This window comes from Neovison vison, chromosome 12, assembly GCF_020171115.1.
Source record: "Neovison vison isolate M4711 chromosome 12, ASM_NN_V1, whole genome shotgun sequence".
Lineage (NCBI taxonomy): Eukaryota > Metazoa > Chordata > Mammalia > Carnivora > Mustelidae > Neogale > Neogale vison.
In genome coordinates, this window is record NC_058102.1 from 106,291,016 (window position 1) to 107,387,659 (window position 1,096,644).

Consider the following 1,096,644-nt stretch of genomic DNA (forward strand, 5'->3'; position numbering starts at 1 on the left):
CTTTGATATAGGGCAAGTTCTACCTTCCCCAATATTTCATTATTAATAAAAAAGATTTTTAAAAAGTCTCTTCTTCATTGTTTAACTGCCTGGATCTTCCTTCTTCCTTGAGTTCCACAGGACAGCCAGGTAAAATTAAAAATATCCAGGGGGGGATGCACCTGGGTGGCTCAGTGGGTTAAGCCAGTGCCTTCGGCTCAGGTAATGATCTCAGGGTCCTGGGATAGAGTCCGGCATTGGGCTCTCTGCTCAGCAGGGAGCCTGCTTCTCTCTCTCTCTCTCTCTCTGCCTGCCTCTCTGTCTACTTGTGATCTCCCTCTGTCAAATAAATAAATAAAATCTTAAAAAAATATTTCCATAGGCATGGGAAACAAAAGGAGACAAGAAAAGAAATGTTCTCAAGATGGTATTTTTTCCCCTATACTTCAAGAAGCTACCCTGTGGATTATGCCACATACAAAAATAGGGTAGATTTTGTATGTTCAGCCACTGTCTAAATCAAAGCTGTTTCTGATTTCATTATTAGCCAGACACCAATGGCAGGGACCATGTTTACATAAATTGTGAGTTGATGGGAAATAGAACCATGACTCAGTTTGAGAAAATGAACAAGGACTAAAGTGAACAAAGAACATGGGTAGAGACAATAAAATACTGGGGATCCACCTGTCAGGAGCTAAAATCTCTGAGCTTAGCGCATCCATGGTATATTGAGTTTTTTCTGCTGCTTCTATTTATTTGATGTTTTATATAGATTACAGGGGGATCCATTCTTTATTTGATCATTGAAATGACAGAGAAAGGGAACGTACTATTAGGGATATTATAGTAATGAGTAACAGAAAATATCTTGTTAATTGGAAGATGGTAAACATTAAAAAAGGAACTTGGCAAATGATAAACAGTTCAACCTTTAAATCCAACCATTGTACACAATATGGTTATATTCAACATAAAGTTGTACCTGTTTTCATAGTAAAGCTAATATTATACTGGTAGGAGAAGCTGTCAGGTGGGCAAGGGTGGCTTTACCTCAACAGCTAATTATTTACAATGAATTTAGTTGTTTGTTGTTGAAAAAAATTTTTTGATAAGGCATGGCTGTCAAGGACCTTGATAGTATGTACTCTAGTTGCTCTTCCTGAATTCATATTTTAAAATGTTCATATTCTATCAGCTTCATGAAACCTAACAACCTTTCTTTTCAGAACCAACAAACTTTTTGTAAATCTGAAAGTGTAGCTTTTGAGGAAAAAAACTGAAACATAGTGTAACTATTTTACATATCAGATGAATCAATATAAATTATAAAGCAAATCTCCCTAGGTGGAGTTCATCCCGATAAGTTGTGGGCATTTTCTAGGAAACTGGTGCTAACGAATCTTCTGTCAGGTTGCTTCCAAACTACTCATACTCTTAGTGGGGCGCTGGGCTAGGAAGTGTGCTTCTGAGTTCGTTCGATAGCGGGCGCTGATCATAGGCGGGACGCTCTGCTGCGTTTGCGTTCGTTTAAGATCTTCCCGCTCTTACGGTGGGCTAAGAGCTTTACTTTTAACTGCCATCTGACTGGTCGGGCTTCCCACTCTGTCTGGTGCCCCCTGGTGCTCATCAACCTGTACAATCTCGAGTAGTTGCGAGGAGCAAAGGGGTCCAGATAGCCTAAGGATGCTTTCAAGAAAAGCATTCCATTACTGTGAACCACCTGGATCTAGATTTCTTCTATGTCCAAAGCCACGTATAAATTACATGTGTACATTCATGTACCTCTAGAGAAACGGGATGTTGTTTTACTAAGCCCTTAAGCAAATGAAAGATGGAAATGAAGCTCAATCGACTACATAACAAAGTCAACTCTGCTCTTTCAAGTTTGTGGTAAAAGACGCAAAGATCTCTTTTCTCGAATCCTCGCTCACCGCATCGTTAATTTTTTCTGGTAAAGCAAAGGATTCGCTATGATCCTGGCTTTCAGGAAGGCAGCCCGTCTTTGAGAGCCAGAATATCTATCCTGGGGCTGCAGCTGAGAGTGTGGCCTTAATTGTTATGGAAGGGAAGAGGAGAGGAGATAATACTCCCTGTCTCCTCCCCCAACCCATTTAATCACTATTAATCCCATGCACAATCTTCACAAAATTTCTTTTACCCTATGGAAGGAGTCGTCAGCCCCTCTGGCTCTCTGGGCTCAGGTTCTGGCTCTTTGCTTTGCCTTCCTCCTCCACCCCCACACCCTTACAGTCACTCAACACTACTGCGGCTCTCTCCATTAAAGATGAACAACAGATCATCTTTCATTGCATGGCAACCTCTTAGCGCTCTCTCGCCTCAGCAGAGCATGATGGGAGTGTCTCCTCTCGTTGTGCCTCCTTCTTTTTTTTTTTTTTTTTTCTTCCGGCCCTTTTCCCACAATTAAACCCTAAATAATGATTTTCCTAGCTAGCGTTTAAGGATGGGGTTTAGCGACCTACGGTGACGCTCCCATCAGCCTTCCAGAGGGGGCGGTTTCCAAAGAAAACTACAACTCCCATGAGGCATCAGGCTAAAGCAACCACAGAGCATCACGGAAGTCGTAGGCTCCCTCCTCCCCAATCCCTTTCATGCTTCAAAGGCGAAAACTACAAATCCCAGAGAACCTCGGTACTAGCACGGCTGCGCGAGAGCCCCGAGAGCCGGGTGGGGGTGGGGCGCCCCGGGCGGCGGGGGGCGGGGTCCGAGCGGGCTGTGTGGAGGCTTCAGACTCCCGGCGCCATTTAGCGCGGAGAGTTTCCCCGGCGGACGCGGCTCTCCACACTCGGCCACTCTGCACCCCCATCTTCGGTGATAGAAAGCGCCTGGTGGGGGTGACTACTTACTCTCCCTAACCCCCGTCACCCAATCCTCTCGGTCTCCTCTCCTCTCGGCCCAGAGAAGCAGCGGAGCTCGGGCCCCGCGGTGAGCGGCCCTCCCCTCCCCACCGTTCCCTCCCTCCGTCAGCCCCCGGCACCGGCCCGGGAGGAGACGGAGTTTGTCAGGCCCGGGGCGGGCGGGGAGGCCTCGGGGAAGGGGGGGCCCGCTCCTCAGGCACCGAGGCTTCGAGGCTTCGGCCCTTCCTGTCCGGGCGATGGGCGCCCTGTGAGGCTGGTCCCCCTAGCTGGGGGCGCGTGTAGGAGGAGGCGACCGACTGACTGAGTGACCCGGAGCCCCCGGGCCGGCCCTCCCTCGCCTTTCTCGGCCCCTCCCACCCTCGTCGGCTCTGGGACTGCCACCGCTCGGGAGTCCGCGCTCGTCCGTTCCTCGCGTTGCCGCCGCCCCCGGGGCCTAGCCTGCCCAGCCCGGGGAGCTGGAGCCGCCGCCGCATCCGCCGCATCCGCTTCGACTCGGTGCCGGCTCCTTGCCCTGCCCCTCATGACTGCGGCGCCTCTGCTGTTCCAGGCTTCCCGGCCGCCGCTCGCCGCAGGATGGATGCGGACCGTGAGGCGCTAACCCCCGTGCCTCAGCTCCTCGACCGCCCGCCGACGAGCCCGCCTCGTGAGCCGCAGCAGCCGCCGCAACTGGGCCCAGTGGCCCGCGTCTCCTTCGGGGCGGCTTGTCAGTGCTGAGCGCGGAGCCGTCCGGGCGCATCCGACCCCGCCGGGAGCCGGAGCCCTCGTAGCGGGAGCCGCACCCCGCCGCCGCTCTGCGGGCTCGGCCCCTCGCCGTCTCTTCATTCACAAGTCCGAGCCCGCTCGCCTCGCTCCTCGGACCGACCATGTCTGGCGGCGCCGCAGAGAAGCAGAGCAGCACTCCGAGCGCCCTGTTCCTCTCGCCGCCGGCGCCTTCCGCCAAGAATGGCTCCAGCTCCGATTCCTCGGTGGGAGAAAAACTGGGCAGCGCGGCGTCGGACGCTGGGACCGGCCGGACGGAGGAGTACCGGCGTCGCCGCCACACTATGGACAAGGACAGCCGTGGCGCGGCCGCGACCACGACCACCACTGAGCACCGCTTCTTCCGCCGCAGCGTCATCTGCGACTCCAACGCCACGGCGCTGGAACTGCCCGGCCTTCCCCTTCCTCTCCCCCAGCCCACCGCGTCCGCGGTCGCGCCTCAGAGTACTCCGCCGGAGCCGCACCGCGAGGAGACCTTGACCGCCACCGCCGCTGCCCAGGTAGCGCAGCTCCCTCCTGCGTCTGCCGCCCCCGGGGAGCCAGCCGGCGCTGGCCCTGCCGCCGCGACAGCCCCCGGCGGTACCAGCAGAGATCGCCAAGTGTCCCCGCCCAACCATGTGGGGAGCAAAGAGGAGCCTCCGTCGGCCAGAAGCGGCAGCGGCGGCAGCAGCGCCAAGGAACCGCAGGAGGAACGGAGCCAGCAACAGGATGACATCGAAGAGCTGGAGACCAAGGCCGTGGGAATGTCCAATGATGGCCGCTTTCTCAAGTTTGACATCGAGATCGGCAGAGGCTCCTTTAAGACCGTCTACAAAGGTCTGGACACTGAAACTACTGTGGAGGTCGCCTGGTGTGAACTGCAGGTATAGCCCCACTTCTTTATTTTACGGTGGTTTGGACCTACATTTGGCTCGGTGAATCCAGTTGATTGAATTTCTCTCCTACAGGTCATTCTCTTAACTGTTCGCTTCCGCGGGGGCGATGGGAGGGGTGGGAGGCCAACTTTTGAAAGAATTGAAAGTAGAATTTGGGGCATGACCAACGTAGGATAAGAACTGGTAGCCAAAAAGAGGTTTGCTACTAGAGGGGAGTGATGAAAATCTTCTTAGTACAAACGCTTTACCTACTTGTTACTCTTTTAGTGTCTGGCAGGAAACTCGAAGTTAGTGGGAAAGTTTCTGAGTTAGGAAAGTACAGAGGCTTCTTGCCCTTTGCATTTCAGTCTCACAGGAGGCTCTGCACTGTTGAGCTGCTGGTGTGTTACATGCGAGTTTCCGTGCCTGAGATCAGGCTGTACTTTTAAAGAAAGAACGACCTTGTTCCTGAATGACCTTACTTGGGCTATATCTTAGTTGGTGATTGCACAGGCATTTAATATAAACTATGAAAAAGACTTTCTTCTCTGGATAAATGCCTTCGTACTAGAAAGGTACAGTAAGTGTTTGCTATTGTGCCTCTTGATGTTGCTTAAGCATTTTGGTAGCTAAGAGTTCTCTGACAGCATAAATTAAAACTAGTAAGTCTTCATCCCATTCACTATACAGTGACTAGTACAAGAGCCCATGTAACACTGTGTAAGTGCTTTGAGAGTTGTAATGTCACTATGGTTATTTTAAACTTGTTACGAAAGGTTTTTAAGTCAGTCTTTCCCAAGAGTCCAAAGGACTCACAATGCTTTGCTCTTAACCTCTCAGAGAGGTTTTCATGGTGTAAATAATGGTGTGTCATTCTGGTTCACAAGTATATTCTATGTTTAAATAGCCAGGTTTGGGCAACTTGTTGTTTGACCTATAGCAGCTTGATTGAATGTTGCCCTCATCTGGAAGTGAACGGAGGTTATTGGAGGAATCAGAGTTAGACTGGATGAAAAAGTCAGTTACAGTATACAGGAAAAATGCCATTATTCATATTCTTCTTGTCAAGAAAATGGACCGAATGGATCAAAATAGGATATGAAAATGACCAAGTAATCTAGGAGTTTATTTTATCCATGAACTAATATGTTAACACTTAACCCTTTGAATGCCATCTTCCAAATGACCAAGGCCATATCAAAAGTGAAGGGAAAAGTCAATGTGTGGAAGGAAATGAACTTAAAAACTGACAAGTTCTTTAGGAACATAATAATTTCTTAAGTTTTACAGTAAATGATATAGAACTTCTAAGGCATTGTGAAATAAAAACTAATCAATTTTGTGGTGGTTTATATGGGCAAGGGTGCAGGCCTTTTTGAAAAAAATCTTGTCAAACTATAACTTTATTCCTATAGGTCAGTCATACTCAGAAACGTAGTTCTGATTCCTTTTGGTTTACAGATTTACAGGCAAAAATTCTGGTTTACATGAGGACACTTTTTTTTTTTTTTTTTTTTTTGCTTTTGTACTTGGGGTGCCTATTGCTGCTGATCCTGGATTTTATTCTTTTTTTTAATATTTTATTTATTTATTTGACAGAGAAAGATCACAAGTAGGCAGAGAGGCAGGCGGAGCGAGAGGGGGAAGCAGGCTCCCTGCTGAGCAGGGTCCTCCATTCCAGGACCCTGAGATCATGACCTGAGCTGAAGGCAGAGGCCCCAACCCACTGAGCCACCTAGGCGCCCCTGGATTTTATTCTTTTATAAGGTTTTACATTTGAAGAGGTGCTTTATAGATCTATATATTTTTAAATTGGTTACCTTACTTTCTTAAGACTGGGCCCAAGTAAATTTTGAGCATTTTATGGATTAATTTTGTTAGTTTCAGTGATTTAACTTTGAAGATTCATCAGAATGTAATGTGTGTGTTTTCCTTAATTACCTGGAATTTTTAAATGATTTTACTTATTTATTTGAGTGAGCGTGAGAGGACAAGGTGGGGGGGAGGGGCAAAGGGAGAGTAACCTGCAGACATAGCCCCTGTCAGGGAGCCTGTTCTGGGGTTGGATCCCAGAACCCTGGGATCATGACCTGAGCCAAAGGCAGCCAGTTAACCACCTGAGCCATCCAGGTGCCCCTCACCTGGCATTTTGTATTGTTCATTTATGTTGGAACTAATGATACAGTGGAAAAATCAGTTTGTCTAATGTCATAATTTTGTCTAAGCTTCTCAGTTTTTCTTTGAACTCATTCCTTTTTGTATTTTTGTTCTATATCTAGACTTGGGCATGGTCAAATTAAAGAATATCTGATGCCTTATGTATAATATCACCATATTATTTTTAAGCCAGTTGAGGATTTGGCTGTAGAACCAAATAAATCCTAGCTTATTGAGTGGTACCCTGCTTTAGAAACTTTAATATGTCATTTGACCCTGTTTATACAATTTTTTGTTTTGTTTTTTAAAATGTGGTTTTCCTAGCCCCAGGATCCTTTATAGCAGTAGTTGGGCAGCATTTTTGGTTTCTTGACCCAGGACATTTGCCTGATGTGTTCATTAGGTGAGTATTTGAGTTCTTGTCTTTGGATACAAATTAAAGGACAAGTCAAGGGATTACTAAAGCATTGGGAAAAAAGGAAAGCTTTTTTCACTGGAAGTATACTCCTAACATACATATTTGTCTATAGGAAGGTAGGAGAAATACTGTATTCAGTTGTTGAGTTAAAAATCTTAGTGTATTGAAATTGTAAGAAATCATAGGTTATTCTGCCCAACTACTTACTGGATAAATAAAGAACCTGAAATCATGGAGCAGGTAAATGACTTACTTAGACTGGTAAAGGACAAATTTTAAACTGGTTAGGATCAGGGCACCTGGATGACACAGTCGATTGGGCATCTGCCTTGGGCTCAGGTCATGATCTAGGGGTCCTGTGATTGAGCCCTGAGCTGGGCTCTCTGCTCAGCTGGGAGTCTGCCTCTCCCTCCTTCAGTGTTCTTTCTTGATCAAACGAATAAATAAAATCTTTAAAAAAAAACTGGTTAGGATTTTTTTTTTTTTAAGATTTTATTTATTTATTTAACAGAGAGAGAGATAGCACAAGGAGGGGGAGTGGCAGAGGGAGAGAGACAAGTAGGCTCCCCGCTGAGCAGAGAGCCGGATATGGGGCTCAGGGCTTGATCCCAGGACCCTGAGCTCGTGGCCTGAGTTGAAGGCAGACTTTTAACTAACTCACTGAGCCACCTAGGAGCCCCGAAGAAAACTGGTTAGGGTCTAATGATTTGGGAAATGTTAAAGTATTTGTAGTTTAGTAGATGCTGATCAGTACATCTCAAGTGAAGCAGTTGTATTTTGGTGTGGAAGTCACGGTCAGATTTCTTCAGAATTCTATAACCATATCAAATTCAGTACTTTGGTTTGGGTATTGATTTTATCAATTCAAATGTGTAAATAGACTTTTTTGGGATGGAGAATGAGGGAATGTGGTATACAAATCAAATTTGTTTCCATCAGGCTAATTTTTAGAGTCACAGTATGCATAGTTACCTACTAAAACAAGTATCAATTCCTAGTAAATAATATTAGTTAATACTTTGATACCACAGGATCTTAAGTCCTAACTTTGGTCTTTTAAGATGTAGGTTTCTTTACTTGATTTTATTAGGCAAATGAAGTACCTTAATTTTGACACTCAGTTGCCTTGGTCAGAAAATGTTATTGCTGGACTTTGCAGAGTTTACATTGCTTTTCTATGTACGGAGCTTAGTTTTTTAAGAAATGTAGCATAATTTTTTATGAATATGTATTTATACACAGATTTGTAAATGATTTTACTTCACTTTAAGTACATTCTCCCCAAATTGCTTCTGTAGAGTTCGCTTGATAATTTGATACTTTGTGTATTCACTTTGTATATTGATGAGATTGTTTCCTGATCAACTTGGAAGGGGAAGTCAAATTTTGTTTAAGCTCCAGTGTTCTCAGTGTTTGCTTTGCTCTGAGTTCTTTTTGTTGTTTTTGTTAATTAAGGGTCATGTCTCATCATGAGTATATGATATTAATTTTTTTGAACTTAATTTTCTTTTTTTAAGTTGAAGTGTAGTTGACACACAATGTTACATTAGTTTCAAGTGTACAGGTTTTTATTAATGTTTTATAAAGTTTAGCAATGCTGCAGAAATGTGATATGGTTCTGTGATTTCTTTGCTTTAGTTCTTAACATAACTCCTGAACTGACTCTTCCATTTGAACATTGATGTGTTTTTTGCTTTTATTTTTTACATTTGTGCCAAATTCCTTGTTTTTCAGGATGAGAATCTTCAGTAATTTTTCAGTCCCAGAACAAGATTTCAGGGAATAGTCTTTGGAGGTTTTTCTTGTTTATTTTAAAGTCTCAATCACTGATAAGTATGGGCAATATTGAGATAACTCAAGTGTTGCTGCTTTGCAAATTAAAGAATTATTGGTATCTTGTTTGAGGTAATCCTTTTTCCCTCCTAACAGACAGTGCGATTAAAGACAGCATAATTTTGGTTAGGTATGATTTAAACTCTATGTAAATTTATTGCTGTAGGAAGTAATCTTTGTGGTACAGGAATTGGGAATTATATTTAAGTTGACTTTTCAATGCTTTTCTTAGTGTTAAGGGTTTAAATGTTTTCCTTTTCTATTACTTATTTCCCTTCACCTTAAGTATCTTAAGTATCACAGTTATTCCTAGTGTAAGGTTGTTTTTGTGTAAAACAAATGAGGAATCTCTTGTACGGTGATTGAGTTCATTTCTTGATATTTATGTTTTAGTGCAAGATTCCGGTCACTTGAAAGTCATTCTGCTTAATCTCTATGGAAACTTTCAACTAAAACTGAGCTCTCGTTTTCAGAAATTACTCTAAACCTGTTATTTGGGTTTTCTAGTAGCTCTTAAGTTTTTTTAGATAAAGCTGTAAAAGCAAGAGTGGTTATGCTCAAATTATAGTTTCTGAAAATGTTAGTAGAACATGAAAAAACTCATAATAGTTACTAGGTTTTGCTCTACCAGTTCTTTGTATTTATTTATTTTTTGCATCTTGCATTTTATTTGAGGAATTTTTTGGTTTTTTCTTTTTTTCTCTTTTCTTAACAGGACTACTGTAGTGTGCAGGCATAGGTGAGACTTACTATGCATGACCTAAATTTAGGTTTGAAGAGGGCATTATTTTCTGCAGTGTAACATAGTCATTAGTCATTAAGAACATAACTGCCTGAATTCAAATTCTGACTCTGCTAATGATTGCGTCACTGGGCAACTTCTGTGTTAGTTTTCTATTGATAAAATGGAATGTAATAAGAGTACCTACTTTATAGAGTTGTTGTAACAGCTAAATGAATTATATAAGTGTAAAACATTAGGGACAGGGCCTCACACATAAGTATTAACTGTGATGATACAACATCTTTTTAGGTTGTCCTTTTGAGGATGTTTGTGAACATTTTGTTTGATTTGTCTATACTTAAGCTTGAAAATTCATGTAGCAAAACTCTTACTGTTGCTATCATTCTTTTGGGGGAACTTTGGAGTTGAACATGTTGTCATCAGTGCTTTGAAATTCTTTAGCTTTATCTGTCTTCTGCCTAACTTTGTAATTTTATGACCTGTCACTTTCTCAAATGCCAGCCTTTTTGAATTATTACCTTCCAGAATTTGCTATGGTGTTCTTCAGAATGATTCGAAATTCTTTATATTCTGTCTCCTTAACTAGTTCTTGAGCTCTTTGAAGATATAAGTAGATTCTCAATATACTTTAATAAATACTATGTTCTTTTCTAAGTTAGAAATAGTTGTAGAACATTTGGGTTCTCTGTTACTCAATTATCTGACTCTGAGTAAGGAACTTAAATTTGTAATGCTGATTTATTATTAGTAATATGACTTAACTGGATTGCTGAAGATAACTGAAAACCTATGTGAAGGTACTTTGTAAAGTGTTATAGATAATAAAAGGATAATGGTGCTTTAAAAAATCATTTTTTAAAGGACTTATGTTGTCACTTGTTACAAATTGGTTGGATATTTTAAACTTCTTAAAGTTGGTCTTTAGGACATGCAATAGAAAATTGGGGAAAAGGCGCTGGAATTATAATTGAGTTTTAAAAAAGCTGCATTGGAAAGATGATATAATTCCTTTTTTCACTACTTTATTTAGCTCTGTAAAAGTTAAAAAGCAAAATTTTAGAAGTCTGGAAGAGAATAGCACCCAGATTCTAATATTGACAGATTCTTTCCTCAATCCCCACCCTTTCCTAATTGACCTCAACTGGATTAACCCAAATAAAAATTAGTAAAAAATAAAATAAAGTTTCTAGTTAGAAAAAAAAAGTTGAGTTTTAGGAGCTTTTTGGTTTTTCAATTTTAGGAGTTTTATCAAATCTTAAGACACATGGGAGCAGCTTTTCAGACTGAAGAGAAGTTGCCAGAAGCTCTTCTTGAGAGTGCTTTTATTTGGGAGAGTATGTTGTCTTTATCAGGTGTAGACTTAATATTGTGTGTACTTTTTTTTTTTTTAAGATTTTTATTTATTTATTTGACAGACAGAGATCACAAGTAGTCAGAGAGGCAGGCAGAGGGGGGCAAGGAAGCAGGCAGAAGGGGGGAAGGAAGCCGGCTCCCTGCTGAGCAGAGAGCCCAATGTGGGGGCTCCATCCCAAGACCCTGGGATTATGACCTGAGCAGAAGGCAGAGGCTTTAACCTACTGAGCCGCCCAGGCGCCCCTTGTGTGTACTTTTTAAAAGGTTGGTTAATGATAGTCTACATGAGAGGGATGATGTCAGTAATTTGCTTGGTTTTGTGATTGACATAATTGATCCTATCTCCACCTTAATTTTTATTAATTTAGATTTTTCAGATGGGCTTTATTTTCTCTCTCTCTCTCTCTTTTTTTTTTTTTTGAGTGGGGAGCAGACGGAGGGAGATAATCTTAAGCAGGGTTCACGCCCACCACACAATTTACCACACAATCCTGATATCATGACCTAAGCCAAAATTACCAGTTGGACACTTACCTGGCTGAGCCACCCAGGTGCCTTTCAGATGGACTTTCATGAAGAATTTGCTTTTTGGCATTGTGACTTGAATCTTGGCATTGCAAGATTGACATATTAAGTGTGTTATGCTAAATGAATGTGCTTAATGATTTTTAGGGAGGAACCTTCAGGCAAACTGTCCTTAAAAGCAAACACAGTTTTTCTAGGAATTCAAGAATTCTTAAGAAATTTAAGAGTTTAGGAATAATTTTTAAAGAGTGTTTAGAAATCTAGTTGGTATAATCATCATTTTCCTGTTAGTTAAGAAAAAATTATTTCTATAGAAATGTGCAGCCAAGGTTCTGCTTCTCAGAGACAAATGATTTTTTTTTTTCTTTTGGTCAGTATGTGCATAGTGGATGGTCTTGTGTTAATTAAACACAAACTAACACAAAAATACATAAACCAAACAGTGAGAGATGAAACTAATTAGTAAATCAAATCATTATTGGTGATCATTTTCTCTACTAATAGAAGTAAACAACTTGCTTGGGGGTAATGATGGGATCATCTTTTTATTTTTTAAGATTTTATTTATTTCAGAGAGAGAGAGAGACAGTGAGCAAGAGAGCATGAGTAGGGGGAGGGGAGACAGATATATATATATATAGAGAGAGAGAGAGAGAGAAGCAGACTTCCTGCTGAGCAGGGAGCCTGATGTGAGATTCAATCCCAGGACTCTGGTATCATGACCTGAGCCGAAGGCATGCGCTTAACAAACTGAGCCCCTGACAAGATCATCTTAATGGCTAGTAGTTTTGTGCTAAATAACTTGATATATTCATTTCTATGGGGATACTCTCCTTGCTTGGACTGTTAGGTCATTGTAGATTAAGATAAATTTGGAATGCACAGGTCATCTTAACATTTTGAAGAATTCCTAGCAATCATTATTGTGTATATTTACATGCTCTTTGAATCTTCCACACACACCTCCCACACAAATAAACTCAGCTATAGGCAGTGGAGAGTAACTAAAGAATTATAAACGAAGAAGGTAAGTAGATTTGCATGGTAGTAATTGTGGAGAAATGGGTTTAAGGAATACAAGGGATGTATAGAGTTTAGTTAGGGATATGAGTATGAGGTTTCTACAGCCTGAATGAGGGCAGTAGTAGAGAAAGGAATCTTCATATTTCGGAGATAAAATATTCAGGGTTTAGTGATGAATTGGCATTTGGAGACAAAAATGAAGCACAGATAAAAGGGTAGGAATAGATGATTGTGCTGTCAGCTGAGGGAAGGAATAAGAATTAGGGATTTTATTTTTGTGGGGAGAGGAGAGGCTATGGAGATACATTCAATTTGATACATTAAGCCTGAGGTACTTGTGAAACCTCCATGAAGAAGTTCATTAGGCACTGAAGCTCAAAGAATAGGTCCCAGGTAAAGCTATAGATGCCCAAATGTCTATGTTAGTCATTCAGTCAGCTGAAATAATGAAAGTGCATGAAATCATCTAGGGAGAGGATACATATAAATATACAGAGAAAAACAGAGTAAGAGACAGGGGAGGATAATTTTCCTGGGGCAGAATAGGAATAATTAGTGGGTGGGCAAAGGTAAAAAAGAACCCAGGGGTTGGACTAAATAGAACACTAGAAGAATGGTAGCATCAAGGGAATAAAATTTTAAGAAAAGAATGTAGTAGAGAAGTCCAATTTGCATAGTAGTAGTTTTGGAGAACAGATTTTAGAAGGACTAGAAAGGAGTTGTAGAGATTAGTTAGACTTTGGAAATTTATTGCATTTGGCTATTAAATCATTAACAAAATTCAGTATTATCTAAGAGAGGGAATGTGAACATGGGTAAATGTAAGTCACTGGTAACATCCTTGATTTATATACTGTTCACTAGCCTCCTGTGGCTATTTAACTTAATTAAAATGAAATAAAATTTAAAAACTCAGTTCTTCAGTTACGCTAGCCATATTTCAAGTGCTCAAAAGCCATGTGTGCCTGTCCTGTTGGACGGCACAGATATAGAGCATTTACATCCTTGCAGGAAGTTCTGTGGGAAAATGTTGTATCTAAATCTTGGGGTAACGCGCGCATGTGTGTGTGTGTTTGTGGGTGTGTGTATTTTTAACAGTTTTGTTGAGATGTAATTTACACATCATGAAGAACATACAGTGTTGGGGGGCACCTGGGAGACTCAGTTGGTTAAGTGTCTGACTCTTGATTTTGACTCAGGTCATGATCTCAGGATTGTGAGGTCTGTTGTGCACTGGGTATGGACCCTACTTAAGATTCTCTGTCTCCCTCTGCTGTTCCCTCACCTCTTCAAATATACACACCACACACATGCAGAGTATGTTGCCTTTATAACTTAAGTTACATATTTTAAAAATATATTCTGTATTATTGAAGTAAAAATGGTTGTTCCTTTTTTGGGGAAGAGCTATACAAAGGATTTATCACAAACTCACATTTACATGCAGAATTAACAGATTAACATTTATGTCACATTTGCTCCAGGTATTTGGTGCTCTTACGGTTTCAGAAAAGTGGAGAATTTGCAGTGGATTTAAGGGAATAGCTCAGGAAGGTTAGGAACTAGAGATAATAGAGTAGGCTATTTCTCTTATTCAGACAAGTTTGAGTGAGTATGGGGCAAGAAAAATTGGCTAAGTGGAAGGCATGATCAAGGATGAGATTTATAGATAAGCAAGGAAAGGTCTTTAAAACTTAAAGCATTGAAATAAAGTATTTTCTCTGCCTCAGTATCTATCTTAAGGTTTTGTTCTAAGCTAATTATTTTAGTTTTGGTTATTTTTTGTGGATAGTTAGATTTAGTCCAAATAAGTTTTCATGTTTTCTTACTTCATGCTATTTATCAGCTAATGCCCAGAATACTTAATGAGAATACTCATTGGAAGGAATGTTCTGGTTAAACAGTTTTTTTCTCTCTTATAATCACTGGCCCTCATGTTTCATTTACATAATAGTATGGTGATATATATTTTTTAAGTGAGCATCTCTGAAATGACCATTTTTGTGTGTCACTTGAAGAAACAGCCAGATTTCAATTAAAATTTTATTACAAGAAAGATTCTGAATTACTGCACTGTTTCTAGAATGTGGTAAAAATGGACCCTTCTATAACAAAAGCCCCAAATACTGCATACCTTTCTTTAGGCCTTTTTTGCAAAGTGTTCCTTGCTAATTAATCTGGAAAGGTATTAATAATAACTAATACTATCTAATGAGAGCTTCTTTTTGTAACAGGCACAGTACAAGGCAGATATTTTCTTAATTTTATATTTGAAGAAACTAACTTAGGTTTAATAACAAAAGATCATGGCATATTTTCTTCTTTCCACTGCAGAATACTTCAGTTAAATCCGGAAGAATTTGAATTCTTATAGAATTCTAAGTCCTTTTGCTTTATTTACTAATTATAATTCATTATTGAGCATCTTACACTTTTATATTTCACTTTATGAATAAATCTTTATTTAAATGTTCTTTAAAAAAAAAGAAAGAAATGTTCTTTTAGCCAGTATTTATATGTAGATTCTGTAAGGAGGGAGATGGCAGAGTCTTTTTAATTAACTTCTTGGTGCTTTCAGAGTTTTTTGTTTTCTTTATTTTATTTTTATTTAAAGATTTTATTTATTTATTTGACAGAGAGACACAGTGAGAGAGGAGACCCAAGCAGGGGGAGTGGGAGAGAGAGAGAAGCAGGGAGCAGGGAGTCCCATGTGGGGCTCGATTCCAGGACCCTGGGATCACAACCTGAGCCAAGGCAGACACTTAAGGACTGAGTCACCCAGGCGTCCCAATGTTCAGAGTTTTTTAGATGCTATTTACATGCATTGGTTATCACAGATTTAAGTATTTAAGGTAAAGCAGTGTTATTTCTGTGGCCTGTGAGTATCAAATTTCCATCTAACAGATAAATTGAATGGCTGTAGTGTTAGTAGTTAGTGTTGTCAATGGTCTTTAGAAACTTCTGTGTATAAAGATTGTTCATTTTCTAGTATTACATTGTTAGTAAAAATTAATAAAATTCCTAAAATTGTTAGGCACCATTGCGATTTTTTTTACTCAACCGGGAAAGCAGAATTAAAGATATTGGAGTATGTAATGAATAGATCAGCATGTTAATTGTTATTGTAAAACTTCCATAGGACTTAGTTTTATTTACTTTAGAGATTGAAGTTATAGCTTGTTAGTTTAGTTCTGTTTTTTTTTTAAAGATTTTATTTTTTTTGTAGTTCTTTTTTTTTTTTAAATTTTTTTAAAAGATTTTGTTTATTTATTTGACAGACAGACATTACATGTAGGCAGAGAGACAGGCAGAGAGAGAGGAGGAAGCAGGCTCCTTACTGAGCAGAGAGCCCGATGCGGGGGCTCGATCCCAGGACCCTGAGATCATGACCTGAGCCGAAGGCAGAGGCTTAACCCACTGAGCCACCCAGGCGCCCTGTTAGTTTAGTTCTTAATGCTGATGGTAGGAAGTGACTTTTTTCCTTGATTTTTTAAAAGAATCTTACCTCCCCCCCGCCGTGTACTTTGACATATTACATATACTATTGAGAAGGATTTGGCTCTCTTGTCCGTATGAGCTCCAAGTAGAAGTCTCATTTAAATTACATAATTATGTTTTGAAATCCCCTGGAACATTTTATTTATTCAGCATTGTTATGGGAATAAGATGTTATCTCACCTCTAGTAAGATTTCCAAATAAGTGAGATTTTCTTCTTGAAATATCAAAACTTTGTATTAATTTAGCAAAACACTTAAAGTGTATCAGTTGATATTATTGGCCTGTGTATACACCAGGATAGACTAATAAGCGTGTCATCCCATAAGCCTGAATTCCTGGATGTTCTTTAGACTAAAATGGTTCTTTGAAGTCAGACAGTTCCTTCCCCTTTTATATCAGGGGTAATACATGTTTTGGCACACAAGATCTCGCCTCAAAGTGTGGCAGATTGTTCAAAATGTTGTTTTGAACATTTTGAATAAATGTTTAGAGTAACTGGGTCTGTAGGGGTTTTCAGCTTCCTTCTTTCATCCTAGGCATAGGTTTAGGCTTTCGTTGTCTTCCTTCAAGGTAAGTTGCGTTATTGTAGATGTTGAGGATGGGGGAAACTTCCCAGCCAGTGGACCTCCTTTAGGGCCATTTAAGTCTATCAGTTTCTAATAACGGTAAACTTGAAAGGCCTTGGAGTCTGCACACTTACCTAAGAAAGCCCCCTCCCCCTTTTTTGCATATTTCTATGCACTTTCTCTTAGCTCAGTACCATTAAATATTATTGGTAGGGATGCTTTTATCAAGTCAAAAATAGAGCCTGGTATGGACCTTCTCTAGGACAAAAGAGAATCTATTTGCCTCGATTACATTACTGAGAAGGGCCACTCAAATTGTTCTTCCCAGAACAAAGAAGGTGATGCTCAGGTGCATTCCTTTTTCTGCTAGACCAAAAAAAAAAAGCCACCAACAATTTTTAAATGGTAGGATCTCAGCTTAAATATTTGTTCTGTTTGACCAGGCACCCTGTTGTATGGAGGTACTAGTTTAGATACTACTTTTGTTGGACAAATTGTCTGTGTTACATTAGTACTGGCATCTTTATCTCTAGAGATACTCCTCCGCCTCACCTTAAGTGGAGGGGTGGGGCATAGTGATATTCTGCTGAGGAGAATCTTGACCATTTTCTATCCCTCTTTTAAGGATAGAAGTGAAACTTCCCTATTTGCCATAAATGCCACTATTACAGGCTTTCCCAGATCTTACTGTGTATGTACTCTGCTTGAGTATCTTATTTAATGTTTTAAACATCTGTCATTCTTAACCCTGGTCACAAGATGACTTCTTTAACAACCAGTACTTAGCTAACTATTACACAACAGAAGTTTTTTCCTCTTGTCTTTATGTGGTAGATATACTAATACCTTAAAAAAGCCTTTTTACTATGAAATATTTAACAGTTGTCCCAGATTGGGCCAGAAGCTGTCTTCTGTTTCCTTTTTATTAACATGCCCCTATCGTTTTTTGATGATGATCTTATTTTTTGCACAAGATGTTCTTTCCCCAGCCTGGCCCTGGACCAGCCATTTCTCCAAAGGAAGCAGGTTCCTTATAGTATAGAATAGGATTCGGAAAGCAGTGTGTGCTCATGGCTACTGGGACATCACTGTTACGAGATTTTTTAGTGAAGAGTATTTGTATGTATGCATGAGTGTTTGTGCTCTTTTTCTTATATGTGTATATATATAAATGTGTATATACACATTTAATATGTGTATATATCAAGTTCACATTGATAGATCTAATTCCAGTTCAACATAGAGTTCATTATAACTTTCCCCTTTTCCTACATGTATGCTTCCCTTCTCCAGTAGTGAGAAACTCGGTTCTGATCTTGCTAAATATATGGACAGATTTGCAGAGCTCCTGTTTATATGGAAGTGGCATAATAAGAAGTATATATTTGATCTTTGCTCCGGCTCCTGACATAGAACTTGTAAACTTCTTGGAATTTCCAGAGTGATATTTTGCCCTAGATATCTGCCATCTGGCTGACTTTAGACTGTATCCTTTAGCATTAACTGGTAAGTAAACTGTTTGAGTTCTTTGAGCCATTCAAGCAAATTATCAAATGTGAGGATGTTGGTCAGAAGTATAGGTGGCAGTTATCCTGGGACTTGGAGCTATCATCTGAAGTGGGGGCACTTTTGTGGGACTCAGCCCTTAATCTGTATGCTTTGCACTAACTTCAGGTAGTTAGTGTCAGGAGTGACTTCCAGAGAATTGAAAAATTTGTTGCTGGTGTGAGAAATCCCATGCAGTTGGTGTCAGAAGTATTGAGAGTAAAAATATGAATATGAATATAATCTCTTAGCTCAACTGGGCTGAAGTCCCCTTTGGAACCCTTCTCACTGCAACAGAGCTGCCATCCTTTCCTCTAATATCTTCCTCTCTGGCAATGGTACTCTTTTTAAAAATTAATTTACTGTTTTTACTTTGACAGTCTTTCTACTGTTGCTTTGGGGATATGATGTGCACTTTTTAGCCTTAAAGGAAAACAAGTGATATAAACTGACCTGTTTTTACTTTGAAATCATAGGAGAAGTTTGCAGTAATCACCTCACTCACATTCAAAATCATTCCTAATAAATGCAGATAAATTCTGTGAGTCTTAGTTATCAAATTCAGTATCTGTTTTCTGTGGTTTTTCTGATAAAAATTTAGCATCCAGGGGCCTCAGTCCATTAAGGGTCCGACTGGTGATTTTAGCTATGGTCATGAACTCATGGGTCGTGGGATTGAGCCCCAGGTCAGGCTCCACACTCAGCAGGGAGTCTGCTTGGGATTCTCTTCTCTGCCTCTCCCTCTGCCCCTCCCCCCACTTGCCCATGCTTGTGTGTGCACTCTTGCTCTCTCTCTCTCATATAAGTAAATAAAACTTTCAGAATATTTAGCATCCAATTTGAGATGTGCGTGTGTAAATTGCACACCAAATTTTGAAGACTTAGTAAAAAACAAAGTTAAAATATTCCAATTTAAAAAATTGATTACATGAAATGATCATGTTTGGATATATTGGGTAAATATTAATTTCAGCTGATTCTTATTACTTTTAAAAATGTGACTACTTGAAAATTTAACATTGCATGTATAGTTCACATTGTTTTTCTGGCCATCTCTGACCTAGACTAGTCTGTTAAAATAAAATGTAAAAGAGCTACAGTAAATTAAGTATACTACTTCCTTTAAAAAAAAATGTTAGGGCCTTCCTTTCTGTGGTTTCTTTTATTAGTACCCTTTACAAACCATAATTCTTTTGCTGTTGCTGAACAAAGAAATTCGGGTTTTTGAAGTCTTTTCTGTTTGGTTTGTGGTGCTTTTAATATCTATTTTATGAAAATTGACATTTAGTCCTTTAAAATTTTATCTTGTATTTTATTACTTAACCAGCATAGCTGTATTAGAAATGATATTTCTTATGGTCTTGTTCTTTGGGTATTTTAGTTGTTGCTAAAAATATTAGAAGTCAGTTTTTATTGCAAATATCTTGAAATATTCTTGTTTATTTCACATAAACTGCTAATACATGTTTGGATATATACTAAACACATAAACTTGCTGCTTTATTTATATTCTTTAATTATTTCTGGCCATTGTGTTTCTTTAAACTTATTAACCAATTTAGTGCCCATATTCATATTTTAATGATACTGAGGAAGAAGTTGAGTTGATTTTTCATATCTTTTGCTTATAAAAACAGTATTTGTAGTTCAACTATTTGTGTTAACTTTTTCCAAAATAGTTCATTCATGGCTAGTTCTTCCTGTACAATAAGTAAGGGTGAAAAGATTAATGAAAATGTCTTAGGTGCTTTATTTTAATAAAATTATAAAATATCTGAGACGCCAAGGTAATGCTTTTCAAAAGCTAGATGGTAATTTAATAACCATAGAAGCCTACTTTCCTTTATATAAGGTTCTTTTGATAGTCATTGTTTAGAAAATGCTGATTTGATTTTGACTCCTATTATCAAAGTTATAACTTCACTTATTTCTAGCTGGGTTTTGTGACCATCCTTAAATCATGGACAAAAAAGATTTTTAAGAAAAACATTTATAGAAGTAATATATTCTTGTTATAAAAATTAGGAAATTAGAGGAAAAATGAAATAAAAATGACCAGTGAATCCCTTCATCCAGAGATAAGCCTTGTTACCATTTTGAACTGCCTAATTTCTACGTGTTTGATTTTTGTTTTTATAGTGTGATCATACTGTATGGTGGTTGTTTGCCTGTTTTACTGCATAGCAAAACCATAGCAAAACTGCAGTGTCTGCCTGCAGCTCAGATCATGATCCCAGAGTCCTGGGATCGAAACCCGAATCCAGCTAGCTCCCTGCTCAGCAGGAAGTCTTCTTCCTCTCCCACTCCCTCTGCTTGTATTCCTTCTCTTGCTGTCTGTCTGTCTGTCTGTCTGTCTCTCTCTCTCTCTGTGTGTCAAATAAATAAATAAATAAATAAAATCTTAAAAAATAAAAAACCAGTATTGTTTGTATACTGTTTTCCTAATTGGGGTGTGTGTTCCCATAGTTGTGATTGTTATGTATAGTGGTATAATTTGTCCGATTTTCCTCACAGAAAAATACATTTCTTATGTTAAAAACTAGAAATTTTAGATAAAAATATGTATTATTTGTACACTGTCATAGTTGTTTTTGAGACTTTGTACTACTACTGCACATGCAGTTGTGATACCAGTTTCAGAACTAACATTCTGATTTTAAATTAAGAGTAATAACACTTGAATTCCTACTTGACTGTGTATTTCTTTTAATTCTCAAGAGAACGTCAATTAGAATATTTGGCACGCAAATGCTAACATTTAGTTACAACTGCATCTAGGATATTGGTCATTGGTGCATTTGATCACTCTAAACAGAAGTTTAAAGGTCATCGTCGATATATTGCAAAGCTGATTAATTTTTTCACTGTCAGCCTTTGTTCAGAGATTTGCTGAAAGTTCATTCACTACCTCATGATTTTGGGCATAGTCAGAATATTTTAAATCAGTAGTTTGTTTTTAGAACAGTGTTATTCTACTGGTACAGTTTTTAAGAGCCAAGTATTAGTACATTGAAAGTTCTTTGAGGAAGTTTAGTCTTGTATATTGACTAAACTATAGGAAAAACAGCTTTAGTGTGCTTTTTCTACTTCCTGTCCTTCTTCCTTTATTTAAGTTTTAAGCTATCTATTCTAGAGGTTACCAAAGGTGTTTTGAAAATATAGGATTTCTTTTCTTTTCTTTTTCTTTTTCTTTTTTTTTGTGGCAGAGAGGCAGGAGGGGAGGGGAAGCAGGCTCCCCGCTGAGCAGAGAACTCGATGCAGGACTCCATCCCACAAGCCTGATATCGTGACCTGAACCAAAGGCAAAGGGTTAACCCACTGAGCCACCCAGGCGCCCCCAAAATATAGGAAATTTTAATGCATTTAAAGGGAATTACTTCCCAATTATTATTTTTTTTTCCTTTATGGAAGTAATATATAGTCAGAGACATCTTAGAAGACAGGGAAAAATAGAAACCAAAATAACCCCACTAAAGTTCTTTCACTAAAAGACAATGCCAGTATATCAGTTTGGAGTATTTTCCTTTTCTCTCTCCTCTAGATGGGTTTTATATTTATTCAGTAACTATTTATTAATTTCCTCCTGTGTGCCAGGTACTATCTTAGTTGGCAAATAGAGGAAAACCCTGCCCCTCACAGAATTTATGTTCTGCTGGGATCATAAGCATATGTGTACATGTAATTTTATTTCATGATAATTTTATAATTCATTGGAACATAAGAATCAATATAAACATTTTTGACAGGGGCATTTAACAGCAGTTCTTACACAGAAACACCATGATTTAACCCCATTGTTGCTATTATGTTTTTTCTTATACACATACAGTAGGCATGAGTCTTACCTGCTAAGGTTGTAACCATGAAATATATTCCCATTTTTACTAAAATTTAACATGTTGTGTTGTGACTTCACCTGATTTCATTGGTCATTATTTCCTTGTATAACTCCTCCTTCCCCCGTCTTTGGATAGTTTCATTTATTCTAGAACACTATCAGGAAAGGGTTTTCTAGTCTTCCATCTACACTGCTTGTCAGTGACATGCTGTTTATATAAGCCTGAAAGGTTCTTTTGAAGGCCAACTTACAGAGAACCTTGAGTAGTAGGATCTTTCATCAAATTTTCCAAAACAAATTTTACTATCATTGTCTCTCTCTTATCCCCACTGCATCCCCATCCTCTTCTTCCACATGCCACTCCCAGTGGGATTGGGGACAGGGGTATTGATCTGAATCCTTTAAGTCCCTTGTTTCCCTCCAATTTCTATCTCTTCAACTCTTCATTCTTTCCACCCCCTCCCTCTCTAGTACTCCAGCAGAACTTCTCTTTTTGGGCCTGGGGCTTCTCAAGAACAATCCAGATGAAGGGCTTGTCTTCTAACTGCTGGTTCTAAAATAATATAAAAGACCTTGAGACAGTGGCTTTGGAATGGAGGAAAGGAATCTGCCTGTTGCCTTGTGAGCAAAACCCAAATTAATACCTCAGATTTCACTATTTAGACTTTTTTTTTTTTAGGATTAAATTTCAGAATGTAATTTATTGGTTTCTAAGGCTATGAACATTTAAATATTTTCTACAATCAGATTGTTTCCAAGAGAGATGCTCATGTATATTTCAGTGCCCCAAGTGAGACCTATTTTATTTATCAATACTGTTTTCTTAAAAATTTTTCATTGCTTTATATTTTATTTCTTAAGAACTTTGCCCATATACTTAATGATAAATTATATATTCTTTTGTCTTTTGATATTTTGCCTACTTTCAGATGCCTTACTACTGTAATCAATTTCCTAAATTCTTCAAAGCAAAATTAATAATCCTTTGTTATATTTTTGGAAAATCTTTTTCAGTGCTGGGAATTGAGTGTCAGTAATGTGATATTCTCTTTTTTCCTTCATTAGAATTAATTTTTTAGAGCCGCTTTACATTTATAATAAAATTGAGAGAGGGGTACGTAGATTTTTCCATACACCTTTTTGCCCCTACACATTCATAGTTTTCCCCCATATCAACATCACTGACCAGAGTGGTATCTTTTTCTTTTTTTAACCGAGGATGAACCTACACTGAGACATCATAACCACCCAATGTCCGTGGTTTTTCCTTAGGGCTTTTTTTCTTAGGATGTTAAACATTCTGTGGGTTTGGGCAAATATATAATTACATACATCCATTATTATATCATTTAGAGTATTTTCACTCCTCAAAAAAATCCTTGGTGCTGTCCCTATTCATCTTTTTCTCTCCCTCACTCTTATCAACTACAAATCATTTTACTATTTCCATAGTTTTGTCTTTTCCTGAATGTCACATACATGGGATCATACAATACACATAGTCTTTTCAGATGGGCTGCTTCTGCTTAGTAATCTGCATTTATGGTTATTCCATGGAACCTTTTCATGACTTGATAGCTCATTTCTTTTTAATGCTGGATAATATTTCATTGCGTGTGTATACCAGTCTATCCATTCATCTCCTAAGGGACATCTCAGTTGCTTCCAAGTTTTGGCAGTTATGGATAAAACTGCTATAAACATCTGTGTTGCAGGTTTTTGTGTGGACTTAAGTTTTCAGCTCCTTTGGGTCAGTGCCAAGGAGCATGATGCTGGACTGGATGGTAGGATCACGTTTAGTTTTGGAAGAAATTGCCGAAGTTTTCCAAAGTGGCTGTATCATTTTGCGTTTCTGCTAGCAATGAATGAGAGTTCCTGTTGCTCCACATGCTGGCCAGCATTTGGTACTATTGGTGATCCAGATTTTGGTCATTCTAATCAGTGTGTAGTGGTATCTAATTGATATTTTAATTTGCACTTTCCTGGTGACTTATGTAGAACATAATTTCAGATGCTTATTTGCCATTTGTCTGTCTTTGGTGAGGTGTTTGTTAAGTCTTTGGCCCATTTTTTAATCAGGTTATTTGTTTTTTTATTGTTGAGGGTTTTTTTTTTAAGATTTTATTTATTTGAGAGAGAGAGGGAGTAAGTGAGCACAAATGGGGGGGGGGTCGGGGAGAGGGAGAGGGAGAAGCAGAGGAAGGGAGCCTGACTCCCAGGACCCTAGGATCATGACCAGAGCCGAAGGCAGATGCTTAATGACTGAGACACCCAGGTACCCCTCTTAATGTTGAGCTTTAAGAGTTCTTTTTATATTTTGGGTAATAGTCCTTTATCCAGATGTATCTTTTGCAATAATTTATCAGTCTGTGGCATGTCTTCCAGTTCTTTTGTATTGTAATTGATTCTATTTTCTTCAGACATTTAATTATAGTGAGTCTTCACTCTAAAGTTAATAAATGAATTCCTAATTTCTTACCTCCTGATCTTGGTATTAAAAAATTGGATTGTCTTTTTGAGTGTATTTATGCTAGAGTATTATGATCCAAATTTTAATTTAACACAGAAGTAGATTATTTTAATGTTTTTTTTTCCTTTTATTTTTCCCAACTCATCAGTGTTTAAAATTTTACAGTTACATTATGGTTATTCTCTCATTTCTATGTTTTTATTATTTAGAGAGTAAATTAACAGATTACTGTGATGAGGTAAATGGCACATTGAGCAAGATGACTTCTGGTGACACAGAATAGTTTTTAATTTAGTTGTCTTTAAATTTCTGTCTTATTGTGACAGATTCTGGCTTTTTTTTTTTTTAAATGGTGATTGGATTTTCTTTTTTTAAGTTTATTTATTTCAGTAATCTCTACACCCAGTGAGGGGCTCAAACTCACAACTCAGATCAAGAGGATCATGAGCTTCCAACTAGCCAGCAAGGCATCCTAGTGACAAATTCTGTTTTTATTACCAGTTGCTTCTAGAGTCCAATATGAGGTTTTATGAGAAATTTGAAGTGTATATGCATTTGTTTTTAAAGGACTTGGGAAAGGGCTGGGGATTTGGAACTATTTATGGTGCAGGTCCTGTGTTTTACATATATTCTCACTTAATTCTTATAGAACTCAATCATTTTATAGGTGAAGAGGCTATAAAAGTTAAATAATTTGCCAAGATCACAAGTAGCACATGGTAGAAATGGAAGTTGAGCATGGATCTTTTCTTTTTTGTTTCCTTTTCATTTGTGTTTTAAAAGCTAGCATGCTTCTCTTCAGACTTCCTAATTATCTTGTAGTACACACTAATAGGAATAGCTCAAGTTGTTTGCATGATCTAAAGACCAAATTGATAATTTTTCAGTTTTTTTTTAAAGATTTTATTTATTCATTTGACAGAGATCACAAGTAGGCAGAGAGGCAGGCAGAGAGAGAGAGAGAGAGAGAGAGAGAGAGAGGGAGGGAGGAAAGCAGGCTCCCCACTGAGCAGAGGACCGGATGTGGTACTTGATCCCAGGACCTGAGATCATGACCTGAGCAGAAGGCAAAGACTTAACCCACTGAGCCACCCAGGCCCCCAATTTTCCTGTTTTTTTATCTGGTGTTTGAAGTATATGAAATTAAAATTGGATCTCAACGTGTTCCTCCTGTGTATGGCATTTGTAACTGGTCTAGTGCTTTGAGAAAGAAATTGTATGGTATTTCAATGATTTCCAAGAGGCAATAAAATAAAATAGGGATCTAGGTAAGAATATGAACTGGGAAATTAACCAAGAAACCCGTGTTAGAGTCATAATTGTTGATTAGAATGTTTACAAATGCCTCCCAGAATTGGGTGCCTATTCAGAAGTGTTGAAGACAAAAGATTGGAGAGATGATCTTTTCTTACCACTGTTCTGTGATTTATTGAAAATTATGTGCATGTATTAAACTCATTCCATAATGTACAGTGTGACTTTTATGAGACTGATTATCCTACCTGACGATTACAGTTTGACTTTTAGTTATTCTCAGTGTATAAAAATCAGTCCGCATCGGTGGTTTTTCATTTGCAGTTTTAATTTTTTATTATTTTTTCAAGATTTTATTTAAATATTTGAGAGATTGCGTGAGCGAGAGAGAAAGAAAGAGAGCAGGGAGAGGGGGAGGGGTAGAGGGACAGGAAGAAGCAGACCACTTCCAACAGAAAGCCTGATGCGGCGCTCATCCCAGGACCACAGGACCATGACTTGAGCTGAAGGGAGACGCTTAACGTATTGAGCCACCCAGGCACCCCTCATTTGCAGTTTTTAAATAACCAAAGAGTTAGATTGGTTTCTTTGAGAAAGACAAATCTTTATCATGGAAGCATAGATGCTCCTGTTACTGAGCCAAACGTAATCTTTTAGAATTTTGAGATACAGCTAGATAAGGTCTACCATAGAACTATTACCAGCTATATAATTTCTCATTAGTCTGAGCTAAGAAACATTTGAAGAGAAACAGTGAAAGCAAAACTTGCTTATAAGTATGGTATTTCTTTTGAAATGATAAATGGTAAATATTTAGTATGAAAGTTCCTTGTAGTTACTCAAGGAAACAAATGTTAATATTACATGTATCTATTTTAAAAACAATTTACTGCAAATTCAGGAAACTTTAGAATGTTTGGCTTCCAAAAATTTACACTGTTTTTGGTCTGTCTTTGTGTCTTGAGATATATGGCAGGATTGTATTATTAAACTTGACCTTTTAGTAGTATTTAATTTTGAGTTGTAGCCACAGGTAAATATGACTCAAACATAATTTAGAAGTTTTGGTGATGGATACCTTGTTAGTTGATTTAGAAAGACTTCAGATTTCATTTATTTAGTGCCCTATCTAGAATTCTGTAAGTGGTAGCTGGCTCCTGGTTTCCTAATGATTTAGGAAATCCTAATCCTAATCCTAATGATTTAAAATTATATTTTCATCTAAGAGGAATTACATTCCAACTTAAGTGATTTCATGTCATTACTTATAAATGAAGGTTAAATTTTGTTTAAATTGTTTAGTTGATCTGTGGGAAACTAGAACAGGACTATTGTCTAATAGTATTTCACATCTAGATTTTTCATACCTGTGAGTATGATCTTTTAAAATTTATTTTGCCCCCCACCCTCCCCCACACACCCTGAGCTCCACCATCTACGTCATCTTCCTTACACTCTGTACCCCTGGCTGGGGGCAGATTGGCTCCAGCGCCCTGCCCGCATAGCCATGGCCCACACCGCATTGCGATTTTAGGGCTTTGCCTATTTTCATTTTATTTTAGAAAAATGAGTGAATGAACTTTGGCAGCTCTTATATTTGGCATGTGATTGGTACTTGCTTTCAGAGTTAGAATTGATCGAGTCCCGCATCAGGCTCTCTGATCAGCAGGGAGCCTGCCTCCTCCTCTCTCTCTGCCTGCTTCTCTGTGATCTCCGTCTGTCAAATAAATAAATAAATAAATCTTTAGAATTCCCTGTTGAGGAAACAATCTCTGTTATGTTGCGGTCGGCATAATTTAAGCATATACAGATGTACACATATTTATAAATTCCTCTTCCCTTAATCTTTTTTTGATTAATTAATTTGTCAGAGAGCACAAAGCAGGGGGAGGAGCATCAGGCAGAAAGAGAAGCAGACTCCTGACTGAGCAGGGAGTCTCATGTAGGACTCCATCCTAGGACCCTAGGATCCTCACCGGAGCGGAAGGCAGGTGCTTAACCGGCTGAGCCATCCAGGAGTCCCTCCCTTAATCTTAAGAGAAAAATTCACATTCAATCTTGTGAATTGGCTGAACTGCAGATTAAAAATATTGGATTTTTAAATGTCTCTAGTACATGTACAGGTTTAAAAAAATAAAAAATAGGACATTTCTCTTTGGGTGTGAAGGACACTGCCTCAGTCAGTTTCCCTTTCCCCTTCCCTGTATTTGTTTGCAATTTCTGTGTACTTCTATAAGGCTCAGAAGTCAGACGAAATAACTTTATAGCTCTGCTATTCCCAATATTTAGTGATTTTTAAAATCTGCATTTTGTTGGTAATCATTAACAGAATTAAGTGTAAACAATGATTTTTCTTTATAGAAATAACTTGAGGAATTGCGGGGCATTCTTTGCAAGTATTATGAGTTATGGATATTGGTAGAGAGGATGTAGAAATAAATCTTTGCTCATAGTATGAAGTGTTATGATCTGCTTCCTATTTTTTTTTAAAGATTTTATTTATTTATTTGACAGATAGAGATCACAAGTAGATGGAGAGGCAGGCAGAGAGGGAGAGGAGGAAGCAGGCTCCCTGCTGAGCAGAGAGCCCGACGTGGGGCTCGATCCCAGGACCCTGGGATCATGACCTGAGCCAAAAGCAGAGGCTTTAACCCACTGAGCCACCCAGGCGCCCCCCTATTTTTTTTTTTTAAAGATTTTATTTATTTATTTGACAGAGATCACAAGTAGGCAGAGAGGCAGGCAGAGGGAGAGGAGGAAGTAGGCTCCCTGCTGAGCAGAGAGCCCGCCGTGGGGCTCGATCCCAGGACCCTGGGATCATGACCTGAGCTGAAAGCAGAGGCTTTAACCCACTGAGCCACCCAGGCGCCCCTGCTTCCTATTTTCAATGTTTAATCTTTTTAGCTCTTTGTAGAGATCACTTATGTTTAGTCTTCAGTCCTTAAATTTTTCTTCTCTTACTGACTTAGTTATTGGTGAAGATTTATTTGTCAGGAGATGGAAATGAAATATTTGCATATGGTTCTCACTCTAAATGAGATCTCTTAAAATATTTATAATGTTTTATATAGAGTGAGGTATACAGATCACAAAAAAATTCGGTCTGATTTAGTGAGAGTTGTACTTTGCTTCCAAAATTTGAACAGAATATAGAAATTTCGGTTATGTTTCGGTCCTGGTCATGCATTTTCAACAGCAGTGTGTTGCATTCCTAACCAGTGTATTGCATGCACTGCTGAACATAATGGGAAAAGAAAAGTGCCATAAAAAGCTAAGTACCAAGTAACTAGCTGGAAAAAAGCTTTTAATGGGAGAGCTGGTAAGGTCATTAATCTGTTAGAATAGTATTTGAGGAAATAGTTGCATGTGTTAAGCTGCAGTTTCTTTTGGTTATTAGAAACCAAGATAGGAAATTCAGAATTAGCATTTAAATGCTGATAACTTTTTTTAAAAAGTGACTTTTTGCAGTCTAGTTTAGTGCATTGAAAATTAGGATGGTGCCTTGGTTTTAATGCTAACTACTATATACAAGTCTGACTTTGGATAAGTATGTTGTCTTATTAGTGAATTGAGTGGTAGAATTGCTGAGGATTCTTTTAGCTTTAAGCAATTGCCTTAAATGTGCCTTATATCCTCTTGAACAATGAAAAGGGAAGATTTTTAGTTTGATTGTTTTATTTCTCCCAACAGTCCTCCAGTTAGTAAACGTGTTGTAGATTTGCTATATGCAGGCTATACAGTGTCTTTCAAACCTTTTTGACTGAGATCCATTATAAGAAATACATTTTACGGGGTGCCTGGGTGGCTCAGGGAGTTAAAGGCTCTGTCCTGGGATCGAGCCCCACATCTGGCTCTCTGCTCAGCAGGGAGCCTGCTTCCTCCTCTCTCTGCCTGCCTCTCTGCCTACTTGTGATCTCTGTCAAATAAATAAATAAAATCATTTTAAAAAATACATTTTACATTATTTTAAAAAATACATTTTACATTATGATTGAGCACATTCGCAGATAAAAAGACAAGTTTCACCAAATACTAGTGATGAATTATGTTTTCTGTTCGATTTCATCAAGGAGGGGGGAACCTCCCCCCTTTGTAAAGATTTTATTTATGTATTTTAGTGTGAGTGAGAGTAGGGGAGAGGCAGAGGGAGAGAGAATTCCAAGTGGACTTCTCCTGGGGCTCTATCCCAGACCCCCCCCTCCCCATTATGATCTGAGCTGAAATCAAGAGTCAACCAACTTAGCCACCCAGGTGCCCCAAAAGCAAAGGAGGAGCTGGGGGGTAGCTCTTTATAATCTACTGTTTTTTTTTTTTTATTGTTCTTTGTTTAAAGATTTTATTTATTTATTTATTTGGCAGAGAGCACAAGCAGGGAGTATGGCAGGGAGAGGGAGAGGAGGCAGAAGGAAAGGAAGAGGGGAGAAGGACTCCCTCTGCAGGGAGCCCATGTGGGGCTCCATCCCAGGACCCTGGGATCATGATCTTAGCCTAAGGCAGATGCTTAACTGACTGAGCCACCCAGGCGCCCCTATAACCACTCCTTGAAAAATTCTTTATTTAGAGTATAAACTTGAAGCCAGATCTTTTTTAAGTTAAATCAAGCAATAAATTGTTGTTAAATACTTGCCACAAAATGAAGATATAGTGGCTATATGAAGTTTAGCTCCTGCTTTGTTAATCGTAACACAAACTTTGAACATACTTGTTCCTTCCTAAGAAAGAACACTGATGGTGATTTGGGGTAACAGCTGAAGTTAGGCACATGTAAAATTCAAAAGTTGCTTTTCTTCAATCCAGATAATTTAACGAGCTGTTAGTTTTATTTCATTTCTTATTTAGTTCCTTATCAGTGGTCACAGTACTAGCATTGGCTATAACACCAACTAGTGGTACTAAAAATCTTCAGCACCTTTTTGGACTTGAGTTTTTGGAAGATATTTTGTGGAGAACACATTTAATTTTCAGGCATACTTGTGCTGTTATTCTAAGTGAGTTTTTTGCTTTTGTGTTTTAATTATCTAGATACATTTTTTTGAACCTTTAATTTGCTGAACTCCTAGTTCTGTGAGATTCCTTAATCTCTTTCCCCTTCCCCCTTACAGGATTTGTAGCTTACTTTTTCTAACCTAAGGATTAAAATAAAGTTTTCTAGGGATATTACTTAATACTTGTATGACTCTGAACAATCCCATTCCCTTAAATTACTTATTTGAAAGAGACAATTTTCTGTACTTGACTGGATTATTTTAAATAATATAACAAAAAATATATTACATTCACAACATAGTGTGAAAATTTATACAATTTTAAGTCATTAACATAGACTTGACTTTGGTAACTTAACTTCTGAGTTTTTTTATCTGAAGTGACCCAGCAAATTCATGACCTAATTATCATGTCACTGAAACTTGAATTCAAATCCTGAATTCTGAGAGAAAATACTGTAGAAGAAATTACGTAGCTGACTATTTAATCTAACAAGTCCAGAACAATGCCAGTTAGTTCTTCTGTAGTACCTCTTTTCATTCAGTTCTCTCAGTAGCCCATACATAGTATGTTGTCATCCCTCTTATAGATGAGAAAGCCAAGGGAACTATTTGGTGGAATAATGTTTGTAAAATAAGGGAACCTCCAATAGGTCTTAGTTATGTATAATTGAATATATTACTTTGGAGTTCCTAGGTCTATGACATTAATTAGAATTTAGAAATCTAAATCCAAGGAAAACATGATGGAAATAAAATAGTAGTGAGAGACTTTATCTTAACTATATTTATCCATAAAAGTTAAGTAGTTAAAAAATTAATGTCTTGGGATGCCTGGGTGGCTCAGTCGGTTAAGCGCCTGCCTTCAGCTCTGGTCATGATCCCAGGGTCCTGGGATTGAGTCCCACATTGGGCTCCTTGCTCAGCAGGGAGCCTGCTTCTCCTTCTGCCTGCCACTCCACCTGCTTGTGTGTATTCTCTCTGACAAATAAATAAAATCTTCCAAAAAAAAGTTTTTATATCAGCACTGTCCTAAATAGAAATATAATACGTCCCACAGATGTAGTTTACATTTTCCGTAAATTTTCACGTTAAAAAACAAACAAACAAATAAACAAACAGGTGAGGAGCACCTGAGTGGCTCAGTCGGTTATGTGGCTGCCTTCGGCTCAGGTCATAATCCCAGGACCCTGGGATCAAGCCCAGCATCAGGTTCCCTGCTCATTGGGAAGCCTGCTTCTCCCTCTCCCTCTGCCTGTCGATTTTCCTACCTGTGCTCTCTATCCCTCTGTCAAATAAATAATTTTTTTTTTTAAGATTTTACTTATTTATCAGATAGAGATCACAGGTAGGCAGGCAGACAGAGAGAGAGGGGGAAGCAGGCTCCCCTCTGAGCAGAGAACCTGGTGCGGGGCTCAATCCCAGGCCCCTGAGATCATGATCTGAGCTGAAGGCAGAGGCTTTAACCCACTGAGCCACCCAGGCGCCCCCTCAAATAAATAAATCTTAAAAAAAAAAAAAAACCCACAGGTGAAATTAAACATTTTATATAGCCCATAATCTCTAAATATCATTTCAACATGTGATTAGTATAAAAATAATAAAGATGTTTTGTATTCCTTTTTTCTGTTTAAATCTCCAAAATCCAGTGCATATTTTACAGTTTTACCCTTAACTGAATTCACACCAGCAACATTTCAGTGAAATATTCAATAGCCATATTTGGCTAGTAACTGCCATTACTGGATAACTCGGTTTTGAGGTTTCCAGTTTTTTGTGTTTTTTTTGTTGTTGTTGTTTTTGTGTGTGTGTTTTTTTTACTTCTGAATGCTAAGAACCTCATTAAATTATTCTTGAGTAACCTTTTCCTATTATCTCAAGAAATTGGTGATGGTTTTAAATTATGCTGTATCAGTGGTGAGGCTGTGGTTGCAGCCATTGATGAAGTATCTGAGTTCTCAGTTTCAAGTTTAAGAAAATATTTTTTTTTAAAAGATTTTATTTATTTATTTGACAGAGAGAGATTACATGTAGGCAGAGAGGCAGGCAGAGAGAAAGAGGAGGAAACAGGCTCCCTGCTGAGCAGAGAGCCCGATGTGGGACTCGATCCCAGGACCCTGGGATCATGACCTGAGCTGAAGGCAGTGGATTAACCCACTGAGCCACCCAGGCGTCCCAAGAAAATATTTTTTTAAAGGTTTTCATTATCAGAGTACTTTTTAAAAAGGTTTATTTATTTTACCGACCAGCAAGTCTGAGGGGAAAGGGACAAAACAGAGGGAGAGAGAGATTCTCAGCAGGCTCCATGCTCAGCAGAGAGCCCTATATGGGGCTTGATCCCGGGACCCCTTAGATCATGACCTAAGCCAAAAATCAAGAGTTGGCTGCTCAGCTGACTAAGCCACCCAGGTGCCCCTTCATCATGTTTAGAGTATTAATCCTGGCTCGTTATGCATATTTTGGAAGATCTAGAGAAGGAAAGGAAAAAGTAATGCTTTTTCTTGTATACAATGGAATATTATCCAGCCATTAAAAGAAGAAGGAAATCTTGCTTCCTGTAACAACATGGATGGACCTTGAGAGTGTTATCTTAAGTGAAATAAGTCTGATAGATAATTAACTTGTGCTCTTCCTTGTATGTCGAATCTAAAACAGAACAACACAAACAGGTCATAGATACAGAGAACAGATTGGTTGTCGCCAGAGGGGCGGGTGAAGGGATGGTGAAAATGGTAAAGGGACTCAAAGTGTAGAAACTTCCAGTTATAAAATAAATAAGTTCTAGGGCTGTAGCGTATAGCATGGTGACTATAGTAATACTGTATTACATATTTGAGAGTTGTAAAGAGAATAGATTTTAAAAGTTCTCATGGCAGGAAAATTATGTATGGTGAGGGATGTTAACTAGACCTTAATTAGACTGATGATTTCACAAAATATACAAATACTGGGTCATTACACCTGAAGCTTGTATAATGTTAATACATCAGTTGTACTTCAGTAAAAAACCCCAAAACATAAAATATTATGTTAATATTTTAGTGAATTTTCATCCAGTGTTGTCTGTGTGCAGGTTTTTCTTATGGTTTGGTTTATTTTGCTTTTCATGTGACTATTAGTGTCTTGCTTTATAATATATAGTTTAGCGGGGTGCCTGGGTGGCTCAGTCATTTGGGGGGGTCTGCCTTTGGCTCAGGTCATGATCCTAGGGTCCTGGGATCCGGGCCTTGCGTCAGGCAGGCTCTCTGCTCAGCGGGGAGTCTGCTTCTCTTTCTCCCTCTGCTCCTCCCCCTGCTCGTGCTCTTTTCTCTCTCAGATAAATAAATAAAAATCTTTAAAAAGATAATATATATAGTTTTGCACCTAACATGAATATTTTTATGACATTTTTAATTTTATTTTTAAAAGTTTAGTGGAGGTTTAACTGATGATACAAAAAAGCTGCGTGTGTTTAAAGTGTAAGTTTTGATATATATACAAGTTTGTGAAACCATCATCACAGTCAAGATAATAGTTTCCTTGTGCCCCTTTGCTTGGTTTTTCACTCAGTATAATTAGAGTATCAGCCATGTTTTAGCGTGTAACAAAAACTCAGTTTTGTTATGGCTGAGGAGTATTCCATTGAATGGATGTACTAAATTTGTTTATCAATTTACTTGTCCTTGAATATTTGAGTTTTTATAGTTTGTGCTATTGCAGATAAAGGTGATATGTGTATTTGTGTGCAGGTCTCTGTAAGGATATGTGCTTTCATTTCTCTTGTGTAAATACTATGAGTGGAGAGGCAGGGTCATATTTTAGGTGTATGTTTAATTTTTTGAGATACTGTCAAGCAGTTTTCTAAAATATTGTATCATTTTACATTTCTGCATGCAGTGTATGAGAGTCGAGTTGATACACATCTTCACCAATACATGGTATGTTCAGTCTTTCTAATTTTAGACATTGTGGTTTTAATTTTAATTTCCCTAATGAATAATGTAGTTCAGCATCTTTTTATGTGCTTATTTGCCATCTATATATCTTTGGTGAAGTGTCTGTTCAAATATTTTGCCTACCTTTTTTTATTGGTTTGTTTATTTCATTATTAGGTTTTGCAAATTCTTTATACGTTCTGGATACAAGTCCTTTGATGAATATATGAGTTTTTAAATATTTTCTTAAATCCATGGCTTGTCTTTACACTTTGTTCACATGTTTTTCAAGGAACAATAGTTTTTAATTTTTACGAAGTCTAATTAATAAATTGTTCTTTTATAGATTATCCTTTTGGTGACATATCTAAAAAAGCTTCACCTAGGGATGCCTGGGCGGCTCACTTGGTTAAGCGGCTGCCTTCGGCTCAGGTCATGATCCCAGCATACTGGGATTGAGTCCCACATCAGGCTCCTTGCTCAGTGGGGAGCCTGCTTCTCCCTCTGCCTCTGCCATCACTCTGTCTGCCTGTGCTCACTCTCTAGGACAAATAAATAAATATAATCTTTAAAAAAAAAAAAAAGTCTCACCTAACCCAACATCACAGAGATTATCTAAAAGTTTTGCAGTTTTAGGTTTGCATTTAGGTCTAGGAGTTAATATCTGTATATGGTATGAAGTATAGATTGAAGTTCATTATTTTCTCTTATGACTATATAATTGTTACAGCACTGTTTGTTGAAAAGACTCTCTTCACTGAGTTGTTTTTGTACCTGGTGTTGAAAATCACTTTCCCTCATTCCTTTCTTTCTTCTTCCTTCCCTTCCCTCCCTTTCCTCTTCTCTCTTGCCTTCCCTCTCTTTCTTCCTCTCCCCTCCCCTTTCTTCCTCTTTCCCCTCCCCTTTCTTCCTCTCCCCTCCCCTTTCTTCCTCTCCCCCCTCCCCTTTCTTCCTCTCCCCCCTCCCCTTTCTTCCGCTTCTGTTCCCTCCCTTCCTCCCTCCCCCCCTCCTCCCCTCCAAGAATTTTATTTATTTGAGAGAGAGAGAGAGTGCTCACAAGTGGGGTGGGGAGGGGCAGAGGGAGAGGGAGAAGCAGGCTTCTGGCTGAACAGGGATATCCCTGACCCCCCCACCCCCCGACCTGCTCTGCCACATGGGGCTTGATCCCTGGACCCTGGAATTATGATCGGAGCTGAAGGCAAACACTTAACCAACTGAACCACCCAGGCTCCCCTCTTTCTTTTTCTTTCTTTCTTTTTTTTTTTTTAAAAAAGAGAGTGAGCAGGGAGGGGCGGAGGGAGAGGGAGAGACAGAATCTTAAAGCAGACTTGCCCAGCCCTACTGGGGCTTGATCTCATGACTCTGAGATCATGACCTGACCTGAGCTGAGATCAAGTCAGTTGCTTAATTGACTGAGACACCCAGGTGCCCCCCTCCCTCGTTCATTTTTTGGTTAGCTTTATTGAGATATTCATGTACCATAAAATTCACCCATTAAAAAATGTATAATTCACTGGCTTTTAGTATACTTACTGAGTTGTACAACCATTATCACAATTTTTATCACCCCAGGAGAAATTGCATGTTAGCACTCTCTAATGAACTTTTATATAAATTAATAACTTTTTTGCAAAAGTTAAAATGTTGTTACTGCCCTGCCCCTCCCTGCCCAAATTTTTATATTTGGTAATTTGTATAACACCTATAGTAGCCTCTGACAGTTTTGTATCTTTTATAGTGTGACTATATCATAAAGTCCTTACTCATATTTTTTGAGGGGGCATTTAGGCTATATATTCAGACTTATACTTTTCATAGCAGTATAAATAATTTATTAAGTGTCTTGGCTTAGTGCAAACGTGTTTGTGTAGGATGGATCCCCATTTGAATTGCTAGGGAATTAGATATGCACATTTATTACTTAAGTTTTTAATTTTATAATAGATTCTGTGCCTACATAATTTGTATTAGTTCTGTGTTGCTCACTACAGAAAATAGTAGTGCTCCTGTTCTCTCTCCCCACCGTTTTTTTCCTATTTCCTAGTCCCCGGAAGTACCTTCTTGCAATTTTTTTAGCTATTTCTTTTGGTGTTTACTTCCATATAATATCTATGTAACATACTACAATTCTTGGTTTTTCAGTTTTCAACATTAGTTTTTAATGCTCCCTATGGATTAATGAAGTTGAAGTGTTTAGTGTTTGTATCATTATGATTCTGTAAACGCTGTACAAACAGCCTAGTAATAAATGTGATTATTTTATTGTACAACCTTTTGTTTTCTCTGGAGTTAATGTTGAGTTTTTGCTTAGTTTCCTGTGTATTTATTATGTTTTCCCCAAATTCTTCCCCTGGTTGTTTAAATTTCCTGTCAATACATGGAAACTTCAAGATATACTTCTATTTTGAAGATTCCTCTTTTAAGGACTTCCAACCTTTACCACTTTATACTGATTGCTTTCTAGTTGATGCCCAGATTAGGGGTCTCTTATCATTCATTTCAGGAAGTCCTTTTATTTCTGCCTGATGTTGGATCTTGATTCTAGAATTCCAAGTCTTTCTGGCCTCTTCCCTCATTTTTGAAGCTATAACTTAATAGTTGTTTGACAAAAGCCATTTGGGAGAGAGAGGTTTTTTTTAAGACCATGCATTTCTAAAAATATCTTCCTTCACCTTTCTTTTACTCCCCTCCTTAATTGGGAGTTTGGATAACGAATTATTGGATACAGAATTTTAAAGGCATTGCTCTGTTTTCTTCTAACTTCCAGTGTTACTATTAAAGTTTGATGCTAATAGGACTCTCTGTCCCCTGTAAAATCTTTTTTTTCTTCTTTTGGCAGTTTTTAGATTTCTCTGCATGACCTGTGTTTTAAAACTTAAGTGATATGCTTTGGTATAGGTCCTTTTTTGGAAAAGGACCAAATGGAAAACCCCATTGTGGCTCTTTGTGTCTGGAAATTCATTGGTCATTAACTCAGATAATTTTCCTTCTGTTGCTTTATTTCTTACTGTGTTTTCTCTATTGCTTCATCTGGTGCTCCTCTTATATACGTGTTGTTTCTCTTAAACCAGTGGTCTAATTTCCTATTCTTATTTCTCTTGTTTTTCATATCTTTATTTTTCAGTTCTGTTCTCTAGATTTCTTCTTGGAAGATCTTGACTTGACTATGCTCTTGAGGGTTTTTTTTTCCTCTCCTATTTTTTCACTTCCAAGAAATCTTAAAAAAAAAAAAAAATGCACCATCTTATTTCATGTATACAAGATTTTCTCATTTTAGAATCTTTTTCTTTTTTTCCTGAAGTTTTCTATTCCTTTTATAGTGTCTGCTTTTCCCATTTCTTTACTGATTCTAGTTGCTCCTTTTTTTTAAAGATTTTTTTAAAAAAGTTATTTATTTATTTATTTGAGATTGAAAGAGCAAGAGAGAGAGAGAGAGAGCACACAACAGGGTGTGAGGGAGAAGCCCAGTGCAGGGCTCTATCCCAGGACCCTGGGATCATGATCTGGGCCCAAGGCAGACACTTAACTGACTAAACTACCCAAGTGCCTCTTTAGTGGCTCTTTGATATTAAAGGCTTTTTGCAAGTATCTATAAGTCTTGGTTATGTGCTGATGTTTGAGTTGGGCATTTGAAAACTGAAAACAGTTTTAATGGCTTGGCTTCTTTACTGTGGGCTCACTGTGATTTGACTGAGCTGTTGAGTAACTGTTGGGGCATCTTTTGAAACCTGAATGTTAGAATTTTTAGATCTTTCCATTTACTAGTTAGATTTACTAGTTAGATTCCTAGCTTTATTGCATATGGCCAAAGAACAGCTTATGGTTTTTGTGATTCCCACTTTAGGAATTTTATTAAAACTACTTATAGCCTAATATGTGGGTGTTTTAAAAATTGAAGTTCTGTGATCATTTGACTAAAGTTTTTTCTGTTAGGAGAAAATATTCTACATTTGTTTGTCATATTGCTTAAATTGCATGTATTTTTGCCTTGTTAGACCAATTGATTATTGAGAAACACATATTAGCCCTATAAAATAATTGTGAATTTATCAGTTTCTTCTTGTATCTTTTTTCTTTCTGAATCATTCTAGTTTAGATATATTTTCTTATTACAACACTAAATTTAAAAAAAAAATTTGTTCCAAAGGTCTCTTTTTTTTAAAAAAATTTATTTAACAGACAGTTAAATAATTTAATTTAACCCATCATGTCATCTTGATGTATTGGTAATCCAGCTGACTATTGAGCATCCAGCTGTATCATCCCTGTGCAAGTACCCAAACCACCCCATCCATACAGATCAAACATACAGATCTTAACTTTCCTGTACTGCCATCAGACTCATTTACATGAAACAAAACTTCATGTTTCATGTTACTTTCTGTTGCCTAAAATTTAATTTTTCTGACTGAAATTTCAAAATTGAGAATGCATATTGTAGGATCACAAGAAGCCCTGCATTGAAGAAACCAGTTTAACTTAGTTCTGCCGACATTTTCCAGCATTATACTCTTGTTGGTATGTCTTTTAACATTCTAGAACAGTGTTCCCATTTTTGGGAAGTCCTGGCCTGTTACAAGATAAAGTCTAAATTCCTTAGCTTTGTCAGGTTTTTAGTCTTGTTCCAAACAACATTTTTAGCTTTATCTCTTCTATCTTATACACATAAAGTTATTCAAGGAATGAGTATTGAGGATATACTCTCAAGGTACTGTAAAGATCAAGAAGCCGTTCTTTGTCCTCAAGTTGCAGATTGTTTTTGTAAAAAGTCTTGTGGTAGCATTTTCTGTGTTTAAGTGTCCTCTGAAAGGGCTAAGAACTTTCAAGATGTTTTTGGCTACAAGTAGCGGAAAATCCAACTTTACTCAATAAAGATTTATAGTTTTTCATAAGAGAGGGGAAATTTCCATATAATTTGATTCAGTTATGTCATTAAAGATCTCTTTGCCATTCTCAGCCTGGATCTCAGACCAGTGGTTCTTATGGTCCTGTTCCCAAAAGTGTATAGTGCGTCCTGGACAGCATTCAACAGCAGATGTAACTTTTTCTTTTGGATTGTCTCATGCCTAACTGGCCATGCCAACGTTCCCTTGCGCTGGAGGTGGAGCCTACCCTTCTTTCAGCACAGGATAGGTATTTGAACCAGATAAATGATTATGGTTAGCAAGAAGAAGGAGGCTTGGAAATGGCTGGTAGACAGTTCACAATGCCTCTTACTTAACTCAGTCTTAATGAACGGGTAGGAAGTAGAGTAGAAGGAAACAACTTTTTCCATAAAGTGATTTTAAGCTGAGTTTTGTGGACAAGGGGAGAGCAATAGAGAGACCTTTCCTTTTCCTTCTAAGCCACCTTTATTATTGTTTGTATTGTCTTTTTTAAGAATAGCAAACATGTTTAACATATTTCTCTAGGAATGTATCTTGACCTTCTGTGTATATGTGTGTAAAAGCTGTATCATGGACTTATTTAAAAGGAGCATGTAGGGGCACCTGGGTGGCTCAGTGGGTTAAAGCCTCTGCCTTCCGCTCGGGTCATGATTCCAGGAGCCTGGGATCGAGCCCCGTATCGGGCTCTCTGCTCAGCTGGGAGCCTGCTTCCCCCTCTCTCTCTGCCTGCCTCTCTGCCTACTTGGGATCTCTCTCTCTCTGTGTCAAATAAGTAAATGGAACCTTAAAAAAAATTAAATAAATAAAAAATAAAAGGAACATGTAGCAGCTGATTCAGTTGAATGAAATATGTTCTGTAAGATTAAGGGTTTATAGGAAAACTGCTAATCATTGTTTATGAAAATGATAAAAAAATTTTATTGATGTTTCATACCTTAATGTTAACTTCAAAAAAAAATTTTTTTTGAAAGATATTAAGAGTTTACAGCCTAAATCTTATTTTGTTAATGTTTATTCTGTCTCTCTTCTTTCCTACCATCCTTCCATCTTTCCCTTCTTTCTCCCTCTCTTCCTTAAGAGAATGCTTTCTGAAATAACTTGAGTACATCTTTTGGTTCTCTCTGCCTGATCTTGTTCAATTTTAGAGATGAAAATGTAGAAATCCAAAATGATTAAATGATTTGTTTGAGATCATTTGGCTAGTAGACCTAGGTTTAGTAATCAAGTTGTTTAGGGAAATGAAATGCAGCTGAGGTGGAAAACTAGGAGAAATATGCTATGTTAAGACTTGAGAGACAATTGTCTTACAATCTTTTTTACTCCAAAAGAGCCTGATAATTTAAAAAGGGGTATAAAATTGTTTTTTCTAGGATTGGTGGGTTATTATAATTTTGTGGATGTCATAGTACCATCTTCTAGTAATTAAGTAGCACCCTTAGAAATCTAGAAATGTCAGGAACAGAATTTTACTATTTTTAAATTATGAACATATGAAAAAGATCTTTCTTGTTCTTACAAGAAAAAATAGGTAATTACATGAATAGTGAGGCTCTTCTGGAAATCTTCATGTATATACACTTAATTTTAGTGATACCAGAATGCTATTATAAATACTGGCTCTTTGTAACTATGTGATAAGAACTCTTCGTATAACATGGTCCTTAACTAAAACCTGGATCTGTGCTTTTCTTACTTACTTTTTTTTTTTTTTTTTTTTTTTTTTGAGATTTTATTTATTTGACAGAGAGAGAGATCACAAGTAGGCAGAGCAGCAGGCAGAGAGAGGGGGAAGCAGGCTCCCTGCTGAGTAGAGAGCTGGATGCAGGCTCCAGTCCCAGCACCCTGAGATCATGACCTGAGCCGAAGGCAGAGGCTTAACTCATTGAGCCACCCAGGTGCCCCTAAATCTATGCTTTTCTATATTCCTGGCTTAAGTTAATACTTAAAGAAGAGGTGTTCCGCTTGGAGAGCTTCTTTTTTAAAAAAAGATTATATTTTGTAAGTATCCTGCCACCCTAACGTGGGAATCCCATTTTATTTTAGTTCATCAAGTATTTATTAATGATTTACTTCGTGAAAGATCCTGAGGAGGGCAGATAAAATTGTCTGTGTTTACAGTTTACTTAGTGCAGGGCATTGTACTTGAAGTTTATAACACTAATATGATTGATGTCTTTTCTGATAATTTCTGTCCACTTCTAATCTTAATTGGGGGAGGATGTTTGCTTTTTTAAATCTAAAGTACATATGGTGATACAAGAAACATTTTTTTAGTCCAGGTTTAAAACATTTCATAATACTCACACTCTTACCTCCAGGTCCCGTTCGTGAATAGTTTTATTTCACTCAGGACCTGTAGCTAGAGTACCCACAATGGAGGAGAGAAATTAGGGGATTCCTCATTACATCAAACTCTGCCTTTTTCCCCACCTAGACCTAAACACTACTACTCCTATATCCCCCGTTTCCCAAAAGTGAGAGATGAGAGAATTCATTAAAGTTTTGTGAGGGAGAAATTAGCTACCTAGAAGTTGGGGAGGGAACTACGTATGTCGTAGGCTGAGGAAGAACAGAAGTTTAAAAATAGAGAACTTGGCACAGAACTATAGTAGTATATGTATTAGTTCTGATTAATAAAACTATTTTTTCCATTTTTGTTATATTGTTATTCTCATAAAAGAAAAAACATACAAATAGGAAAGGGTTTACATTGTTTAATATTAAAGCCAAATATAAATGTTGACAGCAGAACCTTAAGGTTCCTTCTTTCCTCTACCTTACTGCTTTCACTTTGCCAGAAGCAATCATATATTTGTGTGCTTCCAGTTCTCCATACTTTTAAACCAATATGTTCCCATTAAAAAACAAAATAAAAAAACTTGTAAATATTGTCCTTTGACATGCTTTTTCTTTTCCTTGACTCTAATTCATGGAGATCTTCTCAGGTCCAGTAGGACTCTGAGGAAAAGAGACATGATTTTTGGATTCAAATACCGCTAGCTGTTAAGTCTCTATTTTTTTCATTTGTGAAATGAGGTTAATGATAGCATCTACCTTTTAGGGTTATTACAAAGATTAAATGAGACTATATATGGACTCTCTAGCGTGGTAGTTCTTGGTAAACTAACACGTGGTATCTATTATTATTAATAGACAAGACCAGTACATTTCTGTATTATCCTCCTATACTTAAGAAATGAACTTACGGCAATAAAGCTCAGTCAACCTACCCTCTAAATCTAGAGAATAAAATCTTTATGGGGCCTACCAGCGATGGCCGTGATGACTGTTACCAAATGATTAAAGGACTGTTTCATGAAGAACAAATCAGACCTTTCTCTGTGGTTTTTAGAACCATTGAGATACCAAATTGGTAGCTGTTTACAGACGTACTTTATAAAGCACAGCTTACCAAAGTTTGATGACCTGAAAAGTCTATAAAATGATAAAGGAGAAAACATATTGGTCTTCCTAATTGTCCTATATTAAAATATGTAGCCACCTACAGAAGAGCTAAATAGTAAGTTTAGGACAAAAATAAGGATTATATTTCTCTATTCAGTGGGTAGTAAAACTGGAACTAATAATTCTAAGCAAAAAGAGGGTGATAACAGTTTTGAAAGGATTTAGATAATAGAGATTCAGATTGAGTGATAGTATTGTTTTAGTTAGGACTCCCTCCACAATTCTTTCTAAAGGAAACAGACTATTTCTTCTTACTATACAGTATATATGTTACTTTCTGGCACTGAGAACATGGATTAGAGAGACCATAAGTGTGACTAAATATGGCAGTTCTGAAATCTGTTTGGTAATGGTTTGTATTATTTTATTAGCTTGATATTTGCATTTTTAAAAACAGCTTTCTTGCAGTATTTCACATATATTACAACTCACCCATTAAAGTTACATAATCCAGTGATTTTTTTTAATATAGTCACAGAGTTGGTGTAGATATTATAAGTCCATTATAGAACTTTTCATCACCTGCCAAAGAAACCCCATTTCCCCCATTTCTAACTATTATAGCTGTGGGACACCACTAACTTATTTTCTATCTCCACAGATGTGCCTGTTCTGGATATTTTATGTAAATGAAATAATATAATACATGGTCTTTTGTGACTGGCTTCTTTCCTTTAGCATGTTTTTAAGATTTATTCATGTTATATATGAATCAGTATCAATATTTTATGTATCAGTACTGTATTTCTTTATGAATGTATAATATTTCATTGTATAGATCTCATTTTGTTCAGTCATTCATCATTTGATTGATATTTGTTCCACTTTTTTTTTAGTTATTGTGAATAATGCTGCTATGAACATTAATGAACTGACTTTCGTGTGGACATATATTTTCATTTCTCTTGGGGGAGATACTGAAGATACAAACTGCTAGGTAATATGGTAGCTTAATTTTTTATCTTTTTAGGAGCTGCCAGCCTGTTTTCCAAAGTGGCGGCACCATTTTACATTCCCATAGCAATGAATGAGAGTTCTAATTTCTCTACATCCTTGTCAGCAGTTTTTGTATACCTTTTTTATTTTAGCCTCAAGTGTGTGTGGTGTCTTATTGTGGTTTTGATTGTATGTTTCCAGTGATTGTGATGTTGGGCATCTTTGTGGCCATTTGCAAATCTGTTCAGATCCTTTGTACATTTTTATATTGGGTTGTGTTTCTATTGTAGAGTTTTAAGAGTTTTCTACATAGGCTGGATACAAGTCCTTTCTCAGAGGTAGGGTTTACAAACATTTTCTCCCATTCATTGTATTGTCTTTTCACTTTCTTGATAGTGTTCTTTAAGCATAAGAAGTTTTCATTTCAGTGGAGTCCAGCTGATTTCTATTTTGTTGCTCGTGCTTATGGTTTCGTATCTAAGAGGCTATGCCCAACTAAAGATCACAAATAATTTTAATCCTCTGTTTTCTTCTCACTGTTTGATAGTTGTAATTCTTACATTTAGGTCTTCAATCCACTTGAGTTGGTTGTTTTTTTTTAATGGTGTGAGCGAGGAATCTGATTTCATTCTTTTCAAGTTGGTATCCAGTTGTCCCAGCAACTTTTTTTTTTCTTCCCCAAAAGACTTGTTTTTTTTTCCCCTATTGAATTGTCTTTGGTACCCTTGGTTGAAAATCAATTGACCATAGATGTTAGGGGTTATTTCTGGACTCTGATCTGTTTTGTTTAGTTTATATGTCTTTCTTTATGCAGTCCCACACTGTTTTGATTACTGTAGTAGTACTTTTATAGTAATAAGTTCTGAAATCAGAAAGTGTGAGTTCTCCAGTTTTGTTCTTTTTTTAAGATTGTTTTTACTTCTTGGTTGCCTCGCATTTACGTATGATCAGCTTGTCTATCTCTGCCAAAAAGACAGACTTTCGGGGGGACTTTTGATAAGGACTGCTTTGAGTCTGTAGATCAGTTTGATGAGGATTGTCATCTTAACAGTATTTAGTTTCCTGAACCATGAGCATGAATGTCTTTTTACCTGTTTAGATCATCTTTAATTTCTTCAACAATCTTCTGTGCTTTCCAGCATACAAGTCTTATGCTTCTTTGATTAAATTTAATGTGAATCATTATATTATTTTTGATGCAATTATGAATGAAATTTTGTTAAATTTCAATTTCGAATTGTTAGTGTGTGGAAACACTCCCAAGTCTATGGAAATATAATTGATTTTGTATATTGATCTTGCACCCTGCAACCTTATTGAACTCATTTATTAGTTCTAGTAGTGTTTTTGTCGATTCCTTAGGATTTTTTACATACAAGATCATCTCATCTGTGAATAAAGATAGTTACTTCTTCCTTTCAAATCTAAATGTCTTTAAAAAAAATTTTCCTCTCTAGTGGCCCTACCTAGAATTTTCAGAACAATGTCAAATAGAATTAGTGAAAGCAGGCATCCTTGCCTTAATCCTGATCTTGGAGAAAAGCCTTTAGTCTTTCATTATTAAGATTAAATAAAATGTTAGCTGTGGATTTTTTCGTAGATGTCCTTTATTGGATTAAAATTGTTCACTTCTGCTCCTAATTTATTCAGTGTTTTTATCATGAAAGGGAATTGAATTTTGTTCAGTGCTTTTTCTGAGTCTGCTGAGATAGTCTTGTAGGTTTTTTACACTCTGTTAATGTGGTATATTGCATTGATTGATTTTCAGGTGTTAAATCATCTTGCATTCCTCGGATAAATCTCACTTGGCATGGGATAGAGTTCTTTTTATTTGTTGCTAAATTTGGTTTGCTTATATCTTGGTGAGGATTTTTGTGTCTGTATTCATAAATATATTGTTCTGTAGTTTTCCTGTAATGTCTTTATCTGGTTTTGGCATTAGGTTAACACTGCCCTCTTAGAATTTCTCTTCTATTTTTTGGAAGAATTAGTGAATGATTGGTGTTATTTCTTTAAACCTTTGATAGTGTTTACTAACGAAGCCATCTGTGTCTGGACTTTTCATTGAGAAAAGTTTTTTTAAATTGCTAATTAAGTCTATTTACTTGTTATATACATCTAGTCAGATTTTCTATTTCTTCTTGTGATATTTTCCATAGTTTGTGTACTTCTAGGAATTTTATTTATTTCCTCTAGATTATCTAATCTGTTGCTATGTAGTTTTCCATAGTATTCCCTCATAAACAGTTCATTTAAATTTAATAGGATTACTAATTCTGTTGCTAGTTGTTTTCTCTTTTTTTCATTTATTATTATTACTTTTAATCTTTTTGCCTTTGGGTTAACCGAGCATTTCTGTTTTATCTCCACCATTGGCTTAATAAGTGTTTTACTTTTTTTTTTTTTTTAAAGATTTTGTTTATTTATTTGAGAGAGAGACAGCAAGAGAGAGCATGAGCGAGGAGGTCAGAGAGAAAAGCAGACTCCCCGTGGAGCTGGGAGCCCGACGCAGGACTTAATCCTGGGACTCCAGGATCATGACCTGAGCTGAAGGCAGTTGTCCAACCAACTGAGCCACCCAGGCGTCCCATAAGTGTTTTACTTTTGATATTTTTTTAAATGGTTGCAAAACATCCTGAGAATCATCTTAGACTTCTCTTTTTCCTTTATATCTTTTTCACTTCACATTTCTTTTTTTTTAAGATTTTATTTATTTATTTGACAGACAGAGATCACAGGTAGACAGAGAGGCAAGCAGAGAAAGAGGGAGGGAGAAGCAGGCTCTCCACTGAGCAGAGAGCCAGATGCGGGCTGCATCCCAGAACCCTATCATGACCTGAGCCGAAGGCAGAAGCTCAACCCACTGAGCCACCCAGGGGCCCCCACTTCCCATTTCTAATCAACCACCTTGTAATACTTTGATTCTGTCTTTTCTGTATCAATGCAGTTGTCACCAAAAATGATTTTCCTAAGAAGTCTAAGTACATTTCTCTAATATGTGTTTCATAGCAATGGCAATGTGATCTGTTGAGGGTGCAAATCTGATGACATATTTAAAATTTTTCATTGGTGTTCTATTCTCCACAGTGTAAATTTGCAATATAAATATATTACAAAATATAAATCTCCTTATTAGGCTATGAATTTCTCCCCAAGATTTTACTGATGTTTATCTATCCTCCTCTCTTATCATTTCTATTCTAAAATTGTATGTTTAAACAATTCCTGAACTTTTGTTTTGAAGTTATCTATATACATACTTCTTTCATTTCCATGCTTATCTTATTTTTTAATTCCTAATAAATTCCCAATTCCTAATAAATTAGTACTGATAAATACTAATAAATTAGTATTTGTTTAAAAATAGGTACAAATCGGTAATTACTTGACTTAATTTAATCTTTTTTCTGTCTCTTTGCTGTACTTGGGTATTCTAATATTGATCTAATATTCAATATTGATTATTTTCTATCTCTGGTACACAGTAAATTCTTTGACACACTTGATTTTCATCTGTAGATGCACGTTTATCAGTTCTAACTTGCACTTCTAAAGGTTGAACAGAGTTTAGCTAGAATTTAGTAACATTTTCCTGTTTTTATAATTACCTTGTCTATAAGGCAAATACACATCATTGGTTTTCAGTCAGCTGTAATGTAAAATTTCCTTTTACCCATAAATTTAAGTTTTATAAAAAGATTAGAGATTTGAAAGTTTAAAAAAGTTATAATAATACAGTAGCAATTCTAATGGTGGTATTGAAATGATTGGGAGTTTAACTGTTTCATAATCTACCCATGCCAAACCTTTATATATTCCATCAAAGACAGGCAGTTTCTATTTTCTCCTTTGTAAGATGAAGATAATACCATTCTTACTCTGTTTCCTTTAATTCTTTTTTTTTTTTAAGATTTTATTTATTTGACAGAGAGAGATCACAAGTAGGCAGAGAGAGAGAGAGAGAAAAGCAGGCTCCTTGCTGAGCAGAGAGCCCGATGTAGGGCTCGATCCCAGGGCCCTGAGATCATGATCTGAGCCAAAGGCAGAGGCTTAACCCAATGAGCCATCCAGGTGTCCCTCTTTTCTTCAGTTCTAATATCATACCTCCATTATATGTATTCTAAATTATAAAAATGATTAATATTAACACCCTGTGTTCTGTCCATTAACAGTATCTAGAATGAAAGTCAAGTAAACACTTGATGACTGCCCATGTTTATCTTTGAGCCATATAGTATGTATGGATACAGTTCCTTTGCCTTGTACTGCTATTTTTCTTAGAGTTTTCAATTACCTTTATATTTTTCTTATCATATTTTCAAGTATTTTTTAAATCATCCTATCCAGTATATTGAGTTTTCTCACTCCCAGAGAATTCTTTCAGAGTTTTCTGTGACCCTGTTCTGGACTTGATCTCTCTATACTCTGTTTACATATACTGTACAACTGTCTCTGTTTCTCTCATGGATTGAATCTACTGTTTCCCGAATCCCTTGTGTTCCTTTTTTTTTTTTTTTTTTTAAGTTTGTGAATACATCTTAAGTGTCTTGGTAATAAGAAAGCATGCATGTATAATAAACTTTGAGTGCTTCCACATATGAAAATACTTTCTTAAAAAAATTCTGGATTTATTTAGGATTCTGTTAGTATCATTTTCTTTCACAGTACTGCTGTTATTCCTCCTTATACCCTAGATACTCTGTGATTTTGGAAATTTGTCTTACAGGAATGGGCCTCCTCCTCTTTGCTTTTTATTGTCACTACCATCCATTGTGTTGGCTTGTTAATGACCCTTGTAAATGTGCTTATACTTTAGGAAATGTTTGATTTTTTTGGATAATTTCCACTCCTCTATTTTTCTCTGTTTTTTTTTTTCTGAGACATATTTATTTGTATGTTGAAACTTCTACAATGGCTGTGCTCTCTACAACTTGCACCTCCCAGCTTTATACCCCCAACCCTTTGTCTGCCATTTTTCTGTTTGACATTATTCTTACAAGCTTTCATTGAATTTTTATTTTGGTGAGGATATCTTTAATTTCTGAGAGTTCCTTCCAGTTGCCCACCTCCATCATTTTTAGTAATTGTTTTACAGTCCTAATATTTTTAAGGTACTCTAAAAATTTTTTAAAAATGTGAAAATGAATATGTATAATGAGGAAGGAAATCAGACCAAATAACAAACTTAAAAAATGAATACCAAAAGTATCACAAAATCCAGAAAAAAAAACTTAGAACTTCCAGACTTAGCTCTAAACCTTTTTTTCTTCCTCTATTTTTTGGCTTCATTCTCGTTGATCACCTTTTCCTTTGGCAAAGAATTTGTGATACATAGAGAAAATAAGATCATTCAGGGGTCCTCTTGCATTCAAGTTTCTTACTACATTGTTTCAATTTTTTTTCAATTCATTTGAAATAACTTCTGTGATAAAAAATAACATAAAATATATCACCTGACCTTTTCATATATACAATTCAGTGGTATTAAGTACATTCACAATATTTTGTAACCCTTATCATTACCAACTTCCAGAACTTTTCACCATCCTGAACAGAAACTCTATATGCAGTAAACGATTTGTTGATTTGTTTTGGTTTACTCTAGTTCCTGAATTTTTTTGTTAATCCTCCCTTCCCTCTTCCTTTTTTTTTTTTTTTTGGCAGGGTGGGAAATTTTATCTTTACGGGTTCTGCTCAAGTATGGTGATTGTTGATATTTAAGAATAAGGCTTACTATTCACAGACCTGTACCCCTGGGGATAAAAATATATGTTTATAAAAAATAAAAAATTAAGAAAAAAAAAAAAAAAAGAATAAGGCTTACTGTGAGTCCTGAAAATGGGTGGACCTTTTAACTGTCCTACTTCACACTACTTCACTCTCCCAGAGCAGTCGGGGAGCCCCTAAAGTGACAGAACCTACTGATAAGAGGTTTTGTTTAGGGTACTAACTCCTGGTTTAATTGCCCCACTAGTTGTTTTGATTTTTTTAGAATAAACCTTACCACCCAGAAATAAACTCTTGAATGAGCATTTTGCCATGTACAAGGAAGAGAATGGGCATTGATTAGTATGCCCTACAGATTTTTTCCTTTTTTTTTTTTTAAAGATTTTATTTATTTATTTGACAGAGATCACAAGTAGGCAGAGAGGCAGGCAGAGAGAGAGGGGAAGCAGGCTCCCTGCCGAGCAGAGAGCCATATACAGGGCTCAATCCCAGGACCTGAAATCACGACCTGAGCCGAAGGCAGAGGCTTTAACCCACAGAGCCACCCAGGCGCCCCCTTTTTTCTTTTTTTAATTCGATGTCTCATTTCTGCTTTACTGAGCCTCATTGTTTTTGAGGAAAGGATTGGCTCCCTCCTTAGACACCCTCTATATTCAGAATGTCAGCATGCCAGCATGCCAGACGTCATCTACTGAAGGCTCCTCTCCATCCTTTCATTGTTTTGCATTTAGTATTTATTTCTCAAACTTTCTTGGGTTACTATGTTTGTTTTTTTTTTTAAAGATTTTTTATTTATTTATTTGACAGAGAGAAATCACAAGTAGACGGAGAGGCAGGCAGAGAGAGAGAGAGAGGGAAGCAGGCTCCCTGCTGAGCAGAGAGCCCGATGCGGGACTCGATCCCAGGGCCCTGAGATCATGACCTGAGCCGAAGGCAGCGGCTTAACCCACTGAGCCACCCAGGCGCCCCTTGGGTTACTATGTTAATGGGGTCTGGAATGAAAGTAAGATAAGGTGTTTATACTACTGTTTCAGTTGGAAACTTCTCAAGTTTCACACTTCTTAAACAATGATGTTGAATCATCTTTCTATATGAAGATGACAGTCTTGTTCCTTCATGTTAGTTGGTTATTTGCTTAGCAGAGTTTAAAAATTGGTGTATAGGGGTAGGAGGTTTTAAGATGGTAGCTAACAGTTGCAAATACAGCCTTTCTTATTTTTCTCACTAAAATAATCATGAAATCAGGAATGAATGAAAACTCCTAATATTACCAGGAATGACAATTGATAGACATAAAGACAGAATGGGACTAAGTGTTACTGATGATGAGGCAGATTCAGCCATATAGGAATACTATGTAGTTTTCAGCACAAGGAGTTTATATTGACTGGTTTTTTTTTTTGTTGACAGACAGAGATCACAAGTAGGCAGAGAGGCAGGTGGGGGGTGGGGGGGTGGGGATGCAGGCTCCCTGCCAAGCAGAGAGCCTAATGCGGGGCTCGATCCCAGGAACCTGGGGTCATGACCTGAGCTGAAGGCAGAGGCCTTAACCCAATGAGCCACCCAGGCGCCCCGTGTTATTGTTGTTTTTAAAAAAAATTTTTATTAACATATAATGTATTATTAGCCCTAGGGGTACAGATCTGTGAATCATCAGGCTTACATACTTCACAGCACTCCCCACAGCACATACCCTCCCCAGTGTTCATAACCCAACCACCCTCTCCCTACCTCCCCTCCCCCGAAACCCTCAGTTTGTTTTGTGAGATTAAGAGTCTCTTATGGTTTGTCTCCCTCCCGATCCCATCTTGTTTCATTTTTTCCTTCCCTACCCCTTAAGTCCCCCACTTTGCCTCTCAAATTCCTCATATCAGGGAGACCATATGATAATTGTATTGACTGTTTTTTGAAATGAAGATCACCAGCAGGAAAAAAAAAATCCCTTATCTATCCTCATCATTTGTTCAAAAGTCTGACCTGGGGCCTGAGTTAACCAGAACGTTGATCAGACATCAACTTTAGCCACTCTTACATGAGATGAACTGAGTGTCCTTTTTTCATGCCTCTAGTATGTGCCTCTTACAAATTTTCTGTATGTAAGCCTATTAGTAAATGAGGTGGAGGGGAGAGGAGTGTATGGGTAGTAACTGTTGTACATGTAGTATACTTGGGATTGTTATCCAAAATATGGTATGTATACTTCTAGAGATAAAAGATATTTTGGGCGACTGGGTGGCTCAGTGGGTTAAGCCGCTGCCTTCAGCTCAGGTCATGATCTCAGAGTCCTGGGATCGAGTCCCGCATCGGGTTCTCTGCTCGGCAGGGAGCCTGCTTCCCTCTCTCTCTCTCTGCCTGCCTCTCTGTCTGCTTGTGATTTCTGTCAAATAAATAAATAAAATCTTTAAAAAAAAAAAAAAAGATATTTTTAGGGGGTGCCTGGGTGGCTTAGTAGGTTAAAGCCTCTGCCTTCAGCTCAGGTCATGATCCCAGGGTCCTGGGATAGAGCCCCGCATCAGGCTCTCTGTTCGGCAGGGAGCCTGTATCCCCCACCCTCTTCTGCCTGCCTCTCTGCTGATTTGTGATCTGTCAAATAAATAAATAAAATCTTTTTTTTTTTTTAAAAAAAGATATTTTTAGGTGATACATGAAAGAACATTTGAATACTTAAAATTTTTTAAAGGGGGAGGAGGGGCAGAGTGGGAGAGAGAATCTTAAGCAGGCTCCATGCCCAGTGCAGAGTCCAATATGGGGGTTGAGGCTCATTGAGCAACTCTGAGATCATGACCTGAGCCAAAATCAAGAATCAGACGCTTAACCAGCTGAGCTACCCAGGTGCCCCACTTATAAATTTGTTTTAATCATCAGCAAAACTAATTGGTTAAGAGGATGTCAAATTATATACTAAATAAAGTGATGTATTATAAATAAAAATACCAAGTAAATATTACTATATAGCTAGTATTGGTTTTAGAAAAAAATTGTGAAAATGATGGGCAAGTGACAGAAGTTTGAGAAACATCTCCAGTAGATAAAAGCTTACTAGGAATTGGCACTAGTATTGCTATTTATGTATATCACAATATAAATATGATAAGGGAATTTGACTTCTACGTGTGTGACAGGCCATAAACCATGGAAGATCTGTTCTGTCCCTTTTATTCCCATGGCTTATTCAATTTTAAAGTGCCAATAATTGATAGACTAGGAGAAAATTTTTCTGAGTTTGAAAAAGAAGTTCTTTGTACACAGACACAAAGAACTCACTTAGTTCTAATCAAAAACCAAGGAAAGAGATACATCCTAGCAAAATAATTGAACTTTAAAGTTTGGGGAAAGGGCAACTTATTAATATCAATGTAGAGAAGTGCTATTATTTATTAAAGATCTGAAATCAGATTTCTCAATATTATATGCTAGAAGACCATGGCATCTACTGTGTTTAAAGGGACTAGAGTATTGAAACAAGAATTAGGGTATGAAAGATCAAAGTCATTTTGTAATGAGTGACAGTATGTATGAAATGGTTAAAATTGTAAACATGGCTATGAAAGGAAATAAATGCCACATGACCGACAATCTGTGGCATCAAAAGGAAGCAATAGTCAATATTTAGATTACTTTAACAACTGAGAAGTAGGTAAGGAAGGTGGTAAACATATTTTGAATTCAAATGTAATGCACTCCTAAGATCCTGATCCTAGATATAAGTTTAAGAATGTTGTTGGACAACTTAAAAGTAAGCACTAACAGAATTAAATAAGGTATCTTCCGAACCACTGGGAATGAAAATGAAAGTAATTCCATCATGTTAGGTTGAATTATATGATATAGCCTGTATTCAACCAAGATGACTGACAAAAAGACGATTTTCTTTGGTTCAACTTTATAATATGGTTAATTATATTTCTGCATTTTTAAAAAATCCTGAAACCCCACCCCTCTTTGAGTTTCTTAAGTGCAAGTGCCACACTTTTTTTATACTTTGAATTGCTTGTGTTTTATCATTGTCCTTAATAACCTTGTATATTATATCAGTAAGAATTTGGTTTTGCAGAGCTGACCTTAGGATTAAATAACAATAACTTTCCAGCCAACCCAAGGCCAAATATAAAATATAGTTAGATCTAATTTTGGAAAATTAGGTGGATATGGTCAATAAATAAGAACTTTCCTTTGCAGTATCCATAGTTTGAAAATGATGTGGCTTAAAGAAAATGTGCATGTTCTTTTTTTTTTCTAATTGACAATTTCTAAAAGTATTGTAACTCAAGAATTAGTTTTATGTATTGCAAATTGTAATAAGTAAATAACAGTTACTTTAAAAATGCAAAATTATTGTTGCTGATTTGACCAGGATATTGCCACTGATTTGACAAGGATATTACTTGGTTATACTCAAAGGATGGCCTTCTCTGTTGGAATAGGAAATTAGTTCATTAAAAAAGATCTTAAGCAAAAAAGCCAGATTTAGAAAAAATTCAGAATAGCATTTAAAAATCAAATATCAAAAATATCAAGATACATAAAAAATCAAAATATATAAAGCAGTATCATTCATGAATGTGTACATATGTTGTAAAAATTATAAAAATATACATTAGGATGATAAATGCCATATTCCAGACAGTGTTTAGGTATGGGGAGGGGAGGGAAGGAATAACATTTTTATTTCATATAAAATAACCTAAAACAAATATGGCAAAACATTACGATATGGCAAATAGAGAAGGTGCATACATATATTCTACATTTCTCTCTGCTGAAAAAGTTCATGTAAAGTTTCAGTGTATTTAAATTTCCCATATACACCCTGATCATATTGTAACAGATTTTTTAAAAAGATATATTAAAACCAATTCATTGGGTGAAATGACACTTGGTAATGAGAACTAGTCTAGTTCCTAGTTAAAATTATCAAGAGGTCAGTATTGAGGTAGAATGATTTACTTGCCTTTGAAATAAGAAATTGTGAGATTTGTAACTTATTTTTTCTCTTATTTAGGGAGTTAATAAGATGATTAGTAGAGAGTATTTTTCTCTTAATTTTGAAAGACCTATATATAATATCTCATATATATTTCAAGGTAAACTTAAAGTACTTACCTAATGTAGGAAATAGAACATTATCTATAACTTTGAGGTTTTCAGTGTGCTTTTTCCCAGTAGTATCCCCTTGACTCTCCTGTCCTGAATTTTGCATTTCATTTTTCTTAAGTGTCAAGAGCAGAGTTTCTCAAAATCAAGTAATCTATAAACTTTTTTTTTTTTGGTGGTAAAATATACATAACATTAATTTACAAAACTTACTACTTTGTAAGTGTATATAATTTCAGTGGCATTAAGACATTCTCAGTGACATGCAATCATCATCACCATCCATATCCAGAATTTTTTCATCATCCCAAACGGAAAATCTGAGCTCATTAAAAACTTACTTGCCATTTTACCTTCCCCCCAACCTCTGGTAAACTCTTTTCTACTTTCTATCTCTGTGAACTTATCTATTCTAAGTACCTCATAGAAATGGAATCATACAGTATTTGTCCTTTTGCATTTGGATTCTTTCACTTACTATAATGTCCTAATGCTTCATTCATGTCATATATAGCATCTGTCAGAATTTCCTGTTTAAGGCTGATTAATATGCTGCTTTACATATTTACTGCATTTTGTTTCCCATTCATCTGTTGATGGGTACTTCACATTGTTTTCGCCCATTGAATGTTGTGAATAATGCTTATAGAAATACTAGTGTACAAGTATTGGAGTCCATGCTTTTAATGCTCTTGGGTATATACCAAGAAGTGGACTTACTGGATCATATGTAGTTCTGTTTAGTTTTTTGAGGAAATGTCATATTTTCCACAGTGGCTATATTGTTTTACATTCCTACCATAATGCCCAAGGGTGCCAATTACTCTGTATCCTTGGTAATATTTGTTAGTTTCTAAGTTGGTTTCTTTCTTTCCTTTTTTTTTTTTTTTTTTAAATAATAGTCATCCTAGTGGGTTTGAAGTGGTATCTCGTTGTTAGGTGTGTTTTTGTTTTTTTTTTAATAAGATTTTATTTATTTGACAGAAAGAGAGAGAGCACAAGTAGGCAGAGAGGCAGGCAGAGAGAGAGGGAGGAAGCAGGCTCCCTGCTGAGCAGAGAGCCAGATGCGGGGCTCCATCCCAGGACCCTGAGACCATGACCTGAGCCGAAGGCGGAGGCTTTAACCCACTGAGCCACCCAGGCGCCCCTAGGTGTGTTTTAAAGGAAAAACCAATTAGGGGACCCTTAATGTGAATTAAATTATTAAAATGTTACATGTATAAATAGACAACAGAATACACAGTTCTTGTGTTTTATAGGTTATAGACAACTATAAAGTCAAAACACACTTGATTTAAATGCAAATTAAAATCAACTAATCAACTAAAATCAAAGTAGTGCTTACTTCATAGTCTTAATCAAATTATTGCAGTAAATCTTCCTTTATAAATAATTTAGTCTAATGAGAATGTCTTTACCAGTTATAAATTATAACTTATAATTTTGTCTTTATCTTTCTAACTTTTTTTTTAAAAAAGGTTTTATTTTTTTGGCAGAGATAGAGATAGGGAGAGATGGCACCTGTGTGTGCACACGCACAAGCAGGGAGAGTGACACGCAGAAGGAGAGGGAGAAGCAGGCTCCCTGCTGAGCAAGGAGCCTAATATGGAGCTCAATCCCAAGACCTGGGATGTGACCAGAAGGCAGACTCTTAACTGACTGAGCCACCCAGATGCCCCAGCAATTTTATCTTTAAATAGTAAAGGAATTCAGAGTAAATAGTTGACTGGGGAAATTTGCTGACATTAGGACACACCAGTCTACCTGCAGCCAAAATTAATTTTTTAGCAAAATTGACAATACATGGAATTTATAAATTGCCACTTAGCTTATCATTTGATTACTAATGTAATTTGGAAAATAAACTGCCTTATGAAATCTTTTGGTCATCTAGTTGAGTCAGAATATACACATATAAATTTTATTTAATTGTCTAAGAGCACAGAAATCTTTTAGCTATTCCTGTTATGTCTGTAGTCCCAAATTAAGGAAATGCTACTTCTGATGACTTTCTTACCAGTCTCTTTCACTGCAGTGTAAAAATGGCCAAATGTGAATTATATTCAGGAATATGTATGGGATAATAAATCCCTATGAATGGAGTAGCTGCCATTAAAATAATGTTCTCAGAGATACCTCGGTGGGGGCTTAGTCGGTTAAGAGTCTGCTCAGGTCATGATCTCATGGGTGGTGCGATTGAGCCAGGCATCAGCACTCTGTGCTCAGCAGGATATGCTCTGCCCCTCCCACTTGCGTTTTTACCCTCTGTTTCTCCAATAAGTAAATCTTTTTTAAAATGGTCTTACTTTATATAATTACTTTAATAGTCTTAGAAGCTTGCATGCAGTGTGTTAAATTCTCAGAATCATTCCTAGTCAAGAAAGATGAGGTTTTCGTTTTACAGCCAAGAAAACTTCGTGTCAATTACTTCAGCTATAAGAATACAAAAGAAGAGATAAACATGGCATGTGAAAGTATAGGAATCCCTCCTATCTGGTGGGTTATGGTGGAAAGTTTTTTTGGGGGGGAGGTGGATCTGAGTGGCTTTTGAATTTGGATTTATTGTAATAGAGTACTTTTAAAACATCCTGGTCATAAGAAGTACTTCCCCTGGTGACTAACTCACTGGGGCTATGCTAATGCTCCTGGAATCCTTAGTTAACAAATGCCACAGAAAATTCCTATAATTAGGCAGAGTTGGCTAATTTTTACTCCCTATTTCTGAGCAAGGGACTTGGCATGATAAAAGTAGTGTTTTGGAGGAATCTGCCTTCAAAGATTGATGTAGGGAAAGTGTAATCGTTGTTTTGGTATGAGATAGTTGTATGTTTTACTAGTTAGCAGCATGGAAATGGGATATGGAGAATGATGGAATTGTGGAATTACAAGGATTGAAAAATTCCAGTCTTATGGCCTGGGAAGACAAAGAGAAAGTGGGAAATTGAAGTTGTTAATAAGCTAATTTGTGGAAGAAGCTTTGTAGGGTTGGAGATTTATTGAGTCTTTGGTAATAAAGTGTGCATTAGACCTTTGTAAATACTAATTTGAATTCCAGAATTAGTAAAGCGTTACATTAAAACAGACCCTACAACACATGAACAAAAAAACTTCATTAAGGCAGGTGCACTTGTGCAAAAAATTGGGCTTTTTTATTTTGTTTTTTTCTCTGCTCTTTAAGTGTTACTTCATTCTGCATTCCTGGGTCTCCCTGTAAAGTGGAAATACTTATTTCCTGCCCCCCAAAGTGGATTTGAGAAGGAGGGAGAGGTTGAGATTGAGCTGATAAGGAAAGGATCCTAAAAGAAAAAGTGATACACAAGTATTTAAATATAATATGAATGGGTATATTATACTCAGAGATGTCTCCATATTTGTGTGTTGTGTGTCTCTCTTTTAAAAGATTTTTTTTAGGGGCGCCTGGGTGGCTCAGTTGTGAAGTGTCTGCCTTTGGCTCAGGTCATGGTCCTGGGGTCCTGGCATCGAGCCCCACATCGGGCTCCCTGCTCGGTGGGGGGGAGCCCTCTTCTCCCTCTCCTTCTGCCTGCTGCTCCCCCTACTTGTGCTCATTCTCTCTGTGTCAAATAAACAAATAAAATCTTAAGAAAAATAAAAATCTCTCCAGATATTAAAAATAATAATAGATAAATAAAGGATTTTTTAAAGTTGTGGCTTTGGTCTTACTTCTTAGATCATGCCTTTTGACAAGCTAATGCGTTGTGTTCTTATATACTGGATTTAATTTTATTGATTTCTTTTATGGACATATGAGACAAGTTTTGGATATCAAACTCAGTGAATACTTTGGTGAGATTCTTGCTTTGCATTGTGCATCTATAGCATTTACTTTCCTGTGGTGGCGGATTCTTAACAGGAAGAAAATTTAGTGGATACTAAGTTTCAATGCTAATAACTGTTTGAGTTTTTAGTTATGTTTTATTGGTCGCCCCTTTGGGAACCCTTTGTTCCCCCCAAAATTGGAAACTTTCTCATACCCACTGCAGGGTATCATTTATCTCCGAAGTGTAAAATATCCTTTCTATAATAAGCAAGAATATTTTTTATCTTTCTTTCCACATTCAACTTCCTGTCTTGTCCCCTTCTCAGTCCTTTTGCTTTCTTTAAAAAGTTTTAGTCCATAGTCCTATCTATAACAATTGGAGTTAAGCTTTCTCCATTAATTGTTTTCTCATGTTCAAATGAATCTAATCTATTTTAATAAAAACTTTTGAATTTTTGTGGATGGCTAAATAGTGTTCTGAGTTTTGCTATTACAATGGATATTGTAAATGATTTAGTGAAAATGGTTTGCTATTTCTTAATAGGACTGAATGTGCTTACCTTAAATTTGTGTGGTTCATCTATTGTAAGTATCTGTTACATTTATAGCATTAATGTAAAGCTTTCTATTTGTGCCAGGTTCTGGATACGTTTGAATTATTTCACTTTTGTGCCCTCTTCCCCCATAAGGAGATGGGTGGAGAGAATCTCTTAGGCTTCAAATTTACGTATTTGTGGCCCAGATTTGGGGGTGAATTGGGAGGATGCTTAATGATGAAACTATATAAATAATTAGTCTGGTTTGAGAAAGCATTCAACTTTTTTATGTAAGTAGATTATTTTTTCTTGCTACTTTAAAACAGAGAACCTGGGACGCCTGGGTGGCTCAGTTGGTTAAGCAGCTGCCTTCGGCTCAGGTCATGATCCCAGGGTCCTGGGATCGAGTCCCACATCGGGCTCCTTGCTCGGTAGGGAGCCTGCTTCTCCCTCTGCCTCTGCCTGCCTGTTTGTCTGCCTGTGCTCACTTGCTCTCTCTCCCTCTGTCTCTGACAAATAAATAAATAAATAAAATCTTTAAAAAAAATAAAACAGAGAACCTTTTTGGGGCGCATGGGTGGCTCAGTGGATTGGGCCTCTGCCTTCGGCTCAGGTCATGGACCCAGGGTCCTGGGATCGAGCCCCGCATTGGGCTCTCTGCTCAGTGGGGAGTCTGCTTCCCTTTCTCTCTCTCTCTGCCTACTTGTGATCTCTGTCTGTCAAATGAATAAATAAAAATCTTTTTAAAAAATTAAAAAATAAAATAAAATAAAACAGAGAACCTTTTTGTTTAAAAAAAAAAAAAAAAAGAGATACAAATAAAGATGAACCAGACTGGGAAGAAGGGATTGATTGGGAGTTAGAGCAATCAGAAGTTTTTTTTTGTTTATTTGGTTTGTTTTTTTACTATTCTTTTGATGGCCTTTTTCGTCTCAGAAGCTGGTACTCACTCTTTCAGAATAGTTCTAAAAAGACTCCATGGACAAGCAGGTGATACAAAGTAATTCTAAAAATATCCTTTTACTCTGTACTCTCCCTCCCCTCCCCATAATGATCGTATCTATTGACTTACTGAGTAAAATTAAGCTAACGTAGACTTCTGTATGGGATAGACCCTATTCTTGCGGATAAGAAGGCCATAAAGAAATTTGTAGTAGGAATTTACTCAGCAGATTTGGCCACTTAAAATCCAGGTTTAATTTTCATATTGTATTTCAAAACACCTTAATAGCGCTGTTAATCATTTTTGTTAACATTTAAGAGTTTTTGCATAAGAATCATTATTTTGCTTCTATTATTTGTTTTCCCATCTTTCCCCAGGCCTCCAGTCTTTATTCTGAAATTTTCAAGACAAAAAACACAAGTTACCTATATAGTTTAAAAAAGCAAAATACTGGGCGCCTGGGTGGCTCAGTTGGTTAAGCAACTGCTCAGGTCACGGTCCTGGAGTCCCGGGATCGAGTCCCACATAAGGCTCCCAGCTCCATGGGGAGTCTGCTTCTCCTTCTGACCTTCTTGCCTCTCATGCTCTCTCTCACTGTCTCTCTCTCAAACAAATAAATAAAATCTTTAAAAAAAAAAAAAAAGCAAAATACTTAGAAGTATTTAGAAGTACAAAATACTTTTGTCATCTTGGAATTGTTATTAGACCATGTAGCCCTATGCAGGATAGATATGCCAGACTTAAATAATTACTTACATGATTCCTTTCTTTCAAAATATAGAATAACCTTTTAAAAAATTACTTCTTTACTAAATGGTAACTGAAACTCATGCTGCACTGGAAGGCAGTGTTTCAAACTGCTTTCCTCCTAAAGACAAGTTTAATTTCATTATCCCAACACCCACAATTAAGCATCACTTTAAAAGATGTAATAGATGCCTAGGTCTTTGCTAAGTCAGAGTGGTGCAAAAAATGATAAGGAGGGAGGACTCCAATACTGACCTAAAATATTTTAATCACAGAATTCCAGGCACTTCTCTCCACCCATATTTTGATATGTAAACTTATCATCTGTGGTCTTAATTTAGCAGTAAAACTTTGAATATTGCTAAAAATAAAATGCTACAGAAGGCTAAATGTTAATAAGACTTGAGAGCCAGATATTTTCAGGGTACAGGAGGGCCAATAAACTTAATGAAAGCCAGTCTCACTGTTTTCATTGAACAGGAAGGTTTGCTTCTGGGCTAATAAAATAAACATTAGTTAGGGATAGGGTTGCTACTTCAGAAAATAGTGAAATTTGTGGATAAAGAGAAAATGCCTCTAAAGGATGTTTAAAATAAGCTTCTTAAAAGCAAGCAAATGAAGAAATGCAAATTGCTAAAGGCCATTGTACCAAATATTAACATTGTGTTTTTCACCCAAGAAGAAATTACATCAGCAAATAATCTACTGAGTACTGTTATTTGGATGGTACTGAGATGAACAATTGTTTTAGTTGTTACCCAGCTCCCCACCTCCGCCCCTCAGCAGCCTGGAACTGTGTATATTATGGGAGGTCATGTGACAGTGATCCTTGGTTTTGTTCATTTAGCCTGTCAAAACAATTTTATGTAGGTGGAAAGAAATGAATGAAATGAATAGAGTGGGTTAGGTGCATCAGCTCTAGTTTACACAGAAGTAAATGAATGATAGTGTATTAAGCCCCCAGGAATATCCAGCTTGATAATGTTGGGGAGAAGGCCCTAAAAAGCAACAGTGGCTAATCTGTTTGAAATATCATTTGATTCTTTATTTTTTAATTTTATCATTATCTTCACGATAATTTTTTTTTCTTCACGATAATTTGATTGACAGTTGGTAACATTTAAATAGTATATATTCCTCTTACTCTATCTTGAATTATAATTTAGTAAAGTGACTAGTCCTTTTCAGTGATCTCTAGGTAATAGAAATATCAATATGGCTTTTATGAGAACTTTGTTTTAGAAGCTTCACAAAATGTTAAAATGTTTGTTCTAGTATAGTAAATGGAACATGAGCTTAGAATCAAATCCTCATTTAATTCTTGGTTCTTCTCCTGTGAACTTTTTTTCTGAGTTTGCTTATCTGTTAAAGTCATACTGTCTACTATCTCACAGGTTTTTTCCCTGAGAATTAATGAGAACAGAATTAAACAACCAGCTACTAAGTAGCAAACACTTAGCAAATATTTTTAAAACCCCACTTATTCTTAATGGTTTGTGTGCTTGTTGGTTTTGATCTATTTTACTGTTGTCTTAAAAAAAAATTGGGGGGGGTGCTAAAATAATGTCATTCTTAGATATTTTATGATTATAGGTAGAACAAGTTGACAAATTAACTGAAAGAAGCACCAAGTTACTTGTTTGGGTTTTCTCCCCATTTAGTTGATAATCTGTACTCATGTAGTTACATATTTCTAATTTTAAAGATTTAATGGTTCTCAGACCTCTTAAAATAAATCATCAGTAATTTTCAAGGATAAAAATCTGCACAATAAATATTTAAAATAGCCTCTATTTCAGTATAGATGACATAGCAAAAGTAGAGAAAAGGTAATATTTCGATAGAATTTCAAGACTGCCATTTACTATGTTTACAAGGAAACTGGTTGTAGTTTTTTGGTGAGGAAGAAGTCCCTGTTTGAGGTCCCCCCCCACCTTTTTTTGTACTTTGTGGTAGATAAAGAGTTGGCAGCTTTTTACAATGAGCTTTTACAAATTGTTTTTAAAAATGAAAATGGCTGTGACCGTTATAAGTTGGTCATTGTATTAGACTTGCTGAGACTCAGAGACCTAATTTTAATTCTCATCTTTTTTTTTTTTTTAAAGATTTTATTTATTTGACAGAGAGATCACAAGTAGGCAGAGCAGGCAGCAGGCAGAGAGCCCGACGGCAGTGGGGGTGGGAGTTTGAATCCCAGGACCCCGAGATCATGACCTGAGCTGAAGGCAGAGGCTTAACCCACTGAGCCACCCAGGCACCCCGAATTCTCACCTTTCTTTTAAGTCATAGAAATTTCTTTTATTCCTGGGGAAATGCTAATTGCACATTAAGGATATACACATTTTTTTTTCTTGGAAAGCACTTTCATGGATTCATTCAATACATGGCTATTGAGTAAGTTCATTATGTTAGGTTGTCAGATGCTAAAGATAGAACACTGAAAAAGCATTTTGTCACTGCTTTTAGAGTAAGTCTCAATGTAATATGACTTCTGAAGAGGCATATACATAGTTTATGAAAAGATACGTACGTACGTACGTGTGTGTGTGTGTGTGTGTGTGTGTGTGTGTGTGTAGCGGGGTATGATGACCTAGAGTAAAGGACAGTCAGGGGAGGTGTCCCTAAGGAAATGAACTGATTTTTGAAGGATGACTGTGCATTAACTAGGTAAAAAAAAAAAGTTGTTAGAAGGGTGTCCTAGATACAGAGGAAACTGAGTGTATGAAAGACCTGTATGGGAAGAAGCATAGCATGCTTAAGAGTGTAAAAGGTTAGATAAGAAATTAGGCTTGAAGAGTGGGCAAGGATGGTATTATGTGAGACCTTTTAGGTCACAGTGATTTTCCCCTTTGTCCTAAAGGCTGTAGAAAGTTGTTAAACAATTTAAACAGTATCATGACATACAATATTTCATTGAGTCTAAAACTCTAGTAGTGGGACACATTCTAATTTCAGAAATAAGAAAAAAATGTGAAAATGGTATTTCTAAAAATTATATAGACATTCTTTAGAATTGATTAAATTGGCACTAAAAACATTCTGGCTATATATGGACAAAATGGAGAACAGATTATATAAGGGTAAGTAAGATTAGATTGGGAAACGATATAGTAGGTTTCAGAAGAGATCATCATGGCTTGAAATAAGATGGTGGTAGTAGAGAAAAATAACAGTAAATTACTTTGAGTTTCAGCAGAAAATTTGGCAAGCCTTGTTTTTTTTTTAAGATTCTATTTATTTGTCAGAAAGAAAGAGGGAGATAGAGCACAAGCAGGGAGAGTGGTAGGCAGAAGGAGAAGCAGGCTCTCCGCTGAGTAAGGACTTGATTTCAGGACCCTAGGATCATGACCTGAGCAGATGCTTAACTGACTGAACCACCTAGGTGTCCCAAGCCTTGTGTACTTTAAAACATTATTGAAACTTTGAATTGTAGACATAATAGAACTGTCTTTAGATTTTAAATACAATTAAATTTTAAGTACCAATTAGAGTGACTTGTGTTAGTGTCGTATTTCACATCTAGTTTGTTTAAAATTACCTATCAGTTTAGAGAAGACACTTCACAATTGAAGATTCAGTATGTCTTTTAAACTGTGTAAAGATTTTGTGAAATCCCTATACAGAGAATTATTCAGACTTAAAATTAACTTCCTATTTGTACTACAATGATTATATTTACATAATTTATATTTAAGCTATGACTCTTAAGCAGTATTCTCCCTTATCCATATTCCAAGTTTTGGCTACTGTGGTGTAAGTGATATATTTCCTAGCAGTTCCAAACTATGGGTGAATAAAATTTAAGTAAAATAAGTTGAAGTTTCAAAGCTCACTGTTATTAAGTTTGAATCTTCTCGACCCCAATCTATAGCCTACATTTCCAAGTTTTCCTTTAGCACTTTTTACAGATCTTTGTGGTCTTAAGCATTTCAAGTATTATGTGACCACAACTATGGGTACTTTCACACCCATGATCTCATTTAATTCTTAAGAGTATCATGCTGATAGGGTTTCTTCTTTTCTTACATGATTAACTCTAGCTTATACACAATCATGTACACAGAATTGGGTCTTTTGTAATACGCTCTCAGAGTACCCAGGTTTTTTCTCTTCATCATACATAATAAAATTAATGCCTCCGCCTCCTACACTATAAAGTCTATATAGTAGGACCTTTGTCCCTGATGTTGATTATATCCTGTTGTCTGATCCAGGGTACTCAAATCATTTGTTAAAATTAAGCAAACATTTATGAAGATGTAGAGTAATTGCTAAAAACAAAAATGGATGTTGCATGCTACAGAAGATAAGAATACTCATTAAGGGCGCTCCTGGGTGGTGCAGTCAGTTGAGCCTCCGAGTATTGGTTTCAACTCTGGTCATGATCTCATGATTGTGAGATCAAGCTCCCCAGGGGCTCCTGCGCCCCTGTGCCCTCCTGTCCCCCACTTGCTCTCTCTCTCTTTTTTTTTTTTTTTTTAAGATTTTATTTACTTATTTGACAGAGATCACAAGTAGGCAGAGAGGCAGGCAGAGAGAGAGAAGCAGGCTCCCTGCTGAGCAGAGAGCCTGATGCGGGGCTCGATCCCAGGACCCTGGGACCATGACCTGAGCTGAAGGCAGAGGCTTTAACCCACTGAGCCACCCCGGTGCCCCACCACTTGCTCTCTTTAAATAAAGCTTTCAAAAAACCACTTATCAAGACCATCAAGAAAGACAGACTATATATTAAAATATAAAAAATAAATGTCTTCGGGCGCCTGGGTGGCTCAGCGGGTTAAAGCCTCTGCCTTCGGCTCTGGTCATGACCGAGCCCCACATTGGGCTCTCTGCTCAGCAGGGAGCCTACTTCCTCCTCTCTCTGCCTGCCTCTCTGCTCACTTGTGATCTCTGTCTGTCAAATAAATAAATAAAATCTTTTTTTTAAAAAGTGTCTTAATTGTAGCTAGAACATAATTCATTTGGCTCATGTGATTTCTGTCTTCTGATTGTTTTGAGACTGGAGTAGCTTCACAATTTCTTTAAAATGTCTTCCTAATTCAACTATAGTGAGGTTTAGTCATGTATAAGGGAGTCAGTAAGTGATCTAGATTTTTCTTCTGTTTTCTGTATAAATTTTCCTTAAATGAGGAACATTTAGGAATGAATGTATGGTAAATAAGATTTTTTAAAAAGTATTTTGGGGGGGCGCCTGGGTGGCTCAGTGGGTTAAAGCCTCTGCCTTCAGCTCAGGTCGTGGTCCCAGGGTCCTGGGATCGAGCCCCGCATCGGGCTCTCTGCTCAGCGGGGAGCCTGCTTCCTCCTCTCTCTCTGCCTCTCTGCCTACTTGTGAGCTCTCTCTCTCTCTCTGTCAAATAAATAAATAAAGTATTTTGGGAAGGGTGCCTGGGCAGTGCAGTCAGTTAGGTGTCCGACTCTTGGTTTCACCTCAGATTGTGATCTCAAGGTCATGACCCCTGTCAGGCTCCATGCTCAGTGTGGAGTCTGCTTAAAACTCTCTCTCCCTCCCCTGTAAAATAAACAAATCTTTAACCAGCTGAGCCGCCCAGGTGTCCCAAAATAAACAAATCTTTAAAAATATGTATATGTATATATATATATTTTTTGAAGATTTGTTTATATATTTTTATATACACACACGTGTGTGTGTTTGTTTGTTTATTTATTTATTTATGTAGGGAAACCCTACTGTAGGTTGATAAATGGAAAATCAAATAAACTGAAAACTCTTCCCACTGTAAAACACCAGATATTTTGAAAATTTTTATTAAAAGAACAATAAAAACCATCCTTTTAAGTATAAGCTTGTAGGAATGTGAGGATAATCTCCAAGGTCTAAAAACTAAGAAGAAACAAAAAACCAGAGTGGGAGAAGTGTGAACTGACACGACGAGAACTTTTCTGGGACAGTTGCCAATCTTGTTAATAACTAAGAGGCATGGTTTTACCATATATCTAATGATAGATCAAGTCTTAAGCCCAAGCAGGTAGTGGAATTGAGATGCAGTAAAGTTGTTCCTTGAAGAGAGCTACACCTTTAATGAAAATACAGACTAGAGAAAAAAATCCATTTCTTTTTCTTTCTTTCTTTCTTTCTTTTTTTTTCAAGATTTTTTAAAATTCATTTAGAGAGAGACAGAGCACAAACAAGGGGAGAGGCAGACGGAAAGAACCAAACTCCCAGCTGAGCTTGATCATGGGGGCTCTATCCCAGGAAAAGACAAGCTTCTTCAGGTCAGGTGAAAGAAAAGTTTACTTTGGAAACTTATAAACAAGGACCTGTATTCACACAGGTGATTTTGATTTTGAGCTGATTGCATGGAGTTAATGGCCAAGGCTAGTAATATCCCTAGGGCACTAGACCTAAACAAACTTCAGACCATCTACAGGGATACACCTGTAACAGGATATTCCAACAGTCAAATCACCATTTAAGATAACCATTTTATTCAGTATTCTGAATCACATGAAGAAGCAAACCACCAAGTGAACCAAAACAGTAGGTAAAATTAAAGCCCCAGTAACTCAGATAAAAGTCGTATTGAATTGAGCCTTTAAAGGTAAGTTATTTTAAAAAGTTGAAGGACTAAAAACATCAAGTTAGTGTTAGAAAGGGGTAGTGAATGACTGATTTAATAAAGACCTGGAAAGAGATTCAAGAAATGAAAATGCAAAGAAAAAAAAAAGAAAGAAAGAAAGAAAGAAAATGCATTGTGATTAAAAACTGACAAATGGTACTTTCCTCAGGTATCTGCCTTTAAATATTTTGACTTTATCTTTTCACTGTCTGTTCTCTCCAGAACAGGAACTTTTTAGGAGGATAATTCAGGACAAAATAGCTCTGCTGCCATGGATCGGAGTCTCAGTGGACTTGTGGATAATTGTAGCATCTAGTTGAGAGCGGGAATAGAAGTGATTAAGGGCTGTGAAAAGGGGCCTTTATGGAACTTTGAGAGGAGCCAAGCTTGCAGTGAAATTTGGAGGTGGAGCAGGACTCTGGAACAGAGGAAATTCCAAGGAAGGTGCTGAGAAAACTTAATGTTCACGAAGCAGGGAATGTGGGGAGGTTAAAGGGGTTCTTTCCAAATTGAGCTACCAGTTATCATGTCTCATTCAAAACCCATGTGTTAGAGTTGCCATTGAATGGGGAGGGCAAATCTTTTCCCCAGGTATTAGGCCTGGTGAAATGGCAGCAGAATTCCTTCCCCAGTGAAGCCATTGGTTAAGTGCCCAGCCTTTTTGTTCTTTTTTCCCTCCTAGCTTTGTTTATGATGTTAGGAGAGTAGGGACGGGAGTGGTGACTGAGTTCCTTTTATCACACCCTTTGATGGGTGCCTTTGGTGACAGACTAACAATTTTATTTTCTTTGCAGATGTCCAAATATATGCCCTCTTACCTTTATTCCTAGCTTCCAAGACTTGTATGGTCAGTTGGAAGTGTTCATCTGGTTTGTGTTCATTCATCTCTCATTTCTAGAACAGGGACTGAGACTTGGCCACATGTCTTCTGCATCCCTTCTTCCTTTGGAGTTTAAAGTTTGATTAATTTAAAAGAGTTAATAAGCAGTTTAGATATAATGACTCAAGAGAGACTTAGGGAACAAGAAGATAGATCTGAGAACATTGCCCAGAAGGTATAAGAAATGGAAAATGAGAGATAAGTTAAGATAGGAGGGATAGAGCAATGTTGTGTGCACACACACACACACGTATACACACCTTCACACATAACACAAATAAATCTTACAAAGAAGAGAAAGGGAAATAGGAAGAGGCAATAATCCAAGAGATAATAATTGAGAATTCTCCTGACTTGAAGACAAATACTGGAAACTTTTGGCTTAGAAACACAATTATTATAAATACATAAAATTTATGTATAAATACATAAAAACTAGGTGCATGGTATTTTATGTTTATGTATAAACATTTGTATAAACATTTATGTATAAACCTAAATATGTATTTATGTTTATGTACAAATACATAAAACTAGGTGCATGGTACTGAAAGTGCAGAGCACAATTTTTAAAAAATAGTCTTTAGAACAACTGGAGAAAATTCAGATAAATTTACAAAGGAAGACATTTATACTGACAGCTGTAGTAGACACCAGAACACCACAAAACAGTATCTTGAAAATGCTGAAAGAAAAATAAGCCAGCCTGGATTTCTACATCTATCTAAACTATCACATCTCAAACAACATAGGATTATACCACTAATGGAACGTTTACTAAAAGAATTCTGAAAAACATTTTACAGAAAAAGAAAAATGAACCCAGCTAAAGAGAACAGGGAGCAAAATAGAAGGGTGAACAAAAAGATATGTGGATATATATAAGTAAGCAAATACTGCTAAATAACAATTATAATGTTATCTAAAGGAGTAACAGGACAAGAGGGAGCTAAAGTAGTAGGAAAAATAATGTATAAGATGGGGAGGGGATGATGAGAATAGTGATTTTTTTTTTTAGTGGCATGTAAATTTACAATAAATTCTTTAAAATTAATTTATACCGCTTGGGAAAAAATGTTGAACAGATTATATAGTCTCTATAGTATTACAAATTATATGCCTTTAGTTAAAATTCTTGATAATATTCTGATAGTTTCAGTTGGCTTATGCTGTAATTTCTACATTATAGAAATGAAAGTCTTCTTGCTAGAAAAAAATAACCAAGATAATTTAGAAAATAAAGTTGAGGAAGGGTTATAGGAACTGGTTCTACCAAGAATGAATTATTTTAAAACTCTAGCAGCTAAGAAACTGTGGTATTAGTGCAGAATAGACAGACCATTGGAATAGAATATAGAATCCAGAAATAAAATTACACTTATATGGAAAGGATGGATTGTTCATCAAATGGTATTAAGTTATTGGTTGATAAAGAAAAACAAAACAGCCAATCTTCCTTTATCCAACCAAATAAATTCCTCAGTAATAAATTCCCAAGTGTGGCAAACAAAACATACATATTTTAAAAAGGAAAGGAAAAGGTATGTCCTCAGTGTCTGGAAGAATTACTGAAGAGATAAAGCCCACCTACCTACCATAAAGTAGAAGATTAATTGAACTGCAGTGAAATAAAAACATCAAAATCAGAAGACATCCTAAGCAAAGTGAAATTACGAACCACAAATTGAGAAGACATTTGTAACATAAAATTAATAAAAGATTGTATGCAGAGTATATTGAGAACTCCTACAAAGAAGGAAAACAAATGATATGATTAGGCATCTCACAGAAGAAGAAACTCAAGTAGTCTACAAAGAAAATAAAACCTTTTTCTCATTCTTGCCTCTAAAAATGTAAATTAAAAAACAGGATATGAGTTTACACCCATCACATTGATAAAGTTAATGTCTGGTAATACCATAGTGGTGACCATGTTTAGCAATGGAAACCTTCATACAATGCTATTAAGAGAGTATGTTGGTATAGTCCCCTTGAAAAGCAGTTTGTTGATAGCTATGAAAATTGAAGGTGTGGAGTGCCTGGGTAGCTCAGTTGGTTAAGCCTTTGGCTCGGGGCATGATATCAGGGTCTTGGGATCAAGCCCCGCACTGGGCTCCCTGCTGAGCAGGGAGCCTCCTTCTCCCTCTCCCATTCCTTCTACTTGTGATCTCTCTTTCTCTGTCAAATACATAAAATCTTAGAAAGAAAGAAGGAAAGAATGAATGAATATTGGAGGTGCCTATTTCTTATGATTAAGTAATTCTAGACATGATCCTAATAGATGTTTAGTATTTTTTGTGCCTCATGTCTCTTTTGAAGGCTAGAATAGTGTTTTAAGTCTATGTGGTAAAAAACATAGGATTATAAGGAGACTAATTGTACTAAAATAGTTATAAAAATTTTTTAAGTTGTGTTATAGTGAGCATTGTTAGTGTATACTAATCAGATCAACTGAAAGATCTCATTGTCAATTTCAAAGTAATGATTAATGTAAATGATATTTTGAGGTAATCTATAACCACTGTTAAGTGATATCAAAATATCTAGGGCTGTTGGTGACAAAAATCACAGGATTACTGAATACTCTCAGGTATATATATTATTCATAATTGATATATGGGCTTATTTCTAGACTTCCAATGCTATTCCTTTGGTCTCCCTATCTGTCCTCATGCCAGTACCACACTGTTTTGATTACTTTAGCTTTGTAATAAGTTAAGAACCTGTTTCCTAGAGACACATTTAAATGTATAGCCAAGGAGATTAATACTGTAATACCACTGCAATATTATAGTAGCAAAAAATGGGGACTAGCCTAAAGATTAATCAATAGAAGATGATATAAATTATGATATATTTAGGTAACAGGTAACTGTGTAACAGTGATGATGAACAAAGCCAAGTTATAATAATATGGTAGATACCTTGTAGTGCCTGGTATATCATCACAGGTGATCTCAAACAATACTGAGTAAAAAAAAACAAGCTTTTAAAGAAAACATACTCTAGGGGAGCCTGGGTGGCTCAGTGGAGTTAAAGCCTCTGCCTTCAGCTCAGGTCATGATCCCAGGGTCCTGGAATGGAGCTCCACATCAGGCTCTCTGCTCAGCAGGGAGTCTGCTTCCTCTTTTCTCTCTCTCTGCCTGCCTCTCTGCCCACTTGTGATCTCTGTCAAAAAAAAAAAAAATCTTAAAAAAATAAAGAAAACATACTGTGTACATTTTATGAAATTTTAACGTTAACACAAAGTATAAAAGCCTTTATAGGAAGTGGTATGTCCAAATTCAGTCTAGTAGTTATTCAGGGGTAAGGAGTAGTGATGGGAAGGACAATCTTGTTACATAGGGGGCTTTTAATTATGTCTATGTTTATTTAACTGTGTGATGGACACATTACTTTATTGTATGTCTGGAATCTTTTGTTAAAATATGTATCACTTGATTTGACAGAATATTAGTGTGACAGAGATAGTTTCAATTGTAATATACGGAATAATTCAGAGTATGTGTATATGGGACCTTGTCAAGGGAGGATCAACAAATTAAGTGCTTTTCCCTAGTTCATCTCAGAAACATCACATCACCTATGAAGTGCCAGGTGCTTTAAATGTGATGAAAGCATACCTAGTAGATCATTTAATATTTTCTTAAAGAAAATTCTATTCAAAGCAAAGACAGAACTAGAATTTACGTTTAGATCTTTTTGCCTCCAAAATCTCATACTTGTTCCATGTTATTAAATTGCGTATACTGCATAGCAATAAATCATTATTTTAGAAGTGGTAAATTAACTGTAGCCACAAAATGATACTGTATTTGAGGAACATGTTAACATAAAGACATTGAAATAATTTCAAGCATATTATAATCCAGTTTTCTTAAGTATACTTTACCCTGTTCTCACAGTCATGAAAGGCTGAAGAATTATTAGTTATTAGTAACTCATGAAAGGCTGAAGAATTATTAGTTATTAGTAACTTTAATGTTAAAGCATTCCTGATTTAAACATTATCGATCATTGTAATTTAGTACACGTTTGGCATTTGAGCTTATTTTTGTGGGTTTTTTTGTTTTTGTTTTTCCCCCATTTAAAAAAAATTAACAAATAATATATTATTTGTTTCAGGGGTGCAGGTTCTGTATTTCATCAGTCTTATACAATTCACAGCAGATACCATATAGCATATACCCTCCCTAGTGTCCATCACCCAGCCACCGCATCCCTCCCACTCTCCACTCCAGCAACCCTCAGGTTGTTTCCTGAGATTAAGAATCTCTCATGGGGGGTGCCTGGGTGGCTCAGTGGGTTAAGCCGCTGCCTTCAGCTCAGGTCATGATCTCAGGGGCCTGGGATCGAGTCCCACATCGGGCTCTCTGGTCCGCAGGGAGCCTGCTTCCTCCTCTCTCTCTCTGCCTGCCTCTCTGCCTACTTGTGATCTCTCTCTGTCAAATAAATAAATAAAATCTTTAAAAAAAAAAAAAAGAATCTCTCATGGTTTGTCTCCCTCTCAGGTTTTGTTCCATTTCCTTTTTTCCTCTCTTCCCCCATGATCCTCTGTGTTTTTCTCAAATTCCACATATCAGTGAGATCATATGATAATCGTCTTTTTCTGACTTACTTCACTTAGCATAATACCCTCTCATTCCATCCACATCATTGCAAATGGCAAGATTTCATTTTTGGTGGGATTTTTTTCCCCCTATTTAAACTATTTTATTTTTACTTAAATATAATTAGCATATAGTGCTATATTAGTTTCAACTGTGCAGTATGATTCAGCAGTTCTATACATTTCTTATCAAGATAAGTGTACTCTTAACAGCATTTAAATTTGACTGTGTGACTTGGTATTCTGTTATTTTAAACCACATTTTGTTTTGGTTCATGATTTTAGGATCGAAAATTAACAAAGTCTGAGAGGCAGAGATTTAAAGAAGAGGCTGAAATGTTAAAGGGTCTTCAGCATCCCAATATTGTTCGATTCTATGATTCCTGGGAGTCCACAGTAAAAGGGAAGAAGTGCATTGTTTTGGTGACTGAACTTATGACATCTGGAACACTTAAAACGTAAGTCTATCAATGTTATAAAAATTGACCAAGAAGTTTGAAAGAACTTGAATTTTCTCATGTCATATTTTATCAGTCCTGCTTTTCTTGCCAAGCATACCAAGGAGGGAACAATCCCTCCAACTCTTGGTAGGACATTTTCCTGCTCACTAAGTCCTCTGGTGTATAAAATAAAATAATTTGATAATTATTTAATGGTAATATTAAAATAAGTTATTACAGAATAAACCTAGTTATTTTAAATCATGTTGATTTGCACTTCTAAAATTGAGCAGCAGCTGAGGGATCATGAAATCATATGACAATGTGGCCCTCTAGTGGTTTAAATGAGGTTGAAGCTTATTTACTTTCTCCATTTACTCCATTTACTTTATCACCTTGTATTGGACAGTTACTGCTGCATCTGTGCAACTATTATTATTATGAATTATAGATTCAAATGGTACTGTGACAGTTATTGCTAGATAAATACATTTGCCTTAGTATCAGAAATTAAAGCCGAAATAGCTAGACTCATCATTTCTTTCACAAAAGCAGGTCAAATGCAGAAATTTCTTGTTCTCCATTTGAACAATTCCTAACAAGGTATTCCCGGGGCACCTGGGTGGCTCAGTGGGTTGAGCCTCTGCCTTCGGCTCAGGTCATGATCTCAGGGTCGTGGGATCGAGCCCCACATCGGGCTCTCTGCTCAGCAGGGAGCCTGCTTCCCCCTCTATCTGCCTGCCTCTCTGCCTACTTGTGATCTCTCTCTCTCTCTCTCTCTCTCTCTGTCAAATAAATAATAAATAAAATCTTAAAAAAAAAAAAAAAGAAAGAAAGAAACCTAACAAGGTATTCTCTTTCCCTAAAAGAGTTTTAAAGTAGGAATGGGAGTTTGCCTTTGGAATCCCAGGTCTCTCAGATTACATGTACTCAGAGAGGAAACTACAGTGAGAAAACTACAGTTAACCCTGAACAATGTGAGAGTTAGGGACAGTTGACCCTCCATGTAGTTGAAAATCCAAGTTTAACTTTTGAATCCCTCAGACTTAATTACTTAGTAGCCTACTGTTGACTAAAAGCCTTACTGATAACATAAATGGTCGATTAACACCTATTTGCATATTATATGTATTATAGACTATTTTTATACTAAAGTAAGCTAGAGAAAATAAAATCATTAGAGAATACATTTACAGTACTATACTATAAAAAGTCTGCATATAAGTAAATCCACACAGTTCAAACCGATGTTGTTCCAGGATCAAATGGAGTATAAATTATATGGTTTAAATTTTTTATTGTGGAGGAATTGGACCTTTAAAAATTGTATCTTTTTTAAGATACACTTTCTTTAGTTAATATTACTGAGCTAATTCATCAATTAGATATTTGAAACAATTTTGTATCTTTTGGATGTAATGACTTGCATGTGCTCTTGGATGCTCAAGATTAACATATTGAAAAGCCAACAGATTATTTCCCTCCTGCAAATTCTGGTTTCCCCACTCAGCTTCTCCAATATTTATGGTAACACCTTTATCCTCATCATCCAAGCTGCTTGTTAATATATCTCTTTCTTCCATTAGATTGTACTCTCTAGCACTATGCCTGAAATTTAAAAACTGTTTGAATGAATTAAAGAAAATTGTGGTTATTATGTGTATATCTGTACCTTGAGGTTCTTCTCACCAGTTTAGGTACTTTAGTGGGCTGTCAATAATCTGTTCAGGCATACCCTATAAGAGTACCCTTTGACATTTGTTTTAAGTTTGTTTTTATTTGTTTTTAAAAGTTTATTGAGAGACTTTGGGTTAACATAGTAGGTTAAGCTTCTGTGGAATTAACCCTCAGTTGGTAGAACACACAACTCTTGATCTCAGGATCATGAGTTCTAGCCCAATGCAGGGTATAGGCATTACTTTAAAAAAAAAAGTTCAGATGTAATAAGAAAAGAAAAGATCCAAAGAACTTTTAGAAATAAGAATAAATCCTGGGGCGCCTGGGTGGCTCAGTGGGTTAAGCCGCTGCCTTCGACTCAGGTCATGATCCCAGGGTCCTGGGATCGAGTCCCACATCGGGCTCTCTGCTCAGCGGGGCGCCTGCTTCCCTCTCTCTCTCTCTGCCTGCCTCTCTGTCTACTTATAATCTCTGTCTGTTAAATAAACAAATAAAATCTTTAAAAGAAAAAAAAAATAAGAATAAATCCTTAAAATTAAAACTTCATTGATTAGTTTAAGCAGCAGACTAAATTGAACTAAAAAGGATAAATATGAATATCAGAAAGCAAAAAAAACATGAGACATGGAGTGAAAAGACATTAATTATCATTCTAGAAGGCAAGAATCAAGAGAATAAGGAAGGACTTGAGGATGTGTATTTAGTTCTCAGCAAATAGATCCACTTTTAAAAACGAAGATTTAGAATTTAGTTAACAGAGCACACAAGCGGGGGCAGCACCAGGCAGAGAGAGAAGCAGGCTCCCCTGCTGAGCAGGGATCCCGATGTGGGACTCAATCCCAGGACCCCAGGGTCGTGACCTGAGCTGAAGGCAGATGCTTAACCAACTGAGCCACCGAGGCGCACCTCCCACCCAAGCATATGGATTTAAAACAAATCCATATTTTCATATAGTTACATATGACTTCCATACAGCCATGAAAGCAAGTCCTATAAGCTGCTTCTTGTTAATACTTTGTTAGCAGTTCAAATGAATAGCAGGACATTTAAGTTGTTTTCTTTCACAGTGCTTAATAAAGTTGACTATAACAGAGAACCAAATCCATATTCATACTGGAAGAATACAGAATAATTAGGAATATTGGTAGCATTTAGAGAAGCAAAAGGGGCAAAAGGGATGGGAGTTGGTTCCAACATTGATGCTTTTTGGACTTTTTAGGTTTCTACCTTTGTTCCGCTTATTTATTAATACTTAAATTGGCACCCATACCTGAAAATAAATATGGGTTAGAAAATTTGATTCAGGAAATAGAATAAAGCTAGATTTTTTAAATTGAGATGAAATTCACAACATAAAATTAAAAAAATTTTTTTTTTTTTAAAGATTTTATTTATTTATTTGACAGAGAGAGATCACAAGCAGGCAGAGAGGCAGGCAGAGATAGAGGAGGAAGCAGGCTCTTGCAGAGCAGAGAGCCCGATGCGGGGCTCGATCCCAGGACCATGGGATCATGACCTGAGCCGAAGGCAGAGGCTTTAACCCACAGAGCCACCCAGGCACCCCTAAAATTAAAATTTTTAAAGTATAATTCAGGTATAGATATTTTGTCTATACAGTGTTGTATAACCACTACATGATTTATCAAGTTCTTAAACATTTTCATCACCTCAAAGGAACACTGTACTCATTAAGTAGTTATTCTCCATTTTCCTTCCCATGCAGTGTATTTACTCTTTAATTGCCACCATCAATACTCTGATTTCTCTTCAGATCATATAAATCTTTGGCCTTTTAACTGCACACCATCTAAGTTCTTGGCATTTTCTTTCTAAGCTTAAAGTTCTCTTTCCCTATCATTGTTTCTGTTTCCGAGCCTCAGAGCTAAGGGAGTGGGAGGGTGTAGTAGAAAGCACTAGACGGAGTATGAGTGGTGAGTTCTACTCCTAGCTCTGTTTCTGCCTGTGATTTGGGTCAACTAGCTCCCCATGCCTGGGCCTCAGTTCTCCATGTGCAAGATGAAGAATTATACTGAGCTCTACAATTTATGGATAGGAATTTTTTCTGTGATTAAGAAACATAGCAGGGTGCCTGGGTGACTCAGCCAGTTAAATGTCTGCCTTTACTTCAGGTCCTGATCGCAGGGTTCTGGGATTGAGCCCCTCTCAGGTTTCCTGCTCAGCTGGACATCTGCTTCTCCCTTTCCCTCCACCCCTCCCCCCAGCTCTTGCTGTCTCTCTCTCTCTCTCTCTCTCTCTCAAATAAATAAAATCTTTAAAAAAATAGCATAAAATTTGCCATCTTAATCATTATTAAGTGTGCAGTTCAATAATGTTAAGTACATTCACATTGCTGTGCAACTATTCTTTAACACTTTTCAGTCCTGCAAAACAAACCCAGTAAGCAACTCACCATTTCCCCCTAATCCCAGCCCTTGGCAACCACTAACTGCTTTTTGTCTCTGGTTTTATCTGATCAAGCTATTTCATAAAAATAGAGTCATAAAATAATGGGGCCTTTTGTGTTTGGCATAATGTTTTCAAGGTTCATGATGTTGTACATATTCATACTTCATTCCTTTTTAGGACTACATAATATTTTGTTTCATGGATATACCACAATTCATTCACTTAGAGACATTTGTTTCCACCTTCTGGCTATCACTAATAGTCCTGCTATAAATACTTGGGTATAAGTTTTGAGTATATATTTTCATTTCTTTTGGATGTGTGCCTGTAAGTGGAATTGCTAAGTCATGTTAATTTTGTTTAACTCTTTGAGGAACCACCAGACTTTTCCACAGTGACTGAGCCATTTTACATTCCCACCAACAATGTATAAGAGTTTCAGTTTCTCCATGTCCTTGCCAACACTTGTTTATTATTTTCATAGCCATTCTACCAAGTGTGACATGGTATCTCATTGTGGTTTTGATTTGGATTTTCGTAGTGACTGATGATGTTGAGGAACATGTCATGTGCATATTGGCTGTTTATCTGTCTTTGGAGAAATGTCTATTCCATCATGTCTTCGGACAAATCTCTATTCAAGTCCTTTGCCCATATTTAATTTTTTTTGTTTATTGTTGAGTTGTAAGAGTTTTTATATATTCTGTAAGCCTTTCCCAGAAATATGATTTGCAAATACTGTCTCCCATTCTATAAGTTGTCTTTTTACTTCCTGTGATGTGTAAAGTTTTTAATGTTGATGAAGTCCAGTTTACTTTTTTCTTTTCTTGTTGCTTGTACTTTTGGTGTTAGGTCTAAGAATCTATTGCCAAAACCGAGATCATGCAGATTTACCCCTAAGCTTTCTTCTAAAACTTGTACAGGTTTGTCTCTTACATTTACATTTGTTTCATTTTGAGTAAACTTTTGTGTATGTGTGAGGTGTGCAACCCAACTTCATTCTGTTGCACAAGGTTATCCAGTTACCCAGCACTATTTGTTGAAGAGACTGTTCTAGCCCTGTTGAATGGTCTTGGTACTCCTGTCAAAAGTCATTTAACCATAGATGTATGGGTTTATTTCTGGGCTCTTGATACTGTGCTTTTAATCTGTATATTTGTCCCTAGCCAGTACTACACTGTTTTGATTACAGTAGTTTGTAATATGTTTTCAAATTAGGAAGTGTGAGTTTTCCAATTTTGTTCTTCTTTTTCAGTATTGTTTTGGCTAGGGGTGCCTGGGTGACTCAGTCAGTTAAGGGTTTGCCTTCAACTCAGGTCATGATCCCAGGGTCTTGGGATTGAGTACTGCATCAGGCTCCCTGATTATAAGGGTTTGCCTTCAACTCAGGTCATGATCCCAGGGTCTTGGGATTGAGTACTGCATCAGGCTCCCTGATCAGTTGAGAGCCTGCTTCTCCCTCTCCCTCTGCATGTGTTCACTTTCTCTCTCTCTCTCTTGTTCTCTTTTTTTTGTAATAAACCATTTTAATACCCTTCTTGTTTCCCTTGTATATATTTTTAAAGTATCTGCTTAGTGGTTACCTTAGGGATTACAATTAACACCATTAATTTCTAACAATCTAGTTTGAAATGTTACCTGATTAGCTTCAGTGGCTTCAAAATCCTTGCTCCTATACAGCTTTGCACCTCTTTTGTATTTTTGTAGATTTTGCAAAGATCCAAATTGCATCTTTAGATGTTGTGTCCCCATTAATACAGATTTATAATTATTGATTTATATATTTGCCTTTTTTTTTTTATAAAGATTTTATTTATTTATTTGAGAGAGAGAGAGAGACAGTGAGAGAGAGCACGAGCGAGGAGAAGGTCAGAGAGCGAAGCAGACTCCCCATGGAGCTGGGAGCCTGATGTGGGACTCGATCCCGGGACTCCAGGATCACGCCCTGAGCCGAAGGCAGTCGTCCAACCAACTGCGCCACCCAGGCGTCCCTATATTTGCCTTTTAAACCATGTAGGAAATGAACAGAGAAGTTATAAGCCAAAAACACATTAATACTTGTTTTTATATCTAGCTGTGTAGTTAGCTTTACCAGAGATTTTATTTCTTCCTATGGCTTCAGTTTACTGTCCAGTGTCCATTTATTTCAGCCTCAAGGACTTGCTTTAGCATTTCCTGTAGGGCAGGTGTACTAATAATAGTCTCGCAGCTTTTGTTTAATGTTGCCTTTATTTTTGAAGGATTTGTTTTTGCTAGATATAAAATTCTTGGTTGACAGGTTCCCCCCAACACACACCTTTCCACACTTTAAATATGTCATTTCTCTGCTTCTGGCCTCTGGGGTTTCTGCTGAGAAGTTGGCTGACAGTCTTCCTGAGGATCTCTTGATTATGATGAGTTGCTTCTCTCTTGCTTTCAAGATTCTCTCGTCTTTTGTTTTCAACAGTTTGAATGTAATATATGAATCTGAATCTCTTTATATGTATTCTTCTTGGGGTTTGTTGACTTCTCAGATATGTGGATTCATGTCCTTTGTCAAATTTAGAAAGTTCGTGACCATTATTTTATCACTATTTAGCTAAAAGAAGCAGCACAGTGTCCATCAAGGAAAGAGTGGATAAGCAAAATGTGTGTGTGCGCGCACGCATGTGCCTGTCTGTCTGTCTCTCTACACACACACAGCTGAATATTTTTCATCCTTAAGTGGCAAGGAAATTCTAGCACATGCTATAAAATGAGTGAACCTTGAGGACATTATGCAGTGTGAAATAAGCCAGTTGAAAAAAGTCAGATACCACTACTGCTTTCACTTTCTGTGAGGTACCTAGAGGGTTGATTCATAGAAACAGAAAGTAGAGTGGTAGTTTCCAGAACCCAAGGGAAGGTGGCTTTGGGGAGTTATTGTTTAATGGGTATGAAGTTTCAGTTTTTTAAGATACAAAGAGTTCTGGGGATAGTTGGTGGTGATGATTTCATAACAGTATCAATTACTTAGTGTCACTTTAAAATGGTAAATTTTATGTATATTTTATTCTAATAAAAAATGGGAAAATACAGTGTGTTGAATTTTCTCAAAATATAGAGATGGAACAATTATTGTTTAACTCATTTTATGAAGCCAGCATAACACTGATATCACTGATATCAAAACCTAAGATATTATGGAAAAAGAAATTTTTAAAGAACAATGTCCTTCATGAGTATTGATGTAAAAATCCTTTACAGAATAATAGCAGATTGGAGCCAGCAATTACAATACATTAATACCAGAGAGGGTTTATCCCAGGATCACAAAGTTGGTTTAACATTGAATGAATCAATGTTATTCATCACATTAACAGAATAGTGGAGAAAAGCATATGATCATTTCAAAAGATGTCAAAAAGTGTTTGACAATTCAGTATCTATCTATTTATGACTAAAAACTCTTAGCCAAACTAGGAATGGTAGGGAACTTTCTCCAACTGCTAAACAACATCCACCAACCTATAATTTATATATGTCAAACTTAACCATTGCTCCTGAGATTAGGAACAAAGCAAGAATACTTGTTTTAGCCACTTACATTCACTGTTGTTTCAGAGGGCCGCCCATTAAATAAGACATAAACGCAGGGAAAACTAGTAAAAGCCATAAAGATGGGAATGTAAGAAATACCACTGCCCTTGTTTGCAGATTATGTAATTGTTCACATAGAAAATTCCAGTGATTCTAAGCAAATTTAATGAAATTATAAGTTACAAGGTTAATATATAATTATCTATTATGTTTTATATACTTGATCATTTTGTAAATGTGAAAGAGATACAAGCCAGACTCAACTTTTTCCCAAAATTTTCTCCTAGAATTTTTCAGTTATACAGAAAAATTGAAAGAACTACCAATGAACATGTACATATTCACTGCCTAGTTTCTATTATTAACTTTTGCTGCATTTACTTTACCACATATGTCCATCTAATCATTTCCCTATCTTTCCTAATTTTATTTATTCCAAAGTAAGGTGTAGATCTCAGTATGCTTCACGTGTAAACATTTAAGTGCTTATTTCATTAAAGTTCTAATATTTATATGCTTTGTTTTTCCTTACAGTAAAATTTAAATACAATGAAAAGTGTAGTTAGTCTTAATGGTATCGTTCTATGAGTTTTGACAAAGGCATATTCACTCAAGTAACCAAAATCCGATTAAGGTATAGAACATTTTTATTATCTTAAAAGAGATTTGGGCAGAATGACTATTCAGGATTTGGGACTCACCTTCTATACCACCCTTCTGGGATTTCCCTCCTTTACTTTCTAGATCTCTGCTGTCCACTGGAACTCTCTGTGGTGATGGAAATGTTTTATAATTTGTATAATCCAAAATGATAGTCACTTGATATATATGGTTATTAAACATTTAAAATGTGACTGATGCAGCTGAAAAATGGAATTTTAAATTTTAATTTATTTTTGTATAGTGAATACTATATTGAACAGACTGTCACTATAGAAAGTTCTTTTGGACAGCACTGTTCTAGCTGCTGTGGTCTTCTTGAACTTTTTCTGTTTCTCAGCTAATAAGGCTACAAGCTTCTATTTAGACTTGAGCTGATCTCTACATTCAGGCTAGAGCCTTTCCTCAACTGAAAAGATTTAGAAAATAGGAAGCTCAAGCAGTGCTTCCTTTTTCCCTCATGTGAGCTCCCTTTCAATTCATGCCTAATTTTGATTGCTCTCAAGAGCCTTGAAGTGGTTGTTTTTATATTTTTTTTACTATCTGTGTCCAGTAAGAATTACTTCACCATTTACCAGAAGTCAAATTCTACGCCTTACCTTTTTAAAAATTTTTGTTGTTTATTTTTCTGTCTCTTAACGTCTATTTTAGTAGTGATCCAGTTTTAAGGAATTCATTTTTTGTGTTTTGTTATTAGAATTCATTTACCAACCACTTGTTATTCTTTCCTCTTTAGCCTTGTTAAAAGTATCACTAACTTTTAAGGTTCCTGAATCTTAATATTGTAAATTTGATATTCCCATCTCAGATATGCTAGAATTTAATGGAATTCTTCAAAGCAGTAAACTCATATCATTGATAACCTATTTGGTGTACTTTGCCTTTTCTAGGTACCTGAAAAGGTTTAAGGTGATGAAGATCAAAGTTCTAAGAAGTTGGTGCCGTCAAATTCTTAAAGGACTTCAGTTTCTTCATACTCGAACTCCACCTATTATTCACCGAGATCTTAAGTGTGACAACATCTTTATCACTGGCCCTACAGGCTCAGTCAAGATTGGAGACCTAGGTCTGGCAACCCTGAAGCGGGCTTCTTTTGCCAAGAGTGTGATAGGTATGTTTCAGGTGTACCTTGCATCCTAACTGGTTTTCTGATAATTCCTTTTATTTTGATACCTGACCCTGTTAGAATTTTCATTATGTGAAATAAGCCTTCAAAAATTCCTAGCTTGAACTCAGGAAGTGATCAGTTTTACTTACGAGATGTGGAGTTCTCTATATGCTTCTGGAATCATCTGGAAGACTAACTGTTTCATAAAGTTATGTGAAGAGAAGTAAAGGGAATTTTGTTGACAAAACCTTATGTAACTATCAATCTTACTGGGTCATTCTGTTGATATGTATTAATTATGTAGTTATTTATATAATTATATAAGTAATGTATAATTATTATTATATAATAAATATAGAGTTACTTTTTTATGAAAGAAATTGAATTTATGTGTAGTTTACTTTCTAAAAAAGTGTTAGGTTATATGTATTCAAAAGTATCTACCTGTTAAGACTTTATTTTAAAATGTGAAAATGAGTTTATTCTGAGTACTTGGTTTTAACTTTTCTTACTCCTACTCTTCAGAAGATGTATCTGAAGCAGAGCTTTTCAACCCTAGTGTTATTTTACATTTGGATAGTTCTTTGTTGTAAGGGCTTTCTAGTGCATTATAAGATTATTTAGATGCCAGGAGCACATCCCCTTTCCAGCCCCCCCACAGTTGTTATAGCCAAAAATGTCTCTGGACTAAATGTCCCTGGATAACAAAATCACCCCTTGTTTAGAATCAGTGATCTAAAGAACAAGACTGTCCTTTCAGACTTTCAACTATATGTTATAGAGTTGCAGCCAGAAAAATAATTTAATGCTTATTATTTTGATAAGCTTTCACTCTCTGAAGAGGATATGACACTTTGAAAATTTGAAATCTTTGCAGATATTCTGTTCTCCCCCCCCAAAGTTGATGCCAGCAAGGAAACCATTAATTTTTAAGTGTGCTAGAATTTCATGTATTAAGAGAAAACCATAAAACACCAGTAATTTGTACATTCTTCTAAAATAGTGTCCTCCATAGAATATTATGTGACTTGGATTTGGAATACTATTTTTAGATTTTCTTAAAATAGATTAACAAGAAGAATTGGGAAAGAGTTATTTAAAGCTGAATTTCTTTTTTGCCTTCCTTACAGGAAAAGGAAACATTTCTTTGATTGTCTTTGACTCCTTAAAAATCTCTAACCCAAGAGAGGTCCCTCCCACCCCCTTTTTTTGCTTAAACCATGCTATGTAAGCCTGTTCTTGGAAATGTCCTACAGTTTGAGCTATCCAGACTTAATTTCTTTGGAACCATTGGAGAACCTGGTCTGTGGGATCACATACTGCTTGTAACTCAGTCTGTATTTGAGTTCTTCATTTATGTGTATTTGGTTTTTGTAAGATCTGAAAGATGTCCTTCACTGTATTTCTTGTTATCTGCAGTAGACTTATTTGTGTACTGCAGGTGGTATGGTAAGTATGTAAAGAAAGGCTTCTTGTGAGTGGCCTTTATAGACCATTACACTTTTTTTTTCTTTTAAAAAACATATTGAATGTTGGATTTTTCACTGCAAGGCCTCCTTAAAAGTGAAACTGATCAGGTGGAATTAATGGCCAAAGACTAGCTATAATTACTAACCTTACAACTACCGTACAGCAGGGGGCAGGCAAGTATTTTGATCTTTTTTAACCCATCTTGTCTTACTGGTAGATGCCACTGTATCCTCTTTATTTCTTGCTAGTCTCTTACTTTTCCTTCCATTTGTTTTCATTATGAATTATATCAGTTTTTCTATTATCAAAGTTTCTATTTTGACATTGTATAACAGTAATCCATTTGAAACAGTAAATAAATAAACACTTGACCCTGTCCTGGTTTCTTTTATGAAGGCCATGCAGCAGAAGTTCTGACATACTTGGTGGAAGATACGAAGATTTTCTTCCTCTTCCCTGCCCCCACCACTCTTCTCTCTTCTCTTCCCTCCCTTCCACTTGCTTCTATCTCACAGGTCAACCCCTCTGCTTTTCCCCCAGGTGAGTAACATCTGTAGCCTCTGCTCACATTGAGTCTAAATTGTTCTTTTAATTTAAGGTACCCCAGAGTTCATGGCCCCTGAGATGTATGAGGAAAAATATGATGAATCTGTTGACGTTTATGCTTTTGGGATGTGCATGCTTGAGATGGCCACATCTGAATATCCGTACTCAGAATGCCAAAATGCTGCTCAGATCTACCGTCGAGTGACCAGTGTAAGTCTTACCCGGATTGATTAGTGAGCTTAAGTCACACCAAAAAAAAGGAATGCCAAGCTGGATATCATTGAACCATGCAAAAGGGAGCAATAGTAGAACGCATACTCAGTCGTTGGGGGAAGAAGGAGTTGAGAGATTTTATTGCTTCTGATTTAGTGAGAGCAAAAATAAAGATCAAAGAAGTACCAGTATATTCTGGATTCTCCTTGCATACATTTAAAGCTTTATTTTGAGATATATTATGTTTAAAAATACTCTTATTACTACTGTTCAAGCCCTAATTGATTCTTCTAAGTTCTCATTCCCTCCGACCATAAAACATATTATCTGAGTTAAAAATAATGCTCTTGCTCAGGTTGCTTTGTTCACAGACCTTTCCCTAAGTGGTTTAAAATTGATTTATGAATTTATTAAATCATTTATAAGTAACCACAAGGGTTTAAGGCATAACAGTAATTTCTGGATCATCTGAATACCCTCACCTATTAGGATATTTCTCCCATTGTTTCAGAGATGTCTGTTTACAGTCAGTGTTCAAAATAGGACCTATCAGGGTCCACAGAAGGTACTTTATTGTATGTCTCTTAATCTACAGCTGTTGCCCACTACTTTCTTTTTCTCAGGCTGGGCAAGGGCAAGAGTAATGTAGTAAGTGTAGTTTGGTTAGCCTTCAGATAATTCTGATGAGTATCCTAATCACTATTGTACTTTGCCCTTAGAAAGTTCATCTGCTTTGCTTCTTAGATATCTGAGTTCTATATCTATATCCCAATTTCAGTATTCCCCAGTTTTCCCCCAGTGCCTAATAATTTACATTATCCCTTTTTTCTTTGGGGAGTAAGATGAGATAGTCACTAGAATGAATACCCCTGTATTTTATCTAGAAAATAAATAAATAAATCCTCCCCGCATTTTATTTAGAATTCTTGAAACCTCAAGAAGTATATTTGATTCCTCGTTTTACTATTCACCAGATCCTATTTATCAGGTTCTTGGTTCAGAATAACTCTTAGGTATAGTCCTTCTTCATTCCCACTGTCAGAACTCTGATTTCACATCTTACTTAATTCACACCTTACACTGCCATCCTGAAGTAGTTAACATTATGAACTTGTTTTTCTACTCCACTTGAACTAGTTGAATTTTCTTGCTATTTCTTTTTGGTATAAGAAGCTTTCATGATACCAGTTTGCTTATGAAAGCATATACAAATTCTTATTATAATCTTCGCTCTTCTTCATCTTTGTCTAAACACCTTTTTTAGTCAAGCCAGTCTTCTTTATTTTTTTATTTTTTATTTTTATTTTAAGATTTTATTATTTATTTGACAGACATAGATCACAAGTAGGCAGAGAGGCAGGCGGGGACTGGGGGAAGCAGGCTTCCGCTCTGAGCAGAGAGCCCGATGTGGGGCTCCATCCCAGCGATCCCTGGCATCATGGCCGGAGCCAAAGGCAGAGGCTTTAACACGCTGAGCCACCCAGGCGCCCTGCCAGTCCTCTTTATTATCTTGCACATCTGCCACATCCTTTCCTTTTTTCCTCTCCATTTGTACATGCTATTTACCTTGTATGCATGCTCTTTTGCTATCCAGTCAGTTTTTATACTGGATTTAACAGACTTCCCCAACAAAATTTTATCTGATGGGCTTCACTACATAATGATTTTCACCTTTTCCAGGCTTTTCAACTGATCTCAATCATAACATTTTATTTGTAATTGATGATTTTACTTAGGAGTTCAAAAATTGAATTAATATAAAGTATTTAAAATGGTGCTTAGTATACAATAAGCACTATATGTAGGTGCTTGCTGTTTATTTTTACTGCTTTGTATTCTTCTTCAAGATTTGTAACCTTATCTCTACAAAGTATTTCTGTTTAATTCTTTCTTTACCTTTAGCACTATCCCAAATATAAAAATAAGTCTCACATGCAAATACATGCTACATACCAAGTTCAGAGCCTGACATCAAATAATTAAAGATGAATAACATATATATTCCCTGTCTTCAGAAAACTAGCTCCAATATAGAAGATAAATGTGTAAGCAAATATTTCTAATTACAGTATGCTGATAAGAGCTTATTAACTGTATGTCTTTTCTCCTTTGGAAAAGTGACTATTCAGATCCTTTACTTGGTTTTTAATTGGGTTATTTGTCTTTTTATTACTGAGCTGTATGAATTCTTCATATATTCTGGATAGAAATCCTTTATGAGATAGATGATTTCCAATTATTTACTCTCATTCTGTCAGTTGAATAATTTTTTTTTTAAGATTTATTTATTTATTTGAGAGAGAGAGCCAGGGGTAAGGGCAGAGAGAATCAAAGAATTTCAAATACACTCCATACTAAGTGCAGAGCCCGACACGGGGCTCATTTTCTTGACCCTGAGATCATGACCTGAGCCAAAATAAAGAGTCAGACACTTAACTGATTAAGCCACCCCAGACACCCAGTTGTAATTTCTTAATAGTGTCATTATATTACTAGTGCCCTTTAGGACACAAAAGTTTCTCATTTTGATGAGGCCGAGTTTAACGTATGTTATGTTTTGTTTTTCTCATGCTTTTGGTGTCATATCTAAGAATCCATTTCCAAACCTCAAGTCATGAACGTTTACCCCATGTATTTTCTTCTAGGAGTTTTATAGTTTTAGTTCTTATAATTAGACCTTTGTTTCATTTTGAGATAATTTTTGTATGTGGTGTGAGGTAAGGGTTTTAACTTGATTCTTTTGCTTATGACAACTATCCAACTGTCCCACTACCCTTTGTTGAGAAGACTATTATTTCTCCATTGAATGATTTCACCCTTGCTGAGAAGCAGTTGACCATAAGCACATGAAGTTACTCCTGGACCCTCAATTCTGTTCCATGGATCTGTATGTCTTGCTTTGTAGTAAGTTTTGAATTCGTTAAGTGTGAGTCTTTCTATTTATTCTTCAGGTTTTGGCTCTTCTTGGTCCTTTGCAACTCTATATAAATTTTAGAGTCAGCTTGTCAATTTTTGTAGTTCAGCTGGGATCCTGGCACATATGGCGTTGAATCTGTAGATGAATTTGGACACATGACAACCATCCTGAGTCTTCTAGTTCATGAACATGGGATGTTTTTCCATTTACTTAGATCTTTTGTAATTTCTTTCCGTGGTGTTTTGTAGTTTTCAGAGTATAAGTCTTCTACTTTTTTTATTATGTTTATTCCTGAATAATGTATTTGGGGGGGATTCTATTATAAATGGAATTGAGTTTTTTATTTCAATTTTTGATTGTACATTACAAATACTATTAATTTTTGCATACTGGTTTTGAAACTGACAAACTTACTTGAATTTATAATAGTTTTTTAGTAGATTCCTTAGGATTTTCTATATACAAGATAATTGAATCTGCAAATATAGTTCTTTAAAAAAAACATAAGGCTTGGCAAGTATGGGTATATGCTTTACTTGTGAGAAAGAATTTTTTTAAAAAAGGCTGACTCTTAGTTTAATGAACAGAATTTAGGGATAAAGTTGAAAAAACAAAAGACTGGGTAGTGGTTGGTTTCTGGGAATTTTCTAATGTTGAAAAAAGAGACCTGTCTCTTGATATGTCATATTCCCCCCCCACGATAATTACACAATCTGTATAAGAGAAGATAAACACATAGTTCTCAACTTTTTCAGTGAAATAACCAATAAGAGTTTAGTTTTAAAAATTAACTATAGGGGGGCCTGGGTGGCTCAGTGGGTAAAGCCTCTGCCTTCAGCTCAGGTCATGATCTCAGGGTCCTAGGATCAAACCCCACATCAGGCTCTCTGCTCAGCGAGGAGCCTGCTTCCCCCCCCCACCCCCCGCCTACTTATGATCTCTCTCTCTGTCAAATAAATAAATAAAATCTTTTTTAAAAAATTAGCTAGAAGAATAATAAGTAATTTTATAAGTGAATTACATGTATGTATGTATATATGTATGTATATGTTACATTTCCTAAGGGTAATTTGCCCTTTTTAAAAAAATTGCCTGGGATTTTATTTCCTTTCATTAACTCTCCTGATTTTGCTAGAAATGACAGACTAGTTGACAAAATACTACACTAAAACAAATTTGAACCACCTACTTTTTTTTAGTTAATTTTTAAAATTTTTGACCCACTTGTTTTGATAGGGTCCTGTCAGATCCTTTTTTGAATTCAAATATGTGAATTTAGTCATCTATTTTATCATATTACATTACCACATCCACACATATTAATTTTTTTTTAGCTAACTTTCAAGGAAGACTTGAGATTTGGGACACACAGGAAACTGTATACACCTGAAGTATAAATTGGTTCACCAAGTATTTGAGCATTGGGAGTTGTTATAACAAAGGGCCACAAACTGGATGGTTTAAACCGGCAGAAATTTATTGTCTCACAATTCTGAGGCCAGAGATCCAAAATCAAGGTTATAGCAAGGTCATGCTCTCTGACATGTGGAGGGAAGTACTTTTTTTGTTGCCTCTTACCTTCTGATGGTTAGCTAGCAATCCTTAGCATTTCTTGGCTTGCATCTGCAGCACTTCAGTGTCTGTCTCACATGGTGGTCCTTCCTCATCTTTCTGTGTCTTCTCTTCTTAGAAGGACACCAGTCAGAGTGTATTAAGGGCCCACCCCACTCTGGGGTTGTACCTGTAATCGCAATTATCTGTTTTCAAATAAGGTCAGATTCTGAGATACTGAGGGTTGGAATTTTAACGTATCTTTTGGGAGGGCAAGAATTCAACCCAACAAATTTTTTTTTAGAAGATTTTATTTATTTATTTGAGAGAGAGACACAAAGTGAGAGAGGGAACACAAGCAGGAGGCGTGGGGAAGGGAGAAGCATGCTTCCCACTAAGCATGGAGCCCGACGATGTGGGGCTCAATCCCAGGACCCTGGGATCATGACCTGGGCTGAAGGCAGATGCTTACCCAGCTGAGCCACCCAGGTGTCCCTGAATGTTTTTTTCTTATATCAAACAGACTGGGTAGATGAAATACACATTAGATAATCATGTATTTAAGCACTCTTAACATACCAGCCTCCTTTGTTGGTCTTAAAATATTTCTCTTTTGAAAAGGGGGTAAATTTTGTTATGTACCAGCAGAAAATGGCTCTGCTGTTTTGTAACCTGTTGTTAGAGACTCGAAATAGGTATTGACTGGGCTGTCTGTTATTTAGTGATAAGTCTCTCTGATTAATCTTGCAAATTAACTTACTTTATTATTTCTCTAAATCAAGGTTGATATTGAAAATGTCTCAAGGGATCATGACTAAGCCACCCAGACACCCCTCACAAAAGTATCTTTTTTTGCAGATGCAGATCCAAGCTCAAAATCCCCTTCTTAAATGAGAGTTTTTCATGTTAATGTAATAGAACTGAAAAAGACCAATACCACTTTTCCATATTCTTAGTATAGTATGTAGCCTGTTTTCAGTTTTTCACCATGTTTTAAGAAAAAATTCACATACCAGGGTGCCTGGATGGCTCAGTGGGTTAAAGCCTCTACATTCAGCTCAGGTCGTGATCCCAGGGTCCTGGGATCAAGCCCCGCATCGGGCTCTTTGCTCAGAATGGAGCCTGCTTCTCCCCCACCTCTGCCTGCCTCTCTGCCTACTTGTCATCTCTGTCAAATAAATAAATAAAATCTTTAAAGAAAAAAAAAAGAAAGAAAGAAAGAAAGAAAAAATTCACATACCATAAATTTATCACTGAAATAGTTTAAGATGTACAATTCAGTTTTTTAATATATTCATATTGAACCTTTCACCCCCAAAAAGAAATTCTGTACCTCTTGGCAGTCACTCTCCATTCCCCCTTCCACTGAGGCCCTGTCAACCACTAATCTACTTTATGTCTCTGGATTTGATTTGCCTGTTGTGGATATTTCTTACAAATGGAATCATATGATATATGACCTTTTGTGTTACACATTTTCTGTTAGGTCTTTTGTATTAGGCTTTGAAAACATTAGCTAAGTGTTTTCAGGGTTTACCCATGTTGTAGCATGTATTTCATTCTTTTCATCTGCATTTCATCTTTTCTTATGACTGAATAATATTCCATTATATAACTATACCACATTTGTTATGTTCGGCAAATTTTATTTCTTCCTCCTTTTCTCTTTGTTAAACCGTTTGAACCTATAGCTACCGTCCCTTCTGGAGAGGGACTGGGAACAGAAAGCATGAAATGTATAATGTCTTAAAAGACATATATAATGTCCCAGAGTCTGATTTATCAAGTCTTTGTTTACACATATTCTGTTGATAGCATAGCATATGGAACATTGTAGGCACTTAGTAATATTTTGAGAATAAATGATTGTTAACTTAAGGAATCCCAAATATAGGCAGTCAGACATTGTCTAAGTTTGGAAGTTTGAATTTACCTTGCAAAAGAGGAATGAAACATAAGGCCACCTTTGAAGTATTAACAAAATTATCCTAAAATGAAATTGAATCATAACAAGTAGAAGCTGATACACATATAAAAGCAATACATATTATAGGATGAGTAAAACTATTTGGTACAAGTAGAGCTGGAAACAATGACTTTAATAATTAGAAAAAATCAAGATTCCAGGATTTGAAGTGTATTCAAGAAAGCCATCTATACACATACTTTTCCATTGATTCTCAAATCTCTTATTTGTAATTTTAAAAAAATATTTATTTATTTATTTTAGAGAGCACGAACAGGAGGGGCAGAAGGAAATAGACTTTCAGGCAGACTCTGTGCTGAGTGTGGAGCTGAACGTAGGGCTCATCCCAGGACCATCAGATCACAGCCTGAGCTAAAACCAAGAGTTGGATGCTAACCAACTGTGCCATCCAGGCGCCCCTCATAGTTGTAATTTCTAAACAACTATTTTATAAGTAACTCTTTCCATTACGAGGCTAGGTCTGTATTTTGTTGAAGAATTTCACCATTATTTTTTAACACTATGATCACTTGCACTTTCTTTTCTGAGATTTCATAGGGAAAACCAGATCATAATTTCACTTATTAATACCTCGAATGTTTCCAGCCACCTGGGTGGCTCAGTCGGTTGGGTGGCTGCCTTTGGCTCACATCACGATCCCAGGATCCTGGGATTGAGCCCCATATCAGGCTCCCTGTTCGATGAGCAGCCTGCTTTTCCCTCTCCACAGTTTGTGCTCTCTTACACTCTGTCTCTCTCTCAAATAAATGGTGAAATCTTAAAAAAAAAAAAAAAAACCTCAAATGTTTCAGGCAGCTCCTGATTCATGAGACCTTTCTGATTGAGACCCATCATTTTCACTTTTAAGAGCTATAGGTTTCCTTCACTATCCATAAGCAGAGCATTCCTGTGCAATCTTTTATTAGTGCAAAGGCATAAAGTGAAAGACTTTATATTAAAATATTTTGAGTACTCAAACCCTGAAAATAACCACTCTCAGGCTTTTTTCTAATACCTTAGGACATATCTTGCTAACAAACACATAAAATAAGTCAAGATAAAGCACAGGTGTTCATAGGCACAATTCAAAGCTATAGTATCTTGATGCTGAATGTAGCTCCCAGGGGACGGAGCTTGGCATTGCCATTCTTGCTGCTCAGGGTATGTACTGTGTCTTTACTGGCTCACTGCAAAATAAGCCCTGAATTCTGTTTTCACTTTTTGCCCTTTTTCATAAAAGCAAAAGTTCTCTTTGGTTTTCTTTCGGTTAGTGAAAACAGGTACTAAGGTAGGTCTTTCATAAAAGCAAAGTGGCGTAATACAAACTTTCAAAGCAAGGATACCTGTTCCTTTAGATTTCTTGAGTGAAGGGACTTAACATGCTAATTAAAAGAGGGAGGAGCTCAGCAATTGTTTTCTTTAACCTAGAGGAGACTAAATAAAAAGGAAGAAAAATCATAATTCATGATAAAGAACTTGATAAGATTATACAACATTACAAAGGCCTGCAGAGGTTTGAGATTCTATCCATTAAAATTTTTTGAGGAGATTAAGATAGCAGCTACCAGACTTGAATGATTTAGTTCAGTGGCTGTCAGACTTTTTTTATCAGGACCTTTTTATACTCATAAAAATTACTGAAGACCCCAAAGAGCTTTCATTTGTGTTATATCTATTTTACCATATTAGAAATTAACACCAAATTTTATAATGTATTGATTAATAATATAAAAAGCCCAATATATGTTGACATCAATAACATTTTTGCAAAATACGATTTTCTCCAAAACTAATTTTAAAGATTTAGTGAAAAGAACAGCATTTTTACATTTTTGCAACTGTCTTTAATGTCTGGTCAGAAAGAAGACAGTTGGGTTCTTGTATCTGTTTCTGTATGAAATCAATTACAGTATTTTTTATTTGGTTGAAATGTATAAAGAAAATCTGGCCTAATGCAGATATGTCATTGGAAGAGAGACACCTCGTAGATCCTCTGATAGAGTTTTGAATACTATACACTGAGAGTCTCTGATTAGATCTTTGCTCTGCAAAGTGTAGTTCCCAGACGAGCAGATTTGGTATCCTAGGGCACTTGTTGAAAATGTAAAATTTCAACCCCATCCCAGACAAATCAGATCAAAACCTGGCATTTTACGATATCCAAAGATGATTCATGTGTACACTGAAGTTTGAGAAGTGTGAGTAGAAACTGATCACCTCAGATCCTTTCTAATTATGTGTACCATAGACTAATATAATACCAAAATGTTAACTGAAAATTATTATTCTGTCATTCTTGAGACCTTTTTACTAGCATTATAAGTAACCAGACTGATTTAGAAATTTTACCCTATTTAATTGCATTTTTTTCTGACTTATTTAGGAATTGCTTTTTTTTTTTTTTTAAGGAATTGCTTTTTTAAAAGCAAAAAAATAAGTCAAGCTGTAGAAAAGATGGAATAAAAAGCTTGAGGAGTTCTTTAAATCAGTTGGAACTTTTAGACTCCTTAGTTTCTAGGGACTTCTGCATGACTCGGTTAAGTGGTGTGACTCTTGATTTTGGCTCAAGTCATGATTTCAGGGTCCATCGGATTGAACCCTAGCATGGAGCCCACTGAAGATTCTCTCTTTCCCTCTTCCTGTTCCCATCCCCCACTCTAGAACACACCCATGCTCGCTCTTTATTTTCCTCTCAGCTCTGAAAATTTAGCTCTGTAGTATCTAGTCCCTTATTCTGTCCTATCAGTCATTATATTTCTTATCTGGGAAATGTCTTGATTTCACCAATCTCCATCCCCATCTTCTGGCTTCCAATGAAGAATTAAAAATGGCTGTGTCCTTTTTTAGTTTTCTAAAGGTTTTCTCATGTTTTGGGTGCTAAGATAAACATGGGGGATTGAAGTCAATCCCTAGCTTATACAATGATTTATGTAATTATATAAACAGTTAGTGATGACTGTTGTGGTGAAATCCATCTTGAGTCGGCCTTGGATATAAATTTAACTAATTTTTTTTTTTTTAAGTAAATGTTAGCATCCCTGCCTAACTATTACACATTTATAAAGGAAGCGTGCTTGGTTATCTATTGAGAGATCATAGGCCTCCCTAATGCAAATTCCCCCCGCCCTGTCATTCCCTTACCACCACCACCATACAGTGCCCTTATCGCTCCATATTTCTGGTTTCCATCCCAGATCTACTATGTATACCCTATTAGTAATCAGTAAACATTGAAGTAGTAATTACACTAAAGCAGATGGATTTTATAGACATAAGGAAGTAGCGTATTTGATCTCCTTTAGAGGGTCAAAGACAGTATTCCTGGAAAAGTAAGTTGAGAACTTTATTGGCCCCCCTGTCACAGAGGTGGTGAGACAAATTTTATATGAAGTAATTACCAGTAGCTTCAGCGCCCTGGCACTTTTTATCAGAAATATTTTTGCATTCTTGGAAGAAAGTCATGCCAATATCATTCTTCTATGTTCCCATCATATTCTACCTCTGTTTTATTAAAATAATAATTATTATTTGATACTAACTGTTGTCCCCCCATTAGAACTGAGCCCTTCAAGGACAGGTTTCTTTTTTCCTCTGTAGATCAGTCCACTACTACATGTCGGATCCTGCAGTGGTGCCCTGTCATACAAATATGTGTGATAGCAATGTAAATATTAATAAATAAACATCCTTTTGTACCAGATCTTGCATAAAACACTTTGCAACTCTTCCAACAACCTGGAGTGGGAAGTGAGTAATTGCTACTCTTATCAACGTTTTATAAATAAAGGTCTGAAGCCCAAGAAGGCTAGCCCAAGATTACATATCTAGAAGATGAGAGAGCATTCTGTTATTTCTGTTATCTGATCCCAGATCCTGTACCCATATCAAAATACTGTATGAATCTATATGCTTTGCTCATATCAAAATACTATACTGAATCCAGGTCAATTTCAGTGTCAATCTGTGACCTAAAGTTATTTAAACCTGTCTGTGTAAGTGCTGATTTGGAGGGGGTAAATGTACACTGTGGCTTAACAATTGTGTTCTATAGTGCACTAATAATAAATTGTTTCATGTACATGCAGTTTTTTCAGGTCTGTACCTGAAATGTTACTTTCTCAGAGAAGCTTTCCTTGCCCACCCTCTCTAAAATATTTTTCAGTGCATACACACTTTATTTCTGTTCCTTTTATTATTTTCTTTATGGCTTTTTTTTTTTAAGAATTTATTTATTTATCTGACAGACAGAGATCACAAGTAGGCAGAGGCAGGCAGAGAGAGAGAGGAGGAAGCAGGCTTCCTGCGGAGCAGAGCCCGATGCGGGACTCAGTCTCAGGACCCCGAGATCATGACCTGAGCTGAAGGCAGAGGCTTAACCCACTGAGCCACCCAAGCACCCCTTCTTTATGGCTTTTATCACAGCCTTACAGTATTCATCTAAAACCCCAATTAGAATACATATTCTGTGGGTTGGGGGTTTTATTTGTCTTGTTCTTTGCTCTATTCCTAGTGTTTAGAGACTGACAGGTCATAGAGCTCAGATTTTGTGAAATGTATACAGAATTGTAGAGAGTGAAAGCCACTTTTACGTTGCCTAGGAGGTCTCTGGAGCTGTGTCTCCTTAAGTTTAAATCCCAGCCATGTCATTTCCTAGCTGTGATACCTTGAGTAAGTTATTTAACTTCTATGAACCTAAGGGGTTTATGAAGATTAAATGAGAAATGTATGTAGAACATAGACACGTGCCTCACATACAGTTAATCAATCCGTACTTAGTAGGTATTGCTGTTGTTAGCATTAACATCATTATGACATGCTTAGTAGTGTATTAAATTGTCTCTTGGTCCATTCTTTATCCAGTGACATTCAGTAATTTGCAGTTATTAAAATGTGTTTAATGAACTTAAAATAAGTCAAGTTTTAGAACAGAATGAATGAGCTAATGTTTATTTTTAATCTTGCTTCTTGCCAGTAACCTTGGAAAGTGCTTTACATATACTATATTATTTTTTTCCTGCTAAGTAGATAATATCTTCATTTCACAGATAATAGAATCAGAAGTTAAGCATTTTGTCTCAAGGACATGAAGGAGAAATAGTAGTAATAATAATAGCAGTAGTGGTGCTGATGGTAGTGTCAGAAATCAAGCATCTCTAACATGACATTAATGCAAACCTTAATATTTTTTCTTGGCCTGTTTTTGCTTTTTAAACTTTTTTTTAGACCTCAATGGGAAAAAAATCTGAGCATAAAAAAATTAGGGTACACGGGCAGCATAAGGCTGTTATTACAGGTTTGAGCCCAATAGAGAGGGCTCATGATCCCTGTTTAAAGGAGAAAAACTTCAGTTATCTTGAAAATCTGCCATTGGTAATGAGAAAATCCGAGTAAGAGTAGTAATGTCCTTAGCACAATTTTTGTCTGCTATTAAAAGAATAGAAACTACAGTAAGCAATGGCATCAATTTTTTATATGAAGGATAGTACACTTTAGGTTGGAGCCACACACAAGCTTTCATGTATCCAGAGAGTAATGAGCCTTGCGGAATCATGAGGTAAACTAATTTCCTTTGATTGAACTAGCTAGATTTGGTATAGAGTTTGAAGAGGTTTGTTTTCCAATGGGATCATAAGGTATGCTCAAATTCCTGTAAACTAATGGTTCATACCAATAAGAATCTGGCCGAATCCAGCCTCATAACAACCAAGTTAGAAATAATGGGGATTTTTAATTACTTTGTTTGTGTAATTTGACTTTGTCACTGATTCTATTAGCCATTGGATTGCAAGGTTTGAACATTCTGTCTGGGAAAAACAGAATTAAGGCAGTTAGGGTGAAATTCCTTTTAGTTTTTTATATAACAGATTACAGTTCACTCCATTTTTTTTTTTATAGAAACAATTGAGGCTGATTCCTGATTAGATCATGTTTGAAAAATTGAGGGAAACTTTGTATTTTTTTCTTTAGCAGCTGGAATTTTTTATGCGATCCCAGAGTACTAAATCCACTGGAATTAGCTGAAAAATGGTTCCTTTATAAATTTTATTCCTGTTATCATCCAATAAATTTGAATTATACATGTTAAAAAAAAAAAACTTTGTGCATCATGGGCTCTAAGGAGCATTTTGCTTGATTTTCAGAGGCATTCCATTTTTCTGTGATTTGATTAATTTTAAAGGTTCTTAATCCATCTCTTAATCTTAAACCAAACAGTTCTGATCATCATTGTTAATGTTTTAGGTACTAAGGAACAGTTGTAAAATTCTTATTTCAGAATTTCTCAAAAAGCTGGGGTTTTTTATACTCACTGAATGTTGGTCTATAATTCATAAGGCATTAGACTATAGAATAAAAACCAGTGGGATATAGAGAGATGGTTTCTATATTTAAGTACATTATAGCAATAATGGGTTTCCTGGTATTTTATAAATAACTAACATGCAAAAAGATTCATATATAGATGCTTTGTAGTTGCAGCCTTCTCATTATATATGATTTGTGGTATACCTTAAAAGAAGTGTAGAACTCAGTTGGCTAAAAAAGGGAGGAGTAGGAAGAGTATTTTTGTCAGTGAAAATGTGCACTAAGTACTTGGTGAACAATTAACCAGTTTGACTGGACTTATAGTCTAGTCAAATAGAGTGGAGAAGGTGGAAGTTGGATTGTGAGGGTTTTTCACACCAGATTAAGGAAATTAAGGAGGACTGCTACGTGAACTGAAGTAGCATTGAGCTAGGCATGGTCTCTAGTTTACTTTACCGTTTATAAGGCCCTTACCCACAGAAACAGACTGTTTTATTCTAGGTTCTGAAGATAATACAGTGTATCTGGCAGGTATCTAATAATGACTAGAGTAGGGTAGATGTGTTACTCCACAGTTGCCAGTTGAATTAATTAGTTAATTCTAGCTTTAACATGGCATTAATCTCTCTGGGCCGAAAATTGTCTCATTTGAACAAGTAGGAACTCTCACTCTTAGTCTTCCTAGGTCTGTGATCCCATGGCCATCTTTAGATATGGAGAACTTTTAACCAGTTTTGAGTAGTGTGGTGTGAGTTAAATGATGTCAGGTGACTGGAAATAGCTAAATGTTAGTTGATTAAATGAAGCCAGATGACTGAGCTGGCCACAAAATAAAATACAAATAGGAGATGGAGAGAATGGAAAGAGTGAAGCCCATCTTAAAAAGGTTAAGTTTAAAGAGGTGACTGGACTTTGGTGGTCACAATTGTTAAAAGAAGCAATGACTTTGAGAGGTAACAAAGAAATAAGTAAAAATCTAATTTTGCCTGGCCAGAGATCTTTGACTGTTGGAGGCACAGTTAGGAATGCTAGTAGCAGAAGTGTTTACCAGTTGCTTTTTTATCTTTGTTTAAAGAGCTCATAGAGAAAAATAGTACTTAAATATTTTGGGAGAAGAAGCATCTAAAAATGATTTTTCTATTCTGAATCATGAAAATAGGGATGGTACCATTGAAAGATGAGGAAATGTAGAGAAAAACACTGACTTTAAGAGGAATTAGAGGGGCACCTGGGTGGCTCAGTGGGTTAAAGCCTCTGCCTTCGGCTCAGGTCATGATCCCAGGGTCCTGGGATCGAGCCCCGCATGGGCTCACTGCTCAGCAGGGAGCCTGCTTCCTCCTCTCTCTCTGCCTCCTTGTGATCTCTGTCTGTCAAATAAATAAATAAAACCTTTTTAAAAAACCAAATAAATAAATAAATAAAGGAGGAATTAGAGCTGAGATGTGTTAACTGTTGTCTGTATGCGGATGGTATTTTTATTGTATATGTTGAAAATTCTTATTTTGAATATAGAAAAGACTGGTCTTTATAGATCTAGATATTTGTGCCTGTATTATGCCTTCGTCCAAAAAAAGTGATCTCACCGTGGTTTTATGTGTTGCCCAGCAGTTTTAAAAGCCAAGCAACAAATCACCTATTTTCTAGCTCTTTCATTTTCATTTAGCTAGGTCCTAAGCAGGCTTACTCAAACATTTAAGTTAAAAGTAATGCTGGACCACATTTATTGTATTTCTGACCCATACCTGTCATTTTAGACTACCTACTTAGTAATGATGAATTATGTTGAACCAGAGATCAATGGCATCTACTTTGAGGTGGCTTGTTAGAATTAGTAGTCATTAGAAAAAAAAAAATAGTTATTTCTAGTCTTTAGAGTAGAAGTCTTCCTACCAAATAGCTTCTAAGCCCTTATCTTATGTTACTGTTATTGAATAATTAAAGCATTAATACCCACTGTCTTGATGAGGATTCCAGCTTACCACATTACGAGGGATAGACTTTATTCTGTTAGCCATACTGACAGTGCACTTAAAGGTGCTTTTTCTGCCATCTTTGTTAATGCCATGAAGAAAAACCTTTTTTTAATCACTAAAGTAGTAGTTATTTGGGTCCATGAGATCTTCCTGGTAAATGCAAATATCTTTAGTTATAAATGCACAGTGAGGCTTTCAATAGAAGGGAAGGGAGAAGAATAAATTCTTACCAATTTTATTTACTAATTCACAGCTGGTTTTTTTTTTTTTTTAATGTACCATGAGAGAGTAGTAAGGCTTTAATATCACCTCTTTTTCAAGTAGGTAAACATTTAAATTAGGTAATTTAGGTAAACTATTACCCACAGTTTTCATCTGAGTTTAAGGGATATGGCCCAGGTTGCACACACAGACTTGGTATATGAGAAGTAGACCTGAGAACCCAACTCTGGTATTGTGATTTCCTTGAACAGTGTTCTTTTGGCTACATATTCAGAGTTTACATTTTGGTTGTTGAGCCATTTTCCTTTAAAAGCATAGTTCGAACATGATTAGGGGTGAGGGAGTGTTTCGATAAATAGATTCCTAGTGTGGGTTTTGATGTCAAGGAGGCAGAACCTGTGAACATAATGGGTGGAGCTTTGACCAAGTTAAAATCTCTTTTTGCTTGTCCTGGGATCCATTGCTTTTGGAGGAAAAACAGGAGCAGGAGCAGAACAGTTTCCCTGCTGTTCAGCATGTAGGTTTGTTTAAAGGGCCAATCTAGAACTATTGGCTGAGCATAGTTAAACTCATGTCTGAGAGTTGGAGAAGCATGGCTAGTGTTAAACTAGAAACTATGCTTCAGTCTGATTTTGATGTCTGCCTTGCTTATGCTGTAGGCTAATTTACTGTTAATTTCCATCTTACCCGTTCCCCCCCCTTTTTCTCTAACTATATACAAGTCTGTTTTGCCTTTTGTGATGGATTTTACAAAGAAAGACTTTTGCTCAGTGTTTGTCATCATAAATTCTCATTGCTGCTGCTGCCCTCAAAAGGATTGTATAAATGAGGTGGGTAAGAATTTTGAATATGTACAAAAGGTATATTATAGCCATTTGGTAATATATGTAGCAATACTAAACTGTTTACTTTAGAATGTTTTTTAAAATACTTGAATTTTTGTGGTTAACTTTCACTACATTTTGTATGAGGAGGAAGGAGGCTTTTCTCAATTCTAAATGGTTAGGAAAATTTTTACTTTTGTGAAAATACAAATGTTACTCTGACACATTTGAAACCTGAACTTTTAAGAAGCAGGTGCAGGGGCACCTGGGTGGCTCAGTCATTAAACTTCTGCCTTGGACTCCGGTCCTGATCCTGGAGTCTGGGATTGAGCCCTGCATCAGGTTCCCTGCTCAGCGGGAAGCCTGCTTCTCCCTCTCCCACTTCCTCTGCTTGTTTTCCCTTTCACTGTGTCTCTGCCTCTGCCTCTGCTTCTCTGCCTCTCTCTCTCTCTCTCTCTCTCTCTCTCTCTGTTAAATAAATAAATAAATAAAATCTTTATTAAAAAAAGTGCTGTCTGTCTTAAGAGTTAGAATATTGAAACAGAAAATATTATATTATGACTCACTTTTATTTTTCCAGCAGATTAGTTGGCAAACCATAAGTATAAGAATTAAAAGAAAAACTAAGTGTATAAGACGCATGTATGTCTTCTTTATTTTTCTTAGTTCAAATCAACATCTTGTAAACAATTATATCAGCTCTTAATGTGACTTTGGACAGAGCCACAATTGTTTTCTTTCTTTTTTTTAAATACTCTAAAATTGCACAGAAGTGGCCTTTGTTTTAAGAGAATACACAATTTTATATAAACTCAAAAGTAAATTGATATACATTAGATGCTCAAGAAGTACTTTTGTTTAGTGCAGAGAAACATGCTACTCCTGTGTCAAAAAAAACATAACATAGCATAATATGCCTAAAGAGAGATCCTATGAATTACAAAAGTAAGCAAGAATATTTCTAGAGCCAGTGGGTTGCTGGCTGTAGAAGAATGGGGTAAGAGGATATGTCTCTAACCAGATTTTTCTTATGTGTAAAATATTAGCCTAACTTATCTACCTTAGTACTCTTTTCTTCTTTTTGTGTTTTTAAATCTCATTCAGAATAAGTGAGCAAAACTTTGCCTTTACTGGTCAGAACTGGACTAGAATAGTACTTCGTGGGGTGAAATCAGGAAGTAAAGGAAAGAGGGGACATTAGGAGGATTTTAAAGGCGCCAAATTGATCATCTTTGTTGAAATATATGAACTAAAAGGGGAAAAGATTAAGACAGAATTTTATATTACCAAATATTTTCTCATCATTACTTTGGTGCTTAAAATCATGTTTTAAAATCATGTTTTAGAGTAATTTTAGATCATTTTTTAATTTAAAATATCATCAGTTACCAAAAATATTTTTAAATATATTGAGTTCTTTCATTTCTTAAGAATAAGAAGCCTGTAAGTATGATGAATGTATCAAAACCTGTACTTGTTTATTTTAAGCAGCTTTCTCTTAGATGTCCCAGATAACTTTTCTGTAGATCACTTTCAGGGTTAATGAGGTTTCATGCTCATTTTTACATTTTGAGGGTCATTTTCAGTATACAGTCCTCATATATTCTTGCTTCTCAAATGATTCAGAAGCCAGATATTTTAATAATCCTAGCTTCTGGATGGTAGCTGACTGGTAGCTGAAATTTCTTCTACCTTTTTCATTATCTAAGTGGGTAACAGTAAGCTGCATTAATCTTTTAATACTATTTGCTGGTAAGGTGTATCTCAGTTTTATTGGCTCCCTTGGTACCTGAAATACATTTTTTAAGTTGGCAGTGGCATCAGAATGTTACATAGCATTGGTATGGAATTTTCTATATTTGAGTCTTGGATAGGTTAGGAAAGCAACTTGACCTAGTAGATGTGATTCACAGTTGCTTGTTTTGCTGTTATGACATTATATAGCTCATTTGTTCAGCTAGTAGAAATTCCTGTTTGTAGAGCAGTGAATGTAAATATGTTAGCATGGGTAGGATTAACAAAAGTATTACTTTTTTTAAAGTATTACTTATTTTTAATGATAACCAGGGTTGAAAGTAGGTTCACTATAGATCTTGGTGATTCTTTTTCAAGAGAATTCTTTGGTTCCTTTTAGCCCTAAGCTTTCTGATCCTTGGAGATTGCCTCTGAATTCAAAAGTGGCCTTAGATCAGCAAACTTAATTCAGAGAGCTTTCAATCTAGATACTACATCTGATTCTAGCTGCCATGAATGTAAGTTGTACAGATACTATCCCCATTTGCTAGGCAAGGAATCTGAAATCATCTTTTCAAGATGCCTATAAATCAGAACAGGAAAGTCTTTTAATATAATCAATGCATGTGTGTTTTATTAATATGTAGTCTTACTGCCAGAAGACTAAACTGCATTCCCCTAAAATATATACGTTTATAGAAAAAGCATTTCTCCTAATCATATTCTATATTCTCTTTAGCGATTTTCCTGTAATACTTGAGTTGTCCCTACCTGCAAAGGCCAAATATGTATAAAAGTGTTCCAGTTTTACCAGAGAACATTCTTTTAGATAATTCTTGCCAATAGTAAATGCTCTGCAGACTTAATATGAGGTATTTTAGATTGCTCTTCACATTATGTTTATAAATAGCATCTTTAAAGTTTGCTTTTACACAGTTTTACATGTTTGTTGTAGAACATTAAAAATGAACAAACACAAAGTCTCCAGTGTTTCTACTACCAGAGGACTTTTAGACTGTGTCATTCATTTTTTTCTTAAAACAGTTCATATTTTCTCAAGCCTTAGTCTGAAATAGCATACCAGTTTGCTCAATTAAAGCGGCTTTTTAGCTTCAACAACATTTTCTTGTTCTCATTAGAATTATTGTATGACGTCAAAGACCAGTTGGGAAAACTTAGCTGGATTTGAAAAATAAGAAGATTGAAGAAAATTGTGACCTTTTAGTCAGTACTTAGAAACTAACCTTTAAGGGATGCCTGCATGGCTCAGTCAATTAAGCATCTGCCTTCAGCTCAGATCATGATCCCAGGGTCCCACATTGCGATCCCTGCTCAGTGGGGAGCCTGCTTCTCCCTTTGTCCCTCTTCTGACTTGATGCATGCGTTCTCTCTCTCTCTCTCTCTCTGACAAATAAATAAATAAAATCTTTTTTTAAAAAAAGAAAGAAACTAACCTTTTAAATGCATGGATTTAACTTTAGGGCCAGCCCTACTGACAGTTTCTTGGTGTAGAAAGTTAGCCCTAGAGATAGAGGTAGAATCTTCTAAATCAGGGATTTTGAATAATGCAATTAAAAAATTGATGAGAATTACCCCATCACAACTCCAGTATTTAAAGACTTTTTAGTGCTAACCATATGATGCATTTCATTTCTGTCTATGAGAGGTTATATGATTTACCAAATTATTATCACTAATTCTGTTTTAATCTATCTTACCACTGAGACTATAGATGATTAAACTTTATATACTGTATTCTAACTTTTCTAGTCCCTCTCCCTTATTTCCCATTCCTTGTGTTTTATGTGTTTAGAGACTTACAGTGCTACTTGGGCAGTATATTAGTGCAGCTGCATCAATCCATGTGGTTACTTAGGGTGGGTAGAAAAAATGAGACTTTTTCTCCATGTCATCTTTCAAGATTGTTTGTTACATCTTACATATATTTTCCACACATTGATGAAATTTTTATTTGCAAAAAATTTATGTTAATGAAGATTCTAAAATACTACTAGAATACTGTATAGTATTATATATTATAGTGGTATTGAGTTTTCTTCTGAAATTAATTAGAAATCCTCTTTTATTTGAGTCTATCACTTTTCATTTTATGTTTCGTATGTACAAGACAATTTGTTCTTTTATCATGCCAAACCAATCCAAATCCTTAACTCCTATACTTGTTGAGTTTGTTGGAGTACTGTGGTAATAGAATACCTGCCAAACTAAGCATGTGAATTCATGCCCATTCATGGATTCACTATTCAAAGTAGTTAAATACTGTGTTGATTAATGTGTTAAGGAACAAGGCTGCACAAAAGATCTAACCATTTAGAACATTTAGGCCTTCTCTTCAGCCAGTAACTTCCTTTACCTGAAACACAGCAGAAAGATAGTGACAACAGCCTCAGTTTTTCTGTACTTATATGTGGAGTCCATGGAAGTAAGTGACTGCACTATCTGACTGTTCCTTGTTTTCTTATGGGAGCTAAATTGCCACTACCCAACTCTGTCCCTGCAGTGGACCAGCTCCTGCAGGCAAATCAGAAAAAAAACAGGATGGTGAAAAGACAATCTAATAGAACCTTAAGAGGCAATTCAGAATCAAAGTTCAAAGAACTTGCCTTTATTGATCTGTTTCTGCTGCTATTTTCATGTTTCTCAGGGGGTGAAGCCTGCCAGTTTTGACAAAGTAGCAATTCCTGAAGTGAAGGAAATTATTGAAGGATGCATACGGCAAAACAAAGATGAAAGGTAAGTTGCCACTTTGGACTTAAGTATTGTTTAAAAACCTAAAATGTAATAGTATCCTCTGAATACAATATTCCATCTAAAGTGTATTTAATACTTTACTTGTGATTAATTTCTCTATTTATGTCATGTAAATATCTTTAAAAGTAGAGTTCTGGGAGTGCCTGGCTAGTTCAGTCAGTAGACATGCTACTCTTGATCTCAGGGGGTGAATTCAAGCCCTACACTGGGTGTAGAATTTACTTAAAAAATAAAATAGGGGCACCTGGGTGGCTCAGTTGTTAAGCGTCTGCCTTCAGCTCAGGTCCTGATCCCAGGGTCCTGGGATCCAGCCCCACGTAGGGCTCCCTGCTCAGCAGGAAACCTGCTTCTACCTCTCCCACTGCCTCTGCTTGTGTTCCCTCTCTCACTTTCCCTCTCTCACTGTGTCTCTCGGTCAAATAAATAAAATCTTTAAAAATAAAATAAAGTAGGGGTGCGTGGGTGGCTCAGTGGGTTAAGCCTCTGCCTTCAGCTTGGGTCATGATCTCAGGGTCCTGGGATTGAGCTCTACATTGGGTTCTTTGCTCAGCAGGGAGCCTGCTTCCTACCCACCCACCCACACCCACCCCGCCTGCCTCTCTGCCTACTTGTGATCTCTGTCTGTCAAATAAATAAATAAAATCTTTTTTTAAAAAGTAATAAAATTTTTTAAAAATCTTAAAAAAAAAAAAAAGAAGAGTTCTATCCATTTAAGATAGTATTGAGATTTGATAGAGTGAAATGTAAAAATGTGATATGGTAGAGTTTAAGTGAACCAAAACCACCTTGAACATAGCTGTTATATTCAGTGAGACCTACTTATAAAACATAAACTACTTATAAAGCATTAGCATGATTTATAAAACTCAGTAGGGTTCAATCTCTCTCTAGCCAGATTTGTTGCTTAGTTCTTTACCCCTTGAATTCTAAAAGGTGAAATAAAATCTTGGCTTTTTAAAATCAGCTCAACTACACATCTTGATTTGCTGACATTATGCCAGAATTGAAGAGCAAAACATCAGCATTCCTTTCAGTAAAAAGAGACACCTTTGCCCAAAGCTTAGGAGGAGATTTGGCTTAGTCATTTGTACTAACAGGACTTTTCTCAGAGGAGTGGCAAGTATCTGATCTGTCATATAGCTGATTCATCACCCGCTAGGCATGGCAAAGATCCAGTGTCTGTTTTTAAAAAATAATCTACCCTTACCATCCCCACTCACCTTCCAAAAAAGAAAAAGTAGACTAGCAAGTATAAATATAAATTGTAAATTGAGCATAATCTACCTCCTGAACAATGTGAGTGATAAGGTGTATCAACCAAATTAAAGAATTCAGTATCTTCACTTCTCCAGTCTCATACTCTTTTTATAACTTTGTTATTTGGAAGAGCTTAACATCATGATCTTTAAGGCTGTTTAGTAGGAATTTAGTTTGGGTTTCTAATTTATACACAGTGTTTGAAAAGGAGAGTCCTTCATCTCTCTTAAGAACTTTTTTTTACTATAAACAAAGGAATATTTGTTTCCAGTCTTAGAATATACTACTCTGTTTCTTTTCTGGATGGTACAGTTTACTAGATTACTGGTATTTTGAAACCATTTATCTAAAGATTATTCTACAGTCAGACATCTTGCCTATTACACAAATTGTCGAACAAGGAATTAAAAGAGAATTTATTGTGGTAAATAAAGTTGTAGTAGAAGGTAAAGAACTAGAAATCAGAAAACTTACTTTCAAATTTTGATTCAACCATTTGAGGCTTATAACTATGAGCAAGATTTTCACCTCTCTAAGCCTCTGTTTCCTAAAAATCAGAAAATAATATCTCATTGGGTATTGGTCAAGGATCAGATAGGATCATAAAAAAGAGAAGTATTTGTTAACTATAAATTCTACATAAATTATGTGGTATTTTGAAGCTATGACATGCTGTATATTACTTGCCATTGTTAGTACATTGTTAACTAATATGAGATTAGATCACTTTGATTAAAAAGCATTGCTCTCAGCTCTTATTTATAAGTGATGTTGTATAACTTGAGAGTAAAGCTATAATCACTATTCACATGAAGCAATATAGAAATGAGTTATAAAATTTCCTTTGTTTTTTATGTTTTATAGCCTTTCTTTATTATTCCTAGAATAATTAGCCACACTTAAAAATTACGTTTTCAATCTAATGTCATTTTGTTTTGTTTTGTTTTGTTTTTGTTTCATTTCTCTCTCTTTGGAAGATACTCTATCAAAGACCTTTTGAACCATGCCTTCTTCCAGGAGGAAACAGGGGTACGGGTAGAATTAGCAGAAGAAGATGATGGAGAAAAGATAGCCATTAAATTATGGCTACGTATTGAAGATATTAAGAAATTAAAGGGAAAATACAAAGACAATGAAGCTATTGAGTTTTCCTTTGACTTGGAAAGAGATGTGCCAGAAGATGTTGCTCAAGAAATGGTAAATTAACATGGATGGAACTAGAGGGCATTATGCTAAGCAAAATAAATCATTCAGAGAAGGCCAGATATCACAAAGATTTCACTCTTATGTGGAATTTAAGAAACAAAAGTGATGAACAAATGGGAAGGGAAGGAAAAATAAGATGGAAATGGGGAGAGAAACTGTAAGAGACTCTTAACTATAGAAAACAAACAGGCTTGCCTAAAATAGTTAATATGCAGAGATACTCATAGAATATCTCTACTAGAACTTGAAACTATTCAATAGAAGTTGCCTCTGAGAAGGGGTCAGGTATGAAGCATATTTATTGTAATTGTTAATTTTTTATACTTTGAGAGATTTGTATATGTGTGTGTTTAACTTTCATGTATTGATCACAGTTGTTTTATCTGGTTAAGTTGTTGCTTAGGGAAAAGAAGTAAAAACAACCTGGGTTAATATTAACAGTTACATGTGAGCAGGATAGAGTGACTAGAATAAAAGGAGCCCTATTGGCTTTATTTATTGTTTATTATTTTAAGAAGTGAGAGTATACCTACTTGAGTTTCTACAGAGATAATGACACCCACTCTGTGAGTATCTACAAAAATGAAGGAGAAATGCATAATGCAGACAAGTAATTTCACAATTTTGGTTAAGACCAGTTGTTGTGGAGGTCTTTCTCTTCTCCCTTACTCCTACTTCTTTCCCCAGAAGTGCCTTTTTTGTTTTATTTTTAATTTGTTTTCTTTTGATATCATACTGCTTCCTAATGCACTCTTTTATCCTGTAGGTAGAGTCTGGGTATGTCTGTGAAGGTGATCACAAGACCATGGCAAAAGCCATCAAAGATAGAGTGTCATTAATTAAGAGAAAACGAGAACAGCGGCAGTTGGTGCGGGAAGAGCAAGAGAAAAGAAAGCAGGAAGAGAACAGTCTCAAACAGCAGGTAGAACAACAATCAAGTACTTCCCAGCCAGGAGTCAAGCAGATCCCGTCTGCCAGCACTGGCATGCCTCCTGCTTCCACCACTTCAGCTTCAGTTTCTACACAAGTAGAACCTGAAGAACCTGAGGCAGATCAGCATCAACAACTACAGTACCAACAAACTAGTATATCTGTGTTATGTAAGTATTTTGGGAAGTGCACACAAGTATACTCAGGATACTCCTCATTGACTTTTCATCTTGTTCATTTTGCACTAGGCTCTTGGTTTGAATCATGAATCCACCATATAAAAAGAAACTTGAAATGATCACTGTCTACTTTTTGTTTCTATTCTAATATCCATCACTAATAGACTAGAAGGACAGGACAGTAAGGAAATATGGTTAGGATATAAAATAATTTTACAGGTTCCAACATCTTGGAAATTCCAATTTGCAGATGTTTACTTTTCACAATTCCTTAAAATAAAATGTAATTCTGAAACTAGTATTACAGTGTATGTTAACTAACTGGGATTTAAATACAGAATGTTTTTAAAAACTTACAATCTACAAAAATAAAATGAAATGTAACTAATAATGAAAAATGAACAAGTTTATCCTAGCTGTTTGTGATTGAACCCATTAGTCTGGTTCAGCTTTTCTTCGCAATGCTGAATGATGTATAAACTAGAAACTGACGAGGTGGTTAGTTTTCTATTGAACTGCCTGCTTAATACAAAGAACACACTGGTCTCCAAAGTTAAGACTTAGGGCTTACAGCATTCCATTTTATTTCCCTCATTCTTCAGGTAATAAGATTCTGTAATAGCCATGACGTTTTTTGTTTCCTTTTTTAAAGACATTAAACCTTTTTTTCCATATGGACCCTTCATGTTTTTAAACATAGAAATCGACTTAGTTAAAAACTACTATTCATTTTTTATTTAGGTTAGGTCTTCGCAAAGAAAAAACTAACCCTAAAGTCTTGGGTTTGTAATGGGAAAATATGAATCTCCATTTTGTGATTTGTCTTTCTGTTTTTTGACAATGTATTTCTCCTTTAGCTGACGGGACGGTTGACAGTGGTCAAGGATCTTCTGTCTTCACAGAATCTCGAGTGAGCAGCCAACAGACAGTTTCATATGGGTCCCAGCATGAACAGGCACATTCTACTGGCACACTCCCAGGGCATACAGCTTCTGTTGTCCAAGCACAATCTCAGCCCCATGGGGTCTATCCACCCTCAAGTGTGGTAAGTAACTGCATAAAAGAGTGTAAGCCTATAATCAGAGCCAGTAGATAATGTGTTAAATTCACATTCTTCCTACTATCCCAAGTAATAGCAGGAGTCTGAAGTAGAAAGTATAAATGGTATATTTCTGAAGGAAATAAGTTTATTATAGAGTACAGTTAGAATAGTTCTGGCAGGCTAAGACATAAACATTACTGTGTGAGAATTAGCTGAAATTCATATGTGAAGAAGTATGTATAAGATTTAGAGTAATCTGCATTTGGTTAAAGATAATGCTCTCTTTTGGCACTTTAGAATTGAAACTGTTCAAAGCAGCATAAGTTGGACATATAGATGATTTGGGGGTGGGCACAAGGAGATTTTTCAAAAAGTTACTTACTAAAAGAATTACTGAGCATTTTTTGTAAGATTTCTTACTGTATAAAACACAGGTAAGACATTCAAACCATTATAGAATGCTGCATGTGAGTAAAGTGAAGAAATCCTTTATTTGTATGACCATTTAATTTAGCGCTTGTGTTTAGTTAACCATCAGTTGCTATGCGTGTTCCTGCCTTAAAGTCTGTGTCGGACACAAATTTCTTCCCCAGTATACGTTCATTTGCTTTTTATCTTTAGTTGGTACTGTTTTATTACAGATTTATTTTCAGAATCAATTTATGGAGATTATTGCTTGAAATATTGTATGCATTTATATATATATATTAACCCCCCCACACACACACATAGACTCATGTTTTACATTAGTCACTTTTGCTTTTCATATAAAAAATGTTAAAATAGATCATCAGGTAATACCCCATTTCTTTTGTTGACACTCCATGAAGTCTTCAGAGGTAAATAAAATACATCATCTGCCTCATGAAAGAATTGGAGAGTAACTGGTATAGCACTTATTTAGTGAGATCTTTAGACAGATAGATTTTTTTTCTCTTTCTCAAAAAGCTTTTAAATCTGAATGTATGGAATTTCTGCTCTGCATTAAATGAAAATCTTTCTCTCTTAAAAAAATAAAATTTCTGCTTGCTCTGTTCTTTTATCCTACAGCTTGAAATAAAAGATGTTTGTTTGTTTCAGAGTCCATTCATCAGTCCTGCATTGTCTAGGTCTCAAAATGAATGGCCACAGTAACACAGACTATTAATACTATCTTAACAGTCTCCTTTTCTGACCTTTAAAATAATTAGGTAGGGTAGAAGAACTTACAAAGACTATATAGGTGAATTTCTTTATCCTGACGTATAATTTGTCAGCATTTCATGTCCATTTCTATTATTCTAATTGATTTTCTTTGGATCATAATAACTAGATTTTTTAAAAACTATTTTTAATCTCTTGGCTTCCCTTATCACATGGTAATGAACATTAGGCATTTCAGTTTGAGAAAAGGGAATAGAATGATCATTTATGAAGATTTTAAATATTTGAGCCACAAACATAGCTGTATTTATTGATGCTCTAAAAGACTGTTAATGACAGCCTTGCCTTTTATTGATAGTATTATGTGGAGGTAGCCTATGAAGAGTTATCAAACATTGAGAATTTTTTTAATCTTACGATTCCTTATGATTTCTTATTCCAGAAAGAATTTATTGTGGCTTACAATAATATATCAATGTGGAATTAAAAAAAAAAATTAGAGTAAAAAAGAAACAAGTGTGGAGAAAAATAGAACCAGGAATGAACTAAGTATGATAAGTATAATGATACTTTCATACTTCCTACTGGTAGGTCACAAATTTGGCTCAGTGGATTCTATGCAGCCAATTTTGGAAAAGAAAATATGATTAGTGACACAGCTCACAGTACCTAAAAGAAAGTGACGAGTTTGCTCAGGACAAGCTTAACAATATTAGGTGTACTGCTTTGTAGCTATATTAAAATTTCATGTTATAAAAATTTTATGTTAAGGCACCTCAGACTTTGTAAACTTAATTTGAATTTCTGATATGCCAGAAAATTGTTCAATTTACTCTTTAGAGATTGAAATATAAGATGCTTTTCCATTGACTACTTTAGTGAAAATACACAATGTGTCTGTATCTATTGTGAATTACTTCTAGAAAGCTAATGCTTTTCCTACCAGAAAATGACTTTCTACCCTTTACAGATAAAGATAGGAAGTGGAATAAATAAAATACTGAGCCAGCAACTTTTCTTAGGCTGATGCTTTCTAAAACAGAAATGGAAAAACCTTTTCTGAGGTTTCCAGAGTTCCTACAAAGTAGTCCAGTCTTAAAATCTTCTACACCTGATAATGTGCATTAAACTAACATTTCGCTCTTGTTTAATTTTAATAAGTTTGCAGAAAACTGCAATCCAGTGTTCATTGTTTTCCCTGTTATACTACCTTAGTTGGCCATTCTTATTCATACATTCATAATAATTGATGTTATTTCAGAATATTTAGGAAGAGAATTGATCCTTATCATGGTTGTTGATAACCTGTATCTGACCAACAGTATAGAGAGAATAGTTGTGATCTGCCAGTTGTGCTTTGTGGAATTATACCTCTCCTCAAAAAACTTGGATTTGTGGGATTGAGGGAGGTTGGAACACTTCTTTGTGTCAGCTATGCCCTATTTTCATTGTACATTTGGTTATTTTGTTTTCAAAGTACTGTGTTTTTCATGTGTGTGTTTGTTTTCTGTTTAGCCTCGTCGTGGCCGTAGCATGTCGTTTTGTGTTCCCCATCTTTCTGCTGTTCCCTCTCTGTCCCGCATCTCTCCCAGTGCTCCTTCCACCCCACCACCAGTGCTGTCTGCACCTCTTTCTCCTTCCCTCCTTCGGATTGCCCCTGAGGAAACTTTTGCCGAAAAGCTTTCTAAAGCATTGGAGAGTGTCCTGCCTATGCACTCTGCCTCTCAGCGCAAGCACCGACGCTCCAGCCTGCCTTCCCTCTTTGTCAGTACTGTATGTAACCATAAACTTCCTGACAAATGAAAATTTATTGCCAATGAATACATCCAGGCATCAAGAATTTTAATAAAAATTAAATAAATAAAAGGACTACACTTAGTACTATATTATGCTTTCAGAATAACTGTTCTTCCCATAGGAAACTTTTTTGTTACAAGGCTTTAAGGGGGTCAGTGGGGAAGCAAGGAGGTAATGAGAGAGAATGCGAATAATGCCCTGGGCACATAGGAATATGTACACAATAAAATTTGGCTTTTATTATATTCTCCAACTGACTTGTACAAATCTTTGCATTTTCATACATTAGTAAAGAATACATATTACTTTATTTTAAATTCATTGGCTTAATCAAAAGCAAATTTTCTCTTTATCAGAAATAACCCAAATACATTTTCTCTTCACTTTAGTCTAAAGAGACATTAATTAAGCTGTATGAGTCCCTTTTTTCCCCATAGTGAAGAGTAATTAAAGAGTGAAAGTTGGTTTTTAATTTGTTAGCTGTTTAAAATGGTGTGTTGGCAAACTAAAAGGCCACATGTTCCCTTGTGGAAATTTTTTTCTTAAAGAAGGTGGGATCTTGACCGTAATGAGTATATTAGATATACATGTAGTACATAAGATTTTCTTTGGCCCCATTTATATCTATACAAGATCCGTCTTTTAAAGTTTTGTTAAATACTGTGGGAAACTTGCTGCTGCTTTTTCAGATAGAGAATATAGTTAATTTTTTGATTAATTACATTCAATACCAGAATCTTCAGATTTTTACTCAGGAGAATGATTAACTATATAATATTTTATGACTTTGGGACTCTCCTTGAATAAAGAGGAAAATATAACATTCTGGCTTAAAATAGAGGCCCTCTTTTAGCTGTTGTGAAGAAGTAACAGTTAAGCTATTTTACTAATTTGATAGGGACCATTCCTACAAAAGAATGAAACCAATCTACTCTTTTTAAAAAGAATCCATGAAAGTACACTGTTTGCATTTGGCAAGGTAGGATTTTGAATTTAGATTCTTATGTGTAGAACTGCCTCTGTATATAAAAAGTGCTGTTAAGTCCGTGTTATTTATATTATCCTTTTCACTTGATTTGAACACCAAATTATGCAACCCTTAACTAGGATCAGAAAAATGGACATGCAGTGATTTGGCATCTGTAACATTTTTCATGTAGTGAAATTAACTGCATCTAGTCTGGGATAGATGGGAAAAGTACATTACTGTCAATAGTCAGTAGTGTGTTTTTTGCTGTCCACCAGAAATACCTCTTTTGATTTCTAGTTAGAAGGCATATGATTAATTGATAAGAAAATGACACTGGAGCCTGTAACACAGCACTGGATAATAAGAACACAGAGTATAGGAAAACTTTGGATTGCAGCTTAAATTTAAGTATTTTACCTTTTTAAAAACCTGGGCTTATATTGTCTTACTGTCTTCCCTTAACTCTTATTATTTGAACTCTTTTTCCATTGATGTAATTTACATTATGTTTTAAGAGTAAGAATACTTATTGGTGGTAAAAACAATAAACACTTAGAAAGTTCTTCCATTTCCTCTGAGAGAGGATGTTGTGGAAAAGCAGCTCTTATCTGATGCCAAGAGTCCCACAGAATAACTTTATTGACCCTGGATGTATTTAATGGATTTTTACTATGCACATAATTTCCAAAAGCATTGTTATTTATTAATTATAAATTTGGTGTAACCATTTCATAGGGTTACACAGAGCTACCCAGTTTTGCATGTCTACTGTAATTTCACATATGAATGTATGAATTACTTGTCTTATTCATGTTGATACAGCCTCAGTCCATGGCGCATCCGTGTGGGGGGACCCCAACATACCCAGAATCACAGATATTTTTCCCAACTATTCATGAACGTCCAGTTTCTTTTTCACCACCTCCCACCTGTCCACCGAAGGTGGCCATTGCCCAGCGGCGTAAGAGCACCTCCTTCTTGGAAGCCCAAACTCGCCACTTCCAACCCCTGCTGAGGACTGTTGGCCAAAATCTTCTTCCACCTGGTGGCAGCCCAACTAACTGGACACCAGAGGCTGTAGTTATGTTGGGCACTACAGCCAGTAGAGTAACTGGAGAGCCATGTGAGATACAGGTCCATCCTATGTTTGAATCAACTCAAGTTCACGGTGATTATAGACCTGGACTAGTACTTCCAGAAGAAGCTCACTATTTTATTCCTCAGGAAGCGGTATATCTAGCTTACCAGGCCCAGGTGACAGAACAGTATGAGGGTATTCCATACAACTCACCAGTACTGTCAAGTCCTATGAAACAGATACCTGAACAGAAGCCAGTACAAGGGGGCCCTACCTCAAGTTCTGTCTTTGAATTTCCATCTGGACAGGCTTTCCTGGTAGGACACCTTCAGAATTTAAGATTAGATTCTGGATTGAGTCCAGGATCTCCCCTCTCTAGTATTTCTGCACCTATCAGTACAGATGCTACACGTTTGAAATTTCACCCTGTCTTTGTTCCTCATTCTGCACCTGCTGTATTAACTCATAACAATGAGAGCAGAAGCAATTGTGTATTTGAGTTTCATGTTCATACTCCAAGCTCCTCTTCAGGAGAAGGAGGAGGAGTTTTACCTCAGCGTGCTTACCGAACTCGACAGGTTGCAGTGGACTTGAATCAGGAAGAACCACCTCCTCAATCAGTTGGATTACATGGTCGCCTACAGCCCGTGACTGAAGAACAGCGTAATTACCATGCCCCAGAATTGACCGTTTCTGTGGTAGAGCCTATGGGACAGAACTGGCCAATAGGAAGCCCAGAATATTCCAGTGATTCCTCACAAATTACTTCTTCAGACCCCAGTGATTTTCAGTCACCTCCCCCTACAGGGGGAGCAGCTGCACCTTTTGGCTCTGACGTCTCGTTACCCTTTATCCGTCTGCCTCAGACAGTGTTCCAAGAATCCCCACTTTTCTTCTGTTTCCCCCAAGGAACCACATCTCAGCAGGTTTTATCTGCCTCATTTTCTTCAGGAGGATCTGCACTCCATCCACAGGTTATAGGAAAACTTCCACAATTCTTTTAAACTACCCTACTATGCATCATTACATTTAAGTTTTCTGTCTGTCCTTTCCATTTATAAGGATTATTTTTAATTTTATTAGTAGAGTTTCTCCTTTTGGGGGGTTTATAAACTACTTGTATATAAGAACAAACTATAATATGCGCAAACCCTTGAGAAAGAGAACACAAAAAGTAGAATTTTAGTCACTTGTTAAAATCTGTTTGTACATAGAATAATTTCAACTTGTAGTGAAAATGTAAATGGCTATAACTCAGTATTGGTTATTTATAAATGCTAATGTAAAGTATTTTTTTCTCGCTGGAGACAAAACGTGACTGGTTTTTTTTTTTTTTTTTTTAAAGAAAGGATAACCTTGTTTTCTGTAAAACCAAAAAAAAAAGGAAAATAGGGAAATTTCTTTAAGAGTATTAAGAATAGACAAAATTTTCATTAGTGTGGAATAGACAAAATTTTCATTAGTTAAGAAACAGAAAGGTAACATCTTAAGAATTTAGGAACAAGTGAAAATGCCTTTTAAAATGGCATCATTTGAACAAGTCACTGTAAATTACATGTCCAAATAAAATGTTAATCCATAAAATTGACTGATTCTAATTTTTAGTAGCAAAGTTACAATCTAATGTGGGGTTTTGTTTTTACAAATTTCTGATATATGTTGCAAGCTAAGAAACAGGTATGTCAGGCCTTGATTCTTTCCTCAACAAGTTAATTTGTTATTTATATATATGGGCATATGTACTCTCCTGCACATAAAGACAAAGTAATGGACGTAATAGAATTCAACAAGTGGAATCAGTATTAACTATTTTCATGTATTCCATATATTTTATCAAATGTATAAGTCTTATAAAATCCTAGCGGACTTCCAATTATATATTCAAGGCATCATTTGGATCTTCTAGATTTTCCACTCTTAACAAAATATTGTATGTTCTTGATACTTTCTTCCTGTGTTCTTCCCTCATAAGAGGCATAAACAGCCCCAAAAGTGTACATAAAGTATCAGTTATTTAGAATAGTTCTAAGAAGCCAAAAGATCCAGAAACTTGAAAATTATGCTGCACGGGCATGCAGTATACTCACATTAGTGCATCAGTTGTTAGCCTGTACTGTAAATCCTAATGCACTGCCAGCCATTCATCTTTAAACATTCCAAAGCAAAATATCAGGTGGTTAATTTCCAAACCTACTGCAGGAAGAAGGCATACTTAGTAGTGGTTAAGATGCAGTAGAATGTCAGATCCAAGTAAACTTAAGAGAAATCCCTCTAAACTGAAATTGTATGCCAAAGGTGGGCCTTTTCATTTCCTTAACTTACTTTATAAAATCCTTTGAATACAGGATTTCTCACCTCATTTAACTTGACTTAGACGCCTTCTAGATCAGGGTTTCTCAGATTCATCACTACTAATGTTTTAGGTTGGATAATTCTTTGTTGTGGGTTGTTCTGTGCATTGTAGGTTATTTAGCAGCATCCTTGGCTTCTAATCCTTAGATGCCTGTAGCAGTCACCTCCCTCAGTTGTGACAACCAAATGATCCCTGGGAGGCCAAAATCACTTGTAGTTTTGACAGCCGTTACTCTAGGTTAGTGATGATAACAGGTTTTTTACATTTTTGGTAGAAGTCACCTCGGCACTACAAGAAGTAGCAAAAGGAACCAAATTAGCACTATCAAATCTCCTTTTGTCTTTGATTGTTCAGATATGGAATTTTTTCACATCAGTAGTCATACTACTATTTTCCTGATTATTATATTTCAGTAAGAATTTTATTATGAATTTTAGTATTTTGTCGGGTAAAATTATAGCCGGAGCACAGCAGTAGTAGGTTAGGTTTTAACCATCATTGGTTTTTGTGTGGGATCAGAATATGATCTGTGATACAATCCTTCCCTAACCTTTCTCATAAAAGATGCCCCAGCAGTCTCTCCCATACTAATGATTGATTAGCTTAATCAAGCTGATGTTTTAGTATAAACTCTCAGGAGTTTATTGCAAAAGCCTGACCTCTCTATATACTTAATTAGGGCTTCGCTAATTTGTTGTATTCACTTTTTCCTTCAGGCACAGGGGCAAAGCCAGGTTCAACCATCCTCAAGTAGCTTAACAGGCGTTCCATCTTCCCTACCCATACAACATTCTCAGCAGGTAAGAACAACTCATTGCTACATTTTATGGATTATCTGTAACCAAAACACTGCTTAATATCTTTTCATGAATTACATTCCTGATGTAAATAAAGGCTTGCTATGTTTTTGAAAGAAAAATCAAGAGATACAACATTTCTTGTGTTCAGTAACATTTTAAAAAATCTAAAAGACACTAAGTCTTTTTAAACTATCTGCTGAGTTAGACATAGCATTGAAATTCAAAAGAATCATTGTTAACTGATACATAATTCATCTGCCTTCTGAAATAGATGATTCTAAACAATTTAACAATCCAGAGAATATCAGTTTTGTTTTTATATTTGTGACTTAACCTTTTATGAGCATTTTGCCATTTCATAGTATTTGACTCTAATAATGCTAAACTCCTATTTAATTATTTCTAATTTGTGAGATGGGGTATCAGATTTTATGCGAAGAGAAACTGAACAGCTATTTTAGGAGCTTCTTAAACAATTTTTGAACTTTTAATTTGGGGAATATAATTCTCCAGTGTTCAAGGAGCTCAAAAAATTTAGTACTGTGCTGATGTATTGAACAGCAAAACTACTATTTCTAAAATTAAACATCTGTAGTTCATTATTGATATTAGTTAATAGTAATTATCTGCATGGGAATAATGCTTTTTTGGCACTATTGACTATTTATTAACTGTTAGCCACTACATGTATCATAAAAACCTCCTGATGGACTATTTCCTTGATAGTTTCCTACAAAGTGTTTTTTCCAACCACCAAATCATAAATTGGTTTCTCTTTCTATTAATTTGTTAAACAAAGCTTTTCCTATTACAAAATAGTCCCCTCCTAGTCCAGCATGTGATCATACAATCATTTGATACTAGTTTAAGATTAAATGTTCCTTGTACAAGATTAGTTTAGTTGGGGGACCAGGGTGACTCGGTTGAACATCTGCCTTCGGCTCAGGTCAAGATCTTAGAGTCCTGGGATCAAGCCCCACATCAGGCTCCCTGCTCAGTGGAGAACCTGCTTCATCCTCTGCCTGCTGCTCCCCCTCCTCGTGCATTCTGTCTCATTCTCGCTCTATCACAAATAAATGAAATCTTTAAAAAAAGATTAGTTTGCTTATATGTGCATTTATTTGGTGACCAACAGCCCTGTCATAGAATTTGCTTTGTCTTGCTCTTGCTCTTTCAGACAAGTAGCAGAATCTGTATATAATTAAATTTGAGTAGTCATATTTTTCCCAACCGTAACAAATTGTGGGGTTTTTTGGGAAAGATTTTACTTATTTGTTTGAGACAGAGATAGTGAGAGAGAGCATGAGAGGAGAGAAGGTCAGAGGGAGAAGCGGACTCCCCATGGAGCTGGAGCCTGATGTGGGACTCGATCCTGGGACTCCGGGATCATGACCTGAGCCGAAGGCAGTTGCTTAACCAACTGAGTCACCCAGGCGCCCAACAGATTGTATTTTAGTTGTATTAGTAATCCCTAATAAGAATACAAACAAAGGGGCCTTTGGGTGGCTCAGTCAGTTAAGTGTCTGACTCTTTTCACAGCTTAGATCTTGATCTCAGGGTCATGAGTTCAAGCCCTGCATTGAATCCCATGGTAGACATCAAGCCAACCTGAAAAAAAAAGAATTTACAAATTAAAAGTTACATAAAGGTGTTTGAGGACAGAAACACTATCATGGATACCACTGTCCTTGTTTGTTTATCTGTGGACACACCCAACACTAAAAAGCTGAGCAAATTTAAGTGTGTACTCTGTTTTTTCCTTTTCCAAAGGAAAAGATTAAATTTCCTTTTCCTTATATATTTTATATGTGGGCATATATGTGTATACTTATTAGCAAATGAAGATATTAGTTGATTGGTAAGAAAAATATGTGGGGGTAAAGGTGGGTAGTGTGGCAGTAAAGGAGGGCAATTCCATAGATAACAGGTTAAAAGAATTAGTTGACTCTTCTGGGGGAAACAATGTAACTAAATAGGGCTATTGCTGTAATACAAAATTTATATGTCAGTGATGCTTTTTAAAGGTAGCTTTATTTTATGAATTATTTTAAATATAGGATGGTATTTAAGTTGAGTAGAATCATAAAACTGAGCCCTCAATTTACATAAGTGTATGCAGTCTAGAATACTTGACTTTTTCAAGATTACATAGCCAGTAAGTGGATAGAACTAAAAACTACAAGTCAGAATTCAGTATTTCTAAAATAGTAAGAGTTTTTTCTGTATTTTTTTTTTAAGATTTTATTTATTTATTTTGTCAGAGAGAGAGGGAGAGAGAGCGGGCACAGGCAGACAGAGAGGAAGGTAGAGGCAGAGGGAGAAGCAGGCTCTCCGCCGAGCAAGGAGCCCGATGTGGGACTCGATCCCAGGACACTGGGATCATGACCCGAGCCGAAGGCAGCCGCCCAACCAACTGAGCCACCCAAGAGTTTTTTCTGTATTAAAGTTCTACAGGGACTTTTGATTCTGCAGAGGTACTTAAGAAGCTACTGGGGTTTCCTGTGTTTTTTTTTCTAAAGGTTACACTTTATAACCTACACAAAGTGTACCTATAGTACACTTTGTACTATATGGGTGGAGTTGTTTTGGTTTTTTTGTTTTTTTAAGATTAATTTATTTATTTATTAAAGAGTGAGCATAAGCAGGCAGAGGGGCAGGTAGAGGGAGAGGGAAAAGCAGACTCCCCATTGAGCAGAAAGCCCAACTTGGAGCTCTGTTCTAGGACCCTGGGATCATGACCTGAGCTGAAGGTAGACACTTAACCAACTGGGCCACCCAGGTGCCCCAAGTGGAATTTATTTTTAGAGATGAGTTTCACTTTACCGACTATCAGTTTCCAGCCCCATCTTACAAAACCATATCTCTAGTTTTATTAGAGTGAGGAAAGAAATGTACTTAGCTAAAATTTACTTTCTTTCATGGGTTTCTGGAATGTAAACAATAAGGGATTGCTGTTTTTTTTTTTTTTTTTTTAAGATTTTATTTATTTATTTATTTATTTATTTATTTGAGACAGAATGAGAAAGAGAGAGTGAGCATGAGAGGGGGAAGGTCAGAGGGAGAAGCAGACCCCCTGCTCTGCAGGGAGCCTGATAGACTCGATCCAGAGACTCCAGACTCAATCAACTGAGCCACCCAGGGGATTGCTTTTCTCATGTTTTTAGCAAGAGTCCTTTCTAGTGCTATGCTGTATATTAATGAGGTACCAAAAGGTAACTTCCTCCTACTAGAACACTTAGTATTTCTTTTGCTATACGCCATATAGGCTATAACCCAGCTTGCTTAATAATTTCTTCCAAAGAACCATGTAGAGTCTTCATGTATTTAACTTTCTGTTCAACTAATGCTCATGAACATTTTTTTTCATCAAGTACCCTTCCTTGTCCAACATACACGGTATAGTCCTTATAGGCTATTTGAACTGGTTTCATGGGACAGGTTAAAAAACATGATTCTGAATTGCTGTGTGCAACAGTACCTGTTTGGCTGAAGTGCTGAATATTAGCCAGTGGGATTGTGCACAAAAGACCACTATATTCTCCTGGTCTACTCAGAGGTGCCACTTCTCCCTAAAGACTCTAAAGTAAAATTGGCAAACGTGCCTCTCACTCTTACTTTAAGCACAGAGTGATGGTATATGTCTATAAAACTGTTCTTTCTTGACAGTTTACACACACATACACACATACACACAAACACATACACACACACCACTAACTATATAGATTATTTCCTAATTAAATTCATGCTCCCAAAGGCCATGTGCTAGATAGGCACTGAGGGTCTATCAAGATGGACTGATAAGATGTGCCTACTTTCAAAGGAGCCTAAATAATCTAGCAAACATATCTGTCAACTCCTACAAAACAAATAAGCGTAGTAGATAAGATTATATTCAATGTGCAAAGCACTTTGCCTGTATTTGTATTTAATTTTTATATGAACCCTATAAGTATACTGTTATTATTTTCATTGCACAGATGGGAAGGCTGAGATAAGATCTGGAAAAGATGAATAATTTATCCAAGCTTAAACAACTTATAAGAGGTGGAAACAGAATTTAAATCCAAGTTGCCTAACTGCACAACCCACCAGTTAACTACTTCCCAGTTATGCCATTAAAGGAGAGAAATTACATCACTTTCAAGCAGGGAGAGGGGGTTAAGGAAGGCTTTATGAAAGAGATAGCATTTAAACTGGACTCTGATTATAAGTTATACTCAGATGCTAAGACTAAACAATATTCTAGACCAAAGGGAAGGAGGGGGTAAAAAGCACAAAGTAAACAGAAACAGATGTTTTAGTTCAGTTTAGCTAGAATGTAAATAATTGAATGTATATATTGGTTCTGCATTAATAGGGGGGAGAGGTAATCATATGCCTGTGTATAAGGTAGGAATTTTTTCCTCAAATTTCCCTCTTTCCCTTAATAAAGAAGGGAGTCAACATATATTTGAATCTTTATCGTACTTCCATATTACAGGCTTTCACTGTCCTTTATTTTGAACAATAGCCAAAAAAAATGTTAATGGAATAAAATAAAATGTGAAAACACATGTGCCTGTAAGGACCTTAAAATAGTGTATATATAGTTGGAAATGTTTATAGACAGTATCTGACAGAATTGGTTTTAAACTAAAAGCCAAGGGGCACCTGGGTGGTTCAGTCATTAAGCGTCTGCTTTTGGCTCAGGTCATTATCACAGGGTCCTGGGATCAAGCCCCGCATCGGGCTCCCTGATTGGCAGTGAGTCTGCCACTTGCTCTCCCTCTGCCTGCCACTCCCCTTACTTGTGCTCTCTCTCTCTCTGTCTCCATCTCGGTCAAGTAAATAAATAAAATCTTCTAAAAAAAAAAAAAAGATACTGGTTGTAGCATTATTTGAAGTGCTCCCCCCCAAAAAAACCTACCAAAATGTTCCTTATTAGGATATTGATGCCATTGATAAATTAAATGAAAATAGCACATTAGAGAACAGTATTTATAGAATGGGCATGCTTTTGTTTAAAAAAACAAATATGTCATTGTGTGTACATGACCACTTATAGGGGTGTGTGAGTGGCTTAGTAGGTTAAGCATCTCACCAGCTCTGGTCATGATCCCAGGGTCCTTGCTCAGTGGGGAGCCTGCTTCTACCTCTCCCTCTGCCTGCCACTCCCCCTGCTTGTGTGTATACACTCTCCTTCCCTGTCAAATAAAATAAAAGCTTTTTTAAAGAAATGACCACTTACATACAGAAAAAAAATTCATAAAGGAGATGACCAAACCATTAATAGTGGTTGCCTCTGAGATATGGGGCTAGGGTATTTCATTTTTTTTTTTAAGATTTTATTTATTTATTTGACAGAGAGAGATCACAAGCAGGCAGAGAGGCAGGCAGAGAGAGAGGAGGAAGCAGGCTCCCTGCTGAGCAGAGAGCCCGATGCGGGGGTTGATCCCAGGACCCTGGGATCATGACCTGAGCCAAGGCAGAGGCTTTAACCCACTGAGCCACCCAGGTGCGCCGTTAACAACAATTTTAAATTACTTACAAGTATTAGAGAGTCTTGAAAGTCAGCTATGAAGTTCAGATTTTTGCTGGGCTCGAGAGAGCCATTAATTTATTACAAAATTTACAATTACGTGCCATGTGTTAAGTGTATTATACCAGAATGTCTAGCGCATGTTTGATTCCTAAATGTCACTTACTCCCTTTTCCCTACGTTGAATCAAGTGATCATGTCCTTTTTAAAGAAAGAAATATCTTCTTGGCAGTAAAACGAACAGTCTCTCAGGTGTTACAGCTAGTAAATGGTAAAGCTAAAATTCCACATCCAATGCTTTTCTCAATATTTTGTGGCTGTAATCAGAACCGTTCTTCAAATTAGTTACACAGTTGATAAAATACAGTAAGAGAAAGATTAAAATGGGAGATTGGATTTGTTTGATATAGGATCAAATTGTAAGAGGTGATACCAGGAAAGAGGGTAAAAAAATGGGGAGCAGTGGTTGGAGGAGAGAGGATCTATTTGGATATGTTATCTAAAGATCTTTGTGAATGACTTACTATTGGAGTAAGAGGGATGATAGGTGAAGAACCAGTGGTGACTCCGATTTTGAAACATTGGTTAATTGCTCTTGGTTGTACCATCACAATGAAAGAATAGCAGAGGAAAAAGAGAAATGTAAAAGGGAATTGTTGAATTTGGATTTATGCCTGTCTTTATTACTAATACTGTCATTTACACATGCAGAAGACCTTAGGCAAACATACTTCCTTAGAGCCAGGCTGTTAATGAGTTGAAAGAAAACTGAATAATTCTATTTTATTTTCAGCAGCAGGGAGTACAACAGACAGCCCCTCCTCAACAGACAGTGCAGTATTCACTTTCCCAGACATCAGCCTCCAGTGAGGCTGCTACTGCGCAACCAGCCAGTCAGTCTCAAGCTCCACAGGTCTTGCCTCAAGTATCAGCTGGAAAACAGGTAAACTCTCAATTCCTAAATAGACACTAAAAAAGAATCTCCATATAACTTTCTCATGGATAGGTTTCCATCTTCTCTAATGGTGAAATACTGAAGTTGGTTATTTTTACCACAGAAATAAATTGACAGTTGTTCCTTTTGTGCACATGTATTGGTTACTGTAAATAGGTACATACTGACAGCATTCACAATCCAAAAATGTTTAACTTTTAGGTTTGTTCATCTAAAGCCCATTTGACAGCTATTTGAATCGTGGTGGGTTAAATAACTGCTTTGGTAGCTGAACCTGGACATTTTGTAGAATTGTGTCAACTATACCTAATATTCTAGGTTTACAGCTATGCTGTATTTTTCATGTACATTTATGCATTGTTTCCTCCTCCATTGCCTACTGACAGGAAGTTATAAAAACCCCTTATATGGAATTGTGTTTAAGTCATCTTTCTAATCACTTTGGAAGGTATATTTTACTGAATGACCTTTTTTTAACTTTAACACTGAGGCTTGTCCTTATATTTTGGCACAGTGTATTGTTTCTGTCGTATTTCAGACAGATAACTGAAATTATGAAACGCACCATTATTTTATGTAACCAAGTACTGACACACCATTAATTACAAACTGTGTCTCAGTTTCACAAATGTTAAAATGACCAGATGGTAGAAAGGGATGATTGCATCCTAGAATCAGTGAAATATGGTACTTACCTACCTACTTTCTTAGGCCAATATTAGACTTTAGAATTGTAGAAGCAACATGAATTGGAATCTACTTCCAGGGAAAAGGAATTCATTTTAATTCCAGTAACTACTATAGTAGCAGTCATACATTTAGTGACAGCAAACATGACAAAGGATTAGAGTACGTGAAATACATCTAAATAAAACTGTAAAAAAACAGAAAAGGCTTTGCCTATGGAAGTGTCCTCTTTTTATTGTTAAATGATGAAGCATGAACACAGTTTTCTACAAAAGAAGATCTGAAACAGCCAGTCTGTCAGCCTCTTTGTCTCCTATCATCTTTCCCTATTCTTGTGTTTCACATTAACTTACACTAATGTATGCAGGGGTTTGGGGGTTTTTTCCTTCTTTTTGGCTAATTCATAAATCTTGCTTTAGTCAGCCTTGCCTTTTTTTTTTTTTTTTTTTTAAAGTCTGTCTGTTTTGTTTTTCTTTACCTTCCCAGCTTCCAGTTTCCCAGCCAGTACCAACTATCCAAGGCGAACCTCAGATCCCAGTTGCGACACAACCCTCAGTTGTTCCAGTCCACTCTGGTGCTCATTTCCTCCCTTTGGGACAGCCACTCTCTACTTCCTTACTCCCTCAGTATCCCGTCTCTCAAATTCCCGTAACAACTCCTCTTGTGTCTGCGGCTCAGACAGGTTTCTCATCCCTTCCCGTTACAATGGCAGCTGGCGTTAATCAGCCTCTGCTCACCTTGGCTTCATCTGCTTCAGCAGCCGGGATCCCCGGGGGACCAACTATGGTTCCTAGTCAGCTTCCAACCCTTCTGCAGCCTGTGACTCAGCTGCCAAGTCAGGTTCACCCACAACTTCTGCAACCAGCAGTTCAGTCCATGGGAATACCAGCTAACCTTGGACAAGCTGCTGAGGTTCCACTTCCCTCTGGAGATGTTCTGTACCAGGTATTGTGTTGGCTAGCCAAAAGGAGGGCACCAGAGGGTTTGGTTCTACTAGTAAACCATCAAGGACTTGAAAACCTAATAGCTGAATATCAGAATAACTAGCAATAACAAAGTGTAGCTGATCTCAACCAGAGAAGCTAATATAGTAAAATTCAGAGAAAAGATAGGGTAATGAGATCTGAGAGTTCATTTCCATTTTTCTCAAGACACTTCTTGGGAGAAAGATGGTTCTGTTCTATTTGATGTAAGCTGACTGAATGCTAGATATCAGGTGACTCCTTTTTTTTTTTTTAATAGGCTAGAGTAGCCAACATGGTTGGTACCAATAAAAATCTTCAGATTGTCCTGTCATGATATGACTAGAATGATTGATACCTTGAAGAGTTTTTGCATTCTCCCACTTAAGATTAGCTAGAAAGTTGATATTTTTCTAAAAGGAATTACGTTTATTCCTCCTATTTAATCTTCAGGAGGAGAAAATCCAGCAATTTATAGTTGTAGAGTCCTGTCCCCTAAATTGAAACCAGTCTACCATTTCAAGAATCATCTTTAAATCTTTAAATTATTAGAAAGAGAGTGGGCTACTACTGTTCTTCTTTGCTTTGTGCTTTCTTTTTTTGTTGGGGTTTTTTTGTTTTGTTTTGTTTTGTTTTGTTTTTGGTGTTTTGTTTGTTGGGTTTTTTTATGCATGTCTTACTGTTTTGCTAATTTGATGACCCAACCTGCACTAACTCACCTTCCTCATTTCTGTCACAGGGTTTTCCACCTCGACTGCCACCACAATACCCAGGAGATTCAAATATTGCTCCCTCTTCCAGCGTGGCTTCTATTTGCATCCCTTCTACAGTCCTATCCCCTCCCATGCCTACAGAAGCACTGGCTACACCAGGTTACTTTCCTACAGTGGTGCAGCCTTTTGTGGAATCAAACCTTTTGGTTCCTGTGGGCAGTATAGGAGGACAGGTTCAAGTGTCCCAGCCAGCAGTGAGTTTAGCCCCCACTACATCCTCCCAGCAAGCAGCTCTGGAGGTAAATGGAATTACTGCATGTTTATATATAAAACATATAAACACATGGGATAAAAATGACAAGAAACAGGTGCCCCTGTTTTAGAACTCATTTGGAGACTGTTTTCAAACTGACTTTTAAATGACTTTTTCTTCCAGCAGAATGAAATGCCAATGTGGGGGCCTTGTTGCCACTGGCTGTTCTGTTGGGAAGTGAGTGTGCCTTGGAGAAGATTAACCCTATTAGCACTTCACTTCTCTAGCTAGTACTTTAGCCATTATTCTTATCCTTTCACAAATTCTTGCCATTGGCAGTCATAAAAGGATCTTATCCTGCTGTGCTCCCAGTAATCATTTTTGCCCTGCTAGGAGAGAGATCTGAATCATCTTTGCACTTCGCTCTGCCTGCCCTGTTGCACACCTCTAGGAAGATGCTGGCTGCATGCAAGTTACTTTCTCACTACCTAGCAGCTATGTCGGCTGATGTCCCACCATGCAGTCTACACCACAGACTTAGCTCTAGAAACCTCCTTTGGAATTTTAAGACCACTGTCTCTAGATGCTGAATACTGAGAATTACTAGTAAATTTAGTGCTTCTAGGACTTAGACGGGGAAAAAAAAAGAGTAGCTTATTGGAGATGATGAATAATAAATAAAATGTATACCTGCCAAGATCTGTATTATTCTTTCTATTTACAGAGTACTCAGGGAGTATCTCAAGTTGCTCCTCCAGAGCCAGTGCCAGTGGCACAGGCACAGCCTACCACTTTGGTCTCTTCTATAGATAGGTATGTAAAAGTAAAATTTTGCTTCCTTGACTGGTAGGTAGGATCATCTAAAACTTCAAAATATTAAACCTTCAAGCACTGAACTTTTTTTCTTTTTTCAAAGTGCACATTCAGATGTTGCTTCGGGAATGAGTGATGGCAATGAGAATGTCCCATCATCCAGTGGAAGGCATGAAGGGAGAACTACAAAACGGCATTATCGAAAATCTGTAAGAAGTCGCTCTCGTCATGAAAAGACTTCACGTCCAAAATTAAGAATTTTGAATGTAAGTGTTAACAAATTCATGGGTTTTATACATCTTAATATTATTTAAATATTTCTATGGCTCAGGTGTATTGATGAAAGATTGGAATTTTCTAATCACCCAGTAACATTGTTAAATTCCATATTTTTATAGTAAGGCATTATTTACTTTTTAGAAAAAGAATTTTAACTTGTAGAATAGAGACTTTACATTCCTTTCAGACCCTTCAGTGGAAGATGAGGAAGTAGCACAAGGGCTGATATTTTCTTAATGTTTTCTTGCTGCCAGTTTAAGAGGTAAAGTACCAACAGGTCAAGGAATAGTGATAACATCAGGCTTAAGTTCAAGTGATAATCCACATTCCTTTCTCAAATTCAGTAGCAGCATTGAAGATGGCTTCTGCAATACTAAGTACATTTTCTTTTCTTTTGTTTTTTAGGTTTCAAATAAAGGAGACCGGGTAGTAGAATGTCAGTTAGAGACTCATAATCGGAAAATGGTTACATTCAAATTCGACTTAGATGGTGACAATCCTGAGGAGATAGCAACAATTATGGTATGTCTGCATTTGGAGCTCCAGATTTTGCTTTAGTACTTTTTCATATCCACTGCCCTAAGAAAATGTGCGGTATTTTATAATCTATTTTGACAGTTATATATTTATTTCAACATGAATATAATTAGTACACCAAACATGTGATTTAGAGATATTTTTGTCTAGGACATGTCTAACTCTAGGTATTGAAGAACTAACTTATGTAGCAAATAAATAGTGATTCAGGTAGAATGTGGGTAGGACAAAAGGCAACTGGAATGACCTAAAACATGTGTAACACTCTAGTAATCAGACTGACATCACATTTCTTCTGCAGGTGAACAATGACTTTATTCTAGCAATGGAGAGAGAGTCATTTGTGGATCAAGTACGAGAAATTATTGAAAAAGCTGATGAAATGCTCAGTGAGGATGTCAGTGTGGAACCAGAGGGTGACCAGGGATTGGAGAGTCTGCAGGGAAAGGATGACTATGGCTTTGCAGGTTCTCAAGTAGGTTCACCATTCCTATAAAGAAGCGTGTTTATTCAAAATAATGCTGTGGTGTTAAATCTGCCATGCACAGCGTTCAGTGATACCACATTACATCTGTGACTAAGATTATCAGACATTTTTGTTCTCTCTGCATGTGGCCATTGGCTTTGCCCAATCTCTAAGATTGTGTTTGAGAATGAATTTGATCACTTTTGTTTGTTGTAGAAGTTGGAAGGAGAGTTCAAACAACCAATTCCTGCATCTTCCATGCCACAGCAAATAGGTGAATTTCTTTTCTTTCCATGTTTGCTCTTACCTTTGACCTAAGAAGTTGTATACTAATAATGAAGCCTCATGTTGGTGACAATATATAAATAATGCAATTAAGTGGTTTGTTTCTTTTTAACCAGGCGTTCCTACAAGTTCTTTAACGCAAGTTGTTCATTCTGCCGGAAGACGGTTTATAGTGAGTCCTGTGCCAGAAAGTCGATTACGAGAATCAAAAGTTTTCACTAGTGAAATATCAGATACAGGTAAGGAATTGCTTCTACCACAACCTCTATTAATCCTACAACATCTCTGCTGTATTGGAAGGTTGGTTATCAAGCCGTAGTTTACATGATGACCTAGACAATAAAGAAGAGTAGAAAGTTGAGATTATAAACAACAGATATGGGGAGGGAAATAGATGATGAATAGAGGGGATTGAAAGACAAGAGCCGGAGAGGAGAACTGCACTAGATGTAGTCTGTGTCATAGAATCTATGTCCGTACAGTAGTATGTGTTCATTCCTCCATTTAGGATTATTATAGATGTTCTGTGGTGACTTCTTTTCCGTTTTTCCTCCTTATCAAATTTTTTTGAACCTAGAAATAGATATTCACACAAGCCAATAACTTATTTTGACCAAACTGCTCTTTTACTTTGCTGTTTTATAGCCTGTCATTTCCTTAGGAGTTTTAAGCCTTGTTGGTATGTGGCAATGTTGATAATCCAAAAATAGATTGTTATGACAATTTTGAGCCCAGCTTTTTAAAAATGAACTAGTTCTGAATTTTGTGTTTTCCTTTGCAGTTGCTGCCTCTACTTCTCACGGCACTGGAATGAACTTGTCTCACTCTGCTTCATCTCTTAGCCTGCAGCAGGCCTTTTCTGAGCTTAGACATGCCCAGATGACAGAAGGGCCCAACACGGCACCTCCCAACTTCAGTCATACAGGACCAACATTTCCAGTAGTCCCTCCTTCCATGAGTAGCACTGCTGGAGTCCCAACCACAGCAGCAGCCACACCTTCAGTATCAGTCCCTGCAACTAGCAGCCCTCTTACAGACATTTCCACATCAGTAATTCCATCTGAGATTCCAGTGACCACTGAAACAGGGATTGGGGGAGTTGCCACCTGCACAGGCGTGATACCTTCAAGTGGTCCCCCTGTACCACCTGTATCTGAATCACCAGTATTTTCCACTGTGGTTTCGAGCATCACAGTACCTACAGTTGTCTCGATATCAGCAACGTCCCAGCCAGTTCAGGCTCCCACATCTGGGAGCACTGTTTCTAGTGTAGGCACTTTGCCTTCTACACCAGTTTCAACAACTTCAGCCTCTGCAGTGGGCAGTGCTGCTGCCCCAGGTGCTAAGCCTCCACTTGTACTATCTCAGCAGGTGGCGAGCAGTGCTACTGGGGCAGCCACATTAACATCTATTCCTGCCACCACGCCATTCCCCAGCATAGCTCCACAGCCATCTCTTCAGCTTAGCAGTAGCACCTCTGCTCCAACTCTAGCCGAAACAGTGGTGGTTAGTGCACACTCACTAGATAAAACATCTCAGAGCAGTACAACTGGGTTGGCTTTGTCCCTCTCTGCACCATCATCTTCCACCCCTGGAGCAGGGTTATCTAGTTCAGTTTCTCAGACTGGTGGGGTGCATCCTTTGGTCACCCCATCAGCTATAGCTTCTACTCCTGCCCTTCCTCAAGCAGCAGGACCTACTTCTACACCTTTATTACCCCAAGTACCCAGTATCCCACCCTTGGTACAACCTGTTGCCAGTGTGCCTGCTGTGCAGCAGACACTAATTCATAGTCAGCCTCAACCAGCTTTACTTCCCAACCAGCCCCACACTCACTGTCCTGAAATAGATCCTGACTCACAGCCCAAAGCGCCTGGAATTGATGACATAAAGACTCTAGAGGAAAAGCTGCGGTCTCTCTTTAGTGAACACAGCTCATCTGGAGCCCAGCATGCATCTGTCTCACTAGAGACTTCACTGGTAGCAGAGACCACTGTCACACCAGGCATCCCAACCACTGCTGTTGCACCAAGCAAGCTCATGACTTCCACTACAAGTACATGCTTACCACCAACCAGTTTGCCATTAGGCACAACTGGTTTGTCAGTTCTGCCAGTGGTCACACCTGGGCAAGTTTCTACCCCAGTCAGCTATGTGTCAGCCCCAGTCAGCACTACACCGGGAGTGAAAGCTGGAACTGCTCCATTGAAGCCACCTTTAACTAAAGCTCCAGTAAGATTCTTGTTTTGAAATAATTTGATAAATATGATCATTCACCCCCCCCATGCCCATAAGTACGTTTTTTCAACTCAGCCTTGCAAATTAGAAATGTAGTTATAAAGATAGCCTGGTCTATATTAGACATTTGGTATTTATTAAGTTGAAAATGATTGTACATTGTACATTGAACACAGGATACTTTTTTCTTTTGAAATATGGCAGGATTTGGGAGTTAATTATACTGCCTGATTTTCTAAGGGTGTATAGTAGGTAAAATGTAGACATTTCTTCCCGTTTGGTACCAACTAAAGAAATCTGTGTCCCAAAAGGAAGCTAAATATTTCTGCTACCCAGTATACATAGTAATAGAAGTTCACAGCCTTTTTTTCATTGAGAATGAAGCAAATTTTCTGCTTTTATTTTAGATTCCACAGATGTACAATTTGGGATTTATAAAAAATTGAAAGTTGGCGATGAAATTTCATACAGAGGAAAAAAATCTAATCTTAGGAATAAAATAACTAAAATGTGTTTTCTAATTCTGCTGTGGTAGATTTCCTCTCGTTCTGCCGTCTTTAGTCTCCCTGATCTTCTCCAAATAACAAGGCTGTGTTTTTTTCTACTATGTTCTGTGCTACACTCATCTATCTGCTTTGCCATTGATTGTAAAATTCTTTTTATAGTAGGGTATTAATAGAGGCTTTGTACAAACTATTCAATAGTATTAGATTTTTGATGACTTTTGTTATCAGACTTGACCTTTGGTTGTTTCTGAACTGTATTGTTTTCTCAGAAAAGGGTTTGTTTTAAGAAAAGCCTGATGAGACTATACCAAAACAGTGGCTCAAGAATATCTGAACTGTACTGCTCATGTCCTTAAAGCCTCTGATTCTATTTTCCCCTGGGGAATAACCTTTTACTAAATTTTACTTTCATTTTACTGGTATACAGTAGTAACCCCTGTAACAGTATCATGGTCATATTGTCCTTTATTTAAGATAGGTACCAGAATATATGCCAGGTGACAAGCATGTCTTAACTATAGATATATTTTACTCTTACATTTCTACATTGAAATTAATTGATTTGCTCTCCAGTATGCAGTCTTTACTCTTAGTGTCTTATGGACTTGAATTTCCCTTCATTGTCTATAGGTGCTGCCAGGGGGTACTGAACTTCCAGCTGGTACTCCACCCAGCGAGCAGCTGCCACCTTTTCCAGGACCTTCACTAACTCAGGTGCCCTGCCCCAAGACTTGGCAAATTTCTTTTTGTATCCCTATTTTTCTTTCACAGAGCTTAGTTAAATTCTCCACTGCATGATCTTGGCTTCTGGCTCCTCTTTGGTTTTGACTTAGGAACAACATTCTTTCAAAACAGTGTAGCTGGGGCACCTAGGTGGCTCAGTTGTTGGGTGTCTGTCTTCGGCTCAGGTCATGATCCCAGGCTCCTGGGATCAAGCCCCACATCAGGCTCCTTGCTCAGCAGGAAGCCTGCTTCTTCCTCTCCCACTCCCCCTGTTTGTGTTCCCTCTCTCGCTGTGTCTCTCTCTCAGATAAATAAATAAAATCTTTAAAAAGAAAAAAAAAAAAAAACCACACAGTGTAGCTAATTATCCAGGCCCTATTTAAACTAAGAAGCTTCATAGTTCTTTTGTTTATAATACAGCTTCAAGTCATCTAGAAAACATTTGATAGTAATACTTTTTCATATTTTATGAGGGAAAAAAATGGCAAGGTTTACATTTTACCAGACCGATATAACTCCTGTCATTCACAGTTTTGTGGAATGAAATTGTATCTAAGGACTGAGATTAGGTTCTAGACTATTGTGGAAGTAAAAACTTAAAAGTAATCAAAATTAACTTTGAAAGTTCTTTAAGAAAAGATACCACACTGATAACGATCATGCCCCTTCTCTGTGAGTTCAACCAGTTTTTTTCTTGAATGTTTGACATTTCTTTCATTGATGACCTAACAAAGTAATTGGTTTATGTGTAGGTGGATGTAAGTGTCCTACTTCATAAAAGATAGGACAGTTTTCATAAAAGATAGGACAAAAGACTGAAAGATATATGTATTATATCTTTCAGTACAAAACCCACACAGCTCAGTTAACATGAGATTGATTACTCATACAAGAACTGAGACCAGTGACGTGAATGTCAGTTTCCTATCTCACACTCAGTTCTGATCATTGGGTAGAACTATGTGCAGTATTTAAATTTTCATTTCCCTTTCCCACCCTACTCCACCACCCCACATTTAGTTGAATTCCTATAAGGAAAGTACTTACTATGAATTCATTTTAACCCTGAGAACACTTCAGCCCTGAGACAAAGTAGTAACCATTGAAATTAAGCAGTGATTTACTTTAAAATTGTATCTAAGGAAAACATGATAAATTTCTAACTTGAGAAGGCTGAATTTATCCCTACTTATATAATCCTAGATGTACAATAGAACATAACTTAAAGAACTTGCTAGAATAAAGTGATAACTCCAAAGAGAACTCAATCCATCAGCCACTAAATTTTGGGAAAAAAACACATTGTGCAATTCTGTAAATTAGGGGTTTTACACTTATTTTCTCTTTAAAAACGTGTTCAGACTCCTAAGAGGGCTCAAATAAGATAAGAAAGGCAAATAAGATTGGGGGGTAGGATGAAGGTAAGTAGATATGGAAGGAGAAAGAAATGAAGGCTGCAGGACAATAGGTTGATAGAAGCCAAGACATGTGGGATTACAGTCTGTGTCAAAGGTAAAAAGTTAACGGCCTTGGGTGGATGGTAGTAAGACCCAGATAAAAGGATGGACTGTCTAAACCTCTAGTTCCTTCTTGCTGCCATCTGTAGCATATAAGAAGTATATATTATTAGGACTTAAAAGAGTAATATCTCTCGATAGTAACAGGATATACTAATGCCATTTATAAGGACCAGTTCTCAGAAAAATGTACCAAACTGAAAGGAAAATAGGGAGCGTGATACAATTAATCTACTGATAGATCTTGATACATTTATCAGAATTTTTTTTTAAGATTTTATTTATTTATTTGACAGAGAGAGATCACAAGTAGGCAGAGAGGCAGGTAGAGAGAGGAGGAAGCAGGCTCCCTGCTGAGCAGAGAGCCCAATGTGGGACTCGATCCCAGGACCCTGAGATCATGACCTGAGCCGAAGGCAGCGGCTTAACCCACTGAGCCACCCAGGTGCCCCATCAGAATTTTTTTTTTTGAAGATTTTATTTATTTGAGAGAGAGGCAGAGAAAGTGACAGAAATAGCAAGAGAGAACAAGAGCAGGGAGGAGAGGGAGAAGCAGACTCCTCATTGAGCAGGGAACTGACATGGAGCCTGATCCCTTAACCCTGGGGTCGTGACCTGAGCCAAAGGCAGACGCCTAACTGACTGAGCCACCCAGCTGCCCCTATCAGAATATTTTTAAAGAGAGGACAGAATTTTTAAAGAGATGACAATTAGAAACTTCTCTGTCACTTTAAGTAACTTCAAATATAGACGGTAAGAAGACCTCAAAACTGTAAAAACGTAAATATAACTGAATTTTCTCTAAGGCTTGGGAAATTGACATAAGTCATTCAAGCAATATAAGTTATTTAGTATATTGTTTCATTTTCATTGAATAGACAGATAATATGTTGTGTTAATCGAAAGCATCAAACAGTATTTCTGTAAGATTGGCTATATATAATGACTCTGACTATGCTGAAGACTTCTGTTTATTGTGCTTGTTTTTGTTAAGTCCCAGCAACCTCTGGAAGATCTTGATGCTCAGCTGAGAAGAACACTTAGTCCAGAGACTATTGCAGTGACATCCACAGTTGGTGTAAGTTTTGAAAATCTTGACATCTTTCCATAATCAGAATATATCATATTCCCAGAGCATACTGTAACCTATTAATACAAGAGTTAGAACTATTAATTCACAGTCTTTGCTTGTTCCAGCAAACAGAAATGAGGCAGTTGGATGTAAGATTAACAACTAACCCAGTGGTGTAACTGTGGAAAAGATTTCATTTATTTGAAAGATCCTTTTCTTGTCTTACCTCCGGTTAGAATTACACCATAGATCAGTCCTATGGATTTTGCTCTTATGCTTTGGAGGAAGCTGTACTCTTCAAGTTAAAAGTTTTAACTTCTTCATTTTAAGCTTATGACACAATGTTCTGATTAAAACTATTTTTCTATGAATATCGAAGTTATACTCTTAACCATGAGAAAAATGAAGAAAACAATATAGAAACAACTCAGAATTTCTTCCTTTTAAAAATCTTTTCTTTATATCAGACTTAATTTTAGGCTGAAAAAAAAAATAGAAAGCTCCCTTGGACATAAGTGTTTCTTCACATATACTATATTTCTTTTGCCCTTTATAAAGACCAGAGGAAAGACAGCATGGCAGAAGTTTTAAAGAGTGACTGAAGCTAAAGATTTTGTGGTATCTGTGTGTATGTTTTGCAGCCTGTGTCTGTGGTGGCTCCAACAGCAGTTACGGAAGCAGGAGCACAGCCTCAGAAGGATGGTGAGGAGCATCCTTCTTCCTCTTATGTTACCATTCCCAGTCCTCTCTATAATCAAGTATAGATAGGGATTACTGTTTCAAAGACTTTCTTAAGAATGTAGGTATATTTGAGACAATTTTTAAAAACACTTTTATATATTTCATAACTGAGGAGCATCAATACTAATATTTAGAACATGTCATATTAGCAAATTAATGAATCTTTTGTATTGTTTTTGTTTGTTTTCAAGGGGGGGCATGTAAAGGGTAATGATAGTTTCTTAGAATAAGACCATTTGTTATTAGCTGAGCCAGATCCTTGCTAAGAGAGATGAGGAAATTCAGGCGTATTTTCAAAAGTTAATTTACCTTGGGCGCCTGGGTGGCTCAGTGGGTTAAGCCGCTGCCTTCGGCTCAGGTCATGATCTCAGGGTCCTGGGATCGAGTCCCACATCGGGCTCTCTGCTCAGCAGGGAGCCTGCTTCCCTCTCTCTCTCTGCCTGCCTCTCTGCCTACTTGTGATCTCTCTGTCAAATAAATAAATAAAATCTTTAAAAAAAAAAAAAAAGTTAATTTACCTTAACCTCTTGGCTTTTGTGACACTAGAGATAGAGATAATCTTAAATAACATGGATGGTAGAAATACAGATGTAAGATTTTAATCAGTTCAAGCATTTTTACCTATTTCTAGAGTCTTTAAAATTGGCATGTTCATATATATAGTCTCTTTAGAAAATCGTATTTCCAACTAAATTTTGTAAAAATAATCCATACCAACAATTTAAAATTTTCATGAGCATGCGCTAGGTCATAAGTTCATAATATCTAGTTCTTTTCTAAAGCTTTGTTGTGAATCTCAACTTATGACATCACCAGTTCCCCAGAAACTAGGAAATTTAAAGCTTTTATTTTCTGTCGCCTTTTCCCTTAGAACCATTTATTTTCAGAAGTGGAAATAATTCATTGTGAGCTGTACTTACGTGATTTTGTAGAGCACTTGCTTAATATTTTTTCTTTTTATATAGTTTATCCACTTTCTTCACTACCACCTCCATAGATATATTTCCCTATATAACTATTTTTTTTAAAAAAAGATTTTATTTATTTATTTGACAGAGAGAGATCACAAGTAGGCAGAGAGGCAGGCGGGGGGGGGGGAGGCAGGCTCCCTGCTGAGCAGAGAGCCCGATGCAGGACTCGACCCCAGGACCCTGAGATCATGACCTGAGCCGAAGGCAGCGGCTTAACCCACTGAGCCACCCAGGCGCCCTCCCTATATAACTATTAATAAGATTTACTTGGAATGCTCAGCTTTCTTTCATCCTTAAATTCTAAATTTCACTTCCAACCTCTCTAAATTATTTTCAGTACAATTATATTCTGAATTAGCTTTCTTATTTTAAAAGAAGTGACTTGAAAATCAGTGGAACAGACCAGGAAAGTCTAGAAAGGGACAAACTGTAAGAGAATGTAGAATATGAAAAAGGTGTGGGCTTTCATATCAGTGAGAAAGTGCTGGGATAGACAACTGGACAGCCATCTGGGGAAAAAACAAAAAAAATAAATCACCAGTCTCAACCAAAATAAATTCCAAATGGATCGAAGATGGAAAATGGTATTGTAAAATAGTACTGTAACAAAACATAAAAGGAATCTTTTTCTTCTCTTTTTTCTTTTTTTTTTTAACTGTTTAGAGCAGGGTCAACAAACTTTCTGTAAAAGGCCAAGAAGTATGTATTTCAGGCTTTGCTGGCTGTATAGTCTCTGTTGCAGTTACTCGAATTTCCTATTATACCCCAAAAGCAGCATAGATGATACATGAATGAATGAGTTTTGCTCTGTAATCTGACAAGATTGATTTACAGAAACAAGGTATGGGCCGAATTTGGTCCTTGATAATAATTTGCTGATCCCTGCTAAAGAGGAAAGTGTTGTTATTACTACATTTAATACTCAGCCCAGAAGCAATAATAGATTCAAAATTTTCTGCATTGGAAAAAGTGCCATGAGGTCCAAATAATGGAAAAACAGGGTTGGGAGGTATATTCGTATCACAAAAAAAGACTAGTAAGTGATAACATTTCTTACCTCTCACTGGTAAATTCAGAAGTTTAATAGTTACCAGTGACTTGATACAACCTCTTTGGAGATCAATTTAGTAATGTCTGTTGAAGTTTTAAATGGGTATAATCCAGCATGTCCATTTTTAGGTACTTATTCCACAGATCTATAAGAAAATATTTGGTAGAGCACTTGTATAATAGCAGGTTCTGAAACCCTTAAATGTCCATCAGCAGAAGTCTGCTTAAAATACGGTACATTTGCAGACATACAGTAGGCAGACAGACCTAAAACACTATGCAGCCATGAAAGAGAATGAGACCGATAGGAAATGTTCTGTAAGATCTGTTGTTAAAATATCAAAATCAGTGTTGTGTAAAATACAACTTACTAGTTGTATAAAATAAAGAAAATGCTGGTACATTATCTCCAGGAATAAAAAGAACCTCAAACAAATGACTGTCCCTAGAGAGGAGGACCTAGGTGACTTTAAAGTTCAAAACTACTTATCAGTGATTCTGACACCTGTACTTTTTGTTCTAGGATTTTTCCTAAGTATTGCCTAAACCAGTTTGTCATAGTGATTTTCATTTAAAAATGGGTCTTTAATATCCTAGGTAAAATCTCGTGCTTTCTCTTCATTTACTTATATCTATCTTTTGAGTTAAAGAATGAGTAACTGAATTCTTACTGTCTGTTAACCATAGTTTTATAGTATCTCTTATGTTGTCCTGGCCTCAAACAGTTTTCCTCACCTGATACATAGTTTTATTTTGCTATATTTCTGGCCTAAGGGAAAGGAAATTAGCTAAAAAGAGATGCTAATTTAAGTTCTTTTTCTCCTCCATGTACTTGTTTTAGTTTCTCAGATCACAGAAGGTCCTGTCCTAGCAACTACTAGTTCAGGAACAGGTGTTTTTAAGATGGGACGATTTCAGGTAAGACAACTACTTTTCCTTGCCTTGATTTCCTCTTTGGGGTGAATAGGTATATAATCAAATTATTAATTTGGGCCATAATTGCCAACTTAATGATATATCTTCTTTATAGCTCTTTATTATTTTCCCCTCTTAAAAGTAATGCATGCAAAAAAATATGTATATATATGCTGGGATCCTTGGCTGGCTCAGTCAGAAGAGCATGTGCCTCAGTCTTGGGGTCATGAGTTTGAGCCCCACATTGGGGGAAGAGATTACTAAAAATGAGTAAATAAGTAGACTTTGAAAAATAATAATAAAACATGCCAATTAAAGAAAATATAAAATACTTAGTATAGTATAGAAACAGTAAACTATCTGCCCATCCCCCCACCTCCCTTCCCCGTCTGGGATTAGGAAGGTGTGTTTCCTTCCGTTCCTTTTCTGCGCACATGTGTGTATCTACAATTGACCCTGCTACTTCTCTGAATGATATTTTGTGGCTTTTCCCCCCATCTTTTTTGTTTACCTAACTCATTCTCCCATTATTAGTCAGTAGGTTGTTTCTGATTTTTCCAATATAGTGAAATAACAGGAAACATTTTTATATATAAAAACACTTTCCATGTTTAGGATAATTTTTTAGGATTAATTTCTGAAGTGAAAATACTGACTGTGCATCAGGTGATACCATATCATTATATTTTCCCAGCTGGTCCAACCAGTGAATTTTTCTTCTTCTTCTTCTTCTTCTTTTTTTTTTTTTTTTACTGTTTCACAACTGCTTTCCAGTTATTCTCAGGATAGCACTGGGAGTTGGGGATAGTAGTGGATCTCCTTATAGTCCCATTTAGTTGTGTTGATTCTTGAAGCTTAGTTTGCATTTAACATTTATTGGATTTAATCTTTGTAGTTTTCATATGCACAAGCAGCCTTCAAGATTCTGTTCCCTGTTGTTATTTCCATTTCCACAAAGACATAAATGTAAGTCCTGTGTATAACATGAGCTATGAGAGTAAATAATTTACTTAATAAGCTTAGCGAGCCACTGAGAATCTATATATCTAATCTATAAATCTCTGTACAGATACGTTGTTCTCTATAATGGTATTCCATTTATTTACACAGTGAAGATGGAGGGACTTCTATAAAGACATATTTTACATACATAAATACTTAAGTAAAAAACATTCTGGGAAATAAAGTAATTCACTTTTTTAAGATTTTATTTTTTTAAGTAATCTCCACTACACCCACTGTGGGGCTTGAACTCAGAACCCCAAGATCAGGAGTGACATACTCTACCAACTGAGCCAGCTAAACACCCCTCAATTTTTTTTTTTTTATGGTCCGTTTGAAAAATTGAATATTGGAGACTGTTTTTTAATCTCAGTTTGGTCTCTATCAGGTTTCCGTTGCAAAGGATGATGTCCAAAAAGAGGGTAAAAATAAGTCAGAAGAAACAAAGTCTGTTCATTTTGAATCCAGTACTTCAGAGTCCTCAGTGCTATCAAGTAGTAGTCCAGAAAGTACGCTGGTGAAGACAGAGCCTAATGGGATAACCATCCATGGCGTCTCATCAGATATGCCAGATAGTGCCCACAAAACTCCTGCCTCAGAAGCGAAGTCAGAAACTGGGCAGCCTACCAAAGTGGGACGTTTTCAGGTGACAACTACAGCAAACAAAGTAGGTCGTTTCTCTGTATCAAGAACTGAAGACAAGATCACTGAGGCAAAGAAAGAGGGACCAGCAGCATCTCCTCCTTTTATGGATTTGGAACAAGGTGTTCTCCCTGCTGTGATACCAAAGAAAGAAAAGCCTGAACTGTCAGAGCCTTCACATCTGAATGGGCCATCTTCCGACCTGGAGGCCGCCTTCCTTAGCAGGGATGTGGATGATGGTTCAGGTAGTCCACACTCCCCGCATCAGCTGAGCTCGAAGAGCCTGCCTATCCAGAATCTAAGTCAAAGCCTTAGTAATTCATTCAACTCCTCTTATATGAGTAGTGACAATGAGTCAGATATTGAAGATGAAGATTTAAAATTAGAGCTGCGAAGACTACGAGAAAAGTAAGTATATTTTCTTCTGTCAAAGAATAATGGCAGAACTCTGTTAAGACGTAGCTCCTGGTGCCTAGATGAGTATTCTTTTCACTGCAATATGCTTATATCTCATTTCTTTTAAAGAGAGGGTGATCCGCAAAAGCTAGTTATCTGAATATAGTTCTCATTATGTCTCTTATAAGGACCCAGAGCATTTCTACTTCTAGAACTTCTTCACCTTTTGTTATTATATTTTTTTTTGTTAATAGCACTCTTTATCGTTATTAACCTAATCTAATTTATTTACTAATCTACCAAATGAATCCAGTAATGGCATTAGGATATAGATTATATTGGCAGATTTTATAGGTCATATTTAATCAACTGGATCAGAGTAGCAATTCAGTACTCCTGTGTATAGCCTCAAAAGTCAGGAAACCTTTTCTCCTAACACATCATCAACTATTTGTTGGTGGTTAGGAGCCTGTTGGAATGAAGGCCAACAGTATGAGATGACGAACTAGAACTTCAAGGTAGTAGAAATTAGGTTAAGTATATTGGGAAAATTCATGAGTAAGTAAATACTAGAATGGAGGTTAAAGAATACTTTATTAAATCTTAATTGAACAAAAGTGGTCATAATGTTTTTGAATGATGTTTGGTTATCTTTCATAGACATCTTAAAGAAATTCAAGACCTGCAGAGTCGCCAGAAGCATGAAATTGAATCTTTATATACCAAACTGGGAAAGGTTCCACCTGCTGTCATTATTCCTCCAGCTGCCCCTCTTTCAGGGAGAAGAAGGCGACCCACTAAAACCAAAGGCAGCAAATCTAGTCGGAGCAGTTCCTTGGGGAATAAAAGCCCCCAGCTTTCAGGTAAAAAGCCATGGACCAGGTCAGCCTTGGCTTTCCCATCTTTTGTTTCTGTCTTCAACTCTGTATGTAACCTATTGAACATTTGTTGTTTTTGTTAAATTTCAGAGGAGTTTGACTTTTCCTCTCCCCCTGTTTATAGTACCTCTTTTCGTTGAGTCTGTGAAAGTAGACTGGATGAGAACAGTGGCTTATTCCATTGTGATCCATATTACTATCTACTGGTAGTCATTTCTGGTTGTCCTTAAAGATAAATAATTTAGCATTACCTGGTTACTCATATAACTCACATTTCACCAAACTCACAGGCAAATGGAAGAAAGTACACTATTTAGTAAAGTTCAGGTAGATTTTTCCCTTCAGTGAACAAATTATTCATAATTGCAGCTGGAATGAATGTAAATTTCATATATGTCTTAGTTGGTACTTTTCTTGATTAAAGTTATTATTTCATTTATCTATATTGAAATAAACTTATTAGTGGTTGTAATTAAAAAATAGTTAAATTATAGTATCTTGTAATGAGCTATAGTTTGTCTGTTTTGCGATAGAATTTTTACCCTTCAGTGAAATTTTGATAATGTTAACAGATAATTAGTTGAAAAGTGAAAAAAACTGAAATAAGTTTGTACCTGTATTTTCTCTCCAGATCTAATGTAAGTATATGTTAGAAAGCAGTTGCAAACTTCTTAGCAGCTTTCCATTTCTTGGAAGCTTTCAGAAACCCAAACCTCTTCTCTGGCACGTTAGAACCAATTCAGTGGTGGAAATACGATTATAAGGGATATCAGCTAATTGAGATCCTGATCCCAATTGTGACATACTTTTTCAGTGGCCTTCTATTCCACAAATTAGTAGGGAGCAGACACATTCATCAATTTCAAGACAGTTGCCTAGGGAATAAAAGCCACCTGCCACAAAATAATTTTAAATATGCATTACTCAGTAGTCACTTGAATCAATTTTGACACCACTTCTGTACTCGATCTGACACATACTTGGGGAAAAGACTAAAAAGAGACTACCCACCAAACCTGTTGATGTCATGCTGCAACTCACTGTTTTATAATAGCGTTTAGGAAAGTGATCATGGAATTCTCTCATACCCACGGAATGTTCTACTCGCCTGAGACTTGGGAACCTTCTAGGTCATCTAAAGCTACCTATATCTCTATTGCCTGTTGATTCTCATGTCATTCCTCAGTTCCCCTCCCATGAGGGAGGCCTTTTTTCTTTCATCACTTACAGCTTCTGACTTGTGATTTGTCACTTAGTGGGACACAGTGGAGAAATGAGAATAGTGCCTATTCTCTAGGCACTGGGAAATCTGTACATGTTTTCTCATGCCGCTTTATCTTTCGGCAGGTAACCTGTCTGGTCAGAGTGCCGCTTCAGTTTTGCACCCCCAGCAGACCCTCCACCCTCCTGGCAATATCCCAGAGACTGGGCAGAATCAGCTGTTACAGCCCCTTAAGCCATCTCCCTCCAGTGACAACCTCTATTCAGCCTTTACCAGTGATGGTGCCATTTCAGTACCAAGCCTTTCTGCTCCAGGTCAAGGTAAGCAGTCAAAGCAACCTTCAGCTTCTAAACACTGCCATATCTGGCAAACGCCTGAAGAGTAACCTATTGTTAAGGTCAGTTGGAAAAGCAGCTGACCAGAACACAGCCTGTCTGTTGTACATTTATGGATCTTGAGCTGGAAGGGGGAAATTGGGTAATGATTAGATTAGGTGAACTCACTGCTCTTATCAGATGAAATCATTTTTTTCAAAGGATTATAGCGGAAAGTTGAATTTGTGACTTATATGAGGACTTTAACCAAATTAACAGCTCATTTGGGATTTGGAACATACACTTTAATATACTAGACCAAGATTTCCTGAACCAAAATCAAAGAAATTTTAGCAGTTTCTGAAAGCTCTTTTCTTAGCCAGTGCAGACTTTTTAAACTTTTAAGTATGGGAGTAGCACACTAGATAAATAGCCCTACAGTTCAGTTATTTATCTGTAAACTGCTTCCTAAATACAGTTTTATTTATTAATGATCATTTGAAACATTCCTGTCGAGGAGAGAGCTGCTAGCAACAGCAGGATGACAATTGGAATGACTTAGGTATCTGGGTGGAAAAGAGTAGGAAAAGATACAGGTAACTCGCCTAGGGGCTTTTGTCGCAATATCACAGGAATTAAAGATTAGTTTGTCTCTTCACAAAATGAATATACTTGCTTGCTTAGGAGTGCAGACTAGCTGGCATTATTCCCACTGGGAGGAGCTTCAGCATTTGGCAGAGGGAGGGCATTGAGACCTGGTATTTTCTGTCCTAGATATCTGACCTTTCCCTGGAAGCTTGTTCTTCTGTGTGCCATCTTAGCGCATTTCACCACTCCAGCCTCAAGTTTCTAACATCTTGTAGTTGTGTTCTGTCTCTTCTCTCTCTGTTCTTCCCTGTTTTTCCCCTCTCACAGGCTGTGCGAAGTTTAACTGTGCATCTGAACAGGTGACATTCAAACCTGGTGGCAGGAGGACCCGATTTCTGAGTACGCCCTGCTTGGCTCTTTGTGTGTAACACCTTTACTCCTTCCTCGTCCTTGTTTTTCTGCTGCTTGGATCTGATGTTTCATGCAGTCCATTTTCATTTGTCTCTTTGTATATCATCTACTCAGTGGCTTGGCTGAACAACTATTGCCATCAGAAGTTTGAGTCTCTGTTAGTTATGATTAAAGTTACAGAGATAATAATAGGTTTCTGTAAACTTCAAAAAAACTTTCTAGTAGAAGTGCTTCTTCAGAAGTCCGTGACAGAGAGAGAAAAGGTGGTAATGCTGTAGAGACTGCTGGCTCATTTGGATTAAGTGAAAACTGACGTCCCTAGTCCCTTCCGTCCCTTGCTCTGGCACTGGAAGTAACAGAGCTTCTTGACCACTGATACACTTAGATCCTGGCACCAGGGGAGAATTACACCCTTTTTTTTTTTTTAAATTCTTTTTCCGAGTAGATTGAAATCTTTTTTTCTTCTCAGTTAAGCCTAACCATCTCTCAGTTGAAATGATGCTAGAATCTCTGCATTGGATCCTTTCACTCCCCTGCGCCCACCCTCTAAGTCCGTAAAACCGGCACTTCCAAAAGGGTTTCTGTATAGTTATTCTGATTAAGCATTTATTTTTTAAAGGACCAAAGCCCAGAACCTGCCAGTGAAAATGGTCTTTTCAGCATGATTGCTAGGATTTCCCAGCTCTCTTGTTAAAAGTGAGATGCAATAGCAGATCACCCAATTTTCTCAGCCTGTCGTCCCAAAGGTGAGATGAAGATGATGCCTGTCTCTTAGGGCTGTCGTACAAATCAAGTAAGATCACATGCACAAACACAGGCAGCACTTGGGAAGCACATGTCATTTCCTTCTGATCAGCCAGTGCCTACCTGGCACATAGTAGGCAGTCAGTAAATGTATATTGAAATAAAAATTTGAAAAACAAAAACAAGGCTCAGGTAGAAGACTTTTATTAGAGTTTGGTTAAAGATCTTCTTTGTTGAGGCCTCAAACTTCTGATGTGGTTATTGAAGTGCTTTTTAAATGCATGTGCAAAGGTCATCACTGTTTCTGAGTGTAGTTCACAGGTCCTTGGGCCTCACGTATCACCAGTCCAGGACTACTGAACAGAGAGGTGGAAGGTGTTACCCAATTTGGTAGCTTTCCAAAGCATGTATGGTTTTTGGGTACTCAGGTGGATAACTTTTCTGGTTAGACCAGGCTGGACTGAGCATGTTAGCACCTTGACACTTAAGTAATAAGCATTTAATTTGTATGTCCAGCTAGCAAGATGAAAAGAATTCAGTAGTAGGAGACAAGAGTTGTAAAGTAGGATGTAACATGTCAGGCCTATATTATACAGCCTGAGATGTCTAAGAGGGAAGAAAGAGAACCAAGGCTTTTTTGCGAAGCATAATGTGAGAGATACACTTGAGATTAATTAATTAAATTCTCACACACTCTTAAAGGTAGGTGGTGGCACACTTGTAACATCAAGTGAAAGTGGCTAGAAATATTAAATCTTATCACTTCCTTTTGGGTCTAAAAAAAGAGACCCTACATCTGTTGAAGGCACTGGAGTATACATCATATAAGCCTTGGTGAACAAATTTGCAGGAGGCAGATTTTAAGCAAATACGGGAGGGAAAACAGGTACTTAACGGAGGTGGGATGTTTCTAGTTTTAGATGCGTTATTCTGTGCTCTCAAAATAGATTATGGTTTGGAAGCACGGCTTGGCTTAATGCTTTATTTATGTTCAAAAGTTGCTCGTTTTCTAGATACATTTAAAGATTTCTGGAGGGGAAGCGGTTAGTGTGTATATATCTAGGATTTGGAAATGTATCAGCCAGTTTAAATTGTCTCAAACTATAATGGTGGTACTGTCAGTCTACTGGGGTAGAATTGCTAATGCATTTAATCAAGTGCTTTTTAACAACCCAGCAGGAGAAACAGAAAGTGGGACAGGGTCAGTGGAAAGACTGCTTGGGTATTTGCAATTCAAGCAGTAAGACCTGAGAGACTGGAGTTCCTCTCCCATCCCAGAACCTTAGTGCAGAGCATTACTCTTAGATCCCAAATTGGGTATGGAAGCTCTGCTGTCAGCCAGGTACCTCCGTTCTTCAGACACCCATGTTACAGCTACATAAGATGCGTCCGTAGAACTTTACGTGTGGCAGGAATTCCAGGTCCCACCAGTCTGTCTCTCTCTCTGTTTTCTCTTGCTGGGACTTTGTGTGCTATTTGGAGATTCTAAAGATTTCTAATATTTTACATTGATGTTTCTTTATCTTTAACACGTTGCTCTCTCTTTGTGCTTCAGGGAAGATGGTGAAAAAAGTCTGTCCTTGCAACCAGCTCTGTAGTAATTATCTTTTCTTTCTCTTACTTTTTGGTCCTTGATTGCAAAGCGTGTTATCCATGAGTTCTTGGAACCCTGAAGCTTCACAATGTCCTCATTCCCAATTTCCATCTATCTAGTTCTGCACCCTTTTCTAAGATTTTTTTTAACATGCTTAATTGCTGACCACTGGCAGATTAAGAAATCACCTCATAGTCTGCTCTCATGTGATGACCCTCCGTGAGTCTGGCTTTGGGACGATTACAGGTTGATAGCCCATGATATAGAGAGAGATGAGGGATGCCTGGCTCTTTGGGGAAAGGGAGTCCTTTAGTCAGCAGGTCCATGCCAGCCACTCTTCCGCCCACTGGGAAATCAGCACTGATCCAAACACGGAGAAGTCCACATCCACAAATCATAGTGGGAGACATCGGTGGATTGGTGAAGAGAGAAGCACTATATAGAGTTGGCTTCTTAGACTGGTGGCTTCTCATTAACGTGCAGACAGTTCAACTACCCAACCGGCCACCTAGAGGGTCAGTCAGAAAACTCTGTATATTTGGCATATTGGGCAATGAGCTGTGACTCAGAGTAAATTATTGTTCCTAGGATCTGGCGGTGTGGGGTGTGGGAGATGTATTATGGCAGGAAAAAATTTAAAAATGGATTATGGGTGGTAAAACATAGACTACTTCTTAGAGCTTTGCAGCAGAACTGAGAAAGGTTTCAAGGTTGCTTCTCTCTGGAAGGCAGTCAGCATTCTCAGAAATACCTGTATTTCAAGTAGTGTTCTTAACCCCTTTACTGCTAAGATGGACTAAATGCACTAACCGTACTATCCGTTCTCCTAGCTTTCGTAGTCAAGTCAGCTGTTGCCAGGCGTTCATTTCTGGTCAGAGAGAGATGTGTTTATTTCCTTTAATGGGAAAGCCTGTTTTCAGAAACCAGAATAAAAAGGTTAACTGTATGGTTGACCCCTCCCGCATCGTGGTCTATAAACCCCACTTCAGAATCCAGTCCTGTGTAAGACAGATTAAAATGAAAAATGAGATTTGGTTATAAAGGAGCCTCACGGCATCAGAGGCGACTAGAGAGGTGTGACGCCCAGCATGGCTCCTCGTGAACGAGCAGTGTTCACCTCTACTGAGCTGCTTCGATTTGGCTTTTACCAGTTCTCACTTGTGATTGTTTGTGGTTTTCATTTTGATTGTCTCACTCATCATCAAGCTCACCAAGCAGTTATTACTCAAACAGGAAGAGAGTCCTCATGCATGTGACATGCTTGCTTTCTGGATTTTATCACTAGCCCAACTGCCACCCTCACTGCTTACGCTTCTTCCTCTCTGCTTCCCCACCACGGTCTGTCTTGCTTTTCAAGGTAGGCTGTTTCCTGTGCTTTTATCCTTTTCCACTTGGGTCTCCTGTACCGTAGGGGAACTGACACTTCCCTTCACGCTGTCTGTGCAGTAGCTATCCCCTTGTGGCTCCAGTGGGCACTAAGAAGTAAGCTGATACACACACTGCAATAGATCCATGTCTTGCCTTGGTGGTAAGAAGCATGTGACCGTCCTCACTCTGCAGCTTCACCTCAGAATTAGCTGTTAGTCTAATGCAGACATGCTTGTGTGTGCCGTTCCCAAGGTGGTGGGGTATAAACTTGACATGAGTCCAGTGATGAATTATCTAGGGCTTTTATGTGGCAGAGTTGCTTCGGCATGCCGCTGTGCTCTGGTGCTGCGTGGACCTGGAAAGCAGGAATATGTATGCATTTTTTTGAGCCCCCAGCATTACTTGGATATCTGAAGGCCTAGCAGCTCACAATAACTTACCTTAGTAGCTTCTATTTATTCTGCAGGAATAAATGTGAGATCTGGTAAGAAAGTGGGGGGTGAGGGAAGAAAAACAAGATCCTGACTTTTCTTTCCCTCTTCCCTAAAACTTGCCTCTTCGAATAATCTTCAGTGTGCCCTCCAGCAGAGCCGAAATCAGGCAGGACACAGACCCCTTCTTCCTTTCTCATCAAACCATAGAAATAGAATTCCTTCATCATAACCTCAAAGCTTCCTCCTTCCCTTTGCACTCCTACCTCAGCTGAATGTTCCTGTTGCTTCCACTTGCGAGTGCTTGCTCTTCTGGGAAGGGGGGAGGGATGAGAATTCATGAACCAATTGAAACTGAGGTCATCTTCAGGAAAACCATGTCTTCCTGCAGTTGAATGATTCAGGCACTGCAGAGAACCTTCCTCAGGAGTAATCTTGGTTCTTAACTCATAGGCAAATGGGAGAGGTTGAAGCCTTCATTCCTCCCGAGTTCATATTTATGAATGTGTGTGTGTGGGTCCACGTGAAAAAGGTTTTTGAACAAAGCATGCTATCTCTCCTATCGCTTCTTTCTGTTAAAGTATGGCTGAAGATTGTGACATAGTATCCACATGGTTTGGGAACCCCATCTTTTCCCGGGCCAGGCAATCTACCTTTGCATTCCTTTAACTCCTGCTTTCAACCCTGCCTCAGGGCTCAAGAAATCATCTTCTTTTGCCCTGCATTCTGCAGCATTCTAGAGCCTCACTGACCTTAGCACACCTCCCTCATCAGCGTGATGCTGGGAATGGGGTGCTGAAAGTAAGTTTCAGTACGCTGAAATACCATGTGAGTGGGCTGAAAGCAGTCCCCAGCCTTTGTGCCTGCCCTCATCTGGAGATTTTAGCTTCATCTGCCACAACTCCTAAAGAGAATCTGTTTTCATTACCCTGTTACTTATGTCGGAACATATGGCCAGACAAACCCTTGAACCCTTCCCCTCTTGCATGCCTTCCCAGCTTATCCTCTCCTCATTCAGTGGCTTGCCATTCATCATCCTGTGAAGTTTTCCCTCTTTCTGAAGTTCTAACCCAAGCTCCTTTTAATGGTTGTGTTCTGTTGCTTCGTCTAATTCTAGGGACCAGCAGCACAAACACCGTTGGGGGAACAGTGAACAGCCAAGCCGCCCAAGCTCAGCCTCCTACCATGACGTCCAGCAGGAAGGGCACATTCACAGATGACCTGCACAAGCTGGTGGACAATTGGGCCCGAGATGCCATGAATCTTTCAGGCAGGAGAGGAAGCAAAGGACACATGAATTACGAGGCAAGTCTTCTTGTTTTGTCATTTCCCTAATCTAGCAGAGTATCACTTAGCACACACCTGAAGCAGAGGTGATACCAACTACCTAACTAGTGCTTAGCATTCCATGTGGTAGCCTTCTTTAGCAGCTCAGAAATTCTAACACCCAGTTACCCTTTTGCCTTTGAATCCCTAGCTCCCTGTTTGTCAACTCGGTTTTTTCTCCCCTTTTCTCTTACCACCCTGAATTGCATACATATATATATACACACACATGCACGTGACTCTACCCACTTCCAAGCACGGTAGTTATTCTACCCTTATTTGGCAAGTGTAAAGAGACAGTAACTGTGAAAGGTTTGGTTTTGGTTTTACTATACCCTGTAAGGTTCAAACAGCCCCAGTTTTAGAATTACATTTCGGTACCACCCATTTCCCCTCTGGGCTATACCCACACCAAACTTGACATGCAGTTGTTTTGTTTTCAGGGCCCTGGAATGGCAAGGAAGTTCTCTGCACCCGGCCAGCTGTGCATCTCCATGACCTCAAATCTGGGTGGTTCTGCCCCCATCTCTGCAGCATCAGCTACCTCTCTAGGTCACTTCACCAAGTCTATGTGCCCCCCACAGCAGTACGGTTTTCCAGCTCCCCCCTTTGGCACTCAGTGGAGTGGGACAGGTGGCCCGGCACCACAGCCGCTTGGCCAATTCCAGCCTGTGGGAACTGCCTCCTTACAGAATTTCAACATCAGCAATTTGCAGAAGTCCATCAGCAACCCCCCAGGTTCCAACCTGCGGACCACTTAGACCTAGAGACATTAACTGAGTAGATTTGGGGGCAGGAGATGGAATGCTGAAGGGTGGGTGGGAGGGGGGAAGTGGGAAAGTAGCCTATATACTAACTACTAGTGCTGCATTTAACTGGTTATTTTTTGCCAGAAAGGAATGTTTTTAATACCGCTTAGAGCCCTCAGAATTGAGACTGTCCCTCCCCTTTCACCATTTATTGGAGTGGAACAAGAAGAAAAGAGCAGCTTTCTTGTGATGGGGCGGCTTCAAACTATGCTTTCCTGTTTCTCTACACCCAATAGTGAGGGCTAGAAAAGAGAATCATTTATCAGAAAGCAACAAGAGAGCTCAGTGGAAAACCAAACCCATCTGTATATTCAAATGGGTGGAGCTCTTAATTTTGGTACCCACCCCAAATCCCTTATTCCCTCAAGAATCTAAACCACAAAACAAAACAAACAAAAAAACTATTGGGCTCTCTCCTACCCTGTTCCCCCTCCCATTTTCCTTTCTTTGTTTCTACTTTTGTTTCTTTCTTTCTTTTTGGTTTAGAACCCAATGAAAAACACCAGGGGACTGAGGTTTCAACCCTTTCTTATAATAGGTCATTAGTGCTTTAAGCAAATGATACTAGCAGCTTTGACTGCAGCATTAGCAATTAGGAAAAAAAATTAAGTCCCCTGCGGACATGTAACTTTGCCATCAGTTTTGATGTGGAAACACTGTGATATATAAATGTTGTTGGACAACAGTAGTTTAAGAGTAAAATATGAAAGGTTTAAAAAGTTGAAAAAAAAAAAAAAAAGCAAGCTCTGTCCTTTACTTATTGAGACACTTTAGCTTTTTCCTTTGTATTTCCATTGTAGTAGATAAATAAATGTGAATGTAAGATTGTATAAATTACTGTACTTGAATACTTCTGTTCTCCCAGTATTGCTTGCTGGATATTTTAGTGCCTTGGACTTCTACTGCTTCTGCCATTAGCACCAACTTCTCATCAGACCCCAGGTCAGCAGAGGGCATATGGAAGGATATTAGGTCCATGTGACCCCAGCAGAGGATTATGCCAAAGGGAAACTGAGTGTTTTGTTCTGTTGTTTTTTGTTTTGTTTCGTTTTCTTTGTTTTGAAGTCATTCAGTTTTGTCTAGAGCAGGTGTAAGATGAGCAGGGTGAGAAGTTAAGTTGACATCAGTGGTTGAAAGCAGAAAGTTCCTGTTTCAAGAACAGTAAGGAGGGGTGTGGTAACAAAATTGAGCAATTTAAAAGATTAAGGGTGGTGTGTGATAAATGAAAGAAAGACTAAGAACAGGAGAACAGACTTGTCCGGAAGCCGTGTGCTGCCTGGCTCACGGGGTGCCATGAGCCTTACTTAATCGTCAGGCTTGATAGACAAGACCTAGTGGAAATGGCTGAATAGAAAGGGAAGGGGGTGGGGGCTACTTTTTAAGTTGGGAAACGTTGATAGTGGAAAGTCACCGATGGAGAAAGATGCTCTAAGAAAAACTTTGCTTTCCTCTTGTTGCAAAATATATCCTGCATTTCTCAGCTTGGGGTACTGTATTTTGTGGAAAGTGGACCCACATCTGAATTAAGCATCATAAGACAGAGTGCTTATTCCTATTCATTTCCTGTGTGATGTCCAGATGGTTGCAGGATCATACATCTGTTGTGCCACCTCTGTGTCTAGAACTGCAGCTGATATTCTCACATCCTCATATAAACAAATACTCCCCCGAAGTAATGACTGCAACCAATCAGTATTATGTAGTGCTACGCCTAGTTGTAATGGGCAGTTCTGTTATTTTCAGAGCTTTCAGAAAATAACTCTCCTAATTGGCTATGTCTGGGATCTCTTATCTATGAAGATGCAGAAAGAAGCTAGGACTCCTAATCTTTTGGGTGCTTCTTCTCTTGACTCTTGAGTTGGGAAGTTAACACATTTCCAGTCTCTTACCCACCTCAACAGCACATCCCAGGAATCACCACAATAGGGGGAGCCTGCTTGGCTGTCCTATCCTGTTGTTCCTTCGTGGGCCCTGTTTTCGTCAGTAAGTTAGCCTAGGTCCCAGAGATGCACAGAACCCTGAAGGTTTAGGAGAGTAGAAGTGATAAGGACAGGGGTTCCAAGCCCTGCTTCAAAGTTGTTTACTTATTTATTATCTGCTTAAGATTCTTGGGGAGATGGTAAGAGTAAGGATAGAATAAAGAAGGTGCCAAGTAAATGAGAAACGGACCACCTAAGATCAATGAAACCATACTTTTTACTAGAGGAACGAGGGAACCAAATGCAGCACATTATTTTTTGTTATTTTGGTTTAATTTTGAGATCTCTTCACTTACACACAAAAAGTAAAAACTGGTTTTATTTACTGTTGATTTTTTTTCCCTCCTGTGGATGAAGTAACTAAAGCCTAGAGGAATGAACTAGTGCTACTGAACTGTTTAAATTATTTTTGTGTTAATAGTACACTTTGAGTATCTTTTTCCACATTACAAAAAATCTTTCTGAATTATAAATGTTTTCCTTACATTATTTAACAATGTACACTGTTTAAAAAAAACAAATAAACTGAATTCAAACCTTGGGGGTTTCTCAGCAGCCGTTAATTGTACATGTTGCACTAACTCTGGGTGTGGCGCTTCTTGTAAGACTGCGCTTCGTGCTTCAGTTTGTTACCTTTGTAGACTTATTTAATGAAACCATTCGAATAAACCAAACTTGCTTTTGTTGAGCTGTGGGGTTTCATTTCCAGCAAATTCCTTTTGCATGATCTCATTAGCTCAGTTTTGAGTTGTGTACAGTTTATAACTGGATTCCTGATTCCGGGAACTTTTTTAAAGCAGCAGTTCTGAACTAAGATTACGCTTCAGAAAAGGGAGAGATTTTTTTTCTGGGGGAAGAAAAAAGGTAAGGATGTCAAAACCAAAAGATGAACATATGACCAGATCCACATGACGAGAGATACGATAAAGGGGAAATCATGGTAAGCTACAGCCTTTTCATCTTCCAAGGGAATAGAAATGGCTCACTGCCTTCCAGTAGGTTAAAGGAGTGCCCTGCCTCGGGTTCACAGCTTCCCACAAATGGATCTGTGATCGAAAAATTAATAAAAGCCACAGCTTAAAGATTAGATGAAAGGCACAGCCCAAGATGCATCTTAAAAAGAACCTGCAAATTCATCATGGGGGCAGGGGGTTATGAAACATTTAAAACTATGAAAAAAACCCAAGTTAAGATGGGTTATATCTCACATCTGAAATGGAGAAATACAAACACCTACTTGTGTTTTTTGTTACAAAGAATTTATTTTGCTGTCTTAAAATGCCTTTTCTTTGGCCTTCAATCATTTCCTTGATCAGGAAAAAAACTGCAGGATAGTGACACCATAAACCTATAAACGAGAGATTATCATAGATGAAGACTGCAGCCAGGATTGCAAGGTAGCTAAACGCCGCTGTAGCTTTTGTTCTCAGGAGGATACACAACACAGTTGTGGACAACAGTAACACCGAGCCCCACGGAGAAAGGCGGCAGACGTTACAGTTCCTTGTAGGCAGTTGTAAAAGTTGGTGCTTAGTAGTACGGCTTATGTTGCTTACAGGACAGGTAGCCACTGGGCATTCCTAAAATTTCTATACATACTAACACAGCAGCCTAGCAATAAACAGTGAAGAACCTCAAGAGCCAAAGAAAAGGTGGTTCATCTCCGAGCCTCCCCCTGCAGGGTGTAAGCGCGGTTTTCTGACTGCTCAGCTTTATCTGCGGCAAGTTCCAACAGTCAGATCCTCTGGTTAAGTTGAAGCAAGGCAAATCCTTGGAAATAAAGCTCATTCCCTAGGAACGATGAACAGTTTTATGGCGAAAAAGTAGTTTTTGAAGGGCCCTTTCTGACAAAGTCAAGGATGTGACCTGAGCCTCCATTAGGATGGATCCAATTTCCTTTTCTTCAAGTCCTGGTTCTTCCCAGTGCTATCACAGTTTCCTATGGGAGAAAAAATAATTTAAATGTGGCTGCTATTATTTTCCAAGTAAGAAATAAACTGACAGCTAGTAATTTCTGAACTCTGGTAGTTAACAATCCTAACTTAAGCTAAAAAGCCAAGAATGAAAACTGTTATGAGGGCAGAGCCCTTCGTCAACGCTAGATCAAGTTGTAACCAAACGCGATGGGCCTACTTTAATGAGGAAAAGCTCTTCATTCAGTTCGTGGTTAAGCTTCCTACTACTATCAAGGGTTACGAGGGGTTGCACCTCTAGTCAGGAACTCAAAGGAAAAGTTGTGGCTCAAACCAGTTACTTGTCATTTTCTTAGACCGCTGTTCCTCTGGCAAGACAGTACCCAACTTCTTCAAATGGAATATCATTCTTCCTTTAAAAGGCATAGAATCAAGCCCAAGTTCTTTTAATTTTTGTAATTTTTGTTCCTAAACACTTCGCTACCTGTTACATCTTGGTTGAGGTTGTGAGTTTGGAAATGGGAGGGTCCCGATTTTGCTTGTGGATTCCGGTGGCACATGTTCTGTGGGGTCCTGTCCCAGGTCACCCTCTGGTTCTTCAGAGCTGGTGTAGCAGAGGTCTGGAGCAGTTCTGGTTTAGACAAGGGCCTGACATCACTGTCACCTGCATCTGGATCCATATCCCACATTCCAAGACTGTCTGCAAGGACCAAGATCATGGGAAAATGCAGCATCGCCCAGTGTTTTCACATAAAGCGCTGGGGAAAGCTGGTCCTAAGAAATCCCACGTCACATGTGGACTGGGACAGCTCCTGGCATTTCTCCTTCCCCTACCCCTGAAAGTACACTGGAGCGTCTCTTGGGCCAATAGAGGAGCCAAGTGTGTGTCCTCAGACCTGCCATCAGTCCATTGGGCTCCCTTTTTTCCCCAAAACTTTATGGGACTATAAAACAGATAAAAATGAAGATTTTTTTTTTTTTATGCCAAAAGTGCATGTCGTAGGTACTTACTGATCAATGCTTAAGTCATGCCCGTAGCTCTTACCAACCTGTAAGGAAGTCTTTCTCTGCGAGTGGTTCAGAAACGGCAGTCACAGGGGTGCTGTGCGTCAGAGGAGGTGCTGGCGGTGCTGCCAGACTCACTGGGGGGTGGGGGGTGGGGAGGACAAAGTCACAGAATCACTTAACCGTTGGAGAGAGCCTCAGAAGAGCAAAGCTGCTAGAGTCACACCAGTTTCTAGCACAGTGAGGAGCAGAGAAGATTCCTGATCCTGTCCCCGCCTACAGATCTACAAGACTAGAAAGACTTTTTTCTTCTCACCAAATTGGGGGATGGGGTTAAAGAGTTCATTTCTCCTTAAGCAGCAAAAATAGGTTATTATTAGAAGCTATCTCGTCCTTTTTTTTTTTCCCCCAAAAAAATCTTAAGCAGAAATTCAAAATGTAAAACCAACAGAAACTGCGGCTCTGGCTGTGGGAGGTCACTTCCCTGCAGCCTTCCTGCCAGGAGCTTCGGTGGCGTGGAAGCTCAAGATCCAGAATAAACGTTACTATTAAGAACATCCCCACCACGGTACGTTTTCTTCCCCCTACACTAGTTTAAGCCTGCCAGTGCTGAGGGGAATATTAATGAGCTAAACGCGAAGAAAGTCCTCTGAATCTTAGAGAGAAGCTGGGCAAAAGTCCAGCTGGTCTGGGATAAGCCCCTTCTTTGTTTCTACTCTGGGAAAGACAAAAAAGTCTGTGCTACTACTAAGTTGGCCTCGAATAAACTGAAGTTCACAGCTGAAGCATGGCCAGAAGCCCCCACTATCCTCAAACCATTCCGCCTTCTCTTCACAGACCACTCAGAAAGGCTTTATTCTAGCAGACACGGCCAAAGTACCTGAGAGAAATGTTCTCTACCCTGAAATTTCTAGTTCTAGTTTCCCTCAAGGGCCATTTCCTTCCCTAAAAAAAAAAAAAAAGGGAATGTCTTGAAAAATGGGGAAATGATCTTAGGTGCTTAGACTCCTCTAACCTGCGGGGAACCGAGAGAAGTCCTACTGCGGTCTGGTTCGGCCCCAACCCCGGCCCCCACCCTTCTCACACACCCTGAGTCTTCTTCTCAACCTCCGGAGCAGACAGTTGAACTTGCTGCTGCTTCTCCATTTGCTCCCGGAACTGCTGCTGCAGCTGCTTCTGCCGGAGCTTCCGCTGGTAGGTGGCCTCGCTCTCGGCTGCGGTCAGACTTGAGCATCACGAGAGAACAAGCTGGGGTGATCCGGGGCCCGCGCAGCGAACAGCACCCAATGCGCCGGCTCGGGCGGTGAATGGGGAGGTACGTTCCACCCCGCGGGGAAGAGAGGAGAGGGAGGGAACCGTGACTGTACCGGGAGCCGCTGGCCTTCTCTTCCTGCCCCACAGCGTGCGGATGACCCGAGCGGCTCGGTCTGCAAGGGGATGTCACCTCCTGTGGTTTGGCGGACCCCAGAGCCACGTTCTGCCGGCAGCTGCTGTATCTCGCTTGTTCCACAGATGGTTCAAAATCTTGTCTTTTTGCTTTTGTTAAATCCACTTCAAGAGGCAACTAAGAGGACAGAAAGGGGGTAAGTAACTTCTTCCAGCCACACTTGCCCTTCCTTGTCCCTGTCTCAATGATCTAGATTCCTGAAAAATGGCATTTGATAGTCCTCGATCCATCATTCCCTCTAGGTCCTGAAAAGCTCAGACGATGGATCCACACTTCACCTAGTATTTTTATTACAGTAAAACAATTTCATGTTCTACTTTACACCATTCTGTATTGATCAAAAAGGATTACCTTTATGATCCAGGGTAAATGGTCGATAAACCCTAATTTGAATCAGCTGGATCAGTCTGACGCTATCTACTTTTTCACTCTTTTCATGGAAATGATCATATGTAATCTGTGGAGGCCTACCCCTTCTCTGCCCTTTCTCCTAGGACTTCCCCCTAAATACAACACTCATCATTTAAGAAGCCTCGGGTTGCTTCCAATGAGAGGAAGAAAACTTGCAAAGCCCGGATGCAGGGTGCTAGCGAAGGCTCCTGGGAATCTCCCAACTTGGGGTCATTCCTGCTTCTCACCAAACGTGAAAACTAATGATAGTTCATGGCACTGGGCACAGTGCTCTACTTCCAGGCCCTAAGCACTACAGAAACCCAGAGCTTTTCGCTTGGGAGAACTTCTCCCTCAATTCATATTGATAGAATAATTGAAAAGGAGAAATTGAGATGACCACATTTTGATAAAGATAACCTAAAAATGACAACTGTATTATGAAATTTCTTATCTACATTGGAAAGTAAGTAAGTAGGTTCAAAATAAAGGAACTGGGGGCACCTGGCTGGCTTAGTTGGTAGGCTACTCTTGATCTCGGGGTCATGAGTTCGAGCCCCCATGTTGGGGGAAGAGATTAAAAATAATAGTAATATATTTTTACTTAAAAAATAAAATAAATGAGCTTGTGCTACAAGAATGAGCACTGAGGACATTTGCTAAGTGAAATTAGGGCCAGTCACAAAAGGGCAAATATGTATGATTCCATTTATATGAGGGATGGACTTAGAGTAAAAAAAGCAAGACAAAGTAGAATAGCGGTTGCCAGGGGCCACGGGGAAGAGGAAGCAGGGAGCTGTCATTACAGTTTCAGTTTTACAAGAAAAGAATTATAGAGACGGATGGCGCTGATGACAAAGGTATTCACTACCGCTGTCTACCTAAAATGGTTAAGATGGTAAATTTGGGGTGGTTTTTTTGTTATTTTGTTAAAGATTTTATTTACTTATTTGACAGAGAGACAGAGCACAAGCAGGGGGAGCAGCAGGCAAAGCTTGGGACTTGATCCCAGCTCTGTGGGATCTTGTGGAACTTGATCCTAGGACCATGGGATCATGACCTGCGCTGAAGGCAGACACTTAACCAACTGAGCCACCCAGGCGCCCCAAGATAGTAAATTTTGTTATGTATATTTTACTGCAAGGGGGAAAAATGGGGAAAAAGTGAGCTTTGAAAAAAGCTTAAAAGATTCACAATGCTAAGTACTGTCAAGGATGTGGAACAGCTGCAATTGTACAGTGCCATGCAGGCGTGTGAATTTGTACAACCACACTAGAAAACTGGAAGAATCTGCCAAAATGAAACATGCTGTCCTCTGACCTGACCCAGGAATCCCCAAGACAAATGTGTGTGTGTGTGTGGTTGTGGGTGCACCAAAAGCCATGTACAAGGATGCTAATAGCAGCTCAATTCAAAACAACCAACAACTGGGCGCCTGGGTGGCTCAGTGGGTTGGGCTGCTGCCTTCAGCTCAGGTCATGATCTCGGGATCCTGGGATCGAGTCCCGCATCGGGCTCTCTGCTCGGCAGGGAGCCTGCTTCCTCCTCTCTCTCTCTGCCTGCCTCTCTGCCTACTTGTAATCTCTCTCTGTCAAATAAATAAATAAAATCTTTAAAAAAAAAAAAAAAAAAAACCAACAACTACCCAAAAAACTCCAATGTCTGTTAAAGTCAGAATGGACAAATGCTCATGTGATAGAAAAGTATACAATGGAAATGCTACACCCAACGTGAATGAATCTCGCAAACATGCTGAATGAAAGCCAAACACAAAATAGTCTGTATATTTGGCCTCCCAAACATACAAGGAGTCCAAACTAATTTATGCTGCTCAAAGTAGTTTCCCTTAGTAGTGATGACAAGGGGAGGCCTTGGCAATGACTTGAAGGGACACTACTGAGACTTCAGGGACACTGGCAATGTTTTATCTTGATTTAGATGCTGGTTAGGTGGGTGTGTTCATCACACTGAACATGTATGATGCATGTACTTTTCTACATGTTTACATGTACATTTTAATACTTAAGTGAATTTTTATAAAGAACAATTTCATTTATCTGAAGTTCAAAAACGGGGAAAAATCTACAAGGCTGGGGCACCTGGCTGGTTTAGTCATTAGAGCATCCAACTCTTGATCTCGGGGTTGCAAGTTGGAGCCCCACATTGGGTGCAGAGATCACTTTTTAAGAAAAGAAAGAAAAATTCTAAGACACTGAAAGTCAGAATAGAGAAGTCAGGACAATAGTTCCTTTTCAAAAGAGAAGTCAAGTTAGTGAATGGGAGGGGGCAAATGGGGCCCTGGGATGCTGGTAAGTTTTAGTTTCTTATCTGGGAGATAAGTAACTGTTCACTTCTAAAAATTCATCAGACTGTGCTATTATGAATTATGTAGTTTTCTGTGTATATGTGGCACTTCATTTTTAAAAATCTTTTTAAAAATAATAGAGTAAGAAAAGGAAAGGAGAAAAGGAGAAGGATGTTATCAAAATGGTATACTCAGAAGCTCCAGGTGCCCCCTCCTCCTAGAGACACTGAGTTAAGTTACAGACTAGACCCTGCATCTAGACTACCTAACTAGACACAGACTAGAATACCTTTGTGAGAACTCCAGTGACCAGCTGAGAAGCTACAGGACTCAGGCCAGCATAAAACCAAGATAAGGAAAAAAAAAAAAAAAAAAAAAGACAGGATTCCAGTAAAAGGGGTAGGAAAATTCATGTTATTTTGCACGCCCACTCACACCCCTACCCTCACCCAGCATAGAGCAGTACAACCAGGAGGAAACTTCCCATCCTGAGCTCTCCCCCAGGGATGGAAACACAAGAGTAGACTATGCCTCCACTGTTGTGGCTTGTCTGGGAGCTGCCCGAGGCACTAGTTTCTGTCTCCCTGACTCAGCACACTGATGGGACCAGCAGAGTTTAAGAGTCACTAGAAACAGAGATGAGCACCAGACCACACTGGAGCTACAGTGACACAGTCAGATGCCAGAAGGAGAAGGAGATCACAAGAGGTTTGAGAGGTCCTAGGACCTCTAGCTGGGCTTACTGGTAAAGGTCTTCCCCTCCACAAAAGCAGTACATAAAGACTGGGACAGGTGGTTGTTTCCTCAAATGCCACATCTCAACAAAAGATCACAAGGCGTAGAAAGAAATAGGGAAATGTGGCCCAAACAAAGGAACAAAATGAAACCAAAAATTGACCCCCCCCTCCCAAAATGCAATCTATGTGGTACCTAACAATGAATTTAAAATAATGGTCATTGAGATGCCTAATCAGCTAAGAGAGCAAACACACAACTAAATGAAATCAAGAAAATTATGCATGAATGAAATGAGAAGAATATCAACAAAGAAAAGCAGCCAACAGGTTCTGGAACTGAAAAATATAGTAACAGCTGAAAAAGTAATTAGAGGGATTTTACAGCAGACTTGAACTGACAGAAGAAAGAATCAGCAACAAGAAGACAGATAATTTGAAATCATCTCATCAGAAAGCAAAAAGAAGAATGAAGAAACATGACAGAGCCTAAGGGGCCTCTAGGACACTTGTCACACTATATATTAAGAGTCTCAGAAAAAGAAACAGAAAGGGGCAGAGAGATTATATGAGGAATTAATGGCTTAGAACTTCGAAAATCTGAGGAAAGAGAAGACACACAAATTCAAGAAGCTCAAAAAACTAAACCTAGGATAAACACAAAAGGCTCATACCAAGGCACATTATAATCAAATGGCCAGAAGTCAAAGATGGTACACTAATAAACAAACTACCAGAAAGAGAAATTAAGGAAACAAACCTATTTATAATTGCAACAAAAAGAATAAAATATTTAGCAATAAAGGAACCAAGGAGGTAAAAGACATGTAACTGTGAAAACTATAAGACTGAAGAAAGAAACTAAAGAATAAATGGAAACATATTCCATGCTGTGGACTGAAAAAATTAATATTGTTAGAATCCCCAAACAAACCAAAATAATCTACAGATTCAGTGCAATCCAATGGCATTTTCCACAGAAACACAACAAACAATCCTAAAATTTGTATGGAACCGCAAAAGACTCTGAACAGCCAAAGCAAACCTGAGAACAAGTGGAAGGCATCATGCTACTGGATTTCAAGCTACATTATAAAGCTACAGTAATCAAAACAGCATGCTACTGACATAAATACAGGAACCTAAAACAAGGGAACAAAATAGCTCAGAAAGAAACACATGTTTAGAAATCCCTTTTACGAAGATGGCGCCGAAAGCTAAGAAGGAAGCCCCTGCCCCTCCCAAAGCCGAAGCCAAAGCAAAGGCTTTGAAAGCCAAGAAAGCGGTGCTGAAAGGCGTCCACAGTCACAAAAAAAAGAAGATCCGCACATCACTTACCTTCCGACGACCCAAGACTCTGCGTCTCCGAAGGCAACCCAAATATCCTCGAAAGAGCGCCCCCAGGAGAAACAAGCTTGACCACTATGCCATCATCAAGTTCCCCCTGACTACTGAGTCAGCCATGAAGAAAATAGAAGACAACAACACACTTGTGTTCATTGTGGATGTCAAGGCCAACAAGCACCAGATCAAACAGGCTGTGAAGAAGCTCTATGACATTGATGTAGCCAAGGTCAACACCTTAATCAGGCCTGATGGAGAGAAGAAGGCATACGTTCGGCTGGCCCCTGACTATGATGCTTTGGATGTTGCCAACAAAATTGGGATCATCTAAACTGAGTCCAGCTGGCTAAATCTAAATACAGTTTTTTCATGATAAAAAAAAAAAAAAAAAGAAACACATGTTTATACGATCAACAAATTTATGACAAAGCCAAGAAGGTACAATGTAGAAAGGACAGTCTCTTCCACAAATGGTGTTGGGAAAACTGGACAGCGCATGCAAAAGAATTAAACTAGACCACTATCTGGCACAATACACAAATATACTCAAAATGAAGTACAGACTTGTGTTAAGACCTGAAACCATAAAACTCTTAGAAGAAAATACAGGACATAAGCTCCGTAACATTGGCTTTGGTGATGACTTTTTGGATCTGACACAAAAACAAAGCCAACAAAAGCAAAAACAAACAAGCACGACTCCATCAAACTAAAATGCCTCTGTGCTCCTGGGTGGCTCAGTGGGTTAAGTCTCTGCCTTCAGCTCAGGTCATGATCCCAAGGTCCTGGGATTGAGGCCCACATCAGGCTCTCTGCTCAGCAGGAAGCCTGCTTCCCCCTCTCTCGCTGCCTGCCTCTCTGCCTACTTGTGATCTCTCTCTGTCAAATAAATGAATAAAATCTTTAAAAACAACAAAAACCACAAATTAAAATGCTTCTGTACAGCAACAGAAACTGCCAACATGAAAAGGTAACCTGTTGAATAGGACATAATATTTGTAAACAATATAACTGATAAGGGGTTAATATCCAAAATATGTAAAGAACGCACACAACTCACTAGCAAAAACAGCAAATAATCCAATTAAAAATGGCACAGGGTCTATACAGACATTTTTCCAAAGAAGACACAAAGATGGGCAACAGACACATGATACTTAACATCACAAACCATCAGGGAAATGCAAATCAAAACCAAAATGAGATACCTGTCAGAGTGGCTATTATCAAAAAGGTAAGAAAGAAGTGTTGGAGAGGACATGGAGAAAGATGAACCCTTGTGCACTGTTGGTAATGCAAACGGGGGCAGCCACTGTGGAAAACACTATGAACGTTCCTCAAAAAATTAAAAATAAAATTACCATGTGATCCACCAATTCCACTTCTGGGTATTTAACCAAAGAAAACAAAAAACACTAACTCAAAAAGCTATCTGCACTCCATGTCCACTGTGGTATTATTTTCAATAGCCAAGGTACAGAAATAACCTAAGTCTCCATCCACGGATAAATGGATGCAGAAAATGTAGTAAATACATAATGGAAAATTATTCTGCCATAATGAAGGAAATCTTTTATTTCCCATAACATGGATGCACCCTGAGGGCATTAGGCTAATTGAAATAAATCAGAGAAAGACAAACACCGTATCATCTCACTTATATGTGGAATCTGGGGGAAAAAAGAAAAAGAGCTCACAGGTACAGAGAATAGATTGGTGGTTGCCAGGGAGAGGCAGGTGTCAGGCAAAACGGGGATGGGGGATGTGAAAAAGTACAAACTTACGGTTGTAAGTCATTGGAATATAGTATATGGCACAGTGATTACAGCTACTAATATTATATATTTGAAAATTGCTAAAAGAGTAAATCTTGGAGGTTCTAAAAAAAATTTGTAACTAGCTTTGGTGATAGATGTTAACTAGACTTATTATAATGGTCATTTCATTATATATACAAATATCAAATCATTATGCTGTATACCTGAAACTAAAATAATGTTATATTGCAATTATATCTCAATTTCTAAAAAGTCAAAGACAAAGAGAAATCTTGAAAGCAGCAAGAGAAAAGAAAATCATCACATATAAGAAAGCCTCCATAAGATTATTAGATTTCCTCTTACCAGCCAGAACAGAATGGGATAATATATTGAAAGTGCTGAAAGAAAAAAGCTCAGGCAACAATATTGTATCCAGCAAAACTGTCCTTCAAAAATAGAGAAATTAAGACTTTTGCATAAAAACAAAAGCAGGGGGAGTTCATTTCCACTAGATCTGCTCCACAAGAAATGCTAAAAGGAGTTCTTCAGAGGAAAAAAAAAAAAGATGCTAGACACTAATACAAGGCTACACAAATATACTAAGTTCTCCAGTAAAGGTAAATACATAGATAAATATAATGGCCTGAATTAATATCCTTTTGGTACACGGAATTTAAATGAAAAAACTATTAAAACTATATAATGAATATAGAAGTTTTTAAAACAACTATAGTTTTTAACTGTAAATCTCTGTATATATATAGTATATATATATATATATATATATACAATATATAAAACTGTAGTCTGTAACATCAATGAGATAAGGTGGAGCAGGTGTGGAGTTGCAAAGGAATAGATTTGGGGGCACCTGGGAAGCCACTAATTACACTTAATTAGTTAAGCTAGTTAAGCAACTACCTTCAGCTCGGGTCATGATCCCAAGGTCCTGGGATCCAGCCACATGGCAGTCTCCCTGCTCAGTGGGGAGTCTGCTTCTCCCTCTCTCTGCCTCTACCCACCCCCAACTTGTGCTCTCTCTCACTCTCTCTCAAATAAATAAAATATTTTTTAAAAAAGGATAGTTTTTGTATGCAAGTGAACCTGTTATCAGTTTAAAACGGAATGAATGCTGCAACTTTAAGATATTTTATAATTATAATAATAATCACAAGGAAATTATCTCTAAAATATACACAAAAGGAAATATGAAGGAAATCAAATCATGTCACTACCCAAAAGTAAAACAAAACACAAAGGAAGGCAGTAAGGGAGGAAAGGAAGGACAAAAAAAGCTATAAGACATACAGAAAACAATAAAATGGCAACAATAAGTTGTTCTCTAACAGTAATACTTTAAATGTAAATGGATTAAACACCCCAATCAAATGACATAGATTGGCTGGACAGATTTAAAATTATATGCTTTTTATTAGAGTCTCACTGTAGATGTAAGGACACAGGCTAAAGGTGAAAGGATGAGAAAAGATATGTAACTGGTACCAAAGGAGAGCAGGACAAGCTATACTAATACCAGGCAAAACAGACTTCAAGTAAAAAAAATTGTAACAAGAGACAAGGAGAACATTATATAATGATAAAAGGGTCAATTCACTTAATATGTATAACAATTACAAATATTTGTAATTGTTAAACACCAGAGCTCCTAAATATATAAAGGAAACTTTCTCAGAACTGGAAAGAGAAATAGACAGCAACAAAATAGAATAATAGCAGAAAACTTTAATATTCTACCTCCAATAATGGGTAGAATAAACCGAAGATTAATAATAGAGGATCTGAACATTATAAGCCAAATGGACCTAAACGACATATACAGAATACTCCACCCAACAACAGTAGGTTATAAATTCTTCTCAAGTACACATGAAATATTCTCCAGGGGAGACCACATGTTAGGCAACAAAACAAGTCTTAACCAATTGGATACAGAAATCATACAAAGTATGCTGACTGATCACAATGGAATGAAACCAGAAATCAATAACAGAAGGAAAAAGTGGGAAATCCACAAATGTGGAAATTAACAGTACACTCTTAAATAACCAATGGATCAAAGAACAAGTCAAAAAGGAATTTAGAAAGTATCTTGAGACAAATGAAAATAAGACACACCAAAAGTTATGATATGAAGCAAAAGCAGTGCTAACAGGTAGATTTATAGCTGACATGAGCTAGTGAGAAAATGAAAGAAATGGAGATACATGACAGAGAACAGAAATGCAATAGGAAGAAATAAGGGACAAAACAATTTTTTCTAAAGATCCACAAAATTGATAAACTCTTAACTAGATTAACTAGAAAAGAAAGAGAAGACTCAAATAACTAAAATCAGAAAGTAGGGACATTACTACTGATGCCACAGAAATAAAAAAGATTATAAGACTACCGTGACCAGGGGCGTCTGGGTGGCTCAGTCAGTTAAGTCTCTGCCTTTGGCTCAGGTCATGATCCCAGTGTCCTGAGATAGAGCCCCATGTTGGGCTCCCTGCTCAGCAGGGAGCTTGCTTCTTCCTTTCCCTCTGCCTGCTGCTCTGCCTGCTTGTGTATGTTCTCTCTCTGTCACATAAATAAATACAATCTTTTAAAAAAAGAATACTCTGGGGGCGCCTGGGTGGCTCAGTGGGTTAAGCCGCTGCCTTCAGCTCAGGTCATGATCTCAGGGTCCTGGGATCAAGCCCCGCATCGGGCTCTCTGCTCAGCGGGGAGCCTGCTTCCTCCTCTCTCTCTGCCTGCCTCTCTGCCTGCCTGTGATCTCTCTCTGTCAAATAAATAAATAAAATCTTTAAAAAAAAAAAAAAAGTACTCTGCACAATTATATACAAACAAATCAAATAACCTAGAAGAAATGGACAAATTCCTAGACACATACAACCTACCAGACTGAAGAAACAGACAATCTGAACAGACCAATAACTAGTTAGGAGGTTAAATCAGTATTCCAAAACCTACCACCACCAACAAAAAACCCCAGAACTAACTGGCTTCGTGGAAGAATTCTACCAAACATTTAAAGAATTAACAGCAATCCTCCTCAAACGCTTCCAAAAGCTAAAGTGGAGGGAACACTTCCAAGCTCATTCTATAAGGTCAGTATTACTAAGATACCAAAGTCAAACAATGACACTACATAACACTTATCATGATGAGCACTGAGTAATATACAGAATTGTTGAATCACTATATTGTACATCTGAAACTAATGTAACACTATATGTTAACTGGACTGAAATTAAAATTTTAAAAAACTTAATAAAAATAAAACAAACAAAAAAACCAGTGATACTACAAGAGAAAAACAACACTTCGAGAAAACTACAGAAAAATATTATGAATATTAATACAAAGATCCTCCAGGGGCACCTGAGTGGCTCAGACAGATAAGCAGCTGACTTTTTTTTTTTTTCCTCCAATTTATTTATTTTCAGAGCAGCTGACTCTTGATTTCAGCTCAGATCATGATCTCAGGTGTCATGGTACTAAGCCATGTTGGACTCCATACTCTGCAGGGAGTCTGCTTCTCTCCCTCTCTCTCTCTGCCCCTCTGCCAGCTCATGCATGTGCGCTCACTCTCTCTCTCTCTCTCAAATAAATTAATTAACTAAAAATTATTTTTAAAAAAATCTTCCAAATACTAGCACACCAAATTTAATAGCACGTTAAAAGAATTATACACCATGACCAAAGGGTATTTATTCACAAGATGTAAGGATGGTTCAACTCCACAAATCAATCAATGTGATACACTACAGTAACAGAAAGAAGGGACAAAAGCACATGCTAATCTCAATTAATGCAGAAAAAGTATTTGGTAAGACTCAATACCTTTTCACAATAAAAATATTCAACAAACTAGGAATAGAAAGAATATACCACAACATCATGAAGGCCATATATGAAAAACACCCCACTAACAACATACTCAATGGTGAAAGACTGAAAGCTTTTCCTATAATATCAGAAGCAAGGCAAGGATGCCCACTCTCACTACTCATACTCACATACTGGAAATCCTAGCCAGAGCAATTAGGCAAGAAAAAGAAATAAAGTGGAAAAGAAGTCAAATTATCTCTAGATGCAGATGACATGATCTCATATGCAGAAAACCCTCGACACTACAAAAAAATTGTTAGAATAAATAAATTCAGTGAAGTTGCAGGATACAAAACACACAAAAATCACTTCTGTCTATACACTAGTAATGAACAATCCAAAAGGAAAATGAAGAAAACAGTCCATCTACAATAGCATCAAAAAGAACAAAATACTTAGTAATAAACCTAACCACCACGAATGTGAGAGACTTCTACACTGAAAACTGCAAAAAGGTTGCTGAAAATAATTAAAGAAGCAACAAATAAATGGAAAGACACCCCATGTTCATAAAATTTAACATCCCCAAACTACTGATTAAGTTTGGTTAAGATCCCCAAACTACTGATTCAATACAAACCCTATCCAAATTCCCATAGCATTATTTGCATAAACAAAAAAAATTTCATCCTAAAATTCATATGGAATCTCAAACGACTTCAAATAGTGAAAACAACATTGAAAAAGAACAAAGTTGAAGGACTCATACCTTCTCATTTCAAAACTGTGATCAAAATGATAGGATACTGTCATAAATACAGACACACAGTCCAATGGAATAGAGAGCCCAGAAATAAACCCTTTCATATATGATCAAATGAATATCAGCAAGCATGCCAAGACCACTTAATGGGAAAAAGAGAGTCTCTTCAACAAATGATGCTGGGAAAAACTGGATATCCACATGCAAAAGAAGGAAATTAGACTGGTATCTTACATAAACAAAAATAAGTTTAGACAGACTAAAGACCTAAACATAAGACACAAACCATAAAACTCAGAGAAGAAAATATTAGGGAAAAGCTCATGACATTGTATTTGACAATGATTTCTTGCATATGACATCAAAAACACAAAGCAAAAATATATAAATGGGACAATGTCGAACTTAAACATTTTAAAGGGAACCTATGAAACAGGAAAAAATATCTGCAATCATGTCTCTGATAAGGTGTTAATATTCAGAATATATACAGAATCCTACAACCCAACAACAAAATATTAAAATCCCCAATTAAAAAATGGGCAAAGAAACAGACATTTCTCAAAAGATGATATACAAATGGCCAAAAAGCATATAAAAAGACATTCAACATCAAAATTCATCATCAGAGAAATGCAAATTAAACCCACAATAAGATAGCATCTCGCACCCACTAGGATGGCTGCTATCAAAAAAACCCAGAAAATAACAGGTGTTGGTAAGGCTGTAGAGAAATGGAACACTTGTGCACTGTTGGCTGAACACTGGTATGGCCACTACAGAAAACACTATGGAAGTTCCTCAAAAAACTACCACATGGGGGTGAGTCACTTAAGTGTCCTACTCTTGATCTGAGCTCAGGTCTTGATCTCAGGGTGGTGAGCTTCAGCTCTGTGTTTAAAAAAAACAAAAACACTACCATATGCTCCAGCAACACTACCTCTGGATATATAACCAAAATAACTGAAAGCAAGGTCTTGAAGAAGTATTTGCAAAACCATGTGTATAACAGCACTATTCCCAAGTCAAGAGATGAAAGCCACCCAAATATCCATTGATGGAAATATAAAGAAAATGTGGTGTGGGGACGCCTGGGTGGCTCAGTTGGTTAAGCGGCTGCCTTCGGCTCGGGTCATGATCCTGGCGTCCTGGGATTGAGTCCCACATCGGGCTCCTTGCTCGGCAGGGAGCCTGCTTCTCCCTCTGACTCTGCCTGCCACTCTGTCTGTGGGTGCTCGCTCTCTCTCTCTCTCTCTGAAAAATAAATAAATAAAATCTTTTAAAAAAAAAAATGTGGTATGTACCTACAGTGGAATATTATTCAGCCTTAAAAAGGAAGGTAATTTTTTTTTTAAAGGACTTTATGTTTAAGTAATCTCTACAGCTAACCTGAGATCAAGAGTCCCACACTCTACTGAGCTAGCCAGATGCACCAAAAAAAAGAAAGATTACTCTTCTGACACAGGCTACAACGCAGATGAAACCTGTGGACGTTGTGCTAAGACAACATACACCAGACGGGAAATCCATAGGAAGCAGAAGTAGAATGGTGGTAACAAGAGGCTGAGAAGGGGGAAAGGAGAGTTGTCCTATGAGTGTAGAGTGGCAGAATCCCAACATTAAAAAGTTCTGGAGATCTATTTCATCAGTGAACTGTACACTTAAAAATGGCTAAAATGGTGAATTTTTTGTTATGTTTTTTTACCACAATAAAAAAAATCCCTAATATCACTCATAAACACAGACACAAACTTCCTTAACAAGATATAAGCAAACGGAGGCCAACAACACATAGAAAGGATTTTAACAAGGGAAAGTGTGGCGTTTTGACAGCTGCCAAGTGCCACGCCCCTCTGCCAGGGCGTCTCCCACCAGCAGCCCTCAAGGACAAGCCAGGGAATGCTGCCCTGGGCTGTGGCGCTGCAGGGAGCCTCTGACAACGCCCTGGAATGGACAGCCACTCGCCAGCCACCGGAACGCACCACTACCTGCCACAGCCCCCGCCAAGAGCAAGCCCAGGGCTGCGCAATTCCAGAACCCCCTCCAAAGGCTCAGCTCATGTGACAGGCTCAGGCGGAGAAAAGGGGACCTAGGCCGTGACCCCTAAAGCACAGACATAGGCTGAGAAGGTGAGGTTCTTTCTGAGTGTTTCTAAGGAACCAGAGGGGTGCTGCAGGGAGCTCTGTGCTCCTTTGGAGGTTTCACACACCATTCTGGAACACAGCTCTCTGTGCAGAAAACAAGTGGCATGAGATTCTCTAGGCTTCAAGTCCTTCAGCTGGAAAATTCGGTGATTGGTTCCTGCTGGCTCTGGTCGGCAGACCAGTCTGAAATACACATTCCAGACCCTCAAAAGGGCTGAGTCTCCCCTTCTTCTTTCTCCGTCCAGATACTCAACCCATGCCCCTGGGGCACTGGTCCTATCTTTACTGTGATGCATTCCATTTATCCATTTCTAACATACCTGGCGGGGAAGCTTATTTAGTGACCTCAGATAATCTTTGTCCAGAATACAATTTCCAAGTGCATTCCCGAAACTTCTAAGGGTAAGGAAGAAAAAAAAAAAAAGAAAGAAAGAAAGAACGGAACAAGTTGAGAATGATTATGTGTCAATATCAGAGAACACAGTTAACAGTTACAACATTTGTGGCAAGGTGCTTCTCCACTGCGGCAGAGGAGATGGACCCCAATATACATGCAGACACTTCTTGGGCACCTGCCACTTTCAGGCACTGTATGAGGGTCTCAGTACAGCATGTGGCACAGCAGTCACCAGTCTCTGCCCCCAACAAGAGGCAGGGAGGTCCAAAAGACTAAGAAAACATTTGCAAAACCCCATGAGCTACCTCCTGCCATTCTTTTTTCAAGGACGGTTCCAATTCCCCAGTAGTAGTGGGCAACTCACTTAGGGTACACCATCCTCCATGCCTGAAGTTCTTTATTTGGGACATCTGGCCTCCCGCACAGGTTAGAGCACCTCAAGTTTTTAATGTAGGTTCATTACATGTGTGATTTAATTCACGTCAATTCTCAAAGGCCATGTATGACCCCCCCCCCAAAAAAGTAAAAAACAAAAAACAAAAAACCCTGTTCTATGCATCTTAGTTGTACATACCCAAGGAAACACTGTTTAGGTGTTTTAAAGAGAATGGGGAAGCGATCTCTGTCCTCGTGTGGAAAGGTTTCCAAGACACACAACTGAGATGGGGGTGAGCAAAATCAAGTACAGAGTAGAGAATACAGTATTCTTTTTTTTTTTTTAAGATTTTATTTATTTATTTGAAAAAGCACGAGTGGGGTGAGGGGCAAAGGAAGAAGCAGACTCCCCACTGAGGAAGCCCGATGTGGGATTGATTTGGGGACTCCAGGATGGTGACCTGAGCCAAAGGCAGATGCTTAACCCACTAAGCCACCCAGGTGCCCCAAGAATGTAGTATTCTACCACTTGTTCTCAAAGAAGAGACCTAAGCATAAAGAACCACAGGGAAAATTCAAAGTGTAGGAAACAGGGCTGAGAGGGACAAGGAGGGAGTGAGGCTTGGGTTATTACAACTTTTTGTACCACGTGAATGAACTGTCTCACCAACTGACGCAGGTTAGACTCCAGCCCTCGTGCTCACCTCAGCGCCCGCTTCAGCCCGTCTGTCACGGCCTCCTTCCTGGCCTTCTCCAAAGACAAGGCTTTTGACTTGAGGCCCTCGCTGACACCGTAGCCCACATCTTCATGATACGAACCATCCTACAGGTAGAAAAGGAGTTCAGAGTCCAACGTGAAGAGCTGCGGTTGTGTCCTGGTTCCACAGCTCTCCTCACCCTCAAGGGCATTTGCGCCAGGGCACACAGAACCTGGGCGCCTTGCTAAAGGGCACACGGGCACAGAGAGCTGGAAGAGAATTCATTTCCAGTGCTACGTCCTTGACCTGACCTGCCCGGAAATGTACAAGACAATTCTCTGTACCCACTTACAAGTGCACATAAAAAAGGCACATAGCTAACCCACCCTAAATCTTCCTAAGGTGGATTGCCCCAAGGTATTAAAAACCTCTGGGACATGAAACAAAAGAAAAATGTGAAATACTGTATTTAACAGACCCTTAACAATTGGCTAGCAAATCAAAAAATCTTTTCACAGGTCAGGTGGTATCCATTTCCTGGCTTTCATCAAAAATGAAGGTATACCTGATCAAATTATTAGCTGACAGAGAACCAAATATAATTTTGGATAGCACTCTGATTTCTGAGATATAACTCAGAAAGCTTATTCAAAGAAATGGTGATACTGCAACAAAATTCTCTCCATTCCCAGTTTATTTATGTGAGTAAGGTTTCTCAGTTTTGTTTTTTGGGTTTTTTTTTGTTTTTTACTTATTTGTCAGAGGGAGAGAGAGACATGGCACAAGCATGGGGAGCAGCAGACAGAGGGAGAAGCAGGCCCCCTGCTCAGCAGGACTCAATCCCAGGACCCTGGGATCATGACCTGGGCCCAAGGCAGACACTTAACTGACTGAGCCACCCAGGTGTCCCCAGTACTATTTGTAAAAATAAGAAGTGAGAATAGAATTAATGCTGAATGTTCTATCTAGGAAAAAGTAATATTAAACTATGGAAATATAAACCACCCAGAAAGAAAAAAAAAGCTTCATCCATCTCATTAAGAAATGCATTTTCCATAAAAATTTATTTTTATTAAGTATATAAATTTTGATGTAGTTATTTTGTCCCCCTCATAGACCCAACTGACTGATCAATTGTGTGTTAGTAATACCTATAACAGTAATTCAATCCAGAAGAAAGTTTTTAAAATTTAGAGCCTTGGGGCGCCTGGGTGGCTCAGTGGGTTAAGCCGCTGCCTTCGGCTCAGGTCATGATCTCAGGGTCCTGGGATCGAGTCCCGCATCGGGCTCTCTGCTCAGCAGGGAGCCTGCTTCCCTCTCTCTCTCTGCCTGCCTCTCCATCTACTTGTGATTTCTCTCTGTCAAATAAATACATAAAATCTTTAAAAAAAAAAAAAATTTAGAGCCTTAAGGTCACTGAAAATTTACCCCAAAAAACTACATTTATATGCCCATACACACACACACACACACACACACACACACGAATATGCTAAGGTTATTAATAAAAATAATATTACATGTGTTCATGTAATATATATGCATAATATATATTCCAAACATATATTTTGTTTATACATGTATATGGACAAAAGCCAATGAGGAGATAGAATGGAAATATCAGTTTGAGAAGAAAAAAAATGTAAAATTTCTCATGACTAAAGAAGAGCTTGCTCATGTATTTATTTAAGTGAATCATAGTATTTAATCATTTATGATATTTAAAATACACTGATACGGGGTGCCTGGGTGGCTCAGTGGGTTAAAGCCTCTGCCTTCAGCTCAGGTCATGATCCCAGGGTCCTGGGATCAAGCCCCATATTGGGCTCTCTGCTCAGCAGGAAGCCTGCTTCCTCTCTCTCTGCCTACTTGTGATCTGTCAAATAAATAAATAAAATCTTTTTAAAAAATAAATAAATAAAATAAAATACATTGATGTGAAATAACAGGGACTAAGAATACATTTATCCTGATGAGTCGTGAAAAATGTGCAGAAGTGCTGAATCACAATATTGTACACCTGACACCTATATACCACTGGATGTTAATTACACTTGAATAAAAAAAGGAAGAGAAAGATGTAACAGATTTTAGAGTGTCAAATTTTACGATATGCTAAAAAACATACCGTTGTAACTACAGGTTTCCCCTGCCATCCGAAAGAGGAACGAACATTCTCATGAAACCTTCCGTAAGCCAAAATAGTATAAAGCAAAGAATTGCCATTAATTTATATGGAAAAATCTCTCAGCATTCCCAGATCCAAAAAATAACCTGTTATGCTTTTCTGATAACATAAGGACACATCTTGCTAATGGATGCACACAATAAATGGAGCTAGAGCACACATGCTCACGGACAGAGCTCAAAGCCCTGGCAGCTCAATGCCAAGATGGTGAGTGTAGTTCCCAGGGATGGACTCAGCGGGGTCCCTCTTGCCACCAGGGTGTGCCTTTTTTCATAGAAGTGAAAATCCTCTCTAGATTGCTTTCAGTTAAGGGAAAACAGGTACCAGCGTAGGTTTCCATAAAAGCAAAGGGGTGCAGTGCCAACTTTTGAAATGCAGAGGACTTACGGTGCATTTGTACTTACGGTGAAACCTTTTAAGGTGTCAACTTAAAATGTGCAGGAAACACGCATTTTTCAGCATTCATTTAGGGGGCACGTGAGTAAGAATGTCTAAGGAACACTGGCTGAGCCCCAGCTCTCTAGGCCCAGTCCAGAGAATTCTCTACCTGCTCATTCTCTGTCACCACCCACCCGGCCCTTGGAGGCAGCGGCTCTGCTCCATCACCCTCACCTTCAACTGGACTCTCACAAACGCACAGACTCCCACGTAGAACTTGCCATTGTTAAGGTCAACAAAATCTAGGAGTGGGAAAGAGAACCAGTTGAAGAGGATACTGACCCCCGTGCCTCACCCATATTCCTCCTACACCGACATCCTCACCCACAAAATACTCTCATCAGAAATTCGCACCAAAGTAAAGGAAATTAAGTCACCATTGCCAGGAAACATACTCACCCACATTCTGCTGTGTGATGGAGTGTGCCCAGCCGTTGTAACCAAACATCTCATTGGCCAGATTAATTACCCTGTGACCCTCAATGTAACATACCTGGGAAGAGAAATTAAAGGCAGAGGGGGGAGCTGGTTAAAAGTCCCTGCCATACTAAATGAGAATCAAAATTTACTTAATTTACTCCTTACCAGCTTTTTTGGCAAAACTGCCCTTTAACATTCCAGGGAAATTCTCAGTGAATTGATTTCAAAGATCTTCCAGAAGGAACCAGTTAGAACTAGTGTTTTGTCTTGGGGGAGGGATTAGACTCAGAGTAGAAAGATACCCACTCACCTAGCAGTTTCCAAAACTCACAGTTTCCAAAAAAGTACAAGTCTCAGGCTGACATATATTATAGGAGACCAAAAATATACACATAAAATTAGAAGCAAAGGGCAAAAGAAACATTTTTAAAAGCTGGTGTAAGATGCCATCTCAAGGTGGAAGACAACACTTGGGTGGCTTCAGATGACGACACCAGCTGGAACCCTCCCCTCCCAAAGACACTAGGAAACATCTAGCAACAGTGAGCAGGAGACCTTCTGAATCCATGAGGACCCAGAGAGGGAGAAAGATCCTCTGAGTAGCCAGCTAGAGGGGCACCCACTTCTCAAGCGTGTCATCTCTCCTACCCTCTGGCCTCCTCCAGCCATGCGGCTACTGATGTATTCCGGGCCCAGCCTCTGCCTCAGAGCGTTCTGGATGGCCTGGTACTCATCTGCTGTGTACTGATACTGCAATCCAGAAAAGGAAAAATTAAACTGACATTACCCCATTCCTATGCCAGCAAGTCTCCAGACCCTGTTACACTCTTAAAAAGTATTGAGGGCCCTAAGAGCTCTTGTTTACGTGGGCTTTATCTACCAATACTAGGAATTAAAACTGAGAAACTTCTAAGGCACACTTTCCATCAGAGCAGTATCCCCCCAGGCTGTGTGTGCTCTGGAGAGTCTCTCTGTTCACTCGTAAGAGAATGAAAAGGAAAAGGCAAGAAGTTTTTTATTATTATTATGGAATCTTCTTGACCCCGTGGACTCGGGAGAGGTCTGGTGGACCCAGGGGTCACTGGGCCCCCTTTTGAGAGGCATTGCCCTAGGTGTCACCACCCTCCTGACAAAACTTTCTCGAATCAGAATTGGTAAACTGAAAAGTGCCACCTCAGAGTCTGTATATGACATTTATGCCCACAAGGTAGCAGGAGACATACCTCTTCTCTAGTTCAACACTTTTCCATCCTATACATACATAAATATACCACTACTTATTTGACTACTGTCCCCTTGGTAGTTTCCCCCTTGTCCTATTTAAATGAAATTAATTGGGGGTGCCTGGGTGGCTCAGTGGTTTAAGCCTCTGCCTTCAGCACAGGTCAATGGTCTCGGGGTCCTGGGATCGAGCCCAGCATCGGGCTCTCTGCTCAATGGGGAGCCTGCTTCCCCCTCTCTCTCTGCCTGCCTTTCTGTCTACTTGTGATGTCTCTCTGTCAAATAAATAAATAACATCTTTTTAAAAAAATAAATAAATAAATGAAATAAATTTTCACAAACAGATCTATGGTAAAGACAAAGATGGATTCGAGGGGGCAAAGCAAGAATCTCTTTTATACGTACAGAATATTGCCACAAAGAATAGGACACTGGAATCCTTGAAACTGGATGAAATGTAGACAGGAGTGATGGGGAAAGAGCAAGACTTTGCATTCACATACAGTCTACATTTCATTTTGAATGTTATACCATATGAATATGTAATGTATCAAAAAAATAAATAAGAGGTAAATCTCAATGTAATCCCCAGTACTACAAGATGCTACAGTTCCACAACGCCCTGAGAGTTCCTCAGAGTCCCAAATAATGCACCGAACGGAAAACCCACTGACCGTAAATAGCTTCCACGTACATGATTATGCCCTATAAACTACTTTCTCCTACCTTTTCACTTAACCTCATTCTTCCCAGGTATGGAAAACACAGTTACCTGTCCGAAGCATAACACGGAGTTGCCGCCAGCCACAGAAGGATGGTTGCCACGGGCCCCAAGAACTGCTTCCTCGGTCCCAGACATATTGATTCCAGGTGACCTCTATAAAAAGAAAAAATTTTAAAAGATCTCAAAGAATGCTGAAGGTAAAAAACAAGAGCCTCCACACAAAATCAGACTAAAGCATCCAAATGTAGTATGCTACTGTAGTAACATACTGTAGTATGTTACTTAACACTTAACGTGGGTTTTGTTTTGTTTTTTTTAGATTTTACTTATTTATTTGACAGAGACAGAGAAACAGTGAGAGAGGGAACACAAGCAGGGGGAATGGGAGAGGAAGAAGCAGGCTTCCCTCTGAGCAGGGACCCCAATGTGGGACTCGAACCCAGGAACCTGGGATCATTACCTGAGCCGCGAAGGCAGATGCTTAATGACTGAGCCACTCAGGTACCCCAATGCTTTTCTTGTAAGCACTGCCCCAATCAAGGACTAAGTTCCTCAGTGCTTAGCTATCATCCAACACGGCACTAAAAATCCTTTAGGGTCCACTTCTTTCTGTTAAAATTCTGGCTAGGGTTGGGGTGCCTGGCTGGCTGAGTCCGCAGAGCATGCGATTCTTGATCTCAGGGTCATGAGTTCAAGTCCCACATTGGGCAAGGAGCCTACTTAAAAAAACAAACCATAAAATGTTCATTAGGTGTTATTTAAGGTGATTTTTAGAATTATAATGCATTATAATTGCAATGTTTATAATTGAAAAAGTCAAAATTACAAAAACACTCCAAGGGAGAGTAACCAATCAACTCATTACTACCTCATATATGAACAACATGATTCTGGCTTCAGTGGGGTGGCTGAGTCATTAAGCAACTGCCTAACTCAGGTCAGCTCAGGTCATGATCTCAGTATCCTGGGATCAAGCCCCATACTGGGCTCCCTGCTCAGTAAGGAAGCTGCTTCTTCCTCTCCCTCTGACTCTCCCTGTGCTTGTGTTCTCTCGTTCTCTCTCTCTCTCTCTCTCTCAAATAAATAAATTAAATATATATTTTTTTAAAGTAAAAGGCACAATAACTCACCTGCTTTCCAGGAGCTAACAAGCTCGCTGGTAGGAGACTAACAGGAAAGTTAAAGAGCAAGAGAAGGCAGTGTGGATAGCCCTAATATTCAGGAAGAATAAAGCATTAGACCAGTTAGGTCTTTTGCAGCATCAGCATCACCTGGGAACTTATTAGAAATGCAAATCCCCAGGTCCTACCCTAGACCTCCTGGATCAGAAACTAAAGGCAAAGCTGAGGAGTTAGTGCTTGCCCAAGTCCACCACATGATTCTGACCCCGCCTCAAGTTTGGGAGCCAGAGCATTAGACTGAGACTATGTAAATGTACAGTCCATTAGTAAACAGAATTACCCTCACAAGCAGCATTTGCCACTGGCTGACCCACTACCTGACTACCCCTACACCTGTCTCAGATCAGATGGATTCATCCTCTCATCTCATCTAGAAAATGGACATAGTAATAATACCTGCATTTCCTACGGGTTCTGTCGAGATTACCACGATACTGCATGAAAACTGCAATAGAATAGTGCACAGAGAAGTACTGAAAGGTTAGCTATTGCTAAGTGCATCTTAACTTTCTTACTATAGTATGACGAAAATGCAAAAAATCATTTAAATGATCACAAAACATTACATTTCAACTAAGAACAATTAACTACTTCTAACCTGGCACTAAGAAAGTAGAAGAGTGACATATACTAGGTTAATTAATAATTAGTGTCTAAAATTGTTACAACAGGGCCATCTGCCTGGCTCAGTCAGAAGAGCATGTGACTCTTGATCTCAGGGTGGGGAGTTCAAGCCCCAGGTTGGAGGTAGAGATTATTTAAATAAATAAATAAACTTTTTAAAAAATTGTTCAAACAGAATCACTGTATTATACACCTGAAACTAATATTACACTGTATGTTAACTAACTAGAATTTAAATAAAAACTTGAAAAAAAAAGAAACACTTCACACATACTGGGATGGCTACAGTAAAAAAGAATAACCAACATTAGCAAGGATGTGGAGAAACTGGAACATACACAGACACACACACAATCTGTTAAAACAGGTTGGGTGCCCGGCTGGCTCAGCCAGTAGAACACTCAACTCTTGATCTCAGGTTGTGAGTTTGCATCCCACGCTGGGCACACGGATTACTTAAAAAACAAAAAACAAAAAAAACTTAAAATTGTTGCAGTAGGAAATAGTGGAATAAGGATCATATTTAGGGGTCCCTGGGTGGCTCAGTCATTAAGCATCTGCCTTTAATAAAAAGAAAAAAAATTGAAGACCTATTATATAAAGCAGAGGTCCGCAAACCTTCTCTTTCAAGTGCCAGATAGTATTTTAGGTTTTGCAGACTATATGGTCTCTGTCACACCTATGTAACTCTGGCATTTTAGTGTGGAAGCAGCCACAGATGGTATGTAAACAAATGGGTGTGGTTGTGTCCCAGTAAAACTTTATCACAAAAGAGGTGGCAGATTTGGTCCACAGGCCACAGTGTACCAACCTCTGCTACAAAGCACACTTTGAACGTTAGAGTCAGATGTGGTTCAATATCCCCCTCCATCCAATACATCAAGTTGGACAATTACTTAAACTTTCTGTGTTTCAATTTCCTCATCTGTAAAGGGGAATATTAGTAAAATCAACCTTATAAATGTATCAGATTAAAATGATGTGATAAGGAGCGCCTGGGTGGCTCAGTGGGTTAAGCCGCTGCCTTTGGCTCAGGTCATGATCTCAGGGTCCTGGGATCGAGTCCCACATAGGGCTCTCTGCTCAGCAGGGATCCTGCTTCCCTCTCTCTCTCTCTGCCTGCCTCTCCATCTACTTGTGATTTCTGTCAAATAAATAAATAAAATCTTTAAAAAAAAAAAAGATGTGATAAGAGACGCTGGGTGGCTCAATCAGTTAAGTGCCGGTCTTTGGCTCAGGTCGCGATCCTGGAGTCCCAGATCAACCACCGCTGGGCTTCCTGCTCAGCCGGGAGTCTGCTTCCCTCTCTTCCTCTGCTCCTCCCCCAGCTCCAGCTCGTTCTCACTCACTCCCTCTCTCAAATAAATAAATCTTTAAAAAATAAAATGATGTGATAATAACAGTACCCAGCAGAAATCATCACTAGATACAAGAAAGTTGTAGGGGAGATTTATAAAGTCTCAAATGAGCACCTGTCCACTTATTTGTTAAAAAAACAAAGGGAAATACACTGGGAATATACCCAAAGCCACTGAGCTACACACTTAAAAATGGTTAAAAATATGGGGTGCCTGGGTGGCTCAATCGTTAAGAGTCTGCCTTCAGCTCTGGTGGTGACTGGGATCGAGCCCCACATCTGGCTCCCTGCTCAGTGGGAAGCCTGCTTCTACCTCTCCCACTCCCCCTGCTTGTGTTCCTGCTCTCACTGTCTTTCTGTCAAATAAATAAATAAAATCTTAAAAAAAAAAAAAAAAGGTTCAAAATTTGTTACGTATATTTTGCCACAATAAAAAAAAAAGGAGGTAAAATAACACAATTCCTTCAGGTACCCAGTCTGGTGGCCCTGCCCAACCGGTGGCTGTGTCATCTAAGCACATGTGACCTCCAAGGTCATCACTGCAAGGGGAGAAAGAGTTGTTAAAGTCACACGGGTTCATAGCTGCCTTAGGCCAGAAGCGATATGCATCGCTTCTGGTCACAGTTCACTGGACAGAACTTGTCACAAGGCTCCCACTTAATGGCAGTGGAGGCTAGAAGTATAAGAAAGCATTTGGTGAGTACTGTCTCTTTCATCTGCTTTCCCCACTCCAGTGTGAGCCCTTAGAAGGCAGGAGATTCCTGATTCTTCTTGGCCCCTCAGTGAGTAGCATGGTAACCTGTTCCCCCTCTTAGGGTCAGGAAGGGAAGCATTCATTGGGTGAGTGATTAAGTGAATGAATGGATGGATGGATGGATGACAAAGTACATAGTGTAGGATACAGAGACAAAGTATATTTTTTAATTCCTTAGAAACTGATTTTATAAGGCAAGAGTTATATTTCTCACACTTCAAAAGCAACTTGCTACTTTTCTAAAACAATATCTTAGAAGAGTCAACCTTTTATCACAGAAAAGGACAATTTCATCTCTGCCCATAAAGTAAAACATGGAATCATTCTTTTTTCCCCTGCCAGTTACTATTTGAGAAAAAGGTGACTGCCTTCCTTTCTAAAACTGTCTACAATCATTTTCCCATTATAAAATTACAACACCTTTATTGTAGAAAGCTTTACACATATATCAAAAAATATGGAAGGAAGTAAAATTTGACTGGATCACCACCACCAACAGAAAACTCTTTTTCCTGTATGGGATCATATTCATGTATGTTTTGTGTGTGTGTGTGTATGTGCACACTTGCTAAACAAAAAATCTGGAGTCTTCCACATTTATCAGGTGTATCTTACGCAGCACCTCAAATCTTCTTGGCCTTGCCGATATCTGAGGCCCTTGACTACTTTTTCTACCCCGGTTGCCATGAGATAGACCAAATACGCATGAGTTCTAACTGAATGCACAGAGGCACGACCACCAGTCCCTCACCTCCTGCTCATGCCATTTGCCTCTCACTCCCTCCCGGGGCTCCCCTCTCACCCTGAAGGTGTGAGAACCTGTGGGACCCACCTGTTGCCCACACATGCACAAACTGGAAATCTGAGGGAGGGAATACAGCATGCGGCAAACCTTTTACCGATGAGATACAGAAGCTGAGGGTTAAATTCTTCTCCCTCCTTTCTTTGGTGGGGAGAGGGCTGTCCTGGGATACAGAACTTCATACACGCTTCTGAGAGACAGCATTAAGAGATCGAGCAGTCAGTTGTACTTGTTAATCAAGGGGTGGCCAGCTTGGACATGTCCCCTTGAAATGACTTAATCTTCCTTCTCTCCTCAATCTCCCTTTCTTCACTTCTGCTTCCTGAAGAAATCATAGCACATAAGGTTTTGCCTCAAGTCTAGATTCTGGGGTTCCCAGGTATAGAGATACCATAGACACTCTGCTAACTATCCCTTCAGCTCTTACCACAATCGTGCACCTAGGCCTAACTGCCAAATGCCAACATTTGTATCTCTTTATCTGAGGGCCTTTTTTGGCATCCAGGGCCCATTTTGTGCCTGTTCATGGTAAGTTGGAAGCACCAGAGAACCGATGCCCTTGGGAGCAGCCCTCCATTACTGACTGATGGGAGCTGGTGTTTAAAGACCCTAGATCTCTTACCCACTTTGTGAGATAACACTGAGCTAGGAGTTCTACATTGGCTTGAGTTTCCCAATGAAATTAGGTTTGGTTGCCCACTAGTGGTAACTGGCTTGGCCATGCACCTCACCCTCTGATAAATGCCCTTTCTTTCCTGTCTCGCTCCCCTCACCTCTACCGCACATCCTGGAATCTTCTCTCAGATAAGCTACGTATGTTTGAAGAAAAATATAGGGGAAGCAAAAGATACCTTTACAACGGAGAAATCTAGTAGATGCTACCTTAATCAGGTAATCAAACATAATGTCACCAGTGATAGTCCCATCATAAGCTCCCTGATGGATATACTAAAAAGGTTACAACGTCACTTAAGGAGTATTTCTACCAATTTAATCATGACTCTAATCAAGAGGAAATAATTAGACAAGTTGAAACCTATAACATTTGGATTCACACCATGTCAATGTCTTAAAAAGTAAAACAAAGGAGGGTATGTGCTATGCTGAGTGCTGTGAAGTGTGTAAACCTGGTGATTCACAGACCTGTACCCCTGGGGCTAATAATACATTATATCTTTTTTTTTTTTTTGTAAAGATTTTATTTATTTATTTGATAGAGAGAAATCACAAGCAGATGGAGAGGCAGGCAGAGAGAGAGAGAGAGGGAAGCAGGCTCCCCGCCGAGCAGAGAGCCCGACGCGGGACTCGATCCCAGGACCCCGAGATCATGACCCGAGCCGAAGGCAGCGGCTTAACCCACTGAGCCACCCAGGCGCATTATATCTTTATAAAAAAAATTTTTTAATTACTTAAAAATAAATAAATAAAACAAAGCAAAATATAGAATAAAATAAAACAAAGCAAATGAACTCTTCTAGATCAAGAGATTAAAGACACACAACGCACAACAACTACAACTACAGTGTGGTTCTTTGAAAGGATTTTAGATCAGGGGAAAAAAAAACTGTAAAGGATAGTCTAGAGGGGATTCGGATGATGGACTGCATATTATTCAAATGCATTGCACTGTTGTTAAATTTGCATCAGAGTTATGTAAGAGGATGATCTTGTCCTTGGGAGATATATGATGAAGTAGTGGAGTGAACTGCCATGTTTTCTGCAACTTACTCTCAAATCAATCAACTAATAAAATGTGTGTGTGGGCACACATGCACAAAGAGGAGGAGAGGAAGATAAAGTAACAAATTTATGAATCTAGGTGCAGGATATGCAGGCAATCCTTGTATAACTTTTCTGAAAGCTTCAAATGTTTCAAAATAAAATGTTAGGAAAGACTTTCTGCACAGCCACAGTTATGGCAACTACATAAATCCAAATATCCCAATACAACCAATGCAGACCAAAAAGAGGAACAAATAAAACCACAAATATCCTGTATCTTCTAATATAATGAGAAGACTGAAAATACTACAAGCTTCAAATTGCCTGAAATTAGAAAAAATAAACACCAACTTCTGGTGGAGATATTTCTCAAATGCACATCTTAACTCTTCAAGGAGAGGAAGGAGGGACATGGATGGGAAGAGAAATGCACAGGAGAGAGAGGAGGATGGAGAGCCAAAGATGGAACTAAAATTGCTCCCAGAAGATAACCCACACGAAGAATGAAGATACTGACAGAGTTCTGGTAGGTCAGAGCAGTCCATGAAAAAAAGCATATACACAACTCAAGGAGGCAATCTTGGAAAGCCCGTATTTCTGGGGAGAAGAGGGCAAAAAAGAATGAGGTGCCTTTTGAAACGACACTGTGAAGAATAGAGAGGGCAGAGTATAGATCCTACAAGACAAGAGAAAATTCAAAATCACAGGACATATAACCATGACCCTTTTTTGGCTTTTTTGCCTTCTAATAAAGAAACCATACTCACTACACTTAAAAAAGAATAGGAACTGTTCTTGAACTAGGAATCGCATAAATCATCTATCAATCGTGTTCACAAAATACAAAATTAAAGACAAAAAAGAGTCAATGAAGTGACTCTTAATCTCACGAAACAAACTGTGGGCTGCTGGGGGGAGGGGGGTTGGGAGAAGGCGGGTAGGGTTATGGACATTGGGGAGGGTATGTGCTTTTGGGTAAATTGGAAGGGGAGATGAACCATGAGAGACTATGGACTCTGAAAAACAATCTGAGGGGTTTGAAGTGGCGGGGGGGGGTGGGAGGTTGGGGTACCAGGTGGTGGGTATTATAGAGGGCACAGCTTGCATGGAGCACTGGGTGTGGTGAAAAAATAATGAATACTGTTTTTCTGAAAATAAATAAATTGAAAAAAAAAAAAAAAGAGTCAATGAACTTAAAGATGGTGCCATAGAAATTATATAATCTGAAAAGGAGAAAAAGACAAACTGAAAGTAATGAGAGTCTCAAGGTCCTGTAGAATAATATAAAAACAGCTAACACAAATATAATTGAAGTCCCAAAAAAAGAGGTTAAAGCCAATGGAAAACAAAACAATAACAAAAAAAATTAATGACTTGGAATTTCCTAAATTGGGTGACAGGCATAAATTTATAGATTTAAGGTTAGCAAACCTCAAGAAGAATAAAAACAAAGAAAATCACACCTAGACACACTGTAGGCAAATTGCTGAAAAAAATAAATAAATAAAGATAGAAAATCTGGGAAGCAGTCAAAGAAAAATGGCCCATTATATACAAAATAACAATAAAAATGATGACTCCATCTTACATTAGAGTTAAAAAGGCATAATTAGGAATAAATTTAATTAAAGATATATAAGATCTCCCCACTAAAAACTACGAACAGATATGAAGTTGAGAGGCAATGTGGGGGGTTTGGGGGGTAGGAAAGGAATAAATGAAACAAGATGGGATCGGGAGGGAGACAAACCATAAGAGACTCTTAATCTCACAAAACAAACTGAGGGTTCGTGGGGGGAGGGAGAGGGTGGTGGGGTTATGGACGTTGGGGAAGATAGGTGCTACGGTGAGTGCTGTGAAGTGTGTAAACCTGGCAATTCACAGACCTGTACCCCTAGGGCTAATAATACACTATATGTCAATAAAAAAATAAAAAATTGTTTTAAAAAAAAACTACAGTCTTAAAGAAATAAAGACCTAGCAAAGAGGGGGGGCACCTGGGTGGCTCAGGGGGTTAAAGCTCCCAGGGTCCTGGGATCAAGCCCCACATAGGGCTCTCTATTCTTCAGGGAGACTGCTTCCCCCTCTCTCTGCCTACTTGTGATCTCTGTCAAATAAATAAATAAAATCTTAAAAAAAAAAAAAAGACCGCAAAGGGAGATATATCATGTTCATAGGTTTCGATAATCATTACCATTAAGATGTTAATTTTTCCCAAGTTGACCTAAAGATTAAATGTCACCTCAGTCATAATCCTAAAAGACTTTTTCTTTTTTTTTTTTTAAGATTTTATTTATTTATTTATTTATTACAAGCAGGCAGAGAGGCAGGCAGAGAGAGGAGAAAGCAGGCTCCCCTTGGAGCAGAGAGCCCGATGTGGGGCTCGATCCCAGGACCCCGGAATCATGACCCGAGCTGAAGGCAGAGGTTTTAACCCACTGAGCCACCCAGATGCCCCCTAAAAGACTTTTTTATAGACATTGATAAAATGGTTCTAATATTTATATGGAAAATGCAAAGGAACTAGACTGTCCAAATCAATCTTGAAAAACAACAAAGCTGAAGGACCATCAACAAAGTTGATGTCATACAGTCAAACTCATGGCTCACTATAAAGCTACAATAATTAAAATAGAAGTAATTAAAACTGACATAGAATTGATCAGTGGTGGGGCGCCTGGGTGGCTCAGTTGGTTAGGTGGCTGACTCTTGGTTTTTGGCTCAGGTCATGGTCTCAGAGTCAAGGTCTCTGGGCTGTGGGATCAAGCCCTGCATTGAGCTCTGTGCTCAATGAGGAGTCTGCTAGAGATTCTCTCCCTCTCCCTCTGCCCCTCCCCCTACTCTTGCACACACTCTCTCTCTAAAATAAACAAATAAATAAATCTTAAATTTAAAAAAAAATCAGTAGAACACACAAAAAAAGCCCAGAAACCAACCACCATTTATACAGTCATCTGAATGGCAATCTGAATTGCTAAGGTACAAATGTAATGCAATGACATTTTCAACAAATGGTGCTGGGATAACTGGATCTCTATATGGAGAAAAAATTTTATATTTTCCACAAAATATTTTTTACACAATTCACAAAGAATAGAGATGGGTCATAGGCCTAAATATAAAAGCTACAATGATAAAATTTCTAGAAGAAAATATAGAACTGTATCTTCACATCCTAAAGGTAGTCAAAATTTCTTAGACAAGACCCAGAAAGTAGTAACAATTAAAAAAAAAAATGATAAATATGACTACACCAAAATGTAATACTTTGCTTACCAAAGAGCACTCTGAAAACGATTAGGCAACCACAAAAGACTGATATCTAGAACATAAAAAAGATATAACTCCTGCAACTCAATAATAGAGACAAATAACCCAACTTTAAGTGGTCAAAAATCTGAGCAAATACTTAAAGGAAAATACACAAATGTGAACAAGCCTAGGAAAGTGTTCCAAAATCGTTAGTAATCAAGGACTAAAATTAAATGACATACCCCTCCATACCCTCCAGAATGGCTAAAAATAAAAACTACAGCACCAAAAGTTGGCAAGGATGTGAAGCAACTGGAATTCTCATACACAGCTGGCTGGAAAAAGAATGAAAAAACTATTCAGCTGTAAGCACGTTACCCTCCATGAAAACTCCTTGGGTTCAGAGGGTAGAACAGCAGGCCACAGAGGATTATCCCCAGGCCTTGAACCCTAATGGCTCTTTTTATATTCTGGAGGTCAGTCTTTTGTTAGGTAGGTGTCTTGGTGCTTGCCTATTCATTTTCTTAGAGTTGTCTTTGATGAGAAGTTTTGAATTTGTTGTTATCACATTTTTTAAGTGGGTATTGCTTTCTAAGTCTTGTCTAAGAAAGCTCTGCACAACCTCGGATGTGTCATGAAGCTATCCTTTTAGATTTTCTTCTAGAAGAATTATGTTTTATAATTTTGGAAATTAAACTGATAATTTCTTTAGAAATTAAACATGCATCTGCCATATGACCCAAGAATTATTCTGAAAGGTATTGTCTTAGAGACATAAAATCATATAACCAAGAAAAGATTTGTGGGATGGAGACACCTGGGTAGCTCAGTCAGTTAAGCTCCGACTCTTGATCTTGGCTCAGGCCACGATCTCAGGGTTGTGAGACTGAGCCCCCCGCTGGGATCCACACTGGGCTCTGCGCTGGATATGGAGCCTCCTTAAGATTCTCTCTCCCCATCTCCCTTGCCCCTCCACAACCCTCTCAAAAAAAAAAAAAAAAGATGTGGGATGGAAAGGTAAAGAGATTGAACCAGGACAGGGGCTATGAGCGAGAAATGGATGATTTTGAGATATATTAAGAAGGTCAATGAGATTTGTAAAAATGTTTTTATTCTGATCTACTTCCTTCTCACCTAAAAGCATTTCTAATTGTAAGTGGAGAGAAGAAGGAAGGAATAAGGAATGAGGCATGTTACATAAGGAAATTTTCCTCTTTTGTCTGACCTTTTCTCATCTGTATTAAAGAAAGGACAGGGGACACCTTGGTGGCTCAGTTGCCTAAGCGTCTGCCTTCGGCTCAGGTCATGATCCCAGCGTACTGGGACAGACCCCAGCATCAGGCTCTCTGCTCAGTGGATTGCCTGCTTCTCTCTCTATCACTCCCCCTGCTCTCCGTGAAATAAAAAAAAAAATCTTAAAAAAAAAAAAATAAAAGACAAGATAGGCAGGGCATAAAGGGTAATATTAGCCACCTTAAAAAGTTTGAAACATTAGTTTATAAACCTTGGGACAGCAATGGAAATTTTAAGCTGAGAATGATGAGATTATATTCAGGCATCAGAAGGCTCTTTGTCAACAGTGAATGAGGGAGGGATAAGTTAGGAATCTGTTCCAACAGTCCAGAGAGAAACTGATAAAGGAAGATCATGGCCATGTGAAGAAAGAATGGACTCGGGATATGTATTACAGGGGGCAGAACTGGCAACTCAGTGACGGGCAAGGATCTGATTGCAAGGATAAAGAACAGAAGGATTAGAGACCGAGTTTTTTTCTTTTATTTTCAGGTATGTACATGCTGCTGTAACATTTTGTGAAACTTCAAATGTGATCTCCTCTTTGAAGCCCTATGCAGGTTACACTCTAAACAGAATCAATCCGGGGTACCTGGGTGGCTCAGTGGGTTAAAGCCTCTGCCTTCGGCTCGGGTCATGATCTCAGGGTCCTGGAATTGAGCCCCGCATCGGGCCCTCTGCTCAGCAGGGAGCCTGCTTCCCACTCTGTCTCTGCCTGCCTCTCTGCCTACTTGTGATCTCTCTCTCTCAAATAAAATAAATAAAATCTTAAAAAAAAAAAAAAACAGAATCAATCCTATGTTCTCTAGCATTTTAGACATACATCAAAACACACATTCCAAAAAAAAAAAAAAAAAAAGGCACATACTACACTCTAATCCACACTCAGGCATTCAAGAACAGAAAGGCCATATACTAATTACTCCAGCCCTTAACATAGTCCTGACCCAGCACTAGTATAAGGAGCATTTTACTTTTATTTTAGCTTCTCTTCACTTTAAAACTGCCAGTATGGTATTAAAAACGAATGCCTTGAGTGGAAAAATGTTAGAAGTTACAGAGATAGAAGAATATCCACACTAGGCTTTCTGTCCTTGAATAATTACATTGGTTATAAAGTCAATTCTCATTCATGGCAGTTCTATGAAGTCATCATGAACACTGAATTATCAAATACTGACCCATTTGCTCCGAGGAGAAACACAGGGTTAGGTCCTTGTAAGCCTCTGGTCACATTTTCTTAAACTAGTCAACACAGAATCTTGTTTCATGTGTGTTTCTACTGAAAGATACCTCACTCAATATATATTAACTTACTAATACTGACCTCACAGCCAGAAGCATGTAACTCATACCTGAACAATACTTATCTAAAAGAAGCTTTCTTTTCTCTGTAAGAGACACCACAGCCTTCTTAGACTTGTAATGCTAGACAGCACTTCAGCCACATGCTTGGAAGCCATTCCAAACTGCGAAATCACTAACAAAAAGTACAAAAATGAGAAAAATGTGACACTAAATATATCTCAAAGCACTATGAATGTTGATTTAGGGGTTACAAAAATTTATGGGTAGGTACGTCCCAAATAAAGACTCTATGAATAGGGGCACCTGGGTGGCTCAACGGGTTAAGCCTCTACCTTTGGCTCAGGTCATAATCTCAGGGTCCTGGGACTGAGCCCCACATCAAGCTCTCTGCTCAGTGGGGCGCCTGCTTCCCCCTCTGTCTCTGCCTGCTTGTGATCTCTGTCAAATAAATGAATAAAATCTTTGGGAAAAAAAAAAAAAGAGTCTATGAATAATGAGGATCAACTACAGGTTTTTTTTGTTTGGTTTTGAGATAAAACCTCTCTCCCACAGTTCTATCAGCTACCTTTTTCATTCACTCATCCACCTACACCCAGTTTGTATCACAAGGTCATGGCACACATCATGCAGCAACACAAATATTTTTCTGCTAGTTACCACTACAATTAGCGGTTTAAGAGAGGACTTTAAAAGACAACTTTCCCTAAAAGATACCAGACCTGAGGCCACTAAAATACCTGAGCCAGTCCCAGAGTTAAACGCTGGCTTAGGAGAATTACATTTAAAAACGTGCCTCAGACTGTGAGTTCTGTGGAGGAATAGACCTTAATAGGTCTAGGAAGCCGAAAGTAGAAACAACCCAAATGTTCATCAGCTAATGTAACAAAATGTGGTATATCCCTACAAGGGATTATTAATATTATTCAGCCATAAAAAGGAGTGAAGTATTGACAATGCTTCAATAGGCATGAACCTTGAAAACGTTACGCTTGGTGAAAATGTGCCCAACACACAAAAACTGCAGGATTCCATTTACGTGAAATATCTAGAATTGTTAAATTCAGAGGCAAAAAACAGATTAGCGGGGTGGGGATGGGGGCAAATGAGAAGTGCCTGCTAAGGAGTTGTGGGCTTCTGTTCAGGGTGATAAAAATGTTATGCGACTAGATAACGGTGATGGTTGCACAACCTTGTGAATATACTAAGCCCACTGAACTGTTTAAATGGATGAATTTAATTGTATATGAATTGCATCTCAATTAAAAAAAATTAAGAAGGCTAACTATGCGGCAAAACACCAATGTCAGATTCCTTTAGATGAGTAATTCCTTCCCAACTGCCGCCACTCCTCTCCACTCCGCCTAGCTACGGACACAAACTTCAGCACCCTTCACTCCTGTCAACAGGCAGCATTGGGGAGGTCTCACGCCCTGCACGGGACCGCCACAATTAACAATAAGCCGCCTGCACCCCGTCGTGGGGTCTCGGGGTGTTGGTCCAAGTCTCCTGAACCCCTGTCCCTCCTAACCAAACTCTCAGTAAGCTCTGACCCTGAACTCCTACTGTTCTAACTAGTACAGGCCCCGGTCTCGGGACCATGCGGCTGAAGCCCTCAGGACGACCTCAACCGCCTCCCCAATCGATCTACTCAGAATCTGCACTGCCCACACTCCACAACCCCGGGCCGGAACCACCCCAATTGGGCCGTCCTCCCTCCCTTCCTCTCCACTTACGCGCCTCAGGCAGCGCGCGGTGCACGCAGGGAGCTCGGTCTAGGCTAAATGCAGGAAGAAGGGAGTTTAGATAGAGCCGCGCAGAGGAGACTGGGAAAGAACTGCAAGAGAACTCTGGGAAGAAGGTCCAAATCGAGTACGAGACCGGGGAGGGCGGGGAGGACAGAAGGAGGAGCTAAAAATTAAGTGAAGGGAGACGAGCCGCAAGGCAATCTGCCGAAAGCCGTAGAGCAACCTGGCAGCGCGACGCTGACTACGACGTGCCAAGGCCAATTTCTCCGAGTCACTCCTACTGCCTCCATCTCCCCCGAACTCCCTTTACTTTTGCGGCCGCCCAGGTCTCTGCTGCCCCCTGGCGGACTCGGCGAGCTAACGAGGAGCATTTCGGCGCCTTACTGAGAGATCTCACAAACCCAATCCCCAGATAGAATGAAGCGATGGGGTGGGTAGGAACTTCTCGGATCCGTCAGTGCACGCGAGGGATACTGCAGGAAAAGAAAAACAGGATTTAAAGTCTTCTTTAGAATGGTCATCACAGTCCTTTACAGATTCCACCTCAGGCAGGCTCAGCAAACCGAGGTAGGGTGGACACATTTACTCATTAAGCTCTCTTCCTCTCCTGCTACTGCCGCGCGCGCGCGCACACACAAACACACACTCATCACCTGATGGCTTCTTAAATTAGCTGGGACCGGAGGGAAATGAGAGTGTGGCGGCATGTAGGAAGGGAGTTCTTTAGAATGGCCCTTGGAACTGTGCCTTGCAACTGGGTGATGACTGCACACCCTATTAGCAGTGTTCAAAAACAAGATTAAAATGTTTAGACATCACAGCCCCACTTAAGTACTTAAGAACTCCAACAAAATCATTATCTTAAGTTTCCAAATTGGTTGTTTCAATAGACCCCTTTAACCAGACCATTCATTATCTGAGCAGCAATACTCCAGAACAAGTCATTTCCTGGATGACTACTCACTCTTCCCAGTAACACCATCGGAAGCTAAGTAAAAAGCCTAAATCAGATCCAAAGCATGAACAATTTGTTTGGTAAAGGTAGCATTTCAAATCAACCAAGAAAGGAATGGTTTACTTTTAAAATGGTGTTGGGATGATTAATTAACCGTTAGGGTTGATTCCTCATCAAAACACACACTAAAATAAATTACAGTTGAATTCAAAAGTGAAATGGTAAACAAAGATACACATAAAACAAAATAAAAGATACACAGATGAGTATCCCTCAGAATGGAGGACTTTCTAAGTATAAAAATGAGATATAAATCGTAATGTAAAAGAGGGACAAAATGTAATTACATAAAACTTTAAACTTCTGGAAGTTGAAAATAAAGTAAACTTTAGAAGTAAACATGAAAAAGGGGGAGAATCATGAATGGTAGAGAGAGCTTGTGTATAAAAAGTTCTAACAAGAATAACAGACCAATGGTATGAGTAGATATTTCACAAAAGGATAATACAATAAATATGAAAAAAGTTTTAATTTTAATAAAAGTAAAAAAAACGCATATTAAAATAAGTGTATCGTTTCATTCACTTCTATGTTAATTTAGGAAATTAAAATAATTTACATAAATATTACATGATCACATTCTTATTGAAAAATACACACAATAGGGGCGCCTGGGAGGCTCAGTGGGTTGGGCCGCTGCCTTCCGCTCGGGTCATGATCTCAGGGTCCTGGGATCGAGTCCCGCATCCGGCTCTTTGCTCAGCAGGGAGCCTGCTTCCTCCTCTCTTTCTCTCTGCCTGCCTCTCTGCCTACTTGTGATCTCTCTCTATCAAATGAATAAATAAAATCTTTTAAAAAAAAAGAAAAGAAAAGAAAAATACACACAATAAAAGTAAAAACATTTTATTTGACCACTCATACATCAGAACCAGTCCTATTCTCACATTTTTCTTTTTTAAGATTTTATTTATTTGACAGAGAGATCACAAGCAGGCAGAGAGGCAGACAGAGAGAGAGAGAAGCAGGCTCCCCGCTGAGCAGAGAGCCGGATGTGGGGCTCGATCCCAAGACCCTGAGATCATGACCTGAGCCGAAGGCAGTGGCTTAACCCACTGAGCCACCCAGGCGCCCCCTATTCTCAGATTTAACCATTGTTGTCAGTTATGTATATTCTTGCTGACCTTGTATTTATGATCATACATTAAAATAATGTCTGAAGGATGTCTGACTGGCTTAATTAGTGAAGCATGGGGCTCTTGATCTCGGGGTCATAAATTAAAGTCCCATGTTGGGTGAAGAGCTTACTTTAAAATAATTAATTAAGGGGCGCCTGGGTGGCTCAGCGGGTTAAGCCACTGCCTTCGGCTCAGGTCATGATCTCAGGGTCTTGGGATCGAGCCCCACATTGGGCTCTCTGCTCAGCGGGGAGCCTGCTCCCTCCCAACCCCCCACCTGGCTCTCTGCCTACTTGTGATCTCTCTCAAATAAATAAATAAAATCTTTAAAAAATAATAATAATGAATATTGTCTGATAATATTCAGTGCAGATGACACTTACACTGCTAATAGGAATATAAACTGATGCAATCTTTTAGGAAAGAAATCTGACAATATATATTAAAATTACATATGCTTCAGGGATGCCTGAGTGGCTCAGTTGGTTGATAGTCTGTCTTCTTCTCAGGTCATGATCCCAGATCCCTGGGATTAAGTCCCACATCCAACTCTCCACTCGGAAGGAAGCCTTCTTCTCCCTCTCCCTCCACCTCTTCCCTTGGCTTGTTCTCTCTCTCTCTCTAAGAAATAAGTAAAATCTTAAATATATATATATATATATATATATATAGGCTTTGACCCAGGAATTCAACCCCTAGGACCTTATCAGCTAAAGAAAATATCAGGGATGTACACAAAGATTTCTACCCTAAAAAATAATGGAAACAAATTAAAATACCACATTATGGGATCTGTTAAGCCACCTGGGTGGCTCAGCTAGTTAAGCTCTTGCCTTCAGCTCAGATCATGATCCTGGGTCCTGGGATGAAGCCCCACACCGGGCTCCCTGCTTAGTAAGTAGACTGCTTCTCCTCCTTCCTCTACCTCTCTCTCTCTGCCCCTTTGCCCCTATCCCACTCATGTTCTCTCTCTCTCAAATAAGTAAATAAAATCCTTAAAAAATAATAATAATATGGCCATTAAAAATCATGTTTAAATGTCCATTGACATGCAAAAATTGCCCAAGATCTTTTTCTGTGGAAAAAGCAGGGTCCAAAAATTATACACATAAAATAGCTTGCCTATACCCATTAGGATGGCTAATAGTAATTTTAGAATCTTGATGAGGATGTAGAAAAATTAGAACCTTTGAGCCCTATTGGTAGGAATGTAAAATGGGGCAAACACCATGGAAAACCACTTAATGGTTCTTCAAAAACTTAAAAATGGAATTACTATTTGATCCAGCAATTCTCCTTCCAGGTATATGCTCAAAAGAATTGAAAGCATAGTCTTAAAGAGATATTTTTTTAAGATTTCATTTATTTATTTGATAGAGAGAGCGAGCGAGGGCAGGAACACAAGCAGGGGAGTGGGAGAAGGAGAAGCAGGTTTCCCACTGAGCAGGGAGCCCAATGTGGGGCTTGATCCCAGGATCCTGGGATCATGACCTGAGCCTAAGGCAGATGCTTAACAACTGAGCTACCCACCCAGGTGCCCCTTAAAGAGATATTTATATACCCATGTTCATAGCAATATTATGCATGATAGCCAAAAGGAGAAAGCACCCCAATGTCCATTAACAGATAAGTGGATAAGCAAAATGTGGTAAATACATACAATGGAATATGATTCAGCCTTAAAAAGGAAATAAATTCTGATACCTGGTACAATATGATGAAATTTAAAGACATTGTGCTAAGTGAATTAAGCCTGTAACAAAAAAACAAACACTGTACAATTCTGCTTATGGGAGATACCTAAAGTAGTGAAATTAATAAAGATGAAAAGTATTAAGAGTATTATCAGGGGCTAGGGGAAACAGGAAATGGAGAGTTGTTATTTAATGGACATTGAATTTCAGTTTTGCAAGAGGAGAAGAGTTCTAGAGATTGGTTGCACAACAATGTGCAGATATTAATACTACTGAGCTATACACTTAAAAATGGTTAAGGTGGTAAATTTTCTGTGTATTTTACCACAATCAAACAGTTTTATTTTTTTAAAGAGTTAATTTTTTATTTGACAGAGAAAGAGAGAGAGAGAGGACAGTAAGGGGAACAGCAGGAGGAGAGGGAAAAGTAGGCTTCCCGCTGAGCAGGGAGCCAGACAAGGGCTCAATCCCAGGACCCTGAGATCAGGACCTGAGCCAAAGGCTGATGTTTAACAACTGAGCCTTCCAGGTGCTGCTAAACATTTTTTTAAATTAGAATAAAATCGGCCTTTAAAAACTTGCCTACAGGGACGCCTGGGTGGCTCAGTTGGTTAAGCAGCTGCCTTCGGCTCAGGTCATGATCCCAGTGTCCTGGGATCGAGTCCCACATTGGGCTCCTTGCTCGGCAGGGTGCCTGCTTCTCCCTCTGCCACTGCCTGCCACTCTGTCTGCCTGTGCTCACTCTCTCCCTCTCTCTCTGATAAATAAATAAAATCTTAAAAATAAATAAATAAATAAATAAATAAATAAAAACTTGCCTACAATAAAGTAAATCAAAGAGCTTCCATACCGTCAAGGTCTCCAATGAACTGATTAATAGTTCATTCTTAAGTGTGAGGGCAATAAAGGAACCAAGGAATATCTTTGACATAAAATTTTTAAAAAAATGAAAAAGTAAAACCAAGAGACAAGGTGAATGGAAAAACATTTTTTTTTTTTTCCAAGAAAACAATGGGATGCCTGGGTGGCTCAGTGAGTTAAGCCCCTGCCTTCAGCTTGGGTCATGATCCCAGGGTCTTGGGGTCATGATCCCAGGGTCTTGGGGTCGAGTCCCACATCGGGCTCCTTGCTCAGCAGGGAGCCTGCTTCTCTCTCTGCCTTTCTGCCTGCTTGTGTGCTCTCTTTCTTTCTGACAAAATAAATAATAAATAATAAATAAATAAATAAAATCTTAAAAAAAAGAAAACAAATAATTTTCTCAAATAACAAGATATTATAGTCTATTCATGAATAGAATAGTGTGTTCTAAGAAAAAAACCTTAAAAAAAAGCTTTTAGAAATTAAAAATATGATAGCTAACGTAAACATCTCGCTGATAGGTTTGGAAGAGAAAGTCAAGGAAATCTCCCAGACAGTTGATCCAAACAATGGGTAATAAAAGAGAAATAATAAGAAAATTAAAGTGTCAGTTAAGGAAATCCAGTATCTGACAAATAGCTTTCTGGAAAAAGAGAATAACAAAACATGAGGAAGAAATTAACAAAGAAAAAAAACACAAAAGAAGTTTTCAGAACTGAAAAGATGTCTATGTGTCTATAGATCTTCATATTGAAGGAACCCACAGTAGATCTCTGCATGATTAATTAAAAGCTATGCTGAGAAATTTTAGATAATTATAGATGGAGGAAATCTTTTAAATGAAAATATCCAAAGTGAATACCAAAAAAGTATCATTATAAACAAAGTATCCAGTTACATCAAAAGAATCAGGAATCAGAATGGCCTTGGCCTTCCCTAGCACAGCAATAGAAGCTAAATGACACTAGAGAGACGCCTTCAAAATTCTGAGGGAAAATAATTTTCAGTCCAGAATTAAATATCCAAACTATCAATAAAGTGAGAGTAAAAGTAACGATATTTCTAGACAGACATGTTCTCAGAAAAAAAATTCATTGGTTGCCCAACTTTTTTTAAAAGGTAAGAATGTGGGGCTTCTGGGTGGGTCAGTTGGTTAAGTGTCTACCTTTGGCTCCGGTCATGATCCTAAGGTCCTGGGATCCAGCCCTGCATCAGGCTCCCCACTCAGTGGGAAGCCTGCTTCTCCCTTTCTGACTCCCCCTGCTTGTGTTCCTTCTCTCGCTGTGTCTCTCTCTGTCAAATAAATAAATAAAATCTTAAAAAAAAAAAAAAGGTAAGAATGTGTCAAAATGTAAAACAAAACTTAGGAAGAGGGGACACCTGAGTGGCTCAGGCAGTTGAGCTTCTGGCTGTTGGTCTCAGCTCAGGTTTTGATCTTTGGGTCATGACTTCAAGCTCCACATTGGGATGGAACCTACTTTAAAAACAAAAATAAAATGAGAAGGAAGAAAGCACAGGAATTAGGAAACAGGATCCAACACAGAAAAAAGGCCATGAAATTTCTAAGATGGTAAGGAGTAAAAATCTCTGGAAGGCAGCTATGCAGCAGGCCACAGGCCTATGAGTGCAGAGTGGAGAGAAGAATGACAAGCCCCAGATGGAATGTATACAGGGGGGGAAAAATGTGTACAGGGGGAATGTGATAAGATAACGTGGCTTTTCTAACATGTGGAAAAATTGAACTGAGAATAATTAATGAGTCCTTCTGAATTAAAAAACAATAATAAAAGGGAGGTCTCGTGTTTTAGCAGAGTGACAAAGGCTAACTGACAGATGTCGAGGAAATGCCAGCCTTGGAAAATGATCATTTGGCAACCATCAAGCATCATCAGCAGGCAAGCATCATCAATGGGTACTAAATTTAAGGGGAAATTTTCATGATGAGTAGACTATTTGCATGATCAGAAATTGTCTCCCCATAAACTAAGAAGTTGCAAAGGAGGGAAAAAAACAGTAAGAGCATAGTGGAGAAATTGGGCAAACCTTGAGTAGGTGATCAAAATTACCAAGGAACGGTAGCCAGCCATTATCTCCAAATGTGACATCCTGAAAAAGACGCAGCATCACCTGTGCGGTGTTCCTGAGAGAATGTGTGACCTCGATCTAATCACAAAGCAACATCAGACAAACAAAATGAAGAGGGTTCAATTACAAGAAAAAGTGTATCTGTTAGGGGCTAGGACATGAGGCACTGCATTCTTCAAAACGTAAATGTCAGAAAAGATAAAGACTATGAAAATGTTCCAGAAAAAAGGAGGCTAAAGATATTTGACAACCATGTGTAATGCCTGACCCTAGACCGTGCTGGATGGGGGAAATGTTAGAAAGGACATTTTTGGCTCAGTCAATAACACTGGAATATGATTGGTAGATTAGATGAAATTCTTAAATTAATGTAAATTTATAAATTTATAAAGCTGACAACTGTGGTTATGGAGGAGAAAATTCCTTAGTCTTGGGAAATACACACAGAAGTATTCAGGGGTGATAGAGCCATGATGTAAGTAACTCACCTTTACACTTTTTATTGATATAGATGATAGATACAGACAGATGACAAAGAAAACAAATGACAAGGCAGATGGAGTAAAATGTTAACAAGAAACCGTATCTGGTTAAAGGGTGGACAGGTATTGTGTGTTATTTTTACTTTTGCAACTTTCTGTTAAGTTTGGAATTATTTCCAAATAAAAAGTTTTAAAATACTGTAAATGCAATGTGATACTAATTTTGGATCGTATATATTATAGATGTATTCATTTTCTCAAAAAGACCAAAAGAAACAACGGATTTTTCTGGGCAATGGGAATATAAGTGATTTTATCTTTTTTTATAAATGTGCACATTTGTTTCCCCAGCCCCAGCAAACAGAAATAAAGTGTTGCCTAAATGGCAGCCAAGGCATTCTTTGTTTCTTTCGGTCTATGCCTCCCATCCCAGCTACACAATTGCGCTGCCGATTGGCATTCTGATACTTCCTCAATTCGCCTCACCACAACCAAGTTATTCATATTAAAACCCCTGCTGTTGGGGCCTTGGCTGGCTCAGTCCATAGAGGATGCGACCCTTGATCTCAGGGTCCTGAGTTTAAGCCTCACAGAGGCCACAGAGCCTACTTTCAATTAATTAATTAATTAATTAATTAATACACCTGGTGTTTATCAAACAAGCTCCTTCTAACATGCCCCAGGATTTTATTTTTTTTAAGATTTATTTTATTTTATTCATTTATTTGACAGAGCGAGAGAGCCCAAGCAGGGGGAGTAGCAAGCAGAGGGAACGGGAAAAGCATACTCCCCTCTCAGCAGGGAGCTGGATAGGGGGCGGGGACTCGATCCCAGGAACCTGAGATCATGCCCTGAGCCAAAGTCAGATGCTTAACTGACTGAGCCACCCAGGAGCCCCTGGGATTTTTCATAAAAATTCTACGTTATCCTGAGCATAATTCTTTTTATTTATTTTTAAACTCCTCCCCCAAGCATAATTCTTTGAGGTAGAGACAGGAGGGGTTGACTCATACCTGGTAACAAGGACGTTACTTCTCGTAATCTTAGAGCACCCCGCTGTGAGCTCTGCGGTCTGCTCTCCTCCCCGTACCGCTGACTGTTTCTGCGACTCTGCACACACTTAAACCAGGCATACTAAAAATCTGTCTTTCCTACCTGAGTTGTCACCGCGGTGTAAGGAGAACTGAAAGGAGGGATGTAAAATAGACTAAACAGCAATCTAATGTATTTTCAGAGCTCACGGATCCTTAATTTCTGGAGCCCACGGGTATCCTGGAGTAAGAGAGAAGAAGAACGTCTCTAGTCCCACAAATCCTTCCCCTGCTCCCCCCCACCCCCGCCCTCCGCCTTGCGTGACCCTACCCTATGGAAGGGATGCAGAGGTGAACCTAACCCCAGAGAAACAGCAGCGAAACTTTAAGAGATGACCGGCTGACTATTGTTTGTTGACAAGCAGCAGCTGGGACCCGGGGAAGGGTTTAACAGAGCAGCAGGACGTGAATTAACCCTTCATTTCCCGTACATTCTCCTGCCTGTTCCTAAGCAAGAAGAGGCTTTGAGCCCTCACGCCATCAGTTGTCATATGGAAATCTCCATTCTGCATTCTTTCAATCATTTCAATTCCACAAAGCCTACCTTGGGCTCAAAATCCAAACAATCCGTTTCCGACCTGGAGCCAGCTGGGATCAGAACTACCCTGCCTCAATGTAAAGTACCTTTTCCCTACTAATCTCTGGGGGAGAAACTATTTTCAAGGGTCTTGAGGCAGTGGCAGGCAAGGAAGTTTGGAGATGCAGGGCTCGTTCTTCCTGTCACTTGTAGTATCAGTAAGTGTTGAAAATGAAGTGAGTCTAGGGGCGCCCGGATGGCTCAGTGGGTTAAGCCCCGACTCTTGATTTCGGTTCAAGTCATGATCTCAGGGTGGTGGGGCCAAGCCCCAGGCCCCAGCACAGCAGTGAGGCTGCTCGAGATTCTCTCTCCCTCTCTCTCTGTCCTTCCTCCTTGCTTGCAGTCTCTCTCTAAAATAAATTAATTAATCTTTAAAAACGATGAAGTGAGCCTTTGATAAGGGATTTATCTTCAAAATGGTGGACCTCCTGGCAGACTGTGAAGTGGCAGAATGGAAACGTGGGTCAGCACAGAGCCTGTTGGGCGTGAAAGAGAAAGAAGGCCAGGGCTATCAACACAACCTCGCCTTCATTTGGAGTCTTCATTTGCATTCCTTCTTACTGAGAAAAGTTTAGAGTCTGGCTCTCAAAGAACTTACTGTATTATCAGAGGCTTTCCTCTACTTTGATGGCATTAATTCCTAGTTTCCAAGACTATGTTTTCACCTTGGAGAAACCCCTAGTTTTCCTTTTGCGGTCCCCATGACTTTACTGTTTATGCCACTCCATCAGAAGCTGGATTAGGGAGAGCAACTCTTGACTATTTCCTTACATAAAAATATAATAACAAGAGAACTTACATGGTGCTTTGTGCCAGGCCCTGTTCTAAGCAGTTTATGTGATTTAACATGGTTTTTTTTAAAGATTCCATTTATTTACTTGACAGACAGAGATCCCAAGTAGGCAGAGAGGCAGGCAGAGAGAGAGGAGGAAGCAGGCTCCCTGCTAGGCAGAGAGCTGATGTGGGGCTCGATCCCAGGACCCCAGGACCATGACCTGAGCCGAAGGCAGAGGCTTTAGCCCACTGAGCCATCCAGGCGTACCATGATTTAACATGTTTAATCTTACAATCTTTATAATGACTTCATGAGATAACCAATGAGATATCAGATTCACTGGATCTAAGATGTTGTCAAGTTTAAGACTCACCAATATTTTATTTACCATTAAGAAAGAAAAGAAAAAACTTCCAATTAATGATACATACCTGTTCACTAATCTGAAATTAACACCTATTGCTCTGTTTCCTTGCCTTTTTGCATACACAAAAATGTTTAGTTTCAATGTCGGTTTATACTGTCTTTTTTTTCCTTTTCTTTTCTTTTCTTTTTAGAGAGAGAGAGAGTATGCGCAAATGGGACGGGGTTTGGCGGGGCTGGGGGAGAAGAGAGAGAATCCCAAGCAGGCTCCACACTCCGCACAGAGCCCGTCGCAGGGCTCTCCGGGTGGCAGGACTTGAGACCAGGACTTGGACCAAAATCAAGAGTCTGATGCTTCACTGACTGAGCCACCCAGGTGTCCCTACACTGTAATTTTTTGAAAGCTATTTTTAAATACATGTGGTGCTCTAAGATTGCATATAGCTCATTTCAAGTATGAACAATATGAACTGACAATTAAGCCACAACTGCCATCTGGGTGACAGTAATTCTAATAAGCACCCTGATTTCAGAAATGTTAAAACAATTGTGTCTTAGACTCAGAGAAATTACCCCCATTTTACAGACACAGAAACTAGGCCACAGAGATTTAGTGGTTTGCCAAAAACCACCCATGTAGTAAGTGACTCAGCCCAACTTTGAACTCAGGTGGTCTGGCTTCAGCGTTAATGCTCTGGCCACCAAGAGACTTTCAGAGCTGAGTAAGATTACACTCTATGTGCCTTCGATAATCATCCTGTTTCTACTGGTAGAAACTCTGCAAGGTAAGAAACCTCACCTCACAAGTCAGCAAATCTATTTTTGGACAACTCTAATTGGAAGAAAGTGCTTCTATATCAAACTTCTGCCCTCTTGATTCATCCTTTGAGACCACAAAGAACAAATTGAATGCCTCTTTTATTTATTTATTTTTTTAGAGATTTTATTTATTTATTTATTTGACAGACAGAGATCACAGTAGGCAGAGAGGTAGGCAGAGAGAGAGGGGGAAGCAGGCTCCCAGCTGAGCAGAGAGCCCAATGTAGAGCTCAATCCCAGGACTTCAAGATCATGACCTGAGCCAAAGGCAGAGGCTTTAACCCAGGTGCCCCGAATGCCTCTTTTATATGACAGTATTTTCGTTTTATTTTCCCAAATAATGAAGGGACTGGTTGTATTGCATTCATGCAACAAGTATTTATTGAACATTTATTGTGTGCAAAATACCATGCAAGGAACTATAGAGAATACACAGAGAATGAAAGACAGCACCTACTCTTTTTTTTTTAATTTTTTTCCAATTTATTTATTTTCAGAAAAACAGTATTCATTATTTTTTCACCCCACCCAGTGCTCCATGCAAGCCGTGCCCTCTATAATACCCACCACCTGGTACCCCAACCTCCCACCCCTCTGCCACTTCAAACCCCTCAGATTGTTTTTCAGAGTCCATAGTCTCTCATGGTTCACCACCCCTTCCAATTTACCCAAAAGCACATACCCTCCCCAATGTCCATAACCCCCCTTCTCCCAACCCCCCTCCCCCCAGCAACCCACAGTTTGTTTCGTGAGATTAAGAGTCACTTATGGTTTGTCTCCCTCCCTATCCCATCTTGTTTCATGGATTCTTCTCCTACCCACTTCAGCCCCCATGTTGCATCACCACTTCCTCATATCAGGGAGATCATATGATAGTTGTCTTTCTCTGATTGACTTATTTCGCTAAGCATGATACGCTCTAGTTCCATCCATGTTGTCGCAAATGGCAAGATTTCGTTTCTTTTGATGGCTGCATAGTATTCCATTGTGTATATATACCACATCTTCTTGATCCATTCATCTGTGGATGGACATCTAGGTTCTTTCCATAGTTTGGCTATTGTGGACATTGCTGCTATAAACATTCGGGTGCACGTGCCCCTTTGGATTACTACGTTTGTATCTTTAGGGTAAATACCCAGTAGTGCAATTGCTGGGTCATAGGGCAGTTCTATTTTCAACATTTTGAGGAACCTCCATGGTGTTTTCCAGAGTGGTTGCACCAGCTTGCATTCCCACCAACAGTGTAGGAGGGTTCCCCTTTCTCCGCATCCTCACCAGCATCAAGACAGTACCTACTCTTAAGGAACTTACAATGTAGTAGAGAAATAAGACATACAGAAATAACTACAACACAGGGGTGCCTGGGTGGCTCACTCAGTTAAGTGCCTGCCTCCAGCTCAGGTCATGATCTCAGGGTCCTCATCGGGGTCCCTGTTCAGCAGGGAATCTGCTTCTCCCTCTGCCTACCATTCCCCCTGCTTGTGCGCTCTTTCTCTCTCTTGCTCTCTCTCTCTCTCTCTGTCAAATAAATAAAATCATAGAGACAAAAAAAAAAAGAAATAACTACAACAGAGTCTAAAAATGGTATATGATAAGAAGTCCAGATAATGGAATTTGAGAAGAATGAAGATGTTACTTCTAAAGAGTCAGCAGGAAGACTTCATGTAGGAAGCGGCATGTGAACTAGGATTTAGTATCTGTCTGAACTGATATCAGAACTTAGGCTGTAGAAGGCTAGGCACTGCACTTAATGCAATATCTTAGGAATATTATTTTAAAGTTTGCTGAATTTTTAGAAATTGCTTTTTCTAAAGGGATTTTAGTAATTTGGGTTTTTTTTTCCTTTTTCTTCCTCTTGCTTGTATAGCTCTCTACCTCTGCTTCTCTTACCTATTCTTCCATTCTTCTATTCAGCACTACTTGAAATAAACTTAAGGGTCATCTCATTTAATATTTTTCAAAATCTTAGAAAAAGTATCCTTCTTGAAAAAATGAAATTGTAGATATAATCAACAGAGAAAATGCAGTGGTTTTTTCTTTCTTTCTTTTTTTTTTTTTAAAGATTTTATTTATTTATTTGACAGAGAGAAATCACAAGTAGACGGAGAGGCAGGCAAAGAGAGAGAGGGAACCGGCTCCCTGCTGAGCAGAGAGCCCAATGCGGGACTCGATCCCATGACCCTGAGATCATGACCTGAGCCGAAGGCAGCGGCTTAACCCACTGAGCCACCCAGGCGTCCCTGCAGTGTTTTTTTCTTAATGAAATTAGAGTGGGAGTGTAAAAGCTTGCCCTCTCTGCCTTGAAACCCACTCTCCAGTCAAAGGTTCAGTTTAAATAGCAAATAGTCAAGCAGCTGGTGTTTGACCATCTGTCTTGACAGATTATTATAATAAATGCAAAAATGAGTTATATATACATATATAAGTGAATTAAGTTATTTCAAAGGTATAAGATATTATATTGAAGTCAAAATTATATTGAATTCAATTATATTGAAGTCTCCATTTATTGTCTAACTTGGAGTCTTATTTTCCTCACCTAAAAAAATGGAAATGAAACAGAAAAACTCGGATGGAGGAATATTGTACAAAATAAATGAACTATATGCCTAAAAATGCCAGGATCATGAAAGATAAGAAGAACTGAGAACTTGAAGGCTAAGGAGACAATGAAAACTGAATGAAATCTGTGATTTCAAATTTCCTTTTTCTATAAATGGCAGTAGGGAACAATTGTCAAAATTTGAATAATGTCTGTAAACTAGCTAATAGAATTATATTGATGTGAATTTCCTGATTTTGAAAGTTATATGGTGGTAATGTAAAAAGAGTATGCTTGTTTCTAGAAAATACACATTGAAACATTTAGAGGTAAAGGACCACAACTTCCAAACAGGCCAGGAAAAAAACCAAATGAACAAATGTGGTTAAATATCAACAGTTGGAAAATCCAAGTAGGGTATATGCAAATTCTTTGTGCTTCTGCAACTTTTCTTTAAGACTGACATAATTATGTTAAAATGAAATGCTTTTACAAGGGAGATAATACCTGCTTATGCACTTCATATGATTTTGGGAAACATCAAATAAAATCTTGTGAGTGAAAGAGCTTTGTAAACTGTAAGTCTCCTTACAAATGTAAAACATAATTATTGCTACTGAAAAGAGCTTTATAAGCTATAGGGCTCTCAACAAATGTAAAACAATTATTTTTACTGCATTTTTATAGCTTCTACAGAGAATAAGTCTGGTTCTGTATCCATTAACTCAATTATTGCTCCTCTGAGAGAAGGTTTTTTATAGTCAAAAAGGATTGCCCTTTGGTTTCATTGTTTTAGAGGGTCAGTGATCAAGAGTAACTTTATTACCTCGCTTGTTACCGAAAAATCTGTATCCTGAGAAATTGTCTCTTGTTATGTATTTACTGTCTCAGACTAAATGTCCTCCAAAGCCCCTTTCCAACACTGGCATTTCATGATGTAACAAAAGCAATTAAAGAAAGTTATGGGAGGACTGGTGCTTCTTATCCCTGTATCATTCCATGGCTGAGCCATGATGCTTGTTTTCTTTGATGCTATGTGTTACTGACCAAACTATGGTAGGTTAGCACATAGTAGGTGCTCAGTAGTACAATATATATAAATGAATCCTAGAAGGCAGATTGAAGGACTTCTGCAAATTGGATCTAGCCCATCTTTCTTCCCTATTTCTGATGAATTTCTTCTTTTACTTGACATATTAGAACCATAAGAAATGGACATTTTTACACGTCCAAAATGGTTGAATATTAGCAATTTCTTACATTTAAACCTATGGTTGAATGAATCTATTACATATGTATTAGGAGGTGTTCATTATTTATTTATTCTGGCACTAATAGATATGTAGTGCTGGATTATTTAGGCGGTTTACTTCCCTTCCCCTCTGAATGACTACAGTTTGGTCCTTCCACAACTCGTTAATAATACTACCAAACGTTGGGTAGAGAACTGCAACTTATTTTGTTATAGCTGTTCTGGTAAAACATTAGGTAAATTAGGTTGAGATTATTGCCTTCAATGTAACATGGGAATTCCTGTAGATTTTAGTTGTTCATGAAATATCAGTTTCCTTTGTTGCCAAGTAAAATCAGATGTTGGTTTGTGTGCAATTGTTCTTAAGCTAATGAAAGTCTGGGAGGAAATAATTTGCATATCAATGGCAGAAATAAAAACAGGCACCATTGTTTAAGTTCTGAAAGAAATCTTCTGCAAGAATCTGGGCTCTCTGCCTGGTATCATTTCAGTCTTTCTTGCTGACAAATTTCTTATCTATATAAGGCTTTCATTGTGTTGTTACTGTAATTTATCTGTTTACTTGTGTGTATTCTTCTTAAAACTGTGAATTCCTGATAGGAAACTTGTATGGTGCTAGGCACAGAGCAGGTGACCCATAAATGGCTATTGTGGGGGGTGGGCAGGGGGAGGTTGGGATAGATGACTTAATGAAACTATTTTTATCTCTCAGTCCAGAATCTTAAAGAGTCCTCATAAATTGTCCCTTTAATGCCATAGTTATGTTTCATTTAAAAGAACCAACTTCCAAAAACACAAGCAACGAAAGCAAAAATAGGATAAATGGGACTATAACAAACTTAAAAATCTTCTGAATATCAAAAGAAGCAAAGTGAAAAGGCAACCTATAGAATGGGAGAAAATACTTGCCCATTATATATCTGATAAGAGATTAATATCCAAAATTATAATGAATTTATACAACTCAGTAGGAAAAAATTCACTTAGAAAATGAGCAGAGGAGGGGTACCTGGCTGGCTCAGTCGGTTAAGTGTTTGCCTTGGGCTCTGGTCATGATCTCAGGGTCCTGGGATTGAGCTCCATGTCAGGCTCCTGGCTCAGTGCGGAGTCTGCTTCTACCTCTCCTTCTGTCTCCCGCCCCGCTATGCTCCCATCCCCTGCCATTGAAAGAAAGAAAGAGAGAGAGAGAGAGAAAGGAAGGAAGAAAGAAAATGAGCAGAGGAACTGAACAGATCTTTTCCCAAAGAAGACGTACACATGGCCAGCAGATAGGTGAAAAGATGAACATCACTAATTATCAAGAAAGGCAAATCAAAACCACAATGAGACATCACCTCATACCTGTTAGAATGACTACTATCAAAAAAGAAGATAAGGAATCACAAGTTTTGGCAAGAATATGGAGGAAAAAGAACTCTGTGGCCTGTGGATGGGAATGTAAATTGGCACAGCCACTATGGAAAACAGTGTGGCGATTCCTCAAAAAAAAAAAAAAAAAAAAAAAAAAGTATTAACATATAATCTAGCAATGCCAGTTCTGGGTATCTATCCAAAGGAAATGAAAACAGAATGTTGAAAAGGTATCTGAACTTCCGTGTTTATTGCAACATTATTCACAATAGCCAAGATATGCAAACAACTTAAGTGTCCCTTGAGGGATGAATGGATAAAGAATATGTGGTGGACAGATAGATAGATAGACAGATAGACAATCAAATATTATTCAGTCATGAAAAAAGAGGGAAATCCTGCCATTGGTGATGTGAATGGACTTTGAGGACATTATACTGAGTGAGATAAGTCAGACAGAGAAAGCAAATACTGCATGGTATCACTTATATGTAGAATCTAAAAAATCTGAATCTGTAGAAATAGAGAGTAGAATGGTGGTTACCAGACTCTGGGGATGGGGATAGAATTAGGGAGATGTTGGTTAAAGGGTACAGATTTGTAGTTAGAAGACGAATAAGTTTACAATACACAGCATTGTAATTATAATTAACAATCCTGTATTATATACTTTAAAGTTGCAATGAGACTCCATCATAAATGTTCTCACCAGAAAAAAGAAATGATAATAATGAGACATGACAGAGGTGTTAGCCAATACTGCAAGGGTAATCATATCTCAATATATAAGTGTGCCAAATCAATATATTGTGTACCTTAAACTTACAGAATGTTGTATTTCTTTTTATTTTGTTTAAGTAAGCTCTGCACTCAGTGTGGGGCTTGAACTCACCACCCTGAGATCAAGAGTCACATCTCTACTGACTGAGCCAGACCAGCATCCCATAATGTTATATTTTAAATATTTCTCAATAAGAAAATAAGAGGCAGATGGAGAAAGAAAGAATCTTAAATAGGCTCCACACCTACCTGGGAGCTGATGCGGGGCTCAATCCCAGAACCCCAAGATTATGAACCAAGCTAAAAGCATATGCTTAACCAACTGAACCACCCAGATGCCCCAGAAAAATAGTTTTTAATTTTGATGAAGTGTTATTAATTTTTAATAGTTTGTGCTTTTTTTTCAAAGATTTTATTTAATTTATTTGAGAGAGAGAGTGAGCAAGAGAGAGAAGGAGCAGGGAGATGGGCAGAGGGAGAAGCAGACTCCCTGCTGAGCAGGGATCCCAATGTAGGGCTCAAACTTATGACCCCAAGATCAAGTATCACAAGCTCTATGGACTGAGCCAGCTAGGTGTCACTCATCTTCTTGGATATATACTCATAAGTGGAATTGCTGGATCATGTGATGTTCTACTTTAAATTTTTTGAAGGTCATTCCATACTGTTTTCCATAGTGGCTGCACGAGTTTTCATTCCCACTAACAGAGCACAAGGGTTCCCCTTTCTCCACAGCCTCACCAACACTTATTTCTTGTCTTTTTCATTATAGCCATTCTGACAGGTGTGAGGTGATATTTCATCATGCATTTCCTTATTGATTGGTGATATCAAGCATTCTTTTCATGTGTGTGTTGGCCATCTGTATCTTTTTTTGAAAAACGTCTATTCAGTTCTTCTGTCCATTTTTTAACATTTGGGTTTTGTTTTATTTTGGTTTGCTTTGTTTTGTTGCTATTGAGTCATATGAAATTAAAAAAAAAATACTTTGGATATTAGGGCGCCTGGGTGGCTCAGTGGGTTAAGCCACTGCCTTTGGCTCAGGTCATGATCTCAGGGTCCTGGGATCGAGTCCTGCATTGGGCTCTCAGCTCAGCAGGGAGCCTGCTTCCCTCTCCCTCTCTCTCTCTGCTGCCTCTCTGACTACTTGTGATCTCTGTCAAATAAATAAATAAATAAAACCTTTAAAAAAATACTTTGGATATTAATCCCTTACCAGATATATGTTTTGAAAATATTTTCTCCCATTCAATAGGTTACCTTTCTGAGTTTTACTTTTTTTAAGATATTATTTTTAAGTAATCTCTGCACCCAGTATGGAGCTTGAACTCACAACCCTGAGATCAAGAGTCCCATGCTCTACTGACTGAGTGAGCCAGGTGCCCTAGGCAAGGTTTTTACTACAAATGCAATTTCTTTTAGAGATGTAGAAATATGTGATTTATCTATTTACTTATTTATTATTATTATTATTTTTTAAAGATTTTATTTATTTATTTGACAGAGATCACAAGTAGGCAGAGAGGCAGGCAGAGAAAGAGGGGGGAAGCAGGCTCCCCGCTGAGCAGAGAGCCCGACGCGGGGCTCGATCCCAGGACCCTGAGATCATGACCTGAGCCAAAGGCAGCGGCTTAACCCACTGAGCCACCCAGGCACCCCTATTTACTTATTTATTATTATTATTATTATTATTATTATTTTAAATATTTTATTCATTTATTTGACAGACAGAAATCACAAATAGGCAGAGAGAGAGAGGAGAAAGCAGGCTTCCTGCTGAGCAGAGAGCCTGATGCGGGGCTCTATCCCAGGACCCTGGGATCATGACCCAAGCTGAAGGCAGAGGCTTTAACCCACTGAGCCACCCAGGTGCCCCTTTTTTAATCTACTTTTGAGTGCGCTTTAGTATGTTTGCCTTTCAAGGAGTTTTTTTCATTTTATCTAAGTTATTGGATTTATTGACATAAAGTTGTTCATAGTATTTCTTAATCATCCTTTTAGTGTCTGTAGCATCTGTAGTGTTGTCTCCTTTGATTCCTGATTTTAGTAATTTGTGTCTTTTCTTTTTTTTTCAATTAGTCTAGCTGGAGGTTTGTCAATTTTATTGATTTTTTCCCAGAAAGAGCTCATGATTTTATTAATTGTTATAATTATTTTTTATTCTTAAATTATGTTCATTTTAAAATCTTCATCATTTCCTTTCTTCTGCTTACTTTAGTTTTAATTTGCTTTTCCTTTTTTCTACTTCCTATTGTGGATACTGGACATTTGATTTTTTTTTTTAAGATTTTATTTATTTATTTGGCAGAGAGAGAGACAGTGAGACAGGGAACATAAGCAGGGGGAGTGGGAAAGGGAGAAGCTCCCTGCTCAGCAGGAAGCCTGATGTGGGGTTCGATCCCAGGACCCTGAGATCATGACCTGAGCTGAAGGCAGATGCTTAACAACTGAGCTACCCAGGCACCTCTAGACCTTTGATTTTTTAACCCTTCTTTTTTTCTAATATAAGCATTTAAAACTACATAATTCCTTCTAAGAAATACTTTAGCTGCATCCCACAAATTTTGATAATTAAGTTTTGGGGGTTTATATATTTTTAAAGTTCTCTAAATGTTATTGAATAGAATATCATTCTGTTTCTTCCCCTTCTTCTTCTTCTTCTTCTTCTTCTTTGGCAAAGCATAATGTTTTTAAGATTGTTCCTGCTGATGTTTGTTGAGTGAATTGTGTCCCCTGAAAAGACATGTTGAAGTCCTAATCCGTACTATCTGTGAATGTGACCTTAATTAGAAATAGGGTCTTTGCAGATGTAATCAAGATAACATGAAGTCATAACCTATTAATGATGGAATTTAATCCAATATAATTTGTATACTTACAAAAAAGGAAAACAGACACAGACAAAGAAAGAAGACAGTCATATGAAGACAGAAGCAGATGGCCACCTGAGTGGCTCAGTTGGTTAAGGGTATGACTCATGATCTCAGCTCAGGTCTTAATCTCACCATTTTGAGTTCAGGCCCTGCATCGGGCTCCACTCTGCGTGTGGATCCTACTTTGAAAAAATGAAGGGGGAACCTGGGTGGCTCAGTCGGTTAAGTGTCTGCCTTCGGCTTGGGTCATGGTCCCAGGGTCCTGGGATAGAGCCCTGCATCAGACTCCCTGCTCAATGGGGAGTCTGCTTCTCTCTCCCTCTCCTTCTGTGTGTGCTCAATCTCTCATTCTCTCTCTTGCTCTCACTCTCTCTCAAATAAATAAAATCTTTTTAAAAAATGAAGAAGAAGACAACAATGACAGAGGCAGACATTGGAGTTATGATGTCACAAGCAAAGGAACACCTAATACTACTAGAAGCTGAAAGAGGCAAAGAAGGGTCCTTTCCCCTTAGAGTCTTTGGAGACTGCTAATACCTTTATTTTGGATTTCTTGCTTCCTGACTGTCAGAGAATAAGCCATTCTATCTGTGGTAATTTATCATGGTGGCTCTAGGAAAATAATACTCTAATTCATTGTGTCTACCTGCCATAGGATTTTCCACAGTGTAACCTGCACCACATTTCACCTATTTACTTTCCCCACTATAGACATCCAGGTTTCATCCATCTCCCTATTACCATAAATAATACTGTAGTGAATATATTCATACATGTCTCTGTATACACCTGTGTGGGAATTTCTTTGGAATATACATATAGGAGTGGAATTGTTGGATCATAGACACGGGTTTCATTTGCCTAAACAATGACAGATTGTGCTCCACAATAGCTGCAGGGCAGGAGAGGGTTCCTGTATTTTTCTATCCTTTCACATTTATACACTTGGCATTACATAGCTTTCTAACTTTTGACAGTCTAATAGGTGCAAAAAGATACTTTATTGTTTTTTAAAATTACATTTCTAATTACTAGTGATTTTAAACATTTTCTCCTATGCATGCTCTGCGTAAGCTTTTTGGTTTTTTTATTCTTCAAGTTGGTTGTTCATATCATTCTTCTATTGATTTTTTTTTCCTACATGGTCATGAATTTTTTCTTGTTGATTTGAGGGTATTATTGAAATTCTGGGTGTTAATCTCTTGGTAGATTTTGACTGTGTAAATATCTGTGTTTATTCTGTTAGCCTATTAACTTTGTCCATGGTGACTTTTCTTAAACACAAATTTTTAAATTTTATGTAATAACACCCATAAATATTTCTGCTTATTGGTTTCTACTTTTAAAATCATATCTAAAAATCTCTTCCTGGCTATTTTTATCTTACATCTCCATCAAAATTATAAATTAAATATTGATAGTGTAATCTTTTATATTTGGTCTTTAATCTAGAATTTTCCTTTAAATGTGGTATTGGTTAGGGATCCATGAGGGATGTGACTGAAGCATTCAAGATTTACAGCCTCTTAATTCTGTCACCAATAGGGCAAGGGATTCTTTTTTCTAGATCCAATTTGAAAAATTATAGAGAAAGACTGATTGACTAACTTGAGTCACATACCTATTATTATGACCTGATTAGCAAGATGCTTTACCAATTGCTAGGCTAACAGAACAATAGTCACTATAGAAGTGATAAGATTAAAAAAAAAAAAGAAGAAGTGATAAGATAGGGGTGCCTGGGTGGCTCAGATGGTTAAGTGGCTGACTTTTGATTTCAGCTCAGGTCATGATCTCAGGGTCCTGGGATCTGGCCCCATGAAGGGCTCTAGGCTCCATGCTCTGTGCTCAGTGGGGAGTCTAAGGAATCTCTCTCTCTCACTTAGCCCCTCCCTTGGCCCCTCTCCCTGCTCACATGCTCTTTCTCTAAAATAAATAAATCTTTAAAAAAGTGATAAGATAGGGACACCTGGGTGGCTCAGTGGGTTAAGGCTTCTGCCTTCAGCTCAAGTCATGATCCCAGGGTCCTGGGATCGAGCCTGGCGTCAGGCTCTCTGCTCAGTGGGGAGCACGCTTCCTCCTCTCTCTCTGCCTGCTTGTGATCTCTGTCTGCCCCTCCCCAAAAAGTGATAAGTGATACCTATTAATTAGAATTTAATTAAGTTAACAGTTCTTAAGACTTCAGGTGTAAGAACAATTGCACCATTTGGGGGGAACCAGATAATTTTTCATGACAGAAATGACATTAAAAAAAAGAAGAAGAAATGACATTTTCTTTTTTTCCTTTCAGATTTTATATATTTATGAGAGAGAGAGAGAGCAAGCACAAGTGGAGGAGAAGGGCAGAGGGAGAAGGAGAAGCAGAATCCCCACTGAGCAGAAAGCCCTATGAGGACCTCCATCCCAGGACCCCAGGATCAGGATCTGAGCCAAAGACAAATGCTCAACCAACTGAGCCGCCAGGCGCCCTCAGAAATGACATTTTCAATAGACTAAGTATGAATAAGATTTAGACACATAAGAAATTACACATGTAGTGACTCTTAAGTAGAAAAAAAAAGCATAATAAAAATTCAAGGGCTGGAAATTAGGATTGTGTCCAAATTGGACAAATGTGCCAAATTTCTCTGGACCATTGAACATAAAAAAGTTTAGGGTGTTCTGACACTCCGAAAAGGTATTTTTTTAAAGATTTTTTTTTTTTTAAAGAGACCCTTGTGCACTGTTGGTGGGAATGCAAATTGGTGCAGCCACTTTATTTTTTTTTTTTTAAGATTTTTTATTTGTTTATTTGACAGAGATCACAAGTAGAGAGAGAGGCAGGCAGAGAGAGGAGGAAGGACCCCGGGATCAAGACCTGAGCCGAAGGCAGAGGCCTTAACCCACTGAGCCACCCAGGTGCCTCTGAAAAGGTATTTTTAAAGGATAAATTGCCCAATGGTAATTACTCCAACCCACGTCTTCCCTAACAGAACCCTGATTTGGGATGCCAATGGATCTCAATTGATCTAAGTCAATGGTGGCAATTCAGTTCCCCCTGGCCTGATAGTCATATTCCTAGATTCTCTTGAATAAGAGGGAAGGCAGCCACATGACTCAGTTCTGGCCAATTAAAACACAAGTGAATTTTGCATTTTGGGTCCTTCTCTGTCCATTCACTTCTATTTGGCATCTTGTGTCCAAATGGGAAAGGACAAGAAAATTGCAGATGCAAACCCAGAGTTCTGACATCATCAGAACTAGGTTCAGCTTCACAGGACCAGTCACACAGGCCTCAGCACTTAGAGCAACCTTACACTTGGTTGAGCACTCTGCTGTCACTGTCCCAAAATTAGGACAAATTTTTAAGAAGGGACCTTGCATTACCATTTTGCATTGGGTCTCACAAATTATGTAGCAAGTCCCAATTAGTGTGACAGTATAAATTCTGGAATCTTCTGGGGCGCCTGGGTGGCTCAGTGGGTTAAAGCCTCTGCCTTCAGCTCAGGTCATGGTCCCAGGGTTCTGGGATCAAGCCCCACATCGGGCTCTCTGCTCGACGGGGAGCCTGCTTCCTCCTCTCTCTCTCTGCCTATCTCCTCTGCCTACTTGTAATCTGTCTGTCAAATAAATAAATAAAAATCTTTAAAAAAAAAAATTCTGGAATCTTCTATTTCTAAACTTCTTGCTAACAATACGTATTCTTCAGGATGGGCACACTGTTTGGGGTTTTCTATTACTTGTAGCGAAACACATTTTAACACAATACATGAACTTGAGACGAGAGTCAAGAATGCTTCCTGTAAAGTCACTGGATTCCAGTCTTGAGGTCCGGGTTGTGAGTTTGAGCGCCATGTTTGGGACAGCATTTACTTAAAAAAATTTTTGTTTTTCTTTACTGCCCCAATCCCCTCCCCCCCTTTTTTAAAGAGGTCACTGGATTCTCCCCTCAGATAGATAAAGACTGAAATTATGTAAAGATCATGAATTTTGGATTCAGGCTGCTCTATAAACTTCAGCATTTTGCTCTAAGCCTCTGAATATCCGTTTCCTTTCTCTTAAAATGGGAAGTTAACTTTAATGAGAGTTGCAGGATTAAATGAGTTGATGTATAAAGCACACAACTTAATATCTGACATTTAATAGATGTTCCAGAAATGTTTCTTGCAGTTGTTTTCAATTCTACACTTTACAATAACCCCACCTGATAAAAGGAGAGAAGCATAAGAATTCCATGCAGACCAAAGTCCTTGCTTGGGCAAACTGTCTTCAGATCTCAGTAAATAATAATAATAATAGGCATTTCAGAGATTAATAAGTAGATAACATTGTTTAAATTGAAGAATTGAAAGAATATGAAGAGTGAAATACAATTTTTATTTGTTAAGAGTTACCATTTTGGTATGGACATTGGCAAAAAATGGGCTTTATCCACATTCATTTTTCTCCTGTTACAAATAATATTTGTTTGGAGAGGGAGCCATCTTTTGTTTTGCTCACGACTCTCATTTCAGGCAGTGTTTGGCAAGGCAGCTTCAACTCTGCTCTTTGCGCATCAGCTTGGATGGCCTGACTGGGGGCTGTGGGAATGGTTTTTAAGATGGTTCATCCATGGGGCTGGCAGGTAAGTGCTGAGGAGCAGCTCAGATTTCTGTTGTCGCTAGGGGCTGGGACTAGGTTCTTCTCCATATGGCCCTTTCCACAGACGGCTGGGGACTTCTCTTAGCCTATGACTGGGTTTTAAGAGCAACCATTCCAGAACAGCAGACAGGTGTATTGCTTTTTGACCTAGCGTTAGCAGTCACATAACATCCCCCTGAAAACCATAAACACACCTAGATTCAAGGGGAGAAAATATAGCCTCACCTCTCAGGAGAGAGTGGCAAAGTCACAGTGTAAGAAGAACATGCAAAAGGGAAGGTACGCCATTTTTGGCAAATACTGTCTGCCACAGAATACTAACAATTTGGGCCAGGACATGAAGGGGTGGGTAAGGCTGAAATTTGAAGGACCTGGGCAGTGTGGAATGGATGCGGTGATTCAGAAGTTCTTTTCTTTTACATAAAATGGAGGTGGGTGGGGTGCTTCAGTGATAGGATCAAGTCTGGCTTCGGGAGACTGGGTGGCATTTTCCTCAAACATCGCTATGTGGGTATTAGTAACTTGGCCAGGTTCCAAGTCTGGTAGTAACATTCTGTTTCTTTGAATTCACCACGATCCCTAGAGGACGGAGTATTCTTTTTGTTTCCTGTCCTTGTCTATTGTATGGCGGCAGCTGGACTGATTATCAAGGCACTGCGGCTCTCTTCACCAAAGAAAGATGTCTTTAGGCCTATTCTGAAAGAAATTCTGAAGAAATAAAAATGCTAACATTAATCATTTACTCAACAGTATGCTAAGTGTTCAAGATGCAGTATCTCATTTAATTGTTAAAACTTCCCTAAGAACTAGACACTATTACCATTGCTATTTCATAGTTATGGGAAGTGCATTTTAGGGAGGTGAGGTAATTTGCAAGGTTAGGGAGTATCAGAATAGGAACTCCTAACTCTACTATTAAATTTTAAAATGTACCTTTGGGGCACCTGGGTGGCTCAGTTGGTTGAGCATCTGCCTTTGGCTCAGGTCATGATCCGGGAGTCTTGGGATCAAGCCCCACGTCGGGCTCCCAGTTCAGCAGGGAGTCTGCTTCTCCCTCTCCCTCTGCCTCTCCACCTGCTTGTGCTCTCTATTTCTATCTCTCTCGCTGTCTCCTTCTCTGACAAATGAATAAATAAAATCTTTAAAAATATATTTTAAAAAGAGAAATGATCAAGAAGATACCTTGATGACTCTATAAGGAGTAGTTCTTTGGGAGCCTGAGTAGAATTGAGAGAATGGGAAATGAGGAAGTAGAAATGGCCGCTAAAGGCCACCCTCTGAAGAAGAGTCATGAAAGTGATCAGAGAAATGGCTGTAGGTGGAAGGAAATGTGGAGTCAAGGAATACATTATTTAAGACATTTATTTAAGCATGTTTGTCTGGGCTAATTCTTACAGGATTTAAGGAGCATGAATGAAATTGGAACAAAAATAGAGGAGCACTTTTTTTTTTTTTAAGAAATTTCATTTATTTAGTTTAAATCGTGGTGTGCTTCCATGTGAAATGTGTGGGTTCTTTCTGTTTTGCAGAGAGTGCTGTATAAAATGCTATTCCAAGTATTTTACCAGCTAAGGGCTCCTACAGTGTAGAGTATATAGTAATGGCCAATATTTCTCATCCATTCTATTAGTCATCTTTCATTAAATAAAAATCTGTTAAGATACTCCTTGTGAAAGGCACTTATCTAGACACTGAGGATAGAGCAAAGAACAAAGTTCAGGCTCTCATGGAGCTTATATTCTAGAAGGCAGAAACACAATAAACAAGTAAACAAATAAGTATGTAATAAGCTGGTAGAAGTAAGTGCTATTTAAAAAAAAAATGAGGGTCGCCTGGTGGCTCAATCGTTAAGTGTCTGCCTTTGGCTCACGTCATGATCCCAGAAATCTGGGATTGAGCCCGACATTGGGCTCTCTGCTCAGCAGGAAGCTTGCTTCTCCCTCTCCCACTCCCCCTGCTTGTGTTCCCTCTCTTGCTGTGTCTCTCTCTGTCAAATAATAAATAATATCTTTAAAATAAAAATTTAGGGGTGCCTGGGTGGCTCAGTGGGTTAAAGCCTCTGCCTTTGGCTCAGGTCATGATTTCAGGGTCGTGGAATCGAGCCCCGCATTGGCCTCTCTGCTCAGCGGGGAGCCTGCTTCCCCTTCTCTCTCTGCCTGCCTTTCTGCCTACTTGTGATGTTTCTCTGTCAAATAAATAAATAAAATCTTTAAAATAAAATAAAATAAAATAAAAATTTAAAAAATGAGGCAGAAGCTAGAGAGTGATGACAGAAATGATACTATTTTATTTATTTTTTTTTTTTAAAGATTTTCTTTTTTGAGTAATCTCTACACCGAGTGTGGGGCTCAAACCCATGCTCAAACCCATGACCTTGAGATCAAGAGTCATATGCTCTACCAACTGAGCCAGTCAGGCACCCTGAAGTGATACTGTTTTAGATGGAGTGATTCCTTGGGAAGGCATCTGAGAAGGTGACATTTGCAAATGAAATGAGTGAGAGGGTATAGGAAAAACTAAACTCTTCCTCCTGTTGTGTGTCTCTTTTACTCTCATCACACTCACACTCACACCACCGGCTGGGTGTTCTACAATTCACTAACTAGAGTTTCTGACACTAATTAGAGTTAGGCAGACTCCACCAGTCAAGGGCTCAGTCCCAGGAGACTGCCCCTTGGTTCAAGCTCTGATTGCAGGTAGGAGGTTCCCAAGTTACCCACCATTTTGCCCAAGTTGGCTACAAAAGCAGAGGTTCCCATTACCCCTCTTTGAATTAAGTCACTTTCTAGAACAGCTCAACAGAAGTCAGGGAGACGCTTACATTTACCGCTTTATTAAATAATAATGGATATGATAAAGGATGTTGATGAACAGTGAGATGAATAGTTACATACAAAGAGGTTTGGAAGGGTCCCAAGCAGGAGCTTATGTGCTCAGGATCTTGGCATGTGCCACCATCCCCACACATAGATGTGTTCACCAACTCAGAAGCTCTCCAAACCCCACTTTTGAGCTTTTTATGGAGGAATCCTCACAGGGGTATGATGGATTGTTAACTCAATCTCCAGTCCCTCTCCCCTTCCCAGAGAATGAGCGGTGGAATGAAAAATTTTTCTGATGACCAGCCCCCATCCTGAAGAAATTCAGAAGCCCACCAAGAGTTACTTAAAACAAAAGACACTCCAGGGATGCCTGGCTGGCTCAGTTGGTAGAGCATGTGACTCTTGATCTCAGGGTTGTAAATTCCAGTCCCATGTTGGTTATAGAGATTATTTAAAAATAAACTCTTGGGCGCCTGGGTGGCTCAGTGGGTTAAGCCGCTGCCTTCGGCTCAGGTCATGATCTCAGGGTCCTGGGATCGAGTCCCACATCGGGCTCTCTGCTCAGCAGGGAGCCTGCTTCCCTCTCTCTCTCTCTGCCTGCCTGTCTACTCGTGATCTCTGTCTGTCAAATAAACAAATAAAATCTTTAAAAAAAAAATTTTAAAAATAAACTCTTAAAAAAAAAAAAGACATTCTTGTTACCCAGGAAATACCATGTTTTCTAAATCTTTGTATCAGGAACCCAGAGTCAAAGACCAAATATTAGAACAAAAGATACTGCTAGCACTCTTACCACTTAGGAAAATACGAGGGTTTTACGAATTCTGTGCTGGGAACTGAGGACAGGAACCAATCTATATTTATGGTTTTTTTCTTCCTTTTTTTTTTCTAACTGTATGCCATTGTACAAGTTTAAGGTGTATAATGTGACAATTTGATATACATATGTACTGGGAAATGATTACCACCCAAAAGTTGGTTAACATGTTCATCATCTTACATAGTCATCTTTTGTGTGTGTATGATAAGAACTTTTTAAAAATTTTTTTAAATTTTTTATAAACATATATTTTTATCCCCAGGGGTACAGGTCTGTGAATCACCAAGTTTACATACTTCACAGTACTCACCATAGCACATACCCTCTCCAATGTCCATAACCCCACTCCCCCTTCCAAACCCCCTCCCCCCAGCAACCCTCAATTTGTTTTGTGAGATTAAGAGTCACTTATGGTTTGTCTCCCTCCCAATCCCATCTTGTTTCATTTATTCTTCACCTACCCCCTTAACCCCCCATGTTGCATCTCCACTTCCTCATATCAGGGAGATCATATGATAGTTGTCTTTCTCTGATTGACTTATTTCACTAAGCATGATATCCTCTAGTTCCATCCACATCGTTGCAAATGGCAAGATTTCTTTTCTTTTGAAGGCTGCATAGTATTCCATTGTGTATATATACCACATCTTCTTTATCCATTCATCTGTTGATGGACATCTAGGTTCTTTCCATAGTTTGGCTATTGTAGACACTGTTGCTATAAACATTTGGGTGCATGTGCCCCTTTGGATCACGACATTTGTATATGATAAGAACTTTTAAGATGTACTCTCTTAGCAATTTTCAATTATACAATAAAATATTAACCAAAATCACCTTGCTACATATTACACCTCTAGAACTTACCTTATAACTAGAATTTGTACCCTTTGACCACCTCAGCCATCCTTCCCCCTATGCCCCCTGCCACCAAGCTACACTGTTTCCATGAGTTTAGTTTGGTGTTTTGTTTTTTTTTTTTGAGTCCCCATGTAAATCAGATGATAGAGTATTTGTCTTTCTCTGTATGACTTATTTCCCTTAGCATAATGACCTCAAGGTTCATCTGTGTTGTCACAAATCACAGGATTTCCTTCCTTTTTGTGGCTGAATAATATTTCATTTTGAGCAACATGGGTTTGAACAGCATGGCTTCACTTATTTTCATTTGGATTTTTCTTTTTTTAAGACTTGAGAGCAAAAGCCACAAGGCATTTATTTACAACTTCCTCCAATAGGAACAAATTGTAGGTGACTGGCACAGAGGTCAGGCTTGCTGCCCTCTGGGTATATGGGGAGGCCACAGAAGCCATAAGTAGCCCTTGGTTGATTCCGTGTCTTGGCTGTTGGAAGTAATGCTGCCTTGAGCACAGGGGTGTATATATCTTTTCAAGTTAGTATTACCACTTCCTTTGGATAAAAACCCAGGAATGAGGGGCGACTAAGTGGCTCAGTTGTTAGCGTTTGCCTTTGGCTCAGGTCATGATCCCAAGATCCCTGAATCGTGCCCACATCAGGCTCCTTGCTCATCAGGAAGCCTGCTTCTCCTTCTCCCACTCCTGCTTGTGTTTCCTCTCTTGCTGTGTCTTGCTGTGTCTCTCTCTGTCAAATAAATAAATAAAATCTAAAAAAAATCCCAGAAATGGGAAATGCTGTTTCATATGGTAGTTCTATTTACTCCTCGTAAGAAGGAAAGCCACTGAAGGATTATGAGAAGAGCGACGTTACCTACACAAGTTTTAAAAGGATCTTACTAGCTGCTATGTTCAAACTAAAGGGGGCAATGATGTTATACAAGGAAACTAGTTAGAAGTCTATTTCAATAATCTGGATAAGAGATGATAATGACCTGAGCTGGAAATGAAAGAGTTGGACAGTAGAATTCCTTCTGAAGGTATAACTCAGACTTGCTGACGAATTGGATACAGGCTGGGAGCAAAAGAGAAGAGTCAAGAATTTTTTTTTTAAGATTTTATTTATTTATCTGACAGAGAGAGAGAGATCGTAAGTAGGCAGAGAGGTGGGGGGGTGGGTGGGAGGGGATAAGCAGGCTCCCTGCCGAGCTGGGAAGCTGATACAGGGCTTGATCCCAGAACCCTGAGATCATGACCTGAGCTGAAGGCAGTGGCTTAACTCACTGAGCCACCCGACGCCCCAAGAATTTTCTTTAGGGACACCTGGGTGACTCAGTCGGTTGGGCAGCTGCCTTTGGCTCAGGTCACCATCCCAGGGTCCTGGGATTGAGTCCCACATCCAGCTCCTTGCTTGGCAGGGAGCCTGCTTCTCTCTCTCCTTCTGCCTGCCATTCTGCCTGCTTGTGCATGCTCTCTTTTTCTCTCTCTTTCTGTCAAAAAAATAAAATCTTTAAAAAAATTTTTTTCTTTAACTTTATAAAACATTCAGAGTGACTCTCTTTTAATCATAAATATTACTCTTAACTGTTGAGTAAGTTATTCAACTATTAGAATTAAAGCAATGTAGTCAATATTAGCACAATCCAAGTCACTTGGGTTTCTACTTCTGAGCTCCTGAAATAATGTTTGCATTTATTGTTTATAAAGCCAAAGAGTTGGGGCACCTGGGTGGCTCAGCCTGCCGAGTGTCTGACTCTCGGTTTTAGCTCAGGTTGTGATTTGAATGAGATGGAACCCATCATTGGGCTCAGTGCTCAGGAGGGAGTTTGCTTGAAGATTCTCTCCCTCTGTCCCTCCCCCAACGTGTGTGCATGCTCTCCCTCTCTCCCTCTCTCTCTCTCAAATAAATAATATATTTTTTTAAGCCAAGTGTTTTTTTCATTAATAAGTATGAGGATTCGCTAAGGAATATGCCATCTGTTCTAAAAAATGTACTGAGTTATTGGCATTTGAGAGAAATGTCTAAATCAGTCTAAAAAAAGTTGTTAAACTAAATTTATTTTTTGTATTAAATTAATTTTCATATTGCTGCTGTGTTAAGTTGACCTCTTTTGGGGCAAAACCAGATTTTCCTACCTTTTCCATTTTTCCCTACAAATGACTCCTGAAAGGATTAAAAATAGCTGCTTTGAAAAGTTGCATATGAGCAAATTCTGAGTGAAAGTTTCTGATCAGTCTCTCTTTTAAAGATATTAGCACATTAGGGGTGCCTGGCTGGCTCGGTTGGTAGAACATGCAGCTCTTGATCTTGGGTCGTGAGTTCAAGCCCCATGTTGGGCACAGAGCCCAAAAATAGAAAAAAAGAACAAAAATATTTGTACATTGTAGCACAGTGTGAGCTACGTAGGTTACAAGTTTTTACCTATATGCCCCAATTTTTAAATATTTGATGTTTTGAATAGACATCTACAGAAAATGTGTCATACACAGTGGAAAAATGTGAGCTTGGGTCCCTCAATGAAAACTGAGAAATATCTTCTTCATACATCCCAACTACACTTCCAGTGATAGAATCTTAATTTAGTCTTTGTCTCCGGAGTCACATTCCTTTGGTGTTGGTTTATTCTCTCATATGTGGACATTGGATTCTTATGTAGCACAATCTAATATAACCAGGAAGTTATTCATAGATCAAAATGAAAAGCAAGATATTTATAACAAGAAATGAAAGAACAATTCTTTTTTAAAAAACTTTTAAATTTTTATTTATTTATTTGACAAACAGAGATCATAAGTAGGCGAGAGGCAGGTAGAGAGAGAGGAGGAAGCAGACGCCCCGCTGAGCAGAGAGCCCAACATGGGCGATCCCAGGACCCTGGAATCATGACCTGAGCTGAAGGCAGAGGCTTCAACCCACTGAGCCACCCAGGCACCCCAGAACATTTCTTTAAATCAAAATTCTTCTTGAAATTCTTGTAGTTTGAAAGGTTGGCCTATTATGAAAGGTGGTTGACAAAGATAATCAGCTGTTAGGTTAAAATAACAACTGGAGCGGTGAGGTTGAATTTGGGGTTGCAAGTTCGAGCCCCATGTTGGGTGTCGAGATTACTTAAAAAAAAAAAAATTAAATCTTAAAAAAAAAATGGCAAAGAACAGCAACCAAGTAGGAACTGTGAAACACTGATTTAGAAAGGCAGTGGGAGTGGGCATTAGGAGGAAGTGATTGCAAATGGTAATTTAGAATAACATTTGGGAGTAGGTGGCTCATGAGACAAGGTGGTATCTGAAAGAAGTGAACTAGCAACTGAGTTATTTTAGATAGGATTCTGGATTAGTTATTTGAATATATATGTATGTGTATATATATATGTATATGTACGTAGTTATATACAGCCTTATGTATGTAAGTATATAGCTGTATATAAATAACTACTCTCATTCTATGAAAATGTAATTAATTGTATGAATTTACTCAAGCAGAGACATATAATGCATAAGTATACATTCATAAATTACAAGGTGCTGAAAACATTGTAAGGAGGGGCATGGTATTTTTTTTTAAAGGCATAATCATGAAGGCAGATAAACTGCCTCTCCCTCTAATGTGAGATTCTGTAACGTAAGATAAAATCTAATGAGTATGACTTAGAATCCTGCACTTAGGGGACCAGTTTGACCCTTGATGGAGGAAAATAGGAAGGAGTGTTTAGGATAGGTGATAAAATTCATCTTTAATTATAGTTAACCAAAGATTAGTCAGAGTCACAAAGGTGAATAAACCTGAGAAAACCTGTGGATGAGATTTTAGTTTTTTTAAAGTACTATTTTTATTTATATTATATTTATTTGTTTAAACATACTATTGATGGTTATAAATAAATATGGAGGGGTGCCTGTCTGGTTCAATCAGAAGAGCATGTGACTCTTGATCTCGAGGTCGTGGGTTTGAACCTCACGCTGTATGTAGGGATTACTTAAAAAAAAAAAAAACTTTAAAAAAATATGGAAAAATAATCAAATCTCCTAGTCTTTCCTATAAAATTTATAGAAAATTTTAACGTGTAATGCCTAGCAGGAGCATCTTATAGCTAGTGCTCTCTACCTAACTGTATCAATCATTTCGGACAGCAATTTGATAACTTTTATTAAAAGCCAAAAATGTTTTTTTCAGTTGTCTTATTTTGGAAATGTATACAAAGGAATTAGCCATAAAATATGGAAGTAATATGCATAAAACTTGGTACACACAAAGCTTGAAGCAACCCAAATGTCCAGGATTACTTGCTCATTCATTTATTCATTAAGCAATTTTTTTCTAAGCACCAGCTATGTTCAAGCACTAGGGGTAAAATAGGGAATAAAAGAATAAAAGAAAGTTTTCCTTATAGAACTTACATTTCAGAAAACGAGAAAATAAACAAACAAGGGCACCTGGGTGGCTCAGTTGGGCATCTGACTTTGGCTTGGGTCATGATCTCAGGATCCTGGGATCAAGCCCCGAATCAGGCTCGCTGCTCAGCAGGGACTCTGCTCCTTCTCTTTCTGCTGCTCGTGCTCTCTCTCTCTCCCTCTCTCCAATAAATAAATAAAATAAAAATCTTGAAAAATGAAAAGAAACAAGCATAATTCATATACTACATATATAGTATGTTAGATGGAGATAAATGAAACAATAAGGGGGTTAGGGAGTACATAGAAAGATGGCTGTTCTTTATTTGTTGTTTTTTTATTGCCCTTCAGGGTAGAGAGCTGGCCGTTCTGTATAGGGAGCTGGGGAGGCTTCAGAGATGGTGAGATCTGAGAGATCTGAGACCTGAAGGAAGTGAGGAAACAAGGCTTGAAGCTATCTGGAAGAAGATGTGCCCATCTGAAGGAGCAAGTCTTGAGGCAAGAGCATGCTTGGCATTGTTGAGAATCAGTAAGGAATTCAGTGCAACTGGAGCAGAATGAACTAGAAGGAGAGAACAGGATTATGTTCAAAGAGTCAGAGAGGACCAAATCTTGTAGGAATTATAGGCTACTCTAAGAATTCACATTTTGGGGTGCCTGGGTTGCTCAGTGGGTTAAAGCCTCTGCCTTCAGTTCAGGTCATGATCTCAGGGTCCTGGGATCAAGCCCCTCACTGGGCTCTCTGCTCAGCAGGGAACCCGCTTCCTCCTCTCTCTCTCTGCCTGCCTCTCCACCTACTTGTAATCTCTATCTGTCAAATAAATAAATAATATCTTTAAAAAATTCACATTTTGCTGTGATTAAGATTGGAAACCACTGGAGTATTCTGAGCACAAAGGTGATATAACATGATCTAGCTCTTAAAGGGATGACGGGGAGGGGGAAAGAAGCACAGAGACCAGTTAGGGAACTATCAAAATAATCCGGACGAGAAACCCCCGTGGGTTGGGTCATGGTGGTAATAATGGGGTAATGAATGTGGCTGGGTCCTGGACGTACTCTGAAAGTGGATTGAATGGGAGGGATGAGAGAGAGGAATTAAGGAGGACTCCAGCCTTTTGGCTGAGTAGCTGGAAGGATGGAGGTGCCTCTACTCACACCTTTGGTGTCTCATCTTGGCTCAGTTTTACCAGCTGTGGTGGATTAAAGTTCATCTAGCAGCTGAATACCATGCAGTGAGTGACCTCAGGTGATGCCATGTGAAAGAGAATAATTGCCCAGCTGAGACAGCCTCAAATTTCTGATCCACAAAATTGTGAGCTACAAAAAAAAAAAAAAAGTTGTTTCAGACACTAAATTTTAGGTTAATATCTCTTGTTGCAATAGACAACCAGAACAAAGAACCATCTCTTTGCTGATGACCCACATATTGCCTGAACCCCTCCTCTGAATTCGACATTCATATTTAATTGCATATCTGACATTCCCACCTGGACATGTCTTTTTTTTTTTTTTTTAAGATTTTATTTATTTATTTGACAGAGAGAGATCACAGTAGGCAGAGAGGCAGGCAGAGAGAGGGGAAGGGAAGCAGGCCCCTGCTGAGCAGAGAGCCCGATGCGGGACTCGATCCCAGGACCCTGAGATCATGACCTGAGCCGAAGGCAGCGGCTTAACCCACTGAGCCACCCAGGCGCCCTTGGACATGTCTTAATTTTGGGTTCTAACAGAGGCGGACTCCAAGGCAAGGATTCAAGTACAAGTTAGCTTACTTGGAAGATGAGCTCAAGAAGTGCCAACAGAGTAATGGGGAAGTGAGACAGAGAAAGCAAGCGGACAACAATGGGTGTGTTATTAAGCCAGTTATCACTGAAGAAAACTGGTCCATATTGTTGGGAAACTTGGAGAATTCATGTCAAACTTGTATCTCACAGATTTCATGCTCAGAGGGCAAGGGAACTAGAACACTCACTTGCTAACTTGTATGAAACATCGGTTGAGGGCAGCTACTGGGAAAGCTAATTCCCCATTGGTCCACTTTAGGCAGAAGTTAAAAAAAAAACAAAACCCTCACTGGGGCACCTGGGTGGCTCAGTGGTTTAAGCCTCTGCCTTCAGCTCAGGACACAGTCCCAGGGTCCTGGGATGGAGCTCTGCATCGGGCTCTCTGCTCAGCAGGGAGCCTGCTTCGCCCCTCACTCTGCCTGCCTCTCTGCCTACTTGTGATCTCCCTTTCTCTGTCAAATAAATAAATAAATAAAATCTTTTAAAAAAGAAAAGAAAAAAAAGACCTCAGACAAATAAATGAAAAACTGGGAGTGGGCAATACATTAAAGTGGGAAAGTTAAGGAAAAAATAGGAGCAGGACTCTGACAGCATTTGCTAGGACATTAACATTTTAATGATTCCAGGACAATTGTTTCTGTTGTTGTTCTTGTTGTTGTTTAAAAATTTTAAGTAATCTGGGTGCCTGGGTGGCTCAGTGGGTTAAGGCCTCTGCTTTCGGCTCGGGTTCATGATCTCAGGGTCCTGGGATTGAGTCCCGCATCGGGATCTCTGCTCAGCGGGGAGCCTGCTTCCCTCTCTCTCTCTCTCTGCCTGCCTCTCTGTCTACTTGTGATCTCTGTCTGTCAAATAAACAAATAAAATCTTAAAAAAAAAAATTTTAAGTAATATCTACCCCCAATGTGGGGCTCAAAGGTACAACCCCGAGATCAAAAGTTGTACACTCCACTGGCTGAGTCAGTCAGGTGTCTCTCTGGAACAATTGTGTTGTAGAATGTTCTACACACTGGCTTCTGGGAGATGGTTCTCCATGGTCTCACATTTCTTCATGACTTGTGAGCAGAAGCACAGTCCTCTTGCTTTGGATTATCTTTCCAAAGATCTTTAGATAGTGAACAATCTTGGAAACTGACGTCTTCCATCAAGACGGGCTTATTTACCATTACCCAGTGTGATAAAGGTAATCTCTCTGCAAGGCAAAAGTCAGACATGTTTGCTTGCAGCCTGTTATAAAAAACTGGGACACCCTAAGCTTAGGATTCCTCTCCTGTAACTCAATACACATAATGTGCAGGTCTCACCCAGCCCTTGTATCATCCAGTGGGAACTGGGGCTTGGGAAACCGGCACAAGGAAATAATGATCTGTGATTGCTATTACTGTTATCCAACTGTCAAAAGCACTATTTCTCACAATAACCTCAGTGCATTTACTTGTGTGCTCTACCCTATAACAAAGACAAAATAGTTACAGAATTACTATTCCACTGATGCCAACAATAACAAATCTAAGTAACTGTCAAAATTTCTTTGTAGTTAGTAGACTAGGTATTATTAAGGATTATTGTCTAAATACTATGTTCAAAAATAACAAGTGAAATTTTTCATCAATGTGGTTATGTACCAATTGATATGATCAAGTTCATTTGTTTTATTCTTTTTTTTTTTTTTTTAATTTATTTAGGGGCGCCTGGGTGGTTCAGTTGGTTAAGCATGTCTCCCTTCAGCTCAGGTCATGATCCTAGGGTCCTGGGATCAAAGCCCCACATCAGGCTCCTTGCTCCACAAGAAGCCTGTTTCTCCTTCTCCCTCTGCCTTCCTCTCCCCCTGCTTGCGCTATCTCTTTTGTTTATTTATTTGTCAGAGAGAGAGACTGAGTCACCCAGTCTCCCTATTTCATTATTTTTTAATTAATTTCTTAAAAACATATAAAGCATTGATGTGATTAAAAATTTAAACTTTACAAATAAAATTGTAAATTTCACAAAACAGTATGCTCAGAGAAATCTCATTAATATCCATATCCATTCCATTCACTCCCTAGAGGTAACTGTCATGGACCGAATTTGTTCCCCTAAAATTCGTGTGTTGAAGACCTAACCTTCAATGTTACTGCTTTTAGAGATGGGGCATTTAAAGAGGTAGTAGAAGATAAATGAGAGCATAAGGGTGAGGCCCTTATCAGGTAAGACCGGTATTGTTGTAAGAAAAACATGAGACATCGGAGCCCGATCTCTCATCTCTTTCCCATCTCTCTCTCTCTCTGCACATGCAGAGAGAAAAGACCACGTGAGGACACAAGGAGGAGGCAGCCATTTGTAAGCCAGGAAGAGATGCCATCCAAGTGCGTTTATCAACAGAGACCGAATTTCCTGGCACCTTGATCTTGAACTTTTAACCTCCAGAACTGTGAGAATATACATTTCTGTTGCTTATGCCACCCAGGCTGTGGTATTTTGTGGTAGCCTCAGCAGATTTATACAGTAACTACTAATTAGGATTTGATTTATTCTTCTTTGTTTCACCTTTTTTTAGAGATGGGGAGGGGCGAGAGAGAGAGAGAGAGAGAGAGAATCTTAAGCAGTTCCACACCCAGCACAGAGCCCAAGGTGGGGTTCCGTCTCACAACCCCAAGATCATGACCTGAGCTGAAATCCAGAATTGAATGGTGAACTGACAGAGCCATTCAGGTGCCCCTCTTTGTTTGTTTGTTTGCTTTTCCAAAAAATAAACAAATATTTCTACTTTCTTATACAAAAAGTAGCATATCAAAGACTCTTTTGCACTTAACAACATACCTACAAATCTCTCTGTATCAGTCTGTAGAAATCTTCGGTCTTTTTCACAATTCCATTTCTTTATTATATGTATGAAGCATAATTTGTCAAACTGTATTTGCAATATTTTACTACTACAAAAACGCCTGAATGAATTACCTTATATATATATATTGTTTAATGTTTGTGGTGGTACTTTTTTAGGGTAAATATCTCGAAAATGCATAGCTGAGTCAAAGGGTACATATATATGTTGTTGTTTTTTTTAAAGATTTTATTTATTTATTTGACAGAGAGATCACAAGCAGGCAGAGAGGCAGGCAGAGAGAGAGAGAAGGAAGCAGGCTCCCGGCCGAGCAGAGAGCCCGATGCAGGGCTAGATCCCTGGACCCTGGGATCATGACCTGAGCTGAAGGCAGCGGCTTAACCCACTGAGCCACCCAGGCGCCCCCATGTATATGTATTTTTGTTAGATAATGCCTAATAATCCTTTAGAGGGGTTGCACTATTATACATTCTCTCTCACAATGTATGAGAGTGACTTTTTCCTCACCGCCTCACCAACAGCGTGTTGTCAAACTTTTGAATTTTTGGCAATCTGATAACGAGAGATGATATTTCATTGTACTTTTAATATACATTTTTTAAATTTTTTAAAAAAGATTTTATTTATTTATTTGACAGAGAGGCAGAGAGAGAGGAAGGGAAGCAGGTTCCCTGCTGAGCAGAGAGTCCAACATCGGACTTGACCCCAGGACTCTGGGATCACGACCTGGGCCAAAAGCAGATGCCTTAACCCACTGAGCCACCCAGGTGCCCTAATTTACATTTTTTTAATCATAAATGAAGTTGAATGTTTTGTCATATTTTTAGGGGTAATTTGTATATCTTTTTCTCTGGTTATCTTTTTAAAACTACATTTTTTAAAAAGTTTTTGTTTTTTTTTTTTTTACTGATTTTTACTTAAAGATTTTATTTGACACAGAGAGAAATGGTGAGAGAGGTAACACAAGCGGGGGGCGGGAGGAGGCGGTGGGAGAGGGAAACCAGACTTCCCACTGAGCAGGGAGCCCAAGGCGGGGCTTGATCCCAGGACCTTGGGATGATGACCTGAGCCTAAGGCAGACACTTAATGACTGAGCCACCAGGTGCTCCTTAAAATTACATTTTCTTAAAAAAAGGGAAAAAATTACATTTCCTAACCAGCGTATAGCATATGCTTGATTTTTGTATATCTATTTTGTGTCTAGGTACACTACTAAGTCGTTTCATTAACTCAAGTGGTTAGTCTAACAGTTCTTTTTTTTTTTTAAAGATTTTATTTATTTATTTGATAGAGAGCGATCAGTAGGCAGAGAGGCAGGCAGAGAGAGATGGAGAAGCAGGCTCCTTGCTTGCGGAGCAGAGAGCCCGATGCGGGGCTTGATCCCAGGACCCTGAGATCATGACCTGAGCTGAGCGCAGAGGCTTAACTCCCTGAGCCACCCAGGCGCCCCTAGTCTAACAGTTCTTTTATGTAAGAAACTCTAAAGCTGACCATCATATCAGTTGTGGATAATAATATTTTTGTCTCTTCCTCTTTGATCCTTATAAATGTCTGTTCTTGTGTTAATATGCTAGTTAGGACAATGATATGATGTTGAATGGGAGAGACAATAGTGGATCTGCCTTATCCTGATTTTAAAGAGAATGATTTTAATGTTTTTCCATGAATGGTAAGGCTTGCTATAAGCATTTTTATTAATTTTTGTATTATTATTATTCTTTACTATAATCATTTTTAAGACCAGTAGGCTTTTTTTCTAAGTGGAGCTCAACATGGGGCTTGAACTCACGACCCTGAGATTACAATCTGACCCTCAAAAATAGCTCTCTAGTAGATTAAATTTCTCCTCCATAATTGCATTGCTAAAAGGTTTTTTTGCTTTTGTTCTTGTTTTTGACTGGCCATGGTTTGATATTGTTCAGTGAATTGACTCTTGGCCTCTGAAATCTGCCACTTCCTGCAGTTCCAGTCCTCAGATATGGTCCCCTCTGAGCAGGTGAATTCCTCTGCTGAAACTTGCATACTATAAGGAGACAGTGTCACCAACAGCCAGGGAAGTCAAAGGTCCTAATCTATCCAGGGACAAGGTGAACAAGCAGGCTCCAGTATATTGGTTCCAAAATGTGACTCTGCAATCATGTCATGTAATAAAGTAGCAATTATAGGCATTGAGGCCAGTGCTCTTGGTAGAAAGATGCAGGATGCAAGAGTCTGGAAATGCCCTTATATTCTCATTTTCTGTTCCATGTCTGCCTTATGTTCCATTATGTGGCTTCACAGCCTTCCCCTCCAAAGCCGTTGCTGCAGGACACATATTTGTGTCTGTCCTTGCTGACCTTGCAGAAGTCTGAATATTGCTGCTTTGTAGGAAATGCATGAGGCACCTGCAGCCCCCAACTGTCCCATAATCTGATGGTTTTATCTTCAGAAGTCTAAGTGTATGTTGTTCTTGGGGGACCTAGCACAGCTAAGTATGCTGAAACTTGCATACTATAAGGAGACAGTGTCACCAACAGCCAGGGAAGTCAAAGGTCCTAATCTATCCAGGGACAAGGTGAACAAGCAGGCTCCAGTATATTGGTTCCAAAATGTGACTCTGCAATAGAGTCTCTGCCTAGAGACAGAGGCTCTCTGTACACGAGTCCCAACATCCCACAGAAGCAGGGTGCTGTCCCAAGAGCCAGGATATAGCTGTGACATGTCTGGACTTATAGCCAATGCAGTGACCACCAGGGTGTGGCCAGAAACTGTGGCCTTGGTTGTGAAGGACCATGTACGTCCCACATCACGACCATTCTTTCACGACAGGTGCTGAAGAACTGGCTTGATTTGCAAATACAGGCTACCTTAGTGATTTCTTGTTCCTGTCCTCTGAACCTTTCACCACATTTCCAGTTTTCAAGTTAGAGGCCATGACTGGCTTATCTTTTCCTCTGGAGACACCCAGGTCTGAGTTCAGAGCAACAACAGAGACAGTGTTCATGAGGGCTGGGCTCTACTGCTGCCAAGTTTTAGTTCGAGTTCTCTCTTCTGCAATTCTGCTGGCCTCTATTTTTTTTTAACTGAGAAGTGCTGTGTTTGAGTTTGCTTTGCAGTTTCCCCATCAGTGCACAGAATCTACATAAAACCTTCTGAGAAAGAGCTCATTTCAGAGGGCACCTGAACAGCAGCACCCTTGTGGCTGCTGGAAGTTGTGTCCTCCCCAGACCAATAGGATTTTCTTGGGGTGTCTGCCTGGCTTATTTGGTAGAGCATGTGACTTTTGATCTCAGGATTCTGAGTTTGGGTGTAGAGGTTACTTTAAAATAACAAAATATATATATTTTTATATATTTTATAAAATATATAAATATATATTATAAAATATATAAATATAAATATATATTATAAAAATATATAATATATATTATATATTTTTATATATTTTATATATTATTTCTTTCAAAATAGCGAGAGAAGGAACACAAGCAGGGGAAGTGGGAGAGGGAGAAGCAGGCTTCCCGCTGAGCAAGAGCCTGATGTGGGGCTCAATCCCAGGACCCTGGGATCGTGACCTGAGCTGAAGGCAGGCACCCAACAACTGAGCCACCCAGGTGCCTCAAATTAACAAAATCTTTTTTTTAAAAAAATGGGATTTTCTTGGTGAGCTGCTGTTTCAATGACTTGTACTGTTTATCCTTTGGAAAACAGTTCCGGCAGCCACTTGCTAATCTCTGTGATTCCATCGGGCTGGCAGGTCACGGAGCTGAGGCTGGTGGGGCACAGAGTGGAGGGCGTCCACAGCTCCCACATTCCACAGCCTCTGGTGCCTCTGCCCTTAGTGGTGACATGCATCGCTAGGACAGGAGGTGTTTTGCTAGAATTTGTATCATAAAATGAGTATTGGATTATCAGATTTTTTTGTGTATCTATTATACATGCTTTTTCTTTAATACCTTAATGTGGCAAAGTACAATGATTTTCTAATATTAAATTACATTTGTATACCTAGCATAAACCCAACCTAATTATTACACACTATCTTTTAAATATATTATTGTGTTTGGTTTGCCACTTACTATTTTTTGTACCTTTCATGAGAATTGTTCTATAACTTAATGTTCTTATATTGTCCTTGTCTGGTTTTGGTATTCATATTTTATTATTAACTTCAGTAAATGAGTTGGACTGGGGCATTTTCTAACTCTATTTTTCTATGAGTTATCTGGAAGAGCTGGAAATAAATTTAAAATTATCTGTTCCTTACATATTTTGTAGAATTGAGTTGTAAAAACTTCTGAACTGTTTTTTTTAATGAGAGAGTTTTTTCTACCAAATTTCTTTTTTATAGAAATATTCAGGCTTACTATTTCTTCTTCAATCAGTTTTGTAAAGTTATAAACTATGTGTATTTATTTATTTTTTTTAAAAGATTTTATTCATTTATTTGTGGTGCCTGGGTGGCTCAGTGGGTTAAGCCTCTGCCTTCGGCTCAGGTCATGATCCCAGGGTCTTGGGATGGAGCCCCGCATCAGGCTCTTTGCTCATTGGGGAGCCTGTTTCCCCCTCTGTCTCTGCCTGCCTCTCTGCCTACTTATGATTATTAGGGTCTGTGATCAAAGGAACAAGACAGACACAAAGTGAAAGTCAAGCAAAGCTTTACTTCGTGCCAAGCATCGAAAATCAAATCGACCAGTCAAGGCCGTCTTACAAAGAGGTGATTACGAGACACCGACCCCAAGGACTCCCCTACCCAGCGGGACCGCTCCCTGCTCCCTGCTCCCCAGTGACACTCATGACACCCCGGAGGATGCTGGCCCCATGACTACTGCTCCCAACCTCACAGACTAACTTTTATAGAGGTGGGGGGGGGGAGTTGAGCCCCGCCCACACACAGGTGGCCAATGAGATTGTAATACACAGGGAAAACTGCACAGTCATGCTAGGTCGGCAATATGGGTGACCAATCAAATTTCAATTTACCATAGTAAATATATGTGCGCCCCACTGATTGGATGTTTCCATCCGGCCTGGCCCGCCCCTATATGGGGGGGGGGGCTGCAAGCAAGTTCCTCTGGGAAGGGCAAGGTCAAACCAAGCCCACAAGGAAATGGCTCCCTCTGGCCAACCAGGCCCTTATAGTGATCTCTCCCTCTCTCTCTGTCAATTAAATAAAATATTTTAAAAAGATAGATTTTAGTCATTTATTTGACAGAGAGAGACACAGTGAAAGAGGGAACACAAGCAGGGGGAGTGGGAGAGGTAGATACACGCTTCCCACTGAGCTGGGAGCCTGATGTGGGGCTTGATCCCAGGACCCTGGGATCATGACCTGAGCTGAAGGCAGATGCTTAGCCCACTGAGCCACCCAGGTGCTCCCAGCTATGTGTATTTAGATATCTCCCCTTGTTCATTAATTTCTTTGATCACCACATTCCTGTCTTTCAGAACTTTTTCTAGGATTTTTTTTTTTCCCTGAAGTGTCACTTAATATTTTCCTTTGGTGAAGATCAATTGGTAATAAACCTTGTGCTTTTGTTTATGTGAAATGTCTTTATTTTGTCCTTGGTCTTATATAAAATAGCGTTACTATGTACGTAATTTCAAGATGACTTATTTTCTCTGAGTACTTGAGGATATTATCCTGTCTTCTGCCTTCCCTTTTGTGTTAACAAGTCTGCTGTCAATCTAATTATGGTGCCTTTGTAAATAAGCTGAGTTTTTTGTTTTTTTTTTTACTGATGTTAAGGGTTGAATTGTGTCACTCAAAAAGTTACGTTAAAGCCCTAAGCCCCAGTACCTAAGAATGTGACCTTAGTTTGAAACAGGGCAACTGCAGATACAATTAGTTAAGGTCATTTTGGAGAAGGGTGGCCCATTAATCCTATATGACTGGTGTCCTTTTAGGAGAGGAAAAGAGACACAGAGACACAGTTATATGAAGATATAACAGATGATAATGGAGTCAGAGATTGAAGTTTTGCAGTTGTGAGCCAAGGAATGACAAGGATTGCTAGCAAATCATCAGAAACAAGGAAGAGACAAGGAAGGATTTTCCCCTACCAGTTCAGGGGAAGCATGACCTTGATGACCTTGATGGCTTTTGGACTTCTAGACTCCAGAACTGTGAGACAACAAATTTCTGTTATATTAAGCCACCCACTTTGTGGCACCATTATAGCAGCTCTTAGGGAAATAATGCAACTGATTTTAAGGTATGTTGTTAAAAAAAAAAAAGAAAGAAAAAAGGTATTATCTTTCATGTTGTCAGTTTCACTGGAATTTTCTAGGTTGGATTTCTTTTTACTTAGTCTTCTGAGTGACTTCTGATGTGTAGATTTATGTTTTTTATCAATATGAAAAAATATCACTCATTATATGGATATAAGCTCATCTCCATTCTCTCCATTCTCCTTCTGGGACTCTTAAGTAGATTTAAATCAAGAAACTGCCTTTTCTATCCTGATGTCCCTAACCTGTCATATTTTCATCTCCTTGTGCCTCTGTGCTGCTTTCTAGGTAGAGATGTGAGGCATCTCATTGTTGACTGCTAGCCATTTTCTCTTTGTTTTAGTAATAGAACTTAATTTCAATGGATCCATGACCATCCACAATAAAAGCTGTATTTCCAGTTTGCCCTTGAGCAAAGAATGACCATGTAGTGAGCTTTTGCCATGGGATATAAGCAGAGGTGGTGTACACAATTTTTAGGAGATTTTCTTTTTGGCTACTTGTACATCATTGGAGAAATATCTATTCACATTTTTTACCCATTTCTTTAATGGGGTTATCTTTTTATTGTTGCATTTTAAGAGTTATTTATATATTCTAGATATAATACTAGATACACGGTTTGCAAATTTTTTTCCCATTCTATACACTGACTTTTCACTTTCCTGACAGTGTCTGAGTTAGTCTCCTAGGGCTGCCATAACAAAATACCACAGACTGAATATGACCGCATTTAACCTTTATTGCCTTTTATTTTATTTTAAAGATTTTATTTATTTATTTGACACAGAGAGAGAGATCACAAGTAGGCAGAGCAGCAGGCAGAGAGAGGAGAAAGCAGGCTTCCTGCTGAGCAGTGACCCTAAGGCGGGGCTTGATCCCAGGACCCTGGAATCATGACCTGAGTTGATGGCAGACGCCTAGTGACTGAGCCACCCAGGACCTCAACATTCTCATTTTAAAAGAGAGAAAGAAGAAAGAGGGTGTGGATCCAAAGGAAGTCCAAAACTTAGCAAAGCAAATTCCGTTACATTTGAAGGCTCTAGTATAATCTTTTCTGGCTTAATACTTTGTCCTCTGGGGCTATGGAGGTGGCAGCATTATCTTCTTGGTCCTGGGCAGTAGCTTTGTTCCTGAAGGACTGGTTGGTAGCAGCCTGACCGACTTAAACTGAGGATACAGCTTTGTCCTCCACCCCCAGACCTATATCCTCAGGGTTCATGGTAGGAGTGACAGCTCTGCTGATCTCTGAAAAGCTTTTGGTGCTATTCCTCCCTTTTCTTGAAGGATAATGGGGACTGGCAGCCAGAGAGCTCTATTTTTTTCATCCTGTAGAATCCCAGAAGTCCAACAGTATTCCTTTATTTTGTTGACTCTGTCCCCATTACTAAAAGTTGGCAGTGTTTCTGCTGGTATAATCTCCTCTCTATTCCTGCATACTTCTGAGATGGCTGACTGAATCCATGAGTCACACTGTTGGGAGGAAGAATTTTCTCTACCTTCAAGGTCCTTCTTGCTGGACTAAGAATCAAATTGATACAAGACAGATTAACAGAAAATCAAATTTAATAGCATATATACAGGGAATCTACACAGACATGGAAATTCCAAAGACAGTCAGGCAACATGATGCTTACATGAGTTAAAGAGGATAGAAAGGGGAGAAAGACCATTAGCAGGAAGGTGAAAGATGTTTAGAAAAACAAGGTTGCCTTATTATGTAGACAAGTTTCTTAGGTAAAGAGGAATCTCTATTAATAGCTCTCTTCCTGATACAAAGAGAGAGTTGAGGGGGAGGTAAAAAGCTTTTTCTGAATCTGCTGGGTTTAAACTGTTTTTAGTTCAAAATAACGTTCACAGCAAAGTGACCCATCTTGGGGCATCCCGCCCTTGGATCCTATAGCATCCCTGATCTCTTTATTAAATGATTTTCCAGTCACACCTTTGATGTGCTTTGTAGAATATACCTTTTCTTCTTTTGTAATATGGCTATTCATTGAGTACTGCTCTCAATCCCAACATGTGGAAGGGGCATGGGTTTCCCCACATTACCAAGGAGTTCTCTAGACACCAGCTGTGTATCTTATAATCCAACTCAATTCTGACAGTATTTATGCAGAGATGGTATCAGATCCCACAGGTTAAGGGGTCAGCCCCATAGGAGTGCTGTCACCCCACACTCTTTTCTGCTCCTTCATATGTCAGAAGCAAGTCTGTGTTATTACCTGTGTCCCTGGCCAACTGGCTACAAATCGGAAGTTCCAATGTTCCCCTCCAACTCAGGATGCCATATACAAGTTCAAATTATTACCTGTACTTCTGACCGGTTGGCGATAAATCAAAGATTCCCATGACCCCCTCCTTAGGATTGTTGAACTTCCTAGAGTGGCTCACAGAACTTAGAGACACATCCTTCTCAGTGGTTCTTCCTTTCTTACTGTTTTATTATAAAAGGATAGAACTCAGGAACAACCAGATGGGTGCGAGGCTTTGGGCAAGGTATGGTAAAAGGATGAGAGCTCCCACCACACCCTTGCATCACTTAACCCACACCTCTGTGTGTTCACTATCCCAGAAGCTCTCCAAATCCCATCCTTTTGGATTTTTGATGGAGGCTTGATTACATAGGGAAGATTGATTAAATCACTGGCCATTGGTAATTGATTCAAACTCCAGCCCCTCTCCCTTCCCAAGAGTTGGGGGTGGGGATGGGACTGAAAGTTCCAAACCTCTATTCCTGTTTGGTTCCCCTGGCAACCGGCCCCTATCCTTAGGGGCTTTCCAAAAGTCACTTTACTAACATAAGCCCAGTTGTGGAAAGGAGCTTGTTACAAGACATCTGTTTCACTTATGTCACCAAATATCATGACAAAAGATGTTCCCATTGCTTTTATTGCTCAGGAAATTCCAAGGGAGCTGTGAGCCAGGAATAGTAGATATATTTGAGAAATATATTTGGTTATCTGAGTGACCAAATATAAATCATAATATCACAGATAGGCTAAGAATTTTCCAAATCTTTAATTCTAGTTCCTTTTTGCCTAATTCCTTCAATTTATCTCTCTTCTCCTGCATTTTACTATAAGCAGTAAGAAGAAATCAGGCTGTACTTCAGCACTTTGCTTATAAATATTCAAATTTATTACTTTTAAATTCTACTTTCCAGGGGTGCCTGGGTGGCTCAGTCAACTAAGCATCTGCCTTTGACTCAGGACATGATCCCAGGGTCCTGGGATCGAGTCCCCATCAGGCTTCTTACTCAGAGGGGAGCCTGCGTCTCCCTTTCCCTCTGCACCCTGGTTGTGCTCTCTCTCTCTCTCTCTCTCTCTCAAATAAATAAAATCTTAAAAAAAATTCTACTCCCCAAAGATACAGATGTCGTGAAAAGAAGGGCCATCTGTACCCCAATGTTTATAGCAGCAATGGCCACGGTCGCCAAACTATGGAAAGAACCAATATGCCCTTCAACGGATGAATGGATAAGGAAGATGTGGTCCATATACACTATGGAGTATTATGCCTCCATCAGAAAGGATGAATACCCAACTTTTGTAGCAACATGGATGGGACTGGAAGAGATTATGCTGAGTGAAATAAGTCAAGCAGAGAGAGTCAATTATCATATGGTTTCACTTATTTGTGGAGCATAACAAATAGCATGGAGGACAAGGGGTGTTAGAGAGGAGAAGGGAGTTGGGGTAAATTTGAAGGGGAGGTGAACCATGAGAGACTATGGACTCTGAAAAACAATCTGAGGGGTTTGAAGTGGCAGGGGGGTGGGAGGTTGGGGTACCAGGTGGTGGGTATTATAGAGGGCACGGCTTGCATGGAGCACTGGGTGTGGTGAAAAAACAATGAATACTGTTTTTCTAAAAATAAATAAATTGAAAAAAAAATTCTACTTTCCACAAAATATGAGAACATAATTTGGCCAATTTCTTTGCCATTTGATAAGGGTCACCTTTCCACCAGTTTTCAGCAACATGCTCATTTCTGTTCGAGAGTTCACCAGAATCACCTCTGATATCCATTTTTGTACCAACAGTCTCTCTTCAAGGCATGCTAGGCTTTTTCTAACATGCACTTCAAGACTCTTGTAGCATTTAATCATAATCCAATTCCAAAGCTACTTCTACATTTTTTAAGGTATTTGTTGCAGGTAACATCTCACTTCTCAGTATCAAAATCTGTATTAGTTTGGGAGGGATACATTAACAAAATATCATGGATTAAAAACCAAAAATTTATTTCTCACAGTTCTGGAGGCGGGGTATCTAAGATCAAGGTGTCTGCAGGTTTGACCAGTTTGCAAATGGCCATCTTTAGGTTGTGTCTTCATGTGACCTTTTCTCTGTGCATATTCCCCAAGTGTCTCTTCCTTTTCCTACAAGGACACCAGTCCCATTGGGTTAGGGTTCCACTCTTACAACCTCATTTACACTTGATTACCTTTTTGAAGGCCTCTCTCCAAGTATGTTGAAGGTTTGGGAAAGGGTGAGGAACTTTGAAGAGACACAATTTAGTCCCAACTAGTATACTTGAAGTATAAGAGATAATTTGGACACCAGTCCCATTGGGTTAGGGTTCCACTCTTACAACCTCATTTACACTTGATTACCTTTTTGAAGGCCTCTCTCCAAGTATGTTGAAGGTTTGGGAAAGGGTGAGGAACTTTGAAGAGACACAATTTAGTCCCAACTAGTATACTTGAAGTATAAGAGATAATTTTTTTTTATTGTGGTAAAATATATACAACATAAAAGTTACCATTTTAACCATTTTTTTTTAAGATTTTATTTTATTTATTTGAGAGAGAGAGACAGTGAGAGAGAGAATGAGCGAGGAGAAGGTCAGAGAGCGAAGCAGACTCCCCATGGAGCTGGGAGCCTGATGTGGGACTCGATCCCGGGACTCCAGGATCACGCCCTGAGCCGGAGGCAGTCGTTTAACCAACTGCGCCACCCAGGCATCCCCATTTTAACCATTTTAAAATGTACAGTTGTATGGCATTAAGGGCATACATACTGATACACAATCATGACCATGATCATCTCCAGAACTTCAGCTTCCCAAACTGAAGTTTGGGAAGTACTAAACACTAACTCCGTATTCTCCCTTTTTCAACCCCCTTTTACTTTCTGACTCTATGAATTTGACTACTCTAGTTATCTCATATAGATGGAATCATACAATATACAGTCCTTCTGTGACTGGGTTATTTCACTTGGCATCATGTCTCCAAGACTTATTCATGTTGTAACATGTGTCAGGATTTCCTTCCTTTTTAAGGCTAAATAATACAAAAGTTTTCCATTTTGGTGAAGTCCAGTTTCGCTACTTTTTTTTCTTTTGTCACTTGTATGTTTGGTTTCATAGCTAAAAAGCTATAATCGAAGGTCACACAGATTTATACCTATGTTTTTTCTCTAAGAGTACTATATTTTTAACTAATTATATTTAGGTCTATGGTCCATTTTGAATTAATTTTTGTAAATGTGATGTAAGAGTCCAGTTTCATTCTTTTGCATTTGGATATACAATTGTTACAGCATCCTTTGTTAAAAAGATTATTCTTGGGGGGTCTGGATGGCTCAGTCAGTTAAGTGGCTGCCTTCAGCGTGGGTCATGATCTCCAGGTCCTGGGATGGACCCCACACGGGCTCCCAGCTCAGTGGGGATTCTGCTTCTCGCTCTGTCTCTGCCCCTCCCCCTACTTATGCTTTCTCTCTCAAACGAATAAATAAAATCTTAAAAAAAGACTATTCTTTTCACATTGAATTACCTTGACATTCTTGTTGAAAATTAATTATCCATAAATGTATGGGTTATTTCTGAACATTTAAGTCCATTTCAGTGATAGATATGTTCATTACTTTTCCAGTACTACACTATCTAGATCACTGTAGCTTTGTTGTCAGTTCTGAAATCAAGAAGAATGGGTTTTCCTTTTTTTCTTTTTAAGGATTATTTTGGCTATCCTGTGTCCCTTACACTTCCATGTGAGGGACACAACTTGTCAATTTTTGAAAAAAAAAAAAAAGGTAGCTGAGATTTTAATAGGATTGCATAGAATCTGCAGAAAAAATAGGGGCAAAATATTGCCATTATAACACTATTAAGTTTTCTGCTACCATTTCTTGATGAACTACCTAGATCGATGACAACTTAGTTTACTTATAAACCTTGTATCTTGTGTCTTCCTACCCTCTCAGTATAGACTAACAATTACTTGCTCCTCCATTAGTTACTTTTCCTACTTTGAACAATACGTTTTAATAACCAGAAAAGTTCTGCCAATAATAAACATAATCTCTTCAATGCTTTAGCTTTATTTCTACCTTTTTGCCTCTGTATGTTCCATGTCTTAAACTATCTACTGTATATTTTCCTTTATATTGCCCATGGTATAAATTTACAAACTATGCTTTAATGATAGCAAGATTATTTATAATTTATTAATATGTTGGGTCTAAAAGTTGAACACCAGAAAACAGCATTTTCTAAGCCTTCTATCACAATAATTAGTTATTCAGTTGAATTCTTTGTTTTTCGGATTTCTCTTCAAGAGCTCCTCTCTTTCCATTCCAGTCTAATCTGGAGTTCTTGGGACCTCCCTGAATTAGATCCAGTAATCCTTGAATATGATATTGTCAAATGACCTATTTTCTATCTCATTTTGCTTAAGAATGTCTTCAAGGAACTCTATTTAAAAAGGGTTTTTGACATAAGTGACTCTTAATCTCACAAAACAAACTGAGGGTTGCTGGGGGGAGAGGGGTTGGGAGAAGGGGGGTGGGGTTATGGACATTGGGGAGGGTATGTGCTATGGTGAATGCTGTGAAGTGTGTAAACCTAGCGATTCACAGACCTGTACCCCTGGGGATAAAAATATATCATATGTTTATAAAAAATTTTTAAAAAATTGGAAAAAAAATAAAAAGTGTTTTTGAGGGGCACCTGTGTGGCTCAGTCTGTTAAGTTTCTTCCTTTGGTTCAGATCATGATCTCAGGGTCTTGGGATTGAACCCCCACCAAAGAGTCCCACTTAGCCAGGAGTCTGCTTTTCCCTCTCCCTCTTCTGTTCCCCCTGTTTGTGCTCCCTCTCTCTGTTCCTCTCTTTGTGAAATAAATAAATAAAATCATAAAAAAAAGGGTATGTGGGAGTTTAACTTTATGAATCCCTGCAGACCCGAAAATGTCTTCATCCTGCTCTTTACTTAATGACAATTTAGCTAGGAGTGGAATTTTTTAAAAATTGATTTTTTTCCCCTTAGGTTGTGAGGTTCAAGAAGTATTTCCCTAAGAAACTTGAAACTCTTTGTTATCTTCTTATATTTAGAGTTGCTGGTAAGAGTTCTAATGTCGGCTTGTTTTGGGGTCACTTATTTCCCCCCCCTTTGGAAATTAAAGATCTCTATTTTTGCAGTTCTAACATTTTTACAAGGTTGTTTTTTCTTTGTTTTTGCTCTGCGTGAGTAGACACTTTAAGCTCTGTGAAATTTTCTTCCATTATTTTTGAGTAATTTTCCATTCTTTATTTACTTTGTTTTCTCTTTCTCTTGTAATATTAGTCCTATTGGATTGATTCTTTCTCACATATTTTCTCTTGCAATTTCCATTTCTTTGAGTTTTTTTTTTAAAGTTTATTTATTTATTAGATCAAGAGTCATGTGTTCTCCTAACTGAGGTAGATAGGTGCCCTCTATTTCTTCTATTTGTAAAAAATTCATTCACTTTCTCTTTTAACACATCAAGTGAGTTTATAATTTTGGCAATTTCTTTTTTCTTTTTTTTTTTAAAGAGTTTATTTATTTGTTTGAGAGAAAGAGTGCGCTCACAAGCTGGGGAGGGGGAGAGGCAGAGGGAGAAGCAGATTCGCTGCTGAGCAGGGAGCCTTTATTCCAGGATCCTGGGATTTTGACCTGAGCCAAAGACAGGTGCTTAACCAACTAAGCCACCCAGGCACCCCTAATTTTGGCAATTTCTTATTTATGATTTCAAGACTTACTTTTTATTCTTTGATTGTTATTTCACCTAAGTATACTATGTATGTTATTCTTGTTTCATAAGTGTAATAAAAAGTCCATGAGCATACTAATTATTATATTTTAAGTTCTCTGAAGTTTCTCTGCTTCCTCTATGGCCACATTTTCTGTTTATCTTTCTCCCCTCCCCCTAAATTGGAGACTTCTTTTAAGTAGCTATTAATCTAATCCTTGGTTGTCTGTTCATGTTTAAGATGAAGTAATTGGAATGCTGATTAGGAATCTTGTGAACTTGGGAGGGTCTTGCCAACTTGCACAACATCACTCAAGGGTGAGTGGGTAGAAAACCAGCTATTGTGCCAGTGAAGACTGAATGAAGACTGTTTCATTCTTAGTCATTATATACTCAAACAGCAGCCCAACTCCTCCCCAGAGATTATGAGAACGCTTGATTTTTAGCCTGGGATAAATGCCTACATACTGTATTGGAGATAAGGAAGGGTTCTTCTGTTCTGTATCAAGGTCTTTATTTTATCTCCCTGTTGGCCTCAGTACCTACCCCCTGCACCTACTCCACATTATGGTTTCTTTCATTTTGTTTAGTCAGACTGCACTCACTTGGGGTGTAAATTTAAAAATATATATATGTGTCTTGCTGGTCTTCCCATTTTCTATTATGAATGGGTTTTGTATCATTTTAAAAATTCCTTTATTAGCATTTTAATGGGTCTCAGGAAGAAGAGGTAATGCATGCCTGTGCTTAATTAGCTAGCTTTTTTTTTTTTTTAAAGATTTTTTTTTTCTTTATTTATCTGACAGAGATCACAAGTAGGCAGAGAGGCAGGCAGAGAGAGAGAGGAGGAAGCAGGCTCCCTGCAGAGCAGAGAGCCCGATGCGGGGCTCGATCCCAAGACCCTGGGATCATGACCTGAGCCGAAGGCAGCGGCTTAACCCACTGAGCCACCCAGGCGCCCCAGTTAGCTAGCTTTTTTAAAATTTATTTTTATTACTATTATTTTAAAAGATTTTATTTATTTGAGAGGGAATGAGAGAGAGCGAGAGAGCGAGAGAGCACGCAAGAGCAGGGGGAAGAAGCAGAGTCCCCTCCGAGCAGAGACCCCAATATGGGGCTTGATCCTAGGACCCTGGGATCATGACCTGAGCTGAAGGCAGATGCTTAACTGACTGAGCCACCCAGGTGCCCCCTAGTTTTCTTTCTTTCTTTTTCTTTTTTTTTTTTTGTAATTGAAGTATAGTTGACCACCAATGTTACATTAGTTTGAAAATTATGGAATGCTTCATTAATTTGTGTGTCATCTTTGCACAGGATCTACACTGATCTTCTATCATTTTAGTATATGTGCTACCCAAGGGTGCACTCAGCTGGACTTAATGAAAAAATATAAAGCGGAAGTTAAAACAAAACAAAACAAAACAAAACGTCTGGGGCAGAGTAGGAAATAAGAAAAACGACCAGCGGAAGGGCAGAAAACCAAAAAATAACCCCCCCCCAACACAAAAAAAAAACCACCACAATTCTCAGTCTGTGATATTGATAGCACCCTGTGTATGTATAATTTAGCGCTTAACATAGTAACTCTGCAGATCCACATTATTTTAGCGACATAGCAGATCTCAGACATCGAGTTCACACTCCATTTTACAGTTAAGAAAAGTAGAACCCAGAAATAAAATGATTTTGCCAAGGTCATTCAAGTAGAGCGTGGCAGAATGGAAACTAGGATACAACTCCCACTTCGTTTTTTTAAACCTCCCACACTGCTGGGGAGTAACAGGATGAGCAGATCAGCAGTTAGATGAGAAAGATCTTGAAAAACAGTCGAAGAAGGATGGCTTTTTTGGGGGGGGGAGGGTAAAAAGCCAGATGTCTAAAAAAATGAAGTATTTTAGGATGCTTCTTTGGCAGCTCTACAATCTCCTTTGGCAGCACAGTCCAACAATTGGTAGGCATATGTTGAATGTACTGAAGGGGGCGACGGTACAGCAGGACGGGGAACTGTAATAATCCAAGTGCGTGGTGATTTGGAAGGGAGCAGAGTCTGGGCAGGATGTCACTATAGAATTTGGTGAATGAATGAATATGACTACTGAGGACAGACGGGAAAATGTTAGTGGGATTATGAAAGAGTATAAATTGGTTAATTGTGGTGGAGAATAAGGAGGGGTAAAATATGAGTCAACCCCTTCTAAGGGCATTTTAAATTATCTGATTCAACCTGAAAGACTGGGGCGAATATATATCATATCACTCCTACTTTCTTGATTAGGGATAGTTTACCTACATTCGTAAATTAATGGATGTAGCTGCCCTCTTTGCATGACTCCAACAAAAGAAAAGCTGACTGCAATTCAGTACAAGAAAATTGGGTTTCCTCAAAGAAGGTACCATTTGCTTAGTAGACTCGCCTAGCTGCTGTGAAGACCAACTAAGACAACGTAGGTCCGCATTTGGCACATCGCTGGAGCTGAATGTGCATCTTAAATTCCGCCCACGCTCTGCTCTCCCGCCGGGCTCCCACACAAAACCCACGTACACTGGCGTGGGTCTTCTGCGACGCCGAAGTTCTTTCCCTAAGGTCGAGTGCACAGCCCCGCGACCACATTCGCAAAAACAAAGGGTTTCCACCGCGGCCTCGAGAGCGCAGCCCAGAGTGTACCACACTGCTAGACCTACTCCCCTACAGCAGTGGCGATCCTGGGGCCTGTGTAACGGGCCCCGCCAAGGAGGGGGTGGGGCGACTCTAAGGTTTGGGAAAGCGACGATTCCGCTCTTCGGGCCTGGCCGGTCCACTTCCTACGGCAAGCACAAGGAGACAAACGCCGGCTTGCCTCGCTCCCACCTACCGCTTCTTCCCGGAGCGGGCTCCGGCTTTCCCTTCCCGTGGCCGCAGGGGCCGTGAGTGCGGGGTGTGGACGCCCCGCGCCCGTTGCTCTGCTTGGGCGCGCAATCGCCGCCGGAACCTTGAGTCACCCCACTCCCAGTCCCTGACCCGCCTTCCTCCTGAAGGCGCCGGAGGACTGTGGGCTGCGAACTCGCATTCCCTGGAGGGTGCGGGAAGGCTAGGTGGCCCGGTCGGGAGGAGGCGGAGCTCGCGGTGTCTCGCGGCCCGGGGCGGGGCTAGGTGTCTCGCGCAGGGGGCGGGGCGCAATGACGTCGGCGGGCGCTGGGGCCGTACTGTGGCTGTGGTGGCGGCGGCGGCGGCAGCGGCGGTAGTGGCGGCGGCGGCGGTGGCGGCGTCCGGGCGGCAGCAGCAGCAATAGCAGCAGCCCTGAGGAGGGTGAGACGGCAGCCGTGGCGGCAGCTCGGAAGTCGGGCGGGACGGAGAGCTTCCCGCCTGCCGCTGGCGCTGAGGCTTTTTTTTTTTTTTTTTTGCCTTTTCTTAGCTTGCTTCTTCCTCACGGCCCTGGTTAGGGCTGGGCAGCGCGCCCCCGGGGAGGGGCGGAGCTGTAGGTGAGGCTTCAGGACCCCCTCCCCCTCCTCTCCCTACCGGGGGTGGGGGGGATGGGAAAGTCCGGGGAGGAGCGGACCCCACCCCACCCCACCCCACCCCACTCCACCCCAGCCCCCCGCGGGCTCCACCCCACCGAGCTCCAGGATTGGGCGGGAGCTGAGGCGGTAGATGTGGGGAGCCCGAGGTGGGAGATGGGAGATAGGGGTTCTGGGCGTTTGGAGAGCTGCGGAGGGTTTGAAGCGTGATGTTGCGGGCGAGGTAGTGGCGAGATGGAGAAACTGGGGAGCCATGAGGAGGTTGGGGTGCGGTCAGGGTAGACCTGTGTGTTTAGGCGACTGATGTAAAATGTGGAAAGAGGTGAGGATTTTTTTCCTTCTGTGAAATGGTAAGCTAGGAGATGAAGGGTTGTATTTCAAAAGGAAGATGAGCTGTGGATGTTGCCTTTGAGACAGTTGGAGAAGCTATTGCACTAGGTCTCACATTTCTACTTTAGGATTTGGTTTTAATATTTTCCCTCCTGGCGAGATGAGTCGGGAGGGAAGAGAATCCCTCTGCTTTTGGCGCAGGTGGGTACTTTGTGAGGGTGGCTGAGTTTAAAGTTTTACACCCTTTAAGAAGAGTGAGATCTTGGATTAAGACAACTTCATTCTGGCAGCAGCTAAAGGGAATAGGTCCCATTACACCTAGTTCTTTAAAGGTGTTACCGTCCAGTCTTTTTTCTGTGCCTGAAAGATCTCTTTATATCACCTCATTTATAAGCTTTATCCTGTCCCCTTAAGAGAAGGCCTGAAAAATCAGGTGGTTGCTTTGGAAGATACGTTTTTGAGTAATAGTTGCAGGCGGTTGTGGTTGACTGCTTTGGCTGGATGATTTGAACAGTTCTGTTGGAGCTAATTATATGAAAAATACTTAAAGTTTTAAAGCACAGCTGTCTTTTACAGCTCGTTTTTCAACAGACCTTGACATTTAAACATTTTGTGTTCAACTCAATTATTGGGGATTATTTTTATTTCTCAGTTGCAGATGTTGTTATTAGACAGTTTAAAAATGAAGTGGAATATATATATATTTTTTTCCGGGAGGTCCCTCAATTTCTGAGAAATGTTCTTGGAGTCTAGTGCTTTTAAAATGCTCTTTAATAACATTTTGGGGACATGTATCTCAATTGATAGGTAGATACATGTTACTAAGAGTAAACAGTGTTGAGTGTTCTTCACATCAGTGTTTCACAACTTTATTCATTAAATCAGAATCTTTTCTCGATTCCTGCTCCCTATTAGATTACAGCATTCACTGACCTTACCTATCAATTAGTGTCATTTAAGCTGTTTCTTGCTCAGAAAAACGGTCCTGTGATGGACATGTATTATGTAAAGGATGGAAGTAGGCATGACTCTCAATAATTTATTTGTGGAGGAAGAGAAACCGTCATGAAATGTAATTTAAGCAGTGACTTTCCCAAGGCTTACTCAATTTATTTGGGAACAGAGCCAGAGAAGTGCTTTCCTGTACCCAAGAGAGAAATATACAGATGTGAGTGTCAGTAGTTGCGGATCATTGCCTTTTTTAACATGCTTAATTAATGAGCAAACTACGATCTTCTAGAAATACTTCTGCTTCAGACTTTAGGCAACAGATGATACAATAGCTATTAAGTGAGAGTGTCCAGTATGTAATTCTAAAAGATTCAGTTAAATGTATTCAAACAAATCAAATTAGAAGTTGGTAAATCAATACTTTTGATTTGGATTAGTTACTTAGAAGGAAAAATGAAAATTCACATACCTAGTTTTGGCTTTTAAATTATACTTTAACTGGGTATGAATGAGGACAAATGTGAACTAAGATACCAGGTGAAACTTTGTGCGTATATTGCTAAAATTACATTTGCATGGCTGACAGTGGGATGTGCTTCTTTGTGGGAATGAAGTCATGGGATTTGGGTGAAAGTATCAGGTAGAAGTGGCCTGTTTCTCTTTAGGATTTCTTGTGCCTAAAAAAAATACTACGTTTTATTTTTCAAGAAATGTCGCTTGCTAGTCTTTACTGTGATGTTCTTGTTGAATTTAGTGAGCTCTCCCCTCCCCACCATTACTAAAGTCAGGTAAGTATGTCAGTTTGTTAATTCAACATTAGTACTGGAAGCAAGATAAAAGTGAAGGTTCTTACAGCAACAACTCCTCTTCTGTTCTAGGTTTATGCTTTTAGAAGTAGTAGCAGATTGCTAAATGTGCGTTTTACACATATCCTATCAAAACTTCAATGGAAGACCAGGGAATTAAGTATTTATATATGCTATTATATATAAGTAGCATATTTATATATATAATAAAATAATCAGTACATTCTTTATCAATTTTCAGACAAATGTAATGAAGTAAACAGCATACAGGTTATATAGAATATAATTTATTTCAATAGCTCTAAAGTATCTGAGCCTTGGGGGCACTGATTCATTCAATGGTTATTTATTGAGTATTGTTCTAGGTACTTTTTTTTAGCCATTGGGGATACAGTAGTGAACAAAATTGACAGAAATCCCTGCCTTCATGGAACTACCTTCCAGATACCTTTTGGGGAGATGAGGAGAAAACTGGCAAAGGAAATTAATAAAAGGTCATTGGGTTAGGAAAAGCAGGAGAATGTGAGGTACTAGTAGTGACGGAGAGGAAGTTTTTAAAGAGAAGGCAATGATCAAGTGTGTCATTGTTTGAAGATGTGTCAGAGTGTTGGGTAAGGAAGAATTTTTCATGGCTATAATGTCTAATAACAGAAGTATGAGTAAATGCTATTTAGTGTGAGATGAAATAGATGTAAGACTTTGTCAGCTTTTTATTTTACTTCCCTGGGTTGATTTTTTAAAAACATATATTAAAGTTTTTATTCTTTTCAGAATAAAATAGGCAGATTAAGTATACTTATATTAAAGACAGATATGACATTTTTGTTATTTTGTTTTTTTAATATACTAATAACTTACACTCATTAAAAAAAAGGTAATGCACATACCAAATCAGAAAGTATACAAGAGTTCTTAGGGAAAAGTAAGTTTCCTGCCCCATCACATTGTTCCTGAAGGCAGTGCAGTCACTGTTTCCAAGTTCTTGTTTTTCCTAACCAGTGAAATTTTGTGCAATAATATGGTTTAGCTATTTTAAAATTGCATAAATATAATGTATTTTTTTTTTTTTTTTTTTGGCAGGCTTAGTATTTGTTTTCATAATTTAAGTCTAGCTCCTGAAGGCCTTTTGTTTTTATTTGTAACAGCTTTATTGAGAGATAATTCATACACCAGACAGTTCACTCATTTAAAGTGTATAATTCGGGGCGCCTGGGTGGCTCAGTGGGTTAAGCCGCTACCTTCGGCTCAGGTCATGATCTCAGGGTCCTGGGATCGAGTCCCGCATCGGGCTCTCTGCTCAGCAGGGAGCCTGCTTCCCTCTCTCTCTCTCTGCCTGCCTCTCCATCTACTTGTAATTTCTCTCTGTCAAATAAATAAATAAAATCTTAAAAAAAAAAAATAAAGTGTACAATTCATTTTTTTTTGGTGTAACTATCACCACAATCAATTTTAGAGCATTTTCTTCACCCTCAAGAGAAGCTGTTATTTTTCTGACCTTTAGTTTAAGTATTCTTTTATATATTATGTGGGAAAAAATGTTTGTGAAATACTTGCTTACCAACTAAATGGCAGTTAAGCCATTTAGTGTGTGCTTTTAATGTTCTCTGACTGAATTGGCATACATTATTTAAAAAGTAGTTTCAGGGGCGCCTGGGTGGCTCAGTGGGTTAAGCCTGTGCCTTCGGCTCAGGTCTGGATCCCAGGGTCCTGGGATCGAGCAGCGCATTGGGCTCTCTGCTTTGTGTAAAAGTCAACTTAGATAGCATTTTATTTGGTTGAATACATGCTTGTGAAATGACTTGATTACATCTCTTCTTTTCATTATTCCTTCATTTATCACATATTTATTGAGTACCTTTTGTGTTCTAAGTCCTGGGCTAGGCCAGATGGAATCCATGATGAATAATGCACAGTGTCCCTTATTCTTAGGAGTTTTATTCTGGTGAGAGAAGAGGAGTAATTAATAGGGGTTTGTGGGCTCCTGTGCTTCAGTAGGGTTCTACATCAGCTCATAGGATGAATTCCTAAACAACATTGTTAGAAAATCTGAGATGAGATCTTAAGGGTAATTAGGATTAGGCTAAATGAACAGGGTGCAAGTAGAGAGAACAGGATTTGTAAAGACCGAAGACCAGAAAGCTGTAGGGCGAATTGAGTGATTTGAAAATAGTTTGGTCTGCTGGAGTGTTAAGTGCTAGTGTGAGGTGTTGGTATTCTCCCTTCCTTATGTTAAATAGTGTATTGTCTTTTTATTTTTATTTTTTTAAGATTTTATTTCTTTATTTGAAAGAGACAGCAAGAGAGGGAATACAAACAGGAAGAGTGGGAGACGGAGAAGCAGGCTTCCCGCTGGGCAGGAAGCCCAGTGCGATGCGGGGCTCAATCCCACGACACTGGCATCAGGACCTGAGTCGAAGGCAGCCAGCCGCTCAACGACTGAGCCACCCGGGCGCCCCAGTAGCGTGTTGTCTTGAAAAGCAAAATCATGGAGCACCTGGGTGCCTCAAACCTTAAGCGTCTGCCTTTGGGTCAGGTCTTGATCCCAGAGTCCTGGGATGAAGCCCCGTGGCCCCCTCCTTGCTCAGCCTGCTTCTCCCTCTCCTACTCCCCCTGCTGGTGTTCCCTCTCTCCCTGTCTCTCTGTCTAATAAGTAAGTAAAAACATAAAAAAGAAAAAGGCAAAATCATTACATTGTTAATATGCTTAAACTCTATGGATTGCTGTCACTTTGTAGCTGTATAACTTTGGGTGAATTACTTTACTGTTTAAAACTCAGTTAATTTTCTCATCCATAAAATGGGAAAAATAGTCCTACTTCATGTGATTGTTGTGCAGAATAAATGAAACAATACTCATAAAGCTTTTTTTTCTTAAAAGATTTTATTTATTTATTTGACAGATCACAGGCAGGCAGAGAGAAAGGGGGAAGCAGGCTCCCCACTGAGCAGAGAGCCTGATGCAGGGCTCAATCCCAGGACCCTGGGATCATGACCTGAGCTGAAGCCAGAGGCTCTCACCCACTGAGTCACCCAGACACCCCAATACTCATAAAGCTTTTAATAAAGTGTTTGGAATATACTAAGTCCTCAGTAAAAATCAACACCCTGATGGTGATGATAGGGTATGGTGATGGTGGTAATGAGCCCTGATTTGTGGAATTCCTTTAGGATATTGAGGAGCCCCAGGGAGTTCTCAGGAGACTAGAAAATGATACCTATCTTTTTTTTTTTTTTTTATAAGATTTTATTTATTTATTAGAGAGAGAGAGAGAGGGGGAGAGCAGGGAGAGTAGGAGTGGGAGAAGCTGGCTCCCCGCCTAGTAGGGAGCCCGATGAGGGACTTGATCCCAGGATCCCGGGATCATGACCTGAGCCGAAGGTAGATGTGTAACGACTGAGCCACCCAGGTGCCCTGATACCTGTCTTTTTAACACTTCTTCTGAGAGGAATGAAATGAATACTAAAAACTTTAGGCTGGCACTGTCCAATAGAACTTTCGGTGGTGATAGAAACGTTTTATATCCCATATCCCATTCAGTACAGAAGCTACTGGTCCTATGTGCTTACTGAACACTTCCAGATGTGGCTCGTGTAAGTGTTGAGAAATAATTAAAATTGTTAATTTTGTTAAGATTAATTTAAATAGCCACTGTAATTAGTGATTAGTGTATTGGGCAGCATGGCAGTATGTTTATAGATTGATGACTATGATACTAAGCTCTGGCAGTGTTTTAGCATACATTATTTAAAAAGTAGTTTCAGGGGCGCCTGGGTGGCTCAGTGGGTTAAGCCTGTGCCTTCGGCTCAGGTCTGGATCCCAGGGTCCTGGGATCGAGCAGCGCATTGGGCTCTCTGCTCAGCAGGGAGCCTGCTTTCCCTCCTCTCTCTCTCTGCCTGCTTCTCTACCTACATGTGATCTCTCTCTCTGACAAATAAATAAATAAAATTAAAAAAAAAAGTTTCAGAGGGTGTCTGGGGGCTCAGTTGGTTAAGCATCAACTCATGATTTCAGCTCAGGTCATGATCTTGGGGTCATGGGATGGAACCCTATGTTGGCCTCTGAACTCAACTCAGAGTCTGCTTCAGATCCCTCCACTCCTCTGTGCTCTTTCTCAAATAAACAAATCTTAAAGAAAAAGAAAAGGTAGTTTTAGAAGCCTTGTTAAAGGATACAGTGATCACTGGAATATAGCATGGATTCATGAGGTCACTTCAGATAATAATTTCCATTTCCTAGAGTTGACATGGTTCCTAAGCTGATAAGGAAATGGAGTAGTTGTAATTTATCTAGACTTTACTTCAATCTTTTCATGCTATCTTTGTGGAAAATATGAGCTATTTTATGAGAACAAGGACTGTCATATGTTCTCTACTGAACAAATAGTAGATACTTGTTAAATATTTGATGAATGAATGATTGTAAGACAATTAAGTGAATTCTCAACTGGCTGTGAATGGATATACCCAGAGAATAGAGTTGCTTATTGAGAATGATGGGTTTGAGGAACCGGTATTAGATGACTCATCCATGTGTGTATTGAGATAACCCAGGAGCAGTGATGCTAAAGACAGTGGCAGTGTGAAGTAGTTGCCAGCCATCTACCCACTGAGTGTGGAGGATGTCCAGGTCATTAGCTGAAAAGGCAGAGGTAGAAGACTGTTGCTGAAAAGCATGAGAATCAGAGAAACAAAGATTTTACATCGGAGTTCAGGATTTTACATGGTCTGGAGGTGGCATGGGAAGAAAGAAGGGTACCGGTCTCATTTCCCAACATTGAATGTGGAATGTGAGAGACTTAATAGCCTTCACTTTAAAGGGCTGCTTGGAAAGAGGGTCCTGGGAAAATCAGTTTTCAGTTAAGGCAGAGAGGCAGTAAAAACTTTTGGAAGAGTTTCATCCATAATGGGGGCGCCTGGGTGGCTCAGTGGGTTAGGCCGCTGCCTTCGGCTCAGGTCATGATCTCAGGGTCCTGGGATCGAGTCCCGCATCAGGCTCTCTGCTCAGCAGGGAGCCTGCTTCCCTCTCTCTCTGCCTGCCTCTCTGTCTACTTGTGATCTCTCTCTGTCAAATAAATAAATAAATATTAAAAAAAAAAAAAAAGAGTTTCATCCATAATGGAACACAGTTCCTTGAGAGTATTTTTCCACTCTCCTGGCTTCGAGTCAGTTAAATTAACTTATTTATGTATTTACTTATTGACTTATTTATTTATTTATTTTAGGTAGGCTCTACTCCTGATTGAGCCAGCCAGGCACTCTTCATCACTTAAACTTTATTTATTTATTTAAAGATTTTATTTATTTATTTGAGAGAGGGACTAGTGAGAGAGAGCATGAGCTAGGAGAAGGTCAGAGGGAGAAGCAGACTCCCCATGGAGCTGGGAGCCCGATGTGGGACTCGATCCCGGGACTCCGGGATCATGACCTGAGCTGAAGGCAGTTGTCCAACGAACTGAGCCACCCAGGTGTCCCAACTTTATTTATTTTTAAAACATATGTGTGTATGTAATCTCTGCACCCAACATGGGGCTTGAACTCATGACCTAGAGATTAAGACTTACATGTTCTTCAAACTGAGCCAGCCAGGCACCCCATCATTTAAGCTTTAAAATATCTGTCTCATCTTAACAAAAAACTCTTCTCCCATCTTCATACTTTCTCTAAGTTGCTGTCCGCTTTATAGCCACACTTTTTAGAAGACTTATCTACATTTGTTTTATTGTCTCCATTTCTTTGCCCGTGATTCTCTTCTTAACCTATTGTTTCTGTCTTCACAATTTCATTAAAACTTTCTTGCTGGGTTACTAATGTGTTTAAAGCCAATAGTTATTTTTTTGTCCTCTTATTTAACATTTTAGCTGTACTAGTTTTCTATTGCTATGCAACAAATTACCCTCCCAACTTAACTTAAAACAACAAACATTTGTTGTTTCACAGTATCTGTGGATCAGGCATTTGGGTGTGGTATGTCTGATTCAGGGTCACTCATAAGGCTGCAATCAAATGTTGACTAGGATTGCAGTCATCCCAGAGCTCCACTGGGGGAGGGTCTGTTTCCAAGCCCAAGCATTTGGCTGTTGGCAGGCCTGAGGTCCTTGTTGGTTGTTTACTGAAGAAATCAATCTTGCCATTTGGGTCTCTGCAACATGGCACCTTGCTTCTAGATTGAGAACTCTGTGGAGGAGGAGCAGAGGTAGTAGCCAGTTTTTTGTAACCTATTCTTGGTAGTGCCAGTCTCTCACTTGCTCTGTTTTGTTCTTGAGAATGGACTCTCTAAGGTCCAGCACATGCAAGGAGGGGTTCCACAAGTGTGAATACTAAGAGGCAGAGATAATTCAGAGCCATTGTCAAGATTGCCTATCCCACCAGCATTTGATCCAGCTAATTTCTCCTTCTTTGTAATGCTCATTTCTTTTACCCTCCTTAGATCATGCTTCTGTATTTTTTCCTGGTTTTTGGCTTTCTTTTCTGTCACCTTTGTTGAATCCTTCCTTAGCCATTCATTAAATGTGTGAATTTCTGTGAGTGATCTCATCTCCTATCTCATTTTTCAGCTACATGCTGGGTATTCATTATTCTGACTTCAGCTTTTACCTTTTTGCTGACTGTAAGGACCATTGTTAGTATTTCCATTTGGATGCCGCTTAAACTCAGCACATCCAAAGCTGATATTCTTGATTTCTCTTGTCTTATACCTTCCATTTTATTGTTCCTATTGATTTTATAAAAGTCATTGGTGTTCAGTGATGGTGTAAATGTTTTTAATGAGATAGTGCATCCCCTTTCAGATTCCAAGCATTGACTGAATGTTTGCTAGGTGGTTTTTAAGTTTCCTTCCCATTTTGAGTTACTGTGTTGGTAACTAGTGAAGATTTTTGATTAGGAGACACATGATCCGACTGTGCTTTGAAATGTAGCAACTCTTGAATTCATTAAAAAAAATACTTTAAGGGCAGTTTTAGGTACACAGCAAAACTGAGTGGAAGATACAGAGATTTCCCTACTCCCACCCCACACATGCAGAGCTTTCTCCATTATCATCTCCCACCAGAGTGATATATTTATTACAGTTGAGCCTTGATCAACACATCATTATCACCCAAAGTCCATATGAACTCTCATTTTTAGTGGTTGATCAAGAAGGAAACTAAACTTGGTATTCCTTTTGGTTTTCTTTATTATGGTGGGCTATGCAATGAATAGACAGTGGTTTTCATCAGATAGTCCTTTATGTGTATTATTTACATTTTCCCTTATTTTATTGTTTCACTTTTTTTTGTTTAAAAGACCTTTGTATGGAAATTAGGTAACTGGAAAAAAATTGTCTGAACCTCAGTTAAACATTTCTGAAATTGTGAAAATATCTCAAGAAATAAGTTTGGACCTTAAACATAATTTTATTGTAGTAGTTAGTTTATTGTGAAGGAATTAATTTCTCCTTGAAGTTCTTCTTAAATGTAACACACATACAGGAGAACGTATAAAACAAATATATAGCTTAACTTATGAAACAAACACTTGTGTAACCATCATCTAGGTCAAACACTAGCACCTTGCCATCATTCCACAGACTTTGCCTCTTCCCAGTTACATAAAGATAATTGTTGTCTTGACTTTTATGGGAAACATTTTTTGCTTTTCTTTCTTACATAAACCTATATTTAGTTTTGTCTGTTTTTCCATTTTATATTTATGGGATCATATTGTATGTATTTTATGCTTGGTTGCTTTGACTCAGCATTTTGTGAGATTTAGGTTTGTTGTTTTTAGCTGTAGTTTGTTCATTTTCATTGCTAAATAGTCTTCCATTGTATAAATACACCACAATTTATCCATATATCAATGATGGATATTTAGGTTGTTTCCAATTTTGGGTCATTATGAATTATGCCACTGTGGCCATTCTTGTACAGGTCTTATGGTGCATATATTTCTGATGACTGTAAGAGCCTGGAGTGAAAGTTCTGGGTCATAGAGTATGTCTAAGTGGAGTTTTAGTAGATGATTGCCAAACAATATTCCTTTGTAGTCTGCAAACTTAACTGCCCCTAAACAATATTTGAGGGTTCCTTTTGTTCTATATCTTTGCCAGTATTTGGTATTGTCAGTATTACTGATAGCAGCTATTCTGGTAGATTTATGGTGATATCCCATGGTTTAATTTGCATTTTACTGATAACTAGTGAAGTTGAATAACTTTGTCTTTTGGTCATTTGAAGTTGTTTTATGAAGTGCTTATTAAAAAATACTTTGCTCAATTTCCTGTTTTGCTCAATTTTCTGTTTTTTAAATTTTTTTTTCTTTTTTTGTTGTTTTGTTCTTTTTTCTTTTTAAAAAGATTTTATTTATTTATTTGACAGACAGAAATCACAAGGAGGCAGAGAGGCAGGCAGAGAGAGGGGAGAAGCAGGCTCCCTCCTGAGCAGAGAGCCCGATGTGGGGTTCCATCCCAGGACCCTGAGATCATGACCTGAGCTGAAGGCAGAGGCTTTAACCCCCTGAGCCACCCAAGCGCCCATGTCTTTTTTGTTCTAATTAATTTGTAGGAGTTCTATATTTTGGGTATGACCCCTTTGTTGGTTATTTGTGTTGCAAATACTCCACGCTAATCTGTTGCTTGGTATTTTGCCTCTCAGTGGTGTCTTTTGAAGAACAAGATTTTTTAAAAAAAATATTTTATTATTTACTTGAGAGAGTGAGCAAGAGAGAGAGCACAGCTGGGGGGAGGGGCAGAGAGAGAGGGAGAAGCAGATTTTCCACTGAGCAGGGAGCCTGACATGGGGCTCAGTCCCAGGATCTCTGGATCATGACCCAAGCCTAAGGTAGACACTTAATTGACTGAGCCACCGAGGCATCTCTTGAAGAACAAGATTCTTAATTTTAGTGTAGTCCAATTAACATTTTTCTTTATGGTTGGTGCTTTTTGTGTCTGCATTCAGAATCATTCCCTACCCTAAGGTCATGAGGTTATTCTCGTTCACTGTTTTCTGGAAGTGTCATTGTTATATAGCACTGTGGTCTGCCTGTAATTGATTTTTTTGGTGTATGCTCTGAGGTAGGAGTTGTGGTTTATTTTTCTCCTGTATGGTTAGCTGATTTTCTCAGCACCATTTGTTGACAATTGTTTCCTTTTCAAATTGCTTTGTCGGGGTGCCTGGGTTGCTCAATCAGTTAAGCATCCAACTGTTGGACTTGGCTTAGGTCGTGGTCTCAGGGTCCTGGGATCAAGCTCTGTGCTCAGCGTGGAGTCTGCTTGGGATTCTTCCCTTCCTCCTGCCCCCTCCACCTCTCTTGCCAGCTTATGTACTCTTGTTCTCTCTTGTGCTCTCTCTCAAAAAAAAAAAAAAAAAAAAAAAAATTAAAACAAACGAAAGCAAAGAACTGCTCCGTAATAAATTAAGGCCCTCTATTCTGTTCCACTGGTTTCTATCTTGGTCCAGTGCCAGACTGTTTTAATTACTGTAGCTTTATAGTAAGTCTTAATACCTGGTAGAGTAAGTGCTCCCACCTTGTTCTATTTTTCAGGAATTCTTCTTCTTTTTTTTTTTTTTTCCAAGTAAGCTCTAGGCCAAATGAGGGTCTTGAACTCATGAACCTTGAGATCAGGAGTTGCATGCTCTACTGACTGAGCCAGCAAGGCACCCGAAGAATGTCTTCACATTGAATGTTAGTGACTGTCATGGTCAGTAATCAAGACAGTGTGGTATCAGCATAGGGATAGCCATATGCGACAGTGGAACAGAATAGAGTCCAGAGATGAATCAACATATTTATGATTATAAATTTTCAATAAAGGTACCAAGGTAATTCAGTGGAAGAAAGGATAGTCTTTTTAATGGAAAGTACTATAACAATTGAATATCAGCATGCCAAAAAAAATGAAACTCAAACCTTACCTCATAGGAGAAGATCTTTGAGACCTTGGGTTAGGAGAGAATTTCTCAGATATAACACCAAAGGCATGACTCAGAAAAATATTGATAAATTGGCCTTTATCAAAATTTAAAAATTTTGCTTTTCAAAAGAACCCATTAAGAAAATAAAACAAACCATGGAATGAGAGAAAATATTTGCAAATACTTTATCTGATAAAGGAAAGGACTTGCATCCAGAATATCTAAAGATCTCATAACTAAGTAGTAAGACAAATAACTCTCCCCAAAATGGGCAAAAGATTTGAATAGACAACTTCATCAATGAAAATCGGCTGATGGTAAGCACTTGAAAGAGATACTGATTATCATTAGTTATTAGGGAAATGCAAATTAAAATAATAATGTGTAACTACTACTAGAATGTGTTACTTTAGCCACTAGAATGGCTAAAATAAAAAAATTGAAATACCAAATGTATCAGGGATGTAGAGAAATTGGGATTTTTGTGTATTGTTGGTGGGAATGTTAAACCTCACAGGAATTTTGGAAAATAGTTTGGTAGGTTCTTAAGTTGAACACACATTTACACATACACACTGTGTATCTTCAACACACTATGTATCATTCAACTCTTAAGTATCTATCCAAGGGAAATGAAAACATACATCCCCACAAACACTTGTCTACATATATTTGTAACAGCCTTATTCTTGGTAGTAAAAACTGGAAGCAAGCCACATGTCCATCAGCTGGTCAGTTGATAAAATATGGTGTATTCATATAATGGAATACTGCTGAGCAGTAAAAAGGAACAGACTGCTAATTTAACAAAATAAACCTCAAAAGTGTTTAGCTGAGTGAAAAGACTGCCATTTTATAATTTTACTTACATGAAATTTCTAGAAAAGCCTATATTGCTGAGGCTAGGCATGCAAATGAAGATTTGGCTACAAGTGTGCATAAGGGAACTTACTGAGGTGATGAAAATGTAAAACTGGAATGTGGTGATGGTTGCACAACTGCATGAATTTACTAAACTCCTCAAAGTAGATACTTAAAATGGATGAGTGTTATGGTATGTAAGTTTTGGCTTAATGAAGCTGTTCTTTAAAAAAATGTTTTGGTTGGGGTGCCTGGGTGGCTTAGTTGTTAAGCGGCTTCCTTCAGCTTAGGTCATGATCTTGAGGTCCTGGGATCGAGCCCTGCATTGGGCTGCCTGCTCAGCGGGAAGCCTGCTTCTCCCTCTCCCCGTCCCCCTGCTTGTGTTCCCTCTCTTATTGTGACTCTTTCTGTCAAATAAATAAATAAAATCTTCAAAAAAAAATGTTTTGGTTATTCTTGGTCTATTGTATTTCCATATAAGTTTTAGAGTAAGTTTATCAAGTTAAAATTAAGTGTTGGTGAAAAAGAGAGAAAGAAAGGGAAAGAAATGTTGGTGTCCTGATTGAAGTTACATTGCATTTATAGATTAATTTGGGTAGAATTACTTCCTCATAATGTGGAGTCTTTGAATCACTGAATATGGTATTTTCATTTATTTGTTTTTCACATCTCGGTAATGTTTTATACTTTGCTGTGCATTATTCTTACACATCTTTTGTAGATTAATCTTAGGTTTCTGATGGTATTATAAATGGGATTTTATTTATTTTTTAAAAGTTTTATTTATTTGAGAGAGAGAGCATGTATGCGCACACGAGCAAGAGAAGGGGCAGAGAGAGAGGGACAAGCAGACTCCCAACTGAGCAGGGAGCCCAACTCGAGATTCAGTCCCAGGATCTCAGGATCATGACCTGAGCCAAAGGCAGTTGCTTAACCAACTGAGCCACCCAAGCACCCGTATAAGTGGGTTTTTTTAAAAAAGATTTTATTTATTTATTTGATAGCACACATGTAGGGGGAGTGGCAGGCAGAGGGAGAGGGAGAAACAGGCCCCCTGCAGAGCAGGAAGCCCAATGTGGGTCTTAATCCCAGAACCCTGGAATCATGACCTGAGCTGAAGGCAGATGCTTAACAAACTGAGTCATCCATGGGTCCCTAAATGGAATTTTATTTTATTTTATTTTTTTTTAAGGTTTTATTTATTTATTTGTCAGAGAGAGAGGGAGAGAGAGCACGAGCACAGGCAGACAGGCAGAGGGAGAAGCAGGCTCCCTGCCGAGCAAGGAGCCCGATGTGGGACTCCATCCCAGAACACTGGGATCGTGACCTGAGCCGAAGGCAGCTGCTTAACCAACTGAGCCACCCAGGCGTCCCCCTAAATGGAATTTTAAAATACATTTTACTTTCTATTTGTTGTTGACATATGGAATAAAATTGAATTTGAGTATTGGCTCTATTTTGCCAGGTTTTGACCAAATCTTATGAATTCTAAAAACTTTATCTGTAGGCTCTCTTGGATTTCCTTCTTATGTAATCATGTCATTTGTGAATAATGACTGTTTTGTGTCTTTCCTTGCTGTTCTTATACTTTTTCTTGTCTTACTTTGGCGAGGATCTGTGGTGTGTTGTTGAGTGGAGGGGCAATAAGAGAGATCCTTGTTATTTTCCTGTCTCAAAGGGGTTTAACTTTTCGCTATTAAGTATGATGTTGTCAAGGGTATACACATAAGACAAGGCCTGACTGATTTAACTGATACAGATACAGTGAACCCTTTAGACTTAAGCAGTTTATCTTACATGGGCAGTGGAAAAGTGAATAAGCCAAAGGTGCCAGTTCCCTGTGACCCTTGTTTCACACATCAAAAAAGTCAATACCAGAACAAAAACCTTGCCAGTGAATACAGTGGGGTACCCTATTGATGGAAGAGCCCATTCAAATTTGCCACAAAGCAGTTTTGTGGTCTATAGCTCTATTCTGAGATGGGCAGGCTGAAAGTCATGTAATGAGAAACTGTCTCATGTCATCCTCCAGGAGAGAGAGAAAAGCGATGGGAGATGGTCTAGTAGTAGCTCCTTATGGGCCTCCCATCCTTTCCTGTTCTGGGGGGATTAAGAGGCATTCTGCCCAGACTTAAGTATGGTACAAGTTGCCATAAAAAATGGAACAGCAGAGCTCTTTCTCTGTAGATATTTGTTACTTGCTTTTGCACATGTCCTTTATTAGATTAAGACCTTTCCTTCTATTCCTAATACAAGGTTTTTAATCATAAGTAAATGCTAAAAATCTGCCTGATGCATTTTCATATCTATTGAGACAGATTTTTTTTTTTTCTTAACCTGTTACTGTGGCTTATTACATGGATTTTTGAAATGGAATTTCTACTGAGTAAAGAGTTTCTTAACATTGCCTTTATAAGCTTTCACTTTAGGAAAAAACTATTGACAGAGACTTTTGTTTTCTTGGACGGTTTGCCTTTTTCCTCCCTTAAGTATAATTTTGCCCTTGTACATATAGAATTTACTGTTGCTGACCTTTTCAAGGAAGAGACTGATTTGAACTTAAAATTGGTCAGTAAGTTATTAGAGATCTAAGAGAATAAAAAATTCGTATGAAAGAAGAAGTAGCTATGTTTTTACCTCTTTTTGAGTATATCCCTTCAAATCTTTTAGGATACATCCCTACAGATGCCACGTAGGTGACCTTTCTACCTTCATGGCAATATTGACTTCACTTTGATTAGTGGCAGATCATTTTGAGTATTTCAAATAGTTTTTCATTCCTTTTCTGAACTACTTTATTAAATATAGGCCAAACCTTTGCTTGATGTTTTTCTTCCCTGAATAAGAAGAAAGAATGATTGAAAGGAGAGTTATTGACCGTTTCACTCAGTTTGTTCAGGTGGCTTTTCTAATGATCTGCTGGTTAATTTTATAGTATTGCCAAGTTTCTGAACCCATTTTGAAATAATTTGGTTATGGTAAGGCTTGGTATTTTTAAATTTTAATAGAGCAGCAATTTTTCTCTATTTCCCTGATTATTACTAACAAAAGTTAACTGAAAACAAACTGCTAGTTTAAATGCTTCGGAAGAACAAACTGCTAGTTTCCGGTGGGGGGGGATGGGTGGAGGGATGGGTGAAATAGATAATGGGGATTAAGAAGTAAAAAGTTCCAGTTATAAGATAAATAACTCATGGAGATGAAAAGTACAAGGTAGGGAATGTAGGCAATATTATTCTTTTTTTTTTTTTTTTAAAGATTTTATTTATTTATTTGACAGAGAGAGATCACAAGTAGGCAGAGAGGCAGGCAGAGAGAGAGAGGAGGAAGCAGGCTCCCTGCTAAGCAGAGAGCCCGATGCAGGACTCCATCCCAGGACCCTGAGATCATGACCTGAGCCGAAGGCAGCGGCTTAACCCACTGAGCCACCCAGGTGCCCCTGTAGGCAATATTATTCTAATAATGTTTGGTGGTAGATAGTGACTGTGTTTATGGTGGTGAGCACTGAGTAATGTATAGAATTGTTGAATCAGTATGTTGTACACCTGAAACTAATATAACACTGAAGGTCAATTATACTTAAAAAATAAGTGGAAAATGGATATAAATTCTTTAGGTTTGTGTTCACAAATGTAGGTAAGTATATAAATATTTATTTCTACATAGCAAGTATGTGTGTATAGTTTTAAAAGTACCAATCAAGATTTTCTTGAAAAATTCAAAAGTGGGTTGATTCATGTTAAAATTCTTTTGAATAATATAACAAAAATATCTACTCTACCGAATTTTTATTTTCGTAGTTGTTCAAAAGTAGTACATACCTATTTCCTTTTTTCTTTTTTTCCCTTTCTTCCCTCATTCAAAAAAGATACATGGACAATCTAGTATACTTTGTTAGTATACTATGTGTATTATGTTCTGTCTTAGCAATATAATGTTTGAAACATTGTCTCTGCCCTCAGGATGCTAGTAGACTGGGAAGGCAGACAAACAGGCAGTGTTAGTGGAGTATGATAAGTGTTAATGATACCAGGAGAACTGGCGTGGAAGGGAGTGGTGAAAGATGAAGTTAGGGATTGGGTTTGGATCATGAAGGGCTTTGTAAATCATGTTAGAGTCTGGGATTTTACCTTGGGGCAATGGCAAGACTTTGGAGATGAATAAAGGAAATGTTTATATTTATATTTTATGAAGAGTAGGTAGGAGGAAGCTAAGTGAGGAGGCCAGCTAGGAGGTTGTGGCCTCAATCCATATAGTAGAAGTGGAAATAGGGAAGCAGACAGAATGGAAACCTTTAGAGAACGCAGGACTCTGTAATTCAGAGTGTGTGTGTGTGTATGTGTGTGTTCACATGTGCTTTTATGGGGGAAAGGACAGTTGATGGGGAGGAAGGAGACTAAGTTGATTTACAGACTTTCACATGGAGCACATAGAACAGTGCTGTCCAGTTAGGAGCCACTAGTCATATATGGCTACTTAAATTTAAAGTAATTTAAATCAAATAAGACATAAAATTCAGTTCTTTGGTTGTACTTGCCATATTTCATATGCTTAATAGCCAAATGGGACTCTGTATTGGAAAGTGCAGATACAGAACATTTTCATTGTTGCAGAGAGTTCTGTTGTACAGCACTAGTCTGCAGTTTTTGTACCTACTACCTTTTCCCCAGAGGGAAGTCAAAATAATAGGTGGTATTTGCCTAAATCTCCTAAGAATTCTGGCTCCACAATATTTTAAGAGATTCTGTGAGTCCCACATAGTTGTAACCATCACCACCAGCACCAGTCATCATCAGATCTAGAACACTTCTGTAATTAGAGATGGTTGGTTGGAGTGTTGAACTAGAGGGATTGTCATGCCATTTACTGAACTACTGATTGCTGTGGTGAGGACAGCAGGGACCTCTAGAAGGTATTGGCCAATAGAAATATGGCCAATAGAAAAATAGCCATGTATTAAAATTGTAGTATTCACATTACAAAGAGAAACTATTAGATCTTATAATTTTTATAACATTTTATTTAACTTAATACATTCTAAATATAATTTTCAACATGTTAAAACATTTAAAAAACTATTAATGAGCAATTTTACATTATTTTTTCATACTGAGTTTTTGAAATGGGTTGTATACCTTTTTAATAGCATATCTGTTCTTGTTTTTAAAATAAATTTATTGTTTTAGTAATCTCTACATTCCGATCATGGGGCCTGAACTCATAACCCTGATCAAGAGCTGCATGCTGTTTCCCTCAGGTGCCCCTTTTACAGCATATCTTAATTTACATGCTAAGTTTTTAACCAGAAATACTTAATCTACATTTAGATTTCATAAAATTTGCAGTTGAAAAAGTGGCTTCACATACCCGACATTTTCCAAACATGCTTAAAAATTTTCTAATAACTGAATTATCAGTTTTTCAGTATAACTTTTATTTTATTTTTATTTATTTTTTTCAAAAATTTAATTTGAGAGAGAGCAAGCAAGCATAAGCCGTAGGGGCGGGTGGGGTGGGGGAAGGAGAAATAAGGAGGAAAGAAGCAGATTCCCTGCTGAGCAGGTAACCTGACTCAGGGTTCAGTATGACAGGGATGGGGTGGGGGCTCTATCCCAGGACCCTGGCATCATGACCTGAGCCAAAGGCAGGCACTTAACTGACTGAGCCACCAGGTACCCCTAAATTTAACTTTTAATTACAGTGACATAAAATTAAAAATTCAGTTCCTCAGTTTCACTAGCCACATTTTAAGTGCTCAACAACTAACTCCATGTGGCTAGTGACTACCATGTTGGGCAGTGCAGTTCTGGAAGAACCAAGTGCATTCCCTTGATAGTTGGAAATTCAGGTCTGGAGCTCAGGAAAGAGGTATAGAAACAGACAGCTAGATGGCAGGGACTGTGAGGAATGGGGAGATAAATAAATTTGTGATTTAGGACAAATAAGTATTAACTTTTTTGGTGCTTCATTAAAAAACTGTAAATGCTTCTGGTATGATTTAAAATAGTAGCTGAGTATGCAGCATATTGTAGTGGTTAAGAAAGAGTCAGGTTTTGTGATCATGGGCAATTTACTGAGCCTTTTTAAGCCTTAGTTTCTTCATCTAGAAATGGAATAATCTTTCTCCATGAAAGGTTTGCTGGAAGGGTTATAGGAAGAATCCATGGTAAGTATTTACCATGTATAATACCATGTCTCATTTCTAAGTTTCCATTTCTTTCTTGGACTGTACCATCAATTTAATAATTTCTTTATTTTTTGAAGATTTATCCACTTGAGAGAGAGATCTTGAGAGTGTGGGCGGTGGGAGGGGCAGAATGAGATGGAGAGAGAAAACTCAAGCAGACTGTGCACTGAGCACAGAGACTGATGGGGCACCCAATCCATAACCCTAATATCACCACCTGAGCTGAAGTCAAGTCAGATGCCCAACCGACTATGCCACCCAGGCGCCCCTTAATAATTTGTTTTAAAAAAAATATACATGTTGATGTACGCTGAATCCCAGTTTCAGGAACTTTAAATTATGAAAGAATGTTTAATTTAAAATAGAGGAAGTTGGGGCGCCTGAGTGGCTCAGGTGGGTTAAGTGTCTGCCTTGGGCTCATGTCATAATCTCAGTGTCTGGGATTGAGCCCCGCATCCAGCTTTCTGCTCAGTGGGTCTCCCTCTGCCTGTTGCTCCCCCTGCTTGTGCAAGCACTCTTTCTCTCTGTCAAATAAATAAATAAATCTCTAAAAAATAGAGGAAATATACTTAGTGTTCATACTGATGAGTGCTGATTATGATCCACATACTTTGTTGAATGCTTTAAATGATGTGAAGAGTTTTTATTTTATTTTATTTTATTTTTTTTCAGTTCTTTCTTTTTTTTTTTTTTCAATTTATTTTCAGAAAAACAGTATTCATTATTTTTTCACCACACCCAGTGCTCCATGCAAGCTGTGCCCTCTATAATACCCACCACCTGGTACCCCAACCTCCCACCCCCCCGCCACTGCAAACCCCTCAGATTGTTTTTCAGAGTCCATAGTCTCTCATGGTTCATCTAAGAGTTTTTTTTTAAAAAGGTACAGTGTAGCATATTTCTGTTGTAAAGTTTCACATAACCAGATTTTGTAATAGAAAATACATTTTAATTCTGGAACTTTGAAGTATATTATGGTCTGCATCTTTTTTTAGGTAGTCCAGGAACCATTGAATTCTGTTTGAATCTCTTTGGATCTCTTAAACTTATGATTTTGTACTATTTAAGAGTCTGTAATTCTGTATTTGTGTATATATGTGTAAAGAATTATGATAAAAAAATAACCTTGGTGGAGTTTATTCAGAGAACTGTGGTAACAGGAGAAAAATGGACTCTCAAAGAGAAAAGAATTACAATTTTTACTGGCTCTGCAGTTTTTTTTCTCAAGTCTTTTCCTGAAGTCCTATCTTGCTCATTATATCTGGCAGTGTGCCATTTTTCAAGTGTGCTGGTAAAGACAAACATTTTTATAATGCTTACCCCATATGTTGAATGCCTTGTAAGTCCTGAGAAATCTTGGCTGTCTTTTTCACAGTAGTTCCCATATACTCACTCAGGTCTAAAATGATATTAGACATCTTGCATCTGTATTATTACAAATAATGAAAAAAAGTTGTGAAACCTTTAGGGCCAATAGATAGGTTTGATATTATATTCGGGTATTGGGAAGGCTTTTGAGACCAGGTTCAAAATGAAGAAATGATCACCTTAAATTATAGTGGCTTTTCACTCTTGTTTCTATTTAAAAGTTTTAAATATTTTTTTCCTTTTTTAACAAGTATTATATATGCATTTGGAAAATTTTGACAGCTGCTAAGAACAGAGTAGACAGATTTCCTCTGATTCTTTTTGTTTTGCTTATATGGGTATTTGCAAACTCTAGAGTATACTATATGTTAAATGTATATCCATTTTCATGTACTGTATTGTAAATATTTTTTATGTCAGACATTAGTTGTAGACATATTTTTGTAGGTGGTGTATGAAATCTATAAAGATTTTATGTAAACATTTCCCAAATGTATGAGTAATAATAAAGCTGGTATATCGTAATTCATAATATAATGGATTTATGTACATTTTAGATCATTTAAGTAGATAGGCTTCTTGCATATGGAATTACTGTATCAAAAGATATGAATGTTTTTAAGACTCTGAGCGTAACCATTTTCAAACTTGATGCTTCCCAAATGCTCTTGTATTTTAAGAAAGGAAACAAGTATTTTGAATATAAATGCCTTTATTTTAGGGAAGAAAATCAAACATTGGGTACCTATAATTTTTCACTTCAACTTTTAAAGTTTATGAAATATTTTAGATGTGCTAGAGGTTAAAATCATTCTCTGATTATAAATGGCTTGATAAACAATGATGTGGATATTTGATCTCCAATTATACAGGCCTAAGTTTTTTGAGCAAGAATTCAGAAATTTTCAGATTTTAGAAAAGTGATACGATTCATATACTATATGTATCTAATTTTCTTCTTCTTTTTTTAAGATTTTATTTATTTATTTGACAGAAATCACAAGTAGACAGAGAAGCAGACAGGGGGAGGGGGGAAGCAGGCTCCCTGCTGAGCAGAGAGCCCAACACGGGGCTCCATCCCAGGACCCTGGGATCATCACCTGACTGAAGGCAGAGGCTTCAACTGACTGAGCCACCCAGGCGCCCCCTGTATCTAATTTTCCAAGCAGGATTGAGGGGCATCTTCCAATTCCTTCATCAAATACAGAAGTATTTCTGCATCACTTAAGGTGTGGCTTTGCCACCAAATTGGTTACAAAAGTTTTTGGTTTCCAGAGATTTTTGGAATTCAGGTTTGTGGATAATGGCTTGTGATAAACATGCATTTATCTAGTCACCGTGTTCAATTTAATCAGTCTGGTAGGATTTGTTCATCTTTCTGTTGAATTGATCATAGTGTGGTAGTATGAGATGTGTAAAATGAAAGGTAATACAGCTAGAATTTAAAAAGTTGAATATTTTAGGCTCCAGCTGGACTCTCTTGAACTAAGTTGGCACAGGTTGTTTTAAAAGTAGAGAACAACTATGATTAAAACTTGTATTTGCTTTTAAGTAACTGCTTGATAAGATGTTTTTCATGGTGAGAACTTTGATAGACCTTACAATTAACTTGATTAACTGATTGATAAGAATTACTAAAAACCATGATTACCTTAACTATAACTGAGTTAATCACCTTCTTTTCCTCCCATAAAGAAGAATGGAATGGCAGCCATGACAAGTGTTGTGTTATTGCTGCTCCTGGCAGAGGGGCTTTTTCTTTTGGGAGTGTCACCAAAATTTTGCTACTGTAGCCACATAATTCTGTAATTTTTGTATTCTACAAGAATCCTATTATGGTCATACAAACCAATGCATGATGTTAGCAAACCTGAAAAGCTGTATAGGGAGGTTGGAAGTGGAGACATATGTGCTTTAACTGATTTTGTGTGTGTGTGTGTATCTGTGTGTTTAAACTACTACTCACAGAGACTTTATCAGCCAGGAGCCTAGCCCATTAATTACCATACAGTAGTGCTGAATGGTTGAGGTCCTTACTTAAGCCTTAAGTTTATAGTGAGAATGTGTGTGTGTGTGTGTGTGTGCGTGCGTGTGTGTGTGTGTGTGTGTGTGTGTAAAAGTAATACATGCTCATCGTTAAAGGATTAAAGAAAAGTATATATGCAAGGGAAAAAGTAGTTCTATCTGACCTTTCAGAAATAACTTCTTACTATCCAGATCATTTCTGTGTATATGCAAACATATATATATATATAACCTTTTGTATACTGATGGGATTGTATTATACAGTTTTTCTGTAAGCTTCTTTTCTCCTTCAAAATGTATCAGATGGGGGTGCCTGGGTGGCTCAGTGGGTTAAGCCTCTGCCTTTAGCTAATGTCATGATCCCAGGGTCCTGGGCTCAAGCCCTACATCTGGCTCTCTGCTGAGCAGGGAGCCTGCTTCCTCGAACCCTCTCTCTCTCTGCCTGCCTCTTTGCCTACTTGTGATCTCTGCCTGTCAAATAAATAAATAAAATCTTTTTAAAAAAAGTATCAGATGTCTTTATAGAGGTTGTCAGATACAGATTTAAGGAATTTTTTAAAAAAGATTTTATTTGACATAGAGAGTGCCCACAACTAGGCAGAGCAACAGGCAGAGGGAGAAGCAGACTCCCTGCTGAGCAGGGAGCCTGATGTGGGCCTGGATCCCAGGACTCTGGGATTATGACCTGAGCCCAAGGCAGACGCTTAACCGACTGAGCCACCCAGGTGCCCCCAAGGAATTTTTTGTAATAGCAGTATTTTATTTTCTAGTTTGTAAATATCCTTTTTTAGTCTGTTGGTAGAAACTTAAGTTTTCTCTCTTTGCCATACAGATCATACAATAATTGAACATCCTTGCACATATATGCTTAAACCTGTGGTATTTATTTATTTATTTATTTTAAAAAATATTTTATTTTTTTATTGAACAGAGAGAGATCACAAGTAGAGAGGCAGGCAGAGAGAGAGAGGGAAGCAGGCTCCCCCCTGAGCAGAGAGCCCGAATCAGGACTTGATCCCAGGACCCTGAGATCATGACCTGAGCCGAAGGCAGCGGCCAGACCCACTGAGCCATCCAGGCACCCCAAACCTGTGGTATTTTAAAAGTGAGACTTTTAAGTAGGTCAGAGGGCATGCACACTTGAAATGCATTTGATTGTTTCTGCCAAATTGTACTTGAATGGGATTTTAAAATTTGTTATGTTAATCTTTGCTTGAAGGACTTACGATAGCAGCATACTTGCCCCTAGTGACTTTTATAATCCTCTGACAAAATGAACAGAACCTTACAAATGTTGAAATACAGTATTTGAAATATTCAGTTCATTTCTGATTATAAATGCTAATTACTCATGAATATAACCCATCACAGCAGGTTGGACTAGTAATTTTGAGATTTAGTCACAATTTCACACAGAATGCTTTAAATAGCTAATGGGTGATGTATTTTCTAGTTCATGTTGCAGATATCCCAAAGCACATCTATGGCAGTTGTAATTAACTTGTAGTAGGTTACTATATTGCTTTTGAAGGATTTTCTCCTTTCCTTAGATTTATGAATATTTGGTGTTCCTTTGGAGATTCAGGTTGTAGAGAGCTATTATCTTTTTAATGTGTGAGGAAAGCTTTGAGACTATTGTTTGCAGTTGCCTGTTATGCTTGTAGCTATTTGTGGGAAGAGTGAGAATTAAAGGCTGACATACAGTCATTGTGTGTGGAAGCCTTTTTATTTTTAGGCTTCTGGTTGTACTCCAGGATTCTGAGAACCTGTGTATGGGTGTCTGTGGGATAGGGCGCACTGGAGTGTGTTTTCCCTCAGTATGTATGTAGGTACTGGTACCAATGCTCTTCTTATGGGGAAAAATGATTTCTGGAATTTTCTGGTATTCTTTTTATGGTTTTTCTAACCTGGTTGACAAGTTTTGTGGGGTGAATATGTTGTAGTGGCCAGGTCTGAACTGTTTTGTTATTTTACTTTTAAGACTTTGTGGAGATTTGGTCATGAATATGGGAAGTCTGTTTATGGGAAGTCTGAATATGGGAAGGATTTAGGGTGTTAAGAAAAACCCTAGGTCACAAAGAATTGACTTCCACAAGCTATGCCTCTATCACCTTCCTTGAAGTTTTTGTCTCAGCAGCATTTTAGTTCCTTTTGGAGGCTTTGAAGTAGATTATTCTCATAGTTACTACTTCTGTATGGCCGTCTGTATGTTCTGGCTCAGGGATACAAAAAAACACTTCTCCTGATAGGAATGAAAATTGAAATTTTCCAGAAGGAGCTTTTACTAAAGAACTTATGGTAGAAACCCCCAAATCTAACCTGTCCCTCATATACATGAGAAGGGTTATAAAAATAAGAGAATGGGATAGTAAAAGCAATACATGTTTATTGTAAAAATTGTAAAATTACAGAGATAGGATACTACTTTCTTACTCTAATTTAACCTTTAGTTGATAGTCGCTGGACTGGTAGAGCTTATAGGATGTATAGATTCATGTCCTTTCACCTTACTATGTCTCATGTTGATGCTGGTAAATGGATATTATAAAAAGGTACATAATGTCTGTAGTAGATTGGCTTTCATATTCTTGATGGCCTGATCTTTCCACTTCTTTTCTCTCCTCACCTTCCTTCCACAACTCTGTCCCTCTGTTTATAACCACATAGTGACCGAATGCATGCTGTGATGCACTAATGACTAAGGTATGTGTTTGTATTAAAATCTTGTTTTCGTGGAGTGTGTGGTGTAGTAAGAAATACAGAAAAAACACGTAAAGGAAGTATTCATAAATTCTAGTACATCCTAGGAAGGGAGCAGGCAGAATTACATGTGCTCTGTAGTTCCTGTTACTCTCTGGTTCTGCAGTGAGTAATGTTAACATTGTCATCGTATTTTAAACTGTTTATTGGCTTTCTGTTTTTAGAGTTGATTGGTAGACAAAAGAAGACAGTTATAGATCAGAAAATAAATGTATTTTTACAATGCATATTGTAAAAATAACAGTAAAGGTGATTCATGTGAGGGGCACCTGGGTGGCTCAGTTGATTAAGCATCTGCTCTTGCTTTCAGTTCAGGTCTTGGTCGAGAGCAAGCCCAAGCATTGGGCTCCATGCTTGGTGTGGTGCCTACTTTAAAAAAAAAGTGATTCATGTGAGGAAGTTGGGTGTACTGGAAACCTAGATTCCTTATCGTATACTGAGATAGGTGGTAGGAGGTTAAGAGTTTAAATTTGGGGGGCACTGGCTCAGTTGGCTAAGTTGGTTAAGCGTCTGCCTTTGGCTCAAGTCATGATCCCAGGATCCTGGGATTGAGCCCTGCTTTGGGCTCCCTGTTCACAGGAAGCTTGTTTCTCCCTCTCCCTTTGTAGCTGCCCCTGCTTGAGTGTGGGCATGTTCTCTCTCTCTCTGTCAAATAAATAAGTAGAATCTTAAAAAAAGTTTTTATTCATTCATTTAATAAATTTATCACCTACCTTTTATATGGTAGGCCCCATTCTAAGTGCTGAGGTACAGCAGTGGACAAAAAGTGGAGATTTTACTGTCCTCATGGAGCTTTCATTCTAGTGAAAGAGGCTGGCAATATCAGAAGGGAGAAGTGGAACAAATTGCATATTATATGGTAATAATAGGCATGAAGGAAAAGTTAAGTAATTTAGAGTTATTTAAATTACTTATCTAGAGTTAAACTAGACTTAAATGTAGAATGGTCAAAAGTGGTTATCTGCAATGAGAAGGACAGAAAGGGAAAGACTTTAATTTTATTATTTGAATTTTTATTTCTACATGCATGTATTATTTAATAGTAATATTTAATGCCATAGGTATAAACATATTAGTAACATAGATTACCAAAATGGACACTAAATATTTTTGAGTCCAAACATTCTTATAATTTTTTGAAGATTTTTATTTAAATAAAAAGTGATAACATCACGATCACATTAAGTTAACACTTCACACCACCTAGGATGGCTAGATGAATAATACAAAGTGTCCATGAAGATGTGGAGAGGTTAGTACCCTCATACTTTGCCACTGAGAAGGTAAACTGTTGCAGATGCTTTGGAAAACGGTTTGACATTTCCCTCAGATGTTACATAGAATTTTCATATTGCTCAAATAATTTTACTCTGAGATATGTACTTAAGAGAATTGCAAAGTATGTCTACACAAAAACTTGTACATGAATGTTCATAGTAGGATTTTTTATAATAGCAGGAACCCAGATGTCCATCAGCTGATGAATGGATGAGCAAAATGTAGAATTTCCAAAGAACAACATTTTTTTAGTTTTAGTTTTTTTTTTTTTTAAGATTTTATTTATTTATTTGACAGAGAGAGATCACAAATAGGCAGAGAGGCAGGCGGAGAGAGAGAGGAGGAAGCAGGCTCCCCCCTGAGCAGAGAGCCCGATGTGGGGCTTGATCCTAGGACTCTGAGATAAGGGCCTGAGCCGCAGGCAGAGGCTTTAACTTACTGAGCCACCCGGCGCCCCTCCATAGAACAAAATATTATCTAATCATTATATGGAATGGAAATCTGATATACTACACATGAATGAACCTTGAAAACATAATGCTAAGTGAAAGAAACCAGACACAGAAGGCCTCATTGTATGTTTCTGTTTATATGAAATGTCCACAGTAGGCAAATACATGGAGACAGTGGTTTTCAGGGCCTAGGGGATGAGAAATGGGGAGTGACTGCTTATGGGTTTGTGGGATTTCTTTTTGCAGTGATGAAAGTATTTTGCACTTAGTGGTATAATGTGTACAACCTTGTGAATATATAAAAAAATCTCTGAACTATACACGTTAAATACAACTATACACGTGAATTTTATGATACGTGAATTCTAGCTCATTTAAAAAATGTTGACGCAAAAATGAAAAGGCTTACCAAGAAAAGTGTATTGATTCTCAGTGGAGCATGGAGGGAGAAAACACAGGGTATTAGAATATGGTGCTTTTATCAAATGAAAAATGACTGCCTGGCCTTTTTAGTATGTCTCCCACCCTCAAATTGACAATGTCTATCAAAGTAAACTATTATTGATGGTAATGTGTCATATCCCTTAAATATGTTGGGCTGGGAAAATAAAATTAAGGAACATCAGCAACTTGGAAAGAGGTAAGACTGTGTGGGTAAGTAGGCTGTTTAGGAGCTTGTTGCAGTAGTACTGGCCAAACAGGTTGACGTTGTAGCTGTGGGGATGGAAAGGAAATATATTAGAAAGGTAAGAATTGATGGTACACAGTGATTATTTAGTTAATGAGAATTGAATAGAGAAGTGAAAAAGGAGGCATCAAAATGAATTCTGTCAAAGTAGGGAACATAGAAGCTTATGATTTAGGGAAAATGTATGCTTAGTTAGAACTGCTGAGTTGTCGATGGGAAATCTTGGATATATATGGTAAGTAGTTGGTCATAGAAGTCTACAGGCCGGGGGTGGGGGGAAGCCAGAGTTGGCAATATTCATTGAGAAAACCTAAACTAAAATAAGTACCTGACTAAAATAGGTGATAGTTGAAGTGAGTTGAAACAGTGGCTGTGGATAAGATTGCCCAGGGAGAGTGAAATAGCAGGAGATAAAACATGTTTGGGCATAGGGCTATAAGGTACATATCAGTGTCTTAAGGATAGGTAGAGGAAGAGGAGCCAGTGAAAGGTATGAAAGAAGGATTGTCTTGGAGAGATAGAATCAGAAGAGTAGTATTAGACTACTTGAAAGCCCCTGAAGGCTTTCAAGATAGAAGTGGGCAGTAGGGTCAAATGCAGTGAAAGTAAACAGAGTCCATTGATTTTGACTATGAAGAAACCAATCTGGCTTTATTCTAGAAGTGGTAGTGGAATTTCTAGTGCCTAGGGATTCATCTTATGCCAGTATACCATTTCTGTTGGATATCTTTATACCACCCATTCCTGAAAAAGTTTTATTTTTTGGCCTGATTTTAAAAAATGGTATGCACTTGAAAAGAATCTGTGGTTTGGCAAGAAAGTGAGATCACCAGTAGAAATCTTACTACCCAGAGTTGTACATCCTGCTGAAATTTCAGAAAAGATCCGGCCAACCAAACAAACTCAGGTAGAGTCTATGTTTGTAACTGTTTATTTTTTCTCTTTGGTTTGACAATGGATCACAGACATCTTTCTCTGTCATTAAGTATAGAGCTACATCATCAGTTATAATGAGATGGTGTATTAGTTTTCTAGGTCTGCTGTAACAAATTACCACAGACTTGGTGATGTAAAAACCCAGAAATTTATTCCCTCACAGTCTTCGAGGCTGGAAGTCCAAAGTCAGTGTAGGCAGGCTTTGCTCCTTCTGAAAGCTTGAGAGAGAAAACTCACTGGTTGCTTCTTCTTGGCTTCTGGTAGCTGCTTGCAATGTTTGGTGTTCTGTGGCTTGTAGCTGTACCGTTCCATCTCCACCTCCATCTCCTGTGTGTGTTTCTGGGACTGAATCTCTCTTTTCTCATAGAAAGACACCAGTCATTAGATTTAGGGCCTACCATAATCCAGTATGAATTTATCTTAAGTTGGTTACATATGCAAAGACTATATTTCCAAATAAGGTCACATCCAGAGGTTCCTAATGGACTTGAATTTAGGGGTGACACTATTCAACCTATTGCAGATGGTATTTCATTTTATATTTTTGCCTTAACTTATATAGTCAGTGCCCCATTGTTGGACATTTAGATTGTAATTTTTCCCTATTATGAAAATAATGGAGACAGGGAATAATATATGGAGTAGGTGATCCAGCTGGGCACCTTTTGGTACTTCCTTGCCCATCTTACTTATTTATTTATTTATCCATTCATTCATTTGACAGAGAGAGACACTGAGAGAAGGAATGGCAAGCAGGGGGAGTGGGAGAGGAAGAAGCAGGCTTCCCGCTGAGCAGGGAGCCCTGTGAAGGGCTTGATCCCAGGACCCTGGGATCATGACCTGAGCTGAAGGCAGACACTTAACGGTTGAGCCACCCAGATGCCCTGGCCTCCCCTTGCCCCATTTTAACTGGATGGACATTTCCAGCAACCCTGGCCTGAGATAAATGTGATCCTCAAGAGGTTAGCCCCTTGGGAATAAAAGTTTGGGTTGCCATCAGGCAAGCCACTAAGACCTGTAAATAGGATGAAATTAGTGGAAGAAGGAGTGAGTACCATTTGTGTTCTTGAGAGACAGCATCTGTAATTTATTCAGTACCTTCCTCTTTTGTGATTCCCCTTAAAAACAGAGGCCTGTGAGAATCATGGAGAAGATGCTTCCTGTTCCTGTGCAGAGAAGTAATTCTGCAGCGCAGGGGGTGGACTGTGGAAGCCATATGGATGTACTGTTCAGATCTCCTGTTGTGGGGAGAATTGCCTCATTTTCTCTACTGTTACTGCCTTTGTACTTTCATCAAAAATGAGTTGTCCATATATGTGTGGGTCTATATTACTTTTTAAATTATGAAAGTAATTCATATTCATGTTAAAACCTCGATCAGTGTAGAAAGTGTAAAAACCCACTTCTCCTCATGACTTCTTGTATTTTTCTTTCAATTTTTTAGAGATTACATTTATTTATGTATTTATTTAATTTATTTAAGATTTTATTTATTTATCTGATAGAGAGAGATCACAAGTAGGCAGAGAGGCAGGCAGAGAGAGAGGAGGAAGCAGGCTCCCTATTGAGCAGAGAGCCCAGTGGGGGCTCGATCCTAGAACCCTGGGGTCATGACCTGAGCCAGAGGCAGAGGTTTTAACCCACTGAGCCACCCAGGCTCCCCTATTTATTTATTAAAAGATTTTATTTATTTATTTAACAGAGAGAGAGAGAGAGAGATCACAAGTAGGCAGAGAGGCGGGCAGAGAGAGGGAGGGAAGCAGGCTCCCTGCTGAGCGAAGGCAGAGGCTTAACCCACTGATCCACCCAGGCACCCCTTGTATTTTTCTTACAAATTAAAAAAAATGTATCTTGTATATCTTATATCTCTTATTACATACAGATTTGATTTTTTTTTAGTTGGGGGAGCAGGAGAAGGAGAATCTTGTTTTTTTTAATTTTTATTTTTTTTAAAAAAGATTTTATTTATTTATTTAACAGACAGAGATCACAAGTAGGCAGAGAGGCAGGTAGAGAGAGAGGAGGAAGCAGGCTCCCCACTGAGCAGAGAGCCTGATGTGGGGCTCGGTTCTAGGACCTTGGGACCTGACCTGAGCCTAAGGTGAAGGCTTAGCCCACTGAGCCACCCAGATGCCCCAAGAGAGAAGGAGAATCTTAAGCAGGCTCCAATGCCCAGTGCAGAGTGATGGAGGGCTCGATCTCACAATTCTGAGATCATGACCTGAGCTGAAATCAAGAGTCAGATGCTTGCTAAACCGACTAAGCCGCCACCCAGGTGCCGCAGACTTACGTTATTATTTTTAATATATTTAAAGTATTACCATAATTTTAGGCTATTACCAGAGTCCTGTTATTTCAAAGAATTCAGTTTACTTGTACTCAATTTTCCCACTTTTGTGAAAGCATGTGTAAGATGAATTCTAGAATGTAATGACTAACATTGAAAACCTACTAAGGACTAGATTGGTATTTTATACTTACTCACTGATTTGGTGGTCCTTTTATTTTTTTTTTTATTTTTTTTATTTTTTTTTTTTAAAGATTTTATTTATTTATTTGTCAGAGAGAGAGCGAGCACAGGCAGACAGAGAGGCAGGCAGAGGCAGAGGGAGAAGCAGGCTCCCTGCTGAGCAAGGAGCCCGATGTGGGACTCGATCCCAGGACACTGGGATCATGACCTGAGCCGAAGGCAGCTGCTTAACCAACTGAGCCACCCAGGCGTCCCTTGGTGGTCCTTTTAGCTATCTTTTGAGGAGGATACTATGTCCATTTTATAGATGAGGATACTGAGGTTCTCACAGATTTCATTTATTTGTTTAATGTTACACATTTAATAGTGGAGCCCAAGCCTTTCCCACTAGTTCCTACATTACTAAGCTTCAGGAGTATAGTAAGAATTATTTCACAGGGAGCATGTTAGGATGAAATATATATAAGGTCTATGCATTACATTTTTGTTACTGCACATTTTTATATTTACTTCCCAGAAGATTTCAGGTCACATTTTTTGGTTTTATACTTGAACACAGTGTTATTAATATGCTTAAATTAAAAGAGCAACAGTGATAAGGAGGATAATATAAAAGCTGTGTATGTATTCTGAGCACTATTGCTTAATGATATGGAATTGTATTTTTATTTTTATTTTTTAATTTTTATTCATTTTTTTTAGAGTGGAATTGTATTTTTAATTTTTGTCATTCTACTTCATTTGGGGAACTTTGAAAAAAATTTTAAAATGACAATTGTTTTAAAAGTAAACGTAATTATTTTAAATGTTGATTGTTTTGTATACTTCTAAAAATTCTTTGCTTATAAGTGTATATCACAAAAACTAAATCAATTTTAGGTTTCTTGATTTTATTTTCTGAGAACAAACTGAACCTTATCTTGATAGGGAAACCCACTATTTTGAGGCTTTTTAGGCTGTTTTTCAGTTAAGAATGCTTGTTTGGTGAAAATAGAAACTGTAAAAATTGTAATTTTTTATGGGACCATGGAAATACGATTCGATGATGGAACTATGTTAGTAATAAACACTAAATTTAAGATAAACCAGATTTCTAGTAATGTTCTTGTCAAAATTAGATTTTAGAACATTTTTCTAAACATAAGCCTGGGTAAACTTGCAGAGATTTAAATGCTGTCCTCATATTTTTTAGTATTTTTAAAAACACAAAATATATGATAAGAAAGCTCATTTGAAGTACTTAATAGGTCTTGGACTACAGTATTAATTTGACAGATAATTTATTAGAGATTTTTCAGTATTAAGAGCAGTGTTGGGGGCGCCTGGGTGGCTCAGTGGGTTAAGCTGCTGCTTTGGCTCAGGTCATGATCTCAGGGTCCTGGGATCGAGTCCTACATCGGGCTCTCTGCTCAGCAGGGAGCCTGCTTCCCTCTCTCTCTCTGTGCCTGCCTCTCTGCCTATTTGTGATCTCTCTCTGTCAAATAAATAAATAAAATCTTAAAAAAAAAAAAAGCAGTGTTGTATCCATAGGCATATTATCTACAGGTGATTGCTGTGTGTGTTGGGGAGGGGAGAGAGAATTCTTAATTTTCTTATAAAATGAGAGGTATGAGTTTGTTCTTATTGAGCTTATGGTGTCTTTTTGGAATTAAAATGTAGCTACAGGATTTCCTATTTTTGTTCATCTAAGAAGAACAGTTTGTTAATTAAGAAATTGAAATCTTGACTGTTTAGTACAAGGGCATCTATTAGAGGGCAAAAATACATAGCAATACAAAATAGAGGAGGAGGTTGTCAATGTAAGGAATTTGGTTACAATTTAAAAATAAAGTTTACTAACATGAAGGAAATGATAAAAGGGCTTTCATTGTATTTGTCTTACATTGCATTCAGTTTCCTTCAACTAATTTCAACCTTACTACCACCTTCTTTATATAGGAACTATTTTAATGAATTGTACTCAGATTTAGGTTAATTTGTGGATTCAGCAAACATTGCGTATTTGATTTGTATTAGGCACTGTGCTAGGTTTTATTTATTTAAGATTTTATTTGTTTGACAGAGAGCGAGAGAGGGAATACAAGCAGGGGGAGTGGGAGAGGGAGAAGCAGGCTTCCTGCCGAGCAGGGAGCCGATGCGGGGCTCTGTGGGGCTTGATCCCAGGACCCCTGGGATCATGACCTGAGCTGAAGGCAGACACTTAGTGACTGAGCCACCCAGGTGCCCCTGTGCTATGTTTTAGAGATAGGATATTCCTTTAAGGAAGCAATTAATTAAAACATAGTGGGTACATTATTTTGAAAGCCCTTGGTTCTGTGGGGCACCTAAATTGGACTGAGGTATTTAAGGGTTTATGTAGGACTTAATTTGGAAGAATGAGCAGTAAGTATTTAGCAGTTGTTGGGGAAGAGTAAGGTCATAGAAATAAAAAGAGAGCATGGTATTTCAGGAAATTGCAGGTACTTGATCATGGTTGTCACATGAGAAAAGAGTGGTTAAGCAGTTAACTGCCTTAGGGAGGTAGGCAGGACCGAAATCATAAAAAATCTTACATGCACTGCCAAGGAATTTAAATTCTTATTTTGGGAAGCCATCAAAGGAAGTATGTAGGTGTGCTCATGTTATATTTAAATTTTAGAGCAGTGGTTCTTAAACTTTTGTTTTTACACTCTTGAAATCAGTGAGGACTATAAATAGCTTTTGTTTATGTAGGCTATATCTATTACTATTTACTGTTTTAGAAAGTAAAGCTAAAAAGAAGTAAAACTCAGAAAAATTTAAAGTACAAGAATATACGAGTATACATTCTGTTAGTTGTCAGTGGGATATACCACATATCATGTAGCCTCTGAAAGACAATACTATACTTTGTAAGAGTGTACAGTGAAAAAGGCAAATAATATCAGAGTATTATGAACCTCATGGACCTCCTGAAAGGATCGTAGGGAATGGTGTGGAGAATTATTTAGAGCCTACAAAAAGAAATACACTTTTAATTGTGATGCAGTGTGTACATATGCTGCCCCCCACCCCAAACAAAGATTTCAGGAACAACTCTGTATCAGTTTCTTCTGTGGTATTAAAAGTTAAAAAAATTACTGGATTAGAAAAACCCAAACATCTTACAGTTGTTATGTAGAGCATGGCTGACTCAAGGGTCTGGCTCAAGCTACTTTGTGAGGTTGCAGTCATCTGAAGGCTTGTTTGGGGTTGGAAGACTTTTTTTTTTTTTTTTAAGATTTTATTTATTTATTTGACAGAGATCACAAGTTGGCAGAGAGGCAGGCAGAGAGAGAGCAAGGGAAGCAGGGAAGCAGGCTCACTGCTGAGCAGAGAGCCCAGTGCAGAGCTCCGTCTCAGGACTCCGGGATCATGACCTGAGCTGAAGGCAGAGGCGCCCTTGCAGTCTCTTTCTAATAGTCATATGAGATAGCTTCAAAAAAGGTCTTCCATGGGGCACCTGGGTGGCTCAGTGGGTTAAGCCGCTGCCTTCGGCTCAGGTCATGATCTCAGGGTCCTGGGATCGAGTCCCACATCATCCGGCTCTCTGCTCAGCAGGGAGCCTGCTTCCTCCTCTCTCTCTCTGCTTGCCTCTCTGCCTACTTGTGATCTCTCTCTGTCAAATAAATAAATAAATAAAAATTAAAAAATAATCTTTAAAAAAAATAAAAAAAAGAAAGAGGCTGCAATTTCTTACTCTGTAGCTGTCGGGTAGCTTGAATATCCTTACAAATGGCAGTTAGGTCCTCGTAAAATGAGGCATCCAAAACAGTGACCAAGACAGAAACCTCATTGTCCTTTCTGAGTTTTCTTGGAAGTGAAACATCATCAGAAGCAAATCACTAAGTTCAGTTCACATTCAGAGAGACACAGAGAGGGGAATTTTGCTTTCCTTCCTAAAGGGAGCAGTATCAAAGAATTTATGGCGATACCCTAAAACTACCAAAAGACTTGTCAGGAGAGCAGTCATCCATGTTTCTTTTTTCTTTCCTACATGCCTTGCTGGGTATGCTAAGAATACAAGGCCCTGAGTGCTCTTAACCTGGGCCATTTCTCAGGATTGTGTATGCAGCAAGCCACCTTCAGGTAATGTTTCCCAAAGGGACAGAGCAGGCTTTTACTGTTTGTTTTTGAAGTGGTGGATTCCCAAAACTCAGTATCCTTAGCTGCAGTGCAAACCCACTGCATGTGTAGCATCCATCTGGGCCCCTCTTGTTACCTGTTGGACTTGGGGTTAACAGGTTAACATCCCGTGCAGACAGGATGTTCATACTGTTAGCTGTGCAGTGAGTAATAAAGCTTTTGGTCTCTGACCCAGGAGACTCATGTGTTCTGTTTGGCAGGCAGAGGGAGAAGATTTGAAATAATCACTACAACAGATAGTAGATAGGGAGCTAACAAAATATGGATAGGAAGCTAACTAAAGGACTCTGGGAACAACATTATGGGCTCAAACCGTACAGCTGCATGATTTTATCCAGCAGCAATCAGGATTCCAGTTGTATAATCAGTGAAGGTGTTTCTTTGGATTAATCAAGGACAAGGGAGTTTGGAATGTGAAATTTTTTTTTCAAACTTCTGTAATATAATTAATGTATGCTAAACTGAGTGTATTTAAAATATATAGTTTGACGAGAGGTGCCTGGCTGGCTCAGTCAGAAGAGCATGTGACTCTTGATATTGCAGTTTTAAGTTCAAGCCCCACACTGGGTGTAGAGATTACTTAAAAAAATAAAATATTTAAAAAAATATATAATTTGATGAATTTTGAAATGTATATGGCTGTGAAACCATTACCCCAGTCAAGATAATGAACGTTTGGATCACCCTGAAAGTTTCATTCTCCTCCTTTTTTCCATGCCTTCCCCACCCATCCCGCACTGATTTGCTTTGTGTCATAATGAATTAGTTCTAGAATTCTACATACATGGAATCATATTGTATAACTTTTTTTGGTCAGAATTCTTTTTTGTCAGTTGTTTAAAGTGCAAGAATTATTATTTTTGTGGTTGTGTGTCTGACATATTTTTAAAAGAAAAAAAATTTTTGAACACTATATTCCCTGAAGCCCATGAGATTAAAAAGTCAATGTGAGGAATTCAGAGCTAGTAAATTCCTTCCTTTTGTTGTAAATGGCTATAGTTCTGATAATAGCAAAGACTCCACATGCAAATGCCATTTTAGATCTGAAAGTGACTTGAACATTAGAGTGCACCTGCTAATGTTGAAAACTTAAGGGAATATTTGTTATTGGATCTTAGCCTATTCAGTGTGATTTAGTTACTTGACTACACGAAAATAGAATTCTGCACAAAAGCACAGTTGGGAATTTTTTTCTTGAATGTGCCGGTTTAGTGTTCGGATGTCATGATTCCGGAGACTCTGAATAATTATTACTACTTATTTTGTTAGTTTTACTTACTTTATTCTTTCGCCCACCATCTTATAAAGAAGACTTTCTCCTTAATAGAAAGATTAGTGTGATTATTTAAGCTTTATACCTGGAACACCTATAATTGCCTTAATTGAGTACTAGATTAGCAGGACACACTGCCTTAAAACTGTGGAAGCCTTTAATATCCTGTGAACAGTTGAGACGTTCTCATCAGCAGATGATCCTGGTTAAGCAGAGTAGTTAAGAGCCTCCAGGGCTGTGGAATTAGGCACCCTAATTCAAATCTTGACCCTACTACTTAATGGCTGTGTGACTTTAGATGTCACTTAACACCCATAAGCCTTACCTGCATCATTTCTGAAACGGAGATAATGATAGTACCTATGTTATGGGAGGCTTTTAAATATTAAATTAGATCTTATGAAATTTTTAGCACAATGCCTGACATATGGTAAATATTCAGTGTTAGCTCATTTAAGGGATTCTGGATAATGAATGGCTCTCTTATTTTAAACAGCATTCAGATTATTTAAAAAAAGAAAAAGCTTTGCATCTCTCTTTGATCTTGAAATAAAATTCAAACAGTATTATGTAGGTTATTACTTGTCACCTGCCTCACAGTTCAGATTTATCATGAACCAGTCACTAGAGCGCGTGACTCTTGATCTTGGGCTTGTGAGTTCAAGCCTCATGTTGGGCGTAGCGCTTACTTTAAAAGTTAAAAAAAAAAAGCATGGAAAGAAACTTTTACTTCTTAAGCTAGGTTATTCCTGGAGAGGAATTTCCTAATGTTACTAGTAGAATATTGCAGTTTCCGAACTTGGTGTACTATTGCTGTTTCTGAGATGGAACCTTAAAGTTTCAGGCTCTGTGTATTTTCTTTTCTGCTTGTTGTTACACTGGGGCTGTCTTTAATAATGTTAAGGTGAGACTGCCAGTGTATTCATATTTCTTTTTTTTTTTTTAAAGATTTTATCCATTTATTTGACAGGCAGAGATCACAAGCAGGCAGAGAGGCGGGGTGGGGGGGGGAGCAGGCTCCCTGCCGAGCAGAGAGCCCGATGCAGGGCTCGATCCCAGGACCCTGGGACCATGACCTGAGGCGAAGGCAGAGGCTTTAACCCACTGAGCCACCCAGGCGCCCCTGTATTCATATTTCTGAAGAGTAACCTGTTTGAGTGTGACTGAAGTGCGTGGATTTTCTTTACAATCCTATTTTTGACATGTCAGTTATTTGGGTAGTATTTTTAGTGAAGAAGCACTTTTTTTTTTTTTTTAAAGATTTTATTTATTTGACAGAGACAATAAGAGAGGGAATACAAGCAGGGGGAGTGGGAGAGAGAGAAGCAGGTTTTCCGCTGAGCTGGGAACCTGATGCAGGGCTCGACCCCAGAACCCTGGGATCATGACCTGAACTGAAGGCAGATGCTTAACAACTGAGCCACCCAGGTGCCCCAGTGAAGAAACACTTTTAAGAATTCCCCAGTGAAGAAATGCTTTTAAGAATTCTACTTAACAGTAAATTTTGAAAATATTTAATGTGCTGATGCCTGTTACTTGGTCTAAGGCAATTCTTTGGTACTATATCAGGAAGGTGAAAAATATATCCATATATGTGTAAAGATCCATTACAACATGTATTAAGAATTCATACAGGGAAATGCCAACTTTGAAAGAGCAATGATAAGAAGGATGGGAACCTGTATTGTAAGACAGGGTTGGGGCCAAAATGTTTATGGAAGCTTTAGGTTCACTTTATATTCATAATACAGTAAAACTCAAATTTTGGGGGGCACCTGGGTGGCTCAGTGGGTTAAACCTCTGCCTTTGGTTCAGGTCATGATCTCAGAGCCCTGGAATCAAGCCTCACATTCCCCCCATCGGGCTCTCTGCTCAGCGGGGGCCTGCTTCCCCCTCCCCCTCTGCCTGCCTCTCTACTTGTGATCTTTCCCTCTGTCAAACAAATAAATAAAATCTGTTAAAAAAAAAAAAAAAGCCCTCAAAATTTTTTGAAGAAAAACATGTTCATATTCTACAAGAATAATTAAAACCAATTTTAAAAACACATATCACAGCTATCTACTGTCCACACTTCTCTCAAAAAGAAACAAACTAGACCTCCATGGCTTCCTGATATAGTTTTTTGTTTCTCTCGTAATTTTGCTTAAGGTATTTTTTGGTATAATATTTTGCCCTTTTGACATAATTAAATATATTATTATTATTATTTTTTAAATTTTTATTTATTTGACAGAGATCACAAGCAGGCAGAGAGGCAGGCAGAGAGAGAGAGAGAAAGAGGGAGGAGAAAGCAGGTTCCCCGCTGAGCAGACAGCTGGATGTGGGGCTCCATCCCTGCACCCTGGGATCATGACCTGAGCCGAAGGCAGAGGCTTTAACCAGTGAGCCACCCAGGCGCCCCAGTTATTATTTGTTTTTCTTTATGGTTTTTGCTTTTTGTTTCTTACTTAAGAAGCCCTACCTTAACTCAGGTTCACAATGGTGTTCTTCTGAGTTTTCCTCCAGTAATTTTGATAGTTTTAAAATTTATATCTTTGGGGCATCTGGTGGCTTGGTGAGTTAAGCATCCAGCTCTTGATTTCGACTCAGGTCATGGTCTCAGGGAGATGAGATTGAGCCCTGCTTTGGGCTCCATGCTGGGAATGGAGCCTGCTGGGGATTCTCTCTCCTCCTTCTGTACTGCCTTCCACTCCTGTTCATGATGCACTTGCACACACACTCTCAAAAAACCCAAAATTTATATCTCTAATGTACATAGAATTTATTTCTGTGTACTGTGTGAAGTCGAGATGTAATTTATTTTTCCAAGAGTACCAGTTGTTCAGACCCCATTTATTGAATAATTTGACTTTTCCTCACTCTTTTGAAAGTCCATATACTAGGATATACTAAACTTATATATACAATTTATGCTGTGTTCTTGGACCTGTGCTATGCAGTTTTAAATACTGTAGCCTTAAAAGCCTGTGAGTCCTTACGAGAAATCCTGGCGGTCAGATGTGGTTTGGAGTCCAGATTTTTCCCCCTGATACCCAGTGGACATTATGTAGTGTCCTGTAATCATATACATTGTTTTCTCAACAAGGTATGAATAATACCTATAAACAATAAAGTGACCTCATACCAGATCAAGTCAGGTTTTGCTGCTAAATGGGTTAAGAAGAAACAAAACTTAACTTTTTTTTATGATTTTTGGATTGCAAGTAAAGAATCACGGACCTGTAATTTATCTTGCTATTTAGGGAACATCTTCCTTCTTTGTTCTTCTGTTGCAAATTGTTTAGATTATTCTTAGACCTGTACTCTTTTTAAAAAAAATTTTAGAGTCAGCTTGTTGAGTTATTTGGAGAATCCTATAGAGATTTTTATTGGGATATGAAGTATTTCGTACTTGGACCTTTTTATTAGATTTATACCAAAGTGTTTTATGGTTTTGTTGCCATTGTGAGTGGGATTTTTCTTTTTAAATTGCATTTTCTAATTGTTATTACTAATGTGCAGGGAAAGTACTGATATTTTTATGTTGATTTTGTATCTGACCGATTTGTAGATTTCTGTTAACTTAATAGTTTATGATCTTGGCTTTTCATGTTAGAAAATCATATGATCAAACACTGAGTTTTATCTTTTCGTTGCTAGTATTTATGCCTCTTATTTCTTTTTCTTTTCCACTTGCGTGGCATGGTTTTAGTATTCAGTTTTGAGACATACATGCAAAATACTGTTAAAAACAATGTTAACAGTAAAATGTGCTGTAATGCATGAATTTTGAATGCATGAATAAATAGATGATAGAAAGGGAGATCTTTCTTATGGTGGGGTAATGAAAAGTTTCTGAGAGGCAAATGTTTATTATTGGGGGATATAATGTGTGATCTTTTCATTACAGATATGATGTAAGGTATTTCTTCAAGACTGGACAGCCGAAGACGTGTTACTTCTGATTAGCCTTAAGCAGACTTAGAGCCATCAAAAACCTCACAGAATTACATATTTTGCTTTCTGCTTTATACCTTTCTTGGCACCGAAGTTCATCTTGCAACCATGTATGGAAGCGCTCGCTCAGTTGGGAAGGTGGAACCGAGCAACCAGAGCCCTGGGCGTTCACCTAGGCTTCCACGTTCCCCTCGCTTGGGTCATCGTCGAACCAATAGTACAGGAGGGAGTTCTGGAAGCAGTGTTGGAGGTGGCAGTGGGAAAACCCTTTCAATGGAGAATATCCAGTCCTTAAATGCTGCCTATGCCACATCTGGCCCTATGTACCTAAGTGACCATGAAAATGTGGGTTCAGAGACACCTAAAAGCACCATGACACTTGGCCGTTCTGGGGGACGTCTGCCGTATGGTGTCAGGATGACTGCTATGGGCAGTAGCCCCAATATAGCTAGCAGTGGGGTTGCTAGTGACACCATAGCATTTGGAGAGCATCACCTCCCTCCTGTGAGTATGGCATCTACTGTTCCTCATTCTCTCCGTCAGGCAAGAGATAATACAATCATGGATCTGCAGACGCAGCTGAAAGAAGTATTAAGGGAAAATGATCTCTTGCGGAAGGATGTGGAAGTAAAGGAGAGCAAATTAAGTTCTTCAATGAATAGCATCAAGACTTTCTGGAGCCCAGAGCTGAAGAAAGAACGAGCCCTGAGAAAAGATGAAGCTTCCAAAATCACGATTTGGAAGGAACAGTATAGAGTTGTGCAGGAGGAAAACCAGGTTAGTTTTATGTGTGTGTTTGTCTTTATTGACTGAATTCATGTAAGTGAAATGAGCTGTTCTCTTTCTTTCTTTGTTAGGTTTTCCTCTTCTTGGTTCATTTATCTTTCTTTTTCCTACTTACCAGAGTATTTTCTATCCGTCATTTCTTAATCTTCTCTGGATTTGATTCTGAATCTGTTTTTTTCTGGTTGCCATGTCTGCTTGCTCACTATTGTTGCTTGCTTTTCCCACTTGCATTTTCCTGCTTCTCTTTCTCTTCCTGTCTTTTCTTTAAACCTGTATTACCTTTCTCCGTTCTTTGGAGAGTATAATTTTTTTATCTGCTCTAAGATACATTATCAAAATTATTCAGGCTACGTATCTTTTTTTTTTTTTTTTTTTAAAGATTTTATTTATTTATTTGACAGAGAGAAATCACAAGTAGACGGAGAGGCAGGCAGAGAGAGAGAGGGAAGCAGGCTCCCTGCTGAGCAGAGAGCGCGATGCGGGACTCGATCCCAGGACCCTGAGATCATGACCTGAGCCGAAGGCAGCGGCTTAACCCACTGAGCCACCCAGGCGCCCCCAGGCTACGTATCTTAAGTGTGAGGTGTAGAAGTAAGATTTACCGTAGTGCTCGCTTCGGCAGCCCATAGACTAATACTGAAACGATACAGAAGATTATCATAGTCCCTGTGCAAGGAATGACACATAGATTCGTGCAGTGTTCCATATTTTTGCTGGTTGAACTTGGCGTTCAGGCATCATGCCCCAGCACAATTTATGGGTCATGTAATTATCTGGCAGACTGGTGTGCTGAGACTCATTTCACCTGACTCGGAATCTATTCCTGGGCACTGCTCCCCGTGTGATGTTAAGTTAGTCATTGCCAGGCCTAGCTCTAAAGTGAGGGCTCGGACAAAATGAACTCAGAGGTCTTTCAAGTCATCATATTGTATTGGTCCATTTGTTTGTATGTAAAGTATCCAAATCTCCAAGGCCTGCAGAGTTTGGGGGAGGGGGCAGAGAAAAGGGAGGGAAGAGATATGTAAGTGTTAGTGGCTGCCGCACACCTGTGACATCTCACTAGTCTGCCAGGAAGACTTAAGAAGGCAAGAGGCTGTCCACAAAGAGAAAAGGAAAAAAGAAAGAAAGAAAAAGATTTACCATAATAGGTGTCAAAAAACTAGTCTTGAAAAAACCAGAAAAACTACTGTAAGGCAAATCAGTATGTTGATAGCACAGAATGAAAATTAGTTTTAAAAAGTGAATATTGATAAAAATATTAAGTACCAACAATGGGAAGCAGTTTTTTTCTGTTGGCATTCATGAAAGTTTAACTTTAGGATGTTTATGTAGCTTTTTAAAAATAAAAAAAGTTTTTTTTTCTTTAGTTCTTCAAATATAAGGTGTAAGAAATGCAGCTTGGTATGGTTAGTTACTTCTAGAAAATAAATGCGATAACTAGGCATTTTAATTAGGGCTTTGCAGTTTGAGAGCTAAATGCTATCCTATTAGATATATGAAACACTTTTTTTCTCTACTCCTCTAGGTTATAGTAGATGTTTTGCCAACACTGTCATGTCACATTGAGTGACATATGACTCCAAGGATGTGAACAAATTATATTTATGCTTCCATCAATTAAAATCTTAATCATACTTTTTGTTTGAGACTTTTAGAACTTTTCTTTAACTTGTGAGTTTGAATTATTCGCCTTCTTAAAAAATTCTACTACTCTTAAAGGAGAATTTTAAAGCAGCCATCTTATTGTTGATTTTATACTTCATTTTGGGGTTAGTTAATAAAAATTATGAAGAAAGTAATCAACTTATTTGGATTTCTTCAGTGTTCTTGAATGATGCTAAGAAAGAAGGAATTAGAAATGACCTGTCTTTGATGAAATAAATCTAAGATTTCTGTTGATTGTTTTACCATTCTATTACTAATACTTAGTTCAGGCATTCATATCTACTGTTTTGGTTATTTGAAGAAGAGTGCTAGTTACATTGTTTTGTATGTTAAAGCCCCAGACTTACCTTTTCAGTAATAAAAATAGCTTGTTCAGTCATAAAAATAATACTGAAAAAGATAGATATGAAATAAAAATTTATCCTAAATCCTCTCATCTCTGGTAACTTTGCTTTTCCACTGTTAACATTTTGTTGTTTCTCTGTAATGTACATCTCTGTACATACACACATAAAATTAATCCAAATGGAATATTATAGGTGTTACATTATGACCTTTCTTAGCCAACACATCTGCTATATATTAAAGCCCCATGTGACTGAATCATTATTTTACTGCCTATATACTATTGTATCTGTACTAATTAATTTAACATCACAGAGTTAAAAATCTTCAAATTTATTTGATAGTACAGTATGAACTAAAAACTAAACATTGGGGCACCTGGGTGGCTCATCAGTTAAACATCTGTCTCTTGATTTTGGCTCAGGTTATGATGTAAGAGTTGTGAGTTTGAGCCCTGCGTTGGCCTCCACACTCAGTGAAGAGTCTGCTTAAGATTCTTTTCCCTCTCCCCCTGCTTCTCCTCTCTTTTTCTCTCAAATAAATAAATCTTAACAAAACAAAACAAAAATGGGGCTCCTGGGTGGCTCGGTCTCGTCAGTTAAGTGGCTGCCTTCGGCTCAGGTTGTGATCCCGGGGTCCTGGGATCGCGTCGGGCTCCCTACTCGGTGGGGAACCTGCTTCTCCTTCTCCCCCTCCCTGCTTGTGTCCCTCTCTCACTGTCTCTCTCTCTCTGTCAAATAAATAAAATATTAAAAAAAAAAAACCACCAAAAACTAAACCTTTAATTCGTTTAAATCAGAGATTTAAAAAGAATTAGAAATTATAGGGGCGCCCGGGTGGCTCAGTGGGTTAAAGCCTCTGCCTTTGGCTCAGGTCACGATCCCAGGGTCCTGGGATCGAGCCCTGCATCGGCGGGGGGGGGGGGGGGGGTCTCTGCTCAGTGGGGAGCCTGCTTCCTCCTTTCCCTCTCTGCCTGCCTCTCAGCCTACTTGTAATCTCTGTCTGTCAAATAAGTAAATTAAATCTTAAAAAAAAATTAGAAATTATAATTTTCTCTTTTCCCAGATATAACCTCAAACTACTTTGCATCTAGTTTTTAACTAATGATTAAATGTAATTTGTCATTACACAAAATCTGAATGTTTTATTAGTATGCTTAAATCTTACGGCTCTTAAGTCTCTTATCGACCCAGCCTTTTTTTTTTTTTAAAGAAAAGAGGAAATAGCCTTTAAAAAGTATTCCTTAGGAAGTTTCTTGATTTTGAATCTTTAAGACTTTAAAAACAAAAATGTGAAAAGAAAGAGAAGAATTAAAATAGACCCCAGTGTTACATCTTAAAAGTAAGGACAAGTTTCCTAAATGTTAGTTCTGATACACTTTTTTAAAATACAGATTTCCAGGCCTTTTGCTTCATAAATATCTCTGGAGATGGAGTCCAGGAGCCTGTATTTAAACAAGCTTCTCTGGTAGTTCCGAGATAAACTAATTTTGGAATCTTTAGAATGTCGTACATCTAATTCTTAAACTAGTTTGTTGCTCATCTGCCATAGGGAATTCATGAATGTTTTCTTGTCACCTTTGAGCTTAGTTGTGACAGAAGGGAAAATAAACAAGGGACCATTGGCTAAGTGTTTCTCAACCTTTTTGTTCTGCCTACTGCATTTCAGAGTAACGACAGACTCCTGTACATAATGATCATTAACTGTGACAGTGACCTTTAGTAGAAGGAATGTGTGTAGAGAAAAAAGTGTTTAAGATCTTAGATAGGGTTTAAAAAACACTCTGGTGATTTGATGTCTCCTCACCTTGAGAATCATTGATGTACAAGATAAGATATTTAGATGACATATGACAGTAGAAGAGGGAAATATGTTGTCTTCAGTTCACATTTATGTTCATGGAAGGTGAAGTACAACACCAAAAGTTTATCATTCCTAAATATGAAATAATAGTTGATACATTCTGAAAGTTTTTACAGTTTGGTGTTGAATTGCAAATATCAAGAGAGAAAAAAGGAGTTTGCTTTGTTTAATCTTATGGTAAGGTACTAGGGTAACATGGGTCTTAAAAACTATCTGTATTTCAAGAGTAGGTATTAGGTTTTTTAATTTGTAAAAATCAGATTGATAAATTTGGAGTATGTACTGATAGTGTTTGTGTTCAAATATGAGGTACTTTGTATGTATTTAGATAGTTAAGCATCATAGTGTATCATACTTGAATATTATTCAATCTCAAATATATTGTTAATAAGAATCAGTTTACTTAGGTTTACCTGAAAAGTGGTTGAACTGTAACTTATTATAAATATTGTGTAAAAATTACACATTAATAAACAATTCCCTTTTAAGTTTCTACCTTTCAAGAGTATATTGACAGTATATGTGTATATAAATGTAATGTGTATCAGTATAGGTGTATGTATAATTTAAAGTGGATTTTGGTAGAAGTGGAATCGAGATTACTAGATTTATCCTTGAATTAGCTAGCCTCCAGTATACCTTTCTGATGATGCTGAAAATAGGCCTTTCACCAAGATGGTTTTTATCATCAAGCAACTTGGAAATGCCTATTTTAACAAGGGAAAAAAATTATTGGTATATGTCTTTATTTTCAAATAATCGAGGCTGCTAATTATGCCTATACTTTGAAAGCTGTGTGGATAAAAAGCAATGACAATATTCTTTGTAGTTACTAAACTACATTCAAAAGTAAGGTATTTGAATCTTCTGCAGAGTGTAGGGGGAACTCAGCACTTCAGTCCAGTGGAAGTGAAACAGTCCACAGGACTATGATGCCAAAAAAACCATATGCACTGAAGGAGGGTGAACACAGCCTTATCTAGATTCCGCCCCTTGCCCTAATTAAGCAGCAGTGCTGGCAGGAATATATTCTTCCTGCACCCACTATAATTACCACACAATACTAAAATTGTATAACTTTAGTCCAAAAAGCAAAGGGTGCAATTTTAAAGTAAAGTGAGACACTGCAATGAGATATAGAGAACTGAGAATGCTAATTAATAGATTATAGTGAGCCAACAGTGGGCCCTAATTAAACTCTGCATTCATTATACCCTCCAGAGCCCTCAGAGGTCAGATATTTTCCACTTTACAAAGAAGATTGGTTTAATAGGATTTACAGTAATTAAACAAATTTCCCCATTCCAATTTGAGACTGGGGATTTAGATGCATTCTAAATGTTTGATCTGATTGGGCCACAGAGGTTTGTTATAGAATCTATCAAATGTAAAAACACATTTGCTTAGAATTGCCTAATGTGTGTGGTTCATTATTACAGAGTTCTTTTAGGAAATTGTTTCTAAAATAAATACCCAGCTGTTTTTATGTCTCATACCCCTTTTGTTGTTTCAAATACTGGTGGTTGGAGATATGGAACAACACATGTTTTAACAGGAAAGACATTTTCTTTTTCTTAAGTTGAGAGTGAAGAAGGTTTTTAGTGTGTGTTTGCTGAAGAATAAAAGTCCAGGTATGAGCTTGGTTGAATTGTAAAGCTAAGGCTTTCAATGATTTCTGTTTTATTTTATTCTAACCAATATTTAACAAGTTATTATCATACTTTTTTTATATTATGCCTTCGTAATATTTTTATATGTTGAACTTAGTTGGAAGCTTAATTTTAGTATATGTGCTGCCGAAGCGAGCACTGGAAGCTTAATTTTAAAAATAACTGTTTTAAAGCAATCATTGGGATTTTGTGTGGTCAAAGTACATACTGTTCAACAGTTCAGTATGGTGAATGAGTTTAATGTTTTTTATATATTTTCTTTTTGTTTTTGGAGTCTGATTTTATTCAGGATTTGATTTTTGGGTTTTTATTTTATTTGTTTAAGGATCAAGAGAATTTCCAAGTTCAGAAATACAAAAAGATAAACTTTGTTCTTTGTTCTGTTGGCACACTGGTGGCTGTTAACATTTTTACAGTTTTAGGTCGTACCTTCATTTGTGAAAGCTATTATAAGCTTTTTCATGATGTTGCTAATTGTTTCACTTTCATTTAAGTTGATTTTGAGATCTGGAATCTGTGTCTTGGACTATTTAACTTTTTGAGAATTCTTTTTTTAACATAGAGATGAATTATGAATGATAAAGCACACTATGGTGGATAAATTGGTGTTCTAATTTATTTTCCAGATAGATGTGATCTTTTTAGGTGTTTCAGAAATGAGATGTGTTAAGGAACTATGCAGAATGAGCTGAGAATATTAAATCAGATGTAAAGTAGATATGTTCCTTTTGGGGAGTTAACAGTCATTTTGAGAAGCAAAATTTGTTCATGTTTGGCTTTACAAATTTAAGCTACCTCTCCATTGGATCTTGTCACATAGGAAGGTAAAGTAGGTAGGTATGAGAAATTGGCTGCTTGCAGAGTTAAGTATGCTTTACCTGGAATATAGTGGAATGCTATGAAAAATGATTCATTGAATCCAGTAAAAAATTGTACAAATATCTGACAGGCCTTATTTGCGAGGAAATAAGAATTTGCCAGAGTATTGCAGAGTATTCCCCTTCTCTTCCCTTCTTGCATTTCACAGTGCAGTCTATTGTCTGATTTCATCTCAATGACAGAATAATTTTTAGGGATTTGCTAATTTATAGCAACTTTATAGATAGTAGCTTAAATATGAGTTGGGAAACCCACTATTTTATTGTGTAAGGGAAGCCAGAAAATGAACTTAGTTTTTAGTTACATTAAGGGGTGACAGAGTTTCATTTTACTTTTTAAAATCATACTGCTTCTAGAACTTGACATCGTATTATAGGTGCTCTGTTTGCCCAGGAAGGGGCCTCTTTGAAAGCATGCTTTATAAGAAGTGGTTGCGGGAACTAAAGAAGAGGAGACTTGTGACATTTTAGTTATAATGTGTGTATTTAATGGGCAGCCATATAGAAGAAAGTTTTTTTCTCTCTTCGTGGGGGGCAAGGGAAGGCCAACACTAGAAAAATGAGTGCAGATAATAGGGGTATGGATTTTGGCTCCATGGGGGAATATACTGCCATTTTCTAACAAAGGTATATTTTTTTGATGGAAGAGTCAGTTTCAGAAAGTGATGCTTGGCCATCACTAGAATTGGTTACGGGGAGGCCAGAATGCCTCTGACAACGGTGTGGGTGTTCTAATGTCTTTCAGCTTTTCAGAATGTCGGAAGTGGTGGTGGGTAAAGTGGTACTTTGTAGCGAACCATTTGGGGAGTTGTCCTCCCCATCCTCCCACCTCTTTTTCTCCTCCCTGTCCCTTGCTTCCTCCCTCTCTTCCTTCTTGACAGCTTTATTGAGATATAATTCAATTCATCCTTTAAAAGTGTGTAATTTTTTCTTTCTTAATCTGGATTTTATTTGAAGAAGAATTTGAAGAAAGTAATAGGAAGTTGCCCTAGGGATTTCTTGAGCAAGGAAATGAATGACATAACATTAAATACTATTTAAGAGCAGCTTTTGTTGCTGTCAGCAGAATGGATTGAAGCACAGAAGGCAGGGAAAAGCAATTGATTTTTGTGGCAGAAGGACTGGATTAATGTGGGTAGTAGGAATGGAGAGGAAGGTACACAATCATGAGATACTTTCTTTTTTTTTTTAAAGATTTTATTTATTTATTTGACAGAGAGAAATCACAAGTAAATGGAGAGGCAGGCAGAGAGAGAGAGTGGGAAGCAGGCTCCCTGCTGAGCAGAGAGCCCCGATGCGGGACTCGATCCCAGGACCCTGAGATCATGACCTGAGCCGAAGGCAGCGGCTTAACCCACTGAGCCACCCAGGCGCCCGATACTTTCAAAGAAATATTTGGATATAGACTGTGATGGCAAAAGAGAAGACTGTGATGAACCATGGTATTGAGATAGGGGAAATGTTTTGGCTATCGAGGGAAAGTGGATAGAGATTAGAAAGTGGAACTAGAAAGCATAAGCATTTAGAAATAAGGGACTAATGACTGTGACCTGAGGTACATGTACGTAGACATTATTACATATGTGCTTGTGAGTGTTGGAAAATTTACTGCCCTGGTTATTTCAGTATCCCAAGCTACAGGTCTCTGCTTATGGGAGTAAGGAGTGGACAGGCAGAGAGAAACCATTAAATGGTGTATCTTTGATAGGTATTTTCTCACCGAGCTATTTTTGTGTTTCAGTCTTCTTTGTTGTGCATTTCTTTGAATGCAGACAGCTTGAGAGAATCTCTAATCTCTAAATTAAAAAAGGGTAATAATGGTTTATGTTCCTGTGATAAATGGACTTCTTCGATAATAGATGTCTTTTAGTTAGCAAGTTCACTGAAGATCATGTACCTTTGTGTGATGAATTTGGAGTGAAATTTTGTCAAAAACAGAAATATTGCAGAAAATGTGCTTTCTGGAGGAAGTGATTAACTTTGTATTGGAAGTGTTCTGTTCTTTCCTTATGGACAAGATTAGAAATGCTTTTTTGAACTGTATTTTTCTTTTTCTGTGCTGCCATATGTATCTCTGAAAATAATTTTCTTCCTGGAATTGGGAAGTTTTTAGCAGAGATCTGTTCCTTTAATTTTTTCATATTATTAGCAATAATGCTTATTGAAACTACCTCCCTTTCTATTTGTTCTGGCAGTCTTTCCTACCTGATAGGCTCATGGTAAGTTCTGTTACGTTTTGACAATTGGTGGAGAATATGGGATTGAAATGATACCTTTCTAGCTTAATTTCATCTGTGGAGACCTTGTGAGCTGAGAAGGTGAGAAATAGTTCAACTTTGATGTGCACACTGTACCATCCTTCAACAGCAATTGGTGGCTTATGTACTTTCAGAGTTTGTGATATGCAGAGACCTGTTGCTTTGAAATCACTCTGGGATAACTCTTCCAGGATTGTATGAGCCCTCAGGCACCTTTAACAGCAAGTCTCAAATGTTTTGGCCTCAGGAGGTTGTACACTTGTAAAAAATTATTGAGCCCCAAGCAGCTTTTGCTTATGTGGACTTCATCAATATTTGCTATATTAGAGACTAAAATAGAAATTTAAAACAGTTTATTAACATTTAAAAATAATAAACACATTAAATGTTAACAAAAATAATACTTTTAATGGAAACTAGTTTTGCAAGTCTCATGTCTGACTTAATAGAAGACAGCTGATTGTCAGACTGCTGCTTCTAATGATTGCATTTTTAAATTTTGGTTGAAGTATTTGAAGGAAATTAGGCCTCACATAAATATGTGGTTGGAAAAAGCAGAAGTGTTTTAAAAGCCTTTTTAGGGGGTACCTGGATGTCTCAGTTGACTGAGCATCTGACTCTTGATTTCAGTTCAGGTCATGATCCCAGGGTTGTGAGGTAGAGCCCTGCTTCAGGCTCCACGCTGAGTGGGGAGTCTGCTTGAGATTCTCTCTCTCTCCCTCTGCCCCTGCCCCTGCTCTCATGTGTTCTCTCTCTCTAAAATAAATAAATAAAATCTTTTTTTAAAGCCTTTTTTTAGATAATCATGGATATTTTGAAACTACACAAAAATTTATTTTTTGACACTTTACTGATGTTTTATATGCCCTAAAACTCATTAATTTTTAGTGTAAATGCAGTTCAGTGACTTAACTTTTGTTTTTGTAGTAAATTTGCTGAGGTGTGCAACCATAACCATAATCGAGTTTTAGAGTATTTTCATCAAGTGGTAGTTGCACTGTGGAATCTGAACTCTTATCAATGAATTTTCCATAATTTGTTATGTTAAAATGAACTGGTCCGTCTTGTACCTTGAGTAGATCTTGTATATGTAGAGAATATACATGAATACATATACTTTCTCCAACATTTGTAACATTGCATAGTGGTCATTTGGAAGGTATTGGTTCATTTGAGTTAATGCAGATCTTCCAAATGTTGCCATATTTCATTAGACAAATAAAAAATTTGCATTCATTAGTATTAATTCCTAGCTCATTAGAAAAGTCTTTTTTAGTTTTGGTAGGCTATAAGCTCACCAGATGGGAGATACAGGTTTTCCAAAATTCTGATTTTTTGCATGAAAATTCAAGTTTTATCACCAGCAAGAAATACTGTCCATTATTGTCTTTGAAGTGACATGTTTGTTTTGTTAATTTTTGAGAAAAGTTGTCAGTTCAGTCTTTAAGGTGTTGAGGTAACCATTATATTTCAATATGCAGCAAAAGTGTTTTATGCCTCTTTGAAGATGTTACTTGAGCAAAGAGAGACCTGAGTGATGTGACTGGGATAAAATATTCCAGGCAGAAGAAACTAACTGTCCAAAGGCCTTAGGATCTTTTGATTCTAATAAGAGGTTGCCAGTAAGGGTCTTAACTAGATTATTCTTTAGCTAATAATGTTCCTCTTCTGTCTGTTCAGTGTTGTAATAAGATGCCACAGTTTGTGACCTCAACAAGGCTTTTGGTTCTTTGCCATGGTTTAGGAAGGTGCACTATTTCTTCAATAATAGTGAGTAATGGGAAAAGACTGGCTAAAACCTTATAGGCCACAATATAGCCCAGGCAGTATTAAATAAAAGGAGAAAGCGTCACTGTTCTAGAAAGCCAAAAAAAGTACTTTTTAGAAAAAATTATTTATTTATTTATTTACTGACTGACAGAGAACACTAGTTGGGGGAGGGGCAGTGGTAGAGGGAGAATCTCAAGCGGACTCTGTGGTGTGCATAGAGCCTGAGGTGGGGCTCAGTCTCATGACCCTGAGATCATGATCTGAGCTGAAATCCAGAATTGGATGCTCAATCAACTGAGCTACCCAGGCACCCAAAAAGTACTTCTTCAAAGTTTTGGAGGGAGTTTATCCATGCATATTGAGTAAAAAATTCTGCTTTGAGATCTGTCGATAATGTTTTCTGGTTTTACATTCACAGATAATAACTGATTAGAGATGTCACCCTTTTTCTGACAAGCTATGATATTGTTCATCTGTTACTAATTGCTAGTTTTAATATTTAATATTTATTTATTTATTTTAAAAAAGATTTTATTTATTTATTTGACAGAGATCACAAGTAGGCAGAGAGGCAGGCAGAGAGAGAAAGGAGGAAGCAGGCTCCCCACTGAGCAGAGACCCCCCTGATGCGGGGCTCGATCCCAGAACCCTGGGATCATGACCTGAGCCGAAGGCAGGGGCTTTAACCCACTGAGCCACCCAGGCGCCCCTATTATTTATTTTTGATTTAACAAATATTGAGTACCTTCTTTTTATCCTTAAATTTTTCTTGTTGAACTGCCCTAAGTAAAAATAAAGCTGAAAGCAATGTGAAAACTTCACAAGATAATGACTTGTTTTCTTGAGTTTTTAGATTCCTGAATTCATATTAAACTTAATTTTAGTGATTTAGAGGATGTATACAAAGAATACATACATTTTCTCTTGGATTTTTTGAATATTGTCTTATTTTGTAGAGTAGAATGGATTTAAAGATAATAGACTTCTAGAAAAATGTAGTAACCCTTAGAAGAAGCATCAGTGATAGCAAGAACTACAAAGTGAAAAAGGCCAAAAGAACCAGTGCTTTTTTTCTTGTTTGTTGATAGCATCTATTTCTGTCCTTAGAGTTTTGCTAGGAGGCTCTTAAATAGCCAGTAGTTACAGTCGGATAACCAGAAGGTATTCTCCTTATTGAGAGTTTTGTGGTAAGGATTCCTTTTTGTCTCATCAATTACCCAGCTTTTTCTGTGAAGAAATTAAAAAAGGGAAAGGATATATTGATTTATTTTTGGTTGGAATGGTGTTCACACTAATACTAATTTTGTTCTCCCACTCTCTGGAAGCTATTTAATATAATCATATCCATAGCCCTAAAAGGAGGGCCCAAAGTCTTCAAGAATCACTGTATACTTTAAAAATTATCCTTTTTTTTTTTTTTAAACCAGCAAAAGGTGGACTTATTTGGGAATAGCAGAAAATTGCAATCTGGGACTGGCAAGCTATAGATAAGTCCCCCAAATTATTATGTCATTAGCAGTGCTTGAACATTATAATTCATTGCCTTGAAAAAGAAGAGAGCAAGTCATCTAGAAGTTCTTGACATTTGGAGTTTATATTACCATTACTTAACTATTAGAAAGCATTGTAAAATTCTGAAAGAGAGTTCAGTTTTAAAGACTAAGACATATGACAGGCAATGGATAGTAAGCCACTCTCATGGAAAATTTTATGTAACTTTTTTTTAGTTAAATATATTAAAAGAATTTTAATTCCAGTGTTTTTAACATGCAATGTTACGTCAGTTTCAGGTATACAACATAGTAATCCAAGAGTTTCACTTAATACTTAGTGCTCATCAGAAGAAGTGTACTCTGTATCCCCTTCACCTGGTTTACCCATCCCCCCACCCTCACCTCCTTTCTGGTAACCATTTAGTTTGTTATCTAGAGTTGAGAGGCCGTTTCTTGGTGTCTCTCTCTCTCTCTCTCTTTTTTTAAAGAGAGAGAGTGTGTATGTGTGTATGAGTGTGAAGGTGGGATGGCGTGGGGAAAAGAGGCAGAGAAAGAGAATCCCAGTCAGGCTCCCACTCAGCACCAAGGCTAGAACCGGGGTTTGATCTCAAAACCATGAAATCATGATCTGAGCCAAAAACCAAGAGTTGAAGGCTTAACCAGCTGAGCTACCCAAGTGCGCCCCCTCTTTTTTTTTTTAACATAACTTTTTATTACCTAGTTTGTGCTTGAGGAGTACAATATCTTCCTCCCCATTTTATCAAGCTTAAAATAAGGTATTATTTTAGAATGGTGAGCCCAAGATTGTGTTGCCTTCTGTGAAGTTACATTGTGTGTTAGAGGCCTGTTAATTCTGTATGTTTCATTCTGATTTGGTTTTTAAATTCTCTGTATCATAAAAAAGAGTATTGTTATTTTTTGAAACTTTTAGCCTAAGATCTGAAGAGAGGTTGTCAGTGTAGTACATTTTTTTTTTTCCCCCCTGAAGCAGGGATTTGGACAAGATAACTTGTAAGTTTTCCTTCATGGTGTAAAATTTTGTGATAAAGAAACTTTGTTTTCCATTTTCATAGTATCTTAAAAGTGCTACTGAAGGAAGTATTTTTTTCGTAGTTTATATTGAGGTTTTTCTTTAGACTTTTACTTACTAGAGAGTATGAGTAGAGGGAGGGGCAGAGGGAGAGGGTCAGGTGGACTCTTCACTGAGCACAGAGCCCAGTGAGGGGCATGACCCTGAGATCATGATCTGTGCCGAAGTCAGACGCTTAACTGGCTTAGCCACCCAGGCACCCCTGTATTGACATACATTTAATTAAGTAAGTAAGTAAGTAAGTAACAGAGAGAATGCACAAGTAGGTGGAGTAGCAGACAGAGGGAGAGGGAGAAGCAGGCTCCCAGCTGAGAGAGGATCCTGACATGGGGCTCAATCCCAGGATCTTGGGATCATGACCCGAGCCGAAGGCAGTTGCTTAACCAACTGAGCCAGCCAGGTGCCTCCGTATTGACTTTTTATTACACATTTTGTGAAATCTAGGAGGAGATATCTCTCTGGAATTTAGGTGTTTTCATTGCCAAAAATTATAAATAATGGTATGTTATAGTTTATCTGTTTGGAGTAAAGGGTTTTAGATAGGCATCTATATACATATATATATTTTTTTCTTTTTTAAAAGATTTTATTTATTTGACAGAGATTACAAGTAGACAGAGAGGCAGGCAGAAAGTGAGGAGGAAGCAGGCTCCCTGCTGAGCAGAGAGCCTGATTTGGGGCTTGATCCCAGGACCCCGGGATCATGACCTGAGCTGAAGGTAGAGGCTTTAACCCACTGAGCCACCCAGGTGCCCATATATACGTATATATATATTTTTTGAACACAAGTGTCATTGCTGTCATTGGTCTGAGGTAATGGTATTAAAATGAAAAAACTGCTTTGATTAGCTGTTTACAGATACATACTTAAGTATTGTATTAAAAATATATATTTTTAAAGATTTTATTTATTTATTTGAGACAGAGAGCACAAATGCGGAGAGGCAGAAGGAGAGGGAGAAGCAAGCTTCCCCACTGAGCAGAGAGCCTGATACATGGCTTGATCCCAGGACCCTGGGATGATGACCTGAGCGGAAGGCAGACGCTTAACTGGCTGAGCCACCCAGGCGCCTCTTTTAAAAGTATTTTTTTACACAGTTACATCCTGTGTGTTTGCATTATATAAACCTATTGGCAACAAAGTGAAAAGACTGTTGGGTTGAAAATCTGAAAAGTTGGAAGAATATATTCAGAAAACTTTTTTTTTTTTTTAAAGATTTTATTTATTTACTTGACACCGCAAGAGAGAGATCACAAGTAGGCAGAGATGCAGGTGGTGGGGGAGTGTGGAAGCAGGCTCCCTGCTGAGCAGAGAGCCCTGATGTGGGGCTTGATCCCAGGACCCTGAGATCAGGACCTGAGCCAAAGGCAGAGACTTAGGGCACGGAGCCACCCAGGTGCCCCCAGAAAAAAACATTCTTTTTTTTTTTTTTTTTTTTAAAGATTTTATTTATTTATTTGACAGAGAGAGATCACAAGCAGGCAGAGAGGCAGGCAGAAAGAGGAGGAAGCAGGCTCCCCGCTGAGCAGAGAGCCTGACGCGGGGCTCGATCCCAGGACCCTGAGATCATGACCTGAGCAGTGTCTTAACCCACTGAGCCACCCAGGCGCCCCAGAAAAAAAATTCTTAATTTTGATTATCTTTCATAGATTTGATAACCTGTATACTAAGTAACTTAATCTTGCCACATGGCTCTTTTTCATGCGCATAGGAACTTAGAATAGATGCCAGATTCTTAGGAGAGAAACATACTTTAATGACTATAATGACTATTTCCAGTCTTTCCTGTAATTTCCTGGGGGTATATTTCTTGTTTCTCTGTGAAAGCATGTTACCCATGGTACAGAGCGTTTTGTTTTTGTTTTTGTTTTTAATTAACAAATAATGTGTTATTTGTCCCAGGGTTACAGGTCTGTGAATCATCAGTCTTACACATTTCACAGCACTCACCATAGCACATACCCTCCTCAATATCCATAACCACCCTATCCCTCCCCCCCGACCCCAAGCAACCCTTGGTTTGTTTAGTGAGCTTAAGAGTCTACAGAGCATTTTTTAATAGATGAAGCAGATAAAAGAGAATCTGTTCAAATGATGGCAGATAAATTCTTGATTTCCTCAATATTTCTGATGATACGAATTTTCAAGATGAGGTATGTTGGTTCTCATTTATTGGAAAGTTGTGCTAACATTGGCTGCTAGAATAGCTTGGAGGCAGAAGGTATTTTTTGGATTTAGGTTAGAGAGGGCTTAGGGTTGCTAAATATCCTGCAATGCTTAGAATGGCCTTGCGTATTTATAAGTTCCCCCACACTCCATGATTTTCAGATGTCTTGGCCAGAAATTTGTGTAGGTGAAATGCCTATTTATAAGATCCTAACTACATAAATGTGCATAAATGGATTAGAATTTTTTGAATGGCTTCAATATATGCTGAATTTTCTAGCAGTGGGAGTACTGTGTAAGTTGATGGAAGATTGTATATTTTTTGGAACCTTACCTGGAGTTTTTCTTACTGGAAAATCACTTTAACAGCAGCATTGCCTTGTTGGATGTAACCGCTTTTTCAGCCTCTTTTTGGGAGTACATGTGTCTTTGGGTGTAACTGTGCCACAGCATTTACACACACATACACATATTTAGCATTTACATATTAGCACACATTTTATTATAAAATCCCTTTTTTTCATAGAGCATTACATTAGTTCTTTTTTATTATATGTGAGGATGGGCTTGTTATCTATACACTTCATTTCAGAATAGTAAAGGCCACATTACAGTATAGTATAAAAAGGGGAGGGGTGGTTTTGGGTCTGATGAGCTTGAGAATCACTGGTGTAGTGGATACTGAATTTTAAAAAAGGGAGGTTTGCGTTCTTGTTTTGGTCCTGGCCTTGCTAATCAGTGACTAGGTGTGTGAGACCACAGGCACATTGTTCAATCTTTTTGGACCCAGGTTTTTCATCTGTAAAATCGAGAGAGTTGGACAAGGTGGTCTCTAGAGATTCCTTCTTCTAGAATGATCTGATTTTAGTTTTGTCTGCTACTCTTTTTTCTTTTTTTTTCTAAAGATTTTATTTACTTACTTGACAGGGAGATCGAAGTAGGCATAGAAGCAGGCAGATAGAGAGAGGGAAGCAGGCTCCCTGCTCAGCAGAGAGCCTGACATGGGGCTCAGTCCCAGGACCCTGAGATCATGATCGAAGCTGAAGGCAGAGGCTTAACCTAACACTGAGCCACCCAGGCGCCCCTTGTCTGCTATTCTAGTGCCATTCTCTAGTAGTTTTTTCACCTTGATTATAATGCCCTAATTCAAGACTGATTCATATAACCAAGTTAGTACTTCTGGGAATAAGAAATACTTGACTTACTTTCTTTCCAAGGTAGACAGCATAAAATCCATGCTTCTATATAAAGAGCAATAGAGTGTTCATGTGAGTTTCATCAGTTGTCAAGTGGAGAAGATGCTGTTATGTTTGTTGTGATAGTAAATGAAATTAAAGGAGATATTACAAGTATAATAATAAAAGTGTAAAACTATGGACAAGCCTACTTGACATAATTGACATGTACTACAATAGATGTTAATTGAATAAGTCAGATATTTTATAAGTACAAATAATATTGTATAACATTTTTTGAAGTATGTAATGTACCTTAGAGTCTCCCCTGAGAAGAGAGAGAGTAGGATGGGATCTATATGGGTTTCCTGGAAAGTGGGTCACAATGGATAATAAGTTTCATTTGGATAACTAATCACTACTAGTGTAGCCTTAATAGTCCTCAAGGAGTTACCAGGAACCTTGAGTAGGGTAATTAGCTCTCAGAATTTTCAGTTACAGATGTATCCATTATTTAACATTTTTATTTCCACAATGACTCATCCTGAATTATAGAGTGCTTTCCCAAAAGGAATGTAATATTGCTGGAAATAATTTTTTTCACTACTCTATTTTCTTTCTGCGGCAAGGAGTTCCTGGCTGGTTAGCTGGACCCAAAACTCCCCGCAAATAAATTACGTGCCTTTGTGTGAAGGAGACTTAACCTTCACAACACAGTGGAGATTTTTAAAAAATGGGCAACACAGAATGCTTATATTTATTCATTATGTTTATTTTATTTTACCTTTTATCTTTTTAAAAAGATTTTATTTATTTATTTGAGAGAGAGAGCACATGCCTGCACTCAGGCAGGGGGAGCTGCAGAGAGAGAGGGAGAAACAGGCTCCTCGTGAGCAGAGATCCTGATGTGGGGCTTCATCCCAGGACTCTGGCATCATGACCTGAGCTGAAGGCAGACGCTTAACCGACTGAAGGACCCAGGTGCTCCCATTATGTTTATTTAAAGCTATTAATTTCTGTGCTGTGTGGGTTTTTTTTTTAGCTGAAATTTTACATAAATGTATGTTACTAAAAAGGATGCTTTGCTCACATTACTTATTTGACTGACTTCAAAAATGTAGCATTACAGTGTTTTGCAAGGCATTAGGAGTCATTAGTGTGGTTGGAGGGTAGGGCAGTGGTGAAGGTTGATTTTTGACTTGTAGTTCACTTTATTTGGGAAGTTGTTGTTTTTTGTTTTTAATTTTTATTTAAATGTAATGCAAATAAAACTGCTGTGCATTCTTTAGAGGGAATTGATTTTGCCCCAGTTTTGAGTTGTTTTTGAATTTTTGCATGTATATGGTTTCTGCCTGCTATGTTGTTGATCTTCCTAGTAGTGAGACAAGAATCACAGTGTTGGAAGAATTATAGTGTTGGTGGTTTTTCTTCCTCTTACCCATTCCATTCATAATTTGACACTAACAAGTTTGAAAAAAATGTTTATTACAAGAATTAGCTGGAATTAAAACCTAAAACTTGACTCTACCGAGGTTAAGGTGGCATGTTACAGCCCTTGACAGCTCCTGCCACCTCTTTTTCTCGTGACAGATGGCTTCCCCTCCTGATTGTAATCCACTGCTGATTTTTTTCAAAGAATGAATACCATGTGTTCTCCATTTTGGCTGTGATTGTCTTCTGCCCACTCATTGGCTTCAGAGGAACTTGAAATTGGATGTACTTGCTGCTGGCATTTGTGGCAGGAAGTGGATACAACTGTGACTCTCTTTGCCAGGTGTTCATTTATTAGAAGAATTGTAGCTTCCTAAAATTAAACATTATGTCTTTGTCATACCAAGTGTAAGTGGAAAAAAAGAGTGAAGTGAATTTTATTACTTTTTTTAGAATATACTTTTTACTTGATGATACATAGTAAATATTTTTTGGTGGCATGTTTATTACAAAATAGGCTTTTAAACCTGAATTTCACATACTCAAAAGTATATGATGTATTAGATTGCAGTGTGTACAAGATACTGAATAGATTTAATTTTACTGAGTATAGTAAATATAATCTTGAAAAGGATTTATATCAGAGAGACCCCAAAAACAATTGAAATTGCTTGTGATGTATGGTATTGAACTTTGAACCTATATTTGAATATACTTTGTGGTACAAATGGGCACGAGTATCTGTTCATAGTTTCCCGCTCAATATCTTTCTTGTCCATTGGTGGATATAAATGATACCAGCATAGGCACTGAGGAAAATTAGAAGTCTAAATCTGAGCTAGTTTAATTCTCTAAAAATTCTGTTCATATTTGGAGGTATGGTGTTTGGCTTTAAAAACACTTGCTAGGTCAGAGTAAACAAATACAGGATATTTCTTGACAAAAAAGAATTCTAAACAAATATTTGCATATTATCCTCATTAGTGTCAGAATTTGAATTTCTGTCCTCAGAAGTCACTGTTCTCTCAAGAGTCCCCTGTATTTGGCTAAGTGAATCTAGTGCAGTAATGGTGAAAAGTATTGCCCACCCATGGCAGACAGCCTCTAAATGTATCATGTTAATCTTTCCAGCTGAATCTAGCTCAGTGGTTCTCAATCTTGGTTGCATGCTGGCATAATTTGAGGAACTTTAAAAAAAAAGTGCCTAGTCTCATCCTCACCTCCAGAGATTCTGATTTAACTGGGGCTAGAGTGTGGCCTTCATATGGAGATTTTTAAAAGTTCACTGGATAATTCCAATGTTTGATTAAGGTTGAGAACCTCTGGTTACTACTAATGGATAAAACTTGGTAGAACTGAAAGCTATTTTTCAATTCTCTGCCTAGTGAGGTGGTTTATAAACAGGGTGTGGTCTACAAACATTTAAAAACAAATTTCAATTTGAATGGATACAGAGAATGTTTATCCTTGGGGATTGAGCGTACAAATATAGCCTGGGGGTGATTAATTTGTGCTAGTATTCTGTGACATTTTATTTTATTTTATTTTTAAAGATTTTATTTTTATTTATTTGACAGAGAGAGATCACAAGTAGGCAGAGAGGCAGGCAGAGAGAGAGAGAGAGGAGGAAGCAGGCTCCCTGCTGAGCAGAGAGCCCGATGCGGGACTCGATCCCAGGACCCTGAGATCATGACCTGAGTCGAAGGCAGGGGCTTAACCCACTGAGCCACCCAGGCGCCCCATTCTGTGATATTTAAAAAGAGTTAGCTTCACTGGGTAGCTGGAAAGGGGGAAAGGTGTAGAAGAAGAGGTGGATATGTTGGAGTGGGATACTCAGGGCAGGGGACTCTTGTAAGGAAGATGAGAAAGGTGAAAGGAAGGGAGTCAAGTCAGAATGAGCTTCTGGAGACTTGTAAAAAGGGGGATGAACTGGGAAGTCAGGAATGGATCTAAGTTCTGTAGTAGAAACTACTTCTGCTCACCAGGTGGGTGTGGCTGGGTCTCACCCTTCTGAGAGACCACGATGTGTTGGAATTAAATGAATGGAATGAGAGGGCTTCCTTTTACATCCAACTTGTTCTCTGCCCAGTGACAAAAAAGCTGAAGGACCTCTTATTAGAGCATTTCTCAAGCTTTAGTGAATAAGAATCACTTTTACATTTATGGGTGCTACTTCCAACCTTCATGGTTTAGGACTGCTGGAGTAGGCCTCAGAATCTGTGTTTTTAATAAACACCTTGGTCAAAGTTAGCCAAACCTTTTTTGTTTGCCTACCGTCTTTGCAGTTTTTGCCTTATTTCTCGTACCGTTCTTCATTTAATTTTTTTAAAAAATTGACTCACTTAGAAAATGGAATCTTATTTATTAGGAAATCCTTACTGACACACATGGAAAACATATCACTTGGAATTAACAAAAAACCATAAAAGAAAATACATAGCTATTTAAAAAAGTTTCTTATATGTATGTTATCACTGAAGATAACCTTGAATGTAATTTTGAATATCTGCCTATTGATTCTCATACAAGTAGTTTTTCTCATCATACTTGGAAATATATCAAATAGAGACAACTATCATTTAGACTGAGTGGTTTTCAGCTCTGGTTGCACACTGCAGTTGCCTAGGGTGCTTTTAAGATACTTTTGGCCAGTCCCATCCCCAGAAAATGTGATTTAATTGGTTTGGGAGAGGAGCTGGGCATCAGTATTTTAAAAACATTCTCTTAGGTAATCTAATCGTGATGTATATTATGGGCTGAGAATTTAGAGATTTTTAAAAAAATACAGTGTAAGTAGACTAAAAAGCATACCATTCATGAGTGCTAAATGAATATATTTGGGTAGAATTAGAAATTAGAAAGAGTGGCCATGTAGGGGTCTGTCAGGAAGGAGGTGAAAGCAGGTGAATTAAAGCACCAACACTCTTTATCCTCATTATCTCCTCTGCCTCAACCCCCTTCTCTTGTTTTCTGTTTTTGATGAATGGTAAGATTTTTTAATCTAGTCACATGGTCCTCAGACTTGTGTAAATCAGAACACATGGGGAGGGTTTGTTAAATCACAAATTGTTGGGCCTTAGCCTCACAGTTTCTGATTGAGTAGGCCTGGGGTAGGACCCAAGAATTTGTACCAGCAGTTTCCCAGGTGGTGTTATGTCACTGGTCCATCTGGGCTAGAAACCTAGAACATTAGACATACATTTATTTTTTTCTCTATATATCCAGAAAAGTTAAAAAATGGTAAACATAAACCCATGTTTCTGTTACCTAGAATTAGCAAGTGTTAATGGTGTGTGGAGAAATACTCATTATAAATTAATATTCCCTTCTTGGTCATTATAGGCAGTCGGTATCTTATTTCGCACTTTTGAGTACAAGGAATAAAATAATGGCATCTTTTCTGGATTTAAGATCAGTGCTCTTTAGGTTAAACTGTATTTTTCTATTTAAATAGTTCCTTTCTGGGGCACCTGAGTGGCTCATTGGGTTAAAGCCTCTGCCTTTGGCTCAGGTCATGATCTCAGAGTCCTGGGATCAAGCCCCACATTGGGCTCTGCTCAGCAGGAAGCCTGCTTCCCCATCTCTCTCTGCCTGCCTGCAATCTCTGTCAAATGAATAAATAAAATCTTAAAAAAAAATAGTTCCTTTCTTCAAATAGTTCACAGAATTAATAAGCTGTATTTATTTGTGTGTCTAGAAACTGGGGAGGAGAAAGGGTAAGCTGTTAAATGTAGGGTGGTATAAACAGTGTGACAGTGTTGTGAAAACATAGGAAGTCAGAATCTGAAGGAATAACTGTATCATTTATTCAGTTCTAAAACAGCATGTTCTCCCTATGGGTAACTGACATTCTGCACAAACATACAAGTTAAGGGGAAAGAATATTGATGGGTATTATTTAATAAACAGTGAATTCATAATCAGTGCCAATGACTTGATTCTGCAACAGTTAAGGTAGTTTTGATTGTTTAGCTTTTTGTCATGTTTTAAATATATATATTTTAATTATGTTTATTATTTGACAGAGACAGCAAGAGCAGGAACATGAGCAGGGGTGTGTGGGAGTGGGAAAGCAGTCTTCCTCTGAGCAGGGAGCCTGATGTGGGGGCTTGATCCTAGGACCCGGGGATCATGACCTGAGCCAAAGGCAGACGCTTAATGACTGAGCCACCCTGGCGCTCTGTCATGCTTTAACTAGATGCTTCATTTTGGTACAGCTCTCTCTTGCCAAGTTAGTTTTGTGAGATAGCCATGATGCTGTTTTTATATTCTTCTGAAGGACATTATTAATCACCTCTGTGTATCTTTTTCTTAATCTTGGAGCTAATGTCAGGATTCCCTGAACTTGCCAGCCTCTGAATTTTCCTGACGATTTTTTAAATTTAAATTTAAAATTTTTTAGAGGGTGAGGGTCGGAGCAGAGAAAAAGAGAATCTCAGTCAGGTCCATGCTCAGCCCTGAGCCCTATGCGGGGATTGATCTCATGACCACTAGATCATGACCTGAGCTGGAGCATCCAAGGGTTGGATGCTTAACCAACTGAGCCACTCAAGCACCCCTTCCTCAACACTTTTTTTTTTTTTTTAAAGATTTATTTATTTGAGAGAGAGAGTGAGCATGGGAGGGGAGAGGTAGAGGCAGAGAGAGAAGGAGAGGGAGAAAGAGAATCTCAAGCAGACTCCTTGCTGATCTCAGAGCCTGACTTGGGGCCCAGTCCCAGGACCCTGAGATCATGACCTGAGCCCAAACTAAGAGTCAGATGCTTAACCTACTGACCCACCCAGGGTGCCCCTCATCGCTTTTTGAAGTGAAGACTTGTGCATGGCTTTGTAAAGTATAAACTTACTGTGTGATGAAAATCCTTGTATAGCTTCAGTTTGTCTTCCTTTTTCTGTCCTTTCCTCCTTCTTCCCCCCTCCCATTTGTACATCCATCTCTCCATTTATTCTTTGTATCACAGTATTTCCTACACTTATCTTCTTGACAAACTTGTTTTTTTCTTTCCAGACTCTTTTCCTGTTTGCTTGCTTTCTTGGATTATTTATTCCATCTTGCTAGAATTCTTTATCATAAGTCACATCTTCCGTAGAACTTAGGAAAATATCCTTTCCTTTTTTTCTTTTAAGGCGGGGGCAGTTGTTTTTGTTTGCAGCTCACATAGTAAGTATGTGCAGGTGGTAGAAGGTAGATAAAAGCAGAGACCATATAAATTACTGAGGTGCTTGCTTCAGTTTTCATACAGTCTGGGGATTTTTTTCTCCTCTCTGGAAAAATGCTTGCTTACTTGCTTGCTTGCTTTCTGTTCTTCCTTTCTTTGTCTTTTTTCCTTTGGCAAATGAGGCATGGTCTTTAAGCCATCCTTGACTTTCTAGGTAGTAGTTGATCATCTTACAAGTGTTTGCAGTAATTAGAACTAACACATCAAAGCACACTACCTATGTTATTTCTGATGTCTGGGTCTTGTAGATTCAGAGAAAAATAGGTTATTGATTTTTTTAACTGAATTTCTCCTGTTTGTGGATAAGGATCTGAAAATTCACAAAGAGGAAATCATTTTCCATATTATGTACTGTAAAAATCAGGTATTCGAAGTTCAAACGATCACAACTTTTAGTTCGTGAGTAGTAGCCAAACTTTGAAATTTAAGGCCAATCATTAGCTGACCCTTGTAGAGGGCTTCTCTAAAGCCAGGTGACTTTCCAGGACCTAGACACATGGTATGGTGAACATCACAGAAAATTGCAGGTGGTTAGGAACAGCATGTTGTAAGCCTCTTAGGATTTTCATTTTTGCCGGTCATTCATGTGTCACTCAGATTCTTGCCTCCTTTTAAAAATAATTTACTTAGTTTGTACCTTGCCTGTTTGTATATTTACCTGACCGTAGATGGTGCAGTCAAAGTTCAGCATTTAGGCAAAATGGGTGGCAGTGTTAACTGTTTTTCTCTGGTATGTCACTGTGCATTATCTGCTGTGGAATGCTTTGTGGGTCTCCTGTGGTTTCCTGATGAGAGAAAGCTGGTCCAGCTGCATTCACTGTCACAAGATGACCTTTGTTTCTGCATATTTTCTACTTCAAGATAGCATTGTCTAACCAGTCTATCAATATATATTTATTGAGTGCCAACTGTGAATGCCCCATAGTATGCTGGGTGCATTGAATGATTCTTTAAGAAAAAGGGAGAGGGTGAAAGAGAAACAGACATGCTTGTGAGGCATTTAAAACCATGTTGTCATGAAGTATATATGCTCTGAGGTTTCAGAAAGATGAATTTTACAAATGCTAGAATTCTAGAGTATTTTGGCTTAGACTAGCTTCAAGATTTGAATTATTCATAAGAGTAAGCTGTTTCCTTACTAAGGTGCAACTTGTTCATGTAAATGGAACATTATTATTATTATTTTTTTAGATTTTATTTATTTGACATAGACAGAAACAGTGAGAGAGGGAACACAAGCAGGATGAGTGGGACAGGGAGAAGCAGGCTTCCCTCTGAGCAGGGAGCCTGATTCAGGGCTTGATCCCAGGACTCTGGGATCCTGACCTGAGCTGAAGGCAGATGCTTAACGACTGAGCCACCCACGCACCACTGGAATATTATTTAATGTTAAGAATTCCCTTAAATTTGGTATTTATGGATTTTTAAAAATCATTATCTTAAAATATATAGTGTATTTCTTACAATTTCAGGATTTAAAAAAGTTATTGAAATGGAAAGATACTCATAGATGGTATATATACTATGATCAAGTTTTTGGAAGAATATAAAGTCATAACATAGTGTTAAAAACACAAAAATGAAGCCAGACTGCTGGGTGGTTTATAGGAAGGTAACCTGTGGCTGGTTACTTTTTTTCTTTGTGTCTTGGTTTCCTTATTTGTAAAAAGAAAATAATAATAGTGCATTATGGGAGAAATGTGAGATTTATTTGAGTTAAAAATACATAGAGCTGGGGTGCCTGGGTGGCTCAGTGGATTAGCCGCTGCCTTCAGCTCAGGTCATGATCCCAGGATCCTGGGATCGAGCCCCGGCATCAGGCTGTCTGCTCTGCGGGGAGCCTGCTTCCTCCTCTCTCTCTGCCTGCCTCTCTGCCTGCTTTTGATCTCCGTCTGTCAAATAAATAAATAAAATCTTTAAAAAAAAATATATGGACTGCTACTAATTAAATGTTAGCTGTTTTATTTTTATTATAATCTTGTTTCAAAAGGTGAAATTCAGCATAGGAAAAAATGTTTTGAAGGATATTCACTAGAATATTTTCAGTGATTTTCTCAGATGAGTAGGATTATGGATTTTTTCTTTTTGTTTATCTGTAATTCCTTCTTTCCTCCTATGATGGGCAGCTTTTCTTACATAATGAAGTAAAAGGTAGTAAGATTTAGTCTGAATGTTCATATGAATTGTTACATGACAAAAGCTAGAATTAATTGCTAGTAAATTAGTAAATATTTGAGTGGTATTGAATGGGTTATTAAGGTATGATTTTATCTTTTAAAGTTCACAATTTAGGGGCACCTGGGTGGGTCAGTGGGTTAAGCTTCTGCCTTTGGCTCAGGTCATGATCTCAGGGTCCTGGGATCAAGCCCTGCATTGGGCTCTCTGGTCATTGGGGAGCCTGCTCCCTCCCAATCCCCCGCCTGGCTTTCTGCCTACTTGTGATCTCTCTCAAATAAATAAAATCTTAAAAAAAAAATAAAGTTCACAATTTAGTATAGGAAACTTGGTAGGAATACGGATGGGAAGAAATTCTTAAAGGCGGTCTTGTTCAACTCTCCATCCACCTCTTTCAGTATGTTCCTGACAGATGCAATATCAGCATTAAATTTGCAGTGACTGATTGTTACGAGGTAATTTGTTCAACTTATAAAGGGCTTTTTGATAGACATCTAAATGTTAGAAAATTTTCTTAGATTGAATTAGACCTACCTCATGTAATGCTTCTTCCAGGATAATGATGTAGTAGAAAAGAAGTTTATCAAATGGATGTTGAGTAGCTTACAGAATTGCTGGTAGGCTGGTGAGGCTTAGCTTCTCCAGTGTTCTCTACTGTGGTGATGAAGAAACTGTCACTGCTGCTGTTGGGTCACTGGATTCTGGGGTAGATTCTGTAGTTGAGGCTTTGATACCTTAATAGAAGAATTGACCTTGTGATCACTGGGAAACTGCTGCTGTTTCCGTCTCCCAGAACAGGAGTCATCTGTCATCATCTACACCAGTAAAACTGGAAATAGGGCCTTTTTGTTTTTGTCACTCAGTTGTAAGACAGTCTATGCATACATCTGATTGGCAGAGTCTAGGTCACATGCCTGAGCCTAGCTACAAGGGAATGTGGGAATTTGAGGTTTGATTCCTACCTTGGCGAAGTGGGCCCCCTAACAAGGGGATTGCTTTGTATGTAGAAAGGCAACTTCAAAGATTATAAGCATAAGCACATGAAAAGATGTTCGGCATTGTTAGTCAATAGGGAAATGCCGATCAAAACCATCCACTTGGATGGCTATAATAATACTGAAAAAAAAGGGAAATAACAAGTGTTGGTGAGGAGATAGAGAAATGGGAACACTTTTACATTGCTGGTGGGAAGGTACAGTGGGTTCAGCTGCTGTGGAAATCAGTTTGGCAGGTCCTGAAAAACTTGAATATAGGACTACCATATGACTGTGCAGTTTCACTCCTGGGTATATGCTCCAAAGAAATGAGAAATGATACTCTAACCAGTACACATATATACATGTTTCTATAGCAGCATAGTTCACAATAAGCAGAGTTTGGGAATGTTCCACATATCCATCAGTGGATAAATGGGTAAACAAATTGTGGTATCTAAGTACAACAGAATATTATTCAGGCATAAAAGGGGATGAAATTCTGATACATATTAACATGCAGAGGTACCTCCAAAACGTTATACTAAGTGAAAGAAGGCATATAAAAAAAGGCCACGTATTGTTTGATTCCGTTTATATGGAATCTCTGTAATAGATCTGTAGAGCTAAAACACGACTTGGTGGTTGGTCTGTGGGAGGGAGGAGTAGATGGAAACTGCTTAATGACTACGGAGTTTTGCTTTGGAGGGATGGAAGTATTTTGAAACTAGGTAAAGGTGGTGGGTGCACAACATTGTTCATATACTAAATGCCACTGAGTTGTTCACTTTAAAAGAGTTGATTCTATGTTATGTAAATTTCACCTCTTACAATTTTTTAAAGATTTTATTTATTTGAGAGAGAGAGAGTGTGTGTGTGTGAGAGACAGAGCGAGAGAGTGAGAGAGAGAGAGAGAGAGAGATCGAGATCAGATGAGGCTGGAGGGGTAGAGGGAGAAGCAGACTTCCCACCGAGCAGGAAGCCCCATGTGGGACTCAGTCCCAAGACCCTAGGATCACGACCCTAGGCAGACACCCAGCCGACCGAGCCACCAGAGGTGCCCCTCTAAATTATTTTTTAAAAAGTTTATGAACAGCTATTAACAAAACATGCTCACTATGAAGATGATGAAGATTTATTTACTATAGGCTGAAGCCTTCACATACATTGATTCTTTTTTTTTTTTTTTTTTTTTTTATTTGTCAGAGAGAGAGGGAGAGAGAGCGAGCACAGGCAGACAGAGAGGCAGGCAGAGGCAGAGGGAGAAGCAGGCTCCCTGCCGAGCAAGGAGCCCAATGTGGGACTTGATCCCAGGACGCTGAGATCATGACCTGAGCCGAAGGCAGCTGCTTAACCAACTGAGCCACCCAGGCGTCCCCACATACATTGATTCTTTTTTTTTTTTTTTTAAAGATTTTATTTATTTATTTGACAGAGAGAGATCACAAGTAGGCAGAGAGGCAGGCAGAGAGAGAAAGGAGGAAGCAGGCTCTCTGCCGAGCAGAGAGCCCGATGTGGGACTCGATCCCAGGACCCTGAGATCATGACCTGAGCCGAAGGCAGCGGCTCAACCCACTGAGCCACCCAGGCGTCCCTGATTCTAATGGCAACATTGCAAGATAGGTATTTGGGACAAGAAAACAACTATATTAGTGGGTTAAAAAAATTCTTTACAGTTTAAAATACTGATTTTGAATCAATCAGATTAAAAGTGAACTTTGAAATCAAAGATTGGCCAGTAGGGAGCACTCTTGTTACTTAACCTTGCTCTTATTATGTGCAGAGCATCTTATGTCATAAATTTAGATTTGTTGTATGAGTTTGATGCTTTGAAAATTGACGGCTGGCAGCATCTGCTTATGAACTTAATGTACTTCGAATTGTGTTTTATCTTCCAGTTTTCAGTATTGTAGTTGAAAAGTTGTTTTTTCGGGGCGCCTGGGTGGCTCAGTGGGTTAAGCCGCTGCCTTCGGCTCAGGTCATGATCTCAGGGTCCTGGGATCGAGTCCCGCATCGGGCTCTCTGCTCAGCAGGGAGCCTGCTTCCTCCTCTCTCTCTCTCTCTCTGCCTGCCTCTCTGCCTACTTGTGATCTCTCTCTGTCAAATAAATAAAATAAAATATTAAAAAAAAAAAGAAAAGTTGTTTTTTCCCCATTAAAAGGTATATTTGCAACCGCATGTATTTGTTTTTTCCCCATTAAAAGGTATATTTGCAACCGCATGAATTTTAGTATTTCTTTATTTAAAAGAAACAGGATATTCTACAGGATATTCTTTATTTAAAAGAAACCATGAAAATTACAGTTAAATAGTAAAAATATATGTATTGTATGGTTTGTTAAAAGATATATGGGTGATTTGTTTAAAAGAAATAGTAAATTAGTCTTTTTTTTAAACTAGGAAAGGAATTTCCTTTTTGATAGTCCATTTACTTTTTTGTTTATTTGCTTTAAATTAAAAAAATAGGAGCGCCTGGGTGGCTCAGTGGGTTAAAGCCTCTGCCTTCAGCTCAGGTCGTGATCTCAGGGTTCTGCGATCAAGCCCCCACATTGGGCTTTCTGCTCAGCAGGGAGCCTGCTTCCTCCTCTCTCTGCCTGCCTCTCTGCCTGCTTCTGATCTCTGTTTGTCAAATAAATAAATAAAATCTTAAAAAAAATTAAAAAAATAGTTTTAAAAATATTTTATTTATTTATTTGAGAGAGTGAGCGAGAGAGTACACAAGTAGGGGCAGAGGGAGAGGGAGAAGCAGGCTTCCTGCTGAGCAGGGAGGCCCACACAGAGCTTGATCCCAGGACCCTGAGATCATGACCTGAGCTGAAGGCAGATGCTTGACCAACAGAGCCACCCAGGTGTCCCTGTTTTGTTTTGTTTTGTTTTTTGTACTTAGTTCTAAATCCTGGCTAACTAAACTTTTTTTTGGGTTTGCCAGATATTGATGTTTTAGGCATGGCTGGTCCATTGGGAACATTATATGAACGAAGGTTTGTATCCTTCAGTAGCACTTTGAACTTAAAAAGTGGTAGTCATTTTTTCATGATTTTTTTTTTTTTTAAAGATTTTATTTATTTATTTGTCAGAGAGAGAGGGAGAGAGAGCGAGCACAGGCAGGCAGAGAGGCAGACAGAGAGGCAGGCAGAGGCAGAGGGAGAAGCAGGCTCCCTGCCAAGCAAGGAGCCCGATGTGGGACTCCATCCCAGGACGCTGAGATCATGACCTGAGCCGAAGGCAGCTGCTTAACCAACTGAGCCACCCAGGCGTCCCGTGATTTTTTTTTTTTTTTTTTTTTAATGTAAGCCTTAGGCACTTGAACTCAAAACCCAGAGATCTACAGTTAAATGATCTACAGACCAAACCAACCAGGCGCCCCCTGGTGGTCACTTTTTACAAAAAAATTTTAGTAACATTTCTTTTTAAGCCATTTAGTGACATCTAAAATTTGGAATTAATTTAGCAATATATATTTTAATTTGGCGTACACAGAATGCTTTTTTATCACAACTTATAGAAATATGTCATATATGCCTCAATAATCAAAATACAAGTTTCTTAAAACATTTTCTCTTTATGGGAGTTGTACTTAGATATTTTAAATTTTATTTTTTTCTGAGAAGATAATGTTGGTTGTCAACCACTAAATTTATTTTACAGCTCATTTTATAACAAGTCAGCTTGAAAATTGCTAGTGTTGTGTTTCTTTATCACATGGACACAATCAGGTTATGTAAGATTTCCCTGTAGGAAGGTGAGGGTTTGGGGGAGACTCTCAAAATATATGCAACTTTGTGACTATAACAGTTAACAGAAATAATAAATGGTGCCTCAGGAGATAACTTGGATAGCTCCAGGATGGCAGGTCATTTTGGTTGGAGGCTGTTCCAACAGATGCTGAAAATTCATAATAATAATAGAGTAGAAATGTTTGCTTGCATTGCTGAGACAATGCAGATGGAAGTGGAGTTCTGAGCCCAAGAGGAAATGCAGCCTGTCTTGAACAGAGAGCCGTGAGTGCTTAGGGGTGTGCTCCTGTAGGAAGGGAGTGCCTTGACTGCAGGTGCTCATTTTTAATTTTCCTAAAATAGAGCTGAAAGGATTCCTGTTTATGCAACAGCCAAGCTGAGGGCATTTTCCTTTCCGCTGAAGGCTATAATTCTGCTTCTGCCCTTTGTTGTTTCTTTGCCTAGGAGAAATTACTTATGAATCAACACAACTTTGATGTGATGATAGTTCTCTATTTATCATGATTATGTAGGAGCTAATACATTATATAAAAACACACTTTATGGCAAAACAGCCTGTATGTGTGTCCTTTGGAGTTTGCCACTTTGACTGTATTCCATTTTAGCTGCTGCTTTTTAGAGTAATTGCCATAGCTGGTTGTGTTAGCTTGACATTTTGATTTCAAAGATCTTATTATAGTCTTGTTTGAAATGTCAAGCAGTGACTTCAGAGTTTCTGAATGATAGGCACAAACTCTTACTAGTGCTTTGTTAGAGCATAAGATGATTTTACAGTTTCTTTGTTACTGTCTGTATCTGTAAACTCTGTGTATATGGCTTAAGTGAGAGTTTTACTTGAGTCTAGAAAAGACATTTAGATTGCCGAAAGAAACTTTTATATATATGGGCTTCAGGTTATTTGCTAAGTTTATACACTTTTGTGAATTTTGAGCTTGGTTAGAAACTTGGTGACACTAGGTGGAGAATGGATTTTCACATAGGTGGAGAAGCACCAGGTGGAGAAGCAGATTTTCCATATAGGCCAAATCTCAAGGAAAAGTATTGCTTAATATAGTTTTTTCTTTTTTTTTAAGTTGAAAGTAAGTATAAATAAGTAATCTCAACACCAACATGGAGCTTGAACTCGCAACCTCAAGATCAAGAGTCACATGCTCTCCAACTGAGCCAGCCAGGCAGCCCAGTTAAGATAGCTTTTAAATGTCCTTCATCAGTGTATATTTGAGGCGTCAGCAAATTTTTTAGTCTTAGTGTACTAACTGTAGTAAACATTTAGCTTACTAAATATGTACGTGGTTGTAATTAAAGTTTCTTGACTAAGTTTATTCCCAAGAGACTGACTTTGGTATGTGTGGAAAGACATTATCAGAGTAGTACTCTTAAGAATATTGATCTTATATTCTTCAAGAAGAATATGTGTTTAATTTCTTTTATAAAGCACAATTGTGTCATCTTCAGGAAGCAGACTTTATATTTTAGCAGTGTTGCTTCTTTGAGCAGGGTAGATCATATAGTAATTTCTAGTCATTTTTATAACCTTTATTTCTCATTACAAAAGTAGTAAAATACTGGGGCACCTGGGTGGCTCAGTTGGTGAAGTGGCTGCCTTCAGCTAGGTCGTGATCTCAGGGTCCTGGGATTGAGCCCTGCATCGGGCTCCCTGCCCTGTGGCAAGCCTGCTTCTCCCTCTCCCACTTCCTCCCGCTTGTGTTCCCTCTCTCGCTGTGTCTCTCTCTGTCAAATGAATAAATAAAATCTAAATAAATAAATAAATAAATAAAGTAGTAAAATACATATGGTAAAACATCTTAGTATATAAATATACGTAGGAAAGAAAACTCTTGTAGTTCCATTTGTCATAGACGTATCCAGTTGGGAGTATATTTAGTGTGTCTATTTGTCTATGTGTGTGCATACACATACACTCTGTTAACTTTTTAAAATTCAGTATGAGTTGAGCATTCTCCCTATGATAGTAAATATTCTTCAGAAATGTTATTTTAAATGACTACATAAAATTGTTGAACTTTTAGCCATTCTTCTATTGTTAGACGTCTAAGGTTTTTCAAATTTTGTTATATGTAATACTGTTTTGGCCATATTTGTTAATGGATTTTCACATTTCTAATATTTTCCTGGGATAGATTGCTGAAAAATTGAATATGTTGATCAAGGAGGATCAAAAGATTTATAAGAGTGTTGCTTTTTTTAAAAGATTCTATTTTATTTATTTATTTATTTATTTGACAGAGAAAGAGAGAGCACAAGCAGGAGGAGTGGGAGGCAGAGCGAGTGGGAGAAGCAGGCTCCTTGCTGAGCAGGGAGCCCAATGGGGGACTCTATCTCAGGACCCTGGGATCATGACCTGAGCCAAAGAAAGACACTTGACCAACTGAGCCACTTAAGCGTCCCATAAGTCATGCACATTTCTTGTCAAGGTTGCTGCTGTGTAATTTGTAAAAAATTTTTTTCTTTTTTTAAAAATTTTTACTTTTTAAAAAATGTATTTAAATTCAATTAATTAACATATATTATTAGTTTCAGATATAGAGTTCAGTGATTCATCAGTCTTATATAATACCCAGTGCTCATTCTATCACATGCCCACCTTAATGTCCATCAACCAGTTACCCCATCCCTCCAGACCTCCCAAATTTTTTTCTATTTTGGAGTTTTTTTTCCTATCATGTTTTTGAGTAATTAAAAAGCACAACCTCAGACTTAGAGAAAAGTTGACAAGGATTCGCTCCTACAAAATGTTAGTATAATCAAATTCACAAAATTAACATTATTACATTGCTACCATCTCTTTCTCAGACCCCGCTTAGATCTCATCAGTAATCCTAATGATAATCTTTATAGGGAAAGATTCAGTTTAGAATCACAGGTTGCATGTCTCTTTCAGGTTAGGACTGTTGCTCAGTCTTTGTCTTTTATGACCTTGACACCTAAAGATTATAGATCCATAATTTTATAGATTATAGTTTAGATTTGTCTCATGTTTCCTCATGATTTATTCAGGTTGTATATTATTGGAATGAATAGCACAGAAGTTGTTTTGTTCCTGTCGTTGCATTCTTTCAGGTGGCACATGATTTTCATTTGTCCCATTACTGATGATAATCTCTTTGGTCACCACTCAGTTAAGGTCATGACTGTCAGGCTTCTCCGCTGTGCAGTTATTCTTTCCCTTTGTAATCAATATTTTGTGAGGAGATACTTTGTGACTTACGTAAGCAGCCCTTCCTCATCATGTAGGTTGTATACAACTTTTATTATTATTATTATTATTATTTTTAAATATTTTATTTAGTTATTTGACAGAGATCACAAGTAGGCTGAGAGGCAGGCAGAGAGAGAGAGAGGAGGAAGCAGGCTCCCTGCAGAGCAGAGAGCCTGATGTGGGGCTCAATCCCAGGACCCTGGGATCATGACCCGAGCTGAAGGCAGAGGTTTTACCCACTGAGCCACCCCGGTGCCCCCAACCTTTATTATTTTGATGCTCGGTTTGTCCCAGAATTGGGCAGTTGTAGTCCATTGAGTCTAGTTCCTGTATCTGTTTGACATGTTTCCATTATTCTTCGAGCACTGTCTTTCTGGCATAACACGAGATTCCAGACTCACCTTGAACTTTCTATGCTTCAGCCTACAATCAATCAGCCATTCCTTTAAGGAGCCTTGGTTCCTTTTAGTGGAAAATATTTAGAAGCCAAGATCTGAACTTGAGGTGTGCTTGTTGCTCTTGAGATTTTACTGGTCCCAGTCCATCTCAGTGGACAGAGCTAAGGCATTTCTGTATGTGTGTGTGCATAAATATATTTGTCTCTGTACACTAAAAGCATGAGTTCCAGTCCCAACACCACAGGATTCATTCTAGTTCTTTTTTTTTTTTTTTTTAATTTCTGTTTCTGTAAATCCCTTTCTTAGAGTAAGGAACTTGGCTACCATTATCCTTAATATATTTGCGTATTTTATCAGTCTGTAGTGACTGTGTCCCATGTCTGCTGAGGCCCTCTCCCTCCCTAGTGTGTCTGAATGTTATACCACAAACTATAAAGTTTGTTTTATCAACACAAAATTCTGAGCTTAAAATTGCTAACACAGTGAGTTTTAAATATTATAAAGCTGAGGTGTTATTTCTGTCCTAGTGCACAGTGTCCCTTATTAATGCATATATATATTTATATGCTTTTTCTTTGTAGTGTGGGTATAATGAAAGAACCTAAGGTTTCAATATTGGTTGAGTAAGGAAATACTGCTACATTTTATTAACTCAGTTCTTCAGCTTATCCGTGGCTTTTCTTCATTTCGGACTTCTCATCCTCCTAAATGTTTTGTTGCAGGTGCTGATTTTGTGCCTAACCCTAATAAGTTTCTTCACTTAAATGCTCAGAGATAACTGAGCTTTTATTACTCCCGCAGTTTGGTGTTCATTGTTATTTCTTATAATCTTTGGGTTTGAGAATACGGTGTTAATTGCACTGCAGTCAGTGCCATGACTGCCATCAGAGCATCATAGCCTTAGAATCAGCAGTTTTGTTGTTTGTTCCCTTAAGATTGCAACTGCATGAACACTGAAGAGTTAAACTTCATTAAAATCACATAGGGCTTTTTTTTTTTCCCGTGGAAAATAAGGTTGGTTAATATACTCAGATTACTTCTGGTTTCTTTTAGATATGCCTGTGCGAAGGAAAACACTTGGCTAGAGCACCAAAAAAAGTCTTGCAGCTTTTTATTTTTGAAATTATTAACTTTTTTTTCTAGGGGGAGAGGGGCACAGGGAGAGATTAAGTAGGCTCCATGGCCAGCACAGAGCCCTTTTTGGGGCTTGATCTCAGGACCCTGAGATCATGACCTGAGCTAAAATAAAAAGTCGGATGCTTAACTGAGTAAGCCACCCAGGCACCTCTGAAATTAGTACCTATAAAAACTTTCTTTTAATAACCTTTTCTTTTGCTGTTAATTATTTATAATTAATTATTTTTCATGTCATCATTGTGTCTGGTCCTCTCTGAGGCAATTATCCCACATATTCTTTAGTTTACTCTGTAGAGCCCTTGCTTCTCTGGTGCAACTGAAAATTCTCAGGGACATTTAGTTTGAGAAACTCTGAGTTAACAAACGTCCTTGCACTTTGTTGTAAACGGGACAAAGGTTTTCTAGAGCCTTGCAGATTTTGTGTCCCAGACACTGGCTGTCTTTTTTACTTTCCTACTAGTAGGAATTTTCAGTGACAGATCAATCAGCACATAATCAGATAGGTGTTTTTTTTTTTTTTTTTTTTGAAGGCTTTAATCTTGTCTTTCTTTTAATGTGTTTCAAAATTGTATTCTTTTGAATTGCTGTTGGGATTCTTATGACCTAGCTTGTGAATTACATTTTGAGCAATTATGTAGGATCCACATGGTGGATCAATAGTTGTCTTCATTTTAACAACTAACCTAATAATGAGGAACATCAGAATGAATTTGGAAGATTTGCTATGAAAGGAAGTGACTTCTGAAAAGTTGTTTATTTGTGCTTATACTGCAAGGTAGGAAATATTTGTTGATAGGACATTGGCTTATTGAAATTTGTGGTAATAAAACTTTTGATTTTCCATGCTTTGGCATGTCATATAAAGATTCCATTTTAAGTGTGTATTTATAGATATAGGATTTATAGATAACATGTGTTTTGTGTACTGTCTCTGGCCACTAATTTTCTCTCCTACTTTTTTTTTTTTTGGTTTTCCCAAGAAGTTTATTCGGGCAGAACTGGAGACACACAGAGGCTTTGCACCTAAAAGAAGGTGTTGGGCCTCTTGGTGGTGAAGCGTGGCTTGTGCTGGCGACGCAGGACCCGGTGGGGCAGTGGGAGCTTGATCTTGGAGTCGTGGAACTGCTTGACTGCTGGCCAGCGGCACTTGCTGGCTGCAATCTCCTCCACCTTCATGATCTGGATCGAGTGCGCTTGGGCACGGTGTCGGGCGCGCATGTCTCGGTCTGCAGGGAAGGAGGCAAGGCGAATGTGCACCCCGGGGTCTGGGCATTCCTCAAACCTCCCATCAAGTGCTGGCCTAGAGGGACCCCCTAGGGGACTGGGTGGCTGGAGCCTCTGGCCCCAGCAGGCACTAGCCTATCAGGGGTGTAGAACCTCCAAATTCACTTTGAGAGGCACGGCCACAGCCCCCCAAAGGTGACGAGATCCACTTGCTGTTAGCACCTCTGTTTAAACCACTGCTATGAGAAACAGCAGTTCTTGGGTTGAGGTGCTTGTCTCTCCTACTTTTTTTTTTATTTTTTTATTTTTTTTTAAAGATTTTATTTTATTTATTTGACAGAGAGAAATCACAAGTAGATGGAGAGGCAGGCAGAGAGAGAGAGAGAGAGAGAGAGAAGCAGGCTCCCTGCTGAGCAGAGAGCCCAATGCGGGACTCGATCCCAGGACCCTGAGATCATGACCTGAGCCGAAGGCAGCGGCTTAACCCACTGAGCCACCCAGGCGCCCCTGTCTCTCCTACTTTTGAAGAACAGTTCCTCAACCCCCACATTGGGTGTAGAGCTTACTTAAAAAAAAAAAAAAATCCATTTTTCAGTAGAGAAACAGCTAGTTGATTCTTAACCATTATTCTAATAAAGTAATTTTCATAAATTGTAAGTTTCAAATTGGGATTATGTTATCAGATGTGTTGTTTTGTTCTTTTCTCACAGATTTTACTTTTTTTTTAAAAAGATTATTTATTTATTTATTTGACAGACAGAGATTACAAGTAGGCAGGCGGAGAGACAGAGGAGGAAGCAGGCTCCCTGCTGAGCAGAGAGCCCGATGTGGGGCTTGATTCCAGGACCCTGGGATCATGACCTGAGCTGAAGGCAGAGGCTTTAACCCACTGAGCCACTCAGGCGCCCCACAGATTTTACTTTTGAAGAAGAACTAGAGATTAGAATCCAATTGAAGGCACTATTGAGATAATCCAGTCAGTGGTTTTTGAAAAATTTTAAAAGTTGCAGACACCTTTTTTCAAACCAATATTATTCCGATATAAACAAAACTTACCTTAAGCAGTAAAATAAAGAAGGCAGAGCTGTTCTGATTGAGACAAGAATGTGACTGTCCACCTCTTCCAGTATTATTCTGCCAGGCATTTCCTGAAGATGATCTCCAGAATCCCTAGGACTTCACAGAGTCTGGTTTGATAAGCCACCCACCAACTTCTTGATTTTACAAACAACTACAAATAGTAATTATTATTTATTGATAACTTGCAGTGTGACAGATGCTCTCTCTATTATTGCTAATTACAATAATCCTGCAAGTTAAATTTCATTATGTTCATAATATAGATTAATAAATTAAGGTTCAGAGTGTTTAAGTAAATTCGCTAAAGTCATCCTAATGAAACTAAGAGTTAAACACAGTGCCAGATCTTTCTTGGTCTGTGTTTTTCCCTTAACCTAGAGAAGGGGGTCTTTCCAATAGCAAAATTTAACCAAGTGAATTTTAAAGATCTAAATTGGCTTTATTAATTAATTCATGAATTTCAGGCAGTATCCCATCTAACAAGTAGAGGCAAACTCTGGGAACTGTATAAAGTAAAAGCGTTTTAGAAATGGGCATCTCATTTAGCAAAAGAAAAGAAAGGACTGTTTTAGGTATCCTCACCTTTCCTTTAGGGACAGACAGGGAATCTTACTATATGCATTTCCTCATCTTCCTTTGGCAGAGGATAGAGATTGCCCACATGACAGATTACCTCATTGGTGCTGACCAGAATGTTACTAGCTTATGGGTTAAGAATACATTTTAGGGGGAGGTGGAGACTACAGTTAGGTGTTAAGTCCTGGTTTGGTGACTTGACCTAGCCCTAAGTGACTCCATTTTGGGCCTGTGGTTTTTTCTTTTTCAGAGGTCCTATCGCTTCTGCTGCTGTTACCTTTTTTTCTTTCTTTCTTTTTTTTTTTTTTTTCCAAAAGAGAGAGCATGAGCTGGGGAGAGAGGCAGAGGGAGAGGGAGAAGCAGGCTCCCCACTGAGCAGGGAGCCTGACATGTGGCTCCATCCCAGGACCCTGAGATTATGACCTGAGTTGAAGGCAGATGCTTAACTGGCTGAGCCACATAGGCACCCTTGTCACTTCTTTTAGTTTCTGTGACGTGTGTTTTCTTGATTCCCCCCACCCCTATTTTTTTGGCTGCTCCTCTTGTCTCCTTTTCCTCTCATACTGTACCTGCCATTTAATGTAGGCTTAGTCGTTTGACTATTATTATTATATGTCTATTATTAGACTATTATTATTATGTCTTACTCTCTTTTATTAGGGATGCTGGTTCACTGTTGTGGTTTCAGTTCACATCTGTCTATCAAAACTTACACATGTGTATCTTTGGCTCATGTCATTCCTTCAAGCTCCAGACCTACATACTCAGTTTGCTCTCTTGAAACCTTTTATCAGTATCTCAAAAGTCTCCTTAAATTCAGCTCATGATTTTCCCTTAATTCTTGTCTGTCCTATTTTCCCATTTTTATCAATGGTACCACCGCTTGTCCAGGGTGTTTAAGTCAGAAACCTTATTTTTTTTAAATTTTTTTATTTTTTAAAAGATTTTATTTATTCAGTTCAGAGAGAGAGCATAAGAGAGATAGAGGTCATGAGTGGGGTGAACGGGTAGAGGGAGAAGCGGACTCCCCGCTGGGTGGGGAGCCCTATGTGGGACTCGATCCCAGGACCCCAGGATCATGACCTGAGCTGAAGGCAGATGCAACCAACTGAGCCACCCAGGTACCCAAGTCAGAAACTTTAGAATTTTCCTTGATTCCTTCACTCCCTCATTTTCCACCTGGTCAGTCAAATCCTGGTGATTTTTTTTTTCCCTCCTCTTGAGTATTTCTCTAAGCCATCTATTTTTCCACCCCCATTGCCACTACCATCATAGTCTGGTCATCATCATTGTTAGCTTAGATTATTGCAACGGTCTCCCAGTTTTTTCGTCTTTTTCCTTCCCCCTAATGTTTTAACTTTTAGTGATGTTTGAGTCCTGGCTTCACACTCACTAATTATATGACCTTTGTCACGTTGCTCAGTCTTTTCAAAGCTTAGTTTTCTCACCTGTAAAATGGTTCTAATAATCTTTACTGCCTGTGATTGTAATTTAATGGTATAATATGCGCTTGGCATGTGGTAAGCGCTTGATATATTAGTGATGATGATGGTAATAATACTGCCCTCAGAACTTTTCATGGCCCCCTGCTGCCCTTTAAAGTCTGTTAAAACTCCTGCCACACTTCCTTTAAGTTCTTGGTGCTTCCATCTCCTTCTTAATTCTCATTATGTGTCATGCCTCCTCCTTTAGATTCTTCCTGTATGTTGTCCTCTCTTCAAGAGAGTAAGTGTCATTTCTTTAAATAGCTAATGGAAGTTAACTTACTCTTCAGATCTCATTTAGTCCCCAAATCACATTTTTTTGGGTGAACTTTTTGAGGCCCTCCCAAGGTAGGTTAGGTCTTTTTGTTATGTATTCTCTTCCTTGAATTTGTAGCTTTTATTCCTGTTTGCAGGTATAATTGTGTGTATTGTATGTGTATTTTGATTAATGACTATCTTATCTATTTTTATGTGGACACAGATTGTGTTTATTATGCCTACCTACCATTGTGTCTTTAGCAACGAACATAATGCCTGGTACGTAGTAGCTACTAAAAATATTTTTTCCATCAGTGAGGGATTATACTTTAGTATTTTTTCTTTCATTCTTCAATATTTGGTTAAGTTTATTTTTCATTACTGCTGCCTTATCTTTAAAGCTGTCTGAAGTAGACTCATTCATGTTAGTTACTAGCTTTTGTTATTGATGGGGAGATCTACCAGGGTGGCCAGATTTTTTTCCTTTCAGAATCTGTGTTTTTCTTTTGGTATTGAAATAGGTTAGGAGTTAGTTTTTCCTCCTAGGGTAAAGTGCTGGTCTTGAGTTGCTAGGGGTTTCATGTTTCTGTGGTGCTGGTCTATAGATTGGAATTCAAATTTTCTTTTGCGTAAGTCTATATTAGGAACAAATATGAAATAATTTAGGTTTGCTGAAGTCCTTAAATATTCCTTATATTCCTTTGTGAACATCTCATTTAAATGTTCTTATTTTTGACCTCGGGAAGATAGCAGAGTATGAGAACCCTAAACTCACCTAGTCCCATGCATACAACTATGTAATACTTTGGTGTAAATGATCCAGAAAACAACCTGAAGACTGGCCAGACAAACTCCACAACTAAATGTAGAGAACAGGCCACACTGAAGAGGGTAGGAAGGTCAAGGATTCTGTGAAAACCTAAACTCGTGAGCCTGACCTCTGGAGGGAGGGAATTGTGGATGTGGAAAGGGGAAGGGAACACACTAGCACACCAGGGAGCCTGCATAGTGAAGGTGAATCCCCAAAGCATTTGGCTTTGATGATCAGAGGGGGACATTTCATGAGTTCTTAACAGCCAGCAGGACTTTAAAAAATTAGCAGGCTCACCTCCAGGAGAAGGAGGGCGATAGGAGGCTGAGTCCCCACTTTTTTTTTTTTTTTTTTTTTCTTTTTAAGAGAGAGAGGTGGGGAGAGAGGGAGAGATGTGTGTGAGCAGGGTGGGAGGGAGGGACAGAGGAGAGGAGAGAGATAATCTTAAGCATGTTGAGTATGAAGCCTGATGCTGGGCTTGTTCTCATGACCCTGAGATCATGACCTGAGTCGAAATCAAGAGTATGTTGCTTAGCTTAACGTGTGAGCCACCGAGGTGTCCCTGAGTCCCCACTCTTAAAGAGGCAGCACGACAAATAGCCCTTAGTGATACTGCTTGGAAGCAGCAGTTTGAAAAATGCTTGGGATATGTGGGAGGGAGAGGGAGTTAGTTACTAAATTCAGTTTGCTGAAGGACTTCTCTAAGAAGAAAGGAACTGACAGGCACAGTTTCCTTCCTCCGCCCTCAGCCCCCAGCATATTCACACGGCCACCTGCTAAACTAGTTCAGTGCTGATTCACTACCTAACTTGCTTCACTGCTCGCCCCCTCCAGGTAGGCCTATGTCAGTCCTGGTGCTGTGGGTCCACTCCCAGAGAAGACCTGCGCAAACCTTGCCAGCACTACCTCTTTTGACCTCCTGCAGAGGACGCTCATATTTTCTTAAAGCTGTACCCCATTCTGTGTACGCCCTTCTGGGAGTGGTCTCGCCTGACCCAGTCTCAGTAGCAGCTATGTATCCCCTGTGGAAGAGGATCAGCACCACCTTAATAAAGTGTGTGCCTGCCCACTCCTTTCAAGAGCAGGGGATCTAGCTAACTTTCCTAACACACAGAAACAGAGTTAGGCAAAATGAGGAGACAGGGTAATATGTCTCAGATGAAAGAATAGGATAAAGTCACAGCAAGAGACCCAAGTGAAACAGGTAAGTAATATATGTGAGGGAGAATTTTAAGTAATGATTATAAAGATCCTTCGGTGGTCTTGAGAGAAGAGTAGAGGACATCAGTGAGACCTTTATAAGAGAGAGAGAAAAATAACAATCAGAGATGAATACAATAATTGAGATTAAAAATACACTTTATGGAATAAATAGCAGGCTAAATAAATAAATAAATGGAGGAAGCAGAGGAACAAATTAATGACCTGGAAGACTGAGTAATGGAAAGTAATCAAGCTGAGGAAATGAGGGGAAAAAAAAACTCTGCAAAATGAGAACAAACTTAGAGGACTCAGTGACTCCATCAAGCATAATATTTGCAGTATAGGGATCTCAGGAGAAGAGAGAAAGGGGCAGAAATGGCATGATCTATTCAAAGTGCTGAGAGGGAAGAATCTGCAGCCAAGAATACTCTGTCCATCATGGTTATCATTCAGAGTAGAAGGAGATATAAAGAGTTTCTCAGACAAAAACTAAAGGAGTTCATGACCACTAAACCAGCCCTGAAAGAATTATTAAAGGGGATTCTGAGTAGAAAAGAAAGACCACAAGTGGGAGTATGAAAAGTATGAAACATAAAAACCGTAAAAATAAGACATCTATAAAAATCAGTCAAAGGATTCACAAAAGTATATAAAATATGACACCATATATTTAAAACATGGGGTGGGAGAGGAGTAAGGAATGGGTTCAAACTTAAGTGACCATCAAGTTAATTTAGACTGCTACGTGCATAAAATGTTGTATACAAATCTAATGGTAACCACAAATCAAAACCCAGTAATAGATATGCAAAAAATAAGGAGAAAGGAATCCAAGTAAATCACTAAAGAAAGCCAACAAACCATGAAAGAGAGCAAGAGAAGAAAGGATCAGAGGAAAACTACAAAAACAACCACAAAACAAATAACAAAATGGCAATAAATACATATCTATCAACAATTACTTTGAACAGGAATGGACTAAATCAAAAGACATAGGGTAACAGGGTGGATAAAAAAAACCAGGATTCATCTGTATGCTGTTTGCAAGAGACTCATTTTAGACCTAAAGAAACCTGCAGATTGAAATGAGGGGTTGGAGAAATATTTAACAAACAAATGTCCAAAGAAAGCTGGGCTAGAATACTTACATTGGAATAAATAGACCTTAAAACTAAGGTTGTAACAAAAGACGAAGAAGGACACTATATAATAATAAGAGATACAACAATTGTATCTTTTATATAGATATCTTTTATATAAAAAAAGATACAACAATTATAAAAATGTATGTATACAGCATGGAAGCAAATACATAAAAGAGTTAGTAACAAACATAAATGAACTAATTGATAGTAATACAATAATAGTAGGGGACTTTTTAACACCCCAGTTACATCAATGGACAGATCATCCATACAAAATCAAGGGGGGGCATCTGGCTGGCACGGCACGGTAGGGGGAGGATGTGACTTTTGATCTTGGAGTTGTGACTTCAATCCCCGTGTTGGTTGTAGAGATTCCAAAAACAAAAACAAAAACAAAAAACCAACAGGGAAATGGTGGCTTTGAATGACACACTGTATCAGATAGATCTAACATATATTTGGAACCTTCCGTCCTAAAACAGAATACACATTCTTTTCAAGTGCACATGGAACATTGACAAAACAAGTCTAAACAGATTTTAAAAGATTAGAGTCATACCATGCCTCTTTTCTGACCACAATGCTGTGAAACCAGAAATCAACCAGAAGAAAAAATCTGGAAAGAGCACAAATACATCGAGACTAAATAACATGCTACTAAACAATGAATTGGGTTGGCCAAGAAATCAAAGAAATTTACATGGAAACAAAGGAAAATGAAGCACAGTGGTCCAAAACCTTTTGGGATACAGCAAAAGCAGTTCTGAGAGGGAAGTTTGTAGCAATATAGGCCTATCTCAAGAAGCAAGAAAATCTCAAATAAACAATTTAAGCTTACACCTAAAGGAGCTAGAAAAAGAACAACAAAATCCCAAACCAACAGAAGGAAGAAAAAAATAAAAGATTAGTGCAGGAATAAATGGTATAGAAATTAAAAAATATAGAACAGATAAATGAAACCAGGAGCTGGTTCTTTGAAAAAAATCAACAAAATAGGTAAACCTCTAGCCAGATTCATTTAAAAAGAAAAAAAAAAAAAAGAGGACTCAAGTAAACAAAACCAGAAAGAAAGAGGAGAAATAAGAACTGACACTACAGAAATAAATTAAAAGAGAATATTTTGAAAAATTAAATGCCAACAAATTGGGCAACTTAAGAGAAATGGATAAATTCCTAGAAACATACAACCTCCCAAAACTGAATCAGGAGGAAATAGAAGATTTGAATAGGATCGATGATTACCAAAAGTGAAATTGAACCAGACATCTTCACAGGTGGTGAAGTCTACCAAACATTTTATTTTTTATTTTTTAAAGATTTTATTTATTTATTTGACAGACATACAGCAAGAGAGGGAACACAAGCATGGGGAGTGGGAGAGGGAGAAGCAGGCTTCTCGTCCAGGAGGGATCCCGAGGACCCTGGGATCATGACCTGAGCTGAAGGCAGATGCTTAACAACTGAGCCACCCAGGCACCCCTCTATCAAACATTTAAAGAAGAGTTGGTACCTATTCTTCTCAAACTATTCCAAAAAATAGAAGAAGAAGGAAAACTTCCAAATTCATTCTATGAGGCCAGTATCAGCCCAATACCAAAACCAGGTAAAGACACCACTGAAAAAGAGAACTACAGGCCAGTATCTCTGATGAACATAGATGCAAACATTCTCAACAAAATACTAGCAAACAAATTCAACACTGCATTAAAAAAGTCAAAAACCACCATGATCAAGCTGGGATTCAGAGGGTGGTTAAGTACTTGGAAATCCTAGTCAGTATGTATCACACAGATAAGAGGATAAAAACCATATGATCATTTCAATAGATGCAGAAAAAGCATTTGAGAAAGTACCACATCCATTCCTGATAAAAACCCTCAACAAAGTAGGTTTAGAAGGACCATACCTCAACATGATAAAGGTCATTTAGGAAAAACACACAGTGAACATCATACTCAATGGTGAGGAGCTCATAAAACGAAATATAGGTACAAAATTCCTTCTTCCAAAATACTTACGGCAGATGTATTTTGGAATTTAGATTGTTTCAGATTTTGAAAGGTAATCCTGTGTGTGTGTGTGTGTGTGTGTGTGTGTGTAGTATTTTGTGTTTGGCAGCAGCATACTAATGTATCTGTAGTGTAACTTGGGTGTATTCACATTAATTGGATAAAGAGATGGTAAACACCCTCAGCAGTTGAAGACTTGTTGGATCGTATAGTAGTTCTATTTTTTAATTTAATTCAATTTTTTTTAGAACACATAAGTCAGGGGCGGGGTGGAAAATCAGAGGGAAAGGGAGAGAGAGAATCCCAACTCAGTGGCTCGATCCACCACCTTGAAATCATGACCCAAGCCAAAATCAAGAGGCGGATCCTTAACTGACTGAGCCTCCTAGGAGCCCCCCATAGTTCTATTCTTAATTTTTTGAGGAGCTTCCTACTCTTTTCCATAGTGGATACAGCACTTTACATTCTCAGGCACATTAGGTAGAGTAACAAAACAAGTTGCAAAGAGAAGCATGTACAAATGACATCATTTATATGATTTATAAACCCATAACAGTGTGTGTGTGTGTGTGTGTGTGTGTGTGTGTGTGTATGAGTGAGAGAGAGAGAGAGAGATCTGAAGAAAACTAAGGCACATTGTTGATGGTTATTTTTGTTGCATGTTTGAATGAGGGTTTTTTTTTTTTTTTAAAGATTTATTCACCAGTTTTAGAGAGAGTGTGCACACTTGTGAGCTGGGGAGAGTGGCAGAGGGCCAAGGAGAGAGAGAATCTCACACAGATTCCTTGTTGAGCTCAGAGCCCAATGAGGAGCTTGATCTCATGGCCCCGAGATCTTGACCTGAGCTAAAACTAGGAGTTGGTCGCTCAACTGACCGAGCCACCCAGGAACTCCTGAATGAGTTTTTAAAACCCTAAGCTTCTGCCTTTTTCTCTTTTACCAGTTTAAGAATGTAAGGTTGCCACTGAGTCAGGTGATAGAACATCCTACAGAGCATGTTAGAACTGGAAGAGTTCTTAAATTGACTAAATTACTGTTGTTTCTTTTAAGTGAAGTCGTTACTAGTTAAAATATCTTGAATATTTAGTTTTTCCTTTTCAAAGGTATACCTTTAAGTCTTGATTTTTTTGTTTGTTGTTGTTGAGAAGGAGGGACGGTAAGGGGGGAAGGAGAGAGAAACTTGAGCAGACTCCTCCCTGAGCTCGGAGCCCGATGCAGTGCTCCATCTCATGACCCTGAGGTTGTGACCTAAGCTGAAACCAAGAGTCGGATGCTTAACTGACCCTGCCACCCAGGGACCCCGTAAATGTTCTTTTTATACATATGTGCTTGTGGACACGTTTTCACTTCTTTTAGGAAGATACCTAGGAGACTTTATGAGAAACTGGCTGGGGTACTTGGATGGCTCACTTGGTTAAGAATCTGCCTTTGGCTCAGTTCATGATCCCAGGGTCCTGGGATCGAGCCCCTCGTTGGGCTCCCTGCTCAGCTGGGGAGTCTGCTTCTCCCTCTCCCTCTACCACCCCCCCACTCATGCTTGCTTGCATGCTGTCTCTCTCAAATAAATCTTTTTTTTTTTTTTTTAATTTTTTTTTTTAAGATTTTATTTATTTATTTGACAGAGAGAAATCACAAGTAGGCAGAGAGGCAGGCAGAGAGAGAGAGGGAAGCAGGCTCCCTGCTGAGCAGAGAGCCCGATGCGGGACTTGATCCCAGGACCCTGAGATCATGACCCGAGCCGAAGGCAGCGGCTTAACCCACTGAGCCACCCAGGCGCCCAAATAAATCTTTTTCTTAAAATTATTATTTATTTATATGACAGAGATCACAAGTAGGTCAAATCTTAAAAAAGAAAAAGAAAAAGAAAAAAAATTAAAAAAAAAAACACCTGGCTGACTAATTTCCAGAATATTGGTATAATTTCACATTCTGGTTGCTTCACATGTTTGCTAACATTGGTGGTTACCAATGTTAACATGTAGAAGAGCTACATGTTAGCTCTTCTAGTGGGTATGTGGTGGCATGTCATTCTGGTTTTAATTTTCATTTTTATAATTACTAATGACATTGGTCATTTTTTCACTTGCACATTGGCTAGTTGTGTATCTTTCTTTACAACGTATATAAGTCTTTCACTTATTTTTAAAGCATTAGCGTGTTTGTTTTTATTTGTGTTAGAGGAATTGTTTATATATTCAGGATGCAAGTCCTTGGACAGTCACTATTTCTCCCAGTATGTGACTTACCAGTTTATAATAGTCAGTTTGATAAAAGTTTTGATAAAGTTTTAATTTTGGTTAAGTTCAGTGTGTCAGTTTTTAATTTTATCAAGTGTGCTTTCTAACATAGATGTCTAAATATATTTTACTTAAAAGTATTCAGTCAGGTGAAGTGGTGAAAGATTTTGTGGACTTATGTCTAAGTATTTGAATTCCAAATATGATGTGGTAAATATGGGTGCAGGAATTAAATATTTGAAAATAATGGTAACAAATGTATTTATTGGGGTTTATATGATAGAATTGGTGAGAGTCAGCAAATTAGTTTTCCTTTTTATACCCCACGAAGATTCCATCTGGTGCTTTTATTTGCTCTTAACAGCAATGCTAAATCATGAAGCAATCTTTTATACTGTCCGTTCATTTTTTTGTTTCTTCATTAATTTTTCAAGAAATTTCATTAATTTTTAAAGATTTCTTTTACCTATGCTATTTTATTCTATTTTTACAGAAGCATGTGCAAGAGTCTTAGTCACACCTTATTTGATGATTGCCATGGAGAATATTAAAGGATTGTGTACAATAAATATTTATATCTCAGTTACTTTTCAGAAAGATATTTTATTTTATCTATAAAAGCTTTGTATTTCTGTTGTTGTTGTTCATATTTATCCCCAGGTACCTTTTTGTTCTTATCTCTCTCTCTTTTTAATTATACTTTTGAAAGATTTGTTTCTGTGTAGAGAAATGTGGTTTTTACATGTTGATCTTACATTTGCCAGATTGCTGAACTCTTGATACAGATGTCTTTGACTACACTTGTTCTTAGTATTTCTTTCTTTGTTTTTTTTTTTTTTAAGGTTTTATTTATTTATTTGACAGAGATCACAAGTAGGCAGAACAGCAGGCAGAGAGAGAGAGAGGGAAGCCCACTGCCCACTGAGCAGAGAGCCCGATGCGGGGCTTGATCCCAGGACCCTGAGATCATGATCCGAGCCGAAGGCAGAGACTTAACCCACTGAGCCATCCAGGCACCCCTTGTTCTTGGTATTTTTGTGGTAGACTATGGCAGTCTGTCAGTTGCCTAGTGTAGTCAGTTTCACTCTGATTTGTTTAATAGTTAGATTTGATTTTTTTTGTTAGATTTGATTTTTATAGGAAAGCACATTTAATAGAAATAAAGTATTGAGATAAGATGTGAATAATTTGGGTTCGTTTATTCTTTTTGAATGTTTTTTGTGTATGTTTTATGTTGTTTTCTCCAGAGAGAATTAATTATATACATAATTTTGTTGAGCTTCATCTCAAAATCTTTTTGGTGATAGTATATGTCAAAGTATTTTATTTTATTTTATTTTTTTATTTTTTAAAAGATTTTATTTATTTATTTGACAGAGAAAGAGAGAGATCACAAGTACACAGAGAGGCAGGCAGAGAGAGAGAGAGGGAAGCAGGCTTCCGGCTGAGCAGAGAGCCCAACGTGGGGCTTGATCCCAGGACCCCCAGATCATGACCTGAGCCGAAGGCAGAGGCTTTAACCCACTGAGCCACCCAGGCCCCCCTGTCAAAGTATTTTAAATAGTAGCACTGTACATGAATGCTTTTCTTTAAGGCTCTAAGGTCATGATCTCTGTACTCTTAGGATCAGTCTTCCTTGCTTCTTTCGCTGGAGAACGTGGATGAGGGAGAAAGAAATTCTATAGTTTCTGATAAGCTGTGGGCACACAGTGACTTCAGTGTTGACATAGCTCTGTGGCATTCAGACATCAGCCCCTGGCAGCTTTATGTTGTGTGCTGCAGCTGAATGTCAGCAGGGACTCCCTTCAGATTGCTAAGCTTCTTGCTTCCTGTGTGTGTTCATTCAGCAAAATCTATTCCCCAAAGCAGCATTGGCAAGATTAGCTGTTATCACTCTCATAGCTGATGCATATCACCTAACTCTTTGTTCTTTATTTTTCTTTCTTTTTGATTCACATACCAGTATTTCAGTGACTAAGTTTGGGGATTTTGTTAACCTCATTTACCTTTGTTGCAGGTGTTTGCAACTTTTGGGTTATAGAAAATGAAGAAAGAAGTGAATTTGATACTTGAAATGCTGCTGGAATGAACAGTATCTTTCTGGTAGTTTGTAGTTCTGCCACTGCAGTTGTTAACTGCTGAGTGTTTTCAAGTTAAACATTTATGGAAATGGTTGTGGTAGGATCCCTTTGCTGGTGGATTTTACTTTTGAAGTGTTGGGTTTGTTTGTTTTAAGTTACTTGGATGTTATTTACAATGAGATGAATCTCTTCAATCCTGGTATTGCTTAGCATGATAGTTTTACTATTTTAATTTCTGGTTTGGGGTTCTATCCTTTCTATACTTCTTTTACCAATTCCTTCTTCCCTTTTTCTGTCTTTCTTTCAGTTGGGGGAGTCTGAACAGGCTTTCCAGAGGACATAATGCCTGAGCTAAGAGTGAAAGGACAAGTAGGATTTAACTGAGAGTGATAGAGGGAAAGGGCAGAGACTGCATAAATAGAGGTGAAGGGGTAGATGATAGTATGGCAATTTGGGTGTAACTAAAACTAATTTGGAATTTCTAGGACTTGTAATAAGAGTGGTTTATTGTTACTTGAATTGTTGATTATGAGGCCATAAAATATAAAATGTGCAGTTGACCTTTGAGGAGTGTGGGGGTTAGGGGCACTGTTCCCTATACTGTTGAAAATCTGCATATAACTTTTGACTTCCCCCAGATTAACTATTAATAGCATACTCTTGACGAGAAGCCTGACTGATTATATAAACAACACATATTTTGTATATGTATTATATACTATATTCTTATAATAAAGCAAGCTAGAGAAAAGAAAATGTTATTAAGAAAATCATGAGGGGGAGCCTGGGTGGCTCAGTTGTTAAGCATCTGTCTTCTGCTCAGGTCATGGTCCAAGGTCCTGGGATGGAGGCCCACTTCAGGCTTCCTGTTGAGCAGGAAGCCTGCTTCTCCCTCTCCCACTCCCCCTGCTTGTGTTCTCTCTCTCTCTTTCTCTTTCTCTGTCAAATAAATAAATAAATAAGTTTGTTTTTTTTTAAAAAGAAGATCACGAGGAAGGGGCGCCTGGGTGGCTCATTTGGTTAAGTGCCTGCCTTCTGTTCAGTCTTGGGATTGAGTCCACATCAGGCCCCCCGCTCAGTGGAGCCTGCTTTTCCCTCTTCCTCTGTTGCTCCCCTTGCTTGTGCTCGTACTCTCTGTCAAGTAAATAAATAAAATCTTAAAAAAAAAAAATGCCCCGAAACGAATAATACATTATATGTTAATTTTTAAAAAAATCTTTAAAAAAAAAAAGAGAAAATGTGGTTACAGTTATAGTACTATACTGTTTATTGAAAAAAAAAAATCTATGTGTAAGTGGACCCATGCTGTTCAAACCCATGTTGTTCATTCTTGAGGGTCAACTGTATTTTGACCTTAGGGTTTCCCTATTTTGATAGCATTTTCATTTATTCTTTAACTTCCATTCTGGGTTGTACTACCATAAAGATAGATATTCTTATATTTCCTGGATTCAAGAGCAGAGAGTAGCTGCTAGAATTCTGTATAATTGCTTGTTCATTTTCTTGACTCTTTCTTTTTTAGAGGAGAATCAACTCAAATTAGAGGGTGAGAATGTTAAATAATTTTTCTTTTTCTTCTTCTTTTTTCCTTTTTTTTTTTAAGATTTTGTTTAAAAAAAACAGAGAGAGAGAGAGAGAGAATGCAAGCAGGGGGAGTGAGAGAGGGAGAAAACAGGCTTCCCGTCGAGCAGGAATCCTGATGTGGGCCTCGATCCCAGGACCTTGGGATCATGACCTGAGCTGAAGGCAGTTGCTTAACGACTAAGCCATCCAGGCGCCTGATAATTTTAATTTTTCCATTTGAATTCTGTGTGGTTGTTTCTTGCATTGGAGTGTGTCTCTTGCTAATTTAGATTAGCAAGTTTAGATTAGTCTGAGAACTTGATTTTGGTTTAATATTTGCTGCACAGAAAATAAATCCTTGTCATCAACTGTGTTAATAGTAAACTGATGATTAGAAGACATGAATTACCTTAGAGGCACTTCCACTGTTTCACTTTCTGAGACTCAGACTGATTAAATTACTCACCAAGTTCCTTCTAAAATGACAGAAATTAGAATACTTTCTTTTCATATTAAGGATTCATGAGTCTAGCTCAAGTGATCTCTAATAGGTTCCAAACTTCATCTGACTATATTGCATGTAGAAGAAGTGCTTTACATGTATGTGTCCCATTTCTCTCTTGAATATTGTTTTCTTTCTTCCTTTTTTTTTTTTTTTTAAAGATTTTATTTATTTATTTGACAGAGAGAGAGTACGCACAAGCAGGGGGAGCAGTAGGCAGAGGGAGAGGGACAAGTATGCTCCATTGAGCAGAGATCCTGACATGGGGCTCGATCCCAGGACCCCAGGATCAGGACTCAAGCCAAAGGCAGCTGCGCTTAACCAACTGAGCCACCAACGTGCCTCTTGAATATTGTTCTTAATTTACAATTTGTGATAAGATATAGTGCTGGTGAGTGAGTGTAATCTCTGTAACTATTATGTTTTATCATTTTCTAAGCTTTATTTTTGGACAAGAACTCTATGTGCTTTGTACAGTACTAAAAGTATAAAGTTCTTGTTGACTGTTGATTATCTGAAAATGCTTCTGTTTGTTTTAGATTGAACATGAATAAATTCAGGGATGGCTGGCTGGCTGAATCAGTGGAGCATGTGACTTTTGATCTTGGGGTGGTGGTTTCAAATGTCACATTGGGTGTAGAGGTTACTTTAAAAAGAAAAAAAAATGCAAATAAATCCAGAGTATGTAGTTAACATTTTTTGATAGGATTTTGTTTTGTATTTTGGATAGTTAGTATTTAAGATAGAATTTTTTTGTTGTAGTTGGTAAAGAACTAATTGTTAGAGAAGATGAGTAATTTATTGTATTATAGGGGAAAGATACAGCTTTCTAGGGAAATTTGCATGTACTATCTACTAGCTGTTTACTTTCAAAATAATTTTTCAAAATTTGTTTTGGTCATTCTTTCATCAAAAATTTATTGAGCACTAACTATACCAAGCACTGTGCTATGCCCCAGAGTAAAGAGATGACTGCCCCAAGTCCTAGAAAATTTTTAATGAAGGCAAAAACAAAGAAATACATTTCAGATTAGTCTGGTAGGTGCTGTTGTTTAGGGATATAGTAAAATGGCAGTACAGATCAGACCATCACATAGCCTGAGGAAGCTGTAAGCTTGACTCAGACGACTTCAATAAGAATTATTATAAGCTCTTTTGCATCTTACATGAATAAGGTTCCTTAATGTATACATTTATATGTTTCAGAAAAAAGTGTTTTTAATTTAACATAATATGGTGCAATACTGGTACTTTTTCTAATGGATCATCTTGACAAATGGTGCATTGAGTTCTCCATGATGTATTGTTTTTAACGATGACCATTTTCTTGTATCTATAGTAGAGTAGTCTGCCCTTTGCATGGTTTTGCTCTCTGTGGTTTCAATTACTGGTGGTCACTTATGGTCCAGAAGCAGACCTCATTTTCCTTCTGATTTACTGTTAGAAGGTCACTTATAGCCTAACACTACCTCACAGTGCCTGCGTCATTCACCTTACTTCAGTCTGTCACCTAGGCATTTTATCATCTCACATTATCATCAGAAGGTTGAGTACAGTACAAGAAGATATTTTGACAGAGAGACCACATTCACATAACTGTTATTACAGCATATTGTTATAATTGTTCTATTTTAGGTATTTTTGTTAATCTCTTACTATGCTTAATTTATAAATTAAATTTTTATCATAGATATGTATGTATTAGAAAAAACCTAGGATATAGAGGATTTGGTACTATCCATAGTTTTAGGCATCCACTGGGGATCTTGGAACATATTCCTGTGGAAAAGGTGGGGGGCAATACTGTATTTTTTCTTTTTTCCTAATTAAAAGTAGCTCTAGACTACAAAGTTCTGTCATTTTAGAAATCAGGATAAACTGGATCAAAGTGTTCTGTTGTTCCAAGAAACTAATGATTATATTTGGGAAGTTCTGCCTCACAGGAGCTTCTGATATGTATCCAAAAGATATTGTATGAAGGGTGATCTTTCATTGTTTTCGCAGATAGATGTGTTAATTTTCTAATTAAGTCATAGCCCCTGTCAGAGATTATGGTTGTTCACGGTGTGCTGCCATTTCATTGAGCTACAGCTTGGTGTAATAATAGCACAGTCCTTGGAGTAAATTTTAAGCCGTTACTTTTCCAGTCTTTCTAGATCAACTGAATGTCAGAGTGGAAAGTGGTAGACTAGTGAGTGTTGGTATAACATTTGGAATGTGAGAAGTGTGAGTTCGTTTTGGGGAGTGTCATGAGCAGAGTTCCCAAATAGAAGTTCTCCTGATGCCGCTCTCTGTTTTTGGTTGATCACTGTGTAAGACACTTGTAAATGTCTGTGAGATGTACAGGTTTGCTCATTTTATCATCTGTATGAATATGCTGGAGAAGGAGTAGCCTGGCTTCTAGCCTGCTGCTGCTTCTCCCAAGGGAACTGGCAAGAATTTTTTTTTTAAGTAAAGCTAGCTTGAATGTGGCCTAAAGTAGGAATGGTGATTCCTATTTCAATGGAGAAGATTGCTCTGTAGCTTTCTAGACTGCCAATCAGACCATCATTTTGTATTTCCTAGGAAATATTTCATAGTAAAATGTGTGCAAGCAGAGCTGAAGAAGTAGACCTTACGTTAGTAGCTGTAATTTTTTCTTCACCAAAATGATAATTGCTATACTAGATATAAACACAAGTGGTAAAGTATATGTGAGACCAAAACTATTTTGGTCAACGTCTGTTTCTCCTGACTTGAATAGTGATGAATGTCCAAAAAAACGAGGAACAGTTGTACCTAGAAATCTGTTTCATTGTTGAGTTTTACTTCTGATATTTCTCTTTGGGATAAATTCACTCAGACTTTATCTGGGTTTTTTTTATTTCCAGGGGTAAAGACGGAAACTAGAATTGATCCTAGACTTCAGAGAATTAGCATTTTGACATATCTTTTCACTACTCGCCAAGCATAGTAGCAAAACCAGAAACTACGAAAGAAACAGTTTGTATGTTTGCACTAAATAAATGAATAAATTCTCTATAATACTAATCATAAACCTTGTTAAAAGAAAAATGACAGCCTTGGAAATAATATTTGTAACATACACAGCAGGCGAAGGTTATTTAATCCACTTAGGAAAATAACAAAATGGGCAAAAAACAAGAACAGATGAGTCACAAAGGAAGGACTGCAAGGTGCCAGTAGATATGTGGCTAGATATTCAGCCATGCTTGTAATTGAAGAAATGCCAGTAAAAGAAAGAAAATGCCCAGAGTTTTAAAATGTGTGGGAAATGGCCACTCCAGATATGGTTTGGTATTAAGTTTAAATGTGTACAGACCCTTTTAGAGATAATTTTAATATATATCAAAATTATAATTGCATATCTTCCAATTAAGCAATTCTACCTTTGAGAATTTATCCCTAGGAAAAATTTGGATACATGTACAAAGACAAACATACGAAGGTGCCAGTTGTGATAGTGTAAACTGAGAACCAACCCAAATGTTTATCAGTAGTCATAAATAAATTATTTCCATATCCATACATTGGAATTTTATGGCAGGCATCATCTTTCCTCATTTTCTTTATTGTTATAAAATACACCTTACATTTACCATTTTTTTTTAAGTTTTTATTTATTTGACAGAGAAAGTACAAACAAGGGGAGCGGCAGGCAGAGGGAGAGGGAGAAGCAGGCTCCCCACTGAGCAGGGACTCTTGGGATCGTGACCCGAGCTGAAGGGAGACGCTTACCAACTGAGCCACCAGACGCCCCGAAACATTTACCATCTTAACTATTTTGCAAGTTCAGTGGCATAAAGTACATTATGTTGTGCAAACATTATTACCATCCACCTCCAGAACTCTTTTCATCCTGTAAAATTGAATCTCTGTACCCATTCAGCAGTGACTCCCCATCCCTCCCCAACCCCCACTTTTTCCAGGCCCTGGCAGCCATTCTTCTACTTCCTGCATCTATAAATTTGACTACTCTAGATACTTCATGTAAGTGGAATCATATAATATTTGTCTTTTGTGACTGATTTATTTAGATTTCATCCATGTTGTACCATGCATCAGAATTTCATTATTTTTTAAGTATAAAATATATGCTTCTTTATAATATGCTTCTTTAAAATTTAATTTTTGAGTGAGTAGAACATCTGTTCAAATTCAAGAGGATGGTTGGGAGGAGAGGAGATGGGATGCAAATGCATAATTGGGGTGAGATTTCTCCAAGGGGTGATGGAAGTGTTCTAGAACTGATAGTGTTCCAGGTACAACTTTTAATATGCTAAAAACGACTAAATTATATACTTAAAACTGGTGAACTTTATGGTATGTGAATTGTATTTCAATAAGACTGTTACTAAAAAAAATCCAATGTCAATTATATTATTACTTCAGGTAAAAAAATTTTTAAGAGGAATACAATACATTTCTAGTAAAGGGTTCTTACAAGGTGTCCCTCAACTATTCTAGTTTTACTTTCTTTCTTTTCTTTTTTTTTTTTAAATTAGAGAATGAGAGAGAGGGAAAGGCAGAGTGGGGAGAGAAACTCAAGCAGGCTCCATGGTCAGCACAGAGCAGGTTATAGGGCTTGATCTCATGACCCTGAGATCATGACCTCAGGTGGAATCTAGAGTTGGATGCCCAACCAACTGAATCACCCAGGCACCCTCTAAAAAAAAAATTATTTCTCGTGTGACTTTCCAGACATATTTTTATTTTTTATGAATATTTTATTTATAGTAAATATTACTCCCTCCCTTTTAACAAAAGTGGTAGTAAATTGAACATAGATGGTATTCTATACCCAAGCAGACATCTCTGAAGTCTGTTTCTCTTGGTTTTAGGTTAAAAGGGTTTTTTTGTTTTGTTTTGTTTTTGTTTTTGTTAATTACAAAAGGATCACATGGTTAGATAGTATAGAAAAGTATGAAGAAAAATGTAGAAGCTGTCCATACCTGAGATAGTCATTGGCAATTGCTTATATATCCTTTTAGACTTTTCTCTCCATGTTTGATATGCTCTTTTGAAAATTAGAATTGAGATCATCCTATACTTGGTATTGTGTAGTCAGCTTTTTTATACTTTAAACAATATATTGTGATCATAGTTTTTAATCAGTAAATATCTGTATTGTGTGGACATTTCTCATTTACTTTAGCTCATCACCTGTTAATATCTATTTAGGTTGTTTCTAATTTTGTTACTTTATAAACAAGAATGAATATCTTCCTGTGTACACCTTTGTACCCTTGCCAGATCATTTCTTCGAGATACTTACTACATTGGTATTTTGCAGTCTGCCAAAATCTTTTTAACAGCCTGTGTTTTAAAATATAAACTTACAAAGATTTCCACGGTACTGTTAACTCTGTGAAAAGAGGGTGCAGGTATTTAAATCCTTATTTATTTTTAAATATGAAGGGTCTGAAATGCTGAAAGTGGCATTGTATCCACAACTGCATAGCAATTAGTGTGAGAGCTGGCGCTAAAACTCATGTCTCTTATTGTGGGTTAGTGTTCTTTCCACTGTGGCATACTGCCAGTCCTTAAATACCTTCAGTACAAAGAGTGATTTTGTTATTACTGCTTCTTCATTTCTAAAAATATGATTCTAAAAATGTTAGTTATTGTTTAATATTATTTAATATTTAATTTTATTTTTACTTTATTTTATTATTTATTTTTAATTAAGATAATTTATATAAACATATACAATTATTTTATTATTTAATTTATTATTTAATTATTGTTTATTATTAATTAGTTAATATGTGAATTTAACTTCTTAATAGTCATTTTGTGTTTTGATATCCTTTGTATTTTTTGGTGAAACTTTTAAAAATTTTTCAATTTTTTCAATTTTTAAAAATTAATTAATTGAAAAGATTTTATTTATTTATTTGACAGAGAGACAGTGAGAGAGGGAACACAGGCAAGGGGAGAGAGAGAGGGAAAGGGAGAAGCAGGCTTTTTGCTGAGCATGAATCCCAACGCGGGGCTCAATCCCAGGACCCTGGATGATGACCTGAGCCAAAGGCAGGTACTTAACCACTGAGCCACCCAGCGGTCCTGAAACTTTTCATTTTTAATTAATTAATTTATTTGAGAGAGAGAGAGTGCCTGAGCATGGCGGGAGAGGCAGAGGGAGAGAGAATCTCAAGCAGACTGAGCCAAAATCAAGCATTGGATGCTCATCTGACTGAGCCAGTCAGGCACTCTTTTTGATGAAACTTTTGTATGATGTGTTTGTTTTCCTGTAGATTTCCCCTTTCTCTCCCCTCCCCTTTGGTTCTCCTACTGATTTTGAACAATATCTTTATTTTGTTATGGCTCATGCAAAGTGAGGAGCTGTCCTGTTTCCTGTTGGGAATAAATACATGTTAAATTACTGAGATTTTATAGATTATCACAATCATTTTTTTTTGAGACAATGTAAAAAAACAGAATTTATTGAATTTGGGGTTCTGAGAGCCATGGTAGCTACTTCCTGACTTCCCCAGTCTGCTTTGTTTTTTTTCTTGAGGAGGAAAGCTGATTTGGGGTTTTCTTTTTTGTCTTGTTACTAGCACATGCAAATGACAATCCAGGCTCTTCAGGATGAATTGCGGATCCAGAGGGACCTCAACCAGCTGTTTCAGCAAGACAGTAGTGGTAGGACTGGTGAACCCTGTGTGGCAGAGCTGACTGAGGAGAACTTCCAGAGGCTACATGCTGAGCATGAGCGGCAGGCCAAAGAGCTGTTCCTTCTTCGGAAGACTTTGGAGGAAATGGAACTGCGTATTGAGACTCAGAAGCAAACCCTAAATGCTCGGGATGAATCCATCAAGAAACTTCTGGAGATGTTGCAGAGCAAAGGACTTTCTGCTAAGGCTACTGAAGAAGACCATGAGAGAACAAGACGACTGGCAGAGGCAGAGATGCATGTCCACCACCTAGAAAGCCTTTTGGAGCAGAAGGAAAAAGAGAACAGTATGTTAAGAGAGGTGAGTGACCACTTTTTCCATCTTAAGACTTACTGATGGTCCTTTTTTCCCGTGATTAGTCAGCATCTTGGCTTTGATAAATTTACATGTTCTATTGAGTTAGTGGGAAAGAATTTCTTCTTTGTTATTTAGGTGCTTCACTGATTTCTATTCTGATTTGCTCTCTTGCATGAGATGGCATTGATTGGTATGTACGCTGGCTTGATGACTTTCTGTGTCTTTTTCTGCCTCTGTTTGATTTCTGTAGACTCATTTTGTTGCTAGAGGGGCACAGAATTTTCTTTGTTACTTATCTCTTAATTTGTTCATAGAGACACATGCAACAAAACCAGAATCAGAGTACCTATTATTTAATTTTAGAATATTACTGAGAGAAAGTAAGTGGTTACCGCAGTTTAGGTGTGCTTATATAAATAGTCCTTGGCAGTAGTAATGGATGTTTGCCCTGTGGTTTCCATGGAAACCTGCCTTGCTGTAAAAGATATGTAATAAAAATCATTTGCTGCCATGGAAGCACAGTGAGAAAGAATAATATAGAGGCATGCTGCAGTGTTTTTTTGTAGAGGGAACTCAGACTTCAGCTGACCACTGTGATTATTGATAATTTTTCACTTTTCTAATTAGTGAGTCATTTTGAGAAAGAATAAATGAATTTTAAAAAATTGATATATAATTCCCTACATGTGGTCAGAGAATTTAGCCATTTGGATGGGGAAAAAAAAATTTCAGAACTGTGTTAGTGCCAGTCTGAATGAAGTATGAGGAAAGAAATTTTTAAAATGGACTATTCCCCAAATGGCAAAATAACAACTTCAAAAGGATACTTCTAAATTTGAAGTTCTGTGACTTCTCCTTTTGTAAAAATTCTGAAATATTTATTTACAGTGAGGATATTTTATTTTTGATAAAGGGGAAATTCAGTGTTTTTAAAATACATGATTTTATTACACAATAAATTCACTGTAGATTATTGTAGTAAGGTTAGGAAATAGTTTAGCAAAAATTTAAAACCCCAGGTGTCATTACCTAGCGATAACTGCTATGTATATGTTTCTAGTCATTTTTTTTTTTTTAAAGATTTTATTTATTTACTTGAGAGAAAGAGAGAGAGAGAGAGAGAGAGAGAGCGAGCATGAGAGGAGAGAGGTCAGCGGGAGAAGCAGTCTCCCTGCTAAGCAGGGAGCCTGATGTGGGACTTGATCCCGGGACTCCAGAATCATGACCTGAGCTGAAGGCAGGTGTCCAACCAACTGAGCGACACAGGTGCCCCTGTAGTCATTTTTATTATGTATAGAATCTTCTACATTTCTTTCTCTGAAAAAGATAGAATACCAGGGGTGCCTGGTGGCTCAGTTGCTGGAACATCTGACTCTTGATTTTGGTTCAGGTCATGATCTCTGGGTTGTGTGATTGAGGGATTGAGCCTGTGTCCCTGGGCTCTGTGCTCACTGGGGAGTCTGCTTGGGATTCGCTCCCGCTACCCCTTCCCCTCTGTGCTCTTTCTCTCTCAAGTAAATAAATAAGTAACTCTTAAGAAAAGATAGAATACTATCCATTAGTATTGTCTAATACAGCTTTCTGTGATGATGGAAATGTTCTGTATCTGCTCTGTTTGTTATGGTAGCCACTAGTTACATGTGCCTGTTGAGCCCTTGAAATGTGTTGACTGAGGACCTGAATTTTAAATTCTATTTAAATATAATTAATCCAGAATTAAATTTAGTTAATCAAATGTAAAGTGTCTGCATGAAGCTAGTGGCTGCTGTATTAGTGCAGGTATGCACAATGCAGTGTTGCCGGCTTTTCTTAATAATTTGTTTTGACCACTTTTCTTTTGTTAGGTACCTGTAGAGTATTGTAATTTCTGATGAATTTATAAAGTTCCACTGCATTTATTTGAATACTTTTTACCACTGAAAATTTTATTTTCATGTTAATTTTTCAGTATAATAAAACTGTGCTTCACTGAATATCCTTAACCATATATCTCTGTACATTGACTTTTATGTTTAGGATACATTTCTAAAAATGAATTTGCTCAAAGTGGGTGCACATTTTTGAAACTGAGTACTCTTATCTTCCAGAGTGATTACACCGGCTTATCTTCCCAGCAGCATCTAATGTGTTCTTAACGATTAATGGGCAACTATGTACACGTTATTCTCTTCAGATTATCAGACTGTAATATTTTAGGAAATTGTTAACCAGGTGCTTTGTCAAGGAACATCCTGAGTTTGTTTCAATTTGCTTTCAGTTTACTTTACTTTATGACCTGACCATAGAACATGGTTAGAGAAGTTGTGGTAATCTTACACAGCATGCAACAGCAGCATCATGAATTTCAAATGTTAGGTTTTTAAGGCTTCTCTTCTGAATATTTCGACCATTGCATATTTATTTATTTAAAAAAATTTAAATTGAAGTAGAGTTGACATGCGTTGTTAGGTTGTTTTCAGGTGTTCAGTACGGTGATGTGACAAATCTATACGTAATGCGCTTTGCTCACCACAATATTTGCTGCCATTTGTCACCATACAATGCTATTACAATACCATTGACTATTTTTCCTCTGCTGTACCTTTTATTCTTGTTACTTATTCGTTCCATAACTGGAAGCCTGTATCTCCCATCCCCCTTTACCCATTTTGCTCACCCTCCCAATCCATCTCCCCTTTTGTTCTCTATATTTATAGGACTGTTTCTGGTTCTTGTTTTTTCATTTATTTTGTTTTTTAGATTCCATGAATAATTAAAGTCATGTGATATTTGTTTTTGTCTCACTTATTTCACTTAGCATAATGCCCTCTAGGTTCATCTATGTTGTCATAAATGGCAAGATCTTACTCTTTTTTATTATGCCTATTTAATTTTGAATTTTGAAGTTAGTAAGTAATGAATAGTGAAGGACTGTGAAAAGCCACACTATTATTCTGGGAGAGAACCATTTGGTGAATTTGAAAAACTCATAGAAAAAAATAAGAATTTAAGAATGATTTTTCAAATAACAAGCTCTACAAATATTAAGTCCAACTTATGTACATAATATGTATAGAAATATAGGCCTTGTCAGTCATACCAACACACAATTCCAGTTGCCATTAGTCACAGCATTATTTTATAGGAGACACAGTCATAGGAATTAAAATTACTCAAGAGCAAGTGGAAATGATTGCTTCAGAAACAAAAGACTTATTTACTTAGAATGAGCAAGCATGAGTTAGGGGGGCTAGAGGGAGAGGGAAAGAAGCAGACTCCCTGCTGAGCATGAAGGCCTGAGTGGGGCTTTATCTCATAACCCTGAGATTGACATGAGTGAAATCAAGAGCTGGGTGCCTAACCAGCTGAGCCACCCAGGTGTCCCTGGAATCAAATATCAAAAAAAAAAAAAAAAAATGTTTAGAGTTCTTGTTCTCTCTGTTTCTCCTATTTACCTTCAGGACTTAGACCAAATTTCAGTTCTTTTGTGTTTTCCTTGTGCAGCTTTATACATATATGTAGATTAATCAGTCATAGTATATTTATATTTACATGTATGTTTCTTCATCATTCACTTAATTTTTTGTGTCAAAGATACATTTTCTATTTTTTATTTATTTTATTTTAAAGAATTTATTCATTTATTTGACAGAGAGTGACACACCGAGAGTAGGAACTCAGGCAGGGGGAGCAGGAGAGGGAGAAGCAGGCTTTCTGCTGAGCAGAGAGCCCGATGTAGGGCTCGATCCCAGAACCCTGAGATCATGACCTGAGCTGAAGGCAGATGCTTAATGACTGAGCCACCCAGGCATCCCAAAGATACATTTCTATTTTATTTTATAATTTTTTTATTTTTATTTTTTTAAAGATTTTATTTGTTTATTTGACAGACAGAGATCACAAATAGGCAGAGAGGCAGGCAGAGAGAGAGGAGGAAGCAGGCCTCCAGCTGAGCAGAGAACCCGATGTGGGGCTCGATCCCACGACCTGGGATCATGACCTGAGCCGAAGGCAGAGGCTTTAACCCACTGAGCCACCCAGGCGCCCCCAAAGATACATTTTTTAAAAAAAGATTTTATTTTATTTTTTTCTTTTTGAGAGAGAGACTGCAAGCTGGTGGAGGAGCAGAGGGCAAGAGAGAGAATCTTAAGCATGCTCCATGCCAAGCACAGAGCCTGACACAAGGCTCAGTCTCACGACCTTGAGATTGTGATCTGAGTTGAAATCAAGAATTGGTCATGTAACCAACTAAGTTACCCCGGTGCCCCTAAATATTTTATTTTTAAGTACTCTCTACACCCAATATGTGGCTGAACCCACAACGCTGAGATGAAGAATCCCATGCTCCTCTTACTGAGCCAGCCAGGTGCTCCCAAAGATACATTTTTTTCTTAACGTTTACTTTGAAGATTCGTTTATTTATTTGAGAGAAAGAGAGCATGTGTGCACACATGCACACATCATGTGGGGAGGGACAGAGGGAGAGAGGGAGAGGGAGAGAATCCTCAAGCAGACTTCTTGCTGAGTGGGAAACCCAACCTGGGGCTCAGTCTCACAACCCTGAGATCATGACCTGAGCTGAAATCAAGATTCGTAGGCTTAAGGAACTGAGCCAGGCAGGTGCCCCACCAAAGATACATGTTTTAAAAAAATCTTTATTTTGCCAGTGTCTAACAAACACACAGTGGATACTTGAGAAATGTTAGTTGAGTAAGTTGAAGTGCAGGAAAAAATTTAAACCTGGAACTTATATATAGGATACCATTTTGAGTGTTTTTTCCCCCTGGTGTGACCACTGGGTACTAACACCTGATGAAGGTTTGAAAACAAGTTAAGCCCCAAAGTTAGTTTTGCTTCTGAGTTCAGTTATACATATTATAAATAAAATATTAGCAGATAGAATCAGCAATATGATAAAATGATAAATAAAAGTGATAAATAAAAATGATACTCTGATCAGAAGGGGTTTATTCCAGGAATGGCAGAATGACTCATACATAGTTATAGTTTGTATTAGGTAAAAGGAAAAGAGAACCTTGTGGTATTTGATGGCTGTCTCAAAGATATTAGATAAAATGTTACAGATATTTTCATTGAAAATGGAACAAAATGAAATAAAAATAAGGATTGAATGTTACTTTTATGGTAAGATTTAAACAAATAATAACATAATAAATGTATATTATAAACATACTTGAGGGACGCCTGAGTGGCTTAGTTGGTTAAGCAGCTGCCTTCGGCTCAGGTCATGATCCCAGCGTCCTGGGATCAAGTCCCATATCAGGCTCCTTGCTCCGCAGGGAGCCTGCTTCTCCCTCTGACTCTGCCTTCCACTCTGTCTGCCTGTGCTCACTCTTGCTCGCACTCTCTCTCTGACAAATAAATAAATAAATAAAATCTTTAAAACATACTTGAAACTAATAGCTAGCATCCAGCTTACTGTGACATACTAGAAATGCCCATTGAAGTTAGAAAGTGGTCAGAGATGGTTGTGTTTGTTCATCAGTATTTAACATTATTTTGGAAGTGTTAGGTGGTGCAATTAGATAAGAAAATGGAATAAATAATATCAATAATGGTAATGGAAAGGAAATGGCTAAATTTTCATTACAGTATCGATGGGAATAGTAATATAAAGATGTTACTTTACCCTAAATCTGTAAATTCAATGTAATCACAATGGGAATGATTTTGAAAGATGCCCTACAGATGTAGTTTATTTGCAAGAACAGTGCAGGAACACTTGCTTAAACAGATCATGATGCATGTATTTGAAACCCTGTGTTATTAAAATGTGTGGTATTAGCATAGCAATAGATAGCTAAATCAATGAAACAATAGAATTTAGAAATAATGTAGTTTTCAGTACATGATGGATGTTTTGAAATAGTGGCCATTAATTTGGAAAACAATTACATCATGATATCAAATTCTGGATGAAATAAAGAGCTACTTTTTTTTTTTTAAATAAAAATACTAGAAGAAAATATAAGTAAAAAATTTTTAATATAATCTTGAGATAGGAAAGAATCTTTCATTGCCATAGCAGAAACCTTAAAGAATTAAATTTGTGTAAACTAGAAAATACAGTTAACAAAATTTAAAATGATAATTTGGGGTAAAGCTTTGTAATATATGGCTAGACTAATACATAAAGATTGCTTCTAAAACAATAAGAGGCTAAAGGCCCTTGGTACCACCTTTCCTTTCTCATTTATTCTGTTGAGCTTCTGATATGTATTAGATCCTGGGATAGTCATGGGGTATCCATTTTTCACGTCAGCATATGTGGTCTTGGCCCTCCTAGAATTTAGAAATCTGATGGGCAACAGTAAACTGATAATTACAAGATAAATTACATGACTGGGTGGTGTCTAATTATGTTGGGGGAGGGGATTTCTGTAAACAGGATAAGCATCTTTTTAAAAAAATTTTATTTATTTTTTTAAAAGATTTTGTTTATTTATTTGACAGACAGATTACATGTAGGCAGAGAGGCAGGCAGAGAGAGAGGAGGAAGCAGGCTCCCTGCTGAGCAGAGTGCCTGATGCGGGGCTCGATCCCAGGACCCTGAGATCATGACCTGAGCCAAAGGCAGAGGCTTAACCCACTGAGCCACCCAGGCACCCCAGGATAAGCATCTTTGAGGAGGTGCCCCTTAAGGGAGATCTGAAGAAAGATCAGGAGAAAATCTTACTGAGCATTTGGATAAAATCATTTCCTGAAGAAAGGTTAACAGTTTCAAAAGGCCTGATGGGAAGGAATTTTGAGGGAACAAGATGGCTAGAAGGCAAAATAAATTGTTTAAGGTGAAGGCTGGCATCAGATGACAGGTTGAAGAGGTAGCTAGGGCCAAATACATTCCTTTCATTCATCAGATATTTACTGGGCACTAACCTTGTGCAAAGCAGGGAAATAGCAATGAGCAAAACATATCCTAGAAGACAAAGTACTTGGCTTTATGATCCTTGCAGGAAATGCAGTTGTTACATTCAAAGTGCAAGAAGAGTCCATTCCAATGTTTAATCAAGGGAATGTTAAGATCTGGTCTGCTTGGCACCTGGGTGGCTTAGTTGTTAAGCGTCTGCCTTTGGCTCAGGTCATGATTTCAGGGTCTTGGGATCAAGCCCCACATCGGGCTCTCTGCTCAGCGGGAAGCCTGCTTCTCCTTCTCCCACTCCCCCTGCTTGTGTTCCCTCTCTCACTGTATCTCTCTGTCAAATAAAATCTTAAAAAAAAAAAAAAAGAAGATCTGGTTTGCCTTTTAGAATTTACTCTGGTTGTGCATGGGGCAGGGAAGTCTAATAAAGAACTTAACAGCTCTAATATGGGTTAGGTGAGTGGCAACTTGAAATGGCCATTGCATGTTCTATTACTAGTGGATTAAGAAAGTCAAAAGAATTGTGAGTTGGCAACACCAGGATATCCATAGGTTTTGTTATTTATTGGACTTTGTCCATCTTTAAAAAAAATTAATATTTCATCAATTCTAAGACTCACGGTTTTTCATACTTTAATAATATTGAATTGAGTTAAATCTTACCCTTGATGGTGTCTTACAGTCTGTCCGCGAGGCAGTACTCATGCTGGATTTGTTTGCCTGTTCATTATTCACAGTCATACCTGTTCCTTTTGTAACCACTTTAGTTGAGGGTGTGAGCATTGTTGGTATTTCACATGTTAACTTTAATTGTTGATCTATATGTCATCGGTAATATTACGTGGAGAATTGGCATTGAAAACAAAGTTACTGGCAAGGGGAAAGCTATAAAAATAGTTCAAAATGATATATAGTTAATCTTTGGAAAAAGTAAAAGAACTCTTACAGTCAGTATAAAATACAAATTTTGAATGATAAAGCTTTGTGTCATAATTTATTTGGAGGCATTTCCTCCCTTTCTTTCCATTACATAAAACAGTGGTATGTACTACAATGAATGGCATCTTAAATTTGATGAAGTACTATAACATTAAAATGCCATTCATATCCAGTAGCATTTGTGATTAGTTTTCCATTTTGTTTATAAAAATGATCCTGTAGATAAGAGGTAAATAATTCTCCTAAATAAAAGCCAAAGAAGAAAAAAAAATTAAATTAAGCATCATATTTTTTTGTACTGAAATTACATTTTTATGGGCATTTATTATTAGATCTTATATTGTTTCCTGTAATACTTTTCCTTTGATTGATAGAAAAATGAAGACATTTATTGAACAAATGTTGAACCACAGGACTTGTCTTGGGGATTTGGGCATACAGAGTTTTAACAAGCTTTATTGGTAATTGAGTTATATACTAAAGTGTGAGACCCAAGTTTGGGTTCTTAGTCTTTTGGCAGAACATAGCTAAGTTGGCTATGGAATTTTTTGGCTCTTCATTCCATATGCATACCAAACATTATCTTTAGGCCAAATAAATATTTCATACCTATATATGCTCTGAATTTTAGAAATGTAGATGCTGTTGTGGTAAATAAAATATAAATTTGTTTTAAAACATTATTATATTCATGCTAGTTTTTGTATTTGTAATATTTCAATCAACAAACCTTGTTAGCATGTTGGGATTTACAGAAATGTTTGAGCTTAAAAGTACTAATATTTGACCAGGTTCTAGGCTAGGAATTCTGAATTTAACTGGTATATCTGAAAAATGCCTGTTTTTGCCATTAGCAGTTTTAAGGTAGAAATAGAGAAGATATGAGGGGAAAAAAAATAAGAGAAAAAGTAGAAACAGTAAACGAAACATAGGAAGAATTTTAAAAATTTAAAAAAGAATTAAAAAATAAAAAAATTAGAAGAATTAAAAAGAATTAAATTTAAAAAAAGAATAAAAAAACGTCAAGTTTGCTGCTTTGTGAGTGATTTTGGAAAATATGGATAGTTGCATACCTTAATCAACTTATTCCTCCCCTTTTCCTTGTGTCATTTATGCCCATTTCAAAATTTGACAAGAAGATCAGATTCTCTCAGAGTAATGCCATTATTAGAGGTGGTAAAGGGTTAAGGTCTAATGGTTTCTGACACAGAGAACCAGGAGGATTCTTTCTGCTTATTCTCCACATCTTCTTTATTCCTGTCTCCTCTGTTTTGAGTATAGTAAACCCAGAACTTGTGTGGGGGATTGAATCTGTGAAGGGATCTCACAAGCAATCTGGAACTTCTACCCCCCCCCCTTTTTTTTTTAAGATTTTATTATTATTTTTTTTATTTGACAGATAGAGATCACAAGTAGGCAGAGAGGCAGGCAGAGAGAGAGGGAGGAGGAAGCAGGCTCCCTGCTGAGCAGAGAGCCTGATGCTGGTCTCGATCCCAGGACCCTGGGATCATGACCCGAGCCGAAGGCAGAGGCTTTAACCCACTGAGCCACCCAGGCGCCCCTGGAACTTCTACCCTTGAACCAAGGGTGCTGGGGTCTGAAACCTGAAACTTGAAAAAAAAGAAATTTCAGATATAAGTACTACTTTTCATTCATAAATACTCCTTTCTCTCAGTTGTATAAGTAAAAGTTGACTTACTTTTTAAAAGAAACTACTAAAAAGAGAAAAATATGAGAATTCCTAACTTGCTTGTTTTTTAACTCGAACTCTTCATTATACCTTGGTAAATTAATGGCAGAAAAAGAACACCTTTTCTGTTGTCTACCATAGTTGACAGTATAACAAGATCCAGATAATCCTAACTATACGTTAATTGTTTTTGAAAGAAAAATTTCAAGCCAAAGGAGTGAAATAGGACTAGCAAAAAAAAAAGAAAAAAGAAAAAATTCTAGTTCCTATATTTATTTGAACAGTACATTCATTTCTATTTCCAGTCTTTTCTCTTTATTTAACTAACAGGGGATGAGTCAGAGGCTTGATGTACTCAGTGGGAAAGGGGAGTTTATCAGCTCACCGACTGGAAGATATGTTCATAGTGAGTTTTAATGTGCAGGCCTTTGAATGGAAATTTGTTACAAGTGATAGGTTTAGAAGTGTCTTAATGGTAAAACTTTGTGTTTTCGAGTGATTTAAAATGCATCCTAGTTCCTTAGCAAAGGAGGATTTTTTTTGTTCAGATGGATTTCTGTTTTCTGTTTTGCTTATTTGCTTATTAGCATTTAAAATAAAATTATTATCATTTAACCTTAAGACATTTGGAAATCTACCTTAGTTGGAACGTGGTAGTAGGAAAGAAGTCAGATAAAATTAGTTCACTATCTGAATTGTGAGGTATTTCAACAAAGGCAGTTTTAATATTTTCAAGTTGTTACAGAAATACCAAATGAAAAATGTAAAGTATATGTTATAGAATTTTATTAATAGATGAAGATAATTTACAGTTAGCAGGATTCATTTTTATTTATACTTTTTAAAGGTTTACACTCATTTTATTGAATAATATTATTAAATATCTGCTCTGTGCCCAGTTGATCATCTTGCTTACAGTGTGGAGAATAGATAAAATGTGGACAAACTGGAGGCTCAGAGGAAGCGGATGAGTTTGCTGTTTTAATGTAACTGAGAGATTGTTGTCGCCTGAACTAATGTGTTTGAGATTTTGTCCTGGATTAGTGTGTTCTGGATTTTACTCTCTTCTTAATGAAGTGTTTTGCCTTGTGAAAATTAATTGTGGATTGGCTTGATCTTTAGAAGATTTACTTTTAAATGCTGTTAGGGCTGACATAGATAGCCTTTCCTCTTTCAGGCCTAAATTAGCTTTACTGCTAAGACTTCGCCTTTCTTTTTTTTTTTTTAAGATTTTATTTATTTATTTGACGGAGATCACAAGTAGGCAGAGGCAGGCAGAGAGAAAGAGAGGGAAGCAGGCTTGCTGCTGAGCAGAGAGTGGGATGCGGGACTTGATCCCAGGACTCTTGAAATCATGACCTGAGCTGAAGGCAGCGGTCCAACCCACTTAGCCACCCAGGCACCCACACTTGGCCTTTCTGGTGTCTCTACGAAAAGCTTCTGATGTTCTCCTTACTTTGGCCATTTGTAACTAGAATTTTCCCCAGCCCCATGTGAGTTCAGGTAGTTGCTCAACTCATAGCTCTCTGGTAGTTGTTCTGTCGCTAGTAATTGTTCTTTGTCTGACATTGTGGAGTCTTGCCTTGTTGCACATACACTTAGTGTTTGGCCAGAGAACAATGAGACTCAGGGGGACCTGTGTCAGGTTAGATATTGCTGCTTTTATGGCTAGCTTCCTTCTCTGTGATATTCTGCTCTGCAGAATTTCCACTGTCTTAGGAGTCTTTTCTTTGATCTGTCTTCTGAGTTGTGTATGACTTGTTTTCTGTATGGGCTTCCTCTCCTTGTTTCTCATACTGAATAGCAAGCCTGGGCCATCGATATTTGTTTCTTTTCTTTCAAAGGATCATAGACCTATGCGCTTGTTTTCCAATGTCTGAAAAGTTACTTTGTGCATTTTATCTAATTTTAAAATAGCTCACAACAGGAGGGCCAGTCTTCTATCCACTATAGTTAGATCATGTTGATTTTGTAGAGAGTGAAAAGTAAATGGGAACTTCATTGAAGGAATCAGAGAAGACTAAACTGTTTAATTTGTTGATGCTCTATGGAGATTACCCTGTTGCTCTCGAGAATGGACAGAGGAAGTAGAAGAAAACTAATGGTTGTCATAGTAATCTAGGGTTCAGCTGAACTGGAAATGGAGTGAAGTAGAATAATTCAAGATATAAATTGAAGATGGAACAATCCCTGCCTTCTGTTTGAATTGGTTGTGGGAAATGAAGATCTGGGAAGAATGAGACACTGGTGTTTAGCTGTGCCACTGGGAGGATAGTGCCCTTTAATGAGTGGAGAAGACTTAATCTCTCATCACACTTATCAGATGAGGGCTAGATTAAGGAAGAGAAAAATCAAGAGTTTAGTGAGGGACAATGTAAATTACCTATTAGACATCTAAACAGAGATATTAAATGGGAAATTCGATAAATGAGTCTGAAATCAGAGCAGAGGGCCTAGGAGTTCACTAGTGTTTCAGTTGAATTTTAAGCAATGTTATGCATTAGAGAGTTTAGATGGAAAAAAGAAGAGGGTTTAGTACTTGTAACCTGGTCACTATAGTACTTAGGGGTCTAATTTAGAAGGAAGAACCTGCTAAAGAAATAGAAGGAGCACATGGAGAGAAAAGAAGAGTAGGAGAGTCCGGTATCATAATAGTCAAGAGGAAATGTGTATATAGGAGGGAGTGGCCCACTGCTTTGAATGCCTCTGAGAGTTCTAGGAAGATGAGGACAGAAAGGTGTCCACTAGATTTGGCACCCTGGAATTCACTGGTGATGGTGGATGAATTGTTTGAATGGAGAGGTAGAGAAAGAAATAATTAAAATAATTAAAGCAACAGTCTTCCAGTGTGCTACTAGGGAGATCAACTTTGGAAGACTGTTGGTATCATCCAGGCAGAATCTCTAGAAGGGCTGGAGAGACTGGGTGCAGAAGTTATATAGCCAAAACAGTCTCCAGTCCATCATGTTCCTTTATGGGTTTGGTGAAGACAGGGCTGCTCTTGGTGCAAGGCGCAGACACGCAGCTTATTTGGCTGCCCCACTGACACTGCTCACTATCTTTAGAGCCTCTTTCATTCCTGGGACTGGGAGCGTGAGGTCGCTGCTCCTTCTGCCACTCATTGTCAGAGTTGTCACTGTTCATGTCCCCAAGTCTTCTGTTTAAAAGATTCTGATTAAAAAGAAGTGATGTATGTGTCTGGGAGATTAGGTCTTGTGTCTGGACTTTAACTGCAAGAAAGGCTGGGGAAAAAAAGTATGTGACATTTTTAGCTTTTAATGTGGAAGGAAGACTATTTTAAAATGTGGAATCCCCAAACATAAAAGGGAGATTAGATACCATGGCATGAAAGAGTGATAGATGTCCACTACAAGGTTAGATAAATAGCTTTTCCAGGTTATCCAGGGAAAGGTAAGACCGTTGACTTTTGAACAATGAGTAGGTTGGGAGTTGACCCTTGTGTAGAAAATCCTCATAGAATGAATGTCTTACTCCCTGGAATTAACAAATAATAAGCTACTGTTGACTGCAAGCCTTACTGATAACATAAATGGTTGATTTTACATATAGTTTGTATGTTATATGTATTATTTACTGTATTCTTCAGGTGAGCTAGAGAAAAGAAAATGTTATTAAAAAATCAGAGGAAAAAAAAACAAAAACAAATCAGAGAAAACACATTTACAGTATTGTATTATATTTATTAAAAAAAATACATGTAAGGGTGCCTAGGTGGCTCAATCGGTTAAGCGTCTGCCTTTGGCTCAGGTCATGGTCCTGGATCCTGGCATGGAGGCCTGCATTGGGCTCCTACTCAGTGGGGATTCTCCTTCTCCTGCTCCGTCTGCCCTTCCCTCTGCTCATGCTCTCTCTGTCCCTCTAATAAATATAAATAATAAAATCTTAAAAAAAAAAGAAAAAATAATACATGTATAAGTGGACCAGAACAGTTCAAACCCATGTTGTTTAGGAGTCAACTGTAGTTGAATCTGTGGGATTGGGGAAGGGCTACTTTGTATGGTTGGTGTGCATGTTGTTCAACCAAACAAGGGCTTCCTGCTGATGGAACAGGTGGGGCCTAAAACTCTACCAGTGTTTCATGGTGAGTGTTTCATCTACTCCAGAGGGTTTGCTTTTTTTCTAATTCATTTTAAGTTTCTCTGTGGGCTAGTGGTGTTCCTGGAGTGGGGCTATAGAACAGTTCCAGGGATGGAATTTAGAAAATGTCTGTGCTTAGGGGAAAGGACAGAGAAGAAGCCTTCAGAGCTGGGATAGTCTTTAATAGAAGGCAGTCGATAATTTTATAGCTGTTCCTCCCTTAACTCTCTCTATGGTTTAAAAAAAAAAAAAGGCTATTACATGGAGTTCAGAAAGGATGTGGACTGATGACAAAAGCTATAGATTTAGGAACAAGGAGGTCCTTTATTTGATATGGTAGAGAGAGTCGTCCAGTAGAGAGGTGAAGAAGAAAACTAGCTGATAATTTATTCATTTTTTCAGTCTTTTCTTCATCTAACAAAAGAAGAATGGGTATGAAGGAGAAATAATTTTTAATGATTGCTTACATGTCACACAGTGTCTGAGGACAGTTTTGCTCTGAAGGAGTTTACAGTCTGGTATGTTAGAGAAGATTATTCCAAATACAATGTAGTAAGTGTTAGAGGAGGGCTATGTAGAAGTTAGAGGGGGTGTATGTGATTTAGCACAGGAATAGAAAGGAGTTCAAAGATTTCCTCTTCAAAGAGCCAATTCTTGAAAGTTTGGTAGCTTTGTTATTCATTCACTCATCATTCATTCATATGTTGTTAGAAGATATATGCTCTGGGAGAAGGAAGAGTAGAGTAAGGGGTTCTTTTTTTGTCAGTTTGAAGTTTTAAAATAAGGAATGTTGTGCTGACATTAAATGTTAATTTTTAATGAAAAATGTCAAACCTATACTTATAACTTAGATATACCAACTACCAAAGTTTTGCGACACTTGCTGCATGTGTCCTATTTTTTTCCTTTTCTTTCTTTTTTCACCAAAGATTTTAAAACAAATTTTCAACACGATGTGATTTACCTCTACAGAGTTTACTATACATCTCTAAAATATATGAACATTTTCTTGTATAACCACAGTGTGATTATCACAACTCATAAACCTAATAATCTAGAGAAGACATTTGAGTCGACTTGAAGGAGACAAAGTCCTCCCCATGAGCTGATGAAAGAGAGTTTAGGTAACGGGAACATCTCGTGTAAAAGTCCTAAGGAATGGGAGAATGCCTAGCATATTTGAGGAACAGCAAGGAGTCCATTGTGGCTGAAGCCTGGTGACAGAGAAGAGTGGTGAGAGATGAGGTCTTGTAGGCACTGAAGGGACTTTGACTCTGTTTTGAGTCAGATAGGGAACCATGACAAGAATTTTGAGTAGGGGAGACAAGATTAAATTGAATAGGGGAGACAAGATTAAATTGAGTAGAGGAGACAAGATTAAATTCATGCTTAAAGGTCACTGTGAGTGCTCTGTCGTAGACTGTAGGGGGGCAAGACAAAGGGTGGGGACCCTAATTAGGAGCTTGTTATTGTGTTTAAAAGATACATACAGATGTATATGTATATATGTGTGCGTACACACACACACACACACACACTCACTCTCTTTCTCTCTCTCTCTTTTTTTTTTTTGAGAAAGTGGGAGGGAGAGAGGGAAAGAGAGAGAGAGAGCAAGAACGAACGTGCTGGGGGAGGGACAGAGAGAGAGTCCAAGTAGACTCTGCTGAGTGTGGAGCCTGATGACGGGGATCCATCCCATGACTCTGAGATCATGTCCTGAGCCAAAACCAAGAGTTGGATGCTTAACCAACTGTACCACCTAGGTGCCCCTAAAAGATATATTTTTGTTGGTGGCTTATTCCAGATGGTAACAGTAGAGATGGCAAGAAGTGCTTGCATTTTGGATAGGTTTTGAAGGTAGAGTTTACTGGATTTCTTGATTGACTGACTATAGCTCGAAAGCAAAAGGAAGGCATTAAAGACTCAGGTGTTTCACCTGAATGACTGAAAGGATGGAGCAGGCTTTAAGAACACCTGGAGTTAGGGAGAAAGTAGCAGAAAGAGTGTTATCTATTAATAGTGGTCTGCACTATAGTTTCAGCAGCCAAGTGGTAAATGTGGATATTCAAAAGTTACTGGTTTTTAAATGCTGACTATTTATAATTTAGAACTTTTGTCAGTTCAGTTGTACTGCTCTTTCAGGAAGAGGTAACTCTGCGAAGTGTACCGTTCTGTTTTCTGTTTTCTCTCAAACCATTCTTCCTGGCCAGGCAGGAATGAATAAATTAGGTGAAAGGTATAATTAAAGTATTATACATTCCTTTCATTATGGTTGAGTATAGTTCAGATGGAAAGTATTCATCTGTGTATTCTCTGGGATCACTGAACTTGATCTTAGCCAAAAGGCCGAGAAGCAGTTCTCTCTGGGATTATTAGAAGCTTTGCCAGGGTACTTTGGAAATGTTGACTGGTTAAGTCGGAGGCATTCACGAAATCTGACAGGAAATAGCCTGAGGTGGTCTGATAACTTTCTTGTGACCCTTGAAGACCCTGATTATGATATTACTACCATTGCTTCCTTTCTTCCTGATTCTGAGATCACTAAAATTTAGATGAAAAAGAATAGTTACGTTTTTATGACATTTTATTAACACGAACAATCTTACCTTCTTTTTTCTTTCTACTTGTCACCCTGCTAGAGAGAGATTTTCATCCCAGATAGCCAGGTTGTTACTCGGGAGTAGGTGCTGTAGAAAGGATGTGATTAACACAAATGCTTTTAGTAGCTTTGTGCAGTGCAGACTAATGTCTGCTTTTATTTCTCCTTTTAAAAAGGAAATATTTCTGATCTCCCTTTGGACTGTGTGTGGAGTTCTGATTTATAGGTCTTAGAGTCATGTGGAAAATTGACACTGCTCTGGGATTGCATTGTAGTTTCCATCTGTTGTACTGATTTCACCTGTGTGACTAATTTTAAATAACTAGGTGTTCACTGACAGGGACTCATATGCCTGTATGTGTGACCCTTATACTCCTTTAGCCTGAATGCAACCTGTGGTTCTCTGATCTACTGGGGAAGGTTTGGTAGACAGGAATCTGAGTGTCTTGTAAGGCTGGGGTAGTCATTTTTTTTACACAGTTATTCCCTCTCGCCATCCTTCTCTGCTCTCCCTTTAGGAAAAAAAACAAGAGTGAAAAGGAGGACACTTACTCTCATTTTTACTTCTCTGGTACAGGAGATGCATCGGAGATTTGAGAATGCTCCTGACTCTGCCAAAACAAAAGCCCTGCAAACTGTTATTGAAATGAAGGTAAGTAAGAGTCTGCAAAGAATCTTGTGAGTCACTTTATACTTTTAAGTGATTGTACATTTTCCTGTGTGAGTTTTAAAAAATCGTATATAATAATATTTCACTTTTTTTATTTTTTATTTTTTTTATTTCACCTATTTTGTAGATTGAGAAGACATAGTAAGATGATGAAAATGACACTTAAAAAGAACTTCAGTTTTATTCACTTTTAGTTATAGAGAACTCAAATGGGACCAAAAAGGCTTGTCCAGAATTTCTTTTAAACAGCTGTGCTTAAAACTTTTGATCTCAGGACCCCCTTTTCTCTTAAAATGACAGACTCATTCATTGGTTTTTAGAAAATGCCTGCCTAATACTAAGTCTAGTAACCATAGTTAGTTAGTTGTTCTTTCAAGTAAAAGTGATGTTACATGAAAAAATTACCTAATGCAGCAAAGAGGCAAACAAGTGCTGTTCCTAAGGAACAACTTTTGTACTTCAGTGGGCAGAAATGCCTAGCTCCTTCCCATTTCATCACAGAGAATATTAAAAAAATGTGTTCTGAAGGATTGTGATTAATTAGAAGTAATAATTTTTACTGCTTCATTAGGGACATTCTCAAGGGAAGCAGTCTTCCAAAACTTTTATTTCTAGGGGCGCCTGGCTAGCTCAGTTGGCAGAGCATGTGACTCTTTAGATACTTTTTTTTTTTAAGATTTTATTTTATTTTTTTTATTTATTTGAGAGAGAGAGACAGTGAGAGAGAGAATGAGCGAGGAGAAGGTCAGAGAGCAAAGCAGACTCCCCATGGAGCTGGGAGCCTGATGTGGGACTCGATCCCGGGACTCCAGGATCACGCCCTGAGCCGGAGGCAGTCGTTCAACCAACTGCGCCACCCAGGCGTCCCGAGCATGTGACTCTTGACCATTGGGGTCAGTGTGACCTCGGGGTCACATTGGGCCTAGAGCTTATTTATTTATTTATTTATTTTTAAATTTCTCATATTTCTTTCTTTTTTTTCTGTGAGTGTCTGATGCTGAAAAGTGCGATGACTGCTGGTGTGGTTTGGTGCTACTGCCTGTTGTCCTAAGACACTAGCAGTTTTTTTCCCCACTATTGCTTGTATATTTTTAGTGCAAATGTTAACATAGTGGAGAAGGCAAATAAAGTCATAGTATTATTATGAAAATGGCTTTGACTATGTAGACTTCTTGAAAAGGTCTTGGGGGATCCAGAATTTAGACCGTGAACCATACTTTGAAAAACTCTGCCTTAAGTTAATGAATAGTTAGAAGTCTTTGAGCTCTGTATTATATTAAGAGCTTGCCTTCCAGATTCCTTGGTTTCAAAATTTGGCTTTACTTGAATCAGTTACATGATCACAAAGTAAGTTACCTAACCTCCCTATACCTCAATTTCTTCATTGATAGAAGGAGGTAATAAGAGTGCTATCCCATAGGTTGTTTTGAGGTTTAAATTAGGTATAGCAAGTAAAACACTTTGAACAGTACCTGGCATGTCACAAACTGTTAGCTGCTGCTATTATTACTTTTATGAACATCGTATTCTTTGTTCCAAAAGCTGAAAGACTCATAGATAAGGATCTCTCTGTCTTTCTCTTTTTTTTAGCTTCTTCATATTCCTGAAAAAGATTGACACTTTTTACTTTGTGAGCTTTTATTTAATATTTGGTAATATAACAAGAATATTTAGTTATTGGTATATGGTTTTCTGTAAATAGAGGCTTCTCAAATATAGTTTTAAGAACTTTTCTCTGAATTTAAATGATTTCCTGTTAAAATTTTGTGTATATCTTTATTTCCAGTGGGGAAAGGATTTATTAAACAAATTCTGAATTAGTAGAATTCTGGGCTGTTTGTAGTTAGTTTACAGTCTTGAACATAATCCTGCAAAGAGCCTTAAAAAGTTTCATTGTATGTTCACATTTCCCACAAATCTCTTTGTGTATTTTATTTCCTGAGCCCTGTTTAAATCTAAGAATAAAACTAATACCTGTTTCCAAACAGGTGAATGTACCTGTTTCCAAAATATGTTACTCACCTTTTGATAGAATAGGGAAATATAGGGGGCACCTGGGTGGCTCAGTGGGTTGAAGCCTCTGCCTTTGGCTCAGGTCATGATCCCAGGGTCCTGGAATCAAGCCCCGCATGCGGCTCTCTGCTCAGCGGGAAGCCTGCTTCTCCCTCTCTCTGTCTGCCTCTCTGTCTACTTGTGATTTCTGTCTGTCAAATAAACAGATAAAATATTAAAAAAAAGAATAGGGAAATATAATAGTATTAATTGGTAGTGGCTTTACTTTAACTTGTGTTAACCTTTAGCCATTTGGTTAAGAAGCAAGAGATTCTGAGATTCTGGTGGCCCAGCTGGGTCAGGTGGATGCTTTGCTGAAATCACAACTGCAGGTATAGCATGAACTTGAGAGAATTATGAAGGTCTAGAATAGTCTTGGGGGGAAGAGGAAAGGAAGATGGTTGATAGACCATAAAAAAGCCCAACTGTCTTCAAGGTGATGTAATTTTCTTTTCTCTTCCCTCTGCCTTTTCTTCCTGTTCTTCCTCCCTTCTCTTGCCTTCTTCCCCCTCCCATCTTCTCCCTCTCCACTCCAAGGGGGCTTTCTTCTTCTCTAATTTTTTTTTCTTTTTTCCTTTAGCAGTGGAGGAACAGGTAAGAATTACTGTGCTGCTCTAGGTGAGAGTTTTGTCAGGTAGATAATGGCAGAATTATTGGGATGCATATGAATTGAGGATCATGGTGAGAGAGTTTGTATAATCAGGAAAAGAATGTAGTGTGGATAGGAAGAAAGAGAATTCAGAATGGACTGACAGGTTGGGAGAAAATGTGACAGGGAATGTCTGTGAGGTTTACGAATAGCAAATAGAAAGTGATGGTGCCACAGGCCTGGGGAGAGAGTCCTGGTTTTAGGATCCAGAGTTTAGTCCTGTCGAGTGGGTAGTGAAGTGGACTGGTAGATGAGGTCATTGGAATTAAGGACATCATGGAGTTAGGACATTGAAATCCCAGGATGATGGCAGGAGTAGTATTTGAAGGGAAGATTGATTGTGAGTCAGGAGCCAAAGACGTTTTCAAATGGCCGGGAGTGATTGGGAAGTCCCTAGATGGCAGCAGTGAGGAGGGTAAAGTGAAAAGGAGTGTGTGCTGTAAATAAAGGGAGGCAACACTTTTCCCCCTGCTCTTTTCTGGTACTGGAGGGTTAGTAACCTTCATCGGGGATAATGCAGGGAAAGTATATCCTTTGTGAAAGCCAAAAGGTTTACCTTTTGGTGAGGAGAAAATTGTGGGGGAAAAAAGGTGAGGATTTGAGAAATTTTGCAAGGAACAGGGGATTCCAGTAGGCTCATTGGAAATGGCTGATTAATGATGGGAGACCCAGGGCTGGGGGAAGTACAGAATAGTAAGATGATAAATAATTTATTTACTTAGTTATTATACATTCTAGGAGAAGGAAACTTGGTTGGAAGGGCTGTCCTCACATAAACTCAGTCTGGTTGAGTTGTGGTAGAACAAGTTGAGCATATCAGACCTTGTTTTTCTGCCTGATTTCAGTGAGTAGTCTGGCAGGTCTCTTATCTGGGCAGTCAGTGGCTGCCTCAGGACTTTCAGAGTTATAGTTTGGTCCTTTTTGGGGAGAAGCTTTTATGGGACATGATTTGGTAGTGAGGGTGCTGATTGCGTTAAGAACTGCCTCTGTATTTGTGTTGGAGTTCGGGGAGAAGATTGATAATGTTTCTTGGGGCGTTGTGGGGACTTTGTAGAGTTAGAGGCTGTCTACGTGATGTGCAGAGCTTGAGTTCATAGCTGGACGCAATTTTGTGTTGTGTGGAGTACCAGTTGTGGAGTACCAGTGGTGCTAGAAATGCAGTCCCTCTTGGCATTGGCCCCTTTTTATCCACCCACCACCCCCAACTAATGTCAGAGGTCAGCTACATTTCATTGGCAGGTTAGTCCCATGCATATGCCTGGTATTTTAGCTATTCTTAAGGAATTACATCCTGGTATTTCCAGGAAGCTATATAGTGATCTTGAAGGTAAATTTTCAGATAGTACAATGAAAACAGTTTACAGGCATACCTCGGTTTATTGTGATTCACTTTATTGTGTTTTGCAGATACTGTCTTTTTTTTTTTTTTTAACAAGTTAAGGTTTGTAGCAACCTTGTGTCAGACAGGTCTTTTTTTAAAAAATTTAAAAAAATTATTTTTATTTTGTTATTAACATATAAAGTATTATTAGCCCCGGGGTACAGGTCTGTGAATCACCAGGTTTACACACTTCATAGCACTCACCATAGCACATATCTTCCCCAATGTCCATAACCCCACCACCCTCTCCCTACCCGCCTCCCCCTGGAAACCCTCAGTTTGTTTTGTGAGATTAGCAGTCTCTTATGGTTTGTCTCCCTCCTGATCCCATCTTGTTTCATTTATTCTTTTCCTACCCTTCCCAACCCCTCCACACTGCATCTCAACGTCCTCATATCAGGGAGATCATATGATAATTCAGACAGGTCTTTGGGTACTATTTTTCCAACACCATTTGCTCACTTCATGTCTCCGTGTCACAAGTTAGAAATTTTCTCAGTATTTCAGACTTTTTCATCATTATTATATTTGTTGTGGTGATCCGTGATCAGTGATCTTTGGTGTTGCTATCGTAATTGTTTTGAGACACCACAAACTGTGCCTATGTAAGATGGCAAACTTGATAAATATGTGTGATCTGCCTGCTTCACTGACCTGCCATTCCCTTGTAACTCTCCTTTTCCTCAGGCCTCCCTATTCCCTGAGACACAACAATATTAAATTAGGCCAATTAATAACCCTACAATGATCTCTATATGTTTAGGTGAGAAGAGTAACATATCTCTCACTTCAAATCAAAAGCTAGAAATGATTAAGCTTAGTGAGGAAGACAGGTCCAAAGCTGAGGCCTCTTAACACCAAATAGCCAAACTGTGAAGGCAAAGGAAACGTTCTTAAAGGAAATTAGTAGTGGCTACTCTAGTGAAGACATGAATGGTAAGACAGCGAAACAGTCTTATTGCTCATATGAAGAAAGTTTTAGTGGTCTGGATTGAAGATCAAACCAACCACAATGTTCCCTTAAGCCAAAGCCTAATCCAAGGAAGGCTCTAGGTCTCTCAATTCTGTGAAGGCTGAAAGAGGTGAGGAAGCTGCAGAAGAAATGTTTGAAGCCAGTAGAGATTGGTTCATGAGGTTTAAGGAAAGAAGCCACTCCATGACATTAAAGTGCAAGGTAAAACAGCAGGTATGGAGGGAGAAGCTGTAGCAGGTTACCCAGAAGACCTCATAAGATCACTTATGAAGGTGGCTCCACTAAACAACAGATTTTCAGTGTAGATGAGACAGTTTTCTGTTGGAAGAAGATGCCATCCAAGACTTTCATAGCTGGAGGAGAAGTCAGTGCCTGTCTTCAGAGCTTCTTGTGAGGGGCTAATGCAGTAGTTACTTTAAGTTGAAGCCAGTGCTCATTTACCATTCCAAAAATCCTGGAGCTTTAAGAATTATGCTGAGTCTGCTTTGCCTTTGCTCTGTAAAAGCCTAGATGGCAGTGCATCTATTTGCAACATTACTGAATATTTTAAGCCCACTGTTGGGGCCTACTACAGAGAAAAAGAGTTTCTTTTCAAAATATGGCTGTTCATGGACAATGCACCTGCTCACGGAAGGGCTCTGATGGAGATGTACAAAGAGATTATTGTTGTTTTCATGCCTACTAACAAAACATTTATTCTGCAACCCATGGATCAGGGAGTCATTTGATTTCCAGGTATTATTATTTAAGAAATGCATTCGTAAGGCTATAGCTGCCATAAAGAGTGATTCTTCTGAAGGATCTGGGCCAAGTAAATAAAAAACCTTCTGGAAAGGATTCACCATTCCAGATTCCTGTAAGAACATTTGTGATTCATGGGAAGAGGTAAAAATATCAACCTGAATAGGAGTTTGGAAGAAGTTGACTCCAACCTTCCTGGATGACATTGAGGGGTTCAGGACTTCACTGGAGGAAGAGCTGCAGATGTGGCAGAAATAGCAAGAGAACTAGAATTAGAAGTGGAGCCTGAAGGTGTTGAATCTTATGCTAAAACTTGAACAGATGAGGAGTTGCTTCTTATGTATGAGCAAAAAAAAGTCGTTTCTCAAGATCGAATCTACTCTTGGTAAAGATGCCATGAAATGCAACCAAGGATTTAGAATACTATAGAATGTTTGTTGATAAAGCGGCAGCAGGGTGTGAGAGGATTGACTGTAGTTTTGAAAGTTCTGTGGGTAAAATGCTGTCGGATAGTATCATCTGCTATAGAGAAATTGTTCATGAAAGGAAAAGTTAATTGATGTAGCAGACTTGTTGCCTTATTTTAAGAATTTGCCACAGTTGCCCCAAATTCAGCCACCACCACCACCCCCCTGACCAGTCAGTACCTATCAACATGTAGGTGAGTCCCTGCACCAGCAAGAAAATTATGACTCACTGAAAGCTCGTATAATATTTTTTAACAATAAATTATTTTTAAGTTAAGGTATGTATATTTTTTCCCATAATGCTATTATATTCTTAATAGACTATAGTATAAACATACATACCTTTTATATGCAGTGGGAAACCAAAAAATTTATTTGACTTTCTTTATTGTGATATTTACTTGGCTGCAGTGGTCTGGAGCTGAGCCCATGATATCTTTAAGTTATGGTTGTATTTATTCTTTATGGGCCAGGAGATTAAGTGTGTCCCACTGTTTGTGTGTGTGTGTGTTTTTAGGCTGTGGTAGAAATGGGATGCACCCACTTATTTTAAACATGTAATTCAGAATTTAGGTTTGTTGTATCTCTTGATTGCATTACTTCGGTGCATTTAATTTTGAAATACATCTACGTTTAACTTGAGTAGATTTGTAAAAGAAAATTTTGCTGTGATATTTTTAAAGGTAACACAGGACAAGTAGTATATCCCCCTTCTCTCCCCTGAATCTAAATATTGCTAGTTGTACTTGTCTCGTGATAAATCCTTTAAAACTTTTATCTTCATGCTCTAAGATTTATGATAACAAAGAATATCAATCAGGGCGCCTGGGTGGCTCAGTGGGTTAAGCCGCTGCCTTCAGCTCAGGTCATGATCTCAGGGTCCTGGGATCGAGGCCCACATCGGGCTCTCTGCTCAGCAGGGAGCCTGCTTCCTCCTCTCTCTCTGCCTGCCTCTCTGCCTGCTTGTGATCTCGCTCTGTCAAATAAATAAATAAAAAATCTTTAAAAAAAAAAAAAAGAAATCTTTGAGGTAAAGTGCAAAAGGAAATAATTTCAAAATTCTTTCTAAAGGACTGGTTTCTCTGAAATTCCAAACAAAGTAAAACTATACTTAATTTATGATTCTACTTCTTTATTTGTTAGGTGAATGAAACATATACAACTTTAGCAAGTGTTCATTCTATGTAGGAATTTTTCTGTAATTGACATCTAATGTGATCTTTTTGCAATTGATAATTTCTAAAGTAAACTAGGGGATAAACTAGATAGTGTGACAAGCTAAACCCAGAAATTGAATGTAGAAGAATATTCTACTGAGAGGTGATATTTGTGGAGATGATTTATAAGGACAGTGATTTAAAAAAATTATTATAAAATACTTAAAATGTGTAGAAAACTAGAGAGAATAATATGATAAACTGTAATTATTAGCATAATCATCCCTTTGTTATTTTTACAATGAGATGCTATAAAATATTATTGCAAATATAGTTATACACATTATTGCATAAGTCTTTGAAACACTTTTACCTTCCTACTTCCTTTGGGAGGAGAAATAAACCTTTTAGGGGTCACAGAGTAGAATGATAGAGTAGCTAGGAATGGTTTTTCTGTTAATATTACAGAATTTTTCCCTAGAAATTTGTTGACCACAAAGAAACTGTTTTTTCTTTTTAAAGATTTTATTTATTTATTTGACACAGAGAGATCACAAGTAGGCAGAGAGGCAGGCAGAGAGAGGAGGAAGCAGGCTCCCTGCCGAGCGGAGAGCCTGATGTAGGACTCGATCCCAGCAACCTGAGATCATGACCCGAGCTGAAGGCAGAGGCTTAACCCACTGAGCCACCCAGGTGCCTGACCACAAAGAAACTTTAACTAGCTTTCCATTTCTTTTACTTTTTAAAGAAGATAATTCTCTCAACTTTAAGCAAAAGGGTATAGACTGGAGGAAGGGACAGAGGAAAAATCATATTCTAGATATGAACTCTCCTCCTTTCACCCAAGGAGCCATAAAGGATATAATTTAGAAGCAAGGCACCAAATGCTATCTTTATTTGTTTATCTTTATTAAATTCAGCATTGTAAAGACTTAGTTTTTCAACATCTCTCATTTGTTGTAAATACTTTAATGTCTAAATATTCCATTGTCTTCAGGATTCAAAAATTTCCTCTATGGAGCGTGGGCTCCGAGACTTGGAAGAGGAAATTCAGATGCTGAAATCAAATGGGGCCTTGAGTACGGAAGAACGGGAGGAAGAAATGAAACAAATGGAGGTCTATCGGAGCCATTCTAAATTTATGAAAAATAAGGTAATGGTGTGTGATACTATAGTTTTTAAAAGAGTTTTGAGAAATTGATGCATATTTCTATTTCCTGAGTGATGATGAAGAACTTCACATTGTTTTATCAGACTTCAGGGAAGGATAATTAGAATTCTTTCAAATGCAACTTTCCTAGAACTAAAATCAGAATTACAGATGATTGTTATTTCAAGTTTTCACTTAAAAGAAAATTATTCCTATGAGCCTGATATTTGTTGTCACAGTTTAAGATTTATATCTATCAGTACTTCTGAGATGATTTATTAGAATTCTTTTTTTTTGATTTATTAGAATTCTATCCAAGTTGAATTTTTCTCACTACATGAGACACCAAGTTCTTTAACTCTTGTGTAGTATTTTAACAGCCAGAACCCTGAACCCAGTTCCCTACCTATTTTTTTTCCCCCTGAAATGGCTTAAATAATATCCCATTTTCCCTTCAAATACAGTTCTATAAAGAAAAACCCTTTGTTCTGTTCCTTGGAGAAGATGCGTTTGTATCAGGTTTATTGTTTCCCATGTGCACTTCAGATATACCTACAGTAAGATCACATACCAATGCAGCATGTCAGTCCATATTTAGAAACTCAGTTACAATATTTTTTCCTTAGATCCAAAGCCATTTAGTTTGATTCTATAAACTATTTGGGCAAATTGGAGGATCTAGTTTATTATAGTTATAAATTTGCCAAGTTTGTTTTGGTTTAATTAAAAATCACAATTATGATTACATAATATTAGCTGCAAATAAGTACCCCTTGCATCCCAATTGTATTAGTTCCCCAGTTTCTCAGAACAGAAAACTGTAGAGGAATGATACACAATTATTCTAACTTCCTCTCCAGTTTCTAGCTTCTTGCTGTGGTACTCAGACCTAACATAAAAGTCAATAGAATATTCCTTTATTATTTTAAGAATCTGTTATCAATGACTACTGAAAATCGATGCTAATTTTAGAACTTAAAAATTCACATTTTCAACTTCTATTACTTTGTATTTTTCACGCTAATTTGAGAAGAAAATATACTACCATACAGTCTCCATTTGCTGATTGGCATATTGAAGTCCATTAAAAAATGTGAAAATAGAGAAACTATCTAGGGTTCTTTGAAGAGGGAATTAGGGGAACAGATTTGATTGTGTTATACAGGTTATTGTTATTTCCAGTTACTGCTCTGGCTGAAAAGCAGATAGTAAGACGTAGATTGACACATAAGTGAAAAAGAATAACAATGTCGTGACAGGTAGAGCAACTGAAGGAGGAACTAAGTTCGAAAGAGGCTCAAGGGGAGGAGCTGAAAAAGAGAGCGGCTGGTCTTCAGGCTGAGGTCTTTGCCGTAAGATTTACTCTTTGTGTGCAGTGATCCCACAGTGGGACCCTGCTAGCTCTGGCTTCTGGGTGGCTTATACTTTCATTCTCTTTGGTTGGCAGCTTTGCCCAATACTAGCACTAACCAGCCTGCTCTGCTCTTTAACTGACTCCTGTTCACCAGTTTGACCCATATTTCACTTTGTGTGCAGTGAGCCCTCACTTGTTCTGGTTCTTTATTGTTGCTTTTGTCATTGTATGGATGGGACTTCGAAGCGTGTTTTTTCTCCTTTCCTTTTGTAGATAATTGTTTTATATGAATGGTGATCTCCATTTCTTCTTCAGTATAAGAATATGCAGATGTTCTCTGTTTTAGGGATTATTTGAATTTGAAATCCTTTTTTTTTTAACTGAGGTATAATTGATTTATAACTTTATATTTCAGATTTGCAACATAATGATTTGAGATACACACACACACACACAAATGATCTCCACAGCAAGTCCAGTTAACATCCATCACAACAATTTTTTTTCTTTTTTTGATGAGAACTTTTAAGATCAACTCGCCTAGATTTTGAAATTCTTGAGTAAAGTGCTTTAAGTTCATAGGTATTTAACTTTAAGTCTCCATTAGGTGATTTTCCAACAAATGTTACTTTTTAAAGAACAGATGTGTAGAAAGTGATTTGCTTATTTAGAGTTAACTAGTCAATTAGAATTAGCATGAAACATAAAATCTCTAAATCTAGTTTAATCTTCTGTCTAAAGAACTTAAAATTCCATTTCAAAATGTAACAAAAAAATAATAAAATAGCTAACACTCAAACACTTATAACCTGCCAAGGTTGGTATATGACCCAACCCCAGTTTATAGATGTGGAAACTGAGGTAGCAGAGTGGTTCTCAGGTGATATACCTGGTGAGAGGTAGAGCTTGATTTTTACACAAGCAGTCTGTTCTAGAACCTGTGCTGGTGAGCTTTTCCATCTTCTGCCCTGTGCTAGGCCACGTGCGTGTATGTCACACCAGTGTCAGGGAAAAAACTGCTTCTGAAAATAATTGTGGGATAAGACAGGAACACAGCATTAAAAAAACCAAACCAAACCAAAACAAAACAGAATTTGTGCTGACTTGATGTTTTTGCTATTTATGGGCCCCTTGACAGTACAGATAGTAAAGTGAAATATTTTGTCTATAAGGCACTTATTTGGTTTACGGTAACTGTGTATTTTCTAGAGGAGTAGTTGATGTATAACTTTACCTTTTTTTCCCTTAGCTATTATAAATATTTCTTTCTTGTGTCAGACAATGGGCTATGTACATTCCATACATTATTTTATTTAATCTCCAAACAGTACAGTAGCGTCTGTTTACTTTCTCCATTTTACTGGTCAGGAAACCAAGGCTTAGAGAAGTAAATACTCAGAGATACACTTATCCTCAGATGTGAGTGACTGCAAAGCCTCATGATCCTAACTTTTATGGAAAATGTGTGCTTTTAAACTCTGCTTTCCATTTAGAATATTTTCTTCCCTTTCTCAGTCTCTGTGGTCAATATAGCAGACTTTGATGATTCTTTAATAAAGTAGATGATGAAGAAACAGGGATTTTATACCCATTTTTAACTATGTGATTGGAGGTAATCTTTAAACCATAGTAGTTCCTTAGTTGAGAAAGTGATAACATTTTAAACATTCCTCCTGAATATTCATTAATACACAAGTATGTTTTTAGTGCAACCTGTATGTTAAGGATGGAATAATATAAATATGTACTTTTTGTTGGAAAAGGGATGTCATGAAAGATGCCACAGCATTACATTACAGGTAACTCCAAGGTACATATTTATATTATAGGGTGAAGATAGCTGCCATTTATAGTCATCTTCCATTGATGTTCTTAGTACCCTCAAGTAGTTTCATTATTCATGAATGAATAATGAAATCTGCAAATAGAATTTTCATGCATATGAGAAAATGCTTGTCTTCTTGCTAAACAAGAAGAGTAAATTAGACACTTATTTTTAGCACTCCTTAAAAGTCTAATTTAATTGAACTGATATTTATTTCATACCTCCTTATGGGAAAATGTTCCCCAAACTGTCCCTTATACCTAAGATTATTATAGTGAAAATACTATAGGTACAGTCAATGAAAAAATACGAGAACTTTCATCAGTAATACTGAAATTACTGAACTTGTCAGTCAGATTTATACTTCCAATAATTAATCTTCTTGTGCATAGCTACCTTGCTAGGCAGAAGACAGAATAGAATGTAAAAGCAAATCTGATACTTACTTATTTGGTGTACATTTAGAATAAGAGACTATTAGAAAATTCTTAGAAACAGTAGAATGTAAATGAAATGTTTGAAATAAAAATTTTTTAAGTTAAGATGAGAGAAATTTGTGGGAGATTGATTGGCATCTTTTGACTGTGGATTCCTCTGTCAGTAATTCAGTTTCAAATTACACATGTTGATTCTTAGAGAATGAGCCTTTATGCATTTAAGTCATATGCTTTTTAATCCCTTTAGCTAATAGACATTGTAGATGATATAACTTTGTAGGTGAAATCTTTTTTAAGGTCAGTATCTCTAACTCATCAAAATTATATGATTTCTAAGAGGTACAGGTTTATAATGCCTCATAACACTAAATGTGGCTTTTTAAGATCAGGATTTTATATAAACTTCTGTTTGCGAATGAAAAAAGTAAACAGTATACCAGCAGCAGCTTTCGAATTTAACTTTAAATAGCAATGCTAGGAGGTTTTCTTTTTCCCTTCTGTTTTGTATCTACGCTAATCCTGCTTTATGTTTTAAGAGGTCTGATTTAATAAAATGAAAACTGTTTCATCAGCGCAGTGGTATTCAGATGCTTCCTGCTATCGCATAGTAATCTAATTGAATTGGGATTTTTCTCCCTCTATTCTTTTTCTAAGGGATTTTGAAGAGTATTTAGGAGATGCAGTAAATGAAAACTGGAATTTCCCTATTTGTTGAAAAACTCTGTGTGTGTGTGTGTGTGTGTGTGTGTGTGTGTGTGGTGGGTGGTTATCCAAGATTAGATGATGGAAAAAAGATGAATTATGTTTTGTCAGAAAACTAATGCTTTTAGTTTCATATTTTGTGACTCAGATCTGTCAAAGAGCCAGATCAGAGGTGGTTGTTTCATTTCTTTTTTCCTTACAGTATTTTATTATCTTCTCTAGATTGGTCAGGTGAAGCAGGAGCTATCCAGAAAGGACACAGAACTACTGGCCTTACAGACAAAGCTAGAAACACTCACAAACCAGTTCTCAGACAGTAAGCAACACATTGAAGTGCTGAAGGAGTCCTTGACTGCTAAAGAACAGCGGGCTGCCATCCTGCAGACCGAGGTAAGAAGAATTCTGGCTTTGGCAGGCAGTCAGTTCCTTGGCACCTTTTCATGTGTATCACCTGTGCAGTTTTTTTGTCATACTTAGATTTGGGAGATATGAATAATGTGGTGAATAATTGTTTCGCAATGTGGTCATACTGTACTAAAATAGAACTATCTTGTTTCATTTCTTAGATGTAACAGTCTGGTGCAGTTTATGTATGCCTTTAATTCTTTGAACTTGCCCTAAGTTTGTACTACTAAGTATACTTAAACATGAAATGTTATTTTTATTCAGCTAGTTTTATGTTCATCCAGGGAATTGCAAATATAAAATTATCTGGAAAATGTTACCTGCAAAGTTACTAGTTGTAAAAAAGAAATCCAAATCCATCTTTTGTTCTCACCCATGGTGAATCGTGAATGGCAGTGAGCTCGGTTACCCTTTGTTTAGATTATTAAGGGTTCTTGAGTTTTGATATTATGACTAGCTTTATGTAGGCAAGCTGCAGAATCTAGATATGTTCTAAATAGATCTCATTTTGAACTTCAGATCATGAGACAATGTGCCTTCATATCCTGTTTGAAAATGAAGTTAGAAATTGTAGATTATTTAGCCTGTCTTCCTTTCTTTTGAAGAACTGGATAGGTAAATAAGGGTGTACTTAGATGGAAAAGAGGAATGAGAAGTAAAAACACACAAAAACATTATAGACCCAGAAGATGAGAATCCTTTAGTGAGGAGGAATGGGGAAATGACCAAAACTCTTTCATGTAATATTTTATTTTTGTATAGGTTGGGACTTTGTTGAAAATGAGAGATTCAGATGATGAGAGATTTGAATGATGTATTTGTAATTTTCCTTACAACTCGGACTTTCCTTCAGTCATGTTTCTTATTATCAGAATATAAACCTCATTCTACCTCACAGGGATATTTTAGATAAAAATTAGGTTTTGGCTCTGGGGTCATAGTTGCTGAGTTAGAACTTCAGCCTTACCACTTACTACCAAGTATATGATCCTGGGCATGTTATTTAAAGTTCACTGTGCCTCACTTTCCCTCCATCTGTAAGATGAAGATAATAGGAGTGTCTGCCTCATTGGGTTGTTGTTAGGATTAAACTAGTTTATTACACACAGTAAAGCCTTTGTCTGTTATTGTTATCATTGTAGCTATTGTATTAAAATCAGCTGATATATATAAATATATATATATATATATATAAAATAATTGAGAGAACACAGTTGGTTTTCTTTCCACTGGAATACATTTTATTTAGAAGATCTGCTCTTTCTTATTTTTATTCAGCTAGTTTTATGTTCATCCAGGGAATTGCAAATATAAAATTATCTGGAAAATGTTACCTGCAAAGTTACTAACTCATGCCTTTATTAGAGTTTTTCACCCCAGTAACTGGTGTGCATGCAGTACTACACAAGGGTCAGAAGAGGGTGCCAGTGTTTTAGAGGTGAGCCTACTTCCAAGTTTAGGAGTGTGACAGTGTTGGCTAGAGGTGGCAGGTGTGCGAATCGGAGAACCAGGCAGTTGGTTTAATGATAATGCAAACATTTAAAAGCTTGTCACAGTCTAATAAATGACTTTTTTTCCTCTTGGCAATCCATCCTTTTCTTTGTACCCCTTTCAAGTAGTGTTCTTATTCGATAGGCCTCACACAAATGGGCTTGTGATTGATTTCTTATACCATAGAGAGTAAAGACTGTATTTGTGGTCATTCTTGAATGGTTCTTATATTTGTTTTTAGCCATGTGGGAGTAACTAAGTTTCAGTGATTACCCCTATGAGTCACTAGACAACTGCTCTAGTATGACCATCTCATCCTAAAATATAACAGTGTAAAAGTCAATAATCTTTTGAGTATAGTATAATTATATGAAATTGATATGGTGATTTATTAGCATGTGCTTTTTTTTTTTTTTTTTCAAATTACTCTGGTGACATTTGACAGGGGTCACTTTTTCCCAAACATCTTTCTCATGTTAGAGCCCAATAAAAGGCAGTTTGAACCAGCTCTTGGAAAATTCTCACTTTTTTTTAAATAATTTGCTCTTAACTCATACTGTCCTCATTTCTGCAGCTGCCCTAGACTTTGATCTAACTCTCACAGCACTACATTAAGCATATATGAAAAAGAACATGGATCAAGGAGTTTTTAAGAATCCTTTAAGGAAAAATGGGCTATGGCAAAAGACTTGATTTTCTTCTTGTTCCTGGTCCAGGGATTGAGGCCCTTTTGTTTTGGGCAGTGTACAATATATAGTATTTCTGGAATTGCTCTTATTTTATGAACATCCCCCCCGCCTTTTTTTTTTTTTTTTTTAAGATTTATTTATTTATTTGACAGAGAGAGAGCGCAAGTAAGCAGAGCGGCAGGCAGAGGAAGAGAGAGAGAAGCAGGCTCTCTGCTAAGCAGGGAGCCTGATGTGGGGCTCGATCCCAGGACCCTGGAATCATGACCTGAGCCCAAGGCAGCCATTTAACCAACTGAGCCGCCTAGGCGCCCCATGAACATCCCTTTTAATCTGTTGATCTTCACGGAGGTGGTCTGCATTTAGTAACATAGAGGTTAAAAGCTTGGGCTTTGGAGTCCGACCTTAATTTGAATGCAGCTATCTATGTTTATTACTTATGTGATCTTGGATGAATTACTTTACCTCTTTAATCCTTCATTTCCTCATTTGTAAATGGGGATAATAATAGGACTGACTTCCTAAAGTGGTTGTGTCTAGAATAGATGTTTAATTATGTAGCTCTCATCTGAATTGAGAGGGAAATTCTAAATATCAATAGGTTTCAATTTTTTTTACTTACCTTATAGTTTATAAGCCCTTTTATTTTTTAAATTTCTGTTGGTATATGTGATCCTCAGATTAGTGGTATTTATTAGGCAAGATAAGTTTTTTTTTTTCTTTCATTGTGGGGAATTATGTGAAGTTTTTTTTTTTCCCCCAATTTATTTATCTTCAGAAAAACAGTATTCATTGTTTTTTCACCACACCCAGTGCTCTATGCAAGCCGTGCCCTCTATAATACCCACCACCTGGTACCCCACCCTCCCCCCCCCCCCCGCCACTTCAAACCCCTCAGATTGTTTTTCAGAGTCCATTGTCTCTCATGGTTCACCTCCCCTTCCAATTTACCCAAAAGCACATACCCTCCCCAATGTCCATAACCCTACCCCCCTTCTCCCAACCCCCCTCCCCCCAGCAACCCACAGTTTGTTTCGTGAGATTAAGAGTCAATTATGGTTTGTCTCCCTCCCTATCCCATCTTGTTTCATGGATTCTTCTCCTACCCACTTCAGCCCCCATGTTGCATCACCACTTCCTCATATCAGGGAGATCATATGATAGTTGTCTTTCTCCGCTTGACTTATTTCGCTAAGCATGATACGCTCTAGTTCCATCCATGTTGTCGCAAATGGCAAGATTTCCTTTCCTTTGATGGCTGCATAGTATTCCATTGTTTTATATATACCGCATCTTCTTTATCCATTCATCTGTTGATGGACATCTAGGTTCTTTCCATAGTTTGGCTATTGTAGACATTGCTGCTATAAACATTTGGGTGCACGTGCCCCTTTGGATCACTACGTTTGTATCTTTAGGGTAAATACCCAGTAGTGCAATTGCTGGGTCATAGGGCAGTTCTATTTTCAACATTTTGAGGAACCTCCATGCTGTTTTCCAGAGTGGTTGCACCAGCTTGCATTCCCACCAACAGTGTAGGAGGGTTCCCCTTTCTCCGCATCCTCGCCAGCATCTGTCATTTCCTGACTTGTTGATTTTAGCCATTCTGACTGGTGTGAGGTGATATCTCATTGTGGTTTTGATTTGTATTTCCTTGATGCCGAGTGATTATGTGAAGTTTTTAATTAGCATATGACTTTTGGTTGGTACTTGAGGCCAATTTCAGTAGTACCCTAGGACTTTCAATATTGGTTATAATATTTTCAGTAAATTTTCTGTTTTATGTCCAGTGGCTTGTTTCTGAGTCTTGATGACATACTGTGGACCTACCAGTGAATTTATTTTCTGTTTGAGTTAAAACTATGCAGAGCTGATTTTTCTCAATAAATTAAAATAATTGATACCTTACTTACACCTTACTGCCTCAAAGTAGTACAGTTTTTTCTTCTTCAGGACATTGGATTTTAGAATTCTGTTCGTTATAGGTGAATATTATCTCTATCTTACTGCAGTTTATAGGAAGTGGCTCTTCGTTCATAGCTGATCCAGCACAAAGGAAAGACCTGCCCTGGCTCTAGGATGTTTAGGCACTGGAGCTTGCATGTTGTTTGCCATGCACCTTCTACTTGCATTCCCAACGTGGTGCCCCAGTATGCTGTGCTCTTCAAGCTGGAGTTTTGACTTCCCCAACACATTTAGAATTAGAAATACATCCTTAGGACAGAAGTGCATTTTAGAGATCTAGTCTTTCCATAATTCATAAAACATGTTTGATAATACCTGACATTGGATGCTTTCTGTGTGTCATGCAGGGATGTATACTTTCTTCCGTTTTCTCAGTTAATCCCTGCAGTAACCTTTAAGAAATAAAAATTGTCGTAACATCTTGAAGATGGGCACATTGAAGCTTGGAGAGATTGAGGTTACATGAGTAGTTGAGTGATTACCTGGGATTTAGAATTTGATCAGTTGAAACTCCAGAACTTATGTTCTTGGTCATAATGCTGTAATGCTTCCCTGTGAGGAATCTGAATATATGTGTATGAGTGAAACAGCTGTTCAGTATAAAAGAGGATTTGGCATCATGAGGTGGTTTGGGTTATTTTTCAGTAACTGTTTCTCTCTTATTGTTCTAGGTGGATCATTGCTCCATCACCACTCTGAGCAGTGCTTAGCCTGTTACGAGTCATGGGGTGGTGGTGAGGCAGGTGCTGTCGTGTAATATTGGTGAGGTACTGATTAGCTTCTGAGTGTCCCCTTCTTCCTCCACATTACTATACCTGAGTAGAAGATCACCTCAGAAAAAGTGTTGGCAGAGTAGAGATATATATTATTACACTAGAGGTTCTCAGATTTGGGGGCTTCCTGCCCACCACCACCAGTCCCTCAGCTACAAATGGTGGAGTTGGCACTGTTCATAGTGGTGATGGGGCAGTGTCTTCTTTTGAAGAGATACAGATAATGATAAGCTTAAGAAGATGACAGGAAAATATAAGTGTAAGTATGGCTGTTAATATGCTAGGGGAATAAAACAATGTAGAAGTTTCAAATCTTAAGTATAAAACTCTCAATTTATCTAGTGGAGAACAGAAAAGAATAGGGGAAAGGGTGGGGGAAAATGAGAGGTATGTAGACACCATGAAAAATGTTGACCAAAATGGTATGAATAATGGGAAAAGCAATATATTAAACTTAGATTAAAATACTGACCTCAGTTGGATTAAAAAACAAGATGCAGAATATATTGTCAATAAGAGTTAAGCATAAGGCAAAAAATAGTAGAATTAAAAATAAAAGAACAGAAAAATTTTTTATAAATAAAAGGTATATCAAGAAAATGTGTCTTCTGAATCAGATTTATTTTAACATAAGTTAAATTATCTATCCATCTATCTATCTAAAGTAGGCTTTATGCCCAGTGTGGAGTACAACAAGGGGTTTGAACTCATGACCCAGAAATCAAGACCTGAACTGAGATCAAGATCTGGATACTTAACTGACTGAGCCATCCAGATACTACGAATTAAATGGTCTTTTTCTTTTTTTTAAAGAGAGAGTGAGTATGAGCCGAGGGTGGGGAGGTATGGAGCGGAGGAAGAGGGACAGGCAGACTCCATGCTGACTGTGGAGCCCCACATGGGGCTCAATCTCATGACCCTGAAATTGTGACCTGAGCCAAAATCAAGAGTCATAGGCTTAAATGACTGAGCAAAGAAGTTATAAAGCACACAGAGGAATGCTACATATTGATAAAAAGAACAGTAGATCAAGAAAATACAATGATTGTAGACATTTATGCATCTAAGAGTATTGCCTTTAAGTGTATAAAACAACAGTGGGAGAAACAGATAAATCAGCAGTTGCAGTTGGTCGTTAGTACATGTTCCTTTTAGAACTTGATCAAAGAAGCAAAAATAAAGAATAATTTAGAAAATTTCAGTAACATTAATAAGCTCAAATAGGTATTCTGTAGAATACTGCACTAACAAACAGAGAATATACATTGATTTTAAGAACTTACTGAATAGTTACAATAGTTAAAGCCACTAGGCCACATAGGAAATGTCAAAATTCCCAAGAATTAAAGTCTCATGAACTGTGTTCTTTAACCCCTAATGCAGCAAAATTAGAAATCAGTAATGAAGAATTGCAACATAAAACTAAAATAAATCTGGAATCTGAAAATATAGTACTTTTTTGGCGGGGTATAGTTGATACACAGTGTTTATTAATAGTTTCAGGTATAGTGATTTATCAAGTTTATACATTATTCTGTGTTCACCACACGAATGGCTACCATCTGTCCTATTATATTGCTGTTACAATATCACTGTATTCCTAATGCTGTTCATTTATTCCCGTGACTTATTTATGCCATAACTGGAAGCCTGTACCTCCCACTCTCTTTCATCTCATTTGCATAACTCCCCCCTCCCCTGCCCTCTGGCAGCCATCAGTTTGTTCTCTGTATTTATAGGTCTAATTCTGTTTTTTTCTTTTTGTTGTTGTTGTTCATTGTTTTAGATGACATGGGTGGAATCATATGGTATTTGTCTTTCTTAGTCTGACTTACTTCACTAAGCATAGTATTCTCTAGGTCCATCAATGTTGTTTCAAATGCCATGATCTCATCCTTTTATTATGGCTGTGTAATATTTCATTTATATATCTACCATGTTTTCCTTATCTCTTTGTCTACTTATGGACACTTACATTACTTCCATATCTTGGCTGTTGGGAATACTGCTGCAATAAATATAGGGGCGCACATATCTTTTGGATTAGTATTGAAAATCTACTTTGAGTTAAGGGAGACTAGAATAGGGGTGCCTGGGTGGTTCAGTCAGTTAAGTGTTTGCTTTTTGATCTCATCCCAAGTCTTGATCTCAGAAATGAATAGAAAGTAAAAGAAAATATGTGGGATATAACTAATCCTCTAGTGTTTAGAGGGAAATGTCTTGTTATATTTACCAGAAAGCAATAAAGAATGAAAGCAAATAAGCTAAGGATGCAAACCAGGAGACTAGGAAGAAAACAACAGCCAAAACCAAAGAAACAGTAAGATGGAGGGTAATAGAAACTAAGTCAGGAATCATTAGAGGATCAGATAAGTTGTTAGTTGTTTTAAAAAGCTAATCAGATAGGATCATCTCTTATAGAATGATAAGTAACTACTAGTACCATACAATTTAAAAATAATGAAAGATTATTATATTCTAATAAGCTTGAAAATATAGAACAAATACATTTCTGGAAAATGTAACAAAATAGGTTCAAGAGATAATAGAAAATATGAATAATGATCATTATAAAAATTAAATTGCTAATCAGTCTCAACCCTTTCTCCTTCTAAATCCTATGTTCAGATGGCTTATCAAAAATTCAAAGATAAATAATCATTTTTACATTTAAGTTTTTCCAAAAAAGTAAAAAAAGCAAGAAAGCCCAAGACTCTATAGGAGGATGAAGAAAAGAAATTCAGAGAGATCTGTTGATATCAGTAGGAGGTATAATTTAATACTGTGAGGATATCAGTTCTGCCTAAGTTAGTGTATACATCAATTGAAATGTTCCCAGCAGTAAATATTTAGAAACTAATTTTACCTTAAGTTTTACATGGGCGAGTCACAAAAAGATATTATCATTTCACTTACAGAAGGTTCTAAAGAAGTCAGTAGAATGTTGGTTGCTATGAGTTTGGGGGGAATGAGTTTTTTTGTTGTTGTTTTGTTTTTTCATTGATCAGTTTTTGTTTTGCAAGATGAAGGGAGTTCTGGAGATTGGATACACAACAGTGTGAATGTCACTGAGTTCAGTACACTTAAAAATGGTTAAGATGGCAAATTTTATGTTTTGTATATTTTACAACAGTTGAAAAATTTTTAAAATTATATGGACAAATAAAACTATCTTAACATTAATGTGAAGAAAAAGAGGAAAAGAATGGAGATCTGCTCTAATAGATCTGAAAATGTACTTCAGAGCCATATAACTAACTAAACCAGTCAGTGCACCCCAGAATGGTATAGTACTGGTACAGGAATGGGCAGATAGAGCAGTGAAAAAATAAATAAATAAATAAAGAGTTTAAACATGTATGTAGAGGGGAGCATCATAAACTAGTGCTTATTAAGTGTGTGTTAGAAAACTGGCTTGCTATATGGAGAATAAAATTGGCCACCTACTTGGTGCCAGATAGAGTGGACTCCATATTGATTAAAGACCCCAGTGTGAAAGGCTAAACCATATAGCTAATCAATGAAAATGTATCTTAGGTGAGAAATCTTAAGTGACACCATCAAATTTAAGTATTTTTGTTCAAGAAAGAACACTACTGACAAAGTTAACAGATGTGTGACTGATTGGGAGAAGGTATTTTCACACCTCCCAAAATAACAACGATTGACATACAGAATAAAAAAAGGATGCTTGTAAGTCTGTAAGAAAAAGAGACTGTAAGGAGAGAGAGGATTTAAATAGACAAGTAACAGACAAGGAAACCTAAGTGGTTAACAAATAAATATAGCATGGGATCCTCAGTCTCATAAGTAAACAAAGAAATATAAATTTCAGAGACAAAAAGCTACATTCCATTGTTTCCATTGTTTCCCTAGAGAAAATTTCCCACTGGTCTACAGGAGGACATGTATAAGGATGTTCACTATAGGGGCACCTGGGTGGATCATTCCTTTATTTAAATGTCTGCCCTTGGCTCAGGTCATGATCGCAGGGTGCTGGAATCAAGCCCCGCATCAGGCTCCCTGCTCAGTGGGAAGCCTGCTTCTCCCCCTTCCACTCTCCCTGCTGTGTTTTCTCTTTTGCTGTGTCTCTCTCAGTCAAATAAGTCAAGAAAATCTTAAAAAAAAAAAAAAATGGTTGTTCACTATAGCACAGGGGATTGAAGGCAGTCCAAATGGTTTTTTACTGGAGGGGTTCGATAAGTAAAATACAGTGGATATATACCATGTAAAAGTCAAAAGCAATGATCTAGAAGTATTCATAGGGCCACAGATACATATTTTTTAAAAAAATAAGAGCATGAGGTATAAAGAGAATGAGGTATAAAGCATTCATATAAATTAAAAATACGTACATATTTTTAAATTTAAAGAGGCTTAAAAATAAGCCTCTATATTTCTATATAAATAAGGCTTATTTCTATAAAAATAAACCTCTATATTTCTAAGTTATATGCACATTTAGTAACATCACACACAGAATGGATGTGTATTGAATGAGGAGTGGATATTGGATGTGGATGGAAAAATAATAAAATAAGACAACAATAGAACTAAGTGAATTGAGGATTATGAGTAATTTAGTTCTTTCTTCAAGTTGATAGGCGTTTGAAAGCATTAATTCTGACTATGTAACTACCGTGAGGTGTGTTGGTTATGGTGTATGTACCACATTGATTCTCAGAGTTGTTTTGGCAGATCTCTCTGGCAGGGCAGATGTCCCTGTTTTTCCCCATCCCTTCCAACACTATGCATCTGTCAGCAAGATTCTAAACTACGGATGTTATAAAGGGTTATTCTTTTTGGTAACTGAGGGACTTAGATTTTAATGGTGACATGTTGATAGCAGACCTTGGCCCTAAATGGGGTAGAGTTTTGAAACTGATACTCCTGTGTAAATCCAGGACTTTCCTGGGAATAAGTGGACTAGAAAATATTCCTTCTACACTATTAGTTGACAATGTGAGAAACTAACTTACCTGGTCTTAGGGTCAGAAGAAAGGTATCTTCTCATAAGCTTTGAGTTTGTATATGCACATCTGCTGGGGTTTTTTTTTTTTTTTAAGCTTTTGTTTATTTATTTGACACAGAGAGAGAGATCACAAGTAGGCAGAGAGGCAGGCAGAGAGAGTGGGGGAAGCAGGCTCCCCACTGAGGAGAGAGCCCGATGCGGGGGTCGAACCGAGGACCCTGGGATCTGACCTGAGCCGAAGGCAGAGGCTTTAACCCACTGAGCCACCCAGGTGTCCCTGCACAGCTGCTGTTAACACTGATTTTAGCCTAGTTCATACAGAATCCCATAGATGAGAGCTCTGCTTAAATGAATTTGCAATCCCAAATTACTTAATTACCTGTGGAATTTAATCTACCCCAAACCAATATCAGAAGTAAGAACAAATAGAGTGATTAGACCCTTAGGAACATTGGGTAATAGAATGAGACCATAAATGAAATGATTAAAATAATGGATGGAGTAGTAAGCATAGGCGCACTCTTTAGAATGGAGAAGATACAGCTTCTTGGGCTGTTGTTTGAGGACTGTTGAGAGGAAAACCTGAGCCAATGTAATAAAGGTAGCACTAGCTCTAGTTGTTCAGTGTCTTTTAGTCTTGGCTTTGCCATTTACTTGTTATGTAAGTTTATACTTTTTGTGCTTTAATGTCCCTATTTATGAGAAGAATAATAACATTACCTTCTAGAGTATTTTAAGAGTAAAATGAATTAATGCATGTACTTTTAGGGCTCAGTAAATACTCCAGTATCAAATATATGAAGGAAGGATTTAAAATATGAGCAAAGGAAAAAACACTACAAATAATACCAGGCAGGTTGTTAAGGAACAAAAAAGTGTTTTAAACTTTTTTTTTTTTTTTAAAGATTTTGTTTATTTATTTGACAGAGATCAGAAGCAGGCAGAGAGGCAGGCAGAAAGAAGATGAAGCAGGTTCCCTGCCGAACAGAGAGGGGCCCATGCAGGGCTCAATCCCAGGACCCTGCGATCATAACCTAAGCTGAAGGCAGAGGCTTTAACCCACTGAGCTACCCAGGCCCCCCAAAAAAGTGTTTTAGGTACGAAATACCTAATAACTAAAGTGAAAGAATAGTATAGTGGTTTAACTGCAGATGAGAGAATGCTATAGGAAGAGTTCATGAATTGAAAGATACATCTGAGAAGTTATATCCAAAAAGCAATAAGGCATGTTAAGAGATAGGAATTAAAGAGAAGTGTGTTGAAATAGAAATCTAACATATATATGGGAGTTTCAAAAGGGGAGGCTAGAGGGAATGGGAGGCAATTTTAGAAGATGTAATTACTGAGAGTATTTCTGATTACATGATAGGAATGGACCTTCAATTTAGGAGCAAATAATTCTTGAGCAGGAAGATATCCACAACCACCATAAATCACAGATAAACTGATTTTAAAAACCACCAGAGAGGAAAGATAGTGTACCTACAAAGGATTAACAGGCCAGCAGCAGGCCTTCTAAGAGCAACAACAGGAGCAAGAGAGAATATTGTAGAGTAGAATCTTCAAATTTAGTGAAAAACTTTGGCAACACATAATTGAATCCAGTGAAACTATTATTCATCAGTGGAGGTAGAATAAAGACTTTTTTTTTCAGACTAACACAAACTGATAGTTTACTACCTATGGATCACATATAAAGAACTGCTGAAAACAAAATTGTTCTACAAAGAAGGAGTGAGATTCAAGAGAGAGTAGTAGAAAAGGGAGATTAATGTGACAGGAAAAGAAAATCAAATATCAATGTAAGAATTTGGCATAGGCCATATAACAACAATACCATTAATATCAAAACTTCAGTGGTGCCTGGGTGACTCAGTGGGTTAAAGCCTCTGCCTTCGGCTTAGGTCATGATCTCAGGGTCCTGGGATTGAACCCTGCATGGGGCTCTCTGCTTGGCAGAGAGCCTGCTTCCTCCTCTCCCTGCCTGCCTCTCTGCCTACTTGTGATCTCTCTCTGTCAAATAAATAAATAAAATCTTTAAAAAAAATAACAAAATTTCAAAATAATTGATGTTATCCAATAAAAGAGAAGACTTTCGGAGGAAGATCATAAAAGGTTGAGCTTGTCATTTGCTTCTGGTTCTTGGTATAGAGTTGTTAAATGATATAGCAGGTGAAATTCTGCATCTAGATTGCTGTTGTCTTTTCTATCATAGAACTAAAAGGAGTAGGCTGTGTATTTTAGTGGTGGAAAAATGAAAGTGAGGGCCCAAGATGTGTGAAAAGAGAAATTATAAGAAAACATTCAAGAGACCTATTCGAAGTGTGATTCAAAGACCAGCGGCCTCCCTTCACTTAAGAACTTGAAACAACATCTTTTTATTTTTATTTACATTCTAATTCATTAATGTACATGCATTATTGGTTTCAGGAATGGAATTTAGTGATTAATCACTTACATATAACACCCAGTGCTCATCACAATAAGTGCCCTCCTTATTACCCGTCACCCAACTAGCCCATCCTCCACCCACATCCCTCCATCAACCTTCTATTTGTTCTCTGTCATTAAGAGTCTCTTACGGTTTTCGTCTCTTTTCTCTTTTTTTGTTCCTTTTTTCTTTCTTTCCCCCTTCCTATATGTTCATTGGTTTTGTTTCTTAAATTCCATGTATGTGGAAATTGTATTGTATTTTTCTTTCTCTGACTGACTTACTTTGCTTAGCGTAATACACTCTAGCTCCATCCCAATCATTGCAAATGGCAAAATATCTTTCTTTTTCATGGCTTTAATATTCTCTCCCTCTGTGTATGTGTGTGTGTGCACTGCATCATTTTTATTCATCAGTTGATGGACATTTGGGCTCTCTCCATAGTTTGGCTATTGTTGGTAATGCTGCTATAAATATCAGGGTGACTGTACCCCTTTGAAGCTGTATCTTTGTATCTTTTGGGTAAGTATCTAGTTGTGCAGTAGTTGGATTGGGGGATAGTTCTATTTTTAACTTTTTGAGGAACCTCCATATTCTTCTCCAGAGTAGCTGTACCAGTTTGCATTCCCATCAACAGTGCAAGAAGGTTCCCTTTCTCTGCATCCTTGCCAGCATCTGTTGTTTCTTGTGTTGTTAATTTTAACCATTCTGATAGGCGTGAGGTGATACCTCATTGTCTTTTTTTTTTTTTTTTAATACTTTATTTGACAGAGAGAGAAGGAGAGCAGGCATAAGCAGGGGGAGAGGCAGGCAGAGGGATAAGGAGATGCAGGCCTCCTGCTTAGTAGAAAGCGTGCCGTGGGGGTTGATCCCAGGACCCTGGGATCATGACCTGAGCCGAAGGCAGACACTTAACTGACTGAGCCACCCAGGCTCCCTGTCATGTCTTTTTGATTTGTATTTCCCTGATGCCAAGTGATGTGGAGCATCTCTTCATATGTCTGTTAGTCATGTGGGTGTCTTCTTTGGAAAAGTGGCTATTCGTGTCTTACGTCCACTTCTTTTTTTTTTTTTTTTAAGATTTTATTTATTTATTTGACAGAGAGATATCAAGCAGACGGAGAGGCAGGCAGAGAGGGAGATAGAGGGAAGCAGGCTCCCTGCTGAGCAGAGAGCCCAATGTGAGACTCGATCCCAGACCCCGAGATCATGACCCGAGCCGAAGGCAGTGGCTTAACCCACTGAGCCACCCAGGCGCCCTTTATGCCCACTTCTCCCATCCAAGTACTAACCAGGCCCGACCCTGCTTAGCTTCCGAGATCAGACGAGATCGGGTGCGTTCAGGGTGGTATGGTGGTAGACTATGCCCACTTCTTAACTGGATTATTTGATTTTTGGGTGTTGAGCTTGAAAAGTTCCTTTTAGATTGTAGATGCTCTTTATTAGATATGTTATTTGTAAGTATCTTCTCTCATTCTGTAGGCTGCCTTTTAGTTTTGTTGATCATTTCCTTCACTGTGTAGACATTTTTTATCTTGATGAAGTCCCAGTAGTTCATTTTTGCTTTTGTTTCCCTTGCCTCTGGCAATGTGTGTATCTAGTAAGAAATTGCTATGACTGAGGTCAAACAGGTTCTGCCTGTGTTGTCCTCTAGGATTTTGAATATTTTTATCTCACATTTAGGTCTTTCCTCCATTTTGAATTTATTTTTGTGTGTGGTCTAAGAAAGTGGTCCAGTTTTATTCTTCTGCATGTTGCTGTCCAATTTTTCCTCACCATTCGTTGAAGACACTTTTTTTTCCATCAGATATTCTTTACTGCTTTGTGATTTAGTTGACCATATGGTTGTGGGTCCATTTCTGGATTTTCTATTCTCTTCATTGATCTATGTGTGTTTTTGTGCCATGATCATACTTTCTTGATAATCACAGCTTTGTAACATAGCTTGAAATCTGAAATTGTGGTGCCTCTCGTTTTGTTTTTCGTTTTCAGGATTGCTTTGGCTACTTGGGTTCTTTTGTGATCTCATACAAATTTTATGATGGTTCTGGCTTTGTGAAAAATGCTGGTGTTATTATTTTTTTTTTTTTAAGATTTTGTTTATTTATTTGACAGACAGATCACAGGTAGGCAGAGAGGCAGGCAGAGAGAGAGGAGGAAGCAGGCTCCCCACTGAGCAGAGAGCCCGATGTGCGGCTGGATCCCAGGACCCTGAGATCATGACCTGAGTTGAAGGCAGAAGCTTTAACCCACTGAGCCACCCAGGCGCCCCATGCTGGTGGTATTTTGATAGGGTTTGCATTAAATGTGGAAACAAAATCTTGAGTCATACTTTAGAATTATTGAATTAGAGTCTACATTTTAAGTTTCCTTAATCTCTGAAGTTCTATAAAATGTTTTGTTTTTTGGTTAGGGCCAGATGAAAATAAAATTACTAATCTGTTATTGATCATTTAGGAATCATGAAGATGAGAGCAGTTTTTGAGATGGCTTTGAGCAAATGTCACTTTGTTTTTCAAACAGGAGAGCAAAGAAGATTCCCACATCTCTGCACCTAATTTTTTTCCTAAGTGCTATTTTAGGGTAGAATTGTTGGAGGGCCTTGAATTGGAAATGGTGATCGCTAAAAGTCAGCATTAAAACTAGGTCATCTAGGGCTAATTTTATATTATTCTTTGGCAGTATTTCTAGTTTTGGAAGATCGGGAATTTATGAGAGATATAGTAGACCTTTACCTCTTCAAGGCACTGGCAAGGCAGTGTAAGTAAGATGGAGAAATGTAAGCTAGTTAAGGTGATAATTAGGTTTCTTCATAACTATAGGTTTTTTCATAACTATAAAATGACTTTTCCCCAAATATGGTGTTTAATGATGTATGGTAACCTATGTTAAAGTTTCTGGTGGTATTATGTATTCTCTAAACTTGACTCCTCCTCGTTAAATATTTTTATTAATGAATTGGATGGAAAAAATATGGGGGTTAATGTGTATGTTAGATAAGAAATTTAGCATTCTGAAAGATCTTTAAAGAGCAGAGTAATGTCTAAACCAAGCAGTATAAAAAATTTAATAGGATAACTGTAAAAATCTTTAGGGTTCTCTCCCTCCCTTTCTCCAAAAAAAGCTAGCCAGTAGAGGTGCCTGGGTGGCTCAGTTGGTTGAGGTATGATCTCAGGGTGGGATCAAGGTGGGAGGCGGGCTTCCTGCTCTGTAGGGAATCTGCTTGTCTCCTTTCTCTGCTCCTCCCCCCACTACTGTGTATGTCATCTTCTCTTTCAAATAAATAGTTAAATAAATCTTAAAAAAAAAAACAAAACAACTAGCCAGTAAACAAAAGAATCCCAACCAAACCCATAAAATCTGACAAAAGCAAAACAGTCTACTTCAGTAATTCTTCAGTATCTGTATAGTGGCTGCCAGAATACCCCCTCAAAAACAAAAAAACATATGCAATCTTCAGTTGTTTTGTAAGTGTAAGGGTGAGGTAATCAGCCATAACATATTGAATTCTGGGTATAATGATTTAAAGGGCTTTGGTATATTTAAGCATGTTTAGACGCAGAGTCTGAAACCATGGCATATTAAGGAATAGTTGAAGGGTAGCTTGGAAAAGAAATGCTTTTGGGAGTACATGATAGATGCATGTATGTGAATGGCTGTTATGTGGAAGAACATCTAGCTTGAGGGGTTGAACTTGGGCCAGTCGATAAAATTACAGAAAAATATTTTTTTAAACTTCGAGATCAGAGATCCCTTTTATGCCTGGTAAAAGCAGAGCATGGGCAGCCTCTAGAGAAGAACTGTGTACCTGGGTTTTACTAGAGGTTTTCAAATACTAGAGAAGCCTGTTTATTTATTTATTTATTTGACAGACAGAGATTACAAATAGGCAGAGAGGCAGGCAGAGAGAGAGAGAGGAGACAGCAGGCTCCCTGCTGAGCAGAGAGCCTGATTTGGGGCTCGATCCCAGGACTGTGGGATCATGACCTGAGCCGAAGGCAGAGGCTTTAACCCACTGAGCCACCCAGACACCCCTAGAGAAGCCTGTTTAAAGGGGATATAGAGACCTGGGATTTAGATGAAAGATTGAATCAGGTGACTGTTAAAGGTCCTTCTAAGGAGGATATTGTCTCTTTCTGTGATTCGAACGGTTCCACACAGAGAGGGCTATAAGGTTTAATAAGGAAGTGTTACATATGTGTCGGCATAGAGGGGTCGGGGTCGAAGAACTATGATGGCTGTCTTGCTTTATCAGATTTGCAGAGATCAATATAACGTTTCTACTGTGACTACATAGCTGAATACAGTTTGTTATTGTATACATTGTACCATTGTTATGTTGTCTTTAAAACACTTGATTATTTATGAATCAACATGATTTTTACAAAGGTTATGAATTTTCAGGGTAAAGTGGGTGGAGACAATATTGACATTGGTTTTGAAGTCTAAATTTGTAGCCTCTTTTTTTTTTTTTTGGTGTGCAAAGTACTGATAAACTGTACTGTGTACTGTAGAATAGCACATCTGTAACTCTGGCCTTTTTGATATTTTTCTGAGCTCTTCAACTTTTTGTCAGGTAGGAAGCTTCAAACAGAGCTCAGTGCAGTTTGTCAAAATAGCCTTTTAAAAAGGTTTACTTGTGGATGTTGTCAATCCCATGGCCCAATGCTCTTCATTCAGCCTCTTTTCTAGAGGAGAACAATGAGAAATATGGTGATAGGAAATTATACTTAGTGATCTTGGGCAAATCACTCAGTTTGGGCGTTGATTTCATCACTTTTAAAATGAGGAGTTTAGGGGCACCTGGGTGGCTCAGTTGTTAAGCATCTGCCTTTGGCTCAGGTCATGATCTCAGGGTCCTGGGATAGAATCCTGCATTGGGCTCGCTGCTCAGCAGGGAGAAGCAGGTCTCTTTCTTCCCACTTCCCATGCTTCCTATGTCCCTTTCTTGCTGTGTCTCTCTTTCTGTCAAATGAAACCTTTTAAAAAAACAAAATTTGTTTAGATTATTAATTTTTTAAAATTTTATGAAATAATGCCAAATATAGGAAAAAAATACAGAAAGTAATATAATAAATACCAAAAGATTTAACTTACATTTATGTTGGACCACATTAGGTGATATTTAAAGGTTCTTTAAAAGAAAAGGTTCTTTAAAAATCTTATTCTAAACTAAATATTCAGTGGAAGATCTGGATTAGGAAGATTATTTTGTTAGAACCTCAAGGTTTTTGTACTGTTGGGGTTGGGAATAAAGATGAGGAAGTTGTTATTATGGAGGTGGTGGTTAAAGCCTAGGATTGAATTGGTTTCTGCAGAGGAAGTTACTAAAGTAAGACATGAGGAGGGGAAAATGATAGAGGATCCAGTGAAGAAAACTGATCCAGTGGGGTCAGAGATTTAAAGAGGAGTGAAACATACTGGCAAAGCCAAGTTAGGAGTTATAGGAAATAAGCCATGGTATCCATGCAATTCTTAGTGCTCATGTGTATTTAGATAGATGTATTTATTGATGTAAAATGAAAGAAGATTAAGATAACTTAAGATAAATAATAGTTTTGTGCTCAGAAGTGAGAGGCCATAAGAGCAAGGTAGCCATTTTTCTGCTCATGTCCATTGGTAGAAAAATCTTACAGAGAAAAACTTCTGTTTTTGTTGAAGTTGGCATAACCTGCTTGCCACAGACCTTGACTCTTGGCAAGGTAGGTGGATGCTGTTCTTCCATGCATTTGAATTGAATAAACAAGGTCTTATTCCTCCTGCCAGGTATGGTATTAGGGTGATGACTGTGTGTCCTGCTAGTCTCTGAGGGGCTTTCCTGAATATTTTTTTTGTGGTTTGCAAAATATGGACCCCACGCAAAATTGTGCTATGAACTTAGCTCACTACTGACCAAAAAGATCAGTGTAGAATTCAGAGCAATTAATCTAGTAGTAGTAGCAGAGTGGGTTTTGTGGTTATTTTTATCTTAGATCTCCAGACCAGCACATTTAAATTCTGTATTGTACAAAAAAAAAAAAAGCAGACCAAGAAAGAGAGTATGGATTAAATAACTAGTAAAGAAAAAATCACTTAGTAATTAGAGTATGGACTTGAGTAATTTCTGTACCTAATATTTGTGATATGAGATTTTTTTTTTATGTGAAAGACTGAATTCCCAGCTACTCTTACACTGAAGATGTAAGATGTAAGATGAAAACAAGAGTTTTCATTTTTGGCCTTTTTCACTCACCAATTCCTGTGGGTCTCATACCTGACATTCCCTCAAAATGGCATGCAGGTATTTATGACTGGTTAGCACTGGCACATTTACAGGTCACTTTACTGAGTGAGGGATCTAATGTAAACATGCAGCTAGGGCATCTAGGTACTCTTGGTAAAGAAGCAGCAACAAGAGGTCTTACAGTTATTGTTCTATGGGACTTTAGTGCTATCAGAATGAGAAACATTTGGAAATGCTCAGGGATGTATTCCTGCTCTATTCTGATTCCTTACCCACAGATGGAAAACATTTCATTTTTTGAAATTAATGCAGAGAAGAACTGAGAGACAAGGAAATTAGGCATTTAAGACTTACCTATAAGTTTAAATGTCTGGGCTTTTTGTCTTTATAAAAATAATTTAATAATGCACTTTGGGAATATTGTGTGAAGTGTTTTTTGGTGAGTTAGTTTGGTTTTTGCTTGAGGTTATTGGGATATGTGGTAGATACGTTAGAAGTAAGATATACAGTATACAGAATACAAATTAGAATGTAGAAGTTAGGCACAAATGATTTAGCATAGGATTTTTTTATTTTTAAAGTTTTTGACATGTATACTTTGCTAAGACTTTGACCTCTTTAACTGTGCAGAAGAGTCAGTGGGTTCAGTAAGCACCCTCTTGAATAACCGTGACTGATGCCCTGTAATGGATTCAGCTAACAGGAACCAAATCTGATACTGTCAAATAGGATTAGTAGCCACGCAGGCCAGTTGAGCTGTGCCTGAATGCCAAATGGATAAGGGTCAGTTGGCTCTTTTGGCATCTTAAGTAGGCTGGTTGTTGAATTTCATATTCCACAAAAGTCCTTGTTCTGTGGTAGCAGTCCTTTTCTCCAAATTGAATCTGTATTCAGTTCTGACATTTGTCTTGTGGACCTTTTTGCTTCTTTGCATGGTAGAGTGTTTCTGATTTTAATAGGTTGGTGAAGAAAAACCAAGGAAATGTAAAGACTTTTGTCATCATGCACTTTAGAAAGGGCTATTGGGGAACTCTGTGGAAATCACATCATTCATCTTTGTTTTGCACTAGATTTTAATTCTTGCTGTGAGATCTTTAGTGCTGAATTTAGGCACCCAAACTGGACATTTTTAGTGGTAACATCTCGTGGATTCACTGGGCTTGATTTATTTTAGTTCTCCTGTTTGTCAGCAAAACATTTATTATTACTTTATTACTTTTATCTTTTATTACTTTATCTTTTCTTTTTCCATGTCCCTGAGGAAAATTTTAAGTAGGCTAGCTATCTTGACATGTATTTCATAAGGTATTCAAGGAAAGAACACATTTAGACAGGTCTTTTTTATTAGTTGTAATTGTCAGCATATAGATACTTTACATATTTTGTTATACCTAGATATTTAAATATTTTTGAGGGATTGTAAATGGTCATAAATTTAAAAAATTGAAGTTCAGTATTGGATCTTACTTAATTTTGTCAGTTTATAAAATATTTACATTTTTAAAGCAAGTGTAAATATTCATCTATTTTCTTTAATATTATTGCTATTAAGACCTGTTTTAGGCACATGAAATATAGATAAAAAAATAACACAAACACCATGAAATGGTATCATGATGCAAAGTTTTAAATTATAACAGAGTTGGATTTACCACTATTTTTTCTTACGATACATCTTTTCTGTTTCTTTAAACATGAAACCTTACATGCCTCTGTGTCCTAAAAGTATTTTCTTCCAGTACCACGGTTAAGATAATGAACATGCCCCCCATATATTTTCTTGTGCCTTTTTGTAATCCTTATCTTTTGCTTTTCCCTGATATTCTTCACTACTTTCCCCTTCTCCCTCTTCCCAGGCAACCCTTGATTGATTACTATTCTTTTCTATTACTGTAATTAGTGTATATTTTCTAGAATTTCATATATATATGAAATCATATTTACTTTTTTTTGTCTAGCTCTTTGTGGGGTAGTATGTAATTAGTCGCTGAGATTGTAGGATCTGGAGACAGACCAGTTAATCTTAAATTCCTACTCTGTTGCTTATTTTTATCTGTCTTTCCTAAGTCTCAGTTTCCCAGGTTGCCATGGGAAAGTGCAGTTGTCCACAGGGAGAATGCAAGTGAAGAAGATACAATGCTTGAAGACAGAATTGGGAGGATTTTTAATATACTATATATAGCGTTGGCAAGCATATACGTGACTATATGCAGAAAGGTTCAGAAATCTAAGGGTAGAATGAAGAAAACCATTTAATTTAGAAGTAAAGATTTATAAAATAAGTATGACTAAAATAGAAGGGAGATGATAAGACACTGTGTTGGAAAGGATTGCTGAGGCTGGGAGAAAAGACAAACCAGAATAGGGATGAATGATGAAAAAGACATGAGAGATGAGAGGTAATGCTATGCACGAAGAGTAGTTTTAGTAGGTATAGAAGAAAGAAAATGGTGGTTTCAGAAATAAGAATTTAAATGTTTGGAAATTTTTAGGTGGGCCTTTCCAGAATATAACAAGGTTACCATATATCATTTATTAGAATAGAGGAAAGTCAGAAGTGGAAAGTATTTATTGAGGGAGCATGGTAGAACTTGTGGTGAAGCATTATAAATGGAACTTACAAAGATTACTTCCCCAGTATCTGGTTTGGTGGGACGAGTGGTATTGAAATGGTTGATAGAAGTGTAGTTTAGCAGAATGAAACTTGGTTTATTTACATGTTTTCCCTTTCCAGCATAGTCCAAGATAATCTGTAAGTACATAATGATTTAACTATAGAGTCTCAAATGAGACTAGTCTTGTAGGACAATTTTGCATAGTACTTAGCAGTGAGTACTACCATACACACGGTATTGGTTCTAAGACGTCTTACAGCTTAGATGTAATATTAGATTTTCCCTGAGAGTTTTGGTGTGCTCTAAATATGAGTCATTACCCATGTTACCGGTTTTTTCTTTGTGGGTTGGTTAATCTACGGACAGCCAGGAAAAATAATATAGGACAAGTTCAAGATTAAGGATGTTTTATAGAAATATACTTGTATCTTAGATTTGCACTTTCAGTGTTACAGCCACCAGCCATATGTGACTATGGAGCACTTGAAATATAGTAATCCAAATTGAGATATGATATAAATATAAAAATTAAAATATGCATTGGACTTTTAGGACTTAGTATGAAACAAAGAATATAAAATAAAATAGTTAATTGATTATTTTTAATATGGATTATGGGTTTGAAATGATAATATTTTAGATAGATTAAATAAGTTGTATTATTAAAATTGTATCTGTTTCTTTCTTATTTTGTAATAGAGCTCCTAGAAAGTTTAAAATTTCATATGTGGTTTATATATGACTCACATTATATTTCTGTTGAAAAACACTGTCTTAAGATGAAAGAAATCCACCTCTCTGTTTTGTTATAATTGTATAACTGTTTGCTGAATTGTAAATCCTTAGTGGAAAAGCAAAAAAAACCCAAACAAACCCAAAAACAAAAACCCAAAATAAATTTGATGTATGAGTATGCTTAATGAAATTTGCTTCGAATGGATTTAAAAATAAGTACTGTCATTAGACTTACTTGATTTCATTAGATTTCTAATTATTTAAACATTCTATTTAGTCAAAGCTGTTATTAAACTGGGGGATAGAGTTTACTGATGCCAGACTTTAGCTAACTAGTCTATGAGCCTGAAAGTGGACCTTTGCTTTCCTTTGCATGATGTCACAGTGCATTATGGGATTGTTGGTCTCAAAAGCATCGTATTCTACCTCTAGTTTCTATTATGTGATACAGCGAGTGTCATGCTTGATGATGTTTATGGTTTTCTTTCTAATTTTAGATTTTCTAAATCAGTGTAGCATCACTGGGAACTTGTTAGAAAAACTAATTCCTGAGCCCCAAACCCACTGAATCAGAACTCAGGTGGCTGGGCCTGGGAATCTGTTTAAAGCCTCCAGTAGAAGTGGCAAAACTCAATTTCTTTATGACAGTTCTCAGTTTTGTCTCTTGATTCAGATCTATTTATCCTGGTATCATGGTATATTTAACTAATGTAAATTTTATTTTTATTACAAAAGTGCTCATAGGTTTTAGGATTTAATTTCTAAATAGCTATATTTATATTTAGAGTGGCATTTTATCATTCTAATGAAAGTTTACTATATAAATATCATTTGGGCAACTATACACAAGTATTTGGAAGAATTACGTTCCTTTCTTTTCGTTTAATCAATTGTAAAAAATGTCACATTCTTAGGTGGATGCTCTCCGATTGCGTTTGGAAGAGAAGGAGACTATGTTGAATAAGAAGACAAAACAAATTCAGGATATGGCTGAGGAGAAGGGGACACAAGCTGGAGAGATACATGACCTCAAGGACATGCTGGATGTGAAAGAGAGGAAGGTTAATGTTCTTCAGAAGAAGGTAAAGTGTGGTGTTTTTTGGAATAGTTTGAGAAGAATACGTATTAATTCTTCTTTAAATATTTGGTAGAATTCCCCTGTGAAGCCGTCTGGTCCTGGACTTTTGTTTGTTGGGAGATTTTTGATTACTGGTTCAGTTTCTTTGCCGGTAGTTGGTCTGCTCAAATTTCCTGTTTCTTCCTGTTTCAGTTTTGATAATTTAAAATCCTGAAATTTATTCATTTCTTCTAGGTTGTCCAATTTGTTGGCATATAGTTTTCAGTAATACTCCTGTATAATTGTTTGTATTTTTGTGATGTTGTATTTCTCCTCTCTCATTTGTGATTTTATTTATTTGGGTCCTTTCTCTTTTCTTTTTGATAAGTCTGGCTAGGGGTTTATCAATTTTATCAATTTTTTCAAAGAATCAGCTCTTCCTAGTTTCACTGACCTGTTTTTTTTTTTTAAGTTTCTATATATATTTTTTAAGTTTCTATTTCTGCTCTAAGCTTTATTATTTCCTTCCTTTTGCCCGCCATAGGCTTTGTTTATTGGTCTTTTTCTAGTTCCTTTAGGTGTAAGTTTAGGTTGTTTATTTGAAGTTTCTTTTGCTTCTTGAGATAGGCCTGTATTGTGATAAACTTTACTCTTAGAACTGTTTTTGCTGCATCCCAGAGGTTTTGGACCATTGTGTTTTCATTTTCATTTGTTTCCATGTGCTTTTTAATATCTTCTTTGATTTCTTTTTTTTTTTTTTAAGATTTTATTTATTTATTTGATAGAGAGAGATCACAAGTAGGCAGAGGCAGGCGGGGGGAGAGAGAGAGAGAGAGGAGGAAGCAAGCTCCCTGCTGAGCAGAGAGCCCGATGCGGGGATCGATCCCAGGACTCTGGGATCATGACCTGAGCCGAAGGCAGAGGCTTTAACCCACTGAGCCACCCAGGCGCCCCTCTTCTTTGATTTCTTAGTTGACTCATTCATTGTAGTGGCATGTTGTTTAACCTCCATGTCTTTGTGATCTTTCCAGACTTTCTTGAGTTTGACTTCTTATTTCATAGTGTTGTGGTTAGAAAAGGTGCATAGTATAACTTCAGTCATTTTGTATTTATTGAGGCCTGTTTTGTGACCTAGTACATGTTCTGTTCTGGAGAATGTTCCATGTGCACTTGAAAAGAATGTTCTGCTGTCTTAGGATGGAATGTTCTGAATAGATCTGATAAGTCCAGCTGGTCCAGTGTGTTATTCAATGCCATGCCTCCTTATTGATTTTCTGCTAAGATGAGCTGTCTGTTCATGTAAGTGGGGCATTAAAATTCCCTATTATTTTGTTACTATCAATTATTTCCTTTATGTTTGTTACTAATTGTTCTTTATATTTGTGTGCTCCCATGTTGGGTACATAAATTCTTACAGTTGTTATATCTTGTTGAATTGTCACCTTTATTATTATATAGTATGCTTCTTTGTCTCTTTTATCAGTCCTTGAAGTCTAGCTTGTCTGATAAAGTATTGGTATTCAGCTTCCTTTTGACACCCATTTGTGTGGTAATTGTTTCTCTATCTCCCCTTCACTTTCAATCTGGATGTGTCTTTAGGCCTAAAAAGAATCTCATGGCTCCTGGATAGCTCAGTTGTTGAGCGTCTGCTTTTGGCTTGGGTCATGATCCCAGGGTCTTGGAATCGAGCCCTGAATCAGGCTCCCTGCCCTTTCCCCACTTACCCTGCTTGTGTTCTCTCTCTTGCTATCTTTCTGTAAAATAAATAAATAAAATCTTTGAAAAACTAAAGTAGGGGTACCTGGGTGGCTCAGTGGGTTAAGCCTCTGCCTTCGGCTCAGGTCATGATCTCAGGGTCCTGGGATTGAGCCCCACATTGGGCTCTCTGCTCAGCAGGGAACCTGCTTCACCCTCTCTCTCTGCCTGCTTCTGCCTATCTGTGATCTCTCTCTGTCAAATAAATAAATTTTTTAAAAAATCTAAAAGAAATGAGTCTCTTTGGCTGTTGTTTTTTTAATCCACTCTGACACTCTCTTTTGATTGGAACATATAATCTATTTACATTCAGAGTAGTTATTGATAGGTATGTAATTATTACTTGTTTTGTGGTTGTTCCTCGAGATTTCCTCTGATTTTGTCTTGTCTTTTTCATGTTTTGCTGATCTGCTATAGTGATGTATTTGGATTTCTTTCTCTTTATTTTTTGCAAGTTTATTAGTGGCTTTTGATATGGTTACCATTGGGTTTGTATATAACCTCTTCTGCAAATATCAGTATATATGTATGTATGTGATGTGTGTGTGTGTGTAGACTTAAAAGATGTATTTATTTATTTTATTTTTTAATTTTAATTTTAATTTTTTAAAGGATTATTTATTTATTTATTTGACAGAGAGAGAGAGAGAGAGAGAGAGAGATCACAAGTAGGCAGAGAGGCAGGCAGAGAGAGAGAGAGGAGGAAGCAGGCTCCCTGCTGAGCAGAGAGCCCGATGCGGGACATCCCAGGACCCTGAGATCATGACCTGAGCCGAAGGCAGCGGCTTAACCCACTGAGCCACCTAGGCGCCCTATTTATTTATTTTAGAGAGAGATTGTGAGCATGAGGGCTAGGGGCAGAGGGTGAGGGAGAGAGAGAATCTCAAGCAGACTCCCCGCTGAGCATGGAGCCTGATGTAGGCCTCCCTCTCATGACCCTGAGATCACAACCTGAGCTGAAATAAGAGTTGGACACACAACCAACTGGGCCACAGAGGCACTCCCAAATATCAGTCTGTATTAAGTTGATTGTCATTCAAGTTTGAACTAATTTTTTCTTCTTCTCCTCCCCATGTTTTAGGTATATGTTATTATATTTATATCCTTTTTATGTGAGTTCCTTGATAGATTTTTAGGGAAGTATTCATTTATACTGGTTTTGTTTTTCCTACCTTTATTACTGTCATTTTTGGTCTCTCCTTTCCACTCAAAGAGTCCCCTTTAATACTTCTTGCAGGACTGGTTTAGTGGTCATGAAATCCTTTAGTTTTTGTTTGCCTGGGAAACTCTCTCCTTCTATTCTGAACAATAGTCTTGTTGGATAGAGTATTCTTGGCTACAGATTTTTCCCATTTAGCACTTTGAATAGATCATGTCACTGTCTTCTGACTTGCTCAGTTTCTGTTGAGAAATCTCCAACTAGCCTATGGGGTTTTCCCTTGTAAGTTATGACTCCTTTTGTCTTGCTGCCTTAAGACATTTTTTTTAAATCACTGTACTTTACAAATGTAATTATAGTATCTCTTGGTGTTAGCCTGCTGTTAATGATTTTGAGCGGAGTTCTCTTTGCCTCCTGGAGCTGGGTGTTTGTTTCCTTTCCCAGATGAAGGAGGTGTTCAGCTATCCAACTATCCTTCCTTCTTCCTTCCTCTCTTTCTTTTTAAGATTTTAATTTATTTGACGAGAGAGAGAGAGAGAGAGAGAGCGAGAGCGCACGCTAACAATCGGGGAGCAGCAGGCAGAGGAAGAGGGAAAAACAAGCTTCCCACTGAGCAAGGAGCCTGATAGGGGGCTCGATCCCAGGACCCTGAGATCATGACCTGGGCCAAATGCAGACTTTAAACTGAGTGAGACATCCAGATGACCCTTAGCTATTATTTCTTGAAGTAAATATTCTGACCCCTTTTCTCTCTTCTTCTTTTGGGACTTCTATACTATGAATGTTACTATGTTTGGTGGAGTCACTGAGTTCCCTAAATCTGTTCTTGTGTGGCATAATTCTTTTCTCTTGTTTGTTCAGCTTCATTGCTTATCATTACTTTGTCTTCTAGGTCATTAATTTGTTTCTCTGCTTCTTCCAGCCTGCTGGTCATTGCATCAAGCATGGTTCTAATTTCATTTATTACACTCTTTATCTCTTTTGATTCTTTTAAAATTCTTTTATCTCTGTGGTAAGGGTCTTACTGATGTCTTCTTTTCTCAAGGCCAGTGAGTATCCTTATGATTGGTGCTTTAAATTCTTCATCAGGTGTGTTCTTTATGTCTGTTTCACAAAGATCTCTGGCCATGGCCTTATCTTATTCTTTCATTTGGGATAAATTCCTCTGTCTTCACATTTTATCTATCTATGCTCTGCCTTCTTCTGAGTGTTAGAAAAGACAGTTATATATCTTCCTGAAAATAATGGCTTTACAAAGAAGAGGTCATGTATTTCCCAGGAAGGGACTTGTCAAGGAGTGTTTCCTATGTGTGCTCTGCTTTTGTGTTCTGGCTGCTCTGTCTTTCAGGCCAGTCATTTATAGGGGCTTTCCTTGCCTGCTGTGGTCAGTGTTTGGTCCCTGGCCTGAATGTGACAAGTTTTTGCTAGGTGTGCTCTGGTCTGCTTGTGAAATGAGACTTGTCACCATCTCCACCATAACCGAGGCCCTGCAAAACTTTATGGTTTGGAGACATGGTATGGATGGGGGTTAATCCTGGTCTTCTGGGACAGGGTCCTGCTGCACTGGGACTGAGGCAAGTGTGACTGAGAAGGGCAGTTCCACTAGAGCCCAGTGGGGTAGGGCTTAATGTAAGTAAGTTAAGCAGCCAGTGTGGGTGCTATGCTGTTTCCCGCAGTTAGCTCTGTATGTATGCTGAGGGGCAGGGGAAGGAAATGGTGTTGGCAAGCTCCATTGTTCCCAGAGATGTGTCTCTGTGAATGCTGCCTCTCAGGAAAGTGCTCTGGGAAGTGTGATCTCCCCACTCTGTACCCCAGATGCTCTTCAGATCGTTGTTTCTACACTGTCTGCCCTCAGGTTTTTTGCCTGCCATCTCTCCAGGAGCAGTGCAGTGCCCTCCAGACTCTATTCCAGCCAAGCCTGCTGACCTTTAAAACTTCAGGCTCTGATCTCCACTGCTTGGAAGAACTCATGAAATATACCTCCTCTCTTTTTACAAGTCAGTGACTTTGGAGAAATACTCTCCTTGTGCTTTTCCATGTGCTCCTTTCTTTCTCTCTCACCTTTCTCTGACCACACCTTCCTCCCTCTGCAAAGATCTGTGTCTCCCCCAAACCATGTCTCCATACTGCCTGCCTTCTCCCATGTGGACTCTTCTCTCCCTTTAGTTGTAGAGTTTGTTCTGTCAGTCATCAGGTTGATTTCTGGGGTATGTAGGATGTTTTGATAGTTATCTAGTTGTGTTTGTGGGACAAAGCGAGACTAGGGTCCTCCTACTCTGCTGCCATCTTCCTGCTTCATACCCCAAGGTTTAAATTTTTATTTAATTATTGGTTGCTCTAGAATTCATTTGAAAATATTTCAAGAAAAATCATAGGTGCTATGTTTCCCAAGTTCCTGCTTATTAATTATGTGTTAATATATTGTCTTTTTATATTTTATAATTGTTTTTTTTTCCAATTTATTTATTTTCAGAAAAACAGTATTCATTATTTTTTCACCACACCCAGTGCTCCATGCAAGCTGTGCCCTCTATAATACCCACCACCTGGTACCCCAATCTCCCACCCCCCCGCCACTTCAATATAATTGTTTCAAAGATAGGAAGAATATAGAGAATAATAAAATAAATAATGGTAATTATTCAGCTTAAGAAGTAAAATTTCAGGGGCGCCTGCGTGGCTTAGTCAGTTAAGTGTCTTCCTTCTTCTCACATCATGATCGCAGGATCCTAAGGATTGAGCCCCGTGTCGAGTTCCTGCTTGGTGCAGAGCCTGCTTCATCCTCTCCTGCTGCCTGCCACTCTGCCTACTTGTGTTCTCTATTTCTCTGTCAAACAAACAAACACATACATACATACATACATTCTTTAAAAAAAAAAAAAGTAAAATTTCAAATATAGTTGATTTTCCTTGGCATATCTTCACTTGATTAGGTACTATTGTCCTCCATTTGTCCCAGAGTTGAACATTTAATTTTGGTGTTTAGGCATGCCCCCATATATTAGATCAGGATACATGGTTTTATACTTTTATAACCTATGTATCTATTAATGAAACATGTATAATATGAGGAAGTATACCTTACAAATAAATATGATAAGTATTTATCTGAATGTAATCAGGGGAATGTAAAATAAGACCAGATTAAGAAACAATTTTTTACCTATCCCTTTACGCTATGTTGGCAAAAATTAGAGGTCTGTGACAGTATCAAATGTTGATAAATATGGCAACTGGATTTCTTGAACAGTGCTGTTGGATTTTTAAATTGATACAATTGCTTTGGAAAGTAGTTATGAAATTAAACATAAGCATACCCTCCCTGATACAAACACCTTAGATGAACTCCAGGGTATGTGTAGGAATGTTCATAGTAGCCTTGTTTGGCTGTAGAAAAACAAAACAAAACAGAACTGAGGAAACATTATACAAAAGTTCATTAAGAGGAGAGTGGGTAGGTAAATTTGATATACTCACTCAATAGAACCTGTTATTTTAAGGGAAATTAATGTTTCTGATTAAAAATTCAGCAAAGTAATTTCTTCTAGGTGAAGGGAGATAAGGAGGAATATATAAGTATCTTAAGATGGGTTAATGAGTTTGTGTATATTTATTATACTTCACAACATATATATATTAAATAGTATTTAATATAATTTAAAATAACTGGAGGCAGATTAAGTTTTGTTAAATTTGCATGGTACATTGGTGTTTATTATTATATCTTTTATATATTTTCCTCTGTTTGAATATTAATTTAAAAATTGCTTAGAATAAAAGCCTCCATATATATGCATATTAGTATTTTCTTTGAAAAAGAACTTTTCGTATATTTCAGTTTAAATTTGTTCCTAATTTTTTAGTTATAAAATTAGAATCACTTTTCCCTAGAAGTTCATTTATACATTTTGAAACAATATCTGATACAGATGTAGGGCCTTAATTGATAACGTTTAACTGCCTGATTAAGATTTTTCATATAAATTCTCTGGTAAAAGGGTTTTTTAGCTTATGGTCAAGTATGTCCAATTATGATGAACTGATGACTTGGACAGTTTGACCCACTTTCCTAGAACCAGAATTTAGCTATTTATAGTATTTGCTGATTGAGATGAACTTGGGGCTGTATTGAACAAGTATAATCCTCCTCCAGCAGGATGACTTTTTAGATATTGGGAACTTGCTGTTTGACAGCCCTCAAATCTTACTTTTCTAGATGGTATATTTCTGTTCCTCCCAGTGTTCTCATTTGCCCTGGTTAATTTTTCTGATTGCAGTTATTTGTCTCAACTCATTTTTCTCCTGTACTTTAACAGTTGGAACTTTGGATCTAATTGCAAGAGAGATGATTAGAACCTTATTGATATTCTTGGTTCTAACTGGTATGATATTGGGCAACTCACTGAAACTGGCTAACCTCCAGTTTTTTTTTTTTTTAACTATAAACAGTATAATAGTTATGTCAGGAGGTTTTTGTTAAATGATGTCATGTGTAGGAAAGTACCTTGGAACCTGTAGAGTGTTGCATACTGTGGATATAACATATATATATATATATATATATATATATATATATTTTTTTTTTTTTTTTTTTTTTAAGATTTTTGTTTATTTGAGAGAGAGAGCACGTGCACATGAGTTGGGGGAGGGGCAGAGAGAGAGGGAAAAGCAGACTCCTCCCTGATCAGGGAGCCCTCTGCCGGTTTCGTTCCTGGAATCCTGACATCATGACCTGAGCTGAAGGCACGCTTAATCGACTGCGCCACCTAGGCGCTCCTTGATATTGTTTATTCTTACTAAATTTTACTTTGCTTAATTCAGCCAATTAATCTTTGAGGATCTTTAACTTTATGCCTTCTACCCACTTATTCTTTATACTTTCATATAAGTGATAAAAAGTTGAATAGACCAGAAAAGGCTTTTGTGATATATTTTACCTCTTTCAGATCGATTATTTATTGAAATAGTTCTCAAAGCTCTTTTTGTTGTCTGTAGAATTTTTTTTCTTATAGGCTCCGTTTGTTTTCAGTTCTAGCCTTTTAAAAAATTCTTATTTCTCAGTGTTCTTCATTTAGACCATTACAAACCTGTCTTAAAAATCTGAGTCAGTTGTAGAGATCACTGTGTAATTCTTTCTTACAGCAATGCCTGGATTATGAGCCAGTGATATACTCAGCTGTTTTTGGCTTTTTCAGAACAACTACCCACACATTTTCCTAGCTTTCTAAGCAATGTATATATTTATATACACTGGAGTGTTGTTTGGTCTTTCTCCTTTTTCTCCCTTACTGAGTACATTTATAGTTGCATAGTCAGACTGTTTTGTGGCTTCCCCATCTTCCTAAACTGCCTTTTTTCATCCATTCAGTACCTTCTGCTATATAGTAGGCACTGTGCTAAGTACAAAGACAAATGAGATGTGGTTTCTGCTCTCAAAGTCTTAGATTTCTGGGAGTTAAGAAGTGGTGATATACATGGTGTACAGTGAGGTACAAAGCAAGAACTTTTCGATTTGAACGTGTGTGAAAGGAGCTAAGTCTTGAAATTGAATGAACTTTTGCTGGGTAGATGGGGAAGGATTGAGACATCCCAAGCCAAGAGAGCACTGTGAATGAAAACTTGGAATTCCTTTCCACAGTGTCATGCCTTGGAATTCTGCCTTTGCTTTTTAAACATTTTGTAATAGGATTTCTTAAAAGTTTCTGGTAGAGCTCTGTCTGTGAATGCCTTTTCTTTCTTATTATTAACTCTCTTATTACTTAGTCTCTGGGAAAATTATTCCCAGTAGTTGTATAATGTGGAAGTTTTCAGTGAATATGCTCATCTTTATTTTCCTTTCAGTGAGTATACTCATCTTTACTAAATTTATTTAGGAAACTAATAAAGAGAATTCAGCTTTTCTTTTCTCTGGCCCTGAAGATTTTCTTTCAAAAACTGAAAATTTATCTGTAGTGGGGTATTAAGATAACCTTTCAGTTAGAACTTAAGGTATTCCTGGAGAGATGGCTTAATTCTGCACACACTTAACCAACTTTGTTTCTTGATTCAGACTTAAGCCATAAGGAAGAAGGATAGGTTAACTCTATTTTCATCCTTTTCTTGTTTTTCTGACATCAGAGTTCTATAATCATTTTTTCCACAAATATTTATTATTATGTGTTTAAGTAATATTTAAGGAGGAATACCAGGAAACATATTACTTTGGGTATATTGGATATGCATTTTTAAAAAATTATTGTTTTTTTGAGAATAGTAGCAGCCGTGATAATTGCTTGATTTTAAGTCACATACTCCGCACTGTTTATGGCTCTCTTTTGGCCACTGATGCCCACCCACAATCTCCTGAGTCTCTAGGCAGGGTATGTATTTGTATGCACTGGGATAACCCTGTGCTCAGAAAACAAAATGGGACCAGAGCAGATGGCCAAGCATGCTGTACAATGGGATTAGCATTGGGCTCCTCCTTCCCAGGGTTCTCCCCTATGGTTTTAAGTAGTTTCGTGTTACAGTAAATTTCTTATCTTTATAATAAATCACTGACCTGGAAAATGTAATTGAGCATTTGAATCTTAGCTTCATTCAAAAATCTGTGTTAAAATTGTACAGTTTCTTGCTTGATTGATTATAAATGATAATGTAGCTTGGAGTTTAATTTGCTGATGCAGATGTTACCATCAGTCCCTTCTATGCTTCTGTAACTTCTGTTGATTTTGCCTTGCTCACTTCTCCAGTTTCCTAGGTTTGGGTATTTAGAGTTTAGATTTAACAGTAACAGAAAGCTGATTGATATATAGAATTAGAAGGTTGCAGTTGGTTTGTTAGTTTGGTCCCAGATTGGTTGCTATAAGTCTCTTCTGTATTTTGTTTTTGGTAGGAAGGCAGAAAGAGTACGTTTTTTATATACCCTATTTGTTTTCTGTGAGTCTTGGTTTAGATAGTGTTATTTTCTTCACTTTTTCCATATCATAAGATGGAAAGGAGAGTATGTTTTATCACTAAAACAAAGTACTTAGTAATTTTACTCAGAAAATTAATATAAAAATTGTTATATTTTATTTTTAATAAGGATTAATTGCAGTGTTTTCTAAGTTATTTTTAAGTCACAACCCAGCTATTAATGAAGTTAAAAAGAAGACCAAATCAGTTTCTAATCAAATATTGAGTTGGAAGTTTAGTATATTTAGGCTTTAGAATTTTCTATTTTCATTCTTTTACTTATTTTTTAATATAATAGAGTTTAATTAAATTTTTTTGTTTCTGGAGAATATGTACAGCTAAATTCTTTTTTTTTTTTTTTTTAAAGATTTTATTTATTTATTTGACAGAGAGAGATCACAAGTAGCAGAGAGGCAGGCAGAGAGAGAGAGATGAGGAAGCAGGCTCCCTGCTGAGCAGAGAGCCCGATGTGGGACTCTATCCCAGGACCCTGAGATCATGACCTGAGCTGAAGGCAGCGGCTTAACCCACTGAGCCACCCAGGTGCCCTGTACAGCTAAATTCTTAAAATGTTTTGTCAAAAGCCAGAATGTGTAATAGATAAAGTCTGATTGATGATGATATTTTTGTTGGGTAATATACTCCGTATAGATTTACTTTGCTTCATATAATCTTCCCTATCTCGTTCCCGCCACCCCCTCCTTTTCAAATAAACTTCAAGGAGATTGATAGCTGAATTTGGACAGTCTGATTTAAGTTCTAGTTTGTCAACAGGTAACTTTTTAAATGATGTTGGTTTTATTTTATTTATTTATTTATTTATTTTTTAAAGATTTTATTTATTTATTTGACAGAGAGAGATCACAAGTAGGCAGAGAGGCAGGCGGAGAGAGGAAGGGAAGCAGGCCCCCTGCTGAGCAGAGAGCCCGATGCGGGACTCGATCCCAGGACCCTGAGATCATGACCTGAGCCGAAGGCAGAGGCTTAACCCACTGAGCCACCCAGGTTTTATACTATTGACATTTTGTAATGAGTGATGAGTTACTCCCTAAGAAAAGTTGACCTTTTTATAAATTGCCTTACTTATGATAGATTCCTGCTCACCACCCTTTATACTTCCAGAACATATCTCTCCAAAAAATAAAAACAATAAAACAAACACAACACCCCTTGTCTCTACATCTGATAATCTAGAAACCAGAAACTTCAGGTATAAGTGATTAAAGCAACAATAGCAATAGCACTGCTTTCTAGTAGATGGAGAAAAACCTACTGCTACATAATGAACTATTTCTAAAGCTTAGTAGCTTAAACAACCATTTTTGAATGCTCACTTACTTGTGAGTCATGAATTCAGGAAGGGCTCTCTTGGATAGTTTGTCCCTGATTTGTTTGATGACAGCTGGGGGTGTCAGCAATTGGATGATCCACTGCCAGGCTGTGGATCACTTTTCACTTGCATACATTCGTCTAGGTATTCCTTGGCCTCTGGCTACACGGCTACATGGTGTATTTTGCCTCAGGGCTTCTGCATATGTCCTGGGTATCCCACAGCATGATGAGAGTCGTCACACTTCTTATGTGGCACCTAACTCCACAGTCATAAATGTTAGAAGCAGAAGGTGCCTGACCAGTTAAGATTTATGCTATGAATGGGTTTAGAAGTGGCAGAGGACTCCTTTTGCTATATTCTGTTTGTTATAGTTACAGGATTTATCTTGATTCAGGGGGTTCAGGAAACAGACTTCACTTCTTTTTTTTTTTTTTAAAGATTTTATTTATTTACCTGACAGACAGAGATCACAAGTAGGCAGAGAGGCAGACAGAGAGAGAGGAGGAAGCAGGCTCCCCACTAAGCAGAGAGCCCGATGCGGGGCTCGATTCTAGGATCCTGGGATCATGACCTGAGCCGAAGGCAGAGGCTTTAACCACTGAGCCACCCAGGTGCCCCCAGACTTCACTTCTTAATGGAGCTGTGGCAAACCACATTGCAGAGGAGCCTGTAAGTTGGGAGGTATTATGGTGGACGTGTTTGGAAAAAAACACCTACTCCAGTTCAATAAAAATACTGAATAAAGGAATAAGATTATGAATCTTTATTCAGTTATCCACTGTTCATCCACAGTCATCCACTGTTCCCAAAAGAAGTCACCTGAAATCAGAAGGAATTCTGAACAGTCTGTGACTGTTTTACCCAATTCAGGAATTATCACAGGGTATAAAAATATAAAAAAAGAGTACAAAGGAATAAAATGGAAAGAAAGGATACAAAGGAGGGACTGACAGAAGGTGGATTAATGCTCTTTTATTTTAGAGATTCACCTTAGGTAAGAAGCACAACTGTCTAGATGAAAACTTTGTGTATTAGTGCTCTCAGATGGAAGAGACTGCCATCTACAAGATAATTGGACTGAGTATGTGCATAGATTCAAAATGATTTGAAAGTCTTTAAGGAAGAGAGAAACTTGGCTAAGTTTTTGTGTGTGTGTGTTATTTGGGGAATAAAACAGGATAAATCTTAGGTTTAAGATTTTTAAGCTAGCACTAGAGGTTAAATTTTTTTTTTCTAATTGAGCTATTATTCGCCTATCATTGAATTTACCATTTTAAGCTTTAGAACTCATTGTTTTGTGTATACTTACAAGTTTGTACGACCATCACCACTATTCAATTCCAGAACATTTTCAAGAAGAATCCCATACCTGTTAGCACTCACAACTCCTTATCCTCTGGCAGCCTCTCATCTGCTTTTTATCTCTTTGAATTTGCTTGTTCTGACATTTCATATAAATATAATTGTATAATATACAGTATTTTGTGTCTGGCTGTTTTTTTTTTTTTTAATTTTTAAAAAATTTCTTTTCAGCGTAACAGAATTCATTGTTTATGCACCACACCCAGTGCTCCATGCAATATGTGCCCTCCATAATACCTACCACCTGGCTCCCCCAACCTCCCACCCCCTGCCCCTTCAAAACCCTCAGATTGTTTTTCAGAGTCCATAGTCTCTCATGGTTCACCTCCCCTTCCAATTTCCCTCAACTCCCTTCTCCTCTCCATCTCCCCATGTCCTCCATGTTATTTGTTATGCTCTACAAATAAGTGAAACCATATGATAATTGACTCTCTCTGCTTGACTTATTTCACTCAGCATAGTCTCTTCCAGTCCTGTCCATGTTGCTACAAAAGTTGGGTATTCATCCTTTCTGATGGAGGCATAATACTCCATAGTGTATATGGACCACATCTTCCTTATCCATTCGTCCGTTGAAGGACATTTTGGTTCTTTCCACGGTTTGGCGATGATGGCCATTGCTGCTATAAACATTGGGGTACAGATGGCCCTTCTTTTCACTACATCAGTATCTTTGGGGTAAATACCCAGTAGTGCAATTGCAAGGGTCATAGGGAAGCTCTATTTTTAATTTCTTAAGGAATCTCCACACTGTTCTCCAAAGTGGCTGCACCAACTTGCATTCCCACCAGCAGTGTAAGTGGGTTCCCCTTTCTCCACATCCTCTCCAACACACATTGTTTCCTGTCTTGCTGATTTTGGCCGTTCTAACTGGTGTAAGGTGGTATCTCAATGTGGTTTTAATTTGAATCTCCCTGATGGCTAGTGATGATGAACATTTTTTTCATGTGTCTGATAGCCATTTGTATGTCTTGATTGGAGAAGTGTCTGTTCATGTCTTCTGCCCATTTTTTGACATGATTATCTGTTTTGTGTGTGTTGAGTTTGAGAAGTTCTTTATAGGTCCTGGATATCAACCTTTTGTCTGTACTGTCATTTGTAAATATCTTCTCCCATTCCGTGGGTTGCCTCTTTGTTTTGTTGACTGTTTCCTTTGCTGTGCAGAAGCTTTTTATCATGGTGAAGTCCCAAATGTTCATTTTTACTTTTGTTTCCTTTACCTTTGGAGACATATCTTGAAAGAAGTTGCTGTGGCTGATATTGAAGAGGTTACTGCTTATATTCTCTCCTCTAGGATTCTGATGGATTCCTGTCTCACGTTGAGGTCTTTTATCCATTTCGAGTTTATCTTTGTGTACAGTGTAAGAGAATGGTCACTTTTCATTCTTCTACATATAGCTGTCCAATTTTCCCAGCACCATTTATTGAAGAGACAGTCTTTTTTCCACTGTATATTTTTTCCTGCTTTGTCAGTTATTTGACCATAGAGTTGAGGGTCCATATCTGGGCTCTCTACTCTCTTCCACTGGTCTGTGTGTCTGTTTTTATTGTCTGGTTGTTTTTTAAACAATGTTTTCAAGGTTAACTCATGTTGTAATTCTTCACTCAAGTATTAGTACTTCTTTCCTTTTTATGTCTGAATAATATTCCATTAGGATGAATATTTTATGTATCCATTCATCAGTTTATGGACGTTTGGATTGTTTATAGTTTCTGCCTATTATGAATAATGATGTATAAGTTTTTGTATGAACTTGTATGTTTTCATTTCTCTTATATATTATCTAAGAATGGAATTGATGTTAATGTCACGGTTTTTTGAGGAACTGCCAAACTGTTTCTAAAGCAGCTCTATGACATTCCTATCAACATGTGTTATTTTTCTTTTTAAAATAATCATTCTTATGGGTATTGCATTGGTATCTTTTGTGGTTTCATTTGCATTTCCATAATGACTGATAATGTTGAACACCTTTTCATGTACTTGGCCATTTGTATATCTTCTTTGGAGAAATGCCTGTTCATGTTTTTTTGGTTTATTTTTCAGTTATTTGTCTTTTTATGATTGAGTTCTGGAAAGTCTTTATATATTGGAGACTCCACCCATATCAGATAAGGGATTTGTAGATATTTCTCCCAGTCTGTGGGTTATCTTTTCATTTACTTGATAGCATACTCTGGTGCACAGTATTTTATTTATTTATTTATTTTTAGTTTTTATTTATTTATTGACAGAGATCACAAGTAGGCAGAGAGGCAGGCAGAGAGAGAGGTGGGGGAAGCAGCCCCTAATGCGGACTCCATCCCAGGACCCTGAGATCATGAACTGAGCAGAATGCAGAGGCTTTAACCCACTGAGCCACCCAGGCACCCCTGCATGAGAGTTTTAAATTTTGATTAGGGCCAGTTTATCTTTTTTTCCTTTGTTGCTTTTGCTTTTGGTGTCATGTCAAATAAACACATTGCCTAATTGAAGGCCACAAATATTTCCTCCCACATTTTTTTCTTCCATGAGTTTTGTAGTTTTAGGTTTTTGTATTTAGGTCTTTGATCCATTCTAAGTTAATTTTTGGTGTAAGGTAGGGGTCAGCTTCATTATCTTGTATGTGGGTATCCAGTTGTCCCAACACCATTTGTTGAAAAGACAAATCTTTCCTCATCGAATGGTCTTAGGACTCTTGCTAAAACTAAGCTGCTTATGGACATGTGTGCTCATTTCTGAACTCTTAATTCTAGTCCATTGATATATATGCCTCTCCATGTGTCGTACTACCCTGTCTTTTTTTTTTTTTTAAAGATTTTATTTATTTATTTGACAGACAGAGATCACAAGTAGGCAGAGAGGCAGACAGAGAGATGGGGAAGTTGGCTTCCTGCTGAGCAGAAAGCCTGATGTGGGGCTTGATCCCAGGACCCTGGGTTCATGATCTGAGCTGAAGGCAGAGGCTTTAACCCACTGAGCCATGCAGGCACCCCTGAGCTACCCTGTCTTGATCACTGTAGAATTTTGTAGGTTTTGATATTGGGAAATTATCTATCTTTTATTGTTTTCAAGGTTTTTTTGTGGGGGTAGGATGGGTCTCTTATAATTCCATATGAATTTTGAGGTCAGTGTGTCCATTTCTGTAAAAAAGGCATTTAGAATTCTGGTAGGGATTGTGTTGAAACTTTTCACCAATTTGGGGAGTATTGCCATATTAACAATATCAAGTTTTTCAGTTAATGGATGTGTGGTGTCTTTTGCCTTCTTTAGGTTGTCATTAATTTTCTTTATCAGTGTTCTGTAGTTTTCAATTGTCTTTACATTTATTCTTGAATATTTTATTCTTTTTGATACTATTGTACATGGAATTGTTTTCTTCATTTCATTTTCAGATTATTTTTTATAATTATATTTTTATAAATATATACTATATATATTTACTATATATAATTAGATATATACAACTGATTTTTTGTTTACTGATTTTGTATTTTCAACTTTGCTATACTTGTTTATTAGCTTCTAATAGTGTTTGAGTGGATTTTTAAGTATTCTGTATATAAGATCATGCCATCTGCAAGGGGGTAGTTGTACTTCTTCTTTTCCAGTGTGGCTGTCTTTTATTATTATTTTTTTTCTTCCCTAATTGCTATTCCAAAATGTCCGGTACAGTGATGAATAGAGGTAGTGAAAGCCTATATCCTTATCTTTTACTTAAAGTTTTATTTTATTTTATTTTAATTTTAAGAGACCTGTACACCCAGCATGGGGCTGAGTGAGACCAAAACTTGCATGCTCTACTAGCTAGGCACTGCCCCCCACCCCCCTCCACCATTTTGTTCTTTATCTTAGGAGAAAGGCTTTCATTTTCACCACTAAGTGTGATGTTAAGTGTGGATTTTTCATAGATAACCTTTATTAGGAAGTTTCCTTTTGTTCCTAGATTATTGAGTGTTTTTATCATGAAAAGGTGTTGTACTTTGTCAAATGGCTTTTCTAGATTTATTGAGATGATCATGTGATTTTTGTTCTTTATTCTATTAATATGGTACATTATATTGATTGATTTTTTTGTATGTTGAACCACCCTTGCATTCCTTGGGTAGGAATGAGTGTTTTTACATAGCCTTGCAGTTTTCATCTGGAGGAATGTGGAAGCTTGTTCTATCAACATTAGCATCTTGGCAATAGGAACATACCTGAGAGAACATAGCCTTTGGATAAATGCCTTATTTTTTATTTTATTATTTTTTTAAGGTTTTATTTATTTCACAGAGAGAGACAGACAGGGAGCGCAAGTAGGGGGAATGGGAGAGGGAGAAGCTGGCTTCCCCCTGAGGGAACCCAATGTGGATCTCAATCCCAGGACCCTGGGATCATGACCTGAGCCAAAGGCAGACAATGACTGAGCCACCCAGGTGCACCTTAGTGCCTTATTTTTAAGTGCTAAGGTATAATATAAGTAAGAACCATTCAGAGACTTATATTGTAATGCTTATACAATAGAGAAGTAGTTTTGACCCTTAATTAAAATGTCATTTCCTTGGACTTTAAACTATGTTTGAATAGTTATTAAGTAACTTGAGGATTTACATTTATCTGGATCCATTTTCTATTGATAGAATGCCATATAAATATTCTGAGTCTTGCAAGTTCTAGTTCAGAGTGCTCTGATTTCTCCTTTGATTGAGCACATGTTTTAAACTTGAAAATGGTAATTAGCAAGCAAATATGAAAGGGTCAGATCCCTGTTGTGATAAAGGTTGTTCTGAGAGGTCTCTCAGGAGACCTCATAGCAGGAAATTGTTAGAGTAATAAATACATAGATAAGTATCTGGAAAGGGACAAAGGAGTAAAAAAAAAAAAATACCGATCAAAGTTTTGAAGCACAGTCAGTATTTTCTTCTGCTTAAAAACCGCTTCTAATTTGACATGAATTAACTTGCATTGCATTCTCACCTGTGGGAATGGCCATTTGGATAAATGCCCAGGTACCTGTCAACTCTGGTTACGAAGTTGAAATAATTAGCTACCTGAAGAAGTTATTAAATCAAACTTTGATGGAGTAGCTTTTCCACTGTTTCTTCTTTCTGCTACACCAGTATGTGCCCCCTAACCAGAATATAGCTTCAAATGTCAGACATGTATTTTGTCTTTATCTGTTTCATCTTCCTGTAATTGCCAGACCTACTTTTTTCTCCTAACCCTTTTTTCCCTAGAGGAATTTTTTTGGATTAGAAAATTCAGGGGTGCCTGGGTGGCTCAGTCAGTTAAGCATCTGCCTTTGGCTCAGATTATGATCCCCAGGTTCCTGAGATTGAGCCCCCATTGGGCTCCCTGCTCAGTGGGAGGTTGCTTCTCACTTTCCCTCTGCTGCTCCCTGTGCCTGTGTGCTCGCTGTATCAGATGAATCAATAATATCTTAAAAAGAAAGAAATTCTTCCAAATTTACCAAAGAAAATATACTAAAGTTGATAAGATCCTTAGGTTTCTGTTATATATAGACAAAGGACTGTTGTTTGGATCCATTTTCCCTGTGTTCTTACCCAGGCCAGACTCTTATTTTAGACACAGTTAATTTGGTAACACAGTATTTTTATAAAGTAGCTAAGTGAGCAATTTTCAGTGAAGTGGCTCTTGATTTTAAATGACATTCTGGGTATTTGAAAAGAATGCCACTGATGAATGATATTTAACTTCCCCTACCCTTTTGACAATCTGATGAAAACTGTGGGCTCTCTCCATATAAAAATGTATATAGCTCATTTATGTGGACTTGGACATCATACACCCTGCTGTCCGTGAGCTTCTGATTAAAAATGAAACAAAAATTATTTGGGTTTTTTTAATGGGTTTTACAAAGCCATTAAATTATGTGTGTGGTTCAAATACAAACAGTTTCATGTTAACTGTAATTTAACTACAAAGTGTATAGCTGCTGGGTATAATGGATACTATGATGAGTGACACAGAGTGCCTCCTCCACCACCACCCCTCTCCCACCCCGCCAGGGGATTGAGGATGTATTCACCCCAATGCTGGAAGTGCTTTTGACATAGTCCTTAGTTGTTAGCTCCTGTGGAGATTGCCTGGGTGAGAGACCTTCTTTGCATAAGAGCATAGCACTTTCCTTTGAAATCCCAATAATTGATCTCTATAGGATACAGGGGATTGAATTCATTGCCCTGACTTGAGACAGCTCTTAAAAATCATCCAGATTCAGAGCTCCTCAAGGATTTGTCTGCATCCTTTGGAACTTGGTGGCAGCTGAATTTTTCCCTCTGCACAATCCTGTTCTACTCTGACTCCTTCTTTTCCACTAGTAGTGATCTCAAAAGCACCCTTTAATATACTTCTTGCATAGTAAAATCTGTCTCAAGGTCCGCTTCCTGAGAAACCCAGCCTTGTCACACTGGTATTGAGTAGTAGTACAAGTTAGCTTACTTCAGGCCATAAAATTAGGCTTGGCTGAAATAAAAGTTTAGTGAGATGAACTTGAATTTAGACTCAAAATACGTGAAGCATCTCAGTATTACTTTTAGTCTTATATTTTCAATGGTTTTCGGAAATCTGGGCTTCTTTGAATTCATTGGTGGTTTCCCAGTCTTACTTTAGCTTTGCAGAAACCCCCCCAAAGTCTCTAACAGCTTGATTTGTTTGGTCCCACAGCATGAACCTGTGAAAGGTATATGTTATATGAAGGGTTACTTACATGTCCTGCAGAAATCCCTGGAGATTTCCCGTGTTGATAAGTACATATGATAAGAGAACTCCTCTTGTCATAATCCTAATCATGTTACTTATAACAAACCCTAAGATTTCTTTCTTAGATAGTATTTAGAAAATTCTTGCTTTTGTCATTCTTATTGAAATGATATATAGGTCTATTCTTAAGTATTAGAAAAAGATGGAAAACCTTTAACCAGGAAAATTCTATGTGAAACTAAATTTTTCCTTTCTTCAAATTGTTAGAATGCTGTACATACTTTTTGATAACTTTTCTTTTTCATGTAATACTATGTGATAAACAAGTTTCCATACCCTCAGTTAATGAACTGTATATGGTTGCATAATATTCCATTCAGTGGATAGACCATGTGTAACTTAGCTAGCCACCTGATGTTATGTCTTTGATTTTTCTCAACTTGGTTGATGTTAATAGGTAGCAATAAGCATGGTTGCCTTTTCTTTGAAGCTAAGCCTAGCACGTCTGTTTTAATTAATTAATTAAAAATACTAAATGTACTAAACGAAATGAACAGTACTAAATGTACTGAACCTTTAAATATAAGACTGTTCTACCTTGATAGTCATTACTGTTGTGCAACTTAAAGGGATACCATTCATACAGATGATGTAAGTTGTGTTCCTAAGTGCAGTGTCACCATTGTCACCAAAGAAAATATAAGCCTCCAAAGGATTGCCATTGTGAATTTGTAGATCTTCTTTGTTTGATTTTTGCACTGGAAGGTCAGGCAAATTTTTATATGTGCCTGCCAGATAAAAAAGTTATTTGAGATATTTATAGAATTGTCTATCAAGCATACCTTAACTTACAATGACCTTTGGTCTTCCCAGGTTTTGCATCAGATTACCCTTTTATTTTAATGCAGGTGGTCCCTAGTTCCATTATCTGTCCCATAAGCAAGTTTATCAAACAGCTTACTTTCCCTCTCAGCAATTTATAAAATCTGTCAGGAGCAGTGGACTCCGAGTGTCTTGTCCTAAAGGTCTTACCTACACTTTCTGTATTGTTCAAATTAAATAGTTTTTAAGATTAAATATAGTGGTGCTCTGATGAAGTTTATTACTTGTTAAATGTTCTTGTCTTCCCCCTAAGAATGCAGTTGTATTTATAATTGAAAGGAATATTACTGTTCTTTTTAAAAAGAGTTTATTTATTTGAGAGAGATCATGAGTGAGAGAGCAGAAGCAGGAGGGAGGGATATGGAGAGAGACAGACTCACCGCTGAGCAGGGAGTCTGCTGTGGGACTCTAGGACCCTGGGAAGCAGATGCTTAACCAACTGAGCCACCCAGGTGCCCTATTCTTCTGTTTTATAGTAAAGTAATTAGAAAGATCAAGTAATTTGCCCAAGATGACATAGCCAGCTAGTTTTTCATTATAGTAATCCACTCCATGGCTTACATGGTAAGAGAATAGCACAGTTGAGAAGGAAAGTCAACCAAAGAAGTAGTTGGTTACCAACCAGAATCCTTGCTGGGCTTATTAATGACCATAAACAGTAATTGCCAATATAGGTGTGAAAGCTTTTCACAACCTAAACTGAGTTTAACACTTTGGGTTAGAGTTTCTCATGATTTTGTTGTTCTTATCTCATCTCATAACTGAAAGCACATGATTGGACAAGTAATACTTTTTTTCTCCTTCCTTCCTTCCTTTTTTTCTTTCTCTCTCTCTCTCTCTTTTTAAGATTTTATATATTTATTTATTTGACAGAGAGAGAGAGAGAGACAGAGAGAGAGAGCATACAAGTAAGGAGAACAATAGAGGGAGAGGGAGAAGCAGACTCTCCGCTGAGCAGGGAGCCTGATGTGGGCTCGATCCCAGAACCCCAGGATCATGACCTGAGCCAGAGGCAGATGCTTAACCAACGAGCCACCCTGGTGCCCCTGGACAAATAATATTTTAAAGGCCAATATAAATAGTCTGGGCAGAAACTCATTTTGGTAAGTTATAATTGTGCCTAGTTGAGTTTTTTTTGCCAGAGCATAGGGTAGTAGATAAACAGTTACCTAGAAATTAGGGGGCTTAGCAAATTTTTCCTTTTTCTATTTTATTAATTACTGTAGTTCCCTTTTGCCCCTGATTATGGAGAGTTCATGCAGACTGTACTTCTGCCATTGATATTGGAAGATACCGTTAACAAAGTAGGTAAAAGTCAGAGCCTCTCTGTAATTTGCTCCACATAGTAATTTGATGCTGATGACTGCTTAGAAAAACTGTGGATGATACTATTTAAATGATGTTTAAAGTAGCTAGGTGATTGCAGGAAGTGTTTTGGGATTACTTGTCCGTAGAACTATATCCTAGAGGAAGTCTCTTTTACCTTTACTCAGTGATTAGAACCTCAAAGGCAGAGTAATCAATTCCACTTGACTAGGAATAAATCACCCACATTGAAACATGATAGTTCCTGACAACTGGCAAGGCTGATAAAAACCAAAACAAAAGATGTCAAAAAAAAATCTGTGCCAATATGGAATTGGTATGCAGCTTTGATGAATTCACATGTAGCATGCATTTGGCATTAGTCTTGCTCTGGTTTCATATATCTTTCTCTCTCTTTGTAAAATAAAAATTATACAAGGAGAAAAAGGCTTTATATAATATAATAATTATGTTGTTTCTATTTTTTTTTAACAATCCAGTTATCAGCTATACTATGATTAGAGAGGGAAATGTCATCTTTATGTAAATAGTTATTTAAAAAAAAATCTTGAATTCTGAGTTCTGCTCTATGGTAATAAACTGTATGTGTAAACCTGGTTGATTCCCCTCCTTTCTATTTATCATCAGGGACATAGACATAGAGAATAAGTACCAGTTACTTTGATCTCTTCAAAATTATACTCATGCAGAAGTTGAATATATACTAATAGGTACTTCATGATCTCTTTCTGTGTCGGATGGGGTTTATGGAAAGTAGGAAAAAAGCCCGTAGGATTATAAAATATGTCATTTTCTGTAGCAGTCATTAATTTTCAATATGATAAAACAAGTAAGAGAAGGAAAATCTTTTAAAATCTTTTCCACTGTTTCATTGTCAAGTGCTTTCTAGTCCAAACTAGCTACTTCTTTCTAGCCCTTGGACATCAGGGTACACAGACTGTTTTAATAATACCTTGATACTGAAATCCTGATTATCAAGCGTATTTGGCTCTGCCCACTAGCTTGAGTGTATTGCATTTGGATATATGTTTCTTTCATGGAAGATGTACTTTTGCATTTGCAGTGGTTTGGTACCTCCAGCCTTCATTCTTTGCTTTAGTAAGGGATATGATTTTAGTATAAGTGACCATAGTAAAATGTACTATGTTTATTAGTAAACAGTATCTAAAAATAAGGGATAGTTTATGTAAAGATGCGTAAGTCATTTGTATTATTGTCTTTTCTGTTTTTTTTTTCATCACAACATAATTTATAGCATAGTGATTTAAGAGTAGGATTCTAAAGGTTGATTACTTAGTAATTAGTCGTCTTAGTAATTCATAGTCTTCTGGTGATGCTTAAATAGTTGTTATAAATAAAGTTCTTACAACAATGCCTGACTTAAAAAGGATACTATTATTTTTTAAAAGATTTTCTTTATTTATTTGGGGTAGGAGGGGCAGGAGAGACTGAGTGAGAAGGAGAAGTAGACCCTCTGCTCAGCAGGGAGCCTGATCCTGGGTTCTGTCCCAGGACCCTGGAATCATGACCTGAGCTAAGAGCAGACACTTAACGGACTGAGCCACCCAGGTGCCTCATGAGGATACAGTGTTCTTTTTAAATGTTAGTTATCACCACCACCTCCTCACCACCACAACCCTATTATTATTGTTATATTGTTATTTTAGGGATTTTGTGATTTCTGTTCCCACAAAATGGAGAGGGCTCCCCCCCATAGCCCAAGCATATTTAAAGGAGTGTTTTCCCATTTAACATGATCCCAAATCATTTTTATTGTTCACATTCAAGTGTGTATGCAATCGATCCAGTTTTTTCCTTAGATATTATATTCAAAGCTTTTTGTAAGTTTTTTTTTTTTTAAGATCCTGTGGATAATTGAATTTAGTACAGAAATAGGAAACTGTATATTTTATAGAAATTGCATAGTAAGTACTGAAATACCATGATATGACACTATTGGGGTGATCAGCTTTTACATCATCAACACTAGTTGAGAGCATGATTTTGAATCACAACCACAGTGAGGATATTTAACAGCAGCTCTCAGTAGGGCTCATGTTATCCATCATGTTGCTGGGTAAACTAAAAGAGAAGAGTTTTGTACACCCTCCTCCTCCCACATACCACACACAACATCTTAGCGTTTATTCAGTGCTTATGTGGCTAGTTTGCACATATCGGTGTCTATTTCAGGTCTTCCTTGCTGATGGCAGCTTCCCCAAAGGAGGCAATTTTACTGTCCACTGTCCTTCATTTTGTCTGTTCTTTTCACTATGGAATGTTTATTCCTCCTCTTTAGACGTGAATAGCCATCCTTTTCTTCCCCTCCAACTCAGCAATCTGTTTAGACAGCTGGGTAATTGAAAAAGAAAGTAGCTTAGGGAGAACTTGTTAGTGGGGATTTTACCAAGTTTAGCAGCTTCTGCACCTGAGTATTTTATGAAAAGTTTTTGCCTGCAAAGAAGAATGGATTCCTTTAATAGTGTGACTACATAGAAATTGTATGATTGGTATTGTTAGTAGTTTATCTTAATTTCTTTCTTAGATGCTGATGGTGGTGGGGGGAAGAAGGGTGTTCTCCTTATGATGCATGTAAGGGCTATTTGTGTATTAGGTGGGCTTGTAAAACAAAATCTGTTTTCTTGTATGTAAAACTTGGTTGGTTCTTTGAAATTTTATTTTAAATAATGGTTCTTGTATTGCTCTTTCTTGACAAGAAAGTCTAATTAGCAGTGTGATTTTATCTTTTCTTTGCTTAATAAGGCTTATGTGTTAGCAACTGGAATGACATGTAGCTGGTTGAACATGTAAATAGCAGGACATTACGTTCTCTGTGTATATGAAGTATTAGATTTTTTTTAAAAAAGATTTTATTTATTTATTTGACAGACAGATCACAAGTAGGCACAGAGGCAGGCAGAGAAAGAGGGGGAAGCAGGCTCCCCGCCAAGCAGAGAGCCCGATGCGGGGCTCGATTCTAGGACCCTGAGATCATGACCCGAGCCGAAGGCAGAGGCTTTAACCCACTGAGCCACCCAGGTGGCCCTGAAGTATTAGATTTTTGAGTGGCAAAATTCTCTTTACTGGTTGTGAGTTTACCTAAAGATTGATCCACATGAGACTCTAATAGAAGTGTTGATTAAATGAAGACTAATGATTTTCTTCTGTGATGGTGTTTTCTCTGACAGCAGCTTTTGAACTTTCAGTGGCATTGAAAAGACTGGAACCCATTTCAGGCATTTTAGTGGTTTACCTGTATGATTATTTCATTGTTAAAGAATAAAAATCTAAGCCTTACACAGCATTTATGATATCTTAGTCTGAAGTTACCATATCTTTTAGCATAGCGTATTTTTTCTGCTAGTGGAATTCTTATTCACCCTAGAGAGAGACTTTTCTCTTTCCCTGTAGAATGAGGCAGTTCCTTAATGAGCTTATATTAAATTGATTAGTGCAGAAAGTTATCTGAATGTTGTATTTAGACTTCTGTTTTGTTGTTTTTATTAAATTCTGGTTAGTTAACATATAGTGTAATATTTTCAGGAGTAGAATTTAGTAATTTATCACTTATATATGACATGCACTTATCTCATGATAAGTGCCCTCCTTAATACCCATCATCCGTTTAGCCCATCTCCCCCCACCTCTCCTCTATTAACCATCAGTTTATTTTCTGTAGTTAAAAGTCTCTTTTAGGGGCACCTGGGTGGCTGAGTGGGTTAGGCCTTTGCCTTTGGCTTGGGTCATGCTCTCAGGGTCCTGGGATCGAGCCCCATGTTGGGCTCTCTACTCAGTAGGGAGCCTGCTTCCCCCTCTCTCTCTGCCTGCTGCTCTCTGCCTACTTGTGATCTCTTTCTCTGTCAAATACATAAAAAATCTTAAGAAAAAAAAAGGTCTCTTTTATGGTTTGCCTTTCTCTTTCTCTTTTTTCCTTTCCCCTATGACCATCTGTTTTGTTTCTTAAATTTCACATACGAGTGAAATCACATGGTATTTGTCTTCCTCTAACTTATTTCTCTTAGCACAATACACTCTAGCTCCATCCACAACGTTGCAAATGGCAAGATTTTATTCTTTTTGATGGCTGAATAATATTCCTGTGTGTGTGTGTGTGTGTGTGTGTACACACACCACATCTTCTTCATCCATTCATCAGATGATGGACATACGGGTTCTTTCCATAATTTGGCTATTGTAGATAATGCTGCTATAAACATCAGATTGTATGTGCCCCTTCGAATCAGTACTTTTGTATCTTTTGGGTAAATACCTAGTAGTGCAGTAGCTGTATTGGGGGATAGTTCTATTTTTAACTTTTTGAGGAACCTTCATACTGTTGTCCAGAGTGGCTGCACCAGTTTGCATTCCCACCAACAGTGTAAGAGGGTTTCCCTTTTTCTGCATCCTCGATAACATCTGCTGTTTTTATGTTGTTAATTTTAGCTATTCTGACAGGTGTAAGGTGGTATCTCATTGTGGTTTGGATTTGTAGTTCCCTGATGATGAGTGATATTGAGCGTCTTTTTATGTGTCTGTTAGCCAGTATCTAGACTTCTTTTGTTGTTCCATTCTTAGCAGGAGTTTATGTGTATGCCTAAATACAGTTTCTAGAAGTCTAAGCTTATATATTATTCATTTACTGATTAATGAACTGATATTTATCATACATCTAGTGTGTGCCAGATCTGAGGGGCAGGATCCAGTCTACGTGTAGAGACATGTATCAAAGAATTACAATATGGTCAGGGATTAGTGTTATAATGTAGATGGGATAAATAGAGATAAAGGTGGTAAACATAGAGATAGATGAAAGAATGGAGAGAGTCTGTGTATGTATATGTAACATGTATATGTGTGATTGAGTATAAAGAGCATTTTATTCTCAAGGAGATCTTTTCAAAGGAGGTAATATTTATGTTGCTTTTTGAAAACCATGTAAAATATACCAGCTCACTCTAGTATTAGTTTAGAGTGGACTAATTTATATCTCTTCTTGATTTTTCTCTATAGTACTTATCTCTAGCTTACATACTGTGTTTATTTCATTCATTTAATGTCTGCTGTACTAGGATGTTACCTCTTTGAGGATAGGGATTTTTGTCTGTTTTGATTACTTCTATATTCTCAACACTGAGAAAAGTTTTTGGCACATAGCAAGAGCTCAAGTATGTGTTGAATGAATGAATGAAGTTTGTGAGATCTACAGTAATTGCCTTATTTTCTTTTAGTTTATTAAGACTATCTTGCTACAGTTCCTTCATGTTTTTTTTCCTCAGTGTTTTTCATTATATGTACTTTAACCTCCCACGATAACATCCTGTCTCTATAATGTTTCTCAAACCAACCCCCTTTTCCCCATCTCTCTTAGCTCATTTAATCTTCAGTATCTCTTGGGGGATTGATAACTCTAATTATTTTCCATGTCTCTATACAAGTTCCCTTAAATTTTTTTCTCCAGAACCATAAGAATTACCTGTCTAAAATGCAGAACTGACCAGATCATTTCCTTGCTTAAAAATACCTAATGGTTCCCATCTGTCTAGAATAAAATTTGTGCTCTTTAGATTGCACACAGGACCATCCATAGCTTGGATTCAGCTACATAATGGTTAGTTCTCTTACCATCTTATAATAAAACTTGGCCTTTTCATTTTTCTTTGTACCCACTAGTGCCTTGCAATATAATAAAGAATTTGGAAGATACCTCCTTGAGTAAATGAATGCATATAGATGTGTATGAAGGAATGAATATCTACAATAAGGAATTTCATTGAAAATGCTTCATGTTTAGATAAAAGGTGATATAAAAATATATTTTTACACTAACATTTAAGAACAGTTTTTCTTTATGGAGCTGATTTGTCTTTCTTACTATCTTGCTCTAATTCACTGTGAAGTGATTTACAGTGTCATTATTGAAGTAATTCCATTTCTTTTTTTTATATATATTTTTTTATTTTTTTAAATAAACATATATTTTTTATCCCCAGGGGTACAGGTCTGTGAATCGCCAGGTTTACACACTTCATAGCACTCACCATAGCACATACCCTCCCCAATGCCCATAACCCCACCCCCCTTCTCCCAACCCCCCTCCCCCCAGCAACCCTCAGTTTGTTTTGTGAGATTTAAGAGTCACTTATGGTTTGTCTCCCTCCCAATCCCATCTTGTTTCACTTATTCTTCTCCTACCCCCTTAAGCCCCCATGTTGCATCTCCACTTCCTCATATCAGGGAGATCATATGATAGTTGTCTTTCTCTGCTTGACTTATTTCGCTAAGCATGATACCCTCTAATTCCATCCACGTCATTGCAAATGGCAAGATTTTATTTCTTTTGATAGCTGCATAGTATTCCATTGTGTATATATACCACATCTTCCTTATCCATTCATCTGTTGATGGACATCTAGGTTCTTTCCATAGTTTGGCTATTGTAGACATTGCTGCTATAAACATTCGGGTGCATGTGCCCCTTCGGATCACTACGTTTGTGTCTTTAGGGTAAATACCCAGTAGTGCTATTGCTGGGTCATAGGGTAGTTCTATTTTCAACATTTTGAGGAACCTCCATGCTGTTTTCCAGAGTGGTTGCACCAGCTTGCATTCCCACCAACAGTGTAGGAGGGTTCCCCTTTCTCCGCATCCTCGCCAGCATCTGTCATTTCCTGACTTGTTAATTTTAGCCATTCTGACTGGTGTGAGGTGATATCTCATTGTGGTTTTGATTTGTATTTCCCTGATGCCGAGTGATATGGAGCACTTTTTCATGTGTCTGTTGGCCATCTGGATGTCTTCTTTGCAGAAATGTCTGTTCGTGTCCTCTGCCTATTTCTTGATTGGATTATTTGTTCTTTGGGTGTTGAGTTTGCTAAGCTCTTTATAGATTTTAGACACTAGTCCTTTATCTGATATGTCATTTGCAAATATCTTCTCCCATTCTGTCAGTTGTCTTTTGATTTTGTTAACTGTTTCCTTTGCTGTGCAAAAGCTTTTGATCTTGATGAAATCCCAATAGTTCATTTTTGCCCTTGCTTCCCTTGCCTTTGGCGATGTTCCTAGGAAGATGTTGCTGCGGCTGAGGTCGAAGAGGTTGCTGCCTGTGTTCTCCTCAAGGATTTTGATGGATTCCTTTCTCACATTGAGGTCCTTCATCCATTTTGAGTCTATTTTCGTGTGTGGTGTAAGGAAATGGTCCAATTTCATTTTTCTGCATGTGTCCATTTTTCTGCATCTGTCCAATATTCCCAACAGCATTTATTGAAGAGGCTGTCTTTTTTCCTTTACATTCTTTCCTGCTTTGTCGAAGATTAGTTGACCATAGAGTTGAGGGTCTATTTCTGGGCTCTCTATTCTGTTCCATTGATCTGTGTGTCTGTTTTTGTGCCAGTACCATGCTGTCTTGATGATGACAGCTTTGTAACAGAGCTTGAAGTCCGGAATTGTGAGGCCACCAACTTTGGTTTTCTTTTTCAATATCCCTTTGGCTATTCGAGGTCTTTCTGGTTCCATATAAATTTTAGAATTATCTGTTCCATTTCTTTGAAAAAGATGGATGGTACTTTGATAGGAATTGCATTAATGTGTAGATTGCTTTAGGTAGCATATACATTTTCACAATATTTATTCTTCCAATCCAGGAGCATGGAACATTTTTCCCTTTCTTTGTGTCTTTCTCAATTTCTTTCATGAGTACTTTATAGTTTTCTGAGTATAGATTCTGTGCCACTTTGGTTAGGTTTATTCCTAGGTATCTTACGGTTTTGGGTACAATTGTAAATGGGATTGACTCCTTAATTTCTCTTTCTTCTGTCTTGTTGTTGGTGTAGAGAAATGCAACTGATTTCTGTGCATTGATTTTATATCCTGACACTTTACTGAATTTTCCTGTACAAGTTCTAGCAGTTTTGGAGTGGAGTCTTTTGGGTTTTCCACATATAGTGTCATATCATCTGCAAAGAGTGATAGTTTGAATTCTTCTTTGCCGATCTGGATGCCTTTAATTTCCTTTTGTTGTCTGATTGCTGAGGCTAGGACTTCTAGTACTATGTTGAATAGCAGTGGTGATAATGGACATCCCTGCCGTGTTCCTGACCTTAGCGGAAAAGCTTTCACTTTTTCTCCATTGAGAATGATATTTACGGTGGGTTTTTCCTAGATGGCTTTGATGATATTGAGGTATTTGCCCTCTATCCCTACACTTTGAAGAGTTTTGATCAGGAATGGATGCTGTACTCTGACAAATGCTTTTTCAGCATCTATTGAGAGTATCATATGGTTCTTGTTCTTTCTTTTATTGATGTGTTGTATCACAGTAACTGATTTGCGCATGTTGAACCAACCTTGCAGCCCTGGAATAAATCCCACTTGGTCGTGGTGAATAATCCTTTTAATGTACTATTGAATCCTATTGGCTAGTATTTTGGTGAGAATTTTCGCATCTGTGTTCATCAAGGATATTGGTCTATAGCTCTCTTTTTTGATGGGATCCTTGTCTGGTTTTGGGATCAAGGTGATGCTGGCCTCATAAAATGAGTTTGGAAGTTTTCCTTCCATTTCTATTTTTTGAAACAGTTTCAGGAGAATAGGGAGTAGTTCTTCTTTAAATGTTTGTTAGAATTCCCCCAGGAAGCCGTCTGGCCCTGGGCTTTTGTTTGTTTGGAGATTTTTAATGACTGTTTCAATTTCCTTACTGGTTATGGGTCTGTTCAGGCTTTCTATTTCTTCCTGGTTCAGATGTGGTAGTTTATATGTTTCTAGGAATGCATCCATTTCTTCCAGATTGTCAAATTTGTTGGCGTAGAGTTGGTGATAATATGTTCTTATAACAGTTTGTATTTCTTTGGTGTTAGTTGTGATCTCTCCTCTTTCATTCATGATTTTATTTATTTGGGTCCTTTCTCTTTTTTTTTTTGGTAAGTCTGGCCAGGGGTTTATCAATTTTATTAATTCTTTCAAAGAACCAGCTTCTAGTTTCGTTGATTTGTTCTATTGTTTTTTTTGGTTTCTATTTCATTGATTTCTGCTCTGATCTTTATGATTTCTCTTCTCCTGCTGGGCTTAGGGTTTCTTTCTTGTTCTTTCTCCAGCTTCTTTAGCTATAGGGTTAGGTTGTGTACCTGAGACCTTTCTTGTTTCTTGAGAAAGGCTTGTACCGCTATATATTTTCCTCTCAGGACTGCCTTTGTTGTGTCCCACATATTTTGAACCGTTGTATTTTCATTATCATTTGTTTCCATGATTTTTTTCAATTCTTCTTTAATTTCCCGGTTGACCCATTCATTCTTTAGAAGGATGCTGTTTAGTCTCCATGTATTTGGGTTCTTTCCAAACTTCCTCTTGTTGTTGAGTTCTAGCTTCAGAGCATTGTGGTCTGAAAATATGCAGGGAATGATCCCAATCTTTTGATACCGGTTGAGTCCTGATTTAGGACCGAGGATGTGATCTATTCTGGAGAATGTTCCATGTGCACTAGGGAAGAATGTATATTCTGTTGCTTTGGGATGAAATGTTCTGAATATATCTGTGATGTCCGTCTGGTCCAGTGTGTCGTTTAAGGCCTTTATTTCCTTGTTGATCTTTTGCTTGGATGATCTGTCCATTTCAGTGAGGCGAGTGTTAAAGTCCCCTACTATTATTGTATTATTGTTGATGTGTTTCTTTGATTTTGTTATTAATTGGTTTATATAGTTGGCTGCTCCCACGTTGGGAGCATAGACATTTAAAATTGTTAGATCTTCTTGTTGGACAGACCCTTTGAGTATGATATAGTGTCCTTCCTCATCTCTTATTATAGTCTTTGGCTTAAAATCTAATTGATCTGATATAAGGATTGCCACTCCTGCTTTCTTCTGATGTCCATTAGCATGGTAACTTCTTTTCAACCCCCTCTCTTTAAATCTGGAGGTGTCTTCGGGCTTAAAATGAGTTTCTTGGAGGCAACATATAGATGGGTTTTGTTTTTTTATCCATTCTGATACCCTGTGTCTTTTGATTGGGGCATTTAGCCCATTAACATTCAGGGTAACTATTGAGAGATACGAATTTAGTGCCATTGTATTGCCTGTAAGGTGACTGTTACTGTATATTGTCTCTGTTCCTTACTGATCTACCACTTGTAGGCTCTCTCTTTGCTTAGAGGACCCCTTTCAATATTTCCTGTAGAGCTGGTTTGGTGTTTGCAAATTCTTTCAGTTTTTGTTTGTCCTGGAAGCTTTAATCTCTCCTTCTACTTTCAGTGATAGCCTAGCTGGATATAGTATTCTTGGCTGCATGTTTTTCTCGTTTAGTGCTCTGAAAATATCATGCCAGCTCTTTCTGGCCTGCCAGGTCTCTGTGGATAAGTCAGCTGCCAATCTAATATTTTTATCATTGTATGTTACAGACTTCTTTTCCCGGGCTGCTTTCAGGATTTTCTCTATGTCACTAAGACTTGTAAATTTTACTATTAGGTGACGGGGTTTGGACCTATTCTTACTGATTTTGAGGGGCGTTCTCTGAACCTCCTGAATTTTGATGCTCATTCCCTTTGCCATATTGGGGAAATTCTCCCCAATAATTCTCTCCAGTATACCTTCTGCTCCCCTCTCTCTCTCTTCTTCTTCTGGAATCCCAATTATTCTAATGTTGTTTCTTCTTATGGTGTCACTTATTTCTCGAATTCTCCCCTCGTGGTCTAGTAGCTGTTTGTCCCGCCTTTGCTCAGCTTCTTTATTCTCTGTCATTTGGTCTTCTATATCGCTAATTCTTTCTTCTGCCTCTTTTATCCTAGCAGTGAGAGCCTCCCTTTTTGATTGCACCTCATTAATAGCTTTTTTGATTTCAACTTGATTAAATTTTAGTTCTTTTATTTCTTCAGAAAGGGCTTTTATATCTCCCGAGAGGTTTTCTCTAATATCTTCCATGCCTTTTTCGAGCCCGGCTAGAACCTTGAGAATTGTCATTCTGAACTCTAGATCTGACATATTACCAATGTCTGTATTGATTAGGTCCTTAGCCTTCAGTACTGCCTCTTGTTCTTTTTTTTGTGGTGAATTTTTCCGCCTTGTCATTTTGTCCAGATAAGAGTAATGAAGGAACAAGGTAAATACGAAAAGGGTGGCAACAACCTCAGGAAAATATGCTTTAACCAAATCAGAAGAGATCCCAAATCATGAGGGGGGAGAAAGGGGATAAAAAGAGGTTCAAAAGGAAAGAAAGAAAAAAAAACAAGAAAAGAAAAGAATTAAAAAAAGAAAACGAATAAAGAAAAGTATAAAAAAGAAAAATATATATATATTAGATAAACTAGTTAAAAACGTTAAAAAATAAAAGGGTAAAAGTTAAAAAAATTTTAGCAGAAGAAGAGATAAAAAATGAAATAGAAAAAAATAAAATTAACTGCTAAACTAAAAAATCACAGGGAGAAACCCATGAGTTCTGTGCTTTGCTTTCTCTGCGTCTGGAATTCTGCTGCTCTCCTTGGTATTGAAACAGCACTCCTTGGTAGGTGAACTTGGTCTTGGCTGGATTTTTTGTTGATCTTCTGGGGGAGGGGCCTGGTGTTGTGATTCTCTAACGTCTTTGCCCCAGGCGGAATTGCATCACCCTTACCAGGGGCCAGGCTGAGTAATCCGCTCAGGTTTGCTTTCAGGAGCTTTTTGTTCCCTGAGTGCTTTCTGTAGAGTTCCGGAGGACGGGAATACAAATGGCAGCCTCCTGCTCTCCGGCCCAGAGGAGCCGAGAGCTCGGGTCCCCACTCCTAAGTGCGCCCCCAGAGAACAGCGCCCAGTAACTCCCGTCTGCCTGAGCTCGGGCCGCCGTCCGAGCTCACCGAGCCTGCGACTGGTTCAAGGTACCCCTGAGCTTGGAGCTTACTGTCGGCTCTGTCTCTGTAGCTGGCTTTCCTGTTCCAATACCCGCAAGCTCTGCGACACTCAGACACCCCCGATCCTTCTCTGACCCTGCAGGACCTGAGGCCACGCTGACCCCGCGTGGGCTTCGCCCTGGTTTAGCCTCTGGAGCGATGTCCCTCAGCGGAACAGACTTTTAAAAATCCTGATTTTGTGCTCCGTTGCTCCTCCGCTTGCCCAGAGCCGGCCCCTCCCCCCGGGTTCTATCTTCCTGTCTCTTTGGATTCACTTCATTGCCAGTCCTACCTTTCAGGAAGTGGTTGCTTTTCTGTTTCTAGAATTGCTGTTCTTCTTCTCTTATATCTGCTGATGGATTTGCTGGTGTTTGCAATCTTTAGATAAGCTATCTAGCTGATCTCCTGCTAGCTAAAGTAGTCTCAGCCTGCTACTTCTCCGCCATCTTGATTCCTCCCCTGAGAGCCTCCATTTTTGATTGCACCTCATTAATAGCTTTTTTGATTTCAACTCGGTTAGATTTTAGTTCTTTTATTTCCCCAGAAAGGGCTTTTATATCTCCCAAGAGGTTTTATCTAATATTTTCCATGCCTTTTTCGAGCCGGGCTAGAACCTTCAGAATCGTCATTCTGAACTCTAGATGTGACATATTACCAATGTTTTTATTGATTAGGTCCCTAGCCTTCGGTACTGCCTCTTGTTCTTTTTTTTTGTGGTGAATTTTTCCGCCTTGTCATTTTGTCCAGATAAGAGTATATGAAGGAGCAAGTAAAATACCAAAAGGGTGGCAACAACCCCAGGAAAATATCCTTTAACCATATCAGAAGAGACCCCAAATCATGGGGGGTGGGTGGGAAAGGGGATAAAAAGAGGTTCCGAAAAAAAAGAAAAAAAAAAGCAATTTTAAAAAAAAGGAAAATGAGTAAAAAAAAAGTATAAAAAAGAAAAATATATATACTAGATAAACTAGTTAAAAAACGTTGAAAAGGGTAAAAGTTAAAAAATATTTAGCAAAAGACGCGAAAAAAAAATTGAAAAAGAAAAAAAAATTAACTATAAGACTAAGGAATCACCGGGAGAAAGCCATGAGTTCTGTGCTTTGCTTTCTCCTCCTCTGGAATTCCGCTGCTCTCCTTAGTATTGAAACTGCACTCCTTGGTAGGTGAACTTGGTCTTGGCTGGATTTCTTGTTGATCTTCTGTGGGAGGGGCCTGTTGTAGTGAATCTCAAGGGTCTTTGCCCCAGGCAGAATTGCACTGGCTGGGCTGAGTAAGCCACTGTTGTTTGCTTTCGGGAGCTTTTGTTCTCTGAGCGCCATCCGTAGAGTTCTGGGGGACGGGAATGAAAATGGCGGCCTCCTGGACTCCGACCTGGAGGAGCCGAGAGCCTGGGGCCCCACTCCTCAGGCTCCCTCAGAGAACAGCGCCCAATTACTCCCATCTCCGTGACCTCCGGCCTCACGCCAAGCTCACCAAGCCTGCGACCGGTTCAAGGTAACCCCGGCTACTGTCGGCTCTGTCTCTGTAGCCGGCTTCCCCGTTGTAATACCAGTAAGCTCTGCAACATTCAGACACCCAGGATCCTTCTGTGACCCTGCGGGACCTGAGGCCACGCTGACCTCGCATGGGCTTCACCCTAGGTTAGCCTATGGAGCAACGACCCTCAGTGGAACAGACTTTTAAAAGTCCTGATTTTGTGCTCTGTTGCTCTGCCGCTTGCTGGGAGCCGGCCCCTCCTCCCAGGGTCTATCTTCCCTTCTCCTTGGAGTCACTTCTCCGCCAGTCCTACCTTTCAGAGAGTGGTTGATTTTCTGTTTGTAGAATTGCTGTTCTTCTTCTCTTCCATCTGCCGTTGGATTTGTAGGTGTTTGCAGTCTTTAGATATGCTATCTAGCTGGTCGCCTACTAGCTAAAGTAGTCTCAGCCTGCCATCTTGACTCCTCCCAAAGTTATCCCATTTCTCTTGTCTTTTCTATCTTTCCACTCTCAGTCCCATCTCTAAATGTTGGCTCTTTTCTCTCTAGCTACTTTCCTTATTTTTTGAGAGATTTATATATATGCATATATGTCCATAGCTACATGTATGTCTTTTCTGTGTTCTGGCTCTAAATTCTGTCTTTTAAATTTTGCATTCAGTTTGGAGACCCTTAGTATTAAATTATTTCTGTGGAACACACATTCAGAGACAGCCCTGATCTATTTCCAATGTAAAATGATTTTTATTGTGACTATTTGTATTTCTCTTAATTTCCTTTTTTTCCCCCACACTTAGATTGAAAATCTTCAAGAGCAACTTAGAGATAAGGAAAAGCAAATGAGCAGCTTGAAAGAACGGGTCAAATCCTTGCAGGCTGACACTACCAACACTGACACTGCCTTGACAACTTTGGAGGAGGCCCTTGCAGAGAAAGTGAGTATCGGGTTTGGACCCTTTGTAGACACATTTGCTTTTCTTTCTCATTAATGTTAAATTTAGTAATGAGGCTTGGATTTAAAAGGCTGAAGAAATCCCTTAGAGCAAAAGAGGAAAGAGTTTTCTGTAATTTTGCTGTTGTAGATAGTATAAAGGGATAGAAAAGCCATTTTGTTTTTGTCAACTTAAGCATCTGTTGCTAGGCAAGATGGATTTCACACTGGAGAGCAGTGGGTGAAAGTTTCCCCCTCTCCTTTCCTTCTCTTTCCTTCCTCTTTTTTCTTCTTTTCTTTAATAGATATATTAAATATCGATTAATGTAAATATTAAATATTAATAGAGAGGGGGTAGGGACAGAGAGGGAGAGGGAGAAATAAATTCAAGGTGACTCTACACTGAGCTAGGAGCCTGATGTAGGGCTCCATCTCACCATCCTGAGATCATAACCAGAGCGGAAACCAAGAGTCAGACTCTTAACCAGTTGTGCCACCCAGGTGCCCCCATTGGCTGAAATTTCTAAAGACTAAGCCATAAGTTCCCGCTTACTGTCTCCTGAAAGCAAAGAAAAGTACTTTTTATTTATCTCATCTGTTAGAACTTGGGGATGTGGAAATATCAGACATTGACCATTAGGAAGCAGTATATAATTAGTTCTCCTTTACTGTACCATGGTAGTACCTAATAAAATCTGGAATTTTAGTTATCAACAGAAACACACTTGTTGTTTTTCTAGTCTTGGCCTAGCTACTTCATTTCATGTTTATGAGCAAACCTAAGTTTTCAGAAATGGTTGACAGAATAAAGAAATGGCCCAGCCAGTTAGGTTTAATGTATTAGAAGGAGGTTTAAGGAATCTTGGTGGTGCATTGTAATTGGATTTTTTTAAAGGACTAGGGTCACTGTTCTTTAAGTCTCTTGGACTCACAAGCTTCAGGGTATGTGACAGGGATCAAGGTTTGATCCCTGGATATAGTCAGAAGTATTAACCAGAAATATACTTAAATTGCTTCAACTTTCAGACTTACCGAGTATTTGTTGACAGAAGTTTTAATGGACTGTCCCTCCACCCTTTTTAAAAAAAGATTATTTATTTATTTATTTATTTGAGAGAGAGAGAGAGAAAACTGAGAAAGCAGGGGGAGGGGGAGGGTGGGAGGAACAGAAGGAAAGGGACAAGCAGTCTCCCCACTGAGCAGGGAGCCCAATGTGGGACTCGATCCCAGGAACCTGGGATCATTACCTGAGCTGATGGCAGACACTTAATTGACTGAGACACCGTGCCCATCTCCCCCTCGCCCCCCTCCCCTTTTTTATGTTTTAATTCAACATATCGTAATCTCCCAAATCTTTTCCTTTTTTGATATGCAAATTGTGAGTCGTTTCCATTGTCTGTGGGCAACATGTGAGTTACATATAAAAAATACGTTTTACTTATCACTCTTAGGTCTGTGTGTGTGTGTGTGTGTGTGTGTGTGTGTGTGATGTGTGTGTGTTAAGTTTTTGTTATTGGGAATTGAATAAAGGGGATTTTTTCAAAAGGTTACTTTAAGGACTTCTAATACTATTTGAGATTATAGGAAAAGAAACCTAGGGGAATCAAAAGAGCAAAGCTACATCTTTGTTATTGCAAGAGAGGTAGGAAGGGTGAATTCCTTGAAAAGTTGATTATTAACAGCTTATCCCTGTATTTTGAATGGAGCATGAAAATGTGAAATTTTATCAGCTGAAAGCTGAATTAGGGTCATATAATATAAGTATGAAAGGAATTTTCTTACATATTGATGTGTTCTCTCATCAGGAGCGGACAATTGAACGCTTAAAGGAGCAGCGGGACAGAGATGAACGAGAGAAGCAAGAGGAAATTGATAACTATAAAAAAGATCTTAAAGATTTGAAAGAAAAAGTCAGCTTATTGCAAGGCGACCTCTCAGAAAAAGAGGTTAAGATCACCAAAATAGAATGATTTGGTTTGCTTAGTGCATTGATTGTATATGTTGTTGGCGTTTACATAATGCAGAAAAAATGTATTTGATGGAAGATTTTCCTTAATATTCTTACAACAGGGCTTTTCAGAAGACATTAAGGGGAATTTTGGGAAGCTTTCCAGAGACATAATAGATTGGATCATTCATTTCCTAAGTCTTTAGCTTTTTCAGTATGTTATATTGGTTTCTTACTCGTTAATGACATTTTTATAGATCCTAAAATAACTAAAGCTGTCACACATGGAAATGCTATGCTAATGGTAAGAAGGGTGATAAACGAAATTTTATGTAATGGAGGGCTGTGTATTTATAATATCTCTTAAAGTACATCTCCGTATTGGCAGAGAAATCATAAGTAATTGCTGACTAATTAGGTTACTTAGTATATTTTGGTCTTGCTTTTGGAAGGTCCTGTTAATGTGACCCAAATAGTAAAAAATACTGCCTGTGATCATGTAATAATGCCTGAGCTTTAGGGGCACTCTTGGATTTTATTTCTGGTTATCTTTAAGACAGTTTATGGATATTTAAGTTTCTAGTGGAACTTTCCTTTTAAAAGGGAAAAGTATTTTATATTTAAGTCAGTGTAGCTACTGCAGTAACTAGTAGTGAGTACTACTGCTAATGACTAGTTTCATTCATGAAACTTGATCTCCTTCCATTTATTTTATGGGAATGGATATGTATTGATAGAACTCTTTAAATCACAGTTCAGTTGGTATTTCTTGGGAATTAAGCTTTAGTTAGGATTCAGAAGCTGAAGCTGACACTGTTTTATATTTCATGAATGTTCTTGAAATGGAAGTGTCAGTATATAGTAATAAAGAGCAACTACAAGCCACCAAGATAATAAATTTCAAAATTTACATTTCCATTTTGTTTGTACTGAGTATTCTAGACATGTTTTGCTTCTTTCAGGCTTCACTCTTGGATCTGAAAGAGCATGCTTCTTCGCTGGCTTCCTCAGGACTGAAAAAGGACTCACGGCTTAAGACACTGGAGATTGCTTTGGAACAGAAGAAGGAGGAGTGTCTGAAAATGGAATCACAATTGAAAAAGGTTAAAGAAAATTTTTCCACTTTTCTTACTTTGCTTTAAATAAGAACGTAGTAGAGAGCTCTGCAGTGTTCAATGTGTAATAATTTGCCAATGGTGTAATATTCCCCGTAGTTCAAAATATCATTTATACCTTCATTAGTTCTCTTAATGTTCTTGTCTTGTTTTATTTTACTACTGAGAATCCTCAAAATTTTAGAGAATTGACAGATCAGAGAAAGATTAAAAAATGTAGCCCCTTTATGGACAAAGTATAAGACAGTGTAAAAATCTTAATTTTTTGATATGTTCCTTCCATTAGCATTAAGCCTCCTAGAAGGAGGTAATTTAGCAATGATAGTCACCCGTGCTGCCAAGTATTTGGATGTGGGACATATATTTGTTTTCCATTTCTTTGATTTATTTCCCTTTAAGATTTATATGGCAATTTATAGTTTTCAAAACACTCATATTTTTAATCTCTGAGCTACCAACTCTGTGAGCAGTTTACAGTTAGAGTTTGAGCAGTTACATTAACTGAGGCCAGTTCAGTTAGCTTCAACTATTGAGACCAACTCAATATTGATGACTAACGAGAAAAGGTGCAGCCTAGTCTACTTTAAGTCTTGTTCTCCTTCCATATATTGGGTGTATTCAACATGGTACCCTTACACGTAGGGTATGTCAAAAGTAAAATCATGTTTAAAATCAATAATCACCCAGTATATTAAACTGCTATTACTTTAAAGTGTTACTTTTAGGTGAAGAAAAAGAAAGAAAGAAAATCTAATATCTTAAAGTTACTCGTGAATAAGTAGGAGAATTCTATTTTTGAGATTGCAGATTTTGATTATGACCAATTCAGATTTGATGGCTGGCTATTTTTCCTTACTGAAAAGGTGTAGGTAATTTTTTATTTTATACCCGAATATCGAAGATGAAGCTGCTTATATGTCTTTTATGTAACAGAGGAGTAACTATCAAGAGTGATATTATTCATTAATATTCTAAACTCCCTTGTTCGTGACAATCCCACATTTTCTTCTGTTTATTTTTAACCTCTTTGTTACCATAGTCTCTTATATCTTGGACTTTATATTTAGGCTTATGAAAAAAATTAAAGTTATCTTTGGATAGAGGAGGTTGATGGCTTTCCCCTACTTGAATTTATTTATTTTACTGTTGGCCAGTTTTCATTTCATATTTTCCCTTGTTTCATTCTGGATTATTGTTTCTCTCATTTTAATTCATTACTGATGTTTTCCTATTATACTCTTCCACAATGCCCAACTCCAATAGGGAGGTTATTACTTTAGTTTTCTGTATGTTTCATTTGTTTTGTGCTTTTTCTCCCCTCTTTTAATTGAGCATTTTTTATAATTCCATTTTCTTGTTCCTTTTAACATATCAGTTATATTTCTTAAATCTTCTCAAGTGATTACCCTAGAGTTTGCCATATACATTTTTGACTTATCCTCCAACTTTATTGAGATATAATTAGCAACTAAAAATTGTATATATTTAAGGTGTACAACATGATGATTTGTGTATACATTGTGAAGTGATGACCACAGTCAAACTAGTTAACACATTCATTACTTCACATATTACTGTTTTATTTTTTTTTGTTGAGAGAACTTTTTAATACTCTTAGCAAATTTCAGGTATATAATAGAGTATTAGTAAGTATGGTCACCATCCTAAATGTTAAATTCCTGGAGCTTATTGATCTTACAACTGAAAATTTGTACCCTTCCTGTGATTAGCATGTCCTCACTTTTCCACCCTCCAGCTCCTGACAACCACCATTCTATTTTGCTTCTATAAATTCCATTTTTTAGATTCTACATGTAAGTGAGGTCATGCAGTATTTGTCTTTCTGTGTCGAGCTTAATTTCACTTAGCATAATGTCCCCCATATTCATTCATGTTGTCACAAATGGCAGGATTTCCTTTATTTTTATGATTAATTAATATTTCAGTATACACACACACAAATTGTATTTCCTTTATCCATTCATCTATTGATGGACACTTAGATTCTTTCAGTATTTGGCTCTTGTGAGTAAATGCTGCAATGAGCATGAGAGTGCAGGTATCTCTTTGAGATAGTGATTTCATTTTCCTTAGTTGCTGGATCACATAGTAGCTCCATTCAAGAATTTCTGAGAAGGTGTCATCATACTGTTTTTATAATGGCTGTATGAATTTGCATTCGCACCAACAGGGTACAAGAGTTCCTTTTTCTTCATACTCTTCCCAACTCTTATTTCTAGACTTTTTTTATAAAAAAGATTTTATTTATTGATTGATTGATTGATTGGACAGAGAGAAATCACAAGTAGGCAGAGAGGCAGGCAGAGCCGGTGGGGAAGCAGGCTCCCTGCCAAGCGGAGAACCCCATGTGGGGCTCAATCCCAGGACCTGAGCCGAAGGCAGAGGCTTAACCCACTGAGCCACCCAGGCGCCCGTCTAGTCTTTTTAATGATAGACATTCTAACAGATGTTAGTTGTTATCTCACTGTAGTTTTGATTTGCATTTCCTTGATGGTTAGTGACATTGAGCTACTACTTTTCCTGTACCTCTTGGCTATTGGTCTGTCTTCTTTGGAAGAGTATCTATCTGTTCAGGTCCTTCACCCATTTAATGGGATTATTTGTATTACTTGTGTCTGTGCTATTAAGTTGTATGAGTTCCTTATATATTTTGAATACTAACCCCCTGTCAGCTATAAGGTTTACAAATATTTTCTCCCATTCCGTAGGTTGCCTTTTTATTTTGTCGATAGTTTTCTTTGCTGTATAGAAGCTTTTTAGTTGGATGCAGTTTACCTGTTTTTGCTTTTGTTGTCTGTGCTTTTGGTGTCATATAAAAAAAAAAATGCAGGGATGCCTGGGTGGCTCAGTTGGTTGGACGACTGCCTTCGGCTCAGGTCATGATCCCGGAGTCCCGGGATCGAGTCCCGCATCGGGCTCCCAGCTCCATGGGGAGTCTGCTTCTCTCTCTGACCTTCTCCTTGCTCATGCTCTCTCTCACTGTCTCTCTCTCAAATAAATAAATAAAATCTTTAAAAAAAAATGCAGTAAACATTTTTAATCTAAATTCATTTTCAAAAAATGTTATCCCACTTTATATGTCATGCAGGTACATACAACAGAATACTCCCAGCTCCTTCCTTCCTTCCCTGATAACACTGTTATCATTCATTTCATTTATCCATGTACAATAATCACCCAGTACATTACTGTTATTACTTGAAAGTATTACCTTTTAGGTGAAGAATAAGAATAATAAAAAGATGTAGTTTTAGCTTTCTATATATAAATATATATTTATATAGCTTTCTATATAAAAAGATGTAGTTTTAGCTTTTCCTTCTCCAGTTCTCTTTTTTTTAATATATATATGTGAGTTTCTGACCTATATAATTTATTTCTGCCTGAAAACTTTTTTTTTTTTTGAGAGAGAGAGAGTGCGCCAGAGTGCATCAGTTGTGGGGGAGGGGCAGAGGGAGAGTGAGACTCTTAAGTAGGCTGCACTCCCAGCGCATGGCTCCATCTCACAACCCTGAGATCATGACCTGAGCAGAAATCAAGAGTCAGAGGCTTAATTGACTGAACCACCCAGGTGCTCTCTGAAGAATTTCTTTTAAATTTTCTTTTAATATATTTTTGCAGGGTAGATCTTCTGACTATGAATTTCTTAGTTTTTATTTGTTTAACAAAATCTCTATTTCTTGTTCACTTTTGAGAGATAACAACACTGGACGTGGGTTTCTAGATTGGACACTTTAAAGGTTTCACTCTGCTTTCTTCTTAAGTGGTAGTTCTGTTTTTAACTTTTCGAGGAAGCTTCATACTGTTTTCCATTTCTAGCAACAGTGTATAAGAGTTCTCTTTTCTCTATATCCCCACCATACTTATTTCTCTTTCTCTCTCTCTCTTTTTCTTTTTTTTTTGTCAAACTATTCCAAAAAATAGAGAAGGAAGGAAAACTTCCAAATTCATTCTATGAGGCCAGCATTACCCTGATACCAAAACCAGATAAAGATTCCATGAAGAAAGAGAACTACAGGCCAGTATCCCTGATGAACATGGATGCAAAAATTCTTAAAAAAAAACCCACTAGCAAACCACACAACAGTGCATTAAAAAAAATCATTCACCCAGTCAAGTAGCATTTATTCCTGGTTTGCAGGGGTGGTTCAGCATTCGCAAATCAATCAAAGTGATACACAACGTTAACGAAAAGAGCCATATGATCATTTGAGTAGATGGAGAAAAAGCATTTGACAAAGTATAACATCCATTCATGAGTAAAACCTTTAACAAAGTAGATCTAGAGGGAGTATACCTCAGTGTAATAAAGGCTTATACAAAAATCCTACAGCTTATAATATCCTTAGTGAGGAAAAACAGCTTTTCCTCTTCGTACAGTCAGGAATAAGACATAGATGTCTACACTCACTGCAGTTATTTAACTTAGCACTGGAAGTAGTAGCTGTAGCAATCAGACAACAAAAAGAAAAAAAGGCATCCAAATTGGTAAGAAAGAAGTCAGACTTTCACTATCTGCAGATCATGTGATAGTTTGTTTAGAAAACATGAGACTCCATGAAAAAACTTCTAGAACTGATAATTCAGTAAAGTCTCAAGGATACAAAATAAACTTTGAGAAATCTGTTGTATTTCTATACACCAATAATGAAGCAACGGAAGGAGAAATTAAGGAATCAGTTCTATTTATAGTTGTACCAACAACAGTTAAGATCCTTAAGAATGAACCTCTGACACAAAGAAAAAGGAAGACGTCCCATACTTATGGATTGGAAGAGCAACTATTGTTAGAACATCTGTACTACCCAAAGCAATCTGTACATTTAATGCAGTGCCTATGAAAATACTACCAGCAGGATCACCTGGGTGGCTCAGGTGGTTAAGCGTCTGCTTTTAGCTCAAGTCATGGTCCCAGGGTCATGGTATTGAGCCCTACAGGAGGCTCTCGGCTCAGCAGGGAGAGGGTCTGACTCTTCCTCTCCCTTCGTCCCTCCCCACCTTTGTGGTCTTTCTCCCTCAAATAAAGAAATAAAATACTAAAAAAAAAATACCACTAGCATTTTTCACAGAACTAGAACAAACAGTCCTAAAATTTGTATAGAATCATGGAAGATCGCAAATAGCCAAAGCAATCTTGAAACAAAAGCGAAGCTGGAGGCATCACAATTCTGGACTTCAAGTTTTATTACAAAGCTATAGTGATCAAAACAGTACGGTACTAGCACAAAAATAGAACAGAATAGAAATGGAGTAGAAATACTTCTAGCTTAGGAATTTATATCCTCTATGTGTATTTCCATATTTTATGCCTTCAGCATGAGATAATATCCTCAGAATTATTAAGGAAAGCCTTGAAATTGAACTTCTGAGTTACTAGAACTGTAAAAAGTGCTGAATTCTTTTTTTTCCCCCCCCTCTGGGGGGGAAATAGCTCTTTCTGGAGGATTTTTTTGTTGCAAGTTTTTAAAAATTACATATTTTTATTTTTTTACTTTTCTTTCTCTTTTTTGTTCTTTTCTTATACCATACCTTTTCCTTCTATGTTTTTTCTTCTTTTCTTACTGACACTTTCCCCCCCTTTAGGATCCTGAAATAGTATTAAGCCACCCATTTAGACCAGTAAGTGATGTGACAGAGTAGTGCCATAAAGTCCTGGTTGATGTTTTTTCTGTATTTTGTATGAGTGGTTTTTTACTACTCTGTAGAAAATGAAGGCACTTTACCTTTTCTCTTCCTTCCTCAATTAGGGACTCTAGAGTTTTCAAAAAATGACTCCTTTCTAAAGAATATTGGGATGAATACAAAGTGGGAAAGTTTCTTTGAGATCACAATTTCCTCCCAGGCTTGGATGTATTTCATTTCTGCTGCTTTTGCCTTGTTTTATTCTTAAATGCGTTCATTCTTTCATTATGGCTGCCTCTCTTTCCTCTAGATTTTACTCTGTTGTGGCTTTTAACCATACCACTTTAGGTTAGAATTTTGTGGACACATTAAAATACATGTCTGCCAGTGGAATCATTTTTAAAGGCCACTGTTAGTAACTGGATTTTCCTAACTGATTAAACCTGAAACAAAAAATGTTGGTAAAGGTTTTGGTCTTAGAAGTACAGCTTTTGCTTTGACAAAGCATTTAACCCAGTTTATGGGAACATTTCTCTTTTACTTAAGGTATTTTGCATCAGTGCTTTCTGAAGTATTTCCTAGCAATATATATGTACCCCTTTAATATATTTTTTAAAGATTTTATTTATTTATTTGACAGAGAGACAGCAAGAGAGGGAACACAAACGGGGAGTGGGAAAGGGAGAAGCTGGCTTCCTGCAGAGCAGGGTAGTCATACATGTATGAATGTGAATATTTCATTAATACATAAGCATGATTCATACATGCTTGGTAAAGCAGTATATAGGAAAATGGAAGGGAAGTAAGGGTCAAGTGGGAATTAGAGCTCAGCATTGACATTGGTTATAGTAACATCAACAGTGAATCTCTGGCAATGCCTTTTTGAGGGAGATTGGAAAGTTTATCTTGGAGAGATCAATAGCAGATGAATAGTAGTCTAATGGCTTGTCTGAATATCTCACTTAGATTTAAAAAAAACCCGTGTGTTGTCATATGATGATTTTTGGCCTGATACTCAGATACGTACAGTAGTACATCTAAACACAAATCCATTTGAAATCCATGATAATTATTTCTCAAGTTATTACTAATATTTTGTCTATGTAATATTTAAGCAGAGAAAAACTTCATAAATCAAAGACGAGCTATTAGATATTTGATAATTCTCTATTTAAATTGAAATACAGATGGTCCTTTGGGATATGGTTTGCTTCCTGCCACTATATATGTCTGATACTGAGCACTTTTCTTTGAAGGCACATGAGGCAACACTGGAAGCCAGAGCCAGTCCAGAGATGAGTGACCGAATACAGCAGTTGGAGAGAGAGATTACCAGGTATAAAGATGAATCTAGCAAAGCCCAGGCAGAAGTTGACCGCCTCTTGGAAATCTTGAAGGAAGTGGAAAATGAGAAGAATGACAAAGATAAGAAGATCGCAGAGTTGGAAAGGTAAGGAAGGATAGGCAAGCTGAATGGTGTATTTACTATGTTAGAAAGGTTAAAGTATGGTTTTAAAACTATACTTCTGGGGGCATACTTGTTCGGTATATCTGCCTCTTGGACTTTAGGTTCTTGTATTATTTTATTAACTTTTTATTCTGAGTCATTGTAAATTCATTGCTGCAACATCTGAAAGGCAACAACAAATGGGGATATATTAAGAAGTTGTGGACATCAGCATCATTGATTGGAAAGTAAGAAAGTATTCATCAGTGGAGAAGTTAAACTTTTCTATTAGCTAATCATGAGAGTGCAAGTAGCTACTTGCTTTTTAATTACTTTATTATCCACAGAACACATGAACCTCAAGTTCAGGGAGGTAATACTTTATCATTGGCTTAGACTTTTTTTATTGAGCCCGATGCTCCCTTTGGCTGTGAATTTTTAGACTTTACACAGTTTGTATTGTGGAGAAGCCGGCTATTACGTCAGTCCCTAGGTCAAATTTAGAAGAAGCGCCATTTTGAGGATAATTTCAGTGACTTGGATATGATTTTTATGGGTCTTGACTTTGAATTCTTCAAAATGAGCTGTGTTTACAGATCTAGCCCTACAGCTCTCTTGGAATCAATCTTTCTTTCTTTCATAATTAGGGTGTTTTATACTAAAGATTAAGTAAATGCCTTTTGATCTCTTCTTTTACAGCATGTATTTAACATAAATTTATAAGTACATAGAAGTAGTTCTTCTAGTAGAATTTCATTAATCACCTATATTCTTCTAGAGACAATAGTGACAGAATGAAGTTATTAACCTATGTGGCTTCTTGGAGCTGAATCTTAGGAATATTTTATTTTCATGTTCTTGAAGATTGGGAAATATGAAACGACTTTCATAAGTTGTTTATTAAGTCTAAAATTTTTGGGTGACTGGGAGATTTGATTATCCCCTGTGGGATTGATTTTTCTCTTATTCTGTTCCCAAGAAACTAAAACAATAGAGTCTAACCCTGATAATTTTTCTTCACTATACTGATTGCATACTCATGAGATTCTTCTTACTTTTGATATTAACTCTATTCATATTTTCTGGTTCTGGATAAGACGAATGGATAGAATCTTTAGATTAGAATTAAAAATTACCCATCTTAAAATGAGATTATTGAATTTTTGTATGCCCTTTTTCATGTTTGTATTGCAGTTTGTCCCCCAGCACACACACACTTAACATACTCACAAGAACACATGCCTCTCTGTTTTTGTGTTGGCCTGAAGTCAGCAGTGCTGCACAGGTTTTAAAATGTAATAATTTTGATGGATTAGTGACTTCCCACCAAATATTTTAATATTTCAGAAATTCTTTGATCATGTTTCATTTTTTGGTTTGTTTTCTTGTATTAGAAATCTACATTGAAATTACTGCTTGTTATTCCAGGCAGCTTGCTTGAAAAACTTCTTGATTCATTTTTGGACCTAATACTGATTTTTGGAGTTGGGTGTGACTTGAAAGACAGTAAGAAATAGGATTAAATCTATATTTATACCCAAAGCACACAAATTGCTTTTATTAACCACTGTATTTCTTACATTTTGAGAAAGTTGTAAATGATCTACTCTTTCCACAGAATATAACTTAAAAGGTTGAAAAGCACTGCACAGTTTTAGCTTCTGGCAGCTTTGTAATTTTGTTTTAGGATTTGACACAAAGTTCTTGGCTACCAAAAAAAGGAAAGTTTTTAAAACTCATTTTTTGCTCCTGGGTTCATAATTTGTTGCTCAGCTATATAGTTTAAGATCTGAATAATAGAGACAGTTAGGGTTATATTATGCCTCTTGTTCCCCTGTTTAGTACTGAGGTGCATGTGTGTGGCTGCCATGTTTCTTACTAACCATTTGCTTCTTGTGTTGCCATTCCACTATTTCCTAATGTGTGGGTGTCTGTCTCCCCATAATTTATCATTTGAATTTCTTCACCTTTCTTTTAATTTGTATTATCATGGTCCTAATCCATTGGGGTTTTGGTCTCTGTGTGTCTCCCCTCTCGGCCATGCTGTTTCTCAGAAAGCCAGTCTCCCGCAGTTTGTATCTTCCACGCCAGGTTTCTGTCCCTGCACCGTCAGGGGGGTTTGTTTGGGACTTCCTGGGAAAGTGAGTGTTATGTAAGGCTACAGTACTGTACTAGACTGAATTGCTCCTGCTGCTCCTGCTACTGCTGAGGCTTGCTGGGAATTTTGCTTGATCAGAATTAAAGAACAGCCAGTTTGTGTCAAGTTGAACTGTAATTCTTGGGTACTTGTTTTGTGGAAAAAGTATGAATTCTCTCTGGTAAGGTTCTGGTATTGTCGGTTATGATTGTCGTTGTCTTTGATTGTCGTCTTGATTGTGATGTCATCGTCTTGATTATGATGGTCATTAGACTATTCCAGCATCGTCTAGTGCTAGAATGCCCTTTAAGTAATGTCCCCTTACTAGTGTGACGGTGGTAGTGCCACACCATAATTCAGGATGTAGAATTCATTCCCTAGGGTGTTCAGCAACCTTCTAAATGAAAAAAACAAAACAAAACAAAACAAAAACCAAACAAACAAAAAAACATAATTGAACTAGAGAAAATTCTTAGTAAATTTTTCACATTTCCTAGTACTTCTTACATAAGGATCCTCAAGATTAAAGAACTCACAAAGAATCCCCAGACCTTATTCTTTGTGATCTAGATAAAAAATGGTTAGTCCCTTACATTGCCCTTGTAGAACAATAGTAGCTGCTGTTAGAAGATGACTCAGTGTTGTACCACTCTGCAGTTTTTAGATTATTTATTTATTCATTTGACACAGAGAAATCACAAGTAGGCAGAGAGGCAGGCAAAGAGAGAGAGAGAGAGAGAGAAGGGGGGAAGCAGGCTCCCCACCCAGCAGAGAGCCTGATCCAGGGCTTGAACCCAGGACACTGAGATCATGACCTGAGCCAAAGGCAGTGGCTTAACTCACTGAGCCACGCAGGTGCCCCCACTCTGCAGTTTTTAAAAGGATTTATATATATATCTGCACATATATATATAAATATCTGCACATACAAAGTATTTTCCCAACTAAATATAAGAAGTATTACTTCTAAATTCATATTTTATACTGTGGTGTGATTAAGTTGGGAGTGCAGCCAGAGAGGCAGAGAGGCAGAAGTAGTAGAAAATACTACTTATATTATATTATATATAATGTCTGGAAATTTATTACAAGGAGTTGTCTTGCATGATTGTGAGAGACTGTCAAAGGAAGTCTGAAATCTGGGGGACTAGCTAACGGAAAGAGAAGGTCATCAGCAGGATGGAAATCCCATGGGCATGGGCGAAAATTCTGCCAAGTCCACAGGCAGAATTTTTTTTTCTCTCCTGGGGAAACCTCAGCCTTGCTTTTAGAGGCGTTCCAAAGGATTCAGTTATACCCACTCTGATTATCTGGGATAATCTCCTTTACTTAAAGGGATTAGAGGATTTAATTATATCTGCAAAATACCTTCATAGCAACATCTAAATTAGTGTTCAGTTAAGTATTTGGGCACTTTAGCCAGGCCAAGTTGACATTTTAAGAAGTTATCACCTGGTGATTTTGGATAGTCATAATAAATCAATTTAAGGAAGAACAAAAACAAAAATAAATAAACCCTGGAGCTTTACCTGTCCTTATATAAGTAGATCAATTTAGATTAGCCTCAGGAACCCTGAATGTAATTAAGAATTTTGCTTCTAAAGTGATCATAGTAGAGTTTCTATTTAGATTTATTTTAGAGAGGTTGATCTTTGGCATAATGTTTAAAATATTGAGAGAAGAGTAATGTAGGCTGATAGAATTCTGATTTAGTATCTTTTTGGACTTCTGCAATAATGGTTTAAAACATTTTTTAATTAAAGAAATTGTTTTTATTGACGTATAATTGGCATATGACATTATATTAATTTTAGTATACAACATAATGATTCAGTATTTGTGTAGATTGCAAAATAATCACCACAATAACTACAGTGAATGACGTCGTCTACCTTTTTGTAAAAGCCAGTTTTACTGACTTCCCTGAGGTAGTAATTTCTCTTTTCTTTATTTGTGCTATTCTTACAGTGTCTGTCATGTTCTGCTCTGTGACTCTATGTTATTGAGGGCCTAATCAGTATATAGTTTGATACAAAAAGAGCTCCTTTCTCACTTCACTGTCTAATCATCCCACATTTCTTTCATTTTTATCTATCACTTGTGTATTCAGACCTTTCATCAATTAAATAGACGATTTTAGTCTATTATACACTTATTAGTGATACTGCAAATATTATTTTTTACTCATTTTTTCTATATGTTTGTAATGTGTTTACAGTTGTGCCTATACTTTTCCTTCTGTAATAGTATAAGTAAATTCGTATCTATAAAGTATTTTTATATAATTTAAAATAATCCTTTGGGATTATTTTTTGATCTGTAGGTTAGATAGAGGTATAGACAACTTCCTACCTCTTTTGTCACAATGAAATACCAATTGTAACTTTTATTTTTACATTTTAACATCTCTGAATCTGGGATATGTGTGCAAATAATGGCACCACATAGTTTAATTACTATAGTATTTTTTTTCATCTTAGTGATACATAAAGTAATGGTACATCTTCTGTCCTTGGTGAATTGATTTTGAAGATGCATGCAAAGAGAGTGAATTAAAATTGCTTCAGAGAATGTGGAAGTGGAAGAAAGTATTTCCAGATTAACTTTGTTTTCTGATGTAGCCCATTTTAAATGTGTGTGTAGCCAAATGTATATATTTACTATTATAATTAGATACTTGATTATCTTACCTACTTCCTGTTTATTTATTTATATAGGTTGACCTGAAATTTTTTTGGACTTTTGTATTGGGAAAATGAGCTTTATGTTTGTGATTGCTTCATATTGGTTTCACAGTATATTTAGCCATCTACACAGTATAACCTGAAAATGTAAACCTATATATTTAGTCTTCATACTTACAAATTTTTTTCGTAAAGAAATGACAAATTGATACTTAGCTTAAGGTCTTCCGATATCTTCTGTCTAAAAATTTAATTAAGCTGTATATAGCTTTGGCATAAACTCGTATACAATTATGAGGAAAATATATCCTTAGAGAAGAATTTCCTTTCTTTTAAATTCATGATAATGTATCTTTGACCCATGAAATTCAGTGTCAGAAAATGTGGTCTTCGTGTAGTTTGAGTAGAAGAGAAGTGACTGCTGCGGCAGGGGTTGTGTGTTCTTGCTTGAGGGAGAATGGGCTGTGTTTTTTTTTTTTTTAAAAAGGAAAGAAATATACTAAGAATATGATAACTGAAGATGACTGGTTCTTTATCTGATCCTGCTTGCTTCAGCTTGCTTTCTGAGGAAACTGCTTGTTCTTTCTTCTTCTTCCTTGATGAATTTCACTGATTTTATTTAAAAGAAGAATAAATCACACAGCTTTGTATAGTCAATTCTGTTAGATCATTTTTCCAAAATTTCTTGTGGGCACAGCACCTTGTAATTTGTTAGTACAGTCTTTATAGGAATTTTTGTTTAGTGGTTACCTAAAGTTTTTACATGAAGGGGCAAACATTAGGATTCTATGAAATTATTTTATATGCGTATTTTTTCTTCCATATCAATTTCCCAAGAGCTATAGGTTGATGCCAAAGTGAAATATGACTCATGAACAATGAAATAGGTAAAAAGTTGCTCACTGTTGGTAGGAGTAAGCTTAATTTTTTTCCTGGTGGATGTACCCAAGTCTTATTTAAAGCCTTGCAACCATAGGAAATTTCAGTGTCATTGTTGATCTAAAATTATTCTGATTTATTGTGTCATAACCAACAAAGATAGAAAAGATACTTGAGAACAGTCATTTAGAGATGGGCCTATTTTTGGATTTGAACATTGTCTGCATTCTTTACTGTGTTAAATATGCCAAAGATGCATGGATTCATTTTATACATTCCCTTTAGGAATCTGTAAGCATCACAGAACATATAAAATATGCCCAGGGAGATGTCAGCAGACCCACATTTTTATCCTGCATCTGCCACTTTCACATTGTGTGATTGTGAGGAAGTAATTTTTATTCTGTTTTTCATTTCTCTTTATCTTATAGAATTGGAATAATAAATTTTGTCATCCTTACCTTTCATTATTTTCACAATGACTTTTAAAAACCCTGGTTTTAAATACTGAAACCTTAGAAAACTTTAAAGTACAAATTGAAATGGTGCTTGCATTCAAGAAATAAACCTTTTGTTTTGGATTCTGAAAGTAAAATTTAGATCCTAAAGACGATCTGGACGGTGCTAGCCACTAGAAGTCTAAGTATTTGGAGGATAATACTAACTTCAGTGAAATTGATTAATTTTTAAAAGGGAAAAACTGCCTGTTGTTATAAAAAGCAATAATGAACCACCGGGGCTTCATGCTGTGTAGGAATATTGAGCATGGCAATTTTGCATCTCTAAGTGCTGAGCACTATTAGAAATGGGGTCATGTTTATAGAGCTGTATATTCTTGTTCATTATTGCTTTTAGATTGCACCATTTCAGGTAGATTTTGGTAGATTTGGAATGAGAAAAAAAATTAGGCTCTAATTAGGAAAAAGTTACTGTTTTCACATTTGGGATCATTATTTCAAGTTTTTCCTCATCATTTAGAATTCTGTGTTCCACAGAATGATTGAATCTCTTGATGTTTTTCTGCTTTTGTGGTGGATAAGTTGGATCCCAGACATGGAGTTGGGGGTGTGTGAAGGAGTAGTCAGTTATAAGGTGGGTATGTATAAAATTAAGATGATTGAAGTTGTGAAATCACAGTTAACTACTTAAATGAGAAGAGGGAGGTGTTGACCTTCTCTCTTTTTCCTTTGTGCTTAATAAATTGTTTCTTCCCCCTGCTTCAACAAATGGTAAATTTTAAACAAAAATTTTCCTTGAAACTTATATTAAGGTACAATGGTGTAATCTAATATGAAAAAACACATGTTGAGAGTTGAAAATCTGAAATTACTAATTTTTAGTGCCTGTGCAGAATCTGTGTTACTCCCTTACCTTCTCTATTCCTGTGCTTTTATGTTTTGTCTGTGTCTATGAATAACATTATTTCTTGAATATTGTCCTTATTAATTCTTTCTAACTTTCTCTTTCACATTTCCTTCCTGGATTTGCTGTTTTCTTCAGTCTCACCTCAAGGTCAGTATGCTTGTACTAAAACAAAGATTAAGAGCATGGCATACTAACATTGTCTTGAGCTTTATTTAATGAGGAACTGAAACGATAGCACTTACCCCAAGAAAGATATGTCTAGAAATCTGGTTAGAAGTGCATAAAATGGGGGCGCCTGGTGGCTCAGTGGTTTAAGCCTCTGCCTTCAGGTCAGGTCATGATCTCAGGGTCCTGGGATCGAGCCCCACATCGGGCTCTCTGCTCAGCGGGGAGCTTGCTTCCCCCTCTCTCTGCCTGCCTCTCTACCTACTTGTGATCTCTCTCTGTCTATCAAATAAATAAATAAAAATCTTTTAAAAAAATTGTTAAAAAAAAAAGAAGTGCATAAAATGTCAGAAGTTCTAGGTTTACCAGAAGAGTGGATTCAAAGTTATGTGCTTCAAAAGACAAAGTAGTCAGAAAGCAAGAATCAGACTGAGCAGGTTTTGACTGAGAGAGAAATAAAGATGAAAGGAGTTACCAGGGGAATGAGAAGAAAAAATGTTTTAATTTAAATTTCATCAAAGACATAGAAAATGCAGCATGAATGTTGGAGGGAAAATTGCTATAGTCTGTGGATTTTTAGAAGAATCTTAAAATTATTTTACATAAACAATCCTTTACACCCTTGAAATTTTGGTTTTGTTTTGTGATTCTGCTGAATGGTAGAACAAGAGATAATCAAAACAGCCGGTGCCACTTCGATTTATAAGTGCCAGAGGCACTACAGTAGAATCTTTATATAGTTCATTTCAGTTGCTCTTCCCAGCCGGTATGTAGAGAGATTTATCATTTCCCCTGTTCAGGTGGATAGCATAAATTCTGAGCCCATTAAGTAATTTGTCCATCTTTATTAGGAGATGGACAGTGCACAATTGGAAACCTGAATTTTTAAAAAATATTTTATTTATTTATTTGACAGATGGAGATCACAAGTAGGCAGAGAAGTAGGCAGAGAAGCAGGCAGAAAGAGAGGAGGAAGGGCTCTCCACTGAGCATTCCTTTTCTCTTAGCAGATAACTTCCCATCCTTTGCCCGGTAAATAGAGCTTTAGGGTATCCATAGTCCTGGGATAATGTTTTCACTCATGTTCCAGCTCTTTTCCAGGGCCACATTTTCCTATCCTCTTTCATTCCTTCCCTCTTCTCAGTTTTAAAACCCTTGCTCCATAAGTGAAGTGTTCTTCTCCTTATTTCTATTCTCTTCCTTTCCACTGATTATCACAAATGTAAAACATGTACTAGTTCCTCCATCCTTAAAAAGAAATAGAGGTAATCCTTCTCAGTATCTTTTCCTTGGCCTCAGTTCAATACAGCTTCTTATTTTTCCTTTTTTTTCCCTACTGACTTGCACAGTTTCTGGAAGAAATCATTTATGTTTCCTGCCTCCACTTTCCACACTTGTATTTCTTTTCCAAATGTAATCTGGACTCTTTTCTCACTGTGGTGCTAGATGGCTTCAGTGATAGGCTGTTGCCGAATTTGGTGATTTTGTTTGTGTTGAGCCTATTGACCTTTCTGGGGTGTTAGATATTATTATCTCTTTTCTTTTAGAAGGTTGTCTTTTGTCATTTATGTGACATTGTTTTCTACTAGCTCTCTGAACACCTCCTTGACATCTTTCAGTCTATCTTGCTTTTCTTTCTTTCTTTTCTCCTCCTCTTCCCTCCTCCTCCTCCTCCTTTTTCTCTTTCTCCTTCAAAGATTTTATATGTTCATATGAGTGAGAGAGGGACAGAGGGAGAAGAGACTCCCCGCTGAGTAGGCTGAGCAGGGATGCTGATGCAGGGTGGATCCCGGGGTCCTGGGATCTTGACCTGAGCTGAAGGTAGACTCTTTTTTTTTTTTTTAAATTTAATTTTATTTTAAAGATATTTTGTTTATTTATTTGACAGAGAGAGAGATCACAAGTAGGCACAGAGGCAGGCAGAGAGAGAGAGGGAGGAAGCAGGCTCCCTGCTGAGCAGGAGCCCGATGTGGGGCTTGATCCCAGGACCCTGGGATCATGACCCGAGCCGAAGGCAGAGGCTTTAACCCACTGAGCCACCCAGGCGCCCTGAAGGTAGACTCTTAACCAATTGAGCCACCCAGGCACCCCTGCTTTTCTCCCTTTTATATGTTCCTTAACCCTTGGGCTTTCTCATATCCTTGTAAAAAAATTCATTTTTGTTTACATTATTGGTTACCTGCCTTATTACTACCAAAGTCTCAGTTTTATTTATTTTGTTTTGTTGAAGTTTTTATGGAACTTCTATTTCAAACCGTACTTACTACAGAACAAATCCTACATTGTTTGCAATAAAAGTAGCAAGCACAAATACTGCATTTAAACAGTGTTATTCCCATTTTCTACTGTAAATGTTTTCTCCACATACTTTAGTAAAGCACTGTGGGTACCACTTAAGTAATTCCAAGTGTTGGTACAGTCTGAACACAGTTCACCTTTAGTAACAAAATACCATGAAGGCTTGTGTTTGGAGAACTTTGATCTCTAACTTAAACATGAAGTGGACGTATTTTTACGGGGAGGTTTTAGCACTTTTGCCTTTTGTATGACAGGTTTTGATCTAAATATTTCTAAACAAAACCTGCCCCAGAAGAATTTGTCTGTGGAAGTCATTGGTGTATGCATAATTCTCTGAGTTACAAATTGTGCTAATTATCATACTGTTAGTTTTTTGTAGTTTTTACTCTAGTAATAAATGCCATTAAACTGTACTTACTTCTAAATAAGTTTATTTTCCAAGGAATACTAAATAAAACAGGTTTTGTTTTTCCATTGGCAAAGATCGTTTTGGTTGTGGTGTGTAAAAAAAGTCTTTCTTAGCTTCAGGTTGGAATTCAGTGCAGTATTTTTTTCTGTACAGAAGCATTTCACTTGGTTTTGCCAAGTCCAATTGATTAGGTCCTTAAGAGAGTATTAATAGTTTAAGATTGGATTGGATAATTTGTATAACTTTATTATGGGACCTTGGGCAAGGTACTTAACTCTTAAGTGTTTGTTTTAACCACCTGTTTTGTGTTAATAGTGACACTTAAGCGTAGTGTTTGTTTTTTAAGCATTTCTGGTTTGGACAGATTTATTTGTTTTCTCTCCTCCTCTGTTGTTCTCTCTGCTTTCCTCTGTTCCTATTTCCATTAGTACAAAACAGAGAGATTTTTATTTAGAGTGATGAGTCAGTGAGCCATTTCTCTGATTGCACATCTTAAGAGTTTTTTTTTTTTTCCATTATTGTCTGATACTAAGCTCTAAGACCTCATAAGCTGACATTTACAAAAAGGGGTGTAACTATATATTCAAGGTTTCATTCTTTTTTGTTTTTAGCTGAACTGTTCAGGATTTTGTAGGCCCAAAAGCATTTCTAACCTTGTTTTATCTGTTTACAAGGAGTTTGATTCATAGGCAAGAGTTTTTAAATCTAGGAGAATGACCTGTTTTTAGTTGCTTTTTTTTGTTCCTACCTGTCATTATTTTGGCTTTCTTAAACAGCATTATTTTTCAAGAATGTATCTCCTTATTTTTTTTCCTTTGAAGCAATACTATTGCCTAGTCTTTTTTTAATGGGTTACGCAAGCATAGTGTAGCCACACCTCCATTAACTTACTTCTCCTGAAATACAGTGTTATTATTTTGAATTATTCATTGGTAGAAAAAAATGTATGAACACATACTTGTCCTGATCTACCTGACTGTTCTGCTGAAAAGTATTGAGTTTTGTGCCATCTTGCACTGAGAAGTGGTAAACGTAGTTTTTCTTAGTACAGCTGTAGACAATTACGTGGCATTCTGTACATGAGCTAAAGATGGCAAATAGCGAAGGGAAGAAAGTCTAAATTTACAGTTAGTTGAAATTTGAATTTGTATATGATTGCCAGATTTAGCAAATACACATATGAGATACCAGTTAAATTTGTAAACAGTGACTACTTTTTTAGTATTAATGTGTTGTAAATACCAGAACATACTTGTACTAAAACATTGTCACATATATCTGAAATATAAATTTGAAAGGACTTTCAGTATTTTATCTGACAAACATCATTCCTCCCAATCTCATTCTTTATCTCATTTCATATCATAACAGTTGTAGGAAGTGGATGACATTTTCCTGTTTTACGGATGAGAGAATTGAGGTTCAGTGGAGTTAGTGGACTTACTTAGGGTTATTGCTACAATATGGCAGAGTCTTTAGTACAAATTCGGTTTTTCTGATTTCATGGTTACCACATACTTTAATTTTCCCATTTCCTGTTTTGTATAGCTTTGTGAGGTCCAGATGCAATCTGTAGATTATAATATGTTTTAAATATATGTTTTTACCTCCTCGGAGTATGGGGGTCAGAGTGAGAATTGTCTCTCTTACCATTTCTAGCCTGCTGTATGAGATACTCCTTCAGTAGCGATGGGATTATTTCCGGGTGTTGCCCTGATGATTCATATAACACTTACAGCTTTGTTCAAGAAAAGCTCCACAATAACTTATATTTTAGATAGTGTGATTTGTTTGGTAAGGTTAATTTGGAACCTTGCTTCCTAAATTTTAATAGCATACAAATTATATTGGAGTTTGTTAAAATGTTTTTCTGATGTGTGGGTTTGGATAGGGCTTGGGCTTTTTACATTTGTAACAGCTCTCAGTGTCGATGATGCTGATTTGCGGATGTTGCTTTGACTGGCAAGGCTTTAGAACACTGGCTATGAATGAACAGTTTTGGAATTGATTTTTTTTTTTAAGATTATTTATTTATTTATTTGACAGAGAGAGAAATTACAAGTAGGCAGATGGGCAGGCAGAGAGAGAAGGGGAAGCAGGCTCCCTGCTGAGCAGAGAGCCTGATGTGGGACTCGATTGGACCCTGAGATCATGACCTGAGCCGAAGGCAGAGGCTCTACCCACTGAACCACCCAGGCGCCCCTTGAATTGGTTTATATCTTTTTATTATTTTTTATTTTTTTTAAAGATTTTTATTTATTTATTTGACAGAGAGAGATCACAAGTAGACAGAGAAGCAGGCAGAGAGAGAGAGAGGAAGGGAAGCAGGCTCCCCGCCGAGCAGAGAGCCTGATGTGGGACTCGATCCCAGGACCGTGAGATCATGACCTGAGCCGAAGGCAGCGGCTTAACCCACTGAGCCACCTAGGCGCTCCAGTTTATATCTTTTTAAAAAATTTTTCACACTTAACATTATCCCTGTTGATTTCTCTATATCAGCTCATATTTGAACTTACAAGAATCTATTCTTTATTGATTTTAAGGTAGTAATGCCACCTTTTGCCTCTGTTAAAGATCCTCTGGGGTGTCATACTGGCATGGGTACAGAGACAAGTGAAACTCTTCAGGATACTAGAGCAAAAACATTGTTTTCATTAGCACCTGTTACCTGGTCATTTATATGTATAAAAACACGTTGAGTAGTATAATGGAGTAACAGAACTGAGAATGGAGCAGGGGAAAGGAGTGGGTCACAAAACTTAAAGACAGTTGGCTGGCTTGGGTACGGGTCACAGTTTTGCAGAAACCTTCCTTCCAACCTCCAGTTTCTATTTTCTTGTATGACTTCGAGGTCTCAGAATTTGAGATTGTAGACTAGGAGATAAAGATGAGGAAATCAAGAGTCTAAATGGGCAGCTGTAAGGTGGTGTTTGGTTGGAGTGTTTGTGTTGGTCTTTGTCAGTGAAGATGATACAAGTCTAATGAAATGGAAGAACTTGACCTTTGTCATATACAGGAAGAAATGTATCTGCTTAAATTTTCTTCACTTATTTTTCTTAAGAGAAAAATATTTTGTTATTTTGTTTCTATTTTGCTTGGGATATTTACCCCCACTTGCCCTAAAAGACATTGTTAAGATGTTGTTGCTAGCTCTTTGGTTTAGGTATTAAGCATTTTGGTGTTAGTTATGAGTTTCTAAATTAAAAAATCACTGAAGTTTGTTAAACTTAACTATTTTGAAAGAGGTAGCAGAAATTTATTACCTTCATATGTGATCTTTTAATTGAGATGTAAAAAGGAGAGTTCTTTGGAAGGCAGCTATGCTCACCACTATACCACCAACGCAAGGAGAGTTCTTTGAAGATGACTTTCTAAGGGAGCTAAAAACAAGGAGTAATAGGTTTAGAGAAGTGGTCATGATTTAGTTTGGAGATAATAAAAAAAAAAAAAACTTAGAAAATGTGGTTTTTTTTTTTAATATATTTTTTAATTTTTTATAAACATATATTTTTATCTCCAGGGGTACAGGTCTATGAATCGCCAGGTTTATACACTTCACAGCACTCACCAAAGCACATACCCTCCCCAATGTCCATAACCCCACCCCCCTTCTCCCAACCGCCCTCCCCCAGCAACCCTCTGTTTTGTGAGATTAAGAGTCACTTATGGTTTGTCTCCCTCCCAATCCCATCTTGTTTCATTTATTCTTCTCCTACCCACTTAAGCCCCCATGTTGCATCACCACTTCCTCATATCAGGGAGATCATATGATAGTTGTCTTTCTCCGCTTGACTTATTTCACTAAGCATGATACACTCTAGTTCCATCCATGTTGTCGCAAATGGCAAGATTTCATTTCTTTTAATGGCTGCATAGTATTCCATTGTGTATATATACCACATCTTCTTGATCCATTCATCTGTTGATGGACATCTAGGTTCTTTCCATAGTTTGGCTATTGTAGACATTGCTGTTATAAACATTCGGGTGCATGTGCCCCTTCGGATCACTACGTTTGTGTCTTTAGGGTAAATACCCAGTAGTGCAATTGCTGGGTCATAGGGTAGTTCTATTTTCAACATTTTGAGGAACCTCCATGCTGTTTTCCAGAGTGGTTGCACCAGCTTGCATTCCCACCAACAGTGTAGGAGGGTTCCCCTTTCTCCGCATCCTCGCCAGCATCTGTCATTTCCGGACTTGTTGATTTTAGCCATTCTGACTGGTGTGAGGTGATATCTCATTGTGGTTTTGATTTGTATTTCCCTGATGCCGAGTGATATGGAGCACTTTTTCATGTGTCTGTTGGCCATCTGGATGTCTTCTTTGCAGAAATGTCTGTTCATGTCCTCTGCTCATTTCTTGATTGGATTGTTTGTTCTTTGGGTGTTGAGTTTGCTAAGTTCTTTATAGAGTTTGGACACTAGTCCTTTATCTGGTATGTCATTTGCAAATATCTTCTCCCATTCTGTCAGTTGTCTTTTGATTTTGTTAACTGTTTCCTTTGCTGTGCAAAAGCTTTTGATCTTGATGAAATCCCAATAGTTCATTTTTGCCCTTGCTTTCCTTGCCTTTGGCGATGTTCCTAGGAAGATGTTGCTGCGGCTGAGGTCGAAGAGGTTGCTGCCTGTGTTCTCCTCAAGGATTTTCATGGATTCCTTACTCACATTGAGGTCCTTCATCCATTTTGAGTCTATTTTTGTGTGTGGTGTAAGGAAATGGTCCAATTTCATTTTTCTGCATGTGGCTGTCCAATTTTCCCAACACCATTTATTAAAGAGGCTGTCTTTTTTCCATTGGACATTCTTTCCTGCTTTGTTGAAGATTAGTTGACCGTAGAGTTGAGGGTCTATTTCTGGGCTCTCTATTCTGTTCCATTGATCTATGTGTCTGTTTTTGTGCCAGTACCATGCTGTCTTGATGATGACAGCTTTGTAATAGAGCTTGAAGTCCGGAATTGTGAGGCCACCAACTTTGGCTTTCTTTTTCAATATCCCTTTGGCTATTCGAGGTCTTTTCTGGTTCCATATAAATTTTAAAATTATTTGTTCCATTTCTTTGAAAAAGATGGATGGTACTTTGATAGGAATTGCATTAAATGTGTAGATTGCTTTAGGTAGCATAGACATTTTCACAATATTTATTCTTCCAATCCAGCAGCATGAAACATTTTTCCCTTTCAAAGTCTTCCTCAATTTCTTTCATGAGTACTTTATAGTTTTCTGAGTATAGATTCTGTGCCTCTTTGGTTAGGTTTATTCCTAGGTATCTTATGGTTTTGGGTGCAATTGTAAATGGGATTGACTTCTTAATTTCTCTTTCTTCTGTCTTGTTGGTGTAGAGAAATGCAACTGATTTCTGTGCATTGATTTTATATCCTGACACTTTACTGAATTCCTGTACAAGTTCTAGCAGTTTTGGAGTGGAGTCTTTTGGGTTTTCCACATATAGTGTCATATCATCTGCAAAGAGTGATAGTTTGACTTCTTCTTTGCCGATTTGGATGCCTTTAATTTCCTTTTGTTGTCTGATTGCTGAGGCTAGGACTTCTAGTACTATGTTGAATAGCAGTGGTGATAATGGACATCCCTGCCGTGTTCCTGACCTTAGCGGAAAAGCTTTCAGTTTTTCTCCATTGGGAATGATATTTGTGATGGCTTTGATGATATTGAGGTATGTGCCCTCTATCCCTACATTTGAAGAGTTTTGATCAGGAAGGGATGCTCTCCTTTGTCAAATGCTTTTTCAGCATCTATTGAAAGTATCATATGTTTCTTGTTCTTTCTTTTATTGATGTGTTGTATCACATTGACTGATTTGTGGATGTTGAACCAACCTTGCAGCCCTGGAATAAATCCCACTTGGTCGTGGTGAATAATCCTTTTAATGTACTATTGAATCCTATTGGCTAGTATTTTGGTGAGAATTTTCGCATCTGTGTTCATCAAGGATATTGGTCTATAGCTCTCTTTTTTTGATGGGATCCTTGTCTGGTTTTGGAATCAAGGTGATGCTGGCCTCATAAAATGAGTTTGGAAGTTTTCCTTCCATTTATATTTTTTGAAACAGTTTCAGGAGAATAGGAATTAGTTCTTCTTTAAATGTTTGGTAGAATTCCCCCAGGAAGCTGTCTGGCCCTGGGCTTTTGTTTGTTTGGAGATTTTTAATGACTGTTTCAATCTCCTTACTGGTTATGGGTCTGTTCAGGCTTTCTATTTCTTCCTGGTTCAGTTGTGGTAGTTTATATGTTTCTAGGAATGCATCCATTTCTTCCAGATTGTCAAATTTGTTGGCGTAGAGTTGGTGATAGTATGTTCTTATAATAGTTTGTATTTCTTTGGTGTTAGTTGTGATCTCTCCTCTTTCATTCATGATTTTATTTATTTGGGTCCTTTCTCTTTTCTTTTTGGTAAGTCTGGCCATGGGTTTAACAATTTTATTAATTCTTTCAAAGAACCAGCTTCTGGTTTCGTTGATTTGTTCTGTTGTTTTTTTGGTTTCTATTTCATTGATTTCTGCTCTGATCTTCATGATTTCTCTTCTCCTGCTGGGCTTAGGGTTTCTTTCTTGTTCTTTCTCCAGCTCCTTTAGGTGTAGGGTTAGGTTATGAGCCTGAGACCTTTCTTGTTTCTTGAGAAAGGCTTGTACTGTTATATATTTTCCTCTCAGGACTGCCTTGGTTGTGTCCCACAGATTTTGAACCGTTGTATTTTCATTATCATTTGTTTCCATGATTTTTTTCAATTCTTCTTTAATTTCCCGGTTGACCCATTCATTCTTTAGAAGGATGCTGTTTAGTCTCCATGTTTTTGGATTCTTTCCAAACTTCCTCTTGTGGTTGAGTTCTAGCTTCAGAGCATTGTGGTCTGAAAATATGCAGGGAATGATCCCAGTCTTTTGATACCAGTTGAGTCCTGATTTAGGACCGAGGATGTGATCTATTCTGGAGAATGTTCCATGTGCACTAGGGAAGAATGTATATTCTGTTGCTTTGGGATGAAATGTTCTGAATATATCTGTGATGTCCATCTGGTCCAATCTGTCATTTAAGGCCTTTATTTCCTTGATCTTTTGCTTGGATGATCTGTCGATTTCAGTGAGGGGAGCGTTAAAGTCCCCTACTATTATTGTATTATTGTTGATGTGTTTCTTTGATTCTGTTATTAATTGGTTTATATAGTTGGCTGCTCCCACGTTGGGAGCATAGACATTTAAAACTGTTAGATCTTCTTTTTTTTTTATTTTTTTATTTTTTTTTAAAAAGATTTTATTTATTTATTTGACAGAGAGAAATCACAAGTAGATGGAGAGGCAGGCAGAGAGAGAGAGGGAAGCAGGCTCCCCGCTGAGCAGAGAGCCCGACGCGGGACTTGATCCCAGGACCCTGAGATCATGACCTGAGCCGAAGGCAGCGGCTTAACCCCCTGAGCCACCCAGGCGCCCATAAAATTGTTAGATCTTCTTGTTGGACAGACCCTTTGAGTATGATATAGTGTCCTTCCTCATCTCTTATTATAGTCTTTGGCTTAAAATCTTATTGATCTGATATAAGGATTGCCACTCCTGCTTTCTTCTGATGTCCATTAGCATGGTAACTTCTTTTCCACCTCCTTCTTTAAATCTGGAGGTGTCTTCGGGCTTAAAATGAGTTTCTTGGAGGCAACATATAGATGGGTTTTGTTTTTTTTAATCCATTCTGATACCCTGTGTCTTTTGATTGGGGCATTTAGCCCATTAACATTCAGGGTAACTATTGAGAGATATGAATTTAGTGCCATTGTATTGCCTGTAAGGTGACTGTTACTATATATTGTCTCTGTTTCTTTCTGATCTACCACTTGTAGGCTCTCTCTTTGCTTAGAGGACCCCTTTCAATATTTCCTGTAGAGCTGGTTTGGTGTTTGCAAATTCTTTCAGTTTTTGTTTGTCCTGGAAGCTTTTAATCTCTCCTTCTACTTTCAATGATAGCCTAGCTGGATATAGTATTCTTGGCTGCATGTTTTTCTCGTTTAGTGCTCTGAAAATATCATGCCAGCTCTTTCTGGCCTGCCAGGTCTCTGTGGATAAGTCAGCTGCCAATCTAATATTTTTATCATTGTATGTTACAGACTTCTTTTCCCGGGCTGCTTTCAGGATTTTCTCTATGTCACTAAGACTTGTAAATTTTACTATTAGGTGACGGGGTTTGGACCTATTCTTACTGATTTTGAGGGGCGTTCTTTGAACCTCCTGAATTTTGATGCTCGTTCCCTTTGCCATATTGGGGAAATTCTCCCCAATAATTCTCTCCAGTATACCTTCTGCTCCCCTCTCTCTTTCTTCTTCTTCTGGAATCCCAATTATTCTAATGTTGTTTCTTCTTATGGTGTCACTTATTTCTCGAATTCTCCCCTCGTGGTCCAATAGCTGTTTGTCCCGCCTTTGCTCAGCTTCTTTATTCTCTGTCATTTGGTCTTCTATATCGCTAATTCTTTCTTCTGCCTCATTTATCCTAGCAGTGAGAGCCTCCATTTTTGATTGCACCTCATTAATAGCTTTTTTGATTTCAACTTGGTTAGATTCTAGTTCTTTTATTTCTCCAGAAAGGGCTTTTATATCTCCCGAGAGGTTTCTCTAATATCTTCCATGCCTTTTTCGAGCCCGGCTAGAACCTTGAGAATTGTCATTCTGAACTCTAGATCTGACATATTACCAATGTCTGTATTGATTAGGTCCCTAGCCTTCAGTACTGCCTCTTGTTCTTTTTTTTGTGGTGAATTTTTCAGCCTTGTCATTTTGTCCAGATAAGAGCATATGAAGGAATAAGTAAAATACTAAAAGGGTGGCAACAACCCCAGGAAAATATGCTTTAACCAAATCAGAAGAAATCCCAAATCATGAGGGGGGAGAAAGGGGATAAAAAGAGGTTCAAAAAGAAAGAAAGGAAAAAAAAATATTAAAAAACGAAAACAAATAAAGAAAAGTATAAAAAAGAAAAAATATATATATATTAGATAAACTAGTTAAAAACGGTAAAAAGGAAAAGGTTAAAAGTTAAAAAAAATGTTAGCAAAAGAAATAAAAATGAAAAGAAAAAAATTACTTTAACTGCAAGACTAAAAAATCACAGGGAGAAAGCCATGAGCTCTGTGCTTTGCTTTTTCCTCCTCTGGAATTCTGCTGTTCTACTTGGTATTGAAACTGCACTCCTTGGTAGGTGAACTTGGTCTTGGCTGGATCTTTTGTTGATCTTCTGGGGGAGGGGCCTGGTGTAGTGACTCTCAAGGGTCTTTGCCCCAGGCGGAATTGCACTGCCCTTACCAGGGGCCGGGCTGAGTAATGCGCTCCGTCTGCTTTCAGGAGCTTTTGTTCCCTGAGCGCTTTCCGTAGATTTCCGGAGGGCTTTCCGTAGAGTTCCAGAGGACGGGAATACAAATGGCGGCCTCCTGCTCTCCGGCCTGGAGGAGCCGAGAGTGCGCCCTCAGAGAACGGCGCCCAGTAACTCCCGTCTGCCTGACCTCCGGCTGCGCTCCGAGCTCACTGAGCCTGCGACCGGTTCAAGGTACCCCCGAGCTTGGAGCTTACTGTCGGCTCTGTCTCTGTAGCCGGCTTTCCTGTTCCAATACCCGCAAGCTCTGCGACACTCAGACACCCCCGATCCTTCTCTGACCCTGCAGGACCTGAGGCCACGCTGACCCCGCGTGGGCTTCGCCCTGGTTTAGCCTCTGGAGCAATGTCCCTCAGCGGAACAGACTTTTAAAAGTCCTGATTTTGTGCTCCGTTGCTCTGCCGCTTGCCAGGAGCTGGCCCCTCCCCCCGGGGTCTATCTTCCCTTTCCTTTGAATTCACTTCATTGCCAGTCCTACCTTTCAGAAAGTGGTTGTTTTTCTGTTTCTGGAATTGCTGTTCTTCTTCTCTCTTCAATCTACTGATGGATTTGCAGGTGTTTGCAATCTTTAGATAAGCTATCTAGCTGATCTCCTGCTAGCTGAAGTAGTCTCAGCCTGCTACTTCTCTGCCATCTTGACTCCTCCCCAGAAAATGTGTTTTGAGAGGAAGAGTCAGCACAGGCTATCCTTACCTGATTTAAGGGAGGTTGGTTAGTATAAATTATATTAACTTGTCTGTTCTCATTACTAGTTAAGTTTATCAGTGTAACTTCAGGGCAAAGTCAAATTGATCCTTTTTTGCATTACTGTGAAAGGTATCTAACTGTCCCTCTGTCCCCCAAATTATGATTCCCCTTCAGTGTTTTTTCCTAAATTTTGAAAATCTGATTGTATCACTTCCCTATATAAAGTCTTACACATTTGGGATAAACTGCCAATTCCTTGCTTAATGTAACATAATTATTTGATTTTTGTTTATTTTAGCTTCCTTTTCCTCTGTTCTCCAATTTTATTTAAAAAGGTTAAAGATTATTTATTTATTTATTTAGAGCATGCATGGAAGCAGGAGAGGGGCCAAGGGAGAGGGAGAGAGAGAATCTTTATCTTTTTAAAGATTTTTTGTTTATTTATTTGAGAGGGAGCAGAGCAAGGAAGAACATGAGTGGGGCAAGGAGGGGGGAGAGGGAGAAGCAGGGAGCCCAGTGTAGGGCTCCATCCCAGAACCCGGATCATGACTTGAGCCAATGGCAGCTGCTTAACTGACTGAGCCACACAGGTCCCCTGAGGTAATGTCTTATAGATGTAGAATTATTCCCTGCCTCTTTCTGCCTGAAGCTTTTTGCTCCTTTTTTGGTCTGTCCACGTAAAGTTAAAAGTTAAAATGTCTTACATTTAGTTTCTAATAGTTCGCAGTACACTTTCACATCTACACCATCCATACACGCATTTACACAATCCAGTGTAAACGAAGAGACAAATGTATGGAAGAACTAAAGGCTTATTTTTTTGCACTCATTGTTTTAAGTGGAGGGAAAGTGTAATTTTTAAAGGGAGGTCTGCATAGAAATGCTCCCAACTTCAGGGCTGAAGCTCACTTTCTGAAGAGTTCAGTTGAGAATAATGAAATGAGTCAATATGAGAATGGAAAAATGTGCTGTTCTTCTGGAAACAGGAAAAAAAAGACTGAAAGATGAAATTTCTTCAGAACAAAGGAAACCATGGAGGATAACAGCTCTATAAAGCTATAGCTTTCCACCTTTCACTTATTGTGTATGTATCATGTAAGCCGTATTAGTCAGTATTTGGTTTCAGAGATGTTACCAAATAATCATTTTTTGCTTATAATTAGACTGGTTAAGTATATGATATGATAGTCAGACAACCCTAGAGTTGAGTATCATTTCTTTGTGTGTAAAACTGTAATTAGGGCTAATTACTAAATTTATTGAGGGTTTGGGCTTTTATCTATAAAGTAGAATAAATGAAAGCTCATGAAAGTGTTTTGAATAAGGTGACAAAAGAGATGATGTGATGATAAACATTAAGGTGCTTGGTATATGATGAAAAACTTACAAAGGTGATGAAAAACTTATATGATGAAAAACTTACAAACTTACAAAGGTTATTATTTTACTTATCTAACATAGTGCTGTACTTAAAATTCAAATATAGAATGTTTAGTCACACACAAACCCACATAGCCCTTCCCACCACCTGCAAAGGTAGGTGAGCATTTCTGTAATTCTGTAATTCTCTGCAGGTTAATGTATGGGGAATTTAGGATTTACATTTATGTATTACTATATAATAAGGTAGATATGTGTGTTTATGTGCATGTGTGCATGTGACAATGAATGTCACTAGCTTTTTGCCATGTGCCAGATCCTATGCTATGCATTTTTCATACATTCCACATAACAACTCTATATCACAAATTAAAATACAAAAAACAAAAAGCCCTGAAACTTAAAAAGAGCATTTGATCACTTAGGTAATGAATAGTAAACCAGTATTTAATCCAGAGCTCTCTAATCTTAATCATTATATTCTCAGGAGGGGCTCTCACAGCCCCAGGGACCTTGAACATGTTTTGAGATTTTTGGAGTTTCCTATGCTGATACTATGATTTTGTATTTTCATTTCAGTGACAGTTTAAGACACAATTTTTGTACATATTTTGGATCATCTGGGTGAAATCCTATAACTAGCACATTTATCCATATGCACTCAATTTGTGGTTATGATCTCATTGTTATTAAGTATTACTCCTGTAATTGCTTTGGACCAATGAGGAAAGAAGGAAGCTTTTATTTCAGGCAAAGTTCAAATGATGTTATGATGTGCTGTAGGAAGCAAACCTGTCTTTACCACTTTGACGAGGAAAAGTTTGGGGACAGTTTAATCTTCTTATGAATCAAAAGCACTTGGACCATAGTAGTAAGTACCATATGTGCACTGTGAGCCGTGATTTGCCTGCATCTTAAATCAATATTGGCAATTTGAATTTTACTGTGTATTTTAGTTTTTCTTGTATTTAATCTCTAAGTCTAGAGTTAATATTTGTGTATTTCAAGTAATATAATTTACAAACAGAGTCTAGAAAATATTTTCCTTTACACATTATTCTATAATATATCATACTAGTTCAGGTGTAGACCCTTCAGTCATGGGGATGAAGCCGTTCTGGTCGCGGGGAGTGCTGGAAAGCTTTGCCAGGATGCTAGCATTTCAACTTCATCTTAAAGGATGAGTACTTGTATACAAGGCAGAGATAGGGTAATGGCATTAAGACATCTGAAGAGCCCAAAACAAAAACACTCCAAAACAAAAAACTTACTGCAGGAGGAAATAGAATTACAGACACATGAATAGAAATGTAGATGATCGTTAAGGGCCTTTGGTGCTAATTAAGGGAGTTTAGATTTTATTATGAGGTCACTGTGTCTTGAAAGTGAAACACTGGCATGTAAACTAAACTTTTATAATTCACTTGTGGCATGCTGGATTTTTATAAATTAAATCATGTTTTGTGTATAGTTGGAACTCTGTTGGTTGAAGACCCCTTGGAAGAGGAATTTAAATGTTTTTGTAATGAAAATACAATGTAAATTTTCAGATTTATAAGTTACAATTTTTATTTATTTTTGCCTCCCTTTCTTCCTTTAGCCATCCTTTATTAATGAAATCAGAAACTTTAAACTTGATTCTTTCCCTCCATTTCAGTGGAATGCTTTAGTGATTGATAGTCTTCTACCCAATTGATTTAATAATTTTCATTGAATTTTACCCAAAATTTATGAAGAAAACCACTTAGTGAGGTTGCTGATCCCTAGCTTTTATTTGCACCAGAGAAAAACTGTTAGCATTATCTACTCAATATGTCTGCTTTTTATTAATGTTGTATTAATGCTTTGATTCCCATTGTAGCCTCCAGCTATTACTTATCCATGTACATGTTACAGAGAAATGTCCAAGTTAAATTAGTTTTCAAGCTGAGCCCTGTAAAACCAAGTAAAGAAGTATGAAAGGTGTCCTCTTTCTGCACACCAAGCTTGGTTTACTGTTTTGTGGTGTGATTAAACTGGCATTCAAAGTGCTCATCATTGGCAGACCCTTGGGCCAATGAAAATAAATGCCTTAATATCTAAAAAGCACTTTTGAGATAGAAAGAGGGAAACAAGAGAGCAGGAAGTAAAAAGCTATATGTGTTCCATTGTTCTTTGTGCTAGAATGTTACTTTTCCTAGGTCATGAGGCCTCCTAGGTCTGACTTCCGCCAAGAAGGGTTGTTATCTCTGGTTGAATCTCTGAGGCCTGAGGCGTAGAAACAAAAATATGAAAGGGAGAAGAAAATTAAATAAAGTAGGAGTGTTGGGGAAGAAGAATAAAATTGAAGAGGGAAGAATAAAATTGAAAAGAAAAAATAGAGGTGAGGCTTGAGGATATATATGTTTATTTCTCTTAGTACCAACATTTTGCTCAAAAGTCTAAGGTAGGGGGCACCTAGGTGGCTCAGTGGGTTAAGCCTCTGCCTTTGGCTCCAGTCATGATCTCAGGGTCCTGGGATTGAGCCCCGCATCGGGCTCTCTGCTCAGCAGGGAGCCTGCTTCTCTGTCTCTCTCTGCCTGCTTGTGATCAAGCTCTCTCTCTCTCAAATAAATAAATAAAAGCTTAAGAAAAAGTCTAACGTTATATGTCTTGTTTTAGACAATGATAGAAATTAAGATTAATGCATAAAATAAATGGATGCTCTCCATAAAATGCTTGTTCTTTCTTGTGTCATTATCAACAAATTAAGGAGAAATACAGAGTGAGCAATAAAGAGCCAGCTCTTTTTAAAGAATGAAAACAAATGACAGTATAATTATTTTGCCACAGATCCCAAAAGTCAAGTCATTATTTTAAGGCAGGAATTTTCTTTCATTTTCTGTTTCTCTGTCACATGTTCAGATTTCTTGGCACAATACAACCATAGCATTGTGTCATATTCTTGGTCTGATTTTTTTGGACTTTAGAAATTGATTTCGAGGGACACCTGGGTGGCTCGGTTGTTTGGACGACAGCCTTCGGTTCAGGTCATGATCCCGGAGTCTCGGGATCGAGTCCCGCATCGGGCTCCCAGCTCCATGGGGAGTCTGCTTCTCCCTCTGACCTTCTCCTTGCTCATGCTCTCTCTCACTGTCTCTCTCTCAAATAAATAAATAAAATCTTAAAAAAAAAAAAAGAAAGAAATTGATTTCAAATATACCAACAGTGCTGGGTTCTTCCCTTTATAGAGTTTGGGTAGCAGGCATCAACTGTTGCAGTAAAACAACTCCAGAAGTTATACTGAGATGTGAGAATGGGTTCTCTCATTTTCTTTTCCTCTCTTCTGGTGTCATTCTAAGCAGAGTCTCTTTTCTTAGACGTGGGGGATTGTGTGCTTGTTCTGGCCAGCATAAAACGTCTCTCTTTCCTTTCCTGTGTATTTAAGTATGAGAAGATGATGGTTATCTGTTGGAATTCTGCATGTTGGCTGAGTGCTGCTACAAGATACAGTGCAGCCCTGACTGCCACTGCACTGAGATGCTGAGTAGAACTTAGGACACAACTGTCCTGACAGGTCTCGCTTCAGATTTATGGCTCCATATGTCAAATGTGTTCCCAATTATACAGGCAATTCTAATGCAAATGCCTATTAAATTTGATTCTGCATTTCCAGAGATGATTATATCCAACTCTCTCTTCTCTTGTAAAATCTACAAAATCCCTCCCCTCTCCTCCTCTCCCCCTATCTCACAGCTGCTGACCTCACTTCATATTACAGTGAGAAAAATGCAAATCAGATGCCACTCACCGCATCTTCCCAGCATTAGATCTGCCAGTTTATGTGCATCTGTACTGGTGTGTTTTGCATGTTCTTTTACAGTGGTGTCACTATTCTAAGTTCAACAGTACCACTTTTTCTCTTAATCCTGTCCTAGTCCCCCAGTTCAAGAATGGTGCTTTCCTTTTCCTTTTCCTGGTGCATTATTTAAGCATACTTCAACATTTCCACCCTCTGTCTTTGAAAGTCCCTCCCCTGACATGATAGTCCTTTCTAGCTGGCTCTCCCTTTTTTTCTTTCCCTGCTCAGTAAATCTTGTTAAAAAATTGACTGTATATAATTGCTATCAGCGTTATCTCACCTTTCTTCAAGTTCATCAAGTCAGGCTTCTGTTTTATTTATTTATTTATTTATACTGTTTTTAATCACTTCCTTGAAACTGCTTTTGCCAGGATTTCAGATGGTGTGTTTCCAGGTGCCAGGTCCATAAGTCACTTTCTGTCCCCTTACTTTCCCTTTCAGCATCATTCTATCTACTCCCTTCTACCTTTTCCCTTCCTTGAAACGCTGTTTTCTTTTGGGATTTCTGACAACAGATTCTACTTATTTCATCTGTCCTTCATTTGTCATTTCTTCTCTGTTGTCATTTCTGGCTCTCCCATACTCCCTTAGAATTCACAGGGTTCCATTTTCAGCCCTCTTGTCTTTTTTATTATGTATACATTTCTCAGAAGATGTCTTCAAGTCTTATGACTTCACGACTTTGAATATTGATCATGTATTTATGGCTCCCATCTATTGTGCATATGGGACGTATCTGTCATGTATATGTACATGTGTGTACACACATACACACACACGTTAAGAAGCTCCAGAATAATATACTGTGGAGATAATTTCTCCATGATATCTTTAATTAGATACCAGACTTCACTTGGCCCAGAACGAATCTCTTCATTTTGCCCTGCCTTTTCAAAACTTGTTTGCCAAGTTCCCCAGTTTAATAAATGGTATCACATTCATCTGTTGCTTAAGAATAAATCACCAACTAATTCCTAATTTGTCTCTCACTCCCTACATTAAAACTGTAAGGAAGTTCCAGAAATTCAACCTTTTCTGTCTGTCCATGCTTTCCTCCTGTGAAGCATTATCTCTTGCTCAGACTACCAGAGTAGCTTTCTGACTGGTACCTTCTACTAGTCTCTTCTCCATAGCCAGCTAGACTGAGCTCTTAAAGCTTACAGTAAATGCAGTCACTCCTTGCTTAAGGCCTTGCTGTGCTCCCCGCTTACACTGAGGATAAAATCAAAATTCCTTACCATGGTTTATGAGATTCTGCATCCATCTGACTACTTGCCAGCTCTGTGGCCCCACCACTTAGACTTCTCCTCACCATATCAACTTTAAAAAAAAAAAAAATGAGCCAAGCTTTTGCTATGCTCAAAGCATTTATGTTCTCTCTACCTCTACCTCCAGTTCCTTACATAGCGCACTTTTCACATCCTCCATGACAGTTCCTTAGTGATATCTACCCTGACCATTGTAGCTCAATAAACTATATCTCTATTCATGTATTCAGTATCTCTATTACATGGCTCAGTTTTATTTTTGCCATAGCACATGCCACTGTGCTATGAGATGCTTCTTTTTTAGTTTATGTTGTTTTGCCTCTTTGAAAAATAAGTTCCATGAGACCAGTGAGGTTATACTCTATTCTCTTTCTTAAAACTGTGCAGCTCTTGGTTGGCATTCAGTAAGTATTTGCTAAATAGATATAAGTGGAGGTTAGCTCTTTTCAGAAAAAATTGACAGTTGGGTTTAGAATGCATGCTGGGTTCTCCCCCACCCCCTGCCATATATGTGCTGCCAAAGCAAGCATGAGGATTTTTTTGTTTTTTTGTCTTAAGATATATTTATTTATTTGAAAAAGGGAGGGAACATGAGTGGTGGAAGGGGCAGAGGGAGAGGAAAAGAGAGAATCTCAAGCTGACTCCCCCTTGAACATAGAGTCCATCTTGGGGCTTGATCCTACCACCCATGAAATCATGACCTGCGCTAAAATCGCCATTTGGTTGCTCAACTGACTGAGCCACCCAGGCTTTCCAGAATGCATACTGGTTTAAAATTACAGACAGATTTTAACTTTATCTTAGTTGGTAGAAACTTGAATTTTTATTAGGTTATTTTTAATTAGTTTTTAGGAGATATTCTTTTGTACTTTATGATACCAAGGGATTACTTCCTAAAGCAGAAGGTGGGGTGCCTGGATGGTTCAGTTCGTTGTGTCTGGCTCTTGGTTTCGGCTCAGTCTGTGATCTTAGAATCATGGGATCAGGCCCTACATTTGGCTCACTGCTCAGCTAGGAGTCATCTTGAGATTCTTAATCCCTCTCCCTCTGCACCCTTCCAAATAAATAAATCAATCTTAAGAAAGGATAAAATAAAAGGCTTTTCAGTGACTTATAAACTTCTGCAGCAAGGATAAGCAAACTACGGGCCCTATACCCTTTGTACAGCTTGTAAGCTAAGAATGGTTTTCATATATTTAAAATGGTTAAAAACAACAGAGAGGAATATGTGACATGGATTATCAATGGCTTACAAAGTGCATAATACTCTCTGGCTTTTTACCAACCAAAAACAAAAAACAAAAATAACAAACCCAAAAAAAGTTCGCACACCCTTGCTGGAGGGTCTGGTCCTTCATTCCCTGTGTGACCTCATCTATCAGTATGCTGTGTCTCCATCTACTTTTTTTTTTTTTTTTTCCAATTTATTTATTTTCAGAAAAACAGTATTCATTATTTTTTCACCACACCCAGTGCTCCATGCAAGCTGTGCTCCATCTAATTTGATCACATTAGTCAGGCACACTCTTAACATCAGGACTTTTGCATCTTCTGTTTCCTCTCTATGGAACACTCTCTCCTTCATAGGTGCATAGCTGTGACTTATTTCTCCTTTTCCTTTACATCTTTACTTAGATGTTCTATTCACAGTGCGGCTTTTCCCAAGCACTTCATTTATTTATTTATTAAAAAGATTTTATTTATTTATTTGACAGAGAGCGATCACAAGTTGGCAGAGAGGCAGGCAGAGGGAGAGGAAGGAAAGCAGGCTCCCTGCCGAGCAGAGAGCCCAATGTGGGGCTTGATCTCAAGACCCTGGGATCATGACCTGAGCCGAAAGCAGAGGCTTTAACCCACTGAGCCACCCAGGCGCCCCCTTTTTTTTAATTTTAAAAGATTTTATCACTTACTTGACAGACACAGAGAGGGAACACAAGCAGAGGGAGTGGGAGAGGGAGAAGCAGGCTTCCTGCTGAGCAGGGAGCCCAATAGGGGGCTCGATCCCAGGACCCTGGGATCATGACCTGAGCTGAAGGCAGATCCTTAATCAACTTAGCCACCCAGGCATACGCTGAGCACTTCATTTAAAATACAGTCTCACCCCCATTCCCTCTTTTTCTCTTATTTTTTTCCACTGTATTTATCCACTGACATGCAGTGTCTTTTACTTATATTCTCTCTCTTCCCATAGAGAAGGAAGAGAAGTTTGGGTTTTATTCTGAGTGTAAGGGGGGAGCACAGCAAGGCCTTAAGCAAGGAGTGACAGGATTTACTGTAAGCTTTAGGAGTTCAGTCTAGCTGACTATGTAGAAGAGACTAGTAGAAGAGTAAAATACAGAAGTAAAGGTACCAGTCAGAAAGCTACTCTGGTAGTCTGAGCTAGATAATGCTTCACAGGAGAGCATGGACAGAAGTGGTTGAATTTCAGATATATTGGGACTTCCTTATAGATTTAATGTAGGTAGTGAGAGAATATTAGGAATATTCCCAAATAGCACATAGAAGCTTTCACGAAATATTCATTGAATTAATAGTAATGGATTAGAGTTTCTTTGAGATCAAAATTTTAAAAAGAGCTTTTGGGGCACCTGAGGGGCTCAGTCAGTTAAGCATCTGCCTTTGTCTCAGGTCATGATCTCAGGGTCCTGGATGGAGTCCTGCATTGGGCTCCCTGCTTAGCAGGGAGAGGCAGACTCCTTCTCCCTCTGCCTTTGCTACTCCCCCTGCTTGTGCTCTTTCGTGCTCTGTGTCTGTCAAATAAATAAGTAAATATTTTAAAAAAGAGCTTTCTGTCAAAAACATCAATTCTGTTAACTTTGAGTAACTGCTGTGAGTTAGGCCTTGCCTCAGATATGTGGAGATATATAATATAAGGTCCTTGCCTACAAGGTGACTAGTGTAGTAGTGAGAACAAACATGGAAATAAGTGAAATTCAATATAAGATGGGACTAATCATGGTGCTTTTCCTTTGCTGATTAAAAGCTGTTGAATTGGTGCTCGCTTCGGCAGTACATGTACTAAACTTTGAACAATACAGAGATTAGCATAGCCCCTGCAAAAGGATGACAGGCAGATTTGTGAAATGCTCCATTTATAAAACAAAAACTGTTGATCATTTAAAGCATTTTTTGTAAAATTTAACAGTGTTTATATCAAACTCTACATTGTTAATGATTTTATATTCTTTTTTTATGACTTTTATATTCTGTATTGAAATCTTTCTTTTTTTTTTAATCATGACTTATTATCTGTAGATTGTTAAGGATACAGTTCCATAAAAATAAAAATCCCTCCTTAAAGCAGCTCTTAAACATTGTCATTAGACATAAAACATATAAAACTATTATTTATTTTCTTGTATACTTTTGGGGATGGTATCATATGAAATTGATATATATTTTTAAAGGTTTTATTTACTTATTTGACAGAGGGAGCACAAGCAGGGGGAGTGGCAGGCAGAGGCAGAGGGAGAGGGAGAAGCAGGCTTCCCGCTAAGTGGGGAGCCCAGTGTGGGGCTTAATCCCAGGACCGTGGGATCATGACCTGAGCTGAAGGCAGACGCTTAACTGACTAAGCCACCCAGGCACTCCTGAAAGGGATATATATATTTTTTTTCCAATTTATTTATTTTCAGAAAAACAGTATTCATTATTTTTTCACCACACCCAGTGCTCCATGCAAGCTGTGCCCTCTATAATACCCACCACCTGGTACCCCAACCTCCCACCCCCCCGCCACTTAAAACCCCTCAGATTGTTTTTCAGAGTCCACAGTCTCTCATGGTTCACCTCCCCTTCCAATTTACCCAAAAGCACATACCCTCCCCAATGTCCATAACCCTACCCCCCTTCTCCCAACCTCCCTCCCCCCAGCAACCCACAGTTTGTTTCGTGAGATTAAGAGTCACTTATGGTTTGTCTCCCTCCCTATCCCATCTTGTTTCATGGATTCTTCTCCTACCCACTTCAGCCCCCATGTTGCATCACCACTTCCTCATATCAGGGAGATCATATGATAGTTGTCTTTCTCCGCTTGACTTATTTCGCTAAGCATGATACGCTCTAGTTCCATCCATGTTGTCGCAAATGGCAAGATTTCATTTCTTTTAATGGCTGCATAGTATTCCATTGTGTATATATACCACATCTTCTTGATCCATTCATCTGTTGATGGACATCTAGGTTCTTTCCATAGTTTGGCTATTGTGGACATTGCTGCTATAAACATTCGGGTGCACGTGCCCCTTTGGATCACTATGTATGTATCTTTAGGGTAAATTCCCAGTAGTGCAATTGCTGGGTCATAGGGCAGTTCTATTTTCAACATTTTGAGGAACCTCCATGCTGTTTTCCAGAGTGGTTGCACCAGCTTGCATTCCCACCAACAGTGTAGGAGGGTTCCCCTTTCTCCGCATCCTCGCCAGCATCTGTCATTTCCTGACTTGTTGATTTTAGCCATTCTGACTGGTGTGAGGTGATATCTCATTGTGGTTTTGATTTGTATTTCCCTGATGCCGAGTGATATGGAGCACTTTTTCATGTGTCTGTTGGCCATCTGGATTACTTCTTTGCAGAAATGTCTGTTCATGTCCTCTGCCCATTTCTTGATTGGATTAATTGTTCTTTGGGTGTTGAGTTTGTTAAGTTCTTTATAGATTTTGGACACTAGTCCTTTATCTGATATGTCGTTTGCAAATATCTTCTCCCATTCTGTCAGTTGTCTTTTGGTTTTGTTAACTGTTTCCTTTGCTGTGCAAAAGCTTTTGATTTTGATGAAATCCCAAAAGTTCATTTTTGCCCTTGCTTCCCTTGCCTTTGGCGATGTTCCTAGGAAGATGTTGCTGCAGCTGAGGTCGAAGAGGTTGCTGCCTGTGTTCTCCTCAAGGATTTTGATGGATTCCTTTCTCACATTGAGGTCCTTAATCCATTTTGAATCTATTTTTGTGTGTGGTGTAAGGAAATGGTCCAATTTCATTTTTCTGCACGTGGCTGTCCAATTTTCCCAACACCATTTATTGAAGAGGCTGTCTTTTTTCCATTGCACATTCTTTCCTGCTTTGTCGAAGATTAGTTGACCATAGAGTTGAGGGTCTATTTCTGGGCTTTCTATTCTGTTCCATTAGTCTATGTGTCTGTTTTTGTGCCAGTACCATGCTGTCTTGATGATGACAGCTTTGTAATAAAGCTTGAAGTCCGGAATTGTGATGCCACCAACTTTGGATTTGTTTTTCAATATCCCTTTGGCTATTCGAGGTCTTTTCTGGTTCCATATAAATTTTAAAATTATTTGTTCCATTTCTTTGAAAAAGATGGATGGTACTTTGATAGGAATTGCATTAAATGTGTAGATTGCTTTAGGTAGCATAGACATTTTCACAATATTTATTCTTCCAATCCAGGAGCATGGAACATTTTTCCATTTCTTTGTGTCTTCCTCAATTTCTTTCATGAGTACTTTATAGTTTTCTGAGTATAGATTCTTAGCCTCTTTGGTTAGGTCAGGAACACGGCAGGGATGTCCATTATCACCACTGCTATTCAACATAGTACTAGAAGTCCTAGCCTCAGCAATCAGACAACAAAAGGAAATTAAAGGCATCCAAATCGGCAAAGAAGAAGTCAAATTATCACTCTTCGCAGATGATATGATACTCTATTTGGAAAACCCAAAAGACTCCACTCCAAAACTGCTAGAACTTATACAGGAATTCAGTAAAGTGTCAGGATATAAGATCAATGCACAGAAGTCAGTTGCATTTCTCTACACCAACAACAAGACAGAAGAAAGAGAAATTAAGGAGTCAATCGCATTTACAATTGCACCCCAAACCATAAGATACCTAGGAATAAACCTAACCACAGAGGCTAAGAATCTGTACTCTGAAAGGGATATTTTTTAAGCCAAGTGTAGGTGTTTAGGTAGTATTACGAAATTTCACATCTTAGTTTTTATACTAAGTGAGTGTTAATGGAGCTGTTCTCAGGAAGATAGAAGGAGAGGAAGTGTGTGTGTGTGTGTGTGTGTGTGTGTGCGCGCACACATGCAATATCTGTATATTCTCTCTGTAGCATTTTCGACATTATATAGATATTTAATAGGTAATACTTTATCAGTATAATTTTGCTTCTAAGTAGCATATTTTTAAGCTCTTTTTCTTTTTTTGAAGATTTATTTATTTATTTTAGAGAGAGAGCATGAGATGAGCAGGGGAAGGGACAGAGGGAGAGAGAAAATCTCAAGCAAACTCTGCACTGAGTGTGGGGCCTGACACAGGGTTCAGTCTCATGCCCCTGAGATCATGACCTTAGCTGAAATCAAGAGTTGAATGCTCAACTGACTGAGCCACCCAGGTGTCCCTTTTAAGCTCTTTTTTTTAGCTTAAACTTCTTTTTTCTAGTGAAAACACAAATAGCTGAGTCAAGTTTGATTTTTGGTATTTCCTTAAACCTGACAATAGTAGCATTCTATTTTTTTCTTAAATTTGCGTGGGAGATTTTCATGTTGGGTAACCTATTATGTATGTATTATGTGTGTCTTTTTGACAAAGGAAAAGCCATTAGACATGTAGTTTCTGAAAAAAGTATTGATGGCTTCTTAATAAAATGGAAGTTTTGAAGAGCAAGAATTATTCCTTTCTAGTTGTTCTTAGGTGCTTAAAGATAAGGAAAGTGTTCATTTTTCATTGCATTGTAATGTTAAACTGTATTTTCCCTAAACTTTATTGTTTTGGGTAGATTTATCAATAGAGGGGATGTACTTAGTTTCCTTTTTATGCATGTGTTGAACAAATATTTAATGAGCATCTGTACACTAGGAGGAACTATGCTATGTGTTAAGAATTAGGAAAATGTAGCAAACATGGACCTTGAACTTTAGGAAAGCATTTTCATTACTTTTTCTTTCTTTTTTTTTTTTTTTAAAGATTAAAAAATATTTTAAGTAATCTCTACATCCAGTGTGAGGCTCAGACTTACAACCCCAAGATCTAGAGTCATAGGCTCCACTGACTGAGGTAACCAAGCGCCCTTAGGAAGACATTTTCATAGATACAATGAGATATAAATCTGGTTAACAGTAATTTAGCAGCAATAATAGGAACAAATTAACATGTCATAGGTTATATTTAGTTAAAGTGGATGCAGGAGCTGAGAGGGATCAGTAGTAGTTCTGGCCTAACAGATTTACCTAAGTTTGGGTTTGAATTTTAAGAGGTAGAGACTGAGGGAACAATGATAAGGTAAATAGGGGCAGATTTAGTAGATCTGATGTGATGCTGAGAATTCTGTATTTTTTTTTTTTTTAAGATTTTATTTATTTATTTGACAGAGAGATCACAAGTAGGCAGAGAGGCAGGCAGAGAGAGGGGGAAGCAGGCTCACCGCTGAGCAGAGAGCCCGATGCGGGGCTGAATCCCAGGACCCCGGGACCACGACCCGAGCCGAAGGCAGAGGCTTTAACCCACTGAGCCACCCAGGCGCCCCGAGAATTCTATATTTTCAGCAAGCTCCCACATGATGCTAATGATATATATTCATATAAAACTTCTTGTGACAGAGACCAGTAGAGATCAGATTGTCTTTTCCATTTTTGCTTTTTTCTCTTCTTACCCATTAATTTATTCATGTTTGTGTGAGAGTGGAGAGTGTTCAGTCTATTATTCATCATTTCGTTGTTAAAATAGTTGAGAACTGATCAATTGAGAATCAGATTTTAAAGGATTAATTCATTTATGAATCTCCTTTCTCCTTTTCCTGCTTGAAGAATAATAAAAATATAAGTCCACTTAGAATTTAATCCCAATTAATTAATTCAGGCATAATAGCAGTCTGAGAGAGTTTATAAAAAAATCTATACTAAGCCATTTAAATCCTTTTCATTCTGTTTGCACTTTAAGGTATGGATTTACTAACATACTTGGATTTTGTTGTCAATTTGGATTTAAATCAAATTATATATTGATCTGTTTTTAAGTAAAGAAAAGGTAATTTCATGTTTCAAAGGTTCTGTTTTGTCTCAGAATATTTATTTCTGAATATATATTGTAGTAACATCTTTTATTTTTACTCTTAACATATGTTTTGATGATACTGCCTTTTGTATTCTTTACCTAAGAAACAGTATTGAAAAGGATATTAGTGAGATAAGAAATTGGGTGTATTCATTCCCTCTAGTTAATTTGTGAATTCAGAATTCTACATACACTCGTGCTTGTGTGTGCACACGTACATAATACAAGGAGGTGGGGTAGAAAAGACAATAGTAGAGAGATTGATTTAATCCTCTTATAATTTTCTGTACTTTTCTTAGTTCTCTGACTTTCAAGATAAAATCATTTTATTTTCATATTTAATTATCCTTTATTCTGTACAGTGAAAGTGTAGAAGTAATAGCCAGAAAACTAAGATAAAGAAAAGAAATTGAAAGTATAAAAAGAAAACCTTAGGAAATAGAAAATTAAAGATAAAAAAAATAAGGGAAACTTAAATGTGCCATAGTTGGACTACCTTCTATTAGTATGATACAGAAGACCCTATTTTGAGATAAAACTGTATCTCATTTTTTAAAATGTAGGTATTTATGTATTTGTTTTAGAGAGCATGCATGTGTGTGCATGTGAGCAGGGGGAGGGGTAGAGGGTGAAGGAGAGAATCTCAAGTAGGCCTGGTGCCAAACAGGGAGCCCCATGGAGGGCTTGATCTCATGACCTAACCTGAGCTGAAATCAAGAGTCTGCTGCTTAACCAACTGAGCCACCCAAGTGCCCACATGTCTCACTTTTTAAAAACATAACTTTAAAATGTTTTTTTTTTTAAAAGATTTTATTTATTTATTTGACAGAGAGAAATTACAAGTAGATGGAGAGGCAGGCAGAGAGAGAGAGAGGGAAGCAGGCTCCCCACTGAGCAGAGAGCCCGATGCGGGACTCGATCCCAGGACCCCGAGATCATGACCTGAGCTGAAGGCAGTGGCTTAACCCACTGAGCCACCCAGGCGCCCCATAACTTTAAAATGTTTTTAAAAAAATTTTTTCTATTGGGGCATCTGGGTGACTCAGGTCATGGTCTCAGTGTTGTGAGATCAAGCTCTGAGTCAGGCTTCACTCTTAGCTTAGAGTCTGCTTGGGATTCTTTGCCTCATCTTTCCCTCTCCCTCTGTTCCTCACCCAAACTGTGTGCTCTGTCTCTCTCTCCAAAATAAATAAAATATATAAAAAGTATTTTGTCTATTTTAGAGAATTTAGGAACTACAGAAAACCATTAGGAAAAAATTAAAAACAGCTGAAGTTTTTAACTTTTTAGTATTTTAATTTTTAATTTTTTTGGTTTTGCGTGTGTGTGTACATCACACATGTATGTTTAGGATCATGCTTTGAATTCAGCTTGGTATTCTATATTTGTTTCTTAGCATTTCATCATGTCTTTTTGGAGTTGATGAAGATAATCATAAAATTCTGTGACCAGTATCTTGAAAATCAGAAATAACATTTTTGGTTTTTAAACACACACTACAAGTTGGATTGGAATTGTTGTTGGGATAGGGTAGGGGCAGTGGGATTTTTTTATTCTCTTTTCTGAAATACAGCTAAAAACACCCTGAACTAGATCTGTGACTTGAGGGTAAAGTCAGAAATTTAAAAAAATCATTAACTCTCAGATAATAATTATGATAAAAAGTACTGAAGAGTGAAATGGGTTTTAATTGGATTAAATGTTAAGCATATAAAGTTGGCCCTCGAACCAAAAAATACACAGGTAATTTTAATTAGGTTTCTTACTCTATGTAACCAAGTCACCAGGTTGCTGTAGGCATTAGTGGTTGCTAGCATCATCTGGAATAATGCATATATGTAGGGTGAGAAGAATTATACGCCAGGTGAGTTTTTTTCTCCCTTAAAACAGAGAGTGAAATGCTTGTACCTAGTAAAGCAATGTTATGAGGAATTTAATTTTGAGAAAGAGCAATTTGATTCATGAAAACAATTTTGCTTCATTGTTTTGGCCTTTTTAAATGCAAAGTACCAATCTGTTTTTTCCATTAGTTGATATAATTGATATCAGACTAACAAAAATGGAATTACTAGCATAGAAAATTGTGTAATGAGGAGGGTGAAATATAAACATGACTTACGTTTCTATTTCTTTTATTGGTAACTATTTTTATTATATTCTCTGTGGTTGAATTTTTCTGTGAATAGTCAAGATAGCAGAAAGTACAGATCTGAAGTGTGACCTTGGCATAACTTATTAGTATGTACTTCCATTAGAGAATGACTTTTTATCCTACTATTTATGTCATTAATATAGTATTTGATTTTGAATAAATTTTTTAGTTAATTCTATGCTGAAGAAACATTTAGAAATTACTTTTAAAAATTTTGTTGCGTGTAGGTGGGATCATATTCAGATCAACCTAAAAGAGAATGTATGTTTTCAAAACCTTGTAGAGAGGATTCCACAGTACGTTTTTGACAGTATTATTAACTATATTCTCTGAGAAACCTTCGTTACAGACAACAATAAAAATGCCAGAATTCTTTCATGAATTTCATAAATGTATAGTTAAGCTGGAGGAAAGTAAAGAAATTTATAGGGGTAAATAAACAAAATATAAAAGATAGGGTTTGTCTTTTGACAAAATTGGTTTAACATTGGAAAATCTCAAAGACATGTCAATAAAATAAGCATTCATGTATTCACAACTAAAATGACAACTTTTGGCAGACAAGGAAAGATTAAAAAGTTCCCACAGAAAAAAGTTAACAGATATTCTAGTCAATTATGAAATGTAAAACCATTTTGTTGAATCAAGAGAAGGACAAAGATACTCTCACTACTCCTTTTCATGATGCTTCTGGAAATTCTAGGAAGTTCAATAAGAAAAGATAAAAAGAATGAAAGATTGAAAAAATCCTGAAATACCCAAAAGAATATACAGAAAAATTATTAGCAGAAACATTTACCAAGATAGTTCCATATAAACCCACATATTGAAATCAAATGCATGTCTACATGCCAGCAAGAAAACATTAGAATAAAATTAATTTATTAAACTGTATCACTGGAATAATTGATTTAAGAAAGGCTCATCTGGGTTTGGGACTATTAGATGAAAAGTTGATGAAAGGTGAATTTTATACACAGATGAGAAGGCTGTTACTACCTTAATACATTGATGAATCCTAGCTTTGTTAAGAATGGGAAAACCAGACATTACATGCTTTCCAATGTGAGGCAATATGAAATATACAGTGCCATTATTTAGTATTATGACTTACAGAGTTAAAACTGAATCTGGTCAAGTCTTTCAGGCTAGATCTCAGTATCTAAAGAAAAGGAAAAGCAGGAAATGAGTTAAATGACTCCATGAAGAAATAGACAAATAACCCAAAATGTAAGTCATTTTATAAGAAAAACTGAAATCTGTTTCTTTAAGAAGTCAGTGGCATTTTAAAAAGGGGGCAGAGGAAGAAGTGAGGGACTTTTCTCTAGATTAATAGAACTTGGAAGGATTTAACAAACACAATGCTGTGAACCTTTAATGAATTCTGATTCAAACAAGGCAACTGTGAAAAGATTTATTTTGAGATGACTGGGGACCATTGAATATGTATTGGACATGAGATAACAATGAATTGTTAATTTTGTCAATACTTACATTGTTGAAAACTATTTTTTGGGGAGTACTTTTTATAAGGAACTTTGTAATGACATGGTGTCTGAAATTTAAAATGACAACAAAAAATATACGGTCCCTAGGAATAAAATAAATAAAATAAAGTCTTTTATTGAAGAAATTCAAACACTTATTGAAAACAAAGGATAAGGATAACTAAATAACTAGAGAGACATACCATGTCAATGAATTGAAAGGTTCAAGAGCATGAATATGTCTGTTCTTCCCATATTGATTTGTAGATTCAGAACAGTTTCAATAAAAATCCCAAAAGGTGGCTGCTGAGTTTTGATTGCTCTAGTTGATTGGTTGATTGGCTGGTTTTGCAGAGTTTGATAGCCTGGTTCTGAAGTTTATATGAGAAGTCTAAAGGCCAGGAAACATCAAAATGGTCCTGAATAAGAACAAGGTAGGCAGGCTTGCCTGAAATAACTATTGAGATTTTGTATAAAGGTATAATAATTAAGGAAATACAGATTTGGCACAGAAATTTGCAAAGATACCAGAGAGCCACAAAATAGGCACACTTGTTTTCAGAAACTTTCTATATGACAGTTGTGACAATGCATGTTAGGGCTGCTAGGACAATTAGCTATCAATATATGTAAAAAATGAAATTTTATTCTTACTTCATGTCATACCTGAAAAATGAAATTATGTCTTTAGTTCATATCATATACAGCATCAGTGTCAAATGGATTAATGACTTCAGTGTGAAAGACAAAGTTACAAAATTTTTTTTTAAAAGATTTTATTTATTTATTTGACAGAGGTCACAAGCATGTAGAGAGGCAGGCAGAGAGAGAGAGAGAGGAGGAAGCAGGCTCCCCGCCGAGCAGAGAGCCCGATGTGGGACTCGATCCCAGGACCCTGAGATCATGACTGATCCAAGCTGAAGGCAGAGGCTTAACCCTCTGAGCCACCCAGGCGCCCAAAGTTACAAAATTTTTAAGAGAATATCTTTATGAGGTTGAGATAGGGAAGATACTGTGAAAAAAGTCACAAAATTACAAACCATAAAGAAGATTGGTACACTTGACACAATAAAAATTTTAAAATTTTTTATTAAAAAATATCATAAAGGTAATTCATAGATTGGAAGAAAATATTTGTATAACATATAATAGATAGGGGATTATTATATAAAATACATAAAATATACTTATAAGTCATTAAGAAAAAGATACCTAATTAAAAAATGGGCAGAATATATAAGTAGCTATATCACAGATGTAGAAACAGGAATGGCCAAATACCATATGGAAAGATGTTCAGAACTACTGGGGAAGATGGCAGAGTAGGAGGGCCCTAAGCTCACCTCATCCAATGGATACATCTAGATAACAGCCACATAATTGTACATAACGCAGAAAATGACCTGACTGATAGAACAAACTCTCCGTAGCTAAATGTAGAGAAGAGCGTAGGAAGGGTGGAAAAGTGGTCAGCAGCTAAAGGGACCCACAGGGTTTTCTGTGGGAGGGAGGGATGCCTGAGATGTGCAGAAGTCAAAGAAACAGACTGTCACACTAGGATTTCCAAAATCATTTGTCTTTAAAAAACAGAGGTGCTGAATTTCATGAATTCTTCTAGTCAATGGGGCTTAAAAATCTGGAAATCTGAAAATCAGCAGACTCATGGGAGAGCCAGTAGAGTGAGAGGAACCTGAGTCCCCACTTTCAAAGAGATAGCACAACAAATAGCTCCCTAGAGATACAGCATAGAAGCAGCAGTTTGAAAAATACATGGAGTATACTGGAGGGAGATTTGTTTACTAATCTCAGAGTGTGTGCTGGAAGGAGAAGCATCCTCGTGAGATTTCTCCAGGAATGAAGAAGCTGTTGGGCACCAATTTCCCTACCCAACTCACAAGCATAAACACATGGCCACCTGTGGGAACAAGCGCAGTTTCCATACTAGTATGGAAACCACTTAAGGCTTTCAGCTGACTTTACAGTAGAAAATTTGCAGGCCAGAAGGGAGTGGCATGATATATTCAAAGTCCTGAAAGAAAAAAACCTGCAGCCAAGAATACTCTATCTAGCAAGGCTAGTTATTATTCAGAATAGAAGGAGAGATGAAGAGTTTTTCCCAAACAAAAGTTAAAGAAATTCATGACCACTATACCAGTCTTAGAAGAAATGGTGAAGGGGACTGAATGGAAAAGAAAGACCATAAGAGTAAAAGCAATAAAATAGTAAACACAATAGAATTAAGTGTATCTATAAAAAGCAGCCAAAGGATTCACATAATAAAGAGATGTATGATACTGTATACCTAAATGTGGGAAGTGTACGGGGAAGGAGTAAAGAATGAGCTCAAACTTAAGTGACCATCAACTTAATATACACTGTTACATGCATAAGATGTTGTATATAAACCTAATGGTAATCATAAAGCAAAAACTGATAATAGATATGCAAAGAACAAAGAGAAAGGAAGCCAAATGTATCACTAAAGAAAGTCAACAAATTGTGAGTGCAAGAGAACTACAAAAACAACCATAAAACATGTAACAAAGTAACAATAAATACATAGCTATCAAAAATTACTTTCAATATAAATGGACTAGATGCTCCATTCAAAAGATACAGGGTGACAGAGTAGATAAAAAAAAAAAGCAAGACCCATCTGTGTGCAACCTACCAGAGATTCATTTCAGACCTGAAGACACATGCAGATTGGAAGTGATGGGATAGAAAAGCAGTTATCATACAAACCAAAATGAAAAGAAAGCTGAGGTAGCAATACTTGTATCAGACAAAATAGACTTTAAGACTGTAACAAGAGACAAAGAAGGACACTAGATCATTATAAAGGGAACAATTCAACAAGAAGGCATAGCAATTGTGGCAAATGTAAATATGTATGCACCCGATATGGCAGCACCCAGATACATAAAACAGCTAATGAACATAAAGGAAATAATTGATAGTAATGGGACTTGAACTTCAATTGATAGAAGGGACTTCAACACCTCATTTACATCAATGGACAGATCATCTAAACAGAAAATAACAAGGAAATAGTGGTTGTGAAGGACACATTGGACCAGATGGAGCTAACAGATATATTCAGAACGTTTCATCCTAAAACAGTAGAATACACCTTTTTTTCAAGTGCACATGGTTATGTTCTTCAGAATGGATCACATATTAGGCCACGAAACAAGTCTCAACAAATTCAAAAAGGTCAAAGTCCTACGATGTCATTTCCAACCACAGCACTATGAAACTGGAAATCAACCATAAGAAAAAATCTGGAAAGACTACATATACATGGAGGTTAAACAACATGCTGTCAAACAATGAATGGGTCAGCCATGAAATCAAGGAGGAAATAAAAAAAATATGAAGACAAACATAAATGAAAAGACAGCAGTCCAAAATCTATATAGCAATATATGCCTACCCCAAGAAGCATGACAAACCTCAACTAACCCTCCTGTAAGAGCTAGGAAAAGAAGAACAAACAAAACTCAAAACCAGTAGAAGGAAGGAAATAATAAATAGTAGAGCAGAAATAAACATAATCTAAAAAAGACGCCAACAGAACAAGTCAGTGAACCCAGGAGTTGGTTCCTGGAAAAGATCAACAGGATGGATCTTGACTTGACTCCCCACAGAAAGAGAGGACTCAGATAAACAAAATCAGAAATGAAAGAGATAAAACAACTGAGACCACAGAAACACAAGGGTTATAAGAGAATATTTTGAAAAATTATATGCCAACAAATTGGATAGCCTAGAAGAAATGGATAAATTCCTAGAAATGAATAATTTACAAAAGTGAAATAAGAAGAAATAGAAAATTTGAACACATTGATTACCAGCAATGAAATTAAGGCAGTAATCAGAACCTCCCAACAAACAAACGTTCATGACTAGAGACTTTTAGAGATGATTTCTACCAAACACTTGAAGAAGACCATACCTATTCTTCTCCAAACTATTCAAAGAAAAAGAGAAAGAAAAGAAAGCTTCCAAATTCATTCTGTGAGGCCAGTACTATCCTGATACCAAAACCAATTAAAGACTCTACTAAAAAAAAGAACTGCAGGCCAGTATCTCTGATGAATGTAGTTAAAAAAAATCCTCAACAAAGTATTGTGAAACCAAATCCAGCAATACATTTTAAAAAAAATCAGTATCACCAAGCGAGATTTATTCCTTAGATAGAAGAGTGGTTTAATTCATAAACTAGTGTGATATGTCACATCAACAAGAGAAAGAATAAAAAACTGCATGATCATTTCAATACATGGAGAAGAAGCTTTTTGACAAAGTACAACATCCATTCATGATAAAACTCTGAACGAAGTGGGTTTTCAGGGACCACACTTCAACATAAAAAAGGCCATATATGAAAAACCCACCACAGACATCATACTCAAATGAGGAAAAGGTGGGAGCTTTTCTCCTAAGTTCAGGAGCAAGACAAGGATATCCATTCTCACCCTTTCATTCTGGAAATTAATAGGCTGGATTTAATAGGCTGTGTGTAACAGACAAGTTGGGGGAGTCTTGCCTTAGTGTGTCCTGCCATCTCTAGGAGGCTGCCAGGGTACTCTTTTTTTCTCTCTGTCAAGTCACTTTCTTTTGATGGCTCTTGTCACCATGATGGCAGTGAGGTCTGGGGACTGGAGAAAGTGTGACCCTAGCACCACAGCACGAATTCCTTGCCAGGGCTCGAGCATTCCTGATGCAGAGGCTGCTGCGGTCCCTGCTGTGAGCGCCTGCTCTTCTTGGCTCATCGTTTCTTCACATTCCATGTTACAGAACATCTGTACCCCAAGAAGGGTCTGGTGGAGGCAGATTTAACCCCTTGTTTTACAAAGGATCATGTAAAGTCATTGAAGTTGTGAAAAGACTTTTCCCCTGTAAATCTATTTTTCACAGAATATAAGAAACATCAATGACCGGATCTGTCCTCTCTCCTCTTTCCCCTTCACCTTAGATCATCATTCCTGTTTGTATTGTCTTTGTGTCCAGAGTAAACTAGGTGACTTATTGTACAAAATGTTATTTTGCCACAAGAGACAGTAATAAAAGATTTTCATAGTAAAAAAAAAAAAAAAGTACTGGAAATCCTAACCATAGCAGTCAGACAACAAAAAGAAGAGGCCTCCAAATTGTCAAGGAAGAAATAAAACTTCTATTTGCATGTGACATGATACTGTATACAGAAAGCCCTAAAGATTCCACCAAAAACCTTCCTGAACTGGTAAATGAATTCAGTAAGATCACAGTATACAAAAGCAATACATAGAAATCTGTTGCATTTCTATACATAGAAGCAGAAAGAGAAAATAAAAAAATAGTCCCTTACACAGTTGTACTAAAATATAAAATACCTAGGAATAAACTTAATGAAAGAGGTCAAAAGCCTATAATCTGAAAACTATAAAACATTGACGAAGGAAATGGAAGATAACACTAACAAATGAGAAGATATTCCATGCTCTGGAGGACTGGAGGAACAAATACTGTGAAGGTGTCCATACAGCTGAAGTAATGTATAAATATAATGCAATCCCTATGAAAATATCCATTATTTTTTTCAGAGTTAGAACAAATGATCTTAAAACTTGTGTGGAACATGAAAGACCCTGAATAGCCAAAATGATCTTGAAAAAGAACAAAACTAGAGATGACACAATCCCACATTTCAGGATGTAGTACAGACTTGTAGTAATCAAAACAGTATGATACTGGCATAAAAATGGACACATAGATCAGTGGAACAGAATAAAAAACCCAGAAATAAACCCACAATTACATCATCAATTAATCTATAAAGGAGGCAAGAATATGTAGTGGTGAAAAAGTCTGTTTAAGAAATGGTGTTGGGAAAACTGGAGAGCTATGTGCAAAAGGGTGAAAGTGGACTACTTTCTTACACCATACACAAACATAAATTCAGAATTGACTAAAGACCTAAGTGTGAGACCTGAAACCTTGAAAATCCTGGAAGGAGAGCACAGATAGTAATTTCTCTGACATCGGGTGTAACAACATTTTTCTAGATATGTCTCCTGAGGCACGGGAAACAAAAGCAAAAGTAAACTGTTGGGACCACATTAAAATAATAAGCTTCTGCGCAGCATAGGAAGCAATCAACAAACAAGAAGAATGCGAGATCTTTGCAAATGACGTATCTGATGAAGGTGATAGGGATAAAGTATATAAAGAACTTCTGCAACAACATGAAAAAAACAAATAATCCAATTTTAAAAAGGGCAGGAGACATGAATGGACATTTCTCCAAGGAAGACATACAGATTACCAAAAGACACATAAAAGATGGTGAACACCACTCATCATCAGGGAAACACAAATCAGAACCAAAATGAGATACCACCTCACACCAGTCAGAGTGGCTGCAATCAAAAAAACAAGACACAACAGGTGTTTGTGAGGATGTGAAGAGAAAGGAGCCCTTGTGCACTGTTGGTGGGAAAGTAAATTGGTGTAGCCGCTGTGGAAAACAATATGGAAGTTCCTCAAAAAATAAGACTACCAACTGATTCAGCAATTTAGTTGTTCCACTATTTCCCTAAAGAATATGAAAACACTAGTTCAAAAAGATAATATGCAGTCCTATGTTTAATGCAGCATTAAATAGCCAAATTATGGAAGCAACTCAAGTGTCTATGGATAGATGAATGGATAAAGAAGGTGTGACACACAGACACACACTGGAATATTATTCATCCATAAAAAGGAAATCTTTGGGCGCCTCGGTGGCTCAGTCAGTTAAGCGTCTGCTTTCAGCTCAGGTCATGATCCAAGGATCCTGGGATCGAGCCCTGTATTGGGCTCTATGCTCAGTGGAGAGCCTACTTTTCTCTCTCCCTCTGCCTCTGCTGCTCTGCTTACTTATACTCTCTATTTCTGTGTCAAATAAATAAAACCTTAAAAAAAAAAAAGAATGAAATCTTGCCATTTGCCACAATGTAGATGGAGCTATACAGTATTATGCTGAGTGAAATCAGTCAGTCAGAGAAAGACAAATACCATATGATTTCACTCATATGTGGAATTTGAGAAACAGACAAACAAAGCAAAAAAGAGACAAACCAAAAAACTGACTCTTAACTACGGAGAACAAACTGGTCACCAGAGGGAAGGTGAATTGGAGGATGTGTAAAATAGGTAAAGGGGGGGAAAAAGTACATTTATCATGAAGAGCATTGAGTAATGTATAGAATTATTGAATTATGATATTGTACACCTGAAACAAATATAACATTGTATGTTAACTATACTGGAATTAAAATTTTAAGAAAAGAGAAGAAAATTTTAAGAAAAGAGAAGAAAGAAGAATAAAGAAAAGTTGTTCAGCTTTGGTGAGATATTATTTATATCAGTTTGTTAATATTTAGAAAGTCAGATAGTACTGTTATTGATTTCCTAGAGGTGTAACAGGTATTCCTGTGTACTACTAGTGAAAATACAAGTTAATACAATTCTTGGAAAATAATTAGTGAATCTGAAGGTATACCTATTGTATGGCCTAAGATTTCAGTTTCTGGGCCCTTGCCTTAGAGAAACTCTTGCATAGGTACAACTAGCAAAGCATAACTAGCAGCATTGCTCGTAATAGTAAGAAAAATTAAATAACTGCACTGTTCATCACTTTGGGAATGGGTTGAAACATTTCCTTTATATTTATACTGTAGTGAAAATTGAAGGAATTGAAAAAACTGCATTAACACATTGTTTAGTATGAGTCTCAAAACATGCATTGAAAAGAAAGAATCATTTAGTAATAAATCATATATGAATTTCAAAAGCATTCAAACTTAATGAAGTATCCCTATATAAGTGATTTAGTAGCATACTATAATAACAGCAGGGGGATCTTAAACACAACATTTAGAATATAAGGCATTCTTATTTTAGTGTGAAAGCAGTGGAATAGGATTAGGAACTTCAGAAGTACGTATAATCTTCCGTTGGTTAAGTGGGGTTCCCATATTGTTACATCATTTTCATATTCATATATATAGTCTTTGAAAGTTTGAAATATTTAATGATAGTAACATTAGAGCTAGAATATCAAATCTTTCTTAATTGGCCAATCTACTCTTTCATAGCAGTGATGTTGGTAGCCTTTCCCTGTTTCCAACATAAATCTCTGAATTGATTTCTTCAGACTACCCGGTGCCTTTCTCCTGTTTTATGGCTTTGTGCTTCGTAAAGTACGTGCTTAAACTTAGTTTCTGAAATATCATTGTAACCAATTTGCTACCTTTGTTAGGAAAGAATTTTGAATTGCTAGAAAAATCCTGCAGCAAGAATTCTTTGTTCGTTTTCAGCTGTTACTTGGTGTCAGTGGTATAGATTTGTAAATGAAAATGTTCTTTTCTGTGCATATATATGAAAAGCTTGGTTTTTCTCCCCTTTATCAATAGGCAAGTGAAAGACCAGAATAAGAAGGTAGCAAATCTGAAGCACAAGGAGCAGGTGGAAAAGAAGAAGAGCGCACAGATGCTTGAGGAGGCTCGACGAAGGGAGGACAACCTCAACGACAGTTCCCAGCAACTACAGGTTAGAACACGAGGACAGTCTGAAAGGATTGGGTGAAGAGATTTGATCCATAATTGCATGTTGTTTTCCTCTTCATCTTTATCCTCCTCTTTTTTCTCTTTGTAACCCTGCTTGCTGCCTTCCTCTGAGACCAACTGTTTAGCAATAAAGGAATGGCTTTAAATAGAAAAGGCAAGTTTTATTCCACAGCTTTGTGAGGACATCCCAGCATAGGAGAAAGTTCACCTTGCTTCAAGTCGATCACATTTAATTGGTAAGTTCAGTGTCAGCTTAATGAGTGGGTTCTGTTATACTTCAGGGTGGTCCATGTTATAGTTTGCCATCTTCCTTCATTAAAGTGCGTTGCTAAACTTGGTTCATGTCTGTTGAGCTTCCCCCTGTGTTTTTCATTCTTCTTTTCCCTGCCTTTTCCTTTTTGCCCTCTCCCTCTTTCTTCCCTCCTTTTTAAACATTCAATGTAGAGAGCATATTTCACAGTCATACAGGATGTATAAACTATACTTTTTTACTTCAGCAGAGTGATAATTGATGTGTAGACCTAATGATTCACAAATTAGGGTGTAGTGATGATATGAGAAGTGTGTATATGTGCCCAGTACTTGGCCCTAGGCTCTGGTCATTCATGGTTTCTAACCTTTACAGTGATCCAGTGGGACAGATGGTTTTGTACACATTTTATAGGTAAGGAAACAGACTCAGAGAAATTGAATTAGTCACCTAAATGCACACAGTTTTCAAGGTGGCTCAGCCATGACTTTAACTGAGACTTTCTGGATCTCTAGCCTGTCAGAATGAAGGTTTAAATTTTAGAGAAGAATATCATAAGCTTTGCTAGAAACCTCTGAAACTTCTGCCAAGGCTGCTAAGCCATTGTCACTTCGTTTTTCTCTCATTACAACTTCGAATTGGGTATGAGAGACTTTGTCACAGTTGCATTATCATGAAATCTTTATTAGAGAGATTTGGAGGAGTTATTACTGTGGAAGCCATTTTTAGGCTTTACAACAAAGTCTATTTCAGACATATTTTTAATTTCTTTTTTCATCCATCTTTTATATAAAATTTATTGATTATAAAGTACATAGTGCTTATAGGAGTAGTATACATTTTCTCAAATGCAGTGCCTTTTGATAAAGCAGCATACCAATTTTCCCTCCTTCTTGCCAACAACAGTCAATGCTGCCTATTTTCTCTTCCTCCCTGCCAATCTGATGGATGGAAAATATTTAATTTTTGTTTTAATTTATATTTCTCTGATTACCAGCGAGGCTAAGTATTTATTCATGTCTTAAATTGTCATTTGTTAATGTAAATCAGATATTATTTCTCCTCCGTGTTGGCCCTTTCCCCAAGCATTTTTTGGTTCATTTATTCCTGTTAAGGGAACATATAAATATTTATCTACAACTATTTTTAAGTTGTTCTGGGCTTTCACTTTTTACCTATATATATTTTTAAAGATTTTATTTTTTTTGAGAAAGAGAGCATACACAAGCCAGGAGAAGAGGCAGAGGGAGAGGGAGAAGCAGACTCCCAGCTGAACAGGGAGCCTGATGCGGGGCTCAGTCTCAGGAGCCTGGTATCATGAAGTGAGCCGAAAACAGATGCTTAATAACTAAGCCAACCAGGTTCCCTCACCTTTACGTTTTTTTTTTTTTTTTTTTAAGATTTTATTTATTTATTGAACAGAGGTCACGAGTAGGCAGAGAGGCAGGCAAAGAGAGAGGAGGAAGCAGGCTGCTTATAAAAGAGAGCCCCATGCGGGACTGGATCCCAGGATCCTGGGATCATGACCTGAGCCGAAGGCAGAGGCTTTAACCCACTGAGCTACCCAGGCACCCCTTACCTTTACTTTTTCTTTTCTTTCCTTTTTTTTTTTTTAAAAAAATAAGATTTTATTTATTTATTTATTTGACAGAGAGAGCACGTGAGATCACAAGTAGGCAGAGAGGCAGGCAGAGAGAGAGGGGGAAGCCGACTCCCCGCTGAGCTGAGAGCCCAATGCGGGACTCAATTCCAGGACTCTGAGATCATGACCTGAGCTGAGGGTAGTGGCTTAACCCACTAAGCTACCCAGGCGCCCGAACCTTCTAGTTTTAAAGTAGGTTCAAATCTTCACAAATAAAACTCTCTGCTCAGCAGGAGGCCTGCTTCCCTTCCTCTCTATCTGCCTGCTTCTCTGCCTACTTGTGATCTCTGTCTGTCAAATAAATAAATAAAATCTTTAAAAAAAAAAAAAAAAACTAGAAGGTTCATTTTCATGTTTTGTTATTCAGTGCCTGACTGCCAGCTCTGGTAGTTTATTGTGGCTTCAATTTTCCTAGCAGAAATTACAATTTGCCGCAAAGCAATAGTACTGCTTTTTAAATTTGCCTTTCTCTATTCTAAAAGATAAATATATTTTAAAAAATACATAATAGGGGCGCCTGGGTGGCTCAGTGGGTTAAAGCCTCTGCCTTCGGCTCAGGTCATGATCTCAGGGTCCTGGGATCGAGCCCCGTATCGGGCTCTCTGCTCAGCAGGGAGCCTGCTTCCTCCTCTCTCTCTGCCTGCCTCTCTGCCTACTTGTGATCTCTGTCTGTCAAATAAATAAATAAAATCTTAAAAAAAAAATACATAATAAAACACATATGTATACACACAGTGTAAATAATACATACAAAGTGATCATCTCAGGAAATGAGAAGATTATTAGTATCCCAGAAGTCACATGTGTATTCCTTCCCAATCATTATTTCCTCCCTTCCTCCAGAGGAAATTATTACTTGGACTTTTATTGGTCTTTGCAACCTGTTTATATATTAAATGAAAAGTATAAGTTAGCTTTACATATTTTTATTTTATATAAATGGAGTCATCAAATTTATTCTTTTGTGACTTATTTTGGTCAATATCATATGTGGGGTTTGTTCTTGATAGTTGTGTGTAATATTTGCACATTTGTCCTTGCTGTACTGTTTTTTTTTTAACTTCAAAATTCTATGTTTTATCCTGAATGTGTTTTGAAAAGATAACTTCATTTCTTCCCAGTTTTCCATGTTTTGAATATTTAGATGGAGCTTAAAGTATTCCTTTTTGGCAGAGCATGAGTTTGGAAATAAGTTGTTACTTTACTCATTGTCCTTGGCTCAACACATTAAAAATGTTCCAAAAAGATTAAACAGATTCCTTACATATGTAATGAAAATCATACCTGATAATGGAGGGAACTTGGGAATCCTGCAAACTATAAACATAGCTATTGTTTATCATGGCCTTAGTTATGAGTGTCCTTTTTAAGATATGACTGCATACCATTGTATTCTGTTTGTACCTTTGTATTTTGGACAGTTATAACTAAGATATATTAACTAGTCTCAAATTTTTTGGTTTCAGAAGTCCTTTTATACTCTTAAAAATTAATAAAGTCTCAAACAAGATTTTTTAATGTGGGTTATAATTAGCATATACATATACAGTTAGCTTATTGACCTGGGTATCCATCATCTTGTTGTATCTGAAGATGCATCTCCAGCAATATAAAATATTCACATAAAAAGTTATTTTCGGTGTTGTTGGTAAGTGTGAACTATTGGACAACCTAACTGCTTATAGATAGAGAGTGCTTGAATCTCCTGTGGTACACCCACACATTGGAGACTTGGCAGCTTTAAAAAAGAGAGGAGGATCTCTAATGAGCTGATACGGAATGATTTCCTGGACATCCCATTAAGTTGAGGAGGGGGAGAAGCACAAAAACCATTTGTTGTATGCTAATCTTTGTATAAGAAAATATACACATATCTGATCTTTTTTTACAGAAGAAAACAGGAAGGGTAAACTAGAAAGTAGAGAGACCAGTAATCTATGGGAGTGTTGGGAAGAAGAATGGAAAGAAGGGGGAAATGGAATTGGGGTGGTGCATTTGAAGAGAACCTTCTCTTAGCATATCTCTGTAGTGAATAGCTCTGACTCTCAAAACCACAGTAATATTTCACATACTCTAAAACCTAAGTAAACAAAGCCAATCAGATGCATTGGGGGTAACCAAAAGAGAATACAAACACTAACAAGCAAACTTGTTTTATAAACAAATAATACAAACACCCTCAAAGGGGCAGGGAGGAAGGGAACTAATCTAAGTAGCTTTGGAAAATATTTTCTTGATTGAATGCTATTAAGCTAAATAGAACTGTATATAAATCTTGTAATCTAGTAATGTGTTTCTCACAGACGATAGGCTAGCCATTCTGAAAGTACTTGATATGTGTAATAGAATTCAAATAAATATTGATAATGAGGGCTGAGGTTTTCATTGTTCAAGAATTTATAAATAAGTAAAGTGGGAAGGCTTAAGTGAGCCTTGTGGTGTTAGACTGGAATCAAGAGATATTGTGAAGTCATGGTATTTAATTTATATGCAGATAGATGTAGAAATATTACTGCTGTGTGTATGTGTATGGAGTTATTGTACATGCTTTTATTTCCTAACTGTCCGTTAAGAGGGCTTAGAAGCAATATGCACACCTAACACCCAGATTTTGTTTGCTGTATACCTTTCTCCAGTGAAATGGACCAAGGCATCTTGGAGAAGTAGTTGATTTCAGGGCTGGGGCAGGGAAAATAAACAGTGAGCCTGGATAACTTTGTGGTTCCAGAAAATAGGAAAGTGCTCAATAGAAAAGTGGGGGCTTGTGGAAAGAACATAGGAGCCAACGTAAAGGAGCATCTGATAGCTAGCTCATGCTCAAACAATTTGAGTTAAAAAAAATGATAATATTTTAATCCATAGTATGAAATAAATATTCATGAGTCCATACTGATAAAAGTAATCAAATGCAAAAGTTAGTGCAGGAGTAAGGATAGCTCTTTTCCAAAGAAGATTTCTAATTAGTAAGTGTAGAAGGAAATAGATTTTAAATAATCACCGTGAAGCAAACACCTCAGTAAGAACTGTTGCAGACAAGATCCACTGATGGTTGTGAAAATTAGTGGGTGAACATTTAAATCATGACAAGACTGGCATAGTCTCAAAATATATTCCCTAAGATGTTTACTAATGTAAGACTGTAATGGTTCAGTGAATGGACCTAGCAGATACCTTAACAAAATGATCAAGGTTAACATTACTAGTAGTCAGATATACTGAGAAAGAGACAGTATCATTTTCATGTTGTTCTTTCTCCAAAATAAATTATTGTAGTCCAGTCATGAGAAAATACCAGGCAAATCCACATTCTGGGACATTTTATAAAATAACTGTGCAGGGGGCATCTCGGTGGCTCAGTGGGTTAAAGCCTCTGCCTTCGGCTCAGGTCATGATCCCAGGTTCCTGGGATCGAGCCCCGCATGGGGCTCTCTGCTCAGCAGGGAACCTGCTTCCCTTCCACTTTCTCTGCCTGCCTTTCTGCCTGCCTGTGATCTCTGTCAAATAAACAAATAAATTTAAATAAATAAATAAATAAATAAAATAACTGTGCAGGATACTTTAAAAAAAGGTATCAAGGAGGGCGCCTGGGTGGCTCAGTGGGTTAAAGCCTCTGCCTTTGGCTCGGGTCATGATCTCAGGGTCCTGGGATCGAGCCCCGCATTGGGCTCTCTGCTCAGCAGAGAGGCCTGCTTCCCCCCACCCCCTCTGCCTCCCTCTCTGCCTACTTGTGATCTCTGTCTGTCAAATAAATAAATAAAAATCTTAAAAAAAAAAAAAGGTATCAAGATCATGAAAGACAAAAACTGAACACTGTTATAGGTGGGTTGGTGGGGACTTAGAAGAAATTTAAGTAAATGAAATGTGAGATCCTGGATTGAACCCCGAGACAGAGGACATTAGGGAAAAAATGTTGAAATTAGAATAAGGCCTTTAGTTTGGTAAAAATTATTGTACTTTGGGGCGCCTGGGTGGCTCAGTGGGTTAAGCCGCTGCCTTCGGCTCAGGTCATGATCTCAGGGTCCTGGGATCGAGTCCCACATCGGGCTCTCTGCTCAGCAGGGAGCCTGCTTCCCCCCCCCCCCCCGCCTGCCTCTCCGTCTACTTGTGATTTCTCTCTGTCAAATAAATAAAATCTTAAAAAAAAAAATTATTGTACTTTGGTAAAGTATTGTCAGTTTCATAATTTTGATCATTGTTACCATGGTTATGTAAGCTCTTAACATGAGAAGAGGTTGGGTGGAGAGGTATATGGGAACTATTACTAATTTTGCAGCTTCTCTGTATATTTATAATTAGTTCAGAATAAAAAATTTATTTAAAATTGTCATTGACGCTCTTTTCTCAGCAATTTTAGTTACCTACTTCACTTTCCCATCCCCTTAAAAGAAATGAGCTATCAATTTCAAAAAACCTCTTACCTCCAAGCTTAATGATACAGGATAGATATGTTAGGCTTTTGTTGAAATAGTGTTTCTATGTTTGCAATGCAGATGTTATTGTGTTCTCTATATTGTTTGATATCCTAAAGGCTTAATTTAATGTAGAATTTAGTTGAACAAGTTGATTGTTCTGAAAATTCGACCCAAACTGTAAAGCCATGATACGATAATATGGCTCTTTTGTTAGAGCTGATGTACTTTGACTAGTCTCTATCCCTCTAAGATATTAAGCTTACTTTTCACTCATTTTCCTTGATGTCTTTCATTTATTCCATATAAATTCATCAAATGCTTTCTAAGTGTAAAGTTCTATTGCTAGAGTTGGTTATAGTAATGAAAAGTCTTATTTCCTGTCCTTCTGGAGCATATTGTCTTATGGTGAAGACAATACACCATAACAATAAAACTAACCAAGTAATAAATAGAAATTATGGTAAATTAATTAGGGGGACTTGAGTTTAAAAATAATTCTGAACTCCATGAGAATCAGTGACATCATCTAGAGGTAAAATATTAACAGAAGAACATGGAGTTAGAGTTGAGCCCGTAAGGTCCTCAGTAGGTAAAGATGGGGTTGGGTGGGAGAAGGTGGTGTTTGAAAGGAAACAAATGTAAAGACCAGTTGAGGTGGGAGGGAAAAGGAGAGTAAGGCATTATAGAAGGCAAGAGAGAAGATTGTCTCCAGAGAGGGAGTAAATACTTCTTGCTAATGGTGCTGAGAGGCTGAGAATGAGGACAGCATAGTTGATTGGTGTGGTCCAGTGTATTCAAAATGGTCAAGAGCAGTGGTGGTCTTGGGTTAAAGTAAATAGATGTCTTCATACCGTATTGACCTTGGAGATAGTTAAATAGTCCTATGTTGATGCAGACACTTCCCCTGAACAATTTTTCTGTCACATACTCACCAAAATTCACTGTCCTAAGGTCACAAGGTCTTTGTAATGTCTTTCTTGGGTATATACATAACTAATGTTAAGATTTGATTATACGATGGTTAAGGTGTTTTTAGTATGATCCATACATACATTTAAACTATTCTACAATTCCAGTTGATATTCACAAATATAGGACATGAATGATAAAAGTAATGCAGTACCTATTGGCAGTGAGTCTTTTCTATTATCATGTTTTTTAATTATAGTGCCTCTTCCCTTGATATTCAGCATTTAATTTTGCCGAATTTTGTTTTCCTTACTCAAGATCTTAGCTCTGTGTTAAATTAGTTCTGAGTTGTTTCATTAATGTTTTTTGTAAGCTCTATTTTACTTTACTTGGCTAAATAAGACTTCAGGATAATCTGTAGTTGTCCTCAGTAAACATTTATTGAGTGCCTATTATGGAATTGTCACTGTGCTGAGTGCTGTGATATGCTGGATATGTCAAAAGGAGTGTTATTGTACAGTTTATGAACTACAGTAATTGCTGTATAAAAAACTGAAACTAGGCAAATCCCAACAAGGGCTTCTTCCTTCCTAAATATACATTATATGAAAGCATAATCTTTGCTGATTTGACTAATGGTGATGTTGCGATTAGAAAAACTCTCTCTTGAAAGCCTGCCCATCTTCTGAGGTTCAGATCAAATGCTCCTCCGTTTTATGCACCCTGCCTAAGTCCTCACAGTTGGAATTAATCAGGCCCTGTGTTGTAAATCTATTAGACTTTGTTTCTGCTTTGATTTCAGAGCTTATTTTCGCTTACTTTGTATTATATACTAATAATCTGTGTGCTGTTTCCCCCACATATTTGAGTTTGGGAACCAGGTTTTGGTACATTGTACATAGTCAGTTTTCTATAAAAAGTGTTTATTTATTTCAGTGGCATCAGGAGATGTCCAGAACCTTCCTTGTTCACAGGCATTTTAGCTTGGCCTTTGGAGTCTCCCATCAACTGAACCTTTATTTCTAACCTAATTTTTAGGTGAGATACTTACTAGCATAGCTACTATATCCTAGAGAAGCTGATAGTGTTTATGTTTCTTAAATACGGTTTATTGATTTTCTAATCTATGCTCTTTTTCTTACACAGAATCCTTTCTCTTTGGATTTCCAGTTTTACCACCTAAAGATTCTGGCTTAAAATTAACCTTTGTTGATGATCTCTACATTCTGTTTTGTTATTATTTTATTCCTTGTTCCTCAGCCTGTATGTTTAATTGTACTATATTGTTTTCTACTTTTTAATGTTCTATAATTATTCCTGTGTGATTTAATCACTTTTCTCTTCTCGACTAGTTTCTATCTGCCTTAGGTTAAGGGCTATTTAAACATTTCTTTTCAGAAATATTGAAATAATGTTTTAGGTAGGTAACCATTCATTAAGTGCAGCTATCATTGTTACAAATAATAAAATTTAAAGATTTAGTTACAAATTAAAAATTTAAATTCTTAAATTAAAAATTTAATTGAAAAATTAAAAATTAAAAAAAAACTTGTATGATGCTACAACATTTAGCGACCTAGTATTCACTAAAATTTCATTGGTTACCCTTTAAGGAGTTTCCGTATTTTAACAAAGGAAATATTGGGTTTTCGGTTAGTTGAGAATATTTACCTTAAATATTTTTTTTCTTTAAGCAATAACACTCACTTTGGCTTTTGACAAAACTTCAAGTTTTAGTCATAATCTAATAAGACAAAGTAGTCTGAAACAGGGAGGGGTGAGAAGCTCATATCAGTAGTAGTTTAGTGCTTTGTTTTTATTTATAACAAAGATAAGTATTTGAATTTAACCTTGAGAGAGGCTACCGTCACAGAGATTAATGGGGCTGCTGAAAGAACACTGAAGCTCTTGTGAGTCAGCTCTCCTGAGACCAATGAATATTAAGAATAAAGTTCAAAGAAAGTGAAAACAACAGAAATAGAGATAGGGAAACTTTACATATATTTAGGCATATTCTCTTTTTAGATGCATTATCGGTGAAACATTTATGTTTTTCTTTAAAATTTGATTGGATTTGCTCTGTCAAAAATAATTTTTCCATTTTAGCAGGAGATTTTTTTTTTTCCTTTCTGAAATGAAGACTACTTATCTTTGGTTTTCACATTGGCCATGGGGATACTTATTTAAGAAAACCTTTAAAAAAAATTAAGAGTGTCTGATACCTTTCTAGAAATACTATGGGATGCATCATCTGATTAGATACCTCTGATCTATTAACAATGTTCTTGTAAAAATCAATTTTGGTTTCTTAACAGACATTCTCGACCTATTTAAATATTTAATCCTGTATTATTTCTTCCTCTTTAATTAATTTTTTTTCTTGGCAAGACAGTTCTTTTTTCTGTCTAGAGTATGGGCATAGGTGGGTTTTATGGTGTTCTCGGCAAATATTAAGTAGAGTTAGGGATTACACTGGAAGAGTATACATACAGATAGCATCCATTTTAACAACCTTTTGCATAGTTGATGGAATTAACTTGAAAATTTGGTTTTCCTGCAGGTGAAGCACCTACTCAAATTGTTGGCGTGTGTATGATTTTTTAAAGCTTTTAGCCCAAACTGTGCTGCTTTTTATCATTTAGAAAAAAGCAAAACAAGTCATAAAATCATTTTAAGGAACTCTACAGTGTTGAAATGGACTCTATAGATACTTTTCTTTGGCCAAAATTCAGTTCTGTTTGATAGCCAGTGAAAGGTACTGAAGGAGTGTTTATTGATAATATTCATGTGTAGGTAGCCTACTGAGCTGCTTCCTGCTGTTAAATTAGACCTAGTCTATGGAAACCATTAGCCAACACCCTTTTAGCTTATTACAAGAATCCTCTCCCTAAAATAATGAGTAGTTAAAGTTACATCTGGCACTAAAATTCTTACAAGTACTGTGTCCTCACTTCAGTGAAATGAATGGTTTAGTCCTTTCTTTTTGTTGTTGTGGAAACCCCTCTTTTATATTTGGAAAGTGAAGTCTCTGAGAAGATTCTTTTTATTTTTGAGAGAGCAGAAGCAAGTATTATGTATCCCCTTTGCCAAGACCTCAGAGACAAAGGTCATTCTCTTATGGACCACATCAATTGTTTATTATTTTAAGTAAAAGATTATCTTTGGGTTTTTGGTAAAGGCTTTGAAAATGTATGCTTGTTGTTTTTATAAACGTTATTAATCAGAGGAGATGTGTAATAAGATTAGGCAAAGCCTATGTCCTTGCTTAAGTTTCTGATACCCAGCTCCCAGAATTTTTAAGATAAGAACCTGGCTTGTCTACATGGATATTTGTACAATATGCTCTGTAAAAATTATTTTATATGTAAATCTTTCTGTTTCTTTAATGAAACCCATCTGCTCTTGTTCGACTTTGATTTTTAACTATTAAGGTCATAACAGAGTTCTCTAAAACAGGGGAGATATTTGAGGGACTTTGGACAGAAGAGGGAAGAAAATATCTTTAAATTTTGACCCCAAGCATTTCTTTAAAATAAAAAGTAGTTGGTGTATAACTAGTTTCTGTCTCTGTGTTAGGCTAGCTTTCTTTTCTTAAAATTGACTTTATCAATGCATCTGGCTTCAATTTTTTTCCCCCAGTAAGCATATGAGTAGTTAGTAATTGAATTCTGACATGTTGAATGATTTAAATGATATCTTCTGCTGTGTGTGTATGCTTGGGGGATGGGGAAAAGGGAGGAAGAATAAGCAGTGGGGTGGAGAGTAATAAAGAATTACTGTCTCTTTACGTTAAGGATAATGGATAGCAGTTAACATTAATATCTTTCAGAACATGTTAAAGCCTTTTTGGTAAGTGGTGTTTACTCCATAAGAAGTAGCTCTTAATATTAACCCAAAGAAATGACGTCCATAATCACGGCAGAGTTCAAGTTGGGAAAGGGACGGGTGAACAAGGGAGGCTGGGTTACCTTGGATAATCTGTGGGAGATCTGCAGTGACTTTCCCTCTGCTACTGACAAAGGGAAAAGTTTAATAAGATCTGTCATTATCAAATGATTTCTTTTTAGGTTACTGTAGTATTGAACCTTTTTCCCTTTTAATTTTGATGGTGATATTTGAAGAGGACAAAATATTTTTTAACTGCTGCGTTGTTTGTTTTGCCTTCACTGTTCTTATTGAATGTTTGGTTTGAGGGAAAGGCAGTGGAGACTAGAGTCTAACAGCTGCAGTGGTATGTAGTTGATGTTGACAGAGCTAATGCCAAGAAGCAAAGTTCAGATGAGTGTCAGTAGTTGTCATATGGGATTTGCTAGAATCTGGTCTTCTTGTTAATGTGTGTTAATGTGTCACAGCTTTTGCCCTAATTTCTCGACTGGTAGCAGTCTTCTTATTTAAGGATATGAGGAATTTTTTGGTAGCTTCCCACTTCCTTTTTCCCTTTACTATCCGTCCAGAACTAGTCACACAAACCTCCTGCTTTGAACCCTATGCTCTGTAAATGAAGTGGTCTTATTTGACCTTATTTGGTAAGTGTAGGTGGCATAGTAAGTAGGTTTCAGCACCTAATTTAGGTGTAGGAAAACTGGTCTGTGTTAGTTTTGATGAGTGCAAACATAATTTGTAGCAGTTGAAGTAAAATTCTAAAGATACTGCTTTCGTTTTAAGTGATAAGAACTATTTAAAATGGTGAAGCATGTTTCTTTCCTGTCTACAGATAGATTTTAAGTGAGTTACAGTACATGTCTAAATTTTGGGTTGCCTAACTTGGTTAAACAGAGTGAAATTCCAAGTTACAGTAGGTGAATGCAATTCAAGTTTCTTTCTCTATGTAGTTTTCGCCCCCCCCACCCAATGCTGCCAATTTGATATTCTTCTAAATAATGAGGGCTAAAAAATTGGATAGCTCCAAACAGTACAAATAATTCACCTCTTTGTAATTTTGAATTAGACTAGTTTTTTGCTAAATTTTATGTTTTGTTTTGTTTTGTTTTTTGCCTCTCAAGAGTAAAATCAATTTTAATGAAAATTCATAATGGAACAGAATTTAAGGAGGGTCTTTAGTCAGTGGGGGCCAACAAGACCAGGAATACTTCATTCTCATAATTACCTTAAAATTGGGTTTATTGCCGAAAGAGCATCACTAAAATGTGAAGACTGAATTTATTAAATAACTTCTATTATATATAGCTCTTTAAACATCCACCAAGTAATTTTTTTTTTTAGTTGACCTCTGATTGATTGGTATATCATTGAGTATTCTTAGTACTGAACCACTAACAAATTGAATTGGAATCCTCATCATTTTTACCTTAATCATAAGAAAATATTTCATTAGAACTCAATCCAATTGCAAGTTTTATTCTGAATAATTTGTGACAAAAGGCATATTTTGCTCATCTCATATCCAATGGGTATTCTAATTTTGTGTAGTATTTTTAATCTCTGCCTTTTATATTTTAGGTAATCTAGTGTCATTCGGTTCCATTTCAATATAACCTCATAAAAAACGCTCTGTTTTTCTGGTAAAGACCCTGTTATCCTAACAGGTATTTTTCTGTCAGGCGCAGTTGTGATAATCACTGTTTTCATGCCCCATTGCTTTGTTGATAATTCAGTTTTCTTATGCTGGAAGTATATTCTAGCATACTACGATAATCATCTTCCAAGATGGCCCCAGATCATCCTTACCTCCTGGTGTTCAAGCCCTTGTGTAGTTCTCTCCCACATTGTATCAGGATTAGTCTGTGACCAATAGAAAACATTAGAAGTAGAAATATGTAACTTATGAAGCTAGATCATAAAAGATACTGCTGCGTCTGTCTTGTTATTTTGGGTCACTTGCTATGAGGAAAGCCAGGCGCCATATCATAATGACACTCAAGTAGCCCTGTGGAGAAAAAAAGAGGCCCCTTGCCAATAGTTATCACCAACTTGCCAGCCATGTAAATGGAAACAGGACCGAATCCTGACTGACATCTTGACTGTGACCCCACAAGAGACCCTGAAACCAGAACTGTTTGGCTAATCTGTTTTTGAGTTTTGGACCCACAGAAGCTGTGCATGATTAAAAAAAAAATGTTCACTGTTATTTTAAGCTGCTACGTTTTCAGGCAATTTGTTATATAACGGTAAACAACTAATACAGGTACTTTATATCCTATGTATTAAAGTGATGTGCCATATATTGAATTTTTTTCCTTGAAATCCAGTTTATTTTTCTCTGTTGGAAGAAAGTTAATGCTACTTGAATTTGTTTTATTAATGTTACCTTTCAGTGCTTTAGATTGTTAGAATTTTAGGCAGTTTGCCATAAGGATTCTTACCTATGTAACTCGTATTTCTATGTTAATAGGCTCTGAGCTAAGAAAAGAGATGAACTTATTTTCTTTTAAAGCTTTTATTTATTTGACAGAGCGAGAGAGCACACGCAGGGGGAATGGGAGATGGAGAAGCAGGCTCCCCACTGAGCAGGGAACCCAATGCAAGGGTCAATTTCAGGATCCCAGGATCATGACCCAAGTTAAAGCAAATACTTGACTGACTGAGCTACCCATGCACCCCAAGAGATGTATTTATAACATGTGTTCTAGTTATTGCTGTGTTGTCCAGCAAAAATAGAAATGTGGGTACATATATAATTTTGAATTTTCTAATGGCTTCATTTAAAAAACTAAAAGGAAACTTAATAATTTTAATAATGTTCTTTATTGAATTCAGTATATCCAAAATATTATCATTTCAACATATAATCAATGTGAGGATTATCACGTGACTTTTTTGGTACTGTCTTCAAAATTTAGTGTGTATTTATGGCACATCTCATTATTTGTGTTGTCTAATGCAATAACCACATGTGGCTGTATTAGACAACACAAATAATGTATTTGCTGTATTAGACAACACAAATAATGTATTTGCTATAACTGTATTAGACAACTCAAATAATGTATTTGCTGAAGAAGATTTTATTGCAAGCTAAAGCAGCAAGTCTTAGAATGGCAGGACTGCCTCATGATTTATCTTAAAGACTGGTGTATGTGGGCTTTTTAAAAGAGAAAATAGAATTAAATGCGTATAGCATATAGTCAGAGCCTTAGGATGTATCTGGTATAATCACTGTCACTATCTGAGCGACCAAGAAGCTCTTCCCAGGGGTTTTCTCACATCCCCTTACTTCCTCCAGCCTTGTGTTAACAAAAGCAGAAGTGGGCGCCTGGGTGGCTCAGTGGGTTAGGCCGCTGCCTTCGGCTCAGGTCATGGTCTCAGGGTCCTGGGATCGAGGCCCGCATCGGGCTCTCTGCTCAGTGGGGAGCCTGCTTCCCTCTCTCTTTGCCTGCCTCTCTGCCTGCTTGTGATCTCGCTCTGTCAAATAAATAAATAAAATCTTTAAAAAAAAAAAAAAAAGCAGAAGTATACGAACTCCTTTGTGTTTTGCACTTTCTGAAAGTGCTATACCTTACTGACATTTTATTGGCTTACACATATTTGGAGAAGTGGGTGGTAACTGTCACTTTTTCTACTTAAAGTTTAGGAGTTGAATAGAGATTTTTCTCTTTGTTCAAACCAAAATACACCATTAACTGTAGTGTAAATGAACAGTTTTGTCACTAGAATTTTGTGTCAAACTCTATCCCAAAATCTACTCAACTACTGTTTCCATAGGTATTTAAAAAAAAAAAAAAGAAGAAGAAGAAGAAGAAACTATTTGCACAGAAAGGGGAATGGGAACAATTTTCAAAGCTCTTGGCTTGGTGCTATGTCTTACACATATGCTATTGGTATATTTATGCATTAGGTATTTTCATAATAGCAGAACTTACTGGAATATTTTATCTCTTTAAAAAAAGTTCTTATTTAAAATATTCCGTGGTTACCTAAAGACTGGAAAAGAATTTCTCATAATTTTGACCTGCTATGCAAATAAATTATTTGCATGACGAAATTCAACTTTTGAACAATAAACTGAGGAAGAGAGTGACTTGAAATTCATATATTTTTTTTCACCATTGGCACTGTCTTGAGATGCATTTGCCTAGTATTTTCTCTTTCCAGTAAATAGTTAGTCCATATGTTTAGAGTATCCATACCTGAAATAGTCACCACATTTTTAACTATTTCCAGAAATTCAGTATTCTTATTTATTTGCATTATCTGCTTTTCTTTCAACATTTTAAAATTCGATTTTGAATTTTTTTCTAACAGTGCTTATTTATATAATTTACAAAGTGACATAATACTGCATGGCTTATAAAAGTGATAGTCCTCTACATCATTCTTGTCTAACCTGGATTCCTGCTCCCCTGAGACAAGCATGCTTTCACCCCCTTTTCTTGTTTCTAATACTGTTTAACACTTCCACCTCTCCAAATGACTTTTTTTTACTATTGTTTTCTTATTTGGACATTAATTATCTACTAACTTCTTACTATGAATGATGAGGAATTAGCCTTTCTAAGCAAGTCACCACACATACTTCCTTCTTTCCGTCTTTCTAATATAAGTTTTATATTATTCTGTCTCAGGCACATAGTATATTATGATTACATTTCCTCTACTGTACTTTTATTTCTGGTGGTAATAATAGCATTGGGTTTTTAAATCTGTTTTATTATTTATTTGTATACATATCTCCAGTTCATTCCCAAATTCCTTTCTCCTACTATAACATTCCTCTCAACATTGGTAATTACAGAATTCATAAACCCTTACTTATTAACCTCATAATCTGTTCATCCACTGTTTTTTCTTGGAAACATCTTTCCTTGGGTTTCTGTCCTCTCCTGTGAATTCTCTTTATTCTCTAGGCTTCTGGTTACCCTGAGATTCCCTTCACTACTCATTTATGGTAGATATCCTTTTTTTGGGTCCCATGTCTTCCTCTTTCTAGGTTGACTTCTTAAGTTTGATGGACTACATCCCTAGTAGCTTTCTGAGAGAGTCTGTGATTTTAAGATTTTGATTTTGCATTCTTCCCTTACATTTGATGGATAGTTTGGATATAGAATTCTAGATCAGAAAGTATCTTTCCTTCAGAGTTTGAAGGCATTACTTCAGTTGTCTTCTGATTCTTGGTTTTACATAAAAAATTCCAGTGCCTTCCAATTTTTTATTCTTTGTGGACAATCATTTTTGGCCTTTCTAAAACTTAAAAATCTTTTCTCTAGATTCTAAACATAAAAAAAGGTAGAATACCCATATTATAGTCTAAGTATAATTAATGTATTTAATCTTCAGTGAAAGTGTAAGAAAAAGGAAGGCTCATTATAAATATGATCTAGCAGTGTGCTTAGGACCTCAGTATTTGTAGAACTAAAAGATTCTATTCATTCCTGGCATTGGCTCAATATTTTACTAAATAAAAAAGATTCAAGGTGTGTAATTCAGTACAAAGAAAACTTCCTTGGTTTACCTTAGCAGGTATCTATTAAGATTTTGAAAATAAGACTGGAGCCACATTTTACTCACTAGATGGATTAAGTAGTTATAGACTTTGTTGGTCTTGGTGTTGAATGTGATGAGAATATTCGCTGTCTTCATTCTTTTGTTACTACCCTGGTTTAATACAGCTTTCTTGGACTGCATGGTTCCATATGTTATTTTACATTGATTTCAAATTGTATTATAAGTTATATAATTTACAGTATTTAATAAATAATATTTTAATAGTTTTCTGATTTTTATTTATGGTATTTCTTTTGTACTTTGTCCTTATTATGGACATGGATTTTGAGCCATCTTTACCATTAAGTCCAGAAAGTTTTCTTAAATAAATGGCCTTGTACACAGAGCTCATCGGATAGACTCTAATTTTTGTACTGGTTTTGATGAAACTTTCAGTATGAAAACTGATTTTCTGGATTATGACAGATTACTAAGTATCCTCTCTCTAAAAAAGTTTTACTGATAAATCCACAAAGCTATTTTTCAGCCAGTGCAGAAAAGCAGATAATCCTGTTTGTTTGAAATAGGTTCTGGGAAGTTATCTGGGATAAGTTTTTCAGCCTCAGTTTAGGTTAGAATAACAGAAGCCTCTCAGGAGATCTCTCAGAGACAGTGTTAAGAGTAAAGAATATCACAGACTGGACAAAAACATAATAATATTATGTTATTCAGAACCAGTTGATAATGGGAAGCGTTTGTGTTTCTTTTTGCTTACAGCAATCTGTAATTCAGAATCCCATGTTACTACAAATAAAGTTATTCATTGGAGTTTTTGAGAGGGTTGAATTCACTGACAATTGCATCTGTCTCTTTCCACATAATCCTTCTGTTACATTTCATATTCTTTGAATCAAGAGGAACTATGTTGGACTTTGTTTCTATTGTCCCTCTCTGCTTGGCATTGTTTTAGAAATGTTCTACAGTAACTTCAGCAGTTTTGGAAGCTGCACTTAGCTGCTCACAGCAGGCCACCCGGAAGCATTAAGATTTCAAGAAAAAACATTTTTTGATACAGCTAAACTGCCCTTATAAGAGAACCTTACTTATGGGGCTAAATCAGGTTATTTTATAACATTTTCTCCTAGAAAAATGAACACTTAAAAACGAATGTGCCATACATTACTGAAATGTGAATATTTTTTTAATCTCATTTTTTTTAGTTGAGAAAAATGATAACAAAAGATTTATCAACTTTTGATTATGAAAGATGTTAAATAGTAAGCTATTCTTTCAGTGCTAGGAGAAAAGTCTGATTTACCTTTGACAGATTTCCAGTTCTGGATTTCTGAAGACAAGGTTGTTAGAAAGGACTTTCTGTGCCTTACACTTAACAAGTGAACTACAGTCTAATTAAATGAGAGTTGCAAAGATGAATGACAAAATCCTGTGATATCTTTTACTGATATGAGTATTCTGAAAATTGGAGAGTGTTTCAGCAACTCTTGTTCTTTTGTTTTTAATTTAATTGTATTAGTAAAAGATAGCACTTTAGAATCTTTCGGTTCTAGAAAAATTTCAAGAGGAAATACTTAATAATAACCTGATGCATCTAATTCTTAATACTGCTTGAACTCTGCTTCATTTACCCTTTTTATTTTAAGATCTTTCCTTTCTTACATGTTCTTACATGTTCAAAATCTGTAGGATTTAGGCTTTCTTTTAGGAATCTATATTTGCCTTCCCAGGAGTTAATTTTTAAACTTATTTAGAATATCAAGGTTAGTGGGAATTGGTTGGCTAACTAAATTACTCATCCTCAGCCTGATCACTTATATCCAGTGACCATTTTTAGTTTTCTCTAGGAGATTAAGATAAACCTTTGATGTCTCAAAATCATTAGGAAACTACTTTCTTTTTCATTTTTTTTCCTTAATTTTGCTGACAGTTGTCTGTGTGAAGAATATAATCTGAAAAATCATGCTATTTAACTTTTTCATCAAGGCTGAACTTTGTAGGGAGAGAATGTTTTGATATTAAGTCTTATTACTTAGGCTTCATCAAAGCTGGCTTAAAGCCCAGTTTAGAAAGTAATTCAGAAACAGCTTTGTGTTTTTAAGTAATCAAGCCCTTGCTGCCTATGCTGTTTAACACAGTTTTAGTCTCTCTGTTTACAGAGAACAAATCCGTCACTAATTTCTCTTGCTTAACTAACTTGACCTTTTGCTCTTAATAATATACTTCAACCTCCTACTATACTTCTTTTCTTCCCTTGTTCTTTGCTCTGTGAAGATATCTTTCTGGCTTGGATTTACTTCTGGAGGGAAGGATATTTAATAAGCAAATAGTCCTTTCTTGATAAATAGTCTCTCCTTGGGTTAACTAATTAGTCTACTTCACCTAGTCTTCCATCGTTTTCCAGGACAGTCTCCGTAAGAAGGATGACAGGATTGAAGAGCTGGAAGAAGCACTAAGAGAAAGTGTACAGATAACTGCAGAGCGAGAAATGGTGCTGGCACAAGAGGAGTCAGCCAGGACCAGTGCTGAAAAACAGGTCTGCAATTTCATACAGTTACTGGCAATGCTGCTGGTTAAACACAAGGTAAAACCCAACCAGTATAGTATAGGTCAACTGTACATATGTTCAGAGGGTTTCGAAAGCACTTCATCAGGTGTAAGTACTTAAACCTAGAAAAGAATTGAAATAAGAGAATTGCATAAGAACGAATTGAAATAAAAGAATTGCGTAAGAACGACTCATGTTAAGAGTCAATGCATTAATAAATAGGGGCTTATTTCACATACATGGGTGTGGTATATGCTCTTGTATCTGGTGAGATGGAATGGAATTTGTCTATTGTGAGACTGGTCACAATCCTGATTTTAAATTGAATGGGAAAACACAAACATTTCTGAGTTAAAATGTTAAATTTAAATAACAGTTTATTTTATACCCTGCCTTGTTCAAAAGAGCAGTTAAAGTTATCACAAGATATTGACAAGGTTAGTAGCAAGTATGAAGGACATAGTTATCATGGGACTTCAGAGCCCCAGAGCAGCATGTCTCAGCCCTGAAGTGACTTGCTAAAGACTTCTGCTGCTGCTGTGTGTGGTGTTTGCTCTATATAGTTTTTACGTCTTTTAGATCCCTGTACACTTGCTTTTGACTTTTTGTTAGGAAGGATAAGTAAAATTGGGAAATGTGAATGGAAGAAATGGTTCTAACAAGAGAAGGCACTGATCTCAGTTCCTAGTGTGAGTGTGATTGGAGGTTTTGAATGTCCCTTAGAGATTCATGGCATGTAATTTTTTGTTATTGTTTCCTTTCCATTTCTTTGTTGGAGAACTATATGTGCTAAAAAGGTAAAAAATTCAATGAGAGGGTAACCTGAATCTTATGGGGAACCCCCATGATGAGACCCCCTGTGGTCTTGTGAGTTAAGGTAGTTGCACAGCAAGGAAGTAGGGTACATTTTCAAAGGAGACATGATGTAGTGTGTGCCATAAGGGAGTCCCTTCATAACTGTGTTAGGATGAAGATATGCTTTCTTTGTTGCTAAATATAGAAAGAAAGACAAACTGATAGTTTTTAGTCAAACTGAAGAAAAATGGAACTTTTCACAGTCTTTCAGTGCCCTGTTCCTACAAAAATGCCTTATCCACTTCTAATTTGAATATTTCCGGATACACAGTGAATTAGAGCTTGGGTAGTAGAGAGCTTCAGAGAAGGGATGGTGACAGTCATTGATCCAGGGTGAAGAGGGATTTTCTTTTATCTCGATTTACCTTTTTTATATTCTTACCTTTATTTTCAAAATGTCCCCATTTTTTTTTTTTCTTTAAAGATTTTTTCTGCTTGGGGATCCTTATTTAGTGACAGGTCTCACATATCATGTAGGAATGTTGGCCATTGATGATTATACATCATGTCATTATGGCATATAAATTGCTAGTATGTTTTTTAATTTTAAAATGTTTTTTTTGTGTGAACTAGTTATAATTTGCTTTTTGGGGGGTTGATTTTTATATATTTATGCATTTATGTAGTATTTAAAACAGATTTATTTTAGATCAGGTTTTTTTGTTTTGTTTTGTTTTATAGTTTACAGAAAAGTTGAGCAGAATACATGGAATTCCCATCTTTTCCTTCTTCCTCCTCAGTTTTCCCTATTGTTAACATCTAGCATTGGTGTGATAGATTTATTAGAATTGATGAGCCAATATTGATACATTATTAACTGGTCCATAGCTTAAATTTTGGTCTGCTCTTCATCTCCTATAGTTCTGTGGATTTTGCCAAATGTCTGATGTCATGTATTCACTGTAACAGTATTATGCAGAATAGTTTAATTGCCCCAAAGATCCTCTGTGCTCCACTTGTTCGTCCTTCTTCCATCTCCCCAATCCTTACCTTTTTCCTGTCTCCATAGTTTTTCCTTTTCTAGAATGTCATATAGGTGGAATAACAGTATGTAGCCTTTTCTAACTGAGTTTTTCCATTTAGCCTTGCACTTAAGGTTCTTCCAGGTCTTTTTGTGGCCTGGTAACTCCTTTTGTTTTACTTCTGAGTAATTTTCCCTTGTATAGACATGCCACAATTTATTCCTTCACCTGTTGAAGAACATCTTGATTACTCCCAATGTTTGGCAATTATGGATAAAGGTTCTATGAACATTTATGTGTAGGTTTTTGTATGGACATAAATTATCAACTCATTTAGGTAAATACCTGGGAATTACTGGATTTTTTTTTATAAGACTATAGTTAGCTTTGTAAGGAACTGTGAAACTGTCTTCCAAAGTGGCTATATGTAATTTGCTTTTAATTGCATGCTTTTTCTTTTTTTTTTTTCTCTTTCCTGTTTATCTTTTTTCCACCATTCTGCTACTCACTGCCTTTCTGAAGCTGTTGAATGAAATATTGCATGAGACCAGTCATTTGGGCTCTAGGTGGTTTAAGGTATGAAGAAGCTGTTTTCATGTTTGTATTTCTGAGGCCGTGTAACCTTCATCCACTGTCCCCTCCTGCTGTCATCTTCTGTTCTTATTTTTATCTTTTTCCATCCTTTAACTCCACTGTTAATTTTACTGATACGTAATAATTGTATATAATACCAAGGGACTCTACAGATACTTAATTTGAAATATCTTAAATGGGTAAAGCTTTTTTGGCTGGGGATTTTATTCTTATTATCTATTCAGGTTCAGAAATTATCTATCTCTTATCTAAATTTAGCCTCTGAGAAGAAATAACTCCCTCTGATAGAAGGAGGCTATCTATATCTCTTGATTTCTTGAAGAGCAAAGCAAAATTGTTTGGGAATAATTTATTTTAACTAAAATAAAATACAGAGCCTTTTAAAGTTTGAGAGGGGAAAACTCACAAAAGAAAAAAATGTCTTCTTATAGGATCCCCTTATAGTTTCTTTATTCCCAATACTACATGCTGTTCCATATTGAGCCCATGCCCCAAATGAGAAATTGTGTAATGATCCCACGAAGGAAGATGTCCTAAAGCCTGTGTTGTCAAATGGAGAGATGAAATGAATAATCCCATGAGGGCAGTCCCAAGGGCTCTGTTTACTTTAGCTTTGTGCTTTTCTACATGGATTTTCTTCTTCTGAAACTTACCTCTGCTCAAGTTTTAGCAGGTTTTGTGTTTTGTTGAACGTGAGAGTCCATTTTCTTAAAATGAGACTAAAGTAGAATCTGTTCTCTAAAGTCTCAGGATTCTGAGGAGATAGGGAGCAGCATCTGTAGTTTAGCAGTGCTGCTATCAACTTAAATTTAAATGCAGTACATGCATGGAGTACTGGGTGTTATCTGCAAACATGAATCATGGAACACTACATCAAAAACTAATGATGTATGGTGACTAACAAAATAATAAAATTTAAAAATTAAAAAAAACTTAAATTTTTGAAATGCTTTTGAGTAAGTTTATTTTTTGAAGAACCTTTTTGCCAACTATATTGCTAATTAAAGTTTTAAAAAATGCCTCTCAAGTAATATGGTATTTTTTTTGTGGCTCAGTAAGCTGGGTTTCTATCTGTTCCTGAAGAGTATTTCTTTTTTTGAGCAGTGATAAAGATATATCCTCTCAGTATAACTGAAATTTGCACATGAATTCTAACTTTTATTTTTATATAAAAGCTCATTTTTAATAGTGTTACTCATTTTTTAAATTGCCATTTTTGATGATATTTGGCTTGAATGTTAAATATAAATTTTGACCTAGAAGATCATAAGGTTTTACCTATGATTTGCAAGTAGTTATGGAACAATGAGCATTTTTTAGGGTTATATTCTCAACCCCCCCCACATCTGTATATTAAATATTGTGCATTCCAATAATTAAAATCACTTGAACAGCAAAAATGGCACTCTGATTAAATGGCTTATTATAGCTTAACAGGACATGTTGGACCCACTTGGTTTTTTACTCTGAATCTCACAGAATACCCAGCTGCTTCTTTTAGTGTTCAACTTCTTTTCCTTCCCTGGCCTTCACTGCCAGTAGTTCTTGATTCTTTATTGTGAAAAGGGGCAGTAGAGTCACTTAAATTTGATCCAGTCTCTTTGCGTCTTACAAAGTTAAATAGCTAAAAAGAAGTAAAATAAGAAGCTAATGGTATGTATGGTACATATTGGTGGCACATGCTTCATTATGATTCGCTTGTTTGCTTCTCGGTTCCGTTGTTACTTTTGAAGGCAGTGGATTTTTTTCTTGTGTTTCTGTCTTCTTCAGTTTCACCTTAATCAAATTTCTTATCCTCAGCCATGTCTGGTTCGTTAAACACAGTCGTGGAGGAAATGGAGCAAGGTGCAAGAGTGAGTGGGGTCCAGACTGCAACTGGCAACTGCCAGGTGTCCCATTTTTTTTCCTTCTTAAAGATTCATTAAATTCTCTATTGACTGCGAATCTATTCCATCAGTTTTATAGCATTTATCACCATGATACCTAAATACTTTCTAAACAGAACAAGTTACCACTACTGAAGCATCACTAGTAACTGGGTAGCCTGTGGAAGATGATGTGTGCTAATAAAACTATAGTTGTACTCTCCAGTGCTTCTCATGGCCTTCTTACTTTTAGCTGTTCCCAGAGTTGACAGTTTATTCTTTGGCCATATAGTCATAGTCCTGTACTGGTCTGAACATTTGTAGTAAGCTATATTTCTCATTTTTTTAATTAAATGGCAGTAATGCTCAGAAAATAAAATAATGATCCTTTTACTAATGCTACTCTTTCTGCAAACATTTATTGACTACCTTGTAGTTTTGCAGATATTACACTAGGTGCTGGAAATAGAAAGGTAATAAAAACAGTCTCTGCCTCAAGAAGTTAATTGTTTATTTGGAAAGACTGAAGAATGAACCTATAATTATGGTTCAGTTTGATAAGTGCCGTGGTAGTGATCTGAGTAGAGAGCATTAACAGTAGAAGAGGAGGAGCAGGCATACAATCCCGATTGGAGAGGTGCATAGAAGGCTTCCTGGAGGAAGTGACTAATGCATGGGCTGAGTCTTAAGAAGAAATAATTAAGCAAAAAGGAGGTGGAAAGATATTGACCATAGTCCATTTAGAGGGATCAATATATGTGAAAGCTGGAAGCCTCGGTAATCTTTAAATAGCGGTTAGTAGCTATAGTTCAGGATAAATATGTATGCCACAATCTGTGGGAAGGAGGGAGGTGTTAACAGTCTGATCATGCTGAAGCATGTTTAGTCAGATGTTGTGCTCCAGCATTTAATTTTATGATCAAGGCAGTGGAGAACTATTGAAGCATTTTAAGTACATAACAATATTTTATCAAGAGTTTGCTTCCTCATTCATTCATTCATTCATTCAGCAGATCTTTATTGAGCATCCAGGGGTCTCTGGTGGCCTGGGGTAATATATCATGGTGTAGAAAGCAGCTGTGGTCTCTCCCTTGAGAAAGCTTATAGTCTGCAGAGGGACACAGACACTAATCCAACAAAAAAACCATTTAATCACAAGTTACCACGAAGTACTGTAAAAAATTGAAATAGGTTTTCTATAATTTGGTGGAATTTGGAGAGGTTAGAACTTATTTTTAATTGAGTGCTCAGAGAGGGTCCTCTGATAAAGTAACATTTAACCTGGGTCTTGAAGTGTGAGAAGCCTGCCATGTGAAGAATGGGGAGGAATTAGTGTTTGTGACGGCAGTAAGGTGGAAAGAACTGGACATGTGTGAGGATGACTGGTATGACTTGGGGGGTGGGAGCACCGCAAGGCATGCGGGGCCTTAGGTAAGGGGTGGCCAGGAGTTGGCATTTTTTTTAAAGTGTTTGTTTGTTTGTTTGTTTGTTTTTTACAGAGATCACAAGTAGGCAGAGATGCAGGTAGAGAGAGAGGAGCCGGGCTCCATCCCAGAACCCTGGGATCATGACCTGAGCCAAAGGCAGAGGCTTTAACCCCCGGAACAACACAGATGTCCCGATCTGGCATTTTTTTAAGAATGGTAGAAGCCATTAAAGAGGTTTAATCAGTGCATGACATCCACTGATTATGTTTTTAAAAGACTGTCTGGCTGCTAGTTGGAAAATGAATTCCACAAAACTAAGAATGAAGCAAGAAGATCAGATGAGTTATTAGAGTAGCCTAGGCCAGAGTTCTTCAAACTGAGGTACACATATATCTGGAGATGGCATGAACATTTTCCAAAAGGATGCATGGGCACAGGTGCCCAGCTTCTAAACATCCTTTTCCTTCAAATTGATCTGCCTTAAAGGGCACCTAAGATGAGCAGATTCTTTTTACTTCCCTTTTCATAGTGTGCATCCCTCACTTTACAATAGGTACATCTCTCCCGAATCTTAGTGTTTTATATTCTTGTAGGGAGGGAAAAAAAAAAACCCCTGGAACAGTTACAAACAGATAATTGCAAATATTGGCGTTAAGAAGATGGATCAGAAAATTCAGATTGTTTATAATTCTTTGTTTTCAATAGAATTGGATAACGTAATTAAGTTGTCAGCTGATAGATAATTATAAATAATTTTTAATAATAGGCTACTGTGTGATTTGGTGCATATAATTCTGAAGGAGTGCAAAATATTGGGACATACTGCTATAAAACATTTCCTTCCATTCCTGTCTATTTATATAAAGGTTTCTTAGTCTTATGAAAAGGAAGCATGCAATAGAATTGATACTGAACCCTGAATGAGTAATACTCATCAAGGAATAGCTAAACTAATAAAATAAAAATTCCATTAATTTCATTAAGATAAATATGTTTAATGATATGACACATTTTTAGTAAAATTTTACTTTTCACATTTAATATGTATTTCAAAATATCACATATATAAGTTTCGATTGATCATATGTTATTAGTAGTTATAATAATCAATCAATTTTGAAAGAATTTTTTAATAGAGTTATGATGATAGGAAATGTAAATATGAAATTTAAATTTATTTACATATCTTGTTGGAGAAAAGTATGAGAGAGGATCTATACAAACAGTCTAGCATAAAATAAATTACATCATTATAAAATTTTAGGAAGAAATGGAACAGAAATACCAGGTTAAAGAGAAAAAGGAACATGTACAATGTTTAATCACTTAAGAACAGTTTGTCTTTACAGTTTTTAAATAGATAAATATATATATAAAGTCACCATAGTATTTATATTTAATTGGATACTTTCTTTTTAAAAAAAGAATGACACTTTATTTTTTGAAAATATTTTAAAATACCTAAGAAATCACATTCTTTGCAGTTCTTTGAACTTATGAGTTAAAAATAGATATCAGGTTAAAATTATAGTTATGTAAACTATTTTAGGAGGCATACTAACAAAGTCATGTAGGCTTCTGGTCTAGGCAAGAAACTGTAAATTAGGATGTAGGTGGGTAAATTGCATAGTGGCAGTGGGAATGGAGACAAGTAGATGGATTTAGAATGTCTTTTGGAAGTAGAGCTAAAAAGACTTGGTGAATTCCATGAATGGAATATGGTAAGGCTGAAGGAGAAAACAAAGATGATTTTCCAGTTACTGGCTAGACAAGTGGGTAGATGTTGGTTCCATTTTCTGAGATGAGAAATCCTCAGGGAAATACTTGTTTGAGGATAAGAAAGAAATTATGCTAAAAAAATGATAGTTATTATTAGTAGTAGTGGAATGATTACCACATCAGATGTATATATCAACCCAGTTTTCTCTTCTGAAATAAACTATTGTCTACTTCATGTCTACTTTGTACCTTTTTTCAGCTATTTCATTGACATCTCAACCTGAAACCATCCAAATCCAGAACCCTTGATTCCTTGCCTTAAACCAGTTTTTCCCCAGGCCTTTTCATCTCATGTGAGAAAACACTCTTATCCTACAAATCTGAAATTAGTCAGATGCAAGTTAGGAGAAGCAAGTCCGAGAAAGGCTGAAGTGATAGGTTAGGTACAGAGATTGTAAACTCTGGTTCAGAAAGCTACTCCAGAGGTTTAGGGAAGCTGTATTACATAGTGGCTAAGAAAGTGGGTTCTGGGTTAGAATCCTTGATTGGGATTATGGTTTGATCACTTAAAAATTATAATTGCAGACAAATTATTTCTGTGTTGATTCCCTGAGCTGTCAAAAATACTGTAACTGCCACACCAAGGAGAGGTTATATGTATAAAGCACTTATAACAGAGTTGGCATATAGTAAGCACCCAGTAAACCTTAGTAGCTAAGGTTAAGTAGCTACGTAGGCTTCTCTTGTTACTACTGTGGCTCTTGATAGCACCAAGGAAAGAGGTTGCTGTCACCAGCATACAGCCCCAGAGAAACTTAGTATCTACAGACCCCATCTTAGTGTCTTCAGTACTGGTGATAACCAGCTTTTTCTTAGAAGTTACCATTTGCATATATCAAGTTTTAATCCTTGGGACTTGAGGAAATTCTGTCCCCTGCCACTTTGCAGCCTAGAATTTATAGTATCTGCATCCGCTGGAAATACCACAGCCAGCTAATAGGTTAGTCAAATGGGTATCGTTCTTATCATTCAGTTATTCCTTCTCTGAGAGTCTGTCTTAGGTCAATGCAGGATCTTAGTTCTGTCCATTATTTTCCAATATTCTTTTAGGTTCCTCTCACAAAAATAGCCTTAGTAGCTTTAGTAAATGGTTACAAATTTTTGCTGTGAAATCCAATCCTAATGTTATCCTTCAGCTTTACAGAGTTATGTATTATTCTGTGATTTCCTTCAGGAAGGAAAGTAGGGAGGGAAAGAAGAATGCTTTCTTTAGCACAATTTAAAACAAAATGAGAATTTGAGAACATTATGCTTAGATTTTATTGATAGAAGTCGGAAGATAGAGAAAATTTAAGATTAAAAAAATGTTGTGTTTGATCCTCATAATCTTAAATTGGAAATATCTGATTGAATATTTGTGACTTTTTCCTCTTACCAAACACTCAGATGCACACACAAACATACACATTTCCTACATACTGAAAATACCTCAAAAACATTATTTCAGTTGCAGTGCACCCTCCTAGTGCCCAGGTATGGTATCCAAATACCACTCAGTATTAAGAGGATTTGAGTTCCAAATAGAAGTTACTTTTTTCTTTTCACATAAAGTGAATTCTAGGAATACACATTTTTCTTCACAAGTGCTTATTTGTGACCAAAACTTCTGTAGTCCTTATAGCAGCATTCTTCAATAGAACTTTGACCCAATGGAATCTCTTTTGTTCAGTATGGTGGCTGATGAACACTTAAAATGTGGCTAGAACCCCTGAAGAACCAAATTTTCAATCTATTTTTTTTTTAAGATTTTATTTATTTATTTGACAGAGAGATCACAAGTAGGCAGAGAGGCAGGCAGAGAGAGAGAGAGGAGGAAGCAGGCTCCCTGCTGAGCAGAGAGCCCGATGCGGGACTCGATCCCAGGACCCTGAGATCACGACCTGAGCCGAAGGCAGCGGCTTAACCCACTGAGCCACCCAGGCGCCCCATCAATATATTTAATTTTTAAATCTATTTAATATTAATTTAAATGGCCACATCTGGCTAGTGGCTGCTATACTAGACGGTGTGTTAGATGGATGGATACTTATATAGACATATACGTTACTTAGCAACTGCCATTTAGTTTTTCCTCCTGGGCCTGACAGAGTTGTAGTATTGCTGTATAAGGACAAGCACTTTCCTGATGTTGTTGATCCTTTTTTTGTTTTTGTTTTTGGAAAAACATCTGTGGTCTTAAAACACATTTGTCAAAAGTAATTATTCCTTTTTTACTCTTAAGATTTTATTTTATTTTTTTATTTGACAGAGAGAGAGAGAGAGAGAGAGATTACAAGTAGGCAGAGAAAGGGGGAGAAGCAGGCTCCCCGCCAAAGCAGAGAACCCAATGTGGGGCTTGATCCCAGGACCCCGTGACCATGACCTGAGCCGAAGGCAGTGGCTTAACCTACTGAGCCACCCAGGCACCCAAAGTAATTATTCCTTTAAGAAATAATGGTGAAAGACTAGGTTAGTAAAAGACAAGGTCACTTTCAAGAGATACCATAATGTGTATGTCTGTGTGTCTGTGTGTGTGTATTACCCCATGTTTAGTAGTAGACATTTCAGTTTATAGCATGCATGATGGAATTAGTATAGGAAAAAGGAATATAAAAGTTATAGAAACAAGAAAGCAGTGTCTGTCCATAGAGAGAATATGCCACCCTAGTGTTAAGAGTTTAATGGCTTCATAGATAACCATTTACTCCATTACTCTGTTATTCATTCCAGTAATGCTTATTGAGAGTTTACTATATGCTGGGAAATGGAATACACTAGTGAACAAAACAAATATATGGTCCCTATCCTCCTGGTGTTTATTTGTTAGGAAGATTAATCACATGTTCACATACATAAACATACTCTTTAAGATTGTGATACAGTCAAATAAATGAAAATATAGAATTATAAAAAGAGTATAACAGGGGGAGCTTATTTAGAATGAATGGTCAGGGAAGACATCCCTAAGACACTGATACTTAAATTGACACATCAAAAGTAAATAGGAACTGGTGAGATTTAGAATGTCAGGAAATTTACTTCATGGAAACCACCAGTGTGGACACCCTAATAATGGGAAGAGCATGGTATAGTTATGCTATAGAACTAAAAGGAAATCACCAGTTAATGGAGAATGCTAAGTAGAAGTGAGTTGGTGGCTGGGTGGGTAGGTAGGTAAGTGAGTGAGTGAATAAAGGAATGAAAGAACAGATGGTATGACATGGAGAGTTAGGGAGGAACCAGATTATGTAGGATGGTCATGTCAGTGATTTTAGATTTTATCTTAATTGTAATGGCTAGCCTTTAACTCACTTTAAGAAGAAGAATGATAAAAATCCATTTCATGTTTCTTTAAAAATTTTTTTAGTTATTTACTTATTTGACAGACAGAGATCACAAGTAGGCAGAGAAGCAGCCAGAGAGAGAGGAGGAAGAAGGCTCCCTGCTGAGCGGAGAGCCCGACTCAGGGCTTGATCCCAGGACCCTAGGATCATGACTCAAGCTGAAGGCAGAGGCCTTACCCCACTGAGCCACCCAGGTGCCCCACCATTTCTTGTTTTAAAAAGATTATTCTGGCAGTTATATGAAAAATAAATCGGGGATAAGTAAGAAAAAAATAAATGAACAAGGGCACTAGGCAGCGTACCTGTTAGGAAGATAATGTGTAATCCAGGAACAGAGTAGGGTGTTAGCCATGGAGATGGAGAGATTTATTTGGAGATAGATGTAATGGGATGTGCTGATATTTTGCATGTGGAAGGTCAGGAAGAGGGAGGTGGTATTTGAGATACCTGTGCCCTCTTTCTTATGAAGGTGTTGTCAACTAGGGACTTGGGTATATGGCTTTAGTTCAAAGATGTGCTGTGAGCTAAAATAGAAACATACTCCAATTACTCTCAAATGCACATAAATTAAGAAAGTACCTCTTTATTATTACTAGAAAATGTACACACTGGACGTATATAGCATCTTACTCTTAATATAATTACAAGGCTTGAGATACTGACATATTGATTACCTATTAACTGCTGATCATTGTGATAAATAATTAATAGTATTTAATCACTTAAATTCTTTGATATATTATTGTTCCCTGGAGAGAGAAAGAACATCGGGGCTCATAGGGTACTTTTTCAGAAGAATGAAGACTGGTTTGCATTTGTTCCCTCTGAATGAAGCAGTGTCTTCATCTTTATTCCATCCTCTTGTCTGGATAAATCCTACTTCTCTTTCCATAAAACCTTCTTTTACCCCCCAAGTCTGAGTTACATGTCTCTCCCATGTTTTTCAGCAGCACTCAGTTTGTTTGACGACACTGTGTTATTATTACTTACTCTCTGTCACTCTAAGAGTTTATTTCCACCTTCTCTATTAGAATGAAAGCTCCTTGAGGACAGGTGTTGGGTCTTGTTTATTGTTTATCTTTAGTAACTACTGCCATCATGTCTGGTACATAGTGGCATTCAGTGAATATTTGTTGAGTGAATGAATTAATAATGAGTGAATGAATAAAATTTTATTCTGACCTCCTGACTGCACTCCTGGTAACAGAAGCATCACTTTATTTACTAAACAATGTGAAGTTTAATTGCAATTTTATGACTCTTATATTAGTTATCAAAAAATATTTTGTATTATTATAAAAATATATTGAATTATTACAAAAAAGTTTTGAATTGTTTTCTTACTTGCAATTCCTCTCCATGGGATTTGATGAAGTACTTTGTCATCTGCCGGAAAAACTCAAAAAAGATTTCACAATCATAGATTTAAAGAATTAGATAGTATTACTTGAAAGCTTATTTTTTATGGTAAAGAGTATTTGATATTAAAAGCATGGTAGCTGCAATGGAAAAATAAAATTTAGAAATCTTCATTATCCCTGACCTATCCTTACAGTGGAAAGTAAGAGGACTTGCTATATCTCATGAAGTGAATATGTAGCACTCTGTCCCACCGTGACTGATCTTTCAGATAGTGGGAGCTAACAGAAAGTGATGTTATATACCATCTAGTCTTCAACTCCCGTTTGTACGTGGTGTTATTATTGAAATGTATTGTTTGAGCTCAAAAGGCCTGGCCACCCACTTCGGGCTGATATATATATATTTATTTGTAGGTATTTATATATTGAAATATAAAAACCTAGATTTATGGAGTTTCCTCTAGATCATGTTATATTCTATATCAGACAAACTATTTTCTGTTGACCTTTCTTCCTGTTCATTCAGTATTTCGGCTGATTTCATTTCCTCCCCTTCCTGGAACTGCAATACTAGTAACGTTGGTATATATTTTTTGATACCGTACACATGGATGTGTTGTTTTTTTTTTTTTTAAAGATTTTATTTATTTATTTGACAGACAGATATCACAGTAGGCAGAGAGACAGTCAGAGAGAGGAGGAAGCAGGCTCCCTGCTGAGCAGAGAGCCCGATGCGGGGCTCGATCCCAGGACCCTGAGACCATGACCTGAGCTGAAGGCAGAGGCTTAACCCTCTGAGCCACCCAGGTGCCCCTGGATGTGTTGTTTTTATGTGCAAAAAAAAAAAAGTTTGTTTAAAAGCTAAACGAGCTCTCTAGAAACTGCTGCTACTAGAAATGTCTAAACTGTAAGCTTCCAATTATTATCTGCTTGAATGTAAATATTAAATGGAGATGTTGAAGGTGCAAAAAAAATTGCTATGTCATTATGACATAGCAATAAGCCATGTCATAAAAACATGTAAAATTTCAAAACACTCTACAGAACAGATGTAAACTGTGGTCAAATTAGGATGAAAATGTTTTTGATTCTACTTTATTTCCATCTGGTGGGACTAATACTTATGATCATCACCGGTGATTTCATTAGGTTTTTCAAGATTTGTCTCATCTCTCCTGCCTTAAATATAGATTTATAATATTAAGATTGTTTCCTTTTATACAATACTCTAATGGGCTACATTTATAGTTTATAGAAGTTTCCTAACATATATGTATGTATTTTACTCTTTATCCTTTTATGCCTTAAGTCAGTTTCTGTGTTGGTAGTGATGGGGGTTTTTGAGGTGAGTAGCTGAGCGGTCTCAAAGTATTATAAATACAAACATGTTTCTCAGCTATGTGTCTTAGAAGAAAATCCAGTTGTAAATTAGCAGTATGAACTTTGCATTTAAAAGAGATTCCTGATTTCTGCAGAAGTCATCCTTTTTGGTCAGTGCAAAAATTGAAGGTACTTTGTTCAAAGATTTCATTTTTAAAAAGATGTTATTATCAAACATTTTATTGGTAAACATGGGGAAAGTACGTTTTTAATATTCTAAGAATCTGGTATGGTGACAGTTAAATTCACATTTTCTCTTTGCCATTGTGTAACCATTTCAGTATTTAAATCAAGCTCTGTCAAGAGGAACTTAGTAAGTTTCATTGTAGACTCTTGCTCTAATGTCAGTGAGTTTGAATCTCCTTTGTTATGGTGACTGGTTATGAAATCAGTCACTTGACAGACCCTGAAGTGAGACTGCTGGAAGTACGTCATGTCTGCCTTCATGGTGACAGCTGGCTACAAAACAAACCCCACCAGAGCCATTCTGCAATTGACAAGGGACTTCAAAGGCCAACAGGGCTGACACTTCAAAGAGAATTCTGCCATCTCTGGCTTGTTGAAAGAAGTTGTTAAATGGTTATACCCTGCCATAGCAGAAATCTCCATGTTTAGACTTTTCCTCCTTTTGATCTTAGAAAGATGTATGAAATGCTCTTTAAGTTAAAGGAATGATATAGTCTATAGCAATGGCAACCCAATATTATTCTGCATTTCAATTTACTTCTTAATGGAAATTACCCAAATATGTTCAAATAACAGTAGGTCTAAAAACTCAAATGTCTCAGAGGATGAGTGCTCAAAAAAGGAATAGAAACTTCATATTAATGTTGTAGCCACTTTCACAAATGTGGAGTAAGTCAGATGGTGAATAAAATGGAGCTCTCAGTGTGTTTTTAAAACTCTCCTTCAGTTTCTCCTGGTAATTTTAGTCTTCTTTAGTAGAATCATGTTCTGAATATTGATAGTAGGAATGGCAGACAACTAAAACCTGTTGTCTCAAGTCCAGTTTGCATGGTTTAAACAGACATTTCTCTTCCTCCCTTTTCAGTAACTTTGTACTTGAAATTTTAAACTACCTTGTACTGTTTGAAATGTTACTCATCCAGTTATGCTGGATATGATACTGATATAATTACCTTATTGTATTCAACAAAGGGAAGATCTCAGAGTTTTAATAAAACTCTTCCAATAAAAGATCAAAATACTAACAAGCATCTTGAAGAATAACAATGAAAAGGCAGCAACATGAATATTTTCATTTAGAATACTGATAGCCATGAAAGGTACTCATTTGATGGAGTTATGTGTAGTGTACTTGAAAAAGAAGAAAGGAAACTTTATAAATAACAGGGCAGTAAAAATATGGAGATTTTATATGTAGTATGAAGCGAGAGTAGGGCTTGGCTTGAAATCTAAAATTATTACAAGTCAATGGCATGACCTTTTTTAACGGCAATGTTTTCTCTCTCATCCTCTGTATTATAGGATAAAACTAAGAATCCTTAGATTATTTTGCCCTGATCTTGTGTTCTTTTCTTCTCTTAAAACTTCTACTTACATATAATAAAAGGGTTGACTTAGCAGAAGCTTTAGAGCACTGTAATAACTTCCTCTTTAATTTTGCCAGATGGGGTCAGTAGACAACAAGTAAAAAAATTCTGAAGGGAAACTGGAGCTCCCAGGAAATAACCACATGTGATGGTATGACCAAAAATAATAATAATAATAATAAAATAATAATCTTTTTACACATGAGTGGTTTGTAACAGTACTTTTGAAAGTAGTGCATTTGGGTATGCCTTTTTTATTACAGTTTTTTGCTCTTGAAAAGTTTTTGATAAAATAGTACATGATTATATTATTCTGGAAGTTCAGGAAATATCTATGTTTCTAAATTTTGGCTTGATTTTTCCTTTTCATTCAACAAAAGGACCACATCTGCATTTTCCAAAGTTATAATCAAATGAAAAATTAACTGCAGTGGAAAAGAAATAAAACCTTGGCACACCCTAAAATTGAACCACAGAGATGAGTGCCAGACTCTATAGATACCGGTTTTCAAAGTAGACATGTTTTTATACTTCTGACTAAACTATATAACCACTATTGCACTGGGAAGCACTTTTGGAATCTATGTGGCAGATCTGTAACAGATGATATTTAGTTTGCTTGTAATGAGTTCTTGGGGTGTTTGGCCCTTATTCTGTTATCTCCTACTGAGAAGTTTGAAAACCAAATTATTGACGATAGAGGCAGTCATCCAAGATATCGCTGAAGGTGAAGTCATGAGAGCCAGATGGCTTCCCACTGATTTTTATATGCAGTTTATGTTCTCGTTGGCTGCACCTTCTTGGATGTTTTCAATAAACATATTTTCCTAGAGAAATATGCACAGCAGGATTTATCCTACACAACAGATAGTTTTTGTGTGTGGCATGGCCCATGCTCTGTTTTGGCACTCATTTGTCCCCTCCTCTTATCTCCACCCTCTCTAATGAATGAGTAAAGAGATAATAAGGGCTAGTGTAAAGTGCAGTGAACCAGAAGTCAAGTGATGTGGATTTTAGCTCTTCTGTTTACTAGCTGTGATTTAAGGTGAGGTTCATAGTCTTTCTAAGCCTCTGTAGTGGAACGAAGTAATTATTAGCCCACACGTGTTTTGGTAGCTTATAAAGACAGTATACAAATGTCGAGCATTATTGATCAACATTATGGCCAGAATAATCTTGTGTGTGTGTGTGTGTGTGTGTGTGTGTGTATACACATTTATGTGATGTTTATGAGTTCTCTCTTGGTGTCCTTGAGTTGCCAGACATTAAATTCATCATTTTGTATTTTGTATTTCTTCTTTGACTAATAGTAAATTTGTGGTAAGTAAAATTTTGATATTTGATGTTACTATTTTTAATAGTATAGTATTGATTAATTTTTGATTTTCATATAACTATTATTTCATTTGCCAGTTTTTTTTTATAACCTTTTTTAGGGGTTATATTGAAATAATATGTTTTCTCCACAAAAAGCATCTGCAATTGATGAAATATCATTCTGTTTACTTCTAGGTAGCTGTTTGACTTTTTTTCAGCAGTGCATATGAGAAGGATTAAAATTTTCCATTAAAGTGTCAGTAATCTTTTATTGTTGCAAACTTAAGATAGGAGTATGAAGGGGTTTTATTCAAATTGTTTATTTGATCTTAGAAAAAGGGCTTAAGACCTAAATGCTCTGGTCTCTGTTGGTGACTTTATGCTAGTGAGGGGATTGCTGTTTTCTGTCATGAAAAGGAATTAATATTTTCTCCATGTGAAATGGCCAAATGGTTTCAACTATGAAGGAAATTTTTTTTTCAAATGCTGTGTATCTTGTACAGCCTTCCTAGCCTGTACTTTAGCCTGTTTTTTGTTTGTTTCTTTTGTTTTGTTGTTGTTGTTGTTGTTGTTGTGTACTTTAGTCTGTTGTCTTGACTTTCTAGTAATGCAGAAAATAACCTTTTTATTTTTCAGAAGAGAATTTACTAGAGCTTGAAGTTCAAGGGAAAGTCTTGTCTTTCCACCTCTGTTTATATTTCCTTGAATTACTCATTTGTCACAAACTCTAATGAGATATAAGGAGGTCTTAGACCCAGATGCAGAAGAGTGTTAAATGATGGTTGCCACATCTTGTTACTGCTGCTGGAGAAAAAATATGATATTGCTTAGATTATTTCTATCCTTTTTTCTTACAGGAGTAGAGAAGAGCCATGGAGTCTATGTGAACCCAGGCAGTTACTAATTTTTGTTTCATTTGATTCTGGTATGAATTCTTGGTTGCTGAAGTAAGCAAATTATAGGAGACATTAATCAAGTAAAAGTCTTCTGAAAACAAACAAACAAAAAGTAGTTTTGAGTGCTTTAATTCAGATTTTTAGTCGTTTTGATGCTTTGTTACCAAAAAAATCATTTAAGTGGAATTAGCAATGAGATAAACATTATTAGCCCTTCTTAAACCTGCTTTCCAACCTCAGTGACACAAATGATGAGATTAATAGCAGCAGGGGGACATTTGCTTTGCTTTGAAAATGTACACCCACATTTTATTGGTGTGGGATTTTTAAAGCTCCACTTAGGAATGATAAGGGGTTATTATAGGGTTTATCTACCTAAGCCCTCTGGGTTGATAAAGAAAAATTGAGATAACTTAGGGGATGGGGGAAGCATTTCTTTCACATTGTTGTGTTTGCGCTCTTTTAAAAAAATTTTTTAAAAAAAATGAAATCTTGCCATTTGCAACTACATGGGTGGACCTAGGGGGTATTTATGCTATGCAAAGTAAGTCAGAAAAAGACAAATACTGTATGATTTCATTTATATGTGGCATATAAACAAAAAAAAGCAAATGATCAAATAGAACAGAAACAAACTCATAGATACAGAGGACAAACTATTGGTTATTAGAGTAGGGAAGAATTGGTGGGTGGGGGAAATAGGTAAAGGGGATTAAGAGGTAAAAATGTCCAGTTATAAAATAAATTAGTCATGGGGTTATAATATACAGCATATGGAATATAGTCAATAATATTATAATTACTTTATATGTGTGTGGTGACAGGTGACAGATACTATTTACTAGACATACTGTGTCACATATTGTGTCATTATTCAATAATGTATAAAGATACTGAATCACCAGGATGTACACCTGAAACCAAAAGGTTATTGTATGTCAATTATAGTTTTATTTTAAAAAATTTATCTTCAGCTAAAGATTTGTAACCACAGCACAATATTACTGGAAACTTAAAGGGAATTGCCAATGAAGAAACACAGCCCAGTCCGTGTACATTTATTTCTTCTCCAAGTCAGTCTTAACTGTGGGTTCTTATAAACCATATGCTTTTACACAAACACCCAGCATCATTAACTGTCCTATGGGAATGTGAGCCATATTTTTAGAGATGGTAAAAACATTTTGTAAATTCCTCACCAGTGGAACACTAATTATGTCAAGTGTCTTGCTGATTTTATTCACACTCACAAACTTTTGACATTGTTGACTTATTAGAGAAATGCCACACTATTTAAAAAGTTAAGAAATCTAATGACTCCCAAGTTGAATTGGAGAAATGTGTTTTCTTTGGTTTCTTTTTCAGTGTTATGTATGTGACTCCTACTCATATTTTGGTTCTTCATAAGGTCGGGAGTAAAAGATAGCAGTAGTACCTTACAATTCCTAATCTTTTTTTTTTTTTTTAAAGATTTTATTTATTTATTTGACATAGAGAGAGAGAGAGATCACAAGTAGGCAGAGAGGCAGGCAGAGAGAGAGGGGGAAACAGGCTCCCCGCTGAGCAGGGAGCCCGATGCGGGGCTCGATCCCCGGACTCTGGGATCATGACCTGAGCCAAAGGCAGAGGCTTTGGCGCCCCCCTAATCTTAATATACTGCTAAATTCAGTGTTAATTTAGTAAATTAAGTTACTTCAGGAATCACAATATCTTATTTTCAATAAACAATAGAAAATTAAAGCAGTGCTATCATATAAGTCATACACATTAAGGAAGTAATTCTTAATTCTTACTTTGGTATCATCTGCTTTATTTCGAAGTTATGGCACAGTGGGGCCAGTGTCCTCCACCCTTTTTAAAGAACTTAGTAGAATTAATTTTACTGTGTCTTTCATCCTAGATTTTAGTAGACATTGTCCAAAAAAATAAGCCTCCAATTATCTGTACTGCACCATTATCCGTATCTGTTCAGTACTTTCTTTGCCTCAACATATTCTTCACTCCTTCTACATCTTCCCACTTTGTCACCAAAATTCAGATTCGTTTGTCTTCATTCATTCACCAATTCACCAGGTAGTTACTGAGTTTCAATTCTCTGCCAGGCCCTGACATACATTCTTAATTTCTTTTCACTCCTCCTCCCCCCACCAGTTCCTTAATTGTAATTAACATATGGTGTTATATTACTTTAAGGTATATAGTATAATGATTCAACAATTCTATTTATTGCTCAGTGGTCATCATGGTAAGTGTACTCTTAATCCCCTTTATTCCACCCATATACCCACCCACCTGTCCTCTGGTAACCATCATTTTGTTCTCTGTATTTAACAGTTTGTTTCTTTTTTGTCTCTTTTGTGTGTTTCTTCATTTTTGTTGTTCTTGTTGTTTCCTGAATTCCACATATGAGTGAAATCATGCTGTATTTATTTTCTTTTTTCCTTTCTTGAACCATCTTTCACCTCCTTTGCATGAAGTGTAATTTTGCCTCTCCTTTGACAACCTCCAGCAACTCTTTCTGGTGATAAATACATGTTTCTTCTGAACCGTAGGGTTAGAGGTAGGACTCTCACCCTTCCTGTTTCCTGTTACACTTTCAGACCATTATTCTATCACGTTATTATGAGAACCCCTACTTCTTCAAGTCCCATGCCATTCTGATATAGCACGGAAGGTTTTCATTGAAGATTTTTATCTCACTGATTTCAGAATCTGCATGGATAATTCATTTGTTTTCTAATCCTTTCAGTTTCTTTACCTTTGTCTCCGTTGACTTTCTTCATCCCATATCTGGCATTCTAAACCTTATAATCTAGCCTGCCTCCAAATTCACTCATTACAGTATCTTTCTCTCTAAACACAATTGCCTATTATTTTAGCATTCTTATTCATTTGTACTATCTTTCCATATCATTTGAACAACTTTTTCTCTTTTTGCTTCATCTAATCCATTAGTCTTCTCTTTCCTTCCTTTTGTATTCCCCGTCTTTGCCTCTTCCTATATTCAGCTTAGAATCCCTTTTCCATTATTTCAGTAGCTCTCATTTTCACATTCTGAGTCTTCTGGCCCCTCTATTTAGTCAGAATCCCTTTAGTACCTTTCTGTTGTATTTGGGAAAAATCCCATATCCTTCATGTGGCCTACAAGATCATTCTACATTTGCCCCTTTCTCCCTCTCCTACATTTGTACCCTTCTCCTTGTTTTCAGGGCTTGTATCTTTAATCTTCTCTCTCTGCTTTCCCATTTTAGGGCTATTAGACTAGCTGGAATGCCATTTTCCTCCCCACCTGCTTCTTACTTTCTTTGGGAAACTCTCTAGGTCCCCAAAACATAGATCAAAACCTCATGTTACTTACTCTCATGGTATTGTACTTTCTACATAACATTGTACATAGTTTATAATTAAATATTTATGAATTTTATTAATGACTATATGGACTCAAAGCTCAAGAGCTATAGAGAAATATTTCTGTTTTGTTTTCTGTTACATCTTCAATGCCTAACACATAGTACCTGGCACAGGGTGGGAATGAAAGGTTTAGAAGGTAAAAGAGAAGGCGGAGAAAGGAAAGATGCAAAACTGGGCATGGGAGCACTCTGCGGAGCAATTTTTTAGATATAATTGTGGAAAGCTGTTATGGAACTGTGATACATTGTAGCAAAGCAAAATTAACTCTGAATACAGTGGGTTCCGGCTGCCTAGGCTGGAATCCTGGTTCTATGCCCTCTAGCTGTTAAGTTACTTAAGCTCTCCAAACCAATAGTATTGTCTTCTGTAAAAGTGAGATAATAATAATACTTAATATCTAGCCTCACAGGCTTATTGTGAGGATTTAATGAAATGATATCTGTAAAGTGCTTTGAACACTTTGAAGTTTTCAGACAAGGTAAGTTGCTGCTGCTGTTATTATTCTTTTAAAATAGCTACAGCTATTCCCTATTAATAAAATACTGTACTGTTGGTATATATCCTGTCAAAGAATTACTATGCATTGACGAAAAGAGTATAATGGGGAAAGAGAATATTTCTAGTATGTAGGCTAGTATGCAGCGTAATTCTGTAAATTTAAATTCACAGTAGTGGTGATTGTGTGATACCTAGAAGATTTTGTTGGCAGAGGATGGTAGAAGGTGTATATGAATATATGTGTGTAAGTTCTCACTAATACTTAAGAAATGCTCCTCAACTCAGGAGCTTTTTAAAGAAAAATTTTTTTAATTTAAAAAATTTGGGGGGTAATTCTATAGCAGAGTGGTTCCTAATCTAGAATTTCTTTGAAATCAAGAGAACTGGTGGACTTCTCAAATGAAAATTTGACTTCTGTGATGAATGCTTAACCTCTAGGTAATCTTCCTTTGTACACTCCTTTTTTCTTCTAATTGTTTCATTCTTTGGGAGACTTATGCTTCTTACCCTCCTAAGAAACCATAACAAGATTTTCCATAAGCATCTTGGAAATGACAAAAAAGTATTTTGCTCTCTGTTGGGGAATGGAAGAAGGTGGGAGACTTGAAGATGCAGTCTTTGCCAGCACCTGAAGCACCTAATTTCTTTGCTTTCTTAAGGAAAATGGGTCTGTGGTAAAGTCATAATTTGTTCCTTCTTATTCTGAGTAAAAGTTTATTAGCTTGTGATTTAAGCAGACCATCTGGTCGTATTGGCACTGCACACTATCAAGCCCTGTGCTTTCTCTTAATATGTTACTGGAGGCAGTTAAGTTGCATACTTGAATCCCAGCTCTGGCCTGGCTTTTTTTTGTATCTTGAAACATATGTTTTTAAAGATCATACTGTAACCTGGAGCACATTTTTAAATGGTGGAGAATTTCTTCGTTGTTTAGTGTGTTATATATCTCTTCATTTCTTCTATTCAGCTTTCATTACTTTCATGTCTCAGTGACTATACCTAAAACTGTATAACTAATGTGTGGTAGGCGTGTAATGGAACATATATCCAAATGGAGATAGTTGGATGTATACTCTGGAGTTGTGGAAAAGTAACAGAGTAGTTCAGTTTGACCTTGAAACTGTTTCCCTGGCTGGAGCCCAAACACAAATGAGATAATTATTTGGAAATCCTTGCCTGTGGTACCATTCTAGCCTTAAAAACAAAAATGCTTTAAAACTTACTTGGTTGTATGTATTATCTTGGTTGTATGTATGTATAATAAGCTAGGAATACCTTGAGGGTCTGGCACTAAAATGGTTGGGAAAATGAAGCAATCTTTAAGAAAATTACATTTTGCTAATAAGATTCTGTAAGTGGAAGTATGGAATGAAAGTTAAAACATGTCTGTAAACAGAGCAGACTGGATGCTGGGAAAATAACTTCCACAGAAAGAACTGAAGATGGTTGATAAAATATGTATCATAAGTTGGAAAGAAAGTAAGGAAATCTCAGGAGATGAATAAGACAGGGAATTAAAATACAGGTACTTGATGAGTTGTTAAACTTGAACATTAGCTCTTAAACTTAAACTTCTTGGAAGGAAAAAGGTCCATGGATGCCCAAAATGGAGAATCTAACAGACAACCAAATTCCCTATACCCTTTTTATTTTTTATTTTATTTAGTAGACTTCATACCCAGTGTAGAGCCCAACACCAGGCCTGAACTCATGACCTGAGATCAAGCCCTGAGCTGAGATCAGGAGTTGGATACTTAAAATGACAGAACCACCCAGGCACCTCTCCCCACCCTTTTAAAAAGGGATCCATGGCCACCTGGGTGGCTCAGTTGATTGTCTGCCTATAACTCAGGTCATGATCTGAGGCTCCTGGGATCTAGTTCCACATGAGGCCCCTTGCTCAGCGGGGAGTCCACTTCTCCCTCTCCCTTCCACTGCTCATTTGTGTGCACATGTGCATGCTCTCTTTCTCTCACAAAAATAAATTTAAAAAACCAAAAGGAATCCACAATACCCAAAATTGGTCCTTTGAAAACATTAAGAGAAGTGGCTTTTGGTGATATTAAAAGTGTGGGGGGAAGGCCGAGCGGGGGCGCCTGGGTGGCTCAGTGAGTTAAAGTCTCTGCCTTCAGCTCAGGTCATGATCCCAGGGTCCTGGGATCGAGCCCCGCATCGGGGTCTCTGTTCAGTGGGGAGCTTGCTTCCTACTCTTTCTCTCTCTCTCTCTGCCTGCCTCTCTGCCTACTTGTGATCTCTGTCAAATAAATAAATAAAATCTTAAAAAAAATTTTTTTTAAAAATTTTTAAAAATTTTAAAAATTTAAAAAAAATTTTTTTTTAAGATTTTTATTTATTTATTTGATAGACAGAGAGAGATCACAAGTAGGCAGAGAGGCAGGCAGAGAGAGAGGGAAGCAGGCTCCCTGCTAAGCAGAGAGCCCGATGTGGGGCTCGATCCCAGGACCCTGAGATCATGACCTGAGCTGAAGGCAGAGGCTTAAACCACTGAGCCACCCAGGCGCCCCATTAAAAAAAAATTTTTAAAAAAGGCAGAGTGAACAATTTTTGAAGTGATAAAGGACTTATAACTATGAATCCTGCAAGTTTTAAAAAGATATAAGACTATTTCGCCAGTACGTATGACAAAAGAATTTAGCAAGACTCACTACATGTGAAAAAGAAAACATGAAAAAATGAGTCAGTAATAAAATTTTTCCTACAAATTTCAATCCTGAAGAGTTAACAATGGCGACTTTTTAACAGACATAAAAGGACAAATAACTTCAATCTTACAGAAACAATTCCAGAAAATTAAAAAGAGGGAATAATTTATCACAAACATACTTTATAAGATTAACATAACTTCGAATCAAAATTTACAAGGTTAGTACAGGAAAAGAAAAGTTTAGGCCTGTCTCAACCGTGAACTTAAATGCAAAAATTCCTAAACAAAATATTTCTAATTTAAAGTTAGTGTATGAAGAAGAGAAAAATAAACATGAAGACATTTTAGGCCTGTTGCAGGAGTCAAGATTGGTGTCTTTAGAAAATTAACTACCATAATCTGCCACATTAAAAGATGTTAGGGAACAGTCGTATGATCATCTTAAGAAATGTAGAAACTTTAATTTTTTTAACTAACTAGCAATAGAAGGAAATTTCTTTTTTCTTTTTAAGTTTTTATTTAGAGGTGCATAGCTGGCTCAGTTAGTTAAGCGTCTGTCTTTGGCCCATGTCATGATCTCAGGGTCCTGGGATTGAGCCCTATAGTGGGCTGAGACATTGGATGTCCCTATGGGGAAAATGAGATTGGCTCAACACCATACACAAAAAAGCAATTCCAGGTAGTTTAAAGACTAGATATCAGACACAGTACTTAACACTCTTGGATAACTTGTCATTTAGGTATTGTACAGTAACCATAAAATAACACAAGTTGTGATGGTTAATTTTATGTATCAACTTGCTTGGGCCACAAGGTGCCCCGATGATTTGGTCCAACAAACTGTTATTTTTTTGAGGGCGTTTTGGATGAGATTAACATTTAAATCAATACACTTGAGTAATTCACATTGCCCTCTGTAATGTGAGTCCTGTTCTATTCAAGTTTTTCAGTCAGTTGATTCCCCTCCCCTGACAAGGAGTAAATCCTGCCTGATTGTGTTTGAACTGGGATGTTGGCTTTTGCCTGCTTTTGGACCCTAATTGCAATACTGAGTCTTGAGTCTTGAGTCTGTCAGTCTTTGGACCAGAACTTCACAATTGCCTGCCTCTCTTGGGTCTCAAGCTTGCCCATTCATTTTGGAGATCTTGGCATTTGTCAGGTTCCATAATCATATGAGCCAGTTAATTTTAAAAAATATGTATGTATGTTTTCTAATATGTATTATACATTACATTTTGTGTATAATTTCTTATAGAATATACATTTAATATAGAATATATACAGTGTACTTTATATATTGATATAATTGCTATGGTATATTAATATAACTAATTATATTAATTTAACAATATATTTAGTTACTGGTTATATTTCTCCAGAGAAACAAAACTAATAGGATATATATTGAATACAGTATGTGTGTATATGTATATGTTTGTGCATGCGTGCCTATACAGGCGTACTTAGGAGACTTTGTCAATTTGGTTCCAGACCACTACAATAAAACATACAAGGCGATAAAGTGAATCAAATGAATTTTTTGGTTTCCCAGTGTATACATATATAAAAGTTACGTTTACACTCTATTGTAGTGTGTTAGGTGTACAATAGCATTATGTCTAAAAAAATAATGTACATGTCTTAATTAAAAAATACTTTATTGCTTAAAAATGCTAACTAGCATCCACACTTTCAGCAAGCTGTAATATTTTTGCTGTTGGATGTTCTTACCTCAGTGTTGATGGCTCTGACTAATCTGGGTGGTGGATGCTGAAGGTGGGGGTAGCTGTAGCAGTTTCTCTATTTTCATTTTTGGGGGCTTTTTTTGACAAGTATTTAGGACCTTTAGTAAGATGTTTTTGCTGTTTGTTGACTTTTTTGAAAAAAAAATCAAGTTGTTAACTTTTTATGACAAATAGAAATGAGGCTTTTAAAAATCTCATCTTGGGGTACCTGGGTAGCTCAATTGTTAGGCATCCGCCTTCGGCTCAGGTTGTGATCCTGGGATCCTGGGATCGAGTCCCACATCGGGCTCCCCGCTCTGTGGGAAGCCTGCTTTTCCCTCTCCAGTTCCCCTGCTTGTGTTCCCTCTCTCACTGTGTCTCTCTCTGTGAAATAAATAAATAAAATCTTTAAAAAACAGAAAAAAGGGGCACCTGGGTGGCTCAGTGGGTTAAAGCCTCTGCCTTCGGCTCAGGTTATGATCCCAGGGTCCTGGGATCGAGCCCCACATCAGACTCTCTACTCAGCAGGGAGCCTGCTTCCTCCTCTCTCTGACTGCCTCTCTGCCTACTTGTAATTTCTGTCAAATAAATAAATAAATAAAAACTTTTTAAAAAATAAATAACATAAAAAAATAAATAAAAATCTCATCTTGCCCAGATATGAAACAATTTAAAAACCCTTGTAAGTGTATTAGGCTTTTTTTTTAAACATATTTGTCCTTACTAAAAAGGGATGTTTTTAGGCAGAAACAATAAAAACCCCATGCTATAGATAATGCAGATAGTTCTAGTAATTTTGTTGATGGGTAAAAAACAAGCACTTAAGAGCTTCAGCTCAGTTTTTTGTTAATTTCTTATTCCTGGAATATCAAACTCATCTCTTCTTATTGGATGACTGAACCAGATGATGGTAGAGAATTGATAAACCAGTATTTACTTGGCCCTGCCCTAGTTAGAAGTTGGGGGTTTGGGGCAGATGAATTCTTTGCTGGTGGATCAGCTGCTTTTATCTCTTTGCCACTTTGTTGTTTGGGGTTTCCTTGACACTCGTGTCAGTAATTGAAGTTGTGGAAGTACCACTGTTGAGGTGGCTGCTTACCGTGGGTCTCATCTCCTTGATTTTCCTTAATTTCTTTATTGCTGTCTTCTCTATGTTGTCTCTGGTAAGGAGGCCCCTGCAGAATTGTTGTCTGTGACCCTGATACATAACTCTCTCTCACTGGTCTACCTTGTGCTCCTGACTTCTGGTTGTCGGCACCTTCCAGCTCTTCTCCCTGCCCAAGCGGGTTGGAAGACTGTGGTTGATGCCCCCATGGTCTCCACATATAGTAGGATGGGAGTTGTTGCCTGCAGAAGGTCTTGAACTGTTGGGTTTGGCCTTGAAAGCGTGTCTAATTCCTCATTCTTTCCCCACTCTCACTATTTTGGCAATTCTGCTAGTAATTGCATGGAGGATCCATGTGCCATGGATAGTGCCTATAATGGTTACGGTCTGCTGCATATTTACTGCCTTGTACTGGAACTCCACCAGCACCTATACCATTTGCTACCTCCTTACGTTTTCCCCTTCACCAGCATCATACTCCATAGTCCCTCCATCCTCCTACACTATGAAGGTAGTTCTTGGAGTTACTCCTCTTTATGACAGTCAGGTGTACAAATACATCTTCCTTGGTTTATTCCTGTTGATGAGACCATATCCATATCTCACATTGGACCATTCTGCTCTTTCCCACATCTTCTTACACTTGCTGGCAGTGATGTGAGGCCTCCACCACCAACTGTGGGGTCAGGCTTGGTGTCGGCAGTGATGGGACATGGGCCGGGACTGGGTGACTGGAAGGTTTCCACTTCATTGCTCATGGTTGTAGTGATGGTGACGGGGCTGATTTAGGCAGCTGCAGCTCCTCCTGGGGTATGATGGTAACTAGACCAGAGTTGGTGAGGCTCTTCCAGGCTTTTTGAGGTCTGCTCTCCATGCCCCCTACCTATTGGAATTTCTTCAAATACAGAAACAATGGAGGCACCTGGGTGGCTCAGTTGGTTAAGCATCTGCCTTTGGCTCAGGTAATGATCCCGGGGTCCTGTGGTCAGGCGCTATGTCGGGCCACCTGCTCATTGGGGAATCTTCTCTTCACTCTCCCTCGGCCTCCCACCCCCCACTCATGCTTGCTTTCTCTCTCAAATGAATAAATAAAATCTTAAAAAAAGAGAAAACGATGAAGTTTGCCACATCAACTTTTTCTTTCAGTTTCTCGGTAGCATATGATTCTCTGTGTTAGCATTGTAGTCACGGTAGAACTTCCTTCAGAGTTGGAGTCAGTCTTCTCAAATCTGTTATTGCTTTATCCAGTAAGTTTACATAGTTTTTTAAATTCTTTGTTGTTGTTTCTACTGTCTTTATGGCATCATCAGAGGGAGTAGATTCCATTTCAAGAAACCACTTTCTTTGCTCATCTAAAAGAAGCAACTCCTCATCTGTTCAAATCTTATCATGGGATTGCAACAATTAAGTCATGTCTTCCGGCTCCACTTCTAATTCTAGTTCTCTTGCTATTTCCACTACATCTGCAGTTCCCTCCTCCATTGAAGTCTTGAACCCCTCAAAGTCATCCAGGAGGATTGGAACCAACTTCTTCCAAACTCCTGTTCAGGTTGATAGTTTTACCTCTTCCCATGAATCACAAGTGTTCTTACCAGCATCTAGAATGGTAGACTTTTTTTCCAGAAGGTTTTCAATTTACTTGTCCCAGATCCATCAGAGAAATCCCTGTCTATGACAGCTGTAGCCTTCCTGAAATGTATTTCTTAACTAATAAGACTTAAAATCTGAAATGACTTCTTCTTGCTCCACGGGCTACAGAATGAATATTGCGTTAGACATGAAAACTACAATAATCTCATTGTACGTCTCCATCAGAACTCCTCAGTGTCAGTGAGCAATCATATTTTGAAAGGAATTTTTTTTTTCTGAGCAGTAGGTCTCAGCAGTGGACTTAAAATATTTAGTAGACTATGTTGTAAACAAATGTGCTGTTACCTAGGCTTTGTTCTTCCATTTATAGAATATAGGCAAAGTAGACTTAGCATGACTTTTTAAGGGCCTTAGGATTTTTAGGGTGGTAAATGAGCACTGGCCTCACTTAAAGTCATTAGCTGTGTTAGCCCCTAACAAGAGAATCAGCCTATATTTTTAAGACAAGCATTAACTTCTCCACTCTAAGATGACTTCTTCTTTCAGTAGAAAGCTGTTTCATCTACATTGAACATCTGTTGTTTAGTGTAGCCACCTTCATTAATGACCTTAGCTAGATCTCCTGGATAACTTGTTGCAGTTTCTATATCAGCAGTTACTGTTTCATCTTGTACTTTTATGTTATGGAGATAAATTCCTCCCTCAAACCACATGAACCAACCTCTGACAACTTCAGATTTTCTTCTGCAGCTTCCTCACCTCTCTTAGCCTTCACAGAATTGAAGAGAGTTTGGCCTTGCTCTGGATTAGGCTTTGCCTTAAGGAATGTTACAGCTGTTTTGGTCATTCCATAGAATGGAGGGTTAGTAAAACTTTCTCCATATAAGTAACAAGGTTGTTTCTCACTTTCTTATTGTTTGTGTATTCACTGAAATAGCATTTGTAATTTCCTTTAAGAACTTTTCGTTTGCAGGGGCACCTGGGTGGCTCAGTGGGTAAAGCCTCTGCCTTCGGCTCAGGTCATGATCTCAGGGTCCTGGGATTGAGCCCTGCATCAGGCTCTCTGCTCCGCAGGGAGCCTGCTTTCTCCCTTCTGTCTCTGCCTGCCTCTCTGCCTACTTGTGATTTCGGTCTGTCAAATAAATAAATAAAATCTTAAAAAAAAAAAAAAAAAACAACTTTTCCTTTGCATTCACAATTTTGGCTGTTTGGTACAACAGGTCTGGCTTTCAGGTATCTTAGCTTTGGACCAGTCTTCCTCACTAAGCTTAATCATTTCTAGCTTTTGATTTAAAGTGAGAGATATGTGACTCTTTCTTTCACTTGAACATTTAGATACCATTGTAGCATTATTAATTAACCTAATTTCAGTATTGTTATATCTCAGGAATAGAGAGGCCCAAGGAGAAAGAGAGTGACAGGGGTTGGTGGAGAAGGCATTGTACACACTACATTTGGCAGATAAGTTTGCTGTCTTATATGGGTGCAGTTTGTGGTGCCCCAAAAAGAATTAGAGTAGTAACATCAAAAATCACTGATCATATATCACTATAACAAATATAATGATAATGAAAAAGTTAGAAACTTTGGGAGAATTAACATTGTAACAGACATGAAGTGAGCAAATGCTTTTGGAAATACGGAAACAGACTTGCTTGACATGGGTTGCCACAAAACTTCAATTTGTAAAAAATACAAGGGCTCTGAAGTGCAATAAAACAAGGTATGCCTGCACACACACATACATATTGTATTCAGAATATATCCTGTTGCTTTTCTTTCTCTGGAGAACCCTAACACACCTATAATAATCATTTATTTCTTCATCACATAGATTGGAGAGTTGGTATAGTTGGCCTTGCTTTAGTTGTTGACTGGGGTGGCTATGCCCTCATGATTCTTTCTAGAACCCAACTGAGAGGGAATAGCTACTCAGAATGTTGCTTTTTTGGCAATGGAGGAAATGTAGCCTAACCACATGTATTATGAACTTCAGCTTGTTTCTGAATTGCTCACATCCCAATGCTCAAAGCAAATCTCATAGCCAAGCCAAAATCAAGGGTCAGAGGAGTATTTTCTTCCCATTATTATGCTATGGTAAGGATGTGGATGAATACTAATACCATAGAGGAATGAATAATTGGGACCACTAATTCAGTCTATTCCTGAAGGCAGTGTAAAAGTAGGAAATACCATACGACCCTGAGAATAGGAAGGATTTCTTAAAGAGGATATAAAAGTCACAAATCTTAAAGGCTTAATAAATTTATTTATATAAGATATTTGGGGGCACCTGGGTGGCTCAATTGGTTAAACGTCTGACTCTTGATCTCAGCTTAGGTCTTGATCTCACAGTCATGAGTTCAAGCTGGGCATGGAGCCTAGTTTAAAAAAAAAAAAAGATATTTTTGATCATACAAAGATATCATAATAAAAGGGACAGTTAAGGTACACGCTGGGAGAAGAAATTTGCTAAGTGTTTAATTGATGAAATGTTGGTCTCTAGAATATATGTTTATGGGTATGTTTAAAATTCCTCCAAAATCAACAAGAATAAGAGAAGCCAGTGGAGGTGGGAAGCAAAGATTTCAGCTTCAAGGAAAAGCAGCACAAATGGTCCCTAAACAAATGAAAAATGTTTAGTCTTAACTGATAATTATTGAAGTAATAAAGAACTTGATAAAATATGTATTGAGAAATTTATAAAGAGGAAATCAGATTATTGTTTTCTGAACCCATATCTGATCAATGTTACTGCTACAAGTGTCTCTTCATTTGATATGTCTCTTCATTTGATACAACATGAAGTACACAGCTTTATTTGTGAAGTACTGTTGTTAAAAAGACAAGTCAGATCTCAATCTAATGAAGACTTTAGATATAACTGTCATTTTATAGGAAGCATGAAGATAAGAGGAGCAATGTAAATAGCACCATTAAAAAAAATAATTCACTGAATCCAAAATGTGGGACATTGTATTGGACACATGACTCAAATTTGTTTATTTCTCAACTCAGTTCTTTTCCATTGATCTCTTTTTCTATCCTTATGGCAACACTACCTTGAAGTTTTATAGTTAAGTTTTGAAGTCAAGAAGTATGAAATTTTCAACTTTATTATTTTGTTTCAAGATAACTTATTCTGGCTCCCTCATTTTAATATCAATTTTAGGATTAGCTGGTCAATTTCTGTAAAAAAAGCTAGCATCTTTCTATGGATTACATTGAATCTGTGGATCACTCTGGGATGTATAGTCAACTTAAAAACCTAAGATCTGTGAACATGATATTTTGCCATTTATTTAAATTTTCTTTAATTTCTTTCAATAATCCTATAATTTTCAGTATATATATTATGCATTTTAAGTGAAATTTATACCTAGCTATTTCCTTCTTTGTGATGCTATTTTAAGTATAATTGTTTTAAATTTCATTTTTGAGTGTTTATTGCTTGTATATGGATAGACAGTTGATTTTGTATATGAATCTTATATTCTGCAACCTTTGTATACTTATTGATACTTTGTATACTTATTGATTGATATATATGTATATATTAAAAATATATATATATCTACTAAATACATACATATATGTGTTTAGTAGATTCTTGGTGTTTGTCACTATATAAGATCATGTCATTTTCAACCAGAGAAAGTTTTTTTTTTTTTTTTTTTTTAAGATTTTATTTATTTATTTGAGAGAGACAGTGAGAGAGAGCATGAGCGAGGAGAAGGTCAGAGAGCGAAGCAGACTCCCCATGGAGCTGGGAGCCTGATGTGGGACTCCATCCCCGGACTCCAGGATCACGCCCTGAGCCGAAGGCAGTCGTCCAACCAACTGCGCCACCCAGGCGTCCCAACCAGAGAAAGTTTTGTCTTCCTTTTAATTTTTGGGGTATTCTAATTTTGCTGGCTATCACTTCTAGTACAGTATTAAATAGACATGGTGAGAAAGGACAGTCTAGTCTTGTTCTTGGTGCTGGTCCTAGAGGGAAAGCATTCTGTCTTTCCTTGTTAAAGTTTATATTAGCTGTGAGTTTTTCATAAATGCCCTTCATCAGGTAGAGAAAGTTTTTCTTTTTCTCTATCTTCTTGACTGTTTCTATCATGAAAAGTTGTCGGAAATTGTTAAATACTCTTTTGCATCTACTTAGATGATCATGTAGGTTTTTTGGCGTGTATTCTACTGATATGGTTTATTACATTTAATTTTATATGTTAAACCAACTTTGAATTCTTAGGATAAATCTCAATTTTTATATCTTCCTAGGTTTGATTTTCTTTTCTTTTTTCCCTCTGTATTCAGAAGGAATACTCCTGTGTAATTTCCTCTTTTTTTCTTTTTTTTTTTTTTTCTTTTTTTCTTTTTAGATTTTTCTGGCTCTGTTGTCAGGGCTTCTGCATCATAATCCCTGTTTGCCATGATTCCCATTTCTCTTACTTTTTGGCATAAATTGTGCAAAGTTCATCTTTTGTACATTTCTTCCCCCAAATCTGGAATCAGCTGTGTTTTTAAGGAGCCTGTTCAATTTAGTGGGAAACTATAATCTGGGTGTTGTAGTGCTCAAAGTTGTTGGCTCTCACTGCTTTTAACTCCTAGGTAGTACGTATGTAGGTGTGTTTTTTTCTTTTGGTTCTGGAATATATAAAGTGTAGGCCCCTTTTTATGTACATGAAAAAAACAAAGTTGGATGAAATAAGGAAGTCAGAAGATTCAGTTATAAAATCTTCATAAACTGATAGAATGAACCAGTGATTTATTTTGGAATATATACGTCAAAGACAAAAACAAAGAAATGGAAAGGATTAAGTAACAAATTTAGAATGGTGATGAACTGTCATGGGGGACTTTTGGCCATACAGTTGGATAGATGCACCTACAAAGCTTGTGGATAATGAGTGTATAGATGTGTATATTGTTCTTGGTTCTGGAATATATGTGTATTTCTTCTTTATATACATATAATTCACATTGGTTATTTATGAAATTTAAAGGTATTTTATGCACAAAGCATTGTGAAATTATCTTTCCTATTATTTGTAAGTAGTCTTTAGATAATTTGTGTTCTTGGGTGCCTGGGTGGCTCGGTTGAGCGTCTGGCTCTTGGTTTCGGCTCAGGTCATGATCTCAGGGTTGTGTGATCAAGCATGTGTCAGGGCTCCATGCTCTGTAGGGAGTCTGCTAGAGATTCTGTCTCTCACTTTTCTCTCTCCCTTTGCCCTCCCCTCTTTTCCCTTCTCTCTAAAAATATGTAAATAATTCTTTTTTTAAAAAAAAATGTAAATAATTCTTTTTTTTTTAAGATTTTATTTATTCATTTGACAGAGAGAGATCACAAGTAGGCAGAGAGGCAGGCAGAGAGAGAGAGAGGAGGAAGCAGGCTCCCCGCTGAGCAGAGAGCCCGATGCGGGACTCGATCCCAGGACCCCGAGATCATGACCTGAGCGGAAGGCAGTGGCTTAACCCACTGAGCCATCCAGGTACCCCCACATCGGGCTCTCTGCTCAGCGGGGAGCCTGCTTCCTCCTCTCTCTGCCTGCCTGCCTCTCTGCCTGCTTGTGATCTCTGTCTGTCAAATGAATAGATAAAATCTTTGAAAAAAAAAAATATGTAAATAATTCTTAAAAAAATAATTTATGACCTTTTGCCAACTGTACCAAAAGTGCCTTCTTACTGTGGTTATTGAAGTTCTTCTTACTATTTATAATGCGGAGTTAGTTGAATACCCATATTGATAAAAATGAATTATGACCATTACACTGTATTTATTCAGTTGCATGTATATTGTAGATCTAAACGTGAAATAAGTTAGAGAAAGACAAATACTGTATGATCTTATTTCTATATGGAATCTAGAACAAAACAAAAGATACAGACTCATAGAAAAAGAGATCAGTCTTGTTACAAGAGGTAGGGGGTGGGTCAAATAGGACTTGGAAAAAGGTGGTCAAAAAGTACAAACTTCCAGTTAGAAGATAAGTAGTAAGGATGTAATGTACACAGCATGAGGACTGTAACTAACAGTGCTCTACTATATATAGGAATGTTATTAAGAGATCAGATCCTAAGATTTGCCATGAAAAGGAGGAAGTTGGTTTCTTCTTTATTGGTTTTATTGTATTTATATGACAAGATGGATGTTAGCTGATCATATTGTGGCAATCATTTCACAATATATGTAAATCAACCATTATGCTGTACACCTTAAAATTACACAGTGATGTATGTCAGTTATTTCTCAGTGAAACTGGAAAAGGGCTTTTTAAAAATTGTTTTTATCAAAAGTACCTTCAATAAATTTTGCTAATTTCATGCAGTAGACTTCTATACAGTTGAGAGAATTACAGAACTATAATTATTATACCCAGTAATATGGATAGATCTCTGAGTGAAGAAAATCTGTACTTAAAATTATATAATACGTAATTCCATCTCTACAAAATTAAATAGGCAAAACTAATGTAGTGCTAGAATAAAGGTTAGTCTTAATCTAGGAAGAGGTTTTGAGATGTGTTTCTGGGGGACTGTTAATGTTTTGTATATTGGTCTGTATTCTCATTACATAGGTGTGTTCAACTTAAAGAAAAATTTTCAAGTTGGACACTTATCATTTGTGTATTTTTCTGTATTTATGTTGTATTTCCATAAAGCATCTACCAAAAGTTTTAGATGCATAGTATATATAAAATGAGCTTCCTTTTAAAGGAAAAAGGAGGAATAAATTGTTTGTAATACATCTAAGTTATATAAGAAATTGATACCATAACTTACTTGAGGTAGTGAAAGACAGTTGGGAGGGAGATTTTTTTTTATTTGTTTAAGGTGAGTTCATAAGATATAGAAATATCGCACACTTTATTAGAGCTTCTATAAATGGTGCCATCCATTACTGATTTTGTGTTATAAGATTTGTGTTATAAGAACATATTATATGTCATTATATCATTTCAATTCAGTTTTAAATAAGATTTTAAATGAATTAAACTTATTAAAATGAGATCATCCTTATTTGCAGTTTTCAAAGGGTGGATAATGATATATGATAACATAAAGCATGTAAATATATAAATACATATCCAAGGAGAGCTGCATGATGATATATATTCTCACAACAGTGTTCTCACAGCTGTTAGCTGAGAACATTAACTTGATCACTTCTGAAAAGATACACAAAGTAAGATGATTCAGGTGCCAAAACACTAAATGTATCTGTTTATTATCAGTGTTGAGCAGCTGTTACCAATCAATATGGAAAGTTTGGTTAGGTCTGAGGCACTAACATCCTGGGGTCTGTTAACAACTCTGATTTGTTATATTGCAGTTTTGTCTCTAAACTGTTCTCAATTTTAGTATCATACAAATTGATTTTATGTAGAAGTCAGTGAATGGCAAGTCCCCCACCCAACTCTTCCTCTGAAAAGCCTTGTCGTCACTAAAATTATTTCTTGGCAAGCGGCAGCCTGACATAAACTCTTATGATTGGTGCACTTGGCTGGTTGATTACCTGGTTTGGGTTGGTTTTGGTATTAACACATTTTTGCCAACATATATTTTGCTTTGGAATTAAAATGTGCATGTTTAAGTAATTCTGATTTGGATGCCACCCAGAGTGAGTGGAAATGACTGATGAAGTGTGTATTGTGTTCTCTTAGTTCCTTGTGTTGCAGAGTTCTGTCTTTTCTCCCTCAGGAGTTTTTTCAAGTCTTGTTAAAGCATTCTCTCTCCTCTCTTTGTGGTCATGTATTTTTCTTTCTCTTTCCTGCCTTCCTTGAGAAAACTCTACTTCAGAGCAAGAAGCTGTCTGATTGAATTCCAGCTCTTTTCTCCAAAAGAAATTATTTTTAATGGTGTAAACAGAAAAATCTTTGGATGAATAAAAATGACTTATTTTGTTTATACTGAGTGTTATTAGTCAAGTTTATGTCTTTTGTTTCTTATACTCCTTCAAGAGAAATTTACTATGATTTTCTTCCTTATATTTTTATCTGTGTTATATTGTGAATTCCATGGAAATTTGTGGGCCTTTTCCAATAAATTATAACTATGGCAAATTTGACTTCTTGAACTGATACAGTTGTATTTATCAAAAAGAAAATGAAGTTCTTTTCCGCGTAACTTGCGAAGAATTAGAGGGGAGGAGAGACCAGAGATGCATTTCTTTATTTGGTATATGGTCTGGATATATATGTTTGAACCAGCAACAGTACAGGATTTTTGCTATATGTGCATGTTTTTAATCTTGTGGACCTGGAAATTGCCCGTTGCTTAGCTCCTCCGTCAAAATGCCAAAATGATCAAAAATGTCAAAATGATCAAAATGCTCAGTTTTTCTCTTTTCCATACTTATCACAGGTGGAGGAATTACTGATGGCCATGGAGAAGGTGAAGCAGGAACTGGAGTCCATGAAAGCCAAGCTGTCCTCTACTCAACAGTCTCTGGCAGAAAAGGAAACTCATTTGACCAATCTTCGTGCAGAAAGAAGGAAACACTTAGAGGAAGTTCTGGAGATGAAGTAAGTGTTTATAATCTTATTTTTCAGGCATGTGCTTAGTAGAGAACCTTTTCCTCATTGCTTTCATCGTCGGGCCCAATTTATTACCGCTAATGCGTTAGCTTAATTTTAAAGCAAACCTGTATTTTTCACTCCCTAGAACAAATTTGAAACAAATTCTGGTCAAATCGAATTATTTTTGCCTCCTCACTGAATTTTAAAGTCCTCTAGAGAGAGAGAGAGAGAGAGAGATAAAGAGTGTGTATAGGTGTGTGTGTATAACCATATCCAGTTGCATCTCTGAAATTTCTAAAATCTTCTGGAAAGTTTAGCCATATTGCTGAGCTTCCTGAGGAACATGACTGTTGGTCCTGAGGTCCTGTGATAGCCAGGCACTTTTTAAAAACATTTTTTATTATAAACACTTCCAAAGGTATGCAGAAGTAGTGAGAATAATATAATGAGTCCCTACATAAATATCCTCCATGTTTCCCCCCGTCATTTTCCTACTAGTCCCACATCTTGTGGCTTCCTGCGATAATTTGTTGTGAGGTATGTGTATGTCTGCTAGTCCATAACAGATGCTCCTTTTTCTTCATTGTGGCACCATGCCCAACCCTCACCCCTACAGAATTGCCCTGCTTCCAGGTTTTATAAAGACAGATTTATCCTGGGACAGCTCAGCAACCTTCTTTACCTCAGCAGTTATCTACATTTTTGTTGTCTTTTCTTCTGTTTCAGAAAAGATGCTCTCTCTCCATCATAAGGCTAGCTTCAGATCTCTATCACAGCTTTTAAGCACACATCCCCTTCTCTGCGGTCTTCATCTGTTAGTCTTCTCTCACATAATCTGTGCTCACTTTCTCTTAGTTTCTTCTTCTCTGCATAAAACTGAGTCTTTCTGACCTACATTAAGTAGACTTCTCAGCTCAGCAAGTACTTTGGGTTAATATCCCTTTTCTTTTCTGCTGTTTGGAACTATCAATAAGTGTTGAGTACCCAAATTACAGAACAGACAAGCATCTTACCATGAGAGTTTTCATGACACATGTGATATCCTGACAGCAGCCTTAGAGTTGAGAAAGCAGTTGTTGGGGTGTCACCTGCATGTAGGATAGGTTATTAGGCCACAGTGTAAGGTTAAGAGATGCTAATCTTTCAGGAAAGCATTACAGGTGATCTACTTTTAGAAGTGATGAGTACTTGAAGCCACAAATACATTTGTATGCTGGGAGAATAGGGGGAGGTTAGTGTTCTGAGTATCATCAACAGGATAAACTTTGTTAATATGCTGCAGTTAATGTAAGACAAGTGTTTTGTCACTGGTGGTTGAAACTGAAAGCTTGGTATTTTGGAGATGGAGTAGTAGAGGTAACTTTTGAATAATAAAGCATGAAATTATTTGAATGGAAGAGGTCTGGGAACTATTCCTAAAACATGGTAGGGGATAGAGTTGAGAAGCAAATTAAATCACAGCCTAAAGGATTTAAGAAGATGGAAGAAGGATGGATATAATGTTGTGGAAAACAGAGTATCTTATGATGTTCTGAAGCAGAAACAGGCCTCACTAAAGTAACAGTAGGGTAGTGTTGGGTTTTTTTGCTCCATACACCAATATCTTGATTTTTACCTGTCAGATCTTTCCTACTAAGTACAGATACTTGCTTATAGCAAAATCATGGTGTATTTGTATGGGAATTTTCTCTTATCATTAGGACTTTGAAAAGATATGAAAGAAGTTTTAAAGGAATGCTTGACTTCAAGTCATGAAAAGGGAGTGGTGTGTAATTTTTTTTTTCTTTTTCGGTACTACAGTGCTATACTCTGTTGTGGACTTCCCTTTCCAAACCAGGTCTGGGATTACATTTCTGAAAACTATTATGATTAGCAAAACTGTTTTTGGTAACATCAAGCACTCACACAATAAGGCATGGGATAAACGATTAAAGTATGTAGAGAAATTTTTAAGTAGTCTAGAAATTTAGTAAAACAAACATTAAATGAAAGTTCTAGAAATAAAGTGCTAAAACCTGGCTCTTATGGACGACCTATCTCTTAAATCACCTTTTTCAGTTGCCCATAGTATATTCTGTGGCATCATGATGCTCTTAAGATTTTTCATTAGTTTATGTCATGCAGATTTACTAACATAAAGGTTTTTTTGTTATTGTTGTTTTATGTTTTGGTCTGTGGTTTATTTTTTTTATTATGTTCAGTTAGCCAACATATAGTACATCATTAGTTTTTGATGTAGTATTCCTAGCATAAAGTTTTAAAAGTCGTCCTTGCTTTAATTTCCACTTAAATTTCCCCTTGTCTTTCAGTTTCATATCTTAGTAAAATAGTGGTCAAATACTTTCCTTTTAATAAGTTATCTCAGCATTTTAGACATAGTCCTCCGTCCACATATTCTGTTGGGAGTGTAGTTGTTCTTTAACTGGCCTACTCTGTTTTCACTGCCCTGTAGGCCTACCAAGTCTAGGAAGCAGCTAGTATTCTGTTCTTTCCTCTTAGAACAGTGAATTGAATTCCCTGGTTTTTTTTAATGCAGATTTCCAATGTATGGCTTACAAATACAAAGTAATGCTTCATAAAACCTCAGTTGAAAACTGTAACCTAAGTGTAATTATATACAAAACTCTATGAATATTATGGGTTCTTATACAACGAGCTTTTGATTCCTTTTCGCTATGAAACTGAGGAAGAGAATAGCCTTTCTACTATATTTTAGGCTCCTTTCTATATGTTGAGCAAGTTCTTCTAATCACCTGTCCTTGGTTGGGGGTGTCTCAGTTCCTACAGCTTTGCTCCGAATTTACTTCATTCTTTGGTTAGTTTATAAGGAGTTTACTCCCTCCAACTAGTTTACATGATCTCTGTCTCTAATTATTTACGGCAACTAGTAAGAACATACTTCATGGAATGAAGGACTCTGAATCAGAACTTACCAGTTCTATGACTTAAGCAAGTTCTTTAACGTCTCTCTGCCTCAGTTGGCTCATTTTTAGAATAGCGATAATAATTGTTCTGCTTCATAGAATTTTCATGATATTTTTTCATTGTTCCATGGCAGGACCCACCATATTTTAAATGTTCACATTGCTTAATTATGGATAATTGAATAAGTAAAAGAATTTATTCATTATAACCTGAGAACTTGAAATGTAGAAGAAACATGAGAGGAATGGCAGTGTGCAAGAGACTGAGACACATATATGTGTGAGTCAGAATCTAGAATAAGAAACGTCTCTCCTGAGAAAAAGGCAGAGCTGACCTATATATCTAAAAATATAGAAAAATTTTTTAAAGATTTTGTTTATTTATTTGGCACAGAGAGAGAGCGAGAGAGAGCGCACAAATAGGCAGAGGGGCAGGCAGAGGGAGAGGGAGAAGCAGGCTCTTCACTGAGCAGGGAGCCCAATGTGGGGCTCGATCCCAGGACCCTGGAATCATGACCTGAACCAAAGGCAGTTGCTTAACCGACTGAGCCACCCAGGCACCTCTAAAAATATAGAAATTTTTTTTTAGCAAAGCACAGGAATAGTCTAGTTTTCTGCAGTAATCCTGACCATGTCAGACCAAAAGGAATGACCTAATCATTCTTCTCTAACCCTAGCATTTATGATTGTCATTTCTGAGCATCTTTTACAAACAAATGGTGGCCCTGAGTTTGAAGACATCTTTCCCTAAGGAAGAGAGGATGAATTGGAGAAGGGGACAAAGTAATAAAATAACAATTATAATAACTGTAATAAATTTTAAGTATCAGCTCAGGTCATGAGTTTGAGTAGTACGATTTCTAGATGAGAGCTGGTTCATTCTCCACTGCCTTGCATTCACACTCCTACTGCCGTCTCACTCTATGTTGGCACTTTGAATAAAAAGACTCATTTTTCATGTTTAATAAAAATTTTTATGAAACTCTGAATTTGACTACCCTGAGAACAGGTTTGTTTGGGAGAAGTGGTAGAAGAGCCCTTTTGTTTCTTTGAGATTCCAGAGCCATTTGATAAGTAGCATTCCATTAGTAAAGTTGGCAGAGAGATTCAAACCTCTGTGGGCTAAATTATATACTCTTGAGATGCCTTTGGCTAAAGAAAGCTCTTAACTTCCCACAACAGAAAGTAAATTTTCATATGTACCTAGGAAGAGTCATATAATACAATCTAAATTCTGACATTTAAAGTATCTTTTAAGAGAAAGGAATAGAATATGTTTAGAATTAAGAAAGTTATTGAAAATGCTTACTTGAAAAAGTTCAGACTATTTGGGGATAGTATAGGTTAGGTGTCAATCTATTACACCTTGAATAATTAAAATGAGTCTGTATTTTTTTTTAAGATTTTATTTATTTATTTGACAGAGACATAGAGAGGGAACACAAGCAGGGGGAGTGGGAGAGAGAGAATCAGGTTTCCTGCCGAGCAGGGAGCCCAGTGCGGGGCTTGATCCCAGGACCCTGGGTTCATGACCTGAGCTGAAGGCAGACTCTTAACGACTGAGCCAACCAGGCACCCCAAGTCAGTATTTTTTTTAAAGATGTTACTTATTTGAGGGGCGCCTGGGTGGCTCAGTGGGTTAAGCCGCTGCCTTCGGTTCAGGTCATGATCTCAGGGTCCTGGGATCGAGTCCGGCATCGGGCTCTCTGCTCAGCAGGGAGCCTGCTTCCTCCTCTCTCTCTGTCTGCCTGCCTCTCTGCCTACTTGTTATCTCTCTCTGTCAAATAAATAATAAATATAAAAAATCTTTTAAAAAAAAAAAGATGTTACTTATTTGAGAGAGAGAAGACAAGAGAGAGCAATAGAGAGAGAGAGAGAGAGAGAGAGAGAGAGACCACGAATGGGGGGAGGGGCAAAAAGAGAGGGGAAGGCAGGCTCCCCCCTAAGCAGCAGCCCCCTCCCAGAGTACTGGGATCACAACCCAAGCCGAAGGCAGACCCTTAACAAAACGAGCCACCACGTGCTTGAGAGTTTGTATTTTAAATTGTTTTATCTTCTGATATCCTGTATTTCATTTTCAAATTTATTATAATGTTGCTGACATTACAGAAAAGAAATCCCAATTGAGCATTTATGACAGCCTTCTAAATTAACCACAAAATTGAAAAGTCATGCAAATGTATCATAGGAACAGTTATACCCTAGTAACAAATTGAAGTGTTTTCTAAGTAACATTAGAACATGTATACTTTTTGCAAAGCCACATTTATTTATATGTCTATCACATACCTTTATTAGAGGCAGTAGACATATGATAAAGGACTTGTAGTGAAACTGGAAGCATTTTTCACATTGACTTGAAATACTGAAGTTTAAATATTCTGTAGGAAATCACATAAATTAATATAAAAATTTCCTGTACTTGAAAAAGAAAGCAAAGTATGCTGAATAGCATAACTATAAACAAGAGACAGGTCCTTGGGACTGGTCCTTGATAAAATGATAAAGTAGAGTTTGTGTCTATAATCAACTATCCCTTGGGACTTTGGGTCTTTGTCTCTGGTCTTAATTCCTTAATTCTGCCCCCCTTTTCTTCTACCCTTATCTCCAGCTCACTTATGTATCCCCCTAATAGGAGGTGTAATCTTAACTGTTCTTTGTATCTTTCCTCATTAGACTAATAGTTTACTTGAGGCTCTTAGTTATTTTAGAACAGTGGAAGAAATGGCTTTAGTAATATAATAATTGTTAGAATTTTCTACCTCTTTTTTCTCCTAAACTTTGACCATGATGCTCAGCTTTTCACAAGATAGGCATGTGTATTATAAATGTTTTTCTCAAATCTTTTTATTTTCTTGTGACCTGAATTGGGATGAATTACCAATAACCCCAAATATCCCATGCCTTTCTCTTCCCTAAACCTTAATCCATCTTTTAGCAATTTAAAGCCACATATAACTTCCAAATAGAAGAAACCATATTCTTCAAAAAAAAAAAAACAAACAAACAATAATCATGCTTCTTAATCATCTTTTCATGTAAAGAGCCTCAAAAGGCTGGAATAATCTCTAAGTAACAAGTAAAGCATTGAGCTTTTTAGATAAAGACCCTCAAAGTACCTTTCTTTTTTATCCTTCATAGTACTTTCTCTGCCCTATCAATATATATGGTTTGTGTGTAAGAATGTCCTTGTGTGTGCAAGGATGAAATTAAGAATATAAGTCATCTTCTTTCTCCCAAAGGAGAAAGGAGTATGATTTATTATCCTACTTCTTTTCATTTTCTCCTCTCCTGGAAGTGTGGGGTCAATCCTGGTCCCTTCTGTTAAATATAAATGCATCAGTTAAAGGACTAACTGTTGCAGGTAGGTAAGCCTTAACCTAATTGCAATACCTGTTTTGAGAAAATCTGTTCTGTAATATACAGTATGAAAACTTTTTTGGTTTGAGAGTTAAAACAAACTTTTCCTTTCATGACCTTTCTTTACTGTGCCCTCAGAAGGTGCTTTACAAAGGTACCTACCTACGTAATTACTCATTCTGTAAATGGGTAAAACTTCTGTTGGGCTTTGCATGTAGATCGTAGTAATCCATCCATTTAATCCTAACTTTTTCCTATCAGAAGATCCAGTTATGAGTATTATAAACATCAAAGATGCTCCCTGCAGCAAAGAGTGTGTTTACATTTAAGCCAGTTTGCTTATATATAAAACAGGTATAATAATATTTAGACCCACCTCATGCTGTTGTTGTGAGGATCAAATCAGGTAAAGTTATGGAAACATTTTAAAATTAGTGAAGCTGAATATTTGCAAAGCAAGATATTCAGAATTGAAGATCCAGTTCTTTTTCCTAACTCCTTTTTTCCTAAGTTTCCTAACTTCTTAGGTCTGCAGTTTTCTTATTCTGAAATGAAAGGGTTTCTTAAATCTCTAAGATCCCTATCATTTAACAGTTATATGTATAGTTCTTTTTTTTTTTTTAGAAATACATTTCACTAAATAATATATTTTTATTTTTTTTCCAATTTATTTATTTTCAGAAAAACAGTATTCATTATTTTTTCACCACACCCAGTGCTCCATGCAAGCTGTGCCCTCTATAATACCCACCACCTGGTACCCCAACCTCCCACCCCCCCGCCACTTCAAACCCCTCAGATTGTTTTTCAGAGTCCATAGTCTCTCATGGTTCATCTCCCCTTCCAATTTACCCAAAAGCACATACCCTCCCCAATGTCCATAACCCTACCCCCCTTCTCCCAACCCCCCTCCCCCCAGCAACCCACAGTTTGTTTCGTGAGATTAAGAGTCACTTATGGTTTGTCTCCCTCCCTATCCCATCTTGTTTCATGGATTCTTCTCCTACCCACTTAAGCCCCCATGTTGTGGTGATGCAATATATGTATAGTTCTTTAAGTGACCGTTCGAAGTCCCTTGATTCTATAGTTGTAAATGCTCTGAGTAAATTTGGGAAGTAACTTACATGTAAACAACATACTGAAAAGAGGTTGGGGGTCAGATGTCCATGAATTCTTAATCTAGAACTAGGCTGCATATTCTTTGGATGAGACTACCCAGGGTTTACCAGAGATTAACTACTACAGGGATGAAAGTGGAATTGTGTGATACTAAAGGTAGAGAAGGGCTGGGGAATTTGGAGTTCTAATCCAGTCCAGAGTGACAAAATGCTTGTTAAAATGTCTGGCATCTTGCTGAAGTAACAGGAAGCTGGGGAGAGGGGGTTGTTTGTTTGTTTTGTTTTGTTATTAATTATTTTTATTAACATATAATGTATTATTTGCTCTAGGAGTACGGGTCTGTGAATCATCAGGCTTATATACTTCACAGCACTCACCATATCACATACCCTCCCTAATGTCCATAACCCAACTACCCTCTCCACACCCCCCCTACTCCCAGCAACCCTCAGTTTTGTAAGATTAAGAGTCTCTTATGGTTTGTCTCAAGAAAAGGGAACATGAACTCTAGTAAAGCCTACTGTAGACCCAGACCAACAAAACTTGAAGTTCTAAGAAAGTCTGTAGGGAAGATTGAATTTGGAAAATGAATCTTACCAAGATAGAGAGGTCTGGGAAATACCCTGTGCTTTTAGCAGATTAGCCTAACAAAGGATAAATATAAGCCTACAAAAGGACAATGAAGTTAGCTGTTAAGTAAATTACCTACTAGAATAAAAAGTATTGCCCTTCAGAGGAACATAACAGAATCCAGAGTCTTTATAGTATATCAACTACGGTATTCTATGTTGGGTTTTAAAGTTTGCCAGACATGCAAAGAAATAGTAACATATACCCATAATGAAGAAAAACATGCAGTAGAAATTGGCTCCAAGAAGTCCTATGTATCATATTTAGCAGAAAAAGACTTTAAAGTCACCGTATGAATATGCCTCAGGGACTTAAAGGAAAATGATGATATAGGAAATCTTAGCCAACTAAGGAAACTATTAAGAAACGGAAATTTGGAAACTGAAATTTTAATGAAAAGCTCACTGAATTGCTTCAGTAACAGATTAGAGCTGTCAAAAGAAAGAGTCTATAAATTTTAAATGAAATCAATAGATATCCAGTTTGAAGAGCAGGGAGAATGAGGGGTATTACAAAATGAATGGAGCCTTCGTGATATGTTGGGTAATGGCAAATAGTAGACTAACATACAGATAACTAGGACACAAAACGATTAAAAGATTAAGACAGGAGCAGAAAAAATTTTTTTAAATAATAACTGAAATATTTCTCTAATTTGAATATATAGATTTAAATACATAGATTAAATACATAGATTTAAAGAGGTCTATAGGAAATTTAATTTTTTTGTACAACATAAAATTGCTCTTAAAATATCTTAAACAAAACAAAACACATGTATTTATAGACCCAGAAACTTCGTGAAACCTAGTAGGATAAATACAAAGAAAACCACATCTGTTGACATTGAAATTCAGTTGCTGGAAACAAAATATGGGGAGAAAAACAAAAGCAACAAGAGGAAAAAAGACACTACATAAAAGGAAAATATGGTAACTGAGTTCTTACCAAAAACATTGGAAATCAGAAGAAAATGGAGCTTCTTTTAAAGTACTGGGGAAAAAATTGTTAGACTAGAATTCTATGGCCAAATAAAAGAGTATTTAAAAACTAGGGTTAAATATGGACATTTTCAGCTAAACATGAAAAGGCTTTGTTTCTAGAAAAACTGCTCTATAAGAAATGTGAATGGATGTTCTTCTAGCTGAGAGGAAATGAAACCAGATGGGAGCATGAGTTTATAGGAGAGAATAAAGAACATCAGACCTGGCAAATTAGTTGACGTATATAGAAGACTTGTTTTTTTCTTCACATAGTCTCCTTAAAAGACAACTCACTATTTGAATCAAAAATAACAGCATTGTTTGGTGGAGTTTATAATGTATATAAAAGTGAATATGCCAAAACTAGCACAAGAGGTGGGGATGTAGCTCTATATTGTGTTAAGGTTGTTACCTTTATGAAATAGAAAGTAGGAAGAATCAGGAAGTTTTATAATTTCTAATCTTAACAGACTGTGGTAAGTTGAAGATGCATATTGTTAGCTATAAAGCAACTTCAAAAAGTTAATCAGAAAAACAAAAATAGAAAACAACCCCCCCCCGCCGCCGCCGAAAATCCGGTAGAGGAAATAAAACATAATACTAAAAATTATTTCATTTAATCAGAAAAAAAAGGACAGGAAAAGGAACAATAGGGGAACAAAGAATGGAAGGGATAAATAGATGACAGATAGAAATTCAGCATATCAATACTTACATCAAAATCTAAAACACTCCAATTAAAGGACAGAGATTATCAGAATGGATTTTTGAAAGAAGCAATGTTGTCTATAACACACAGACTGTAATAAACACAAATACATTTAAATTAATGAATGGAAGAAGATGGTCTTTGTAAACAGTAATCATAAGAAACCTGGTATGGCTGTATTAGTATCAGATGAAAGAGACTTCCAAAGAGTCTTTCTGAATTAAGGATGTATCATAATGATAGAGGAGGTAATTCATCAGAAAGATATAACAGTTCTTTGTAATGTAGGTACCCAAAAACAGAGTTTCAAAATTCCTGAAGGGCAAACTGGAAGAACTAAAGGGGAAAACAGACAAATCAATAGTTATCAGTCATCACTGAAGATTATAACCCCTGTTTCTCAGGATTTGATAGAATAAGTGACCAAAAAAAGCAAGCAATAAAAATATAGAATATTTAAGACTATCAACTTGACCTATTTGATATTTATAGAATAGTACACCTGAAACCGAAGGATTATATATATTGTTTTCTGAATATGTGTGGAATGTCCACCAGTGTAGACCATATGTTGGGCCATAATAAATCTTGACTTCACAAGACTAAATATGTCAGAATTGTTCTCTGACCACAGTGAAATTAAGTTAAAAGTTATTAAGATATCTGGAAAAGCCCTCAAATGTTTAGAAATTAAGTAATACAGTTCTAAATACCATGGCTCAGAGAAGTCATAAGGAATATGAGAAGTCATTTTGAACTGAATGAAAATGAAAATGTTAAATTTTGTGTTATACATTCAAATAGTGCTTATACCTTTGAATGTCTGTACTGGAAAAGAAGAAAGCTTAAATTCAGTTATCTGAATTCTACACTATGAAACTAGAAAAAGAAAAAGCAAAGTAAACCAAAGTAAATAGAAAGAAGAAAAAAATAAAGATAAGAGCAAAAATCAAGGAAATAGAAAACAGCATGGAAAGTTCACAGAGTCAACCATGGTTTATCAGAGAATTAATAAAATTGATCAGCCCCCTAGCAAGACTGACCCAAGGAAGAAGGAAGACATGTGAACTAACATTTTTGGAATGAAAGAGGGGAAGAGGGTATAATACTCAAGATTCTAAGGGTATCTGAACAGATAGTAAGAATATTTTGAATAAGTTTATAAGTTGATAAATTTGATAACTTAGGTATAATAGATAAATTCCTTTAAAAATACAGTTCATTAAAACTGGTTCAAAATTAAGAATATAAAATTGACTATATGTATTAAAGATACTGAATTTATAATCAAAAAACATTTCCACAAGGGAAACTCCAGGCCCAGATGGCTTCACTGGTGAATTATACTAAACACTGAAGTAAGAAATAATAACAATCTTGCAGACTCTCAGAAAATAGAGAAAGAAATACTTAATTCATCTTATGAGGCCAGAATTAGCCCCACACCTAAACCTGGCAAAGACATAAAAAAGGAGAATTTTACAGGTCAATCTACCTCATGAACATTGGCATGAAAGTCCCCAACAGAGTCTTAGCAAATTGAATCTAACATAAGGAGAAAGCTAATGTATTAACAACCAAATGAGGCTTATTTCTGGAATGTAAGGTTTGTTCAATATTTGAAAATGAATTAAGTTTACAACGTAAGAGAATAAAAAATGATACAACTATCAGTACATTGAGGAAAATCCTTTGACAAAAGGTAACACCCAGTCATGTTAAAAACTCTTAACTGACTAGGAATAGAAAACAGTTTCCTCAGCTAAATGAAGGGCACATGTGACAGACTGACAGCCAATGTCCCGCCTAATGATGCAAATTGAAGACTTGCCCTCTGAGATTGAAGAGGATATAGAGATGTCCATTCTTATCTTTCTGTTCTTAATTATATTGGAGATTTTAGTTATGTAGTATATCAAGAAAAGAATAAAATTCCAAAGGAAGTAGTACGGTTTTCTTTATACACAGACAACATGATTATCTAAGCAGGGCAATGTATAAAAATCAGTTGTATTTCCATACACTAGGAGCAAGCAAATGGAAACTGATATTTTAGAAAATATTTAGAATTGCTGCTTCCTGACAGCGCATGGGAGAAGAATTAGGCACACACAAGTCAGCTGCCAGAGAAAGGGAGCGGGGGTCAACAATAGAAAAGACTTGCCGGGAACAACTCCTTAGTCTCATATTTATTGAAAGTAGGTAACTACCAACAAGGAATCTGGAGTAGGTTACCCATTGACCATGAGTCTTGTAGATAAGTAAGAAGAAGGGCAAAATCTATCTGGTCAAGCAGTATAAAGTTTATAGTTGAGCAAGCACATTTAAAGGGATCATCTAATTAGCCACAGGTGGTCTCTGGAGTGGGACTAACAGAAAAGAGAAGCCAGCAGGTTCCCAGCTGCTCGGCTTCAAGGATGTATACCGTCCTCTCCCCCAGAGGCCTGTTGCCACTACATGTTTTTCTTAAGGCTATATCTAAGCGTGCTTGGTGCCTAGTATAATTTCTCATGGATTATATTTTAAGCAGTATGTTGTTCTGAGGGACAGTTACAACAACAGCATCAAAATGCATAAAATATTTCAGAATAAACAACAAAAAATATATAAGATCTCTACATGGAAAACTACAGAACATTACTGAGAAAATTTTAAAAACATCTAAATAGAGGTACATGTAGTAATGGTTTGGATAAGGAAAGTTTGAGATGCCATTTCCCCCAGGCTGATTTATATTTGTACCTCAATCACAGCCAGAATCACAGGGAACTTTTGGGATAGAAAACTGACAATTGGAATATAAAATATATATGGGATTGTAATGGCTGTAGCAGAGCTAAACCAGTTCTGAAAAGAACAGAGTTGGAAGACTTGCACTACCTAATTTTAACTCTTGCTATAAAACGACAGTAATAAAATATGGTATTGGTATGAAGACTGGCATATAAAATAATGGAACAGAATAGGGAGTATAAAAATAATATATATACATACATATGTATGGTCAAAGGCACCAATGGAGGAACCACTAATTAACCTTTTCAGTAATTGATGGAGATACAGCTAGTTTTTTGTAGGGTCAAGATAAAGTAAAAACCTCAGACCATATGCAGAAATTAATTCAAAATGGATCATAAATAAATAAATAAATGGATTATGCATAAACCTAAACATAAAAGGTAACCATAATCTTTTGGAGGAAAACAGGAAACTTTGGAGTAGGCAAAGATTTCTTAGTATACAAAATACACTAACCATAAAAGAAAAAATTGATTAACTGGATTTGACCGAAATTAAAAACTATTCTTCAGAAGATACCATTAAGAAAATTAAAATAATTAAATGTTAAAGATAAAAGGTATTTATGTGAAAAGCATTCTGCACAGAAATGTTTTTTTTAAAGATTTTATTTACTTGAGAGAAAGAGAGCTTGAGGCAGTGGGAGATACAGAGGGAGAGAGAGAAATAGATTCCCCACTGAGCAGGGAGCTTGACGTGGGCCTTGATCCCAGGACCCTGAGATTGTGACCTAAGCCAAAGGCAGCCACCTAGCTGACTGAGACACCCAGGTCCCCCTCTACAGAACTATCAAATGGTAGTTAAAGGGATGCCTGGGTGGCTCAGTGGGTTCAGGTCATGATCCCAGTGTCCTGGGATCGAGCCCCACATTGGGCTCTCCGCTCAGCGGGGAGCCTGCTTCCTCCCTCTCTGCCTGCCTCTCTGCCTCCTTGTGATCTCTATTTGTCAAATAAATAAATAAAATCTTTTTTAAAAAATGGTAGTTAAATATCTATTTCATGTGTGTTTCTATAGGATTTACCCCACTATGTTACAGTCATTTATTTGTAGGTTTTTATAATCCTCCTCCAGACACCTGACATTTAGAAATGTTGCTCATCTTAAATCTGTCGGAATAAGCCTAGTACCCAACATATAATTGGCACTCAGTAAATATTTTGGAATTGTATTTTTATCTTCAAAGTGAAAGTAAGTATCCTAAGAGAATATAAAGCCAAATAGCTTTTTAAAATAGCCTTTGTATTTGTCTTTTCTATAAGTTAGACACATTAAATATTGTAGGCCCAGAGTTCATCTTTTCTCTCTGGTTTAATAATCTAGGAAATTAAACAAAAGATGCTTATTTGGTTAGGAACTGTTGCTATGGAAAATATTTGTGATATGCTCATCAGTTTTATATATGTCATTCTCAGAGGGAAAACAGATGAACCTTTCATTTTAAGAGAGGGTATCTTTGCTGTGCATGTGAAAGCAATTGTGGCTGGATTCATTCTTTTTCATCTTTGTCTTTTCTTTCACATAGTGACATTCTTATAACACCCCATCAACACTGGTATAATTTTCTACCCAGAATAAATTTATTTCTTCTCAGTGTATTTGTGGTCATGCATTTTATGGTTAGAGATACTATTGCTTTTTAGAGCAAGGTGATTGGTTATTAGCCACTAGAGATAGCAAATACTTTTGGTCTTGAAATTGAGCTTGAGTTTCACAGGTGGTAGTGTACACATCTGGAGTGGACTTACTAGAATATGTCTCTCTATTCAGGGCTCTGGCATCATGTTTGGTGTTATCTTTCAAGATCAAAATACCCAAAACTATATAACACTTTTAGTATTCCTTTGTCTTTCGGTACATCTACCTCATACAACTTTCCTTTTCTTCGTTATTTCTTGGGTTTGGTTTTTTGAGGGAGGGGTGCTTTTTGTTTTTTGGGTTTTTGGAGTCTTTAGTTTTGCTTTCTTTCTTTCTTCTTTTTCTTTGTATTTGCATTTTCTTAGCTCATTTATAAAACATTTGCAGTACTTAGAATTATCAAATGGTTAAACCTAGAGTTGGGGTTTAAAATCCTAAAAAGAGCCAGACAGTGAAAATAAGATGATTCTCTTCTCATAAAAATCTGATCAATTCAAATATGTTTATGGATATTGTTTATTATCTTTTAAAAATAATCAAGATTTTTAGTCACTCTTACTTTGTTGTTGTTGTTGAAAGGCAGGTGTTAGAAATACTAATTTCATATCATGGTTCCCTTTGCTGTAACATGAAATATAATGAAGTCTCATGTTACTGCTTTCATTTTCCTTTTTTCATTTTTGGGAATGAGTGGTATTGTGTAATCCATATCACTGAATTAAATATAGATTGGCTGAAAATACTATCATGATCTTTCTAATATCCAGGCTTCTATTTGAAACATTTATTTGTAACAAATTCCTACTTTCATTGGTAACATAAATCTGATTATGTTGTACTCATGTTTGCAAACCTTCAGAAGGCCCGTATATCAATTAAACCTCTGTAATTTTGTCCCTAGATATATTCTGGCTTTTTATCCCTTTATACTTTTTATCTTCATTCTCCAGAAACATCTTCCTATTCAAATTTACCTTATATTCTCCTTCCCAATGCTTTTGCTAAAACCATTCTTCATAATTCTATCTTTTATGGTTCTACTTTTTTCTCATGGCTCACATCAAATCACATCGGCTATAGAGAAACCTGCCTAAATCTTGATGATTGTCACTAATTACCCTGAACTTGGTTCTTTGTTTTGTTCCTTCAGCGCATTTTACAGTATTTATGCCTCATTTCTAGACTTACTAAATTTCTGAAACTATGCAAAACATGGTGAATGTTTTCGGTTCATTTCATTTCATTGAGATATGTGAATCTTCAGAGAGCGCATAGACTTAAGCACAATTTTTTGTAAAATGAAGCATAAGGTTCTGTGGGTGAATATAAAAATAAATGGCCAATATGAGTGGAGTACATCCTTAGATAAAACATCCTGGAAGAGATAATATACTTTAATAGAATTGGTTTCATATGTGTTAAAGTTTTGTTTTTTACACATAAGTCTTTAATACAGCTGAGTTGTTTAATGTGAGGAAAGTTGTTTTAGTTTTTCCCCTATGGAAAGTCAGTTATGGAAAGTCACCCATATAATATAGTAAGTTCCTGTATGTGCTTGAGTCTGTTTCTGGGCTCTGTACAGTTTTCCATTCACCTATTTGTTATTGTTATGCTAGTTAATTACTATTTTATTTACCGTTTTACTTTTGAATTCTGGTATATGGTGGAACAAATCTCTATTCAGTGTTCTTTGAATCGTTGGAACCCTTACTCTTTTCAGATGGGTGATATTTTTTTCTGTTAAATGCTCTGGTTTTTATTGCTGTGTGCAGAAAGGCTATTTTCTAAAGAAAATATTGCTATTGTATACCATATTTCCACTTTAATACTTTCATTAGTTAGAGTAGCACGAGCTGTTGTAAAAAACTCACCCCAAACTTTCTGTGGCGTAAAACAATAAAAGTTTAATACTCACTTGCCTAACAGTCTGGTGCTATTATTTCTGATTGGTGGGTCCTTTTAAAATCTGTATTGTATTTATGCCCTGTTTTCATTCATATACTTTGTGACTTTTTTTTTTTTTACATGTTCATTGTCACTAGAAGTTTGTCTACTTTATATTTCTTTTTAAGGAGCCAGATTTGGATGTTGTTTAATCTCTGTTCTTAGGCACTAGTTTCTTTTCTATTAATGACTTCCTTCTATTTTTCTTATATTTTTAATGCTTGGTTTTTTTCCAAGTTACTTGAATTGAATATTTTTAGTTATTATTGAATGCTATAAATTTTTTTCTAAGACTCCAATTAGCTATATCCAAATTTTGATATGTAAACATTTCTCCTTTATGTATTATAAAGTCTTTTGGTTTCCTAAGCTTTTCTCCTTTATATGTTATCCAGAGTGCAGTGGTTTTGTATCATGAAATTGGCAGGAAAAGTACTCAGTGTTGATTTCACAGTATTGCATTGTAGTGAGAAAAAAGTCTGTAAAAGGTAAGCCAAAGAGGTATAAATATAACTATAATTTAATGTAGAAATGTTTAAAATTATCCATTGACTGAGTATACTGACCTTAGACTGTATGTTGATTGTATCCTGTTATGATGATGATGACAGCATTTACAGGTGTTCCTGAGGCTCTTCCTAAAATACAAGAACAGCTTTCTCAGAAGTCTTCTTCCTTCTCCCATAGTAGGGTTCCCTTCAACCCTACTTGAAGGGTTGACCACAAAGTGGCCAGCCTGAGTCACATAACAAGTGATTGGGAAAGGAAAATGGGATTGCCGTTTTTGTCTTATTTTAATTACTGTCTACTTCTGAGGTCTTGAGATAGGGTCTTTATCTTCAAGTCACAATGTGGAAGAGATGGATACATGAAAAATGATAGAAGGAAAAAGGTAGAAGGTAGGAATATGAATGTTGGTTAGATAGCCCAGTACAGTCTTCTACAGTTGCCTCCTGGTTGCCATATTTCAGTATGCCTTGAGCATCAGTGAATTCATCAGAAGGGAGAAAGAGGATGTTGATTTATCTGGAGAAGTCTGATACATGGCATTCTGCTAGGAGAACTTTTGTTATTTCTGTTAATTGCCCTTTAACACACTTCAGTTATTCAGTTTTGACAGTGTGAATTCTCGTCTACGGCCATACCACCCTGAACATGCCTGATCTCATCTGATCTTGGAAGCTAAGCAGGGTCGGGCCTGGTTAGTACTTGGATGGGAGACAATGTAAATTCTTTGGTTTGCTGTAACTTTTAACTTTTTCTCATGAGGATTTTTCTTAACATGGTTTGTAATTTTTGATAATGAGCTCATCTTCTGTGGGACTACTTTTCTTGGGAGTTTTATTCTAATCAGCTTTGAGTTTGTGTAAGGACCAAATAACATTTTTGAGAAGTTTCTGGATCAATTTTTATATGGATCTCTGTGCTTGGAATTCTGTGTGTTTCATGACTCTAATGATTTCTTATGGATGATTGTTTTCTCACCCTTAACTAGAGACTCTTTGCTGCTCCACTGGCCTGGTAGGCAAAGTTCTTCTGGTCCTCATTTTACAAAAGGAGCCAACCTTTGTGACTTTCTTAAGCTTTATACACATAATCATTTCCATCTCTCCCCAAGCCTGAATCCTGGAATCTTCTCCCTAATCCTTAGCTATTAAGACCTATAGCCCAGTTTTTTACCTCTCATAAGCCATTTCCACTTAAGCTCTCATCAGTGCTCTTGGAGTTCAATCATCATTACTCACACTTCTGGTTTAGCTCATGCTTGATACCTAATTGTTATTTTCTATTTCATGCAGTATTTTCACGAGTTTTGAGCAGGAGAGGAGGGTCTTTTTATACTGGCATAGTTGGTAATATTTATCAGAATTATAAATTCCAGGGGCGCCTGGGTGGCTCAGTGGGTTAAGCCGCTGCCTTCGGCTCAGGTCATGATCTCAGGGTCCTGGGATCGAGTCCCGCATCGGGCTCTCTGCTCAGCCGGGAGCCTGCTTCCCTCTCTCTCTCTCTGCCTGCCTCTCTGCCTACTTGTGATCTCTCTCTGTCAAATAAGTAAATAAAATCTTTAAAAAAAAAAAAAGAATTATAAATTTCATTTAAACCAGATTTATTTTCGGTATGTTAGTTTTTTTTTTCTTTTTCTCTTTTCTCCTAATTGTTGGTGGCCTTTTTTTTTTGTGTGTGTATATATATATATACTTTTCATTCCTGAAATCTTCAAAACCCATAACAAGGGTTTTGATTACTACTTTATAGACAGAGTATGTGTATCAAAAATTTTGCTGTTTCTTAAGGGATGGGGTAAATTACAACTCTCTTAAACCAAAATTTTATGTGGAAAGGTAGCAAGAAGCAGTGATGAAATATGTGCTTGCCCCTCTTCATCTGTATTTCTGAAATGTTATTTTGTTCTCTTTAAGTTTTTTTAAGTTAGAGATTTACTTCTGCATAAAAACTTTCATCTTTACCCAAACTTTGTGTGTCTTAGGGAATAGTTTATTTTTCCAATATACTTTACAGAAAAAAAAAACTTTTCTGTTCCCAGCCTGCTCATGCTATCCAGCTCCTGTTCCTTTGGCTCAGAGTTCCATTCTACCTCATGATAAACACCTTCGTATCTCATTATATCTTAAACTCTGTAAGCTCTAGGAGCAGACTTATAGAGGAAACTTACTATACTATCTAAATGAGCCATGACAAGCCTGGGAGTGGAATTTACTGCTGGGAAATAGACCAGGTGGTATTACAGAGACTTGTTCCATGTGGTAATATTGAAGCAGAAACTGAAGGAGTGAACCTTTTTTGGCTGCTAATTTCCTGAAGAGATAAGACAGTCACACTGTGCTTGTGTATTTCCATCTCTCCATGTAGAATTGTTTTTAAGGACTCTTCCTGTTATTTCTAGGTCTGATTTTTTATTCATTTTATTTTTATTTTTTTGACTGGCTAAATGTAATTAAGACCCTCAGTACTAGAATTGTAAGACACCAGGAGGTAGATTAAATTGTATTATTAAATAGACTCTACAGCTGTTCTTGCAACAGATAAAGGCTTATGTGAAGAAGTAATATTGTTCAAAGATGTCAATAATTTCCAGATGTGGAAGAGAGCCTAAGCAGAGTGTTTCTTCACCAAAACAAATACACATTTTCTAGTTGGCTCTGTGTGCTAATTAAAAGAGTGTTTTGTTCACATTTTGTCATTATTCCATTTGTTAGAAAATATCCAAGTAATTGCACTAAACACACAAACTTTTATGCATTTATCACATGCAAACAACAGAAATATTTTGACATGGTTGTTTGGGGAGATTTCATATGGGGATAGTGTGGGTAAATAAATACCCTCTTCTTCCCAGTCACCATCCTAGAAAGTACTGTTAGACTCTAGAGCAAGAATAGCCCTAGAGACCGTTTATAACCCATATCTTTTGTCACTAAGTTGAGGGCTATTTTAGCAAATGGCAGCTGTTGTCAGTTTCTTTAGAATGAAAGTAAATAAATTCTGTTTTTGTTCTGCAGATAATTAATCAGGTCACTTAATTTTGAGCCAATAAATACAGAAGGAATAGTCAAGTTTAAAAAGGGTTACATAAAATAAATTCTTTGTGATTTGACTCTGAGTTGAGGTATTTTCTTCCTTTTTTTCAACCCCCCAAATCCTTTCATCCTGCATCCCCTGCTTTGTGGTTTAAAGAGAATGCTTTAGTGAGTCCACAGGCCTAGGAATCATGTTTATCACGTTTTAGTACTTGAGATTGAGTAGAACTTCTTCCCCTTGAAGTTAACTCTGGGTGTCATCAGTTTGAAGGAGTTCCTTCTCATCCAACTGCTTTTCAGTTTTGGTGCTTACCTGTTGAATCTTTCTAATAATTACATCTTTCTTCTCAGTTTTAAAGTAAAAGATAGTTCCAGAGCTGTGTTTTATCTTTATTTTAAACTAATACCAGAGTATGTCTGTAGTCATCAATCACTGTTTTGGTAAGTTGGTGAGTCCTTTATGCTACCCAAGATTTTTTATTTAAAATTGAGCATTTTTTAACTTGCTTTTTAGGTCAGGGGAATCATATGCTCTGTGGTATTCCTTTTTCATCTCAGCTTCTTAAAGAAGTGCTATAAATAGAGGCATTCAGCTTAGAAAGCACTGTTTATTTCATTGACTAGAACTAAACTGAACTGTAAGCTAATAAAAAGTACCAAATGAAAATATTATGGTATCTGATTGCTTCTATTGTAGGTGTAATGTAGTGTGAACAGTAGTAGCTTTGATTCATTGTAAATCCCATCTGAATACTGACAACATGGTTAAAAATATCAGGAGATAAATCCCATAGGTCACATTTGTGGGAATGCTCATTGTACATATGTAAGACCTTATTTCATTATTTAAAAAGCAGCAGTATTGCTTGTAAGGTAAGGTAATATCGTATAGGCTATGACAGGGATAGAGGTAACGTGAGAGGTGTGAGTAGCTGCTGAATTACAGTACTCATGCAGCTGAGATTCTTTTTCTGTTTTAGCTATAAGCTTTTTTGCATGTATAGTAGTGATCACTTCATAGGCAATTTTCCCTTAGATCCCAGAGTATTGCAGCAGATCAGAAACAGGTAAAGACCTGAAATTTTTAAAAAACCTCAGTTTCAATTATATTAAAATGAGGTATTTTTAATGAAAAACAAAAATCATTTATGTTGTTGCACATGGACAAAATGAAAGAGTATGTGAAATTTCTTCAAACTTATTGCTAGATATTATCTTATAACTTCCTTAAAGGAAATCCATTTATTTACAGTAGGGCAGAGATTCCCAAACTTCCTTGGTTCCAGTGCAGTCAGTAAATTTTTCATGACGTCTAGGCCAGAATAAATACCCCAAAATTCCTGATAGTGATTAAATTCATACAATTTAAATAATTGTTTTCCAATAATTTACTAACTACTCAAAAAAACCTGGTAATTTGAATGAAAAACAAATTTTAGGGTGCCTTGATGGCTCAGTTGGTTAAGCGACTACCTTCGGCTCATGTCATGATCTTGGAGTCCTGGGATTGGGAGTCCCGCATCCGGCTCCCTGCTCAGTGGGTTCACCTCTCCCTCTGACCTTCCCCCTTTTGTGCTCTCTCTCTCGTTCTCTCTCTCAAATGAATAAATAAAATCTTTAAAGAATTTTTAAAATTTCATCCTTAAGTCACCACTGCAGCTTACTACTGGGATGTGTGCTTGTTGGACACTGCAATTTTTCAAATCTTAGAATCAGATTGAACACTGCCACCTGATTCCTTCTTCTACATTTCTGTGCATTATGCTTATAATCACAAGGGCTATGCTTATAATCACAAGTATTGAAAACTCAGTTTCACGGAAAGAGATTGTCATAAAGTGGAACATAGCATGATCCCAGTGGTGAAGTGGTAAACTACTTTGAGCAAGTAATTTTCACATCTGACAGATGTCACTAAGTTTCCCCCATGAATTTAAAATGTTCTGCAGCTCCCCTGTGAGTTCACTGGGTGATTTGGGAACTGAGGTAATATTGTAGAGATTAAAGTTAGCTAATAGTAAGTATTGGTGGCATCTTAGTTCAAGAATAATTATTGCCCTGCCAAACCATAGGGGAAGTGGGTAAATTGTAGAGTAAGCAATTAACTGACTCTTCATCTACCTATGGGGAGACTGCATGACATATTAATTAAGAATAATGACTTTTAAACTGCTTTGACTTTGACCACAATAAGAAGAACATTTTACATCTTCTACGCTTTCCATTCTCATTCTCTCTCTCTTCTTTCCCTCTCCTCTTCTCCTCCCTCTCTCTCTTTTACTCTCATACATGCACACATAAGTGAAACGTGTGTAATGGTAATTTTCCTCATTTAGAAAATGGGAATTAATAATATACAGTGTTGAGGAAATTAAATAAGCTAACACATGTGAATCACTTAAAGCAGACTTTAGCTGTTAACTGCTGCTATATTATTTATTATTAGAATCTTAATTCAATAATCTCAATGAATAATCTCCAAGTATCTTGATGAGGTTAGGACTTCTGGGAATTGGAAAAAAAAATAATAGTTCCAACCTCTAAAAAGGGTAATATATGTAGTAAAGGGCCTAATTATTTTCTGGATTTTTACTCCTGGGCAGATGAATTTTGTATCCCTTGCCAAAGATTTTCTGCATTTTTGCTTTGAATTTGGATCCAGTTGAGAGAGAGAGAAATCAGAACAAGCGAGAAGAAAATGTTATCTTTATACTGATAAAGCTGATGAGAATACATGACTTTGTATTTACAGCCAAGTGGCCCTTCTAATATTTTATTCCTGAATTAGATCTACCAACTAGCACAACCGAGTAAGTGCAGACATTTTATTACATGGCAGAGAGCAGAACACAATCTTCTTTCTAAATAGACAAATCAGAGGAAAGGAGAGCACAGGAGGCTGAAACAAGCAAGTGTATCTTTCTTCAAGACTTGCCAGTAAGCTGTCAAGGGAGTGAGGCTGGGAACAGAGGCAAAGAAAAGTGGAGAATGAGTCATGTTACCCTAACAATGGGAACATCTTACAGGAATACCGGGGGCCCATAATCAAGTTTATGTTTCATAACTTTTAGTGTTAGGTATCCTTTCTGGTATGAACTTTAAAGATAGACACACTGGGATTTGAATCTTGCCTGTCTCATTTAATTGTACTGCTTTGGGCAACCTGGAATGTCTAGGAGCCCTAAAACAGACCCAAATCATTTGTTTGTCAGAAAAATTGACCACTCATTTCTCTTCCCCATTCCATTCATATATTATTAAATGTTTGCTTTTTTAAAAATATTTTTGTTTATTTATTTGGCAGAAAGAGAGCGAGCATAAGCAGAGAGAGCAGCAGACAGAGGGAGAGGTAGATGTAGGCTCCCCACTTAGCAGGGAGCCAGATGCAGGACTCGATCCCAGGATCCTGGGATCATAACCTGGGTTAATCAGCAGCTGATTAACCAACTGAGCCACTCAGGCGTCCCAGTGTTTATTTTGGATTGATGTACAGTACTGTTAGAGTCATGAGACCAGCCTTAATTGATCAGTAGTTACTTCTGGTAGAATAGTTCTATCACTTTGCCCCTGTATTAATTGTAGTTGATATTTCCATGAGGTTGTAGCTGGTAGAGGAGTACATAATGCCTAGCCCAGGTTATTGGGTTTTACTATGTTAAGAGTATATAGAACTTACCCTTTTCATTATAAGAAGTGGTAGAGTTATCTTGGCTTGTTTTATAGACATACTTACAGTGAAGTAGTTTTCCTGGTGAGAGTTTTGATTGCCCCCTACTTCTTTTCCTTTACTCTTCATCTTCTTCCTCTTGCTTCTTTGTCCTCCCCCCTCCATCTTTTAATAAACATCTAGAGTAGCACCTGTGTCTTGGAAACAATACCAGATAATAATGATATAATTTTGAACAAGATGTATTCAGTCCCTTTCTCTAAAACCCTAGTAAATAAGGACACATTACACAAATAATTATGATTGTGATGTCTGCCTAACAAGAAGTATAGTATTAAATGAAAATTTATAACTGAGAGTTTGAACTAATCTGCTATGATTTTCCTTGTGAAGTGGCTTTTAAAATCTAAGAAATGAGAGTGATAGCTAGAATGGGGGTGTGGGACTTTCTAGCACTCTTGGGCCTTCCAGAAACATCAATTTGAACAACTGTCTCTGTGCAGAATACCTTCAGAGGAACCAGGGATTTGTGTGAGCGATTATAGCATCTGCATGAAGTACAGAAATAAGAAAAGATATATTTTTGTTTTTCAACATTTCCTTAGCGATTCGGGGTCTCTTCTGATTCCATACAAATTTTAGGATTATTTGCTCCAGCTCTTTGAAGAATGCCGGTGGGATTTTGATCGGAATGGCATTAAAAGTATAGATTGCTCTAGGCAGTATAGACATTTTAACAATGTTTACTCTTCCGATCCAAGAGCATGGAATGGTCTTCTATCTATTTGTGTCTTCTTCAATTTCTTTCATGAGTGTTCTGTAGTTCCTCAAGTACAGATCCTTTACCTCTTTAGTTAGGTTTATTCCCAGGTATCTTATGGTTCTTGGTGCTATAAACTGGAGCTCAATCACAAGGAAAAGTTCAGAAGGAACTCAAACACCTGGAAGCTAAAGACCACCTTGCTTAAGAATGCTTGGATCAACCAGGAGATCAAAGAAGAACTGAAACAATTCATGGAAACCAATGAGAATGAAGACACTTCAGTCCAAAACCTATGGGATACAGCAAAGGCGGTCCTAAGGGGAAAATATATAGCCATCCAAGCCTTGCTCAAAAAAATTGAAAAATCCAGAACACACCAGCTGCCTCTACACCTTAAAGAACTGGAGGATCAACAACAAATCAAACCAACTCCACACATAAGAAGGGAAATCATCAAGATTAGAGCTGAAATCAATGAGGGAGAAACCAGAGATACAGTAGAACGTATCAATGAAACTAGAAGCTGGTTTTTTGAAAGAATCAATAAGATCGATAAGCCACTGGCTACACTAATCCAAAAGAAAAAAGAGAAAGCCCAAATTCATAAAATTATGAATGAAAAGGGAGAGATCACAACTAACACCAAGGAAGTAGAAACAATCATCAGAAGTTATTACGAACAGTTATATGCCAATAAGCTTAGCAACCTAAATGAAATGGATGCATTCCTGGAAAAATATAAACTACCAAAATTGAACCAGGAAGAAATCGACAACCTGAATAGACCGATATCTAATAACGAGATTGAATCAGTGATCAAAAACCTCCCAAAAAACAAGAGCCCAGGACCTGACGGATTCCCTGGGGAATTCTACCAAACCTTCAAAGAAGAAATAACACCTATTCTCCTGAAGCTGTTTCAAAAAATTGAAGCAGAAGGAAAACTTCCAGACTCTTTCTATGAAGCCAGCATTACCCTGATCCCCAAACCAGGCAAGGACCCTACCAAAAAGGAGAATTTCAGACAATATCACTGATGAATACGGATGCTAAGATTCTCAACAAGATCCTAGCCAACAGGATCCAACAGCACATTAAAAAGATTATCCAGGGCGCCTGGGTGGCTCAGTGGGTTAAGCCGCTGCCTTCGGCTCAGGTCATGATCTCAGGGTCCTGGGATCGAGTCCCGCATCGGGCTCTCTGTTCAGCAGGGAGCCTGCTTCCTCCTCTCTCTCTCTGCCTGCCTCTCTGCCTACTTGTGATCTGTCTCTGTCAAATAAATAAATAAAATCTTAAAAAAAAAAAAATGATTATCCACCATGATCAGGTGGGATTCATCCCTGGGCTACAAGGATGGTTCAACATTCGCAAATCAATCAATGTGATACAACAAATTAATATGAGAAGAGAGAAGAACCACATGGTCCTCTCAATTGATGCAGAAAAAGCATTTGACAAAATCCAGCATCTGTTCCTGATTAAAACGCTTCAAAGTATAGGGATAGAGGGAACATTCCTGAACCTCATCAAATCTATCTATGAAAGACCCACAGCAAATATCATCCTCAATGGGAAAAAGCTTGCAGCCTTCCCATTGAGATCAGGAACAAGACAAGGATGCCCACTTTCACCACTCTTGTTCAACATACTATTAGAAGTCCTAGCAACAGCAATCAGACAACAGAGAGAAATAAAAGGTATCCAAATTGGTAATGAAGAAGTCAAACTCTCTCTCTTTGCAGATGACATGATTCTTTACATGGAAAACCCAAAAGACTCCATCCCCAAACTACTAGAACTCATACAGCAATTCAGCAACGTGGCAGGATACAAAGTCAATGTGCAGAAATCAGTGGCTTTCTTATACACTAACAATGAAAATACAGAAAGGGAAATTAGAGAATCGATTCCATTTACTATAGCACCAGAACCATAAGATACCTGGGAATAAACCTAACTAAAGAGGTAAAGGATCTGTACTTGAGGAACTACAGAACACTCATGAAAGAAATTGAAGAAGACACAAATAGATAGAAGACCATTCCATGCTCTTGGATCGGAAGAATAAACATTGTTAAAATGTCTATACTGCCTAGAGCAATCTATACTTTTAATGCCATTCCGATCAAAATTCCACCAGCGTTCTTCAAAGAGCTGGAGCAAATAATCCTAAAATTTGTATGGAATCAGAAGAGACCCCAAATCGCTAAGGAAATGTTGAAAAACAAAAATAAAGCTGGCGGCATCACCTTACCTGATTTCAAGCTTTATTACAAAGCTGTGATCACCAAGACAGCATGGTACTGGCATAAAAACAGACACATAGACCAGTGGAACAGAGTAGAGAGCCCAGATATGGACCCTCAACTCTATGGTCAATTAATCTTTGACAAAACAGGAAAAAATATACAGTGGAAAAAAGACAGTCTCTTCAATAAATGGTGCGGGGAAAACTGGACAGCTATAGTAGAAGAATGAAACTCGACCATTCTCTTACACCGTACACAAAGATCAACTCAAAATGGATAAAAGACCTCAACGTGAGACAGGAATCCATCAGAATCTTAGAGGAGAACATAGGCAGTAATCTCTTTGATATCAGCCACAGCAACTTCTTTCAAGATACGTCTCCAAAGGCAAAGGAAACAAAAGCGAAAATAAACTTCTGGGACTTCATCAAAATCAAAAGCTTCTGCACAGCAAAGGAAACAGTCAACAAAACAAAGAGGCAACCCACGGAATGGGAGAAGATATTTGCAAATGACAGTACAGACAAAAGGTTGATATCCACGATCTATAATGAACTCCTCAAACTCAACCCACATGAAACAGGCAAACACATCAAAAAATGGGCAGAAGATATGAACAGACACTTCTCCAATCAAGACATACAAATGGCTATCAAATACTTGAAAAAATGCTCATCATCATTAGCCCTCAGGGAGATTCAAATTAAAACCACATTGAGATATCACCTTACACCAGTTACAATGGCCAAAATTAACAAAACAGGAAACAACATGTGTTGGAGAGGATGTGGAGAAAGGGGAACCCTCTTACACTGTTGGTGGCAATGCAAGTTGGTGCAGCCTCTTTGGAGAACAGTGTGGAGATTTCCTCAAGAAATTAAAAATAGAGCTTCCCTATGACCCTGCCATTGCACTCCTGGGTATTTACCCCAAAGACACAGATGTCGTGAAAAGAAGGGCCATCTGTACCCCAATGTTTATAGCAGCAATGGCCACAGTCGCCAAACTATGGAAAGAACCAAGATGCCCTTCAACGGATGAATGGATAAGGAAGATGTGGTCCATATACACTATGGAGTATTATGCCTCCATCAGAAAGGATGAATACCCAACTTTTGTAGCAACATGGACGGGACTGGAAGAGATTATGCTGAGTGAAATAAGTCAAGCAGAGAGAGTCAATTATCATATGGTTTCACTTATTTGTGGATCATAACAAATAGCATGGAGGACAAGGGGCGTTAGAGAGGAGTAGGGAATTTGGGTAAATTGGAAGGGGAGGTGAACCATGAGAGACTATGGACTCTGAAAAACAATTTGAGGGGTTTGAAGTGGCGGGGGGGGGGGGGGGGTGGGGGTACCAGGTGGTGGGTATTATAGAGGGCACGGCTTGCATGGAGCACTGGGTGTGGTGAAAAAATAATGAATAATGTTTTTCTGAAAATAAATAAATTGAAAAAAATTAAATAAATAAATACATACATACATACAAAAAAGAAAAAAGAAAAGATATATTGAGGAGGGTAAAAAAGATAGATTTACACTACTCCCATCACCCCTTCTCCAAGCACAGGCAACATAGTGCAGTGAGTTTTACCATCCCTATGGAAAGGGAGATTGAGAAGTGAGCACCCAACTTCGCCGTGGTTCCTGAAGTTGGTTCACCCGAGCACTAGGAAAATTCCTGAAGCCATGGGTGCCTCTTTCTGGGGTGGCTACTGTAGCTGCAGGCAACTCCTGTGGCCTCAGGCTCCCGATGGGTTCCTGTGAACCCAGGGTCCCAGGACATCCTAGCACTGGGTTACTCCTGTGGCCCAGATTTCCATTAGCTTCTCTGAACCCAGTTCCAGGTGGATGCTTGTGAACCCAGGCTCCCAGCTGGGCCCAGCACCATGCCAGCTATCACAGACCCATGCTTTGACCCATCGTGGGACTGAGCAACTCCCATGGTACCAAACTTCCAGTTACTCCAGCATGAGGGTAATCTCTACCAACCTAGAGATCCAGACCAGCTCCTGTAGACTCAGGATTGAAACTCACTCTAGCACCATAACATCCCCCCGCAGCTCCACCTGCCCATATCCAAACTCCCGGGTTGGCCTCTGCAAAGCAAGTCTTCTGGCCTTTCCCAGGACTAGACCAGCATCCACAGATCCAGACATTGAGCCCAACCCAAGTGGTTCTTGGTGCCTGACCGGCTGGCTCCAGTGGATCCAGGATTGAGGTCTTCCCATGCAGACCCAGGTCCCAGGCTCTTCACCACGGACTCTAGTGCTAGGACTACCTTCACAGACCCAAGCACAAGACCTGCCAAGCCAAGGACTCCAGCAGCCAACTCACTCTTAGACACCACCTGACAGTACACCTGGAATCTCTGGATGGACTGTCCGGTGAAAGGTTTTCCCTGTCAAAGTCAGCAAAGACTGTAAGAGACGCCTGCTTCCTCAAATGCACAGACACCATGCAAGGGCCAAAAGAATCATGACTAATTAGGGAAACATGACACCACCAAAGGAAATTAATAAAATTTTAATGACTGACCCTAAAGAAATGTATTTTCTGAGAAAGAATTAAAAACAATGAATTCACTCAAAGAAAAATAGTGAAATATAAGAAAACACAGACAACTAAATAAAATTCATAAAACAGTGCATGAACAAATGAAAAGCTCAATGAAGAAATAAAACCATTTCCAAAAATCAAACCAATCCTAGAGTTCAAGAATATATTGGCTGAACTGAAGAACCTGTAGAGAACTTTGTTAGCAGACTAGACCCAGTAGAGGAAAGAATTATTTAACTGGAATACAGGTAAATAGAAATCATCTAATTGGAGAAGTGGGAAAAAGAAAAAGAATTTTAAAAAATAGGAAGAGGAAGTTTCTCAGATATATAGGAACCCCCATAAAGTTATCAGTAGATTTCTTAGCAGATACTTTCAGGTTAGGCAAGAGTAGGATGATACATTCAAACTGCCCTGGGACAGGATAAAGGATAAAAGATAAAGGAAAAAACTGCCAAGGATACCTTACTCTATCTGGCAAAGTAATCTTTCAGGAATGAAGGAGGTATAGACTTTCCCAAACAAAAGCTGAGGGAGTTCGTCACTACCACACCTGCCTTAAACGAAATGCTGAAAGTTCTTCAAGCTGAAACAAAAGGATACTAATTAGTAACATTAAAAACATATGAAGCTATAAAGCATATTGGTAAGTGCTAAATATATAACAAACCTCAGAATATACAAATCCTGTAATATGGTGGTGTGTTAATCACTTAACTCAAGATTAAAGGTTTAAAGGACAAAAGTTTTAAACTGTATAATATATATATATAATTATATAACTATAATGTATGTGTAGTATAGCTATAATAATTTTTAATGAATGCATAATATAAAAAGATAAATTTTGACATCAAAAACGTAAGGGGAAAGGAGAAAAGGATAGGGCTTTTCATGCTAACTTGTTATCAGATTGAAACAGACCATTATATATCTATAAGATGTTTTATGTAATCTGTGATAACCTCGAAGCAAAAACCTACACAGATACACAGAAGATAAAGAGAAGGGAATCAAAGCATAGCACTATAGGATGTCATCAATTCATGAAGACAGATAACAAAATAGTAAGAAAGAAAAAGAGGAGCCAGAAAACAATTTATAAGATGGCATTAGTAAGTCCTTACCTGTCGATAATTACTTTAAATGTAAGCAGATTAAATACTCTAATCCAAAGACCTAGAGTGGCCCTATGGATTGAAAAAGAAGACCCAACTGTGCTAACTGCAAGAGACTCATTTCAGCTTTAAGGACACACATGGTCTCAAAATGAAGGGAAGGAAAAAGATAGTCCATGCAAGTGGAAAACAAAAGAGAGTAGGCATAGTTATGTCAAACAAAATAGGTTTTAAGTCATAAACTGTAACTCGAGAGAAAGAAGGTGATTATATAATGATAAGTGAGTCACTTCATCAAGAGGACAGAACATTAATATACATTTGTATACCCAATGTAGGGACACCTAAATTATAAGGTAGTTAATAATATATCTGAAGGGAGAAATAGACAGCAATACAGTAATGGTAGGAAACTTTAGTACGTCAAAATGGATAGATCATCCAGACAGAAAATCAATAAGAAAACATTAGACTTAAATGACACATTAGTTCAGATGGACCTAAAAGACATTTGTAGATAGTTACATCCAGTGGTCACAGAAAACACATTTTTCTCATGTGCAAATGGAACACTACCCAGGATAGTTCGTATTTTTAGGGCACAAAACAGTTCTTAATAAATCTGAGAAGGCTGAAATCATATCGCACATCTTTCCCAACCACATTGGTGTGGAAATAAAAATAAACAACAGGAGAAAAATTGCAAAATCCACACACATGTGGAAATTAAATGTATACTCCTGAACAACCAGTAGGTCAAAAAAAGAAAGAAAACACCATCTTGAAGCAAACTGAAATGGAAACAACATACCACAACTTATGGGACAGCAGAAGCAGTTCTAAGAAGGAAATTTATAGTAATTAATGTCTACATTAAAAAAAAAAAAGATTACAAATAAGTAACCTAACTTCATACCTTAAAGAATTAGAAAAAGTAAAGAAAACTAAGCCCAAGTTTCGCAGGAATAAAGAAACTACAAAGATCAGAGCAGAAATATACAAAATAGAGATGAGAAAAATTAAAGAAAAAAATAACCTAAACTAAGAGTTCGGTATTTTTTGAAATGATAAAATCTAAAAATCTTAACTGGACTAGCTAGAAAAAAGACTCAAAATCAAAAATGAAAGCAGAGAGATTACAACTGATAATACAGAAATACAAAGGATCATAAGAGACTACTATGAACAATTATTTGCCACAAATTTGATAACATAGGATGGATAAATTCCTACAGGCATTCTTCCAAACTAAACCATGAAGAAACAGAAAATTTGAACAGACCAGTAACAACTAAGGGGATTGAATTAGCAATCACAAACCTTTCAATGAAGCAAAGCTGGAGACCAGATCATTTCACTGATCTGAATTCTACCATACATTTAAAGAATTAACACCAGTCTTTCTGAAATACTTCAAAAAAAAGTGAAAAGGTAAAACTCTCACAAATTCATTTTATAAAGCCAGTATTTCCTGGTACCAAAGTCAGATAAGAACACCACAGGAAAAGAAAGTTACAGTCCAAAAAAGAAAGAAAAAAATTACAGTCCAATATCTCTGATGTGAACATAGATATAAAAATCTTCAACAAAAATTGAGTTTAACAACATATGCAAATCGATGTCATAACACATTTGTAATGAAAATCATATTAGCATCTCAATAGATGCAGAAAAAGCTTTTGACAAACTTCAGCATCCTTTCATGATAAAACTTCTCAACATATTGGATATAGAAGGAATCTACCACAACATAATAAAGACTATATATGCCAAACCCACAGTCAATATCATGCTGAATGGTGAAAAGTTGAAAGATTTCCCAGTTGAATTGGGAAAAAGACAAGTATCCCTACTCACAGCACTCATAGTCAACATAGTTCTAGAAGTCCCAGCCAAAATAATCAGACAAGAATAAAGAATTAAAGGTATCTGAATCAGAAAGTGAGAAGTTACCTTGTCTCTGTTTGCAGATGATATGATCTTGTATATAGAAAACCCTAAAGAGGGGCGCCTGGGTGGCTCAGTGGTTAAGCCTCTGCCTTCGGCTCAGGTCATGATCTCAGGGTCCTGGGATTGAGCCCTGCATCAGGCTCTCTGCTCAGTGGGGAGCCTGCAGCCCCCTCTCTGACTGCCTCTCTGCCTACTTGGGATTTCTGTCTGTCAAATAAACAAATAAAATCTTAAAAAAGAAAGAAAGAAAACCCTAAAGATTACACTAAAACTTTGTTAGAACTATAAAATAGAGCCTGGATGGCTCAGTTGGTTAAGCAACTGCCTTTCGCTCAGGTCATGATCCTGGAGTTCCAGGATCAAGTCCCTCATTGGGCTCCCTGCTCAGTGGGGAGTCTGCTTCTCCCTCTGACCCTACCCCCTCACATGCCCCCCCATCTCTCTCACTCTCTCAAATAAATAAAATTGTTAAAAAAATTTTTTTAACAATTTTATTTATTTGACAGTGACAGAGATCACAAATAGGCAGAGAGGCAGGCAGAAAGAGAGAAGGAAGCAGGCTCCCTGCTGAGCAGAGAGCCCGATGCGGGGCTCCTCCCAGGACCCTGAGATCATGACCTGAGCTGAAGGCAGAGGCTTTAACCCACTGAGCCACCCAGGCACCCCTAATTTTTTTTTTTTAGTAAATCTTAAAAAAAAGGAACTATAAAACAAATTCCTTAAAATTTCAGGATAAAAATCGATAAAACAAGTCAGTTATGTTTCCGTATGCTAACGGTATACTCTCTGAAAAACAAAACAAAACAAAACACAATCCCATTAATAATAGCATCAAAAATAATGAAATACCTGGAAATAAATTTAGCAAAGGAGGTGAAAGATCTCTATAATAACAATTATGTCATTGATGAAAGAATTTGAAGAAGACAAATAACTGGAAAGATACCCCATTTTCATGGATTAGAAGAAATTAGTACTGTTTAAATGTCCATATTACCCAAAGCCGTCTATAGGTTCAGTGTAATCCGTGTTAAGATTAGAATAGCATTTTTCACAGAAATAGCAAAAACAATCCTGAAATTCCAGTGAAACTGCAAAAGTTCCCAGATAGCCAAAGCTCCCAAGAAAGAAAAACAACACTGTATGCCTCACAATTCCTGGCTCCAGACATCATTGTCAAGCTGTAGTATCAAAACACTATGGTACTTGTGTAAAAGTGGACACATAGAACAGTGGAACAGAATTGAGATCCCAGAAATAAACCCCTGCACATACAATCAGCTAGTATTTTGACAAGGGATCCAGGAATATCTAGTGGGAAAGGGTAGTTACTTCAGTAAATGTGGTTGGGAAAACTGGATATTCTCGTGCAAAAGAATGAATTTGGACATCTATCCTATGCCATACACAAAAATTAATTCAAAATGAATTAAAGACTTTGAAACTGCAAAGTGTAAAACTACTAGTAGGAAATGAGGTGGGGTTGGGAGGGAATCCTTAGCTTTAGCCTTGGCAATGATTTTTTTTTTAAGATTTTATTTATTTTATTTGACAGATAGAGATCACAAGTAGGCAGAGAGGCAGGCAGAGAGAGAGAGAGGAGGAAGCAGGCTCCCTACCGAGCAGAGAGCCCGATGGCGGGGCTTGATCCGAGGACCCTGGGATCATGACCCGAGCCAAAGGCAGAGGCTTTAACCCACTGAGCCACCCAGGCGCCCCAATGATTTTTTTTTTTTTTTAATGTGACAGCAAAATTTCAGGCAACAAAAGCAAAAAAAAAAAAAACAATTGAGACTACATCAACATAAAAAGTTTTTTCATGGCTAAGGAGACAATCAGCAAAATGAAAACTCAGCCTACAAAATAGGAGACAATATTGCAAACCATCTATCTAATAAGGTCTTAATATCTAAAATATACAGGAATTCACATAACTGTACAGCAAAACAATAACAAAGAATCTGATTTTTTAAATGGCAAAGGAGTTGAAGTAAACATTTTCTGAAGATGTACAGATGGCCAACAGGTATGTGAAAAGATGTTCAACCTTACTAATCATCAGGAAAGTGGAAATAAAAACCACAATGAGATACTACCTCACATTTGCTAAAGTGGTTATTAACAAAAAGAGAAGCCGTATTGAGTGTTCACAAGTGTGGAGAAAAGTGAACCCTTTTGTACTGTGGATAGGAATGTAAATTGGTACAGCCACTAGAGAAAGCACTATGGAGATTCCCCAAAATATTAAAAATAGAACTGCTATTTCATCATCAGTCTCACTTATTTGTATGTATCTGAAGGAAATGACATTATTTCAAAGAGGTATCTGTACCCTCGTATTTATTGCAGTGTTATTTAAGACATGGAAAACAACTAATATGTCCATCAATGGATGAACAGATCTAGAAAAAGTGTTGTAGGTATATACAGTAAAATATTCGGCCATAGAAAAGGAAATTCTTTTATGACCCTGTGGATGGACCTTGAGGAAATAAGACAGAGAAAGGCAAATGCTGTATATTCTCACTTTTTTGTGGGATCTAAAAAAGCTGAACTCATAGAAATGAAAATAGAATCGTGTTTGCCAGGGGCTTGGGCTTTGTTTTGGTACAGGGGTATAACCTTTCAGCTATAGAATGAGTAAGTTTCAAGCATCTAAGACACAGCTTGGTGAATGTAATTTACAATGCTGTGTTATGTACTTAAAAGTTGTTAAAGAGAGTATGTCTTAAATGTTTCATCATTCTGATGAAATGAAGATATTAGCTAACCTTATTGTAATTTTCAAGTGTGTGTGTATGCACACACATATACACACACACACATCAAATCATCATGTAGTATACCTTAAACTTACATACATTACATACCAGTATCTCAGTAAACTGAAGAAAATAATTACATTTCTAAAGATTTAGATAAAAACGACCTGGGGGATGAGTAGGAGTGCCATATAACTAAGGAGGCCAGTAAGGGATTAGAAGAGAAGAATATTCCAAGCAGAAGAATCAGCATCAGCAGAGGTCCAGTGGTGGTAAAAAGCTTAGTTTATTCAAAGATCTGAAAGAAACTAGTATTGTTAAGTATAGAGAATGGGGTAAAAGTATCCAAGATATGTGAAGATGGCAGGACTTAACATCATGCACGATCTTTTAGCATAGTCAAGGATTTTACACATAAATCCACATAATTTACTTAATTTTAATTTCTGCTCCATCCGTAATATTAAATTTTATAATTTTGATTTAATGTGGTGTCTTACGGATACACTGTGGGGTTTTTTGTTTTTGTTTTTTGTTTTAAAGATTTATTTATTTATTTGACAGACAGAGATCACAAGTAGGCAGAGAGGCAGGTGCGATTGGTGGGGGGGGTCAGCAGGCTCCCCGCTGAGCAGACAGCCCGATGCAGGGCTCAATTCCAGGACCCCTGGACCATGACCTGAGCTGAAGGCAGAGGCTTTAACCCACTGAGCCACCCAGGCGCCCCAGATATACTGTTTTTGAATAGTTTCTTATTATTTCCTTCCCCTTTATTCCATTGAGACTTTGTTCTTTAAGAAACACAATGAGGAGCACTGGATTGGCTCAGTCGTTAAGCATCTGCCTTCCGCTCAGGTCATGATCCCAGGGTCCTGGGATTGAGCCCTGCATCTAGCTCCCTGCTCTGTGGGAAGCCTGCTTCTCCCTCTCCCACTCCACTTGTTTGTGTTCCCTCTCTTTCTCTCTGTCAAATAAATAAAATCTTTCAAAAAGAAAGAAAGAAACACAGTGAAAAGTATTTGGTTTTATTTGGAATGAATTAGATCCTTAAAGTTACTGCTTTCAGCTACATACTGGGTAGCAGATTATTGTTCTAAGTCTAATGTGACAATGGTTATTAATTTATAGATGATCTTATTTTAGACCAGAAATTCCTAGAAATGGTTGTTATCCATGGCAGAAAATTCACAAACACTATTTTTTTTTGTTTTGTTTTGTTTTTACTCAAAAAAGAGCAATTGCTTTCTTGTACAGAGTTACCAATTATTCTTCTGGCTATTTCACTTGAACTAGCCATGCTTTCCTTTTTACTGTGGATATATATAGCAAAAACTAAGTGTTTTTGCTATATATATATATATATATAACAGTTGAATGGAATGGTGTTTGATTAAGTCCGAGTAATTTAAACTTTTCCATTGGCTTATATGATTGAATTTGTACTGTGGAAAATTAAGCCAAGTATTATTTATGCTTCCCAAAATATATAATTGCATTGTTTGAAAACTATGTACCCTTTTTTCCCCCAAGAACTTAATTTTGTTTTTTGCATCTCAGTTCAGGAGTTGGATAGCGTATTTTCTTCTCTTAGCAGTGTATTTTCTCCTGTCTGTGGCTACAGTTTGTATTATTTAATCAATAACAGGAATAACTGGGGCTCTTTATTTGTAATCAGGAGTATAACCACATACCCCATATAGAGTTTTTAGTAAAATTTTAGTATACTGCTGAATATACTTTCAGTACCTTGAACTTGACCCCTGGCCTTAAACATGAAAGGTTATAGGGAAAAAAACAGTTGGGGGTGGGGGGAGGATGTTTGCTTGTAACCCAGAAACATTTATATATTGACTTTGGTTGATTCTTTCCTCACTCCTAAAATCATTCTCTTTCTTAAATTACATTTATTTTTAGGCTTAAATCATCTACCATATTTGTGAATCGTTCCATTTTTTCACATGAGTTGGATTTGTTTTGAGATATTTTCTTGCAAAGTCTCTTAGATTTCATACCTTTTCTGTTTCTGCAGCCACTTGCATTTTAGCATTTAGTGTGTTATCCCTGAATAACTGCAACCTGTCTTCCTAACTCTTTTCTTAACTTTAAACTGACATGTAAATTTATCTGACATGTAAATGCTAGAATGACTTTTCTCAGTAATCAACTTTGACAGGGTACTCTCATATAATTTAGTATTGTTTTCGTTTTTAATTAAAATCCAAATGATGCCCCTATTCCAAAAAAAGTGTAAGAAAATATTAATAGGATAGGGTTTTATTTTTCTCACCTAACAAGAAATACAGAGGAAGGCAATCTAGTACAACTTACGTGGTTCTATGATACCAGAGGGTCTGGGCTCATTGTATTTTTTTTTTTTTCACTATTCTTTAGTACATGGCTTTTCTCCTTATGCCTGCAAAATGGCTGGGTACTACAGCTTTGCATGAGTATTACAGACAAAGACACATTCAAGGGGCAAGAGGTGTTTGCCCAAATAGTCTAACTCTTTCATTAAAGACTGACCCACTAGATTTCCTTTTATTTCTTACTGACAAAGGAGCTTAGAAAATCACAGTGAGGGACACTGTGATTCAAAGTCGAGATTCCATTAGAAAACAAGGAAAATGGAGGGGCACCTGGGTGACTGTTGGTTAAGTGTCTGACTCTTGGTTTGGGCTCAGGTCATGATGTCTAGGTTGTGGGGTCAAGCCCCATACCAGGCTCACCACTTGGTGTGGAGTCTGCTTCAGGTTCTTTATTCCTTCCCTCCTGTCCCTCCCTGCTCGCTCTCTCCTTCTATCTCTTAAATACATAAAATCTTTTTTAAAATAGAAAAAATAAAAGAAAACAAGGATAATGGAAAAGGTATTGAATAGGTAACTAATAGTGTCTGCCAAAGTCTCTTGTTCGGAAAAATAACTCCAGAGACCAACCAGAGTCAGGCATTTGGAGGCTCTAAACTACTCAGCGAGAAAAACAAAAAACAAAACAAAAAAAACCACAACTACTTGCCTCCTATATGTAATTCAGACTTTATTATCACTTGAACAAAATATGTGTAAAGAGGACCAAAAATGTTCTGATGTATCCATTACTGTTTCAGGGTTTGTTTGTTTTTTTGTTTTTGTTTTTGTTTTTTTCAAAAATAACAAATGTGATTTTAAAAACATTTTTTATTTCCTTGTTTATGGTGGTGGTCGTGGGCTAGAGCATGTCCTGAGCCTACACACTACGCTTACTGCTGATCAGAATTTCCTCAGTACTTCCTATACATACACCTATTATGTTAGAACGACACCCGGTTTTTAACTTTAGGGATATTATTAATTCGCTATAGAGCCTTGAGGAGGTTAGCCTGTCAGGGCTCTGTTTTCTTCATCTATGAGATGGCAACATTGATCCTAATAGAAAAGGAGGCTAAAGATATAAATAATCAGCTCACAAAAATGAAAATGCATTTGGCCAGCAGAACTACTTAAAAAAATATATTAAGCCTCACTTATGAAAAAAGAATATCTAATTTAAGAGATGCCTTTCTCAAACATGTAGCAGAGATAATACCCCATTACAATAAGAATATATATATATAAAATAAGTTAAGATTTTTCCTTTTCCAGTGCTGTTCTACCTTCACAATATTCTATACATTTACATTCTAGACTTGGTACATTGAGAGACAGACAAAGATAAGAGACAGACGGTGTAATGGAATTTACAGAAAGGCAAGTGAGTCATGGCTCCTACCTCTCATCACTTGATAAAATTGATAATAATTATATTATCTCTAGAAGTACAGATACACAGTTTAAATGGTAAACATCTTTTTTATTTTGATGGGCACTTTGAGGCTGTATAAGAAGCCCTTCTGATCAGTTTCTCCTTAACCCTTAACATACTTGTTAGATTAATTGAGGCTTTATTTTTACTGCGTTAAAGATCCTAATAGACTGCTAGAACATCTAGGGGCACCAGGGCGGCTCAGTAGGTGAAAGCCTCTGCCTTTGGCTCAGGTTGTGATCCCAGGATCCTGGGATCGAGCCCCGCACCGGGCTCTCTGCTCAGTGGGGAGCCTGCTTCTCCCTCTCTCTCTGCCTGCCTCTCTGCTACTTGTGATCTCTGTCAAATAAATAAATAAAATATTTAAAAACAAAAAAAAGAATGCTAGAACCTCTAGTATACCACTCTCAAATATACCCTGCCCATTTCAGTTAACCTTTTGAGTTGTATGATTGCTATAAGTTATGTTTGTTTTCAATATATATATCAAAAATATAATTATATTGTTAATTACAATATCAAGAATAAGTGAAATAAGTATTTTTATGATTGATGAAACTAATGACATTTGTAAGACCAAATATTTTTATGAAACTGAAGCTGAAAGTTGATGTTATGAGAGGAAGATACAAGGAAGTCATTTAAAAATCATTGTTGAATGAGGTGAAAAGATAGTTATTAAATATTGGGGGAATTTTTTAAAAAATTTATTTACTTGAGAGAGAGAATAAGAGAGGGAGAGAGAGAGAGCATGAAAGGGGGGAGGGTCAGAGGGAGAAGCAGACTCCTTGCTGAACAGGGAGCCCGTCGCAGGACTCAATCCTAAACTCCAGGATCATGACCTGAGCTGAAAACAGTTGCTTAAAAAACTGAGCCACCCAGGTGCCCCTTAATATTGGAGGAATTTTTTTAAATCTGAAGATGTTTTAGGCTGATATTGCTTTCCAAAAATCTCTAAATTCTAGTCCTACTTTAACAAAACGACCTAGACAGGGTACAAGAAAGACCATGCACAGTTGAAGTCAGTGGTCATATGGTGAGCTTTGGACCTCACCTGCAACAAGAATTGGTAAAACGGTATACATTTATATGTGCAATTTTTCCATTCTATAGTCAGCTTTTTTAAAGTTAATCAACTAGCAGAATTGAGTATCATAAAAAGGACATCTTCTATAACTTCTTACAAATAATCTGTTGTTTCTGGGAACCTCAAAAGAGAAAGTTTTTATACAGAGTGCTGTGTAGTATAAATTATTTATTAAAATGTTATAAATACCGGATTCTCAAGTGATAAATAAGGAAAACCTACAGCACCTTTTCTATGATGTAATATCGTCAAGATTTAATACAAATTGGGTTAAATTTTTTCATATAGATTTGTTTTAAATTTTGAGGACAACTTGATCAACAGATATTTTAATTTTTTATATGCTAAAAAGTAATTTTTTTTCAACCCTCACAAAAACTAATTCTAATCCTTGGGAAGTCAAGACAGCTACATCATGATATGACTTGCCTAGGTTTGATGTTTTACTGAGATACTTGCCAGTTGGAATTGAGACCCTATGGGTATAATCAGGATAGACTTAATTATTGGCTTACTATATTTAAATCAGAATGAAAAGCTTACAGAATTTTGTACCCGTACCCTGAAAAAATGTGAAGCTGTTTTGGACTAAAATTTCATAGCTTTTGTGGCTAATGAGGCATGAAATAAATTGGCAAGCTCAAACTACTCAGAGTACAGTGGTACAGTGTGCATTTTCTAATTCCCAGCCCTTGGGATTCCAGCAAAGGTCACAAATTAAACAAAGTTGGGATTAATCAAAACTACAATCAAATAAAACCCAATCATTAATCCTTTCCCGAGTTACAATGGAGTGATTGTGTAATTGTGTGAGAAGCACTGGAGAGGGCTCTTTTGTAGTATATAGGAAAATCAACATTAAGGTGTCAAACAGAAAAATGAAACCCTGCAGGTGAAGCTGTCTCTGGAGCCAAGAGAAACTGGCAATTTATGCAGAGTTGCCAGTGAACCTTTGGAGTATTGAAAAGGGTGTTGGCACTAGCCGTAGAACATGTGGGTCTCTCAGTGGGGCCCTCCACAGAGATCAGTTTATGGGCCGCGGCAGGCCCTGTTTGCTGAGAAGCTTAGTGTTTGGGTGTAACAGCTCTAAGCAACAGTCTCTCCAAGGTTAACTGCCAAAAATTTACTGTGTAATTCTCAGCTCTTTGTAATTTTAAAAAAGAATTTATAGAAAAGCATTTCCTCTGTGGGAGTAATTAAGTGTCAGAATATGTCCTTCCCAACCAAAAGGAGGAAAATTCCCAAAGAAGAGAAGTTTAAGCCCACATTTCTTCTTTTCTGACTTTTGAACTTACTGATGCTTGCTTTATTATGATTGCTGTCTTACTGTTTCTGCTATTTTCTATTCCACAGTGATTATTTTCTTTATTCTTCATCCCTTAGTGTCAAGTCAATGTCTGTTTTGCCTATTTTAGAAAGTCAACAGTGATATTAGCCAGTTATACTAAGATTATAACTTAAGAAACAATTTTGATGTTAATTTCTCCCATATTGTTTATATTATATATGGGGATAGTTCGGCATGTGTGCTTTAAGGATAGCATTGAGTCTTTATTGGTTAGCTCCCTGCTTTGCTTCACATCCAGAAAAGAAAAAATTAAATCATTTATTCCATCTCTTACCTGGTTACTGGTTCAAAAGCCCCAAAACAGATGATTGATTGTGTTATTACATGACTCAGACTGGGTTTTTGTATTACAGAATTTCTATTTCTTAACTTTTTTTTTTTTGTCCATTTATGTTCTAAGCCCTTTGTGTGTGCAGGACAGTCTTAGATGCTGTATGGGATACCTGTTCTCTCCTGTCAAGTAATTTACCAACTAGCATCCATGCATACTTACAGCTAGTTAGTCCCTTTAAATAAACTTACGTTACTAAAAGTATCACTTGGATTTTATCCCAAGCATTATTATAATGAGGTATTATTTCAGGTTTTGTCTTCATTTATGACAATTTCATATAACCACTGAAACATCACAAATTGAGTTTTATCATTGGAAAATAAAGGGCTTGAAATTTTAATAATTTGATTCTTGCGTTTAAACTTTTGGCCACTACAAAGATGTTCTTGGTGTGTTTAAATTCTGCTTGTCTTTACTTAACTACAATAAGTTTTCATTTTCAAAATAGCAAATCTTTGTTCAGTAGAAAAGGGAAAACATATAGGATACTTGTGTGTCTGTTTATGTGTTTGTGGTGGGGGTAGAGTTCTTGTTTCATTTTATTTTACATTTGTTTTTCTGATTTTATGTACATAAATGAAATGTTAGTTACATTGTTCTGCAATGTATTTTAAAATGTATTTTAACTGAAGAATATGTCATGGTTATTTTCTAATGTCAAAGTAAAGATCTGCTCTCTTCTGTTTAACAACTGGTTAGTGTCCCATTACATGCATGTTATACTATTTTTAAAAATTATTTCTCTGCTGAAGGCCATTTGGATTATTTCCAGTTTTTCAGTATTACACACAAACTGCAGAGAATGTTATGCATCTTTTCACATGTAAGCATCTCTCTGTAAAGTAGATTTTTTTAATGGAATTGTTGAGTCAAAGCATAATGCATATTTTATTTTGGTACCTGTTGTTAAATTGTTCTCAGCATAAAAGGCTCTCCCACATATGCTTTCATCAGCTGTGTACGAGAGTGTGTATTTCCTCACACTGTTGGGTGTACTCTACATTATCTTTTGAATTTTTGCTGACCTGTTTTTATATTTGGAATATCTTTCCATATCATTAGTCTTTCTCCTCCAGTAGGATGGTATTCCATGGCACTATATTCAGTTAGTTCTCCATTTTTGGGAATTGAAGTCACTTCTAATACTTAGCTATTTTACATACAATGCTACAAAATAGTAATAGAGTTATAATAATACAGAATTTGTATAAAGATATAAATAACCCTGTACAAAAGGTATTTTGCATGTATGCAGTTATATCTGTAGGATAAAGCCCCAGAAGTGGAGTTGTAGGGTTAGATGGCATATGCAACTGAAATTCTAGTTATTATTAAATGAAAAAAGGAAAATGGAAAACAGTGTGCATAATATGCTGCCACTGGTTGAAAAGAGGGAGGTGGAGGAATGTACATATGTTCTCTCTCTCTGTCTCTCTCTCTCTCTCTCTCTCTCTCACACACACACACACACACTATAATTTTTTGGATCAGTGGAGGACAAAAGGATGGACAAGAGTTAAAGGGATATTTTTCACTTTGTGTACATACACATAATTTTAAATAATTTTTTACAATTTTAACAATGAGAGCATATTACCTATATGATATTTTAAGTGTTTCCTTAATGTTGTGATAAAATCCTGAGCTTTCAAGTTAAAACTAAATTTAACATGCACTGCATGACCTTCAGGATTTATTTCACTCTGGATCTCAGTTTCCTCATGTATGTGTATGAAACTGGTAAATTCTGTCTTGTAGAGTTAGAAGACTGAAATAAGAAATTGTATGGGAAAACATATACATAGTGGCCAGTGTTTGACACATGTAAGTAAATAGTAAGTTCTTTTAGATTTTTTTCATTCTTTTTGCCAGAGTTATTCCTGTAAAATGAAATCCTGAGAGGTAATGTTTAAAGGGATGAAACTTAATCACAAGAATGTCTGTTATCTGTTCCATTTTATGTACATGTGACTGTAGAGGCAGAGGTGAACCATTTGGTTTATCAGGAAGGAGTCCTTTATCCTGGCCTGATTTTTGTGACAGTGACTTCTCTTATGTTACCAGACAGTGAGAAAATGATCATGAGTTCGAAACTAATACTTATCAGTATACACACATACATTCACACATAGAAGAGCTGATACAGAGCTTCCCTAAGTAAAACATTTTCTCAGAAGCTATGACTGATGCAAGCGGTCCTTAAGCCAGGTTCATATGTTATCAGGTGTATATGTTACAGTCTTGCATTGATGTGTGTGTGTATGTGTGTGTGTGTAAATGGGATTTAATTTTTTTTTTAAAGATTTTATTTATTTATTTGACAGAGAGAGATTACAAGTAGGCAGAGAGGCAGGCAGAGAGAGAGAGGAGGAAGCAGGCTCCCTGCTGAGCAGAGAGCCCGATGCGGGACTCGATCCCAGGACCCTGAGATCATGACCTGAGCCGAAGGCAGCGGCTTAACCCACTGAGCCACCCAGGCGCCCTGTAAATGGGATTTAAAAGCCACTAAAATTTAGCTAGTGATAGCTCCTTGGAAATTCTGTGAAGAAATTTTAAATTAGTAATGTGTATATACACAAAAGAATATCAGCTTTTTGTAGAGCATGAGACTCTTGATCCCAGGGTTGTGAGTTAAAGGCTAACGTTTGGTGTAGAGATCACTTAAAAAAATAAAAATATTAGAAAATAAATAAAATAACAAGTACATTACTACAGTATATTTAAGTGTCTCATGTTTCTTCCAAATTCACTTCACTACATTTTACTTCTAAATCATCTGTATCTCAAAGACTTCATAAAACTTTTTTCTTATCAAAGATGTCAAGTTACAGGGGTGCCTGGATGGTTCCATTAGTTAAGTGTCTGCCTTCGGCTCAGGTTATAATCCCAGGGTCCTGAGATGAAGTGCTGCATTAGGCTCCTTGCTCAGCAGGGAGCCTGCTTCTCCCTCTGCCTGCCATTACCCCTGCTGTGCTCTCTCTCTTTCTCTCTGACAAATAAAATCTTTAAAAAAATGATGTCAAATTAGAGAAGACTGCTGACAAGTTTATCCCTAGAGGTTTCTACGCCTTGGGCAAAGGTCTTTTAACTCCAAAGAATTGAAGAGGTCTTAAATGCAATTCTTTTTTTTTTATTTTCCTCTCTCTCTTCCTAAAATTTTGTATCCTGTACACTAATTTTCATCTATTTCCTCTGTATCAGTTTGCTTTGCAGTGCTTCAGATTACCCAGCCCCCTCTCTGCCACTTTGGATGGCCAGCAATTATAAAAGATAAATTACTTACTAACACTACTAAATGTGTAGCAATGGAAGTCCCTCTTTTTATATCTACTGCTTAAGAGAATAGAACATGATTTTAGGTGATTTAAATTGACTCGGTAGGATATTAATCTAATTATTCTCTAGACTTTGAAATGTTACAAGAATTCATAGTCAAGCATACTCAAGCACTGTAACATACTCTAGAGTTAACTTGCTACCTATTTTTCCCATAAGTCTTTAGATCACCTTTGCTAAATCTACTGAAATATCTAAACATGTAACATATACAGACCCACACACACATTGCATTCTGTCTTACTGAAAACAGTTTCATTTAATAATACTTTCATTTTCAAATGAAGAACATTCTGGTATTTTATATTATTTCATTTGTTTTACTGTAGATAGAGCAGCACTAAATTAATGGATATTACTGTGTTCTTCTTCTGGTGACCAGCATTTCTAAGCCTTTGAAGATATTGTAACACCTCAGTGGTTTTCAGGTATTTTTCTTATAAAGTCAGCCTGTCCATAAGCTGCCTTTTCTATAAACATAGTATCTCCATGTAGACTACAACATATGCAATTATACAATAGGTCTGCAATGTTCTGTCTGTTTCCCATTCTACTTATATGATATGGAAAAACTATCTACTTTTATAGAACATTCGAAAATATTTTGGGGTAACTTTTATAATTTCTATTTCAGAATTTTTTTTATGTAGCTGAAAGGTGTGGCTAACACTAAAGAGATAGTTTGTTTTGTTGTTTTTGTTTTTTAAAGAGAGAAGACAGACTTTTTTTTTTTGTAAGAGATTTTTATTTATCACAAGTAGGCAGAGAGGCAGGCGGGGGCTGGGGGTGCAGGAGAGGGGTAAGCAGGCTCCCGCTGAGCAGAGAGCCCAATGCAGGGCTTGATGCCAGGACCCTGAGATCATGACCTGAGCCAAAGGCAGAGGCTTAACTCACTGAGCCACCCACTCTTGTCCTCTTGTCCTTCTTCTTTTAAACACAACTGCCACTACCATAATTTGTACCTTCGTGACGATTTTTGCTTGAATTTCCTTAATTACCTCCTAAGTGATCTTGTCTCATTGTAATACATGCTTCATATTGCCTGCCATAATGCTTGGCATATCGTTTGGGTATGGTGAATCTTCGACATAAAATTCTTCAGTGTCTCTGTTTCCTCTCTCCTCATATTCCTCCCACACAAAAATACTTTTCTTAATATGGTATGTTTAGATCTTTATGATCACTTTCTTGCTTTCTGCTACACCTACAGGTAGTTTGAGTTCATTTATTCTCATTGCTATGTAGATTCCAGACCATGACTATACAGCAATTTGTCAATTCAACCATAGATTAGAAATTTGGGTTGTTTCCAGTTTGGAGATATTACAAATAAAACACATTATATTTTATTTGCCTCTTTACCTATAGTCTCTTCCGTATAGATCTTGAATTTATCAAGGCCATATATTGTTTTTATCTTTGTAATTTCTAGCACATTGCTAGCACATTCCATGGCATATAAATGTTCTTGAAAGAATGGAGAGAAGGAGCAGGAAGTTACTCTGCTGTTGTAACACAACAGACAATACCTATTGCCCTTCTTAGAATGGTATTTTTTTTAAAAAATTTGCCCTTTATTTCTCAGGCTCCTTATTGTAGCTGTGTTCACTCATAAGCCTTTGTAATGGGAAAGCAAACTCATATCTCTTTTAAAAACTTTAGGAATTTATTAAGATGCCACTTCTCCATATCTCTACTTAGTAAATTCTTCCGCTTCTTCCCTAACTATTGAGCACATTTTTGTTGTGTCTTAGAGACAAAGTTGTCTACATGAAATCAGTGGTAGAATGTTCATATATACAGTCAAGCTGTTAAAGTTGCTGGAAGAATACAGATGACAGGGAATCAAACCTATACCTTTCTGAGACTTTCCATCTCAAGAATCCACTAGAAATGAATCTACCTTACAACTGGCAAGAGAGAATCCTTATCATGGATTATAATTTGAGGATGTAAAGATAGATTACAAATTCCGGTTTCTTCTCGAATCCATTCATAAACTTAGTCTTCATTGATTTTACCCACAGTTTTATTTACATATTCTTATTCAGGAATTTATGGTGATGTGATTGAAGCATAGTAAATAGGTATTTTGCTGTCCATTTAGTTTCTTGATGTGCAGCTACCCTGCGTATTTTTTTTTTAATTTTATTTATTTACTTGACAGAGACAGAGAGATCACAAGTAGGCAGAGAGGCAGGCAGAGAGAGAGGAGGAAGCAGGCTCCCCGCCTCACAGAGAGCCCGATGCGGAGTTCGATCCCAGGACCCTGAGATCATGACCTGAGCCGAAGGCAGAGGCTTTAACCCACTGAGCCACCCAGGTGCCCCAACCCTGCGTATTTTCTAAACTAAAAGTGAAAACTTCACTAAAAGTGAAATGGTTGCCCCTTTCAGATCATAGTCACTCTAAGAGGAATTAGGATTGACTAACAGAATAGAAAATTAAGGTTTGTTTTCATTTAATAAATTTGAGAAACAAGTACAATCAACTCTCATTATTCATGGATTCTGCAAATTCACCTACTTTCTGAAATTCCCTTGTAACTCTAAAATCAATACTCGTGACACTTTCAGAGTCATTTGTGGACATGGACAGATGGCGAAACTTTTTGACTCACCCTACTTGCCCGTCACTAGCTGAGGTTGAACAAGGTGATGTTTTACCTTCTTGTTTTAGTTCCCAACCCAAACAGTATTCTTTTCTTTTCTTTTTTTGCCACTTTTCACATTTTTGCATTAGTGTTCCTAAGACACAAAAGCTGTGATGGACCTTACGGAGAAAATATGTGTATTAGTGAACCTCCATTCAGGCATGAGATACAGGGCTGTTAGTGATGAGTTCAGTGTTAACGAATCAATAACATATATTTAATAAGATACCTTGAACAAGAACACATAAAATACAGTTATGTATTGATTGGTTGATGAAAATGTTGTAGCAGAGGCTTACCCAACGGTATTGTCCTTAGGAACAGAAGTTTGGTATTTGCTAAATAGTATAGCTACTTTATACATTGTTAACTACCACAAATAAGAATTATTGACTATATTTGATTGCCTTTTACTCCTGCTGTTATCAAGCTAAATTTATTACTATTTTCTCAGTCTTTTTTCCTCCAGCACTTAATATGAAACAATTACCTTCACTTTGCTGTAAATATATGTAACTTTTTCTCAAGCTTAAATTTCTTTTGCTACATATTCTCATATGAGACAGGTTTCTGTTGTAAAAGTAGCAGCTGTCTGGTAACATAAACACAGTGGAACCCGATTGTCAATGATGGTTTTTATTTAATCAGTTACACATTGAATTCTCAGTGTAGAAAACGCTGCTTCTGCTTTGAATTATCAGTTTCACTTCAGAGTATAATTTAAAGGGGAAGCAGCTTCATTCCTAGAAACTTGAGACCTCTAAAGTGTATTCTCTTCCTCGTGAGTGTTCTCTGTGGGCACTTCAAATAGAGTATCTTTTACTTGCGGTTTTAGGTGATACACTGGGAAAGCATGCAGTTGCTTTAGAAGCTTTTATAAATAACTCTTGACTATTTGTATAATAAATATTTATCTTCCTTTAACATTTCCTACTTCTATTCCATAAGTTTATTGAACTCAACTGCCTTCAACTATATGTATTAAGCACTTCTCTCCTTTTTTGCTAATAAAATAAAACACTAAGAATCACTCCCACATTAATAGCATATTCCTACAAATAAGGGATTATTTCTTTCCATATCATGTTCAGCAGTGCTAATCCTTTTAGAACCAATGATGGAAGCAGTTTCTGTATTTTAATGCTTTGAGAAGTAGTCAGTCCTCCCCTTTCAAGTTTGTTGCAGGAGAGAGTAAATTGCTCATATAGAATTATATACTTGAATCGATATCTACCTATTTGATGCAGTGGGGGGACTCAGGTCCCACACTGAATTTGTCATATGCAGTGTTTGGAATTATGGGAATTTATAATCTACATTTGAGTGAAAATGCCTACCTGGAGAAACACCTTTTTCAATATGAAGTTGCAGAATTTGTTTACTTAACAAAAGTTAAGGAACAAACTGTTGGTCCTCATTCTGTGTAGATGTTCTATACTATTTGCTATACCCTACTAATTCCCACCACCCCATTCTTTTCCTTAAAGCTGTCTCCTCCGTTTGACTGTATGATCCTTCACTCTCATACTTGTTGTCTTCTACTAGTCCTTTTAACCTTTGGATAATGGGCAGTAACGAGTAGCTTGAGTGGAATGATGGGGTTAGGAGGAAAAATTGGAAACAATGCTGTGAAAACATTCATATGTGTTTCCAAAGATTTTGGCATTTTCCCTATATTTTGAGCCCTTATGCAAGAATATAAAAATAAGTTTGTATCTCTTTGGCAGGTGACTCTGGTCACAAAATGAGAAGTAGATGAGGGAGAACAGAGATTGGGATGGGAAGAACCTGTCAGGGAGCTAGGACAGTACGCCAGACACACATTCTGGTCCTGTTGTCTATTCTTTAGGTGTGACTTTGGGAAAATTAGTCTCCTTGAATTGACTTTCATCACTTATGAAAATGAGAATACTAATTCACAAAGATGTTACAAGCATAACATGGTATTGTCAACTAAGTGAAAATAACTAAGAGTGCATGGTGTACATAGTGGGCTCTTAATGCGTGTTGGTTTCTTCTCTTCGTTTCCATTCTCTTAGTTTACATTTAAAGAAAGAAGCATTCAGAATGGCTAAGTAGTTTGTACACAGTCAGACCAATTTAGTGACAGAACTGGGACTAGATCTGCAACTTGGATTGCCCGTGGATTCGTTCCACCATATCAAGCAACATCCATATTCATTTATTCTCAAGTATACAGTTTTCAGTGAGAAAAAACAAAAACTACTGGTTTATCTTTTTTTCCCCTTGGTATAAGATCTAGTACTTAAAGAAATTGCTAAGAATTAAGCACTCATTATACTAACCCCATTCCAGAAAGATGGGTGTTGAGTTCCAGTATAGTCGTCTTCACTAATGATATTTCCACAATTATCAACAGTTGTTTTTAAGTTTGTCTCTTAAGTGATAAAAATTTTCATATCTGAATTTTTATCCTTAGTAAAAGCTGCTATAGCTTGTCTCAGTAGCATTTTTCCATTTGGGATATGTTTACATTTTCTAAATTTTTATTTCTAACTCAGTTTTCCAGTTTGCCAAACTCATTTAACCTATTTTATTTTATTTTATTAAGTTTTATTTACTTATTTTAGAGGTAAGGGGAAGAGTGAGAGTGGAGAGAAAGAATCCTCAAGCAGACTCCCTGCTGAGCATGGAACCCAATGTGGGGCTTGATCCCATGACCCTGAGATCATGATGACCTGAGCTGAAACCTAAGAGTCAGACACTTAACTGACTGAACCACCCAGGCACACCCCAATTTGCCCATTTTAGAACAGCCGAACTATCCCTGAATTTGCTAGATCAATTCTGTTATCTCTGATTTCATTTTTCACATCCAGATTTCCTTAGTCTTGCTGATTAAAAATTAATAATATGCTTTAATAGTAGATTGATAAAAAGAAGACTCTAAGAATTGAGAAACCTGCTCTCTTTTGCATCTCTCTTCTTACTGCTAGGCTTCTTCAGCATAACAAGAGGAAAAATTACATTTGTAAAGTAATTTTGTATCATAAAAAAGAGGGCCCAAATTGATATATAGTATATGTTTAATGAGGAATATGAGTAGTTAACTTTGACAAATAATTTTGGACATAAGTATGTAGGGTAGAATAATTCTGATTTTAATGTCAGCACGCTTGATGACTTAAAATATGATGCTGGTAATAGAAAAATGAAAGCTTACATCCTAAGATACAACATTTATAGTTACTTACAATGTGTTCTGCCTTTACTTTGAGTATTAGCTTTCCTTCCTGCCAAGGTAAGCTATTAACTTTGAAGATAAAAACTACTTACATTTAGGAGCGCCTGGGTGGCTTAGTGGGTTAAGCTGCTGCCTTCGGCTCAGGTCATGATCTCAGGGTTCTGGGATCGAGCCCCACATCAGGCTCTCTGCTCAGCAGGGAGCCTGCTTCCCTCTCTCTCTCTCTCTGCCTGCCTCTCCATCTACTTGTGATTTCTCTCTGTCAAATAAATAAATAAAATCTTTAAAAAAAAAAAAAAACTACTTACATTTACATGTTGAACTTTTGAAAGCAATTTTATAGTCTAATGATGTATATGTAAATAAAATTATATTTCAGCATAAAAAATGCTTAATATTTATGTTTCTTTTATTTTCACACCATTTGGAAAAGACTTCAAAGCTTACCTTTCTATGGATACCGTAAACTGTAAGTCAGGAATCAAATGCTGTATTTGTCTAAGGAAAATATAATCATATCTAGAATACAGTTTCTTATGTTTCTGTCTAAAATCTGTTCTCAGTAATCTTAAGTAAGTTTTCTCTCTGAGTATGGACAGAAAATGTAGCGAATTAGTTAGTGATTAGAGTAGAGACTTAACTATGGCTACAATTTACCCAGAGAAAAACTGAAGACTTGAACCCATGTTCGAAAATAGGAAAGGCACTGGGAAAATATTTTGTGTAGGATTGATTGCTTTTGTTGTGTTCTCTGAAAACAAACCAAAACACCACACATATTCCCCATTTTAAATGTGCAGCATGTAACTACTTCTTATCTTGAGGCTTATATTGTTAGCTTTTCTACTTCCTGGGGCACTTCATTGCTTTTACCAGGATTTCACTTCTGCTGTTTTGCCTTCTGAATCTGCCAGACTTGAACCCAAGTATTTGCATTAAATCAAAGGTAGGTTAGTGCTTTTATGTCCCCCAATTTACATCTTGATTTACCTGCTCTTAATTCTGACAATTGAGTATTTGAATGGTGCCCATTTAGTCACATATCTAGTGTTAGTTGTTTCCGCTTCTTGGTTGAGTTAATTGGTTGGTTAAGGCAGACGCTTAACCAACTGAGCCATTCAGGTGTCCCAGAAATGTTACCTTCTACTAGACAAGAGTTGAATGTTTCTTCCTTTGCTTTGGCAACTTTTTGTTTTCTGTAATTTTTTTTTAATTAACCACTCAAATGAAAGTATAAGATAGTTTTTAAATTTCTGATACTCAGTCTGTACTTCAAATAATAATATATTATGTGATTCCAATGTTTAAGACATGAGCTATTTTTTTTTTTACTGTGGAAAATTTTAAACATATTCCAAAGTTGACCAAATAGAATAGTGAATCTCTGTACTTACCTGTCATTCATCTGCAATAGTTAGCAACTTGTGGCTAGTTTTATCTATATCCTTACTTCTGTCATTCTTTTTTATTTTGAAGCAAATTATAGACATCATATGATACTATCCTAAATCTTTCAATATATATTTCTAAAAAATGAGAATTCTTTTTAAAAAACATAGCAATAGTACCATTATCACAACTAAAAAATATTAATTTTTCTCATCAAAATTAATATTTATATTTCCCAGGTTCTTTTTTTTTTAAGATTTTATTTATTTGTTTTTTTTCCCAATTTATTTATTTTCAGAAAAACATTATTCATTATTTTTTCACCACACCCAGTGCTCCATGCAAGCCGTGCCCTCTATAATACCCACCACCTGGTACCCCACCCTCCCACCCCTCCGCCACTTCAAACCCCCCAGACTGTTTTTCAGAGTCCATAGTCTCTCATGGTTCACCTCCCCTTCCAATTTACCCAAATTCCCTACTCCTCTCTAACGCCCCTTGTCCTCCGTGCTATTTGTTATTTATTTGTTTGACATAGAAAGACAGTGAGAGAGGAAACACAGTAGGGGGAGTAGGCGAGGGAGAAGCAGGCTTCTCCCGGAACAGGGAGCCTGATACGAGGCTGGATTCCAGGACGCTGGGATCATGACCTAAGGCCCAAACCAGACGTTTAACAACTGAGCCACCCAGGTACTCCACCCCAGAATGATTTATCATTTTGATTATTTATAGCTTATGGAGTTTGGCATCCAGTTCAGTATACATATTGCTGTTAGTTTACAGGTCTCTCAACTCTCTTTCAAGTTACCCCTCCATCTTTTCTACCTCTTTCAGTGTATTTATTGAAAAACTAAGCTCTTCATATTAGATTTTGCTAATTGTATCACTGTGAAGATATTTAACAGATTCCTCCATTAATAGTATTTCTGTACATTGATTCTTAGATTTATAGGCCTGTCACATTAAATTGTCATTTCCAGTAATCATATTTTTGCTGGTAGTATGGGTGTTTAAAGACATAGGTCAAAATTAGAGACAAAAATCTCTGTCACTTGTTTGGCTATGTAAATTTGAACAAGTTACTTAACTTATCTGTGTCTTTCCTATCTCTAAAATGAAGATAACCACATCTACCTTTTTGGGTTGTTGTGAAAATTAAATTATTATCATTATTGGTTGTGGTTTTGGCATTCATGATCATACTAATGAAAAGATTGATCAATGGCTTGAAAGTAGTCCACTGATTGCAAGAAATATTTGATAGAACAGTGTCCTATTATGTAATGAAAAACTTACTGTTTTGTTATTGACAAAGAAGCTCTTTAGCTTTCCCTTTTCAGTTTTAGGCAGATCATGAAGTATAGAAAGTTTTAACAAATTATCTTATTAATACCCATCCAGGTTTCCCTTTTTTCTTTATCTACAGTAGTGGCCCAGTAGTTTAGGAGATTGATTAGAAACAGAAAACCACATTTTTAAAAAGAAAATAGTATGAATAAAAGCAGTTTATATCAGTGTTCTTGGAGACTGTATCGATGCACATTTCCAAAATGTCAGTGTCTTTTCTTGTGTAACTTCCATTGATAAATTTCAAGGAACCAATAGTGTGCTTTTTAAACTAGATTAGAGGATGAAAAAAATGCCAGCTGATTATGTCTGGAGGTTTGGTCAATGTTCCTGATCTTGTCTAGTAACCCCTGAGTTTGGCTTTGTTACTTGTTCTTTTTAACTAGCATTTTCTGCCGTAGGAGAACAACCCTCAGAAGCCAAGACAACTGATTTTATGTTAAGCATATAAATGAGGGCATGTTTCACAGAAGCCTGTAAATTTAACATTAGAAGGAGAAAGCAATTCAGTAAAAAAAAAATTACAATTTAAACTTTACATTTGCTTTTCAGATTTGATTTTTAAAGATTGTGATTCTTATAATTGTTCTTACCAATCACTTATTCCTTTTTCTTGAGGAAAAAAAATGAAAAAGCAAAAATGTGGCAACATTAGGGAATAATATAAAGATAATAGTTCTGAGTCAGTTTCTTTCATCAATATAGCTTATCCCTTACCTCTTCCATAACACAACCTATGGAGTAATTTGTCTGCCGGTTTCCTCTTCACTTCCCCATGCCTGCTTCTTTGTGTCTTCTTTTTATTTTATTATTAATTGTTACCATAGGACAAAGTTATTTCAATTTGATATTTGCTTTAATTTGGTAGTATACAAACACATACTGAAGTCAGATAAACCTGATCAGTTTCAGGGACCTTCTGAAACTATCACTCTTCTACTTGAATATTCATAATTGAAAAATTTCTCATTTTGGGGGAGAAAACAAGCCAAGTTAGTTTGGTGTTAGTAGTCTTTAAATTACATTTTGATTTCTTTTCCTTTAAAGAATATCAGAATTTTTTACATATATGGTGTGAATCCTTAACAAAGCCAAGGTAGAAAAAGCCTCACTATACTGATCATAACCTGTGGCAAAGTGGAGCAAGGTTAGAAGCAAGACATTTTACTCAAAGTCTCTTGATTAAAAATTGATAAGTCAGAGTCTGGCCTAACAGTCCTTGACCTGACAAATTAGATTGAAGACCTAATTGCACTAAATCCCGTTATTCCACCTAAATTGCCTAATCATAGATGGTAACTTCTGGAGAGCCTTAGGATAATACTGAATCTATAAAACCGAAAGTATTCATAACAAAAGGTCACTTTAGTGTACTGCCTTTGAAGCAGAAAAGCAATTAATCTGTATCTAAAAATGATGCAAACTAAGTTTTGATCCTGCTTGATAGTGCTGTTTCCAAATTGAACTTTGTTAAAACATTTTTTTATCAAAGCCAGAAAGATTATATGCAAGAAGAATGTGGGACAGACGAGGAGCCATAATTCTTTGTGTTTGAAATGTGAGGTTTTAGATACAGAGCAAAAACTCTCCCATGAGTTTATAGGATCTGCTTATAAGGACAAATGTTTTAGGTTAAAAATCCAAGTATTTTTTGGTTTGTTTGTTTCCTATTTATGAATAATTCATAGAGTAATAAATCTCCAGTCATTTACAATTATTTCTTCCTCTTGGAAAGGTTAGGGATTGCCAACAGAAAGAACTTCCTGTTTATACATGTCTTTTTTCAAAATGAAGAATACAGCACAGTCATATTATTCCAGGCTCAATTTTAGATAATCTCCCAGTACACTATTTTTTTTTAAAGACTTTATTTATTTATTTGACAGAGATCACAAGTAGGCACAGAGGCAAACAGAGAGGGTGAGGGGAAAGCAGGCTCCCTGCCGAACAGAGAGTCTGATGCGGGACTCGATCCCAGGATCCTGGGATCATGACCTGAACCGAAGGGAGAGGCTTAACCCACTGAGCCACCCAGTGCCTGCACTGCACTATTTTTTAAAATAATTTCAGAAGCCTATGGATGACATGTAATAAGTTTGCCCACATTCCACTAAAATGAAAATATTTCTATTGGTAATCAAATATACAGTACATGTCATGTTAACTCATTTATAGTGGTCCATAAATTCTGAGGTTTTTGTTTACTCTTTTCATATCTAACATTGAAAATCAACACAATTCAAAATTATTTTATGGTCTGATTTTAGTTCTAAATCTTGGGTCCTAAGTGTTCCAGTTGCCGTATCACTTCAAATTTATAACACGCCACCTCCACCACCTCCCACTTTTTTTAAGGACTGGAAACCGTAAGATGTTCCTGTTATAATAACAAGAATGAATTTTATATGTCTTTGTGGACCCATCCCTTTAGAATCCTTTTAGAGTCATATCTCATATCTTTATGTTCTAACAATGAGCTTCTTATAAATATCATTATTATATATATTATATAATATATAACTTATATATAATATAATTATATTTTTAGCAGAATAAATGTATACTCAAGTATTTTAGTTACTTAGTATATGTGCTGCCGAAGCGAGCACAAGTATTTTAGTTACTTAGAGCAACATTTAGAGGCTTGATGAGTATATAGCATTAAATGAATCTAGCTGAAATAATTCTTCTATAGAAAGTTCTTCACATTGTTTGGAGATTGATCTTTGGTTCTTTTAATTACTTATCCTGATTTTCCTCCTACCTCTTTGGCCATTTTTTAAAGGGTTCATTTTTCTTTCCCTTAAGGTTTATGCTCCCCATGAGTCCATTTTTTAGTTCCCTTCTCTTCTCCTCTACTTCTGTCCCTGATATTTTCTCCCCAAGTAATTTTAACTATTTAATGGATTCTACCATCTATATGTCCTGATTACTTCCAAGTAGAAGTAGATACACATACATTGTTTATTCCAGCCCATGTCTCTCTTCCAGGCTTTGAACATTTATATCAGCAGCTAACTTTAAATGACCTCCTTGACATTTCAAAAATCTCAACATGGCTAAAATTATGCCCATGATTTTCTTTTACAAAAACACACATGGGGAAGCCTGGCTGGCTCAGTGGACCCATGTGACTCTTGATCTTGGGATTGTGAGTTTGAGCTCTATGTTGGGTATAGAGATTACTTAAAAACAAACAAATAAAACCACTCTTACTCTAGTATATCTAGTATATCCAATAATAATAAATGTGATCCATTCATTCAGTTGTTCAAGGCAGAAACCAATAAACAATTACTAATGGCTGACTTTCTTTTGCCCTCCCCCAGCTTTTTCAGTTATGTCTTACTGATCTTTAGAATTATATCTCCATATCATATTGTTTCTCTCCCTATAGCAGTTGTTCTCATGTTTTATTGCTTTTGTTTTTGTTAACACCATCTTAAATAAAACTGAGTAGTTTTGTCCTTCTAGTGCTTCTCTTCTGTTTCTGGCAGATTACTACTTTTTAAAACACATATATGGGCATGTCATTTCCCCTTAAATTTTTCCAAAGACTATTCATTGCTTTCATAATAAAATTAAGGCTCCTTAGCATGTTATTCTTAGTTCTTTCTCTTGTCCTGTCCTTCTGTTCACCATTTCCCGGGCCTTAGTACCTCACTTCCATCTTATTTCTTCCTCCCTAACTCCTCCCTTTGTTTTTCTTCTTCTTCTTCTTAATCTTTCTTTTTTTTTTTTTTAAATATTCATTTATTTAGGAGAAAGAGAGAGTACAAAGAGGGGGAGAGACAGAGGCAGAGGGCAGAGGGAGAAGCAGACTCCCCGCTGAGCTGGGAGCCTGACATGGGGCTTGACCATAGGACCTAGAGATCATGACCTAAGCCAAAGGCAGGCGCTTAACGATCTGAGCCATCCAGGCACCCCTGTTTTTTCTTTTTTCTCTCTCTCTTCCCCCACCCTTTTTTGTCAGTTTGGTACCACAGCAGGGAGTAGTCACTACTTGCTCTGAGTTTGATCTGAACCTCTCTTACTGCTTGTCATTTTCTGCCACCAATTGAAATGATCTGTGTGTATGTTTTCTTTTCTATTAAGTTATAAGCGTCTTGAAGCTGTGTTAGGATCTCTTACATTCCGGCAGTATAACTGTGAATAAGGCACAGCCTGTTCTCAAGGAGAAAAGGAGGGTTCTCACCTTTTTCATTCTTGGAACTGCTAAAGACTTAATGATAGCCTTCTATGAATGAAATCCTATTTGGTATGCAAAAAGATGCAACAAATACACCACCACTAATAATAATAGTATTATTAGATTGTTTCACATTTTCTGAGTACATACTGTATTAAGTTAATTTATGGAAGCCTCATTAGCCTGTGAGAAAACTGCCTTCATTGTACTCATAATAATTGAGGCGACTGAGACTCTAATAAAGTGAGGGTAATTTTGCAAATTATACTAATAAATGGAAAGCAACAGATACAAACCTTGGTTTCCTTTTGCCGCCTCATGCTACTCTTATAAATCTTATCTGATTGAGGAATGGGGAAAATGAATAATTAAGATACTGAAAAAGGAGATGTTAAAGTAATCCAGGGAAGAAATAATGAATTAGGGTTATGTTAGAGGTAGACAATGAAGAAAATTTGAGGAGGTAGAATGAAAGAAGATTTAATGACCAAGGGATATGTGGACTCTGAAGAAAGGGAGGAGTCAATGATGATTTAAGCTAAAAGCTCCCAAGACTTTTGACCTCAATTTTCTGGTATGCTTGGTTTCTCCTTTAAGGAGACTGGAGAATAGTTTAACAATTCCCACTGGAAGCAAATTATAAAAGCTGAGACGGAACTACTTACTTATGTTTTATTTTTTCCTGTCTTCAGTGAATATTTATTCATTTACTTTCTCAAGCCAGAAACCTGTATTCTTCTCAGTCTCACCTCAAAATCTTGAAGTTATGTCTCCATTTAATCATTATTTCCACTTAATTGTATTATATTACTCAAAGCCATTCTCTTAGGTCAGCTTCTATGTAAACTTACATCCTTGTTCTTTCTCTGCTGTATTTCTGCAAGTTTTCTACCATGTCTTTATTCTTTTCCCATTTAGTTCTATATGCCATTTGCTGCTTGAGTGCTGTCTTCTCAGCGTAAAGCTAATCCTGTCTGTTGACTACTTAAAGGCCTCACATTGCTCATTCTTTCAAGATAAAAACTAACTACGTGGCAACATGTGCAGGGCCCTTTAGTATCTGCGTTGAGTTCATCTCTCCAGCTTTTCACCTTGTCCTTTCTTCACATCACAGTCCTTATTTATCCACACTTTTCAATTCTTTGACATAGGTTTTTTTTTTTTACTTATTTATCTATTTTTAAATATCTTCACATTTTATTTATTTACTTATTTATCTTTTTTACTTATTTACTTTTAAGTAAACTCTATGCCTAACATGGGGCTTGAACTCACAGCCAAGACTTTCATGCTCTACTGACTGAGCCAGCCAGGTGCCTCTAAACTTGGCTGTTTAAATTCAAATTAATTAAAACTAGGGTCACTGGAGTGGCTGAGTCAGTTAAGTGTCTGACTTGATTTCTGCTCAGGTGATGATCTCAGCTTTTTGGGATTGAGCCCCAGTCTCACTGGGTATGGAGCCTGTTTAGGATTCTCTTTTCCCCTCTCTTGCTGCCCCTCCCCCCCAAAAATTGAATTAATTAAAACTAAATAAAATTTTAAGATCTGTTCCTCGACTCCTATATTGGACAACTCAGATACAAAATATTTCTAACATTATGTAAAAGTTGTAGTGGATAATGCTGATCTTGGATATGTATTAAGCCCTCTTTTTCCTATGTCTTTATGTACGTTTCTCTCCTTTACAGAATGTGTGGTGTGTTCTTCCTTGTTTTGCCTATTTGTTTTGTTTCTTAAACTCCACATGTAAGTGAAATCACATGGTATTTGTCATTTTCTGACTGACTTGTTTCACTTAGCATTGTACTGTCTAGCTCTATCCACGTCATTGAAATAGCAAGATTTCATTCTTTTTTGTGGCTGTGTGTGTGTGTGTGTATCACATCTTTATCCATTCATCTATCAGTAAACACTTAGGCTGTTTCAATAATTTGGTTGTTGTAAATAATGCTGTTATAAACATAGGGGTGCATGTATGTGACATGGGAATATTTGAATCCTAGAGCCAGCAGCAGTGGACTCAATGCTGATTCTAAGTAATAGTTTTGTTTTATGACTGAGAATCAATATTCTCTATTACGTAGCTAGGAACAGCAACTTCACTTTTCAGAGGACCAACATTTTCTATTATCTTCTTTGTGAGATATATAATTAACATATTATATGACCATGTTGCAGAATCAGATAGTACAAAGGGACTTAAAAGGAAAAACAATATTACCTTTCCTGCCAATGTTCGACCTTCTAGAGTACATTAATTTTTCTTTTTGAAGTTTCTTCATTAGTCTAGCTTCAATACTGTTTTTTCTTACTGACTCCTTGCTACAGATGTTAAGATTTAGCTCACTTAAACTGCTGCTTGCCTTCCCTCACTGTCCCAGTATTCCTATCTGTTACCTGTGTGACTTTGAATCATATCCTTAAAACCAGTTGCTGTTCTCTCAACGTTTCGTAGGCTCTCTGATGAACAACTATGCAAAATCTATTTGTCAGTATCTCTTCTCTTCTCTCTACTTTTTCCCCTCTAGCCTTCAGCTCCTAAATGTTGCCATAATTTTTATTTTTATTCATTTTATACAAGACACACAGCGGTGCTTTAAAATGGAAAACTCAAATTATTTTTTTTTCCTATTTTGGGAAATGAGCAACGGTTACCTATTCAAATATTCTTACTCCAGTCTCTCTAGAGTTCTTTTCTTCTTCAACTCCTAGTGGACTTATAGTAGAGTCTCTCAGTCTTTCTTCTGTGTCTCTTAATTTCTCTTGTCTATTTTTATCTCCTTATATCTCTTTTCTCTGTTTGAGTGAATTCCCAATACAGTCTTCCAATTCATTTATTCTTTCTTCTACTATATTCGGTGATAAGTCTCACACTTAATTTAGTTTTTGTTTAATTTCAGTAACAATTTCAGTTCAATTCTTTGTTGAAGTATACTACACTTATAGGAGAAGGCATTTTGTTCAGTTCACTACATTTTCACAAATTGAAAAACATAAGTAAATTGGTCCCAGTTCAGGAAACACAGTATTACCATCTTCAGAGGTCATCTTTGTGTTCTCCTCCGTTCAGTAACCAGCATTCTGACTTCTGAAAGCATATATTGGTTTTACCTGTTTTTGTATTATATAAAATGGAATTAAGAAGTAAATACTGTGTCTGGGTTCTTCTCACTTCATATTTTTATTCCACTTGTTACATGTAGTTCTTTCAGTCTCGTGCTATTTATATTACATCATGTGATTGTATCACTCACTTATCTACCACTTATCCATTTAATAATTTCTGTAGTGTTGATGGAGACATAGACTGTTTCGGGCACTTAAAAATAGTGGTACCATGAACATTTTCAGTATAATGGTTCCTGACCCACTGTGATATTGAAGCTTTTACAAAGATCAACTCACAGAGCCAATAAATGCTCTGTTTCTCTTTCTGTTCTTGAAGACTGTCTTCCTGATTCTCTGTGTCCTAATCCTAGGGAGCAATTAATGATTGGGAAGGATGAGGGGTAGGGAATTTTGGCTTCTAGAGCACTTTATACTTCTGCTCCATTTCTGATCCACAAATATGTTTAGATTATATTTAATCCCAGCTATAGCTTTTTAGAGTGCTCTCTCTTTTATCTCTCACTGCTCTATATTTATGCCTGAAAGCATGAATTTACTAAAATATCTTCACCAGAAGTCTTTCTTTGAAGACTCCTGGGTTTAGGAACATACCCATGTCTGTTTTTCCCCATTTGTGTAAGCTCAGAAAAGTTCTAGTGTTAGTTCTTTGACCATTTTCTTTTCTCTATTTTTACTATTCTTCTAAAATCTCTAATAGTTGGATTTGAGATCTCACTAGATTACTTCTCACTTTCTCTTACATTTTTAACTGTTTCCTTCTTCCTTCAGTTCTAGGAGTATTTTCTTGACTTTATCTTCACTCCTTTTGAATTTTTTTATTTTGGTAATGAGATTCCAACTTTCTCATAATCTGAATGTTCTTTTTCATGCCCTCCTAAATCTTGTTTTATACCCTTAATATCTTCATGAAGTTCTCTGAGAAAAGTAATTAAGTCTTTTTTAAAAAACTTCTTTTGTTTCCTGAATTGTTTTTCCTGCTACCTCAATTAAGATTTAAAAATTTCTCTCTTGTTTTATTTTTTTTAATTCATTTATTTGAATGGTAGAGAGCATGCATGTGCCAGTGGGTGTGGGGGCAGAGGGAGAGGATCTCAAGCAGACTCCCCAGTGAGGGTGGAGGCCAACACAGGGCTTGAACCTATGATCTGTGAGATCCAAGATTGAGAGTTGGATTGCTTAATCGACTAAGCCACCTAGATGCCCCTCTCTTATTTTAGAGGTTTATCACATATATCTGCTGATCTTTAATTGTCATTTATATTTAAGAACAGAGTTGATTATAGTATGTGGCTGAATTGAGATTCCTTTGTTGGTATTTGTAGGTTTACTTCTCTACTAGCCCTCTCCTCTTCATGGTGTAGCTAAGTAGTTTTGTTTTTTTTTTTTAAGATTTTTTTTTTTTAAAGATTTTATTTATTTATTTGACAGAGAGAGATTACAAGTAGGCAGAGAGGCAGGTAGAGAGAGAAGGAGGAGGAAGCAGGCTCCCTGCTGAGCAGAGAGCCCGATGCGGGACTCGATCCCAAGACCCCGAGATCATGACCTGAGCCGAAGGCAGTGGCTTAACCCACTGAGCCACCCAGGCACCCAACAAGTAGTTTTATATACATAAGAAGAACTTGTCAACTAGCAGGAATCTCTTTAGAGTGGATGGACATAGATCCAGCTGTTAGGTTGGAGGCTGCCCCCAAATGCAAGAATTAAAAATTTACTCAAGGCCACCAACCCTGACATAAACAGCCTTGTGTTCTCCCCAGTTATTTAGTTAGTGTCATAGAGAAAATCCCTTCAGATTTCTTTACTTGCCTGTTTAGTTTGGGGAAAATAAAAAACTGCTTGTCCTATATAAAAGGACAGGAAAGTAAGAAGGAGCATTACGCCATTCAAAAGATAGAACTTTAATGTGAAGTCCCTTATTTTGGGGTTCTCATTTCTATTCCTTACACATGCTGGTTTCGAGTCCTGAATTTCTTCAGAGTTTTGCAGATCTGCTCCCATTTCAACATTAGTCCTCTACTGCATGAATCCTGGATGTAGTTCGCCTCTATTTCTGTTTCTCTGTCAGCCTTCTTGCTTTCATGTTATTTCTTCCAGAAACGTGTTTAATTCCCCCATCTGATATTAATACTAAAGAAATACAAACAGGAAATAAACCCCTAAAAGGGAAGTTATATCCCCTTGTATTTCTTTAGTATCATTTCCATAGGATCTCCATTAGACTATGAGAGTTTTCAGACGCCAAGCTGAAAGATATATTTGGAAAGTTTATACAGCTACTGACAAATAATACAGTTATTTAACAGCAATTAATTCATTCATCACTTACTAAATATCCCTTGTGTGCTGGAAGGTGTTCTAATATCAAGACATACACAAGTGATTAAGACAGACAAGGTCCCTGCCTTTATGGACTTATTTTAGTGGGGAAAATGGAAGTAAAATGAGTAAATAAAATAGTTTTAGACAATGATTAAGTAACAGGAAGAAACTGTAAGAGTTCTTTTCATAAAGGTAGACAGCTAGAGGAGTTTGATGGTGTACTGGGAAAAATTTTAGATAAAGAAGTTAAGAAATGCTTTTAGGTCATTTTTTTTAATTTAAATTCCAATTACTTAACATAGTATGTAATATTCGTTTCAGATGTACAATATAGTGATTCAGAATTTCCATACATTTCCCGGTGCTCATCACAGTGCCCTCCTTAATCCTATCACCTATTTATCCCATCCCCTCACCAACCTCCCCTCTGGTAACCATCAGTTCTCTATAGTTAAGAGTCTATTGGCTTGCCTCTTCTCTCTCTCTTTCTCTTTTTCATGCCTTTACTCATTTCTGTTTCTTAAACTCCACATGAGTGAAGTCATGTGACATTTGTTCTTCTCTGACATTTTGCTTAGCAAAATTTTCTCTAGCCCTTTCCACGTCATTGCAAATGGCAAGATTTCATTCTTTTTGTATGGTTGAATAGTATTCTCTGTGTGTGTGTGTGTGTGTGTGTGTGTGTGTGTGTGTACACACATATTCTTTATTCATTCATCAGCTAATGGACATTTAGGCTATTTCTATAATTTTACTATTGCAGACAGTGCTGGTATAAACATCAGGCTTATGTATCTCTTTGAATTAATAATTTTGTATTCTTTGTGTAAATACCTAGTAGTGCAATTGCTGGATCACAGGAGTTCTATTTTTAACTTTTTTTTTTTTTAAGATTTTATTTATTTATTTGAGAGAGAGAGAGTGAAAGAACATAAGCAGGGGGAACAAGAGAGGGAGAGGGAGAAGCAGGCTCCCCGCTGAGCAGGGAGCCCAATGTGGGACTCGATCACAGGACCCTGGGATCATGACCTGAGCCAAAGGCAGATGCTTAATCATCTGAGCCACCCAGGCGCCCCTATTTTTAACTTTTTGAGGAAACTTCATACTATTTTCTGAAATGACTGCACCAGTTTGCATTCCCACCAACAGTGCAAGAAGGTTTTCCTTTCTCCATATCCTCTCCAAGGACTGTTTCTTTTTCTGTTGCTTTTAGCCATTCTGGGAGATTTGAAGTGATATCTCATTATAGTTTTGATATCCATTTTTTTATGATAAGTGATGTTGAAGCATATTTTCAGGTGTCTATTGGCTATCTGTATGTCTTCTTTGGAAAAATGTCTATCCCGTTCTTCCCATCTTTTAAATTAAATTATTATTTCTGTGTGTGTTGAGTTTTATAGGTTCTTTATATATTTTGGATACTAACCCTTTATCAGATGTGTCATTAGCAAATATCTTTTCCCATTCCTTAGGTTGTCTTTTATTTTGTTGATTGTTTTCTTCACTGGGTAGAAGCTTTTTATTTAGATGTAATTCCAATAGTTTATTTTTTATTTTATTTCCCTTGCCTCGGGAAACATATCTAGAAAGAAGTTGCTGTCTCCGCTCACTTCAAGGATGTTTGTAGTTTCAGGTCTAACATTAAGTTCTTTAGTCCATTTTGGTTTTTGTTTGTTTATTTTTTTTAAGGTTTCATTTATTTGTCAGAGAGACAGAGAGAGCACAAGCAAGGGGACAGGCAGGCATAGGGAGAAGCAGGCTCCTAGATGAGCAAGGAGCCCAGTGTGGGGCTGGATCCCGGGACTCTGGGATCATGACCTGAGCCAAAGGCAGACACTTTTTTTTTTTTTTAATATTTTATTTATTTATTTGACAGAGAGAGAGATCACAAGTAGGCAGGCAGAGAGAGAGAAGGGGGAAGCAGGCTCCCCACTGAGCAGAGAACCCGATATGGGGCTTAATCCCAGGACCCTGAGATCATGACCTGAGCTGAAGGCAGAGGCTTAACCCACTGAGCCACCCAGGCGCCCTTTTTTTTTTTCTTTTTTAAGATTTTAATTTATTTATTTGACAGAGAGAGCAAGCAAAAGCAGGGAGAGCAACAGGCAGAGGGAGAGAAAGACACAGGTTCCCCGCTAAGCAAGGAGCCCAGTGTGGGGCTGGATCCCAGGACCCTGTGACCATGACCTAAGTCGAAGGCAGACACTTAACTGACTAAGCCACCCAGGTGTCCCTTTAATCCATTTTGAATTCATTTTTGTGTATAGTGTTAGAAAGCGGTCCTGTCCAGTTTTCCCAATACCATTTGTTGAAGAGATAGATGGTCTTTTTCCCATTGCATATTCTTTTCCTGCTTTGTCGAAGATTAACTGACTGTACAATCATGAGATTATCTCTGGGTTTTCTATTCTGTTCCGTTGATTTATGTGTCTGTTTTTGTGCCAGTACAATACTGTTTTGATTACTATGGCTTTGTAATATAACTTGAGAAGTCCGGAATTGTGATGCCTCCAGCTTTGCTTTGCTTTGCTTTGCTTCTTCTTTGATGTGCTTTGGCTATTGAGGGTCTTTTGTGGTTCCATACAAATTTTAGGATTGTTTCTTCTAGCTCTGTGAAAAACGCTTTTTGGTGTTTTGATAGGGATTGCATTAAATGTATCAATTGCTTTGGGTAGTATAGACATTTTAATAATATTTGTTCCTCCAAGGCATGAGCATGAGCTGTCTTTCCATTCCTTTGTGTCATCTACAGTTTCTTCTATCAGTGTTTTAGAGTTTTGCAGAGTATGGGTCTTTCACCCCTTTGGTTAGGTTTATTCCTGAGTATTTTACTGGTTTTTGTGCAGTTGTAAATGGGATTGATCCCATAATTTCACTTTCTACTGCTTCATTATTGGTATATAGAAATTCAACAGATTTCTGTGTGTTGATTTTGTACCTTGTGACTTTACTGAATTCATTGATCAGTTCTAGCAATTTTTGGTGGTGTCTTTTGCATTTTCTATTTATAGTGTTGTGTTATCTGCAAATAGTGAAAGTTTGGCTTCCTTGGCGATTTGGATGCATTTTCTTTCTTTCTGTTGTCTGATTGCTGTGGCTAGGACTTCCAGGACCATGTTGGATAAAAGTGGTGAGAGTGGTCATCCCTGTCTTTTTCCTGACCATGGAGGAAAAGTTCTCAGTTTATCACCATTAAGGATGATGTTAGCTGTGGGTTTTTCATATATAACCTTTATAATGTTGAGATATGTTCCTCTAAAGCTACTTTGTTGAAGGTTTTTATTATGAATGGATGTTGTACTTTGTAAAATGCTTTTTCTGCCTCTATTAAAATAATCATATGTTTCTTATCCTTCCTTTTATTAATATGATGTATCAATTTGACTTGGAAATATTGAGCCATCTTTAAGGCTTTTCTTGAATTTATCTTCTTAATACTGAAAAAAAATTTAACCAGGCGAATATCTAGGGTAAGAGCATTTCTGGCAGAAGACAGTGCAAATACAAAGTCCCTGAGGCAGAGCTGAGCTTAGAAAATAGAAAAAAAAGAAAAAAGAGAGACCTTGAGTCTAATAAAAGAGGAGATTCATAGGAAATGTGCCCAAAACCGTTGGAAAGACCCAGGTCATTTAAGACTTTAAAGGAGTTTGAGTTTTATTCTAAATGAAGTAGGAGACCATTGAAGTATTTTAAAGAGGGTTTGACATGGTCCAGTTTATGTCTTTAAGGCTTATAGACCTAGAGTATATTTTGTAGGTTGAGCCTTTGGCATTCTCATGGATTAAATATTGGGGGTTAAGGAAATGGAAGGGTCAAGAATGGCTTATTTGTTTTTGGCCTGAATAATTGATCCTGCTTAGTTCTAGGGATACTCCTATTTTGCTGTGGTGCTGTGCCTTGTATAGCTCAGATTTCTGCAGTGGCCACCGTGGTGACCCCTACTTAGGTTCCAAGATTTCTAATTTACACTCAAATGCTCAGACAGTTATTTGGCATATCCAGGGCGTGTAAAATCAGAAAGACTTAGGAGCAGGGCGCCTGGGTGGCTCAGTGGGTTAAAGCCTCTGCTTTCAGCTCAGGTCATGATCCCAGAGTCCTGGGATTGAGCCCCACATCAGGTTCTCCACTCAGCAGGGAGCCTGCTTTCCCCCCCCCCGTCTCGCTCTGCCTGCCTCTCTGCCTACTTGTGATCTCTGTCTGTCAGATAAATAAATAAAATCTTTTAAGAAAAAAAAAAAGACAGACTTAGGAGCTTAGCAGTATGGTGTGCTGAAACTAGTCTTCTCCCACAAAGGTGTCATGTTTTTCAATTTATGAGACACCTGTATATTTTTTTTAAATTTTTTTAAATTTATTTATTTTCAGAAAAACATTATTCATTATTTTTTCACCACACCCAGTGCTCCATGCAAGCCGTGCCCTCTATAATACCCACCACCTGGTACCCCAACCTCCCACCCCCCCACCACTTCAAACCCCTCAGATTGTTTTTCAGAGTCCATAGTCTCACACCTGTATATTTTTAAGAAGTACATGAATGTGAGGAGTACACTGTTAAGTCCACATAAGTGAGAAGTTTCTGCCTTGGCTGTTTGCTCCAGTTTTTCAATCTTGTAGGCCTATAGAAGCAAATCAGATATGGTCAGTGACCAAACAGGTAATATAAATTATTGAAATGGAACATAATACAGTGATTAAAGTGGGACAGTCTGAGGCACTCAACTTCATTGAAAATCAAAACAAATGCCATGAAGATAAATAAAAATATGGTAAACCATATTTATACCACAGGAAGCAATTTCTGATAGCACTCTACAATTTTTTTTTTTTCCAGTTCTTGAGGTGGGAGGTCGGGGTGGAGTGGAAAGACAGAGAAGTGATGTCAGCTTTGTGGCTACATAAGATCTTTCATTTTAGTCGTTCCCCACACACCCCCAACAATAAATACTTGGCATCCATATACAAACAAGAGTGTCTTTGTGGGAGCTATGGGATTTCCCACTGGACACCAACGGACCTGAAAAGAATCTTGCCCACCCATGCAACATGTGATAGGCAGAGAAACCTTTTTCCTGTCTGTGGACACTGAAGTGATCCATGTATCAGCTCTTGACCAAAGTCTGGAGCCCCTGGAAAACACTAACTCAGACAGACAGTCACCAACAAAGAAGAAAGCCTTTGTGAAAGTTTAGGTCACAGAGGATGCAGCTCACTTTTGGAGCAAACAAAAATGAATTTGGACATCCTGGAGTGGGTCATGGTTCCCACTTCAAATGTAAAGACAACACAAAATATACAACACAAAATTCAAAGGAACACCAATAACCAAAGAAATAGGACACCACCACAGAATCATGATAATCTTCCAGTGACCAAACCCCCAAACATGGAGATCTACAACTTCTACTTAAGCATTCCGAATAGCTGTTATAAGGAAATTAATTGAACTACAAGAAAAACTCGAGAAAACACAGAAAGACAATTCAACAAAACCGTGAAAACAATGTATGAACAAAACAAGAAGTTTAACAATGAGATAAAAACTGTGAAATGAATCAAATAGAAACTCTGGTACTGAAGAATTCAGGGAATTAAATGAAAAATGCCTCAGTAGCACACTTGGTTAAGCAGAAAAGAAATCAGTGAGAACTAAGACAGGAATTTTAAAAATTATCCAGTCAGAGGAGCACACAGGAAAAAGAACGAAGATAGTCTACATGATTTAAATGATACCACCAGAAGGACCAATTTGTGAATGATTGTAGTTCCAGAAGGAAAAGAGAATAAGAAGGGGACAGAAAGCTTATGTAAAGAAATAAAAACAGAACTTCCCAAATTTGGGGAAAGATTTTGGATATCCAAGTTCATGAACCTTGCAAGTCACAAACAGAATCAACTTAAAGAACTCTTCTGCTGGGGTACTTGATGGCTCAGCCAGTTAAGCATTTGCTTTGGGCTCAGGTCATGTTCCCAGGGTCCTAGAATCAAGTCCCACATTGGCCTTCTTGCTCGGGAGGGCATCTGCTTCTCCCTCTGCTGCTGCTCGCTCGCTCTCTTGCTCTCTGTCAAATAAATAAATAAAAGCTTTTTAAAAAAAAAAGAAAAAGAAAGAGGAAATCCTCTCCTTTCTATTCGACATAGTATAAAAATCCTAGCCTGAACAATTAGGCAAGAAATAGAAATTAAAGGCATCAGAATTGGAAAGGATGAAGTAAAATTGTCTTTATTTAAGATAACATAGTTTTAAAATATAGAAAATCATAAGGATGCTGGGGTGGCTCAGTCTGTTTAAGCATCTGCCTTTGGCTCAGGTCATGATCCCGGGAACCTGGGATCAAGTCCTATACCAGGCTCTGCTCACTGGGGAGCCTCCTTCTCCCTCTGGCTATTGTTCTCACTGCTTGTGCTCTCTCTCTCTGACAAATAAATAAATAAAATCTTCAAAAAAAGAAAATCATAAAGACATTACCAAAAAACCACCAGATCTAATTAGTGAATTCAGTAAAGTAGCAAGATACAAAATTAACATATAAAAATTAGTTGCATTTCTTTCACTAACAGTGAGCTGTCTGAAAAAGAAACAATCACATTTGCAATAGCATCAAGACAATAAAGTAGTTAATTAATCTAACCAAAGAGGTTAGAAAGATCTCTGTAGTATAAACTACCAGACATTGATTAAAGAAATTGAAGAAGATACAAATAAATGAAAAGATATCCTGTGTCATGGATTAGAAGAATTAATATTGTTAAATGTCCATGCTTTCCAAAGCCACCTATACATGCAATGTAATCCCTACCAATGTTTTGATGACATCTTTTACAGAAGTAGAAAAAGCAATCCTAAAATTTGTATGGAGCCACAAAAGATCATGAATAGCCAAAGCAAACCTGAGAAAGAACACAGCTGGAAGTACCACATTCCCTGATTTCAAATGACATTACAAAACTATAGTAATCGAAACAGTATGGTATAGGCATACAAAAATATGTATATATCAGTGAAATGGAATTGAGAATCCATATTTAAACTTACACATATACAGTCAATTAATTTATGACAAAAGAGCCAAAAATACTCAGTGGGGAAAGCATAGTCTCTTAATAAAAGGTTTTGGGAAAACTGGTCACTGTCATATACCATACACAAAAGTCATCTCAAAATAGATTAAAGACATAAACATAAGACTTGAAACCATAAAACTCCTAGAAGGAAAACAGGAGTAAGCTCCTTAACATTGGTCTTCAAGGTGATTTTTTTAATTTGACACCAAAGCTAAGAAAACAAAAATCAGTGAGTGGGACTATATCAAACTTAAACGCTTCTATACAGCAGCACAAACCATAAATGAAATGAAGAGCAACCTATGGAATGAGAGAAAGTATTTGTAAATCATATATCTGATAAGGGGTTAATTTTAAAAGTATATAAAGAACTCATGCAATTAAATTGCAAAAGAATCTCCTAGATAATCCAATTAAAAATGAGCACCTGAGGTGCCTGGGTGGCTCTTTTAGTTCAGCATCTGCCTTTGGCTCAGGTCATCATGCTAGATCCTGGGAATAAGCCCCATGTCTGGCTCCCTGCTCAGCAGGGAATCTGCTTCTTCCTCTCCCTCAGCTCCTCCCCAACCATCGCCCAACTCCTGCGCTTGTTCCTGCCCACTCACTCTCAAATAAAAATAAATAAAGTTTAAAAAAAAAAATGGGCACAGGACCTGAATAGGCATGGTTCCAAAGAAGATAATCCAAACAGCCAAGAGCTATATGAGAAGGTGCTCAACAAGACTAATCATCAGAGAAATGCACATCAAGGCCATAAAATATGAATCACCTCATGCCTGAGAGAATGGCTTTCATCAAAAGGACAATAAATAGCCAGTGGTGGGGAGGATGTGGAGCAAAGGAAAGTCTTGTACACTGTTAGTAGGAATGTAAATTGTCAAAGTCACTATGGAAAACAGTTTGGAGTTCCTCAAAAAATGAAAAATAGAACCTACCATATGATCTAGCAATTTAATATCTGGGTATATATCTGGAAATAAAGTCACTATCAAAAAGATATTTGCACCCCCATGTTCATTGTAGCATTCCTTACTATAGCCAAGACATAGAAACAGTCAGAGTTTCCAACAGGTGAATAGATGAAGAACATATGGTAGATACATACAACGGAATATTATTCAGCCATAAAAAGTAAAGGAAGTCTGCTATTTGCAACAGCATAAATGGACCCTGAGAGCATTATACTAAGTTAGAGCAAGACAAATACTCTGTGATCTCACTTACATGTAGATTCTAAAAAAGACCAAGCTCATAGAAAAGAGATAAAATATGTGGTTTCCAAAGATGGGGAATGGGGAAATTGGGTTGGATTAAGATGTTCAAAAGGTACAAACTTCCAGTTTTAAAATTAGTAAGTACTGGGGGTGTAATGTGTACAACATGATGACTATAATGCTGTTAATTTTTCTCTTTGTTAAAGAATGCTGATATACTTAAATTCAATGATAAATATTTTAAGAGGAAATGAAAATCACTTGTAATCCTACCTAGAGCTAACTAACTCATCATTATATAACTGTTCAGGCCTCATGCTCTGTATCTTCAAGAAAAGAATTTTCCAATTTAGCACTTAGCATTAAAAATCTTTTAAAATCAACTAATGTTGATCTTTATCATTCTTTTTTTTTAAAGATTTTATTCATTTATTTGACAGAAAGAGATCACAGGTATGCAGAGAGGCAGGCAGAGAGAAAGAGAGGGAAGCAGGCTCCCTGCTGAGCAGAGAGCCCGATGTGGGACTCCATCCCAGGAACCTGAGATCATGACCTGAGCTGAAGGCAGCGGCTTAGCCCAGTGAGCCACCCAGGCGCCCCTTTATCATTATTTTCAATGCTAACATAATATTCTTATGAATGATATACCATAAATTATTTTTCTGGCCCCTTTTTGTTAAGGATATGGTGTTTTCCATTTCCTATTATTTTAACCATTAAGCAGTATGTTGTCATTTTACTTTTGGGAAAGTGAAACATCTCTGTGTTTACTATTATTCTGGAGGAATAAATAAATACCTATTAGTTTAAAGCATTAGGTACTAACATTCCTATTTTCCCTTGAAATGCTATTCATTCTATACTATACAAAATATGTGAGAGAATTTGGAGATTGAATAAAGAGTTGCACAGACATAAACTAGATCCCAGAAATACACTTTATCTGCTAGAGAAATTTAGTTGTTTAACATATTGAATCATTAAAACTATTGAGTATCTGCTATATAATAAACATTGCTCTGAAGCAGACTTTCATAGTCATTATATTTATGTTTTAGCTTACAGTTGTCTTTTAATTCAGGACTTTCTTTACAGAGATAAAAAAACACAAGGCATTAAATTTGCCATTTCAACAAATTTTAAATGTGCTGTTCCCCTAGTGTTGTGTATTTTACAGTGCTATAAAACTGACCTTCAGATCTCTTTTACCTTGCATTAAACACCTCTTCTTTACCCCCTTCCCCTCTGCTCCTGGTAACTTGGTAGTACTTTCTGTTTCTATGAATTTGACTACTTTAGGTAAGTGTAAGTGGAATCATTCAGTATTTGTCTTTTTGTGATTAGCTTATATCTCTTAGCATGATGTCCTCATGATTTATCCATGTTGTAGCATATAACAACTTCTTTTTTTTTTTAATAGGCCAGGAATTTGAAACTTTGAGATTAGCTTGGCATACTTTAGGTAATTCTGTTAACAAGTTTGTTTCTGAATCACAGAATGGGTATTCAAAACTTTGGAAAAATATTTTTAAGAACTTCTTATATTTCACAAAATGTTAAGCAGTTTGTGCCAATTACTGGTCTTTTGGAGAATTCATAGATGAAAGCCATGGAAAACAGGAAATCATAATATATTGTGATTGAAAGATATAATGGAGATATGAACAGGGTTCAATGGGAGCTTGAAGAGTGGGAGTTGCCCCAATCTACCTGGAATTAAGGTAGACTAAGAGAAGAAAGCATTGGAAGTATTCTACCTGGAATTAAGGTAGACTAAGAGAAGAAAGCGTTGGAAGTATTCTTTTTTTTTATTAATTATCTTTATTAACATATAATGTATTCTTTGCCCCAGGGATACAGGCCTGTGAATCATCAGGCTTACACACTTCACAGCACTCACCATATCACATACCCTCTCCAATGTACATAACCCAGCCACCCTCTGCACACCGCCCCCCAGCAATCCTCAGTTTGTTTTGTGAGATTAAGAGTCTCTTATGGTTTGACTCCCTGCCAATCCCATCTTGTTTCACTTTTTGCTTCCCTACCCCCCAAACCCCCCACTCTGCATCTCAAATTCCTCATATCAGGGAGATCATATGATAATTGTCTTTCTCTGATTGACTTATTTCGCTCAGCATAATACCCTCTAGTTCCGTCCACATTGTTGCAAATAGCAAGTTTTCATTTCTTTTGATGGCTGCATAGTATTCATGGTATATATGTGTGTGTGTGTGTGTGTGTGTGTGTATATAACCATATATTCTTTATCCATTCATCTGTTGATGGACATCTAGGTTCTTTCCATAGTTTGGCTATTGTGGACGTTGCTGCCATAAACATTTTGGTGCAGGTGCCCCTTCGGATAACTACATTTGTATTTTTAGTAGTGCGATTGCTGGGTCAGAGGGTAGCTCTATTTTCAACTTTTTCAGGAACCTCCATGCTGTTTTCCAGAGTGGCTGCATCAGCTTGCATTCCCACCAACAGTGTAGGAGGGTTCCCCTTTCTCCACATCCTCTCCAACATCTGTTGTTTCCTGACTGGTTAATTTTAGTCATTCTCACTGGTGTGAGCTGGTATCTCATTGTGGTTTTGATTTGTATTTCCCTGATGCCGAGTGATGTGGAGCACTTTTGCATGTGTCTGTTGGGTATCTGGATGTCTTCTTTGAAGAAATGTCTGTTCATGTCTTCTGCCCATTTCTTTTCTGGATTATTTTCCTCCTTGTTCATAAACAAAACATGTGACTGTTGTGGGGCACCTGGGTGGCTCAGTGGGTTGGGCCTCTGCCTTCAGCTCAGGTCATGATTTCGGGATCCTGGGATCGAGCCACGCATTGGGCTCTCTGCTCAGTGGGGAGCCTGCTTCTCCCTCTCTCTCTCTGCCTGCCTCTCTGCCTACTTGCGATCTCTCTCTCTCTCTCTCTGTCAAATAAATAAATAAAATCCTTTTAAAAAAATAACAACAACAACATGTGACTGTTGTGTCATAGAACTGAAGGCAGGGGAGTATCCACTTTGGGGGAGGGTTTTTTTTTCTTCTTTCTATTTTTCTTTTTCTTTTTTTTTTTAAGATCACCAATCCACTCTTGTGTTGTTTTCTTTGCTAATCATGATCTTACTTTCAGGATGCAATAAATCCTGTCACCATCTCAATGGGGAAAATAGACTTTTAATACACTTTAAATATAATATTTTCTTTGCATTGAGTCAAGAAGATACCAATTTCTCAGCAGGAGGAAAGACTCTGAAACCGCATGATAATTTGTATTGTGAAACCCCTTTACAGTACATTTTGGTCATCGTGTTGTAACAAAGCAAACAGTCCTTAGGCACACGAGTCTAGGGAGGTAAGACCCATGACTAAAGGATTCTTAACTAGATGTTAAAAGATATAATTGGAGAGAAATATAAAACCCAGGGTCTAATTGGGTTTCTTCTTTGTATTTCTGTTCTCACAACCTGAACTCTAAGGAGAATTAGTATTTGTTAAGTGCCTTCCATGTGCCAGATTCACAGCTGTCATGAGGTATATTATTTCTAAGTGCCTCAATCTTAACAACTACTTTGGGAAGTTTAAGAATTTATACAACCATTTTATAGATAAGAAAAATGAAGTTCAAGAAGTCACTTAAGTCACACAGGTAGTATATGGCAACATTGAAGTCCAAAACACATATTCTTATTTCTGATAGTACACCTCAAGTCAGAGGTTTTATTTATCTGTTTGTTATTATATTCTTTTTAAACATTTAAACAATAGCAGAGGCACCTGGGTGACTCAGTCAGTTAAGCATCCAACTCTCGGTTTCGGCTCAGGTCGTGATCTTAGAGGCCTGGGATCAAGCTCCAGGTCAGACTCCACACTCAGCAGGGGGTCTTCTCAAAATTCTCTCTCCTCTTGCCTCTCCCCGCCACTCATGTGCACGCTCTCTTTTTCTCTAAAATAAATAAATAAATCTTTTAAAAATTGAATCAATAGCAGAAGTAGAAAGAATAAAGCAGGAACAAAAAAGGCTCAAAAGTTAAGTGCTTAGGAAATAATCATTATATGAAGTGAGTATTGATTCCTGTCATATTTCTATGCACATATACAAAAGGGAAAATGAGGAAATAATAAAATCATAACAACATGCCATTTTGGGTTTTTTTTTAAGATTTTTAAAAATTTACTTGACAGAGAGAGCACAAGTAAGCAGAGAGGCAGACAGAGAGGGAGAGGCAAAAGCAGGTTCCCCACTGAGCAGAGAGCCCAATGTGGGGCTTGATCCCAGGACCCTGAGATCATGACCCAAGCCAAAAGGCAGAGGCTTAACCCACTGAGCCACCCAGGTGCCCCACAACTTGCCATTTTGAATAAAAACTGAATTTCATTTTACTTGATTGTAACAGAATGAACAAATGGAATTTCAAATATTTCTTTACTGCACACGAGAATTTCTAAGACTTCCTCTCAAGGAAAAAAAAAGATCGAGACTAGGGTCATGTTTTTCAGTAATAGTCAGTGTTAATTCATCCCATGCTCCAAAAACTTAGGAAATTTATACTTCTCACAAATATTTAAATACATTTCCCTCATTCAGCTTCACTGAGGTTTGTATCATTTACATTTTATTATAACTAATTCCCAAATTTACTTTATCTAGGTTCTACATTTGAAGTCAGTGGTAATTACTTTCTTTCCTGAATTTTTTTTGTTGTTGTTTATTGAATGTCATCTTTTAAAATAATTTTTAAATTTTTTTTTAAGATTTTACTTATTTGAGAGAGAGAGCACCCTTGAGGTTGAGTTGGGGGGTGGGGCAGAGGGAGAGGGAGAAGCAGACTTCCTGATGAGCAGGGAGCCCAACTCGGGGCTCCATCCCAGAACCCTGTGATCATGACCTGTTCCAAAGGCAGCTGCCTAACCAACTGAGCCACCCAGGTTCCCCATGAATTTTATTTTTAATTGGCTGTTTCAGGAAAGATTTATGGATATTGAATTCTTTCTTTTTTTGTTTGTTTGTTTTTACATGTCTGATGTTTATTTTGCCATTATACTTAAAGAACTATTTAGCAGGTTATAAAATTCTTGGATATATTTCTTCTAATGTGGAGTGGGCGAATATTCTCTGATACCTTTCCTTACCCCTACCTTATCTGAAACCTGGTTGTTTCCTCCTTCTAGACAATAATGTAGCATTGAAATGACTTTGCTCTGCTTTTCCGTAGCCTGAGGAGGTGAGGAGAAGGGAAGTATTCAGCTAGGGCCATGTACAGTCTTTGTTGTACCACCTCCTGGGCTCAGTTTTTTTGTGCTCTGTAATTTGATAAAATATCACATGTTCATCCTGCTAGGAGTGAGTAGGATTCAGATCATTTGTGAAATTCTTTAGTGATTCCCAGATAATGACCTAACCTGGTCATTTTCTTTCCTATACTGAGGCTTCTGTAGGTAAATATTTCTCCTGATTGTCTTTTTGTAAGCTGTCAATTCAGCTTTCAGTCTTATTTTCTCCAAGTTTGGGGTTATTACTTGGAACCCTCACCTTTTGTCACCTCATTTCTAACTTCGTTACTGTTTCTGGCCTTAGAACACATTTAAGAACTTTTCCCTTCCCCACCAGCATTTTTCTTTCATTTCCTTAGATGTGGCTCAAAATAAGGTTGTGTCTTCTGTCTTGTTTGGTTCCTGCAAGTGAATATTTTCAGGCTTTTACAGTGTTTTATTTACTTCTTCTAATAGAGAAGACATTCTGAAATCTGTCACCTTTAGGCAAACTTATCATATTTAATATTAAAGGCAATAAATGTGATTTCATTTAATGTGAAATCTAAAGAAAAATGAATAAACAAATAGGAACAGACTCATAAATACAGAGAACAAACTAATGATTGCCAGGGTCGGTGGGGAGAAGGGCAAATTAAGTAAAGAAGATTAAGAGGTACAAACTTCCCATTATAAAATAAATCATGGAGGTGAAAAGTCCAGCATAGAAAATCCATTCGACAGTATTGCAACTACATTGTATGGTGACAGATGGTAACTACACTTATCTTATTGAGCATTGAGTAGTGTATAGAATTGTCAAAATCAATATGTTGTACATCTGAAGCTAATATAACATAGTATGTCAAATACACTTTAATAATAAAATTTTTTAAAAGACTTTATTTATTTATTTGACAGAGAGAGAGAGAGATCACAAGTAGGCAGAGGTAGGCAGAGAGAGAGGGGGAAGCAGGCTCCTGGCTGAGCAGAGAGCTCGATGCGGGGCTCGATCTCAGACCCTGAGATCATGACCTGAGCCGAAGGCGGAGGCTTTAACCCACTGAGCCACCCAGGTGCCTCAATAAAAATATTTTTAAAAAGAGAATTTAAGGGGCGCCTGGGTGGCTCAGTGGGTTAAAAGCCTCCGCCTTTGGCTCAGGTCATGATCCCAGGGTCCTGGGATCTCTCTCTGCCTTCCTCTCTGCCTACTTGTGATCTCTTTCTGTCAAATAAATAAAATCTTTTAAAAATAATAATAATAACAACTATAAATAAATAAATAAATAGAGAATTTATGCAGGGTATTGCAACAGATGTGGGCCAAGAGCAACCTCATCTTGTTATCTGAGTTTTCTGAACAAATATCACTTCCTTGTGTTCCATGATCGGAAGGGATTGGGAAACATTGATCTAAACTACAGGACCTGAAATCCTCATGGTTTCTTCTTTTAACAACAAAATTTTTTTTGTTTTGGGTATGGATTACCTAGGAAACATTTTCTGTATCTCTATAGACCATTACTTTCCTAGGCATAAAAAGTTTTGATTTGTAACTAGAGTAATTAAAAATAGCAGATTAAAATTATAATTACAATTCTTGTTTTTTAAGGTTGTGTATTTTTATTGAAAAATAATTGATATGCAGTATTATATTGGCTTCATATGTACAATATAGTGATTGAATAGTTGTATACATTATCAAATGGTCACCACACTAAGTCCTTACTGTATATTACTACACATCGCTGTTACAGTATTGTTGACTGTATGCTGTACATTACATCTCTGTATCTTACTCATTTTAAAAAAATTTTTTTTTTTAGATTTTATTTATTTATTTGACAGACAGAGATCACAAGTAGGGAGAGAGGCAGGCAGAGAGAGATGGTGAAGCAGGCATCCTGCAGAGCAGAGAGCCCGATGTGGGGCTCGATCCCACGACCCTGGGATCATGACCTGAGCTGAAGCCCACTGAGCCACCCAGGCGCCCCTCTTACTCATTTTAAAACTAGGATATTGTACGTCTTAATTTCCTCTTCCTAGTTCATCTACCACGTACCTGCCTCTGCAACCATCAGTTGTTCTCTGTATTTATGAATTTGTTTCTGTTTGCTTTGTTAATTTGCTTTTTAGATTCTACGTGTTAAGTAAAGCCAATATGGTATTTGTTCTCTGTCTGATTTATTCCACTTACCTTAGTACCCAATAGTCCATCTGTGTTGTTACAAATGGCAAGATTTCTTTTCTTTTTTTTGTTTAATGGCTGAGTAATATCACATTGTGTACATTTCCTTTAGCATTCATTTATTCATTGATACTTGGGTTGCTTCCGTATCATAACTATTGTAAATAATGCTGTGAGGAATATAGGAGTGCATGCTTCTCTTTGAATTAGTTTTTCATTTTCTTTGGATAAATACCTAAGAGTGGAATTGCTGGATCATATGGTAGTTCTATTTTTAATTTGGGGGGGGAATCTCCATTGATGTTATCTTTTTTTAAAGATTTTATGTATTTCTTTTGAGAGAGAGAGCATGAGTGGAGATAGGGGCAGAGAAAGAGGCAAAGGGAGTCTTAAGTAGACTCTGTGCTGAGCATGGAGCCCAGTATGAGCCTGAGAGCATGACATGAGCCAAAACCATGAGTTGGACAATTAACCAACTGGGCCACGCAGGTATGCCCCATTACTATTTTCCATAATGGCTGCACCAGATTTACATTTCCACTAACAATCCATGGGGGCTTCCTTTTCTCTACTTCCTCACCAACACTTGTTATTTCTAGTTTTTTTGATAATAGCCATTCAGACAGGTGTGAGGTGATACCTTACTGTGATTTTGATTTGCATTTTCCTGATGGTTAGTGATGTTGAGCATCTTTTCTTTGCCCATTTTTTTTTGCTTGTGTCCATTTTTAATCAGATTTTTTAAAGTTTAGTTTCATGAGTTCTCTATATATTTTGGATGCTAATTCTTTATCAGTAAAATTACATATTTTAAGTATCCATGTACTCTGGTTATATTAAAAATTTAATACAAGTGTTCACTCAATAAGTGTTTATTGAATACCAATTTTAGATACTAAGGAGGGATCTATGAACAAATATATTAAAGCGTGATCAAGATAAAAAATGGAAGTGTATACATAAAGCCATGTATATTGCACACATATTGACTACAACTCAAGTTGTGCTAGGCAGTTGGCCATATATAAAAGTAGCACAGAATTCTGGCAGTGGCCAAATTATCTGAGACATAAAGGGAATTGGTGAGCAGGGATGGCTTTGAGGAGGTTGTGATATCAAAGAAGCGGGACAGCAGTTGATAAGATATGGTGAATTTTAAGTAATTGATAATATTAAAGCATAAATTAAAATTGTGGGAGAGAGAACACCATAATCATAGCTCATATACCATGCTAAGGATTTTAGCTTTTATCCTATATTTCCACCTAACAAGTTATCCCAGATTTAGTCACCTAAAACAAAAATTACTGTCTCAGCTTCCGAAGATCAGAAATTTGGGAACCCTTTAGCTGTGTGCTTCTGACCCCAGACCTCTTATGAGATTGTAGTTAAGATGTCAGCTCAGGCTGCAGCCATCTGAAGCTTGGCTGTTGGGTTCAAGAGCCATGACCTGGATGACTAACTCACATAGCTGTCAAGAAGAGTCCTCGATTTTTCATTGGCTATTTGCAGGAGCCTTTACTTCCTCACAGAATGGGCCTCTCTGTAGGCTGCTCATAGCATGACAGCTGGCTTCCCATAGAATGATCCCAGGGTGAGAGGACACTGAGGAGAGAAGCCACAATATTTTTTATCACATGATCTTGGAAGTGATTTACATCACTTCAACCATCTTATCTTATATTGGTCACACAGATCACCACTGGTATGATATAAAAAGAATTTATAAATCCTATGAATACCAGGTTATGGGGAACCAGTGGGGTCCATGTTGGAGGCTGACTGTCCTATCCTGGAAGCAGTAAAGAGCTATTAAACATTTTAAATGTAGAAGTGACATTTATATTTGCATTTCAGATATATGATTCTGCTGTGGAAAATCAAGTGTAGAGACAAAATTAAATCATGAAAACACTAGTAATCTCAAGTTTTTGAGGCCCTGAAGTAAAGCAGCACTTAGGAGGTGTAAGAATTTTTGAGAAACACTTTTCAAAAGACATAATTTATTGGTTGCTGATTGGATATGGTGAATTAGGAAGTAGAGGAGTTAAGGATGACTGTTAGATGTCTGGGTTGAGAAACTAAGTGGATGTTGATGTGGTCCACTGAGATGCAGGACAGGAAAGTAGATCTATCCAATAGACAGTTGGATATCTGTAAGTTTGAAGTCCAAACAGAAGGGAATGAACAATAGAATAAAATGAGAAGAGGGCCTATAGTAGTATATCGCTAGGGAATTCAACACATGGATGAGGGGGAAATGATCCTGCAGAGGAGATGAAGAAGAATTGTTAGGAGCTAGATAGTAAACCAGCAAAGTGTGATTTTATGGAAGCCAAGAGAGAATGCAGTGTTGAGAAAATAAGGAAGGATAGTTAACCTATAAGCATTAAAATGTAAAGCTCAGTGGAGCTCTGAAGTATAGTTTGAAAAGCCTAAACTAAATGGTTTAATTTAGTTGGTATGGTGACCCTAACCTCAGTGTGAAAACAAAATGTAATTTTTTCCAAGATAGTAGTGTTAGGATCTAATGATCCCCCTCCATAATACACACACACGTACATGCGTGCACATGAGCATCTACCCTCGCACACACACAGAGCCCACACGACTTTATAAGACAAAATTAGCTTCTTCTCCACCCCTCCCACATCTTACGATGGTGGTCAATAAAAGGAGTCAGCACACTTTTTTCCATAAAGAGCCGGATAGAAAAGATGTTAGGCTTTGTGGGTCATATGGTCTCTTTTAAAACTACTCAGCTTATGAACTACTCAGCTGTGTCATTGTAGTAGAAAAGCAATCCTAGATAGTATGTAAATAAATACATGTGGCTGTTTAACAATACAGCTTTATTTACAGAAACAAGTGGGACAGCAGTTTTACTCCTAGGTACACAGGCAAAATAATTGAAAGCGGGAACTCAGATACTTGTACACCATTGTTCATAGCAACATTATTTACAACAGCCAAAAGGTGGAAGCAACCTAAGTATTCATCAACACATAAGTAGATAAACAAAAATAATGGAATATTATACAGCCTTGAAAAGAAATGAAATTCTGGCTTGTGCTATCACATGGATGAACCTTGAAATCATTATGATGAGTGAAAGAAGCGGGACACAGAAGGACAAATATTACATGGATCCACTTATCTGAGGTAGATAGAATAGGCCAAATTCCTATAGACAGAAAGTAGACTATAGGTTACATCAGCTGGGCAAGCGGGGAATGGGGAGTTATTGTTTCATGGGTACAAAGTTTCTACTTGAAAGTATGAACAAGTTCTAAAAATGTATTACGGTTTTTACTTATGTACTGTGATGTACTTAATGTACTGTGATGTACTTAATGCGACTGATCATGCACTTAATGGTTAAAATGGTAAATTTTATGTATATTTTACTACAGTTAACAACAGCAACAACAATAATGATAAAATAGACAGCCGGGTAAATTTGGCTCCTGGGTTATAGTTTATCAGTGTCTGCACTAGAAACTCTTGAGTACAGAGACTGTTTCTTTCAACTTAAATCCATAGCATCTAACACAGCTGTTTTATTAAAGATGTACAGAAGCTCAACATAGCCAAATGAAATTAAGAATTTGGATCATTCTCTATTTAGTGTATTTATTTTCATAGTCTGTTTAATGTTTATTTAGTACTTGTTTGATTTTTTATTGCAAATTGAACACATTTATGATGTCTAAAGATCACAGGGGGAAAAAGAAAATACATTTTTGTCATTACACATTAAATGACTTTTATCTTCTTCATACAGTTTTGAAAAATATCAGTTCTAATGAGCTCATCTTATACACAAAATGTTTATGTTTTCTCTTTGCACATGTAAATAACAGCCTTAGATTTTGCACAGTAACTGGCTTATTTTCATGGTAGAATCTGGGAAAACAAGGCTTCATGTCGGTCTATAGAAATCACTAATACGGGACGCCTGGGTGGCTCAGTTGGTTGGACGACTGCCTTCGGCTCAGGGCGTGATCCTGGAGTCCCGGGATCGAGTCCCACATCGGGCTCCCAGCTCCATGGGGAGTCTGCTTCGCTCTCTGACCTTCTCCTCGCTCATGCTCTCTCTCACTGTCTCTCTCTCAAATAAATAAATAAATAAATATCTTTAATAAATAAAATCTTAAAAAAAAAAAAAAAAAAAAAAGAAATCACTAATACTGGAAAAAACATCAAAGGGTTTTTTGTAGAAGAAACCTGTACTTTTTTCACATTACATCATTTACATTTCTTCAGGGCTATTTACAAATACTTATTAATGTTCATTTTTTTTAATATAGGTTCCTCTTTACAAGGAAGGAAATTAAGAGGGTAAAGCTTGGTAAACTTCAAAGGGAATCATAATTCTTTTTTTTTTTTAAGATTTTATTTATTTATTTGATAGACGGAGATCACAAGTAGGCAGAGAAGCAGGCAGAGAGAGAGGAGGAAGCAGGCTCCCAGCTGAGCTGAGAGCCCGATGCGGGGCTCGATCCCAGGACCCTGAGACCATGACCTGAGCCGAAGGCAGAGGCTTTAACCCACTGAGCCACCCAGGCGCCCGGGAATCATAGTTCTTAATGACAGGAAGAATCTTCATCTTTCAGTTAAGAACCTTAGTCAGCTATGGCCCAACTCAAAAAATTGACAACCTTCCTTTCATTTCTAGGCGAATCACTGATTGATTGACCCCAACAGAGTAAGTAGATATTATCACTTAGCCACTGTAGTATGTAAGAAACAGAATGTTGTGACATTTGTTTACTATAGATAGATGGTTTTGGAGTTTTTTTTTCCTTTTTGGGTTTTTTGTTGTATGGGGTTTTTTTGCTTGTTTGTTTGTTTTTTAGACTGGGGGTCAGAATCAAGTGGGGATGATATTTTTTAGTTCATTGTATAAGTAGAATTGAGTCAAGACTCTTGGCTGTTTTCAAGTGTATCCTCTTGAATAGCCACTGAAATACTAGGATATATTTTGGTGCCAGTACTAGTGTCAAATTTTAGTTTTTCAAACTGTGCTTCACTTACTAGTCAATTTAAAATGCACCCAAAACAAAATTAACTACCTTGAAGGGGAAAGTTGAAATAATATAGTAGTTTCTTTGTAGAGAAATTCTGTAAAACTGGAACATGTCTATTTTGATGGTCCTTAAGCTTTATTTCCTATACAATACTAAACAAATTTTGTGATTGGTATCAATTTTCACATTAGCCCAGGAAGTATTCTTTTACTGTCAGGTTTAGAATTGAAGGCTTCTCTAGAAAAGAGCATTTTTTTCTTAATGCCAGTTTTTCATATGTCTCTCCAGTTTGTTGATTCTCTAGATCGTGATCCATTTTAAAGCTCACCTACAGTGTTTACAAGCTGCTAAGGCTTGTGGCATTTCCTTTAAAAAACAACTCTACAACCAGTGTAAATGATTTGCCAAACACTTCTTCATGATTTGGGTGTCTTTTCTAGTAAGATGCAGATGCAAGGAGGGAGCCAGAGGTCATTAAGAAGAAACATACCTGTCCATCTTGTTTACAGAAGCTTTCATATTTATTAATTAAAGAACTTGTGTTACTGAATTCTTTTTAGGAAACTTGTTGGATTGTACAGTCAATGATTAAGTATCAACTCTTACGGAAAAAATGTATAATGTCTTAAAACATAATATGACAAGATTTACAAAAACCTATGTCCCTTGAGATTTATGAGCAATCAATCCCATTGTCCTCAATATGTAGTTTGTTTATAGTTGCTGTGAAGTCCCATAGTCATTTTTTTCTTTTTGATTCACTGAAAAGCTTTTCCCTTGATAGGTTTATGATTCAATTATTATAGTTTTCCTTGATCTCCAGTTACCATGCTCAAATTTTTGAACACCTCATGTATATGTACAGTTCAGTCACTTTAATGACTTGGGAAATTGTAAAGCAGCTAAGGAGTTAGACTCCATATTTTCTCTTGGCCTGTTTCTTACTGCAAAGGAATGTAGTAAAGCACTGCAGCTTTTTGTCTATTGGCTCCATGTGCCCAAAACCTATTCAGTCAAGTATGTCTTTATTGATAAAAGTAAATTTGCCTCCATTATATCCAGGCATGGGGGTCATGGGCTCCATGGGGGCTCCTTTATATCAGGACATGGGGGTCAGTTCTGTGGTCATCATAATAGAGAGTCCCAATACTTTTTCTCCAGGTTTTCTTCAAGAAGAAGTATAAAATTAGTATGTGATGGGCCTTTGGCTTGGAGACTTTAGTAAATGCATAAAGTGATATTGATCACCTAGCCTAAAAACTGGTGTCTTGGCTTAAAAGTAGTTCTTTTTGATAACCAGGAATGTGGTTTTGTTTCAGTGGCTTTAAGCATTTTATCAAAAAGTTGAGGACATAAAAAGATAACTTGATGATTATACTTAGATCCTAATGTAAAAACCCCATAAGAATTCACCAAACATTGGGGTGCCTGGGTGGCTCAGTGGGTTAAAGCCTCTGCCTTCGGCTCAGGTCATGATCCCAGGGTCCTGGGATCGAGCCCCATGTCGGGCTCTCTGCTCAGTTGGGAGCCTGCTTCCTCCTCTCTCTCTCTGCCTGCCTCTCAGCCTACTTGTAATCTCTGCCTGTCAAATAAATAAATAAAATCTTTAAAAAAAAAATTCAACAAACATAATTTTTACAACTGGTTAGATTTCCAGTTTTCCTTAACAACGGTATGGAACTATTGCCAGTCCTGACTTAAAGTATATATGATACCTATAAAAATCGCACTGATTGCAGTATTAGGTCTCCAAGCCCAAAGAATACCCTGATGACTGTCTCCAGGATTGCTCTAACTGGTACTCCTTATTAAGTTATCAAGAGGGAAGCCCAGGTTCATAGTCCTTTGCTTTTTTTAATTTTACACACCAAAAGGTGCTTTTCTTGGTTTATGAGTTTTAAAGACTGGGAGATTTGACACAGGGAATATTATTTTTTGAGTGGGTAAATAAAGTTCAGGAAAAGCAGTGAACAAAGGAGTTTTAAAAAAAGGATGGGATGCATTTAAATTTATTCTGTAGTTCTGTTACCATAATAATTCACTGAAAAGGGATTCATTTTGAATTTAGTATTTAGTGTTAAAAGGAACAGAGCTAGGGCAAGTGCAGGCCGGCACTAAGTAACAATGGTGGATTGAGACCTATTGTATTTTTTAAGTGATTCCAGGGCTGTCCAGGTGTCCTGATTTAAAGGCTGCTTCTTGAGTCAGGAAATTGTATCTTGTTCTGAGGTTTACTGTAATAAAGTGCATAGTCCTAGGGGATGGTACTGCTGGCCTCATGAATCACTTTACAGGCTGGCTGTACTGACCTAAGCCCCATGATTTATTTGTGTCATACCATAGTAGGAATGGCAAATATGTAAGGCGCACATGGTTTCTGGGATGGTTCCTTAACAGGAAAACTGCCATAAATCCATAAGGTGAGATAGGGCAAAGCCAGCCACAGCTCACATCATGTCCAAGAGATCTCTTCCTATTTTATAGGATATATAGTTTTAGCGTGGGTAAATTTAACATTCTTCTTGGAATGAGTCCATGGGCTTTTTGTGTGCTATGTTTTAGGCTACCCAGTCTTAGTTTCATTACTTACATCATCTTTTGTATCTAAGCTTGTGATTGACAGCATTGCAATAAGATTAGAATTTTACCTTGTGTCTGAACTTCATTTGATTCCCAGCATTAATAAAAAGATTCTCTTAAAATTGCACTTAGGATGTAAGATAGTCCTAGGCTAGTCAAATATTGAGCCAAAATGGTCAAGATAATAATTAATTTTTCATTTTAATCTGAATGAAATAATCTGTTATTTTAATTAAGCTTTTTATTTTGAGATAATTTTAGATTTTGTAGATTCACAGGTAGTTGTGAGAAATAACAGAAGATCCCATTGTACTCTTCAGGCAGTTTCCCAGTGGTAACATCTGGCAAAACCAAGATGTGATATTGTATACAGTAGCACAACCAGAATATGGACATTGATATGGTCAAGATACAGAACATTTCTGTCACCACAGAGACCACTTTTTATAGTCACACCCACTCCCCTCTCATCCCACCTTCCTTACCTCATGGTAGCCACTGATCTGTTCTCCATTTTTTAATTTTGTCACTTTAAGAATGTTCTATAAATGGAATCATACAGTATGTAATCTTTCCAGATTATTTTTCACTCTACACAATTATCTGGAGATTAATCCAGATTGTTGCATTTATCGGTAGTTTGTTCCTTTTTATTACTGAGTGATGTTCCATGGTCTGCATATACTACAGCTTGTTTAACCAGTCCCCTGTAGAAGGACATTGGAATTGTTTCCAGTTTTTGCCTATTATGGAAAAATCCTGCTATAAGCATTGATGCATAGTTTTTTTTTGTAACTTAAGTTTCTACTTTTCTGGAATCAGTGCCCAGGTGTACAGTTGTTAGATCATATTGTAGTTGCCTATTTAATATGTTAAGAAACTAAATGGGGGGGCCCAGTCAGTTAAGGGTCCAACTCTCGGTTTCCGCTCAGGTCATGGTCTCATGGGTCATGAGATTTAGCCCTGCCTCAGCTCTGCACTCAACAGGGAATCTTGCTTGAAGATTCTGTCCCTCTGTCCCTCCTCCACCTCACACTCTCTCATACCCTCTCTCTCTCTCTGGAATCAATACATAAATCTTAAAAAGAAAAAAGAAACTGCCAAACTGCTTTCCAGATTAGTGGCACCATAGTACATTCTTTCAGTGTGTAAGTGATCCTATCTTTCCATATCCTTGCTAGCATTTGGTATTGTCTGTTTTTATTCTAGCAGTTCTGACAGTTGTATAATGGTATCTCATTGTGGGTTGTTTTTGTTTTTGTTTTAGATTTTATTTATTTATTTGACAGACAGGTAGGCAGAGAGAGAGGAAGGGAAGCAGGCTCCCTGCTGAGCAGAGAGCCTGATGCAGGGCTTGATCCCAGGACCCTGGCATCACAATCTGAGCCGAAGGCAGAGGCTTTAACCCACTGAGTCACCCAGGTGCCCCTCTCATTGTGGTTTTTATTTTGCATTTCTCTGAGGGAGAATGATATTGACTATCTTTTCATGTGCTTATTTGTCACCTGTATATTCTTTTCAGTGAAAAGTCTCTTCATGTTTTCTTTCCATTTTCTAATTAGAGTGTTTATTGTTGAGTTCGAGAATTCTTTATTCTGAATACCTGAATTCAGAATACAGTCTGTATACAGTCTTTTGTCAGACATATGGTTTGTAGGTATTTTCCTTCAGTCTGTGTCTTACCTTTTCATCCTCTAAACAGACTTATAACTGTGACTTTAGTAATTCAGTGTATCTTTTAAATTAATTTTATTTTTTAGGGCAGTTTTAGGTTAATAGCAGAATCAGGTGGAAATTACAGAGTCCCCAGGCTCTGCAATCCCCATATATACACAATCTCCCCCATATATACACAGTTTCTCCCACTATCAATGATGGGTACCAGGGTGGTATATTTATTACAATCAATGAACCTACATTGTCATTGTTACCCAAAGTCCATAGTTTATATCAGAGTTCACCCATAGTTTTGTACATTTTTTGGATTTTGAAAAATGTATAATGTCATGTACCAGCCACTGTAGTATCATATAAAAGTTTCACTGCCCTAAAAATCCTCTGTGCTCATTTGTCTCTTCCTCTCCCTAACCCCTGGAAACTGTATATCTTTTTATTGTCTCCATAATTTTGCCTTTTCCAAAATGTTATATAGCTGGAATTTTATTCAGTGTAGGCTCTTCAAAATCACTCTTTCACTTAGTAATATGTATTTGAGTTTCTTTTACATCTTGGCTTCTGTAGCTCATTTCTTTTTAGTGCCACACAATTTTCCATTGTCTTGATGTAACACAGTGTATCCACTCACCTCCTGAAGGATCTCTTGATTGTTTCCAAATTTTGGCAGTTATGAGTAAGGCTATAAACTTCCCTGTCCAGGTTTCTTGATGTAAGTTTTGTGTGAGCATGAGTATTCAGTTCATTTGGGTAAATACTGAGGAGTCTGATTGCTGGATTATATGGTAAGAGGAAGAGTTAGTTTTTTGAGCAGAAACTGCCAAACTGTCTCACAAAATGGCTATATACTTTTGCATTCCCACCAGTGGGGATGAGAGTTGTTTATTCTCACCAGCATTTAATATTGTCTGTGTTTGGATTTTGGCCATTCTATTAAGTGTGTACTGATACCTTATTGTAGTTTTAATTTGCAATTCTCTAATGACATCCGATGTTCAACTTTTCTTTGTATGTATCTTCTTTGTGAGATGTCCTGGTCTTTTGCCCATCTTTAAAATCAGGTTATTCATTTTATTAGTGGTGAGTTTTGAGTTTTTTTAATATTCTGGTAACAGTCCTTTATCCTTTGCATCTTTTGCATATGTTTTCTCCCATTTTAAGGCTTCTCTTCTCAGTCTTTTGATATCTGAAAAAAAAAATTTCTTTTTAAAGATCTTATTTCTTTATTTATTTGACAGAGAGCGAGATCACAAGTAGGTAGAGGGGCAGGCAGAGATAGAGGAGGAAGCAGGCTCCCCGCGGAGCAGAAAGCCCGATGTGGGGCTCGATCCCAGGACCCTGGGATCACGACCTGAGCTGAAGGCAGAGGCTTTAACCCACTGAGCCACCCAAGCGCCTGATATCTGAAATTTTTAAGCACATGCTTTATGAAATAATGGTATATGTTTATTTTACAACAGACATATCCAAAGACTTGTATGTGTAAATTAAATAATTGGAGATTTGTTTGTTTTAATAGTGAGATGTTATTAATAAAATGTAGGGAAAATAATTCTTAGATATACATGTTAACCAAATAGGAGAGGGATCATTTTCCAGGTTTATAAGTGTCATTTACAAATAACTTTTTTTTAGAAGGTAACAACCAATTCCTTTTTTAAAAAATAAGATTAAACAATTGATAAATTACTACTTAGATACTGCCTCAAAAAGCCCCCAAATCCATTAGACCACCAATTGCAACCCAGCACAACATACTCCTCTCCCCAGAGCTTCAAAAGGCCTAAGTCTTCACCTGCCTATTGCCTTGGTTCTTAGGGCACTCCAAGCTCAGTCTACCACCAAACTTCTTAATGCTCCCATGTTCTAGTCACCTAGATTTCTCAGGATAACATTTTAAGATTGAGGCCTTATCTTGGCTCAATGCTTAGTTTGATCTTTATCACATACAAGACATTTAATGCGTGTGTACTGAACTGAGCTGAACCAGCAGGAGCAAGAGGGATTAGAACACTGAATTTTAAGTAAAAAGGGTTTAAGAGGCACTAAGAAAGTATAGACTTGGGAAATGTGAAAATCGTCAAATGACTAAAGCATCAGTCTGGAAAATTTGGGTTGGAGCCAAACTGAACGGTTGGAATGTTGTGTAGAGTTTGTAAATTGATACACCTACCTTTTACATAGAATGGTGAACTTTTGTAGCTAAAAGTATTTAGAATTTATATTCTTAATCCAAAAAACATCAAATTGAGATCTCTCAGTAGATCCTCAAATAATTTCTCTTTCTCCTGTACCTTCAGTGTTAAAGCAAGTATCCTCAAATACTGGCACATGTAAACAGAATTCAGAGAAATTGCAAAACCTAAAATAACACATGAAATTAGAAATTATCTGGGGTATGTTTTTAGATGATAACACTTGCTTTTATTCTTTCTGTTGCTTTCTCTCTTTTTATTTCTTTAAAAGTACATCCAAATACAACTTCTTATATTCATGAGCTCCTCTGTAAGACTGTGTATTTGCAATAGGACTGTTTTAAATTTGAGGTACCTTTTTTCTTTTTCAAATGTAATAGTAAATGCCAGTTCAGTATGTGTATTTAAATCAGTCTCTCAGTTCTCAGTGTGATAAAATTCTCAGGTATGAGAAGCAATCAAGTCTTCTTACCCAGACATGTGTTCGGACAAATGAGATAATCAACTTTATTAATTAATATATAATGTTATGTTGTGCTGTTTTTCCCTTCACAAAAAGCTTTTAATTTCTTAACTTCCTAGACTAGTAGCAGAGATAAGGTGTCTTAAGAATTGCTACTCTGGGGTGCCTGGGTGGCTCAGTGGGTTAGGCCGCTGCCTTTGGCTCAGGTCTTGATCCCAGAGTCCTGGGATCGAGTCCCGCATCGGGGGTCTCTGCTCAGCAGGGAGCCTGCTTCCTCCTCTCTCTCTCTGCCTGCCTCTCTGCCTACTTGTGATCTCTGTCAAATAAATAAATAAAATCTTAAAAAAAAAAAAAAAAAGAATTGCTACTCTGCAGAGAGTGTCATAGAAACTACCACAGGGAAGTTAACAGAACTCCCAGCCAAATAGTAGATGATAAGACCCTTTGTTGGGGGCCTCCGTGGCTCACTTGGTTAAGTATCTGCCTTTAGCTCAGGTCACGATCCTGGGTTCCTGGAATTGAGCCCCGCCTCAGGCTCCTAGCTCAGTGGGGAGTCTGCTTCTCCCTCTCTCTCTGCACCCCGTCCCCTGACTTGTGCACTCCCTCTCAAATAAATAAAAATCATTTTTAAAAAAATAAGCCCCTTGTTGGCTGTGATATTCACAGAAAGTCATTTCATTTTGCTTCATTTGACTCAAGCAAGAGCATTCTGTGATAATGTTATATTTTAATCCCTATGAAATTTAATAGTATTCTAATCATGAACAAACCATGGAAAATGCACATTTGTTGTTTTTACTCTTACTGGTAATTTCTTAAGCTTTACTTTGTTCTCAAATAATCAAGGTGGGAGTTCCAACATCAATTAACTATTTAACTGAGATTATAAGAATATACTTTACTAATTTACAGCTTATAGATTTCTTTAAATGAAATATTGAGATTTGGGTTGAAGATGGTGACATATGAAGTTCATAAATTCACTCCCTCCCCTGGATACAAATGAATATACAACTGTATATGGAACAATTTCTTTTGAAAAAGACCAGGAAACTGGATGAGCAGAGTCACCAACCAAAAAAAAGAAAAAAAAAAAAATAGCATCAAGATGGGTAGGAGACCTACCCCCTTTGTAGCAGTTCACCATTATGAGAGATCTCAAAAATGCTGAACTATTCCCTAATGAATGAGCAGTTTCTCCTCCACATCAGGCATGCCAGCCCTTGGATTCTGCAAAAGAAATAAGACCCCTAAAAGCCGGGTTTTGAAATACAACAAGGACTATGTCCAGGAAAGCCACAGATCTATAGGGATCAGAGAACCACCCACCCTCCCGCCCTTAAAGGGCTCACTCACAGATTTATTACCCTTGGGACCTAATGCAAAAACACCAATTTGAAAAGCATGTAGACCAGATGTGAAAGACTCCCACTTACTAAACTTAAAGTGCCTATTAGAGAGGTAGGAAACTATTGGGACTTTCTCCATGGATGGAGACATTGACAGATGACCATATTTGTGATTTCATCCTACCTTGCCATTGTCAGTGTTCCACATCCTCAGTGCAAGTATGTGTCACAGCCAAGTTGGGTGACAGCCTAGCCCACATGTACTCTCCAGTGTCAATCACATGTTGCAGCTGAGCTGGGCGATAGCCGTGCCAACCCCCTCACAGCAAATATGACCCCATCATAACATATGGGAGCACAAAGTCCACCCAGGAGACACCGCTTAAATGCCTAGCTCTGGCAGTCAGAGGGGATCGCACTTCTGGGATCCATGTACCATCTCCTTAAAAGGGGGACTAACTCCTTTAAGAGTGGGAAAGGTAGTTTTTTTGCCTAAAACATAGAAACAGAGTTAAGCAAAATGAGGAGACAGAGAATCATGTCCAAAATGAAAGAACAAGACAAAACATCACAAAAAGACATTAATGAAATGGAGATAAGCACCCCATCTCATAAAGTATTCAAAGCAATGGTTATAAAGTTGCCCACCAAGCTCATCAGACGAATGAATGAACACAGTGTGATCCTTAACAAAGAAATAGAAACATAAGAAAGTTTCAAACAGAAGTTACAGAGCTAAAGAATATAATAACTGAACTGGAAAATTACACAAGAAGATTTTAATAGCAGACTGAATGACCCCGAAGATCAGATCAACAAACTAGAAGACATAACAGTAGAACTTACCTAGACAAAGTAGCAAAACAAAAAAACAAAACAAAAAAATAATTTTTTAAAATGAAGATAAATTCACTCTGGGGACAATGTCAAGTAGAATAATATTTATGTAATAGAAATCCCAGAAGAGAGAATAAAGGTCAGAAACTTATTTGAAGAAATAATGGCTGAAAACTTCTCTAATCTGGGAAAGGAAAGGAAACAGACATACAGATTCAGGAAACCCAGAGAGTTCTAAAAAAGATGAACACAAAGAGATCCACACTAGACACATTATAATTAAAATAGTAAAAGTTAAAGACTGAATCTTTAAAGCAACAAAACAAAAACAACTTAATGCATACAAGGGAAACTCCATAAGGCCATCAGCAGTTTTTTTTAGCAGAGACTTTGCAGACCAGGAGAGAGTGGCACAACATATTCACAATGCCAACAGGAAGGAAAAAACAAAAAACAAAAACTTAAACAGTTCTCAACCTGTCAAGACTATCATTCAGACGTGGAGAGATTAAGAATTTTCCAGACAGGGGCGCCTGGGTGGCTCAGTGGGTTAAGCCGCAGCCTTCGGCTCAGGTCATGATCCCGGGGTCCTGGGATCGAGCCCCGCATCGGGCTCTCTGCTCAGCCGGGAGCCTGCTTCCTTCTCTCTCTCTCTCTGCCTGCTTGTGATCTCTCTCTATCAAATAAAATAAAAAATCTAAAAAAAAAAAAAAAGAATTTTCCAGACAGATCTAAAGATGCTGGCTTTAGCAGTGAGGGACTCTGTGGTGCGGTACATGAGTACTAGCCAGCCCGTGGCTTTTGTCAGAAAAATTCCCTGGACCACCGCAATTGAGCTCAGCAAACACTTTGCTCAGTTTGGCCATGTACAAACTGAGTTTAACATGGGTTAAAGCCTCTGCCTTCGGCTCAGGTCATGATCCCAGGGTTCTGGGATTGAGCCCCCGCATTGGGCTCTCTGCTCAGCAGGGAGCCTGCTTCTTCCTCTCTCTCTGCCTACTTGTGATCTCTGTCTATTAAATAAATAAATAAAATCTTAAAGAAAAAACAAAAACAGAAACAAAAGTACACTGTACCTTCTGACAAGGATACCGGATTTCACAGGAATATGAATGGATTCAGTTTTCTTCAGAAGAACTTTTAAGGATGCGCTACAACAAGAATATCATATTATTGATGGAGTAAAGCTCCATGTCCAAACTCAAAGATCAAAAGTTTTGCAAGGGGATCAAACATCTGATGAAGAAAAAGATTTTTGAGACTATTAATACCTATTAAATAAACAAAATTGGCAAAAAGAAGAAAAAAAAAAAGGTTTTCCAGACAAGCAAACATTAGAGTTCATCACTGCTAAACTGACCTTAGTGGAAATAATAAAAGGACCTCTCTAAATTAGAGGAGGAAGTACTAATTAATTATAAGAAAACATACAGAAGTAAAAACCTCACTAGAAAAGGTAAATATGTACCAAAAGTAGTAAACCAGTCACATAAACCAAACATGAAGGTTAAAAGACAAAAGTAGAAAAATTAACTTAAATTACAATAATTAGTTTAGACATTAAAGGATGCTTACTTTAGACATTAAAGGTTGCTTACAATGAAAAGATATAAAATGTGACATCAAAAATAGATTAGTTGGCATTCACTTTTCCCATTGCTTGACTTATTTCTCTCAGCATAATCCCCTCTAGTTCCATCTGTGTTAATGAAAATGATGGGTATTCATCTTTTCTGAGGACTGAGTAATATTCCACTGTGTGTATGAACTGCATCTTCTTTTTCTATTCATCTGTTGAAAGGCATCTCTGCTTCTTCCATAGTTTGGCTATTGTGGACATTGCAGCTGTGAACACTACATCAAAAAAAATTCTCAGTCTAACTTTACACCTAGGAAAAAAAAGAATAAATGAAGTCCAATTTCAGTCGAAGGAAGGAAATAATAAAAATCTGAGGAGAAATGCATGAAATAGAGACTAAAGTAAACAAAGATCTATGAAACTATGATATGGATCTTTGAAAAGATAAATATAATTGACACACCTTTGGCTAGACTAATCAAGAAAAAAACAGAACAAGCTTTAATAAAATCAGAAATGAAAGAGGAAAAGTTAAACTGACACCACAGCAATGCAACGAATCATAGGAGACTATTATTGTACAGCTATATGGAAGAAAAGATTGTACAACCTTAAAGAAATTGATAAATTCCTGCAAACATGTAGTTTTCTAAGCCTGAACCACAAAGAAATAGAAAATCTGTATACAAGTAAGGAAATTGAATCAGTAATCAAAAAACCCAACAAATAAGTCTAGGATCAGACGGGTTTACTAGTGAATTCTACCAAACATTCAAAGATTTAATGCTTATTTTTCTCAAACTATTCCAAAAAGTTGAAAAGGAGGGAACACTTCCCAACATATTTTATGAGGCCGGCATTACCATTATATCAAAACCAGGCAAGGATACCACACGCGCAAGCATACATATACACAGAATTACAGGCCAATATCATTGATGGACATTGATGGACAAATTCTCAACAACATCTTAGCAACCAAATTCAGTAATATGTTAAGAGGACCAAACACCATAACCAAGTAGGATTTATTCCAGGGATGTAAGGGTGGTTCAGCAGCCACAAGTCAATCATCTTGATAAACCACAGCAACAAAATGTAGGGGAAATATCATGTGATCATCTCAGTAGATGCAGAAAAAGGATTTGACAAAATTCAACATCCATTTATGGTAAAAACTCAACAAACTGTGTAGAAAGTGAACTTACATCAACATAATAAAGGCCACATGTGACCCAGAGCTAACATCATACTCTGGTGAATAGCTAAAAGCTTTTCTTCTTGGATCTGGAATAAGACAACAGTGTCCACTCTTACCACTTGTATTCAAAATAGTATTGGAAGTCCTAGCCATTATCAGTTAACCAAAAAAAGAAATAAAATGTGGGGTGCCTAGGTGGCTCAGTTGGGTAAGCAACTGTCTTTGACCTGGCTTATGATCCCAGAGTCCTAGAATCAGAGCCCTGGAGAGTCTGCTTCAGCCTCTGTCCCTCCCCACTCCTCCTCTCTCTTACTCACATTTTTGTGTAAAAATCTTCTAAAAAAATAAAAACAATAGAGGGGCACCTGGGTGGCTCAGTGGGTTAAAGCTTCTGCCTTTGGCTCAGGTCATGATCCCAGGGTCCTAGGATTGAGCCCCACATCGGGCTCTCTGCTCAGCAGGGAGCCTGCTTCCTCCTCTCTCTCTGCCTGATTCTCTGCCTACTTGTGATCTCCGTCTCTCAAATAAATAAATAAAATATTTTTAAAAAATAAAATAAACTTTAAAATAAATAAATAAATAGAAAATAAATAAAAGGCATCCAAATCTTAAGAAGTAAAACTGTAATTATTTGCAGATGACATGATATTATATATTAAAAAGACTCCACCAAAAAACTTCTAAAACCAATAAATAAATTGAGCAAAATAGCAATATACAAAATCATCATACAGAAATCAGTGGCACTTCTATACAGTAATAAAGAATTATCAGAAAGAGAAATTAGGAAAACAATCCCATTTATAGTTACATCAAGAAGAATGTAATGCCCAAGGAAAAAATTAACCAAAGAGGTGAAAGACCTGTACAATGAAAACTATAAAACTCTCATGAAAGAAACTGAAGGAGACACAAATAAAGGAAAGATATTCCATGCTCATGGATTTCAGGAATTAATATTGTTAAATGTCCATATAACCCAAAGGAATCTGTGGATTCAGTGCAGTCCCTATCTAAATTCCAAATATGTTTTTCACAATTCTAAAACTTTTATGGAAACAAAAAATCCTGAATAACCAAAGCAATATTGAGAAAGAGTAGCAAAGCTAAAGAAATCATACTCCCTGGCTTCAAACTCTCCTACAGAGCTATGGTAATCAAAACAATGTGGTATTGGGCATAAAAACAAATAAATCAGTAGAATAGAATTGAGATCCCAGAACTAAACTCACACATACACAGACAACTAATTTACATGAAAGGAGCCAAGAACATCCAATGGAGAAAGGATAGTCTTTTCAATAAACAGCTTTGGTTAAACTGGACAGCTACATGCAAAAGAGTGAAACTAGACTACTGTCTTACACTGTACACAAAAATTAACTCAAAATGAGTTAAAGGCTTGAATGTTAGACCTGAAAGCATAAAATGCCTGAAATAAAACATAGGTGATAAATGTTGATATTGGTCTCGTGATATTTCTGTGGCTCTGACCCCAGAGGCAAGGAAAACAGAACCAGAAATAAATAAATGGGATTATATCAAACTTAAAAGCTGCGCAGTGAAAGAAACCATCATTAAAACAAATGGGCGCCTGGGTGGCTCAGTGGGTTAAGCCGCTGCCTTCAGCTTGGGTCATGATCTCAGGGTCCTGGGATCGAGTCCCGCATCGGGCTCTCTGCTCAACAGGGAGCCTGCTTCCCTCTCTCTCTCTCTGCCTGCCTCTCCATCTACTTGTGATTTCTCTCTGTCAAATAAATAAATAAAATCTTTAAAAAAAAAAAAACAAATGGGAATCCTACTGAATAGGAAAAGATTTTTGCAAACCATATATCCAACAAGGGATTAAAATCCAAAATACATAAAAAACTCCTATAACACATCACAACAGCAACAAAAAAAAACAACCCAAATAAAAATGAACAGAGGTTCTGAAAAGACATTTTTCCAAAGAAGACATAGAGATGACCAACAGGGACATGAAAAGTTGCTTAACATCACTAATGATTAGGGAAATGCAAATTAAAGCTGTAATGCAGTATTACCTCATACCAGTTAGAATAGCTGTTATCACTGTTACCAAAAAGACCAGAAATAACAAGCATTGAAGAAGATGTGGAGAAAAGGGATCTCTCATATACTTTGTGGGAATATAAAATTGGTAATACAGCCAGCAGAAAGAAGAGTATAGAGTTTAATCAAAAAACTAAGAATAGAACTGCCGTACGAACCAGTTCTTCCTCCTCTGGGTACTTATTTAAAGAATGCATACATGCAAAAAAAAAAAAAAAAAAAGAATGCATACATGCTGATTTGAAAAGGTATACCAAAAAGAGATGTGTTTATTGTACCATCATTTACAGTAACCAAGAAATGATAATAACCTAAATGTTACTTAATGTACTGGATGGATTAATGGATAAAGAAAATATTATGTATGTGTGTGTCTGTGTACACACACACACGTATACATATATATGTAAAATTGATCCCTTCACTCATTTTGCCTACCTATCAGCCTCCTTCCCCTCTGTAACCACCAATCTGTTCTATGTGAGTTTTTCTATATTTTGTTTTGTTTGTTCTTTTGTTTTGATTTTTTAGATTCCACATATAGCTGAAAATCTTATATTTGTCTTTCTCTGTGCAACTTATTTCACTTAGCATAATATCTTCAGAGTACATCTGTGTTGTGGCAGAATATCTTTGTTTGTGGCTGAGTATTATTTCAGTGTGTGTGTGTGTGTATGAGTGTGTGTGTTTACTCCTCAGCCTTTTCAGTATGGCTTCTGCTACCAGCCCTGAAGCTGATTCTGCAGTAACTAGAAACATTCTAAAAGCTAAATCAAATGGAAACTTTGTAGTCTTAGTTTTGACTTTGTCTATAAATACTTTAAAATATTTGATCTTTGCTTATTTCTTGAAACTTATTTCTTTGGCTTTCAGGATACCACTGCCTCCTTGTTTTCTTCTGTTGCTAAGACTGTCCCCCCTCAGTTCTTTACAGACTTTCATTCTGTGAGTGCTATGTGCCTCCCTTCTGATCTTGGTGGTTTCTTGCACTCCTGTTATTTCAGCTACCTTCTCTGCTGATCATTTCCACATCCATCTTTAATTCAGGATCTGGCTCCAGGCCCATCAGTACAACTGCCTACTAGATATGTCCTTTCTCAAATTCATAGAGTTTTTGTAAGGATTAAATTACTTAATCCACATAAAATGCTTAATAGTAGCCGACTGTAGTAATCATGTTGGCAGTATTGATCATGGTGAATTTTTTTCCCAGCACATTCATACTCTTTTATTCATTCTTTCAAGATCCATTGGCTTCTGGTTAAGTCATCACTTTCCAAACTGTGTTCTTGAAATATTAGTATGCTTCCAGGTATTAATTGGTATTCTGCAGAAAACTGAGGAAGTAGGGTTCCATGGTCAACTAAGTTTGGGAAATAATTTATAAAAGGGTTGCCAAACTTTTTCTCTGAAGAGCCAGATAGTGAATATGTTGAGCTTTGGGGACAATTTGGTGTCTGTCGTAACCACTCACATTTTCTCTTGCCATGCTAAAGTAATCATAGAAAATACATTAACAAATGAGTATGTTTTGCCTCATTCATATTTTGTTTATGGACATTGAAATTTGCATTTCAAATCATTTTCATAAAATACTATATTTTTATATACTAGAATATAAACTATGTATCTTATATATATGTTATATTATGTAACAAAAAATTTCTTTTCAACCACTTAAAAATGTAAAAGCCATTCCTTGCTTACAGGCTCTATATCAGCAGGTGGTTAGGCAGGGTTGACCTGTGGGCAGTGGTTTGGCTACCCCTGCTTTAAAATATAACATCCTATTAAAGATATGTCATCTACACCATAGAAAGCTCTTGTGAGTTCTGTATCAGTGGGCTGTTAGATTAGCCCAGTGTTCCTCCTATTTATTTGACCATGGAAATCTTTTTTTCATGGGACATATGTTAGTATCTGTCCATACTTCTGTGGAATACACTTTTGAGAAGTGTTGACCTAGAGAATAACTGTGTGTGCTAAAAGTGAAATTTTGAGCTGTGGAACAGACTGGAAATAAGAGAAAGTATCTTGCCTTTATTACTCCTCTTATCAGGTGAGCTAACTAGTCAGAGAGAAAATGCGCTTTGGAAAATTGAATTACCCCTGGAAGGAAGGCACTGGTTAGACACTATAGCTGAGTCAGATTGGCTGACTCGAAGGTAGACTTGATTAGGTTCATGCCATCAGTAGACTTTCAGAAATAGGGAAAACATGTACAGTGCTATAATGTAAGACAAATAGAGGTGCTCTAAGAGAGAGAAAATATTCAGTTGAGGAGGAAGAAATCCAGAGGCCATAAACAAAATGTAATCAGTAATAGATATCGTTTTCTCTAGTTTTAAAATATTTAGTCCTCTTTTTAAAGTAGCAAGCAAAGTTTAAGAGTTTTTAAGTAATCTCTGTACCCCATGTGGGGCTCAAGCTTACAACCCAAAGATCAAGAGTCACATGCTCCACTGACTGAGCCAGCCAGGCACCCCTAAAAGATATTTTTAAATTTTAATTTCCATGCAGTAAAATTCTAAAACTTGTTTTGAAATAATATTTTCAATTGTCATTTCCTATATTTTTGAGAAATAAACATGTGACTTAGTAGGCTGTGATGGTTATTGCTTTACTAATTTTGAGCAGTTTCCCTGTTAGAAATAATAGGGAATAATAGAAAATAATAGGGAATGCTATGCAGAGCAACTTCAGAAGAAAAAAAAAAAAACCACCAGAAGATTCTGCATTTCCCATTGTTTTATGCCTACCATAACCATGTGCCCTTTATATATATATATAAGAAAAAATAGGTGTAATAACCATGCTTCCCAAATTGTGTTTGGCATTTTGTAAGTAGGAGAATCTAGGAAAAGATGCAGAGCAGGTGGAATCATCCAAGCTGGCAACAATAATAATTCATCTGCCAAATACAAGCACAGCTTGTTACCCATTCCTATAGAATTTCCCCACCAGATGTTTCATTCCAAAGCTGTGTAGGAGAGGAGTTGTTCTTATAATTTTTGCCAACAAATTGACAGCAGATGGACGATAGAATTGTTGAGTCATTAACAGAGGAAAGTAATAAATTACTGAATTTGTTTTCATCTATTTTGGCCACCATTTTGGTGACCTTCAAGATCTCAGCAACCCCAGTATCTCTAGTTCCCTCTCATCACTCCCCACAGTTACTCATATATATATCCCTGTAGATTTTATATGTATCATATATAGCCTAAAGAAAACTATGGATATTTAGTCATTAGAACATTACCCACTTTTTTTCAGGCAGTATACCAACCAATTCAAACATTACATGTTCTCTATAATGTAGGATTTTTTAAAAATCAGGACACACTTAGCTGTTGATTATGCTGCAAGATAGAGAAATGAGTACCATGATACCAAGGCATTCTTCTAACAAGTGTCATAGCAAACAGACTTGGAATGCAATGGAAGCTTTAAAAACAGGGAAGCTGGCCTCCACGGTAGCACAGTGTGGACAGCTGGTATGAACATGTTATCCATCTATGACTGGAAAAGGTTAACTAAACAGTGGGACAGTGACAAAGTGCAGGGATTAATTGCTTAAAGCATTCAATAATTCTTAAAACAGACAACTAAATAAATGGGGGTGTTCCTGAGTTTGAATTCTGAGAAACAACATAAGACTTTATTTTCCTTTGGAAATAGAGGCTTCCTTAAGAAGACACAATAAATGGTACAGCCCAAAAGTTTGAGTAGAAGAACAACAGGTGTGCCTTATTTTGAAGGGGCTATGTCTTTATAAGGGGAATTTGTATCCTGAAATTTTCTGTTCATATTATGCCATTAAACTTGAGGCAGAACAGACACACTATTATGAAATAGTAAAGACAAAATAAAAGAAAAGACCAGTATAAATCATTTTGTACACATCATCCCCAGATGTTACTGTGAAGCCACCACTTAGCTTCATCTCTTGAGGCTCAGCCTAAGCTGTCTGTCCACCCCCAACTCCCACAGAAATCAGTGGGTTTAAGAACATAATGCACTAGGGATTTTGATAGGATTTGAATAATCCCCAACAAAACTCCCCTGGCTGCCAGCTATTTTTTAAAGGCAGAGATTTAGAAAGCAGAATATCCTACGTTCACCTGTCTGTCTTGTGATGGCTCTTGCCATAAAGAAAGGAGGAAATTTACCTGTGAATTCATTATGAGGTATTCTACTAAACCTTTTCTCAGTCTGTTGGGTAGAACAGAAGCCCTCTCCGTGTTAGATTTCTAAATCCAGTAATGGTCAATATTGTTAGTTTCTACAGTATCAGAATTTAAGAGTTTAAAAAAACTGGTCATTTTCACTATAGAATTGGAAGATTTTCTATGTATTTTTGAATTACAAACAGTAAATGTAAATCCTAAATGAAAACTCAGTCTTGGCAAAGGGGGGGCAGTTGGAGATACCTGTAATACCTTACTGTTGGACTTTTAAATTAGTTCCTCTGTAAAGTAACGGATCTCAAATTACCTGGACTGCTGCTTAAAAGTTATAGATGCCCATCCTCTGAAATTCAAATATAGTAGGTCAGCAGTAGAGCACAGACTTCCATTTTTAATAATTTATTTTATATTTGAGAACCACTGTGAGGTAATTCTGATATGTTATTGTAAGTTATACTACTTTCTATAGCTATTGACCTAATCATTCTTGAGCTCTTCTTGGGTAGGTAAATCTGCTTCCCTCTCATAGCGGTTTCCCTCAGCAGACACTTTGGATTGGTTTTCCTGTGCTAAGAATTTTCTATCCATTTTCTCTTTATGTTATCATTTGCCATAACATAAATCTTACTGCATCAACAAAGGTTGGGTTTGTTTCTGTTTTTTCTTCTCTTGATATTTGAGAATGATTTTCCTAAAGTAGAAGGGAGCTGAGGTTTTTGTTCTGTCGTCTTGAAATAGAAATCCAACATTTTAGTTAGAAGTCTATTTGAGTTTTTAAAATTTTGGCCAGGTGTGTCCATTGACAGATGAATGGACAAAGAAGATACAGTATGTGGCTACAGTGGAATACTACTCAGCCATCAAAAGGAATGAAATCTTGCCAGTTGCAATGATGGGGACAGAACTAGAGGGTATTATGCTAAGTGAAATAAGCTAATCAGAGAAAGACAATTACATGTATTTTCACTCATATGTGGAATTTAAGAAACAAAACAGGATTATAGGAGAAGAGAGGAAAAAGTAAAACACATTGAAACCAGAAAGGGAGACAAACCATAGGAAACAAACTGAGGGTTGCTGGAGGGAAGGGGAGTGAGGAGATGGGGTGGCTGGGTGATGGACATTAAGGAGGGCACATGATGTAATGAGCACTGAATATTATGTAAGACTGGTGAATCACTGATCTCTACCTTTGCAACTAGTAATATATTACATGTTAATTAATTGAATTTAAATTTAAAAAAAATTAAAAAATAAATAAAATAAAATAAATTTTGACCAGGAGGGCAAAAGAGAAGTCATAGCAGTTTAGGGGAAAGTAAGGCCTATGGAGGCTTTTTTTTTTTCTTTTAAGAATAAAATAATTGTAGCATGGAGAGGGCCTGAACAATCAGTCATTTTAGATCAAATAAAACACGTTTTTGTTTTTTATGAGTTCTGTCTGGAAATAGCGAGGCATTAGGTAGAATCAGAAATCACTTCTACACTGAACCAGAGATAGAGACAACTTACTCTAATTAACTGTGGCTATATAGAAAACAGTCTGAGGCTCTTACCCAAATGATATTACTTTCCTTTCTGATATGATGTTTCATTATAAATTATAGTTCCCTGCATAATACATTGAAGGGACTTTTAGAGTCCATATATTTGGGTGTCACAAAAAATACTTGATCATTAGAATGATGAACACATCGTCTAATTAGAACCCTCTAATTAGAATGCATAGATGCATTTTATATACAATTTGGTAGTTGACTATAGTTCTATATTTCTTTTAAAGGTAGGTATTGTGTACCAATAATTTTACAAATTAATATGGATCCTATAAAATTTTAGTGGATCTTACTTTAATCAATAAGTAAAGTGACACATCAATAAGTAGATATTATCTTAACATAAGTAATCCTTTCTTTATGGCTTCTTTTTTTTTTTTTTTTAATGTATTCTGAGGATGCCCGGGTGACTCAAGTCAGTTAAGTGTCCAACTCTTAATTTCAGCTGAGATCAAGATCCGAACCAGGGTTGTGAGATAGAGCCCCAGGTGATGCTCTCTACTGGGCATGGAGCCTGCTTAAGATTCTCTCTCACTCTCTTCTTCTGTACCTCCTCCTCCTCCTCTCTCTCCCTCTCTTAAAAAAAAAAAAAAAATGTATTCGCAGCGTCTGGGTGGCTCAGTTGGTTAAGCATCTGCCTTAGGCTCAGGAGTCCTAGAGTCCCAGGATCGAGCCCCATATCGTGCTATGTACTCATCAGGGAGCCTACTTCTCCCCTCTCTCTTTGCCCCTCCCCACTCATGCCCTCTCTCTCTCTTAAATAAGTGGGTAAAATCTTTTTAAGTAATGTATTCTGAGACTAATTCTGATCCTTGATTTCTCTTCTAATTTTTAGATTCCAGTTATATTGTCTATTTTACTGTAGACTTTTTACTATAGACTCTTCATGTATTTTACTTCATGTATGCAAAATACTAAGGAGATTTAAAACATTCTATTAAAACTAATTTAGGATTTATATTTTCCTGCTTTGACAAAAATAGCACAGTAAACTGCATATAGATTTGTGTCTCTTTCATGTAATAGCCCAAACTGTGGTATTATAACTTCACTCCATGAAGTTTTCAGGAGTTCAGAGTCATGAGTTCGAGCCCTGTGTTGAGTATGGAGAAAACTAAAAAATATTTTTTTTAATTTTTTAAAAATAGATTATCTGTAATTAGTGTGTTGTAACTGAAACATTTTATCCCCTTTTCTTTTCGTTTTACTGTAGGCATTTTCTTAAAGATGCCTTTCCTGTTTGTTAGGCCAGTTATTGAATATGAGTTGGATAAAATTCTTATGTGTTTGACAAACTAAAATTAATTTTCCCCCTCTGAAAAATCATTAAGTTATTAAATTGCAGAGTAGCTTGAGTCAAAAGCCTCTCATTCAGAAATCTTAAGTGATTTGGCTTTATGCAAAAGTGTCTTCTTCCTTAGAAATCATACCATGCTTTCCCTCTACAATCCTATTCAGTTTTTATGTAGATGTTTCTTACTAGAGTCAGAAAGGGATGCTGTTTTCTGTAGGGCAGTATACACCTTTAATGTACTAGGACTTCCTCAAGAAAGTTTCATCTTTAAAAGATCAGCATAAAGAAAAGTGAACATAGCAGTCTTGTGCAAAGAATTATTTGCTTTCTGTGTTCCCATAATTGTGTCATTATTGAGGAAAATTTGTTTATTTGATTATTGAAGGGTCTATCTTGTTGCATATAGGATAGGTAATGCTATAATTAATCATTTATCATTTTCTTTTCTCTAATGTTTGGGTAAATGGGCTTTCCTACTATTGGTTCAGAGACAGTTGACCAAAAAGTATTTTTAGTTCTGGACTAGTTTAGTTTTGAACAGTTGGCTCTAATTTACGTGTGTGTGTGTGTGTGTGTGTGTGTGTGTGTGTATGAAGGATATAGTGTATATGAGGATAGATAGGTAGATATATCTAAATGGAGGATATAGTGTAATTAAGACATGGTCTCTATACTCAGGAAACTTACATCCTACTCGAATAGTCAGGATTTAAATATGTGCAAAATTCCCTTTTTAAAAAAAAAATATTTATTTTTTTATTTATTTTAGAGAGAGAGATCTCGATTGAGGAGAGGGAGAGAATCCTCAAGTAGAACCCCTGATGAGCAGGGAGCCCAACTTGGGACTCAATCCCAGGACCCTGATCATGACTGAGCCACCCAGGTACCCCTCAGAATTCCCTTTTTTAAAATCCTCCTCAGGGATGCCTGGGTGGCTCAGTCAACAGTTAAGCATCTGCCTTCAGCTTGGTTCATGATCCCAGGGTCCTGGGATGGAGTCCCGGATCAGGCTCCTTCCTCAGCAGGGAGCCTGCTTCTCTCTCTGCCTGCCACACCCCTGTTGGTGCGTGCGCAGGCATGCACGCTTGCTTGCTCTGACGAAATTGTTTATAAATAAATAAGTAAATAACCCTCCTCAGCTTACCAGTAATGTCTCTTCCAAAATCATATATATGGTATAGGTGATAAAGTTCTTTGTGATTAGACAAGTGAAAGATGTCAGAAATAAAGAAGCTTGAAAAGATTTTATTGAGAAGGTACATGTAGACTTTAAAAGATGGGCTCAGGGGAAGGCAAGGTATTCAAAGACAGACCCATTAAATTGAGGTGATGCTGCTTTAGTCTCTAGCCTAAAAAAAAAAAAAGTTGTCTGTTTGTATTAGACTAATCAAGAATTTATGGAAATCTGTGCTTCGGTGAGTTTTGCATTACAACCTCACTTTCTCTTTAGGGAAGCTTGGTACTGTACTTAAATACCAGATCCCTGCTGCCTTCTTAATCTTGAGCACTGTAAGCAAGATCTAGATCTAAACATTCCACAGTCATGAATATGGAGTGAAAATCTCCCATGAAATTGGTTTTATAAAAGTGTCTTTAAACAAGCAAAACTCTGGAACATTGGACCACATAATGCATCATTTGTAAAACTATGGTTATTCATACGGTTGAAGTGTAGTTTTTGAAAGCTTTTTGCTTATTGTCAGCTAGTCAGTCCAGTGAAGGATGAAACTGACAGCTCTTTGTATAAAACTTGGGAGTAAAGAGTAGAAAGAATGTCTAGACTTTATTGGGACCTTATCTACAGTCAGGGAAGCTAATTTTACTTAAAATATTCATGGAAAAGGAGCTGAATTCCATTGTTTCTTAAAAAGTAAACCATTCTGGTTTTGCATGAGGTTCTTTATTTTAGACTTCTTATCTCCAGATTGCTTTATTCTGTTGTTAGTACTTAAGTGTTATTATCTCATATAGCTCGAGAGAAAATTGGACAAGCTTTTTTATAATCAAATACTTACATCAAGTTTAACCAAATATTAGAACTCCAATAAATATCACCCTCACTTTCTTAAAGAGATATTCAGTATCACTGTAAATGATATTTAATGCCGAAAGAAAACAAACTGCAGAAATTCCAAGTTATGTACAGTCTAGCAGCACTGAAGCCCTGAAGCCATGTTTCTGTATTATACTCTTTTTTTAAAAAAGATTTTATTTCTTTATTTGACACACACAGAGAGAGAGAGAGATACAAGTAGGCCGAGAGTTAGTCAGAAGAGAGGCGGAAAGCAGGCTCCCCACTGAGCAGAGAGCCTGGTGTGGGGGCTCGATCCCAGGTCCCTGAGATCATGACCTGAGCCGAAAGCAGAGGCTTACCCCACTGAGCCACCCAGGCACCCCTCTATATTATACTTTTGAACTAGACTTAATTAGGGAGAGCATCGGGACCCCAAGGAGGCCAGTGTCATTCAATAAGTCCTGTCAGTACTTTCACCTCAGACCTTTCCTCTTCTGCTCAGTTCATCCTAATCTTGGCTCTTCCCACCACCACTTCCTTGTCCAACTATAACTATAAATAAAAGGCATAGTTTTTAGGGATGTAATTTTCTGTTTCAGAAAACAGTAATAAAGGAAAAGAGTTTGAAAGAAGGAAACTATTTAGGAAAAATACTTACAGTGTATGTTTTATCTTAAAGATCACTTAAATTTGGAAGAATAAAAATACATTGTATTTTAAGACATTATGCTAAGTGAAATAAGCCAGATACAAAAGGACAAATACTATATGGTTCTACTTATAAGGAAGCTAGGGTAGTTAAAAATTCATAGAGATGGGAGAATAGTGGTTGCCCTGGACCGGGGGTCGAGGGAAAGGTGAGTTAGTGTTTTATGGGTACAGAGTTTTAGTTGGAGAAAACAAACAACTTCTAGAAAAGGATCATGATTTTGTTGGTTGCACAACATTGTCAGTATATAGTGCTGCAGAATCATACGTTAAAAAGTGATTAAAATGGTAAATTTGATGTTACATATATTTTACTGTAATAAAAAGATGCATTGTACTTATTGTTGTCATGTTTGCTGTGTAATATTCCTCATTCACAAAATGTTTATGATTTTGAAAATTATTCGGTTATATTATTGTTACAATAAAATAGATACACGTTAAGGGTATAATGTGGTGAGTTTTGACAAGTGTAGACACTGTGTTACATCCACCATAGTCAAACTATAATACATTTCCAGAAAGTTCTCTTGCTTCTCTGACCAGCCTTTCTGAAGCCCCTGCTCCAGTCCCTGGCAACCACTGATTTGCTTTCTGTCTCTTTGTGGATTAGGTTGCAATTAATTTTTTTTTAAACAGATGGAAAAGATACAAGCTTCTGTTTTTTCTAACAAATATAGATACAGACATCAACTTTGCCAGCCTGAGAAGTAGGCAGAAACTTTATAACAGAAGTATCAATATCATAGTAGACCTATATCTTCCAAGTGTGTCACAATCTGCTGGTTTGGGAATACCAAAACGTTCATAGTTCAGAAAAAATGAGGAGAAAAAATGAACACAGGTTTTCCATGCAAAATTTTGTTTAATCAGCTTCACTTACTGAGTTGTAACTACCAGCAGTTACTGATTTTATTGTGTTAACTTTGATTCTTTTCAAGGACTTCTGAAAAATAAATCAGCCCATATTGGGATAACTTCTTTGCCCCTTCTTATGTCAGTGTATATCTTAATATAAATCACTTTTCTTCCCTGATTTCAGGAGATAGAGAGACATAAAACAAGAGAAGATTGAGAAGATTCCAAATTATTCTGGGCAAAGGCCTTGCTACAGGAAGGTTATATGAGGCAGGACCCCAGCATGCCTTATTGGATCAAATGCCCTGAGATAGTCTGTATTTGGTAACATTTGAAAGTTATTTTCCAAGGGTGCCTGGGTGGCTCAGTGGGTTAAGTACCTGACTCTTGGTTTCTGCTCATGTCATGATCTCAGGTCCTGAGATCAGATACAGCTTCATGCCTTGTTCCTCCCCTAGCTTGCATGCACAGGCTCGCGCTCACTGTGTCATGAATAAATAAAATCTTTAAAGAAAAAAAAAAGTTACTTTCCAGCATCAAAACATAAATGTGATGTATTTTATATTTCATATTCATTGAAATATATAGCAATTTATCGTAGTCCCACCTTTGACTTTTGAATCCGCAATTCAGATAGCATCATTTTATTCTTCATTCCTTAAAAATAATTTTTGTAATATAAGTTTTATTCATAATACATCTCCAGCAGTAACATCCTGACCTTCTGCTTTGAGAATCATTCATTCTCCCCTCTTTGCCTCTAAATCAGTCTTTTCTAAACCCTTGCTTTACTTTTCTAGAACTTTTGATGCTACCATATTATCAGAATCAAATCATTCTTAATTCAACATTTTGAGTAACTCCTACTTGTCAAGTTTGGCTCAGAATCCTCAAGGATTTCATAATCTTAAGTGTATTCCTTACTACTATTCCACACCATCTCTACTCTGATCCAAAGCCACCTTTTCAGTTTCTCTTTGCCCATGGAGACCCTTGAATCCAGCTATGCAGTGTGTCCTCACACATGCCTGTGCTTTTACACTTGCCAGTTTCTCTTTCTCACTATCTCTGTCAAAATAGGTCTTTCTCAGGTTCCAAGTCTTCAGCCCAAGGTGATTTCTTTGTCCCTTTGTCCACTGTATGACTTGAGCATCTATTGTCCATGCGATTTATTGGCACTTACAATTTATTGTCTCATCTCATTCGTTTTATTGAAATATTACAGTTAAAGAGGATAGACGAACTCAAAACAACACCATTTATACAGTATCTCTGATAACCTCTTTAAACACCCAGTCTGGAAAGCCCTACCACTTTTTAGGTTTCCAATTCTACTTATTAATACAAGTTAATACATGACATGTTTCATTAGATGAAATCTCTTTGTGATTTTCCCCCCTTTAATGCCATTTGTGTCCTCTAGAGGACCATAGATCTAATGTCTTACTTCTGCTGTTCTGACAGCAATCATGTTATATGGATAAATCTTTTTGGATTAACATGCCTTTTATAACCCCATTCTGCCACCTTCCTTTGGATACCCTCTACTTGGACACTGTTGCTTAAATTATAACACCTAGAATTGAGCCTATGACTCCAGTTGTCATCTGTCTTCTTAGAGAAAAAACAAAACTCTTTTCTTTAAGTGAAAGATAAATTAGCCAAAGTTAGTGGTCTCTTTTCCAGTCTTGGTTTTCTTCATGTTTTCAAATTCTTCCCACTCTCTGCTCACTAGCCTGCCATGCTACTGGACAAAACAAAACAAAAACAAACAAAAACTTTAAAGTGAAATAAGGGAATAGCTTAAAGGGAATACATTTGAACAGTTGGGAAACCAAGCCACCAAATTGGATAGAAATGGAAACAGAATTGGAGGAGCTATTGGCACAAGATGAATTTGTGAAGTGCCTACTCCATTCCAGGAACTATTCTTACACTTGGGGATACATTAGTGAACAAAACTGATGAATATCTTGCTTTCTTGGAGCTTATATTCCAGCTATTTTGAAGCAAAGGCTTTACGCACAAAGGAAGACTAGAAAATAGTATCAGAGTATATAGAGTACAGAGAATAACTCATACCAAATAAAAGAAAAATTGTAAATGGTTTAGGGACATGCAATGCAGAAAATTAATATTTGTAAGCTTCTGGTTTGCAAAGCCATGAATTTAGACTCTATAAGGAAAATAATATATTTTAAAAATTAAAGATGGGGTATTATTCACAATAGGCAAAGGTGGAAGCAACCCAAATGTCCATCAGCTGATGAATGGATAAACAGTGTGGTGTATATATACAGTGGAAATTTTTCAGCCTTGAAAAGGAAGGAAATTCTGACACATGCTACCACACAGATGAACCTTGAAGACAATATGTTAAATGACATAAGCCAGACACAATAAGACAAATACTGTGTGATTCCCTTTATATGAGGTTCCTAGAATAATCAGATTAATAGAGACAGAAAGTAAATGGTAGTTGCCAAGGGTTGGGGGTGGGGAATGGGGAATTCTTTATTAGGTACAGTTTGAGTTTTACGAGATAAAGAGACTGGTTACACAACAGTATTAATGTACTTAACACTACTTAATGTACACTTAAAAATGGTTAAAATGGTAAACTTTATATGTATTTTACCACAATAAAAAAATTTAAAAATATTTTTGAAATAGTGAGCTAAATTGAAAGACCAATAAACTCATAGAAACCTTAAAAGAAAATTTTAAAAACATAAACCATAAACACAATATAGTTGAGGAAGCAGACCTTCGGATGTGTAGAAGAATTGGAGGACATTTACAGAGCGCATGTCTATTAATATCACTTAAACTTAATCACTATTAATTTTAATTAATTACTATTAATAGTAATCACTATTACTTAAAGTAAAGGAAATACTGAATAGACAAAAATTAGTTAGGTGAGGAGTCAGTTTGTTTTGTTTTGTTTTTTAAAGATTTTATTTATTTATTTGACAGAGAAATCACAAGTAGGCAGAGAGAGGAGGGGAAGCAAACTCCCTGCTGAGCAGGGAGTCTGGTTCGGGGCTTGATCCAGGACCCTGAGATCATGACCTGAGCCGAAAGAAGAGGCTTAACCCACTGAGACACCCAGGCGCGCAAGGAGTCAGGTTTTAAAGGAGAGATAGTTTCAGACATTTCAGGTAGAGAGCATAGCATTAACCTAAGTGAAAACGTGCTGTAACTCAGTGATACAGGGTCCTTAAAGGACAGTGAAGAAGTAGGTTGAAAATTGTAGCTGGTCAAATACTAAGCCAAAGTGCTTGATGTGGTAAGAAAGCAGATGAAAATGAATTGGGAGAGTAGGACATTGTAGAAGAATGGTGAAATCGGAATGGGCTTAAGAATTATATAGACCCAGGGTATCTGGGTGGCTCAGTTGGTAAAGCACCTTCCTTGGACCCAGGTCATGATCCCAGGGTCATGGGATTGAGCCCTGCATGGGGTCCTTGCTCAGAAGAAGTCTGCTTCTCCCTTTCCTTCTGCCTGCCACGCCCCCTGCTGGTTCTCTCTCTCTCTCTCTCTCTCTCTCTCTCTCTGTGTCAAATAAATAAATATTTTAAAAATGATATAGACCTATGATAAAAGGATGGTAGTGACTGTGATAATTACAGATACAAAGCCAAAGGCTCATTAAAAACTATTAGAAACGAAGAACAAACAATGTGAATGTTGGTTATGGAGAGCAAAGAAATCAGATTACTTAGATGTTAGCCTGTGGATCTAGGAATATAGTGATTTAATTAACATGGAAAAAAAATTATTATGGTAGATGAAAAGTTTTATTTAGTGTTGGCATTCTACATTAAAGATATTTTTGGGTACCTAGAACAGAGATAATAAGACCAAGGCTTGAAAGATCAGACGTTTCAGTCAGGAATGCCCAAGTAGGCTCACCCACAGGCTGGTTTTCACTGAGCTTAATTAAGGTAGTGTGTCTGCCATACTCTCTGAGACCTCTCTGTAAGTGAATTTAGAGAAAATAATATTCAAAAGGATTTCTCCAGGAAATGAGGTGGAAGAGATATCCCGGTAGTTTACGAGTCACTCTGGATAGTTAAATGGTTAAATAACAAGTAAAGGAGGCATCAGATTCAAGGACGCATCAATAAGAGAATCTAGATTTCAGGTTTATTTTAAATTGAAGTTGATTAAACTATGCTTACATGTCCATGACAATAATATATCTAAAGCAACTGACTTTATTCTTACTTTCATCTGAGCTCTCTCATGATGTTTTCAGGATTATGTAATTTATGAAACATGATTATGTAATCATTCAATTTGAAATACCCAGTTGGAGGAAGAAGGGAAAATAAATCTTGATTGTATCCCTTCATTCTCACCCCTTTTCTGTCTGTCAATTCAATGAAAAACACTCACATAGGGATGCCTGGGTAGCTCAGTCGGTTAAGCGTCTACCTTCTGCGTAGGTCATGATCCCAGGGTCTTAGGATCAAGCCCTGCCTCGGGCTCCCTGCTCAGCAGAGAGATTGCTTCTCCCTTTGCCTCTGCCTGCTGCTTTCCCTGCTTGTGCTTTCTCTCCCTCTCAAGTAAATAAATAAATAAAATTTTTAAACACACACACACACACACACATATTTAGGACTCACTCTTAAATTGTTAACCACCATCAATCCAACACTAATCATATTTCTTTTTTACTAGTGATAGCAGACTAATGTTGTGTTGTCCTCAAAGACTCAGGCATTATGGAAAAGATTTTGTGCTCCATTTGCCTTGGATGTTTGCTTCCTATTTCTAAATGTTCTCAGAAGGGAGATGGGGACAAAGGAGGTGGTCTTACTATTTCTTAAAGCTCAAATGACACAGTAGAATACTTTTAGAGACATCTTGATTCTATTAGAAGTTTCAGGTCAAAGGGCAGGTTCAACTGTTATGTAGTTTAAAGCACCAGGGATGGATTGAAAAGACCTCTTTAATGACTTAAAGTTGGATTTCTGCTACTACCTACTCATTATGCAAGTAATATGGCATGTTAGTCAAGCAGTAGGGGGCCACTAATCACTTTGAAAGGTTCTGTGTATACATTTTCTTTTTCTTTTTCATTTTTTTAGCTGAGGAAAAGACATTAACAGAACAAGGAGAGCAGTTGAGCATTGCAGTTCTTATTTTGCTGTGGGCTTGTGGCATACATATATTACCTTTCATATTATACGTGCTTGTATTACTCCCTAGGGGCTCATGGGAAATGAAGTCAGAATGTGCTTCACTAGCAAGTCTTCCTTTTCTATAGATAGACTTTAGTTAGTAAAGCTCTTAAAGTCAGTTATTAATCCATATAAAGGTTCATTTTCTTTAAAATAGCCATGTTAGACTTAGAATAGGTGAGTTCCACATCTCAAGCAATTGACTGTAATTAAAAAGGAGCTATTTCTGGTATTCTTATTTTCTTCTTTTTAGTTTTCTGGATCTTCCAGTTTTTATTCCATGAATGCATATTACTTTTATCAGAAAATACCTTTCTTGGGGCGCCTGGGTGTCTCTCTGGGTTAAAGCCTCTGCCTTCGGCTCAGGTCATGGTCCCGGGGTCCTGGGATCAAGCCCTGCATCTGGCTTTCTGCTCTGCGGGGAGCCTGCTTCCCTCTCCCTCTCTCTGCCTGCCTCTCTGCCTACTTGTGATCTCTGTCTGTCAAATAAATAAAAATCTTTAAAATAAAATAAAATAAGAAAATACCTTTCTTTTTTCAAAGAACCAATTTTATTAAGAGTTAAATGCCTGCTAAAATAAGATACTAAAATAATTTGCTTTTTTTTTTTTCACTCTGAATTCCATTCCCTCTGGAAAGCAGGGCATTCTTTAAAATTTTTTAGTTTTGACACTTCTGAGTGCTCTCTGTGAAACTTAACCACATAAGTTCAACTATACCATACAGTCTTTTCTATCAAATAGTATTGAGGGAACAACAGTTTTCTTATTCCCCAAAATTAAATGGCTGTTACTGTTTATTAGCTTTAATATTCTTGATGGTCTTTCAGATTTCTAAGAGATTGCTCTCCCTTATAATTGTCCATTTCAAATTTACCAAAATTGTAGGCAAGAGAACAATACTCTCTCTCTTTCAAAAACAAAATAAAAACATAAAAGCTAATATATCCATAAAAAATACTGACATTACCCCCAAGTTTGTTTATATGTGCAGTGTGTAATGAAAAATTTTATTCTCTTGACTATCAATTGACCTTTTTTTTTTTTAAAGATTTTATTTATTTATTTGACATATGGAGATCACAAGTAGACAGAGAGGCAGGCAGACAGAGGAGGAAGCAGGCTCCCTGTTGAGCAGAGAGCCCGATGCAGGGGCTCGATGCGGGGCTCGATGCCGGGCTCAATGCGGGGCTCAATCCCAGGACCCTGGGATCATGACCTGAGCCAAAGGCAGAGGCTTAACCCACTGAGCCACCCAGGCGCCCCTATCAATTGACCTTTTTAGGCATATACACATATAGAAATCACTATCAAGAGTATACTTTCAAAATGGAAAAGACAGTAGTGTGTTAAGTTAGAATATATTTAGAGGTTGAGAGCGATGGGTATGGGAGAGAAAGCTTGATTCTGTGCAGTTTGTAGTATTTATCAATGCTCAATAAAAAATAAATGACATAATAAAATTTCTATTTGGATTTTATATAAAAAGAACAAAAGACTTAAAATTATATATCTTAGTAAAAAAGGCATTATTCCTGTGGCTCAGAGTCTAGTATTACATCCTTTATTTTAAAAATTTAGAATCTGAATTGTCACCTGTTATATCATATTGCAGTATGGGAATATGACATTTTACCCCAGAGATTAACTGTACCACAGTAGCTGACCAAGCATATCATTTATAAAAGAATTTGGAATTCAGTCAAGATACTTCACCAACATAGAATAATTTTTACTATTTCACATCATGATACTTTCCTTAAGCACAGAATGGAACTCAGATCCCATCACCTTTGTATCTTCCATTTTGCAAAAGTGCTCCTTACTTCGTCTGATTGGATAATTTATCTTTCATTCATCTTCTGCTATTTGCCTGCTGCTAAATGTGTAATTCTGTTAGTGCACAGAAATACTGCAGCACCCTTATTGAGAAAACACATTTCTCATTCCAGCTTTGTCAGTCTTTGAGCTTCCCCAAAGGGAATAGATGACGGCAATCGGCAGGAAATTGTGCATAGTGAGACCAACTTGAACTCCTTCACCTTTAAGCTCATTTCACCACTTAACATATTTTTTTCAAGTGGTCAGTGGGTATATTTAGACTATTGTTATCCCTTTGCTTTTGACTAAAGCTTCATGGGATAAGCCATCCGCCATTTTTTAGAATTATAGAGTTTAGGGACAGTGGAAAATTACAGTGGGGTCAGTGAGAATCTTCTTCCCTTCCAACAGCAGAGACTGGTTAAACAAATCTTCATTTCCATAATGTAAGCTGATCTATCTCCTCCGTTTGTTGGTACTGCTTGTTCAGAGTTCTCCAGACCTACCCATCCAGAAAACAGAAAATCCTTGTCAGAATATGCAAAAATAGTCTTCCAGTTTGTGGCTAAACTAAAACTCTTCCAGATGACTGCTATTGAGGCATAATTATCTTAACAAAAGACAGAAGCAAGGTTAAACTTGGGCAGTTCTTCTTAGATTCAGCATTTCCTCAGGTCAAAAGCTCAGGCCACTTAAATAGTTCCTGTAAATCAAATCTGCATTCTTACAGATGACTTAAATAATAGATGAGCTATTGAGGAATGCATTTTTGCCAAGGAGACTAACTGTTCACCAACTTCGTTCAGATCATTTTGTAAATTTCTCATGTTCGCCCCTCTTCTAAATCCCACCTTCTTTTCCTTCTGGATGTGAGCCAAAAAGTAGTTAGCTAAACCACAAGGAATCAGTAAGGTTCAAGTTATTGTTTCAAAGTCCACAAACGTTTGCCAAATAAAGCCACGACTGGAAACTGATTTGCATTGATGAGAGAAAGAGAATTATAGATGTTTAGAATGCCCCAAGAACAGATGGCTGATTTTCTAAATCCTATTTCCTAATGTTTACAATTTGTTACACACTCTATACATAAGAGTGTTTGCAGTTTCAGTAATGCCTCAATTTGCCTGGCAGGAACAGAATGCTTATGAAAAGAATGAATTAATTGGGTAAAATGTATGGGTGATAGTTTTAGTCTTAGTTCTAAAAATTCATTAATTTTGTTTACTTTCTGAGTCTAACTATAGGAACTCTTTACTAAGATGTCAGGATAACACAATGATAAAGACATTTAGAGTCAGAGAAATCTGAGTGGGATTCCTAGCTGCACCATTTACTTCAAGTGTGAACTTGGGCAAGCTATATAGACTCTCTGAGCCTTGGTTTCATCACCCATAAAATAGGGGTGATTATAATAACTTCAAAGGATTGTTTTGAGGACAAATGAAAGTCTTGGAATTTTCTTTATTTTGTAGGCAAGAAGCTCTTCTGGCTGCCATTAGTGAAAAAGATGCCAACATAGCCCTTTTGGAGCTTTCATCCTCTAAGAAAAAGACCCAAGAGGAAGTGGCTGCACTGAAGCGGGAGAAGGATCGTCTGGTGCAGCAGCTCAAGCAGCAGGTAATAACGAAATACCAGGGAGGGCCCATGCTAGAGAGGCAGTAAGACCAGCTCTCACACCATTCTCTACCTTTGTCTTTGCCAGCTTATTAGACATCTGATCTTTGTATCTAGCTAGGTTTTGTTTTTTGGTTTTTGTTTTTCAAGGAGGAGAGGGACAGACAGGACAGACAGAATCCTAAGCACACCCACACAGAGGCTGTTGCGGGGCTTCTTGCTCTCACAACCCTGAGATCATGACCTGAGCCAAAATCAAGGGTCAGTCGCTTAACTGACTGAGCCACCCCAGGCATGCCTGTAGTTAGTTTCCATAAGCAGAGACTTTAATCTTTTTGACATATCTCTGGCTATATCTTGATTTAGAGAGTGTTCTAGGTAAGAGCACTGGTTTAGAAGATGTTACAGGTCATCTATGAGAGGGCTTTTTAACTTAGCTGGATGAAATTCGCAAAGTTCTCCCTACTTAAAATGAAAAAGGCTTATTTTTTTACATGCACCCAAACTCCTACTATAGAAGGCACTAAATATAGGGTTTTTTTGTTTGTTTTGTTTTGTTTGTTTGTTTTTAAAGATTTTACTTATTGACAGACAGAGATCACAGGTAGGCAGAGAGGCAGGCAGAGAGAGAGGAGGAAGCAGGCTCCCCGCTGAGCAGAGAGCCTGATTTGGGGCTCGATCCCACGACCCTGAGATCATGACCCGAGCCCGAAGGCAGAGGCTTTAACCCACTGAGCCACCCAGGCACCCCTACTAAATATAGTTTTAATTTAAAAATTTCTAGCTACTCAGAGCTGAGTAAGCTTTGAAGATACGAGTAAAGTTTTCTTTTTCCATTTTTTTTCCAGCCTAATCTTTCCCTGAATTTCATGCTTAATGTTTATGTAAAACCTATGAAAATAAAAGCTAAACATTTCCCCTTTGTTAATGGTCTGACAACAGTATAAATGTACTTAATGGACACTTAAAGATGGTTAAAGTGATAAATTTTGTGTTATGTATATCTTATTACAAATTTAAAACTTGGGGGGAAAAATCTTTGAGAATGAAGAGAAAGCAGAATTTTTAAATCTAAGCCCCTTTCTTTATTTTAATGCGCCTCACTGGTCATTCCTTCACTATTTGCAGTGTCCACAAGTCCTGCCTTCTAGTATCATCTCCTTCATTCTTGGTCACGTTTTCTGTGCATTGTGTCTGCCTAGATTTGCTTTTCTACCTGAGGTAATAAGACTGGGAAAGAATTTTTCAAGTGAAGGAATTTCTTCTTTCCTATGCTGGGGGATCAGTCATCAATTGGTAGCATTTTTAACATAATATTTAACGTTCAAATGAACAAGAATCAATATTTACACAATAAAGATATTTCTGTTTGTAGACCAGTACTTAAAACTGCTTAGAAATAGATTTTATATTTATTTATGGGACCAACTTTGCTGAGAAAATACCAAAAGATGTCCCTTTTCTATAGGATAGATCAATAACCAGCAAAAAAATAACCCATTGCTCATTTATAAGCAGAGAATCTTTTCCAGTGTCCTAAAATACTTTGTCATAAGAAGAAGACATCATGCAGTATTTGGATACCTGTTAAGTAAAACAGGAAGAATGTGCTTAATATTAAAGACATCTGTCCAGTAGTTCAAAACTGAAATTTGGCTTATGAAAACTGATAATATGAGCCGAATAGTGGTTGCAGTGGCCTAAGAGGGTGGGGAAGGTGGGGAGGTGTTGGTCAAAGAGTACGAAGTTTCAGTTATGCAAGATGAGTAAGTTCTAGGGATCTAATACACATCATGGTGACTGTAGTTAATAATATCCTATGGAATATTTGAAATTTGCTAAGAGTAGATTCTAAGTGTTCTTAAGAAAGGTAACTTGAAGTAATAGAAATGTCAATTAGCTTTATTGTGATGGTGATTTTATGATGTATACATGTATTAAAACACATTGTACCTTAAATACATACATATATATAAATATATACAGTTTATATTTGTCAGTTATACTTTTAGGGGTGGGTGCTGATAAATGAAAAAGGAGGGTATTGTTGAGGAAAGGCGTTCACTTAGTTTGTGAGTGAGTTAACTATCAGTTCCCCTAAGTAGTTAGGTCTAAATGTATAGACATAAGATTTAAGTAGTTCTTGGTCCCTCTACTTTCAGACACTAAAACAGAATAAAATGTCTAGCAGACTAGAGTACTGTATCTTATTCTTAGTGGCTTTTGATTACTTCATTCTTAAGGCTACATGTTTTCAGTAGGATATTCATTAATCCATGAATTTGCAATCTTAAAAAAAGAGCATCTTAATGTCTTTCCATATCACTATATGCTCTGAATATTCTGTAGTGATGTGATCTATGTAAGAAAAAAGATAAATGTAGTTTTGGGGAGTCCTTCCTAACTGTTTATCTGTCTGCTTTCCATGTAAAGTTTCACATTCCTGCCCTCTCAGAGAGTGTCTAGGATTCTGTGAGCAAGAAGGAACTGGTCTTGCCAAAGATATTTGATTCTTTAATTTTTCTAAGTGTGTGTACTAACTTTAAGACAAGGGAGAGGCCTTTGGAAAGAGGATATGGCATCAATATTGTTTTAATTTAAAGCTTCTAGTCCTTGAATTGCTGCAATGTGCCTCAATCTAAAGGCCATTTCCTAACAAGGAAGCAGTCATCATTGACCAGGCTTTCCAGTAAGTGGAGCTGCCACTGGCTGATGGGCTCTTGATATTTGTGTGCAGTTCCTATTGTCAGAAAGGGATCTACAGATTTGGGGTCACCCTCTGAGATGGGCCCAATTTGCATACCCACCCCAGGGTAACTTCTCTTCTTGATTCATTCATGGCAAAGCAGCACTTGGAGAGGCTACCTCAGAGGAAGGGGCCAGAGCCAATGAAAGAAAGTAAAAAATAAAGGTTGTCTAACAAACTCCAGATGTGCTGTGGTGGGTGCCAACCAGTATGTTCGGATTGTAAGTCATGAAGAAGCCCCTGCTGTGATTGTCAAGCACCCACACTGGATTTAATGTAAACTCACATGGAACCCTGGAAAGCATTAACACAATCTGTTTAGCCACAGCAGCTGTCACAAGATGGCCTTTCTCTCAGCAGTATTTTCTTCTTTTCACCTCAAGAATTTTACAACCTCTATATTATATTTGCTGTTAGTGTGAAGTCTGGCTCTGCCCCTATGTGCTCTATACAGAATGCGTCATGGGCAGATTGGGCTTCTCAAGACAAGCTGCATGGTTTGATTTGGTTTGGTTCTTTCTCTGTTTTTTTAAAGGTCAGCGATAACAGAAGAGGAAAGGCTACAAACTTACACTGATTTGGTTTGAATCTAGATAATCTCATTTACATCTGTAATTGTAGAATCTTCTGGATTAGGACGAAATGTCAGACAATATATTCCTTTATTCCAGCATTGTCTAGGCATGAGGGATATAAACAGACAATACTTGCCTTAAAGAAGCTCACAGTATAGTGCTTATAATACTAGCTATTCTAAACATTTGGCAAAAACATTCTGCAGAAGGTAGCCTTACCATATTTTCCTGCTGACAGCCTCAGCAAATCATCCCTGCATTACATGATTTATTTGCCCATCCATTTCAGATTCTTTGAGTATCTCCTGTGTGTCAAATACTGTATTCATGGAAAATGAATGTCTCTCTTTCTAGTTAACAGCCTGGCAGCTAATCAGACCTAGGTTGTACCTTTAACTATCTCTTTTACCAATTAGACAAATTTTTTCTCTGAGGTTCATGTTCCTTGTCTATAACATTTGGATGACGTTACCTACCTCACAGGGTTGGTGTGGAATTAAATAGTATAGAAATCCAAAACATTTAGGCTCCCACTTCTGTTCCCTCTCAGGGATCTCTGTTTCACAGTAAACGCTATGCTATGGGTGATACAGGCTACAATGAGAAAAGGGGAGACATCAGTAATTATGGCTCTCATTCAGTCATCTGTATTAACTATTGAAACTATTAAATTTTCAATATGACTATAGTATTTTTCTTAAGATTTTATTTTTAAGTGATATCTACACCCAGTGTGGGGCTTGAACTCACAGCCCTAAGATCAAGAGTCCCATGCTACCAAACTGAGCCAGCCAGGAACCCCTCATTATGACTGTAGTATTTAGAATTATCCAACCAGCGCATTGTGTGGAAGAACATATTTCTCAGAGCACTTAGGAGAATAAGTGGTACATTTTATCCTTCCTTTATTCTACCTGTTTTTTTTAATGATACAACTATAGTATAGCCTTTTTCAAAAATAATTCTAATACGTCTTTCTTTAGTCTTGCATTTTCATCATCAAAGAACATTGTTTAAATGCCCACCTACCTGAAATTGTCAGCACTAGGAACCTTATAACTCCAGGCACGAGTTCTGTCTCACTCACTCTCTAGTTCTGTGACTTTCTGCTTGCCTACATGACTCTTCTATCCCTGACTCATATGACTTTACAGAAATATGTGAAGATAGAATAACTACAAAAATGGCTACCACTTATCATTTGACTATACATACTATGCTGGGCACAGGTGCTTTGTATATATCATATCTAATCCTCACCACAATTCTGTGTATTATTATCTTTATTATGTAGATGAAGCACCTGAGACCCCAAAAGATTAAATTTCTTGGGTAGATTTCACAAGGACTAAGTGGTAGGACGAGAGCTGGTTCTCTTCTTACTCCTACCATCTTATGTGGAAATTCCAGACAATTGGTAATTAGAAATATTGTATTGGAATTAGAATAATACAAACAATGTAGGGGTACCTGGGTGGCCTGATCAGTTAAGTGTCTGCCTTAGGCTCAGGTCATGATTCCCTGGTCCTGGGATTGAGCTCTGAGTCTGGCTTCCTGCTCTCCAGGCCTGCTGCTTCTCCCTCTGCTTATACTCACTCACACTCTGTCTTTCTGTCAAATAAATAAAAAAATTTTTTAAGTAAAAAAAATAATACAAACAGTGCTATTTCAAGTCTTACAGCACCTTTTTTTTTTTAAGATTTTATTTATTTATTTGACAGAGAGAAATCACAAGTAGATGGAGAGGCAGGCAGAGGGAGAGAGGGAAGAGAGCCGGATGCGGGACTCGATCCCAGGACCCTGAGATCATGACCTGAGCCGAAGGCAGCGGCTTAACCCACTGAGCCACTGAGGTACCCCAACAACTTCTTTGTTCCCCGGAGACATAGGAAAGGGTATTTGTTTATATTCCAAACCCTCCTCTCTCTGTCTCTGAAGAACCTGAAACAAAAAAGAAATGGTGGATTTGTCCCTGTTCTTCAAATTACTAAAAGAAGTGATATAAACTTGAAGCTACAAGATTACAGCAAAGGATATTAGCTTCTTTTATGTCTTTGGTGATGGCAGTCCTGTATCAAAACTACACATGCTGGGACGCCTGGGTGGCGCAGTTGGTTGGACGACTGCCTCCGGCTCAGGGCGTGATCCTGGAGTCCCGGGATCGAGTCCCACATCAGGCTCCCAGCTCCATGAGGAGTCTGCTTCGCTCTCTGACCTTCTCCTCGCTCATGCTCTCTCTCACTGTCTCTCTCTCTCAAATAAATAAAATAGAAAAAAAAAAAAAAAAAAACAAAAAACAAAAAACTACACATGCTATTGTTTTCTAACAGTGTGCCTTCTCATTCTGCCTTCTTTGAACCATCTGCAGACAATTCCCAAAAGCACCAGCTGGGAGCCAGCCTCCAGAGACTTTGACCATCCCGAGTATATGGAGACTTTTCAACTTCAGAGTGATTATAGAGGAGTGTTTGGTCCCCTGGCCCCCCAACCTGTGTACAGATAGTGAAGGGATATTCTAACCTTGTAGCTATCTAGCAAGTAGCCTGTTCTCCCGGTCTGGCCTTTACATGGGGTTGAAAAGTTGCCCACCTAAGCTCTGGGTCCCCCTGAACCTTTATCACCTATGAACATGATGTGCATGGATTAAAGAGCAATTACAATCTCCTGAGAGCAGGCAGTCACAGTAATCTTTTCAGAGTCCTACAGATTTTAAACTCCTGTTCTAAAGAATATGTAGTGGACCACCCATTTGAGATTTAGACTGAATTGATTTAGTTGCTTTTCAGAATGAGTTTCTTTTTAAAAAAACAAAAATCAGGGCACCTGGGGTGGCTCAGTCAGTTAAGCACCTGCCTTCAGCTCAGGTCACAATCCCAGGGTCCTGGCATCAAGCCCCGCATTAGGCTCCCTGCTCAACAGGGAGCCTGCTTCTCCTCCCTCTGCCTACTGCTCTGCCTACTCATACGCTCTCTCTCTCTCTCTCTGTGTCAAATAAATAAATAAAATCTTTTTTAAAATTAGAAAATCATTATGCTTTTAAAAAATAATCTGAAATAACCACCTCTAAAATACTAATTTTTCATAATCAGAGGTTACTCTGGAAACTTAGTTCTTGATGATGTTATTCACTGTGAACTTTTCAACTCTTGAGTTCCATAGGCAAATGCTCTACTTTCTGTAATAGGATAATGCTAAATTAGGTTTAAGTAAAATAAGTAGATAAGTCAATTCACTCATAATGAGAAGCCCCAAATTTTGATTAGTTGCTTTTTTTTTTTAAATCACTGCTTTTGAGTTATATCACAGAAGATGTTTTAGGCTTTAATGTTTTCTTTTCAAATATTAATTTCTTATAGTCATAATTTTTTATGAAGATTATTGTCAGCATTTAACCTGTTTCTTTATACCTCTGTATCCCCTTCTCCTCCATGACCTGAACTACTTCTCATTGATGATATGTTAAGAAAACTATCAGGAACTCTCCTCTGTGGTGATACTGACATCAAAAATCAGTTGAGTTTTAAAAAGATGTTTAGAAAGTCAGGATGGCCTCACATTTTTATTATACCCACACACCTTTGGCTATCTGTAATATTGAGCTTTTTTTGTAATATTGTCTTGCTCCTTGTTGGGTGTTTGGAAAATTCTCTCATCATTTTCTAACAACATCCCCTATAAGGAAAACAGGTTATTAATAATAGAGTTCCATTTCACAGAAGATAAAATCAAGGCCACTGATCAGCTAATAGCACAATCAGCTATAGGTATCAAAGAGCAGGGTCACACTTCAACACAGTTAGCATACACCATCCTGTCAGTGTTCCTAATTGGAACTCTGGGGCTGTAATTCAAGACGGCTGTAGCGTTTCCCCTGTTGTCCAGGAATCTTCCTTGACCCACACCCTTTACTGTTAACAGACCCTTCCAGACTCTCATCTAAATTAATTTAGCAAAGATTAATTAATTTAGCACTGTCCACAAATTATTATTTAGTACTTACTATATACCAACCCTCTCCTAGGTGTTGGTGATAGAAGGGTAAGCAAATAAGCATGGCTCTTGGAGACTTCTCTTTATTGCACATTCAATCACTTTACCTAGCTTTTCTAGGTATTTTTGTCACGTAAGAATTTCCAGGTCATCGGGGCGCCTGGGTGGCTCAGTGGGTTAAGCCGCTGCCTTCGGCTCAGGTCATGATCTCAGGGTCCTGAGATTGAGTCCCGCATGGGGCTCTCTGCTCAGCAGGGAGCCTGCTTCCCTCTCTCTCTCTGCCTGCTTCTCCATCTACTTGTGATTTCTCTCTGTCAAATAAATAAATAAAATCTTTAAAAAAAAAAAAAAAAAAAAAGAATTTCCAGGTCATCTAGTTTGACATAGAAGTTGTACTTCTTTTATACTATACAAAAAATTGACCAAAATATTTATTCGTGTTTTGTCAAAAATTTTTCATTGTGAGAACTTTAATTTTAATTTGTCCTTACTTTATATATTCTGAATAAATTAGCAGTTTCTAAAATGCTCAAATAGAAGAATTATAAGTAGATTAAAGATAGTCAAGTTTACTAGCTGAGTGGGCCTAAAGAATCATAAAAATGCACACGTCCAGTAAGGTGGATACCAAAAAACTTTGAATAAGTTGCTGTGTATCTGTGCTTCATTTCTCCCAAACAGGATGAGTATTACCTGTTTCCTGTTTCTGTTCAGGAAGTTTGAAGATCATTTAGAACCAAGATCTTCTTGGGGCATCTGGGTGCCTCAGTCAGTTGAGCATCCAACTCTTGATTTTGGCCTGGGTCATGATCTCGGGGTTGTAGGACCTGAGCTCTGTGTCAGGCTCCACACTCAGCAAGGAGTCTGCTTGAGATTTTCTCTCCCTCTGCCTCTCCCTCCACTCACTTCCTCTCTCTAAATAAATAAATAAATTCTTTAAAAAGGGAAAAAAAAAGACCCAAGAACCAAGATCTCCCAGAAAAGAAGATCTGTATATAGTATATAAGTACTGTGTATAAGTATAGAGCTGTGTGATACATCAGGATCTCCTGGTGTATGTTCTGCAGAAAGCTGTGACATGGGGAAGCTCACTGACTGTCAAATACTAATGCCAAGGTTCATCTGCACATTTTTCAGATAACCAGAGCCTGGTCCTGGTGTCCTTTTACTGTTCAGTCAGAATGTCACCTTTCTGTTCACATAGTCTTTGCCAGTTGCCCCACTTCTGTTTCCTTGCAGTTACGCTCCAGTGACCCTGACTGGTACTGGAGGTGACCCTGTACTCTTAAGTGTTACCATTTTCTCTCTTAGTTTTCTATTGTATGTGTTTTATTTGTTTAACCCCCATAAGACTATTTCCCTAATCTCTAAATTCTTGATGGAAATGGGTTGCTTCAGTGTTGCTCCAGATATTTTTAGTAAGTACAGTATGAAAAATATCTGAAGTGAATTATACTTTGTCTTTTATTAAGTTCTGCCTACTCTCAAGTTTTTTAGTCTCTTGCAAGGAGCTATGTATGGCATATATGATACCGTGTATGATACTTTCGTTTATTGCTTAATCAGGTAGAGCTAAGAACTTTGACAAGCCTCTGATAAGGTCCAGGAAACTGGCCTGTGCCTTGAGTTGGCACCTACTAAAGGCCAGCTTAGCATACCCTCACTCATCCATAAACCCACAGGTATATATTCTCTTGGGCTTCCTCAACCCTGTTAGGGTGCTGGTGACTGAGAATGACAGTATACAATGTGCCGTCCACATGTCTCATTCAGAAACAACCGGTTCTGTAATATGGATTTGTTCTCTTTTGCTTCCTTTTTTTTTGGATTTTACACCGTTGTTTGTGAGCAGAATGCATGTATAGGTTAACGCCCTTCTTATTTTGACTTTAGACCCTTGCTCGCATGTTATAGGGCTGACCATTGGCCCACCTTTAAAGAGAAATCCATCGTCTCTCTTTTCCTCATAGCCATGAAGGCTACTATTATAATAGCATGATGTGCTAACTCTGAAGTTAGAGTTGAAAAAGTCACTTATCATAACCACTTAGGCACTTAGAACTTTCCAAATAAATTATCCTTTGGACTAAAATTTCTCATGCTTATTCATGGTCCAAAGGAGAATAAATTTTTGAAAGTTCAGTAAATTCCTTTTGTTTGGTACTGACGGTTAGGGCGCAATAACATCATTTGTTCCAGCCCCAACTTTGGTGCACATGTTTTTTTTATCACAGTTTCAATGAAAGAAAGTGCTATTTCAGTATTGATTCTAAGTAAGCCAAGCTCAAATCATTTTATTTTGTTTGAAGTGTCTTTCTCTACCTGTCTCATAGTTTTGACTAAACAATGTAAATCTTTTGTTTTGTATGTAAAAATGTAAGTGGTTCTTAGATTTACTAAGTTTTGGGAAGAACTGGCTCGACTTCATTCTGAAAATTCAAAGTATAGGATAGTTACATTAGAACAAACTCAACAACTCACATTTGGTTTTCATATTCATTGCCCCAGGCCCTGACCCACTTACTGGAATAACATTTATTCGTTGTTGTTTTTTTTTTTAAGATTTTATTTATTTGACAGACAAAGATCACAGGTAGGCAGAGAAGCAGGCAGAGAAAGAGGGGAAAGCAGGCTCCCCGCTGAGCAGAGAGCCGTATGTGGGGCTCAATCCCAGAACCCTGAGATCGTGACCTGAGCCGAAGGCAGATGCTTTAACCCACTGAGCCACCCAGGAGGCCCTGGAATAACATTTAGAACTACCAATTTGGAGCATGATAAATAATTAGATTTTTACTTGCCAGACTTATTGTTGATTCTCTGTAGTATGCATAGGTTTTTTTCTGAACAGAGCTAAAATAGTGTGAGGGCATATGTAATGTAATGTAATATAATGTAATGTAATAATATAATAGTATGAACCCAGTTTAGTGAAGGTCATGACTTTGGATTGTCCTTTATTTTCATAAATGGAAAAAATTTACAAAAAATCCTTTTAACTAGCCAAGAAAATAGACATTTCAGAGGCTGCTTATTCATTTAAAGCCTTTTCCTTACGAATGAAATTCTTCATAGAAGTGTGTTGCCAATAAGTTTATTACTTGTTAAGTTCCCCTAAACATGTAAAAGGACCAAGGTAAGCTATCCTTGGGGTGGACACATTAGTGCTTTTCTTTCCTCTCATCTAAGAAGCAAGAGGGTACCAGGAACACACCTTCAGGCCTCTAGCTGGAGGTCTCTTTAAATCACTCAGGTCATCAAGTGCAGTTTTTGACCTTCCACATTACAGCTGGTAATGTTGTGGCTGAACTTTCTGCTGCTACTTAACAAGGATGCCCTTGGGTGCCTGAGTTGCTCAGTCGTTAAACATCTGCCTTAGGCTCAGGTCATGATCCCAGAGTCCTGGGATGGAGGCCCGCATCAGACTCCCTGCTTGACGAGAATGCTTCTCCCTCTCCTCCTCCTCCTCCTTGTGTTTCCTGTGTGTGTGTGTGTGTGTGTGTGTGTATCTCTGTCAAATAAATAAATAAATAATCTTCTCTTGAGGGCCCCATTCATCTCCTCTCAAAACCTATCTCTACTGTCTATTCAAGGCATATTACATTTTCACTAACACTATCCTCAAAATCTTTCCAGCTCCTCGAGCTTCCACCCCACTGCCCAATACCAAAGCCACTCCCACATTTTAAGTTTTTGTCATGGCAGTTACTAAAATTATCTATTACTGCATAAAAATTACCTTAAATTTAGTATCTCAAAACAACAAACATTGGGGGCGCCTGGCTGACTCAGTCGATAGAGCATGTGGCTTTTGATCTCAGAGCCCCACAATGGGTATAGAGATTACTTAAAAATAAAATCTTTTAAAAAAGCACACACACAGACATTTGTTATCTCACATAGTTTCTGGGTGTCAGGAATCTAGGATCAGCTTAGCTGGTTGTTCCAACTCAGGGTCCCTTGAATGCTTGACTAGAGCTACAGGATTCACTTCCAAATTCACTCATATGCTGCTTGGCTCTACACCATGAAGGCTTCTTTATAAGGTTACTTAGTACATGACAGTTCACTTCCCCCAAGCATGTGATCCAAGGGAGAAGAAGAGAGCAAAGAAGATGGAAGCCACAATGTCTTTTATAGTGTAATCTCAGAAGAGACCTACCGTCACTTCAACCTTATTCTATTGCGCACATACACCAAACCCTGTGATGCAGAAGGGAACAAACCAGTGGTTTGAATAACTATAGACTGGGGTGAAGTAAAGGCTGGCTCCCACACGTGAGTGAATAAACAAATTGTGGTATATACATGCAATGAAATACTGCTTGGCATTAAATAGGAAGGAACTGCAAACACACACATGACAGTGTGGATGAATCTCAAAAACAGAGCAAGCAAAAGAATCCAGACAGAAGAATATTCAGTATTTATATCAAACACTAGAAAAGACTGTTTTAATTTATGACCTCAGAAAGCAGATCAGACAACAAGGCAGAACTGGTTTCATCTTCTTTTCCCTACCTCATTTCACAAGCAGGGCTCACAGTAGGAAAGGGACAGGTTCTTTTCTTATTCCTGTTTTTTCCCCCCACCTTGGTGTCAGGGCCTTTGAATGCTGTAGCAGTCCTCTCACACAGTTCTCTGACCAACACTGACATCCCCCCGGCCCAGTTCCTCGGGGAAGAGCAATAACCGAAAGACACAAACCTGGCTGCTTTCTGTAATGTCACTTGCCTTGTAGGAAACTTAAGCTTCTTTGCTATGCCTATCAAATAGTGAGAATCTATAAGCCTACAGACTGAGTACTTCTCTGTCCAGCCTATACTTGTCTCCAGTGGTCTTTTTTCCTTCCCAGATAAGCACAAGGCAAATCAACAAGTCTGATGCCTAAGTAGGTACGGAACACAGGAATGAGATAGCCATTTCCTTTCCTTTTACTCTCACCCAGTTTTTAGGATTGAATATACTAGAATTTAGGATTGACTTCTGTTTGCGCCTTCTTACTCAGCTCAGACACAAGGACCCTCACATGCATGAATATATATCCCTATGCCATCAAGTTTCCTGTCCCAGTCCTAGCATCACCCCCACATCAGTCTCAAGAGAAAAAGGCACGTGCTGACATGTTGGACTGGTGGAGAGTCATCCCTTTTCTATGACCTCTTAGTAAGCTCTCTTTATAATATGGCTTAGGGGCACCTGAGTGGCTCAGTCGGTTAAGCTCAGGTCATTATCCCAGGGTCCTGGGATCAAGCCCCACATCGGGCTCCCTGCTCAGCGGAGAGTCTGCTTCTCCCTCTCCCTCTGCCCCTGCTTGTGTTCCCTTGAGTACTGTGTGTCTCTCTGTCAAATAAAGATACACATAAATAAATAAATATTTAATATATATATAATTTATATATAAATAAATATACATGTATATGTATATATTTTTTTTAAACTTTCTTACATATATATATGTATATGTATATATTATGGCTTGTTTAGCCTTTGTCCCCAGCTTTGGTCCCTAACCACTAATTCTGGAACCACTGAAAAAAACCATTAATCATAGTATTAACACTAGTTTAAAAGTGACCTCTAAAATTGAAGAGAGAGCAATAAAACTATGTTACATTCTTTAGAAAGAGAACATTAGTAAGGTAAGCTACAAAGAGCTCCTGAGTTGTTAATGAACAAAGGGGAAAATAGCAAGTGTTGAAGTAGATTGAGCCCTACAGAAACTTGGTACAAAGTAAAATCTAGCAGTCATCTGTTCATCTCACTTGGCAGTGTAAATTCTTAATAATGGAGAGCATTCCATTTGTCCATCACACATATATAGTGCCACGTATCTTTTGCTTGATGGGGCAGACATTCTTCGAGAAGACATGTGCAGGTAGTACTGGACAACTCCTTGATGATCGCACTTGACTGTGCCTGCTTTCTCCTTTATTTGCCGTATAACGTGTCCACCTCTCAGCTCTCCGGTGCACATTATCTCCTGAGTGACTGTTATTTTGTGATCACAGGAAGTAAAAACCATCTGTCTAGGTAAAACACGTAATATTCAGAAGTGGCCAGAATAGAAGATTGCAATTCAATCAGTATTTAATGATTCAACAGCCTTATTGACTTGGTCAGATAAAAATGTTAATCTCAGTGGCTCAGTCTGTTAAGCAGCTTAGGTCATGATCCCAGAGACCTGGGATCAGGTCCTGTGCCCCACTCTCCACCCCCCACGCCTGGGATCCATGCTCAGGGAGGAGCCTGCTTCTCCCTTTCCTTCTGCCCTTTTCCCCACTCATGTGTTTTTTCTCTCTCATTCTGCTCTCTCTCGCGGATAAATAAATAAATTCTTTTTAAAAACATTAATCTCTTTTTAATTATCTTCTCTTCAATTCTAGATTTTTATGTATTAAGTATTCACTATACATATTTCTTTCTCTAAACCACTACAAACGTTAAGATCAACTAGATTTTTCCTGCTGATGGCATCCAGATTTATTTGAAAGGAACTGGATGCAAAGCATTTCCCATTCACTGTCCTCACCTCTGGAATTGCTCTACTTCCTCATCTAATCTCTACTTTAATCTTTACTTCAAGACTTATCTTTGTAGTTTGGAATTTCCTAGCCATGAAATCTAGTTTGATTTTTTCTTTTTCTTTTTCTTTTTTTTTTTTCATTAGCAAAGTCATTCTGTGCCTTTTTTCACTCATGCATTCATCCTCCTTTCGGTAGAAGTTGAAATGTGAGACTGGAGGAAGAAAGAAAAAGAGAAATTACTCACTTGATTGTACTACAGTTGTTAATTTTATTTATTCCAAGCCAAGTTATTCTCATTGGCATGGCTGTTTCTTCAGATATAGGAATTCCCATTCTGTAATGGTACGGAAAAATAGCACAAAAGTGAGTGTCAAGAGACCTGAGCTCCAGCTCTAACTCTTTTAATAACTAGGAGTATAATCTTAAGCAGTAATAACACCATCAACTAACATGCACAGTTCATAGTTTACAAAGTACTATTCAGATACTTTATAGCACCTAACCCTGTGCCTGAATGAGCCAAGCAGATAGCGTAGAAGAAAGAAGTGAGTGAAGTATGGAAAACAGTAAGATAGACGGGGCCACATGCTTTTTTTATAAAAGCAGCCAGTTTTAGGGGTGCCTGGGTGGCTCAGTCTGTTGGGCAGCTGCCTTCGGCTCAGGTCATGATCCCAGGGTCCTGGGATTAAGCCCCACATCAGGCTCCCTGCTCAGCAGAGAGCCTGCTTTATTTACTCTCTCTCCCTCTGCCTGCCGCTCTGCCTATTTGTGCACTCTGTCTGTCAAATAAATAAATCTTTAAAAAAAAAAAAAAAGCCAGTTTTAATTCCAACTTAGGGCCGTGCATGATGTGAGCCTCATGTTATGCAAGGATCCACTTTTTCCTCATAGAATCCACAATTTTACATAAATCTCTTGAGATATAATCAACATATAGCATTGTATTAGTTTTAGGTATGCAGCATAATTTGATATATGTATGTACTGTGAAATAATTACCACAATCAGTACCATTAACATCCATCACACTCATGTTTACACATCTTTTTCTTACGTTGAGAATACTGAGATCTATCTGTAACTTCCAAATATAAGGTTTGTTAACTATGGCCACTGTGCTGTACATTACATCCCCAGAACTTATTTATCCTGTAACTAGAAGTTTGTCTTTTTTAACCCTCTTCACCTTTAAATCTCTTGATATCTAAATGTTGGCATCTGGGGCGCCTGGGTGGCTCAGTGGGTTAAAGCCTCTGCCTTCGGCTCAGGTCATGATCCCAGGGTCCTTGGATCGAGCCCCACATCATCGGGCTCACTGCTCAGCAGGGAGTCTGCTTCTTCCTCTCTCTATGCCTGCCTCTGCCTCCTTGTGATCTCTGTCTGTCAAATAAATAAATAAAATCTTCAAAAAAAAAAAAAAAAACACAAAACAAAACTCTTTAAATGTTTGTATCTAATTTACTTTTTGTTTGTTTTTCATATAAAGCCAGGCCACAAGTTGCCTAACTTACCTCCCTGGGTTTTATCTTCCTTATCTATAATGTTGGAAGAATAAATAAAAGGAATTTTGAAGTCTAAAGTTCTTTATTTTTCCATGTTTTAACAACTTAATGTATTTTCTTATAGCTATATTATCTGCTAATTGCTGACATTAGGAATATTTTTAGAAAGACGATTATAAAGCATAAGAAAACACATATGTATATAAAGATTATTTAAATGCCTGTCTATAGAAATTTGCTTATTTTATTAAAGTATTGCATTTTGAAGTAAAAAAAAAAAAATTCTGGTTACTTAGTATCCCTTGAAAACCTTTTTTATATTTTGCAAAAAAATAGATCATCTTTTGATTTTTGTTTGTTTGGAGTTAAGTCCAGAGGTTGGAAGATGTGGGGAAGTCTGGATTCCTCTCAGTCTCCTTTCATCCATCTGTTCCATCTTTTTTGTCATCAATTCCAGATGTAGGAAAATTCTTCACAAAAATTTGATAAGACTTTCTTCCCTTCTTTTCTAGCATCAAATCTAACTTGCCCTTCCTATTGTCAGGCTGCTGCCTTTTATAATGCAACAGGGAATTTATAAATCTTCAGAGTTTCCTGATCCCTCTTGAATTGTCTCAGTGCAGATAAATCAGCCTAGGTTTCCTGCCCCTATGCATGTATCCCTCCTATTCCTGCTTCTTCTCTGTCTTGTCAGGTGCCATGATCTATAACTTTCTTGCGCTTATTGACCTTGGTCTGAGGAACTCATTAAGCATAAGTAAAACTAGAAAGATTGGTTTGAGGGTGTTTCCCCTCTCCTCTACTAAACTTTTCTTGATAGGAATCAGTCAGACCAGTATATTCCACAGAGTATATTCCTACTGCCTTTTTGTCTCTTTTGAACTAATGTGGATACTTATTAAAAGTCAAGAAGAGGAAGAGTGATATTAGATAAACTCCAACATTTGCTATCACAGAGTGCCCTTTACACGAGCAGTTTACATAACCAAATTAAATCATGTGTACTACTACATGGCTCTCTAGAAAACAATACTCATGCCATTAGTCATCTCACAGATAATAATATCTAACATTTATTGAGCTAAGCCTTGTTTTGAGTGCTTCATGTGAAGTAGTTAATCTTTACAACAGCCCTGTGACGTAATCCTCATTTTAGTGAGGAGATGCTGGGAGAGGGAAGTTAAATAATTTGCCCCAGGTCACATGGCTAGTCAGTGACTGGGCTAGGAATCCTAACAGCTCCTATCATTCCAGTGCCGGCCCTACTAATCACTACACCAAAAGGTGTTGCCATCACTCTGCTTTTGGTTAGAGATTTCAGTGGTCTTCAGCCATTACTAATGATCCCATAATTCCATCTTGTGATAAATAGTACTTTCAAAATCTCTTATTTGTTTGGTTTTTTATTTTCTAATATAATTACCATGCAGTGTTAACCTTAGTTTCAGGTATACAGTATAGTGATGCAACAATTCTATTCATTTCTCAGTGCTCATCATGATAAGTATACTCTTAATTCATTTCACTTATTTCATCTGTCCCTCGCCATCTCCTTCCTCCTGGCAACCACCAGTTTGTTTTCTGTACCTAAGAGTCTATTATATCTTTGTTCATTTGTTTTGTTTCCTAAATTTCAAATATGAGTGAAATCATAAGATGTCTGTCTTTCTCTGATTGACTTACTTCACTTAACGTTATACCCGCAGGATCCATCCATATTGTTGCAAATGGCAAGATTTCATTCTTCGGCTGAGTTGTATTCCATTATATATAAATGCATACACACCACTCTTTATCCATTCATCAGTCACTGGACACTTGGGCTCTTTCCAGAATTTGACTATTGTAAATAATGCTGCAGTAAACCTAGGAGAGCATATATCCGTTCAATTTAGTATTTTTGTATTCCTTGGGTAAATACCCCATAGTGCGATTACTGGATGATACAGTAATTCTATTTTTACTTTTTGAGGAACCTCTGTACTATTTTCCATGGTAGGAGGTGTACCAGTTTGCATTCCCACCAAGAGTGCACAAATGTTCCTTTTTCTCCATAACCTTGCCAACACATGTTGTTTCTTGTGTTGTTGATTTTAGTCATTCTGACAAGTGTGAGGTGATACCTCATTGTGATTTTGATTTGCATTTAACTGATGATGAGTGACGATGAGCATCTTTTCATGTATCTGTTGACTATCTATCTGTATGTATTCCCTGAAGAAATGTCCTTTCATGCCTTTTGCCCATTTTTAATAGGATTTTTTGGTTTTTTGGTGTTGGCTTGTGTAAGTTCTTTATATATTTTGGATACTAACCTTTTATTGGATATGTCACTTGCAAATGTCTTTGCCAGTTACACAGGCTGTCTTTCAGTTTTGTTTCCTTGGCTATACAGAAGCTTTTAATTTTGATGTGGTTCCAAATATTTTTGCTTTTGTTTCTGTTGTCTTAGGAAACATCTAGAAAAATGTTGCTAAGGCTCTCTTCTAGGATTTTTATGGTTTCAGGGCTTACATCTAGCTCTTAAATCTATTTTGAATTTATTTTACGTATGATATAAGAAAGTGGTCCTGTTTCATTCTTTTGCATGTAACTCTCCAGTTTTCCCAACATCATTTGTTGAAGAGATTTTTTTTCCCATTGTGTATTCTTTCCTGTTTTGTCAAAGACTAATTGACCATATTAGGTTTATGTCTGGACTCTCTATTCTATTCTATTCTATTGATCAGTGCATCTGTTTTTGTGCCAGTACCATACTGTTTTGTTTACTGTAGCTTTGTAGTATATCTTGATCTCCGGGATTGTGATATCTCCAGGTTTGTGTTTTGTTTATTTTTTTTTTCCAAGACTGTTGTGGCTTTCAGAGTCTTAGATGATTCCGTACCAATTTTAGGATTATGTGTTCTAGTTCTGTGAAAAATACTGTTGGCATTTTGATAGGGATTGCATTCAATCTGTAGATTGCTTTGGATAATACAGACATTTTAACAACATTTGTTCTTCAGTCCATGATCATGGAATAGCTTTCCATTTGTTTGTGTCATCTTTAGTTTCTTTCATCAGTGTTTTATAGTTTTCAGAGTATATGTCTTTCACCCCTTGGTTAAGTTTATTCCTATGTATTTTATTATTTTTAGAGTAATTGAAATAGGATCATTTTCTTAATTTCTCTTTCTGCTACTTTGTTATTAGTGTATAGAAATGCAACAGATTTCTATCTTTTGATTTTGTATCTTGTGACTTTACTGAATTCCTTTATCAGTTCTAGTAGTTTTCTGTTCAAATCTTTAGGGTTTTCTATAGGTAGTATCATATCATCGCAAATAATGAGTTTTACTTCTTTCTTAGCAATTTGGATGCCTTTTAATTTTTCTTTGCTGATTGCTGTGGCTAGGATTTCCAGTACTATGTTAAATAAAGGCGGTAAGAGTAGATATCCTTGTCTTTTTTCTGACCATAGAGAGAAGCTCTGTTTTTCACCATGGACTATGTTAGCTGTGGGTTTTTCCTGTATGGCCTTTATGATGTTGAACTGTGTTCCCCTCTGAAGCTACTTTGTTGAGGGTTTTTCTCATGAATGGGTGTTGTACTTAGTCAAATGCTTTTTCTGCCTCTATTGAAATGATCATATGGTTTTTATCCTTTCTCTTATTGATGTGATGTATCATATTGATTGATTTGCAAATATCGAACCACCCTTGCATCCCAGGAATAAATCTCACTGATTTATTTATAATGTATCATTGGATTTGTTTTGCTAATATTTTGTTGAGAATTTTTACATCTATATTCATCAGAGATAGAGATATTGGCCTATAGTTCTCTCTCTTTCTCTCTCTCTCTCTCTCTTTTTTTTTTCTTTTTTGGTAGTGTCTTTATTTGGCTTGGGGATCAGGGTAGTGCTGGCCTCACAGAATAAATACAAAAGCTTTCCTTCCTCTAGTATTTTTTGAATAGTTTGGGGAGAATAGGCAGTAACTCTTCTTTAAATGTTTAGTAGAATTCACCTGTGGAGCCATCTGATCCTGGACTTTTGTTTGAGTAACCATCTCTTACTTTAAATTATACTGAAAATACATAAATTATCATAAAAGACTGCTCTCAATCCTGAAAAATTATTTAGAATCTCTTTTTAAAGATTTATTTACTGATTTTAGAGGGAATGAGAGATTGCAGTGGATGGGGAAGGTGGCAGTCCCAAGCAGGCTTCATGTTTAGCACAGAGCCTCACTTGGGGCTCAATCCCATGAACTTGAGATCACAACCTGAGCTGAAATCAAGAGTACGTTGCTCAACTGACTGTGACACCCAGGCACCATTTATTCAGAATCTTGACAGGTCAAGACTCTTCCCCATCTTATATCAAAAGATGTCTCATTTCAGGGTAATCTTAGAAATTGTTGGCTGGATTAATGAAAGTTAGAAGTCAGAGAGTTCTGATTCAAAGAATATCTGAAATCAGATAGGGTGATTTATAAGCAGCCAAGTTTGAAAACCTATATGCTAGTAACCCTAAATTACCATCACAAATAATTCTGGTATGAAAATGCTAATATATATATATATATTTATATGGAAATCTGACACCAAGATATGACATGGCATTTATTAAGATAGCTTTTGGACACCAAAATTCTTTAGTTTTAAGAATCAGTAAATTTGCAGGTCACCTGGGTGGCTCAGTCAGTTAAGCTTTGTTCAGGCCATGATCTCCCAGGGTCCTGAGATTGAGTCCCCCATCAGGCTCCCTGCTCAATGGGAAGACTGCTTCTCCCACTCCCTAGGCCTGTCTCCCAACCCCACCCCTGATTGTGTGCTCACTTGCTTGCTCTCTCTCTCTGAAATAAATAAGTAAATCTTTAAGAAAAAAAGAATCAGTAGATTTCCATTCTCAGGAAAAGTTCATAGAGATGAGAGATTGAAGCTCTGTTATTTAGAAGGCTTCCCCAAATTAATGACTGTTAAAGAATGAGCATTGATTATACCTGAGCTCATGGTTTTTTCCCCTCATATTCCAGATGTTTTATAAAACATAAGAATTTAATTAACTAAATTGTTAAGATTTAGTACAAGAACAGTATTGTGATCACTGGTTTTCAAGGTGGACAGTGCTTAAAATAAAGTTTATGGTCTTACCCATCATGTTCCTGAATAAGGCAATCTGAACTGGATATGAGGTTTTCCCTGGACTTGTGTAAAATTGCAGCCTACTAATGGCCAATTCTAAAATTATGGGTTCTCTGAAAACAGTGTAGGACATGCACTTTCTAGGCCTCCCTAGCTTTAAACAAGCTGATTCATCAGAAATACACAAAGAGCTTGAATTGCTGTTTAAATATCTATATGTTCTCTCTAAAAGTATTCCCAAATTGCATACCTGAAATGAATACCAAACTGTCTATTAAGACTCACAGTGGGGACGCCTGGGTGGCGCAGTTGGTTGGACGACTGCCTTCGGCTCAGGGCGTGATCCTGGAGTCCTGGGATCGAGTCCCACATCAGGCTCCCAGCTCCATGGGGAGTCTGCTTCGCTCTCTGACCTTCTCCTCGCTCATGCTCTCTCTCACTGTCTCTCTCTCAAATAAATAAATAAAATCTTTAAAAAAAAAAAAAAAAAAAAAAGACTCACAGTGAACATACTTAGGAGCCTGGCTGACTCTTCATTGGCTCTTAGTCACTGGCCTGAATCCAGTGAAAGAATATAGTTGTATCATATCCCTGTAGTCTCTGTTCAACATTTGTTAATATCAGTCATTGTTAAATGGAAGATTCTTAAAATCAAATTGTCTTTTGTAATGGTTTTCCCATGACTGCCTCTCTATTTGCCTTATTATTTAGGGGGAAAAAAAAATAGCCAAGCAGAATTATTATGGCACAGGAAACCAGTTTTCAGTGGTGGGTCTACTTCAGCTGATTGCCATCATTGACTCTATTTGTATTTAGATGTGGAAACAGTGGTCACAGTAATATTTCCTAATCCTGATTATTGTCTTGAATGGTAATGATATTACTGACTACCACCTTGCAGCAGTTCCTGTGGCTGCAAAGTGAAATAAATATTTCTTTTAATGTGCAGTAGGAAAGATAGCTAAATTATATCTTTTAATATGAGATTGAGATGGGTTTCTCACCTTTATGTCAGCTGATGAGAGCACTCGTAACTTAACATCTTTTCATTACCATAATATTGTAATTATAGAAAAGATAAAACATGAGCTATAATTGAAGGAAATGACTTTCCATCAAAGATCATTTCCTCTGTTGCTTAAAGCTTCTTGTAGTACAACCTTTTGAAAAAATCTTTTTTATTGAAATACAACTTACACATAGAAAAGTCACATCATAAGTATACATATCAGTGAATTGTCACCAACATACACATCATTAATTACCAACACCCAAAAAAGTAGCCCTCATGCTCCCTTTCAGGCACTGTACTTCCCAGGCTTGGGAGATTAACTGCTCTCCTGACTTCTAACAATGTTGGTTAGTTTTACCTTAAAATCAAGAATTTAAATTTAAGATACTATGTTAATGAAGCTGCTGGGGATAGGGAGGCCCAGAGACAGAGGCCAGTAGAGCAAGTGCTTGCCCAGAGAGCAGAGCTGTGAGCCACACAGGCTCAGTCAAGGGTCTTGAAATATAATGGAATTTGTTCTGCTTGATTTCAAACTTACTTGAGACTGATGACACCTTCATTACTTCCAGTTTTTCTCTTTTGGAATGGAAATGTCTATCCTGTCTATACCTGTCCCAGAATTATAGTTTAGAAACTGATAATTTGTTTCCTGGTTTCACGTGTCAACAAATGGAGAGGAGTTTTCCCAGGATGGATCATACCCAGAATATTCTTGACCCAATTTTGATGGTGAGATTTGAGACTTTTGAGCTGACAGTATTTAGATGAGATTTTAAATTTAGAGTTGATGCTTTCATAGGTTAAGACATTGGGGGATGTTGGGTTAGAGTGAATGTATCTTGCATATGAGAAAGATACAAATTTCGGGGGCTAGAGAACATGCTACAGTGGGCTGAATGGTGCTTTCTAGAAGTGGATGTCCATGTCCAAATCTCTAGAATCTGTAAATGACCATAAGTTCCAAATAATTGGAAAAGCAGTCTTGGCAGATGGAATTAAGTTAAAGATCTCAAGATGAGATCTTTCTGGATTATCTTGGTTGATCCCAAATTCAATAACAAGCCCTTATAAGACCAAGAAGAGAAGACAACTCAGAAGAGAAGGTAGTATGAAGGCAGAGGCAGATGGAATGATGTGGCCATGAGCCAAGGAATGCCAATAGCCACCAGAAGCTGAAAGAGGTGAGGGAGAATTCTCCCCTAGAGCCTTCTGAGGGAGTATGCCCTATGAATTTTTGGATTTCTTGCCTCTAGAACCATGTATAAATATATTCATGTTGTTTTAAGTAATTTGTTACAGTATCTTTAGGAAACTGATACATGGGTGTAGATGATACAGCTTCTTGAGTCCTTCATACTAATCATTTCATTCTCCTATATCTTCAGGGTTCCATAATATATAAATAAAAGTGGTTATAAAAATATATAACTTCTTATACTTATATTCTGAATTTTGTTTGTCTCAAGTTTACTCTGGGATGTGGGGTAAGAATTCGGTTTAACCTTTTATTTGTGCCAAGTATTTCTAAGTGTAGGAATACGAAGACAAATGGGACAAATTTGTTGTCTTTGAATGTGTTAGGTTTGCTCTTTATTTGAAAGAGAAATATAAATCATTTCTATGTAATGATTAGCATTCTTAGATATAGATATATGCATTCTCTCAACAAGCAATGTTGCCTGGAGGCAGCTGAGTCAAATAATATTTTCTGAGAAAGGAGAATCCTAAAAGAGTAATAAGAGGTAGCCTCATGGGGCACCTGGGTGTCTCAGTGGTTAAGCATCTGCCTTTAGCTCAGGTCATGATCCCAGGGTCCTGAGGTCGAGCCCCAGATCATGCTACCTGCTCAGAGGGAAGCCTCTCACTTCCCCTGCTTGTGTTCCCTCTACTGCTGTGTTTCTCTCTGTCAAATAATTAAATAAAATCTTAAAAAATTAAAAAAGGTAGCTTCATGAAAAATACTGGTAAAGAATCCTTTTTAGGTGCAGGCATCAACATGAACATGAAGAAAAAAAAGCATGAAGAAAGCATCATGAGATCAGAGGGGTATAAGACATTCATTATTACTGAGTATATACTGCTCATAGGAATGACAAAAGATGAGACTCTAGAGCTAGAAAAGAATGATATCCTAGAAACCCTTGCATTCACAATGCTGATGTTAGTTTGGAATTGATTGTATAGGTAATGCCAAGCTGTGGAGAGGTTTTTAATCTCACTGATATTTTCAGAGTGTTATTTTAGGTAAATCACTCTGGCACTTAATAGGAGTTTGAGGGGGCCTGGAGTGATAAAAGTATGGTAAGGTGAAAGACGGGAAGATGAAGAGTCTCTTCCAATTAAATTCTAGATATGAAAATGATGAAGCTGAAAATACAGGGCAGAATCAAGAAGATTCTGGTAAGGTGGCACTGTAGGAAGTACCAGGAATCCCCACCAAACAGTTGTCCTGGCAGAATCTGTCCAATGTAACATTTTTGGAACTCTGGAATCTGTTGAAGGCTTGCATTTTCCAGGGGGAAGACTTGGTTTGTAAATTACGGTTAATTACAGTCAATTTCAGCTCTTAGCAAACTAATAGCTACCCATCCTCCACTACCAGCCATGTGGCAGGCAGCTGTGTATGTGTACCTGCAGCAGCTTGCACACAGCTTCCAAGAGGCAGAATTGGCAAAAAGGGCCCATCCTGCAAATTCTGGAGATCTGTGCTCTGATCACTGATTGCTGCTTCTGATCACAGAGGTGCAAAGAGGCAGGTAGCCCTTGTTGTTGTTCCTCCCTTTCTTCCCCCACCCCATTATTGTAAGGCCCTCCTCCTCTGGCTGAAATGACTTCCAGGGGACTTAAAAGGCTAGCCCCATCTCCTGCCTTTCATTCTTTGCATTTTACACTATTGGGAACCAAACTTTAAAGACCAGGACATTCAAAAATAATTGAATATTCAGGGAAAATTAGAAAATGACCATGCATGCTCAGGGAAAGGCTCAGAAAAGACCTTAAGTTTATACCTCAGGCTGAGCTTCAGCAGACAGAGAACCTACAACAATCAATCAGTTTAATTAAATGAATTAAATTTAAAAAAATTTTTTAAATTTCAAAATCCTAGGGAAGAAGGAGAATTTGATTTCCAGAGTTACCACATTAGTAAATTCAGATGGCCAGTATTCAACAAAAAACCCACAAGACATACTAAGAAATAGGTAAAAGTTTGTGCTATTCAAAGGAAAAAATAAATCAACAGAAACTGTCCCAGAAAAAGACTTACTGGCAAATATATTAAACAACAACATTAAAACAACAGCCTTAAAGATGGTCACAGAACTAATGGAAGATGTGGGAAAAGTCAAGGAAAAAAAATCTGTGAATAAAAGAAATATCAATCAATAAATAGAAAATGTAATAAGAAACCAAACAAATTCTGGAGGTGGAAAGTACAATAAACTTTTGTAATAAGTAAAGTAAAGCAGAAGAATCACTGCATTTGAGGATAGGACAATGGAAATTTTCAAGGTGAAGAGCAGAAAGAAAAAAGATTGCAGAAAAGTGAGCATAGCCTAAGAGATATCAACAAGTAGATGAACATATATGCATCATAGGAGTCCCTGGAGGAAAAGAAAAAGGGTTAAACTAATTGAAGAAATAATGGCTTAAAACTGCCCAAATTTAATGAAAGACATGAGCATAAACATACAAGAATCTCAACAAACTCGAAATAGGATAAATTCAAAGAGATCCACACCTAGACATATAATAATTTCAAAAGATATATAATAAGAAAATAATTTCAAAAGATAAGGTGTGAACTTGAAAGGCAGCAAAAGAGAAGTGAATCGTCACATAGAGTGGGGTTTTCAATATGTTTTTCAGCAGATTTCTCATCAGAAACTTTGAAGTCAGAAAACAGTAGGCTGATATATTCAGATCACCAAAAGAAAAAACAAACAAAAAGAATCCTCTGTCTGGTAAAACTGGCCTTCAAAAATGAAGGCAAAGTTAAGACATTCCCAATTAAAGGGAGTCCTGCAGTGAAATGAGAGGACACTAGACAGTAACTTGAAAACCTGTGAGAAACAAAGATTTAAATATAGGTTAAAAAAAAAAAAATAGGGACTTTTAAAATCTAGTGTTATTGTAACAGTTGTTTGTGACTTTACTTTTTCTGTATGATTAAGAAGCTAATGCACTTTAAAAAGCAGTTATTAACATAAAACTTCATACTACTCTAACTTTGGTTTGTAACTGCATATCTCATTTTCTATGTACTTAGGAGCTGAGTAATTTAAAGGAATTACTAGTTTATGTTTTCAGGTACAAAATCTGTAAAGATATAATTTTGTACATTAAAAACTGAAAAGATTGACACAGCTGAAAAGGAGCAGAGTTTTCATAAGTTACTGCAGTTAAGCTGGTATAAATTCAAATTAGAGTGTTACAACTTTAGGTTGTTAAATGTAATCCCTATGGTAACCATGAACAAAATAGCTATAGAATATGCACAAAAGGAAATGAGAAAGGAATTTAAACATTTCACTACATAATAAAAAAAAAAACACAAAATAAGATAGTAATGCAAGAATTGAAGGATAGGAAAGCTATAAAGCATATAAAAAACAAATAGCACAATACAAGAAGTAAGTCCCTCCTTATCAGTAATTACTTTAAGTGTAAATGGATTAAACTCTCCAAAAGACAGATTGGCAGAGTAGATGCAAAACATAGGATCCAACTATATGCTGTCCACAAGAGAGTCACTTGAGATCTAAAGACAAAAACAGTTTAAAATGAAAGGATGGAAATTGATGTTACATGCAAATAGTAATCCAAAAAGAGCAGGGATGGCTGTACTAATATCAGACAAATAGACTTTAAATCAGAAATTTACAAAAGATAATGAAGGACATTATATATTTATTAAAGATTCAATACAGCAAGAAAATATATAACAAATATAAACATTTACATGCTTGTTGACTTCAAAATACATGAAGTAAAACCTGGCAGAACTGATGGGAGAAATACTTTTAGAGTAATAGTTGGAGACTTCAATACCCCACTCTCAATAATGGATGTAATCACCAAACGGAACATAAGCAAAGAAATGGAGGATTTAAACAACACTGTAAACCAACTAGACCACACAAACATAAAGAGCACTCTACTCAACAACAGCATATACCTTCTTCTCATGTGAACACGGGACATTTTCCCAGACAGACTATATGTTAGATCACAAATTCAGTCTCTGTAGATTTTAAAAGATATCATATAGAGTATCTTCTCTGACTACAACACAATGAAAATAGAAATCAATAACAAAGTAAAACTGAAAAATTTTAAATAATTGTGAAAGTTAAACAGTATACCTTTAAATAGCAGATCAAACAGGAAATGACAGGTAAAATTAGAATATACTTAGAGATGAATGGAAATGTAGCTACAACATACCAAAACTTCTGGGATAAAGTGAAAGCAGTTCTAAGAGGGAACTTCATAGCTGTAAATGCTTATGTTAAAAAACAAGAAAGGTCTCAAGTCGACAACCTACCTTCACAACTTACAGAAGGAGAAGAACAGACTAACCAAAGTGAGCAGAAGAAAGGAAATAATAAAATTAGAATAGAGATGAATGAAATAGAGAATAGAAAAACAAAAAAAAATCAATGAAACTAAAAAGTTGGTTCTTGGAGACATACAAATGGCTAACAGACACATGAAAAAATGCTTAACATCACTAGCTATCGGGGAAATACAAATCAAAACCACAATGAGATACCACCTTATACCAGTTAGAGTGGCAAAAATTAACAAAACAACATGTTGGAAACAACAAATGTTGGTGAGAATGTGGAGAAAGGGGAACTGTTGGTGGGAATGCAAGCTGGTACAGCCACTCTGGAAAACAGTGTGGAAGTCCCTCAAGATGTTAAATCTAGAGCTACCCTATGACCCAGAAATTGCGCTATAGGTATTTACCCCAAAGATACAGATGTAGTGAAAAGAAGGGGCACATGCACCCCAGTGTTCCTAGCAGCAATGTCCACAACAGTCAAACTGTGGGAGGAGTCGAGATGCCCTTCAACAGATGAATGGATAAAGAAGATGTGGTCATATATACAATGGAATATTATTCAGCCATCAGAAAGGATGAATATCCACCCTTTTCATCGACATGGATGGAACTGGAGAAGATTATGCTAAGTGAAGTAGGTCAAGCAGTGAAAGATAATTATCATATGGTTTCACACATATGTGGAACATAACCAATAGCACGGAGGACCATAGGAGAAGGGAGGGATGTCTAAAGGGGGAGAAATCAGAGAGGTAGACGACCCATGAGAGACTGTGGACCCAGGGAAACAAACTGAGGATTTCAGAGGGGAGGGGATTGAGGGGAGGGGTAACAGGGTGATGGGTATTAAGGAGGGCACATGTTATGATGAGTAATAATATGATAAATGATATGTATGTATGATAAATAATACTGGGTATTATATGTAATTAATGAATCACTGAATACTACACCAAAAACTAATGATACAGTGGCTAACTGAACGTAATAAAAAGATGGACTTGAACTTAAAAATGAAAAAAATATATATATATGTACAGTCCTGAATAAATGCTGCACTTACACACACACACAAAGTTGTTTCTTTGAAAAGGTTGGCAAAATTGGTAAACCTTTAGCTAGAAGACTAAGAATAAAGAGAGAAACCTCAGATTACTAAAATCAGAAATGTAAGTGCAGACATTACTACTGATTCTACAGAAATAAAAAGGATTGTAAGAGAGTACTGTGAAAACTTATATGCCAAAAATTTGGATAACATGCATGAAATGAACAAATTCCTAAAAACACAAAACGTACAAAGACTAAATCACAAAGAAATAGAAAATCTGTATAGATCTATAACTAGTAATAAGATTGAATCAATAATCAAAAATCTCCCAACAAAGGAAAGCCATGGTCCTAATGGCGCCTCTCTTGAATTCTAACAGACATTTAAAGAACTAATGACTATCCTTCTCAAACTTTTCCAAAAATGTGAAGTCCAGGAAATACTCCCTAACTCACGCTGTAGGGTCAGCATTACCCTGATACCAAAGCAAGAGACTACAGGAAACTACAGACCACTATCGTGAACACTGATGGAAAAATCCTCAGCAAAATACTAGCATAAAAAATTCAGCAGTATATTAAAAGGACTATACACCATGTCCAACAGAGATTTATTCCTGGCATGCAAGAATGATTCAGTACAAAAATCTATCAGTGTAAAACACCACATCAACAGAAAGTGGAGAAAGAATGGGGGGGACCCACATGATCATCTCAATTGAAGAAGAACAAAGACCTGGCAAAAATTAACACATTTTCACTGTAAAAACACTCAACAAAATAGGAATAGAAGGAAGCTACTATCTTGCACATAATAAAAGCCATATATGAAAAACCCACAACAAACATCATACTCAGTGGTGAAAGAGTGAAATGAAATCTTTCTTCTCAGATGAGGAACAAGGAAAGAATGCTCACTTTTACTGTTTCTCTTCAGTATAGTACTGCGAGATCTAGCTAGTGCAATTAGACCAAAAAAAAAAAAAAAAAAAGGTAAACTATCCAAATTGGAAAGAAAGAAAATTATATCATTGTGCAGATAATATGATCTTCTATGTAGAAAACCCTAAAGACTCCACACAAAAGAAACCTGTAAGGACTAATAAATGAATTCAGCAAAGTAGCAGGATGCAAAAAGTCAACAGAAGAATCGTTTTGGAAATAGAGAACTATAACTATATGAACAGTCTTAAAAGGAAATTATGAAAACAGTTCCATGTAGAGTAGCATCAAAAAGAATATTTACCCAAACAAAACAAACACTAATTAGAAAAGATAGATGCACCCCTGTGTTTATTGAAACATTATTTACAGTAGCCCAATTATGGAAGCAAGCGTCTATCAGTAGATGAATGGATGCATAAAAGGTGGTATATAAAAATAATGGAATATTACTCAGCCATAAAAAAGAATTAGATCTTGCCATTTACAACAACATGGATGGGAGAGGATATTATACTAAGTGAAATAAATCAGAGAAGACAAATACCATATGATTTCACTAATGTGGAATCTAAAAAACAAGTAAGTGTATTCTTAAATACAGAGAACAAACCGATGGTTGCCAGAGGTGAGGTAAGTGGGGGTATTGCTATAATAAAGGAATTAAAAGGTACAAACTTTCAGTTATGAAACAAGTAACTCATGGAGATGAAAAGTACAACATAGGGAATATAGTTAATAATATCATAATAATGTTTTATGGTGACTATACTTATGATGTGTACTGAGTAATGTATAGAATTATTGAATGAATATGTTGTACACCTGAAAATAATAGTGTATGTTAATTACACTTCACTTTTAAATAAGGAGAAAAATAAATACAATTTTAAGAAGACTAAAATATTAGGAATTAACCAGGGAGACTTATAAAATGAAAACTACAAACAACATTGCTGAAAGAAAATAAAGAAGGCATAAATAAATGGGAACCTCCCATATTCATGGACTTGAAGACTTAATATTTGGAGTGCCTGGGTGGCTAAGTCAGTTGAGCATCCAACCTCCAATTTCAGCTCACGTCATGATCTCAGGATCCTGGGATCAAGCCCCTCATCCTGCTCCCTGCTCAGCAGGGAATTTGCTTGTCTCCCTCTCCCTTTGCTCCTACCCCCTCCTCTTGCACACTTGCTCTCTCTCTGTATAAATAAATTCTTTTTTAAAAAGACCTAATATTGTTAAAATGTTGGCAATATCCAAAGCAACCTCAATGCAGTGTCATATAAATTCCAGTGATGCCTTTGCAGAAATAGAAAAACCCATTCTAAAATTCGTCTCTCAAGGGACCTCAGATAATCAAAACAATCAAGAAGAACAAAACTGGAACTCACACTTTGTAATTTCAAAACTTATTACAAATCGATAGTCATCAAAACTGTATTCTAATTGGCATAAAGACAGACATACAGACCAATGGGTTATGGAGCACAGAAATAAATCTTATAAAACCAAATGATTTTTAACAAGGGTGGCAGGATCATTCAATGAGAAAAGAACCATCTTTTCAACAAATGATACTGGGAAGACTGGATATCCACATGCAAAAGAATGAAGATGGGGGCACTGGGTGGCTAAGTCAGTTAGGCATCTGCCTTCAGCTCAGGTCATGCTCCCAGGGTTCTGGGATCGAGCCCCGTATCAGGCTCCTTGCTCAGCAGGAGTCTGCTTCTCCCTCTCCCTCTGCCTGCTGCTCCCCCTGCTTGTATTCTCCCCCCCCCATCTTTTTCTGTCAAATAAATAAATAAATCTTAAAAAAAAAAAAAAAAGATTGAAGTTGGACACTTACCTAGCATTATATGCTTAAAATTTAATTGAAAATAGATCAAGGATAAGTTTAAGACCTGAAACAGTACAACTCTTATAAAAGCTTTATGAAATTGGATTTGACAATGATTTCTTGGATATGACACAGATAACAAAAGGAGAAAATAGACAAATTAGACTTAATGGGAATGTTTAAATTTGTACATCAAAAGATACTATCCAAGAAGTAAAATGGCAACAGAATGGAAGGAAACATTTGCAAATCATATGTCCAATAAAGAATTAATATCCAGAATATATAGAGAACTCCTTCAACAACAAAAACAAATAACCCAATTTAAAAATGGGCAAAAGACTTATATAGAAATTTCTCCAAAGATATATAAATGGCCAATAAAAACCTGAAAAGATGTCAATATCACTAAATATTAGGGAAATACAAATGAAAAGTGCGGTGAGGTATCATGTCACACCAATCAGGACAACCACTGTCAAAAAAATAGAAAACAAGTGTTCCCAAGGATGTGAATAAATTGGAACCCTTGTGACATATTGGTGGGAATGTGAAATGGTGTAGCTGCTGTGAGAAACAATATAGGTGTCCCTCCCAAAGTTAAAAGTAGAATTATCATATGAGCCAGAAGTTCTGTCTTGAGTATATACCCAAAAGAATTGAAAGCAGGGTCTCAAGGACCCATGTTCATAGCAGCATTATTCATAATAGCTAAAATGTGGAAGTAACCCTAATGTCTATCAAGGGGTGAATGGGTAAGTAAAATATGATATATACTGATGACTCTTCAACAACATAGGTTTGAGCTGCATGAGTCTACTTATCCATGGATTTTTTTAAAATAAATCTAGAACTATGAAAGTATTTTCCTTATGATTTTCTTAACATTTTTTTAGCTTCCTTTTTTGTAAGACTACAGTATATGATACATATAAGATACGGGTTAATTGACTATGTTATCAGTGTGGCTTTAATTTTTTTTTTTAGATTTTCCTTATTTATTTATTTATTCATTTGACAGAGATACAGCGAGAGAGGGAACACAAACGGAGAGAATGAGAGGGAGAAGCAGGCTTCCTGCTGAGCAGGGAGCCAGATGCGGGGCTTGATCCCAGGACCCCAGGATCATGATCTGAGCTGAAGGCAGACGCTTAATGCCTGAGCCACCCAGGCGCCCCACCAGTGTGGCTTTAAATCAACACTAGGTTACTAGTAGTCAAGTTCTGGGGGAGTCAAAAGTTACATGCAGATTTTCAATTGCATGGTAAGTTAGTGCCTGTAACCTCCATGTTGTTCAGGGGTCCACTGTACATACAATGAAATATTATTTGGCCTTAAAATGGAAGGAAATTCTGCAATATGCTGCAACATGAATGAAATTTGAAGACATTATGCCAAAATAGCCAATCAGAAAAAATCAAATACCCTATGATTGCACTTAAATGGGGTGCTTAGAGTAATCAAAATAATAAAGACACAAAATATAATGGTGATTGCCAGACACGAGGGCGAAGGGAGACTGGTGACTTCCTGTTTAATAGGTATAGAGTTTCAAAGTCACAAGATAAAGGGAGTCACGAAATTAGATGGTAGCAGTGGTTGCACAACTGTGTATTTAATACCGCTGAACTGTACATGTAAAGAGAGTTAAAATGGCAAATTTTGTGTATGTTTTACCACAATAAAAAGGTGGTTTTTAAAAAGATCTTATTTATTTATTTGGCATAGAGAGAGAGATAGTGAAGAGAGACAGGGAAGACAAGCAGCGGGAGTGGTAGAGGGAGAAACAGGCTTCTTGCTGAGCAGGGAGCCCTATGAGGGGCTCAATCCCAGGACCCTGGGATCACGACCTGAGCCAAAGGCAGACGCTTGACCAACTGAGCCACCCGGGTGCCCCAAGAAAAGGTTTTAAGTTAAATTAAAAAAGAAAATAACAGCGCAGTTGAGATGAATAGATAGTATATATCGGAGACATAATGTGATAGTAAACACCACATAATCTCAGTAGTTTAACACTGTAAAAGTTAATTTCTCCATTACACAGAATCTGCTGCTTGTCTTGCTGCCTTGTGAGGTATTGCTCCCCGTGCACCAATGCAATGATCTCAACCTGTTTACATTTTTATAGCTTAACTGTCACTCTGAAGTCTCCTCAGTGATTGTGGAAGGAAGAGACAGCTGAAGGGTTCAGTGCAGTTTCTTCTATGCTTGGGCCCAAGGTCACTTGCACCCACAGATCACTGGCCTGTCAGATACCGGTTTTGGATGAGTGGAGGTATTTCAGTAGTTGAGACAGTTATTCCAGAAGAAATACCATATGTGGAGGAGAAGAGAAAACATTCATTTTTACTAAAGTTGAATCTAAGGTATCTGCAGGATATACCCAGGTAGAGATACCAAGAAGGCTATTAGACAGATTAGTATGATGTTTCAGATAAAAGTGAGAGCTAAAAATACTGATTTTGGAGTTATCACAGAAGTCCCTATAGTTAAAGCCACAGGAATAGATTATCTTAAGAGAAAATATAGGTAAGTTTTGTTTACTTTTTGCTGTTTGCTGAGACTCATATTAAAATAATAATTAGGGGCACCTGGCTCAGTCAGTTAAGCATGTGACTTTGGCTCAGATCATGATCCCAGGGTCCTGGGATCAAGCCCCATATTGGGCTCCCTGCTCAGTGGGGACCCTGCTTCTCCCTCTGCCTGCCACTACCTCTGCTTATGTGCACTCTGTGTGTGTGTGTGTGTGTGTGTGTGTGTGTGTGTGTGTGGTGTGTGTGTCAAATAAATAACATCTTTTAAAAAGAAATTAACTCATGCCATTCTTTTCATCCTTATGTAATATAATGAGCATATGCCCCCTATACAACTTACTATTTACTGATTTCAGAATTTGCTTTAGTGGATATGAACTGAACAAGTTTTTTAAATGCTTTAAGCATTTATGGCACAGTGTATCACAGGCAGTTGTAATATATTGTGTACCCCTTAGCCATTTTACTGTTTTGACATTATAAATTTAAATCTGTTTCTGGAAACAAGGAGGATGGGGGTATAAATGCTACACTGATATTTCAAAGAGGTAAAATAAAGGAAATAATTCCGTCCAAATCCTATCAGTTGCAGGTTATTTTTTTCTGTTTCCTGTAAAGCATCTGAAGTTTTCAATCTTTACATATTTGATTCCTTAGGAAAACTATGTAGTATCCTTTTGTTTGTTTGTTTTTACTCTGGGTAGGTTAACCTATTAATTTAAAGTGCCATTTAGTTCTTTCATCTATTTGGGTAGTCAGTTGTACTTCAAAATACAAGTAGAAGTTTGAGTTTTTAAAATAAATTTTGGTTAATTGTTTCCTTCTAATCACAATAACAAAATTCTATATTATGGTTAGTAATTAGCTTATAAAAAGCATTTTAACAGAAATAAATTAGCCTGTTCGGTAATGAACCTCTCTCTTGATATCATTAGAACTGATCCTTGGCCAGTAAATTTCTATGTATTTGTAGAACAGTATAGTGCCCTGTAATATAAATGATAAGTTTTTAAAAAATCAATTATACAGTAAATACCAGATGTCCATTAATATTGATTAATAAGTCAACTTAAAAAAATCAGTAATTTTTCAAGTTGGTAAAAGTAAATAATATATTGATAAATTACTGAGTTAATTAGTATTTGTTGTCACTAATCTAAATGGGAAGGAGCTGCATGTGTGACAAGGAAGGAATCTTTTTTTAACCTAAAACAGGAAGGAAATCTGGAAGTCCCTACCTGAACATGCTTAGAAAGTCCAGAGGTATTTTCACTTCTTCTGGAAGGGTGTGGAGGACATTTAATTACTTCCAAAATGAATCTAATGTCAAACACAAGTTCTGGGTGATTAGATGAACTCAGCTGCAGCACTAGGGCCACAGTTTTTTTCTGTGGCCTTTGGAGTCGAGTGATTATTGTCTTAAATTTTTTTCTGTCTTGCTTCACTGGCCCTTTCCTTTCTAGGCTTCTGGGGCTAGAGAACAGAAGCTTTTGAGGTCTGTGACTGTAGGCATTTCCAGGTGGCTGGGTTCTGCAGCTCCAAGTCTGGCTATATGAGGAAATCCAGGGAATTTACCCCTTGTATCATTCTTTGGGCCCCAGTTTCCCTAATCCTGTCTTTTAACCACCCTTTTTGTATTTGTGTGGGGATGTAGTTTGGGGGTAGGGGGCGGACAGTGAAAGATTTATTTCAGTGAGAGAAAGAGAGCAAAGGGGGGAGGGGCAGAGGAAGTGGGAAAGAGAAATTTAAGGAGACTCACCACTGAGTTTGGAGAGACTTGGGACTCAATCCACAACCGTGAAATCAGACCTGAGTCAAAACCAAGAGTCAGTCCTTTAACAGACTGAGCCACCTAGGCACCCCAGATGTAGTTTTATATGAATATATACCTAGCTTATACACAGTTGTAAGTTTTACCTTTTTTTTTTTTTTTAACTTGTACTTTTGTACTTATTGAAAGGGTTAGGGAAAGGTGTGTCTACTCTGTCTTCTAGAAGTGGAAGTCAAAGCTAACATTTAGGAACACCTGGGTGGCTCAGTCGGTTAAGTGTCTGCCTTCAGCTCAGGTCATGATCATGATCCCAGAGTCCTGGAATAGAGCCCCAAGTTGGACTCCCTGCTCAGCATGGGAGTCTGCTTCTCCCTCCCCCACTCTCTCAAATTAAAAAAATAAGATCTAAAAATAAATAAATAAAGCTAATATTTATTATTGAAGGAAGACGGGCAAAAGTGTTTTTCTAGCTGGGAAATTTTCTACTTAGGAAAACAAAAAGTGTCTTGGGTTTAGATACCTAAGTAATCAATGGGCCAAATTTTACTGCTTGTATTTTTAGATAACCCAATTTTTTTTTTAAAGATTTTATTTATTTATTTGACAGAGAGAGATCACAAGTAGGCAGAAGGCAGGCGGGGGTGGGGGGAAGCAGGCTCCCTGCTGAGCAGAGAGCCCGATGCGGGACTCGATCCCAGGACCCTGAGATCATGACCTGAGCCGAAGGCAGCGTCTTAACCCACTGAGCCACCCAGGCGCCCCAATAACCCAATTTTTTTGAATCACAGTTTTCAATCACTACCATTCCTCCAGCCCCAGTTACATATTAATGTGTTTAGAAAATGTTACCCCTAGTAGTGGACAAATTTTGCTGTCTAGTATCATTAATTTATTCAGTCTCTAATCTTGTTTATTTTATTTTTTTTAATTTAATTTAATTTTTTTTTTAGAGATAGTGTGTACATGAGCAGGGAGTGGGGTGAGGGGAGAGAATTTTAAGAGGGCTCCACACCCAACCATAGCCTAATCTCACAACCCTGAGATCACGACCTAACCCAAAATCAAGAGTCAGACCCTTAACTGACTGAGCCACCCAGGCACCCCTCTAATTTCTTTTTAATGGCCCTTAATGGGTATCCATTCCTTATTAGAATCTGCCTATACCTACTGTGTCTTGTTTATTTCTAAAATTCAAAGTGTCTTTTTTAAAGATTTTACTTTTAAGGAATCTCCACACCCACCATGAGGCTTGAGCTTATGAGAGAGTCTCATGGTTTAGTGACCGAGCCACTCCTCACAATCAAAGTTTTTTAAATACTTGAGTTTATCATATAGATAAGTGAATTATTTCAATAGCCATGAATCTTTTAAAGTACTTCTCTATATTTTAAGAAGTAACTTTGGGGGATGGAGAAAACACCCAAGAATGTACTGGTCGTGGTATGCCAGTTCTAACAGTTGATCCACATAAAGTTTGTAAAATCACATAGGCTTTAACCCACTGAGCCATCCAGGCACCCCTCTATATTCTCTTTTAACTTAATTTTGAAATAACTATATTCAATGCAGTTGTAAAAAATAATATAAAAACAGCCAAAACAATCTTGAAATAGGAGAACAAAGTTGGAGGATTCATACTTCCCGAACTTAAAGTTACCACAGAGCTTACGGAAGCCCATGCGATATCAGCATAGGGACAGAAACACAGACCAAGGAAACAGAATTTAGAGTACAGAAATAAACTTTTAACTTGATTATGGTCAATTTTTGACAAGGTTACCAAGACAATTCAGTGGAGAAAGAACAGTCTTTTCAACAAATATGTTGGAACAAATCAATACCTATATGCGAAAAAAATGATTGGCCCTCTACCTCACAACATGAAAGAATGAACTTAAAATGGATCACAGACCTAAATGTAGGAGCTAAGACTATGAAATTCTTATTTAAAAAAAAGGAGTAAATACTCATGATCTTGTTATAGGATTCCATTTATATGAAATGACTAGAATAGGCAAATTATCTCCCTTTCTTCCCTATGACCTTTTAACCATTTTCCCCCATTAAATTATTTTCTGAATTTTTAGCAAAGCTTTTTATTAGGAATAGTAGGTGTTTGTGACATAGTATCTTTTCTGTAGTTTCACATGTGTTTTAATTTTAAGAGCCCATACTCTTTACCATACTATACTGCATCCCTTGTTCTTTCCTTGTACTTTATTTCTTGTTTTAAAGTCATTTTAAAATATTGCTCCTGGGGCACCTGGGGGTTGCAGTTGGTTAAGCATCTGACTCTTGGTTTCAGCTCAGGTCATGATCTCATGCGTTGTGGGATTGAGCCCCGAGTCAGGCTCCATGTTCAGCATGGAGTCTGCTTGAGACTTTCTCTCCTTCTCCCTCTGCACCACCCCTGTGCACGGGTACACACACTCTCTCAAATAAATAAATCTTTAAAAAAATAAAAATATTGCTAGTCTTTAAAAGAGGTGATCTTCCTGTTTCTTACATCCCCCTCATGGTGGACTGATTATGAACTCATCTTAAGGGGCACCTTTTCATTCTGTGGCAATACTGTGAAGTCTGGGTTGTCAAAGGATCTTACATTGATACTGTAATTGCTTTAAAGGAGCATATAAGTCCAGGATAAATTTTTAAACTAGTATTTCAGGTAGGAACTTCCACACCAACTGTAAATTTGTACTCTGAATCTGCAGAAGGTACAGGCTTTAGGATTCTGACATCTTATAAGGGACTTTGGGTTTCTTTTCGGAGGCATGGCAGAGAAAAAACTTGTCACCTACCGGTTGTAAAAGTTTGACTGAATTAGTCTTTCTTTCCCTTTTATTACATCCTCTGGCTGTCCTATCCTACAGCAGTTCAGTCCAACTCCCCACTTCATGTAATCCTAATGTCTCTCCCCCTTTCCTTATGAAATCCAAGCTCCTAGTTATAACTGGGTCATAACCAATAATAATTCCCAGAGCTGCTGTTGCATTCATTCATATACCTCCATCTCTGCGTTCTGATACCCTCTTTGCTTCTGACACCTGGAGACTTTGCTTTTTTTTCTCTCAATGAGCTCAATCATACATCACAAATTTTGAGAGGAGTTAAAACTTGCATCTTTATGTTTGGAACAAAAGCATTTCAATGTTATCTGGAACCTCTCTCAGACTGCAATAATCTGTTTACATATATTTTCTTCCAATAGATTGTAAGTTTGAGAGTGGGGACACTCACTCACTCACCTTAGTATCAACTCAGTTCCTAGTTTAAAAAAAAGAGAGTACTCTTTGGTACATCACCATTTATAGCATTAAGTTCATAGGATATCTCTTCTTTCAATGTTCTGTATTTCCTACCAAAATCTCACTTTTTTCTCTCAGTAGAAAGAAGAACAAACAAAACACCAAAAAACCCAAATCAACAACAGATGCCCACAAAACTGTCCATCTGCTTGTTTGTAGGAGCCAAAACTCTTCCATCTCATTATGATCATTTCTTAATTCTTAGAGAGGCTTGTATGCGACTCTTGCTTCTATAACAGAGACACATAATATAGCTAGGAGAATTTTTAAACCTAGTTAATAGATTTCACTAAACTGAAGATAATCCATCTTTGCTGTCAGAAAGAATATATTAATGGTTAATTCTGATTACTGTGTATATCTAACAGTTTCCTATATGCCATGCAGACATTAACTGTGGACGAGAGCAACCTATATTTTCTTTTTAATTTTTTTAAAAAGATTTTATTTATTTATTTGACAGAGAGAGATCACAAGTAGGCAGAGAGGCAGGCAGAGAGAGAGGGGGAAGCAGGCTCTCCACTGAGCAGAGAGCCCGATGTGGGACTCGATCCCTGGACCCTGAGATCATGACCTGAGCCGAAGGCAGCGGCTTAACCCACTGAGCCACCCAGGAGCCCCTATCTTGTTTTTTTTTAACCTATATTTTCTTTGTCTAAAAAATTAACATGATAAAGATATATTCAGCATTTTTAAATGAAAAAAAATTTAAAGATTTTATTTATTTATTTGACAGAGAGAGAAAGAGAGAGCACAAGCAGGGGGAGGGGCAGGCAGAGGGAGAAGCAGGCTCCCGATGGAGAATAGAGCCTGATGAAAGACTGGATCCCAGACTCTTACGTGGATCATGACCTGAGCTGGATGCAGACGCTTAACTGACTGAGTCACCCAGGAGTCCCAAATTAAAAATTTTTAAATAAAAATTTCTACTCTACTCTTCATTTTGACAGCTGTGATGTTTTCTGGCAAGGTCTAGTGTGTAACGGCTGTACACTGGAGTGCTAAAGTCAGATCAGATCCATAAGTTCATTTCTAAAATTAGGTCACAAACTTAAGTTGCAGGAAATGAAATATTTTATAGGCTCCACTTGCTGCTACTGACCCAAACTAATGTCTGAAATGAGACTGTTCAAAAACAAAGTATAATCGGAATTTTCTTTATGTGCTAGAAAGTGCCACCTTACTCTCTAGCACATATTTCCTCATCCTTGCAAGAAGCCTAAAGTAACCCTATTCCGGTTTTAATATCATTAGGATCATTTCTGCCAGCTGTATCCATTTTCAAAGAAATGGACACCCTACATTCTGGAAAGCAACCAGAATGTTTAAGGGAACTATTAGCTGGATTCTCACTAGAATCACCATCATACCTAAGGAAAGAAGAAAATGTAAGCAGGTGTTTTCTGTTATTGTAGAAATCAACAAAGGCCAGGATTTGAAAACATTTACCAGAGTTTTGTCTATGGCTAAGGCTATCTGAGTGGCTGAGTATACAATTATATAATTTTACCAATACAGAAAGCCAGGAGAAAAGAGGTGACACTAGATTTCTTCACATCTAATGAAAAAGATACTTTAAAAAAATTTTTTAACACAAGTTAAAAAAAAATTCATTTTCTCTAGGACTGTTAAGACCATAGGTATCAGTTACAATCAGATACACCCTCCGCCCAACAACTTAGTGCTGCAAAGTGGAAAATTTTAGTATTCTCCCTTTAAATAAAAAGCCTTTTCCTTACTAAATACATAGAAATCAACTTAAAATTATTTAATGCTTTTGATAAAAAATTTTTTTATCCTGTTTGAGAATAACTAGGTAGACAGAGGAGTGGCTGTCAAGAATTCTGAGCATTTTGTGGCACCTGCGTGGCTCAGTGGGTTGGATCCTCTGCCTTCAGCTCAGGTCATGATCTCAGGGTCCTGGGATCGAGCCCCGCATCGGGCTCTATGCTCAGCAGGGAGCCTGCTTCCTCCTCTCTCTCTGCCTGCCTTTCTGCCTACTTGTGATCTCTGTCTGTCAAATAAATAAATAAAATCTTTAAAAAAAATATAGAGAGATAATAAATAAAATAAAGAGAAGGGGGAATAAAAGAAACAAGTAGAACAATATAATGATTTCTTTTTTCTCCTTTTGTGTAAGTTTGAAATTCACAATATACAATGTATTTTTTTTCAGTTATAAAAAAGGGTAGAGTTTCTTCTTGTCTAGAAGCTAGACTGTTGGTATTAGATTCTAGCCCTTTGAATTATTCATCATATGAACTTTATCACATTTATCACTAGGCTCTGTGTACCTGCTTCTTCATATATAAAGTTGGGATGATAATTGTACCTACTTCCTGTTGTTGCTATGAGGATTAAGTTAATTAAGTTACCTAAAGCTCTTAGAATAGTGCTTGGCACATAGTAAGCATTGGGGTGGGGAAGAGGAACTATTTAAAAAGTATATATAGATTTGCCAAATAATCAATATGAAATGAAACAAAAAATCTAATCATTTAATTAAAAACTTGGTGAGCAAATTAACACGTCTCAAAAGAGAATTAATGTTTTGAATGGTAACATTGCAAAAATCACCCAAACAGAGTGATCACAGAAAAGAGAGATAAAAATAAAATCAGAAAAAAAAAACCAGAGATATAAAAATCACAGAACAGAGAGATAAAAATTAGAGAGATAGAAAATTAGAGATTAACAGACACAAGAGCTAGACTGAAAAGGTACAACATTCATCCAATAGGAGTTTTGAGAAAGACGATAGAGAAAATTCAAAAGAGGCAATATTAGAATGGATAAAAATGTGTTTTTATTATTGATGAAAATCATGTATCCTCACTCAGACTGAAGAAGCACTGCGAGTCTTGAGATAGACTGGTAACCACACATAAAAATCTTTTAATGAAACTGCAGAACATCAAAGAGAAAAACCTGTTACAAATAATCAGGAAGAACAGATAGATTACCCACAAAGATACAAGAATTTGTCAGTAGATCCAATAGAATCAATAAAAGGCATAAGAGAGTGAGGTGATAAGTATCTTTAAAGTGTTGAGGAAAAGTAACTGCAAATCTAAAATTCTGCACCCAAAAGTATGGATGAAATAATATTTTCAGACAAAGGCTGACAAAGTTTATCACTCATGCTCCCTCATTTAAAAAATAAACTACTTCAGTAAAGAAGAAATTAGGTGAGATCCCAGAAGCAGTACTTGGGGGTGGGAAGAATGACTGTGTAGGCAAATCTACATAAGCACTGAGCATAAAACATTAATTTAGTTAACAATGATAGATTTCCCCAAGTGTTCATATTATTAAGAAAGGAGAATAAAGATGCAATAACTTTGTGATACTTGGCAAGCATACGTGCTAGTATTATAGATAAGCAGTAAAATAAAAGGAAATAGAGTGTAAAACTTCAAAATCATGAAAGAAAGCACTAAATAAAAATTTTCTTCATCCACTCACCTGAAGTCATGAAAAAGAGGTAGTAAACAAAATACCTATATGTTATCAAAATAATGGGAAGGATATGTGCTTTTGGGTAAATTGGAAGGGGAGATGAACCATGAGAGACTATGGACTCTGAAAAACAATCTGAGGGGTTTGAAGTATCAGGGGGGTGGGAGGTTGGGGTACCAGGTGGTGGGTATTATGGAGGGCACGGCTTGCATGGAGCACTGGGTGTGGTGAAAAAAAAATGAATACTGTTTTTCTGAAAATAAATAAATTGGAAGAAAAAAAAAATAATGTTAAAAATGAATCTAAATGTATCGGTAATACATTAAAGGAAAATAAGTTATATTTTATTGAAGATGAAAAAAATAAAAATCTAGTTCTCGGCTATTTTTAACTTCAGCCAATATTCTTTAAAATGTAAGCTCCATGAGGGAAGGGGCTTTTGTTCATTTATCACAGCACCTAGAACAATGTCATACACATAGTATTTGTTGAATGAATGAATGAATGAATGAATGAATATGCTATTTTTGAGAAACATCTCTAAAACAAAATGATACAGAATGAAAGAGAGTTAAATGATTTTTTAAAAATATGCAGGGCAGATACTGATCGTAGAGTTGAGCTCTAAACAGGCTTTAAAGCAGAAAAGCAAAATTAGGTATAAAAATATTTATTATAGTTACAAATGGAATAATTCACCTGAAAGATAATAACAGACCTAAAGCTCTATGGACCTAAGAACAATTTCACCTAAAAAGAGAAATTCCCCAGGTTATAATCGCGTTGAGAAATTTAACAGATCAAACATGAAAAAACTAAAAAGGACATAAAAGATAGTTAACAGTCTTTACCTGTGTGTGCCTGTAGAATCCTGGACCCAACAATTAGACAATAAACATTCTTTAGAAGCACACATGAAACATTTATAAAAGTGATCTCATACTAAATCTTAGAACAAGATCAACAAATGCCTATGAGTTTATACTATTCTGATCAAGTTCTCTGAATATAATGCTGTAAAGTTAAAAATCAATAATAGTAAATGCCACACATTTGGAAATATTAAAGCTCATTTTAATCATGAGTCAAAGTATAAATTCTAAGGGAACTGGCAAAATATTTAGAGCAACAGTGAAAATACTACATATCAGAATTTGTGGGGGTGTTGTTAAAGTAGTTCTTGGGGGGAAATTTATACCCTTAAATGCATATATTAGGAGATTAAAAATTAATGAGCTAGCATTACTCAAATTAAAAAGATTTCAAATTAAATCCCCCCTGCCACACACAAACCTAAGAAAGGAAATAAAAGCAGAAATTAATGAAGCAGAAAACAAACCATAGAGAAGGTTAATGAAAACAAAAGCTGGTTCTTGGAGAAGACTTGCAAAATAGAATTTAATGACTATTGAAAATGAAAGATAGGAGAACAGATTAAGAAAAAGACCAGATGTGGGGAGGCAAAGAAGACACATCTACAGCTACAAAAGAAACTTTTAAAATCATAGGAAAATAGGATGAATGGGGTGACAATATGTAACTTACCAAACCTGAGAAGTTTGGGTTTTTTTCAAGCTTTTTGTTTTAATTCCAGTGTAGTTAAAACAGTGTTATTGTCAGTTTCAGGTGTACAATATAGTGACTCAACACTTCCATACCACAATGATGCTCATCATAATAAGCATGCTCTTTAAACCCCATCCCTTACTTCACCCATCCCCCACCACCTCCCCTGTAGCAATTTGTTCTCCTGTAGTAACAATCTGTATCTTGGTTTCTCTCTCTCTCCCTCCCTCCCTCCCTCCCTCCCTCCCTCCCTCCCTCCCTCCCCCCTCCCACCTTTTTCCTTTGCTCTGAGCAGTTCTTGAAGTAACAAATTTAAATCAGCTTAAAATCTTCCTAGTAGTAGATAAAGATCCTGCTTGTTTTTAGAGGTTAGTTCCACCAGACAGCAAACAGCAAATAATTCCTACCTTAAAACAACTATTCCAAAGAATACAAAAAAAAGGAAAGTTCCCTGATTCATTTCATAAGTTTAGCATAATTTTGATGCTAAAATGCAAATTAAAAAAAAATCATGGGCCAATATTACCTATGAATGTAGATTAAAAAATTCTAAATAAAATATGAGCAAATTCAACAATGTGTAAGAATATTACACAGTTACACAGTACAGTTTATCTTAGGAATTTGGGGATGTTTTAATGTTTAGATTCAGAGCAAATGGAAAAAAGGATAATCTCAATATATTCTGAAAAAGCCTTGGGAAAATGAAGCTAGGGTGGTAGGATGTGATCAGACAGTGAAGGCCTCTGGTATGTAGTTCATGGTGAGAGTTGGACTTGTGGCTGCTGCTTGCCAGTGGATAGATTTTTTTTTTTTTAAACAGGATAGTATTAGGATCAAATGGTCTTTTGGAAGATAACTGTGACAGCAATTTAGAAGAAGCAATAAAATAGTATACCAGTGATAATACAGATGAAACTGTACACTTAATTACAGGGGAAATATTTGGAAACAGGATCACTAGGGCTTTGTGGTGTAATGGGATTAGTAAAAAAGGAGGAGTCTAAAATGATTCTGAGATTTTGTAGATTGAGCAACTCAGTGAATAATGACTACATTTATGGAGATAAGAAACAGCAAGCGGAGAGTTATATGTGGAGTGGTGGGGAAGGAGTGGAGAGTTCAAGTATTTCTGCATGGTAATATGTTTGACATATGCTGTCCGTTATGTGTCTTCATCTTTAAGTTCCCGCACTGATGTGAAGAAAAAGCATAAGGAAATAATACAACAGTTAGAAAGAACAATTTGTGATTCATAAGGAGCCTCACAAACTACCTCTAACCTACTCCTATTTGTCAGAAGTAAAATAGTTTTAACAGTGACTTAATCTGATGTCCCTTTATCTCTGTTAAAGGATGTAGAAACCTTTTTTAGGCTGCAACAGAGCCTGCAACTATAACTCTTAGATGGTTTATCAGTAATGAGAACATAGGGTGCCTCGGTGGCTCAGTTGGTTAAGCAGCTGCCTTCAGCTCAGGTCATGATCCTGGAGTCCCGAGATCAAATTCTGAATTGGGGTTCCAGCTCCATGGGGAGTCTGCTTCTCCCTCTGAACTTCTTCCCCTCATACTCTCTCTTACTCTCAAATAAATAAATAAAACCTTTTAAAAAAATGAGAACATAATATATACCTATGTCATTATTTCCATAAACCTCAGAAATAATAAAATGGATACAAATAAGATACTTGAATATATTAACCTTTCTATGTCAGATAGGTATACATTTTTCTAAGGTGTATATATTTTTTGATACCATCATTGTTCATTGGTCTTTGTTTAAATTAGGTAAAAGTCTACTAGATATATGGGTGTTTTTTATCCATTCTCACCCCTCTTTACCTTTGGGTGAAACCAGGTATATATCTGAGGAACCTGGACTTCCTAACATTCCAGCCATATGACCAGATTTAGTTCTTTCAGCTAAGGGGGAAAGCTGTTATTTGGAGGAAGAGTGGTGTGAAAACTAATGATACTTAGTTTTAACAATTGAGTTTTATCGGTTTTCATATACACAAGATTATTATTTATAACATTGTTTGTAACAGCAAAATATTAGAAATAATCTAAATCTGCATCAACAAGTCAACAAAAAGAATGAGACAGCTCTTTATTTGCTGATATGGAAGGCTCTTCAAGATAGAGTTAGATGGAAAAAAAATAGTTCAGGACAGTGACTAGACTATGCTCCCATTTGTTGGAGGGAAGTGTGTGTGTGTCTGCACGTGGCTGTGTAATTATATAGCCATGGAATGTCAGGAAATCTTTGGTGGTACACACAAGAAACTGCTAACTGTTGATAGCCCCTTGAAAAGGAACTGTCAGGGATAAGAAATAGACTGACTTCTACTGTTAAAAACTCTCGTACCACGTAAATATCAAAAATATTCAAAAGAATCAAAATTAAATTTTTTAAAATAGCTTGGCAGTGATGGGGAGAATTGGTCAGTTCGGGTCACTGCAGCTGATTTTCTTCCTGGTTTCATTTTTCTTGATGTATAATAGTGTTTGCAGGATAATAAGCTTCAAGATTTCATCAGTTAACTCAAAATACTAATCAAGACCACCGAAATTAAACTACCAGACTGATTTATATAAGAATCAAAACAAAATCAGTGGAAGATACACTCTCCTGTTCTAGAACTTGAACACCAGTTGAGAAAATAAAATAGGATGTGAAGGTAATCTGACTGGGACAGCTGTTGGGCTAAATTCAGTACAGATACTCCTAATCTTGTTGCCTTCCCTTCATACTGCACTGCCTCACATTGTTCTTCTGAAAACAAGTGGGATACAAACGTTCCTGGCTACAAAGATAGTTCTCAGTCATTTGTGTATACAGAGACAAATATATAGCACAAGTCAAGAATAATTAATGACTGAGGCCCCTGGCTGGCCCAGTCAGTAGAGCATGCAACTCTTGGTCTCGGGTTTATAGGTTTGAGCCCTACATTGGATATAGAGATTACTAAAAAAATAAAATAAAATCTTTAAAAAAAGAATTAATGACTAATTTATATTTTTTTATGATACGAAGTTGTTTAAAACAAAGCTTAAAGATAATTTCTTCGTGTCTTCTGAAAATGGAGAACTAAGTTCTTTTGACTATTTTTTCTTTCACTTATATGTATCAAATAAGTAGTCTTTGGTCTTATCTGTCTGCTGTGATCAGTTCCTTTGGGAGGATTTCATACTCCTAAGAAATATTTGAAATACCTTCTACCTTCATAGTGGATTTGTGTGTGCTTTATTAGAACCTCTTTTTAACTTTCTATTTTTATTCATTTTTTACATGAATGGCTCCTATTGGAGGTCACTATATATATATATATATTTTTTTTTTTTTTTTTTTTTTTAAAGATTTTGTTTATTTGTGAGAGAGACAGAGCACAGGCAGGGGGAGCAGCAGAGGGAGAGGGAGAGGGAGAAGCCAATTCACAGCTGAGCAGGGAGCTCAACACAGGGCTCAATCCCAGGACCCTGTGATCATGACTCAAGCCAAAGGCAGACGCTTGGCCGACTGAGCCACCCAGGCACCTCAAAGTACTTCTTTTTAAGTTTTTAAACTTAAACTAGGTATCACATATTAAAGATTAAGTATGACACGTTCTAGGAAAATAACTAGCCAAGAATATTTTCACTGTGCATTACTACTAAAGTCAACATGGAAAAGTTTCTCAACCATATGAATTACGTGCAAATGTTTTGCTTACTTTCTAGGTACACCTTTTTATCCTTTCCTCTCTCCTGTCCCCTTCCCCAAGACCCACTTTGCAAAAAGACTTTCCATTTGTCACGCAATACCACATGACATAGGAGAAATTACCCTACATGTTTTCAAGGTCACCCTAAGTCATCTCTGAAAAGAGAAATTTGGTTATCCCAGACAATTTTTGGTATTTTCTTTGCTATCATTTTTTGGAGGGAGGAAACCATTTAGTAATGTGCATGTATTACCAGATGAAAATGTGGAGAACCTAAATGACCAACAATGAGACTCATTAAGCATCCATTCAACCGAATACTATGCAGCCAGTTAAAATTAGATTTAAGAATAATTTTTTTTTCTTTCAATTTTTTTTTATTTATTTGACAGAGATCACAAGTAGTCAGAGAGGCAGGCAGGGGGCGGGGGGGGGAAGCAGGCTCCCTGCCAAGCAGAGAGCCCGATGCGGGGCTCGATCCCAAGACCCAGGGATCATGACCCGAGTTGAAGGCAGAGCCACCCAGGTGCCCCTCGTTTTTTTTATCATGATAAATGTACTCTTTAATCCTTATCACCTGTTTCACCTCTCCCTCCACACACACCCCTCTGGTAAGCATCAGTTTGTCCTCTGTAGTTAAGAGTGTTTCTTTCTTGTCTCTCTCTCTCTCTTTTTTCCCCCTTCATTCCAAGAATAAGTTTAATATAATTAGCATTTCAGCCTACTGACTTTTAAAAATTTAATAACTCACATTTTTTGCTTGTAATTTTTTTGAAAAAACCTGTAGAAGGAACACACAGTTCCCATGAATATTTTTAAATTATAAAATACGTAAAATAATAACAGCTTAGAGAACAATAGGGACTTAAAATAGGAATATAACAGTACAAAGAATCTGTCTCTGTAACTTGGTGAGAAATCTCTATACATATACCATGTCACCTACTCCAGATAATGTACAACAATCCTTTCCCCTTTCCCACCTTCCACACCACTAACTTCTACTTTTATGGACACTTGTACTATGTATGTATATATTCCAAAGCAACCAGTACAATCGATTCATACGCTTTTAAGCGTTATTTGAATGGCATCATGAATTTTAAGAATATGTTCTAGCTCTCTGAAGTTATTCTTCGGTGCTCTCAGGGACTGTTTGTGATTTCACTCACAGATAATTTATGTATAGGAGAGTATGTACCTTTCTAAGTTCATATATTACTAGCTATTGTTATGTTTTCTCATATTACAGTTTTAATTGGTTAATACTTGTATTTAACAGTCATCTGTCTCATAGTTTATAGATTTCACAGATATTTTAGGCTAATGCAAATAATGAAAGTTGTATCTTTTCCTTTTCAATTTCTGTATCTTTTTTTTTTTTAAAGATTTTATTTATTTATTTGTCAGAGAGAGAGGGAGAGAGAGCGAGCACAGGCAGACAGAGAGGCAGGCAGAGGCAGAGGGAGAAGCAGGCTCCCTGCCGAGCAAGGAGCCTGATGTGGGAGGATGCTGGGATCATGATCTGAGCCGAAGGCAGCTACTTAACCAACTGAGCCACCCAGGCGTCCCATCAATTTCTGTATCTTTGATTTTATTTGATTTCCTTATTTCCCAGGCTGGGATTTTCAATATAATATTGAATAAGAGCAGTGGTTAAAGATAGCCCTTTTGGGGGACGCCTGGGTCACTCAGTCAGTTAAGCGTCTGCCTTTGGCTCAGGTCAGGATCACAGGGTCTTGGGATCGAGCCCTGCATCAGGCTCTCTAATGAAGCAAGAGAGAGAGAGCCTGCTTCTCTCTCTTCCTCTGCTGCTCCCCCTGCTTGAGTGCTTGTTCATTCTCCTCTCTGTCAAATAAATTAAACCTTACAAACAAACAAACAAAAAGAGCCCATTCTACTATTGAAACCATGAAAGTTTTCCTTATTTTTCCCTGCATTGTAAGGAACATTAACAACTTAAAGAAAACAAAACAAGAAAAACTTAAAAAAAAAAAATAGGCCTTTTTGTCCCTCAGTTTAATGTTTTCACTTCAGAACTTTCACCATTTCACAGGATGTTTGCTCTGTAATGAAATGAGGAGAGAGTTCTTCATTAACTGTTGATTTATTAATATTTAACATTTCTTTTGCATCATTTTTGATGTTATTTAAGAAAAGTATCCCCTTTACCTAAGTATTTAAATGTATTGGCATACATATAGTATTTGATGATTTTTAAAATCTCTGTCTATAGTGATGCCCTCATAAAATATGAGGAACCAAAATGGTTCCTTCTAATATGTGCTTATGTCTTTTTTTCTTGACCTGTTTTGCTGGACATTTATTATTATTTTTTTAATTTTTTAATGTTTTTATAAACATATCATGTATTATTAGCCCCAGGGGTATAGGTCTGTGAATTGCCAGGTTCACACACTTCACAGTACTCACTATAACACATACCCTCCCCAGTGTCCACAACCCCACCACCCTCTCCCTACCCACCTCTACCCAGCCCCCCTCAGTTTGTTTTGTGACATTAAGAGTCTCTTATGGTTTGTCTCCCTCCCAATCCCATCTTGTTTAATTTATTCTTTTCCTACCCCCTAAACCACCCCACATTGCATCTCTACTTCCTCATATCAGGGAGATCATATGATAGTTATCTTTCTCTGATGGACTTATTTCGCTAAGCATAATATCCTCTAATTTCATCCATGTCATCACAAATGGCAATATTTCATTTCTTTTGATGGCTGCATAGTATTCCATTGTATATATATACCACGTCTTCTTTATCCATTCATCTGTTAATGGGCATCTAGGTTCTTTCCACAGTTTGGCTGTTGTGGCCATTGCTGCTGTAAACATTCGGGTGCATGTGCCCCTTTGGATCACTACGTTTGTATCTTTACGGTAAATACCTAGTAGTGCAATTGCTGGGTCGTAAGGTAGCTCTATTTTCAACTTTTTGGGGAACCTCCATGCTTTTTTCCAGAGTGGTTGCACCAGCTTACATTCCCACCAACAGTGTAGGATGGTTCCCCTTTCTACTGGACATTTATTATTAATTTAAAGAACCTGATTTTTATGTTGTTAATTATATCTTTTTAAAATTCACTAATATTTGCTTTTGTCTTTGTTTCCTCAATTTACTTTAGGCTTAACTTACTTATTTTCAATCTTGACATTTTTCATTTTTTATTTTTTATTTTTCTAAAGATTATTTGAGAGAGAGAGAGAGTGCACAAAGGTGAGGGCAGTGGGGGTGGGCATGGAGGGGAGCAGAGGGAGACAGAAAATCTCAAGCTGACTCCACATTGAGCATGGAGCCTGAATGCAGTGCTCCATCTCATGATCCTGAGATCTCCATCTGAGCTAAAACCAAGAGTCAAACACTTAACCCACTGCACCACCCAGTCACCCTCTGACTTTTCTTTAAACAAGGGTATTCAGAGGTTGTTCGAGGTTATAAATTTTCGTCTAAGGACTACTTTAAGTTGTATTCTCAAGTTTGGGTATATTATATATTCATTTTTTGTTGACTATAAATAGCTTACAATTTCCATTATGATTTCCTCTTCTTCTTTTAAAATACATTATTTATGGGTATTTACCCCAGAGATACAGATGTAGTGAAAAAAGGGCTATCTGTACCCCAATGTTCATAGCAGCAATGGCCACAGTCACCAAACTGGAAAGAGCCAAGATGCCCTTCAACAGATGAATGGATAAAAACATATGGTCCATATATACAATGGAATATTATCCCTCCATTAGAAAGGATGAATACCCAAATTTTGTATCAACATGAATGGTTCTGGAGGAAATTATGCTGAGTGAAATAAGTCAAGCAGAGAGAGTCAGTTATCATATGGTTTCACTTGTGGAGTGAAGGATTAACACAGAGACATTGGGAGAGGGAGAGGAGAAAGGAGTTGGGGGAAATCGGAAGGGGAGATGAATCGTGAGAGACTGTGGACTCTGAGAAACAAACTGAGGGTTTTGGAGGGGAGGTGGGGTAGGGGGTTGGGTGAACATGGTGATGGGTATTAAGGAGTGCATGTATTGCATGGAGCACTGGGGGTGATGCATAAAAAATGAATCTTGGAACACTGAAAAAATGAAATAAAATAAAATTCATCACATCACAACATAACATAACATAAATTTAGGGGTGCCTGGGTGGCTCAGTCAGTTGGGTGTCTGCCTTTGCCTTAGGTCATGATCTCAGGGTCCTGGGATCAAGCCCCATGTCCAGCTCTGTGCTCGGCAGGGAGTTTGCTTCTCCCACTCCCTCTGTACTCTCCTCTTTCGCTCTCATTCTCTCTCAAAAGAAAGAGATTTATTTAAAAATAAAATCTTCTTGGGGCACCCGGGTGGCTCAGTTGGTTAAGCAGCCCTTTGGCTCGGGTCATGATTCCAGGATCCTGGGATCGAGCCCCGCATCAGGCTCTCAGCAGAGAGTCTGCTTCTCTCTCTCCCCATCTCCCTGCCACTCTGCTTACTTGTGCTGTCTCTCTAGCTGTCAAATAAACAAATAAAATATTTTTAAAAATAAAAATAAAAAAATAAAATCTTCTTAAAAACTTTAAAAATACATTTAATTTTTATACAGTTTTTTAAAAAAGATTTTATTTGACAGACAGAGATCACAAATAGGCAGAGAGAGAAGAGGAAGCAGGCTTCCTGCTGAGCAGAGAGCCTAATGCAGGGCTCAATCCCAGGACCCTGAGATCATAACCTGAGCCAAAGGCAGAGGCTTTAACCCACCGAGCCTCCCAGGTGCCCCAAAAAATACATTTTATTTTTTAAAATGTTCAGTTTTTCTTATTGTACTTTAAAACTTTATTGAATATGATTAACATACAGTTTTACATTAATTTCAGGTGTGCAGTATAATGATTTAATAATTCTATACAGGGACAGCAGGGTGGTTTAGTCAGTTTAGCATCTGACTTTCGATTTCAGCTCAGGTCGTGATCTCAGGATCATGAGTGGAGCCCCACGTCTGGACTTCGCACTCAGCAGGTCTTTTCTCTCTCCCTGTCCTTCTGCCCCTCCCCCCAAGTCACGTGCACACATACATGCGCGCTCGCGCTCGCTCTCTCTCTCTCTCTCTCGCCAAAACAAATGTTTTTTAAAAACAATAGTTCTGTACATTACTCAATGCTCATCACAATAATGTACTCCTTTGGGGGGGTTCAGCAGAAGTAGATGTTAGAGTGAAATTTATGCTATAAATGCTTGTATAATAAACAACTAACATTACATCACAGGGAACTGGGAAAAGAAACTTGGCTGAAATTTAGTAGAGGAAGGAAATAAGAAAGAAAATCAGAAATAAATGAAATAGAAACCAGAAAAACAATAATATTAAAACTAAAGGCCATTAAAAAAAATAATAAAATTGGTAATGCTTTAACTATATTTGCTAAGACAAAAAAAGAAGACTCAAAAACCAAAATGAGAAACGGAAGAGAAAATAAGACAACAGATAACCACAGAAATACATGGTGTGATAACAGGTTACTGTAAATAATTATATACTAACAAGCCAAATGGCTTAGGGAAAATAAAAACAAATAATTCCTAAAACCTCGCAAGTTACCAAGATTGAATCATGAAACTTGAATCCAAAAAGCAGGAAATCTTCTTAGACCAATGAAAGAAATGGAGACAGAAAATCTGTCTGTATGAAAGTAGAATTAAAAATTTTAAAAATCGGGGCGCCTGGGTGGCTCAGTGGGTTAAAGCCTCTGCCTTCGGCTTGGGTCATGATCCCAGAGTCCTGGGATGGAGCCCCACATCAGACTCACTGTTCGGCAGGGAACCTGCTTCCACCTCTCTCTTTGCCTGCCTCTGCCTACTTGTGATATCTCTCTCTCTCTCTCTCTCTGTCAAATAAATAAATAGAAATATTAAAAAAAAAAAAACTTTTAAAAATCTTCCAGCACAGAAAAGCCCAAGACTATAATGGCTTCATTGGTGAATTCTACCAAACTATCTATCTATCTACTTTAAAGATTTTTATTTATTTATTTGACAGAGAGAAACACACAGCAAGAGAGGGAGCAGAAGCAGGGGGAGTGGGAGAGGGAGAAGCAAACTTCCTGCCGAGCAGGAAGCCCAATGGCAGGGCTCGATCCCAGGACCCATGACCTGAGATAAAGGCAGACACTTAACCACTGAGCAACCCAGGCACCCCTCTACCAAACGTTTTAAATAATAACAATCTTTATCAAAATCTTACAAATAACAGAATAGAGGAAATGCATTCAAAATCATTCTATGAGGCCACCATCACCCTGATACCAAAGCAGGAAAGAAACAATACAAGAACAAAAGAGTCTGATAAAAGTATTGTGACACCAGCTTTTTTTCCTACATCATTTGCATGATATCTGTTTTTCCACCCCCTCACTTTCAATCTTCAGGTGTCTTTTAATCTAAAATGAGTCTCTTATAGATAACATACAGATGGATTTTGTTTTTTATCTGTTCTGACACCCTGTGTCTTTTGATTATTTAGTCCATTTACATTCAAAGTAAGTATTGATAAATATGTATTTATTCCCATTTTATTACTTGTTTTGTTGTTATTTCTGGTGATTTTCTCTTATTCTTTGTCATTTTTGGTCTCTCCTTTGCACTCAGAGTCTTTACTATTTTCTGTAGGGCTGGTTAAATGGTCACTAACTCCTTTAGTTTTTGTTTGTTTGGGATACTCTTTATCTCTCCTTCTATTCTAAATTACAGCTTTGGGGATAGAGTATTCTCAGCTGCAGATTTATCTCATTCAGCTCTTCCAAATGTGTCATGTTAAACCCTTCTGCTTGCCAAGTTTCTGTTGAGAAATCTTCAGCTAGCCTTATGGGTTTTCCCTTGTAAGTTAAGGGCTTCTTTTGTCTTGCTGCTCTTAAGATTTTCTTCTTTGCCACACTGTATTTTGCAAATGTAATTACAGTGTATCTTGGTGTTGGCCTACTTTTATTGATTTTGTTGGAAGATCTCTGTGCCTTCTGGATCTGGATATCTTTTTCCTCCCAGATTAGGTAAGTTTTCTGCTATTCTTTCTTTCTCTTTTTTCCTCCTGTTCTTGAAATAAATTTTCTGTTCCTTTTCTCACTCTTCTTCTGGGGCTCCTTTAATACAAATGTTACTGCATTTGATGGAGTCACTGAGTTTTCTGTGTCTTTTCTCATGTGGCATAATTCTTCTTTCTCTCTTTTGTTCCACTTCATTATTTTCCATTACTCTGCTTCTTTAGCCTGCTGTTCATTGCATCAGTCTATTCCCAGTTTTGTTTATTGCATTCTTCATCTCTGATTGATTCTTTTTTAACTCTTTTATCTCTGTGGTAAGGGTCTCACTGATGTCTCCTATTGTTTTGTCAAACCGAGTGAGTAACCTTATGATTGTTGCTTTAAGTTCTCCATCAGACCAATTACTTAGATTTGTGTCTCCTAGATCTCTGGCCCTGGCCTTATTACCTTGTTCTTCCTTTTGGGATAAATTTCTCTTACCATGGCATTTTGTCTAAGTCTCTGCCTTCTTCTCTGTGTTAGAAAAGCTGGTTATGTCTCCTACTCCTGAGAGTAATGGCCTTATGAAGAAGAGGCCATGTCGTGCCCAGGCCTGGTGCTTCAGGGAATGTCTCTGGTGTGTGCTGTGTTTGCTCTGCTCTTGTGTTTTGGCTGCTCTGTCCTTTAAACCAGTGGTCTGCAAAGCCTCTCCTGGCCTGAATGTGGCAAGTTTTAACCAGGTGTACTCTAGTCTGCTTCTGAAATAAGACCTGACACCAACTCCACCAGAACTGAGGCCCTGCAGAACTCTGGTCAGGAGATGTGGTGCGAGTAGGGGTTTGTGCTGGATTTTTGGGGAGAGGCCCACTGCACTGGGACTGAGACAAGCTTGACTAAGAGGGGCAGTCCCGCCTAAACACAGGGGGGTAGAGCTTTATGTAAGCAAGTTAGTCAACCAGTGTAAACCTTGTGCTGCTTGCCATAGTTGGTTCAGTTATGCTAAGGGGTTCTGCTGCCGTCTTCAGCAGACTCTAGAATAATATTTAATGGCATGATAAAGTATGTTCATAGTGATTGTGATAGCTAAAATATATGGTGTATATTTTGTGCCAAGCACCTTTCTAAGTGTTTGTATTAACTCAGTTGATCCTCATAACAGTTTTATAAGGAGAAAATATTGTTATCTACATTTTAAAGGTGAATAAGCTGAGGCTCAGAGCATTTAAGTAGCTTTCCTAAACTTAGATATCTGCTAAGAGCAGAACTAGAATTCAGACCCAGGCAGTTTGCCTCCAGAGCCCTTACTCAAGCATTATTGCATGAAAAAAATACCATAGAAAAATTTCTATAAAGTTTCTCGTGGAACTAATCAAAGTGCTTTTAACTAGGAAAGAAAATGTGTTAAAGATACCCAATCAGATTTTGACAAAGCAGAATTGGTAGAGGGGAGAGACAACTTATTCTACCACCTATCAAAATATAGTAATTTTTAAAATACTGTATTGGGGGCACTAGGTGGCATAGTCAGTTAAGCATTTGACTTTTGGTTTTGGCTCAGGTTGTGATCCAGGATCATGATATTAAGCCTTGCATCAGGCTTCAAGCTCAGCATGGAGTCTGCTTAAGAGTCTCTCTCCCTCTGCCCCTCCCCCCCCACTCTTATGCATTTGCGACTGCTCGCTCTCTCTCAAATAAATAAATAACAATTTTTTTTTAAATAACCATATTGTAAGGGCATGCATTTGCCTTCAGCTCAGATTGTAATCCCAGTCTCCTGGGATTGAGCCCCACATTGGGGTCCTTGCTTATCAGGGAGCTTGCTTCTCTCTCCCTCTGCTGCCCCCCACATGTTCTCTCTGTCTGTCAAATAAATAAAAGTCTTGGGGAAAAAAAATACCATATTCTATTAGAAATAGGGAAGGGGCACCTGGGTGGCTCAGTGGGTTTAAGCCTCTGCCTTCGGCTTAGGTCATGATCTCAGGGTCCTGGGATTGAGCCCCACATCAGGCTCTCTGCTCATCGGGGAGCCTGCTTCCCCTTCCCTCTCTTTGCCTGCCTCTCTGCCTACTTAACGATCTCTGTCAAATAAATAAATTTTTTTTTTAAAAGAAATAGGGGGGCGCCTGGGTGGCTCAGTGGGTTAAGCCGCTGCCTTTGGCTTAGGTCATGATCTCAGGGTCCTGGGATCGAGTCCTGCATCAGGCTCTCTGCTCAGCAGGGAGCCTGCTTCCTCCTCTCTCTCTCTGCCTGCCTCTCTGCCTACTTGTGATCTCTCTCTGTCAAATAAATAAATAAAATCTTTAAAAACAAACAAACAAACAAAAGAAATAGGGAAGGAATAGAGAAGAAAATGAGAAGAGTATGCCACTTTTTATGTTTACAGGGAGGAGGCTGAATGGATACACCTAAATAATAAGAGGAATTATTATTTATCAGGGATTTACAGGTGATTTTTCAGGTTACCTACAGTGAACATTTTTAAATCACACAGTATTAGGCATTTTCTTTTCAATGCTTTAAAACTTTAGGCTTTAGCAATATTTTGTTAGTGCAGTATATTGCTATTTAGTTTATGCATAGGCTGTCCTGCAGTTTTTGAATTGCTTGGTGTACTTTTAAAATGTGTCTGTAGATAGGGCGCCTGGGTGGCTCAGTTGGTTAAGCGACTGCCTTCGGCTCAGGTCATGATCCCGGAGTCCCAGGATCGAGTCCCACATCGGGCTCCCAGCTCCATGGGGAGTCTGCTTCTGACCTTCGCCCTCTGACCTTCTCCCCTCTCAATATTTAAAAAAATATATTAAAAAAAATGTGTCTGTAGATATATATATACACACATATATTAACTGTGGGACATCCTGATCAGATGAGGAGCGAGTGGCATAAGCAGTAAAAGATTTTACCCAAGACAGAACAAAAGAGCTAGAAGTGTATTAAATACTCTGCAAGGGAACAGCAGGCAAGACAGCAAAGGAGAAACTGTCTGCAACAAGGCAGTGTTGAGGGACCAGTTATAGCGCAGAGTGAGAAATTATGGGAATGTATTGAATTTTCCCTTTTTTGGTTAACTGTGCCTGGTTTTATATAGCACTTTGGTTAGTTATGGACTCTGGCTGTTTCACGGTGGGTCACTTAATGAGCCTGTTTACATCAGCTTGGCAGTCACTGTGGGCCCTTTCATCTTGCTCAAGTTCCATTGCTCAAACCTATTGCCTAAAAGCAGCCTCTACATTTATATTTATATTTATATTTATATTTATCCTTATACCTGAATTTATATAATACTTGTGTGTGTGTGTGTGTGTGTGTGTATTTTATGTATTCATTCATTTATTTAGGTCTTGTATTAACCAATCACACAGAATCACCAGTCCAGTACTTTACGGTAAATATGGAGAAAAGAAAAGACGATGGTGTAATAATCTTCTAGCCTAGTGTTGAAGAGAAGAATTTCAGAATCTCTGACTTATTTTGAAAACCCAAATGTTTATTGATAGTGTTAGAAAGCTATTGAATTTTATGTATGTAGCTTTTGTGTGATCATATTACTAAACTTTATTATAAGTTGTAATAGTTTTTCAGTTGATTCTCTTGGATTTTCTAGGTATATAATCATTTCATTTACAGATATTGATTACTTTTTTCCACAATACTTATGGTCTGTATGTTATATAACATCCCCCAAAATGGAATAGTTGTTTAAAAAATGAGTAGTTCTTAAAATAACATAGAAATATGAGTCCTATGTATCATGAAGTGAAAAAACAGAGTTACATAGTCCTGTCCTAGGTATGGTATAATCCAGTCTTTATTTTAAAAAACAAAGCAAGCACTGCATAGAGAGCTTGATTTGAGAAGATTACTCTTTCCTTCAAAATTTCTGTACTAATTTAGGTACCTGTCTTCGTTTGCTTGGGTTGCCATAACAAAAAAGCATAGACTTGATGGCTTAAAGCCCAGTCTAAAGGCTGGGGAGTCTAAGATCAAGGTCCCAGCTGATTCAGTTTCTGGTGTGAGCTCTCTTCCTGGCTTGCAGAAGCCAACTCCTTACTGTTTCCTCCCTTGGCAAGGAGGGAGAGAAAGAGAGAAAAGGAGAAAAAGAGGCGGGGGAGTGACTGAGAATGAGGGAGAATGAGAATGATCTCTCTTCCTGTTCTTACAAGACCACAGTCCTATCAGATTAGGGCCCCACCCTTATGTCTTCATTTAAGTTTAACCTTAATTACTTCCTAAAGACTCTAGCCAGATATAGTTACACTGAGGGTTAGGGCTTCAACATGACTGGGGTTGGGGGGGAAGGGGTGCACAATTCAGTTCAGAGCAGTGCCTAATTTTTCCCCCTGATCTCTTCAGAAATCCTATGTTTAATTTTATTTCAGACAGAACTAGTTTAATTATTTCTTATGACATTCTTAAAAGACTTGTTACTTTACAGTGTATCATAGAAATTTTATCTCAGTTTAACTTCATGAATCATTTCTTCTTAGACACAAAATCGAATGAAGCTAATGGCCGACAACTATGAGGATGACCACTTCAAATCATCCCATTCCAATCAAACCAATCATAAACCCTCCCCAGACCAGGTAAGACTGTTCGTGAATGTTTTATAAAAACAAATGTGCTTTTATTTTCATGTATCTTATACTAGCATGTTATAAATGCCAGAGTATAAGTTAGAAAAATAAAAATAAATAATTAATTTCTGAAATCTCCTTCACTCATATTTTTAAACACAGATTCAATTTCTGTGCAGGAAGATGGTGGTAGATGATTCTGAATATTTTAAGAGGAGATACTCAGAAGATCTGAGGACCATAAGGAATCCTTGAATTAGTTGAGAAAAAAATTAATCTCAGAAATACATACTAATTTGTAAATGTCCTACTTTTCTTATTAAAACAGTGCCTTATTTAAAATAAAAAAAGACTTTACTTGTGACTCAGTAAGACAGAATTCTGTTTAGAGATTACTATTGTTTAATTGCAAATTTTTAAATCTCTCATCATCACCTATTGTAAAGAGTAAAAATTTTTTCTCTCCCATTTCCTTGGTTGATTCCTCAAGTATATGTTATTCTCAAGGAAAATTGTTGGCCTTCAGCTTCTCATCAATGCAAAAGAGGCATTGATAAGTCTGAAGGGAACCATACTCAACTCCAGTCTTTTGGAAGAAGGGAACTCTCCCAAGATCTTGAAAATGATGGATGGGAGAGAGTGGTGAACAGATTACCTCATATCCCATTGCCAAAAATCAGATTTCAACATCTCCATCACACTCAATCTTAAAATATATAGCTGAAGGGAAAAAAATAATAGTTAAGTAATTACATCCATATGACTAAAGAGCCAAGGGAAACTCCCCCACTAAACATCTCCATTGAATGATAGCCGTGACATTGTCTTAGAAGAAGAAATATTGCCGATGAAAACAGCAATAATACCCAAATTACAATTTCTTCTAGGATTCAGAAGATACAGTCACAGTTTGATGACGTTTACTAAACCTGTTGAGGCTAGTCTTATATTTTAGAGGGAAAACAATACCAATCTTTAATGTAGGCAGAATGCAGAACAATCTGCCTGATGTCAGCCATCTTTCTTTGCCAAAAAATGATTTTGCTATCTCTGCCTGTTCTTGAGACCGAGAATTAAATTTATGCCAGTGTATATAAGATCAGTACTAGATCCTTTCCTTGAAACAGGTTTTGATCATGAATAAATACAAGAAATTGGATGCCTGGGAGTAGTGGGAGGAAAACAAATGAGGAAAGTTTGAAGAAAAGGCAAAAATAAAGAAATCCTCCAACCTGATAATTTTGCCCAGATCCAGCCCTGGGATAGACACAGTGTTTTGGAAGGGTAGGAAAATAGAAGTGTAATGACAAACTAATTACTAATTTGGGTAGGTTAGGGAATTTAGGAAGTTAGAACCTAATATAAAAGGAGTCAGGAAATTAGAGACCATTTTCTTCTACTACATTATGCTTATGTCTTTGTTTTAAATACTAACCAACTCTTTTTCATTCCCATGCTGCTCTGGGGCATTGTTCCCTTTGTCATCTCTCTCCCCTAGGATGAGGAGGAGGGTATATGGGCATAGCCAATCAGATGCTCTTAGTTCAGCCATTTTGTTCAGAACGGTGAGAAACACCTTTCCTTAACTATAGATATGTTTTTTGTTTGTTTGCTTTCAATTTTTTTTTTTTACACAATCATTCTCACATCTTATTTCCCTGTAATTCATGAAGTTGTTTGGTGTGCTTTCTGTTTTCTCATTTTCACATGATTCCTGTGTGTATTTCTTTGCTTCTGACATAGTGGGATCGGGTTTTGTGGGGTTTTTTTTCTTTTTGTGTGTCAGTAGTCACTTTTATAATTTCTTTTTATACATTTTTGGGAGAACTTCCAGGGCATATAATTAAATTTCTCCTGTTGTGATTTTATTAATAAACTACCTTATCTAGCGTGATTTTACAGTGTCCTGGTAAGGTTTATAGTGACATCAAACTGGAACTAGAAAATTGATCAAATACTCTGCCAGTAGGTTTGGGATATACTTTTTATGATAATTAATTATAAATATATGTCTTTTAAAAAATTGTACTGTAAACTAAAACCTTTGTTTCTGCCTGTAAAAGGATTCTCTGAATTCTCAGGGTCAGTGGTTCTTATAAAGTGCCTACCAAGGACATTCCCCTAGAGCTTTGACATTACTCTCAAATTGTCCTTAAAAATAAGAAGTAAAGAAGTAAAGGAAGACCTTTGAAAAAGTCGGTTTAAAGAATTCTTTTTCCTCTCTTTTATTGATTGCCGCTGTATTAAACAGTTGCCAGGACACTGTCTAGATTCTCCTTTTCAGGCCAATTGGCTGGAAAATATAGTCCAGCTGTGGCAGTATCTCCCTTTGATCTGATGCCCTGGAGGTTTGACTAAGGAAATCCTTTTCTTAGAAAAAATAATAATTACAATTAATAAGTTCACACATATTGGTGGCCTTGCACTCCCTGGATTCACTGCCCTTGCTTATTGGTGATCTCACTCTTTTGGAGTCCGTTCTCTCTGAAAAGTCTGTGTCTTGGTGTTACACTTCTTAAAATGATGAGGACATGTATAGACCTCTCACTAGCAAACATAGCCAAGAAGGATGATGAGGTAAGTTGTGGAAAGGGGCATATACTGTGAAGATGGGAACCTCTCCAAATCACTTTATCCTGAGGGTGTACAAGGCTACATGTGTATCAGCCAAAAAGCTCTTTGGGTTAGTGTGTTGCATGCCAGGCAAAGCTAAAGCTGAGAAAATTCATGTGCTAATTCTCTTTATCTATACTGCCCCCTGCAAGGGAATTTATTTGTCATCATGAAGGATGTGGGGGCCATCCAGTAGTTGAATGTAGAATACCAGTCCACTCCCTCTAAATGAATCTGCCTTGTCTATTTTGGCAGAATATAGGAGCCTCTTGGTATGCCTTAGCAGGAAGCACATCCCTGATGTATATGAATAGGATTGTATTGGTTGAATACCCTTTTTCTAGCTAATCAGAAGAGACAAGTTAGTGTTACAGGAAAGAAGGGGCATTGATAACTTCACCAGGAGACTGAAACATAAACAAACCTACACATAGACTTGTTCCTAAAGTCTCCATTTTATTTTCTCATCTTCCCTATTAGAATAGCTGCTAGTAAGAGTTCAAATGCTATTGATTTTGTTGTTTTTTTTTTAATTATTGCACTGTTGAGCTTACTGCACTAAAATATTAATTGCCAGTGGTTTAACAGTACGGTTGCAATTATCTGGCCGTAACTGGAGTTTCTATGATATGCTGTTAAAAATTTTTGAAAATGTCTTAAAACATTTTGTTCATGTTTATATATATGTATATGTCTGTAAATGTCATAATATCATAAGGGTTTTACCTAAAGAAATTCATGAGTGACCCCTAGAACATTACAGAAGTCTTGACTTGATCTCAGTTTTCTTCACTTGTTTTCTTGCTAATTCTAGAGAACAGATTTTCTTAACAAAAGTTCAGATTTTTTGAAATTGATGATTTCCCTTTCCAAACTTAAGAATGTGAATAATGCTTTACAACTAAAATATTTTATAAAACACGGTATATACGTCAGCAAAGCATGAGTTGCACCTAGGTATAATCAGTACTCAGACAGGGAGAATCAGAAGTAGAGACCTGAAAGGGGTCTAGGCAATTTCACAAGAAGTGGTAGAACATAACAGTTAAGAGTGGAGGCTTTGGAGTAGAATGCTTCTGGTCAGATCCTACCACCACCATGTATTAGCTTGTGACTTTGGACAAGGTATTTAATCTCCCCGCACTTCAGTTTCTTCATCTTTCTAACGGAGGTTGTTGTGAGAAGCAGATGAGTTGTTAGAGGCATAAACTCTGGAGCCAGACTGCACAGCTTTGCACCTAGACTCCTCCACCTTCTTTGTGGCCTGGGGAAATTAACTCATTCTTTGAACGCCACTTTTTCTGTAAAAAGGGATTATTTTATTTATTTGTTTTATTTATTTATTTATTTATTTTGAGAGGAAGAAAAAGAGAAGAGGGGAGAGGGAGGGATAGAGGGAGACGGAGAGACTTAATTAACAGGCTTTTCATGCTTGGTACAGTGCCCGACATGGGACGGGATCTCACAACCAGGAGATCCTGACCTGAGCTGAAATCAAGAATCAGACACTTAAGCAACGGGCCACCCAGGTGCCCCGGTAAAAATGGTTTTATTACTGACCTACTTTGTAGGGTTGTTGGACAGATTAATAAGTTAACGTATGTAAAATGAATTGAACAGCGCTTTCCATCATGTACTCTGTTTATGTTATTATATTTGTTGTTGCCATTGTCATCATTAACTTGAATCCATCTCTAGGAAGTAGTCAGTGTTTAGTAAGTGTTAGCTAATTTTATTAATGTCTAGTCAGTGCCCTCATTCTGTAGGTAAGGGTGCAAATAAATAAATAAATAAATAAATAAAAGGATTTAGATGTGATGTTAAGATCCCCAGGCATTTCTGTGCTCTGGAAAGAGGAGCTCATAGCTGACAGTGAAAGAGATAATCTAAGACATACATATTAGTGATTATATCTCCCTTTTCATCACCAAAAATGTAATCTCTTATATCCTGAGGAATTTTTTCCCTTGAGAAAACACCTTGAATTTTTCTATAAAAGAAATTCATTCATTGGAACTTTCATTGAATTTGCTGTCATTACCCTCTAGAGACACACAGAATAAAGCAAGTGTTACCTTCAATTAGAAAACATGAGAGTCCCTTCTCTCTCCTCTCAACCTATAGAGAATCCATGTGAAATGTGTCCCTGCTACTGACTATCCCCTTAATTTGTGTTTTCTTTCTTGTTGTTCCCTGAGAGTAGAATGTAGGCCCTGTGGGGACAGGGACTTTAATATGTTTGCTTTTGTATTTCTATTATCTAAAATAATGACTAGTATGCAATAGGCCCTCAGCAAGTATATATTGAATTAATTAACTTCTGAATTCATGAAGTCCAGAGAAGAAACAGTAAAGTTTACGTTGAAACCAAGAGCATAGAATTAGCTGTTACCTTTAATATCAGCATTACTAGTACAAAAAAGGAAAATTTTGAAAGGGGAGATAGGAAAAATATCTATAAACAAAAGACTTAGAGAGAGAAATGTTAAGAATTTAAAGGTAAGTCATAATGAAGTCATAGAATCTAGCCCCTATAATTTCATACTAAATAAAAAACAGTTGAGTATAATTTAGAAGTCTTTTCTACTTGAAAACTGAACATCCTTCAGTTTTCAGTTTAATTTAGTATAATTTAGTTTAATTTAATTTAACTTAGTATAAATTAGTTTTAATTTATAAGTTAATAAATTAACTTAAATTAGTATAAATTTAGTATAATTTAATTTCGGTATAATTTAGAAATCTTTTCTACTTGAAAACTGAACATCCTTCAGTAGAAAACAGTTTTCTGCTTGAAAACTGAATATCCTTCAGGTGGAAACTTTTCTCCAAGTAACCTGTAGTTCATAGCCATCAAGAAGAGCCCACAGGGGGCGCCTGGGTGGCTCAGTGGGTTGAGCCACTGCCTTTGGCTCAGGTCATGATCTCAGGGTCCTGAGATCGAGTCCCGCATCGGGCTCTCTGCTCAGCAGGGAGCCTGCATCCCTCTCTCTCTCTCTCTCTGCCTGCCTCTCTGCCTACTTGTGATCTCTCTCTGTCAAATAAATAAAATCTTTAAAAAAAAAAAAAAAAAAGAAGAGCCCACAGCATACTAGGACATACCATGGCCGTGTGCTCTTCGTGGACCTCATTCTGGGGAAGCGCTTTGTGTAAACTGGCACCAGGCACCAAAGGAAGTACTTGTCAAAAAGCTTAGCAGTTGGCCTTGTTATAAAACCATCTCACTAAAATCTAGAAATGAGTTGAATGACTATTAGATCAGCTCTGTAGCCTCTCAAAACATGATTTGAACCAGGAAGTTATGAAACTTTTCTTTTTTAATTAGAGATGATATCAGTGTTAAGACAAGCTTTTAAGACAAATGTTTTAAAACAAGTGTGTCTTTTTTTAGGCATTTCCTTTTCCTCATTGTCTGTCCTAGTTGAGTTGTCCACAGAATCTCCTTCTTATCAGTTTGAACCATCCTGAAAGTATTCTCTTGGTTAGTACTACAGTGGAGATCTCTTAAATCTCTAGAGAATGTATCTCTAGAAGAGAGGTATTAGATTAAGATGTTACAGAATTTTGGGGGTAGTGCATTAGAATATTTTGTCAGTGTGGTCCAAATTGTTTATTGGACCAACTGTTTAAATAGTTTGGACAATACCAGGATCAGTTTTTGACATAACAGCCAAGAAAGAATTTGACCTTGTATTTTCAGAAGTGGATCAGAGAGTTTAGCAAGATGCTTCTTTCTTAAAAAGCTTGGCAAGACCATTAGAATTAAGGAAGTAGGAAAATCCTAGTTGTAGGAAAAGGTAACATTTGTTAAACACTATGGGCCAAACACTTTCATATCTCTTATCCCATAATTAATTTTCACAACCACTCTGAGAACATGTTTATCAGTGAGGAAACAGCTCGTACAAGTTAAGTAATTTTCCAAGATTATACAGGTAACAAGCAGCAGACATTTTAACCCAAGACTGACATCATATTCCCATGCCCTTTCCACTATACCATAATTTAAAGAGAAGGAATATTCTACTTTACAGTTCTTCAGTAGAAGTATGTTGAATTGAATTGTATTTCTGTGTATGAAAATAACAAAACTGCCTTTGCCAGTAAGGGATTTTCCTTATAATAAAGGAACCTAAGTGGATTTCTGACTTCACTTCACTGATTTTTTAAAAATAAATATAACTATCCAAGAATCTGGTGACAAATTTAGAACTGTAGAGATTAAGAAGGGACAAGAAATGGACCTTGGAGGGTGGATAAAGTTTGGGTGGATGGAAGAGGAAAGAAAAAGAATTTTAGATGGGAACCACCTTGAAGGAAGGCCCTAAGAAAGAGAAGGGGCCAGTGCAGAAACCAGCCGTGCTAGGACAAAGGATGTCATTGTCCTTTTATTTTTTCATTGTTTCGTCCTACCCATATTTCTGTTTTAATATAGGGTACCCATGATTCAAATAGAAAAACTACAGATATGTTTCACAAGAACAGTTTTATTTTGAACTTTACAAAAGATTAAAATAGCAGTCAGGGGACACCTAGGTGGCTCAGTCATTAAGCCTCTGCCTTCGGCCCAGGTCATGATCCCAGGGTCCTGGGATCAAGCTCTGCATTGGGCTCCCTGCTTCACAGGAAGCCTGCTCCTTCCTCTCCCATTCCCCCTGCTTGTGTTTCCTCTCTCACTCTGTCTGTCTCTGTCAAAAAAAACAAATAAAATCTTTTAATTAATTAATTAATTAATTAATCTGATTAAGTACCAGTCAGCTTCCCCTGAACATTGTCTGAACCTGTGTTCTGAATTCCTCTTGATCTACTTCTGATGCTGTAGGGTCCTAGTCAGAATGTGGGCTTTGGACCAGATTGTCTAGTTCCAAACATCTGTGTACCTACTTTATTCATTTGTAAAATGGGAATAGTAATATACCAACCTCCTAGGATTGTTGGAGGACTAAATGATATAATATAAAACCTTTAAAATATTGTATATCGTGGTTGCTTGGTTAATGTTAATTATTAATGTCTGCAACATGAAGACACATTGACAGTTTATAGCATGATGCTCACCTCCCTTCCCTTTCTGCCTCCCTCCCTCTCTTCATGCATTCTCTTTCTCCCTCTTGGTTCTTTTGTTCTTTTGAATAGGAGGATTAGGTGGGGATTCATTAATAGTTACCGTTGGATTCAAGGTATTCTTCTATCACCTAAACTCCAGTTTAGTAGTATTTCCTGTATACTCTCCTCTAAGAAGTGCACAAATTAAGTTACGGTATTCTATGAGTTTTGACAAATGTATATGCATATACTTGTGTAACCTCAACCCCTAGTGAGATACAGAAAGGGGTTAGCAAATTAAGCATCACACAGTAAGGGTGCCTGGGTGGTTCAGTTGGTTGAGTGTCTGACTCTTGATCTCGGTTCAGGCCTTGATCTCACAGTTGTGAGTTCAAGCCCTGCATTGGGCTCCACACTGGGCATGGAGCCTACTTAAAAAAAATAAAAAATAAAGGCACGTAGTAAATATTTTGGTCTCTGTAGCAACTACTGACATCTGCCCCTGTAGTGGAAAAGCATCAGTGGACAATAAGTAATTAAATAAGAATGGCTCTGTCCCAATAAAGCTTTATTTATAGTCACTAAGATTTGAATGTCATAGAATTTTCACGTATCATGAAATAGTTTTTCCCAACCATTAAAAAATGCAAAAACTGTTTTTTGCCAGTAGGCTTACAAAAATGACAGCTGCCTAGATGTAGACCATTTGACCATTGTAGTTTACAGATGTTCTGATACAGAGCATTACCATCTCCCAAGAAAAATTTTTCTTGCCTTTTTCCAGTCCGTACCTACTCTCACGCCTAGAGGCAAACAGTTAATGTTTGTGCGTTTGTTTGACGTAACTTAGTTTTCCTGTTCTGGAACCACATACAAATGGAATCATATAGTCTGTACTGTTGTGTAAGACTTCTTTTACTCAGCATAATACATTTAAAATTTATTCATTTTCTTAAATTAAGGACCTAAATGTGAGACCTGAAACCATAAAAATCCTAGAGGAGAGCACACGCAATAATTTCTCTGACTTCGCATATACCAGCATCTTTCTAGATATGTCTCCTGAGGCAAAGGAAACAAAAGCAAAAATAAACTATTAGGACTATATCAAAATTAAAAGCTTCTGCACAGCAAAGGAAACAACCAAAAAAACTAAAACAGAACCTACTGAATGTGAGAAGATATTTGCAAATGATATATCTGATAAAGTGTTAGTATCCAAAATATGTAAAGAACTTATACATAACTCAACACCCAAAAATAATAATAATAGTACCATTAAAAATGGGCAGAAGACTTGAATAAACATTTCTCCAAAGAAGACATCTAGATGGCCCACAGACACATGAAACAACATGACTCATTATCAGGAAAATGCAAATCAAAACTACAATGAGATACCATCTCACACCTGTCAGAATGGCCAAAATCAAAAGCTCAAGAAATAATAAGTGCTGATGAGGTTGTGGGGAAAAAGGAAACCTAACCTAGTGCACTGTTGAGCATCCAACTCTTGATCTCAATTCAGGTCTGAATCTCAGTGTTGTGAATCACCGTAGGCTCTTTTCATACTGGGCATGAAAAAAAATAGAACTATGATCCAATAATAACACTACTGGGTATTTAGCCAGAAACACTAATTTGAAGGGATATATGCACCCTTGTGTTTACTGCAGCATAATTTACAATGGCCAAATTAGGGAAGCAGCCCAAATGTCTATCAATAGGTGAATGGATAAAAAGTGTGTGTGTGTGTGTGTGTGTGTGTGTGTGTGTAAAATGGAATATTACTCAGCCATAAAAAAATGAAGTTTTGAGGCACCTGGGTGGCTCAGTGGGTTAAAGCCTCTACCTTCGGCTCAGGTCATAATCCCAGGGTCCTGGGATCAAGCCCCACATCGGCCTCTCTGCTTGGCAGGGAGCCTGCTTCTCCCTCTCTCTCTCTCTGCCTACTTGTGATCTCTGTCTGTCAAATAAATAAATAAAACCTTCAAAAAAAAAAAAAAAAGAATGAAGTCTTAATTAAAAGAAACGAAAAAAAAGGAATGAAGTCCGGCCATTGTTAACAACATGGGTGGAACTAGGGAGTATAATGCTAAGCTAAAGAAGCTAGTGAAAGGAAGACAGATACCATATGATATCACTCATATGTGTAATTTAAGAAATAAAACAAAGGAGTAAAGGAGAAGAGAGAGATAAAAACCAAAAACCAGACTCTTTAGCTACAGAGAACATGCTGATGGTCACCAGAGTGGAGATGGGTGGTGGATGGGTGAAATAGGTAAAGGAGATTAAGGGCACCCTTATCTTGATGTTCACTGAGTCGTATATAGAACTTTGAATTACTATATTGTATACCTGAAACTATTACAACATTGTTAACTACACTGGAATTAAATTCATTCATTTTCTTAATTGTAGAAGTTTATTTTTATTGCTGAGTGGTATTCCATTGTGTGATGACTGATTACAGTTCATTTGGACCTCTTGAATAATCTGGCTCATTTCTAGCTCGAGACAATTATGGATAAAGCTAATATGAACATTCTTATACATGTCTTTTGGTGGACATATGCTTTTATTTCTTTGGGTAACTACCTACAAATGGACTTGCCTTAGTATGATAGTTATATATTGAGTTTTATAAGAAACTGCTGCTTTTTCAAAGTGATATTATCATTTTATGCTCCCACCAGCAACAGATGAGAGTTGTGGTTACTCCATATACTTCTAAACATTTGATACTTTCCATCTTTTTAATTTTGACCATTTTTAAGGCTATGGAAAGGTATTTCATTGTGATTTTCATTTTAATCACATTCATTTTAATGCTGCCACTGACAAAGTGATGAACACTTTGTCATGGCTATTTGTATGACTTTCTGAAGTATCTGAAGAAAGTACTTCTGTCCTTTCTGAAGTATCTGCTCAAATGTGTGTTTTTAATTGGATTTTATCTTATTAAGTTGTAGGCATTCTTTATATGGCCTAGATACCAGTCGTTTTTGAGATAAATATTTTGCAAATATTTTCTCCTAATCTGTGGCTTGTGTATTCAGTTATTTTAATGGTGTTTTTTCATTATCAAAAGTCTTTAATTTATTCAAGTCTTATTTATCAGTTCTTTTTAAAGATTTTATTTATTTATTTGACAGAGATCACAAGTAGGCAGAGGCAGGCAGAGAGAGAGGGAGCAAGGGAAGGCAGGCACCCTGCCAAGCAGAGAGCCCAACGCAGGGCTCAATCCCAGGACCCCAGAACCACAACCCAAGCTGAAGGCAGAGGCTCCACTGAGCCACCCAGGCGCCCCTATTTATCAGTTTCTAATGGTTATTGCTTTCTGGCTTCTAAGAAACTTTTGCATAACGCATAGAGCTTAAATATTACCCTGGGTTTTTTTTTTCCTTTTTCCTTTATTGTTTTGCTTCCACATTTAGTTCTGTAATCCCTCTCAAATTAATTCTGGTGTATATTAAGTTAGGGGTCAAAGTTCTTTTTTCCTGTACACCTTTGTAAAAAAAAAATCGAAGATGTAAATATGTATCTATGTTTGTGCCTTCTATTTTTTTCATTATTTAATTTGTTGATCTATATTACCACACTGTCTTAACTACTATAGTTTTGCAGTTTGTTAAAGTCAGGTAGTGTAAGTCTTTCAAATTGTTAAGCTTTTTAAAGATGTTTTAGTGATTTCAGGTTGTTTGCATTTTCGTATAAATTTCAGTTTGTCAGTTGCTTTTTTAAAAGATTTTATTTATTTGTTAGAAAGTGAGCATAGCAGGAGGAATGGCAGGCAGAGGGAGAAACAGACTCCCTGCTGAGCAAGGAGTCAGAAGCGAGACTCTGTCCCAGGACCCTGGGATCATGACCTGACCTGAAGGCAGATGCTTAACTGACTGAGCCCTCCCAAGGGTGCCAGTTTGTCATTTTCTATGACAAATCCTGCAGGAGGGGTATAGAGATTGCATTGATTCTGTAAACCAATTTGGGGACAGTTCATGTCTTACCACTATTAAGTCTTTAAAATCATGAACATACTGTTTCTCCATTTAATTAGATCTTCTTTGGGGTGCCTGAGTGGCTCAGTTAGTTAAACATCTGCCTTCAGCTCAGGTCATGATCCCAGGGTTCTGGGATCATGTCCCGCATCGGGCTCCCTGCTCAGCAAGGTCTGCTTCTTCCCCTCCCTCTGCTGCTCCCCCGGTTTGTGTGCTCTCTCGCTCTCTCGCTCTCTCTCTCTCTCTCTCTCTCTGTGTCAAATAAATAAATAAAATCTTTTTTAAAAAATTAGATCTTTAACTTTTTTAAAAAACATTTTATTTATTTATTTGACAGAGAGGGACCGATCACAAGCAGGCAGAGAGGCAGGTGGGGGGTAGGGGGAGGGAAGTAGGCTCCTCGCTGAACAGAGAGCGCCCGATGTGGGGCTCAATCCCAGGACCCTGAGATCATGACCTGAGCCAAAGGCAGAGGCTTAACCCACTGAGCCACCCAGGTGCCCCAGATCTTTAACTTTTATCTACAGTGTTTTATTTCAGTTGTTTGCTGCTAATATATAAAAACACAAGTACCTGGAAGTACCTTACAACATTGCCAACTTTTTTCCTAGTAGTTTTATTACTATTTAAAAATCTCTTCTCTTTTTCCTGTAGATTTGCAAAAGTGTCTAGTTTCAGATTTGGGAGTTTTTTCCTAGGTTGTATGGTTATTGATTTCTAGGTTGATTCCATTGTGAACAGAAAATATACTTTATATTATTTTAATATTTGACATTTTCTGAGGCTTATGTCTTGACCTAGAATATCATCCATTTTGGTGCACTTACTTTATGCTCCTGAAAGGAATGATATTGTTTAGCTGTTACATACAGTATTCTATAAATATCAGGTAGGTCCAGGTGGTTGATAAAGTTGTTCAGATATTCCATGACTTTACTAAAAACCTTATAGGGTGGGGGAGTCCAGTCTATTAGTTGCTGAGAAAGAAATATTAAGATCTTTGAGTATAATTGGAATTTTTCTATTCATCCTTTGAATTCTTCAATTTTTGCTTCATGTATTTGGAAGCTGTTATTATTTGTATAACCATTTATGAGTGTTTCATACTCTTGCTAAACTTCTTGTCATTAGGAAATATCTTTATTTCTAGGAATGCTCTCTTGAAATTATTTTACTAGTCTTAATAAGGAGCAATATAAAGTGACACTAGAGGTCATTTAAATGTTGTCTGGCAAATAATAGGCATTCAATGAATATTTCTTGAATATTGACTTTCTCCAGCTTTTTTTTCTTAAGATTACTATTAACTATTTATGGTCTTTTATGGTCTTTCATGGTTCCATACATATTTAAAGATTATTTATTTCTGTGGAAAATGTCCTTGGAAATTCAATAAGGATTACATTGAATCCTAGATTAGATTACTTCATGTAATATGGGCATTTTAACATTGTTAATTCTTCCAATTCATGAACGTGGAATATCTTTCCATTTATTTGTGTCTTCTGTGGTTTCTTTCATTAATGTCTTACAGTATTCAGTATACAAGTCTTATACCACCTTGGTTAAATTTGTTCCTAGGTATTTATTCTTTTTGATATAATTGTAAACAGAATGGGCTCCTTAATTTCCCTTTCTGATAGTTTATTGTTAGTATATAGAGACACAAAAGGTTTTGGTGTATTGATTTTATATCCTACAGCTTTATAGAATTCATTTATTAGCTGTAACAGTTTTTGGTACAGCCTTTAAGGTTCTCTGTATCTAATGTTACGTCATCTGCACATAGTGACAGGTTTACATCTTCCTTTCTGATTTGGATGGATTTTATATCTTTTCCTTGCTCAATTGTTCTGGCTAGGACTTCCATTACTTTGGTGGAGAAGTGTGGTAAGGAGGGAGTTGAGGGAAATTGGAGGGGGAGATGAACCATGAGAGACTATGGACTCTGAAAAACAATCTGAGGGTTTCAAAGGGGCGGGGGGTGGGAAGTTGGGTGAGCCTGGTGGTGGGTATTATAGAGGGCACGTATTGCTTGGAGCACTGGGTGTGGTACATAAACAATGAATTCTGGTAAACTGAAAAGAAATCTAAAAAATTTTTTAAAAATCACAAGAATTTAAAAAAAAAAAAAGACATTCTTATTGTGTCCTGATCTTAGAGTAAGCACTCCCATTTTTTGGTCGCTGAATATGTTAACTGTGGGCTTGTCGTATACAACCTTTATTATATTAAGGTATGTTCCATCTGTGTCTACTTAGTTGAGGGTTTTTATCATAAATGGATGTTTAATTTTGTCAAATGCTTTTTCTGCGTCTCAAGATAATCATATGATTTTTATCCTTTATTTTGTTAGTGTGATGTATTGTGTTGACTAATTTTGCAATGTTGAAGCATCCTTGCATCATTGGAATAAATTGCAATCAGGGGTGTGATCACGATCCTTTTATTGTATTGTTGAATTCAGTTTGTGAATATTGTCTTGAGTATTTTTATGTCCATATTCATCAAGGATATTGGCCTGTAATTATTTTTTCCTGTGACATTTTTTTCTGTTTTTTTTTTTAATCATAAAAAGAGTTTGGAAGAGATCTCACTCTTCTGGTTTTTTGGTTTTTTTTTAAGATTAGAGAAGAATTCCTGTTGATTCTTCAAATGTTTGGTAGAATTCACCAGTGAAACTATCTGGTCCAGGGCTTTTCTGTTTGGAGAGGGTTTGATTATTGATTCAGTCTCCTTACTCAATAATGGTGTGTTTCGGTTTTCTGTTTCTTCATGATTCAAGCTTAGTATTTTGTATGTTTATAGAAATTTATCATTATCTTCTAGGTTGTCTATTTTTTTGGCATGTAATTGTGCCCAGTAGTCTCATGATCCTTGATATTTCTGTGTTATCAGTTATAACATCTCTTTCTTTTCTGATTTTATTTATTTGAATCCTCTCTTCTTTTTTTCTTGGAGAGTCTAGCTATTATTTGTCAATTTTGTTTACCTTTTCAAAAAAACAATTCTTAGTTTATTGATTTTTTTTCTATTTTTTTTAGTTTCTGTTTCATTTATTTCTGCTCTGATCTTTGGTATCCTCCCTCTACTAACTTTGGACTTTATTTGTCCTTTTTCTATTTCCTTGAGGTGTAAAGTTAGATTGTTTACTTGAGATTTTTCTTGTTTTTTGAGGTTAGACATTTATTGCTATGAACTTCCTTTAGATTGGTTTTGACATTTTAAACAGAAATAAAGCAAACACTGAAGTAGTCATCTGTGATTTTCTTTATGGACCATCTGCTGAAACATTGATCTTGAGAAGAGCTGATGATGTATGTACTCTGCAAGTCAATAGTAACTCACTAACTCATAGCCAGGGAAAATACTAATATGGCTTGGGACCTCAAGAAGCTTATACTTGAGGGGCACCTGGGTGGCTCAGTGGGTTAAGCCTCTGCCTTCAGCTCAGGTCATGATCTCAGGGTCCTGGGATCAAAGCCCTACGTTGGGATCTCTGCTAAGCAGGGAGCCTGCTTCCCTCTCTCTCTCTCTCTGCCTGCCTCTCTGCCTACTTGTGATCACTCTCTTTCTTAAAAAAAAAAGAAGCTTATACTTGAATCTTTAAAACCTAAGAATTTTTTTTTTGTCTTTTCTTTCTGTTCATTTGGTTGTTAATCTTTTTAGCTTTGGAATGGCACTTTGCTGCTTAGACTAGAAGAGAGCTAGGATTCTTTGCTGCCAGGACCTGTTACTTTCACATTTGTATTTCTGTTATATAAAGGGTGTGTGTGTGTGATTTTGTCAATTCACTTGTGCTGGATTGTGCTTAATAGCTAAGAGTGAGAATACTTTTGGGTATGTGATTTTGATATATCTCTTGTGGAGATAGTAATATTTTCCTGCAACAGTGGGTGTTATCCTTTTCTACTTTCTGCTTTCCTCTTTCCCCCAAACTAATAACAGTCCTGATGAACAGAGTGGAGAAACAAGCATTGTGCACCAGCATTCTCACCAGCCTCACCAGATCCTGAATCTTTTACTCACCTAAGAGAGGTGTGAGTCATCTATACCTATTCAGCCTTATCTCACAGCAAGAAGTAAGAAGAAAAAAATGGTTACAAAAATAATTATTTCTCTATGAACAAAAGTCTCATGCACATCCTCCTTGATTTGTTTGGGCTTTCCAGAATAACTAAGGGACCATGTTGATCTGTTTATATGACTTGGACAGGGGGCTTTTAGCTTTTGTACAGCCTTCCAACTGCCAAAGTTGTTTTTCTCTGATAGACTTACTATTAGGATCAACTATCATTTTTCTGGCTGTAATGCACTGAGCTATTAAATTCCTCAAAGTTCAAATATGTCTGTTTTTCTATTTCACATGAACTCTCCAAGAAAAATGTAGACAGCTGTTTGATATAATTAAAAAAACATTGAATGAAGGTCAGAGATTTCAAGTAAGTCATTAACCTATTAGAACCTCAGTTTATTCATCTCTAAAACGAGTGCGATGATAATATTCTATTCTCTTAAGGCAGGATAATGAATGTGAAAGTTGTAAATCCGTAATTTGCTATACAAACAATAGGTGTTATTTGGTGACCTACACACAGCCAGCACTCACTTCTGTATAGCTTCTGTGTGGTACTTGAAATATAATATAGGCAGTCTTCATTTTTAGTTTTAGAACTTTTTTTTTTTTAAGATTTTTATTTATTTGTTTGACAGACAGAAATCACAAGTAGATGGAAAGGCAGGCAGAGAGAGAGAGAGGGAAGCAGGCTCCCTGCTGAGCAGAGAGCCCGATGCGGGACTCGATCCCAGGACCCTAAGATCATGACCTGAGCCGAAGGCAGTGGCTTAACCCACTGAGCCACCCAGGCACCCAGAACATTTTTAATGGATACATCAAAGGAATGCTGATGAGAGCAGAATATAATTGTTTGATGCCAAATCTCTGTATTTTTAACACCAACATTCTGTATTTTTAAGGTTAGTCACTCTTCCTAAGAAAATCAACATTTTATGAAGCCCACATGCTTTGTGATAGCTTACAAATATTCTCAGAATTCTAGGATCTTTGCTATAGGCCACAGTTTTTGCCAAATTCAGGCTACAACTATGTTATGTGCTTTGTGGATTATAATCATTGATACAGTAAGATAAAGTAGTGCATACTAATGAGATTTGAAAGTTCTATCAACATTATTGTAGAAATAGAATGCTGCTTCTATTTCCTAATGATAATCATGCCCCATTTTTTTCACCATGTTTTGTCTGCCTTTGTAATTCTTAATTCAACTTACCATTCTCTTTTCCTTCATAATTTAGGATGGTCTGTGACTGAACCAGATTTTATCTTCTTTTTTTTTTTTTTAAGATTTTATTTATTTATTTGACAGAGATCGCAAGTAGGCAGAGAGGCAGGCAGAGAGAGAGAGGAGGAAGCAGATTCCCTGCTGAGCAGAGAGCCCGATGCGGGGCTCGATCCAGTGACCCTGGGATCATGACCTGAGCTGAAGCCAGAGGCTTTAACCCATTGAGCCACCCAGGTGCCCCAGATTTTATCTTCTTTATCTTTTACTTTTCTTTCCTTTTTTTTTTTTTAAGTATAATTTCTTCCCACCCCCCGAGAGGATAGCTTTTCTTCAGCCTTAAAAACTCCGCTCCTTACATTGGCTTTGGCAGAGGTGATGGGGCAGCACCTGTAGGTCTAAATCATGGTTGAAGGTGTTTGGTTCTTCTGGGCTTCACAAAAATCATTCCTGACTACCTTGCTGTGAATGGCACAATTCCTGCAGTAATGTAGTTTCACTGACAGCTTGAGAAACATAAAGGTGTCAAAGACGCTTGCTTCAGAGATGTCCCGATGCTGCGTCCTCTACTGTGTTTCAGACAATGAACGTCTTAATGACCTATTCCTCAGGTACACATCAGGCACAGTTAGTGCTATAAATAAGCTGCACATGGTTGGCAGCACTTTTCTTCATGATTATTGTTCCTTCTTTTCTTGGTCATATTGGAAGCAATCACCCAAGAGCTCCACTTTTTCTTATAAAAACATTTTTCCACTGTAGAGGTGTTGTTAGTGTTGGGATTCCTTCGAGATAGCTTCCTCTGCCCTCCTTCTAATAGCCCACTAGGACATTTAGGCTTCCAGAACCCACAACACACTGGTACTCCAGGTGAATTTATACATCTTATTCCCAACTAAGATTTCTCTCATAACTGGTCACCAGCCTAGAAGTAGATACTTCAAACTCCCTTTCACTACTTTTTTTTTTTTTTTTTTTTTTCTGAAAGCCTAGACAGAGTCTTCCAGACCTGGATTACCATCAAAATAGAGTCATACCTGATTCCATATTCCCATTCCAAATGCAGGAAAGGAGTAGGCTTCACTGTATCTCCTAGATTTATATGTACTGTCTTCTCTCTGCCTGTTGGAATGCACAAATACTGCAGAAATGACTATGTGAGGACTTCTTTGTATGAAACCTAGATGTCTTGATGCATATACCTAAGGAAGGGAGATTGAGAAGAGGATTTGTAGTCAAAACCAACCACTTAACTTGGAAAATAGAAAAGGAAAAGAATTACCCATAATCCCACCACCCCGAAGCAATCTCAGTGAATATTTTGTTGTCTCACAGTCCAGTATTACTGGCTTTCTGGTATGTGTTCTTGTCATAGCTATGTTACATGCACATTAGTGCACTTAGAAGTTTCTTTTTTTTTTTAATATTTTATTTTATTCATTTGACAGAGGGAGAGAGATCACAAGAAGGTAGAGAGGCAGGCAGAAAGCGAGGGGGAAGCAGGCTCCCCCCCAGGCAGAGAACCTGACTCGGGGCTCAGTCCCAAGACCCTGAGGTCATGAGCCGAGCCGAAGGCAGAAACTTAACCCAATGAGCCACCCAGATGCCCCAGAAGTTTCTGCTTTCTTAAAAATGTAGTATTACCTCCCACCTATGAAACTGACAAACTTTATTTTCTCTTGTGGTTCTTTATAAGGCCATTGTATTCTTTTTATGGCCTTTTAGCTTGGTGGTAAATAGCATGTTTGGTCTTTAGACCTAATTTAAATGTCACTTGGTAGCTGTGTAATTTCCCACAAATCACTTAACCTCTTCTCTCAGTGTCAGGTTCCTCGTTTGTTAAATGGCAATAATAAAACCTGCAGCAAAGGCTATTGTGCAGATTAAATATAATAAGGTATTTAGTGCACTTAGCCCTTTGCCTGGCACATAGGAGGTAATCAATAAATGATAGTGGCAATGACATTTATAGTGGTTGTGATACAGCCCTAGAATATTTATGAGATCCACTGATGCTACTGTTTATTATATAGATTACTCCTTTCTTCTAACATTACTTTAATTGCACAAGTAACCCACAATCCTGGCAATTAATTTTTCCTGCAGCAAAAGAAATTATTTTATTTTGTGAATCTCTAATTGAATTGTTCAAGTTCACCAGTACTGCCTGAGAAACAATATAGGTACCTCTCCAAGGCCTCAGGGCATGGGAGGTTAGCCACAGGTGTTGTCAGATCTAATTACCTTTCATTAAGTACCCCTGGTGGCAGGTGACTTTTGCTTCTGGAGTTTTCTGACTTGAGGGTGATTTTCAGGCAGTAGTAAGAAGCAGAAGCCACCACCTCTACACTGTGGTTCTAAAGTAATTCTGGACAGGCTTGCTAATTACATGAGCTCAATGGAGGCAGAGACCTCTTAGATTATGTGAGAAAACTGTAAGTAATTTGCTGGAGAGAACTTTCTCTTAAGTATTCTTAAGACATCATTTATAGTGTTCTGCAGGTATATCCTATGTGTTTGTAGTTTCTCCTGAATAATTTAAGGTGGTATTGTCTTGTGACTCACATGATTTCTCTCTCAGACTCAAAATTACAGTGTTTTAAATGTCTCTGGAATATATGCTCTCAGATCCATTGGTCCTTAGTGATTACCTTTGACTAATGAGGAAAAGCTATCTTTTTCCTCTTTGGAGTATCATTTGTGATTGAGACATTCTTCCAGGACAATGAAAATAATCTTATACTTTAGGGGCACTGAGTGGCTCAGTTAAGTGGCTGACTCTTGATTTGGCTCAGGTTATGATCCTCAGGACCCTGGGGTTCATCTCATGTGGGTCTCCACACAGCAGGGAGTCTGCTTGAGGTTTCCTTTGCCCCTACCCCCACTAACACTCTCTCTCTCTCTCAAATAAATAAACAAATCTTTAAAATATCCTTGTACTTTGTACAAAATAGAATTCTTCACATCTTACTTGATTTTTACAGCCATCTGAAAATGTGGGGGCCCTGCAGAGTTCAATATATATTTATTTGAATGAAAAAGCTGGTGAGTTTTTACCCTAAAGGAAAGTTACATGTTTTGTTTTTTCAGTAGGCTCCACGCACGGTATGGGGCTTGATCTCACAACCCCAAGATCAAGAGTTGGATGCTTTACTGACTAAGCGGGGCAAGTGCCGCAGAGAGTTGCATGTATTTTATTTAAGGTTTTATGCATTAGTAGTAGATATTTTTAATCTTTTAATTTCCTCGTGTACCTTAACAAGTTATTTATCCTATAATCTGACAGCATTCATGTGTTCAGTTTCTCGGACTGATCTTAGCTCTAATCAATGTCTGATGTACCTTCTAGAATATATCATTAAGTTTACCCACATTTACCAGTTAACATATGATAGGATCCCCTTTTAATAGTTTTGGAAGACAGGCCGAGCAGTTGCCTATTAGATCATATTTTTATTTTATGAGGTTATATTTTGGAGGATATGATTTGAATCACATTTTATCTGAACTATCAAACAACAATCTTGTTACAATAGGGTTCTACATTATTCCTTTCATTAACTTGTCCTCAGCTTCTCACTAATTTGTTATTTTCTGTACATTCTCTCTGTCTTTAAGATTACTGTCTGTTTTGGGTTAAAGGAATATTTTCTTGGATATAAAAATGCATCATCAACCAAAACAAAAGAGTCATTCTTGTTGATGTGTCTTCCTCCTTCCTCCTGATCTGAGGATGACGAGGCTAAAGTTTCCAGCTGGATCTGGCAGTCAGCATTTCTGGGATAAATTAAATGAGCACACTTGATTGAGGTGTAGCTGGACTGTATCACTGTCTTCCTATTATCCTGGGAGATCAAAGCAGAGCACAAAATGGGGCTTAGTCTTTAAAATATTTGAAACAGATGCTGGTTCTTTTTGGTGAAAATTCAGGTTTTAAGGCAAACCACTTGTTAGCAAGACTTCATTTCTTTTCATTGAAAGAATAGTCAACAGTGAACATATACCACTCTTTTCTTCCTCATTTTCAAGACTAGAAACACAAACTTTTTGCATGAGGAGGTATTTGGCAGACCTAGAAAGCACTTGGACTGTCTGGGTTCCTTTTCATATAAATATAAAATAAATTATTCAGATTTTGCTTTTGGCATTTTGGGTATTAAATGAAAACATCTTAAATGTTTAAATTTTCATAGTCATTTTGTTGATGGATCACTATTTAAAATCTAGCATTCATATGGTTGTATCTTCTAGAAATTGAACCAGGATGTTTATCCCTCGCTTCATGTTTTAACAAACCAAAACACCCATTCTCTACAACCTTTATCATTGACATATGGGTCCTAAGTTCATATAGAATAATTCCATAAGTATGGTTTGAGATTTTTATTATTTGGCTAAAACAGACTGAAAATGAGAGAATTTACTCAAAAATACTTCTTGGGCGTCTACTCCCAATCCATATATACTGCGTTAGGTGTATGGATTTAAATACATGGTTCAACACTGTAAAACAAATAGTAAACCACATATTCTCCAACAGAAAAGTTATACAGGGTATAGTGGGAAAACCCAGGCCTCCATAAAGAGGCTCAAGGTTTACAGAGAAAGTGACCCTTGAGCTGCCTCTTAAAGGAGCAGTTGGCTTTTTCCAAGCAGATATAATTTTAGACAAGGACATAGACATATAAATAGCATAACAAATTTGGTATACTCTTTTTAAATTTTTTTAAAGATTTCATTTATTCATTTGAGAGAGAGAGATAGTGAGAGAGAACATGAGACAGGAGAAGGTCAGAGGGAGAAGCAGACCCCCCTGCTTACCAGGGAGCCTGATGTGGGCGTGATCCCGGGACTCCAGGACTATGACCTGAGCCAAAGGCAGTGGCTCAACCAACGGAGCCACCCAGGCACCCCCAAATTTGGTATATTCTTAATAGTTCATGATGGATAGTGCTTAAGATGTATTTTCATTATTTGTACATAACCTATTACTCCCAAATTTGGCAGCATAGAAAAACAATAAGCTTTTGTCATTTCCATGGTTTCTGTGGGTCAGGAATTCAGGAACCACTTAGCTGGGTGGTTCTTACTTAGAGTCTGTTATGGGTTATAGTCACGATGTCAGTTGGGACTGCAGTTATCCAAAAACTCAACTGAGAATGGAGCATCCAGTTTCAAGATGGTTCATCCACTGTCCATCTGGTTATTGGTAAGAACCTTCATTTCCTCGCCATATGGATCTAGCCACAAGGTGGCCAAGGTGGCCAGCTTCACCCAAAATAAATGATTCAGGAGAAGAGAACAAGGATGAAGCCACAAATGCCTTCTATAACCTAGAATCAAAAGTTAAATATCATCACTCTTACCATATTCTGTTCCTTAGCAGCAAGTCACCAAGACCATCCCACATTTAATGGAACAGAGTATCTTGGGCTCTACTTTTTGAAGGGAGGCATGTCTTAGAATTCATGGACTTATTTTAAACATTATGGAGTGTCAGGTAGGGGGATGACAAGCCATGAGGGTGATGCAGTCATCAGGTAGATCATGAAGACAGATGGACAAAATAAGGAGAATACTGGAGACAAGGGCAGTTAAGATTAAGTTCTTATTTTGTCCTGGGGAGTGATGCTAAAGGCCTGAATGGATACAATTGCAGAAGAGTTAGTAAACTGGGAATATGTTCATTATCAAGAAAAATTGGTTCTTCTAAGAAATGTCCTAAATTGTTTCCAGTTTGGTTTAGAAAATAGAGAACACAGTCTGAAAGCCCAATTACAGTCCAGAAAGTTAATGTGTCCAGAGAAACTATTCGGATAAACAGCAGTGAATAAAGCCTGCATGTTCTGTATTGTTCAAGATGAGAAGCATCAAACTGTGACACACATGGCCATTAAGCTGAGCTACATAGCTCCTAACCATATTTACAGGTCAGGTTACCTCTCTAGGCCTTGAGCTTTTCATTTAGAAAGTAGGGCAAGGAGAAGTGGAGTAGATGACCTACCTGATCTCAAAAACTCCTCCCATCTCTTGTGTTCTGTACTGAAAATGAGTACCAGGTGCCATTTTGATCCAATTAGTGTTTAATTTTTGTTGACCTTGAGAGTGTTTGACTCAATAAAAATATTTGACCTATTCGCCCATATTTAAATCAGAATAAACCAGTATCAGGGAATTTTCACTGAATATTTGCTGGAGCTGAAACTAAGTTAATTCCATTTAATTTCTTTTTTTCTTTCTTTTTTTTTTAAATGATTTATTTGAGAGAGAGAGAGAGAGAGAGCGCATGTGCGTGTGTGACCAAGGAAGGGGTAGAGGGAGAGGGAAAGAGAATCTCAGGCAGACTCTCCCCACTAAGCATGGAGCCCAAAGCAGGGCTCAATACCAGGATTCTGACACCATGACCTGAGCCTCAATCAAGAGCTGGCCTCTTAACCGACTGAGCCACCCAGGTGCCCCCGGTTTAATTTCTTTATCAATTTTCTACACATATAATTGAAAATACCTAACCTTCTTCAATATTCTTATTTTAGTGAATCATTTTAGTATCAGTTCTTTTCCATATTTAAATTGTATAATGATTGGGGCACCTGAGTGACTCAGCTGGGTAAGTGTCTGGGTCATGATCTCCAGGTCCTAGAATCAAGCCTCATGTCAGGCTCCCACCTTAGCAGGGAGTCTGCTTCTCCCTCTCCCCCTGCTTGTGCTGTCTCTGTCTCTCTCTTTCAAATGAATAAATAAAATCTTTAGAAATAAATAAAAATAATAAATTGTATAATGATTTTATTTATCATTCAGAGTTTTGCCCATATCAGATTTTACTAATTACCGTTTTCTGCAATGGAATTTTCTTTCTGTGTCTGTTGCCAAATTCAGTTATCTATTTTGCCAGCATTTTGTTTTGATATTGATGTCGATGCAAATAATATTCATTATGAATTGATTTTATCTATCATTTTATTTTTTTGTCATGATAAGTGTATATTCTCTTTAATCCTCATCCTCTATTTCCCCCATCCCCCTACCCACCTCCTCTCTGGTAACCATCAGCATGTTCTTTGTTCTTTATAGTTAAGAGTCTGGTTTCTTTTTCTTTTTTTTTTTTTTTATTTGTTTTATTTCTCAAATTACATATATGAATGAAATCATACAGTGTTTACCTTTCTCGGACAGATTTATTTTGCTTAACATAAAACTGTCATGTCATTGCAAATGGCAAGAATTCATTCTTTTTTAGGCTGAGTAATATTCTATTGTGTGTACCACATCTTCTTTATCCACTTATCCATCCATTCATCCATTTATCCATTCATCCATCAATGGACACTTGGGCTGCTTCCATAGTTTGGCCATTATAAGTAACACTGCAAGAAACATAGGAGTGCCTATGGAGTTATTAACTGAATTTTTAATGGTAATTATTATTTATGTCTTAACTAGTCTGTGAGAAGATTATAAGAATTAACTAATATTACAGTTACCCCATTGTCTGGAATTGATCTACTGTAGGGATTGGCAAATTTTTTTGTGAAGGTTCATATGGTAAGTATTTTGTACTTTATGAACTCTGTGCTCTGTCACCATTATTCAGCTCTGCTGCTGCAGTGTGAAAGCAACCGTAGGCAATGTGTAAATAAATGAGTATAACTGTGACCTAATATAACTTTGTTTATGGGTCCTGAAATTTGATTTTTATATAATTTCTACATGTCACCAAAAGTTCTTCTTTTCTCTTTTTTTCAACCATTTGAAAATGTAAAAACCATTCTTAGATGTTAGATTATAGAAAACAGGCAGTGGTATTAAATTTGGTCCACTGAATGTAATTTACCAACCTCGAGTCTATTGCTTATCCAGTTCTTCATTGTTCTCATCGCTTCCCATTCTGTTATCTTACCATCCACAGTTGTTGGTTGAGCTAAGGGCAAATGATAGGGTTACAGTGTCCTCAGGGTCAGAATGTCAGCTAAAGTTATCAAGAATAACTTGTATTTTACATGGATTCGGATGCATTTTATAGATGATGAAACAGAGTCTTGAAAATAATAATTGTTAATAATTACTGAAGGAGCTTACTATGTGGTAGACACATAGATTATTACAACTCCGTAAAATGTACTGTCCCCAAAGTAACTTGTTCTAGGTCTCATAGCGAGAATGTTGCAGAGCCTGGAATTAAACCAGTCTCCAGAGCCCATGCCTCTTAACGGCACGGTATTGCTCTCTAGTTCTTCACTTCCTCACAAGAGTCATCAATACAGAGCAAACATTTTGGAGCAGGTAATATAAGTGATACAAATCTGTCTCCGGTGAGGGCAGGCTCTGGGTAAAAAAGCCTTTCTTCACCAGTCTTTGAAACTACTGGATGCCCAGTAGTTAATATGATTACCAGCCAAGGGCTTGCATGCTTATGGCTACATGTTTATGGGTGTAGTACTATACGACGTGAGATGCCACAGCAGCTTTTGCCAGAGAAATACTCAAGTCGATAAGATTCTTAACTAAGATCCTAAGATACAGAGGACCACCAACATTACTTTTATTCTGTAGTTAACTAGCAAAAACTTACATGAGTGAAATAACTAATATGAGGCAGGTAAAGCAGGCAGCCAGGTAAACAACTGTGCTTTCCTAGAAGGTACAAGTTGTAATTGCTCCAAGAGACACAGGGATGCAGGAGTTCCAGCTCAGAGGAGCCCAGCCCCTGCTGATCAAACCATATAGTGCATTGGTGGGAAGAGGGGGGTGTTAAGTAACACGTGAACCTGATGCTTTATTCTCATGCACAGAAAAGTATGATTGTTTAGATGAGCTTGTTAAATGAAATCAAGGAATGCTAAGAACCTCCCAGTACCATAAAATGTATGATACTGAACTCACAAGATAGTCTGAGACACAAATGTCAGCCTTAGGATGGCTTTGCAGTATTCTTTGTTTTTGTTTTTTAAGATTTTATTTATTTATTTGACGAAAGATTCCACAAGTTGGCAGAGTGACGGGCAGAGGGAAAGGGAGAGAAGCAGGCTCTCTGCTGAACAGGGAGCCTGATGTGGGGCTCAGTCCCAGGACCTTGGGGTCATGATCTGAGCCATGATCTGAGGCATTTAACCAACTGAGTCACCCAGGTGCCCCAGCTTTGCAGTATTCTTTGAAATGGAATATCTTGGAAATGATGTGTGGATGGTTTATTAAATAGACAAATACAGAAGTACACCAAACCAAATGAGATCTTACTGCTTAGATGAAGATGGCAGAGACTTCGCTTCCTGTGGATGATCTGAAGCTTCCGATTTCTTGCCAGCAGTAACATCTCATATATATATAAGATTACAGATGCTAAAACCTAAAAGGAATAGAGTACGAAGAGATCCCCCAAACTGTATTTGAGCAGATTGCTTAAAACATGGAGAGAGCTATTCCTCCTTTCAGTTGCTGTGAAAGTCTGTGGCACTGAAAGTGTGCTCCCTGGAAAGAAACCAAGGAAGAGCACTAATGACATGAACAGATTAACACATCGAAGCAAAGGTGTATTTTGCATTCTCTTTTTGCTTTTCCTCTTTGCGTGATCTTTAGAGTTGGAGTTGCTACTTCACTTTTCCATCCCATTTCCTATTTTCTAAACACCTGTAATGTGTTAGGGATCTGATTTTATCAGGAACACAGTCTCTAACCTTCGTAGTTCCTCACTAAACTGTTACAGAATTTGGATGTGGGTCTCTTTATATGGTAGCTCTTTCATGAGGATGAAAAGCTGGGGCTAGAGCCCAGTAGATAAAACAAATTTGAAGATTCTGCACAAACATAACTTCTTCCCCCAGTGTCAAGTCACTAGGAGCCTTCCTGCTCTGGTGTGTCACATAGCTTCACCTGCTTCGGTCTAGATAGACTCCCATTTCCAGGTCCTCGGAGCTTTCTCCCTTGGTCTGCTGGCACTCCATTTTTTCACTTGCTAGCACTCTAACATTTTTCTCCCCAGATCTGTCAGCTCTATCAGAACGCTTGTGTTGCTCTTTCTGACCACTCTGTTCCTCACATTCTGGTGGGACTGCTGCACTCTACCATTGAACTTCACAGTTCTTCAGTCAGCATTTAATGAGCCCTGTGTTGGATCAGAGGGAATCAGGGCACATGGATCCTTCTTCCAAAAATTGGGGGATGGATATGTGTGTGTGTGTGTGTGTGTGTGTGTGTGTGCGCGCGCGCACGCGCGCGCGCATACAGAAAGCTTGGCTTGCCCCACATTACTTAATCCTGAAATCTCCTGGCTGTTACCTTACAACACATAATATCAGCCACATCTTGTAGGATTTCTGGTACTTCTAAGCTGAGCCTATTTTGTCATAGTAATGTTTTTATCCTCAAATAATAATAAAGCTTTGCTAAAGCATCAGCTACTAGTCATAATGAAATGATGATACCTGTCAGAATTTGTGTTTTGCTAAGAAATTTTAACTTTCAGAGAGTGAGGAGGGGGGGGAGATTAATTCAGTGACTGTATGGGAGGTTTTATTCTCAAATAAAGAAAATGAGTAGAGAAAACCATCTTGCTAATTTTTGTTTTTCCCCAGTGGTTTTTTTTTTTTTTTCCACCCAAATCCTGGATTGCTCCCAAGGTAAAAGCCGTAATGTCTGGAAATCGTTAATCCGTGGGATTTGTTCATGGTGTATAAAATTTTCAGAAAGAATTTGCTCCTTAAATATGATTTCCTGATTGACTATGGCAGACATAAATCCAGGAAGGACAGCTCTGTCGGAACAGCCAAGAGCCCTCCCACATTTTTTGGTGTGTGTGTATGGAGTGGAAATAAAGATTCTCCATGTGGGTAGGTCAGGAGGAGAGAGAGGTAAAGGGGAAAGGAGAGAACAGGGATGCTGCGGGGGTGGAAGTAGGGGCCGCACATCCTGATCTCTTGGAATTCGCTGCAAGCTCACTAGGATCCTAGCTTTATTTCAATTTATAATAATGAGAGAAAAAAGTTAAGGGATCACCCTTTGTGCCTGTTGTGGTACTGGTTCTGAAGTGCACCCATCCTCCCAGTTGCCGAGTTCGAAGCTGTGCTCATGCTGAAAATAATGGCTAAGGGCCATTTTACACAGGTCTTTTCTTCCATTTTGCCCTTGTCACCCCCCTGTCGCTGCAGGCACATATATGTGCCTTCTCATGCACACCAGATCACGTGTCTCCACCCTGTCATTTTGTTTCCTGGTTATTTCTGACTTTGACATTAAGAGATCAGATTTCTGTACATAATTAGTCTTTCTCTAAATAGTGCAGATACTTCACTTCTGATATTTATACACAGCTGCAGATCCATTTATATTTTCCTGCATTTCAAGTGAGAAGTAGACTCTCCTTCTCTCCCACCTGCCCCCTCCTAGGCCATGTTCTTGTTAAGCACTGTTTAATGAAGAGCCATATCTTCCAAAGGCTTCAGACACAGAATGAGCCCCTCAGTGGTCCCAGTCTATCAGCGAGCATTCTGCAGTGAACTTCTAAATACCTGCATGGTCCCCTTGTGTTTGCTTTGACACTAGAGTTGAAATAATAATGTGACTAGTGGCAAACTATCCCATTCTACTCCTCCCAACTCTTTTAGATTTACACAGACACACCACGCATGTGCACCTTTAACCTGACCTTGAAATAAGCTAATGACAGAACAGTCTCCTCCGAAGACTGGCCTCTGTTTGGGAGCCCTTATAGAGGTAAACTATCCAATCTTGTAATTGCTAGATAATCATACTTGGCTCTTCTCTGTATTCCTGTAGACTGTGAGAAGGAGCCAGTGGATGTGTTCCCTGTAGTGCAGATTCATATCCTTTGTTATGTCGTTCCTTATTTATTGACATATGTCAAGGTCGGAAGGTTCCTTTTGTTTGACCTGGACACCTCTACTTGGCCTTCTCTTCCACTTCTGGTGCAATTGGTACATTGCGTTAGAAAGAGAAGAAAATGAGATGTTATGACAGATTGTTACCGTGGTTTGCCCTGCAAGCAACAAGCATGTTGCTGTTTTCCAGATGCATCTGTCTAGCAGACATATAATAATGCCAAGAAGTGTTGTGCTTGACTGCAACAAACGATTATAGCAGGGGTACTTGAGGCACCAGACCTCAAAGGATCAGAATGGAACGTGAGTTAAAATTTCAGCACTCAGATATGTGCACAGGCATGCGAGGAGTTGAAGCCGCCATTTTTGCCTGTGGCCAACTGTCTAACTAGTTTGCAGCATCAGCATTCATTTGGCTCACCTGCTCAAAGAATGTGAGCCTCTTCTTCTGCCTCATTATTCTCCCCCATACCTAGGATTTTTTCCACATAATTTCTCATTCTTAAGTGTGTAGCTGTGGAACTTTCCTGTAGAATGGGGAAGTCATTCATCTGTTTGTGCACTTTTAGGTGCACACACACACAAATATTTAAGCCCTGCATTGTTCACTAAAATACAGTAAATGATTTGTTGTGGCCAAGAACTGAACTGAAGGTAGATGCTTTCCCATCCTTAGTAGCTCTTAAGAGCAAGGAGGAATTTTGGAACACACACCTGCTCTTAGCATTTCTTAATCTAAGATCTTAAGATCTTTTTTTCTTAAGATCTTATTTATTTATTTGACAGGAGCTGTGGGGGAGGGAAAAGCAGGCTCCCCACTGAGCAGGGAGCCTGATGTGGGCATCCATTCCAGGACTCTGGGATCATGACCTGAACCAAAGGCAGACGCTTATCCGACTAAACCTATCCAGGCTCCCCAACTGGATGGCTTTCTTAATTATTCTAATTATTGAACTCTCTCATCTGACTACATTTTCTGGGAGCCTAAGATATGTGTCCTCTTAATGGGTTAGATTATAGTAGCTTCTGTGCCTCATAATAGCATTCTCTCCACTTAATGTCCATTTATCTGTACTTCTTCATCTGTACATACTTGTCTGCCCCCTTAATAGTAAATGACCATATTTTTATGTATCTTACAAGTTTCCAAATATTGAAGTAGGTACTTGAAATACCTACAGACTTAACATCCTCCATAAGCATATAAATAAAGGGGCTCAGCAGATTTCTTCCCTCACTAGTGGGCAGGCCTCCAATACTCTACTATATTTGAGTAAAATTTATTATACTGCATAAAATAAAATAGGTCTTAACAAAATGGAGAAAAAAATAGGCAAAATGTAGTTAGCAGTTCTGTGGTTCAGATTTCGGGATTCATTTTATTCTGTACCATTTCCTATCTCCTTATGACTTCGAGTACAGAATTTTTTTTCTCTGTCTAGATCAACAAGTAAGGGATGTTTTGTTTTGTCTTGCCGAAATGGTAATATATGCTTAAAGAAAAATTGACAACAGACTTCTGAGCTGTAAGACTAAGAGGAAATGATCACATGTTATTTTAAAAAATTACTCCCACTTTTGTTTGTACTTCAAAACCCGTAGTCTTTTTTTGGCTTTCATAGATTCATTTAAACTTTAACAAACCATAAAGCCCTTTAAATCTGAAACCTTTGAAGAGAGTTTTTACTTTAAGAAGCAGATATTTCTATTTGTGGTAAGATTTCTGATTAACATTTATTCATCTCAGTTATCCAGTAGTCCCTGGACCTGAACTGCTAATGATAACCAAGTATTTACTATTCCTCTCCTTTACCCAGTGTTAAAGAAAAAAAAAAAATCATCCATTCACTTTTTAAAACAGTAAGACAGACTTCATTCAGGACCATTGTGATAGGTATAGGGATCACTGCAGTGGAGTTTTCAGTGGGGAGAAAGATTGTGTTTAACAGTCTTTGAATACAACAAGGAAAAGTGGAAATTATAGCCAAGGAGCAGGCTAAGGGTCAGTAGGTGGAGGCTTACTAAGAGGAGACTTTAGGGAGAAGGGCGCATTTTGGCTCAACCTACCTAACAGGATTCATGCTAAAGGCAGGCCAGAGTGATCAGACATCACCTGGAGAATGGTGGAGGGTGAGAATCCTGGTCAGACATTGAGGGTAATCAAGTATCAAGGATGAGAGATTCTTGATAAACCAATTTAGCAGGATTCTTGCTAGAGCTGGACAATGTAGAGATGAACTCATATTTGAGATACTTAGTAAATATGTATAACATGAGTTATAGTAATAGTATAGTATACTATAATATACTAAATAATATAGTAATAGTCTGAATTATTTTGCTTTTGTTGTGATTTTTATTTTTGGTTTGGAAGATAAATGTAAGACAGCCACATTCTGTACAATATGGAGAGTCAAATAGATCTACATGAAAAGCACTTACGAAGTGAGGGTCAGGATTTGGAGCCCTTAAGTTTCTTGTCTTTAACTTTAGGTTATCTGTTAATTTTTCCTGAAATTTTGGAAGTTTATTGACTTGCCCTAAAAGAAAGGCAGCTATGCTGTTACAGAATTGTTCTTCAGTAAGTGACTAGTCCTCTAAGCACAAACTCAGTCTAAAGCTATTAAAATTTTCCAGATTCTCAATTTTAACAATAAGGTTTGGTTTTTGATGGAGGTTATGTAGATATATCTTATAAACTGTTCTGAATTTTTTACTTTTTTTATAAGCTATTATGAGGGTACAGACATGCTAAGCATATTTCTGTTGTGTCTCTTGCAGAAGTATCAAATGAGGGCCATTCTCAAATTTATGTATTTGATTCTATTTCATAGGGTTAAAAATGGGTAAGGACTGTAACACCAAAAATATTTAGGGAGTCCACTAATTGTCCGCTTGGCTAGAAGCTGGTTTTTTGAAAGAATCAATAAGATCGATAAGCCACTGGCTACACTAATCCGAAAGAAAAGAGAGAAATCCCAAATTCATAAAATTATGAATGAAAAGGGAGAGATCACAACTAACGCCAAGGAAGTAGAAACAATCATCAGAAGTTATTACGAACAGTTATATGCCAATAAGCTTAGCAACCTAGATGAAATGGATGCATTCCTGGAAAAATATAAACTACCAAAATTGAACCAGGAAGAAATCGACAACCTGAATAGACCGATATCTAATAACGAGATTGAAGCAGTGATCAAAAATCTCCCAAAAAACAAGAGCCCAGGACCTGACGGATTCCCTGGGGAATTCTACCAAACCTTCCAAGAAGAAATAACACCTATTCTCCTGAAGCTGTTTCAAAAAATTGAAGCAGAAGGAAAACTTCCAGACTCTTTCTATGAAGCCAGCATTACCCTGATCCCCAAACCAGGCAAGGACCCTACCAAAAAGGAGAATTTCAGACCAATATCACTGATGAATATGGATGCTAAGATTCTCAACAAGATCCTAGCCAACAGGATCCAACAACACATTAAAAAGATTATCCACCATGATCAGGTGGGATTCATCCCTGGGCTACAAGGATGGTTCAACATTCGTAAATCAATCAATGTGATACAACAAATTAATATGAGAAGAGAGAAGAACCACATGGTCCTCTCAATTGATGCAGAAAAAGCATTTGACAAAATCCAACATCCGTTCCTGATTAAAACGCTTCAAAGTATAGGGATAGAGGGAACATTCCTGAACCTCATCAAATCTATCTATGAAAGACCCACAGCAAATATCATCCTCAATGGGAAAAAGCTTGCAGCCTTCCCATTGAATCAGGAACAAGACAAGGATGCCCACTTTCACCACTCTTGTTCAACATAGTATTAGAAGTCCTAGCAACAGCAATCAGACAACAGAGAGAAATAAAAGGTATCCAAATTGGTAATGAAGAAGTCAAACTCTCTCTCTTCGCAGATGACATGATTCTTTATATGGAAAACCCAAAAGACTCCACCCCCAAACTACTAGAACTCATACAGCAATTCAGCAGCGTGGCAGGATACAAAGTCAATGTGCAGAAATCAGTGGCTTTCTTATACACTAACAATGAAAATACAGAAAGGGAAATTAGAGAATCGATTCCATTTACTATAGCACCAAGAACCATAAGATACCTGGGAATAAACCTAACTAAAGAGGTAAAGGATCTATACTTGAGGAACTATAGAACACTCATGAAAGAAATTGAAGAAGACACAAAAAGATGGAAGACCATTCCATGCTCTTGGATCGGAAGAATAAACATTGTTAAAATGTCTATACTGCCTAGAGCAATCTATACTTTTAATGCCATTCCGATCAAAATTCCACCGGCATTCTTCAAAGAGCTGGAGCAAATAATCCTAAAATTTGTATGGAATCAGAAGAGACCCCGAATCGCTAAGGAAATGTTGAAAAACAAAAAGAAAGCTGGCGGCATCTCCTTACCTGATTTCAAGCTTTATTACAAAGCTGTGATCACCAAGACAGCATGGTACTGGCATAAAAACAGACACCTAGACCAGTGGAACAGAGTAGAGAGCCCTGATATGGACCCTCAACTCTATGGTCAATTAATCTTCGACAAAACAGGAAAAAATATACAGTGGAAAAAAGACAGTCTCTTCAATAAATGGTGCTGGGAAAACTGGACCGCTTGGGCTTCAAATGAGAAGGCTGATTAAGAAGTTGGATCTCAAGGGTGGCTGGGTGGCTCAGTTGGTTAAGCATCTGCTCTTGATTTTGTCTCAGGTCATAAGATCAAGCCCTGTGTCAGGCTCCTCTGTCCCTCTCCTTCTGCCCCTTCCTGCCTCTCAAAAAAAAAAAAAAGAAAGAAAGAAAGAAAGAAAGAAAGAAAGAAAGAAAGAAAGAAAGAAAGAAAGGTTGGATCTCAAAGACCATTGAGAATTAAAAACTTGAATTTTATGACCTTATGTATGAAAACTAAGTTAAGCTAAGTTTCAAATTAAGGCAAAGAGGTTTATTTAGCAATATAAGTGTTTACCTGAAGTAAACTTCAAAAGTAAACTTAATGCAATTTATTCATTTTTATTCTTATGTACATTCAACATAAGGGAACACATTAGTTCCACTATTTCATGATTTTTTTAAAAATGTAGATCAGAACCACACCTTATTCTTAATATTCTCATCAGCTAAAACCAGACATGGCATGGCACAAAGACATTCACTAAAGGTTTGTTAAGTGGTAACTTTTTAGTTTCAATATATGTCATTTGATATGCACATATCTAATCAATGAAGCAAAAGTATTATGAGGATTACTATATTTTTCAGACAACTCTATTCTTTTACCAAATAACTGCATATAAGTGAGAACATAACACAGAGCTCTAAACCTTTGTAAAGAGACTTAACACTATCCTTCATCTTTCTGATCCTGAGATGTGTTATGGTCAAGAAGATAAACTTAGTTATTGGGGGGGGGGAGACTTTGAGATTAGACTGATGTATTTCATTTTCTTGTTTCCTTTTTTACTTTTCAGAGTTAGTTATCTGCTGGGACCTCTGGACAAGAATGCAATTAAGAGAGTAATGTCTCTAGAAAGATAATATGGTAGTTGTTCTGCGACTTTCTTGATGTACCTACATTGGGGGATAGAAGTATAATGGTGACCCAGTGAACAATCAGAACTACCACCAGCATTTATGCTGTTAATATATGGACAGTTGAACCTGCCTCTGAAGGCTTCAGCAGCAAATAGAACAAAAAGGTTTTGTAGCCAATTAAATAAAGGCAGTGCACTAACCACAGAAAAATCATAGTAAATTAAAAATTATTTACAAGGAACACAGTAAATGATCAATAAACCTTAGCTTTTTAAAAAATGGCATATTTCAAACAACAAAATATTAATTATCCCAAAAGCAAATACCTTAGGTCCCAAATAATACTCAGTACCTACCCATTCAGTCTTTATGAAGATAAAGCATTCCTTTCAAAATGAGTTCCTAGAATGTGTTACAGCCAACTAACCCATATTTAGAGTAAATGTCTGACACAGAAACAATAGAACAGGAAGAGAAAAGCAGGCTATGGAATGGACTAGTTAGGAGTCTTTCACTCTGCACAATCCATCCTTGTATTGAAGAGTCAAATGGTCTGAGAAAGTATGTTCAGATACCATAGATAAATGGGTTGCAGAAATGGAATACTGTGGAATTTTCAGCTAAAATCTACATTGAATAATACAGGAGCAACTCATCTGTCTTCCAAAAGACCTTTACCCATCTAATCTCACTTAAGTGGAAAGGAGGTTAAAATAAACACCTCAGAAGATCACTGTCCTCTGTCACCGTATGTCATCAAACACTGGCCTGTGAAGTCAGTTTGAGAACCTAGTACATAAGCAAATAAATCCTTACACGACACAACAAAGCTATCAGTACTTCAACCAAAAATCTCTCATCCCTTTTTACAATTTAAGTACTTTTCCTTAACTATTTGATAAATATAGGATTGGGGAAACATTGCCATTTGTCATTATATTTGATACAAACAGAAGTTGCCATACAAGTTCATTTTTTAACTTCTTTTGCCAGAAAAGGTATATAACGATTGTTCTGCATAGCAATAGAACTCATGTAGCCAGACCACATCTCTCATAGTTTTTGGTAGGACTTCTGCCAGTGGGCTGACGTTGTATGTGGACAGAGACATAACTTAGGGATCCTATAAGGCATCCTCATTCTACTTGGCAAATGTCCCCGTTCCCTCTTGAGATTATGCAGTGGCAGTTCTACCTTGTGGGAAATGCAATTTCTTTTCTAAGTGGCCTGCCCAAGTCGGATAGAGAGGAAAAGAAAGAGATAAGGGCATTTCCCACATGATTGACATGGTTAAATATGTCCCAAAGAGGCCAAAGTGATTTTTTTTTAGTGGGTAGATTTGGGAACTGTGCTATTTGGGCTGTTTCCTATTATTTCACATAGTAAACTCCATGGGTTTTGTTTTGTTTTTTTTAAAGCAATACCCTTTGACATGGAAAGAAAGGACAGACATCTGGGCTATTACATGGAATGAATCTTTGTCCTGGAAAAAATGTCGAATTCCATCATTTTTTTAACTTTTCAATTTGGACTTTGAAAAATTCTGGAATGCAAAAGACTCTTACATTTTTAAAATCAGTTAGCACTTCAGCATGAAATGCATTTAAATTAACTTGAAATTTATCTTTGATTAAGAACAAAGACCTAAAACATAAATTTTTTCATCTGAAGTCATATAGTGGTGAGGTGGTATCTTTCTAGATTCCATTTACCCATAAGAAATTTGACTTCTCCATTACTGCCATTTATCACATTGTCCCCTTCCTCTGTAGTCATACTTGTCATACTTTTTTATGCCAGTTTGCCTATTCAAACAAACATTAATTACCTAAGATACCAGCTTTTTCAGCCTTGCAGTCCAGATGTGATAACAACGATAGATACACACAGAGAGAATGGGAATAAGTGGAAATCCCAAAAGTGAACCCCCTCCCCAATTTGTTTTCAGTGTGTCGGTGAAAGAAGACAAGGCCAATCTAAAAAAAAGAAAAAAGAAATAGGGGCTGCATTGCTTGGAGGCCTCATGGATGTGGTATGTGGTAACAGAACCATGACTAGGGAGTTTAGTTACTAAGGTGCAAAGTGTGCGTTCATTTAAAGGAATACTGCTTTTAAAGATTATGGTTTAGAATTCTTTATAAAATTTTCTGCAGTGGGTATGCATTTATGATCAGAAATAAAATACAAGTCTTTTTGAGAGATAGGTGAGGTTTGTGGAAAATTACCCAACTTCACCACTCTCCAAATCCTTGGCTTTCTTGAAACAATTCCTTCTTGGGCTACTAGGTGGTTCAGTTGGTTAAGCATCTGCCTTTGGCTTGGGTCATGATCCCAGGGTCCTGGGATGGAGTCCTGCATCAGGCTCCGTGTGTGCCTCTCACTCTGCCTCTCTCCCTCTCCGCCTCTCTCTTTCTCTCTCTCATGAGTAAATAAAATCTTAAAGAAGAAAAAGAAAGAAACAATCCCTTCTGTGACTGGCAGTGTTGATATGTCTATCATAGGTAGGAAATGCTAATGAAGAACTGGTACCATGAGCCTGCTGCTAGGGCTCTCGTACAGAGCCCAAGAACCTTCCACATCAGCCCCTAAATGTTAAACCTTATCCTTGAAGAATTGTGTAAGTGAGTTTAAAGAATAAAATAATGCTGAGTTGATCTACTTTCTCTGGTTTGTATAGCCAGGCCTCAATTTCTATAATGTGTAATACTAGATAGGCCTAAACTCTGAACTCTCATCTTTTCGTAAGCTAAAGATTATTTTAGCCATTCAGCTCTCTTAATTACTTCATGGAAATAACATAAAAAAACAGGAAATGTGATTTATTTATGAAGCAATCATTGAAAACCATGTTTTCTAGGAATACATGATATTTGAGTAGTACTCATAATATTGAATAGATAAACAGTATATCAAGCAAATATAAAGTGTGATACTATTAAAAGCTGAATTATAAAAGTTTAAAAAAAGACTTGGAGGAAATCAATGTTGTAAATAGTAGTCTTGTTGGAACACTTACAGCCTATTTTATTATTTTTTACACTTTTTCCCCATATTTTTCAGAGTCAAATATGTATTGATTTCATAATAAAAAATTTAAAACTTTGTTCATTTAAATACTCTGAAAGAGAAACAAAGGAAAGCAGCAGGAGCCAGCCTCTTTAGGAGGCCAGGGAGAAATCAGTGTCACTTTTGAGAGTAATACCAGTCCTCGTTTCTGTAAATGAAGATTACTGAGCTCCTTATTCATTAGGTGGGTCAGAGGTGTCCTGTGCATGGAAAATGTCAGCCTAGTGAAATGCAACAGGTGCATTGTAAGCCCTGGGAACATTTTGAGAATTGCCAACATTTTGGTGGGGCTTCGCAGCTCTCACAGTTGCTGTGTGTCAAGCAGGTGCTGCTCTAACACTTTAGCATTCTGAGATGTGAGATCCGGCCCAGCTCTTCCCAAGCACACCACCCTTTGACCAACTACCAAGTACCTAATCAGAATGTTGTCATAAGGGCCGTCAGATGAATTTCTGGGCAGAAGCCATCTGTCATTTAATGTGTTTCCAAAGGGAGCAAAGAGATAGTTAATCATCCAGGGTGAAGGAAATACTAAAAAATAAAAAATAATAACATAGGACTGTTTTTCAAGAAAAACATCAAACCAGTCTTACAACTGAGAGAATTTCAAAGTCCTTGGCTGTGAGTCAGGTGTTTGGTGTTATATAAGGATTTATCAATCACTGTTTAGAAGGAATATCTGATAGTTCTGTGAAATGAATGAAGGGAGCTTAAGCCAGGTTGAGGCAGATTTAGTAATGAGTTCACTCATCACATCTCATGGCCAAGAAAAACATGCGCCTTCTCCAGAGACAAAATTTTTCTTCCATTCCAGGAAGAGAAGGAACATATGAAGTTTATGTTGTCCAGGCTTTCAGTGAGCAAATTTCACTAGCAGTTTTTTGTAACCACTCATAAATAAATGGGAAGAGAAATCATGAGGTAACTGGAGTCTTTCTGTATCAGGAATGTCATCTTTGTAAAAACAAGTTGGTCCTGTGTTTAATCCCCTGCCTAAATATGGAACTCTCAGTTTCTGTTGATAGACTAAGTCGACATTCCCTACCTGTCTCCAGAAATGGTTGGGTGTGACAGTGTAAATGTGCAAGTGTGTGGAACAGTATCTTTTATAATCCTGAAGATTTCAGTGGTGCTTAGAGGAGCTTTAGTCTTTGGTCAGCTTTCTTTGACTTGGGAGGCACGAAGATATTTGAACTTCTTGTTTCAGAATGACCTTGACTTTCCTCATGTTTTTCGCTTCAGATCATCCAGCCCCTCTTAGAACTTGACCAAAATAGAAGCAAATTAAAGTTGTATATTGGACACCTGACAGCCCTCTGCCATGACCGAGACCCCCTGATCCTTCGTGGACTCACTCCACCAGCTTCCTATAATTTGGACGATGACCAGGCAGCTTGGGAGAATGAGCTGCAGAAGATGACCCAGGAACAGGTAAGCCCTCACTTGAACTTTGACAAGACCTTGTTAAAATTCAGCTGCTAGTGGCACCTGGGTGGCTCAGTTGTTAGGCGTCTGCCTTCAGCTCGGGTCCTGGTCCCGGGGTCCTGGGATTGAGCCCCACATTGGGCTCCCTGCTCAGGGAGGAGCCTGCTTCTCCCTCTCCCTCTGCCTACTGCTCCCCCTACTTAGCTCATTCTCTCTGTGTCAAATAAACAAATAAAATCTTTTAAAAAAAAAAATTCAGCTGCTACTTAGGTTGGTGCAATTAGAGCCCCTTGAGAAGTTCAGTGTTCAGATTCAAGATTCTTAGCAATGGGCAGTTCTTCAACAGATATAAGAATTACCATTTGCAAGAAGTACCCCTTTATTTTTCCCTCAGTGTGACTTACTCAAGTATCAGAAAGGGCTGATTAGAAAGGAGAGGGTTGGAGTGCCTGGGTGGCTTAGTTGGTTAAGGTCCAACTCTTGGTTTCTGCTCAGGTTGTGATCTCAGGGTCTTGAGATGGAGCCCCAAGTTGGGCTCCACGCTCAGCACAGAATCTGCTTGAGATTCTCTCTCTCTCCCTCTGTCCCTCCCCCTTCTGTGCTCATTGTCTCTCTCTCTCTCTCTCTCTCTCTAAAATAAATAAATCTTTGAGGGGGGAAAAAAAAGGAGAGGGTTAAAGATAGTCTGTTAATATGCTATACTTTATTTCATAAAAGTGATGACCACTAATAATTATGGCCACTGAAGGAAAATCCGAGCTAAGGATACTTTGATAAAGGATTTTTTTCAAGATTTTTTTATTATTCATTTGAGAGAAAGAGAGGTAGACCACAAGACCCTTGGGGAGGGTCAGAGGGACACAGAGAAGCAGGCTCCCCACTGAGCGGGGAGCCAGACCTGGGGTGGGGGGATCAATCCCAGGACTCAGGGATCATGAGCTGAGCTGAAGGCAGATGCTTAACTCACTGAGCCACCCAGGTGCCCGCAGATAAAGGAGTCTTGACAAGTCAGTAGCAAGTATTTTCAGTTGTCTATAAGGAACAGTGGGTCACAACAGACTAAGTTTTTAAGTGAAAGAACCATTAGATGAATTAATTTAGGTGCTCTGCATGCTACATTTTCTACATACTATTGCCTGTAAAAATCCAGTGATTCTCTTTTGTTCATACTGTGATTTTTGTTGTTGTTGTTCGAAAAAGAAAGGCTAGTCTGGAGATAAAAACTGAGGATAAAAGAAATAGATAGGGGCGTCTGGTGGCTCAGTCAGTTGAGCGACCAACTCTTGATTTCAGCTCAGGTCTTGATCCTGAGATCTGGGATCGAGCCCCAAGTTGGGTCCCTGCTCAGTGGGGAGTCTGCTTCTCTCTCTCCCATTGCCCCTTTTCCCCCGATTCATGCTTGCAAGTATGCTCTCTCTCTCTCAAGTAAATAAAATCTTGAGAAAAAAGGGATAAAAATTGATGAGAATAGCAATAAAGAGCAGACATGGAGAGTGAAGGAAAGAAAACTAAATAAACACAGAAAAAGAGAAATAGAACAGTTTTAAAACATTAGCCCTGAGCTCCTTTAGTTGCTCTTCACAGAGGGGTTGATGATATCCCTAACTAGGCTACGATCATACCAACTGAGAGACTTAATTGCACTCATGTTGTAAATTTACTAAAATTCTCCAGAATTTTGAAGGTATATGCTATTTTCCAGCTAAATCCTTGCGATTTGTTAAACAGTCTTTGTTTACTCATGATGTGTGAAGAAAAATTATGTTAAATACAGACACTTCCATGGTATAATATTAAAGTCAACCCACAGATCAAGAAATACAGATTAAAGGCTTTGAGCTCTACTTCTCCATGATATGGATATTGCGTCATAGTAGACATATTTAATAGCCTATAGTTATCTGCTTTACACTATTAGATGAGTAAAGGTAAGACCTACCTCTCAAATTTAGCATGTTGCCATAGAAATTTTGAATTCCCTCTTGAAAGAAGGAAGAATGTAAAGGACAGAATAAAGTTGGACTCCCAATAGCTAAAGGATATTAATAGCCATGTAGTAAAAACATAATTGAAAGCCCACTGGAAGCAGAATGCATGCCGAGTTAATTTTAAAAACTTTCACTTCCAAATTTTACAGAAGAACAGTGCTTCCTGTGACGCCTGAGTACTCAGTCAGTTAAGCATTTGCTTTCAACTCAGGTCAAGATCCGTTCCTCTCCCAGGGTCCTTGGATTGAGTCACCTCAGGGCTCCCAGCTCAGCAGGGAGCCTCCTTCTCCCTCCCTCTGCTGGTCCCCCTGCTTGTGCGGTCTCGCTCGTGCGTGCTCTCTCTCTCTCTCTCTCTATTAAATAAATAAATAAAATCTTAAAAAAAAAAAACAGTGCTTCTTAAAGCACTGACATAGTGATGTATCAAAATTGAACTGACATTAAATTATGTCTTTGTATAACAGCTTGTCTTTGAAATGAAAAAAGTATTTTTGCTTTGTTCTGTTTTTCAAATATGCTTCAATGGACTTAACTTAGTTTTTCTAAGGGAAAAAATAGCTCCAGGGTGAGACCAAAATAGGAAATTTCAAACTAAGAATTTTCCGGAAAGTTTTAAATCAGTGAAACCAAGAATTCATTAATAGGCTTGCCATTATACATTATGTTACAATCAAGCTACTGTAATCATCAAAAGAGTTTTGCTCATATACATGAATTGTGTTAATATGTTTCATCTTGACTGAGAACGTTCTTCAGTCACTGAAGTTATTGCCTGAGGTGTTTGAAGTTGTCTCTTTAGCAGGCTTCCCTGGGAACCCTGAAAAAGAGAGGACTTAAGTTATCTGTAAAGAAATACAGCAACTAACACCACCTTCTATAAGCTTCTCCTTGGGTGCTAAACATTGGTGGAGAAACCAGCCAATTTTCTTCCACCTCACCACAGCTAAGAATTGAAGGGAACAGTGCAGGCTCTTGAGAAAGATGACCCCCTAGCACTGCAAAATGATTGGTCTGTGAAAATATTATGATCGAGGTTTACTATACTTTTTGAAGCCCAGGAAACATAAGACGTGAATCATTGCCAAATACACACATTGGTTTATTTTGTGTAGAGGGGTGTGGTGTGTTTACATTTTTGTTTTGGGGAATGTAGAGGCCTCTGCAGCTGACATTTGTGTTATCCAACTATGTGTGCCCAGTGCCTTTCACTGCCACTGTGTCTCCCCCCAACCCAATAACACCCTCATGAGGACAGGAAAGAGCCTTGTCTATCCCCAGAATAATGCATAGCAAGTAGTATCTGCTCAATAAGTATTTGTTGAATGAATAAGAGAAGAAGACAGATTGGATAAACTCCTTACTCCTTATTATATCCTACAAGGCTTTCTTTATTGGCCTGTTTATTAAATGCACTTCTCTTCTCATCCTAGCCTTGAAGCATACCCAACCACTTAATTTTAAACTACTAAAAGTTTTTATACTTTTGCCCTTTTGCTCCTATTGATCCTTCTGCCTAATATGCCCTTCCCTACCTTGTCTCCCAGACAATACCTAAATAGGAATCTATTTAGTTTTTAAGTTAAGCTCAGACATCATTTCTTCAATGTATGTATTCCTGAAACCCTAGGCAGAATGTGCTGCTCCCTCCTTGGTGTTTCTGTAGTACCTACGACAACTTGTTGTACTTGTTTTCATATCCGTCTTCCCATTCTAGCCTTTCTATCTGTTAAAGACATGAACTATATAATTTTCATCTTAAAATTAGCACCATATCAACAAGTACCACTTGTGCAGTAACTTAAATGAGTGAATTCTAGTGAGTTCTGCATATTTATCAGTTAGTGTTTTCTATTTGAGATTCTTATTTCTCCAACCAGGAAAGTCTTCACTGCTGGAACCATGCCTTATATTTCTAAAGTGCCTAGCACAGTATTTGTTTCGTGTATATACTTAGTATATACATATATACACAATATATGTTCATACATACTTAGTGTATACTTATACACACAGTGTAAGTTTTGTATATACTTAGTGTGTACTTATATACACAGTGTATGTTTAGTATATACTTAGCTGATTATTTATCTATTGGGCAACCCAAGACAGTTTCCTCCAGGCCTTTCAGTAGCTTTGGATAAGCTTACTATTGATGTCAGGAGACATTCAGACTCATCCTGAGTCATAACCCTGTAATCTGCAACAGCCCAGCCTATAGAAACGTAACCTTATATCTGAAGATTTACCAGAAATTGTTTTGTTTCCTTTGCCTTTTTAGAACATGGCTACCATACCAACTTAACTTACAGATTTGCTTATTTTTCTTACTTACTGGTTTTTGTTTTACATATCCTAAGGCTCTGTTATTAAGTGAATACACATTAATGATTATGTCATCTTGATGAATTAATTATTTTATTATTATGTGACAGTAACAATCATTCCAGCTTTCTTTAGGTTAATATGTGCATGGTATATCTTTCTCCATATATTTGCTTTTAAGCTGTCTGGGTCTTTATTATATAAAAAGAGTTTCTTGAAGATAGCATATATTCCACCAGCACCGGGTACAGGTCTAGGGGGCAAGGCTATCTCTTCCTCCTTGGTTCCAGAGGGCAGGGCTACCTCCTAAGTTCAGTAGACCAGGCTATCACCCAGCGGACCTGGAGGACAGAACATCCAGCCAAAGAGGATTATTCTTGAGCCTTAAAACCTAATGGAGTTTACCCTATGAAGTTTTGAACTTGGCTTGGGATCCATGACCCTTTCTGAAATAGGAATGTCTAACCTATGCCTGTCCTACCATTGTATTTTAGAAGCAGATAATTTGTCTGATTTCAACAGATTCACATGTAGAGAGGAATTTGTGCCTCAGAGTGAATGATGCCTTGAGTCTCCTCTACCTTTGATTTAGATGAGATTCCAGATTTAGAATTGAGGCTGAAATGAGTTAAGACTTTTGGACTGTTGGGATGTGTTATGCATGTGAGAAGCACATGAATTTGGGGGGGTATGAACATGAGGTATTATGAGCTGAATTACATTCCCCAAAAATTGTATACCAAAACCCTAACTCCCAGAATGTGATTGTATTTGGAGATAGAGCATTCAATGAGGTAATTAAGTTAAAATGAAGCTGATGAGGTGGGCCTCATTCCATTGTGACTGGTGTCCATATAAGAAGAGGAGATTAGAACCTAAAGAGAGATGCTAGGAATATGTAATCACAAAGAAAAAAACATGTAAAGACACAGAAAGAAGGCAGTCATCTGCAAGCCAAGGAGAGAGCCTCAGAAGAAACCACCCTGCCAACACCTTGATCATGAACTTCTAACTTCCAGAACTATGAAAAAATACATTTTTTTTCTGAGTGTTGAGCTACCCAGTCTGTGGTACTTTGTCTAGCAGTTTTGCTAAATATGCCTTCTTTTTGAAAGATACTTTCTCTGGGTACAGAATTCTAGGTTGTCTGTTTTGTTTTTTAATACTTTAAAGATGCTGTTACATTTTCATCTGGCTTCCATAGTTTCAGACGAAAAGTCTTCTATATTCATATATTTTTTTTCTTGGTCATGTTTCTTTTTTACCTGATTGCTTTCAAGATTTTCTTTTTATCTTTTGTTTTCAGTCATTTGAAAATAATGTGGCTACTTGGATTTTTCTTTATATTTCCTGTTTGAACTAAAACCCTCTTTTGGATCTCTAAGTATCTTGAGTCTGTGTTTTGTTGTCTTTCATTAATTTTAGAAAATTCTTGGCCATTATTTCTTCAAATATGTTTTTGTCCTTTCCGTCGTCTTCTATAACTATAGTTGCATATTTGTTAGATCATCTAATCTTCTCCCACATCTTTTGGATGTCTCTTTCGTTTTATTTTGTCTTTCATATTATATTTAGAGATTCCTACTATCCTTTTGGATAGTTTCCATTGATCTGTCTTCAAGTTCACTTGCGTTTTTTGTGTGTCTCTTAATTTTTTTATTAAGTGGCAAATATTATATATGAAAGAACAGTTGAAACTGAGGTCAGTAATATTTTTATCTGGAAATAGGCATTCCTGTCTATGGCCATACCACCCTGAACGCGCCCGATCTCGTCTGGAAATAGGCATTCCTCTTTCATAAGACCTTTAGCATTGGAGACTATTCACATAAGGCAGTAATTGAGGGGCACCTGGGTGGCTCAGTGCGTTAAGCCTCTGCCTTTGGCTCAGGTCATGATCTCAGTGTTCTGGGATCAAGCCCCACATTGGGCTCTCTGCTCAGCAGGGAGCCTGCTTACCCCTCCTCCTCTGCCTGCCTCTCTGCCTACTTGTGATGTCTCTCTGTGTATGTCAAATAAATAAATAAATGTCTTTTTTTTTTTTTAAGTCAGTAATTGAGCTGGATTTGAGTTTTGTTTTTGCTGTTGTTACCTTCACTGCATCACAGACTCCACATTTCCTGGTGAGTTACCACCATCACATCTTTAACATAAATTCTAGAGTACTGATTTTTTTTATTTTCCTACTTTGTTCTCAGCTTTTAGCAGGTTCCTGATGCCTGTGTCACAGAGGGCTCTTGTTGTATGCCTTTGCCCTTCTCCAGGTGGCAAACTGCTTTTGTTTCTCAGTCCAATACTCATGGGGGTGGGGGCAGGGGAATTTCTTCATTTTTCTGCTCCAGACTTAGTCTTAGGCAGCCTCAGTTTCAGTGTTCCTGCCCCATCTCCAGTGACAGACAATTCTCCCTGCTCTTTAGTGCAAGGTCTAGACTGCGGAAAGATTTCTTGCCCTTCCCCAGTAGCAGCAGACTTCTGCTTTGAATCAGTTAAGACAGTGGGGGCAGAGTGGACTTTCTGTCTCTTCTCTGGTGATAGATTTCTTTGCCTAGTGTCAATGCAGAAGGTAGGCTGGATTTTTTACTACTATAGTGGCAGCCAGTCTTTGCCTAGGAACAGGGGTCATGGGGGTTCCTGCTCTGCTCCTCATAGCACACAGCTTTTCTTGTCAAAACAAGGTTAGGCTCTAGTACTTCTGCAGCACATGATTTTTGCTTATATCAGAAAAGAGTCCAGGGTCAAAGTGTACCTTGGGTGCCTGTCTTCTCATGGCAGCCATTACCACTTATGCTCAAACAGGGCCCAGAGTGTGGAAAGACTTCTAGTGCTTCTGCTCTACCCTCAAACCTTGCCAGGCCCCACATTCCTATATCATAGAGGGAGGACTGTCTCAGGATTCCTGCTCTGCCCCTTATCTTTCTAACAAATATACTGTGACATCCAGTAGAATTATTAGGACATATGAGGATTGATACCATTTTTATTTTTGGTGTTGCATAAAATTGACAGAACTGGCATTGACTTACCCTAATAAGTCCTTTTTTGAAAGGTAGAAGATTGTGTAGGCCCATAGCACTATTAAGGTTTTTTTTTTTCAACCTGTCAGACTTAATAGGTTGGTAGCTTAATGGTAATTATAGGATAGCTAGCTGGCAGAATGTGATGAATTCTTTCTAGGCTCTGCCTTGAAACAGTTCACACAGTGACTTTTTCTGAATTTTGTCAGTCTGCCCCCAAATTTTATATTCTCTGGAGCTGTCTTTAGTTAAAAGTTTTGGGCGCCTGGGTGGCTTAGTGGGTTAAGCCGCTGCCTTCGGCTCAGGTCATGATCTCAGAGTCCTGGGATCGAGTCCCACATCGGGCTCTCTGCTCAGCAGGGAGCCTGCTTCCCTCTCTCTCTCTCTGCCTGCCTCTCTGTCTACTTGTGATTTCTCTCTGTCAAATAAATAAATAAAATCTTTAAAGAAAAAAAATAAAAATAAAAAAAATAAAAAATAAAAAAGTTTTGATTGGACTGAACTTGATAGATAGGTACATGGATAACAGGCAAGCGTATATACAATAGTGCTACTGGTGTCAGCCTCATGGGAGATGATCAGTGGTAGATTTTAGTTCCTCATTATTTTCAGTTATTATTTTACTAAGACTCTGTCTCATGAGCCCCTATCAACCTTGGAATTTTCACTTGTCCTAAAATCTTGAACATGAAAAATTCTGACCCTACATCTCTAATCATATCTGGGCTTTCTTAATTTCAGGCTTCCTATCATACTGTGTCCATGTTGTTATCTATGAGAGCAATCTTAAATATACATATTTTAGGAATCACAAATTTTTTTTGCAGAAGATTGAGAAAACCTATAGTTGCCATTTTTTATGTTCTATGTTTTTGGTTGCAGTTTTTGTCCATATGTTCTTCTCTGTGTGTGGTTGTACCAAATTATTTTTAATGAAATTTCTTAAGCGTTCAGACAAAGTAGAGAGATTAATATAACATCAGCTTTATACTCAGAATTAGCAAATATTACTTTGTTATATCTATTTCAGGGGTTTTTTAATTCTAAATATAGTTAAAGTCTTTATGCCCCTTCTCAGTTGCATTTTTCCTTTTTCATCTATAGTGGCAATCACTATCCAAATCTGGTGTGCATTTTTTCAGTCTACATTTTTACCTTTTTAATAAAAAACACTTACTTGTTTCTATAAACAATCTGTAATATTGTTTAGTGTTATGCAAATTTCGAATGAATGATACCAAACTACTTAGGCTATAAATCTTACACCATTTTACATATAATTCTGGAGCCCTGAAGAAGCTTTCTTTGAAAAAATAGATTGAGGTAGTGTCAAAGTAGAATGCTATTATGGTACAAAGTGGCTAGTACTAAGAAGAAGTTTTGTTAAGTTCAGTTTTAGATTTTAACATCTTCTCTGTTTATTTTAGTCCCATATTTGATCACTGTCTGTTATCTTCCAGAATCACAGCTCATAATGGCAATTCCAGATCTGTGTTTCCCACACTACACTTCTACCCACTTCTCCTACATAAGGTGCCTTCATTTCTTTGCCAGACCCTCTTGCCACCTCTTGGACAGGAAATCTTATTAGTGTCTCCCTGAGTCCAGCATTGACACTAGCTAACATATGACAATTTAATCTACTCAAGGAGTTGGGCTATTGGTTCTTGGGGCAAGTATTACAGAACCATGGAAATTGGTGAATTTTCACCTAAAACTTGTCAGTGTATACACGCAATTAGAGGCTTTAAATTTTCAGACTTATTTTCATTGAGCTCAAGAATTTGGGTCTTGATGTATTTGGGATGGATAATGATGAGTTTAACACAAGTATTACGTATGTCTTTAAAAAGGTTATATCGAACATATGCTACATATCATCTCCTTGGTTTCAGAAAGATACAACAAGGTGGGACACTCCAGATATTTGCAGGTGCAGATATTAGAAAGACCACACCCCTATGTGTAAGCTGTCTCATAGCTGCAAGTGATTGTATCATTTACAAGTCTCCAATGGCTCTCCTATTCATATACTTCTGTGTTGTATAACATGATTTCCCTGCAACAATGAACAACTTTTCAACTTGTCACCAGCACAGTGGCTCATAGAAAGTGAATGTGGTGACCAGGGTGGAGCACAATATTATTCATGGGTCATAGTACCCTGATTTGAAGATATTGTATGTATTGTGATGTACACACACTGGCCAGAGTCAATATAGTCACCAAAGACTAAATAGATTCGTTTGGGAATACCTATAGTTAATTGTACCCACTTTTCAGTATTTTGGTTTGCAGGTGAATGGATACATGCATACATACTTTGTATTTTGAGGACTTCATATTTGAGTCCTATTCCTTTGGGCTTCTGTCTCTACACTGTACCAGGCATACATTGTTCAAATAATGAATTTAAGGCTATTTCATCTCCAGCTGTGATTTTGTCAAGGTCAGACAACCACGTAAACTTGGATCAGGTCACATTTGAGATCATTTGTGGCCAGAGAAAGCTTGTTTTTAAATATCTTGTATACATGAAAGAACCATTATTTTATCTTTGAGATAATTTTTTCTAGCTCACATTATTTTTACTTCTTACGATAAAATTAAGAAGTTATATTCACAATATTATATTCATTCAGCTTTGAGGTTAAAGGGAGCCATGTTCCAAAAGGATGGAATGAGTAATCAGAAATCCGTCTAGGGCGCCTGGGTGGCTCAGATGGTTAAGCATCTGTCTTCTGCTCAGGTCATGATCCCAGGGTCCTGGGATCGAGTCCCGCATCAGGCTCCCTGCTCAGCGGGAAGTCTGCTTCTCTTTCTCCCTCTACCTCTCCCCCAGCTTGTGCTCTTTCACTCTCGCTCTCTCTCTCTCAAATAAATAAATAAAATCTTTAAAAAAAAAAAAAAGAAATCAGTCTAAATCTTACAATACTCCAAATTGAGTAGTCTCGAAGCAATTCTTCTCTGAAGGAATAGAGGATATCAGAATCTCCTGAAGAACTGTCCTCAACTCTGCCTTCCCATCTTCATGATTCTAATAATCAAGGGGAAATGAGGTTAGAGAAAAATAAGGCAAATCCGGAAGTGAGCTCTCAGGCAATGTCAAAAGAGGAGTTTGATTGGTTATACAGTCTGTAGTGTCTCACAAGATTAAAACAAACTGGGATTCCCCATGGGTCCTCATCTAGGATCAAATTATAAGCTGCATCTTCAACCTCCTTCTGGTATACACAACAGTGAGTTTTATAGGCTTTTTTTTTTTTTTTAAAACATCTCAACAATGTAATAACACCAGAGTTCATTTAAATAGAAATGACTTTAAGGAGATCCTAAATATTGCTGCCCAAGTACTCAGATATTCAGGACTCCTTGGAGACATGTTGAGTCTGACGCCGTGTGTGGCATAGCACAACATAAATCTAGAACATCTCACTATACCAGAAAGTAAGGAAGTGTTCCAAGAGTGGTAGAATATATCAAAAGGACATGGGGCTGTCAATGGCAAAAATTTTGGAGAATGTGAACAACAAAATCAATATTGATAATAGATTATAACCCATTGAATAAAATAGAAATCTATAAATCTATACTGGTATAAAGATATAAATGGATAAACAAAGGGGATGGAAAGGAAAGCTTTATCCTGTGAGAGAATGTGAGCTAATAAAGGTGGAAGGAATGATGGAATTAGAGAACCACGGTTTGGCAACCATCTTAGTAATAACTGCTTTGGGCAAGAATCATCAAGAAATGTGAAAACCAGTAGATAAAAGTTTATATTTGCATAGTCTGAAGGTATCTCTTCATTAATAAAGTATTTCACTTAGCATAAAACTCTTTTAGTTAATTTACATTGGAAGAACCTAATAAATACCATTTAAAACAAATGACTAAAGTTAACATCACCATTAGTGGGACAAATCAGCATTACATGTTTTCTGATAATATGCACTGAGAAGAACTCGGATTTCTGCCAAACAATATGTAATCTAAATTTAACAATTAGGAAGCATATACAAAGTTACATGTAGATATAATAAATGAATGATAAAGCAAAGATAGTGAAATATTAGCAATTAAGTAATTTGGGTGAACGGTTGGACAGTTCTAGTATTCTTGCAACTTTTCTGTAAGTTTGAAATTTTTCAAAATAAAAAGAATTAGGGGGGCGCCTGGGTGGCTCAGTGGGTTGGGGCCTCTGCCTTCGGCTCGGATCGTGATCCCAGGGTCCTGGGATCAAGCCCCGCATCAGGCTCGCTGCTCAGCGGGAAGCCTGCTTCTCCCTCTCTTTCTGCCTGCCTCCCTGCCTACTTGTGATCTCTGTCAAATAAATAAATTAAAATCTTTTAAAAAAATAAAAAAGAATTGGGGGACACTTGGGTGGCTCAATCAGCTGGGCATCTGCCTTTGGCTCAGGTCATCATCCCAGGGTCCTGGGATTGAGTCCCTCATCTGGCTCCTTGCTCAGTGGGGAGCCTGCTTCTCCCTCTGGCTGCTGCTCCCCCTGCTTGTGCTCTCTCTTTCACTGACAAATAAATGAAAAATTATTTTAAATAATTTAAATAAAATTAACATTTAGGTCAGTAAATATGGGGTTCAGATTTTCATCATCTTGTGAAAATGGAGATGCCTAAGAGTATTGAAAATATTAAGAAGTGTCTAGACAACTCTAAAATATTACCTATAGGAAGCAACAAGAAGATACAATCAGTTACAGAATGAACTTTTTGTATATTGACTGATTCAGTGTGGGGTAGACATAAGAAGGCAGTTTTTAGTTAAACAAACAAAAATCTTACTAGATCTGTCAGAAAAAAAAATGGACAGCTGTATATGAACTCAGTTCTTTACTGGAGGAGAAACTGTTCAGTTGGATTGTATAAGGAATTCAGCATTGGGAGAGAATTTGAGTCAGATTATTTGTAAGGTTGGTTTTTCACCCCCCCCCAACCCTGATTGTCTATTATTCGAACATAAACACCCTCCCAGAATTTTAGGACTGCATTTGAATGTGGCGTTGTAGCTCAAGCAAAAAATGAAATAATTAGGGGTGCCTGGGTGGCTCCATGGGTTAAAGCCTCTGCCTTCGGCTCAGGTCATTATCCCAGGGCCCTGGGATCAAGCCCCACATCGGGCTCTCTGCTCAGCAGGAAGCCTGCTTCCTCCTCTCTCTCTCTCTCTCTCTGCCTGTCTCTCTGCCTACTTGTGATCTCTATCTGTCAAATAAATAAATAACATCTTTAAAAAAAAATAATTAGAAGACTTAAAAAGAAGAAGATAGAAATATTTAAAAAATAAACAATTGTTTCAAAAGGGCAGCTTACATAGAAAAAATAAAGATGTAGAAGTCAATTATAGGGTGAAGGCTTTTGTCTAAATGGTGAGGAAGCCTGTGTTTCTCCTTTTTTCTATTTCTTCTGAGAGCAAAATGAGAGAGTATATTAAATTACATAAAGAAATATTTCAGTTAAACAAGGAAGGATCTGTGAACATGGAATAAATTTCAAAGGGCTGTGGTAGAATTTCCTTTCAGAGAGATTTAAAAACTAACGTTGAGTCTAGACATTTAGTGCCCCTCCCTAACCCCATCATACTTGTCAATATTGTGCCCATTTGATACAGATCACCTCATACTATCAGTAAATATATATAGCCTATATATTGAATGATTGAATATTTTTAAAAAGTGGGAGTTTTCATTTTTAAAACTTTAATTAAAAGCCCTGAAATTTTAGGTAAAGCCAGTGTTTGGGGTTCTAAAATTGTGCCTTTGTAAACAAGGATTAGCAATGGGTAGTTGTTTTAAGGACTTTAATTTAAAAATGTGTTTTAATTTCAGGTATTAGCCACATGCATATATATAGCTATAAGTACCCTCACTTTAGCAGGCATAGAAATGTAAAATTGTGTAAAACACAATTTTTTTAAAAATTGGACTTTATCAAATCTTTAAACTTGTGTTCATCAAAATGCTGGGAGAAAAATATCCACCGTGTGTGTGTGTGTTAAGCAAAGAACTTCCATGAGAAGATATTTTAAAAGTCTATAAAAAAAAGATAAAATAATAAAATTTTTAAGCAGGCAGAAGACTTGATTGAATAGACACTTTACAAGAAGAAGATACACAAATTAGACACATAAAAAATGCTCACACAGATGAAAGCCACAATGAGATTGTACTACAGTCCCACAAAAAAAAATGGTTGAAATTAACAAAACTGGTAATACTAGTTGTTAGTTGGGGATGTGGAGTGACTGGAACTCTGAGAAATTGCTGGTGAGAATTTAAAGTAGTACAAGACTTTGGGAAACTGTTAGGCAGTTTCTTATTAAGTTAGATATACTCCTATAACTCAAGAGAAGTGTCCACAAAAAGATGAATAGAGGAGTGTTCATAACAACTTTATTTGTAAAAGCCCAAAACTGGAGACAAGACATGTGTTCATTGATTAAATAGATATTTTTAATTATTTTGTGTCATGTAATGGAAACTAAACAATAAACGACAGTGAACCAATATAGGCAACTTTACAAATGAACCTCAGAAACACTCTCAAGCAAAAGAAGGCAGATACAAAATAAAATGTAATTAATGTATGATTTCACTTATATAACAATTTATGAACAGGGTAAACAATCTATGGTGGTAAAAATTAGAACACTGGTTACCAAAGGAATTGACTAAAAAAGAGAGTACGAGAGACTTTCTGGGATGTTGAAAATGTTGTATAGTTTGGTTGTGGAGACAGTTTATGTGAGCATATGGATTTATCAGAATTCACCAAATTGTACACTTAAAGATCCATGCATTTCACAATATGTCGATGATAGTTAAATTAAGAGGAAGACAGAGGGCGCCTGGCTGGCCCAGCCAGAAGAGCATGTGACTCTTGATCCTTGGGGTCGTGAGTTTGAGCCCCATGTTGGGCATGGAGCCTACTTTTAAAAAATAAACTTATAAACTTTTTAAAGTTAATAAAAAATGAAAACAGGAAAAGCATACCCCATTACCAGTCTCTTTTTAACTTATTAAAGCAGTTTGACTGATAAGCAGCATCTGCTAAAAAGCTAAAAATGGAATTTCTCCTTAGAGTGCAAATTCTTTTTTTCCACCATGAATGCCAGCCTCCCATCAGGGGCCCAACCACACTGGAATGAACTTGTATCAGCCAGCCTGCTCTGTGGGTCATGGAGCTTTGGATTCCAGCTCCCTTTCCCAGCACTCTGTCCCATTTTTTAATTTCCAGAGAAGTATTGTTCTAAAACTTGGCTCAGACCTTGTCCTCTCCTTGGATTCCTTCTTCCATTTGTTTTCTTGATTTTGATCAATCACTCTTTGGCTTATATCCCTCTCTTTTCAAGGTGGTGAATCAGGGGGGTTTAATGCTGGGGCAGTATTGGGCACAGAACCTAGAAGTCATCTCCCTCACTCAGGGAAGGCATCAATCACCCGTCACAACATGACGTTTCATTCTTCTCACTTGAATGCATTTGCACAGATTGTTGTCCCACACAAGTGAGCCAAGTGGACTTATGAGCTATTGAGGGGCAAGAGATGGGGGCAGCAGGAAGGGAAAATAAAGGGAGAAAGAAAAAGAATGGTTCTTTGTGGGGCAACAAACTTTGTTCTGGTTCCCAGCCTGACTGTTTCTGATCTGGTTTTCTTCTTTCTGGGATGTTTGAACTTGTTTCCTCAGCTCCGATGTTGAACTCTTGTCCAAAAAACTAAGAGCAGCAGAGTGTGAGAGGCTGAGAGAGGCAAGGCCAGCAATCCAGCAAAAATAACTGCAGAGCTGTGAAGATAAATGTGTGTCTGTATCGGAACTGGGCTTGAGAATGGGTGTGTGTGTGTGTGTGTGTGTGTGTGTGTGTGCGCGTGTGTGTGTGTGTCTCTCTCTTAACAAATTTATGAGAAACACCCTGTGGAGTAGCCTCGCTGCTTCTCTCCCTCTGCGCTCACACAGTCTGGCACTTTCTCCTCCCTCTGACAGCTGCCATTAACCTTTTTCTGCAAAGAGCAGAGTATCTTGCCAGTTGGATGTTGAAAATCTGGCAGAGACAAGCTTGTTCAAAAAAAGGAGGGAGGAAGATAGGGAAGAACTCGGCAGACACCATAAGAGAGGATGGGGGCTGACAGGGTGCTAAGCTGGACCACGGGACACAAAACTGTTGCCTTACTTCTGATAAAACCCCCAAAAACTGAGTTGGGCAAAGGAAGAAGAAATGAGGATTTGAATACAGAGGCGGTAAGGACCTCTTACGTAGCTGAAAGGACACAGTTACTAAGTTTTATTTGCAGCTCCCCAAACTCCCAAAACTACAAACTCTGTGCAGAATGTAGAATAATCTTGCTTGTGGAGAGAGAGAGAATACTAAGAGACCCAGCTAGACCAAAACTTTTTTTGATAGAAAAAATCCCTCCAACCCTTTCCTTTCTTAACTTGTCTCAGAGAAGGGGACTTCTCCTGTTTCTGTTTTGTTGCAGGTCTTTCCCTCTGCTTCTTGACTAGGATAGCTCTTGGTCCTCATTACTGGGGCCTAACCCCAACAAGCCTGGACTAAATAAAAGTGAGCATAAAACACCTACTCTGAGTTCACCTCATGTGTACTTGGCTTTGCAGCGAAGAAGGCCAGAGCGTTTTTTTAGTCCCGTTTTTATTAGCTTGGTCTTGCACTGGACTCTTCAAAGTTCTAAAATATGAAAATGGAATATTTTGTTAATTACAAAGCTCTGTATTTATAGAGATCCTAATGTTTTCTAGCTGCCCTAATTGCATTTTTCCCTTTGTGTTTAAAGTATTCCCATGGGAGAAGAGGTTAATACTCCTAATATCCTAGAGCTCCTGTAGAAGCAATTATTTACCATCTTGGAATTTTAATGAGTCTTGACAATTACTACGGTCCAGTATATTAAACACAGGTCTGTTGTCTCCAATGTCATCTTATAGAGGTAATGCTCTCCCAACTAAGCAAGGAGAAAATTAATCCTATGGATACAAAACAAAATAAAATAAAACAAAAAAACCCATGACCAGCATAGACAGTGCAAACTTTAAAGCCAGTGGAACTTAGAAACTTTGGAAATGACAGTTTTTTGGTCTTGTCAGAGCATTTGAAATAAATGGCCCTTAGCTTTCTTCCAAACTATTTAATTCTTTACCAGTGGTTTGGTGGGACAGTCCAGAAATAGAAGTAACTTAAATTTTTTATGGGTAGTATCTCCTGTGGTGTATGCCAGGGGCTCTCAGCCATGTTTGTGCCCCAACACCCCAAAAGGATACAAGGCTCCTATGGTAACAGGGCTAGATGCAACAATAATTCTCTCAGGGAAACCTGTTTAAACTTAGGAAAAAACAAAGGTGTAGGACTGCACCCCTCTCAAGTGGGGCATGATCTCTTAGGTGTAAAATCAAAAGGGTACCCTGAAATATAAGCAGTCTTCAGTCTCCATACAGGCAGTACTGTCATTCCTGACTTGGTTTCCTGTGCCCCATAACTTAAAATGCCCCACTTCCAGAGAGTAGGGGGAAATGCTGCCACAACCTCCCTTCCTGTATTAGTCACTCGTCTGAGGAGTCCCTGCTACGTGAATGAGCCAGCCCTCCTCAGCAGCCACTGGCTGCCGTTCTAGCTATTGCTGTTACTCCCTGAGCCTCTAAGAGAACCTCCTGCACCCCTTATAGAACATCCTGCTGCTGGAGCCGCCACCATAGAATGAGGTTTTCTGCCAAGCAGGGATGGGACTGGGCCACCCTCACTTGCCACTGCGGCAAGCAAAGACGTATTTCTAATGTCTGGAGTTAGAACCCTTAAGGGATCTTCCAACATGTAAAATGTTATGAATGGTGGTTAAGTTCCATGACCCCATACACCAACAATACTGAATTCGTTTGCAGGGCTGCCATAACGAAATACCACAGACAGGGTTGCTTGAACAACAGTAATTAATTTCTTACAATTTTGGAAGCTAGCAGTCCAAGATCAAGGTGTGGGCAGGGTTGGTTCCTCCTGAGGCCTCTGTCCTTGGCTTGCAGACGGCCGCCTCCTCGCTGTACCCTGACACAGCCATCCTTCATGTGCACGCATCCCTGGTGTCTCTGGGTCCAGATTTCCTCCCCTTCTTCACAAGGACACCAGTCATTGGAACCAGACACCCCCTACCAAACTCATCTGAACTGTTACCTCTTTATTTTGGGTTTTTTTTTTTTTTACTTTAAATTGATTTATTTTTTTTTCCAACTTATTTATTTTCAGAAAAACAGTATTCATTATTTTTTCACCACACCCAGTGCTCCATGCAAGTCGTGCCCTCTATAATACCCACCACCTGGTACCCCAACCTCCCACACCCCCGCCACTTCAAACCCCTCAGATTGTTTTTCAGAGTCCATAGTCTCTCATGGTTCACCTCCCCTTCCAATTTACCCAAAAGCACATACCCTCCCCAATGTCCATAACCCTACCCCCCTTCTCCCAACCCCCCTCCCCCCAGCAGCCCACAGTTTGTTTCGTGAGATTAAGAGTCACTTATGGTTTGTCTCCCTCCCTATCCCATCTTGTTTCATGGATTCTTCTCCTACCCACTTAAGCCCCCATGTTGCATCACCACTTCCTCATATCAGGGAGATCATATGATAGTTGTCTTTCTCCGCTTGACTTATTTCGCTAAGCATGATACGCTCTGGTTCCATCCATGTTGTCGCAAATGGCAAGATTTCGTTTCTTTTGATGGCTGCATAGTATTCCATTGTGTATATATACCACATCTTCTTTATCCATTCATCTGTTGATGGACATCTAGGTTCTTTCCATAGTTTGGCTATTGTGGACATTGCTGTTATAAACATTCGGGTGCACGTGCCCCTTTGGATCACTACGTTTATATCTTTAGGGTAAATACCCAGTAGTGCAATTTCTGGGTCATAGGGCAGTTCTATTTTCAACACTTTGAGGAACCTCCATGCTGTTTTCCAGAGTGGTTGCACCAGCTTGCATTCCCACCAACAGTGTAGGAGGATTCCCCTTTCTCCGCATCCTCGCCAGCATCTGTCATTTCCTGACTTGTTAATTTTAGCCATTCTGACTGGTGTGAGGTGATATCTCATTGTGGTTTTGATTTGTATTTCCCTGATGCCGAGTGATATGGAGCACTTTTTCATGTGTCTGTTGGCCATCTGGATGTCTTCTTTGCAGAAACGTCTGTTCATGTCCTCTGCCCATTTCTTGATTGGATTATTTGTTCTTTGGGTGTTGAGTTTGTTAAGTTCTTTATAGATTTTGGACACTAGTCCTTTATCTGATATGTCATTTGCAAATATCTTCTCCCATTCTGTCAGTTGTCTTTTGATTTTGTTAACTGTTTCCTTTGCTGTGCAAAAGCTTTTGATCTTGATGAAATCCCAATAGTTCATTTTTGCCTTTGCTTCCCTTGCCTTTGGCAATGTTCCTAGGAAGATGTTGCTGCGGCTGAGGTCAAAGAGGTTGCTGCCTGTGTTCTCCTCAAGGATTTTGATGGATTCCTTTCTCACATAGAGGTCCTTAATCCATTTTGAGTCTATTTTTGTGTGTGGTGTAAGGAAATGGTCCAATTTCATTTTTCTGCACGTGGCTGTCCAATTTTCCCAACACCATTTATTAAAGAGGCTGTCTTTTTTCCATTGGACATCTTTCCTGCTTTGTCGAAGATTAGTTGACCATAGAGTTGAGGGTCTATTTCTGGGCTCTCTATTCTGTTCCATTGATCTATGTGTCTGTTTTTGTGCCAGTACCATGCTGTCTTGATGATGACAGCTTTGTAGTAGAGCTTGAAGTCCGGAATTGTGATGCCACCAACTTTGGCTTTCTTTTTCAATATCCCTTTGGCTATTCGAGGTCTTTTCTGGTTCCATATAAATTTTAAAATTATTTGTTCCATTTCTTTGAAAAAGATGGATGGTACTTTGTTAAGAATTGCATTAAAAGTGTAGATTGCTTTAGGTAGCATAGACATTTTCACAATATTTATTCTTCCAATCCAGGAGCATGGAACATTTTTCCATTTCTTTGTGTCTTCCTCAATTTCTTTCATGAGTACTTTATAGTTTTCTGAGTATAGATTCTTAGCCTCTTTGGTTAGGTTTATTCCTAGGTATCTTATGGTTTGGGGTGCAATTGTAAATGGGATTGACTCCTTAATTTCTCTTTCTTCTGTCTTGTTGTTGGTGTAGAGAAATGCAACTGATTTCTGTGCATTGATCTTATATCCTGACACTTTACTGAATTCTTCGCAGATGATATGATACTCGATGTGGAAAACCCAAAAGACTCCACTCCAAAACTGCTAGAACTTGTACTGAACTGTTACCTCTTTAAATACACCTCTTTAAGTCTCTGCCTACAGGCACTTTCTGAGGCTATGGGATTAGAGCTTCAACATGTGAGTTGGGGGAGGGAGCATGATTTGGCCCATAACAAGCATTATGGTCAGTAGTCTTGTGGGGACTACTTGGGAACCTAACTACCACTTAGGTAATTGTTTCTGGCTTTCAGACAACCGACTTTCAAACGGACTCTGGAAACGGCATTCCAAATAAATCATGGGGCCCTGCCTATTAAAAGGTAGGGGGGTACTGCGCAGTTGGTTACTCACATCCACTAATTACAGAGTACTCCCTCAGGGGGGTTGCAGAGCATGCTGGTGATTTCAGTCCAGAATACTGTATGAAAAGAACTTAGTAACTGGACTGTTCTTAAAAACCTGTGTAATCTACATAAAGGCACATAAAACATGAAGCAGATACTTGTTTGTGAATGAGTGAGATCAGGAACTTTCTGGAGGTATTCTTCTACATGGTGTACATGCTATCTTACTGCTTTGTATACTTATTTTTATATGAGAGACCACCTAGACACAAAAGCAAATCTCCCTAGCTGGGATACGCCCTTCTGGAGAAAGCGGAGCCTTTAATTTCAGCACTTAATAGATCTCGCTGTAATTTTAGTGATGATCAGGAGCCCTAAAGATTAGGTTTTGAGGGACGCCTGGGTGGCTCAAGTCAGTTAAGCATCTGCCTTCGGCTCAGGTCATGATCCCGGGGTCCTGGGATGGAGTCCCACATGGGGCTGCTGGCTCTGCGGGAACTCGCTTCACCCTCTCCCTCTGCCTGCCGCTCCCCCTGCTTGTGTGCGCTCTCTCTGTCTCTCTCTCTCTCTCTGTCAAATAAATAAATAAATCTTTAAAAAAAAAAAAAGATTAGGTTTTGATTGATGAATTAGGTTTTAACGTTATCAGACTAAAGAAAAACCTTACTTTTTCGTTGAAAATTTATTTTTAGGTAATCTCTATACAACCCCAAGATCAAGAATCACATGCTCCAATGACTGAGCCAGCCAGGCACCCCTACTCTTACTCTTTTCTTTTTTTAAATATTTTATTTATTTATTAGAAAGAGCATGAGGGAGTAGGGGAGGGCAAAGGGAGAGGGAGAAGCAGAATCTTCACTGAGCAAGGAGTCCAATGCAGGGCTCAATCCCAGGACTTTGGGATCATGACCTGAGCTGAAGGCAGACACTTAACTGACTGAACCACTCAGGCGCCCCTAATCCTACCCTTTTCTTTTAATTATTTTTATTAACATATATTATTTGCCCCAGGGGTACAGGTCTGTGAATCATCAGGCTTACACAGTTCACAGCACTCACCATAACACATACCCTCCCCAATGTCCATAACCCATCCACCCTCTCCATAACCCCCCAGCAACCCTCAGTTTGTTTTGTGAGGATTAAGAGTCTCTTACGGTTTGTCTCCCTCTTTTTTCCTTCCCTACCCCCAAACCCCCCACTCTGCCTCTCAAATTCCTCATATCAGGGAGATCATATGATCATTGTCTGTCTCTGATTGACTTAATTCGCTAAGCGTAATACCCTCTAGTTCCATCCACGTTGTCACAAATGGCAAGATTTCATTTCTTTTGATGGCTGCATAGTTATTCCACTGTGTGTGTGTATATAGATAGATAGATAGATAGATATACAAAATCGTCTTTATCCTTTCATTTGTTGTTGGACATCTAGGTTCTTTCCATAGTTTGGCTGTTGTGGACATTGCTGCCATAAACATTTCGGTGCATGTCACTACTTCAGTCACTACATTTGTATCTTTAGGGTAAATACCCAGTAGTGTGATTGCTGGGTCGTAGGGTAGCTCTATTTTCAACTCTTTGAGGAGCTTCCGTGCTGTTTTCCAGAGTGGCTGCACCAGCTTGCATGTCCAGCAACAGTGTAGGAGGGTTCCCCTTTCTCCGCATTTGATGTAATCCCTAAGCCAAAGGCCAGGTGCTAATATCCTTTTGTTAACTTAACAGGAAAGAAGGATATGATAGTGGCTTAGAAGTAGTAGGGTGGAATGTTTGGTAAAGCTCCTGCCTATGTGCCTGAAATTTCACTGTTCAGTTTATTCCTTTGAACCAGTTACCCTCCAAAGTATTGCTTTTTTAAATGCAGATGTTTCTAGGAAGGATAGCATGTTAAAATCATCACCTTTGCCTGCCTGGGTACCCGAACAACAGAATAAGAACAGTGAGTAACTGGGGAAAGTTCAAGAAAGGACCAAGTTGCCAGATTAAAAACTAGATTAATCTCCTTCTTAGTGTAACCCAGGCCTGGTGATAAAACATCACTATACTTCAGATTCTCTTATTTTAGGCTATTTGATATATCTAGAGTATATGGGAAATCACACCAACCTTTTACACGTATTTAACCTAAATTCGAACCGTTAGATATTATTCCTAAAAGTACATTTACCACAGATGGATATTAGGAAGCATCTAGCAAAAAGGTAGGGAATCATCGAAAAGATAAGGTACTGGGTTTTTTTTCTAGCATCCTATGTGATGAGACACAGAGAAGACAATGTAAAGTCTTCATGAGATCTGAAAAAGTCCTCTAACTAGAAATAGCCTGCAGACTTCCAGTTGGGGATCACTGTTCTAATGGTGTTTTGTCAGGAGTGAGCTATATTTATTCATAGATAAAGTTGGAGAGAATTTAGAGATCTATGAATCTCCCCCCGCCCTTCTTTTTTCTTTTGCACACAAGAAGGCTGAGGCCAGAGAGGTGAAATGACTTGCCCAAGATGCTAAAGCTAAGTGGCACCGTAGGGACTGGACATTTCAGACTTTTTTTCCACTATTGCACCCTTTGGAAGAAAACCCTCTCAGCCGGTAAGAGGAGGCCCTGCTAATAACAGTATTCTTCCACAGCAATGTGACTTTTTTTGAGGGAGAAAAGTGGTAGACCACTTAATATATCTGCTAAGAAGTTTCTGTAACGTCTCTTCAGGGCTGCAGCTTTGCCAGCATCCCTCTTGCTCCCTGCACACACTGCTGAACCCTTAGCATTCGGCTCTTACGTACCATCTAGGGTAGTACAGCCCGCAGGCAGCAGTCCTGTAGGCACTGGGGATACTTGGAAAGAGCCCCATGCGGGTCTTGCTGGGTCCTGTGTGGTGAGATAATCCCATGACTTCTCCATCTTCTCTTGAAGAACTGGCTTTCTCACTTGGCTATTTCTGAAGGTTAAGCTCCCCTCCCTCTCCATCTGCCTCCTCAGGAGGAGACGTAGAGCAGAAAGATCTGGTGAGCCTTCTCCCCTTCAGTAAGCTGGGTGAAACTTCCCAGAAGTACTTGCTTTGGTGTGGACTTTCCCTCTCAGGCTTGGTCATTCCTTCCATGCGGAAATGCAGCTGGGTGAGGCCCCTGGAGCTCTGCACTGCTGCGGCTTCGCCTGCACTTTCTGGGGAGCCGTGCTCATGAGTGTGGTGAGCCTTAGCATTTGCTGAGCCAGGTAGGGCTGGAAATGTCCCTGGAGTCTCTCATTCTCACCCTTCTTCACCTAAGTAAACACTGACTGCAAAATTTTTTGAGCATTAGGAGTCTATGGGAATATTTTTCTTTCAACCCCAACCATCCCCAAGAACTTTCGAATCAAATCACATGTTTTCTTCCCTTTAGCAATCCAAAATTAGTTACATACAACTCCAGACCCATACCTCATCCCCATCCTTCTCCACGTCACGAGACCCGATTTACCTTATCCCTGTATTATGCTTGCCCCTCACAGCTACTCATGGTCCTCCGTAAAATGGCCATGCATACCCAGGGAAAACACTCAGAACCGCCCACATGACTCCAGAGCCTTGCTCAGTAATGACACCCTTTCCAAGGCCCTTCTGAATTACTGGACCAGCAACTTGTACCATACTCAGGGTCATTTTGTCATTTCACTGAGGAGTCAGGAGACACCACCCAGGCAATGATTCAGGTTGGCAATTTAAAAAAAAAAAAAAAATACTCAAGCAAGATCCATAGTTTCCTGTGGGAGGCTTTCTAGTCTCTCCCTGCCACACTCATCCCAGAATCAGATCCAGGTGCTAGAAACAGCAGACAGCAGTCCCGGACATAGAGTGTGCATTGAACACATGCCACTGTGGTGAAGGAAATTTCCTTCTCTCTTCCTGCTCTGCCAGAGCGATGAGCTGGAACTGGCTCAGGCTTTAAGCTGGTTTAGCATTAAAATCTCAGCTGCAACAAAGCCTTGTTCTCACCGCCCTGACAGTTTTCAGCATTAGATTTCTTATTAGTTGTTTGGGTTTTTTTTTTCCACCCTCTCCCTTTTGACACTTTTCTTTTCTGAGAGCCAAACCAAATACGCTGGGCTGGCTAGCTAGCCTGTATGTGTCTGCGATTCCCAGAACTCCGCTGCTATTCTGATGGATCCCTTTGGCAAGGAGGGAAATATTTCTTCATTTTGATAATGACAGGCCCTTAGTTTTAACGTCTATTTATGTCAGTTAACAGATTCTAAGAGATAATGTGAGATACTACCAATCAGCTAAGGCAACCATATGAAAATTCTAGCTGGAAAATACAGTTCTTTGTTTGTAACACTCTACACTTTTCTCCAGCCTCAAGTAATTACCTCCATCAGTCTTTGGACTGGTAAAGCCTTGTGCAGACCATCCCATCCATCTCTGTGCCTCAGGTGTCTGCTTCATGTGAGCACCCCACCCAGATGGGTAATTGGCTCGTTGGGCTTAAAGGCTAACACACGACTGGTCATGAGGCAAACACTTCTGTTGGTCGAAACTCTGCTGGCCGCTGTACCTTCTTAGGCCTTCATTGTCTGACTTGCTTGCAGGGCTAGAGAATTGAACTAGTACTTCTTAGCTCACTTCCAGGCTTATGATTCTCAGGTTCAGAATCAATAGTTCTACTGTTTGATGTTTTGTTGGGGAGGGGATTAGTGTGGAAAACTAAGTTATAGTCTTCATATTAATGCAGGTTCACTAAAATTCTTAACTACTTATTTCCATCAGAGCTAGGGAGCTTCTGGCACTGAAGGATTTTCAGAGCCACAGCTAAGAAAGAGAGCAGCTCCTGAGTTGCTTTTGTTATTATTTTCTTTTTAACCTTTTAAAAGGAAAGGTAAAAATACGTAGAGAAATCTAGCTACCCCAAGGCATATGGCATACATTCATTCAATAAATATTTGGGGAGCACCTACTATGTGCCAGGCATAACATGCTCTTGAAAGTACTAGAAAGGGGCGCCTGAGTGGCTCAGTGGGTTAAGCCTCTGCCTTCAGCTCAGGTCATGATCTCAGGGTCCTGGGATCGAGCCTCACATTGGGCTCTCTGCTCAGCAGTGAACCTATTTCTCTCTCTCTCTCTGCCTACTTGTGATCTCTCCCTGTCAAATAAATAAAATCTTAAGAAGAAAAGAAAGGACTAGAAAATTCTAGAAAGTCATTTATGATTTTCTTGCTCTGAGAGGCTTAAGTACCCGGGGTTCCCTCCTACCCTGATGCTTTAGTCATGGGGGAATAAAATGAGGAAGTCCCTTTGGTGATATAAAACCAAGTGAATCTTGGGGAGATCTCTGTCGTACTGCTCAGCAGTGGAATTTTGAGTGTGGATCATGTATATACAGGCCCCCTTAGTAGAATGGAGCTAAACTCTTGTTTTTATTACGCCATTTTGTGTAAGATTCATCATGGAGGAGCAGCAACATCTTACTTACTTTTGGCCCAAGGCAACAAAGAGCCTTTTCTTCCTTTTTTTTTTTTTAAGATTTTATTTTTTAATCTATTTACTTGTTTGAGAAAATGCGAGAGAGCGCAAGGCAGTAGTGGGGGACAGAGTGGGAGGGAAAAGGACAAGCAGATTCGTGCTGAGCATGGAGCCCGATGCCAGGCTCAGTCCCATGACTCTGAGACCCCGAGACCATGACCCCTGCCAAAATCAAGAATCGGCCACCATCCAACTGAGTCACCCAGGTGCCCCTGGCCTGCCTTTCTTATGAGAACAAAATCAGACATTGCCTGACAAAGGAGCTCATTACAAGTTAGGGAGAAGAAGGCCCCTTAGCAACCTCATGATCATGACCACTTCCACTCAGCATTGCACAGAGCCCAAAGCCATGGTGGCTGTTGCTCCAGGCTCCACATGCCAAGCAACTGAGGCAGATGGAGACCTCAGGAAAAAAAACTGTAGGAGATACAACCTGCAAGCTCAGACTTGAAAATATCAAGGAAGAAAGAATTTTGGGGTTAGTCTTAATCTGTGGGAAATAATCATAGGACAGATACTTCAAAAGTAACTTTAATTCTCCCTGGTACTAAATGCTAGAGGAACCCTACAGAATGAAACAGTGGCCTGAAAAAGCCTGCCGAAAAGTAAATGACCAGACAAGCAATACCCACCACGTGCACTTCATGTTTTACTAACAGGTATTGTGGCAAAAGGCATTTTATTTTATTCTAGTTTTTCGAAAATCCAAACTCAGAAGTTCTTTCATGTCTTTAAACTCCTAAGCAGATGTGGTTGAACAGCCTGCTGATTGGGGCTGGGGGGCTCTAGCCCGGGTCTGGCTGGGGTAGAAAACCATTTCAGCCTCATCCGTCACCTCCAAAAGGCTCCAATTATCATGCCAGTTACCACCTCAGACCTCATGGCCTATGCATCCTGGGACCTAGCTGTTAAAAACCTCAAGTTCAGATTCTTGTCTGCTTCAACCAAACTAAGCATCTCTGTATAATTTCCTGCCCACCGCAAAACCATCCTCAGAAAGGAATTAATCTGAGTCACTGCCAACCACAACTGAATTCATTCAGTTACATCTCTTGTAACCATATCCCTTCTTCATAGGCATCCATCCACCCTCTTCTTTCATCCCCCCCCCCGCCCCCGCCAACTGTGACTGTGAATAGAGCTCTTTACCTTGAAATAAAGCTATTTTCTCTCCTTTAAGACTGCCTAATTTTGTGAATTTCTCTTAGCTCTCCCTGTGCCTTTACTTGGCTATGGAGACATATAGTAGCTATTCTGAAATCATGTCCTGTGCTGGGCAGTGAATGTTCTGGGGCAATTTCCCTGAACCAGTCAGCCCATCCCTCAGCTGCAGTTCTCGTCGTCCATCCAGCCCAGCTACGTTCCTTATTCTTCATACCCTCAGCTCTATTCTCTGACAGACAACCATCCTAGCATTGAAAGCAGGAAGGGAACTTGGTTTGTTTCCCTTACTGCCAGCCTTTTATAACAATGTTTTTGGATGGGTGTGAGGCTGTAGAACATCGTCTCTGAAATACCTCAGTTTCTTTCTGAGCTCCCCTGTCCGCTCGTCCCCGGAGCAGTGATGGCAGCTGAAGCATTCTCTCCTCCCCTTGTGTTCACACACTTCCAGTGTGTGTTGCTTCGAGCACTCAGAGTGAGTAACTTTTGCATTTGTGATTCTTGGCTCGAGTCCCTCTAGAAATCATATTACTACTCTGAGTTCAGGGAGGGCTGGAATAGCTACTAAGAACAGAATACATTATAATAACATTCAGCAGACAAAGCCAGAAAACTCTGGCCAGAGACCACCTTAGTCTCCTTTACTTGGCCTATATTCCATTTGCTGAGAACTTTAAACCAAGTGAGATGCCACCGTATACGGTTTACGTGCCCCGCTGTAAGGTCTGCGTCATCACACCGTCTTGTTTTTGAGATGCTTCACATTTTATCTTAAAAAACTCTTTGGAGAGTTATCCATGTTTTTCCTCAGTCACCAGCTTCGGGCAGGATATTTTTGCTAGGCAGCATTGGTATGTAAAAACCTATCAAGGCATTTGAAGAAGAGTTGGGGAATTAAACAAATAGCCAACTGTTGTAACATGAAACCAAATTAATACTTCAGCAATAGTTACCTCTTAACAGAGAAGGCTTCACAGAGGGAAGAGCCCCTTGCGCTCAGTTGTGAAGGGTGAATAGCAGGGAAGAGGGGTATGTAGGAGGGAAGGTTGTCTGCATTCTAGGATGTGGGAAACACATCAAAATAAAAGCAAAGACGAGGGCATGTACCAGGAGGCTGTATGTATATGGCGGGGCTATCCCAGGAGGTGAATTTGGGGAGGTAAGATAGGGTCAGATTGGACTCTGTTTTGTAAGTAGGAAATCATTTAAGATATTGGAGGAGGAGGCGAGAATCTAATCCAGCCTCTTTTTAGAAAGAGTGTTCTCACAAGCCAAAGCTAATCCTGCTTGTGAGCTATTACAGTAAGCAAGGGGGTGCCTGGGTTGGCTCAGTCGGTTAAGAGTCTGACTTTGGCTTAGGTCATGATCTCAGAGTCATGGGATGAGTACTGCATTGGGCTCCTTGCTCAGTGAGGAGTCTGCTTCTCCCTGTCTTCCCCCCTCGTGCTCTCTCCCTCTCTCAAATAAAATCTATATAAAAAAATATTGTGTGTGTGTGTGTGTGTAATATATTACAATAAGCAAAAGATACTAGAATGAGAGAACTTACATTAGGGCTGTGACCAGGAGATCAGCAAAGAAACTTAAATCAAAAGAAACATAGCCTGGGACACCTGGGTGGCTCAGTGGGTTAAGCCTCTGCTTTCAGCTTGGGTCATGGTCTCAGGGTCCTGGGATCGAGCCCCCCATTGGGCTCTCTGCTCAGCAGGGAGCCTGCTTCCTTCTCTCTCTCTGCCTGCCTCTCTGCCTACTTGTGATCTCTGTCTATCAAATAAATAAATAAATAAATAAAATCTTTAAAAAAAAAAAAAAGGAAAGAAAGAAACATAGCCTGGAAAGGCCATTAAGCCATTAACAGGAATTTCCCAGATTAAGAAATGGCCAGTAAATATACTTAAAAATGTTTGGTCTCAATTTTTGGCATCACTTCAGCAAGGTTGGGGTGTGTGTGTGTGGCCCCAGTATATTGGGTAGGTGGGATAATGAGCACCCTTATTCATTGCCTAGAATCTGAAAATTAGTGCAGCTCTTCAGGAATAGTTTGGAAGCTTAAAGAGGTATATACACTTTGACCCAGAAATTTTGAGAAATTTTGATCATAAATATGCAAAGATTTATGTACTAGCAAACAATATGTTACTATTTGTAGTAATGAAATATTGAAAACAAAATAAATTTCTAGTAATGGAATTATTTAAATTATGATACGTCCATAAAATGGATTACAGTGTGACCTATCTATAAATTACGTTTTAGAAGAATATTTAATCACATGAAAAGCTATTTGTAGTAGTAATTAAGTGAAAACAACAATTTATTAAACAGTATGAATGGTATGAGTTGATGTGTAAGTGGAACATTCACAAAAAAGTGTTTATTCAGCATTTGAAAAATGTGGGTCGAGCTCCGTAAAGAGAAGGGAGTTCGAATTATATTGACATACCTTGATAATCCTTAAGTTTAGGTCACATATGGGTTATTTTACTATTTTCTTTTGTATGTGTGTGAAACTTTCTATGCTAAAAGTTGTTCAAACCCCACAAAAACCCACCTCAAAAGAAATAATTAAATTTGCAAAGAAAGTAGATTTGCAAAGAAAGTGTTAATGCACTAAAGCATAATAATAATATAGAATAATACCTGGACTATAATAAATGTCCCTTAAGTTACTTGCTGTTTTTATTACCGCTTTATAAAGCTAAAGATAGATGGTGTTACCCCAGCAGAGGACAAAAGAGGAAGAACAGAGGAATGCCTCCCCCCGACTGGAGCCCAGGAAGCCCCTGCATGTGTGGGACGAAGCAGAAGAGGAACAGGGGTAGGAAAGAGAAGAAAGACAAGGACAGGCCGAAGAGAGCCAGAAAGTCAAGAGGCAGAGAGATTTTAGAAGGAGATGTTATCAGAGCAAATAGCCCAGAGGAGTTCAAGTAGGTTGAAGACAGTTAAAGCCATTGGATTATGCTGTTCAGGAATCCTTGAGGTTCGGTTTTGGGTTTTGGGTTTCTTTATAACATGCATGCAAAAAAAAATACACTGATGAAAAAATGCAACTCAACAAATTTTTACACACTCACGTAATGAGCCTTTGGAACAGGAAGCAGAAAATTCCCCAGCACCTCAGAAGCCTCTTGTCTTGCCACTACTCTGCCCTCCATGGGTGACCTGACTTCTAATACTGGAGATAAGTTTTGCCTGTTTTTTTTAACTGTTTCTACCTGGAATCAAACAATGTGAACTCTTTTGCGTCTTACTTCTTTCATTCAACATCATGTTTATGAAATGTGTCTGTTATGATATACATAGGTATATTTCATTCATTCTCATTGCTGTACGATACTCCATTGTATGAATGACTATACCACAATTTATCACCTAGTAGTTGATGGACGTTTCGGCTATTTGGGCTATTTTTCTGGATTCCCTTCTCTCTTCCATTGGTCTGTATGCCTGTTCTTGTGCCAGTAGTAAACTGTGTTCATAACTCTAGCTTCATAGTAATACTTTTCTTCATGATTGTTCTTCACGTTCTTATAACTTTGTTCTTTGAGCTTGCTTTGGCTGTTCCTGTTACTTTACACGCATGCGTGCATCCACCAGCCAAAGTTCTTACTGGGCCTGTGTTGAGTCTATAGATTAGTTTGGGCATAATGAACACTTTATGCTACTGAGTCTGACGATCCATGGCCATCATGTATTCCTCCATTTAAGATATCTTTTATTTCTCTAAATGATGTTTTATAATTTTCAGTGGAGCAGGCTTAGCTTAGTAACCTTTTGAGAGAGCAGTTTCAGCGAACAGCAAAATGTAAATTCTCAGATGCTAAAGAGGAAAATGGGAAACAGGTAGCAAATGTAAACCGTTCCTTTGAGATGTTTGATAGTGAAAGAAAGAGGAAAATTGGTACTAGCTTGTGAGAGGAGCAGATTTGAAAGGTTGTTTCGGCAGAGAGTGCCCTCAGAAACGATGGAGAGAGTCCCGGGGGTAGGAGAGGTTGGAGGCACAGAATGAATTAAAGGGACAGGGACATGGAAGGGTGGCTCAAGTTAGCCTGGAGAAGAAATTAGGAGCAAGGAGTGTTGTGAAGTTATTTTGAGGTAGTGTGTTCATGTCTGGATTACCTTAGTAACAATTTCTTCAGACTCACTGGTTGCTTACACAGTGAATAGTACTGAGCCATCATGAGTGCTGTGCCCTCTGTCACTCATGGCACCAGAACTCACATTCAGGGTGTTTGGAGCAGCAAGACTTGCTGCCCTCCCAGTCATCCCATGATGAGCATAATTCACATGCTCAAATCCCTATTTCTTTTTTTTTTTTTTTTTAAACAAGCTGTGGCCAGTTTTATTAAAGAAAAATTCCGTGTGATTTACTTTTCACCAGTCTGTTCTGGCATGCTTCTAATGATATCAGAATCACCTGGATCAATGATAGCCAGCGTGCATACTCTGTAGTATTTCCCACATGCTGTGCCCAATTCAATATTATTGCCACTGTAGTGATGGACACCAGTTTTGGCCAACATGGCATAGTATTCTATTTCAGATTTCCTCAAGGCCGGGCAGTTGTTGGCGAGGATGACCAGCTTCGCTTTGCCGTGTCTGATCATTTTCAAAGTCTGCTTGTACCCCAGCACGTATTTTCCACTTTTCATAACGAGCTGGAGTCTGGAGTTGATGGACTCCAGCGACTTTTTCATCTTCTTTGCGGCCACCATCTTAGGTGCGGGACGTCCCCAACCAAGAGCAGCCTCCAAGATGGCCGGGAGAGAGAAAGGAAAGAGTCAAATACCTATTTCTTTGAGCAAAGCATATTACTTGGTATTTTCTCCACTGTGCATACCCATTCATTTATTATTCCAATAATCCCTTCCTCCAGAGTATCTTAGCTAAATTAAGGCTTAGTAGATAGGGGTTTTTCCACTAAATCTTGAGGTGCCCGAGAGACTTGAGGAAGATTTTGTAGTAGAGATTTTATATATGGAGGAAACGATGGTGCTGAGATAAGGGATTTAATACTTAAGTTCTAGAAAGAGCTTGCCAGATTCACAGGAACAAATCTGTTTGGTAGTTTAGTGGAAGTTATTTTACTTTAGAAGTAAGTTTTTAAGTTTGTTGTTTGCTTTAGGTGCAAAGCTTTCAATACATACACAGAAAATTTTATCTTTCCATCTAGAGAGGGCACTATGTAAACTTACGTGCTACATATAATTACAGTGTTTTTAAGAATGTAAACCGAGAAGACAGTGTTTTCACTGTAGTACTTGCAATGGTGGAATTAGCCTGCCAATATTAGAAAGTAGAGAATAGGAAGTGGAAGATCTTGTTGGATTACTCAGCCTTATATCCACTAAGTTTGGATAGGTAGCTTTAACAAGGAAGGGAAAGAGGGAGAGAAAAGGATTTAATTCATTGCAGCTAGGATATAATAAGCATTTTCATTGAATCCCAAATATTACATGTTTGTACTTCTGGGGAAATCCCTTTCTGATGTTAAGTCTAAAGTGGCCTTTCTTTGGGGAGAAGGTGAGAGTTGAGTAGGCAGGCATGGGGGCAGGGCATGGGCAGTGGGCAAGGGATAGAGGGAACAAGAATGTCTTGGGTGAAATCTGGTAACTGACACTTCAGAAGCTAGAACACACTTTTCCCAATTTAACCATAAGACACGCTGCATACTGGTAACCGTACAAAAAATTCTTTTTTTTAAACATGGGATGCACATGCTAAAGAAATATTTTAAAATAACAAGGTACAAATACATTCCAAGATTTGTTTTTACACCTGTGCTGTATAACACATCTGTCTACGTTTTTAGTTTGATAACTTCACATGGCCTTTCTTTACTAAGTGCTCTTTTTTTTTTTCTTTCACACATTCCTGTAATCCTTTGACTTCCGAATGACTAAAGCTTTGCATTTTCGAAGTCAAAATAAAAATCCTCATTTTTAATGTAATTCTAGTTTTGTAAGAAAAGTTGGTCTTTGAGATTTTTTTTCAAGACAGGAAATGTTAGCATATAATGGCTCAAGTGCCAGTGAGCTCTCTGCTCAGCCGTGCCCACCTCTAATATTGCTTGCAGATAGAACACAAACCATGCATAATCCCTGGAGAACAGAGAAAGCCCCACCAGATGGAAAGCAACTTCAGCTAATGAAGGAACACTTCCTTCTCTAAACTTTGTGATTCTTCTGATCTCCTCTCTTTCTAAACACCTTTTCCCAGAAAACCATTCATTAGCCTTTGGAAAAAGCATAGTCTTATAGTCTGCCTCTGGTTTTTCCCCCTGATCTTTTTCTATCACTTCTAGTTCTAATTCCTCCTCCAGGGCTAAATCAGTCCTTCTGCTTCTCGTGTACACCCTCCTGACATTTGTAGGTCGTAATCACATTCCCTCCCCTTAGCGTTCAGTTAGTTCAGGCCTACTGCTTCGTTCTTCTAATCCTGCCTCCTAAAATGATCCTTTCAGCTTCTTCGTCATGCCTGCCATTTGCCTTTGAACTTAGTCCAGTTTGTCTCCATTTTTTCGGGTAATGAGGTGTGTGAAATGGAACGCAGTGCCCTAGGTGTGGTTTCACGGAACCACTGAACAGAGCAAGGGCCCTCAGAGGGATAATACCCAGGCCTAGCCAGCCCGAGGGTCCTTTTGTCACCCTCAAAGACTGGTATTACTTCTGTCAAGACCCAGTAATTCCTGTATTCCTGACCTCCCATGAAGAGCCAAGTGCACATCCATGCCTTGGGAGTCATATTTCTCCATTCAGAACGATCCTCTGTTCTGTTCTCTCGTATCAACAGTCATATTCCTCAAGAAGTTTTCCCTTCCTTCTCTCCTTTGTTCCGTCCAACCTGAAGGCAGCAGCACTTTATACCTGTCTGTGGGCATTTGCTTTATAGTGCGTTGAATAGAGTACTCAACTGGTATTTTTTTTACAGTGTTATTGAGCTGTAATTCACACACTGTACAATTCACCTGTTTGAAGTGCACAATTTAACAGGTTTAGTACATTCTCAGAATTGTACCACCATCACCACATCCAGTTTTCAACATTTTCATCTTCTAAAAAAATCCATGCTTCTTAGCCACCACTTCCATCTACCCCATCCCACCCCAGCCCTAGGCAGCCACTAAAATCTACTTTGTGACTCTGAACTAAAGACCTGAATGTGAGAGGGGCACCTGGGTGGCTCAGTCGTTACCTGAGATCAAGCCACACATCAGGCTTCCTGCTTGGTGGGGAGTCTGCTTCTCTTTCTCCCTCTGCCCACCCCACCCCCCACTGCCAATTCATGCGCTCTCTCTCTCTCTCTCAAATAAATAAATAAAATCTTTAAAAAATAAATAAATAAACAGGGGCACCTGCATGGCTCAGTGGGTTAAGCCTCTGCCTTCAGCTCAGGTCATGGTCTCGGGGCGCTGGGATTGAGGCCTATATCAGGCTTTTTGCTCAGCGGGGAGCCTGCTTCCCCCTGCCTCGCTGCCTGCTGCTCTGCCTATTTGTGATCTCTCTCTCTCTGTCAAATAAATAAATCTTAAAAAAAAAAATTAAAAATAAAGACCTGAACATGAGACCTGAAACTGAAAAATCCCATGAGAAAACCTAGGCAATAATTTATTTTTGCCATTTGCCTTGGCCACATTTTTCTAGATTTGTCTTCTTAGGTAAGGGAAACAAAAGCAAAAGTAAACTATCAGGATTATACCACAATAAAAAGCTTTTGCACAGTGAAGGAAACCATCAATAAAACAAAAAGGTAACCTACAGAGTGGGAGAAAATATTTGCAACCCATACATCCAGTAAGAGGTTAATATTCAAAATATATAAAGAACTACTACCACTCAACACCAAAAAACCCTCCAAATAATCCAATTAAAAATGGGCATAGGGGGCGCCTGGGTGGCTCAGTGGGTTAAAGCCTCTGCCTTCGGCTCAGGTCATGATCCCAGAGTCCTGGGATGGAGCCCCGCATCGGGCTCTCTGCTCAGCAGGGAGCCTGCTTCCTCCTCTCTCTCTGCCTGTCTCTCTGCTCCCTGTGATCTCTGTCTGTCAAATAAATAAATAAAATCTTAAAAAAAAAAAAAATGGGCATAAGACTTGAGCAGATATTTTTCCAAAGAAAATACACAGATGGCCAACAGACACATGAAAAGACGCTCAGCATCACTGATGATTAGCGAAATGCAAATCAAAATGATGATGACATGATGAGATCACCTCAACACCTGTCAGAATGGCTAGAATAAAATTGACAGAAAGTAACAAGTGTTGGTGAGGATGTGGGGAAAGGGAAACCCTTGAGCATTCTTGGTGGGAATGTAAAACAGTACTGGAAGTTCCTCAAAAAATTAAAAGTAGAAATACCATATGATCCGGTAATTCCACTACTGGCCTTTTTACCCATAGAAAATAAAAACACTAATCAGAAAAGATATATGTACCCTTATGTTTATTTCACACTAGCCAAATTATGGAAGCAACCCAGGTGACTTTCAGTAAAGGAATGGATAAAGATGTGATACGTGAGAGAAACAGACAGACAGACAGATGTAGCTACACACATACATATCTACAATGGAATAGTACACAGCTGTGAAAAAGGAACAAGCTCTTGCCACTTGCAACAACATGGAAGGATCTAGAGGGTATTATGCAAAGTGAAGTAAGTCAGACAGAGAAAGAGAAATACAAAGATAAATGATTTCACTTACGTGTGGAATCTAAACAACAAAATAAATAAAAAAACATAAACAGACCCATAAACACAGACAATGAGCTGGTGGTTGCCAGAGGAGGAGGGTAGGCAGCTAGGCAAATGGATGAAGGGAAGCAGGAAATACAGGCATCCAATTATGGAATGAATAAGCCGTGAGGATAAAAGGTACAACAAGAGAATATAGTCTGTGGTCTTGTGACAGTGGTGTATGGTGACAGACGGGAGCTACACGTTTGGTGAGCTTAGTATAACATACAGGTGTGTTAAATCACCATATTGTACGCCTGCAACTGATGTTCTAATGTGTGTCAGCTGTATTTCAGTTTAAAAACAAAAAAAAAAGTAGTAAAGATTGGAAGTCCTTCCATCCATTCAAACTACCTATTCTTAATAGTTTTGGATGTATCTTTACATACTCTTTAGATAAACAGATTGATCTCCAGACATACCAATCTCTCTGACCTCTTGTTTGCTGCTAAGACTGTTAATAAATTTTTGTTCTTGCAAATTGTCTTGGCAAACAAACTTGTGTATACATTCTTGAATTTCTTACTGGTATATTTATAAAAATACTCCACTTTTAATAATTCCGATCTCTTAAAAGTAGAAGTATTTGGTCAACGGATATTTGCTTTTAAATTTGATTGATGAGTCCAGATAGCCCACTATATTCCCACAGTAGTGTAAGACTGCCCACTTCCCCTGATAATAGTCTTTCAGAAACTTTTGCCAGTGTGATGAGGGAACAAAACCCTTCCTTATTTAATCTGTATTTCTTTAATTACAAATGGAAGAGCATTTTTATGTGCTTATTCACCATTTGCATTTCTTCAGTGAGTTTTTTGTTCAGCTCCTCTGCCCATTTCTCTGTTATTAGGCTGTAGTACCACTTTTTTTTTTTTTATACATTGATACCAATACTTGTTCTTTTGTCTTTTCTCCCTTTATTGTTGAGGTATATTCACTTTGTACCCTCTTGGTTGAGGGTTGTTATCATAAATGGATGTTGAATTTTGTCAGATGCTTTTTCTACGTCTGTTGAGGTGATCATATAATTTTTATTCTTCATTTTGTTACTATGGTGTATCATATTTTTGATTTATAGATGTTGAAGCATCCTTGCATCCTTGGAATAAATCCCGCTTGATCATGATGTATGATCCTTTTAATGAAGTATTAAACTCAGCTTATTCATATTTCATTGAGGGTCTTTGCATCTGTGTTTATCAGGGATATTGGCCTGCAATTTTCTTTCTTTGTGGTGTCCTTTCCTAGTTTTGGTATCAGAGCAAGCAATGCCAGTCTTATAAAATGAGTCAGGAGTATTCCTCCTCTTCTGTTTTTTGGAAGAGTTTGAGAAGGATTGGTATTCATTCTTCTTTAAATATTTGGTAGAATTCACCACAGAAGTCATCTGGTCTTGGACTTTTGTTTTTTGAAAGCTTGACTAATGATTAATGATTCTGTTCCCTTGCTAAGAGTCGGTTCACATTTTTTTGTTTCTTGGTGATGCAGTTTTGGTAGGCTGTGTTTTTCTAAGAATTCATCCATTTCTACTAGTATGTCTGATTTGTTGGCATAGGATTTTTTAATGGTAGTCTTTTTTGATTCTTTGTATTTCTCTGGTATAAGTTAACATCTCTTCTTTCACTTCTGATTTTGAGTTCTCTTGCTTTTTTTCTTGGTAAGTTAAGCTAAAAGGTTTGTCTCTTTTGTTTATCTTTTCAAAACACCAGCTTGTAGTTTCATTATTCTTGTCTGTTGTCTTTTTATAGTCTCTATTTCATTTATTTCCACTTTCATCTTTGTTATTTTGTTCCTCCTACTAACTTTGGGCTTTTTCTAGTTCCCTGAGGTATAAAGTTAGGTTGAGATCTTTCTTGATTCTAAGAACTGCTGTTAGGGGCGCCTGGGTGGCTCAGTAGCTTAAGTGTCCAACTCTTGACTTTAGTGCAGGTCATGATCTCAGGTTTGTGAGACTGAACCCTGCGTTGGGCTCCATGCTCAGTGGGGAGTCTGCTTGAGATTCTCTCTCTCTCTCTCTGCCACTCCTCTCCCTCTCTCCCAAATAAATAGATCTTTTTTAAAAAATGCTTTTACTGTATCCCATATATTTGGTATATTGTATCTCCATTTTTATTTGTCCCAAGATATTTTTTTATAAATTTTATTTATTTATTTGCCAGACAGAGATCACAAGTAGGCAGAGAGGCAGGCAGAGAGAGGGTGGGGAAGCAGGCTCTCTGCTGAGCGGAGAGCCTGATGCAGGGCTCGATCCCAGGACCCTGAGATCATGACCTGAGCCGAAGACAGAGGCTTGACCTACTGAGCCACCCAGGCACCCCAGCCCAAGGTATTTTTTTATCTCTCTTTTGATTTCTTTCTGGACCCGCCAATTTTTCAGTCACATGTTGTTTAATCTCCAAATATTTGTGAATTTCTATTTTCTTTTTGTAACTGATTTCTAGTTTCATACCATTGTGGTTGGAATACATGCTTGATGTGACTTCAGTCTTAATTAAAGTTCATTTTAAGGCCTTACATATTATCTGTCCTGGAGAATGTTTTGTATGTGCATGAGAAGACTATGTCTTTGCAACATAATTTTTAAATTTAGATCTTTAGGTAATTTTAAATTTATGCTTACATAGGGTATGAGCAGGAATCTAACCACAACAAGGCCGAGTTGACCTAATACAATTCACTGACTTCAAATTACTCCTGCTCATATTCTAAATCCCAGTGATCTAATTTTATCAGTACAATACTCTTCTGATTAGTAGCTTTTTGCAGTATGTTTTATAATCTGATAAGCCAGTCCACACATCATTTTTTTTCCTTTCAAATATTTTCTTAGCTCCTTTTTTATATATGGATAAATTTAGAATGAATTACCAAGCTCTGAAAGAGCCTTTGGGATTTGGTTTCTGAAATGTGTTTGTGGTATATTTTTAGGTGAAAACAAAGTCAGTTCACAAATAATCTATGTACTGTCATTGCCATTTTGTTTCTAAAATTATCTGTATATATAATAAAAGAATGTCTCAAAGGATATACAACAAAATATGTAGCAGTGGTTATCTCATGATGCTAATATTGTCATTCATTTTTTTCCCGGTGCTTTTGTTTTCCAAATTTTCTTTTTTTTTTTTTTTTTAAAGATTTTATTTATTTATTTGACAGAGAGAGGGATCACAAGTAGGCAGAGAGGCAAGCAGAGAGAGAGGAGGAAGCAGGCTCCCCGCTGAGCAGAGAGCCCGATGCGGGGCTCGATCCCAGGGCCCCGAGATCATGACCTGAGCCGAAGGCAGCGGCTTAACCCACTGAGCCACCCAGGCGCCCCTGTTTTCCAAATTTTCTACAGTGTTTGTTTAGTACTTTTTTTATTTAGATTTTATTTATTTATTTGACAGAGATCACAAGTAGGCAGAGAGGCAGGCAGAGGCAGGGTGGGAGCAAGCTCCCTGCTGAGCAGAGAGCCCGATGTGGGGCTCCATCCCAGGACCCTGAGATCATGACCTGAGCCAAAGGCAGAGGCTTTAACCCACTGAGCCACCCAGGCACCCCTGGAAAGTATTTCACAGGAAGTAAACATGTGACTTGTAGAGAGTGAGTGCAGACAGCTGGCTCCGAATAAACCAAAGATGTCTGGGGTATTCCTGGGAAGGACTGAGATGGGAAACTGAGGCAGAACAGCCATACAGTCTCCTCCATTACTTTGCGTGGTTGACTTTGGTTCTGTTCAAGAGATTTGAGAGTTGTCGCGTCCTCACCTAGCAGTCTTTCCGGGCTGTCGTCTGTGCAGCTAGATTGAGAAGGCACCTGCTTTCCTTGGTTTCCCCGTTTCAGAGATTCACATTCACACGACACAGCCAGACCTTGAGATGGGTCAAGACTTAGGGTAGTCTTAATCTGGTCCTTGCGTGTCCTGGTGTTTTAGTCAACATTTAACAGAAAGAAGATTACAAAATCTGTCCCCAGCTCTTTGATATATTTGAAGCAGCGGCATGCTCACTCTTGGCTCAGGGCACGCAGACTCTGTCAGCGGTGCAGTTAGAACTTGGTTCTGTGTGCTCTCTAATCAACATGCTCTGTCAAGGTAATCTTAACCAACTTAGCAATAATTACAACAACATCTAACATTTGTCAGACGTTTTCTGTGTCAGGCATTGTACTGCACTTTATATGAATATCCCGCTAAACCCTTAAAACAACCCTATGAATGTTACTGCTCCATTTTATAAATGAGAAAACCATGCCGGCTGACATTGAGACCCAAAGGGCCTAATCAGAACCTGCATCCTTAATACATTTAGAACTCAATTTTTAATCTCTCTGCTTTCCTAAAAACCTTCTCTGCCTCCTGTATTTTCAGTCTAGTTTAATGTCCCCAGCTAGTGCAATCAGAATGATCCTCCCTCCCCTCTCTCTGAACTTTACCTCCCATCAGTCCTACATTTGGGAAGTCTCCTGCCCATCTGTTGGCCTCCATGTCCCCTGGCCCTGCCCCAGGGCCTCTGGGCTTGCCACAGTAACCTCTCTTGACTGATTCTTCCTTCCACTCAGTCTAACATGTTTTTATCTTCCCGGTTCTCTTCTGAGAACATGAAGCGGATCATGTCACTGCACTATTTAAAAGCTCTTAGACTTCCTTTTTTGTTTGTTTTTTAACCAGATTAAATCTGAACTCCTTAGCTTTCCATCCACAGGCCGGCCCCGGTCTGCCTCTTCTCAGCTTCATTGCCTGTCATTCTTTGCGCAGTGCCCTTACCTTACGCTCCAGCCACACTGAAAGTTCCATCTTCCCGAGGTCTGTGCCGAGCCCCTTCATAGCTCTCACATCTGCATTTCTTTCTTCTTCTTGAAAGCCTCTTGTTTGATCTCCCAACAGACTCCTATTCCGCTCTCAGGCTCCACATCACATACTGCCTGTAATAGCGTCTTCTCAGACCCCTCTGGGACGCAGCGGTCATTCTCACGTCTTCCCCTGTAGCACGTGTACGGGCCTCGCTTGCGGTAATTAATTATCTGTGTATATGTTTGTCTCCTCCATTAACCTGCATGGATCTCGGAGCAAGAACCAAATGCATTCGTCTTTCAGCACCCAGCACCCAGGAGGCCCTCGATGAATCTGGCTTAATGCTTGAAGGGATGTCCAAGAGAGCGTTTGAAATGATAGGAATTTAGAATTATACTTATTCCTAAACAGAGGACTATCTTATGTGTTGCTCCAAATAATCTCTTTAAATTATCAGGTCATCTGACATACTGAATAAAAGTGGTTTATAGCAAATGGGGAAGGCCTTTTAAATACAAGTCTCCCCAGGATAAAGGACCATTATGCAAGATTAAGATCCGATCTGAGATCACCGTGTGCCCCGGTCCCTGTGCTGGGAATGGGTATGATACTGCGACACACTAGAGAGAACGCTCCCCCCGGCATGAGAGCGCTGGTGCTGGCTTTCCGAGCCTTTGGGACTTGGACTAGTCACCCCTTCATGAGCAAACACTCGATATTAACTTACACCCTTTCCTGGTTGGGAACTCTGATGCAGGAAGACTTCCCATAGAAAGTGCCTTTTTTTTTTTTTTTGTCATCTCTTTTTTCATTTTCAGCTTTATTAAGGTTTAATTGACAAATAAAATGGACATAATAAACATATAACATGATTTGATATGTGTTGGTGAAGATTCCCACACTCGAGGTAATGCATCTGTCATCTCACATCACTCCTTTTTTTTTTCCTTATGAGAACATTGCAGTTTTACTTTCTTAGCATATTAATTTATTTTTTTAGATGGGGGAGGGGCAGAGGGAGAGGGAGAGAGAGAACCCCAAGTAGGCTTCATGCTCAATGGTGCGGAGCCCAATGCGGGGCTCGATCCCATGACTCTGAGATCATGACCTGAGCTGAAACCAAGAGTCAGATACTCAACCAACAGAGCCACCCAGGCTCCCCTCTCTTAGCATGTTTAATTATACAGTACAATTTAATCAACTGTAATCATATTATACATTAGATCTTCAGACCCTATTCAGGTTATAACTGAAAGTTTGTACCCTTTTACCAGTCTCTCCCAGTTTCCCCCACTCCCCCAGGCCTCAGTAGCTACCATTGTGCTTTGTGTTTCTGTGAGTGTGACTCTTCCCCACTCCCCCGGATTCCACTTGGAAGTGATGCCATGTAGTATTTGTCTTTCTGGCTTATTTCCCTTCACATAATGCCCTCCAGGTTCACCCATGTTGTTGGAAATGCCATTTCCTTATTTGTGAACAATAACCATTAGCCCAGTGCAAACAGCATCACTTTATTTTATCTGAAATCCATCTTTCCTCTCCCTTTCAGCTTCAGAATGAGCTAGAGAAAGGTGAACGGGACAATGCAGAGCTTCAGGAATTCGCCAATGCCATTCTCCAGCAGATAGCAGATCACTGCCCCGACATCCTGGAGCAGGTGGTCAACGCATTGGAAGAGTCGTCCTGACCGTGCTTCATGGGGAGCAGCCAGCCCGGCAGCGCTGCTAGAGTAAACCCGGGAGCCGAGAAAGAGGAGCTGTAAGGAACGGGCACCCAGAAACTTCCTGGCACCCAACAAACACTACAAACTCTGTCCTATCTTGGTTGGTCCTTCGAGTGTGATTCCACCAGCCTCTCTACAGCTGGCATCTGACCTCTGCCTTTCTACCTTGGGTATTGTCTCTACACTAATCCTCCTGATATCCAGGGTGGGTAAGTGGCCAGGTTTCCATGAAGAACTGCCATCCCGTCATCAGCAGTGGAGAACTCTGGAAGCTGGTGCTTCTGCCCTTACAGAGGGACATGGAGTGGAGAGCCCTTTTTCCTTCTGTCCTTGACATGAGAACTAAACAGGAATTTCCTTGGAGTTCAATATATTGAAAGAAACTTCCCAGTGGACTAGAGAGCTGAGTGTTCTAATATCACAACAGGTGCTTTCTCCCAAAATGGTTAAAAAAAAAAAAATCTGAAAGAGAGGGGAAAAGAGAGAACAGGGACTAAGAGAAACTGACTCTTCTCTTCTGCTTTCTTTCACATGTAATGTTTTATGCAGGGGAGCTGCGAGCGGGCCTCATGATGGCTTCGTGAACACTAATACCCCAGGTTGTGAGTCTCTACCCAGCCCTGTCTGTCTCACTCATCCTTGCTCTTCTCAACCAGTTAACAAGAGGATGGTGCAGACAGTTCTCCCCCAGGTCCCTCTGGCTTTAGACCTTTGACCTTAATATACTTCAGTTGTCAGATCACATATCTGGATCTGAAAGAGAAGGGTTTGACGTGAGGGCCTGCCTTCACCACCTACAGCTCTGCTTCTGTGGAAAATGATGGCTCCCTAGGCCCGGGCTGGTTTCTCCTAAACATCTTTCATTGGCATTCTAGGCCCCTGAGCCCCAAAAGAATGTTTCTGCTGTTCCACGCTCTTGCAGCCCAGTGTTTGCTGAAGTTCATGACCCACCTTCCTCCCTTTTACCTTTACAACCTTGATGTGCACGCCCAGAACTGTAGCCTCGAGCATTGTCTGGAACCTCCTTCTGGCACAAATGAATGTTTCTCATCCCTCACACTCTTCCTCAACTCTTTCATTCAGAGAATATTTATGAAATGCCTACTACGTGCAGTTCACTGCTGGGTACCCATCCTTGACAAAAGTCTCTTTTCAGTGAGGGAGAAATGTGAGGGACTCTATGAGACATACCTGCTTGAGTCAGAGCGCTCAAAGGCGTACCCTCCCCGCTCCTTCTGTCTTAGTAGAGGTTATCTTTTCCAGAAGAATCTTTCACAAATGAGCCTTTCTCATTTCTCATTATAATGGAATGAGTGAGTTTGGGAGGCAGGGGGCTGAGTCATTTACTTGCCTTCAGGATCTTATTGGGTGGGTAGTTCAGGATTGTTGCTGCTGTTACCCCACAAGAGTGTAGTGTTTAGGGGGGCTACAGTGGATAGTGTTATCTTAACACATCCGCACACACCACGTGGCACTTGGCCAGCTCCATGTCGCAGATCAGAAAATGGACCCCAAATTTGCAAATCTGGTTGAAGGTATTGGCATTTTGAAGGGCATTCTTCCCAAGCCCGGACAACAGCAGTCATAAACAATCAGGCAGCAAGAAAGAGCCCACTTAACCCCAATCTAGCCCTTTGACCACCTCTCCGGCCAGACTCCCACCAGACACTCACATCTTCTGATAAGAGTTGCTGAGCTAAATGTTTTTGTCTTGCATTTCCCTCTTTCCCCCTCCCCAGTTACTCACCCCAAGAATCTGATGCTGCCTGGAAAGTCACCACGGCTGTCAGTCCAGTATCTTCCCACCAGCAGCCCTTGACTATCCCATTAACTTATATGGTCATATCTCCAGCTGCCCTGATTCCCTGCTGTCAAACAGGCTCCCTGTGAGACAGCAGTAGAATGTTTGCTATCGAAGGTTTAAATGGACTCTGCTCAAAACCTTCTTAGTGCGATGCTTCCTGATAGCCCAGCTGGCCAGAAGCGGGCAAGGTGGGAGATGGAGGGGTTCGATGGTTGGTGGTGGTCATTTGTGGTCAGTCACCACAAGTCCATGCACTGCCCATAAATCCTGTAGAAGGCCCCCCTGTATTTTAGGCCTGGAGTATTAGAATCTCACTTCATCTACCCTAACACAGAGAACTGAGGGATGAGGACACCCTTGGTAGGACTCCTGCAGAGCAGAGCAGGCAGGAGCAGAGGCCATGCCCAGAGAGGTGGCCCCAGCCCCAGCTGCTGTTCTCTAGAACTGCGAAGCAAGCAGGTCTCCCCGGGTCTTACTCATTCTGTTTCTGCTCTCAAATACAGGACCTGCCACACTTGTCCACTGTGTGGGTGACTCTCACTGTACCTCCGTTCTTCCCCTTTTGTTTTCAACCCTTCCTGTTGCTTCCCTTGGAAGTCCTCTGGACAAGTGCTTCTGAGAAGAAAAATTTCTGGGCAACCATCATCCATCTGGTTTCTATGAATCTCCTTGATTCCTCTTGGGTGGCCATCCTGGCACCTCAAATGGTTCTGGGGACTTCTGGGTTCTAGATGAAAGTAGGTTCTGGCTAAAATTTAATAGCACACATGACCAGATTTTATATTACAAGGGCAAAATTACTACAGTGTCTAGCACTTAGAGTATCTTATTGAGTTGAGATCATTCATCAGGCCACCTTTTACTAAATGCGCAGTGCCCGTCACACAAAGGTCATGGCACTCTTCTAGTGTTCATGGTTTCACAAGGTCACTCAGCTGCTGGGGAAGGTCTGTAGTCTGAACACTCACTGCAGGTTGCCTGTTATATTCACCAAATTTGTCCACTCTATTGGCAAGTCTAGTTGCCCCTTAGCACCTGAAGATCTGCACCCCAAATCAAGGTCATTGTAAAAGGGGACAGGAAGAAGAGTGGGTGGAGTTGAACGTGGGGCTCATGACTGAAAAATAACAATGTGATTTTTCTCATCTTTTCATATACCTCTATCCCAGGTACTCACTGAGTTCTTGATGAAGTATCTGAATTGAGATTTACAAAGACTTGGATACCATTTGAAATGGAAAAGATTTTAAATGGGCTTTAATATGTTAAGAAATACGAATGGGAATCCCCACATCCATCTCAGCTCTAACCTGTACCCTGGTACCTTATAGTCTAACAAAGAGCTAAGTGCTTCTCTGTCTTACTTACACTTGATCTTTAGAAATACTAGTAAAGCAGATGGGACCCAAGACTGCCTTCAGGGTCAATAGTGGCAGTGTGACTTAGTACCTTTTGTCAATAAAAGTCTGTTTGATTTTCCATGAGGAGCTCATTGGCTCACCCACTCCTCAGAGAAGAAGAGGAAGTCATCATCAAGTTTTAGTCAACTGCTGAGCTAATCCCTCCCCATGACGTTCAGGATTGGCATTTGGATTTGCTGCTAGAGAGTTCTGCTGCTCCCAGAACCATCCTGCCCTCCCGTTTGACCCTAGTCATGAAGCACAGGCCCCCTGGCTACCCTCAGCGGTTCTGAGGAAAGAGCGCATCAAGAACGTGGTGCCACATTGAATGTGACCTTCCCACCACCCTTCCTGAGTCACAGTGGGCCGTGTCCATAATATCGGTACCTCATGTCTGCCTCCCCAGCCTCATGTCCCACCCGCAAGAGTCCAGAGCTGTGGGAAAGCAGATGAGGACAGAGTAGATGCAGCAGAGCCCACTGACCTTTGCCAAGCCTGCCAGGCCAACCCATCCATCACTGCCAGTCCCTGGGCTTCTCAGTACAGCGACTTGAACTGGTCAAAGAAATGTTTTAAAAAGAACCTGGAGTTTTCCCCTACGTGGACTAAGGGAATGTCTGGGCAAGAAAAAACACACACACATTACAGGGAAATCCTTCTGAACAAAATGGCTGTCTTTACTTAATCTTTTTAAGCAAAAACTGTTTCCAGACTTTTTAGTGTCAAAACTGTAACCAAGTGTCTCCTGATTTTTTTCCCAATGTGTTTGGCGAGTGCTGTGACCCTCTTGTAGGTGTTTCTCCTCCTGACTCTCTTGGGGGAAAGATGGTTTTAGGGATTGATTTGGAGGGAGCGGATTTTTGTCCCATCCCACCTCCTCTTTTGTTTCTCTGCTTGTCAATATTGTCTGTGTGGTTCAGAGCATTGGGGCAGTTACATTGTGTCCATTGTTGAGATTATTAAGATATTAAAAAGTAGTTTGTAGAACTGAAAAGTTAAAGAGCTGTGTTTTAAGAAATGCAAAACGATATCATGTTAATAAAGGAATTCAAGCTATGGGGCAGCCGAACTCCTCCCCGCTTCCTCCCAAGCTGGCCGAGGTGGCAGCTGGGCTAGTCCCTTGGAAAACACCAGTGGCCACGCTCCAGGTTGGCGACTGCCTGAGTGAGAGAGCTACTGAGTAAGAACTGGAATCCGGGGCTCAAGAGAGTCCCACTGGTGCCAGTGGTCTCCTTTACATCCTCAGGACCTCTGGGTAGACGTTTCAAAGTTTGAGACCCCATAACCACCCTCAGAGACCCACTTGGTCCCAGCTCCGTGTGCCTAATACTGTGTGGTAACCCGGGTTTGGCCCTGTAGCCGCGCAGCCGGCGGCAGCCCCGTGCGGGCCACAGACCCGCTCTCCCGCCCACTTGGTGCTATGTCAGCCAGGGAGCCAGCCCGCACAGGCCCAGCCCGGGCCAGCCTGGAGCCCACAATCCAGGCCGATGAACTGTACTCAGATCTCAGTTCCTTCTGGCTTCAGGCCCCAGAGTCTTGCCCTTGAAGCTTTTTAGACCCCACATCTCCCATGCCCAGGCTGTCTCCTTTGGCCCCAGAGATGCCATGGTCAGCCTAGAACGGGATCCCTGCGAAGCCTGGGGTGAACTACCCCCTGGGCCAGCACAAGCGCTCCAAGCCGGACCCTTCTCTCCACGCCACACCAGTATTGCATTCGTGCTCTGATGCAGCCAGACCCACCTGAGCGCCACACCCCACCCCCGCCGGCCAGCCTGCCCACGCGGGACTAGCCCACTGGCCCGGGGTCCTGCAGAGCACACCGGGCTGTCCAGGGTGGAGACCCGACGTCTGCCTGGGATCTGCCCCCCCGCCCCTGAAGACAAGTGCAGCACTTGAGTGAGAGGCACTGGGGGCCCTGGGCACGGACTCCTTTTAGCTTGAGTTCCTTGTGGTGACAGTAGCAGCCGCAATGATGGTGTCTGTGATGCAAATGCACCTGCTGCCTTCAACTGTGTGTGTGTGCATGTGTGTGTGTGTGAGAGAGAGTGAGACGGCCGGAGTCGTGTTACTGACAGGATAATGACATTACAAAGAAATTGTGTTATAGTCAACTTTGCCTTGATAATTATTGTAAACACTTTGTCCATTTTTTTTCTTTTTTATTCACAAACTAAATCCATCGGGAAATTATAAAGTTATTTAAAAATCGTGTGCTGTGTCTTTCTTTGAGTTTCATCCAGTCTAATAAGCCAAGTGAGACGAGTCCTCAAATGCCAGAAAAGCAGGGAGAAGCCAGTGGCCTCCAAGAGATGAAAGAGATGAACGCCACGGTAGGTGAGCCAGGAACCAGCTGTGTCCGGAACCCCCAGGCTTGCCTGGGGTGAAGGCAGGGATGGAGGAGCCAAGGCTGGCTGGGCCCTGATAGGCCTTGGCGGGGTAATGTCCTCAGAAGAGTCGGTCTGCTTTAGGAGTCCACCTGAACTCCAGTTTGGTAGCCCCGTAATTGCTCTTCGAAGTCAATTTCCACCTCCCTTTCTCCTTCCTTACACGCTAGACACGGAGCCAGTTTCCCCATTTCGCACTGAACTGTGTTTCTGGAGCTTGGGGTGGGGGGAGCAGCCAGGGCCTGGTGGAGGGGGTGGTTCACACAGGACTTGGACTCGGTCTTCACTGGGGTGTACGTGACATGTTAGCTCAGGGGTGCGAGAGCTGTAGCAGCCAACAGAAAGCAAACCCCAAGAATAAAGGAACCAGAGAACCTGTGCTGGAAAATCCCCCAGTGTGGGTATTTGTCTTGGGCCTTATGCTCAATAAGAAAGTATTCTGGGGTGGGAGGCAGGGCGGACTTCTTGTACGAGAACTAGTTTTCTGCTTAGCTCCATTTATCCATCTACCCTCAGAGGGGATCAACCTGCTTGCCTCACTCTGCCCCCCTTCCTTGGAAATTTCCTGCCTGCTGTGCACTGGCTCTTGGGAATTGGACGGGAGAGTCAGCCATCGCCCCTCCTGGCAGGTTCTCCCTGCACCTGGGCTCTGGCCCTGCCTCCCTCCACCTGGAACAGCTGCTGAGACGTCCTGCCAGGTGGAGGAACACCTGGGACACCCCGCCACTTACAGGACTCGGAACCTGATGTTGCTCATCACGTCGTCATGAAGCAGGAGCGATTTCACTTGTGGAACATGTCTCATACTGCAAAATACAAGATCACAACCACAAGCAGATGTGTCCACAGAAAGCTGTCAGATTACACTGCTCAGCTGTTTCCAGGGTTTTCCATTAATCTTATTTCACTATTTATTCACTCTGTGGTCTACCAGCACTCCGTTGCAGACAAATGGACGTAGAGACCATAAGGTTCAAGGAAAATAGGAGAGGAGAACTTAAATTGAGAATTCCATCCATTAACTTGTTTTTTTTTTTTTCTTTGAATGAGGAAAAGACTACTACTATTAGATTTTTTTAGGTGGAATATCTTGGACTGGCTCGAAGATGATTAAGAACTAGTCAGATTTGGGGCACTGGGGGGCTCAGTTCGGTTAAGCACCGGACTCTGGATTTTGGCTCAGGTGGTGCTCTCAAGGTGGTTGAGATCAAGCCCCTACGTCAGGCTCTGTGCTGGATGTGGAGCCTGCCCAAGAGTCTCTCTCTCCCTCTTCCACTGCCCCTCCCCAGCCCCTGCCCTCTCTGGCATGTGCACGCACTCTCTCTCAAAACAAAAATAAAAACAAAACTAGAGTCTGGAGTGAGGGAGTGTTTGAGATCCACAAGCTTTCCCAGATGTCCTGGGAAGAGCCCTGGACTCCCAGCCCAGAGCCTTTGGCTGCTCCCTGACCCCACAGCCTCTCTTCGACCTTCCCCTTGAAACTAAAGCCGCCTTCATGTAAGCCATAAATCACAAAGCCATAAGCCATGAGGAACCATATATGATTATGTGTTTTCTTTTTGAAAGCTCCTTTGAGAGTGTAAAACATAAAATTGCTCTTTTTGCACCTGCAATTTGCTTAAAGCCCATCCAGCACGTGGGTCGGGGCATTGGCGAGGAGCGGGTCACCCATACAGAAGCATGGGCAGTGGATCAGTGTCTGGCAAAGCTGGAGATCGGATGCCCGCAGCTTGTAATCCCACTATTACCCTGTATGTTTGAAATGTCCCCACGTTAAACACTCACGCCCTTTGATCATGCTCCCCAATCACTGCACAGGGACCTTTTCCCCAGGATCCAAGTCATCTGCCTTCACAGATGGCTGCCAGAGCCCTCCGTTCAGGAGTCATGCTCTGCTGTGTTCTGGGCACCGGTCATGCCAATAAGAGCCTGGGGCGTGTCTCCCAGGAGCCAGCTTCAGGTGTCCTCACTCCACCGGCTTTCTCTCACTTCATCTTCGTAGCCATCCTGTGAGGCGGGTGCTGCTGTGCCCATTTTACAGATGAGGCATGGGGCAGCGAGACAACCTTCCCCAGGTCCTGCAGCTAAGACATGGGGTTCAAGGTTCAACCCGGCTCCAGCTCTGGCTCCATGGCCTGTGCTCTTTAACCCACTCTTGTGGTCGCTTCTCTTGGGGAGCTGGGACCAGTGGCAGAAAGGAATCCCATAAAATGTGGGAAGACATAAAATGTGAAGGCCATGCTCTTCACAGAACTTCAAGTTTGACCTTGAAAGGTAAACTGCATTTTGCCAGTGGAGGAGTTCAAGGATGAGGGAGGCAGAAAAGAGGGCCTGAGCAAAGACAGGGAGGTAGGCAAGGACGCAGGGTATTCAGGGATAGTAAGCAGTCTAGTATCAAGATCAAATACTGCTTGGCTTAAGACAATGGAGGAGAATGAGGCGCCTGGGTGGCTCAGTCCATTAGGCGTCTCCCTTTGGCTGCCATCATGATCCCAGGGTCCTGGGATTGAACCCTGCTCAGCAGGGAATCTGCTTCTCCCTCTGCCCCTCCCCACTTCTCCCCGGTCCCTGCTCATGATCTCGCTCTCTCTCTCAACTAAATAAATAAAATCCTTAAAAAAGAAAAAAGACCATAGAGGAAAAGACATGGTGGCCACAATCACACCTTAAAAAGTTGGATGGGCTCATACTGTGAAAGGTCTCTAATGCTCCGGAAAGGAAGGCCAGACTGGAGGAACCTTAGCCACACCACCACCAGTGACCATAACCACAGCCAGCATAAGAGGCTGCTCAGTAAAAAAGAAAGAAAAAGAAAAGCACCTGGGTGTGCCCACTCTAGAAAGCATCCAGGCCTAGTGACCGTGGGGGTTGTGGAGGTGGCCAGGAGCAGGTGATGGCTGGAGCCCTGGAGGGAAGTCTCCCAATGCCCAACGTTACAAGGCCAGGAAGTGATGGACCTCGGGTTAAACCCGAGGCAATCTGCGTGCAGGTCTCTCTCTGGGCAGGTCATTTCCCCAGCCCCCAGCCCCGCCAGAGCTCGTGGCAGGAGGCTCTGTGTGACCTCTGCAGGGCGGGAGGCACCCAGGAAGGTGCCTTCCGGGTACCAGGAAGGAAGAGGGAAATCCTATGTCCCATTGTCCACCCGCGGGGTGGGATGAGTCACCCAGGAGTCTGCTCTCTCCGCCAGGCCCTGGGTGAGAGAGGAATGAGGTCTGAAACCCCGGTGATGCGGTGGTAGCCCTCCCCGTCACCGAGCCCTTCCCTTGCCATGCCCCCCGGGGAAGAAGTGACGCCTCCGCCACAGGCGGCGCTCACAGGGCGAGGTGCGCTGGTTCTGGTCCCGGCCTCGTTCCCAGCCGCACTTCAACAGCCAGCTGGCCTTCGTCCCTCCCTCTCTGCATGAGCGCTCCTTCTGGTCTCCCTCTCTCCTTCCGGCTCAGCGCTCCCCCCCCAAGTCCCCAGCACTTCAGCCTGGCTCCTGAGGGTGAAGACCTTGACCCGTGTTCTTCTAAGAGGGCGTGTGAGGACAAAACGTCCATCAAATGCAGGGTTTCCGTGCGCAGAAGCCCCCTGGCGCCCCCGGCGGAATGCACACGCAAGGCGCGGGTCCTTTTGGATCGTCTTGGGCTTGAATTTTTTATATTTTCATTTTATCCTTTGTGTGTGTGTGTGTGTGTGTGTGTGTGTTTTGTTTTGTTTTTTTTATTTTATCCTTAAGGAGTGTCGGAAATGAGGCATTGGAGGGAGTCCATTTGCAATCTTACCTTGCAATGGCGTGCGCAGTTGACTGGGGTGGCACCCCGGACTCCTCGCCGTGTGCGTGCGCGTGCGTGTGGGTGTGTGCATGCGGGGCTGGGGGTGTAGCAGAGATGGGCTGGAACAAAGCCCAGCCCTGAGAACGTCCGTGTGAGGCCTGCAGCCATGGCTGTCCCTCCCCCTGGCAGCGGGGGTAACTGGTCAGCAAAGGGGACACGCACGGCGACCTTGGAAACGCACCGCTCCAGGGTGATGGGGTGGCTGGAGGTTTTTGTATCCAGCTTTCCTTTGATCGTTATCATGGGCACTGATGATCAGAAGATCCCGCAGCTTTGAGGAGTCAGCTGACTCCAGGGAAAAAGAAAAGCCAAGAAGCCAGTCAGCCCTCCTCATCTGTGGGGCTCATCGCTGGCCATCCCCGCGGCACTAGCTGCCCAAAGGACACTTGTCCAGCGAGGCCTGTGCAGTCTCAGGGCGGCTGAATCCAGGCCACACCGGCTCCTGGCCTACACAGCCTCTGTGTGGCCCGCAGGGCTGTGGGGGGACAGGATGCTTATCCTGCTGACCGGGCGGAGAACAAAAGTAACACAGGGCTTGATGTGTGGAAACCCTGGCCCTGAAATGAAGGAAGACCCAGGTTCTCATCTTCTCTTCATTGCTTATTAGGTGTGTGGCCTTGGAGAATTCACCTGGTTCCTTTGACCTTCGGTTTTTTCATTTTTAAAATAGAAATAATAGTGCCTAGGGGCGCCTGGGTGGCTCAGTGGGTTGAGCATCTGACTCTTGGTTTGGGCTCAGATCATGGTCTCAGGGTCATGAGGTCAATCCTTGTGTCAGGCTCCAAGCTCAGTTAAGGCATCTGCTTGAGATTCTCTCTCTCCCTCTGCCTTCCCCACCACTGTCTTTCGCTCTCAAATAAATAAATAAATCTTTAAAAAATAAAAATAAAGAACAGTGCCCACTTCTCAGGTGTATAGTGAAGCTAGGCGAGCTGATGCACGGGAAGGCCCCCGGGAGCCCCTGCAGCTGTTTGTGGCATTAATCAGCGCAGGTGAGCCATCCTTGGCCTGGGAAACCCTTCCTGGATCGCACCCACCATCTGCAGGATAGAATCATCCCCGTGGCCTCAGAGTAAATCCACGTATTATTTTGCCTAAAGACTTGCCAAGGAGACCATCACCTGTTGGAAAGTCCATCCCACTCTGACTGGAGCCTACCAGTGCTATTTCCCCTGTCTGAAATCCTACAGATGGGAATGCTCAGGCCCGGAACCGGGAGTCTTACATGGGGGAATCGCGCCCACCTCTCCCCTCCGCCCCCATCCCATGCTCCCTGCTGGCCCTGCGTGAACTCGAGAAAGCACATGGGACAGCTCTGGGCCTGTCTTCTGGGCGCCCAGTCCCGGCTGAGGCTGCCGTGCCCTCCCCCAGGGGAGTCCGATGCCAACAATCATATTGCTTCTGCTTTAGGAGGAAAAAACCCCAGATGCCAATGTGCCTGCCTCATCAGCTGGGGCTGTGTTATCCTCCTGCGGCGATGGGCTCCTGAATGCGAGCTTTGTCTGGCCTGCCTGTTAGTCACTGTGACAAAAGAGACCCAGGGAGACTGGAGCCCGCCGTTGGATTCTTTGGCCAGAACGTCACGTTGAGGAGGCCAGGCCGCCGCGCGCAAGCAAAGCCCAGGACCTCTGAGCTCTCCTGCGTGCGCTGGGACCTGCAGAAGACGCCCGAGGTGTCCCCGTTCGACCCCACCCATGAGCGCACACTGGGCCCTGCATTCCCTGCCCTTCAGACTCCACAGCCCCTTCATCTCCCCGAGGGCAGGAAGCCAGGCTGCCTCCCTCCTGGGTCCCCCGCGGGCCCGCAGCCCATGCTCTAGGGCTCACCAAGTGGTCCAGACTGACGTGTTCCCTTGTGGGCTGCCCTCCATCTCTGGATTCTGCGCTTCTCTTTTCCACAGCTGCCCAGTGTTAGCCCATGTCATTGGAAACGTATTGGTCCCTGAAATACTCACACAGGCATCTGTCATGAGCCCAGCTTCCCCCCTTGGGCAGGATGAGTCCCAACAAGCCTGTGCCCGGGCTACCTGATGTCATGAGGAGTCCCGTCTGCTGCCTCCTCGGCCCAGTTTCTTGTTTCCAGGCCAAGCCACAGAGCAGCAGGTCCCCGGGATTGCAGCTGGGGCCGGGGGGGGGGGTGTTCACATGCTGGGAGGGAAGCAGCTGGGGTTTAACCTTGGAAGTTCAGGATCCTGTTTGAGGAGCTTCCCAGGGCTTTCCCTATTCCCCCCATGCTAACCTCTTCGTGGGTTTTCCCTGCGCGGGAACGAGGGCAAGTAGGAGCCCTTCACAGGAAAATCTTCATGCTGAAGGGCTCAGTGGATGTCTTGGGAACTTGCCAGGGACTGAAATGCGGCCAGTCTTTCTAAAGGTTGCTCCTGCCCCTCTGAGTGTGTGCATACACACAGCCATACGCCCGAACTCCGTGTGAATGCATGCTCACACACACTCACACACATGTATACACACAGGCTTTGGCCACGTGTGAGGGTCTCCATGTTAGGGAGGGACTAAGTAAACAAGCTCAGCATTTCTGTTTCCCTCTGAGGCTTGCAAAGAAGGTGTTAAGAGCACAAGATTTAAATCATAAACTTTATTAAAAGCCAAACAACCCAGTGTGTGACTCCTGCCAACTCGGACAGTCTTTGGGGTAAAGCTACGCTGAGCTAATCCAAAAGGAATCAAGTAGAGGAAGACAGCGGGTGGGAGGAAGCCAAGGCATCCAACCTACAGAAGGTAGAGGGGGCGGCCACCAGCCAGCGGAGCACGGAGGATGGGGCAGGAGCCCAGCTGAGGACTTCAGAGTGTTGAATCTTTGTTTCTGACTTTCTTCATTCTATTCCCTTAACAAACGGAATAGAATTTATATCCGAAAGACTCCTGGCAAGGCCGGGGAGCCCGAACTCCCGCCAGTCTCAGAACTGGCCCAGTGAGTAGCGTTTGAGAGACGAGCAGGAGAGGACTGTCCCAGCTGTTCCCCCGCCAGGCTTGTCTCCACTCAACCCGAGGGAGCCTCCCTCCTCCAAAGATTAGTGGCCTCTTTACTGGGGACAAGGACTGTGGCCTCAAGGCAAGGAGTTCTAAATTCAGTTAGGGAATCAGAACAAAGACAAGAATCAACAGCAAGACAAGAATCAACAGCAAGCACTTTGATTGCCCGGTGAGGACAGGATCCGGGCGGGCGGGGGGGGGGGGGGGACCAAGCAGAGGAGCTTTTCCAAGCCGAAGGAAACCACTCTTACCCCCCACCCAAGTTTGGCTCCAAGAGGTCTTCCTAAAATGGTTCTGCCAGACTCGGGCACTTCACTAATGCTTAGCCCGGCTGCTGTCCTCCGTCTGTTCCACCTCCTAAAGACATTTCGGCACCACTAGCGTGGACTGAATGGAGTCTCTTGAGACTTTGTTTCATTGAACTTGAAAAGTCTCACCTCCACTCTCCAACGCAAGCTGGCCCAGAGCCTGTCATTGCAGAGCCCTGTGGCCCCTGGGATAGGAGCCATCCCATGCCACACCTGACAGAAGCCCTCCATCCCGGAGCTGGCCCTCATGGGCTCTCAGACCCAAGGGGCCAGTGAGGACCCACAGACAACAAGGGGGCCAGGAGGGAGGGAGGCAGCCTTGGTTAGCAGACACGGGACCATGCAGTTCTTTTTCAGGCCAGTTAGACTTCTCAGGCTGAATGGCTTCAGAAGACCCACCTGTCTTTTTTTTTAATATTTTATTTATTTATTTGACACAGATTGAGAGAGAGAGGGAGGGAGAGGGCAAGCACGACCAGGGGAGCAACAGGCAGAGGGAGAAGCAGACTCCTCACTGAGTAGCGATCCTGATGCGGAGCTCAATCCTAGGATCCCAAGATCATGACCTGAGCTGAAGGCAGATGTTTAACGACTGAGCCACCCAGGTGCCCTGAGACCCACCTGTCTTGTATTGATTTTATTGTAAGGTGTTAAAGATCAGCAAGTGCCGGGCTGGCTGGGTTGACAGAGCACAAGACTCTTGATTCTCAGGGCTGTGAGTTTGAGCCCCACTTTGGGTTAGAGGTTAGTATAATAATAAAATAAAACGCATTTTTTTTTAAATCATCAGCACAGCTTGGGACCGGCCACAGCATTCTTCCAAATCTTCTCTGTGTAATCTCCTGGGAGCACGGAGGGTCTTTGCCCAGAAGCCCTACAACTTTTAAAGAGCTGAAGTGTGAAGGTGGGTCTGGCGGACTTGATCTAATCCCCTTGGAACAATTTCCCATATACGTGTGTTTGTAGGTGTCTCTGTAAATAGCGATTAAATATTCTTGCCTGGATATCTGTGTCTGCAAACCAGGGCTTCTATTAAGTGTAATTACTTCCTCCTGGAGTTCTTTGATTTCTCCCTCCTGAGAGAGATGAGCAAGGAAGAGAGGAAAGGTGTGCGCTTGAGCCTTGCTGGAGAAGTCAGGATCTGGAGTGGCTCACGCAGGCCATGGTGACTGGTCACACTTGCCCTTGACAGCTGGGAGAAGCCACGAGCCAAGAAGACCCGGGCCTGCGGTCCCTCTGCCCACCTACCCACACCTGCCCTGAAGCCACCCCAGCGGGACCGCCTCTCCTCCCCAAACCTGCCCAGCCTTTCCCAGCAGCAGTTCTTACTTTCTTTCTCTTCCATTTTCTCCCTTTGCCTAAAAAGATCCCACCACAAAAATCAAAACAAAACAAAACAAGTCTTCTCTTCTTCCACATGGAGCCACCGGATCAGGCAACCACAGGGGCTGGAAGCGCGCTGGTCTGCAGGCCGGGGGTCCCCCTCTGCAGGTGTGGACCAAGGACGGGTTCAGGGTCCCCGCTCCACTCCCAGCAAGCCTGGGAAGGAATGTGTCCTGCGTCTCCGGGACACAGGATCGCAGCTGCTGGTGGCGGGGCCGGGTTGGTGGAGAAACTCCATCACTTATGCTCCCTGCCTCTCCCCAGCTTTTCCTGGGATGCCTTTTGAGGTTTGCTGATACGTGTTTGTTTCCAGGTTTGCGTCAGTCACTGTTGACTGTGGGTAACTTTTGTTACCAGGGCAAACCGGGGCCCGGCCAGCTCCCCACGGTGCCCCGGAGGCCTCCCGCCCCAGCCGCAGCCCGCTGACCCGACCCGGCCCCCCACCCCTCGGCCTCCCCTTCGCGCACACGCTCTCAGTCCACACCACCCATCCCTTGGGTGCACTGTTATTTTCACAGTGACCCTCTGTGAATTAAAAAAAGAGAGAGAGAGAGAGAATTAAAAGAGTTATTTATATGAATAGCTCTGCGGGAGGTTATTTATATGAGAACATATAGTATCCTTGATCATCTGGCTGCCGAGTTCAAGGGAAGGAAAGAACCCTTTATTAAGTGCTTCTGATGAGTCAGACCCAAGCCAGCCCTCTCCTATGTGGCTGGGATCATTGCCCACGTTTCAGACAGATGTCGAACGCGAACATGGCCCACATCTGTTTTATCATCCATATATCCTTATGCTTAGCAGAGTGGCAGCGGCATTCTAGGTGTTGAGGGACAATGTGTTCTATAAATGAATGGAAAGGAAACAGGCTCAGTGCAGGAGGCTCCTGATGTGGGGTCACACGGCCTGGCCGAGACCAGATGGACGGAGCCCCAGGCCCGCCTGACCCTCAGCCCGGGCTCCTTCCCTCCACCTTCCACGGGTCCCCCTCCTCTTCTCTGGAGGTAGCCCCTGGGGCTCTTGCAAAGGCTGGTGTGTGATTCAAACGGCACGGTGTTTCCTCAAAAAGTTAAGCAAAAACAATCATATGATCCCGCAGCCCCTCTCCTGGGTGCCGCCCCCAGAGAACGGAAGGCAGGGTCTTGAGGAGATGTGCGTACACTCGTGTTCGTGGCAGCATTAGACACAATAGCCAGAAGGCTTCGGAAGCAATGCAAGTGGCCGGCAATGGATGAACACGTAAAACTAAACAGTCATCAGTGGCATCTTACTTTGCCTTCGAAAGGAAGAAGTTCTGACACAGGTCACAACGGGTCTGGACCTGGATGACATGACACGAAGTAATTAAGGCCGACGCCCAAGGAAAAATGTGGGGGGATTTCTCTTATACGAGGGACCTAGAATAGGCAAATTCATAGAGACGGAAAGCAGATTAGAGGGCACCAGGGGCAGGAGGAAGGGCGGAGGAGGGGGTAGTGTTTAATGCACAGTTACCATTTGGGAAGATGAAGAATGTTCTGGAAAGGGATGGCAGCAGTGGCAGAACATGGGGGTTCTTAACGTCACTGACCGTACACATACAAGTGGTTCAAACAGTCATTTTTAGGTGCTCTAAATGTTATCACAATAAAAGTTAATTACAGCTAATAAATACAGGGGCGCCTGGGTGGCTCAGTCAGTTAAGCATCTGCCTTCCGCTCAGTTCATGGTCCCAGGGTCCTGGGATCAAGCCCCACATCGGGCTCCCTGCTCAGTGGGGAGCCTGCTTCTCCCCCTGCCCCTCCCCCTCCTCAATGCTCTCTCTCTCAAATAAATATAAAAAATCTTTAAAAATAAATAAATAAAAGTATACCCGAAGGCTTCTTCAATTTTCTAAATGTGGAATCGGAAGCAAAGAGGTTGAGTAAACTACCTTTTATTAGATTTGTTTAGTTTAGAGCAGAACGCTCCTGAGGAATTCACTTTATATTAGAGAAAGGCTGCTTTCAATTAAAGGAATCATAAGAGAGCAGTGGGATTGACCCAACTTCCCTCTCACGGCAGGATCCCCTCTTACTCTCTAAAGCAGCCGGTTTTATTTCTGAACAGATTTTTTTTTTTAAGATTTTATTTATTTATTTGAGAGAGAGACAGTGAGAGAGAGCATGAGCGAGGAGAAGGTCAGAGAGCGAAGCAGACTCCCCATGGAGCTGGGAGCCTGATGCGGGACTCGATCCCGGGACTCCAGGATCACGCCCTGAGCCGAAGGCAGTCGTCCAACCAACTGAGCCACCCAGGCGTCCCTCTGAACAGATTTTTATATTAGAAAACTCTTCCCTATAGGTTCATAGATAATGAGAGCCAGAAAGGATCTTAGAAACAATCCTGTCCACTCTCTTCATTTTCAGCAGAAGAGGGTTGAGAAATATTAAGCAACGTGGTCAAGATCCCACTTTTGGTGGCATCCAGACCCCTGTTCTAGAGGCTCGGGCTCTCTCCAGGATGGCACAGAAGACCCCTGAGCTGGGATGAGTCTGCCCCAGCTAAACTGGACCCCAGCTAGAATCTTCCTCCGACAGCCCGTCTGCCTCCTGCTGCAGCCCCAGCAACGAGCTCCCCTTGCTCAGGGAGCCTCCCTGTCCACAGGCAACGAAGGGCACACCTTCCCCAAGGTCAACCCAAGAGCTAGTCAGCTCAAGGCCAGGCCCAGGCTGCACCCAGATACCCATCCCCAGGTCCTTTCTCCCTCAAGGAAAATAAATCAGTTCAACTAGAAATAGCAAAGATCAATATTATTTGCAGCAACTAGAAGTGGACACCCCGCTGGGACCGCCTGGGGAAAATGTGTCTCCCCTTTATTTAACAAGCTGATGTTATCTCGTGGCAACGGCCAGACGCTGGGTGCTGCTGGCAAACTGCTGGCAAACTTACATCTCAAAATCGTCGGCGACTACAGGGTGTCGATATGAAACTTTGCGGATTAGATGGGGAGTCACCCAACCCCCACTCTGGAGCCAGAAACTGTATATCCGCTGCCTAGGTTTGCCCCGAATTCAATCGCTGTCTCTGACAAAAATGCTATTATATTCAGCTGCATACACGGCCTCTGAAATGGTTTGAGGAAATGAAGCCCAAATAACTTCAAAATAACTCAAAGGTAATTTTTCCACCTTATGAAGGTATATGGAGCAGACTTTCACATGAGTTCTCACAGTTCCAAGAAACAAGACTTAAGAAACGTATGCTTTTATACTTTAACTTCATGTATGAAGAGAATATCCTGCATTTTCCCTGCTATTTTGGGGTCAGCGTGGCAGGGCCCCTGAGCTGAAGGACAGGCACACACAGCTGCAACGCTGACTTAAGCCGCCTTGCACGCCCCCACCCCCACCCCGCAGATAGCTAGTTCTATCAAAAAAAAAGAATCTAATTTGCAATGATTTTTAATGACTCCAAATTGAGTTCTAGTATGTAATAATTTTTCAAAGTATCCAGACAATTTAATAATTTTCTTTAAATTTTTTGCTGGAGACTAACATTAAATTAAGAGTGTGTGTGTGTGTGTGTGTGTGTGTTTGAATCCCTAGAACCGAGAGTGGAAAACTTTTTTTTTAAAGTTTATTTGTTTATATTCATGTGGCACCTAGATGGCTCAGTTGTTAAGCATCTGTCTTCGGCTCGGGTCATGATTCCGTGATCCTGGGATCAAGCCCCAGGTCAGGCTCCCTGCTCAGCATGGAGTCTGCTTCTCCCTCTCCTCTGCCCCTCCGCTCCTGCTCTCTCTCTCTCAATCGTGCTCACTCTCTCCCAAATAACTAAATTAATTCTTTTTAAAATATGTTTTTTAAGTTTATTTATTTATATTCTCTACATCCAACATGGGACTCAAACTCACAACCTTGAGATCCAGAGTCTCACACTACACTGACTGAGCCCATCGGGAGCTCCAGCAAACATTTTCTGGAAGGAGCAGGAGAGTAAATATTTTAGTCAGTGCTGGCTTCCTGGGCAGTCACACAAGACCCTGACTTTAGAGAGGCCACCATACTTGGTTTCATGTTCTCTCATGGCCATGGTGGAGTTTTTAATATTCTCTTTTAACAAGGGGCCCCAGGTTTTCATTTTGTACTGCAAATTTCGTAGCCAGTCTTGCTCTCGGGCCCATACAGTGTCTGATAAAACTGATCAGCTGTGGTGCACTGCTTGACAGCAGCCATAGGCAATATGGAAACAGATGCATGTGTTCCAATAAAACTTTATTGGTAGACACGGAAACGTTCAATTTTCACATGTCACGAAATACCAGTCCTCAAAAGAATTTTTCCCCAAGCATTTAAAATTGTAAAGCCATTCTTAGCTTGCCATACAAAAATAGATTGTCGTCTGGATTCTGCCCCGGAGGTGTAGTCGGCTGACCCCCTAGTCTACAAAAAAATCTGGGGAGACCATAATTTTCCTCTTGTGGAAGTTCTAGATGTTGGTTCAAATCCTGGGACTTTACACAGGCCATGCTAGTGTGCCGCCATACTGGGTGCCACCACACTGACCGCAGGAATAAGATGTTACCAGTTAAGAGCTCTGTATGTCTGCACCATGGTGGGGAGGAGGGAAACGGACCCTTTGCCAACACCTTTCCAGGAAACTGGCCTATTCCTTCTGACACCCTGGATCTGGCCCACCCAATGAAAGTAGAAATGGAGATTCAGCCACCGCTCCCTTCTCCTCCTTCTTGCCCCTCCCTGTACAAAGCCACTGAGTTGTAATGTCAAGTCACCTTCCTCTGCCTGACCAGAAACAGGAGGGACACTAGAGAGCTCGGTGTCAACACATGTGCTGAATCCTTCCCAAAGACTCTTACTTCTGTATTTCTCTGGGGAGCGATGGCGGAGGGCAGAGCCCCAGTCTGACCCCAGGGCATCAAGTTCTGGAACACCCAGAACTTCCCTCTCAAAGGCACCCCTGAGGAGATGCCCGCTACAGCTTGCTGGCTCAAGAGCCCTCGGAGAAGCACACGGAGACAGAACGGAGAGGCAGCCTTTCCCACTCACTGCCTTTGACAGAAGCTCCTACTCCAGGCATCTGAGTTTCCCAAACACCCTCCTCCCACTGGCCCGTCTCCCTCAGAGCCTCAGCCCTGACTGATGTTATGAAAGGCGGTGAGATCAGGCCCACTCAGCGACAGCCCGGCCCTTTCCCCAGCCACTAATTCTTCTTCAGTTACACTTTCTCTGGCTCCCTCCTAATGTGCTCATCCGGAAAGATAGATGACAGCGGCTAAGCGCTGGTGTCTGAGTTCATTCCAGACTCACGTCTTGAAGGAGCCAAGTCAGCCCCCCAAGGAAGGTTATAATTGCTGGAGGAAATAATCATGAGGGGAAGGGTGGGGGATGGGCTATGGTGAAGACATTGAGCATCCAAGACCTTTACAACTTGGACTTCTCCAGGAAAGAAGAAAAGAAGCAACAATTAGAACCTCATTGATGGCTGAACTCAAGCCACCTGCAGGCTCACCAGTGACTGTGTCTGACGCAGGATCATCTAGATAGCTGGCCAGAGGTGAAAGTGGATATCCAGCGGTGGGTGTGAGAATAAGCTCTCACGATCAGTGACTGTTTTAAAGTCAGTTAACAAACTGGGCAAAGGGCTGTTGAAAATACAAAGCAGCCTAAGTTATGGAACTTATCCTCTAGTTAGAAAAGTAAAATGAAGACAGAAGTAGACGTTTAATGTCAATACAAGGCCATATGTGATAAGTTCATAACACTTATTCAGGAAACCTGTGCTGAATGCCTACTGTGTGCTTGGTAGAGATCTAGGTTCTTCCTGTGTGGTGGGTCGGCAGAGTGGGCTTCACAGAGCATAAAGACTGAAGATGGGTAGAATCTAGGTGGGCTAAGAATGTTGTGAAAGGATCTCTGTGAGTAACAATGCATGCAAGTCAGTCTGGGGCCATAAAATATTTCAGTGGAGGAGACAGTTTGTGTGGACAACAGTGGGAGGAAGCACTGGACATTTTTTTTTTAAGTAGGCTCCACACCCAGCATGGAGCCCAACATGGGGGCTCGAACTCATGACTCTGAGATGAAGGTCTGAACTGAGATCAAGAGTTAAATGATTAACCGAATGAGCCATCCAGGCCACAGACGTTTCTGAAGGAGGCATTTGGCAGTTGGCCTCCAGGGCCCAGGACTAAGCCAAGAATTTGGCCCTAGACTTACACGCAGGAGAGTCACAAGCAAAAGTGGTGTTTAAGAAAGAACGTAAGGGAGGCGCCTGGGTGGCTCAGTGGGTTAAAGCCTCTCATTTCGGCTCAGGTCATGATCCCAGGGTCCTGGGATCAAGCCCCACATCGGGCTCTCTGCTCAGCGGGGAGCCTGCTTCCTCCTCTCTCTGCCTGCCTCTCTGCCTACTGGTGATCTCTGTCAAATAAATAAATAAAATCTTAAAAAAAAAGAAAAGAAAAGAAAAGAAAGGACGTAAGCTTTCAAAAGGCAAGGATTTGACCTGATTAGCTTATATGGATGCCATCAAACAGGATAACCTGAGGGGTGAGCCACTCAATTAACAATGATTGAAATAAGTGCACCGGGCTCATTTCCGAGTGGTGGTAATTTGGGCAGGCAAAGCCAAAACTTGACCATGCCTTCCTCCTCATGCTCTCAACCTCAAAAACTCATGGGCACTTCAACTCCCTCAAGGCTCCCTCAAGGAAGATAGGCTTTAAGGTCAGGCTGACTTGGTTTGAAACACAATTCCACTACTTTGGGCCTTGGTCTCTTTGTCTATAAAATGGGATAATAATACATGCTTTGCACCACCATGAAGACATCAAACGATGATCCTTGGAGAATGTGTGCCTCAGGTCTGGGCAAAGGAGAAATGTTCCACGACACTCACTTCCCTTGTCTTTCTTGTCTCTTAAAGATCTGAGTGCATTTCTTCTAGTCCTTTTATTTATTTGTTTTTTTAATGATTCTGGATTGACAGGAAGTTACAAAAATAGTACTGAGACATCCTCTATGTGCCCTTCACCTAGTTTCTGCCAATGGCCTCCTCTTACCTAACAATATCAAAACTAGGAAACTGACATGGTAAAGCTATAGACCTTATTCCGAGCTCACCAGGGTGTTCATTTGCACGAGTGTGTTTCTATGAGACGTTATCATGTATAGATTCTTGTCAGCCAGGAGACAGAATTGTTCCATTGCCACTCCCTTATGCTATCTAAACACTCCATCCTCTTCCTGCCCACCTCCTCCTTAACCCCCAACCCCACTAATACATTCCCATTTTTATAATCAGTTTTAGACTTTTCTATCCACAGAATCATGCAGTAGGGAACCTTCTGAGTATGACTTTTCTCAGCATAATGCCTCTGAGATCCATCCAAATTATTGCATGTGTCAGTAGTGGGTTCTTTTTCATTGCTGAGTAGTATTCCATGGCACGGATATACCATAGTTTGGGTAAACAGACACCTCTCGAAGGATATCTGGACTTTCCAAGTTGGGGCCATAACCATTATAGCTGCTATGAACTTCCACAGTTTTTGTGTGAGCGTTGGTTTTCGTTTCTCAGGGATAAATGCCTAGGTACGCAATTACTGCCTTGTATGGTCAGTGTATGCTTAGTACACTTAGTACACTTTTAAAAGAAACTGCCAACCCATTTTCCAGAGCAGCGTTACCATTTTATATATTCACTGGCAATGTGTGAGGAAATTCAGTTTCTCCATATTCTTCTGGCACTTGGTGTTGTCCCTTATTTGTATTTTTGCTATTCATTAATGCATGTGTAAGTGATAGCTCATGGTAGCTTTAATTTGCATTTTCCTAAGAGTTAATGAGAAACATGTTAATTCTGGAACAAGTGCGAGATTTAGGGTTTAATCCATGGATGTCCAATAGCTCCAGCACTGCCCATTTGTTGAAAGGCTAGTCTTCCTCCATCAGATCGCCATCGTATTTTTGCCAAGTCGTTTGGGCACGTTTGCGCAGGTCTCTGCGTTTCTGAGTTCTCCACTCTGTTCCATTGATCTGTCTGTCCTTCCACTGAGACCATATTTGTCTTGATTGCTCTAACTATGGAGTAAGCTTTCATATCAAGTGGAGTAATTCCTCCCATGTTATTCTTCCAAATGGAGTGGATTTTTTAAAAAAAAGTTTATTTATTTGACAGACAGAGATCACAAGTAGGCTGAGAGGCACGCAGAGAGGAAGGGAAGCAGGCTCCCCGCTGAGCAGAGAACCCAATGCGGGGCTTGATCCCCGGACCCTGAGATCATGACCTGAGCCGAAGTGAGAGGCTTTAACCCACTGAGCCACCCAGGTGCCCCAAATGGAGTGGATTTTAAGACAATATTCAACTAGATTTCATATTGAACAGGAAATTTCAACATAAATTGGGTGATCTGAAAAAAAATTTTAGGAACCTGTTAAATGTGTGTTTTTTCACACACACACACACACACAAGAATGAACCCATTCTCATTCTTTTTCCTGTTTGTTTTTCTTATGGTAAAATATACACAATACAAAATTTACCATTTTAGCCATTTTTAAGTGTACCATTCAGTGTCATTAAGTATATATACATTGCTATGCAACTATCCATCTCCACAGCTTTTTCATCATCCCCAACAGAAATTCTGTGCCCATCAAATAATTAAAAACCCACTCTCTCTCCCCTTAAGCCTCTGGTAACCATAAGTCTACTTTCTGTCTTTCTGGGTTTGACTAGGTACTTCCTATAAATGGAATTATACAATATCTGTCCTGTTGTGTCTGGCTTATTTCACTTAGCATTAGATCTTCAGGTGTCAGCCATATGGTAGCACGTGTCAGAACTTCCTTCCTCCCTAAGACAGAATAATGTTCTGGAGTGCCTGGGTGGTTCAATCGGTTAAGTGTCTGACTCTTGGTTTTGGCTCAGGTCATGGTCTCAGAGTCGTGAGATCAAGCCCAGGATAGGTCTCTGGACTGGGTAGGCATGGAGTCTGCTTAAGATTCTCTCTCTCCCTCTCCCTCTGCCCCTCCTCCCACTCATCCCTGTCTCTCCCTCTCTCTCTCTCAAATAAGTAAATAAACAAATAAATCTTTTTCAAAAAGAGGACTGGATAATGCTCCATTGTTTACCCATTCATCTGTCAATGGACATTTACGTTGTTTCCACCAAAAAGTGAATATTGTGAAAAATGCTTCTAGAAACATGGAGTCCAGGCTTTCCATTCCTTCAGGCATATACCGACCAGTGGCCATTGCTTCTTAGGCCACAAACATCTGCTTCCTTTTGGCGAGACCCCAGGGGCCATCAGCAAGTGGGTCCATTGGGCCACTAGGGGGAGCTCCCCACCCTGGGATTTGGTGGGGTCTTTGCTTTGCAGGATGGTAGAGGCGAGAAAGGACTCAGCGGGACCACAATGAAGGAAAAGAGCAGCCCTCCTGTGCGCTCAGTGCCATTTCTCATGGGTTTGACCCAGTCACAACCTGAGCGGACTTGGGGGGTTTTGTGTCCTGGAGTTCTAAGCACACCTTCAAACTTGCTTGGGACACCTTCTGTGTCCCCAGGCGTGAGAGATTGAGGAATCAAAGAACTGACCTTTCCTCAGTTCTTAGTTTGGGGAAAATCGGTTTCCTGCATTATTGTGAACTTGAACAGATTGTATATAAAAAGCAGTTTACCTTCCACATTTTTCTCCAGTTCTCCAGCCCCAATCTTCCTCTGCCACTATTTATAGAGTTAGACCCAGAGTGGATCTCCTGTCCCTGAGAGACTGAAGGCAGTGGGAGTGGAGGGTTACCTCTGGGTAGGTCTGTGGTGGTTTCAAGCAGAGAATCTGACGTGAACTGCTGTAAGGGTCCTCCTGGTTGTCTCTCCCCTCAGGCTCTTCCACAACGCGTGTGCGGCTGACCCGGCTGCCTGTCAGCTGCAGAGTTGTGGGTAGGTAACTTGACCTCTCAGTTTTCTCATGTGTAAAATGGGATAATAATGGCGCCAACTTCATAGTGTTGTGAAGATTAGATCCCTCGACACACTGTAAGCACTCAGTTAGAACGGGTTACTATTGTTGTCCTGATGTTATTATAATTCTCCTATAGAAGTGAGTCCTGGACTGAGGCGGGCAACCCTCCACATACTTTCTCGCACTGCAGACCAAGAGAATGGACATAAAAGCAAACACCTGTACGTACGGGGCAGTGCGATGGGCTCCCTCATTAGCAGCCAGAGAAGCCTTCTCAGTCCAGAAGCTTCTCCCGAGGACTGAGCTCCAGAATCTATGCTATCAAGATTGGGCTTCTAAGGCTAAGTTCCGCTGGAGAAGGCATTCCCTTCCCAAGCCACTAAGGACCATCAGACTCACCCCAACCACCGTGCCTAGGGTGCTGGAGTGAAACCAGAGAGGAGGAGGCTGCTGGGCCGGGTCCAGGAGAAGATGGACAGCTCCTCTAGTTAGAAACAAGGGCCTGATGGAGTTACTTCCACCTCCTTCCTTGTGTCTCTCTCGGCCACCCTCTGGAGCAGAGCAGGGGTCAGGTGGGAAGTCCCAGAAACAGCCCCGGGTTAAGTGGTTCCCCTTGTCGCTGCAGCCTGAGTGATGAAGAGTTAGCTGACAGCAGGCAGGATGGCGCCCAGGGCTGCTCTGATCTGGGGTTCCGGGAGCCAAGTTTGTATCTGTGGGGTCAGCGGCTCCGAACATCCTTTATTGCCACCAGTTGGCCAGCCCTCTCCGACCTCACTGAGACTGGAAATCAAGCTGCAGTGGGGCTTCTGTGGGTTTCAGCCTGGGGTCTGGGGTGTGAGTGGGGTGTCGTGCGTAACCTACATGGGGAGCATCTGCTTGCTGGCACAGATTCCGGAGCCCAGTCCACAGCAGGGCAGCCCTGCTGACCTGGGGCAGTGAGCAAGGGCCTGTGGTCACCTCCCTCCCTCTCTAGGTGTTACTCCGTTCCCTCCTCCCATCTTTGGCCCTTGGAAGACCGGGCTGAGATCACTGTTTCAAACAGGGTTGAGAACTCCAGAGGGCCCCTTGGGCCCTGGCCTTTGCTGGTGAGGGTGATGCAAGGCCTTCTCAGGCGGGGCTCCCCTCTCTCGTACCCTCTCAGAACCCCGCCGTGTCCTGGTGCTGCCAGATTCAAGCTGCCCTCTCCAACTCCTGCAGCTAGTAGACAGCTGCTCCCCAGAGAAGAAACTCCCCTTCTTTCCCCATCCTGGCCCAACTGCCAACCTGCCTGGTCTGTGCCTCTTTCCTACCACATGAAAGGCACACGGGCCTGGCTCAGACTGAAGTCAATATTTATATACTTGCTATTGGGAACAAATGAGCGTCCTGTATCTGTCTGGATTGCCGTCATCAGCCATCATGGCGAGCGAGACCAGACTCAGCATTCTCTAAGTGAAAAGGGACAAGGTTTTAAAACAGTGTCTGTGACCAGATTTGTTCTCATCCTGTAATCTGTAGAATGAAGGCATCTTTGAAACATGCACTGAAAACCCCTCCCAGGGAGGCAAAGTCCTAAGCACTGTGCATTGCCCGGCATAGGTTTTGATGACCTGGGCCTTCCCTGTCAGCTTCTGGGGACCTCTTCTCTGTAACTTACTACAAAGCCAGATGGACATTTAAATTAAGGAAGCCAAACAAGCAGCCACTGGCTGCCTGCTCCTGGCTGGGGCAGTGGGGAATCCTGAGCAGAGCGCCATGGGGCGGGGACGGAGGCGGGCAGTTGCCTGGGTGGTAAGACCCAAAGACACTGGGGAGGCTCCCCGTGGACCCCCCACTTCCTCAGGAGCCCCGAAATATCTCCTGCACTCAGAGGCCTCAGTTCCTGAAATTTTACCAGCAGAGAACCATCTGCTGGAGATCTGGTAGCTCTTCTGTTTCCAGAACTTCCTGCCTAAAGCCCACCACAGATGGCAGCCCAAGAATGAGATCCGGGTGGGGATATAGGTATGGTTGCCAGGCTACAGGAAAGGCAAGAAGGAAATTAAAAGGGGAGGTAGGAGGCATGAAATGAAATAGGACCACAGCGCCCGGCAGGAGGGTGAGGTCACCAGTCAGTACTGCCTCTCCCCGGGCTAGTCGCCTCTTGCCCTGTTCTCTCCTTATCTGTTTCCCTCCTACCTCCTCGGGCTTGGGCAAAAGCAAGTCAGCTCCTCCAGTGTGTTCCTAAGCCTATAAAAGCAATGATATTTGTCTGTCCACTCCCCTCTTAGATTCGAAGATTTCAAGGCCTGTATCTGAAACGTGGCAGGAGAGGAAGTGCGGATGCAGTTTTCAGTCTCTGCTGATGAGCGTTCTTGATCTTGGTGTCTTCGTGGGGATGCGCGGAGTTCCGAGAAAGACTTCGAGGATGGGAGAAATGTTCAAGTCTAATCATTCACAGTGGAGCTGATTGCTATTTTATGGGAATCCTTTTTACTGATCAACCTATTGAAGAACCTCAGGGATTAATGCGGGGCGCTCCAGTTAGCTCGGCGGTAGGACCCAGATGCAAACTGCGCAGTGAGAAACAGACACCAAGGGAGGGCGTGGCGCCAAATATTTATTTATTTACTTATTTTTAAGATTTTATTTATTTGAGAGAGCCACGGGATGGGGGGCGGAGAGCACGAGTGGGGAGGGAGGATGGGGGAGGCAGAGAGGGAGAAGCAGATTCCCCACTGAGAAGGAAGCCCCCTTTGCAGGTTCAATCCCCAAATCCTGGGATCATGACCCAGAGCCAAAGGCAGATGCCCAACCGACTGAGCCACCCAAGCCCCCCTCCCACCCCCGAACCAAATGCTTTCAAGTTAACATTCGGAACGTTAACAATTGTCCATTACAATGATACATTTTCACGTGTCGCTGTTTGTGTCTTGTGGTACAACCACATTTCTGCAAGCCAAACACACGCTTCACATAGGAAACTGCCTAGCAATTCATCCCAGCCCTGAGAGTGGAATTCGGGAGTTTATAAATGCTTTTGATGATAATTACAGATCAGGAGACAAACTGTTACTTACCTTGAGATGTTGGGATTACCTGTGGATTTCCTTTATCATCCTTATTAGTACCATTTAGCAAAAGGTAACTCGAGCACGCGGTGATGGCGGCACCTGGAACCCAGGCTCACTCAGGCCAAGCGCACCCCACCTAGACCTTGCCCAGGCCAACACAGGAAGGAACCAGGCTGGTGGAGACCCCGGTGGATTGGAGCTCTCTCCCACGCCCTTCCCTTCCTCCGCCACTGCAGTATGGTTTGAGACGAACAAACTGGCTATTTCATGGGGCTCAGGGATGGCCCCAGTCAGCACAGTTCAGCAAGTGCCTCTTCCACACACACACACCCGCACCGGCGGCTGGCTGGGTGTGGGACCTCGGAGACCTCGTGACAGAATCACCTGTGGGGCCTTTAAAGTTGCAGACTGCAGCCCCATATGCTTTGACGGTCTGACGTGTAGTCTGGGAAGCTATTTCTAACATTCATTCTTTGCTGGAAAATTCTGATAAACCAGCAGTTCAGGTGGCCTGGGAAGCCTCCCAGGGAGCTCCCTCAGAGCCAATGACCTTGGGACAGCCTCTGGTCACAGGCGGAGGGTTCTCTCCTGCTTGGGGGCACTGTGAGGCTCTTGGCTGCAAACGCAGCCTGCTTTCTTCCTCCGTGCTCTCGGTACTGCCTTTCCTGGCGTCCTAACAGTCTCCGGAGAGGAAGGAAGAAGGGGCCCCCCTGTCATGCTGTGGAATGCTACCTCCCCCAGCTGTGCTCCTGGCCTCCCTCCTCGCAGGGAATCAGATCTTGCTCCAGCGCTATCCCAGCCCTTTCTAACAGCAAGGATGTCCCACCCTCCCCATTTTTCTTCCCTCTGCTTTCAAGCGTGTCCAAGGCCCCCTTATCATGAAAACCACATCACTTGACCCCACGCCCCCCTGCTGCACCGTCTGGACCCTCCCCCACTCTCCTCAGCTAAACTTGCAGGGATTATCCGCACTTAGATGTGAGTTCGCGGCCATCTCCTGAGCCTTGACCCTCACAGCCGCTCTGTTTGCCAGTTCCCCTGATGTGGTGGTGACTGCATCTCCAGCCACCCTGACCTTTAACCCTCCTCCCCCTTCTCTGTTCTGGCTGTCAACACGGGCTGTCCCTGTTGGCACTCCCAACAAAATGGTCTGGAGCAGTCAAACTTCTTGTCTTCCTCCCCCGCTTCCATCATTCTCAGGCTCTCCTTCGATTCAACCACAGATTCATTTAGTTCTGGAAGAAATCTCAGGGATTCTTTAGGGAGACCCATGCTCTTTACAGGTGAGGACACTGAGGTCCGGAGAGAGGAGGCGAAATGCCCCGGGTAAAGGAGCCCTTCGAGGAAGGAAGGGGGGACAGCCCAGGCTTCTACCTGTAGTCCTGATGGATGGTGTAGCTGCCGGTCTTCAGCCCCAGAGGGTGTCTGTCTTGGGCATCTGTCCTTGGTTTGGTGTCTCTTTGCTCTAACCCTGGCCCCACCCTGAGAGCAGAGCTCCTTGAGGGCGGGTATCCTGTCTCCCTTCCCTCAGTAGGTATCTCAGCACAGAATATGAGAAAGGACTTCAGTCAAAGCTGAGAAGGGAAGACACAGGATGGCCGTGTGAGACTATCAAAAGGGAAAATAGCATTTCATGTTGATTACAATTCCAGATAGTGCCTCATACTTTAGTCAAGCTTTTTAATAGGACTGTATTCGTTAGCACTTCTGATTTTCTCTTTATTTTTTATTTACTTATTATCGCTTCTCGGCCTTTTGGCTAAGATCAAGTGTATTTTTTATTTACTTATATTTTAAAGATTTTTTTTTTTTTAATCAGAGAGAGAGGGGGGAGAGAACGAGCACAGGCAGACAGAATGGCAGGCAGAGGGAGAAGCAGGCTCCCTGCCGAGCAAGGAGCCCGATGTGGGACTCGATCCCAGGACGCTGGGATCATGACCTGAGCCGAAGGCAGCTGCTTAACCAACTGAGCCACCCAGGCGTCCCAAGATTTTATTTTTAAGTAATTTCTGCACCCAACATGGAGCTTGAACTCACAACCCCGAGATCAAGAGTCACACACTCTAATTGCTCCCCCACCCCAATTTTACAGGTGGTACCCACTTGAAACTCTTGCCCCCCCTGTCAGCTGGGGGCTCCAGGTTTGGCCAATTCTTAGAGCCACCTTCACCTGTGTCATTCTAGGTATTTGTAAAGTGGGAATTCATTCAAGGGATAATTTAAGACTGTCTTCTCTCGGAAGAAAAAAATGGGGATGAAAATCCAGGAGTTCGGGATGCCTGAGTGGCTTAGTGGGTTGGGCCTCTGTCTTTGGCTCAGGTCATGATCTCAGAGTTCTGGGATGGAGCCCCACATCGCAGGGAGCCTACTCCCCCCACCCCCTCTGCCTGCCTCTCTGCCTACTTGTGATTTCTCTCTCTGTCAAATAAATAAATAAAATCTTAAAAAAAAAAAAATCCAGGAGTTCAAGAACTAAGAGTAACATTAGACTGCCAAATGAAAAATCAGGTCATGTCTACTTAATAGGAATAATACTATTAGTAATATTTTTTGAATGTATAAGACATAGTTCTTGTTCCTTTTATCTGTATTATTCAATTCAGTTCTCACATTCCCATAAAGTAGAAAATCTTGCCACTGCTCCCTTTCAGATGAGGACACCGAGGCTTCCAGACCAAGATCCAAGACCCAAGTTCACACAGGTGTGAATCCAGTGGAGACTTCCTGGCCTGGGACATCTTGAAGCCATCTGCTCAGTGACCATGCTCGATCCCCTCCCCGAATGGGCACTCATCTCTCTTTGTGGGGGAACTCACCAAAAGTAGTGAGCGGGACTCTTCTCATTTGACAGATCTCTGTTAACATAAAAATGGAAAGGCCATTTGTAAACTGGTAAGTTCTATGCACATACCAGGTGTCAAGACTTATCAAAACTTTCATTCCCTCCCCCGACCTTCTGACTTGACATAAATGTCTTCAGCTGCTGGCATCTTCGTGTGAGCTTTCTCCCCTACAACTAAGAGGCAGAGCCAGGTTCGAACTCAATGAGAGCAGAGTTTTCTTACCAAGCCTTCTGCCTTCAGCTCTTGGAATTTTCCCCGACCCAAATGTCCCAAGTTGTCTTGTAAGTCTGTGGGGGTAATCTATGCATGATATCTGGATATTTGGGTCAGAATCTACCGTTCTGTAAGCCCTTGTTCTTAGGAAAACATCCAGATAACAAGCACAGAAGGAGCCCTGAACATCCTGGAGGTAAACCAGCTGCGAAGCGGCTGTCGGGATGAAAGGTCACTAGCTTTGCCTCTCTGATTGTTTGGGGCTTCGGAGGCTCATTAGGCTGGTTCCCCCCAAGACATTTTCTGTTCATCTGAAAGAAATGCTTTAAAAGAGACCAGAGAAGCAGGCTGGGGCGGAATGGGAAGACTATCCAACAACAGGGGCCACCTGAAGCCCTTCCCGCTGAGGCTGGGCTGGGTAAGGGAACAATTGCCCTAAGAAGGCACAGTCCAAGGGCCAGAGGTCAGCCCGAGATCTGCCCCCATAGGAAAGCCACAGAGAGCTAAGGAAATGGAGGAGCCTGGCTTCTCTCTGACTCTTTCCGACAAGGTTTTGTGAGCCCATCTGACTCAGAAGAGACCTCTGGGGGTGGCTGGTGGCCTGTGAGGGCATGGCCAGGAAAGGGGGGGACCGCATCTCCACCAAGCGGAGCAGGAATCAGTACACATTTTCATAGGCCCAAATATTTGTTTTTACTTTCTTTGTTTAAACCACAAATGCCAAGTCAGGATATGTTTTATTCAGGGGGGGGAGAAGGCAAGAGACCCCACCCAGCAATCACAGACAAAACATGGGTGAGAGCCGTCCGCATTCCCATCAGGGCTTGCCTCCAGGGCTGGCCCTAGACTCCCCAGCAGCTCGCTGACTCAAGCGACGGGGCGCTCACCACTTCCCTTGGGAATCTGGCCCAGGACTCTGCCTGCTCCTCATTCGAATGTTTTCCCAGTTACTGGGCCACAAGCTCCTTTCCTGGGGGCACTGCAGCTTTCCTCTGTGGGCCACAAGTTTTGACTCATCCTGGACAGACACTGTGGCAGGAGGGGAAGGATGATATGCAGGCGTTCAGCTGGGGCTGCTGTCGTCTGTCACCTGCTCCTCTCCTGGGTCGTCAGCGGGACACCAAGCCAAGGTGTCCCTTCTTGTGCTCATGCTAGGCCCCAGATGAGAAGTATGTCCCCTAACTCCACCCCACTCCTTAGAGTTGAAACTTGTTGAGCTGGGAACCAGTCTCGGGCATCCTCTCTATGTTGAGGGCTCAATAAACAGTTCTATGAAGCATCCCCCCCAATCCCCCAGGTTGCATTCCAGAATGATAGGGGCCTCCCGGACAAGACTTTCCCTTGACCTCCCACAAAGGCCCTACCCCCACGACTGATGCTTTCTTCTGAGGAGGAGAGGAACTGAGCCTATTTGTAATTTGACAAAGTGGATTCAAAGCCTTTATGGCTGCTTTAGACCAGCTTTGCTCCCCGTCCCATCTGTCCCCAAAGATAAAGCCTTGAACTAGCTCCCCTTGGTGAAGGCAGCCCCCCCCCAGCAATTATAGGCCATTCATTTAAGGTTGCTGGACCTGGTCTCATAAACCGCATTCACTGGGAGGTGAGAAAAGTCGTAGAGAACCTCCGGCCCGAGGCAGCACAATTCCAGGGAAGCCTTTCCCTCTAATTAGTCAGGTATTTGCTAAAACAGCTCTTACTTTCCTTATTGTAAAAGCCAAAGGACAACAGCTCCTTATTGCCAAGCCAACGTGGTGGGTTCCTGGGTCATTTCTTCAGGCTCCCTGTGGCCCCTTCCCCCACTGAAAGGGGAGGCTGTCACCTTGTTGGGTTACTAATTAAGAAAAGGCAAAGCCTTCTGATTATTACTATTGTTTTGTTTTGTTTCCTCACTGTACTGCATTCAAAGGCAATTTCTTCAGCAGGGTGACCTCCTACTCAGGGAAGAGGGGGTTTCAGAATGTAAAAGAAAAGGCATTTTGAGGGCATGCTGGAAACCTGCTGGCTGCTCTTGGTTGGTATACTGTTACTAGGGTCTGGAACAGGGTCCAGCAGCAGGAGCTTGGGCCCTGTCTCCTGTGAAGCCTTGAACTCCACGCACAGCTCACCCAGGAGTGCTGTGAGCTAACTTACCAACAGGACTTGGGGACTTCAATAAAAGTAATTAAACGTGGGTCTGGGCTCTGGCTAAAAACTGAGCTCTAGGGACTTTTCAGACTACTAATTCCCTTTAGTGACTACGGACTGATAGTGCCAATTTTCTGTGCCTCAGTTTCTCCATAAAAAGGTAGGCCGGTATTTCAGCCCCAGAGCCGTGGCACCAGCGATCAGAGGATGCATTTCCCGTTAGGAAACATTTCACTCGGTGAGCCCCTCCTCCACCAGATTTCCTCATCCCGGAGATCTCTGCTGGGTGCTGTAGAAGGGTGGGAGTCCCGAGCCAGGAAAGGATGACTTGGGTTTGTAAAGTGGAAGTAACAGTTCACTCTACTTCTTTGGGGGCATTCAAAGGAAGACAAACCCATGCGAGTGGCTGGTGTAAATGGAAGAGCTGTTGAAGTAACCCTGCTGGCTCTCAGAACCTCCAGCTCCACCATGCCCCGAGTTCGAGGCTCCTGGCAGGAGAGCTGGGTGCCCCGAGGGGACTGCTGGACTGGGTGAGTCCCGCAGGTCCTCTCGGAGGACCAGGTCGAGTTCCGGGAGAAGGAGGCGGCGGGTGTGCTGGGCGGGGGGAAAGGGGCCGGCTGCGCGCCTCCGGGGCCGCGGGAGTGGGGGGTACACTGGCACCCCCGCGTCGAGGCCCGGGGCAGTTCTGCGGAGGGGCCGGGGGGCCGAGCGAGTAAGCCCGGGCGGCGGGAGGCAGGTGCGGAGGTCACAGTCCCAGCGCCTGGGAGGAGCCCTGGGGAGGGGTGTCGCGGGCTCTGCCGGTGGGAAGGAGTGAGCCGGGGGCCCGCGCGCCTGCCGGGGGGCGGGGAGGAGGCGCGGGAGGCGGGGCGGAGGCGGTGGAGCCCTCGGGATCCACTCGCCCAGCGTCGGCCGCTGCACTCCCAGCCGCGGCCGCCACCCGCCCGGCAGCCAACTTGGGGCCGAAACTTTTTCGGGTCCCGCGCTCCCGAGGAGAGCGCGCAGCCCAGCGACGACAGACGGCCGCGGCCCGAGCCGGGCGCCCAGGGCCCAGGGCCTCCCTCCGGCTCGGCCGCGGGCTCCGCTCCCCGATTGCCCCCCGCCCGCTGAGCTCGGGGGTCCCGGACGCCGAGCAGGGAGCCCCCCCCCAACGCCGCCGGCGGCAGCAGGGTACACGGACCCGAGACCCAGGACCGCCCGGGGAGGAGGGGCGTTCCTCCGGGCCCGCGGAGGCTGCCCCCGCATCTGGGGGACCAAGCAGACGCGCGGGCGGGACTCCCGGAGCGGAGCGCCCTGGTCCGCGCCGCCAGCCCCGCGCCAGGCGGCGGATGAAGAGTCCAGTGCCGGGGCCCAAGCCCGCTCGCTGAGAGGAGCAGGCAGGGTCTGCACCGGGCGCCCCCGGCGGGGCAGGGCCCCCCGACCGCGAGCCGCCGCGCCCGGCCGACCCAGCGCAGCCGGGCGCTGGAAGAGCCGGGCCGAGCGGAGCGGCGAGCCGGAGCCCGCGGGCCTGCCGGGCGGCGGGACATGCAGGTAAGCGCCGACTGCCCGCGGTGGGAAAGGGAGCGGGCGGGCCTCCGCCGCCGCCCCCGGCCCTCGGCCGTCGCAGCCCAGGAGGCATCCCCGTACCGGGTTCCGCGGCCAAAACTTCCCGGTGCGCGGTGCCTTCGCGGTGCCCCGGCAGCCCGGCGGCGTGCGGCTCCCGGCAGCAGGGAGGACCGAGGGGCGGCGGCGCGGCGGTTCCGGGGAGCGGGGCCCTGCGCTCGGCGGGGGAGCGCAGTGCGCGGGCGGAGCGGGCGGCGGCGGGTCAGGTGGGGGGCAGGGAGCGCCCGGGGAAGAGCAGCCCCCCGCCCCGGGCCGCGAACAAAGCTGGGGCGGCGGGCTCTCCGCGCGCGGCTGCCTCCCGCGAGCTTGCGGGGCTGGGTGCCGGGAGCGCTGGCAGGTAGGTTGGGGCTTGCTCGCCGCCCCCCCCCCCGCCCCTCGCAGCCCGGGCTCCCGCGGCTCTGCGTCCCCACTGCAGGGCGGCCGGGGACGGGGCCGGGCGTGCGCCGGGACCGGTTCGAGCCCCTCGGAGCTTCTTGCTCACTTTTCTGGGCTCAGCTGGACTCCTGTGAGCCCCACATCAGCGGACTGGGGTGAGGACTACATCTGGATTATTTTAACTCCCTGGAGCAGAATTAGTTTGGTGCCCGAATTCCTGCCTAACCCTCAGAGCAGGTAAAGCCCTGAATGGAATTGGCGACCTTTCTGTTTTCTTTTCCGCTCCTCGGCCTCATCCATCCCTGCCCTGGGAGAAGTGAGAAGGGACCTTTCTCCATCTTCTAGTGGAGCCTCCGTGGCTATTTGGCCGTGCACTCTAGTCAGAGCCAAATGTCCTCGATATTTTCATCCTGCAGATCATTGTGAGAGATGATTCAGTGTGTGTGGAGCACGATTGCTCCCGTTTTGCAAGAGGAAGACTGAAGTGGTTCAGCTCGGGAGTTGGTTACCCAGCTGTGAACGACGGAGGCATCTGCTGTCCCTCCTTCACTGTCTTCACCACCTGACCACTTTGGCAACAGCTTTCAGTTACTACCACTCCAGGCAAAGTTTCAACCTAGTACCTGAAGGAGAAAGGCGCAGGATCATGTTACGAGCCCTCTGAACTGCTACGGTCACCCAGGAACGTGCCCAATTGATAGAGCTGCACCATGCCATAACGTGGGTGCAGAAAACTCTGGGTCAGTGGGGCAGGGCCCAATACCAGAACCTACACACACACATGGGTGGAACCTTAGGGTGACTCCTTCTGTGGCTGGCCCCTAAGGCAACAGAGGCCCTGGGAGCAGCGGGCACACCCTCAGAAAAGCCTGGGGACCCTTTCCTGGACCCAGCCACTCCTGCTGCTGTCGGGTTCACACACGGGCTTGAGTTATCAAAAGCAAGACTCCCAATCTCAGGCATGGATGAGTGGATGCCAGGCCCCAAGCTTGTGCCCACATGCCTGTCCAGGCTCACAGACACAAGTCCTGGCAAACATATCAACCTATGAAAGGCTGAGTGGTGGTTTTCCTCCATTTCAAAATAGTGTCTGTTCTCTCTTTGACACAGAAGATTTGTGGTTATAAATAGCAAGAAGGAGGTGTGTCTCCTGGGAAGGGAAGGCAATGCTGGGAGACTCCTCTTTTGCACAATTGTGAGGAGTGATACATGTAGCTGGCTCTTCATGGGGATGAAGTCAAGTCCATGAGCTCAAGGGAAGGGGTAGACAGAACACCAGGTCTTGGCACTAAAATGTGCAGGTGGACCTGACCCCAGGCTAGGAGCTGAATAGAATAAAAGGATCTAAAGAGACAATTTGTGGATAAATTCCTAAGGGCAGCCACAGCTCCCTTTCCTGTCTTAAAGAAAATCAGACCTAGGGCATGTGGCACACTGAGGGCGGGGTGGTAGTGGGGAGGGAAGGGGCACAATTCTGCCTGCGTGGGGAACAGGAGCCAGCCTTGGAGGAACTGGCTGACCCCCTTCCATGCGTAGATTTCCTACTTTCCCAGGCTCTGGTTTCTTATGTATTTGAGTATGAATATATAAGCAAGGGCGTGTGTGTGGGTTAGGGGTTTGCCCAGGGTGCCTAAAACCAGTCTCCTCCTTAGTCCATTTGGCTATTGTAGTATCTCGAAGGGTGTCTTACTGACTTGAAAAAAAAACTGTTTCCTAAAATTGTTTCTATCCCCAAAGCATAAGTGAAAAGGCTCTTGCCAAATTGCTGGGCGCCATATGCTGCGAAAAGCAGAAATCTGGGATTGTTATTCACCTGCATATTTCATACCCCCCCACCCCCACACTCCTTACTCTCGTGGCAGCTGAAAGATTATTTGGTTTGCTCTTCTTCAAGAAGGGCAGAGGCCTAGTTCTAATTTTTACTTCTAGGACGGTTCTTCTGGTTTCTGGATTGCCCCACCTGTCATCTCCAGCAGGAGAGGAAATTTTTATATGAGGTGATAGTCCTTACCTTCTCTGAAATAACAACCAACACGTCCACAAAAGTGTTCCTGTTCCCTCTTCTGATTTTGTTCTGCCTAGCAACTTTCCAAACTGTCATTTACCTCCTTAGTAGTCTTCTACACAGGTCTTCTCTCGGCCTCCACCTTTTCCCACACCTGAATGCCTCCCTCAGTTGTGGTGGCGGTGGTGGTGGGACTGGCTTTTGTGTCTCCTCAGGTTGTGCAAGACTCACGACAGCAGTGATAGAAAGATCCCCAGCAGGGAGGGGTGCCTTGGGTGGCTCAGCGGGTTAAAGCCTCTGCCTTTGGCTCGGGCCCTGATCCCAGGGTCCTAGGATCGAGTCCTGCATCGGGCTCCACCTGCCTCTTTGCCTGCTTATGATCTCTGTCTGTCAAATAAATAAATAAAATCTTAAAAAAAAAAAAAAAAAGATCCCTAGCAGGGAGAGGATATGGGGGCTTCCCCAGCCTCATCAGGGCATTCTTGGCTGGTTTCTACTGAGCATCTTCCAACTGTGGGCAGGAATCCAGGAAAATCCAGCAGAGGGTTTGGGAATAGAGACTGTGATAGGGATGAGAGGGTCGGATAGTTTACAATCCGAGCCACCTTTGAAAGTAAAAATAACCTTCTACCCAACTCTGAGGAGCAGTGTGACCCCCTTGTTGGCGGAGCCCTGGGAGTGGGCCTGCTGTTTGGGGCAGTTCCTGCCGCAACCTCCCTGCAGCGCGAGAGGTGATGCCCCAAATCCGTGGAGCAGGTGAGAGCTCTGCCACTATCTCTACCCAACCCCCCAGAGGCCCTGTTTACCTGGCTAAATTTAAACCTCCACCCCCTCCCTCCCAGTTCACCCTACTGGCTGGCGGTCTGGCTACTGCACTGGCTGCTTCAGCAGCATTTCCTGACTTCTTTGCCCCTGTGGTTGCTATTGGGTCTTTTTGGGCTGCATGAATCGTCTTCTAGACTTTCTAAAGTTGGTCTCTCTCCTCCCTGCTTCTCCACCCATGTGGCTTTCTTCCCAACACTTTTCCTCCTGGGTGACTTGAAACCTGTCTTGGTACTTGGGGGAAACCCTCAAAGTGCCATGCATGGAAGTTGCAGGACACCTAGACACAGACTGCCATCAGAGGTCCCCAGGGCCCTTGCTGACAGGTCACTACCCAGCCCCACCCACCCATCTGGCTCTGGGACCCCCTAAGGAAGTACCGTGCTGGCAGCCATGCAGTCCTTAAAGGGGTATTTTCCCAGACTTTGTTTTTGCACCCCCAAACCTCCAAACTTCCCAAATCCCAACCTGTCTGTATGTTCAGTTCTTGACATAGCCTCTTTTCCTGAGAGGTTGCGGTGAAGATTATATTGCCCATGGGCTGGGGGGAAGGAGCGGAATGCATTGTAGCCTCTGGTTTCGGGGTCACTTGTCACTTCCATAAAGTGAGGACATTGGAGGCCCCTTCCAGGGCTAGTATTTTGTCATTTTCAAGAGCTTTAGCTGGTTCTGTTTTGGCATTCCCTCTGCTCGGGCCCAGGCCTGGAAGGGGAAGCAGCCAATCCGGGATGGTGCGTTCCCCCTAGAGGGGCTGGCTGGGCCGGCTGCTTTCACTGAGTTACTGTTGCACAAATCGCGGTCTTGCAGGCCTGGTTTGTGGTCGAGCCTGAGGCTCTGGTTGTGCTCCTGGCTTTGCGCTCCGGCCTGGCAGGGGCCTCTGTGGTTAGCCAGCCTCCCAAGGAGGATTGCGGCGAAGCTCTGTCTCCAGCTTCGGGTGACTTGGGGCTGGTGCCTGAGTTCCTGGGGGGAGGCCCCCGGAGTCCATTCTTAAAAGGGTTTCCAGTCCTCTCTCCTCTACAGCCTCCTTGAGCCCCAGAAATGCTAACTCCTCAAAGGTTGCTCTTGTCTTGACTAATTGATAAAAGGTCAGGAGTGGATTTCCCCAGGCCTGGAAACTGATAGCTGGGCTTAGTTAGAAAAGGCAGTGGATTAGAAGTTTTGGGTTTGCAAACTTTAGCCCTGAAAGGTCACTTGAGAGTTATCTAGAATGTTTAGTCGGTAGATCTGCTCTGATTCCTGCTGGGGGAGCGAAGACTATGGCGGCAAAGCTTTTCCAACCCCAGCTGGGGGTAATCCGGGGTGCATCTCCCCTCTGCCCCCGCTTCCAAGAAGACGGAGCCAAGACTTTCAGGGAAGAAGCTACAGTAGCCTGAGCTCCTTGGCCTGCCCTTGGGATACCCCCTGGGTCTGAATCAGGACTCCTACACCCCCTGTATTTCTCTTCCCAGCAAATACCCCACAAGGGTGGGAGGCTGGGGGCAGCCGAAGCTCCGATGAGTCCCTTCATAGATCATCTCTAAGATTATATACCTCACTGTTGAGAAACTTCTCCTGGGAAAATTTCAAGAACAAATTACTAAAAACTTCACACAGATCTTATTTGGGCCGCAAGGGCTGCAACCTTTAACCTTCAAAAAGAGATTTTGCACAGAAGGTTAGAACTAGAACATTCCAGGTCACATGCGGGAGCAGGAGCTGACGAATGGGGCACAGGCAAGGGGAGGGAAGAAGAGGTCAGGGAGGAGTTCTAGATTGTTCTATCAGGATATGCCATGATACAAGAGGCTGTAGGGAGCTGAGACAGTAGAGACCAGGGCTTTGGAGTTGGGCTGCCTGGGTGCAAATCCTGGCATTTAGTAGCTAGCTACGTAGCCTTAGGCGATGCAGATTACCTGACTTCTCCATGCCTCAGTTTCCTCCCTTGTAAAGCAAAAACAGTAACTTTATACTTACGTGATTACTCTGAGATAAGTTTGTGGTAAGCTTGGTGTATATAAAGCACGACCACCGTGCCCAGGACTTTGCAGGGCTGTGCAAGTGTCAGCTCTTCTCGTGCTACTGCTGAAGACCGGTGGGCAGTGCAGTTAGAAGTCCTTTGTTCCTGCCCCCTGCTTACTCTGCATCTAAAGACGGAGGCTGTTCTGTGTGGGACACTAGCAGCAAACCAGTTGCCTAAGTCAGCGTGTGCTCACCAATTCTCGAAGGACTCTCGTGAACACTGGTGGTGTCCAATCAAGCCTAGATACTTTGTTTTAAAGATTTTTTTTAAATGTATTTGAGACAGACAGAGAGAGAGCACAAGCAGGGGGATAAGGAGCAGAGGGAGAAGGAGAAACAGACTCCCCACTGAGCAGGGCGCCCAACATGGGGCTTGATCCCAGGACCCTGAGATCATGACCTGACTGAGCCGAAGGGAACCGCTTCACCAACTGAGCCCCCCCCCCAGGTGCCCCAAGCATACATATTTTGATCATTACTTCAACAGGGATTGAGGGTCCCAGTTTGTGGAGTGACACAGGACAGGAGAATACAAATGTTCAGGGTTGGCTATTATGAAGGGAGGGAAAAGTGGAACAGTCTCAGGAGGAGAGTGGATTCTGATGGGGTCCTGTAGGGTTGAGATGGGAGCAAGTCCCTGGCTGGGAGGGAAGGGGTCTTGCTGAGCCCATCTCAAACACATCTGTTGTTTAAGCAGATGCGGATATTGCCTGTGGTTGGAAACCAAATTCTTGACATGTTGTATTTTCTTCTTAAAAGGGTAACCTCTATGGTATCAGATCTAAAATAAGCTTTCAATATAAAGGGGAAGATGAGATTTGAGAGTTTTCCCTTCTCTCCTGGGCCAGGTCTGGCTCCCGCTGTGACAGAGCTCTATGGTAGATCTGCAGATGGGAATGCCTCAGGGTCTCCCACGCACACGTCCCCGGGTACCAAGCAGGTTCCCAGATGGAGTGAAAAAGGTGGTGAGGGTTTATAACACAGCAGTGGGTAGAGGAGAGTTCCCTGTGCAAACTGGAGAGCCTTCCCATTTACAGGCATTCCAGTTCAGACATACAGAGCTCACTGTACACCATCCGGAACATCTCTGCCCTCGCGGGGAGCCCTGCTCCAGAACGGAGGCGAGGTTGCCCCTGGGGGCTTAGATTGGGTCCTTGAGTTCGTCAGAGCCCAGAGATTACCTACCATTGGTCCTAAAGTAGTTGTTCCTAACTTAATCTTCCGATTTCTGTAAGAGAAAGGCGTCTCTTCCAGATGTGTCAGAAACAGCCATTACAAACAGGGTTCCCGACAGGGTTTCTGTGTCATTCCTGAAATTCACAGGGCGCTTTCACACTCCCTTACCCTCCTTCCCTCCACTGCGACTTAAAACACAACCCAGCCCCGGGGCATGTGGATGGTTCAGTCGGGTGAGCGGATAAGTGTCAGACCCTCGATTTCAGCTCAGGTCCTGATCTGAGTCTCTGACTCGGGGCTTGAGATGGAGCCTCATGTTGGGCTCCATGCTGAGCATGGAGCCTGCTTGAGAGCCTCTTTCCCTCCCCCTCCATCCCTCCCCAGGACCCGGACGCACTCGCTCTTGCTCTCTTTCTTTTTCTCAAACAAAAATTAAAAGATAAATTTGAAAAAAGACAACCCAGGCCTGCAGGAAGGTCTACCGGGGCCCTCCACAGCCTGGGTCCTGCCTCTCCAGCCTTGTCTTGCACTTCTCTCTGTCACACCCAGTTTCCGCCACACATCGGTGTGCCTGATGCGGCTCAAACACCCGTAACTCTTACGGGGCCTCTGCACCTGCTGCGCCCTCTCCCTGGACTGTGCCTATCCCTTTCAGGGTCCGATGGCTCCTCCCCACCCATTCAGGTCCTGGCGTCTCAGGGAGTCCTGGGAAGCAGAATTGCCATCTGCCCCGTGGTACTCTCTGTCTTCTCTGGAGCCCTTGCCATCATCTGAAAGTCTCCTGTTCTTCTATTAGTTCTTGTTAAAAGTCTGTCCCTGCCCCATGTTTGTCTGGCTCTGCAGTGCCCCCTCAGAGCTAACACAGCATCGGAACAGGGTCCAAGCTTAGAAGATGTCCAACATATGCTTGTTATTGTTAATCTAAGGGCAGTGAACGTTGGAATTATATGGCATGTTCATTGCTAGAAATTGGTCCATTGTGCCTAGTAAGTGTGCCATTCCTTTACTGACTTTCTGATGATTCTTGAATTATTCACATAACAAATACTGACCCAGGCACACCCCAGGTGCTGGAGATCCAAGACACAGTTTCAGAACTTCAGTAGCTTTCCTTCTGGTAGCTTCCACAACAGGCAAGTAACAAATGTGCCCTATTCCAAGACCTCTCAAGTTGTTTATCCTCCTGTATCTTGGACTTCAGAGCCATCTTGTGATTGTGAATGTCACGGGTGGTTTGGGCCTGCAGCATAGGGTAGAAAGGCAGAAAGAACGGGAAGCCATAGGAAACTGTCCAGGCCCAGTGGTGGATCCGTGACATGAAGTGCTGCCCCGACTTGTGGCTCAGACTGGATCCTCAGGTCCTCTTGAGGGGAGCTGGAGCGTTCCTGCATGTTGCCGTTATGGGGGAGAGGGGAACAGTGTTTACCCATGTCTGTGCCCAGATTGAGTGAAGGTGAAGGAACTGGCTTCGGGGTTCCCCAGGTGCCTCAGTTCCTGGGCACTCAGTCATGCCCCTTGCTAGGCTGTCGTTCCAGATGACTGGAACCATCTAGAAGTTACTAGATCTCATCTGTTCAGTTCCGGGTCTTACCTTTACTCATCAAATAGTGTAAAGCAGATAACTATATGCCTCACACTGGCATCCAGGAAAGCCACATTGAGTATAATTTGAAACGAACCAGTAGGAAAAGATTTCAGTTTGCCACAGGCAGTTGCTCCATCACCTCCTCTGTGATGCGTGGCCTCCGACTTTCCCTTCTCTCTCACTGGCAGTGGCTTTCCTGGTTTCCTTTATCCCCACAGACCTCTTCTCCGCGTCCACGTTGGGGGCCGTCAACACCCTCTGCACTCTTACCCACCCCACATTTTCGTCTCCTGCCTGCTGGTCTCCCTTGACCTTCACACGGCCTGCTGCTTTCTTTGGCAGGAGATCACCTCCAGGAGATCCAAGAGCCATCCCAGCCTTCCTCTGGCCTCTTCCCTTAAACCTGCTCCTCCCACGGCCTTCTCTGTCTATCCTTCTTGAGACATACACTCTGGAGTCATTCTTTTTTTTTTTTTTTCCCTAAGATTTCATGTATTTATTTGAGAGAGAGAGAGCATGAGCAGGGTAGAGGGAGAAGCAGACTCCCTGCTGAGCAGGGAGCCCAACGTCGGGCTCGATCCCAGGACACTGAGATCATGACACGTAACCGACTGAGCCACCCAGGCACCCCCCCCCACCACCAGAGTCATTCTTGATTTCTCTCTCTCACCACCCACATCCAACCCCCCAGGGAATCTTGTCCTGTCTAATTTCAGAAGATACCCAGATTCCCGACCGCTCTTCACCTCCCCCACCCCTCTCCTGGCTCATTCCACCAGCAACTGTCTCTGGGGTCGCAGGGATGGACTCCTTGCTGCTCTCCCTGTTGAACCACCTCACATCTGCCACTCTCTCCCTCAGAACCCACTGGTGGCCTTCGGTCTGGCACAGGGAAAAGGCAAAGTCCTTACAATGGCTCACTAGCCTGGGCGACCTGACCCTTGCTCCCCTCTCCGACCTCATCTGTTCTCGGCCTTCTCTCAGCACACGGTCTTCTTGCTGGTCTCTGAGCCCAGCAGGCGCCCTCCTTCCTCCTGCCTCCGGGCTTTGCTGTTCCTCCACAGGCACTGCCCCTGCCTCCTCCCTCTGCCCCCTCCTCCCCCTGCCCCTCGGCTTTCCTTCTATCACGTGTCACCTCAGCAAGGTCTTCCTTGGCTTCTCTGTATAAACTACATCCCTTGTACCTATTTTCAACCCTCTTTTCTGCCTTCTTTTTCTCATTAGTACTTATAACCACTGAACATACATATTTTAATATGTTTTTCATATTTGTTCTCTTGTCTGTTTCCTCTTACTAGAATCTCAACATCCCAAGGGCAGGGATTTCATCTGTTTTGTTCAGTGCTATATCTTGAGCACATAAAACAATGCCCAACACGTAGCCAGGGGAGGGATTGAAGGAACGGGGCGAGGGTCTCCCACATCAACCTGGAAGAGTGTCCAAGTGGAAGAGGGGGTCCTTCCTCTGCTCTGTGGCTCCCCATTCTCCGTCCCTCACCGGATCCCAGAGGCAGGGCACCTGGGGTGGGGTTGGGAGGGAAATCTGTGGCCCAAGGACCTACTTCTCTTTGTTCTAACTGATGAGACTGAGCTGTGCTCACTGAAAAACCCAAAATTGTTTTGATTTTTTTTTCAATTCATCCCTGTTTTCATGGAAAAACATGGAGAAAAATAAAAGTGTGAATTCCAAGTTAGAGACAATCACTGATAATATTTCAGGACATTCTCCTCAGTTTTTCCTGTACACACGTGTCCAGGCACCTCTGTGTTCATAGATGCATGTGGGTTTCTGATGTGCTTTCTCCCTTCTTGCCGGCAGGGCCTTGAGGACAAGGACTGTGTGCGTTCCTGTCTTCATTGCTGCTCGTGGCCTGCCCTGTAGCAGGTGCACAAACTCGTAGATGAGAGGAATGACAAAAAGGTGTGTGGTCTGTGCCGAGCCAGTCCCGGAGTTTCTCTGCTTTTTGGTCTCAGGCCCAGCATCACACCTTTACTTTCCACTTTTGTTTCCTTGTGGTTCTAAAACGATGTTTCTGAATCTCACCCCTATTGATTATTTTGGACCTGATCTTTCTCGGTTGAGGAAGGCCGTCCTGTGTGTCGTAGGATGTTCAGCCGCATCCCTAACCTCGCCCCACTAGATGCTGGGGCACCCCCTCCCAGGGGTGGTAAGGAAATGGGTCCCGTGAGGGCCAAGTCTCCCTGGTTAAGCATCATTGTTCTAACGTGTCTTTCCTGTTTCCCTTGTTTTCGTGTCCCCCAAATCCTTTTTGAATTGACCTTTGCCTGTGCCCCTGCCCGAGTGCGAGTTTTTAGGCATCACACGTGAATTAGGGCCATAACTTTCCCACCGGCTGTTTGTCCCTGGTCCGTGCCCCACAAGGGCACCTCTCCCCCTGCTCCCACAGGGTCCTGCTGTTTCTCACAGTCCCTGTCCTGCTCAAAATTCATGGGGGTGGGGGGCTCCACGTTTTCCATCTGAAGAGCTATCTTTACTCTGCTATTCAGAGCCCTTGGAAATCTTACCCTGAGCTACCTCTCCAGATCTCTCTCCGGCTACTTCCCCGTGTTGCAGCCAAACCGGAAGACCTGCTTCTTAGCGTTTGCTCAGGCCACGGGCTCCTCTCAGATCCCTTCCCCTTCCTTCTCCTCCTATCTGTATCTATCTATTCTTCACGGTACAGCTCACATGCCACCTCCCTGGTCACCTCTGCCAGCAGTGACCTCTCTGTGGCTTGGAGCTGGCTCCCTGAAGAGCTGTTCCAGTTCAGGGGACATTCGTGACGATGGCCCTTTCCACACTTTGCCCTACGTTGTAATTACTTGTGTTCACGCCCCTTTTCACCACTCGTTGTGTGGCTGGCTAAGCTGTCTTCCCACGTGCAGCTAGGACTGTACCCACATCCCCTCCAAAAGGTGAACAGCCATCCTACTGATCAAGTGGGTCCCCAGATTGAGTGAGCTCTCCCGTAGCCGAAGGGGGCTTGTTGTTTATTGGGTCATTGTTCAGACAGAACATCAGCCTTCTAGACGTCACGTCAGAGTAGCAGTGATTTTCAAACCTTGGAAAGCCTTCATCCTCCCTGCTTTCTGCCCCCTGTCCAGTAGAAAGCTCATGGCCTTTGAGGGGCAAAACGGACTCCGGTTTGAACCTCGACCAACCTCACCCTGGTTATTTAGCTTTTCTGAGCTTCCCATTCTTCATCCTTTAAACATTATGAAAGGGTTAATAATGCCCAACTCATAAGGTTATTTTGAGTGTTCAATGTGGTAATGTACGTGAAGCAGGGTGTTAGAATTTTTTCTCTAATTCATCACTGAAAAAGAGAAATGGGTGTCAAGAAATTGTCATCGAGATGCTCCAAATACCTGCTCAGAGTTTGGTCCAGGAGAACTGAGTGTTTCATAAGCGGATGGGTCTTGACCTTAAGGAGACAGAGGAGACCCGAGAGACACTGTCCCATGCTCTGCGGCTCCCGGCTCTCGCAGTCCTCCCTGAGGACCCGATCCGAGAGGGGGGTTCTGAATGCTGGAGATGATGATGCCTTTATTCATCTTCCCTCTTCTCTTCCCACCGATGGGCCTGGCACTCGGCGTTGTTACTGCTTAATAATACCGATAAAGTAAAGAGCTGGTGGCTTCTACAGAGGTTAAAATCCCCAGTTTGAGGAAGCTAGTCTTGAACTTCATATTTCCTCATTACTAAGATACATTTCCATAGATCTGAGATTAGGACGCATCTTAAAATCAGTGGGTGTCATAGTTTAATTGCGAGAACTTTTCTTTCTTAGTGGTATGTAATAATGGTGCATTTTAGAATCCATAACTTCTCATAAGTCAGGTAATGTCACTATTGAGCAGAGGACCTGTTGTCATTTCCTGGTGCCTGCCTTTGCGTGCCCTTGGAAATGTGCTTCTGTTATTTTGCCAAATAGGATAGTTCAAGTGTCACCTTCATGTTGAACATCTACCCACTAAGAGTTTGAACGTGACATAGGAAATGTTGGGCAGAGAGCAGCTCATGCTCCAGGATACCCAGCCGCCCAGCAGCCACTGGCGAATCTGAAGTCTGTGCTCTCTGCCCCTGCGTTACCAGGGAGCTTGGGCAGAAGATGTCTTGCACAAGTCTCCCTGTCCTCCTTCCTCAGAAGGTTCACAACAGGAGCCGTGCCTTGCCTAGCTCACAGAGCAGTTGTTAGAATTGAGACGGGCGTGTATGAAAGTAGTTTATAACCAGTGTAAGACACTGTTGCTACCTGTAGTCGTGGAAATGTACAGAGTGGAAATGTGACCCAGACAGAGACTTTTGAAATCCACCGACAAGATGCAGCCCAGGGTGACTCAGCACTGATTCATACCTGGCACTGGTCTTCTTATTTCTTTATTTCTAGGAAAGAGTCTTTGAAACTTTGTAGGAGCCTATCTGGTAAAGGGAAATAGTATCCGAAAGGACCAAAGACAAGTTCTATCCTCTAACTAGAGTGTGCGTTTTTCTTGTTTTTCTCCATTTTGTGTTTTCCTGTTTCACCACCGTGGCTTTGGAAGCTTCGTCAGATCAAGTATCATCATTGTTAACACAAATGTGGAGCCCCTGGGTGGCTCAGTTGGTTCTGCCTTCGGCTCAGGTCATGATCCCGGGGTCCTGGGATTGAGTCCCGCACCGGGCTTCCCGCTCAGTGGGGAGCCTGCTTCTCCCTCTGCCCCTCTCCCCGCTTGCGCATGCATGTGCTCTCTCTCTCTCTCTCTCTCAAAAATAAATATATATATATATATTTTAAAGCTACATTAACACGAATATCTTTCTCATGGAAGAGTGGGTCTAATCTCTTCTGTACAGTACTGAAGCAATCAATTGGGTTGTGCAGCCGGACAGATGCCAGCTCGGTCTCGGCCCTGACACTCACCAGCACTGTGAGCAGCACACAGAGTGGCCTCAAGCAAGTTAGTCCCAAACCCTCTTGACCTCAGTTTTCTCGTCTTTTAAAACCCTTAAAGAGGCCCCGGTGAGGATTACACAGAATGCATACAAAGCACTTCGCAGGGCCTGACATACAGAAATCCCTCTGTAGCTCTTTGCTCTAATTATGCTCCTAAACAACAACGAAAAATCACCAGTGACTTGTTCCGCTGACGTCTTCAAAAGCGTGGCTGTGTCTGGAAAGGGGATGGAGTTGGTGTTGTTTTCACAGTCAGACCCAGCAAGCCTGTCCGTTCAGCAGTCATCGGACCTCAATGCCGTCACATCACTGGAACCACACAGTTTATGATACTATAACCCAGTCAAGGGAATCCTGGTCCAAAGCTTACCAGACAGCTTTTAAATACTTTCTTTCCTGTGAGATTTTTGAAGTGTGCCATCCACGTGCTGAGGACTAGTCTTCGGTGGCGTCCTCCTTGTAGCCTTAAGAACTGGCGCTGGCTGCCCTGAGAGCGAGCTGTGGGGAGGTGGGCTACCATGGCTAACCCTGGTCCAGCAGGGAGCACACCCTTCTGAGAGAATGTCCTGAACTGACTTCTACGGTCTGTTGGAATCTGGGGTTAGGCTAAGTCTCGGAGCCCAGACCCATACACTTCCCACGCCTATCCTCTGTCTCTTCACGTGCTGCCCTAATCGCCACAGCTGAGCGGTGGGAAGGCTTCCTACCTTTCCTTTTTAGTCAGCTTCACTGAAGTATGATTTGCAAACAGTAAAATTCACTGGTTATACGTGCGCACTTCCATAAATTTGGACACCCATGCAGCCACCACCCCAATCCTATGACTACTTCCTGAGAAAGTACCCTGGATCCCCTTACAGGCTCCACAGGCCAGCCCTTCCCCCCCAACCTCAGGCAAACACTGACCTGATTTATGTCGTTCTAGATTACTTTTTCCTGTTCTAGAATTTCATGTGCCTAGAACTGTACCAAAAGTCTCAGTGTTTGATATCAAAGAGATTACTGCCTATATTCTCCTCTAGGATTCTGATGGATTCCTGTCTCACGTTGAGGTCTTTTATCCATTTTGAGTTTATCTTTGTGTACGGTGTAAGAGAATGGTAATAAGTCATTTTCATTCTTCTACATATAGCTGCCCAGTTTTCCCAGCACCATTTATTGAAGAGACTGTCTTTTTTCCACTGTATATATATTTTTTCCTGTTTTGTCGAAGATTATTTGCCCATAGAGTTGAGGGTTTGAAGGGGCTCTCTACTCTGTTCTACTGGTCTATGTGTCTGTTTTTATGCCAGTACCATGCTGTCTTGGTGATCACAGCTTTGTAGTAAAGCTTGAAATCAGGTAACGTGATGCCCCCCATTTTATTTTTGTTTTTCAACGTTTCCTTAGTGATTCGGGGTCTCTTCTGATTCCATACAAATTTTAGGATTATTTGCTCCAGCTCTTTGAAGAATACCGGTGGAATTTTGATCGGAATGGCATTAAAAGTATAGATTTCTCTAGGCAGTATAGACATTTTAACAATGTTTATTCTTCCGATCCAAGAGCGAATGGTCTTCCATCTTTTTGTGTCTTCTTCAATTTCTTTCATGAGTGTTCTGTAGTTCCTCGAATACAGATCCTTTACCTCTTTGGTTAGGTTTACTCCCAGGTATCTTATGGTCCTTGGTGCTATATCAGCCACAGCAACTTCTTTCAAGATATGTCTCCAAAGGCAAAGGAAACAAAAGCGAAAATAAACTTTTGGGACTTCATCAAAATCAAAAGCTTCTGCACAGCAAAGGAAACAGTCAAGAAAGCAAAGAGGCAACCCACGGAATGGGAGAAGATATTTGCAAATGACAGTACAGACAAAAGGTTGATATCCAGGATCTATAAAGAACTCCTCAAACTCAACACACACAAAACAGACAATCATATCAAAAAACGGGCAGAAGATATGAACAGACACTTCTCCAATGAAGACATACAAATGACTGTCAGACACATGAAAAAATGTTCATCATCACTAGCCATCAGGGAGATTCAAATTAAAACCACATTGAGATATCAACTTACACCAGTTAGAATGGCCAAAATTAGCAAGACAGGAAACAACATGTGTTGGAGGGGATGTGGAGAAAGGGGAACTCTCTTCCACTGTTGGTGGGAATGCAAGTTGGTGCTGCCTCTTTGGAGAACAGTGTGGAGATTCCTCAAGAAATTAAAAATAGAACTTCCCTATGACCCTGCCATTGCACTACTGGGTATTTACCCCAAAGATACAGATGTAGTGAAAAGAAGGGTCATCTGTACCCCAATGTTTATAGCAGCAATGGCCACGGTCACCAAACTTTGGAAAGAACCAAGATGCCCTTCAATGGACGAATGGATAAGGAAGATGTGGTCCATACACACTATGGAGTATTATGCCTCCATGAGAAAGGAAGAATACCCAACTTTTGTAGCAACATGGACGGGACTGGAAGAGATTATGCTGAGTGAAATAAGTCAAGCAGAGAGAGTCAGTTATATGGTTTCACTTATTTGTGGAACATAACAAATAGCATGGAGGACATGGGGAGTTAGAGAGGAGAAGGGAGTTGGAGGAAATTGGAAGGGGAGGTGAACCATGAGAGACTATGGACTCTGAAAAACAATCTGAGGGTTTTGAAGGGGCGGGAGGTGAGAGGTCGGTGTACCAGGTGGTGGGTATTATAGAGGGCACGGATTGCATGGAGCACTGGGTATGGTGCAAAAATAATGAATACTGTTATGCTGAAAATAAATTAAAAAAAAGTCTCAGTGTTTTAGCTCTTCGGTGCCCGGCTTCTTTTGCTGAACACAGTGTCTGTGAAATGTGTCCATGTTGCTGAGGTATTAGCAGTTTGTTCCTTTTTATGACTGAGCAGTATTCCATCGAATGAATATGAGACAATTTGTTTATTCCTTTTTTTTAAGATTTTATTTGTTTATTTGACAGACAGAGATCACAAGTAGGCAGAGAGGCAGGCAGAGAGAGAGGAGGAAGCAGGCTCCCCGCTGAGCAGAGAGCCCGATGCGGGACTCGATCCCCAGGACCCTGAGATCATGACCTGAGCCGAAGGCAGCGGCTTACCCCACTGAGCCACCCAGGCGCCCCTGTTTATTCCCTTTTTTAAAAAAAAGATTTTACTCATTTGCTTGAGAGAGAGAGAGAGCATGAGAGAGTAGAATGTCAGAGGGAGAAGCAGACTCCCCATGGAGCTGGGAGCCCAATGCAGGACTCGATCCTGGGACTCCGGGATCATGACCCCAGCTGAAGGCAGTCACTAACCAATTGAACCACTCAGACACCGCTATTTATTCCCTTTTGATGGATATTTGGATCAATCAAGATATATAGTTAATATAACAATCTGTCTTTTATTTTTTCTAAGATTTATTTAGTTATTTTAGAAAGAAAGGACACGAAATGGGAGGGGCAGAGGGAGAAAGAGACAGAATCTCAAGCAGACTCCCGCATGGAGCCCAATGCGGGGCTCGATCCCCAGACCCTAGATCATGACCAAGAATCGGATGCTTAACCAACTGTGTCACCCAAGTGCCCCAACAATCTGTCTTTAATTGAGAGGTTTAGTCTATTTACATTTAGTACTATCTTTTATAACTTTTTATTTTGGAATCATTTTACACTTACAGAAATGCTGCAGTGGTAGTTCAGAGAATACCTCTATGCCCCTCCCTTAATTTTACCTAGCGATAACAATTTAGACAACCATAGAATGGTGATCAGCAATAAGAAAGTCACTTGGCAGTATCATTAAGTCATTCCAGATCTTATTCCAATATCACGTTTTTTTTTTCCTACTGTCTTTCTCTGTCCCCAGATTGAACCCAGTGTCTCACCTCCAGTCAGTGACACCTCCTCAGTGTCTCTTATGTCCTTCATGACCTTGACATTCTTGATGTACACATTTCTAGAATGTTCCTCCCTTGGTTTGGGTTTGGGCTTGTCTGTTGTTTTCTCAGGATGTGATGGTGGTCACACACCTTGACATTCTTGATGTACACATTTCTAGAATGTTCCTCCCTTGGTTTGGGTTTGGGCTTGTCCGTTGTTTTCTCAGGATGTGATGGTGTCCTTCTCAGTGCATCATATCACAGTGTACATTATGCTGCTATTTCTTACTACTGGTAATGTTATCTTTTCATCATGTAATGTAATTTTTGATAAGGTTTGCGCAAAGTCTACCATGTTGCTATTTGTTTTCCGCTCATCCCCTCCTATTTTTTTGTTGTCATTTTTTTGTTTTTGGTGGACCCCTAAGGCTAACTACAAGCATCCTTAACTTATCAGGGTCTGTTTAGAATCCACGTCACACCTCTTCACCATCCACACTTTTACAGACCTGATAAAGTTACAACAGTGCAATTCCATTCACCTGCTCCCATCTTAATGTCATATCTTTTCCCTCAGTATATGTTACAAACTCCTATTCATAGAGTTAGTACTTTTGCTTTATTTATTTATTTATTTATTTAAGATTTTATTTATTTACTTAGAGAGAGAGAGAGAGCATGCGCAAGTGAGAGAGAGAGAGAGAGAACATGAGCAGGGAAGAGGGGCAGAGGGAGAGGGACAGAAGGAGAAGCTGACTCCCCCCTGAGCAAGGAGCCTAATGTGGGGCTCGATCCCAGGACATAGGGACCATGACCTGAGCTGAAGGCAGAAGCTTAACTGATTGAGCCACCCAGGTGTCCCTAGTACTTTTGCTTTAAATAGTCATCTTTCAGGTAAATTGTGGGAGGAAGGGAAACAAGTTTTTTATATTTTTATTTATCATTTCAGGTGCTCTCCTTTCTTTCCTGCAGACCCACGTTTCCAAACTGATGAATATCCTTTAGTATCTACCTACTACCTTTCCTTTTCTTCTCTTGTCTTCTCTTCTCTTTTCTCTTTCTTCTTTCTTCCTTCCTTCCTTTCTTTCTTTCTGTAGTGCAGGTCTGTTGAAAGTGAATTCTCTCAGCTTTAATTTATCTGAAAATGCCCTTATTTCATTCATACTTGTTTTTGAAGGATAGTTATGCTGGATATAGTGTTTTATTCTTTCAACACCTTGAAGATGTTGCTCCGTTGTGTTCTGTCCTCTGTAGTTTTTGATGAGGAATTGGTTGTCTTTGTAAAATGTTTTGTTTCTGTATATAATGTGTCTCCCCCACCCCCAATCCCCAAAACTTTCAAGATTTTATCTTTATCTTTCAGAATTTTGACTATGAGTTACCTAAGCTTGGCTCTCTTTATGTTTATCTTTCTTGCAGTCTGGTGAGGTTCTTATAGCTGTCAGTTAGTGGTTTTCATCAAATTTGGGAAATTTTTGGTCATTCTTCTGATTTTTTTTAATGTGTGTGCCCCACTATCATCCTTTTATGGTGATATTTAATTACATTTGTATTAGACTGATTAATACTAACACTCGGGTTCCTGAAATTTAGTTCATTAATAAATTCAGTTCATTTCTTTTTAATTGCTCTGTCCTTTAGACTTGGTAGTTTCTATTGATGTGTCTAAATGTTCACTGACTCTTTCTTCTCCCATCTCCAATTTGATTATCCAGTGAATTTTTCATTTTAGTTACTGCTCTTTTTAGTCCTTAAATTTTCAGGAAGACCATATTTTTATTAAGTTCTTTGAGCAATTTTCCTTTAATTATTTAAATGTAGTTATAATAGCTACCTCAAAGTCTTTGTCAGCTAAATTCAACATCTAGGCATGTCAAATTTGACTTTTTTAAAAGATTTTATTTATTTATTTGAGAGAAAGAGAGAGTACAAGCAGGGGCGGGGAGGAGCAGAGGGAGAGGCAGAGGCAGGCTCCCCACTGAGCAGAGAGTCAATGCAGGGCTCAATCCCAGGAGCTGGGATCATGATCTGAGCCAAAGGCAGATGCTTACCAACCGATGGAGACACTCAAATTTGATTTATTTGGGCTATTTTGTCTCAATTTTTTCCTGTTTATTTATTTTTGTCTCATAGTTTTTGATTGAAATTTGGGCGATCATATGTTTTAAAGACTCTGGATTTCCTTAGCTTTCTCTGAAGTGTGTTGATTCTTGTTTTGGCAGACAGTTAAATTGCTGGGTGATCACTTCGTGCCAGTGTAGGTTTGTTTTAACACTTGGTTAGTGCAAATCTGCAGAAAGCACACACTTTAACTTGGCAGGATTCAAACCCTAGCTTCATCTTTCCTGCGGATCTTGTGAGGGCTCAGTTTTAGACTTTATTAGATTTGGTCTAGATAGAGGAGGCCTCCCTGTAGGGCATGGTACTTACTCCTAGGGCATGTGTCAGCTGGATTCAGGGGTGTTAACAACCACATACTTTATATAGATATGTATACAATTTTTTGGAGATATAATTCACATACCATACAATTCAATGATTTAAAGCATAACAATTCAATGGTTTTTATTCTATTCACAGGGTTGTGCAGTCATCACCACAATCAGTTCTAGAACATTTCCATGTCCCCCAAAAGAAACTCCATACCCATTAACAGTCACTCCGTTTTCCCCCACGTCCCTGTATCCTTCCCAGGCAGCCACCAGTCCGCGTTCAATCTTTATAGATTTGTCTGTTCTGGACATTTCATGAAAGTGGAATCATGCAACATGTGATGTTTTGTACTGGGTTCTGCTGGTTAGCATCATGGCTCCAAAGAAAATCAGTGTTGCAGCACGTATCAGTGCTTCATTCATTTCTTCATGTGGCGAACACCATCCCATTGTATACATTTTCCACTTTTTCTTCTTACATCAGATGCACATTGACATTAAGGTTGTTTCTGTGTTTTGTTTTGTTTTTTAAAGATTTTATTTATTTGTTTGACGGAGAGAGACACAGAGCAGGAACACAAGAAGGGAGAGTGGGAAAGGGAGAAGCAGGCTTCCCACCGAGCGGAGAACCCAGTGTGGGGCTCGATTCCAGGACCCTGGGACCATGACCTGAGCTGTAGGCAGACGCTTAATGGCTGAACCACCCAGGAGCCCCGGGTTGTTTTTACGTTTGAGCTGTAATGTGTAATGTTACTGACATTGTGCACAAGTTTTTGAGTCTCTCGGGCAGATACCTAGCAGCGGAATCTCTGGGTCATTTGGCAACCCCGCGTTTAGCCTTTTGAGGAACCGGCAGACTACTTTTCGAAGTGGCTGTACCATTCTGCAGGGTCACCAGGAATGGAGAAGTGCTCCAGTTTCTCATCAGCCGCCATTATTATCTTTTTTCTTATAGCCATTCTAGTAGGTATTGGTGCAGACTGATTTATGTTCTCCTCAGATTCACGTGTTGAAACCATAACTCCCAGTGTGATGGCTGCAGGGCCTTTGGGAAGTGATTAGGCTCGATGAGGTCAGAAGAGCAGAGCTCTCATGATGGGATTAGTTTGCTTCTAAGAAGAGAGCTCAGAGTATACACACTCTCCCTTGGCCTTGTTGAGGACACACTAAGGAGGTGGCTGTCTGTAAAATAGGAAGGGAGCCTTCACCAGAACTGGACCATGCTCCGCACCTTGATCTCAGACTGCCAGGCTCCAGAACTGTGAGAAAATCAGTTTCTGTTGTTTAAGCTACCTAGTCTGTGGTAAGACTAAGACACGTGTGAAGTGACCTTTCATTGTGGTTTTAATTTGCATTATTGGCCATTGGTGTATCTTCTTTAGAGAAATGTCTATTCATCCTTTGCCCATTTGAAAAATCAGATTATTCATCTTTTAATTATTGAGTTGTGAGTCTTCTTAGCACCTCACAGCTTATTACCAGATATTATATTTGCAAATACTTGCTCCTGTTTTGTGGGTGACTTACTCTTGGGTACATTGCTTGTACCACTAAAGATGAGACTTTGAAACATATTGAGTAGCTAATACCGGTCTCTGGGGCATCCTGCGTTAGTTATCAATAGAGGAAATGACCTGAGCGTGTTTAGAGAAGCCAGTCAAGCTGTGATAAATTGTCAAAATATAAATCCTTATGTAGAGTATTTAATGTTGTTTTCTTGTATAGTAAGTAGAAGATCTTGTAATTGTCACTAACTGATATTGTTAGGGTTCCAGGAGCTCAGAAGCCTAGGGACTTTCTTTTGGAACAGATGACTTGTGCGTGAAAGCCCCGTTTGACAGCTGGCTTGTTGAAGGGGAGTGTTGGCTGAGTGAGGCACCTAGTAGTTAGAGCTTGGGGATCTTAGGAATGTCCAAATTCCACAGTAACTTGAGCCTTTATATCTATAGCGTCTTTTCATAATTTTAGAAGCTTATAGGCAAGTGAAAGTCCCCTGAAAATAAAAGCAAACTTTTTGGAATGGAAACATGTGTCATTATATGTTGTGAGAACTCTTGCCTCGCTTCTCCCAAAATACTACACCCTGTGTGTCTTTTAAATGTGAATTGAAATTAATTTAGTTTTGTGTTTCACAATACCTCTTAAGATAGTTATCTTAAGAGACTTGGAGCTAATTCGAGGTAACACAAAATTCTAATCAAGTATTACCATCTTGTTAAATATTCTGAGAAGCATTTCCAGGAGTCCTATTTCAATGGTATGTCCGTCACTGGGGATGAGCCAAGTCTCGCCAGCCTGTTCTTTCCATCCACTAGCACACTTGTAGTTCATGGGAATCATTTTCCCAGAGCAGGTGATAATATGATAATGCTTCACATGTGTGTGTGACCTCAGGCAAATCATTTCACTCTGCCATTTGCCCATTTGTGTGGTAGTAAGAATGCTTTGAGGTGTTCGGATTAAAGATGAGGTAGACAGGTCCTGACTTGGAGAGGTCTGGATGTGGGAAGTCACCATCTGACCCCAGGCTGGTATTTGCCTTTCCTGAGTAACGGTTGCCTGAGGAGCTCTCGTGTGCCCCTTCCCTGAGGTGTCGTGAGATCCGTTGAAGGGACTTGTGTGAGGGGACCTTGAAAATGGCCCTCGAGCCCTCAGATGTGGAGGAGCATGGGAGGTGCTGTCAGGGCCTGTTCTGGGAGGTGGAGAGTGGCCCCCTGGTTGTGCAGAAGGCCCACATGGGAATGAGCGGTTCGAGAACCGAGAGGCCCGGGAGAAGGAATGTGGGAACTTCCCGCTTTGGGTCTTTCGAGAGGTCTCCACACTGACTGACCACGTGGTCCCAGATGGTTTCTGCACAGCCCTGTTTACTGAGCTCTCTGTCTCACGTGTAACTTCCACCGGATGATTTTCATGGTCTCGGGAGGTCTATGAATCCTGTGTTCTTAACGTGCTGTCATCTCCGCTGCAGGGGCTTGTCAGCATTTCGGCATGGCAGCTCCATTTAATCCTTATGGACTTTCTCCTTGGCTCCTTCCCTGGGGACACATTTTCTGTCAGCCACCCCATATTAAACATACAGACATACCTCGGGCTCAGGATTTAGGAGGGTACATGAGGTGAAGTGAATTAAATGAATTCCTGCGGACAGCCGGTTTCCCTCCAACATACTCTGCACTTTCTTCAGAGGAGATCTTTCTCCAGAGAGGAAATAAAAACCCTTTTTAGAACAGATAACTGGGAAATGTGGCTCACACCCATGCATTAGGCTAAGTGTATAGGGTTGGGATTTCACCGGGCTCGGTTGCAGAAGTCCAGTCAGGAGCCACTGGGGAAGGGCTCCTGTCCGGAAGGCCCAGAGTTGCCCAGAGTGGGGATGGGGGTTCTGGGTTCTGCCCCTGGCTGAGGATTCATTCAGACCCTGGGCACCAAGGCCCCGAGCCACCACTGTGGAGAGGCCAGGTTCAGACATGGGCTCCGACGAAGCGACAGGGAGCCACTGCCCACCCAACCCGCTCACCTGCCTCTGGCACTTCACCTGGGGCCCCCTAGAGTCATGGGTTTTGGCCCCCACACACAGTTCACCCCTTGGTGCTCTCATGGGCTTCATTTTACAAGTGTTCGTGCCTGGGGGGCTGGGAACTGGTGGCTGTTCACTGCCGTCCATGCGGGCCCCCCGGAGCTGAACGGCCACCGCAGATCAGGGTCTGAGCAGGCCGTCCTGCCCTCGCAGGGCTTCTGATTCCCCCAGGCAGACCTGCTGCTGGCCAGGAGGGACATCACCTGGTCACCTCTGGGGAGGCCATACAATCAACCCTTCTTTCTTCTTTCTGGATCATTTGGTGCCTTTTTCTCACCATCCTTTTCAGCGTGGCAAGGACAGTTGGTGACTAAAATTGTCACAGGTACTGTAACAAGGGGGGCCCTTTTGGTGGAGATTAACCCGAGAACTGTTTATTGTCTATTTGTGGCATGACGCGTGCTGACTTCTGCTGACTACAAACGTGGCTGAGACATACTCCTTGTCTCTAAGGAGCTTATGTTCTTTTTCCTTTTTCTTTTTTTTTTAAAAAAAGATTTTATTTATTTGAGAGAAAGAACACACAAGCTGGGGGTCCTGGGGAGAGGCAGAGGGAGAAGCAGACTCCTCACTGGGCAGCAAGTCCGACTCAGGGCTCAATCCCAGGACCCCGAGATCATGACCTGAGCCGAAAGCAGATGCTTAAACAACTGAGCCACCCAGGCTCCCCGAAGGAGCTTGTGTTCTAAAGGAGGACCTTTTTTTTTTTTTTTTTTTTTTTTAAGGCACAAATGACTGTATTACAAGGCAGAACCATCTCTTAAGTCTAAGACCTTGGGAAAGTCATCCAACTCTGACCTTCCGCTTCCCCATCTCTAAAGGGAGTTATGAGATTTCACCTCCAACAGCTATTGTGAAGTGATTTAAGAATGAAAGAAAATATTTCCTTTCAATTGATGTGTCATCTTTTCAATGACTGAGATATTGGAACTAAGATATTGAAACATAAAGGCTTATTAAGTTCTTTGGTAAACACTTAAGAAAAGGAGCTATTAGGTATTTCTTTTCTTTTTTTTTTTGAAAAAAAGATTTTATTTATTTGAGATTTTATTTTGAGATTTATTCTATTAAAATAAAAAGATTTTATTTATTTTATTTATTTGAGAGAGAGAGCGAGTGTGTGGGAGCATGAACGGGGGAGGGGCAAAGGAGAAGAGAGAGACTCTGAAGCAGACCCCCTGCAGAGCTGGGAGCCCACCGCGAGGCTCTGGGGGCTTTATCCCAGGACCCCGAGATCATGACCTGAGCCACAGGCTTAACCCACTGAGCCACCTAGATGCCCCCTGTTATTGGGTATTTCTTTTGGCACAGGCACGCCACGAAAATGTACTGAGATACTAAGCTTGACATGTACCAAGAGCTTATCAACTCTAAGATGCCTTTGGTTTTACCTTTACCTCGCGTTGCAAAGAAAGACTAACCCTGCTAATAACCTACAATATAATGCCTCTAAAAGAATCCTGTGGAACACAGGAACTGATGCCAGCCTCTCTTGCTTTGCAGTTTCTTTTGTATGTTCCAGATGTTCTAAGAGAGTCATCCATTTCTCTCTCCAGGTGCGTTGTTTGCCCTATAATCAGCATATCTTTGTAGGAATTAACTTAACTTTTCCTACCTGTGGCTATCTTTCTAAGGTTTTATTGTTTTGCAGTAAAATTTGGAATTTTGGTCATTTCTCCAGCGGCAAACATATAATGTAAAATTTCTGTTTCCATGCCTCTCTATGTACCAATAACTTTGGGTTCAGTGCTGAATGATGGTGTCATCACTTTGAAGACATTTAAAACGGCAGTTAAAGGGATGCCTGGGTGGCTCAGTTGGTTAAGCAGCTGCCTTCGGCTCAGGTCACGATCCCAGAGTCCTGGGATCGAGTCCCACATCGGGCTCCTTGCTCGGCGGGGAGCCTGCTTCTGCCTCTGCCTGCCATTCTGTCTGCCTGTGCTCGCTCGCTCTCCCTCTCTCTCTCTGACAAAAAAAAAAAAAATCTTAAAACGGCAGTTAAACTCTGTGCGGGCAGTACCAACAATGCACAGTACTCAGCAACAGTATAAAAACGATGACCAAGTACTGCCCTCCAGAGGCAGCAACGGTCATATGATGACTGCATCATTGCCGCGGTGGAGTGTGTTTGGCTGGGAGCATGGACATTTGCCCTCCGATTGCAGAGTCGTTCACTGTGATAAAATGTGTGCTTCTGTCATCCGGAGTGTAGACTTCCTTTCACCGATGCCAGCTTCCTCGGCTTGTTGACTTTGTGAAGAAGGATCTCGAGGCCAGGTGTGACCCAGTGGGTTAAAGCCTCTGCCTTCAGCTCAGGTCATGATCCCAGGGTCCTGGGATCGAGCCCCGCATCAGGCTCTCTGCTCAGCGGGGAGCTGCTTGCCTGCCTCTCTGCCTACTTGTGATCTTTCTGTCAAATAAATGAATAATCTTAAGGGGGTGGGGGGAAGAGCTGGAGTGGAGGTGACTAGTCTCTCCAGGGAGCTGTAACTGAGAAGTTGGGCACCGAAGGTCGGGAACAGAGGGTAACTGGAGGGGGCGGCAGAGGTAAGGAGAATGAGCAGCGGGTGGGGAAGGGGCAGAAGATGCTTGAGAGACCAGTGGGGGCAGCAGAGCGAGGTTCCTGAGGCCTCGGGAGGGCCAGCTGGGGGCAGCTTGCTGTTCCTTCCGTCCCGGGTACCCCTTAGCCCTTCTGTTTTCTTCCTTCTCAGACCAAGGTTACCAGATTCTTCCCCTCCTTCCTGCCGTCATGCTTTCTTCTGGGACTCTTTTCTGCTTCCCTCTCTCGGGCCCCTGGTCCCTGAGGACACGACTTCTCTCACTTCCAGGCAGAGTGTTCTCATGAAGGCCCCCTGAGCCCTCTCTCGGTCTTTCTTGGCACCCCGAGGATCTCTGGGGGACCCTCAGGCGTTTTCAAACTTTTCCTGATTGGGTCCTTTTTTCCCTTCTGATGGAGGTTTTCCTGGCTTTAACTTTCCACCAGTTTGTTTTCCCCTTGGGACTTTTTCAAGCTTTCCGCATTGTTTCTGTCCTCACTCTGGCCTCCTACGTGACCCCTCCCCATTAGCATCTCGCCTTTTCACAGAGTCACGCCCGCTTTTTCTGTCCATTATCTTCTTAGAAGGACTGTTAGTGTGTATAAAGCCCAATTATATTTCAATTACTCCAGTTCCAGCCCAGTGACTTATTCTCAATCCATACAGCGGTGGGTTTTAATGGCTGAAAGGCAGGCTGGAAACCGTCTCATCTGGCACTTTCCCACATGTGTTCCTCCCTAGAGGCTAAGAGATATTTGGTGGGGGGGAGAAAAAAAGAACGGTGTGATTAAATAAGTTTGGGAAATGCTGGTTTTGACCAAATTAAACACTTTATTTCCCCCCGACCACAGAACTTTTATGTGTTCATACGCAGTGTGAATCCCTCAGGCAGGGGAGTGTTTCCCATACTTACGGGACTGGGAAACCCTCTTGTCCCAGCATGTCACTGCCCTGGTCCATTGCCATCTTTAGTAGACGCACAGCCTCACACGGACTGAGCGTGTGACATCACTGAGGTTACTCGTCTACAGTGGACTCCAGTGATGGCCTCATGGCCACTTTGGGGGTGCCCATGAACCTCTAACAATGCACTCTGCGAGGGTTCGAGCGCTGCTGTGAGGCCTGTGGGAAACTTTTCTGAACTTTCCCAACTGAAAATGAGAATTAGCTACAGAACCTGATGAGCTCATAGCTCTTTTACTGGGGACCCAGGAGCAGCTGGATCCTCACACCTGAGGGTGGAGTTCCAAGCCCTTCCTGCCCATGGGCCTTTGCACATTCCCTCCCCACTGTTGGCAGTGTCCCTTGGCACCTTGCAAGCCCATCAGATGACCACATTTACCACTAGATTCCTCCAGAGGGGCCCTCCTTTCATGCCTCCCAGATCTCCCTGGGCAAGGTTGCTTTACTCAGAGCTATAGAAATTCTAACAGATTTGTCCCCGCAAATTCTAACACACAATCTAGCACATTCCTTTAACAGTTTGTTTTTGTTTGTTCCTTCACTAGACTGGGGCCCTTGAGGGCAGAGACCCCTTCCCATTCACTGCTGTGCCCGTAGCAGCATACTGTGCTTGACCCAGGCAAGATCTTAGTGAACTTGGTTAAATGAATGACCCTCCTCTGGTGAGGCTCACCGATCAGAGGAAGGCGCATGGGAAATCCATGGGAGCATTTCAGAGACAAATGGCTTTGGAGGAAGCACGTGGAGGAAGGCATCAGACCAGTGAGCAAGAGAGGGAAACCCTCTTGCAGGTACAGGAGCGTGGCAAAGGAAGACGGTAGAGGTGTGGCAGGGAAAAGGAACAAAGAAGGCAGAAGAAATTATTCTCCTGGACAGAGTGTGGAAGTGAGGTAGGGCAGAGGAGCAAAGAAGAGCTGGGATCTGGCAAAAGAGGGGGTGGAGGGCTTTGAAGTCCCAGCGTGCAGTGCAGGGAGGTGAGGGAGGTGGAGGACGGCCTTGCCAGCTGGGGAGGCTCCGTGCCCATAGGGCCTCCAGCTGCCGGGTGGTTCTCCGGCCAGTGTCTCACCCAGATGTTCGCTCAGTGCCCAGGCCAGGCTCTGGCTGGCTCTCAAACATTCAAATAACGGAAACCATCTCAGAGGAGGGTGTATTTTTAGCCAGGAGCTCTGGCTGTGGTAGGCGATGACTCTGACCATCCAGATAGTTCCTGCAAGGGCAGAAGGGCTTGGATGGACGGGTCAGATTGGAATTCTAATTCTGACCTCCCCCCTGACAGACTGGGAGGTGCTGGGAAAGTCACCTGACCTTTTATTCTACATCACGCTTTGCCATTTGTACTAAGGGAGAATGGCAGATACCCATATCAAGGATTAAATTTAAAAAAAAAAAAAAGGAATAGAGGACATTTTCCAGCTAAAAAGTGCTACCCAGAGTGTTAATAGCAGTTCTAAGTGATAGAATTTTAAGTGTTATTTCTAACCATTTCTTATTTTCTAATACTTCTGAAGGTAAACAGGTAATAAAGTAAAACCCAAAAGTTACCTTTAAGTGTGCAAATACTAATTACTTGTAATTTAAAAAAACCCTAAAACATGTATTAATGACTGGAATAACAGCTAAAAGTTGCTTTTTACTTGACTTTGATATTGACTTAGTATTTGGCAGTCATTTAACTTCTCCATACCTTTTCCATGTATTATAAAGAAATCTAGAATGCCAGCTCTTGGGCCTCCTGGGTGGTTCTGTGGGTTGAGCATCTGACTCTTGGTTTCAGCTCAGGTCATGGTCTTGGGGTAGTGGGATCAAGCCTTGTCTCTGGCTTTGCATTCAGCAGGGCGTCTACTTGAGCTTCTCTCTCCCCCTCTGCCCCGCCCTCCGTTCATGTGTGCGTGCTCTCTCTCTCTCTCTCAAATAAATAAATAAATCTTGGGAAAAAAAGAATGCCTGCTGTTAAGACAAATCTTTATAGTTGATGCCAGTGGTACGGTGCCATTGAAATTAAACGACAGTACCCCGGGTTGCAGTGCATTTGGTCCCTTTCTGAGAGAGCCATGGCAGAAGTCTCCCGTCTGTGGCCGTGGGAAGGAGGGAGCCAGCTGGGAGAGTCCTTATTTCTCCCTGATCATGGGCAGTATTGCCTGACCCCCTGCGACGTTCTGTCAGTTCCAAGGATCCTCTAATCGTGCAGGGTGAGGACGTGTTACACTGGAGGTCACGGTCAAAAAGGCCTCCATGTGTCTTTTGATCCAAGGGGGGCTGCTAGCTATCCAGTGGGGCAATGGAAAGGGGGACGCTGTCCTTTCAACATAGCTTTGTATCTGGGGGCATAAGTACTTGGCCATTCACTGAGCTGAAGAAGCTGTAAGTTTTGATAGGGACTTGGGGGAAAAGGCGTTTAATTTCTTCAATTACCTGGCAGGTTCACAGACATTATTGTGTTGTTGTTTTCTTCTGTTAAACACAATAACAAACTTGTTAATGTATATACAACATAAAATGTACCGCAGTCAAGTGTACTGTTCTGTGGGTTGAAGTATATTCTCGCTGTTGTGCAACTCATGCTCGGAACTCTTCTGTCTTCCCCAAATGGCACTCCCCATTCAATCCAATCCCCTCTCCTCCCTCTGTCTGGCCCCTGGCAACCACCATTCCGCAGTCTGTCTCTGTGAATTTGACTACGCCGCGTGCTTCATGTAAGTGAACTTCCACGAAAATTGTCGTTCTGTCTGGCTTACTTCAGTCGCATCATGTCTTCAGAGTTCATCTACATGTCATCGCAAGCACGTACCACATTTTGTTTATCTGGTCATCCATCGTTGAACATGACTGTTTTTTAAAGTTTCTCTAGTTAAGGTTTTTAACACCTGACAGCGATTCTCTTCCCCACTGGACTGTAAGCTCCTTGGTGATTTTATTCATCTCCTTCCTGGTGCTGGGCATTGGTCAGTAGTGTGCTGAAAGTATGAACAAACGGTGAGCTGGCTGGTGCTTGGATCTGAATATTTGCCCAAGAATCAGAAACTGTTCTGATCTCCCTTGAACCTGTTGTTCTGGGTAGAAGGAGCCACAGATCTTTCCTTGTCTGAGCCTTCGTATCTATGATATGGGACATCATACTCGCTACTCGATCATTTGCCTGATCCAACACTCTTTGAGCTTTTCAGGTTGAAGTTGCTATTGAAACACCTAAGAAATGAACGCTAACACGTTCCCCCCCCCCAGGACTCTTCTTGAATTTAAGAAATTCGAAAGCGGTTCCATTGAAAATCTTTCAAAACTTGCCATGCATTTACATAAAAATAAAAAAACACCAGAACAAAACTATTGTTAAATGAAAAGAAAATAGCTTGAAATACACCCAAATCCATGTCTTTCTTTTCGTTTCTGTCGTAGCAAGGGCCTCCCCCACGACATCTCCTCTCCTGGCTCCTGGGCCTCTCCTCTCTCTGTGTCCTTTTCTGAGACCCTGATTTTCGTCAAGTCTGCCTTCATCTCTCTTTTCTTTTCGTACATGACTGTTTCTCACTGCATCTAACCTATTGTTGCTATCAGAGTGATTTCCAAAACTTAATCTCTGCCCAGACTTCTCTCCCGAGCTTCACTTCTGCACTCCGGCTGCATCTAGGTATTTCTATCTGGAGAAGTTCCTGTGTCTGATGCGAAGCCTAGTTTCCTCCCATGTGCCACCATCCTCCCCAGGAATCCATCTGTCCTCCTCCTTGACCCCCAACACCTCCTTCACTATTCAGCAAATCTCTTTTGTTCCTGAAGGACACTGAGTGACAGGTGCCAGGCACCATTCTCCACACATAATCAGCGGGTTCACTCAATAGTTCAGAAAATGAATCGCCAAGCCTCTAATCCACAGTCTCTAGCAGTTGTCTGGCCTCCATTTCCTGGGCTGTTCGTCACGTATTCTTTTCCTACGGCTGCAGGAACAAGTGCCACAGGATAGGTGGCTTAAAACAGCAGAAGTTTATGGTCTCATGGTTCTCCAGGCCGCAGGTCTGAAATCAAGGCATCGGCAGCACTGGTCCTTCTGAGCCCTGGGAGGGAGAATCTGTTCTCTGCCTCCCTCCCGGCTGCTGGTGGCTTAGCGGCCATCTTGGCATCCTCGGCCTGTAGCCTGCTCCAGTCCTCCGTCTCCATGTGGCCGTCCCCCTGTGTCTCTGCACACAGTCTTCTCTCTGTGCATGTCTCTCTCTGTCTGAGTTTCCCCCTTTTCTTTGAAGGATTTTATTTATTTATTTGAGAGGGAGAGGAAGCAGGAGAACATGTGCACAAGCAAGGGTGGGGCAGAGGAAGAGGGAGAAGCAGGGCCCCGCTGAGCGGGGAGTGCCCAGGCCTGATCCCAGGAGCCTGGGATCGTGACTTGAACAGAAGGCAGACCCAACCAACTGAGCCATCCAGGTGCCCCTAAATTTCCCCTTTTTATAAGCATACTGGTCCTATTGGATTGGGGCCTACCCTAATGACCTCACTTTAACTTGATTACCTCTGTAAAGACCCTATATCCAATGAATGAATGGATGGATGAATGCATGGATAAGTGAATGAATGATTGGATGAATGAATGAATGAATGAAATATTGAGCTGGTCTCAGTCTTCCAGCCTCTGTGCCATCATTCCCATCCAAGCACTTTGTCCTCTGGCCCGGTGTTTGTCTTCTGCTCTCCATGCTGTTTCCTCTCCCAGCCCCCTCCTGTTCCAGTTCTAGCCCTCAGCTCAGGGCCGTGTGGAGTTCACGTCCGTGCTGCCACCGCCCCACTGATGTCTGCCTTCTCCTCACCCTGATAGTGCTCTGCCGGTGCCTCCTCTGTGGCACTGTTAGCATCACCTTCGTGTGACAGTGATGTATCACGGACCTTACTCCTGTTAGAAGCCACCTTACAAATGGGCCAAGACCAAGATTTCTGCATTTGACCACTTTGAGGCATCCTGAAAACCATGATAGATGCCTCAGCCCCACACTCTGAGATTCTGACCAGCAGGTGTGGGTGGGGATTGAATTCTGTATATCCAAAAGCTCCTCCAGGAGATTCCAGCACCCAGTCAAGTTTGAGAACCACCAATCCATTCTGACCTCCTTCTTATACGTCCAGGGAAACTGAGCTCCAGGGTTGTTGTAGGACTTGCCCATGGTCAGCCTAATCAGTAGTGGAGCCATCTAGCAGTATGGTTCTCTTCCCTTCTCAATCAGACTGAAGCAGCTGAGGAAGAGAGTCTCTGTCTCTCTTAGCTTTGTAACCCATGCGCTCCCATCACCGTACGTCAGTCCAGACTAGCAATTCGTATTGAGTCACAGACTAGTGGCCATACTGGAAGCTCCAAGAGGATGGCTACCAGTCTGTCTTTGCTCACCTGGCATAATGCCTGGCAAATGGGCAGGTGCTCAGTTAATACTGGCTAATACGTTAATACTGGTTGGGTGCACGAAGCATCTACCACGTACCAGCCCCTGTAGTAGGTGCTTTGCATAAATCATCTCATTTCACAGATCTCAGTTACAACCCTGTGAAGTAGGTTTAATACTCCCATTTTACAGATAAGGAAACTGAGGGCTAGAGGTTAGAGAACCTGTGCAGGGTCGTGCAGCCAATAATGGACATGACTAAGTTTTAAACCCCAGCTCTGTCTTCAGTGCTCAACTCTCTTCAGAAGCTCTAAGGCACCACCAAACAATACCTAATGCAAAGATATTTAAAAGCCCCCGATGTTTAGAAAGCTCAGCTCGGTTCTCAGCTCTAACTCAGCCTTGCTGCCCAATGAGGTAATAGGGAAGGTTGGCCCACCGAGAGTTTTACTGAGTATTTTACGGAACAGGCAGTACCTGACCACTTGTCTGCTTCTGTGAGCATGACTCGGAGCTATCAAAGGCTTTTACATGTGTGTCATCCTCTTTCCCTGGCTTTTTAAAACATGCTTTTAGAATCCCGCTCCCTTTGTAGGGCAGAAGTGCCAGCACCAGGGCAAGGAGAGTTCAGAGAGTGTCCCAGCATGAACTATTCTAATACCGGGTTTCAAATAGGAGCTGATGGCTGAGAAACCCGAGTAGAGGGTGCGAGCGGGCCCCACACACCCAGTCCCCGCCCAGATCACTTGCGCGGCGAGGGGGTTTCGTCTGTACAAGAGGCATCGCGTGTCAGAGACTCCGTGTCTAGAAATGGCAGGGCTCCGATCCGAGCTGTCCGGCAGGAGAGGGAAACCTAAGTAGCCACATCCCAGAGACAGTTTCAGCTTTGTCATCTGAAATGTTTCTGTTATTTTTTTCTTTCCAATTTGATGTTTTACTTGGATCTTGGCCTTGAATCTATTCTCCATGTCGACGATTTCCTCGTTCCTTGTGGCCTCCTTTTCATCACTTCGGAGCCCAGTCCTTTCTGGGACTGTAAGCTCACCCTTCCCCCACCCAGCCTCAGGGGTGCAGGAGTGAGTAAGGGGGGGGCTGCACTCGCAGGGTCTTTCGCGGAAGGCCAGCCCCCCACTCTGCTGGCCCCCCTCCTTCTCCTTCCAAGTGCAGCTCCACCCTGTCCCTGCGTTTTTCCAGTACCTATATTTGTTTCAAATTCTTAACTTCTCTTCCTCTCTTTTAAGGGCCTTGAACACAATCAGTTTAAGGACTCTATCTTGTAAATAACCAAGGAGGAGGCTGGAATGGAGAGCCCACTCCCAGAGGCATCCCATGAGGTCACGGGTGGGCCTGGGGAGTGCTGGCAGTTCTTTGCTCGAGGGTAGCAAATTGCCTGACTACCTGGGGAAACCGAATGACGTGAGGGGGTCTCGGGGACTGGTGTTCCAGTGTCAGGTTGCATTAATAGGCAGTCAGTTTCAGGGTGGGGGACTTGGAAGCCATTGGCTGTCCGAATTATCAGATCTATTACCATGAGGCCAATATATATAAATACACTATAGACAAAATGTGTATCTTTAAACAATTTTATTTATTTTGAGAAAGAGAGAGAGAGCGAACAAGCAGGCAGGGAGAGGGACAGAGGGAGAGAAAGAGACAATTCCAAGCAGGCTCCCTGCTCCACGCAGAGCCCGATGTGGGACTCAGTCTCACAACCCTGAGATTGTAACCTGAGCAGAAATTTAGAGTCAGATGCCTAACGGACTGAGCCACCCAGGCATCCCTATAGGCAGTCTTTTTACAGTAAAATTGAAAACAGTATCCAAATTCTTTGGTAGTACAGCACTAAACTCTGGCTGATTAAGTCTTACTGGAGTTTATAGACCATGAGCTGGATTCTAATTTTGTTTTATTGTAGTGATATGTGTTCAGTGGAATCTGACCTATATTACTTCTGCCAAGAGGGAATTCAGAATTACCAATTGGAGTTAATGTGGTACAAAGAACCCCAAACTTCTCATTCTCAGGATGTGAACAGGAGTGAGTCTTTAATGAAAGCATTGAGTCAGTAGTTTTTGTGGCTAAGTATTGCCACGTGTAGTTCTGTAGGCTCGGGATAGATTGTCTGAGACAGAATGCTATAGTAGAAAGGGCAAGAAATTAAGCATCCGAAAAGTAGACTGGCCACTAGCTCTGGAACCCAGGGCAGTTCACCTGACTTCTCTGTGTGCCCATTCCATTGCCTGTAAGATGAATGGGCTGGGCTGGTCAGGACATTTTTGAGACCGTTCATACCAAGGAGCTAGTGTGGAGATCTTTTCCCTCTCCAAGTTCCACCTGCATAAAAGTCTTTATTTTTCGTGCTTCAATATGTGATTTTAGTAGAAAAGCAGAGTTCTAGCTCTTAAAAAAAAAAAAAGTTTAAAACCGCTGGACTAGATCATCACCATCTCTGTATCTTTGTGATGTACTGTAAGATCTACCTGTCAAATTGTCTGCACCTCTGGATAGTGCTCATGTTCTTAGGCAGGGTCTCTACACCAAAACCGTGAGTCAGGTACAGCATATAGGCAAGCGCATGCCTTGGGAGCCTTCTACTAGAATCCAAGTCCTTTTGGGCAGCAGAGAGAGGGTTCTTTCAGTGTCCTTGGAAAAGGCATAGGCAGCAGTTTCTAGAACAATCAGAAGAAACAGAGTTCTCTAACAACTCGACCATCCTGGCTGGACGAAGGCAGGCCCAATACAGAGCTTTGGAAGAGCAAATGAGGTTCTATCTCTTTGGACTTCCGAAGCTGCATAGCACAGAAGTTGGTCTCTGTGGCTCTGACGTGGGGACCAGGAGAATCAGGTCCCATCGAGCTGACAGGGTAATTTGAGAAAAGGCAGTGTGAGGAGTGATGATGGGACAACTGTTTCTTGTTATCCGCTTGGCCTCCTCTTGACGTATGCTCTTTCCGCACCACCCCCACAATGATTCTTCTTTGACCCCTGCTTGTGATGACCTGCCACCCGGAACCTTCCTCCATGCTGACGAGGGGCAGCTGGTTCCGTTTGCCTTGACTCCACTTCCTTCCACCCCTATGCCCAGTCCTCAACTCTGTTGAGATTCCCCAACTCACGGAAGTGAAATGATCCAGCTTAGATGATAAACCAGGAAATTATTCCTCTGGACCAGAGAGAGAGAAGATAGAAAAACAGGAAACAACGAACTCAAACGGAATATGTGAGAGGAAGACATACATATACTATAGTTTCCATTAAAACAAGCGGTCCAGGGGCACTTGGGTGGCTCAGTGGGTTAAAGCTTCTGCCTTTGGCTCGGGTCATGATCCCAGGGTCCTGGGATCGAGCCCCGCATGGGGCTCTCTGCTCAGTGGGGAATCTGCCTCCTCCCTCTCTCTCTGCCTGCCTCCTGCCTAACGTGATCTCTCTCTGTCAAATAAATAAATAAAATCTTTAAAAAACAAACAAACAAACAGACAGTCCATGGGAAGGCTGTTGCAACTGTGAAATGCGCAGTGGGATTCTTTCACATATGGGCCCTCAGGAAACAGTGTTAATGAATGAGAATGATTTGTCACGTGACTGAAAGTGTTTCAGGGAAGGAACAAGGAAGGAAAAATGGAGACATTCTTATATCTCAGTGGGGAATTACTAGGCAGGCCGTCCAGTTGCCTTTGCTGTGGGGCATTGTGAATTCCTTGTGTGTCCAGCCATCACTGTGTAACCTTTCCTTGTTCTCTCAGAGCTATATGCAATCATTATGTTTGTCATTGTATTATGTATATATACATACACACATATACATATGCATGTATATATAAACACATACATGTATATATAATTAAAGCATGCTTCTGTGAGGTCACTTTGCACTGGGCAATACAAAGTATAGACCTAGCCATCAAGAATAAGCTAGAATACGGATGCCTGGGTGGCTCCGTCAGTTAACCATCTGCTTTGGGCTCAGGGTCCTGGGATTGAGTCCTGAGTCGGGCTTCCTGATCAGCAGGAAGCCTGCTTCTTCTCATCCTCCCTCTGTGCACAGTCTCTCTCTCTCTCTCCCTCTAATAAATAAATAAAATATTTTAAAACAGAACAATCTAGAAATTACCTTTAATATATAATCATAATAATCTTAAAAACAGCTTCATAAGGATGAGGAGTAGAGAACACAGTATAATTCTTGCAGAACTATCGAACAGAAAAGGAAGACATAGGTGCATCTTTGTATGTGCTAACAGAATCAGTGTTGTCTTTCTGTGCCCGTGTGTATGTATTTATGGAGAACTTGTCTGTAAGTTGAAGCAATGAGATAGCCTGAACTCATCCTGTCTCTTCATCTTGCCTTATCCTTTATCTCCTCTTCCTTTCTCTTTCTAAGTTGAGGAAAGGTGGTGGTGGTGTAGATTATTTGCGTGGTGAGGGAACCACCGGTCAGGGAGAGGGAGAGTGGCGGGGGGGAGGAAGGCAGCCAGTAACAGGTGGGCTGACGAGCTGGTTACCACTGGGGGCTTTTGAGGTTGAGCCCTCTGGAGAACGCAGCCAGGATGGGGCGCTGGAATGGTCACCAGCTGCTGTCAGTCATTGGCTGAGGGCCATCCCAGGGAGCCTGACTTCCCAGTGCTTACTTCCCAACAGGATGGGCAAAGAGGGCTTTGCTGCAGAATGTCCAGTTAAAAGGTGGGCTCTTATGCCCTGAAGTGGTGGAATGGAGGGGCATTGGCGGGGCGGGGGGCGGCTGCATGGTTTAGACCTGTGATGTGTCTTTTTTTTTAAGACTTGTGAGCATGAGAGGAGGGAGGGGCAGAGGGAGAGAGAGAAGCAGACTCCCCGCAGAGCAGGGAGCCAAATGCAAGACTCGATCCCAGTACCCTAATATCATGAGCCCAAGGCAGACGCTTAACCAGCTGAGCCACTCAGGTGCCCCTGCAATGTGTCTTTGCTGAATCGCACCATATTTCATGCTTGATGATTCCCTATAGTCTTCCCTGAATCTAATGTCAAGGGTTATGTATATAGTATTTTGTCTGGTTTTACAAGGACTGGCAAGGGAAGGCCAGTCAAGCTAAGCCAGGGACTAAATGAGCAAAGCAGAATAGGACCCAATGTTCTTGACTATTTTGCCTATTTTAGTCCGACCATACACTAAATATTCAATAAATCTTTGGAGAGATGGCCATGGAGACCACATGGTATTAGTTCTTTGCTGTCTCTCTTGATGTTTACCCCTTTGGTGATCTCCCCAGCGGTTGTACTAATGCAGGGTAGGGGCGAGTAGTGTCACGAAGGCCAAGTGCAGACCCCAATGTCGTCACAGCTGCGCCTTTTCCCGTCTGCTGAATCTCCAGAGAGAGATCCCTGTGAGACTGAGGCAAATTAATATGCCATTACTGTCAACAGTCCTCATTCTGTGTGGGATTTGTTTATGACTAATAATCGGTCATTGCTGGGGGCGCATCGGTGGCTCAGCCTTAGGCTCAGGTCGTGATCCCTGGATCCTGGGATTGAGCCCCATGCCACGCTCCCTGCTCAGCGGGAAGTCTGCCTCTCTCTCTCCCTCTGCCTGCAACTCCCTCTGCTTGTGCTCTCTCACTCACTCATCTCTCAAATAAATAAATAAAATATTTTAAAATAATGATAATAGGGGCACCTGGGTGGCTCAGTTGGTTAAGCGACTGCCTTTGGCTTAGGTCATGATGCCAGAGTCCTGGGATCGAGTCCCATATCAGGCTCCCAGCTCCATGGGGGGTCTGCTTCTCCCTCTGCCCTCCCCTCTCATGCTCTCTCCCTCTCTTTCTCTCTCTCTCAAATAAATAAATAAAATATTTTAAAAATAAAATAATAATAATAGTAATAAACAGTCATTGCTATGGCCATTTGCCTGAGCAGTCCTTCAGTCACTGCTGTTGAATCTTGTGACCATTTAGAGTTTAGATAGATTTGTGTGTATCTCCCAAAGCCTGTTTTTGTATGGCAGTAGTTGTGAGACACTTGCTTTTTTAATTAGCAAAGCTTAACAATGTAGCTCCTCAACTCTACAAACCAAAGGAATGCTTAAAAAAAAGATACTTGCAATAGTCTAACCATCCGTGTTGTTGCTTTGACTTTGAAATTGTTACCTTGAGGTAGGGACACAGCAGTTATCAAAGTCTGGGCTTTTTGTAGATTTCTCCCTTGCAAGATAGTCCCTATTCCGTTTGTTGTCGTTGCTAAGAACTTCGTCTGCCTCCTTCTAATCAGAAACACTTGTGCCTCATGTGCAAAGTATGTACCTTCCACTGCACTGGTTTCCCAGATACTTAATGAACACCTGCTATGCTCCGGGCGCTTCCCTGAGTGGAGGGCTCACCAACGTGAAGACCGTTCCTATGCTATGGTCCCTTGAGACCTCGCCACCCTGAGCCTGGCATTTCTACAATGTTTTAGGTACCATAGCTGGAAATTTTTCTGCCACAGGGGTTTCAGAGACCTCACCATCAAGGATGAGGAGGGATGACCAAAACTGCGGGGAACAACAGAAATGACACCCACATTTGCCTGGGGGAGTCATGAAAGACTTCATGAAGTAGTGAAGACAAGAGGAAGATTTTTTAATAGGTAGGTAGGCAGAGATAGAGCATTTTATTTTGTTTTATTTTATTTTATTAACTCAATGAAGACTCTTTTTTCAAGACCTCATTCATTTATTTGAGAGAGAGCATGAGCAGGAGAAGGGGCATACAGAGACAGAAAGAATCCCAAGCAGACTCTGTATAAAGGAGAGAGCCTGATGTGGGGCTCGATCCCAGGACCCTGAGATCATGACCTGAGCCGAAATCAGACCCTTAACCAACTGAGCCACCTTGGTGCCCTGGGATGGAGCATTTTAGGTGATAGTATGACAATTCATGCAAAAGGTAGTTTTGATGGAGGGAACATTTTTTATAACAACTCTAATGGTAATATGTAATTAATGTACAACAAATTGCCCTCATTTAAAGTATACAATAAGGTGTATACCGCATGAAATCACCACCACAGTCAAGATTCAGAGATTTTCTTCATCCCAAGAAGTTTCCTCCTACTCCTTTGAAATCAGATGCAGGAACATTAATGTGCCTTTTAAAATTCAGGAACATTTCATCTGATGAAAACAGTATTCCTTATACTTTTGGCTTTTTTGACACCAGGCACTGTGAACTGTCCTTAAGTCTCAGCTCGTCTTCCAAAAGTCCCTGGAGTGACTGGGTGGCTCAGTTGGTTGAGCATCTGCCTTTGGCTCAGGTCATCGTCCCAGGGTCCTGGGATCGAGCCCCATGTCAGGCTCCCAGTGCACCTGTTTCTCTCTCTCCCTCTGCAGCTCCCCCTTACTTGTACTTGTTCTCTCCCTCTCTCTCTCTCTTTCTCCCTGCCAAATAAATAAATAAAATATTTTTTAAAAAAATCTCCTGCACTGGACCACCAAATCCAGGGGTCCTGCCCCCTTCCCAGAGGAGGGCTGCAGTGCAAAGAGCTTAGAAGAGCCACTACCTCAGGGACACAGGGATGCTGGCATACATAGCTTGGGGACAGGAGACAGTGGAGAGGAAAGGTGGGGGCCAGATCACCAAGGGTCATGGAGGGTGTGTGACAGAGTTTGGATTTTAACCTGTAGGCAAGGGTAATTGGAGAATTGTGACTGAGGGAGGAAGGAATAGAATCAGATTTTTGCATTAGAAAAATCACTGTTGGAAACTGGGTGAAAGTTAAAACTGAGAAAGATTGATTGAGGGTGGAGGTCGGGGGTGGAGGGACAAAAAAGTGGGATCTAGAAAGTAGGGCTGACAGGCTGGGATGGCTCTGATCGGGCACAGGGTTTAGTAAGAGAGGGTGAGGAATCATACGTAATAACCCAGGCTTATTGTTTGGCTGACCAGGGGGTGCCTTTTATAGAGGCTATAGATTAGTTGGGAAGGTTGAGTAGGTTTGGAAAGAAGATGTTTGGTTTTATTTATTTTCTTTTCAAATATTTTATTTATTTATTTGACAGAGAGAGGTCACAAGCAGGCAGAGAAGCAGGCAGAGAGAGTGAAGAGGAAGCAGAATTCCTGCTGAGCAGAGAGCCCAATGTGGGGCTTGATCCCAGGACCCTGGGATCATGACCTGCGTCGAAGGCAGAGGCTTTAACCCACTGAGCCACCCAGGTGCCTCAAGATGTTTGGTTTTAGAAGTGCCGGGTTGAGATGTCTGCTGAGTAGAAATTTCTCATAGTCAGGCCTGTGGGTCCAGAGGTCTGGACTATTTCAGGATCATCTACATTCAAATGACACTTAAGAAAATGTGTTTGGAACTTTGCTAGGATAGCAAAGGTAAGTCCTGGCTTTGTCTGGGAGACAGTCTCTGACTCCTAGGCCAGGCCAGGTCCTTTTGATTTGGGTCCCTCACCCAAAAAAAGGACTAGGTACTTTTCCTATCAAAACATTCATCCCCGGGGCACCTGGGTGGCTCAGTGGGTTAAACCGCTGCCTTCCGCTCAGGTCATGATCTCAGAGTCCTGGGATCGAGCCCGGCATCGGGCTCTCTGCTCAGCAGGGAGCCTGCTTCCTCCTCTCTCTGCCTGCCTCTCTGCCTGCTTGTGATCTCCGTCTGTCAAATAAATAAAATCTTTAAAAAAAAAAATTCATCCCCCATTATTGTAATTACTTACTAATTGTTTCTTTTCCGCACGAGGCTCTAAGTTTGTGAGACTGGCGCCAAGCTTGGTTCGTTGCTGTGTTCTCAGCCCATTACAGAGGCAGGCAGCTAGTAGAAGTTCAACACATACTTTTGTCCCTGTCAATTAAATCCCAACCACCCCAACCCCGGCCACCCACCACTTGGAGATCCTTCTAGGGAGAGGGAGTGAGGCCGGACAGAGCCAGACACGCTAAGACCGGAGCCTTGTACAACGTGGTGTGGGGACACACAGGAGGAAGTAATGGAAGGCTCTACAGAGTTCATTTGAGACGGGCCTTGAAGGGTGAGGAAGAGTTCTCCAATCAAGGTGGGAGGGAAGCACAGTGTAGGCCTGGGGGTACAAAATAGGTAAGGGCACAAAGAAGTGAAAAGGTTGCATGTGACCAGCAGAAGAGGCTGGGACTTGGAAGGAGGAAGCCTGGCAGGAGATGGATCTCAAGGAGTCACTGGAGACACTGCAGGCTTGTGGTTCTATAGTGAGGAGTTGGGACTTGACTCTTTAAGCAATAGGAAGCTAGTGGAGGTTTCTAAGCAGGGTAACACTATGGCCAGATTACAGCTTTAGGTAGAAATCTCTGGGATAGAGTAGAGAGTTTGCAAACCCCTTCCCCTAAAAACTGCAATTTGGGCAAGCACCCAGGTGATTCTTCCACGGGTCATCCTGAGGCCACACCTGAAGAAACAGTGGTGTGAATGAGAAGCAGGAACAAATTAAGGCTGGTGGCTGAAGAGGGCCTCGGGAGGCAGGCACAGCAAGTCCGCTGGGAGGTAATGAGGGCCACTCCAGCTAGTCAGCCCGAGGAGTCTTCAGAACCTTCTTCTGTGGGGCACCTGGGTGGCTCAGTCGATTAGGTGTCTGCTGTCAGCTCAGGGCATGATCTCAGGGTCTTGGGATGGAGCCCTGTGTGGGATTCCTTGCTCGGCAGGGAATCTGCTTCTCCCCTCCTTCTGCCCCTCCCCCTCCACTCCTGTGCTTGCGCTCTCTCTCTCTCTCTCTCTCTCTCAGTCTCAAAATAAAATCTTTAAAAGAAAGAAAAAGAAAAGAACCTTCTTCAGAGGCACCCAAAACTCAGAACCTCGGAACCTCAGAGGTACCATCCGAGAGGGTCCGTGGTAATAAGCCGCAGGAAGCTTTGTAGTCCTGCCACATGGATGTTTTCATGGTAGGATGTGGGCAGAGAACTCTGGGGACATGGCCAGTAGGGTCCTACCTTAATTCAGACATGATCTGATCACAGCCCCTGGGATCCTTGGTGACCATTTTAGTCCTAACATGAGCATGACTATGCCTGTCGGAAAGGTTTTGGTAGGAATTTGTTGGAAAAGCTAGGGGCTTTCTTCAGCAGTCATCTTTGATGAACTGAATAGTGTGTTTCAAAAGTACTTTTTGGCTGGTAACGACTAACAAATTGCTTCTGAGCTAGATGGGAAAGATCTGAACACGTCCTCTAAGCACAACAGTGTCAAAAGTACCTCTCCTGGTCTTTATTTGCCCTTAAAAATCTGTTCAAACAAACATGAACAGACTCTGGGCTCTAAGAATAATATTTTCTGTGGATGTATATGGACAGATAAGCAAAACCCCAAGGGAGAAGAAACTTCTATTAAAGTAAAAATAAAGACCCCCCCCCACAGCTTTATCCTTTGCTCACTGGGGTTTCGTTATTCCGCTTTGAGATAAAAGTACTTCAGTTTCTCAGGAGATGCTGATTATGAGTTGAACAGAAAGAAAGTATTTTTTATCTACCTATCTACCTTCCTACCTACCAATCTCTGGCCTGGAATCTTCCAGCCATAAGCGCAGACCTTTCTGCATGGCTGGGGTTATGGTGCTTTGGATAAACACTAATACTGCCGTGCGGGAGCCCCAGGAAAAAAGCCCTCCTCTTCACTGGTCAGTGTGAGTACTGCACTCAGAGCCTCTACACTGTCAAAAAGCCCCCCTCTGAAGCTCACACACACACACACACACACACACACACACACACACGCACACACGCACATATGCACACACGCACATGCACGAACACCACCCCCACCGCCTGGCACAGTGTGATCCTTGCTCCTGGAGTTGCTTTTGGCTGCTGTCCCTGCTCTGTGTCCGCATCTGGAGCTGACAGTCGTGGGAGCATGCGAAGGCACCTGGTGGCTGGTCAGCAGGAACACACGAGGGAAGGGTGTACGGTCAGTTTTCACGAGCTCATTGGAGGAAAAGCACAAACAGGGTAACCATTTCCATGGAAGTGTCTTTGGGGAACTGTCTGTGCTTCCACCTGGGGGAATTACTACAGAATGGTATGCAGGTTTGGGGGGGTGCATGGTTCAGCCAGTAGAGCATGTGACTCTTGATCTTTGGTTGTGAGTTCAAGCCCCACATTGGGCATGGAGATTCTCTTAAAAAAAAAAAAAGATTGTTTATTTATTTATTTGAGAGAGAGAGAGCACAAGAAGGAGGGAGAGGTAGAGGGAGAAGCAGACTCCCTGCCAAGCAGGATTGCAACCCAGGACCCTAGGATCATGACCCAAGCCAACAGGAGCTGCTTAACTGACTGAGCCACCCAGGCACCTGCCCTCCCCAAAATAAACCTTTTTAAATAAAAATAATAAGTGGCTCAGTCGGTTGAGCATCTGTCTCTTGATTTTGGCTTAGGTCATAATCTTGGGGTTGTGGGATCAAGCCCTGGGATGGGCTCTGCCCTCAGTGGGGACTCTGCTTAGGATTCTCTCGCCCTCTCCCTCTGTCCCTCTCCCCACTCGTGCTCTCACTCTCTCTCAAATAAATAAGTATTAAAATAATAAATAAATAAATGGATAAATAAATAAGGGCACCTGGGTGGCTCAGTCGGTTAAGCATCTGCTTCTCCCTCTCCCTCTGCCTGTTGTTCCCCCTCCTTGTGTTTGTGCACTCGTTCTCTCTGTGTCAAATAAATAAATGAAATCTTTAAAAATATATATATGTAAGTAAGTAAATAAATAAAGTGGTCTACAGGTTGGGCAGGAACTCTGGACTTCCTCCCTTCACGGCGTTTCCTGGAGAGAAGGTCCCATCCCAAGAGGGCAGCTCAAGGGAATGTCCCCTTGCTTGCAGAGCCCCCGGGCGTGTGTTTGTGTCCACACTGAGGTGCACATGACAGACTGAATGCAAAGCCTCCACACAGCCCAACAGGTTTTTTCTGTTTACATTTAACTAGCTCTGAACAGCAGGAGGAAACCTTAAATATTTCCTTTCTTCTCACAAACCCTTTTTCTAATAAAACAAAATTACTGGAGATGAAGCAGAGAATAATTCAAATAGTCATTTAAATCAAGGACCTGGTTTTGCTTGGCCTCCCTTGGAGACTTTTTAGCTTGTGCTAATAAAGGCCAGGCAGGCTTAGCTGACCTGAGTGGAAGGTCAGGGGGCAGTCCCAGAGACTAAGGGGAGAGGGGGGCAGTGGAGGCCACTGGGGCTCCTGTAGCCCCTCACTCAGTATTTTTGTCCCAGGGAAATCAAGTTGAAACTGACATGGAGGGCCGCTTCCAGGAGGTTGGGGGAGAGACCCGGAGGAGGGCAGTTTCAGTGGGGACTGGGACCAGGCAGTCACTCTCTGGGGAGGCTGGAAAGAATTCGGTGTCGTCTGTCCACAAACCTCAGTTCAGCCTCCTTATCTGCCACTGCCTGGTTCTTCCTGCACTGAGAACTCTTAGAGCAGCAACCCCCAACTTTCTTTCTTCCTTTCTATTTTTTTTTCTTTTTCTTTTTCCTAAAACACACATGAGGCACACTCCCATGGGCATATCCAGATTACAGGCTGCGGCCCAGATAAATCAGGCTGCGGGTTGGGAGCAGTTCCCAGTGACACTCCACTTCTTCCTCTCCCACTCAGGAAAGCAGACGTCCGTACAAGCTGGGGGAAGACGTGACTCTGTATCCTGAGGCCTGGGTGCGGGATGCTGGCCAGTAGTAGCTGCCAGATAAATATTTACTAAGTGAAAGATAGCCTTGAATCCACACTAATTTGTATTTTTTGAGAAGTCATTCATATATTCTAGCATTTTAACGATTAGTTAGCAATTAATCCCCATAAACCAGGAGGATCTCGTGATTGTGATCAACTGTTACATGGGTTGGTCAGAAGGAATATTTGTTAGCATTTTTATAGGCTCTTAAAGACGTTTTAGCTCTGTAACTGATAAAGCCACGCACCAGCCTTATCAGTCCTGCCACTTGTCTGTCAGCACTATGTAGATAAACTCAGTAATAGTTCCCAGAGAGGAACTTTTTAAGAGATTCTTAAGCAGGAGACCAGGAGAGAGATATTCTTAATATTCCCTGATTACTGTAGACCCTTTGCGGGCTTAAGGTATGCTGGCAAAAGTTAAGTTCAAGGTCTTACACAAATCAAGGATAAGATTCTCTATCAGATCCAAATTTGGGGCATTTGTCACCTTGCTGGGGTTGGCAACTCTGAAAGCCAGAGTTGGATCCAGAAGGATGCAGCCCACTCTGTCCCCTGGGACGTCTCAGGGGAGGGAAATGGCATCAGACGAGGGACTGAAGGGTGACTTGTCCAAATGTTTCTATTCCAGATGATCTTTTTAAATAAGGATTTTCTGTGATAAGGATTGGTGTATCCCTTTAAAGAACAGCCTTAACTAGGAGGCATACTTTAGTAAAAAATAAAACTGCGGTACAGAGATTGCATCTACCAGTCTGGATGATTCTGGGGAGTTCCACAGCTGGTGGGGGTGCTGGAACAGGCGAGCAGGGCAGGCAGGGGAAGCCAGAGTCAGGAGCACAGCCATCCCAGGCTGGGACATGGTGGCTGAGTCGAGATTGTAGGGAGCTGGCTGAGCCAGATGGTAAGTGTGCCCATAATAATGGAAAATGAGCAAAGAGGGAGAATTTCAGAATATGAAGCAATAAAACACAGGTAGCTGAGCAGGAGTCAGGTGTCAACCTCAGTTAATAGGAACGTGAGAGAAGGAGCAAGGGAAGACCCTGCAGAGAAGGAAGCCTCCCTTCCTCCCTGTAGGTTACCCTGCCTGGAACCATCAGGGGAATATGGTCTTTCTTCTCCATGGATTCAAGGGCACATCCCAGCGATTTTAGGAATGCCAGCTAGACATGAACTCTGGACCAATAACATTTCAACCTCAAGATGTCATTTCCTTCTCTCTTTAGGCCTTCAACGAAATTTTCTTTTCCTTAATTTGAAAGCCCATACTTGGTACTTCTTAATTCTAATTAGGGTAATCTTGTTTTTTGAGTGGAAAATTAAGAAAGTTGGTCTTAAGTTGTACACCTTTCTGACCGAATGAGAGTGTAGAAGATGTTCACATCCCAATGGACTAAAATCTTCAGCCACCCTGAAAAATCTGAGATACTTTGTCATTATTGTTGTATTGAACTGTTGTTTTCAAATTGCTATTTTACGATTACCCAAACTGGTTTTGATAGGAAGAACAACTTCTAAAACGACTGATACTTTGTTGGATCCAGGACATTAAAAGAGTGGAGAAGTATAAGAATAATGATGATTATTAAACTAACATTGGGGCGCCTGGGTGGCTCAGTCAGTTAAACGTCTGGCTCTTGATTTCAGCTCAGGTCATGATCTCAGGATCGTAGGATCGAGCCCCACGTCAGGCTCTGCACAGGGCATAGAGCCTGTTTAAGATTCTCTCTGTCACTCCCCCTCCCTCTCTCAAATAAATAAATAAAAATAAAACAAAATAAAATAATGCTGTAAGCCAAGGAAAGAAGCAAACAGGCATTCTGGGTAATGATTCAGCAAGTGTATCTGGGAGAGGAAGATTTGGAACAACTCTCCCTGTCAGGTGCACTTAGCTCATGGTTTGCTCCTTATTTAAGGAGCCAGGTCCCCTTGGATTCTTTAGAGCTAGTCCACTGTCCCTCCCAGTGCCCTTGAATGTATCACTTCACCTTGCTAAACAAGTTCATCTTCATCTAAAGTAGGCTGAAGATTATTTACTGCCAGAGAAAGCTGTCACAACATTTTGATATCCAACAGAAGTGATTCAGCAAGCCTGTCTGTCATTATTTGGGGAAAGGACCCCAGAGGGGCCACCCTTACTTGCTGTCGTTAGGGAAACTGTATGGCCCCCTCCTCCTGCAACGTCCACGGAAAGAAGTGTGATGGCCAACGCAGAATATGAGGATGGTGTTAGTAGGAAGCAGTAAGTGTAATGTATACAGTGTAATACTTGTGCTTTTATCCATCTGGTTCTCACTGGTTTAGGGTTTTTCTGCGGGAAAACTGAAAAATCAGTAAGGCAAAATAAATCGAGAAGGCATTTATACTGACCAAAACAGACCAGAGTTGGGTTTTCAGGGGTTTGTTTGGATTTGACCAAAGGTGTTTTAGGGACTTGGAAGGGGACCTGAAAATTGTGACTCGGCCTGGCATTTATTTTGCCATATGTGCTGACTTCTAGCTTTCAGAGCTGAACAGCCTAATCCTTGATCATCCCGGAATGAGTTTAGGAATTCGTAATCATTTCCTTTTTACTGGGTATTTGCATACATCACTAACCAGCTCGGTTGAGAAGGATGAGCAGTCCCTCTGTGCTGAAACAGAATGATGAGAATTTAGGGCCAAACTGAAACATCCATTTATCAATTATAAATGAGCATTTATGGATAGATGACAATATGCAGAGAAGACAAACCTCCTTCCAGAGTGCACATTTTCAAATAGGCTACTCAGAATGGCTAGGGTTTTTTATATTTTTATCCACGGTTTGCATTAGGGCTCTGTGCTGAGGGGAAGGGTCAATGTATATAAATAAGAAGGATATCTCGCAAGATTGGGAACATGACCTCTTGCCCTCCAAAGCCTGGGAAGCCCTAGTGAATGCTCCCCGTCTTAGCAGTGTATGGACACGGTGTGAACTCTCCCCTCTGCATACAGAGTGGGGGTTAGAGGTTAATGAATGAGTGCTCTCCTCGCACACGAGATCCTGTTCGATGGTGGCTTTATAAAGAAGGGCTTAAATGGGGTCAGAATAGGACCTGCATATTGCTTCCAAACTCTCTAAATCTTTTTGAAGTGATGGCGCTCAGAGATGACACCCTTCCACCAGGGAAGGGAGACGTGAGGCTCTCGTGCTTAGGGAATTGGACGCAGCTACTGGTTCCATATGTCTAAAAGCAGGACCAAATGGAAAACAAAGCCGGGGAGGGGGGAATCCTTGCTGCCCCCTATTCTTCTCTAGTAATCCCTTAAAAAATAATTGCAGACCCAAACCTCTGGCCTCCAGCACATTTTCCACTTGATTAGAGGCCTTTGTGAGGTAGGGAAAGGGACCTGCAGCCTTGTACATTGTGCTGAGGCCTGAAATGTCCAGCTGGGATTTTTTTCCATCAAAAGGGGATTTTAGTAAAACCATTATCAGGGGCTTAAGAAGAAAAGCTGTTGAGCTGCAAGTGAGGGGGTAGATTAGCATTAGCAGGCTTGTTTGGGGCAACTGGTGGAAGGGTGGGAAGGTGTTTGCAGCCCTGCACACAAGTGCTGTGGTTTCTCTGCAAGTTCCTGGCAGGTGCAGAGGCAGGAATGGGCACAGGAGTGAGAGCTCCAGGGCTTGGGAATGGTTCATGGTTGGTGGGGGCGGAGGGCACTGTCCCTATGGGGCATCAAGTGCAAGGCACCCCAAGTCCCCCAAATCCAGGAGGATTGCAAGAGAATGCAGGACACCTGCCGGATGGTGTGTCAGAGGCCCGAGCCATGCTTCATTTGAGGCCATGTACATCCATGTCACCCCACCACCACCATGCTCTGTGCACCTCTGCTCTGTCAGAACTCGAAGAACTGGGTCGTGGCTGTGCTGGATTAGCCTGGATGTCTGTGTGGACACCTTTACTTTTGTGGGCCCGAGACTAATGGGACGTTAGGAAAGCAGCAGCCGTGGCGGCCCTGTGAGCAGGGGAGTGGCCAGGCTGTGTGGGCCGGCAAGCTCTGCCCTGGGAGCCCACTATGGGCAGGGTTTCAGGGTTCTCTAAGGGCATCTTCTGGGGATCTCTAGAGCTGTGGGCTACACCTTTTTTGCCAAAATGAAGTCCAGAAGCCTGAGTGGAGTGGAGCTGGTGGGCAGTGGAGCCAACTGCTGCCTCAAGGGCCTGTGTGAAGGATGTCACCCCCAGCGGCCCTGGATGCTTTCTCTGTCTTCCTGGCTGCACTGTTTTCCTGGCTTCTTTTCCCTGTGCAACCAGGATGGTGACTGGAACATGCTGTTCATCCTGCCTGCCCGGAGCATACAGTGGGAGCATACATATAGCAGGAGCATGCAGTGGGAGCATACAGTGGGAGCATGCGTATAGCAGGAGTATACCTACAGCGGGAGTACGAATACAGCAGGAGCATACAGCAGGAGCATTCATATAGAGAGAGCATACAGCAGGAGCATAACTACAGTGGTAACATACATATAGCGGGAGCATACATACAGCAGGAGTATACAGCAGGAGCATGCAGGGGGAGCATACAGCAGGAGCATGCAGAGGGAGCATACAGCTGGAGCATACATATAGCAAGAGCATACACCTGGAGCATACAGCAGGAACATACGTATAGCGGGAGCATACATCCAGCGGGAGCATACAGCGAGAGCATACATTAGTGGGAGCATACAGCAGGCGCATAGAGCAGGAGCATACATCTAGGGAGAGCGTACAGTGGGAGCATACATACAGCAGGAGCAGGCAAGAGCATACACAGTATGACGGGATCATACAGCTGGAGCGTACACAGCGTGGGAGCATACAGTGGGAGCATGCACGTAGCGGAACACACAGCAGGATCATACATACAATGGGAGAGTACATATAGTGGGAGCATACACCGGGAGATGAGAATGGCTGTCAGGGGCAGGGCAGCGAACAGCAACCTGTCTGAGCAGAACAGGGTCAGGTGCCCGGTGTGGTCACCTTCCAACTCATCCTCTGTTGCAGTTCACCTGAGGCCAGTCTGGTGGCCTGTGAGTTGGAGGTTTCGTGTCAAGTCAGGCTCCCAACAACCAAAGAAAGGGTGCTTGTCTTCTTGGAGATGTGTGCAGGCTCACGAGAGCTGGGCTCGGAGATGGCCAGTCATTCTTCTAACAACCATCTGTAGGAGCTGCTGGTCCTTAAATAGCTTATGCTTTCCCTCATTACGTCACCTGCCTCGATTGTTTCTGGCTCCTGGGTCCGCCCTGTGTTTTCTCCTCCTCCACTCCGTGTGGAGTGATCCGGGCTGTCTCTTCTTGCCACTGGACCCCTTTTCCTTACTGGGGTTGCTGTCCCTGAATCTGGACCTGGTGTGGTCACTGACAGTGGCATATTGGAGCTACAATGTCCCTAAAGCTGCCTGGGAAGATTTTCTGCTTTTATAAGACCTTCATGAATGGTCCCAGGAACAGTGATTTGCTTCCTGGCTGCGCCCTGAGTTCCAGAAGGCTTTCCCTTCCTTTCTCATTCTCTAACCCAGAATGACCTATTACTGAGTGAATAAAGTGGTGCCCTGTCCAGTGACTACAGTTTGGTACAAGTAGCCACGGGGATATCCACCTTCCTCCTCCACACATTTATTCCACGCCTGTGCCAGCTGCTCTTCAGATCCCAGGTGTGGATTCCCTGAGGCCAGACTATTGAGCACCAAAAGGGAAGAGCCCCGAGGCCTCGCCTCACCAGCCCTCAGCCTGCCCCTGATTGTGTCATTTTATGGAATCTGGCCAAGTCGACTTACAAGTCCTTTCCCTTTAATTTCTCCTACTTTCTCCTAATGTCTTTTCCACAGGAAAAGATATGGGAGCGACCTTACTTCTCTATCATGCTCTTAAACATTTTTTTTTTCCAAGATTTTTTATTTATTCATTTGAGAGAGAGAGAGACACAGAGAGAGCACAAGCAGGGGGAACAGCAGGCAGAGGGAGGAGGAGAAGCAGGCTCCCCACTGAGCTGGGAGCCGATATGGGGCTCTATCCCAGGACCTGGAGATCATGACCTGAGGCCAAGGCAGATGCCTAACCATCTGAGCCACCCAGGTGCCCCTACATTTTCAAGTTCATAGACTCCTTTAGATTTTATGAAGATGTCTTCATCTGGGCAATAAAGATTCTCATTCTATAATAAAATAATAAAACTAGGTACTCCTAGTAAAACTTAAAGTTTTGTTTTTCCTGAAAGGCTCTCTAGGATTTTTCATTAGAGATGATATGCTTTCTATTTTTTTTTGCACTAAAAAAAGCCTGCAGTTTTACTATTGTGGTTAAAATTATCTCCATGTAGGATTGCAAACTTTTACCCCATTTGTTCTCCCAAACTTCCCAAATTTGGAAATGTGACAGGATTTGTACAAGATGGTCTTTAAGAGAAATTAGAAATTGATGTTTGATTCCCACAGCCTCCAAAAGCAACGCACCCACTGTGAACTAAATCAGGGAACCTTTATGAGGTCACACCTGCTACCTTGCTTGGAAAACGAAGTGCTGCGCACCTCGGCTTCTTAAAATAGATTCTCTGATGCTTTAAAATTCGATTTTATCTTTTTGGCAACACGAGAGTCCTCCTTTGTCAACTCTCAGACCCTGGGGAAATTCTCTGGGGCAGGGGAAGGTGGTGTGGGTGGTAACCAGAGGGCATTTGTGTGAGGGGAGGAGGTCTGGGTTCCCCACTGGAAATAACCTCCAATTTGCAGACAATGCTGCCGCCTGCTGACGAAACACAGGGCTTGCAGACTTTGGGGAAAAATACAGTCCATGCTTCCCCTTTCCAGTCTTCCCCATTGGAAAACGAATTTCCATTCGTTTGCATTAACTATATTTTCTTTTGCTGCCGTGTAGTGGATCTTAAAATCATCTTAGTAAGCTCGGAGAAAAGAAAAATACAAGGTTGGACTGCCAGCTAGACCTGATTCGTCACTGCATCACAGTGGGGAGGATTAGTCTTGTGCGAGTGGGAAAGGTTTGATGTTTTTGGGTTTTGTGGGGATGGGAAAGGTCAAGGAACAATCTAGAAGGAGCCAAAATTCATTTTCCACCCCTGCCTTTCAATGAAGTGTAGTGTTTGACTTCTCTCTCCTAACTTGCATATACACATATTTATTCCTTTTTTTTAAGTTTTATTTATTTAAGTAATCCCTACACCCAACATGGGGCTTGAACTCATGACCCTGAGATCAAAAGCTGCATGCTCTTCCAACTGAGCCAGCCAGGCGCCCCTATCTGATTTTATTTCTAAAGTAAGCAGCAACGAGGCTCTTGGCTGCTAAAGCCTGTGTGGTGCTTACTCAAGTGAATTTCTGCAGCTCCTCTTGTGATTCCACTGAAATATAGACCCTTGTGTGTGGGAAAAAGATAGGGCAGCTGTCTTCCTTTGGACCATGCTGTTCTGACTGTCGTCAGTTGACTCCGAGCACAATGGCAGGACATCTGCTCAAGTGCACAGACGGCAGCGAGGGCTGGAAGAGCCAGTCGTCTGTCTGTCCCAGACTCAGAGAATGCGGAGACCTTCCCTGCTTCCTACAACAGCAAGCTGGGAGCTTTATAAAGCTTTGGGGATCAGAGAACCTGGCCATACCGTCTTTCCAGATTCCTGAAACTCATTAAATTATGTGCATCTGAAATGATGAAGAAGAGCTAGAAATTGTCACTTTTATTTGTCATTTCCATATTGTTTGCTTAGGACACACCTACTGTCCTTTTATTATTTTATTTTATTTTAGGTTCACAGCAGTGAGATTTTGAACTATGAAACAAAGGTTTTAAACACTGAAGTAAAAATGGAGGATACCAATTAGTTATCTTCCATCTGAGAACATTAAGAATCTGAGGAGCTTAACTGTTGCGATTCCTCCCTTGTTTTATCTATGACCTGTCCAGTTTTAGCCTCGGGGGTTTTACTAAAGATTCTAGGAGTCGTATAACTAGTTTTTATGGTTCCTCCCTATTTAGAGACCATTTCTCAAAAAGCAAAATGGTAGCAGGAAGCTATTCCTACGCAGATGTGTACATAAAAATGCCACTTTAGGGGCGCCTGGGTGGCTCAGTGGGTTGGGCCACTCGGCTCAGGTCATGATCTCAGAGTCCTGGGATCGAGCCCCACATCGGGCTCTCTGCTCGGCAGGGAGCCTGCTTCCTCCTCTCTCTGTGCCTGCCTCTCTGCCTGCTTGTCATCTCTCTCTGTCAAATAAATGAATAAAATCTTTAAAAAAAAATGCCAGTTTAGGGTAAGGATTTCCTAAGGAGAAATATTATGGATATTTATAAATATTCTCATATTCTTTTCAGATGAGAACAGTTCTTTCCAAGCCATGCTGCACTATCCCGTGCTATTTTTAAAAAAGTTAATCTGGTCTCAAAGAATGATTTTCCCACAGTCTGATTCCAGGGACTTGAATCCACTCTGAGAGGAGTAGTAATTATTGAACAGACAGCGGCGTGCTGGGCACCCACCTTCTGGAGTGTGGATTACATAAACTGAGGAGTAACAGACGTTAACAGCGTGCCTGATACTCACAAATGAGACCCTTGTACTCTTTCTGGACAAGAGGGATTGGTAACTAAAACATCTGTTAAGTCAAGCCTTTTTATCTTTGAATGGAGAGGAATAGCTGTGGATCCTGCTGCTCGATTCTACTTTACAAGGACTGGGTGACAGACGGTTGGTGGTGCGCTGGACACGTGCTAGATCCGTAGCTTTGGGACTAACCTCGAGCACAGACTTAGAGCACACGCATCACTGTTTGTGACAAAGCAGTGCCTGGAAAACTGGTTCGAGTCCTCTGAGGACAACAGGTGACAGGTGTGACACAGCTGGATACCTCAGTACCCTATAGCCCATTTACCCAATTGCTTCTTGAATAACCCTATACATAAAGCTCGTAAGACACATCTAAGTTTGCATAACGTAATGTGTAAGTAGTAGTAACTTTCAGCAGTTGGGTTGTTCTTGTTTTTTTTCTCCCAGTGAAAATGGGCTCTGGTTTGGCACCTTTCTGAAGCCAAGGGGTCAGAGTGGTATTTGCAGGGTCTCAGGGAAAGATCAAAGAGCTACCTGCCTGTTTATCCCTCTCTGATGTGGTCTTAAAGTCTGAAGCAGTCCCCGTTCTGATATGCGCTCCTCACATCACCGAGGCAAAACCTTTGCAACCTTGTCAAGCCTCTTTCCCCATTTATAAAATTAAGTGTGCAGTATCAACCAGATTTGTGACAACAAACATTTTTGAGACAGAAATTGAACACTACGTTATGACTCAGTTCTTCCAGCAGATTGCATTTGTGTCCCTAACATGGTCTTACTGGGGGTTTCTTTGAGGCTGCAGAAGGACTTCATTCTTCTCTTCTTTGTAATGGACACTATTTTCCACCATCACAAATAAAAGCGAACTTACAAGGATATGTGGTATTTGTCCTTTAAACAATTAAAGTCGAAGAGGAATGAGAGAATAAAAACTTAAGTTTTTTTTTTTTTTTTTTTAAGAAAATGACATGCATTTTTCTGGGTTAACAAACAGCAAGCAGAGGAATTCCACTTCTATTTTGTTTTATTTGCAGGGCTGTTTAGCATAGCCCACGCTATTGCTGCACAGTTAAGATCTCAAGCTTACTTTCTTTCGCACCTTAACTGGAAGACTTGGCTTTACATGGTACTGAATGTTCTGGGCTGGTACAGGCCACTCCACCCAGTAAAGTCAGAGCAATCCCTGGAAAAGAGGAAAAGACTGAAACTGATCATTGGTGAACATTTAAATGTACTCATTGTCCAGAAAGGATTCGCTTTCTCTCCAAGCCCTGAGAGTACCTGCTCTTATTCTGGCTGTGCACTTACCTTTGCTGGGTTCTCAATTATTAATAGCTGGCAGTGATGCGTGTCTCATCTGTTTGATACCATTCACTTTGCAAAAGAGTTTAACTTCTACATCATGTTGGAACAAAAATGAGAGACGCGGCCTAAGCATAGGCCTGCATCTGGACATAGCTTTCTAGCGTCTGGTCCTGTGCTCCGTGTTAGTTCATCAGAAACCCTCACCCCTGCCTCCCCACGGGTTCCGAGGGGCACAACATTTAGGTGTTGCCCTCTACTAAGTGGCCTGAGTGACCTGAAAAGGGAGTGAAGTGAGCTGCAGGGAAGAGAAGGGCAACAGAGAGGGCAATGGCCATGGGACTGACTGGAGCCTCCCTCTCTCCAGCAGGGCAGCAGGGAGCAGAGGCCAGGCCTTCTACCCCCTTGCAGGGGAATGGCAAGGGACAGTTGTCAGATGCTGCTTGAAGCCTCGGTTTTGTTTTACAAATGCGATCTTTTAATCAAGAGGTTCTTGTTCTTTGGAAACAGGGCGGTCCTGGGGACCATTACCTTTTCCCCTTTGAGAACTCTTCCTAAGTCAGAAGTGATAAAGGGTTTGCTTATTTCAAGACCAGCGTCTCTCTAGTAAGCACGGCAGGAAAGCATCAGGATTTAGCGGGGAGGCCATGCTTCAATTTACACATCAAGTGTCCTTTTCTCAGTGAAAGTCCTTACCTTTAAAGGAAACTCCAATAAAAAGAAACATTTGCTTTTCTCAGGTCTTTGTTGCTGATGTGAATCATGAAAGAGTATTTTTTTTTAGATTTTATTCATTTGACAGAGAGAGCGATCACAAGTAGGCAAAGAGGCAGACAGAGAGAGAGGAGGAAGCAGGCTCCCTGCTGAGCAGAGAGCCCAATGCGGGGCTTGATCCCAGGACCCTGAGATCATGACCTGAGCCGAAGGCAGAGTCTTTAACCCACTGAGCCGCCCAGGCGCCCCAATTTGAATTTTCTTAACTATTTAAAGACATACTGTAAGTTAGGCAAGCATCCCTATTCCTGTTGCCAAATGTGGGGTAAATGGGGCGCCCCCCGCCCTTAGGACTGGGGAATCTGGCTGGAGAGAGTCCACAGTGGCGAGGATCACCACCCAGCATTGCTACCTGGAGGCTTGCGTGGCTCTTAAGGGACTGCAGAAACAGAACCCCACCATTGCCTTTAAAGTCCAGACAGACTTTAAGGGCTACTGCCCTCAGAAAGGTACATGGAGCCCTGTCCCCCCCACCACCCAGGCCGTTTCCATGAGGTTTATTACTTCTACATGATGAAGTTTGTAACAAGTTCCCATTTTGGTTTTTCACTTCTGAAGTGCAGCCAGTACCTGAATGAGGTTTTTTCCGCTATTCTAAAAGCTGCCCTGAAGTGCCTTTTAACTTTTGTAGCACCCGCAAAATATTATCAAGTCCTTTTCTTTAGTGCTTTTAGTCTTTAAAAACATTTCCTTCCATTCCAGTAGATACGGTGGAGATAGGATCCACCCAAATTCCCTTTAAGGACGGCCCTGTAGCCTGCGCTTGTCCACACGGTGATCAGACAGCTACCACTCACTCCTGTGAGGTCACCTCACTGAACTCAAGGTAGGGTCAGTAACTGAACCATCGCTGAGTACAGAAGGGAGCTGGCCTTGGGAGCTGGCCCTGGTGTGAGTCCTGGTCTCCCTCCGTTAGTGGCGGAGTGACTTCAGAGGAGTACTACGTATCTGGAAATCAGGATACCTGTTTCAACAGGCTGCTTTGAGGACTGAAAGGAGAAATTTACAGGTACCATGCAAAGCATTCCCCAGGTTCTCAACACATACTCCTTTCTTTCCATCCACAAAGGTTGAGAGATAAACAGTTAACCTTGGCCAATGAAAGTAAATGGTTTATTCATCATTTCCAGAGACACTCCAGATATATTCTTAAGTATACCCAGTTTAGGCTGAGGACAGTAGGCCCGTGATCTTCACTTTCAAACATTGATTTACCGACCTTTAGTCAAACTTATCTCAGCCTTCCAAGTAAAAACAAAAACAAAAACAAAACAAAAAACAACCAAATAGGAAAGTGTTAAAGCCTTCCCGGTAGTTGGTAGGATTATTTTGTGCATTAAAATGAAGAATGTGAGCACAGAGTGGAAGACTTAGGAGGTGCTCAAATTTTTATTGACCGAATCCATAGTCATGCAGTCTTTTGGAGGAAGAAAAACAGTCCGAGAACTCACAGCTTGTGGAAGCTTAATGCAGTATAGTGCCAAATGCTAAATTAGAAAGCTGACCCTAATTCCAGGTCCCGACTTCTTACTAGGGTTCACATTTTTTTTTTTTTTTCAGGCAATAAGCACTGTAACCTAAGAGGGAAGAAAGAGATCCACACCTTCCCCAAAGAAAAGGAAGATGGATCTAGTGTCAGGCTCAATTAGACCCAATTGTGATGGCTCTCCAAAAAGGAACAATGCCCCTTTTGTGATATGCTCAAGCAGAAAGCTTGGAAATTTTACAAAACAATCTCACCCCGAGAGAAACTTGGGTTCTAGCTCTCTTCCTGGAAAGAGATGTCTTTGCAGGCAAGTTTTATACCGCTCTTATTAGTCCTTGCTGGGATCTGTATTTGTTTGTTTAAAAATAATCTCAGAAACAGCTAAGAAAGACCTATGTGAAACCAGGAATGTGAATTACTCCACTGTTGGAGTATTTATGCCCTGCCACTTCCGCAGCCCGGTCACAGGGGTGTTGATTATTTAGTTATTGTCTACCAGAGGGAACCCTTTGCTAGAATTGTTGGTATTCATTTCTCCGCCCCGAATTCAGCCTAAGAGCCCTCACCATAGTGGATCTGAGTGGCGAGCTTCGGCGCTGTGAGTGCTTAAAATGCAAATGTGCAAGAACTCCTGGCCAACTTCCCCATCCCCCAGGAAAGTGCTTAAATGCAGCGGGGCCTGGAGGAGAATGTTAAAAAGAGGGGCTGAACTGCCTTCCTCCTCTCCACCAGGACCCTCACTCACACTGTGAGATTCAGCATGCATGACTGAGCAAGTGAGCGGGCAGGCAAGGACAGCGCTCTTTTAACTTTTCTGAACAATGGCTTCAGTTCCCTCCACCCTTCACATCCTCCCCACACCCACTCAGAGTGGAAAGAAACCAGTCTTTTCTTCCCCACTTCCACATCTCTGGACCCATTTTTCAACAGGACCCCTGGATCTCATTTCCACCCTGGGGAAATTGTGACTCTTAACAGATCGAGGTTTGTTTTTTTTTTTTAAGTTCCATTTTCTTCAGTTTCTTTCAATTTCCATGTTGTTGACAGTTTAAAGCCGAAAATTATATAAATCTCCAGTCCAGTCACATTTCTAGCAACAAAACATTTAGAGGTCAGTAGTAAACCTTATACAGAATAATTTTGTAACCATGAGCTTACTCACAGCACATAGGATGCACTGAACTCTATACCTTATTTCCTCCTAGAGTACAGACAGCACCTCCTACTTTGGCAAGTACCCAAACACACACTGCCTTCAAAATAATTCACAGATACAAGGTTTTTTGTTTTTGTTTTGTTTTTTTTCCAAAACATACTTCATATTTCCTCTTTTATTATATAAATATCAGTTTAACCTTTTACTGTAAGAATATAAACGTTTTAAGAGGATCTTTGTTATTATTTATACAAATTCACAAACAGTACAATTAATTGATAAAGGTCTCTGGGTTTCTTTAACTCCATGGTCTCGCATGTTGCTGTGGAGGATTCTAAAAAAATAAACAAACGAACAAAAACTCCCAACAAAAATATACATCCTACTCAAAAGCGATTTTTTTTTTTAAAGCCACAAGTCCCAACCCCCACCAAAATAAAGAAAGTCATCTATTCCTCCATTTAGAAACAGATTGTTGTAAAACCCACGAACTCCCGTTTTATTAACAGAGATAAGACATGAGTTTCAGTCTCCTCCCCTTCATGTTAGAGCCCCAGGGGCTCCGCAGGCCAACTCTGCTCCTCCGCTTCCAACAGGAAGCCTCACCGTGTGACCTTTTTGTGGGGAAACTTGGAAGAGGGTGAGGGTAGGGCAGAATTTGCATATATAATAATCATTTTCAAGACACAATCTGCATCTCAAACGAACAAACAAACAAAAGTTCGACTCTCATTTCTTCCACACATTTGTGCTATAAATTAAGTCAAGATTTACGAACACCGTTGGGCCCTCAAAATCCCAATGGGCAGGGAGAAAAAACGATAGCCAGAATGTGGAAGCGGGACACATTGGATGGATGGGGTTTGGGAAGAAGCCAAAACAAAAAAGACGTACAAACCCAATGGGCATCTTTCCAGTCTAGGCACAAAAATGTTTCAGTCTCAAAATATCTCTCTTGTAGAATTCCAGGGCTTCAGAGAAAAAAGTAAACTAAAACGAGGTAGCCAGACATATATATATGTATATATATATATAATTTATATATATATAATATATAGACTATATTCAGCAGAAAAAAAAGGACCGTGATTTCAAATTTCTTCAAAAAACAAAAACACGAAAAAGAAAGACAAAAGGAAATGAGCGTGAATAGCAGAGTACTGTAGAAGTGATGAGAAGAGCCTGGGATTAGTTACAAAGTGGAAGGAAGAAGGGTGAAAAGGCCGTGGTAGTTGGGTTTGCTCTTTATACATTTCAAAATAAAAACCAGATCACAGTATTCAAATGAAAGCTTAAGTGAAGGCAGACATTTTCCTCAACTCCCCAGGGTCTTAAGGACTAGTCACTCCCCACCCCCTCCCCCGTTTCCAAATGCAAAGCAGTGGGGATACAGTAGCTCAAACAGTCCTCCATCCCCCTGCAGAGAGGAGTGGGTGGGTAAGTAGCTGAATCCGTCCCTTCATCGTCAGGGGAAACAAGAGGGGAGGAAGGTAGGGGTAGCAGAGGAACCCCAGATGCAATGGGAATGGGCGTGTAGTGGGCCGAGGTGCCGGAGAAAATGAGCCTGAGGCTTCGTGTCCCTGCCCCCATCTCATCCGCTGCAATGATCTCTGTGTAAGTGTGCATGTCGAGTGAGGGGGGCGGGGGCGTGGTGGTGACCCGAGGATAAACAGGGCGGGACGGGGGAGCAGGTGCCTCCGCCCTCACCTGACCTTCTCACTGTCCGTCATCTGCCAGAGTCCCAGGTTGAGTACCTTGAGGCAGGGCAGCTGCGTGATGCGCTCCAGGCCGCGCTTGGTGATCCGGGTACAGCCATACAGGTCTATGCCGGTGAGCTGGCTCAGGTGCTCCGCGATCAGCTCTAGGCCCTTGTCTGTGATGCGCACACACTGTCCGATGTTGAGCGTGCGCAGCCCGTGCATCTGCCGCACCATGCGGTTGATGCCATCATCGCTGATGTGGCAGGAGCAGAGGGACAGGGACTTGAGGCCGTCCAGGCCCTGGGCTATGTAAGCCAGGCTCTGGTCCCCCACCTTGTCACAGAAGGACACATCCAGCCCTGAGAGGCGCAGGCTGCCCATGGCCAGATGCATGATGCCCGTGTCGCTGATGTTATCGCAGGAGCGCAGGTTAAGGCTGCGGAGGCTGCCCATGTGCGACAGGTGCAGGAGGCCCGCGTCCGAGATGCCCCCGCAGAAGCTGAGGTTGAGGAGCCTCAGGCCCGTCAGCCCCCGGGAGATGTGCTTTAGAGAAAGGTCGGTGAGCTTCTGGCAGTCCTGCAGCGTGAGCTGCTCCAGGCCCAGGCAGCCCTCGGCCGCGCTGCGCGTCATGCCGGCCAGGTGCCCGATGCCCACGTCCGAGAGGTGGCGGCAGCTGCGGAGATTAAGGCTCTTGAGGCGCTGCAGGCCCCAGGCGATGAGCAGAAGGCCGGTGTTGGTGATGTTGCTGCAACCCCCCAGCTCCAGCACCTCCAAGCCCTTGAGGTACTGGGCTATGCGGCCCAGGCTGCTGTCGGTGATCTGCTTGCAGAGGCTCAGGTTGAGGGCACGCAGGGAGCCGATCTCCTGCACAAACGCGTGGCCCAGCCCGTTGTCAGTGAGGTTGTAGCAGCCGCTTAGGTTGAGACTCTCGATGTTGGCCATGCCCTGGATCACGTAGCTGAGGCTGCGGCGGAGGCTCAGGATCTGCACACGGCGGATACCCCGGGCCTGCAGGCTGGGGAACAGCGACGGGTTGGCCCGGCGCAGGTGCAGCTTGGCCTCCACCCCCCGCCACACCGACTTGTGGTAGGCGGCGTCCCGCCAGGCCGTGCACACCTGCGCCGCGCGCCCCTTATCCCGGACGTCCAGGTAGCCGAAGATCATGGCCAGCAGCTCGGGGAACAAGCACGAGATGTGGGTCTCCATCTTCCTCCTCCCCCCTCCGCGGCGCCGGGGGGGAGGAGGCGCGGGCCCCGCCGCTCCTGTCCCGAGAGGCGACAAGAGCGGTTCGCCCCAGCCGCTGCCGCCGCCGCCGCCGCCGCCTCGGGCCCAACGGACGGCCCCTCCCCGCCTTCCGGCTCCGGCCGCCGCCGCCGCTCCTCCTCCTGGTCCGTCCGTCCTTCCTTCCTTCCTGCCGGCTTCGCCTCCCTTCCCTTCCCTCCCCCCGCCCCGGGCTCCGCTCGGTCCTCACATCCCGGGCGGGGAAGGCGCCCTCTCACTCACTCCCGAGCCTGGCCGGGCCGCCGCCTCCGCCGCCTCCGCCGCCTCGGGTCTAACCACGCCGCGCTCGGGCCGCGCCGCTCCGCCCGCTCCGCTGCCGCTCCCACGCCCCCTGCCGCATCCTCTGCCTCCTGCTACTGCCGCCGCCGGCCGCCGCTGCTGCTGCTCCGGGCCGGCGGGCCGGCTGGGGGGCCCCGGGGGCTGCGAGCACGGGCTCCGGGCGCCGAGGAGGCTTCCTGCTGCCTTTGTCTCTCGCCCGCTTTTCAAACCTCCCAGCCCGGGCCGCCCGCACTCCGCCGCCCAGGCGGGGGGACCTGGAGGCCAATCCGGGCCACCGGGCGCACGTTCCTTCTCCCCCCGCCGTCCGCGGCCAGTTGGGAGCTGCCGGCCCGGGCACGGAGGACGCCGCGGCCGGCGCGGCCGGAGCGCGGCTCGGCGCCGGGCCCGGGGCGAGCAGGCGGGCCGGGCGTTTGGTAGAGTCCGGGCCGGACCCCTCTGCCCGACTGCTCCTTCGCGCGTCCCCTCCCGCCGCGCTCCCCCCCGCGCGCGCCCGCGCAATGGTACGAGCCTGCGCTGCCGGAACTGTCGGAGCCGTTACCTTGGAAACCGAGTTCTTCCTAGTCTGGGCGCCCCGATTTTTTAACCCTGTAAGCGCCATCTGAGAGCAGCTGTCAGCCAGGCTCTTCCCCACCCTTCTCCTTTTCACCCCGTAGCCCGCTGTTGAGCCATTCCCTTTCTGGGCCACGCCCCAACCCCGTTCCTTCTCTTTTTCTTGGCTGCTGACGTCTGAGCAGTCTTTTCCCAGAGTTTACCCCTACCATTCCAGACCCTTCCTTTACACCCTTCTCCCTTTATTATCCCGGCTAAGACCCTCCTCCCAGTGGTAGTACTCAATAATCATCACTCCAATTCTCCTCCCCCCCCCTTTTTTTTTTACTGTTCCTAATGCCCCTTAACACGTCCCTGTTATCACACCCCCAGTCCTCCCCAACGGGGCTGCTTCCTACGATCCCTTTCTCTCCGGTCTTGTGCCTCAAATTACGGAGAAACTCGGCTTTATTCATCACTACCTTAGCTTAACAGTGACACTCCTCAGCCCTCAACCCATTCCTGCTCCCTTCTAGCATCTTCTGGTTGTTTCCAGACATCAATGCGGTACTTTATACATTAAAAACTTCCCTCCACTTCCGCACTTTGTAGCTGAACTGTGGACTGACGGGAGCGCCACCATGCCCTCGCATCGTGTCAGCTTTCTTTGCGCTTAGAAGGGAGCAGCCGTCCCTAAGCCTTTGCTTTATGGTCTTTTTTCTTCTCACCAGCCTCTTGGACTATAAATTGTATAGACAGTTGTACTGAGAGTATATTTGTATCTACTAACGCAGAGATACTTTTAAAATAAAATACAGCGACTATTGGACTTGGTTTAAGAGGCTGCAAGCACATGTCTGTCGGTTTATAAACTGGGTTTTACGGAACCAGGGCAGTGCTCTCTTTTAGAATGTGGCTCCTGGGTCTTAAATGCCCACACAGACGATGGGATTTCAGCGTTTCCTTTTAACTATGCCGAAACCAAGAATCTTCAGATCAGAGAAAATTACCCTCTGTACTCTTAATGAGCTCACGGCTCCATACAACATGACGCAGGACAATCTGATGTATTTATCAGAAAAGGAAAATGGTTTTATTGATTCTTTGAGGACCCAAACAAGATTTTGAATAGGTTCCCTATTTGGTATGTGAGATTAACTTTTGGCCGCCTCTCTTTGCTCAAGAGACCAACATTAGACCAAGTATCTACAGATTCACTAATAAGCACAAGATATTTTAGACCCCCACCCACTCACACACCCACCCACCTCTCCTGTTCCTAAATCAGGAAATGGAGAAGCAAAAATTCTTACAAGTTTCCTACTTCACCCACATTACACATGGTGTGAGGCCCATAGATTTTTATAACCTTTCTGAAATGATAGACTGTACTGTTAGTCACCTAGATGCCTCAGATGTGCTGTGGCAATAAGATGTCACAATTCGGGCCATACCTGAGCTAATACTCTTCTCCTAGAGTGTTTCCCGCCTTGTATTTTTCTCAGTCACTGATGCCTGAACTTTTACCTTAAACTCTACATGAAAGTCACTTTTTGTTGTTGTCGTTGTTCTGAGAATGTAGAGGTGTTTGTATTGATGTCAAAGTATGAATCCCAAACACCTTAATCCTACTGAACACAAAACAAAGTGCCAGACCACACATGGGGCCGGGGGAGTGTGTTTGTAGGGGGAGCATGACCTGAAGAAAAGGAGCTTAGGGGTTTTCCTCCTCTAGACAGACCATTGTTTTCAAGTCTGAGAGAGGTGCCTCATTTAGCGGTGCCTAGAGCTCTTTCTCTAGAAGCTGGCCACTTGATTCTAGTTCTAGCAAAACGTTTTCTTGAGTGGAACTCTGGAATTTTATTAATACGGAGGCTTTTGTTTAAGACATTCAAACATTTCAAGGATTTTCAGTAATACGATTGTTTTCACATTGAGTAAATAGGAAAGTAAACATTAAGAGGCATCTCAGGATATGAACATCAGTGGAGAAAAAGAGGTGTGGCATCACAGGAGGCCTGTGTTGTCACATGGTGACTTTGTACAGCTTTGAGAAAATGTGTCCCTTTTTTGGCTCTCAGTTTCCTCATGTGACACAAGGGCAGTTTGACTGGATAATCTTCAGGGACCTTTCCAGTAGTAACACTCTAGGAGACCATGAGCCTAGATTATTCCTGCTGTCTTCTCAACCCTGGAAGGTATGGATTGTTCCTAAGGCAGTTCAGAGATTATTTTCACATGCAGTAGTTTCTTGGGGGTTTTGGTTTAGGTTCAGATTTGGGGCACAAAAATGTATGGAGAGTGTCATGGAGCAGAGACCCTTATAACCTGAAGAAGATGGATACCGATGTAGAAAATCCTGTGGATAACCATTTTTTTCCCCCACCTTCCTGAATTTTATTGAAGAAAAAGCAGTGATGGTAAATCAGTAGAATGTGGACAATTTTCTGGCAGTCTTCCCTCGAAAATGTGACACTGGATTTCCAAACACATGTCAGAGCATACATGGTTCCCAATTTACTAACTGGGTGAGAAGCTGAAATCCTAAAGTGTCCCCCAGTCTGTGGTCTGGCTGTGGATCTGCAGTAATTGCCTGATCGGCTACTGTGGCTTCACGAAGTTTTGTCTGTAGCTCTCCAACCTCTTCTATGTGCAGCAATCACAGAATTGGAGCAGTTTCATTAAGAACTGCATTTCCTGTGTCAAAACCAAGAGTATGTTTGTCTAAAGCAACAGGAAAGCCCTCTTTTGTTTGATTTGCTGTAGCAACTGCATCCTGAACCAAAATGCGAATTGCCTTAAGCATTACCAGGTAGCCATCCTGATGGGGAATCTGAAGAAGGTTACCCAAGGCCATTACAGCAACCTTAAAGTCAGGATTATTTACATCCAAATGGATCAATGCCTCTACACCACTGGCATTTTTTGTATTATCATGTCCCAAGTCCTTGTATGTTTCAGCATTATCTCCAGACTCAAGTCCTACAGCTAAACCAAGAACCCGGTCAATTGTTTCTTGCCCATCTTGAATCTTGAAAGGACAGTTAACATCTCTGAGATATTTTTCAAAGAACTTGGGCCAGTCACTACTGTGGATATTTCTTCAATTACCTCCACCTTCAATCTTGTACTGTCTGATTTTCTGGTCTTCGAGCCAAACAATCAAGTTTCTAAATTCTGGTTCATCTTCGTGGTTGAAGCCAGCAGAGTTGTGGTAGTCGAGGGCCATAAGCTTGCCTTGGAACATGGTCCCTGCTTCTTGCTCTAGTTCCCTGGGCTTCTCCTGGGAGTTGGGGAGGCAAGAAGGAGCAGGCAGTTCAAGTACATATTTTAAGGCTTGTTGAGATTTTTGTGTATTATTCAGCAAGTTGCAACCAGAAAGAAGTTTTTTCTAAATAAGCTTCTGTAAAGAAGCAGAAATGATAGCCTTGTATAGAAGTCTCTCCAAAACTTTACCAAGAATTTTTAAGGGACAAGATTTGCAAATAGGGTGTGTTTTTCACCTGGGTGAGGCCTGGGAAAATTGAGAGGCCCAACCCAAATATCAAGCTAACTTAAGGGTGTGTATACTTCCTCATTCAGAGAGGGAAGATCTGGCAGGGAAGATCAGAAGACATCTGTAGCTTTTTAAACTCATTCAAAAAAAACATAGATCCAAAACTAATGACCCAGAGTCTTGCTGGTAGGTATTATTAGATCAAAGGAGTTAAAATATTTGTGTGTGTGTGTGTGTTTTAAGATTTATTTATTTATTTATTTGAGCAAGAGAGAGTGTGTGTGAGCAGGAAGAGGGGCAGAGGAGGAGGGAGAGAAGCAAACGTCATGTGAGTGGTGAGCCCGACTTGGAGCTTGATCCCAGGACCCGGAGATCATGATCTGAGCTGAAATCAAGTCAGTCCTTTAACTGACTGAGCCACCCCAGCACCCCTGATGTGTGTTTTATATTAACTCTAAAGTCTCCATGGCACAATGTCCATTATATAGCAGGCACCCTGTAAATGTTGCTGAACTGAAATGAATGAGAGTAGTAATAACATAATATCTTTATGAAAGATTTTGGGCATATCAAAACTTCTCCAAGAGTTTGGACAAGCAATAGCAATGGATAGCTGAGGTTTATAAAATGGTACCTTTCCAACTGCTTTCAAACTTCAGGATTTCCCGACAGCAACATTCTCTTCATTTCTAGTATTACTAAACAAGAGAGTACCTTGGGGCACCTCTTGGTTAGAGAATATTAAAGATAATAGTGGGCAAGGACTCCATTCACTGATTGTGAATAAGAGATTTAAGCAGCAGCAAAGGAACAGATAGCTTGATTTTAAAATGGGCAAAGAACTTGAATAGGCATTTCTCCAAAGATGATATACAAATGGACAACGACAAATGAAAAGATGCTAACCACCACTAACTGCTAGGGAAATGCAAATTAAAAGCACAATAAGATAGCACCCCACACCTATTAGGAAGCTACTATTGATAAGAGAGAAAATAAACAAGTGTTGGTGACATGTAGAAAAATTGGAACCCTAAGGCAGCTGGGTGGCTCAGCGAGTTAAAGCCTCTGCTTTCAGCTCAGGTCATGATCCCGGAGTCCTGGGATCGAGTCCCACATCGGGCTCTCTGCTCAGCGGGGAGCCTGCTAACCTTCCTCTCTCTCTGCCTGCCTCTCTGCCTACTTGTGATCTCTGTCTGTCAAATAAATAAATAAAATTAAAAAAAAAAAAAAAAGACAAAGAAAAATCGGAACCCTGACCATACTGTTGGTGGGAATGTAGAATGGTTCAGCCCCTGAGGAAAACAGTATAGTGGGTCCTCAAAAATTTAAAAATAGAACTACCACATGTATAATCAGCAATTCCACTTCTGGGTTTATATTCCCCCCCCCATATGAGAGCAGGGTCTCAAAGAGATATTTGTACATTCATCATTATTTACAATAGCTAAAATGTGGAAGCAACCCAAGTGTCCATTGATGATGATTGGATGAGCAAAACCTGGTCTATACATGCAATGGAAAATGGAAAAGCTGTAAAAAGGAAGGAAATTCTGATGCAGGCTACAACGTGAAGGCATCTTGAGAACATAATGCTAAGTGAAATAAGCTAGTCACAAGAAGACAAATGAGTTCACTTATATGAGGTATGTAGAATAATCAAAGTCAAAGAAACAGAAAGTAGAATGGTGTTTGCCAGTGGCTTGGGGGAAGAAGAAATGGGGAATTGTTTATTGGATATAGAGTTTCATTTTTGCAAGATGGAAAGTTCCAGAGATTTGTTGCACAATGTGAATATACTTAACACCACTGAATTATATACTCAAAAAATAGTTAAGATGGTAAGTTTTACATTATATATATTTCACTGTAATTAAAAATGTTTAAATAGAATAAACATTTCGAAATAAAGATGTAAATAAAAGGAAAAAATAGGTGAAAATTGTTCTCCTATTAACAAGTTGCCAGGAATACCCTGAACTATTTGTTTACTTTTCCCAAATTATTAGTTTGTTATATCCTATAAACATGGGCTTTAACCACCACATTAAATAAGGGTTTGGGGTCTGGGTAGCTAGAGCCCTCTCCTTAAGTGGACTGTGCACTTTATTTTTTATTTTCATTATTACTATTTGTCGGAGGGAAGGGGGTTTTATTTGGGCAGACCTGGGGACAGGGAGGTTCTGCATCCAAAAGAAGGTGTTGGGTCTCTTGGTGGTGACGCGTGGCTTGTGCTGGCGCCACAGGACCCGCTGGGATAGCGGGGACTTGATCTGGGAGTGGTGGAACTGCCCCAGTGCGGGTCGGAGGCACGCTGGCCGGGGACTCCTTCACATTCTGGATCTGGATCCAGTGGGCGCTCAGGTCCGGGTAGCACTGGTGACAGCGCCCCCAGTGGTCAGGTGCCGGGACTCCCAGTACAGGCCGTGTATGGGCGCTGCTCTGGGAGTCGTGGCATCGCCAGGGCCCCAAGTTCCAAACCCAAGGCGGGATTTCTCCAACACCTGTCTACACTGGACAATTTCCCGTGAAGACTTCTTCATCTTCTTCCGCTGAGACACAAAGCACCAGAAGGGGGACTTGGCGACCACATGATGAGGTGCCAAGATTCGCAGAGTGCAGCGGCTGGGGTGGGCAGGCGGCGTTCCAAGCTTCAGGGGGCCGTCCCTGCTCTCGTGGGCACCCACGAAAGGCGACTGCGCAATTTGTTGTCCAAACTGGAAAAACTCAGTAGAGCGAAAGAGGGTGCTACTAATGATCACACTCATACACACACACACACACACACACCATGAATGGTCACTACCCCCTTCTCGAAACGGGTTGCCATTGGTAATTAGTAATTTGCAAGTTTTCAGCATTAACTCTAGTTATTTTATTTTATTTATTTTGTTAAGATTTGACAGAGAGAGCATAAGAAAGGGGAATAGCAGAGAGAGAGAGAGAATCGGCCTCCCCGCTGAGCACGGGGCCCCGTGCCAACTGGATCGGAGGACCCTGGGACCACGACCCCAGCGGAAGGCAGATGCTTAACCCACGGAGCCACCCAGGCGCTCCGAGCATTAACTCTAATGTCTGTTTTGATATTTTCAGGGACCTAACCAAAGGATTAGAAATATTATGCTCGAATAATCTTAAATATCAGTTGTCATTTGTAAATAATAACAAAAACCTTAGGTACTTGTTACAAAGCAGATAGACAAAGCAACTCTTAAAAAAAAAAAAAAAGTGTAAATACAGCTGTTTCCAGAGCAGTGAACATCTAAAAAGGTAGATTTCAGTCAGTCAGTACTTCGGAAACGTTAAAACAATTTTTGTGCACTGCTTTGAGCTTTGACATAGACAGAGATGTGGCAGTGGTGTTTCTGTCTTTAAGGATTTAGGAGGGAGCAGTGAGCTGGAGAGCACCTGCTCCTACTGGTGTGTTTCCTGGTGCCATTAGAGTGATGAAAATAAAATGTTTTGGTTTAGAGGGTCACCTAGGAAAGCCTAGAACTGCTGAGTAGGTATTGGTGGAGGAAGGTTATTACATAGGGTGGAAACTTATTTAGAGAATAGGCTGAAGTTTTTCCTTAGTGGTTTAGAAAAAAAAAATAAGAATACTGTATGACTAGCGGCCCTACATTGTCATACTTAGTTATGGTTCTTCCATCTTGAGGCATCAGTTAGGTTAATTGCAAAAAAAAAAAATAGAAAAGAAAGTCACCTTTACAAAGAATTTTTGGCTTTTTTTTCCCCTTCGAGAACAAGGAAACTTTAACTCCTACTTGTCTGGAATTGGAATTCAGTATCCGAAGTCAGGAAGTTTGAGTTGGTGGCTTGGACTTCGCTACTGTTTTTACAAACTAGATTGCCTTGAAAAAAAAAAAAAAGAGTTCTTGGGGGCACCTGGGTTTCTCAGTTGGTTGAATGACTGCCCTTTGGCTCTGGTCATGATCTCTGGGTCCTGGGATTGAGCCTCTTATTAGGCTTCCTGCTCAGTAGAGACTTTGCTTCTCTCTCTCCCTCTCTCCCTCAGCCCCTCCCCACTGCTCATTCTCTCTCTCAAATAAATAATAAATACCTAAATAAAGTCTTTAAACAAACAAACAAAAAAGAAAACAGAAAAAGAAATGTTCTTAATTGGCGGTCTTTCTCCTCATTTGCCCAATTCTCTGCTCTCTGACAGGAGAGGTGAATGGCACACATCCAGATGGGGATGGAAAAGAGGAGCCATTCAGTGTTCTGCCTGGCCCAAAAAAATACCCAGGGCCGAGGGTGGCTTCCCTGGGTGTCTTCCTTGAGTGCCTGGGACATGGGGGCTCCTTAGATCACCTCTGTTCCCAAGACAGCCTCGTGAGCTCAATCTCCACCAGATTTGGAGTCTGAAGTTGGGCACTGGAATCCCAGCTCTCCCATTATAGATACATGGCCTTTGGCAAAGTGACTGAAATTCTTTGAGGTTCAGTTTCCTCATCTATAAAATGAAACTAATTCCTATTCACAGAACGGTTGTCCGAATTCCCTGAGTGGGGAGGTGGAAATCCGCAGGAAAGGCAGGGTCTTAGTGCAGAACCTGGCACAGAGGAGAGATCTAATAAGTGCTATTTTGGTTTTTCTTTGATAAATGCACTGTGGGGGAAAAAAGAACCCACACAGGTGTGCCCCCAAATTATGTAGATAGACGTTTGCTGACAGTTAAACATTTTTTTAAATGTTATTTCCTGTTTTTAAGAAATGTGCAGGTTAAAGGAACGGAAACATAGCAGAAGTGTGAGTGCATGATGCCATGATCTTGTGGGTAGAGCAAGCCGTCTGTCTCTCCGCACCTCCTTGTCTCCTCCGAAAGTCGGGAAGAGCAACTCTTCCATTCAGTCACCGGTAGTCCCACCCTGCTCTTCTGCTGGAGGAACATCCAACTTACTGCCTTCAACGTATAAACATACGTTTATATGACCATCGCTCACACTTTTTCTTAGAGCAGTGGATCTCAAACTTGAGCATGCGTCACAAGGCCTTTAAAGCCTTCTGAGTCAGGAAGTCTGGGGTGGGGCTGGGACTTGGTGTTTCTAACAAGCTCCCAGGTGATACCGATGCTGCTGACCTGGGATCACAACACCAGCCACCACTGCTGAGCAACTTCCTTCTACCCAGTTCTCTTTCTCTTGCTTTAAAACTTCTGTTGGGGGCCCCTGGGTGGCTCCGTCTCTTAAGCGTCTGCCTTCGGCCCTGGTCATGCTCACTAGGTCGCGGGGTGGAGCTCCATGTTGGGCTACCTGCTCAGCAGGGAATCTGCTTCTCCTTCTCCCTTTCCCTTTCCCCCCTGCTTGCACTCTGTCTCTCTCTTAAATGAATAAATAAAATCTTAAAAAAATAAATAAAACTTCTATTAAGTTATATTTCCTAAAGGGAGAGCCCTTCTTAGTAAAATAAAAATAACATAGAAAAAACAACAACAACTATGTTTCCCCTACTCGTCTTTTATCTTTTAGATCATAAGCTCATGATGACTGCATTTTTCCCCCCAGTGTTAGAGTGAAAAGAACATAGGCTTTGCTGTCAGACAGATTCTGGCTTAAAATCTTGACTCTATTACTTATAAGCTCTGTGATTTTGGACAAGTTATTTAACCCATTGGGGCCTTGGTTTTCTTGTCTGTGAAATAGCACTAGTGGTTTTTTCGTCTTGAGAGTTTGGGGAGAGTTGAATGGGATGATGCATGTCACCTCCTAGTATACTTCCTGGCCATAATGAAAATATCTAATATCCATGGAGCATTTATTGTGCATTAGACTTTCTTTTAAGGTCTTTTTTTTTTTTAAGATTTTATTTATTTATTTGGCAGACAGAGATCACAAGTAGGCAGAGAGGCAATCAGAGAGAGAGAGAGAGAGAGAGAGAGGAGGAAGCAGGCTCCCTGTTGAGCAGAGAGCCTGATGTGGGGCTTGATCCCAGGACCGTGGGATCATGACCTGAGGCGAAGGCAGAGGCTCTAACCCACTGAACCATCCAGGCGCCCCTCTTTTAAGGTCTTTACACAGATGGACTTAGCTGTTCTTCACAACAGTTAACCTGTACCCCCTGTGGAGAGAGTTCCATTTTACAGATGAAGAAACTATGGCACAGAGCAGTGACTTGCTCAAGACCAAACAGCTAGTGGAACGGGGAATTTGAACTTAGTCTGCATCTGGAGACCACATTCTAAGTCACTGTGCAGGTTGATTGTTCCATCGTGCTAGGATGCAGGTTCTGTATGACACCAAAGAAGGATGGGTCCGTGAAAACAACAGTTAGCAAGGAATGAGATAGTGACAGCACTGGGAGCAGTATTGGGCTGGGGCCTGGTGTGGGTTCATGCAACACTTGAAGACCCTGGTTGGTTAGCTAGCTGAGGTAGGTCGGTATTTGTGTGCATGCGTTATGTGTGTGAGAAAGAGCGAGAGAGAGCACGAGCACACGTGTGAGTGTGCGTGCTGTGGGTAGATACACCGATCATCCGTTTTACACCTCCGGGCTTACAGGTGGACGCCTGGATGGCTCTGGCCCCCTGTGGTCCCCAGGGAATGCACTTGTGTGTAATTATGTCCCCCTCTAGTGGCTGCTTCCCCATTAGCCCTTTCTCCATGGAATAGTCTGGCCACTCAGTGCTTCTTCCAAATGAGACTCCTTGAGCCGAAGCTGACGACCTGGGCATGGAGGGGCCAGGCTGAGAGAAGAGGAGCGAGGCCCAGGGCAAGAAGAGAATGGGAGAGTATGAAGGAAGGAAAACCCACTACCGGAAACAATGACTCGTCCACTGCTGGCGGGGAGGAAGGGGAGGCGGGAAAGGCGGAGCATTCGGAGAGAGCAGAGGACAGAAGGTTGTTGGTGTCAAGTGAGGCTCCTACATACCAGTTTCATGAAGTACTATTTTGTGTTTGTGGGATGGGACAGTTACTGCACCTAGACCTCCTTCCAGAGCTCAGTACTGAGGGCTGGGGTGGAAGCAGAGAAAGAATATTCTTAGCCAGTTTCAATTCTCTTTTCCGAGGGAAGTAAGCACACACTGTGGGGCTGACAAAGGCTGGCTACACTCCAGGCTATCACCACCCTGCGATGGAAAGCTAACTTTCCTGCCTCTCCATAGCCTCAGGCTGTGGTTCTTTCTGCCAGCGAGGGTCATCCTCATAGGTTTGTCATAACTTGATAAATATTTCAAAAGGGAAGCAGGGGTCAAGATCAATCTTACTTAGAACTGGTTTGTAACTGCACATCAGGCCTGGGACTCTGCTGTCTAAAGCCTTACTGAGCCAGAGTCTGAAGGTGATTCCTATTTTGAAAAGGTACTGGGGCCGAGCCAGGCTTTTCTGGAAAGTTCTATATGGATGAACCAGAGCATTTACATTTCTTACATAATCCCAGACCCAGAGGAGTCTGAGGGACCGGCCCTGGCCGTGTTGCAGAGCTTCCCTTTTCTGCCAACAGGGTAGGGTTAAAGGTCTAGAAAATAGCCAGAATTAACTCTTCACACCCTGGAAGAAAGATGGTTAGGAGACAAAAATCAGCTCTCTACATCATGTGATCCTGCTGTTTTCCCGAATACCAGTCATTCCTAAAGATGTCAGTAACACTAGACACAGGTCTTCCCTCTTCTGGGAGGGACATGAAAACAGTACAAAAACCTGTCCAAGTGTTTTCTAAATTTGGGACAATTTCTCTCAGTTTCGAGGCCTGGAATTCAGTGAAGTTTTTGATTTGTTGTTTACTTTTTTTTTTTTTAACATTTCACTTACCACTTCACAGCCAAAGTGTTCAAGTAACTGACTCAAGTAACTGTTCAAGTAACTGGCTACTGTTGTAACTATCAAGAATTCTTTGATTCAGCTGGCTGAGGGTACAAAGTGGAATTGGAGTTGTCAACATTTTGGCATAATGACAAAACAGTAATTAGATGGCACCTGCCCTTTACAGCTCTCAGAGCACCGTGCAGACATTAAGTAGCAAACACTTGTTTGTTTGCAAATGGAGACAATAAAGCATAGTATAAAGAAATTATTTTCTTGGGGTCCCAGGAACAATTGAGGTTGAGTGCCTCTTTCCCAGGATCTGAAGAACATCTTTGAATTCTGCACTCAGGTGCACGCTCAGGATTGACTTCCTGCTCTATGTGTGTGGTGGGAAGGATAATCAGACGTTGGCAGCAGTATACAGAAATCTGATCACTTATGCTACTAAGCGGTTAGGATAGCTAATTGATTTAACTGCAATAAGGGAGGACCCGCAAACCTTTTATTTTAGGTAGAGTGATTCTGTGTGTCCCCCAAGCATGTTGGTAACAAAGTGCTATGCGGAAAATGGAAGAGAATCTTTGGGATCCCCTTTCAGCCTAGTCCTCCATTTTTTCTGATTTTAAACCTATAAATTTTAAAAGTTTGGCACAGTTTGAAATAAGTGTATAAACTAAGAAATGTAGCTGACAGAGCTAAAATTGAATTAGCTTGCAGATGATTTCATCAGCAACATGTCTAGTCTGTAGTGCATCACTGTAGGGACTGCATATTTGCTTTTATATGCTTCATTTAATATCCTGCTTATCATAATTTTCATGTTTATCAAACATTACATTTATTTTATTTTATTTAAATATTTTATTTATCTATTTGACACAGAGAGAGAGAGAGAGAGCACAAGTAGGCAGGCATTGTGGGGGGACAGGCTCCCTGCTGAGCGGAGAGCCCGATACAGGGCTCAATCCCAGGATCCTGAGATCATGACCTGAGCCAAAGGTAGAGGCTTAACCCACTGAGCCACCCAGGTGTCCCAAAACATAGCATTTATTAAACACATTCTGGGGGTGTCTGGCTGGCTCAGTCAGAAGAGCACGTGACTCTTGATCTTGGGATCGTGAGTTCAAGCCCCATGATGGGTGTAGAGATTATTAAAAACTAATAAATAGGGATGCCTGGGTGGCTCAGTCGGTTAAGTGTCTGTCTTCGGCTCAGGTCATGATCCCTTGCTCAGTGGGGAAACTGCTTCTCCCTCTGCTTGCCGCTCCCCATGCTTGTGCATGCATGTGCACTCTCTTTCTCTGTCTCTCTGACAAATAAATAAATAAAATCTTAAATAAATAAATAAACTTCAAAAAAGAAAAAAAAACATTTTGTAATGTACCCTAAACTGGCAGAAAGTTGTAGCTACTACATGAACTGATATATGAACTAAAGTTTTCCTGTGTTCTATGGTGTAAGATAGTAAGTGCTTAAGATCTGAGCTCTTCTTAATCCTTGACCAACATAAAGAATCATACAGTTAACATTAAATCATCTTAAATTATCTGCAGCTCTGGGAGAAACTGGCTGCTCAGTTCAGATGCATGGATCATGTTCCAAACTGAGGGTGTATTTGGTTGGCTGGTTGGTTTTGCTTTTTTAAAAAATACCAAGTTTTATTTTTTTAAGTTTTTCCTTTTTTTTTTTTTTTTTTTTAGATTTTATTTATTTGAGAGAGAGAGGGAGAGAGAATGAGCAAGGGGAAGGACAGAGGGAGAAGCAGGCTCCCTACTGAGCAGGGAGCCCAATGTGGGGCTCAATCCCCAGACCCCGAGATCATGACCTGAGCTGAGGGCAGATACTTAACCGACTGAGCCACCAAGGCGCCCCATACTTTTTTTTTTTTTTTAAGTTTTATTCATTTAAGTAAGCTCTTAAATGGGAGGCTTGGGGCTCGAACTCATGACCCAAGATCAAGAGTCATATGCTGCTCTGACTCAGTCAGCCAGGCACCCCTCAAGTTTTATTTTTTTTTATTCTGTTCATTTGAATTCCAAGACAAGGGACGCCTGGGTGGCGCAGTCAGTTAAGCGTCTGCCTTGGCTCAGGTCATGATCCCAGGGTCCTGGGATCAAATCCCACATTAGGGTGCCCGCTCAGCATGGAGCCTGCTTCTTTCTCCTGCTGCCTCTGCCTGCCGCTCCCCCTGCTTGTACTCTCTTTCTCTCTCTGACAAATAAATAAATAAAATATTTTAAAAAGAGAGAGAGAGAGAGAGATGAATTCTAAGATAAAGCTGGAAAAGGAGAATTGAAGACCTGGAAATAATATTGTCTGCTGTTGGGGTTCTACCATGGGAAAAAAAAAAATGGCTCTCAAAAAAAAAAAAAAGAAAAAAAAGTTGGTGGGAACTAAGTTTGTAGCATTATGCAAGAGAAGGCACCCGGATTACATATAAAAGTTAAACTGCTTTCACACCCTGTTCTTAAATGTAAGGGATGCAAATATGTGGCAGCAGTAGGTGGGAGCCTGAATGTTTTCCAAAACTTCTCTTAAATATTAGGGGTCCAGAAAGACTCCAAGTCAAGTAGAAAATTCTATTGCAAATGAGTGTCTGTGTATCTAGCTCCTGCTTGAGTGGACCTCCTTTTGCCCCCTTCTGTTCACAAAAAAAAAAGAAACTCTCTCTAAACACTGAAATAAAATCAACAACAAATAGCACAGCTTTTAAAAGGCACATTAGAGATCCAACCAGATTCTATTCCTGCCTTTTTCTGTAGCATATTGATTTGATGTGCTTCATGGCTAAATGGTTCTTGATCTGGTTGATGGTTTTGGGGGTGTATACAATTGTAAAAAATTCAATCAAGCCGTATATTTAAGATTTGTGCATTTTCTCTATGTTTTATTTCAATAAAAAACCTGTTTATTTGTTTAAGTCACAGGGGGTTTCATGGGTCAAGGACAGTTTACATCTATGCATACAAATTATCCCAAGTTCTCTTTGTTCAACAGGCTGACCAAACAGGTAGAGATTTTAGCAGCAACTGGTGCCTAGAATTTAACAGGGATGGGGACTTGGCACCCCGCCCCCACCTCCCCCCCCCCCCCCCCCCCCGCAACCCCACGGCCTGTCTTACTTGTGATTGTCACTCCGTTCCCAGACCTTCCTGGCCTGGCTCCTGAGAGCAAGGATTGTGACCGTTTTGTTCCTCCTCACCTCCAAGCCTCCTGGTACAGTGGATGCAGTCAGCACTCAACAAATATTGCCTCTAATTCTGATCATTTTTCTTTGGCTAGTATATATTGGGGGTGGGGAGTAGAGTGGGAGAGAGAGGGGAAGAGGACACTGCTTCTCTAAAGAATGGATTAGTGAATAAATCCGTGTTGTGGGAAACAACCGCGGGGGGGGGCAGCTGCTGGAAGAGAGAACACGCATTTCTGGGTTTGCCTCAGTCTTTGAGAATTGTTTTCTCAACCTTGGCAAAATGCAAGAGTTCTATCGTTTGCTGTGCGCCATTCCATGCTGTTCCCTACCGAGCCAAATCAGGTCCTGTTATGCTTGCTACCTTACGCTGTGCTGTTTTCCGTTGACTTTTTGGTTGTTGATATTGGCCTTTTAGGATAGGGTGTGTGGTTTCTTTTCACACAAACATGAACACGTTTACCACCGAAACATTCCTAGGGGTCTGGTCATCTTCAGCTGGGCATCGTGTTTGGGATGTGTTTTTACATTCTGTTCTTGCTTCCATCTGTGGGTGCCCCCCCCCCCCCCCCCGCCGTGGCTTTCCATGGTTGGTGGGCATGCTACATAGGAGTAGAAAAATGCAGCCAGGAAGTCGCGCAAACCATGGTGATGCCGTGTGCCACTGATGCACATTTGTCTGTGACCTAGCAGAGCCTCACAGCCAGCTGTCTTTGCTGTGACTGCCATCCCAGACAGGGATATCCGCAAGGACAAGACCCTTTTTGCAAATCAAGGACACTCCTTGCTTATTCGTGCCCCAATGGCGGCGATCCGACAGTAGTCCTGCTAATAATGTTTCCTTGATTTCAACTTGGGGGGCATGGCCACTGGGCAGTTTTTGCAGGGAACCCTCATTAGAATTTCCCCCTCCAGGGACGCCTGGGTGGCTCAGTTGGTTAAGCGTCTGCCTTCACCTCAGGCTATGACCCCAGAGTTGTGGGATGGAGTCCCACATCCGATTCCCTGCTCAGCGGGGAGTCTGCTTCTCCCTCTGCCTGCTGCTCCCCCTGCTTGTGCTCTCTTGAGCTGTCTCTCTCTCTCTGACATAATATATAAATAAATAAAATCTTAAAAAGAGAGAAAAAGAATTACCCTCTCCATTACCTTTCTGAACTATTTAAGCGGAATTTCTAAATGCTTTTGAAAGTAACAGTGTTGTTTCCTTTTGCTAGTAGAATGCAGATGGCGGGAGAGAGTTGGTTTCTTCCGTCATTCGAATCCCGGCACATGTCGGGACGGTGCCCCAGCCACAGAGCGTGGTGAGGTTCGGAGAAACCGCAGAGCCAAATCACGCCTTCTGACTCAACACTTCCGTTCTCTGGGTCGCTTCAGCGCGTATCTCGTCACGGGGCTTCTTCTGGCAGAAACAAGCTTTTGCACGGGAGTCAGCCAGGCAAAGCCAGGTCTCCGCGGCCGGCTGAGTTTGAGGACGCATCTGCCTCGCCCACCCTTAGCAGCCTGGTGGGCGTAGGGCCTCTCCCGAGAATCGGTATTCACGGAGAAGCAGAAAGAAGCTCAAACAGCCCAGCTGGATTTCCAGGTCCTGACTGGCATGTGTAACCCCTTTGACTTCTGAGCTGAGAAAATGGGATGCGGCTGTCACCGAAAGAGAATAAATATGGAAGCCCACAGTGCTCTGCTCGCAGCCACTTTTATTCGTTGAATTGAGCACATCATGGAAGCAGGCGCGCTCCGGGAGGCACAGGGCAGGGCCGGCGCGAGGAGTGGGACTGTTCAGTCCGTTGAGCCCACGGCTGTGGGCAAGATCCTTAGGCGCCTTTAGCTGGCCGCTGAGGGAGAGATGCAGGCGGGAAGGTCCCCTTCTGGGATCCTCCCCAAGTGTTCTAATCTTAAAGCTAAATGACTTATGCGAGAGGAAGTACAGACGGCTGATCAACACCTAGAAGTGTGTGCCCTCACTAGTGATCCAAGAAATGCAGCTTATTTATTTATTTTTAAAGGTTTAATTTATTTATTTGACAGAGAGAGAGACAGCGAGAGAGGGAACACAAGCAGAGGGAGTGGGAGAGGGAGAAGCAGGCTTCCCACTGAGCAGGGAGCCCAACTCGGGTCTCAGGACCCTGGAATCATGACCCAAGCAGAAAGTAGACGCTTAAAGACTGAGCCACCCAGGTGCCCCAGAAATGCAGTTTAAAATCGGATGGCCGTTTTTACCTATTATGAGAAAAGATTCTTTTAAGTGGCACTATCCAGAGTTAATCATAATTAGCTCTGTCACTTAAAACTAAAACCTAGTGTAGTGTTTTATTAGGCTTTACTTTCATTAAAGGTTGGAAATCTCTTTTTTTTTTAAGATTTTATTTATTTATTTATTTTAAAGATTTTATTTATTTATTTGACAGGCAGAGATCACCAGTAGGCAGAGAGGCAGACAGAGAGAGAGGAGGAAGCAGTCTCCCCGCTGAGCAGAGTCTGATGCTCGATCCCAGGACCCTGGGATCATGACCTGAGCCGAAGGCAGAGGCTTTAACCCACTGAGTCACCCAGGTGCCGCAAAGGTTGGAAATCTAAAAAATATTTTATTTTGAAAGAGCCATCAGTCACCCAATGTACTTAATGAGCCAGTTTCCCTGGGTTGGTTGACTGGTCAGTAGATGCCAGAGATGTTAGGGCTGCACAAGACATTAGGGATTGTATGGTTCATCGTTTTATGACATCATTGAGAAATCAAGGACCCAGAGCATCTGTGACTTGTCCAAGGTCACACAGTCAGCAAGACCCAGGACTGCATTAGTAAAATATGATAAGCTAGTATTTAGAGCTTGCTGTAGGTAAAATAGCTTAGTATGGGATTAAACTTTTTTTCTTTTTTAATAGCTCAAGAACATTGTGCTTTACCATCTTTCCAGACAGACAAAATGTCTTGGACCTCGAAGAATAGGAATTTAGGCATTGTTACCCTCACTCAGTCTGTCCTCATATGACTGAGTGACTGGATATCTCTCTGTATTTTTAGTGAGGATAGCAATTTATCAACAGTTGAAGTCCCCCCCTTTTCTTTTTGGTAAAGATTTTGTTTATTTATTTGAGAGTGTGAGAGAGAGCGCATGAGCAGGGGGAGAGACAGGTGGAGAGGGAGAATCAGGCTCCCTACTGAGGAGGGAGCCTGATACAGAGCTCAGTCCCAGGACTCTGGGATGGTGACCTGAGCCAGCCAGACGCCCCTACAACTGAAGTCTATTTGACTGTCTTAGAAACCACTTGAGCAACTATAAATAAAAATGGAGTGTTGACAGTCCAAAAAGGGGGTTTTCTTTCTGATGGGTGTGGAGCCTGAGGCTCCCACAACCGGTGAGATCATACCTGAGCTGAAACCAAGAGTTGGATGCTTAACTGACTGAGCCACCCAGGTGCCCCCAAAAGGGGGAGTTTCTACAAGTACAGAGATGAGTCTCACACAAATTAGCATGAGAGTCGTAAGAGTTAGGCTAAGGTTAGCTTCTGTATAAACACCCAAATGCGATCAGCTCTAAAGCCATTGAAGTTTGTTCCTAGCCCAAGTAAAAGGCAAAATGCATGTTCCTTATTGGCAAGCTGTTCTCTGAGTGGTAATTGTTGGACCTGGACTTTTCTGTCTTAAGGACTCTCCTCCTCCCTCACTTGGAAAGCCACCATGCTTATCTGCTTCAAGGTGAAAGAAGGAAAATGAGCATGGAGGACTGCTTGTGGGTGGATTTTGTGGGCCTGGAGTGGAAGTGGTAGACATAATTTCTTCTAACATTTCATTAGAAAGAACCCAGTCTTTCTGATGACAACATCTTAGTCCCTTGGAGGCTGGAGGACGAAGTCAAGCTGTGCGTGGTTTCAGTGACGATCAAGTGAGCTCTGCTACAAATAGCTTTGAGGGTCTAAAGTGGGAAGACAGCATATGGCGGTGAAGTAATTTCTTGGGCAAACATATATATATGTGTACATACATACAAACCCAGGAATGCAGGCGTTATCGATAATTATTTCTACTATTTTTTAAAAGATTTTATTAAATAAGGGGCGCCTGGGTGGCTCAGTGGGTTAAAGCCTCTGCCTTCGGCTCAGGTCATGATCTTGGGATCCTGGGATCAAGCCCCACATCAGGCTCTCTGCACCACGGGGATCCTGTTTCCCTATCTCTCTCTCTGCCTGCCTCTCTGGCTACTTGTGATCTCTGTCTGTCAAATAAATAAATAAATAAATAAAAATCTTAAAAAAAAAAAAAAAGATGGCCAGATCCCATGGATATCAAACCTGTTCCAAGCACCTCATGGATCCTTGGAGATGAGCATAAAAATAGTGGGCTCTCCCCGAAGCCACATGCAAACATACTATCATCAATATTCCTTTTTTTATATAAGATTTTATTACTTATAAGAGCGTGAGAGAGTGAGAGGGGAAAGGTCAGAGGGAGAAGCAGACTCCCCGGTGAGCAGGGCCTCTATGCGAGACTCAGTCCTGGGACTCCAGGATCATGACCTGAGCTGAAGGCAGTCGCTTAACCAGCTGAGCCACCCAGACATCCTCATCAGTATTCTTTTTTTTTTTTTTTAAATTTTTATTTTTTTTTAAAGATTTTATTTATTTATTTGACAGAGAGAGACCACAGTAGACAGAGAGGCAGGCAGAGAGAGAGAGAGGGAAGCAGGCTCCCTGCTGAGCAGAGAGCCCGACGCGGGACTCGATCCCAGGACCCTGAGATCATGACCTGAGCCGAAGGCAGCGGCCCAACCCACTGAGCCACCCAGGCGCCCGTCATCAGTATTCTTTATTTCAATTCAGTAGTGACCGAAGGGAAGTGGTCTGAGGGCCCGTGCTGGTGGTTGGTTCCCACCACTAACATTTGTCATTCTCATGGATGCGTAACGTATAGACCACACCTCCTCCCATTCCTTCCACTCGGGCTGACCATGTTTTTTCTGCCCCTTATCGTGTTTCTGCTGGATTAGTTCTCCCAGCTGGGCTCCCGGCCCCTAGACTCTTACTCGCTGTTGCTGGCAAACCATCAGCAGTTTTCCCAATACAGATGCGATGATGCCTTTCTCCTGTTTAAATGCCATGGATGGTTCCTGCAGATGACAGAGGAAGCCCAAACTCCCGGGTGTGCCCTCAGGTCTTCCGTGGGTAAGTCCCAGTGTGAAGAGCCTGCTTCACCAACAGTTAATGATTTTTTTTGCTTTGAATTTTGACTTTGGTTCTCTCTCTGTTTTTATTTTGTTTTTTAAAGAGTTATGTATATCTTTGAGAGAGAGAAAGAGAGAGAGCCTGTGCTCACAAGTACAAGTGGGATAGGGGCAGCGGAGGACAACCATGAAGCAGGCCTCCCCGTGGCGTGAGGAGCGCAGCGCAGGGCTCAGTCTCACGACCCACGAGATCGCCACCTGAGTCAAAACCAAGAATCTGGGACGCCTGGGTGGCTCAGTTGGTTGGACGACTGCCTTCGGCTCAGGGCGTGATCCTGGAGTCCCGGGATCGAGTCCCACATCAGGCTCCCAGCTCCATGGGGAGTCTGCTTCGCTCTCTGACCTTCTCCTCGCTCATGCTCTCTCTCACTGTCTCTCCCTCTCAAATAAATAAATAAATAAATAATCTTTAAAAACAAAAAAAAAAACCAAGAATCTGACGCCCAACCAACTGAACCACCCAGACACTCCACTGGTTTTTTTAAAAAATAATTAAATAAATAAATTTTTAAAGATTTATTTATTTATTTGAGAGAGAGAGCATGTATGAGACTAAGAGGGAGAAGGGGCAAAAGGAGATGGAGAAGCAGGCTCTCTGATGAGCCGGGAGCCCAATACAAAGCTTGATCCCAAGACTCTGAGATCATGACCTGAGCTGAAGGCAGATGCTTAACTGACTGAGCCACCCAGATGCCCCTATATTTTAATTTATTTTCAAGTAGGCTCCACTCCCAGGGCAGAGCCCAGTTCAGGGTCCAAACCCATGACCCTGAGATTTAGACCTGAGTTGAGATCAGCCGTCGGACGCTCAGCTGACCGAGCCACCCAGGCGCCCCTCTTTCTGTTTTTTATAGTTGAATTTTGGACATGAAATTGTTGTGTGATGTTCTTATCATTCTCAAAGTGTGACCTGTGTTTGCAGGCCTCTGCACTTCTCCCAGTCGGCAGGTCTCACTCTCTCATCTCCCCTTGTGGGAACTCTGCCTGTCCTCTTAGGGACAAGTTCAAATACCACTCTATCATGAAGCATGCCCTCCTTTGGAATTAATTACCCTATCTTAGGACCAGTACTTGGATTCAAAAGATAACAATCAGAAAGTAGTTGCTACCTCCATTATAACACGTCACTCTGCTAAATATTGGCATCTTGTGCATGTTTGCCTCACCCCTGCAAGATTGTAAGAATTTCTTTTACTCTTTGAGTAAGACCTAGTAGATGCTCAATAATGGGTACTGATTAGAATTGGAGTCACAGGAAGAATTTTATTTACATTGCTTTCTGGCATTTTTCATTGGATCTGAACTTTTTCCTTTTCTCTTGAGCAGCAAATGCAAACTAGTCAGGCATTTAATTCTAATCATGAAAAATTGCTCCCAACTTTGTTACGTTGTCTCCTTTTCCTAATGATGATAACTCTAAAGACCGTGCATGGGATTGTCACTGGGATAGAAAAATTGTGTCTCCCTGGCTGGTAGGTGGGGTGTTGGGAGTCTTGGTCCCGGGCCCTGGGATACAGAGTTAGCTGCCCTCACTCAAGTTCCTGTAACAGGTTACGTGTTCCCTCTGTTACAGTAGCCTTTATTGCACCAAACTTAAATAACAGAAGCCCTTGAGTAAGAGGGCTGGGGCTCCCTGAAGGAGGCCGGGGAAAGAGCCCTAAAAGAAAGGAAAGAATCTCAGCAGTGAACCAAAATACTCTTTAACGTGCCCTGGCCTGCCTGAATTTGGTGATCCTGCTTTTTCCTGAAGCAGCCACCCAACTCAGGTGTATTGAATTCCCCAAACCTGAACCTGCAAGGCCCACGAACCCAGTCTGAAGCCGGCTGGCAGGGAGCCCCGTGGTGGCAACTAAGATGTGACGGTCTCAGCGCTGGGGGAGGTGATCGAGGTGGCCGCTGGGCTTCTCACCTGGCGGGGAAGGGAGTAAGGCTGCGTCTGAGAGGGACCCAATGCTTTCTGTCAGTGTTGTTCATTAGAAAGCTCTTGGCACTTCTTCCCTTTGAGGACCTAGGAGCTCTTTCCTAACACCATCTGAAGGTCAGCTTGAAACACAAGAGTAGCAGCTCGGGGCAGTGACATAACTTAGAGTGACTGGTTTCCCTCCAAATAAAAAGCCAAGTGTCCTTTCTGCATGAACAAGTCGGCTGGGCGCAGGTGGGGGTGGGGTAGTTCCGTGGCTGGCTGTCCTTTCCCACTCTGCTGTTGGAGCCCAGCCAGCCAGCCTTGACACTGCCATTGTCTGCGCGCACTCACCGCTCAAGGCCTCTGGATCCAGAGCGCTGTTTCTGCGACTCTTTCCACGGCAAGTTTCACCTTCCACTTGTTGATAGAAGTGAAACAATCATCCTGTCCTTCCAAGTCGAAAATGCCCATGTTTGAAGTCTAGGGCTGGCAGCTGCAATAAGATTCCAAGACGGCCAGAAGACTCGAAGGGGAAGCAGTAAGTTCTCATCCAAACGTAGCTCCTGGGAGGGAATGACAGAATTGTTTAGAAAAAGAGAAGAGTTAGCATAATTGTGTTCAAAACTCCATTTGTGCAAATCCAGATTTATAAATGGTTCAGAATGATAATTCTTATAGTAAAATGACTATTGTATATGTAACATATATAATATATAATACACACATGACGGTTCCTTTAAATAACAGTGGCATACTGAAAAGCCTTCAGGCACTTGACAAGCAGAATGTATGTGTGAAGCAGCCAGGAGAAATGCAATGGAGAACAGTAGGAATTTGGGGGAATTAGGGAGCCTGTGCACCCCCTCCCACTCACCAAGACATTCATATTCCAAAAACTTAAAATCATTGTGTTAGCCAAAGAGATTTTGTTTGCCAGTTGGTGAGCCTGCTTTTTTAAATAATAAGATTTCCCCAGGTCTTTTTACAATATGCTTCAGTTTGCAAAAACAAGAACACATTTTCTTGACTGCATAAGACACATTTTTATTCTAATAGCCTCTGGCATAGAGAGGTCATCCCCCTGCCCAGGATGGGGAGCCAGAATTCCATTTCTTTGTTTCATTTGCCCTATCCAAGCCAGGGAATTTGCAGAAGTGAGTGGCAGTCTCCCAGGAAAATATTTTTTCCCATAGAACCGGACTCAGTGGAAATAAAGTTACTTGGAGAAAGATGAGACTGCTTTCCCGTCAACTCCCCAACTCTCTTGAAACAAAGTCCAAAACCACAGCTCCATGCTTCTAGAACAGTTTCCTATACCCACTCCGATCGATCGGTGGCCATACCCCTCTGCCTTCTTTGTTAGAGCATCTTTTGAAATTAATATGAGGATTTAGGAGAAGGAAAAATTCCTTTGTTATCATCTGCATGGAGTAAGACCTCCGGGGCACCTGGGTGGCTCAGTGAATTAAATGTCTGCCTTTAGCTTGAGTCATGATCTCAGGGTCCTGGGATCAAGCCCCTCGTTGGGCTTCCTGCTCAGCGGAGGAGCCTGCTTCTTTTTCTGCCCTCCTCCCTTGCACTCTCTCTCTACTCTCAAATAAATATAAATCTTTAAAAAAAAAAAAAGAATAAGACTTCTGGGTGGGAGGGACTGCTCCTCCTGCCCTAACCGACCCCCAGCCCAAGTGTGACGGACTAGGAGGGGCCCGCTGGGATGTACCACTTCTGGGAACTATGCAGGGCCTGGAGTCTCGGGGATTTGCTTTGCCTGGTGTGTGGGATTATTCTCACCAGGTGTGAGTGGCCACTTCCACACTTTTCCAGGCACTAGGAGCTGGAGACTTGGGAATCTCTCTTCTCTGAAACACCAAGAACTAGATTTTAGTGTGGAGGCCTCCAGATCTATTTCTGTGTCCCTGTCACCCTGTGTTGTGATTATTATGTCCCTTTTGTGCCCATACTTCCCAGATGGTGAGAAATTTCTCATTGTGAATGGCAAACACGGCTTCAAGGAAGGGCAGTTCTGTATTTTTCTTGAGGGCCAGATTAAAATCTCCTGCTCTTACCCCCTCTGATCCTTACATACATACACACACACACACACACACACACACACCCATCCCCAGGGCACTATTTCTCCTGCAAATGAGAGAAACAAAAAGAAGACACTAGATGGGAGATGAGTAATATTTTGGAAGCTGGGAATACCCGCTCCAAAAAACACTTTAATTTTATTTCCACCAACTGTCGGGAAAGTAGACCACACAAAAGAATGCTCTGCCTCAGGGCTGAGAGGATTCATTGAGAAAAGCTTGGAAGGAAGAGCTAGAGAGACCTAGAGTCAGAGAGAGACCCCTGGGAGAAATAATTAAGGCTGGCAGGGAAAGGCTATGTTAATTGAGCTGAGAAGAAAGATGAGCATCTGGGGATTCCTTCAAGAGGTTATGGGATTTTCTGATCCAGTCTTGGATACATAATTGCATTCATCTTTGGTCATTACTTTAAAAATATTTTTAAGGGAGAAAAGTCTCTGTGAAAAAAAATCCATATGAGAGAAACAACTAGCTATAGGACTAAATGGCAAAAATTGGGGGAAATGGGGGGGGCGGTTTGCAGCAGGCAGAAGGCGGTTTTGTCGGATCCTCGTTTCCTGGAGGGTGAAGAGAAGAAACAAAACGCTGGGCTGGCCCCTGGTACGGTCATGTACAACGTCATGTACACATTTAAGGGTACAGCCCATCTAGGCCTTGCAAGCCACGCATGGTCCCTCTGTGGTTTGTGTTGAACAACACCCTCCCTCCCCAGAAACCCCACACGCCCTCAAATAGTTATCCCAAGTGGTTGTCTCTGAGCCTACATTTTTCAACCTGCATTTCAGGCAGAGGTTTCTTTTTGAATATGAGGACCCTTTTTTAAACTCCTCCCCACAGAAGGTCACGTGACCCCTGAGACTATAGTCAAACTTTCCACTGAGGAAATATATAAAGATCCCCTTAAACCATTAGGTGTTAAGGAGACTTTTTCCTCATTTTATTTATTTATTTATTTACTTACTTATTTATTTTTAAAAAGCTCTAGGCCAAACATGGGGCTTGAACTCACAACCCTGAAATCAAGAGTCATGTGCTCTGAGTCAGTCAGATGCCCCGACTTGTTCTCATTTTAAAATATATTTTAAAGGGGCGCCTGGGTGGCTCCGTTGGTTAAGCGTCTGCCTTCAGCTCAGGTCATGATCCTAGGATCCTGGGATCAAGCCCCGCATCATCAGGCTCCTTGCTCAGTGGGGAGCCTGCTTCTCCCTTTCTCTCTGCCTGCTTGTACTCTTTTTCTGTCAAATAAATAAAATATTTTTTAAAATTTTTTTTAGGGATGCCTGCCTTCAGCTCGAGTCATGATTCTAGAACCTGGGGATCGAACCCCGTGTCAGGCTCCCTGCTCAGCGGGGAGCCTGCTTCTCCCTCTGCTTGCCGCTCGCCTCGCTTGTGCTCTCTCTCTGTCAAATAAAATCTTTTTTAAAAATGTGTTTTGTTGTATAATAAAACATATAGAGAACAGTACACAGAGCACATATGCACAACGTAGTACATTGTTTAAAAGGGAACTGCCACGTATCCATTACTGAGGTTGAGAAATAAGGCATTGCTGGCACTCCAGAGATTAATTCTCTTATGCCCTATCCTCGTCACGGTCCCCTTTCCACCCTTGAGAAAACCACTCTCCTGACAGTCACAGTCAATCTTTCCCTGCCTTCCCCATGTACAGATCCCTGAACAATATGGAATCACAGTTTATATATTTTTCCTTGTAACTTGCTTCATTCACTTTCACCAGTGCCTAATATTTCATTAATTGGTCCATCCATTGTTGATGGATAGGTGTGTTGTTTCTAGTTTAAGGCTTCTATTTTTTTTTTTTTTTAAGAGACTGTGCAGGCAAGCGAAGCAGGAGAGGGGCAGAGGGAGAGAGAGAATTTTTTTTTTTTTTTAAGATTTTATTTATTTATGAGAGAGAAAGAGGGAGTGGAGGGAGGGGCAGAGGGAGGGGAACAAGCAGACCCTGCACTGAGCCCCATTTGGGGCTCAATCCCAGGAACCTGAGATCATGACCTAGAGTCAGACAACTAACTGACCAGCCCCCTGGGCACCCCTCCAGTTTTAGGCTCTTAATAGCACTGCTATTCTTGACAGGCACCCCTGTGTGCACGTGGGCAGATGTCTCCAGCAAGATGGAATTGCTGCTTTATCAGGAACGCTTAAAAAATAAAATGTAACAGCTTTGTTGAGATGTAACTCCAGTACCATAGGATCTGCCTGTATAAAGTGTACCATTCAGTGGTTTTTAATATGTTCCTGGGGTTGTGCAACTGCCCCCACAATCATCAGTAACACTTCCAAATGAATTAGTGTCTTATTAATTGTAAGGGTCTACATACCCGTAGACCATCACGGAGGGGAAGTAGTTGGACGTCTGTATTCCTTCCAGAGATAGTGTTGATTTGTATATGTTCTTTGGTTCCGGGGCGCCCGGATAAGGAGCCACTGGGTTAAGGCACTGACAGGTAGAAATTTGCCATTAACACAGATACACGTTACCTGAAGGATTTAGCCTGTTAATTCCTTACAGAGCACCGTGCGCTGCTTTATGGCAGAGGTTCTTAAATTTGCGTGTGCATCAGAAGCACCTGGAAGGCATGTGGAAACAGATTGCTGGGCCGAAGTTGCAGAATTCAGCAGGTCTGGGTGGGGCTCAAGAATTCGGATATCTAATCAGCTTCCAAGCCATACTGATACTGTGAGTCTGGAGACCGCACTTGGAGCAACCTGGTAGCTGGCTATTACCCTGGAAATGAGAGAACGGAGAGTGGAAGGAATTCATTCAGTCATTCCAAAGATAAGAATTAGACAAAAGACACTTACAAATCGTTGGAGGCATTCACAGGCTCTGGTGGCTCGGAGTGGGGCAGCAGGGGCAGAGGGTGGGGAATACGCTTTGTAAATACTACAGAGCCCCAGTCAAGAGGACTTGACAATTGGTTTGATGTGGAGGGTAAGGGAGAGGCAGGAGTCAAGACGGACAGCAAGGTTTTAGGCCTGGATCCAGGAAGAGACTTGGAGGATGAAGAACAAGCAAGATTGTAAGGAAGAGTGTGATCGATCAGTATCTCAACTGCTGCCCTTGGCTCTCTGGGAAGATTCACCCAGCTTCCATTTCATGGTCAGAAAGGTGACTGATCCCCGTCAGGTCTCATTCCTGCAGATCACGCAAGATTTCCTGGGTTACAGATGCTGAATGCTTTCGGTGGGAATTCAGTATTGGGGTTCAGAGAGACTCCGTAAATTTAATGAAAAACAATGATTCTGAGGACTGGAATTATTGAAGTCCTTCTTTATTGCAATCTCTCTCCAACCCTTCTCAAAGCACCTTGAAATGTTCTGTCTTTGACCAAACGCATCTTTCTGGGAAATCCTTCTTTCCCTTTTCTCCTCCTTAAAGCCTATGCTTTCTTCAAGGTCCTACTCCAGTCCCGCATTCTTGAAGGATCCTATGAAGGTTCTCTTGGACTCCTCAGGCACTTTGTGTGTCCTGCCTTTCAGAGTAGGTTTTTCATGTTTCCCACAGCTAGACCCAAGCCCTGCAAGGAGAAATGTCTTAGACATTTTCAGGTTATCATATAATAAATGGCTTTAGAGGCTGCCGGCTACTCTTGTCTTTGAAGAAAAGGTAGTTTCTAAAGCTGAGACCTGGAATCTCCAGAATCTCAATTAGCACTAACAGTAGACCCCCAAATAAGAAGATATGGGCTGGGCCATCAGGAAGCCCAAAGGCCTCCTTTGTCTCCACAAGAGGGTGGCCTCCCTAGACTGCCTTCTATTTTCTTTTTCTTAAGATTTTATTTATTTTTTTTTGAGAGAGAGAGTAAGCTAGAGAGAGCCCGAGCTGAATGAACCTGAGCTGGGTGGAGGGGCAGAGGGAGAGAAACAGGTCGACTCCTTGCTGAGCAGGGAGCCCAAGGACCTTGGGCTTGAATCCAGGAACAGGACAGGAGCTGAAGGCAGACGCTTAACCAACTGAGCCACTCAGCCCTGCCTTCCATGTTCTTGAGAGCTCAAATTTGCCTGTTGGCCTGGTTTGTCTTTTCTACCCCAACATGAACATAAACACCAGCTCTCTCAAAGCTATTTCAATTTCTCCAGCATTAAGCAGCCAGACCTATTCCCCCCCCTTTTTTTAAGGTTTTATTTATTTATTTGACAGAGAGAGAGAGTGAGAGAGGGAACACAAGCAGGGGGAGTGGGAGAGGGAGAAGCAGGCTTCCACTGAGCAGTGAGCCAGATGCGGGGCTCGATCCCAGAACCCTGGGATCATGACCCAAACTGAAGGCAGACACTTAATGACTGGGCCACCAAGGCGCCTGCCGCCAGACCTATTCTCAATCCATATAGCATTTGGTTGGAGAAAAGTCTGGCTCTTTCCGTTCAACCGTGTGTGTGTGTGTGTGTGTGTGTGTTTATACTAGCAACTTTGCAATCAGCCTTTTTTTTTGTGGAGGGGGATAAACATTGCTTTTTGTGCTGCTTCCTATAAATCAGGATGTTATTATCTGACAGTTTACTAGTCACAGCCTTAGTGCAATGGTGAAAAGAAGAGAAACAGAGTGGAGAAGGTGTTATGTTCCACAGATGGGGGAACTACCAACAGGGGAGGAGCAGAAAGATCTGGATTCCAAGCTGGGGTCGACCCTTCCATTGCTGTATGAGCAAGTGTCTTAACCTCTTTATGCTTTAGTTTTCCTATATTCAGAGGAAGGATAATAATGGCATAGACCACACAGAATTTTAATGAAGATTAAATGAAAAAATTGGCTGGAAGATATTTGGCTTAGTGCGTGTAGAAGGTGCTCAGTAAGTTGCCTCTAATGTGAAGTACTGTCACCACTTATCCACCAAGAGCAATTTCTTATTGCCTAGTATACTGGGCACAATGGCGCATACAGAGGAAGTAGGGGAGGTAGGTTTGTACATTCGGAAAATGTTGCATCTACTGGAAGAAACATGCACAGTTCCGAGGCAGTCTGTGTGGGATGGGGTCCTCACAAGGGCCCAGGAAATCCCAAGTCAATGGAAGAATTTTCATGGTGTGGGATTAATCAAAGACAGTTTTATGGAGGAGGTGAATCTTGAGCATGGACTTTAAGTATCGTTGGAGACTAGAAAGCATTGCTGGGAAGAGGAACAGAATGAGGGCTTGGGGGGAAAGCAGAGCTTGTTCTAGGAGCAGGGGAGGTTGGAGAAGAGACCCCATAGTGGGAATTTCAGGAGAAGAATAAGATGTAAAGTGAGGCCAGGCTGGGAAGTTTAGGACAATAGAAGAGCTGGGAACCACTGTAAGTCTTCAGATGGGAATATGATGTGAGATCAGTGTTTCACGAAAATGGGTGTGGAACCATTGGGTTAAACCACAGAGGACGTCTCTGGTGTTCAGGTGTAATGAGGGTGGGCACTTATCTGAAAACAAGGAAGGCCATTAGTGAACTTGGGTGCATTGTAGGAGGTGTTTGTCAAGTGTTTTTAGATCCATACAGAATCTCTCTTGAGGCACCTGCGTGGTTCAGTCAGTTAAGTGTCTGACTCTTAATCTCAGGGTCCTGAGTTCAAGCCCGGCATTGGACTACATGCTGGGTGTGGAGCCTACTTAAAAAAATAAAAATAAAAATAAAAGACTCTTTCCCTACAGTGGTGGAAATGGAGTGGCAGACGGAAGAGAAGGCTCTGTCCCTCCTTCTCCTCCTCCACCTGCCCCCACAGAAATCATCCAATCACTGACAGGCACTGGGGCATCAGTGTAGCCAGAGTGTCGCAAAGGGAGCCACTCCCTTCCCCAAGATTGCTAAGAGTGTCTATCTGATTATGTCAGGAACATTAACAAAATCGCAAAGGTGCTGTTTTTTAAGGAGGTTCCACACCCCAGCTTGAACTCACAACCCTGAGATCAAGAGTCATGTGCTCTACCACTGAGCCAGCCAGGTGCCCTGCAAATTTTTTTTTTTAATATTTTATTTATTTGTCAGAGAGAAAGAGAAAGAGAGCACAAGCAGGGGGAGCAGCAGGCAGAGGGAGAGGGAGAAGCAGGCTCCCCACTGAGCAAGGATCCCAGTGCAGGGCTCCATCCCAGGTCTCTGGGATCATGACCTGAGCCGAAGGCAGCCGCTTAACGACTGAGCCACCCAGGTGTCCCTGCAAAATGTATTTTTTAATCAAACGTTCCATAGCTCCTCCTTGGGAGGAGGAGAATGAATTGGCAGAATGAATTGGCCAGTGGTAACCAGGAAAAGGTTCCCATGGAGGCCGCTGGTTATTTCTGGGTAGGTTTCCAGGTGTGAGGATGCCTCTCTGGGGCAACGGGACAGGTGTGCGATACGGCACCAAATCGTGTGTGACTCATACCTTGCTTGAGTTCTCTGGCTCTGGGGGAGGTCCGTCCTGAATCCCCCAGAGGTGACTTTTGTGAATAGCTAATGACCTTGTCAAAGCCCTTGCCACGTGTGCTGGGCACTCCTTTGGTTGTGGGGGTAAAGCCAGGCCTCTCAGTCTCAGTAAAGGACATGGCATGGTAGGGTCCAGGATGTGGGGTCACAGCCGCCCTGTCACCTCCCTGGCACCACAGCAGTTTGAGGAGAGGTGGGCTGGATAGATAGTTCAGAGTCTGGCTTTCCCTACAGGACCCTGAAGAATGTAAGCTCTCACCCTTTACCATTCTCGGTTCTTGTCCTGGCTTTTCTTCTCCTTACAGTGTTCACTGGACCTGACACATGAGGCCTTGACTTGCTCCCGTTGACTGCCATAACTCTGGCCCTCAGAGCACTCACTGCCACAGACGAGGCCCCCAGTGCACATCTGATGAACGGCTTTAATGAATAAACAAATAATGGACTGAAGAAGTAGGGCAGAGCTGATGTCTGCCCAGCTCCTCCTGGGCCTCTGCAGGTCTCTTCCCCTCCCCTGACTCTCTATCCCTAAAAGACAGAGACCTTGGAGTTCCCCACGACTCACTGTGTTTGCAGTATTTGATATGGGATTCACCCCCACCCCAACCCTTCTCTGAGGAAATCTGTAGTCAGGACAAAAGGCAGCACAAGGAATTCTCTGTCCCTGTATTTTCCGTATTTACTAGATCTTTCTTCCTACGTGAAGAAGAGCCTCCCCTGGTTGAGTCCTGCTGTAAAACTCACCTGTGACCCGCAGTCAGGGCTTTCCACGTGTCCTATCCATCCCCACCCAGCTTCCCTCCACCCTGGCTGGGCAGAGGCCAGAAGTTTCCACGCTGCCCTTGCCGATGAAACCAATCGCCAGTCTTGGCTTTTCTCCTCCCAGCTCCGCACAAGGGAAGCCAAGAATGTCATTCAGGGCAGAGAGCTGGCCCACTGGGCTCTGTGACAGGCTGAGGGTGGCTCACATCTGCCTGTATCCTGAGGGGTTGTCGTGGGGAGGAGGAGGGAACGTTGTACAATTCCAGGTGCTGCATATCTGGAAGGCAGAGAAAGAAGTCACCACACGGGTGGCAGTCCTTTTTGTTTTCTTTTCTTTTCTTTTTGAAGTTTTAAAAATACATATTTTTTTAATGAGCTGAAAGTTTGATGGAAAGCACAGCGTGGAGGGAACAGCTGGGCAGTGAGCCCTGATCTGTTTAGGTTTGCCAGGCACCGAGGGGCGGGATTAGCGGCTCTTGGGAAGTTTGGCTCTAGCTGGCCTGTCACTGGGGAGTCAAAGCCACAGTGACCGTTAGCAGGCACGGAGTCCTGTCCTTGGCTCAGAAACGGTCCCCCCCCACACCACCATGTGGCCTCGGCTGAACCCAGGAGCTGCAGAGCCAGAAAGGTTTCACAGGAGCTTGACGAAAAGGTGTGGCAGAAGTGAGAGACGCTGATGTGAGGGGGGCATCCCCGGGGATAAGAAGTGTCACCCTTTGGGAGACAGAACTCTGCTCGCTGGCTGGCAGTGGCAACGTGTGAGGCTGTCTGTGAGGGCAGGAGGGAGGCATGGTGGTGGGAGGGCAGGTGTGGGGGAGGGAGGAGGACCACAGGGAATGGGGGCAGCTCTGACTCCTCAGTCCCCAAGAAGGACTGGTAGGTGGAGTTGAGGATGTTTGCACAAGCAAACCCTTTGAAGCTCTTCTCTCGTCCTCCCCGCTCTGGACCTGGTTCCCTCCCCTCCATAAAGCCATTAGCTTCTGGTGCCAGCCCTATCTCTGCTCCATCTCTCTTGGTTCCAGTCGGTGCATTCACAGACCTCCTGCCCTGAGGGACGGGGAGGATTTATGGGGGGGAGAGGGTTGAGGGGGAGGGGGCATCCTTTAGAGGAGGAGAGGTCTGTTAGGAAAGCAGGGTGTGGGGAGCTGTTAGTCGACCGCGCTAGAGGCCGGATCATTTCCGAGCTGGCTCTGCATGACAAAGGGGAAGGAGCAAGTTTCTTCTTTGATCTGCCCCCTGCCGGCCCCGCACACCTGCCTGTTGGTGCTCCCGCCCCAGCTGAGACCTCAAGAAGGAAAACCAAAAGGGGGTGGGAACCAGGCTGTGGCCCAGCTTTCCTGGATCCTGTTCAGGTCACCTTCCTCTCTTGGTGGCCCCAGGACAAAAATATCTCCCAGGCTGATGACCCGAAGCACCTGCCGCCCCCTCCCGGAGAGCCTGGAGTCCTAGGGCCGGGGGAGCCTCGCGGTGAGACCGGGTGGGAGCGGCTGGGAGCGCGTGCCAGTTTGTGTGTGCGCGCGCGCGTGTGTGGAGTTGGAGGTGTTAAGGGGTCTGGGAAGAAGACTCATTGGAGACGTGGGGTCACGCCCTGGATGGAAGCTAAGGGGGAAACGAGGTGGGGGTGAGAGGGAGGGGGCGTGTTTTTATAGACTTGTTCTAGGATCCAGAAGCAAGGATTTTCCGCCTGTTTCCAAGGGCTGGAGAAAAGGTGCTCTTTCGGGGGATACAGACACCGGCGCGAGTTACAATCAGCATAGGCAAAGACGTGGGAGGTTCTTGAGCTACAAGGGAAGGGGTCGTTGCTTCTGGAAGATGGGTCCTGGGCACAGACCATTGAGGCTGGGGTTGCAGACCCAGAGCTTACCCTTGCTGTCAGCTCTCCTGGCCGCCCCTAGAGGGCCACAGCGCAGAGGAGGGCAAGGAGGCCACCTAGGAAGAGACCACCTCACCCGAGGGAGCTTTGGGGACACATGGCATTTCTCAGACAAGTTGCCCTGAGGAAGTGCAGAGTCCTCACTCTTCTGTCTGCTCTGTTCCCGGTAAACAAGGGCTGGGATGTGGAAGCTTCCTTGGAGTGGGAAGTTGGGGAGGGAAGACTCCTATTGGGCTGTGGGCAAATCCAACTCCCCAGCTGTTCTTAGTGCCTGGAGGAGAGTTTGGGCTGGAGTGAGACGCACAGGGAGGAGCGGATGATGCAGTGGTTTCTTTGGATGTTCTGGAAGAAGGGCAGGTGTGCTCTACAGCAACCAAAGCATCTTCCTCAAAGCTACCTTGAGCACACTCTGTTCTGGAAATGACTTGTTTTCCTTTCTCTTTTCTCCTTTCTCAGCTCATTGTTCCCTTTGGAATTGGGTCCTGGGTAGGGTTCCCACAGTTTGGGGTAAGAGACACAAAGGCAGCCCCCCCGGTGAGAAGAGTAGCAGTAGGAGATGGAGGATGGAAAGAGGCTGACTCTCTTTGTGGGGGGAACAGAACTTGATGTTGGACACCCCCCACCACCACCCAGCTCATTCTCGGTGCTTTCCCCGATCCCCCTCTCCGCAGGTCCTGCCTCGTTGGCTACATCTCCACATTGATTCTCCCTCCATTCTCTCTTCTCCAGGGAGCCCCATTTCAGAAGCCAACCGCCCCCGGGGTCTTCCCAGGGCACTGGGGAGGGCCGAGGCCCAGGCCCACCATGCCCAGCCTGTTGCTGCTCGCTGCTGCTCTGCTGTCCAGCTGGGCCCAGCTTCCGGCTGAAGCCAGCTCCTGGTGGTGAGTGAGAGAGGCTGAGGCCCTTCTCTACAACCTACGCCTCTTTGGTAATTAAATGTGGAGAAGGGTCACTGTGGGTTGTGTTCCTTCCTTTATTCGTAGGACTCCTAAGGACCGCTTTTATCCCAGGAAAACTAGGACAGCCTTTTCTCTCACAAGCCCCCAGAGCTAAAGGTTCAGCAAGGATAAAGGATTAGTGCATTTGGATTTTTCCTCTGATCCTGTCCACTTTCCCCCTTTTGGGGACCTTCCTCTGTCCCCATGGATTGTTAGAAATAGCTCTTGCTTTGCTATTGGATCAGTAAGAACATGGATTTCTTTTTTTCCCCGGTGGGTACAGGGAGAGTAGAATTCCTATTTGATAAGTCTGATGACCAGATGAGAGATTTGCAGGACCATTGTGCGTGGCCTTCTTTTGTGTTTTTAAGACTATTGTCATGGCCAAGTCAACCTGGAAATGGCCAGCCCTCCCCACCTATCTTGCCGAGTCTGGGCCCCCTTACATTGGTCTCAGAGGTACCTCTACCGTCTTCTCCTCTAACTGACCACTTTTCTGTTTCTGGTAGAGGATGAGCCAAAGCGAGAGCCCCTGAATGGATAGACTGGCTTAGGGGATTTGTGGGTGGGATATGGAAGCTAAAACATTTAGAAAACGTTTAGACTAGGTTGTAAGGTATGTAAATTGGCTTCTGTTTGCCAGTCGTAAGGGCAGTGTTACTTGAAGGAATTTACTGCTTTCCATCACACCCTGCACTTGGGTTAGAGTGAGTGCGTCACCCGCACTCCCCGAATAAGTCATGTGCTCTCCTGTGGAGGCTTGGCTGTTTCTGTCCTCTGCCTGGAATGAATGTCCTCCGCCCGTTCTATCGCCCTTCTCTGCCTGTCCTCCATCCTTTAAGACCCCCTTCACACTCTGGCCATTGCCTTATAAAAATCTTTTCTCTGGCTGGAAGAGCTCTTTCTCTGTCTGATCACCATGGAGCCAGAAGCTCAAGTCTAGCTTTGGCCCTTGACCTCTCCCATATCATCCGCATTTGTGCCTCAGTTTTCTACAGAGCCCTGTGAAGGCAGGGCCTCTGTTTTAGCAGATTTCTTTTCCACACCCTTAGTACAGGGCCTTGCACACAGAAGGAAAGCCCTTGCTAAATGATTCGAGTGAATGATTTCAGGCTGCACGCAAGCCTAGGCTCACCCCTGGGCCTTCCGTCCCCTTTCTGGATCTCCGCTGTAGGTCATTAGCTCTGAACCCGGTGCAGAGACCTGAGATGTTTATCATCGGTGCCCAGCCCGTGTGCAGCCAGCTTCCTGGGCTCTCCCCTGGCCAGAGGAAGCTGTGCCAACTGTACCAGGAGCACATGGCCTACATCGGGGAGGGAGCCAAGACAGGCATCAAGGAGTGCCAGTACCAATTTCGCCAGCGGCGGTGGAACTGTAGCACAGTGGACAACGCATCCGTCTTTGGGAGAGTCATGCAGATAGGTAAGAGCCCACCACCAACACGTGGCTGGCTACAGGAGCCGGGCTCACCTCCCTGGCCTGGCACAGAGAGCCCCCACGAGTGTCTAGGTGAGTTCTCCAAGGCTTGGAAGTGGTGTGCAAGGGGAGTGGGAGATGCACACGGGAAGCAGAGTCTCAGATGGGATGTCGGTCCCCACCCCTGCTAGCGCTCTGGGAGCCCTCTGCTCCCAGCTTCACCCTATCTGGGGCAGTCCGCCGGCGGCTCACTCCAGTAAGGTAGCAGAGACAGCAGAGTTGAGTCAGAGTGGATTAGCAGATGTGCCCACCACCACTGACCTTTGTCTCAGCACAGATGGGCGGGGGTCAGACAGGGGAAGGGCTTTGACAGCATTGGGTAGAGAACCGAAAATCGCAGCTCTGAAAGTTGAGATGAATTTTGCCTCTGCCACTTGGACCCTGAGCACGAGAGAGAAACTTTGGGCCAAACTGATGACAGCTGTCATTAACCTGACCCAGATCCAGTCCTGACTTTTTCATTCCAAAGGGATGTGTGTGAATGTGGGGGAAGGGGACACATCCAGAAGAAAGATGAGAGGCCACCTCTTCCTGGAGTCCTGTCCCTTCCCCTCTCCCCCACTCTCGGACTCTCTGGCTGCCCTATTGCTTAGATGGAGGTGTGATTTGGGGTCTAATTGTTTTAAGGTCCTTTTGAAATGCAATCCTCCCCTCCCTGGCAAGAAATTGAGAAATCCGGCCCTATTCTATTGGGTCTGATCCCCAGGGCCATAGAAAGAAGGTGTTAGGGCACTGTATTCTCCTGTCTCCCTTCTCCAAAAGAATTTCCCCTCCAAGGAAGGAGGACATTTGGGAGTTATCTGGGGCTGGGCTTTTCCCCTCAAAGAAGAATGATTTTAGCAGCAAGCAAGGTATGAGGAAGGCCCCTCCCTCCGACCTCTTTCCCCTACCCGTGTTGACGAGTGAGGACAGGGCGGGGGAGGGGGGGCTGGGGGAGAGTATGCTTTGAACCTTGCTGCCCTCGTCCTTCCTCTAGACTCAAGGTCTAGACAAGAGGGCTCACGTGTTCCTGCCACAGTCTTACTCGGCAGCTTTCCTAAAGGAATGGACTTGGGGTTGAGTGGGAACTGTTTATAATTTATTGATTCTTTTCAAATACACTTAGTATCCAGTAAAGTCTTAGCAGCACTCCCGGCACTGGGTTCTGGGTGTGGACAGCGGGAGGACCACAGGTTTAGAGAGAGGCATCCAGAAATCACTTTTCAGGGACCTAATGTGTGCCTGACATCAGCTAGATCCTTTTTGTGTGTAATGTTATTTGAGTGAGGGCCAAAAAGTGAGCTTCACTTGAGGAAAGGAAGGAGTTAGCAGGAATGGAAGTGCCACTGGGTGCAGACTGGCTTGGGGAAATGACTTGTGCAAGCCTAACCTCCCATTCTCCCTGGACCCTATTCTGTTATGAACGGAACTGCCTGCTTGCCTTATTTTCATAGTTTCTCTTTGTAGCTTCCCTGCAGACTTATGCTACCTGGGAAGGTATCCTCCGTTTATGCCCTTGGGCCCAGGGTGCCTCTTGGGGAATCCTCCCTCAGGGCTCTCCTATACGACTTCAAGAAAGTCCTCCCTTCTTTGAAGCTGCTGCAAGGGTCCACCACCAGAGGGCAGCAGAGCAGCTTGGAGGGAGCCAGGGGCACGTGGCTCAGCCTTGGTCGGGGTGCATGGGGGCACCTTCCTGGCAGCTGGGTTGAACTACTGAGGAACAGAGAGAAGGCGTGCTCGTGTCCTGCTGCCTCCTGGTAGGGAAACGATGCCAAGTCTCTAGCAGCAACATGGCTGCGGGTTAATTAGCCTTTATCCTTGAGGTGGTTCAGGTTTCCATCCTGAGTTGTTTCTCCTACAGAGAAGCCCCCCCTTGCTGCCCGTTCCGAAGCCCTGTATTATGTCCTGCTGGCTGAGAGTAGGCACTACTAGTCTGTGCTTCCCGAAGGACCCAGTTGCTCCCCAGGAATGCAGAGCTGCCCACCCTCAGTGCCCCAACCAAAAGAGGCAGAGCCCTTGCCAGGACCCTAACCCACCTGAGGACAGAGTGGGATCTGAACCCATCATGGTAGGGCAGGACCGTCAGAGCCCATAGTGTCTGCACTATTTTGCTCAGACGCAGGCATATTATTTTGAAAGGCAGTTCTGAGAGGCATGATTCAGCTTGGAAAAGCGTGTTTGCTAGAGCACTGAGGAAGAAATCAGACATATGTAGCCTGGAAAAGACAACACATAAAAGGCCTATCAGTTGTTTTCAAATGCTGAAAGGCTGTCAAACGGGAAGGGATTAGACAGCAGAGCTCCAGTGGGTGGAAGTTACAGGGAGGCGTTTTTCAACTGACTATAAGAAAGAACGTTCTGGTGATTAAAGTCATTAAAAAGATGATGGGCTGGGTTGCCTTGAAAACCCAGCCGGCTTCCCTGAGGAACGCTGTGTGAAGAATCCCCGTGGGAGGGATGTAGGCTACAGATCCAGGCTCCTCCCTGTCCCAGGATGCCCGGTCAGGGGGATGAGACGCCATCTTGGGAAGATTTTTCAGGCATGGTTCCCTCACAGAGGGCAATAGGCCCTCCTCCCTTCAAGCCTGTCGGTCACCCTAGCATCCTGGTTGCTCATTCTCCTAGTCTAACTACCCTAGATTAGATAGAGCCCTGGTCTCTGGCCACGGATCAGCCCTGACTCAGATGTGGGTCGCGATGGCTGAATCATGACTGTGACTTCCTGCCTCATCTGGGTTTTTCTTGTCCTGCTCCTAGTCTACATCTGACCAGAAGCTGACCCCTGGTTCCTTGAGAAAAACTGACCTGCCCATTCTGGTCTGGTGGCAAGCTTGACTGTGTCCCGCCTAGATGATCAAGAAGGAGGGCAAAGTGAGAGATCCTCCTAGACCAGTTGAGAACTGTAGACTGATTCCATCTTCACCAAGACAGGGATGTCTACTTCTTTTCTTTTTTTTTTTTTAAAGATTTTATTTATTTGTTTGAGAGAGAGAGAGAGAGAGAGTGTGTGTGTGTGTGTGTATAAGAGAGAGCACAACAGTCAGCAGGGGGAAGGCATAGAGGGAGAAACAGACTCCCTGCTGAGCGGGGAGCCAGATATGGAACTTGATCCCAGGACCTTGAGGGATCATGACCTGAGCCAAAGGCAGACCCTTAACTGAGACCCACCCAGGCGCCCCTATTTTATTTTATTTTTAAGATTTTGTTTTTTTAAGTAATCTCTATACCTGTCGTGGGGGTTGAGTTTACAGCCCCAAGATTAGGAGTCACACACTACCGACTGAGCCAGCCAAGCACCCTATTAGTTGCCTTTTTGATTCTAGCCATCCTCGTGCGTGTATAGTGGTTTTGCCAGGTGATGATTTTTTTTTTAAGATTTTATTTATTTATTTGTTGGAGAGAGTACAAGCAGGGGGAGCAGCAGGCAGAGGAAGAAGCAGACTCCCTGCTGAGCCAGGAGCCCAGTGTGGGACTTGATCCCAGGACTCTGGGATCATGACCTTAGCCGAAGGCAGACACTCAACTGACTGAGGCCCCCAGGCATCCTTTCATGGTGATTTTTATTTGCATTTCCCTGGAAGCTGAATATTATTTTTTATAAACATTTCTATTAAAGTGGAACATGTATCCTAGGAGTTTTAAGTGGTTCACTAGAGCAGTAGAGAGGAACATAGTTCAGAGTTTCTCCTGGAAGTGATCTGGACATTTAGTGGGATCGTGCCCAGTATCCTGTAGCTGTGGTTTCCCAGTGCTCTCGAGTCAGGAGGCAGCATGGATCCCGCGGAAGGCAGAGCAAAACAGTGTGGATGATTCTGGACATTGTAATTCCGGCTCACTTCTCCTCCTTGTCTCCACCACTGTCTAGCTAGATAATGGCAACAATAAAAAAGACAGATGTGTGGCCCATCAAGTGGTGAGAAATGGTGACCTGCGTTTTTGCTAGGATACAGACTCCTGCTATTGGTCCCATGATTTCTACTCTGGCTCATTCTGTTCGTCCCACATGTCCCATAAACTCCTTAATGCCCACTCTCCCCTCCATTTAGGTCTGCCTCCTCGGAATCTACTGGCCACGTAACCTTCCCTGGAATGGATGTTAGTGTGCGCCGGGGCTGGAGGGATTCATTCTAGTGTGTGAGCTCACAGGGTAGAGGAGACAAATTTCTGCTCATTATCAAGAGGAGTTCCTAACCATTAGAGCCATGGGATGTGAAAGATGCTTCTCCTGATATTTTTTCCCTCCTGGGAGTGTTAGAGGCCGGGCAGTGGTGTTGGGGCCAGGAAAGGTGGAAGGAAGGAAAGAGCCTGCTTAGGGAGCTGGCATCCCTCACCCCCTCTCCCGCCTTCTCTTGCAGGGAGCCGGGAGACCGCCTTCACCTACGCAGTGAGCGCCGCGGGGGTGGTGAATGCCATCAGCCGGGCTTGCAGGGAGGGCGAGCTCTCCACGTGCGGCTGCAGCCGGACAGCGAGGCCCAAGGACCTTCCCCGGGACTGGCTGTGGGGTGGCTGCGGGGACAATGTGGAGTACGGCTACCGCTTTGCCAAGGAATTCGTGGATGCCCGTGAGCGGGAGAAGAACTTCGCCAAGGGGTCGGAGGAGCAGGGTCGGGTGCTCATGAACCTGCAGAACAACGAGGCGGGGCGGAGGGTAAGAGGAGCTCCCCCACCTCCACACGCACACGCGCGCACACTCACACACATGCATGCGTGCGTACACACACACACACACATGCTCGCTAACCCGTTGCTCCTGGGCTGAGCTGGGACCCTGGCCTGGCCATGTGGAAGGGGGTCATCCTGACCACAGGAAATCTTACCTCCAGGATTATGGGATGACTACTTTTTTTTTTTTTTTTTTTTAAAGATTTCATTTATTTATTTGAGAGAGAAAGAGAGTGTGAGAGAGAGCCCACATTGCCGACCCGATCCATTTCACAAGGCTCCATTCCCCAGCTGGGCACGTGCCACTGTCATTTTTATAAACCTCGTTAATTTCACCCCAGGACGGCTGTCCCTAGAGCCCTTAGGAGCAGCCTTGTCATCAGATTTCAGGCGCTCGAAGTAGAGTTCTTGTCAAGCAGATAGGACAGTTGGAAGTTGAGGCCATGAGACCCAGCCTAGGGTTTATGATTTGTGAGAGACACAGGGGAAAGCAGAGCTGACATTTAAGAGTTGGTGTCGTGCCCATCCAGAGGCCTGATCCTAAAGCACGCGTCCACGCTAATGGCAAACACACTTCGACACCAGAGGGCTGAGCAGGAGGCAGGTGGGTGCCTCAGGGTCTCCCCTACAGAGAGGCATGAGGTCTGAGTGCTGGGTGGTACGAGTCGCTCCCGGCTCAGGGCCGGGTGTGGGGGGGAACCACAGACCTCTCAGGAAACGACACAGACTTCTTTCTGGGCGTGTTGTCTGCCTCCAGGTCTGTGTCAAGCCAGCTGGCTCTGGGGCCCAGGCAAGATACTGTCGCGAGACCAAAGAACTAATGAGAAACAATGAGACTAGCGGTTTCCTGGGAAGAAATCAATTCAGAAAGTTCATGTTCGTTCATTTGGTGATTCAGTGACAGGATATGGATATACTTCTAAAAAAGTATTTACCAATTTTTAAAAAATCGACTTCTGTTTCTTAGGAACACATACCAAATAAATGGAATTGAAACAGCTTCTCATGGACTGGGGACCGGTCATGTTGGGTTGGTAGAATGTGGCACACTTGTGGAAACTTGTCTCATCAGTAGTGGGATGTCCCATTGAAATTAGAGTTGTTCATTTGCCCAGAGCCTTCCTTTCAGAGCCCATCTCCAGAGGCTGGAGGTGTGTGTGAGGGGTGGTGTGAATCCATGGGGTCGTGAGTTCTGGTTGTTGCTCTGGTTCGAACCAGGGCACAGAGAACAGCACTGTCTTAGATGACCTTCCACTCTGAGGATATCTGTGGGGCCACTTCTTTCCCCCATGACTTCCTCTCTGTTTGGCAGCCTGCATGCCAGGCTTTGGGGATCTAACCGTGTGAGAGCCTGGTTAAAAAAAAAAAAAAAAAAAGGTTAAGATCTTCACTTTATCTCCTGACTGCCCAAACTCTATCCATTTTTTAAGATCCCGGTTCAAATACCACCTATTCCCTAAAATCCTTCCCATCCCCCATCATGAGTAGTCTCTGCTTCTGAACTGAGGGAGGTTAATTGCTACCTTTTGAGGTACGGCCTCCTTCGCCTCCTCCCACTGGCTGTAGCTCCCTCAGCTACAGGGATTCCGTCCATGGCTCTTGGCGGCACCCTCACTGTGCTTTACGAGGGTGGGTGGGTGGGCGCGTTTGAATCAGAGCAAAGGTCCCACGGTGCCGCCTAGGAAGAGGTCAAATTCATGGAAGGCTGTTTCCTGTCTCTGCTCTGAGCTCTCCTTGGGGCGTTGTGGCGGATGCTGAGGTGACTAGGCCTTCATCCTAATCTGGGCTCCATTTCAGTCACAGTCTTGACCCCACTTCTGCTGGCTCCTCGTTTTATTGCCCTTAATTGTTTGTTTGTTTGTTCTGGCCCTTATCTTGGCCAACCTTCCTTCCATCTGCCTTGTTTCTCACTTACACACCTTCCCGGTCTTCCTCTGTCTGTCTCCCTGCCTTTGGGCCCCCTTCCCCCAGTCTCCACACCTCTTCCACAGCCTTTATCTCTCCCTTTGCTTCTGTCTGCACCAGGTTGGGAATTCCTGTCCCTCTTTATTTTTTATCCGCTCTCCAAGAAGCAGGCCTCCGCCATCAATCACCATCTGAGGCCCAGGTGCTCACCTCCCACCTCCTCACACCTACACAAAAAAATTCCGTAGGGAAGACTAAAATGGGGGCAGGAATTGAAAATTCCCTGGATTTGTATTTTACAACCAGTTAAAGGTTTTATTTTTAAGTCATCTCTACACCCAACACGAGGCTCAAACTCCCGGCCTTGAGATCAAGGGTCGCACGCTTCACCGACTGAGCCAGTCAGGCGTCCCAGCCAATTTTTTTTTTTTTTCCCCCTAATGGAATATCTAGGATCTGACATCTTGGCCACAGAGTAAATCTGGAGCATACTTTGCAGGAAATTTCTTTTGGCCTTTGAGAGGCTCTAGTAACCCCATTTTAGACATTGATGGCCAGAGCGGTTGGTTGATACTGCCTTGTCACTCAAGGGCTTAAGCATTTTCCAGATAAAAGCTGTCTAATCCTCATGACATTCCTATCAGTTACAAAGCTCAGTCACACCATTAGACAGCGCAGAAGAGGGACTTAGGGCTTTGTCAGGAGGCAAGATGCAGAACTAAGAAAATGTTTTAAAATTTTGCTTTTATTGCTCTTCCAGTTGGCAGGAAAGGGTAAAAACTGTGATTTATTTTTCTGCCTTCTCCTGTCAGAGGAGCTTCTCTACATTATCAAGAGTAAATATTTAAGAATATGACTGTTACAGTGTCCTTCTTCATAGAGGCGGGGTGGAATGAATGTCTCTTTAGTGAAGATCCGTGACACTTTTCCTCTCTGATTTGTTTTACAAAAGCTCCTGTTTTTCCTCTGTGGTGTCCTCTTCAGCTCTCCTTCCTCAAATCTCCCTAATTGTTGGCTCCCAATAGAGATGCTTATCCTGTCCCCTTGGTCACTTAGTGGCAGGGTACACAGTTTTAGGCCCTTAATGTTTCCTGCTTCTAGCAGCACCAGATGCCTGACCTCCCTCTCTAAACCAAGGACCATTTCCAGAGGAATGTCAGGCCCCAGCTCAGACTGGGGGGGATTTGTGCCAGAACAGGGTAATTGCAGACCCCGTCTTTGAAGTGCCTATTGGAATGGAGTGTTGGTTCCTTTTATGCCAGCGGGCCTGGAGCTGCCAGCCCATTACTGGTGCCTTTAACCTTGGGGAGGAGCCTCCGTCCTTCTCTCCCCTAAGCCGTTTTTAAGCCTCAAGACTGGAGTGCAAAAGGGCTAGTCATTCTGACTCCCTTCTGGGTGGCCCTGAACAGAATATTGAGCCTCTCTAGAGGTTCAGTTTCTCCAGCACACAACAGTAGGGATAATTCCACACCAGAAAAAAAAAAAAAAATCAGGAAGAGTTTTGACAATAGTGATATGAGCTAATGATGGTGAAGCTATTTCTTGCACCTGCAGTGGTGTCTGCACAGTGCTGAATAAAGACACAATCTGGGGACTCTTGAAAAGAAATCCGAGAGAAACCCTTGAAAAAGGAGTCCGGACTCAGTCGGTGACAATGGCTGTGGCATAAGAAAATGTTCTGCAGCGGGCTTGCATTTTTATCCCGCCATCTGTACGCCCGGGCCTGCTGCCAGGGCCGTCGGACACAATGCATCAGGGTGCTTTTCATTGAAAAGCACTTTGTAAGCAGCATTCTGGTCGACTCTTGCTTTTTAAAAAAATTTTGATTTGGGATAACCCAAGTTCAAATCCACTTCACGTTGTTGTGGTTCAGTGACTTCAAGATGGGTTTGTTTTCAGATGAATCACCCCTGTTGGTGGGCCCAGTGACCCACTTTTGCCCGGCCCAGGGCTCCACTCTTCTTCTTCCCGGCTCTGCCTCTCCAGGGGGTGCTGGGCACAAGGAAATGGTCTTGTTCAACAGCCCCGTGTGTTCTGTGCTGAGGTCCCTGTGACTCCGGGGAGTTAATGGCCAAATGTTAACACAGGAAAGGGGGCCGTTGAGTTCTTAGGGGATTTGGCGCAGTCACGGACAGCTTTTGGCCAGCCACCACCATGCAGTTTCTGTCACAGGCTGGTAGTACAGCTGGATTTTTTATTGTAGCCCCTGACTGTACTCCGTCTCATGCAACATCTGGACACGGTTTGTTGGTTTGTATTTGTTTGTTTGAGGCTTGGTTCAAGATAGAAATATCCTTTTTCCCCCCGATAGTGAAAATGACACATGTATCATAACAAGTTGAAGTAATAAGACATGAACAAAGTAGGAAGGGCAAGGGCACCAAATGCCATCGTCCTTGGAGCGGATCAGACATGGACATTGCCTCCCCTGCGTTTTTCGGCCTGGTGCTCCTTTTATCTGCTTTTTATCTGGGTAATCAAGCTTCCTGGAAAGATCTTTCTGTACATTTGAGAAACAACTCTTCTGCCCCTTCCGTGTATGGCCTCTGGGTGCCCCCAGCCACCCTCCTACCTTCCCCACCCCCTCACCCCCCTACCCCCGCTCCTCCTCCTGATGGCCTTCTTTCTGCCCCCCCTCAGGCTGTGTACAAGATGGCAGACGTGGCCTGCAAATGCCACGGCGTCTCGGGCTCCTGCAGCCTCAAGACGTGCTGGCTACAGCTGGCCGAGTTCCGAAAGGTGGGGGACCAGCTGAAGGAGAAGTACGACAGCGCGGCCGCCATGCGCATCACCCGCAAAGGCAAGCTGGAGCTGGTCAACAGCCGCTTCAACCAGCCCACCCCGGAGGACCTGGTCTACGTGGACCCCAGCCCGGACTACTGCCTGCGCAACGAGACCACGGGCTCGCTGGGCACGCAGGGCCGCCTATGCAACAAGACGTCAGAGGGCATGGACGGCTGCGAGCTCATGTGCTGCGGCCGCGGCTACGACCAGTTCAAGAGCGTGCAGACGGAGCGCTGCCACTGCAAGTTCCACTGGTGCTGCTACGTCAAGTGCAAGAAGTGCACGGAGGTCGTCGACCAGTACGTCTGTAAATAGCCGGCGGGGGTGCTCTTCCGGCCGCTTCGCCAATCTGCCTCACAAAGTTTATATTATATAAATCTATATAAATCTATTTTATATTTGTATAAATAAAGGGATGGATGTTAAATAATTAAGAGAAGAAAATGGAAAGGAGAAGCTTATTTAAGAGACGCTGGAGGTGTTTGAGGATTGCGCTGTGCTTGGTTCTCTACTCCCAGTGGGTGTGGGGGCGGGGGCTCTCCCCCCGCTCCCTCTTGCGGGGACTCTCAGGATGTAGGGACATGGGACTAGTCGCTGTCTATCCACCATGGCCTTGTGGAAACAAGTGGCGGTTGGATGGAGAAGATGATTTTGTCTGGAAGTCTGGAGCCTTTGCCGGCTGGATGACCACCCTGTGACCCCTGTCACTGGGCCAGGAGACCCTGTGCAAGGCGGCAGGAACTCTGCTTACACCTCCCATCTTCAGGGTCTTGTCCGGAATACTGACTGGTTCCGGAAGAGGGCAGGTGTTTTCTTACCCTTTCACTCGGGCATGTCCTGGCAGAATCCACATTAACGGGAATGAGCCGAGGTCTGATGTCGTCCCTGACAGGTGACCACAGTGGGACCTGCACCTCCGCAGACTCCCAGGCCTGTCTGTCTAGCGAGAATCACCCACCCTCCACAGTTCACGAGGTCCTGCCACCGGTTCCCACACCGAGGGGAAAGGGGGTGGATTGGCCTGACATGTTGGGAGAGAGATGAACTGAATGTTTGTGCCTGAGCCGCAGAGAGCCAGGAGTGTAACTGGACCGAGCAAATGTTGCACCGTGCTCCCACAGGGAAAGGAAACGGGATGCTGCTGCTGTCACTTCCTCCACCCCAGGGGAGGCCCCCTGAGCGACAGGATGTGTGGCCAGGTCAGGCTCGGCTGGCCTCGCATGCTGTTTTCATCTCTGCCCCAGATGTACAGTTTCTCTCTGACATTAAAGACCCTTCACTGGAGTTTCCCTCCCTTTCCTTCTTTGGACACACAATAATCTTTCATGAGTCTCCTTTTCTTTTTGATCTGATCCTTGGAACCCTGGTACATGGCCTGTGCATGTGGAAGAGGGTAAGGAAATGGAAACTTTGCAGGGCTCTAGTCTGGTGGTTGGAGACAGAGACAGAGTAATAGGAGAATTGAATAAGGGATTTAAGCATTTAAGCATTTAAGCACTCTCCCCAAGGACCAGCCTAGCTATTACTATTACTCTTAGGAACAAAGGAATTCAGACATTTCAGTTTAAACCTCATGTTGACCTTCCCTTCTTCTCCCATCCTACTCCCATCCCACCCCACCCTCGGTCACCCCTGGTTTGTTCGCTGGGTCCTTGGTAGAACACAGGTAATGGGGACACTCTCTGCACCCTTGTCTCTGTTGCCATGTCCAGTCTCAGACTCCAGAATCTGGAGCCAGGAGAAAGAAGAAGACAGAGGATGATCCACGAAGGGAGATGTTACATTCTAGAAAGGGAGGAAGTAGTTCCTGGGACGCATGGGTCCAGGTGCACAAGAATGACCAGCCTACAGGGGACCCAGTGAGTCACCCCATAAAGACACCGGTTTCGTTCCAGAAAAGTTTTAATTCTGGAGAAATAATGGAATTCAGGAGTCCACTTGGGTTATAATGAGCAAATTATATTGCAAAAAAATCTCAAAGAGATTCTGTCTGAATCAGAATCGGGTCCATGTGTACCACTTGTGTCTTTAGGGCCTAGAGAAGAGCCTCCTGACTTGTCACCGAAGAACCTCAGGCCTTGGGTTGTTTCACCCTATTCCTCACGCTATTACTCAGAATTCTTTGGCTGACATTTTCGAGATAAACAGTTCATGAAAGAAAGTGATTGAACTCAACTGGCCTACAAAAGATCCAAACCACGTCCTTGACTTCATTAGCTGGCATTCAGCCAAATGAACTTGGTCATGCAGATCCACCAATAATCATAAGGGTTTGGGACACTGGCTGGCACTCCTGCCCTTCCTCACATCACCGTCGTCACTCCTGGAGGGTTACCTTATGTCAGGTGCTCCAAGTGCTCAAGAGCCAAAATCCAGTTCCTCTTTAGAAACTTCAGGAAATTAACCATGAGTGACTGGTCCACAGAAAGTGAATTTCATGTTCACGAAAGGAGAAGTATGACCTCCGTTAGGTTGAGGTCTTCCTGCAGAGTCATGGAGAGGGGATGGAGTAAACATTAAATATTTTCTTTCTGACCTAGGGAGCAAGTCATGTGTTCAAACACCAGTGTGACTGTTGCAACCGCTGACCACCACGATTAGAAAAGATTGACTCGTCCAAATAGATTGGCATAAAGTTACGGTTACATGCGTGTTAAGCCCTGGTGAGCTGGCAGTTGTCTGTGATGTGACAAGTAGTCTGTAGGAATGTGGCTGGAAAATCTGAAGACCCACCCAGGACAGTGAGCATCTGCTCAGAAACCACACTGCAAAAATGCAGAGTCCTAGTCTCCAACATCAGCAATTTGCATCCAGTTGGTCTGGGGTCTAGCTGGGGCAACTGTCAGAATCTTTAAAAAGGCCCTGAGGGGCTCCTTTGCTGGTCAGGTTGAGCTGCAGGGAGAGAGGCATCTGGCTGCCCTGTGCAGGATTTTTCTAGAACATGAAACATATTGTGATCGACACGTCATCTTACTGAAGGATCACTGCATTGGATATAATGCCTTGATCAAGAAATCCTAGCCATCCTGGGGATCCTTTCTATTGAGGGGAAAGGGCATTCTGGCCCAGAGCAGAACTGGTTTGTCCTGGGATGTTCCACCTCCCTCCTCTGCCCAGAACTGGTAGGGGGAAGCTTACAGATGTGTTACAAATAAGAGTAAGGTAATACTCACTTAGCTATCTTGTCTTCAACATAAAATTAGGAGGAAGTTATGTCTGACTGCCTCCATTTCAATAGGAGGGTAAGAAAGCAGTCCCAGGCTTAAGGTGAGGGCAGCCCTCTGTTCATAAAGGCACTCTGATGAAAGTCTCCCAAGAATTTGGATTCGAAACCCTAATCTGGAGAATTCAGTTCCTGGTCAGCTGCTCTCTATGCTTGGCAAAGGTGAGAAACAAAACTTACCGCGTTTATTCCTCCCTGCCTGGTGTCTCCCTTCGGCTTTGTCACCCACTGGAGTTCTAGAAGCTAGCAAGACATCAGCTGCAGTCCTTTATCAAAAAAGAAACCTCCTGCTTGGGCAGAGAGCCACACGATCCCGAGACGGTGGAAGAAAATAGTCATTTCCGTCTTAAAACGGGCTCTGACGCATAGCCAGACCCCACTGACACTGGTCACATGTATCTTGGGAGGACTTGAGTGTGTGCGTGCGTGTCTGCGGGTGGGTGTGTGGGGGTGTGCGTGCGAGCTCCTGCACACCCATGCACGCAGGAATGGATGTTTCTGGTCAATTCTGGAGGGGAGATGGGGAGGCACTTGAGGCAAGGAAGCTGTAAAAAAAGTAAAAATCACTGTTACCCCTTCTGGCCGAGATGCTGCAGAATGTGGACGGTGCCTTTTTACTGGAGGTCCTTGTGCTCTAGTTGGCTAGCCATGACAGCCTTCCTAGCTCTGGAAGGAATGTGGGGAAGCTGAGAAGGGCCACCTGAGCCCTTCTTGCTTGCTAAAATTCTTGGTAGTTATCATTCTGGAATCCCTGCACTGTATTTACAGCGAAACACTAAGTAATTTAATTCCTGGTTTTACAGAAGATTGATGGGTAATTCGCCCATAAGGAGGAAGGTTTTGCCTAGATGTGAGGGTCAAGCATTAGGCAACATGAAGACTGAGCCTCAGCAACTCGCACAGCTAATTTTCTAGATGGTTTGGGCATTCATTCTGTAGATTATCCACATTCTTAGCCTTCTCCCTCCTGCTGTCTGCCTTTTGGTCTTCAATCTGTTCATTTGCAACTCTACCAGAGGCAGCAAAGGAAGATAGAGCCAAATCAGTTCATTTGGGCCTCCTAAGTAGTTTTGATAAATAAGGGAGTGGGAAAAGGAGGGGCTAAAATTAGATTTTAAAATTATCTGTGAATTTAATGTGTCACTTATGTGTATTATCTACTGCTCCCCACGATAACTGAAAATAGATGGAAGCTGTCTGCAGCCGGAGCAGGTAGGAAACCACAGTATCTGTGAAGACAGAAGTTTGCCTCGGGGTGGGGTCTCTCATGAAGCATCAGAAATCAGTGAAGCATCAGAAGGGACCTATAAAAGAAAAGATGCTTTGGAAAGGATAAACTTTTTTTTTTTAAGATTTATTTTACTATTAATATTTTTAAAGATTTTATTTATTTATTTGACAGACAGAGATCACAAATAGGCAGAGGGGCAGGCAGAGAGGTGGGGGGAAGCAGGCTCCCCGCCGAGCAGAGAGCCCAATGCGGGGGTCGATCCCAGGACCCTGGGATCATGAGCTGAGCCGAAGGCAGAGGCTTAAACCCACTGAGCCACCCAGGCACCCCTTATTTATTTATTTTTAAGATTTTATTTATTTATTTGAGAGAGAGAGAGCATGAGATGGAAGAGGGTCAGATGTGGGGCTCGATTCCAGGACTCCAGGATCATGACTTGAGCTGAAGGCAGTCGCTTAACCAACTGAACCAGCCAGGTGTCCATTTTTTAAAAATGTATTTATCTGCCTTAGAGAAAGAGCTAGCCCAGCAGCGGGAGGGGCAGAGGGAGAGAAAGAGGGAAAGCAGACTCCCCGCTGAGGAGGGAGCCTAATGGTGAGATCGCTTGATCTCATGATCCTGATAATCTGAGCAGAAACCAAGAGTTGGAGGACCAACTGACTGAGCCACCCAGGTGCCCCAGGGTACACCTTTTTCTTTTTTTTAAAGATTTTATTTATTTATTTGACAGACAGAAATCACAAGTAGGCAGAGAGGCAGATAGAGAGAGAGGGGGAAGCAGGCTCCCTACTGAGCAGAGAGCCCGATGTGGGCCTCGATCCCAGGACCCTGAGATCATGACCTGAGCCGAAGGCAGAGGCTTTAAACCACTGAGCCACCCAGGCGCCCCCAGGGTACACTTTTTTAATCCAATTTTATTATAAAGCCAAAAGGAAGGGGTATTGTTTAAAGTGGCCCTCTCCCTTCAGTAAATTCTCTAAGACTTGGGGCTTGTATTGTGTTTTGGGTCAACAGGCCCTTCTCCTGGCACTCGACCTTAAGTTTATGACCTTTCCTCATATACTTACATTATTTCCAGAGACCATTTGAGTAGAGAGGAAGTTTCATAGAGGATTTTTCAAAATCTGTTTCCAGCTGTGTCTTCTAGAACCTTGAAGAGTGCCTAGCTCAGAGAAAGCATTCAGTAAATATTTGCTGAGTGAATGAATGAATGAATGATGATTTTTACTGAACAGGTGAAGGACATTGAGGGATAAGATAAACTGCCCAGGCCACTGTGTAGTTTATTCTTCCAAAGTTGTAAGCAACAGAAATCAGCTTGAATCCGCTCCAGGGGAAAGAGGCAGTTATAAGGCTCCAGGACAGTCTTAGTGACTCCAGAGTCTTTGGGAGCTGAAGGCAGACCCCTCAGGTTCTCTCTCCCTCCTCCTCCTTCTTCTCTGCAGACCCGCTTCCTCTGCTCCTCATGGCGAGAAACTCGGCCGCCCACGGCATCCGAGGTAACAGACTCCAGCTCCAGCAGAAGTGACTCCAAATCTGGAAAGTGGAAAGTGACTCCAAATCTTTACTTACCCCTGTGTCAAATTCCCAGGCAGGGGGCTCTCGGGCGAGGACTCTCTCTGCCATTCGGTGACCTGATGGGGGAATCAAGTCAATGAAGTGGAAGGGTTTAAGAATGTATCAAAACAGGGAGGGGCGCCTGGGTGGCTCAGTGGGTTCAAGCCTCTGCCTTTGGCTCAGGTCATGATCCCAGGCTTCTGGGATCATGACCCACATCGGGCTCTCTGCTCAGCAGGGAACCTGCTCTCCCTCACCCCTGCTTGCCTCTCTGCCTACTTGTGATCTCTGTCTGTCAAATAAATAAATGATATCTAAACAAAACAAAACAAAACAAAGAACAGGGAAAGCTGCTCTGCTCTCACCAATTTCTCTGCTGATGGTTAGATCAGACAACACGTAATCTAGCTTGCCGCTGTGCATGGAAATACCTAAGCATTCACCCTGGAAATGCTCATGAAGAGTCTTTTCTCTCTGGAAATGCCTGATTATGGGACAAGTCCTGAAACTCTTCTCCAAGAGGTAAAAACAGGAGCCCAACAGTGTGAAAAGGCTCCAGTTCCCCAAATTGCTTCTAGGATGAGGATACCCGATGACGGGTCTGATGGAGTTGAGGGAGTGAAATTGCTAGCAAGCAGATGACTAGACCAGACTCTGTGACAACCTCTGGCTGACATGCCATCCCACAGATGTAGCCATTTTTTATATGGTTATTTTATACTGTCATTCCTGCTCATGATTTAGAAATACCTTCCCTCTGACCCGGTAAGTCCGCGGTGGCAATCGCTTCCTTCATCCTTTTGCCAGTTCTTCGAGGTCTGAGTACATGCCAAAAAGAAACACCTGAGAGGAATAAGGATTGCAAGATTTTTCTGTAAATCTTCCACAGCCCCCGAGAGGAGTGACACAGCAAACATTTGAGACTTAACACATGTCCTGTGTCTAGCCTTCTTCTGTCCGTTTTGCTCTGAGAGCACGCGCCATCCAGCCTTCAGATCTTAAGCTGGGGGCAGGGCGGACACATATGTCAGGTAGGAAGCAATTCCTCTCACGTTTGCAAAGTGCTGTTTCCTTCCTCCTTTTGGGTTCTAACTGGCAGATCTAACGGCTTCTTCGCCTGCGGAAGGACTTTGGGCTCAGGCGGCTGGGCTGCCTCCTGATGGCCACACGGTGTCGCTGTTCTATCAGTTCTGGCCACACGTCTTCGCGGCTCACGCCTTCACGCATTTGGGCGGTGGGGTCCTCGCGCAGAGGGCAGAAACAGAATCTGAACTGCAGCAAAGCTGAGTTTTAGATTTTTCGTTTGGAGGATTTTGGGAAGAGCTAGATGTTATTTTACTTATTTTTTAAGAAGATGGAGTGTGGGGCGCCTGGGTGGCTCAGTGGGTTAAAGCTTCTTCCTTGGGCTCAGGTCATGATCCCAGGGTCCTGGGATAGAGCCCCACATCGGGCTCTCTGCTCAGCGGGGAGGCTGCTTCCTCCTCTCTCTCTGCCTGCCTCTCTGCCTATTTGTGATCTCTGTCTGTCAAATAAATAAATAAAATCTTTAAAAAAAAAAAAAAGATGGAGTGTAAAGGTAGCACAGTCAAGGAAACCGTGAGATTACAAAAATCAAGCAATCCTGGGGGGAGGTGGGGGGGCCAATCAAGGGAAATGGTGAGAACAGTGCCTAGTCCGGCTCAGCTGGGCCACAGAATATGAGCGATGACAAAGGAGTGCGGGCCAGGAAGTGGCTGCATTCCAGGCATGTGTTTAGCTGTGGTTTCTTCCCTGTTCCTAACTAGTGTCCATGCAGCCAAATACTTTGCATGCTTGAGGGTTATCATCAGAGAGGTGGGAAATAATTATAGCTACCAATTACCAAGTGCTTATTGTATTCCAGCAGCTTGTCATACATTATGTGCAATTCTCTCAGGACCTCTGTAGGCTAGGCATTATTACCCACACGTGACAGATGGGAAAACGAAGACTCAGAGAGGCTAAGTCACATCATTTGACTCACACAGCTGATAATTGAGGCTGACACCCGAGCTCTTTCTGGTTTCTCAGTGGATTTCTAGGTAATTATAGCATCGAGTCACCTGAAACAAGAGATGACCATTTCCTTCTAAGTCTCATGGTGTGTGCAGTAATCTTCCCCATCTGGCCACCATGAATTTTAAATGAGAAGAGTGACTGAGGAAATTTCTTTTGATGGGGCACACTGCAGAGAGAACTTTGTGATCTCAAATCTACAGTATGGGGACAGGGGCACCTGGCTGGCTCAGCTGGGGAAGCACAGGACTCTTGATCTCAGCGTTGTGAGTTCAAGCCCCATGTTGGATGTAGAGTTTAGTTAAAAATATAAAATTGGGGCACCCTGGGTGGCTCAGTGGGTTAAGCCTCTGCTTTCAGGTCGGGTCATGATCTCAAGGTCATGGGATGGAACCCCCCCATGGGGCTCTGCTCAGCAGGGAGCCTGCTTCCTCCCTCTCTCTGCCTGCCTCTCTGCCTACTTGTGATCTCTCTGTCATATAAATAAATTAAATCTTTTTAAAAATATATAAAATCTTAAAAAGAAAATTATAGTAAAAGGACAAGGCATACAGGGCCGATGACAGAAAATCAGACACAAAATGACGAGAATATATTGACGGACGTGTTGAAGCAAGAGAAAACTATATACTGCTGGATTTGCGGGGTTACATGCCTAGGGCAATGCAACCAACAAGGCGGCTCACAGTATGAATTATAGAGCCGCCTCCTGATGGGGTCATTATACACAAGAGTTGGCTTTTTTTAAAGTAAGCTCCACCCCCACCTGAGGCTTGAACTCAGGACTCTGGGATCAAGAGTGGCACGCTGTACCAACTGAACCAGCCAAGATGCCCTGGCTTTTGTTTTGTTTTGGTTCCTCTGAAAATCTTAATTTGTTCAGGCAATGAAACTAAGCCCTCAGGCTAGGCAAGACATTCCAGCCCTCGGAGAAGACACCAGGCAGGACGCAGCAAGATGGATGAGCCGCCAGATGCGTGATGGTAGGTTTCAGGTGTCGAGGGCCCAGGTGCTAAGAGGGAGAGGATGAACTGTCCCAGCCTTAATGTGGCGCTTAAAAAGAAAGAATACCCTTCCTTTCAATTATTAGGGAGAAGTCTGAGGGGAAGGAGGCAAGTGCCCATGGCTCTCCCCTCCTGGACTTATAAGGATCGGGGAGCAGAAGAAACAGTGGGAACGGGCTGGTGGGAGACCGAGAGTAGGAAAGGGAGTCACACAGTTCCCTGGCTGAATGAGTCAAACCCTGGGCTTGGCCTTCATCCCCCAGGGCCAGAGCAGCATCTCATCCTTCTGAGGAGATGGCCTGAGCTGGTGGGACTGGAAGGTCAGCTTTCCTGCCTTCCCCAGGATCCTTCCATCCTTTGTTACCAGGATTCCCTTGTGTCTGAAAAGCCTTGGAGCAGTGAAGTCTCTCTCCAGGAATTTCCTTTCCAGTCAGTAAGCAGCCAAGTCTCCTGGCAGAAATGTCCTTTCCCTACCAGGAGGGTGGAAATCTGGCCAGCCCTCAGGAAGGGGCCCCAGAGGCTCCCAGCGGGAGAGAATGGCCGCTCTCTACTCTCCTGCTTCCCCCGAATTTATACAAAGGGAAACTCCCTTTCCCTTTCCATAGCCTCCCCCAGGTATTAGGAGTCTGAGGTTTTGAATAATAGTGCTCTTCATAATTCACAAGTGCTCTGAAAATGTCTGCCAGCAAGCAGACAAAACCATGGACTGAGCTTCTGAACTTCCTCTCCTAATGTGCTCTTACAGCCGGTTCATCTTCATCACAAAGAAGTGATTTCTATTGGAAGAAAAGGAGACAACCTGAAATTCTTTTTTAAAAAAAGATTTTATTTATTTGAGAGAAAGAGTGAGCACAAGCAGGGGTAGCAGCAGAGGGAAAGGGAGAAGAGGCTCCCTCCCCATGGAGCAGGGAGCCCAATGTGGAGCTCGATCTCGGGACCCTGAGATCATGACCTGAGCCAAAGGCAGACGCTTAACCGAATGAGCCACCCAGGCGGCCCCCTCTTCCTTTTTTTACAGAATACTTTTGGGGCACCTGAGTGGCTCAATGGGTTAAAGCCTTTGCCTTTGGCTCAGGTCATGATCTCAGGGTCCTGGGATTGAGCCCTGCATCGCATCGGGCTCTCTGCTCGGCAGCGAGCCTGCTTCCCCCTCTCTCTCTCTGCCTGCCTCTCTGCCTACTTGTGATCTCTGTCAAATAAATAAATAAAATCCTTAAAAAAAAAAAAAAAAAAGAATACTTTTAAATTACAGGACATTTTCAGCCATTGAAAGGCCCGCTCCCCAAACTCCGTACAGCCTTGGCACTTGGCTTTGCTGCTGGTACAGCCAGACCAGTCAAGGCGTGGAACCCGCATGGGGTCAGAGGCACTATGGGGACAGAGAGCAGGATGCGCAGGCCTGTGTTTTCATGGAGCTCTTCTCACTCCCACTTCCCAGGTGTGCTTGAGGGAGTGGTTTACCAGGGTTTCTGGGCTCAGAACAAGAGTGGGGGAGTGCTGTGGAGGGAGGAGCTCTTGGAACTCCCCATCCTCCAGCTGCTGAGAGACGGGAGCCCCGGTCAGAGCAAAAGGGGGGGGGCGTGAAATGGGCGTGAGCAGAGCTCAGAATGCAGCTGGTTCATCGGAGTCCGGTGTGCAGCAATGCTCTGTCTGGGTATGGAAATGGTGACATAAGGGGCTGTGTTCCCCTTTCAGTGGTGCTGCTGAGGAGGGCACACTAGGCCCTGGTTCCTCACTGTCAGCCTTCAGTCTGGCTGAATGGAAAACTCAGACTCCCAGGACCCAGACCTGGAATGCTGCTGAGTGAATATGGGGAGGGGTCTGGGAACCTGAGTTTTAAAAGACACCTTGGGTGATTTTGTTCTGCTGCAATTGGGAATTGCGGCTTGGTGACTGCAGTCTGACCACATCCAGCATTCCCTGCAGTGAGATGGCTGTTTGCAGGAACAGGTGGGCTTAGAAGAAGCATGATCAAGGCATCGGTATGTTAGAGGTCTGAGGATGGGAACCCAGAGCAAATCATCGAATCAAATCAAATCATCACATCCACACACTCAAGAGTGAACTGGGAGAGGGCCTGGCAAACCATCTTGGATTAGAATCTCCCAGGAGACTACAAATAGTACAGTCCGTCCCCAAATCCTCCTACACGATAAGATGTGTGAGTGTAACCTCCTGAAACCATTTCTAATCTCCCTGGAGGTCAGCCGGCCCTTCTGGCTGTGGAGAGATGCTCGAGACACAGCGGGTGTCAGGCTATGTGGCCCTCAGATTGTTTGGGTCGGTGCGGCCTCCGTGCGGATTCGGGCAGGCCCGAGACAGAAGGGCTCAGGAGAAACCTCTTAACGTGGCCATTCCCACGCAGGCCAGAGCAGGGCCAAGCGCACAGCCAGGGCCTCTGCCCCAGGACCCACGGGTAGAAGCCAGCTGGGGTTTCATGTTCTCTAACCAAGTCCTCAGGAGAGAGCATCTCTGTTTCTGCCTTCAGCAGTCCTGCACTGGGGCTAGGCACTAAAATTAAGAACTGACCCCAGGAAAAACCCGGGTAACCTATAAAGTCAACATGACCCTTAGATGGGCACAGAGACCTGGTGTTTTAGTACCAGAGCCTGAGACCAGAATTCTAGTCAGCTCTGTGGTAGATCAGAATCAGAAGCTTGAACAGTAATAACACATCAGGCTTCCAGCTGTGACCTGGCTTCCTGGCTCTTGGCCAGCTCTACCCATCCCTGGGGGCTTTGTAAGGTATAGCTGCCACAGAAGATGTGGAAGTAATATTGAAAATGTGGACAATTAGGGCGCCTGGGTGGCTCAGTGGGTTGGGCCGCTGCCTTCGGCTCGGGTCATGATCTCAGGGTCCTGGGATCGAGTCCTGCATCGGGCTCTCTGCTCAGGGGGGAGCCTGCTTCCTCCTCTCTCTCTCTGCCTGCCTCTCTGCCTGCTTGTGATCTCTCTCTGTCAAATAAATAAATAAAATCTTTAAAAAAAAAAAAAAAAGAAAATGTGGACAATTAAAAAGGTACACAATCCATTCTCATGTTAATTACTGCTTCAGTTGTGCTGTCCACGGTGGTGAACAGACCCACTCGCAGGCCAGTCCTGGTTTTCTCAGCCCCCTATTGTGTTTTCCCAACAGAGTAGTAAAAAAACACTTTCTTGGCAAACCAATCTTTTTTCTTTTGGTAACGGAAAGAATCAAGGTGGATATAAAGGATGTCTTTCTAATCAGACAGAGGCTGTTTGTCACCAGGACAGGTAACTGAGAATTATAGATTTCATTCCCTAGAGAAATTCTGGAAAAGAAGAGGCATTTAGATGTTTTGGGAGAGAGGGAGAAAACCAGACATACTCCAGAGACTCAGTTCAGCTACAGGAGTCTGGAAGTCCTGCTTCCCAGGGGAATTAACCAACCTCTAAAAACCATTAGGTAGGGCATGAATTTGGGTGCAGAGGACCTGGCTTCCCAAGCAATGAGCTAAGTGATCTCTTGCAGTTTCCCTAGCAATGAACAGGGATAATAATATCTTTAACTACAAATAAGATAATGGATGTGAAAGCCTTTTGTAAAATATAATCCTTTTTTTAAGACTTTATTTTTAAATTTCATTTATTTATTTTAGATCACTTATTTATTTATTTAACAGACAGAGGTCACAAGTAGGCAGAGAGGCGGGGGTGGGGGTGGGGGTGAGGGGTGGGGGGGGAAACGCAGGTTCCCTGCTGGGCAGAGAGCCCAATGCGGGGCTCCATCCCAGGACCTTGGGATCATGACCTAAGCTGAAGGCAGAGGCTTTAACCCACTGAGCCACCCAGGGACCCCTAAAAACTTTATTTATTTGAGAAAGAAAAAGAGAGCAAAGTAGGGGGAGCAGCAGAAGGAAAGGGGGACGCAGGCTCCCCACTGAGCAAGAAGCCCAACACCAGACTTGATCCTACCACCCTGGGATCATGACCAGAGGAGAAGGCAGACGCTTAGCCAACTGAGCCAAGCAGGTGCCCTATAATCCTTTGAAAGAGTAAGATATTGGTATGGATGCGTTGAGCCTGTATTGAGGCAAGAGCAAAGAAAAGACGATTTTTAAGAATCTCAGGAATCATCACTCAATTGTAGCGCAACTACAAATTCAAGGAGTCTAACCTGAATCTAGTTTGGTCTTGGTATAGTTGGAAATCCACCATTCTTTCCTGTGTCAATCATGGCCTTTCCTGAAAGGGTCCTTAACTGAAAAATAAGCGAAAATTTATCAACTAAAATTTCAAAAAAAGCGAAAACTAAAAATCCAGTGAAAAATTCCACTCCTCTTTCAAAGGGAGCCACTTTTTAGAGCTACAGTGTGTTTACTATTGTTTCATACCATTGTTTCTCACAAAGACCTTACGAAACTTAAAAAGGGCCAAAGAACCTGGACTAGAAGCAGAAGGGAAGTAGGGTTATCACACCAGAGGCTCAAAGGAATTCTGAAATTTACTCTGCCTTCCCCCTTCTCTGGTCACCCCACTCCTAGTTCAGTCTTCTCTTTGGCTTTGACACCATGCCCGGGCAGTCAAAGAACCCTAGAAGGACTGTGATGAGGGAGGGAGATTCCCGGGATCTCGGATTAGAACTCGGAAAGCATTTTCTGAAGCAGACGCAGGGTGGGGTTCCTGTTCCCTTTGTCCAGGTGAGGATTTCGGGCGACAGGCCACAGAGTTCTTTTGGGTTGTCCTGACTAATGAAGATTACACATAGCCTTGTTTATCTAGGGGAAATGCCTTGCAGTTCTTAACAATCGACCTATAAATTCCCTTTCTGAGAACAATGCCCATTCATGAGCCGGGGACATTCTGTGCAAACAATTGCTGGTCAGCAGCCACAGTCCTCAGGAGAGGGAGGTTGGGAGGGTGTCACCCCTACCGAGAAGGGTGTGCTTAGAAACTCAACTCCCAGTGTTTGTTAGGGACACAGAAGCACACTGAGGTGACGGGTCCAAACTTGCCCAGGCGATCACACCCTGTGCATGTGACAGTCACAGGTCCTAACAGCGTGTCACCTAACCTTTACTCTGAGATGAAGGATATGGGGTAATTGTGACCTCCACTGAGGACTAGTAACACACCTTCGGGTACAATCCAGGGCAACAATGCTAAGAAGAAAGGAACTCTCAGGCAGCACACTTCTCAGTTTTCCTGCCTTTTTTTTTTTTTTTCTTTTTAAGATTTTATTTTTAAGTCATCTCTATGCCCAGCAGGGGCCTAGAACTCAGGACCCCAAAATCAAGAGTCCCATGCTCACCGACTGAGCCCACCAAGTGCCCCTTTCTTGGCTATCTTTTAACAACAGGGGACTAGAGAAATTATTTGGAAATCAGAACGGGGAGTTTTTTTGTTTTTTTGACTGTTTGGGGTTTTGTTGTTGCTGTTTGTTTTGCGGGTTTTGGCTTTTTTTTTTTTTTTTTTTTTTTGCATTGCAAAGGGAGAGTTTTATTTATTTCTATTTCAGGTTTTTTGAGGTATCATTGACATAAGTACTGTACAATTTAAGGTGCCCAGCATAATGACCTGGCTTATGTATGTTGCATACTAATTGCCATAGTAAAGTTTAGTTAACACTCACCACCTCAGAGAGAGAAAAAAAAAGCTTTTTTCTTCCTGACAACTTTTAGGATCTACCCTCTTATTAATGAGGGGTCAGAAGGCAAGCTGAGGACAAAGCACGAGCTGACACCCCCCAACCCTCCCCACCCCCCTTCCCCCACTCCTTAGGTGTGACATTCCTCCAGGAAACTTCCCACTATCTTGATGTTAATGCTTTGCTAGAGGGAAAAACACCCTTAGCTTGATAATAGCAAGTCCTCCAGTATCCCGAGGGTCCTTTTTAGCATATCAAAGTGTTTTTGGACATCTCCCTTTTCCCTTTCCAACCCCAACTCCGCAGTAGGTAATGGGCAACTCCTCACAACTCCGGTGCAGCAGCTCTTTCTGTCCACGCTTCCCTGTCCCCATGTTGTGGAAAATAATCAGACTGGTGAGAAACCAAGGGACACTTGGAGACGCAGGAGAACTCGGGTTTATTTTAAGTTGGCGGATCCTGATGAGCTCGCACTCGAAATTCCGGGCCCCAGGCAGCAGGGTTATAAGGGCTTTTTATAGGGGAATGTAGGAGGTCAGTTTCCCAAGTGCTGGGCTGACTGCTGGTAGGTGGGTTTAAACAGGGTGGGGTGGTTGCTTTAGGCAAGAACATTGGTTAGGGCAGCAGTTAGGGTGGAAGGGGAGCTTGTAGGGGGAAACCTCCTTACAGAAGTAGAAACCTCTGGTTAGCTCTTGCTCCACCGATGGAGCTAGAAACTTTCCATCATCTGGGGCCTGCTCACTGGCCTGCTCTGGGTAATTCTCCTCTTCACCGGTGCTTTCATAAAACCACTATTTTGCACCAAAGACATCTCAAGAATTCTTTCTTGGCCCATTGGCTCTGGACCTCACCCCATCAAACCTCACCACCATTCCAAAACAACATCATTAGCAACTTTCAAATGTACCATAGAGCCGTGTTAACCATAACCATAGTCATCACACTGTACGTCACATCCCTCATGCTTATTTATAGAAACCAGACTTCTTCCAAACCCACAATTTGTAGAGTTCTAGGTAGAGGTAGATGAAACTTGTGTGTGTGTGTGTGTGTGTGTGTGTGTGTGACACAATAAAAAAATTGTGAATACAAAATTATGAACAGAGCCTTACAAAACAAGAGAGAGGCCCTGAAGCTTAATCTTTATTCACTTTATGTAAGAGTCAACTCTGGTTCTAGGGAAAGTATCCAGAAGATTCCATGAAAATCTTACAGAGCCTTAAATTACTTACAGTAAAACATTCTCACCTTCTTGCCTTAACTGATTTCTGGATTTTCCCTGACAATATCCTCTGGAAAAGTTGAAACACCCTCTGGGTAAAAGGCTCTTCCTTTTCCCCTGTCCAAATGCTGTGGTCTCAAAGGGGCAGGGGCTGCTGTCTGCAAACCCTCCACCAGACCTTCCCCTCTGCCCACCTTGGGGGGTCCGCAAAGGCAGTGAGATTGGGGCACAGGGCTACGTCTTCCTCCGAGCCAGTCTCTGACAGCAAGCTGGCCACAGCTGTGGAACCTGTTCCCTCATTTCTGTATTATTTGGCAGCTCCAAAACCTTGATCCCGGTCCCAAAGCCCAGCCCCAGCCATTCCCCTGTCTCACCCTTAGGCCTGAGGGCTTCCAAACCTGCCCTGTGCTCTCATTACTACACTTCCCCGGGTGTCTGCCCTCTGTGGCTCTCCTTTTCTCCCCTTGGGACCCGGCCCTTCCAGTCATGTGCACCCCCTCCCACTGGCTTCCATCTTGCAGGGGCTGCCTTGTTGAGAGCGGCACTCAGCAAAATGAGGTACAAGGGTGAGCTGGGTGGCATCCAGCCACATAGGAAATACGCTTTGCTTTCTCTCGCACTGGGTGAAAGAGCTTTCTCAGAGCTATTAAGCAATCTGATTCCTGGCCCCTGCAGGGTAGTAAGTCTCTTGCATCTGTATACATGTAGCTTTCATATATTCCAAGCACTTCCCGGGGCATGACCTTGAACAATTCCCTTTCCACCTTGACCTACCACTGTCTAATTTGCAGCTGTTCATTTCTCCTGCTGTGGAGTTTGCTGAAGAAAACCGCATAACTGGGCCAATTTGCCCTTTGACCCATGCAGCTCCACATCCCTGCCCCTCAGCTGCACACCCCTCCCCTCTTGGGTCCCCCCCACAACTGCATACGCGAGGGTCCTCCCCACTGACCCTCCTCTACCCCAGGCTTAGAGACTAGGAGTGTCTTGAATTTCTGCCACTTCTCTCCCCCTCTCCCTCTGAACTTGCTTATAACTTCACGCTTCCACCCGGACAGACTGAATAGGCCTGGAGAGAGAGAGTTTAAGAAGTTCCCATGTGGTTTTGCCCACAAATCCGTGAGATGCCCTCACCACATAGAGAGCAGTTGTCTGCTTGTCTGTTTCCCCTTTCAGATCACGAGCTCTCTAAGGGTGGGGACCATGTTTTACTGTGCCTGGTCTACAACCTGGCATGTGGTGGTTGCCCCATAGGTTCATACGCCTATGAGCCTCCTGATGAATACAAAGAACTAGAAGGACCTTCTGAAGTTAAGAGAGCAAAATACAGAAGAGGATTGTGGGGTGAAAATGATGAATGCTATACGTATGAGCCGGACCCTCTGGGGAAGTGGGGGCACCCCCAGCCTGCTGTCTTGTCTGGGAGACCAGAACAGGAGTCTGGATTCCTAGAGAAGGAAGGAAGGCAGCAGAGTAGGGGCTAGATGGGTGGCCCTTAAAGACGGCTCGCCCCATCCTCTGTTTGCCCCCAGTACCTGTACAATGCCACAGCCACCTGCTCCGTGCCCCTCAAACAGCTCCCACTTCTCATCCATACAGCTCAGGTCCAGAGGTCTTCCCTCTGCCCCTGTGAGGAGAAAGTGAGCCAGAGTGCCCAACTGCAAAGTCTGGGTTATTACTGACCTGCTAGAAGCAAGGGGATCAGAGTATTTCAAAGCTCTCCCCTCCAGTGGGAGAGAGAAAAGTGCTTTTCTTGAGGCTACAGTGAGGACCTGCTAATAGCCTCCTTTCCAGTGAAGGTCAGCTTCTGGAAAGAAGGGCCCTGGTTTATTCAGTGATTCATTATTATGTTGCTTGGCCATACACTTGCTGAGGGCAGCCCCTGTGTCCTCTGATACGCACCCGTTCGCTGCCGGATTGCCTGGACAGGGGAACCTGTGACTGACACATGTTAAAACTCAGTAAGCATTTGTAAGGAAGGGAGGGAGGAAGGAAGGAAGGAAAGAACGTTGGGGTAAATGTCTTCAGGGGGAATCAGCCATGCTAAAGGCCCATAGAAGATGCAGAAGGTCAACCTCCTGAAAAGGGCAATGGAAAACAAAAAGACTAAAAGAATTCACCATTCAGTCCAGAACAACTAATGAACTTCTTAGTTGTGTGTTTTGTTTTGTTTTGTTTTTAAGATTTCATTTATTTGACAGAGATTACATGTAGACAGAGAGGCAGGCAGAGAGAGAGGAAGGGAAGCAGGTTCCCCACGGAGCAGAGAGCCCGATGCTGGGCTCGATCCCAGAACACCGGGATCACGACCCAAGCCGAAGGCAGAGGCTTTAACCCACCGAGCCACCCAGGCGCCCGTAGTTGTTTTTTTCCCCCCAATATTTTATTTATTTATTTGACAGAGAGAGAGAGAGAGAGAGCACAAGCAGGGGGACTGGCAGGCAGAGGGAGAGAGAGAAACAGGCTCCCCACTGAGCAGAAAGCCTGACACAGGGCTGGATCTCAGGACCCTGGGATCATGACCCAAGCCAAAAGCAGACACTTAACCAACTGAGCCACCCAAGGATCCCTTTAGGTTTTTGTTTTTTTCTGTTTTTTTGTTTTGGTTTGGTTTTTTTACATTTATTTATTTATTTGTTCAAGATTTTATTTATTTATTTGCGAGAAAGAGACCACAAGCAGGGGGGAGAAGCAGAGGCAGAGGGAGAAGCAGACTCTCCACTAAGCAGGGAGCACCATGTAAGACTTGATCCCAGGACCCCGAGATCATGACCTAAGCTGAAGGCAGTTGCTTAACCAACTGAGCCACCCAGGCGCACCCTTATTTATTTATTTTAAAATTTTATTTTATTTTACTTAAATTCAAGGAACTAATTCAGGGAATAGTGTATTATTACGTACAGTGCATTTCTTTTTTTTTTTTTTTAAAGATTTTATTTATTTACTTGACAGAGATCACAAGTAGGCAGAGAGGCAGGCAGAGAGAGAGGAGGAAGCAGGCTCCCTGCAGAGCAGAGAGCCTGATGTGGGGCTCGATCCCAGGACCCTGGGATCATGACCTGAGCCGAAGGCAGAGGCTTTAACCCACTGAGCCACCCACGCGCCCCACGTACAGTGCATTTCTGAGGTAGAGTTCAGTTGCACAGCAAACCCAGGGCTCATTCCGCGACGGCCCTCCTTGATGCCCATCACCCAGTCACCCCATCCCCCCACCCTGTTTTGGTTTTCTCCTTGGGTCTTAGTTTTTTAATCCCCCAGTGCTTTTGCGCAGCAGTTTCTATTTGTGATAGAAGAGATGTGGGAGAGCCCAGGAAATAGCGGGCCACACCCCTGTCTCCACAAATGGGGGAGAGAGAGTCAACGAAGAAGATGAAGAGGCTGTGTGTGTGTGAAACCTCTGAAGGCTGCACAAAAGCGGATTTTTTTTTTTTAATTTATTTATTTGACAGAGAGAGATCACAAGTAGGCAGAGAGGCAGGCAGAGAGAGAGGAGGAAGCAGGCTTCCTGCTGAGCAGAGAGCCCAATGCGGGGCTCGATCTCAGGACCCTGAGATCAAGACCTGAGCCGAAGGCAGAGGCTTAATCCACTGAGCCACCCAGGTGCCCCCAAAAGCGGATTTTCAATTGTGCACGCAGCTGTACTATCTGTATTTCTCTCGATAGCTTTCTCTAGGGCTTGGAAATCATGACTTCACGCTGATAGCCAGATTCCAATTCCAGTGGACGCCATTAAAGTTCATTCTTGTTTTCTCTGACAGTGAGAAACCGGGCTCCAAGGAGGAGTATTTTAAGGACCTGAAAAGAAGAAAAAAGAAGCAATAGGTTGACATGATCTTCGCTTCCCACATGCCAGCCTCCCTACAGTCCCTTTAAGGGCAGAGGTCAGACGAGGACAGAGGCAGTGTAAGCAGACCAGCTTGGCCGTGGGACACCCCCAGATTGTAAGAAGTCCCAGAAGTGTTAGTGCCTCGGACTGATTTAGGACACCCTATAAATACACACCAGGGCAGAGTTGAGTCCAAGCCAGCTGGAACCTCTGTTTATATCAAAGCTCCAGGGTTCACCTGGATTATCTCTGGGTGACTTCAGTTGCTGATCTCATTTTAGACCTAGGAATATGAGGTATGATTAATTTTGGTATTTGGAGAAAATGGGAAGGGAGGAGGGAAGGAGAAAGAAGAGAAAGCAATAAATGTATCATCACTTCAAAGCATTCGTAAAGATGGATAAAGTTGACCACATACAGAATATCCATGGGACAAAAATAATAAGGCAAATCAGAACATCAGAAAATCAGGCAGTAAACTGGGGAAATCTTTGTAGTGTACACCACGAGAAAGAGCTAATTTTCATGTGCACATGCAAAGAACACTTGGAAGTCAGTAAGACCATTTAACCCGAAAGAAAAGTGAGCAAAGGACCTTAAAAAAATCATAAAAGAAGAAATACGCAAGGCTTTCAAACCATGAAAAAGTGATCAGTCTCATTTTCAGCAAAAGAAATGCAAATTCAAGTTAGAAGAGAGAATTTTTCGTCTAATCGATGAGTGAAGATGAATGAGTTCGGTAAAATACTGTGTGAGAGAGGATGTGAAGAAACAGGTGCTCCATGCATTGTTACTGGGAGTAAAAGTTGGTACCACTTCTTTGGAACAATCTATTAAAATGAAAAACGCACATATCCTTTGCTCCAGTGAAACCCCCCCTCTACAGAATTATCCTAAGCATACCCTCATGTGTCTGTACAAAGATGTATGCACAAAAAACTTCCCGCATCATCATTTGAGGAGGAAAAGTCTGAAAGAACCTGAAAGCTTGTCTATGAATGAATATCACACATGGCTACTATGTAAATTGAAAAATTACACAAAATGGTTCTTAGACATATATACAGATGCATGTGAAAGTATACAAGCTTATTGAAAGGATATAACAAATTTATGATAGTGCTTACCCCGGGGGATGGAGAGGAGGAAACAGGATTGGCTGTGAAGGTCATAGAATTTTTTTTGTTGGTCATAGAATATTTCAATTTTTCTGAAACATTTTATTTCATTTATGTAAGAAAAAAAAGAAACAGTTATGACTAAATGTTCTCACCAGCTCTGAAACTTCCTGTATTATACTCTCACTTTTCTGTGTTTTTCCATGAGGCCCGATACAGATCAAGGGGTATAAGGTGATATCTTTTGTATAAAAGAGGCGCCCGCGTGCTTGTTTACATGGGATTGTCTCTGGAAAGACAGACAAGGTGACAGTGGCTGACCGCTGGCAAGGGGAACAAGGAAGCCTGTCAGGGGTGGGAGGGAGATTTATTTTTCACAGCACATTCCAACTGTGTTCATAGTTAACCCTGTGAATGTGCTACTTACTAATTATAAGGAGCAAACAAACAAAAAGCCTGTGTTAAGAGCCAGTGGTACTTAGGAAGATAAGCATGGCCTGCCCTCCAGGTCTGAGTCACCTTGCATTACCAAAGGAAGGAAGGGCTTCTCTGGGTTCCCCTGAAGTCTTTTGCCTGAGGAGAGAGTCAGGGGTGCACACCCTCCCATCTTCCTGGGGAGCCAGCCTGAAAGCCAGGGGCTGCCATTAACACAGCCATTACGTACTGGACAAAGCAGGCAAAAAACACTGAAAAATGTCCAATATGGTAAAGATATGTATATTTTAGGGTGGTGAGACGGAAGCCCCGTGGCCAGACCAACTATCAGGTGGCTATCCTGTTTTCAAGTCAGAGTCCTCAGCAAGAAAAACAAACAAACAAACAAACAAACAAACAGCCCAATCCATGGAAAAGAAGCCATACAAATTTAAGGGCAAATATGGATGACCCTTAAAGCCTGTATGCTAAGTGAAAGACACCCATCACAGAAGGACAGTTGCTGTGTGGTTCCACTTCTGTGAGGGACCTAGGGGAGTCGGAGTAGTCTCCAGAGAGACAGAGTAGAGTGGGGATGGCGAGGGATGGGGGGGGGCGGGGAACTCACGTTTAATGGGGACGGAGTTTCAGTTGGGGCTGAACAAGTTCTGAAGATGGATGGTGGTGATGGAGGCACCGCAATGGGAAGATACTTACACTTAAAAATAATTAAAACGATAAATTTTATGTTATGCATATTTTACACAATTAAGAAAGAAAGTTGCCTACCTAGCTGACAAACAATCCTAAAACCTTGAACAAGTCATTTCTTTATTTTTTTAAAAGATTTTATTTATTTATTTGACAGAGAGATCACAAGTAGGCAGAGAGGCAGGGAGAAAGAGAGAGAGAAGCAGACTCCCCGCTGAGCGGAGAGCCGGATGCTGGGCTGGATCCTAGGACCCCGAGATCATCCCAGGACCCTGGGATCATGACCTGAGCTGAAGGCAGAGGCCTAACCCACTGAGCCACCCAGGCGCCCCCTAACTAATCATTTAAAGGTGGCAGTGCTTATCCAGTCTTGTTATTGCCTCTTGATCTTTAACCAAACCCTCCTTTATTTTTTCCCTATAAATTTTCTGAGGACAGTGTGAGATACCACTTTGACACTCATACATAAACAGGGGAACCTGTTTGCTATTAACAATGTATCTAGAACCAACAATGTATGTATAACCAAACTAAGCAAGCATCGCTCTTGAGTGATGAAGGCAGTGAATCTTACTTAGATTTCCTTTACAGAGGGAGGAAACATCCAAAAAATCCATTTCTGTTTTCTGTGATGGCCAAGAGAGGAGAAAATTTGCAGTTGTGAGAATAACCCTGCCTCCTCCCCCCAATCCTTCCACACAAAGCCACCCCTTGCTAACATTCCCAGGGGGATGAGATTTCACTGCTCTTTCTGACTTTTTCTCCAGTGTCCTAGCTGAATTTCTTTCCACAGATAGTGTCATCATCTGGGTGAGAGGGCCTATCTCCAGCTCTGGGCTTTAGGGAGAGGCCTGATCTCTGGAGTCTGAACAGAATTAGGGCAGAGGGAGTCTGGTATGTGGAAGAGATATTGCTATCTACTTATGCCAGCCAGAAGCTGGTTTTGTAACTTTGGGTAGCCATGACCCAATCCCTACTTGCCCTAATGCCCACCTTATTCTGCTTTTGAAATAACAGTCTGAGTGAGAAACAAGGTGTCTGGTGGCGTGTCACCCTATATGGCATCTACCAATGGGAGGACCCAACCCGTGTGTCCAGCCCAGGTCTGTGCTCTGTACTCTGAACTTTCCACTCGGCACCCTGGGGTCAGCGCATGGAAACACAGCCTACTGGCATGGAAATGTAACCGCCATAACCGAGACTCCGCCCAGGGAGAAACTGAAACACCCATCATGCATTGGCAAGTCTACCTAAATCTAATGAAAATATTCCTCATCAGCCTTGACCCTTGCCTGAAAAGAACTTTTGTTTCACTTGGGGTTTATTTGTCTGGCAAATAGGAGCTCTGGCTCCGGGAGCAGGACTGGGAAGAAATAGACGACTGCAGCAATTGTACCACCCTCAGATAATCTCTGCTTAATTGTCAGAAACATCACAAGCTTTGGCTCTCCCAGACCAAAGAACCCCTCAGTACATCGTATTTTTTTTCTGGTGTGAGAAAAAACAGGGCTCTCTCCACAGCCTTACAAACCTGCAGACATTCAGGCCACAGGTGATCCTTGGTTTCTTCCACACTCCCATCTGACTCTCTTTTTGGAAAAAACACGGAGAGGCAAGTGCTAATATCACATCCTTTTCTTTTCTTTCTTTTTTAAAAGATTTTTAAAAAAATTTATTATTTGACGGAGAGAGAGGGATCACAAGTAGGCAGAGAGGCAGGCGGGAGGGGGGGAAGCAGGCACCCCACCGAGCAGAGAGTCCAACGTCGGACTCAATCCCAGGACCCTAAGACCACGATGTGAGCTGAAGGCAGAGGCTCAACATACTGAGTACTGAGCCATCCAGGCAGGTACCCTTTCTTTTTTTTTTTTTTATTTAAGATTTTATTTGTTTATTTGACAGAGAGTACAAGCAGGGGGAGCAGCATAGGAAGAGGGAGAAGCTGGCACCCTGCCAAGTAGGGACCCTGATGTGGGGCTTCATCCCAAGACCCCGGGATCATGTCCTGAGCCGAAGGAGGCCGCCCAACCAACTGAGCCACCCAGGCGCCCTCACATCCCTTTCTGAGGGATCGAGCCTCTCGTCGGGCTTTCTGCTCAGTGGGGAGCCTGCTTCCCTCTTTCTCTGTCTGCCTCTCTGCCTACTTGTGATCTCTGTCTGTCAAATAAATAAAATCTCTTTTTAAAAACATTTTATTTATTTATTTGACAGAGAGAGAGATCACAAGTAGGCAGAGAGGCAGGCGGGGTGGGGGGAGCAGGCTCCTTGCTGAGCAATGAGCCCGATGCAGGGCTCGATCCCAGGACCCTGAGATCATGACCTGAGCGGAAGGCAGAGGCTTAACCCAGTGAGCCTCCTAGGCGCCCCAAATAAATAAAATATTAAAAAAAAAAATGAGATGGTTTACAACTCCTTTGAAACTTGTTACGTTTCTCACTTCAACTAAGTTATATATTTTTTTCAATATGAAGTTGTTGGGGTGTTATCAGATGCTGTTCAGTAGAATGTTGTGAGTCACACGTCTATACCAGACATCTGGCCAAAGGTTGGCCTGTGTATTTACACCTGCAATTACAGTGCTCATTGTACCCTGTGGTCCTCACTGGTACCAATGTCTTAATCTGGAAGACGGAGAAGTAGAACTTTTCCCTGAGATTCAAATATACTTACTTTTTCACCTTTAAAACCCCCCCAGCATTTTGGGATGCTTGGGTGGCTCAGTCAGTTAAGTGTCTGCCTTTGGCAGGTCATGATCTCAGGGTCCTGGAATCAACCCCCACATGGGGCTCCCTGCCCAGTACCTGCTTCTCCCTCTGTCTCTACCCCTCTCCCTGCTCTCGCTCTCTCTCTCAAATAAGTAAATAAAATCTTTAAAATGAATAAATAAATAAATAAATAAATAAATAAAACCCCCAGCATTTTAATTTCACCAGTATCGCTAAACATGTATTGTTTTTCCTCCCATTGGCTCCTAAAGCTGGATGCTCCTGGAGTTTCATGCCTCTCCCAGGCCCATTCCTGGTCCATAACAGGGATGGGAAATACACAAAGGCCTCAGTCCCATTGTCGTAACTCTGATTACAGCCCCGGGGTCTGCTGTTCCTTCCTAGTTTTTTACATTGGTGCCATAGGTCTGGGTTTTTACTTGATTTCCCTGTGTAGCCTTCTAGTTTCCTATTGAGATTGAAGACTACAGTGTTTATGTCTTTCCAATATTGGTTCCTTTAGGCACCCCTCTAAAGTTTAAGTGATCCTGGTGAAGCTATGAAGGCTGACACCATCTCCTTCCTACTCCCCAGATAATAAAGCGTGGGTGTGTGGCCTCGGCTGGCCAGTCAGAGGAGTCTATCTTCCCTGGCTCTGATGGTTGGTTCAGGAATAGGTAGAACCCATGCCAGCCCAAACAGAGCCCATATTATCCTTTTTCTTCTTTTTCTTTTCTTTTCTTTTATTTATTTATTTTAAAGATTTTATTTGTTTATTTGACAGACAGAGATCACAAGTAGGCAGAGAAGCAGGCAGAGAGAGAGAGAGAGAGGAGGAAGCAGGCTCCCTGCTGAGCAGAGAGCCGGATGTGGGGCTGGATCCCAGGACCCTGGGATCATGACCTGAGCCCAAGGCAGAGGCTTTAACCCACTGAGCCACCCAGGTACCCCTATACTTTTTTTTTTTTTTTTTTTAAAGATTTTATTTATTTATTTGAGAGAGAGAGACAGTGAGAGAGCATGAGCGAGGAGAAGGTCAGAGAGCGAAGCAGACTCCCCATGGAGCTGGGAGCCTGATGTGGGACTCGATCCCGGGACTCCAGGATCACGCCCTGAGCCGGAGGCAGTCGTCCAACCAACTGCGCCACCCAGGCATCCCTATACTTTTTTTTCTTAACGAAAGTTACTTGGAAAGATTCTCTCTGTCCATTAGGACTGCCAAGCTTGGGAGACAGGAGCAGCTAACAGCCATCTCGCCTTTGGCAACAGAGCTAGAAGCAGGGAAAGACAAGCAGGGACAAGGAAATTATGGAGAAAGCATGGTGGATTGGATTATTGCTTCTAACTCTTTATGCTTAATTTGAAATTATATATAGAGAGATTTATCTATCAATGTATCATCTATTTGTCCAGCTGTCTCTCTCTCTCTAATCTTTTGCAATTTGACTTTGCAGTGCCTCCCACTAGAGTAAATGGAATTTACATCCGTGCTCATTGACTTTGGACTTAGTCATATGACTAATCTGAGACCATGAAGATTAACACCTATGTTTTCTCCTAAGAACTTTATCTGTTTAGCCCTGACATTCGAGTCTTTGATCCATTTTGTGTTAATTTTTTTTAAAAATTGTTGTTAAAAAAATAAATATTTTATTCATTCATTTGACAGAGATAGAGGGAGAGCGTAAACAGGCAGAGTGGCAGGAAGAAGGATATAGAGAAGCAGGCTTTCCACCAAGCAGGGAGCTGGACAGGATCATGACCTGAGCTGAAGGCAGCTGCCTAACTGTCTGAGCCTCCCAGGCACCTCAACTGTGTTAATTTTTATATGGTATGAGGTAGGGGTCTAAATTCATGATTTTGAATATGGATATCTGTTGCCTGAGCACTATTTGTTGAAAAAACTATTCTTTCTCCAATGAATGGTCTTGGTGCCCTTGTCAGGAATCAACTGACCATAGATGTATGGACTTATTTCTAGACGAATCATTCTATTCCATTGATATATATGTCTATTCTTATGTCAATATCATGTTGTATTGAGTATTGTAGGTTTGAAGTAAGTTTTGAAGTTGAGAAGTATGAGCCCTTTGACTATTCTTTATCAAGATTGTTTTGGCAATTCCATGTCCCTTGCTTTTTCGTGTTGGTTTTAGGATCAGTTTTCTATTTCTGCAAAAAGGTAGCTGGAATTCATAAATCTGATTCAAATCAACTCCTCAATAAGGCCTTATTTAACTTGGTCATTGTATCTCCAACATCCAGCACAGGGCTGGACCCAAAGTAGATTCTCAATATTTTGTGCATGAATTTAAAAAAAGGTAGTTTTAAAAAGCAGTAATAGAGTGCCTGGATAGCTCAGTCAGTTAAGTGTCTGCCTTTGGCTCCAGTCATGACCCCAGGGTCCTGGGATCAAGCCCCACATTGGGCTCCCTGCTTGGTGGGGCACTGCTTCTCCCTCTCCTTCTGCCCATGACTCCCTTGCTTATGTGCTCTGTCAAATGAATAAATAAAAATCTTTTTAAATTTTTTTTAAAGATTTTATTTATTTATTTGACAGAGAGAAATCACAAGTAAATGGAGAGGCAGGCAGAGAGAGAGAGAGGGAAGCAGGCTCTCTGCTGAGCAGAGAGCCCAGTGCGGGACTCGATCCCAGGACCCTGAGATCATGACCTGAGCCGAAGGCAGTGGCTTAACCCACTGAGCCACCCAGGCGCCCCAAATCTTTTTAAATTTTTTTTTTAAATTGGCAATAATGTACCTATGCCATGATATGGAACATTATTATACCTCAAAAGCCACTTGTATGCCACTCCCTGATCAAACTTCCTCATCATTTCTTTTTTTTTTTTTAAGATTTTTATTTATTTATTTGAGAGAGAGATGGTGAGAGGGAGCATGAGCAAGGAGAAGGTCAGAGAGAGAAGCAGACTTCCCGTGGAGCTGAGAGCCCGATGTGGGACTCGATTCGGGGACTCTGGGATCATGACCTGAGCCGAAGGCAGTGGTCCAACCAACTGAGCCACCCAGGCATCCCCCGCATCATTTCTTTGCCTTTTTTTTTTTTTTTAAAAGCTGACTCTGTGTCTATCCCAAAAACTAACCTTAGTTAGTTTTTCCTATTTTAAAACTTTAATATCAGTGAAATCATATTGTATGTATTTTACTGTGACTTGCTTACTTCAAAACACATTATATTTTGCAATTCACTTATGCTAACGTAGCTTTTTAAAACTGAAGTATAGTAGACATGCAACATCACATTAGTTTTCAGGTGTACAACATGATCTGACATCTGTAATGTATTGCAAAATGATCACCATGATGTCTAGTTATCATCTGCAAAATAATCTTTTGCTGTAACTGGTCTATTCAGACTTTCTCTTTCTTCATGAACCAGTATTGGAGGACTCTATGTTTTTAGCAGTTTATTTTTTTCTAGATTGTCAAATTTGTTCGTATAAAATTGTTCACAATAGTCTCTTATGATCTCTTGTATTTCTTTTAGATGCAAAATGTGACATCAAAAACAGAAAGTTACAGAGAGATGTAAAAATGTAGTGTTAGAATGCATTCAAATTTGTTATCAGCTAAAAATAGACCTCAGTTTGATATCACAATTTACATATTTTTATTTTGTACATCCCTTAACTAATTACTGTGGTTGTAGTTATTTTTGCTAATTTAAAAAAATATATTTTATTTATTTGACAGACAACACAAGTAGGTGGAGAGGCAGGCAGAGAGAGAGGGAGAAGCAGGCTCTCCGGTGAGAGCCCAATGTGGGGCTTGATCCCAGGACCCTGAGATCATGACCTGAGCTGAAGGCAGAGGCTTAACCCACTGAACCACCCAGGCACCCCTATTTTGCTACTTTTGCTTTTTAACCTTCATTCTAGCTTTATAAGTGATTAACTCACTACCTTTACTACATATTTACCATTGAGATTTTTACTCTCGTATGTTTTCTTCTTACTAATTTGTACCCTTTCCCCCACCTTTTTTTTTTTCTTTCTGCCTAAAGCAAGCAATTCCTTTAACATTTCTTGGAGAGCCAGTTTACTGGTGATTAACTAGTCCTTTAACTTTTCTTTGTCTGGAAAGCTCTTTATCTCTCCTTTAATTCTGAATGATAACCTCACCAAATAGTATGCTCCAGGTTGGAAATTTTTCCCCTTCAGTACTTTGAATATATCGTGACACTCTCTTCTGGCCTGAAGCTTTCTTTTACATAATGATTTGTTTTTCTCTTGCTGCTTTTAAGATTTTCTCTTCATCTTGACATTTTAATTATAATGTGTCTTGGCATGGGTCTCTCCAGGTTTATCTTTTTCTCAAGTCTTTGGCCTCCCTGCATCTGGATGTCTTCTCCAGGTTAGGGAAGTTTTCAACCATTATTTTTTCAAATAAACTTTCTGCTCCTTTTACCTCTCTCTTCTCCTTGGGAGACCCCTCGAATGCAGATATTATTCTGTGTGATGTTGTCTCACAAAAAATTATTTTTTCTTTTTGCTGCTCTGATTGGGTGAGTTCCACTTCCCTCTTTTCCAGCTCACTGATTCTTTCTTCTGCTTCATCGAGTCTACTGTTGAACCTCACTAGTGTATTTTTTCAGTGCAGTTATTGTATTCTTTAGTTATTTAACTTCTGTTTGGTACTTTTTATATTTCCTATCTCTTTGTTGAAGTTCTTGCTGTACTCCTCCATTCTCCTGAGTTCAGTGAGCATGTTTATGACCATTATCTTGAACTCTTTATCGGGTATGACACTTACATTAGTTTATTTTCTTTTCTTTTTTGTTTAAAGACTTTGTTTTTATTTATTTGACAGAGAAAGAGCATAAGCAGGGAGAACAGCAGACAGAGGGAGAGGGAGAAGCAGACTCCCGCTTAACAAGAAGTCTGATTCGGGGCTCAATCCCAGGCCTCTGGGATCATGACCTGAGCCGAAGGCCGTTCCTTAACCAACTGGGCCACCCAAGTGACCCCTTATCTTTGTTTCATTGAAGTTTTTCCTCCCTTGGGTTTTAGCTTGTTCTTTTGTTTAGGACATACCCCTATCTCCTTATTTTGCTTGACTCTCTTTTTCTATGCATTAAGTGAAACAGCTATCTCCTCTGGTGTTGAAAGAGTAGGCTTTTGTAGGAAAGAAAGCTTATCATTTAGCCTTACCTTAGCTCTTGGTTGTTTCTCAACCTTTAGTGATTGTCTAAGTAACCTGATTTATTCCTGACAGGTCCCAGTTACTGAGAGACTTCCAGTTCCAGAAAGAAGGGTCTCAGTCCTTAGTTTCAGGCTGATTGGAAAGTAGACCCTCAGACAGCAGCTTTTAAGGTAAGTACGTACCTGTGGTACCATAATTGAACAACTCTGCTGGCCTCCTGGCCAGGTAATCTGGAGATTTCTCCATGGAGATAGTTATAAAAAATTGGGGCTCCAGATGAGTCTTTTCTTTTCTTTTTTTTTTTTTTTTTAAAGATTTTATTTATTTATTTGACAGAGACAGATCACAAGTAGGCAGAGAGGCAGGCAGAGAGAGAGAGGAGGAAGCAGGCTCGCTGCTGAGCAGAGAGCCCGATGCGGGACTCGATCCCAGGACCCTGAGATCATGACCTGAGCCGAAGGCAGCGGCTTAACCCACTGAGCCACCCAGGCGCCCAGATGAGTCTTTTCTAAGATGTATCAGAAAGCTTTAGCGAGGCCAAGGGAGAGTGCAAAGATGGCACCCCCTAGGCTATGTTCATTCCCAAAGAACATCTCTGTAGCCTCCGGATGTGTGGCAAACCTGAAATGTGCCCCTCAGGTTGAAGCTCCAGTAAAAATAAATAGGTCTTTTTCACAGAAGGACTGGAGATGTGTTTTGGTCTGATATCTGTGAAGTGCCCTGGGGGGCGATAGCCTGCCAAGAATTGTGTCTTCAATTATCTCAGAACTGTGAGGCCCAGAAACACAATCCTCCTTGGCCACCAGAGCCAGACAATCAAGGGGCTTCCCCTATGTGGGCTACACATACCTGCTGGCTCTGGCATGGCTGTGCAGGTGGTATGGGAGTGGGGTATACCCACCAGTGCTAGCGGGTTAGAGGGACAGTGCAAAAATGTTGCCTGCCTGTGCCTCCATTCCTGGAGAGTCTTAAGAGGACAGGTCCATCCAATATATAACTGAAGATAAGCAAATAAATCTACTACACATACAGTCTTGGAACTTTTCAAACTGGTACTTTCCTTCTGGGTCCCAAGAGGAGTGAGACTGCATACAAGCCTTTCATGAGTAGAAGCTCTATTCCCTGTAGTCCTATGCTTCTTTTGTATCTAAGCCCTATTGGTTTTCAAAGCCAGACATTTTGGGGTCTCATTTCTCTAGGACAGATCCCAAGACTTGAGGTGCCTAATGGGAGGCAAAAACCCTTCACTCCTCAGGGAGAATCTCTATATTTGTGAGATCCCTCCTGATGGTGAGTCACTTCAGAGACCATGTCTCTGCCCCTCCTACCTGTCTCCATGTGGCCTTTTTATCTGTTGTGGAGGAGGTGCTCAGCTGTCTTTCAGGCCTTTGTTGGAGGGAGTTATTTCATATGTAGTTGCAGATTTGTGTGTCCATGGGAATAATTGAGTTCAGGATCTTCCTAGCCCACTATCTTGAAATTCCTCCTCCTTGTAGCTCTTGTTTATTCATTAATTTCCACAGTTTATTCTATTATGTAAATGTACAGGATCTTGTTTATCCATTTGGGTTGTTCCAAGGTTTTTGCTATAATGACACACGATGCTAGATATTCCTGTATGTCTTTTAGTATACACATATAAGAGTTACTATACTTAGCAATGGAATTTCTGGGTCATAGGATATTTGTATATTAAACTATAGTTAGTAATCCAAGCTGTTCTCCAAAGTGGTCATACAACTTTACACTCCCACCTGAAGTAGGTGAGAATTCTCACCATCGTCTTTTACATTTTATTCCTTCCTTCTGGATTCAGTATCCTTCTCCCTGAAGAATACACTTTAGTTGTTGGTTTTTGTTTTTTTGTTTATTTCCAGAGAAAATCTGCAAATGCTAAGCTCTCCTGGTCTTTATTTTATTGATAATGTTTTTGTTTTACCTGCATTCTGAATGAGAATTTATCTGAACATAGAATTCTATATAGACAGTGGTTTTTATTTTTCTCTCATCATTTAAAAAATATTATCCCATCATCCTTGGGCCTTTATTGTTCCATCTGCTTGTAATTCCTGTCTTTTGTCTCTGGTACAGTTTAAGATCTTTGTGATACCTACAACTTTGGCTTGATATGTCTAGGTGTGCATTTCTTTCTTTCTTTCTTTTTTTTTTTTTTTAGAGATTTTAAAAATTTATTTATTTGACAGAGGAAGACACAGAGATCACAAGTAGGCAGAGAGGAAGGCAGAGAGAGAGAGGGAAGCAGGCTCCCTACTGAGCAGAAAGCCCGATGCGGGTCTCAATCCCACGACCCTAAGATCATGACCTGAGCCGAAGGCAGAGGTTTAACCCACTGAGCCACCTAGGTGCTCCTAAGTGTGCATTTCTTTTTGTTTATTTCACTTGGCACTTGTTTTGATCCTTGAATTAGAGGATTCATAGCTTTCATTAATTCTGAGAAATGAGTGAGGTAGGTAGAAAAAATTATTTAATTTATATTAGACCTTTTTAAATTTTTATTTTTATTTATTTATTTTTTAAGATTTTATTTATTTATTTGTCAGAGAGAGTGAGTACAGGCAGACAGAGTGGCAGGCAGAGGCAGAGGGAGAAGCAGGCTCCCCGCTGAGCAAGGAGCCTGATGGGGGACTTGATCCCAGGAAGCTGGGATCATGACCTGAGTCAAAGGCAGCCGCTTAATGACTGAGCCACCCAGGCGTCCCATCTCCTTTTTTTAAATTTAAATTTTAATCTTTTTATTTATTTTCTAAAAGTTTTAATTGTAATTTCCCACTGCTCATTGCAACAAGTGCTCTCCTTAATCCATATTCCCTATTTTGCCCAATCCCCACCTCCTTCCCCTCTGGTAACCATCAGTTTGTTCTCTTGGTTTGTCTCTCTTTTTTCCCCCCCCTATGATCTTTTGCTTTTGTTCATTCTTTTTTTTTTTTTTAAGGTCTTATTTATTTATTTGAGAGAGAGAGAGAGAGAGCATGAGCTGGGACAGGGACAGGGGGAGAGGGACAAGCAGTGTCCCCACTGAGCTGGGAACCCAACACAGGGCTCGATCTCAGGACCCTGAGATCATGATTGGAGACAAAGTCAGATGCTTAACTAATTAAGACATCCAGGCACTGTGGTTTTTTGTTTGTTTGTTTGTTTTGTTTTTTCTTAAATTCTATGTAGGAGTAAAATTGTGTGGTATTTGTCCTTCTCTGACTGATTTATTTCTCTTAGTTTTATACTCTCTAGCTCCATCTGTGTCATTGCAAATGGCAAGATTTCATTCTTTTTTATGGCTGAATAATATTCTTCTTCTTCTTCTTCTTCTTTTTTTTTTAAAGATTTCATCCACTTATCTGACAGAGAGAGACATCACAAGTAGGCAGAGAGGCAGAGACAGAGAGAGGAGGGAAGCAGGCTCCCCACTGAGCAGAGAGCCCGATGTGGGGCTCGATCCCAGGACCCTGAGATCATGACCTGAGCCGAAGGCAGAGGCTTAACCCACTGAGCCACCCAGGCGTCCCGATATTCTGTTATCTATATATATCTCGCATCTTTATCCATTCATCTATCCATAAACACCTGGGCTGCTTCCATAGTTTGACTATTGTACATAATACTGCAATAAACATAGGGGTGAATGTATCTCTTTGAATTAATGTTTTTGTATTTTTTTTTTAAAGATTTCATTTATTTATTTGACAGAGAGAAATCACAAGTAGACAGAGAGGCAGGCAGAGAGAGAGAGGGAAGCAGGCTCCCCGCTGAGCAGAGAGCCCGACACGGGACTCGATCCCAGGACCCCGAGATCATGACCTGAGCCGAAGGCAGCGGCTCAACCCACTGAGCCACCCAGGCGCCCCATGTTTTTGTATTTTTTGGACAAATATCCAATAGTGTGATTGCTGGATCATAGGGCAGTCCTATTCTTTTTTTTTTTTTTTTCTTTATTTGACAGACGGAGATCACAAGTAGGCAGAGAAGCAGGCAGAGAGAGAGGAGGAAGCAGGCTCCCCGCTGAGCAGAGAGCCCAACGCGGGGCTCTATCCCAGGACCCTGAGACCATGACCTGAGCCGAAGGCAGAGTCTTTAACCCACTGAGCCACCCAGGTGCCCAGGGCAGTCCTATTCTTAACTTTTTGAGGAACCTCCATACTATTTTCCACAGTAGTTGTACCAGTTTACATTCCCACCAATAGAGCAAGAGGGATCTCCTTTCTCCACATTCCTGTCAACACCTGTTGTTTCTTGTGTCGTTGATTTTAACCATGCTGACAGGTATGAAGTGATATGTCATTGTAGCTTTTTTTTTTAAGATTTTATTTTTAAGTAGTTTCTACACCCAAAGTGGGACTCAGACTCACAACCCTGAGACCAAGAGTCACATTCTCCCCCGACTGAGCCAACCGGGCAGGCACCTCTCATTGTAGTTTTGATTTGCATTCTCTGATGATAAGTGATGAGCATCTTTTCACGTGTCTGTTGGTCATTTGTATGTTTTCTTTGGAGAAATGTCTATTCATGTCTTCTGTCCATTTTTTAATTAGATTATTTGTTTTTTGGAGTGTTGTGTTTTAATGTTCTTCATATATTTTGGATTCTAACCTTTTTTTTTTTTTTAAAGATTTTATTTATTTATCAGAGAGAGAGAGGGGTAGAGAGCGAGCATAGGTAGACAGAATGGCAGGCAGAGGCAGAGGGAGAAGCAGGCTCCCCGCCGAGCAAGGAGCCCGATGTGGGACTCCATCCCAGGACGCTGGGATCATGACCTGAGCCAAAGGCAGCTGCTTAATCAACTGAGCCACCCAGGCGTCCCAAACCTTTTTTTTTTTTTTTTGATATGTCATTTGCAAGTATCTTCTCCCATTTCAAAGGTCGCCTTTTAGTTTTGTTGATTGTTTCCTTCCCTGTGCAGAGCTTTTTATTATGCTATAGTCTCAATAGTCCCTTACTGCTTTTGTTTCCCTTGCCTTGGAGGCCTATCTAGAAAAAAGTTGCTAAGGCTAGTGTCAGAGAAATTACAGTCTGTGCTCTCTTTGAAAATTTTTGTGTTTTGAGGTCTTCACATTGAGGTGTTTAATCCATTTTTTTTTTTAAAAGATTTTATTTATTTATTTGACAGACAGAGATCACAAGTAGGCAGAGAAGCAGGCAGATAGAAAGGAAGGGAAGCAGGCCCCCTGCTGAGCAGAGAGCCCGATGTGGGACTCAATCCCAGGACCCTGAGATCATGACCTGAGCCAAAAGCAGTGGCTTAACCCACTGAGCCACCCAGGCGCCCTGTTTAATCCATTTTGAATTCATTTTTGTGTATGGTATAAAAAAATGGTTCAGTTTCATTCTTTTGCATGTTGCTGTCCAGTTTTCTCAATGCCATTTGTTGAAGAGACATTCCTTTTCCCATTGGATAACTCTTTTCAGCCTTGTTGAAGATTAATTGACCATAAAATTATAGCTTTAATTCTTGGTTTTCTATTCTGTTCCATTGATCTATGTGTCTGTGCTTGTGACAGTATCATATTGTTGATTACTTCAGCTTTGTAATATACCTTGAAGTCCGGAATTGCGAGCCTTCAGCTTTTTTCTCTTTTTTAAGATTGCTTTGGCTGTTCAGGGCCTTTTGTGGTTCCATATAAAGTTTAGTATTGTTTGTTCTTGTTCTGTGAAAAATGCTGTTGGTATTTTGATAAGGATTACATTAAATGTGTAGCTTGCTTTGGATACTATAGGCATTTTAACAATATTTGTTCTTCCAAGCCATGAACATGGAATATTTTTCCATTTCTTTGTGCCATCTTCAATTTCTTGTATCAGTGCTTTATAGTTTTCAGAGTACAAGTCTTTGTTTAGGTTTATTCTTAGGTCTATTATTTTTGGTGCAGTTGTAAATGGAATTCTTTTCTTTTTTTTTACAAAAGACTTATTTATTTATTTATTTATTTATTTATTTATCATAAGTAGGGGGAAGGCCAGAGGAAGAGGGAGAAAGAATTTCAGGTGGACTCCACACTGAGCTTGATCTCATGACCCTGGGATCATGATGTGAGCCAAAGCCAAGAGCTGGATGTTTAACCAACTGAGCCACCCAGGTGTCCCTTGGGATTGTTTTCTTAATTTCTCTTTCTACTGCTTTATTACTGGTGTATAGAAATGCAACCGACTTCTGTAGATTTATTTTGTACCCTGTGACTTTATTGAATTTATTTATCAGTTCTAGCAGTTTTTTTTTTTTAAGATTTTATTTATTCATTTGACAGAGAGAGAGATATCACAAGTAGGCAGAGAGGCAGACAGAGAGAGAGGAAGGGAAGCAGCTCCCCGCTGAGCGGAGAGCCCGATGCGGGGCTCTATCCCAGGACCCTGGGATCATGACCTGAGCCCAAGGCAGAGGCTTTAACCCACTGAGCCACCCAGGCGCCCCTATTCTAGCAGTTTTTTGATGGAGTCTTTGGGGTTTCTATATATAGCATCATGCCATTTGCAAATAGTGAAAATTTTACTTCTTCCTTACTAATCTGGATGCCTCTTATTTCTTTTTGTTTTCTGATTGCTGTGGCTTCTAGTACTATGTTGAATAACTATGGCGAGAGTTATTATGGGACATCCTTGTTTTGTTCCTGACTTTAGGAGAAAGGCTCTCAGTTTTTCCCCACCAATGATGTTGTTAGCTGTGGGTTTTTCCTATATGGTCTTTATTATGTTTAGGTATGTTACCTCCAAACCTACTTTTTTGGGGATTTTTACCATGAATGGATGTTGTACTTTGCCAACTGTCTTTCCTGCATCTATTGAAATAATTCTGTGATTCAAATCCTTTCTCTTATTGATGTGATGTATCACATTGTTTGATTTGCAAATATTGAACCACGCTTGGCAATCCAGGCATAAATCCACTTGATTGTGGTGAATGATTTTTTTAATGTATCGTTGGATTTTGTTTGCTAGCATTTTGTTGAGGACTGTTGCATCTATGTTCATCAAAGATATTGGCCTGTATTTTTCTTTTTTTGTTGTGTCCTTATTTGGCTTTGGTTTCAGGGTAATGCTGGCCTCATAGAATGATTTTGGAAGTTTTCCTTCTTTTTCCTATTTTTGGAGTAGTTTGAGGAGAATAAGTATTAACTCTTCTTTACATATTTGGTAGAATTCACCTGTGAAGCCATCTGTCCCTAAACTTATGTTTGTTGGGAATTTTTGGGGGGGGATTTTTAAATTACTGATTTCTCAATTTCTTTGCTGGTAATTGATCAGTTCAAATTTTTTATTTCTTCCTTTTCATTTTAGTAGTTTATATGTTCTAGGAATTTATCCATTTTGTCTTGGTTGTCCAGTTTGTTAGCATATAGTTTTTCATAGCAGTCTCTTATAATTGTTTGTACTTCTGCGGTGTTGGTTGTTGGTTCTCCTCTCGCATTTGTGGTTTTATTCACTTTGTGTCTTTTCTGTTTTTTTCTTGTCTTGTCTCTTTTTTTCTTGTCTTGTCTCTTTTTTGTGTGTGATTTTATTCACTTGTGTCTTTTCTCTTTTTTCTTTTTTTCCTCTTTTTTCTGTTTTTTTTTTTTCCATTTGCCTGATAATAGAAATCCTGTAAGTGGTTTATGGGTCCCGTATCAGACTCCTTGCTCAGCAGGGAGTTTGCTTCTCCCTCTCCCTCTCCCTCTGACTGCTGCTTCCCCTGATTGTGCTTGTTTGCGCTCTCTCTCTCTTTTTCTCTGACAAATAAATAAATAATAAATTTGTTGAAGCTCATCTTGTGGCCCTAAATGTGATCTTTTCTGGAGAATATTCCATGTGCACTTGAAAAGAATATGTATTCTGGTGTTTTAAGATGGAATGTTCTGAATGTATCTGTTAAATCTATCTTGTCTACTGTGTCATTCAAAACCTTTGTTTCCTTGTTGATTTTCTGTTTGGATGATCTGTAGGTGAGGGGTTAATGACCCCTACTACTATTGTATTGTTATCGATTAGTCCCGTAAGTTTCTTGTTAACTCTTTTACGTATTTGGGTATTCCCATGTTGTGTGCATAAATATTTACAATTGCTGTATCTTGTTGGATTGTCCCCTTTATTATTATATAGTGTCCTTCTTTGTCTCTTGTTACAGCTTTTTGTTTTAAAGTTTACCTTGGTATAAGTATTGCTATTTTTGCTTTCTTGTGACATCTATTTGCATGATAAATTTTCTCTATTCCTTCTCTATCAATCTGCAGGTGTCTTTGGTAGGTAACATATAGATGGGCCTTGTTTTTCAACCGTTTATCCTATGTCTTTTGATTAGAGCATCTAGTCCACTTATATTCAAAGTAATTATTGACAGATATGTATTTATTGCTGTTTTATTCCTTGTTCTGTGGTTGTTTCTGAAAGTTTTTCTTGATCCTTTCCTGTTCTTCTCCTTCATGGTTTGCTGGTTTTCTTTAGTGGTATATTTGAATTTTTTCTCTTTGTTCTTTGCATATCTATTAATAGTTATTGATTTATAGTTACAATTTGGTTTATATATAATATCTTCTGCATATAGCAGTCTGTATTAAATTGATGGTCATTTAAGTTTAAGATTTTATTTATTTATTTGATAGACAGAGATCACAAGTGGGCAGAGAGACAGGCAGAGACAGAGGAGGAAGCAGGCTCACACTGAGCAGAGAGCCCAATGCAGGGCTTGATCCCAGGACCCTGGGATCATGACCTGAGCCAAAGGCAGAGGCTCTAACCCACTGAGCCACCCAGGCGCCCCTGTGGTCATTTACGTTTGAGCCAATTTTTACTCCTCTTCTCCCCATGTTTTAGGTATATGATATCATATTGTACATCCTCTTATTTTGTGACTTCCTTGGCTTGTTTTTCACAGAAATATTCATTTTTTACTGCTTTTTTTTGTTTCCTACCTTCATACTGTCACTTTTGGCCTTTCCTTTCCACTCAAGAGTCCCCTTTAGTATTTCTTGTGGGGCTAGTTTAGTGTTCATAAACTCCTTTGGTTTTTGTTTGGGAAATTCTTTATCTCTCCTCCTTTTCTGAATGATAGCCTTGCTAGATAGAATGTTCTTGACTACAGGGTTTTCCCTTTCAGCACTTTGAATATATCATGCCAGTCCTGGCTTGGAAAGTTTCTGCTGCAAAATCCACTGATACCCTCATGGGGTTTCCTTAGTATGTAACCGTCTTCTTTTATCTTGTAGTTTTAATACTTTTAAAAATCACTATATTTTGCCATTTTTAAAAAAGATTTCATTTATTTATTTGAAAGAGACAATGAGAGAGTGCAGAGGTCAGAGGAAGAAGCAGACTCCCTGTGGAGCTGGAAGCCCAATGTGGGGCTCGATCCCAGGACTCTGGGATCATGACCTGAGCTGAAGGCAGTTGCCTAACCGACTGAGCCACCCTGGTGCCCTATATTTTGCCATTTTAATTACAATATTTATTGGTGTGGATCTGCTTTGATTGATTTTTTGAAGGTTCTCTGTGACTCTTGGATCTGGGTATTTATTTCTTAGCCCAGATTAGGAAAGTTTACAACTATTATGTCTTCAAATAAATTCTCTGCCTGCTTTTCTCTCTCTCTTCTTCTTCTTCTGGGACTCCTATAATACAAATGTTATTACATAAGTCTCATTTGCATAATTTCTTTTTTTCCTCTTTTATCCACTTAATTACTTTCCATTGCTCTGTCTTCTAGGTCATTGATTTGTTCCTCTGTTTCTTCCAGCCTGATGTTTATTCCATCAAGTGTGTTTCTCGTTTCATTTATTTTTTTTTTAAAGATTTTTATTCATTTATTTGAAAGAGATCACAAGCAGGGAGAGAGGCAGGCAGGGGCGGAGGGAGGCAGGCTCCCCGCTGAGCAGAAAGGCTGACAAGGGGCTCTATCCCAGGATCCTGGGATCATGACCTGAGCTGAAGGCAGAGGCTTTAATCCACTGAGCCACCCAGGCGTCCCTCTCGTTTCATTTATTGAGTCTGTTGTCTCTACTATGTTATTCCTTATTTCTGTATTAAAGTTCTCACTCGGGGTGCCTGGGTGGCTCAGTGGGTTAAAGCCTCTGTCTTTGGCTCAGGTCATGATGGCAGGCTCCTGGGATAGAGCCCCACATTGGGCTTTCTGCTCATCAAGGAGCCTGCTTTCTCCTCTCTCTCTCTGTCTGCTTTTTTGCCTACTTGTGATCTACATCTGTCAAATAAATAAATAAAATCTTAAAAAAAATAATAAAGTTCTCACTCATGTCCTCCACTCTAATCAATTCCAGTGAATATCCTTATGATGATTGCTGTAAATTCTCCATCAGGGATGTTACTTATATCTGTTTTGCCTAGATCTCTGGTCATGGCCTTGTCCTGCTCTTTCCTTTCAGACAAATTCCTCTGTCTTCTCTTTTTGTCTCTCTTTGCCTATTTCTCTGTGTTAGGGAAGTCATTTATGTCTCCTGTTCCTGAGGGTAATGGCTTTATGAAGAAGAGGTCCTGTAGTTTCCTGCAGCATAGCGTCCTCTGTTCTCCAGGGCCTGTCACTTCCAGGAACATGTGATCTACTGTTGTGTCCTGGCCACTTTAACCTGGCCAGTTGTCTGTAGAGGCTCTCTTTGCCTGTTGTGGGAAGTGTTTGGTCTCTGGCCTGAATGTGGTGAGTCTTAACTATGTGTGCTCTGGTCTGCTTGTAAAATGAGACCCATCACCTCCACCACCAGAACCAAGGCCTCAAATAACTCTTGGGTCAGGAGACACAGTGTTGGGAAGGGTTTGGGCTGGTCTTCTTGGAGAGGGGCCCACTGCATTGGGAATGAGGCAAGTGTAACTGAAAAGGGTGGTTCTTCTGAAGTGTCTGTGGGGGTGGGGTTTGTTGTAAGCAAGTTAGGTAGTGAGTGTAGTGCTGTGCTGATTCCCACAGGTGGCTCTGGGATTATGCTGAGTGGTGAGGGAAGGACATGGCACCAACTATATTTTTGTTTCTGAAGAGGTTTCTCCATGTATGCTGCCTCTCTGGGATATGCTCCAAGATGAGCAACTACATCACTACTGTGTGCCCCAGGCATTCTTTAGGTCACAGTTTCCATGCTGCATGTCCATGAGTTCTTTGCTTGTCTTCTCTCCAAGAGAAGTCCCAATGGCCTGTGAGCTCTCCTAGAGCCAAGCATGCTGACCTTATGAACTCCAGGCTTTAAGCCCCACTGGTTCTAAGAACTCACAAAATGTGGGTCCTTTCACTTTACAAGCCAGTTGTTATGGGGCTTTGTTTTTCCATGTGCTACCCTGTGTGCTAGTTTGTTTCTTTATGTGTTTCTCTAATTACTAGTTTTTGTTCATCATGTGACAACTTGCATTTCATGTATTTCACATTTTTGGTGTATTTGTTCCATGATGCCTTTTAAATTCATACCCTTGATGCCTAACATGGTTTTTATTACATAACAAATATTCAACAAATCTTGTTAAATAAATGATTGAATGAGTGAGTGCTATTATAAAGAAGTTGAGGGGCATCTGCTTAGCTCAGTTGGTAGAGCATGTGACTCTTGATCTCTGGGTTGTGAGTTCCAGCCCCACATTAGGTGTAAAGATTACTTAACTGATTAAAAAAAAAATCTTAAAACACAGAAGGTGAATGATATTTTGGAATCACATTTATGACACTACTAAAGAACATTAGGTTACCTTTATCCTTCTTTTCTCCCTTTCCTTCTCTCTATCAACAATTATTGAGTTCTCAGTACAGGTAAGCACCAGTACATGCTGGAAATTACAAGGATTTGTTCTTTCATCTTGAAATAGTTTGACAATTGATGATAAGCTTTAAAGTTTGTTATTTAAAAATACCCAGTTCTTGTATTTGATGACATGGTAAAAGTGTAAGGCTTATGGATTTACTGTTGCTCTGAGTCTACACTTCACAGAGCCATTAGATTTTTAAAATATTTTTGTTTTTGATAGTGACAGCTATTTTACAATTTTAAGTTACTAGTGTCTGCAGTAGTCATTTTTAGCTTGAGACTGAGTCATAAAGGTAAATGTATGGTCTTGGAGGAACAAAGGCAGTCCTATGGCAGTTTGTAAATATGTGGTGTATATATTTATTTTTCTGAGGGTATAGATTCTCAAAGGAGTCCATAAGCCCAAAAATGTTAAGAGCAATTCTGTTTGCCTTGTTTCTTTAAGTTCCCTTTTTTACACTGTCTAGTGGTTAAGTACTTAGGTATTGTAGTCATAGTCCCCATGTTTGAATCTTAGCTCTGTTATGTAATAGCTGTGTGACCTTAAACAAGTCACTTAATCTCTTTGTGCATCAGTTTCCTCATCTGTAAAATGGAGGTAACAATAGCACTATGTCATAGGTTAATATGCATGCATAAATAACTCAGAAAATACCTAACACATAGTATATATTCTAAGTATATAGCCACTATTATTATAATTATTACATAGATGTGGCTTGGTGATAATGATGGTGAAAATTACGATGACTTATACCTTCCCGAAGCCACTTAAGAGTGAATGAAAATGAGCAATCATAAGAAATGTTGCATAACCTGTTGCCATTCTGGGTAAAGCTAATACAGCTTTTCTCTTCTTATTCTACTTTAAGGATAGCCAGACTCTTAAGCCTGGGTAATCTGATTCAACTGCTGAGATTGAATGACAGTGACAAAAGCAGTTTGCCTCTTAGATTTAGCTGACATGTATACTGATTCTGATTTTTTAAAGACTTTATTTATTTATTTGGAGGGGAGGGGCAGAAGAAGAGGGAGAAGCAGACTCCCTCACTGAACAAGGAGCCCTTACACAGGGCTTGATCCCAGGACCTAGGTTTCATGACTTCAGCTGAAAGCAGGCGTTTAATCAACTGAGCCACCCAGGTGTCCCTAAACTGATTCTATTTTTTTAGCCTGGGATGGAATTGACTCATTGCTGTGGTTCTGTTTTTTTTTACCCCATGGAATGTGCATTGTTGATGTTTTACCAATGATAAACAATGCATGGGGAAATGGGAACCTTTAATAGCTGTCCTAATTGGTCCCAGTTCTCCCACAAAATACTATGGCAAACTGACCAACATTTTCTTGAAGTCCCCCATCTCCACCCACTGACTTTTACTGCTGAAAGGGTTAGTCAAATTAGATTAGATTAGAATTTGTTTCCAAGGTCTTCAACTTTTTCTATCCTTCTTTTTTGTTTTTTAGGATTTTATTATTTTTTTGCCAGAGAGAGAGAGAGAATGCACAAGCAGGGGGAGCAGCAGGCACAGGGAGAAGCAGATTCCCCACTGAGCAGGGAGCCTGATGTGGGACTTGATCCCAGGACTCTGGGATCACGATCTGAGCCAGAGGCAGACACTTAACTGACTGAGCCACCTAGGCATCCCAACCTTTTCTAGCTTTTAATGATCAAAGTTTTCTTTAAATAATTGAATTTTAGGGTTATCTTTTTTACCTTTGTTGGGTCAATTTTGTCTCCCCTCAAATGCTTGAGAGTGATTTTTTACCCCCTGTGTATTGTTTTTGAGGTCTCTATTTTCTTGCTTCCTTGTACAAATAATTTCCAATTCCTTTAACAACTGCCCCTAGGAATTTACCTCCTGTAGTGATGGCTACTTCTCTCCGTGGGCTCTACTTCTGGAAACAATCCCACTCAGGAACCCTGGATCCAAAAGTGCCAAGAAGAAATTGTTAAAGTGGTTTTATTCAGATGCTGGGTATCTATCAGATTTAAAATACAACAGATCTATAGATAATTGCCTGAATAGTTTCAGTAGTGAAAGCTTGAAGCCTAAGATCTAACCCCTATTGCATTTTTTTTTTTTCCAAAGTGTGGTCCATGGAGACAGGACAAGTTCCATAATTTTCAAGACCCATTATAAAATGAACACTGAAGGGAGGGTCTTTTGTTCAAAAGGTAAGAATTTCAACAGCTGCAAGAGAGCATTAAACCCAAGAGAAGAGTCCTTTTGAGCAACAGCCCTGTGTCAAGACATAGGGCATGAGTCCATGAGACCAAGCCTGTGTGGAGCCAACTGTATCAGAAGCTCTGGAATCTGGTAAATCTGACATCTAGGGCCTACCAGAGAGTTAATGAATTAGAATCTCTGGAGATAGTGTTTGTGAATCATCATTCTTAACAAGCTCTCTAGTGTTAATTTTGTACAAAATTACCACAAAAAGTTGATAACTTCTCACCTATTTCTTTCATCTGCTTGGAAAAAAAATAAAAACAAATCTGTCTTTTAAAAGTATGTGGCTTGCGTGCCCTGATAGCTACCTGAGGCAACTACTTTTTGGCTTTTCTTTTTGCTTTCTTTCCTCTTCTTTTCTTTTCTTTTCCTATTTTATTCTTTTCTTTCTCCCTTTCTTTCTTTCTTTCTCTACTCTCTTTCTTCCATTTCCTCTTCTATTCTACATTTGTTTGGGGCCTGTCCGTACTATGCCAGGCATGGCTAAACTTGGATGATGACACTGAAATGAAATAACTAAACAAAGAAAATTTGAGAGGAAGGGGTAAGACTTCCAGTGGTATAGGCCTTTTTTCTGTAGGGATTGTGGTGGTTTTTTGTTTGTTTGTTTTTGTTTTTTGTTTTTTGTCAAAGCCAACTTTGCTTTTACTTCTAAAAACAAAACAAAACAAAACAAAACCAGAAAAGGAAAAAAAAAATCAGAGAAAAAATGCTGTGAGAACAATCCAAGTCCCACAGCCTCACCCTCAGTGACTATTTGGTCACATTTACTGGAATTCAATTCCAGATCAGTCCATTTACTCTGCAGCAAATGCCTGTCAGTTCTTGGAATTTATTTCTACAAATTGTCTCTTCACTAAATTGTAACCCCAAGGGCTCAGGAATCCTGGGTAACTTCATGAGAGAATTGTTATCGAATTACCTTAAACATTTGATTTTCACTTCTGAGTTTAACTGCGTATCATCAAAATAATTCAAGATTAATAAACCTCTTTATATTACAGATCTCAAAGTTTAGCATAATAAATGCTCTTTTTTTCCCCCCTTTTTGGCTCACAGTTTTCTCTGTGTGGGCGATTGCTGGAGTAGTCACTAAAGAGCAACAGATGCCGTCTTGAATTTTTGCTTAATAAAAAGCTGACAGATTTTTACTAAGAGGTGCTTCTAAATTCCTTATGCAATTACTTTCTTCTTTATTGATTTTCACATCTATTTTCTGTTTTCCCCCTAGTATTTGTAGTTTTTTTTTAAACACAGAGCTTTATTACTCTGTTTTTAAAGTAATGTAAATTTTATGTTTCTATTTCCATTCTCAAAGCAAATGAGAGACTAAATGAAAACAATTCTTTGTAACTTTGAAATATTATGTAACCTTGATTTTTTAAAAAAAATATACTTATTCATTTAAGAAAGAGAGAGAGAGAGCAAGCACACATGATTGGGAGGAGAGGCAAAGGAAGAGAATCTCAAGCAGATTCTGTACTAAGCCTGGAGCCCAAATTGGGGCTTGATCTCATGACCCATGAGAACATGATACCAGGAGTCAGACACTGAACTGACTGATCCTTCCAGGTGCCCCTATAACCTTGAAGTTCTTCAAATATATTTCCTGTTTGCTTTTTATTGTCACAAAGAACTTCTATAGAAGAATGCATAAAGAACTTTTACAACTCAATAAAAAGAAGGGAAACAACTCAGTTTTAAAAATAGGCAAAAAATTGGAATGGACATATTATAAAAAATATATAAGCATGGCCAATAAGCACATGAAAAAGTTTCACCATCATTTGTTGTCAGATAAAGGCAAATTACAATAAGCTAATACTAACATAGCCACTGGAACAGCTAAAATAAAAATATCTGACCAAACCAAGTGTTGGCAAGGATGTAGAGCAACTGGGAATTTCATACATGGCTGGTGAGTGTATAAAATGATTCAATTATGTTGAGAAACAATTTGGCAGTTTCTTATAAACCTAAGTTTAAACATAAAGTTATCATATAACCGAACTATTTCTTTTCTAGGTATTAACCCCCCAAAGATGAAAATATATGTCTTTTCAGAGATTTATACATGAATGTTCAAAGCAGCTTCATTCATAGTGGTCAAGAACAGGAAATACCCATAAATTCATCAATGGGGGAACAGATGAAACTGTGGTATATGCATACTGCTTAGCAATAGAAAGAAATGAACTACTTGATATATGCAATAACATGAATGAATTCTCAAAAATATTATGCTGAGGGGTGCCTGGGAGGCTCAGTCAGTTAAATGTCTGCCTTTGGTTCAGGTCATGATCCCAGATCTCCCTCTGCCTGCCGCTGCCTCCTGCTTGTGTGCGCTCTCTGTAAGATAAATAAATAAATTCTTTAAAACAAAACAAAACAAAAACATTATGCTGAGATAAAGAAGCCAGACCCAGAGGAATACATATTGTACAATTCCATTGACTTGAATTCTAGAAGAGGTAAAACTAATCTGCAGTGACAGACAGAAGATCGATACTTGCTTAGGGCCAGGTTTGGGAGGGGGCTACTGAACTCCAAAGGGGCATGAGGGAATTTTGAGGGGTGTTGGGAACATCCAATATTTAATTTTTTTAAATTTTTCGAAGATGTTGCTCATTTATTTATTTGAGAGAGAGAGAAAGGCAGAGAGAGAGAGAGAGCATGAGCAGTGGGGAGAAGGAAAAGCTGGCTTCTTGCTGAGCGGGGATTCTTGCTGAGCGGGGAGCCAAACGTGGGGCCAATCCCAGAACTCTAGGATCATGACCTGAGCTGAAGGTAGATGCATAACCAACCAAGCCACTCAGGTGCCCCTGGAAACATTCTATTTTTTGATTGAAGTGATGCTTCCATGAGTGTATATCTTTGTCAAAACTCATTTGAATTTGAAAGCTCTTGAACTCCCCTCCTCTCATGAACACACCAAGTGCATAGCTACATACAGAGCAATACCTCTGAAAGAAATCCAGAAACTACCTACACATCAGGTGAATGAGGAAATACCCTATCAGAATGTGTAGGAAAGGGTGAAACATGCTCACCATAAATTCCATCCCCAGGAGGGAGTCCCACAGTTTTGGAGGAAACTCCCAACTCCCAGTTCCTCCATGAGGAGCAAAGGATTTGGACTTCATATTTAGTACCCCAAGTTTTAAGATTCCCACCTAAGGGATGGGCTTCCCAAACACCCAGCTCTGAGAGCCAATGAGGCTTGTATCCACAAAACCCTTAAGAGTAGCAATCAAAGAAGCAGTTGTTAACTGGCATTCAGTACTCACCAAATGGCAGAGAGAAGGCGGAAATGTTCAGGTATCTGTCTTTTCCTGAAAGGGATCCATTTGTATACTTTGAAAGCTGCTTACTGAGGGTCAGGCTTCTAATTTAGCACACATCTAGGGGCTGTTTGTGACCTCCCTAGAGACCGAGGAAACTGGTGGACACCTCCCACACTATCTCCCTCCAGACTACTCAGTATCTCTCAAAGTATCTCTTTGAGAGACTGTACACACTGTGCTCCAGCTTTTGAAGCTGTTGCCCAAAGGACAGGTTTCTGGATTACCAGTCTTTCTTACCCAATAGGACTTCCACTCATGAGTTCCACAGGACTACAGCAAACAGTAGGAAGACCTACTTGGGTACAATAGCACCTTCTTGTAACTTTAGACAGGGCCGAGTGCAGAAAGAACAAACAAAAATGTCTGTCTCCTAAGTTCTCCCTGAAGGGGATTAACTGCATACTTTTCTAACTGCGGCTTGAGGCTCTGGCTTCCAATCAGCCCTTATCAAGGTGCTGAATGAGATCCTTCCCTTTGGAATACTGATGGATCTTCACAAATTCTCAACTACTGGGAGCCACTAAGAACAAGGAAGGTGGCTTGGATAATCACAAAGGTTTGGGAGACAATAAGGAGCTCAGGCTGGGCTGATTGACAGGTTTGATGTCCTACATGGGACCACAAGAGGTGGCTGTTTAATCTAATATGCAGAAACCATCACAGAGAGTCAAGGAAAATGAAAAAACAGAGAGATATGTTTTAAAAAAGAGACAAATTTCCAGAAACATATATAAATGACATAGAGGTAAGTGATGTATCTGGTTGAGAGTTCAAAATAATGGCCATAAAGATGCTCAGCAAGGTCAGGAGAGTAATGCATGATCAAAGTAAGACTTTTAACAAAGAGTTTGAAAATATTAAAAAGTACCAAACGGGCTGCCTGGCTGGCTTAGTCAGAAGAACATGTGATTCTTGATTTTGGGGTCATGTGTTCAAGTCCCATGATGTGTGTAGAGATTACCCAACATAAATAAATAAACATTTTTTTAAAAAAAAGTACCAAGCAAAAACTATAGAGCTGAAGAATATGATAGCTGAACTAAAAAAAATTTTTTTTTAAGATTTTATTTATTCATTTGACAGAGAGAGATCACAAGTAGGCAGAGAGGCAGGCAGAGAGAGGGAGAGGAGGAAGCAGGCTCCCTGCTGAGCAGAGAGCCCGATGCGGGACTCGATTCCAGGACCCTGAGATCATGACCTGAGCCGAAGGCAGCGGCTTAACCCACTGAGCCACCCAGGCGCCCTGAACTGAAAATTTCAATAGAGTGGTTTGGCAGAAGACTACATCAAACAGAAGAAAAGGATCAGCAACTAGAAGGCGGGGCAGTGGAATTCATCCAATCAGAGAAGCAAAAAGAAAAAGGAGTGAATAAAAGTAAAGATTCCTTAAAGAACTTATGAGATAGCATGAAACAGACCAATATATACATTATAGGTGCCCTAGGAGAAGAGACAGAAAAAGGCAGAAAGCTTATTCAAAGAAATAATGGCTAAAAACTTCTTTAATCTGGAGAAAGACACAGACATCCAGATCAAGAAGCCTAGAACCTAAACCAAAGAGACCCACACCAATCGACATTATAATGAAACTGTCTAAATTTAAAGAGAGGGAGAGAATCTTAAAAGCAGCAAGAGAAAAGCAAGTTTTTTTTTTTTTAAAAAGATTTTATTTATTTATTTGACAGAGAGAGATCACAAGTAGGCAGAGAGGCAGGCAGACAGAGAGAGAGGAGGAAGCAGACTCCCTGCTGAGCAGAGAGCCAGATGTGGGACTCGATCCCAGGACCCTGAGATCATGACCTGAGCCGAAGGCAGCGGCTTAACCCACTGAGCCACCCAGGCGCCCCAAGAGAAAAGCAAGTTTTCAGGAACAATGGAGCCCCCATGAGATTTTTAAGCAGAAACTTAGTAAGTCAGAAGACAGTGGCATGATAAAAATGGTGGGAGAAAAAAACTGCTAAACCAGAATACTTTACCTTCCAAAGTTGTCCTTCAGAATTAAAGTAGTTATAAGGTTTTCCAGACAAAAGCTAAAGGAGTTCATCACCACTAGGCCAGCCGTACAAGAAATGTTAAAAGGAGCTCTTTAAGTTAAATCAAAAGGATCCTAATTAGTAACAGGAAAACATACGAAGGTATAACACTCACTGATAAAAGTAAACATATATTGACCCCTGAACAACATGGGTTTGAATTGCACAGACCCACTTATAAGTGGATTTTTTTCAATAAATATAATATAGTACCATAAATGTATTTTCTGTTCCTCGTGATTTTCTCAATAGCATTTCCTTTCCCTAGCTTACTTATTGTAAGAATAGAGTATATAATACATGTAACATACAAATGTATGTGTTAATTGACTATTTATGTTATTGGAAAGGCTTCCAGTTAAAGTATTCTATTAGTAGTTCATTTGTTGGAGAGTCAAAAATTATACATGGATATTTGCCTGCACGAGGACTCGGTGACTCTAACTCTTGTGTTGTTCAAAGGTCAACTGTATAGTTAACTTTAGAATACTCTATTGTTATAATTGTTGTGGTAAAGCTCTTATACTCTAGTAAGATTATTAAAAGACAAAAATATTAAAAATAATTATACTACAATAATTTATAAATGAATACACAATATAAAAAGATGGAAATTACAACAGAGCATGAGTTTCACAAAATGGGGGGAGTGCATCATAGTGTAAAGCTTTTGCATGCATTTGAAGTTAAGCTGTTATCAGCTATAAATAGATTTTTATAGAGATAAGAGTTTTATGTAAGCCACATGATAACCACAAAGCAAAAACCTATAGTAAATACACAAAAGATAGAAAAATAACTCAAAGCATACCACCATAGAAAATAATCATACCACATGTACACCTGAAAACTCATGCAACATTGTGTGTCAACTATACTTCAATGAGAAAAGAAAAAAAATCATCAAAACATTAAGGAAGGGACAAATGAAATAAAATAATTACAAAACAACCAGAAAACAATGAACAAAATGGCAATAGTAAATTCATATCTTTCAGTAATTACTTTAAATATAAATAGACTAGATTCTCCAATCAAAAGACAGAGTGAATGAATGGATAAAAACAAGACTCAGCTATATGCTGCCTAAAAAGAGATTCATTTCAACATTTTTAAAAGATTTTATTTATTTATTCACTTGCGAGAGGGAGAGAGAGTGAGCATGAGCAGGAAAGAGAGACTTTCAAGCAGATTCCCTGCTGAGTGCAGAGCCCAAGGCAGGGCTCCATCTCAGGACCTTGAGATCATGACCTGACCATAAATCAAAAGTTAGATGCTCAACCAACTGAACCACCCAGGTCTCCCTCATTTCAGCTTTAAACACACACATAGCTTGAAAGTGAAGAGATGGGAAAAGATAGTCTATCAAATGAAAACCTAAAGAAAGCAGAGTTAACTATACTTATAACAAAAACCAGACTTTAAGCCAAAGACAGTAACAAGAGAAAAAAGCCATTATATAAAGGGGTCAATTCATCAAGATGATATAACATAAGTAAATATTTATGCTCCCAACGTAGGAGAATGTAAGTATGTAAAGCAAACATTAACAGATTGATAGGGAAAAATAGACAGCAATACAATAATAGTAGAAAACCTCAAGACCCCTTTTTAACAATGGACAGAGCATCCAGACAGAAAATCAATATGGAAACATTAGATTTAAACTACATATTTGATCAGAAGGCTCTAACAGATATTTCACAGAACATTCCATTGAATAGCAGCAGAATACACAGTCTTCTCTAGCACACATGGAACATTCTCCAGGATGGATTTTATTTTAGGCCACAAAATAAGTCTTAATAACTTCAAGAAGACTTAAATCATGTGAAGCATCTTTTTTGACAATAATAGTATAAAACCACAAATCAACTACAAGGAGAAAACTGAATAATTAGCCCAATATGTGGAGATTAAAGAACATGCTACTGAGCAATCCGTGGGTCAAACAAATTAAAAGAGAAATCAAAAAATATCTTGAGACAAATGAAAATGGAAATAAACATACTAAAACTTATGGGATGGAGCAGAAGCAGTTCTAACAAGGAAGTTTATGGTGATAACTGCCTACATTAAGAAAAAGAAAGATATCAAACAATCTAACTTTATACTTTAAGGCACTAGAAAGGGAAGCACAAATGAAGTCAAAGCTAGTAGAAGGAAGAAAACAAGATCAGAGTGAATATAAATAGAGACTAAAAAAACAACAGAAAAGATAAATGAAACTAAGAGCTGCTTTTTTTTTTTGAAGAGATAAACAAAATACACAAACTTTTAGATAGATTTACCAAAAAAAAGAAAGAGAATGCAAACAAAATTATAAAATAAAATTGGAGAAGTTGTAACTAATACCAAACAAATATGAAGGATCATAAAAGACTGCTAAGAACAATTAAGAACAATTAGGTCCAACAAATTGAAATGGATCAATTCCTAGAGATATACAACCTACCAAGACTGACTCATAAAGAAATAGAAAATATGAAGAGATAAACTATTAGTAAGGAGATCAAATCAGTAATCAAATACCTCCCAATAAACAAAAGTCCAGGGTGAGATGGTTTTACTAGTAACTTCTAACAAACATTTAAAGAATTAATACCAATCCTTCTCAAAGTCTTCCAAAAATTGAGGAGGAAACACTTTTCCTCATTTGATACCAAAACCAGGCAAGGGCACTGCATGAAAAGAAAATTAGAGGCATGGGGTGCTTGGGTGGCTTAGTTCATTAAATGTCTGCCTTAGGCTCAGGTCATGATCCCAGGGTCCTGGGATGAAGCCCTGCCTTGGCTCCCTGCTTAGCGGGGAGCCTGCTTTTTCTCCCTCTGCCTGTCATACTGCCTGCTTGTGCTCTCTTTCTCTGCCAAATAAATAAATAAAATCTTAAACAAAATAAAAAAGAAAATTAGAGGCCAATATCACTAGAGAACATAGATACAAAAATCCTGAACAAATACTAGCAAACCAAATTTGACAGTACATTAAAAGGATCAAACTCCACGATTAAGTGGGATTTATTCTAGAGGTGGAAGAATGGTTCAACATCCATAGATCAGGGCCCCTGGGTGCCTCAGTCAGTTAAGCATCTGCCTTCAGCGCAGGTCATGATTCTAGAGTGCTGGGATCTAGTCTTGGGTGGGGCTTCTTGTTCAGTAGGCCGTCCACTTCTCCCTCTGTTCCTTACTCATGCTCTCTCTTGCTGTCACTTTCCCTTCCTCTCTCTCAAATAAATAAATAAATCTTTTAAAAAAATCCATGAATCAATCAACATGATACACTACATTAATAAAATGAAGGATAAAAATCATATGATCAGCTGTTGTGTCAAGCCCACAGCTAACATTACACTCAATGGTAAAAAAGCTGAAAGCTTTTCCTCGAAGATCAGAACAGACAAGTATGCCCACTCTTACCACCTTTATTCAACACAGTATTTGAAATCTTAGAGCAATTAGGCAAGAAAAAGTAATAAAAGGCATCCAGAGGGAAAAAAATTGTCTCTATGTGCAGATGACATGATCTTATATTAGAAAATCTAAAGACCCAAAAGACTGTATCCAAAATCTGCTAGAACTAATTAATGAATTCAGGAAATTATCAGGATAAAAAATCAGTATACAAAAATCAATTGCATTTTTATACATTAATGATATAAACTATCTGAGAGAGAAATTAAGAAAACAACCTCATTTACTATAGCATCAAAAAGAATGAAAAACAAGAATAAATTTTTTTAAAAGATTTTATTTATTTATTTGTCAGAGAGAGAAGGAGAGAGAGAACCAGGCTCTCCGCTGTGAGGGAGCCGACATGAGACTCAATCCCAGGACGCTAGGATCATGACTCAAGTCTAAAGCAGACACTTAACTGACTGAGCCACCCACCTATCCCCATTTAGGAGTAAATTTAACCAAGGAGGAAAAAGTTCAAATGCTGAAAACTATAAGACATCGATGAAAAAATTGAAGACGACAAAGATAAAAGGAAAGATATTTCATGCTTATGGATTGGAAGAATTAATGTTGTTAAAATATGCATACTATCCTAAGTGATCCACAGATTAAATGTACTCTCTATCAAAAATATTTTTAAAATTTTATTTATTTGAGAGAGAGAGAGAGAGAGGGAGAGGGAGAGGCAGACAGAGAAGCAAAGGGAGAAGGAGAAACAGGCTCCCCAGTGAATAGGAAACTGAACTTGTGGCCCAAACATCCTGGGATTATGACCTGAGCTGAAGGCAGAGGCTTAATTGACTGAGCCACCCACGTGCCCCTTTATCAAATTTTCAATAGCATTTTTCACAGAAGTAGAAAAACATTCTTAAAGTTTGTATGGAATCACAAAAGACACTGAATAGCCAAACAATCTTGAGAAAGAACAAAGCTGGAGAGATCATGCTTTCTGACTTCAAAAACTGTATTATATAGTATTGTATAATTTTGACATAAAAAGAGACATAATAACCAACAGAACAGAGAAAAAACCCCATGCATATAAGGTAAATTAATTTTTGACAAAGAAGCCAAGAATATACAAGAAAAGGATGGTCTCTGATAAATGGTGTTGGAAAAACTGAATATCCATATGCAAAAGAATGAAATTGGACCATTATCTCACATGATATAAAAAAGAAATCAACTTCAAAGTTTTTACAGACTTGACCATAAGAACTGAAATCACAGAACTCCTAGAAGAAAACAGAAAGAATAAGCTCTTTGACATTGATCTTGGCAATGAATGTTTGGATTTGAGGCCAAAAGCAAAGACAACAAAAGCCAAAAATAAGCAAGTGGGACTACCTCAAATTAAAAAGCTTCTGCTCAGCAAATGAAGCCATCAACCATGAAATGAAAAGGCAACCTATGAAATGGTGTAAAATATTGGAAGCCACATATCTGTAAAGTGGTTAATATCCAAAATATAGAAGGAACTCCTGCAACCCAGTAGGAAAAAAAAAAAAGAAAGAAAAAAGAAAAAAGTAACCCAATTTCAAAATGATCAAAGGACCCAAATATATATTTTTCCCAAGAAAACATACAAATGGCCAACAAATACATAAAAGTCTCAATATCACTGATCTTCAGTGAAATGTAAATAAAAACTATAAGATATAACCTCACACTTGTTAGGATGTTTATTATAAAAAATACAGGAGCTAACAAATCCTGTCAAGAATGCAAAAAAAAGCGGAGCACCTGGGTGGCTCAGTTGGTAGGTGTCCGACTTGATCTCAGCTTGGGTCTTGGTCTCAGGGTCATGAGTTAAAGCCCTGCATTGGGCTCCTGGGCATTGGGCTGCATGCTGGATTAAAAAAAAAGAAAGAAAGAAAGAATGTGGAGAAAATGGACCCTTTATATGCTCTGGTTGTATGCTGCTGATAGCAATGTAAATCAGCATAGAGGTTCATCAGGAAATTAAAAGTAGAACTACTGGGACACCTGGGTGGCCTAGTTGGTAGAACATGCAGCTCTTAATCTTAGGGTCATGAGTTTGAGCCCCACATTGGGCGTACGGTTTCCTTAAAAAAAAAAAAACAACAAAAAAAAAACGTAGAACTACCATATGATCCAGGTATATCCAAAGGAAACAAAACCATTGTCTTGAAGAGATATTTACACTCCTGGGTTCATTGCAGAGTTATTCATAATAGCCAAGGTGTAGAAACAAGTGTCCATTAATGCTTGAATGGATCAAGGAAATATGCCATATACATACAGGGAATATTAACAGCCTTAAAAAGAAGAAAGAAAAGAAGAAATTTTCTTCTTAAAAAGAAGAAAATCTTGTCATTTGCTACAGCATGGATGAAGTTGGAGTTCATTGTGCTAAATGAAATAAGCTAGAGAGAGAAATACAAATACTGCTGCATCGTATCACTTACATGTGGAATCTTAAAAAAAAAGTTAAACTTGTAGAATCATAGAGGGACAAGAGGTTGTCTGGGGCTGCAAGTAAGGGAAATAGCGAGAGATTGGTAAAAGGGTACAGACTTGGGGCGTGTGGGTGTCTCAGTTGGTTAAGTGTCTACCTTCAGCTTGGGTCATGATCCCAGGATCCTGGGATGGAGCCCCACATGGGGCTCCCTGCTCAGTGGGGAGCCTGCTTCTTTCTCTGCCTGCTGCTCCCCCTGCTTGTGCTCTCTCTCTCTCTCTGCCAAATAAATAAATAAATAAATAAATAAAATCTTTAATAAAAAAAGTACAGACTTTCAGTGAAATGATGAGTAAAGTCTGAGGATCTAAATTATAACATGGTGACCATGGTTCGTAACACTGTGTTTTATCGTTGAAACTTGCTAAGAGAGTAGAACTTAAATGTTTTTGTCAAGACACACAAAAGTAAATATATGAGGCAATGTATGTGTTAATTAACTTGCTGGTGGGGGGGAATCCTCTCAGAACGTATATGTATATCAAATCATCATGTTGTAAACTTTAAATGTCTTACAATTTTATTTGTTCATTACACCTCAGTAAAGTGGAGAAAAACCCATGATCTGAACTGTGCACAAAGAATCATGCATTTTAGTATATGTAAAGTATGCTTCAATGAAGGTGATTTTTCAAAATACACAAAAATGTTTAGAGAAGGAGAGCCTAGATGGCTCAGTTGCTTAAGCTTCTGGCTCTTGATTTTTGGCTCAGGTAAGGGTTGTGAGATTGAGCCCTGCATTGGGCTCTGTGCTGGGCGTGGAGCCTGCTTAAGAGTCTCTCCCTCTGCCCTTCCGCACTCTATCCTCCCCCCGCCTCCCCACCCCTGTCTAAAAAATTTAAAAATAAATAAATAAAATGCCTCTTACTCAAACGTGTGTTTATAAAAATATTTGGAGAAGACTCTAACACACACCCATGTAATGCATCACCCAAGATTAGTAAACGTCAAACATTTTTCATTTGCTTTATCTGTTTTCGTATAACAGAAATGAACTGTTACCGGTGAAGGTAAATTCTTAGTTCCCAGACCTTAGTTTCCACCCCTTCCCACAAGAGAGCACCTTCATAATGTTGTGTGTTTCTTTTCTCTGTCCTTTTAAAACATGTATTAACAGACATCTTCATTTCATTGATGATGATATCAAAGCATAAGAAGAACTGTGCTTAGGTCACGGTAAAACACTGAGTCAGTTAGCAGCAGAGCCGGGAGCAATGTTTGCCCGCTTCTGCTCATTCCCTAGGGCTATGTTACTTAACCTGTGTTTGTGGAGCTGGTATTATAATTTATGTAATTAAGAGAATGTTTGTACTGTTCTTTATCCTCAGTTTTATTTATTTAGTTTTCAAAGATTCCATCCATTTATTTGAGAAAGGGAGGTAGAGGTAGCAAGAGAGAGCATGAGCAGGGAGGAGAGGGAGAAACAAGTTCCCCGCTGAGGAGGGAGTCTGATGTGGGGCTTGATCCCAGGGACCCAGGATCGTGACCCGTGCCAACAGCAGATGCTTAACCGACTGAGCCACCCAGGCGACCCATCCTCAGTTTTAGATGTTACTAAAATGTGGCCTAAATGGAAATTTAGTGTGTCATGATGTTTTCTGTTTCAAATATATATTTTTTGAGATTTTATTTATTTATTTGACAAAGAGAGAGAGATCACAAGTAGGCAGAGCAGCAGGCAGAGAGAGAGGGTGAAGCAGGCTCCCTGCCGTGCAGAGAGCCCGATGCGGGGCTCCATCCCAGGACCCTGAGATCACGACCTGAGCAGAAGGCAGAGGCTTAACCCACTGAGCCACCCAGGCGCCCCTCTCTAAGTATTTTAAATGGCCTCCTTGAAAACTTTCAAATCTAAGACTAATGTGATATTTATCAATATATATTTGATATCATTTTAATTACAATTAAGAATACAGATATTTTATTTTTTTCACTCTGCTATATAGATTACTGGATTATTTTTAAAGCAACTAATACCTTTGAATTTCGATGCTTCGAAGTCCAGTGAGCTGGCTGCATTTGACTGTTTTACACTGAAGGGGTCCAGAACACGCCATCCCAATATATGACACTTTGGTATATTGATTATTTTGAGTTGAGTGCACTTGACAATCAGCAGATGCATGAAGGGTTTTCTATCCTTCCCCTTTCTACCTGAAAACATAGAATTTCCCATGAGAAAGGTAGCCTTTCTTTGTCAGAAGGAGAACATTTTTTTTTCCAGTTTTATTGCGATATAACTGACATTTAACATTGTATGAGTTTAAGGTGTAAACATAATGATGGGATAAATGTATACATTGCAAAATGAACACCACTATAAGTTTAGTAGATATCCATCCCTTGACAGGAACAGTCATATCATCAGAGATTGGGATTTGATTCTAAAATGGGACATGTACACACAAAGCTACTAAAGTAACCCTTAGTTTCCCCAGTATAGTTCCTAGTCATTGCCCCACAATTTACTGTTCTTAGCAGAAGTCCCTTTGTCTTGTCACATCCCTACAGTTTTTCATTATTTGTGTAAAAAGTGTATAAGCTTTTGTGTCTAAAGTCTTCCTCAGGGACACTGGGTGGATCAGTTGGTCAAGTGTCTGACTTTGGCTCAGGTCATGATCCCAGGGACCTGGGATTAAGTCCACATTGGGCTCCTTGCTCAGTGGGGATCCTGCTTCTCCCTCTTCCCTGGTGCCCCCCCGTTTATGCTCTCTCTCTGACAAATAAATAAAATCTTTTAAAAATGATAGTCTTCCTCAGGCTTTCATTTTCTTTCTGAAGATACCTGCATACAGGTAAAAATATTAAATACATTTGCATGCTTTTCTCCTCTTAATCTGTTTTATGTCAGATTAATTCATAGGCCAGCCATGGAACACAAGTTTATAGAAGAGTTTCTCCTTTCCTACAAAATATATATGAGGTAGCCACAGGGACTGGTTTGATATTCCTTGCTCTTTCTTTTGGTTTATCTGTTTTTATGGTCCAACTTCTATATTGTCCAGATTTTCCCTTCAGTTTTAATCTTTATATTTCAAAAGCTTTTTTCTGGGGCACCTGGGTGGCTCAGTGGGTTAAATCCTCTGCCTTCTGCTCAGGTCATGATCTCAGGGTCCTGGGATTGAGCCCCGCATCGGGATCTCTGTTCGGTGGGGAGCCTGCTTCCCTTTCTCTCTCTGCCTGCTTCTCTGCCTACTTGTGATCTCTCTCTCTGTCAAATAAATAAAATATTTTAAAAAAAGAAGCTTTTTTCTTTTTAAAAAGATTTAATCTATTTGACTGAGAGAGAGTGAGCAAAAGCATGGGGGAATAGCAGGCAGAGGGAGAGGCAGAAGCAGGCTCCTTGTTGAGTGGGGAGCCAGCTGTGGGACTCTAACTCAGGAACCTGAGCAGAAGGCAGATGCTTAATGGCTAAGCCATCCAGGCACTCCTCAAAAGCTTATAGATATTGACAGAGAAAAGAATTCGAAGACCTTTAAGTATTTTGTAACTAGCAGATAATTTGTCTTTTTTTTTTCTTGAAAATAGCAATTGTTCTGATTAGAAAAATTATGAATGGAATAATTCCTCCTCTCTTTTTATAGAAGTAACAAAAATCAGTTGTGAACTCAAGTTTTAGTTCACAATGTAGTCCAGAGTGCTTTTTTTTTTTAACCCTTAGAGTTTGAAAGCTGCATCTTCATTTGCTTGTTGTTTTAGATACATTTTCAACTCCCATTGGCTATTGACTTGCACATCACAATGGAAGTTAAGTCTGTTCCCAGAGCAAGTTCAATATCACCAGTTCAGCAACATATTGTAATGTCACTGAAGCCTCATTCTGGGATGGCCACAAGTAGATTATGAATGTTACTCACCCAGTGATGCGTTCTCCTTGTCAATAACACCTGATAATTGCAGAGATTCTACCTCAGACTAGCTGTGCCACAGGGTACTGTTGTGTCACTGGTGACTAGTATGGGGCATAGGGGTGGAAGGGACTCTTTTCTTGGTGCTGCAGACGATGAAGAACTACACTCTCCTCCCATGGGGAAGTGTGACACGATAAGAATGGAGACAGCAGAGATTCTAAAGATCCACAGCTGACACTGGAGGACACAGAATTTTACTGAATTCTCCTTGGTTTTTGGACAGCTAGTCCTAAGATAATATATATAAGGTTTAGTAACTGAAGTACAGCTTGGGAGAGAGGTCTGAGAAATCTGCTTTGGAACACTTAATGGTGACATTTAGGTGAGTGACATGGGTGAAGCCAGCATAGATACCGGGTATGTATGGGAAGTATGGTGACAACATCTTCATCACCTGAGAAGATGTGAGCATTCTGAGAAAATACTGTGATTTATTTTATCTTTGAAAGCACCAGGAATTGGCAATCTGGGAATGGGATCAAGGTAACAGAGAATGAGAGGTAAAATCTTGGTGGGGAAATCAGAAGACTCTTTCTCACATGTTTTAGCACACAAATTCCAGAGGAATTTTCTTAGAGTATAGCACTTTGTCAAAGCAAATCATTAAGAGAGAAAGAGGATTTGAGAAAAGAGATGAGATCTTGGAATAATCTCTTCTTTAATTATCTTTCTTGTATAGTTCTGTCACCTTTAGCAGTCCTTTTATTAAGCCTGAGGCTCTCGTTCTTCTTATCTTTTCCCTATGTGAGTTGGTACACTGGGTCAAGTTTGCTATCCAAAAGTGTTTTATTTCTGATGTGCTGTGGAAGTGTATGAATGTCTTCCTTGATTTCAATCTCAAAAGCCTTATGTCTTTATGTCTGGAAAAACCAAAGTCATTATTGCTGTATCTTTACAAATTATGCAAACTTAAAAAAAAAGGTAATTCATATTTTCAACATAAATTACTCCTTGAAGAAATTTTGTCCTTTAAATTTAATTTCTATAATTTAATTTGTATTAATTTTATCTCTTGCAAGCTTAACTGGGTGGGCAAAATACTAGTATTAAGACCATCTTATTCATGCATTTTGTGATTTTAGTAACTTTAATCACTTCTAGAATTTACATTTGAAGAGTTCCCTATTTTGGGGAGGAGGGGTGTTTCCCTATACATCAGACTCTAGGCCTTTTTTTTTTTTTTTTAAAGATTTTATTTATTTATTTGACAGACAGAGATCACAAGCAGGCAGAGAGAGAGGGGGAGGAAGCAGGCTCCCTGCGGAGCAGAGAGCCCGATGCGGGGCTCAATCCCAGGACCCTGGGATCATGACCTGGGCGGAAGGCAGAGGCTTTAACCCACTGAGCCACCCAGGCACCCCGGACTCTAGGCCTTTTGATAGGAGATCTGTGCAGCTTTTTCCAGAATTCTTTGTTTTTTCTTGTTGTTGTGGATCAAGGGAAGGACAAACAAGCTATGGTCCTAAGCATTCTTGAAAGCTTATGATGTTCTCTAATTATTAACAAGAGTTTTTACAGTTAAGACAATAACCTGTTCAGAGTGTGATAAATTCATCTTAGAGCTGAACATGAGGAAAACATTTTTTTTTTAAAGATTTTAATGAGGAAAACATTTTTATATGCCAATCAATTTCTATCCAGGTTTCATCCGGCTATCCGAAAATACAGCGCTTTCTTAAGAAGACTTTCTCAAGCTCAGGCTAAAGGTAAGGAAAAAATTACCATTTTGGAAAAGCGAAAACCCTCTTTGTAATTTTTTCGGTTAGTGAAAAACCGAACTTTCGTATGGGGGCTGGAGGGCTCCTACTTCCTTTTCTTATAGAAAAAGTATGTAACCAAACCATTCTTTGATTTTTAAGAAGTTAGAGCTCAGTTGAAGCCTCACATGCAGAAAATCACTCACTCTGGGAAATGGACACAGTATTTAATGCTGAATTAGTTTCTGATCTGCTATTACACTAAGAACATTTTACAAATCATTCTGAATTATATGTATTCTAAGTGTGAGTGGGTTCACATTTGTTTTTGAGGAGCAGGACATAAATAATACCTTAACAAGGTAATAAAAGGCAGAAGCTATTGTTTCGCACAAGACTTGGCTAATGCTTTCGGATTTATTTCGGAAGCTTTCAGAGACGACGCCTAGCAATATATTGACGGTTGGCAGAAACACGATCCAAACACGATCCAGCCTAAATCCCTAAATTTTGGCTTCCGCCCAAGGTGTGTAGCCCGTATCCATAGAGACCGGAAAAAGCGTCCCCGAGCTGGGGCGGGCCCCTGCCTTGTCTAATCTAAACTGCTTCCGCTTTTGGTGGGAGGAAACAAAAAAACCCCAACAAAACCGAGAGGATTTGTGTGCGCGCCCAAGGAGCGCTCTTTCTCTCGGTCCCTTGATGCTCAGCACTGTTTTCGTTGAGTTCCTGGTCGAACCACAACTCCCAGGATGCATCCACGTTCTAGAGCGGTCAGAAGAGCGGTTTCCGGTTTGGGCCAGTGCGCCTGCGCACGAACTGTGCTCTTATTGGTTCGAACCGCCTCGTGCGATGTGCGTCACGGCAACGTGCAGTCGTGGGGGCGGGAAGACGCGGCGGCGGCTGTCGCGGCGGCGCGAGCAGGATCTCAGGCGGGGTATCGCGGCGGCGGCAGCGGCGCGGGTTCACCGGGTCCCCTCCCTTCTCCGCTCCCCCTTCCTCCCCCTCCCCTCAGTTGTGGTTCCCGAGGAGTCCGAGACCTGCGACGAGGCGGCGACAAGCTCTGGGTGAGGGTCTCTGGAGTGTTAGCGCCGTTTCCCGGGCGAAGGGAGAGAACCCGGGGTCGAGGAGGCGGTGAGGGGTCTGAGGCGGAGAGTGTCCCCGGCGCGGACCAGGGAGCGCGCGCTCGTCCAGCCTTCAACTTGGCCTCCTTACCTGACCCGCCGCGGGGCACAGTTTGCCGTGCAGTGGCCCCAGGGGCCGACCGTGAGGGGCCTGGATCCGCCCTCCTTTCAACCGCTGTCTGTAGCGCTTGGCGCCCCCTTCCCGTCTCGCCCCTCCCAGCACGGGGTCCGGAGTCCTCTCTCACCTCTTCGCGTGCAGTTGTCTTTCCTTACTGCCGCCTAGAGTCTCTACCCTCCTTTTCTTCATTTCCGTCCCTTTTATTAGTTCTAGGAATTTCTTTGGTGGCAGGCTTCGAATGGGTTCTGCTTGGTACTTTTATAGTCCCTGGGGTACGAAGATTTTCTTTACCTTTTCTTTGATGGCGCTCCAGGCAACCTACTTGGGATAGTACCTTGGGCTCTTGTTTCCCAAGCCCCGTTTGGCTTTTTGTCTTTCACTGTTTGCTTCTTTAAAAACTGATGGTGACAGGGTTTAAATCGATGCCAGGGGTCTGTGAGAGAGTTCGGATTGGAAACTAATAGGTAACTTCTTTTCTCCTTCTGGATTTTGACAGTAAGTATAAATACGTTTGTCTCTGAAATTTGACAACTTCACCAGACAGCCCAACTGTTACTTTTGGTAGAAAGATTCAAATGTCCGACCGGAATTTTGCTGGGTATGGTGACTTCAGTGCAGGTTCTTGGCATTTTTTTTTTTTAATTTTTTTTTTAGTAGGATGGCCTTTTAATATTTTATTTTTAGATCTGTATTTCTCAGCCTTCTGTTAATCCCATTAGATCTCTTCCAAAAACAGTCTCCCCACCCCCAAGAAACTGTTTAAAACGAACTTGAAGAAATCTTTTGTAATATTTAAAATCATTTGATTACAAGACTTGTCAGTGTGGTGTTAAAAACAATTCCCTTCAATCCAAAGCTTTACTTTTGGAGGGGAGATCTTCAGCTGTCATTTCTGAAGTTTGAAGTGTTCTCTTGACAAAGGCCACCCATTGTCTACTGTTACCAGGCTCTCACTCTCATTCTGTTACAATTTGATAGATTTTTCACTCCTGGTTTTTCATTTCATAGAAATGAAGATTTTCATTTGCTGACTGACAGTTTGTAACTAAAATAATTTCATCAGTAGATGGGACTTCACGCAGGAGGTGGCAACTGCTTGGTGGTTAATTATTAGGAACTTAGAAAAAATTTCAGATTGATTTAAATATGAGACATTTCTTTTATCTTCTATTTGAAACTGTATATCCACCAGTATATGTTCATATCTATACTTAATATAGGTAAGTATATACCTATGTACTCATATATCTGCTACTTAGTAGCATATTTTCTCTTATCTGAACACTACAGATGAGAAGAGGATTTCCAGAACCTAGAAGAGAGTTTGTGTTTTCTATCCCTAGATGAGTAAGAATAAATAAATGGATGAATCTTTTTCCACCACTAGTATCAATTTAGCTGTGTACTTTCTTCAGTATAAATCACATCTTGTGTTCCAAAATGAAAGTAATTCTATTCTATTCTTTATTCAGGGGCCGGCAAACTTTATAGCTTGTGGGGCAAGTTTTGCCAGCTGTCTGGTTTTGTAAGTTAAGTTTTTAATTGGGATATAGTTGTCTGTATTCATTTTGATGTTGTTTGTGGTTGCTTTTGCAGTGCAGGGGTAGAATTGAGTAGTGGGACAGAGACTCATGTGGCCTACAAGCCTAAAATATTTATTCTCTGGCCCCTGCTAGAAAAAGCTTGCTGACATCTGCTTTATTTTATTAATAGCCATGCATATGTAATGTAGAAAATTAAAATGAGTCAAAAAAGTATAAAGAAGAAAGTAAAAATTGTCCAGAATCACACCATTCAGAGGGGTTTGTTTTTATGATTATTACAGAAATGGTTAGCGATTATTTTTGTATAACTGGGCTCATACTGTTAAGTGGTGATTTGTAATTTTTTTAAAAATTTTTTTTTTTTTTTAAGGTAATTTCTACACCCATTGTGGGTCTCAAACTCATGACCCTGAGATCATGAGTTGTAGGGACTGAGCCAGCTGGGCACCCCTGTTAGTAATTTTCTTTTAAAAAAACCCCTCAGATTATTGTTATTTAGCTCTTGGATACATTTGTATTTCTGCATAGTAGAGCTTACTGCATAAAGAAGATTGATGAGCTGAGTTTTCGTGATTTGTCTTACCAGTTAAGATTTAAGGAGGACGCCTGAGTGGCTCAGTCGGTTAAGTGGCTGCCTTTGGCTCAGGTCATGATCCCAAGGTCCTGGGATCGAGTCCTGCATCGGGGTCCTTGCTCAGCTGGGAGCCTGCTTCTCCCTCTACCTGCCACTCTCCCTGCTTCTGCTCTCTCTCAGTCAAGTAAATAAATAAAATCTTAAAAAAAAAAAAAAAAGATTTAAGGAAAAAAAATGAGGAATAATAGACACTTTGTGGTGGTGGTGAACTCCTTTATTGAGCACTTACTGTGTGCTAGGTAGTTTTTCAGTACTTGACATGTATTAAGTTATTACCTGCAGCAGCTCTGTGGATACACAAACTGGTATCCATATTTAAAGATGAGGGAACTGAGACACAGAGAAATTAACTCCGCAAGTTAATCAGCTAGTTAATGGTACAGTTGGAATTTGAATCCATACATCCTTCAGTACCCAGGCTCCCAATATGCTACAGAGCCTCTCATTAGAGCATTGCTCAGTATAGGAAAGTTGAGACAGTCCAGAGGTTTATGATGTAAAAATTCATCCTTACGCCTTTCTTTCCAGTTTTATTCTCTGTAGAAATTCACTGCAGCTTGATATAGAGATTTCCAGCTCTTTGTCTGCTTATACAAATGTTTATTCACAAATTTGTCTATACATGCCGGTTTTAAAAATAATAGACTTGATTTTTTAGATCAGTTTTAGGTTTACAGAAGTTTTGTGCAGATAATATAGAGTTTCTATATCACCTGCTTTCTATTTTCTGTTATTAAAATAGTATGCATTAATGTGTATTTGTTACAGTTGATGAACCAGTGTTGTTACATAGTCATTAATTAAAATCTGTATTTTAGGGCGCCTGGGTGGCTCAGTGGGTTAAGCCGCTGCCTTCGGCTCAGGTCATGATCTCAGGGTCCTGGGATCGAGGCCCGCATCAGGCTCTCTGCTCAGCAGGGAGCCTGCTTCCTCCTCTCTCTCTGCCTGTCTCTCTGCCTGCTTGTGATCTCTCTCTGTCAAATAAATAAATAAAATCTTTAAAAAAAAAAAAATCTGTATTTTATAATAGGTGTCCTTTTTATGTTGCAGAGTTGTTTTTTAAAAAGGGATTCAACCAACTTGTTCTGCGGTGTGCTTTTTTCGGATGGTTTTTAAAATATAGTGCTTCTGGACTTGTAGTGCAAAAAAAATCATTAATTCACGAATTTTCAGATTAATAACACAAATTTAACAGTTTTTTTGGAATGAAAAAGTTGCTAGGAAGTTATTTGATTCTTTTTTTCTTTTTCAAAAGTTTATGTTGTATGTCAGTTGCTTTTCTTGGAAGGAAGAATTCTTATTTTTTGACTGGACATTTCGTCTTTTTTTTTTTTTTTTTTAAGATTTTATTTATTTATTTGACAGAGTGAGAGAGCACAAGCAGGCAGTACAGCGGAGGGAGAAGGAGAAGCAGGCTCCCGACTGAGCAGGGAGCCCGATGCGGGGCTCAATCCCAGGACCTTAGCATCATGACCAGAGCCGAAGGCAGTTGCTTAACCAACTGAGCCACACATTTCGGCTTCTTGAAGCTCTTCAGCTTCTTGGAGATTTCTTGCTGTTCTTCATTGGAAAAGTGATGCACACCAACCTAGTTGCCATTAACATCCTCCTCACTGAAACAGTTTCTTCCCCACCCATCTTTTTTGTTCTTAGCATTCTCTTCCTCTTTCTCCATTTCCGCATTTCTATTCTTAGAATGTAAATTTAAGCATCTAATTCCCCATATTCTTGTACTCTCGATTTTATCTAATCTTAACCCTGGGATTTCTTCATCTGAGGGATTTAGTGCTGGGAAGAACTGAGTCAAAGTTCTAGCAGACATGGTCACTTTCTTAATGTTGTGTATTTTATGCTGGGCCAAGCCTTGAGGAAGTTAGTCATTCAGCTGTTATCTCTTGCATTGATTCCTACTGTCATGATTTCCCCAGAGTTCCTGTCCATGACGAAATGGATGTCCACAATCATGAGTGACTGAATGATCTCTGGGACTATACAGGTGATGAGATGTTTGTGTGTTGGTGCACCAAACAGAAGGATTTTACTAATGGTCTTTGGTGCTGCTGTAGAAACCTTTGCACAAAGGAATAGAAGTTAGAAAAAACTCATGAATTCCCGCCAATCTGGAGATAAGTTTCTAGAGTATCATATTCATTTTAGACATCTCTTTAGAGCTGCAGTAGTAGTTTTCCTGCAAAATATTGGAGAATCATGAATCAGATGGGTAACTGAGAAGTAACACACCTCTTATTTTTTCCTTCCCTTTTGTTTGTAAGCACTTTAATGACCTTTCAACCTTTCCTAGTGTTTGGAGCTTCTTTTCTCTGTGGCATACTGCACTAACATTCTTAGTTGCTGTCCTGTTTCTCTTGTATATCTTTTCCTAGGAAGAAGGTCAGGGCAGCAGCTAATCATTTGGTGACCTCAGAGAAGTATGTATTGGGACAACATTGACAGTCTTGGCATCCTTTCAGATCTTTCTTCTGAAGAGTTTAGTCATCAGTTTAAAAGATATCTTGGCTGTGGTTGCATTGCTGTCTCTTAACGTGCACATGAAATTCTGTAATACTTTATCATTTTATTGTATTTTGTACTTTTATTCTAATCGGTCACAAAATGAGTGTATTAAGTTTTTAAAGTTTGTATGGCAATGTAGAACTTCAAAGAAGAGCAGTAACAAACTTGATGGACTGATGAGATTTTCCTCCCAGAGATCAAAGCTTTGCAAAATGTTATTGGAAGATCTACAAGACAGTGTAATTGTAGGAAAGCAGATCTTTCAGCTCTTGAGGAAAGTTGTTTAGATGTTTTTTGTAGTAGTGACCAATCAGTGCCATAAACATCTCCAGCTTTGCCAGTTCTTGGCTAGTTTTATTTAGTTGCAATTTGAGAATCTCCGCTTGGATTTGTAGTGGATATTTAATGACTCTCAGCATAGGCAGAGGGTCCACTTTATTAATTCTGTAACTGCCGCAGGTTGCTGGGCAGCTAGTGTTTCTTTCTGCTGGACATAATGGGTGCAGATTGGCTGGCGATAAGCAGCTCTCAGAAAACCTACACCCGAAACCAGCCAACCCTTCTCAGCTGTGCCTCGGAATAATGCTTCTGGGTGTGACCAGAAATAGCCTTGGAGCTCGGCAGGTGGCGCCATCTTGGCTCATAGTAGCGTGCTTTAAAAAATTAATATTCACAATAGCTTCCCACATCAGTACATTTGCATCTACTCTGTTCTTTTAAGTAGTTCTTTAGTATTTTATTACATGGGTGAGTCATAATTTAATAGTGTTCCTATTACTAGATATTTAGATTGTTTAAATTTATTGTATTATGTACATACACATGTACAATTGCTGGTGTTAATGACTCTGTAGGATAACTTTCTAAGAGTATAGTTACTGGGTTGAAGGAAGTACATGGTTTTTATTTTAGTTTCTTACATTTATTTTTTTTTTAAAGATTTTATTTATTTGACAAAGATCACAAGTAGGTAGAGAGGCAGGCAGAGAGAGAGGAGGAAGCAGGCTCCCTGCTGAGCAGAGAGCCCGATGCGGGACTCGATCCCAGGATCCTGAGATCATGACCTGAGCCGAAGGCAGTGGCTTAACCCACTGAGCCACGCAGGCACCCTAGTTTCTTACATTTTTATTTAAATTTAGTTAACATACAATGCTACATGGGTTTCATTTTGATACATGTTACCAGAATGCCATCCAGAAAGGTCACAGCACTGTAAACACTCACCACAAATGTGGGTGAGGTCTAGTTTCTCCATGCCATTGCCAACTTTTTAAAAAAGGTCTTTATCTTGTCAGTATATTATGTCTTTCTCACTTGGAAAGGTGTTTTGTTGTGATGTCATTCTTTGACGTTGATTTAGAATTATTTTAGATGGAGCCTACATTCTGTAGTTGTTCTTCCTAGTACTCTTAAGATCTGCTCACCTATTTAGACTCCCTGTCCAGCCCTTGAAAGCAGTATGATTTTGTCACCCCTGTTAAAAGAGTTTGAGGGGTGGGCCAGTAGACTATATATTTCTTGAGGGTAAGGAGAATGTAGTTTTCTTTTTTTTTAAAGATTTATTTATTTATTTATTTATTTGACAGAGAGAGAGATCACAAGTAGGCAGAGAGGCAGGCAGAGAGAGAGGGAGGGGGAAGCAGGCTCCCTGCTGAGCAGAGAGCCTGATGTGGGGCTCCATCCCAGGACCCTGGGATCATGACCTGAGCCAAAGGCAGAGGCTTTAACCCACTGAGCCACCCAGGCGCCCCAGAATGTAGTTTTCTTATATCAAACAGCAGTCCTGGCTTATAGCAAGTGGGAAGTAATGGTCTTTTTAAAACCTAAATTGGGGGGCGCCTGGGTGGCTCAGTGGGTTAAGCCGCTGCCTTCGGCTCAGGTCATGATCTCAAGGTCCTGGGATCGAGTCCCGCATCGGGCTCTCTGCTCAGCAGGGAGCCTGCTTCCCTCTCTCTCTCTCTCTGCCTGCCTCTCCGTCTACTTGTGATTTCTCTCTGTCAAATAAATAAATAAAATCTTTAAAAAAAACCAAAAAACCAAAAAACAAAAACCTAAATTGGATTGTGCTCTTGTGTTGAGTGAAGTGCTTTAATTTTGTTAAAAATAACCTTTTCAAAGTCTTAGTGAAATATAAACTTGAAAAATTGCGGCATAAAATTGTCATCTTGGGATATATTCTCTATTTCATCCTTTAATTCTAAAATGAGATAAATAAGGCTGATGACTATCCTAGGACCTGTTTGTTAGGAATAATTAACCTATTTAATATGTAACATTTGGTATTCAGTTTTGGAAGTTAAGGAATGGATTAAATAGGGGATTTGTTTCATGTAACCCATGATTTTGGTTTTTCTGTATTGCAGTATACCATGTGTTAGAGGGTATGTATGCTGTCTAAATAATTGTATAGCCTGGCTTAATTAGACATTATAAGTGTACAGAGAGAAGGAAAAGTGAAGCTAAATTCTAGAAACCGCCAGAATATCTTCAGGCATAGGGGAAATACCTGTTGGAAAGGACACTTTGTAGTTTTTTAATGGAAGAGTACAGAAAAATAGAATTTTTTAATAGCTGATTTATAGTATTACATATTTTTAAAACAAATTTTATCTTTAAAAAAATATTTGAGAGACAGAGCACAAGCATGGGGGGGTAGAGGGAGAGGGGAAATAGATTCCTCACTGAGCGGGAACCCCTGGATGTGGGGCTCAATCCCAGGACCCTGAGATCGTGACCTGAGCTGAAGGCAGATGCTGACTGAACCACCCAGGCACCCCAGTATTACATATTCTTAATAGATTTATATATTTTCTGTGGTATCCATGTACTAGAAAACAAAGCATATAAAGCATATGGTCTTAAAGAGACAAACTTACCTTATTAAATTACCTTTGGTCGTCTAGGCCTTTTGTATGCATTTCTTTTGTTAGTATATTAGCTAATTATTTTTCATTGGCAGCCTTTTCACTTAAATCCTGTATGCCCTGGAATCTTAGTTTAGTGAGCATATTATACATAATTGTATCTATTACACTTCTTCCTTTGGTCATGGAAGAAAGTGATGTGGTGAGAACTCTTCAGCATGGTGGAATAGGCAGGTTACTTTTTATTTGCTTGGAATTTATTTATATCCTGTGTCATCCAGAAGTGTAATAAAATATAAGGAGGAAAGGAGGAAAAGAAAGAAGCATAATTCAATGACTAAGAATAAAATTTGGATTTGAGTTTTCTTGGCAGCAAGGGTAAAGATGGAAATATGGTAAAATACATAGTGTTAAACTGGAAGGAGGAACAAGACCCAGTTTTCCCAGGGGTAAATCTTTTCTTGACAGATTTTAAGGAACTATTTAAGTTGGGAAGTATATAAAAGCTGTTCTTTTTGTTTGTTTGCTAGTTGTTTTTTTTTTTTTTTTTTTTTTTTTGCTAGAGGCCCTAGGGTGAAGACTAAGCATTAACATTTCAGGCCTGTGAAAGAAATTTTGCATGGGGGTGATTTGAATTTAGGTTGCATATGTGCATTTTATTTGGGTAATGGATTTTTTTTCCTTAAAATATCTCAGACGTTCAGAAGACTACAGAGACCAGTATAATTAACATTCATATATCCACAACACGGCTGTATAAAATCTCAACATTTTCTCATATTTTCCATTTCAGAAAAAAATTGCACATACACTTAAGCACCTTCTTGGATTATGTTTCACTTGTTTCCAGAACTAATGATTATTGTGAATTTGGTGTTGATCATTCCTAATGCTTGATTTAGGTAATAGAAATATATTCATAAGCAAATCACAATATTGTTTTGTATGTTTTCAAACTTGGTGTAAACAGAATTCTGCTTATTCTGTAACTTGTTTTTCTTGAAACATGTATTTTTGATACATGTGAAATTCCTGATACATTACCATTTTTGACCTACAAAAAGGACAGTTTCATATGGTTCAACCTAATTATAGTCATCACTTTTATCTGGGGTATAGTTACATTATTCTGTTAAATGAATATAGCCATTTTTAGTTTATTAAAATGTTGATAGGTATTTAGGTTGTTCCCTATTTTTCTTTCTTTCTTTCTTTTTTTTTTTTTTTTTAAGATTTTATTTATTTACAGAGATCACAAGTAGGCAGAGAGGCAGGCAGAGAGGAGGAAGCAGGCTCCCAGCCAAGCAGAGAGCCTGATGTGGGACTCGATCGCAGGGCCCTGAGATCATGACCTGAACTGAAGGCAGAGGCTTAACCCACTGAGCCACCCAGGCACCCTGTTTTTTTTCTCTTTTAAAAACAATGCTATATTGAGTATTCCTGATGAGGAATCCTTATACACATACTTAAGGTCTTTGGCAAGTTTTTTAAACTGCATGTTGGAAGCCATTAATGAATGGGTTGTGAAATCAGTTTAGGGATTAAAATAGGATAGAAAGTGTCAGTTTGTATTGTAGTCAGTATGGATAAAATGCTTCATGAAATTTTTGTTTCTTTTTGTGTATATGTATGTATGTGGTTATTAAGTTTTGTTTTTTGTAAGTTTCTTTATTTTCATGTAACTCTGCACCAAATGTGGGGCTTTTGAACTCACAACCCCAAGAATCTAGAGTCACATGCTATTCTGACTGAGTCTGCCAGGCCCCCTGTGATTACTAAATTTGAAATGAAATTCTGTAGTGAAAATTACCCAGAAGTGAAGTTAATGGGTTGGAGGTTATAAATATTGCAGGAACTTTTAACTCTGTCAGATAGTGCCAAATTACCCTCCAAAATTGTGTCACTTTGTTTTAGTGTGAGAATATGAGAATTTGGTGTTTCCAAATCCTGTGATCCATGGCATTGTCAGGTTTTTTTACATGTTTACAAATCAGATGAGATTTTTATAGATAAGATACCACATCATCCTAATTTTTAATTAAGATTTTTCATGAGTAATTATGAAATTGAGCTTTTTTTCAAATGTTGAGTGTTCAGGTTTACATTTCTTTCTTTTTTTTTTTAAAGTATTTATTTATTTATTTATTTATTTTTAAGATTTTATTTATTTATTTGACAGACGGAGATCACAAGCAGGCAGACAGGCAGGCAGAGGGAGAGGAGGAAGCAGGCTCCCTGCAGAGCAGAGAGCCTGATGTGGGACTCGATCCCAGGACCCTGAGATCACGACCCGAGTCGAAGGCAGCAGCGGCCCAACCCACTGAGCCACCCAGGCCATTTATTGAACAGAGATCACAAGTAGGCAGAGAGGCAGGCAGAGAGAGAGGAGGAAGCAGGCTCCCCGCTGAGCAGAGATCCGAATGCAGGGCTCCATCCCAGCACCCTGGGATCATGACCTGAGCCGAAGGCAGAGGTTTAACCCAATGAGCCACGCAGGCGCCCCAGGTTTCCATTTCTTGAATTGAGTGCCTGCCACAGGGCCCCCCTCACTCCCTGCTGCAGTGCCTGTTGCTCTATTGCTTTGTCTTTTTTTTTTTAAAAAAAGAAAGAGAGAGGTAGAGAATGTCCATGAGAGAGTGGGCATGTTTGCGCTGCCAGCAGGGCAAGGGCGAAGTTGTGGGAGTCTGTGGGACGGGGAGAGCCAGCATAGAGAGAGAGAGAGAGAGAATATCCCAAGCAGGCTCCACACCCAGTGCAAACAGAGTCCCACATTGGCTGGATCTCACAACACTGAGATGGTGACTGGAGCCCAGATCAAGAGTCAGATGCCTAACCACCTGAGCCACCTAGGCACCCTTGTTTTGTCTTTTTAATTTGATTTTAGGAAATTATGTATTTTGGTTATGTCTGTTAAGTGAATTGCAAATATTTTCTTCTAGTGTATGTGGTTATCAGTTAACTTTTTACATGGTTTTGTTAAATAGAGTGATTATTAAATGTTTCACTATTTTCCTTATTCATGAGTGTCTTTTGTGTCTTAAGAAATCTACCTCAAGGTCATTAAGAGTCTCCCAAATTTTTTTCTTTTTTTAAAGATTTGTTTGACAGAGACAGCGAGAGAGGGGATCCAAGCAGGCAAGGGGAGTGGGAGAGGGAGAAGCAGGCTTCCTCCTGAGCAGGGAGCCCAATGCAGGCTCCATCCCAGGATGCTGGGATCATGACCAGAGCTGAATGCAGACACTTAATGACTGAGCCACTCAGGCGCCCCCCAAATTTTTTTCTAAAAGTTTTTGAAGGGGCCCTTGGGTGGCTCATTTGGTTAAGCATCTGACTCTTGGTTTTGGCTTAGGTTGTGATCTTGAGGTTGTGGAATAGAGCCCTGTGTTGGGCCCTTTGCTCAGTGTGGGGTCTGCCTCAGATACTCTCTTTCATAAGTAAGTAAAATCTTTAAGAAAAAATTATTATTATTTTTTAACATTTAGGTCTTGATTCTGCCTGGAGAAAAGTTTTTTTGTGTGTGTATGGTGTGAGGCAGGAGGCAAGGATGTAATTTAGTTTTTTATATGTATAGCCAATTGACTACAGCGCTGTTTAACAGTGTGTTTTAAAATTTGAATTGTTAATCTTTTAAGGAGTTTTTGGTTCAACACAGTAACAGCCTTTTTGTCTTTCCTCAGGCTGCTTCACATGTTCAAGTTTGTGACTTCTGTGCAAGACTAATGTGATTGGGTGATTACTTGATTCAGAGATATAACTTATAGGAATAGATGGAAACAGAGCACATTTTTGTAGATTTCACCCAAATGTCATTTCTCTCAACCGCTTTTTTTTTTTTTTTAAAGATTTTATTTATTTATTTGACAGACAGGGATCACAAGTAGGCAGAGACACAGGCAGAGAGGAGGAAGCAGACCCCCTGTTGAGCAGAGAGCCGGATGTGGGGCTCGATCCCAAGACCCTGAGATCATGACCTGAGCCGAAGGCAGAGGATTAACCCACTGAGCCACCCAGGCGCCCCTCAACCGCTTTTCTAATAGAAGCTGGGTTGCAGATAGTTTGAGGCTACATTTTGGTGAGGAAACAGATTGCTGGTTTTTGCATTGCTGGTAAACATCCACAGACTTTGGAAGCTAGATAAGCAGGTGTTCAGTTGATTTTTATTTTTATTTTTTTTAAAGATTTATTTATTTATTTGAGGGAGAGCAGAGAGAGTGACAGAGAGCATGAATAGGGAGGAGAAGGAGAAGCAGGCTCCTTCCTGAGCAGGGAGCCTGATGGATCCTAGGATCCTTGAATCATGACCTGAACCGAAGGCAGACACTTAATGAACTGAGCCACCCAGGTGCCCCTCGACTGACATCTTGATACTTGAAATATAGAATACAGCTGACCCTGGAACTGTGCAGGTATCATTATGGTTGAATTTTTTTATGGTACAGTACTTTAAGTGTATTTTCTGTTAAGATTTTCTTAAAAAGCTTTTCTCTACCTTAACTTTATATAACAAGACAGTGTGTATAGTGTGCCTGGGTGGCTCCAGTCAGTTAAGCATCTGCCTTCGGCTCAGGTCATGATCTTAGGGGTCTTGGGATCGAGCCCCGGATCGGGCTCTCTGCTCAGCAGGAAGCCTGCATCCCCCTTTCTCACTGCCTGCCTCTCTGCGTACTTGGGATCTCTCTCTCTCTGTCAAATAAATAAATAAAACCTTTAAAAAAGAAAAAAAAGATTTGTATTAGGCATAACAAGAGACCAGTTGTGTGGTCAGCTCCACTGGCTTTTCCCACAACTGTGCTTCAGGTGATATTTGTCTTTTTTTTTCCTCAAGAAAATTGGCAGGTATGATGTGGCAGAACAGGTTCCATGTGATTTTACTTAAAAGTTGGCCCACATGCTAGGGTTAAAAAAAAAAAAGTAGTGTAAATGTTACAAAGTGTTGCCTGTGTTTGTATATCCCCAGTATTTTTTAAAAAACAGATTCACATGTGCTTATAACAGTTACTATGTTATGAACATGAAGGCTTGAGAATGCCTGTCTTAAAAATCGAGGTATTGCCTCTTCTCTGTTATCAACTACAATTTTCTTAAGGGCTGTATCAGTAACATATGTTGGGAACTTTTCCCATTTTATCTCTTCCTTTTTCAGTTACCAGTTTTGTTTTATTGACATTTTTCTACTCAGAAATGTTCTGAGTGTTTAGGGAAGAATTCCAGTTTTGATCAATTGCTTTATTTCTTCCAGTATGTAGCAAGGCTCTGTGTTCTTCCCTAGTTTTTGACTGTTTCATGATATTTTAAACATTGTTGTTAAGTATGATGTATTATTGATATTGAAACTCCTGGTTTTGATATTTAAGTAGTATTATGCATTTATTTGAGTACAGCTTATTATTCATGGAAACAGGGCTGTGGATAAGAGCATTGACTTGGGTGTTAGTTGATTAGGTAGATTAGTTTGCCACTTACAGATATAGTTAACTTAGGCAAGTTATTTCTAACTTCCCTGAGTGTTTTGTCATTTGCAAAATTTAGGAAATAATTTTACCTGTCTCCCAGGATTATTGTAAAGATTAAAGAGATAATTCATGGGAAATGTTCTTTGCATGTAGTAAGTACTCAAGTGCATGTTAGCTGTTCTCCTCCATATTCAGCAAAGGTTTTTGAGCTCCCACTTTGGATCCAAACCATGCTTGGTGTTGTGATTCAAAAATGGATTCTAAAGGCTTCCTGACCCTAAGAAGTTTCACTGTTCAGGAGGGGAAGGACAGGCATGTAAACAGGTAAATGCAATAAATTGTGACAGGTACTCTAATAAAAACATTAATAAATGAGAAGAATAAAGGAGTTAGTGTCAGGAGCCTGGGGAGGTCAGGGAAATTAATTTCTGCTTCTGAACTTATGAAGTGTGAGCAGTAATTTCCCATTCATTTATTTGGCTAATACTTGATTGAATATAGGTACTGTGTGCCAGTTGCTATCTTAGGTGCTGGGAATATAGGAGTAAAGAAGGCAATGTCTCTTTCAGAAGCTTTTATTCCAGTGGAAAAAAGTCACTAGTAAACAAACAAACAAAAAATCATGGACAACTGCTGTAAAAGAGATTAAAAGGTCATGTGATAAGGAATGAGTTGAGTTAGGAGGTGCTTTAGATTTTGCCGACAGAAAAGGATTCTTTGAGTAAGTGACCATGAAGTTGAGATCAGCCTGTGAAGAGGGAGCTTGTAGTGGGTGATTATCAGAGGGGTGAGCATTCTGGGCTGGGAAACCAGGTGACATAAAGCCGTTTGAGCTTTTGGAGTGTTTGGAGGAGCGGTCAGTGTGGCTGGAAATGTAGCATGCAAGGGGGAGAGTGGTATCAGATGAGGTCAGAGGTAGGGGGTAAGTCATTTAAGGTTTTGTAAGACAGAGTAAGGGTTTCCTAGTTATAAAGGAAAGTTACTGGGGGGCGCCTGGGTGGCTCATTGGGTTAAAGCCTCTGCTTTTGGCTCAGGTCATGATCTTAGGGTCCTGGGATTGAGCCCTGCATCGGGCTTTCTGCTCAGCTGGGAGCCTGCCCCCCCCTCACGCCCCTCTCTGCCTGTTCGTGATCTCTGTCAAATAAATAAAATCTTTAAAAAAAAATTATTGGAAGGCTCAAAGCAAGGGAATACCTTTCAATAAAGATCACTGTGATTGCTTTGTGAGGAGTGGATTCTGGATTCTGAGGATAAGGAGTGGTGGTAGTTGGGTATCGAAAATGGAACCAAGGAGACCTTTATAGGCTATTGTATTTAGGACAGGTGAGAGAGATTTTATTTTCTAGCTTGAACCAGAAAGTAGTTCTGGAGAACTGAGTAGTTCTGGAGAACTGAGAGAAATGGGTGGATTTGGGACCTGTTTTTTTCTTTTCTTTTTTTTTTTAGGATTTTATTTATTTATTTGACAGACACAGTGAGAGAGGGAACACAAGTATCAGGAGTGGGAGAGGGAGGAGCAGGGTTCCCGCTGAGCAGAGAGCATGATGTGGGACTCCATCCTAGGACCCTGGGATCATGACCTGAGACAAAGGCCGACACTTAACGACTGAGCCACACAGGTTCCCCTGGGCCCTATTTTGAAGACTGAATTGGTAGGACTCTTAATTGAATTAGGACCAGCCAGAGAAATCCTAGGACTTAAGCAAGTAGAAGACTGAGAGTTCAGTTTACTGAAATGGGTAAAATCTAGAGAGGTTTTGTGGGAAATCATGAGCTCTGTTTTGTTAAGTTTGAGGTGCTAGTTAGACATCTGTGTAGAAATTTTATACTTGTTGATAGATTATAGTAATTATAGGTTATGGAGTTAAGTGAGAGATAAATATTTGGCAGTCACTGATTTATATCTGCTACATTTGGTGAGAAAGATTACCAAGGATGACCTTGGTAAGTGTGGCCTTAGTGGGAATAGAAGATAGGTTGTAGAGAGCTATTAGGTGAGGGGTGGAATGAGAATGTGAGGTTGGCGGATGGAGACGTCAACCGTAGATTCCTCGTTGAGAAATTTTTTGGTGGAAGGGAGGCAGAATAATGTATCTACAAGTAAGGCCTAGATTTGAGTCTTGTTTTGATATTTGCCTGGGTGCAGTTATTATTTGAGTGTATTCTAAAGATTTAAGTTTTTTATGTACCTTACCCAGTCATCTCCGTAGGACTGAGGTAAATGGTATTTTTCCTCTTGTAACAGAGATTTTAGTCTGGGAAAATTACAATAGTTGAGGAATTTACAAGACAGTGGAATCTGTATTTGTATTCACTTACTTTGTATATATCATACCAGGGTACTTCTTGATATACCAAAATGCCCTTTAAACTTTTATGACTTTGGTTCAAAGTTCCATCTAAGAGTTTTTGAAAAGATTACAAGGTGAGAGAAGTGAAAATTCTTTTTAAGCTGTGAATTGTCACAGAATTCTTGGGGAGAACTTTACTTTTCTTGATTTCCTCTTTTGTAAAATGAGAAACTTCAGTAGGTAACAGAATACAAATCATGTAGCTACTTGTCATTTAAAAAAAAACTGATTCATTATAGTTAATAAAATTATACAAACAACAGTTAGGAAATTTAGCAGAAACTTTATTACAGGAATGCTCTTTGATGCTTAAATAATCATGTTTTATGGGCATATGTTACCTATCACATGGTAATAATTGTAATCATGTAAACATTTTATTAGTATTGTATCTAATTTTGAGCTTCTTATGCAAGATAGGATATGAAAAATTTGTGTAGACTCTAGTAAAGTTTCCAGGAAATGATCACAAATTAGAAAATGGATCCTTTATGGAAAAGTTTAATGAATAAGAATTATTATTATTTTTTTTAAGATTTTATTTTTAAGCAGTCTGTACACCGAGTCAGGAGCTCAAACTTAAAACTGCAGCATCAACTGGATGAGTCAGCCAGATGCCCCTGAATAAGAATTATTTAACCTGGATAAGTCAAAGTTGAATTAATAGTAAGGATTTGCAGCAAAGTGTTGGATATTACCATTGTGGAGAACAAAAATGGATGATGTCTTTTGACATTCACTGTAAATAACAATTGATTTCTAGAACTTAAGGACTATTAAACATTTAAAGAAACACTTGTAGAAGATCCCCATCCTTTGAGACCTTGCCTGGGTGGCTCAGTGGGTTAAGCCGCTGCCTTCAGCTCGGGTCATGATCTCAGGGTCCTAGGATTGAGTCCCGCGTTGGGCTCTCTGCTCGGCAGGGAGCCTGCTTCCTCCTCTCTTTCTCTGCCTGCCTCTCTGCCTGCTTGTGATCTCTCTCTGTCAAATAAATAAATAAAATCTTAAAAAAAAAAAAAAAGAATGTATTGAATGATTTGCACTTGGTAGTATAAAGAATTGAAGCCATCATATATTTTGAAATCTTTTATTTGGTTTGATTCTTCATATTGCTTAATGGAGGAAGTTTAGGTATTGGTTATTTAATTATATTTCTGTACTTTTCCAGTTCATCATACGATTATGAGCTAGGGCCTCAGCCATTTATTTTAAAAGTTAAGTTTATACTTAGCTATTTTTTTTTTTTTAATACTGTGGGTACACTGTCTTCCAAATAAAAAATGGCAAGGGGAAATGCAGAAATTAAGGATGAAATAATATTAAAGTGGCTTTTTAATGCTTCTTATTAGTGTTTGTTGTGATCGGAAACTTCAGAATCTTCCACTTCAGAATCTACCACTACTGCGTGTGTTTATTAGGCTAGGCTTTCTCACTAGTGATCCTAGTCTTATCACCTGCTGCACAGGGCATGGTTTAAATTAAATCTTGGTGTTTTGCCTCTATTAGCCTGTTCAGTTCTCACAACCACATATGAAGTGTAGAGATTGTTAACTCTTTACAAGTTAACTTCCTGTCTGCTATGAACCTTTGAGGTTGTTAACAATTACAATATTAAATTTTCACATTCTGAGGGCCAGTAGTGCAATATCTCTTTATATTAGTTGGACACGGTGAGTAGGGTGTAATTGTTGAAACCTAGTGGCATCGCTTTCTAGTTTTTTTGTTTTGTTTTGTTGTTGTTCTTGCAAAATGGTGGTTTTATTAAAGCACGTAGACAGGATGTGTGGGCAGAAAGAGCTGCTGCCCATCACTTTCTAGTTCTGTTATCAGATTATTCAGTGGTAGAGGATGGGCTGCAAAATAGGTTCCAGGATTTTGATTGGCTTCCTCTAAGGTGAGAGTAGCCAATTTCACAGTGACTTGAAAGTTGTATATGTAAACTATTCTTGTGTGGTCTGTCATTCCGTTCTGAGGTATGCCTTTGAAGTTGGTACATGGTTAATGAGATTTCGGATATCAAGTTCATGCTTTTCCTTCACTGGAAACCAGAGTGGTACAAAATGTTCTACATGGAAGTAGTGGTATGTTGTATCCCTCATTACTTCTTCTTTCCAACTTCAGTGTTGAAATGAAATATAGTGGATACAAATCTGAACAATTGGTGGAATGGGATTTTTTTTTCTAGGATGGGATAGTTTATTTCGTCAGTGGGACTAGCAAGGATATTAAAGGTACCAGATTTTCTTTTGAACATTAGCTTTTTTTTTTTTTTTTTGCTTTCTTTTTTAATCACTATCAATCACAATACTAGATGTATGTTCCATGACTGGCTTAAGTCGTTCCAGAATTTGGATGGGAGATTTCTCTCATACTAACTGGCAAGGAAAGTGGTTGATCTCAATATTAATACTTAAAAAATTGTACAGTGATTGGGGGAAAGGGGTCATCTGGATACTAGCATGTGTTTCTTGCTGGTTACACAACATTTATACTTCATGTTCTTTGTGAACTTTACTTTCTGGAATATATTTTTTTCATCAAAAGTTTATTAGATAAAGAGGCAGTGTAGTACTGCAGTATATTTTCCTGAATTGCAGCCTTGATTATCATACTTCACAGTTCTTAAAACTTTAATTTGGTACCTTTTTCTTAATTTCGTAAGCTGTGAACTTTTTGGGCTTTAAGCTGAGCACATTTTTTGAAATAAATTTGTTTTCTTTACTCATCCAATTTTTAATGGTAGTTTGACTTCTAAAAAATTTTTACTTCTTTTCATGAATCAATGAATCGAGCTTTTCTTTGCTGGTATTAATCATTTATTAATAAAGTTATAGAAGTAGCATATGTTAAGAATACCAGGAGTGAGACTGACTAGGTTCAAATTCTAGCTTACCAGTTACTAGTTGTATGTTAGTTATGCACACTGTCTTGCTTTATTTCATCTCTGAAGTGGGGATGGTACCCATCTAACAAGGTTTTAACTGAGTTAATTCATAGGTATTATTTAAAAGACGCTGTGCCTGGCATACAGTAAAGCACTAAATAAGCTTTAGTTGCTATTACTATTTTTCTTATTATGATGAAATACACATATGAAGCTTACCATTTTAACCATTTTTAAGTTTACATTTCAGTAGCATTAAATACATTCACAGTGTTTTGTAGTCATCACCAGTATCCCAAAACTTTTGTATCACCTAAAACAAAATTAACCATTAGCAGTAACTCTCCTTTTTTTTTTTTTTTTAAAGATTTTATTTATTTATTTGACAGAGAGAGATCACAGTAGACAGAGAGGCAGGCAGAGAGAGAGAGAGAGAGGGAAGCAGGCTCCCTGCTGAGCAGGGAGCCCGATGCGGGACTCGATCCCAGGACTCTGAGATCATGACCTGAGCCGAAGGCAGCGGCTTAACCCACTGAGCCACCCAGGTGCCCCATCAGTAACTCTCCTTTACTCCCTCCTACTAGCCCTGATAACCTGTATTTTACCTGTGATCATTCTGTAGGATGAATCTGAACTTCATTCTCTTTTGTTATTAATAGCTTAATATGTCATTGTATGTCTATACCACATTTTGTTTATCCATGGATGCTAGTAGAGTTTCCATGTTTTGGTGCTTGGGAGTATTGGTGTTTGAATCCCTTTTTTCACTTATTTTGGCTATATATCTAGGAGTGGAATTGCTGAATCACTGTAATTCTGTTTAGCTTTTTGAGGAACTTGTCACTTTTTAATTTTCTCTTATTATTTTTTAAAAAGATTTTATTTATTCATTTGACAGGCAGAGATCAAAAGTAGGCAGAGAAGCGGACAGAGAGAGAGAGAGGTGGAAGCAGGCTCCTTGCTGAGCAGAGAGCCCGATGTGGGGCATGATCCCAAGACCCTGGGATCATGATCTGAGCCGAAGGCAGAGGCCTTAACCCACTGAACCACCTGGGCGCCCCATCACTGTTGTTTTTATTATCATTATCATCATTCGTAAAATTATGGATGACTTTTTTTTTTTTAGAAATTATTTTTATTATTCAGGGGCTATTACCATTGTGGTATGCATGTTTGTTGGAAGCTGTGTGCATAATTATCCACTCCTTGGATTGAAATTTCTGGTGTGGAGTATTACATTTTAAACTGTGGAGCTGGGCTTGTCTGCTTGCTCGCTTGCTCTCTCTCTCTTTTAAAGTAAGCTCCATGCCTAGTGTGGAGTCCAAAGCAGGGCTCAAATGATCGTGAGATCACAACCTGAGCCGAAAGCAAGTCACTTGGCCAACTGACTGAGCCCACTCAGACACCCTAGAATTTCCTTCCTTTTTGAGACTGAGTAGTATTTTATTGTGTGTATGGATTCCATTATTGACTCATCTACTGATAGATGCTTGGGTTGCTTCCATATATTAGCTGTTGTAAGCAATGCTGTTAATGCACTAATGTATAAATGTCTCTTCCAGACGCTGTTTTCAATTCTTTTGCATGTATACACAGAGATAGAATTGCTAGATCATATAGTAATTCTATTTTTAATTTTTTTGTGGAACTGCCATACTGTTTTCCACATCTTGCCTGCTCTTTTAAAATTGAGGGCAAAATAAAAATCAGAATTACAAAATAGGTGAAGGAATACATTGTACTAATACAATCTATCTTGACAAGTCCAACTGAACTATGAGTAAATATAAATAATTTTAATTCCTTTACTTTTTTTCCTTTTTCCCCCCTGGAGAATGGGTCATTCATTCATTCATTCATTCAGGCAACCTATATGGAATGTCTACTGTATATGTCTTGAAGTTTGGGGTTTCAGCAGTGAAAGAAACAAATCCCTGCCCTTATGAAACATACAAACTTTTGGTTTTCTTTTCTTTTTTTTTTTTAAGAGTTTATTTTTTGACAGAGACACAGAGAGGGAACACAAGCAGCAGGAGAGGGAGAGGGAGAAGCAGGCTTCCTGCTGAGCAGGGCCAGATCCCACGACCCTGGGATCATGACTTGAGTAGAAGGCAGACACTTAACCATCTGAGACACCCAGGTGCCCCAAACTATTGGTTTTATAAAAACACTTTTTCATAGAATAGAGTTATATTACTAGAGATGAAGTGTCAAACAATTAATTTAGCAATTTCTTCAGGTAGAAAAAATTGCTTTTGAGGTGCATTTAAGTAATTGTGGTGCTTTTAACCAATGTAGTAACTTTATGAAGTAATATTTGAAGGGACAGTAATGTCTAAGAGGTGGAAATTTAAAATTTTCCATTGCTTTCCCATTAGGAAGGCAACCTGGTTTTAGTGCATTTGACTGGGAGTCAAGAGGTCTAGGTTCTAGTCCTGACTTTATCATGTAGTATTTGGTAGTCGCCTGAAATTTTGTCCCTCCTCACTTTTTTATATAACTTTTTTTTTTTTTTTTTTTTTAATGTAAGTTCTGCACCCAGCATGGAGCCCAGTGCGGGGCTTGAACTCAATAATCATGAGATCAAGACCTGAACTGAGGTTTAAGAGTCAGATCGTTAACCCACTGAGCCACCTGGGCACTGCTTACCGGGGAGGCGCTCTCTCCCTCTGCTGCTCCTGCTGCTTATTCTCTCTCATTCTGTCTCTATCTAATAAATAAAACGAAAGAAAGAGAGAAGAAGGAATGAAGGATTTCTTTCTTTCTTTTTTTTTTTTTTTTTTCTGTTCTTAAAGGATTTTGATTACTGGTTAGACTAGTAACTATTTCAGTATCATTTTTTATACTGGTAATATCCAGTATATCCTCTTGATTTGTGTTTCCTGATGTGAACTGAATATTTGTTGCTTCAAACTTCATTTCTAAAGACAAATTCATTCTTTTTATTTATTTATTTTTTAAAAGACTTTATTTGTAGGGGCATCTGGGTGGCACATGTTTGTCTGCCTTCAGCTCAGGTCATGATCCCAGTGTCCTGGGATCAAGCCCCGCATCGGACTCCCTGCTCGGTGGGAAGCCTCTTTCTCCCTCTCCCACTCCTGCTTGTGTTCCCTCTCTCGCTGTGTCTGTCTCTGTCAAATAAATAAAATCTTAAAAAAAAAAATAAAGACTTTATTTATGGGTGGGGGGTTTGTGGGGAAGTACAAACAAGCAGGGGGAATGGAAGAGGGAGAAGCAGGCACCCTGCCCAGCAGGGAGTCTCATGCAGGGCTGAATCCCCAAACCTTGGGAGCATGACCTGAACTGAAGGCCCATGCTTAACGGACTGAGCTACCTAGGTTCCCCCAAACAAATTCATTTTTGTTCCTTATTATTTTGCCTTTATCATCCCTTCATCTCAGTGAATGCCATCCTCTAAATACACTCAGCCTAAGCAAAAAACCCGAGTCATCTGATTTTCTATTGTTTGATCCTTATTTAATCAGTCATCCATATGTTTTTTCTCTACCTCTTATATCTTGAATCTGTCCCTTGTTCTCTAATCTGTCCTTGTTTGTATATATTCTTTTCTTTGTACAGAATACCTTTCATTTATTGTGATTGGCAGACCTCCTCTATAAAACCTTCAACATCTCTTTTGGCAAAGCAAAATAAATGACTCCTGAGTCTCTGCTCCTAGACCACGTGAGATCAAGTCTCTGTTGTACGTCTGTAGTTCTATAGTTTCATATTTGATAATCTATAGAAGAGACTCTATTACGTTTTCTGGGAACATAGCCACAACAAATTTCAAAAGTAAATGTATGCCTATGGACAGATTAGTTTGCAAGAATGTATTTTCTTTCTTTTCCTTCCTTCCTTCATTCCTTCATTTCTTCTTTTCTTTTTCTTTCATTTTATTTATTAGACAGAGATAGAACGAGAGAGAACAAGGGGAGTGGCAGAGGGAGAGAGGGGCTCCCCAGTGAGCAAGGACCCTGATGCAGGGCTCAATCCTAGGACCTGAGGTGAAGGCAGATGCTTAGGTGACTCAGCCACCCAGGCGCCCAAGAACGTATTTCCTAAAAAGAAAAGTAGTGGAATGTATGCTTAAACGATTTTATACAGAAAATGAGTCTTGGGGCACCTGGGTGGCTCAGTTGTTAAGCATCTGTCTTCGGCTCAGGTTATGATCCCGGGTCCTGGGATCGAGCCCCACATCAGGCTTCCTGCTCGACTGAAAGCCTGCTTCTCCCTCTCCCACTCCCCTGCTTGTATTCCTTCTCTCCCTGTCTCTCCGTGAAATAAATAAATAAAAATCTTGGGGGAAAAAAAAAAAAAGAAAATGACCCTTTTCAACAAACATTGTAAGCGTAGTAATTCACTCAGTAAGAGAGTATTTACTCTAGATATTGGGAAAGAGGGGCCTAGCAATCTGAGGAGGAAGTGTAGGATTTGAAAAACTCAATGGTATTTTCCTGGCCACCCAAAGATATTAAAAGACCCAGATGTGCTCTATTTGTGAAAATGCAGTGGCCAAATTTGTATAGGATTTCTGCAACTATTCAGAGACTCAAGTACCTCTTAGTTACTTGTTTCTTCCTACCAGCTATTTTCAGTCTGTATTTTTTTTAAAGCTCTTTGTGATACAACACAGTATTCATAGAATCTTGATGACTGAAAATTTTCTGTATAAGTAGAATAAAGATTAACTCTTCTGATTGACAGATACTCAGAAGTCTTGCTTTCCTTCTCCCGTATTACTCCCTTTACTGTTAAGACTTTTAGAGCAAATTAAAGCCTAGTTTCAGATACTTTTCCAATTTTTTACTCTTCCTCACTAGACAGTCATTTGTTTAATGGTGGGACAGTTTTAACACTTTTGTTCTCTGTGGCTTACCTAAATCTTTTTTCTCCTTCACCCATAATTTCTTTTTGCAACTTGCAGTAGAGCATCATGGTAGATAATAATATTATACCTCAGGCCTATTTATCTTTCCCATTATCCCTAGAATGTGCTGGAGGCCATGAGGCTGAGGTTAGTTTTTTGATTCCTAATATACTACAATAAATATTTGAACACTGGCTTTTGTGTATTGTTTGAGTATTACTTAGTTTTTTGGAGGAACTAAAAGTTCCTGATTTTTTTTGACTTGGAACGGTTTTTTCTTTATTAGTAGTTTAAAAATCATTAGGCAATCTTTTTTTTTAAATAATATTTTTCTTTAGAATGACAAGCATAGGAAATGGATATATATTACCATATGCTTTTTTGTTTTTTGAGTGATGTTTGCTCTTAATACCTTATAATTATTTTATCTTACCCTGAATAGTTAGCTTCTAAATTTAGTTTCCATTCCCCCCAAAACCTGCTTATATTTTCTGTTATTTTCTATGTATTCTATTCTTTCTACTTATTTCTTAAGAGAAAGAAATGTCATCCATATAACTATCTCTTGCCTTGTAGGAAAACTGTAGTAAGAAATCAGGGAAAAGCACAAAACTTGGCATATAGTAAACTTTGTTTGAAGAAATGAGTGAATGAATGAGTAGGGAATAAAGCTGAACTCACATGATAGGAATGTAGCCTTGATTAATGGTACAGTTTATCCTAGGATCCTTAGCTAAGAGCTAAGGCATACTGGAAAGGAACGAACAAAAAAATGTGGAGGAAAAAGTATTCTATATTGCTTAAGTAACTGCCTTATGCCACTATATAGTATGTCCCCATTTCTGAAAGTGCATTGTGATTCTCACATTTTAAGCTAATTTATTTCGTTGTTTGGGAGAATTCTGAGGCATCTCTAGAGATAATTGGATATATCTCTAGATCCTTACATAATCATAATTCCTGTAGTTACAGATATTAAAGTATTCTTATCAGAGCTTAGGCAGAAAAAGTTATGCTTAGTAGGTCTTTTACCCTTAGCAGTGAATTTTACTCAGAATCCTAGGAGACAAATTTTTTGAGAAGACTGTTAATATGGTTTTAGTAGAAACACTTGGAAGAGCTCATTATATTGTTTATAGCAATATTTGATTACTGGGTATTCAATTATCTAAACTCCTGGCATTTTGTTTCTTTACAAAATTTCCTGGTCAGTTTGCTGATCATTAGGACCTCTACAAGGAGATAAGCACAGAGTGGAAGAGTGTAAATTATAATTTTAAAAGATTTTATTTGACCTTAATTAAAGGTTTGGGGGAGAAGCAAGTTAAAACTGTGGCTAATTATTTACAAATTTCAATGATCAGGGGCGCCTGGGTGGCTGAGTCCTTAAGCATCTGCCTTGGCCTCAGGTCGTGATCCCAAGGTCATGGGAAGCCTCTCCCACTCTCCCTGCTTGTGTTCCCTCTCTCGCTCGTGCTCTCTCTCTATCAATTCAATAAATAAAATCTTAAAAAAAAAACCAACAAATTTCAATGATCAGTCCTCTTACTAGTATAAATTATACCATAGATTTTAAGTTTTTTTGGCTACTGTGACAAATAAATGATGCTTACCTTATTAAAAATTAGTTTATACCATATATTTATTTGAGAGAAATTGTACATTGATAAAGCTAACAGTAAAGCATTACACATTTTAATACTCTAGGTTTCTTTTTAAAAATTGTGGAAAAATCACTTTTTTAAAAATTTCATTTAAAGTAATCCCAGCAACCAGCTGGGCATGGTTTGGGGCTTGAACTCATAACTTTGAGATTGAGACCTGAGCTGAGATCAAGAGCCGTCAAATAAACGACTGAACCACCCGGTGCCCCCAAATTCATCATTTTAAAGTATACAATACAGTGATATTGAGTACATTCATAGTGTTGTGCAACTATCACCACAGCTTGGTTCTAGAACTTTATCACCCCAAAAGGAAACCCCCATACCTATCAAGCAGTTATTCCCATTTTCCTCTCAGTCCAGCCCCTGGCAGCTGCTAGTCTAGCTTTCTGTTCATATGGATTTACCTATTCTGGCTATTTCATATAGATGGAATCATAAAATAATACAGCCTTTTTTATTTGATGTCTTTCACTTAGCAAATGTTTTTCAGATTCATCCATGTTGTAGAATGTATCAGTACTTCATTTTTTTTTATTGTGGTGAAAAAATATGTATCATAAAATTTACATCTTACCCATTTTTAAGTGTACAATTCATTGGTATTAAATATATTAGGAGTGTTTTGTAATCATCACTGCTATTTCCCCAACTTTTCTATCATTCCAGAAAGAAAATGTTTACAATTAACCATTAACTTCCTACTCCTTCCTTCCCCCACCTCCTGGTTACCTCTGTTTTAGTTTCAGTCTATGAATTTGCCTATCCTAGTAACCTCATTTAAGTGGAATCATATAGTACTTGTCTTTTGTGTCTGGTTTTTTTTAATATGTAGCATATAGCATAATGTTATGTTATTCATTCATTTTGTAGCATGTATTAGAATTTCGTTTCTTTCTATGGCTGAAGAATATTTTCTATTATGATTATATCACGTTTTGTTTATCCATTCATCTGTTCTTTAAGCTTTTTGGCCATTGTGAATAGTGCTCTGCTATGTAGATTCCTTCTCTGTCCCCTCTAGCTTTACTGAGGTTTAAGTGAAAAGTAAAAAATTATATATAATTTAGGAGAAAAGAATGATTTGGTTGATATATACACACACACACACACACACGTGTATATAGATACACACATGTATATATATAGTGAAGTGCGTACCACAGTCAAATAATTAACATATCCATTACCTCACGTAACATATTCTCACCTCCCTTTTTATTTGGTCCTAAAAACACTTAAGATGTACCCTCTTAGTAGATGACAAGTATGCGATACAAAATTATTAGCTGTAGCTACCATGCTGTATATTAAATCTCCAGAACTTATTCTTCCTGTGTATCTGAGATTTTGTACCCTTTGATTAATGTTTCTCCATGTCCCGCATTACCCAGCCCCTGGCAACTGCCTTTTTACTTTGTTTTTATGAGTTTGACTCTCTTAGATTCTGCATATAAGTGAGTTCATGTGATATTTGTCAGTCTGTGTCTGGCTCATTATACTTAGCATAATATCCTCCCGTTTCATCCATGTTGTTGCAGATGGCAGGATTTCCTTCTTTCAGTGCTGTGTGTGTGTAATGAAATATTATATATCCTAATTTCTTTATTCATTCATCTGTCAATGGACACTTCGTTTTTACCCATACATATATTGGGAGTAATGCGTCAAATGAACATGAAGTGCAGACATCTTTTTGAGATCCTGATATCTTTTCATTTTCTTGGCTATACCCAGAAGTGGAATTGCTGGATCATCCTCGTCAGCTCATGTTAACTTTGTCTTCTTGATAATAGCAGTTCTAACAGGGGTGAGGTAATATCTCCTGGTTTTGATTGGCTTTTCCCTGATGACTAGTGATGTTGAGTACCTTTCCATATAACTATTGGCCATTTGTGTATTTTCTCTGGAGATATGTCTGTTTAAATCCTTTGCCTGTTTTTTAGTTGGGTTATTTGCTTTTTTTGCTTTTGAGTTGTTTGAGCTATTTGTGTATTTTGAATATTAGCCCCTTATCAGATGTATGGTTTGCAAATATTTTCTCTCTTTTCATAGGTTGTCTCTTCACTCAGCTGATTGTTTTCTTTGCTGTGTAGAAACTTTTTAGTTTAATACCATCTTTTTGTTTTTATTACCTTTTGGGTCCTATTGAAAAAAATCATTTCCTAGGCTAATGTCAAGAAGCTTTCCCCCCCTGTTTTCCCTCCTGTTTTATAGTTTCATTTCTTACATTTAAGTCTAATTTATTTTGAGTTGATTTTTGTTTATGGTGTGAGAGAATGGTCAAGTTCCATTCTTTTGCATGTGGATATCCAGTTTTCGCAACACCATTTATTGACGAGACCGTTGCTACCTCATTGTGTGTTTTTGGCACTGTTGTTGAAGATCAGTTGACTGTAGTTTCTTGGGTTTATTTCTGGGCTCTATTTTATTGCATTAATCTATGTCTGTTTTTATGCCAATACCATATGTTTTGATTACTGTAGCTTTGTAATGTATTTTGAAATCAGGAAGTGTGATACCTTTAGCTTTGTTTAACTCAAGATTGGTTTGACTACTTGGAGTTCATTTTGGTACCATATGGATCTTGGACTTTTTTTTCCTATTTCTGTGAAAAATGCCACTGGAATTTTGGTAGGATTGCCTTGAATTTGTAGATTGCTTTGGGTACCATGCACATTTAACAGTGTTAATTCTTCCAGTCCATGAGCATGGACTAACTTGCCATTTATTTGTGTCTTTTCAATTTCTTCCATCAATATCATAAGAGTTTTCAGTGTATAGATCTTTCACCTCCTCAGATAAATTTATTCCTAAGTCTTTCATCTTTTTTAAAGCTATTGTAAATGAGGTTGTTTTCTTAATATATTTTTTGATGCTTCAGTGCAATTAATTGATTTTTTTGCATATTGGTTTTGTATCCTGCAAATTTACATTCAGTAAATTGTTTATTCTGACAGTTTTTGGTGGAGCCTTAATTTTTTTTTTTTTTTAAGATTTTGTCTATTTGGGCTAGAGAGAGAGAGCGAGCGAGCGCACCAGCTGGGGGAGGGTCTGAGGGAGAGGGAGAAGCAGACTCCCAGCTGAGCAGGGAGCCTGACATGGGGCTCCATCCCAGGACCCCTGGATCATGATCTAAGCCGAAGGCTTAACTGACTGAGCCACTTAGGTACCCCTTTGCTGTTTTTTTCTACACAAGATCTTGTCATTTACAAAAATATTTTATTTCTTTTCCGATTTGGATGGCTTTTTAATTCTTTTTCTTGCCCAAGTACTCTGGCTTCCAATGCCATATTGAATAGAAGGGGTGAGAATGGGCATCTTTGTCTTGTTCCTGATCCTAGATGTAAAGCTTTTCAGCTTTTTACCATTGAATATGTTAGCTTGTCATTAGCTATTGAGGTGTTAGCTGTTGAGTTGATCATATGAACTGTGATCATATTGATCCTGTTAATGCAGTTATAATACATTTGTTGATTTGCATAAGTTGAAACATCCTTTGCAACCCAGGGATAAATTTGACTTGATCATGGTGTATAATTGTTTAAATGTGCTATTGAATTAGGTTTCCTGGTATTTTGCTGAGGATACTTGCATCTATGTTTATCAGGGATATTAGCCTGTAATTCTCTTATCTTGTAGTGTGTCCTTGTCTGGCTTTAATATTAGGGTAATGCTGGCCTTGTAAAATGAATTTGGAAGTGCTCCTTTCTCTTCAGTTTTTTGGAAGAGTTTGACAAGAAATGGCAATAATTCTTTAAATTACTGAAATAATTTACCAAAGAAGGTCATAGGCATTTCTTTGTTTAAAGATGTTTGATTACTGTTTCAGTCTTCTTACTTTTTCGTTACTGGTTTGTTCAGATTTTTTATTTTTTCATGAGTAAGTCTTGGTAGATTGTATGATTGTAGGAGTTTATCCATTTCTTCCAGATTCAATTTATTGGCGTGTATTTGTTCGTAGTAGTATTTTAGGATATTTTCCATTTCTTCAGTATCAGTTGCAATATCTGTCATTATTTTATTTATTTGAATCTTTTTGCTTGATGGGCCTAGCCAAAGTTTTGTCAGTTTTGTTTATCATAAAAAAACCAAAAAAACCAAAAAGCCCACATACTAGTGTCATTGGTTTTTAAAATTGTTTCTCTAGTCTCTGTTTTATTTCTGTTCTAATCGTATTATTTCCTTCTGCTAACTTTGGGCTTAGTTTGTTCTTTTTCTGGCTCCTTGAAGTGTTAAGTTGGATTGTTTATTTGAGATTTTTTTTTTTCTCAGTGTAGGTATTTATTGGTTTGAACTTCCCTCTTAGAACCCCTTTTGTGGCAACCCAGAAGTTTTGACATTTTTTTTCCAGCTTTGTCTCAGTGTTTTTAAAATTTCTCTTGATTTTTGCTTTGACCCATTGGCTGTTCAGGAGCATGTCATTTAATATCCATATTTTTGTGAATGTTCCCATTTTCCTCCTGATACTGTTTTCTAGTTTCATACCATTGTGGTTTTAAAAGATGCTAGGTATACTTTTAGTCTGTTTAAATTAATTAAGGCTTATTTTGAGGCCTAACATGTGATTGATCTTAGAGAATGATTTGTATGTGCTTGAGAAGATTGTATATTTTGCTGCTGTTGGATGGAATGTTCTATATATTTATTAGGTCTGTTTGATCTGATGTGTTATTCAAGGCAGGTATTTCCTTACTGGTTTTGTGTTGGGATGATTTACCCATTTTTGAAAGTGGGTATTGCTGTCTCTGTGTCTTTTCAGTTTGGTTAATAATTACTTTATATATCTAGGTTCTTTGGTGTTTGTTGCATGTGTATTTATAATTATTATATGCTTTTCTTGGGTTGACCCCTTTATTATTACATAATGTCTATCTTTTTTCATAGTTTTTGACTAAAAGTCTGTTTTTGTCTAATAAGTACAGCTTATAATAAGTACAATAATAAGTACAGCTTATTATACTAAGTACAGCTATAATATAATAAGTACAGCTACTTCTGCTCTTTTTTTTTTTTTAAATTTCAGGTTTGTATTTAAATTCTAGTAAGTTGGGGTACCTGGGTGCCTGAATTGTTTAAGCATCTGATTCTTGATTTCTGCTCAGGTCATGATCTCAGGGTTGTGAGATTGAGCCCCAAAGTGGGTTTTGCACTCAACATGGAGTCCACTTGAAATTCTCTATCTGCCTTTGCCTCTTTCAAAATAAAATCTTTTTTTTTTTTTTAAAGATTTCATTTATTCATTTGACAGAGATCACAAGTAGGCAGAGAGGCAGCCAGAGAGAGAGGAGGAAGCAGACCCCCCCCACTGAGCAGAGAGCCTGATGCTGGGCTAGATCCCAGGACACTGGGATCACAACCTGAGCCGAAGGCAGAGGCTTTAACCCACTGAGCCACCCAGGCATCCCTCAAAATAAAATCTTAATAAAAATAAATTCTAGCTGGTTATGGACATTGGGGAGGGTCTGTGCTATGGTGAGTGCTGTGAAATGTGTAAACCTGATGATTCACAGAAATGTACCTCGGGGGCAAATAATACATTTTATGTTAATAAAAAAATTCTGGTTTATTAACATATATGGTAAAATTGGTATTAGGTATAGAATTTAGTGATTCATTGCTTAATATAACACCCAGTGCTCATCACAGGTGCCCTCCTTAATACCCATCATCCATCTAGCCCATTCCTCACTCACCTCCCTCCGTCAACCCTCAATTTGTTTTCTATAGTTAAGGGTCTCTTAAGGTTTCCTTCCCCCTCTTTCTTTTTTCCCCCTAACCCTATGTTCATCTGTTTTGTTTTAAATTCCACACAAGAGTGAAATCATGTGGTATTTGTCTTTCTCTGGCTGACTTATTTTGCTTAGCATAATACACTCTATCTTTATCCACACACTGGAAATGGTAAAATTTCATTCTTTTTGATGGCTGAGTAATATCCTGCTCTCTTTCATTTACTGTTTGCATGGAATATCTTTTTCCACCTGTTTTCAGCCTGTATGTGTCCCTGTAGCTAAAGTGAATCTCTTGTAGTGAACATATTAATGGATCTTATTTTTAATGTACTCACAGACTCATGTCTTTCATGGAAGAATCCATGAAATGTTAAATCCATTAACATTTAAGCTATTATTGATACGTAAGGGCTTACTGTTGCCATTTTACTGTTTTCTGACTTTTTTATTTCCTTTGTTCCATTCTTCCTTTCTTGCTGTCTTTTCATGATTTAATATTTTTTTAAAAAAATAGTGGTATACATTGAATCTTTTTTATCTTTTAAGTATCTACTAGAGCTGTTTTCATTTCGGTTGTATGAGGCTTACAGAAAAGCATAACAGCTTATTTTAAGCAGATAACAACATATTCAACACTTGCCCATCCCATCTTTTATATTACTGATGTCACAATTTATGTATTTTTATATTGGGTAGTCACTGGCAAAATATTGTAGCTATAGGTGTTTTTAATTTTAAAAAATTTTTAAAGATTTTATTTATCCATTTGAGAGAGCATGCGCACAAGAGGTGGGGAGGTGTAGAGGGAGAGTGAGAAGTAGACTGCCTCCCTGAGTAGGGAGCCTGTTGCAGAGCTGGATCCCAGAACCCTGAAATCATGACCTGAGCTGAAGGCAGAGGCTTTAACCCACTGAGCCACCCAGGCGCCCCAAAAAGAGAGGAATTTTTAGGCGGAAGTTTCAGGTCTGACTTGGTTGCCAAACTTAATTTTTATCTCTAGATTGAAAATTTTCTTTTGAATACATACCCTTCTGTTTAACTTTTTCTTGAAAATTTTCTTTTGAATACATACCCTTCTGTTTAACTTTTTCAAAAGGTAATTTAAGCCACTGTTTTCTGATATTCTGATAGCCATTTTCTTACTGGTGAGGATTCCTCTCAGTGCCTTTTATATTTTCCATTTACCTTAGCTTGAGAAGAGGCAAAAAAATTTTTTTTTAAAGAGTTAAAAAACAAAGGTTACCATGTTGTGGTCATTGTTTAATGCAGAGAAAGAGGGCGTCTGAAAACAGTTACAGAATTGTGACCTTGGATAGTTTTTAAAATTTTTGTTTTGGGTCACTTGTTCCATTTTAGAAAATCTTTATTAAACCAAAATCTAATGGTGTTATGTTTTTCTGTATCTTGTTTCTGGTGCCTTCTGGCCACTCTTGGTTTAATAGGGGGATATGTCATCTGATCTGTCAATTTGTATAATTTTTTTTTTCTTTCAATTTCCTTCATGGTATGAGAAGAAATATAACTTAAGGAAGAATAGTGAATTTTTTAGGTTTGGTAAAGAAAGAGTTCTTTAGGATAGGATAAACCCAAATTGACACCTTTTTGTTCTGCTATTTGCATAGTTTTGTAGACGGAAATAGATGAACATACTTGTTGTCTAAGCATTGGGATGCTATATTAATCATTGCTCTATAGGGGAAACCTGGAGATTTCCTCATCTGTAAAATGGATATGATAAATTTTGTTTTAGGGTAGGGTTGTGAAATGTAGCCTGCAGGCTCATGAGCTAAGAATGGTTTTTACATTTTTGAATAGTTTTGAAAAGTTATTTTGTGACATATGAATGTAAATGATATGACATGTATATTTCAGTGCCCACGAATAAAACTTAATTCGTATATAGCCATACCCATTCACTTATGTATTGTCTAAGGGCAATTTTGCACCATAGTGTCAGAGTTAAGTAGCTGTACCAGATGCCTTTTATGGCCTGCAAAGTCTAAAATGTTTCCTATCAGGACTTTGTAGAAAAAGTTTGTTGATCCTGCCTGAGGGTCCTGAACACTGACTAGTTCTTGGATGCTCTTGAAGCTGTTTCCCCAGATTGCTTATTAAGTGGTTAAAAATTAAATGGTCAACGACTATCTAAAGGGCCATTATGATGTCTACTACTAGAGATAAACATTGATATGTAATTTATTTTCATTTATTTCTGAAGAAATGTGCTACGATTGAAAGACAGGTGTATTCATTTGCTAGGGCTTCCATAAAATACCACAGACCGGGTGGCTTAAACAACAGAAATTTATTTTCCCACAATTGTGGAGGCTAGAGGCCCAAAACCAAGGTGTTGGCAGTTTTGGTTTCTCCTGAGGTCTCTCTTCTTGGCATGTAAACAGTTTCTTTATTGCTGTGTCCGCACATGGCCTTTTTTCTATGCATCTGCATCTCTGGTGTCTTCCTCTTTTTATAAGAATACCAGTCATATTTGATAAGGGCCCCGCCATTATGAATTTAATTACCTCATTAATAGCCCTGTCATCAAATTTAGTACCCAGCATTCTAAAGTACTTGGAGTTAGGGCTTTAACATGAATTTTGGGAGATAGAGTTCAGTCCAAGACACCAAAGGATTTCTTTCTTTCTTTTTTTTTTTTCTCAAGATTTTATTTTACTTATTTGACAGACAGAGATCACAAGTAGGCAGAGAGGCAGGCAGAGAGAAAGGAGGAAGCAGGCTCCCTCCCGAGCAGAGAGCCCGACGTGGAGGCTCGATTCCAGGACCCTGAGATCATGACCTGAGCTGAAGGCAGAGACTTCACTGAGCCACTTAGGTGCCCCAGGATTGATTGATTGATTGATTGATTTCTTTCCAAGATTTAAAAAATTAATTTGAGAGGGTATGTGCACATGATGGGGGGGGCGGTGGTTGGGGACAGAGGGAGAGGGAGAAGCAGATTTCCACTGAGTGGGGAGTCTGAAGCAGGGCTCAGTCCTAGGATCCCAAGATCATGGCCTGAGCTGAAGGCAGATACTTAACCTACTCCATCACTCAGGTGACCCAGTACCAAGAAATTACTAATGGAAGCTTCATTTAATCATCAGGTAAAATTTGAGGATGTACCACATGACAGGCACTGTTAGAGATATGTGTGGTAAACAGACCGATAAGGTTTGTATTTTTAGAACTGATGGTGTAGTTGGGGAAGATAGATAATAAAAAAGGAAACAAGTAAAAATATGATTTCAGGGTGGCTTAAATGGTTAAGCATCTGCCTTCGGCTCAGGGGTCCTGGGATTGAGCCCCACATTGGGCTCCTTGCTTGGTGGGGAGCATGTTTCTCCCTCTCCCTCTATTATTACCCCTGCTTGTGCTCTCTCACTCTCTGTCAAATAAATAAAATAAAATGATTTCAGAGAGTGGTAAGGGCTATGAAGGAAATTAAACAGTGTAAAGTGCTATCAGTGACTGGTATGGAGGGTGGGGTAATGCTGTGTTAGGTAAGGATGGTCGTGTAAGTGTTTTTGGAAAAGGTGACTTTAGGGACCAGGTCTTTTTCCAGGTCTTGATGACTATCAGGATTGGTATAGACAAGGATCAGAAGAATAACTGAACAGGTTAGGGAGCTTTATGAGTTAAATTGCAAAGGTTGATAAGGGCCAAATCATGAAGGGCCTTGTGGAGATTATGGAAAAGATTTTGGTTTTCTTTTGCACAAGGAATAAAATATACTGGAGGTATTTTAGCGGGGGTAATTGGTATGATTTTTCTGTTTGAAAGAACACTTTGTATAGAATTTAGGTTTGAGAATAGAAACAAGGAGACCCATTAGGGGATTACCAAAGGTATTCTTGGTTAGAGATACTGATAACCTGGCCTAAGAAGTGATAGAGAAAAGGAAAAGAATTTGAGAGGTATTTTGGAGGTAAAATCTGTAGCATTTGCTAATGGGTTGGATATAGGAATTTGGGATAAAGGAGAAATATCTTTAGCAATAATGTGTAATACTGTCCACTAAGGCTAGTAAATCTGTGTATTTAGCAAATTGATTGCTGTATCAGCAAGTTGGAGAATATAACTTGGAACGTTAAAGCCTTCAGTCATTAAGTAGGAAAACATAAGGCAAATACACAGTGGTTTGGTTTAATTCAGTGTCCCAGCTGACAGACTTACAACTATTTGAAAATAGGGAATGTAGGAAATTCATAGGGAATTCATAGTTTGACAGAAAGTGTGCCTTTGGGACAAATAACTTGTCTGGAACTAAAAAGCCCTGGATACTCTTACAAAAAAATAAATGTCAGGTTTGATGAAATGACTGTGAATGCCATTAAGTGATTTTCTTTAGAGCTAAAGTTCTTTATTGCAAGGTAAATGTTTTTAAAGTGGAGCAGCCCTTAGGTGAAAGTTGGTATGATATGTTAATGATAGGTAAAGATGAACTACCTAGATGAGCTAGGTTAAGACTGTCTTTTTGGCAATTTAAACATTCTCTACCAAGAATTTGAACTCAGTGGGGGAGTCAGAGTTGTGAGATCTGGATCTGATTTTTTTTTTTCCCCCAAAGACTTTATTTATTTGACAGAGAGAGAGATCACAGGTACACAGAGAGGCAGGCAGAGAGAGAGGGGGAAGCGCAGTGAGGGGCTCAATCCCAGGACCGTGAGATCATGACCTGAGCTTAAGGCAACCCACTGAGCTACCCAGGTTCCCCTGGATCTGATTTTTGTTATAGATTATTGTGGTTAGATCTCCACCTCTGAGGCTCAGGTCCTCTGTCCGTAAGATAGGCATCTAATAGAAGACATTCAGGGACATAGTAATTCAGAAATCTGAAAAATAGAATGTACAAAAGTAAGGCTAATATAATAATAGCAACCTTCTTTATTTCAAGATGACCAAGTTTTGTTTTCCTTTCCTTGTGAAGAGTTAGAAATTAAAGGATTTAGTAGTGTTACTTTCTTATTTAGGGAGAATATAGCAATTTTAAAGGCATTTGCAAAGGACAGCTCTTTGAGAATCACTTAAAAAACTTGCTTGTGGAAAGAGATTTTATTTATTTATTTATTTATTTTTAAGATTTTTAATTATTTATTTGACAGACAGATCACAAGTAGGCAGAGAGGCAGGCAGAGAGAGGAGGAAGCAGGCTCCCCGCTGAGCAGAGAGCCCGATGCGGGGCTCCATCTCAGGATCCTGGGATCATGACCTGAGCGGAAGGCAGAGGCTTTAACCCACTGAGTCACCCAGGCGCCCTGAGATTTTATTTTTTTTTAAAAAAGGTTTTATGTATATATTTGAGAGAGAGATAGTAAGAGAGAGTACAAGCAAAGTGGAGGGGGTTGCGGGGAGAGGGAGAAGTAGTCTCCTTGCTGAGCAGGGAGCCTGACACAGAACTTGATCATGATCCTGATCATGACCGAGCTGAAGGCAGAGGCTTAACCAGCTGAGCTACCCAGGTGTCCCAGAAAGAGATTATATTATGACAGACCAAAGTTTGTCACATGGCATTAGCAAACAGTAGCTTATATTCTGTGAGACATGTAACTCAGCTATCCACATACTGTTGATAATGAGTTATTTGGAAATGTTAAAACTAAAAATCATTTTTGGTGATTTGTCTCTATAAAGGTCTGGCTTAAGTGAGCTGTATGTGATAAACAGGCTATACTATATATAAGAATTATATGTATAAAATAACTCCTTTATTACATTAAAAATGTGACTTTGGAGTTGTCATTTTATGACGAGTCTTTTAATTCTGTCATTGTGTATGTATGAGGGATGAGACCACTACTCATGTAAAATCAATGTAAAAAATATAAAAATGTAAAATACCACATCAACAGAATGAAGGAATAAAACATGCACATCACAAATAATGCAGAAAAAGCATCTGACAAAATTCAGTGCCTTCTCATGATAAAAGCACTCGGTAAAATAGGAACAGAAGGAGACCTTCATAGAAGTCATTTGGAGAAAAAACCCCACAGCAAACATCATACTCAATAGTAAAGACTGAAAACTCTTCCTCTAAGATCAGAATTTTGTACTTCATATATCTGTTCTAAGATAAATTTAATAAATTTAAAGATTAACAAATAATGACATTAGTCCCAAGCTCTGAATATAGTATTTTATTACCAAAAGCATTAAGTATAAGCACCTTTTAAAAATTTCCAAGGATTTGGAACATAACAAATTAAGTATTCCTTTCTGCATTTCAATACAGTGTCTTTTATCTTTTTTTTTTTTTTTTTTTTAATTTTCCTTATTTGTTCATGAGAAACAGAGGGAGAAGTAGAGGCAGATGGAGAAGCAAGATCCCCTGGAAGCAAGGAGCTGGATGCGGGACTGGATTCCAGGACCACGGGATCATGATCTGAGCTGAAGGCAGATGCTCACTTGGCTGAGCCACCCAGGCGCCCCATTCTTCTTCATCTCTTAAAATCTTTTTTTGATGTAAAGTTTGTTCTGTCTAGTATCAGTACAGCCATTCCTGCACTCTATTGGTTGGTATTTGTGTGAAATATCTTTTCCTATCCTTTCACTTTCAGCCTGTGCTATTTTCTGTATACCCAGTAGCTTTTTGTGTTCCTTCCTGCATTCCTGTTTGTGTTTGTTGATTAACAACAACAAAAACATGCAGTGATTTGCAGTGCATTGTTTAAATTCCTTAATGTTGGGGATGCCTGAATGGTTTAGTCGGTTAGGTGGCTACCTTCGGCTCAGGTCATGATCCCAGAGTCCTGGGATCAAGTTCTGCATTGGGCTTCTTGCTCAGTGGGGAGTCTGTTTCTCCCTCTGTCTGCAGCTTTACCTGCTTGTACTCTTTCTCTCTCTGACAGATAAGTAAATAAAACCTTAAAAAAAAAGTTACAGTAGTACTAACTGTTAAACTAACCATAGTTTTTTCCTTTAAATGTATTAGTTTCTTGGGACATGGGTGGCTCAGTGGGTTGGGCATCTGGCTCTTGATTTTGACTCAGGTCATGATCCTTGGGGTCCAGGGATTGAGCCCTGCCCTGGGTTCCGTGCTCAGTGGGGATTCCTTGTGGATTCTCTCCCTCTCTCTCTGTCCCTCGCACTCAGAAGCACGTGTGCTCGCTCGCGCTCTCTCTCAAATCAATCTTAAAAGAATGTATTAGTCTCTTAAATCACATAGAAAATGAATACAGTTACAAACCATTCATAATTTATATAATTTTTTATTTCTCTGTATAGTTTCAGAGTATTGTCTAGTTCCTTTTCATTTCACCTTGTAGAATTCCCTTGAGCATTTCTTGCAGGGCAGGTCTAGTGATCACAGACCACTTCAGCTTTGTTTATACATGTCTTGATTTCTCCCTCACTTCTGGAGGGTAGTTTTGCTGGATGTAGGATTATAGGCTGACAGTTTTTAAGAGGAGGTAATTAAGGGGACATGACCAGTGGCTGACCTGTATGCTGAACCTGGGCGTTTGGAGGTTTCTCACCCCCTCTTATGTTCTTACACTTTTCATGGTTTCTGGGAGACCTTTGAGGGTCTCTTCATTTTACTACTTCTTTTCTTTCTATCTTTTGGTTTGCATAAGGTTTTATTTATATCCAAGTTTGCTTATTTTTTGTTCTGCAATTCTGTTATGCCCGTCTAATGACTTTTAAGTTTGTTATTATACTTTTTAATACCATAATTTCTGTTGGATTCTTTTTTCTAATTTGTCTCTATTGATATTTTCTGATGTGACATTGTTAAGTTTTTATTTACTTAATAAGTAATCTCTACACCCAGTGTCCGGCTCAAACTCATGACCCATGAGATCAAGAGTCAGGTGCTCTTCCAGCTGAGCTCTCTGATGTGACTTTATCTTGCCTTCCTTCACTTCTTTAGTCAGAGTTTCCCTTAGTTGTATGAACATATTTATAGTGGCTACATTATAGTCTTTATTTGATAAATCTGACATCTAGTCTCTCTCACATAATTTCTGTTGCTTATTTTTTTTCCCCCTTGTGTAGTGATGAGAACTTTGGAGACTTACTCTTTTACCTTTTCCTTGTGTTGAGAACTTTGAAGATTTACCCTTTTAGCAACTCTCAAAGATACAATACAGTTTTATTAACTATAGTTAATATCTGTACCTTATATCCCTAGGACTGTACTTTTGATCACCTTTGTTACCTATTTTTTTTCTCTTTCTTCCCCATTAGTGGATATTCTTTCCTGTTTCTTTGCATGCCTCCTAACTTTTTATTGGATACTGGACCTTTTAGATAATGTAGCAACTCTAGGTACTGGACCCCCTCTTCCAGTGTTTGTTCTTTGCTTGTTAACTTGCCATGTTAACGGATTGGTGACAGATTGTTTTGGTTTGTGTCTTTCCCCGTTAGTTAGTGTTCAGCTTCTGATATTGTTTCTCAGGGAGGTATAATTTTGGATATGCGCACAGTTATCTAAGGTGATAATCTAACGTGATAAGGGTTGGGTTCTCTTTTTTCTGTGTCCCTGAACACACTCAGCTGTTAAAAACTTCATTAATTGCCAGCTAATTGCCCTAATGATTTTAAGAGTGCCCTGGACTATAATGGTTCTGCAGACTAATCCCATCAAATTCCAGCTCCTTTGAAGGAATGTTTCTGGGTTTTAGTGTTTAATTTTTGTTAGACACCAGGAGAACTCCTACCAGTTATCTTATTCCCTCATTGTCTTTTGCAAACTAACCTGCCTAGAGTTTGGTTTTTTCTTTTCCTATTTTTGGAGGCAAGGGGGCCCAGAGGGAGAGGAGAGAGAGAATTATCTTAAGCAGGCTCCATGCCCAGTGCAAAGTCTGTGGTGGAGCTGAATCTCACGACCCTAAGATCATTCCCTGCTCTGAAATGAGGAATTCTATGCTTAGGACACCTGCGTGGGTCAGTCAGTTAAGCATCTGCCTTCAGCTCAGGTCATGATCCCAGGGTCCTGAGATCGAGTCCCATACTGGGCATATTTGCATATCTTGCTCAGCAGGGAGCCTGTGCTGCTCCCCTGCTGTGTGCCCCCCTTCTGACAAATAAAATCATTAAAAAAAGTTGATGCTTGACTGACAAGAGCCACCCAGGTTAGTCTATATCTTGATTCTGCTCCAATATTTCCACTGTTTTTAGAATGCCTTTAGACTTCTTCACCCTGCCTTGCAAATAAAGTTAAGCCTTTTGGGAAGAGATTAGGCATACCTGCCCACCCGATTCCTGCTGCTTTCCCCCAGGCAAAATCTCTAAAGGGGGCTCTGGAGATAAGGGGATGGGACAGTGACAAGTTCCTTTCTGCGTAATAGCTGCACTCTGAGATGGGTGCTTGGTGGGCCAGTGGTCTTGGGTCCTCTCAGCTTGCTTCTCCTGGTGTAGGACCTCCACCGCATGAGCTGGGTCAGGAATGATCAGTGCCCTGCTATTGTCAGCATAACATGGTCAAGTAGCAGTTGCCTCAATTCTGTAAGTAGGGCTAGTAGGAGGAAGAGCGCCCCTACTTGTAAACTGTTTATCTGGGATTAGCCTTGGCAGTAGGTTACCAGAGGCAAAATGAAAAAACACCGATGTCCTCCTGTTCTTCCGACCTCATCTGGGTGCTGGAGTCCAAGGGGCCCTTTGTTTTTGACTGCTGGAGTCTGGGTAGATTGTTTGCTCCTCTGAGTTGGGAGGGGGGAGGAGGAGAGGCATATTGGTTCAGAGACCATTGACTTTTTGCTTCTCTTACTGAAAATTCAGTAAGTAAATTATTTTTCAGTAATCTTGAATGTTTCTTTATTTGCTGTTTACCTTTAGGTAAACTTTAGGACTGTTTCCAGAGGTTTTTAATGTTTTGTTTTAGTTTTTATCATTTTCATTGGGGAGCATGTTAGCAGAGCTGCTCACACTGTCATGCCAGAAGTCATCTCTTGTTCTTACTGTTTTTTATTTTAACCATTCTGATTAAGCTTGTGGTGACAGCTCATTCTGGTTTTAATTTGCATTTTCCTGACGGCTAATGACTTTGAACATCTTTTCTTGTGGTTATTTGCCATTGGTATATCCTCTGGCCTGTTCCTGTCATTTGTCCATTTTCTAGTTGGTTGGAGTGTTTTATGTGCTGTTGAATTTTTGAGTTCTTTATATAGTTTAGATAATAGTTGTTGGATATGTGATTTACAAATATTTTCTCTCATTCTACAACTTGTCTGTTCAACTTCTTACCTCTAAGAAGCTTCACAGAAAAGTTAATTTTGATTCAGTCCAATTTATTTTTTTTCCTATTATGGATCTTTTGGTAGCTCTAGATTATGAAGGTTTTCTCCTGTGTTTTTTTAAAATAAAATATGCTTCTGCATTTTATATTTAAGGCCATTATCGGGGAACCTGGGTGGCTCAGTTGGTTAAGCCTCTGCCTTCAGCTCAGTTCATGATCTCCAGATCCTGGAATCAAGCCCTATGTCAGGCTCCCAGCTCAATGGGGTGTCTGCTTCTCCCTCTCCTTCTCCCTACTTGTGCTCTCTCTCTGTCTCTGTATCTCTCTCAAATGAATAAATAAAATCTTTAAAAAAAGAAAAAAAGGCCATTATCCATTTTGAGCTAACTTTTGTATAACGTGAGGTTTAGGTTGAAGGCCTCTCTTTTTTCTTTTTTCTTTTTTTTTGGTGGGGGTGGGGTGCTCTCAGTATTTGTTAAGGCTGTCCTTCCATTAAATTGCTTTTGCAGGGATGCTGGGTGGCTCAATCAGTTAAACATCTGCCTTCAGCTCAGGTCATGATCCCGGGGTCCTAGGATTGAGTCCCACATCGGGCTCCTTCCTCAGTGTGGACCCTACTTCTCCCTCTGCCTGCTGCTCCTTCCTTCTGCTTGTGTGTGTTCACGCTCTGTTTCTCTGACAAATAAATAAATAACCATTATAAAAAATAAATTGCTTTTGCATATCTTTAAAATAAGAGTTAGGCATATTTGTGTGTCTACATTTTGGGTCTCTTGTTTTGTTCCATCAGTCTTTTCCTCTGCCATTATCACGCTGTCTTGACTGCTGTAGCTGTATAATAGGCCTTCATTTTAGATAGAGGGATTTTTCTCATTTATTGTTTTTCAAGGTTGTTTTTGGTAGACACTATGCCTTCCATATAGATTTGAGAGTAAGCTTGCCATTATCTTGTTTTGATAGCAGTTGCATTTAAGCCTATAGAAAATTTGGGGAGAATTGATATCTTTATTAAGTCTTCAGTCTATGAATATGGTATGTTGCTGTTTTTGTTCATCGACGTTTTGTAATTTTTGGCAAACAGATCTTGTACATACCTTTGTTAAGTGTATACTTAAGTATTTAATTTTGTTGGGAGTAATTTTAAATGGTTATTTTTCAAAGTCTCAGTTTCCACATATATATTTTTAGTACATAAAAAAGTGATTGATATTTGAATGTTGATATTCTGTAAGCATTGCAGAACTCATTTTATTAGTCCCAGTTTTTGTAGATCTTCATTAGCATTTTAAGGTTTGCTTGAAGCATTTTACCCTTTTACCCTATTGTGGTGTATTAATTTTTCCTGTAGTAATCAAATATAATGGGATGCAGGCTGTTATCCATTGATAAGTTTTTTCATGATTTTTTCCTAGTTGATTCTCTTGGGTTTTTAGCTAAGGCATCATATAATCTGTAAGTAGTTAAGAGTTTTTTAATCCTCATTTTCACCTCATATAATTATCTGAAACCACCAGGACAGAGTTAAATAATGGTGGTGAGGAAGGACACCTTTACCTTAACTGTAATTTTACCTTAGACCTTAGTATCAGTGCTTTTGATTTCAAAACATTGCATCCAGGAGCAATTCATTTTATCTATAATAGAATGCAAATTAACTAAAATGTATAGTATATTACAATTGTTGACTGTTTTAGGATTGGGAGGCTTTTGTTAAATCTTCAGCAACCTGAAGGCTGACAAAATGCTTTCTTCAATAATCTTACTATTGAAACTAAAACTTTGTGGTAGGCCTTCTTGCTTTGTATATACAAAGTAGTGAATAGAACTAAAATTTTTTGATTGAAGATTTTACAGTGCCTTATTTTGTTTATTCTTTTACTTGTAAATTTAGAAAGCATTACTGATAGGAATGTATATTGATCTCTCAGGCCTTTCCTGGAAATTGATTTTCTTCTTTTTATTTTAAGATGAATCCTTTACAGATTCTTTCAGAAAACTTACTTCTTGTTATTTGCTTGCTTTTTCTGAGTTGCGGATTACAAAACAATTCTAACTAATAGAATATTCCATTAGTATTCTCATAAATGAACAACACTCCTCCATATAAAGCTCCTGCTTATGAGAAGTTTGGTGTGGTCATATTTCAAGGCTGCTTTGCAGAAAGCTTTATTTTACAGGCTACAGTTTGAGAATAAAGATTCTGATTCTGTTGTTTACTTGCCACATAAGCCAAATGACTTTAAGGTTCAAATTTTTACCTCTTTTCCCCTAGTCTTAATCTTCTGGATAGTAGAAAAAACGTGAACATTATGAGGGCCAGAAAGACATGGGTGTAAATTCTAGCAGCTCCTCTTTATTTTTATTGACTAATGGCCTTGAATAAATTAGTCTGCCAAATTTCAGTTTCCTCATTTATAAAATGGGGGATAAAACACCTCAGGGCGGTGGCTGTATATTAGGATTATGTGAGATACCGCATGTAAATTCTCTGGTACAGAATTTAATATTTTGCAGTTGTTGATCCACAGTAAATGTTAGCTTCCTTTCCTCTGAAACATAATGATATGGTATGAAATAGTTTTGTGAGCTGTATATAAATAAATGTAAGTAATTAGCATTGCTTTCTCTTTTAGAATTGGGCATTAATAGCATAGTTTATAATCTCAGTATTATTAATATGCTTGCTGAGGCCATTATGTGATAGGCACATGCTAAGGTTTAGAGATCCTTAAAGATTTGTATTTGTGTTTGTGTTTTTTCTTGCTCCAGAAACTTTAAAAGCCCTTGGAGAAGTTCTGCGGCAGATTCACATGATTGTATGAAACAAACAGTTGTCTGATTTTTAGTCTAATTTGAATTCTAGGGCTGATTCTTAGTCTCAGTGTGTGTGTGTATACACACATACATACATACACCAAATACCCATTTTACCCTCATTTTATGCTATCCAAGCCCTCCCACTTTGCCTTACTCCTCCTTTCCTCCAGGAAGAACTTTGAATCTCATGGACTTTTATGCATAACACAGACCCTGCTTCTTCTGTTTATGTTTCTAGTTGGATTGGCTGTGATAATGACCTTATTAGTATATGTGACTACATGTCTAAGTTAAGGTTTTGTACTGTGACTTTAAGAGGTAGAGGGCCAAGGACCTGAAATAATTGAACTACAGCCTAATTTAGAGATAGAGTGATGATTTCTGAGAGTTTTTACCACTCAAGAACATTTAAATGTTATCTGTCAAATAGTCATTAAACATTTAGTGATAGCACTTTCTGGGAACTTAAGGAGTGTAAAAGAAGTATGCTTCAGTCCTGAGTTTCTGGCCTTCCAGGTTAGTCTAGTTAGAATTCAAAACAACTCAAATATTGAAATGTCAGACAGTTAAGGAACTTAAATGCAAAACATTACCAATAATATGTGCTATGAAAGTCAGAGACTTTGTCCTGTTTATTTCCTCCAAAGTATGGTGAATTTTGTTTTCCTCACCTGAAAAGTAGATAATTCAAATATACCCTTTGAGGTCATTGTGATGTTTAAATGAGACTGGGTATGTAAGACCCAGCTATTATGCATAAAATCCACATATTCTTTCTGCAGTTTGGCCTGGATTTAGTTGAAAAAGTGATATAAATTGGTATATTTGAAGTAGTAATGGCATATTGTAAAATGATATATTGTAAAAAAAAAAAAATGCAGGCAGAACAAAATGAAAAGTTTTCTCACTTCAGACCTTAGAAGTGAGAACTTTGGTACCAAGAGCACAGTTTTGTATACTTTCTGGTAATTATTCTGTGTATGTATACAATTACACTTTTATAACTTTTGGGAACAGTATACATGTTGTCTTGTATCCTGGTTTTTTAAAAAATTGATTTTGACCATCTTTCCTGTTAGCAAATATAGATATTTTATACTTTGTTTTATTTTTTAAAAGATTTTATTGTTTTATTTGACAGAAGGAGAGACAGTGAGCGAGGGAACACAAGCTGAGGGTAGTAGGAGAGGGAGAAGCCCTCTTCTTCCTGAGTAGGGAGCCTGATGCGGGGCTGGATCCCGTGATCCTGGGGTCATGACCTGAGCCAAAGACAGAGGCTTACCTGACAGAGCCACCCAGGTGCCCTATGAGTTCTCCACTCACCTGAGCTGGAGGAGGGGCAAAGGGAGAGGGAGTAGTAGCAGGCTCCCTGCTAAGCAGGGAGTCCCAGGACTCTGGGATCATGACTTGAGCTGAAGGCAGATGCTTAACCGACTGAGCCACCCAGGCTCCCTGTTGCATTATTTTTAATGATTGCTGGGTATTCTATTGTTTGAGTGTATTATAATATAACCTATGTCTTCCCCCAGCACTCATTTAATGTGTTTATTTAAAATATATTAATTTACAACTTTCTTCTCCTTAGGGTCAACTCACTATCCAGAAAGTCCATACTCCCAGAAGGGACAGAAAGAAAGACCTCTTTGTAAGAAAGGCTTGGGTAGCCCATGAACCAGACAGCAGAAAACCGACTGGGGTGCAGCAGGACTCCAGAGCCAGATATAAGGCTCAGAAAAGGACACCAACTGGATGGTACAAGGAGAGGTGATAATGACAGCCACCAAGGAAGTTTGGAACCTGTTTTAGGAGCATCTGTTCTTTCTTCTCATCATAAAAAAGTAAGTTAAAGGGAAGGATGATAAATAAAACGGCATTTATGGGAATGTGTTTGGAGGAAAGATACTTAGGAAAAGAAAAACTATGGGGACATTGCTGGAGAGAGGATGGGGTTTCGAAAAGGAATATTGAGCACATTTGTAAGTTTTTGTTCAGGATAAATTAGAGTCTGATTTTAAAATTAACTAGATATTATTTGATGTTATAGTTAATCCTTTTCTGCTGACCCTAAAATTATACTTAATCTGCTTTATCTTGTTTGAGAAGGGAAATGGGTTTTTGTAGTTACTGTTTAATCTTTATAATTCAGCCATGTTTTAGTTATGATATTATCTTTTGTATTTTTGGAGAAATTCTAACTCTGTGCTGGAACTACTTCTCCAGATATAGTTTATCTCCAGTGTCTACCTTGGGAGTCATTAGAATTCTGGGAACAGAAGGCAGATTTTAATCTTTCCTTTTACTTCCCAGAGAAAAGAGCAGCCTTTAAATTATTTAAGCAACTATGTCTAGAGAGCAAAGATATAAGTACCTGTGAATAGCAGCAGAAAGTCACTGTTTTATATATTTTGTTAGGTGCTTTGTATCCTTGGAATTCCATAGCATGTGTTCACTGTTGTGGCTCTAGTACAGTGTTTCCCAAACTGTAGTTTTCCATTAGTGGTTGTGAAATTGATTAATTTAAAAAATTAAACAACAAGAGAACAAAGAGGTGCATGTATATAGCAATATACATTTATACTATATTATTCGATGAAATTGTTTAGTTTTATGTAAATATGTATGTAGATATGAATAATACATACATTTCTTAATGTGGATTGTACTTTACACATTTTGAAAGCCTCTACTCCAAACTGCATCTTTATCATCCTAAGAAATACAGTTATTGTATGGGTAATAGTGGTGTTGGTTTGAACTCCAGATGGTTGTCTTGTCCTTTTAGGTCTCTTACAAGAATTTCATCAGAGCACTGTAGCAATATAGGTACAATATAGGAAATTTAAGGTAGTTCTTTTCTTCTTAGGAACACTTTATAAGCCACCTTCATCTTCTTGGCTAGATTGTATTACAGTGAAAGATTTGCATGCACGTGTGTGTGTATGTGCCCACACATACAGAGAACAGGTCAGTAGGATTAAAACAGCACCTATTTTCCTACAGTAAGTATAATAATATTATTTGGTCTTTAAACTGGCATTATTTAAAAAGAGGTTTGACAGATATCTGGGGCAAGAACTTCCATCCACACTTAAGACTTTGCTTTCTTGCCCTTTTAAAGTAATGTGTACTAGCAGTTAAGACTTCCTATCTAAGCTGAACAAGCTGTTTCCCTCATTTGCTATTAAGACCTAAATAGTTGTTATTTTACTAATGAGGACTATCACTAAGCTTGGATGAGTGACTGGAGGTGGTTTTTTATTTTTTCCTTTTTGTGACCATTAGTACAACATAAATTATTGCTAACTATATGTCCATTAGATCTCTAGCATTTTTACAGCTTGGATGACTGAAAACTCGATAGCCTTGAGTAGCACTTGCCATTTTCTCTGCCTGCTGCTAGTCTTTGGCAGCTACCATTGGGCTTTCTGCTTTTAGGAGTCTGACTGCTTTAGATTTCTCATAAAAGTGGAATCATACAGTATCTCTCCTATTACTGGCTTGTTTCATTTAGCATAATATTCACAAGGTTTGTATATGTTGTAGCGTATGTTAAGACTTCTTTTTTAAGGCTAAATACTATTGAATTGTCCTTATCCATTCATCTGCTACTGGACATTCAGGTTTTTCGTACCTCTTGGCTATTGTAAATAAAGCTCTCAGTAATGTTTTTAGGTTTTTTTTTTGTATATACCCAGAAGTAGGATTACTGGATCACACAACTGTTCTGTTTTTAGTTTTTTTTTTTTTGCGGAACCTCCATACTGTTTTCCACAGGAGCCGCATCATTTTATATTCCCATCAGTAGTGCACAAGGATTCTAATTTCTCCACATCCTCGTCACACTTACTATTTTCTGTTTTGATAACAGATGTGATGTAGTACCTCATTGTAGTTTTGCTTTGCATTTCTTTGATGATGAATGTTGAGCATGCTTTTCATATACTTATATACTTGGAGAAATGTCTGTTCATATCCTTTGCCCAAACTCTGTAGAGTTTTGGGAATTTATTTTATATTTTGGATATTAACTCCAAATATGGTTTGCAAATATTTTCTATTCCATAGGTCCATTCTGTTGATTGTTTGCTGTGCAGGAGTTATTTAGGTGACATAATCCCACATGTCTTATTTTGCTTTTATTGTCGTGCTTTTGGTGTCATATCCAAGAAATCATTGCCAAAACTGATGTTATAAAACTTAACTTTTCCTCTCTATTTTCTTCTTGGAGATTTATGGTTTCAGGTTTTACATTTAGGTTTGAGTTGAGCCATTTTGAATTGATTTTTGTGTATTATGTAAGGGTCCAGTTTTACTCCTTCGCATGTGGGTATCCAGTTTTCTAGTACCATTTATCGAAGAGACTCTGTAGCCTCTTTTCCACTATGTAGTAGTCTTGCTGTTCTTGCTGAAGATCACTTGACTATGTATGCGTGATTTTATTTCTGGGCTCTGATTCTGTTCCCTTGGTCTGTATATCTTCCTGCCAGTACCATACTATTTTGATTACCATACTTTTGTAATATGTTTTGAAGGAAGTGGGATATTTCCAGCTTTGTTGTTCTTTCTCCAGACTATTTTGATTAGGAGTGCCTGGATGACTGAGTTGGTTAAATGTCTGCCTTCAGCTCAGGTCATGATCAAACCCCATGTTGGGCTCCCTGCTCAGCAGGAAGTCTCTTCTCACTTTCCCTCTTTAAAAAAAAATATACTGTTTTGACTATTGGAGGCCCTTTGTCATTCCATATGAATTTAGGGATTTTTTTTTTAAGTGTTGGGGTTACCTTAAAGAAAATGGAGATACAGTAAACAGAATTGGAAGAGGGTTGACTAAGTTATTGAACACAGGGTCAGGAGACCTATCATCTACTCTTGTGAAATAGAAAAAGTTACTTAATAATCCTTGATTTATATTTGTCATAGATGATACCTGTGTTCCTTTCCAGTTATGATAGGATTCTCCTTTTTTTTTTTTTTTTTTTAAGATTTTATTTGAGAGAAAGCATGTGCACATGCATGCACAGAGGGCAGTGAGAGGGAAAAGCAGACTCCCCACTGAGCAAGGATCCTAATGCAGGGCTTGATTCTAGGACCCTGAGATCATGACCTGAGCCAAAGGCAGATCTTTTACAGACTGAACCACCCAGCTGCTCCAGGATTCTATATTTTTATCAATTTTCTGATACTAAGTAATGGTCTCAAAGATTTCCAGAATATACACATTGAACTTTTTTTTTTAAGATTTTGTTTTTAAGTAATCTCTATACCCAGTGTGGGGCTTGAACTCACAACCCCAAGATCAAGAGTTGCATGCTCTGCTGACTGAGCCAGCTGGGCAGCTCACACTGAACTATTCTGAAATATACTAATATCCAATTTAGAGAACTGTTTTCAGTTCTTTTTTGATTATTAGTACCTCTGGCAGTTTCTAGAAGTGATTGTGTAATTGAATGCTTAGTAAAGACTGATGAAAAGTTGGGGAAGAGGAAAGGAGGAAGTGTGTGCAAGGGGATTTCAGTTAATAGGAGTAGTGTGTGCAGGTTCCTGAATCTGAGAAGAATTTGGCATATTTAAGAAGTGTGGAAAGTGGGAGGATAGTAAGAAATGAGGAAAAAATTTTACGTAATGACCTTTGTTGACCATGATATGAAGAAAGTATATTGGAGATTATTGGAAAGTTTTAGTAATGGAGTGATAAGATTTTATTACATTCTAGAAGGATCACTTTGGGCTCTTATGTGAAAACAGCAGATTTTGGGGGCTGTTGGTTGGGAAAGAAACTTGGAGATGAGTCAAAAGGCTGTTTCAGAAATTCATGAGAGTAGCTTATTCTGGGTTGATGGTGATAGTTGAGTTGGCAAGAAGTGGGTACATTTGAGCTGTGCTTTGGAGGTAGGGTTGACAACTTGCGGGTAGATTGGATATGATGACTTAAGGGAGAAGGGAAGGAAAGGACAAGAATCCATCTGAGGGATGACGTGAATACTTGGATTGCTGGGGTATGATTCTGTGTTCTGAGATGGGAAAAACTAGAGGATAAGTTTGGAGGTGAAATAGGGTTAGATGGGAGGATCAAGAATTTGCTTTTGACTGTGTTAAAATATAAAATGCACATGAGACATCTTAGTGGATGTGTCTAGAAGATAGTTGGCATTCCTAAGAGTGGCCTGGGAAGGTAGTAATTATTTAGGAGCTAGCTGCAATGTAGATGATAAATGGTTAAGGTTATTTAAGAGAGGAAGAGAGAAGAGAGGGAAAAGAGAAGGGCCCTAGGATCCAGCCTGAAGGACACCAGCATTCACAGGGCATTTTAAGGAGAGAGAGCAAGTAGAGGAAGCTAAGAGACTCTTGTAAGGTAGGAGGAAAACCCAGGAAAGTGTTATATTAAAAAACCAGGAAAGCCTTTCAAGAGGAAGGGGAGGGAGCAGTGATTGGTTTGTTTCTAGTGCTGCTAAAGAGATCATGAACAAAAAGGATAGACTAGTGACCATTGGTTCTGGAAACATGGTGTTCATATAGGTGAACTTAACAAGAACTATTTTGGTAGAGGAGTGGGAACAGAAACCAGACCTTGGAGTAGATCAAATTGTGAATAGTAGGTGATAAATATTCATGGCATGTGTAATAAGCAGTCATTTCTCTGTCATGTAAAAAGAGGTTTCAGCCAAACAAGTGAACTTTTTTCCAAGTGTGTTTCCTATATGCTGAAATTATTTTAAACTTTTTGGTTTCCCACACAGAATAATAATAAAATTAGAATTACATAAAGCCTCTAATTTTTTTGCTTATTCCTTTTATAAAAGTATATTTTGCATTCAATGGACAGCAGATGTGTAGATTTGAAATTTATTTTAATAAATTTCTTATTTATTTATTACTTGTTTTTGGACTGTTAAAGAATACTAAGACTAAATTGGAGGACACCGAGGCATACTGTATTCCTTTTTAAAAAAGATTTTATTTGTCAGAAAGAGCATGCATGTACATAAGCAGGGGGAGTGGTAGGCAGAGGGAGAAGCAGGCTCTCCCCTGAGTAAGGAGCCAATGCTTGACTTGATCCCAGGACCTTGAGATCAAGACCTGAGCCAGAGGCAGACACCTAACTGACTGAGCCACTCAGACATCCCAGGCCTACTATATTCTAACTCCATATTTGTGGAAAATCTCTCCTAGATTCTTTGGACCTGTACTTGGAATTCATATTTTGCTTATTTTTGTGATATTTGAATATGATAATGTGAACTGAGAATTGTAACACAGCTATCTTCAGTGCAGATAGATGTTCTGGTAATTTTTTAATCTCTAAAAATGTTCATAATATGCATTTTGAATGTTAAAGAAAAGCAGAAGTTAAGATTGCTTGTGTGTGTGTGTGTGTGTGTGTGTATAAAGAAAAAGCAAGAGAGAAAGAACAATTTTTATAAAGTCATATACAGTGAAATTTAGAGTTATGTAAATATTTTAATGTTAGTGCACCAGAAGAGTATATCCATGTGTTAGTCAGCTTTTGCTGCAGGAACTACATACTCCAGAGGCTTAATGACTTAGAACGATAGGAACATACCTGAGGGCCGTAGGTCAAGTGTGACTGCTTTAGATTGCCATTCTTTTTGTGGGTCGGCTCCATGCATATTCTTATTCTGGGATCCAGACTGAAGGAGAGTTTCTGGGACATGTTCTCATGGCAGATTTCAAAAGTCCCAGAGAACAAATCAAATCACATATTTGCATTCAAAGTTTCTGCTCATATGTGATGTAAATTACATTTGCTTATGTTCCATTGGTCAAAGCACTTATGTGGCCAGATCAAAGATAATGGGGTGGAGATTCTATTTCTCTGTGGGAAGAGTGAGTAAATAATTGAAAAGTTTAATATGTAATCTGCCACAGTTTGTAAGGAAAAAGCCATTCCCTATCCCAGTATCTTTATATAGGTTATTGTACTTCATAAAATAAATTTTCAGTGCTAGGGGTGCCTACCTGGGTGGCTAAGTTGGTTAAGGATCCATCTCTGGCTTTCAGCTAGTCCCCACCTTGGGCTCTGTACTCAGCATGGGGTCTGCTTGTCCTCCCTCTGTTCCCCTCCCTCAAATAAATAAATAAATAAATAAATAAATAAATAGAATCTTAAAAAAAAAAAAAACACAACACGGAGTTTCATTGCTGCGTCAGATGCTGGAGAGAATTTTCTTATACCACAGAATCCTAGAATGACAGAAGTTGTAGGTTCTTCTATTTAACTCCTGATTATAACTTAGTAGAACTTTTTAGTACATCAGTTTCTCTGAAAAAGAGCAACAATAACATTGTGTGTATCTTCTGTATGCATATTTTATGAGTAATATGAGAACTTGTGAAAATTCTTTTAGTGTTTAGTTTTAATGCTTGCTTTTCTGTTCCGGACCATTGCCTGAATTCTAATCATGAGCATTGTGTTAAAAAAACAAAAACAAACTTAGTGTAAATATCCAGAGGTTTCCTAATATGAGGTAAATGAGTATGTGCATTTGAAGTGGCTATTCTAGGATATGTTGAGTCTCTGTGTGTTATAGATGAGAAAACTTAGTGAAAGCCTAAAAGACCCTTCTAGTGGTCTACCATTAGGAATTTCCAGCGTCTGGAGACATTTTTGGTTCTCAAAATTAGGGGAGTTGTGCTACTAGTATCTTGTGGGTAGAGGCCAGGGGTGCTGCTAACCATCCTATAATGCATAGACAGCCCCCACAGCAAAGAAGTACCTAGCTATGTATGTCAGCAAGTGCTAATATTTGTTCTGACTACCTCAGTAGCACATTGTCATTATAGCGTATCTAAAACTATTATGCCTTCTGTTAATGTAAGTATTATAGGAATGTATTTTTTTCAGATCCAGGTCTGTCATTTTGCAGATTTCCCAGAGATTTCATCAAATCACAATCTGTGATGAGCCGTCTAAGTTGTGTTGTGCACAGCCTACAGGGGCCCTGTTCAGCTGCTTTGGGCCAGGTGCCTTTCTGAGCGCTAGAAATACAGTGATAGGTAAGAGCCACGATTTTTGCCTGTATGGTGCAAGTGCAAAGGTGAAAACACAGACGATAAACCCCTGAAACACATAAATGAATGAGCTAATTATAAAAAATGATAATTGCTATGAGGAGAAAAGTATGCTAAGGTAATAAGGTGAGAGAATTTTGAAAACACTTTTTTTTTTTAGAGCAGTTTTTAGGTTCCCAGAAAAATTGAGGGGAAACAGATTTTTCTGCATACTCCCTGCCCTCACACATAACCTAGCCTCCTCTACTGTCAACATCCCCCACCAGAGTGCTGTCTTTGTTAAAATTGATGAGCCTGTATTGACACATTTAATTACCTGAAGTTCCTAGTTTACAGTTTACTCTTGATGTTGTATATACTGTGAGTTTGGACAAATGTATGACATATATCCATCATTATGGTATTATGCAGAGTACTTTCACTTTCAATGCCCTAAAAATCCTGGGTGCTCTATTAGCGCACCCCCACCCTCCCTCAGTTCTTTAGCTGTTGTTAAGGAAATCATGTTTGAGATGAGGCCTGAGTGATAAGGAACCAGCAAAGAGCTAGGAGAAGAGTATTTCCAGGTAGAGCAAACAAGCTAGTATAGGGGGCCACAGGTGGAATAAGCTTTTTCTCCTCTGTGGCTTCTGTCCCCTCCTGACTCCTCCTCCCTGCTCCTTTTCTTCACCCTGAGGACTGAAAGAAAGCCAGTGCAATTAGAGCATGAGGAACAAGAAGAAAGAGTGAAATGAGTTGAGGTCAGGCCAGGCAGGGACCAGATCATATAGGTATATAGAAGGAGTTTAGATTTTATTTTAATAAAATCCGCTGGGAAGTGGAAGTGGAAGTGGCCTTTGAGGTGTTTAAACAGGAGGGAGGGATTGTGATTTTTAAGATCACTTTGGATGTGGAGCATAAACTTTGAGAAGACAGAATGAAAGGACAGGAACCTGTTGAATATTCTAGATGAGAAAAGATCTTGGCTTGAAACAGGGTGGTATTAGCAGTAGAAATGGAGGGATTCCCATCGACTTGGGGGATTCCCGTTGACTTGTTGGAAGTCAAGCCAGCAAGACTTCCTGATGAGTTTTGAGGTGGAGTGAAGAAAAGAGGGCAATCAAAGATGATTATTGGATATTTCAACTGCACAAAAAGTGGAATTGCTAAGGTTGGGGGCAGGCTTAAAAAGGGGGAAATCAGGAGTTTCGTTTTAAAATGTGAGATTGGAGATTCTATTTAGTCATCTTAAAGGAGGCAGACAGAGAGGGAGGAGGAAGCAGGCTCCCCGCTGAGCAGAGAGCCCGATGTGGGGCTTGATCCTAGGACCTGAGCTGAAGGCAGAGGCTTTAACCCACTGAGCCACCCAGGCGCCCCCACTATATGATTTTTAATGTAGTACTATTTGCTTATTGAAGCTAAAGACTTTTATTAAAGCTAGAAGGAATTTTAGACTGGCCAGTTTGAGATTAAAAATGACAACAAAGTTATGTTTATAAGTTATGAGATGGTAAAATGTTTTTTAGAATTTAGAATTTATCCAGTTCCTTTTGTGTTCTAGTGGTTATCGTTTCTTTTTATACTATGTATTTTTATTTATCATTTTCACTCGATAGGGTGGTATTTTCTAATTTATTTGCTAATAAATAATCGAGTGAATGTGATTTTTTCATCCTTATGAATGAACTCATTATATTGACTTGAAAACCTGTATTTGATTTTCCTTTTTAACCCAGAAGCCAAATCCTGAACAAAAGAACCATTTCTCTTCACATCTGTTTTTAACATTTTCTGTGAGGAATCATGGAGTGAGAGAATCAGAACCTTAGATTGTGGAATGATAGAGTTGAAAAGACTCTCTGAAACCATCTTGTTTACTTTTAATTTACTAAAGAGGAAATTGTGTGTTTTTGTTCCTAATGAAAATTTGTCCTTTCTGTATTGTTTCTCTTTGGAGTGGAAGTTCTTTGCTGAAAATGAGAAGATGGTTTATGGAGAGGCCAGTGCATCTGTATGTACTACCTACCTGGAAGGTGGTTTCAGTAAGAAAACTCATTGGATCATTTAAGCAATGAAAACTTTTCTATTGCTCTAGTTTTCCCTTGTGTCTCTTCTTCATTCATTGCAACTTCCATTCTATATTTAATAATCTGTATACAGTACTGTCCCTTGCTTAATTTCAGAGTTGTTAGGAAGGGAGGTAGGAAAGAAGGGAGATAGATTTACAGAAAGCTGTGTAATTTTGAGACTGAAATGAAAGACAAAATATTAACTTAGTACCTTCCAGGGACTTAATGAGTTCCATACACTGATTTTCTGTTTGTTTGGTTTTGGAGGAAGGATTCTTTTCTTGAAGTTTCCAGTTTGAAGTCAAAGTATGTGAATTGCTAGCAAATAGAGTGTATCCATCTGAATAATTGTAATAGCACTCTCACAGAAAGCATCTCATTTGCTTCTCAAAATTGCACTCTGAAATAGGAAGACCAGATATGATCTCTTTTTAAAAGTGGATGAAAGTGAGATTTAGAAAGCTTAGAGTAATTTGCCCAAGGTCACATGGCTAAATGAGAGCATGTGTTAGGTCTTCTGACTGCACTTTCTGCTTAACAACGCTGCCTTTATGAAAGTTGCCAGCAGGCTGACTTCATGTTTCTCAATTCCAAACTCTGCCTCTGAGTATTTCTATGTTGAGCCCAGAGGTTAGATTCAACCACTGGACCTGTTTTTTGACAGACTTGTTGTATATACCTCGTTTTCTCTTACACTAGGATAATTTTGCTTCTCAGATGCATTCTAACCTTTCAGTGGATTTTTTATTTTGAAAGTACATAAACATCACGTTACCGTGGTGTGTTCTTTCACATTTCTAATGATTTTGCATTATTTTCTTAGAGTATTTGTTCCTTATTTATTTATTTACTTACTTATTTAAAGATTTTATTTATTTGGGAGAGAGAAAACAAGCAAGCTTGCACAAGTTGTGAAGGGGAGGGGCAGAGGGAGAAGCAGACTCTCTGCTGAGCAGGGATCCCAACATGGGACTTGATCCCAGATTCCAGGACCCCAAGATCATGACCTCAGCCAAAGGCAGATGCTTAACCAGCTGAGCCACCCAGGTACTCCTATTCCCTCTTTTAAAAATACAGAACTTCAGTAGATTGCATAGGTTTTAAAAAAAGGTGGTAGTTTCCCTTAGATTCTCTAGCTGTGTTAAATGCCAGTCGTGCATAAGGATAAGAATGTTGTAGGAAAAATAAGAGGGGGTGTCTTTTTTTAAAAAATAAAAAACAAGTTAAATGAAATTTTGAATTCATAAAAAAAAGGTTTAAAGGTAATTGTATCCATTACAGAGTGATATGTCTTTTTATGCAGCTGTTTATCAGCAGATTCCTTTAAATCTGTGAATCTATTTTGGAATGCTTATCTTGTCACCTTTGGCCCTTTAAGGAAAATAAACCCAAATGCCAGGATATAATTCTCACCTACTAAATCAGAATCTTTGGGTCCTGGATGAGTATATTTTTTAAAATCTTCACAAGTGACTAAGCTCCTTACTACTGTTTAAAAATTAGTTATAGTTCAAGGGGCGCCTGGGTGGCTCAGTCGTTAAGCGTCTGTGGTCATGATCCCAGGGTCCTGGGATCGAGCCCCACATTAGGTTTCCTGCTCGGCGGGAAACCTGCTTCTCTCTCTCTCTCCCACTCCCCTGCTTGTGTTTCTGCTCTCTCTCTCTCTCTCTCTCTGTCAAATAAATAAAATCTTTTAAAAAAAATTAGTTCTTTTTTTTTGTTTTTTTTTAAAGATTTATTTAGTTTTAGAAAGCGTGCGCAAGAGGGAGGGTCAGAGGGAGAAAGGAGAGAGAATGTCAAGCTGACTTTGTATCTAGCACAGAGCCTGACATGGGGCTCAATATCACGACTGAGATTATGACCTGAGCCAAAACCAAGAGTTGATGCTTAACCAACTGTGCCACCCAGGTGCCCCTATAGTTCTCTTATTTAAAATAACATGTTAAAAACTTCTCAGGAGCATGGTTTGCAAAAAGGCAAATCTCTACGCATTCTCTGAGGAATAGTTAGGAAATCGAGTTAGATTTCTTGCTGTTTGTTAAAGGAAAATGTCACATTTACTCACAGTTCACTATTTAAAAAAAAAAGTTGAGGTAATTCATATATAAAAATCCACCCATTTAAAGGGTACAATTAAAAAGTTTTAGTATATTCACAGAATTGTGCAACCATTACAACATTCTAGTTTAGAACATTTTTATTATCTCTAAAAGAAACCTTTAACCCTTTAACTATCATTCCTGTCCCCACACCTGACTCTAGGCAGCTGATTTCCAGTATACTTTCTGTCTCTACAGATTTTCCTGTTGTAGACCTTTTCTAATGGAATCATGGGATGTGTGGTGTTTTATGACCAGCTCTTTTAATTAGCATAATGTTTTCAATGTTCATTTGTGTTGTATCATGTATCAGAACTTCACTCTCTTTTATGGCTGAATAATATTCCATTGTATGGATGTACTATATTGAAAAAATGTTTCTGTTTTGTGTGCCCACGTGACTTCATTTCTCTTGGGTATATACACAGGAGTCATTTTTCTGGACTATGTGTTAGCTCTGTTAACATTTTGAGGAGCTGCCAGACTGTTTTCTCTAGCAGCTGTACTATTTTACATCCCCACTAACAATGTTTGAGGGTTCCACTTTTTCCATATCCTGGCTGGCAATTAGTTTTGCCTGTCTTTATTCTTTTCTTTAAACATATATATGTATGTTTAAAGATGTTATTTATTTGACAGAGCATGAGTAAGGGGCAGAAGCAAGGGAAGAGGAAGAAGCAGGCTCCCTGCTGGGCTGATGCTGGACTTGGTCCCAGGACCCTATCTTTTTGAATATACCAAGTGGTATCTCATTGTAGTCACAGTTGACTCTTGAATTTTTTTTTTTTTTTAAGATTTTTAAGATTTTACATATTTGAGAGAGAGAGTGTGCAAGCAGAGGGAGCAGCAGGCAGAGGGAGAAGCAAGGAGCCTGACGTGGGCTCTGTCCAGGACCCTTGGATCATGACCTGAGCCAAAGGCAGGTGCTCAACTCACTGAGCCACCCAGGCATCCCTGACTCTTGATTCTTTATCAGGAGATCTACCTAGGTTAGCTGTGGCTGAAGATTTTTATTATTATTATTATTTTTAAAATTAATTAATTCAAAAAGATTATTTATTTATTTATTTGACACAGAGAGAGAGAGAGAGAGAGTGAGCGAGCGCACAAGTAGGCAGAGAGGCAGGCAGAGAGAGAGAGGGGGAAGCAGGCTCCCTGCTGAGCAGAGAACTGACACAGGGCTCGATCCCAGGGCCTTGAGATCATGACCTGAGCCGAAGGCAGAGGCTTAACCCACTGAACCACCCAGGTACGCCTGAAGATTTTAATTATTTAACCTCTTTGAAGACTCTGGAAATAGAAATAAAAATCAAACCTGTTAAAACCTCAAGTTGTGTCTGTTCAACTTCTAATGGTCTGTTCTTTTTGTCTGTTCTGTTAAACTACTTTAAGCTACTATCATCTATCATCTGGAATACTGGGCTAGATCTCCTAATAGGGCTTTCTGTTTTGTTTCTTGTTTTTACCCAGTGTATTCCTCACATAGTTGCTAAAGAGAATTCTTAAAAATGCAGAATTTTTGTTAACCATTTCCATTTTCAAAAATACATTTGCTTCCCATTGCACTTAGGACAAAATCCCCACTCTTTTTCATAATCTGCAGGACTCTGATGACCTCAACTCTTTGGTTGTCTAAATTCATTTCAGGATGTTCTCTTTCTTGGTCAGTGAGCCTCAACCACATTGTCCTTATTTCCTTAAACAGGCTAGGTTCTCTGCAGCTAGAGAGCCTTCAAATGTGGCTATTTTCTCTGCCCAGAGTGTTGTTAGGTCCACACCTCTGGCTAACTGATGCTTATTCTTTAGTATTTAGGTTAAATATCACTTTCTTAGAGAAACTTTTCACAAATTCTCTACCTCTTCTTCATTCTATTTCATCTTTTCCATTCTTATATTTAAGCATACCATTTATATTTCATCACAATACACACTGTAACTTGTAATTATATCTATCTCTATATAAAGATTTTATTTATTTATTTATTTATTTGACAGAGAGAAATCACAAGTAGGCAGAGAGGCAGACAGAGAAAGAGGGGGAAGTGGGCTTCCTCCTGAGCAGGGGGAGCCCATTGCGGGGCTCAATTCCAGGACCCTGAGATCATGACCTGAGCCGAAGGCAGATGCTTAACCTGAGCCACCCAGGTGCCCCGTCCGCAATTATATGTTTGTATGATGTTAATAATTACTTTTGCTTGTAGACTGTGTTCTGTGGTGGAACAGGTCTTGCCTTTTGTCACCCCTTTTGTCATCCTCAGATTCTAGCCCAGTCTTTTTGATTCATGGTGGACGTATAACAAATAATTGTCGAATGAGCTTGTCAGTAGCCAATATAGTGTTCTAGGTCTAAATGGTCTCAGGCAGTTTCCATAAAAAGATTTTTGTATAGAAAGAGAATATTGGGGTATGCTATTTTGATATTCAGGGAAAATTAGTTAACATATTTGTTTAATCTATGATAGAATAAGTATTTTTATTATTAGAAGAATGATAGCTCATATTTATTGGGCATGTACAATGTATGAGGCAACTTTCCAAACTCTTTTGCACATATTGTCTCATTCATCCCCAGAGAAGCCTTATAGAGTAGGCATTAGTATCTGTTTTACAGATGGGGAAACTGAGGTTCCACTGAATTTATGTGAGTGATACACTGGGACATTTATTGGAGGATTTAATATACTACTTCTCTTCATGGGACTGGATTTTCCTTTCATTGGTTTATTGTCAGAAGTGTGATTTGGCAGTTTGGTTATTTGTCTTTAATATATTTTAAAGGACATTGTTTTCATAGATGGTCAAAATTATGGAAAAAGAGACCCTGTGATAGGTGGTAGTGATCATTGTAATTGTGGAATTGACTCTTAAGTAGCTTCAAATGAAATATCTATGTGCACAATTACATTCATTTCCCTGTGTGTGATAGTCCTTTATTTGAGGCAATGGAGAAGTTAATTTACTTTATTCCTTAAGAAGCAAAATTTTTTTTTTTTTTAAGAAAGAGGACTAGAAATCACATATAGTTGACTCTTGAATGATACAGGCTTAAACTGCATAAGTCTGCTTTTATGTAAATTTTTTTTGAAATATGCAGTACCAGTACTGTAAATATATATTCTCTTATTTATGATTTTTTATTAATAGTTTCTTTAGCCTACTTCATTGTAAGAATATAATATATAATATACAAAATATATATTGATCAACTATTTTTGTTATTGGTAAGGCTTCTGATCCATAGTAGATGATCAGGAATTAAGTTTTTGAGGATTTTTTACTACATTGGGGCGGGGAGATTATACATGGTTTTTTGACTCCATGGGGTGGGGTGGGGGTGGGGTCATGCCTCATCCCTGGGTTGTTCAAGGGTTAACTGTACTTAAAAATTAAAATCTCCAGTCTAGGAATCTGTTTTTCTTTATGAAAAAGATTCTGGGGCACACTTAAAATTTGAGAACTAATGATTATAGCCTTCTCCTTTTTATGATACATATGTATAGGTTCTAGACTGATGGAACTTCAGAGTAAAGGGTCCAGAGTAGCTGTCTTTATCTGTAAATGAGTATCAGACAGTATGTCTTGTAGTGTGGTAGTGGGAATGCTACCTGCCCGATACCAGTGAGAACAATGCCGGGTACATAGAAAGTACTTAACATGTTGGATATGACACATCATCGGAAGCCTGTATTTTTGTCAGAAAGAAAAGATTTGCTTAAATTTCACCTCAGAAAGGCAGACTGTTCTATCCAAAGGACAAGGCATAATCTATTGGATATTGTTCTTATAAGACTTTGTAATCATCTTAAAAAAAGATTGTTATGATCTGTTTATGCAAACCTAAATATAATGCCTATCCCCTACATTTAAAAAAGTTTGGAGTGATGTATTTGCTCAATAAATAAGGAAAGGAATGAGTGAATGATTGAATCTAAGTTTTAGCACTGCTAGCCAGCTGTGTAATTTTGGCCAATTTTCTTTATTTCTTTGGGCCTCATTTTCTTAATATTGAAATGAAGTTGTTGGAATTAGGTGATATCTTAGGGTTTCTCAACCTTCACATTTTTTTTAAAAGATTTTATTTATTGGGGTACCTGGGTGGCTCAGTGGGTTAAAGCCTCTGCCTTCGGCTCAGGTCATGATCCCAGGATCCTGGGATCGAGCCCCACATTGGGCTCTCTGCTCGGTGGGGAGCCTGCTTCTTCCTCTCTCTCTGCCTGCTTTCTGCCTGCTTACGATCTCTGTCTGTCAAATAAGTAAAATCTTAAAAAATGAAAAGATTTTATTTATTTATTTGACAGAGAGACACAGCAAGAGAGGGAACACAAGCCAGGGGAGGGGCCGAGAGAAGCAGGCTTCCTGCAGAGCAGGGAGCTCGAGGCAGGGCTGGATTCCAGCATCTTGGGATCATGACCTGAGCTGAAGGCAGCCGCTTAACCAACTGAGCTGCCCAGGCGCCCATCAACCTTCACATTTCTGTGGTCCCCCCACTTTAGTTTTGTTAGAGGAGAAAAGATGAATGAGAGTCATAATTAGTTTTTCATGGATTGGTCTAATTAGGTGTCTTTGCTTAAATAACTCTACTTAATAGCTGCTTTTATCACTTTTAGCAAATGTGTTTTTATTTAGTGAAGCCGTTTCTGTGCTTCAGTATATAATCTCAGAGGAAGCAGTTTGGTAAAAGGGAAAAAAAAAGGGAGAGTTTTGGGTTCAGAGATACCTCAGTTTGAACCTCTGATCTCTTCTACATCATTATTTCCCAATATTTTTGAGTAAAAAACAACAAAAAACCTTATTGAAGTATAATATGCATATAGAAAAGTACATATTTTGTAAACGGATAGTGCCATAAATTTGTATAAAGTGGGCACCACCTGTGTAACCAGTACCCCTAGAAGTCCCCTTAATGCCTTCCCTTTTCCATAGTGATGCCTGTCCCTTTTCCAGAGGTAACCATTGTCTTGACTTCTATTGGTAGAGATTAGTTTTCCTGTTTTTGTACTTTATGTCATTGGAACCATTCAGTATATACTTTTAAAAACTTTTTTTATATTTTATTAACATGTAATGTATTCTTTGCTTCAAGGTCTGTGAATCATCAGTTTTACACAGTTCACAGCACTCACCATAGCACATACCCTCCATAACCCAGCTACCCTATCCCTCCCCACCAAACCCCCAGCAACCCTCAGTTTGTTTACTGAGATTAAGACTCTCTTACAGTTTGTTTCCCTCCCCAGTTCCATTTTGTTTCATTTTTCTTATATCTGGCTTTCACTCAGTATCATGTTTGTGAAATTCATTTGTATTTCTGTAGCTATAGTTCATCTTAACTTTCTGTGACTGTAACATATGTATACTATTAAGACTAGTGGGTTGTTTCAAGTTTTGGACTATTAAAAAACTATTTCTGTGGATTTTCTAGTGCTTGTCTTCTGGTGAAGGTACAGAAGCATTTCTGTTAGCTCTATACCTAGGCCATCAGGGGATGGCCCCTTTCCTCCTTTAAACATCAAAAATGTTTAACAGACCATCACACGATGGTCATATTTTTAATATTAGTTTGAAAAAATGCATGATGGAAATTGATCAGGAATTCTTTAGTTCATCTATGTAAGATACTGTTGTTAGGTTGGGAATCAAGGTACCATTCAGAGCAGTGTAACTTCCCTTAGATGGCATTTCTTTATTTACCGTGCTTGATCTGGATTTCCACATCATAAAATGGGGATAAAAATACTCATCTCAGAAGGTTGTTGAGGATTTAATTTGTAAAAGCACTTAGCACAGTGTCTGGCATGTAGTTAGCACACAGGAAATAAGAATTCTGTTACCCCATCCTTTCTTTGTAATAGTACTCAAACAGTTGCAATAAATCTAGTAATTACATTCTGAATTTATTCTTACATCTCAGCCACCCTTGACTTCAACAGTTTCTTCACAAAGGTGTTTTATAAATCTGTCATCTTAGTACTGACCTCTTTTTTGGAGCATTAACTGCTTTAAATTGAAATAATTTAGCCTGCTTCCTCCCCCATAAGCTTTTCCTTCTAATATCCTGGTTTCTACTAAATCGTCCCAGCTTTCTTCCAGGTTTTCAAATCTGGTTCCTAAAATGTCAGACTGGAGGGAATACCAAGAGTCATTTAGTTTAGTAAAAATGCATGCATGCATTTATTTTTTTCTGCAGATGTTGTTAGGTGTTTTTTAAAAAAGATTTTACTTATTTTTAGAGAGAGTACAAGTCAGGGTGGGGCAGGGGCAAACATGCTTCACACTCTGAAGAGGCCAGTAGGGGGCTCAGTCTCACAACCCGGAGATCACGACCTGAGCTGAAACCAAGAGTTGCGTGGCTTAACCAATGGCGCCACCCAGGTCCCCGATGTTTTTTTAAGTAGGTCTTGGCACTCTGGGAATACAAAGATAAAACATAGTTTTGGCCCTTGTTGGAGGCAGTTGGAGGGACAGACAAGGAAATCAGTACATTTGTGGTAAGGGCTGTGGGATTGTACAGGGTGCTATAGGATTAACTGTACTTTTAGCTGGGGGTCTAGGGAGGCAAAACTTGAGTTTCAGAGTTAACTAGGAGAAAAGAGTTAAGCGCATTCTAGGCAGAGGGAACAGCAGATGTGAAGACACAGAAGTAGGAAATAGTATGCTTTTAGGGAATGGTACCAATAATAGCTAGCATGTATTGAATATACGTTGGTATGTACTGGTATCTAAGCCTGGAAAGTGTTCAGCATAGCTAGAATGAAGGATCAAGAGTGCAGGGTAGCAGAGGGTTTGGTAGCAAGTAAGCCTAGACAGTTGAGGCCTGAAATCCAGATTTCTAGACTCCTGGTGCAGTATATTTTATCATCCAGAATTCTTTTTGTAATGTGTAATGTGGTATGTTGGTTGAAATGAATAGGCCATTTCTTCCAGGTCTCTGACTCCAAAACCTGAACTCTCTTAACTGTATTTGCTAAGGTGTATAGTTAAGCATTAAGGAAGTAAGCTTCCTTAGACAAAACCACAAAAGAGCCATTTTAAACCAGGTTGCCCTGATCTCTAGTTCTATGGGTTTTCTTCACATCTTTGAGTTTTCAAGGTATTTAGACAAAGAGAGCAGCCTTTATGGTTGTCCTACTTTTCTTCTGCTCCAGATGCTTCTTAATAAATGGGAGGATTAGGAGCCAGCTTTTACTCATTTCATGTAGGGATTATTTTTTGAGCAGTTTTAAACCTTTAACCAAACTCCTAAGAATGCCACTGTATATTAATTTATCCTATGAAGGCTAACTTGTAAATAGGCTATCATTTGCTGAGCTCTACATTTCTTTTCTGGAGGAAGTGTATTTAGGATATTTAGTTAAGACTAGAGAGAGTTGCTATGTGGCAATAAAAAAAATTTGGATGGGGCACCTGGGTGGCTCAGATGGTTAAGCGTCATGATCCTGGGGTCCTGGGATCAAGCTCTGCACCGGGCTCCCTGCTTGGCGGGAAGCCTGCTTCTCCCTCTTTCTCTCCTGATGCTTGTGTTCCCTCTCTCGCTGTGTCTCTCTGTGTTATATAAATAAATAAAATCTTAAAAAAATAATTTGGATGATTTTAAAGAGCCTTTCTGTTAAGCTTTGATAGAGATGACTAGTCTGTATGGGTTAAAAGTATATATATTTTTAGGCAGCCCAAAATGAATGTTTTTTTTTATACATTAACTATTGTACTTAGTTTACTGGACAGTTCAAGAGACACAGTCATCAGTGCCTTTTCTTTTTCAGCTTTCGTTTTTTGTAGACACCTTAATTTCCATTAACCCCTGTGTTTGTCTTTGCCTGCTTTATCAGCTTACTACCTTACTACACATTTCAGATTTCTAAATTAAAGCTGGGTTCAGCCCGTCCACTTTCCAAAAAGACCTTTTAATAACCTGTTGCTCAAACTAAGCCAGGTTTATTACATGCTGCAATAAGAGGGCATACCACATAAAGGGTGGTATGTGGTTTACAAAGGAGAAGTCATAGATGGATATCTCTAGGGTTTAGGGGTCTGGGTTCTAGAGGTTTAAGTCAGGCCTTTGATTACAGCAGTCATGGGGTGCCTGGGTGGCTCAGTCAGTTGAGCATTCGACTCTTGATTTGAGCTCAGGTCATGATCTCAGGATCATGAGAGTGAGCCCTGTGTAGGGCTCTGCGTTGAGTGCAGAGTCTGTGATCCCCCTCCCACCAATGCTCTCTCTCTAAAATAAATGAATCTTTAAAAAAATGAATAGAGGGGTGGCTGGGTGGCAGAGTTGGTTAAGTGTCAGACCCTTGGTTTTGGCTTAGGTCACGATCTTCGGGTGATGGGATCAAACCTCACACTGGGCTCTATGCTCAGCGCAGAGTCTGCTTGGAGTCTCTCTCCCTGTTCCTCTGCCCCCAAATGTGTGTGTGTGGGTGCGCATGCATGTTGTCTTTCTCAAATCTTAAAAAAAAAACCAAAAAGACGGCAGTAATACTGACTTGCACACAGTTTGTGATTTGATAGTTTAGGATTGGTAGAGCAAGTCTTGATGAACAGTTATTTGATAAGTGAGCAGATTTACCTAGTTGAACAATTATACTAAGGGGCTGGTTGTATAGTTAAATGAATTTTTGAGAAGTTTCTAAAGCTAATAATAAAATTATTTACTGGTTAGTATTCTAAACCTTCCTGGGCATGGATTCTCTGGAACAGATGATAGAATAGGGGCCTTACATCTTAGTCCTCATAATTAAGCAGTTCTCAGTTACATCTATAAAGGCAGACAAATTTTAACCAAAGATTTACTGTCTTCTCCCTTGGGTATTTTACCATTTCCTTGACCTTTATTTTCCAACTGTGGAAGGTACTACGATTTTGGATCTGTGTGGCATTTTGTCTACTAGTCTACTGACTTAAAATAATATTTACATTTGTAGTTTATGTTTTGCTACTTTCCTGAATGCATCCTTAGCTTCAGTTGAACCAAAAGGGTCTCTTGTCCTCAGAGTGGTACTTTTGCTTTTTCTTCTCTTGACTGTTCTCTTTTCAAAATTCTGTTTTTCATGCAATCTTTTCTGAGCTCCACATTTCCCTGCCTTTAAACTAGTTATACCTTATTTCTGTTTTAGTCATTTACATGGCTGTGTTTTCCAACCTCATTAGGTTAGAAGCCTGTGGATGACAGAGACTATACCCTACTCCTCTATTTATGAATCTTTTCAGTAGAGGTACCTGAGTGGCTCAGTTGGTTAAGTGTCTGCCTTCAGCTCAAGTCATGATCCCAGGGTCCTGGGATTGAGTCCTGTATTGGGCTCCTTGCTCAGTGGGAAGCCTGCTTTTCCCTCTGCCTGCTGCTCCTTCTGCTTGTGTGGTCTCTCTGTCTCTCCCTCTTGCTCTCTCTTTGACAAATAAATATCTTTTTTAAATAAAATAATCTTTTTAGTAAACATTTGTTAACTTACTGTATTGAACTGAGTTGTACTAAAACAAGTAAATGCCCAAGTGAATTCTTTTCATATTAGACTGATCTTAAAGGTCTTTCATCTTTATCACTATGGTTCTCTGTCTTTCCAAAGGCAAAATATATATTCTAGAGAATTATCATTTTAGGTTGCACTGTGGATAGATCATCAGAGTCGGATATCATTGTATTTTGAAATATAAGTTTAACTTAGTCTTTTCACAGATGGACCTCACTGAATGTAGGAGAAGAATACTTAAAAGGTGTCTTTGTATTTCACAGCATTAACCTTTAAGTTTAAATATAGTAATTTGTTTGTAGAAAACCTTAGAGAATTAAATCCTATGCCTTTTTAAAAAAAAAGATTATTTATTTGTCAGAGTGAGAGAGAGAGCACAAAGCAGGTAGAGCGGCAGGCAGAGGAAGAAGTAGGCTCCCGACTTGAGTAAGGAGCCCTATGTATGACTTGATCCCAGGACCCTGGGAACACGACCTGAGCCGAAGCCAGATGCTGAACTCACTGAACCACCCAGGTGTCCCAATTTTATGCCTTTTTAAAGGCAGCTTTAGTTTTAGTCTTTTAATCTTCGACAGTGTCATGTTGCTCTTCATAATTTATTTTGATGAGAGTTAGAATATGAACAGGAACAGAACATAACATGTATTTAACACTTGTATGTGATCATCTTAATATAGATGCTATTTAGTGTTGAAAGAGAGGTTTTTGGGTACTGTAGTTTAGTGCTGGCTAATGGGAAGTTATTTCTGCTCATGACAGTGTAGTTCTTTAGAGTTAATATTGGAGGAAAAAAACCATTTTATATACTGGGCCCAGGATAGGCTTTCTAAACCATTGTTTTGTGGCATAGCCATGAACTGGCACATGTACCCTAGAGAATGCATTTTTTATTCTGTGTTACAGCCAGTGTTTGACTCTACCATTTTATTCCTACTTGTTATCTTCTGCCTAACCCGGGGAGCTATATTTATTTCCACCTACTCTTCTTAGATCTCTTAATTAGCAACTCCATAATGCTTGAACACAGTAAATAGCTAATTATGGGCTAGTATTTTAGATGTTTGTTTTTTGAGAATTAGAGATAATACTTGATAAATTAACAGACCAAGAATACTTTATACTTGGGAATGAATACTCTTTTATAAATATTCACGAATTTTCCTGACATATTGGGATGGATAGAAGTACTTATTTTTACTGGGATATGTATTTCTGACCACTGACACGTTATACCTCACAGCATACACTGGACTACCAGAGATGGAATTATAGTTGACTCTTGAGTACTGAAAGGGTAAAGGGTGTGTCGACTTTCTGAAAATCTGTGTATAACTTTTGACTTCCCCCAGAACTTAACTGCTGGTAGCCCATTGTTGATTGGAAGCCTTACTGATAACATAAAAAGTTGATTAACACATATTTTATATGTTCTGTGTATTATATACAATATTATATGCTATTACTATATAAGCTAGAGAAAGGAAAAGAAACGTTACTAAGAAAGGTATAAGGAAGAGAAAATACATTTATGGTACTGTACTATAAAACATTCATGTGTAAGTGGATCTGTGCTCTTCAAACCTCTGTTGTTCAGTGTCAGCTGTATTATTGTTGGCGGTATTTATTAACAAAAAACTGACTTAAAAAGTGGATGTAGTTACATATCTTAGAAATGTAGTGCACATTGAAATCCTTGCTTATGTATAGGCTTGCAATCTGTTCCATTGAGATTAATTTTTTTAGAAGTGCTATTTTTTGGGTAGAAAGGGCACTTGTAAAAGATGAGAAGAGAAAATGTGGACAAGCAACTTTAACACTTTGCAGGGTCCCAGTATGCATGAGTTTCAGTTATCTTGGGTTAGTCAAATAATACCAGGCTCTCAACAATATGGTTCAAATTTCACTTACTGGGGTATGTTTACTGTGTATAATTGCATAAAGCACACACTTTTGTGCTAGCTCTTCAGTCTACAGTCTGCATATCTACTGTGCAAATAGTAGATATGCATCAGGATTAGTGTCCATCTAGTCTTGTCACTTCTTTCAAAGTCTGTCATGACTGATTGGCTATCATACATCTGTCATTCATTTAATGCATAAGAAGTATATGTGAAGTATATGGTTGTGTGGTTTCCCAGTGATATACCCATGTGATGTTTTACAAAAATGGATAATCAGAAGGGGGAATTGGCTAACAAAGGTAAAAATAAAAGCAAAGAAATGAAACTGATAATGCTGCCTTTGCAAATCAGACCAAACATAAATGGCTATAGAAGAAATACCTAATTGGGACTGGGAATGTTGACCCTCCTATCACTTAAGAGATTCTAGATGTGCAGCCAGGGGAACATGGTGAAGGCAAACTGGTCAACATAAACGAGTAAAGTGTTTGTGACAAAAAGGATGAAGATGTCCAGAGAAGTTGATGGGGGGGGGGGGGAAATCACATTGAAGGAAATCTTAGAGAGGGGTGCCTCCCCACATTGGGCTCTCTGCTCAGCAGGGAGCCTGCTTCCCCCCCCCCTTTTTCTCTGCCTACTTGTGATCTCTCTCTGTCAAATAAATAAATAAAATCTTAAAAAAAAAAAAAAAAAAAAAGGAAATCTTAGAGATATTTCATGAGGTGACAGCACAAAGAGTAAGATATTGAAAGCTGATCCAAACTCAGAGTATGGACAATTTCCCAAGGCTGAGAAGAGTTGCTCACCTTGTATCATAAATTATACAACAAGAAGGCAAGCACTGGGGCGCCCAGCTGGGGTGCAGTTGGTAAAGCAGGCAACTCTTGATCTCAGGGTCATGCGTTCAAGCCGCACACTGGGTGTGGAGCCTCCTTTAAAAAAAAAAAAAAAAATCGTAGGTACTGCTCAAATTACTCTGGGTAAGTTTCTTATAAATAAATAATTCTCAATGTTTCTGTTTTTAAAATATAGCATACTAAATACTAGTCTTACTATTTTTAAAATTGTCTTACACATTTATAACTGATAGAGCTTTAATATTTTAACAAAATTAAAAGTCACAAAATAGCCATTTTCCTCGTTGGTTATTAAGAATGCTTTACATGATTGTGGCTTGCATAGTCATTTTTACTATCCTGCACCACTAGAAAGCAAAGTCTGCCTGTATGTGTTGTGGCCTTTTGGTCAAATGTGTTACCCACAAAATAAGGCACTTTTATAATTAGAAAACAGTGAGAGTGGAAAGAATATAGCATGAACTTTGGAACTTGTATGATGGACCTGAGTTGAACTTTTGACTGGTATTTTCTAGGTGGGTGACCCTGAGCAAATCATTCAACCTTAGGTTCCTTATCTGTCAAATGGTAGCTGCTCAATGAGTACTTTTCTAAGTTTTTTGAATGAATGATTACCATTTAGCCAGGGCACTAGTAACCACTTATTAATAAGAAGTGTGAAGTATCTGATAAAATATTCTTTTCTGATGTGAACACATAATACTGTAGTAGGTATATAGATCCTCCCTCATCATATCTTTAGATCAGAGTTTCTCAATGACTGTTGACATATTAACCAGATAGTTCTTTGTTTTGGAGAACTGTCTTTGCATTGTCTGCCCGCTACCTACTAGTTGCCCGTAACATTTCCCCCTACTTGTGACAAGCAAAGACAACTATAGATCTTGCTAGATGTCCCCTAGGTGGGGGAGCAAAATTGCCCCTCATTGAGAACAACTGCTTTAGACTTTGTGTTTTCTTAATTTCTTTCCTTTCCTGTCTCCCTTCTTCAGCGTTGCCTTCTCTCTGTTGCCAGAGTAAGTTTGTCAACACAAATGTTAATCGTGTTCAGCTTGGCCCAACCTCATCATTTAAATGCTCAGCTTTGCCTACGCGACAAAACCTAAAACCCCTTAGTATAAAAAGCCTTTAGCACTTCTGTTCCTCTCTCCTGTTTTTGTTTTTGAAAGCATTTTATTGAGGGAGGATTTACACAGATAACATTTTATTGAGGAATAATTTAAACATACCTAAATCTTAAATATATAGCATCATGACACTACCTATATACGATCACCACAGATCAAGATTCAGATTATTTTCATCATTTCAGAAACTTCTCTTACGCCTTTTCCAAGTCAGTAACCTCTCTGTGCCTTGCCTTGATATTCCCAGAGAGAACCATTCTTCTGATTTGTGCCACAATGGATTGTTTTATTGTTGCTGAACTATGAGTGGAATCATACAGTAATATACTCTCTTATGATTGGCATTTTTTTTAAAGATTTTATTTATTTGACAAAGATCACAAGTAGGCAGGGAGGCAGGCAGAGAGAGAGGAGGAAGCAGGCTCCCCGCTGAGCAGAGAGCCCGATGCGGGGCTTGATCCCAGGACCCTGAGATCATGATCTGAGCCGAAGGCAGTGGCCTAACCCACTGAGCCACCCAGACACCCCTGTTTGGCATATTTTTGTTACTTACCCATACTCTTTTGTATGTTGGTAGTTCTTTTTAATTACTGAGTAATCTGTTATATTCTGTTACGTAAATATATCATACTTGTTTTTATCCATTTTCTTATTGATAGACAGTTGGATTATTTGTGGTTTTTTACTTTTATGAAGAATGCTGCTGAGGACCCCTGTGTCTTTTAAAATTTTATTTTTATTGTAAAATATATAGTATAAAGTTTGCCATTCTAGCCATTTTTCAGTGTACAACTTAGTGACAATAATTACCTTCACAGCCATCACCACTGTTTCCAAAAATTTTCAACATCCCATACAGAATTCTGTACCTATTGAAATAGAATTTACCATTCCCTCCTTCCAGTCCAGCCCCTGGTACCCACTCTCTAGTTTTAGTGTCTGTGAATTTGCCTATTCCAGATTTTTCATATAAATGGAATTGTATGATATTTGCCCTTTTGTGTGTGGCATAATGTTCTCAGTGTTTATCCATGTGGTAGTACACCATAACCTTTTTATGACTGAGTGCTATATTCTGTGTATGTGTATGCCACATTTTTATGTATTTATTTGTTGATGGGCATTTGGATTGTGTCTGTACTTAACCTTTTTTTTTTTTTTAAATATTTATTTATTTGACAGAGACAGAGAGAACGAGAGAACTACGTGCACATGTATGAGCGTGCTGATACGGGGGTTGATTTCAGGACCCTGGGATCATGACCTTAGCCGAAGGCAGATGCTTAACTGACAGAGCCACCCAGGCACCCTTGTACTTAACCTTTTTTAGTCTAATGTCACATTGACTTATTTCTGCAGCAGCCATGCTAAACTATGTATTCTTTGTGTGTGCTTTTTCTTTCCTCTGTATTTTTGGATATACATTGTTGCCTTTACCTGTTATGTCTTTCCCCTGCCATGCCTAACTCCTGAATCTCTTACACATTTTTCAGCTCTTGGTTCAGATGTTACCTTTCTCCAGCAGTGTCAAAGTTAACTGTTTTCTCTTTGCATCAGACCTTTTTCATACAGTTCACTTGCTGTATTTACTTACATGTGTATCTTCTCCCCCAGGCTGTGATACTAACTTTAATGTTCGCAGTACCTAGCCCATCATTATAATAATAAAGACTATCACTTATATATTGCCTTCTGAGTCTTGGGTCCTATGATAGTTTCTTTTTCTTTATTGTCTTTATTAAAACAGATCTGCATTGTAGGTACGGTATTAAAATCATTTCACAGATAAGGAAACTGATGCTTTGGTTAAATGTAGTCTTATCAGAGAAGACAGAATTTATCAGTATCAGTTTATCCGACTTCAGACTCTTAATCCATTATGCAAGCCACCTTTCCTAAAAAATGTTTAACTAAATGAATAAACATGTTTTTGGCAACTAGTTGGTGTTTGACTCAGACCATATATCCTGCTTTCTGAATGTACTTGTTTTCTTTTGATAAATGCGTATTGGCTCCCAACAGCAGTGTCATTGTTTTTCTTAATCTCCTTATGATTGGAAAGTTGAACCATTCATCTCTCTTTTCTGTAGAAAGTAGGAGTACGCATGGAGAGAGACATCCTATCCTCATTTTTTCTTATCTAAATCATTAAGTGTGTGAAATACCCTTTGTTTTGCCATGGAGTCTGGCTTACCTTTTCCTATCAGTAGTCTTCTATGGATCCAAATGTATTATTAGCCCGATATTCAAAACTACTGTCTGTAAGTAATCCCATTGATATTTCAGATCATTCCTGCAACTTAATTGGGTTTTACTTATGTTGGTTTAGGAAATATTTAACTAGTTCTGCTTTATGTGCTCATTTATTTATAGTTTTATTAGAAACTGCTGGCATAATTTATAAGAAAATCAAGACAATTGTTGTTTCTTTTACTCTGTGAAGATCATGTAAATGTTGAATATGCATAACTATTTAAGCTATTTTACATTTTATATATAAACTTCTACTTTATACTTTAAACTCAGTCTGCTAATCCTTTTAAGCTGTTGTCTATTTTATGTTTAATTAGGCACTTTAAAAAATTTTTTGTTGAAAAAAATTTAAAGCGTTAGTTAATTGAGCTGTAGTGAAGTATATAACATATTACACAGAGCTGTTTTGGGGGGTCATGGGGAAGAAGATCACATAGACACTTAAAATCTCACTTAGGAAATGATACACTAAAAAGGAAAATTATGTCAAACGAGAAATAAAACAGTATAAGTCAGTAAAACATCTGTAAATCAGATATTATATTCATTGTCAAATGGGGGCTACGGACTTTTAACTGCTGGAAGAGTTGAGAAGAGGAGGCAGTTGCTGTGGGTTAGGTAGGGCCATATACATTCTCTGGTGAAAATTACTTCTTGATTAAGAGAGGATTGAAAAACTAAAATATTACAGTGGTCTGTAGCCCTCTGTAGGGCCACAGTACATATAAATACACAGTATATTGTGTTAATAAAGTTGCCTGGAGACGGAAGAAGCAATCTAAAAATGTTTGGTGGGGGAGGGGAAGGTGACAATCATGAAAGAATTGTTGAGAAACTGGGCACTGAAGGACAGACCGGTAAGTTTTAGGGAAGTAAGGAACGGAGGGTATTTTTGTTTTTTAAACATTTTTAAAATTTAAATTCAATTAATTAACATAAAATGTATTATTGGTTTCAGTGGTACAGGCCTGTGGTTAATCAGTCTTATATAATACCCAGTGTTCATTACATTGCATGTCCTCCTTTAATGTCCGTCACCCAGTTACTCCATCCCTCCCCCTTTTCCTTCCAGCAACCCTCAGTTTCTTTCCTATGATTGAGTCTCTTATGGTTTGTCTCCCTCTCTGGTTTAGTCTTGTTTTATTTTTAGAGGGTGGGTTTTTTTTTTTTTTAAGGTTTTATTCATTTATTTGAGAGAGGGAGAAAACACGAGTGGGGGAGAGAAGCAGACTTCCCACTGAGTGGAGAGCCCAATGTGGGACTCCATCCCAGGACCCGGAGATCATGAACTGAGCTGAAGGCAGGCATTCAACCAACTGAGTCATCCAGGTGCTACAGATGATCTTTTGTTCTTTATTTTTTATTTATTTTTATTATTTATTTGACAGAGAGATCACCAGTAGGCAGAGAGGCAGGCAGAGGGAGAGGGAAGCAGGTTCCCTGCTGAGCAGAGAGCCCAAGGCAGGGCTGGATCCCAGAACCCTGAGATCATGACCTGAGCCGAAGGCAGAGGCCACTGAGCCACCCAGGCGCCCCCAGAGGTGGTTTTATAAGTAAGAATAGTAGAGAAGCAGAGTCAAGATAGATTTCTTGGAGAGCATGATTTTTTAACAGTTGAGATTGGGTATGTAACATGTTTCAAGTGCTGCTTAGTACTAAGCCCTTAGTTATCTTGGAACATAAAGAGTAGGAAAATGAAATCTTAGGATTTCTTTTTAAACATGTTCAAATTCAAGTGTTGTGGTAGATTACTTACTGTGCCTACATGTTCATCCTTACCACTTTTCTGACTGGAGGCAGAAAGTCATTCATTTCTTCAGCAGTCATTTTAGCTGGTATTGTTTATCTAGCAGACTCTTAGTAGATACGGAATTCCGGTTCTCTTGTGCTGTCCTCTTCACTGAGTGGCAGAATCTCAGAATTTTAGAGAATATGGAAGACGGTAGAGATTGTTTAGTTTTAAACTTCTTTTAGATAGAAATGAGAAAATTGAGGCTCAGGTTGAGAGACCTATATACGGTTCCATTGATATTAGTGGCAAAAATCACACTCAACTACTTAGGTCCCCTGACTGCTGGTCCATTGCCCTTCTCACAGTATCATTCTGTCTGTACTAGTGTGAAGCGAAGCTTCATCTGGAGACAAATGTTAATTTTAGTGGTGCATCCCTTAAGGTCTGACCGGATTGTCATTTCTTCATTTCATCAAGAATGTGGAAAGATAGTGAGTGGGGGAGTTTTTACTTTTTTTCTTTACTAGTTTTAACCTTGGGCAACTTATGTAAACCTCTTTGCCTGATGTTCTTTATACGTTAAATGGGGATAAGAATACTTATAATAGGCGACTGTCAGGATTAAGTTAGATGGCCTATATAAAACCCTTTATGCTTGGCATATCTTGAGAATTGAGTAAATGTTTTTTTTCTTTTGTTTTTTTGCTTTTCCCCCTTTTCTCCCCTTACCATATTGTATTACAAATACTTATTTTATATGTACCAGGTACCATCTTAGAGAGTTTTCCCCTCAGCAATTTCTTGAATATGTGAATATAATCTTAACACAAAAAAATGAACCTTTCAGGCTACCTCAGGAATTTGCTACTGAAACAAACATGGGAATGCTCTTGTATTTCATTTGTTTGCCAGTGAGAAGCATTGAGTAACTTTCGTTCCTTTTCAATACTCATAATTCTACAATAAACTGACAATACTTCCTATATTGTTACTTGTTTGAAGCGTTGCTTTGACCTTAAGAGAGAATTATTTCATTATAATTTTATAGGTTAGTGTATTGACTATTTCATTTGGCTCCTGGTCTCTGTCCCTGACTTTCTGTGATTGCCTTATAGATCTCTGAGGAACATGAGTGCAATGAGGAAGCTTCTCAGGAAGATGAGGGGTTTATGGGCATGTCCCCTCTTTTACAAGCCCATCACGCTATGGAAAGAATGGAAGAATTTGTTTGTAAGGTAAGATATAAGTTTTTTTTTATCATTTCTATGCTATATATTTAACCCTTCCCAAACAGGAACCTTTAAGGAGATTTGCAGTACCTTAGCCTTTGGTTACTGTGGACATTATCCTTGGCAAAATGGAGACAGAAACAGTTTCATGACTTTAACCCTGTTTAAGACAAAATACATTTGTTTGCCTGAAGTAGCCATGATAAAGTTGTGATAAAACTGGAATATTCATTCAGGAAACAGGTGTTTCCTGATGAAAATTAACAGAGGAGATGTTTTGCTGATAGTTTAGATAAGACAGAATGAAAGTTGGGAGTGGTTGATCCCTAGAGATACTAAAATGCCATGTCCAAGTCCCTTGAATCTCTTCTGCTACTCGACTGGGATGACAAATGTGCTAATCTTTCTAAGGATTCTGTGGGTAGTCAAACTAATCTTTAGATAAAGATTTCCCAATTTTCATGCAGATCTAGTATTTCTAGTTCAGCTGGCATGTGTTCTGTCTTTTAAGGTTTTTCCCTAACGTATTTCTGATTCTTTAGGTCATATTGTGGTTTTTTTCTTTGAAAATGGTAACTGGAATTGGGGTTGCTTTCTTAGAAGAGTCAGAGACACTGGTAAATTTATAACTACTTGATAATCTGATCAATAGGGACCCTGTCAGGAATTATCCAAAATCATAAGTCAGTCTGTGTTAGTATGTGTAAATAAATTTGTTAAACATTTGTGGAGCGCTCTTGATTATTTAGAGAGAAATTTGTGTGACCGTGGCTTTTTTTTTTTATAGGTTTCATGGAACCAAGACTTTCTGTGCATGTGGTCTTAGGTCCTGAAAACCAAGTTAGGTTTTCCTACATTCACAGTGGTGGTAGAAATAATTGGGGGCCAGTTGACTTTAGAATACTGTACTTTGGACCAGAGGATGAGGAAACATTATAATCTGAGTATAGCCATCCCTTCTAAGGGAAAGGGGATGGGTAGAGAGTAGTGGGGGAGAGGTTTAAACATTTATAGGTCTACTTAGAGCCCAGGAAATTTTCAGTATTTAAAAATTGGTTAAGAAAAAGCAAAACAATAGATTCTTTCTAGTGATTTCTGTCTCAGAAGAATTAACACACAAGGATATAAAGGATATATTTTGTTTTTCATAAAGTAAATTTGGTGTTAAATCTCTTGAAGTTGAATATTTAGTGTCTGGACTGTTAGGGATTTTTAATATTTACAGATCAGTGGGGTACTGTAGTTAACTTGACTGCCTTTTTATCCTCCTTTTCTGGACTAACAATAAAAAGTAAAGCAAATAAAACTTTGAATGTAACAGAGAATGGGGGAATAAATAGAGCATTTATTTGCTCCAAGCTGTGATTTACTGAAGAAAAATGAGTGGAGCACAAAAATAATTACCATTCTCTTATCATCCTCCAGCACTTTGTCTGTGAGAGTGGCCTGGAGAGGCTTCCTCTGACACGGCGTTCTCCAAGCTTGCTCCGCCTGCTGTGGTCATGCAGCTGAGCGTACTTGATGGCTCGATGGGTCTAGTGACACACAAAATTTTTCTCTTAGGTTGCAAGGATGTAAACAGAACTTAAAGTGTCCTGTGGCCTTGCTTTTCCCTTCTGGAAAAGCTTTTCTTACAGGAAAAGGGGAAATAAAATCAGTTAGTCTATAAAGACTGATCATGCTCTTTTTTTCCAGCCTTCAGTTAAAAAGAAATGTTTTGTGCATTAATGGTCTAATACAAATCCAGTGGACCATTGCTCAAATGTTTGATTTATGCAGTGCTTTGTCAAGCTTATAAATAAATATGTATTTGGCCAAGCTGTGATCCTGTTCTTTTTTCCTTGGGGAGTAAGACATTGCCTATTTGGGTTGACTCCAAGTTGAGGACTGAGGGTGCAGTGTCGGTTGAATATGACACTAACTTCAGTGTAATTATGAGAGTATAGTTCCTTGGCTCAGTTTAGACTGCTAGAGTGTTTAGAAACAATGGAGAAAAATCACTCTGACGTTATGTGCAAATATAACTAGTAAGAAGCTCAGCATATTCTTTCTGACTGCAAAAAAGGGAGCATCTTGGCTGTGTGGGTAACACAATAGCACTTTTCATATGGCCACAGCAGAGCTGTTTGCAGATTGTGAACTGCCTTGAGGATGTAAGGATTGATTTCTCTTTTCCTCTCCCTCTTAGAGAATAAAATTCTCCCAAAGTAAAACAGAGTAGCATCTTTTAAAGTTAATGTTAACAATAGCTATCTTTTTTCAAGTCCAAATTAGAGAAGATAAATTCAGTATCTTAGAGTATTCTCTATCTCTCCAGAAAGTCCTTTGGAAGATCTCAAACAGCTACTTTTACAAGTGGTAAAACTATTATTACCAGTAGACTTTAAATATCTAGATTAGTCTTTTGGCATTATTGTATTTCATTGTGTGTTACGAACAAGCATGAAATGGCCAGATTATCCTAACTACAGGCCTCAGGGTTTGAGTTAGAAGGCGAGAGAGGAAGTGGGAAGGCTTGAGAGAATGAGTTTTAGTAGTGTTAAGAGGGCCACTTCGCTTAAATTGTTAGTTCTTGCTTTCTTTGGAGTTACACAGAGGATCAGTTCTTTCACAAGCATACTTCAGTAAGAAGGATTAAGGAGAGCAGAGATCAGGAAGATGTGAAGCAGAAGGATTGGGCTCAGCAGCTGGCAGTCATTTTGCATCACATAGAAGAAAGAGAGCCAAGATAGTATAACCCAGCTGCGTTGTTTGTTTGTTTGCCAGAACCCTCTGAGGGGTAAGAGTGGGGTCATTGTCTCAACCTGTATACTATAGGTAGAGCACATATACCTGGCATTTTCCCTTATATCTTTCTGATTAGCAGAAACAAGGTAGTTAGGATTAAGTGATTCCTTCTGATGTGAGCTCTCTGGGCTGAGAGACATTAAAAGAAGCAGAGTGCAGAAGTTGACAGGTTTTTGAGGACTGATACCAAATTCCTGATCTCTCTTCTGTTAGAGTCCGAGGGGGAGGGACAGTGAAGAAAGGGAGAAAAAGGGGGTGGTGATGATGAGACTTTTGAAGGGCCCTTAATGTTTGAGTTTCTTTGCTGTCTCTCCAGCATGAGGAGGGCGGGTTAGTCACTAACTCTTAGGTAGATAGTAGCCTCTGAGGATGGTCTGGGTTACATTCCACCCGTGGGGTGGATGTTGGAGTTTGCTAGTTAACTTATAAGGGCTCTGGGTTATTTCATCTGATCCTTACGAAGTAACCAAAGTATCATCCCATTTTTATAAATGAGGAAACTGGGGCTTGGTGATTTTCTCATTAAAGCTCCTTTAACTAGTTAATGATAGAGATCCAAGATTTTGACTCCTGTTCACTTTTTTTTAGCTCATCATGTTTGTTGTGGTAGGAAGAGAAGGGAAAGGGAGAGAATTTAGCAGAAGCCACACAAGTGCTTCTGTATACAGGTTTGGCTCTCAAATGATGCAGGGGTTAAAGGTACTGACCACTTGGCAGTTGAAAATCCATGCATAATTTTTGGCTCCTCCAGAACTTAATTATTAATAGCCTACTACTGATTGGGAACCTTACCAGTAGCATAAAAAGTCAACACATATTTTGTACAATATATGTATTAGAAACTATATTCTTAAAGTAAGCTAGAGAAAAAAATGTTAGTAACATTATAAGAGAAAATTCATTTATAGGACTGTACTGTAAAAAATCTGCATGTAAGTCGACCCGCACATTTCAAAACCACGGTCAAGGTTCAGCTGTACTTTTTTTTCCACCAACAGAAATGTTAAGTATAAAAGCAGTCATATTTAATTACTATCACAGGGGCTTTTCAGAGGTAAAGTCTGTTGTGGATGATGAAGAAAGGCAAGTCAGTACAGGTGGACCCTACCTTTACCGAGACTGAAACGAAGCTTGAAACCATTTTTTTAGGGCAACTGGTGTTGCTACATTGACAAAACCACAAAGATATTTAATACTCTTCTTCCAGGTATGGGAAGGTCGGTGGCGAGTAATCCCTCATGATGTACTACCAGACTGGCTCAAGGATAACGATTTCCTTTTACATGGACATCGGCCCCCAATGCCTTCTTTCCGGGCCTGTTTTAAGAGCATTTTCAGAATACACACAGAGACAGGCAACATCTGGACACATCTTTTAGGTATGTAATACCAGTGGTGCAAGGAATTAGTGATACACTTACTTTTTTTTTTCTCCCCATGTATTTGAGGATATGGATAAAACAAATGTATTTGGGATTTGCCATTTTGTTTTCTGGATGTCTAATGATGCAGTTTCTTACTGGTTTATTCTGTAGTTATCCTAGTTTGCACTCTGATTTTATTACAGCTAAGTCATCATTTTCTCTACTAGATTTTCAGACTGTGTCCTTGAACCAGGCCTAGGGAAAGGTGCTGTACAAAATGTGGTATAATGTCTTGATGAACATGTGAGAAAGGTGCTTATTTAGTAGAAATAAGCTGATTTTTCAAGAAAGGTGCTTATTTAGTAGAAATAAGCTGATTTTTCAAAATCATTACTTAGCATAATGAAAATTAAATTTCAGTTTACTTGAAGTAGAATGTGGTCTCTAATATTTTTTTCCATCCTGATTGCATATTAAAGAAAGAATACAGGGAGGGGCACCTGGATGGCTCAGTTGTTAAGTGTCTGCCCTTGGCTGTGGTAATGATCCCAGGGTCCCGGGCTCCTGCAACGGGCTCCCTGCTCAGCAGGAAACTTGCTTCTCCATGTCCCCTCTTCTTGCTTGTGTTTCCTGTTTGTCAAATAAATAAAATCTTAAAAAAAAAAAAAAAAGGAATACAATGGGGGAAGAATAGTCTTTTCAGCAAATAGTATTCGGGAAAACTGAGTAAATACATGTAAGAGTCCAGTTGGATCCCTGCCTCATTTCAAAGTTAATTCAAAATGGATCAAAGAGACCTAAACTTAAGAACTAAAACCATAGAATTATTAGGTAAAAACATAGATGTCAATCTTTGTGACCTTAGATTAGGTGATAATTTCTTAGAATTGACACGTAAGTTTAGTATAGACAACCAAAGAAAAAAACAGATAAATTGGACCCCCCCTTCTAAAAAAGATTATTTATTTATTTATTCAACACAGAGACAGCGAGAGAGGGAATATAATAAGCAGGGGGAGTGGGAGAGAGAGAGAAGGAGGCTTCCCGCTAAGCAGGGAGCCTGACACAGGGCTTTATCCCAGGACCCGGGATCATGACCTGAGCTGAAGACAGATGCCCAACAACTGAGCCACCCATGTGCCCCTAAATTGGACTTTCTCAAAATTAAAAACTTTTGTATGTCAAAGGACATTATCAAGAAAGTGGAAAGATAATCCACAAAATGGGAGAAAATGTTTGCAGATCATCTATTTGATGAGGATCTAAGAATTTTGACAACTACACAATGAAAGGACAACCCAGTTTAAAAAATGGGTAAAGCATCTGAATAGACATTTCTCCAAAGATCTACAAGTGGCCAGTAAAACACATGATAAGATGCTCAAGTGTCAACTCTATTTCAGTTTTTAAAAAGAGGGGGAAAAAAGGGGATGCTCAACATCATTAGTCATTTTGGGAAATGCAAATCAAATACTTTGAAAAATGTTATGAGATACCACCTTCCACTTCCTAAAATGGCTGTAATCAAGAAAATGGAAAATAACAAGTTTTGGCAAGGATATAGAAAGGTGACAACTCTCATACTTTGCTGGTAGGAGTGTTAAATGGTACAGCCTTTATGGAAAACAATTTCGACAGTTCCTTAGAAAGTTAAACAGAGGTATAAGTAGTTCTGCTCCTTAATTATGTACTCAAGAGAATTGAAAACATGTTCACACAAAAACATGTATACAAATGTTTTCAGCAACATTATTTATAATATTTAAAAAGTAGAAACAACCCAAGCATCTTTCAGCTGGTGAATGGGTAAATAAAATGTGGTATATCCATGCAAATGAAGTATATTTGGTCATAAAAAGAGATGAAGTACTGATGAAATGTGTTACAACATGGGTGAGCCTTGAAATATTATGCTAAGTGGAGCAAGCCAGACACAAAAGGCCACATACTATGTAACTCATATACACGAAATGCCCGGAATGTGAAAAGCCAGAGATAGAAAGATTAGTGTCGTCTAGGGCTAGGTGCAGAGTAGGGAGTGGGAGATGAATGTAGTAATTATGGGCTTCTTTTTGGGGTGATGAAAATATTCTGAAATTAAGTAATAGTGATGGTTGCACAGACCTGTGAGTATACGAAATCTTTTCTGGTTTACCCATTTGACTTGCATTTTTTTTCACACATTTGATTTCTGTTGTGTCCCCAGATGCCTTCCTACCTGCTAGTGTAGTGAGGGTGGAAATAGAGTGGCAAATACAGTTCATTGCTGACTTCTAACTCAGGGGTAAAGTTTTATTAACTAGAACAGTTACTTAGCACATGTTTAACATCTTAATTTCTGTGCCTTCCTTGTGTTAAGTGACTTTTTTTTTTTTTTAAAGAAATTTTTAAAGGTTTTATTTATTTATTTGACAGAGGGAGAGAGAGATCACAAGCAGGCAGAGAGGCAGGCAGAGAGAGAGAGAAAGGGAAGCAGGCTCCCCGAGGAGCAGAGGGCTGGATGCGGGGCTCGATCCCAGGACCCTGAGATCATGACCTGAGCCGAAGACAGAGGCTTAACCCACTGAGCCACCCAGGCGCCCTGTGACCTTCTCCTAAGTAGTAAGAACATGTATTTTAGTGTGAAGAAGACCAGCTTATTTAGTTTATTTATTTTTAAGATTTTTATTTATCTGTTTGACAGAGAGAGACTCAGCGAGAGAGGGAACACAAGCAGGGGGAGTGGGAGAGGGAGAAGCAGGCTTCCTGTGGAGCAAGGAGCCCAGTGTGGGGCTCAGTCCCAGGACCCTGGGATCATGACGCAGCAAAGGCAGACACTTACCAACTGAGCTAGCCAGGTGCCCTAGAATAGAAGAGCAATTTAAAAACTGATTATGAAATAGAATGAATAGGCATTTTATTGTCCTTCACTCTTGAATCTGTTGGATTAACCAGTGAGAACCAGAGAAGCACAATGTTCCTTGACAGCTACTGGTGGAGGAAAGCTGTATTTCTTTTCCTTCTTTCTTTCTTTCTTTTTAATGATGTTTATATTTGGCGGAGAGGAGAGGGAGAAGCAGGCTCCCTGCCCATGCAGGACTCAGTCCAGGACCCTGGGACCATAACCTGAGCAGAAAGCAGGTGCTTAACCAGCTGAGCCATGCAGGCACCCCGAAAGCTGTATTTCTTTTTTTTCTTTTTCTTTTTTTTTTTTTTTTAAAGATTTTATTTATTTATTTGACAGAGAGAGATCACAAGTAGGCAGAGAGGTAGGCAGAGAGTGAGGAGGAAGCAGGCTCCCCAGCGAGCAGAGAGCCCAATGTGGGGCTCGATCCCAGGACTCTGGGATCATGACCTGAGCCAGAGGCAGAGGCTTTAACCCACTGACCCACCCAGGCGCCCCGAAAGCTGTATTTCTTGACAGGGTTTGGAGGCGTTTGAATTCATTGCAAAAGCAAACAGAAAATGGGTCTTTAAAAGCTGGGCTCCAGCATATGTGCCAAAAACTTTCTAAATGAAATTTTATCCTAGACCTAGAGGTAGAAGTGGACAAATTTAGCCTTCTAAGAAGTAGTAGCATTGTCTTGTTTCTTTTTGGATTATGCTCTTAGATAAACACTTGGTTTTTGAAGCTGAGGAGTATATGGTACCAGCAATGTTTGAAGTAGACCAGAATTTTGGATATGCTGTAGTTATTTGGATATGCTGTAGTTATATCCAGTCATTCTCCTGGAGCTTTTGATTCAGATACTGTGATTGTGAAGGACTGAGAACTTCATCAAGATGCAACACTTGTTTCCTGACAAGGATCCTCTTTTTTCTCTCTCTACTCTTTTTGTAGGTTGTGTATTCTTCCTGTGCCTGGGGATCTTTTATATGTTTCGCCCAAACATCTCCTTTGTGGCCCCTCTGCAAGAGAAGGTGGTCTTTGGATTATTCTTCTTGGGGGCCATTCTCTGCCTTTCTTTTTCATGGCTCTTCCACACGGTCTACTGCCACTCAGAAGGGGTCTCCCGGCTCTTCTCTAAGTAAGTATTTGAAAGTCTACATTGTAATCAAGTATTTGAGTCAGTGGTTAGGGAAGAATATCTAGCAGAATTGCCAGAATTCTTGATACTGTCTGATAGGAACTTAATTTTTTTTTTTTTTTTTTAAATTAAAGCAAGCATTCCTGTTTGCCTCTTTTCTGTTACCTGCTAGCTCGTGTCATAGGGGAGTAATTGGAACCTGTCTGTAGTGGGCTGTATTTTTTAATATCACATGACTTTCTTTCCTTTTTTAGACTGGATTACTCTGGTATTGCTCTTCTGATTATGGGAAGTTTTGTTCCATGGCTTTATTACTCTTTCTACTGTAATCCACAACCTTGCTTCATCTACTTGATTGTCATCTGTGTGCTGGGCATTGCGGCCATTATAGTTTCCCAGTGGGACATGTTTGCTACCCCTCAGTATCGAGGTGTACGAGCAGGTAAGAGATGTGGGGGTTTTACACTGCGCCTTTGCTAATTTACCAGTCATTTACCAGTCTGCTTGCCAAGTCCTCTGCTGTGTACTTGTGATGCAAAGATAAATAAGTCATAGTTCCTGTTCTTCAGGGGCTTTTAATATGGTAGTATTCATTAGTTGTCTTAAAGTGCATGGAGTTGAGGGGCATGATGAGCTTTATGAGTCAGTGTATATGTATTTGTAATTCACTTGAGTTTATGACTATATACTGTCCATAAGGCAGTGTCTTTGTAACCTTTGTTAAAAATGATTACTCTTTATCAGCTTGGAGTGTACTTTTTTAAGCGATTGGGTTTTTTGTTGGCATCATTTTTTTGTTTTGTGTTTTTATTCGAAAATGTGTACTGCTTAGGTAAATAAAACTTCATACTGATTGTATTTTACTAACATAAGTACCATACATCTCTTCTAATATAGGGATAAGGAAACTTTTTATATTTAGAATCATGCCTGTCTCAATGGAGAGTGTTTGGAAAACCAGAAACCTCTGGTTGAGCCTTCCTCTAGGAGTAGGGATTTCACCAGGGACATGTTTTTGTTTCCTACTGGACTGGGACTCCTTGTAGCCAGGACCATGTCCTTCAGTGTTCTGTCCTCACTATCAAACCTGGTGTCTACTGAGAATGAACAAGTAGTAGTAAAAGGAGTATTTTTTCCTTTTGACCTTTAAAAAACCAAACAAAAACCCCAGCCCAAAGCCCAAAACCATTTCGTATTAAAATCCAAGCCATGGGGGCGCCTGGGTGGCTCAGTGGGTTAAGCCACTGCCTTCGGCTCAGGTCATGATCTCAGGATCCTGGGATCGAGTCCCGCATCGGGCTCTCTGCTCAGCAGGGAGCCTGCTTCCTCCTCTCTCTCTCTCTGCCTGCCTCTCTGTCTACTTGTGATCTCTCTCTCTGTCAAATAAATAAATAAATAAAATCTTTGGGAAAAAAAAAAAATCCAAGCCATGGTACACCTGCAGTTTCCTGCAGGGTTAGAAGTTAGAATTTAACTTCTTGGTAATGACCACTGTTCACAACAGTCTGCCCACTGACCCTTTTAAGTAGAGAAGCAGTGGTCAGGCATGACTTTCAGCAGTACTTAACTGTGGGGCTAAGCCTGCTTCAACACAGGAGAGGAGACTACAGCTGAACATTCTGCTGTAAAAATACACATCAGAAGAACCAAGCTCTTGAGCTTTTGACTTCCAGAATGGTAGGCAAAACCACTAGAACCTCTGGTTAGCATGTAGAAAATAACAAGTGAAACAGGATGGTGATGGTTTTTCTTTAATGAGTAGAAGTAGGAAAAGGTTTTTATTTAGGCCTGGTTGATTCCCTTTTGTGAGATGAGCGTTGCCATTTTCCTCTTCTCTTGTAGATGCCCATTATTTATCATGTGTATGTGCATACATATATTGTTGCATACCAGCAACTTATTTGGTAATGTCCAAAACAAGTGATAGGCTTTTTGTTTTGTGTTTAGAGAGTTAAAGGTTATTTTAACTCTCTCTGTCAAAATGTAGGAGCAGTTACTGGCTCCTGGGTGTGAGATGTTCCTGTGGTATTTCAACTGACACAGATTTGTGTATATACTCATAAATTCACACACATATATTACTCAGCTTTTACAAACTGTTACTTAACATTCCATTTGTGACAGTCTGATTTTTATTTCATTGTAGTTCACTAAAAAATAAAAAAATGCTAATCCAGATTCACTTAGTTGATCTTACAGCCTAAGTCATACCCAGAAGTTTGAAAAACACTGCTGTAGATGATTTTGAAGGCAGTAGGGCTGTGGTGGAATGATTCTGATAGATTTCTGTACCAGATTGGTATTTCTGGGTCTGGGAGCTTTCAGGAGCAGTTGTGACCTCCCTCCAACCTCCTCAGTTACCACCCCTGCGTTTCCATTCCACTTCAATGCCAGGAATCCCTGTTGCTTCAGAGGGGAGACAAAATATGTGAAATTGCTCTGTATTGCAGTCTCTTTTGTCTACAAAGTGGAAGCATTGAGGAGAGTTTAAACAAACTTCTAGAGCTGTCTGTACCTGAAGCACTTAGCAACACAGTTCTAAACCCATTGAGGACTGCTGACTTGTTAAGCTGAGCCTCTTTCAGCAAGAGGCTCCTTGCCTTTGTAAATGGGTCTTTTATTTATTTATTTATTTAAAAGATTGTATTTATTTATTTGAGAGAGAGACAGTGAGAGAGAGCATGAGCGAGGAGAAGGTCAGAGGGAGAAGCAGACTCCCCGTGGAGCTGGGAGCCCGATGCGGGACTCGATCCTGGGACTCTGGTATCACGACCTGAGCCGAAGGCAGTCGCTTAACCAACGGAGCCACCCAGGCGTCCCAGTAAATGGGTCTATATTTTAGAACACAGCTGCTGTTGTCTGTTGTGGCAGTATCCCAGAGTTTGAAGAACCACCTTTTTCCTTTCAAATAAGAAGCATCGTACTTGAAATACTGTTTATAGAATTACCAGTGCTATATTGTAATATTTCTTCTTCCTTATTTCTCTTCTGCATTTTTACTTTATTTTATTCTTGTGATTGCCAGGAGTATTTTTGGGCCTTGGCCTGAGTGGAATCATTCCTACCTTGCACTATGTCATCTCGGAGGGATTCCTGAAGGCCGCCACCATAGGGCAGATCGGCTGGCTGATGCTGATGGCCAGCCTCTATATCACAGGCGCCGCCCTCTATGCTGCGCGCATCCCTGAACGCTTTTTTCCTGGCAAGTGTGATATCTGGGTAAGTATGACCAGGGGGAGTTAGTATGTATACATACATGTCTGATAGTATATTACTGGCAGACCAGGAAGTGAAATAATTGAAGTTGTTTTAGACTCAAAATTGAGAGACCCGTATTTTAGTTGTAACTCTTCGTCATTAGTTGTGTGTCTCTCAATGGTAAGTACAGTGAGGACTAACATTTACTGAACACTTACTTGGTGGCTGGCATGGTACTGAGTGAGTGCTTTGCACAGGTTACCTCATTTTAATACATTGGCCCTATAAGGTATGACAACTATTATTAATGTTTTCATTTTACAGATTAGGAAATGAGGTTTAGGGAGATTAGGTAACTTGTCCAATGTTAGGACAAGTTACTGCTGGGTGAAAAAAGTAGAATTTGAATCAGGCTAGTCTAATATCAGAGTCTTGCTCCTGTAGTACACTGAACTGGCAAGGAAGACATTTCGTTTGTTTTGGTTTCCTCATTTAGAAAATGAGGGTGATTGACTAGATTGTTTATCAAAGCCCCCCCCCCTTTTAAAAGATTTTATTTATTTGAGAGAGAGAGTATGAGCAGGGGTAAGGGGCAAAGGGAGAGGGAGAAACAGACTCTCTGCTGAGCAGGGAGCCTGATGCAGGGCTCGATCCCAGGACCCTGAGATCATGACCTCTACTGAAGGCAGAGGCTTAACCAACTGAGCCACCGAGGCACCCCTACCAGATTTCTTTTTGATACTAAAATTCGGTGATTTGTAACAAGAGATTTGTGTTTAGGTGTGTTTGGTAGCAAGAGAGGAAGGAGGGAGAGCTAACTAAATTGTGGTTAAGAGAGAGGGAAAGAGAAGGGGAAAGAAATATAAGGGTCTAGTAGATGGAAAATTTTGTAATTGAAAATGGCCTGAAACATTTTAAGTAGGTGCAGGATTGAAGAGGTGTTTTTTTTTTTTTTTTTAAGATTTTATTTATTTATTTGACAGAGATCACAAGTAGGCAGAGAGGCAGGCAGAAAGAGGGGGAAGCAGGCTCCTGCCAAGCAGAGATCAGGGCTTGATCCCAGGACCCTGGGATCATGACCTGAGCCCAAGGCAGAGGCTTTAACCCAGAGCCACCCAGGCGCCTTGAAGAGTTGTTTGATATGAAGTCTGACCTTTAGAATTCTGTTCCTTGACCTGTTGTATTATTGTAAACTAAATTGATCATCCAGTCTTCAAAGTTTAATTTAGCCCTCCATAAAATGAATATAATGCTAATTTAGGCAACCTTTTCAGATTCAAATTAGTTAATTTATCATTTGGAGATTGCCTTCTCATCATTTTGACATTAGTTATGGAGATAGCGCCCCCCCCCCCACTTATTTTGAGAATTTTGAGAATGAATTGATTTCCTAGGAACATTTTCCTGGGATGTGACTTATGACTCTTTCTAGTTTAACCTCTAAAGTTAACACCTTTCTCTTTATGAATACTGTTTTGCCACTGTACTTTTTCATTTTGAGGTGATAATGAGAGAATAGTATAATTTTTTGAAGTAATGTTGGTGCACTGAGCAATTGATAGATCCCTTTTAAAAAATGAACTAGCATTCAACAGAAGAGATTAAATCAGAAAAAAAGCTCATGTGCTTGTAGATCACTTCTGATTAGAGAAGGAATGAAAAGGCCTGACCTTCCAAGTCTTTTGATAAGGTATGTTGTTTGTGAAATTTCAGAGTCTTAGAGCTAGAGAGACATAATGTTTCAACCTTCTACTTAATCCTGGAAAATCCCTTTAGTTTTTCTGAGAGAGAGCAACATTTAAATTGGCCATAGCTCTGGTGCTTTTTAATGCCATGATAAAAGCTTTCTTCAGCAAACAGGAAAACCTCCCTGTGTCTAACTGTAGCCTTGTAGTCTGTTAGCAAGGGTGTGTGTATGCCATTGGCCCGAGTTCACCAGATACTCCTATGATACGTGTATACATCTTCATGGTTAGAATTAGCGGTAGCACCTTGATTTCTTTGGGGACAGCTGGCCTTCAGTTCAGCAGAATGTGATATGCCTAATGGATGTTCAAGATCTGTGGACACCTTGAATTTGAGCTCTGTAACCTCCATTCCCTGCCCTGCTCAGCACAAACAACCTGAAGACTCTTTAGCAGACTTAAATAATGAATGGTTTTCTCCCCTACCCCCCTCCAGTTCCACTCTCATCAGCTGTTTCACATCTTTGTGGTTGCTGGCGCTTTCGTTCACTTCCATGGCGTCTCAAACCTCCAGGAGTTCCGTTTCATGATTGGTGGAGGCTGCAGTGAAGAGGATGCACTGTGACACCTTCCAGAAGCTGGGGACTGTGACCCTGAACAGGGCCTGCAGCGTCTGCAGGCCTCCCTTACCGGCCATTGATGCCAGTGCCAGAGGGGCCCCCAAACTTTGACAGCCTCGTGGGCTTTGTGATGCCCCTGGGGCTCCACCTGGTACACGACTGAGAAGAGAAAAACAAAAATAAATCATACCTCAAAGGATGGAGTGCATCAATTTGGAGAAAAGGAGAAATGGCCCAAACCCTGACTTATAATTGGGATCTACTGATTGAGGGCTCTGCACGACCTTGGCAAACTGGCTTCTGATCCGTGTCACATTTCTTTGTAGAAGATGGGAACACAGTTTAGCTGGTGGTTCGTTCTTCTCCCTTTCTCGCTCCTTAAATCAATTTAAAAACCAATTTAGGTGAACATTTATATCCTGTTAAAGGGTGGGAATGTGATTTTAGATGCTCTTTTGGGAGAACAAAGAAATTAATGTAAATAAGATTTCTAACTCACTGTTTAAATAAGAATTTATATAAACGTTTAAAACATAGGGGTAGGGGAGGGAGGGGAATTTTGTACAGAACGAAACATGCAAGTACCACACACTGTTTCAATTTTGCACAAAGTGACTGTAGGAGGATCAGGTGATGGCCCCAGAATGTATAATGCCTTGGTGCACCAAGGTGCCTTCTAAAGGCTGGCATACCTTGGACCCTGTGGGGCAGAAAGTACAGCCCCAGCCCAGTGATCACATGACCACTCTCATGTCTGAGAGCCTTAGGGAGTCCCAAGGTGGAAGGAAGCTGTATGTGTTTTCTCAGTGGAAGCAGCACGTGAATGGCTGACAGGATGTGTTAGATAAAGGCTCTAGTTAAGGTATCATTTGAGAGAGTGATTTGTTTTCTATGCTGAGAGTGACCCCTTCTAAAGAGTAGAGCCATTTACTTGGGAAAGTCAATTATGCCAGCAAAGGGGTAGTGGAGACAGTAGGAGGAGCTCTGGAAATGTTAGCCTGGGGGCTGATCAGATTACTTCATGGCATCCTATTCAGTTCTGTGGTGATTTTTATCTGCAGGGATGTGACAGTTTTCTGTATCTTTGCTGTGGAGCTCAGGAACGCCCCAGAATCCTTCTGTTAAAGTCACTGCCCTAACTACCCTTCCTTGTCTTGGGAATACAAATGGACCTTTTCCCTGGCATCGCAGTTCTTGGCATGGAGCCAGCCACAAAAAAGATTCCAGCTTGTCCAGGTGCCTCCTGAGCTCATGTACATAGGTTGGGAGAAGGCTTCCTCTGGATCAGGAAAGGTGAATTTCACCTCTGGCACCACTGTCTTAGTAAGCCTAGTCGTGACATACATATCAGCTGTCTTTGAACAAGAAAGCCAGTCCAGTACCTACCAAGGAGTCATCAGTGTTCCCCAAACCCCAGTTTTCGGGGATAGCATGGTGGGAAGTTGTAAAAGAAAATGGTATGTTATTGCCAGGGAGTCTGGTACAGCCATATCTTTGAAGAGCTGCTAGGAGTAGAAAAAGTTTGCTCATGCCCCAGAGGTATCCTGTTAAGGTGTCAGGGAGAGTGGTAGGGGAAGGATCTGGTTCACAGAATTCTAATCTTGGCTCATAGGCAAACCACCAAAATAGCACTTGAGTCTTGGGTTACTTGCTGTCACCCAAGGTTTCAGGTGATTGAGTTACATCTTGGGGATTGTGGGTTTTAGAACTAAACATTGAAGCCCTAAATCTGGGGGCTGGCACCCTCCAGTAGGCGTTTGGCATGTGGGAAGAGTCTGGTATCCAGCAGAGTGTTGTGTTGTTGGTAATCTCCTTTCTCTCCCCTTCCAGTCTCCAGCAAAAGCTGGGAACTGGGAAGAAGGACTCCACTATAGAACTGGGGAAGGATTTAAGAGTATTTTGGTTCTGGGTAAGGTCACTGCCTTGGGTACCAAGGGACCCAACGAGAGACTTGAGTAGGTGAACTGGTGTGGTGCCTGATACAATAAAGAACAGTATTCCTCCCTTTGAGGGAATAGTCCAGCAGGGCAGTGGCCATCTGGAAGGAGGGACACTTAGTCTCATGGAAGCAACAGCACATATCAGAAGCCAGACTTGCTCTTCGGTCATGCACTTTGGGATACAGGGTATAGATGCAGCCCTGTAGCACCACCAACAGAAGTAGAAGTTTCTGGGCCCAGTCACCCCACACCACAAAGGAGGAGCTAAATCTGGTTCAACATAGCACAAACTGTTAGGAAAAATGAAATTAACATCAATGATGTGTCATCCAGTAAAAATCTCCCTCTTTAGGGTGTGTGTGTGAGTGCGTGTGTGTGCGCCCATTTATGTGTGTGTGTCTACGTGCAACTCACTACCAACAGCCTCACTGTGCACTTGGTCTTCACAGTGCTCGCTGAGAACTCTCACCAGGTTGGCGCCTGAATGCCTTACTCTCAGCATCAGAGGCTTGCTTGCTCTGTGCAGATTTTTAATTTTCTTCGTTGGCCCTAGGCTGGTTAGGACCTCTACAGCTTCATTCTTTAACCATTAAATAGTGGCCTTTTTCAGTATTTTCCCCCTTCCCCTTTATAAATTGCTGAAGCCACAAAGCACATTTTTGGGGGATCATAGAAGGTTGGGGTTTCAGAAAGGCCTCTGTGTGATGGTTCCATTCGCCATGGGATTTCCCTTACTTGCTGTATTCTCAACTTCTAATAAAAAGAACCAAATGGAATATGAACTTTGGTCGTGTACTGTTTTATTGACTCAACTTACCTGCCTTGAAGTCTTAATTTAGACACCGAAACTTAAGAAATTGTCAGAGACTTACTGGTCTGAATGCACAAATCAAAGTTCTTTATGCCCAACTCACTTTTCCTGACCTTTCTTAAGCTTTCATTACAACTGGGATGAGGTTTAGAATGGAGGGGAGAGCTAACCCCAAGGGGTAGTTAATTTATGATTAAAGTTTATCAAAATAATACCCAACATAATGGATACTTTATGTGAAAGTTTCTGTTGAAGGACTTGGTATCTCAGATACTCATAACCACCTCCCTGTGAACCAACTAGTA

General features: G+C 39.3%; 8 protein-coding genes, 1 long non-coding RNA gene, 3 other non-coding genes and 7 pseudogenes across 39 annotated transcripts; 8 read left to right on the plus strand and 11 right to left on the minus strand.

Moving 5' to 3' along the window:
* Positions 1-2,743: 2,743 nt before the first annotated feature.
* WNK1 (WNK lysine deficient protein kinase 1) lies at positions 2,744-153,466 on the plus strand. Of its 9 annotated transcripts, none has more exons than XM_044228043.1 (28): positions 2,744-4,480; positions 73,061-73,233; positions 82,407-82,627; positions 84,693-84,850; positions 105,009-105,097; positions 107,350-107,569; positions 108,345-108,678; positions 109,545-109,732; positions 114,462-115,691; positions 117,787-117,870; positions 124,185-124,334; positions 126,735-127,007; positions 127,686-127,774; positions 127,878-128,040; positions 128,459-128,575; positions 128,892-129,065; positions 129,273-129,330; positions 129,458-129,580; positions 130,123-131,573; positions 132,716-132,799; positions 135,320-135,403; positions 136,039-136,099; positions 139,001-139,077; positions 140,465-141,126; positions 141,775-141,977; positions 143,340-143,534; positions 149,782-149,969; positions 150,434-153,466. In XM_044228043.1, exons 1-28 carry the CDS (start codon positions 3,722-3,724, stop codon positions 150,749-150,751), a joined length of 7,926 nt encoding a protein of 2,641 aa, XP_044083978.1. In that variant the 5' UTR covers positions 2,744-3,721; the 3' UTR covers positions 150,752-153,466. The 9 variants fall into 9 exon arrangements, with proteins under 9 accessions (XP_044083978.1, XP_044083969.1, XP_044083971.1 ...); XM_044228034.1 differs by lacking the exon at positions 114,462-115,691 and adding an exon at positions 125,520-125,978 and having other exon boundaries at positions 2,745-4,480; XM_044228036.1 differs by lacking the exon at positions 114,462-115,691 and adding an exon at positions 125,520-125,978 and having other exon boundaries at positions 2,745-4,480; positions 124,188-124,334.
* On the minus strand, positions 152,978-190,972 carry RAD52 (RAD52 homolog, DNA repair protein). Of its 5 annotated transcripts, none has more exons than XM_044228047.1 (14): positions 190,905-190,937; positions 189,219-189,343; positions 178,456-178,504; positions 176,927-177,031; positions 175,582-175,683; positions 174,913-175,006; positions 174,688-174,755; positions 171,894-172,012; positions 170,738-170,810; positions 157,064-157,260; positions 156,785-156,921; positions 155,741-155,833; positions 155,176-155,391; positions 152,978-154,717 (listed from the first exon to the last, which is right to left on the minus strand). In XM_044228047.1, exons 3-14 carry the CDS (start codon positions 178,459-178,461, stop codon positions 154,656-154,658), a joined length of 1,272 nt encoding a protein of 423 aa, XP_044083982.1. In that variant the 5' UTR covers positions 178,462-178,504; positions 189,219-189,343; positions 190,905-190,937; the 3' UTR covers positions 152,978-154,655. The 5 variants fall into 5 exon arrangements, with proteins under 5 accessions (XP_044083982.1, XP_044083979.1, XP_044083984.1 ...); XM_044228044.1 differs by having other exon boundaries at positions 170,738-170,813; XM_044228049.1 differs by lacking the exon at positions 155,176-155,391 and having other exon boundaries at positions 170,738-170,813.
* LOC122891971 (60S ribosomal protein L23a-like) lies at positions 161,753-162,247 on the plus strand. Its single transcript, XM_044228050.1, has one exon. It carries the CDS (start codon positions 161,777-161,779, stop codon positions 162,245-162,247), a length of 471 nt encoding a protein of 156 aa, XP_044083985.1. The 5' UTR covers positions 161,753-161,776.
* A 39,646-nt stretch (positions 190,973-230,618) lies between the features above and the next one.
* On the minus strand, positions 230,619-231,804 carry LOC122891027 (annotated as a pseudogene).
* Positions 231,805-246,145: 14,341 nt separating this feature from the next.
* Positions 246,146-807,401, plus strand: ERC1 (ELKS/RAB6-interacting/CAST family member 1). Of its 11 annotated transcripts, none has more exons than XM_044228946.1 (20): positions 246,146-246,194; positions 286,716-287,539; positions 344,949-345,365; positions 362,125-362,199; positions 370,635-370,790; positions 372,047-372,130; positions 375,328-375,495; positions 398,316-398,483; positions 434,017-434,154; positions 435,956-436,096; positions 437,061-437,201; positions 444,113-444,306; positions 451,504-451,515; positions 490,849-490,984; positions 510,015-510,146; positions 546,819-546,979; positions 663,602-663,746; positions 722,451-722,549; positions 761,190-761,378; positions 803,030-807,401. In XM_044228946.1, exons 2-20 carry the CDS (start codon positions 286,871-286,873, stop codon positions 803,165-803,167), a joined length of 3,363 nt encoding a protein of 1,120 aa, XP_044084881.1. In that variant the 5' UTR covers positions 246,146-246,194; positions 286,716-286,870; the 3' UTR covers positions 803,168-807,401. The 11 variants fall into 11 exon arrangements, with proteins under 11 accessions (XP_044084881.1, XP_044084885.1, XP_044084883.1 ...); XM_044228945.1 differs by lacking the exon at positions 246,146-246,194 and adding an exon at positions 246,297-246,367; XM_044228951.1 differs by lacking the exons at positions 246,146-246,194; positions 803,030-807,401 and adding exons at positions 246,297-246,367; positions 724,039-724,105 and having other exon boundaries at positions 761,190-761,221.
* Positions 288,155-288,260, plus strand: LOC122892808. The gene has a single exon (XR_006381490.1). It is a non-coding gene; the product is annotated as a U6 spliceosomal RNA (small nuclear RNA).
* Positions 323,579-323,711, minus strand: LOC122892838. Its single transcript, XR_006381511.1, has one exon. It is a non-coding gene; the product is annotated as a small nucleolar RNA SNORA68 (small nucleolar RNA).
* LOC122892797 lies at positions 473,754-473,857 on the plus strand. Its single transcript, XR_006381483.1, has one exon. It is a non-coding gene; the product is annotated as a U6 spliceosomal RNA (small nuclear RNA).
* Positions 536,653-537,747, minus strand: LOC122892278 (annotated as a pseudogene).
* Positions 739,738-740,387, minus strand: LOC122892444 (annotated as a pseudogene).
* LOC122892443 (60S ribosomal protein L30-like) lies at positions 792,296-792,687 on the minus strand. Its single transcript, XM_044228956.1, has one exon. It carries the CDS (start codon positions 792,685-792,687, stop codon positions 792,340-792,342), a length of 348 nt encoding a protein of 115 aa, XP_044084891.1. The 3' UTR covers positions 792,296-792,339.
* Positions 807,402-831,998: 24,597 nt separating the features above from the next.
* Positions 831,999-832,065, plus strand: LOC122892711 (annotated as a pseudogene).
* Positions 832,066-836,371: 4,306 nt separating this feature from the next.
* Positions 836,372-944,051, plus strand: WNT5B (Wnt family member 5B). Of its 2 annotated transcripts, XM_044229446.1 has the most exons (6): positions 836,372-836,966; positions 928,694-928,887; positions 931,753-931,904; positions 933,136-933,383; positions 937,772-938,064; positions 942,624-944,051. In XM_044229446.1, the coding sequence occupies exons 3-6, from the start codon at positions 931,828-931,830 to the stop codon at positions 943,080-943,082; spliced, it is 1,077 nt and encodes a 358-aa protein (XP_044085381.1). In that variant the 5' UTR covers positions 836,372-836,966; positions 928,694-928,887; positions 931,753-931,827; the 3' UTR covers positions 943,083-944,051. The 2 variants fall into 2 exon arrangements, with proteins under 2 accessions (XP_044085381.1, XP_044085380.1); XM_044229445.1 differs by lacking the exon at positions 928,694-928,887.
* Positions 895,639-897,572, minus strand: FBXL14 (F-box and leucine rich repeat protein 14). Its single transcript, XM_044229444.1, has one exon. It carries the CDS (start codon positions 897,472-897,474, stop codon positions 896,272-896,274), a length of 1,203 nt encoding a protein of 400 aa, XP_044085379.1. The 5' UTR covers positions 897,475-897,572; the 3' UTR covers positions 895,639-896,271.
* LOC122892279 lies at positions 897,736-901,603 on the minus strand (annotated as a pseudogene).
* LOC122892280 lies at positions 901,621-904,620 on the minus strand (annotated as a pseudogene).
* An 18,181-nt stretch (positions 944,052-962,232) lies between the features above and the next one.
* LOC122892170 lies at positions 962,233-963,620 on the minus strand. Its single transcript, XR_006381380.1, has 3 exons — positions 963,600-963,620; positions 962,649-962,755; positions 962,233-962,441 (listed from the first exon to the last, which is right to left on the minus strand). It is a non-coding gene; the product is annotated as an uncharacterized LOC122892170 (long non-coding RNA).
* A 39,771-nt stretch (positions 963,621-1,003,391) lies between these two features.
* Positions 1,003,392-1,096,310, plus strand: ADIPOR2 (adiponectin receptor 2). Of its 5 annotated transcripts, none has more exons than XM_044228201.1 (8): positions 1,003,392-1,003,450; positions 1,049,773-1,050,025; positions 1,079,814-1,079,933; positions 1,083,922-1,084,093; positions 1,087,899-1,088,085; positions 1,088,340-1,088,527; positions 1,091,111-1,091,304; positions 1,093,465-1,096,310. In XM_044228201.1, the coding sequence occupies exons 2-8, from the start codon at positions 1,049,855-1,049,857 to the stop codon at positions 1,093,591-1,093,593; spliced, it is 1,161 nt and encodes a 386-aa protein (XP_044084136.1). In that variant the 5' UTR covers positions 1,003,392-1,003,450; positions 1,049,773-1,049,854; the 3' UTR covers positions 1,093,594-1,096,310. The 5 variants fall into 5 exon arrangements, with proteins under 5 accessions (XP_044084136.1, XP_044084135.1, XP_044084138.1 ...); XM_044228200.1 differs by lacking the exon at positions 1,003,392-1,003,450 and adding an exon at positions 1,004,331-1,004,505; XM_044228203.1 differs by lacking the exon at positions 1,003,392-1,003,450 and adding an exon at positions 1,004,882-1,005,175.
* Positions 1,008,305-1,010,134, minus strand: LOC122892061 (annotated as a pseudogene).
* Positions 1,096,311-1,096,644: the final 334 nt, after the last annotated feature.

Bases quoted from the DNA above. Each gene is read 5' to 3' on its own strand.
- WNK1 (XM_044228043.1), top strand. From the start codon at position 3,722: ATGTCTGGCGGCGCCGCAGAGAAGCAGAGCAGCACTCCGAGCGCCCTG. The intron at 139,078-140,464 runs GTAAGACAACTA...GGTCTCTATCAG, and splicing joins TTAAGATGGGACGATTTCAG to GTTTCCGTTGCAAAGGATGA. The intron at 141,127-141,774 runs GTAAGTATATTT...TATCTTTCATAG, and splicing joins CTGCGAAGACTACGAGAAAA to ACATCTTAAAGAAATTCAAG.
- LOC122891971 (XM_044228050.1), top strand. From the start codon at position 161,777: ATGGCGCCGAAAGCTAAGAAGGAAGCCCCTGCCCCTCCCAAAGCCGAA.
- RAD52 (XM_044228044.1), bottom strand. The intron at 174,756-174,912 runs GTGAGTATGTTT...TCCCACTCCTAG, and splicing joins CATCACACAGCAGAATGTGG to ATTTTGTTGACCTTAACAAT. The intron at 154,718-155,175 runs GTAGCGAAGTGT...TTTCTCCCATAG, and splicing joins CCTCAACCAAGATGTAACAG to GAAACTGTGATAGCACTGGG.
- ERC1 (XM_044228946.1), top strand. From the start codon at position 286,871: ATGTATGGAAGCGCTCGCTCAGTTGGGAAGGTGGAACCGAGCAACCAG. The intron at 434,155-435,955 runs GTGAGTATCGGG...TTCTCTCATCAG, and splicing joins AGGAGGCCCTTGCAGAGAAA to GAGCGGACAATTGAACGCTT. The intron at 510,147-546,818 runs GTCTGCAATTTC...TACTTATCACAG, and splicing joins GGACCAGTGCTGAAAAACAG to GTGGAGGAATTACTGATGGC.
- LOC122892443 (XM_044228956.1), bottom strand. From the start codon at position 792,687: ATGGTGGCCGCAAAGAAGATGAAAAAGTCGCTGGAGTCCATCAACTCC.
- WNT5B (XM_044229445.1), top strand. The intron at 933,384-937,771 runs GTAAGAGCCCAC...CTTCTCTTGCAG, and splicing joins TGGGAGAGTCATGCAGATAG to GGAGCCGGGAGACCGCCTTC. The intron at 938,065-942,623 runs GTAAGAGGAGCT...GCCCCCCCTCAG, and splicing joins ACAACGAGGCGGGGCGGAGG to GCTGTGTACAAGATGGCAGA.
- FBXL14 (XM_044229444.1), bottom strand. From the start codon at position 897,474: ATGGAGACCCACATCTCGTGCTTGTTCCCCGAGCTGCTGGCCATGATC.
- ADIPOR2 (XM_044228201.1), top strand. From the start codon at position 1,049,855: ATGAACCAGACAGCAGAAAACCGACTGGGGTGCAGCAGGACTCCAGAG. The intron at 1,050,026-1,079,813 runs GTAAGTTAAAGG...ATTGCCTTATAG, and splicing joins TTTCTTCTCATCATAAAAAA to ATCTCTGAGGAACATGAGTG. The intron at 1,091,305-1,093,464 runs GTAAGTATGACC...ACCCCCCTCCAG, and splicing joins CTGGCAAGTGTGATATCTGG to TTCCACTCTCATCAGCTGTT.